The sequence below is a fragment of the Nylanderia fulva genome, unplaced genomic scaffold (assembly GCF_048542155.1).
Source record: "Nylanderia fulva isolate GAGA-0341 unplaced genomic scaffold, ASM4854215v1 Scaffold41, whole genome shotgun sequence".
Lineage (NCBI taxonomy): Eukaryota > Metazoa > Arthropoda > Insecta > Hymenoptera > Formicidae > Nylanderia > Nylanderia fulva.
Window position 1 is genome coordinate 625,267 of NW_028190488.1, and position 1,153,433 is coordinate 1,778,699.

Below are 1,153,433 nucleotides of genomic sequence, written 5' to 3' on the forward strand. Positions count from 1 at the left end.
CGCATAAAAAACTTTTTTTCGCGAGACAGTTGCTATGAATGGCGATGTGCAGGATGAATAAATAATAAATCTTTTTGCTCGTATATTTGCTTATACATTTAGGCAATAAAATATACATATACAAAAAACGAATAAAACATGATAGTAATTTTAAATATATTTTTATTATTGATCAGTTACAATGTGGCTTTCCAATTTTATAGTTAACAAGAGATGAGAATATGTCCGCAGAAAATAAATAAAACTACATATATATACATATATATATATATATATATATATGTGTGTGTGTGTATATATAAAATGTATTTTATTTATATACATATATGTAGTTTTTATTTCAATTCTCAATATTTACATCTCTTTTCCCTTCCAAGAATTCACAATAGTAAGTACGTGCATAATAAACTCAGGCAAACCCCAACGTTTGGAGATTTTCTAAAGGTTTTCAAAGCCATACAAAAGAGTTTTCTGAAAATATAAATAAGGAGAATACATAAAAATGCATATTGGATGTTGTTTAAAATACCAGTTCCCCATTTTATATAAACTATATTTACAATTATCATATTTCTATCACTTTTATGTTACATTGATTTCTTTTGATAAATGGACATCTGTTTTTCTCTTTTTTCGTATTATTTTATTGTATTTGGATTTTTCACTTTTGGTATTAATGCCCTTTATATAATATATAAGTCAACCGATAAATCGCAAATATTTATTTAATAATTGTACAAATGCAGGTTAAAGATTATAAGTTCCCAAGATCTCGGCAAGAGATATAAAAAAGGAAAGACTCTCTAAGCTTAATAATTAGAATGGAACTAGGTTTTTAACGCGTTATGCGACGCGGAATAATTTTTCTTTATATGATGTCGTGCGATATAGTGGTAAGAGATACAGTTGCGTAAATTATTGCTCGTTTAAACCGAGAAAATTCATCTGTAATTTCGTTTAATTCCACGGCCTTTTTTCTATAAAAGATACATATTTTCTATTGTCCGCCGGTGTAATGAAAGTATCAAGAGTGAGACAGTATCGCGGAAAAGAACATTCTATCATTAAAGTAGACTACTTTTATGCAATTTCATTGCGTAGCCAGCGGTCTAAGACTTTACAGTTAGATCTGCACTCTTTATCTTGACGCGTAAGAGAAGCGCGGCCAACGACAAGAAGGACACGGAACCTTGAGAATTTTCTAGCTTATTGTGTGATTCGCGAAAGAAATGAGGTCTTCCCGGCGTATCACAACGGAATTTCCCACAACTCGGCCCACTTTTGCATAATGTAGGAACACACCTTCCGAAGGAAGGATCTTGAACATCGCGTTGAATCGCACAATGCAATGTAAAAATTCCTATTCCGGTTATTTAGAAAATATTAACTACTGTTCCGACAACATTACGCGGCCACTTTTTACCTATTTCGAGTAAAAAAGATTAAAATTTATGTATACATTTTTTTTATATACATACATTATATGTAAAGAATTAAAGTCTGCCATGTATATTCAATGATGATTACATATGTATGAATATTAATTTATAGATCATTTAAATCTATTGCTATATTAATTGTAATTATACATAAAAATGCAATGAACTTAAAAATTCTCGATTAATATGAAAGAGGTACATTAATATATTAGATATAAATTTCAGGTAAAATATTTTGTAAAACATCTATTATATATTTTCTTTTATTGAAGTTTTTTGTAAGTGTTACAATGGAATTTTCTCTTAAATATTCCGCGTTTTCTCATCTTTACAAAGGATAAGAAAGTAGAAAAAGATAATTTAGTTCTCATACAATACTTGAAATAAGAATGTAAATAATTTTTGATATATACGCAATTAAAAGCAATATAATTGTTCACTTGTGTGTACTTACCATAATTATATTTGACACAATTATAATTGCCTATACAGTTTATCGTCTCGAAATCTAATGATCTGCTTCCACAAGTATTGCTGTCACGCGAATCATAACATTTCCATATCTCTTCTATTTAGAAAATAAAAAATAAAAAATTTCTATACATTTTGAATAAATTTATATATATTTTATTGTCGAAAAATTGTATAATTACCTGAGTAAACAATAGCGAATATAATTAATGATTACCAATATAGTAATCGCATTAAAGCCTTATCTTGTCATCTTTGAATCTGAATTAAATTAACTGTTTCACAATTTTGAGAAATTAATCTTTTCTCCAAAATTATCATTTACATCACTGATTATAATAAGTTATCTAAAATTATCTTGCTAAATTAATTCAAGGCCTGTGTTATCAACATTATCATAAACGCAAATCTTGAAAACAATATTTTTATATTATTTTCATATTTTTATTAGAATTTTATTAGAAAAAAAATATTTAACTATTATATAGGCACAATAACAAATGACGCAAATTAAAAATGTTCTGTCTAATTGCTATTTTCTCAACACATTCTCGAAGAAATTTGATTAAAAAATCTTAGAAAATACTTTTTTATAGACACAATATTTTTTTGTGCGATAAAAATACATTTCAGATTCCTGAGATTAACAATTCTGGAGAAATTTTTTTAAAGCTATTTTTTTATTATTATTATTACATAAAAGATTAGAAATAGTTTTAAAAATAAATCCACATAAATAAGCAATATAATCAATATAAATCATAGATGAAACACAATTATTATATTTATAAAATAAGATAGAACACATAAGTTAGTATATACATACATAAGAATGTATTTTATTTTTAGCTGTATATTTGACATACATATTAATATGTAATATAATAATTAGTATGAATGCAATAGAAGAACAATGTAGAGCTCTCTATTCATTATTCTTTTTTATATAAGGGCGTATGATATAATATTATAATACAAATAGATAAATTAATAAGAACCTTTAAGAACAAATCGAATCGCCCAAAACGATACGAGACACCCTAATGTTGCCATGCTGATACTTATCATATTAGCCGCATTACAGTAGTCTCCGCTACACATTTTACAATTTCTACTTTCTACTCGGTAAGGTTGTACAGGAGGAATTTCCACGTACCCACAAAGGCGAGCCAGAATTGTAGTGCCGTTACCCAATTCTAGAAAGAAATTTTATTTATTATTAATAATTTTAATCACATATTATGTGTTACATTTATAATAGATAAAGCATCGAGGAAAGAGAATATTATGCTATTAATTATAAGAACGCAATGTATTATAACGATTTCTGATTAATAGGAAAGAGACTACATACAATTTTCAAAACTTTTATATAAAATGTTTCATATAATATAATATAATACATTAAATATAAGATTATTGTAATTTTTTACACATATTATATTCAAAATTTGCCTCAAGTAAATTTCCTTATTAGATTAAAATATTCGATATATTTAAAACCAAATATACATAAAAGGAAATGTATATAATATTTTAATTCATTTATGTCTTATCTTAGATACTTACTATAATTACAAACGCCACAATTAAGATTAGGGGGACATTCTACTGTTTCGTTCGCCATAGGCCCGCTTGTACAAGTTTGGCTGGTTCGCGAATCGCATACATAACATTTTGTTGCCTCTCCTTAGAAAGAAACGAATAAAATAATAAATTTTTAATAAAAATATTTTTGCATATAACTGCATGTTGAATTAATGAAGTCAAGAGCAAGAAACATGTTCACGCTTAGATTATATTAATTATAATTATATTTAATATAATTATAATTATAATTATACATTAAAATGATTCTTTCGATTATACGAATATTAAGCTTAACAATATCTCTTACAATTAGTTTATTAATTTTGATAATTATGCAAATTTATGACGACTCGTAAGAATCAGATTTTATGATAGATGTTACGTAATCCTTGCAATCTGACTTTTCTAAATTCTTGAAAGTTTGTTATTTACAAAATTATGAGCATAGTATGATCAAATAGATTGTCAGAAATTTATATTTGTGACGTACCAGATTGAAGAATAGTAACTGCAATTATTAAAATTGCGATCACAAGTGAGCGAATTTCCATTTTTGATGCGCTTTGGTTTACGTCTAATCAACGACTGTCTCTCATACCTGAAAAAATCTAAAATTTGCACCAGCGTTATCATCATTTTTTAAAATAGAACCGATTGCGAAGAACGATAGATTATCGCGAACTTGGTATCTATGTGATATCACGTCTTCATGTGTTTAAAATACGAAAAATAAATGATAAAAACTAATTTATCAAAAGTATCTTTGATTCTTTGATATATTTTTCATTATATAAAAAATGTCATTATATAAAAGAAATTGCCTAAAATTATTTTACTAGCAAAAATCAATTTTTATATAAAAAACCTGCAACACACACACACACACAATAAATGTAATACAAATAATAATATAAATTTAAAAAATTTCTTATATGGATTAGTTTTGCACAATATATAAATATTCTAATTATTTTTTAGCACTTCTAACAAATATATTGAGATATAATTGTTCACTAATTGTATAAAAATCTAATTATCTATTAACAAAATTCTAATTATCTATTTATGAAAAAATAAAAATTTAAAAGATTAAATTTGAGGTGTATTTGTGTGCATTTAATTTTCTCAGTAGTATTTAGAGTATTCAAAATAATGTGTGTAGGTGTGTGTGACTTTTAATGTGGAATGAAATATTACACAGCTGTTCATTGCTTATCGAGTGTTTGCTATTGAAAAATATCTTTATTTTAATATGAACAAACCACTAAAATAATTCTACGATCGATAAGCAACTTTTCTTAGGAAATATCCTTTTTATCATATTTTATTTTATAATAATCAAAGTTATATTTTGCAAAACAAATATATTTTCGTTATTTTCAAATATTTCTTAAATTAAGTATAAAATAGATTGAAAAATATAAATCACGATAAGATACCGTGAAATTGATTTCTGTTAATTGATGGACGGCATTATCCACGTAATCGTAACACAATTCCATTTACTGCATCCGGTGTCGTCATCGTAGATGGGCGGGACTCTTAAATATAGAGAGAGCTGGCGCGAGTGAGAAAACTTAACAGTAAAGGAGAAAATTGCTAAAATATCTACCTGTTGATTGAATGCATGGGTGTTTGCAGAGAGGGGAGGAGACAAGAGGGGGCATTTATTTCCCCCACCCCCTAAATCAGTAAAAAAAATCAAAACTGTACTCTGCTTGTGAATAAACACTGAAATTTATCTGCAATTTTATTTAATATCCCTAATAACACAGATATCCAAAAGATATTCAAAGGATATTCACAGAGGACATTGAATGTCCTCAGGATGTTTTCTGAACGTCTTCGGGATACGTGTGCTGTTAGGGATAAAAATATTAAAATAAAATAATAAAATATTAAAATAAAAAAATAATTAAAAAATTGAATTTAAAAAATCAAGGAAGAATAATATAACAGGAAAAAAATTAATCATGCTCCTCCCTGGAAAAAATTCTGCGGACGCCCATGATTAAATGCAAACCTGTTCAAGTTTTTTTTATACATGAATACGAAGGATACCTACGACATCGATTTGTAAAAGCGGCATAATTATGCGCTACTAAATAAAATGCGACAGTAAGACAAACTACTAAATATTGCGTCTTGGAAAAGAAAAAAATGAATATTACGTGAAATTTAAGCAAATTAAAAGCGTATGATCGTTTTTGTAAAGACAACTAGATTCTTTAATAATTTAATTAACATTAATCAGGATAATTGTAATATACAGAGGATAAATATGACATTTATTAAATATATATTTTTTAATAATAAACTTAATAAATGTAATCCTTTTATATGAAATCATAAGTATACAATCATTTTATTGGAAAATCTTGTAGAAATTTATCACTAGTAACGCCAATTAATCACTTATTTCAAATACTTAAAATACTGATATACAGTAATTTAAGTACTCGAAATAAATGATTAAGTACTCGAAATAAGTGATAAATTGGCGTTACTAATGATAAATTTCTATAAGGGAAATATTGAAGCGTAATTTTTTAGCGTCATAATTATCTTGATTGCAACTTTTATTTTCTTATAATTCAGTTACAGAATATAGTTCATTAAAATATCTACATGCACAGACTCTACTTATATGAAAAACGAATCCAATAATACAATAAATAGATTTATTCTTTAGAAGAATATATATACATATGTTTAATATTAGAAATATTGTGCTTTAATGTAGTTTTGCTTATTGACGAGTAACGCTTAAGTCGACAAACTTAGAGCAAATTGCGACATGGATGACATCTTTATAAGCGTAAAATCCGTAAAACTGAAAATGTACTTACATATACATCTAGATATAGTTGTTCTCTCGAAACCATAAAAGTTCCGTGATCGTTCTACCATGATGGTTATATAAAACCCTTGCAGTAGTGTCCAATCTGTTTAACGTGTTTCTTAAAGGTATATGTAAAAAATTCTCAAGATAATGATTTTTTATATAACACATAATAGAGAGAGAGATAGAGAAAGAGAGAGATAATTTTATTTAAAATTTTTGTTATTGAAACTGTTTAATAATTTTTTAATAAATCTTGCTATTTTTATTTGTAAAATTTATTTAACATATTTTTGAATTCTCTAGCCGGAAGATTGATTATAAAATTATTGCTTATGAAAGATTTAAAATATAGAAGATATATATTATTTAAACATAACATGTTATGATGTAAAACTTATTGATACGAATCTGTAACAATAAATACAATCACCCACGATAACATCAGCCATGACAAGGTTACCATATTAATTGATATTGCGTTAGCACTATTACATTTATCTGACTCGCATTTTTCCATTTTACATTTTTTTTCTTCAGTATCATCAGGACATTCATGGGAAGAAAGAACACATCCACGCTCGACGATCACAGTGTCGTCAGAATATCCTATAAAAAAAATATATACATATATATTAAATTACTATAAAATTTTCTTCTTATTGTTATGTAAAAGATTATATATATATATATATATATATATATATATATATATATATATATCTTTGCAAATTTTGGGGAATTAAAATGTTAAAATTAATTAAGAAACTTGATTCAAATAAATATTTTCACATCTGCAAGAGCAAACATTATTAAAAAGAAAATCTAAAGCATTTTTATGATAAACATTTGCAAAAAGAATTTGGAACAAATCTAATTTGAAGCTATAGAATATTATTTTCTTAAATACTTACGATATTCTGTCCTAGCACAATGCCATTTTTCTTCTACTTCATCTACTTGTGGATTTATTTGAACATTACGAAAAATACTTCTACGTGACCTGTAGTCAGCTGCTTTATATAGTTCAACTAAAAAAAAAGAAAAACATTAGTAAATATTGTATAGTTAAAGTATGGTTCTAAGTTGATTAAAAAAAAACAAGAAGACTAGTAATCCAAATTTCAAGGAATAGAAATTAATTTAAAAAGATATTAAAAGATATCAAATAATTTGTTTAAGCTGATGTTATAATAATTAACAATTTAAAATCAAATTTAATTATATTAAGAATCAATGCAATTTAATTATTTGTCGGATCTATATTTTTCTCTCGCATTTATTTATTTATTTCCGTTGGAGGGTTAGGGGGTTTTTGAAATTAAATCTCAAGCATGAGATTATTTCAAATTTTAAAGTCTTGGTAGTACACCGAGAATAATACGTGCCTTGTGCACGGTTTATTTCCAATGAAAACTTAGTTTCGTTGGAAATGTACGCAGCAACATCCGCGTATGGCTCTTTACGCCTTTTTTGTGATTTAGATTTATATTTAATTATTTGTATTAGTATAAATAATTTGTCAAGAATTGCTCGCATATGAAATCTCTTTTCATGCAATGCAATGCAATAGAAATTTTGAAAAAATATATAAAAAATTTATTATAAATGCTATTAATATAATCTGTTAAAAATATCTTGAATAATCTAAAAACCCTTCTATTTCTTTTAATTCGTAATTAATCATTAAACGGTTATACATTCACTGTAATAGTTTTATATTACATTTAATTTAATTATTATTTTTAAGCTGTTTATTATTAGACTGCTTAATTAAATATACTTAATGTAATATATTTTAATTAACATAAAATTTATTTTTTAGGCCTATTTTTTACCTATATATAATTATATTTTTTATTTTCTAAATCTATATTATATTTTTTACCTATATCTAATTTATTTTTTACCTGGAATAGTGGTCGACGGCGTGGTCGACGTCGTCGTCGTCGGCGTTGTCGTCGGCGTCGTCGTCGGCGTCGTCGTCGTCGTCGGCGTCGTCGTCGGCGTCGTTGTTGGCGTCGTCGTCGGCGTCGTCGTCGTCGTCGGCGTCGTCGTCGGCGTCGGCGTCGTCGTCGGCGTCGGCGTTGGCGGGTTCGTCGTCGTCGGCGTCGTCGTCGTCAGCGTCGTCGGCGGGTTCGTCGTCGTCGGCGAGCTCGACGGGTCCGTCGTCGTCGGCGAGCTCGACGGGTCCGTCGTCGTCGGCGAGCTCGACGGGTCCGTCGTCGTCGGTGGGGTCGACGGGTCCGTCGTTATTGACGGCGGCGGGGTTGTTTCAGTCGGAGTCGGTTTACTTGTCGATGTTGGAAACAAACATTCTTCAACTTGCATTTCTGAATATGGTCCATTCGCGCAATTGTTGTCTTCCTTTGAGTTACATGTATAACAACGCAATGCCTCCCCTTGAAAATGATAAAGCATCAGATTAATAAAAGTATTTTCGCATATAACTATCTATTAAAATATAAATGTCATTGTTAAATAACTAATTAATAAAATAATTTTTTAATGTACTAATACATTTTGATAAAATATTTTATTTTATTAGGCTTTTAAATATTATTTGCACAATAATTGATGACACCTCTGTCAATTACCAAATAAATTTTGTTATGCACAGAAATATATATTAAAAAATTATATTATGTAGTACACTACACACACACACACACACACACATACAATTTGTTGTGCAATTTAATTTTTTAAAATCAATTTTCTGGAAAAACTTTTAATAATTGAATTATTAAGGATTGTATATCGCTCACCTGAATGGAGAATAGCATATGTAACTATAAAAATGAAAATAACAAGAGAACGCTTTTCCATCTTTGATGTGACTTGATTTAGGTTGAATCAACGACTGCCGCGGTACCAAGAAATCTAGATGTACTCTCTGTTGAACATTATTATCGATATTCATCATATAGCTAACCGCGATAAACGTTAAATTATCGCAACTATAGCCGCCAATGTTATTATCTCTACGATGCGATTAAAATGCAAAAAATGAATTATTATCAGGGATTCATTATTTTCAATACTTTATACTTTTTATAGCCATGCTTGTCATATGAGGAAGAATAGCTTAGAAATATTTTATTAATATACATATAATAAATATAGTAATAAATTATAAATAGACAAAATAAATTATTTTTTTATGGTGCTACTTTTTTATTTTAGAAAATTTTATTAAGGTTTTTTAGAAAACAGTTCTTTACATTAATTTTGCAAATTTTATAAAATTAATAGAATTTATTAATTATATTTCTAGAAATTTTTTATACTAGAAAATAATTGTAATAAAATATATTTGACACATCAGATCATAAATGTACACTAATATTCTTATATAGCAAATGTTTCGTTATTTAAATCTTAAGTTTCAATGTTCGCGTATGCGTATATTATATGTCCAATCAAAAACATAGATTTAAAAATTGAAATCAATTTGTCTCTCGTTCAATTAAATTTAAATTTTTAATTGATTCTTGACATATGCGACAATCAGACTTCTACTAAAATGACTTATCCAAGTAAAAATTAATTTCCATTTATGTGTATGTACACTACGATTTTTTCGAAAACAAAGCTTAGAAGAATCATTTGAGAAATAAGCTATCATTACGCCATCGATGGCAAATGCCTTGTAGGAAGTTGATTTATTTCTTTTTCGTTCGCAGCGATTTCGCTATCGAGGGATTGTACCCATTCAAGATTTTTCAATTTCATTTAAACGTCTATTGATCGAAGTCCACAAAGTATACTTTCAACTTTTCTTAGTCATACGAACAATATGCGACAAAATAATCTTGATTAAGATATATGTGTCAAATATTAATCTTAATCATACAATCCTGATTGATTAACTAAAGTATAAATAAGATACATAAGGCGAATAAATTAAATAAAACAGAAGTAAACATAACTAAAATTTATCTCGAATCTGAAACGCGATCAACAGACTTACAAATCGTTCGATATTGACATTGATATCACAATTATCGATATCTGAATAATTATTTACACGAACTGCGCAAAGATCGATATAATATCTGGGATATTATAATCTTCTTTTCGCAGAATAAATTTCTTTATCCGCGAGAAATGTATTACAAAAAAATAATTCTACATTAAATATAATCATAAGTATCATGTCCAATGAAAGCGACAAAATATCAACGTATATTACAGACGTGATACATACAAAATAACGTAATATTTATCGGGTTCTCCGATTTGAGGCCGAAAGTGCCAGAAACCAGTAGCAATTATTGTATACGTCGTACGATATATACGGCTCCTACCAGACGCGATAGAACCAGGGAGCGATTATGTCGTGAAAGGGGAGAACCCTGCACAAGTTGGGTGTCCGCTAGAGCGTAAAGGTATTCATTTCCCACGCTTAAGCTGCGAAATAACAGTGATGCCCACGGATGCTTGCGCATCCTTGCCGGTTCCGGTTGTTTAGCATCAACGTCCCTCCTGTTCCCGATGTTTTTTTCAAATTTCTCCTCTTCATGCTAAATCGACTGCTTTTGATCAGGCTAGAGCACGGAACAGTGACTTTTTTCTATTGTTCTTTTTTTCTATTTTTCTATCTCCTTCTTCTATTTACATAATCGACGTAGTCTTGAGACATAAACGTGAATAGCTTTTACAAACTCTCACTAATTCGGAAAATTAATTTTTTTCTTAGAAAAAAAAATAAAATATATGTAAATAGAAAATTGTACAAGCAATTCGACAATTTTCCACGTATACATAATGTCCATTAATTATCAGATAATGCGATGTTTTACTTTTTTTACCTTTCTCTTATCATGTATTTATTGCGCAATAAACACGAGTTTTGGTGCATTTAATATCGATTGACATACGTCAATGCGTGTTCACTTGCAGCACACTTGTTGCAAAAATTGCACCGAGTGAGATAAGAATATCTAATCGGTATCAGTAGATGGATTTGTCGTTTAGCCGCGAAACGATCGTTCATATGTTGCAACGTTACGAAATGTAACTGATGCAAGTATACACGTCGAGCAAACTTATTTCATTAATGAACACAATACATCAGGATAATGCTCTACGCAATATTTCCGCGCCTTAATTATACTTTCTTCGATAAATCAAAGTCGTTTGGTTTTATATATGCAGCGAAAGCGCTTCTCTCTTAATGCATCCGAGTTCGTTGACACAGGCGGGCTGTTTACTTCGAGGAAGATGCAACGGTGTGTCAAAGAAGCGGAGAAGAGGGCACAAAACTCGAGTGCAGTAATGTACTTTCCTCTAGTGTACTTCCCCTATATTTAAACAACCTTCGTCAACATTTTCGAAAGAAAAAATGTCGCAAAGTGACTTATTAAAAGTTTATACGAGATTAATCTAAACGTAAAGGCGAGATAAACTTATCGATTCCTCGAAGGCCGTGATAATCGCCGTAACTTTTTAATTGACAATAATTGTGAACTAGAATTTGTGCGCATTTGTATTGATGCATTCAGAATGCGCAAAAGAAAAAAAGACGTAAAATATGTGTGAGTGCAGACAAATATATGCCGAAAAGTATGAGATTGATATGAGGTAAAGCTGTTGTGTATGTCAATTTTACGCTAATATTACCAAGAGGTGATACCAGAATATAATTATTGCGAAACAAGGATGTCGGGTTTGATAACTCAACGTTTCGTATCTTCGAATCTCTCAATGCTTCATAATTCAATACTTATCATACGGAAATGAATTTCAGTAAAAGGAAAGATACACGTGATAAGCGCATTTAGCAAATTTATCTTTTGTCAAATAAGCACGATTCTGACAATGTAATTCTCAATAAAGTTTTTAAATTTTATAATGCAAACGAAATAATGGAACTTAGTAGAAAAAAATTGATGGTATTTGAGACTCAAAATTTATCTCTTATCTTTGATTTTAATTTTTATTTTAACATTTATTTCAAAATACTTGAAACACACTCAGATTTTATATTACCTTCTTGTGCAACTATTTATTTACCTTACAATTTGGTTCAAAATTTGTTTTATCTTTCTCAGTGAAAAAAACCATTTATCTATTTTAAATTGATTTGCCTATTTAAGATAAAGTAAAAGCTTAATTCCTATATAAATTGAATCTCTCAAAATTCGCTAAAATCGGGAGAAAATTGAAAATAAGAATAAAGTTTCTGGAGTACACTCCATATCAATTAAGATTTTTCACATCATTTTTAAATACAATCATGTATCATATATTTTTATGATTCAAGTACGCGTAAATTATATTTTTTTATATATTTAATATCTGACAATGTTCTTTTGACACAAAAGTGACGTACTGCAATTTACCAATTTGATCGCCGACGCTTTTGAGACGCTGTGCAAAGAGAGGTTTGCAACTTAAACGAAAATTTCTCATTTCCGTAAGATTTTCCGATCTCTCGTTTACGTCGCACTGCCCTGAAAGAGGGCACTTCGTTTTAACAACAATCTCATTGGACAGTGAGAAAAGAGAACCTCATTTTTCCACGCTTCGTTAATCCGCGAAACCGCGCAACGGGCGAACGCTGAAAGAGATAGAGCGGCCAATCTCTCGAACCAGTTGTGAACTTAATCCCATGATCTTCCTACGAGCTTTGCACAATGCGCTCACCGTTAAATTAATATTAACCACCCGCGTTCGTTTCGTAAACATTCCTACGTATCACATTTCGCGAGATTCTCCTTTCGTTATCTCATTATTTCTCTCTTCAGCAATTTTCATATAGGTCTTATTGTTAACTATTTCTCATAATGATTCATAATTTTGAGCTACGTAACAATTATTATATTATTGTATAAAAGATAAGTATATAAATGAGATAGGAGATGAATATAAATGCGGAAAATAGTGATGAGAATCTTAAAATTAATATGAAATGAAAATAAAAACAAACAGAATACGAAATATAAAAATGATAGTGCTTCGTTTTTAAATTCTAGATTGAAACACGATTTTGGTAGAGAGAAACCTGAAGAATACCAGAAATATGAGAATAATACATCTGATAAAATTTAATCTCCAATGTGATATTGATATATTTTTATCACAATATCTTTGCATTTTATCGTTCAATATTTTTTACAGAATGTTTTCCTAAGAAAAGAGTAAGAAGAGAAAATTATATATATATATAAACTTTCTATACTTATTACAGATGTAATGCAGATTATTACTGTTATATTATTACATTTTATTAAATTGATAAAGGCCGTAGCCAGATAAAAAGATCCAATCTGTTTCCAACGGATCATGCTCATTTTTTTTAATATGATTGCTATCAGTGTAACTCAAATTTAGCCAAATATTAGCTTTTAATATTGAACCGTTTTAATGTTAAAATAAAATTAAAAATTTTAAAAGTACAAAGGCGTATCATATTTAAAAAAAAAAAAAAGAATACTTTATTTTGTAAAAGTACCATCTACCCATTTTATTTCTTTCAAAAAATAATGTTTGATACTGAAACTATTTCAAGATTCTATAAAAAATTTTTCATCATTGTACTGGAAAAATATCGAGACTAATAAAAAGTAAGAACATTTATTTATTTTTTAAATCAATGTTTCTGTTATTATATTTTATATCGAAACGATTCCATATTCAGGGCTAATATTTGGCTAAATTGTAAATGACACTGATAGCAATCAAAGCAAAAAAAAAATTAGCATCATCCGTATGGGGGCAGATTGACCCTCCTTATCCGGCTATACGGGCTTTTGAAATTTGAATATGTATATAAAAAATATATTTTTGTTAAATATTTTTGAAAGTTTTCCTAATAGCATAAAAAGCACTTTCATATCTATTAAATAATTTATTATTTATTTGCAACTAAAGATAAAACTAAAATAAAACTTAAGAACAAATTAATTCACTTGCAAAATATTTTATTTTATCATTATAAAATATCTTAAAAAAACACAAGAAATTTTCTACGATGCTTTTATCAGGCAGCAATGTTATATCAGATAATATAAGATCTGCAATGTACTAGCTAAGTAATTTTGATAAAAGCGTGTATTATATGTTGCCTCTTTATATTTTTATTCTTTTATAAAAAAAAAAAAACGAAATTCATTATCGGAAATGCGTGCTGATGACAACATACATAACTGACCAGTAATCATTAAGAAAAAATATTATCGAAAACGATCCAGAATGATTCATCAAAGTCTTAATCATCAGACAAATTAAAGATAAAGCTTTTGTGCTGCATTAACGCTGTGTTTTCCCCACTTGTAGAAATTTCTGCGTAATAAAGTAAAGCAATAATATTCCATTAACGTTACATAAGTGCATAATATAATATACATAAGATGATATTAATATATTAACAACTTTTAAAATTAAAACTTGTCTTATAAAAAGTAGTAAATAAGAAACAGTAATATTTAAAATAAAAAAACATTCTCCATATAACATATGTACATAATATCTTAAATTTTTAATTTAAATAGTTATTAATAATTTTAATATTAACACTGGTGTTACGCATAAGATAAAATGAATCGTAAATGCACAATCGCAGCCATGGGACGAGTCGCTAAAATCATTTATGATCAACGCACGTGAGTTGCATAGGTAGATCTAAAAATAGAATATCATTACAAAGATATAATTATCATTTATCACTAATGCACGACGGACACGCCACAATTTATAGTTTAATGATGATAGCGTGGTACCATTTTATGACATAAAATAAAACTTTGTTCAAATTTCGCGTTGCTTTATTATATACATTCGAACGACCATGTATTGTTTTTATCGTCGAAAAAAGCTGCCGTTAATGTTTTACAATGATAAATTATTGAAATTAATCAATATAAATATTGTTAACTTTCTATAAGAGAATAAAACGAGAAACGTAATGCGTTCAGAAATAATGCAAAATATGTGTGCGTGCATAAAATATAATCACGAAACACATCGCAAGAAATAAGGAAAAGTTAAAATATTATGAAGGACTTTTTTTTTATTAAAATCTATGTAAAGAAGATATCGCAAAATGCCGATTTTTATGAATTTATAGGAATTATGAAAAAAGTGCCTTAATTTCGAGCGTATGTTTTTTGCGTAATTTTGTACATATTAAAATTCACTTAAGTAAAACATGGCATATGTAATCAAATATGAATGATAGAAGTAAAAGAGCTTATGTGACATTTATAAATAAGTAAAATATTTTTTGTGAAAGTGTACATTAATCGCAAGCATTATATCGAGATTTCGTTCGCATCTTTCTGATTTCCTATAATTCGCCGTAAGCTGGATGCAATATTCTATGGTAGAATATGTTAACTAGAACAATGGTTTTCTATACATGATTTTATAGTCAGCTGACTTCTATAATACTGACTTTAATGAAAATAGCTTGTATATGAAGCAAAGTAAATATATTTATTATTTATAATACTTTTTAATGGATATTTATTAACAACGTGAAATACATTTACGTTTACGTAAAAATAAATGTATGTATAAGAAGATGGAAACTATACGGTCCGATACAAAATATCCGATTGTTTATGTGACTTTTTACTCGTCTGGAAGAAAGGATTACGATATATCATGAAATGTGAAAAGCGCATTTTATGTGAATAGTGTAAGCACGTAAATGTTTAAACTTGTCCTGTGAACAAAATAATTTTTTAATACATGTTTAGGAAAATTATGTCGACGACACTCTCGCTCATTCATCACGAGATTGACCTGTAAACACAATCTTTTAGATAAACGTCAAGATAATATAATACAATATAATATTCCTCAAATATAAAAACAAAGAGATAAGTTATTTGCATGTGAAATATGTTAACCATGCAACATGTGTCTATCGCGACTGCTTGTCTTCTCTTCACGTTCGCTTATTTATTTATGAGCTAGGTGTTGCTTTGAATAATTTATTCACTCGAATATTTACTATCGTCTTCGACTTTCCGCTACTTTTTTGAATTCAATTTCAATGTGACGAGCAAATTTACTAAAAAATAAATTATGCATAGCGAATTGAGAATCGTTCTTTCCCCTTTTATTCGCATTTCTATTATTACCTATCGATATTCACACAACAAACATAATATTATTTCCGATCTACCATAAATGAATCGTCGAGATTGATTTGTTAAATTATAACAATTGTGTTTCTACAACTGATGTGAATAATGATAATTACAAATTTAAAGCAATACGAGATGATATAAAAGAAACATACAATTATTATAAAATTATTTACAAAGTATTGAAAATATATGTCTATATAACAGACTTTTTGTGTGTATTTAAAGATATATAGAAATGTATTTCAATAAATTCTTTAAATAAATCTAATATCACGGAATACAATTATTGATACCGAGGTTAAAGTTTACTTATGAAGTGTGTAGTCAAATTGCAATCTCTTTAACTTGCACAAATTAGTCTATTTTCTATTAAGATGACGCGGCGAAAAATGATGCGATACGCAAAATAATACAGTCATATACTGACAATTAAATTCAGAACGAGAATTTTTATTATATTTACGAAGCGAAAAAATTTACTAGCATATATTGCTTTGCTACTTTTACGATCGCGATCTGTTTAAAAGAAATCATTTGTAATTACTTTTGCTGATTATCCACAGTCGATTACTCGATGATGAAAAATGATTGCACTATTTGACACCAAATTGAACTGTCAGACTTTGAAAATTGGATAATGCAGATATAGTCTATTATGTTTAGTATGAATTGTAAATAAATGTTTTTAAATTAAAACTTCGTTGCAATATAAATAAAATTAACAATTTTTAATTTCTGCAAGATGAACGTCAATTGTACACACTGATGTTTATTAATACAAGATATATTTTAATGTATGATAATAAAACAATAATCGCATATTATGTTTTTCCCACACCAAAAATATTATTTTGTGCAACTTTTTACAACATTAGGTAATTTACAGAAAATTTCGGTAATTTATAGAACGCTTGCTATAATTTAAATCTGTTAAATATATTGTGCCATAAATTCTTAAGCATAATCTTCTTTTGCTACAATTTTAATTGCATTTTAACCTCCTGGAAACCAGGGCCCAAGCAATTGATATACTTCAAGACACAACTCAAGAAGAGGTTGCTGAAATGTAAAAAAATAAATGAAAGATAACTTTTTATTTTATCTGATTACAATGTATTAAAATGTATAAAAAACAAAGCTTTCTCTATAAGGAAGCAAAGTATCACGGTTACGTATAATATATATATATTTCATTATACTTTAACACATACTAACACACTTTGTACAAAAATTTTTTCACATATATGTGAACTCTTGCAAATAACAAAATTATTGTTAATGTTTTATATTGTTCTTATGAATTATTTCACATTTTACATGTACACATAGTTATGATATCTATAATTTTAACAAAGAAAAATAACAAAATTATTTTAATGAGAAATTGTCAATTGCCTATAATTAAATGTACAACTATAAATATTAAAAAATATAAAAAACACGATTGTATATGTTCAATAAAAATTGTATACCAGTTTTAATTTTTGCGGAACAGGCTTCTCTTCAGCTGACCCTGTCGGCACAGCCGTAACATTGGAGATCAAGACAATGGCAAAGCCCGCAACTAACAAAAATGTATATGTTACGGTATTCATCGTTGTAAACTGATCCGAAATTTTTGAATTCTGACGGTACGTCTTTATAGTGACTCAATTTATACATCAAAAAGTCGTGATTTGGACATCATAAACATTATCTAATCCAGAAAATTCTAACATTTATTAAGACTTCATTAAATTTTATTTGCACATTACTTTTTAAAACTCAAGATAAAGTAGAGTTTATTGTTGAATATAAAATTGATTAAAGGAAATAAACGTAGTAATTTAGTGATGCACTTGAGAATAATACATTTTTTACGCATTTTGCACATTTAAAACGTCGCGTAAAAAATTTTTTTTTATTTGATATAAAACTAGTTCTACTAGCTTATTCTGAATTATTATTATTATTTATTCTAAATTTGAGATAAGAATGAAAGAATGAAAAAATGAAAAAAGAGAAAAATTGCTTTATAGAAAACAATAAAAACATTATAAAAATATTAAAAACTTTGTAATGTAACACGTATATAGTATTAAAATGATGGTATAAATTATATACACATATTACACTTTCTTTTTATTCCTCTTTTTTACGCTTTGGTATATAATAAGAGAGAGAATATATATTTTGTTATATATATATGTATATATATATATATATATATATATATATATATATATAAAATAATAATATAGAAAATAATTATTTATATAAATCCTAAATCACAAGAAGGCGTAAAGAGCCAAACACGGATGTTGAAAATAAACCGTGCACAAGGCAACGTATTATTCTCGGTGTACTAACCAAAACTTGAAAATTGAAATAATCTTTTACTTGAGATTTTTAATTTGAAATCATCTCTTACTTGAGATTTTTAATTTGAAATCATCTCTTACTTGAGATTTAATTTTAAAAACCCTTAACTCCTCTACGAAAATAAATAAATGCAACAGAAAAATATAGATCCGAAAGTCGCTGAATCGAAAATGATTCCCGAATCGTTATATATATATACATATTCTTCTATAAATTCTTATGTTATATATAAATAATTATTTTCTTGTATATAAATATCTTTTTTATAAAACATTGTAAATATTTTTATGTAAAAATAAAAAATACAATTAAAATAAATAACATTAAAAGAAAGAAATAGATATTAATTGTCACATATTTAGTAATAATATATGTATAATTATTTTGCAGCATTTGTTTGATTTATATTATTATATACATATATATAAAGAAAATTCTTAACAAAATCGTAAGCTTGCGACTACTTAAAAAAAAGTTTGTTTTATTAATAAGTATCATTAAGATTTAATAAAAATAAGTTTGATTTAATAATATAATAAAAATATTATATTTATCTCTCATTATTCATCTTTCTCTCGCGTCATAATATAAACCCATAATATAAACGTATAATATAAACTGCTACAGGACTCTCAAAATCAAATCGTATCGAGATTGTCTTTTGGATTATTATTTATGCGGAATATGTAATCGATTTACAATATTTTTAACTTTCATTTCTATAAGTTGAATTTTTCCTAGGATAGGAATATTATATCATATAAAGTAATCATAGCACTAGTATTTTGCGAAAGTCTATGAGATCAAAATCTGGTGTATCTATATCTCATTATGTGCATGAAATAACATTGAGACAATTAAATTTAATTCAGATAAGACAATTAAATTTAATTCAAATAAGACTTACTAAACTTGATAAAATTATATACGTGTTTTGCTGCTTTTACTCAATGGGCAAAGAAAAAAATTTGTGATTACTTCCGCAGATTCTTCATATTTAATCACATTTAACGACGAAAAATGAGTGCTAATAATTATCTGTTCTATGTACTTATAACGTCAAATTTAATTCATAGACTTCGTAAAATTTCGTATAGATAATCCTATACACATATAGTCTTATTACGTTTCAGTATAAAGTATCATTGTAATAAAACGTCATTAAAACTTATGCAATATATAAATGACATTAATAAAATTTATTTCTGCGAATTATACAATTGTGATTTTTTTCTATTTCTATCTGCAAAAATAATAAATTATGCTATAAAAATATTTTAACTTTATATTCGTTGAATAGCAAGGAGTTAACATATCAATCATAATAGATACTTTTGCAGCATATTTATTTCAACACAATATATATTTTAGTACAAGATAATAAAATAATAATTACAGAATTACAATATATATAATTCCGATACGAAAAATATTATTTTGTGCAATTTTTGACAATAATATAGACATTATCATAGAATATTTGTAATAATTGACAATTTTGCTAAATATATAGTGTTATAATCAATTACATATGGATTTTTGGTAGCCTAAATCATCTTCAGTGTATTGTAGTTTAAAGGCCTAATACATTTACTAGAAGTCCATGTAAACCTTCCACAAGAGAATTCAAAAGATCCCTCTGAAATATAAAAAGAATATATAAATTTTATTTTTACATACACATATAACTTGTTTTATTATTATACAGCATGTACAAAAGATGTAATATATATATTACAAATATATATTTATAACATTACAATATACATGTATTTATTGCATACAATACATATTTTATAAAGTAATTTTTTACATAGGGGACTACTTATTTAAAAACAAGTAAATTTATTCTTAATATTTTACATAATAATCTTATTTGTGTGTATATATATGTGTATATATATGTAGGGTGTTTCGGGGTTAAATAGCTAAACTTAAAATACGAATTTAGGATCTTAGAACAAATAAATGTTTTATATAGAAGTTTGCTTGCAAACACTTCCTTGAAGATATATTGGCTTTTGAAATTTTGAACTTTAGGAATGAATAATATTAAAATAATTTAGATTTATCCTTTTTATGGCTTTACAGTAATCAATTTAATGTAATTATTAAATATTTTGTCATATATTATGTCAGTCAGCTACTCGTTCTGTTACTGAGAGATGCAATGCTTTTCTCCGCGGTAGAGGTCATCATTTTGAACAAAATATATAATAATTACATTAAATTGGTTCCTGTAAAGCAATAAAGAAGATACATTTAAATTATTTCGATATTATTCATTTCTATAGTTCAAAATTTTAAAAGTCAATATCTCTTCAAGGAAGCGTTTTGCGAGCAAACTTTTATATAAAATATTTTTTGGTTCTGAGATCCTAAATTCGTATTTTAAGTTTGGCTATTTAACCTGAAAACACTTTGTATATATATATATATATATATAATACAAAATGTTAAAAAATTAAACTCACAAACTTTTCAAAGATAAAAAAGACTTCAAAATAAATATTTCTGTTGTTGCTAATTTTCTCTACAACGTTTAGTTTTAATACTACATGATATGAGATATGAGTTTGTGACTTTCAGTTTGTCACCTTTGTATTGAAGTTAATAGAAGAATTTTTGAACATATACTATAAAAAGAGTAAATTACTTTTATGTATTTGTTCCGTGTTTTGTTAAAGATTAAAATACAATTTAATTTTTCCACTTATATGTTTATTTATTCTTTAAGTTGCAAATTTCTTTTTCATATCATATAATATAAACGAGGCATAGAGAAAAATAGTATTACACGCAGACACACAAACGCACATATTCATTAAATAAAAGTTTCATACTTTAGATCGTGCAGGCGAAATATCCTCGGCTTCAGCTGATGGTTCGGCCATGACGTCAAAGATCGAAACAATCGCAAAAATGGCAACCAATAAAAATAGATATATTTGGGTATTCATCGTTGCAGACTTATGAAGAACTAATCCAAAATTTTCTGATAATATGTCTTTATACAAGTATGGCTAGCGATTCAATTTATATAGCAAAAACATCGTGATCTAGACGTCATAAATATTATCTAATCAAAACAATTCCTCACATTTATTAAAATTGAATATTATTTCAGCGTTACTTTCTGAAAGCTTAAAATAAAATCGAGTTTATTATTGTACATAAAATTCCTCAAAAGAAATAATACGGTAGATTAATGTTATTTGAATATTGCATTTACTTTATTTATAGTCACATTTAAAAGATTGTGCAAAAATATTTTATTTTTGAGACATAAAAAATAAAAATAAATTAATACAATTGTCGCTCGTATATTGAAAACAAAGTGATAAATATAAGGCCAACTTATCGAGCTGAATATTCGAGATGTTCAGTCAACTACCATTTATTACATGTATAAATTATAAAACTACAGTCATTATATTAAAACTAACGCAAATTACAATCATTCTATAAACGTTTCGACCGCACGCGGTCTTCTTCAGTATAATTATTGAAATATAAATTCTTACAATTCACATAATATCGAAATTTAATTATAGTTATTCAGAATCAAGAGTTTTTGAGTAATTAACGCGTGTTTCAATCCGTCCTGTCCAACAATGTTCGCCTCGATATGATCCCTGATTTTGTTCAGATCTCGGATAGTTTCATCGTTAATATGCGAGAAATTAACCCGTTCCGTAGGCGCTGCGATTTATAAAAAATTACCGATCAACGCATGTCCAAATTATAATATGTATCCCCTACAATTGGTAGTATGCTTACCTATCATCGTTCTTCTTGATAATTTTGCTACTTATTAACAGTTATTAAGGATGACACATAACAAACCAACAATACAGAAAGACAGCTCATTTTAAACTCTACTTGATCGGAGAGCGTGCGTGTTTATATATGATCTAATATCTATGTTTTACTCGTTAATGTCCTATTTGTCCTATTATTATTTCTTGTTCGCTAATATATCCAAAATATCAAAATACGACTCGCTAAGTAACTCAGTATCTTTGTTTAAATTTAGTCCATTTTTTTGTTCCTTGATATGTAGCATCTCAGAAATGAGTCTTTTATAATAATTATTTTCGTTGTCCATGATCTTAACATTGTCCCAATTAAAAGTATGATGTTCATTTATTATGTGTTCAGAAATTACTGAATGTTTCGTTGAGTCCAACCTAATATTATTTTTATGTTCTTTTATTCGCGTCTGCAATTGCCTCTTTGTTTGGCCTACATAAGATGCATTACAATTATTGCAACTGATCTTATAAACCACATTCGAATTGCATGGATGTTTATAAGATCAGTTGCAATAATTGTAATGCATCTTATGTAGGCCAAACAAAGAGGCAATTGCAGACGCGAATAAAAGAACATAAAAATAATATTAGGTTGGACTCAACGAAACATTCAGTAATTTCTGAACACATAATAAATGAACATCATACTTTTAATTGGGACAATGTTAAGATCATGGACAACGAAAATAATTATTATAAAAGACTCATTTCTGAGATGCTACATATCAAGGAACAAAAAAATGGACTAAATTTAAACAAAGATACTGAGTTACTTAGCGAGTCGTATTTTGATATTTTGGATATATTAGCGAACAAGAAATAATAATAGGACAAATAGGACATTAACGAGTAAAACATAGATATTAGATCATATATAAACACGCACGCTCTCCGATCAAGTAGAGTTTAAAATGAGCTGTCTTTCTGTATTGTTGGTTTGTTATGTGTCATCCTTAATAACTGTTAATAAGTAGCAAAATTATCAAGAAGAACGATGATAGGTAAGCATACTACCAATTGTAGGGGATACATATTATAATTTGGACATGCGTTGATCGGTAATTTTTATAAATCGCAGCGCCTACGGAACGGGTTAATTTCTCGCATATTAACGATGAAACTATCCGAGATCTGAACAAAATCAGGGATCATATCGAGGCGAACATTGTTGGACAGGACGGATTGAAACACGCGTTAATTACTCAAAAACTCTTGATTCTGAATAACTATAATTAAATTTCGATATTATGTGAATTGTAAGAATTTATATTTCAATAATTATACTGAAGAAGACCGCGTGCGGTCGAAACGTTTATAGAATGATTGTAATTTGCGTTAGTTTTAATATAATGACTGTAGTTTTATAATTTATACATGTAATAAATGGTAGTTGACTGAACATCTCGAATATTCAGCTCGATAAGTTGGCCTTATATTTATCACTTTATAAAAAATAAAGTTAATTTTACACATTTTTGAATTCTAGATAAAAATTATTCTTTAATAAAAAAATATAATAAAAAGATTGCAATATGTCACGTAATAAGGAAATAATATGCGCGATATAATGTGTGTGTGTACAGGATAACTTGTATCCACCGAATCACTGACTTGACAATAAGATTTCCGACGTCATTTGGAAGCAATTTTTCCTTAGTTAAAATGGGGTATAATAATTTTCAAGTTATAAACAATTGAAAATAAAGGGTTTTCCGCAAACTCTCTAAGCCTTGTGGAAATAAAATATTAGCAAAACTCCATTTTTTAGTTAATTTTAGGTAGAATTTACTTTAATAGAATTTTAGTTCAAAACTTAATTACAAATAAGATACATAATATGGCAAAAATTGAAAACATGCAAAAAAATTATGATTTTTTTTGACTTTTTCACTGACGAATCACGAAATTATATATACATGAGTGTTTAAACTTATCTTGCGGAAAATAAGTTTTTAGTAAAATTTAATTTAAAAATTATATCAACGATAAAATCATTTCTCGCATAAAGTGAAGTATATTGAATATCAATATGTCATGTTTACTGCGATTGCGTCTCTTGCATTATTGTTCGCTCAATTACTTATGAATATAATTTGCATTTTTATTTATTTAGATATTTACTGTTCTAGCATTAGCTTCAATTTTCCTGCTTTTCCAAGATCAATTTCAATACAATGAACAAATTGGCTGAAAATGTATATATAATGCATAGCGAATCAAAATTGTTTTTCTTGATAACTCGTACATTTCATCATTATTTATACACAAAAAAAATTATTACCGGTATGCAATAAATAAATTATCAAGATTTGTAAAATTATAAATGTTATGTCTATAATCAATAAATAATATAATAATTATAAGTATAAAAATATTATTATAAGATAATAAGGAAAAACGTGCTACAAAAATTGAAAAAAAAATATATATATGCAGCAGATTTTTTATTTAATTATTTTTAAATACAAATTTCAACAAACTGTTTAAATAAGTCTAATACTTCCAAATTATCATCATTCATGTTGGAATCTATTTGCAGGAAATATGAAAGTGAGTTATGATCTTTTTAGCTTGTACATATGCATATTCTTATAAATTAGTTTTCCATTGGCAATGAAATATAAACGAATATCATATTGATCATATTTCCATTCCAATATTTTGCGCAAAATTTATATAAAAAATAAAAATCTGACGCGTCTACATCGCATTATGTGCATGGAATGACATTGTGATGATTAAATATAAGGCAAATGAGATCTGATCTTTTATTTAATTGTGATCTATGAAAATAAAAAATTATGCTATCATTTCCGTAATTGCTTATAATTGATTGTTTAAGAACAAAAGTGCTAACACAATTGTCTGTTTTTTTCTGCCTGTAACATTAAATTTTAGTAGACTTTTTACAATTTAGTAAATAATAGCATACATTCATATCTACTATGTTTTAAAATTTTTGTTTGCAATATAAATAAAATTGCTAATTTTTTATTTCTGCAAAATAAAAATTCTATTACAGAAAGTTAATTGAAAACTTTAAATATTTTTTATCTCGTAATTTATTAAATTTAAAAGGTACACACATCATTTATCTACATTGCGCTGGAACACTTGTATTGCATGCTAAGAGATGTTAGAAGTAGAAAAATAATGTGTGTACATTTTATATATTTAATACATTACAAAATGAAAATTATTCAAAGTTTTTAGTTGACTTTCGCGAATAATTTACGTTATTATTATTAACATCTAAATAATGTTACGATAAACAACAATTTAAATAAATTTTTGCGATTATTTGATAACAAGAAATTAATATTAATCATATCAAGAAAACATATTTGCACAACATGAATATTTATTAATACAAAATATATTTTGATATAATAATAATAAAATACAAATATAATTGCATATTATATTTTATATAATTTTGACATCAAGAATATTACATCGTGTTTTTCTATATACTATATGTAGATATCATTATTAAATAATATTCGTAATTATTGAAAATACTGTTGAATATATTATGTCACAATTACTTAAGAATAATTTTTATGCTAATAGCTCATCCTAAATGCATTTTAATTTAAAATATTATAATCCAGTTTGTAGTTCAATTAATCCCGCTAGCGGAGCAGGAAGAAAACTGAGTAAGTACGTAATAATATGATTAATGATACTCTTTACAATTATATAAAGTATCTTATTAAATATTCTTAGCGGATCTAGAAAAAGAGAAAGGAAAAAAGTAAAAATGTTTTTTGAAAATGTGAAATTTATCCTAAATGACCCCCTATTGGGTCAAGAAGCAAAGATAGTAAAAAAATAAAAATACTCCTCGAAAATGCAAGAAATCTCCCAAGTAATGGCTCAAGAAAGAAAGAGAATAAAAAAGTAATCATATTACTATTTTGCGAAAGTCTATGAGATCAAAATCTGGTGTATCTATATCTCATTGCGTATATAAAATGACATTATGACAATTAAATTTAATTCAGATAAGACCTTCTACTAAACTTGATAAAATTATATACATGTTTTGCTGCTTTTACTCAGTAGGCAAAGAAAAATATTTGTGATTACTTCCGCAGATTCTTCATATTTGATCACATTTAACGACGAAAAATGAGTGCTAATAATTATCTGTTCTATGTACTTATAACGTCAAATTTAATTCATAGACTTCGTAAAATTTTGTATAGATAATCCTATACACATATAGTCTTATTACGTTTCAGTATAAAGTATCATTGTAATAAATCGTCATTAAAACTTATGCAATATAAATGACATTAATAAAATTTATTTCTGCGAATTATACAATTGTGATTTTTCTTCTATTTCTAATTGCAAAAATAATAAATTATGCTATAAAAATATTTTAACTTTATATTCGTTGAATAGCAAGGAGTTAACATATGAATCATAATAGATACTTTTGCAGCATATTTATTTCAACACAATATATATTTTAGTACAAGATAATAAAATAATAATTACAGAATTACAATATATATAATTCCGATACGAAAAATATTATTTTGTGCAATTTTTGACAATAATATAGACATTATCATAGAATATTTGTAATAATTGACAATTTTGCTAAATATATAGTGTTATAATTAATTACATATGGATTTTTGATAGCCTAAATCATTTTAAGTGTATTGTAGTTTAAAGGCCTATAATAGGTTTAATAAGCCTTCTAGAAGTTCCAAAACAAGACCCCTCTGAAATATAAAAAGAATATATAAATTTCATTTTCACATACACGGATAACTTTGTTTCATTATTATACAGCATGTACAAAAGGTGTAATATATATTACAAATATTTATAACATTATAATATACATGTATTTATTGCATACAATATATATTTTATTACCGACATATTATAAAGTAATTTTTTACATAGGGGACTACTTATTTAAAAACAAGTAAATTTATTCTTAACATTTTACATAATAATCTTATTTGTGTGTATATATATGTGTATATATATGTAGGGTGTTTCGGGGTTAAATAGCTAAACTTAAAATACGAATTTAGGATCTTAGAACAAATAAATGTTTTATATAGAAGTTTGCTCGCAAACACTTCCTTGAAGATATATTGGCTTTTGAAATTTTGAACTTTAGGAATGAATAATATTAAAATAATTTAGATTTATTCTCTTTATGGCTTTACAGTAATCAATTTAATGTAATTATTAAATATTTTGTCATATATTATGTCAGTCAGCTACTCGTTCTGTTACTGAGAGATGCAATGCTTTTCTCCGCGGTAGAGGTCATCATTTTGAACAAAATATATAATAATTACATTAAATTGGTTCCTGTAAAGCAATAAAGAAGATACATTTAAATTATTTCGATATTATTCATTTCTATAGTTCAAAATTTTAAAAGTCAATATCTCTTCAAGGAAGCGTTTTGCGAGCAAACTTTTATATAAAATATTTTTTGGTTCTGAGATCCTAAATTCGTATTTTAAGTTTGGCTATTTAACCTGAAAACACTTTGTATATATATATATATATATATATATATATATATATATATATATAATACAAAATGTTAAAAAATTAAACTCACAAACTTTTCAAAGATAAAAAAGACTTCAAAATAAATATTTCTGTTGATGCTAATTTTCTCTACAACGTTTAGTTTTAATACTATATGATATGAGATATGAGTTTGTGACTTTCAGTTTGTCACCTTTGTATTGAAGTTAATAGAAGAATTTTTGAACATATACTAAGAAAGAATAAATTATTTTTATATATTTGTACCGTGTTTTGTGTTCAAGATTAAAATACAATTTAATTTTTCCACTTATATGTTTATTTATTCTTTAAGTTGCAAACTTTTTTTTCATATCATATAATATAAAAGAGGCATAGAGAAAAATAGTATTACACACAGACACACACACACACATATTCATTAAATAAAAGTTTCGTACTTTAGATCGTGAAAGCGGAACAAACTCGGCTTCAGCTGATGGTTTGGCCATGACGTCAAAGATCGAAACCATCGCAAAAATGGCAACTAACAAAAATAAATATATTTGGGTATTCATCGTCGTAGACTTAAGAAGGACTAATCCAAAATTTTTAATTCTGATAATATGTCTTCATACAAGCTCATGTCTAGTCATTCTATTTATATAGCAAAAAAATCGTGACATCATAAATATTATTTATAATTCAGAAAATTCTAACATTTATTAAACTTTTATTAAACTTTTATACTTTAAATTTTATTTGCACATTATTTTTTAAAATTAAAGATAAAGAAGAGTTTACTGTTGAATATAAAATTGATTAAAGGAAATAAACGTGATGATTTAGTGATATACTTGAGAATTATGTATTTTTTATGCATTTTGCACATTTAAAACGTCGAGTGAAAAATCATAATTTTATTTGATGTGCGTGTGTGTGTGTGTGTGTGAGAACTGGCTTATTCTACTAGCTTATTCTGAATTATTATTAGTATTTATTCTAAATTTTTATCTAAATTTGAGATAAGAAATTGTTTTATAGAAAATACAATAAAACATTAAAAATATTAAAAACATTAAAAGTATTTTGCATCAAAAACTTTGTAATGTGACGCATACGATATTAAAATGTTGATATAAATTACACACGCATAGTACACTTTCTTTTTCTTCCTTTTTTTTTCTCTTTGGTATATAATAAGAGAGTGTATACACGTATATTTTCTTATACGTATATTTACTTATATAAATTCTTATGTTATATATAAATAATTATTTTCTTGCATATAAATATCTTTTTTATAAAACATTGTAAATATTTTAGGTAAAAATAAAAAAATACAATTAAAATAAAAATAACATCAAAATAAAGAAAGACTAAATATTAATTATGTCACATATTTATAGTAATAATATATATATAATTATTTTGCAGCCGATTATTGAATTTTTATTTTTATATATATAATTAATATATACATATAATATCTTTTCCCTGAGACAAATCTTTATTATATGAATCTAATATATTTGCTCTCTTTCGGTTTGCTGATCATTTGTCAATGGGGAACGAATTATTTGCGCGATATCGAAGTAGATATAATAGCGTTCCTTTTGAAACTTTTAGCGCTAAACGTATATTTTGTCTTTGTTGCACATCGAATATCAAACGAAAATAAAACGACGCGTTTAACGCTAAAAACATCAAGAGGAACGCAGCCAATGAAACATGGTACTACATGAAAAATTTTTAACAACATCGTAAGCTCATGACTACTTAAAAAAGAAGTTTGTTCTGTTAATAATAAGTTTTAGTAAGAGATTTAATAAAAATAATTTTCTTTAGTAATGTAATGATAATGTTATATTTATATACCATCTTTCTCATGCGTCATAATGTTAATTTATAAATTCAACCATTTTTCAAGATATTAATATATACATTTATAATAAGTGTAAAAGAAGAAATACAAAAAGATATAGCTCATTTATATATATATATATATATATATATATATATATATATATGGTATAATTAATTATGGCACATGTTTACATATATTGGGACTTCTTTTTTGCATTGTGTTCGCCCATTTACTATGAGCTTAACTTGCGTTTTGAAAAATTTGTTAACTCAAGTATTCAAAATCCGTAGACTTTTCTTTCCTACTTTCCGCTACCTTCTGAAACTTCATTTTAATTGAATAGTTTTAATAAAACGAGCACAGTTGCTAAAAAATATATAATACATTATAAATCGAAAATTGTTTTCTTTTCTGTTACTCGCGTTTCCATAATCTATCGATCGATATTTGCACAAAATATATAACATTGTTATAGATTATGCCAAAAATATATTACAGAATATATTTGTTATATTGGAAAGTTGTCTCTACAATTAATAATTATTATTAATGATCGATAATCACAAGTTTAAAATATATTATTATAAATTAATAAACAAGTATGTATATATTGTAAAACATAAAATATTTAAAATATGCTTATACATACGTAGATTGTGTGTTTAGTTGAAAGTATAGATTTATTTTAATACTTTTTATAAATAAATGTGATGTTTAAGTTCAAAAAGTCGTTATAAATGTTAAAAATTATTTAAGTTGTGTTTTATTATTATTATTATTATTATCTTTTTAGAAAAATTGTAACATTATTAGGCTATTTTGTAACGATAGTGTGCTTAATCTTAGATGCAGCGACATAGAATATTTGATTTCTCGTTCTACACCTATATTAAACTTAAAGAGATGCCGTTGTTTTCAATGATGTATTCAACAAATCAATTCAATGCGGAATTCAACATCTTCTTTACACGATAAATAGACATTTATGACTTACATATGTCATCTAATATATTTTTAATTCATTTAACTGCTCAGCCGTTTATCCGTTTATGTATGGTTTATGTATTTTATTTTTTTGCATTATGCGCTGAAGAAAGCTCAAAAATGTGCCAAAATGTCCGCAGATAAAAGTATGTATATGTAGTTTTATATTAAAATTGATGAATTTACTTTTTATTTTTTATTTTATGAATACTGCGCCTTTTAATTACTGCGACAGAACTCTCATAGCTAAATCGTATTGAGATTGTCTTTTGGAAAATTATTTATGCGGAATATGTAATCGTTTACAGTATTTTTAACTTTTATTTCTATAAGTTGAATTTTTCCTAGGATAGGAATATTTATATCATATGAAGTAATTATATTACTATTTTGCGAAAGTCTATGAGATCAAAATCTGGTGTATCTATATCTCATTGCGTATATAAAATGACATTATGACAATTAAATTTAATTTAGATAAGACCTTCTACTAAACTTGATAAAATTATATATGTGTTTTGCTGCTTTTACTCAATAGGCAAAGAAAAATATTTGTGATTACTTCCGCAGATTCTTCATATTTGATCACATTTAACGACGAAAAATGAGTGCTAATAATTATCTGTTCTATGTACTTATAACGTCAAATTTAATTCATAGACTTCGTAAAATTTCGTATAGATAATCCTATACACATATAGTCTTATTACGTTTCAGTATAAAGTATCATTGTAATAAAACGTCATTAAAATTTATGCAATATATAAATAACATTAATAAAATTTATTTCTGCGAATTATACAATTGTGATTTTTTTTCTATTTCTAACTGCAAAAATAATAAATTAGGCTATAAAAATATTTTAACTTTATAATTGTTGAATAGCAAGGAGTTAACATATCAACCATAATACATACTTTTGCAGCATATTTATTTCAACACAATATATATTTTAGTACAAGATAATAAAATAATAATTACAGAATTACAATATATATAATTCCGAAACGAAAAATATTATTTTGTGCAATTTTTGACAATAATATAGACATTATCATAGAATATTTGTAATAATTGACAATTTTGCTAAATATATAGTGTTATAATTAATTACATATGGATTTTTGATAGCCTAAATCATCTTAAGTGTATTGTAGTTTAAAGGCCTAATAGGCCTAATACTTTTTCTAGAATTCCATGTATAATTTCCACAATAACACTCAAAAGATCCCTCTGAAATATAAAAAGAATATATAAATTTTATTTTTACATACACATATAACTTGTTTCATTATTATACAGCATGTACAAAAGATGTAATATATATTACAAATATATATTTATAACATTACAATATACATGTATTTATTGCATACAATATATATTTTATTACCGACATTTTATAAAGTAATTTTTTACATAGAGGACTACTTATTTAAAAACAAGTAAATTTATTCTTAATATTTTACATAATAATCTTATTTGTGTGTATATATATGTATATATATATATATACATATATATATATATATATATATGTAGGGTGTTTCGAAGTTAAATAGCTAAACTTAAAATTCGAATTTAGGATCTTAGAACAAAAAAATGTTTTATATAGAAGTTTGCTCGCAAACGCTTCCTTGAAGATATATTGACTTTTGAAATTTTGAACTATAGAAATGAATAATATCGAAATAATTTAGATTTATTTTCTTTATGGCTTTACAGTAATCAATTTAATGTAATTATTAAATATTTTGTCATATATTATGTCAATCAGCTACTCGTTCTGTTACTGAGAGGTGCAATGCTTTTCTCCGCGGTGGAGGTCATCATTTTGAACAAAATATTTAATAATTACATTAAATTGATTCCTGTAAAGCAATAAAGAAAATAAATCTAAATTATTTCGATATTATTCATTTCTATAGTTCAAAATTTTAAAAGTCATTATCTCTTCAAGGAAGCGTTTGCGAGCAAACTTTTATATAAAATATTTTTTGGTTCTGAGATCCTAAATTCGTATTTTAAGTTTGGCTATTTAACCTGGAAACACTCTGTATATATATATATATATATAATACAAAATGTTAAAAAATTAAACTCACAAACTTTTCAAAGATAAAAAAAACTTCAAAATAAATATTTTTGTTGATACTAATTTTCTCTACAACGTTTAGTTTTAATACTACATGATATGAGATATGAGTTTGTGACTTTCAGTTTGTCACCTTTGTATTGAAGTTAATAGAAGAATTTTTGAACATATACTAAGAAAGAATAAATTATTTTTATATATTTGTACCGTGTTTTGTGTTCAAGATTAAAATACAATTTAATTTTTCCACTTATATGTTTATTTATTCTTTAAGTTGCAAACTTTTTTTTCATATCATATAATATAAAAGAGGCATAGAGAAAAATAGTATTACACACAGACACACACACACACATATTCATTAAATAAAAGTTTCATACTTTAGATCGTGAAAGCGAAACAAGCTCGGCTTCAGCTGATGGTTCGGCCATGACGTCAAAGATCGAAACAATCGCAAAAATGGCAACCAATAAAAATAGATATATTTGGGTATTCATCGTTGCAGACTTATGAAGAACTAATCCAAAATTTTCTGATAATATGTCTTTATACAAGTATGGCTAGCGATTCAATTTATATAGCAAAAACATCGTGATCTGGACGTCATAAATATTATCTAATCAAAACAATTCCTCACATTTATTAAAATTGAATATTATTTCAGCGTTACTTTCTGAAAGCTTAAAATAAAATCGAGTTTATTATTGTACATAAAATTTCTCAAAAGAAATAATACGGTAGATTAATGTTATTTGAATATTGCATTTACTTTATTTATAGTCACATTTAAAAGATTGAGCAAAAAATATTTTATTTTTGAGACATAAAAAATAAAGTTAATTTTACACATTTTTGAATTCTAGATAAAAATTATTCTTTAATAAAAAAATATAATAAAAAGATTGCAATATGTCACGTAATAAGGAAATAATATGCGCGATATAATATGTGTGTGTACAGGATAACTTGTATCCACCGAATCACTGACTTGACAGTAAGATTTCCGACGTCATTTGGAAGCAATTTTTCTTTAGTTAAAATGGGGTATAATAATTTTCAAGTTATAAACAATTGAAAATAAAGGGTTTTCCGCAAACTCTCTAAGCCTTGTGGAAATAAAATATTAGCAAAACTCCATTTTTTAGTTAATTTTAGGTAGAATTTACTTTAATAGAATTTTAGTTCAAAACTTAATTACAAATAAGATACATAATATGGCAAAAATTGAAAACATGCAAAACAATTATGATTTTTTTTGACTTTTTCACTGACGAATCACGAAATTATATATACATGAGTGTTTAAACTTATCTTGCGGAAAATAAGTTTTTAGTAAAATTTAATTTAAAAATTATATCAACGATAAAATCATTTCTCGCATAAAGTGAAGTATATTGAATATCAATATGTCATGTTTACTGCGATTGCGTCTCTTGCATTATTGTTCGCTCAATTACTTATGAATATAATTTGCATTTTTATTTATTTAGATATTTACTGTTCTAGCATTAGCTTCAATTTTCCTGCTTTTCCAAGATCAATTTCAATACGATGAACAAATTGGCTGAAAATGTATATATAATGCATAGCGAATCAAAAATTGTTTTTCTTGATAACTCGTACATTTCATCATTATTTATACACAAAAAAAATTATTACCGGTATGCAATAAATAAATTATCAAGATTTGTAAAATTATAAATGTTATGTCTATAATCAATAAATAATATAATAATTATAAGTATAAAAATATTATTATAAGATAATAAGGAAAAACGTGCTACAAAAATTGAAAAAAAAATATATATATGCAGCAGATTTTTTATTTAATTATTTTTAAATACAAATTTCAACAAACTGTTTAAATAAGTCTAATACTTCCAAATTATCATCATTCATGTTGGAATCTATTTGCAGGAAATATGAAAGTGAGTTATGATCTTTTTAGCTTGTACATATGCATATTCTTATAAATTAGTTTTCCATTGGCAATGAAATATAAACGAATATCATATTGATCATATTTCCATTCCAATATTTTGCGCAAAATTTATATAAAAAATAAAAATCTGACGCGTCTACATCGCATTATGTGCATGGAATGACATTGTGATGATTAAATATAAGGCAAATGAGATCTGATCTTTTATTTAATTGTGATCTATGAAAATAAAAAATTATGCTATCATTTCCGTAATTGCTTATAATTGATTGTTTAAGAACAAAAGTGCTAACACAATTGTCTGTTTTTTTCTGCCTGTAACATTAAATTTTAGTAGACTTTTTACAATTTAGTAAATAATAGCATACATTCATATCTACTATGTTTTAAAATTTTTGTTTGCAATATAAATAAAATTGCTAATTTTTTATTTCTGCAAAATAAAAATTCTATTACAGAAAGTTAATTGAAAACTTTAAATATTTTTTATCTCGTAATTTATTAAATTTAAAAGGTACACACATCATTTATCTACATTGCGCTGGAACACTTGTATTGCATGCTAAGAGATGTTAGAAGTAGAAAAATAATGTGTGTACATTTTATATACTTAATACATTACAAAATGAAAATTATTCAAAGTTTTTAGTTGACTTTTGCGAATAATTTACGTTATTATTATTAACATCTAAATAATGTTACGATAAACAACAATTTAAATAAATTTTTGCGATTATTTGATAACAAGAAATTAATATTAATCATATCAAGAAAACATATTTGCACAACATGAATATTTATTAATACAAAATATATTTTGATATAATAATAATAAAATACAAATATAATTGCATATTATATTTTATATAATTTTGACATCAAGAATATTACATCGTGTTTTTCTAATTACTATATGTAGATATCATTATCAAATAATATTCGTAATTATTGAAAATTCTGTTGAATATATTATGTCACAATTACTTAAGAATAATTTTTATCCTAATAGCTCATCCTAAATGCATTTTAATTTAAAATATTATAATCCAGTTTGTAGTTCAATTAATCCCGCTAGCGGAGCAGGAAGAAAACTGAGTAAGTATGTAATAATATGATTAATGATACTCTTTACAATTATATGAAGTATCTTTTTAAATATTCTTAGCGGTTCAAGAAAAAGAGAAAGGAAAAAAGTAAAAATGTTTTTTGAAAATGTGAAATTTATCCTAAATAAGGTCCCTATTGGGTCAAGAAGCAAAGATAGTAAAAAAATAAAAATACTCCTCGAAAATGCAAGAAATCTCCCAAGTAATGGCTCAAGAAAGAAAGAGAATAAAAAAGTAAAAACACATCTCTGAAATGCAAGAAAATAAATAAAATTTTATTTTTTATTTTATTTGTTTACATATATTAATATGTATAATAAACATTGCGATTTTATATACTGTATATAATTATTAAAACTCTGTATACATATAAAATAATTTTTCAAATTTTAAAGAATTCTCTACTCACAAGTAAATGAAAAACTTATTGTTAATGTTCTGTACTGTTTCTATAAATTATTTTATACATATATAATACATGATACAGTTATTGTACATATAATTTTGGACAAAAGCAATATCAAAGAAAATATGTATAACATATATTTTTTATAATATTATATAAACATATGTGTAGAAATATAATAATTATTTGTAATGAGAAATTACATTATGAAAATAATGAAAATTAATAATTATATGTTACAAATATAAATATACTAATAAATTAAATAAATAAAATAATATATTAAATAGAAGTTTTATACCTTAGAGCGTGAGAGCGAATCAGTGTTCGCTTCAGCTAATGGATTAGCTATAACATCGAAAGTTAAAACAACCGTAAAAACGGTAACTATTATAAGTAGATATATTATGATATTCATTGCTGCAAACTTGTATGAAGAACAATTCAAAATTTTTTATTCTAGTACCGTATCTTCATAATGCGTTTATTTATATAACAAAAAGTCGTGACCTGGACATCAAAACATTATTTAAACATTATCTAATCTGGCAAATTCCTACATTTTATTAAGACTTTATCAAAATTTATTACATTTATTTTATTATTACTTTATTTATAAATTTTATTACTTAATTTTTTAAAACTCAAGATAAATAAACTTTATTATTAAATATAAAATTTTTTGAAAAAAATAAATATGATGTTTTAAGATTATTTGAACAATACATTTTTGCCTATAATTATTTATGAGATTGTGCAAAAAATTTTTTATTTTATATATAATAAATATTTTTATATTTTGTATAAAGTTTTTATTTCTTTTAAGATAGGGTTTTATATAAGAAGTAAAATGACTTAACACACATTACAATACTTAAAATAACTTGATATTACAATCTTTTAAATAATCTGAATTCGATATAAAAAATTGTTTAACAGAAAAAAACAATAAAATTATTATATAAAATTCGCAATGTGGTGTGTAAAAGATTATACATGTGCATACAATATAGTTTCTCCTTTCCTTTTTCTAATGTTATTTTTTATTATGTTGTTTATGTTATGTTTTTTTAATATTATACTTATACACACGCAATATATATATTAAAATGTGATTATATATACACAGGTTGTTCTAAAATTAATAGCAAACTTTTAATAACAGATTCCTGGTATCATTTGGAGACGATTTTTTCTCAACAAAAATGTCGAGACATCAATAATTTTCGAGTTATAAGCGATTAAAAATAAGGAGTTTTTCGCAAACTAAGTCTTGTGGAAAAATAAAATATTAACAAAATCACATTCTTTTATTACTTTTATGTAGAGTTTACTTTAATAGAATTTTAATTTAAGGTTTAATTACAAAGATACATAATGGCAAAAATTGGGAACATGCAAAAAATTATAGTCTCTCTCGACATTTTCGCTGAGAAAAAATCGTTTCCAAATGATCCCAGGGATCTGCCACTAAAAGGTTTGCTATTAATTTTGGGACACCCTGTATATATATATATATATTCAAACTTATTAATATAAAATATACTTTACAGATAAATAACAAAATTATTGTAACAATGAGCATTAATTGCAAACAATAAAGCGAGATTGTATTCGCGTCTTACGCGAGCATCTTTCTATAACTCATAGACCTTTCTATAACTCAAAGAATTGTTTTTTTTTAATATGGACAGCTATTTATAATACAATTTATTAACTTTACACGCGCGTGCGTCTAAAATTGTATCCATCAGTATTAGTTGTTTTTTATGCATGATCAAACTATATGTAGTTAATTATTGATTTCATTATACCAAATAACCATTATTTAATTAATGCATTTAATATATATATATATATTTATATATATATATATGTATGTATATACATATATGTGTATATATACATATATACATATATAAAACTAATGCAAAAACATATTTATTAAATATAAATTTAAAGTGTAAAACAGGCAATAAGAGCCAAATCGTGGATGACAGTGCGTTATCCCAACGAAACTAAATTTTTTTCGTTAGAATTAAATACCTGTGCACAAGGCACCAAATTTTACTTGGTCACGCGGCCAAGATTTAAAATTGAAATAATCTCTACAAGAGATTTAATTTCATACATCCCCTGTTCCCTCCTAAGGAAATAAATGCGAGAGAAAAATATAGATCCGAAAGTCGCTGAATCGGGAATATTTATTAAATAATAGATCTTTTCGGTAGAGAATACATTAATACTAATATACATCTCGTATAACAAATAATTAATAAGATTTATATATTATAACGTGACACTATTATAAATGCTACTGGCTGATAACATATAATCTTAATGTATGACATATCATAATCATAATCTTAATATATATCTTAATCTTAATATATTTATATATATACAATAGTATATATAATACGTAATACAATGTGTCTTGTAAAAACCGAATCAACATTTAAGGATAGATTCCTGGGATCATTTTTTAGACAATTTTTTCTCTGATAATGAAATAAAATTATCTGAAGGAAAATGTCGAGGAAGACCATTATTTTTTGCACATTCCCATTTTTTTACCATCATATATTTTTTGTAACTAAGCCTAAAATTAAAAATCTTATTAAAGTAAACTTTGTTTGAAAATAATTGAAAAATGTGGTTTTGTTAATATTTTATTTCTACAAGGTTTACAATTAGTTTGCGAAAAATCCTTTATTTTCAATCGCTTATAACACGAAAATTATTCGTACTTCTATATAGATATTTTTGCTGAAGAAAAAATACATTAATAATGGATGTTAATGACAAATTGCACAACATGCATATATTGTAAAACTTACAACGAATTGAAAATATACATATATATGTAGATTCTATGTTTATTTGAAAGTATTTTATTTATTAATTTTCTTAAATAAATCCTGATATTTTAGAACAAAAATTTATCGTTAAAAATGTTGGAAATTATTTATGCGGATTCATGTAATCGACCTATAATATTTTTAACTTGTATTCTTTCTCTTTCCCTCTTTCTCTCTCTTCCGTACAGATTGGATTCTTCCTTACAATTAGATAAAAACGTAAAATATTATATCGTATGTTATGTGAAAATAACTATACTACTAACACAATAACAATTACCATACAAAATCAACTAAACTCTAACAGTGCTTAAGCTCGTATGTAAAAAAACACAATGATAAATTATTAAATATTATTAGGCCCTGTGTAACGAGCACAAAAAATTTTTATTAATTCTAAGAAAAAAAAAATATTTTTTAAATTTGACAAAACCAAACGTTTCGAACTGTACTAGGTTTTCTTCAGTGCGCAGTAATCGTTATGATAATTAAATAAATATAAAAATAAAAATTCTAATACTAAGTCGCTATATAATGTCAAGTAAATTAAAAACTGATGTCAAGATTAAAAGGCGAAATACATTGACATTAAATTTAAATCATCAAGCATAGCTCGACACAAACAGTCCACACTGAGTGCAAAATCATATAACTAATCCAGTTAATCTATATTATTTTAAAATTATTATTAATAACTCAGAGTTATGAATAGATGTTTCATAACATCTTAAAAAACTTGGGGAGAATGGACAAGTTTCATTGCCGGACTAACAGCCATTCGCCGATCAACGAAGAGCGGTTGGTTTAGAGCAATTTCGAAGCGCCACTCTGAGTTATTAATAATAATTTTAAAATAATATAGATTAACTGGATTAGTTATATGATTTTGCACTCAGTGTGAACTGTTCGTGTCGAGCTATGCTTGATGATTTAAATTTAATGTCAATGTATTTCGCCTTTTAATCTTAACATCAGTTTTTAATTTACTTGACATTATATAGCGACTTAGTATTAGAATTTTTATTTTTATATTTATTTAATTATCATAACGATTACTGCGCACTGAAGAAGACCTAGTACAGGTCGAAACGTTTGGTTTTGTCAAATTAAAAAAAATTTTTTTCTAAGAATTAATAAAAATTTTTTGTGCTCGTTACACAGGGCCTAATAATATTTAATAATTTATCATTGTATACTACTAACATTTTGCGAAATTCTATGCGACCAAAATCTGGCGCATCTACATCGCATTATGCGCATGAAATGACATTACGACGATTAAATTTAGGATGGACTTTCCATTAAACTTATGAAATGATATAACACTTTACTTATGCTTTGCTTTTATTCAATTGACGAAAGAAAATATCTGCAATTGCATTTAAAAATTGAGATTTGGTTGTTCGACAAACGACAAATGCTTACAGTTGTTTATTTTATATGTCTGTGACGTTAAATTGTATTGATAGACTTTAAAAATTTCGTATAGCTAATCGCATATACATATACACACGCAGTCTGTTATGTTTCAGTATAAAGCAATTTTGCAATTAAATGTTAAATTAAAATTTATAGTAATATATATAAGATTGATAATTTAATATTTCTGTGAACTGCAATTATAATTTTTGCCGTACTAATATCTTAATAATTTGTGTAATAAAAATACATATAATAAATTTAATTTTGCAATTGCTGGACAACAAGGAATTAGCATATCAATAATAGTAAATCATACTTGTATTGCATATACATTTATTCACACCAGATATATTTTGATATATGATAATAAAGCAATATAATTTTTAACATATTACATTTTATATAATCCCAACACCAAAAATATTATTACGTGCAATTTTTCACGATACATACAAATAATATTGCCATAGAATACTTGTAATAAGAATTCTGCTAAAATATATATATAGTGCCATAATCAATTAACCATAATCTTTTGATGTCATAAATTATCTTGAGTATATTGTAGTCCAATGTTAAGATGTTTCTACTACTACTCAGAGGTTTTTAACATCATTTCCTAATCCAGTTACACTATAATAAGCTTTGTAATAAACCTGTTACTGGTTTTAATACTCCACTTATTATTTCTTTTAATAAGTCAGGATCTTCTCTCTAAAATACAAAAGAATAGTCAATAAAGTTTAGTTTTTACTTTTTTACACATATACAATATAACTTTGTTTGATATTATACTAACATGTATAAAGATTTATATTGCGATTACAATATATATATATTTATACTAACATGTATAAAGATTTATATTGCGGTTACAATATATATATTTATACTATACATAAATTTTATTTTTGATGCACTACAAAATAACTTTTTACATGCGAATTTTTTATTTCCAAATAAATAATTTTATAAAAGTTGCATGTTAACAAATGTTATAATGTTTCTGTGTATTATTTCATGTACAATATATGCATAATACATACACAATAATTTTCACAAACACACAAAAGAGAACAAATATATAATACTATTTATTTTCTATTTATATATAATATTATACATATAAACAGACGTAAAAGTATATTAATAACTTATAATACAAAATTATCAATTATTAATAAATTAAATGTCTAAATAAAATATTAAAAAATATAAAAAAATATAATTACACACGCTCGCACGCACGCACACACATATGTATATATTATTATATTAAATAAAAATGTTATACCTTAAATCGTGAATCAGGATCCGCTGCTGGTTCAGCCATGACGTCAAAAATCGAAACAATCGCAAAAGTAGCAACTAATAAAAACAAATATGTTTGGGTATTCATTGTTGCAGACTTATGAAAGATTATGCAGGATCCAAAAATTTTGAATTCTAATATCATAGCTGTAGAATGCCTCAATTTATATAGCAAAAAAATCGTACTTTAGACATTATAAACATTATCTAATCCGAAAAATTTTTATTTTTATTAAGACTATTGAATTTTATTTCAACGTTACATTTTAAATTCAAGATAAAGTTGAATTTATTATTATTATTATATATAAAATTGGTTTAAAATAATAATAAACGCGTCGTTTTAGAAATATTTCGATATTGCATTTATTATATATATATACACATATAGTCATTTATGAAAGATCGTGCAAAAAATATTTTATTTTTGAGATATGAAAAGTAAAATAATTTTATACATTACATTATATTATACTCTTGAATTTTAGATAAAAAATTGTTTTCTAAGAGAGAAATATAGTAAAATTATAATAAAAATTTATAACACGCAATAAGGAAATATGATAATTTCCAATATACAAAAAATACACACACACACACATATATATATATATATATTTATATGTTTATTATATATACCTATATGTACATTTATATTTATTATTAAGATATATATACAGAGTGGGGAGAAAGTATGAAAACCCTGAAAAATCTCAAAAAATATAAGTTTAACAGAAAAATGTTTTGTATAAAAGTTGTAAAGCTTAAAACAATCTATTTACTAATCATATCAGTTTGACCTTGAATGACTTTGCCAAGGTCAGAAAAAGGTCATCTTTAATTTTTTAAACGGAAACTAACAATTTTTATTACATATTGTTGTAGCTTATCTCGAGAACTTTCCAAAATTCTATAATAAAGTATTTTTTCATCGAGTATTTTTCAAGTTATAAAGATTTAAAGTTCACAATTTTTTGACAAAATGTAGAATATCTTGTAAGCTATTCAGTTTTTGGTAATCATACCTTAATACTTTTATATACGGAATAATGAGATCAATTAATTGGTGTAAAGAAACACAATTGCTTTCAAAATAGATGTATGTAATTTACAACATATTTTTTTAAAAGCAACTATGTGTTTTGTTTACATTGATTAATTAGTCTCAGTATTCCGTACATAAAAGTATTACGGTATGATTACTGGGAGAACTGAATATTTTACAAGATATTTTACATTTTATGTCAAAAAATGGTTATCTTTAAATCTTTATATAACTCAAAAAGTACTTACCGAAAAAATGTTTTGTTATAAAATTTTAGAAAGCTCTCGGGATAAGCTACAAGAATATGCAATGATAAATAGGTGGTTCCATTTAGGAAATTGAAGATGACCTTGTCCTAACTTTGGGAACATTTAAGATCAAACTGATAGGATTAATGAAAAGATTTCTTTTAAGCCCTATAACTTTTATAGAAAACATTTTTCTGTAAAACTTATATTTTTTTTAATATTTTAAAGTGTCCATACTTTTTCTCCACCCCCCACCCTGTATATATTCTTATGTATACTTTAATAGATAAGTAATATATTAACTGTGTATGTACTAATTTCAAGCATCAAAGCAAAATTTTGCTTACGCCTCGATTATTTTTCTATAATTTGCTGTATTATACAGGATGTCCCATAACGTGATGTCCATATTAAAATTATGTATTATTGGTGTCATTTTAAATAAAAAAATTTGCATTTGATTCGGAAAAAATTGTGACAACATAAGCAATCGTTTTAACAAATTGATTACTGTTATTCTAAGTGAAAACATCGTATAAACACCTTAAAAATTCATTTTACCAGCAATTATGAGCATTTTTTCCAATGAAGAGTATGCCGATATTAACAATAAACTTTAGGTTATATGAGTATTAAGATTTTTTTATTTAGAATGATATCAAGGATACACAATTTGTCGTGTAGACATCAGTGGAACACCTTGGATTTTTTAGTACGTATATACATTTATAATATATATCTATATCCAAATCTATTATATTTAATATCCAAAATAAAATTAATTAATATAGAATGCAGTAAATAAAGCAGATTTTTTGTCTTCTGATGAGATTTATTAATAAATTATATGTATAAATGTCTTAGGCATTTCAGTCTTTGCACCTTCATCAGCTACTATTAAACAATATAGTACACAATAAAAACGTATCATAAAGGTTAGAATTTCATATATAAATAAAATTACATACATGAATCAAGATGAATAGTCTGTTCTTGCGCTATCTTAGCGATATCTACGGATAATCGTAAGCTATCTCTCTCGCAAATGTTGAGAAAAAAAATATTTCGATTTGGAAACATTACAATGTCCGATTATTTGACAAAAGACACATATTAACGATTGCTATTTGTTTGTCACGTTAGTTTTTATTGATGGACACACATAGTTTATTATGTTTCAATACAATTTGACAATTAAGTTAGACTTGCAACATAAATGAGATTAGTTTGCTATTTTTTCGAATTGCAGAATTTTGTGTATATTATTTTTATATTTTATATATTACTAACATCTAAATTTTTAAATAACGGTTTATGTGACAAAAAATATAATAAATTTTATTTTGTAATTGCAGGATAACAAGGGATTAACATATAAACCATAAATCACACTTGTATAGTATAGACGTTTATTCATACAAGATGCCTACAAAATATTTTTTATTTAGATATGAGTAATAAAATAATTTCTCACATTACAATCACACTTTGTGAGATAAAAAATTGTTTTTTAAGAGAAAAACGTAACAAAATTATATAAAAAATTGTATTGTACATGCAATAAAAGAAAATAATACACACAATGTTATATATACATCAAAGTAATTGGACTAAATAATGTAACAGCATTAAAAAATTTTAATTACGCGAATATATTACACTCCTTTCTTTAAAGCACACCAAGTTTCGATTCGTTTTCGATTCGGTTGCGTTTATGTGTATTATTATTTTTTATAAATTAATATCATCATTTTCATTAGACATAGAGCGATAAAGTATTAAACAAAGTAATGTAATTGAATGGTTGCGTTAATAAATTACAAGAGAAAACGCCACGGATTACTATAAAAAGTTAAAAAAAGTATTTTATAATTATGCTTTATCACATGCTAGGTTTTTCTAATACACGATTCATCTTCAATCCTTTTGCAGTCTTCCAAAAACATTTGTTGAAACCCAAAAACCGGAGCACGTGATAAAACATGATCAAATGTTTCTTTAAATTTTTATCTTTTTTTAACTTTTATCTTTTATCTTTGTTCAATATTTTGTAGCTCTATAACGATTACATATACAGCGAACTAGATAAAGAGCAGATTCTTTGTCTTTCAATGAGATTTATTAATTAATTATATAAATGTATGCGTTTTGGTTTCTGCATTGTCATAAGCAATTATAACATTAAACAAAACAAAAACGTAATATTAAACAATATATGAGACAATAAAAACGTAATATAAAGATTCAACTTAACTTTGTATGTAATAAAAATAAGATTAATAATTTCAGATTAATATCTTTTTCAACGAGATGCGATTTACTTTTGCCATTTGAATTGCCATTTTACTAATGTTGAAATAATAGTTTATACATATAATAAAAAATATTTTAAATTAAATTTTGCGATTAATATAACAAGCAATTAATATCAGTCATAAAACATATTTGCGTAGCATAGAATTTATTAATACAGGATATATTTTAATTTAACAATAAAATTATATAATTGTATATTATATTTTATATAATTCTAATATCAAAAATATTATAACATACAATTTTTTAATATGATATTAATAAATATTAATATTACTAAAAATATTCGTAATAATTGAAACTTCTGTCAAATATATTATATCATAATTACTTATGCGCATAAATTTTTATGCTATAATTAATATTAAATATAATATATATATTTTAATTTTACATACTACAGTGCAAAAAGGAACATTAAAAGTAACGTAAAAAGATCCCATAGCGGATGAGTTAAGCAGAAAAGAATTACAAATATACGCAGCATAAAATGAAATAAACACCTCTGAAATGCAAGAAAATAAATAAATTTTAATTTATTATTTTGTATGTACATATATATATATATATATATATATATATATATATTAAAATATATAAAAGATATTGCAATTATACAATATACAATACTTTATTATTGATACACTAACAATAAGTACAAGATAATTTTTTTACGTAAGGATAATTAAATAAATAAATAAAAAACTTACTATTTTAGCATTTTGTACTACTTTATAAATTATTTTACATACACACGCAATCCAATTACCGTATATATAATTTGTAACGAAAACATTAAAGGGTATATAATATTTATTTCATAATATCATGTGAAAATTAATAGTTATTTGTTAAGATAAATTATTAATTATTAATCATTAATAATTAAATGTGCAAACATATTATCAAATAGAAAAAAAAATATATAAATTTTATACCTTAGATCGTGAGAGTGGAGCAGGATTTGTTTCAGCTAAGGGATTAGCTATAACATCAGAAATCGAGAGAACCGTAAAAACAGTAACTAACAAAAATGGGTACATTTTAATATTCATTTTTGTAAAAATTTAATGAAAATCTAATTCAATGTTTTCAATTCTAATATCATATCTTCATAGTACCTCAATTTATATAGTCTCAAAAAATCGTGATCTGGACATCATAAACATTATATCTAATCCGGAAAATTCTAACATTTATTAAGACTATTGAATTTTATTGGAGCGTTACTTTTTAAAACTCAAGATAAAAAGTAGGAATTATTATTGAATGTAAAATTCAAATTGTATATTATATAACTGTACATTAAACAAAGTTATACAATTTGCGTTAAATTATAAGAGAACGCCACGGATTGTTATTTTGAATTAAAAGTTGGTAATCATGCTTTACCACATGCTTGGGTTTTTATCTAAGCCAATTATACAATCAAATCCAATCATACAATCTCTATGTGGTGCGCTTTGGGTAAAGCTGATGTCGACGGTAATTTTAGAACTTATATACAACTTTATATTTTCTAAATTTTATGTTAAAGCAATTAAAAGATTATATCAGAAAGTAGAGAAAAGATTGTTCTGTTACACATTTTAGTTTTTTAAAATGTTTTATCAAATCAAATCAAGATTTTTTAACATATATTGTACATATCGATCATTTTGAATGTACGGATCATTATAAAAAAATTATAGCAGTAAGTCTGTGATTTTTTGTCAAGTTTGGGGTACTTAGGAGCCACAAAATTTCAGTCAATAAAATTTTGTTAGTTACTTTACGTAACTTTTTTTCAGAGTTTAAACAGAGAAAATTCGCGAATTTCTTTGTTATTTTTATATATTTGTAAAAAGTTCACAAATTAAAAAAAATGTAGTCACTATATCGTATTATAAAGCAAAGATTCAGCTTTAAGAATCCATTATTAAAATTGTTATACGATGATTTTTAACGGAGTTATGAATAATCAAAGTGAAAATGACCATTCACTTTTCAATTTGTTGATAAGAAAAGATTGAAATTTTAATTTAAAAAAACGGTTTTGTAGGGAAAACTTCAGCCTTTAACATTAAAATGTTTGAAATTTTTTTCATATCTTCTTGTGCATGCGACAAGTTTACAAAGTAAGAAGAAAATTTTCAATTTTGTTATGTTTGTTGTTTTTCGTAAAAATATATCAAAATTGAAGAAAATAAAAAAGCTATAACCTTTTGAAAGTAGAGATTTCAAGCTTAAAAATACTTTTTTAAAATTTAAATTCTTATATTTGAAACAAAGTTACAGCTATTTAAAATTTGCCTATTTTGTGGATAATTTTTTTATCCCTTAATTATTTTGAGGAGTGTATAATAAAAAATATTTTAAATAAAATTTTGCAATTACTTGGTAATAAGAGATTAATATCAATCACAAAACGTATTTGCGCCGCATAGAAATTTATTAATACAAGATATATTTTGATATATAATAATAAAATAATATAATTTGCATATTATATTTTACATAATTCTGATCAATAATTCTATTAATATATGATTTCATGTAATTTTTCATACAATACTATAGTTAATATTAAAAATAGTAAGAATTCTCGTAATAGTTGAGAATTTTACCGAATATGTTGCCATAATCACATAAGTTTTTTCTGCCATAGTTAATTTCAAATACATTTGAGATTTAAATATTAGTTTTATTCATCACAGAAATAATGATATAAGATGCATTATAAAGCAGGGTATAGGTAACAATAAGCACATAATGTGTGAACTGAGCGCCATAATAACTTCAATTAGACTTCTCTGAAAACAAATAAATAGATTTTAATTTATTATTTTGTATGTAAATATATATAATATTTATATATTATAATATATTATATTTATATTTCATACATTAAAGTATATAAAAGGATAACGCAGTTATGTAATATAATTTATTATTGACACATTAAGTATAAGATAATTTATTATGTAAGAAGGGTCTAAACGTCTTGATTTAATAATAAGTCTTAGTAATAATAAAGATATTTTTATGCCAATTGCGATCGTCAATTTTGTTTATTTATTTTATCATTTACTGGCGAGACAAAGATTCACTGATTATATTTTATTATGTAAGAATTAATAATAAATAAATAGAAAACTTACTATTTTAGCATTTTATACTGTTTTTATGAATTATTTTACATACACACGCAATACAATTATCGTATAATATATATAATTTGTAACAAAAACTTCAAAGAATACTATTATTACTGTAATACTATTTATTTTATTATATTATATAAATATAAAAGAATATTAGTTATTTGTAAAGACAAATTATTAATCATATTAATCATTAATAATTTTAAATATGCAAATATAAATATTAACAAAAATAGAAAAAATCACATATTAAAGAAAACCTTTTATACCTTAGATCGTGAGAGTAAAACAGTATTTGCTTCAGCTGCTGGATTAGCTATAACATCGGAAATCACAACCGCAAAAACAACAATTAACAGAAATAGATATATTTTGTTATTCATTGCTGCGTAAACTTACAAAAGTTCAATCAAAATTTTTGAATTCTAATACTATATCTTCATAGTACCTCAATTTATATAGTTTCAAAAAATCGTGATGTGAATATCATAACATATAACATTATCTAATCCGGAAAATTCTAACATTTATTATGACTATTGAATTTTATTTAAGCGTTACTTTTTAAAACTCAAGATAAAGAGTAAGAATTATTATTAAATGTAAAATTTAAATTGTATATTATTTAACTGTGTATTAAACAAAGTTATGAAATTTGCGTTAAATTATAAGAGACCGCTACGGATGGTTATGCTAAATTAAACAAAGTATTTGGTAATTATGTTTTATCAAATGCTTAGGTTTTTACTAATATGCGGTTCATCTTTAATCGTTTTGAAGTCTTCCAAAAATATTTATTGTCACCAAAAAACCGCAGTACATGATAAACATGATCACCAAATGCTTTTTTTAACTTTTATCTTCTTTTAACTTTTCTTTTTTATCTTTGTTTAATATTTTGTCGCTCCGTAATGATGATAAATACGGCGCGGACCAGATCGACAAAACGCCGATTCTTCGTCTTTTAATGAGATTTATTGATTAGTTATATAAATGTACGCGCGTTTTAGAGTCTTTTCTGCATTGTCATGAGCAATTACAATATTTTAAATAATATATGCGACATTAAAAACATAATATAAGAATTTGAATTTCATATACAAGAAAATTATATATATGAATCAAGACATTGTGTATATTCTTCCACGATCTCAACGATGGATGATTGCACCTATTTTCTTCCAACTTATTCAGTCATTAAGAAAAGAAATACCAGTTAAAAATTAATTTTTGTAAATAATAATTAAAAATTAATTTTTAATTATTATTTACACATTTATTTATCATTTATTTTTTACTGTGACAACGCATGTAATTATTTTTTGTAATGCCAGTCACGAAAGTGAGAATTTCGATTGCTGTTTAGCGTGCGAATGATGGCTTATTATTTCTTATAACGATTCAATGTTAATGCTTATCTTATTATATGCAATTTCGTCTTTTCGCTATAATTTTAAAACAATCGACTTTAAGGCATATGTGTATTAAGACTTTTTGACTTATTGTTAGAATGATCCCAAGAATACAAGGTTTAACTGTGGACATCACGTTGCGGGACACCCTGTATATATATATATATATATATATATATATATATTCCATATTTTATTTTAATTTATTATCTTACGTATCTGTTATTTTCTATTTGTCAGATATTATCAACAGTTGCTTTCTATGCATGGTGCTACAACTCAAAACTAACTTTAAATACACGTAATACGTGATTTGTGACATTGTCATCTATAAACATTTGATAAATGAAAAACTATTATAAATATATTATTTATAGATCTTCTTATTGGACTTTTTATTAATAATAATACATTTTAATTTTATAAGTTATTTGATTTGTATATATGTACTTATCTTATAACTAAAATATACTATAATTTATTTATATAAAGTTTGAATTGTTATTTTATTGACGTCAATATAATATTGTAGTTCATATATGTATAATAAAAAATATTTTAAATCAAATTTTGCAATTACTATTGGTAACAAGAGATATTAATCATAAAATGTATTTGCGCTGCATAGAAATTTATTAATACAATTATTTATATATTTTGATAATATATTTTGATATATAACAATAAAATAACAATTTGCATATTATATTGTACATCATTTTGATCCAAATATTATTTCATGTAATTTTTCATACAATACTATAGATAATATTAAAAATAATAAAAATACTCATAATACTTGAGAATTCTGCCGAATATGTTATGCCATGATCACATAATTTCTTTATGTCACAGTTAATTTCAAATCCATTTTAAATATTAGTTCCGTTTTAGTTTCCGTTTTCAAATTTCCGTTTTTAATTTTGTTTAGGGTGTTCAAGCTCTTAAAAGTTACGTGAGTTATCTTATATATAGGTATATATGGCAGATTCCAGCGATAATTTGGAGACGATTTTTCCTCAATGAAAATGTCAAAATATCAATAATTTTCAAGTTATAAGCGATTAAAAATAAAGAGTTTTTCGCAAACTAAGTGTTGTCTTGTAAAAAAATAATATATTAACAAAATCACATTTTTTAAATAATTTTATGTAGGGTTTATTTTAATAGAACTTTAATTTAAGGCTTAATTACGAAGATACATGATAGCAAAAATTGAGAACATGCAAAAAATGATGGCTCTCTTCGACATTTTCGCTAAGGAAAAATTGTCTTCAAATGATCCTAGGAATCTACCATTAACAAGTTTAATATCAATTTTGAAACATCCTATATACATATGTATGTATGTATATTATCTTCATTTCTGCAAGTTTGTAAAAAATAAAAAATTTATTTTGTCGTGTTCTGTTTTTGAGATATCACAATTTAATACAACAAAAGTCGTGATCTTCTGATCGTATTCTACGCATTGTCATGTATATAAACTTAATTATCTAATCTAAAAAATTATAAAACTTATTAAATCTTTAAATATTAAATTTTATATGTATTGTTTTTAGGACTAAAACAATGTTAATCGAATTAAATATAAAATTTGAAAAAAAACCGTTAATGAAATTGGCCCAAAATAATCTAATAAGCTAATTTATTATTATATTATTATTTATAAAAATTTTTATCTATATATATATATGAATTGTACATGTATTATCTGTTTACCATCAAAGATTTACAGTAATTGAAAATGTTACTAACAATAAGAATAAACATGGATTTTATTGCGAATAAAATATTATTTAAAAACATATTAATTACAATAACATTTCTATTAAAACTTAAGCTATAATCCAATCGTGAAAATAAATCAAGATATTCCTAATGATGTAAATGCACTTAAGAGCTTTGCATAATATTTCATACAGCGCATTGCTTAATACTCTTAATCTCTTGTCGATAAACAGCCAGTACTTATTTTAAATTATTGCTCGTATATTACATTTTTTAAAACATGTCTTTCTATTTTAACAATACTTTCAAATAATATGAAATAATTTTATTTATATATTTTGGTAACAGTTGTACACTATATAATCATTGATTTATATCGTCAAGAATTTTGTAGTTTGATTACTTTATTTAATTTGTGTAACATAATTTTTTAAGATATTTTTTTATATTATCTAACCCGGAAAATTTTTAATTTTGTCGGATCTTTATTAAACTTTTTATTTAAAAATTAATATAAAATTTACGATAAATAAACAATATTTATTGTTAAATATAAAATTGCGGGAGGAAAATAAGCATAATATTTAGATATGTATGTGTATGTATATAAAAGCGAAAAGTTCACTTTTGAAGTACATATAAAGAATAATAACTATAAGGTATTTACAGAGGTTTGTTTTATCACGTTTTTTATCTTTTATTACATTATTTTATTACGTTGTTTTTCACACACACTCGTTGCAATTATTTGAAAAAAGTTTTATGTTCTGCGTTACACTTCGAACATATTTATTTTTAGAGTTTATTGCCACATACACATTTAAAGTTTAATATTCTGCGTTACATTTTAAATATCTTTTTAGCTTTTGTCACATATTCATATATTATTCATTATATATTTATTTATTTTTTGTATAAGTAGTATTAATTGCAAAGAAGTATTTCAGCTCTAATAATAACTATTGTTATTATTTTGACATAAAAATGTGAAGAAAAAAAACAAACGCTGAGAAGCCAAAGTTCGTCGGAGTTGGAAGCTAAAACAAGGCTAAATAAATAGCAACCGGACTGGATCGCTGAAAATAAAATGCGATAAAATAAAGGGTGGCCGGTTGAGCTTGTGAGAAAATGGTAGGAGAACCGAACATGAGACTGAGAAGGTTGCAAGAAGCATTTCTCGTGCGAGCAAGAGAGATGGGATAGGATCTTGTTAGCCCTGAACTTGAACACGAGAGTGCCTGGTGATCCTCTGTGGTGATCTTAAATGCAAGGCTGGACCTTCTACCTATATTTTTACGAAAGAGTCGAGGAAGAATAAAAACCTTCACGTCATAATGTCATGATTTAATTAAATAGTACGTGTATTTTCGTTCTATTTATATTATATATATATATATATATATATTTATATATATTTATATTACATATATTTTGCCAAAAGATACAAAAATAAAATATAATAAATATATCTCAATTAACAGAAAAACAAGCTACAAAATGCCATGTTGAGATATTGAGAATTAATTACCATTAAAAATAGAAATAGGACTTGACAAAATAAATTTCGGATGTGTACCTATATAGCATTTTCTTTTTCAAATAATTACAGCTGGGTTTTGTATCAACAGACCGATTCTTCAAGATATCATGGTGGAGACCACTGGAAGACGTAGAATGACATGTATTACTGTCGACAATTGAAACCCGCTTTTACCGCTCCTGCACATGCACACTTCCGGTAAATTGTATACGTTTCTCAGTTCCGGCTATCTTCAGCACAACGGATACTTGGGAAATAATCTGGAAAACGGTGTCGTCAATCTGTCTTGTGCGACCAGTCATCGTTGCACTTGCAAAATGCGATTTATAGCAGATTCATCTTTCTCTTTTTCTTTTTCTTTTTCTTCTTCTTCTTCTTCACTTATGTATCTATAAACGGACACGGAGAAAACAGCTTTCAATTTGACAGACGCATCAGCTGGTTGCTCTAAACGCCAGCTTATATAGAAATGCTTGGCAAACGAGTTGTGGACAACTAATAGGTCAATAAAATCGCACGTAGGGCGAGACGTGATTGAATTTACGATGTTACCGGAAAGTTTCACGTATGCAAATGCATGTGCGTTAAAATCGAGATGGAGTAGCTATATCCTTCTATCAGAAAAATAGCTGTGGTTCAATTGCCATCGGCGCTACCTTCTTGAAATCTTTACAATGTACTTTAAATTTAAGATCCGTCTGACGCGTCTTTCGTTTGAAAACATTTCTCAAGCACGTTCATAAACACAATTCGCGACTAATGCAAACGTTTCGATTCTTAATTGCACATAATGATGTGTACCATCATGGAGATGAAGCACGTTTATTCCGAAGGATACTCTTCGTGTTTAATCATCTATGTTTAAACTCTGTAATTCGAAATCATACAGACTTGCGATTCTGCATTCGAAGGATTAAAATGTTCCATAATATGCGTTGATTAAATACACATCTGTATTAATTTCATTCTGTATTCGCATCGTGAAACATCCTTTGCTTTCGAAACATCCATCTATTCGATTGTAATCGTATATAATTGTTTTTATTTTAACTGCTCTGTCCAGATTGAGCGCGTAAAAATGCGGAGAAGACGGAAACGCGTGCTCGACGAACAGTTGCCACGGAAGAACGTAATAACAGGGCCGTGATTCTATTTGGCTCGATTGACCAATTAAAGAGTGCCGCGGCAAACGACGGGCGATTAATCTCGACGTCGCGTCGCGAAATGGAGGGCTGTTCGCGAAAATCTCCGCAGAGGTGAAACAGAACTCGTATCCGACATAGTTCAGTCGACTCACGTAATGGTTTAAATCGCTCGTAAATCCTGTAACGCTCCTTGCGTTATCCTCGCGTGAAATTATGTCGTCGGCGACATTACGGAATGCCGATTGCGCAAGAACAATTAAGTTCGTTAGAACGATGAGCGCGAGAAAGTGTGAAATAATGTTGCGCGCGCTTTCATCCATTTGTTCCTTTGTCGAGGAACGCTTGACTTTTTTTATGTTATATCACTTTATTATTAGGATATCTTCATTGTTAGTCAATCGATGAAAATCGCAATTCAGCAATAGTTATACAGCATTTCTATGTCAGCTATCAGATTTTAATACCTATACTGCGAAAAGAATAAAATGAAACGTAACTGGAGAACAGGAGGAATTTTTGCGAAAATTACGAGAGCTAAATTTCGTAACAGATTTTAGCAAGCAAGCTTAAGGAATCGCATTGTTTCGAAGCATCGCGAACTTCTTGTCATCTCGAGGATATCGTTTCGAGCGATTTCTCTCTTTGCGATGATTTCTATCGTAACCTTCATTCATATGTTGGAAGGAGAGAGAAAGAGATCGCAATTTTATATTATTGCCACATCACGTCGTGCTTTTTTACACAGTGATATTGCTCGATTGTCCATGTGCCAGTAACGACGAGTATTATTTAAAGCTTCCTGCGAGTTCCACTTTGCGTGAAAGGAAGAATTATTATTTGCGGTTCTCTCTCTTTTCCTCTCTCTTTCTGTCTTTCGAGCTACTACCAGCATAATTCTAGACCCCATATTGACCCAGACCGCATGAGCTGAATGCACTCTACCGTCTCGCACGGTGCTCGGGATCATTCATGAGCAAAGACATGTTAATCACTTGAATTATTGCGCGAGAGTTTCTCGAGTGCAAGAATATCATCTCCGTAGAAATGACTCAAATTCACGAAAAAAAAACTGGAACAACAATTTTTTTTAATGAGAAGAGAATACGAAAGAAGATTACTTAATTATTGATATTTTTTGAAATGGAATATATGGAAATCCGGGCGGAATAAAATATCGGTCACGGATGCTGGAAAGACGCATCGATCTTTTCGCAAGGTATTTCGCGAAAAGCAGATTGCGCGCTTGCGCGAAGAGGATGCGAGTTCCGAAGGGATTCTTGTACGACCTGATATCCCTTCTCTCCCATCTTCGCCCGTTCATCATTCCCGTGTGTCTCGACTCCTCGACTCCTGGCGATTGCATGCTGCGGCAGGATTCTTGACTCTGTCGCACACATTACCGAGCTGATCTACGATTGCGATGTAAAAAATACTCGTTATCAGGGTATTATCTCTCGCTAAAAGATCTGAAATAATCTTCTTTAGAAAAATATATGGTTTATAAAGACAATCTATTAAAGAAAATCTACAAAGAATAAGAAGAAATCCTGTAATCAAACCGAGGAAAATCCATGTAAATATCCTTATCATCGTGACGCAAGCAAGTTTCCGTTCGCGTGAAGATCATAAAGTATCGAAGTCACGGGAATCGATAAGATCATAATATTTAGTATTTCTGTCGCAATTCCGCGTCATTGTAACTTTTGTCCTCGCCTGATTGAAGGATTACGGGTTGGATCATCCATCGTCAGACAATTGTGATATCGCAGGCTTATGTACACTTGGATCGACAGACAAATCGATCGACGTTATATCGAAGGTATATATCGTTCTCCTGTCAGCCACCTACCCGTCACTTTTGGGTGTCGATTGACGAGTGCGGCGGGCATTGAAATTGGAACCGTGTCGCCGGAAGTGAGGCTTCCAATAATGACGAGTACACATAACGAGCAGGCGAGCTCGCGATCCCCATTTGCCGGAGCCGCAAACAGGAAACCCCATCATTCGTTAATTCGGCACTCGCGCACTCGATATAATTATGATGAAGCCAATTAATGGCGCGCTGGAATACGGATACTTAGGCAAGCCGGATCATTGATCAATGGGAGATTATTGATATCGGAACCCACGTTACGTGAGCACGGTGTGAAGTAGCTCCAACGTCATGGTATTTAAATGGGAGATGTCTGGAACTCTGCTCGTCAGACCGTGAATCGGTTCGCACGAATCGTGCGAGCGCCGCTTCTACGCCCTTCGCATTGTTTCAAATTGATTAAAAAAGAGCGTCCTGCGTTAAACGGGATGGAGATAACGTCGAAGTTAAAGGGTTATTGATATGAACACAAGTGGCTATCCCTCTCTCCCTTAGACTACTTCGATACTTTCGGTAATATACATATATCTCTGATAAGAATATATTTAAAGACTCATTCATTTTAATTATATTAATGTGTTATTCAATTATAATAGGTTTATCAACTTTTTTCATTTATATCAAGAGAACCATTTAATATTTATCAAGAGAACTCTTTTTATATATAAATTTATAAAACAATTTTATAAACTAAATTAATTCGAATAAAATTAGAATCTACTTCATCGTGGAAAAGATTGAAAACGGAAGTGTGAGGCAAGTATAACTTATGATTAAAAATTACACGATTTTTAAAATTTTTATAAATAAATTTATGAACACTCTTAGGTCTTCGTTAAAATGTGGGCAGATACATTTTGTGAATATTCTGTGGAATAAGTGCAAACAAAATTAAGATGTAAGAAACATGTCACAGAATGCAATTAAATTCTACTATTCAGTCTTTAAGTCGTATTCCAAATCTCTGTGCATAATTCTCCACAAACTGGCTTTCTTATAAGATAAAATTTTTCTTCATTTTACATGACGTCATCTGCACGTGTTTCATATAATTAATTTTTGTATGTATATGTTTAATTATTCTTACTCGATATACGATTTCATTCTTGATGCATATTAATGATTCCGCGTTGCTTGCTTCAAATGGCACATCCAGACGATCTTTTTTCAGGAGCAATGTATATATGTATAGATGAATAATAGTTATTTTATTCACATATAAATCAAAGTCTGCGCCACGCGCGGCCGGCTTGTAAATATTTCCGAAATAAATTATCTTAAACACTACGGACGCGCGTAATTTTCGCGTCCTGAACACTTCCGACAGTTTTCGTTTATACGACAGTCGACATTCAGTATCGCATTTCCATGCGATCCGTTAGAAATTTCTCACGCTTGCCGATAATAATTAGCGTTAAATTGCAATTTCACGAGAACGCGTCGGCTCGATTTCCTCTTCCAGTCCTTCGGTAATAGCACGGATCGATGGTTCGATATTTCTTCATGCTTATTCCATCGGAATCGGTGTCAGGGCGAGCTATTCGATCGCTCGATCGACGTGCGAGCGATCTTACGGCACGCCTGCTGTCTAATTTATAAGGCAACGATATTTCGCGAATAGAAATAGGCGCGAATGGTCCTCTTTATCCCGTAAAAGTCGGTCGTTTACGCGAGATAAACGTAACGCTTTACGATGCACTTGCGAAACGTATAGTTATTCCTCGCAGCATCGTTCAAGCTACGGCTCCGAGATCGGAAACTCAAGTTTCCGAGGAGGTAGATTGGACGCTAATGATCGTTTAATCTCCACGCCCCCAGGAACACGCTTAAAATTTGAACCTTGGCCGGTGTCACGGAAGGAGGCTGCTCCTCACCGGCCTTTTGTTGTAATCGTCGTCGATGTCGTGGAGATCCGGTGGGTCCGCGAAACCGCTGTCCTCGTAACGAGTGCAGCGTGAACCGGGCGATCTTGGGGGATGGACCGGATGAATGCTATGATTTAGAAAGGAATATAAAACCTCCCAGAATAACGCGAGCTTTGCGAGCTTGAGATATAAAAAATACAGAAAATAATTTTCGCAACAATTGGATGTCTGTTGATATTGAATATTTGTTTTCTTGATGTGCAAAAGTCGCGCATCATAAATTTAGAGAATTATATATAATAGCAGATTTGAGAGAAAATTTGAATTGTAGAAAATATAAGGCGACGTAAAATAATTTCGCGCACTCTTACCTACTTCCTATTTTAATTTTTACCTGGTGCATCTTGAAGGACTCGTTTCCAAAGGCTCATCATATCTGCGGGACAGCATCGTAAAGTCGCGATGAGCAGCGACCATTTTCTGCAGCCGCGAAATGATCTCGTAATCGGAAGTGCAGATTGGCTCCGACAATAGCTTCGCCACGGAGACGCGGAAGCTCTGGAGCTGAGACAGGAAATGAATGATTTGCGAATTGAATCTTGCTCACCCAAGTGTTAACTTTTCTATCCGCCGCACATTTTGCGAGACAGATAATTGTTTCCGTACATATTTAAATGACGAAACAAGTATTTTGATTTGTAGAATATCATTCTTTATAAATATTTTTTTCTAATATAGAAATACTTATAGTATAAAATATTATTTTGGAAGAGTAGATATGTTACGTGTAATAAAATTTAGGAGAATAATTTTTGTAGCTCTATTGAACTCTAGTAGCATTGATCAAATTTTTCCGATGAATATATATAATGATATTTTTCCTCTATATTTATACTCTATATAACATACTCTATATAACATTTTATTATACAAATGTAACCAAATGCAGCAAGAGTACAATATTATAATTAGGACACTCGGTCCTACTTTGCGCATAATTTATTATAATTAATGGTACCTTGTTCTGTGCCTCTAAATTAAAGTTTCGCAAATTAAAATGAAAGTTCTACATTTCAGAAAGCAAAGTTGCAGGCAACGACGTCGAGATAAAGTTTCGTGGTGTTATATGCAAGATTCGCAGTCCTTTCACGGAGTACGAGCTTAAATCGAAGGGACTATCTGCTTTACAGGCCGGCGACGCTCGCGAACGTGTCTCGAATTACGGCAATGCAAAGTCACTTGAAATCGTCCTGAACGAGCATTACGCGTTCCCGACGAGAGAGATCGCAATCACGCGAATGGCTGCCATCGCGCGAGTCATTGAGATTGCCACAATGAATTAACGAGCCTCTTTGGCCTGTACCTCTTCGGAGTATTAGAAATAAGCTCGGCGCGCTTGCAGACGTGCTTTAATAAGAGATCAAAGTGTTTTGAACTTGCAACAGAAGATCTGCGGATTATGGTTAGAAATGGCGAGATAACTTTCACGCAGAGAATATATAAAATACCAATTGCTCTCTATCATAATTAATTTGGTTTTCGTAAAGGATTAAAGAGAAACTTCTCTTCTCTGAGAGGAAATTTAATATATTATTCTATTTAGTATATATTATATTAATTATGTTATTTATAGTAGATATATTATTTAACAATAATTTATGTATAAAAATCGAGAAGAAAAATATATATCTAGGACAGTCAGAGGCTGTCGTCGTTTTTGCAGCAACTTGTTTTGCGCATTTCAATTCGCGTTCGTGCGCAAGAATAATCATAAATCAGAATTACGGGAATATATCAATACGCGTGCCGAATACACGATTCGACATTGAGACACGCGTTTCACCTTATGCATTTTTTTGCCAGCACACAAGACGTAAGCATTCCCTGACGTTAATCGTCAATTTATTCAGCATCCATGTTTCTCCCGACAATTTCAATTTCATTTTATTTTATATTTTATGTTAAAGTGGAACAGGGCGCGAACTTGTAAAGGCGAAGCGAGATTAAATAGCAGGCGACGAAAGCAATAACATATATATGTATCTCACCTGGGATTCTCTCCTCGTGACGTCGGAGAGATTTTGCTTAACCTGAGTGAGCTCGTCGCGAAGAAGTTGCAAGGAATGGTCGTTTATCGATCTTTCCTGATCGGCTGTCTCCACGGTAGTCCTCATCTGCTCCTTCGCCATCGTCAATTTTCTGTTATAACGCGTTCTCAACATCTCGCTCTCGACGAGACGCTTCTGCAGCTCGTCTATCTTACGGCTGCGTTCCAGCGCGGCTATCTGCTCGCAGAAAATGCGATCAAGTAGGTTAAAACGTCTGATGGATAGGTGCAAGAATATGAGATATTTTTGCGCGACCAAAATTCACTCAGGAATTTTGTTTTCCCGATATACGTCGCTTCGTGATGTTCATGAGAATATAAAATCAGTTTAATATATATAAATTGAATCTCTTCAAATTTGAAAAACATTTATCTTCTGCTTTTTTTATAATATATATATATATATTGTATATACTCTTAATGAAATTATTTTATTGTTATCATACTTATTATATCATCTATTAAATATATTTATTTTAGTATAATAGAAATAAAATTTGACGAAATGATAATAAAAATAATTAACAATCTAGTATCGTGAGTATAGGCAAAAACAATGTATTGCTTTTGCATGCAATTGTCATTAATCATACAGTCGTGAAAAAATGCCATGCCTATATTTTGCGAAGCAACATATTCGGATTTATCTAATTATAAGGAAGTACGGAGTCTCGTAAATTATACGTGCCTTATAATCTGCGGCTTCCGTCAATTGTGCGCTCAACTCTCGATTCCGCGATTTTTCGTCCGACAATTGGATTTGCAATCGCTCGACCTGTTTTGCTAGCTTCTTCGCGCTGAAAGAGAGGAAGAAAAACTGCTCGCACTTTTTCCTCATTTTATTTTATTTTTTTTATATCTTTTTTCTTTCGATCCCTTCGCGCGTCGAGCATCGGGAAGCGACGAACATATAAAGAGAAATGCATTCAACGCATTTGGAGTAAACCGCGAACCGCGAAACAGGAATTATGGGTGACCGTCGACGTGGAAAAATTACGTCGCATTTTCGAATACATAAAGTTGCGCGCCAGTTAAATTTTCCAATAAACCGCAGTTCCATATTTCTCTCATTGGACAGCCAGTCGATAGGCATTATTGTTTTCCCGCTGACATGTCGCATCCGACAGATAGATGGAAGATTCGAGGTCAATTGTAACGCGGATTAATTGTTGCAACAATTCGGAATGATAGTTTCAACTCCTAAACACTAGACAGAAGACGAATGAATGATTTTTACAAACTTTATCTCTGGCTCCCGAATTTCTCGCGATTATTTAAATTATTCATTTGCGCGTTTTATATGCGACAGACAGCGCGATTAAATAATGGTCTCGCGCAAATAATAATTTCTATAAATTATTCAATGTAAGTTCAAAATTCATATGTAAGTTCAAAATTTGTTACAAGCGGCTCCGGGCTATTCTAAAACAAACCGTATGTTCGCCTCGTCGCGTTCGCTCTGCAACAGAGATTTCATCCTCACGCTGTCTTCTTGCAGAGATAATTTTCTGCGTAGAAGATCCAGATGTAAGTCCCTTCGCTGCAATTGCTCCCGTAAAGTTCGGACCCGACGTTGCAACTGATAAACCACGGAAGTCTGCGTGACAGAAAGAAAGAAAAATTTACGCATTTGTCAAAATACTTCTTTCTCGATGACACAATCATTTTCCGGGTGTGACACATAAAGTGTGTGCAAATGTACAGAAACGCAAAAATGTGCCGGGTTCAAATTTTCTCGTGCAATCATCGATTTGCGTTTGAGGAGTATTACTTGATGAAGGATAAACCTAGATATTAACTTGTGAAATAAAATAATATAATATAATAGTGAAATTTCTTATATGTGATATATATGATTGCCTAAAAATATATACATACAATACAATAATTAAATGCACGATAAGTGTATAAGAAAATAAATGTTCATAAAATGAGAAAAGGCTCTTTGAAAGAGAAAAGATCTTTTTTATATCGACATGTTATCGGAGATTATTTAATTAAAAGTTGCTGCAAGCGTCCTGTTTTACGTTGAAAAGAGCGGCTGTAATATCGAATAACGCCGCAGGCAGCTAGATTAAATGGAACTTCATTAAACGATAAACTGTCAATTTGAAGCAACAATTACGCGCCGCACAAGCAAAGCCTCGACCAGCATCCAATTCAGCCGTACAGAGAGTATATATATCGGGAAACCTAGAGGAACGGAGAAATAAGAAAAGCACCTCTCTCTCTTTCTACATGAAATATACGCCACGGAAGAACGAAATGAACGTCTACGAGGAGGATGTCTGAGAATGCTGTAAAGCTTCTCTCTAAGGCGCTTTGCTCGCGCCGAGGCGAGGGCTTACTTCTTTGAGACAAGGAAGCTCGTGGAACGATCGCTCGCGCCGAATCCTCGGTAGGGTCGTATAGCTGGAGCACAAATACTGCGGGCGTGCGGTAAGCACACGATTTGCACGACAAAGAAACACAGAACAAAGGAGAAGAAGTTAGCAATGTGACAGCGGCATCGGGAAGACGTAATATCGATCGTGTCCTTCACCTTGTCAACCAGCTTGTCGGTCTCTAGTCTGGCTAGCTGCTCGGCCCGCACCAACAGCGACTCCGTCAGAAGATCGAGCCCGATTTCTTGAGAGATCTCGTCCATCTGCATCGCCTTGCCGAGTCGGTCCAAGAAGGTCACAAACTGGAAAATGTATAGAACAACAAGAAGTTACATTTGGAAGAAATATGAATAGTTACGTATAAATAGAGAGATGTTTTGTATCTAATTAAAATTGATTAAAGTATTACTTTAGAGATTGTGTCTTTACAAGTAGAGATTTAATATTTTACTTAATTCAAAGAAAAAAGGATAAAGCAGTGTTAATTATATAACATCTTTAACTCCTCGTTTTCAACGTCAAGATTGTTTTCAAGAGAAACATTTGAAATCACCGTCTGCTTGTCTCTGCGTAAAGACTCTCTAGAGAGTTCACTGCTCGTAAGTTCAGATTCCAACTTGTGTATCTTTGCTTCCAGGGCGGCGCGTTCATCTTCCAGACTGCGCACCTTCATCATTGTGGATTCGACCAACTCGCTCTGTCGATTCGCCGACTCCGTCGCCGAGTTCACCTTTTCTCGAAGACTTTGTATTTTCTGCGGAAAGAGAACGCGCTCGTGACGTTACGAATTTCGATATCGCGCTGATTAAACTCGTCCTCCATATGCCAAGACCAAAAATATACAAAAGTTTCAACGTTTTTATAAGATTCTCGATTTTTTATCATTGAACAATTTATACAAAATTTATAATTCATAAACTTTCATAAATTTACAAAAAATAATTGAATAATTTATCAATATGAACAAGACGACTGAAAGCAAAAATGATTTACGTTTAAAAAACTTATTTTTTCTCAAACAAAAATCGCGCATATGTGGTTTCGACTTAAGAGTGACGATATTAAATGCACGATGAGCTACTAGCGACTGATCCTTGTTGTCTGCCAGGATCTCTCGGACACGATCCTTAATCGCGTTCTCATGAGACTCGACGAATCGATTGGGTGTACTGACGAGGATCGCCAAGGACTCTAGAAGGTGACGCAGGTCGTTTTGCACTCGTTGCGTCTTCTCTTCGCGAGCTTTTAAATCCTCTGTAAAACCGACACAAATTACCAGAAGTCACGAGACTTAACCGGTCGCCATCGTTTACCTCGTAATTGGCAGATCAGCGCCTCTTGATTGGATATGTTCCCCGTTGCGCTGGTTAAGCTTCTGTTCGTGTTCACAAGTTTGTCCCTCAGGTCGTTTATTTCCTTTTCCGCGACCCTATATTGCATTTCCACGCACTCCTTCTCCTGATATAGCAGTAATTAATAGTTTTACATAATTAGACAAATTCATAGATTTTAAATAAGAACTTAAATAAAGTAAAGGAGAACTTTTTTTAAATTTTTGATATTGATAGATAAAATTTTCATCATTGTACCTGACGCAGACGATCTATGTCGACCAGCTGAACGGACACCTGTCTCTGCAACTGCTCTTTTTCCGTAGTGGCACGATCGAGAGCGTCTCTGCAGGTTCTGAAATCTACCTCGACGCCCGTCAACTGGGTCTCGACGTTCATGCTCTTTGTTCGCAGTCGATTCACCTCTTGCACGAGCTCTTCGGCCTTGTGAATCACCATCTCCGGACTGTGATGCACCGCCTCGCTGTACTCGACGTTCAACGCGTGTGCCAGTCTTCGTACAAAATCCTGTGGGAAGGAGATATCGAAAATGCGATTTTAATGTCGGAGAAAAGAAAAGATTGATGCGATTTTTTTCTTCAGTGAAATATATACAAATGGATGTGTCGATAGCACGACGTGAAAGTGCAGTCGAGCGCATATTGAAATAACATATGGCACCTGCAGATTCAGACGGGCGCGCTCCTTCAATTGAATCTCCTCGGATATATTGTGCTCCAATTGTCGAATTTTCTTGTCGTACTCCCTGACCTTTTCCTCGTGATATTTTACATCACGTTGCAGACCTTGTATCGTGATCTCACTCCTCCCCTGGGACGAGTAGAGGTTCCTCTCTCTCTCTTCGAGTTCCTAAAATCGTTATTGAACTCTGCGAAACGTGTCGTGAATTTATCTGTCAACTACAAATTCTATACTCGTCGTCAAAATTTTCTTGGTGAAACTCAGACAAGCAAAAAGAAAGAAGCAAATGATCTCGACGCTCATTAAAGGAGAAATCCTTTAATTGTCCGCTTGTTGACGGAAATAAATTAACCTGAATGCGCTTCTTGAGACTGGAAATGACAGCATTTTGCCTGGCTGCCTGCTCGCGAAGCTGATCGGTCTCCACCTGCAATTCCACGACCCTCTGGTCCCGCGATCTCACGACGGTCTTCATCTCCTGCAACTAAAGTGTCGAGACGTTGAATTAATAACGATCAATTTTCGAAGCGAAAAATCAATAATCTGAGTTTTACCTCGGACATAAGTCTATCTCGTTTATATTCAAGGGCTGCCAGCTCGCTTCTTAAAGTAGTCGTCAGATCATGAGTCATAGCGTTGTCTGGATCCGCCTGTAATCAGACATTCAGTTGCCTCATTTCCGATAAAATAAAAATATTTTATATGTATTGTTGATGTATTTTCATTTGCAACGCTTCGGTGAAATGTGCGGAATTTTTTCACAAAAGTCAGATTTAATTATCCTGTAGAGCTGTACGATAAATGACATGAAATTCTAATTACATTTGCATGGGGATTAACATCGAATGAATAACAATAAGTAATCTACGTGAAAACACGTGTCGATGGGTGATAGACATGTTTGCTTACTAGTTACAGTCGTTTACATGCTTTTACGAGTCTCTCAGCATAGTTGCATCTTGTATACAAGAGAGTTAGAGTGACAATTGTTATAAATTATCAATCTCATCGTCTGTATCGCACCGGGTCGTATACGGAACTCCCGTTGGGTTTCGCCGCGGGCGTGAGAGGAGACTCGTCGTAAAGAAGGTGATTTTATTTCCCGAAGCTTTCTCTACCCGAGAGAGGACTTGATGCTGAAGCGCTCGTTTAAAAGCCGGGAATAGATTAGCGGCTTCTGAAGTTCCGACCTCCGATCTCTGCCACGCTCAGAAAGAACGTGAGGAGGATCCGCAGGTCTCTCCCGGCGATTCGTAATGACGTTCATTTAAAGCTTCCACGACGGAAACCTTACGAGGCGATTTGCGCCTCGGTCATTAAGTACGTCTGCCTGAAATTGCCGCCGGATCTTAGAATGTCGACCACAATGTGGATAAGTCGGCTCATCATCAACGGTTCTATTCTTAGAATATCCTTGGACTCGTGTATTTTTAAATGCTTGCAAGATTAAGACAATATTGCACGTCTTAGGAATTATTTCTTTGGTAAGTCCGTGAAATCGATTTTTCGTCACTAAAAATATTTTCTAATGAAAGTAAAGATCAATGTGAGTTATCATTCGCATCATACTTCAGTCTTTAATCCCACACATTTTAACAATTTTTTAGTGTAGAAAATGAGATTAATATTATTGTTCATTTTTTTATTTTCTAGCGCAACAGATTACTTTGTCAAAATTTTTCGAAGAAAGAAATCAACAATATCGAAGAAGACTATATTCAACTAAATTGCTTACGGCAATTGGAACGAGTGTTATTGAAAAATAATAGTAGAAGAGTATTTCGTGTTCCAACGCAAAACTATATCAATATTCGAGCAAATCAACAACGATACGTCAACGCGAGAGATTGCGTTACACGCAATCAAGTGTTGCACAAAAATATTTTTTTGGGCGGAATTTGCCAAAGAAATAAAATACGCGGTCGACGTTATCGATCACTTTACATATTAATTAACGCGACTCTGCTTGCGATTATTGCAATGCGATTCGACGATGATTAAATTACCATCAAGCCAAATTGGAAGGATGCACATGCTAGCAAAAGGACCGTTATATAGGTAACGAATATATGGCTGAATATATATATATATATATATATATATATGTATCGATAATTATCGTCGTTCTAATTAAACATTTCAGTAATCTAATTCATACCCACAAAGTCGCTTTTATCTCGCTTTGGTACCGATTTACATTCGACATATTTAATTAATTTTTAACAAATCTGACTTGTTATGCGAGCTACGTGGAATTAAATATATCCCGTCGAATTATTTTCTCATAATGTGAAATTAAATAAGTGCACATTCAATAGAAATTTATTTCGTCGTTAATTACGATCATAAGCGGATTAAATTTTTTATCGTGTAAAAAGTAACGTAAAAAATCTTTTTACAATTATTTCTTTTTACTCCTATCTCTCTCTCTCTCAATCTTATTTGCGAGTTTGCAAACGGGAATGAATTGTAATATAACTTTATGATAATTGTCTTATTTTATTTGAACGCAAACAAAAGTAGGAAATGAGATCATAATGGAATAAACACGGTGCGAAATTGTAAATGAAAGTATCTTTATGCATAGGAAATTTACTAATTACACATTCACTCTACCAGGATACTGACATCTAATACTCAAAGCTGATTGAATTACATTTAGTTAACGAAGAAGCTTGCTCCACTTTAGTAGCGTATTCGAACATTTCCTTCTCCGCAGAGATCATTAAATGAGGAATTAATTAAAAATAATAATTAATAATTAAGCTATCATAAAAAATAGAACAATTCCAATAATGTCGTGTAAGATTTCCCTGGCAGAAAGTGTAATTAACCCCGAAAATATAATGTATTCCTAAAAGGCGGTTTCGCCAATTGTTCTCTCTCTTGTCAGACGAAATTAATCTCGCCGCCGCAACATCTCGTATTTAATGTACAACTGGTCCGCTCGAAAACATAATCAACTATAGCTACCTGGTCTCGCCCATCGGATTTATCCCCGTAGGAATTTCCGCCGCACGATGGTGTTTACTGTTACGCTTCGTGTTCTCGAAGTCCGCTCTTCAAGTTCGCATGGAACATTTGAATCGACGCAGAGTTCTCGCATTCGAAATCCCGATAGCCGATCGCAAATATTGTTTCCATCTCCTGTTTCGCGAGGAAACGGCTCTCACGAACCGTCGCCAATTTCCAGGACGATCCAGGGCGCGCGCGCAGGACACAGGCAGTTACAATAGTGAAGTTTCGTCTGCTTACGACGGTGGATTACGTGACCCGAATCGTGCCGTCGCCGCCTTCCGAGGGCGACCTCGCGGCCTCAGGTATACATATACCTGCACGAAAATCTATGCTCGCAAAATCTACGTCATCAGAGATATCGCGACGAGAATATCGCCGTGGAACCGAGAGCACGATACAATGGAATATATATATATTCGCTTGAATTTACAGGGTCAGTGTTTCCGCAATGATCCGTTTCTCAATGACGCTCTATATTTGGTTCCCACAACGCGATACAGAGACGGATGCCTTCCGATTTTGATTAGTGCAAAGTATAAATATGCATACACTGTGGAGATATTTATAATACAGTCAAATATAGAGAAAAAGAATAAGAATATATATAAGAATAATATGTTATATATATAAAACTTATATTATACATATATAATAAGGTATAATATAAGATATATTATATCTTATATTATATCTTATTATATTATATTTTATATATATATATACATATTTGCCTGAATTTACAGGGTCAGTGTTTCCACACTGATGCCAGAGACGGATGCCTTCCGACTTTGATTAGGGCAAAGTATAAATATGTATACAATGTGAAGATATTTACAATACAGTCAAATAGAGGAAAAGAATAAGGAGTGAAATTATTTATATTTAATTTTCGAACGAAAATCTCTGCTATTTTTTCCCTCGATTAAAAGGCTTTCAGAACGATTTACATATATATGCAGTTTGAACGTGAAATTAAAAGAAAATCATCTGCACGGGATGTTGCATTCATGTACGCTCGTCGGAAATAAATTAACGTCTATCGCCGGTTTGGACGTACGAGTTATTTAAATTCAATGTGTTCTATCTCCCTGGGAATCAGATTAAAATCAGAATCCGCGATCTATTGTACGTTGCATCAATTATCTCGCGATTCAATTACGCGACAGAACTGGATTTGTGTTATTATACATCTCTCTTTCTCTTCACCTGACCTGAAAATAGTTTCAATGAGCGGGATGGCTTTTGGCAACGGCACAATCCCGCGCTTTCGTGGAATACCGCGAATTTCCACGGTGCTTAAATCCGATGTGATATCGAATCATATATACATATATTTGTGATATTCTCCAATAAACATCTCAACAATTTTGAGGAAATGCGCGACCTATATTATACAGTTGATATTTACTTGGTATAAGCGCGCTCGTGCTTACAACGGAGGGATTACAGAGCAGAGCCGGCACGAGGCATCCCGTGCACGTACTCGTGTAAAAAATTTGTAAATTCGCCATCGGGAAGACTCTCTTGCGAGTCTTTCTTTCTACGGAGCGGCATGTTTCGCCGATACAGCGCAAACACACGAAATTTCATCGTATACGGGCGGGCGTAATAAAATCGCAATAAAATTGCAATGAGAGTACGTGAGCATTTTAAGAAATATACTGTTAAAATAATTTAAATCCAGCCTCCCTCTCCGTTGAAAGTTCAAATGACACATGTAGCTTCTCAGTCCATTAAAAGTGGAAAAAGTTGTTACGTGTGAAAATAAAAAATGAACGCACGAGCCTTGCATGAGCAACATTTCTACCTATACTTATGCAAATCTGATCTACACGTCGCCGGGATGAAATTTATTGTTACAACTTAAAAACGTGGAATAAAATATATTATATTGCGCAGTGAGAGAGTTTTTACTTCAACTAAATAAACGATATAACGTTTTTGCAAATTTTTGCAAGTTTTGTATGATAAAGTTTTTTGAAGCAATCAAAATATGATATTATATTTTTAAAAAAATTGCGATTAAACTATGCGTTTATATAATATTTGGAATTCGATATTTACAGTGGCGAGCTATTTTAATAAATATTGATTGGCTATCGAATTTTGCTTTTCATTATACGTATATACAAGTTAAAAATATCATAAACAAGGTAAACCATTGCGAAGTTAACGTTTACCTTTTTTATTATTTTTCTGCATCGATAATAAACATTTATCTACATCAATTTTTCTATTAGAATAAGTATAAGTAACAGGTAAAAGCTTCTCTAGCTGAGATGTTTTATATGAAAATATTCCATGTTATATAAACGGGAAAAATCTTTCGAATACTAAGAAGATTATATAACGAAACGCAAAAATATGAAATTCTGGGCTTGTTGGAAATTCTATTTTTATAAGATATTACATTTATATTTGTTATTAAATTAATGATGTATATGCATGTCATTTTTCTCATATATTTTCTTAAAATTACAACAGTTTTCCATATTTGAGAGAGATATATAGAGAGAGCAAGGAAAACAATCTAAATTTATTTTGGAAACTGATACGTAAGCCTGGTAGAATCTACATGTAATTAAAGCATAATACTGGCACGCTAATGTACCAGCAAATATAGCTGATATAGAATACTGCATCGATCTATTTGTTCATCATAATTACACGAATTAGATGCACCAGAACAACTGGATATCAATGAAACCAAAATGCAAATCTATATTTATACAGCATAATCTAACTCTATCTCTACTTACATAAAATGATATTATTATATTATTTTTTTACTTAATTATATAATTACTTTTATACATGGTTTATAAAAATATACCTATATTTTTCTGTGCAATTGAAAGAACAGAAAAAAAGATTAAATATTATTTTAATGATGGACAATTTGAAACTTTTAGTAGAACAAAATAATAAACAGAGTGAAAATTTGTTCTTATCACATGTTATAAACTGAAAGAAGTAAAATAAGCTAAGAAAATGAATCTTCCAAAATCTATGAGAAATGTCAAATCTATGATAATTTTGTACATTCCCCAAAAAAGATACGTTTATTTTCGGAAACCAACATTTCAAACCAGTCGAAAGAGAGACTTGAGGCGAAATTAAATGTCGGAACATTGACAAAACCCGGATCTAGTGAAGTCTCCTGCGCAATCTTATTTTCCCTCGCGACCAAGATAAGTCAATCCCTTTTTTTCAGTCGTGCTCGATAAATTAAGATCGGCTTCGAAAGCACGCGACAGCGCGTACGGTCGTTTGGGGTAGCAGCGACAGGTGAAATCGATTCCCGTGCAACGCTATGGCAACGCGACCCTTATTCACGCGCGAGTCGATACGCGGTCGCACGATTCGTGCGATTCAAGCGAGTTCGATGCGATGAAGAAAAAACGAGAGAACGATAATGACGAGAGCGCGTGACGGAATCCTGCGTGCAATTAAACACACGAATCGTCTAATTAGACAGCAATGTGTGATTTGGCGCGACGAGACAAGAGACGTTCTCGATTTAGAAAGTCGGAGATATTTAAGACAGAAATTGCGTGATTTGTTTCTTTTTTTCACGTTGACTAAGTCTTTCAATATTATTTTGTTAATCGAATATATCAAAGTATTTAAATTAAATATAACATATTAAGTCTAACATCTAACAAAACGTATATTTGACTTAAATACTAATATATGTTCAATTAACAAAATAGTAATTTAGTTGAGAAAAGTTTAGTCAAATTAAATAATTTTTTTCAATGCAATTAATAATTGTTCAATGTAAAAATAATTTGTCGTTCTTATTTTATTTTTGCTTCATTGATATTACGTAATCGTGATCATTATAATCATTATTTCGTAACATGGAAACATCTGCGTGTTCTAATTTTAAATTTGAATAATTCTAAAAATGAGATATGTTATTACGCAGAAAAAGAAGATAGCACATTTGAACATTGCGAGACAGACTTGAATAATTTAAATTCTGCATTATAATGGCAAATTTTCATCTCGTGCATTTTTCAAGAATGCCAAAATGTCACAGCAAATTCGGAATATACGCAAAAATACGAAAAAGTAAAAAAACACTGAAATCCTTTTATCATGGCATTTATATATCTCAGATCTTCCTAAAATGTTCTCTGATCAAAAATAGCTCGCGTTGCTTAAAAGTTGGTCGCATTCCAAGATGACGAATCGATTCATTGGCAACCAATGATCCATCAAATAATCATGTTGATCGTGTAAAGTGATCCATATTGCGCATTTCCGTTATCGATCTGTTGCCCTTCGATGGACACATCGTGTACTAGCATGTATACAATGAGAACCTTTGTGGCGGATGATACGGGTATATGCACGTGACCGCACGTACGATTAGCATGTGAATGCATATGTGCATGTTGCATATATATATATATATATATATATATATATATATGTATGTATATACGAACTGATGCAGCGGCAGAAGGGACGATGTAAGCCAGTGATGTAGCTCACGATATATGCAACATTTACAATTCTCTATTCGAGCTCGCGAAATTCCGTCTAAACTTATAATAACTATCAAGACATCGTGGCTTGTTATACATATTCAAATATAACTTGTTACGTTACATTCAGAAGATGTCAGAATAATTTTACAATCATGAGATAACAAGCTCTAACTGTATATTATTATTATTCTCATTGCGCGCATTTCTTATTGGCAAAATATTGCGCTTGTGTAATTACAGGTAGAGAGATTATTTGGCAAGAATTTAAACACTTTTTATTCATCTCATGTACAGAGAGAGAATTTTCTCTGAGAATTTATCCTGAAATTCATGGTAATCGTGGGATAATATGGTACTGGAAGAATTTTATAAGGATTTCTCTGATTAAATTTATCATAATTAAAAATATATAATATTAATATCTACCACAATAAAGTATAAAATATGTTTGATTAATTGGACTAAAATATATAGTAAAATTTCAATAATTTTAAAATATATTAAAACCTATATTAAAAATTTATGATTCTTTAAACGTTTTAAGTAGAATAGATGATAAAAAGGTTTGATTAAACTCATAAAATATTTTATATAAATTTTACAATGCAGCATAATATTTTCAATCCAACTTAATCTTTTATGATAATATTAATGCAGTATGGTAATTTTCAGCTTATTATCAAACATAATAAAATTTGCAGTGAATTTTACGGTAAAATATTAATGAAAAATTAATTCTCTTCTCATATAGTTGCTTTACAGATTTAATTAAGCTCCGAAAGCTAATATTCGCGCGTCCCTATAATCATCGTAAGACATCGTCGGTCCGACGTAATTTAGCAAAATCAAAATATAACAACAACAATCCGTAATAATTTCCGTTCACAAGTTTTTAATTATCTCTGCATGTATATGTGCGAGGAACAACGTATATCCACGTGCGTGCATGTGTGCTTTTACAAGCGCGTATTATGACAGGTGCATTTTGACAGATCGTCGCGGGTAAGAAGATGCAATGAGTGCGTTTGTGTCATCGATTGACCTTCCGTGGCGAGGAGATGCAGAGCGTTTCAAAGATCCTCAGATCCTCTTCGGCTTCTTCCTGCGCCTCCCGCGTTTCGGCATCGTCAGACGCCATCCCGCTTCCTCGTTCTCGAGCCTCTTAACGAGCGGCAAGAGACCTCAACGCGAACTCGACATTCCTCGAACGCGTACGACCGCGAACACAACCCCAGAAGGAGGACGCATAGAAACCAGCTGCGACGTCGACGAAGCGCCTCTACGACTTAAACGTCGACGGGCGTCGCGACGCGTGCGATCGAAACGCATCGATCCGAGAAAACAATGTGCTTTTGCGCGCGCTTCCTTTAAAGTAAAAGGAGCCTTCGAGGTTTCGCTCCTTCGATCAAATGCGCGATATTTTTTTTTTGCATAAAATAAAAACGCAAAAACGAGTCCAATTTTTCTCTCTCTTCATCGCCTTTTTTCTTTTTATCGCATTTATATACGGAGAACATTTTCTCTTAGAATTTACCCTGGAAATCATGGTAATCGTAAGACAATATGGTATTGGAAGAATTTTATAAGAACTTTTCTGATTGAATTTATACCGCAATAAAAAATATTAATACGTACATAGTAAAATTAATAAGAACATATTTATATATTAGTGTGGTAGATATTAATATTTTTATTGTGATAAATATTAATCAGAAAAACTTTCATAAAATTTTCCAATATACCATATTGTCCCACGATTACCATAATTTTCAGGGTAAATTCTAAGAGAAAATTCTCTCTGTGATATATATAGTATGCGTATAAATTAACATTAAAATAAAGTTGTAAAATTTGTGCAATAATATATACCATATATATATATATACATATAAATGCAACAAAGAGAAAGGCGAAGAGAGAAAGAAAAATATGTGTATCTGACATTTTCTGTTTTAAAATTTTAGAGAACAATGCAACGTAAATGGTAAAATCGTTAATGATTGTATTGTTTCATTTTGCTACATTTCATTTTGACAATATTTATATGAAACAATGTGCAATGTTGCGCGTTGAGTGAATATAAATTGATTATAAAATGAATTTAATAACGTACCTGAAAGCAATGTGAATATGTTCCAGTTTTATCGTCTTTTTAAAATTGCAAATAACTTTTTATGCCAATCGTTAATGAAGCATAACAATATTAATATAACGTCACTTTAATTACCGGCTGTCATTCCTGTACTTTCTCAGAAATTTCTATACTTATAAATATCTTAAAATTTTATATTTTACTTGCAGAGATTCCAATGTCGCTTCAAGAACTAATATCTTGCTCGAAGAGGACAGGAAGCGCTATCTATAGCTGAATTTTGGATCTAGTACAGAATTGCTCGTAAGATAAATTACCGATAATTCAAGATGGCAACATCCTAATAGTTAATAGTGCACCGCATGTTACTTCTCACGTGCATGTGCAGTATTGTTTAATTTTTCGTTAGTTTTATTAATTATAACAATGTTCTCCCGTTTTTGTAATTTATGTCACAAAACCACAAACATCCAATTTGCACAATTGCAAAGAAATTACGTAAGTGCAATATTTCTTTTATTCTTGTTTATTTTGTTACATTACAGGCAACGAATGTAAATAAACTTAATCTAATTAAATTAATATTATGCACAGAAAAGAGGTATCAGAAGAAAGAGTAAAAATGTCAATCAGATCGAAGCACCGACTGACATGGAAGGAAAGACACCAATAATTGTCTGCAAACAGAAGAAGTTCAACTTTTACGAAAGACAAAAGTATTCTAAATTTGCACCTATACCACTGGCTAGTAAAGGATGGCTTCATTATAAATCTAAAGGGGATTATTTCTTCGTGTATCCTCTTACAAATGTAATGTATTATCTATAAATTTTTCATTATTTATCTGTATTTTCTATTTATATACCTGGCTCATATATGCACATTAAACTTTCAGGTGGAAGAAGAGGCATATGGTAACGAAGAAGAAGAAGTATACAAGTCTTTTGCACAATTTGGCTTAAATCCACAAATAATACAAGTCTTGGAAAGATACAATATAACAACGCCTTTGAAGATACAAACATTTGGAATACCTCAGATAATGAACGGTGCTAATACTGTCATAGCAGCTGAAACTGGTTGTGGAAAAACATTAACTTATCTTCTACCTATGATAGACAAAGTTTTGAAATGGAAAGAGTTAACAGGGATACAATACAATTCTCCATTAGGATTGATTATCACACCTACTCGAGAATTGGCATTTCAAATTGGGGTTTGTATTAATAAACAAACTATAATAAACAAAATTAATTAATTTCACTTGTCTTTAAGGAACATATTGTACTTTTTACAGCTAGAAGCAAAGAAAATATGTCAATATCTTAATATTCGTGTAAAAACTATTACTGGTGGAAAGACAGGAAAAATGATGATAGATCCACCTGTTGACAGAGTTGATATTATTATAGCCAGTTTCGGAGTCATCAGTAAATTAACCACACACAAAATTTATAAATTGAATATGGTCAGATCTATTGTATTGGATGAAGCAGATGCCTTATTTCATGAAACATTTGAAGAACAGTTACAAGTATTCCTGAAAAGAGTACCGGTATATATATTTACATCTTTTTAATTATTTATAAAGTATATATTTAAAGATGTGTAATATATACATCAAATCAAAATATCATTTCTAGCTTGGCTTTGCACATAATGTATATGATGACCAACTGCCTACAGGTGCTCAATTCGCATTAGCATCTGCAACGATGCCTGCAAGAATGTCGAATGTTTTAAACAAAATCATAGATGTAGGTATTCTCAAAATTTTAGGTACACAAATTGTACATTATGTTTTTTTATTTAATTATATTTTTTGTGCAGGTGAAATCATTGGTACATATAACTACAGATAAGCTACATCACATTCTTGTGCCACAAAAATTTATGAGAGTGGGACCAGATAATAAACCAATAGAACTTTTAAAATATATTAAGCCAAAAATAGCTAATAAGGAGCAAGTAATTATATTCAATAACAACAATACCACTTGTAACTGGGTCACTATGTTCCTGAACAAATGCAACATAGAAACAGTTCACTTAAACGGTGACATGCCGATGTACGAGAGACAAAACAAATACGCCAGCTTCAAAGGTGGTAGATGCCTTGTATTGTGCACTACAAACGCAGGGTCCAGGGGACTGGATACAGTTGCGATACGTCATGTGTTGAATTACGACTTCCCAAATGCAACCGCTGATTACATTCACAGGTATCTTATCATTATTTGCACAATCTGTCTAATCTCTTATAAATTTTGCATATATTACATATAGTATATATTATATGATATTTTGTGTGATATATTGTATGATATGTTATATATTATATTATTTGATACTTTCAGATGTGGTAGAACCGGAAGAGTCGGTGGTGTTGAGGACTGTAGAGTAACGAATTTTATAAGCTCTAAGGCAGAAATCACTATGGTACACAAAATAGAGAGGGCAATTCGAAAGATGAAACCGATACCAATATTCGATATTAATGAAAGGAAAGATGACGTTTTGGATTTACCTGAAATTGATGAGAAAGATCAGCAACAAGAATTTAGTATACCGTACTGAATATGTAAATAAAAATTATTTCATCTAATATATATATATATATATAATTTTCTCGCGGTTATTACATAAGTTATGCGAATATTCGATATTCAATGCGTAGTAAATGCATTTCTTTTTTCGCTTAACTTGTGTAGTTTGTAGTTAAGTGGATAGGATAGTTGCGACGATAATGTTTTACGAGGAAACTTTCGGATGAATCGTCCGATGGGATCAACTAATTAGCGGAATGTTGTTGTCCTATTTGATCTCTTTGGGAGACATCTCGAATAATTGTTCTCCACCCGAACTGATGAGTTTATCGGATTAATTAACATAGTTCTCTCAGCCAGAGAACTTTCATTCATATTTATTTCTTTTTTAAAGATAAATTCCTCGTAATTCATTTCGATCTATTTATCTCCTCTGCACGAAAAGCAGTCGAGAACAAATTTCTCATCCGTTTCCGACGACGCTTATCAATGTTGGCGTAACGCGTTTACCAGATGAAAGAAAATTAAGCGAGCCGCCCCGTCCCACGTTTTAATACTCCCTTCCCTCTCGTCGCTCAACACTTTCCGGCGGTTCCTTTTATCGCTACGATTTCTGAATTCCAAGTTTCAGTTCCAGGGAGAGGAAACCGCGACCCGCAGACACACACGTGCGTGACATGCTCCGTCCATCCGATGTCCCCTCCTGCCATGTCCAGGCGGCACTCCCACGTGGTGGACGCCCACACACGCGGCAAATAGGAATACTTCCCCCGTAGACGATGATGGTAGACCTTGCGTCTAGACGGTTTATTATTCGTGCCGGGTTTTAGCGAAATTAAATGCAATCGGCACGCGCCGACGATTCGTGCCCCCGCGTCACGCGCTGGGTGTGCCGGATCGTCTCGTGTCATCACAGGAAGGACCCCCTACGTCCCACGAGAGGGATAACGCCTCGGAGCGGCGAATTATCGCTCGTGTCAAACGTCATGCGTGAATGACAAAAGGGAGTCCGCTCGCCTACCGTAAAATCTAGGGTAAATGCCGACAGATAAATATTTGAAATATTCTTCGATCATTGAATTTGTATTATTTAATTTAATTCTATTTTGCTATTATTCCATAATTTTTAGTTTATTCGGTTTTTTAATTTATTATTTTTTTACTTCTTTTGTTCATTTATAATTTATATCATCGTATATTCTTTATTACAGCTGTTGTATAATCGGTTAAGACGGTGCTCCTGGACATCCTGTATTTATGATTTAATACACGTCGTTAACGCACTTCTGAAAGAGTATATATGTATATACTGAAGACGGTCACACCTTTAGCATACACGTCGTTAAAGTTACATCTGACGAACGCGCGTAAACCGTCTTCGTCGTCGAGAAACGGTATAAACCTATGTAGTGCCGCTAGTGGCGATCGCACGATGATAATGGATTAATTAGCGTGGGCAGCCGAGTGACATATAGGACAGAACGGTACGGTGGGGATCAGACGATGCAACGTCCTCCGTAGCGGGAGATCTCGTCTCTGATCTTAACCAGATGCGATTTGCGCCACACGCGCGGCTTTTGGCAGTAAGCATCATATGTATGCATTTACATACTCTTTAATCTTCCATTTTCTACGTGTTTCGGTTTTATTTTTTTAATCTATGTTGTTTTATTTTTTAAACTATACTGACAATGAGAGTTAAAAATATATATATTTTTAGGTTTTTAATAACAAAGAGGAAAGCGATAACAATTGTTATTTTTGAGAATGAAAATTGATATGTACGTTGTAAATTCTTTTCACATTCTGCCAGTAGAATGTTTTGATACAGTATCAAATATTAGGACGAGACAAAATAATTATATGTATGTGATGCTTAATGTTTTGATGAGAGTCCAGGAACATAACGCTGCTTGCTTAGAGATAAAAAAAGATGATTTACAAAGTTTCCGCGTCGACATGGACTGTTATTGTTTACGCGGAGATGCCCAACACTGGTTTCCGAGAAGAAGAGCGCGCGTCCGCATCCAGGCATGACCGGAAAAAAGTCGCGGCTCCTTGTGAAACGACTTGGTAACGACAACGACCTAAGGAGAAAATAGGTCAACCGTTTTGCATAGTTACGCAAAAAGTACATGATTTATAAGAATTTATTTCTAATCTCACTATACTTGAATTGCGGTAAAAGTAATTAATTGAGCATCGCAATCAAAAGCATGTCACGTCCGCACAGTCATTTATATATTTAATTGAGTTGAAATGTTCTCCTTTTTTCTCTTATATTAGATAAAATTAAAAAAAGTGACAGCAAATTGTTGAATAATAATTATATTTAAACAAAATTAATTATTTGAGATATTTATTCTTTTCATATAAAAGTATATAAATTTATATATTATTATATCTCATTTATATATTTATATAAAGAAAGGAGAATTAATTCTTTCATTACACAAACATATATAGTATATTACAACATGTATAAAATCAAAATGTTTTGTAAAAATAATGTATCTGAATTTTTTCAGAATTTTGATAGAATTAATAGAATTCTGATTCCTCTCTCTCCATCTTTCTTTAAGTAGCTCTAAAAACTAGCATCTATTAATTACATTGAAAATGATGTGCTAACGTGACAGAGGTGTGAAACCGCAATTAAGGATATGTGAGTAGTGAAAGGACGACTTAAGTATACCGAGCATAAATTTAATAAATATCAGGCGTGCTTTTGCCGCTCGTTCTAATCACCGGTTTCTTATCGCAGATTAATTTTTCTTCTTGATGAATGCACAAATTGCAACTCGCTTGTTCAATCTATCGCCGTTCTCGCTAATGTGCATACTAACGTTAAATGTAAAAGTTTCAAGATGCACGGGAAAGGAAAATTGATTTCGGTCATTGCCAGCTGATTTTTTGCCGGAACCGCGCTCGTCTCGGTGCATCCTAATTTGATTTTAATACCCGTCTAAAGATCGTGCAAGCTTGATCTCCTATAGAGGAAATATCTCATCACGTTTGCGCAAGAACCAGGATAAGAGCGGAATCGTTGTGCGAAACGTCATCGTGATTAGTTGGAAACAATGAGATAATAAGATGTGAGAACAATCAAAATTTTAATGGGAGATAATAGATATTGATGTACATAAAATACTGCGTAAGGAAACTTGAAAATTAATATTGCCGTTCTCAGTAAACAGGAACTGTTAATCGAACTGTTTCATGTAGTTAAAAAAACAAAGTTTGACGTCATATAATAAATAACAGGAAAATAATTAATTCGATAGATTAATCCGTTTTTTAAAATACTATAGTAAGCAATCTGCAATTAAAATTTACTTCTTCATAAGATTAATCATCATTGTGCAAATGAGATATGTAATTAATATCTCTCCACCGAGAAAGAATTTTGTTATTAAAAATTAAAAAATTAATGTCACAATAATATGGTAGAATTCTAATTCAATGGATTTATTTTTATTTGCATTAATTACATATTTTATGTACACATTTGATTTTTTTGCTATTCAACAATGTAATTCTCATTTTATTTATTTTTCAGTGAAAATGAAAGAAAGACCGATTGGAAACAACAGGGTCATTGTATATTAGTCATCTACGAGGGTCGTATCCTGAGGAATCGGAGTGCTCCAGGCACGGAGTACATATTGCCATAAGATGCACATTCAAAGCGCGGCGGGAAGGGGAGCGACCAATGAGAGGAAGCGTAGAGGGGGAAGAATCGGTGACAAGACCGGTCCGCCAGAGGCGAGCCTGACTTCAGTCGGTTCGCGGAGCGCAAGCAGTCAACGTTGTGGGGTATCGACGCTCGCACGAGCGTCTTCGTTTCGCGAGTTTTTTTTCTTGCATCATCTATTTCTCGCGCGATCGTGTCGGCGTGACAGTCGGGCAAGAATATCGGTACGAAAAATCGCCCTCGCACGTTGCGAGGAATCGTGAAAGGAAGAGAAGGTGAGAGAAGCAAGCGCCGGCGTCGGTTGATACCAGCTTGACGCGCGGTCAACTTCAGAGCGATCAACTTCAGATCCTCGAAGTGTGCTGCGTGTTCGCGAGCGTGGACCGGAAGCCACGACACCGGAAACGATGCCCGGACGGGCATCGTCGACGAAGCTGGATCGCGATCGCGCATTGAAAGAGGAAAAGAAATAAATATACATATATAAATCGTACGTTGTGTACATACATTCCTCGAACGTTCGCTTGTGTTTGTGACGCAGTGGCATTATTGACGCGAGTGAATCCAAACAATCGGTTGAGAATATCGAACTGTAATTCGCCGGAAGTCGGAGAGTGAATTCGCGAGATCGAGTAAAGTGATTTACGATCATCAGTAGTGATCCCTTCTTGTTGGTGATTTGTGACGGAAGACAGAAGATTGGAAAAGAAGAAAGAGGAGCACGCTAATCGGCGTGCAGCGTCAGTGGAGGTTACGGTTTGGTGTGCTCCAAAGGGAAACCGGAAGCCGCTATATTGGAGAGGAAGCGGGAAAGCGGCGTGCCGCTCTTCTGTGTGCCGCGGCAGAGGCGCTCGTCCCAGCCGGAAAACGTGAGTCTCATTTTTTTTTTTTTTTAATTGTTAGTCGATGTCAGAAATGTCAGAACATCGATGGAATTCTAATAAATGATAACACTCGTAATATTATAAAACACTCATAATATTCTAACAATTGAAATGCTAATTATATTTAATTATGTATATCTGTCAAAAGACATATCAATGATTTAATCATTATTATTATTTTACGATTTAAGTATATAGGAGTAAGTCTGAAACAAAATGCGTTTCAAATATATATTCTGATACCGATAACAATTAACGTATTTAATTATACTCTTACTGCGCAACACGGCAAAGGCTAAATGATAATTCCCTCGTAAAAATTAAGTAAATTAGAGAATACAGCATGATAATGAGTACCGTATCCAGAATTAAAACTACAAAGCAGAAGGGCAAGGTTCTCAAGCTGTAATTATTGTGCGAAAGAAACACCGGAAAACGTTCATTTGCGATGATTTGTTAGTTTCGTCGTTTAATGAAAAAGTCGAGTTGATAAAGGACGATACATATCTATAATTTATATCTATATCATCATATAAAAAAATAAGGGAGGGATAAACTCTTTGCGATAAACTCTGAGAAAATACCGTCATGTGTCAACGAGAGAAGACGTTGATCGGTAAAAGATCGAAAATATGAGAGGCCGCTTGAAAAAATATGTATAGTTACCAGGTATACGTGATATCGGCCGGAAGTAATCACTGCAATCAAGCGCAGCGCGACATCGTTTAATTGGGTCGCGTTGACATAATTAAAACGAGCGTTACCTCCCTCCCTTTCTCCCACTGCATACCACGTAATGATTCGCAATTATTACAACGCGAGACGTAATCGAAGACAAGGTCGACGCGTACCGATGATGACGAGTAAATCACATGCGGCATAGAGTAGCTCCTTCTTTCTCTCTCCTTCTCTCCAGTATAATTAATTTCCGCGATTGATAATCAGGAAGATGGAGAGTTTCCTCACGTGCGATTACCGTGGAATTACGTGCTCAGCCACGAGATCATCGCGTGTTGCATTTCACGCAACTCCTCTACGTAACGACCGTTACCGTACCTTAATTTTCCATTTTCTAATCGCACACCGTGTTTCGGTGTTCCTTAGGCACGGAGAATCATGATACGTAAAGAGATAAAATTTTAAACACGTCTAGTGTTAATTGTATATGCTGGTTCATATAACGTATATAGTATTTAACAAAGTGGAACGCGTTGGAGATCCAGGAGATTAGATTCTTTAAATATTCTATCAATTTTATGATTATAAAAATTCTATGAACTAATTGCTCTTATATATTTTTTATATTTAATATATATATATATATAATGTACATATACGCGGAGAGAATTTTCTCCTAGAATTTAGTTTCTCCGATTAAAAAATTTACCATAATAAAAAATATTAATATATACATAGTAAAATTAATTTAACATATTTTACATTTTATTGTGGTAGATATTAATATTTTACATTTTATTGTGGTAAATATTTTAATCAGAGAAACTCTTATAAAATTCTTCCAATACCATATTGACGATTGATGATTACCATGATTTTCAGGATAAATTCTAAGAGAAAATTCTCTGTGTACATTTTATATACATATATGTATTACATATATCTTATATACATTAAATATCTGGTACGTCTGGTATAAGAACAATCAACGACATCCTGTTAACCGAGATAAGAGAAACTCGGACACATTTACATGCGTTTGTCAATGCGCGATATCCTTCTTTTTCTACTTCTACCGTCAGGATATGACGTCGATTGTTCCAGTGTGTATCTCGGTATCACTTTTGCACCGCCTACATATTATATCATTAACGGATCATCGTCGGAGAATTAAACGTTTCGCATGTACGTAGGATGCTATGCGTGGTCGAAAATCTCTGTCATTGCTCTGTCACGCACGACGACTATCACTACGACGGTAATGATGATCCTTTGTTGCTCGCGCGCATCCCGTCTTGTTAAGATCTCGTTGAGGTACTCTCACACCTGAACTTTCAAACAGTCGTGCCTGACCTTTTCTCGCCGGCGAAACTGGAATCTTTCTTCGTCATTTCAGACAGTTCTTATTCTAATCCGGGCGACTTTATTCTTCGATACAATACGCAGCAGTAATTTCCGTTTGAATAACTCAAAAATAAAAATGGAAACAGATTTATGGATTTTTCAAAAGTTTCTCAGGAATAAAGAATTTATTTTTTTCTGTAGGGAATAGTGTGAGCTGTCTTACAAAAATATAAATATATATTTAATAATTTTTTTACTTTATTTATTATTCGAATTTGGAATTAAATAGTACGTACATACTAATGTAATACGCGTAATAAAGTAAAGTTAGTAAAAGAAAGTAAGATAACATTATTTACTTAATAAAAAAGCTTTATTAAATCATTTCCGTTATTAGACATTTTCTTAGATTAATATGAAAATTTTAAGCAAATATGAGTATTTTATAATAAAATGTATTTTTATTAGCTTTTTATTAAACTTGTCTATAAAATAGCTTACTTTTTTAATTGAATCCATAATTACTATATTACACAAACTTTGTTGATAGGATTCGAATGGAAAAGACGATACGTGTAAATGTATGATAATAATAAATTCGTCAATCAGCAATCGTGTCGATCGTTTGTAAGAATATCGCGTTAATGGCGGAATGGACGACCTTATCGTTTTCTTTCCGATCTGATTAACCTCACTGATCTTATTTGCCATCATTCCTACGCAACGTAGCGAATGACCTCAATTTTGCATTGTCGCGTTATTCATGGGAAAGAAATTTCTAGATCTTGCTGCCTGTTCCAAATTGAATTATTCATAAGCGAATTACGAATCGGGAGCGAGCAGGTGGGGAAAACATTTTTTTAACGATATTTTTATTAGGAGAATTATTTCTCACTTAACTAACATAATACGATTACGATAAAGCGACTTTTATTATATAATGTCACTTATTGAAATTAATTAAATATACTTCAAATCTCATGAAAAAGAAAAACTAATTTCTTGATATACGCGCATATAATGATCAGTTCATAAAATAGAAATTATTAATCCAAAAATTATTTCTAAATTAATAAAAATAAAAACGAAGATTCCCTGCTTGTTTATTATCGGTAATTTGATCGATCATTGATCGAGCAATCGTTTCTCACAGTTGGACCAAGGTCAGCTTGGTCGATAGATATATCGTGTGGGCGATTCTTATATAGGTAACGTGGGCCGATGATGTACATACGCGATTAACGAAGCCGATCGTGGCCCTCTCCGACGATCGTACATTCTTCGCGAATTTATTCGCGAGATCATGTTTTAATGAGAGTTCCGTGATGCGATCTCGACGAGTCAATGAACGTCTCTCTTCCGCGAACTTCCAAAATTGATCTCCGGCATAAATGTCAATCACGTGTATACGAGGGCGAAAAGAGAAATCATCTGACGTCATTGCTCCCGCGTTTCTCCAAGAAACTGTAAATTGTTATTATTTCAAAAATAAAGTAAGTTAAAAACCTAAAAATAAAAATACAATTATAGGAAGACTGGAAAATAATATTTATATGAAGAAAATAAAGCATTCACACTTTATTCACGGACGTATGGAGTGACGGTTTGTGCAATTATGTCTGTGTAAAAACATATGCGGCACACATGGTACTTTTACGGTACTTTTAAGATAGTATCCATTGGCTCCCACGATATTCATGTATCACGCGAAATGATTATCTCTTTCAGAATTCCTTTTTAAAATTTAAGTTAAAAAAGATTGTAAAATCGCAACTGATTTTTAAGCCTAAAATTACTGTATTAAAAATCGAGAAAAATAAGTAGCATAAACTCGGTAAAAAAAATTATTTGTATAATTTGAGTGAAGAGAAATTAAAAGTTTCGTGGTTAATAATAATTATCTATACCTACATTTCAACAAAATATGCTTAGTAATTAAAAAAAATGATTACCTAGTAATAAAAAAAAAGATTTAGTTAAAAAGGAAGAATAAGATATACTGTATAGCGAAGAGGCACTTTTATTCAATATACAATATTATTTTTCTCCTTTTTATATATATGCGTTATATGCATTATATGCATCTGGGACTGCTTTATTGCGCTTGTTAAACGGGCGATTAACGCGTTACTCTAACAGGAGTGCGAGCAGTCCGCTATCTTTTCACGAGCAGTCAAATGGCCTGGTATGCGTCTGGTTGTCGATCCTGCTCTTAAAATTCCTCAAAAAACAGGCCCCTCCTACTCGGAAGAAGCGCCCTTGCACGCGGAATTCGTGCGTGTTGCCGTTACCGAGAGAGAACGGCCTTTGTATCTCATACCGACACTCACATGCATACACACACATGGACGCAACTTATTGTATTCTTGACACGCGTGTATGACTGACGGGAGTTCATTATTACGCCTACTTCCGGTCGTCGTACGGATGGCTCTTGCAGAGCATAAACGCGCTTTTCGAGGATATCCTGCGCAATCCGCAAGAATGATATCATGTAACAAAGTATCGATACACTTTGACATTACTTGATAACGATGCTATGCTTTTTAAGTAGTATCGCATCACTTCTCGCGATACTTTTAACTAGCGAGATACCATTAAAAGATTAAACAGGAAACATTTCTGCACGGAAATTTATAAATAAATTCTTTTATTATTATTCGAGATACAATTTTTCTCAAGTTTTAACATTTTTTAATAAGATTTTTTGATTGCATTATGAACGTTCTACATGACTGTAATAAATTTTTGCAATAAATTAAGATTGGGTTATACATAAATACACACATCGTTACATCGAATCTATTAAAAAACTGCACGTTTGTGACGTGCACATCGTGATTGGTTACGCTTTCTATGCGACACACGATGCATCGTCGCTTCCTTGGAATTCGAAGTCGCCTGTTGTTTCCTTCGACAACAGCGTGCAGACACAGACGTGTTTGAAACACGTTTATTTTTTCCCGGAATGTCTAGAAACTGGCATGTTTCGTGTGGAATTTTTCAGAGCAGCTGCAGACGCATACTTAATCGACTTCGACGCTCTGCCTATGTATAGACAAAGGTTACGATAAAGTTTATACTCTCATGTTTATAGAACCCTATTACTTATATCATGACTGTCGCGTACTAGGTGCATAATGATTTATACTTATTTTTTTCATTTCCTCTATCTGACCTGATCATGCATAGTAATAGTAAACTTTGACGAAGGTTGATTTTTAAAAATGTGTTGTGGATGGCCGTATAATTTTGTGCAACTGCACATATAGTTTATAATATTAAATATCTTTATGAAAATATAATTGAATAAAAATTTAAATTTCAAATTTGTGCTTATATAAAATTATGAAAAATCTACGGAATAAAATTTATATTTTAGGAGAATTTTATTAAGAGTAAAATAAAAAAACAAAAAGCTCTGATGCATTGATATTTTCGCTAAAGAAAAATCGATTATAAATTTCTCAAACTTTGTTATCATTTAATGGCCGATTCTATCGAACGTGAGAAATTGTCTTATTATTAGTAAATTACTGATTTATATCTAATTTAAGAAATGTATGTCTTCGTGATCGCGCTAAAGTAGTCTAATCAATTCGATACTTATCATTCCGTGACCGTCGCAATTTTCGCAAATCGATGTTATACAGAATTTTCTCTTAAAATTTTCCCTGATAATCATGATAATCGTGGGACAATATGGTATTAGAAAAATTTTATAAGTTTCTCTGATTAATATTTACCGTAGTATATAATAAAAAATATTAATATTTATCACAATAAGATATAAGACATGTCCGATTAATTTTACTATGTACATATTAATATTTTTTGTGTGATAAATATTAACGAAAAAAATTCTTATAAAATTAAACCATGATTTTCGGGGTAAATTCTAAGAAAAAATTCTCTCCGTCTATACTCTTCATTTATTCGATATTAGAGTATAATATTGAATATATGAAGAACGTAGACTCCTCTTAGCTCGCGGGCGTTCTTCCCTCTGCGCAACCGGCGACTCGCGAGATCGCCTCGCAGCGACACGCGTGAGACACGCATAACGCGCGCGTAAATTCCGGCCGATTCTCCAATTAATGCGTATCTTACGGTGCATCCCGGGGCAACGCATCGGGAACATATACCTGGCCGAGAGTCATCCAATGCCGCGGCGACTTAAGCCGGTTTCACGCGGAGTATCGCGTATCTTTAGAAATGGAAGTGCTTTTAAACACAGGATGTATCTCGGACACGCACACAATATTACCATATTCTTTTCTCTTTATCGAGATTTAAGGAGAAATATTTGCTAATTGGTGCATTCGCGGTTAACGGAATATATTTATTAAGAATGATTCTTTTCTCTTTATTAATATCTAATATTCGATGAGATGCCGAATTTCTCTTGCAGTTTTTACAGTTTTAAAATTATAGCGTGATAATGTTCTCTATACTTTCTTCAAATCAATTAATGATTTCTTCATTAATATAATTGCCGAGATAATTGCATTTTAGGATATAATTTACCTCCTGAAATTTTTATTTTTTCAATTACAATATTATTCAAAAACTATTCGTTATTTTTTTTATAAAAAAATTAATTTTATTTGTTCACAAAATTATTTTCGCGTGTGCCGAATACCCTGCGTCTATTTTCCTATATTCTAACGAATCAAATAAGGATATCTGTCGCTATAAAATACAAAATACGGTATAAAAAGTGGAACGCGTCTCGTATAAGTATGATACGGGCTTTCGGCTCCGTGTGGGAGTGCATTGACTTTTCGACTTGATAAACGTCGGTGAGCGAGGTGGAGTCAAGTCGAGTCACGATGCCGGTCGCTTCCTCTCTACGAAGGTGAGAGAGCCCCTCTGAGGAAAGAAAGGACAGGGAGAAAGGAGAACGGGCGAGAACGGGAAAAGGGCTATGGAAGGGCCGTTGTCTCGGAGATGAATTCCTCCCGGACTGTGTGCGAGCCCTCTCGACCCCCTTTCCTTTCGCGGGTTCCGTTTGGCTGGAGCTTTAAAAAAAAAAAAAGATCGCTTGTCACCGGGGCCAAGTGATAGACGAAAGGCAGAAGAAGAGCCTTTTGGAGAACACGAAGTATTCGAAGGGAGCGGAAGGGAAGAGGGGCTCTCTCTTTTTATAGGATTTTAATGACTCTCGAAGGATCTCAATGAGATTGGGGGAATCGCGGGAAGATAAAGAATTTTCGAAAGGCCACATTGTGCCGTCGATAGAATCGCGGCCTTTGTACGGCCGGATGGGAATTTACCTCGAAGCGCGCGTTGAACGGTGAATTGCGATAATTTATCAAGACTCAATGGAGTGGTTAATTTAAAGAGAGGACCTTTTTTTCGTTTTGTCCCGCGTATACGGCAGTTTACTTGAATTAACCCTGTCAGAATTCACCAAGCGAAAACGATGAAAAATTCATTTCGGAATTGCGAGGACTCGCGTTTATTATCTCGCGGGAAGAAATAAAAATGTTAAAAATCCAGAAAATTATTTTCGAAGTCTATTGTTCCCGCTTATATATATATGCGTTTGTCCTGGAGATCGCGCAATATATATTTTTTCTCGCAATTATTATGGATTCGTAAATTGGAGCAGTTAACAGGTTAATCGTCTTTCCGCTGTATCGCTCAGCTACGATTTCACAACGCTCTAATTGCCCTGACACACCTTGCTCGACGTATCACTTTTACGATTATGCTGTTAACGCGGTATGCGTCAAACTCGTTTGGCACAGTAACACCGTTCACTTCGATGACGAGCTATACCGGCAATAACGTAATATTCGATACTCGATATATATTTTTCTTTCTTTCGTGAACCCTCAATCTCTCGAGGGAAGGAAATTCCCTATTGTGTCTATCTTTACGACCGGCAATGGCTATAGTAGCGACTGGACCGTTTCCTGCCTTGATAAAACTTCCCCTTTTGTCGCCGTCGAGTTATTAGGAGCTGTCGTGCGCTGTCGGCTGGTGGGACGGGATACAAGTTCTTTAAAACCGACCAATCGCAATTAATTAGGGCCGGAAGCGCCGATTGGCCTCCTGATAGTTCACGAGAGGCCGTCGTTCGCAGGCTCTTTCATTCGAGCTCTTCGCTTCTCGTCGCGACTTAATGAGTGCGCGATTGTCGCACATCTGTGATAGAACACACACACATACACATACAGTCACACATACAATTTTATATCGACTCTATCGATTTTTTATATGTAACCGGTAACGCGGTAGTCGAAGGCTAACGCAAAAATGAAATTTAAATTATACTATCTCTCTCTCTGCACCTTGTTATATAATTAATTCTTAACATATGCGAGAATGTTCATAGCAATTATATAAATATTATGTCCGAGTAATATATTTACACACGTCTCGAAAGTAAATTAAAATTTCAAGATGATTTATTATTTTGCAATTCATAAAACGATGAGACTGCAAAAATTAATTTAATTTAATTCGAATTTTAATTTAATTGAACTCTCTCTCGCATCGTTGTCGGAAACATTTCTCGCTTATAGGATTTTACTGCTATTTTATAACATTCGTATAACTCGAAATCATACATACACATATATATACGATGCGATAAGCTACCCTCTGCCGGAAACGTTATTCATGATCGTATCAATAACGGCGACGCCGGCTTTCTTTGAGAAATCCAATAAAAGACGAAAGAATCCCCCAGGAATGCGCGCGATGGAGATTTCTGTGGGATCGTTCAAGAAGGAGCGGACGTCTCCCTTTTCTTCATCGGGGGACGCCCGTATCCCGTTTTCCTCCACGAGAGATCCCGCATTCTTTCGCGGCTCCATTGTTTACGCGTGAACGGCCGCAGCAAAAGATGCAGCAACGCGAGTACGCGTTTTCCCGGCTTTTGACGCGCGCGATCGCCACCCTCGGGACGAAAACGCATATCGTGTATCGCGCGCGACGCGAGAAAACGGCTACGTGAAGAATGTTTGGGGTGCGTTTTAATACAGGCGGCGGAATGTCGGATAGGGGGACACGCGCGGAAAGGCATTGAACCTATATATACGGGACCAGCTTCGCGCCCTTTATTATTCTGACGCAATAATGCCGGCCAAATGTTACAATTCAGCGTTTTTATTACCTCGCGGCAAACATTTATGTGCGAACGCATTTTTCGCGAGTAAAGGACGGAAGCGTACTAATATTACGCGCGGAGTCACATAATTTTTATCGTGTTCCTTTATTAAAAGAGAGAATGCCATTAAATGAGAAATAATTTACGAGATTTGTATATCTTTTTTATTCATTATTATTAACTATTATTAATAAAAATATTATTTTTTTTTTTAATTTTATTCATCGGTCGATCTCTATAATAACTGTTTCGGAAATTATATAAATTCTTAAGTATATAAAATATGTATATGTGTGCATACGCGTGTGTTTCGGAAAGTCATACAAGTTTTCATTGATAGAGATGACCTACAACCAAACTAGAAAAAATGACGAGTATTCCAATGATAAAAGATAAATGAATTGAACAGATTCGACGCGCGCTGGACACAACCGATAACTAGAATGAAAATAGATGTCATTGATTCGTATATTAGACATCATTGATTAAAATTATTATTAGTATTCGATAATTGGTTTGAAGGTACTAGGTCAGTTCGTAAGAGTGTAGAATTCTTCTGAGAGAGATGTGTTAATAACATATCAAATAATATATAACAATAATAATAATTTTAACATGGGACAAATAATATAATTTCACATTTATATAAGATATTTTATTGTAACGTGAATTGTTATACGTCGTAGTTATAAAATCTGAGGAAAAACGTAGACAAAAATTTATGAGGAAGTGAAAGATGTTATTCTCACGCTCTTCTTCTGTCATGTCGAGTAACTATGTTCCTCTCTCTCTCTCTCTTTCTCTGCATGATGACGGATTGATTATATTTTACGGTGCATCTTCCATGAAAGAAGCGACGAATATACTGTTACAGCGCAAACTGCGCGGTTAACTGTAGAACGTTCACCGTAGTTTAAAACTCGATTTATATATTATAGTTATAGCTTATTCACGCTCCAGTTACTAACGGATCAAACGATGGAAAGAACGATCTCAGTTTCTAATCGAAAAGATAAGCTAACTAATAATTTATATATTTGCATATGCGCACGAGGTAATAACAGGTAGCGCGCAAGGTTAAAATTTTTATAGAATTATTTCCTCATAACACATACACCCAACTTCTATATAAAAAATCTCATATAAAATATATTCTAATATAATATATTAACAAGATTAAAAGTAAACACGATATACGTCACATTAATATTCCGCAAATTTTTTAATATTTTTGTAAATCAATTCCCGAAAACAAATTCAATTTGTCTCCGTCCTCTATTATATTTGTCGCTATTATTGAACCGTAAGTAAAAGTGCCAACTGATCGCGAACCGTTATATCAATTCGGTCACTGTATCTTACGATGCTCGTATGACTGTCGCATTCGCGAGGCAGAATCGACGAATATACTGTTACGATGCAGCCTGCGACTAACTGTAAAGCCTTCATTGCCGTAGTTGCGTGCCGTTTGACCGCGAGTCAAAATTATCAACGGCGAAGCAATGCCAACGTCACCTGGCACACGAGGAGAGACCCCTCGCTGAGCGTTCGTCCCTCCGATATTCTATACGGATTCGTATCGAACCCGACACGCGCATGTGGCCACGTGTATCCGGATTATCGGCGCGTTTCTACATGGAAGAGAATTTTCCCTTATATAGAATTTATCCTGAAAATCATGGTAATCCTGGGACAATACCTATAGTATAAGAGTTGCTCTGATTAATATTTACCATACAATAAAAAATATCAATATGTACATATGTAAATTTTACTATGTATATAATAAAATTAATCGAACATTTTATATTATTATTTTATATTTATATTATATATTTATATTTTATGTTTATATTACATTTATATTTTAAATTTATATATTTATGTTTATATTTTATATTTATATCTTATTGCAGTAGATATTAATATTAAATTAATCAGAGAAACTCGTAAAATTCTTCCGATACCATATTGTCCCATGATGTCTCTCTGTGTACAACTTCATCATTCTTCGGAACTGCCCCGTCGTTTTGTCGAATACGGGGATATCAAGTCGAAATAGGTTTGGGGAAAGATCGAAGAGAGACTCGGAAAAGAGACGAGAAATACATTTAAATATTAAGATAATATTGGACTGTTAAATATCCTAGTATTTTTTTGAGCAACATCTTGACATATAAGTAATATCTAATATCATTTATTAAATAAGGAAATTATCGTCTCTCTTAACTTATCTATTGGACTCGATCAGTTTACATCCTCGAATTTAAGGATGGCAGAGCGTATCTTAGAATGAAAACAAACTGTAAGTATAGATAGACGATATAGGCTATTCAAGATGGCTAGTTAATTGGATCATTCATATGCGTCGTGCGATTCATTGTCGGTCGGTTACTGCCTCATCATTTTAACGCTTCGTCGCCCCTTCCTGTCTACCTAGTGCAGTGTTGTGCATTCATCCATTCAAGTATCTATTTTTCTTTCTTTACGTCTATCATTCACTAGTCCAGAATCCCTGATGTGAAAGATCGGCGGTTACTTAATCATTATCGAAAACGTCATGTGTTGGTTCTTGATAATCACGAGAAGGGAATCTTACCTAAACATGTACACACATATGTGCATTTATATGCACGTTGCATATATTCTATTCAAACATATTAATGTATATTTATATAATGATAGGGATATTCTCTCGTCGGCTTTTAAATGTTAAAATACATATCTATAGATAAAATGTGCAAGTTAAAAAGATTTTATTGGCATGTAACACAGATGTTATTTATATTCAATGTTAAAATGGTAAAAATGTCAGCACATAATTTGTGTCGAGTTAAAATATGAGTTAAAAATAGATTTAATTAATCAAATGATTAGTCTCAATTGGGTTCGGTTAAAATCGTGACGTCGGAATATTTTACGAGTCTGATGGTTACGAAATTGTTAAAAACGATGATTATTATATATTCACTCGTAAAAGCAATCCGCGACGACCGCATCGATAATCTGCGTCGATAAACGCATCCGGAGCATTTGCATATGCATCTCCGCACGCGTACGCAGCCACTGCAGTGTCGAGAAGAGTATGTGCATTCGATGACAAAATCCCGCGGATGTTGGGGCTGGATCGTCGCACGCGCGGAGAGGATGGGAAGGGAAAGAGAAGGAAAGGAGATCCGAGATGCCGTTAGTCCGCAGAATCACTCGGGACACACGAGCTTAACTGTGCGAGAGGAAGGAACGGAGAGACGCGTTTTCTTCTTATCTGAACCAGATTCTGAGAGAAACCTAAGCAGAAGCGATATACATAAAAATCATTTTTTATGTTTTTAATTTTTTTCACAGAGAGAATTTTCTCTTAGAATTTACCCCGATCATGATAATCGGACAATATTTTAATATTTTTAAAATATTTTAATATAATTAATATTTAATATTTTATTTAATATTTCAATATAATTAATATTTACCACAAGAAGATATAAAATATGTTCGATTAATTTTACTATGTACATACGTAGTAAAAATTACTCTGTACATTATTAATATTTTTATTGTGACAAATATTAATCAGAAAAATTTACAAAATTATTTTTCCAATACCATGTTATCCAACGATTACCATAGTTTTCAGGATAATTTCTAATAAGAGAAAATTCTCTCCGTGTATCTGATTAAATATGCTTTATCTAAGTTTCACTAATATTTTTTAGTCAGTACATTTAAAAGCCTGTATATAATATTTAGACACGCGGTTTATTTATTCAAAATAAAATATAGACATGATATATGAATTATAAACGTTTACGGAAATGCTATTAAAAAGAGGTATTGAAGACCGAGCTATATTTGAGTTCATAAAATGTTAAACCTTAGATCTTTTTACAGCTATGTATATTGTTTTTAAATTCGCGAGAAAAACAAATACATGATAGTAAATCAATTCTACAGAATATACAGGCATCGTTCTAGCATTATCATATTTCCCACATTTTCTTGGAAACTGTTTGCCTCTACCAGCTTCGCAAGCTGTGCCTGCGCAGTTATCCAGCTGCATCCTCGTTTCACAAAGGAATTGCAAAATGATCCTCTCCGCGATTCGCGGTCGCGTTTGTATAAGCGTTGCCGCTAGCATGATGGGCGTTGTTCCTGGCAGAACTTGGGAAACCACTTTTCCATCACCACTAACGGCAAGGTCGACGCGATAGACTGAGTAATGTTTCATGCGATGGAGACAATTTGAATATCAACGTTCGCGTGCCGTTCGCAACTAGTGAATTATGATCGATCGGTGCTTCAACAGATCGAGTTGGATAAGCTTGTCGCGTTGTCGTAAAATTGCTGTAGCTCGCAATTTCATAAAATTCCTTCGTAGAATTTTGCAATACTGCATCTAAAAGTCACAATGCTTTACATGTATAAATATTTTTATATATTATTAATATCTATATATATGCTTATGTAATTATATTATAAATATACATATAATTATAATAATTGTATATGATACACGGAGAGAATTTTCTCTTAGAATTTACCCTGAAAATCATGGTAATCATGAGACAATATGATATTAGAAGAATTTTATCTAAGATTTTCTCTGATTAATATTTATCACAAATAAAAAATATTAATATGTACAAAGTAAATTCGAACATATTTTATATTTTATTGTGGTAGGTATTAAAATTTTTATTTGTAGTAAATATTAATTGTCCCACGATTACCATGAGGTTTTTCAGGATAAATTCTAAGAGAAAATTCTTTCCGTGTACATATAATTATATATGTATAAAATTAGACATACATACATGTCACACATAGAATGACAATATGATAAAAAGACAAGTGGACAAAAAATTCAAAGATATGTAACAAAGATCGGGTGGGTCGGATTCTAAAGTGCAACCTTGCAGCGATGCCGCGACACAATCCTAATCGCCGTATCACATTCCCGACAACAATGACTGCGAAGTCGTACGATCGCCGACCAATCCTCTCTCGTTTCTTACCTCGTTTCATATACGTTCTGCTTGGATTTTCTGGGTCACGCGGTTCCGCGGTGTTCCCCATCGGCCTTTCTATTTCAGCGCGTTGCTCGCCGTATGCGTTCGCGGGTCGTGGCGTTGTCCGATCGACTCACTCATGTGAACGGCCAGGAACAGCGAATCTGCAGTCGCGCTTAATTATAGTCAAGTGCTCTTACAGCAACAGCCGCACTCGCTACTGTACGCAGTTCAATAATTATCTATCAGAACGAAATGCTTGTATACTTCTATGGCTCGACTCTGATTTTTGTCTGGAATAATTTAATAAGTAAAATAAGTCTTTAATATAATTAATTACACTACACTTTTTATATGCATAAATTATATCTTTTATGCTTTATATTAGTCACTATTTCATACATTATTTTCAAACCTATATTTTGCATATCGCTTCTTTACTCAATTATTCAAGATATATACTTTGATCTCAGATTAATATCAGATTATGCACAATTCGCTCTATTTTCATGCAACTAAAAATTATATTATCAAATTGCAGATCCAAATACGTGGATTTTTTTTAAGTTCAAACAATTTTCTCAATATTTAAATTCGCATATTTACATCTATGTGTTTTTTTTTTTACGATTTCTTGTGATGCAAAAAGCGTGTGTTTTTTTCTCGAAAATTTTATAACAAAAATCAGATTGCGGCATAAAGCTTAAATGCCCGTAACGCCGAAGCAGATGTATTCGGCCATGGCCGGCTGCTTCGCGGCTCGTAAAAACCATTCGACGGTGCCTAACAGACCAAGAATGTCGAATAGCCGTGTGGAACACGTCAATGATATTTTCCGCCAATGAACCGTGGCCCTTCTCATGCATTCTCATCGAAACGTGACACGTCGGACCGCGCGAAATTGGCGACGCCTATTCTCGTTGAAGGGGGTAAACTCGGGGCGCAATTTCGAGAGTGGTCCCTCGCGAACGGGCCTAAATAATCGCCGTGTTATTTTTGCAGTCGGAAACCGATTTCTCGACCGCGCCTTTCGTACTTCGCCTTTGTTGCAATTCGACTACTCGTTTCGTCCAGCACCTGCGTGCTCTCGAGTCACGTTGTTTGCGCGCGTGTTTTTTTCGCCCAGCTTCTCTCTCAGCTGCCGCGACTTATGCGTTCGAGTAATTCGGCGAGAGTAATCGACGTGGTTCCTCGAACCCTCGACGTGCTCGATCGTGGTTCGCAAAATCCTTCAACTACACGTTATTGTATTGATGCTTTGAGAATAACGCGAACGTCACTCCGTGGTTTAAAAAAACAGGAGAATATATTCTTGTATAATTTCTTTCTCTCTTTTATAAGCTTCTGAATTAAATATACTTTATACTAATCAGGGTATCTAGCGGTCAGGAAATCTGGAAAACCGGGTATTGTCAGGGAATTTTATAAATCTGGAATTGTGAAGGAAAAGTCAGGAAATTTTACTATTTATCTGGATTTTTTACATTATTCTCTCAATAATGTGAATTTTTTTATTAAATAAATATAAACTTTTTCTTGACTCCCAGTACGTTAATTTTCTGTGTTGTTAAAAATTGATTCATCCCCAGCGTGTTTGTTAATTTATATTTTCATCGTTGTGTTATATCATGTAAATTATATATTTGGGAAAAATAATATACTAAAAAGTCAGGGAAAAAATGAATTTCTGCTCTTGGAAAATTTGAAAAAATCAGGGAATTTTTTTCATTGAGTCTACTAGACACCCTGACTGGTATAAAAAGAGTTACACAGTTGTAATATAAAATAACAAGTATAAATTTTTTATAGAAAAATGAAAACTTGTATGCATCGAATTAAATGTTCGATTGCACGCGTTATATATCCTGTCGGTTATGTAAATATCGCTAAACGGGTTATCGCTTTCTGCGGAGTCACGCACGAGTTTTAAGTACGGTTAACTCGGCAAACAATTTCCGCAAGGCGAAAGTATCGCCTTTGCGTTATCTCCGGGCGAATTGCGCGCGCGAAAAGGGGTGGAAATCGTTGTCTGCGAGGGGCGGACTAATCGTTTAAAATCACTTCGTAGACGGGAAGAGAGAAGAGAGAACGAGCGGTGCCTCGAGGTGCTTCGTCTTCTTCTTCGTCGTTCGGCCTTCGACGGTCTTCAGCCGCCTTGAATCGGCCCGGTGAAGCGTCCGATAATTGCCACGCAGGTGCAGGGTCCTTCATTACGATATCCCGATGCTCCTCAAAACTCGTCGTCCCGGTGCGCGATTAACAACGCGGCGTATATATACGATCTCGTGAATTAAACTTTCCCTTCGGCCGAAGACGTAAATGATACGGGGAGGCGTTTCTATACTAAATACCCCGTCTCCTTATCGATAGGAACAAATCGATTTGCAAGGGCAATCTCTGCTCCTGAAAATATCATTCGGTCTTTTTTTTGATATATAATTTGACGTAAGTTCAAATACGAAACATTTATGCGACTTGCATCGCTTTGTCTCTTAATCACTCATTTATCGAAAGATTTACGATAATATAATCTATATATAGTAGATTATAATATACAAATATATCTCTATCGAATCAGCTGAATGATGTCATTACCTGTAACTCATTTCGGTGACGCATGATAAAAGCTGACTTAAACGTGACGCATATCTTTTTTATCGGCTATTGTTCTACGTCATCGAATGCTCGATGGCGCAACAATGAAGGAAATCGGTAGGGTTTCTCCCGTTTGGATGATGCTTTCTCTTCAGATTCGCTGGATCTTTCTCGCTGAACGGTTTTCTACGAGATACAATCAGCCCCCCATTGTGGGGCACGAAATGTAAGTACTGACAGTACAAACAACACGTTACGCTCGCTCGGCGCTAATCGCGTGAGATAAAAGGGTTAGATAAAGACTAACGCAGCCTCGATCGACGCGATATACCGCGAAATACGTTCATTCATACTTCGCCTTAGAACTGACGCGTGTCAGTTCATGCGAGAAAGTCGATGAAATCCGATACCTACCCGTCGACCGTAATAACGGGCGATCAGCGCGAAATAATCGCGCTATCGAAACAGTTGGATCTCGGGTATCAAAACGAAATTCGCGCGATTCGAAGATATATTTTTCAGTCGTAGAAAAGTTCTCTCTCTCTCTCTCTCATCTGTCTAGCAATTTATAGTGGAAATCTTGATCCGTGTAATTTCTTGATTTCTTTTCGTGGAAATCGATGAAATTCTCTCCGATTTCTCCGATGACGTCGATTGTGCGAATTAACATTTTTTTTTTTTTTTTTTTTTAGTACAGATTGCACTCACATAGCAATAGATACGCGTTAGTAATGTTATTCGTGTGACACGTGCATGTATGCTTAACGAGTGCGTGTATACATTCTCGACACACATGCGGTGCATATCGACTGATTTACTCGACTCGAGAGATCCTCACGTCATCCTGTCAGTCACGCATGCAGTTGCACAATTGCATCATGCGATGTCGCCGTCGTGGATCCACCGTGACTCTATCGCGAGCCTCGATTATCTACAGGATGTCCCTATCTACGGGAGAAATCTCCATCTGAGAGATGCATTAGACGTCGCGAATGATTTTGCGCGAGGCCTAACACGTGGAAGATTTATTATACGAAACTGTTATTAAAAGAATCTTACGCGATCTATTTTTATTTGAATCAAAGTTAGAAAAGCTATTCTTTTGAATAATCTCTCAACCTGGTTTCCATCTGAGACACTATATATGTATATGTATGCATCGGCTTCTCGTATGCATCGGCTTCTCGTATGCATATAACGGCAGTGAAAGCCTCGGCTACGTGATCATATGCGCTTCTCTTAATACCACGAGATTCTCACCCCAAATCTAGTTAACATTCGCTCGAAACAAATATATGACTCTTTGACATTTCCTTAGCCTCCGCGATTCGCGGACAAACATGATTGTATTTTAAAGGGCAAGTGCATCTCAAATAAAAAAAATTAAATTAAATCAAATCGATTTAATAAATTCAAAAATCTTCGATATTATTTTATATAGATTCGTATATATGTATATGACTTATTCTACTATATTTACTCGTCTCTATACATTAATTTGCTTTCGCTTGAAAAAGGTCACTTACGTACATTGAGAGGATTTTCTCTTAGAATTTTCTCTGAAAATCATGATAATCGTGGGATAATATTGGAACAATTTTATAAGTTTCTCTGATTAATATTTTTAACACAATAAAAAATATTAATATATACACAGTAAATTTATCATATGAAAATTAATCGAACATATATTTTATATTTTATTGACACTTTATATCTAAAGAAACTCACAAAATTCTTTCAATATCATATTGCCCCACGATTACAATGATTTTCAGGGTACATTTTAAAAGAAAATTCTCTCTGTGTATTTAAAAATGACAAGTGCATCTCAGATAAAAAAAATAAATAATTGATATCGATTTAATAAATTCGTATTCAAAACCCGTCGATATAACTTTATATACATATATAGATTCGTATATATGCATTATGACTTATTCTACTATTTATTCATTTCTACACATTAATTTGTGCTTGAAAGGGTCACTTACGTACGCGAATCGCGTACGGCGGACGCAAACGTTGCACGCGTATGAAAACAACTTATTCATCTTTTGGCGTCTTCCGCCAAAAGATTACTCGGCGCGCTATCGGTTTGCGCCGATCTCCGTCTCCGTAGCTCCGGAACGACGGAAGACTATGCGACGTAACGATTCGTGTCGGGTATGCGATGGGGTATACGGGCGGCCGTGCAATAAAGAGCGCATAATACACCGATGCATCCCGGACGGCGGACGGCGCCAATTTGTATCGCCGCGGGATCCGCTTCAGGTGACTTTCCGCTCTCGTTCGACCGGGCATCCCGGTTTCGAAATCTGATTAGAGTTTGCCTGATGGCGAACGCTTACGAATACTTACGAATATACGAGGAAAGAACATACAAAAAAAAGAAAGCATATCAATTTCGTTTTGTATACGCGAGTGTTCATTATTGAACGCCGCGCTTTCTAACCGCGTAGATTGTCGTAAGATTACTAAACTAATTTATTGAATGCTTTGGTTATTTTGTCGGCAATTTTCCGATTACATAGTCTAGATCCTTAATATACTTTAGTTACACATATTTTGCTTAATATTATTTGCACATATATTTGAAAATAAAATTACAAATTTTTTAATACAAAAAAATAATTTACGTGGGTACATATATTTAAAAAAATGTAAATATAAATATAATTATTACAGACAATTACGTAATATTCTTTATAAGATATAAAAACAGTTTAGCATTTTAAAATATTTTTTCTTCGATCACGGAAACACATCAATTTTTTTATTAATATTTACAAGCGCATTCCTAAGATACCCATAATAATTTATTTATACGAGCAATCTAGACGGATTTACAAACTTATTTAAAGAAAAACCGAACAATGCATAGAAAAACATTACGTTCGATAAATCGATCGCTGAGCGAGGCGGCGCGAAAAAGAGAGAGAGAAAGACAAGAGGAGGAAGTGGAATCACAGATCACTGGGTTGAAAGAAAGAGCCCAGACCAGACATGATCCACGGGTCGCTCTCTTCCCGCGTTTTTCTGTTTTTACACATTGGTGCGCGGGAAGAGGGTAAAGAGGAGGAAAGAGAAAGAAAATGAAAGAGGGAAGGACGCGAAGCCTTCGGGCTTCAATCTATTAACACGCTACGGCGATTACCGCCGTCCTGATGACCCCGTGGGAGTGCATCTCCGCCAGACATTTTTTCTACGGTGGCTAGCTGGCGCGCGGTTTATATACGTACTCTTCTTTCTCATGCTTCAGCTCTTGCTACGCTCATCAGCCTAATTCCGGCTTATTCCGGAATAATAAATAACACATCGCCTAAGGAACAATAGATCATCCCTTTACGCTTTAGTATATTACATATGTACTCCCTTGCGCTCAATCTATAATTTATGCAAGCAAGGTAGTGTGTTTTTTTTTCTTTACATCATACACGGTATAAAATTAGAATAACAATACAATCGCGTTTGATAATCTCTACTTTGTAATCTATCAGTATCTTTTTATGGGCTGCGTGTCCTTGTCTAAAATTGCCTCTTTCTAAATGATAGAAAATTTCTTGTATATGGTTAGGGATTAGCCACGCGTGACATTTTCGACGACCGCAGAAAGGTGCGTCGAACATCCTGAAAATAAGGCGATCTGGGGGATGCATATCCGATTAAGCGAAGGTAAACCGGGGATCGGTCGCGAGAGAAGAGAAGCGAGAGGGGACGAATTTCCGGTGTGGTGTGCAGGATCGTAGCTAGGCCCTCGACTCTTCTTCTCTTTCAGTGCGCACAAAGAACAGGGTCGAAAGCATGTCCTTTCCTTTATGGCCTCCGATACTGCAGGGCGGCTCGTTTTCTTGCCAGATGACGCTCATCTCAAGAAAGGGAAAACCGCTCTGCAGTAAATCTTTTTGGAATGCAGTGTTCCTTCTGTACAGCGTACATATAATGTTACTATGATTCACGACCCTCATAAAATCATTCCATGCTGGTTTGACAAAATAATATTCCCCCGAAAAAAAAATTTTACGAGAATCGTCGTTTTGTTTAATATTACAAGAATTATTTAAATATTAATATTGATATAAAAATACACAGATATAATAATGATTATTTATACTGTATTATATTTCAGTCTTGAAACAGTCAAAAAATGAGTATATAAATAATTAAAGTTATATTTATTACGTGTGCAGTAATATAAATAAAATATACATATATAAATTTATATATTCTATACAAAAGGAAGTTATATAAGAGTTTCAGGAACAGATATAATATTTTTAACTTTGTACATTTTATTTTAGTTATATAAATAATACCATCTGCTGCTACCGTAATAAATTCGTGAAATAACACAGGAAATTGGAGTAAGAGTAATAGACTTATTATGAAACTTTTCTTAACCACAACAAATAGAGTGATTATTTTAAAAAGGGAAGATAATCTTTTCGAGAAAAAATGCACTTTGGTAACGTAGAAAGTAGGACGAAACGTGTGTGCGTGATGAATTATATAGTCGATGAGAAATGTTGCGTCGGTTACAATCGTCTGCGTTGCATTATCCTTAATTAGAGCTTGAACAGTGTTTAAGTATCGGAGTGTTGCAATCTCCATGGATTATATTACTGCTTGAATTACGCGAGTTCTAACGCACTAGCATAATTTCCTGTGGAAATTAATATGCATACCTGAAGGCCTTCATAGATGGAGTTTGCGTGATTGATTGATTTTACGTATACAAGTTTGTTTTTATTCCACTGATTTTCAGTCATATATTGGAGTATAAAACTTTGGAAGTTTGTAAGTAGATAATTCTAACTTGTTCAACTTTAAGTGATATCCTTATGATGGATTTTATTTTACTTTGGTAATCAATTAACTCGAGATTTATTCGCAAGCTTTATTAAGCAATTTTTTCGAGTTTTATACTTACAAGGGACATGTCACAACTGTCCGGAACCGATTTGATTCTCCTTGAAATATGTTGTTAAATACACAAATCTAAAAGACACGTATTTTTTTATACGTGCGCAATTTGAGTTTTAAGGGGTGAAACACCCCTTTAAAGAATAACGGTATTTTTCTTTAGGATCAAATATCTGCTAAACTATAAGAGATATAAAGAAAAAACGTACAACAAATTTTAATGGCTTGAAGAGTACTTTAAAGTTATATGAACAAAAATTTTTTTTTTTTTTTTTTTTTTTTAAAAAACCCTCACCACCTAATTTTTTTTTTCAAAATTAAAAATTTTGTTTTACCTAATTTAAAGCTTATTTTTTTCCAAATTCAACCATGTGTAATAAAGTTATGTTACGAAATATCATTTTCGAAAATTAATTATAAACGCTCCCGTATATACGCTCATCCGTGCTATGTGCGTAAGTAATTACCGTCGAACAATAAAATATATAAAAAATGTTTTTGTATAATTCTTATTTATGTTTTCTATGTATTTATAACTGCGTATTGTGTATATTTAGATTTAAAAAAAAATTTTTAAATATAATTAATAAGAATTTTTTAAATATACCCCCTGCTTTCTTATTATTTCTTTAATATTTAATTTCTTCTATAAAAATTAAAAACAATTATATTTTATAATAAAATTATTTTTTAATTGAATCTTGCGAATACCAATGTCGCAATATTTGGCATAAACAAATTTTATATCTTACGTTAAATGAATCATAAGATAAGATTATGTGTACGTGTTCCAGATAAGTTATAATTTTTACAATAAAATCTTTAATACGTTAAAATAAATAATAAAATAAGATTATGTGATGACGTATTTCTGATAAGTTAATATAAATTGTTCATGTAGCAGCATAATTCTCACAGTCGGTGTAGTCTTTTCGTTGTAATAATATCTGTGTAAACTGTTCTTTTATTGCAATAGAAAGCAAAATATAACATCTTTGAATATGATTATCAATCCGCTTAACGTTGTTAGACTTTTATTGGTGTCAATAAATTCAATATATTTAACAGAAACGCCAGTAACTGAAGCAGAAGTGGAATTAAAGGAAAACATTAAAAAAATATTACTGGATAGCGTTTTTCATTATAATGGGGTGGAAGTAACGGAAGAAATATATCTCGATTATGAAGAACCTTATAAATTACATAGTTTTGAAATAATTGAAGATGACGAAGAAGCATGGCATGAAGATAGTTTAAATTCTCATCCTCATTGTTCAAATGATGATACAAATTTTGATAGTTCTTATAAAAGACGAGCTGTTGAGTATTGGCGATTTCGGGACACTGATGAAAACAGTAATGACAGAAAAAGGAATCGTCCTCTAAGAGTAGTACAAAATAAATTTAGAAGAGTTTCATCTGAACGTCAGTTAAGGCGATGGGAAGAACAAATACAATCAGGTGGAAGTCGTACAGAAAAATTATCTTACATCTCCAAATTTACACATGATAAATTTACTGCAGCTGTCGAATCAGGATTCATGGTTCATGATATTGATTTAAAAAGATGGGCTTTACAAGCTCAAGAAGAAATAGGAAATTTAAATCCTATATTTAAAGCATCTCACAGTTGGATAGCAAGATTTAAGAAGTCTCACCGAATTGTTTCAAGAAAAGTTACGAAGTTTGTCACTAGAAGAACATTAGAAGATTCTGCTGATTTGCAAAAATCAGCTGATGATTTTCTGGAAACAGTAAAACCTCTTATTGAACAGTTTGGATCTGAAAATATTTACAATTCAGATCAAAGTGGTTTCCAATTGGAACTTCACTCTGGAAGATCATTGTCTAACCAGGGAGAAAAGAAAGTAGAACGTGTCGTGCAATCCATATCATCAACAACCCATTCATATACGATACAACCAATAATATCCTGTAATGGCAATTTGTTGTCCCCTTTATTTATTGTATTAAAAGAAGCTAATGGTAAATTTGGACCAAGAGTACAAGAAAATTTATTTAAAGCAGAAAATGTTATTGTAAAAGCATCGAAATCTGGTAAAATGACATCAGGTATTTTCCTTTTATAATTACTTTTTTTAACAACCTTATTTTATTTAACAATTTAATAAGAGTCATAAAAAAACTATTAAATTAACATTTATATTTTGTACAGATCATTTTAAAATGTGGTTAGAAGAAGCTTATTTCGCAAACATTGGTCCTAATAGCGTTCTTCTTATCGATTCATGGACTGGACATTGCCCCAATATGATTTCGGATTTAACACCTCCTGGAACACATATTACTACTATGATAATACCGAAAGGAACTACAGGGAAAATACAACCATTAGATGTTTATGGATTCAGAATTTGGAAAAATTTTGCTAAAAGATTTTCAGATGCGGTTTTACTGTTGGAAAGTAATATAAACTTACATGAACGAAATAATATAATAAAATTGCAATCTTTGATACATAATCAATTGTCATCCCCACGATATCAAAACTTATTTAAATATTCGTGGTTTAAAAGTGGTTATACGAATGAAAGACCAGACGAATTCGAAAATCCAGTACACTTTAGTTTAGACGAAACTTTAACAAAATGTGATATCGAAGGTTGCAATAATATAGCTGTAGTAAGATGTTCTTGGTGCAAGAAGTCATTATGTTTGAAACATTTTTTTGTCGAATATCATTATTGTAATGTGTCTAATGAGTGAATAATATAAAATGCAAATACATTTTTAAAAAAATCTAAATATACACAATACACAGTTATAAATACATAGAAAACATAAATAAGAATTATACAAAAACATTTTTTATATATTTTATTGTTCGACGGTAATTACTTACGCACATAGCACGGATGAGCGTATATACGGGAGCGTTTATAATTAATTTTCGAAAATGATATTTCGTAACATAACTTTATTACACATGGTTGAATTTGGAAAAAAATAAGCTTTAAATTAGGTAAAACAAAATTTTTAATTTTGAAAAAAAAAATTAGGTGGTGAGGGTTTTTTAAAAAAAAAAAAAAAAAAAAAAATTTTTGTTCATATAACTTTAAAGTACTCTTCAAGCCATTAAAATTTGTTGTACGTTTTTTCTTTATATCTCTTATAGTTTAGCAGATATTTGATCCTAAAGAAAAATACCGTTATTCTTTAAAGGGGTGTTTCACCCCTTAAAACTCAAATTGCGCACGTATAAAAAAATACGTGTCTTTTAGATTTGTGTATTTAACAACATATTTCAAGGAGAATCAAATCGGTTCCGGACAGTTGTGACATGTCCCTTGTTAGACAATTTTTCTCATAACACATTTTTGTCGTTGTTAGATCTGTCAAAAATAGGGTAATTTAGATCTTTTGCTGTTAGTCTTTCTTTACTAAAAAGAAAGATGGTATAACCGCAGTTGCATTGTATTCAAATAATGTTCCAAGGTTTGTAAGTTCTGTTAGACGTGACATGCAACGCAATTTTTTCGTGCAGTTTCCTCTTTCGAATGAATTACTGGCGAGTCTCTTACAAGTGGAAATTCTTGGTAAAAATTGTAAGCTTTAAGAGAAACGTGTTGCACAGTAGAATGTGCGTGCGTGTGCTTCTCTTTAATATATTTCTATTCCGAAAAACGCGCGAGTGCAAAATTACAATTTTATCAAAGTGAAAGAAATTCTCACTTTTTATATAATTTCGTGATATTTCGGATATTACTCGTTCATTATCATTTTGTGTTACACTTATTCTTCTTATTTAATATTTTTTCAATTTCTCAAGTATTTTCCGATTTTATTCACTATCCCCGTGATAAAATAAATATTCTTGGTATTTCTATTTTGCATTCGCACATAATGAATTTACATTGAATAATTTAAAGTTATATAAAAACGTAACGCACCCCGCGAGGCTGTACAAATGTTTACTAATGCAAAACATCGACCGACATTCTGGGTTGAAAATGCATGTATATTTATTATTACAACCAACAGCTATACATATAATTGTATGTACACGCGACTCCAGCATCGATTATATCTGCCACCAATAAAGTATACGCATTGACAAGAAGTTAATGAGAAAAGCGTGTGCCATACGCGCAATACACGCGTTTTATACGGGTTCGAAAAAGAAAAACCAACGCTCGTGTTACAGCGAATTAAGCAACAGGGTCGAGAGGGAAATAATATGATGGTAAACTAAAGCATCGCTCTTTTTGTCACCGCATCAGCATGTCGAGATTCGCGCTGGTAAAAATAATGTACCCTCTGCTGCAATACATTTAAAAGGTAAAATGAGGGTGAGACTCAATCTGTATAAATAAATACTCATCTGCGTATAAATAAGTATAATAAGGAAAAAGGGTTACGCGCTTACTAGGACCCTACGCAAATACATCACTGCGGGGCCCTCGATTTCCCAGCAGGGAAGAGGCCCCTCTTAACACTTCTCCTTCAACACAGGGGTGAAAGAAAGAGGGAGAGAGAGGACTGGAACAACGAAGAAAACGCGTGCACGCAGAAGCGAGAGCGAGCGATCGTTCGCCATTTATTTACTCCGGGATTTAATCGCATCCGCTGACCGCCGTTTCCTGTCGCTACGGGCAGCCTGTTTCTTGCGCGAGTAGGGCATTAGAAAAATATTAGTAGCTCGCTCGCTCTCGCTCGCTGGCACGTTGGCCGAGACGAGGTAATAACGTCATTCCGGACGGCGCGCCGCGACGAGAATCTGAAATTGATGGTCGCGGTAGCGATTTCGTAATTGCCCTACCTGTGTACCTACGCGTTACCCTTATTTATTACTGTTGCCCGGGTGCCATTAAAGGTTTGCTATTTTTTTCATGTATATGTGTGTATATATACATATATATGAAGAAGGGAGAGAGAATAGGATTGGAGGAACACCGGAGGGATGCTGCACATTTTTTTTTTTCTCATTTTAGTGTTTGCTCTTCGCTCGTTTCTCATTTTTCAGGATCATACCGCGATGTTAATATTCTTAAGAAGCACGATCGTTTCGAGCATATAGATACCATATCGTAAACGGCATTCCGTTCGTTCGAGTGCGTAACTTTGAGGATTTATCGTTTACATAGATTTACGTTCGGAACCGCGAATCCTTGTTGCGCCAGAGATCGAAGTTATATTGTTCGATATCCCGCGGTTCGCATCATCGGGAATTTAAAGAGAAGAAATCATTGGAGATTTTCGAGACATTAGTTTCATTCAAGGACTATTTCTTGATGGTAAATATAAAAAATTTAACTAATTAATTTTCAAAGGTCTCTCTTCTCTCGATTGCACGGAGAGAATTTTCTCTTAGAATTTATCCTAAAAATCATGGTAATCCTGGGACAATATGGTATTGTAAGAGATCCTCTGATTAATATTTATCAAAATAAAAAATATTAATATGTACACAGTAAAATTAATCGAACATATTTGATATCTTATTGTGTGGGTATTAATTTTTTTATTGTGATAAGTATTAAAATTCTTCCAGTATCATATTGTCCCATGATTTTCAGGATAAGTTCTAAGAAACAAATTCCCTCTGTGTGTCCTTTAAATTCTTTCACATTTTTGACAAATTGTTTACACTCTTTGCGAAAACGTCTTAGATCCGTCCCTGATGCGGATCGACATCTTCTGCATTTCTTGACTTCCCGCGGACGAAGATTCGATCGGGAGGAGGAAACCGCGGACGGGGGGCCCCCTTTGATGGATATCCGCCGGTAAAAATTATCATATATACCGCGGAGCGGGAGTAACGACCGACTAGTACGACGGGATCCCGGCGTGTATTATATCGACGACGACGCGACGCGGCGACGACGCGTGTGCCAGGAGGCTCTCGGCATCGCGATTCTCCATTCGCATCGTACGTGCAGGGTCAACGTTCGGATGCGTCGTATATATTTCTTTGCAACACGGAGGAATCGATCCGGCGCGTTAAACGCGGCTAGTTTGTACAACCAACTTCGCCGACCACTTTGGCGCTCGCGATACTTGGCACTTGGGCACGCACGTGGAAAGAAGGTCGTCAAGTTGTCAACACATACATGTATACGTACACACACGCATTCGAGCGGACAGATGATGGCCGGTACACAGTTGAACAATTTCTGGTAAATTTAACAGATATCACATATGTCCCATAAATGGTCCACAGAAATTTTTGTGTTAATTTTTAACATAACATGATGAATTTAATACAATATTTAATAGAAACATTTTAACAGAGACCTTTTTTTAACAAGAAAACACAATTTTCCAACTATGTAATTTTTGAAGTGATCTAAAAGAAAAATAAAACTAACGAACGATATTTTTGATAAAGATACATAGATTAAATTATTCCAAATTATATAGAAATCACAATCAAAGAACATCTTTTTTTTTGTACAAAATCTTTTTTTGTTGACAATTGAAATGTCAATTTTTCTGTGAGTTAAACGTATAATTTATTGAAATGTCAAGCTGAATTTTTTAAAAGTGATTTTATCAATTTGAGCATTTGATTAATCTCGTTCGACTTCAATGAATATTAACGCCGCTTCAGAAGGTTCGCTGTTTTTGCGAGAAAAAAATATTCGTTTCTTCGGTATTGACGATTACGATAACGTGACATTAATGCACGTCGACGTGCGGTTTACGCGGTGAAAATGTCTCGGGCAGCGCCACGTGAAACATATGTCAGAGCCTCGACGTCGTCACCGCGTGGCGAAGAAAGTGTCCAATATCGCTTCCGAGAAAAGCGCGTAAACGTGCGATATCCAGCCGTGCATTGTTTCGTCTGTTGGAGTCGGAACCGTCGTTAACCATCGGGGGACCAACCGAGCACGTTTGCCGGTATGGTACACAATGTTTCAACGCCGAAACACCCGGTGATCGATGTCTGCGTGACATATCCGGCAACCAGACCTTACGGCGACTTTTATTCTTTCCTTCAAGTCTCCTTTTTCTCGAACGTCTCTCTTTTTTATTCTCTCTTTTTTCACGATTTTATAAATTGCCTTGATTTTACATTTATTATTTAGAATTCCGCAAGAATTGACTTCATGAAATATCTTCAATAAAAAGAAGAGAGCATATATATTTATTTAATATATAATAAAATAGGTTTATTTAAGAGATTTAACTCTTCTTCGCTGAAGTAATATTCAACTCTATGAATCGTCATTGAGAATTAATGTGCTTACTTAATAAATCTTAAGAAACGCGCGAAGAGAGAGGACTGGTAAATCTCGAATGAAGTTTGCACTTGCAACTGATAGGACGAGAGTCGAGACTTAAAATTTCCTGTATGATCTTGAGGCTTTAACGAGTCGTTATTTAAACTGCGCATAGAAACTGTGCGTAAATGAAAACAGAAAAAGACGTTATAATGTATATATTTGCAGCGCCAACTTTATAGTAGTCCCTTAATCTTGGAGAGTCCCTCTTATACCAACGTGAGTTTATACGCTGCAAAGAATATATTATTACTAAAGGAGAAATACGCTATTCACACAACACACCATTGGCTATATTCCCGTGTGGCAGCGCGGTCGTACATTTGCGTGCTATCGCTCGGCCCGGACTCAAATGGGTTTAGAATTACAAGACAAAGTGAGTGGACCGAGTGCATTATCGCATAGCGCTGACATCGTGAGACTCCGCCGCTCAATTATGCAGCTGCGCGCGTTGGGTGTTAGCTTTCTTCTTCTTTTTTTCTTTTTTTCACTCTCGTTCGTGCACGTATGGCGCTTGCATTATCACACATCTAGTTGATCGTCGATTCTAGGAATTTGTGGCAAAATAATCTCAAATATATATGTATGATAGCACACATACTTTTCCTCTTGTAGTTTTCCTATATCAATTTTGTAAAATTCCTCGAATATTTTATATGTACACAGAGAACATTTTTTCTTGGAAGTTACCCTGAAAATCATGGTGGAATTTGATGAGTTTCTCTGATTAATATTTTGACCACAATAAAATATAAAATATGTTTGATTAATTTTACTATGTATACATATTAATATTTTTGATCAATATTAATTATGGTAAATTCTAACAAAAAATTCTCTTTGTGAACGTATGAAATTTTTTGTCGAAATTTGCAATATAAAAACATATAGAGAACAAGATATTCTTTAAGTTCGAGTTTTCAGTACACGCTGATGATAATCTTAATAATAATGTTTCCGAGTGAAACTCTTCAGTCGCTCTCAGATGGATGATTTCCTCGTTCGGATTTGCATTTACGAGTCGAATGTTTCGGGATTTACCTCTCGGCATCTCGTCGATCGTGAACAAGGACTCTCTCACCGCGGTCATCCGTATGCACACGCGGTCGTATTTATAGTTTGACCGTTAAAAACAACATATAGCGCCGAGTCTGCGGTGGCCCGTTCAACAGGCCACGTAGAGTACGGGACCGGTCTCTTAATCCTCACTCGAAATAAACACGCACACGTGCACTGTCAGCGAGCAAAAACACGCCTCTCCTCCTCGACGTGTCTTGGAGACTCCGCGTTTTACGGCGAACACCCGTTATACGCTTCTGTCCATCGCCACATAAAGAATTTTCAATTTCGTTAACAATAAGTGTCGTTCCAAAGAGTGCGAGAGAAAGAATTTTGTCTTAAAATTCAAATCCCTGAAAATTATGATGATAATCGTAGAACAATATGCTATTGGAAGAATTTTATAAGTTTCTTCGATTAAATATTTATCACAAAATAAAAAATGTTTATGTACATATATTGTAAAAAATTAATCGAACATAATTTATATCTTATTGTGGTAGATATTAATATTTTTATTGTGGTTTGGTTAACTCGCGCCGTTACGTTTGGAAAGTATCATAAGAGTCGGGAATAAAATAACGCGAGAGGCATTTATTGTATATAATTCAAATTATATTCTTCGAGGAACACAGTCTTTTAAAATCGATACATGAAAAATCGTTCGGATTTATAATGTGCGTCCGTACGCGGCGACTGTCAAGAACGGAATCCTCTTGTCATCTCAAAATGTTCTATCTATATCTTGCCTCAAAAACGCCCTTCGCTAGGCTTCGAGAGGCTTCGCGAATTTTCTATATGTTTTACTTGTTTGTTTCTGTACTACTCGTCTTTCGTCTCGTCTGTTATATTTTATTTATGTTTATTTGTGCCTTTGTCCTTTTCGTATATGTGATTGTCCGTCTTCGTATGCGTGTTTTCCTTGTTAATTTCAGGGAAGTATGTGACGATGTAATCGCCACAGTACTCCCCCGCCAGTGCTATACCGATAGCACGTTATCGCCCGAATATTGCGCTGTTTCCGCGATAATTTCTTCGCTAGCAGACCGAGACGAATGTTAAATTTTGCTCGTCGTTATGATGCATTCGAAGCGCAAAAACAAGAATAGATATGACGCAACAAAAATACAATAATAAATAATAATAAATAATAATAAATAATAATAAATAACAATGGTATAATAATAAAATACTATTCTAACGCACGTCGCTCTCGGTCTGAGACTCGTCAATTTAATTTTACAAGAATAAAACGCGAAATAGATATACTAAGTTTCTGCTGTGTGTCAAATTCGTTTTTTCGTTGCGTTCCGCGGTTCGTGTCGATCATACTAAAAAATTTTCCAACGAGAACAAAATCAAAGAAAATTGAAATCGCGAGAAATATGTCTTATTTTTTAATTTTTTTATTTTTTTATTTTTTTTTTTTTTTTTTCTCGCGGCGGTTCCTCACGGCTTCGCATGCTGCACATCCTGGTTCCTCGGTGCTACAGGCCCGCCTGGAAACGACTCGGGAATCGGACCTTTCTTCCCGCTCTCGTTGTTCTCTGGCTCTCTCGGGGCAGCGGCCTCGCGTCCTCTCGCGCGTTTCGCTGCTCGACCTCGATGTCCCGGTCTCGTGCCGCCCGTCCGTCGGCCGCATCCTCTCGGCTCCGTGTCGCCGACCCTGCCGAGCTGCCATCTCCTGCTTCGGGCTGTAAAATGTAAGCAGGTTTAAGACGGTCTATTGAGACCGTTTTCTCTTTGCCGTGCATACGCACGACAAAGACCTTGTCGCCTCGGCTGATCACTGTGTACGGCCCCTCGTACGGCGCCTGCAGCATCTTTTTGGGCCCCTCGCGTCGCACGAACACCTGTTCGGCCGTCGCCAGGTCCTTGTACATGAACGGCCGTCGCTCCCCGTGTCGGGTACCGTCCACCGGTCGTAGCTCCTCGAACTGCTCACGCAGCGTCCTCGCGAAGTCGGCAGCGTCGTCCTCGCTGTCCGTAGGCCGTCGGCTCAGAAATTGCCCCGGGATCCTCAGCGTCTGGCCGTACACCAGCTCCGCTGCGGTCGCCTGCAGGTCGTCTCTCCACGCTGCTCGGATCCCAAGCAGCACCGTCGGCAGCACCTCTGTCCAGCGATCGTCTTGCTGACATTTGATGGCCGCCTTGAGCTGGCGATGGAACCGCTCGACCATTCCGTTCGCCTGCGGGTGGTACGCCGTCGTCCTCAGCTGCTGCACGCCCGTCAGCTCGCTGAGCCGCCGAAAAAGATGGGACTCGAACTGGCGCCCCTGGTCCGTGGTTATCCGCACGGGCGCCCCGAATCGGCAGATCCACCCTCCGTAGAAGGCCCTCGCGACCGTCTCCGCTTCCTGATCTCGCAACGGGAACGCCTCAGGCCATCGTGTGAAACGGTCTACGCACGTCAGGCAATATCGTTTGCCCTCCGAGACCGGCATCAGGATGATATCCAGGTGGACATGCTCGAACCTGCTGGACGGCGCAGCAATTGTTCCGAGCGGTGCCGACACGTGTCGTGATATCTTCGATTGCTGGCAAGGCACACATGCTCGAGCCCAGCCTCGGCAGTCGGCGCCCATCGACGGCCAAACGAAGCGCTGCGCCACGAGCTTGCCCGTCGCCTTTATTCCTGGATGCGCCAAATTGTGAATCAGGTCAAATGCGGCCCGGCGAAAAGGCCTTGTCAAGAATGGTCGTGGTGTTGTTGTTGCCGTGTCGCAGTAAATTGCTCTCCCGATTCCGGGAATCTCCACTTTCTCGAGCTTCAGCCCGGACTCTCGCCGCAGGTACTCTCCGATCTCCTCGTCCTTCTCCTGCGATTCCGCCAACGCGGCGTAATCCAGGGGAGAATTGAGCTCCTCGATCCTCGACAACGCGTCGGCCACGACGTTTTCCACGCCCGCTACATGTCGAATGTCGGTGGTGAACTGCCCGATGAAGTCCAGGTAGCGGAACTGTCGCGGCGTGCTCTTCTCGGGCTTCTGGCGGAATGCGTATATGATTGGCTTGTGATCCGTATATATCGCGAACGTGCGGGCCTCCACCATGTGCCGAAAGTTCTTCACCGCCAGATAAACTGCCAAAAGCTCTCGGTCGAACGCACTGTACTTCGTTTCGGCTGGGCTTAGCCTTTTCGAGAAAAACGCCAAGGGTTCCCAGCCGTCCTTGCCTCGTTGTTGTAACGACGCGCCGATGCTTTGTTCGGACGCGTCGGTAAACAAAGCGAGCTCCGCGTTCACCCTGGGATGTCTCAACAGTGCAGCTTGGGCTAGGTTTGTTTTCGATGCCTCGAATGCCTGTTGAGCCCGCGCCGTCCACGATATCGTCGCCTTTCCTTTGATATTCCCCTGTAGCAGATCGTTCAGGGGCGTCAATACTTCGGCGGCCCCGGGCATGAACCTCCTATAGAAGTTCACCATGCCCAAATATCTCCGAAGTTCCTTCGCCGTCCTCGGCGACTGCATCGTCAGTATCGCCTCCACCCGCGCCGGCAGTGGGCGAGTTCCTCCTTCGGAAACCTCGTATCCGAGGAATTCCACGCTGCTCTGGCCGAATTTACATTTCGCGGGGTTGATGACGACCCCGTATTCTTGAAGGCGCTCGAACAACATCCGCAGGTGTTCGCGATGTTCTTCCTCCGATGATGACGCGACGAGGATATCATCGATGTACGCGTAACAAAAATCGAAATCGCGCAGAACTTCGTCTATGAAGCGCTGGAATGTCTGCGCCGCGTTGCGTAATCCGAACGACATGTACGGAAATTCGTACATGCCGAACGGCGTGGTGATCGCCGTTTTCGGCACGTCTTTTTCCGCCACCGGAATTTGATGATACGCGCGCACCAAGTCCAACGTCGTAAACACTGTCTTTCCGGCGAGAGCCTGCGCGAAATCTTGAATATGTCGCACCGGGTAGCGATCAGGAATCGTTCGCGCGTTTAACGCCCTGTAATCTCCGCAGGGCCGCCATTCCTCGCCTTTCTTTGGCACCATGTGCAGGGGAGCCGACCAGCAACTATTCGAAGGTCGTGCGACCCCGGCTTCCACCATTTTTCGAAACTCTCGCTTCGCCGCCGCCAATCGGTCCGGAGCGAGTCTCCGCGGCCTGCACGCGACGGGCGGTCCCGGTGTCGTCTCTATGTAATGCCGCGTGGCATGGATCGCGCCTCCCGGACGTCCGTCCGGCCTCGCGATGTCGGCGTACTGCTCCAGTAATCGGTGGTACTGCGTTTCTCCCGTAATTGTCTTTACGCTGGGTGCATCACATTGGATGCAACGTCCACGCGCGGTTAGACTCGTCAATTGGTCGATTAAACGCGATCCGCGTAAGTCCACCAGCAGTCCGTAATGTGCGAGAAAATCGGCGCCGATTATCGGTTTCGAGACGTCCGCGACCACGAACCGCCACGAAAATGCCCGTCGTAATCCGAAATTCAACTGCAGTGTCTCTGTTCCGTACGTCAAAATCGGTGTGCCGTTGGCGGCCGAAAGTTCGTAGGTGGATCTCTGTCGTGGTCCTCGAACCATCTTCCGAGGGTACACGCAGAGATCCGCACCCGTGTCAATTAAAAACGTCACTTTTGAAGTCGCGTCGGTCACAAATAGGCGTCGCGTACCGTGGCCTGAGTCGCTCGCCGCCACTAGCGACCGGCCCCTGCGTTTCCCTGCTGCATCGAGCAGGGTGCCCTGCACTGTCTGGCGTCCGCCCCGAATTGCCAGTGATACCAGCACATTCCACTGGCCGGCGGATCGCGACCTCCCGATCGCGCGCGCGGGCGCGAACGCGAACGCGAACGCGGACGACGTCGGTCGTCATCGCGACTTCCTCGGTAGCGCGCACCGCCGATCGCCTCAATTGAGTGCCGAATCGCCGCCATCTGCTCCGCGATCTCCTGCTGCATCGTCAGCCGCATCTGCGCCAGCCGCACCTCGAATCTCGCCTCCAGAGACGCGGGATCACTTGCGTTCTGCCCCTGAGGCGCCACGGCTCTCGTCGCTTCCGCCACTTGGAATATCGGCGCCCGGGTTGCCTCGATTATCGCGTCCGCGATGTCCGCCAATTGTTCTGGCGTGTCTCCCGTTCGCGTCACTAAATGCGGCTGAATATACGCCGGCAGCCGACTTAGCCAGATCGTTCGCAGGACCTGGTCGCCCACGACACTTCCGGCGAGGCCGCGCAGGCGCCGCAAGAACTGCGACGGCTTGCGATCCCCGATCTCTTCGTGCTCCAGGAGTCTTCGGGTTTTGTGCTCCTGCGACAAGCTGAGCCGTTTGATCAGCTCTGATTTCAATGTCTCATACGCGCGTTCCGCGGGCGGATTCATGATGACGTCGCGCACCTCGACCGTATAGCGCGGTCCGATGGCCGTCAGCGCGTACCCGAATTTCGTTGCGTCGACCGTGATTCCGGCGGCTTGGAAACTCCGGTCGACGATACTGAACCAGAGCTCAGGGTCCGACGGCGTGAACTCTGGCATTCGCATGCCCACGCGGCTCACCTCAGGGGCGGGTAAAAAATACCCTGGCGGCTGCTCAAATCTCGCCGGTTGCATCCCGGGCAGACTTATCGGCATCCCGTGGAGTCGCGGCTGCTCCAGCACTCGTGCCTCCGGCTCCGTCAGCGGGACGCTCGTTTCCTCGTCCCGTGTCACCACCATTGCACACGCACCGCACTCAGTAATTCGTGTGGTCAGAAAAATATAAAAAATCGCGAATTCCCGCTCGTTCGCGATCACGTCGGGGTCACCACTTTGGTTATCTCGCGCCATTACGTTTGGAAAGTATCATAAGAGTCGGGAATAAAATAACGTGAGAGGCATTTATTGTATATAATTCAAAGTATTGTTGCGCCCCCGTGTTACGCCCCTGGATCTACATCTTTGTATCGGGTGATACTTTTCGCGGGATCAACTCTTTACGCCTCCGGAAGATCGTCGTCAAGGGAGTTGTTGTTAAACAACTAAGGGTCTTCTTCTGTTTTCGGGAGACATGACAGATTTGGTCTAGCGGTCGCATCGTGTGGACGTTTTCCGAGACCCTGAGCTTCTTTGCATTACGAATGCACTATTTGTTATATTTCATTGGTTTCGTGTATTGGTTCCTCATATTAAAGTTCATTTCCCTATTACGCGAGTGTCTTTATTTCGCGCGCGAGTGAGAGTGACTGTGTGTGAGTGACTGAGCGAGAGGCGTCCCGAGGACGCAACATTTTGGGGGCTCGTCCGGGATCAAAACCGAAAGAATCGCATCTTCCTGAGAGAACGCCAAAATGACGACTAAACATTCGCCGAAAGCGACGCGTTCCCGAACAACGATGAAGGAGATAGACGAGACGGATGCGTTGCAGACCGCACTGCGAGAACTACGAGAAATGCGGGCCGAACGAGAACATCAGCAAGCTCGCTTTGAGACTCTTCTCCGAGAGAAGGACGAACAGCTGCACCAGCTCGAATTGAGGATCTCCTCGCAGCAAACTAACCAGCTAAGTCCTTCTAATATAAGAGCTTCTGGGGATACACGACTGAATTTAGCTTGCGCGAGTACCGCGAGTGCCGCGATAGCCGCGAGTGCCGTGATAAACGCGGGTGAGACGACCGGTGACTTTCGTGCGAAAACGGGCTTAAAACTGAAGCCCGATACATTCGATGGAAGGGTTCCGCTGCGGGAGTTCCTCTCCCAATTTCTTTTGATAGCCGTCGCGAATAATTGGGATGAGAAAGCAAAAATGATTACTCTCGCTGCAAATTTAAGGGGAAAAGCTCGGTCCGTTTTAGAAAATGTCGAGAATTTTGAAGAATTAACATTCGCGGAATTAAAATCAAAATTAGAGTTGCTTTTTGAAGACGGAAACTTGACGCAAAATTATTACTATCTTTTTACGACACGGAAACAAAAATATGGAAAGGATTTCGCTTCCTTTGGAGCCGAACTTGAGAGACTGTCGCGTCTGGCTTACCCCGAATGTCCATATGCGGTCCGCGATAAAATAGCATGCGCGCAATTTGTCTCGGCATTAATAGACGGGTTTGTCAAAAGAACCCTTCAACTGGAGGGAATTACATCCTTAAATTTGGCTATAGAAAGAGCTAAGGCCATAAAAATAATTCAGGGGGATAGTTTTGATAGAAAAAGAGACAATTTTAGTAATAAAGGAAATTACGGCAAAATAAGTCAAAATTATCAAAAAGGAGAGAGGAGCGACGCGCGAACCGATTCCGAAAAAAAGAAAAGCGAACGGTTTGACTCGAAAGGGGAAGCGCAAGCGAACAACTTTTCGGCCAAAGAGAAAGAATGTTGGTCTTGCGGGAAGACTGGGCATTTGCGTTTTCAATGTCCTGAGGCGAAGAAAACTAGAGGTAGTTGAATTTTTCGGGGAAAATTCAATTCTTACAGAAAACGCCCCGACGTCCAATTTTGTTGATCTCATTGATTGTAGTGTTAGAAGGACCTTTCTCTATTGTAAAGAAATTCAACGATGTGGTGTACTGCATTCAGAAGACACCCAGACATCGGAAGAAAGTAGTGCATGCAGATAGATTAGCTCCATTTTTAGATAGAAATATTGATTGTTAATTAGAAATAGTACAAAACTCAAATAAAGATTGCTAGGAATTGGAGAGTTGTGTTTGTGTGTATATTTGTAAGTGCATTTTTTTAATTGGTGAATTTATTCTGCGTAAGGAATGTTTTCTTTTCTAGTTGGAAATTTTTAAGAAGAGGCTTGCCTGAGTTTCTGTTACAAGAGAATTCTCTGAGGAAGTTCCTGCGACCATTACTCATCGAGGGCAACTGGCTCCTTTCAATTGAGAAGACCGTCTCATCTTCAGAAGATCGGTCATTTGGTTCATCACGTTGAAGACTGTCCCTCTCGTGGTTTTTGATCCGTGGTTTTCCCACGAGACTGAGGGCAAATGCCGGGACAGAGACTTAGGGTGTTCACGAGGAACGTTGGGTCCACGGAAGATATTCCCCCCCTTTGTCTGAAGATTCATGGACCATTTCGTTATCCTTCCGGGAGACGGCGAGTATAGTGAAACCGCGAAGACAGCAGGGATATCTTCTATCAACTCGACTGTTATGGGAAAAATCTGGCCAATTTTTCTTCAAAAAAACAGTTCGAGTACGGAGAGGAGGAGGGCGAAGCTCGGTAACCTGTAGCAGCAGCTAAGGGAGAGCAGGATTCGTCCGGACAGTGTAGACGCAAAAAGAGAGGGACCAGGCGTTTCGTTCGGTAACCTGTAGCAGCAGCTAAGGGAGAGCGGAGTATCGTTGGTGCCCTAATAGCAGCGTCAGAGTCCTGGGTCTTCAATCTCCGTGAGAATTGTCGGGACGACAATTTTGAAGAAGGGGGGCAGTGTTGCGCCCCCGTGTTACGCCCCTGGATCTACATCTTTGTATCGGGTGATACTTTTCGCGGGATCAACTCTTTACGCCTCCGGAAGATCGTCGTCAAGGGAGTTGTTGTTAAACAACTAAGGGTCTTCTTCTGTTTTCGGGAGACATGACAGATTTGGTCTAGCGGTCGCATCGTGCGGACGTTTTCCGAGACCCTGAGCTTCTTTGCATTACGAATGCACTATTTGTTATATTTCATTGGTTTCGTGTATTGGTTCCTCATATTAAAGTTCATTTCCCTATTATGCGAGTGTCTTTATTTCGCGCGCGAGTGAGAGTGACTGTGTGCGAGTGACTGAGCGAGAGGCGTCCCGAGGACGCAACAGTATATTCTTCGAGGAACACAGTCTTTTAAAATCGATACATGAAAAATCGTTCGGATTTATAATGTGCGTCCGTACGCGGCGACTGTCAAGAACGGAATCCCCTTGTCATCTCAAAATGTTCTATCTATATCTTGCCTCAAAAACGCCCTTCGCTAGGCTTCGAGAGGCTTCGCGAATTTTCTATATGTTTTACTTGTTTGTTTCTGTACTACTCGTCTTTCGTCTCGTCTGTTATATTTTATTTATGTTTATTTGTGCCTTTGTCCTTTTCGTATATGTGAGTGTCCGTATTCGTATGCGTGTTTTCCTTGTTAATTTCAGGGAAGTATGTGACGATGTAATCGCCACAGTGGTAAAGATTAATCAGAGAAATTCTTATAAAATTCTTCCAATATCATATTATGTCTTACGATTACCATGATTTTCAGGGTAAATTCTAACAAAAAAATTCTCTGTGTAATTGTCAATGCTTACATTTTAAAAAATATATGAAATATATTAAGGTTATACAGAAAATTTTAGAACAAAAAATCAAAGTACAAATATGCATATTTTGAAATAAAGTTTCGATAATTTTTTAATCTTTCGTGCTAATAAACATACTGAAGTTAACACTCTAGAAGCTTATACAAAGAGAGTCGTTCAAAGAATCGTAAAATAATCGTGTCGGTTCCGCTTCGTTCGAATCCCTTTGGACAAAGAAGAAGAAGAAGACTCGTCCATTCAGAACGAAATCGAAAGGAGGAGTCGAGAAAGAGAGAAACGTGTTCGGTGTTTGCAACACGCAAATATCCCGCATGCTATGATCGACATATGCTCTCATTCTTTCTCGCCACGCTCGGCCGCGTTCGTTAATGAATATGCTAACATTACGTAGCTGTGGTCGGCATCTGTCGCTCCGAATTTCATTGAAACCGCTTTCATTGAGCATCACCAATTTTCATATAAAATATTCACGAATCAACGGAGAGACGAAACGCGTGAGCTCTCGTAATCCTTCAAGTCCAGATATGTGACATTTATTACGCCTCGTTTACTGTATCGATTCGATATTAATTGCATATTTCATTAATTTTGCCAATTATTGTATTCGTATTCCATGTGTTTCGCGTTGAACAAACTTATCTAATTAAAATCTTGTTTTTCATCTTTTCGATAAAATTTATCAGGAATTTATAAGATTTCGTCGCTGAATTTTTCATCCGGGATTATCGTGGAACGATGGTGGATCGATCAATTCAGGAGATGAATTCGACGATCCCTGGTGCGAGTTAGGTCCAGTTACAAGCTGATCGTTTCCAAGTAACGATCCTGTACACACGGGGATCGCCGAGGCCTCCTGTTGCCATCAACAAAATCTGCTTGGCCCGCAGCTTATATTGCCCGAGTCATTATCTTTCGTAATGGCCGCTCTTAATTTCATTTTGGCCCCCATTCGAAAGGGTAACGGTACGCGTCTTTAATACGGACACTCGAACGACCGAAAAATGTCAACCGGATCAACTAGCTAGATAATTTATCAGTGAGCAACCTGATTCGTGTCAAATGTCTTCTTCCGACATGACTTTTTAATTTATCATTTGCGCCACGTGTACCTAAATGAAAGAAAATCATATATTCAATAGGATCATTTATTCATGTATCTAATTCAATTATATATTATATTTTTATATTTTATATTCAATAATATAAAATATTTTTTATAATATAATATATTTTTAATAATATAATATATTATTTAATATATTATTTTATATATATTTTATTTTACCTAAATGGAGGAAAATGATATTCAATATGATAATTTTAATTCACGTATCTAATTCAATTACATATTATATTTTTAGATTTTATATTATTTAATAAATATAAAATATTTTTTATAATATAATATATTTTTAATAATATAATATATTATTTTATACATAATATTTTTCGTTTTATTCTGTTATTTTTTGGTGTTCTTTTGATGAAACTTAGAATGTATCGCTGGCGGTATAGTTTTGCAAATTTGGGAATCTGGGCTTCTCAGATAAAGGTTATCCAATATACGGAGATTTGTCCACCGAATAATCTCTAGACGAGGATCAGACTAAACAAGAGAGTCGACCTAGACACGAGCACGACTAGAAGCAATATTCCTGGATCGTTGTGTATAACGAGCGACTGTTTTACTTGAACAGGCCGAGTGAGTAATAGACTGGTTTAGAGATGCTGTATCTTTCATCTGATTTTAACTTTAGTAATCGAGTTAACGTCATAACGTCGGAATGGTGTCTCCTGACATAGGCAAATGGAGCAAGTACTCGAAACTGGCGATTCCGTTTCATTATTTCGTTTTCATTTTGCTATTGTATTCGTAAAAGTGGATATGAATCTTTTGAAAGTCGGAGATAATTTCTACTCTCATTATTTTTAATTCAGACGCGAAATAATTAATAAAGCGCAAACGAGGAGAATTCTCCTATTATAACTTAAAAATAAAGACATTTGAAATTTAAGCTATAATATTTTTTTGTGTACGAAGAAGGAAAAAGGGAAAAGGTGTACAATAATTTTTTCCATATTCTTAGAATTATCTTCACGGCTATCTCTCTCTCTTTTTCATTCTTACTCTTGTTCTCTTAAGCATTGTATAACAATTTCATTTTATGAATGAAAATCTCTTTCTTTCTCATTTCTTTCTCGTGTTCTCGTCGCCGCAAACTTTTCGCAAGTTTTTTCGTAGTTTGCTATAAATTTGTGCTGATTAATGTGCTGATGAATGTGAAACATTTGCTACGTCATGAATGGTAGGCTGCGTTTTGCAAATTTTTCAACATTCTGCATCGGAGAAGTAAAAAGAAGTAAGCGAAAATTATCAAATCTGACGTATTTATGTCGCATCGGAAAACATGCATTATAACATATGCAGAATTAGAAAATTATTTAAAAATAAATTACATACATGTTTTAACTTTTATAAAAGATTTTCAACCACAAAGACTTATAATGCAATTATTCGTCACAAATTATGCACTGAAAAATATAATTATTAACTAGACTAAACTTTTCAACTAAATATTATTTTATTAATTGAATATACAAAAATATTTAAATTAAAAACGTATATTTAATATAAATAGTAATATATGTTCAAACAAAATAATAATTTAGTTGAAACGTTTAGTCAAGTTAACTTCTTTTAGTGTGTAAAATCATCAGTACTGATGCGCTGTTTTAAAGACAACACATTTCCTCTTCAAATGCTTTTAACGTTATCACTAGCGAAAGCTTGTAATAAGCGTCTTAATAAAAAAAAAAAAAAAAAAAAAAAAAAAAAAAAAAAAATTTGCGACGTATACAATGCATTCAAATACTTCGCACGCGCTAAATTAGAAAAGAGTCGCGAATTTGATTTGCTTATTTAAGTATATTTATTCTTACATTTTACAAGATAAAACGTATGCCGCTATCATATGTATAATATATAGGTCCATAACGTTACGCATTTATCATTGGACGATAGAAGGCTTTCAAAATTCCATCAACGTTATCGCGAGATTCCATTTTAGTTGAAGCAACGATCGACGAACGTCATGTGAAACGAAACATCTTCTGAAAAGATCTCTCGGAAATATGTTCGAGATAGCTCGACGAGAGATTCAAAATTCCAACTCCTTTGAGAATTGCAAAGTGAAGCACGTATCCGGAGTTACGTAAAACTTCCGTTTGAAGATAATTGAAATAAGTTAAACGCGATACACACACACAGAGATACATTGGAAATTTCAAGCAAGTTTGCATTCACGAGACACTCCATATTATTATCTCACGATGTGAAAGGAAGAGCGAACAATAAAATAGCTCATGTAGATACTTAATTAAATCATGCCCGCTGAGCGTTATGGCGTTAAAGTAATTTAGTAACATGGTATACAGGGTGTCCCAGACCTACCGTTTCACATGTTAATGGGAGATCCTAAGGCGATTTGGAGACGATTTTTCCTCAGCGAAAATGTCCAGGCACCAATAATTTTTGAGTTACAAATGATTGAAAATAAAAGCTTTTTTATAAACTAAGCCTTGTAAAAATAAATTATTAACAAAACTACATTTTTTAGTTAAATTTTTAGGTAAAGTTTACTTTAATAGAATTTTAATTCAAGGCTTAGTTACCAAGATACATGATTTCAAAAATTGGGAATATTAAAAAAATGATGACCTTTACATTTTTGCTGAGGAAAAATCGTCTCCAAATCGCTTCAGGGATCTGGTATTAACTGGGACACCCTCTATATAGTCGCCGTAATTAAATCAAGAATTAGAATTAAACTGCGCCCCGGTCCCTTGTTCTTAATCCGAGTATACCTCTCAGAAGGGTCCGACACCCTCTGTGCTTACTTAGGTCACGTGACGTAAGACTCGTTACGCAACAGTGACAGTCGGGGGTCGATGACTTCATTGTCTCCGTGTATGCACCTGTGTACACTAGGAATGCAACCGGTAATTAACCGAATAACAATCTAGCGTGATTATTATCATCTACCGCGATTATAATTTTCGCAGAGACATTCCGCACGCAAGTTATTATTATCAGAATGACTACGTAGCGAGAAAGCACTTTTCAAGAAACATAAATTAAGTATTTAATACGTAATGCAGTACGTAGGATAACGTTTGCGCATGACTTTATCTAGTTATGAATTACGCGCATATAAAGACATGTGATATTTCAAGAAAGCGCATACCGTTCTTGGGAAGAAAGTTAAGAATGTGAAAGAATAATTATCTTTTAAAAAGGATTTAATATGAGCTCGTTACTTTCTAAAAAAAAGAAGTTATGTGAATTATATTTTTTACGAATAATTTTCTCATTTTTCTTTTCACCGTCATATTATTAAATACGTATACGAGTTATATTAAAATAGCTGCAACTGTGTTCCATATAAATCTTTTGACTTAGATTTCTTAATCTTCTTATCTAAAATAAGTTTCCAACAAACATCATATCTGAGAAAAATGTTATTAAAATAGAAGCAGTTTTGTAGATCGACAATACTTTATCTCATCAAATCGAAGTACGAAAGATTTTTTTATTTACCCACGGTGTTATCGCTCCTTATATAAATGGCACTCCTGTGCGAGGAAAAATCGATTGATTTTATCGAAACATATGCGCAATATCCGCCTATAAAATGCGGCAGTTCGATCTACTAATATTTGAAATTGCGATTGATAAAGCGCGATTACTTCAGAGATATTTATTTATTGCTCTTCGAATCCTCTTTAAACGAATATGTGCGCGTTATTATACATTTCATATACTAAGATATTTTGTGCACTATTTCTTATTAAAATATTAGATGCATTTTTTTGAAAAAATACTTCAAAAAATAATATGATTAATATAATACAAAAAATAAAATAATTATAAATATCTCTCGCTTATTTACACTGTCTTAAGATGAGAAAAATGTTGAAAACTATTATGTTCTTGAAAAGTGACTGTCGTAGTACATTTTATTGTAGCACATTCTTTAAATATCTGCAATAAGACACTATTTTCGATGGACTTTAGCGCCACGCCGGACATAGAGGGAGATCGGAACTCGCGGAATTCTTTCGAGGAATTCCCTCTGTCGAAACATAATCAGCGGCGCGGTTGTCTACCTTAAGCCCTGATGCAAATCATCCAGTTACGGATGATTATTATCCCTTGAAGAATCCCGTCTGCGCTAATGTGCGCCGCGGTTACGTGTTTCGCGTTTCGCCGCCAGATCAGCTGATTGTGAGATTTTCGCTCGCGTCGTAATGGTCGATTCTGCAAATGGATTATCGCGTACAGCTGCACTAGAATAAGAAACGCTAACGATCACGGCGGCGCGTTTTGCGCAACGTCACTCGCAATGACATGTAAAAACGATGGACGATTACAGGGTATAATGACTCGAAATAACGGAGAATTCTTGTTTGCTCTGCGGGACGACTCGCTTGTCTCAACCAAGCTTTGTCATCCAGATTCGAAAATCTGCACGACCCTATTTTAAAGAGGAAGAGGAAGAAGTTTTTTTTTATAGCCACGTGCGGTTTTTTATTTTTTATTTTTTTTTTTTATTTATTTTTGCAGAATGCAATATTTTGTCTTTCCTCTCTTCCTCTTTTACTCTTTTCCTCTGAGTATATACATATACTTATTCTTGAGCGTAGAAAGTGTAATATAAGTACGACTAAACAGAACGTACAGTCTGCCGAGTCTCTCCCTCGCGAATTTCTTTTATAGCGCATATCGGAAATGCATTCGAAATGGCAACGGCGCGACTTCCGTGAATATTTTCTTCGGGTTATTTCTCATACATTCTTCAGACGAAAATTCATTTACATCACACGTGTTACGAGTCTTGGAATTCGTGCTTTATTTCCGTACGATCGCGGAAATTGAGACTAGCAATTTTCAAGATTTCGTATATTGTTTATTGAAAAAAAAAATTATCTGACTTTGAAATCAATTCTCTGCTATATTGAAATAATTATTGAAATAACTATTGATTTATGAAGCAACTGTTTATTTTCATTTTATTTTAATCCGTAATTATATATGTATATAAACTTTATTTTGCATAAAACCCGTTAAACACAATTTTATTCGCGAATAATTATGTCTTAAGTAAATATAAATTTATAACCGTGCATATGTATTTATGCATAATAAAATCTTTTTTCTATCCACAATTATTCTTAATAAAGCCTCATTTTATTCATCAAGGGATATAATAATATTGATGCGTCAGGCATTAATTGCACACCAAATATCAATTAATCAAAGCTACTCCATTGGAATCACTGATAATTATCCAAGCAAGCTTCAAGAAAGGAAATTTGTCTTATAAACGTGAGTTTAAATGTTCATTAAAAAAGTAGATGAACACGATGCAAAGGACTGGATTAAGTTTACACAACACACACATACAAAACACACAAATACACACAGAGCTAAAGACTTGAGTTGGATTTAGATTATGTCCCCTACTGGCGTCGCTAATCATTCGCTTTTTGCTTTATTGTATCGAAAGCGTTGCACTTATAAACTACTGCAGTTTTGCAGCAGATGTGTCACGTCTCGACAGCTCTTACTTTGCTCTTTCGTCGTGGTTGAAAGCGTAAATGGGACCCTTTGAGAGGCGAAAGCGAGGGAGTGTGTAACTCAATCCGCAAACAAGATCGCGCTGCAGCCGCAATGGTAGAAGCGCGATAAGTAATTAACTATAAATTCGTCGAAGCTTATACGAACTGATGAAAGATATAGGGTATTCAATATTCGAATGACTTTTGATTAACTTGATATATGTGGTTTTTCTTACTTTTCATTTCAATCAAATTTTTCACGCAAGTCGCTATAACGTATACGTGTTATCATTTTTATCGATTGCAAAATATTGTTCCTTCTCAGACAAATTTTCAACTTCAACTAAAAATTAATTGAATTTATTGTTTCCCAACAATATCACTTTAGCCATTGACAGCGACAATTACAAAAGATATTTGTCGATTTTATAAATATCATTTATATATTACATTTATTTGTGTAGACATTTATAGATTATTAAATATATTAGCGCAATAATTTTTAATTATTTTATAATATTATATTATTGTTTTATAACTATATATATATATATATATATATATATATATATATATGTATATTTATTTATACATATGTGTACTATATTTAACAAAATAATAATATAAAATATATATGCAATAACATTATATAAAACATTGTCATTTAATCTGATATACATATGCAATTGTGTAATGATATATCGTCATTGATAAGCTCGAATTATCGGTTCGATTACCGAATCGGGATTGATGTTACGATGACGAGGAGATAGCGATTCAGGTGTATCTCCGTTATTACAGGGCTAGCTCATCCTTTCCCTCCTTGCTTGCGAGAGGAGCTTGATCTTGAACATGTCGTTGCACGTTCACTCTGCGCTCTGCACGAGCGGACTCGCGTCGCGACTCTGCTATTGTTCATCGAGCTCGATACCCGTTCGCGTTCTTGCTCAGTTCGGTTATGACCACCGGGGGAGCGACTGCTAGATTAATCGGTCCCGCATCAACACGCGATGTCAAAAAAGGTAATTCGCGGTATTATGAACGCGATGACGTGCTTGACACCGTCGCCGAAGAAGCGGAAGAAAGAAGAGAATGATAGCAGAGACGAGAAAATGAATCTGCCGCGAAATGACACGTTGAACGCAAATGCTGAGGAGACACTTTATTCTGCGAAGAAGGTACGATTAGACATGCTCCAGAATTTTTTTTATATATTTTTTATTTTTTAGACAAATTTCAATCATACTTCTTATTATTATTTCTATTATTATTATTATTATTATTATTATTGTCATGTTTGCGTAAAAGAAACATTGAGCTTCAGAGACGTTCTCGTTAAATCATTTTCTCTACACGGAGAGAATTTTCTCTTAGAATTTACCCTGAAAATCATGGTAATCATGGAGCAATATGGTATTGAAAGAATTTTATGAGTTCCTCAAATTAATATATATTTACCATTAATTCTTTATTTATTCTGAAAATTTTATTTTAAAATTATTACATTTAAAATATTAAAACAAGTGTAAAATCTCTACATATACACAGAGAAAATTTTCTCTTAGAATTTAGCCTGAAAATTATGATAATCATAGAACAATGATATTGGTAGAATTTAATGAGTTTCTCTGATTAATATTTGTCACAAAAAAATATTAATATGTACATAATAATTTTCACTATATATGTTGTACATAGTAAAATTAATCGAACATATTTTATATATTTTATTGTAGTAGATATTTGAATATTAATATTATTATTGTAGTAAATATTAATCAGAGAAACTCTTACAAAATTCTTTCAATATTATCCCACGATTACCATGATTTTCAGAATACATTTTAAGAAAAAAATTCTCTCAGTGTCATAAAAAGTCGACTCCCAAATATTACAGAATAATTTTGCATCGTTGAAATTAAAATGTTTGGAGCATAATCGCGCGTGTAGACTGAATGCTTGTTGAAAAGACCACCCCGAGAAATCGCGGGAGAGATCATATATCGATAGCCTATCAGGTACGATACACTATACAAGGGTTAAGGTACGTCGTGCGACGCGATGCACGAGTCTTGTGGATGACTCACTGCCAGCAGTTGAGAGAGAGAGAGAGAGAGAGATTCTACACACACACACGTGCGTGCATGAGCACACATATCCGCCTTCTCGGTCCTCTCCCGACGATCCGGAACCAAGGCGACGCCGACGGTTCTCGCATTCCTGGCCGATTGTCCTGAATCGAGTGGGCACATTCCTGAAACCTTAACCGAACCGCGCTCCGAACCGGAATGCGGCAACTGTCACGTTCAAAATAGCCGCATTTGACATTCGACTTGCAAATGAAATGTGTCATAACAGCGTGAGTTTTTTTTCATTTTTTTTTTCATTTTTTAGCAGACACTCATTCGTGATATAAATTGCGCATAAACCGCGAAATCGAATGAGTAACGAGCGCGATTGCTTTATTGGTAATGCGTACGCAAACTTTGCTAATTGCAATCACAATTAGCGTAAACTGATTTATGCGATACGCGTACATTTTGTTAAAAAAAACTAGCTATTAGTGCGAAAAAAGATCAATATTTTCGAGAACTTTAGAATAATCAAATTAACGTTGAAAATAAGGATTAAAAAATGTTGCTAATCGATAATTGATCTGAATTTCGGGACATATCTGTAGCAAACTTTAATGCACCGCGCATATACCGTAATATCTCGTTCGGTCCACAGCGGTTTCCATGAGATATCCTATTACGAGACCGTGAAATATTCGTCGTGTGTCGGCAATAAAGTATCGCGATATATCAAGCGGAGATAATAAACGGTCCCCAAATGTGTCGGAGTCAGCTACTACTGGTACAGTTTAATTCAATTCTAAAATGCACCATTTCGCAAATATGATCGCGACACGATTTTCATATCTCTCGCCCGTGGGTAGAATTTGTGATTAATAAATTAGTATTCATATATAAGAGCGCTCTTACAAAATGATTAGAGTTACCGTAAAATCGACCGATTATTAATAATTAAATATTAAATTTTATCAAATTAAATTTAAATCGGATAAAATATATTGAATGAAATTGAATATATATTTTCCACAAATTGCTATCTTCTCTCTTATTCTTCACTTTAATTTATTAAATCGTATACGTAATCGTCGGGCCTTTTAACCCACCGACGACGTTCTCAGAGAACGAGAGATCATTGACGTCGCGATCATCGTCGCGATCAGCGCGTAAGAAACCCTCGACAAAGAATGGACCTCCGTCGCGAACGTTAACAAGAAAATTTCGCATGTGTCCGCGAGCCGAGAAAAAGGACTGAGAAAGAGAGGCCGCTGCTCCGCGTGATGTAACCATGATGCGGAGTGACTGTGAGCCCTTGGTGCTTCTTCTTGTTTCTTTTTTTCCTCGCAAAGGATGATGATCTCGATTACATCTGGGCCCCGTAAACCTCTTTTCTTTCTCGTCCCTTCGCTCTCTCTCTCTCTTTCTCTCTTTGGTTTTCTTTATTTTCTTATTGCTCGTCGTCGTCGAAACGGAGTCTGTGATTGATGATCTTGCGTCTTCTTACAGTCGCTCGATATGTCGATATACCGTTAACTTATCGTCTGCATTGTCGAGTTAAAACGGTGCGAACGCCGCGCGATCTGTTGCTCCAACAACAACGGATATATAGTTGCCCTGTTCTGTTGTGAGTTGCTTATTTCTAAGATAGTGGTTCTCAAGCACCTTTATTTCGCTCTGAGCGCGATAATATTTGCTGCTGATGCAATCCGCCTCTTCGTAACCGAGGTGAGATGCATATATTGCTTTTATGAGATATATCTGTAGGTTGTTTTCTTTTTCCTTGATTTATTTTCTAGAGAAATAGAGAATCTCCTATTGTGGAGAATTAATCTAAAAATGATCTATGAATCAAATTAGATTCAAGATGATATTTCCAAGATCACTTCTCATACACGGAGAGAATATTCTTTTAGAAATTATTTACTGAAAATCAAGGTAATCGTGGGACAAAATATGGTATTGGAAAAATTTTACAAGAATTTCTCTGATTAATATTTTTACCACGATAAAAAAATATTAATATCTATCACAGTAAGCTATAAAAATGTTTCATTAATTTTACTATACATATTAATATTTTTTTATTGTAGCAAATATTAATCAGAGAAACTCTAAATTTTAATACTTCTCCCTATTATCATTTCTATTATTATTATTATCATTGCTATTTTTACGAATAAAAACATTAAGCTTCAGAGACGTCTTGTTAAATCATTTGACATTTTGTCTACACGTAGAGAATTTTCTCTTAGAATTTATCCTGAAAATCATGGTTCTCGTGGGACAATAGAGTATTGGAAGAATTTCTCTGATTAAATTAATATTTACCACAATAAAAAATTGTGATAAATATTAATTAGAATAAAAATATCAATCAACTCTTATAAAATTCTTCCAGTATTATATTTATCCCGCGATTACCATATAATTTTCAGTGTAAATTCTACGAGAGAAAATTCTCTCTTTGCACAGTTGTATAGCGTAAAAATTAAATAATGACGGTAACACGAAGAAAATTAATTTTATCGTTTCTTAACGAGGGTTTTGTTTGGACTGCGTACACGTTCCAGACTACGGTGTAAAAAAAAAAAAAAAGAAAGAGAAAGAAGAAAGATCGTCTCGCGAGATCATTCGAGAAACCATAAAACGCCTTGGCGCGACCGGGTGTTTTTCTGTATTCCGACGTAGGTTCGTCACACACTGACTGGATGAGAGAGAAGGAGAGAACAAAAAAAAAAGAGAGGCAACGGCTTAGCTTCGCCCATTACGGGATGTAATGCTGCCTACGACCAATATAAGATGAGCGACCGGTCGCGCGTCGAGTTCGTCGATCCCTTTTTCCTTCGTGTAACACGGTCGATTAGAGACGCTTCGTGGAAGCCCAAGTGTGGATACATCTGTCCCTCGGTATTAATTGACGCCGGGTATATAAATAAATAATATATATATATATATATATATATATACGCGCGAAGCTGCGACTCTAATCTCTCGTGAACTCGCGAACCAGCGCGTTTATCCTTTTATTATCGGAGCAAACGCCTACGGATATACTTTGGTTATTGTTTATCAAGTATTTGTGGCGCGCAATGCACAAGGGAAACGATTAAACATCATACGTATAATAATTAGGATTCAAGAAAATTAGACGCGCCTAATTGCTCAGCTAATTATGCACTTTGTATACGTACGTGAGATTAACGGCGATTAATTCGCAATTATGAATAACGGAGATTGTGTGCGATTAACCCAATTTGTATACATATATATTTAAATAAATACGGAGCAAACCCGAGACGTAAGTAAGTAATACACGGCAGACAAGAGAGAGATTCGCTTATATTCCGTCAGATAACATCGTTAGATCCGCGAGAGCGATATCGCATCCCGCTGCGAGATATTAAGTTCACTTCTTAAGCGAAGGGAGAGAGAGAGAGAAAGAAAGAGAAATTTGCCGTGTGAGAGGCAGAGGGTGCAATGAATTGTCTTTCCTCGCCAGTGTCGGGATATGATGATATGATGCACCGGACTTATCGTCGAGCGAATGCTACTTCGAAATGCACTTTACTGCATTCGTCATTATTGCAGGCACTCCGCCCCCGCGCGAGAGTTCTGTCTCTTACCTTTATCATCTGCAATAATCATTATCCGTTGCAGTTGAGTAAGGTTCTCGTTTTTTACAAAGAGCGCATTTGATGCACCACTGATTTTACGGCGCACCATTGTTGCTCCGCACACGATTTAATATACATCGTGTGGTCGGGAGAATATTAGAGACATTTATCATTTTGTATAAATATGTATGGTGTGCGCACTTCTCGAGGTTTTTTCCCGTATAAATATTCCGTTTAATGAGTCTTCAGTAGTTGCAAGTATATATATACGTATATGAAAATGTATAGAAGCTCTAAAGAAGAGATCCTTCTCTCTCCATCTATTTATCTCTCTAAAATACTTCATAAAGTAAAAGAGAGTTTATTTAACAATGTCTCTATAAAATTTTTTTTTTTACGCTTCTAAATTCTCCGAGATCACTTTTAACTCTTAACAAGTATTTTGCATCCTCTTAAGTTTGCATGTACACTAAAAAAATGTGTTAACTTGTCCACCAAGCTTTTCAACTAAATATTATTTTGTCAATTGAATATATAAAAATATTTAAATTAAATATAACATATTAAATTCAACAAAATGTATATTTGTGATTTAAATATTAATATATGTTCAATTAATAAAATAATAATTTAGTTGAAACGTTTAGTCGAGTTAACAAATTTTTGTCAGTGTAGGATGCAGAACAAGGATTTTAAAAGCATTAATTTCGCATCCGTTTCGTCATTCGCATCTTTGTCGAGGAGGATTGTCTCAATTACACACTCTTTCTCTCTTTTTTTTTTTTTTCTCGGCGATGAGTCGTCTCTCGATGGGACGAACGCGTAATTAGTCGGTATGCGAAACGCGCCGGCATCCTTGAATTCGTATTGCATTAACACTTATATACGTACGTGTATATTGAACCGACTTCTGGAACCAGTCGCAACTTGCGCGCCATTTGATTTCCGATTCTCTGTATATTGAGTAATGCAATATATTATGGGATTTCTCTTGCTACATTCTCCGTGAACACAAGAAATGTTAATATTTGACGCGTTTCATTATTACGGTACGTGTCGTAAACAAGGAGAGCCGTGTTTTGGCTCTCTCAGTGCTAAAATAACAGTACAACGAAATAATTGACGTACAGTAAGTTGTTAAGTTTCATTTTTTTTCTTAATTAAAATTAACGAAAATTTTATTTTATTATTTTTTATTATTTTTCTTTAATGAAGATATTATATACTTCGATCAAGAAATAACATTTTTCTAAGTTAGATATAAATTATGGACTGATATTAAAATATAAGAACAATGTCAATTAAAACGTCAAGTGCATAAAAAAATTTGATAATGAATATTTAAACGAAAAATTAAAAGCAGCCTATTATAAGCGTATAACTTTCAAGTAAGAGAGAGAAAATCAAAGGGGATGGAAAATGAAATTATGGCGAGCGTGTCTAAGAAAAATCCCGGGGCAACGCGTCCATCTAAAGGAGAGGAATTCTGTCGGCTTGCATGTGCATGATATGCACGTTCCGTTTTTTTTCTCTCGTCCATTAAAACTAGAGCTTATTTACACCGACAACGTAATTCCGCTTTGCATGTTTCACAGCGTACACACAATGGAAGAATTATAATTTTTAATTGGATAAATTTGAATCGCATTAATGCCAATTAATCCGCGGCCGGACGCTGCGCTTCGACGCACCCGCGCTCAGGAAAGGTTGCGCTGCGAATAACGCATATACGAGTTTATTACAGCTATATACATATAGGGGTTGGAGGGGAGGGAGGGTAAGTCGCGAGAGGTGAAATACGATTTTGTAATCAGCTGTGCGCTCGCGCAACTGAGCTCTCAACACATGTTATAACAGCTTAACAACTCTCGCAATTTGTTGTCTCATGTTTTATGCATGAGTTAGGAATTTCATAAATAACAAAGAATCGTTCAGCATAATTACCACACAATTTAATACTTAGCCATAATTCAATTATTAAATATCTTCTTATGCACCACGTTACATGCATGTAATATGTAGAATTTATCGTAAATCTAAATGGAATTATACTTTTATATAAGAATAATTATAATCCCTTGAAATATAATAATATTTGCGTAAAGCTCAATTATCTCAATTGATAAAAGAATCGTGATACATCGTGTCATAGCGTGCAGAGTCCTTGTTAATTAAGTAATTAAGTCTAATTAATCACAACACGCATTTATCTGAAATATTGCGCTGATCATTAATTCGAGCTCGCGAAGGAAGTTTGATAACCTCTTTGATAAGATCGGGGACCCTCGCGCCCGGAAAAGCCAGCTGCAGCTGCATTATATGACGCGACTTGAACTCTTAAGATTGATGAGTTTCGTTCAAGTAGCCGTGTGTCACAATTAGAAAAAAAAAGTTTGCTCGATTATTTATTGCCGCCTTGCACCGCGCAATCTTTCCGCGATAATCTCTCGACGGGAAGTTCAGCGAACGGTTGTGCATTTATTCTCTTCAGGAAACAATTAACGTCCATTCTCGTTCTCATCCGCGTTAATCCGCGCGGTCGCGAGAGTTCCTAGTCGCGATAACAGAATACTTCCTGTTATCTCGTTCAACGTCGCTTCCTCCCGGCTATGATTTTCACGCGCGAGGACATACTCCTGTATTTTTTCGCTACGAAGAAAAAAGAGACACTTTTTCTTTTTATATATTGGGAGGGGTATTAAATGGCTATTACATCGGCGAAGGGAAAATTAACGAAAATTTTATTTTATTATTTTTCTTTAATGAAGATATTATATACTTCAATCAAGAAATAACATTTTTTTTAAGTTAGATATAAATTATGGATTGATATTAAAAATATAAGAACATTTTGCCAAGAAAGGCAAAAACTAGCCGCGAAATTAATGTTCGCCTAGGAGAATTTCTGTCTCGCCAGAAACTTATCGGGGATGACAGCCAGCGCGTCGTGGTCAATTTTTTTGCAATGTGCACCAAGTTTTGGCCATCATACGCTGGACACATGCCACTTGGAGTGATTGCCTCGCGAAATTGCTACATAGGAGATGGTTAAAGCGTGACGTAAACCCGTCTACCGTTCTGACTCTTTCGTATATGCAGATAAATATTTGTATATTGGAGAATGGGACGAGTGAAAAAAATTATATGGGACGACCGGAAGGATTCTTACTCGAAAAGACGATAAATAATTAGCGACTGCTTTGACAATCGTTATATAATATAATTTTTCTAAGAAATTAATAATTTTTTTATTTGTACAGGATGTTGGAAAAAAAGAAAATATTTTAAGAGGATTTAGTATGTCTTAAAATAAGTTAAAGTCTTGATAAATATTTGAGTCTGCAAATGAGTCATTTTTGAGGTATTTGCAATATCTCATATAATTTAACTTATTTATACTTATTATTTAATTTAATTTGCCTATGTGCACATGAATAAAATAATAAAAATAAAAAATATAAATATTTTAAAAACTTTATTTGCGAACCTAATATTTATTAAGACTTTAACTTGTTTTTCAACGTACTAAATTCTCTTAAAATAATTTATTCTCTGTATAGATAAAATGAAATAAAAGAAACACTTTTTTAAAATCAGGATACATACCTACACTTAAACTTTAATAAAAACTATGGTTGCGTCCTCTCATTAAATATGATGATGCCTGCTTCTATTCAATAGCGTGGAATAATTAAAAAAATAATGACTTTCCCACTGCCATATAAGGAGGCGCGAATGCAATCAACGGGCGGAAACTGATGGAAAAACATTTTCCGTCGGCAACGCCTATTATAAACTCAGTACACTAGTCTCGTGAAAGAAGTAAAGCAATATTCCATGTTCCCCGCATCTTTATGCGAATTGTTCACGCTCGAGATATTTAGAAGGGGCAGGGAGGAGAATAGTTTTTCTCACCGCGATGGAAATTCGCGTAATTATGAAAAATCTTATTGCTTATGGTGCTTTGCATTTTACCATAAGCAGCAAAGAAAGTCTTATCAGAATTCTAGAAATCTCTCTGGGAAAAAAGGCAAAACTTTATTCAATTACAATAAAATTCTAAAAATGGTATGTTAACTTTACGTAGATCAAGTTTTCGCACGGAAGAAGAGAACGCTGATGGATTATTAATTCATATAAGAATTAAAACACAAGAGGGAACTATTTTTAATGCTAGATAATACAGAAACGTGTATCTCTTTTATCAATGATTGCAAATCATTATCCGCAACATATCAAAAGATATTATATTTTAATATATAGATATTATTCTATTTTAATATAACTCTTTAAAAATACACACTCTTTAGAGTTAAGATTTAATATCAGAACAGGAAAACTCTGTTCTCGACTGGTTCTGACGCCGACTCGTCATATGGCAGCGATAACTCTCATATAGCGGCTAATAAAAGTCGCGTGTTATCGCACGTGTATATACGCGATAGTGGCCTCGTAAAAGAGCAGGCGCATCATCTCTCTCTCTCTCTCTCTCTCTCATCTCTCATCCCGCATTTTTATCTCATGTTTCACGTACACAACCGCGCGAAAAATGCACCGTACTCTCCACGGTGCTCTTTTCTAATCTGTCCTCTCTTTAAAAGCTCGTATTGCATTAATATTGTCGAGATACCGAGGACACCACAACGGTTGGAGGAATCAGTGCGAATTTTATATCGCTTGCTCTTATGCAATTTCTTTCACGGCTTTCAAGAAAAATCTCTCGACCTTCACAAGCTGCAGTTCTCGCGAACATAAACAGTAATTTATGATACATCATATAGCTCAAAATAAATAATTATTACTCGAATTTTAAATAGTTTTTTTAAATTTTAGAAGTTATTAAAAAATAATGATTTGGTTCTCCAAATTAATGAGTAAATCAATTTTCCACATAGAGAATTTTCTCGTAAAATTTACCCTGAAAATTCTAATACTCGTGGGACAATATATGGTATTGGAAGAATTTAACAAGAGTTTCTCTCTGGTTAATATTTACCACAATAAAAATATTAATTATATTAATATTTTTAATCTACCATAATAAGATATAAAATATGTTCTATTAATTTTACTATATACATATTAATATTTTTTATTGTGGTAAATATTTAATCAGAGAAACTTTTATAAAATTCTTCCAATACGATATAATCTCCAATAGCATCATTTTTGGGATAAATTTGAAGAGAGAAAATTCTCTGCGCATTGCATAATCAGCTGTCAACGCGAGTTTACATGATCGATTCGATCGCTTTTAACAAATCACCCAAAGAACACTGATACCTCCTGTAATCTGACGTTTGTATTTAAGGATTACGAATGGAGAAGAATGTATTTCACGGTTGCATTCTGAGAAGGACATCGCGATACGGCTCGTAGATCACGTCAGGAATGCACAGCATGCTTTTGCATAACTAGTTCGGATCATCGGCATCGCGTTTCACGCATATTCGCTCACACGTACGATGCTTAAGAAATTGTGGGATAACTGCGCGTTCGCGATTATCGAGAAATAACGTGCGAAACAACGTCCCTCGAGATTTCTTCATTGAGTATCGGTACATGAATTTCCCATCGCGAGAAATCTGTGTCACGAGTTAATTAGTTACTGATGAGTTCGGTGTGTACATGTACGAGAAAGATACGTTTTACGATTGAAAAGTTTATCTAAAAGACATTAAACAATTTATTTAGACATTCGCCTCTTATCCATCGAGATATCTATTTCGCTTATCTCTTTCATGCGACACGTTCGGCGGCAATGTGATACAATCTTATGAGAAATTATTTTGAGAAAACTATAAGATTTTATTGTAAACACTTTCAATATTTTTTTAATAATTTTATATGACGCTTTAATAATTTCTTGTTGGCTTGAAAAAATTTTTTGTTTCATAAAAATTTTTATATTAGAGGATTATTGAATTGCAATTATTGCTCTCGAACAATCGCTTCTTCTACAGGAGCTTTGATGGAATTTCATTATAGCTCGCAGGTATCTTGTCCTTTCGATTGTAGCGAAAATATGTCACAACCGGCAATTTCGAAAGTGACTCCCTTTTGCTTCTGGTAAATGATAGTGTTCCATGAATGACAATACACTTGGTTCTGCTCGGTGGAACATGGCGTACCATCCGTGAAACCTATCGAAGCGAACATCCGATCTAGAGAGAAAAAAGAAAGAGTGAAAGAATGAGAAACAGAACAGCAGAAGGGATGCCAGGTGATCCACCTGCGCGTCTCGTACTCTTGACGATGACGCGAGAACACGCGGTCGCACGCACTACACGACGTGTGCTCTCCGACTTCTCTTGGCTTTTGCGGTTGCACGCATCGCGAGCATTCCCACAGCGTGCATGTACGCGCGGAAAAGTCGTCGAGCAAGTGCGCGACTCTGTCGCGATTCCGCGACGATTCACGCTCCCTGATCGCCGACGCGACGCGACGTAGGAATTCGATACGCACTGACATTCCACCAGGAGTTTTTATCCGGGGCGTAAGAAATTTCTAAAAGCAACTTGGCGAATAAAAAATTATTTGACGACTTATTATTATATATATGTATACAAAATACGTAGATATAATTAAGAAATGTACCCATTAATTTTTTTATATCATAATCATATGTATAATCAAGTTTTTTAATTACATAGTATTTATCTTGCGTTTAAATATATTAATTATATATAATTATAATTAAGTTGACGATAGCAAAAATAAAATTAAAATAAATTTGATGATAGCAAAGATAAAACGAAGATGAAACACAAAGATACACAGAGAATTTTCTCTTGGAATTTATCCTGAAAATCATCAGTAATCGTGGGACAATATAAAGAATTTCATAAGCGTTTCTCTGATTAATATTTTTTATTATGGTAAATATTAATCAGAGAAACTGTAATAAAATTCTTCCATTATACTATATTATTTCATGATTACCATGATTTTCAGGGTAAGGTGTAAGAGACAATTCTCTCTGTGTAGAAATGAAAAAAATTTCATTATTTTACGCATATTCACCGTCTTTGTTACGTAATACACAGTAGAATTAAGAGATCCAGGTGATGATTAGACATTACAAAAATTATATCTTGGCAACAGTTTCGTGCGCTTTGTTGGGCATTGGCATTAATTTTGTTTTAATCAATCAATTTCTCTCTAAACGACCTTTTTCGAAGCTGGAATGCATGGGCTTGGAACGAGCTTACTCACGAGAAACTTAAGTAAGCGGGTCACGCATGTCCCGCTGATCGTGAAAAGAGGGTCGACGTTAAAACGCGGCTCTCGCGCGGATCATAAATAATCGCGATTATTTGCATTCCGCGTGCCTCGCGCGTCTATAAGGTGGATCTCTCTCCCTGTCGCCAATCTTTCAGGCTTCCTTTTACGTACCAGAGCCCGTTTGTGCGATCGTCTCGTCGTGCAATCAGCTGCTGGCCCACCCGCCCGCGCATGAAGACGGTCGTATGACGACCATCCGCGACCGGTTATCGCGGCATCGTGAGCTTCTCGGTAGTTCGAAGGTGGTCTTCTTATCTCCCGGAGTGGAGCTGGAACGTGTAACATCGGCTGTCATTCTCTCCTTCGTCGACTCGGCCGTGACTTTGTCGGCGAGCCCATCCGACGACGAACACTCTGGAGACGAAAGGTGCATGAAATGCGCGCGGAATGCATTAATCGGCGCGCAGGATTTTTTATTTTTTTTTTTAATTTTTTTTATTTTAAAGAAGATACATTCGACGCGTCAACTTTTAGCCGAGTAACAGTAGTGAATAATACGAATAATAAATCATAATGAATAATTTGCCCGTATTCGCTGTAATATTAAAACTGTTTGACATTAATCTGTCAAAACGTTGTTCGACGGTAAACTGTGCTGCAGTTGCGCGTGACGCCTTTCATTTTACGAACATCATCTACCTATCTCGTTCCCGTTGGACGATCCGCATTGTTCGAATGTGAGAGAATCGTCGCATAAATCACCGCGATACAAGGCCGCCGATCGCACGTGAGGGAAGCGCGCGCGAAACAGCTGTTGCCGGACAAAGGCGCGATGGGACCAAACGCGTATAAGTCCTGATTATGGCGGATGGTTCGTCATGTCGATACTCAACATCCAGTCATGCCTGGCGATCCCTTAATCCGGCAATACATATTACACAACGAATAACTGTAAGACGATGAATATGCACGTGGAATTTTGTAAAACATTCCGGTTTTTTTATTTCTTTGCTTTACTTCTCGTTCTATTATCGTATCGCATCGTCAAATTAATTAATTACTGGTGAGTAAATGTTTCTTGACATTCAATTTTATTAACAGAAGAATTACATAATTCGAAAAATTGGATTGTACACAAAGAGAATTTTCTCTTAGAATTTACTCTGAAAATCATGATAATCAAGAGACAATATATGGTATTGGAAGAATTTTATAAAGGTTTCTCTGATTAATATAAATTGTATATTTACCACAATAAAAAATATTAATAATCTACCACAAATATCTATTAGAAAAAATCTCCTAATATCTATGAGAAAAAAAATCTAGAAAAAAATAAAATTATATTTTTTTAATATCTACCATTCAATCTAATTATATTATATAATAATTTTATTGAATGTATCCTTTGCATCAGAAAAATATATTTCAGAACTATTGATGCAATTTTATCTCTGCACGTAATAATCTTAATACGAGATGACAACTCATTGTCAGATATCTGAGCATTGTCACGTATCCTTTTAATACGCATAACGTTCGATTATATCGGACATATGTATAATGTATGATCTTCGAACGGTTGCGTCAGTGCGATTCGGTTTATTATCGGTATATGCATTACAATCGCGGCACGACTGTTTACGACAAACATAAGTATTTCCTTCCGGCGGAGCTGAAGCTTGCGGATACGATTGTCCTTGGCGAGCCAGAGCTCGATGAGTCAACTCGGTTTGACCGTGGGATTGCTTCTTAAGTTTCTCCATTATCGCTTCGTCGACTGAATTTCGTCGTGCTCATTTTTTCGCCATCTTCAACACCGCGCAATTTCTCTCATTTTGTCAGTCTCTCATTAAAGTCTCTTTTATTAAATAGACATATTCAAAAGTAGTACGCAGTATCATAGAACGGGTGAATGGAATGCGAAAGGATGAAAAAAATTTAATACAGCATTTACGCAAAATTCTCTCTATATATTCTATAGAAACGCGATATTTCATACACTTCACGGCGTTTTCTTGCTTTTTTCTACCGCGCAAGAAACACGCCGTGTAATTCTGGGACACTGTATTTTAGCGGAGAGCAAAAGAGCTCCTTCTCCGTGAAAGTCGCCGAAGGAAACGATCGGAGTCGCAGTTAAAAGACGCAGTTTGCGCGTGAAGTGAACGCGGCATAGTATATGTATTTATGTATATATTACGCACGCTACTTTGAGACCCGCATTATGCAGGTCGTGGCTACTTGTTTTCTACGTGTATTGTATGTACCACAAGGTGGAGATTCTCACCCACGCGCACATATGCAAGCATGCGTGTATTTCACTTATTACGAGGCAGGGGAGGTGCATCTAGTATTTTACGATCGCATGCACGCATTCTGTTATCTCACCTTGAAAACTAGACTCGACTTCTAGTATATTCATATACTAAACGAGCATTGAATCTTCAGTACGCGCATATTGAGACAAAAGTAAAAAAAATTTAGATTCAAAGTCCAATAGACCTCTTAAATTTATCCCTCATTTTTAAATATTTTTTACATACAAGTGTCACAAATAAATGAAATAGCAACGAGACAATTTTATTCTCTATTACTTGCCTTTACAGAAATAAAAAAAATAATTACACATACGGAGTAGGTATATTTTAATAAGATTACAAAGACACGAGGAAGATGAAGAAGAATGTAGCATCGAGCGTTCGGCATTTTTTTTTTTTTTTACCGATATCTCGCCAAGTGTCGGCGCGTTGAGATTTGGCGTCTCGATAACAGGTGAAGATTAATATTTGCGATGTGCATGCGTGCATTCCCGGCTATTGGGCGGACGTCGCGTATCCGGTGCATACGAAACGACGGTGCGAGCGAGCGCGGCGGAATGCGCGGAATGCAACGGGGCCCCTCGATGATCTCGAGCCGAATACCTTCGGGGTTCGGAGCTCCCGTTTTTCGCGACCCGTCGTCACTCGTCACTCCGTTCCGGACCGAGGGCGAAGTTCGGCATGTCGATTGAATGCGGTATGTTATCGTAGATGAAATTATTGAGGCAAAGCCGCTTAGTAGCAGATGTAGCATCCAGTCGCATATTTTATATATACATTTTTTGTATATATGCGATTGCGACGACAGAAAGAGAGAAACTAGAACATTTGCAATTTTTAAGAATGAGAAAAGTTTAAATTATTAATTTCTTTTGAAAATTTTGTACACAGATGAGAGAATTTAAATCTTAAAATCATTGTAATCGTGGGACAATGGTATTGGAAGAATATTATAAGAGTTTCTCTGATTAATATTTACGACAATTAATATGTACATAGTAAAATTAATTGAACATATTTTTTATCTTATTGTAGTAAATATTAATATTTTTTATTATGATAAATAGTTTTTAATCCGAGAAACCCTTATAAAATTCTTTCCATACCCTATTATCCCGCATGATTATCATAACTTTTCTAAGAGAAAGTTCTCTGTGTATATAAAAATCCCCCAAAAATATGCGTTACTAATAAAATGTGATGTTTGTATAAATATTCTCTCTTCTTTAAATTAACAGATGCAATAAAGAAAATGTTAAACATTAGTTATTATTAAAAATATATTTCTCAAAATTTATAAACGGAACAAAGATCTATACGTGTAACTTTGTTATATCACGCTTATGCAAGATAAATAAAATTAGGACAACTTCGAAATACATTTGTATTCTCTTTGAATGTAAAAGTGGACATATGGTCAGCCTGATCCGGACGTTTGTTCCGGGGTTAAATAATGCGACCCGAACCCTGGAACCGTTGATATCCGCTGCCGGACGTACGCCCTGTTCCCGGATACGGTACGTGTCGTTAGAATAATATGGTTATCGGTCCAACACACGCAATGCCGATTTCCGCACGCGCGTGCAACTTGGACGGCTGGGGGTTAACAATACGACCGACCATTCACCGGACGCGATCCGGGCGAACCGGTCAACGGTACCGGCTAATTCGGTCTCTCCACCAGAGTCGTCCCTCGCGCGCAGCAGGTGCATCCGACAATGCGCTCGCATTGCGTAGGTGCGTACGTACCGTATCGCCGACAATGCGCGCGTTGCGCATTTTGTATGGGCATCTGGAATGAGACCAATTAACGCTCCCTGCTACGGAAGAGAACGAGAGGAGGAGAGACAGGGAGGAAAAGATCCAGACGGCGCCAGTCCGAAGCCAGATATGAATCCGCCGCAGAGGGGAGATCACGGCGATCGTGACCTTTCCTTTGAAAGTTCAATTGCAAAGCATACAAAATTTGTTCAGTTTCTTTCAAAATTAAATTGAATCTAATTAAATTTTAAAGTAATAGTACGTTAGAAAATTAAAATTGTAAATATATTGTATAGAATTTAATACCTTAATCTCAATTAATATTTTTTGACAGAAATCAGCTGATAACTGTCAAAAATATTATCGAGTTTGAAGAATTATAATATAATATTTTAAAAAATTAGTATAGTTCAATTTTTATAACATATTATTATTTTAAAAATTAATTAGCAAATTAACGCTTTGATCAGCTGATTTCTGTCAAAAAATGTTAGTAAAGCATTAATTCGCTATTTAAATTTTAAAATAATATAATATGTTAAAAAGATTAAAATATAGTAATGTGTTTTAAATAATATATTATAATACTTTATCCGCGAATATTTTTTAGCAGAAATCAGCTGATAGGTATCAAAACTAACAATCGAATTTCAAGTATTATAACATTGTTTAAAATATATTGTTTTAATTTTTACAAATATTATTATTTTAAAATTTAATTAGCACATTAACGCTTTACTCAGCTGATTTCTATCAAAAATATTGATAAAACGTTAATTTGCTAATTAAATTTTTTTTAAATTTAACGAAAATGGAAAACTGTCAATGAAATAATTAATTTTTTTTATCTTACATATTATTCTCATGTGAAAGAACACGAAAATTATTTACTTGAGAGATTAAAATACATAAGAAAATCCGCCGTAAAGTAATTTTATTATCCTTACATTAATGACAGGAGGGTGAAAATGCGATTTTGTTTTTGAACCTAGGAATCTAGTAATACCAACAGTGACGCGCAAAACCGGTGTTCTTCCGCAATTTTTAATCCATCCTATCTCTACTCTTTGCTCCTACCTCGTCGACCTTGCTATCGTAATTAAGGGCCAATTTAATTAAGAGGGAAGGATATAAAAAAAGTTGGGAACGGCACGAGAGCTGCTTCGCGCAGGATGAATGAACTCGTTGCGCGAATATGTAGAACCCTTGGGTATACTTTTGATTCGTGTGTGTACGTATATGTATGTGCACGCTTGTGCCAAGCGAGAGACGCGTGACTGCGAAAGACTCAATGATTCTAATTAGTCGTCCTAGTTTGCGCTTGTTTAAAGACACTTAGTTTATTTCTACTAAGCTGCGTGGAAACTAATTTCTAGACAGCATAAAAATGTATTTAGCAAATTCTGACCTATTTAAATGTATTCCGTAATATTTTACATACACAAACACCTCGATTAATATTTTTTGACAGAAATCAGCTGATATCTGTCAAAAAATATTAATCGAATTTAAAGAATTATAACATGAGTTTAAAGAATTATAGTCTGGTATTGCATATTATTTTCGAGTCTCCATGTTTCTTCGTTTCTTACATGTCTTTTCGTCTTTGTATGTTAATAGAATGAAGAGATGATCGCGAGTCTGCCAATTAACGGCAGCGGAGGGCCGGTGAGCCGCGTGGGTCGTGGATTGGCCCTTCACAGGTCCAACTCCAGCTTGGAACTTCCGCACAGTCCGGATCCTGCCTCCCGGGTGCCAGAGACGCCTCTCAGAAGAGAGTATGGATCTCACGGTACGCGAATTAAATAGTTTATTTTATAATTATAAGAAGAGAGAAAATATTCAGATAACAATTTTCCGCGACATTTAATATTTGTTAATAATTTTTTAAAAATTACAATTATTGCACACGAGCATTTCGATCTGTTGCAGGGAGCATCGATGTAGTGGCGCAGTCCATCACAGCCGGCGAAAACTTCTTCGCTCTACTGCAGGACTTTCGACCGACAGAACAGCGCGGCGCCAGTGATTATCTGCGCCGAGTTCATCAGGACGGAAGTGGCCAGCCGCTTGACGTCGACGAGGTCTGCGGCCCGACTGGCGCCGGTTCCAGTCCGAAGCTACGATTGAAGCTGAACAGACTGTGGGGCGGCAAACCACCGCGAGCGATGGAGGAGACGTGCACCAGTCCTATGGTGTCGGCCGACGTAGAGGAACGTCACCGGAGACGCGCGTTCGCCCACTACGACTGTCAGTCGTTAACGGCGAATCTGGGCTACGCCGCGAAACTTCGGGGGATTCTTTTGGCCAGAAGAAGAAACACGGCTACCGGAGCATCCGCCGCCAGTGCTCTGAGAGCCTCTACCCCCGACGAGGCTCCCGAGGAAGATGCCGGTGATGGCAAAGGTACGGAGAGAAAAATGAATTTTTTGACAAGATAGAAACTGAAGAATCGTCGAGCGATTCGTTTTTTTTTCTTTAAAGAATGTAATTTCTTACTGTTTGCGATTTCAGGCAACGATCTACTGGAGCCTTGTCCTTTCTTCCGTAACGAGATCGGCGGCGAGGGAGAACGCGAGGTCGGTCTTACTCGTTGCTCGAATGGCAACGGAATTCACAGACCGCCGCTGTCCTACGGCGTTTCCGCCCTGGAACCGCCGCCCGGCGAGACTCTATGGAAGCACACTTGTCCACTACAGAAACGTCCCCTGCCTATCGAGAGCGTTGACGAGGGGGCTCATTATTATCGCCGATATTTTCTCGGTAAATCAACGACATAGACGTCGAAATTAATTAATAATCGCATACTGCGTGTATTATAAAATGCGCGCTTTAATTGTTTATAGTTAACTTTTATCTTAAAAATATAAGCATAAACTACATAATTTTTTATCTGAAGATGGAGTTCACAGTATGAACTCTCTCTGGAACTAAATAAAAAAATTCGCGCAAATAAATACCAAAAGAGTTTTGCAAGATTTCGATCCTTCACTCGGATAAAGAGAAAGGGATATTCTGCCGCAGGACGAGAGCATCAGAACTGGTTCGGAATGGACGAACAATTGGGACCGGTGGCCATCAGCATTCGCAAAGACGTGAATCAGTATCGCGTGATCGTACGCACGTCAGAGTTACTGACGCTGCGCGGTTCCGTGCCCGAGGAAGCTCTCGGCATCAGGCCGCAAGGCCGACCGCCTACGAGGGAGCTCTTGGAGTTGGTCGCGCCGGAAGTGCAGCTAGGTTGCCTGAGGCTTGGCACGCCCGCCGCTGAGGAAGCGCTGGCCAATTGGACGAGCAGGGATTGTCCAGCAGATACAAAGTGGGCGTCCTGTACTGTCGGTCCGGCCAGAGGTCCGAGGAGGAGATGTATAACAATCAGCACGCCGGTCCGGCCTTCTTGGAATTCCTGGACGCTATCGGTACATTATTTTTCATCGCGATATTATTTAGTTTTATACGATAGTAAAGTCATATTTATTAAAATATATTTCTTTATTTTTGAGATATACGCATTAACAGACGAATTAACAGAGTTTAGCGAGCCAGGAATCTCGTTATAAGTCGATAAAATTATTCTCTCGTAAACATCACGAATAAAAGTCAGGGGAGATTTATGCATAATTTTATACGTAATTCTCACGGATACTTTACGGATAGTTTGAGACGCTTATTTATCGCTGATTAAACCGATTCAATGTTTTGAAATGATTTTACCTAAGGTACTTCGTAAAGTTAATCATCCGCGAACGCGTACATGCAACTTCGCGATCGTTACGTGTGGACATTGCGAATTGTTGCCTTGCTTATTCCTGTTAACGAGAGTTACTGTTGCATTGCTTTCTAAAAGAGAAACGCGTTCTAATTTTTTTTTTTTTTTTTTTTTTTTTTTTTTTTCGAGCGTCGCATCGTTGCTTTTTGCGCCGCTTCCGCGAGCAACAGGTCGATGGTTATCTCGATACTTAATTTGTTGAACGTAAACACGACGCGTAATCCTGCGTAATCTTCAAAATAAAGGAAATGACTTCAAGATAGATTTATATAACATTTTCTTTCTTTCTTAAACGCACATATACGCATGACGATATATTTTTTTATTGTTTGCTGCGTATTGTATTTTCCCTCGAAAAGATACGATCGCACTGCTTGTTCCAAGAAGCATCATGCTCTGTTAAAATAACAATTGTCCATGACTAAATCGCAAAAAACAAAGTTGATTACGTCGCTCGCGAGCATATGCGAATACCCGGAGGAAGTCGAAGACATGTAACGAGACACGGCCAACGATTCTTGAGCCGCGCGCCGGGCAATTGAGATAATTGCGGGTTTTCATGACACAGGCCAAAGAATAAGACTGCGAGGATTCGAGGGTTACAAGGCCGGGCTGGATACCAGAACCGACTCTACGGGGACGCACGCGGTAGCGGCGACGCATCGCGGAGCGGAAGTCACCTTTCACGTGTCCACTATGCTACCCTTCACACCGAATAATCGGCAACAGCTGCTGAGGAAGAGGCACATCGGAAACGACATAGTCACGATAGTTTTTCAGGTACAGTTCCACGTTAACGTCGTGGAAATTAAATCGCCAGGCGATTACGCAATCGTGTAATAATAATATGAGCATGGGTATGACACACAGCTCTTTTGCGACGTGCTAGATTTATTGTTTGCAGTCTGTTCACACAGGCGAGAACAGCGTTATGAGACATCGTATTTGAAAATGAATCATTATTTAATTTTACATTGAGATCGGATTACGTACTTACGTCAATATTGATTTTGCCTATTGCTAGTAGCTTAATGGAAGATCTTGTAATTTTTTAGGAACCCGGTGCATTACCATTTAGCCCGCGAAGGATACGCTCCCAATTTCAACACGTATTCATCATCGTGCGAGCGATAAATCCTTGCACTGAAAATACACAGTACAGCGTGGCGGTGTCCAGGAGCAAAGACGTGCCCATTTTCGGGCCACCCATTCCGCAGGGTGCTACGTTCGCGAAGGGAAAGACTTTTGTGGATTTTATTTTGGCCAAAGTCATAAACGCTGAAAATGCGGCTCACAGGTAAAATGATCGTGCTTTTCATTTTTTATAGACGTTTTATAGACGTTGATAAAATTAATTGAACTGAATATGTACTTCCTTTCCTTAGGTCTGAAAAATTCGCCACGATGGCCACGAGAACGAGACAGGAGTATCTGAAGGATCTGGCTACGAATTATGCCAGCACCACAGTTGTCGACACTGGCCAAAAATTCTGTATGGCTCAAATTTTTCTAGAAAATTATCCATTCGATTTTTTTTAAATCACAATAGTAGTAGAATATTTTTATTTATTAATAAACAATTTTTTACGCGATTTTTTCGAGATAATAAACTTAACTAAATATTTATAATTGTTTGGTCTGTTTAATATATTAAAACTATTAATTAAATTTGAAATTATTGTAATTGGCATTTTTGAGAATATGTTGATTCTCTTTCTCGAAACAGCGATGCTATCCTTCAGCAGCAAGAAGAAGACAACTGTACGACCGAGACTCTCCTGCGATGCATCTCAACGCGGCGCGATTTGCTGGCAGGTCATACTCGAGGATAGCAATCAGAACACAGATTGTTACTTAGGTATAAGCATAGACACCATCGTGCTGGTCGAGGAACATTCTAGACAGATAGTGTTTGTCACTCCGTGCGTGAGCGTGCTCGGATGGCATGCTCAAACAAACAGGTAATCATCCTTTGCTTATTTTAAACATCAAATTAATATTTTACGTATTATTTTAAAACTTAAAAGTTTTTTTAATGGCGAAAAAAATTAAATCCTTTAATGTTTAATCGCAATTAAATTCCGAAATCGATTGTTAAGCGCGCAACCATCACTTATTGCTTCGCTGCATTATTCAAGATCAGTTTATCCATAAGAACCACTTGCGGACGATCGGAAATCGAACGACTGATTGCACTCTAACATGTTTGCTTCGCTCTGCGTCTCAGTTTAAGATTGTATCATCATCAAGGCGAGTGCATCACCATACACGTACGCGGTGATTACGGTGAGAGGGACGAGTTAATGGAAATTGTGGCACGGCTCCGCGCCGTAACTCAAGGCGCGCCGGCCTCGGAGCTGTCGTTGAAGAGGAACAACCTCGGACAATTGGGCTTCCACGTACAACCCGATGGTGTTGTGACGCAGGTCGAAAGTATGGGACTGTCGTGGCAGGCGGGTCTGAGACAGGCCTCGAGGCTGGTCGAGATTTGCAAGGTGGCCGTGTCGACCTTGAGTCACGATCAGATGGTCGATCTACTCAAGACCAGCGCCCAGGTTACCGTCACCGTAATACCGGCAACGAACGACGGAAATCCGCGAAGGTAAAGAATCTTGAATTTCATCTTCTCTCCATTAATTTTTCATTATTTTGTAAATAAAATTCTCGGGATAGAATTAAGTCTCATCAACCTAACAATTAAATTTTTTGTACCGCTTTTATAAGTTTAACTCTTGCACAATTTTTAGTTAAAATAAAATTAATTTAGAGAAACGCGTTTTTTAAATTAAATTATCTGAAAATATTAAATAGAAATAAAAATAAAATTAAATATTAAATAGATTCTTTAATTCTGTTTCCTACACGATAGAGGCTGCACGTTGCAAAACTGCCATTATCTGTCGAATAATTACGAAGGAGATTATGAGAACGTGACGAGCGCAGATAATACGCCGAGTCAGCAAACTGCGATGTCGCATCAACGGCGATACGATCGATCATTCAGCCCACCGCGATCGAGCAACAGCTCCGGGTACGGTACTGGATCGAGCTCTAGATCGTTCAACGATCCGCGGTTTCCATTGGAGGGTACAATGACTAGCAGCAGTAGCGGACACAGTAGTGCCGATGATCGTTGGTGAGTGATTAGAGATGAGATCACATTAATCTTTCGCGATTCATTCATTGTTACGTTAACAAATCAATCCTTTTCGAACTGTCGATCGTTGAACGTGTAAACTTATGTAAGACATTATGTCTCTCTTTATCAGATTCAATTAATATTACAATTAGGAAACAAAGCATTTATTGTTCTAGGTACGAGCTTCTAGAACCGCAGGATCAAGATGGCAATCATCGAACAACGGATGGTACGCCGCCTCCTTTACCAGCGCGGCAAAACTATCAAGTTGTGACACCCAGCAAGTCTAGCCAGAAGAAGGACAAGTCTCATTATGCCAGCGCCAAACAGCTTGCGGATAGCTCGAAGCATCGCGAACATAATCACGAGCACTATACGAAGGAGAGCAATTACGTGTCGTCGAAAATGATTCAAGAGAATGCGCGGCATGAGAATTATCAGCGGCAGCTGGACAATGCGCATCGCGCTCAGGATCACATCACGACGAATTACGTGAAACTGCAGAAGGAGCGGTACGAGATCAAGCAAGAAAATTTATACGCTTCTCAGAGAGAGCTTCACAAGAACGAGGCACAGCATCATAGTGGCCATCAGAAACTAGGCGTGTCAAACTCGCTGCCACTGACGCATAATGCCGTTTACAGTCTGCCAAAGTCGGGCAGCAACAACAACCTCGGTAGGTACAATGAATACGAACAATCTGGTGGCAAGTACGATTACGAGACACCTACAAAGGTGAATAGAAATTCCAAGTATGAGATACAAGAGGAGAAAATGGTCGATCGACCAGCGACCAAGTACGAGCACGATGTACGAGGATGTTACGAGAAGAGGATCGGTTATGAATACTCAGAGGATATTTACGAGAAGAGAAACAGTAAATACGATCTAGAGGCCAAATATCAAGAGATGGAGTGTCAGCACAGTGGCAACGAAAGGAAACACAACAACGACAGCAACAACGAACATAATCGAGAGTCCGCAAAGTACGAGATGTCGCACGATTTCAAAGTAGGCGAGAAGGTTACCTGTCTGAAGACTAGCATGTCGGAGCGACCGGTGCATAAGGTAAACGTCGAATACCGACAAACGAAAGATTTCCCGTCCAGTCTGCCGCCGGAAGTTCGAATATCGGACGTCAATTGTCCGGAAGTAACGACGCTGCCCAGCGAGGATGAGCTGTCGAACGGCTCTGGCAGCGTATCTCCTCGACTACGACGGGCCAATAAACATCGCGGTGGCAATCGTACCCCGTCCAGCGGCAGCTCCAGGAATCAGAGTCCTCGACCGAAGCCGGGCATGAGAAATTCGCACAGAAATTCCGCGAATTTGACATCCAGCACTCTACAAGAGGACCTTATGAGATTGATCAATCCAGATTACATCGCCGACGACAGTCAAATTGTTAACAATAATCTCGTAAATAGCGTGATGAATCCGAATCAAAACTCAAACAAAATTAACAATAATATGCTGGAGATTCAAAATAGATGCAGATCTAGAGAGAATTTATGCGGCAACAGCGCATCGACCTTGAGCGTATTACCTGCGAATGGACAAGAGAATGGAAACAATGGCTCGGAAGTGATTCTGACCATGGCCAGACCAGCTACAGTGATCTCCAACGCCAGCACTGCCTCAAGCCCAGCACCGAGCGAAAATAAATTGTCAAAAGAGGAAAGGTATGAAAAATTACAGACTTAATTGATAAAAATGTTTACATACCTGTAACAATTATTCATTTTATAACGTAATGACTCTTCTTTAGATTATCGCCACGTGTTACGAAGCCACTTCATTCGATCTCAAAATCGCACAGCAATCTGACACCAATCAAAGACATGAAAAATCATAACGATGCGAATGTGGATTGTTGGAAGAACCAACACGCGGATTCCAACAGATCGATGAAGCAACATCCTCAAGAATGGTCCGATGACAGACTCATCGATGGGTGCAATGCGAACACGTAAGTAATATAGTGTAAGCATACGTTGGTACAATATTGAACGCGATTAATTAACAACAATAACATTTTCCCAGGAATTCCGTTTCGGACTTGAAATCTCATCTATCCACTCTCGAATTGAGAATGGCGAGGGAAACGCGTCTGCGACTCTCGTTGGAAGACGAAGTACGTCGATTGCGTGATGAGAATCGACGTTTACAGGAATCTGAGAATCTGCGCCTCTCCTTGGAAGATGAGAACCGTCGTCTGAAGGACGAGAATCACGCAGCCGCGCAGCAACTCCGACGTTTCACAGAGTGGTTCTTTCAAACGATGGATCATCAATAATCAGTATAAAGATAAATCGAGAATGTTTTATTATCCAATGATTGTTTCAAACGATGATTCATCAGATAGCACGATAATCAATATACTCTTTTCATTTCCTGTCATATAAATTCATCATCAAAATTATTTATTTAGAGAACAAAGTTTGCATATAAATATTCTTAAAACAGGAATTAAAAAGAGTTATCAATTATTCAATCGTTTAATCGATTGCATTTATTTCATCTGCGTTTTGCCGCATTGCTCGAATCAGGGCACAATTTTTGTAAGTGCAGTATTAACGTGAACCTGAATATATAGATGTTATAGTAAATAGTAGATCGATCGAAGACAGTCGCCAGAGATTGCGAATGAGCATAAACAGCGTAAACGGGAATATTATATCATTCGCGACTCTCCTTTGACGGTTTTCGATATTTTGTATTATATAGAGATTCGTTATATTATATAAATATATATATATTATATATATTCAGTTGTAAAGTATATAAGTTACCATCGTACCATTTCCTCTTGATTCGAGGATTCGTGCGTTGCAACTATCTATTTAGATCATATTTCCCCAAAACATTGTACATCCATCTTTAAGAGGATAGTGCACATTAATTAAAATATATAACGTTTGATTTTACAAAAACGACCAAATGACCAAATATTATTAGAAAAGTTAAGAACTCTTACTTTAACTCTGTAATTTATTATGCCTTTTATAACAGTCGCCTAGAGTGTTAATTGTAGAAATTTAGAATTTTCGTTTTAATAAGTGACACAAAATATGATTGCGACATAATGTACAAAACTGACGTTTGTTAAAAACCATAAGTCGATCAATAAAGAGAAATGTGTACTTCAACAATAATTCTCATTCTTTAAAAGGATTTAACATAGAATATATTTTCATAATTTGTGACGTAAATCTAAGAGCGCTTTATATAACACGGATTACGGATATATATATATATGTAAGAAACAGGGATAGAATTGAACTGTTACCAGCAGTTAGAATAAAATAGTTTATTGTAATCCACAGAAAAAAACAAGACATTTCCACGATGCCTTAAGATCTGTCTGTCTCACTGTCACTGTCAGTTTAACAATTAGCTGCGATTACACTCACTTCTGATTGAGATTGCGAAAACGTCGCCGTATCGCGATATCGACAACAATCTTAATACTCTAGCTTAGCTCTACAGCTAAGATCCGGCCGACTTATGATCGGATCGAATTATGCGTTTGGTATCCTTATAGATAAAAAGAAGTTACATGATTCGTTGATGATATCGCGATTCGATGATATATCCTGATGATTATCGCCATCTCATTGTGTCGCGATACACTTATCCTTCAATTTGCATTACGGAAGAATATCGCGTGTTCTCCTTCCTCTTTCATTCTTCTCTCTCCTGTTATTTTTTTTTATGACGCCCGTAAATCCGGACATTCGATCGTGATCGCAATTTATCGTTATCGGTGCTGTCCAGAGACAAGCAAAATATTACTCCATTCTTGCGAGCATCATGTCTCGTCGTCATATTCTTCATATATCTGACGGTCTATTATTTATGCATTAAATCTGTATGTGTATCCATAAATTAGTTCGTTTCTAATCTCTAGATCTATGTATACTGACATGTCCAAAGGACACCGCGATTACTGCGCCTTCTGAGAGAAAAGTGATTATGCGAGAGAGAATATTTGACTGCTTATAATCGAAACACTGTGAAGTAATATTTTACACAGCTCTGCTTGTGTGTAGGTATAACGCTTATATCACCGAGGCTTCTCTTCGGCTTTTGTTCGCTTAAGTACATGAGAAGTTATGCCTAGCAAGTGTAATTTTACTCGTAGATGTAGGTGTTTAAACACTCGGACTTAGTTTTATATTCTAACGTAGCATTTTTTTCTCTATACAACTCTAATTAACACGCTCCCACATGGAAGTACATCTCCATTACGAAGTTTCGAATGAGTTATCATCGGCATGAATAATAAATCTCGAAAACCTGAAGCACTTGACCAGAATTGGCGTAAAATGCTCGGATGTTAAAGAACAATTTTTTCTTTTTAAATAAAGCTTAACATCTGCATACAGAATCTAAACTCGTAATGGGTCATTCGTTGCAAGAGCTCTTCATTCATCTGTCATGGAAATTAATGAAACACCGATGAGTCGAGCGAAAGTACAAGAGATGTCATTCCGACAAGAAGTTGGAGATTTTCATAATTGCATTTTCTCGCCGGTTAAACACGCGTATCTGACAAAATCCGAAAGACATCTCAAAGACGTCTCTAGAAGACATTTACAAAAATTTAAGAGCATCTCTGCGATATCTTTCAAATATTTCTATTAAACTCGGAAGTTCTTGTCATGTATGCCTCAAGTCTTGCGCATCAAAAGCAACGAACAATAATGTTCTTATTAAATATATCTCATAGTTAGCGATTAAACAATATTCGCATTTAAGATTCCGTTTGTTAGAGGCTAAAGTGTACAAGGAAACGTGTTAGCTAAGCGGAATGAGTTGCGCATGACAAAAAGATTGATCGATCCTATAAAGCGTTTGTGTAAGGAGGACTAACAACGTAGCTAGCACGTGTCGGGCTATGAATCATGCACGTTCAGCAAGCGGGCATTATGGCACACGAGGATAAATAAAGATATCGGATGGATTGAATCAAGAGCACCGGTTCCTTATACATTACGAGAAGCGGGAAGCTTCCAAATATCGGGATTATGTAACAAAGAATCTCGTGGAAAAATCTTAACGAATAAAAAAATCACAAAATACAGCTGCGATACAGAACGTTTAAAGCAAATTTGTTAATGGACGATAAAAAATATGAGATTTTATTATACAGTCTTTTCGCGCTACTATTTTCATTTGATTTGATCGGAAACTTGATTTTATTGTATATATACTTCTATATTATTCTCTTATTTAGTTCCATGATTTAACGTAATTTTGACAAAAATTCTCATTGCTAATGTTAATTAACTTGTTAAAATATGCTCTGATAGGATCTTATATAAAGCGGTTCTCCCTATAAATAATTTTCATTGATCATGTCAATTATTTCATCGTAATAAAAAAGCGAAGCGACTTCAAAGAGAACGTATTTAAAAAAAAAAAAGAAAAGAAAAAGAAGTGAGAAGTATATATGGCGGATACTACTTTCTATTTACGGTAATACGGCAGCAAGTTGGAAGTAAAAAGGGCACAGCATATAAGAAAGACGGATAAAGATGGAGATTAATCTACCATGTACAATTTTCTACGTTATACAAGATGTATCATTTTCAAAATGTTTCAAGCTTCAATGATGAACATTTAAAATCAATTGTTCCCTAATTTTTTGTAGAAAGTCTGGTAAAAATGATTGAATACTAAGAGAATTAAATTTTTAAGACTCAAATTTCCTAAAATTATTTAGAGAGAAATTTTGAAATAATATCTCTAAATTCACTAATAAAATATTACAAAATTTATCAAAGAATACGTCATAAAGACTTGACGCGATGAGGATGAAACATCTTGTATTTCGCAATTCCGAGCAATCGTTTACGAACGAAAGCGAGAAGACGTGACTGACAAAGAGGATTTCTCATGAATCTCATCATGACATGACATGACGATCTTATCTGTCAAGTTTCGTAATCGTCATTTTCGGTTGCTCATAAAGCGTCGCCACTCGTTTCACTCGCACGCAAGATTTGCCTGGTTCGTACGCACAATCTGGCCGAAAATTCCGGGTGAAAGTTTTACGAAAAAGTATAATACTTCACGATAAATCCGCCGATCGTGCGGGTTGCCATTCGGAACGTTCCAGCGAAATATTACACATTCTGATTTGTTTTTTTTGTCTACGCTCGCAAACATTAATACCGATTAATACGTCGATTCGGAGGGTGCGTCCCCCGTTAAATACAAAAATACTGTTCTGATGCACCATATCTTTTCACCTATTATCCCTACCATTATGCACATTATAATCCCTGTAGTCTTTAACGCTCCGTTATCGTGGACGAGAAAAAAATACTGATACACGTAAGAGTATAATGGATTATACATATATGTGTTTGTGAGAAAAAAAGAAAGATTAGCGCACAAAAGTACCGAAATATCTGGATTGCGATTACGACCCGCTAGAAGCTCATCATTCCTTTTAATTGGGTCAAAGCAATGGAGAGCTTCTGGAGAATCACAACGCAATCGTTGCTCTCTCATGCGATTGTTTTCTAATCTAAACCTGGTTGCATCGATTTTGTCTTAATACTAAATTTGTTGCCTATTATCAGATGTTATCATAATGGAATCGTCAATTCGGAGCAGCGATTATATATTTATTGACTATAACAATTAAAATATTATAGAATAGATTATACAAAAAGTATCAAGATTTAAACCGTGATTAATAAGATGATTCCCCAAGAAGTCTCTGATTAAGAGCTACTGCTTCTTGCAACTTCAAAGCTAATTAACTTCAAGTGGATAATTATGCATCTAATTTTCGACAGCGTGGGCCGTGCATTTTAGATTCGTCTTTCCTGAAGAAAAGTCACTGCTCAGAACTAGATAAACCATTGTCGGCGCAATCCGGTCTCGATACCAAGAGAGAGAGAAAGAGAGAGAGAGAGATAGAGGACAGCGATATAAAAAATTGATATAAAAAAAGGAGCGGTAACGGAGATGCCTTTAACGATCGTCGATGTACAACATCGTTTCGCAGAAGAATCTTGCGTGAATTTTGGTATGCGCGCATCGTACAGGCGACGAACTGTCATTCCATGTTCCTTGATTAACGTTATAATACTACGGTCGTTTAATGAATTTTTTTTCAATAATCGCGGCACGGCGTGAAGCAAAATCCCGTCCCTTACTCCGCGCCGTTCGTTTTTCTTTTATCAACTACGATTATTAAATCATATAATTACATATATATATATATAATTTGTGTTGTGTTTTATATATATAATATAATATATATATATAGTATATATTCAGCATCACAGTAAGATAGCGCCCTTCATTATTAAGTTATCGTCGATCAGCTCGGATCATTTATATTTTCATTCCTGTCAACAACATACTCTACAACAATCCGCTTAAACTTCATCAAAGATTTCTCGACCGCGTATGCGACGAGTTTTTTTTACGTACTGTGAACAGGTGGCGGAGAGATCCAGCACCTGCGAAAATCCGAGATAAACGGGAGAGTATTAATTAAAAAGTCGCGAATCGTGTAGCCAAAGGAGGCATAAACTGCCGGTTTTTAGCGATTCTTGGCGAGTCGCTTCCGTTTTTACAAATTCACAAACGAATCTCCAGAGCACGCGAATGAGAGCGCCACAAAACAGGTTCTCATGTCGTGTCGGACAAGTGTACGCGTTCTCTTATCACTAAGAAGGAAGAGAGAGATTGAATCAAATTGCGCGATCTGTGATACTGATCTGCATATTGATCGCGTACGTTTCTATTTCTTTTTTTTCGCGCGAAAGTAAAAACGCGATGTCATCTCGCATTCGGACGATTCAGATTCAAAGATGACGTACTGTTTAATACACTCCTATTCCGTCCCTATCGATAAACAGTAAAATAGAGAAGAGTCTTACAAATATACATATACTCTTACAATTATATACTCTGAAAATAAATAGTTATAAAAATAAGCGAGAATTTTATGCTTAAAATACCTTAAGGTAAGAACTTAATTTAGTTTGCACCACATACGGAGTGGAATGTGTTTTTCTTACTAGAACGTACGAAGCGTAATTCTAACACAAGTTCAACTACCAAGTGTAAAAAACATTAACGGCAACTTGATCATAAAATTATCGATTGTGCAATAGCTCAAATAGTAAAAAAAAAGAGTGAATCAATAAATTAAGAGTGCAACAATAGATTATAGACCTATGACAAAGACTGACGATCATCGAGAGAATTAGTCAGCGACATCGTCGAATTTATATAATATATATGTATAATTCGTAGAATAAATAACTGTGCTCCAAAAAGATTGATTTACCCGCGGAGACAGATTAGGTACAATATTCGATTCTTTTGCCCACCTTCTTCCCCCACTTTACACTGCAAGTTCTAGCTCTACACGCTGTGGAAGAATCAAGAGAGATATTTACAAATTTACTCGAATCGTTGACGATCGCGAGATAGCTCCGCGCAATCTCGTCCGTTCATAAACTTAAAAGCGGGGAAAACTTTTTTGTACTTTTCTACAAATTTTTTCTCCGTGCCTACTTTACACGCTATAATATATATATGTATATATCTAACGGCGATATATCCCCGAAAAAACGGTAACGTAAACGTTGCCTCGCGACTTATTCGCGACGTCGTTGCAAAAAACGAGAGGGCTTCGTTCAAATCAAACGGCACGAAATTCATCACGACACTCTCGAGAGCTAGTCGAGATTCCGAAGGAGCCCGAGGGACGATCCGCGTCCCGGAGATATCAACGAGGAACACCGAGAGCGAGGAGAGTCAGTATATATACATAGTTATATACCTTAATGACTGTTTTGCGCGAACTGCGTTGGATGGCCGGCCATTGCGCATCTCGCAATCTGCTCGAGAGCTCGCCGAGAGCGGAGACTTAATTTCCGCTATTAATGTATGTGTGTGTGTACAATATATGTTTGTGTGTGTGGTGGCACTTTCAATATTTCACTATACCGAAACGTCGGTCGAAGATCTTATACTATTCACGGCGCGTCCTCTTCGGACGCTGACTAACTCCCACGTCGTCGCTGCCTCGCGACTTCTTACCGATTTGTACCTGACTCTGCGCCGTCAGTTGCAACGAGATCGCGTGGGTGTTGAGCTTTTCCGCCAGCAACAGATCCTTGAGACCCTTCATCTTCTGACTGTACAGCGTTATCTTCGGCTTCTCGTTCTCAGAGTCCGTCTCCACTTCGGGCTCGACATTCTCCTGGGAAGTGGAAGGTGCTGGTGGTAAAGTATCGTCCGGCGGCGCCACGAATGGCTCGCCTCCGCCCTGCAGCAGGTAATCTCTGTTAAGTATCTTCTCGCTGCAGGCCGCAGTCAGAGCTTGAATACTGGGATGCGTCGACGTCGAGTTGGAGGGCACTTTCGACTCTAGACTCTTGATTAGATCTCGCGCCGCGTTCCCACGTTCCTTGGTCTTGCAATAATTGTTGTTGTTGTTGTTCAGCGTCTCCTCCGGACTCGTCTCCTTCTTCTGCGATTCCTCCTTCTGCTTCGTCTCCGTTTCGTAACACTCTATTACTACCTGAGCGCGTATACTGGCGTCGAATTTGGAGATTGTGTTTACCAACGGCCGAGCCCAACCTATGTGCAACACGGGAGTGTTGGCACCCTCCTCCCACTGGCAAATACCGTCGTAGAATCTCAGCAGATACGCGAAGCAACGTGGTTGTCGCAGCAGGCGCTCGTCGACACGCACCGCGTATGGTATCAGTTCGTTGGCAATCTCTAGCAGCTCTTTGTATATCTCTCCGTCGTCCCGCGAGTAATCGTATCTAAATTTGTAATTCAGCGTTAATAAATGCTTATCAATCAAATAGCAATATTTAACATATTTGTTATCACTGACATGTTCATGCAGTTTAGAAAGAAAATCAGACACTCACTTTCGCAAAACATCGGCGGCATCGGCCCATGATGCAAATGCATTCACATGCAATCTGTGCCGATACAGGTATCCTCCTAAGTAGGTATAAGGATAGACATGCGCGTTACCATAGAACTTTCTCGCTGACCTTACAGCTTCCTACAAAAATATATTCAGCATAAATACAAAGGAAAAATATTACTACTCACAATAAATAGCAAATTTAAAAAAACAAACCTGAAAGACATCTATAGGAGGTGGCCTTCCTGGTGTTGGTGCAGCCTCCTCCAGTTCAGCGAGATTACCCAATGCCATGGGATATTTAGCTAAATGTCCCAAGTCATACAGCAACCACAATAGTTCCTGCTGGACTAGTGCCACTTCGGCAACGTCAGTAGTTGCGCTCATACTAGGATTAATGGCTGATACTATAGTAGCCACCTCTAGAGCACGATTGCACACCATCGCTTGACCATTTAAATATAACCACGATCGAGATGCTACTCCAGGTTCCACTGGTTGTCCACGTTTGTCCTCATTTCCCTTACCTGTCAAGGAACGATTGGTGAGTTTATCTTTCATGTCAAACTAAAGAAGAATGTAAACTCTACCAAAAAAGTGCTCTCTATATAACGTACCATGCCATGTGACCTCTGCGGTCTCCGTTCCATCCTCTCCGTAGACGACCCACGCGTGATCCTCCGACATGGCAAGATGCACGTCCTTGAATCCTAAGACCTGACAGCCAGCCACCACTGCAAAAGCCACTCCGTAGCAGTCCAGCTTGTTAGCTGTCAAATAACTGTAAAGGCTCTGCAGATGTGCTCGGTCCTTGTAGTAACTCCTGGTAAGCGAGTTCCAGATCACGTCCGAGACCTTCTTGACGAGCTCCCTGGTGGCGTATTTGGTGTCATATACGGTGAGATCGACGGCGCCCTTGATGACCGCGTGAAATTTCGTATAGAGCGCCTCGGCGATGTGATACTCGACAGCCGGCAGCATCGGCTCGTCGTAGACGGCGTTCTCCTGCTCACCGGAGCTGTGATTGCACGTCAGCGAGTTCTCGACCGCGCCGACGAGGATCGAGAGCAGCGCGAGATCCGGCTCGGCGCTGTTCTCCAACTGATTCTTGAAGATCTGCACGATCGCGGAGATGCTCCGGATCGGGAAGAGGGCCCTGTCCCTGTCATGAAAGCCCGCCATGTCGGGCAAAAGGCCCGCCGAGAACGAGAACTGGGAGGCTGGGACGGCGCGCGCTCGCGCTCGCGGTGACGAGAGAGACGAGGAAGAAGATCTACGACGCCCGAGTTGTCAGATCCGTCATACCGACGATGTTGTATGATTTTTTTACGATTATGTTACCTTCCTGAGGGCTCCTCAACGGACGGTTTTAAGGCCGTACGTCGGTGCCCGCCGACTTCGTCGTCCACCAGTGAACGCTATCCACCAGTGCGCGGATCCCTCACATCTCCGCACGCACGACAAAAGCCGCGGCGACTGCTGCTCCTCGCAGCCTGCTGCCACTCTCCCCACCACGCTGTCACTGCCTCGCGCGCGCGCGCACGTTCTGTCACTGTTCCCCTTGCGCGCGCACGCGCGCGTTGTCACTCTCTCCCTCTCTCTCTCTCTCTCTTTTGCTCTCGCAGTCTGCGCTCTCCCACCGTACGGAGCGTTTCCATTCGACCGTCATCGCGCCGCGCCACGGTCAGGGATAGAAGCCGGTGGAATTTTCGATGGGTCGCGATTTTCGACGCAATACATACGGAAAAAAGGACACGTCGCCAATCGGGCCAATCAACCTGCCGCTTTTTCGGAAATAATAGATATGTGAAACATAACGGGAGATTGATTACCGCCTCGCGCCGTCGCGTATACAAGGGCCATTAACGTCAATTGCTTCTCCGCTGTATAACGAGTATAAAGACAAATATTATTTTTTATTTTGTTTTGTTTTCGCATTCTGCTCTATAAACAGCGAAAATTGAAACCGATGGAATTTTTGATAGAATTTGCTTTCTGCGTGTATGGAAAAAAGGTACATATCTCTCGCGATTATTGAGACATTTCTATTTTATAACGAATAAAGCTGAAAAATATTGCACGAAGCAAAAATAATTAAATTTAAGCCAATAGAGCTTTAAAAAATATATATCGCTTGTAACGAGATGAAATTAATTTCTGCGTTCCATAGCAAAAACAAAATAATTTAATATAGAATCTGAAATTGTTTATAGCGAAAATTAGATTTAGGAAGATATAATTATATTTTTAAAAACTTTCTCTTTTTCTATTGTATTAATTTGTTGAACATTTCGTTTCCTGTCAACACGTAATCAGATAAAATTATATATAAATTAAAGAAATTTGGGTAACAATTTTAAGATATATACATGTCTATCTGTTACGCGAAAATGTTCGTACGCCGATTTGAAAATTTCTGAAGATGGCGCAGTTCTGTTAGTCGCTCCACGCTCCTTCTGTTTGTTGCAGTTGGTTGATCGCGTGTCTTTTGATAAAAACAATATATTTTTCAAGTCAACTTCCTGTCATCGCTCCGTATTATTGAGAAAAACAGAAGATTCATAGAGGGAAGCCATTCTTTAACACGTTTATTTAACGTTTCCACATTTCCTGGGCCTTTCGCTCATCGACTTCAGAATGAAAGTGACAATTAAAGGTAAGTATATCTGAAAGAGGAAACATCGGTAAATTTCTATTTAATGAAGAACATATTTTAATTCCGCCTAATTATGTAGAATTCTGTAAAGTTATGTAAAGTTTTTAATCTCATGTGTACGCGGTTAGGTTGCGACTCTATACAATTTCTCAGTCATGAGTCATGAAGTGTCACATTCATATAGACCGGCAACTCTGAGACTAGTTCTTTCTTCAGGTTGGACAGGTGTCGCCACCTGGCGTTGGATCGCCAACGACGATAATTGCGGCATATGCAGAATGCCGTTCGACGCCAGCTGTCCGGATTGCAAGATTCCTGGAGATGACTGTCCACTAGGTATTTCATTTCAATCCCATTGTTTCTCGTTTATAAATATTAACGCGCATATAATATTCGATAAATATTCAAAAATACAATCTCGAAATATCAATCTATTTTTTATAGATTTTATTTAAATATTTCTTAAAGCGTTTTAAAGCATTTTATTAAAAATTATTTTCAAGAATCATTTGAAGAATTTATTTTATACGTATATATAATTAATTATATATATTTCATTATTTGATATATATAATTATATTAAACACAGCATAGATTCTTTAAGTAGTTTTTTAAAATAAATATTTGATTAGATATTTAATAAAACATACATAAATATATAAAATAAATTCTTTAAAAATGTATTGATGGAAAACTATAAAAAATAGAGATTTCGAAATGATACATATTTTCTATTAGAATTGACTATAATTCATAATGATCGATTTTCTCGACGAAGCCCTGTATAAAATTGATTTTATTTGTTTGAAAAGAAGGATATTTATTTCATATAGTCTCAATACCGAAACGTATCGTCGAGCGTAGGAAGTCCGTATAAAGGGAACGGATCCCTCTCTCGTAAAATGCCGCCGCGGCGGGAACGCGTGTCCGCGACGGCGCGCGATATCGATCGACGCCGGTGTCGGAGAGAGACAACGCGACTGACAGAGGACACAGGGGCGCCGCAGCCATCCCCTTCTTCTCTCCCTCGCCCTTCGCTAGTCCGTCGCGTATCGATGCGCGTACGCGCGACAAACGCACCGGTCCGTCCACAAACCGTCTCGCTCCCTCCCCGCCGCCAGGTGTGCGTTTCATGCTCCCGGTCGACGATTACCGTCTACGTCGACCTCGACGAAATTAATTTAAACGCGCCGCCGACTATTCACCTCGTCGCTCTCTCTTCCAGTCTGGGGGCAGTGCTCGCATTGTTTCCACATACACTGCATCATGAAGTGGCTGCACTCGCAGCAGACCAGCCACATCTGCCCGATGTGTCGCCAGGAGTGGAAGTTCAAGGAGTAACCGCCGACGCTTTCCGGACAGGCCCGCAGGTGTCAGCACGCAGCGAGTAAATCAGGTAATAACGCGTGTCCGTCCCGAGAGCCGGCTGCCGAAACGTGGAGATACATATTGAATAAGCTATTTTTTTTCTATTTTTTTTGGTTTTATTTTTTAGGAAGAGCATGTCATGATAATAGATAGATCATTTGCGGACTTTTCGATTCGTGCAATCGATTCCAAGTCTGTTAAAGAAAAATTGCTAAGGCAATTATCAGTAATACACAGAGAGAATTTTAATTCTCTTAGGATCTATCCTGAAAATCATGGTAATCGTATTGGAAGAATTTTATAAGAGTTTCTCTGATTAAATATTTACCACAATAAAAAATGTTAATATTATATTTTACGATGTACATAGTAAAATAAATCGAACATATTTTATATATATTATTGTGGTAAATATTAATATTTTTCATTGTAGTAAAAATATTTAATCACAGAGGAACTTTTATAAAATTCTTCCAATATCATATTATTAAATTAATTAATTGCAGAGTTTAAGTACACATAGAGAAATTTTGGTAATCAATACTCTTTGTGCATCATGCAAATCATGGTAATTGTTGGAACAATATGATATTGAAAGAATTTTAAATTTCTCTAATTAATATTTACCACAATAAAAAATGTTAGAGTCTACCACAATAAGATATAAAATATATTCGATTAATTTTACTATGTACATATTAATATTTGTTATTGTGGTAAATATTAATCAAATTATAATACCAATATTGCTCCACGATTACCATGATTTTCAGGATAAATTCTAAGAAAAAATTCTCTCCGTGTAGCAAATAGCAATATGCTTCTCATGTATTCGTAAACACATATTTCTTAAATCGATTCGCCACGTATATATTCAGTATATCACTGAGAACTCAGTTCTAACGGGACTGGTATAAGCGATTAACTTGTATGTTTTCTAAGAGAGAGTATATATATATATACCGCTATCAATTTAGGACGTTATCTAAACAAAAAAGCATCCATCCGCTGATGATTAATTCCGCCTGCCGCATGACAACCCAACATGCATTCTTGCATGACTGATGCAACCAATTGGCAATCATTACTTTTCATGGATCTTCTAACTCTTCATATCTCAGCAGCGCGTATATAATGAATTTTTATAATTTTCATAATTGATTTATATAATATAATTGATTATTTAAATAATATAATTCAAATATATAATATATTTAATTTCTATTATATTTCTATAATTTATAATTATAAATGCACAAAGAATGTTTCAGAAATCTGATAACCGTAGGGCGATATTTACTGAATTTAGGAACTTTAATTAACAAAACTTTTAATGACTTCCGCATTCTCCGAGTGGCATCCAAATCTACGCATCAGGTTCAAAAGGTTACGATGAGGCTTATCAGAGCGATTGCACCCCTCTCCTCGTATCTGGAGGCTGCAGATGACGCATATTCGTGTTCGTTGAATTATTAATAAGTCGCATTCAACGATACGCGCTGTCAGCGTCTCGTGTGTATACGTTCCGCGTGTCGAGAATGTAACGTAATAGCCGCGGCATAATCATCCTCTCAACAGAGTGTGGTTACGGTCCCATCGTCCGGGTCTCCTTTTCCGCCTTAATTGCGGGAACCTCGTGTATTTTGCAGACATAATCGTGTGCGAGAAAACTCTGACATGTTTAATGGAACGCGGAGCATGCGAGTAAATAGTAGAAGAAAGTCGGAGTAACACCGTGCGAGCGTATCATTTTTAACGTGACGATTCTATTTCGCTCGTTCTGTGAGTCAATTTCGTGTTTACGTTTGCGAAAAAGACTGAATTATTTATCGTTACGAGAGAAAGAGAGAGAGAGAGAGAGAGAGAGAGAGAGAATATTCCGCATACACTTGTATGCTATTATGTTACGACTGGATAAAGAGCTGGTTAAAGTACAGAATGTAAGAATAGCACACGCAAGTCACATTTCAATACTATCGTGAAACGTTATAGAAAAATTATTGCTAAGTGTTTGCAAAATAGTATTTTTTAATTTGGTATCTTGAAAAATCTCTAAAAGTGAAAATATGAATTATATAACATTATAAAACCTTGAAAATCATGATAATCTTGAGACAATGTGGTATTGGAGGAATTTTATATATAAAAGTTTCTCTGATTAAATACTTTATCACAATAAAAAATATTAAAATATATATCACAATGTATATCACAATAAAATATAAAATACGTTCGATTAATTTTACTATGTACATATTAATATTTTTTATTGGAGTAAATATTAATGAAAGAAACTCTTATATAAAATTAAACCATGATTTTCGGGATAAATTTAAAAAAAATTCTCTCTGTCTATATATTCTTCATTTATTCCATACTCGAGTATTGATTACCACAATAAAATATTGTTTTATATTAACATTTTTTACGATGTACATATTAAATTAATAAAACATTTTATATCTTATTGTGGTAGATATATATATTTTTTATCGTCGTAAATATTAATCAGAGAAATTGCAATAAAATTCTTCCAGTATCATATAGTTCCACGATTATCATGATTTTCAAGATAAAATTCTAAGAGAAAATTCTCTCCGTGTATTACATGTTATAAAGGCATCTCTCCTAAAGCATCTCTTCTGTTTAAGGCATTGATTTGACAAACAGCTGACTAGCATCAGTATTCGAAACGCGCGTCTCGAATCGCGTATCTCACGAAACCCCATGACCCAGTTTCGAGTCGAATTCGTTTTGACGGTCGCGTTGTAAACGTAACTGTCAGACGGCTACATCTACGATACCTATTATATACTCACGATCCGATTTCGACCGGTCTTTATAGCTAGGGACGATCGTCGCGTCGGAGACGCTGCGCCGCATCGATTTGCATTTTATCGGCGGGAGATCGGCCGCAAAAGTGGAACGGCTGGGTTTTTACCTGAGCCAGAACGAAACAGAGTGTGAATAAATTCCAAGCCCGCGCGTTTTCCCGGCCCGGCCGACGTGCCACTTTGGCCTTAATTGCGTCGTGAATGGGCGGACGGGATAAACGATTCGCGGCGATCGCGATCGCTGATAATGCGTATCATCTCGCGAGTTTCTAGAATCAGGGACATTTACCCGAGGAAAGTCGCGGCGAGAAGAGCGCTCGTGAAAATGTAACTGATATCCGGAACAAAATATATTTTTCTCGACGAAAATCCGTAAACGTATACGCTGTTATTTTATTTTAAAGTAAAATTTATCGCGCTATCTATTATATGGAACAATAATCTTTATCAAAATACTTTGCAACATATATAATTCTTAGATTAGTTTTGAAAAAAATGTATTACGTATAAAAATATATCTCGTCAAATGATTAATACTCTCAACAGAGTATTAATTACGTTTCAAAGATATCCTGAAATTAATTCGCGCGCGCGCTTCAGGATATACTGCAATTTCTTATGAACATCGCTTTAATGAGCGAAATATAATCGCATTAATTCTATTACAAGGAAATAATTTGAAATAAACTCGAAAAAAAATCTTTAAAATCTGTCCTAGATTCTAGCAATTCTAGAACAAGTTTTACGATACCGCTGCGATAAATGAAGTAATTAAATAGGATAAGGAGGAAAGTGACAACGAAATAAATAGGTACTAATGAAAGAGGAACGCTAAAGACTCCGTTAACATCAAAGGAATTAAAAGCACCATTGAATGCGGCTCTATTAGAGAGGCAGCCTTTTATATAAAATCACGTCGGAGTCGAAAATAAACTCGAGCGTGACAGGACGCTTAAAAAGCGGGGAATTTGTCTTCGTTAAGAGAAATTACGGCGAATCAGGGATAATCGTGCTCGTCTACTTTCCGCAATCTTCGAGCACAGAAAGAGAGAAAAAGAGAGAGGCACGGAAACACGAGCGAAAGCTAAAAATGTCGCGCAAGCTACGGCACTGGAGAACGGAGAACTCCTCGGCATCGGGGGACCAGCAGCTCATCGCCAGAAAGAAAGAGAGAGAAAGAGACGTAGGGGGACCTAATGGGTCCCTTCCCTTTTCTCTCCGTCTTGCTCTGTTCGTTACTTCCTCCGATAATCCTTCTTCTTCTTCCCTCTCTCGTTCTCTCCTCCAGGTTACTCTCTCACGCGGTACCAACCGCGATACATGCACACCTACACCAGACGCTGATGGAGGTAGCGAGGATCCCGGAGATGCTCGGCCCCGAGTCCAGGGACACGGCGTTTCATAACGCAAGCGCGACTTTTAACTCTTTTAATTAGCGCTAATTGCGCCGCAAACGACTTTGTTTTCGTCGCGATATTTCCTTTACGTATCTTCGTCGTAAAATCTTGTAAATGTGTTGTTTTTTTGTACTTTGAAATTCGTGTTTTTTTTTTACACGAAGTATATTACGATGACATTGAAAAAAGTTTGAAATTGACGTGGGGTAATCGATAAGAGGCTCTTTGCAAATTATAGAAAGTTTATATTTATTATAAATATTTATTATAAATTGAAAATGAATGCATTCGTGGATAATTAACACCTGCGTTTAATATGATGTAAAGTGAAGAAACGGTATGTGACTGATACCGTGAAGTATAACGTGAATCTCGTAATTTCATCGAAACGTCGTGACGAAATCGGCTTACATAAACTTAAGCAATCTTGGGTAAATATATTTAATTAAGACTCGCGAAATGCATAAAAGACCTTACGTCAATAAAAGATGACGATATAATAATGGTATAATAATTATAATTATAAATGATTATTCTTACATTATAATACGAGTATATTAATAATATAATTTTTGATAACTTAATCTAAATATTATTAGAAATATAATTTTTTTAGAATTAGATTAGAAATTTTTATTTCTGAGCGATTTTTGAAGGATTATACTCTTGTGCAAATTTAAAGAAAAATGTTCTCTTAAAATTTTTTCTTGAAAATCATGGTTTGATTTTATAAGAAATTTTTTGGTTAATATTTTCCACAATAAAAAATATTAATATGCACATAATAAAATTAAGGTATTAATAATTTTTATTGTGATAAAAATATTAATCAGAGGAACTCTTATAAAATTCTTCCAATACATTATCATGATTTTCAGGGTAAATACTAAAAAAAAAAATTCTGTGTAGAGAAATAACATCCTCAGGGAGAAGAAAAACCTCAACCTCAATGATGTTAGAAAGTGCGCGACCGCGACTTTCCGTAAGACTTCAAGCCGATAATCGCTTTTTCCCCAGATCCCTAGGCTTTTACGTAATATGCCGAGCCAGGGTTCGAAACGCTCCGCGTTTTTCTTCGTCGTCGAACGCGAACCCGCACAACGTCAGCGTGATCAGTATGCTAAGAGGCCGCGTTGAACCCTCGTCATCTACGCGAGCGCGGGTCCTTACATTTACCTCTGCTCTATTGCCTCTCACGTTGCCTTCTACATACACAAATACAGATAGCTCACTCATCCGCTTGTTCGCTCACCCACTCGCTGACTCACACATTCGCTCATTCACACGCACACAAACGGACGCACGACAGGCCGTACATTCGTTGTTGACTACCTGACGAGAACTCGAGCTCTCGGCCAGTCACGTGGCCACGCTGATCGCGAAGGATGTTTGTGGGATCGCAAAGTCAGTCCGCGGCGGACGGCCTGTCGAGAAAGAGAGGATAGAGAGGCGGCGCGATCGGGTGAAGGAAAAGAGAAGGAGGAATGGAATGGAAGAAGGAGAAGGAGATACTGGATCGGGGATATCGCCTAAGGTCTTCGTGGTGTTGCTCTAGCTCTACCTGTCCGTAGGCAGCAGTTCGGAGCAACGTTGTCTCGCGCCTCCGTTCTCCGTGATCTCGCGAAATATATATATATATTCGTCAGCGAAGTGTGTTCGTGAAGCCGGAAGAATCTTTGGACTCGATGGAACGGAGGAATTCCCGGTATCCGGAGCATGTGAATGGGGGAGAAAAAATTCTCCCATAATGTTTCAAGAATATCGTTACGCAGGAGGAAGACGTCGGGTTCGCGCTCGAGGCCAGGAATTAATATGATATTTAGTTGTGCATTAGAAAGTGAGGTATTTCGTGGTGCACTGAAACGTGGAAGACAGGCGATGTGACGCCGAGCGAGACTCGAGGAAGCGAAGATGTGGACGAGAAGCTGAAGACGAAGCCGATTCTCCTAGTATTTCGCTGTCGCACTTGCTTAACTTTCTCGTCGATGTTAAAAGAGTTCGATTACCGAACTCTCGAATGAATTTTTCTTTACAGAATCCAGGAAGGAAATTGAAAAGGGAGACACTGGATTGAGAGAAAATAAATCTTGCCAGGCTTCTGCTAGCTGATGATTGCGACCATTTGCGTCGCGGATGCGGTATGCGGTAGAAAGTTTATCCGCGAAACGCCAGATAAACCAGATTGCCTTCGTTCGAAAAGAGCAGGGAGAAGATTCTATTCGCGTATACGCACTCTTGATAAAAAAAAAAGCACGTGCGATCGAGATAGAAAGGCGAGAATCGAGACCGTAACAACATCTCGGAAGATCAGCCGGAATGAGAGATCATTCTCCGATGAGAAAATCTGAGAAATCGAATCCTCTCTGCGGCTTCTCTAGCGTAAAATCGGTAAGAAGACCGAGGACGCACTTAACGATTTATTATACTCTGGTGATTTCGCGAACGAAAACGGAGTAAATTTAGGAGATTAAAGGCTGCGCGCATGTGAAACTATTAACGAGAACCGACGCGAGCGTTCACCGATTTTCACGGGATTGTATGCAAAATCGCGTCGGCGATATCGCGGGGCATCGGCCCGCGATCGCGACCCGCTTACGAATAAAGAGGACGAGGTGGACTCTCGCGAGGGAAGAGGAACGAAAGAGAAGAGAGAGACGAAAAAAAAAAGAAGGAAACGGTGAATCGACGCGAGGCACAGGAATCGCGGCGATTTCGCTGGCACAACGGCGTAAAAGCGCGCGGCGACGTTGCACAACACACTTGTCATTTCTGATCCGCATTCGACGTGCACGTTGCTCGTTCATGCGTTTTAAAGCGAAGGAAAAATCCCCCACCATTCCACTACTATTACCATATAGAACTTATGCATGTTAGAAGGAGTATATCCGGCCGCAGTAATCGTTTCTACAATTCGCGATCGCGGATTTTAAACAGGAGAAACATTACGAAATTGTTGGATGGATTTTCATGTCAGAAATGTATTTTGGTTCAAGAGACATTCGTTGACAGTTTACTTCATAATTCGCACATTCCTAATTGATTCGCGCGCGTGATAAGGAACAACGCGATAAAACTCGTCGTCCCTCTCTCTTATCTTGGAGATACTTTACCTGAACGCAGTTTTCACCGCGTCAGGTGAGAAGGTGCATTACCACTGACATTTAGTGTCGCGGAGTGATGGTGCGCATACTTTTACAAAACTGCTTCGGGGAAGGGTGCAGTTAGTACGACTCGAAAGACTAAGATGCAGTTGACAATTCGACCTCCATTTAACGCGAGAGAGAGACATTTCACACTTTGAAGTGCACGTGCATACATAAATATTTTTCAGCGCCACTAAGGCTAATATCGCGAATGACGCGATAGCAACGGAACGCAGAGTTAGCACAAGTATTTTCCGCCGAGAAGAATTTCATTTCGAGTGCAACGTCGTCGAGAGAAAGAGAAAAAAAAACACGTTTCCAGGTGCCAAGTATATTTTCGCGCACGCAAGCGCGTCGCCGTCGAGAATGAGCGGTTAGACGATCCGAAAAACGTGCGGAATGCAGTTAGCAACCAGTCAGAGACCTCACCCGCCTCCGGTGCCACCTCGGCCGAGTCGGCAGGTGGTCGCCGAGGCCCTTAAGAGGTCGCCAAGGCCGCCCTGTCCTACTAGACAGGCACCGCCGCCGCCGAACATGAAGCCCTGGAGATCCAATCAACAACAACAACCACAGCAACAGACGCAACAGCAACAGGTGGATCCAGCAACGACCGGACGCACGATCGTGTACGAGTCCATCAGGGAGGACTGCAAGGACGAGAGTGCATCTGATGATAGAGATCGCAAGCAGGCGCGAAATACAGACAGGAATGTCGAGGACAATCGGCCAGAGAATGGAGGCAAGATTGCCTCGTCTCACGAACATCACGAGAATATTAGCTCGGGGAGGCTTCATCCCACGGGAAACATTCCGGTAAACGTCGTCCGGAAACGCAACAGCTTGACCGAGGATCAACGACCTCAGCAGAGACTGGAGACTCGCGGAAACTCCCGCGGGAAGGATCCGGTGGGTCTGTTGGATTATCGAGGACGATGCAGGGCTTTGCCCGGTAAGGATCAGCTGAAGGAGAACGCGACGGAGAGAGTTGAAGTCGCCAGAACTGTCAACATGTCCTTGGAAGACAGACCTCGCGCCTCGTTCTCCAGTCCGGATTCCGCCGGCGGACAAGTCATGGTGAGTCATCCGGAAAAATGCAACGGCAGCCCGGAGAGAGAGGCAGATGACGAGCGAGTTAGGTCGACGCCCACGTGCAAACCGTGTCCCGGGGAGCAACAGCATCGGCAGAAACAGCATCCGGAAATTGTCTCGAAGGGAAAGACTGCCGGGAACGATAGCGTCGAGGCTGTATCCTCGATCGAGAGATCGACCAGCGTCCCGAGCGTTGACCGCGCCGCTACCACGGTGCTCGTCATCGACGAACCAGAGCGTAAAATCGCACTTAGCGATCATGAGGACAATAACGACGACGACGACGATGAGGACGACGGTGACAACAATATTCATCGGCAGGATTGGCTGGAGGCGGGAGTCCATTACTCCTCCACGCAGATCACTCTGCACGGAGACGACATCGTCGACGGGGATCATCGTATCAACGGTTACGATCATCGTGAGGAGGAGAGGATCACTGATCTCGATTTTATCAGGTAGAACACTGAAATTGCGATGAGGAAAATCGCGAGCGATTATGTAATGGATCGATTTAAAAATTCATGACGATGCTGGATATAAATGAGACTCTTTTCCGTTCGCCGATGGTGACGGAACTTGAAATCTTTTTAATTGGAAATAAATTGTCTTTTCAAGAGACCGCGCTTCTAATGTAAAACTCCAGGCTGCATGAATCTTATTTGGAATGCATTACGTTTATGATAACAGAAAGATTATATTCCATTTAAATTAAAAAGAATTAATATTTAATATTTAAAAAATGTCTTTTTAAATTTTAATGCCTCGAATATTTTTATTAAAATATTTAACACGGATTTTTTCAAGCGATATTTGATAATCATGCACAGAGAGAATTTTCTCTTATTAGAATTTACCTTAGAAACATGCAAATCGTGGGACAATATAGTATTGGAAGAATTTTTTATAAATTTCTCTGATTAATATTTACTAAAGTAAAAAAAATTACCTGATATAAAATATGTTCGATTAATTTTACTGTGCACATATTAATATTTTTTATTGTGGTAAATATATATTTAATCAGAGAAACTCTTATAAAATTCTTTCAATATCACATTATGTTTTACGATTACCATATGATTTTCAGGATAATTTATAAGTGAAAATTCTCTCCGTGTGACACTTTTATTCCGAGCGTGTAATGATAATAAAGACATGTTGAAATGCTATATTAATTTATCGGATAAATGATCTTTGTGATGTAACGTCATGAGACGTGACTGAATATATCGGTGCTGCTCACATATTAATTATCGAGGAGCAGTAGATGCTAACGTATTAATTATCGAGGAGTGATAGCTGCAGAGAGACTCGTGCATTGTTACCGTACTCGTTGATCTGGATTCAACGATTCGGCGATAAAAACGCGCCGCTTTCTCGCGTCGCGCGATAAATACCGTGTCGACACGCTATACAAACTGACCGTTCGTTAGTGCAACTAACATTTAAAAAAATGCATGTTCTTGCTCTCTTTCCTATCTCTCGTTCCGACAGTTCTCGCATCACTTTTGATTTTCTCTCCATCGTAAAATTGAATAGTCTAAAAAATACGCAACGTTTTAATATTAGAAATAATATTTAAGAATAATATAATAATATATCTTAATATATATATATAATAATATATAATATACATAGATACACACATATAAACAATTATACAAACTTTAATTAATATTACAATAAAAAAGTGGGAAGGAAAAATATATATGCATATATAGAGACTTACATAAATGTTTTCGCACTATGAAGAATTTTCTAACAATAAAATTAAATTAATTAATTGCAGTGTTTGCAAAGTACACAGAGAATTTTTTTCTTTCAAGTTAAACTGTTCTGTAATTTTACAATGTATTAGTATTTTTATTGTGGTAAATATTAATCAAAGAAACTCTTATAAAATTCTTCCAATGTCATATTGTCTCGCGATTATCATGATTTTCAGGATGAATTCTAAGAAAAATTCTTTCCGTGTATTAAACCGATATATCGGTATCTGCAACCTCTGTGTGTATTAAATCGATACTGTGCTTGTCGAAGCATCTGATCCATCTCGTCTCAGTGCGGAAAATAAAATGAAAAACAGACAGGCCGCAGAATCGAGTCTTATATCGATAAAAAAAACGAGCACACACTTGTGCGATGTATATACACGCGATGATGATAACAGCAGGGCAAAGTGAGTCATTCACAAAATCCTCCGCCTTCTTGACCGCAGGCGACCGACACTCTCAAGACAGATCGATTTTTATTCCATAAAATGATCGTGTAACGGTATCCCCGTTTCCTGCGGCCTCCATCATATTTTGCCTTTGGCAATTCACAGGAAAGAATATTCGATTCCTCTCTCGCTTCTCTTCACCTTGCTCACTCTCTTTCTCTTTCTCTCTTCTCGCGCAGATGTTCTTCCATGTACAACTATACTATACATTCATTTCCCTCGTGGATTTCTGATGTTTTCAGAATCGTCAGCAATTTATAAACTTGCCATGTGCCAGAAAATAGAATTAGTTTTGAACTCAAATATTACAGAACAATTTTAGCTATTTATTTTATCACTAGAAACTCATTGCGTTATCCTAATGTCAAAGGCGCTAAACAAATGTATGACTACACATTAATACAAATTGCCATAAAAAGTGAAACCTGGCGTTTTGTTCCAGCATACAAGAAAGGATCGCGATGTCTTCTCTGCAAGGACTACCCCCGTTACCGAGGAGTCTGAGCGGTTTCAACCTGAGCGGACGCGGCGAGAACGGTGAGCCACCTCCACCGCCCACGAGGTCGTCGAGTAAATCCCAAAGAGGCGGTAAACCGTCGTCATCCAGGCCGTCGCCACCTGCCAGACAACTCACCACCCTGGATACCCAGCTGGCGGTACTCAGGAGAGAAATGGTACTCTATTCGAGAGAATCGTTTGCGCTCTCTTTCGCGTCAAACGCCGAGGAATCCGGTCTCGTTACTTTGCTCGGGGAATCGCAACCCTCTCCCGATATATACTCATTTCTTAAAGCAAAAACTATATAATAGTACTGCGCGGAGTCATGTAGAATATAGGCTTTTCATATGGTTTTTGCGTACTTAATTACGCATCTTCTATAATTTTTTTTATGTATTATTTATTTAATAATGGGAAAAATATATAGAAGTATGGAATTTTTTATTTCGTAATTTAACGCGCTTAAAAGAGCATTGTTAATTGTTTTTTGACAACTCGATGATTTATATTTGATGCTTTTCTTGCAGTATTTATGAATCATTTTTAAATGAGTAAAATACAAAAAAATACAGACATGACTCATATATTTAACTTTCACATATTGAGAGAGAGATTTAAAAATTCTTTACATGTAATGTTGCGGACTTTGATTAATAAGTGACTCAAGCGATTAACATCGAACAAAAACAGGAAAGGATGACTGAGCATTTTTTAAAAACAATTGCAAAAATATTTGAACATTACATTTTGCAATGCGCAACAGCAGCAGCATCGTCCGAGATGCAGCAGCCGGTGAATTGTCGATGCTGTTCAAAGTGGTGTCTGAAATTGTGCATCCTCTAACGCGGCAGCCATTAACTTCAATAGAAACCATTAGTCATCCGCTGCGACGCGAAATGTACGAGCATACGGGAAAATTCCACGCGTTCGCGTGTAATAATGCGCGTGATTTAAAAATAACTCGAGAGATTTCCGTTGCCATTGATCGCTCTGACACCGAGGCGGAAGCTGGCGTAGTTTATATGCGCGAACCTCGTTTCCTCGCGTAATAATTTGTCATTTCAATGCTTTAAACTTGGCTCTACAGTATATTTTATAATATACTTTTTAATTCTTTCATATCTTTTGTATCCTATTTTTTCCATTTTTGATTTCTTAAATTCTCTTTCATTTTTTTTAAGGTATTTTTTCGGATTGCCGATTTTACTATGTTAATGCGAACTTTGTAAGCCTTGCCACTCCTTATCCTCGATATTTCAGTCGTCAATCCGAGCACGTTCCGTGAACCGTCGTCATTTTCTACTCGGTTGTCCACCTCTGTTGCTCCTGACATTTTTTTTCTCTCGATTCTTCCGCGTTTGTTTGGGCGACCCGACCGACCCGTTACCTCGAGGCCGCGATCGCGTGTGAATAAATTGCGGAGCGCGATGAGCGTGTATTTTATGCGTGGGATCATAAGCAGCGAGGGAAATCGTATCATAGCGCAGTAGAGAGGATACTTATATATCATATATATATATATATATATATATATATATATATATACACATATATATATATATACTCGTCGTGTATAGAGGTTCTACTTTTTCAATGGATACGCATTTTACGCTGTAGATTTCTGTTTGCGCAGCGGATGGAATATGCAAATGCGCTGCTTTATTAGATTCATCTGCGTCGATTCCTAGATATTTCGCGCGAAATTCCAAAAAGAATTTTGTTTCGATTAAAATTGCGTGGATAATCGCTTACGAAATTTGTATCTCTCAAGATCTCGTTAACATTGTCCATAATGTTTCTCATTATTACTCGACGAGAGCAAGATCCTTCGAGTGTCCCACTGACCCTAGACGATCTCGCGAATTACTACTCGTTTCGTACAAAATTCTCGCCACATCGCATTGATCACATTCGCTTTAGCATTCGCGGTCAATCTTTGTGAAATTAACTCTAACGGGACCTCGTGTAGAATTTCTCCGGAGAGAAGAAATCACGCGCTCGCGTGACAAGTGTTTGTTGTCCTGGGACCTCCGATTCGCGCGCTAACATCACGTGGTACCCCGTGTACCTTAAGTTAGGCTAATAATTTAATAGTCATCCCAGACAACACACGATGCGAACTAGCACAGCCGCTCCCACGCTACGTTTCCTCGGGCATGACTCGATGTTCCTCCTCCGGAGAGACCCCTTCCTTTTCCACCCGGTCGCTCTCTTTCACCTTCGCTCTTCTCTCATCCGCTCCTCGTAGTTCTTCTCCTTCCAATCTCGTTTCTCCTTTCGTCGCGCTCTCCGCCTCTCTAGGCCTCTCGTATTCTTCTTATTCTCATTTTATGTTCTCTTCTATACTACGATTCTCTCCTTCTCTACGTTCCCACGACCGCCGAGTCGCTTGGAAATGCGTCATTTCAGTCTGTAAATCACGAGGTAACATTTACCTTGGTGACCGTATGGTAAAAGTGAATGCGCCAGGTACACTGCAGTTTCTAGATTGAGTCCTACGCGAAATTTCGCAACAATTCACGGATAATAAATAATTTAAAAAAGCGAATCATGAGTGAATTACATAATCACTTTTATATTATCAAAGAAAGAAAGACAATTTTATTTTCATACTTCTATCGTTATAACAATTTCAATCTGTTTTTTTTTTTTTTTACAGTTTGGGTTGCGGCAACTTGATCTCTCTTTACTGTCGCAACTATGGTCTTTGAACGAGTCGATCCAAGAGTTTCGGCAGCTGCTACAGGAGCAGGAGGACCGAGCGCCTTCGCCGTCGCCCAGCAGCGAGGAGGGAGACGACACGTCCTACGGGACGCATCCGCCGCCACCTCCGAGGAGGCCGGCGCCCACGTTGCATCATCATCGACCGCCGCGACCGCCCAGGCCACCCAGACCTTCGGCCAGCGACGAGTCGCCGTCGAGCGAGGAGTGCGGAGCCGTTTGACGTATCGTTACTGAGAGGAAGAAGTACTCGAGAAGGTCTCGATCCTCTCATCGCACTTAGAACGACGCGTTCCTGGAAAACGCTGATATTTACGAGAAGAAAGAACCTCGAAAGACTAACGTGAAAGCAGAAATTGCGACGATTTGGGCTTTTCGATATCTTATCGGCGGTCTAAACTCGCACGTGACGTGACATTCAATTTGCGAACTATTAATTCCTAAAGGTACCTGCAACGTTACTTGTTAGGACACTCAAGATTGCGATCTATAAGTCGGTTCTCTCTCTCCCTTTTCTCTCCTTTAATTCACGATTGGGATTGACTCAATCGTTTGACTGGGAGAAATTATACCCGGTAAATGAATCGCGATTGCACATGCAAGCGAACGGTGTCACTCGTCTAGAGAAGCTGTCGCTTCTCTCGTAAACCATCGTTTGAAATTACGATCTATGACGTTGCTTTAGCATAAAAAAAGGACTTGTAATCAAATCAACCTGACTATTGCGATAGTTTGGTCGTCATTGCGGAGATTGTTTTGCGTATGCAGGGTAATAATCGCTTCGCAGTTTGAAGAAGAGAGTTGATTTGCCAATTCGCGCAATAATCGACGACATTCTGTATATGTCGCACTCTCTAGATAAAAAAAAAATGGATTCAATTGCCACGAGCGAGAGAGCTAATTTTAGCTCGGCACGCTACTCTCCTCTCTACTTGTGATAGCGCTCGAAGGGGCCTTTGATTAATGATAATCACATCCATATTTGTGCAGATTAAGATTTGAAACTTCGCTCCGTTGCGAAGCGACCATAACAGATCCGAGCCCGTTGCACCACGATTCTTTGGTGTTATAGTCCGAAAAATAGCGCGATTCTTTGACGTCACTTAGCCGAAATACAAGGCTAGTGAGTGCGAAAGAATCACGCGTGTTCTCTTCTCTTTCGGTGTTTTTTATACTGTTGTATCCCATTGCAAAATTCATTCTCGTTGTTGATATTCTCGGGTTAGCTCCGTAACTAGATCTGTGAGAAGGAAAAAAAGAAAAATTTAATATCTTTGAAAAATGTAACCTAGCGAGATTTCTACAAACATGTGATTTCTTATTAGTATATCTTTTAGTATTTTTATTTGTGACGTCTCAATCCGTCGAATTTACGTGCGTATGGTATTTTCAAAACAAAAAAAACTGGAATTTATATTAACGTTCCGCAGCGCCCTTTCGTGTAGATTAGCACGTGCTGTGTAAAGATATGATGTAAGACTATGCAGAATAAATGAAACTTAATTTAAATATACTATGTCATATAACTACAACCTTTCTTTGTATATACACCGTTACTCTGACACAGATAATGATCGACAATATGCGGCGTCTACATAGATGCAAATTGCATCTCGCTTTTCGAGATATAGTCAGCGGCAGGGTGTGTGCGGAAATAAATGGTGCAATATCAGGTCAGCGAGGATGAAGAAATCGCTGTAATAGAGTCTTCGTGTTATATAAAGTGTCGCGATATATAATCTCAGCTACAATATTTATTCTAATCACACGTTATTCAATATCTTCTCTATATGATTTTTAACGTTACGGTATAATGCGAGATATATAGTAAGATGTAGTATTTCATGAATATTTTTGCATACGTAAAAAAGATACAATTTTACGCAACTTAGGAGAATATTTAATTAATATTTAATTTTCATTTAATTATACAACTATAATAATTTTATATTTAGAACTAAATAGAAATTATCGCTTTATATTTCTTGACAAAAAAAACTCATCGATTCAAACGTTAATTTGCTAATTAAATTTTTAAATAATATGCTATAATATACTATTAAACTATTAATATTTTTGACAGTTATCAGCTGATTGCTGTCAAAAATAATCGCGCGGAATATGATAAAAAATTATTATAAAAAAATCTCATAAACAAGTTAGATTTTCATTTATGGAAGTTAATTAATTGATTTTAATTATAACAATTATGGAACGAATTAAATGCAATGTAAATAAGAAAAAAGGGGGTTCGTTTGACAAATGCACTACACTGTAATTATTTTGACATGTTTAATCATTAAAAGTTTATCTTTTCATAAATACTTAACGCACGTAAATTTGTGCGATCTGATCTAATACAGATACTCATACGTAGATATGCACGCACACGGACACATACGCGGCACTCACAAATTATTATTCGTAATCGAGTGCCGATCGATGAAACGTTTGCGATTCTACAGTTACAGTGAATTTATGACTTCTAACTGGAATTATTATTTAAAAATCTCGGGGTGATCAGTTAAACTTTTGTAGGAACGCAAATATACATAAATTCGTGAACGTTTAGCGCCGATAACTTAGAGAAAGCTTTTAACACACTTGCTTATAAAAAACTAACTCATCATTGTCAGTTAAGCTATTATTATTAAGCCGGCAAGATATTTTGCAATTGTAACGTCAAAATAGGAACTTTTCAACCTTCTTTCTCGTTTCTTATTCGCAAATGTTACATCCGTGAAAGCGCATCTCTTATAAAACTGTAATTTTTATCGTTATGCGTAACGTTACTTTATATAATAACACGTTAGCCAACTTCGATGTTGATGGACTGATATTTTGACAATTGATTGATTTTAGCGTCATCTTTGCCATTAATCGCAAAAATATGACGTTAGTTAACATATAATTTCATATAATCTGGGTTGCGCATTTCCTCGACTTCTTCGTATGCTTTGCTTTTTTGCGAATTATATAGTTTGGCACTGCATTGCTATATTAAAAAAAAGAAAGCTCTTATAAACTTTCAAAGAATTGTCGATGAACGCTGCAATTTTCTTTCACCGTTTGCGATTGTACTTTTAATATGTACAATTAAAGTATCTCTCGCTTTTCAGCATCCATCAGACATCGATGTTTTTATTTATCTAAACGACAAGTAAAAAACAAATAAGAAAAAATGCAAAGACAAATAAAATTGCTAGCTCTCGGTAATTTTATACATAAATCGAAATTTTAAAACCGCTTAAATATCTATAAGTATATGAGAATCTTTACAGAGAGAAAATCAAATTACATATTTCTTTTATAAAAAAAAAGAAAAAATACATCGCACAAGAAGAGGCTGTCACATAACAAACTTTACATGTGTGAGATACACACCAAAAATTATAATATTACAAAAAGAAACAATTTGAAAATTTAAAAATGCATTTTTCAAATTGATTTTCGTTTGGCAAAGATTCTGTGCTTACTTAGTGGCTAATAACAGAGATTGTTGATTAGTGTTGTATGAGCAAATCTATGATATGCGAAATGAATGTGAAGAACATTCTTTTAGTGTCTTCTCGGACAGATGTATGTAATTTTTGATTTTTATTTATATTTTATTTTTTTTTTTGTATATTTCCAATATCTTCTTTTGTCGCGTCTTCGTTTATATTCTCATATATACGTATATCCGAAACACGAGACAGAAGAAGCTTAGCTAAGTTTAGTGCCCGTTTTTCAAACAGACTTTTGCGTCGTTGACCGTATAATCGACCTGTTTTAAATCCGTTTTGACAGTATATCCGCGTTTTGTAAGTAGTATCTGCGCGTATGTAAAAATAGGATGCGCGTCTCTATGTGATACGCGAAAGACATACATCGTCCTTACATCGGAATCGAAGAATAAATTCTCGCCGTGATCTTGTCAGATGTGATCATCTAAGAAAAATTGATTCTCATTAATAAACATTGCATGTAACATATAATAGACGTATAATACATATACAGATCGTCTTTAATCGTCGATTATCATCTTTAATATACGTAGAAACTTTCTCCCTAATCACATTTACGAGAGATTGTTTAAAGAAAATCGTACGCGATCTCTTCCTGTTACCAAATATATGTGTGTATATGTATATGTTTGTGTATGTGTGTGTATATTCATGCGCTCTTTTATCATTTAAAAAAATACCGTCGCGAGATTTTCTCTTTTGTCGTACAGATATATCATAAAGTGGACTCGCGTTTTTTTTTTTAAATATTTTTTGTGATTTCCTTGTATGTTTAACACAGCCAAAACTTGGCGTTACACGAATGCGCGCGTTTTGCATTGAATACTAACACACGACATTCGTGTCACATGAGGTAAGAGTAATCTTCTCACATGTGACATGAGGTAAGAGTGAAATATATTAAATATAATAATAATATATATCATCACTTTTTTTATCATCGCCACTTTACGAGATATTCGAGCAAATAATATCATTTCTCGCGCATGAGATATTCTTAAAAAAGCATTGTTATCTATTATCATGCAGCGCGCATCTTCCACTCACATATCAGGCATTTCTCTTTTTTATATCTCTAAAAATATTTTTTCCTTCATATATCAGACGCTACTTTGCTATTTTTGAATATTAATTAACAATAAGTATAACCTACGGAGAAAAGTCTAACGCGGGGAGAGAATATTCTTTCTAGGAAACTAAAACGACCAATGTCACTCCACATGTACAGCTTATAGAGGTAGAAGCAGAATTATATCCGATAGGATATACAACATTGGCTGTTCTAGTACTAGAATGTTCATATAGCATATGGAAGATGCCGAAGGAACAACGCGAAAATTTGCAAACCGATCCGAGAGAATTGGCGGATCATGAACATCCGCATGAATCTGAACAAAAGGAGGCATTTGTTCCCCTTGAAATTAGTAAAAAGAATTAAGCATTTGCTTTCCTTTTGGAAACACTAGAATTTATGCATCTTTAATATAAAAAATAAAAATTAAAAATTAAGTTTAAAAATAATTAAGAAAGAACAAAAAATATGAAATAAACAAAAATGATAACCATGCTCCCCTGGAAAAAATCCTGCGGATGTCCATGATTCCTACCTATATTATACGGATGTCGCAATAATAATTCGCACATAATACATATGCGAATACGTCAAATCAACAGTAGAATTTCAATCGGACCTTGTCAAACAACGTCGAAAAATAATCAACATTCCGCCGTCGTTCCTTTAACAATAAGCAATTTCTATCGCGGTCTCTCATACACACGCATGCACAACTTTGTACTGATCGTCTCAACCGTGATAACGATTAATTCACGTTAATGTCTAACATTATATATTAGATAATTATCCCTTAACAATAAACTTATCCGCTAATTCTTAACGATACTAATAATCTATATTGATAATACATGTTGCCTTCTCGAGCTTAAGAGAACCGTAATGCGCCTTGAATGCGGGGAATACAAAATTGGACATTTCCCCTATCTGTCACTTTCTTATTTGATACTTTCTCATCGATATTTCTTCGTTCAACATCTTACGGATATTTATTTTCAAGACATATCGTCATTCATGATTTTGTGTGTGTCCGATATTCCTCCGTTTACTTAATCCTACCTGGATAAATGCTGAAAAGAATAATAAAGACTTGCATGTTTAAAAATCTAATTTAAATTTAAAAATCTTTTTCTTTACTTCAAAAAAGCGTAAATCTTTATACGATTTAAAATATCGATAAAAAAGTCTCTTATTAAAAATCAATATAAAAAAATATTTAAAATATTACAAAAGAAAAGTATACGCTAAAAATAATAAAAAACTTGACGTAAAAAAAAAATCTTTGGTCTCTCTCATTTCTTCATTATTTTATACTAGCAAATGTTAAAAGGAAATGCGAAATATAACTTAACTGTATAAATTTATCATATATGTGTACGTATTTAGGAAAATAATAAAAATAAAAAAATATATAGGCATTATTGTGTTTAATTTCTGTTTTTTCTTTCTAAAATCAAGTTGATAAGCAGAATCATGTTTGTTGTTATACACACAATTTGCATTTAGACAAAAATAACATTACAGAAAACACTTTCTTACACATTCACAAATGAATTGAATTCATGTTTTAATTTGATAAACAAACAAGATTAATAATTTTTCATTAAAAAGTATAAAGATAGAAAAAACCATGAATTGTAATTCGAAAAAAATAATCGAATCTTCTAACCAATAAAAAAATCAATAAAATATGATTTCAATCTGAATTTGTAGATTCTCTCATTAATTTTCTACGTCATCATATTTTTCCAACAATGCACCGTCGATCGATCGTTCGATCAGTTATGTCCTGTTTATGTAAAACGTGTAGCGCATACACGGTTCTCTTTATCCGCTATATTGTGTTTTGCTTCGAGATTTTGTCTGTTTTTAAATTGGAAAATAAATATCTAAAAATATCTAAACTACATTTTTCCATGTGTCTATCCAATTATAACACATAACGTGCTATATTATATAATAAAATTATAAAAAATATATATGTATAGCACAATTGTAAAAAGTGAACATATTTTATAACAAAATAAAATAAATAACAATGAAAATAATAAATCAGTAATAGAGATTGAAGATGAAAGTTGCATTTCTGACAAACATTATTGATAAATATACCAAAATGATAAATTGCCGCTTTTTCTCGAGAATAAAATTGAGCGTCTGATATACATATAAAGTAATTATGCGAAATAAAAGATAACAAGATAGACAAATATGTGCATAAAAATAAAAAAAAATTAAAATACAAAGAAATAAATAGATAAAAAATCCGAAGATAAAAAAGGAAAATAAATACAAAATAAACTTTTAATTTCGAAAATCGATTGGAGATGTGTGTAATATATATATTTATCGAGAAAACGCAAAACGGCGTTGAGCATGCATAACTTTCATCTCTCTCACGTTTATTACTTATTTGTTATTTTCACCGCTGAAAATATTTTTGTCATAATTTTTCGCGTTTTTAACAAAACATTAAATTTTCAAACATTATATCCTACAGCAATTTACTGGTGGCAGAAAGTAGATAATTAAAAATCTCGCCACGCGTTGCTATTGTAAAAGTTGCGGCAATTGATGCCGTTCGTACGTTTTGCAAACAAGAATCTCGTTCTTCTTGTCTGCATCTCGATTGATTCACCAGGATAATGCATTTGATATCCTAGGATATCAACCGAACATAATAGCATTCCTCGAGACCGGATCCACATGATGTTCCAGTCTTACTAAGCGCACGTAATTACGGCCGTAATCCGTGAACGCCATTCTACCATCCCAGTAAAGGGCTATGCCGAGCGGACGATCCATTTCGTCTTGACCCGGCTTGTACGAATAGATTAATGAGCCGACCGAGTTGAACGCCTTGATCGAATTATGGCGAGAGTCCGCAACGAGGATGCTACCGTCGTCGGCCACTATTACGCCCTGCGGTCTCTGAAACGTAGGTGCGTTTTCGTCGTTTTGCCCGTCGTTTTCTCCGCTGCCGTCCTGCTTCTTGCCCTTTAACTCTTTCTCGCACTTAAGTATACGCATATCCGTCATATTATGCTCGATTATTAATAAATGATGATTGTTGAAATCCGTGACGATGAGCTTGCCCTCCTGATTGAAACAGATGCCGCGCGGCGAATCCAAATACCTGAGCAGATGTTGTTGACCGCCAAACATACGCAGCGGAATACCCTCGGCGCTAAACAACTGGACGCGGTGATTTCTGGTGTCTGTGACCGCGATTTCGCAAGCAGTGTTTACCGCCACGTCCCACGGATAACAAAACTGGCCTTGTTTTTCGCCATGCTCGCCAAAGGACCTCAGGAACTCACCTTCCATCGTTAAGATCTGAAACACCACGATTTTATATTGCAGTTTAAACTTGTCAAAGCTCTAAATCTTCAACTTGTTTTAATCTGTTTATGGTTACATAATTGAACCTTCAATCAAAGAGAATTTCGCATCATGAGAAGAAACGCATTGTACCACGAACCTGGATGCGATGGTTATCCTTGTCGACGACGATGAGGCGACGTCGGGCGTCGACGGCGATTCCTGCTGGACGATTAAATTGGCAAGGACCATTGCCGTAGCTTCCGAACTTCCTGACAAGCGTGCCGTCGTCGCGATAAATCTGTATGCGATTATTTGATCTATCGCTCACTATGATGTTACCCTCATTATCGCAGGTTAATCCCCACGGGCGACAGAGGTTTTCGGCATTGTTTTCACCAAAGTGGCCGATGATCTGGACATCCGTGCTCTTGATCTGCAAGTCGGCTTTTCTATTCGGAAGAACGATGTTGCGCTCATAATTCGCTATTGGGCGACCGCGCGGTATCGGTTGCATCATTTGCTCGTTGAGTCCGTACGGAAAGTATTGCGATAATCTATAATCGCGATTCGATGGTAGACGATCTCCGATCGTGCCCGGACTGTTCAGCAAGACGTTTCCGCCGTTGGCGATCACGGCCAATACATTGCTGTCGGAACTCTTGAACGAGATCCAATTCTCTTCTCGAGTAGACCGGGACTTCATCTTCCGATTCTGACGAATCTGCCAGATCTGCGCAAACGTACGAAATTTTAAAAAAATTACGAGATATATAAATGTGTGTCTTTATACAGAATAAAAGTATATGTACCTCAGCCAACACCATGTCTTTCCTTTTCAAAAGATCGTCGGGATTACACGCGAGATTGGGAAATCGCGCGTCGTAGATGGCGTATTTAAGGGCGCTTACGGCATGCGCCAGCCGACTCTTATCCTCTTTCAAATGCATATATCTTTCGTGAAGAACCTCGAACTTCCATCGTCGCGCCTCCACAATTTGCTTAAATAATTTCTTCTCCCTCTCTTCTACGGCAGACCACATTCTACGTGAGAAGAACTTCACATCGCTGAGCGCCTCCCTGGTTCTCTGATCTAACGCTGCAATATCCAACTGCAAGAAATTAATTTTTTTTAATCTGTACTTTCTAGAATTTAATTCTCTTTATCCTTTTGAAAGACTTGAAAAAAATTATTATTTAATTTCAATTTTTCTAATTACCTCACATATTTTAATACAAAAATTTCTATTAAAAAAAAAAAATAAATATATATATATATAATTATAGAAAAAACTGACGGAGAAATTGACTTTCGCGTTGCTCGACCAAAATGAAGTTGACTTACCCCCATATTTTCCATATCATCAGCAAGAACGTCTATCCCAAGATAGGCTTCCATTAATACGTCTTCAGCTTGACGTTGAGCGGTCTCAGTGAACTCTACGAGATCAACCGTCACATGTTTACAAGTGCAATGAACGGCGCACTCTTTGCAAACCGACTTGCAGCAGGTTTGACAGTAAAGCAGCTGAGTGTATGGATGTTTACCGCAATGGTACGGCAATGTATCGTTCGATGAATGGTCGAGCGATTGATTATTCTCAATCTCTGTCGCTATCTCTGTCTCCTTTGCCAGTTCTAGCTCGTTCTCCATCAGCGGTACGCTAGACACGTCTCTCTGGATATTTCCGGCATCGTCATCCTTCTCCATCTCATTCACAATCTCAAATGTCTTCGGCATCAACGGCATCAATGGCTCATCTCTCTGAAGGTTCGGACTATGGATTTGTTGCTCTGGTGATTTTTGTTCGGAGTAGCTATCTTGTCCCATATCCTGCGTTATTTCTAACTCTTTCGTTGCCAACGTCATCAGTGGCACGCTGGACATATCGCTCTGGACATTCGAATTGTGGATCAACTGCTCAGATGGCTGTCGTATGGAATAGTTGTCGTTTATGTCCAGCAAATCGAACTTGAGAAAATTCATGTTGAGATCTTCGAACGTCTCGCAATCCGCTTGGCAGTTCTCGCTTGAATTAGGGGCGCTCGAAAAGCTCAGACCGGAGACGTCTGGTATACTAGCATCCTCAAACATTCGAAAGTACCCGAAATCGTCTGGTGAACTGGTATCCAGCTGGCGAATCGGCGAAGATCGGTTCGCTAGACTGTCATCCGAAGAGCCTGGTCGACTGTCACCTGTAGAACCTAGCGAACCGACGACCATGCTTTGATTATATAGCCTTGGTTGATATAGAAATGAGGAATCTGCTTGATTGAAAATCGACTGGCTTGACAAATTGCTATTTGGATGCTGCTGCGAAAGTTTCCCCGGAGAAAAGTGCCTCATGAACCTCTCCGGGCTGGGACTTGAAAACGATCGAGCTTTTCTCACGTTACTAAGTCTTTTGGGCGTGAAGTGCTGGTCTTCTTGCTTTCGAGGCTTATTTGTCAGCTGAAACATTTTGTTCATTTCAAGTTTGCGTACTCGACCAGTATTTGAAACATAAATTAAAAGATAATTTTAAACGATTGATAAATTGTAACTTGTAAATTTATTTTTTTTATTATATAATCAAATTGTTTTTTATTAAAATTTCATACTTTAATTCTCTCTCCAAAATCGACTAAACAATTTCTTATCAGAAAATTGAACAGACACGTAATGTTTATGTTTAAAAATCTTTTAATATAAAAATTTATATGTTAAAATATTTCTCTACAGATTGAAAAAATAAATGAAAATTACTTACTTGCATGAAATGGCGATTATAATCTACCCTGTTGCGGGGAGACTTTAATTGATTCATGGTGACGGGTAAAAATTGCTGATAAAACTCTAAAGAGGTATCTCGTGCCGCACTATTGAAAAATCTTGTTTTCCTGAAACGATACGGAAATGTTAAAATATTGATCAGTATTTCACTGGTTTTTTTTTTACATTTTATCGAAGCATTTTCCATATCAATTGTCATCTATTTACGCAAATATATAGCAACATCAAATATAATCCATACGAAAGAATTGGATTCAATGGATTATGCTCCGTTTTCGTTTTGCAAATTTAATGGAACTTTAATCGGTCTTAGAAACTCGGAAGGAAACGTAAATTTTGTATCCGAATAAGGGAAAATTATGATTTTGAAAGAAACTAACGAACCGCAAAAATTTCTGCAAATCGAGAAAGAATAAATTTATTCAAATTTATTTCGATTCTTCAAAAATGTAAGAGCACTTATAATAGAAAGCAATTTTAGATACAGAAATGACCTTTACGTTTATTCGTGATAAAGAAAACAATATCTCTTTCGCGATACACGTTTCCGAATATACATATATATGTATATATTCACAACACCGAAGCTCCAACTCTCTTCGAAGGTATAACGGTTTCAACCTTTTGCAAAATCAGTTTGTTCACCAAACGTATCTATTTCACCGAACATTGTACGATATTCAAAAGCGCATTCCATCTCGCAAATGTTATGACTTCTCTTTATTATGCGTAGAAAACTGTACTGTTCACGAATCTGCGCACTGACTGACTGACATTTTCGCTCATCGAAACGATGACTCGATCGTTATTCAGAAGTCACGAGAATTTTTTGGAAAAAAAATATATATAATATTAAAAATTCCACGATTTAAATTCTTCTCGATATTTTTTTTCGCCGGAGAAAGCTCGATTTTACATATTAATTAAGAAATCTACATTAAAGAGTGCTAAAGAGAAATGATGAGATATAATCCTAATTAAAGACGAGATATCTTGTCGCGATCGCGAGACAAATATGCCCGAAAGTCGGAAATCGATTTAATCGACGTATGTAATGAATCAATAAACGTGAAAATGATTTATACTAAAAAATCGCACAAATAATCAGCTCTGCGACTTCTACCTGATCGATGCGGCTCGACTTGCCTGTTTCTCTAGAAACAAGCCTTCGTAACGATAGTTGTTGATGTTCCACGGTCTGTCGTTCACACCGAACTGATCATCGAGTTTCTTGTTGACAAAGTTTATGTCTCAAGATTGCGACGAGGTCACTTTGTATAATAAATAAGGGTATCCTACTTTTACATTATTTTTCTCAACTAACTTATTGACATCGAATTTTTTTAGCTTATGATAAAAAATAGCAATATAATTTAAATCAAAAAATTTCAATATTATTATATAATATATATTGTAAAGTTTCGTTTGAAAATGTTGCTCGGATCAAATTAATTAAAAAATATACTTTTGTCTATTTTTTTGCGCGGAATTTGCGAAGACGTTGACGTTTCTCAATAAAATTGTAAAAATAAGTATAAAAACAATGCATATTGTAAATACAGCATGTAGAAAAATATCACGAGACACAGTACGTAAAATCTAAAAAATAAAAAAAAATCAAATAAAAGTAAAAATCTTTACCTTAGATAATTTATATCATACAGAAGAATTATTTAAAGGATTGCTTTCGTGTGTGTATGTAAACTTTTTATGTATGTATAATATTTCATTAGATTTCACATCAGGTTGTGTATATATACATAAGAAAGTTCACTCGCTTTCCAACGTAATAAACATAACAGGCAACAAGTTCGTGTTTACCACACAATTCTCTGGATTAATCCCAAAATCATATTAGGTTCATGCCCTTTCGTTTTGTTGAAACTCTATTAAAATCAAGATTAAATTCTGCTCTATTCGCAATATCGCGAAGCAAGATACTCGCTTTAAGATTTATGTAATCATATATAAATTCGCAAAAATCTTTAAAATTCCGTTTTATAATCTCGAAGTTATATATATATATATATATATATATATATATATATATATATATATGACTAGCAAAAACGAAAGTATTGCTCAAACAATTGTTAAATACTAATATTAATTAAATGTTTAACTGTCACATATGCATTTCTTTATTTTCGATTAATTAACAAGATATGTCCTCATTGAAAAATGTACATATATACATATGTGTAAAATATGTGATTCAAGATATTGATCTCATAATAAAGTAAGGCACTGGATACGAGTTTCTCGCGATAATTAAAAATCGAAAACACGGAAAATAAAAATTCTTCCTTCGTATTGTGTGTAATAATTCGAGAGTGGAAGCATACGACAAGCATAAAACAGACCCCCGAACTTGTGTCTTTTTCTGGGCGCTCTGTGGCATTCGGCAGACGGTATCCTTGAAATCGCCATGGCGACCAAGGTCAGATCAGCTTTTCCTCTGGAGGGTAAAAGGGAGGAAGGAGGAGAAAGTAAAATGGCCGATATCTGCGTGTAAATGTGTCGCGTGCGAGCACACGCGTATACGCTATAGCATGTGGTTGTGCGGGCATGCGTGATTGGATATATTCATCTAAAATATGTATAACGGGTGTGTTGCCCGTTATACATATATACACCTACATAATTTCACCAAATGTCTGTCGATACCAAAACTCCTCATTCTTGTCCGTATATCAATTTGTTATGCGCGCGTGTGTGCAATTTTTATAGTTTCCTTGAATAAAGACTAACACGCGAGAATACCATTAAAGGTCTATTTTAATTGCCATTTTTTGTATTCTTTTATATTTTATGTAATCTTCTTTTTTTATTCTATATTTTAAAAAATGTGATATATATATTTAGCAAAGGTCTTTAATGATAACGCCTCATGAGAGGAAATAGCATATTCCTATCAGCTCACATGTTCGAAAAACATTCAGAGGATCCCAGATAGCACAAGCTATTCGAAAAGAATTCATTTGTATGTCACCAATTTCGAGTCCCTTTTCAAATACATATAGAATTCATTTTGTAAAATGAAATTGATGACATACAAGGTGACATCCAAATGAATTCTTTTCGAATAGCTGTGCTATCTGGGATGTTAATAAGGTACTTTTATAACATTCTAAATGTTTTTCGAACATGAATCGGCCTCCTTTCGTAATTTTAAATATTCCAAATATTTTTTTAAAATACCTTTCACAAATTTCAACGTTTGATATCTTGACAATTAAAGCTAGTTTGAGCCGGCAACGCTTGCAATTTTCGGCGAAAAAGGTCAAAGTTTCCCGGTTTCGTTTTCACTGATGGGCGCCGAGTGGCATCGTCCGCTACTTTCGCTCTCGTTCGAGTTTCAATGTCGCAAAAAGGAAACGCACACAAGGCTAACGCGATACGAAGGAATTTGCGAAGACGTTGACGTTTCTCAATAAAATTGTAAAAATAAGTATAAAAACAATGCATATTGTAAATACAGCATGTAGAAAAATATCACGAGACACAGTACGTAAAATCTAAAAAATAAAAAAAAATCAAATAAAAGTAATAATAAAACAAGGAATAAATTAATAACAATGCATGTAGAAAAATATCATAAGACAATTTCTACAAAATCTAAAAAAGAAAAAAAAAAGAACTTGGATAAATAAATAAATAAAAGTAATAATAAAACAATGAATAAATTAATAACAATACCATCTCACCTCTCGTATGAATGTTCGTCCGCGAAGTAGTCGAACTGACGTGCAGCGAGCATGCCTCTCTTTTTCGTATTTACGTACTTTTTCAAGATTTAATGCCTTTGACGACTGGACAGGATATAGCCGGTGTTTATACGAGGTGTCGGACGCAGGTGAGCAGAATCCCGACGTTTCTCCGACTGTGGGAAGAGAGTCCTTTACGTGGAACGAGTAACTCGACTAATCGGGAGATGAAGGACTTACAAGCCGGCTTGTCTCGCATAAGCTCGAGCTCGACTACTTAGCAGTAGTAGTCGAGCTCGGCTCGTGGGATCCGAATTGGGGATAACTTGGAATGGAATATTTTTGATGTCCTTTCGTACTTCGAAACTTTTCATTCCCTCCATCTCTATATAATATAATATAATCTATGTAATATAATATAATCGTAACGACCCCATGACCTACCCCCTCTTCCAACTTTCACTCGACCCTTTCAAAATCCATTCCAAATTTATGTCTCGACTCTTTTGTGTACGAAGATCTTTAATTCGCGATAAATGTTCCTTATAAATTATTAATTATAAATAATACTATATATATATAATGCATTAAATCTTTTCAAATGTGACTATAAAAATGTTCCTTATAAATTATTAATTATAAATAACACTATATATATATATATATAATGCATAAATATTTTTAAATGAGACTATAAAAATAAAAGTCTAATGAATTTAAATCATGGAGGAAGAAGGCTAGAATAGAAGCTCAGAATACTACAAAATGTTTAAGAAATGATATGCAAAATATGAAACGTTATGTATAAGCATTGGATTAACAAAACTTAAGATAAGATGCTTTTTTTTCCAAAAATTACCGCATTTATCCGACTTTTTCCGCGCATATTCTCGATGATTCTCGCACGATTCTTGCACACAATAACACAAGTATTTCTGATACAGAGATTCTCGAGGATTCTAGCCCGGAGAAAAGGGAGAAAGGAGTCGCAAAACTCACTCACTTGACGTGTCGGCGAACGCGAGCCATCGCTCGTCGAGGGTAGAAGAAAGACGTGGAGAAAAAGCCGAGAAGCAACACCGCTTCGCGAAGCGAAACCCGTCAGGGCGAAGATCTCGAGAGGCGCGAAAGAGAACGGTCCTCGAATTTTGGTCTTCCCTTCCTTCCTTTCTCTCTTTTATGTCAGAGTCACCCTCTGTCGAAGCCGGGTCTCTCGCGGCGAGTCGAGCCGGCGCGCGAGAGGAACAGAACTGGTCCGCCCTTACTCCGGCTCGCTCTACCTCTGAATCACCCGCGTCGCCCACGTATCGCGATGCCGGGGGAGCACAGCGTAGGTGACTTCTCTCGCGAACCCCTTCCCCGGGCAACGCCATGCGGTTTCGCGACGAGGCGCCTGCGCCCGGAATCCATGAATGGAGGCACCCGCTCAATGCCGGGCTTGGACTTTTATTTGCTCGCGCTCGCGGGAGCACTGCGGCATCCAAACCCTCCCTTTCTCGCTCCCTCGCCTCCCGCTCTTCTACCCTCCAACGACGACGACGACCTTCAGCCGCCAGCCAGGGTCGATCGGACAAGTCGGATTTCATCCCCCGAGAGAGGAACAGGTGTTGCATTGAGTCACACAGGAGCGGTCAATCCTCCATGAATACATTAACGAGTACATCCTGAATCATAAATCATTATCAATCAAACATCCTCATGAATAATCATTAAGATCTCAAATATTTAGAATCTTCATTTTCGCAAAAATAATTTATTAAAGAAAAATCGGAAAATTCTCCGAATAGTCACTTTGAGCGAATGAAAAAGTAGAAAAGAGGGATGAAGGTGCTTGAGAAAAATTGGAGATTTCGCGGAAAGAAAGAAATGCGATCCCGGTATATACCCTCGCATACGGCGATATTGAGAAAACGCTGAACGAGATACTAAGAATTAACGGGGTGCAACTTTATGAATGGGCGTGAGGGAATCAGGCGGTGGGGGTTGTGGCGCTTTAACGATCGAGCGCACCCCTTCTCGCTCTTTCTCTCTTTGTTCACCGTCTCGCTCGCGATCTTTCTCTCTCGATTCATACCCTTTTTGCGATACGCGATTTCATTCTCTTCCTCCCTCGCCGGCTACGTGCACATGCACAATTGTGTATCGTTCGTACGAGTCGGCCATTTGCAGATGAACGATGCATACCTGTGCATAGCGCACGTGTGCACATCATCATGCGCGGGGGTGAATCGCGCGTGGATGCTCTTTTCACACACTTGCGCGCACGCACACACACACACACACACACACACACACACACACACACACACACACACACACACATACATATATAGGTATATAAGCGCGCGCGCACGCAAGAAGATACTTTCACATGTAACTAAATGTTTATACAATTTTTATGGCTAAGTATTACTTATTGTATGTGTTGAATGCGGGGGTTGAATTTAGAAATTGGAAATCGAAGTCGTAATTGTGTAATCTGAGATTAGAAGATCATTATAATAAATACGTAATAGAATTGTGTAAAATTGAATTTTTTAAAAATTGACAATTTTGCCAAGTGTCATGTGCAAGATATAAATTTTCAATAAATCTTTAGTGGATATATTTCAGGATATTCTTTTTGTTTTCAACAAAAATGTTAATTGATTTAACAAACACTGACATTTACCGAAAAAAATGTTTCCTTTCCTTTCGTTAAATTTTGCGATAGACCTTATAAAAATCACGATAACAATTGCTTTTCTTCCGGAATTTTTCCATATTAAAAGAGATCCTACATTTACTTTATTAATTAATATATAATAATAAAAAAAGATATTAATTCGATTATTCAAATATTTGTTAAGAATTTCGTATGTAACAGCTAGTAGTGTAATTTAATATTACAATTCTGGATACATAAGAAAAAACGCGAGTAATCCGTCATAAAAGCAAATTTAATTGTAAATCTTAATGCAACTTGAGCCAAAATTTATGAACAAAGAGAAACCGAGAAGAAAGATTTTAAAGTGGATGGATTAGAAAAGAGCTTGAAGTATATTATAATCTTTATACATCAGTATCGGAGATGTTTTGTCATTATACGATTCTATTTATACTATATATAATTATATTATTTAATATCATTTATTAACGATAGTCATTTTTTTCTTTGATCTTTTAATCTGTTTGCAATTACAGCTTCAATTTTAAAATTTAATAAGAATATACATATATTCTCATTAAATTTATTTACGGCAGCGATTATTGTTTTTGACAGTAAATTGTAATAAATTTCACGTGAAATTATAATTTAATCTACCTATATAATCTAATTTATTTGATAAAAAAGTTAATTAAAACGGAATATTATAACTTTGAAAAAACAGTATCACTTTAATGTTCCCCGAATACGATAATTTGAAGATACCTAGATTCTCCTGGCATCGATGTGTAGCGAATATCGTGATTCGGAGGGGCGGAAGTTACCCCGGCGTGAGTGGGTGGGACGTCGATGAACGAATATCCCCACCAGAGCTACCCGGCGCTGAAAGGAGCGTAGGAGTTTCCAAGGTCATCGCAAGAGCAAAACTACGTAGTACGACGCCTCCGTCGCGACGCCCGCGCACGAGGCGTAGGTGTAAAGCATACGTACGGGTCAGCTATAAGACATTTCGAATTGTCAATGGCAATTAATTGCTACATTTCAAACATGACGTTCCGTATTATTATAGGAAACGTATCGATACCGGTGTATGTAAATTGAATAAACGAAATGAGAATAATAATTTCTCGTTGATAATACAATTATCACATATGATCATTCTGCAAAATTTTATATATATATATATATATATATATCAATAACACAGCGCTCAATAAATGCGAGAATGTGCGAGAATCAACAAATTCAAACAATATTAATTCCAACAACATGTTGTGAAGAACGCGCGTTCTCGTGCATTGTGTATTTTATCGTTATTATCAACAATTATGTAAAATACTGTATAAAAGGCATACTAAAAAACATATTTCTTGAATTATCAAAAATGATCAGAAATTTACATAAATGTTATTTATAAAAAAAAATAATAATTAAAATAATCTTTTTGATAATTCATTGTACATTTAATAAAATCATAGATATCAAAATTCCTATAAATATAAAGCAGCATGTTTTACATATATTAATATAAATTGTAAAAATAAGATACAAAAGTTATACGATTAAAATATTTAATTTAGGATATATATATGAATTTCAAATTTTGATTATTATATTCATTATTTTACAGAAGGCGAAAATTTGTAAATTGAAAAGAATTATTTGAAATTAAAAAATTCTATAATCTTAACAATTTTTGTGACGTTAATTATTGAAAAGTTTTCGCCATTATCTATTTTGTTTCAAAATAAATTTTCTAATACAATTATTTATTATTATTTATTATGGAATATAAAAGCCCTTTTATAAAAATAGTTAGCAATAATCTTTCATAAAATACGTCAATGAAAAAGTACTTACTAATTTCCTACAGATATCCTAAACAAGGCAATTTGAAATTGTAAATAATATTTTAACAAACACGAATAGTATTTTTTCCGGTTACAATTACAACACCATTATCTTGCAAATCTTTCAGAGCATCTTCAAACATTTCACGTGTCACCAACTAAAAAGAAACATAGGCTCAACCAAAAAATACATTCTTTGAATAAATGCATAGAAATAAAATAAAATAACATTAAAAACCAATAAAATAAAATACAAATATAAATAGATAAAAACAAATGCAGAATGAGGTACATAAATATAATAAATAAACGTACCATGCTGGACGATTCTTTCAATTCTGTAAAAATTTTTTGGTAGTTTAGCGTCGGTGTCTTCTCTTTGCCTTTAATAAGCTTCTTCAACGCCTCCACCAGTTCCTGTCTGCGTTTCCTCGCAGCCAACGACATGCCTGTTGTTAGGATACTAATATCGATTTTGCCACTTAATGGATCGATGGCCGATTGCTTCAACGCCTCTCGATGTAACCTGATGATATATAGATGTTACAATAAGTTGTATTATTTAAAACGAAAATATCGCATTACCTAGGTATTGAGAGATCTAGCTATCTTTGTCTATTCTCACCTCCAAGCTTCCTCGACATCTGTAATCTCCACTATGTTGCTGAATCGCATCTTAGCGTGTGCCTCAGCGAGCCGTATCAGCGACTCCAGTTGCCTCGGATAGGCTGTGATTTGTCCGTGGCCGCTTCCTACTCTGCGCATATCAACATAAGCCTGGATCAGCCTCTGTTGGCTCTCCTCATTGAGAATAGGACGAACGTGTTCCTTGGCATAGGCTATATAATCACGTAGAATGCTCATATCCACGATGTCATCCTCTTCCTCTAAATCAGATTTGTAATACAGCGATACCAGATGTCTGGCGAGTTTTCTGTCGAATATTTCATCCTGAGGATCCAACATCAGGAAAATTAGGTCGAAACGTGACATTAGCGTATGCGGTAACATGACATTTTCTATCACCTAGAAAACAAATATAAAGATTTCTATCAGTGCTCATTAATTCATCATACAAATGTTCAATATCGATCATAACTTAATGGATATTTACTGTTTTATTTTTATTCCACTGCGACTCGCAAGGATTGGCCGCTGCCAAAATACTTGTTCTCGCATTCAACTGGCAAATAATACCAGCTTTTGCAATGCTCAGCGTTTGCTGCTCCATAACTTCGTGCAATACAGAGCGCGTGCTATCGTTCATCTTATCGAACTCGTCGATGCAACAGATACCATTATCAGCGAGCACTAGAGCGCCGGTTTGCAGGACTAATTGACGAGTTTCCGGATCTTTCGTTACGAAAGCAGTTAAGCCGACAGCGCTGGAACCTGAGAAAGAGATCACGGACATGAAATATACGAACAAATAATTATTAATTATATATTAAAATTAAATCAAATGTAATGTTATCGTTAAAAAGAGGTACATTTATACCTTTTCCGCTGCTATACTGCGAGCGAGGTACCAGATTGAAGACGAATTGTAGCAGTTGCGATTTACTCGTACCCGGATCTCCACACAGAAGTATATTTATCTCGGACCGAAAATATTTCTTGCTCGATTTATTTTGCTCTTTTTTCGTTCCACCAAATAATTGCAGCAATATTCCCTTCTTCACATCCTCGTTTTCGTAGATGCTGGGAGCAATGTGCCGTGCCAGTCGTTCATACACGTCCTCCTTCTGTGATATCAGTTTCAATAGTTCCACTCTTTCTGGTGGAAATGCATGATCCTTGCCCTCCTCTTGCTCGTATAGTCTATATGGAATAAACAAGAGCAAAAATTAACAAAAGATAATATTAAAAATATATAATATATTAAATATAAAATAATTAAATATATATATTATATATATATATATATATATATATATATATATATATAAAATATAAATGTATATAATTAATATAACTGTATATATAGTTTAATAAAATACAAATAAATAGTGCAACTCTGAAATGTATCTTACCGCTTCGAATCTTGTTTCCTGAAGTGGACAACATCAACATGCGTTCTGTAGATAGCGCGTACATTGGACTGTCGCGGATTAACGCGTATCGGTAACGCGCGATATATACCGGTGACGGAAACCCTGTCACCCGGCGAGACGGCGTCAACTAAATTATTATGTGCGAAAAGAACCACTGTATGAGGGGTCTGACCAGCCGGCATATCATCCGGCGACTCCTGTAGTTTGATCATTTGCTTGTCAGAGAAATGACTGCGATTGTGTATCAAGTTGAAACAGTAATTGTTGTTACAATGCGTGCACACTGTGGGCTCGGCTATGTGACCTCTGTCGATCTCCACGGTTGTCGTGAAAGAGCAGACAATGCACCTGAAAAACGCTTCTCGCATCTCCGGCATAATGTTCGATGTTCTAATGACCATACCAGTGATTGTGATCAATTGATCTATGTCCTCTGGATTTAGAAGGCGCATGCTTTTGGTTCTGGTAACATTGTAGGGTCGTACTTGAATTTGATGCTCCAACACTGCTGCAGGATATCTCTCAAAGAACATTTCATTCGCGGTCATGTCGAAAGCTGGTATCACTTCCTGAGGATAGCATACCAATCGACTGTAAAGCTGTTTATCAAATGCCTCGAGATGAGCGCAGTTTATATTCAAGTAAGGTTCCTCCAATGTATGTATCTCTTCAAGTTTTTGCAAGTAAAGTGGATCTGACAGATTCATGTTCTCAGGCAATTCATCATTCTCTGCTTCTGGATCGATGAATCGCAGGATAAATCGTTTAAATTGTTCCTTACACTGATCCACTACAACATTTGTACCCCAGATTACCAACTGTGGACCATTCTCAGTCTCTGATGTTCTTTGAGCATTGGGTTCTTCCGGTATCTATCAATAAAATTTAATTTACATTAATAATTTAATACCTATATATTAATATTGCTGTATAAATTTAACTCACTTCGGCCAAGTTAACTTGTCGCATACGTCTGTCAGATTGAACATCTGGCCTCTGTCGCACAGGTGTACCCCTAATACCACTGCGAGGAGTACGAACTGATGCCAAGGAACTAGGTGTTCCATAATTCAACGGAGAAGACAATTCTTCGCTCATGCCCATAGCAAGGGGGCTTGTTTGTACCAATCGATTCGGAGAAGACAATGGCACAGAAGAGGGACCCTCCGACGATGGTGCAATAGTCTCTTGTGCTGGACGGCCACCCCATCGTAACGGAGTGTCTACTGGATTATTTCCTGATCTTCTTTGAGGTGTACCTGCGTATAACGTAAACCAAATATTATAATTCAAATATATCTCTTTTTCCATGAAGATATTTTATTAAAAAGTACTTCTTCAACCTTGTCTTGTGGATGCTGAATGAATGGTGCTAGGTGTACCGGCAACCGAAGGAGCTCTGGCGGAGGTTGGAGTCCGAGGCTGTCGTCTCGGGGTGCCGTTCGTCGAATCGTTGTCATCCTGAGGAACGGGGGTCCTCGGCGGTCTCATAGGACTCGACATGATTGACAGAGAAACCGCCCGCGATAATCTTACACCCTTATTCCAAAATGTATTCCGGATACGTGTAACCTGCACACGCCGCTCAACGCTCAATTTCCCGCGTAAATGCGAGACTCAAGTCATCCAGAGGACGCTAATGTCGCAAAAGTTTTTCCACATCGACTATAGATGGCTACAGCTTCCATACCTCATTCGTGTAAATACCGATCAGCTGATCAGCTGTCACTCACACGCGCGCGTATGTAATGACACAGATTAATAGACAGATCGCCAAAGGTCTGGATGAAGGAGAGACCAGCATTTCTCACTGATTTCAGCGCCATATCGTGGTAGTGGTCAATGCAGTAACTATTAATACGTTCCTAAGATGAGCGTCTCATGCTCATGAACTCGTCCGGCGGCATGTACGAGATTTATCTTTTCGTAGCGTTCGCGTATTTCGGAAAGGACAGAATTTTATGATGTTATAAATAAATAAATAAATAAAATATTAACCTGACCTATTATAATTATTTTTTAATAAATGTTTCATTATTATTATCATCTAAGTCTAAGTCGTTTAATTAATTTTTAGTTTTTTAATAATTAATTTAATTTATTCTAATCATTTTAATATGTGAAAAATACTAATACGTATACGTTTTATAATGAATTAATATATTTCGAGAGTCGAATTATATATTTTTAATAATATAAAAGTGTTCAAAAATTATATTTGACTTTTAATTTTAATTATTTTAGCAAAGAGTTCCGAAATCTCTTACACACATAATAGGGATTTTGTTCATCCATATAATTCGCAATTAAGTATATATGTTAATTATTAATTTTAGCAAAATACAAAATTAAAATTAAAGGTCAAATATAATTTTTGAACATAAATATATTTAATTCGTTATAAAACGTATACCCGTGATAGTATTTTTCTCGTACAAAAATAATTAGAACAAATTAAATTACTCATAAAAAAATTAAAAAATAATTAAATAATTTATATTATATATGATAATAATAAAACATTTTATAAAAAAAACAGATTCAATAAATATAAGTATATATATAACATGTACTTATATTTATTGAATCTGTTTTTTAATAAAATGTTTTATAAGCTTAGAAAACTTGACTTTGACGTAACTAGCAAATTTTATTTAATTATTTCACGACGGTTTGACGTAATAAAATGTTTTATTATTATTATATAAAATATAAGTTTAAATTCTTTAAGGGGTTATACCTACCTGCAAGGTCTGAAAAACACGTATTTTTGGGAATTTTTTTTTTAAATATTTGAAGTGCTTTGGAAAGGAACATTTATGTTTTCAAATATATATATTTCAAAGATTATTTAGTATTTTTTTTATTGCAAAATGTTGATAAATAAAAAAGATATGCTTAATCTTCCAGAAGCAGTTTTTTGAAAAGCGTTTTGCGGTGACCACTCTAACTTTGAACTGGTTTACCAGAAATCAAAAAACCCGAGAAATTTAGTTAATATATAAGATTATCTAGTGCCCGATCGTTCATTTTTTTGAAAAATTAATTTGCGACAAAATGGCGGCTGTTCAAATTTGAAGGTATGATTTTGCTACCAAAAATTCGCTCGTTTTTTTATTATTAAAAAAAAATACGCAACGAAAAAACAAAAGCCACGATCGGGCACTAGATTTTTTAGTATTAAAGATGTCTACCAAATTTTATTTCAATCGATGCAGCGGTTTTCGAGATATTTTGGTCACCGATTTTAAAAATGCTGTTTTGAGAAAAACGCATTTGAAGTTTCAAATTAAGTTCACAACCAAATAATATATTTATATATATATTTATATATATTTATATATATTATTTATTTATATATATTTTGGCTTTGTATAGAGACCGCTTTTGTCCGCGTCGCAGCTGCCGTTCGATACCTGAGACCCGTTTCTGTACCCTGCTTCTAAACAGCAGGATACGTTCACACCAGTATACCTTTAAACTCACATAACTTCGTTAATTTTTGTCGAATCGACTTGAAATTTGCAGGGAATATTTTTGAAAGTATGTACTTTAAGAAAATATCAAAATCCAAAAATCGATTTTTTTGAAGTTTGCAGGTAGGTATAACCCCTTAATTAATTTTTAATCTTTTATGATTAATTTAATTTACTCTAATTATTTTTGTACGAGAAAAATACTATCATGGGTATACGTTTTATAATTAATTTAATATATTTGTGTTTAAAAATTATATTTGACCTTTAATTTTAATTTTTATTTTATTAAAATTAATAATTAACATATATACTTAATTGCGAATTATATGGATGAAAAAAATCCCCATTATGTGTGTAAGAGATTTCGGAACTCTTTGCTATAAAATAATTAAAATTAAAAGTCAAATATAATTTTTGAACACTTTTATATTATTAAGAATATATAATTCGGTTCCCGAAATATATTAATTCATTATAAAACGTATACGTGATATTATTTTTCTCATATAAAAATGACTAGAATAAATTAAATTAATTATTAAAAAACTAAAAAGTAATTAAACGACTTAGACTTAGATGATAATAATAATGAAATATTTTATTAAAAAAAGATTCAATAACTAGTAGGTCAGGTTATAATTTTCTATTTATTTATTTATAACATTATGAGCTATTAAGCTCATCATCTCGTTCGCTCTCTGTCTTGCTTTCATTCGGCAAGTCACAAACGATATATGATACTCGTATGTTCCTACTTCAACTCTCGAGAATCTGAAACAAACGAAACTCGTGTCCAATATACAGGGTGTCCGGTAACTAACAGACCAATGATTACAAATGGATTCTTTGGTCAATTTGGGAACGATTTTTCCTCAACGAAAATGTCGAAAAAGGTCATCATTTTTTACAACTTTCCAATCTTTGTCATTATGTATCTTTATAACTAAGCCTTAAATTAAAATTTTATTATAGTAAACTCTACCTGAAATTAACTGAAGAATGTAATTATGTTAGACTTTTAACTCCAAAACGTTTAGTTTTCAAAAAACCTATTTTTTTCAATCGCTTATAACTCGAAAATTATTGACTTCTCAACATTTTTGCTAAGGAAAAATCGTCTCCAAATTGGCCAGAGAATCCGCCCTTAATCATTGGTCCGTTAGTTACCGGACACCTTGTATATATTATATAAAAGTGTATAGCACGTCAGAAGCTTGTGAGCTTACAGCGATAAGTAAAAACAATTGCGTATTTATTTCATTGCGTTTATTTGTTTAAACGCGCGCTTTAATTTTTCCAACGTTTTTGCCTGTTTATATTTTAAAGGTCCTCTCTTCTAAAAATCTTGTTTTAAAGATCCTCTCCGCGAGCAAAATTCGAAAACATAAATTATTTAATATTTTTACTTTATTATTTGTAAATCCTCGGTAATTTCAAAATTTTTCTATTTGAAAATTATTAATTTTCTATTGCCAATTAATTTTATCACAGACTTTACTCTTACTCCCATTGCACTTTCGTTTGCGGTTTTCAGTATACGATTTTTTATCGTAGTTACTGCAAATTATTATTGTGAATTATACTTGTGCAGTGATTTGAAGAATTTACAATTTCGTTGAAATTGTTGATTTTTCAAAAAAATTACGAGATTCGCGGAAATTGCGTGCTTTCTTGACATTTTCCGTTCGCGGCAGGCGGTTTATTTTTGATTGTTGCAAGTGTTTTTGTTTTTTTTTTATTAAAATAGATAATAATAATGTGAAATAAATCACGATATTTGACAGATATGTGCATATATATAGAAATTGTAATAATAATAATATTATATCATAAAATTGTAAATTGTTTCAATTTTTTATAGACTGCGATAAAAGATTTTACATTTGGATAAGAAACTGCGGTAAGTAAAAATATAAAATTCTTGAAAACGTACCAAAAATATTTGATAACGTAAAAAGGTGAACTTTGAAAAATAAGGAACTTAAAAATTGCACTAATAAATGGGCTATATGTGAGCCGTGCGCGGATGTAAGGTGTGTTATATCGAAATTTAATTAATAGAATTGAGAATTAATCCCAATTTTAAGTCTTACAAATGTCCAAGCTAATTTTTTGTACCTCGTGTACATTTTTGAAAGTTATATCGAAAAATTAAATTTCAATATGCGTCTTACATCTCACATTTCGCATACGGCTCACATATAGCCTATTTATCTCTTATACTTTATTTCAACTCTTATAGAAATTTATTACTAGTAACGCCAATTTATCACTTATTTCGAGTAATTAATCACTTTTATTTCGAATACTTAAATTACTGTATATTATAGTATTTTAAATACTCAAAATAAGTGATTAATTGGCGTAGTGATAAATTTCTACAAGAGAATAAGGAGCCTTTAAATTCTTAATGTAAAAAATTTCAAGTAATTTTCTTTAATAAAATTTAATTAAAAAATTTAATAAAAAAATTTTTGAACACTGTGTTATATCACATTTAAAATTGTGATTATTTCAATAAAAAAACATTTTATGTGTAAAAAATATATTTTTTATATTTAATAAATTTTATATATATATATGCATATATGTAAAATATTCTCTCTCTCTCTCTCTCTCTCTCTCTCTCTCTCTCTCACACACACACACACACACACACACAACGGGGGCCAAATCTCTCAAATTGGTCTCATGATCAATTAGCCTGGATTCGCACCAGGGGCAAAGTCTGTTGGTAATGTCAAACGAATTTAGCCTGGACTTGCACCAGGGGCAAAGTCTTTTGGTCGAGTCTACGAAATTTAGCACGGACTCGAACCAGGGGCAAAGTCTTTTGGTTCAAGTCTACGAAATTTAGCACGGACTCGAACCAGGGGCAAAGTGTGTCGGTAAGGGGCAAAGTCTATCGCACGAAGATGGCGGTCTCTTCTTTAGGCAGGCCTTTGGCGATCTGTCTATTAATCTGTGGTAATGAATAGATCTGTCTCTTTAAGGGTCGGCAGGCGACATGGTGGAGACGCCTATCGGCCGGCCGGGAATTAGAGATTCTTATATTCCAGATATTAGCGAAACTACTGAATGAATCTTATTAAATTTATGATATTCTTAATCAGTAAGCTCAAATGCAGTCCGCCAAAGAGTTATTTATTGAAAAAAAGATGAAAATAAAATTTATAATATAACTTGGGGGAATGCGCAGCTAGTAACGGGTAAGGTTGGGTTAGCCAGGAGTCCGTATTTTATTTATTATAAATTTTTCAGAGCAAAAATGCAAAATCCGACTCTTTGGCGGACTACTTTATTATATCAAGAATATATTAAAAAAAAAAAACCAAAGTTATGTCACTTATTTTATGAAATATCTGGACTATAAGATTCTCACTAGATTCATAAGGAGCAGGGGAAATTTCCGTGGTAACATACTGACAGCTAACAGCTTGACAAGGAGAGACTATCATTCTGTCCTTGTCTCTCTTACATCGCATATGTAGTAACATCCATGTAGACACAAACACTAATGCGTTGAACGAATGCGATTATTGGGAGATATCAGCAAGAACCGGTTTTCGTATTATCATTGTTTCTCTGTATATGTATATTATATGTAAAAGAACAATAAGAATAGCAATAATTCTTGCCTAACATTATCTTCCAATTATCGTTTCGTGTACGCAATATATATTTCACATTATGCATCCCATACAGCACAGATTATTGCAATTATATTGCAGCAACGTTGCAATGTTGCAAGTTGCAATGCAACATTATAAAGACATTGCAGAGATATAGGTGCACAAAATTCCAGCACACTTGTAGCAACATGACATTAATATTTCGGAAATATTGCATGTAATCCAAATTCTATAATTTATATATTGTAATATATATAAATTAACTACAACGTATTTTCATTAATGATTTATTTACATTTATATACCTGTATATGCAATATTAGTTTATGGTTGCAATAACAATGCATTATTGCAAATTCATAACATTGCAATATTGTTGTAATATTTTGTTGCAATCTTTCAAAAAGCGGACATTTTAACATTGCTGCAATTCAACAGCAATGATGTAGCAACATTTTGCAGTAAATTTGCAATATTGCAATATTGCGGTGAAAGATTGTTGTAATGTTTTTGCAATCTATCGGTGCTGTATGGGATCTGTAACAAATAATCGAATGATTTATTTAAATATTTGCATATAATCTATATAAATCTATATAATAAATAAAATGTGTAATAAATTATCGAATGATTTATTTAAATATTTGCATATAATCTATGTAAATAAAATATGTACAAATAAAATAATATTTATGCAAATATTATTTTATTTGTGTACATATTTTATTTATATACCCAAACAACACCAAGTCCAAAATTGGCGCGTAAGATATCTTTAAGATGTCTTTTTGATATCATATCATAAAATAGCTGTCTTAAAGATTTCTTAATGCTATCTTATGCGTCAATTTTAGACTTGGTGCTGTCTGGGTAGATAATATGCAAATTAATATGCAAATAATAAATCATTCGATATAATTTGTTACAGATGCATAATGCGAAATACATATATTGCGTACACGAAACGATAATTGAAAGATAATGTTAGGCAAGAATTATTGCTATTCTTGTTCTTTTACATATGTGTGTGTGGGTGTGTGTGTGTTTACAAAAATGTAGATTATTTCACATAATGTGTTTCAAATTATTATGATTTATATAATTGTAAATAAATCTATATAAATAATTAAATATTTATGTACAAATAAAATAATATTTATAAATATTTTATCTATCGAACCTCTAAAGACTTTGTATTAGTAGTATAAGGAAACGTGCAAAAAATATTTTCAATTTTTTAATTTAGTTTTTTCAATAAACTGTTTATAGGTTCGACCTTTTATATATTTTTTACATAAACTACAAGAAGTTTTATTTTGAGCCGTCGTAGCACTTTTTATCACATCCCAATTTAAAGCTATATATTTTACGGAAAAGTATCTAAAATGCCCTTTTTTGCATCTTTAGATCAAGATATCTAAAAAACGTGACGTGATACGCAATTTTTGCGGCCGAATTTGTAATCGGCATGAAAAAAATCTACAAAAATACGCTTTGAAAATCTTCAAACCTGAAAAAAGTCATTTTTTGTCGACCAGTGTTATTGATTGAAGCATAGCACAAACTGAACATTTTATATTGTATACATTGTCTGCATAATATTTTACTTATTTATAAAATATATAATATATAAGTTTATATATATGCACACACATAGATATGACAATAGCGTTATCGTGATTTTCTTCGATTATTGAAGTTGTATTGTATAATCTCTCTCTTATCTCTTTCTCTCTGCTACATAAATACTATTATAACGTAAAAGAACTTACGAGTAACGTATGATGGCTCAATGCAATAATATTCAATCACGTAAAAAACTTGAGTTTAAATATATCAATATCAATTTTTTTACAATATATTAGAATATAGAAAAATTATAGAAATATAAGGCGATAAACTTGAAAATTTTTAAATATTGAAAATATTTTAATCATTTTTACAATTACATACACTATATATATATATAAATGCAAAATAAGTCCGTAAATAAATTTATCAAGTAATAAATCCGTTGCATGCTTGCAGCTACATATGCATACACAAATAGCTGGTATGTTGATTTTTATTAAAAATTTATTTTCTGTATTATTTTGCATTTATATAGTGTGTATGTGGGTGTGTGTGTGTGTGTGTGCGCGCGCGCGCGCGCGTGTAGTAAAAATATTTTCAATATATTTATAAAATTTTTATTGCCGAAATATATTTTTTTATCATTTCTCTGTATTCCAATATATTATTAAAAAATTGATATTGATATATTTGAACTCTAATAATTTACTGGGTGATACATACTGAACATCCTTTGCATTGATCAATATTACTCGACATAAGTTCTTTTATGTTATAAGTATTTATGGAGCAAATTATACAATAACATCAATAATAGAAAAAAAATCAAGAATAACCAATGCATATTCGTCAATCTATGATTGCTATACAAGCTAATAATAATTTATATTCGTTCTCTTATTCTTGTCTCTCGAAAAAGTATAAGCAATAAATTATCAAATCTAACAAGTACCCGTGTCTAACATTGTAGACTAATTTACTTTCAATTATGCTACTGTTATTATTTATCATTAGACAATTATAAAACATATATATATATATAGCACTACAAATTATATATGTATATGTTTTATAATTTATTTTATATTTTATTATTTGACAAGTTAAATCTCTCCGAATCATAATTTGCGCTTACATCTTAAAGACGAAATGCTGTAACTCTCTAATATTCCAATCTGTATTTTTGAAAAGGACCACATCCCGTATGGTCGAAACGTTAAAATAAATATATATACAACTTTAATTTGAGGCCAGTGTAGTCAGACCAAATCTATAACCTCTGTTTTATAATTGTCTAATGATAAATAATAACAGTAGCATATATAATTGAGAGTAAATTAGTATATTTTATATATATATATATATTTATATATAAATAATATATCCACATATGTGCATAAGCATATATAAAATTTACAAAAATGGGTGCTTATTAGTCTTGCTACGTTACTGCTTTCTGCTACGGAAGGCCAGAAAGCATTTTCAGGCGGCATCTCGCGTATACCGGCACGGTAGTGGAACAAGGAGAACACGTGATTATCGGTCCTTGTCTCTCTTACGTGCGTCCGCGTGAGCGATGCAGTGGTGTATGTACGTGTACAGACCACAGATTAATAGACAGATCGCCAAAGGCCTGCCTAAAGAAGAGACCGCCATCTTCGTGCGATAGATTTTGCCCCTTACCGACACACTTTGCCCCTGGTTCGAGTCCGTGCTAAATTTCGTAGACTTGAACCAAAAGACTTTGCCCCTGGTTCGAGTCCGTGCTAAATTTCGTAGACTCGACCAAAAGACTTTGCCCCTGGTGCAAGTCCAGGCTAAATTCGTTTGACATTACCAACAGACTTTGCCCCTGGTGCGAATCCAGGCTAATTGATCATGAGACCAATTTGAGAGATTTGGCCCCCGTTGTGTGTGTGTGTGTGTGTGTGTGTGTGTGAGAGAGAGAGAGAGAGAGAGAGAGAGAGAATATTTTACATATATGCATATATATATATAAAATTTATTAAATATAAAAAATATATTTTTTACACATAAAATGTTTTTTTATTGAAATAATCACGATTTTAAATGTGATATAACACAGTGTTCAAAAATTTTTTAATTAAATTTTTTAATTAAATTTTATTAAAGAAAATTACTTGAAATTTTTTACATTAAGAATTTAAAGGCTCCTTATTCTCTTGTAGAAATTTATCACTACGCCAATTAATCACTTATTTCGAGTATTTAAAATACTATAATATACAGTAATTTAAGTATTCAAAATAAAAGTGATTAATTACTCGAAATAAGTGATAAATTGGCGTTACTAGTAATAAATTTCTATAAGGGTTGAAATAAAGTATAAGAGATAAATAGGCTATATGTGAGCTGTATGCGAAATGTGAGATGTAAGACGCATATTGAAATTTAATTTTTCGATATAACTTTCAAAAATGTACACGAGGTACAAAAAATTAGCTTGGACATTTGTAAGACTTAAAATTGGGATTAATTCTCAATTCTATTAATTAAATTTCGATATAACACACCTTACATCCGCGCACGGCTCACATATATATAGCCCATTTATTAGTGCAATTTTTAAGTTCCTTATTTTTCAAAGTTCACCTTTTTACGTTATCAAATATTTTTACGTTTTCAAGAATTTTATATTTTTACTTACCGCAGTTTCTTATCCAAATGTAAAATCTTTTATCGCAGTCTATAAAAAATTGAAACAATTTACAATTTTATGATATAATATTATTATTATTACAATTTCTATATATATGCACATCTGTCAAATATCGTGATTTATTTCACATTATTATTATCTATTTTAATAAAAAAAAAAACAAAAACACTTGCAACAATCAAAAATAAACCGCCTGCCGCGAACGGAAAATGCCAAGAAAGCACGCAATTTCTGCGAATCTCGTAATTTTTTTGAAAAATCAACAATTTCAACGAAATTGTAAATTCTTCAAATCACTGCACAAGTATAATTCACAATAATAATTTTCAGTAACTACGATAAAAAATCGTATACTGAAAACCGCAAACGAAAGTGCAATGGGAGTAAGAGTAAAGTCTGTGATAAAATTAATTGGCAATAGAAAATTAATAATTTTCAAATAGAAAAATTTTGAAATTACCGAGGATTTACAAATAATAAAGTAAAAATATTAAATAATTTATGTTTTCGAATTTTGCTCGCGGAGAGGATCTTTAAAACAAGATTTTTAGAAGAGAGGACCTTTAAAATATAAACAGGCAAAAACGTTGGAAAAATTAAAGCGCGCGTTTAAACAGATAAACGCAATGAAATAAATACGCAATTGTTTTTACTTATCGCTGTAAGCTCACAAGCTTCTGACGTGCTATACACTTTTATATAATATATACAAGGTGTCTGGTAACTAACGGACCAATGATTAAGGGCGGATTCTCTGGCCAATTTGGAGACGATTTTTCCTTAGCAAAAATGTTGAGAAGTCAATAATTTTCGAGTTATAAGCGATTGAAAAAAATAGGTTTTTTGAAAACTAAACGTTTTGGAGTTAAAAGTCTAACATAATTACATTCTTCAGTTAATTTCAGGTAGAGTTTACTATAATAAAATTTTAATTTAAGGCTTAGTTATAAAGATACATAATGACAACGATTGGAAAGTTGTAAAAAATGATGACCTTTTTCGACATTTTCGCTGAGGAAAAATTGTTCCCAAATTGACCAAAGAGTTCATTTGTAATCGTTGGTTCGTTAGTTACCGGACACCCTGTATATTGGACACGAGTTTCGTTTGTTTCAGATTCTCGAGAGTTGAAGTAGGAACATACGAGTATCATATATCGTTTGTGACTTGCCGAATGAAAGCAAGACAGAGAGCGAACGAGATGATGAGCTTAATAGCTCATAATGTTATAAATAAATAAATAAAAAATTATAACCTGACCTACTAGTTATTGAATCTTTTTTTAATAAAATGTTTCATTATTATTATCATCTAAGTCTAAGTCGTTTAATTACTTTTTAGTTTTTTAATAATTAATTTAATTTATTCTAGTCATTTTTATATGAGAAAAATAATATCACGTATACGTTTTATAATGAATTAATATATTTCGGGAACCGAATTATATATTCTTAATAATATAAAAGTGTTCAAAAATTATATTTGACTTTTAATTTTAATTATTTTATAGCAAAGAGTTCCGAAATCTCTTACACACATAATGGGGATTTTTTTCATCCATATAATTCGCAATTAAGTATATATGTTAATTATTAATTTTAATAAAATAAAAATTAAAATTAAAGATCAAATATAATTTTTAAACACAAATATATTAAATTAATTATAAAACGTATACCCATGATAGTATTTTTCTCGTACAAAAATAATTAGAGTAAATTAAAAATCATAAAAGATTAAAAATTAATTAAAGAATTTAAACTTATATTTTATATAATAATAATAAAACATTTTATTACGTCAAACCGTCGTGAAATAATTAAATAAAATTTGGTAGTTACGTCAAAGTCAAGTTTTCTAAGCTTATAAAACATTTTATTAAAAAACAGATTCAATAAATATAAGTACATGTTATATATATACTTATATTTATTGAATCTGTTTTTTTTATAAAATGTTTTATTATTATCATATATAATATAAATTATTTAATTATTTTTTAATTTTTTTATGAGTAATTTAATTTGTTCTAGTTATTTTTGTACGAGAAAAATACTATCACGGGTATACGTTTTATAACGAATTAAATATATTTATGTTCAAAAATTATATTTGACCTTTAATTTTAATTTTGTATTTTATTAAAATTAATAATTAACATATATACTTAATTGCGAATTATATGGATGAACAAAATCCCTATTATGTGTGTAAGAGATTTCGGAACTCTTTGCTAAAATAATTAAAATTAAAAGTCAAATATAATTTTTGAACACTTTTATATTATTAAAAATATATAATTCGACTCTCGAAATATATTAATTCATTATAAAACGTATACGTATTAGTATTTTTCACATATTAAAATGATTAGAATAAATTAAATTAATTATTAAAAAACTAAAAATTAATTAAACGACTTAGACTTAGATGATAATAATAATGAAACATTTATTAAAAAATAATTATAATAGGTCAGGTTAATATTTTATTTATTTATTTATTTATTTATTTATTTATAACATCATAAAATTCTGTCCTTTCCGAAATACGCGAACGCTACGAAAAGATAAATCTCGTACATGCCGCCGGACGAGTTCATGAGCATGAGACGCTCTTATCTTGGGAACGTATTAATAGTTACTGCATTGACCACTACTACGATATGGCGCTGAAATCAGTGAGAAATGCTGGTCTCTCCTTCATCCAGACCTTTGGCGATCTGTCTATTAATCTGTGTACAGACATACACCACTACATAAAACCCGAGAATTGGTTTCTCGGCGTTGGCAACACTGAAACCGGAGTTTCGCGTTGTCACCGCACGAGGTCTCCAATATCAATTCGGAGTTTGCCTGGGTGTACTGCCGACCCTTAACTGGAACAAGATGAAATGAGATAGATAGATATTTAGAAGGTGAAGAGAAAGAGAAGGAGAAACAAAAAAATCCAGAGGTGTAGCTAGAAAGAACGAACCTCGTGTGTCGAGATATGTTATTGCGATAGTGGTAGGCGGAGTGACAGTGATACACAGCGTGTAATGCAGTCACAAAATGTCAATTGTTCATAGACAGCAGGGGCGATTGGTTGGACACGTAAGAGGTCGCAAACGTGATTTCACAAAGCTGTATAGCAGGTAAAGTCTTCTACCTGTGTCTTCCGTTCTTGGAACATGGACCCTTATACCTGTTCCAGACTTATTCGGGATCACGTCTGAGATTTATTTTCGACGATCGCCCGGATTCCTCATAATTATCTTCGTCACTTGAATCTATTCTTTATCTTTGAGACATCTTTGTTAAAAATTCCGTAAGTACTGTCTCCTGTGACACATGATTGTTCAGTATGAAACAATAAAATTTAAACTGTTACATTTATTTATCATATTATGTATTGCAATATAATTATGCATTGATTTATGCTGCAAAGCAATGCGTTTTCTTGTTTGAAATATCTTTGCTTTAGGAAGCATTGCATAATTTATTATCTATCAGGAAAACGTTATGTACTCCATCAATAGAAGACCTTTATTGGGAGGTGCATCTGATAGCGAATTCGAAGATGATTTGGAAACTGAAGTGGATGATCCTAATATTACAATACCTGACGAGAAACCATTTTTAAAAGCATATGAGCCAAATGATAAGTATGTTCTTTGTTCTACAATGTTGAAATTTAATTTAAAAGTTATTTAAAGTCTATTTACATTTGCTCTTACAATTTTTCTTTGCATATTTTACAGATACAATTTTGCATATATTGTGTTTTATTTACTTGGAATAAATACATTAATTCCATGGAGTTTTTTTATTACTGCTGACGATGTAAGTGACTGATTTTTTTATTTTTATCATAATTATGTCTGGAATAATGTTGATTATACAATGATTTTTCTTTCAGTATTGGATGTATAAATTCAGAGAAATTCATAATGTGACAAATTTTACTCATACATATGCAGAATTACTTGAGGAAAAGACAGATCTTCAAGCTAGTTTTACTTCTTATTTAAGTGTAGCCAGTGCATTGCCAAGTACTCTTTTTTTAATAATAAATGCATTTATTAGCAAGAGGTGAGTAAAAAGTCATTAACAAAAAATTATTGCTAACCAGATGTGTTATAAAAGCATATGCAATATTTATTTAAAGAGAATAATTCAAAGTTACTATTTATTTTTTATATTCTTTTAAATCATAAAAGTACTATTAAAATTGAGACTAATTGTAAAATTGAAGAAATTAAAAGAAATTGCATACAGAAGAAAAGTATAGTCATAAAATATAATAAAGTAAAATTTCTATTATTACAACTATAATTATTTTGTTTAAATTTATTTGTTTTAAAGTATTACATAGAAAAGTTAGAAGAATTATATAAGTAACTTTGAACTATGTATTAAAAAAAGTTGATGCAATGTTTAATAATCAATTTGACTTCCAGAATCTCTTTAACTATAAGAATGGTGGGCTCTCAATGTACAATATTGTTGCTATTTATAATGACGACCACATTTGTTGAAATGGATACTGATAAATGTAAGCAATCAAATTTTACTTTGGCTTAATATCCATTATGTCTCGTAATAATTAGAACTATTTTTATCACTTTAGAAATAAAAAATAATTATTCTAATAAATAAATTTAATTTAATTTTTTTAATTTTTAGGGCAAAATCCATTTCTAATTATTACTTTGACAACAGTTGCATTTGTAAATGGTATGTATATGCCTTCATATAATTAAATTAATAACAAAAATGTAATTCCAGTAATTATAATTTTACTATAAGTATTATTGCAAAATTAATATAAAATTTCAGCTGCAAGCGCAATTTTTGGAGGAAGTTTAATGGGTATAGTGGGGAAGTTTTCGCCAAAATACATAACTGCTATGTCTGGTGGACAAGCTCTTGGCGGGATATTTACAGCCCTAGCGGAAATATGCTCTTTGTGGATAGGCGCTAGTCCAGTACTTTCCGGCTTAGTATATTTCATTATCGGCGATATCGTGCTCCTGTTATCGTTGATTGCTTACGTCATTTTAGAGAGATCGGTAAGTTAATTTTATTCAAACGTACATCAAGATTAACTCGTCGAGTTTTTAATCCTCTTAATCATTGTCATATGTAAAATGAGATCATCACTAATAGTCATTGCATTTGTATTACGATGATGCATCGCGGTGTTCTATAATGTATGCTAAGTTACTTATGATAAAATGATAACATACGTTACATACGTGTCACAGCAGTATATTAGCATATTATATTACAATTTATCAATCGACAGATAGGATTAAATTATATGTACAATTTGTTCGAAAAGTTATCAAGCTTTTTCTGCTGTGTAAAAGATTTTTTATATTCTATCATTTTATATTCTCATTTATTTTTATCTATTGTTATATTCTATCGGATTCGCGAAATGTAATTCGATAATCATTACTCTAATAAAACAATTGTTTGTTTTTGTTTTCAGCCATTTTTCAAGCATCATATGATAGAAAAAGTACCTGATCATTTGAAATCTGATTACTCAATAAATGGGGAAGTCAGCTTCTCAGCAAATCCGAGTGTGTCTTACACGCGGATTATAAAGAGGATCTGGCATTATGGCGTTAGCATATTTCTTGTATTTTTCATATCGTTGACTGTATATCCTGCGGTCACTGTGTTAGTGGAGAGTCAGTACAAGGGACAGGGCCATGCGTGGAACGGTAAGCCGAGACTTCTGCACAAATATATTTCAATATAATACTTCACATCTCTTGCACGAACAAAAATAAATTTACGGATAAAGAGATCTGAAAGGATTCTTTTTTAGATATATATTTTGTACCTGTGGTGACGTATCTTATCTTCAGTACAGGCGATTATACTGGCAGGGTGTTATCCGGTATTTTTCAATGGGTGAGAATCTGCGTTTTAATTTGTAAAATTTGCTTTGTTTTTATTTCTACCAATTGTTTTATCATTGCAGCCGAAAAGTAATCCATGGCTCGTGATGTTTATGAGCGTCGCAAGAAGTGTTTTTATACCTGCCCTTATGTTTTGTAATGCGCAACCGAGACATCATCTGCCTGTTTATATTCACAGTGATATATATTATATCTTGATAACTGTCATGTTCGCTGTAACCAATGGTTATCTTTGTAATTTAACGTTTATTCTCGTGCCTACGTAAGTATCATCGATTATAAAAATTTTCTGATTATATTTATAAAAAAATATATTTTGTGTTATTATTGTCTTACATATCAACTATATTTTAGAATTGTGGACAGCCAAGAAAAAGAAATTGCATCTGCAATGATGGGAGCTTTTCTGGGTATAGGATTAGCATCTGGTGCAGCGCTTAGTTTGTACATGGTAAAGGCTCTTTAATGTTTAATTCTGTAACTAAAGAAGAATGTAAATAAAATATTCGATTTCACTGCCCATTTTGTACATTCCAAATCAGGTAGGACCATAAGAGTGTTTTAATCTCGAGCTTGTAAATGATATTAATGTAATGTAAAATATATCTATTCAATTGTATTCTCGATTGTCATTATCTCAGATCATTGATGATTTATAGAATTAAAAAAAAAAAAAAAAAAAAAAAAAAAAAAAAAAAAAAAAAAAAAAAAAAAAAAAAAAAAAAAAAAAAAAAAAAAAAAAAAAAAAAAAAAAAAAAAAAAAAAAAAAAAAAAAAAAAAAAAAAAAAAAAAAAAAAAAAAAAAAAAAAAAAAAAAAAAAAAAAAAAAAAAAAAAAAAAAAAAAAAAAAAAAAAAAAAAAAAAAAAAAAAAAAAAAAAAAAAAAAAAAAAAAAAAAAAAAAAAAAAAAAAAAAAAAAAAAAAAAAAAAAAAAAAAAAAAAAAAAAAAAAAAAAAAAAAAAAAAAAAAAAAAAAAAAAAAAAAAAAAAAAAAAAAAAAAAAAAAAAAAAAAAAAAAAAAAAAAAAAAAAAAAAAAAAAAAAAAAAAAAAAAAAAAAAAAAAAAAAAAAAAAAAAAAAAAAAAAAAAAAAAAAAAAAAAAAAAAAAAAAAAAAAAAAAAAAAAAAAAAAAAAAAAAAAAAAAAAAAAAAAAAAAAAAAAAAAAAAATTTCATTTTTTCTGCGAATAAAAATTCTTACGTTTTGACAAAAGCTCCTGGCGATTTTATTAAAACTCGAACGAATTAAGCAAATTTTTGATTAGTTATTAATTTATTATAATTATGATGTATGATATATTAGTTTTCATATTTTATTTGATTATATATATATATATATATATAATACATATTTTATACACATACAAATATGTACAAACATACATATATAAATGATAATTGAGAAAATTTCGTTATTAAAGGTATTATGCAATTTATATATATATAATTTATAACATATTTATTATTTAAGATAAAATGTAACTACAAATGTTTATGTAACATGTATATGTGACATGAAAATATATGAAGTATTTCTGACTCTAGTCATCGTGTATATATTGTAATATATATATAAATTTTTAAATACCGCATCTATATAATTTAAAGAAATTTTGCAAATCAATATTATTGGAACACACAGATCATAGATACAGATAAATAAAGCCATAGAAAAAGATACATCACATATTATATATCATATATAAAATAGAGTTTTATTATACAGAAAAATGTAAACAATTATACCTATATATAATTGTTATATCTATATATAATTGTTTGCATTTTTACATATATATATATCATTAATAAATAAACTGTTTAATTATATAACTATCTCTTTTCGTTTGTGTGTAGAATTTAAAGAAACCTAGCACATACATACAAAACTTTATTATCAAATAAATAATACAAATAGTTAAGTGGAAAATTATACTTTAAACTTTAGCTTAAACTAAAAATAGTCTTGTGTCTAATTTATAATAAATCGAATATAATCTCTTATGTCTTATTGTATCACATAAATCAAAATTTAATGTAAAAGCAACTGCAAATTTATCACTAACATAATTTAAATATCATAGCTATTAATCATCAATTTTTTCTCACAGTCGTATTAGTGTATATATATGTGTGTGTGTGTGTGTGTGTGTGTGTGTGTGTATATATACATACATACATACATACACATACACATAATATTTAAAGACTAGACAAAATATCACCAATGGACATTATTGCATACTTATATTATAAAGTAAAATTATCTATAAGCAAATTATATTTAGTTTTTCCATTTTGTGTTGTCTAGTTATAATAAATTTAATAAAATATGATAATAAAAGACGATTCTAAGTGTTAATAAGCTCAAAGATCGAAATGTTTTCTATTGCTAGATTTTGATTAGAGAATCTTTTTAACAAATAAAAATTTTTAACAATAGTCGTCTATTTGATGCAATTGAATTATTTCTCTAACATGTTTTTTACGTGAGTCGTGTACGATGTTAGACTAAAATAATACTCGTAATTATAAATAATAAAGTAGCGCTCACTTATTGGAGCAGACACATATCTCATGATCGATGATACTGTCGTTCCTTGTCGGTGAGTGGAACAAATACTACGCTTATTAAGGGTCGTTGTTTGATTCTGCCATCTAGGGTTTTGTCGATTTGTACTAAGGTTTGATCCGAATTCTCAGGTCCCATTGGTACTATTAAACGTCCACCGGGTGCTAATTGATCTAATAACTATAAATTAAAAAATGTCGTTTTTAATGCTTGTCCCAGCACATTCGACAACAATTTTGAGCATTTTATTTACCGCTTGTGGCAATTCTTTAGCGGCTGCTCCCACGTGAATAGCGTTATATGGTCCACGATCGGGATATCCCAATCTTCCATCCCCGACTAATTACAATCAAAATTATAATAGTTAAATAATTTCATTACTTAAAGGAAACATGTAAGAAAAGTAAACTTCTAACAATATATATATATATATATATATATATATATATAATTGTTTAAAAGTAGATATTTATTTACCAACTAATTCCACACGTCCACTGCGCAAAAGTTCCGGATGATCGTGCCGAATGTTTTCTTCAGCCATCATTCGAAGTTCTGGAATATGGTCGATCCCAACAGCTAATCCTTGTGGTCCAAGCATAATGGCCATACATGCTGTCAAGTATCCTGAGCCAGAACCAACATCCAGTGCCTTTCCACCACTACGCAATTTCTCTTCAAGCAATTCCAGGGCATATGCATGCTAAAGAATTTTTATTTGTCTCCCAATTTATAATTTCCTTTCTTTGTTTTTCTTATCAGTGTATATATATCATTGAGAGTAAATGTAATATTTTTAAATAAGTTTTTATGTTACTTTTGCTCTTGTAATTTTTTGATCAATAAATTTTATAAATATATATATATATATATATATATATATATACATATATAATTATTATTATTATAAAATATTGACATTTTTATGTACAAAAGAAAAAATCAAAGTCTAATGAAAAACTTATACCATATGAGGAGCACTAATGGTGACGCCGTAACCTATCCCTTGTGGAGAATCTATATAAGCATGACTGGGATGAGTATATTTTCCTCTGTCCACAGAATTCATTGCCTCAAACACTCTGTCGGATTTAATCACCCTAGATCCTAAAAATAATTTTAAGATATCATTATATGATGACATAAATAATATATGTTGCAATGACATATAAATAATATTTACAAGGATATATATAAATAGAATTTTATGTAAAATTTATTAAATATATATATATATTTTTTGTGCATTTTTGTCACAACTAAACTCTAAATTATTCTAAATTAATTCTGAATTAAGTCAATTTAAGAACTATAGAGAATTTTTAAAAAATTATGCACTGTCAGTGTATCTAATCTCAATTTGAGGCTTGGCCTGGATTCAAAATACCGATAGCAGATTGTAAACATTTTGTTTTTACGAAATAAATAATATCTTCAATTGACGTCAAAACACGCAGTAGTGTGTAACACCGGCGTGCAGAGCGATGTGACACAACATTGCATAACAGTGTCGCGCGACACTTACGCCTGAGATGCTGGACGAGCTCCTGATTGCTCCTCCCATGATAACGTCCGTACATAATGTACAAAGTATCTCGTGCGAGCACGACAGGCGACAGGATCGCGAGTGTCGTGCAAAGGCACCCGATTACGCGGGTCCGAATTTTGACAGGATTCGTGGCGGCCTGTCGAGTGCGAAACAAACAGTCCAACCCGGCGATCTGTCCACGTCGTCGTTCACCTGGCAATTGTCGCACCTCCGCGTGCCTATTTCTGGATACTCGATACGCACCTAGCTGTCAATTTCCGATAAAGGGTGCGATTTTCTTAAGAAAATAAACCTCGGCCGACCTTCTCTCGATTTCTGTTGACAATTTGACAGCTGACTCGGACCAGCCTCGGGCTTCCTTCGGGAACATGCGATCACGACTGAGTGTCGCTGCTCGTGCTCCGACGACTCGACCGGATTGCGAGATCGCAGACAATTGTTGAACAATCACGCGAACGAACGGTTGCGCAAGTCGCTTTTCAAAATAGATGTTGAAACGTCCCGGATTGCCGCGGATCTATAATTCGGCGCGAGTGGCCAACGTCGCGATTGGGTGACAATTTTCGATTGGCGGAAACTGCGCGCTAGTTTGATCGATTCCTCGCAAATTTTGCTCGATATCAAAGCGATGACGTTTTCAATATGTAACGCGGTAATTTAATTATATCATCGTTTATAAATAATTTGTTGTTCCATGGCGTATATCATACATACATACACACACACACACACACACATATATATATATATATATATATATATATATATATCAAATATACTTTTGTCCTAATAAAATTGAAAAATTAAGATCAAAATTGTTTAATAAACTATCCTTGTGCTAATTTAACTTATTTTTTTTTAGAATTGTATAAATATATACCTATATATATGATCAAACATTGATTTAATTTTTCTTAGAATTGTACTTGTGCTTGCATAAAGCATTATTTTGTTTGATAAGCTATCTTCGTAAGCTAACTTAATTTCTTCTTGTACAAAAATGTATAAATTTATATATATATATATATATATATATATATATATATAATTTTTGAAGATATATAAATATTTTAGATTCTCGATAATATACATGTGAACACAAAGAAACAATATACGAAAGTATATATAAAATTGTATTTTATATTACATTATTAATATAAAATACATTACATTATTAAAAGAGACTTTTACCTTTTTATTATTAATTCATTACAATCCTGTTCTTGCATAAGAATTGGAGTGTTTAATAAGTATATATTATCTATAAAAACAGAACAGCAATAAATATTAATTTCTGCGTTGCAACAAATTTAGCTTTTCCACGACTACAGATTATATTAATTGAATTGCGTTCAACGTAAGCGATTAATATAATCGACTTTCGCGTTAATTTATTAATTCACGTTATTTTATTAATTGAATTATTTAAAGGAATTAATAGAGGAGAGGAAATATATATATAATATGTAAAATATAATTTATTATACTCCTAATTGAAAACGGAGCATATTTCATGTCGATGCATGCATGAAAAGAATTGGTTTATCGGAATATCAAATTCCAATTATCGTTGATCAGCGGACAATTCGTACACGGCGGATTTAATCGCTCGCTCGAATTTCGCGTTCGCTGTGTGAGATCTCATTATCTAAAAATTCTATTAATTACTTAATTGCGTAGTAGGATCCGTAAGAGGAACGTAAGAAACTTGCATCAGTTTCTTCTTCGTGATTGTGCCGTCTGCATTCTTGTCCACTTGCAGTAGATCTTGAAACCTTTGGAAACCTTCTATAGCTACGACCGGGCATATCAGTCGACCTCCTGGAGCTAGTTGGTCTGTCAGCTACAATCAATTTGCACCGTTGCACAACCATTTTTTTCAAATTCTATATACTGTTTAGATTTACCTCTTGCGGCAAAGTGTCGGCCGCTGCTCCAACGTGTATAGCGTTGTATGGTCCATCAGCAGCGTGTCCCAATCTGCCATCTCCCACTAGGCGCATTCATAATGACCTGTTGTTAGTCGGCAGTCTTTATCTTTTACCTTTACAGCAAAGCCATACAATCAGTGGACAGTGTTCCGTTTGACTCTTCACGGCAACGTACATACCTACTCCGTGTCCATCGTGGATGGATCACGAGTATCTTTTATTCGAATTATGTATACATGTAATACTTCTTGAACGGTTTCTTTTTCTTTTTATTGTACAATAAATTTCTTTGATGAAATGAGGGACTAGCGCGATATTGACAAAAGGGAAGAGCTTCAATTGTCAAATGGACATTCCAAGATAAGAGATAATGTTAACAAAATACTGATAGCTTACCGATAAATTTGATGCGATTTTCCTTGAGAAAATGCGGATTGTCCTCGCGTACGTTCCTAGTAGAAATTTCTATGAGCTCGGGAATATGCTCGATACCGATTACGCGTCCGTGCAAGCCTACCATGTATGCCATGCAAGCAGATAGATATCCTGAACCTGAGCCAACATCAAGTGCCTTGGCGCCATCAAAGAGTTGATCGGAGAGGATTGACAATGCGTATGCATGCTGAAAAAGATATATGTAATTTATCGAATAGATTAAACAATTCAAATGTTTACATTATCTATAATGACAATTATTTATATGCAATGTGTCAATATCATTACTTGGAAATCTCTGATTGTTTCAAAGCAAATATGAGCTTAACATGAATAACATAGATGAGATAAAAGAAGAATATTTTCTGATATCTTCATTTTGAACTATATTTCTGATAATTGTTCTTCAATATCTTTCTTACATACATGTAAACATTCTTTTGAATAATGTATAAATTAGATGTATAATATATATGTATATTATATATATATATATATATATATATATATATATTTTTATATATATAATTAATACTCTAGATAGCAAGAGCTATCTCAATCGTTACTAAATTTTCCAAACAAAATTTTAATATAAAGACTTGTTTAATACACATTTTTAATACTTCTTTGATGTTGATGTCTTTATTTATTGTATAATATATAATATATATATATATTATATTTATAATAAATAAAGACATCAACATCAAAGAAGTATTAAAAATGTGTATTAAACAAGTCTTTATATTAAAATTTTGTTTGGAAAATTTAGTAACGATTGAGATAGCTCTTGCTATCTAGAGTATTAATTATATATATAAAAAATATAAATTTTCTTCATTATAAAATATCAAATCTTGTCAAATTTAAAATATGTAGCATATGCTTACCATATGCGGTGCACTGATTGTCACGTTGTATCCAATTCTTCTAGGACGATCAAGATAAGGATCTGATTCGTGACAATATTTTGCTCTGTCAACAGTGAGCATTGCGGTCTCTGCTTTCTCCGTTGCCAATATGCCAGCATCTGTGAATAATCTGTCCCTAATTACTATACAGATAAATAATTGTGTCTATCAAAACAAAACACTCAGCATTTTTATGTTTACATTAAGCCAGTCCTGATGACCGCAGGGCATCATTTACCTTTGAGCTTTGTTACCATTTCTTGATTTGTAGTGCCGTTGCAGTGCCATGCCATGCTTTGTGAACTGTCCTCTACGATCGACCAGGCTTCGTAGCGTAGCCAAGAAGATCTATTTCACATAAAACAACATACAGATTCGACTGACAGATTGACAATAGACCTGAGAGTCCTAAGAGAACAATTTCTGATGATGGTCTGATTTACGTGAAGGATAAACGATCAAGGGAACAAAAAATAAAATGTTATTATAAACACACCTCGAAGACCTCAAAAGAGTCTCATTTATCGCGAAACGTCCTCATTCCTCTTGTATGTGCGTGCCTAACATGGCCGTGAGAATACAGGTAACGTAACGACCTTAGGAAAGCCTTGCTGGTGTGGGTTATAAAACAGCTGATGCGGGACGCTATCGATTTGCTCTTCGCGTTCGAGATAAGAAAATATCGCGGCGCGCAATGTGACATGAAGATTTAAACGCTACGCAAGACGAATTTGACAGCTTCGAATGCATCGAATAGCAAATAAAAAAATGGAATTTCAATTATATAAAGTATTAATTTTTATTTACGAAGACAGTAACAAATAAAATATATAATAACATTAATTTTGACAATTTTTGACACTTACGATGGATAATTCTGACATTTAATGATAAATAAAAATATAATTGTGTATTATTATTTGAAGGAAGATACTTACCGAGAGAGTTCAATTACATAACTACCGCAATTCTATTTCTGACATCGTTATTATAAGGCATTCAGCGGGTCGATTTTGCGCATTTTGGATGCGAGTTTAGTCGCGTCAACGATAAATAGAGAATTCGCTCTTAGCGCGAATTTTGTACTACAGAAATTTGAAAGTATTATTTTCAAATAACTCGTAAAATCTAATTGGCTACATCCGAATAGACCGCCGTGTCACATGTTAACCAATATGTAAGTCACATATTAAACGCGTCGCAGTTGGTATTAATGCAGCGCAATCAAATACGCGCAATATTTGAACTTGAAAAGAGCTATAATCTTTGTTTCAAGAAAAAGATCGATAATAAAAAACATGATATTTTCGATTATTTTCTTTATGGAAATTTATCACTATAGTAAGTCCAATTAATCACTTACTTCGAGTACTTAAATTAACTGTGTATATCAGTAATTTAAGTACTCGAAATAAGTGATTAATTGGACACACTACAGTGCGTGATAAATTTCCATAAGTGTTATCTTCTATTTGAAACCATCAATTGTTATCATTTTTTAAACCCTTTCAAGAATAAATTAAGATTTGCTCGTTCGGTTTAAAGAAATTATAATTTTATGAAATGTTACTAATTGTATCATTATATCAATATAAAATGATTAAAAATGATTTATTCTTCCAAAAAGTAAGCTATTTATTTATAATTCAAATATCTATATATAAAATTTTATTAAAATTCAGGAAGAGCTTATTCATTCAAAAGCATAAATTAATATATGTAGTTGATACAATAAGAAAAAAAACTGAAAAAAATATTGAGATTTAGTGTGGAGGAAAATGATAAATGTGATTTTGCAACTATTTCATCCTCTTATAAGATAAGAGAAACATGAAAATTGACAGTAAACATTCGCTCAATTTAAAATAAACACTGACAGATTTGTTACTTTATGGAGTAATTAATAAAAGATTTAACATTAATTAAATACTTGCGATAAAATGACGACTACTATTATTAGATCCGGCCCGTATATTTGCATTGTCGTTCGATATGATTCAAAATAATCGAAAATTACACGTTTATCGTATCAACTTAGGCGTTATCATGTAAATGCAGACGTTTTCGTATCACAATAAGCTCGCGCCAAGTCATAAGTTTATCAATCAATTTCGAATTACTTAGTTGGACAGCGACGTAAATTTTCTTCCACGAGAGTCTGCAATGTATATATCATTATGGATCATATTCGTTTGTATATGTCGTAATGATTTAGAACTATAACGAAAAGGAGGTATGATGAAATCGATAAATAGACTACTTTTAAAAAGATTCTTTGCATTATCGTGATATGATAAATATAACTTACGCATAAATAAAGCGTTAACAATTATATACATTAATTTTCCAATTTGGCACAAAAAACTTCATATAATCTTAATATATTATCTTACTTTTATATATATAAACGTGGAGATTTCTTTGATTCTATAAATTATACATAGATGCTATAAAGCTATTAAATATTCAAAATATGTACGATTGTACAGGATATCTGAATCTAATTGTAAGATATATATTTCATAAATATCCATTTCTTATCGCGCTTTATATTTGAGTTACATATAGATTAAAAAATAAGTTACTCGTGCGTCAACTGAAATATTATAATTAATATTGTAATTTTATAAAACGTGATTTTGTCTTTTAATTATATCAAGTATTTAGGCAAATATATATATATATATATGTATATTTACATAAATAATATATATAATAAAAACAAGATTATATTTTATCAAATAAAAATATTAATTACAAGATTTAAATTGAAAAGATTAAATAATTTTTATCTATAAATAATTCTAGCTATAAAACGTGATTTATATATATACACATTTGGTAATAATATAAAACCAAATAAGTTATAGCAATCAGAAAAGCGATACATCCGATAAAATAAAGTATTTGCTGTTGGCAAAGAATGTCTTTAACTCACATGTCATGTATTACTGTCCTGTATATTTACTGTCTTTGCTAGTGAGAATGAAAAGATAAGGATACCCCTTCCGACAAGAATTTACGCGCGAACAGCTATTATTATAAATCAAATTAGAGCACGCAAATTGGTCGAGTACAAGATCGGCTACCGTTCAGTTTGTACTAATGTATTGCTTTTTCGTCGTTCGAGTATTTTGCCTCTTTTCGATCCCTACCTCGAGTCTATCGACAATTGTGCAACATCCTATCATTTCAAACAGGCTTTTCTGGAAAAACGACGTGCGATGGAGAAGCATGAAGTATCGGTGAAGGAGCCAGGCAGATTGCGGCAGTTCATTTTCACGGTGATTGGTAAATAACAAAAGAAAGATATCCTTTTTTTCGATTCTTCAAGAAATATACCTTTTAATATAAAATGATATCTTTAAATAAGTAATACGTAAAGTAATGCGAATTTTTATAAAAAAAATTTCAATAACTGGTAATACACTTTAAAAAATTAAAAGAACAAAAATATAGAAATATAAAAATATAAATTAAATATATTTAAGCACTCAAACATCACTTCTAAAAATAATTAATAGCTTTAAACTATATTAAAACTCTAAAATATTACCTTGAAGATCTCTTTGATTAAAAAATTTCTATTAGACTCTTGCGATGATTATACGGTGTTGAGTAATCATGTAATTATTCTTCGCAGTAAATCTATCATCGATGTGCTATGGATTCATTGCTGGATGGCAATCACCGGCAGTTCTTCAACTCCAGGATCCAAAATCGCCGGCCGTAGGAGGAGAGCCTATGTCGGACGAAGGTGTATCCTGGATGAATGGCCTTTTGACTCTGACGGGCACCTTTATGACAATGCTGTTTGCGGTAATACCCGACAAGTTCAGTCGAAAGAGATTCGGTTATGCTATAGCATTGCCGACGATGGTATCTTGGCTGTTGATTATCTTCGCAACCGAACATATCCATATCTACATAGCGAAAGCTCTGGGTGGTATCGCTGGAGCTGCTGTGTTTTTCCTAGTGCCGACCTATGTGTCAGAGATCTCGTGCGACAGCATTCGCGGCTTATTAGCAAGTATCATACAATTTACTCTAACTTTCGGAATATTGCTGGCTTACATCTTAGGCGGCATGATGTCCTTGTATAATCTCGCTGTGGTCGGTGCGATTTTGACTGCATTGTACGTCATCGCTTTTGCCTTTATGCCGGAATCACCGGTTTACCTGATACGCCAAAACCGTATGCGTGAAGCAGTTAGGTAAGCGGGATGAGGAGAGAAATATTCTCCTTAAAAGCATCGCAAAAGAATATTGCGATTCGCTCTTTTTAGATCGTTGAATTGGTTGAAAGCTGGAGATACTGTGGTCGTAGAACAGACATTGTCGCATCTACAATTGCAAGTTAAGGAAGCCGCGTGCACAAAAGCCGCCAAACTATCGGATTTATTTAGAGACAGAGCAACGATAAAAGGACTAATTATCATCTTGGGCTTGTACGGTGGTCAACAATTTTCTGGGATCTTTGCGGTGGTAATTATCAATATATTCAAACTAATATTGTGTTAACTCAAAAAAGTAAAAAAATATTTAATCTTATATAGTAAAGTCTCTTATATAAAGAGCAAATATGTAATAATTTAAGTCATTTTCTTGCTTTTCTCAATTATTATTGATTTAATGTATTAACATCATAAAAATTGACATTAAAAATTCTTTCATTTGATCTATATTCGTCAGTCTTCATTCTTATAAAATAAGGTGAATAATAATTTTTTAATTTTAATTAATTTCTGACTTTTCCAGATCAGTTACACGGAGAGTATTTTCAAAATGGCAGGCAGTTCCTTATCGCCAAACATGTCATCAGTTATTGTGGGAGCTATAATGCTCCTTGGTTGCTTTCTGTCGACGTCTTTAATAGAACGTGCGGGTAGACGGTCTTTGCTTTTGATATCTTGCGCAGCAATGTGCATGTGTCATTGTGTGATCGGCACATTCTGCTACCTCCAGCAGTTACAATATGATGTATCCGTTTATAGGTTGGATACCAATCGCAGCACTCTCTTTCTTCATGATAACGTACGCCCTAGGAATGGGCAGCGGACCAATCGTGATAATGTCCGAGATATTCAGCCGCGACGTAGCCAGCATAGCCGCGACTGTGGGTTTCATCATGTCCTGGGGCTCATCCTTCGTCGTAGTGAAGATCTTTGCCGACCTCATCGCTCTACTAGGCATGCACGGCTGTTTCTTCCTTCTCGCTATCTCTTGTGCGTGCAGTTTCGTGTTCTGCTTCGCATTGATACCGGAGACTAAAGGACGGACGCGCGAAGATATTGTCGAAGAGCTCAATGGAAGTAAGCAGTATAAAGAGAAAAAGAATGTCAAGCATGCGGCACACGTGTAAAAATATTATCCGTATGTATGAAGTGTTCATCGGAAAGGACTCCGGCAGAGAGATTTATAAAAAGAGGATATAAGACTCTTAATAGATGTAAATTAGTTCTAAATAAAGTTTGTAAATAAAAAAGGAAAAAATCACGTTAAAATAATGATGGCTTCACATAAAATCAAATGTTTTGTTGACGGATCAATTTAATTTGGCAAGTCTAAGTTTGAAGATATCATGCGAATCTTTATTTAGAGAAAGTAAATAAAGAGTTGTAGAATAGTCTTGAGATTTATAATGATTAATGTTTTATATATTTAGTTAAAGGTGTGATTGTGGATTGGATGTTTAGTATTCATAATTTATTGGAAGCATTAGAAATGTATATAAGGATGACATTATGTAGTTAGAGAAAATAAAGAGGAAAATTTACGACACAGAAATAAAAGAAGTGTATATCAACGAGAGAATAAAATAATTATTACAATGAAAGAAAACCGCTTGGCTTCTAAACTTACAATTTATGAAGGCATAAGCCATCTGAAGATAAGACCCTATATTGAAACAGTTAAACAATGTTACAAATGTTTTAAATTTGATTATATAAAGATTTATAAAAGGAAAGCAAAGGCATTTAAATGTCTTATCAGTGATAATACAGCACATGGCAATTTTGTAATGAGATTCCGAGATGCTGTAATTGTGGCAATAATCACAGGTCGACGTTCAAAGAGTGTCCACTTTTTCACAAAAATATAGATATTAATATGATTATGGCCTGTGACCTATGATAACGTTTTATATCATGCAAGAATGACAATATAGAACAAGATCAAGACTAGTGACGAGATATAATAAAGATATGAAGCAGTTTTTCAAGATGACTCGAATTACGTATGCAGATATCACTAAATAAATAGGAAAGATAAGTGAAGAAGCAATTCCTGAGAAGAAGAGAAGAAACAAGAAGTAAAGAGAGGAGATTTCGAGACAAAAAAGTAGAAAAGAGTATAATATGTAGTATACAAAATAGGAAAGAAGATTCTAAAATGTGTAAAAATAAATCATCATAATATAAGCAGTTTAATATTAGACGAAAGGAAATTTTAAAGACTAGAAAAGGATTGATATTTCATAGATATGAAAATGAGATGGAGGTAGACAAGGGATCTAGTCCTGGAAACCGGAATATGATACCATAGAATAAAACAAGTAAAAGCTAATAAAAAATGGCCAATTTCTGGTATAAAATAGATAAAGTAGGATACACGATGAAATTCTTGAAGAAACTGAAAAAAATTATACAGATTTTAATTCAGTGTTAAAAAAAAAAGAAATATAAAGATAGATAGTTTTATCACATGATTTCAACTATTTCGTCGTCTTAAGATTAGAGAAATGTGAAAATTGACAGTAAAACATTATTCGCTCAATTTAAAACAAACACTGACAGATTTGTTACTTTATGGAGTCAATAATAAGATTTAAGAATTAATAAGATATTTAACGTTGATTATAAAAACTTGTGATATAAATAATGACTAACTACTATTCGGCCTATTTCATTTGATATGATCCAAATAATCGAAAATTGTACGTTTATCATATCAACTAACGCGTTATCATGCGGATGCATACGTTTTTTATATTATAATAAGATCACGTCAAGTCATTTCTTTATCAATAAATTTCAAATCACTTAGTTGGACAGTGACAAATTTTCTTCTGCGAGCGTCTGCAAAAATATATATATATATATATATATATATATATAGCATTATAGATCAAATTCGTTTGTGTATGTTTGTGTAATTATTTAGAACTATAATGAAAAGAAGGTATGATAAAATCGACAAATATACTCCTTTTAAAAAATCTTTTTAAAAGTAAAGATTTTTTGCATTATTGTGATATGATAAATAAATATTAAGCATAAATAAAATGTTAACAATTATATATATTAACTTTCGATTTTGTCAAAAAAAATCTTGCAATGTAATCTTAATATATTATCTTACTTTTAATATAAGCGTGTAAGATTTCTTGGATTCTATAAATTATAAATAGATGCTATAAAGCTATAAAAAATTCGGCATATGTACGGGAATTGTACAAGATGTCTCAAACTAAGATATGTTTATAAATGTCCACTTTTTTATCGCGCTTTATCGCATTTGCGTTACTCATTCATTAAAAGTTATTGAGTTGCGTCAACTTAAATTTTATAGTTAATATTTTTATTTGATAAAATGTGATCTCGCGTCTTCCATTAATTATATAAAGTATTTAAGCAAATATATATACACATATATTGCTATAAATATATGTATTAATAAAAACAAGATTATATTCTATCAAATAAAAATATTAATTACAAGCTTTATATCAAAAAAGGTAAATGATTCTTTATATCTATAACCCAGATAGCCACAGTAATTATTATGACATCATTTTGATGGCAAATGATGCATTTTGACATCAAAATGTCATAATTACTGTGGCTATCTGAGAAATGATTCAAGTTATAAAATGCGATATATATATATATATATATATATATATACACACACACGTGCCAGTAATATAGAATCAAAAGTTGCTGAGCAATCGGAAAAGCGATATATCTATAAATCAAAGTATTTGCTGGTAGCATAAATTATGCGTATGTCTTTAATTCACATACCATATATTACTGTCATGTATTTACTGTCTTTGCTAGTGAGAATGAAAAGATAAGGATACCCCTTCCGTCAAGAATTTATGCGCGAACAACCATTACGTATTATAAATCAAATTAGAGCACACAAATCGGTCGAGTCCGAGATCGGCCACTGTTCAATTTGTACTAATGTATTGATTTCTCGTCGTTCGAGAATTTTGCCCCTTCTCGATCTCTAGCTCGAGTCTGTCGACAATCGTGCAACATTATATCATTTCGATCACGCTTTTCTGGAAGAACGACGTGCGATGGAGAATAATGAAATATCAGTGAATGAGCCAGGCAAATTGCGGCAGTTCATTTTCACGGTGATTGGTAAATAACAAAAGAAAAATCACCTTTTTTTTTCAATTCTTCAAGAAATATACCTTGTAATAAATTGATATATTTCAGTAAGCAATGCGTAAAGTAATACGAAAGTTTTATAATTGAAAATTTTCATTAGCTGCTGGTACACTTAAAAAAATTGAAAAATTAAAAGAACAAAAATGTAAAAAATATAAATTAAATATATTTAAGCACTTAAACATCACTTCTAAAAATAATTAATAGCTTTAAACTACATTAAAACTCTAAAATATTACCTTAAAAAGTCTCTTTGATTAAAAAATCTCTATTTGACTCTTGTGATAATTATTCGGAGCTGAGAAATCATGTAATTATTCTTCGCAGTAAATCTGTCGTCAGTGTGCTATGGATTCGTTATGGGATGGCAATCACCGGCAGTTCTTCAACTCCAGGATGCAAAATCGCCGGCCGTAGGAGGAGAGCCTATGTCGGACGAAGGTGTATCCTGGATGAATGGCATTTTGACTCTAACGGCCACCTTTATGACAATGTTGCTTGCGGTGATACCCGACAAGTTCAGTCGAAAGAGATTCGGTTATGCTTTAGCGTTGCCGACGATGTTATCTTGGCTGTTGATCATGTTCGCAACCGAACACATCCATATCTACATAGCGAAAGCTTTGGGTGGTATCACTGGAGCTAGCGTGTGCTTCCTGGTACCGACCTATGTGTCGGAGATCTCGTGCGATAGCATCCGCGGTATATTAGCAAGTTCCATAGGATTTTGTGCAAATTTTGGGATACTGCTGGCTTACATCTTAGGCGGCATGATGTCTTTGTATAATCTCGCTGTGGTCGGCGCGATTTTGACCGCATTATACATCATCGCTTTCGCCTTTATGCCGGAATCACCGGTCTACCTGGTACGCCAAAATCGTACGCGTGAAGCAGTTAGGTAAGCGGAATGAGGAGAGACATATTCTTCTTCAAAGCATCGCAAAAGAATATTGCAATTGGCTCTTTTTAGATCGTTGAATTGGTTGAAAGCTGGAGATACTGTGATCGTAGAACAGACATTGTCGGATCTACAATTGCAAATTAAGGAAACCGCGTGCACGAAAGCCGCCAAGCTATCGGATTTGTTTAGAGACCGAGCAACGATAAAAGGACTAATTATCGTCTTGGGATTGTTCGGTGGTCAACAATTTGCTGGGATCTTTGCGGTGGTAATTACCGATATATTCAAAGTGATATTGTTTTATCTTATAAAAAGTAAAAAAAATATAATTTAATCTTATATAGCAAAGTTTTTTATATCAAAAGCAATAATAAAAGATTTAATAATTTAAGTCATTTTTTGCCTTTCTTAATTACTAGTGATTTAATGTATTAAAATCACGGGAAATGATATTAAAAACTTTCTTTTATTCGATCTATTCATGATGAGTCTTCATTTCTACAAAATAAGCTGAATAATAATTTCTTAATTTTAATTAATTTGACTTTTCTAGATCAGTTACACGGAGAGTATTTTCAAAATGTCCGGCAGTTCGTTATCACCAAATATGTCTTCCATTATTGTGGGAGTTATAATGCTTCTTGGTGCGTTTCTATCGACGTCTTTAATAGAACGTGCGGGTAGACGGTCTTTGCTTTTGATATCCTGCGCGGCAATGTGCATGTGTCATTGTGTGATTGGCACGTTCTGTTACCTCCAGCAGTTACAATATGATGTATCCGTTTATGGTTGGATACCAATCGCAGCACTCTCTCTCTTTGTGATAACGTATGCCCTGGGAATGGGCAGCGGACCAATTGTGATAATGTCCGAGATATTCAGCCGCGATGTAGCCAGCGTAGCCGCGACTGTGGGTTTTACCATGGCTTGGATCTCAGCCTTCGTTCTAGTGAAGATCTTTGCCGACCTCATCGCTCTACTAGGCATGCACGGTTGTTTCTTCCTTCTCGCTATCTCTTGCGCGTGCAGTTTCATGTTCTGCTTCGTATTAGTACCGGAGACTAAAGGACGGACACGCGAAGATATTGTCGAAGAGCTCAATGGAAGGGGGCAGTATAAAGAAAAGAAGAACGTCAAGCAGGCGGCAATCGTATAAAAATATAATCCATATGTATGAAGTGTTCATCAGAAAGCACTCTGTCAGAGAGATTTATAAAAAGAGGATATAAGACTCTTAGATGTAAATTAGTTCTAAATAAAGTTTGTAAATAAAAAAGGAAAATATCACTTTAAAATAATGATGGCTTTACATAAAATCAGATGTTTTGTTATGGATAAACTTAATTTGACAAGTCTTAAGTTTGAAGACATTATGCGAATCTTTGTTTAGAGGAAATAAATAAAGAATTGTAGAATACTCTTAAGATTTACATTGATTGATGTACTATATATTTAGTTAAAGGTGTGATTATGTTTTGGATGTTTAGTATTCATAATTTATGGCATATAATATTCATAATAATGAAGCATTAGAAATGTAAGGATGACATTATGCAATTAGAGAAAATGAAGAGAAAAATTTTAAATACGAAAAAGAAAGAAGAAAACGGATAATATAATTATTACGATGAAGATGAAAGGTAATCGTTTGGCTACTAAATTTACTAAAGATTTATAAAAGAAAAGCAAAGGCATTTAAATTTTATCTAGTAATACAGCACATGGCGTATGCAATGAGATTTCGAGATGCTGTAATGGTGGCAATAATCACAAGTCGACGTTCAAAGCACCCAGTCCAATTTTTCACAAAAATGAAGATATTAATATGATTTTGGCCTATGATCTATGATAAGGTTTCATGTCGTGCACAAATGGTAATAGGTCAAGATCAAAAGCTAGTAGCGAGATATGATAGTTACAAAGTAGCTTTTCAAGATGATCCAAATTATACCGATATTGCTAAACAAACAGCCAGGATAAATAAAAAAGAAATTTCTGTGAAAAGAAGAAGAGACGAGAAATGAAGAGAGAAGACAAGTTGCAAGACAGGAAATAAGTAGAAAAGAATACGATGGATAGAATATAAAATAGAATAGAAGTTTCTAAAACGTGTAAAAATAGATCATGATATTACAAGCAGTTTAATATTATACAAGAAAATTCTAAAAACCAGAAAGGGATTGATATTTCACAGATATGAAAATAAGATGGAGGTAGACAAGAAATCTAGTCGTTAAAAACGGAAAACAGAATATGAGATCATAGGACAAAACAGGTGAGAGTTAAGGGGTTAGGCCACTGTAGAGCGCCCAAAAAAGGCCTATTTTTGATAATTTTTTACTATAAAACAAAAACAGTGATAGAAAATCCTTTTTAAGTACTTAATCTTACATACTTCGAAATATATAAAAAAAATTTTTTTGCATTTTTTTTTTACAAAATGGCGGTGACAGAGCTCTGCAACGATGACCACTCGTTTCGGACAGTGCCTTACGGGCGACCTACTAGCTGCTCCAATTTTTGCTGTAGAACAAAAAACCAAATTTTTTTTAATTCTTTATATCATTAGCTAGCGAACTACGTACGGAAATTAAAAAATAATTGTTTTTGTAAAAATGACACAAGTTTGAAGAAAAAGTTTCATTTTTTGACGAAAAATTTTGCACAAAATTGTTTGTAAAAAAAAAAGTTTACAACGGAACGTAAAATCCGTACGTAGTTCGCTGACAAATGTATCTTAGAAGCTACAGTTTAAATTTGAAGTAAATCGGTCAAGATTTGTGGGAGTTATGAGGTCGCCCAGTTTGAAAAAAGTGATTTCGAGAAAAACGCGTTTAAAGTTTTATGTAACTTCCAAAAATGACACTTAGGAATTTGTTTCCGTTATAAAACCTTTTTTTTCTTATTTCTAAGATCTTAAAGCATCATTTAAGCAAAAAAAAAAAAAACGATTTTTTGAAATTTCTACAGTGGCCTAACCCCTTAATTAAAGATTGGCCGATCGGTTCTGCTAAAATAGATAAAGGAGGATACATCTTAAATTCTTGACGAGCATGAAAAAATTTATACAGATATTTTCAGTGTTGACAAAAGCGGAATATAAAAATAGATAGTTTTATCATATGATTTTGCAATTGTTTTGCCGTCTTGAGATTAGAGAAATGTGATAATTGACAATAAAACATTATTCGCTCAATTTAAAACGAATACTGACAGATTGGTTACTTTATGGAGTTAATTATATTTAAGAATTAATATAATATTTAATATTGATTAAAATTATGACTATTATATATATGTATATACTCTATTCGGCCTATTGTCTTTCGATATGATTCAAATAATCGAAAATTATCGTATCAACTTACGCGTTATCATGCGAATGCAGGCATTTTTTGTAATAAATTTGCGTCAAGTTATTCTTTTATCAATAAATTTCAAATCACTTAGATAGATAGACGGCGTAAATTTTCTTCCATGAACGTTTACAAATATATCATTATAGACCATATTCGTTTCTCTGTCACCGTGATTTAAAATTACAAGAAAAAGGAAATATGATGAAATCGACAAATAGACCACTCTTAAAGACACTTTGCATTATCATGATATGATAATTAACTTAAATATAAAAAAGCGTTAACAGTTTCGTATGTATATTAACTTAAAATTTGCAAAAATAAGCTAAACATTTTTAGTTGCATTATAATCTTTATATACATATATGTATTATGCATATATTACTTTTAATATATTCGCATAAATTTTTTTATTCTACAAATACTACAAAACTGTCAAATACTCGGGGATATGTACAGATATATCTAACAATAAGATATCCATATATTATATAATTTTTTTACCGCGCTTTATAATTTGAGTTATTTATCCATTAAAAAATCGTTCATTTCTCAACTTAAATCTATAATTAATATTTTATTTAAAGAGATAATGATCTCGTTTTTATTTTATGTAGTATTTATGCAAACATACATACAGTATATAATATAATACTATATAATAAAAACAAGAAATAATATTCCATTCAGTGAAAAAGTTACTATCAATTCGATGACAAATCGATATCAATGCCATGAGAACACATCGATGTGCCTAGATATTAGAGAAACATTGATGGATTTTAAAATTTCGATCTATTTTCGATGTACTACTGAAATGATAATATTTGAAATTATATTTGGTTTGATAAGTTTTATACCAAATTTTAGAATATTTTGTTGCCTATAGATCCATCGATGTATTCTGATGGCATTGATATTGATTCGACATCGAACTGATTAGCTTTCTCATTGGGTATTAAAAATAAATATATTATAATTACAAGATTTAAGTCGAAAAGTAAATATAATTTATCTATAAATAACTCGAGCTATGTGTGAAATGCGATTATATATATATATATATATATATATATATATATATATATATATGACATATCTGGCAGTAATATTTAAATAATAAATTAAAAACTATACAGCAATCAGAAAAGCAATAGATTCAAAAATAAAAGAAGGTATATTTATTGTATGCAAAGAATATACGCATATACTTCAATTTACACGTTATGTACAATATTTATCGCCTTCGTTAGTGAGACGAGATAAGGATGCCTGTTCCAACAAAAATTTACGCGTAAAACATCATAAAATCAATTAGAGCATACAGCCCAGGTAGCAAGCTGACATAATTAAATAATTAAATGACGTCATTTTGTTACCTGGGAAATTGGTCGAGTATGAGGCAGGTTACCGTTTAGTTTGTACAAATGTATCGGTTTCTCGTCGCTCGCGAATCTCATCTCTATTCGATCTCCGGTTCGAATCCGTCGACAATTCAGAAACATTCTGTTATTGCGATCACATTTTTCTGCCTGTACGACGTGTGATGAAGAAGCGTGAAAAATCGGCAAAGGAGCCAGGCAAATGGCGGCAGTTTATCTTTACGGTGATCAGTAAGTTAAAAAGAAAGAATCCTTTTCTTTTTTAATTCTTCAAAAAATATACTTTGTGAAATACATTGACACTTTACAATAAGCAACATGTGAGAAGTAATGCAAAAATTCCATAACTGAAAACTTTCAATATCTGATGATACCCTTAACAAAAATTGAAAAATTATAGAAGAGAAAAAATATAAAAACTACAAAAATATAAATTGAATATACTTAACCATATAAACACCAAACACTACTACAAATAATCTAAAAATAACTAATAGAAAGCTCTAAGCTACATTAAAACTCTAAAATATTTACTTGTAAGGTATCCTTGATTATAAAATCTCAATTAGACTTTTGTATTGATTATTCCATATTGGGTAATCATGTTAATCTTCGCAGTTAATCTGTCGTCGGTGCTCTATGGATTCTTTGTTGGATGGCAATCACCGGCAGTTCCGCAACTCCAGAATCCAGAATCGCCGGCCGTAGGAGGCAAACCTGTGACGGATGAAGGTATATCCTGGATGAATGGCATTATGTTTTTGATTGGTAACTTTATGATAATGCTGCTTGCGGTGATACCCGACAAGTTTAGTCGAAAGAGATTCGGTTACGTTGTAACGTTGCCGATCACAATTTCCTGGTTCTTGATCATCTTCGCCACCGAACACATATGCATCTACATAGCGAAAGCTATAAGTAGTATCACCGGCGCCTGTCTGTTCTTCTTGGTCCCGAATTATGTGTCGGAGATCTCATGTGACAGCATCCGCGGTACATTAGCAAGTATGTTCGGAACCAGTCTACATTTCGGGATACTGCTGGCTTACATCTTAGGCGGCATGATGTCCCTGTATAATCTCGCTGTGGTTGGCGCGATTTTGACCGCATTGTACGTCATCGTTTTCGCCTTTATGCCGGAATCACCGGTCTACCTGGTACGCCAAAATCGTATGCGTGAAGCAATTAGGTAAGCGGGATGAGGAGAAAAATTATCTCCTTCAAAGCATCGCAAAAGAATATTGCAATTCGCCCTTTTTAGATCGTTGAATTGGTTGAAAGCTGGAGATACTGTAGTCGCAGAACAGACATTGTCGCATCTACAATTGGAAGTTAAGGAAGCCGCATGCACAAAAGCCGCCAAGCTATCGGATTTATTTAGAGACAGAGCAACGATAAAAGGACTAATTATCATCTTGGGTTTGTACGGTGGTCAACAATTTTCTGGAATCTTTGCGGTGGTAATTATCGATATATTTAAACTAATATTGTGTTAACTCAAAAAAGTGAAAAAATATTTAATCTTATATAATAAAGTCTCTTATATGAAGAACAAATATGTAATAATTTAAGTCATTTTCTTGCTTTTCTTAATTACTGTTGATTTAATGTATTAACATTACGGGAAATGATATTAAAAACTTTCTTTCATTTGATCTATTCATTCCTACAAAATAAGCTGAATAATAATTTTTTAATTTTAATTAATTTCTGACTTTTCCAGATCAGTTATGCGGAGAGTATTTTCAAAATGTCCGGCAGTTCATTATCGCCAAACATGTCATCCATCATAGTGCAAGCTATAATGCTTCTTGGTTCATTTCTGTCGACGTCTTTAATGGAACGTGCGGGTAGACGGCCTTTGCTTTTGATATCCTGCGCGGCAATGTGCATGTGTCATTTTGTGATCGGCGCGTTCTGCTACCTCCAAAAGTTACAATATGATGTATCCGTTTATAATTGGATACCAATCACAGTACTGTCTATCTTCATGATAATGTTTGCTCTGGGAATGGGCAACGGACCAGTCGTGATAATGTCCGAAATATTCAGCCGCGACGTGACTAGCGTAGCCGTGACTGTGGGTTCTATCATGTGCTGGATTTCAAGTTTTATTGTAGTGATGACCTTTGCCAATCTCATCGCTGTACTAGGTATACACGGCTGCTTCTTCTTCCTTGCCGGCTCTTGCGCGTGCAGTTTCGTGTTCTGCTTCGTATTGGTGTCGGAGACTAAAGGACGGACGCGCGAAGATATTGTTGAAGAGCTCAATGGAAGTGGGCGGTATAAAGAGAAGAATGTTAAGCGTGTCATCGAGGCGGACTCGGTAGATGAGGCACTTGTGTAAAAATATTATCCGTGTATATGTATATATAGATATATATTGATATATATTGATATATATATATATATATATATATATATATATATATATAGTGTTCATTTGAAAGTACTTCGTCAGAGAGATTTATGAAAAATTACCAGCTTCATTATTCAATCTGTTCTTTTGTCTGTTTTTTTAGATGCGAATGTCTGTACATACATATTGTACATACATATTATAAAATATGTGCAATGTTTATAATAAATTTTTATTTTATCTTTATATTGCCACTTAAAATTCGATAATCTATTTAAATATTTATTTCATGTAAATTATGTGTATGCACTGTTTCTCTGATATGATTTGACATATCGTAAAAATGTAGTAATTTAATATGCAAATTCATACAATTACAGCTTTAAAGAGAAAATGAGTCTCGCGTGTATATTTTAGCTGGTCTTTTACTTATCTCGTAAAAAAATGTCGTTTTATCAAAATTAAATATGTCAGAATAATACGCAATGCATAATATAATGTCATATTATCGCACATATGCTTTATAACCGAAATGCGTATTTGGGACATGTAGATATACATATTTTCATGTTGAGTTGTACGAATGTGATAATATTCAGGGATGTGCATTATTTGAAATAAATGCATTTAAAATAAAAATATAAAATACCTATTATGTATTTTGCATTTAAAATTGACATGTTTTCAAAAACTATTTTACATTTAAATAAATTACCAATTTTTTATTTCAAATGCATTTCTCTTGCAAATTAATAATTAATTGAGGTAAAAATACGTATATACATAATGTATATACGTATAACAATCATTAAAGAAGTCATTAAAGAATGTTCATTTCAGAATTTTATAAAGAAAATTTATAAATGTAAATATTTGAAAAAACCATTTTAAAATGCTTTAAAATTTTCCATTTCCTTTTTTAAATGGGTATCCAGAAAGCATTTTGTATTTTCAAATAGAAAACTTAACTATTTTACATCTATTTTAAATGGATTTGAATACCCATTTTACACATCCCTGATAATATTACAGACAATGTATAAACAAAATTATAAATCAATATTATATTAATAGTAATATACTTGTTAAAGATAAAAATAAATGTTGTATATAAAGATATTCACATTCAATTAGTGTATTCTTGTTCTGTACATTATCTCATTGATAATTATTTCTATCATATTAATTAGATTTTTCAGACACACGCAAACGTATCAACAAAAAATTAATTAATAATATTCATGATAAGAATCAAGATTTTCATATAAAATACAAAACTCACAATCGGACTTTTTATTTACAATTAGAATTATGTATATCGCAATAATATATATATATATATATATATATATATATATATATATATATATATACATACATACATACATACATGTATAGCTTAAATATCAATGCGTTATCTACATATTTGTGCACAGTAAAGTATGTATAAAGAATCTATTACTACTTATAAGCACTACTTTATTACTACTATATTACTATTTCAATTACTACTTATATCTACTTAATCTACTTATATACACAAAGTTTTATACAAATATTATGTAATGTTTGTTTATCCATACAAATTGTCAATGTTTGTTTAACAAACGTTTTAACAATTAAATAAAAAGATACACAAACATAATATTCAGAAAAAAATTCCAATGCTAATCATCAGTCGTTCTTTTACGTACGTTTTTATTACCAATTTTTCTTTTCTTAAACGTAGTTGATGCATCCTCGTCATCACTATCATCGATATTAATCTTTGTGACAGTCTTTTCTTTGAAAGTCCTCTGCGGCGGCGGTGGTTCTATCTTGTCAAACACAGACAATTGTACCTGCTTTTGCTTTGGCAATTGGAGATCGACTGGTTTCTTTTTGCTGAAACACAAAACATTTTCGCTGAAATACAAAATATCCTTTTCCTCCACATAAAATTGCTTAATCCTCGAATGTGATGATGCACTTTAATGTACAAATAAATAAACAATATCTATTGCTATTGTATTAATTGATCAATGTGAAACAATTAATAAAACTTAAACTGTATGCTAGCTTCCATTCCTAGTTTACGAACTTTTTTTCATTTCCGACCATCGTACACAAACATAAAGAAATATAAAAGATCAAGATTTTTATATATGTTAGTTCAGCGTTTCAAGAAATTAAGTATTTAATCGTAAAAATATATTAATACTCTCTCCCTCTGTATTTTATATATCGGATATTTGAAAATTGAGAGCAAAGATTCGTCGTAGCACGATAAATCTCGACGAATAACGTCTTAATCCATCTTTGCGACCGGAATAATATGACGTTCAAATATTTACATTGTCTCCACGACTTGCCAGGATCCATAAGGTTGCGGTCTCTCGGGCACGCTGTAGTCTCGCCAGTAAGGTCGTTCCTCTTTGGTTGTCTCTTTTTTTATTTCTGTGCTTTTGTCGTCATCTTCGGTTTCATCGTTCTCGTTTCTAACAGATTGTGTCACACGTTGCCTCATTTTCTCTCTTTCGGCATTGGCTCGTTGTTCCTCGAAAATATCTGCTTTCTCGATCGCTTCCTCCTTGTCCAATTGTTCCATAAGCTCCTTCTGGAGTGCTTCCTCTTTCGTCTCCTCTTCTTGCTCTGCGAGAGTCATGTAACCCTCCTCCGGAGGCTCCCAAACCGATTCTAATATGTATACCAAATGATGTACTTGATAATAAATAAGATTCTCGAATTCTCGTATCAAAATTCAATATTATGCGATGTCATAATAATGTAATTTCAAAGTGGCATTAAAATTTATTTTTATCTAAGTATAACAAAATATAGTATATAAAAATTCTACATAATAAATTGGAAGAGAAATATAAATCTAGAAATTGCGAGATTCTTAAGAAAAATGTATATAAATTTTATATTATAATTACTTATTTGATTGTAATTTGTTATTAGATTGAGAGAGAACAAGATGTTAATGTAATGTCTAACACAATCAAATATCTAGGAGACAGACGAGAAAAAAAAGATAAAAAAAAGTTTGACAAAGGTACACGTACCGTTCGTTTCAATGTGCCAGTAGTAAGTGTATCCTTCGGGACTGAGAGCCTCGTACCATAGTTTCCTGACAGGTGCGGTCAGACGATCATCCTCCTGGGTCTTCTTCCCCTTTCCCTTCGTCTTGTTTGCTTTACTCCTCCCTGGAGTCCTGTTCTCGCCCTGCTGCTGGACTCGTGGAAGCGATGGCGCGCTTTTCGACAAAGTCGGATCGCAAGGATCAACTTTTGGCAAGAACTGGAAAAGTCTCAGCGAAAAGTTGCATTCATATTAATAAATTGCGCCCCAGTTTTTCTGAGAAACACGGGTGTACATATATATATATATAATATATAATAAAGAATGACTAATCTTTTTTATAAATAAAAGAAATTTTATTCTTGATCTTGCAAATAAAAGTGATAAATGACTGTTTTGTTTAATCATTACAATCATAGAATAATTAGGAAAATTGATTTGAATATCTACTCACCTGTTCAGTGTTACTTTTGAATCTCGGTACCGTCTCCAAAGAGGCTGGTGGCATGCGATTAAAATTCTGAGGCGTCTAGAAATGTATACGTGAGATATGTGAGATAAAACATATTATATTACTTGAGATTATTAAACTCTCTATTCATTTTAAATATTGAAAAAAATGTAAATATACCTCTTTCGTCTCAATCTTGTTCAGTTTGTCTTTAATAATTTTTTCAGCAGTCATATCTCGCGTGTTATTCTCGACATCCTTCAAGTATGCAGCCATAGCCGCCTGCATGAAAAAGAATGATTATATTTATCATTAATCATAAAATTTTATATCAAATATTCATGATAAATACAAATACGTACATTTTCCATCTTTTTGAGATCATCCTCGAATTTTTTATTCTGCTTCGCCTGTTTGGCACTATTCTTGTGAATTTCTTTGAGCCGCTTGCTGACATTTTCCTTATGCTTCTTGCCGCCCTCGTGGAAGTCGATACTCGGTTTATTATCGGCGATCCAGCATTTGCAGAAGTCGCAGAACTTACGGCCTTGGGACTTCCAATAGTCCGCCCTGCAATCCGTTATCAGACAACCAAGATGACATATATAAATATCTCTGTCGTACGGAATCGACATGTCAGCAAGACGTGACAAATTGTGTAAATTTAATACATTAGATATAACATCCTTTTTATAAGCATTTTATAACGAACTACTTTCTCCTAAATCTAAAGCTTTTTTTTCATATTAGTTCTAAATATCTTATCAACACTTTAATTATAAAAGAGCTTTATATTTTCGTCAATTCCCCCTGCGAACTAAAATACAGAGTTCGAAATAGTTGGAAAACTTCTATGGTATTTTTGTCCTCATCGATTGGCGAGATAAATTATTCAGCCGATTGTCTCGGGTTCATGCTATCTTTACGTAGCAATTATTGGAGGAAACACGAACTGTGTTACCCGAAGTCTAGAAGAAATATTTTCTCTGTCGTAATGAGATGAGAACAAATTAGTTGGCAATTAGTCGCCGACCTACGCAGCCCTGAGCGTCACTCGACCTTCGTATTACGTCTTAGTAAAGGATTCCCAAGGAATTCAGCGGGACTTGGAAAAATTGTCGAGATTTGCGACAGAGAAGAAACTAGAAAAGAGATATAGATGTTTGTGTATTTCTAGATTTTCGCATCTTTTATCCTGTTCTCGTAATTTAAATTAATAGATAATAATGGAAATTAAAGAAATAAAAAAATATAATGTACGATAAAATTTCGGGGGAAAAAAATATCAGCTATCAAGAACAGCTTTCTCTTATAAATTTTGTCAGAAAATGTTCGAAAAAATTTTCGTGATTTTATTTTATGCGCGTTACATTTCGTACATCTGCTCGAACGAACTTTTGCACCCACATCATTCACGTCGAACTAATTGTAAGCATGCAAATGAATTCCGACGGAAATGTCGTAGTTGAAGGAACGTCGAACACATTCTTGGGAAAATCGAGCTCCAATTAGAAGCCGCCAATTAGGGACGGAACTACGTCTAATTATTATCAGAAGAAGAATTCAGGTCGGGAACCGAGTTAAAAGTGACTCCGTAATTTTGCCAAGGTGTGCGAACGCGAACATATTTCAGATGGGAATTATTCTAATCATGATAAAATTCATTCGCAGCTATGCTTTTTTATTCATGATATCTGTCATATAATATATGAATTTTAAGTTACAAAACTTTTGCGAGAAAACTTTATTTTTAAAACTATTAAAATTGCAAGTCTTTTCTAAAACTGGTCAGTTTTCATTAATAAAAAATTACAACTTAATTATATCTTTTCTAGAAATGCAATTAATCCTTAAATAAAAATTAAAAATATAAATTTAATTTTAAATATTTAACATTGTTTTGTGATAAAAAAATGGAATGGAATGAAACAGTAGAAATTATCCGATTTCATTCCCTAGCGTCAACATCGATCTTCGATGGCTAAACGGATTAATTTACTCCGTTTGTTTCTTTTTGTCGAGTTACTCGACGGTGAGTCGCACGAATAAAGTTTCAACCTGTTGCTATGTCAAGCGATTTTACCGCACAAATTTACATTGTACAATAAACTTATCTCGAAGGCATTCGTTCCTATTATAGGTATTCTTTGCGCTGCGCTCTATTAATGTTTTATCGATGTTCTGTAACTGGTATTTTATGCACGATTCAATTCAACTGTAACGAAGCAACAGTAATAAAAACAGAATCAAGGTTAAACGCAGATAATAATAGACAGTGACTTTGAAAAACTTTGAACGTACTCCTATTTTCCTCTTATAAAAAAATTAAAACCATTTTGCTTCCATTTTTCAAAGTAATAGCAATGCAATTTTTTTTCGCCGATTGTTAAAATCTTCATGATTGACTTATTTGAATGTATTCTAAAATAGTGATTGTATTAATAGAAAAAGATTGAAGATAATTTTTCTGAATTGTGTGCATGCGAAATAAGTAGCAAATAAGCATCAAACTCTGTCGAATTTTGATATCTCAGTATGTCAGACAAACAAACAGACTTCGCCTGAGACGGGTCAACGAATATTCATCGAATTGTAGATATCTCAAGAATGGATTAATCCCTGGGGCGTAAATCAATACAGTATTTCGTTATACAATATTATTCTCGGATTGACGACAATCGAACCTAAATCACGTATTCAATAGTCTATCAAAAAGATCCGAAGCGTCTGAACCATATACAGTGTACAAATTTGATATATGATACCATAAAAATATTGTTATTAACTATAAATAAAAAATATGTAATTAACATAACTTTTTCATGCCATCAGAAATATGTCCCAAAATGTATATTATACAGAAATAAATTTATGAGGCTACAGTAATTTCGCGAGAAGTTATCTGTTCCGCTTTTTTAAATTTTTGCTTTACTCATATCGTTATCACCTCTCTATGATCTTTGACATTAAACAACAATCCGAAACTTATTAGATTAGCGATCTTAACGAGCGGTTTCATGTGGCACAACCTCGCACGAAATAATCACACCGCAGATAAATTAGGGCGACGTTAGAGGGTTCGAGCAAAATTAGGCAAGATAGATTAATACATAAGGTTTCAAGGCACATGGCCATTGGCCGATTTCCAATATAGAAATATATCCCTCCTTTGAAGGACCCCCCTGTCCTGTCATCCCTCGAAGCCGATGTCGCATCTATCATGCACCGTTGCTTTCGCGTGCATGCCATAGCATTAGACTGATGTACATGTACATATGTATGCGTATACTGGCTGTCAAACGTGTCACCGTAAATCCGCTTTCGTGCGGATGCGGCTGCGTGCATTGTCGCGGCGCAACAGGTCTCCCGATTGCGTTCGACGGGTATAAATCAACGATTGTCAAAACGCGCATTCGGAATTGATCGGCATAAATCTGGTCGCTCAGTCACGGCACGCGAATGACAAATTTATGAATGTGACATGGTCGTTAACGTCGCGTCTCTTTGCGCCGTTATATTTATAAAATTGTAACACGCTTTCGACATAATAAAGCCCAGTATCGGGTCTCTTGATATTTTCGAGACGCTTAGCCCTTTCTTGATACGAGAGCCAATTATAAGACGAGGATCGTGATCTCAGCGCGTTACCGATTTAATTTACTAAGGAACAGATGTTCCACGATGACACCGTCGCCGGTTTGGATTATCGTATCAAATTCTAAACCGTCTCGCAGATCACAGAGAAACGCGAAATTGCTATTATCTGTAACAGTATATCACCGAGGTCTTGTTATACTCTGTATCCTTGCTAAGTACGCTAATGATGCGCGTCCATAAGCAGCTTGCGGATCACGAAGCATCATCTAGTTCTACATGTCTATATATAAATCGCGGCGAGTCACTATTAATACGAGCTATTATTAATAGAGGTGCTCGTCGGGACAGTTGTGTGCGCGATTTCCCGACGTGATTCCGCGTCCCTCCGGAGAATCGCGTTGCATTATTATTATTCGAGGCGGCCAAACAACCACAAACACGACAATAGAGAATTCGCCAACATGCGCCCTCCTCTCAAACGCATTTTCTTGCATCCTCGTTTCCTTATGCATTATGCCAAAATAAAACTGCGTATGCATCTAATGCACAGTGCACTAAATCATATATTTTTATCCTCTGTCCTTCCCAATTTTATTTTATCCTTTTCGAAAGTATTGTATATAAAAAATAGAGATTTATCGGTAAAAATCAAATTGATAAAAATATAAAATCTAAAAAAATTGGTTGCATCCTGCTCGTTTCCTTATGCATTATGTCAAAATGAAACTGCGTATGCATCCGAGGCACAGTGTACTAAATCATATATTTTTTACCCTCTGTCCTTTCCAATTTTATTTTATCCTTTTCGAAAATATATAAAAAATAGAGATTTATCGGTAAAAATCAAATTGATAAAAATATAAAATCTAAAAAAATTGGTTGCATCCTGCTCGTTTCCTTATGCATTATGTCAAAATGAAACTGCGTATGCATCCGAGGCACAGTGCACTAAATCATATATTTTTATCCTCTGTCCTTCCCAATTTTATTTTATCCTTTTCGAAAGTATTGTATATAAAAAATAGAGATTTATCGATAAAAATCAAATTGATAAAAATATAAAATCTAAAAAAATTGGTTGCATCCTGCTCGTTTCCTTATGCATTATGTCAAAATGAAACTGCGTATGCATCCGAGGTACAGTGCACTAAATCATATATTTTTTACCCTCTGTCCTTCCCAATTTTATTTTATCCTTTTCGAAAGTATATAAAAAATAGAGATTTATCGGTAAAAATCAAATTTAATAAAAATATAAAATCTAAAAAAAATCTAAATAACATTTGGAGTATTATTGCCGGTTGCATTAAAGTGAATTTATTGGCGATTACGTTGTGAAACACTTCCGCGTTGGCCGACAATTTGGACGAAGCATCGCTCGGATTTATCGAACGAGAACAATGATTTTATGTTCGATGCTATCCACGTGCTCATGCATCGCCAACACATGCCGTTGGTCGCCGACAATGCCATGATTCTGCCCTTGATTTGGCCGCGATACACGCTTATGGCCATTATGCGCATAGCTATTTTGATGCGACGCTGTTCTTCGTTTATAGATAAACCGACAAAGTGCAATCAGCGTGAGAATAGCTCAGACGCTTCTTCTTTCCCGATACATAAATATTCGCCAAGGCGGTAATAATAATTTAAAATAAAAAATCGTAATTAAAAAAACTCAAATATCTCGAGACATAATATCTAAAGCAATCGATCTTGTAATTAGCAGAGATATTAGGAGATCATCACATCTTCTAAAATAAAAGTGACATTTTATGGTGGGATAGGATTTCGGAGTCCACGTAACGTAATGGTTCTTGAGAGATAAATCGGCGCAGAAAATAAATGGAGAAACTTGCTTAACTGCTTAGTTACTTCCAAATGAACAATGTCGGCTCCGAAACAATCGGCGAGAAGATAAATCGCGTTTTCTTGCGATTGTACGTTAAGACCATACGAGTTTTCGCATGAGGAAAAACTACTTCTTACTCTAATGTTCGAGAAGACTGTGCGAAATCCATTTATGATTATGCTTATGGCTTAAGAAGGCGAATTTCGTACTGTCAAAAAACACAATGTGAAGTTTGGGGCGCGATAACACCGCAGATTATGCAAATGACATTGTCGGTTCAACAAAAAAGAAAGCACTTCTCCCGAATGACCGCAATAAATTTCGTAAATGCGCCGTTATCGAAAATTTCGTGTGTAAATTCTAACGAGTAAAAAATCAATTTTATTTTCTCATCTTGCGAAGTAATATCCGAGGGTAAATCGAAAAGAGATGCGTTCCTAAATTGTGTGAAACATCATTTTAACATTATATATATTACCATTCCATCGCATATTCATTTTAACAAAAACAGCATATCAAACTAAACTAATTTAAATTTGATCTCGTTTAATTTATTTCTAATTATCTATATCTTTCGAGTAAAATTTTAATACGGAAAATCGGAAATAATTTGATGTTATTTTTATATTTATGAAAATAAAAAAAATTCTAGAAAGTGATTGGTGGATAAAATAAAATTATTATGATATGGATATAATGTTTTATTTACATCTCGATGCATATAATCGAGATGAAATATTAATTAAATTAAATAAGCTAACGCGGTATAAGTAATATGTCATATGAAATAAACACGTCGTGTAAAATCAAATCTAAACAGATAAAAGTTCACGGGCGTGGCGAATCTCTCGTTCGGTGTTAAAAATTGAAAACACGTTCACGAATTCCGGTCCATTGCTGTTTGCTTTGGCAGTTAGTTAACGTTCGACGCTTCGGCGTTTGCCCGCTGTCGTACGTCCAGATATTTTCGACAGGTTTACGTTTCGAAATCACTCTTCGCGTTATCCGGCCTCGTCTCTCCTCTTCGCCTCTTTGTCAGACATGAATTTCAGGATGCCCGCTGAGATCAAGGTTCCCGAAAATTTATAGTCCATTAGAGACCGAGGGATACGCACTTTTCAAAAGTTTTCGATTTATTATTGTATCGTAGCGTAATCGTATAAATTATCGTTACCGAGAAATGTGGCTTGATTAATCGGAAAAAGCTTATTATTGCTTTATGATTATCGCGAATGCTGTTTAATAAATAAATATTGATTCAGGTGGTTAAGTGTCTTTTATATGATTGTACGGTTTATTGACTGAAATACAGAGTTATATTTTGACGAGTTGAATTTTCCATTTCACAAATATGTCAAAATGTATCTCGCAAAATTTGTATTTATCCAGATTATTATATGTATACATTTCAACCTTTGTGTAGTTCTCTCCTCGTAATAGTTCGACAGATAAATATAAAAGTTTGTGTCTCTGACACAAAAAATATTTATAAAAAAGATGCTTTCTTTATGTTCTTTTAACAAAAATATATACCGCATGTCGACAATTTAGCTATTTTTTTAAGAACGCTAGAACAATCTTCGTTTTCCAAATATTCATAAAAAAATCCATCATAAATATTTATAATGTGGGATCCATTATTGTCACATTGTGACACAGATTGAGCATAAAGACTCGTGCATAAAGGAGCATTTTATTCCTTAACGGATCTAGCACTCTTTCAAGTTCGAAATTTACTAGCGCAACGTTTCATAAATTAAACATCACGTAAAAAGGAAGGGAAACTTTGTCTTCTATAGATGACGTCCTTATGATTGAAGATTAAAACAGATTAAAAGTTTTTGTGCGTAAAAGTAATCCATTCTGCGTTTGATCCTCTAATCTTTAAGAGGATATACTGACTTGCACAACAAAAGAAATTTAAAAATTAAATTAAATTTTTTTTAATTTTAAATTAGCGTATAACGAGTAAAATTCATTTTTCACAGATTGATTTGAAATTCGCTATGTGAACTTATTATGGTATAAGGATTCCTATTCTTTTTCTCTCGAGTAGAAAATAATCTCTGTTAATTAAAATAAAGTAAAATGAGCACGGAGATTATAATCTCGAGTGAATTTCGCGTTAAAAATTGCCATTAATTAATTAACGACGTGCTTTTGATTGCAAGCAAAATGCGGAATACATTATTTTCGCTCGAGTTCGCATGGAAAATTTGCCAATTGTTGCTGCGAGACGACGCAGTGTCGTGAATATAATGAAAAAAAGGGGTTCATACATTGTTCTCATTTAATCACGTTCAATAGTAAGCAGCTTCCTGCTTCTCTTTGCAAAGTGCATTTGATTTTGCATAAATGTAAACTGTAAAAATGATTTCACTCAACAATTAGAATTAATTTGTTATCATATACAGAAATATTGGATAAACATTGGTATAAATAACTTAATCTTGTAATGTTACGTATACGTATTATAATATTTTATCAAAATTAAAGTTTTATTTCTCTGCTTGAATTTCTAAAAGGATCAATTAAAAATTTTCACGCAACCTGCACGTGTACCTGAAACAGGTAACACGTGCATCGCTACGAGGCATTGTTGAAAAGGGCTTCGTATATATAGAAATCGATAAACGACAAACGAATGGAGTTGTCCATCTCGTGTTATATCGACAACGTTTATTATTATGCGATCGTATATATGACAGCCTATTGCATATATATAGGCTGTATCAAAAATGCATAGTTTTATCTGGTAGAAGATCAAAAGTTATGTACATATACATGCATACATTATTTATTTAAATAACAATATATCAGTTCATGTTTTTTCATACAGATCTCAAAATAAATAATAAAGTTTCATTTATCATCGAATTTTTTAGTATAGAAATTTTGCTAGAAAAGAAATTGATTATTTATTTTCCAGATTATTTAATTGTGAAGATATCGAATTTTTTGGTAGATTAATATCGATTTCGACCATGATTTATAGACGAGAGAAAATTCGCGACTTCTGATGCGACCTGTATTATATATATATGTATGTATATGCATATCGAGGCGCACGTGCACGAACTGCACTGTCGTTTCCACACTCGGCATTTTATTCGGTGTTTTTGTTCTTCGGAGCTTTTTCCACGGGAAGAAATAGAGAGGGAAAATAGAGAAGATCACTTACGGCACATAAATATCTTTATATATCATCGCTGCTTGTCAGGAGCAAGTGACGGTTAGAATAGAACGTCTGTTAGAATCCACGAATACGAATATCTCGATCGCGACGATGCACCCAAGAGACGAAGAGAGCCCTCGAGTCTCGATTTCCGAGTTTAATAAGCGCGAGAAAAACTTCTCAACAATCCGCGTGAGCCCGGATAAATTATCTGAATAAGTTTGACTCGGAAACGGATGAAATTCCACATTGAGATCCTATTTAAAATGTAGAATGATTTGCGTTCGTAATCGCGCCTGAATGCATATAAAAGAGCTCTACTTTTTATTATTACTTTTATTTTATTAAAAAAAATTGTATTAAAAAAAGAGACAAAAAAGGATGTTGCAGACGACAAGAGGCAAAAGAAAAATTAAGCCAAGACATAAAAATGCATTCGATGCAAGATTGCATCGTTGAATTTATATTCATCTTTCGTAGATATATGTGTGTATGCATGCGGTGCACGTAAATATTAAATCCGCAAACGATGATGAGCGATATATCAGGATAATGTATGTCGTCGACAAGCATCATCGCGCATTCATTGATAACAATCAACGTCACTTAACGTCCCGCACAATCGCATCCTGTCGATATATAGGTTTATAGGTCGTAACAATGCAAACAATGACGTACGCATTCGTTGAAAATCGCTCGGCGTGAAAAATCTCATTGAGAGTATCCGAAATTACGAATAATTGATTAACGTCGAAATAATGCCAATAATTATGCGGAATAATCGCTAAAAATATTTAGAGCGAAAAGCCGAGAAAAGGAAATTGAGCGACAAATGTATCGAAAAATCGGAGCAACTGCCAAGTTTTATTTAGTTCTTCGAAACACTTGCCAATTAGATTTAAATAAAACAATCATTTCAACATCATATACCTTATGAACGAAACATCATATTATTTAACTGTAATTCGCTTTTATTATATGAAAAAAAAAAAAAAAAAAAAATGTTTTTCTTTTGACAAAATAAGCAGAAAAGTTTCCTCGCGTAAAATCCAATGTTATTTTTTTATATACCTATATATTGCAGTCCGAACGGCGCAGCGGTAATTTGTGCATGCAAATTCAATTGATCGAATGCTTCGTTTTTTTTTTTGTCGCGAGACATCGTCGGTGAGATATGTAATTTCCGTATCCGTATAAATTGCCATCTCGGCGGGAATGAGCTCGACGGTTTTATCCGACGTCCTGGAATTCCCACGTGCGCGCGGCAACGACGGAATTTACTATAACGGCGGATAATTCGTGCGAGATAAGAGACACAAGGGGGGCTGGAAAACGATTTCATCCCCCGAAATTGTAAGCTGCGCCTTGAAATGATGCGCCTCGTAACAATGCGCCCGGAAACGGTACTAAACTCATCGAAACGATAGCCCCCGTTATGGCGATACTTAACCGTGTATATATATATATATATATACACCAAATGTGTGTTCTAGACAGTCGAGTAACCTTTTAATTAAATTCTATCGCGAGTCTGAACTCGGTCGATTTTTTCGTTTGCCGTAACTCGACAGAGACGCGGTCATTTGTCGCAAGTTTGCAATTTTCGTCATTAAGGGGAAGCACTAAAGTTTGGAGACAAGACAAACTTCTCCGACAGTGAAAAAAGAAAAAAAAGGATACAAAGTGACATGAGCACACACACTCGACTCGCCTTTTATATAAAGGCCATCCAATTAGTCTCTCGGCTGTGAGACGAAACAAAGATGGTCGTAAAATAATCGGTAGCCGCTAGTCGAAGGGCCCGTGTTATTTCTGGCATGTATTTCTCGACGCCGCGTTTATATGTACATGTTACACGAGCGTTTAAACAGGGGAGGACGGGAAAATTCGAGATGTCGAAATAAATATTGTTAACACGTGGCTGGCATGTTATAACACGTCGCCTCAATTCCGGCTTCCTCGCGATACCCTCGAAAATGCGGTGGTCCGCGATAGTTTTCTTTGCGTGTCGGCAACAAACGTTTCGGAGCCATTAGCGCCCGTCTTACTAATAAATATTGGCACTGCTTGCTGCCAACCGTGAAGACTATTTTGCTACCGAATCATCATCGTTTCAATTTTTAACGAATCTCATTGTCAGACATAGGGGCGTCTAAAAGAAATGACACGAATATTGTGATAATTAATTTGAAATAATTACATGCAGCGATAATGTGACACTTGTAAAAATTAATTCTAAGCACTTATTGAAATATATATTGACATTTAATTATTAAATTATATAAATGAGAGAGAAAGAGCCATAAATAAAAAAATTTACTTCAGAGTAAAATATTTAAAGAATTAAAATTAGACGGAGATAATCTTTAATTCCACTTTTGTCGAAGCGTAGTCTTAAATTCGGGAAGTAGAAAAATACAATATAGGAGATTCGTCGATAAATCTATTTTTACGAGGAAAGTACAATGCAGGATACGAGTTGATCACAGTATACTGATGAGCTTCGTAAAATATATAAAGCCGTAGAGGCGGCCGTTACTTTGGCCGAATCTGTCGGCCGTAAAACAACCAAACGGTTGTTTAACGTTGCAGTGCCAAGCGCGAAGATACCAGCGGGAAAGTTTCGTGGACGGGAATTTATGTTGGAAATTATGCGGAGGACGCGACGATGGCTGCGAACTTGAGTTCGTTTTATTTGCATCGCGTCGTGCAAGGAAGAAAAAAAAAGAAAGAAATCCGATTGTCGTTGTGCGTGTGTCCAATAAAACGACCCTTCCTAACGAGCTCATTGCAGTTTCCTTACAGATGTTTCGACCTCCTTATAGAGATCTCGCGATATCCCATTTCGCACGTTAATAATCCTTGCGTTATATTTTCACACCTCTTAATCTCGAATTTTCTGATGGTATCTTACAATTAGCTATTTAATAAATCGAGGTTACGGCACGTAAAGGTGAGCCAACTACTGTACTTTTCATTAAAACACCATTCCGCGTCGACGCTTTCCTTAAATAAATTTAATTTATACAGATTACATTACGTGATTATATATGAAAATTATTAGTTTAGTTTTAATTTAATATTATTTGCCAACAGCACACACGCTGTGATTATTATTTGAAGAGAAGCAATTATTTAGTTATTCCGAGATTTATTTTTCCGCACACAATTTGAATATCATATATAAATCTCCCTTTAGGAAAAATTTAATATTTAAAATTTTATAATTTAACTCGAATTCTTTCGCGCTAAATTACCAATAACGTTATCATTGAAATTTCGTATTAATTAAAGATCAAATCGCTGTCGCTAAATATGAGGATTAAATATAGCGAACGTCGGCTGATGACAGTGTGATTAATACATTCTAGAGGTTTTGGCGAAGAGACGCTTCTTACAAGAAGCTCTTTAAAGTTCGATCCCGATCAGCTGTTTCCTTCGTTACGCGAAGCACTTGAGCGACTTGAGTGCACTTACGTGCTTAAAAATTTCGTGCAGCCAGGCTAAAAATCTATTCTCGTCGCCGTGGAAGCCACTTCTGTGTGGACGCAATGGAAATTTACTTACCGCGATCGATCAACCCGGACACGCACGCTTAGTTACACTGATTTTAATGAGGCCGCGCGGCGGGAAAAGTATCTAATTATATAAACGAATCGCCGACGCGTGTCCTCCCTTTTTATAGCTCTCCCACATTTTAGATAATTACGAGTGTTGCGAGGGTAGCGATATGTCCGGACCTAAAAATAATGTGCATCCACATAAATATAAGGCATTGTGTTGTCATGATCGAGTATCAGTATTTCATGACAATAGAGTTTTAATTTCGCACCTCCTAACTACCTACCGATAATGATGCGTTTTATCAATTAATTGGCAACTGTGTCGAGAAACATTTTAGATGAAATAACACGCTGTAATATCTGATGCATGCTATTGAAAAATATGTGATTTTAACGTATAGATATAGTCGTCACGAGGATTACAGATTCTTGTTTGAAGATATCTTTTCTCGTGTCTGACAACTGTTAATACGAATATAAAGTAAGCGGGAAAATAAATATACGAGATATGATTTGATGAGACAACCATGCGTAATTTTGATTTCGTCGAATCTAGGGCGATCGAATTTATAACTTCATGTTGCGCATTGCTAGAAATAACATGTAGTTGCTGAGAAACGAAACACACGCATATAACATATCGCAGATAATAAAATAAACTGACTACAAACGCGGTACATTGTTTGTAGTCGAGATATTCTTGAGATTTTGCTTCTAAGCAATTTGTACATTTGTTTGATCATTCGTCAATCTGAAACGCAGATGCTAATAGCATTTATCAGGCTTTTCATTTTTATTAGATTCTAACAATCAAATTAAATCTGCAAATTGAAATCTTTCTATTTATTGAGGAAATCAATAATTGTGCGAGTGCGTTATAAAATTACGTTATTTAATCTAATAAAAAAATTTGTTTTCGTCATTAGCTTCCACTTTGTTTCGTCAATGTAAAATTTTATTATAACTGATTGATGTGAGTGTGAGTTTAATTTTAGATTTTTAAATTATAGATCGAAAAATAATGCAGAACACTTATATATAAATAAACAAAACTTAAATATTTTACTCTGGTTAAATGGAAAATATTTGTGCTAATTAGTAACTCTTGAAAGCGCGATCTATTATTGGATATTTTGCTTTATTCTGGGATGTCTGGGACATTACATAAATCGCACCGTAAAATGTCAACGTAAAGTCATAGTCTATGAATCGAAAACGCGTGCCTTTTGAAAACTTCTTAGAGACACCTGACTCAATCTAACTTGACGCTAGAAACCAAGCGGACAGACCCAGACGAAGATTGCGTCAGGTTCTGGCAAATGTGCAGAAAGAGGAAGAGAAGACGGATACTTACGTACATACATAGTCGATTACATAGACAGAATCGAGACGGGGCAAATATAGCTATTGCGCGACAGACAGAAGGAAAAGCAGGATGTTCCGACGAACGTTAAACAGTATTATTTATTCTGACATGATCGCGTCGTCGTAGATTTGTCAATGGTATTTTTTTTATCGATGCGCGACGCGAGCATAACGCGACAATTGTATTATCTCCGTAGGTTGGCGAGGAAAAAAAACGCGACGCTTTACGTGAAAATAATTTATTATTTAAAGAGATTTTTTTCCTACACATATACACAAATGACTCTCTTACGGACTACGAAGGTTCCATAAATTTCCCATCTATAGCAACGTGGATTAAACAAACTCTGGAAAATGTCGACTATATTAGCAATTTGAACCTCGGATTGTTGGAAGAAGACGATCGGACGTTAGAAAAAAAAATCGATCGATTTTCTTCGTAAAATTAATTTTTTATTTCGTAATATAATAATTTAATTGCTCCTATTAAGTATAATTCCGTCTTTACATTAGTAGAGAGAGATTTTATGGACATCTAAGACCATAGTAAGGAGGTACGTGTGAATGGGAGTTTGGCAATTCTCTGTTGACTAGATTTAACTATGTATACGTACAGAGTGGTCCTTTCAGGTAAAATGTGTTTAGTATGCGCGATATACTTAAGAAATATTCGAGACTTATTTTGTCACAAAATTATTCATATACAAGAACTTTTTAATAAATAAATAAATAAATAAATTATCACACAATCTACAAGACAAGGTAGATTTCTATAAGAGAATCGCTCTTTATAAGTTTCTTTAAATTTATACTCTCTTATTTCGGTTATAATGATCTATATATCTGTGTCTACAGTAACAAGCGTAATAATATTATATTTATGTTTGTATGGATCCAGCGTCTCTAATGCTGAATCGGTAATCATTTATTTCACTTCGCTGTATTTTTGGACCCAAATATAGCTTTAACTCTTAATTGATATTATAATATTGATACGTTTTTTATGCGAGAATATGAAAGCTATCTTTTAGCGCATTAAGAGAATACACTGTGAAAATAATACAATCTATCAATTACACTTTATTTGTATCTAAAACACTATTCGGTCTCACACGATTGGTCCTGTCAATTGTAAAAAACGAGGAACTCGAGAAGTATCTCGAACCATTTATTTAAGATTGGAATCTTAATCAAAGATTGATGAAATTGCCATTACTGTATTATAAATGTTGACTCTAATGATATATATCGAACCCGAAACTTTATCGTCTTTCCGATCTATTTCTATTCAATTCGATATAAAATCAGGTACATCTAAAAAGAGTTTTCTCTATAAAGAGCCACATTTCAATCTTAGATGAAGAATAGATGTAAGCTATAATAGATGTATGATACATCTCTTGAAATAATTTGCAATTTATATACATATCTTAGAAGATTAATGTATACCGATTTAATATCCCTGATATAATCTTTGGTCACTTTGACCAATTGAGATGTTCTACTCTATATAATATAATCATCCGATATATGTTATGATGTAAATATATTTTAAAGATAAATTAAATTTAACTTAAATTTAAATTTATCTGCCTCATCAAAAAATGTTCAATTATTCAAAAGTTTCTATCATTCAAAGTTTCATCATTTCTATTCACCACTTTGGCACTCATTTTCCCAATATATATGTATGCGTGTAAAATGATGATGAGAAGTCTCACCTGCTACGAAAATAATTTCTGACGGCCTCGCAATATTTTGAATTAATTTAAAGCGAAGGATTATAATTCGTTACATCACACCCCATATCATTTAATCATAAACATCCGCATTACGAAATGCGTTACGAATAAAAATAAATCTCTCTGCTAAATAAAATTACATACGACTAAGTGCAAATAAATAAATCAGATGTTAAAAGCACAAATACAATTTTTATATATTTATGCTTCCTAGCCATTACGCATTTATCCATAAAATATCGGATGTAGCTACCGCAAACACTCAGGGATTAATTAACACGAGGGGATAAGTCGGGCATGTTCAAGCTCGATTCTCGCACGGAAGATCTTCCTCACAGAACTTTTCCGATAACGGCGACGATGCGGAACGATGCGTACCAGAGAAAGATCGATCCGCGAGTGCATGCGAGCACAAAACGTTTTCCATCAGAGGACTAATAAAAAAAACCGGCCTTGACATTGCCGGACGACACGGAGGCAGTCTTATATATGTATATGCATCTTTACGTCCTATTATATGGGCAAACGTATCTCACTTCTTTATTTCACTCGACATATATATTCTATCGTATATGCGAACAAGATCCGTATATCGAAGATACACTTGCGAAAATATTTTCATTCCTCGCCGAGACTCTCGTCCGGCTGATCGTCCTCGTCGTCTTCGATCGAACTCGATCATCCAGGCGGCGTCTTCTTCTGCTTCGTGAGTTCCAGGAGCACCGGATAGTGCAGATCCGGACAGTATTCCGGACTGTTCTCCAGCAGCTCCAGATGCCGCGACCACACCGTGTCGTCGTACCGTTCCGTCTGTCGCGCTATGAAACCGCGTTTGATCGATGCCTCGGCGAACTTTTGGAATGTCGTGCCACGTCTGGGCGCCATTACTAGAGCGACCCCGTCGTCGGCCAGCCAGCCGTAGATGGTCTCCACCAGGTCCAATCGGGCATCGTCGAAGAAGAGACAATCCGCGCTCAGGATCACGTCGTACAAACTTGACGGGAGTCGCTCGTCCTCGTCGCCGTCGACCGTCCGCGTCTATATCGAAAAATCGAGAGTCCACATTTCAGTCCAGCTGCCAGGAACTTGGAACTCAAGCCGCTGTGTGTATCTCCGATTAAAGTCGGAGCGCGAGTAATCGCTTCCCTCGAATTCGAATAAAATTTAAAGAACAAGATTCGCCTCGTATACTTTTGAAAAGAGCTTAGCACAACTCGTAGGAAATTGGAAACTTTTTGTACTAATGTATGGCTTGAATCTCAAACTTATAATTGTTTTCCGCGCGACGGATAAAAGACGATTTTAAAACAATCTTTCAAGATTTTTGAAATAATTCTTTCTTAATTACCTCTAATGTCTTTGAAATTGTTATTCGAAAAAATTAATCATAAGAATTATTCTTTCTTATATAATCTGACAATATTATAGTCATCTAAATATTATAAAACAATAACGTATTTTATTTTATTTTATTATGAAAGATACGCAATAATTTATTGTATGAAAGATGTATCTTTTTCGCGTAAAGAATGATTTGAAAAGAACGGATATACATTTTTGAAAAATATATACTTTAAAACTTATCCGCGATACGTTTTATATAGTTTTAACTTAATCAATAACAATTAAATTCTCCAATAAAATAACGAAAATCAAATTAATCAATTGAATCAAATTAAACCGTATATAATCTTTAATAAAGAAACTGAAAAAAATTAGAAGAATCGCTAAATGTCAGATACGTTGAAAAAACGTTCAATCGTTCAACGTCGGATTTTTCAGATAAATTCGAAAGTAGTTTTCGCGTAGATGGACGAGTGAAGTCGAATATCCGTTTTTGCAATTAATCTTGATCAATTGCTCGAACAATCTTCGATTTTGTTTCGACGATGGACAATCCCGATCGGTTCTGACCAAGCGGAAATTTCCCATGAAAAAAAACGCGAAACATTACGAGCTACCGGAAGAACGTAGAGACATTATGGAGGCTACCGGAAATGGAACTGAGGTTTAGCCGGAAATGTCCGAATGGTGCGTCTATATATCCGAACCGGGTATCACAATGATCATACGGGGATTTCCACACTCCCATGTGGGTTTATTTATACGAGAGAGAAGACTCCACACGTGTATAAAATATATATATATTTTTTTTGTCTACCTACACTTTTACCCTTCCTTTTTATATTATATAAATAATATAAAAATATTTTAAAAATTGGAGCAATATTAAAACAATATCATAATATATCTTATATAAAAAATACAATTGAAAAAATTTTATATTGGATATTTTAATACAGAGATTGTCGTTCAATAAAAAGCTAATTTCTAATATTATTTATTATTTAAATACAAGTTAAACTTTTTATTAAATACAAATTATTAAATAAATTAGAAATAAGTTCTTTTTTTCCGTGTTTGTTTTCAAAGATATTTCCTATAGATAAGCTTTGATAGTTATATTATGATATCTCTCTCTCATGACATTTCGAAATATGCAGTAATAGCGCGTGTCTTCGGCATTACGTGACCCTGTGATATGGCACGTGTTTCGCGAAACATGCTTTGTTCACACGATGTTTATTCAGACCTGTGTCACGATACATTTCACGGATGTCGCGTAAATTTAAAAAAGATTCGAACTCATATTTCGCCAAAATCCCTTTTGTATCTTCAAGATTTCTCGACTTACTCGACAAAATCTCTTCGCGAAAATAACAGACTCCATACTATTCGTCGTCGCACGATCGGCGATCACCGTTCTCCATCGATCTATCGTTTATCCTAGAATCGGGATTCCCGATGACTCTACGTAAGGCCTCAATTTTTCCATTCATCGATTCGCGATGACCGCGATGACTCACTGATCGTAACGCAGAACCTGCAACCGCGAAACCGGGCGTGTCGACGATCCGACGGTTAGCGAACTCTCGTCGTCCTCGTTCTCATCACTGATGCGGATCACGTCGGACTCGGGAGTTTACGAGACGCATTATTCGACCGTGGTGGAGCCGGCGACCACGCTAAATTCTGGCGGCCGCGATTAGCGAAGTTGACCCTTCAATTCCCAATGTCATCCGCAGTTCCGCGGAACTCGGCTACAAATACGGACGCTTAATGTTTTTTCGCATTTTCACGAAATACATTCCTGGAATACGCACGTATGTTACTCGACATTTAAAAAATTAAAAATAAAGTATGCGTTTTACAAATTTCAATACGCAAATATATTTTTTATTACGGTGTTTACGATCATTTTTAATTTCTTTACATTTAATTATTTAACGACAGGTCTGGATTTTTATTTTTATTTAAATTATAATAAGCATAGACCTACGTCGCGTAAAAGCTAAAAAAATGCTTTTTTATTAATATTTTCAATATTTAATTTCCGGCTTCTTTGTGGTGCCACTGCTGCAGTATTCCTGTCAAGCTTTAATATCGCTCCAATGTTGCTTTGAGAATATGCTTTTTTCACATGTGTTTTATTACGCGCTCACGGCCCTCTGTTCACAGCGATCTGATGGAATACGGCTTATCGAAAAACGATGGAAACACGTTTCATATTGAGAAAATAAAGATGTTGAATTAATGTGTATTTATAATAAAAACAAAAAAATATATATCGCGCACATTCTACGATCAGAAGAGAGAGAATCGAAGAATCGAGAGAATAAAAGAAAGTTTTATAGATACATAAATTCATCATAGATACATAATTCCATCAAAATTCATGAAAATACAATTCGAGAAACCTATATTAATCTATCGAGCATCTCTTTGATAAAAAAAAAAAAACTGAAAATAATTCATAATGCAGCTCATTGATCCTCGCCTGCCTCGCGCTATTTAAATCACGCTTTAATCTTAGTTTCGAGAGAGACTAATTCGAGGGAGCGATATCTCGAAAATGGAAATTCACCTTAACCCGGTTGCCGTTGACCGCGGCCTGTCTGAGGGCCCTCGCGGCCCGGGCCCACTGCACGACGCCGCAGCCGACCAGGTGCGTCATGTCATTCCTGGCGACGATGCAGCGCACATTCTCGACGCTGGTCACGTTGCCGTCCGTGAGCGTCACGGCGCTGGGATTGCAATACTTAGCCGCGAGGACGCCGGCGAGACAGCTCATCCCGCCCCCGAGTTCGAGGACTGCTGCGATTTCGGCAGAGGCCACCGCGGTTCCTCAGCAAGTAGTAGGCCAGACATTCCTCGGACGGCCAGACGCACACGTTCCCGGTGTTATTGAAGCCGATCAGCTCGCTCGCGGTGAAGCACTTGCTTATTCGACGTATCTGCACCTCGTAGGACCGGTTGTCCAGCCGGGTCGAGTACTCGCACCAGGTGGACTCGCCGTCAGCAGGCGCGTTCACCAGCGGCGAGCACTCGAGCAGACCGAAACTGGTGAACCGTCTCACCGACACTTCCTCGTCGGACTCGCTACCGATCGGCTCCGGCGAGCCTGTCAGCGCCCTGGCCAGTATGCGCCATCGACGCTGAGCGCGAGTGCTTTTCTTGGGGACGCGATCGTCGCTCATCTCGATCGAGAGTGCTTCTCGAGCGGGTAGAATCTCCTGCGACATGTCGCGATTGAGATTACCAATATAGTGTCTCTACACTAGTTTCTACACAGGTTTCTCTTTCAGGATATTGTCTTGATATTCTGATTGAAAGATTATTTTCCTTGTGGTTTCTTGAAGCTTCTTCAACTTTTGTTTATAATAACGCTGCGAAAGGCAAGACCTTGGAGAGATTCTGCGGAAAACTTGGTCGGGACTTCTTGATGAAACCGCGCTTCTGCGAACTCGTGGAAGGCACGTGGGAGCAAAGACGCGTGGTTTCTCCTGATCGCTACTCGACGATAATGTCGGAGGATATGCCGGTTCGGAATCGATGGGAATCGGCGCCGCCGTCCTTCCTCCGCCGATCGGTCCAGACACATATTTCCCCTTCGGACAGTACAGTTCGCCCCACGGGGGCGGCTCTCGCCCGGCAAGGACGGGGATGGACGAAGGGACGGGCCAAGACTAAAAGCACCAAGTCAAGTTCTAACTCGCGCCACGCGGACGACTGAGCGTTCTCCACGAGTGTTGGATCGGCGCCTGCGCGGCTCTTCTCTTCCTCTCTCTTCCTTGCGGCTTCGCGCCGGTCCACCTTTTGCACGTCTCTCAGCGGATGTTCCACGATGTGTCTGTCGCACTTTCGTGTAAAGATCTTCTGGCGCGCGATCCGACCCGCCGAATTAGCCTGAGCTTTTCCAAGATTTCTCAAGAAGCTCAATGGCTCATCGGACTCAACAGCGAATCCGCATATGATCTGTAGAAACGGCGTACGCCAAAATTCGTCGAAACTTCTTGAGAGAGATATGATGGATCATATATATGCTGACGGATGTTTGGATAAATTTATCATGAAAAACTGAATCGCTATATATCGAGTGAAATAATGAATTGTTAACGTTCGCGCTTTTTCCTGGTCTTATAGAACGGAGGAAATTATCAATTCAATTTGAACGCGCAAATGGCATGTTTGTCGTTTGCAATTTCATTAGCGATGGAGGAAGAGCGAGATCGTAAGACAGATAAATTCGAATGTATAATGCTAGATAATAAATCAGCGCACAAAAATAGAAATAGGCAAATACCGTTTCATTTATCATTTCTCTCGCGCGCGTGTATCAGATTATTATTATTTTTATATCCTATTAAAGTATTAATGACGTTTACAGCTTTCGCTGGCACGTGTTCAATGTTAACCATTATTTCTCCCGCTCTGCCTGCTATCGGTATATACTATATTGTAAGTTTAGTTATTTCATATTTTTACGATGCACCCTGTTCCGTCGATCTACCGAAACTACGAGTACCATATAACTTCTCGATGACGGAACGCCGGAAACTGCGTTGAATATTCGACAGGTGTTCCAGTTACGAAGTTTTAATGACGCGTGGGTCTCTGCCTATTGATAACAAAACCATAATCCATCCGCTTTAAATTTTCCTCGACAGCTTATATAATTGGTTTTATGTCTTATAGCTTTCATAAATTCTCGCACGTCGATTTATTTATGTCGATTTTATTTTTCATTTTAGATTCTCGATCGGCAACACTCAAACGCGAAATGTTGCTTTACACCTCCGGATATATATCGGATATATTATTGTAATAAAAGTAGAAAGAAGGCCGGGATGAGGGAGATGGGAAGGGAATCGATATAAAATGCCCCGTTATAATATATAGCTAGCTTATCCGAGTGTCATAAGCCTGGTTCTAACATCAGTAATTGGTCGTTTTTGGTGCGTCGTGCCAAAAGACGCAGACACATTAAACTGTCACTAAATTAATGTTTAAATCTTGGCCAAAGTTTTCGGACAACGAGCGCCGAAAAACACATTTGTTAATTGCTCCTTGTTTGTTTACGCGATTTACGCTTATCGCGTAAGCATTAGTCAATCTCGATCTGAGGAAAAGTGATCATCGATATCTGTAGTTTGTTTTCATCGCGCAGCTCAATATTAATCACATAAATATATAAAGAACATGAGAATTTTTTTCTTTATCTTTGCGTTTAACGAAACAAAGTGATCATTAATTTCATTCCGCATTTATTATCATGCAATCATATCAACGTATATTTTATTCAGATTTATCACGTGCAATCTACGTACACGTGAATAATTTATTAAGTAAATGCAACGTGTACTATATATCTGAAATATTCAATTTAAACAATTCTTCATTCGATTAAGAACATTGGAAACGTGTATATTAATATAAATATCTTTTATAACAACCTAATATGTTAATGAATCTCCTAATTTATAATATTATAAAATATAAGTAAAATGCATAAATACACACATTTTATTTATCGCGATTTTCATTGATACAGAAAATAAAATAAGCGTAATTCATTAAATTATTAAATTATATTATTTGCTTACCTTTACAACCACAAATATTTAAATGATCTCCATCTAAATTTAAGAAGAAAGTTTACATAGGAAATTCGATAATTCTTTACTTGATGACAAGATTTGGAAGCAAGCCAAAATTATGACAACCGAAACAAATGAATGTATAGGTATAAACATATGCGCATTAATAAGTTATGTTTCTTTCGTAATATTAATATAATTTTTAAAATATAATATATGACCTAAATATAAATATCTAATTTAAAGAGAGAGGCAGCATATACAATAAAAATCGCACAAAATTATGAATTCAAATTATTGCTTAACAATACGTATCGTGCAAGATTACTACAAAAGAAAAAAACTATATAGCATCTTTACTATGTAAATAAATTCACGTGTAACGTGTAACTAGCAGTTCCAGTTTCCGTCTTACATGGACCTTGCTAATATGAACGAAATTCAATTTCCTCGGAAACATATTGCTAGGGATAAGCTTCAAAGATCGATTTTACCGTAGTTTACTCAAACTTCGAGTTATTTGCATCTTTTTGTCTTCTTTATACGATAATTATAAGAAAAGCCATCTTATAAAATTATAAATACTTGAAATAATCGGTGATAATCAAATCATTTCTCCAATTTCGCGGAAATAAAGGGGAGAAAGAATCTATTGGAAAGACGATATCGAAAGAAGTACTAAATGTATTTCTATGTCTACGGTTCTTCACATCTTTACTATATTATCGCAGATGGCTCGGGTTTCTGGCTCCATTAGTGATTTATACCATAAAGCACGCGTCAAAACGTCACCGGTACTTGCCTAGTTGAGCCACACGTCCATTAAGCTCTTCCATACCCATTTTCGAGAGAACTTTTCAATTATTTGCGCAATTCTCCGAGATTCGTTTTATTTATACCTTGAAGAGATATTGGTCTCCCACCCTCCTTCCTGACATTTCCTGTCGCGGCGCGTCGAATTGGTCCTGTCATAATTATAGCGAAATCGAGTTTTCAACGGTCAACGACATCGTTTCGAACGAATTCGTCTGTGTGGAAATAGCCAGCGTAATCACATAGTTTATTTATACCAGAAACATATATATCAAAAGAGAAAAATAAACTCTTCTAAAATTCTCTGCAGAGAAAAAGCTCAATATTTCTAATCATATTTCTAATCATAAGATAATAAGCTAAAAACTTAAATTATTCATCAATCATAATATTGATGCGTAAAATAACAAAGATAAACAATAATGTAGACTCAATATTCTTCTTTTGCAAATTCTATAAACTTTACTTTTATTAAGGTTATATTTTCTCTTGCAGTGCTGAAAAAATAGGGGATTTTCCGGGTTTTTAAAACTGTTGACCCGATCAATTTTTTATTTGCATAACGTTATTTATTGACATTTTAGTGTGCTTTATGACTTTTCAAATTAATTTATTAAAATACTGCATCTGTAATCTGTTCTTTCGCAAGTTGCCTTTTCGTGGCAATCATCCTAACTAGAGTCTCCGGGTAATAGAAAGCAAAAAACTAAAGTGGATATAATCCTTATATGGCTATCGCATGAACTAGAATAAAACGAAAAGAAATATTAAAAGTTAACAAAATGTTATTCCGAATTAATATCAATTTTTCAAAAATTGGTCATATTTTTTACAATAACAAAAAAATACAAATGATAATAAAATAATTTTAGGTCATACCAAAAAGGAATTTGTGTTTTATATTTCCTAGAAATTTGAAGTCAATTAAACTATCCGTTTCTGAGATATTATGATCGCTAATGAAAAAAACCCGACTCACGAAAAAACAGATTACAGACGCAGTATTTTAATAAATTAATTCGAAAAAAATCATAAAGCACACTAAAATGTCAATAAACAACATTATGCAAATTAAAAATTAATTGGGTCAAATTTCTTTTAAAAAAAGTTCGGAAAATCCCCTATTTTTTTAAGTACTGCAAGAGAAACTGTAACCTTAAATTAATAGAAAATTGAGGCTATATTTTCTTGATAAGTACCCAGATAAAATAGGTTAATTATTAAAATTACTTTCATATTTCAAACAAATTATTAAAAGATTTCCAGAAAGAGAAGTTTCCGATGAAATAATTAATCAATTTTTTTATCGAATTAATATAGAAAATTGGGGCTATATTTTCTTGATAAGTACCCAAATAAAATAAGTCAATTACTAAAATTACTTTCATATTTCAAAAAAGTATTAAAAAATCTCCCAGAAACAGAAGCTTCCGATGAAATGATTGATCGATTTTTTGTCTTGAAAGTTAAAAGACAACACACAATTTTTCGCGATGTTTCGTATTGGAATTCGAAACGTGTAATCTTGTGTACGTACGCCCGGGCGCAAATTCAATTTTGTTAAAGCGCAAGGTGGTGATCTCTTCACGGAGCGGCAGCGATGCGCCCACGTTTCCGCACGCGTATCCCCTGCGGCGCTTATGCAACTGCACCGAGGCTGCGGAGACATACATACATATGTAGGTATATATGTGTATATGCTATCTACTTTATATTGTTTGACACAAATAGGATCCAGTGGCAGTGGTACTCGTGGTTTCCCTTCTCCGCGTGAAGCCGATAGCCTCTAGGCACTATGCAGCAAATGTTAGATACCTTCCCTCGCATTCCGTAATTCGAAAACAAAAGTTTACGTTATTTGTTTCGTACGCTCTATACAATATTTTTTTATTATACTGTTAAAATGTGTATGTTAAATAAATATTTTTATTATTGAATATATAAAATGCCTGTTGACACGAGAACGGTAATATATCGTATACGATATATTGTATTACTTTAAATCATAGAGTTCATGTAGATGGAATTTTCAATTATGTAAGGAAAGCTCCTATATACAATTAATCAACCCTGTATACGTGTATACATATATCGGTGCGTGATTGAGAGCAAATCTCCGCTCCTTTTCTCCTGCATTATTACGCATATTTCAAATATCTCATCTTAAGTACTCGCGCTATATGAGACTGACATAAGATGCGCAGCAGCGATACTATTATTTGTACCTATGCAAATGTGCCCTCGGAGAGAAGATACGGACTTAAACGGGCGCATAAAGACTTGCGCGATTCGATTAAACGGAGTCGGCAATCAAAGTCGTGAGTGCCGAGAGTCGAGAAATCTCTACACATCAAGCATTGATAGTTTATACCGTAGAAAATCGATTTTAAGGTGACAACGATATATACGTAAATCGCAGAGATTTTAGAAAAAAAATATTATCATTAAGATAAAAGAAGTTTGGATATTTTATTTTTAACAGTTCATTAGTTATGTTACATGTTATATAATTATAGATTTCTTAGCTTTATTTTCAAAAATCACGTTTTTAAATTTTCAAAATACTATCACGGATAAAATTAGCCACTATATAGCTAAATTTTAGCTGTCCTTATATTACAACCTAAATTTTGGTTATCATCATGTCTGAATTTTAACTATGGTAACTAATATTTTTTAACTATAGAATTAAACAGATAATTCTATAGCTAAAAATATTAGTTGCTTTTCATTTACATCAAAACTTTGATAAATCTCACTTTCGTCCTTCTTCAACATCCACGTTAAAGAAAGACAGAAGTGAGATTTATCTAAGTTTTAATGTACTAGACTAGAACAATGAAAGCACACGCTACGCGTGCGCCATTTCTCAATTTTATATTAACTTTTAACACTTTAGAACTTGCAAAAATACATTTTTCCTAATAATAATATTATTTTTCCTAATATTAGTTTTTAATATTAGTTAATTGAAAAAAAGCGAAGTCACTACAGTAATTCCCTCCCAAAAAATAAAAAAAAAATTAGTGCTCTACATTTAAGTATTTAAATAATTATAAAAATTTTTTTACATAATATATATTCAGCTTAATTATATTTATTCAAAAGTGTTATTATACAATATTGTATTCAAATAAGATATTTCACAATGAAGGTTTATTAGTTTGCGATTGCAAGACAATCGCGATTGCACGATTGAAATAGGATCAAATTGAAAATTTCTTTAATTTGTCTTTTTTCAATTTCTCTCGAATTTGCAATATATAATTTATTCTGTAAATATAAATAAACTTTTAATTTTTAATAATGCAGCATTCGAATGACATTGAAGTTTGCATCGTTGGAATGTAACGATTTAAATTTTTCAAACAAACTTGTGCAGTCCATAACAGACAAAATTTACTTGCATGGTTATTCCAAGGGTGAAACATTGTCACTTGTTTCATTACGTTTTTGCGGAATCTCAACACTAATCATGTAAGTAAATTTTGTCTATTATATTACACAAGTTTTTTTGAAAAATTAAAATCGTTGCATTCCAACGATGCAAACTTCAGTGTCATGCATTCGCGCAACGACTCCAACAAGTGTCGAAGAATTCAAATGACATCAATTCTCTTTATCTGAGAACAAACATTTTCTTTTTCGACACCTACACGGTGTCTCGAACAAATAAGAATGAAATATTGCGAATCAGAATGGCAGAAATGTTACATTACGTAGATAATTAGTCGAAGAAAACTGTATAGATACCTCTCTCTCTCGCTCCTCTATTTTTTTCAGAGTATTACAACAATATATTTTAAATAAAAAATAATATCTCTGAAAATTTTTATTTTTTTAATTTCATATTCTTTAAATAGATAGAATAATTAATTTTTCTATTTTATAATGTATAAATAATTTTGAAAATTTAATTCGGATTATAAAATAATAAATAGTATTTTGTAATTTAAATATTTTTATAGCAACAATACTGTACATCTTACATTTCAAATATCATTTTGATTACGTGTAATCTGCATCAATAAATTATTTTAAAGCTCAATAAGAGGTATAATATACATGATAGAGAGAGACACAGAACATTTTAATAGCCACATCAAGTGCACTGGTAACATAAATATTGTTAAGTACACGAGTCAAATTTAAAACACTTATTTCCATTCGCTCTTTAAATAAATAGCTGCATATAAATGTATTGTATAAATTCGACAGAGATTTTTTCCGTGTATGAAACTCATATAAAATTCACACATGAAATGGTTAATAATTTATCATATATAATAAATGTGTCGTGAAATATCTTTTAATGAATCCTTTAATTATAATCTAATTTATTTGTGTGCAGAAGAAGCTTTTCTTTCAAATAAATATTCGTAATCATATTTGATGTCAACTGTTCATTCCGGTTCATTCATATAAATTTAATTACCTTTATATCTGTAATATAAAAAAATTAGATTTATGGTAGAGAGTGCGATTTGCTGGGGTTGCCTAATGGTAATATAATCTGCAGATCTGCAGATTCCGCCAAATCGTATGGAAATTAGTTTCTCTGATAACCACGAAGAGCCGCAGACTATAAATACAATAAAAAGTACCGAACATCTAAAATTATATTTAATCTCATCTAATTCTTATTTTCGCATAATTTTTTATTACTTAAAAATATTATATGTTTCTACATCTTTATTCAAAAACAAAATCCATTTTAAATTAATCAGAGAATTTGTAGTAAAGCTTATATATGTGATAAGTTTTTGCCCCACGATGCTCTGTATAAGTTTTTATAAATGGGGATGAAAATATTATTACGTAAACGTGTCTAGCGGAAGCAAACTTGAAAAATTGCAAAAAATCACCGGAAAGAAAAATCGCTAAGAGAAGAGAAGGGGGAAAGAGAGCAAAATGAAGACAAGCTGTCGCAACGTGGACGCGGTAAGACGGTATTGCGGCGTTTCTCTGGCAAGAGCGGCGACGCAATGCGTCTAGGCGTCTCGGTCTCGGGTCAGGAAAGTTACGTGACGACGTGAACGACGTCGCGAAGGCACATCCTTTCCATTCGACGGGCTTCACCGACAATTGCAAGCTAAAGCGGCTGTGTTGGTCAATGACGGGTGCCAAATGTCCCACATTCCCTTATTAAGGACAGAAGTAGATACGACGAAGCGGACAATAGAGCCGCTATCGTCGCCAAGAACGATGCATCGTTCTATGCAACTCGGTACAGTTACAGATGCAGTTATGACAGATGCGTATAGAAGGACGTTCGAATTTAATAGATGATCGATATACTATTCGATACTTCGTGAGAAAGCATCGGTGCTTGTATACTTGATCAAGCAGGAAATAAATTTTTATGAAAATAACTTTTTAAGGAATGCAAATAAAAAAGATAAATAAATAAATCCTTCGCTCTTTACTAACTTTCATTAATTGTAAAAAAGGCAGGTTCGTAAGATTTTTCGAAAAACATGTGCTTTTTATTTGCACATTTTTTTAAAGACATATCGCGTATATACGTCTCACTTAGGTAGTCAAACGATTCTAATTTCGGTATATGGTTAGCATGTGGTTTTATTGCAATAGGGTTTGCCAGGTTTACGCACGTGAGAATTGACGAGATAACGCCACAACGCGTGTCAAGGAAGTTGTATTTTTAGCAAATACGGGGGCTGTGACTGTATAAGCTATACGCGGTAAAATGAAGACATAGTAAACGGCAAATAGAATTTTGGTTGTATGTGTGCAGAGAGAAAGAAAATAAAAAATTCAGACAATATATAACACTCCAAAGAGAAATTGCTTCCTAAAATAGTCTTCTGCGAATTCTACTCCAAAGTTTTACTCCACAAAAGAGTTAATAAAACAATCTCAAAGAGAAACGAACGCGGATCAATGAACGAACTTTGATATTTTATCTACACAGACTTAAAACTAGATCAAAATATTTCAGTAAAAGAAAAAAAAATAAATAAAAAAAGAAATTATTATATACAAAAATGATAATTAAAATATTTGTACAAATTAGTGTAAAAAGCAATAGATTTAAAAAATAATAAAGTATATAGAGCTAAGGTACGCAAAACTGAGGTAAGACATTTTAACGTAAGAGAAATTGATAATAAAAACTCAGATAATAATTAGTGCCGATAAGCTGTCGGAGAAAACGTAATTACTTATACACGAAAGGTATGTCGCATATATGCAGTCGAATGTGAAATCGTGGTGATGGAAATCGTATTCAAATCATATGCAAAATACGTCTAAGCCATATATGTACACACGCGATGTCTGCAAACTTTTCTCCAGTCACGAATTCGCGCACGTAGCACATAGGAGTAACGATTCGCGTTTTACGAGAGAGAATCACATAGTGTGGATTATAACAAGCTCTTCGTTATCAGCTAGGCCCAGATAGTCGCGCTGTGCTGTGCTAAGTAAACTATATATGTACACATACGTAGCTTATGCTACGAGCTACGATAGATATACTGCGGTAATAAATACACGGCGCAGATTGCTAATTAGATGAGTGACAGTTCCTTTTACACAATAAAAAAAGAATATTTTCATAAATATATTGTAACTTGGAGATAAGCTCTGTTGGGGAAGGACGTAAATTTTATTAATATACCACGTTATACGTGACACGTACCGTTTTAATTCGCCGCGAGCTCGCCAAGTGCAATATGAAAAGCAAATTTGCCTATGTAAGGGAAGACGTAAGTTGACACACGGCAGAAACACGCGAGTAATACTCACATTTCAAAACATAATTCTCTAGACTCTAGAAACAAACAGGAAAGCTAAACTTGTATCCACCTTCAATAATTTTGCAAATATCTTAGATAATTTTTTAAAAATAACTTTTAGGCATAATTATATACATATATATGTAATTATGTCTCTCCGATCTATTTCTTTTACAATATTGAATAATGGTTTTAGACTGTTAACAGCAGATAATTGAATTTTCCTGTAGATGCGCGAGAGGATATAATTACATCTTCTCTTCCAACATAATTAATGAACGTGTAATTTCTACTACAGAACAGGGATACGCACAGCAAAAATCAATTACATATTACATTATATTTTATAAATTTTATTATATGCAGCAAAGCTTGCGATTATTACCGGAAAAAAATTATATCCTTTATATATTTATTATTTTGATAATGAAATAACTGATATGTGTGAAAATGCGAATTTTACGTTTTTCTTTCAATTTAAATAGTATTCATTTAAATGAAAAAAATATATTAGTATCTTTCAATGCATTTCTTGTAAAAAAATTTTGCAGAAAAGACAAGATACCAGACTATACACAATATTAGTATTGTTGATACGCTTATTGGGAAATCAAATGCCTTTTATACACGTTACATGTGTTTTGATGTTACGTAAATGAAACGAATGTTTCCTCGTATCAATATTGTACCGGATATTTTGTTACCATAGAAAATACTCCTGATATAGGAGTATAAGAGTAAACATCTCGAGAATTGTTTAATATTTTTCTCTATTAAAAAGCAAGCATTTGCAAATATAAAGATTTTGACGTTGCACACAAGATATATTAATCTTTTTCTTTAATTAATTAATTTATATATATTTAATGTATATTATTTTTCCTTATAATCTATAATTATATATAAATATATTTATCTATAAATTTTTAATCATATAATATATAATTATACACACAATTAATTTAATATATATTATTAATATAAAAAAATAAATAAATATAAATCTCTATGAAAGAGATTTAGAAAAATCTCTATATTTACAAGAAAAGACTCGAATAATAACATTCAAGTCTAAAGCGAGGTTAGAGCGACAAAATCATACGATGCGAGACAGGATAAAACATTGCGTTACTCACATTTTCGAATCCCTGTCGACGATATCTCACTGTTGTTTTATGGATGACGATCCGGAGTTTTCCCCATTAATTTCAATTACTTTTCCAGCCGAAGAACACACAAAACACTTGTGACATTTAACACGTACTTAACCTCGCGGTTTCAGGAATCTTCGCGTTCATACAAATTTTCGTTCTTCCACTGCAAGAATTACAAACAAATAATATTGCACACGATCGACTCAGGTTTCGCGCGATACGTCGATTATATTAATGAATGATTGAGATATGTAAATATATTATATTTGTCGTCAAACAAAACAATATATAACGCACATAATTTCGGAGACTCGATGTGAACGATCGCGATGTATTTTGGCGCCATCTCTCGTGAGATGAAATGTTGTGTTGGTCAGTTGGTCATAGACAAATAAAATACATAGATGGGTGTCCTATAATCCTATTCTGCGATGAGAGGAGGACTTTATGATAAAGAGATAGAACTAACAAGTTATTTTTTTTAGATTTAAATTTATAAATATGAGAATGAGAAAATTTATTATTCTGCATGACAAATGTTAAAGTCAATGATTCAAATATCGAATCCAACTTTATATATATATATATATATAATAGGCTGGTTGTTCCAGAACCTCTTAGTAAATTTTATCCGACAAATAGGATATATATATACTCGTCTCTTCCTTTAAATTAATCTGAAGAGATTAAAATATGCTATCTGTCAAGTAAAATTGATTCAAAAGTTGAAATAATCGGCTCTATACATGTATTATATATATATATATATATATATATTCAATAAAGCTTCATTCGATGCAATAAAATCATGAAAGAATTCCTCAACACTATACTGATAATTAAAAAGGCTTCCAGAAAATGAAAGAAATTGCACTACATCTAGGTACATGTCTTATAAAGAAAAAATATACCAAAAAGTGTACGTGTATATGCGGAGTTATCGCGTGAAAATCTGAAGTTTACCTGAATTTCACGTCGCTTTGAATTTAGGGTGATGAAGAGCCATCTTGCGCGCGGGAGCGACATGAAGTTCGTCGCGAACGACGTTGCGGCAATGCGTCAAACTCGAATCGATTCGCGACTAAATTCGTAATCTAACCTCGCATCGGGGACCGGTGTACGGAATGATGTTTCGTTATCTTTACCGTCTCGCGAGATCGCGCGCGATTTCCACCGATGGGGATGCAAATAATTCGCGTCTCGCAACTTTACGTTCGCGAAAATACGAAAGAAGCGCTCTACGCTAGTGTCTTTTTTTTACGCATCGATGTATTAACCTTATTATCGCGTGGCACGCGAGTTATGACGTAAATCTACTGCGGACGGCCGGGAGTCCAATATAACATGAGTAAACTTAGATTAGGGTCAGATTATATCCCCTTAACGACGGAGGAGGACATGTCGAAGATTCGCGTCGTCGTACCGTTTTCCAAAGTGGCATGGCTCATCGTGTCACTGCCGTTCCTGGCGTTCGTCTTCTGTGTCATCTACTCGATCCTGTATAATTTCGAGCACTCTACTTCCACCCATTGTCAGGTACGCAGTGATTGTAACATAATTACTGTTTCTCAAGTGGACGCTGAACGTGTTATCTTCCATGATTTTGCACAAATTACACATGACCGACTGCATTCTTACGAGTTTCTAGTAGATTGTGTTATTTGAACGTCCTTGAGTGCTGAAAGAAATTTAATAGAGTTAATTAAGAACTTTAGCATATCTTTAAATAATAATGTTTCTGATAATACATTTAAATTTATGTTTATAATATAAAAATAATTTTGCTGATGTGCGTTTCTTATAGGTATACAATTTTTTACCGTCTGTCTCGGCGGCTATTGGTCATTATAGACCTCAAAGAGATGTCTGGAAAACTGCCATAGCATTGCAGGCTGTAGGGAGAACCTTAGTGTTTATGCTGTACTATCGTTACTATAGAGAACATGTTTACATATGGGCACGATACTTGAGCAATATTGCGCTTGTTATGTACGCCATTGAAAATACATCTCTTGTGACATTGAGCTTTTGGACTTCCAATGAGAATTATAGTACGTAAGAGTGTGCGTGCAAATTTGCATCAATATACATACAAGTATTATTTTACATGCAATATAATGATAACATATATTATTTTTTTTTTACAGCATTCCATAAAATGTCTTTTATAATGTTTTTGATAACATCTTTTATACACATGTTCGTGGCGTATTATATTATGAGGAATTGCTTGAATATTGCAAAAGACTTCCACGATACTTCTTTAAAATGGAAACAAAGGTCACTGATGTTGAATGTATTATCTATATTAATAGCCTGTCACTTCTTTTATAGGCACAATAAATATTGTGAACCTTTAGGTAAGGCAATATTGTAATACATTATTGTAAAATAATGTTATTAATTTATATAAAAACTTATATATAATTTCAGTATATTCTATGTTTGCTTTGAGCGAATATGGAGTTGTAATCTCAAATATGGGATATCACTTAACTGCAGCATTGGATTTTGCTACAACACATATTATGATATCGGAGAAAAGACTCAGAATTATCTAAAATCTTTTAATTTGATTGAGATTGTGAGTATAGTATTATATATATATACTTGAAATTTTATTGTATATTACTGTACATATCGTTTCTATCTAAAGTCTTTTGATTATTCTTCCATACTATATTAAAAAATAATTCAGTTAATGATTTAATCAGAGATTATATAGATTGAACTCTTGAAGAGTATGAATGCATTGCAAATATTAATATCTAGAAGCATTTAAATCAAAATTTATATAAAAGTAAATTTCTTACAATGCTCTCAGATAATGCTAGAAATGATAAATACAGAATCTTGTACTTCCTTTTGCTATTATCTTTTATATATATTAGGTATTTTACAATGTATATAGACATATATATAATGATATACCGTTTCATATATATATATATATATAGTATATATATATGAAAACAATTTTTTGCTTATAAATAATACAAATATATTATACATGTAAAAATATATATGTATACCTTTTTTGGAAATTTTTTCTCTAAGTACCTGTCCTGTTTTATTTTTAATTTGGATGATTAAACAAATATATGTATATGTATATCAAAATAAATTTCTTACAATACTTTAGACTTTAGATAATGCTAGGTAATGATAAGTACAAAATCTTGTACTCTTTTTGCTCTTATCTTTTATTCTGCTTTTGTATATATATTATTAGATATTTTTATCACAATGTATAGACTCATATATATATAAAGATATATATTGTTTCATATATATTATATATATATGAAAACTGTTTTGCTTACAAATAATACAAATTGTACATATTAAAAAAAAATATATATATACCTTCTTTGGATATTTTTTCTTTAAATGTCTGTGTTGTCTTTTAATTTAGACAATTACACACACACATGTATATATCAACATCGATTTCAAAATTTGAAATCCCGATCGAGTTTATCAGCAATGAATTTTGCTATCGCCATAGAACTAGTTGCAGCAGGTGATGGTGCATTTCGACAATGCAATACTCTGCTACCAATTGCACCAATGCCTCCGTCGAAAACGAAGTCGTCAACTAACTTGCCGTCTTTATCTAGCGCCTGCGCTCTCACTCCCGCTGGTCCTCTATTAATAAAATATAATTAATAATATAATTAATATACTTTAATTATCTATATAATTAATATTATTTAACATAATTAAATTATATAATATAATTAATATAATTAATAAAATATGATTGAATCTGTAAGAACCAAAACAGATATTGCAGTACATATAAAATACGGACCTTTTGACATCTTTGTACGAAACTTCGGGAATAAACTTTTGTAGATCCTTCACTGCCAGTGGATAGAAAATTGATTTTAACACTTCCTTACAGCCTGGTAGAAAATATCGGAAGCACAGTTTATATAAACCAGGAAATTTTGCCATTTCTATGCAATCTCTTATATTTATATCGAACCAGCTAAAATGGGAGAAAATTTTATCGTTAAAATCTGGTCAAATACTTGTATCAATATCAATAATTATACCTACATAAATATATTTTACGATATTATACATATATTATCTAAAAATATGCACTGTTACCTGCTGGGATTAGTTTTATGGTGATAGCAAAATTTATTGCCGATAAATTCAATTGCGAATTCAAATTTTGAAATATCGATGTTAATATATACATATATGTATAATCATGCAAATTAAAAGTAGGACAGAACAGACACTTAGAGAACAAAATTTCCAAGATATATATTCTTACATGTATAATTTGTAATTATTTATAAGCAAAAAAATAGTTTTCATATATTCGATTTTAATAAATAATATATTTATAATAAAAAGAAATCATTACCTATAGCCTTCTCTAGCGAATGCGAGGACAGCGTTAGGACCTAGCCAAATATCGCCCGATATTCTAGGTGTAAAGTGCACGCCTAGAAATGGGAATCTGGGGTCGGGTACCGGATACACGTTGGTCGTGCAGAGATGCCGCTTGTTATCATTTAGAAGAAGATATTCGCCGCGAAATGGTACTATTCTAGGACTTTGATCGCAGCCCGTCATTATCGCCAGACGATCCGAATGCAAACCAGCACACGTCAGTACATATTTCGTTGGTATGCACTTTAAGAGAAAAATCGTCAAAGTGTTAGGTATAATGCGATGGTACAATGTAAAAATGTATCATTAAAGCTTACTCGATTTTTCGATTGGACAGAGATGGGAGCAAGTTGACTTTTTTCTTTCGATTCCGTCATTTCTGCAAATCCAACTGCTTCGAAATTGAGGAAAATCTCACCTCCCATTTTCTGAAAATCTTCGGCGAAAGCTTTACATACAACTGCCCAATCTACTATGCCTGTCCATGGTGACCATAGAGCCTTTTCTCCCTTAAAAAAAAACAAATACAATTTTATAGATTTTTGCTTTTTTAAATTTGTTATTATCGTATTATTTCACAGTTATATTTCTGATATTGAATATTAAAAGATAAAATTAAAATATTATGAAAAAATTATATAAAATAATTAAAAATTAACTTAAAAAAATTGATTGTAAATTAATGAATTAATAAAACAAAGAAAAATGTAAATACAATTCTTTTTTATTTGCATTATACCTTGCACTTTGGCTCGTATTTAGATATGCAGTCTTTCTCAACAATTTGAAGATCCGGTACATTGTTCTTTGTACCTCGATCGAAGAGGTCGTCTATCCTTTTGACTTGTGTTGGATTCTGGGCAACAATTAACTTGCCAACCTTCTTGTGGGGTATGTTGTTTTTACAAAAGTATTCATAGCTAAGTTTTAATCCTTCCACACAGAGCTTCGCCTGTTAACAATTGATTCGGTTAAATATCTTTTAATTTTTTAACTATATATATATATTATACATATTCTATGTAAATAAATAAAAATCAATTTTAGCAATTTTATGTTTCGAAGTTAGTAAGATTCTAATTAATTTTATATTCAAGTTCATACTTTTTAATCTTAAGTTATTTTTCTCTTTTATTAGATATCAATATAAGAGGGAATGAGATAACGACCAGTAATAATAAAAAAGAACATTTAATTTATTATTCTTGTTAATTTCTGCTTCTTGTCTTAGTTCAGATTCAATGGTATCAACCTTTCAGATAGATGAATGCGAGAAATTATGTTTTATTTCAGTTTTACCTTCATACTTCCAGGAGTGTAATAAATGCCGGCGTGTACCACTCCGCTGTTGTGCCCTGTTTGATGCATGGCTAGGGCGTTCTCCTTTTCCACGATAGCCATCTTCATGTTTGGATGTCTCATGATCATCTCGCGGGCGGTAGCGCAGCCGACGATGCCACCGCCGACGATCACTAGGTCGTAGGCGCTGCATGTGCTGAAAATTTTGTTTACAATTTATTTACATGATTATTTTTTTTTTTAGATTTACAACGACGTAATCTCATTATTTTATGCGATGTTTGTAATACGAGATGACTTGTTTATTGAGCGCGATTATTTCTCAATACAGATTTTTCAGAGATTAAAATTTATATAAGAAGAAATACAAGTTTTTTGTTCATTTATGATAAAAATAAGAAAACGCTGAATTATTAATGAATTTAAAGGCAGAATTGATAATTCAATGATAGAGATATTAATCTCTATTATAATTAAGATTTTATAAAATATATATACAAATTATTCTTACAATAAACGAGAAAGTTTACATCAGGAATATACAGCATCCATATCAATTTTCGTTTTTAGATAGCAAGTTATATATAATTTTATGAAATAAAATAATTTATTACTCCACGATTAAAGTTTATTATCAAATATTAGCCGCAGAGATTTAAAAATTTAACAATTCCATGCTGGATCACAAACGGCGTTTATTATTAATTAATTAATATCCAATATGTAAATCCTACAAAGAGATAAAGATACCTTGCGGCAGAAGAACCGTAACGACATAAATAATGCAGCTGTGGTACAGTTCTCTTGATCAGAAACGTTATCAGGTTAGTCTTCATTATGTCATCACCTTAGATTTTTAGATCACGCTTCTCCTAAAAAAATCACAATCGCGATTAATTTTTCATATATTATCACCCGTAATCGTATATTAATATAAATCTTAATTTTAACAATTAATGTAATAACTAATTTTAATTTCACGATTTCCCTCTACCTTTTTTTTTATTATAATTAATTATAATCAACTTATTATTAATTATAATTCATTAAAGATTAAAATCTATTTTCCATAAATCAAAACATCTTTCGTGTACGATACATATGAAAGAATTAATTAAAATTATATATATAATTATATATACACATGTGCATAATAAAATTAATTTTAACATAAATTTTTAATTCTGAGATAACTCGAACAAAAAAACCGATTTAATAGAAAGTTTTCTAAAATATTTTTAAAGGTATGCATATCAGCTGTTCCATTCATCACGTGTGTACCACGTGGATCGATTATGTAATACACTAAAACTATAAAATATATACATTTATTCGTGATAATCGCACACACTGATACATTACAATAGTTTGCGATAGATATATCGTTTTTATCTAATCACGAAATAGATCTAAAACGTTAAAAACTATATATATATATCGCGTTATTAGTATATACGCACACATATATATATACATATATCACATAAAGAAATTAAAATCACGTCTAAAACGACAGAAGATTGTATTTGAACTGAATCGATATCAGAGCATAGTAAAATGATTTTGTAAGCCGTTATCACGTTGACGAGATGTTATCAGTTATCACAGCTGACTAATCTAAACATTCCAATACATACATACTCTCTTTATTAATGCTCTCCTGTTGCGTACAGTTATGAATAAATATTTCTCGTGCAACAATGGAGCACTAATCATCTGGCTCAGCAACATTCTGGACAAGAACGATTAAAGATGCTTATATTTAAATTTCATATTCTCTCGTGAAAGATAACATAAATTAAATGACTGTATAATTAACGTAAACATAAAACATCCGTAAACTCTCGAAGGTTATATCGATGGTCCAACTCCAGCAAAGTGGCTACGTTAATAAAGTGGCGCCGCATCGCGGCGACTACAAAAATTATCCGTCACTTCCCGAAGCAAAATTGTCCCCGCGTCGACCAATCAGAGGCCGCAGACCTCCGTCCTATTGGTCAATTTCGCGCTGCACCCCAGGCGACTATTTCCGAACACACGCGCAATCGCAAATGCAGGCGCCTCTCACCTAAACTTCCGAATAGTTCGCGATCAACGTTCGGGTACTCGCATCCGGTCGGAAAACAGGAGTGTGAATATTAATTAGAGCGTCTTCACGTCGTTAATTACCGTACAAAATCAGCGTTTACCGACATCGAGATCGCGATCGTACGGGCTAGCAATCTCGGTATCTCATTTCTCGTCTTCGTTCCTCCGAAAGTTCGCGTCACAGCAACTTCGGCTCGACTCGGCTCGAGTCGCCGAAACTTCCCGCGCGCGAGCGAAGGACGACGGATCGCGAGAGTGATCGTGCGCTCTTCGACGCGAAAATTTTCCGGGTTTTTCGGCGTTGTCGTATGCATTCCAAGTGGACGTTTACGCGTTTCCGGTCGTACCTTCGGCTCGTCGATTCGAAGTATCGTTTCGCGACGAGCAAAGCCCGTGGTTCTCGTCGAAATTGTCAAGTCAGTTGTAAGGTTGTGTCACTATGTTGCATCTCTTGTCTTCCTCAATATCTGCAACTTTTTGCCATGGTGATGCTCCTTGTCTCGGGAGTGCAAATCCGGGAGTGTCGTGTTTCGACGTGGACCGAATAATCTTCTCGAAAAGCATCGGGCATTGTTTTGTCTGTATTTCGACTGTATTTTGACGTGTACAGTGACTCTCGTGCGGTATTTCGGTATTATTCGTTCGACAAGGAGCTTTCGCGAGTGCTCCAACATCTCCAGGGTGCCATCTGCCCGAATATCGGAGAGTGTCCGAGAAGCGCGAAAATTCATCGAAATCGACAATTCAAATTGTGGGAGCTGCTTGAGATACTGTGATGCCGAGTGTCGCCGAGTGATGTCGCGTAAAGTGTCTCTTCGCCATGACACTTTTCGTACACTTCGCGATGACACGAAATGCATTCGCGAGTAACCTTATTTTTTTTCGTATCGTCCGTTCATTTCGAAGTGCATCTGTGTATAGTGAAGTGCGATAAATAATGATTGCAATTATAAAATAATAGAAAAAACTGTGCAGTGATCAGTGCCAAATTATATGGGATTATAGCAGAGCAGCAGCAATGGGACATTAAAGCGGATATATAGTATTAAAGCAGAGAGGTTCAGATAATCGGTTCAACGCAAAGTGAGTATATTTTTTGTTTATGTTACATTGTTCGGAAAATAATGATTGGATGTTATTTTTTGGAATATAATAAAAAATTATATTGCGTTTACACACTTGTAATTTAGAAATATAACAAATTTTTTTACATATTAAAAATAATATTATATAGTTATATCTATTTATTACTATAATATTAATGCTAGAATTGTAAGTATTTTGTTAATAATGAATTTAAGAAAATATTAATACAGTAAAAAAATTCTAACTGAATGTAGAAAATAAAATTATTATTAATTTTATTGTCTACATAATAATTTAAATAAATAATAAAAAGTTAGATTAATTTTAGCAACTGACAACAAATTAATTTTGTTCATTATTTTCCGAACAATCAAGTTTACGTATCACTTTTAATTAAGTTTTGCCTATGTCTAAAATTTGATTAATTTGTCTCTTTTCATATCTCTGTCGAATTTATACAATACATTTATATGCAGCTATTTATTTAAAGAGCGAATGGATATAAGTGTTTTAAATTTGACTCGTGTACTTAACAATATTTATGCTACCAGTGCACTTGATGTGGCTATTAAAATGTTCTGTGTCTCTCTCTATCATGTATATCATACCTTTTATTGAGCTTTAATATAATTTATTGATGCAGATTACACGTAATCAAAATAATATTTGAAATATATTAGATGTACAGCATTGTTGCTATAAGAATATTTAAATTATAAAGTACTATTTGTTATTTTATAATTCGAATTAAATTTTCATAATTATTTATAAATTACTAAATAGAAAAATTATTTGTTTTCAGAGAAAATTTTACATTTATAATATATTGTTGTAATATTCTGAAAAAATGGAGAAGAGAGAGAAAGAGGTATCTATACATTTTTCTTTGACTAATTATCTACGTAATGTAACATTTCTGCCATTCTCATTTGCAACATTTCATTCTTATTTGTTCGAGACACCGTGTAGGTATCGAGAAAGAAAATGTTCGTTTTCAGAATAGCAGATAAAGAGAATTGACGTTGTTTGCATTTTTCGACTCGTTGCTCGAATGTTGCGTTATTAGAAATTAAAATTTAATCTATTTATATATTACAGAATAAATTATATATCACCAATTCGAGAGAAATTAAAAAAAGGCAAATTAAAGAAGTTTTGAATCTTATTTCAATGTTCTGCAATTGCGATTGTCTTGCAATCGCAAACTGAACCTTCATTGTGAAATATTTGATTTGAATACATTATTGTATTCAATAATAACACTTTTGAATAAATATAATTAAGCAGAATATATATTATGTAAAAAAATCTTTATAATTATTTTAATACTTAAATGTAGAGCATTAAATTTTTTTTCTTTTTTGGGAGAGAATTACTGCAGTGACTTCTCTTTTTTTCAATTAACTAATATTAAAAACTAATATTAGGAAAAATAAAATTAACTTGAGAAAAAATAATACTAATACTAAAAAAAATAAAACTAACCTAAGGAAAAATAATACCTACTAATATTAGGAAAAATAAATTTTTGGCAAGTTCTAAAGTATTAAAAGCTAATATAAAATTGAGAATGGCGTGCGCACACCACGTTTTTGTTGTTCCTAGTATTGTTGACACATTATTTTTCAATATTTTTTATTATCAACCTGACCAGCACTCCACTTTAAGGTATTTCAAATCCGCTTGCGCAATCTTTTTTAGAATCGTTTGTAGTTGTGTGCAATAATTTTATATCATTTGTAGTTGCACGATTTATAAATTGCACTTATTTAAAAAATGGTCAACAGTGAAAAATTGTCAATTTTAAAGATTTTTTTTCAGGAGATTAAGACACGTTTGTAGCAATGTCAATCGAAATTCCTATTAATGGAAAAAGCAGATTTAAAAAATTTTTAAATTGACGAAAATCACTTTTGAGAATTTTTTTAAACGATTGTAAGTCATAAACTGCGCAACTAGAAACGATACGAAAATTACTAAAAACAACTACAATTAATTCTAAAAAAAATTGCGCAGTTAAATTTGAAATATCTTAAATTCGGGCGCAGTTCATTTAAAAAAATTTTTTTATATTTTTTAATTAACGATAAATACTTTCATTTTTCGCATAAAAAATTAATTTTTAGATGTCAGGTGTCAGATTCGCACATCTCAATACGCGACATTCCTTAGTTCGAGTATGTCTTTAAGCAGAGATAGATCGATCTATCGACCTTAAAGAGAAAGTTTTGTTAATGATTAGCACCCCACTTTAAGATATTTCAAATCCGCATACGCAATCTATTTCAGAATTATTTTTAGTAATATTTAGTCCGTTTTTAGTTGCACGATTTTTAAATTGCACTGGGTTAAAAAAATGATCAATAGTAAAATATGTCAATTTTAAAGATATTTTAACTCTGATTTTTTTAGGAGATTTGGACTCGTTTGTAGCAATCGCAATCGGAATTTCTATTGATAAAGAAAGCAGATTTTAAAAATCTTTAAAATTGATGAAAATTATTTTTTATAATTTTTTAAAGATTGTAATTTTTAAACTGCGTAACTACAAACGGAACGAAAATTACAATAAACAACTACAAATGATTCTAAAAGAGACTACGGAATCAAAGAGGTATCTTAAAGTCGGGTGCTGCTCTTTATTTTAATAAATTTAATTTTTTAATTGACTACAAACAAAATACTATCATTTTCGGTATAAAAATTAAAAATTAATTTTTTGTATGTCTGGTATTAGATTTATATAGCTGAATTTGCGATATTTTTTAGTTCGAGTAAGCCTTTGAGCGGCGATAAATCGATATATCCACCTTAAAGCAAACAAATCTTTAAAATAATCAGCACCGTATATTTCGAATTCACTTGCGTACTCTATTCTAGTATCGTTTGTAATTGTTTGTAATTTCTACGATTTCGTCTGTTCGTTTCGTTTGACCGTTTTATCAATTAAAAATAATTTGGCAAATTAAAAAATTTTGAGAAATTTAGGCAAAATTGAAGTGGACGGAGTTCTTCATTATTAACTATTATTAATTTTAGATGATATCTCTCAATGTGTATGTAACTTATATTACAGATCAACTCTGATGATCTTTCCAACTGAGGAGGAGGAGAAAGCAGGTCTGGGAGAGACATCAGGCGCTGGCGGAGCAACTCTGGGGTAATTATTTTTGTTTATTATTAGAGGAAATAGTAATAATTTTCAGCAATTTGGAGATAATAATATTAATAATAACAGTAGCAGCAGGAATAATAATATATTAAAAATATTAATTTTTGTGCACTTCTACAATTTAAATTTTATTTTTGTTTATTACAGACAACGTAGCTTCGCTATTAACTCCGCTACTACGGTTGGTGAGTGCTAGTTTTTTATTATGAAATAACGATTTGGTGCATGTATATTTAGTTGTAGAGACGTAAATTTTAGATTGTAGATTGTAAACTGTTGTTTGTAGATTCGTTACCTCAAAATAAGTACACATTAGATTAGGATATTAACCATCGTACAAAGGAAACTTTATTTGATCAGTGTTGTTGAGTTAATTATCCAACACGACAAGAGCGCAATTTTTGTCAGATCCCATGATTGTTTATATATTTGTTTGACCGCGATTTAGCTTCTTATTTAATAGATCGTTGGATTACTCTATAATAAAATAAACTTTAGTATGCCAAATATTCTTTAAATTGAAAGACACAATCTTTAAATTTATTAATAATTCTTCGTAATAAATTTATTAATAATTCCTCGTTAATAGTAAAAATCCCAAGTCGACTACAGCATTTGCACCATCTCATATTATTGCTATTGTTATATTATCGTATACGTACACTGCTCTCTAAAACATCCTCGCAAACCGGTGTCTAGTCGAAAATATTCGATAAAAGCGAGAAATGTTCAGAAAATGATATTCTTGTTTCGCGAAGCGCCAGATTCTCAGAAATCGTTCGAGGATCTGATTCTCAAAATCGTGTCGATAATTTTTTCCCCCAACAAGCAATAATTTCGCGACGTCACCGAAATGTGCGCCCGAGAATAAATAAATCGGCGAAGCTCCTATGCGATTTCCGCGATTTCTCGTCATTGAATATCTAGGTAAACATAAAGTATGGCATAGTGACCATAATTCTGGATTATCGGCGACTTCTAAGTGCGTTGCGGGGGAAGTCGCCGCATCATCGTTCGATGAGGCCCTTCGATAAGTGGGCCTTGAAAAAAGTGGCGACGTGAAAACGGAGCATCGGTTTTATTCGCGCGCGAATAAGCTCCCGCGATTCTCGCGTTTTACCGAAATGCGTCAAAAGTGTATCTAAAATTTCGACGTCGCCGCTCGTCGCGAACGAAAAAAGTAACGCGAGTGCAAAGTGTTTCGAAAACTTCTACGAGGACAGTTCCCAAGGTTGGTTTCCTTCAGAAAAAATGCCGATCAGGAATCCAGAATACGTCGACACCAGAGAAGAAGGACAATCGAAATGTGAGTCGAATTATTTATTATAATCATTATTATTTACTCTCTTTTTCTCTTTCGCATGCACGCGTTATAATAAGACATAAGACATTTGTAAAAACATTCTTACTCTATGTACTTATTCGTATTGACTCAGTAATCGCGAATTAATGACGCATACTGATTACCGTACAGTTTATCTGACAAACGAAACATTATTTCTCGTATAAAATAATAATTTTTCAAAGTCAGTTGTCAGATTTATATAGTTATATGCGCGACATTCCTCAGTTCGAGTAAGTCTTTAGGCGGTGATAGATCGTTATATCGATCTTAAAACGAAAAAATTTTTTTTATGGCCAGCACTCAACTTTAAAATATTTCAAATCTTTTTGCGCAATCTTTTTCAGAATCGTTTGTAGTTGCGTGCAGTTATTTTCGTTTTATTTGTAGTTATGCACGAATATAAATTGCACTTGTTTAAAAAAATGGTAAATAACGAAATTTGTCAATGTTAAAGATTTTTAAATCTGCTTCTTCCAAGAGATTTAGACTCGTTTGTAGCAATATCAATCGAAATTTCTATTGATGGCAAAGTGTATTCTAAAAATCTTCAAAATTTGCAAAACGAATCACTTTTGACAATTTTCTAAACGATTGTAATTCTTAAACAGCGCAACTAGGAACGATACGAAAATCACTTAAAACAACTACAAATGATTCTAAAAGAGATTGCGCAGTCAAGTTTTAGATATCTTAAATTCTGGCGCTGTTCATTTTAAACATTTTTTTTTTATTTCTTAATTAACAACAAATACGACAAATACTTTCATTTCCCGCATAAAAATTATTTTTTAGATATGTCAGGTCTCAGATACGCACATCTGAATACGCGACATTCCTTGGTTCGAGTATGTCTTTAAGCGGAGATAGATCGATTTATCGATCTTAAAGCAAAAGTTTTTTTAATGATCGGTACCCCACTTTAAAATATTTCAAATCCACATGTGCAGTTTATTTCAGAATCGTTTTCAGTGATATTCGTTTCGTTTGTAGTTGCACGGTTTATAAATTATAATTGTTTAAAAAAATAGTCAAGAGGAAAATATGTCAATTTTAAAGATATTTTTAATCTGCTTTTTCCAGGAGATTTGGACTTGTTTGTAGCAATCGCAATTGAAATTTCTATTGATGGAAAAAGCAGATTTTAAAATTCTTTAAAATTGCGAAATAAATCACTTTTAACAATTTTTTACAATGATTGTAATTCTTAAACAGCGCAACTAGAAACGATACGAAAATCACTAAAAACAACTACAAATGATTCTAAAAGAGACTACGCAATCAAATTTGAGCTAGCTTCGGGCCCTGTACATTTAAAAATTTTTTTTATTTCTTAATTAACAAATACGACAACTACTTTCATTTCTCGCATAAAAATTAATTTTTAGATGTTATGTGTTAGATTCACACATCTGAATACGCGATATTCCTTAGTTCGAATATGTCTTTAAGCGGAGATAGATCGATCTATCGATCTTAAAGCGAAAGTTTTTTTAATAACCAGCTCCCCATTATAAGATATTTCAAATTCTCATGCGCAGTTTATTTCAGAATCGTTTTTCAGAATCGAAAGTGATATTCGTTCCGTTTGTAGATGCACGGTTTATAAATTGCACTTGTTTAAAAAATGGTCAATAGTAAAATATGTCAATTTTAAAGATATTTTAAATCTGTTTTTTCCAGGAGATTTAGACTCGTTTGTAGCAATTGCAATCGAAATTTCTATTGATGGAAAAAGCAGATTTTGAAATTCTTTAAAATTGATGAAATAAATCACTTTTGACAATTTTTTTAGACGATTGTAATTTTTAAATCGTGCAATTACAAACAAAATGAAAATTACAACTAACAACTACAAATGATTCTAAAAGGGACTACTGAATCAAATTTGAGATATCTTAAAGTCGAGTGCTGGTCTTTATTTTAATAAATTTAATTTTTTAATTGACTACAAACAAAATACTATTATTTTCGATATAAAAAATTAAAAATTAATGTTTTGTCTGGCGTCAGATTCACTAGCTGAATTTGCGACAATTTTTAGTTCGGGTAAGTCTTTAGGCGGTGATAAATCGATATATCCACCTTAAAGCAACAAAATTTTTAAATAATCAGTACCGCATGATATTTCGAATTTACTTGCGCACTCACTTTTAGTATCGTTTGTAGTTGTTTGTTGTTACAATAATGATTTCATCTGTTTGTTTCGTTTATACGTTTCATCAATTAAAAATAATGTGACAACTTAAGAAATTTTGAGAAATTTAGGCAAAATTTAAATGGACGGAGTTCTTTATTATTAACTATTATTAATTTTAGACGCTATCTCAATGTGTATGTAACTTGTACATTACAGATCAACTCTGATGATTTTTCCAACTTTTGAGGAGAAGGAGAAAGCAAGTCTGTGAGAGACATCAGGCGCTGGCGGAGCAACTCTGGGGTGAGTATTTATTTTTATTTATTATTAGAGGTAATAGTAATAATTTTCTGCAATTTGGATGTAATAATAATAGTAGTAGCAACAATAATATTAATAATAATAATATATTAAAAATATTAATTTTTGTGCACTTCTACAATTAAAATTTTATTTTTGTTTATTACAGACAACGTAGCTTCGCTATTAACTCCGCTACTACGGTTGGTGAGTGCTAGTTTTTTATTATGAGGTAACGATTTGGTGTATATTTAGTTGTAGAGACGTAAATTTTAGATTGTAGATTGTAAACTGTTGTTTGTAGATTCGTTATTTCAAAATAAGTACACAATAGATTAGGATATTAACCATCGTATAAAGGAAACTATATTTGATCAAAGTGTTATTGAGTTAATTATCCAACATGACAAGAGCGAAATTTTTGTCAGATCCCATTATTGTTGATATATTTGTTTGACCGTAATTTAGCTTTTTATTTAATCGTTAGACTACTCTATAGTAAAAAAACTTTAGTATGCCAAATATTCTTTCTTTAAATTAAAAGAATTTATATTAATAATTTTTGTGATAAATTTAATAATAATTTCTCGTTAATAGTAAAAATCCCAAGTCGACTACAGCATTTGCGCCATCTCATATTATTGCTATTGTTATATTATCGTATACGTACACTGCTCTCTAAAACCTTCTCGCAAACCGGTGTCCAGTCGAAAATATTCGACAAAAGCGAGAAATGTTCATAAAATGATATTCTTGTTTCGCGAAGCGCCAGATTTTCGAAACTCGTTCGAGGATCTGATTCTCGAAATCGCGACAATTTTTTTCCCGAACAAGCGAAATTCTGCGACGTCTCCGAAATATGCGCCCGAGAATATATAAATCGGCGAAGCTCCTATGCGATTTCCGCGATTTCTTCGTCGTCGAATATCTAGGTAAACATAAAGTATAGCATAGTGATCATAATTCTGGAATATCGGCGACTTCTAAGTGCGTTGCGGTGGAAGTCGCCGCATCATCGTTCGATGAGGCCCTTCGATAAGTGGGCCTTGAAAAAAGCGGCGACGTGAAAACGGAGCATCGGTTTTATTCGCGCGCGAATAAGCTCCCGCGATTCTCGCGTTTCACCGAAATGCGTCGAAAGTGTCATATCTAAAATTTCGACGTCGCCGCTCGTCGCGAACGAAAAAAGTAACGCGAGTGCAAAGTGTTTCGAAAACTTCTACGAGGACAGTTCCCGAGGTTGGTTTCCTTCAGAAAAAATGCCAGCGAGGAATCCAGAACGTCGAGACCGGAGAAGAATAATCGAAATGTGAGTCGAATTATTGATTATTATCATTGTTTACTTTCTTTCTCTCTCTCTTGCATACGCATGTTGTAATAAGATATAACATTTGTGAATACATTCTTAATTTACACATGTATACTTATTCGTACTTAATGTAGGATTTGTCGTCTCGGTAAACGCGAATTAATATCGCATACGAGATATTACAGTGGCTGCGAGTTTACCGTAAAGTTTATCGTTACATAAAAACGAGAGAATATAATAAATCGTAAACATATTCTCCATTTATGTTTGAAATTTAATGCGATTATTTCGTATTATGTCAATAAACCTTCAGAATTTTCAGGAATATAATCTATGGATAACACGAAATGTGATATGCACTTATATCGTTAAATACAGTCTTTAAATAGAGACGGGAATACGAACAGTAAACATAACTCGCGAGTGGTCGAGGTCGCTGCGACAGAGTTTCGAAACGTCTTTTTTTTCCAGGTGACAAATGACCGTGTCGGTTTTGCTTCTTGACAAACAGGTCCATTTACATAGAAACGTAAAAGTCAATTAACTCGCTTTTATGGTAGCTGTTATAGTACATTATCAATAATATATTTTTTTTTCTTTTTAATAATCTCATTTTGCACTTTACACATTGATCAAATTTAACATCTTTCGCCGGAATAATTTTATCGAGCACTTTTTAAAAGTGTTTCAACAAAAAGTGTATTTATAAAAATATATTATTTATATAAATTTATAGAATTATATACATTGTTTTTTTTTTTTAAACATTATATTTAAAAATAAAAATTACATAAATTTTAAATCAAAATTTTTAACAATAAAAATACAAATCAACGCTCGTGTAAAGTTTAAAATTAATAAAACATGAAAAGTAGGCCAAATATACGAGCCAAAATGATTTAGATGTAAGAATAATTAAAAATTATTTATTCATAATATAAATGTAGACGTTTCGACCTTACTAGGTCTTTATCAATACAATCAACCGCAAGTATAAAATTATAAAATATAATAAAGAAATTTGAACATAATCTCGCAAGCTATATAAAAACAAAACTTCGATTATCATTCGATTTAATTACAATGGTTGAAACAATTATTCTTAGATGTCTTCTGTTTAAGACCATCTCTCAAATAAATGCACGGAGAGATTATTCCCTGATATTGCTGAGTCGCAACAACCAACACAAAACATCAATATGGCTTGAATAAATGGGACTCATCTCGTGAAGATGCCCTGAACAGACTGTTCGCTCTGTCCAACCAACGACGAATTTGGACTCCGTGCATTTATTTGAGAGATGGTCTTAAACAGAAGACATCTAAGAATAATTGTTTCAACCATTGTAATTAAATCGAATGATAATCGAAGTTTCGTCTTTACATAGCTTGCGAGATTGTGTTTAAATTTCTTTATTATATTTTATAATTTTATACATGCGGTTAATTGTATCGATAAAGACCTAGTAAGGTCGAAACGTCTACATTTATATTATGAATAAATAATTTTTAATTATTCTTACATCTAAATTATTTTGGCTCGTATATTTGGCCTACTTTTTATGTTTTATTAAATTAAAAATTTTTAATATATGTTAAGGGATATTTTTTATCTCTTGTTATATCGGTGATATCTTTATAATGGCACTTGGAACTCAGTTTGACCTCGTACTTGTGCAAGTTCTCGTTTACACGCAGCCAAGTTCGAAAGAAACGACGACGACGATGACACGGTAGATATTGTTTCGCCGAGGTTTCTCGCGATGATAAATGACCGTGTTCACATTTCTCAGTTGCACAGAGGATGTATGAACGCGTACAAAGTCGGACGGTCGAATAGTTGAAGAGTAATTGTCAGTTACATGGTAGACGTAATCCAATTCATCATATCAGCAAAGGAAACGAGGTAATATTCCCGTGAGATAATGTAGGACTCGCGTTATACTTAACTGCGCGAAAGGAATAGGCGACAAAAAATGTCCATCTGCTCCGCATTGTTCCTATTTATTAAAGTTGAACATCCATAACATCTTGTGTCTCATATATAACACATTTCTCTATCGCGCTAAAAATTTTAAAACAATTTTAATATACGCAGGGAGAATTTTCTTTTAGAATTTACCGTGAAAATCTCGTGGTAATCGTGGGACAATAATGGTATTCGAAAAATTGTATGAAAGTTTCTCTGATTAATATTTATCACAAAAAAATAAACAATATTAAAATCTATCACCGCAATAAGATATAAAATATTTATGTTATGTTCGATTAATTTTACTATATATAAGTAAAATTTACTATGTACATAATTGATATTTTTTATCGTGGTAAATATTTGAATCAGAGAAAGTCTTATAAAATTCTAATACCGTATTGTCCCACATTATTTAATTTTCAGTATAAGTAAATTTTAAGAGAAAACTCCCCACGTACATATTTGATAATTGAAAACATTCACTAGCTGCTTTGAATACGTAATTTTATTGAGATTGAAAATTGATTTGATCCAGAATAGAATCTGGAATAAATCTAAAGTGTGTACGACTTAAGGATAAAACGGACTCTCTATAAAGGCTGGTTATTATTTATACACGTGTTAATATTTCATTGCTCCAAATGCACCTCCGTGCGCTTTCTAAGCAGCGCTCTTAATCCCGCCATCAATAATCTGTAGGCTCTCGTAGTATCAAGAGTATTATATTTTGAAGGCGCGGAGAACGCCCACGCGCGCGGCCGAGCAAAGATATAAATAAACGATCGCTTAATAGCCCTGGCGCGGTGCCCGGTAAACAATTTCGATGCCGCGGTGATCCGTCGAGCGGTTTCGCGATATTAGCGCGCGGCAAGTTTTGTTATCCCATTCCGTGGACGAGAAGGGCAAAGAAGGAGGAGTGGATGGATGAGTGAACGAGTTCACGGAAGTTCCACCCGCGCGTGCCTTCTTCGGGGTCGTTCACCCCGCGAATCCCGACAGTTTGATTAAGGACGTAGGAAAAAGTTTTTCGGCCGAAGAGTTGTATAATACTCGGTCAATCACGCGCGGCCGGCTGCGCCGATACATGCGGAGCACACACCTGGTGTATATTATGGTATTATATCGCCGTCAGGCTCCCTTGTCCTTTCCAACCCTCTGTCCATTGTTCCGCTTCTACCCCCGAAAGTATCGACCCCCTTCTCATCATCTCTCGCCACGAGAGACACTCGCTGTCTCTCTGTTTTATTATCTCGTACACCAGCGAGATATTCCTGTCGAGAGACGTCGCTGAGACGAGATATTGTCGCCAAGTTGCTCCGCGGCTTTGTAAGAAGTTATTGCAGATATCCTTCGCAATGTCCTTCGTTCTCGCTTAAGACGATTTCGACGGCAAGCAACGTCGAAGCGGGAGAATGCCTTCCATTTTCATTCATCGAGCTGCCGTTTCTCTTATAGTTATTTAGAAAGAAGTAAATGGTTTTTTCACCGTAATGACTATCCAATTAAAATTTCCTGTAATTAGACATTGGAACATTGAATGATTAATAAGAAATGTAATTGCTTTCCTTAAGATATAAACGTCAATGTTAAAAAATTAATAATGAAAAATATAATTACCGCTGTTCATTGTTACTGTAATTAGCTATTAACGTGATTAGTAGATGTATTGTCAGACATTTGTAAATCTGCTTTAGATTAAGTCTGTGTGCACTCGATTCTCGAATGGTCTCGATACAACGATATGCCTCGTGTAGGCTCGTCCCTGAGATATGCGTTCAGAGCGTGAAACCGGTTTCATGCAGCGTGAATAATTTCGCAATAATATAGCTATGCTGAAAATCGTACATTAAGAAGAAAGAGAATTTCGAGATTGGGAAATAGATAAAATTAATAGATAGATATAAACAAATATACTTTGTTATTAGATCATTACATTACTTATATTACAAATGTCAGAAACTTTGTCTAAATAATTTTTTATTCAAAAATATATACTCTTTATTTATCAAAGTCATTAACAATCATTTTTATAACGGTCACAGATATTACTTAAGATTAGATAAAACTACATGTGTGAGATGCAAAATAGACATGGGCGTCCGTAGAATTTTTTCAGGGGGAGCATGATTAAATTTTTTGTTTCTTATTTTTTGTTCTTTCTTAATTTTTTAAAATTTAATTTTTTTTATTTTTATTTTGTTATATTAAATATGTAAATAAATTGCAGTGCACGGAGAGAAGTTTCTCTTAGAATTTACCTTGAAAATCATGGTATAGGTAATCATAGTAAATTTTATTACGTACATAATAAAATTAATCGAATATACTTTATATAATATATAATATATCTTATTGTGGTAGATATTAATATTTTTTATTGTGGTAAATATGTATTAATCAGAGAAACTCTTATAAAATTTTTCCAATATCATATTGTTCTATACGATTACCATGATTTTCCGAATAAGTTCTATGAGAGAATTCTTTCTGTATATTTATTCAAAAGATGTGCAAATGCTTAATTTTTTTTTACTGAAGGAGGGGGCGAATAGGGGTTCTGGCCCCTCTTTGCGAACGCCCATGAAAATAGAGAATCTATTTTCTCCATCTTTGCAAATATATAAAAAAATATAGGAACGATATATTTAATTCGACCCAAACTAGCCAAGAAAATTTTTATTTTATTTCCACAACGTTTCGACCATCTGTTTTTTGGTCCTTTTCAAGTGGAAAATTTCTTGATAAAGCGCAGTTAGTTGACACTGTTGTCATGATTATTAAACAATATGATTATCGGACTTTTTTCAAAACATTTGAAATAACTTTGAAAGAAGAAAAAAGTAATTTATCAATGAATTTTCCACTCGAAAAGGACCAAAAACAGATGGTCGAAACGTTGTGGAAATAAAATAAAAATTTTCTTGGCTAGTTTGGATCGAATTAAATATATCGTTCCTATTTTAAATACCACTAGCGACGTTTTAAGTATTCAATTTGATAAAAAAATACAATTTAAACAAAAATTTGTCGCTTCGTGTTAGATTCTTTTTTCCCATCTCGTCTCTTTATTTGAATTGATGAAAATTTATGGACAATCATGATCGTAGTCTCTTGACAATTATAGATGCGAAAGAGATATGAGATCGAGGCAAGTTTGGGAACCCCTGCCTTCTGTAGGCCTCTCGTTCTCCCCGTACGGTCACGCTCCTGAGCGTGCGTGGCCGCGATGCGCGACGGTTCTTTGACTCGGTGCCGGGAGTCAGTCAACCCGGTGACGGCTTCCAGGTTGCGTGCTGTTCTCCACCAAGCGTGGTCCTCGGCGCTCACGAGCTCGAGTCGAGGGCGGCAAACGCGTGTGTTCAGGTATATACGTGCGCCGATTATCGAAGTCGACGAATTCGTCACTGAGAGTCAACTCAGGTTCTTCAAGCTCGAGGAATAAACGAGTCGAGACGATTCTCCGAAAATGCGAGAAGCACGCGATGCGTGCGATCGACAGGTGACACGTTCCCGCTAAAACCGGCGAAAGAGTTTTACGTGTTCCGCTCGGTCCACGAAAATTGAAGCGCGCGTATTCTGGACAACAGCGATGGATCATCAACGAGTGTGTCGGTGAGCGAAGGGATTTTTTTTCGGCGCGATCGATACTACGCGGAATCGTCGTGCGTGATCCGAGTGTGGAATTCGATGGGATTGCTATCGGCATCGTAGTGGTTAGAAAGGTGAGGCCAGGAAGTGCTCGGTCGATTTAGCCGTTTGATAATCGAAAGATCAAGTTCCTTCTTCCTCCGCGTGCGAAACTCATCGTTCGTTTTGCATCGATCGAAGCCAGAAGTCTCTTGGATTCGTGTTGAAAGAAGAGAAATGTGTTGAAGAAGATTCTGTCGCGAGTCGGCTCCGTTATTGTGTTAGACTACAAAAGTGGGAAAATCTCTCCCTTCAGCTCCGAATCTCGTAATCGGATTTTGATGAGAGGCGCTTTTCTGATAGATCATCCTCATCCGAAGAAACCGCCGAGCGAACTTCTTCACGGCACGTCGGAATAATCGCAGCAGGGATCCGCGAGAATACCCGAGAAGAATTCCAAATACCTCTTCGTTTCACTCTTCGCATTTGCATTCATACCGGAGTTTCACGGAACGACGCGCGTTCGATCGCGATCCGATTTCGCAACCGGTGAAGGGGATCAGGATCGAGATTATCATCCTCGTCCCTGTCATTGCTGAGAGGAGAGAGGAGAAACCCTGCAGACCCGTTCGAGGCTAGCTGCCGAGCTGCCGCGGCTCGAGAGGATCCACGAGGAATTCTCCACGGACTCCAGGACGATCGCCAGACGGCGAGCCACTGGTGCGTCCGCGATGGAGGACGAGCTGCGATGTCCCAGCTGTAAGGAGCTGTTCGTGGAGCCGGTGTTGTTACCCTGCTGGCACGCGTTGTGCTTAGCCTGCGCGGTTAATCTGCAGGCGCCTCCGGACTCGCCTCCGGAATCCACCGCCGACTCGTCGAACGCGCCCGGCTCGGACCAGGAGGCCGACAAACTGTCGATCCTGTCCGAGACCGATTCCGGGGTCGTCTGCAGCAGCACGTCGACGAGCTCGCGACCGGGCAGCTACGTCGGCACCCCGGGCAACGGCGGCGGCTTTCCGCCGTCCGGCGGCACCCTCTGTCTCTCGTGCCCCGTCTGCCAGAAGACCGTCTACTTCGACGAGGGCGGCGCCCACAATCTGCCCAAGTATTGGGCGATGCAACACATCGTCGAGAAGTATCAGGAATCGCGGAACTCGCGGCTGCAGTGCCAGATGTGCGAGGGAGAACCGCGCGACGCGACCGTCGCGTGCGAGCAGTGCGAGGTTAGCTCGATTATATTCATTATGTATAAGGGGGTATAGAGTAAATCATGTTTTGCACCCCGGGTTTGCGAATATAATGTATATGAATGCAGCGCGTTTTGTCGCGAATTGGAATCTCGCGCCAGAGATTAGCGCGAGATTAGAAGTTTGATTAATAAATGGGGTTGAATAAGAGTTATAATGAGAAAGGTGGGATATAGATGGTGGCGCGTGAGAGATTGAGTATTTCCTATTTAACAGTCATCCTCGAGTTAGGAAGAAATAATTGGGATTGTTGGCACTGTTGAGTTAGCTTTGCTTTAACTTTGCTTGCGAATACTGCGTTCACGTATATATGTTTAGGATTGAGAACTCTCTGTAAAGTAATAATGAGGAACATTTCAAATACATATTCTAGTAGAGACTGCTCGTTATTATTTATATTGATTGGAAATAAATTTAGAGAGTATGTTATAATTGCAGACTTAATTTGTTGAACATATTGAAAGCAAAATTTTATATGTATGTCACAATTAAAAATATAATATTTATGTTTTTTACAATAAACTTTTTATTAATATTTTCAAATAAAAAAGTTTAACACGATTTTATAATGGCTAAATTAAGAAAGAATATAATAACGAATGACGGTTTTTGTGTATTTCATATAAAAGTGTATAATTTTATAAATCTGCTCATGAAAATATAATAATTCCATTTTTGTTCGTCAGTTCTGTCTTTGTTCGAGTATCTGTGGATTTTGTTTCTCCACAAGAATTTTTCTGTTTGTTATTCTATTTTTAAAAATATGTATCTGTAGTCTTGGATCAAACAAGAGACCACATAGTGTGACATCCGTATAAAACTTTTTGTTATTCTCTTTTTCCCGCTCGTTCTGCAGGGACCCTTCCACTTGTTAGAGACTCGAGAAAAGAAGGAAAAAAGTCTCCACTGTGAATTTGCTTAAAAATATGAAATTGTCAGATTGTAATACGTTCTGTAAAAAGAGAAAGTAACATTTTTATAACTGTAAAAAATTTTTGAACAACGTGAATTTATAAATAGACCAAATACATCACCAGCAATTATTTTGATTAATATTTTCGTCTCATGATGACATTCGGCGAAAGAACAGCGTTTTAGCGGAATATAAAGCTATATCCGTTGGCTGTTTGATGTCTAATTCGTCTCTTTCGTCGTTTCTCCTCCATGATATTTCTGTCCCGATGCTTTAACTCGCCCGCTTCGCTATGAAAACTTCCACCACGCCGGTAAGATCAGAAAAAGTTCCCAGGACTACCATTCTTAACGATCGCGGCATCAGCCGTGTTTATTTCTCTTGTGTGCTCTCCTCATCCAGAGGATGCTCGTTAACTCCCGCCTCGTTCTTCCCTGAAGTCCACTTCATAACTTTTCTCTTCGCGGTATAAGCGCACTAGAGCCGCTCTCATCTACAAGAGCCACGTCTATATCGTTATCGGTATAATATCGAGCGTTATAGACATCGTTATACTATAGAAACACGAAGATTTTATTGATGGCAAAATCAAGAACAAAAGTCATGTAAAATCGTGATATCGCCGCGTCTATATAAATATATTTTTATTTAAATATAATTAAACACATATGTCTATCAATTTTATATCGAACAGAAACATGTCGAAATGTCAACATTGTTTATGAAAGGATATATTTTTATCTCGCTTTCAGGCAAATGTGAATGATTTTATAGATACTTCTTTCTCATAAAACCCAGTAAAATATAATGTTTTATTGAATATTCAATCATATTTTATTGAAAATGTCAATATGTAATATATATATAATTTTTGTAATTTACTATTATAATTTCTAAAAAAATATTTTTAATTTCTCTTTCATAGATTCAAAAAGTTGTATTTTTTATTACGCTATTTTAAAATTGTTCCTAGTTCTGTTTATGTGCGAAAATAAGAGATATTTCTCGAACGATTGTCAAGTCCGGCTCACGCAAAATATTTGCACGATATATTTGCAGAAATCATCGCTACGTAACACTCACGAAAAGAGCAATTTTATATTGTTCGGTGCTCCGTTTGAAAAGATCGAGTTACCACGTATCGGAATGTCGCATCGCATGAAATATCTCGTTGCGACCAACATATATGCACGCCAATCGCACAACTCTTGTCTCGTCTCCCATTTGCTCACTTTTCTCCGAAGTGTTAAATTTCATTTTCAACCCTCTCCGTTATACCGCGTTGCGACAAGTGGCGGATATTTTTTCTGTGATTTTACATTCTCGCCGCGCCGGTCATTTCTCGTTGCGTGGAAAAAAAGAGAGAGAGAGATAGAGAGAGAGTGAGAATCGATGTGGTGCAGTTTCACTCGTCGCCGACAACATATTCGCGCGACAACAATGCCTCCATTATTGATAACCGAAATGATATTATTTCCGGAAAGGAAATATCGAGGAATATTACTGAACAATATTGTCGTATGTTATTTTTATTTCTCAGTTATTATTTTTATTAAATTTGAATTTCGTGAATATACATTCGTGTTATGCTGCCTTAGATAATCATTACTTTGTATGAAAATCTATTTGTTAAAGTAAATTTATATATTTAATTATAATATTAATTATAATATATATATATAACACCGTAGTTTTACACCAGATTTCTTTTTGATATTGCATTCATACGCATTTTATTATATTGCGAAACAATGTGAGAATCACAAAGTATAGCACAAAAATTTAATTAAATGCACAGAAAATTAATTTTAGTAACTACGAAAAATGACGTATATTTCGAATATATATATGTATACGGAACTTGCTTCACGCTACTGTTTGTACGAGTTTCGCTGCATGAATGACAAGGCCGCGGCATGTAAACAACAGAGCCGCAAAATTCGGCGCTCGTACTTTGTGACGTATATAGTGTGTACAGTTGTTTATAACAGTAGACTTATTCGAGTCCGACCTTGTCATTCACGTGGCGAGACTCGAACAAACAGTACCGCGAGCCGCTCCGTCTTCGTATTATCTCCACATAATCGCAATCATATTTCATAAACTATAATTAACGAATTATCAATCCGTGCGCATTTAATTAAATCAACTTTGTGCGACGTTGTTCTCATGTGTATCTGGTTGTCGGTTGCGAGAAATACGATCGCGAGAAATATTATATGTACGAGATGGCGATCATTTCCTGTGATTGCAATTAACGATTATCAATGCGCGCGATTGATTAATGATAAACGACGCGGGCGTGAATGTCGCGGCGACGTTTAATTGATTCAACTAACGAAAAGGTATACATGCATCGATTATTTATTAATAATATCCATTTATTTCGCGGAATTTACATGTTGCATATCTATAATACTATGCTGCGATATCGGAGTGAAAATCAATGTCATTTTCGTAATTTTCGATCTTTGAAGAAATTATTCTCAGGAAGAAAATAATATTCTTGAAATTAATAATTATTGATAAATTTTATTTGCATGTTAGTGTTATGTAAGTTTGATCGAATGTTTGACACCGATTTAAAAAAAATTCAGAAGATTAGAAGAATTTGAATAATGCATCTGAATATATTCAAGATTTACTTGAAAATATAAAAAGAGGAAATACGTAAAACGACATTGAATCATTTCGTCATTACTTTTTATAGATTTTTTTCTCTAAGCATTCGATATTGCACGGAGAGAATTTTCTCTTAGAATTTACCCTGAAAATCATGGAACAATATGATATTGGAAGAATTTTATAAGAGTTTCTCTGATTAATATTTAATACAACAAAAATATTAATATGTGCATAGCAAATTTTACTTACATAGTAAAATTAATCGAACATATTTTATATCTTATTATGATACATATTAATATTTTTTATTTTGTGGTACCTAAATATTAATTATAGAAAAACTTTCCTAAAATTCTTCCATATACCATATATTGTCCCACGATTACCACGAGATTTTCCAGATAAATTCTAAAAGAAAATTCTCTGCGCGTGTGAATATCGATTCGTGGGAAATAAAAAAATATCTCTTTTCTCCCTAAATATTTCTCACATAAATACGAAGATCGTGATTTTTCTTTCAGGTTTTATATTGCGACGCCTGCAGAGAGTCCTGCCATCCGAAGAGGGGCCCACTGGCGACCCACAATCTGGGACCACCGAGAGGCAGCTGGCAATCGAACGGAGGCAAGGGATCCCGGCCCGAGAGCACGCCTGTCTGCAACGATCACAACGGCGAAGCGGTGACTCTCTATTGCGCCCTTTGCAAAATCGCGATATGCGCCCTGTGTCTTCGTGATCGCCATGCCGCGCATCCTCACGACGTTCTGCCGTTGGCCGCAGCCTGCAAGGCGCAAAAGGTAAGTGCACTCTCATCCTTTCGAATAGTAATCTGGAAAATCTTCACGAGTGCACGCGACATTTCTACCATAAATACTGAAGCAGCGATAAATATTTTGGAAAGAGATAATCGCGATCTTGATTGACGAAGAAAACTTCTTCGTAAAATAGAAGAATATATATTAGGACGGAGAAAAAAGTAAATTGTCTTCTCCTAACATCCCTTAAAGAAACGTGATAATATATAAATGAAGATTAAGTAGACGCAGATTAGTATTTTCAATCAGCAATCTATAAATATACAATATTTAATCGAAATCTCAAACGATTAACGCGTTGGGCGAATTACTATAGATTTTACCTCGGAAGAATGATGTTTGCCGGTAAAATACGCGGCGCGATAATATATGTATATTTGATGATGAACTCGGACGCGCGTAATTTATGTGCGTAGCTCCGCGTGGGCAAAATCCGAAAATAATAGATGATGCGGTGCCAAGCCCGTTAACACGACCAATAATTGAGTTTCAATCCACTCACTCTCCGCAATATGCACTATATTCGCACTTCGATGCGCTTCGTATATAACGCCGTAGTTTTGCGCCGATGAGTTTCCCCACGTTGTTCTTCTGACGATCGCTTTTTGTACCTATGTATATGTTATGATCCACGTTTCAATCTCTCGTTTCTATATATCTACGCGACGATCGACAATTAGAAATTATATTGCCATTATATGCTAATCGATCACATGCCAGGCGTATTTGCGCATCTGTCGCTATACTGCAATTGCACTATAATTAAATACGCATTGTAAAATATGGCACGCAATTATTCGAAATTACATATTAATTAGTAACTGCGCGATTAGATATAATAATTACGCGTCGTTCTATATATAGATAATCGAAATTTTACACATGCTCTCATGCATATACAATAATATAAATTCGCATACTCTATATGATATATACATATATACATTTTCTATTTCTACCCCGACTCCGTTATCGCGCTCGCGCGATATATCGATAGCAAGAGAATGCGTTTTATTCAGAGGATGTTTCATCACTTCGCCGCAACTTTCCGATATCGTATTAACACAATGCTATCGCACTTCTCTTCGTACTTCAAAGCAACTACCGTCGCGCGTTATTGCGTTTCTCCGTTCCTCTCATCTCTCGGTGAGATAACGTGAGGATCCCGCGGAAATTGCGCGCGGATGACGATGGCGACGATATACACCGTCTCGCTAATCGCACGTCTGCACATTCCCTCGGATGATCGGGGAACCCGCGTAACGACACAATATTCGCGATATACTGCAGTCCTGATCGACAGCTGGCCCCGATATCGCCCTGATGTCTCCCTGTTTTGTTCCGCACACGTGACACATACGTTGCCTCCCGGTTTTGACGTTCGGACCTGGCGAACGCCGACACCTGGTCACTTCCTGACATATGGGGCCGCGCCGATTCCATCATCCGGCGCCGATGGAATCGTTTCCTCTCCGCGATTAATCTGATAAATTGCCCTGCCCCCTTCGTCCATCCTGGTCCAGTCAAAACCGCCTGACTCCAGCAATTTCGTAATTGATTGCCGCCGGGCGAGCTCTCGCTTTTGTTTGCACTCGCGCCACCCATTATATCTCGAGACGGCGCGGCCGATAGTTGACCCCGATGATAAGATCGATAGAGTTCGTGCGGACTGCGAAGGGAAAATTTCCGCGTACATATATATATATATATGTGCGGAATCCTCTAATCGCCGATATCCGATGGTAACCTATATGCCGATCGCCTCTAGCGATATTTCGATTATGGATGGGTTTTTCGACGAAAAACCTTTAGAATCGTTCAAATCGGGGGGTTTACATTCGTTCCATCGTTCTTTGTTTAGCGGGCAAACACGAAAGAAAGCGATTGTGATCATAACTCACCGATGTTGAACTTGTGTGATATTTGCTTTCTTTCATCTTTATGAGCGACAAGAAAATATTGTTGATTGTTTCGATAAGAAGTTATGCAGGATTGCAATTATTATATTTATAAATAATAATCAGAGCGCGCTTTAATAAATTACGTTTTTAAATGTTGTTGTCTCTCTGTGTAATTATATGGTGTTTTCCATTTACAATTAGTAACACAAGCGTCATTCTAACTTTGTTCTAGATTCTACACTGAAAAAAATATTTGTGCAAAATTACATGATTATGAGGAGTTTTTTTTCGACCCAGCATAATCATGCAATGTTGCTACTCATATGGAAGATTACGGATTATATGTAATTTCATATGAAATATATTCTTATATATGTATTTTCAAGATTAAAAATATTCCACTGAACATGGAATTATACATAGAAGAAAATGCTAATAATGTATAAATGCTATAAAATAATGTTATAAATAAATGCTTATAAAATATAGTAATAACGTAAAAATATTGACAATAAATTTTTACATTAATATATGCATTTTCGCTTTACAAAATATGAAAAAAATATTAGTGATCATTAAATAATTTTTCCAGTTTTGAACAAATAAAATTTCCATGTAAAAGTACATGGATTTTTTTTCAATGTATGAGAATAAAGATAGAATGATGTGTTGCTAAATGGAAATCCACAATTTGGCCAAATTTGGCGCGTTTTCTGAACGATACATCTCGTCGTTAGTCGAGACCGGGTCGGAGAAACGCGCTGAAAGTGCAGTTCGTGATAAAGTAATTTGCAACAGGCTCGTTTATCAGCTGAGCCACGCGAAGATCGGCACCGGATTGCGCCGATCGTAGAGTTCCGGGTGCGGGTCGCCAATCATACGTCAGTTGCGATAACGTGCAACCCCGATGCGAAACGTTACCGTCGCGTTTTGACACGTAATCATCCGTCACTTTGTCTTCTCTCTTCATCTCTCTCTCTCTCTCACCCTCTTTCGACCTTCGATCGTTTCCTCCTCCTTCTACGTATATCGGAGGTGGGCGCGATGCCCTGGTCATTATTACACATTAATGTTGACGCACGAGGCAATACTCGCACGTTGCACCCGATATTTCGGTAATTAGTCTGCCTGCTCGTCGGCTAATCAAGGCAATGTCGGCGTGCATGCGCGAATCGGTATTCGTGTCTGTAATCGCGATAATACGATCCGTTGTGCAAGTAGTAGCACTTATTACTTGAGATGCAAACAATGGTGAATAATAGTCTCTAACATGTATGAAACCGATATTTTTTTTCAAACGCATACCCACGTTAAATGAGTTATTTTCCAGAGTCCGCGATCTCGTCGCTCTGGAATGTAATTCAAGCTTCTCGGGTGTAAGCCTTTAATCCGTATGATGCAGCGATTACGTAATAACATATTGAAACATGTTTTATCGCGTAATGATATGTTTCCTCGGGACGCAATTCACGTAAAATAAAAAAAAGAATCTTATAGTTATCAGTCGGATAACGATCGTTCCGATTTCGCGATGTTATAGAAAATTGCCGTGGTGCTCTTATCGCCTATATCGCGTTGTAACGATAAAATCACATCTCGCGGGCGCGTTGGCGCTTTTAATCGACGCGTTAATAGCTACGGCGATGGTCTCGATTGATTTTAAACGAAAGACCTAACACGGCTGAGTGATGGCTGAGTGGGAAGGACCGCAATAATAATAATCGATCATAGCCGGACTCACGCGATTGCGGCCGCGTTCCCGACCTCAATTGATTGTACATCCGCTTAATCGATATAAAAGGCCATGTTTTAATAAAACGTCTGACGAGTGATGCCCGAGCGTCGTTCTTTTTGCGTTAATTTTCTAGATAAGCTCCGGGAAAACGCCGTCTTTTTATTGAATTTCTTAAGAATATCGTGTGAAAATTTTCGCTTTTATTAACACTGTGAATACATGAATATTAATATTAAAAATTAATAAAAATATCCGTAATTTTGTAAAAAATTGAACAAATAAATAAAAAAATTTTGAATCTATTTTTACGCATGTCTTAAGTGTCTTTATCGATATTATTATTGATTAATATTAATATATTAGTATTATCATATTGATTAAGTAATATAATTTCGTGATTTGAGATAATTTATCTTTTACGAAACGGATTTTTTTTTTTTTTTAACAAAATTACTGAAAATTTGGGGAGCTTCGACAATGAGAAAGAAACTCGTGCTCGCAGTCGAATATCACATTTGCACATTTCATGAATCTTGCATGAACTTGCGTAAATATATGCATAAATATGCATATCTTCCGTATACCGAATGGTCTAAGTCTACTGCAATGTATTACAAGATTCGATTACTTAGTAGTTACCGGCAAATAGACAAGGGTCGACCCTGATCCTCTGTGTCAAGTTTGCTCGCGGGAAATCGATTGTTTGCAAAGAGCACATCTTGCGATCCTCCAGGCATCATCATGCAGTCTCTGTAGTCTTTAAATTACGAACAAAATGAAAATAGTTTTTTCAAGAAGAATCTTGTTTCAAACTCGTTGCATAATAATAAGAAAATAGATATATTACATCTATACATTTGCGGTTGCCTTACATTTTCCATACGTATACTAATATATAAAAAAGACATATATAAAATATAAGGATGAATAGAAATTTCACACGAAGCCGCTATTATCCGAATGAAACTTAAAGTGCGCCCTTTCACCCTCCGAATGAGCTAAACCGCCTTTTCGCTCTTTCAAGCCATAGCTCTTAAATATTTTCGAGTCTTTCCTTAGCACCGCTGTACACAACGTCTATTGAGCGAGACCTCATCCAGTTCTCTCGTGTCGCGGCACCGTCGAGAGGAAGCGTCCTCGAGGCGGCTGAAATCTGCCTGCCTGCTCTCGCCGCGGGAGAGGCAGGCAGGTAAAAGAGACGCCGGAAGTCGACGGGAAAAGGGGGAAAATCGCTGTCGAAAAATCAAGGTACGGTAAGCGGCGCCGCGACGTTCGCAATTTCCGCGACCGAGGGAGAAAACGCCGAGTCGCGTCGTCTGCCTGCCTTAAACAGCCATGCCTCGATTCGCGTGTCACAAAGAGCATATCCGCATACCGTGGCCCCTTAAGGCGACGGAAAAGTTGGACGAGGTAGCGCGGGAGTAAGGAGGCTGGGAGAGCGAGAGCGAGAACACAAACGGATATAAGCGGGCAACGAGCGAGCGGAACGAATATAAAGGCCCATTTAGACGAAAAGGTCCTTAGTAGTTCCGCGAGCAACACATTTTCGTCTGAGATGGGTTTTTTTTTTCTTTTGAAAGGGATATTTTTCCTCGAACACGAGGGGCTACGCGTTGCGTTTATCTTTAGAAATTTGGCAATTTAGGCGAACGGCTGATGTTTCGTGTATATAGAGGGGACTCTGGCGAATGCCGGTTTTAATTATCGTGCAGAATTTAATATCGGAGATATAACAAATTATATTTGATTTTCAATCATTTCTCTCTGCGGATGAGCCTCGGATTGAAATAAAATTATGAAACATTCTCATTGCGAAAAATGCGTAAAATGTGATTGAAAATATTTCGATTAAATATGTTTTATTTTTCACGGAATTAATCGCGCGCGAATCCCTTGATACGGACTCGACGGATAATCAAATGATAAAAACTCGCAGCCGATTTCATACTCGGATTAAATTTTTTAATATTACCCGTAATAATTTATTAAATTAATTGAATCAATACAACAACATAGATGAAAAATAAAACAATTTTAGATCTTTTAGAATATTTCCTTCAGAAATAAAAATACCTTTAATTGAGATAAAAGTCTGATATAAAATGTGCGCGCGGGTGATAAAATAAAATACTAATCTTTTTATACTTCTCTGCGAGGTGCGATACTACCCTTAAATTATTATCACCATTATCAGTGCAATAAAATTGTATAGTGTACATAGACTTTCGCGCGAGCCTAGCTCACGTACTAGCTGCTCTTATACGATAACCTTTGGAAATCGTTAAGTTTAAACGGGCCTTAAGACGTCGGGTTGAACGGAGAAGAGAGAGGAATACAATCGTATACAGGAGGATCCGAAGGTAGTACACGTTCCATTGTGCTAGTGTGCCACGGCGTGGCTCGCGATATCGCGTGGTGTAGGAAAGGTTCAAAGTGCCGTAGGGCACACGGGCGAAAGAAAGGAAGAAATGCGCGAAAGTGGGGAGAACTCTCGAGTTCACGGCGTGGCGAGGGCGAGATAGAGGCGCAAACCGGCTCAGGGACTGGTGATTCTCCGATATCACGTATTACGTATCACAGTGCCGATACATATGTATGTGTGTATATTACGTCCCGGTGAGCAACGTGTATGTGCCGTGCACGTATACAGCGGCATCTACAATACTGCTTCGGGTCCTGCGCTTCCTTTTCTCCCTTTTTTCTTCCTCTTCCTCCTTCGTTCTCCACCGTCTCTTTTTTTTTCTCTTTCGTCCTCTTTTCTCTCACCTTCTCTCGTGTCCTCTTCTCTCGACGCCGTGGAGAAGGTCTTCGCTTTTCCTCTTCTTTTTGCCGCTGAAACTCGAGTCTCTCTCTATCTCTCCCTCAGCGCATACCCTGGAGGCAGATCGTTTGCAACGCGTATTTAAATACAGACACGCGGTATATTCCGTGGAGCGTGTTGCATACGGTGGCCGCGCGCGATCTCGAGCAGGAAAGGCTCGCGTTGCGGAGTATAACGATCTTTCTTCTTTATTGACTGTAACAGAGAGTGACTACGCAATCGAGCATGAGCGATAGCGATCTCATTCCCCATTCGCTATTCAGCTGACGAGACGAAGTCTGACAAAGATTGAGCTTCTATGTGGAAGGAATTTTTATCTTTAGATTTTAACAAGATGCAGCTTGAAATAGAAATTTTCGGAAAAAGTATGATCTGGAAAAGTAGCCCTTTTCCAGGAAATAAAATAAATATTTGGTAAAAACGTTATATTTTGTAAAAATTTCATCGTATTATTACCGTTTCGATAACAATAGTTAAGTTAAATATTTTTTTATATAGATGTTTATATGGGAAAAATAATAAACAATTTTTAACTGAATATTTTTTGACCGAAATCTTTTCTGAAATAATGAATTCAATTATACCTAAATATTTCGAATATTTTTGCATGCATTCTAAGCTGCATATATTTAAAAATTAAGTTTTGAAAATTATATATAAATTACGATATAAAGCGCGAAAACGTAAAGAAATTAATTAATGGATTGAAACGTCAAAATGCAACATCACGCAGCAAATCGTATAGATTTCTACTTGATTTTCCGAAACGAAATCAATTTTCCACACTTTCTACATTTTCTATATTTTCCACACTCTCTATATACATAAAAGAATCACACAAATTGATATTTCGAGAAAATGCTCATTTTATATCGTTTCACGAAAGAGATCAGCCGAAATCTTGGAGCAACTTGAAACGCGCGTCGATATTGAAATAACGACATCCCGGTAAACGTTAGCGGGACTTCTCCGCAGGCGAAATCGATATTTCGGGTCGGAATAGCGGTCTGCGATACCGCTACGGTCTTTAAAGTTGCAATATCGAGTGCCGGGAATATATTCGCACACGCGCGTGCATCGATGCATATACACACACACCGCGTCGCCAGAGTGCAGCGGTCGCGGACGCTTTGTGCAGGGGCGTGGTGGCAGTGAACCGCGGAATCTCGGTAGGACGGGTCAGTGACAATTTTTGCGGAGGTAACACGCAAAGAGAGAAAATCGTGTCTGTTGCGAGAGCGGTAGTACTCAAACGCCGTAGAAGGAAAGATAATATCGCTGCGCTCGTTCCCCTTATTCAGTTGCATCCGCGGCCGAGTGCCTTTATTGCGTTTCCTTGGTCCTCTTCTGCCATCCTTCCGCCTTTTCCTACGTTGCTACGCGTTTAAATGCGTTTCGCGAAATTAACTCCTTGCCGCCAGCGTCACGAATATCCCGAGTATTGTCTCCTGCTTGCCGACTTTTAGGGACTTTTAGGTACTATTTGCGGGAATTTCATTGTGGAAAATGTTCCTGAAATTTCTAATGCAACTGAAACGCGCATCTAACGTAATTAGGTAATGTTATACGTAAGTGCAAGAGAATATATTTTTTTCTATACTGCGTAAAAGCACATCGCATATAGGATATACCATTTTAATCTTAAGCCGCAATCTTGTCGTTTTACTGTGATTAAATTTTTTCCTCAATTCTATTATTCCGTGGATTTTCGCGCGAAATATATAGATTGACGGAAGAAAGAAGCGAAGATATATAGATCATTCAACCTTTTAATTCAATTTCTTTTTTCATTTGTCCCCTCTTGGAGTCTGTAAAAAAAATTGAACATTTGCTCTTCTTGTGTATAAACACTGGAATTTAATTGCAATTTTATTTAATATAAAAATATTTATAAATAACAAAATAATACAAAAAATTCAATGTAAAAAATTCGGAAAGAATAATAAATAAGAAAGAAAAAAATGTAATCATGCTTCTCCCGGGAGAAAATCCTGCGGACGTTCATGATTGTATGTAATAAGAAAGTGCTTTTACCGAGGATCTTAACACGCGTTTCATTCAACGAAACACGCGCGACATGAATTTGCCAACACTTCATTCTTCCCCCTGTTTGTCCTTTTGGCTCGACCACTCGCGAACGACAGCGAACAGCGGTAGCATTCTCGAGCGCCGCAAACGTTCCATCGAGAGTACCTTCGGATTGATGGAAACCAAGGGCGCGGGTGAAAGCGAGGGGAAGAGAGCATTTGTGCGCATTCGCTGTTTATCGAAGGGAATTGTGGTCGCTTTCACGTGTGCGTCCGTCGCTCGAAACGGTCGAGCGCGTCCCGAAAGGGAAGCTGCGTCCGAGCCGTCGAGGATAATCCGCCTCGGCGAACAAAGTATCGAGGTCGAACGCGGGAGAGACACGTGCGTCTCCGAGCGGCGATGCAGTTTATCCGGTTGCACTTTACCGGAAGACGAAGGTTCGAGTATAGGGAGAATGAGAGAGAGAGAGAGAGAGAGAGATTTATCCGTCGCGTCGAGAAGTCGAATGCATCCCTTAAATCTCGCCATTGATTCCGATCGGTTTACGGGAACAAATAGGATTTTGTATTAGGAGAGAATTTCGCGCAATGTTCGAGTTCAATCTTTTTTTCAAATTTCTCAACAATGCTAACTTTTTTACCTATATTCTGTAAATTGATAGAATAGAAATCATCTTTGACTATTCTTTGTATACTTTAAATAACCAGCTCGCTTTGATCGCGAACAGCTGATTAAAAAGTGTCGCTCTCTGCCATATTAATTTTTTAATCTATATTTTGTAAATTGATAAAATAGAAATTGTCTTTGACTATTCTTTATTTAATCAAGACGAGCGCTTAAGAGTTCATCTTACTTTAAATAGCTAACTTTGCTTTGATCGCGAACAGCTGATTAAAAGATGTCGCGCTTCATGCTAATTTTTTTTACCTATATATTTTGTAAAATAGAAATTATCTTTGACTATTGTTTATATTTAATCAAGACGAGTGTTTAAAGAGTTCATCTTACTTTAAATAATCAGCTCGCTTTGATCGCGAACAGCTGATTAAAAGGTGTCGCGCTGTCAGGGTAATTTTTTATCTAAATTTTATAAATTGATAAAATAGAAGTCACTTTTGACTATTTTTTATTTAATCGAGACTTTAGAGCGCTTAAGAGTTTATCTTACTTTAAATAGCTAGCTTGCTTTGACCGCGAACAGCTGATTATATAAAAGGTGTCGCGCTGTCATATCGCTAGGAAATTTATGTTCGCGCCCTGAGAAATTTTCCGACTCATTCTTGACATTACTCGGCCGTCGGAATTCGAGTTCGTTGAACTGCGGAATGTTTGTGCATCATAAGTTTTCTCCTCTCGTGCGTGCGTGGAGTTTGTTCTTTTCCAACGGATTAATCAACACATGCACGCGTCCCTTTAATGAAATACAATGCGTCACACACAAGCGCTCGTGTTCGTGACGTTTACATTTAAAAAAATAAAACGTGTGCGAACAAATATAATTCTGGTCATGAGATCGTAATGAGCGCGACGGTGTTTCATGTATTTATAATTAAATTTTGTGACAAAGAGAAGAGTTTGTAAATATTTTTCACGTATAACCAAAAAACATTAAATCGACAACGTGGGACAGAGATATAAATTTTTACAATACATAAATCATGGAGCTTTTGACGATTGCAATTTTTATTTGACCCGCGGCAATTTGTCTACCCGATATTTTTCACTTGTGTATTATTGTTTAAATAGTCGTAGTAATGTTTAAAAATCAATAAAGAAACATTGCTGAGTAAAAATTATTTATCATGCGTATATTCAATTCAAAACAGTATCTCTCTTGAAGAGAGAAAGGGAAAGGGAGAGAAAAAAGAGAAATATTAAAAAAACGACTGAAAAAAAAAAAGACACGAGGATAACTTTTGTAGATTTTTCTCGATTTTTCTATCGCGTTGAAATGGAAGAACGATATTCGCATGTGAAATATTACAGTTCGCGAGAGAGTTTGCGTTCAAAATCCAGATGAAATCTCTGCGCAACGCATTATTGATGCAATTTTTCTTCGACGCGCAGTTTTTCGTGTTTCCGCGGCTGGAGCCGTGAATTTCATCTTACGCGATTCGTTTCGGGGAGTCTGCACAACTCCGGGCGAACTTCTCTCTCCAGACCGCCTTTTCGCAGTCCCAGTTCTCGGCATAACTGTCACGATTCGCAGCCTCGAAATACACTTCTCTCTTATTAGAGCTTAGCGTTTCGTGGAGACGGAGCTTACGGGACGTGTGACGCCCAGGGGATTCGCAAGCACGGCGTTTATTCTCGGAAACTACCGCAGCAAGATGCAAAAGCTTTGGCGTATTAATGCATCCGACCGCCTTTAAGGGCGTCATTTAATACATTTAGCAGAAATACTTGTTAGGAAATTGTAAGATTAAAGCTATGTCACGTATATAAGAGTTGTATATCCTATACATCTTCAATGTACATATAAGCATTTTCACGATGCTTTTTATTGTTCTTAAAAAGACTTTCTCGAAAATATTAAATTTGGCCAATTTTTCACGAACAGAGAAAGCGAGAGAGAGAGAAAGAAAATTGCGCCTTACGTTCACATTTTTATGCAAGTTTGCGTGTTTTAGCAGCGTAGGATGGTCAAAGAAATCCGTTTAATTTTCATCCGTTGGCAGCTCGTACACTCGAACAAAAAGGCGGACAATATAGCACACGGAGGGAAAACCGTGAAAGAAAATGCGGAGAGCGCATTTTTAAATCGTACACACTCTCTGTAAATATTAAGTACGCCTCAGAAAACTTTGTACAAAACCGTGCGCGTGGATTAATGAATGCCCATTGACAGATCTCGTTTTCTTTCGCGCGGGTGCAAAATCCATGGTTAATTTAAATCTTTAGATTCGCGAATTAAAATTCGCAAATCCCACGCATTCGCGCTCTGGTTATTACGAGGTCGTTATCACACAACGTTATAATTTTGTTTGTCTGCGAATTTTATTTCTGCGAAACGCGCGTCAGGAATGTTCATTCAACGCGACGACGAAAATTTTATTTTCGGCCTGAGCCGGAAGAGCCACCCGTTCGATTCCTGTCCGGGCGCGTTGGAAAGTTCGATCATTCAATTAACGTCCGGACGGATCCGGCGCGCTGAAATTGAATCATTTGGTCTCGCGCTACCGACTGGGAGTTCGCCGCGGATCGACAGAGAGGAGAGACTCCGAGTCTCAGAACTTTGTAATCAAATCACAGCCGAATCGTTAATTGCTTCCGCGTGCTCGATCGTAAACAAACTGCATCGGCGATCGAACCTCCTAGGTCACGACGCGACTCGGGCTTTGTCTTTCTATCCCTCTCTATCTATCTGTCTTTCTCGCGGGCTTATTAAACTTCTTGACGTTTATCCGTACGAAGTTGCGTTTCGATCCTCGGGAACTTTGGACAGTAATAGGAAATATCTGATGAACCGATGGAAGTCGACCGACGAATCGCGGTTACTTTAACCCCCTCGAGAATCTTTTCCCTCCTCTCCTTCCCCCGCTTCAATCAGACTTAATTGCGGCGGCGAACTGTCTTTATTACTTTACTGTCGAAAGCTCCTTAATGACGCGTCAGTTGGGCTGTTAGCCCAAATGTGGTTATTCGTGGAATCGGTATAACGGCAATTGCGTCAGACACATTTGGAAATGGAAACGATATTTAAAATTTATCTGACATGACGTGCACGGGATTATTGACATATTGACAAGAAGCAACGTTACATAGAGACGGGCCATTCTGTATACATCTGTACGCGCTCCGATATGTTATTAAAATATTTACGATCATCTCTCGATATCGCCATTTTATTCCGCGCGTCCGTGTAAAGTTCGTCGGGATATATATTCGCGGAAATTTCGTGCAATGACGTGGATCCGTTATTCAGACATCTCATATATTTTCCGATTGACGAACATCAGGTTTATGCGATCGAGAAGATCGATCGGTATAAAACTTGTATTTTCGCTCTCGTAGATCGTTCCGCGACGTCGGATCCTTTGAATGTCGACCTTGTTTGTCCCAGGTCTATCCTTCTGCGAAGTGGAATAAAAACCAGGTTAAAACACGTGGTTCTCCCGCGCGCGCCAGGAACATATAATCATTCTACTCGACGAGTGTCCTTATTATACCTGTTTTTGTCTCTCCCGGCGTCCTCGAAGGTCCTTTCGTGAACCCTCTCGTTCCCACGGGAGGTGATCCTATACTATCTTCTTTTCTCCGCTGTTTTTGCGCGTGGAGTCTTCTCTCTTTTGGTTCTCTAAACCTCGTGTCGCGCGGAAGTTTGTTCTCCTATTATTATTACCCCATTCTGTCACTTCGTTCTTTATGCCGCCTCGTCGAAGCCTATGCGATGCCACTCGAATCTACGGTGGCTTACGACGATCGCGATAAAAGCCCTTTCTCCCTTTTACCCCGCAAGCTCTTTCCGCGCCCTTTTTAATACACGCCGCTTAATTTTTCATCGAGCAATCTCACCCTCCTCCAGAACTGCATTATCCTTGTACCTATACTCGAGGGATCGTCTCGGTCCACGAGATATTCGGAGATGTGTCGATATAAGTATTCGTCTTCCATTTTACAAAATTTACGGCTTTCCGCAATTGTTCATATTTTGATATGGATAAATATACCGGTAATGAATGCGATTAAAAAATAATGACTTAATAACATAACAATATAAGTGAATATAACGGGCTACATTGTACATATTATTTAGTGCGATGATACGGAAAATAGCTTCCAATTTTTTGGTTATGCATTTATCATTTAATATGCGTTGGATATAAAATATATGTAACCGCTGTCGCGTACACGCAAATATAAATTCACGCCGAAATGAAAAAACGCAAATGTGCGCGCGGCGCGCGAACGATTATTTATATCATCTCCGCGCAAAATTATTATGTAATATTTCGCGCGTGATCATTCTTCGATCATGTTCACCGTGCAATTTGACAAACGGAGCGACGTGTTTCGTGAAAAATAAATTTGCACGCGGCATCCGTTTATACAGGGGGTCCGGTAACTAACGGACCAACGATTACAAGTGGATTCTTTGGTCAATTTGGGAACGATTTTTCCTCAGCAAAAATGTCGAAAAAGATCATCATTTTTTTACAACTTTCCAATATTTGTCATTATGTATCTTTATAACTAAGCCTCAAATTAAAATTTTATTAAAGTAAACTCTACCTGAAATTAACTGAAGACTGTAATTATGTTAGACATTTAACTCCAAAACGTTTAGTTTTCAAAAAACCTATTTTTTTCAACCGCTTATAACTCGAAAATTATTGACTTCTCAACATTTTTGCTAAGGAAAAATCGTCTCCAAATTGGCCAGAGAATCCGCCCTTAATCATTGCATGGTCCATTAGTTACCGGACACCCTGTATACATACATATCGGCTTTATTCCCGCGTCCCGGTCCGATTAATGAGTCATTGCTAATTCAGCGAAATTTACTTCCACTTCGGGGTTCGTTTACGAGGTGTACGTACATACGTGCAGCTCGTCGACGAGCCGCCGTGTCACGGAAACGAGAATAAAGTAACGCCGTAACGGCCAGGGATCAGAGTCGGCCCACGAGCCATTATTTTCCCTTGATCCAACGAACGGTGGGGGTCTCTCTCCCTTTCTCCGCCTATGTGTTTTTCCCGCTTGCTAGCGTCAGTGTGTGCCAAGCTACTTTATATACATCGCGACGTCGTGTACGTGGCAATTGAACTTTCGTATTCGCTGGCCGTGATACTTGGTCTATCTCGATTCTCGCCGTGAGATCAACTACGCGAAGTAGCTCCCTACGAATAAATTGCTACCTAAAGTTGGATAACGCGGAACAGCAGAGCGCATTAATCATCCGGCTGAGAGATGCATCCTATAGACGCGAACGTGACTTTCGGCTTGGGATGAAAATCCTTGTCCAAAATGTCCGATCGATTATGTTTTTTACGAGTATACTCGGTCTATATAATCAGTATCATCTGTATAAACATTTTTTTAATTTATATTTTAAATTATTTTCGCATAATTTATATTTTAAATCGTTTTAATTAAATTATTTTAGTTCTCGTCATTTAAAATTATTTTTAAAAATCTCGTGATTACTTCGAGAAGTCACAAAAAATGTATATTATAACGAATGATCAAATGATAATTATTAAAAATATAATAGTTATAAATACTGTAATGTATTTTTAAGCGAAATGTGTTTGAATCCCACGCCAATTTAAATTGCGACTTTAGACTGAAATATTTATCCCGAATGTTTTTCTGTTGACGAGAAAAAACAACGAGTCTCTTTACTCGTCTGACAGACACGCGTCGGTTTGCGAATCGATTTCTTGATGCGCCACGTCTCTAGCTGAAATAAAGTTCATTGTAACAAACGGGGAGCAGACACCCCCACGAACCATTATTTCCCGTTGATTCAACAAAGGGTCTCGACAGTTTCGTATACGCGATACGTTGCCCGCTTTAAGCAGGATGCGGAGAATATAGGGGGTTAAAAGACGAGGATTCGAAAGATGTAACGAGCTATCAATCTCATTTCAAAGATATTTCGAGTTTGCCTTCGGCAAAGAGATGGAATTTTTCGTCCATAAAATAATAGCACAGATAAAATGATCTTATCCCTTGAAATTTACAAGTTAAATCTGTTATAAGAATCTTAACAAGCTTCTTAATTGAGTTTCTTAATTTGTACTCAAATTGGAATTAAGCCAGTATTACAAAAAAAAAAAAAAAAAGAAAGAAAGAAAAAGAAATGCATTTGTAAAATTCACGCAAGATTAATTCGCGATCTCACCTTCCAAAGCTTTCCTCGATATATTACGCTGTCGAGAATCTTATCGGACAATAAAATTCCGCTTTGTTAGATCAGTTAAGGGTGAAAATTGTGCATACGAGCGAGAGATACGTTTTGATATAAATTATTGCGCTTTCAGCATGCGCGTCATTATCATCTTTTCTATCGATGAGCAACGATAATATATACGCGCATTCGCGAGCGCGGCTTTATCGCGTCGCGGCATCGATTGCTTATCTAACCGGCTGCATCGAGAGTGCACGGCCGCACACGCGTGTAATATATGCGGCACGTGTTACGCCGGGGGTACCCGGGGGCAATTTTAAAAGGCGATTCCTCGTGGGAAATTAAAGCGCGAATGCGCCGAAAAATAGAATCGCTCTCGCTCGCTCGATTTCCGGCGTCGCGGATCGTCGGCGATCTCTGCTTCCGTCCGGAAAAAAGCCGGCGCTGAAATTTTTACAGCTCACGCGAGCTTTTGACACTTTTCCGACGTGTCGTCGATTGAGTTACTTGTTGCGTGCGTATCGCGAGACACGCGAGCGGCGAAATGTTAAGCGTTTTGGATTCGGAGTTGCGGTTCGCTTACTGTCATAAGTTTTCGTCAAACTATTTTATCGCAGAGAGATTATATTGTAATTTAATTATTGGAAGAATTTTGATTGAACGTATAATAAGTAGATATTCGTATAAATATCGGATACTATAACATGTCTGTTTTATTAATTTTATAATTAATAACATATATTTAATAATAAAATTATATGAAAATTTTCTTTAGATAAAGTCATATATTTTTGTGGAACAATTTTTCTATTTGCGATATGTGTCATTTTTTTTTGTTTATTCCATTTCGATTCGACAAAAAAAAATGTGCGATCTCAATATGATTGAAATATAAAGTTTAGCATTCTACTTTCGTCATAGGGCAATCAGGGCGTTTGATTATTCGCCGTCTTTTTTATGCATACAAATATTTCATGGCTCGAATATCTTCTAAGGGAGCAAAGCTTCCAAGATTTTCGCGCAGCTCTTAATTTTATTAGGTCTACCTTTCTTTCCTCTCTCGTTCTCGTCTCGAAAGGGGACAACTATGTCATCTCCTCCGTAGCCGCCTTTTTAGCATCTCCCTACGGAATTCCCGAAGCTTATTAAACGTTCGAGTAGGCAACGTCGTACCTAACCCCCACGTCACTACTATACTTCCTCTTCCTACGACTTTTAATTAATGAGGCAGTATCGATCGACGACGGTCGCATCCCCGGTATCAGGCGAACTTCCAATTTGTAGAAGTACCTTCATAATGGCGACGATAGCGTCGCCGGAAGTAGTTTTCTTTTCGAAATATGAACGAACGTTTATTCTACTAAAATCACAAAGTGCACCTTACAATTCAACAATCTCTCTTTGTTTCATTCTATTCAATGAGATTATTATGCTTCATATTAAATTTTTTAACTATTAAATATCCTACGTTTTTTCAGTCTCATTAAAAATCAAACTTTTAGGCAAAGACTTCAAACTATGTTCGATTAATTAATAAGTTACCGCTATGTAATTCGGTGTAGGCAAAATTAATTATATTAATATAAATAAAAAATGTAAATTAACACTCAAAAGATTGAGGTACTCTTATCGTAATTTTTAATCTCGCCGGAAGCGTTTGAAACTTTCCGCCGCATTGTTGATAATTTTCCAGTAAATATACACGATGGATCTCGAGGTAAATATACGAAGTAGATAATCTCCTTTCAACGGTATTACGCGAGAGTGCCCGGGTTCCTTTAGACAGGATGGCCAAGAGGCCCCTTCCAGACTGGTGGAGATTCTTTCAGCCACTGTTATTCGACTCGGAGGTGAGTCGAGAGGATTTCCTACGGGAAATTACTTTTCCAGGAAATCGCGCCTAAGGAGGCGACTGCTTGCGCGCAATGTTCGGGAAATCGGTTTCCCCGGAGTGCGCAAAAACGACAAGCCCCGCTATCACATCGGGATAAGTCCTCATCGTCTTTTTCTCATCAAAACTGAACATTTGCTCCCCAGCTTAGCCTTCACTAACGGAGCGTTATCCTCTGCCGATCCGACTATTCGAATATCGTTTGTATAGCATGTTACAGAATTAAATAAAACGCTTCTTTAAATGGCTACGAGATAGCAAATACTCTGAAGGTGTTTTAAAAATAATCAAAATAATTAGTTTTATTTATAATTTTTTATTTAATTCACACGTAGGTAACGTTTTCATATGCGCCTTCTATTTCAATTTTTTCGATCGTAAAATATATTTTTTTAATTTATTATTATAAATTATTTTAACAATTAGTCTAATTTCTTTTTTATCTTAATTAAATCAACTCACAATACAATAACAGAGGTGTCTGGCTTGAAGGACGAGTAGGTAGAGCGATACGTAGGTAATTGTTTCCCACTTGTATCGAACTGGATTATTCTGGCGGATTAAATTGGTCTCACTGGGGCGAATGTACGAGGCACTTTTTACCGAGTGTCTCGAGGCGCTCGGGAAATATTTTTGGTCCAATTCTCGCTAGTTGGCTTAGCTGTTGGCGCCACGGCATTTCGGACGCGGTCTCAAGTGGCCGGATCACTTGACCCAACCCGACTCTAGTCGGCAAATGGAGCCGAGAAACGAATGAGAGTGGAACGACCACGATTTTGGCAGGTGCTTTTACAGAGGCACATTAAACACGCATGTTTTGGCGCGGGACGCAACGCGTATCGATTGTTTGCGTGCGAGCGACTCGCGTGGGAAAAGCTATGCTGCGGAGAAGCTTATTCCGGTATTTCGGAAAGATGTATTCGCCCATCCAATCGTGAAAATCGTATTATCAAAAGTCCGAGTTTCAACACGCATCAATAATTAAAGCAAATATTTGCCTGACGCGTTATTCTTTCTTTCACAGATTATCTGACAAATTTTCAAGTGATTATTATTTCGTACCAACATTTTGTCTAAGATTCAATTATTTTTGTTTTTCTAATTAAAAATGATAAGTTTAGACAAAAATTATTTTGCTTTTAATTTCGAGAAAACTTTATATCAAATTTAGATTAAATGTTTTTTGCTCCCTAAATTAATCCACATAAATAGCGATAAATTTGGAACGATGTATGATTTTCGAATAAATTAATTTTCAAACATAAATAACCGATTGCTTTTTTTAGCTAATTAAAATACAAAATGCCATGATTAGATAGTTGATGAAATATTAATCGACTACCTCGATTACCGGAAATTTGAGTTTGCAAATATGTGCTGCGCATGCTGACTCGCTATTCTTACTTATCTACGTAATTAGTTATCGGAATTTAATAAGGACTTTGCTCCGTACAGCCGCCCCGAAAAACGACCAGATTACTTAATGAGCTAATTGAGAACGACGCTCATCTTGTTAGGCAACGCCGTCCGTCGACCCTATATTCTGTCGATTTCGCCTGCGTTATTACGGACGACGCCCAAAATAATCCACAGGGAACTTTTGGCGGGAAGATATTGTCGAAATTTCCGACCGTGCTAATTAATTCTAACAATAACAGGCAATGAACAAACAAATGTGCTATTAACGCGCAGAAAATTGAAATAAATATACAAAATGTGCCTATTATTTTTTTAATTGATAAAATTAAACTTATTTTTAATTTATGTTGTGAATTTAGTATTTATATATTACATTTGTATTATTTCAATATTAATATTATTTTAAGATACATTTAAATCGGAATTTAAATTGAAAAATTATATAGATATATTTTTTATTGTTCGATCGCGTAATGGTGGTTAATTCATATATATCGCTAAAGTCGATATTATTGCGTCTTATCGGGACAACCGGGGAGGTTTAAACGAAACACGAGAGAGATTTTCTAGAGGACTTGTACCATTGGATTCCGTAAATGGAAACTTACCGGTAAATGACGTTAGACGTGGAGCAGGATAAAGCACCTTTCACGTATATGGCCATCACGCGGCGAGATAGACCGAGGGAGGATAGACGTGAAAAGATGGGAAGTCAACTTTGCTCTCTTCATTAACCTTACGTTTTCCCGTTTTGTTTTGCAAACGAGTTTAATGTCGTCCTTTTGCTTCTGCGAGATCGGTATGTTGCGTGCGCGAATTACCGGTTGCACACATTATGCGAATTATACATGCAGGCAATCACGATTGTCGCAAGAAAGATTAATGCGGTTACATACGGGACATTCTCGGAAGCTATATATATTTATGACTCTCTCGACTCGTAACTCTCGATGAAAGAAAATTACATATATTAACGCGCGCGAACATTCTATTGTGCCCCATATTGCGCACGCGCTTTTTCGGTGAGTTCATTAATCACATACTCTTAACAATAAGTGGTTGTTAGATTCTCGTTAAAAACGGACTCTCGCTCGTACACGAACATTGCTTGTGTCCGGCGATTATTCACACTTTCTTCCCTCTTCCTGCGTTCAGATACGAGAGAGAGAGAGAGAAAGAGCATTAACCGTGCTTAACATGGAATAATAATGCCATGTTTGGCCGACCTGGCTGCGCGAATGCCGCAAAGAGGATGCTTCAATGCGCTCTACGCACGAAAATCCTTACTCACCCGTACCTCTCGAAAGCATTTCTCTACGTCGTCTCGACGCGGTATTACGCTTAAAAATTCATTGGGGGATGAAGTTCGGTGCCAAGAAAACGCCCTCACTCATCTCTTCCGTAACATGCACTAGAAATGGTTTACCAACCGCGCGATTCCAACATTTTCAGACCGTTTATCCGGCCAAGCATCGATCCGGGAATTTTAATAATATACATGTTTTAATTATCAAATATTATTTCGGGATATATAATATATTTTCGAAAGTAATAAAATTTTTTTTTTATATATAAGACAGTAGGCTAGAATAGTCAGAAAAGGAAAAAGTTTTATTAACTTGGTAGAAAGTGAATAAGTGGAGATGGGAGGTGAGAAAGAGACAAGATTTGAATGACAGTTACATGAATCGCCGCGCAAATCTTCCGAAACTCGTCTCAAAGTAATTTATAGGTGGGTCGGGAGGGAATGTATTTTCATTAATGCGAAACAAATGTTTCTGCCTTGCTGCTGACATCTGCTTTGCAATGCAAATTTATCTGCGTGCGATTAATTATTTGCGATTATAAAAGAAATATGTGATAGTTTAATTTGACAGCATTTAATACTTATCGATTCGTATTATATAATATTTTTTACGTAAATTCAGATTTTTACTCATACGCTAAATAATAAGCAAAACATAAAAACAAATTGAATACTTAAAACGTCGCTAGTGGTATTTAAAATAGGAACGATATATTAAATTCGACCCAAACTAGCCAAGAAATTTTTATTTTATCTCCACAACGTTTCGACCATCTGTTTTTGGTCCTTTTCAAGTGAAAAATTCCTTGATAAAAGCGCAGTTAGTTGACACTGTTGACACTGTAAAAAATTCCGATAATCATATTGTTTAATAATCATGACAACAGTGTCAACTAACTGCGCTTTTATCAAGAAATTTTTTACTTGAAAAGGACCAAAAACAGATGGTCGAAACGTTGTGGAAATAAAATAAAAATTTCTTGGCTAGTTTGGGTCGAATTTAATATATCGTTCCTAATTCAAAACATAAAACATACACGAAACATTTTTTGTCTTCCTAGATTCGGGCAGATTTCGCATTACGCGTATTACGGTTTTTTGTGCTCGCAATTTTTCTCCTTCGAACCTTGATAAAATTGCACGCGTTCGCAAATAACGAAACGCGAAGAGCAGACGAATCTTCAAAGGGGAAAAGAGGAATCAGTACGCCGGGTCGCTTTAACAAAATTAGTTTGTTCTACGGATCGGCTTCGTTCAAGGAATATAGGAGCGACGTGCTCCCGGCAATAGGCCCGGGAGGAAACCATGGCAAATATTTATTCCGACGATCGCATATACGTAATAGCAAATATAACTATTCCAGCGTGCCTGAGCGGATATTCGCGCTAGAACAATCCGTACAATCCATTTTCGCTTATTATGCTCGCATATTGTTGATCCCTTTGTTTTGCGGCTTTCATAGCGCGAGATCAACATTGATCGTGCATTAGAGAGCACATTGCAATTCGCAATTCGTGCGAATATAATGGTCCGATAATGGTCGAATCGCGAGCACACCAAAAGTTTAACGCTTTCGAAACACGCGACAATTGGAATTTATCGTTAATGTTGGCGCGCGCACAATATCCGTTCATTGGAGAGTTACAGAATTTTCTGATTTTCATGTCCTACCGTATTTGTAACGCGACGCTCGTTGATTACTAATATGAATAATGCGCTCTTTCGCGAGAGAGTTGCACATATTATGCATGTACATATAACGTAGCTGTGAAATACCATTTTTGAACATATCGCGTTTCGCGACAAACTTAATTCGAGTATCAGTTAACTCATTATTACTCGCGTTTCATAAATTGTTTGTAATTGCGTTTGCTAATTATTATACGGTTCGGTATAAGTAACTTACACACAAATGGATGTCAGCGTGAATTTATAAAAATATTCAAATGCGTACCGTAATAATATTTTAGTTTACCTCCATTCCGCTTTTGGGCTTAAGCTAAATTAAACTCCGCCATGGAAAGGAATACGCAATGCATGAATACAAAATAACACATTTTCATAATTATGATATAATTTAAATATGAAAGATGTTTTTTTTTTAATATACAATAATATCGCACGCCGTAGCGCGTCTTTTTATGGACGTAATTTAAGGTCTGAGAATAAAAGGACGAAAAAAATTTGCCGAATTAAAGGAACTTGGCGAAATTTTATTCTCCGTGAGATATTCGTATTTCGAATTAATGAAAATTTTCAGTGTCTGCACGCGTGCGATCGAGAGATGTACATCTTTTAATATTCTTTTCATTCCGCGCGCGTTCGACTTATACATGTATATACAGGGTGTCTGACATAAGGTGTCACGACGAAAATATATATGTACAAGTAGATCTTGTTATATTGGAGACAATTTTTCCTCAGCAAAATATTGAAGCATCAATAATCAACAAAACCACATTCTACAATTAATTTTAAGTAGAGTACTTTAATAAAATTTTAATTTAAAGTTTATAGTTATATAAAGAGACACATGATGGCAAAAATTGGAAACATACAAAAATTGATGGCTTCCCTCGACATTTTTGCTGAGGAAAAATCGTCTCCAAGTAACGAGATTTACTTGCATATTTTCGATATGACACTTTATGTCAAACACCCTGTATATGTGTACGATGCACGCGAAAATATTCGCGGAATATTATGAGCGTCGTATGCGGCCGTGCGAATATTCGTGCCGCCGCGTTGCATGCTTATTAGTGGCATTTCTCCTGGCACTTAATCCCTAATCAGCGGACAGCCGTCCGCTTCTTTATCGCGACGAGGCGACGCGTCGCATTTTATTATATGTTTCGCGATGCATATTCGCGGGCGTTATAATGACTAGGCTCCGTGGACAATATCGCGAGGATATAAATACGAGCGCTTCATATATACGCGGCACGCCAACACTTTAATTAACAAGCTCGGCGATCGGCGTCCGAAGCATCCCCGGGCATTGGAAAAATGTGCGGGAGTATTCGTTCGAGCACGCCCGTTTGGCGCAGCGACAAGGGTAAAGGGGATTGTTTGGTCGATGAAAATCAACGCGATTACGACCCTTCGGGCGCCAATTAACTTTACAGATCGATTCAAAGTGAGCTTGACATATTTAATACGAAACGTACGTTTGCATTTTATTCTTGAGATAACAATCAAATAAAATCGCGATAAAGCTGCGTCAAATCTGTTAATTGCTCGTTACATCCAAATAATTCCTACGGCATGAAACTTTTATGCTTTCAATTATAAAAAATGCTCGGTTCAAACATTTTACGCGAAATAATAAATTTGTATATTAAATTTGTACGATCGAGAATGTAAAGAAAAATACAAAAATACGATAAGTGGAGCCTTTCTAAAAAAAAGACATGCCAAGTCGAGTATCGCAAATATTGTTGATGCTTTTTCGCGATGCGGATTGTCTCGATTAACATTGTGTGTTATATTAATAGCAACTGTCATCGTGAGGGTTAACAGTTTGACAGTTGTAAGATAAATAAATAAAAATAATATGAATGACGCGCGCGAAGCGCGTGCTTGTGTTGTCTAGACGCAAGTAGTATTAAAAAGTAATAAAATGATTTGTGCTTTGCTGTCTGCATTTGTCTCTAAACGCGACCTTCAGAAGCGGTTTACGACTATCGGGTTGAGGTCGAATTCGCGGCGTGCCGAGTCAAATAGTGATCGGCGATCTCGCGAGCAGGCAGGTAATGGATGGTCGGATAGTCGGTGGTATGCCGTATCCGTTTCCGCCGTATCTCCCCTTGGCGTACAACCCCTTAAGACCGATATCGTATTACGGAATGCGCGGGAGAGAGGGCATCGCGTTAACGCTCGAGTCGGTTCGCTAAATTGCGCCATTAATAGTGGTAGGAAACTCACCCCGAGACGCGAAATCGTGCCTCGCGCAGCAGATTTCGAGAGATTCACCGACACACGTGGCCGGACACGCGAAATCCCGGAGTATCTTAACCGGAAGAATCTTCTTCGCGCGTCGACGGACACTATTTGTTTGCGGTATCCTCATGACACCGCGATCTGTTTCGGCCATTCGTGTTATAGTTTATATTCCGCGCACACGTACCGAGGAGATATGGAGATGCATGCGCGAACGCCGCGAGCGAAATGTAAGGAGAATTCTCGTCACATTTTCGCGGTACGATGTTTCGCATCAAAAATTGAAACAATCTTTCCTCGACGAAAGTATCAAAATGTACACAAATCTCCCGAGCCCTACGAGCGATTAAGAAAGTGTCTTCGTGAAATAACTTTCCAAAGTAAAAATACAGCATAATATTTTACTTCATTTTTATATACATAAACGTTGAAATTACAAAAATAGTATAAGAGAATGTAGGGTTTGATCAAGTTTTACATATGTAATTGTTACAAAATATAACTTGGATAAATGTTGCTTAACAAAATTTATATTTATATCTAAAAATATTTTAATTAACTCGAAAGCTTTAAAAAACACATCTGCGCTACTTTCCGAAGTAAAAATACACGTGATAATATTTTAGTTCATTTTTATATTGAAATTACAAAAATAGTAAAAACATGTAGCATCAAGTTTCAATAAAAGACAAATTATTTCTTTGCTAAAAGAATTACCTATCGTTTAGCTCATTAAATATATAAATCCATCTGTAATTGTTAGCTCATTAAATATAAAAAATCCATCTGTAATTGTTAGAAAATAAAATTTGCATAAAAATGTGCTTAAAAAAAAGTTTATATCTATATCTGAAAATATTGTAATTAGCTCGAAAACTTTGGATTCTCTGAAGAACATCTGTGCTATTATCTAAGAGGATCGTATCGCGACGTGATATCGGATAAAGTCGCTTTTATCCGGCCGACTTCCGTTAAGAATCTTTTCCCTTCATAATTCGCTTGTTCTGTTTCATCAACGAGCGACCTACGAAGGGTATTAAAATCGCTGTCTGAGCGCGTTTTATTATAACTAATGTCGCAATTAAACAATTCTTTCCGGCCGGCTGCACGACAACAAACACTCGACGTCGCAAAAACGTAATAAAAACCGCGACGGTTCGGGGAATTTTTTAATTATCCGGAGACGGCACGGAAATTTCTCGAGTTCCCCCTATGCTTCGCTCGCTCTCTCGAACTTCTTTGAGGAGTTTAAATATTTAAACGCCGCGCCGGCAGACCCAACCGCACACAAACGACTCGATGATGTATCTTTATTTTTGCGTCAAGATTATTCAAGATAATCGGTTTCGAGAAATTAAAGCTACGAATAATGAATGTCGATCTTTTCCAAGCACGAGGGAAAAAGAAGTTTGAGTTTTTCAGTTTGAAATGAGAAGCCCAAGAAATATATTTTCATTTAATTGAAACGTAGTAATTTAAACTTTAATGAGTCGAGGAAATTTGTCGCGCGAGAAAACTTAGAATTTAACTCATAATTTATAACGTGCGTTATTTTTTTTCGTTGTTTTTTATTCACAGATAGAGATACATATTTGTAATATGGTTATACTATTATCAATATTTACACATATTTTTTTAAATTGAAAATTAAGGTGATTCTTATACGTAACAATAAAACTAAAAGAAGAGAAATTCCATGTGATCGATTCCATAAAAGATTGCAGAAAAATATCAATTTGAGTTGAAGTTTTATTTGTTGATATTCGTAAAGAGCGTAAATACGACACAAAGAACGCCACGATCAACAACTATTGTAGATCAATACTATTCAAATACGCTTATTATCAATCAGATATGCATATAAAATAGATCTCTATCACACACGTTGTATTTCATACGCCTTTTTCCGCCCTGTTTTTATTTTTTTTTATCTCTATCTATAATCTTTACACTCTCTGAAAGCAAGAATAAAATTTTCTATCTCGAATATCCATACATATATCAGAGAAATATTCGTTTGAAACACTCTGTATATTTATTCGTTTCATCGGAAGGTACATATGTCTCCACTTTCGGCAAACGTCGGCCTCGATTCTGGTGTGGGTGGATCGAAAAATGTTTATCGACCTACCCTCGTGTGTCAAGGACCGGGGGCTTTAATCGGTAGCGAGTAATCGGGGCTGATTCGACGAGGTATATATTCGTCAGATGAAAGTAAATCGTGGAAAGGGAAATCGAGGGGCGCGTTGTTGCACTGGGTAACAGTGGCGTAACGGCTGATTCTGCGAATTTCATTCTCGTTTATAATTACGGAAAAGGGATGATCCGAATGCGTGGCAGATTCTCCGTTAATTGTTCTCTTTTTGCTAATGATATTGGGCCAATCTACATACGCACGTACATGTCAATTTATGGAATTTTCGTCTCTCGAAGTACGATTTAAATGATTATAATTTGTGATAAAGCTACTTATCTTGTTTTCGAAAAGCATTCAATATGTTTTCGTATTATATTCTTGTATTTTTAATGTTGTTCAATATTAATCCGCTTTATCAGTTGATATATAAAGTTTAGGATTTCGCAATTTTTATTGAAATCCGAGTATGATGCGAAAAAAAATACGTATGATACTTTTCATTAGAAAATACATGCACACATAATATACATATAGTTTCGCCTTCGTAAATTATATGCGTAACACTATCCTTTGCAAATGAAACTTATTAATAATTTAAGACAAGATTTACTTTAGTAATTTACAAGATAATAAATGTAAGAAATAACTAACTGTGAAGTACGTAACAAGTTTCCATTAGTAAACTTTCTAATCTAGTTTTCGTTAATTTATAATTATAAATTATGATCAAAATATTAAATTGCGTTCGATATCGAAAATATTTATATTCTATTTGACTACATTTATTACTCTATCTTTACTCTAGAATTTATTTTATTTTTATCGATTTGGATTCCTTTCCTTTTTTTGAAAAAAAAATTGCAAACTAGTCAGAAAATTTCTCATTAAATTTAGAGGATAAAATTGTTACTTCTTGTGTATATATACGGTTCAAAAATTGATTTGCATGTCTTATGCTCTCTAATAATAACACTTAATTTTTTCCGATTTCATACTTTTTCCGCTTGTTCAAACATTTCATTCTTCGCTTGAACTTCGCGGTTTCATTGATCGCGATAGAGATTTATCTTCGGTGCGTCCCTCGTTATTACGCCACTGATCGCATCTAAGCGAAATCGGGATGGTGGCTCGTCGTCGTCGTCGTCGTCGTTGTTGTCGTCGAAAGGCGAAGACGCGAACGATGGACGCGGAATGATAAACTACGGTGTCGAGGGTTGTCAGAGTCGGCGAGGGCGCGCGCGATGGAAAACGATAGAAAAAGAAAGGGAGAAAAGAGCGAATTGGTCGTCGGAGGTGACGGCAGGCAGGATCGTCGGTCGGGCGCGTGCAAATTGCGCCTTAAAATGGTGGAAAATCGTCGAGCGAGTGCGAGGGTGCGCGACAAAATAAGTGAACCGTCTGACATTTATGGTTCGTCTCGGTATAGGGCGGGTGCTCTTTCAATTCTAAGTAGTGTGGAGTATTTTAGTTGCGTTAATGTGAGCGACAGAGGCTGAGGAATCTTGTGTCATGTAAATATAAATTTTCTGGAAATTAATAAATATACATCCCATATACGTTAATAATATTTTTTTGTAAAAGAAAAAGAAATAATTATATGGAAAGCGTGTAATTTTTATTACACGATTTTACAAAGTATTTATATGATATTGCAGTATAATTGAGTGTTTGGATTAATTTTCTATAGTTGTAGCAAGAGAGAGATCTGTGAATTTCAATATCCCTATTTATTTTACTTTATGACATTTAATATGACATACGTAGTAATTTTAGACAATGAATTTACAGACAAAATTTGCAGCAAGAAAGAATTATATGTGTGTTCACTCCGCCACTGCATTTACAAACCGCAAAACCATTACCGTTATACGTTATCCGAAACTGAAGTTTAGAATGGAACAGCTAATTTGCAATATTTGGGCTCTGCTAATTTATACGACCCGGTGATATCGCATATCTCGCCGTGGCGTTTCACATTGTTTGGAATTTCAAACACGGAGTACTTCTCTATTACAATCACGCGGGCGAGGTCGATTATACGCTGCGAAAATATCTATGTTCCTTCCATTTTCCGAACCATACCAGGAAAATACTTCCGTGTCACCGTAGAGAGAAAACGGAAGCGGAAAGAGAAAGAAAGAAAAAAAATACAGCGGATTTCTATGAATGCGTCGTGCGCGATTCGCGTTTCTCGTTCGCGTAAACCTTAATGTAAGGGCTCTCTCTCTTTCTCTCTCTCTCCTTCTATAAAGATTCTGGCGGTATGCGCGACGAGCATTTTTCGGGAGCAGGGACCGACGATTACGATAAGAGCGAAGGGGACGGCGACAAGTCGACGAGCACAAAGAAAAAGTTGAAGGGCCGCCGATAAATTTGGCTGGACAGAGGCAAATCGGCGTATGAAATGGTAATTTCGGTCGCACGCGTTGTAGGGGTGGCCAGGGGGATAGTTGATAAATCGGCGACAGTACCGCCCTCAAAGCAAGATGAATAGGGACACGAAGAAGTGAAGTCGCTGGCCTCCAGAATACCGCTTTCTATCTGATTTGCGTGGTGAAGGACAAAGAACTGTCGCCTTTGTCATTTTTATACATGTATCCCGCGAAGATTTATTCAGAAGTCTATGAGTTATGCGGCTGGTTATGTAATATAACGTAATGAAATCTTTAGACACTATATGTGATATATTAATATATTATTTATTGTATATTATATATATTATTTATTAAATTTAATATAGAAACACATTTATTTTAACGGTGTATTTTTGCGCGTTCTCCCAAAAGTATGCATGAAACGTATAAATTTTTAACTGATAACAAGAGAAGTTTGTACGCATAAACCAAACCGTTCTCTATAGATTTACAATTCCATTAATACTCGCGAGACAATTGGTGTTTTAATAACATTGTAAAAATAATCTCTGCTGTTAGTTTTTTAAAACAGCTGGTAATAAACAGCAAATCAGAACAATCTATATGAGACTATATAATTAGACTACAAATTTGCAGTTTATTATTCCAATTTAGTCATATATTTCGTCATTTTCGGAACTACTTTCCACGTTCACCAGGTTTTTCTGTCCGCATGCAGACGATAATTTACGTCGGCGTATCTTGCGCGAAAAACGCGTTACGAGGAACGAGATACAGCGTATCCTTCTTATCTCCGTTGCAAGGCTGCAACGAAAGTGCTCGCGAAGGGGGACACCCTGCGAACGAAAATAACTCTTGAAACACTGCCAGCCTTTGATACCGCGTACGCACGTTTCTAAATAAACGACGCGCGTGCGAAAAGCGCGCGTTCTCGTTTATCGTCGCGGATAAATGCGTATAAAATTGTTCGAAGACACGTCGAATCGTCGTGGAGTAATTTATCGAACGCATCCGTCGTTTTTTTTCTCCCCTACGTGAGTTGTCGCTGGTGCCGATCTCCGAGAGTTTCCGGATGTCGCTCGATATTTATGTATCCGAGCGACAACGAGATCGGATAAAAGCTCGCGAGATTTTTTCTCTATCAAATTGACGAGTAGAAATAAAATTCAATAAAACATATATTTGTTTGACGCACTTTATCTAACATTAAATCTGACTTTTATATCTATTTTTTTTCCATGTTTTTTCTACATCTCTATTTATATTTTCCACATATATATTTTCTATATCTAGTTTTCTATTTGTCTTTATTTATTTTTCATTATTTTTTTTTGACATATGGAATCGAAAATTTAGGACCACGTGTGCAAGTAATCTTTGTGCTGTTGTTGCTATTTCGACGTGAAAAGCCTTGATCATTTAAAGTGCAGGTGGATTAATTAATCGAGTACAGGCATAGGGTGCAGCTACTGTCACAAAGGGTGCCGCGTCAAAGTATCGTAATACCTTTACCATGTCGCTAACTTGTGCTCGGTAAATATTTACTCGGTCAACACCATTCTAATGCGCACGTAACGAAAGTTTGTTCGAAAAAGCAACGAGGCGATTCACAAACAGACATATATGTTTCATTTTAGAGATAGTTTCTCCCTCCTGGGAGAAAACACTGCGATTGAATGTAACAGATTGTATATTTTATCCATCGGAAGAACAAACGCTCTGTGCGCGGGAAAAAATTCTGACGCACGAAAGAATTTTCTCTCTCCGTGGAAAGAATTTTATTATATTTTTTATCTCATAGAAACTTGACGCGATTACGCCGGCCATTCATTTAATCTACTCTATTATTATATAGATCTTACATTATTTGATTACAATTAGCCGACTTCGAAAGTAGTAGAGAAGCGAATAAATATTGAAGAAGGCGAAGAGGGCAAATTATAATTTGCAGGCACGTAAATTCCGCGTTGCGGAACGTCGTAAACGAAAAGGGGGGCAAGAGGGGGAGGAGAGGATAGAGCGTTTTATTTGCGGAAAAAGAAATGAGTAGAGACTCTCTTGTCGGTGCACGCTGCTGTTTGCTCGAAGAGCGCGCGCGGTACTTCTGCGGTATCCTCAAATATTTATAAGTCCTGTAGATTGGTGGAACATCTCATTTGAGAAACGCATATATACGCGCTGCTGCATACACCGCGGTATTACGATGGCTCCGACATTTTTACACTTTTGCCGTTATTAGTTATGTAGCGAGAAAATTGCGCTCTCCTTTCTCTCCCTCGCTCTCTGTCTCTCTTGTGTGTATACGCAATTGCAGAGGTGGAGTATAGTTTTATAGTTGATCCGTTAGACGCTGAAGCACAAGCTCGTGCGATGTCATTAAAAATTCCGTGGAAACGCTCTTCGGCAAACGCACGCGAAATTCCGTTGGTTTATTTTATCACCTCGCCGCACAATGTTTAATTCTAGAGATTACGTTGAATGTATGTGTATATTATCATGGCAGTTGTTATCTTTCGCGCTACCAAGTTTCATGGCTCTTGTGGCAAATGTATGTATATACGTATATATATATATATATATATATGTATATATTCTAGTTACTCTGATTGCCATGGCAAAGTTTCACTTCATGCATGATGTTCAGCTCTTAAAACATATCCACGCTAATCTTTAAATAAATCTTGTCCAAATATATGTAAAATTGTACACATCTACAGTATAAAGCTATTCCGAATAAGAACACTATATATATATGTGTGTGTATAAATAATGACAGGAGGAAATTTTCTTGTATTAATTGAAAACAGTAAAATCTCGAATACCTTTAGCAAAGGTCAACCTCGGCCGGATGGCTTTGAAAATTCACGTTAAACAATTTGCGACACGGACATTTATGAACAATCGTCTAATTCCCGCGACGCGTAAACCGCACGCGTAGACCGCACACATATGATTAATTTAAAAACACGAAATGTAATCAAAAGCCGCGGTGTAAAGAGTCCCGTAAGCGGCATATAGGGGGGTCGGGTCATGCCGTTTGTATCGGTTTGGTGGTCAACCACCGCGCACGGAACGGAACGCGCCCGCAGCCGCGTATTTTCGCGTTTCACCGGCGTATAAACGCGAGATTGCCAGCTGATTCGTGTCGGTCGACACCGCGACGTATATATAGGATATATCAGCGCGCTATCTTAGATATTTATGATGCGATCGCGCGAGTGCACCGCAGGATATATAAGGACAAGAGCCCGCGTTACATAGTGCCGCGGTGCACGACATATTCCGTGACGTTTGTTGCGTCCCTCTCTCGAGTCGTAGACCGTTCTCGTTCTCTTTCTCTCTCGAAGTCCTCTTCTCCTCCCTCTTTTCGAATTTAATGGCGGAAAATTCAGCCAGCCAAAGTCAATAAGTTGTCCCCCACGATTCTACCCCGTGGGCCCCATTCGCACTACCTATCTACTATGTAACCGTGTACAGCAATGGCGTAGCTGCTCTTCAACGAGATTAATAACGTGTACGTAGGTGATTTATATTTAAATCCCCCACACACGCGCAGTCATCACCCCTGTATCTTCCCTGAGTGGATTGTGCGAGGGCTTGACGAAAGGGTTACTACTCGTACGAAGAGTGTAATGAAGAGTTATATTTTTCTTCTTATCTTCTTCTCATTTATTTTTGTAATACGAAAATTCAATTATTTTGTAGATTAATTATTGGCATATAAATATCATTATTTTTATTATTCGCACTTAATTCTCTAAAGAAATTGATTATATATATATATGCAGTAGAGTATTAAAAAAAATAATAATAAAAGTTTTTGAATATATTATATAATTTGGGAAACCATAGTGCTACAATATATTGTTTACGCGATATAAATATGATATATAATGTAAATTAAATATTTTGATAAATATCGAAAGATTGCGATTTGGATGACGAAAAAAAAATGCTAACGACTTGACAATCTGTGTTTTCCGCAACGAAGCGTTTATTTCTACGCCAGTGCGTTGAACGCGTAGCAAAAGACGAGGGGAGGCCGAAAGCAATTTGTACCCTCGATGCAGGCTTTACATTTCGTTTCGGACGTTTATATTGTGCAATATATCGAGGGCAAGAATAGGCCTGCACTTGGCTATGCTTTAAATTGCCTCGAGAGAACCAGGTTTTACGCAGAAAATGTAATGTGGAAATCTTTCTCTCTCTCTCTTTCTCTCTCTTTGGAATCGTGGATATTGCTTAGTGCTTTCTTGCCATCAAAAGGGGTGCTTCTTGAAAAGGATTCGGAAAATTCCTGTCGCGATACTGAGGTCGCAAACTGAACGCTTTATCCTGCACAGTTTCTTTTACGACGCTAGCACTTATCCATTTATTTATAAGGACCGAAGAATTTCTTTGCAAAAAATGATTCCTATCTCGACATCATTCTTCTCGCAAATTTACGTAATGAATGGTTATTCCGTCGTAAAAGATTTTAATCTCTTGTTGAAACGTTATAGTTTTACTACTGAAAAATTAATTGGACAAATACGGAGAATAAAATCGTTAAATTTCCAAACATCGAGAGCACTCGTCATCGTTCTCCTATATAGTAATCGGAATTGTATTATAAACTGTTATAACATAGAAAAAAATGTATCTCTTTCTGTGAATAATGTTAAAATTCTCAATTATTTTCATAAAAAGAAAAATAATAATCCACGCATTCACATTTTTTAACAAGTCGAAAAAATTCGATTTTTATCTCTGATTTTTCCGGGAAAATACTCGATGCAAAACAGAAATTTGTGAAAGCTGCTCGCGCGTATTCTGCGTATGGTTTACGATCTGCGTACAAGCTTTTCGAGTCATCCCGCGTATCATTTGGAAACGAGGGGCACTCTCTGCCGTTCCTTTCATCTTCTAAAAATAACAAAGTTGTTGGCGAATCCCTTGCCCATGGATTCGAAAATACCGGAGCACCGGTGGCATCGCTTTCGTTTTGCCAAGCGCCATACGGGCGATGGATATCGTCAGACCAGCCTCGTGCCAAAATCCAAGCCCCACGTTTCCACGTACTCATTTCTGACGGTGGATTGTGCGATGCAGAAGGCGATTCCAAGGAAACTGCGATGCAGCGTTTGGCAACGGATTTAATTGAAGCGCTCGAAATACAGAGGACCAATTGTGCGGCCTTATTGCGCCGTTATATTAAAAACTATCGCGGACAATCAAAGACACGATCGGTTCACTTAGTAAACAGTCTCATTCTTCCGAGTAATTGATTTTGTTTTGAAAAAGAAACGCTTTGATGCGCGTCGTTCAAGAAACGACGAATAATAAAGGGCACCTGCGTATAGGACACTTACTGGAGCAAAGTGAATGCGTGGACGAAGGCGAAGTAGCGGGATGGCATTTTTAATGCAATTGTGTTGCACTATCAGGCCGATGAAGTGCCTCTCGAAACCCTTTGTGCAGTCGGCGTTTTATTGCGCGAGCGAGAGTCGGTCGCGTTTATATAAGGTCGCCAAAGTGCAAGAGTTCACGAGGAGTAAATCACATGGCATTAAGATTAAAAACAGTAGGTGTTATCAACCACCTCGGCGGAGCGGTGTATATTTAGCTTAACACGCGTTACATATCGGGTGACCACATTTATATATATATCACTTCATACAAGTCTTTTTTGTTATTATTTTTGCTCGGCTTGTGAGTCATATATTATTTTCGACGCAATCCATCGTAATATTATATTTACGAGATTGTTTACGAGGTTCTCTCTATCATTGTTGCATGCAACTGCTTATCTACGATCATTAATTTCCGCGACAAATTACGTAGGTATTATGTAGAACAAAAATCACGTAGATTACATATACGAGATATTTTCTATCTATATATTTTGCTCCATTTCGCGTTTCATCATATTTTTCCCGTTTTACTGCTCAGAGAATTATCCACGAATTGAAATAATATTATGTTAGAAACTTTGGCTTTTTTAAAATAAAATTTTAACTTTTAAAAGCACCGAGTCGGCTAAGATAAAGTAATATGTTTTTGATATATTATTCTTTCGGGAATACGCGCGTGTACGTATTGAATTTACCACGGAAAGAGGTTTTCTACATTTTCCTGCTTTCTGTTTTCTACGCATCGAAAATACGACGATATCCTACTGAATATTAAAGTCTATAACATGCACACTTAGGTAGACACGACGAATTTCTATTTGTCGGTATACTTCCTTTCTCGATCTTTAGCCTGGATCAGGCGCCACGTCGCGCCGGGGTGCTCTTCTGTAAGATACACACAGTCGAATCTCCGCTATTGTCAGTCACGCATATAGGTAAGGTGGATTTCTCTTTGAGAGCTCGAAAAAGAACCCGAACGTTTTCTGTCGACAGGTCTGATTCGAATCGTATTGTTGCCCTCGCTTGCTCCGGATCTTTTCGGATCCAGTTCCGTGACGGATATGTAAGAACTTTTCGAGACGTGGCCGCGTTGTCGCCATATCGCAGAGTAATCTCTCGTACGTGCGGTTTGCCAAATGCGAAGAATCGTGCGCGATCGATGTAATTCTTGCGCATCATTTTTTTCCCAAAGATCAAAAGAGATAATCGAATCGTATAAAGTGAATTATTTTTCATATCTGTCATTTCGTAATAATTAATTTTTTTTTTTAAATGAAGATATACCTCCATTTTGTTATGTCATAGATATATTTCTTAATGATTCTCACATCCGATTTATCGATGATGGGTCTGCGAGAGCAATATGTAACTATGCTCGTTAAACTATTCTAGAACTTAAATTCATGATAATGACGCTCATTTTCTTCGTCGTTACGTCTACCCTATTATGTCGCGGAGTCGTTACGATAACAACGCGGATACTTTCCGCGGTTATCGGTCTCCGAACACGGAAGGAAAAAAAAGAAGTCATGAATGAGCGCGGGCGCGCGCAAAGGGGGATGACTCATCCCTTTAACTCGCTGCTTCTCCCCTTTTTGCCGAGAGAGCGTGGATATTTATATACATATATATATATATCTATACACACATATATATATATATATATTCAACGGCCGCATCTTTTATATACGGCAAAACACGTGCGCGACACAGCGAAGAGGCTATACATCACACACTACCTTTTCGACTCTCTAATTTTAGCTCCGTCAAGCCCTGCGGAGCGTCAGCTGCCAAAAGCTTTCGTGAAAGTGCGGCAAGAAGAACGAGTGACAGCGCGCGTCGTTCCAGATCCGGCGTGATTTCGTAACTCGGCACAAAAGAGCGGGAGGAGACGGTGGGAATCAGAAAGAAGGGACTAGCTCTGGAAAAAGGTTCGAGGCGAATGAATCGTTTCTCTTTCGTCGCTTCTCTCTTCCCGTTCACTCTCTCTCTCGTCTCGCGCGCCGATCGTCTCGAGATCCGTCGATCCGTCGAGATTCGCCCTATATATGCGTGGTCATTTATTCTACGCGGCACCTAGAAATGGATTGCTTAACGCATTAAGTTACCAATAGCGTACGTTAATATTAATAATTCCACTGTTTCGTTTTTCTAATATCCCGAAATGATAATTTAGCATTTCGTTGGAAAATTATATAAGCGACACGTTCTCGTCGAAAATTTTTTTTCTATTTCTTGTGAAGGGCACGTTTACGGTATTATACGGCTCGCGTATGGAGAATGAAATTCGGCGAAGTTTGAATGAAAAATTCGCCGGACTATACGAGAACAAGGTATACGCGCGGATAGGTACATAGCGCGGAACTGTCAACGCCGATAAATATCCCGTGACGAAATTGCGCTCGTTTGACGCTTTTACAAAAAAAAAAAAAAAAAAAAAAAAAAAGTGGAGAAAAGCGACGCGTGTATATATGCTCGCTCGGAAACGCGAAAACGAGAGGAGGAAATATCGTTCGCTCGCGAACGAGCCTCATCGAGGCGCGCGCGAAACTTTTCTATTCGCGGTGGCCGCGCGCGATTTACAATTTTCATTTCATACCGCATTAACCTTCAAGTGAGTTTAATTTGAATCGAGCTCCTGAAAGAGGGAAGAGTCTCTCTCTCTCTCTCCTCTCTTTTTTTCTCTCCTTTCCTCTCTCTCCCGTCGGCGGCGGCGCACAATGCACAAACGCGCGATCGGAATTTTTTCAATTAATGCCCCCGTGTTGTTCCGAGATATAACCGTTCGACGTGTGGGAGGAAACGCACATGCGGGCGAACACGGCTATAAAAATATTGCGAAATGTCGGGACTGACGATTGAAACGAACCGTTTGTTCGTGCCGGTGATGGAGGAAATTTACGTCGATGCAATTTCGACGCGTGTGCGTTGCCGTCTGGCTCTTTCACATTCGGAATCTCCACGTCGCGTCCCTTATTTCGTTACCATGCTCCATTAAGCCTGATGAATATTTACTTACAGTGCGGCGCACACATATATGTGTTCGCTAAAATTTTACCCGATATGTATTATCGCATATTATATATTATATTAGCGTTGTGACGCAAATGTATCATGACTTATCTTGACTTTGAAAAAAATATCGCTTTACTAAAACTATATATACGTACAGTTAATTGTATATTAATTTTTTATCGTATTCGAAAAAATTAATATACAATTCGTTTAACTGTACGTATATATAGTTTTAGTAAAGCGATATTTTTTTCAAAGTCAAGATAGTCATGATAGATACATTTGCGTCACAACGCTAACATAATATATAATATGCGATAATACATATCGGGTAAAATTTTAACGAACAGATCGTAAAGAGTTTACTTAGCGCGAAGAGCCCGAGATATCTTGGCTTCGTTGTTTGGAAAAAAAATATCGAGCAGATAAAACGTATGCAAACAGAATTAGTTTAGCCGCAATGTTCGCTCAATGTCGATAAGTAGGTACAAACAATTTCAAGGTGGACTGTACATTATGCACGAGGTCTGTGGCACAGTAGGATAGGAACGAGCTTCGCTTCGCCATCAGCATTCATATATTCGGCCTCGAATCCACACCCTCCGGAAAATCAATACTTAATGAAATCAATGTCGAGTCACGTCGCCTCTATCCGGATTTGATTCCTGGTTTGGGAAACGCGTTGATGGATTTATCGCGGATAACGACTGTACAAATTACGGCCTATTTTTGACAGTTCCTATAATTGCCTTTAACAATTTATCAATTTGCGTCAAAATACAAGTTTTGCCAATTTTCCGAATTATTGCTGTAATTTTTCATATGACGTTGCGCATTTTACGAATTATTGAAAAATGAAATATAAGGAAATTATTGAGACAAATGTCAACTTATGGGAGCAAATGCTTGGAAAAATCAATTAAATTATACATAACGTAGAGTGCTTTTGCTTTAAAATATTTTTTCCTTGTTAGGAACATTAAAATTTTTTTGTATTTAGTTCCTATAGGAACTATCGGACTCATTGATTTAATTAATATTGCAATAGAAAACATTTTCACGTTAATCATATATTTGATAATGGAATAATCTTAAATTAATCGTACAGAGTTTCTCGAAAATCCCTTCACGATTGCAATATGTTATTGTTCATAAACTCTTTAAGTAGCGTTTAATGATTAACGACCCGAGAGACCCAACAATAGAGTTGGAGTCACAACTCCCTTTCTCTTCTCTCTCCCTCTCCCTATTTTACAATCGTCGTGTGATTTCTCTTCGAAATTTTCCATCACTGTTCTTAGCACTATATATCGCGCTATATCGCGTTCTCTGCGCATGAGAATCACCTTGAAGGCAATTTCGAGAGTGTTTCGCGACCCGGAGGAGTCGCACATTCCACCATCTTTGATGTTGGAAGTTTTAAAGCCGACACGTCGGCAGCTGCGTCCCAATTCGTAACGCACGTGATCGTATAATGTCGCTTTTACGAGACGTCGTATTTACGAGGCACCGCGGTCACACGTCGGGTGCCATATCGGAGCATTCGTAGCGCAAGAGTTTCAATCGCTCCGAGCCGATGAATACGCGCATCTTTCGTCGCGATGATAATAATAATAATAATAGTAGTAGTACGTGAATCCCGCGACTGTCGCGCGCGGAAAAGAATCGCGACTTTATTACGGGAGAAAGCAGGCCGCGGGACATCGTCGACATCTCGCGCGCGAAATCGAACGGCGATTTAGCCGAGACGCGACGAATGCACCGTGAACGAATTTTAGCGATTCCGGTGTTCGCGAATCGTCGAGGGAAAGGCCGGGAATTGTGCGCGAACATACGAGAGAGGTCGAACGCTTGTGAGAAAAATCTTCCGGAAGGGAAAATTACATGGAAAATTGTTCTCGCAAAAATATCGCTTAAGGTTAACTAAATAATTCTTCGTGTGTTTCGTGGAATTAAAAGGGAATGGAAAATCAATATTATTTTTAAGAAATTTAAATTTATTTTGTTGAAGGGCAAACGCACTTTGTAATAATAATTTTTATCGATTTATAATAAAGAGAGACAGATGTAATTTTTATAATTCAATTAACTGATAATGTGCACATAAGAGATGAGTTAATTGGAGAGTTAATTTATGTTAATCCGAAATTAATAGAGAGAACTCGATACGATATACAACGCTGCGGTTGAATCTATTGTCTTCGATAAATTAATAATTATACATGCTTAATCAAAGTGGGATTTAATGTATTAAAAATTGAAACAATATACGTATGTAACGTAAAAAACATTTAGAAAATTAACTATATATGGTATATTATGGATTTTATAACGATCAAATTTCTTTAATTTCTGATAACAATATGCATTTCAATTTCCAATAATTTATACACTGTGAATGATACATATGTAACCGCGTATATATTTTCTGCGTATAAACTATCCACGTTGTTGTTGTTGCGAGTTATTATTACCACAAATTTGCGTTTATGCAGGTATAGACAAAGTTAATTCTATCCCACCGGATAAATTTCATTAATTATCAAAATTAATCAAAGGTAGAAAGCATAGTGTACGATTGCACGTTGCACGTGGTCAATATAATATGCCGCGCATGTTTTCCATCGGTCGCGTCTCTATTTAGTTTTCCCCGACTTCTACTCAATACCCCGGCTCCGCCGTTGCAACATGCAATTGCGAGTCGGAGCTTTGTACTATTTTACTCGTACGGAATTCTGCAAACAACGCCGCGGCGAGAATAACGGGATATTTGAACAGTTTCGCGAATAAACTAGTCCGGAGAATAATAATATGGAAGTGTATCTATCGAGGATTCTCTGCTCGCCGATAAAAACACGCGTTCAAGTTTTCGCGGAATATATTCTTATACGATTATGCCAGACGAGAAAGAGGGGGGCCACATCTCTTTGAAAAAGCTAACTCGACGTACTTTATTCTAATCGTCCAAGAATGGGGAGACAGAGATACGTGGAAAAAATCTTTGAACTAAAGTTTTATCGCGTCCTACGTTTGCGTTTATATACAGGGTATCCCAGACCCATCGTCTCACACGTTGATGGGAAATTCCTGAGGCGATCATTTTTTAATGTTCCCAAATCACGTAACTGAGCCTTAAATTAAAATTCTATTAAACTCTAAGTAAACTTTACCTGAAATTAACTAAAAAATGTAATTTTGTTAATAGTTTATTTTCACAAGACTTAGTTTACAAAAAAGCTTTTGTATTACACGTGCAGGCAAAGTGGCACTTTGTGTGCGTGTTTTCTGTGCGGAAAGCAGCCGATTTCCCACGCCGCCGCAAAATGCGCACAAAGCCACTTTGCCTGCACTTGTAATACAAAATAGTATGTGTATCACGTGCGGATTGACAATTGTTCACTCGTTTGGGGTGGTCGCACTCGTGACCAATTGTCAACTTTCCGCACTTGATACACAATATACTATTATCTCCATCTCTCAGTAACGTGATACGGTAGGTCTGGGACACCCTGTATATGTGAATGCAGGCTAGCGTAGATGCCTCCTTCGCTGCGCGACAGATAAACGGAAGGGAAGAAATATTTTCATAACGCGACGCGGCAACTTTTTCTCTCAAGCGCGCTATATCGAGAGCGGGAGAGGAAAAGATCGGCCGCTAGAGATGTTTGCCGAAGTTCGGCGCGTGTGTGTTCGGTGCTTTTTGCCCTCTCTCCTCCCTTTCACCCCTCGCAACAGCATCCCGCCCTCGCACAGCATCCCTCGCGCAAACAATGCGATGCGCGCAGCTGCGGCTCTCCCGACGGAGAGTGACTTTTTTCCGCAAACAAACCGCACTTTCTACCCTTCCCTCCCGCCCTGTTCTCTCGATGTGCGTGAAGGGTGGGAAGGGTGGATACAGAAAGAGAGAGAGAGAAAGGGAGTCGGTTTTCCTCTCGCTTAAATATTCGCCGGTGTAACATCGGTACGTTGGCCGGGGCCTCGCCAACCGGAAATGCTGCCGCGGATGTGTTCTGTCGGCGAAGCGAAATAAAAGAAGTTAACGCGGAAAAAGAAAGAAAGGGAAAAGAGAGAGAGAGAGAGAGGGTCCGATGAAAATCGCGAGCGCGGAATTTCATTTGCGCGACTATTCCACTCGTTCGCTTCCACCCTCTGGCGCAGTTTGGCGTCATCCCTTTTACTCCCTCATCGCTTAGATAAATGATGCGCATTTTCCACGAGAATCGATCTTCCCGATCTCCGCGATCTCTCGATAGCGAAGTGAATTTCATTCTAATCTCGTCGCCTCTCATGATATTTTATATCCTAATTTTCGCGATTATTATTGTTTAGATTTTGCGGATTCGAGCGCACGAAAGACGAAATCTTAATTTTATACAATTGAACGCGCTTGGAAGAGGAACTTTCTCAATGCGATTCGATTATCTCGTCTTACGATTTCTCGAAGATGCACCTCGCGAGAGAATTTCTGTCAAGCTCCGCAACTTGGCAAGTTTTTCCGACATTTTACGTCGAAGAGTCGTATCTACGATCGCGCATATCTATACGATCTCATCCATAAAAGTCGCGATGCAAACTCCGAAGTTTGTCTGGTGAGGGAGAGAGACCTTTTCCTCCCTAGCTCCTACGAAAATGCATTTTGCGAGAGGATATTTCCATCTAGTCCCGCAAATCCGCGAGTATCCCCATATTTTACAGCGAACGAATTGTGTCCGCGATCGATCACGCGACTCTCGCGAAAATATCGAGAAATTCGGGCTGCAGTTGTCCAAGTGTTTCAAATATCAGTCTAATAAGTCTAATATAATATCGATAATATAAGGTCACGTGTCAGCCGAGGAAGCGACTGGCGCCGCGATGCTGTGAAGGAGTTCGCAAACGGGATGCATCATTCGATATATCGGCACTTCGATGGATCGTCCGCCGCGAAAACGAGGTCACGTCTTCGCCGTCGGTTTTACACTCCCTCTGCTTACAAATCTAACGGATGTGTCGAGACGTGCGCGTTCGTTTACGATGTTTGCGCTTCGTTTTACGACGCTCTCGTCTCGTTGCCGATCGAGAAATAGAACGACTATATGTTTCGAGAATCGAGCTCTTGCGTTCAGGCGTCGCGAATTTTCCGAAATCGAAAATCGCCTCTTATAGAGCGTCCTTTGCGTTATTCTTGCTCGTGACATTCAGTGTATTATATACAGAGTGTCCCAGACCTATCGTATCACACGTTAATGGGGAATTCCTGAGACGATTTTTTCTCAGTGAAAATCTCGAGAAAGGTCATCATATTTTTTAATGTTCTCAATTTTTGAATTCATGTATCTCTGTAACTAAACCTTAAATTAAAATTCTATTAAAATAAACTTTATCTGAAAATTAACTAAAAATGTAGTTTTGTTAATAATTTATTTAGTTTATGAAAAAGTTTTTATTTTTAATCGTTTATAATTCGAAATTATTGATGCCTGGACATTTTCACTGAGAAAAAATCGGCTCCAAATCGCCTCAGGAATCTCCTATTATCGAGTGATACGGGTAGGTCTGAGACACCTTGTATATATATATATAGGGAGAGAGAGAGAAAGTTGAACCTATTACCGTGGAAGCATGGCAATTTTAACCTCTCCCTGCGATCAGAATATGTATTCTACATCGATTCTTTAGAGAGAAACCGCTAGGTACAAAGAAATCTTTCGTTATGTATAATTTCGCGCGAGTTAAAGTTTCGCGTAAATTTAACTCGAAACTTTGATTATACCTGCACGCAATTACGTTAAAGTACACCTCTTGTTTCGAAAGTTTTCGAGGTTGAAGATAAAGCTTTAGCCAGACGACTTTAGGCAGACAATTTTTTTCTACTTGCAGTAATTGAAGGAGATTCAGACAGTCGCGATCAGACGGGGATATAATGTTATCAAAACTGAAAGGGAGAGGATATTTAATCATCATTTTATTAACACTTGTACACTGTAAAAAATATTTATGTAAAATTACATGATTAAGCTAGGTTTTTTTCCGACCCAGCATAATCATGCAATATTGATACTTATACATAAAAGATTACAGATTGTATGTAATTTTATATGAAATATATTCTTAAATATTTTCAAGATTAAAAATATTTCACTGAACATGTAATTACACATAGGAAATGTTAGCAATGTATAAATGCTATAAAATAATGTTATAAATAAAATAGATAAATACTTATAAAATAAAATTTTAATAAAGTAAAAATGGTAAATTTAAAATTACATATGATTTTTGAATAAAAATAGTAATTTTACCTATATTTTACATGTATTTTTACATTAATATGTATTTTCACTTTAAAACAAATGGAAAAAAAATTACAGTGATAAGCAAGTAACTTTTTCCAGTTTTGAATTAGTAATTTCCATGTAAAAGTACATGAATTTTTTTCAGTGTATCACTAATTTTACTTAAATTTAAAATAATATTTTAACAAAACAGTACATAAATACAATTTTAATCATATACTTAACATTTTACCTTTGAAGTAGATACGACAATAAAAATATTTCTTGTTTATTTCAATATGAGAGACATTTTTATGTATTTAATTTCTTACAGATGTCCCGTTTAAATATTTTATTTGCATATACAAAGTTCCAATGAGAAGAAGGTATATACAATTTTCAAATGATTAAAATAATCATACGAGAGCAAGGGAGATTAAATGTTCTCGTCGACTTGCGTTCCATCGTGACGTGCCTGTCGAAACACGCGTTCAGTCAAGCTAGCTGCACAGACACTGTAATTATTGCGGAAATAAATGCAGCGATCCGAGTTTCCTTCGCATCGATCGGTACGCGAGAAGTACCTAACCGTGAAAAACGTGCCTGGTGCACCAATATCGAGCTCTCGAAGGGCCCGCAGGGTTCTCTCTCCCTCTCGAACAGGGTGCGTCCTTTCCGTTTTACCAGGGAATATCCCTTCCGCATTGGCGCGAAAAATACGACCAGCGTAGTTGTAGATATACACTCGTGCAATTACGGGGCACTTCGGTCTACTCTCTCTCGTCCCTCGAAAATATCATCCGGGCGTCGAAGTGCGGAGACGCATTAAAAATGCAACCGGCGAATTCGCGATCGCCGTTGCGCGTGACACTCGCTTTTGCATTCGCGCGCGCGTTCGTTTATACGACCGCGTATTACGCACTCTGGCATTCACGCTACAAGCCTGTCACGATTGCGAGAGTGGGGCAATGTAAATGAAATATTTTTACGTTTATCCTAGCGATATACCGGCGGATTTGTGGCGTTCCGTCAAATGCGACTGGTCGAAACGCCACGAGTGCGCTTGATATATCGTCGCCGTTAAAATTATAAACGTTTTAAGGGCATTTTTTGCTATGATAAATTGCTGCAATGAACACCGGTATAGATGGTTAAAAAAAATATATATATGTATGTATGTATACACACACCGTCGCTTTTCAAGCGCAATGCGTTTCGCGAATATTTTTTAAATGGTCACGCAAAATATTTCCATCGAACTTTTATGTAAAATTTCGAATAGATTTTTGTGTACATTGAATGATTAAACACACGGTGTAGGTATATCTCTGAATGTTTATTTGACAAATATCGTTGTATGTCAATATCTATACGATTCTTTAAACAGACGGGGTAGGGGTGCATGTATTATTCAGTAAGAATAACAACAGCGGCCGTTGTTAGTTTAAGGGAAATGCCTGTTAAAAGTACGTATTCGCGAATGCAGCCGGAATCTACTGTTTTTTATAAAAAGGTTCTTTTATTTTTATTAGATTACCGGTCGAATATAGTGAAATACGCGCCGAGGATGGGAAAAACAATTTATCGTTAATTACTGTTCTACGCACTCGCGTTCTCGCCGATGTAACAGGCATAAATTGCATTCAGCGTCGTATATCAGTCGAATATATATATTTTGTTTTTGTTACACGTGAAAGAAGTAATCGAAAAAAAAAAACCGAAAAGAGATAACCTTTTTGCGCCTCAGAGAACGGTTATTTTACGCTTCCACAGCTGACCGGAAAAATTCCTCGTGCGATCGTGAAAATTTTATATCGTCGGTTAAATCGCTTTGTATTCGTCCAGTATATAAATAACCGCATCTGCATATAACTGAATAAAATGACGTGCACAATCTCGTTTCTTCCAAATAAATTCGTTTGATTTTTAATAATATTAATAGTTTTTTCACTATATACAGAGTGCATCATAAATGAGGGCCATTACTGCTGCGTATTTTATTTCGATCGAAATGAGTAAAAAAATTCATACAAACGTATGTCCAAAAATGCGTCATTTTCACTTTATACAAGTCAAGTGTTTGGGTTGAAGTTTAAGATAATTGATGTATTATTTTATTTCCAATAATTACTCAAAAATTGTAGCAACTGTCAAGCGTTCTGACAGGACGAAGCAACCAATTAAAAAAAATTACTTTTACACATATATTTTTATATGAACATTTTCGTTCATTTTGATGAGTAGAATATGCTTCTGAAGTAGCGGCCCACATTTATGATAGAACCTGCGTGTTATTTTATTTCCAACAATTATCTAAAAATTGTAGCAATTGTCAAGCGTCCTGACAGGACGAAGGAACCAATTAAAAAAAATTACTTTTACACATATATTTTTATATGAACATTTTTGTTCATTTTGATAATGAGTAGAATATGCTTCTGAAGTAGCGGCCCACATTTATGATAGAACCTGCGTATTATTTTATTTCCAACAATTATCTAAAAATTGTAGCAATTGTCAAGCGTCCTGACAGGACGAAGGAACCAATTAAAAAAAATTACTTTTACACATATATTTTTATATGAACATTTTTGTTCATTTTGATAATGAGTAGAATATGCTTCTGAAGTAGCGGCCCACATTTATGACGGTAGATGTACCATATATATGTATAATTGTCGGTATGATTTAGAGAACTTTCGACTTAACGTTCGCGTAACTGGAAGCGTGTAAATGGGAGTATTCTTTGTCGTAGTCAAAGTTGCAATTTAACTTCGCCGAGGAATTCTAGCAAAGTATCCTCCGGTTGTTCGATATATCTCTCGCGACACGTCGGTAATAGAAAAGCCCTTGCGCCGCGTTTAATTTCGCATCACGCGCTCGGGTTAGCATCGCACGTACATAAATACAGAAACGGTCGCTCTCCATGCTTATTTGTTCTTACGGGGGAGTTTGCGCTACCCTCTGCGCGCCGCCATCGGTTTGTCCTTAACTACGTAAGTTACGGGAATGTTTTACGATGTTGGTGCGACTCTTACTCTGGAAAATCGTGAGGGGGAAAGGCTTTCGCGAGTAATGGCCGGTGTTCGATAAGCGCTGAGTAACGATACTAAGGTCCGTGTGCTGTCGGCTGCGTTTGCAGTTTACTTCGCGAGTATCGCCGTATGACTTCCTTTCTTCCTCTTCCACTTCTACTTCTCCCCCAAACCCTCTTCCTTTCCTCTTTCTTCATGCGATTTTCTCTTCGACGATCCGTCTTCTACGCTTTCGATACTTTGAAGACAATGTGTCTTGGGATATAGGATTAATGTGCGTGTATGTGTGCGTGTTCTGCCTGGGTTTATACATTTCCGGCTTATATATGGCAGGTATTATCTCAGAATTTAAATGAAGAAAGTTATAATATTTTCAAATTAATGTAAATGAGAAGCAACATTTCCCCTTCCCTTCTCTCTTTCTCTCTGTTATATTCTTTGCTTTTCAATTACATTAAATTACATTAAATTTTATATGGATAAATTTGATGAAGTCAGTTTAATTAAAGAGTATTTATAACTTTTAAATGTAGAACTTTTGAACGCGAGGGCCTCAATATGAGAGAGATTTCACGAAGAAACTTTAATTTAGATGATGAGAGACTGAAAATAAATTGGCATTTTCTGTTGTTCTCTTATGCAAAAAAGCCATTCAATTATCCGGCACGCAAAAGGGACCCGGCTGTCACATCGCGCTGGCGTATCGTGTCGGGAGAACAAGCGCGCGGTGACAAAGCAAAAATCTAATCTCTCCCCGGTTTTTTTTTTCACCCACGAGAGCTCAAAGGACACGTTTCGGTGCATCGGCGCGACGTAAATCACCCGACGTAAACTTGGTTTGCGCGGGTTAATTGGATAATGCTCCGACTTGCGGCTCGCGCGCGTGACGTCCCGCGCTCATATATGACAGACCGCGGAACGCGGCGATTAGAGGGCGGGCAAAACTCGCGCGCGAACCACTAATTGCGGCCGCGCTCGCCGACAATCGAAGATGAATCGCGCACGGACGAGCGAGTGCGGTAAGATCGAGATACGAGAGCGAATTAATTAATGATTAGCTATATAGAGAAGCGAAATGGCCGGCTGTACAAAACAGTTCATTAATCATATTATTAATGTAATGGAGGAAAACAGAAGGGATTTTATGCGAGAGATGCATTAAAACGATATTATACACAGAAAAAAAGGAATCCTTGATTCAAGTATATTTTTATTCTTGAACGCTATTTGATTGATTTAAGCATAGAATGCTTTTTATAATCAAAAATTTTTATTTGCCTTAATAATAAATAAGTTTGTGTGAAGTATATTTTATCCTTAAGATATATTCTTGTTTTAAAAATCGCATATGGTAAAAACAAACTTATAGTCACATTTGAACTAAGAATTATTATATATACTTGAAAGTACCGCTTATATCCGATGCTCACTAGTCGCTTGTCCTTGCAATATTTATAAGTAAATTTCAGCTTCAACCAACAATATTTTGCACTTTGTTTTAAGGATAAATTATCCTTTATCCAAAGTTATTTATATTTGGCGCTATTATAAGGATAAAATATACTTGAATCAAGGCATATTTGTATTCTTTCAAGGATACTGTTTTTTCTGGGTAAGGATACTTTTATATTAAATTGTCAAAATCTATCGAGTTCGAATCCAAATGCAATAAATGACTAAACATATAGACACAAATTTTTGATCCAAAATAATTCAATTGCGCGGAGAAATCTTTTACACGTGTATCGATTCCTTGAAGGAGCACAATGGATGATTTTTTCGCACGGTAGTTTTGCGTATAGTATAGACTCGTTCTTTCTTTCCGAGCGAAGAATCTTTTCGCTCACGTCCGTGGAGCCTTCGCCACTAAGAAGACTTTACATAGCGAGTATACGTGCCGGGCGAACGTTTAGGACCGTCGTCGGAAAAGCGGGAGAAAACCGGAGGAAAAGGAGCTCGGGATATTCGACGAAACGGCGAGCGCATGCTAAACGTGAAAATAAGAAAAGCCGGTACATAGGTAAAGCAGGTTTCCATGTAAGAATAAGCTAATCTGGCTTCGCCATATATATATATATATATATATATATATATATATATAATTTCTGGGGCTAATACCACTTCTTTCACCGACCGACTTCGACCGTCAGTATACTTATCGAATAATACAGCCATTCATTTTTAACAGCTTACAATTTTGAAATTGTCAAAGCTTTTAAAAAGAAATATTTGCCTGTGCAAAGGATTAAAGGGCAAAAATATATTTACATGGGATATAATTCTATTTAATGATTCCAATAATATTATCTCTCTCGTGGCTGCAAATTTCTTACCTAATGTTTTTAAGGGCCCAGTCATTTGCGATTAAAAAGATTTTCGCGGCGAGAATGAACGCGCACTGCATACGAATGTCAGTAACTCCTTCAAGCATCGTTAGCGACGTTAACTAAATATCGTCGACATACGTATATCGGATACAAGCTCTCTGCTCGACGGAGCGAGCTCGAAACCTACGCGACATCCTGATATTTCTTGAATTATTGCGATTTCAATCCGACGTTCGCAATTTACTTCTCCCTCGGCATGATGCTCATAAATCATTTCATTCCGGACGTAACATCTCCCGTGTTGTGCCGACGACGGAAGCGCAGTCCGCAGCACAGCCAATTACCGCCTCGCGAACACCTAATGCGCCTCTCCGCGAAACAGCTCTGCGAGTATTTCCTTCTCCCGCGAGTTTACCGTGCAGCTTTTCATCCGACATAATAAATAGCAATCGTAGCAACACAACCTCGAACAAACAGAATGAACTTTAGCTTCGCGCAGAAGAATTGACTGTGGCAAAAATCGAGACGCGTCATACTTTTAACATTAGAGAGAAGAATTGTTCGATTCATATTTTTTTAGATGCACATTTTTTCAAAATAAATTCATAACAAATCTGGAAAATTATGTAGATGTTTACCTACGTTCAGGAAGGACGCAATCGTATTTTCGAGGCTTTCTCAAGGTGTCTAGCGGTCAGGGAAATCTGGAAAACCGGGCATTGTCAGGGAATTTTATAAATCTGGAAGTCAGGGAAAAGTCAGGAATTTTACTATTTATCTAGATTTTTGCACATTATTCTACATTTGTCTCAATTATTTGAAATGTTTTATTACATAAATATAAACTTTTCCCAGCACGCTAATTTTCTGTGTTGTTAAATATCGATTCATCTACACAGCGTGTTCGTTAATTTATATTTTCATCGTCGTGTTATTTTATTTCAATATGTGTTTGATAGAAATATAACGAAAAAATTTCATATAATATAAATAAAAAGGTGATTATTTAAATAGTTTTATAGTAACATCTTTGTTTCAATTATCGTACATAATGCAGTGTATAATTGATTTAAATTTTTATTTTAACTTCCGAACCTTTTCATTGTTGACAAAAATATCTCAAGGATTTTATGATTTAACATTTAATTGATTTATCATATAGACATATGCTAATTATATATTTAGAAAAAATAATACTAAAAAGTCAGGGAACAAATTAATTTCTAGTCTTGGAAAATCTGAACAAGTTAGGGACTTTTCTTCATTGAGTCTGCTGGACACCCTGATTAATATCTTTTTAGATGCACATATTTTGTCCAAAAATAAATTTATAAAAAATCTGTAAAATTATAGATATTTACCTATACGTTTAGGAAGGACACAATCGTATTTTCGACGCTTTCTCAAGTCACGAATAAAATTTCTACGGGGAAAATCCGCTTATACGTATTTTATAGTGGGCACCGATCCATCGAGTTCCTAATCGCCAATTTATTTTTATAAAGCGCTCATTATATGCGCTCTCGAATGTGTCGTTATGCATCGCACCGCGCTTCTTTCATGGCTCCGACAATCTCTCCCGAAGGTCATTCCGCGTCTCTCTTTTCTCTCCGTGCTCGCGTGTTCGTGTCATAAAGTAACGACGTGCAGTCATTCGGTCCTCCCGTTCGACAAAAGTCGACGAACCAATTGTGCGGTCCCGGGAACTCCTCCAAGAACTTTGGAAAACGCGGCCAATTCCCTCTCTCTATCTGCGTCCGGCAGTTTTATGCCGTCTCTCCTTGGGATAATCGAATGGTATATTCTTGAAAATAATTTCGACCAGAGTTATCGTATAATTATCACAGGGAAATGCTTGAAACTTTCACGACAATCTTCGTTAATGCTCTTTTATAATCCTTAAATAGATATGCGGGAATTGAAATTTCACCATTTCTCTGCGCAAACTTTTCAACTACCTTTTTAAACTTTAAACGCACGGGAATCGAGAGAGAATCACAGTCTTCAAATTATCAATTATATTCGGATATTCAGAAAAATATATCGAGAGAAATAGAGAGAGAGAGAGCGGTATTAGGAAATTTTTTGTGTACTTTTAAGCAAATTTCGACTTAAGTATATCACGAAATTCTATAGCTCGCACCTGCTATGGACACGAGCTGTCTCCGGCAACGTTTTAACGTGATTGAGACCCGCCATCGCTCATCCTCGCCCTGACAGCAGCGTCATATCGCCCTAATGTGTCCCTTTTTAGCTCTTCTCTCTTTCCCGACGCAGGAAAGACGCTGTTATGTATTAGGAAAAAGAATTTCTCTATCGTCGAGACCTATCTCCTTTATTTTTCTTCGCGGCAAAGATACGATCGTTCGATACGATATATCATTCCGACAGAAAATTCAAATTGTTCGCCCGCGTGAATATTCTTATTTTTTTGGTTCGCTCGCGTGTTAAACAAAATTGGCCCATTACGTCGCGAAATTAATCGATATCCCTTAATTCCTTTAAGAATTCATATTTCAATCAAATGGCAGGTGGGCCATGGAAAAGCGATGGAAATTAAAGTGAGTTGCCTCCCGCCTGTTAACGAAGCACTTTCATCCGACCCCTGGTTCGCCGCGAGTTTATCCCGCCACCCCTTAATGCACGCCGGCCTCGCCTGGTAGGTATTATCCAAACTTATCCCTCGCGCGGTTCTTCGGACAATTCGGAAAATGAGCCGGGATAAGGAACACCTGTCGCTGTATTCACGAAATTAAGCCCGCGGATGATTGTCGCGGCGAACAAAAACCGGGGGCTCGCCTGGGTTTTTTTGTCGCTGCAAAAAAAAAATCCTGTTCATAGTTTCCAGCTTGTATAATTTTTTATTTTTGAAGCACATATAAAAGAGAGTGCAAATGCAGATTGTATAATTGATTTAAATTTTTATTTTAGCTTCCGAATCTTTTCGTTGTTGACAAAAATATCTCAAGGATTTTATGATTTAACATTTAATTGATTTATCATATAGACATATGCTAATTATATATTTAGAAAAAATAATACTAAAATCATCCCTCTTCTTCCTCCGCCCGTATTCTTATTATCTCGCTAGCTCGCTCTGTTTGGTTAGACGGCCAATTAACGGGTTAAGAACTGAACATTGTCGCGGCATATCGTTGGAATTGCCTCGCGACGCCGTCGGCGGCGCGGCGCTTCAATTCTCGAATCTCACAGAGGAGCTCAAGGATTTTATGATTTAACATTTAATTGATTTATCATATAGATATGGGTATGCTAATTATATATTTAGAAAAAATAATACTAAAATCATCCCTCTTCTTCCTCCGCTCGTATTCTTATTATCTCGCTAGCTCGCTCTGTTTGGTTAGACGGCCAATTAACGGGTTAAGAACTGAACATTGTCGCGGCATATCGTTGGAATTGCCTCGCGACGCCGTCGGCGGCGCGGCGCTTCAATTCTCGAATCTCACAGAGGAGCGTGCCCGCGAAAGCGTAACCGCGTTGTTAGCTTCTAGAGCTCCGTCGGAGCCCACGATTTCAAGAGGCAGGAGCGGGATAATAGCCTCGCGCTTGGCTCGCCCGAGATAGGTAGAGCAAATATATAATTAACTCTCTCCTCTCCGACGCTTCGTGGCCCTTCCCCTTTTTCCTTCTCCCTTTCCTCCCCCAGCCAACGACGCAGTTCCTCTCTCGCAAGACGCACAAAATGTTCGCCCGACGTGCGAAGGGATTAAAGCGAAACGCCTCTCTTGGCAGTGAAGAGGCCACTTTCAGACGGTCGTCAGATAATTTGGAAAATGGCACGTGATAAAGGGCACCTGGTGTACCTTGCCCTATTAACACGTATTAGAGTGATTATCGCGATTGGGGCGTAACGAGCCAAGGGGGCCCCGGTTTGCTCAGGGATGATCCGGAAACTCGGGGTATCGTCAGACAGTTTGCTCTCCGTCGTCTGGACATTTCCTGAAACTTGGAATCTACGAAGCCGCAGGGTTCGTTGTAATATAATAGTAGTGATTAATTAATTAGTTGTAGAAATTGTGATTTTTTTTTGTTAGGAACATAAATTAAGACATCTCGCGTGAAGTGAAATTTGGCAGTTAATTATGATTGAATAAGTGATTTCGAAAATGTACCTTTTCCGCAATTGCGTGGATATTACATATCACTATACATCACGCACTGTTCGCTATAATCGACAATTCACCTGTGAGTGCATAGCGAATTGAAGGTCGTTTCGTGACTTCTCGAGATTCTTTATTTCCATGTTATCGTCACGCGAATCTCGAATCCGATTGCGAGGACTGTGACACTGAAAGAGAATTTTAATTAGGGCTTGTCAAGTCAATGACACTTGGACGTTTCAATTAAAATATTGTAATATATAATAGTTTATTATATATTCTTATATATTGATGCAATATTAATGTATATCAAAACGTATATTATTATTCTGATGCACAATTATTGTTTCTCGAATCTTTATTAATAAAAAAAAAAAAAAAAAAAATCGGCAAGCAAATTTTCGTTGAATGCGCCATCGAAATAATAAATGTGTACGAAGTACCGGAAAAAATATTTTTAAAGTTCGCGAGATTATTCATCGCGTAAAAGGAATAAATAAAAAGAGAGAGAGAGGTAACGATGCAGCGCTATTACGCGTTTTAATTTAGGCCGCGGAATATAATCTGCGTCGCTTTTTAAACGTTGATGCTGATCCTCCCTCTCACGTCGCGGAGAGCCAATTTGGCAAATGAGCCGCGATAAAGGACAGCTGTTTCGCGCTAACGGACATTAATAATTAATAATTACGTCAGCCGTGAAATGTAACGTCGCCTAGCGGGATTTGTCGAAAATTTGTAACAAATATGGTAATCATACGTGGTATATACTGTGCGTTGCGCGCGCGTGTTTCATATATGCGTGCGGCCATATTTTTCGTCAAAAGCACACGCTTGCGCGAGCGATATTCCGCGACCGATGTCCCCTTTAATTTTTCACGAATTGTCGGCAGGAAAATATTTCACCCTCAACTCTTCCGGACGTTTAACCGCGGCTGCTATTACCATATTTTCCTTCCGCCCTTTTCTCTCCTTGCTACTCGGAAAGTATACATATATTTATGGCATGAAAATTATATTAATCTTTATCTCTGATATTCACGCCAGTTTATCCGAGTAATATTTTTTCTACGAGTATTTTTAATTATGATTTTTTAAATATATTTTTCATAGACACCGCACTTGCCTGTCTACAGAGTCTACGTAAGATATATATAGCAAACATTGCTTGAAAATAACGTTGCTGTCAAAATTTTGACAATTAGCGGAAAATATATAATTTCAATTTATACAACACCGATCTTCTCTCGTTTGACAATTGTCGTTCGTTTTTCGACGCCACGGCGCAACGATGCGAACGACTCGACTTACCGTCGAGAGTGTCGCTAATCCTCTCCGCGACGGTGCTAATTAATCGCGCGCAAATTACCATTAATTCGTCGGGATTAACGGGGATTTCTTTGCGCCGTGCGAAGACGCACTCCGCGGAGATTTATGACGCCGCTGGTAGATTAAGGCACCGTCTGTGTTTTTCGGACGGTATATATGTATGTATATACGTGGGTGCGAGCGATAATGCGATCGCGCGCGCTCCAACACTCGCGAAAATTACAACCCTCGCGGGGAATTAATTCGAACACTCGCGCGCGCGGCCGGAATGCGATGTTTGGCGGGCGGGGGCTTTATTTTTACGATATTATTTCCTGCGCGTTTATTTCGTACGCGCGCGTAATATTCCCAATGCGCGAGTGCGTGCGAAATATCGCGCGCTTGCATTCTTCTCCGGCGAGATAATATCGCGCAATTAGAGCTCGCTACTGAACGCGCATAGTCCGCCATAAAAAGCTATTAGATGGATTAATAAAATACGAAATGGAACATAAAAGCACGTTAAAAATATATAAAACGGCTTTTTTCTCTCTTCACTATTAACATGATAAAAACTTTGTGAATTTCTCGTGACAAAATATTTCGCACATTTCGTATGTGTGGAAATTAAACGTATATTAATCAAACTGACATGTTTTATTGAAATTAATTGTTCTTAATGCTTTATCCTTTCTTGAAAAATATTATTTATTACCGACACCTATTTTTTCTTTCTTTAAAATTAATAATAAATAATAAACGCGGAGGACACAATTTTGGCTCACTTTAGAAAAGATGATCTTTATAGGTAAATCAAGAATAAAACTATAACAAGTTTGCGCAAGAATACCACGATTTTGAAATAATTGTCAGATTACGCGTGAGAGTTCATTAGTTTCTCTATTTAACGAACCAAGCCAAAGCTCATTAGATCGCGGAATATCGCGGAATTTACGCACGTGTGTCTCCACAATCGCGCGTTTGTATCGAGGCACGTTTCCAGTTCCTCGTAATTCACGTCACGCAGGGAATAAATTGGACATCGGAGATACGCGTGTATTTTATTTACATTTCGTTCGGAATGATTTGCATTCCGTAGTACTATGAAACGCGCGATATCATGCGGCAGCGGCTCTTTGATTCGACCGTAATCAACGAGACGGTAATTAATATTTGCGTTTTATACACGTAAAAACGATACGTTTTTGATACCTTGTTGACGCTTTAGCGACAGATCTCTCGTTATTTATTAATAATTCTGCCGGGCGAAGTATTTTATACACACACATACATATATATATATATATATATATATATATATATATATATGTATATACGCGCGAAGAGAGATTTTCATACGGTGTTTTACGCTCTTTTGTGCCACGTACAACGGCATATTATAACTATTCTGAAACGTGATATTTGTATATATACATTCTATGCGCATTGTGATTTTCTCTTGTTCTGCGACATTACATTTTTTGCATATCGCGCGAAATATCACGCGCCGACGTTGATATTTCGACATGTCATTCGGAATTTCTGCTCAAAGTCTCACGTGTTTGTTAAAGTAACCACCGCCCGCCGACACATTTTGACATTTACAGTTAAATACGGTGGTAGCTCACCTTGCGCGAAAAAAATCTTTCTCGAGATGATCAAGGGAAAAAAAATGGCACAGAGGAATTTATTCCCGACACGTAGCTGCAGCCGTAAACGTCTGGGAAACATGTTTTCTCGATGTACTTAACTCGCGGTATATTCCGCACGCCGATCATACAGATAATATACCGCGTCCACCAGTCATCTCGGCAAAAATGATTATCCCCCAGGTTTCCTCGTATCTCTCGACAACATGGATGGCCGAGAAACTGGCGTCCACGTATTTCTCGTAACGCGGTCGGAGATCAGAGATCTCTCGTGCCAGTTAATGTAATTCGTCTTGCAGTCTGATGCACGCGGAATGTTCCACTGTACGAGTAGTTTGCGAGGAATAATTATTAAAAGGAGAGAAGAACCGATTTTACGACGGAGAGAAAGAGAGAACTTGAGGGGATATATAAGCGAATTTTTTTACAAATTATTATTAGAGATACGTCTCTTCTCTCTGCGAGAAATTATATTAATATTCAATATTCTCGAGTGTGTCTCTTTTCGATGTAACAATAACGTAACGTTATACGATTTCTTTCCAATTTCTTTTCCGTAAAAAAAAGGGCGACAGTAAATATAACGCAAATAAAATAGTATACAGCGGAGACGCGACAGCGGATCTGATCGCGTGTGCGTCCGTTCTTTCTTTAAAAAAATATCCCTCGAGGAAGGAAAAGCGCCACCGGAGGAATATCGAGGAAGATGTTTCCTATTTTCTTTCTATATTCGAGACACAATAGTGTTCGGGGTTTTTTTTTTTTATGCGCTTTCTCGTGCGACGCGTATGCCATCGTTGTCGTCCCTCTATCTTTCTTCGTCGTACTCGACGGCAAAGGGATAGGAAACAAAGGGATGGAAAGGCGAAAGCGAGATGCGCCCCTTCGATACAAAAGCCACGCGGTCTCGTCGCGCCGTAATGAGCTCCTTGCACCCTTTCCGTACCTTATTCCCTCGGTTTGTGCGACTGCTTCAACACGACGCTATCTGCGGTCGCGCCAAGAAAGCCAAGAGGTTCCGCCGGTTTTACGCGATTATTCGCGGATGTGCCGTATATGTACGAGGATATTTCACCGCAAATTTAGAGATTGCTTACCTTCGAAAGCACTTGAGAAATGTTGAAAGAAACTTAAAGTCGTCATATGATATTTTAGAAATGAAAATTATGTTTTTCCTCTTTCTTCTTTCTATATTAAAAGAATTATGCATTTAAATATATATTTGATACATATTTATTTTAAATTTTGAACCCGCAGTTGCGAAAGAAAAAGTTTTATACATTAGTTTAAGATTCTACGGAGAGAGAGAAAGAGAGGAAAAGCACCATAAAAATTATCGCTTACATTACTTATTAGCTTACAGTATGTTGGTACAAGCGATTTTTCTCGAGGAAAATCTGGCAGGAAACGCGGTAGTTTCGTGGTCCATAAAGCAATTAATTCCGCGCAGCTGCACCTGGGGATGAACGCGTCGATCGCGATAATTTCGATCTCCCACTGGAATATGCGACTCCTATTACAGACTGTTAATTGGACAACGACTTGCTTTCTTCAAGGAGCGCTTTAAAGGAAACTCAGTTCTGATCGCGACTGTCTCTGGAGCCCGCAGCTAATTAATGTACCTACTAATTAGACGACTCGGAGAATTATCGTGAATTTTTTAATAATTTTACAAACGCGTCGCCGTTCATTCGAACAAAATTGCCGATTGGACATTAGTCAGAAAAGTTGCTGAGATCGTGAAAGTGAATAGTAATTTGCATTCAGAAGCGGAATTTAAAGGTTTCGACGCATTTATGCGGGATTATGCAAATTCGATGTCCTCGCTTGTTCGAATGAGACTTCTGAGCTGTATCCATTTTCCTCCCTCGATATCACGGTGGTAAATATATGTATCCGCGAGTTAAGTGAGAATTATTTTACGCCTCATAGATCCTTCAACGGAGAATTTCGCCAATAAAGTTCCTCGCGACAGTTTAATACGACAGCAGCAAATGTACAAGAAGCGAAACATCTGAAAGTAAATGACAGCTGCATGTTAATCCAGCCATGCATTTCATAACACGGATTATTTATACATAATGAAATAAAAGTAATACTTAATACTTGTATGTATGGAATAAGTAATATGATTGATTAGTGATTTTTCTGCATTGTATACGTGTATATATTAATCTAATAATTGATTTTTGGGCACTTTTCATCTATTGATGAACAGATTTAAACATGAAAAATGATATATTATATATGTTGCCAATTTTTTTTTGTAAAACTTAATTTTTTTATAAAACGACTCAAGTATCGAATCTTTTTAAAAATTAGCTTTTTATAAAAATTCAAGTTTTTTCTAAGACTGAATTTATACAAGAACGCACCTGCAATGCGTACCTAATATTTGAATGATTTATATATCTCATTTTCGACTTTTTTAAATAAGATGTGAACTTTATACAGCTTATGTAGATTTGATTCCGACGATGCAGGTAGTGTATTCAAATATATGAATAGTTTCTTCTATCTCTAACATACTAGAAGCATGGATATACAAGCCCATAAAGTTTCAAACATATGGTTACGATCATAATTTTTTTCCCGATGCATGTTGTATGCGTCTGCATGCATGTAAAAGCAGCGCTTCTTGAGAGAAATATGTTATCGGTCATGTTCCTCGGGATACATTGGATTTCTTTATAGCTGCTCTTGCTAAACCTCCACGGTAAATTTCGAAGTTACGAGGCGATGAAAAGTTGCAGTTTAAGGGACTAACAAAGACATCAGAATCAAGCAAAGGTAAAAGGCAATTTAAAAAAAAGTTCATAAAAGTATAATTTTAGTATTACGAAAAAAAATACGAGATCGTTATTTGAATAATTTTTTATTATATGTAATATATAAGAATTTTTGTATTATTTGTTTGTAACAAAATTAGTATATAATAATATTGTAAACTATTTGATTCAATATATCGCGGCAACTTTCCATTCTCCCTCGACATCGCGATTCAGCAGAATTATTACAACGTCAAAATACGTAACCCGGCGTTTGTCAGAGCTCGACCGGAAAAAAATGTCGAAAAATTGACAGAGCGAATGTGTTCGATGATGGGTTTTTTGAAAAATCGAGATTTCGCGTTCGACTTGAAAAAAACTCGCGTGATTCGCGGGTGGTAACCCCCAGCAACGCAACAACGCCGAGGCGCTTTTACTTACGATTTGTAACCATCGCGGCGCGATTTTGCACGTATTTTATTTATTTATTTTTTTTTTTGCGTACGGAACGCGCAGGAACGGCCGCGTGATTTAGTGACACGGCGCCCCAGCGAGATATCGTCGTTCGCAGTCGACATTGAGCGTCGGATTTATAAGTCGAAACGCGGCAGCGCGAAGTTCACCCGCGCGTTCTCCCCTATCGGTCCGTCCGATATTTCAGATTTATCAATGCCGCCTGCTATTTATGAGCGCGTTGTTCGTATCGTGATAAAAGCGCGATACCGCGTATTTATATGTGACGCTATATATACATGAAACGAGAGATACGTACAATACAGGAGCGGATTAATTGATAATTCCTTTACGTATTCTGCGTTCGATTCGTTACAAGAATACTATCGCGAGATACATAGAAGTAAAACTGAAGATCTTTTTCAATATCGAATGCATATTGATTTTATTCTCTCTTCTGTATGTTTCTTTAAGATATAAAAATGTGTATTTTGCCATTCAGTATTTTTAACTGAAATTTGAGATAGAAAAAGTCCAAATCTTCGCAAAGAACCTTTTTCCTTTACTCTTTTCAATAAATCATGGAAAATGGACAAAATATATATATATATATATATATATATATTGTCCATTTTCCATGATTTATATAAGTTTTTGCTTCTACCTGTCTGAATCGCAGAACGGTCTGTTATTCTTTACAGACTTTTCTTGTTAAGAACTGAAGTACTGTACAAAAGTTCGTGCTTCACTGCTTTTATATACGTAAATTTCAAGTTTCAATAGTTTTCAGAGAAAAATTGATCGCAAGATACATCGAATAGTTGCGATTTAACGAAAATATTTTCAATCATTTTGCTTAAAAAAACAATTTTCTATCAATTAAAATAAACAATTTTTGTCACTATGAAATCGGTCAACTTTTATATGGATCTATATACACCCTGCTATTTCATCGCATTCAGAATATTCTATTCAGAATGATAGTGTACTTAATAAAAAATCTTTATTCCCACATACTTTGTATAACGCGATAAAGTAATATGCCAGGAAAATAAAAGAGATTTATTGCTCTTAATATAATCTAATACAGAATAAAAAATGTAATGTGTCGATATGACATAATTATTGCCTCCAATTATCCGCAGTTCGAGTGTGTCGCATTTAATAAATACTACAATATTTCTTCGGAATTTTTTTTGCAATAAAAATATATCTTTATTTGCAATAAAAATATATTAATGTATCGATTATGAATTGGAATGATATATATATATATATATATAGAGAGAGAGAGAATCAATTTTCTGCTGTTTTAACATTTAATCTGTATTACTAGATACAGCACACGTTTTCCCATCGCCGAGGTCACGGTCAAACGCAAAATGCGGGTTTTGCAATCGGTAGAGAATGTGTCGCGGAAGCGCAACAGTGAATCTAAAAGGGGTTACCTCGCATACAACATTGCGGCCAGCCAGACATTGCAGATAGTGGATTGCATGGGGGTATTAGCCGTATTCCCCGGCACTCCCTCTGTTTCTCTCGCTCATTTTGCTAAAAGAACACGGCATTTCCTAATGGACGTAAATTGTCTCGTCGTCGCACTATCGTGGGTTCCTCTTTTATTCATCCGATTCATTGTCTCTTTCTTTCTTTCTCTCTCTCTCTCTGTCTGTTACAATATTATTCATGATTATGTTGGCAGTCGAATAAATTCGTAAACATAATAGTGTCAAAGTTAAGATATCATATCGTTTATTTACATTTAAAATTTATTATGTTCGCAAAAATAATTCATCGAAATTCTGATATCAGAATTCACACGAATAATAATGTTAAAAAGCTTGTGATATTCGCAGCTAATATTTCTTAAATTATCGTGATGAAAATGATTTTTACAAAATTCTGAAACTGCAATGTATATTTTAGTTTGAAGGAAACGAGTAAGACGTTTATGCACCTTCATCAGGGTTTGTGCACTTCAACGCGTTGCTTTCTCGAGGAGGGACGAAGTTTTTTGCATCGCAATTGATTAAAAAACGTAGATACCATGACTAGGGGGAAGATGTCGGGGTCTCTCCCGATGGTGATCACGAGGCAGTAATTTAGAGGGTGCTTTCTTTGTATATATACCGTGGGTGTAACGCGCTATGCAATGAAAACGACCAACGTTTTTGGCGCAGATCGTAGAGAACGTAATGGCGCTTTAACAGTCGACTCATGGTGAACTCGAAATTATTCGTAAATCACCCCTATATTTCTTGTTTTACAACCGCTTTATCGCAAAACGACATCGTAAAATACAAACGGCACCGAACAACGTGACAATGAAAAGTTTTCCGTGTTCGAAAAAAATTGTGTAAAATGAAAAAGAAACTAAAGTCGTGTCACTTATGTATGTATTCAATAATAATTAATAATAATATAATATAATATAATATATATATATATATATATATAATAATAATAATAATATAGTTAATTTATCAAGTATATTGAGCTTTGGGGGAGAACTTTCGAAGCGCGTAATAGAGCGTCAAAGCAATTTCCGCGTGCAACCCTTGTGACTAACCCGGATGCATCGGATTCTCTCAGATCTCATTCGACATGCGTGCGGTTTCAGTCTCGTGTGTGCATCCAGCCGTTGCGTTTGTGCGAGTTCACTGCTCGGTGCACTCGACGCGGCGATAGACCTATCGTGTTTACGCAGGATAGCATCCATCGCGCGAGAATCTGCTCGTCCCTTATGGCGAACTCGAGCACGTTCTGGTAAGGGCGCGAATAAACGAGCCTCCCTGTACAGGGATGGTAACTTCAAGTTAGACATTATTAAAAAGAATTATTAAATCATTTAATATTAAGTAACGAGAAAGTCTTGAATAAATAAGAAGTGTCACGATGTCGAAATTTTTTATTAGAATATTATTTATCTATCGCGTCACTCGGATAAATAAAAGTGATAATTTTCTACTTGAAATATCGTACAGGGTTGGTATCTTTAGGTAAGGCATCGTTAAAAAATTATTAAATTATTTAAAATTAATTTATAAAGTAACGAGAGAATCCTGAATAAGAAAATAATGCGCGAAAATATGACGATGTCGTTTTCAGAATTTTTTTAGAATATTTGAGTATCGTGTCACTCGGATAAATGATAATGATAATTTTCTGTTAGAAATATCTTGCACGTGCTTGTTGAATCGTCCACTTGCTCCACGTTCACTTTCGCTTTCATTCACTCGTAAAAAAAAGTAATCTATTCCAATGTTCTTTCGCTACTTTCGCCCTCGAGTGAACAGCGAAAATCACTTTAGACGGATGACTCTGTGCGAGGAGGGTGGCACTATCTTCGCCCTTCTTGCTTTCTCACCACTCGGTCTTCAAGTCGAGGGAGTGAATCGCGTGGTCTGCGACTATACGATAACGGACTCGTGCGCGATCTTGTGTCCGAACGTCCTTTTATATATACATACATACATATATATATACAAGGTGTTATAAAAGTACCGGAACATCAGAACAACTCGAAAAATGAGTCTTAGAAAAAATAGTTAAGTACTGACGTTCAGTTATAGCCAGGAAAAAATCATAATTCATAAAAATCCAGTACTTAACATTTTTTCTAGGACTCATATTTTTTTAGTTTTATTCTGCTGTTCTGGTACTTTTATAACACCCTGTATATAAACGACGAATATACATAGAGAATGAATATCTTACCGGGAAACGGGGACTAGAAATCAAGACTCCGGATAGAAGGAGGGTGGGTTCATTCGAGTGACCAATTATTCTCGTGCACGAAACGCAGATTCTCTAGTGGCAATGTCTACTTGCCACGTCTGGTGCGAACAATGAGGGACAACGATGATAAAAAAAAAGAGAGAGAGAGAGACTGTCTGCCTTCATTTCGGTGAATGAGTCGGAACACGTGATGAAACGACGCTCCATGCAGTCAGGCGAAAATGTATTCGCCGAGTTGCGCGCTATTTGATATAACCGTGATCCAGGATAAAATGTGCGCTGGCATTTTTTAACTTAATATTGCGCGCCTCGTCAATGCACTCTCGTGTTGTGGTAACTTCGTTACGACGTTAATCTACTTTGATTTCGCACTTTTACGCATAAATCTTCGCTATCTGACTCTATAAAAAAATTTGCCCGATAATTTAATTGCTATATATTTTAAGAGAAAATTTTTCATGTAACATTTTTACATCATCTTTTTTTAAATATATTTTATATATAACATGTTATATAATATTATATATGAATGTAGTTCAGGCAATCTATCTAAGAATATCTTAATGATATTTTAAATAGAATGTTACATATATAATCAGTTTCTGCTCTAAATCGAGTGTAGTAAATGGGAGACAATATGTTATATAACAATGGCCACAGTTGGAGAGAAAATCCCAAGTGTTTAGGGTTGACGGTGGAGATCGCGATCGATCGTGGAAACAATGGAGGAACTCTCGAGCTTAATAAGTGCTTTTGGTACGTTGCACTACGTGAAAACGCTCCGAGGATTTGCTCGCGGAGCACCCTCGACTTTCATAATTATGACCGCCGTCGTTCATCGTACGGTTTGATTGGCGTCCTTAATTAACAAGTGCAATGGCTCTGCATTCGTGGGTGCAGCGTGTATTATCTGCGCGAGAATTGACTTCGCCCCCGCGATTTCGCGTCGCTCTATCGCGCAGAATAGGAACCATCCGGTGGCTGGCATTTTTGTATTGTTTTTTGCTTTTTTTGTTTTTTTTTTCTAAAACAACCAGCTCTCTATTTGGCAAAAACCAGTATTAAACTCCCGTCCAAAAGGTGAGTCATGAAAATTCATAGTACTTTGCGCGAAACGTTATTCTCTGTAGGGAGACCGTATCGCGCAGGATTACATGGCGGCCGAATAATTTAAGCTACGGAAAATGGAATATATCATCGCGTAATAAAGATTTGTTTATTAGCGTTCCGCACCGCCGTGACTTCAAAAGATGGATTTTTATCATACAAAGGGACAAAATAAACAAAATAACTTACATTTTTTACTTTGCACCTATGGAGAGAGAGAGAGAGAGAGAGGATAGAAAAAGTGAGAGAGACTCGTTATATCAATATTCATATTTCTCAAAATAGATTCATATATTTAGAATAAATATCGACTTTTATATTATAAAAAAAATATTGAATAAATATGAAGAGTTTAAATATATATTATATGCAAGAAATGCAGTAACACACGCACGGAAAATAGAGAGAATGCCAATCCGATATTGCGGATTTTAAATTAGAATAAATGCGGTTCGCCCAAGTTTTTCACAAAAAAAAAAAAAAAAAAGGAAAAAAAATTGCTCGTTGCCTTTCTTTTTTTTAACCGTGGTTTCTGTAGCATTAAAGTAACGGAAGTGCTTGCGAGACCTTGGCAGACTTTAATGGAATTACGCGTAGACCGTGCGAAAGTATTAAGAATCGATTATTAAAGGGGGAGATCGTCGTCGCCGCGCCTTTGCAGCAGAGAATCCGACGAGGCTTCTCTCCCTTGCGGCTTCCCTTTATAGGTGTACAACGCGGTGACTGCGGTAATTAATATAACAAAGAGTCGGGAGAAGGAGAGGGCGCGCGCGCGCGCGCATTAAAGGGACCGCATGTCGGGAACAATCTCGCGGCATTCTCCATTGGTCGCTTCGCGCGCGGAACTTGGCGGAAAGTTGCGTTGAAAACTGCGGAAATTACCGGGCGCGGCCGACGTTAACTCGAAAGGAGTAACTTAATTACGCTCGGGCACGAATCGCCGTAATACAAACTTTTCGTTTGCATCAGTTCGCAATGAGTACGTGCGTGCACGCAGGGTGGATAAAGGCCACGGGAGAAATACTTTCGCCAAGTTTACGGCCAAAAATTCATTTCGGCTCGCCATTGTGGCGATAATGAGCTCCGACGGACCCTTAATTCGTAGCTTGCGAATTAAGGGCTCGAGGTGTAGGATTCGTTATTTCTCGTCGCGTTCCCTTCCGCGTGTTCTCTCAATCTGCGTCTCGCTTCTTCATCATCCAGACGCGGTGGCCGAATCGTATTACTGAAAAGATAATTTTATTTATTTTTTTTTTAATAACGTCAATTTGTGAGATAATTTCTGACGTCGATGAATTAATGTTTAAAGAACAGTTCGAGGTAGATCGCGCGTGATGAAATCTATCGTTCGATTACATTCGCGAGGGATTAATCGGAAATTAATCCGCGTCGCGTTCGAAACTTTGCGCAGGACACGGACTTCATTATCACGGACTGCTTTTGGTCACCGAATATATATATATATATGTATATATATATTCGCGAAACGCGAACGTGGCAGCTCGTTTCGATGTAAATTGAAAACGGATGACGATTACGGGTTGGTGCGACCGCGAGTATAATCGCGGAATTAATCGGCCTCGTTCGCTCAATAGAAATATCGCCGCGTCTGTGTTTGATCTTTTTTTTTTCCAGCTTTTTTTCTCCTTCTTTTTCGCCGGCCTGCGCGCCTAGCCCGTCGGGATTAACCCCTCGCGCGAGAAGCCCCTCGGAAACGTCTTTCTACCTTTTCCCATTCGTTACCGTTTGCCCTGTAAATACAGCATTTTCTGAAAAGCGTTTGCTGAAAAGCATCGGCCAGATTTAATAAGCTTTCGCGTGCTCTTCGTTAGGATTTTAACGAAGCTTTCATCCGATGGAAGCCTCTTCGACGCGGCGAATCTACGATTCTTTCACCTTTTTTTTTTTTTTTTTTTTTTTATAAATTTTATTGCATAATAGGATTCGTGCTCGGTTATTGCGTATATATGGTAGCACATACAGAGAGCCTTGTATAAAGATTCCGTTTCGTCTTTGATTACTGCGACCATTACGAGTAACATCGGGACACCGATGTTAACAAAGTTCTTTGTGGATCTGCTTTTGGCTAATTAACGTCGTCGAAGAGAGTCGAGCGTTTGTCACAACCAAGAGACAATTCCTGAGGCGTATTTCAGAGTTGTTGTTGTTGGACGGGGAGTTGTAAACAAATTATTCTTGAAAGTTACGGTACGGAAGAATTCCATGTCTTCGCAAGTCTGACCGGAATTAGTATGCCTGTTTGTGCGGAATGGCGAACCCCAACTGCATAAGCATTAAAGAAACGCTCTTTTGTAGGATCTTTGCATTCATAGAAATTCCAGACAAGCCATTTAGATGACGGCCTTCTTTAGCCATCTCGTTAGATTCGTATTAAAGTTTCGTAAGTCTCTCTCCGTTATTATATTTAGTCGCAGGTGCATGTATTTTCTTAGGACAATCGTCCCGGAAACTTGTCCCCCTTATTTTTTAATATACACATTGTAATCGAGGTACGAACCATCTTTCGTCTTCGTAAAATGATAAATTTTCTATTATAAAAATGCTATTTATATTCCGCAAATTAAAATTTTGAACTCGTCGGACTAGACAAGAATTCAATACTTTTTGTGGAGGGGCTGAGTCGACGTCGACTTATACTACTTAAAATAAAATAAAAATATTGAATCAGTCTTGCTGTAGAATTATTTATGAACTTTCAAACTGATATAGTTTCGATTTTTAAGCTCATTCTCTATATTCCCAAACAACTCTTTAATCGATGCAATTTAAAACGAGTATTATTGTTTGATGTCTTAACGCAACATTAATTAACAGGTACTTTGTTATTAATAATCGTCGAGTTCTTAATTTTTTAATAGGATTTTATTCCGCGCTATTGATTTGTTATTTTTGAAAAGTGGAAAAAAATCCATGTACTTTTACATGGAAATTACTAGAGAGAGTTATCATTATAATTTTTTTTCCATTTGTTTTAAAGTGAAAATACATATTAATGTAAAAATACATGTAAAATATAGATAAAATTACTATTTTTATGCAAAAATCATATGTAATTTTAAATTTACCATTTTTACTTTATTAGAATTTTATTTTACAAGTACTTATCTATTTTATTTATAACATTATTTTATAGCATTTATACATTCCTAACATTTCCTATGTGTAATTACATGTTCAGTGAAATATTTTTAATCTTGATAAATATTTAAAAATATATTTCATATAAAATTACATACAATCTGTAATCTTCCATGTAAGTATCAATATTCCATGATTATGCTGGGTCGGAAAAAAAACCTTAATCATGTAATTTTACATAAAAATTTTTTTCAATGTAAAACTACAACCGCGGACAGTAATTTTTCATTGTTTCGTCGATGAAGTGACGAAGAAAGTTCACGGGATAATCGATCGAGGGAACATCTCGCCCGCGGCTCGTTGTCCCGATGAAATCCCCGAGAGCTCTTTTCATGCTAATAAGATTTCGTCCAATGGATACGCGCCAAAGCGCGGGAAAGGGAAAGGGCCGTCGTCGTCGTCGTTCGACACGAATGAGACAGCGGGAGAAAGAGAAACGTACAAAGGGAAACGCGCGTCTCTCGCCGTCACCGCTGCTTTTGTCGACGCTCTCTAATTCGATATTTCGAGCGCGATGCGCGATACCGCGCGCCGGTGAGAAAAATAACGAGTTTCTCCTGTCGGCCGGATTATAAAAGGATATATCTATACACCGCGATACTCCGTCCGACAAAATTCATTCATTTTAATTTCTGCGCCGCGAAAAGATTCGCTGAAGTAAATACACCTAATCGGAGCTAAAATGAAGTATAGAAGAGTATCGTTAAAAGCGTTAAAAAAAAAAAAAAAAATGAAAAAAAAATAAAATAAAATTCCAGCTTGTGATTCTATTAATCACTTTGTCAAGAGTACAAGAACGGAGGAGGAACGCGCACACATTTCTCGAACGCCGCTACACGTCGGCCGATATTTTCCCGTAATCCATCGAGGCTTTATCGCGAACTTGCACGAGTAAATCCGCGTCTTCCTTGATGAATGCCAGCACCGTTGGTATATCGCGTGCATACTGCATACGCGATCGCATCCCATTTCGACTGGTATGCATTGTCGTGTTAAATGGAAACTGCCAACGACGCGCGCGTCGGTCTCCGGTGAATTCGACGAAATGCGCCGTCCGTTCGCCGCCGATCGATCCCGAAGGTGTATTGTCCGGCGAGGAAAGTCGCGCGAGAAATGAGGAAAATGATAAACGAGAACTGTGGGAACGATTCGGCGATATTGCGCGAGAACGTTTTCGGCGCATTCTCGCGCTCCCGTTGTAAAAATGATAAATTAAATCAGAGATATTGTGTAAATGCGCACCGTCTACCGCCGGATTAGAAGTTCCTCGCGAGAGACGTAATGTTATTAATCCTGAGCGCTACAAAGTATTTTACATAAATGAATAAGACATCAACTCGCCTCTCCTCCCGCTCAGGTAACAAGTTTTTCGAAGAACTGTTTTACGAATAAAGATCCGAGAGGAATTAAAAATATGGAAATTAATGCGTCGCGGGGCCATTTTTTACGAAACTATTACCTACTATCGTGTCTGTTGGAACAACTGTTTTCTCACATGTTATACCAATTAACTTAAATTTTCGGAATGTACATTAATAAAACATTGTGACTTTTATTAGCAATATAATATATTTTTTTAAAAAGACCACAATATATAAAAAGCATAATAGCTTAATTATTTGTGTAACATTTCAAATAGAAAATAGAATCTCGGATTTTGTTTGTATTCTATTTCACGTAATGCTAGGTCAGGTATGTCAGTTTACGCTATATATCTCAAAGTTTAGGTGCCTAGATTTTTCTCGCGGAAAAGTAACGCTGTTACCTTTTTCCACCATGAGAGAAGAGCACTTTATGTCGTTATTGAACAAACAACGATATGTACTTAATACGAGCTCGTTCACGAAAGCGTGACTGTTTGCGCGTATGTGCGCTCAGTACAAACTCCCTATATGCGAGGACTGTTTATCCATTGGAACCAGCGTGACATATCGATCCGATATTGAACGCTAGGTGTATAATTCATCTTCGTTAGTTACCGGTCTCTCTATTTCTCCACCAAATATTTAATACAATTCACGTATGTATAATCTCTGGATAATTTTATTGTGGGGCAAAGAAAGAAAAACAGGTTATACATATTACATATAATACATGTATAATATACAAACACACGCGTAAGATATATAAATTACTTTACAGCTTCTTTTCTATCATGCAATTTCATATATAATTTATTTTTTCCTTTCCCTTGAAAATTTCGCAAAAAATGAAGAAAACGAAAACGCTTCCCTACATCGGTATATCTTCAATTGCACAAATGTTACGTACATATCACGTCCGCTGAATCCCCTTCGAATCACCGCACGTTCTCTCACGTGTCGCGAATTTCTGCTGTTACAGACGGAGCTGTCGCAGAATTTGCAGCAGCTGTCGGAGAGAGCCCGCTCGACGACGGAGTTCATTCAAAGGCTCAAAGGAATGACGGACAAAGTGCATGTGAGTATATGTACCCGCGCCTTTGACGTCCGTTTTAAATTCCGTGTCGACGGACATGTCACGCGGTATGGCGCCGTAAAATTGCGAAAAGATATGGCGTTAATTATATCAGCCCGGCAACGTCGGTGCGGATTCATTTCCGATGGTTTGAGGAGATAATTCGGATGTACAAAGAACCCTCGGGGACGGCTTATCTTACAACCGTGGAACAAAAGCCGAGCAATAAAATTCCTTTTGGATATCAGCGTTTATTTTTCCATCCCCTTGCACTTTGCTAAGCGGAATAATCAATTCGCTATCGTATTTCTCGTTCGCGATACTGTCTTGCACAAGCATTTTTCTTATAAATTTATATGTGCACAAAGAAATATAAAAATATTTTTCGCTACTGGCTATAGTTCTGTGAAAAACAAATTGGAAATTTTTATATAGAGATATTTCCTAATAAAAAACATCGTATTTTTACAAAGATTCTAATGTAACACACTCTTCCGGATAGAAAAAACAACTGATACGTCTCACCGAATATATCGATCGGAGCAAAATGTAATTTTTTTTGTACGTACAGAAGCGGAATAATCAATTTGCTATCATTTTTCTTGTTCACGATACTATTTTGCACAAGCATTTTTCTTAAATACATATGTGTACATATACAAAGAGATATATAAAAATATTTTTAGTAATAGTTTTGTGAAAAACATTCGAAATTTTTATATAGAGATACATTTCCTGATAAAAAAATTATCATGTTTTTACAAAGATTCTAATGTAACAAACCCTTCCGGATAGAAAAAAATTGATACGTCTCACCGAATATATCGATCGGAGCAGAATGTAATTTTTTTTCGTACGTACAGAAAAATCTCTCATCTAACAAAAAGTTCTTTTTTCTTTTTAATCGCCGAGATGAGTTATTTCCCGATATTACAGCCGATGATCCCGCTTGTTCGCAGGAGGAATGCGTGGCGCTCGAGAGTGAGGTCGAGGATCGGGTGGCGAACCTGGTGAGTCTCCTGCAAGCGAGGAAGTCCCGACTGATCGAGGCCGCTCGACAGACCCGCGAGGCCAGAGTGCGCTCGTTGCGCGACCAGGTTACCAGATGCGCGACGCATCTGCAGACGACTACAGCGCTCCTTACCTTCTGCATCGAGGCGCTGAAGGAGACGGACAGCGCGGCCTTCCTGCAGATCGGCGGCATGCTATCGGTAAGGGCGGCGACCGCCGCCGGCTCCTGGGGTGGCGCCGAGGGCGTTCAGGAGATCGCTCGTCTGCCGCTGCTGGATCTCACCCTGGACGACAAGCCGCTGCGCCGCGCCATCGATCAGATGACCTTCGTCCAGCTGAAACGTGAGTACAAAGTGCGACTTATGTGTCCGCATGCGAGTAGATTGAATTTCTTCTTTTAGAATTTTCTTCTAGAATTTACCCTGAAAATCATGGTAATCGTGGGACATCTAATTAATATTTATTGCAATAAAAAATATTAATATTTACCGCAATGACATATAAAATATATATGTTCGATTAATTTTGCTATGTAAATATTAATCAGAGAAACTTTTGTAAAATTTTTTCAATAATACATCGTCCCACAATTACCATGATTTTCAAGATAAATTCTAAAAGAAAATTCTCTCCGTGGACACGTTGCTGAATCGAACGAGATCCCTTTGCATGCTACCAGCTACCAGTCGCGTTTAAGTCTAACGCGCCACTGTTGTAATATAAATTTACATCCTTGTGCGCGAACGACTTTGTCGAACCGGAATCTTTAACTTCTTCTTCCAACTCGGATCAAAAAACTTTTTGGTATAACCAGCAAAACTTGATTATTTACGTTAGTGATTTTGCTGCACACGAGACTTTGGAAGTCTTAATTAATTGCTGGGAAGTTTAGTCGAAGCATGGTATCGTAGGATCTGCCGCGTTTAGAGAGAAAGTTACTCGCGGGAGCCAACGATATTTAACGCAAGTACCGACCGATAAATAATTTTGTTACAGAAACACGTGTAAGTACGTGGACTTCGACACATTTCATTCTAGATTACATGCTCGTTTAAGTGTCTACACACAATAAAATCTTTCAATCTAGCGTTACGAATAACAATAAAATTATCATTTAGAATTAGATGATTAAGAATTTGTGTCTACAATAAAAAATCTTCGATTTTTCAAATATTATAAAATATTTCTCAATCAAGTGTTTTATAAAAAAAAAACTTTTGTAAACACTTGATGAAAGGCGTTTTAATTTCAACTTTGGAAACCACTGCGGCGGATTGAATAAATTAGATATCCTTCCGTCACGAGAGGCAACTCGCGGAAACATTTCGTTGGCTCCTTGAAATTCATTCATCTGGTTCGTCGCCCGAACTTTGATTCTTTATCGTGGTTCGTCGAATTCTATTCTATATAATTCGCGTGGCATATATATATATACAGGGTGTCCGGTAACTAACGGACCAACGATTACAAATGGATTCTTTGGTCAATTTGGGAACGATTTTTCCTCAGTGAAAATGTCGAAAAAGGTCGTTTTTTACAACTTTCCAATATTTGTCATTATGTGTCTTTATAACTAAGCCTCAAATTAAAATTTTATTATAGTAAACTCTATCTGAAATTAACTGAAGAATATAATTATGTTAGACTTTTAACTCCAAAAAGTTTTCAATCGCTTATAACTCGAAAATTATTGACTTCTCAACATTTTTGCTAAGGAAAAATCGTCTCCAAATTGGCCAGAGAATCCGCCCTTAATCATTGGTCCGTTAGTTACCGGACACCCTATATATATATATATATATATATATGTATGTATGTGTATCTATGTATATATATATGTATGTATGTGTATCTATGTATATATATATATGTATATGTATCTATGTATATATATACGTGTCGAGTAAAAGCGACGTAAACTCGTTCGAAAGACGTCTTGGTACGCTTAATTGACTCGTAACTCCTCGTTTTCACGACTACACCGGGATTTTCGTCCGGGGCGATTTATCTTAGCAGTACCCCAAGCTGATCGCGCAACTTTTCGCTTTGTACGAGTCTTGCTAGCTGGTAGTCGTTTTATCTTGCAAACGAGACTTTTACATGCTAGTGCAACTTCGATTATCTCGTTACATATATCCTCGGAAACGACTGGCGCGATGATTATTTTCAGAGTTGACGTACGTAGATAGTTGAATTAGCTATAATTTTTTTAAATCAATTTTATAGTAGGCTATACGCTCGTTTATTAATTAATTTAAAATATCGAGAGTTAAAATGGATAATTGCGCGAGAGATATGTAACTTCACAACGCGATTTACAACTGGAAATGATAAATTGCGCGCGATTGCTTGAATTAAACGGGAAAAATCGAAAATAAAATATATTCGATGAAAAATACACTTTCGAACGAGTTTTTTCATTTTGACGTTTCGCTTGCATGCAATATGTGTGTACATAAATAATGATAAAAACATAAAAAAAAAAAAAAAAAATCTTCAACCGATTACAAATCGCTCTCCTGTTGGACGCAGCGTCAGAAGGGGAGGAACGATTTCCGACAGCAGGTAAAGAAAAAGCCCAGACACGGGAAACGTAACTAGAGAGAGACGCCTATTATAGGTAGCGACAACACGAAACGAGAAAAAAATCGAGCAAGAAAAATAGTAATTAAGAAAGATGGAGGAGGCGTCGATCTTATCCAAGTCGTCTAGACGAAGGGGGAGGGTCAAGGATGGGGGTGGGGGGAGGGAAAAAGAGGGGAATCGCTTAATAATTTTACGTAGTCCTCGGGAGTGGCTCCTTTCAAGCGTGCCTCCTCGCCGCCGTCAGCCTTACGGCACGCTAAAACGTTTCAAAAGCGGATTAATTAGGTACCGGCTTTGCAGTAACTGCCGTAACGATCTCGAGGTATTAACTCGTTACAAGGAGACATCCTCTCTCTTCGTCTGAGTATACGCGACTCTCCGATACCGGGGGTGTTAGTACGTGGTGCCCGATGTCATGTTGGGAAATGTTAATCGCGTCTGATTAACATGTGTTTACAGACGTATGTGTAACTTAATAACGTTGCAGCGTTAGAGGCAGAGAGAATCGCGTTATAAGGAGAATCCCACTCTCTCTCTCTGTCGATTCATCCGAGCGGTAAATAAAATTACAAGCGAGATTCTCGCTTGCGGTTAAAATTAAAGGATCGCGATCGGAAGGAAACTCGCTTCTATTTGCTCGTTATATATCTTAACGGATTTGCGACAGGGATTTCTAATCAACGCCCCGCGATCCGGAGAGAGTAATGAAATACAAATCTATTTAACGAAACCCGATAAATGATTACGTGGTCGAAGGAAAGTACGACTTTGCCGGGGTTCTCCGCATCCGGGATATTTAATTCTCGGGCGATCTTGATACAAAATCGGGTATATAACAGAAAGTTTCTTCATTACGCGCAGTTTACTCGTCAAAGAGCGGCACGCTTCAGTTCGTTAAAATCCGCGATACTTGATTGGCAGTCACACGGAATTTCATTTACTTAACCCGGCTTTGCAAATAGCAAAGCGAGGAATGTGCTGCCCCGCGAGGAAACTTCCAAGTTCGTCAGGATTTCGCGTAAAGTTTGCGACGAAATCGCTCGGGCGAAAATTTCCGGAATCCAACGAATGTAATATATTGGAAAAGTATAGACATGTATATATATTTTTGACATTATGTTGATTAACACATTTTTTTTTTTTTTTTTTTTTTTTCATTAAAATTTGTACTTGTATTTTATCACTGATTCTTGAAGCTACAATTTTTTACGGAGAAAAATAATCAAATATTTATTCGATTTATATATTATTGAGAAAATAGATGATGAGAGAAATGACAACTCGTCAATAATTCGTTTAAATTATTCTTGTGCTCCCCACGAAAATTCAAAAATTTGCAAATGCGATTGTAATAGCTGCAACCACAAGAAATCGAGTTATCGACCCTCAGCACCGAATCGACGACGAACGATAGACAGGGCAAAAATGCGAAATTCGTTTATCGTTATTTGCGCTCGCTTGATCTGCGCTTGATTTCGATCTTTTACTGAAGCTTGAACGAACATCAAAAAGTCGTTGATTCTCTTGTCGTTATGATTTGGAACGAGGAAGGGACGAGCAATCGACGCGACGAGCCGAAACTCTCGAACGAGCGGCTCCGCTTTCTTAAATTTAGACTTTATTGCGGCGGTATTCGAGTTTTACGACACGAAAAATTGCCAGCTTTTTTCGGGGCGCCGCTCAAAATCTCATCATTATCCGCTTCCGCGATTTTAGAACCGCGATCGGATTGTGGCTAAAAGTTTGTCTCATCGTTAAAAATTCAGACATCTCATTCGCTTTAATTATATATATATATATATATATAGGAATAACATATCGAGGCATCCAATTAAACGAGCGCGAATAATATTATCCGGTCAAATATTATGACGGTGTTAAGATTATCGCATTTATCGCGTTTCAGCGAAAAGTGGTGACAAACAGATGGTGTTATTTATTGTAGTTTTTTTTTTTTTTTTTTTTTTTCGTTAAACTTGTCATGAAAAACTCGCCTGTCCGACGAAACAACGTTTAGCGTCGCATCGTATTTCGGTCCTGTTTATACTCGATAGAGGTTACTCTAGGTTTCACGCTACGAACAGGAAATATAGAGCACGATGAATCGGTCCAGACATCGGACGGAAAATTAAACGCTCGCTTGTCGCAGACGAGGCTGATGACCGTACAATGCGACGTTAATGTCCTGTACGTATACGTCCCGTCGAGATAACACGCGGGTAAACAGGGATTTTACCTCCTCCCTGGCAGATTAATTCGCTCATTAATTTATGCGACGTCGCAATCACGCTTCATCGTCAACGCCACCGATCGCTCTTTTAATAACAATTCTCTCCGCGTTCAAATCACCGAATGAAGACTGACAATGAAATAGCAATCTATAATATATTTTTGGGAAGACAAGCCCGATGAATCGTATATTTTGCAGAAATAATTAATTTTTAAAAAGGAACCAAAAGAAATGTTCGTCAACGCCACCGATCGCTCTTTTAATAACGATTCTCTCCGCGTTTAAATCACCGAATGAAGACTGACAATGAAATAGTAATCTATAATATATTTTTGGGAAGACAAGCCCGATGAATCGTATATTTTGCAGAAATATTTAATTTTTAAAAAGGAACCAAAAGAAATGTTCGTCAACGCCACCGATCGCTCTTTTAATAACGATTCTCTCTGCGTTCAAATCACCGAATGAAGACTGACAATGAAATAGTAATCTATAGTATATTTTTGGAAAGACAAGCCCGATGAATCATATATTTTGCAGAAATATTTAATTTTTAAAAAGGAACCAAAAGAAATGTTCGTCAACGCCACCGATCGCTCTTTTAATAACGATTCTCTCTGCGTTCAAATCACCGAATGAAGACTGACAATGAAATAGTAATCTATAGTATATTTTTGGAAAGACAAGCCCGATGAATCATATATTTTGCAGAAATATTTAATTTTTAAAAAGGAACCAAAAGAAATGTTCGTCAACGCCACCGATCGCTCTTTTAATAACGATTCTCTCCTGCGTTCAAATCACCGAATGAAGACTGACAATGAAATAGCAATCTATAGTATATTTTTGGAAAGACAAGCCCGATGAATCATATATTTTGCAGAAATATTTAATTTTTAAAAAGGAACCAAAAGAAATGTTCGTCAACGCCACCGATCGCTCTTTTAATAACGATTCTCTCCGCGTTCAAATCACCGAATGAAGACTGACAATGAAATAGTAATCTGTAGTATATTTTTGGGAAGACAAGCCTGATGAATCGTATATGATATTTTGCAGAAATATTTAATTTTCAAAAAGGAACCAAAAGAAATGTTTCATCACATTCGTGAATAAGAAGTAGAAATGAATAATTTTATACAAGTCTGAAGTCGAACTGTCAAGTCTCTTTCTCTCTCATTTCATTAACTTGTATCGTAGTTGCTCGACGCGAAGGCAATAAATAATAAATGTCTGTATCTGCAAACTCTCGACATAAAGAAGAAAGAGTTATCGCATCATATCGAAGTTCAAATCAAAAGTATATATATATATATATATATATATATAGTCGAAGGACTTTCAGAAGTCTAGAAGCTAAAGAAGCTTCTAGACGAAGGAGATCAGTTGACTCGCGATCAGAAACGAAAGTGTCGAAGCGAACGTGATTGTTACTTCTGCGTCGACGGTGAAGCGTGAAAGAGGAGGAACTTCCTCAAGATCACGGTCGAGTCTCGCGAGAAGAGCATTTTTCGCGACGTCGAGAGCCGTCCATCCTTCCTTGCCAAGTTTATTTTCATCTCTCGCTAAGTTTCATATCAGCGAGATATATGTATATTTTCGCGTACGCGATACATTTTAACAGGCTCTTCGCATCATCACGCTTCTCTTTTTCTCTCTCTCCGTATCTCCCTTATCAATGCACCCTTTTTCCACGTTTTTCTCGCAAAGAGAACAGAATGAATGAGAGAAAGAGAGACGCAGTCTACGGATATCGGATATCAACGCGACGTGTCTCGCGCCGTTCGATAAATCACTCCGATATAGGCATAAAGTTTCGCTGGCGTGTCGATTCACGTCGGGACCCATTGCAAACTGTAAAAAGGGCGGCCGTAGAGAGAGGGAGAATTTTTTTTATCTGCCCTGTTGTGTTTCTACGCCCTATGGTCCTTTCTCGGAGCGAGAGATCTTCAAGTCACTCCCGTGCACCTGTCCCGCCCATTTATTCTCGCTTTTACGAGCGCGTGTTCTCGTAAAATGATCGATATTTCACGTGGTCTCTCACGACTTTTTTAGGCGATTTTAATTGACGCCGCGGTTCCGTTATTTCGCGCCAACCCTCTTTTCTCTCTTCTCTTTCTCTTTGCGGATTCTTTGCCGTTATTGGGTTGAATCGTAAAACGTTACGGGCAACAGTATATCGGTATTTTCAAATGCTAAAATCAATTAACAAAATAATTATTTTAATTAAGGATATGCTGAAGATATATACATAAAATTTTAGGAGATGATTCTTTGTCGAAAATGAAGCGGAAAATATCCACCAAGTTTTATTTTTTTTTTAATTTGTCTGAAATTTGAGGAAAAAAATTCAAACTTAATTTTTACCTCCTTTAACTCCTCCCTTAAGAAGGGATAAGAGTATATGTTTATTTAAGAAACTCCCCTTGATTTTCGACCAAAAATCATCGAAAATTTTTCGCATTTTATATATATCCTGTATACACGTGCGTGTCTCTTATTTCGAAAATGACATTGTGAGAAATAATCGTCGGCGCTGACTGTAATACTTGGGGGATGTTGCACGTCGATAGCGCCGACGTGAAATCCGACGAAATCCGGGATAATCGATAGTAATGTCGACGGTATAAAGAGCGGACGGGACGTGGCGCGGCAGAATTTACCGTTCGAACGGCTCCATCGAGGTTCCACGTCGGATTACACGAGTTTTTGGATCGCGATAAGCGATGAAACAGAGTGAGTTTATTCTCCGCCCGCGACGCCGCGCCGTTACCCCTGTTCCGGGCATAAACGACTTTTATCTCGTCGATCTTTATCGCGTTCCGCGCAAATTATGCTCGATCTTACTCGAGAGATTACGCCTCAAAAAATCAGAAATCTCCAAGTCGCGCGATATATATTTTCTCGAATCTATATATATATATATATTTATATGCACATATAATTTATATATATACATATTTTCTCGAATAAAATTATTTTTTTGCCTTACGAATTTCTTTTTATTTTCAATAACAAAGCTGTGTTGAACCGATAGAGCGATTTTCAGATAGACTAGCATTTAGTTTTCAAATAATCTTCTAGTGAACCCACTTAAATGAAAACTGTGTTTTTCTCCCCGAGTTTGTTTGCCGTTTAATTAGGAATAAGAAGAAAAATAATAATTGTTTTTGAAGAAAGAGAGAAAGAGAAAGGAGACGACCTGAATTTGCATTAAAGCTCCGTTGATTCAACGCCGAACATAGTTGTGTAACGCTCGTGCCATTAGCCTAATTTCATAACGCGAGACACCGCAGGGACCTTAAAGCGTGCTGCAGAGTAGAACGGTTCTCTCCAAGGATCCGCTGAACTCCATGACGATTTGCTGTCAAGCATGAAGCCGGTTAATTATGCATACACATGTTAAGCCTTCCTTGACGTCGGAGCGGACGGAACACTATCCCGAGTGTTTCGCATCCCGGGGTGTTTGTTTATAAAACAGAATTAACAGTTCATAAACTTTATATAACGCGCTTCTCAAACTTCATCTCCGTCAACTTAACTTCACGCGATATTTCGCGAAATTGAAATTTAAACATGTAAGTTGACTTGACGTTTTGAGCCGTTTATTGTAATACTAAACTTTTTATGCGTCGCGTGTTCTGATCAAATATTCAAAGTACTTGAATCTATAAGAATTTTATTCTTTCTTATCTCGATATATATTATGTATAATTTTTTACGTTTAACTTTCTCTCTCTTTATTGCAATTTATTCGTATCGCGACAGTTTCCTATGTAAAGATTACACTTTTCAATCCCATGCGAGAAATTATATTTTCTCGTATAAAAGATTATATTTTTATTCTATAGAAAAAAATTTGATTTTTTCTATTATATATTGTATACATGTATATATAGGTATTATATATTGAAAAAATATTAAATTTTGTACATCATTGAATGTACGAGTCAATTTCATCGAAATCGGAAAGGTGATTAGTTTTACATAGAATCACAGCTTCCACGGCTTTTATTCCATAGAATTATCAAAGTTAGTGCTTTTTCGTTTCCGTAAAAAATGTGCCATTGAAATTCCATTTTTTTAATTCGCAAAATGCGTATGCACTTTCATTGCCATTTCGATCGCGATCTATTGATCTGACTGACTTTATTTTTCTTTATCTATTATAGAAAACAGATTTTATCCAATTTATCTACAATAGATTGACCTTTCTATCCGCAGCTTATCACGGAGTAAAAAAAATCGAAACCTTGAATGAATAAAATTTGTCATTCAAAAATAATACAATAGAGCCACGGGACACCCTATGTACAGCACAATTCTCTGAAAGAGTTGATTCGCGGTCGCGTTTTTTTTTTTTTTTTTTATAAGTTAATAGCATCAACCGACAGAGAGTGCAAGGAAAACAAGCCGCGATGTCTTTCGCGACATGTTTCCCTCATTCTGATGGCGACATGTTGTTTGCCAGTCTTGGCCTTCTCGAGACCGCGTGTTTACTCCACGGTCGCGACGTCTGATCGAATTATGCTCGCCGGCGCATCCGGAATCGACGAGCGAAACGGACGGGAAGCCGGAAGCGCATCGCCGTCGAGAGTGTCTTGGAGATAAGTTTGCGCGAAACCGCACGCGCGGACGGTCGAGTGAAAGGGGAAATGCTTTCGGTTTATTAGCATGCGGCGCAAGTTAAACCGACGAGTTGACGACCCGCGTCGCGACGCGGCCCGAGTTTCCACTGAAAGCCAGATAATTACGCGTAGAAGCATCAACGATACCGCCTGCAGCTCGCGTTAATGCTGCTTCTGAAAGCGCTAACATTTGTGTGCTTCATAATGAACGCGCGAGCCAACGTCAATCGTTTCGATAACGATCGATCTTTTATCACGAGAGCAAAACGCGCGCGGAGATTTATTTAGAGATTTGTTTCAGCGAATGACATTTTTTCTCTTATTAGATTCTTCGTATGTTAATATAATGAAATTTTTTTTAATTGCCCTCATTAATAATATTTATTAAAAATAAAAATATATAAAATGTAAATGAAAATACGCATACTTTTTATCTAATATCTCTCGCAATTTTATAGGAAATAAATGATTATGTAAGTTTGACTTGTAATGTCGCAAGTGAAGAATAAATTCGATTCTAGCGTATTATCAAGGAATTTATGTAGCTATTCCGATCGAGATTTGACAAATTGAGATATGGTGCTCCGCATCGATACAGCTCAATTCATTTTCTGCCGGACAGAAATCTAGATAGGAGCGGCCGGGCAATAATTTGCACGGCTTCGACTTGTACCTTAGACAGTCAGCAACGAATGGAATCGTGCGGTCGCACGGCAACGACCGGGTTCCATTCGTCGTTAGGAAACTCGTGGCAAATTCGGCAGCCCCGAGACCCGTTTAAATCGTGAAATTATTGCCGCCGAAGGTCATCATTGGCAATCCGGCTTTGAGGCAAATCGAATTGGAGCCAAGCGATGCGATTTCAGATCATGTTGCATTTAAATTAGCCAGTTAAAACTGTCGAACCGATAAAACCACTTAATGATCTTTTTTGTGTGTGAACGTGTATTTTATTTTATAGGCCTTTTGCGATCTTATCCTCAGCTCGATTTAACACGACAAATTATGACACTTTTCAAATTTTATTGTTATGTTTCCGCGAAGTTTCTCTGTTTCCGCCCAGTATCTATAAAAAATCGGAAAAGGATATACATAAATATATATATATATTAAATATATATTATATGTATATACACATATCTTGTTACATATATATTATTTTATTATTTTGCATATTTTTTATATTCTCGATATATTATTTTTCTTCTATCTATTTTATTCTAATTTTTAAACTTACATTTAATTTTAATTTATTTAGATGACAATTTCCTTTTTACTTACAAACTATAGTTGCTTTTAAAGTGACTTAGAAACGAACTTTGTCGGTTGGAAATTTATAAAGTTAAATGCTTTACCTAAATCCTTTCGTTACGAAAACGCGAATGTTTAGCTACTTATTTGGGAAACTTGCTAAGTGTGTTGCTAAGTTCTATCAAAGTAGAAAATTCCGGGGATTGAAAACTCTTGTTAAACAGGTACAACATTTATAATCTGCTTATAACTTTATTCTTACGAGTCAACTTTGGTTTATAAGTTTTATCATATTTTTTTAATGGCTTTAATCTTTCCATCATACGACCATTAATATGATGTTTTTCGATTTTAAATTAAGGGAAAAATCCATCATTCAGTCGGCTTATCTTTATTTATTTAACATAACGAGTAAAGCTTCTGCCGAGTCATCGCGAATATATGTTGCTAAATCAAAATTAATCCCAATTTTCCTCACCTGTCAAACGACATTATTAAACCCAGTACATTATTTTACTCCGATATTATTTTTTAATTTTTCCATCACATGATGATTAAAGGGAAAAAATCTATGATTCAGTTGGCATATCTTTATTTATTTAACATAACGACTGAAGCTTCTGTCGACTCATCGCGAATATGTTACGAAATCAAAATTAATTCCAAATTTCCTCACCTGTCAAACGACATTATTAAACCCAGTATATTATTTTACTCTTATATTATTTTCTAATTTTTCCGTCACATTATGTCACATGATTATTAGAGGGAAAAAATCTATGATTCAGTTGGCATATCTTTATTTATTTAACATAACGACTGAAGCTTCTGTCGACTCATCGCGAATATGTTACGAAATCCAAATTAATCCCAAATTTCCTCACCTGTCAAACGACATTATTAAACCCAGTAAATTATTATTTGACTTCTATATTATTTTGCTTTTCTCGGAAACATGGAGCGCTACTTAAACCGTCTCGACGTATTTCCAGCACCCGGAGCGCCTTTACTGATCCCCGAAGAGTGCAGCGCCGAGAACAACAGCGTCACCGTTGCCTGGCAGCCGCCACCTGGGCACGGGATTATAGGTTGCGCCGGGCAAAGAGGCCCAGCTATCGAGGGATACCTCTTGGAGTTGGACGACGGCTGCGGCGGGGAGTTCAGGGTGAGTAAATACAACTCATCCCCCGGAAGAAAATTGTTCCTACGATCGGCGTTAGGTTATCAGAGAGACACCCGACTCGGATCTCTCTTTCCCAGTCCCCGCGAATTCTTCAATGACACTTTAGCCGTCGGATCCTTCATCGCGTTCCTCATCCTTCGTTTCTTTGTCGACGCGACGGACATCCGGCTTCGGTGTTTCTTTGCCGAATATACCCTCTTTTCGCTCGTGTTGTCCCGCCGACGACGGCGATACGGCTTTGTCCAACAATGAGACACTTCAACGTTCTCACGATATTTTTCTCGCAGAATTGTTCCGGCTATGGCATTAAATGATATTTGACGTTTGTTATTTCTCCCAAATTTTGAAAGTATCAGTTTATCTGTTTTAGTGATATGGCTAAATATTTTTTATCAGTTGCATCATTTTCTTTGAGCGTGATTTATTTTCGAGATAATATCACAAATTGATCCTTATTCATTTAATACAGAGATGCACCTAGGATCGAGTTTAATATAAAATACCATTGAAAATTGTAATAAAACACTAATTTCATTGGAAGTGATACTGCGAGACACAGAGTGTTCACCGGTTTCGCTCTCGAGAAGTTAGGACGGAGTTTCCTTGCGCTCTGACGAAAGAAAGTTACTGGAACTGCAAAAATAATAAAAAAAGACAAGATAGTACGTGTCAGGAAACTCGAAAAGATCGGGTGAACTAAACGTGACAGTGTAAACCGAGAGAAAAGAGATGTAAGTTTTTTTTACACTTAATAAAATTCTAGCTGTCCTTTTTACTCTCCTTTTTAGAATGCACATTTAAATAAAAAAGAATTAGCATTTTATTTCTCTATAGAGAATAAATTACTGTACATATATTTTCCTCGCATTTATATTAATTGTAATTCGTTAAGTGATCTGAATGATCGAAAGTGATTTGAAATATTTCTTGACATTTTTTTGACGTTATTATATTAGGAAATTGCTTATTATTACTTTTCTGAGTTATAAAGTATTACATGGGTACACGATTTTATTGCTATCGAATAACAATTTTGTCTCAAATTTTATATCTACAATACGATAATTTATACTACGCGCAATAACATCGAAATGTACTTCATACGGACAGATTTAATGGGTTTAATAAAAACCGGGGAGCCCAAATGCATAAAAAGCTATACCTTCTCCCATTCACCCGGAAGAATAATATCGGCTATATTATGTGACACCGAAACGCGGTGGGGGATCAGAGAGAGAGAGAGAAAAAAACGATGACAGGATTATAAAGTCCCTTTCGATGGAAATTTGTTTCGCGCGCCGCGAAATGAATATCAATGGCGATCGCCCGTATAAAGTTTATGCCTTCCATGGAGATTTTTGTTACGAGAGAATCTCGAGTAAAGGACCTCCTCGACCACTCGTATTCGTTTGCAGTGCATTTCCGGCTTGGCGCGGCCGTTCGTCGCATTTATTCTCGAATCGAGTTTTGCTCTTCGGGTCGACACGAAATGCCGTCTTTCGCCGTTTTTATTGATCGTAAAAGAGAGGGAGGGGGTGACAACCCCTTCTCTCCCTTCGAAAAACGCGGTAACGATTACGGCTAATAACTCAGTCTAAATAGCGCGACCGAGCCGCGGCATAAAAGTCGGGGATTAAAAGGCAGTCTTTCTCTCGCGGAGCGGCGAATTCATGGCGCAAGTTTGAAAAATTTAGGGAATTAGCGCCCCGAATGAAGGCAGTTTAACGCGCTACATTAACCCGTTGCGCCCGCAGCATCCCAGAACCGGGCGATAACATCTTTAATTGTCCGTGAGATAAGAAAATTGTACGTAATTTATAACGATTTAAATTTTTTTTTCTCTTTCGCGCGTAAGTAGATCCACTGCGATCGAGCGTAGAAGTGATTTATGAATTAGAGGATTTTTTTTCTACTCGTAAATGAAGACTCGGGCCTTCGAGAGCGTTAATTGAAACCCGCAATTCCGAGAAGCTTACACGTGAGAAATGAGCGAGCCCTTCGCGCGATGGCAATTATTAATTGTTGGCGGCGATATCGCTTTCCGTTCATTAGAAGTTTTTATCAAATGACGGCAGTTCGAACCGTCGAACTGCAACATAATCCACGATATTGATGTTAGACACTCTATCGAGTTTTATGGAGTTTTGTCTTCCACCATATCGCAAGAAGAAAAAGTTAAACAAAGTGGAAAGGTCAATTAATATAACATATCAACAATATAATAATAATAAGTTTCACCTAATAAAGTTTAATAATAATTTATAATAAAACTTAGTCTTTTTTTCGTACAAAGTTCTTTTTTTAAATATCATCAGATTTAATTGTTATAAATATTTACGATGCTGCGTATAAAATACAGTAGATTTAAATTAAAGAGATCATACAAACTTGAAGTAAAAAGAAAAATTACATTTTTTTATCTTATTATAAAATTTTAATTTTATGTCTAAACCACGCAATAAATATATTGAAAGCTTTGGTCAAGTTAAATTGTACAATTTACACACACAATTTATTGTAATGTTAAAATAGTTTTACATGCGAGATTACACTAATCCTTCCTCACGTTTCGCGAAGGTTTCGTTCTAGAAATGATCCGCGCGAAGGAACATAACGTGGAGTAAATCCGCAGAGAAAATCGACGAGAATAGCACGTACCTAGATGCATATATCACACCTCGTATGCTACATACATGTATACCTATGAATATCATCCGTTCGCACAAACGTGCTCCGGGTCGGGCTTGTAAATCGCGCGTCTAAATTTTCATGCTTTGTTAATAATGCACCCGGCGGCGTTGCGATACCCAGTGCTCGTTAACGAACGAAGGGATACCGCGAATATAAATCGTCCTCGTTGTCGACGTCCTCTCATTCTCTCTGCCCATCCTTGCCCGCCAGTCCTTCTGATGGCCATCGGGATCGCACGACTCTCCTTTCGCCCTCCTTCCTCCTTTTAATATTTAAATCGAGCTCGTTCACGCGCAAGTACGACGCCTCGGGTTTCCCGGTCTCTGGTTTCCGTTTCCTCCGTAGTTCACTTCACCGTCGTTCTTACGTACCTGCGGGATCGTCCTTCAAGCTTGCGGCGGGAGTCTCCTTCGGCTGGATAAGGCTCGAGTTCACCGGGAGATTCGCACTAATCTCTGGGATTAATTTCATTTTTGCATTCTGTGTGATTTTATTCAAGGAAAATATGCGAGGTATTACGAGAGTCTGATTTTTTCATTCCTGAAAGAGGCAGAATCTTTTAGCACGTCGTATACATTTTCATCCAAACTCCAAAATTATATTTATATAATTGTATTTATAATTATGCCTTGTATAATATTTTTGTTGTATTTTTTCTCATCGTATTCTTTAGTATAAATAAAAAAGAATAGATAAAGGAAATTGTGTTGACGTTGTTGAAAAGGTAACTATCGAAAGAGAATTGTTTGAATCGTATATTTCGCTGCATCGTGAAATTTTTATTCCGACGTAAATCTGATAACATATCTCGGTTTATTTATCTGTGGCTCGACCAATCGATACTACAGCTTGACATTTCTTTTAGAAAAGTTTGGATGACAGGTAAATTTCGCTTTTTCTCGTTTATCTATCATCGCAACTGCAATGCTCTCTTTTATGCAATGCCATAAAATTTTATTCCAGTCGAGTTGAACATTTCGATCTACTTTAACCATTCGGTGTATAAAAGTTGGTCTTGATACAGCCTGTGATTATTTCTAAGTAATATACTTATTTCTATTTTTAAGGATTTCTAACAGTGTAATGCGGGATATTTTTTACATTTTTTCTGGAAAAATAAGAATTTTATAAATAAAATATTTTTGCTCGGAATAGTTTAATTATTCCGAGCGCGCGCAAATATATATATATATATATACATATGTATAGTTTTTTATTTAAAATCTGGATATACTTTTTATACCGTATGCATATATAATATAAATTATATTTTTTGTTTCCTGAAAAATAAGAATTATGAAATAATATTATTTCCAAAGTAATTATAATTATATTCCCGCGAAAATATATCGCTCTTTCTCTCGAAATAGCAGATTACTCGGACGCAAGCCGCAAATTCACGGGTGTCCCCGTTTGAAATCTGATTCACAGGAGGTGTACTGCGGCCGCGAGACTATCTGCACGGTGGACGGGCTGCACTTCAATTCGCTCTATAACGCCAGGGTGCGGGCCTTTAACAGCGCCGGCGAGGGCGAGTACTCGGAACTGATCGGCCTTCAGACCGCGGAGGGTGAGTTTCTCCATCCCCCTTCGTTTCTTTTTTTTTTTTTTTTTTTTTTTTTTTTCACGGTTTCCTGAACCGAGCGCGCGGAGGCCTCGATCGGAAAACCGGCGTCGGTGTCGCGTGGAAGACGAACGGTCGTAAGCGACGTCGATTTTCCAACCGCGCGTGTTCCTCTCATTTTTTTTTCCGCGGCACGATCGCGTGATCGATGAGATGGACGGTAGACGCACACAGAAACGACCATCGACCATGTGGCGTTTGCGGAATAATGCGGCCGACAATTACAAATGACTTCCATTTTTATTTTCGCGTGCGACTCACGATGTCGCGTTCTCGAGAAATTTCGTTTGATTTTATTATTGAGTCTATTACATAAATGGTTCAGTGTTTCAACATTGCACAAAATTAGATATGCTATTATCTTTCAATTCAAATTTTTCTGTATTATATTTTTTTTAATAATTTTATATAAAACTGGATCAGTTTTCGCGCTGATTATATCTACAGCGTATTCTTCGAAATAATAAATTAATATATATAATGAGGTAGAGGAAAAGAAATTGATCTTTTTCATATAAAACCGGATCGGTTTTCATGTTGATTTATATACCTGTAGCATAAATTTGTCGAAATGATAAATGAATATATAACGAGAGGAGAAGGTACTGATCTGAATGAGAATCAAATATTAAGTTTCGACAATCTCACGCGTCGATAACAAATTCTATATAAAAGAATCTGAAATGATTGAACGTACCTTTCCTTTCGCAACCGCGTCACGTCGACCTTCGACGTATCAAAATCTTAAATTATTTAGTGGCGCGAAAAATCCGGCTTCCCTTCCTCCTCGTCTCCCATTAAGATTCCATAATCCCGTCACGTCGTTATTAACATCGAGTGCGCGAGCGACGATGTCGAATTCCCAATAACCCCGGGCGCTTCGATACCCGGGCGCGCTCGTAACGCCGAGCGTGCAGTTCGTTAAGCACGCTTGCGGATCCGTATCCGCGGAATATTAATCGGAGCTACATCTCCCTCTATCTGTCTGGTCCCTCGCAGTGGCGTGGTTTTCGTGGGCCACCGGAGCGGCCGGCATACCACAGGAGGTGTCCATATCGGAGGACGCGATGAGCGCGTCCTGCGAGGGCTACGAGCACCGCGTCGTTCTCTCGAGTGTCGGCTTCTCGCGAGGCGTCCACTACTGGGAGCTGACTATCGATCGATATCACAGTGACACCGATCCGGCCTTCGGTATCGCTCGGGCCGACGTGTCGCGCGATCAGATGCTAGGTAAGTCAACGTGTGTGTGTGTGTGTGTCTTCCTTCTTTTCTGGAAAAGGAAGGATCGTACGGTTTATCCAGGGTCGATGAAATATTCATGCACCACCCCGGACATCCCTGATTTGTTCGGAAATTCGGAAGCGAGAGACGTATGTACCTTGTTTTCCTTGTATTTTTTTTTCCTCTCTGTCTTTTCTCTTTCTCTTCTTTTATCTCTTGCGTGTCGCGCTCTGGATGAAGGTGGAACGACGGCCAAGAGATTTCGATCGAGATCGCGCGGTTTGTGCAGCATACTAAAAGAAAAGGATACTTTAATCCTTGGACACGTGGAACCAGGTCAATGCTCTTAGCGATGATGGAAACCGGAGGATCGCGTGTAGTCTATTAAATTTGACGGAAATGTATATGGGATAGGAACAATGTCTCCTGCGATTTTTCTAAAATTTCCTCCGCATTAACGATGTAAAATCGATAATAATAATTTGCTTCATCCGATCCAATTATTTCAAACGAGTAAAAAAGTGTAAATATATTTATGTATATAAAATATTATTATTGATATATATTATTATATAAAATTTAAATATTCTCAAAGCATCGTATTTATACTGCTCACAATGCGAGAGAAATAATTTATTTTCAACCGATTACGCAGTCTTTAACGAGGAAATATTTACAATATTTATTTCTGATTCTGTAAAACCATCCATATTTCACAGAATTTCATTACAGAGAATTTGGATTAACATACAGATGTGAATATTGATTATGATTATTATTTCATATATCAACACATTTATAATCCAGTAGGAGAAAAATAATTTATTACGTAAATATGTTTAATTTTCATCGGAAATGTATTCTCCCGCACATTCTCGATCCATAATCTTTGCTCCTAACAGTCTGACATTTATTCTGCACAGTTGAAAAATTTGTGTTAAATTTAACAAATATCTCACATGTCCGAAACGGTCTACAGAAATTTTTTAATTTATCTATAATATATGGATATATTAAATGGAGATATAAATATTATGTTAATATTTAAATACAAAATAAGTGCAAAATTTCAAGTAATTTAAAACACATTTTCCGTAAAATCAACATAGAGTTTTAATGTAAAAATTAACTAAAAATATATTAATTTTAGATTTTATCATTTCCATTTACATCGTAAAATAAAGAATCAACATTTTTTGTGAAAATTTTAACAGATAAATATTGTTCTTGTCACTAATAAAACAGAACATATTTATTTTGTAAAACTAAAAAAAGACACACATTATGTCAACTTTTCCATCTTTTTCAGTTGTTTTACTAATTCAACATTTAAAAATTTAATTAACACAATATGAATGTATTAAATATTTGACAGAAACAATTCTAACGAGGTTTTTAACAAGAAAACACAAATTGTGCACGCTATTAATAATGCAACTCGAACTTGTTCCGAAGCTGGAGCTCGCGCGAAATTTGGCGAATCGTCTTGTTCGCAGGTAAGGACGACAAGGGCTGGAGCATGTACATAGATCGGCAACGGTCGTGGTTCATGCACGGAGGCGGTCACGCACAGCGCACCGAGGGTGGCGTCCAGCAGGGTTCGACCGTCGGCGTCCTCCTCGACCTTGACACCACGCACACCCTGCGCTTCTTCGTCAACGATCAGCCGCAGGGCGGTGTCGCCTTCCGCGACCTCTACGGCGTCTTCTATCCGGCGATAAGCCTTAATCGCGGCGTCACCGTCACTCTCCACACCGCTCTGGACGTGCCGCGTCATCTGCTCGCGCTCCACGAGGAGTACGTCAGCGATATGGTTCAGAGCTAGGGGTATCTCAACGTCCTGAAGAAAGGCCTGCCGCAGGAGATCGGCTCGCCCTTAGGCTCGATCGTCTGCACCGGCGACAGGTGCAGGGACTTCGAATCGGGCCAGCTGCTGGAGAAGATCGTCGAGGAGAGCCCGGTCGACGTTAATTGATGAAGCGGATAGAAGCTCATGAATGCCTAATGTGTGAAAGAAAAATCGTACTCGTAAGTAGTCTCGGTTTTCTATCATCTATCGCTCTCGGTTCGATGCACTCGAAATCGCTCCGAGATATATCGTCTCCGCGACGTCGACGTGGACCATGATGACTCTTTTTTTTTCGCCGAAATTGCGCGGCGAAAATCATGCGAGACTGCGGTTTGATTTTCTCGAGGACTCGGGACACACGCGATATTCCCTCCGAATACTTTGCGATACTTTTGCAATTATTCGAAAATGTATTTTGCGAGTACAGCGAGTACATTTTATGTCATATCCGATTTATTAGAAGTAAGGGTTTTTGATCTTTTATGTGTATGATTCAGAAATGTATATTGTCTCTGAGGAGCGTTAATCCGAGTGAAATTCGGATCCTCGCTTCTTGCCTGAATAAACGGGATCCACGAGAAATGACAATTCAACAGGTTTATATAGAAACTTTGGCGAGGAAATTTCGACGAAAGGGACGTACACCGTGAAACTTTTCGGATCCGGCTTGTTCGAAAAATTGAAACTTAGAATCGAAATTCCAGTTGAAATCGAGATTACATTTTCCCATCCTATATAAAGATAATTATCTTAACCGTAATTGATTAGTCTTTCTTTCCTCAGTTCGCTCAAAAGCTCAATGCTCGCGCTCTTTTAGCATCAAAAGTAAGTTCTCGATCTGAATTCCGTGCCGATTTTACAATTCAATTTTTTCTTTGTAAAATGAAATTATTTATAAGAGATATAAAATTTTATAAAAATGTTCTTTTGCGTTATACGATGATCACGCGAGGTTTTCACCTCGAAAGAACGATGAGTTCCTCGAGAGGGATTAGCAAGATGATTCGACGCTGTATGAAGGTATAGGTGATGAAAGAGTTGATTACACGATCGATAAAAACTGCGACGAGCGAACATTGAGCGATCGTCGAGTTTCTTTACCGGTTACTTGATGCAAACTGCGGAGAAGACTACTCGACGTCCTTCTCGATGCCTTCTGTCGGCCCTTCGAGATACTCTTCGCGCACCCCAAAGTCTCGACTTTACTCCCCGAAGTAAGAAGTTCCAAGAGAATCGTCGCGTTTCGAGAGACGAGTGATACTCACGTTTCTTCCTCCATCGGCGAATTTCGCAAAGAGAGTTTCCTTTCACTTATTCGGGGTGTCTCTTCGGTTCTCTCGACGCGATCTCTCGAACCCGACCGATTGATCGCTTCTACTCAAACACGGCCCTCGACAAAGTTTACCGGCGACGATACTTGGCTATTTGCTAATGGACGTTTCCTTGCTACCAAGGGTCAATTCTTGCAGTTTCCGGTTAAGTATCAGGTAATTTCTCCGACCAATACATACCTTCCTAGATTGTAGGGTCGGAGAGTCAACGAGTTAGGTGATCGATCGCAGAAGTGCGTCGTCGAGTTCTCGTCGAGGTTACTTCCGACTCGAACGTGAAATGTATTCGGGAAACGTATAGGAAAAATATTTTCTTCGCTTCGCTTTTATATACATATAGCGCGCGATATAAATAGAAAGTGTACTGATCTTCGAGCTGGGAGCTTCATCTCGGTTCTCTCAATTTCCTGACGAGAGATGTTATTTATAGATTGCGTGACGTGTGCGCAAATTACCTCATTAAGTCTGGAAAACAAAGTTTCTCACTCTCTGTGATTTTAGAGTGATTTTATACCGCGTCTTGTATATTTTAAATATCCGCGTGTCGATTGAAATATCATCCCGATAGTCGCTGGTTTAGCGCGATTATTGATCGCACGAACGAAACCAGGAGTTTCGAGTCTAAGTTTCAGTTTCTCGAACAAGCCGGATCCAAAAAGCTTCACGGTATGCGTTCTCCCTCGCCGAAATCTCGCCAAAGTTTCTATAAACCTGTTGAATTGTCATTTCTCGCGGAGCCCCCGTTTATATTCAGACAAGAGTGGCGCGAGACGAATTTCCTAGGGAATTCCCAAGGAATACGGTTCCTCGTCCTGTTCGCGCGATCGATACACAAAAAGATCGCTCGATCGCAGCACCCATTATCCATATCGAACGCACACAAGTATAAGTATAATCGCGTTTTGTAGGCGTTAAGCTCCACTAAAAGCGTAAATAGATAGGTAAGGCGTTAATAAAGCACAATGCTGCCGCGGCTTTAGTGTACAATAACATACGAATCGAGTATACGTTTTCTAGTCTTCGATAGAAAGACCCCACTTTGATCGACATTTCTCTCCCTTCTGTTTGTCCACCCTTATTCCGTCGTCCTTCCTCCAATTCGTCTCCAATTTCGCGCTGGTCCTTTTTTTACGACTTTGTATCTCATCGACGGTCAGAAGCACTGAACGCGCTCGATTTTCTCGTTATATCCCCGATGTAACGATAACCCGGAAGCGATTATTCCGCGCCGGGCATTGCGTTCGCTGCTGCGCGCGCGCCTATTGGCGCCATGTGTACATAAGTGTATATATTATATATGACTATATCGATTGTACCGCCGATTGAATTTGCCGATTGTACCATTTACGACTATATCGGATCAATAAAACGCAACGAAAACGCCCGCACGACGTGCAATACTTGGGTGATCCCTCGATTCTCCCCATCCGACTTCCTCGTTTCCCTCTCGTGGTGAATTAAGATGAAAGTCCCCTATATGAGAAATATTATGCAGGAGAGAGATTTGCTCGAACAGCATTATGCATATTATTTCTCTTTCAACGTAATATATTATTAATACTGATGAAATAATAACACACTTTCGATAACTTCATATACAATTATAATATATAATTAAGATATCGACTTTTCTTCTAAAACAAAAAAATCAAGCTTGAAGTTTTGGGATTTCGAGGAAGATGGATCGAGAGATCCCGCGCGATGATGTCCATAATTCATCGCGCTGGTCTTCTGCCGCTTTTCCCCTTCTTTTCCTCCCGTTTTTCGCTCATTTGATCCGAAACTTTCGCAACATCTCTTCAGGAAGTTCTCCCGCCGTTGCGCAAATTGCGACGAGTGGCCGAACGGCGGAGGAAAAGACCGGCGGAGAGTCCGTAGGGGATGGAGAGAAAAAAAAGAAGAAGCAAGGGACGACGAGTGGTACGAGGAAGAAAAAGAGGGAGAAAGAGAGCCTTGTATGCCCCGGAGAGAGTACCAACGTGGTCTGGGCGGGCCTCTTTAACGAATGCAATTAGCCGTCGCGGCTGCGGCTACGGGATCATTTTTCCCCTTCGGGCGTTATTTTATATCGCCCTCGCCGTAAGTTCGTTCAAGCACGGCGCTTGATTCGATTCGGAGATTGGAGGAAGGACGTTGCGCGTTCGCGCTTAGGGCTAATCGATTTTCGCCTTTTTTATTTTATTTTTTGCTCGTCGTTTCGTCGATACAAGCTGCAACGCTGTCACACGACGGCATTACCTCTTTTTCTATCGCCAATGGCGCTTTTCTGTTTGAATGAAGTCGGAAATGTCCCGACATTTTATCGTGATGTCCTATATAATGAAGTATTCGAAAAGCGCTTGAATGTACGGAAAAGTTGGAGTAAAATGCAATTCGGAGTTTTTTTAAGCACTTTATATATAATCGTATAAAGATTATTGTTTGAGATGCGATATAAGACAATTTTTCCAGTTTTTTTTTTTGTACATATTATATGTATATATACTATTATTATTTTCTAAAATTACACTACAATTCACAATGTCAGAAGGTATGTCAGAAAAAATAATTTCTTGCTTACCTTTTTTGCGCACTCGTATAATCTTCAGAAAAGCAGTAATATAAGAAGAAGGTAAAGTATCACACCAGTTTACGACGCGCAAAAAACATTATAAAAGTTGTTCAATGCCTCTCTGGGAAGTTCTTGTCCCCCACAAATTACAGCCGGCGGTGCTATTGGGAAGAAAGATGGTCGTGGGTGTAACTCGGATTAGAGGAAAGAAAAAGAAGCATTGAGTGTCGCGAGCGAAAGAGGCGCTTCGAGAATATTGTTACTATTAGGATCGTCTGTTCCCGAGAGAGAAGGGTTTGATAAAAACGAGCCGGTACTTTACGTGAACGTGATTAGCAGTTAATCCTTTGTACATCGTTATTCGACGGTCCATCTGTGCGTGCAGACTATTTCGCAAGGAACAAAGTTCGGGAGCATAATTCTTGGCAAAGTATATACGAGATTTTCTTCGCGAAAATTTTAACCAGGCAATCTGTGCATTAAGATGGAATTATGTAACTTTAAAAATTATATAAAATGATATAGTAAATTAAAGGTTGTGAGCAAAGAGATTATTAATGAGTGACGGAGAACTTGCGAGATTTACTTTAAGTTAATTTCAAATATATTTTATTTTTAAAGAAATTTAAAAAGTTTTTTTTTTTTTTTCAAGTAATTCTGAAGAGAGAGATACTTAAAATTGTATTGAAAATTTTCACAAGTTACGCGAAAGATTGCATCCGATCGATTTTTTTTCCCCCAAAGAAAACCCGATGACAGAAGCACTCTCAAAGATTGTTACAAATAATTCTACCATAATCTTTCACCAGGATTTGATGCAAGCCACGTTACGAGAGGACATTGAGTTCTAGACAAAAAAAGTGGTAAGTTCATGTATTCCGTTCACTCGTTGACAATAATGCAATAAGGATCTCAAAGTACAAAAGTTTCGCTCTTTTCACCCTCCTTGAAAAAAGTATATTGCGGCTTTTGAGCTTAAAAGTTAGTTGCGAAGAGAATCGGCAGCTGTATATGTGTTGTGACAGTGGTACACATTTATGTAACGACGAAAAATATACCCTGTTAAATGCTGCCATCATGTAATCCCGTGCTGTTTCGCACGGATTTAAGGGATTCCGTGAGATGTTGGTGAAATTTCAGCACTTTATTATCTTCATCGTGATATAAATTATGTTTACCAGGTTAAACTTTCTCACTTTTGCCTGTAATTATAAAATTCTTTGCAATCTTATTTCAAATTAAGTTATATCAGATACAATAAACTATATATCATACAAATTATCAGTAAGCTTAATGATAATTAAATCAGAAACATCTCGTGAAATTAAAAGAAAATATCTGCAAATTATGCAAAAATTGCAGAAGATGAATTGATGAATGAATTTCTCAAACTTTGGTTCATAAATATGCGAATGAAAACCAACAATCGACTCTCTTAGTACACAATTTTCCGAGAAAATGATCTCTTTTTCGAATGAAACGAAAATGAAATCTATTTCCTAATGAATAATGTTCTCTGTTATGTTTACGCGTCCCCGAGTCAAGCTTATAAAATTAACAGGAGTCTCTCTCTCTCTCTCTCTCTCAAACCATTCACATAGTTCCCACAAGCGGTAATCCAACATATACAAATGACACCGGTAAAAACAAGGGAAACGCGTATTTCCGCTCGGCTCTGTCCGCAGCAGGTCGTCCAGTCAGAGCGAATAAGGGGAAAAAAAGAAGGGCGACCATCTGCCGGGTCGTAGTCCGTAAATCCAGCGTCCTTTTTCGCGGTCCGTGCACTATCTCCGGCTGGTAATGGTCCGAATTCCCGGGACGCGGAAACGTGACGCTCGTTTTCGGTCCAGAACGAGGAGAGCCGGGACACGTCGTCGGACCCCTGTTCGCGACCTGTTTCACCTCGTCCGCGCTCGATTTCTTATTTATCCCCGCGAGATTAAGCAGAACTACCCTTACGTGCGTGATCGCCGAGCCGTACAGAAGGGTCGCCTCTAATCGCGTAGCCGTGCGTAGCTCACCATCGGTGAGTCTATTAAAAAAAAAAAGAAGGAGAGAACCTTTCGAGGGGTTCGTTAGAGTTGGACCGAGGGACTTCTAATATGATTTTTTTTTTTATTTTAAATAAAGACCAAGTCGCTTTGAAGTCGAGCGTATGCGCGAGTTTTATTTGCCAAAGAAACATCGAAGAAACCGTATGTTATATTCGGTGTCATTTCTGTTTAATTGCTTTGTACACATTAATTATGAACGGTTGAAACTTGAGGAAAAATTTGATGACGTAATTAATAATTTAAATTTCAAATAGTTATCTGCTTATTTTGATAACGAAGTATTAATATCGCATCAAAAAATATGTGTTAATAACTCGTGATATTTTAATTCAACATTGATAATTATAAATGATATTTATAATTTTATAAATATGAATTAAATAAAAAGTATATTATAAATTGTGTTATATATTTTTATATTGATATTTGATAATTATAGATTATTTCATATAACTTTATCCCCCTACGCGTTATTAATCAATATCGTGACGTCAATCGTTTTACGTATCGTTATCGTAATATTTTTACGTTATACATTATCGTAATACGTCTAACAATTACGTGACGTAAAGTTTTCATCCCCCTCAACTGTTTTCGTAAACTCACGATATTTTTATGATACCGACACCACGCAGACTAGCTCGTAAACTGACTTTTAAGCGAATCTTGCAATAATTCAGCATTATGCTCATAAATAAGTACTCGAGTAGTATCGATCCGAAGGAGACGGTGTACATATCTTCAAGAGTTGCGCCGTTAATAAGAAAGTATTTTTACTGCAGTTAGGACTATGAAATTTTAAATAAGCAGCGACGGGAGAAGCTCTTCGACGGCGACGCGATGCCGAATTCACGGTGGCTTTTAAGCTTTACAAAGTCGCCAAGTATCTCGATGGATATTCGTGCGTGTGCGAGATCATCAGCGAGGTCTAAGTGCGCTACATTAATGTCGTGGACTCGAAATTTCCCGGACGTCTGTGACGTTTTAATTATTCACGTATCTTTCATGACATTACATCGTTTCTTGAGAATTTTCATCTCACAGTGAATAATATATATCGACATCATATCGCTGTACCGACAAGGAGACGTAAAATCCTCTGCGGAAAAAGAGATTGTAAGTTTGTGAAATATGCTTTCGCGCGTCTAAAATTTGTCAGAATATAACTGTGTGTGGATGTTTGCATTTTCGACAAAAAATTTTAGTATTTTTAAGCATCGAGAAATTTTTGAAATTCTCGCTTTAGCTTCTGCACATTTAATAGAATTCTCTGTTTATGTGGCTACAACGAGAATTCAATCATAATTAAAATTTTCGGGCAATCATGTCTCTAAAAATAGAGTTTTTCGGGGAATTAAAAAAGATATTTTTTGAAATTTATAAAGTTATCCTTCTGTTAATTATTAAAATTGATTACAAATTTGTAATCCTTGTGTAAAGGGGATTGCAGATTTTTATTTATATCACAATAATTGAATCTCAATCTGGCAATATTTGTATCGTTTATTTATATCGAGGGGGTAACCACTAGCTAAAATGTTGTCCCACAGATTACAAGATTTCATTTGATTTCATGATTTTATTTGATTTCATGATTTCATCTAATTACAAACGATTTCATCTGATTATAAATGATTTCATCTGATTACAAATGATTTCATCTGATTGCAAATGGATTTTTTTCATTACATATGAAATCATTTCATAAAAGTAATGATTTCATCTGATTACACAATGCATTTTCGTGATTGCACATGTAATCATTTAGGATTTTATGTGACATAAAATTATAAATAGCATTTTATCTTGAATTTGATCGCAATTTACTGCGGAAAGTGCTCGTGCCACACATGATTTCATCACAGATTTCATAATGATTACACATGATTCCAATGATTACACGAAAATTCAAAATGATTTCTGCTGACTACATATGATTTTATTATGATTTCTAATGATTCCGCATGATTTCATTTGACTTTATCAATTACATCTGATTACAAACGATTACACGGGATTTCATAAGGATTTCATAAGGATTTCATAATGATTTCGGGGACACTGTTCCACGATTACATTAAGTGGTTACTCCCTCGATTTATATCGACTACTCTCCTGCAAAAATACGGATTAATCGAAAAAGATGAAGAAGCGATAGGATGACGAAGATATATGTATATGGAACTAACATCGAGGTACTTTTCTTGAATTTGACAGTTCACCCATTTATCAAGTGCACGCGGAACATTTTTAATTTGCCGGTACTGAACGCCTGATTACGATTACGCCGTCTGTGTTCGAGGATCGAGAACCATTAGATTAACCCTTCCTTCCTTCGCCGCCGACAATTGTCGTTCCGGCGGGAGAGGGATTAGAGGAACGGTGTTTCGAAACGCAATTTCCGGGTTAACGAGGCGCCGACCAATAGAGCGAGTGTTTGTGGATAGAGAGAGAGAGAGAGTCCACGCGTGCGGAATTAGCGCGAATTTTCGTGCCCGATAACCGGGTCGAGTGCGAAATAATTATCGGGCGCCGATGAGCCGCGTTATTATTCCGGAATCCCCGGGAAATCCTCGGGAAAACACACGGGTAACATGCGTTTTCAATTAAAAGCCTCGATATTTTGTCGGCGCGGCGCGTGCAGCGACCCGAATGATTTTTCGACCGCATCGCCGGTAAATCTTATTTAATCGTTTACACGTACACGCGGATTAAATCCGACGCTTTTTCGGCCCATTCCTCACTCCACCACCCTCGGTGTACACTGCACGGGATATGGAAAGAGGAAGGTTGTTAAAACGAAAAAGATTAACTATGTGACGCGACGCGCGTTATAATTATAATGGTACTTTGTTAAAAATCAAAAGTTTCATTTTCTAACTCTCCGTGAATATTTTTGCTAAATCTTTTCATTTTAAAAGTCACTAATAATTGTTGAAAATTACTATAATTTTAATGTGTAATTAAATCACTATAAAATAAATATTTCGGCTAACAATTTTCCATTCTAAGACGAGATTTTATTTATTTCTTTCACATCTCGTTATTTTGACTTTATTGCGAGCAAACGTCAAAAAATCATATCGTATATCGACAGAATTCGAGATAAAATATCTTAATGTATTTAAAAGAATGTTTAAAATAAATGAAAAAAAATCGTTGAGTAAATCACGTAGGTTTGGAGAATCTGGAATTGTTAGAGCCGATACGTGCTCCTTTATCGCGAAACGCGTTTATTTATCAGCCGGGAATCATTTCCTGCGGTCTCTGGCGCGGTATTTTATACGCGATAAATTCTCCTCGCGAGATCTGACAAGCAATACGTTTTGAAGTTCGTAATTACGCGATCGAATGCGAGATATACGCGCGCCGAACGCGGGGTTGTATGTTTCAGGGATAGGGTTACAAATGGCCAGACGGCGTCGGATTCGCGTATAGTGACCGTATCAAAAGCGCAAATGGAGAAATCGATGCTACGGCTTAAACTACCCGGCCGTGTTGTACTCGAAACTCTCCTCCTCGGCCAGCTCTTTCGATAGAGAGAGAACAAGAGGAGGAACTTAGCCCGGCCGCCAAATCCCCAATAAACTTCGTCGAGAGTGCAATACATCGAAGAAAAAGGACCGAGATTTCACGAACGAAGTACGTTACATCTCGTTCCTTTCGACGTGTAGAAGCTCCAGATCAGCTTCGGCTGCGAGATAACACGGCTGCATCTTTCTCACTGCATGCAAGCTGGGTTTCCACTTTAATTTTGCACGTACTAAAAGCCGTGTTCGGGAAACTTTATTCTCAGGATAGTTGGCAAGCCGCTGTATATACGTATAATCTTGTTCTCGCGCGATAGGATGCGTTTGATAATATTAAGAAAATTTCATGGAAAGAGAGAAGAGTTCGATAGTGTTTGTAGAACAAACGCCAGTATCTCTTATTATAGTATAGGTATATCTCTTTATATGGAAAAGTCAGTGGAACGGATTATAAAAGGAAAGGAATAATGGAACGATATTGATTGAAATTAAATTTCAACAAAATCGTTTTGTTTGACGCGCGAAGCGCATTCGCGTAATTAAATGAATTCATTCGGAAGCGGAAATTTTATTCCCGGATTTCCAATTTAATTATAGTCAAACGCGAGAATTTATCTATCGATTTCATATAATTCTCATTTCGGGGTTCATTGCAATTGATTGCCAAAAAATCATGTATCTATTTCAAGATAAAGCACGTTTTGTTTTATACAAAGAATTTTTTTCTTTTAAAGAAAATAAAGGCTTTCTGAAATATAACGTGAAACAAGACTATATTCTTGACCGAAAAAATTATTCTCGTATAATATCCTCCTGGGAATATTATACACCGAGAGTATATATATATGTGAAGTTCCCCGAGTTCTCTCAGATGGGACGCGTAAGGGATATTTTTGATTGGGGCACGAAAAGTGTGTTTCAGACTTGGTAAAGTATCGCGAGAAGAGGCATCACTCCTGTGCGCGAAGTTCTTCCTTTTTCTTTCTTTTCTTTTCTTTTTTTACGGAAACTTTAACGTCCTCTCGGGACACACGACGGAAAAACGGTCGCCCTTTGTGCGGGACAACTTCCTCTCGGAGCCGCGAAAGCGCGAACCGCGAGTTTCTAAAATGTCTCTCGTTATGCAAAAAAAAAAAGCACTCACCCTCGGGGAACGTTTTCCCTTGCGAAAACCCCCGTCCTGGGGGTTTTACTACCTGGGATGTACATATCCGCGTATTATATAAATAATAAATATGCAAGAGGCAAACATTCGAGCGCTCCGCGTCTCGCCGCGGCCACCGAGCAAATAACTTTCCTTAAACGCTGTCATCGGTGTTTGCGACGGAATGGCGAACTCCGCTCGCGCGTTTGCAACTACAATTATATAGCGCGCGGGACAAAGAGCCGTCGCTATTCTCTCTGTTCCGGTTCGCCAGTCGGGCGATTGTTCTGTTCCGGTTAATCAGCATGTTTCCCCCGTAAGTTCATTACCAAAGTGGCCCTCGTGTCAATTGCAACTCGCTGCCGCACCAGCTTGAATCACCCGAGTTGGCGCTATTGTTTCCTGAAGACGTTTTCGTCGCGCGCGCGCGCTTCGCAAATTTAGATTCGTCGATGTTTGCCAGCTGTGTATTTAATCGTTGTTTCACGCCGCTTGGAACTGATTGAAGCAATTATTTCGTTGCGAATAATTTGGATGTTTTCAAGGGGCGAGATAAACACATGGAAAAAAGGGATATAAAATTAACGTTGTACCGAGTTTTGTCTGGAGTTTCATAAATATTGAATTTTTATCTCTGTAATGAATAATAAATTCGTTTTATTATAAAGAAGAGAAATAGTAATAATAATGGAAAATCTGTGAATGTATACAATCACGGGAGACATAGCCGTTGATCTTTTCTGTTAAGAAAATACGCTTTGTTATTGCACGAGTATCTATATATATATATATATATACGAAAGTGGATTACGCGTATGAATAATGTAATACCCGACGCAAGAATCATTATTTATTCTGTGCTGGATTAAGATTACTTGGAATTAGTAATACATATATACATTGATTATATCTCTTGGAAACATAACATCGAGCTTATAGTACATATAACACAGTGGCGCTGGACCATTATCCTTGTAATATACGTTTTCATTTCATTAAGCTTAACCCACTAAGGTACAGCCAACAGTTTTCGAGAAAATTTGTAGTTCCCAAACGCGTATATTTCATTTCATAAGCTGTTCTACATCTCACCATGTATAAGATATATGTATACCGTGAGACTTCTTTAATATAGAAACTTATTATTAAAGTTCAGATTTTTATAATAGGGCAAATTTCTCGAGATATATTCGTAGTCGATTTTTACTTGCGGTAAAAATAGATTCTTGGTCAAATAAATTATTCAATTATTATGAAAAGTTGGTATCGATATTTTATAAAAATATTATAAACAGAGTCTATAAAATGTTTGAACGTTTCTTCGTGGATATAACATTTCAATTAATTTTCTTGTTAAGGGAAAGATACTGAAAACGACATCTGAAAACATTGAGTGATATATCACGTTCTTTCGTGAAGGCTAATCTCTTATGATGCATTAGAAACACGGTACACGTGTTAAATTTCTCGGTGCACACTATAATTCAATTTATGTCTCGATTAAGATAAATTCTAATGTATGATTCCCTTGTGGAATATGTCTGCCATGCAGATGAATAAAGGTCTACTATACACAATGTCGCCGTCAAGTAACCATCAAATATTCTTACATCAATTTTTAACGTCGGCTTTCTTGTAACGGTCATTATATTATTGCTTTATGTAAAATTCATATAAAAATATTTGACGTTACATTGACGATGATTGAATAAAGTGTGCATAAGTTTTAACGCAACACTCTATAATAAGATCTGAACAGCCTCTTATTAAGCAGCTTGCTAAACGTAATATCATCCTCAATTTATTTCAAGTTGTTATATAATAGTGACTTTTACCATCATTTTATAATTTATAATTTACTGTTGCAAATTCATAAAGAAGTACGGAATTATAAATATATAACGAGTAGATCTTATTACCAATGACGTCGCATTATTTGACGCAATTATCTGTAATCTTATTCTCGAGGCAGAATTATGCGCTAACGAGAACTCATAAAATAATCGTCGTTACTTCTCCCTTGCAATAGAAACGAAGAGTTCTCGACCGCGGACGCGGAAGGAAAGTGTCGAGGGAAATGGCGACTAACGCCGGAAAGAAACGGCAAAAAGTTACATGGCCTTCTGGCACGAGGTAAGAGACTCGGTATGAGAAAATGTGCCGCCTCTTAGAAATATTTTTAGACGTTATGTAATATCGCGACGTGCGCAGAAGATATTTCTGAAGAAAAGGGAACACTCTCTTTCTCATTTTTTTGGTACACTTATATATATATACAGGGTGTTCGGTAACTAACGGACCAACGATTACAAGTGGATTCTTTGGTCAATTTGGGAACGATTTTTCCTCAGCAAAAATGTCGAAAAAGGTCATCATTTTTTACAACTTTCCAATATTTGTCATTATGTATCTTTATAACTAAGCCTCAAATTAAAATTTTATTATAGTAAACTCTACCTGAAATTCACTGAAGAATGTAATTATGTTAGACTTTTAACTCCAAAACGTTTAGTTTTCAAAAAACCCATTTTTTTAAATCGCTTATAACTCGAAAATTATTGACTTCTCAACATTTTTGCTAAGAAAAAATCGTCTCCAAATTGGCCAGAGAATCCGCCCTTAATCATTGGTCCGTTAATTATCGGACACCCTGTATATAAGTGACAGCTTGGGAAAGCAGTGAATTTCCTACCTTTAATTATTTCTATATATATAATAGAAAGAATTAAAGGTAGGAAATTCACTGCTTTCCCAAGCTGTCACTCGCGATTTGTTAATTGCGGTGGCGTTAATAAACTGTCATCGTAATTTGCCTTACCAACGCTTTCATATTTGGAACGCTGAATGCGCGATCGGTCGCGAAAGTTCGGCATATGCATTTAACTAATTAACGAGCAAACAGTAATGTCAACGTACATCCGCTATTACGACGGATAGGGCCGGTATTTCCCCGCATAAATACATTTCATTAATAGTTTACTGTTATTGCAGGCACACTTGCTAGAGAGCTATTTGTGCAAAAGTTACATAGCCTTTTGCATTGCAGTGACAGACATTATATTTCCCTAGCAATTATCGAGAAGCGATCTTCATTTTCAATTCAACCAAATTTGTGCAATAGAAGGCATTACAGATTTAGTATATCACACGCGATAGAAATTAATTCTACAATGTAGTCTATCCGCGATTTAATTATTTATTATATCTCCGTGCATTTAGAATCAAAATTTTATAAAGCCAAATTAATTTTTTCTTAATCACCACTTAAACTTAATTATATAACATAATATCTTTATTTACGTCGGAAAAATAAATGGAGAAAAACGAAGAGAGGGATCATGACATCATGATTAAAAAAAGGATGATCGAATAACTGTATGTGAAGATAACTAACATGAATGCGATGTAATGAGGAAAATTAATGGGGAACATTGGAGGATTGAATATTCACTTGCGACTTGTTTTTCTTCTTTCTTTCTCTTTGCTGTCACAAATTAGTGATCGCGCATCATTAATGAGAATCTGCGGAATAAATTCATTCTCGTTCGTTTTGATCTTTGTACGATTAGAAAACTACGAAAGATTTTAGTTATAAATATAAAATCGTTTAGAAGAATTATATCAACAGATTCCGCAACAGACATTTGAATCGATATTATATTATAACAATATGAATCGATAATCTCCCGCGACGTCTTTATTATTAAGTATAGCATAATTCTCTCTGTCGTAGGAACGTGATTTTTCCGAGGGAGAAAACAAAAAGAGAGGATTTATCCATAGGCTCGTGTTGCGCATAATTTAGCTCGCTGCATTCTTCTCCAACTTTCACATTCCCCATCGTTTTTCATCTCGAAGCGTAATATAATTTCAGCCGCATCGGCGCTGTTCTTATTGAAAGGTATACACGGGAGGAGAGGGATGAAAAGGGGAGAATACATAGGCATCGGGACGGAGCAATAAGACGCTAAGATGCTTTCTGCTACGAGGAACACAGCGCAAGTATAAGTAGGATACATCGCTGAACTCCGCGAAAAGAGAGATAAAAAGTCCGCGGGCCGACATGCGAATAATAACGAGATGCTCGCCGAGATCGAGAATGCGGCTCGCAAACATAGAAAATGAACGGGGGTAGTAGGGGGTAAAAAGCACGGAGACGTAATAACTTTATTTCGCGAAGAGTCTCTGCGCCGAGAGACACGAGAGATATAAATGGATGGTGGATTCGATGAAAGTCTACGGTGTTTGTTCGTTAATGCGTAAAGATAGCAGCGCGCCGACAAATCCGTTTAATTATCATCCACGAATTTACTGCGTGACGTGTGACAGCGACGTCGAAATCAGACGGGAAGAGCAAATATGTATGCGTGAGGCATAATTATGTTTTTTTTTTTGGTATTACTTAATAAACGTGAGTGATCTGTCCCCGGATAACGCTCGCTGCATCGGACGTGCGCGCAAATTAATTTCGAGGAAAAAATACATCCCCTGTAATGAAAATTAAATTAAATCTCATATAAAGGAGACTCGTTAAAATTTAATATTATTAAAAAATTATTCTCGGAATGACGGCGCATTATTAACTAGCAATATTTCTCTCTTCGGAATAGAAGTATGAAAGATCTTAAGATCTCATTCCGAGGATCCTAGGAGGAAAATAAAAAAATATATATATCATAAATACGTTGAACTGTCACGTTTCGCCGATCGAAAGTCGTCTCCGCGAAAGCTGATTATGATCGGCATCTCGCACGAATCTTTATCTTAATCACGTGCATCGATCCGCGAACGACGGACGGAAACGAGAGAGCGGAAAATGGCGAAGCCGTGCCGACGATCGGATAATGCAAATTTAAACGAGTGGCAGAATTTAGCGAGACCGTGTTCCGCCAAGATGATACCGAGAAGGTCTTCGTTCCCGCAGCGTCTTCGTCAGACGGTCGAGATCCTCCGACGCGATTCCCTTCCACGTCCGTCATCTTATCCTTAAATCGTGAGCGAGACGACCAGCTCGGGGATAATCGGATAATTTTACGGCGTAATATCTCGACGAGGAAGAAATATGTATATCGACGACATGGGGGAGGTCCATATGCAAAATAATGGCGGGGATCGACTCGTATAAGCGACGCGACAACGCGCGCTCTCCGTTTTACATGCAAAACACGAGATAGCGTGGATAAAGCGTTGAAATAATATCTGCTATTGCTAGGTCTATCGATTTTGCCGGACCGATGGAAAATCTATCGGGTCCCCTTCCATTTCGATTCTTCTCTTTGTCCGTTTCAACAACGGAAACTGAGGGAATATAAGCATATATACATACGAGGTGAAACGCGGACGTCGGAATTGTGGTTTTATTTCTATACAACTCTTCAATAATATATATAGTATACATGTGTTCCCAAGACACATACATTTCCCACTATAATTTTCACAATTATTTATAATTAAAATCATCACATTTTTTTGTTCAATCCTTTTTATCAAGTCCAATAACATAAATCAAGACCGAGAACCTCGGATGTGACTCGGAGGTATCAGATAAGATAATAATGGTACGTGTCTTTCGAAAGACACGACCGCGTAGCGAGAGGTTCGCGTTTATATTAGCGGGATGCAAAACGAAGCCGAAGGAAAAAGGAAACGAACGGCTCGTGCTGATACGCGGGATAAAACCGTGGATGTAAGCGAACAGGGAAAATCTAACGAGCCCTTCACTGCTCGGCTACGGGAACGAGCAAGGTGACTGCCGCCTGCTCCTATCCCCTTCTATCTGAAAATCGGGAATAGCCTCGGGCCCTTGGGGCTGCCGTTCCTCCACGGTTACCGCCTCGTGCTTTCGCCCAGCCACCCCTAAACGTCGTAATTGGAGTCTACTCCCTTCTTGTACCAGACTCCGCTTCTTCGTCTGCCGAGCTATCCTGTTGCGAATGTACATCCATGTACGTACAGTTGGCGTCAGAAGGATTCAGACACCCTTCCCGGTTACCAACAGATTTATTCTTAAGGTGGTTCTTGCAGTGCTTTGAAGTCACAAAGGCAATTATTGTTTTTATTAAAAAATATGAATGATTTAGTATGTGAAAATCAACATATATTTTGATTAATTATTCCGAAAGGTTTTTTTCTCATTGAACAGTCGTTATAAACTCAAAATATCACAGCGGAATCACAAATTTGACTAGAGTTGGAGTCATATATTTGCCAACGTCTCGATTTTGGCCGCGGGAGCGATATTGACGTATCGTCATAACCAAACTAGCAGTGAACTGTCAGTAAACATGAGTGAACAGCCTCGACGCAAAGGTCGTTTCGAAACGAAACGAAAAATAATGTCATTGCAGCAGCCAAGCGAAGGAAATTAACTCGCGAAGAACACAATGAGCCGAAAATTTACGGTCAACGAATCGTTAACATCACGAAAATCGCAGAGGATATGTGGTGTCAAAAATGTAACAGCCGCCATGACTTTCGTGTCGTGTCAAAAATCAGTTTGGTTTTGCGTCAGTATCTTTAGAAATGTTTAATGCATCGATTAAATAGTTTTTTATTCGTTCATCTAGTCTAGAAGTATAAACATATTCCACGAATGTGCAATCTGATTCCTCTTTCCCTATTATTACCATATAAAATTGGCAAAATTTTCGGACATATATTTCCGAAACCATACAATAAAAAAATCTGAAATTTTGGTTACATTTCTAAATATTCATACTTTTGAAATGTATATTAAGTTAAATTTTTATTACATATTTTGTATATAGATTTATGTGTTAAACAAAAGTAAGTAATTGTGATGGAGACTCATGAGCTATATATATTTAAAATATGAACGAATATTTATTTTAATAACTATTTTTTATCTTAAAATATTTTATTTATTTTTTTTTGCTTTACAAAATATCAGCTTTAATTGTAAGAATTCTACAACTGGGACAATTGTTGATCATTTTAAGCCTTAAACACACACGCTGTCATATTTGTCAAAATATTACATTTTCATATTGTAAAACATCGCAAACAATCGATATTTAATTTACACGCTAATTCCCTTTAATTCATTATCAATGTCAACGTTTCTAGGGTATTAAATTAAGCTCTGACCGCACACCGCGTGTAATTGTTCTCACAGTCTTGTTAATGTATTGTGAATTTGCTATTGCATCGTAAGCAATAACAAACATTTCGCGGATGTAAAAGATTTGTTTGAGTGAGAAAATTGCTTTTTAAAATCTTTCTCAAATACTTGATTTGAAAAAAAATAGAAATAATAGAAAGAATGAATAGTGTTTTCAAAGAAAACATATAGAATAAAGGAAAGGGTGGATAACTTTTTATTATCTGTGAAAACGCAGGATGGATTTTTTTTTAACAGGCCGACAAGTATCGAATAGAATCATTTTGTGAAAATTTTGCTTAGTGTTTATTAATTTCTCGGTATTGCGTGAGTGTATGTTTATTTTACTTAATTAATGTGAAGCAATATTAATTCTAATTAGTCGGCTTTTTTATGCTTACACCTCTGGAGATGTTTTTCTTGCAATAATAGAAATTTATATTGTAGCAATATACTAGAAGAAAAATTGTACACTATTAACACTACATTTTACACTATCAACTAAAAAATGAAAAAATAGCAGTTTTATTGACAGAATACATATTATATAGAATAAGATAAACATGATCATGAAACATTTCCCCTCGGACTATATCGAAGATTAATCAAAAGACAAACAATAACCATAACTGACAGTTTACGATTCAATCAAATGTATAGTCTTGCATACGCGGTACGTATACAACTACAAAGCTTGCTAGCTTCTATTTGCCGCAATTAAAGGATTGATAGACACATAGCGCATATTCTCTCTGTTGGACTTTATCATTGAACTACTGAAATTAAACTTTACAAACGCTAACGATATAAATTGATGAACGGTATGTAAACGATATAATAAAATTACATTTGCCTTTTCTAACAGTTGAATCTTCGTAACATTTGCATATGCAAAGAGATATATATTAGCTACACAAATTTATTTAATTAATAATTATGATAAAATATGTACAATATCAATATCGAACAATAAAATATATAAAAGTAATGAAAGAAAAATTTTTTCACGAAAATAGAAAAGGCAAAATGGGTTTTTTTTCGTTACATAACATTTGTTTTTTTTTGTCGAAAATTAAGAGAGGAAACGCTCGTTCGCGTTTTAACATTCAACAGGAGATGCACGTGAGGTATTCGTGCTTGGTATAAATTCTGATTTATCGTCCATGGCGGCCAATACTTTATGGAACTACGTGCATGCGCGATGGGCTACTTTATAATCCAACCCCTCGGTCGCTTCCTGCCGTAATGAGCAGATAACGATAATTGTGGTAATAAACGGCGATGATAAGAAGCAACTTTCTTCTTTTCTGACACGCTAACGTGCCGTCATCAGATGCCGCTGCTATTTACGATTTTACCGCTGATAAATGTTTATTGCATGCAAAAAGAGCAAACACCGTGTATTTGCAGACGCCCTCGCAAAGGCTAATGCACACTTAGGTATTTTTACGGAGAAAAACACGATTCAAGAATTATCGATTCAGTTTATATCTTATTGTGAGATTCGAATACTATTAGATATTCGAGACTTATATATAAATATATTAATTATTATATATGATGATTTTTCATTGAGTCAAACGTTATTAATTACATTATTAATTATAACATTAATTATATGTACTATATAATTAATATTATAATTAATAATACGAGTAATCTTGAGTCTGTGAAATTGTTAAAATCAGCAGAATATAATATAATAAATATAAATATATATAATATATATAATATATATAAATAATATATATATAATGTATACAATATACACTATAAAATTTGTTTATCAAGAATGGGGAAATGTGTGAAACCCGTGTCAACCTTCGCGAAACTTGAATTATCACCGCAAACACAGCCGGTCAGTTGAAATGAGACTCGACCCAATGGGAATGCTCGAGAACGCTTTACACAAGTTTACCATGGACGTCAAGTTCACCTAAACGTAGTTAGCCGTCTATGATTACGCAACTATTGTTGTAACGTCACATCACGCGGGTCTACACATTCGTATTCCGAAACGTCTCTGTTATCATTGTATACATATATGCATATATCCAGCTGGCGCATAAAACTCGATATCATTTATCCTCGCTCGACATACTTGCGCGAAATTAGTTTTAATTACGTGGCTTTTATGCATTACTTCCTTGGCAGTTGCATCACGTTTTTCGCCGGAGCTATATACGTACGTATACCCGGAGAGCGAGCGAGCGATCTAATTTATCACGGTGGCCGGTCAGACAGTCGTGAAATTGCATTCTCGCGAATGCACGCCTGACATAACGCTCCTACATCAACGTTGAAACTTGCATTCATCGCTCGTAAATCGCATTATAATATTACGTATATAATTATTATCGTTACATATATAGTGTTGTTGTTGTTGTTGTTATTATTATTATTATTATTATTTTATTTGATATTAAATTGTCGTCGCTTATGGTTATTTCGCCGGAGTTTAATCAAGCGCGTTTATTACATATCATACAGACGTTTTATCTTTAGCGTAATACGTACAATTCCGCTCTCTTCGTAAGCTCATTACAAGGATAAAGGAATTCAATCCTTAATTCGGCTGACGTGACGCGTCGACTCGAAAGTGGAGTAAAAATTTTACGCGAGGACGAACTGTTACCTGGTTCGAAATTTTTTGTGTGCACTCTGCACGTTTGGCAGATTTACATATCGTAACGAAGATTTATGGGAGGGCCCCTTATGATTTTTATTCGCGCACAGGTTTATATTCATTAGCCGTCCCGCGAAATAAGACACGCGATAACTCGCTGCGCTCCGGCTTTTAGAATAGCCTTTATGAAAGGGATCTGGTATTGTGGATATTTGTGCGGAAAAATGCGCGTATATATGTATAGCTCGCCCTGTGCACGAGCTAAATGGGGCTCGACGTGGCGTGCAAGGTCTCTTCCTATAATCTGATTTATTGTCGTCCGAATATGAAACATTGTGGGCGCATGAGAATAACGCGCTTTGCATAATTTGTTCCGCGGTATATATGTATATATAAAGTTCGTGACGATCGTTTGCGCAATTTGCCTACGTCTAGCTCAACTATTTCGTGAATTGCATCTCGCGGAATGATGAACGTCGTTTACATGAAAACAGACTTCGATAGTTAGCTCGGAAATTCAGTTTGCGCGCGCGGACGAAATAAATTTCGCCAAACGTCGTTAAAATTCCAAAACCGGCGGATTGCGTTAAGTCTAAATAGGCGAATTGTACGTATACCCCTATAAATTTCGCGTAGAGAGCGAGCGCATATTTAATTTATGCGATTATCTCGTATTATAATCGCTAATTATATTATCATTAATCATTACGTTTAATTGTCGTACCGGTAGGTTAGTGGAAAATTATTCTCTCGTGTTTTGTCACGCTGCGCTTGATTTATCATTATAATAATATAGAATAATATAGAATAACGTTTCGTCATGTATAAAAAATTATGCTCGTTTTATTTAATTTTTCAATTTTATTTCATTACACAATTCTTATTAAAATATCATTTTATAGGTAGGTACACTCTTGATATTTTTCAATCTTATACAACTACATATACATATTTGTCTTTGTATTCTTTTTACTAGTGTATCTTCGTAATTATTAATCCACATCATTGCTTCATTGGTTTGACGTTATTATCCGATGCTGCGATTGATTCCTCATTATAATAATATAGAATGACGTTTCGTCATGTATAAAAAATAATGCTCCTTTAATTTAATTTTTCAATTTCATTCTATCACACAATAAGATATCGCATTTTATATACACCCTTGATATTTTTCAATCTTTTACAGCTATTATATGCATATTTGTCTTTGTACTCTTTTTACTAGTGTATCTTCGTAATTATTAATCCACATCATTGCTTCATTGGTTTGACGTTATTATCCGATGCTGCGATTGATTCCTCATTATAATAATATAGAATGACGTTTCGTCATCTATAAAAAATAATGCTCCTTTAATTTAATTTTTCAATTTCATTCCATCACACAATAAGATATCGCATTTTATATACACCCTTGATATTTTTCAATCTTTTACAGCTATTATATGCATATTTGTCTTTGTACTCTTTTTACTAGTGTATCTTCGTAATTATTAATCCACATCACTGCCTCATCATTTTAACGTTATTATCCGCGACCGTGCTATTATTGCTCCCAACGATCCTTTCATTTCTCTTTCTTCCTAACAGTTATTATCATTTATTCCCGCGACGCATCCTGCGTTTATCACCACGGGCAGCGCATTCTGTTGCATTCGGGTTGTCTGATTTATGACCGCGACCGGCCATGCAGTTTATGAAACTGTACTCGGCGCGCAAATATCCCGGTTAGATAATACATCCCCCGTCGTCACTCGTGACTTCTATACACTGTTCCATTAGCCATGCGACAATGCGGATAATGTCAAGTGCCGGTGACAGTAATGCCAAATGATCTCGCCACGTGGTAAAATTTCTCTCTCTTTCTCTCTCTCTCTCTTTGTCTCTTTCTGCGTTTATTATCTCTCCGATAAGAGCACGAAATCCTGAAATTATCATCGCGAAAATGATCGATCGGAGAATAATTGACGCCTAGAATTTCTGCAAAAAAAATTAAAAAGAAAATAGATGACTCGAAAATTAACACGATGACACGTACAATGAATAAAATATGAATATGTATGCGTATACGCGGACTCGCTCGGTTGATTCTACGATGTAACCGATTGTATATAAATAACTCCCGAAATTATGCAAAGTATTTTGCATAATTTACGCATAATAACGGCGATAATAACTGGCCGAGGACGAGCCTGATTAATTGTGCGCCGCGCCGATTCTCTCTCTCGATTTTCGGTAATTCTCTCTCTCTCTCTCTCTCTGCTTGTTTTTCGTTGTATATCCGCGATACGATCATTTTTGCTGTCACGAGCCGCGGGCGCATCGTGTCGTTTCACGGGCTCGTTTCACGGCGTGCAAAACGTCCCCGTAATCTGATTTATCATTACGGACGGCAGAGCAGTTTATAAAATTGGATGCGCTCGAATACTTCCCGTACGGTATACAGACTGATTTCAGTAGTTAGTACCACTGTCCCGAGCATCACCGTTCATTTCGTGACTGTCTGCCTCGCAAAACTCCGTGTTTCCGCGATTTCTCGAAATCTATCGACGCGTTGGCGCGAACAATTAAAATCGTCTGACTAGATCTATTCTACGATTTTTTTTATTCACTTTATTAATAAAAAGTAACAGAAGAGAAAAATGCTTAAAATATTTACAAATCTTGTCAATATTATTCTAAAAAATTTTTATTCAACAATTATTTATCGATAGACAGCCTGAAAAATGTACAGCTTTCATAGTTTATCGAAGGGGTTGAAAGGAGAATCATATTTCTATATTATTATTATAAAATTGGATGTTTGTGCGGACAAGTAAAATCGCCTGATTAGACATTCCTCATCTATGCTATATACGATTTTTTATGAACTTTATTAATAGAAATAACAGAAGAACAAAATGCTTAAAAACATTTACAAATCTTGTCAATGTTATTCTAAAAAATGTTTATTTAAGAATTATATATCGATAAAGACTGCCTGAAAAATGTATAACAAGATTTATGAAAACTTATGCACATCTCTCATATAAATTTATCGAAGGGGATGAAACGGAGAATCGTGCTTCTCTATTATTCTATACTTACCATATCCCGCCGTATATATTTTATATATACGATGATGATGATTTTTGTTATGATTGTAATATTCTGAGATTACATGGGAAGAAGACGCGTCTGTAAACGTTAAATAAACGAGGCAAAATTGCTTTCGTCGTTTAACGACAACTCGTGCCGTCGAAATAACTCGCGCTCCCACGATCTTCTCGCACTTCTGGACCCTCTTTTTGCCGGCTCACGATCATTTGCTCTCTCGCGAGCCATGGCGCACGATCTCGCGCGGATTTCACGGTGGTGTACGACGTGCGAAATGTTCGCGTAATCTGATTTATTGTCACGGCCGCGAGTTTTAGAGGGAGGACAGTTTATGGAAATGGGTCTTCTCGCGCGCGCTCGAGATGTACGTTTTATATATAGAGACGAGGGCTTCAAGTCGCAACAACCCGGCATTATCTTCATTCGCGAACCCCTCTCACGCTCTTCTTAATACCATCAAAGTTCTTTTACAGCGATACTTTATTAAGATACGTTTATCAAAATTATAATTAATGATTAGATTCTTTAATCGCCAGTTGAAATATTAAGAGAATAAATAATTATTAAATCAATCTTACAAATACCATGTTTAACATAACAGTGTTCTTCTCTTTTCTCATTTTTTTTAAATATTTAACTGTATACCTGAAGAGGACCAAAATTATGTCGAAACGTAGTGCTTGTAAGATTTATTTAATAAATCTGAATAGTCAGCATTAGTTGTGTAATTATTTATTCTCTTAAAAATTATAATATTCTCAGCGAGTGATAAAACTTGATTAAGTCAAGAATCGATGAAAGATTAAAGATTTTTTTTTGTGAAAAATAAAATCGGCAATTATACGTAATTATTTATTCTCTTAAAAATTATAATATTCTCAGCGAGTGATGAAATTTGATTAAAGATTTTTTTTTGTGAAAAATAAAATCGGCAATTATACGTAATTATTTATTCTCTTAAAAATTATAATATTCTCAGCGAGTGATGAAACTTAATTAAGTCAAGAATCGATGAAATTTGATTAAAGATTTTTTTTGTGAAAAAATAAAATCGGCAATTATACATAATTATTTATTCTCTTAAAAACTATAATATTCTCAGCGAGTGATGAAACTTGATTAAGTCAAGAATCGATGAAACTTGATTAAAGATTTTTTGTGAAAAATAAAATCGGCAATTATACATAATTATTTATTCTCTTAAAAACTATAATATTCTCAGCGAGTGATGAAACTTGATTAAGTCAAGAATCGATGAAACTTGATTAAAGATTTTTTTTGTGAAAAATAAAATCGGCAATTATACGTACTTATTTATTTTCTTAAAAATTATAATATTCTCAGCGAGTGATGAAACTTGATTAACTCAAGAATCGATGAAATTTGATTAAAGATTTTTTTTTGCGAAAAATAAAATCGGCAATTATACGTAATTATTTATTCTCTTAAAAATTATAATATTCTCAGCGAGTGATGAAACTTGATTAACTCAAGAATCGATGAAATTTGATTAAAGATTTGTTTTTTGCGAAAAATAAAATCGGCAATTATACGTGATTATTTATTCTCTTGAAAACTATAATATTCTCAGCGAGTGATGAAACTTGATTAACTCAAGAATCGATGAAATTTGATTAAAGATTTTTTTTTTTGCGAAAAATAAAATCGGCAATTATACGTAATTATTTATTCTCTTAAAAATTATAATATTCTCAGCGAGTGATGAAACTTGATTAACTCAAGAATCGATGAAATTTGATTAAAGATTTTTTTTATGAAAAATAAAATCGGCAATTATACGGGTGCTCTGAGAAAAGCGCGTGCGATTTTTCCAGGCGAAAAATTGACGAGCTTCGAGACGGACTGCTTTAAAACTCGCCCGAGCGCTGACCATAGATTCGATTCCGCGCGGCTTCCGGAATGCGGCATTACCGTTCGCCTCGAAATGAATTTCGCAATCGGAGGGCGGAAACGGCGCGCGCCCTCACCGCGTGATTCCCGACGTGCATGCCAATTAACGGAGGCGACTATAACGGGCAAATTCGCCGGCGGACAGACGGCGGATATTTACGAATCGCAGGCAGAGAGAGAGAGAGAGAGAGCAGCGAATTATAGAATTTTGCAATATTATAGAATTCTGTGTAAATGAAATAAATTCTGTGTGTGTGTGTGAGGCCGCGCCTCGTAAAATTCACAGACTTCCCATTCACAGTCGACATTTGGAGAGCGAGCTTATGATTTTGGAAGAGTTTGCGACTCCACGCCTATGTAATTCCATCCCCTCTTCAAGGGAGGAAGGGGTTCGACAAGTTCATTATTACATTTTCGTTCCGATAAATTATAATATTATTTAAAAAGGAAACAATGCGAGAGACGCGTTGACGAAAATTTGCAATACGATGAATTACGATATTAATAGCGATTTAATAAACAGCGGAATATTTGTGTCACGAGAGGGATAATATATCAATTTATTGCAATTGCAGCTCTCGTAACTATGAAAGAAATTCGCGTGAAATTCATCATCAATTCATCCGCGTTACATTATTTCTAATCGATCGATTTTTAAGTCGAAAATCGCGTAAAGTGCATCGATGCGTATTTTTTTTTTTTTTTTTTGTTTTGTTTTCGCGACACCCCGATTGCGACGCGAACATCTATTATTACGAACGTCTGATGACTCTCGACTGCAGACACCGGATATGGATATTATGTCGCGACTGGGCGACGTCACGACGCTTCTCCGCAAGGGATAGGTGCCGATAAGGGACTATTAGGAGACGCGTTTGGAATCTCGAGCACCTCGAGGGCCGGATCACTAAGGAGCATTATCACTTGCGATCAAGTTCCCGCCGGGACATGCACACACAAGGGCATATGCTTCCCCATCCCCTTCTCCCCCACCCCCTCTGTCGCGCCCTCTCCTTCCGCTTCTGCAAGTCCGTAATATGATCCGTATCGTTCACTCACACGCGCGAAACTTGCGCGAACGTTACTAACGAACTGACATTTCTTGCGTGTTTCGGCTGCTGGGGCGTTCATGCCGGAATTCCGCATAAACGAACATTCTCGCGTAGATAAAAGAGGAATATTGCACGAGATCATCAGACTAGCGGCGCAATCTGATCTGCACAAGCAGAGGAGAGAGATTTATACAAAAAATTGTTCTTTTCTTTTGAAAAATTAATTTTATCCTTACACATATAATGTAATATTTTCTTCTAGCGGAAAACATTTTATTTTACGATTTATAATTTGTATAAACCATTAAGATTCTGTAAAATTATTATTAAGCATATATAAAAATTAAATAACTAAATGATTATATAATATGTATTAAAAAGGAGTTGCTTGTTGTTAAAAATAAATTTATTCGTCTCTGGCTTCGACGTCGATAGAAAATCTTGCACACGCATGTCAAAAATATAAAACATTAAAATTAAATAACTAAATAATTACAAATAACATATAATACAAGAAGTTGCTCGTTGTTAAAAATAATGTACCTATTCATCTGACTTCTATGTCGATAGAAAATATTACACGCACATGTCAAATGCGAATGCGCCGGGGAGATCTTTATGTGTCCGAATTTGGAAATTGGAAATATCGCTTCAGGCTGCCGAGCTTCGTCATTGTTTGCAGCAGACGTGGTATGCACATATGTATGTATGTACGTGGGTCCGTGTTGTACCAATCGCACACACGACAATATGTAATACTGCACGTCGTGCAGTTTAGCATATTGATCGCGCAACGGCCGAAATTATCTCCGCGATTCTGCTCTCGATACCTATCCCCAGGTGATCAAAATATTTGCAATCAAATGTCGCGTGTAACGCGACGTTTTACTACTTGACAAGTATCGGCCGACACGTGTCCGGCTCCGCCCCTTCAATTTTCGCTAATGAAAATTTCGATGGAAATCACTCGTGTGTTTCCAATACATATCGTGCGTGATGATGAAAGATCTCGCAGCCGGAACGGAGAATATACCCGACAAGAGTAATTTATTATCGAGGATATACTATTTTTCCAGACGCGATAGTTATCGATCCAAGCTTCCAGGCGGAAATTACTCGTGACATCGTACAATACACCGGTTTCCAGATGATGAAAATATATTGGCAGCCGTAGGACGTAATATTAACAAGTAGAGTCGACAGATCGCAGAATCCGTTTATCAAGGATATTATTCTCTATACAGTAGATATTGATTCAAGTTCTCTAGCAAAAGTTACTCCTGATATTGTACAATAGCTGTCCTTGGATGATGAAACTATTGACAGCTATGGCATGTAACGCTGTATTTTGAGCAACAGATTTGATAAATTGTGCGATAGTGTTATTGGTTGCATTATTCTTTATAAAAATTCAATGAAAGTTACGAAAGAGAATGCGATGCTGGGGAATAAAGAATTTATTAGAACAGTATCATAGAATAGAATGAAACTAAACTTGACAAAATTATGAACAATTTATATACATGCATATACATATACCGACATAATTTTTGTTAATAAAAAATATTGGATTATCGAACAGGGGATATATAATAATACACATTCATGTGCGAAAGCTATCGACAATAGTGTCAAATTTTTATTGGCGTGGAGTCCATTAAGCCTGAAATCAGCAGGCCGCCTGCTCATACAGAATCCAATATTGCTGGAACGTGAATTTTCAGTGATACGAGAAGGGCGTTGGGTATCGGTTTAAATCGCGATTTATTCGCACTATACCTCCCACTAGAAACGTTATTCGCCATGCTTTATTGAAGCAGCTGGACGTGGTCTATTGGTTTTATTGGAAGCACTCTTTTTTAAGATAATCGCATTGCGAATTTTGCTTTATCTTTCGTATCTACTTACTTTAATAATTAAAACCATTTTTAATGCATTTTTACACCGATTGTATCTTGTTTGAATTTTAATATTTTAAACAAAATATAATTAAGTTTTTTTTCTCAAATTTCAGATAAATTTAAAAAATGAAATTTGATATGGATATCTTCCACTAATAAAAAGGATAGTTATTAATATTTTTTTAAAAAGCAAGAACTTAACTTCTTACCTTCCTCTTTAGAAAAGTGTAACTCCTTAAAGAGGGATGTAAGAGTATATGATTACATAAGAAATCCCCCTTAATTTTCGACAAAGAATCATCTAAAATTTTGCGCACATATTTAAATACACCCTGTATACATTAAAAATTTTTATTTAAAATTTATATATATACCTTTTCAAAAAATAATAATTCTAATTATTAATTATACTAACATATTACAACTATTTTACAATAATTTACTTCTAAAAACAATGTGTTTGTAAAGCAGATATTCCAATTCTCCATATGTGGTATGATATTCTGCGAAGACCGCGCGCGCTGGTCCACTATAGCTATTGCATTCATCAACTCGTTCTCTGGCGATTTACTCCGTACACGGAAGTACTCAGGGACCCATCCTCCTTCCACCCTCGTGCAAATTCGTACACGTGAATACGCGTCCCATCGGGCGTCGTGTGTCGTCGCGTCGTCGGCAATCATACCGGACGGCGTTAAGTAAAAGCCCATCAGGCTGATGAGGATCGGTCCGCGTCCAGCTCGTGCTTCGCATTTGCCTTCACAATTAAACTCGGGTCTACATCAGGAATGTAACAGTCGACCGGTTCTAATTCCTCCCTCGGCTTCCTCGTACGTATCGCGCCGGCTAAGTCAAATTCAACATTGGACGCATGCATTTAATCTTGAATTCGTAACTGAAATATTTACTAATTGCGAGGGGTAGCTAATTGTTTGACGAATGGCATTTTCCGGGTGAAATAATTCTACATGCAAAATATGCAGAATATGCAATTTCTTGGCTTTTATATATACTTTTTTAATTTAAAAAAATATAGCATGAAATAATACATATTTGTTTCAATACGTGACTCTGATTTAATTAAATTATTTTTTTTTTAATATGACACTGATTTAATTAAATTATTGTATTGTTTTTTACAAGCTAAATGTAAAATACTTATGCTTCGCTTTTCCGAAACGCACGTACGTAAAATCGCGATTGATACCTAACTCGGGCTACGCGGTATTAAGTAAAAGCCATCAGACTGATGAATGCAGGTCCTTCACACGGTCCATAGAAGAATTCACGCTGTCATTTCGCCGCCGGCTTTTTGCGCCGACTGTCGCGAATTTTTCACACCGTCCCGAAGTCGCGACCGCACGTACACTCGCACGTGGAAGATAATAGAGGACGAGGTATATACGGGTATATCCTTATAAAAACCCTCTCGGAGAGCGTGTGCGAGCATTAAGCAAAAGCCCAGATCCACAGCTGGGCTGATGAGTTCTTCTCTTTGAACACTCATCCCGTGTCGAATAAATACTCGTGTAATGCAGATTGATGCGAGACATTACAATGCAACAACGTTTCCTTTGTTAATCGCGAAATGTGCAAACCTTGTAACTTAAAAGAGCAGCTAGGAAGAGCTTGCGTTTTTTTTTTCATTAACAATTTTTAACAATTTTTCTACGTATATCGCCTATATTATATTTTTATCAAAATAGACATGTGTGATAAGGTATATAACAAATAGTAATGAAGTAAATGACAGGTTTATATTCTTTTATACGAGACTACATTTTATTTCGATTATTTTTGAAAGTAGAACAGAATTAAACATATAATACAGAGCTTACGAAAAATTCTGCGAGAAGATGGTAGATGATGAAATCATATCACTCTAAACAATTGTGTCATTTTAAACGTGACACGAGCGTGATGATACGGTAGGCTTCCCGTTATTTACTCCTTTGATGCAGTCTGGAAGCCAGGAAAGTGGTGCAACAGTAGACTTGACGCGGCGTTTCATCTTTCACACCGCAAAACCACGATGGCAGGAAGTAAAGCTCGTCTTCGGGGCAACTTTAAAAATCGACCTAGCGGTTTCGCTATGATATCCCGACCTCCTGATATTGTTTTCTCTTCCAATTTTTTTCCTCCTCTTTTCTCTTTCTCCTTCGCTTTAAAATGTCAATTATAATAATTATTTGGTACAGTATATAGTATAAATGAATAATATGAAAAAATTGATTATATATATCTAAAATAGTAACATGAAAGTAAAATATTATTATATAGTGTCGAATGACAGATTTCTTTACGATTGTTAATTGCGAAAAACGCTTTGTGCGAAAACAACGCGAATTCTGCATTGCGTATGTGTATGTATGTATGCAGTGACAATAAAAGGTCTATCCCTTTTTTCTGGTTTACAAAATCAGAAGCGTAATTGACGAACGCGCGGCCGCTCGGTAGCAACGAGCGCAAATCAAACGCGAGGAATATCCATCGCGCGAATTGATTTCTCTTCAATCACGGAAAAAATTCTAAGCGAGATGAATGTTTTCGCAATATCGCGATGAAAATCATTTTCCATCCGCGGAATTTGATTCGACGCGCTCCGCGTTTGCGCCGTCTGCGCAAATATTTCGCGAGAGAGCGAAACCGAATAAAAGGGGTGCAAACTATTTGTAATCCGCGCGATTTCGGCTCTGCTAACGTTCGAAAAAATGTCCGGGAAATATTTAAAATTATGATATATGCGAAAAAATTCCCCGTATCATCTCCATCGCTGCGTAATGACGTAATAAAAAATTGCGCGACGAGTTTTTCCCGAATTTTGTCCGAAAATCACGTCGTCGATCGAGCTCGACATTAGCGGTAAGCCCGCTGTCGTCATTATGAGATAACATCGGATTTCAAATAAATGAGAGAATTAATCGTGCAATTAGAGGGAGAGATCGCACGCTTGCGGGGATTGCGCCAATGAAATCCGATTGGCTGATTTCCAACGTTGACACGCACTCTCGATGTTTGATTTTGCGATGATTGCACACAGTAGATCATGTTGATCCAATAAAACCGCGATGGTGACATTTTCAGATTCTCCTGCATCAGATTATCTTCCCTTCTAAAGCCCGATTTAATGGTTACTCGTCGCTTAACATCGTTGGAATTTTTGTGATTAAATGGCGTACTTTAAATGCGTATAGCAACATTTTTACACTAATTAAAGAGTAAAACGCGCGTTTATTATAAGCTTTTAACTGCGCTGAAAAATCATTGATGCCTCGAGATTTTTGCTCGAAAAAATATCAATGTCAAATTCTGATCTATCCCTTGTTAAATCCCGAATCCTATTTTGTGCAAACGTCGTCGCTCATGATGGTTGCCCGATACCGTGGAAAAGGTATCGACAGTACATATCGACAGATTAGTATCGGTGACAAGCAGACGCATCTCGGCACAGTCGTGATGCCCGAAGCAATGTCGATACAATGTCAAAGTGTCGGCGTCAGTATATATTGGTACGCGCGTCCATAATTACACGCGTCGACAATTATGACAGATCGGATTCGTTCGTCGAGTCCGATTCCTTTTCAGAGCTCGGATTATAATCGGCGTCGCTCGATCCCAGCCGGGATTATCGGGGACCTCCTCGTATGCGAATATTCGAATATCCGGACGACCGGATTCTCCGCGCGCGCGTTCGATTAAACGCGACGACGCGATTGGCGCGAATTTCGTGCGGACACGGCGAGAGGATCCTTTTTTTTTGGCGAGCCAACACTTGATCGAGTGTGTAGTTCCGTTGTTGGCCCTGAGTTAATTACGACGCGTGGGGAATTGAGTCTTGAATTTATCATTAATCTCTCTTTTGGTGAATTGACATATTATATACATTTCTTTTCGCATGTCATTAATTATTTTTATTAATTTTTTTTATTCATTATATTTATATTTAATTGTTTAAATAAGTGTGAAAAATTCTAGGAGCTGATTCTTCGTCAAAAATTAAGAGGAGTTTCTTATATCCCTCTCTGAAGAGTTACATTTTTTTTAATTAAAAAAAATGAAACAGAAAATATCCATAAAGTTTCATTTCGTCTGAAATTTGCGAAAAAAATAAAAACTTAATTTTTATCTTCCTCTTTAGAAAAATGTAACTCCTCAATATAAGAAACTCCCCTTAATTTTCGACAAAGAACCATCTAAAATTGTTCGCACTTATGTAGACACATCCTGTGCCTATATTCCTCGTAAACATTTGACGTATTAAATCAATAATGTAAGAATCAAGATCGATTGTTAGGCTAAAAAAGCTATGGTCCGCGAAAATTGTACGCGATTGTCGGGCAAGTTGAAAAACGCATTCTTTTTTTCCGACGTCAGGGATGAGACTCTCGCGCTCGTTTCCCTCTGAGAATAACCCGGAGAATTTCGGAGGTTCGAAAGTTTGCGTTCGGGATCACGAAGGATCAAAAGGGCTGTACTGCGGGGACGGACTCCCGCCGCTTATCCTGCGAATGGTGCTGTGAAATCAGCGCTGGAGCACGGTGATTCGAGAGAGAGAGAGAGAGAGAGAGAGAGAGAGAGGCAACCTGACGGGAGGATCCGTGTAGCGGTGGTAGTTTGCGTTGTACAGGGATGCCAAACCGCCAAACTTCGCCTCGAAACCATCCTCGTAGACCACCCTTCCTTCAACCGTATAGATCACCCTTCTTATCCTTCTCCTTCGCACCTTCTCTCGGTGTCTCCGAGTGTCTCTCCTTCGCTCTATCTGCATATCCTTTTATTCTCTCTCTGTTTCTGTACCCTCTTCTCTCATGACGTTTTTCGAAAACCACCGCCAGGCTTTTTCTATAAATTTGTATTTCCTTACCTTTCTCCACATTTCCCATTCTATCCCGTTTTCATCTGCATCTCTTTATCTACAATCTTTCTCGATCCTCTTGCAACTTCATCCCTTTTTGCGAGCCAAAGTCCGCAACACATTTCTTCATCCGATACTTCTTACTAGTCTTTTTACGCAGCTCTGTCTTTCTCCGGTTTCCGTTTATCCCGTTCCCTTAATCCTGTTTATCATCCGAATATTTCGGGTATTACACATTTTCATCATTTACCATTCTCGCATCTGTTTTCATCCTTTTCCGGTCTCTTTTGCGTCTCTATATAGTTTGTAATAAAAAATCTCGATCAAGTATCTCCCTGCTTCCTGATTTCCCGCTGCCGATGTACTTTGCCACGCCGAGACAACGAGCTTCGTCCTCTTCACAGTGTGAACGTATGAACTGTCGAAGGAGTTCCGAAATAGCTAGGAGCTATGTCGCGCGACTCGGCTCGGCTCCTCTCGTCAGACTTCCACTTAATACTAATGTAAGCATCGGCCAATTAACGTAATTGTGTTATGGCCTGCGTGGAACACGGATCTTGGAGCTGTCTGCCGGCTTCTCAGCCCGCGGATCGATAACTCGCGCACGCTATATATCAACGAACCTTGTGCAGACGAGCGATAAACCGTGCGCCACATGGGCGGCCGGCATCAAAGTAATAGCGAATGAATAGGATTGGACGATGAATCGAATTAAAGTGAAGCGTTCGCCCGAGAAAGTATTTAGCGTTTAGGGCGAAGAGAAAAAATTGCCCGCCGACCGGGAAAGCCACTTAAATAAATTGAAGCGAGGCGAAAGTGGGTTAATGAGATCGAAAAAGAGAAGAGAGCTTTAAATATGGATCTGTTTTTATTGCTTTTTGGTTAAGGACAATAATATCATCATGGCACGAGAAAACAATCCAATTTCGAGGACGTTCGATTTATTTCTCGCATTTTAGTCGTTATCTGTTTAAAGAATGGATATGATTAATTATTGCCGCGAAAATATTGTAATACCTTCTTGTATTAGCGCATCACGCTATTCTTATGAATATTAATGTGTCGGACGAAACTCAATCTTATCCACCATTTTACTAATTTTCCTGTCTCACGGTTTCGCGACGAAGACCACAACGGGATATTCTCTACTTTACGCGCTTTAATAAGGTAAGAATATCTTGTCGTATAACATGTCTCTGCGGCAAACTTTGCTCGCCTTTCATTTCGCGATCCGACCACAGGCTTATACAAATTAGTGCAAACCTTTGTCTTCTTTTAATAAAATTTGCGAAACGAATCACGGTGAATATGAACAATGCCGAGTTAATTCCTTAATTCATCTTCAATTCTGCATCGCTAGTATTAAATGACAATTTATCGCATTCTTTATTCGATACTAAGCAAATTACAATCTATTTGGTACATTATCGCTTTTGAAGAACGAAATTAAAATCGCGAGATCCGGCAAAAAATTATCATCGCAGATTTCCTAGAGTCGCCCGGCGACTGATTTAATATTCGATTAAAAAAGCATCAGTTTCTGTCTATTATTCCTTCGAAGCTGCTTGTTTCCGTAATTCACTTTGTAATATCTTCTTTCGACCAAATTTCTCACAATCAGGTATAAATAATTCAGAATAGAACAGCAATCTCTTTATCGAACGTTAGGAAAATTGGGACAAGGAAAATTACGAAACAATCTATTTTTAGGTAACCCCAACAGTTGCTTATTTCGATAACAAAGGGGAAGAGAAAGAAGTAAGGATCCGAGTGTCACCGAATATACATAGTTCATAAAAAGAAGAAAAAATCGAGCATCCTCGAGCGAATTCCCGCGTGAAATTACGTTTTTCGATGGCATTTCGGGTATCGGATCGGAAGCCTCTCTTCTTTCCTCGATATCTTCACTTCTCTCGACGCGAACGCGAGCGTGACGTTGCTTCTGCCGCTTTTACGCCAGACGTGTATGCACATGAGACGGTAAAAGTCGCGCAAATACCTCCCCCAGGTGCCAGGTACATAAATTCGCCCAGCGTCGTCCCAGCGGCTCCCGGAAGATATTTGAAAACTTCGATAGACAATCGAGACGCACCGCGTCTGAAACAACAGCGAGAGACGAGTCGACTTTCTTATCATTTTTCCCCTCGATTCTGAATCGCGCGAGAGGATCGCATTTGCGCTCGACAAAATGTAGCTTTACGTCGCTCTCAGACTCCCACGATACATATAACGGATCGGATATGACGTATATCGACGACGTATGCGTCTCTTACGATCCATTTCCGGGGCTGCATACGGATCGTTTCGCTCGTCAAACTTTCAGGAAAATCACGAGAAGAGCATCGAACGCTTCTCGTCCTTCATTTGGAGACGATGATTATTTCGTATTGCCATGTGAGATCAGTGTTTGCTGTTATTTCAATGAAATTAGGTGAGTAAAAAATAATTATGATGTGAATAAAGAATAATTAGATATATATATATATAATAAAAATAGATGATCATCTAGATAGAATTTTGGTCACGATCATTTGATCTCTTTATAGATGAGAAAAATGTATTATCTTTATCTCTCTGCATCTTGAATACAAAAATAGTATCTTTACTAAATTATCTAGAATAATGTTCTAATGATTTGGTTTAGAATCGTAGCATATAAAAATAAGAATATATTTTTATCCCTTTTATTATTCACATTTTTTTATAACTGTTTATACGTAACCGGCCTTAAAAGTAACATTATCTGGAAATTATCTAAATGAATCGCCACGTAATTTAATCTAAATATATTTGTAAAAAAATATTATCTAAACTGAATTTACATATTTTCATCTCATCTGTATCTGGCTAATTTTAAAAACTTATCTAAGCACAACACTGTGAGATATATTTTATATAAAAGTTTAGATATATCATAGTTATACATTTGTATAAGTTCAACGAATGCAAATGTTACCTAACGTTTTATTCGCAGAAAGAAAGAGATAGAGAGAAAGGAGCGTAATCAAGGACGCGTATATAAACGCAACAACCGGGAAGAGAGCGATTTTTGTGGCGAAATGTGCAGACTCGCGTTTCGGTTAATATCCGACGAGCGAGTTGTAAGAGCAGAAAGAGAGTCCGGAGACAGAAAATTTAAAATTCATATCGAGCGTGTAAGAGTGTCCCGACGAAGCTCGTTAGAGACGAAAACGAGACGAAGTCGCGTCCGCGGACTCGTAAGTAAAAATTCGTTACGCTCGCGCTGTCAGATATATTAATCCGATCTGTCCAATTTGCGCGATCGCGTAATACTTCTCATAACTCACAAACGCGCGTGTCAATCAATCTGCGGGAAATCGGTGGGAAAACACGGCCGGTGTACAGAAAATTCGAACGTCATCCGGACGAATAATCTGAAAATTTCTCTGGTATTTATATATGATTGATTATTATCGAAAATTAGTGTTATTGAAATTGATCGTCGTCTTTGTATTTATTTTATTTTATTTTTACAACTGTCAAAGAACAACGTCGACAATTCATCGTCGTGTTCAGTTTATCGACGTGCCGATTAAATGTATCTCGCGGAAAATCCCGGTATATATATATACCCCATTTTGGCGACGTTTCCGCGGATTTGATTTCATCGTATCGACAGATCGCAAACTGCATACAGAGGGCAATTCAGGTAATGGACACGAAGTTTGATTGGCAGATGCCTTTAATCGAAATTACTGTGTCGATCATCATCTGTTGTACGCTCGAGGACGTTGACTTATATATCTCGCGCAAACGAAACGGACGAGATTCAATGTATGAATTATAAATGCGCAAAGTCAATAATAAAGACGTTTATAGGTATTTATAGGCGGTTTAATTCGCGAAATGCGAACGCGCGTCAGAAATGGTCGACTTCTGCGCTCCAAATCCCGGTTATATTGTTCTATAGGTTTGCGCATCGGCTATGAAACGAGAATTATTCAACGCTCGCGGGTCTCTCTATCTAGTAGCGGATTCCAATTCTATTACTATTGGAAATTCTATACGACTTAACGCCGAGAATATGGAATAGCGATGGCCACAATGCTGATATAATGAGCATCGGACCGTGGGAGCAACGAAGCCGTGGAACACCACTCTCGGATTTATGCCGACTATCGAACCTGGTGCGACCAGGTCTCTCTCTCTCTCGTGCTCGGATTCCTGAATTGAGACGCTTATCGAAACGATTAAAATCGCTTTGGTAGAAATTTCCGTTCGTCGAGGAAACCGAACATCGTGAATTGGAATGTTAATATTATCGCGGGTGCGCACTTCTCTTCCTTCGGGGAATTATTAAGATGAACGAGATAAAGTATCGGAAACGAGGAAGTATATAATGGGAAGATTTATTAATAGTAAAGTATTCCGCTAACGCCGAATACGGAATTATTACGTAGCTTTTTTACATTGAAAAAAAAGCAAAATCTCCTCTATGTGTCGAAAGGAAAAATGAGAGAAACAATAAATTTCTTAAAATAATTAATTTGTTATGCGCACACATGTAAAAGGCTCTAATTATTACGCGTGAGATATATTTAATCTATACATATTATCAGCAGTAGCAATAATTTACGCAAATAACCATAGGATATGCAATAATAATCATATATGCACGTAATAGGTACACTATTAACATAATAATATTAATCTTTCATGTTGATTTGTGCAAACCCGTGGGGAATAAAGAGCCTGCTGTCATTTTCAATTCGCCGAATGCATTATATAATATATATGTGTTTATATTATATATAAGCGGATATTTTCGAGGAGGAGTTCAGAATCGCGAAACCATACGGGAATGAAATGGGATAACTTGAAGAAGTGGTCGTCTGTCACGCTCACAAATGTCGACGATTTGCGTGGCATTGAACGCGAAGTTTCCACTTTGCGCGTCATCGATATTTGGATACAATGCCCGTCGGAAATTTTGACTAGGCGAGACTTGGAAAAAATAACGGAAGGGTAAATCACAATGCGCATATGTATATATATATAGTCGCAATAAAGGCCGACAAACAATGAGGCCGCATAAAAGTACGGGAGAGACAATCGTGGGAATTAAATGTCAGATATGTCAAAAAGTTTATTGTCGATACTCGATCCCGAGTTAATTGTTCTATAAGAGTCCGAAAAATCCGATAAGCTTTATCGGGAGAGATTTTACGTCTAATTATTTCATATTTTTCAATTTTTATCATCGAGAGCTTTCGGGGTTCTCTCGCTTTCTCTTTCTCTCCATGCGCAATTGTTTATTAACTCAAATGTAAGTGTTTATTAAAGCGTTGCAATCCAGAGGAGCAATTTTCAGAATTAATTCGTCGCGTAGAAACGGAATACCGCAGTTTCGACACACTCTATCAGAGCATCATCTCCTGCAATGTTCATTTTCCCTGGCTCACTGCGTATAAAGACGCAGTCACAGTTATTGGAAATTCCGCGAGACTATGGAATATGGAACGACGCTCTTCCGGATGCTTTCATTTTCCAATAATGTAGTAATAAGTGCAATGACGCATGTACGCGCGACTTATGCGTATCGGAGATTTGTACTCTGGAAAAGAAATTGTCCGTCAAAAATGTACCAGAATACGTGAAATAACGACGAGAAGACACCATTAATCGTCTTCAAATATAAACTACAGACTAACGTAATATTTCTATACTCGGAGAGAATTTTATTATGTACATATATAGTAAATTTTACTATATGCATAAATTGTAGTACATTTTTCACTATGTATACCTAGTAAAATTAATCGAACATATTTTATAATCTTATTGTGATAGGTATTAATATTTTTATTGTGGTAAATATTAATAATCAGAGAAACTCTTACAAAATTTTTCCAATAGCATATTATGTCTCATGATCACCATAATAGTGAGATCATTTATATCAGAATCAAAAAGTGCTTTTCTTCGCTACTTATGTCGCGCGTTATCATCCTTTTTTTCTCAACAAAAATCCACCAGATATAATCGAATACATACACGATCGAAGATACAGTTGCTCTTCTTATTACACATATAACCGAAAATGTGCGCACACCAAGTCGCAGATAAACGGCCCGGCGTTCTTTATATCGAGCAATAGCGAGGGATGCTCTGCGGGAGAAAAACGTGAGGTATCTTTACGCCCTCAATTCCGTCCCGATACGCGCCAACGGTTGTGACGGTTCGCCTTAACTTCGGTGCGCCTCTCTCTCACTCTCTCTCCGTGCAAGGAACGTACAAGAAGAAGCATTTTACGGAAGCAGAGCGAAGCGACGGCGCCAGGGTACTCTCCATCCCCAACCCCGTTATATCAAGTTGCACAAAACTCGTTAAAATTCCGCCGGTCTGTCCGTCCTTACAGCCGGCACAATGCGGAAATCATTTGACAGGGAGAAAAGGTAGGGGGTGAAAGAACAGAGAGAAGAGATCGCGGCGCAATTTCTCTCTCTCTCTCTTTTTCATCCCTCCTGTCCCCTTTTTTTCCTCCCTTGCCGAGGGATGCTGCAGCATCGCCGCCGTCTGTCGACCGTCTGCTGCGCGATAAAACGAAAAATTGCTCGTCCATGTATGTACAATGAGCTCTCGATATGCGTAGACGCGGGACCGCGCATACTTTGATACCGGATATCGCGAGGATGTCAAAGCGCGGCTGACAAACGCGATCGGGACAAACACGTGGCCGTCCCGGCTCTTTTTTAATTCCTTAAAAAGTGTTGCGTTTAATGAGGCGTGATACGTACATATGTATACATAGGTATACGTTTATCCAATTAGCGAGAGATCGGATATATATATATATATAAAAGAGATAATTATTGAATTTAATTGAAAATTATTAGTGACATTAAATATTTTTTTTATTTTAAAAATATACAGTTGAAAAATTTCTGTTAAAAACAAATATCACATGTCCCAAACGGTCCACAGAAATTTTTGTGTTAATTTAACATAATATAGATATGTTAAATGGAGACACAAATACTGTGTTAATATTTAAACACAAAAGTTCAAGTGATTTAAAATAATAATAAATTAATTATTATTAAATTAATAATTTATATTAATTAATAATTTAACATTTAAATTCAATTAACATAACGACGATATGTTAACACATAAATATGTTAAATATTTTAACGGGGACCGTTTATAACAAGACACACATTTTTCTACTGCGTAACTTTGACACTTTTTACGTCATGCATATATTTCCATGCAGGAAAATGTGAAAATTATGAAAAATGCGAGCGGGAATTTATTATACGTCTGCAAGCTCGCGAACTGCAGTCGAAGACCACTTTCACTTCTCCTCGATTCCGGAAGTTGATAGGTGATAACGAGCGGATCTCGTGGGGGCAAAGTGGAGCAGCAGACGCTCGGTGATTAAGATGTTAAATACGCGTCGTAAATTAGCGCCCGCTTCGCGGCGACGAGGGAGAAAATCATTACGAACGAGCAATTATCGCCACAATCGGTTTTCCTACGTCGGGTGCGTCTTCCTCTCTCCACCCCCATTCCACCCCCCGACGATTGGCCACGATGTCTCACAATGCCACGGGCGTGGCAATTTTCCACAACCGCAGGAATTAATTTCCGCGCCGACTTTATGCGGGCATTAAAACATCAACTCTCTCTCCTGTCGCCGTTTATTTGCGAGGGTGGAAGAAAAGGGAATATATTGCGCAGGAAAGAGAGAGAGAGAGACGGAAGGGATGTTTCGAGAGATCTGACACCTCATGCACGAATTTTCGGCCGATTTCATCCTGTAACGCCGAACGTGCTAAAAATTCCAACCGAGTACGATGGGAAAATTCCCTTCATCGCGCCCAGCCGTTAATCCATTTTGTTGGCCGCCGCGATTTTGGATTTACTGGAAAATTCCCGGGGGGAGAGGGTGAAGGGGGTCCGTGAAATCCCGGAGATTTAACCTGGTCGGAGAGGATGACTCGACTTAAAAAAAAAAAAAAAAAAATGTTGCGCTACGTAAATGTCATCCTTTTTGAAAAATTATTCCTTCCATCGCAAATGTAATTCTTTTCAAAACGGATGTACTTTGGAACGAAAGATGCGTGTAAAGACATCGTGCGCGATAACAAGGCTCTCAATATTATTCTTCCGGCGTATCGCGGATTAATGGAGGAGGAATTTCCGTAGGTATATTCCGCTTCGTTTACCGGTATCGAAAAAGCTTCGAGCCGCGACGCGTTTACTCACTCTGCGAGGTCGAGGGCGAGAAAAATCTCAAGCTGCGAAACATCACAATCAGAATTCGTCGTGGCGCCAGCACGTACGAAATTGCAGAATCCGCTAGATGAGTGGCGCGTGACGCTTCGCATTCAGATTCTCTCCTCTCTTGGGGAAATCAGCTTTTCTGTTTTACCGCGTCGGCTATATTAAAATCCGTTGAGCCGCGCTTATGTCGAAGCCCACTTATGCAGATTGAAACAGTAGTAATTACAAGTCAAATTAAATAGTGCATCTCCTGTTAAGAAATTGCATCTTGATATTGCTAACGCGATACTGTCATAAAATCATTATAATTATTAATTTTATAATGATTACACAATAATTATTATTAATAATTTATTAGCATTGCTATATCGTGAAATGTCCTGAAAATAGTAAAAGAGAAACATCTTATTATAAATAATTTTTTATAATCTCTTTCTTTGATTTTAATTTCCAGAAATCAAATCTATTCGAATCGAATAGTGCATCTCCTGCTAAGAAATTGCATCTTGATATTGCTAACGCGATACTGTCATAAAATCATTATAATTATTAATTTTATAATGATTACACAATAATTATTATTAATAATTTATTAGCATTGCTATATCGTGAAATTTCCTGAAAATAGTAAAAGAGAAACATCTTATTATAAATAATTTTTTATAATCTCTTTCTTTGATTTTAATTTCCAGAAATCAAATCTATTCGAATGGAATAGTGCATCTTCTGCTAAGAAATTGCATCTTGATATTGCTAACGCGATACTGTCATAAAATCATTATAATTATTAATTTTATAATAATTACACAATAATTATTATTAATAATTTATTATCATTGCTATATCGTGAAATTTCCTGAAAATAGTAAAAGAGAAACATCTTATTATAAATAATTTTTTATAATCTCTTTCTTTGATTTTAATTTCCAGAAATCAAATCTATTCGAATGGAATAGTGCATCTTCTGCTAAGAAATTGCATCTTGATATTGCTAACGCGATACTGTCATAAAATTATTATAACTATTAATTTAAATAATGATTATTATAATTGCTATATCATGTGCCTGAAAATAGTAAAAGACATCTTGTTATATAAATAATTTTAATTTCTCTTTTACTTTGATTTTAATTTCCAGAAGCTGTTTTATTTATTATTATAGTTATTTTTTTATCTGTATTTCCTTTTTCCATTTGCGTTTATTGACGTAGCAGTTTCGTCGACACAATTAGACGCCGTTATGTTACAAAATAAACGATATATTTGTTATTCAGCGCGTGTCACGTAGAAAAGCGCAGCATCCACGCATGCAGAGTAGTCTAGAATCTTGAACTTCCAGAGACATCCTTTCTTCTTCTTCGCACTTCCTCTGCCAGGAATATCGTTCGAGATTATATTAAATCGCACGTACCCGAGGACGGAACCGTAGCGTGAATTAAATTACGGAATGTTTCTGACAACGAGATATAAGAAATTTTCCCAGGGAATTTATTGATTGTATCTTTAAAACAGATATTTTGCATATATAGTAATTAGCAAGAGGAAGAATGAATAATTCTTATAAAACAAAACATAGTGCTTCTTACAAAAGAAGAGACTATTTGTTATTATATATTATAATAAATTGTTACAATTATAATATATTAATTACATTATTATTAAAGGGAGATATTTTACGTACTGCATCGTTTCGTCCAGTCAAAGTCTTGGTTATTCCGTTTAAAGCCATGCAATAAATTTGAGGGATATAAACGTAGGTCCATAGAGAGATTTGTCATAATTCTCAGTCGCAATCGTTGTTCCAAGAAGAGAAGCAGAAATTCTCTGAAAGTCTCGACATGCAACATATTTGCAATTTTAAAACGGTTTTATCCCACGTCACGCACGGAGGACCACGCGGAGTGTCGCGATGCGTAGCGAAGACTCGCCGTGAATATCCCTTTCTGCTTTTTTATTCGCTCTAGCGAGAATATTGACGTTATATTAAATCTCGCGGAGTCGGGAAAGTGATTTATCGGTAGCTCCGGCGAGAGGAAGAGCCGGTGAGGAATAGGCGGAAGAGAACGGGGGTTCCAGACGAGAGGAGAACCTCGTAAATTCTTCCAATCACCGACAAATGTTACCAATTCCAAGACGTGCGGTGCTGCTAGAAAGCTGAACGCCACCCTCGCGCGTGTTCACTTCCGTGTCTAAGCTTTAATAAGAAAACAGTACACACACAGACACAAAGTGTCAAACGTCAAGATTAATCAATCGTCGATCTTTTCGATTCAACGACTTTCCTCGAGAATAAGTATCATCTAAATTTTATTGTTAGATCAAATCAAATATCTCAGTCTTTTCTTTGGACCATCTTCAAGAACGTAGGACGAAGATGTTATGGATGATACGGGACATTTTTTGCTAATTAATTTGTTTAAGATGATGCAAAGGAAGGATCGAAACGTTTAAATTATTTCAAAAACCCATTAAATAATATAAAAACCGACAATGCCAAAATATGAGAATGAAATACAATAATTCAACAAAAATAGCAATAACTTTTGTATGTATATTTTCTTTATTATATGTATATTCTTTTTACAAGGGAAAAAGACTGTCATTATTAATTGTTGGCTATATTCTCTATTTATTATTTATTTAATCATCAATTGATATCCCTCTTTTTAAGAAAGGATATTTACAGTTTATCGTTTCTGATAATCTTAAACGTTATTTTTACGCATGTGCATATATACATATCTATTATCGTTTTTATAAATTGCAAATATAAATTGTCTATAACATTGTCTATACTTATTGCGAATTATTTTAATTTGATAGGTTAAAAAATATTCTTCTCTTCTTCTTTTTGAATACTATTTATTCCAATTTATTTTTTTAATTTACATATAGATGTGTAGAAGTGAATAAAGTAAAATTTTATTATTTATTGAAAAAAAATTTGAATATTTTCATTTTCTTAAGATTATTAAATTTTTCCATCATCATCAGGATATCTTCATCGTTTAATTGTATATCATTGTTGCCAGTATCATTGTTTTTATGTCGTCATATAGTTGGATCTCCAGAATCTGAAGGAAAATATAATAATAGTATTAAATTTGAAAAAATCTTATTCAGAATATTTCTACATGTATGAGAAATATATTACATAGAAATGACAAAATTCAATACAAATTGAAAATATTCGTAAATCTCGAATTTATAACTTAATTTAATATAAATATATAACTATATTTAATATGAGCGTTGCATGAAAGGAAAGAAATACTTATCATATGTATAAAACTTTTAATTTTTGATTAATATACTTACTTTTATTTTCTTTAATTCAAAGTACAATGATATTTATATATATTAAATAATATTTAAATGAATATATATTATATCAGATATATAAAATAAGATTTTATAATATTGTTAAGAGGAAATGTTTTATCAAATTTAAAAGATGTAGCGATGAAAATTCTTATTATTTCTATAGTATTATTTACCATTAATTTCTTTCCAACTTATATAGACATTTTATATTAAATTTCTAATACACATAATGTTAACGTGTTATATATTTATATTATATACGAGTACTATTATAATATAAATCATACTATTATACGAATTTAAAAAATCTAAAAGTGGTTCAGCTAATTTTTTTTATTCAGTAGACGTCATACAAAAAACTATATATATTACTATGTATATACATGTATATATATATATATATATATATATATATATATATATATCAATTTATACATTTATATTATTTTTAATAAATTGGTGTTTTATTTTTTATTTACAAAATTTACTTACATTGTAGAATTATTATTCATTTTTATGCTCGACACAATCTCTGGGGATAATCGTTCTTATTCTCTCTATTATTTTTTCGGCTGTACACTTACTCGTACAATCAGCAATTACTTCACTAGGAATAATAATTCCTACAATCAAGACGAGCACGAATATAAAAATGAAACTAGGCTTCATGGTTTAATAAATCTTCGAAATATTTAGTAAAGCAAGATATAAGTTGTAGTGGCGATCGTATTCGATTTGTCCAACTTTATAAGAGAACTTGTAATAAAATGTTTATCTAAACAATAAAAAATTCTATCAGAAATGTTTATATCGTAGTTTAAGATAAATTTGATATTCATATAATAAATATCGTAAACTTGTAATAAATAATGACATTTTGTGTGCTTTTATATCTATTTGAATACTTCTTTACAGCATAAAAAATTAAGTTAAAAAAATGTAAGATAAAGTTTATAAAATTTTCATAAACGTCATAAATGTACATTTTATAACGTAATTATTTCAGGACTTATCAAAAGACACAGTCTATCTTATCAGAGAGATGTGCCTCATATATTGAGTCACTAGTAATAAACATATATTTCTTATTAGTGTCATAAAAAAATATAAATATGTTGTGTATGACGAATAATAATATAAAAAATTATTATCAAAGAGAGAAAATGATAAAGATAGAGGGTTAGACAGAAAAGAGAGAGAAAGGGAAGAATTGATTTTATTATATCTTCAATATATGTATCCCCCCCCCCCCCCTAAACGTTATAAAGAATTATTAGCTATGTCCACTTTCGAATATTTTGAATATTTATTGTGTATAATTTGTAGTATGCATTTAAATAAAATTATAAAATAATAAACATCTCCTTAAATAACTTTTTGAACAAGTATCATCTAAATGAGAACAAGTATGATCTAAATTACATTGTTAGATCAATTCTCCGTAATCAGTTATCTGGATCTCGAAGAAAATGCAGAAATAGAAAAGTTATAAATTAATGATATTAACTTTTTTTAACGAAATATGTCTGAGCAATTACCTTATATCATATACAATGCCTATATATTATCATATTGTATAAAGAATCTTATATATATACAAAATTATATTGTCAATCATTGCTTTTCGAACTCAAAGTAATCATTGACAATTAATTTATAAATTATATATATAAAGAATGTGTGTGTGCGTATGTTTTTAATATTATTTATTTTGTCAGAAATAAATATTTTTATCGGCTCTCAATATAAAGAATATAAATATGATGTTTTCTAAATCGGCCAACAGAGCCAAAGCACGAAAAATTAATTAATCGGAACTGTATCTCTTGGTTTGAGATCACAAATTATTTATTTTGATTAATCTTTCAACTTATACACATACGCGCGCGCATATGCATGTTCAAAATATTTTATATTTTTATAATATATTTTAGAATATTTTATTTTAGACAAAACAATTCTTTAAAAAATAAAAAATGTCATATATTGAAAAGAAATATTTATCGATTCGAATATTTTTATTTCCTTAAAGTTGTGCTAACAATAAAATTAAATTTTTAATAAAGAATCGACAGAATATGTTATATAATATATATTGTCGTTTGATTGTATATAATTGTTGTCAGCATTTCCATTTTTATGCCATTATAGACGTTTTATAGCCTTTTTCCAAACCTGCAATAAAAAGAAGAAATCGCATAGAAATAAAATATATAAATAAGATAAAATTTGTTTCGAAGTTTTTAAAAATAATCTGCACACACATACGCGCGCGCACGCACACACACACACACACACAAATACACACGAGTTATATAATTTAATGAAAATTTAAAATAAAACTATATCAAAATGAAAAGAAAAATGTAGGCCAACTGAACGAGCTAAATTAATTAAGCTAAATTAAACTAATTTATTATTCATATAATTCGCATGTATAATTGTTAAAACTATATCAAATTTATTTTATAATTTCTATGAAATCAGTTTTATTAAAATCTTCTATAGTTAAATTCTTTAATAATAAAACGAAAAGATTCTAACGTATAAATTAAAATTTGTAGAAAACGGACTAATAAGAACCAGTCACAAAAATTAGACACAACAAATATGTCTTTTCAATTCTTTTATAATTAATTTAAACATTTTAGAGTCTTTTCTTTGAACCATCTTCAAGAACATAGGACGATGTGAATGAATACGGGAAATTTTTTGCTAACCAATGTGTTGAAGATGATGCAAAGGAAGGATCGAAACGTTCAAATTAATTAAAGAAGAACTAAAAAAAAAAATTTGTTGCGGTTAATTCCCGCGTCAATATATACTTCTTAGCCCGTTTCCTACCTGAATTTGTATTATATATTTTTTTGTATATATAATATATTATTAGTGTTTATCTTACATAATACTAATATATTTATATGTTACTATTATAAGTTTTAATAGAATATAAAATATATTAAATTAATATTAATTTATTCAACAGAATTTATTTGAACAAAACGACAATTATGATTACATAATTTATTAATTTTTATTATTTTCAGTATAAGTGTTTTATTTTTATATTTAAAAAATATATACTCACAATGAAAGATTAGACGAGATCAGGACAGGTTTAAGAGCTTTAATCCTTCAAAATTTTCGATTAGATTCCGAGCATCAAGACACGTTTGATCGAGATATTTAAGTGATACATTTTTCAAGATTTTTATAATGGTATGCAAATTGTCAGTTGTATCTTCAGCAATGACTTCTCTAGGAATAGTAATTCCTAAAATTATAACAATCACAAACACAAGAGCTAAGTTTGCCTTCATGGTTTATTTTTTCGCAATACTTGGTGAAGCAAGATTTAAGTTCTAGTAGAAATTGTATTTGATCTGTCCCATTTTATAGGCAAACATGTGTATAATAAAATTTTTATCTAAGTAATACACAATTCTATCACAAATATTTATTATTGCACTTTCGATGTAAATATGATATTGATGTTTTATGTTGTATGTTTTATGTTCTTCGTGTTTGTAATCTATATTCGAACTTCTTTACAGCATATACATATAAGATAAGGATTGTCATAAATGCATATAGGTATTTTATTATATTACGTCATGTGTTTTTTAAATATTTTTTATTATTGAACGTTGGACCATTATTAATTTTTTAATATTTTTAAATACATTCTTTTAGTTTTTAAAGAGTGTAATGTTTTATGGTTGTATCCTTCAGATAGTATAACGTTATGTTATATGTAACGTGTTTTTTCAATATTTTTTATTATCAAATGGAAGATTTTATTAATATTTTCTAATATTTTTATTATAAATCCATTTTTTATTATAAATTTTATTTGATAATAAAAAATATTAAAAAAACACGTGACATAACATAACGTTATACTATCTAAAGGACACAACCATAATAACATTCTTTAAAAAATGAAAGAATTTGTTTAAAAATATAAAGAAGTTAATAATGGTCCAATATTCAATAATAAAAAATATTTAAAAAACATACCGTAATATAATAAAAAATATGCATTTATGACAATTTTTATCTCATATCTATATGCTGTAAATAAGTTCGAATATAGATTACAAACACGAAAAACATAAAACATGTCGTTGTTTATTATAACTATAACATTTATCATATATATAAATATCATATTTACATTAAAAGTGCAACAATAAATATTTATGATAGAATTGTGTATTACTTAGATAAAAATTTTATTATACACATGTCTGCCTATAAAATGGGACAGGTCAAATAAAATTTTTATTAGAATTTAAATCTTGCTTCATCGAGTATTACGAAAAAATAAACCATGAAGACAAACTTAGCTCTTGTGTTGTTATAATTATAGAAATTATTATTTCTAGTAGAGTCATTATGCTAAAGTTGCAACTGATTTTTATACCCTTAAAAATATCTTCAAAGATGTATTATTTATAAATCTCAATAAAACGTGGGTTAATGCTCAGAATCTAATGAAAGAAGTTTTTAAGGATTAACACTCTTAGATCTGTCCTGATCTCGTCTAACCTTTTACTGTGAGTATTTTTTAAATATAAAAATAAAACATTTAAACTGAAAATAATATAAATTTATTAGATTATATGTATATCATAATTGTCCTTTTGTTCAAATAAATTCTGTTAAATAAAATAATATTAATTTAATATATTTTAGATTCTAGTAAAACTTATAATAATAACATATAAATTTATTAGTATTATGTAAGATAAACATTAATAATATTATATATGTAAAAAAAAAAAAATAATACAAATTCTGGTAGGAAACGGACTAAGAAGTATATCGACGCGGAAATTAGACGCTACAAATTTCTTCTTTAAATTCTTTTTTAATTAATTTGAACGTTTCGATCCTTCCTTTGCATCATCTTCAACAAATTAATTAAAAAAAATTTCCCGTATTCGTCCACATTGTCCAATGTTCTTAAAGATTGTCCAAAAAAAAGACTGAAATGTTTAAGTTAATTAAAAAAGAATTGAAAAAACATCTTTGTTGTGTCTAATTTTACATAATACAATAAAAATTGAAATGATTTATAAAAAAGAATATTTATAGTAACATAAAATTTTATTTCACATATGTTGATATGATTAATAATAATATAATAATGCATGCATGCATGCATTTCTAAGAAAGGCATGTTATTTATTTATCGAAGTCTCGAAGTGTATTGTTGCCTTTAATCCGCGATGCCGATTGGTTCTATCGTTGCGTTTGCTTCGTGAGCCGCTATCATTGCATATTTTGACAGTTATGTGTATCGAGGGGTTATTGTATTGAAAGTTATGCAATTATAAAGGATTTTGTGTATAATTGTTATTTATTAATTTTGTTATTTAGTTGTTTTTCAATTAATAAAAAAAATAGAAATTAGGTGAATTATATGTGAATATAATTATAATATAATATAATAATATATAATATAATATAATAATATATAATATAATATAATATATTATATTATATATATAATAACATATATCTTTTACATGTTGATCATCTATTACATTATTCGAGAAGGGCCAAAATCGATGGCCGAAACGTCGAAAATTAATTAATAAATAATTTTTGAAGCCAGAGTTAGTCGATTATTGGTTTCTTATTTATTTAACTGTCTGGCTAACTAATAGAAGTTTATCATATATAATCTTTTAAATTTCTTATTGCTTTTTTTTTCTTAAGGAGAGAAATTATTTTGAAAAGCATTAAATAATATAAAAATCCATTAAATAATATAAAAACTGATAATGCCAAAATATGAAATAACAATTCAACAAAAATAGCAATGACTTTTGTAGGTATGTTTTCTATATTATATGTATATTCTTTTTACAAAGGAAAAAGACTGTCATTATTAATTGCTCGCTATTCTCTATTTATTATTCATTTAATCATCAATTGATATCTCTCTTTTTAAGAAAGGATATTTACAGTTTATCGTTTCTGATAATCTTAAACGTTATTTTTACGCATGTGCATACACATATCTATTTTCGTTTTCTTAAATTGCAAATATAAATTGTCTATAACATTGTCTATACTTGTTGCGAATTATTTTAATTTGATAGGTTAAAAAATATTCTTCTCTTCTTCTTTTTGAATATTATTTATTCCAATTTATTTTTTTAATTTACATATAGATGTGTAGAAGTGAATAAAGTAAAATTTTATTATTTATTGAAAAAAAATTTGAATATTTTCATTTTCTTAAGATTATTAAATTTTTTCATCATCATCAGGATATCTTCATCGTTTAATTGTATATTATTGTTGCCAGTATCATTGTTTTTATGTCGTCATATAGGTGGATCTCCAAAATCTGAAAGAAAATATAATAATAGTATTAAATTTGAAAAAATCTTATTCAGAATATTTCTACATGTATGAGAAATATATTACATAGAAATGACAAAATTCAATACAAATTGAAAATATTCGTAAATCTCGAATTTATAACTTAATTTAATATAAATATATAACTATATTTAATATGAGCGTTGCATGAAAGGAAAGAAATACTTATCATATGTATAAAACTTTTAATTTTTGATTAATATACTTACTTTTATTTTCTTTAATTCAAAGTACAATGATATTTATATATATTAAATAATATTTAAATGAATATATATTATATCAGATATATAAAATAAGATTTTATAATATTGTTAAAAGGAAATGTTTTATCAAATTTAAAAGATGTAGCAATGAAAATTCTTATTATTTCTATAGTATTATTTACCATTAATTTCTTTTCAACTTATATAGACATGTTATATTAAATTTCTAATACACATAATGTTAACGTGTTATGTATTTATATTATATACTATTATATGAATTTAAAAAATCTAAAAGTGATTTAGCTAATTTTTTTTATTCAGTAGACGTTATACAAAAAACTATATATATTACTATGTATATATACAGGGTGTCCGGTAACTAACGGACCAACGATCACAAATGGATTCTTTGGTCAATTTGGGAACGATTTTTCCTCAACGAAAATGTCGAAAAAGGTCATCATTTTTTACAACTTTCCAATATTTGTCATTATGTATCTTTATAACTAAGCTCAAATTAAAATTTTATTATAGTAAACTCTACCTGAAATTAACTGAAGAATGTAATTATGTTAGACTTTTAACTCCAAAACGTTTAGTTTTCAAAAAACCCATTTTTTTAAATCGCTTATAACTCGAAAATTATTGACTTCTCAACATTTTTACTCAACATAGTTACCGGACACCCTGTATATATATAAATATATATATATATTGAATCAATTTATACATTTATATTATTTTTAATAAATAGGTGTTTTATTTTTTATTTACAAAATTTACTTACATTGTAGAATTATTATTCAACTTTATGTTCGCCGCCACATTCTATGGGCATAGCCTTTCTTACTATCTCTATTATTTTTTCGCCTGTACACTTACAATCAGCAATTACTTCACTAGGAATAATAATTCCTACAATCAAGACGAGCACGAATATAAAAATGAAACTAGGCTTCATGGTTTAATAATTCTTCGAAATATTTAGTAAAGCAAGATATAAGTTGTAGTGGCGATCGTATTCGATTTGTCCAACTTTATAAGAGAACTTGTAATAAAATGTTTATCTAAACAATAAAAAATTCTATCAGAAATGTTTATATCGTAGTTTAAGATAAATTTGATATTCATATAATAAATATCGTAAACTTGTAATAAATAATGACATTTTGTGTGCTTTTATATCTATTTGAATACTTCTTTACAGCATAAAAAATTAAGTTAAAAAAAATGTAAGATAAAGTTTATAAAATTTTCATAAACGTCATAAATGTACATTTTATAATGTATTTATTTCAGGTCTTATCAAGAAACACAGTCTATTTTATCAGAGAGATGTGCCTCATTTTATGTTGAGTCACAGGCAATAAACAGATATTTCTTATTAGTGTCATAAAAATATATAAATATGTTGTGTAATATAACGAATAATAATATAAAAAATTATTTATGAATAATAATATAGAAAATTGTATTATCAAAGACACAAAAAGATAAAGATAGAGAGTTAGACAGAGGAAAAGGAAGAATTTATTATATCTTCAATATGTGTATCCCCCCTATAACATTATAAAGAATTATTAACTATATCCACTTTCGAATACTTTGAATATTTATTGTGTGTAATTTTTAGTATGCATTTAAATAAAATATAATAATAAACATCTCTTTATAAATAACGTTTTGAATAACTTTTATGAAGAACTTTAAATAACTTTTTGTTTTTGAGTAACTTGTGTCTCGCAGATGAGCCATTTTGCGGTTATTATTATTTCCTACGAAGAAGAATTTTTTCAAAATCATATATATATATATATATATATATATATATCTATATATATAATATATTCTATATATCATAAAAAGATATCGAAAAATTTTTACACGTTTTTAATACAAAATATATATATATATATATATATATATATATATATATTCTTGTATTAAAAACGTGTAAAAATTTTTCGATATCTTTTTATGATATGTAGCAATATTCGGTACTTTTTTAACGTTTCATCGTTACACGAAATTGCAACAGTGTCCCAATTACGATATGACAGCTTCGAAGCTTTTAAGCAGCGCTGCGAAAGCTACAGCAACATTTTTCAAGTGAAAAGTTCTGAAAAGTTTTCAGCCATGCTAGTTATTTTGAATAATTTTATGTAAATCATATTTTATAATTCTTTATGAGGATGCTTATAACTTTTCTTATCGATATCGGGTATAAAATTTACAGATTGCAGAAGATTACTAGCTCACATTCAAATATAAGATAACGAGAGGATAACTACATTGAGAAATAAATAATAGTTATAATTTATAGTTAAGTATGTTTTCTTTTTTTTGGAGAGAATGATAAAGTTATATAATATTGAGAAAAAAATAATATATATATTATATGTATATAATTCATAAAAAAGAAAGTTTATGGTAACATATTTTTTCTCTTTCTCTCTTCGTTGTATTTATATATATATATATGCATGTGCACTTAGAAGTCATTGTTTCGAGCCAACAAATTATCTTTGGATCTTTTACTATTGAAGAACGTAATGCGCAAGTTAATTAGTGCATAGATGCAGGACAAACGCGAGGTCGATGCATTTTCCTGCATATATCTCTGCCCTATCTCTCTGCGTCTGTTTCTCTTCATGTGCTATTGAATTAATTCTAGCACGCCTAGCTTTGTGCAGTATCTCTCTGATATCAGAAGCATGACAGCATGACCCGAGGCGGAGCGCAAACTTTTATCGAAACGAAATTGAACGAACGAACATACGCCAAATGCTATCGGTCCCTGTTACGTCTGCAGGTCTCATTATTGTATCTCTGCGAGAACGCATCATTAAATCCGGCCTTTTACCATTTTGTTCGCAGCCATACTCCTTGTACCCTTTCGATCGCGAATCCTGCTCCTGCAGCTGGATCACGCATCGGCACGAGATCGGAATGAAATTTTTTTCCCTTTAAAATGTTACCTGTGTGCACGCCCGACGGCGGCGGATACCTGTAGGTCGGCCGATTACAAAGGAATCAACGGCGAACAATTGGATTTCTCTGATCGAGCAACCAACGTCGCATTCCCGAGGGCGAAGTTCACGGGCGCATCCAGAAATTCGATTGCCGCATGAAGGAGCAGCGTGGGCGGAGGACGATACTGCAGATTTTGCCGCAGCGCATATTATCCGAAAAACATTTCTCATAACGAGTCTCGACCATTTTTTTGCCTAACATCCATCACGTCAGCAGGATCGCGTAATTTTGACGGGAAAAATATATCTCTCTCGATCGAGAACAAAAATCATCAACAAATCGTCTCATATTGTATTTTATTTTTAAATTCATAAATATTTGAGATCAATCAAAATTTATTATATATCTGTACTTGTGGACATCAAATGCGGTCTTATCTCTATTTATTTGTTCAATGCAACATTAGATTAACTGCGTCAAGTTGCGCTGCCGCCGATTTTGCTAATTAATTACTAATTACCACGTAACTCGTATCCGAGACAAGATTGCGGATGAGGAATATAGTAGATACCCTTTCCTCGTTATTGCAACAATTGATTCGAAGCTCTTCCGTCCGTGTATATAATATTCGCTATATAGTATTCGCGCCGATGTTCAATCTAAATCCTCGCGCCGAATGCGAAACAGCAGTTTCGATCTCGATTTCCAGCCTCGACCCTCCAGGGACGAATAATCTCTCAGCTGGACATTAAAAGCCAACGGTAGTGCGTTGCGACGATCGGACGATGGACCCCGCGGCACACGATGGAATAGCTCCCTGGTGGCCCCGTTAGAGTCGCATTCATCCCCTAGGAAGAGCGAGATTGCGCGGAAACCCCCACGAGTCCTCGACCCCGCGTAATTCCGTCATTTGGTCGACTTTACGAAATTGCGCTTTTTCTTCTCCACGTCGGTTGTATTATTCGATGAGAACGCTTCGTCAAGTTGAGGTTTTTTTTTTATAGAAAAATTAATCAAATGAGCATCGTATCTGTAATGTTGCTCTATCAAGAGACGATAGAAAGAATAATACGTAATTATAAAGATGTGTGTGTGTGTGTGTGTATTTCTTTCTAATAATAATTTTTTATTTAGATAAGTATTCGTAATTTATCTAAAAATATGATAATTATTCATCTATCAGAAACTGTTCTCCAATTTCGCAAACATATGTAATATTGATTTTTTCCAATATATTTTTCTTTTATATTATTACTACAGTACGACCATATTTTTCTGAAAGAACAAATCTGACAATTTTAAAGCTTTATTTCAACCTTCCAAATCAGTTTGCGACCAAAGTGGAGATTGACGAGCAAAAAGTTATTCTGCGACTTTCAGAAGTCTACGTACATATATTCTTCTAATTTGAAACTGATTCGATTTTGTTGAAACACATCCTTGGTTTCGTTATTTTCCGTACAATATGTTAATACTACGACATTAGACGCATTAAAACGCTAACTAAATAAAATAATAAAGGACAAAATTGAGTTTTGGAAAAATGAATAAATCTAAAGGACATCAGCTATTTAAAGGACTGTTCTGTAAAATAAAGGACGGCGGATGGTCACCCTAATTATTACACGCAGAAAGGGCAATTTTTTTGATGCAAAATTAAAGTATAATCTTTCGGATACATCTTGCGAGGGAGAAATAAAAATCTCGTCTCTCATTTTACTCTCTGGACGTTTTTCACGAGCGAGGAACGGCGTAATTTTGATAATTGCTACGCATTACGCACGTACATACATACACGTGGATATGCAAAACGGCGGACGACACGCACGACACGCGTACTCTGTACATATGTAATTTTTCGCCGGTGCTGGTTCACCTCTTCTACTATTTTTTTTTATGTCGGGCGGTTCCAAGACTGCATCTGCAGCACGCGAATGCATCCCTCGAGGGCTCATCAAAGCGCCGCGCTGCCCAAACGCACCTTGCACCGTATGCACCTTCCTCTGGTTTTTGTAATCTCGATCATTGCACCATGGTACAGTGGCTCGTACTTATATTGTATATCCTCGTTCTCCGAGATACTCGGTATTTCCTTATTATTATCGTGCCATTACCCGAAATTGCCGCAGATAGAGCTGCAAACTTGACACCGCGTCTGCATTTAATGCATTTTAGCGCGGGAAATCGTGGACATTTTTATATATATCATATTCTATGAAAAATGAAGAATAAAACGAGCGTTTCTTGTTTCAACATCTCTTACAAATGACATGCGATTGTGTCAAAAATATTGATCGAGTTATTTTTATTTCACATTGACGAAGAACCCAGATAGAAAAATTCATTTTGACATCAAATTAAGTCAAAATGACTATAATTTTGCTACTTATGTAAGAAACGAAGCGTAAAATTGTAAAATGTATTAAATATTTCATAGGATCACGCAAGCAAGAATTTGCCTAGATTTCGCGGAAAGGCCGAATGTCCAAATTTTCTTTACATGATTTCGAATTTCATCTATTCATAAATTATGTAGAAGTAGAAATGCGAATGGAACAGTACAAAAATATATGCTGTGTTATCAAGCGCTATATTCGAATCAGCAGATGCGTGAGAATCGATATCGTCTTGCGGAAAATCCGCGAAAAGTTTTTGCAAATCGGAAAGCTGGCTGCTCGTCAATTTTCTTTGAGGTCAAAGCGCTGACTCGAAAATTCCGCGACTCAGTCAGTCAAAGACCAAAGGCGAGAGAATTTCATTTACGTCGTTCCGTCGTTCGCTTGCTTGTCCGAACGATGTAAAATTTTCGAAGAACGAAGAGCCAATCGTGCGTATACATCTGCGTTCCGTGCAGGTGCATAAGGGATAGAGAGGATCGATACCGGAGCGTATATACAATATTGTGGAAAATCTGTGGAAAAAAAATTCAGGGAAAAAAACGAGATGTTCTGAACGACTCCTCTTTGAAGTAGGACCCGGAGTCTTCCGAGATTTCGGGATTCCGGCGCCGCGCTACCAAAAGACCGAGAATTTCACTTACGTCGTCGATCTTGGCTTATCCGGGCCGCGTAAAATTTTCTGGAAACGAGTATACACACACACACACACACATACATACAATAATCGCATTTTCGAGAGAACCCAGGTGCGCCGTCGCGTTCCTCGCGGACGACGATCGGCGTGTGAGGAGAAACCGGGCATTGCCTTTCCCTTCCAGCCCTCTCACGTGCCGTCCCTTTTTCTTCGTTCCGACATATCGGGCACGATTTTTCAAAGCGACTCACGTCCTCTCAATGTGTGATATGCCTCTCAAGCGACACGAAGCCGAGGGAGACACGTACGCGCGCCGCGTGCGCGTATCTTACGCTCAACCGGTGCCATATATATATTAATGCATATTATACATACGGGATGGTCCACCGTAGAGAAAGAGAATAAAAACAACGAGCCTTTTTATCTACGGATTTTTTCAAAGCCACGTTTTTTCGAGCTGACTTTTCTTTCTTTTTTTCGAGACCAAGGTGAATTTTCTTGTTGAATAAAGAGTCATATTTAATTCAGAATCAAGATTATTAACTTTTTCGTCGATCCTCTTTAATAGTAAATTAAAATTTTATTTCGAAATATCGATCACAAAAAACACAATTTCAAACATGCAAACGAGTAGTTAATCATATCTTTTTAACTAGTTCCAAGTTGATCGGAAACTGCACACAGCAAAAACGGTTCCTTTATATACTGAAGAGAAAACTACATGTGTACTAATTTTCGGGGATGATAAATAAAAGATATCCCATCATGGAAAATAAAAACAACGAGCTTTTTTATCTACGGATTTTTTTTCGAGCCGGCTTTTCCTTGGCAGGGAACGTCAAGAGACTGCGAGAGAGAAACTGGTATCTTCGATTGAGAATAACATTTTTCTTTCGAGAACAAGGTGAATTTTCTTGTTGAATAAAGGGCATATTTGATTCAGAAACAAGATTAAAATAATTTCAAAATATCGGTCACAACTTCAAAAATGCAAACAAGTAATTAAATCATATCTTTTTAACTAGCTCCAAGTTAATCAGAAATTGCACACAAAAGATGACTCTTTATATATTGAAGAGAAGACTACCAATTTTCGTGGACGACAGATATAAAAGATATTCCAATAATTAAGAATAGCTTAATCTACATTGTTTCAGAACTGCTTTTTTCTAATTAATAAGTGTCCATTTTTCTTTTTTCTCTAGAAAAAAAATACAAAAGAAAACATCATGTACTCGTATTATTACACTGCAAAAATCTCACAAGAAAGAAAGTAGAATGGCAGTAGAGTTTATGCAACAACACGACATAGTCCTGTCGAGTCGGCGCTTAAGCAAATATTGCTTGTGTTTGAAGCGTGTAATTCAAGCGACAATACGATCCCATCGTAGCGAATGCACGTAACTAGAAGCTTTTCCTCGGTACGTTCTTTTGTCAAGATCATTGTCGTTCAGAAAAGAGAGAGAGACGCGCGCGTGCTGCTTTCTACAGATAACGTCGGATGTCTGCAGATAATCCCGTGTTGAATGCCCCCGTCATTCGACGGATGGAAGAGCATGAAAAGTATATTCTAGCCCCCTTAAAGATTTTCTTCCCTCCGTGTGAGAGCGTGTTTCGAGTACTTTTGTTACATCATATTTATCCTCGCTAGATCGCCAGAAATATATCGCTTTATGCTTTTATCATTATTCATGCTTTTCGAGGAGAAAAAACATAATAAAATATAAGATGTATGTCAAGATTGCATTTTTCTAGCAACTTGATAGCAACAAATATAATATGTTCGCTCGAGTGATAATTTATTTTAACACAACAATTAATAACAGCGAGAAAACACACACGATGCCACACATTATCGTAATGTAAAAAAACGATAAAAAACGATTCTAATAAAAATGCAAACTTCGTTGCCATCTCTTTTTGTCGGAAGTCTTGTAGCATGCATAGTCACGCGATAATTACACGCGGTTTTCAGACACAGAGGCGATAACAGACGACGAATTTTATACAAAGCAATATATTCTCCAGAAAACATATTTTCGTTATTACAGCTAATTATAAATTTAGATACAATTATAAATTTATGTATGAAAAAATAATAATTGATAAATAATTATCGTATATATTTACTCATTCTCGAATATACATCGCAGAAATTTAGTCTCTACGATAACATATTATAATAAAGTTTTCTTTACGTTGACGAGTTGAATTGCAAAAACGTCGTAAGAATAGCAAATAAGGTTTTTGAAACGCCGTAAATCTGTTAGTAATATGTTTAAAAACGAAAACTTTTGAGATGCTGCACGAGTTATTTTGGATATGCAGAAGAACGTTTCATCAAATGAAATATAACTATTAAATTTTATAATTTTTTGAAATTAATTTTACTAAAATTTGCTACAATTAATTTCTTGTGTGCATGTTTGTGTAAATATCTTATTTTTACATTTATCAAATATATATTTACAACGGAAGATGAGGTCACTTCCCTACTTTCAAGGTGCGTAAGTGTATTAACTGTATTATATTCTCCTATCAATTTATCAGGAAGTGGAGAGTCATTTACAGCGTTAATAGGGCAACCAGACTTTCATAAAGCACATCATTGAAGTTTCCAAACTTCAGCAACTAACATTATTCCACTAGGAATAGTAATTTCTAAAATCAAGACAGGCACAAATGCAAGAGCTAAGCTTAGATTCATGATTTATTTCTTCGAAAAAACAAGATTTAAGTAGAAATATTATATTCAATCTATCTGATTTTATAGGAAAACGTGTGTATAAAATTTTTATTTAATAGTAAGTAATAAAAAATTCTATCATAATTTATTATATTGCAGTTTTGAAGTAAATATAACACATATATGATAAATGTGGTAAACATAATAATAAACGACAGTGCTTTATGTTCTTAGTGTGCGTAATCTATTTGAACATTTTCTTTATTGCAGATATAAAATAATAAGTGATAATAATTGTCATACACATGTATATTTTATTATGTATTGTTTCAGAACTTCTAAAAATATAATTTCGTCACGATTTCTTTTATCAAGATAAAAAATGTTTCGCACCAAGTCGCAAACAGCGAGATATTTATTTTTACTAATTTTGTAAAATATCGATCTGAAAGATAGAGACAGAATAAGAAATAGAAAGAAAGGGAAAATTTATTGCATTACTTTTCGTATCATACACTTTCGAAATTTATAAAAATTATGAAATATTAAATATATATTCAAACTTATGGTGCCATTTCTTTTTATGTCTTGTAGAATGCATAGTCACGCGTTTAATTACACGCATTTTTCAGATGCAGAGAGACGATGACGGACAACAACATGATGACAAATCCATTTTTGCGATCGCATACACGTAAAACGTATATGCGCGTAGACAGTGACAGATGCACAGCTGACTGAGAGATCGTATCTATATATCGCGGTCTTTGATTTTCCGCAGCTGCCGAATCGCTCCGCGAAATCTCAATTTTTGTGCGAAGGCAAAAGTGAAAGAGGGTAAAATCACCATGTCAAAGGCAAGCATATTCGCTCTAGCACGGGACCGAGTGATTTATATTGAAATAACACCGTCAGGTAAACGAATAGATTGACGGATAAGCCGACGTGCGAGTGTGCGTTTGGTACACGCATGTCTATGTTTTTATATCGGCCAGGATGTGTGTACGATAAAGGAGATATATATATATATCTTCCCGCGAAAGAGTGGCTTGGCAATGTTCGAGCCGGAATAGCTCGAGAATTGCCTTGAAAGGATCATCCTTATTTGGAAGTTGGATGAAAATCTCTTCGTTTTCTTCAAGACGTTCCTCAGAACGTATCGCCGATCGGAAGATGACCCGAGGTCTTAGAGTTGGCATTGATAAGCCGCAATCGAGCGGGGCGGAAAACGGATTTAAAGTGGATCCAAAGTGTCATTTAAAGATACGGCTCGATTTATTTCGGAGAAAATAAATCGACTCGGTACCATCGAAAATCAGCTTAGCGAAGATAAAATATACGCGCGTACCAAATACGAAATAGCTCAAAGTTTCATCCGCGTAATTTTCGGATGAGTATGAACGATTGAACTGAGTTTTAATCATAAAATTTTAATTGAAACGTGATCTGTCTCTCTTTGCGAATCGTTTTCAAAGTTAGATAGGCGCTTGTGTGTTAATAAAAATAATCAAATATACACGCACTAGATTCTCGCTTTTCCTATCATATACAGGGTGTCTGACAAGCTATCATACCGAAAATATACAAGTAAATCTTGTTATTTGGAAACAATTTTTCCTCAGCAAAATATTGCATCAATAATAATTTTCGAGTTATAAGCAATTTTGAAAATAAAGGGTTTTAAAATCACACATTATCCAATTAAATTCAAGTAGAGTTTACTTTAATAAAATTTTAATTTAAGGTTTAGTTATAAAGAGATACATGATGGCAAAAATTGAGACAATGCAAAAAAATGATGGCTTTCCTCGATATTTTTGTTGAGGAAAAATCGTCTCCAAATAACGAGATCTACTTGTACATTTTTGATGTGACACTTTATGTTAGACATTCTATATATATTATTAAACGACTATTTATATATAACAACAATTAATTTTAAATTAATTTTAAAATGCATTTCTCTAAATGTCGAGACTCTCTCTAAACTCTTCGCTATTAAACGACTATATATGTATAACAATAATTAATTTTAAATTAATTTTAAAATGCGTTTCTCTAAATGCCGAGACTCTCTTTAAACTCTTTACTAGCAAATAATGGCATTCCTATTGCATGTAAATTTCTCACTCGCAGGTACGCAAGTACATGGGACGGCAGGATGGGAAATGCACATGCACATACAGATACGAATGCGAGGTGGATTGGGATACGACTGCGGATACAACCTGGCTGTTAGTTTAGCTCAGTTTAATTTAGTTTAGTTTAGTCAATAGCTCAGTCCCGTTATTGTATTCCGACGCTCGGCGTGCCGGCGAGTACCGTAGGACCACCCTCTTCATTTGCATACCGGGTGTGCCCGCGTAAATACTAGACTCGGAAAAGTCTGCCCTTGGCACATCAAAGGGATGGCGGCGCGAATTAACACCCCCATCCCTTCCTCCTTCATTCCGCCCGCAAACAGAACCGACGAAATATCGGCTTCGAATGTGACGTCATTGTTGCACGTTTAGGAAGGCTGCATCATGGCACGCGCGTTGATAAAAAAAACCGTGGTTGTCGCCGCGTCTTTTGATAAAGAGCTCGTCTCTCTCGAAATAAAAGACATTCTTGAACTAAAAATAAAGGTAAAATAGACAATCGCTTTCTTTCGGAAGGATTATTAGATTCGTATAAAATGTTTTAGATATTTTTATTATCTAGTATGCGTTTTTATTAAGTTAACCGATAATATACATGACGCAAAAACATCGCTTTGTAATTCACTGTTTACAAAGAATCCCATATAAAATAGTTCATTCTCTGTGTAGCTATTTTATATTTGTATATATACATATATTTAGTTCCACTTAACGATAAAATATATATGCAAGGATTTTTCAAATATTGCGAACCGTATATATAGTTCAAGGAACGATGTAAAATGAGTGAGTGATGTATGATGGCAAGCCATTGTTTATCGAGAAAATAATTTCATTATAAATACTACAGACACATTGCAATTTTCAATAAAGTATTGTAATACTATCTCTATAATAAAAATCTCAATGCACTTATCAATATGTTGCAATGAAATTAATGAGTAATTTTGAACAGTATCTATAGACATAGCTTTGAATTATATATTCTACTCTGTTAGTCTATAAAAAAACAAAAAAAAACAGATATGCATATCAAGACTTGTATTATAGATTAATTCAGCAAAAGTGTTTAAATAAAATTAAGAATTATGAAGTATCTTGTTAAATGCATTATAGGATGTCTCAAGATCAAATATCAATTGTCTGACCTGAGTATCGGATAATTCATCCGAGGCGGACATATTGTCGAGAGTCTGTAACCATTCTGAAACTTTTTCTTTACCATCAAAATCGCTTGGTAATATACTAAGACGATTCATAGTGTCCATGAGATCCCTTAAATCTGGATGTAACTGATCCATAGCTTTAATTTCCAATCGTAGTTTATCCATAAGCGTGATAAATAATGAAACAATGTCTGCAATGCATTTGGAGGTGTTGCCTTTGTCATCTTTTATCGTAATCGGTCTGTCCTCTTTGATTCTTTCGAGTGCAGCTGGACAATCTAATCGGAATGCTCTGGTGAAAGAATCAATTGTCGGAAACTGATCGCTTTGTACCTATAATGAAATATTAACTTGTTACACTCAATTTTCTTGTAAAAAAATGTATTTTTATATAAATTATTATCATTTAATGTAATTTATATATAAATTTATTTGTAAAACAATATGTTATATCAAGAAATCTAAGAATATTCAATTCTTTGTTTCACATTCTGCAAACTGACCTGTTTAAATGCTGCTCTATATTGCACTAACAATTTGCTGCATGCCGCTGTATATTCCTTTGGTGTCACGCAATCCCTGATGTAAGCCTTTTCCAAATGTTGCAACGTATTCACCACAGCATACAAATCCGCTTGATTATCATGCTTCTCTCTTTCTCGGGCATTTTTGTAGAGCTTAACTTCCTCATATAATTCGGGTCGATCTTGAGCTATCGACATTCTTCTAAAACTGTAAAAAACATATTTTAACAATGCTTCAACAAATTTTCTTTGAAGTTTGGTTAGATTAGGAACAACACAAAGAGGTTAAAGCAATCACATGTTCATATTTCGTACAAATTTCAATTGCTTTTCCAAAGCAAATGTCTCGTCAATTCAAAAGACTTATAGACTAAACTTAAACTACGTAATAATGTAATAAGTTAATGATACACATCTTAATGTCAAATGTCAAGTAATTGATACGTCAAAGATAAATATTTTGGAAAAACATGCTTTATTACTCACTTTTATGATAGAGAGCAGTAGATATTGTTAATTTCACTCGACTGTTCGTAATAAAAATTACGTAAATTTTATTAAATGTTAGAAACAACGAGCTTTAAATCTATTTGATAACAAGCTTTTCGCGAAGACGAAAACACTGATGAATCACATAAAATACAGAGTCATCTTTAGTGAGAAACCAAACTAATGTGTCACGTGATCATGCGAGAGCTCGCAATACCTCGTGAATTAAATGCTGCAATCTTCTCTCTGGTTTAAACAAATTTTATTTTATAACATCTTACAACTTATTCTCAAATAACTTTATTTTATAAAAATATTATTTTTCGCATATATTATAAGAAGAATATAAAAAAGGTAATCAATTTGCATTAAAATTATATTACAAATGTGATAACACATGATATACGATGTACACATTTGATTAAAATAACTATTTCATATGAATAAATCGCAATTGTATTCCTATGTTATATCACTGAGAGATTCTGTAATAATTACATAATAATTATGTATTAATTATCACAATTATACTAATTAAAGTCATAGATAGCAAGATAACAACAGCCATTTGAGAAATATATATAAACAGTTATTATAACAATAATTATTAACTCCACTCTATAAATATAAGAATTCTCTCCAATAACAAGTTTTTCTAAATATAAAATGTATATATATCATTAAGAATCAAATATTTGCTGCATTACATCAGGTTTTTCATTGCAGGGCTTTCTCGCACAGAATGGAAACTCTCTCCCTTCTTCTATACAGGGACAGGTAAACTCTTTAACAATTAATTTCTTACATTTATGCGAATGGTCCTTCTTTCTAATAATATCAGGTACTTCGCAATTGTTGTTTATACTTATATATGTTACTCCCAAGGTAAGATTGTCCTTATCTAAGATATCCCAAGGCGGATAGACATTTATCACAACTTCTGACATCATTTTTAATGTACCGACTATATCACAGACTAACATAATTGTTATATCTCTATGCAAGAGTTCCTTTGGATGTGCTTGAACATTGTTCGATTCCGCCTCTTCGATCTCTACGTCACATTGCAAGAGATTAAAAGGATCTTTAATCAGGGAACCTTCCAAAAACTGATTACCAAATTGCTTTAAAGACTTGTGCACAAATACGCTGATAAATCGTGATGATGTAGCATCATCATGCTCCTTATTCATTCGATGACGCCATATACGAATTCCAGATATTTGTGCATTAACCAAAGACTGTAGTTTTGTAACCATGCTTCCTCTGTAACAAAAATGCAATAATAAAAATAATAGAAATCGCATTTACATATATATGTATATATATATATATATATATATATGAAAATGCATTGTCTCAATACTTACTTTTTAGGCCTGCGACGTTTTTTTCCAGAGTCTAATAGATGCGCATATATACTTCTGTCTGGAGACTTCTTCGATGGAGTAGTTATAGTACTAATAATGGCATCAGTTTGAATTGACTTGCTGTCTGTCTTCTGGGTTGTTCTATTGAAAGATGGTATCTGCGAGATCTTCGCAGACAATGGTGTATTTTCATATTGTATCACTTCAGTTTCTGAAGAATAAGTTTTGTCCAAGTCATCGGCAGGTAATTGTAAGAATGATTGTCTCGAAGGAATCAAAGACTTATTGAGACTTAATAAAAGCCGAGATGTTTGTTGTGTAGTTTCTTGTGTATCAATATCCTCTATTAAATTGCTCAGATTATATTTGCTACTGCTTTGTGTGTTGGAAAGTTGATTATCTTCATTATCTTGACTATCATTGCTCGTATTTATATCTATATTAAGAATATTCTTATCAGTGTTATCACTTGAACTGTCTTCGTTTGATCGATCTTGTATATTTAATGATAGAAATGTCTGTTTATTTTTTTCTAAATTTCTTTTTGCTTCATTTAAGAAGATATCTGTTTTAACTGTGTCATCCAACTTATCATAATCCGTAGATATCTTTCTCAGAATACTATGATTATTATCAAGTTCTATTATTGGATTTACATTTGTGACTTTATTGCGTAACTTTAAACATTTTGGAGAAATGCCATTCGGTCCATTCTGCAATTTTCTTCGTTTCTTCCTACAATGTGTGTCAAGGACAGGAGACGTCTTATCAATCTTCTCTGCACAAGGTGGTGTGCACTGAATCTCACTTAAACTCTCCTGTTGGCTCTCGTTCCTCTCTTCATGTTTATAGTCCAGTCCAGATTGCATCGTACAGTCTGCAGGGTGACCTGCGTTTTCCCGGGATTCCACATTATCCACTGTTTTCACTCTAGCATGTCTATTTATACCGATCTTTTTCCTAGGTCGCTTCCTGCTGCTGACGAGTATCGGCGAACTCGTGGAGGTAGTCGACGATGTTCCAAGAACGGGGGACGATTGGGACAAATCTTTGCTGGATATTTCGTTGTTCGGTCCTTGAGTTTCGAGCCACGTGCGCACGTAGTCCCTCTTCTCCGTGCATGGTATGTAAGCGATATTCTGATCAATCACAAGGACGCGATCCGAGGTGGGACGCTGCTCCACAACGTCGAGCTCGAGGATCGATTTCCCGAATTTCAAACATCTCACGTGCCTCGGTTTGACATCACACGATGCATCTCTGCTGGAATGACAGCTCGATTCTATGAAGTCTGACATTACGAAAATAAATTTAGTATATAGTTCTTGTCCCGTGGCGCGAAATTACACAATCGCGACGTATGTCAACAAGACGTAATCATGTGTATTCCTCCTGGGCATCGCCATCTTGCCGTTGCCATGACGATCAGTTGCCATTTTCGAACAGTTCGAATTGTGTTGCGCCCAGCTTCAGATCAAGAACTTGAGCAGCTCTACTTATTAGGTAAATCAATCAATTATATTTGAATATTTTTTATTAACTTAATTAAAGGAACCAAGATTGCAAAGAAATGTTGTTAATAAATTTGATTATACAAACTTGCGGTTTATATTTATAAGAAAATTGACAGTATAAATTTTCTGGTATTTTCCGATTTAAAATTGCAAGATTTTATGTTTCACACAGTTGAAAAATTGGTGTTTTCTTGTTAAAACTTTTCGTGTTAAATATTTCATATATTCATGTGTTAATTTAACATATTATTGTTGTGTTAATGAATTCAAATATTAAGTAATGAAAACAATTAAAAAAAAATGTAAAAATAACATACAATATGCATCTATTTTTAATTTTACACAATAAATATATGTTTCGCATTATTTTAGTGTTAAGATTTATCTGTTAAAATTTACAAAAAAAATGTTGATTTTATTTTACAATACAAGTGGGGATGATAAAATGTAAAATCAATATTTATTTTAATTAATTTTTACATTAAAATTATATGTTAACTTTATACGAAATTTACTTGAACCCATACAGCACCGAAAGATTGCAAAAACATTACAACAATCTTTCACCGCAATATTGCAATATTGCAAATTCACTGCAAAATGTTGCTACATCATTGCTGTTGAATTGCAGCAATGTTAAAATGTCCGCTTTTTGGAAGATTGCAACAAAATATTACAACAATATTGCAATATGTTATGAGTTTGCAATAATGTATTGTTATTGCAACCATAAACTAATGTTGCATATCCAGGTATATAAATGTAAATAAATCATTTATGAAAATACGTTGTAGTTAATTCATATATATTACAATATATAAATTATAGAATTTGGATTACATGCAATATTTCCGAAATATTAATGTCATGTTGCTACAAGTGTGCTGGAATTTTGTGCACTTATATCTCTGCAATGTCTTTATAATGTTGCATTGCAACTTGCAACATTGCAACGTTGCTGCAATATATTTGCAATAATCTGTGCTGTATGGGAAGTTAGTATTTATTTTATGTTAAAATATTAACGCACAGTATTCGTGTCACCATTTAAAATATCCATATTATGTTAAATTAACACAAAAATTTGTGGATTTGGGACATGTAATATGTTAAATTTAATACTTTTCAACTGTGTATAAAATGTTTATGTTGTTTTAGCATTTCATTATTACATCAAGAAATCAATAGAATCATAATTTTTACAAGAGTGCAAAGAATTTAACGAAAAATTTTTTACTAATAAATTTGATTACGTAAACTTGATTTATATATAAGAAAATTGATAGTATAAATATATTTTTATAGCCCTTCTATAACAAAATGTAACGCTACAATAGTTTTTATTCTAATATAAATAGCATCATATTTGATTACATTAAATAACATCCTTAATAATCAATCAAAATTATAAAAGATACACACATTTTATGCAATTTAATTATTGAATAATGTAATTTAATTATATCAATTTCTTTAGCAAAAAATTATTTGTGTATGTGTTTAGTCTCTCTCTTTCTAATGAATTTCTAGTATAGTTATAAATCTTACAATTTTATCAAGAATTATAATTTATATGAGAGAAAATTAATTTTACTCTCTCTCTTAAAAGGTGATAAACATTAAGTGAAAGATGTGTATGTATATATGTACTTCGTAAGTTCTCTTAATTCTATTCAAAGAGAAATCGCACTATCTTTTTTCTACCACACTATGCCTTCGCACTTTGATGGGTGTGCTTAAATGTACAAATGCGAGATTTAGTATGATAATATCCTGTGTTCCGCGGACCTGCTTCAATAGCATCCGCTATAGCCTGATTTGAGCACGCGGATGTGATACGACTATCTTACCCTGATGCCGAGTGCTCTTATTCAAATAGAGCGACAAGATGTTCCTTCCGACCCCGTTCGATCATGATTGATGCAAACCCTTGCGCACTTGAAGCGTCACGCCTTTGATCAACCTTTTTTTAACAAAAAGAGAACGCGCGTCTGAAAAAAATAGGAAGTCGATAAAATTGTTCTTCTTTTATGCAAAAAAAAAAAAAAAAAGGGAAAAGAAGCTGTTCGTTTATCTCCGAAAAGAATATCCATTTTATTTTACGAACTGTTCTATACCATTGCTGATCTATCATGATTTCATATTATTCATATATGTTACATTAAAAATTTAACTCTTTTTAATTTTCTTTTAGGAACTAAAAATGAGGCATCTTCCTCGGAGATTCATTCCTGGCGAAGTCATGCAGCTACATCTCTCAAGGCGGACTCAATCGTCTTTGCGATCTGGGACGAAACGACCGACCACAATGTGAGAGGTAAGTGAGGAAGAAAGAGAAAGAGAAACAAGTCGAGAAAGGGTTTAGGTCGGTGTGGAAATCTAAATCGTCGAGAGACCACCGGGCTGCGCGCGGACACAATTACCGGGCGGCGAGTGTCGAGGAACCCCCTTTTATATATTAATAGTCGAGATAGAGCCGTCTGTGTGTGTCGCGTTTATACCGAGAGGGCCACCTCGGTTAGGACGATGGTTGGGAGCCCAGGGGAGAGAGCGGTCCCGGAGGATCGTTGTCGGCAAATGGTAGGGGCGAAAAGAGAGGTTCGCGCGAGAGCGAGAGGTCTCGAGAGCCTCGTACGTTCGATCGAGGGAGATCGAACGATCGGGGTGGACAGGGGGGCAATGGGGGAAGTAGAAACTCGAGGGGGGGCCTCGAAATGATAGTTACGAGGACGGGATAACGCGCGGACCCCTTGCATCTACACACGGTAGGCCTCTCAGTTTCAGTTCGGTTACTTGCTCCTTCTAGCGGTAGGTAGTGGTGCGCTTTTTTACACTCTGTAGGGGTGAGATAGATGAGTAGATGGGGAAAAAAAGAGAGACGCGGAATTAAAAGAAAGTGAAAAGGTGTGATAAAAATTAAAATCGGAACATTAGCTTATAAGAGGAAACGGGGGAACCAAGAATATCGAAAACGAGAGGCTACTGAGGAAAAAGGAACGGAAAAAGGGAGCACAATTACGAATAAGAAGAGATCGAAGGGGTGCAAGATTACGAACTTCCGGAGTCTGAAGAAACAGCCAGAAAACTTGCGATCTCTGTCTCGAGAACATCTTCCCATTCTTCTTTGTCATCCCTCGTCGGTGGCGCGTAGTTGGGGGATGATGTCTCGCGGCGGTGGTCCAAGACGAGAATCGTAAAGCGCAGTTTATTTTCAATGAATACACGCGTAATATACACATATATATGTACACACATATCGTCATGGCAGAACGGAGGTGACCGGATGCCGGGCGGTGCAGTGATTCGATTGATTCGCTGAAGAGTGTTCGTGGCTTCCACCGAACTTCCGAGTGCCGCGTTAAGCGAATGTACGTGTGCGTGCGTGCGTGCGTTTGTGTCTCTTGCTACGTGCGTACGTGCGTGCTTGCGTGCTTGCGAACGAGCGCCAATCGGGGCCTTATTACAGTGATCCCTTAAGCGCTCGCTTGTGTACGTGCGCGGCTCGCGAAGGAAGAAAAGGCGGCGGGTTTATCTCGGCTAGTTTATCCGAGGTGGTCCATCCAAGTGAGAGCATCATCGTCGTGTCATCATCGTCATCATTCTCTCGTCATCAGCCCCCATCTGCGCGCTGTCGCATTTCAATCAGCGTAACATCAGAGGAAGCCACGGCCGGACGCGCGCGCCTCATTGAGCTTTCTTCGATTCTTGGGGTGGGAAATCGCAGGGATTGATCGATTTCGGGGTAAGATCGGACGACTCGTTCATTCATGAGGCCAGGGTGGTCGCGAATGTCTGCTGATTTTGCGGAACGCTAAATTAATGTTAACTACGGATTAATTAATTCTCCGTTTTCAGCTATAATTCTATATGATAAAGATGAAGGAACGATTTTATTAGGAAAAATTGATTATTTGAAGGTTTGACGTTTAAACCGTATTATAGTGTAAGCAAAAAAATTATTAATCTCTTAAGTTGTGTTTTGAGAATCGAAACAAATAAAATATGAAATGTGAGATAATTATTTAAAATATTATATCTTTTCCATAAAATAAACTAGAAATTGATAGATACATATTTCGTTCGAGTAATCAAGAAATTATGCGAAACTATATTATTTATATGCAGGATTTGTATTAATAATATTTTACACTTTCTTGTTTAAGAATATGTTATTGTGTCCAAGAGTTTTTTGCAGATATACGACATCTCTTTTGCATTTCGTAACAGGTTCGATCAGTTGATATCACGTCAGAGAAATCCACGTCATAGTAAAGCACGTCATCCGCCACCATTTCTCTTATCAGGCATAGCTATTATACTATCGCCGGAATAGAGATGATTACATCCTTAATTTTGTCAGGTGCACAAGTATAAATATGCACACGATTTTGAGATCAATCCAATATATCTTGAATTTTTATAAAACGATAGACATAGACATTATTTATCAAATGACATATATATTTAATTTTTGTCGCTGCATCGTAATTTCGTTAAATTAGCAAATTATCTGCAAATTGTTTACAATTTGTTTATAATATTTAAAAACGTGTGAGTTGGATTAAATTTATAATGTTATATATAGATGACTTCTTTACACACATTTTCGTCGGTGCAAAAACTTGATTGCATAATGAATCATATATTTTCTCATACATCTTATGACTAAAACATAACATAAAGTGCATCGTTTATACATACATGCATTGCATCAAAGTTTCGCAAACAAAGTAAGACCTTTGTAAAATTTTATGCATCTTCGATAAATATCGTCATTGATTTTATTCGATTATTCAATATTATAATGAGTAACCTTATCCATCTTATTAAAAATTTGCAACAATAATGTCTTTGAAAGCATATAAAATTTTTACACATCTATAGAGCTCAATCAGAAAAAATATAAATGCAGTTTTCAATGTTTTTCCCGATATTTTTACAATATTTATCGCGAATATACACTTCGATATTTTTCATGAAATTTGACAGATATATACTTCTTTAGTTATATGAATTGTAAGATTTATATACAACAAATTTACATGAAAATTATGCATTATTAAATTACGAATTATTAAATATGTCAGAAAATTAGGTATATTATTGAAAGAAAAAAATTTACACGTGCAATAAAATTTTTATCGAGGAATAAAAATGAAAATAGAAAATATGCAACTTGTATAAAATTGCAAAAGATCCTATGACGGCGTGGAATGTGCAAAAGAAGAATCGCGTAGGCGCGCGGATTCGCATGCGAACACGCAGCTGACAGAAACGACGGAGACGACAAGGTGGGAGATCGCGTATGGGGAAGAAAGAGAGGGATAGGCAGAATGCGAAGGCGTGCGAAACGGAATGACATTGTTTGCACCCGTGACGTCACCCGTAATTGTAACGAACAATGAGAGGCGCGAACGCGCACATGTGTGCATACGCACTGTGTGTACTCCGAGGTCTAGGGTTACCTGACGTCAACCATAAGCTGGCAAATAGAAAAAGCGTCGATCTTTTGTGTGTGCGTATGGGATTACAAGTTGAAGAAATCATGCACCTGCATAAATTAGGATTTCCATACATAACGAAGATACGTTAAATCAGAATAGGATTTTTCTGTCATCTACTACTGTTGTTCTACTTTCAAAAAAGGAAATGTTTTATCTCGTCAAAAATATTTATGAATACTGTTGATTAAGTTATTAAATTATCATTATTGGTTATTTTACTGGGCATAAATTATTGATCAAAATTATACTGTGATAAGAGTTGAAAATCTCCGTTGATGCGAAACAGATTATAAGTTAATTTTACTTATCTCGCATTCAAATTCTGGTTGGTGAGATTTTGTTTTATTGTCAGTTGAGACACTGACAAGAGAGTATGAATTTGATTTATTGATGAAACCAAGTAAAGCTATAGAGTTATTTGTCATTACAATTCTTCAAAGAATAACGCCATTCGAGTTAAGCTATGACGTTTATTCGGGATATAAAAAATATGAATTATTATGGCATTATGGAATTATGCCAAATGAACTATTTTGTATGCATACCGTTATCAGTCACGAAATTATGCGTATACAAGGTATCTAATTACGTGAAAAGTGTATTATCAGTCTGATTATGAGCTATTGCTTATTATCTTTGACTTAAAAATTATAAACATCAGCATTTCATATCACCAAAGTTTCCTCAAACTGCTTACAGACAATCACGCTATATCTTAACAAAAGCCCGATTGGTAGTTTTCCATAACACAATAAATAAAATCTTGACAATCTAAATCTCTTTTCGTCTTTATCATTTGACGAAAAAATAGCAGCAAAAAGGAACAAATTCGAAGATAAGATAGAAACGTGCACTACGCGATGGCTTGATTATTGACGATTTCGTGACAATATTAATTTGTCGACAAGCACGTAGGCATGTCATTAATGGTCTTATCTTGGCTACAACTTGTACGATTATTCTCTATTTTGCTACATTTTGTTATCTAAGTTTAAACCAGATGAACCATGAATATCTTAAAAAAACGGAAGCGGACAAATTTAAGACATTTTACATTTTTCAGAATTGTGATTACACAGTTCAATAAAAAAAAATAAAGTTTGAATGTAAGAATGAAAATAATCATTTCTCCGATAATTTTTTACGCTAAATAATTTTTTATAAATTTTTAGATTTTAGCTTCCAAATTGTTCTATTATATCATAATTTCAAAAGCGAAAGTTGCAAAAAAGATTTACAATTAGTTTAATATAATTTATTGTGTCATGGCGACCATATTAAAAAAATTGTTTACAGACAAAAATAGATATGTTTAGAACTTTTTTATATTTTATTAAAATTTTTAACTCTTAAATGGTTTAAAATCGAATTTGTATATCAATTATAATTAATAAAATATTTATGATCAAATATATATCTATTGCACGAGAATTAGGTCATATATAATATCAAATATTTTTGAATATGTTTATTTAAATTTAAGGATATATTTTTAATACGCGAATCTATCAAAATTGATAAATATAAAATGGTGAATTCAATAAAAAATCTGATAATGTTTTAAATATTGACATCCGCTCTATTTCGTCATTTTAAGTTCGTCAATTTTGAGTTTGTCAACATTGGATTCGTATTCTAAAAAAATTATGTATTATTAGCAATGAGAAATATTGTAGTACACATGGCACATCTTACAGAATTAAACTTCAAAGAGTAATAAATTCTGAGACAGTCTACGAAATACAACGTATAATGATAAATCGTGATATATATAGACATCTTCTTTACTTGATTAGTAGTTTATAGCTGTTCATATATCATTACGCACAATGTATAATAAAGTTGCACGTCTGGTTGAGCTTCTTATATCTATGAAAAATATAGAAAAATGAATAACATCACCCATTAATTCATCACAATCACGCCGGATAATCATAATTTACGAACGAAACAACGAAACAGGGAAATATAATTATTCTTCTCCACTTATCATAGTTCACATCAGGTGACGTAAATTAGAATTGCATGTTATTATTATTCCGAATGACCGATAGAAATGCATTTCTACAGACTGACGTATTTTGTTGCAATAATGTTTTCTGATTCTTGTTTATCGTATTTACTTGGTATATTTGTATATTTGACATTTCATCTTCCACAGAAATACATTGAGAAATACATCTATATACATATTAAGCATAATAATTTATGCCAATCCATGTTCTCGCATAAACATTGATTCGCATTAACTGAACTTTATACTCTTCAGTTCTTTCTAACATTGAAATTCTAAGAAGAAGGCAGAGATTCAATTAATTTATTGATAATTACGAAAACGACTCGTAGACATTTATTTATAGACGCGCTATTAAATCGCTAATAATATTTTTTTATATTCATCGTATGTAGTTTCAAACTTGCTTACAAACATAATTAGCTTCAGCGCATAAATTGATCTTTCTCTGTCCTCTGCTCCTCTTCAAAATTACACTTTATTAAATTTAAAAAAATATATATTAAATATAACTCTGTTAATTTAAAGAAACAGTTTTGTTACTGTGGGAACGCGCGGTTCTTCTAACGTCGAGCGAGCTAGAATTGCATTTGCTACATCCGCACATCCCGGCGCTATGAAAATAACGTAACACGCTATGATGATAAAAGATACGTGTACTTTTGTGGAGACTCGAAATCAGGTTGTTTCTGTTTACCTCCAGCATAGACATGCTCTTATTTATCTCTCTCTCATAATTTTTAGTTTGCCCGACATGTGTGTGTAGATTTTGCATACTCTATCAACGCACGTGACTGCTGATGATCTAATTGTGACGATCTGGACTTAATTCGGTTAATAGGTTCGGTTAATAGGAACGATAGAAGCGCTTAGAGCGCGAATTTTTTATCATCATCCATTTACGTTAAGAAATATGAAGGTCTGAAGATCGAGATTTAAGAAGCTCTCGATATGTTTGTGATCATTTAAATATTTTTATTGGTTTGTTTTGAATGTATTTATAAAGAAATATATATATGATTCTAAAATTTGGGAGGAGGTTGAGTTTTTGAATATGTATTAATTGAATAAGATAAATCATTCAAATTTATTTTATATAAATAGTATCACAAATATACGTGATGTAAAAAATGCATGGTACCTATAATTGATGAAAAATTAAAATCTTAAGAAGGATCTCATTTGTCATAGTTCGAAATGTTTTAATAGATGCATAAATAAAATTTGACAAAAATTTTATCGTTTATTTAAAAATGTGGAGCTCATAAAAGCTTGATGACAAATAGGAAGGAGGCAATTAAAAAGGAAAAGAGATTATAATTGTCATGTACAAATGCATACAAATCAATATCATGAATAAAATTGTATTATCACAATTAAGAATCGATTAGCATAAATCATAAGCTGAAAATATATTTTTGAAGAGAAAAGCAATACGAAAAAAAATTCATAATAAGAAGAAGAGATTTCGTCACATTTTCTCTCGAAGAAAAAAAAGATAAATGATAAGAAATTCCTGTTATCGTTTGACGCCAAGCAATAAATTCCCCGTGACATCTCCATGACATTATTTAAGGCTCGTCAATTTTCCAGATAACCGCCTGGCAAATCTAACATATATTTTTCCAGAGAGCTGGACCTTTCCTCGGAGACGAGGTGACGCGGAACTGACCCTCGAGTCAGAATCCGCCGGCGTTATCTCCGCCGTGACGATTGCGCACGCGGAAGTTAGCGAATAGCTGCGGGCACTTACGATAGCGTGCACTACGAAGGGAATTTCGTTTGCAGAAAGAGACCGAGGAAGAGCGACAGAGAGATACGGTGGAGAAGCGACGAGGCGGACGAGCGTCCGGAGACTGCGGCGACGCGCTTGACCGAGAAGCGACAGCGGCGGCGACTCTCGATCGGCCGAGAGAGGAGGTGGCGAGACCCCGACGAAGATGATGTTCGGTAGGATCAGACGAGAGGAGATCTTCTCCGGCAATGGCTGATCGCCGCGATGCCCGCGGCGTATGAGCCGCTTTATCGCTGCGACAACGACGACAACTTCAGCATCATCATCATCATCATCATCTTCCTCCTCATCATCATTATCTTCATCATCATCATCAAGGTACCGAATTCGGGGTCGAGTGGAGTACGAAGGATGAAGGGACGGTCCCTCGTGCCGCGAAGCGAGGAACCGCTGCGTTGTCGCGAGTGAATCGCGAGCGGTGCCGAGAAGTGTGACAGTTTGCAGCAGCAACAGCAGCCAAGCTGCAGCGAACGCGCGTCGAGGGAGAAAGAGAGTGCGGGAGAGTCAAGTGGACGCGCGTCACTTCCGTAAACAATCATGAGCAAGGGTGAGTGAACGTCGAGTTCGCCGCGGTAGTGCCGCGATCGGATCTTCAGTGGAAGAAGTTTGCCTGGTCAGACGAAACGGTGGTTCTTGAACCGCCAAGGTTCGCTAATCCCTGCCTTAGACTACTGCGACGGTTTCTCCGCGAGATAACGATACCGCGAGGAATACAGTGTCGACAAAGTTGCCGAGTGTTTGCGGGAGGATCAATGAAGACTAACTCGATCCTCTCGAGATAACAGTGAGTGAAATTGAAGAGTGCGTTTGCCAGTTTTTCCTTCTTCCTTTTCCTTTTACCATATCCTCAAGTTCTGATTTATGCGATAAGCTCTCCAAGGGGATTCGGTCGACGTTGATCAGACAAGTCTGATACGACATGAGACATAAAATGCAACGCGCTCGTTCCAGCCGGATGGAAATTGGCATCTCGGTTCCGATTAATCGCGATTCCCTAGTACTCTTGATAATATCCTGCGCGACCTTGGAACCCGTGTACACCAAGTAACCGGGTTCGCGTTGTAATACCCAAAAGAGCTCGCTCTCGAAAGAAGAAAAAGAGACCAGGCCAATTCGACCCTGACGAAAAGGTGGAGAAGGCAGGGGTGGAGGTGACGAGAAGGAAGTGGCAGCGCCAAGGTGGTGGAGGAACTTCCTTGGCGGTCGCCGAAACGAAGAGGGAAACGTATGCGTTTGTAATTCGGCTTCGTGGCTGCCTTCGAGGATGAGCGACGGCGGTCATGCCGTGTAATTCGAAGGTGTACCACGCCACCGTCGCATCGTGCACGAACGTCGCCGTCGTCGTCGTCATCGGCGCCGCCGTCGCCGTTGTCGTCGTGGTGAAGCTGAGATTGGGACACGGCAGAGTCGCAGAGACACCGCCGGAAAGATGAGCTCGATCGACTTCGACGAGGTGCTGGTACACGTGGGCGAGAAGGGCCGATACCAGAACATCATGTACTACTTGCTGTGCATACCCGCCACCCTGCCGGCTGCTTTCCTCGCGTTCTCGCAAGTAAGCACGTCTGTCTCTCCTGCAGTGGTGGGTCGTTTCGGGAGATTCGAGGGTTGCTGACACTTTTCGGGACTTTTGATGCGACTACACTGAAAAAAATTGTTCAATTACTATTTTGTTTATTGAACGTATATGTTAGTATTTAATTGTAAGTCAAACAGGTTGCATTTAATTTTAATATTTGTACATGTTCAATTAACAAAATAATATTTAATTGACTTTTTTTTTCAGTGTATACATAAGTAATGGAAAATCGCTGACGTGAACTAAAAACGTTGGTTTTTAATTTGAGTAAAAAAATTTCGAATATATAAATATATTTATCTACAAATAAAAAGGCAATAAGAGCTAATTAAGTTAATTATTGCCTTTTTATTTGTAGATTAAAATTTTCTAAAGAGCTGTTACAAATTATATAAATATTTATTTTGAAAAAAGCATGATTTTAAATACAATAGATTATATTATCATATTTTTCATATCAAAGAATTTATTAAATTTCTTTTGATTATTTGTGGATATATCGAGATTTGATATTTAATATTGTTATATTAAAAAATTTTACAGTAATTTATATCTTTCAGAAACGTAAATCGAACGAAATTACGACGAATAAGATAAATAAGTAGATGCAATTGATAAATTGAAGCACGTCGGTCATAATAATCAACATAAATACGCAACATTAAATTATGTGAAACAGTTTCGCAAACAGATAAAATACAGTTAGCGCAACAACGCGTACAGTTTAAACGCAGAGAAATTTCGCGAAAATGTAATATAACTCGATTATTTGCTCTCGACAGAATACCCTATATGAAAATAAATAAACACTAAATTATCGAATGTACAAGTTCATAAAATATTGAAAGCATCAAACGCATATTGAATTCTCCCAAAGTCAAAACCTGTTGATAATGTAAATTAAGTCGTTAAATCGAAATAACATCGAAATTAAAGAGGCCGAATATTTGCTGATGAAAGATTGATGCAACAATAAATCTATACCTGCATATAAATCCGAGTAATAGCAATTTTAGACGCGCGATTTTGAAATAGGTGTTTGTGAGTGCCTCGCCGGAACACTGGTGCAGGATACCTGAACTGGAGAACCTGACTGACTTGATGTCGTTGGAGGAGATGAAGGCGCTCTCGCTGCCTTACACGGTCAAGTCTGGCAAGAGAGTTTACTCCAAGTGTGACATGTACGACGTGAATTACACGGACATAATCGACTCGTGGCTACGATACGCCGACGATCTGCAGAACGTCACCGACGACTCGTCCACGTCGACGACGACGTTTCAACCGTCGACGACGACGTTTCGGTCGCCGCCTATCAGCAACCCTGACTGGCCGGTCACCAAGTGTCGACACGGATGGAACTACGATACCAGGGACTACGACAGCACCCTCGTCACCGAGGTAAACTCGACTTTCTCTCTTTCACCAATAGGGAGGAAGAGAGGAAGAAAGACAGAGAGAAGAGAGAGAGAGAGAGAGAGAGAGAGAGAGAGAATGCATGCTGCTGTAGCTCAGAAACGAGACTGTTTCCGTCGTAACGAGGCACTTGAGACATGTCTCGCACTGATTGCGTGTGGGCAATGGCAGTTTCTGCGGATTCTTTGGCTGGCTTTGATGTACGAGAGAATCCGAGCGCCAGTTTTTCGACTAATTCCTTGATGGGGAACAAGTTACTAAATGCTTTTTACGACAATCGCGTGAATAATTTAATACACGAGAGAGATATGTAATAAGAGTGTACGCTCTGCACTCTCTGCTCTTAATTAGGCATGCCTAATTTGCTAACAATGATGTCGCTATTGTTACGTATCGTTACGCAAGTATACATTGTAAAAAAATTTGAATTATTTCAGGTAATTTCGACTTTACGGCCCAAGTGGCCGCTTAATATTCGCATCTTTCAAGTACAAAAAAACTTGGGAAATAACACGTAACGGTGACAACTATAATCATGAAAAAAACTATAGAATATCGATCTATTCATAGATCGTAAATTTTCATCGTAACAAAACACTTAAATTATTTAATCCGCATCAACTTCTTCTTTTTTTTTCCCGACGATATATAAATTAAATTTCATATAATTAATAACAAACATCTATTATCGTACGCTCGAAAGAGCGAAATCGGACATTTCTTTTCCTTCGCGGAAAGAGAGGCGATTCTCGCACGTGGGTAACTTTGACACATATTCGCAGCGCGAAGCAACGTCTGCCACGGCGATTTGCTTAATGTTTCTACGACAACCTTAATCGTCCGCCTTGGCGAACTTCTTCCTCGCGTCGGATTTCACCCACGTCGCCTTGGCCTCTGACTTCGCGGGCTGCCCCAGTGACGATTGTGCATCGCGCCGAGCTTCTCCGCGGTCCCGTTCGCGGAACGAAGTTACGTGTCTCTTCATGACGAGGTCTCACGTCTTTTCCATGAAGTATTTGCCGACGATGATGGGAACGATTGGCGCGAACGGATTAAACGGCGGAGCGCGGATTACGCGCGATTAGGTCCGATTAAGCGCGATACTCGCGAAACTAAACGAGAGACGTGACGTTCCCGCGGTTATTATATGTCACCGCGATTTTCATCATTGTCATTAAAAAAAAGCCCTCGGTAAAGGAGAGAGGAAAATTTTTTTGTAATGTTTGACAGCTAGTATTATTCAAAATAAAAGTAACTCGTTTAGGTATTGATTGAAAATATTGAAAAAGGAGACCGGAAATTACTGAAACGTGTTTACAAATCAACTACGTGAAGATTCAAAAGTCTAGAATATATATTTTGAAGCCTGTTGTATTTCAAACTCCAAACGATTCGTCACATCCTCTGTCTATAACGAGAGAGTCATTCGTCTCGCATGCATGAAATCTTCGTCATCGTTCGTAAACATTTTCATTATGAAAATTACGCTTCCGCTGTAATGCGAGAACGATATATGAGAAGCTATGAAATGTGCATTTTTTTGTTATTTTGCCGAAAATGTTTTATTTACATATGCGGAGATAGATCGTTTGACAAAGTACGGAATTAATTTTATTTAAGATTGTGCCGTCTTACGCTTCATTTATAATCTTACACTTTATTTTTATTGCAAAATAAAGTGTGTTTTGAAAATGACTGTGTTTAATTCGCAAGTCAACAAACCGCGTATCGCGTTTTCCGGAAGAAGTTATAGCAATTTCCTGCCGTACATTTGAATACTGGAAGAAAACAACTATGTACTGGGACTAGGCGAAGTTCGCTATCACGTGGCAACAGTCGTAAGTGTTCATTAAGACATTATTAAATTGCCACAATTAGACAACGCGGTGAACTGTTGACGTAACAGGGATCACGATGCGCGGGGTCGAAAATCTAGGCGTGTTTCTTGTTCTTTTTTTTTAAAATGTTTGCTGCGAAATTTAGATTTTATTAAAATCGTAATTTCGCAGCGAACAACGCGCGAGATAATTTTCAACTAATATGATAAATTATTGCTGACGGTGTTGTAATCATTATAAACAATGTCGCGCACAGACTGTGCATAATTGGAAATCTCACGGCAATACAAATCTGTATTATTGCAATATAAAAAGTGATATTTTTTAAAAAGAATATACGCAAAAGCATATGCACATTTTGAAATTGTATGGCCCACCTGCATATTTATTTTGCCCATCTTGTCACAAATATTAAATCTACGAATACGCTCATTTATGTGATCCTATATATGATAAATCAGAGAATTATTATATAATTTTCTTCGTGCATTTTCAAAATATAAGCGCTGATAAGCGCGACGATAAGCCTATCAGCGCATCGCGTTTATGTTTATTGTTTGACTCGTTCTATTCGATGTTTATACACTCCCCATTGTCGTTTTTATTCAGTACGATTACATGAATTACAACCACTGCATTTCCGTCCTTTTAATTAATCATCCGCAAAATTTATTTAACCGACGTGAAATACAGCATCCGAATTCAGCTCTCTCTTTTGTAGAGAGATTTAATTTAATGCGATAAACGCGCGGGAGAGAAATAAATTTCGTTTGTTTGTAAATGCGAGATGCTACACTATTATCGAATTAGGGAATTAAATTATTACCGGAATTGAAAAATATATCGTCGCTCTTACAGAAGCTTTTCGGATAGAAAGAGAATTATTATATAACAAATTTTACCATCAATTAAATTATTGCGAATAAACTTTCAAATTATTTTGAATAAAAAAAAAGTGCAACTGTGCGCGATAATGAATCGATTCGCATTGACGTCACAGATACGATGAACGAATCGTAAGCGATAATTCCTCGAAATCACGAGAAGTGACGTTTCGCGTTAACGCGTTTCTAAGATTCCGCCAAAGGGTCGATTCGCGGGAATTCAGAGCAACGCGAGAGAATCATCAACAGGTGAACAAGGTTGATGAGCGACCGAGTGATTGGCCGATAGGTTGCAGCTCTGGTGGCGTCAGCAATTGCCGACCAATTTACCTACCCCCGCATCCGGTCATATGATATGTCACATCAAACGCCTCGCACAAACTCTCTTCATGTAGAGGGTACATGTTCCTACGTACTTGGTTGCTACCGGATTCGCAACGTGACAAGCTTCCGTTTTTTTTTCTTCTCCTTCTCTCCCTCTGTCTTTTTCTTCCGCATTCTCGGGTCTCACTTTTTTTCGCGCTTCCGCATCTCTTTTTCATTGAATCTTTAACGAGATGTAATGCAATTTGCATTTTTTCCAAATAACTGTTTGGCATTGATGATATGATGTGCGACGTGTTGTTTTTTGCCAAGTGTCGTTCGCACTGAATTTTCCCAATTATATTCAACACTCGTGAACTCGTTTACTTAATTAGTAGCGCACGTAATACGTTGTTGGGACGAGACGGAATTATTGTCTGCGATGAAATAACGCTCGTCCAACCTCGGGGAATATTTTTTCGCGGACGTTTTTTTTTTTTTTTAATCGGGGACGAGAAGAACGAGAGAGGCCACGTCGCAGCGTGATGGCAAATAAACGCGTGGGCATTCGCGCTTGTATCCTTTGCTTCCGATCCGATGATTTATTGTGCTCGATTTAGGAGCTTCGCTTTCATGACACTACTCCGCACGAGACCGCGGAACAGGTCATTGTCTTTTCCGTGTCGACATGTGACAAGCGGCCAAGACGAATATACACCACATATATCCGTCACTTCCTCTCTGCTCCGATTTAATTTACAGCATGCCAAGATAATTTATATTTATATTCGTAATTTATGTGTGTAATTTACATCGATAATCTCTGATATATTTATTCGTATAACATTATGTATTTATAACGCTGCAATATATTAATAATTATGATATATTAGTAATTGAATTAATTTAGCTGTTATAAAATATATTTGTAATTATATGAATTTTTTTGGTAATTTTTAATTGACAGATGAATAACTCGGATTACCTATAAATTATCTTTCATTGTAGTATTGTTTTCAGCAGCTATTTTCTTATAAATTTATTTAAAAAAAAAGCGTTCTCTGCGCTAACTTGTTACGGTAACAGAACAAATACAATAATTTCGTAAAGTCTTCTCTTTCTTGTTCTATCTCAGTTTCTCGGAATACCGTCATTTTGAATATCACGCGGATCAGCGAGCAACTTAATGAATTATAAATATGCATAGACACGTGAGAATGCTTGAAAATCGTTGACTTTAGATTAATGTTCAATCTGGAGAAAAAATCCTGTATTAATTAACGGAAGTATATACAAAGTAGTTTACGAGACTCTTCGTCTTAAATCAATAACGAGGATCATTTAAATTATATGTGGAGACTAAAAACGTCCGTTGCACGATAAATTTGCTGAATTATTTCTTCGTGACAAATCAATGATGCATGATATCTTTTCTAAGAATTAACAATGTTTTTTATTTCGGAGTATTTGAATTCATTCTGTGAAAGGTGACGTATAATTATCTCGTGGCAAAATTAGCATTGTATAATCATAAATGATAAAAGGGGATGCAAAGTATCGAGCAAATCAGGTCCAACGTAGAAAGTGATAAAGAACGGAAAACGGAAGGGCAGGTTTTACCTCTTGATAACTCTTTGCGTCATGTGTCTGCGTAAATCCGGAGCCAGGTCACAGATAGATTAGAGCTTGCGATCCTAGATGAGTATCGCGTGGCGAACAGAATTAAGTACGTAGAAAAATGTATCACAAATTTCGTCCTCAATTGATTAATTATCACACGAAATATTCTCGCAACTTGACGCGAAATTTTGATATCAGTCGCATCGCGTTTCTTTGCATATACATTTTTCGAGAGACAGAGAGAAAGAAAGCTAATTGTATGCGATTATAAATATCGTACTGTATTTTACCGATCTTACATATCTGTGCAATAAGTTGCATAAACAATAATCGCGATAATGAACGATAATCGCGGCCATATCAATATCGCGCGATTTCAAAGTGTGTCAGGGTGACAAAATATACATACGTGTTATTAATGTCCTTATGGGCGGCGCGCATTGCCCTTGACAATAACTCGATAGCATCATCAGCGGGTGCTCTTCTGTCTTTCCGCGCAATTTATCTTTTGCGCGTTTCGCGCAGACCTCGAAAGTCCGTGAGTGGCAATTTGCTTAAATCAAACTTCGTGTCAAAGCCATTAAACACGCACCGCCAGACTTTATTTGTCGAGGCTAATAGGCACTCGATTGAGAGATTTCGTTTGTTCGAATCTGTTTATTGGTTTAGAATAGAATTCACACGTGGTGTGAATGTGGGTGGGTTGATTTTACTACTGTCAGTTGCATCTTTTCGTCGATGCATGTCAAAAGCGCAGATGCAGTTGCGTCTTATTGAGAGAGAATTTTGGAAGAGAATGCTCGCGATTTCCTTATTTTTTTTTTTTTAATTATTTTGTTATTTTTTTAATTATTTGTTAACTTTATTATTTAGCGGTGCTTAATTATTCCGAATGCAGAGTTATTGTGAAGTCGACGAGATATTCTTTCTCATAAAAAGATCTTATGGAATTTAATCGTCTTTTAAATAGAAAATAATTAAAATAAATATCTATATAATGAGAAAATAGTTTTCTTTTTATATTAAAAATTAACTGAATATATGTACAAGAAATAATTTCTTAAACAACATGCGAAGGAACAAATTGATTTAGAAAATAAAATGGTTGAATAATAGAATTCTTTAATTAGTGCGTCGCATTAAAATGCAAAGTGTAGGCGTCTGTCGTCATCATTTGCATTAACAAACATGCGCTCGTTGAGATGATTCGCTGTCGGTTTCGCCGCGCGAGATCGCCCGCAGATCGCGCACGAGAGAAAGAGAGTCGGGGACTTTAAAGGGCGCAGAGGAAGGGGGACCGTGTTCCTCCTGTCAAACGAGGGTGATGGACATCTCTCACTGTGGGAAGCTTACCAATACACCTTGGCGTCCTTCGGATGAACACGCGCGTCCGCATACGAGCTTGCAATTTACATGCAGAGCCCGGTACACGTAAGCGTGCCCTCCCCACTCGCGATAAACACGAGCGCGTTTACGCCGGTAGCCTTCCGCGTGAACGCAACGAGATGAAACGCCTCCACCATCGCGCTCCGGTCCAGCGCAGCATCCCCCTCGCTTCCCCTTATCGCTCCATTCTTCGGAGAGCGCGCGCGAGCGCACGCGTGCGTGTGTCATCGATGCTGGATGCTGGATGGACCGACGAGCAAATGACGATCGGCCGAGTGACGCGTGTGTTCACACGTGTGCGAGCACGCACTCCGCTTCGTCGCTAATGTTGGCGCATAGCGCGCCATTGTGCGCCTGTATTTAGAGCGCTTTGCAGAACGTTTACCGTCAATGTCAGCGAATATGATAAACTAGTCTAGCTACTCTCTTTGACGTACAATTTTTATATTTAATTTAGAATTTTTTATCAAATTTGAAATGTATAGCTTTTTCGCATTAAAATCCACGAAGGGTCTTTTAAAGGACAAAGGGTGCGTTTGTACATGGAAAACTTAAATTTATTTCTAATTGATACCTACATGTTGAAATTTTTTTATTTAAAGTTTTAATTTAAAAATTTTCATTAACTTTAACTCATTTTACAGCATCTTGTGTTCTTATATCATGACCCATATCTTACAAAATACATACATGTCGATTATTTGTTTATAAAATCTCGGAATTACATTGATCGAAAACAGTTTGTAATTACATATATTATACACATTATAGACATTTATCTGAGTAGAAGCACGATAACAGTTTAATCGGAGCAATGACTTCTTCGGACATTCCGAGATATCAATTTATTTCTTCAAGTCTTCATACAAGTCGATATTCATAATCTCGTTAGTTCTGTGAGAATTTTCTGGCTCGACTATATAGTAATCTTATTTCAGCGTTTTTACTCGTCTTGTTTGGCATTTCTCGAGATTAAATAAATAAAAAGCTTTGAAATGCTTCGATTAATTAAAACACGCATGCTTTTCTTATCATCACTCATTATCCAATTAATGTAGTGCACATATATTGTCCATGAATTTGATCTCTTTATTACAACTTAAACATAATGTTACGCTTGATTATTTTTTATTATTTACTTTTATATTATATTTATATATTTATTTTTCTATGCCATTATAATTGCACTAATTATTTTGTTTCATTAATGGATGATTTCTTCGGCTTAATTTCGTCAATATGCAAATTCTCGCACTGGCGAAGTAGTTTAATGGCGTTCTATATCCACATAGCTAGACCTGGTATGTGACAACAGTTGGTGGCCTTCCACATCGACGACTTTCTTCTACGTAGGCAGCCTCTTCGGCAACGTCGTCTTTGGTTGGATCGCCGACAAATGGGGCAGAAGAACGGCCTTCTTCGCCATCCTATTTCTCGAGGTGATATTCTCCATCGCCACGAGCTTCAGTCCGAATTACGTGATCTATACCGCGTTGAGGACTGTGAATGGTCTCTTTTTTCCTGCCATTTATCAGATACCTTTTATACTTGGTACGTGCATCACACATCATTTACACAAGCTCTGTTCAATCACTAAATTTCAAACAAAAATGTATACCACGAAAGTTTGAGATATATTTATGATTCATTTTGGCTGAATAATTTGTAGCGAAATTTAAGATAAAACTTTATTTTTTAATTTTACACATTGTGTAATATAGAAAACATATATATTCGAAGAAGAAATATTTTGTTGCAGCTCTCGAACTGATGGGACCAAGATATCGAACATTTGCCGGAATGGTAATCTGTATGTTCTTTGCTACGGCAATGTCTCTTCTGGCGTTGCTGGTAAGTCCTTGTTCATCAAATGTAAGAAAATGATAAAATACAGTATTTTATGACAAAAATTTCGACATCGCGAGAAACCGACTTTGCATGATCACGAGAGTAGCTTGTACATAATAAATTTAACGCGAGGGTGCAACGCGGATCATTTTACAAGCGATCCATCAGTGTGCATCATATGCAAATGCGAGTGATTCATCACCGCATACAAGAAACATTCAGATATTTCCGAATCGACGAGAGAGATCGATAAATATAGAGATAAAAAAATTCGAATGAGACTTTCACACCAAATTATTAAAGTTAAAATATATTTTATCGAAATTTATTATATATATATTAAAATTATATTATACAAGAAATTGTGTGCGAAAATGTGGCAAAAAGATTTCGTTTTTATTCGTTATTTTTTTGTTTTCATTCGCTTTTATTTTTTCTTTCCGTCAGGGTTATTTGTTAAGGAACTGGTACACCTTATCGTTAGCCACATCGGTGCCTTTCATTCTTCTCTTCAGTTACTACTGGATCATCCCCGAGTCACCGCGGTGGCTTCTCAGTAAAAACAGAATAGACGAGGCGGAGGTGATCGTCCAGCATATGGCAAAAGTCAACGGCAAAACAGTGCCTACGAACTTTCTCCGAAAAATGGAGGTAATTTCATATTAATATTTAATTATCACAACACATATTTCTTCGATTAGTTTATAACGTATAAAAAATATATTATATCATTTTTTTTAATTCCTCATATAATCGAGAGGACCGTATGAAATTTAGCGATCGTTATTTGTAGGTAGAAATATTAAAGAGACAAGGAATATCGTGTAACGGTAAGAATTCCAACGACAGCAACATCGACGTGGAGGGCGAAAACAGACAGCCGCCGTCTTCTGCGACCCCCATGGACCTGATCACGAATCCGAACATCAGGAAGAAATTCTTCATTCTCGCTTTCGATTGGGTGGCGAACGCGGTGGTCTACAACGGACTGTCCTACAACACGACCAACCTAGGTGTTTCCGATTATCTGGCTTTCTTCATCGGTAAAAGCTCCATTCTCTTCTTTCGGTCAATTGTCAAATCAATTTTATACAGGATGTCTGACACAAGTTGTCACACCGAAAATATACAAGTAGATCTTGTTATTTGGAGAGAATTTTTCCTCGCCAAAAATGTCGAGGGAGACCATCATTTTTTTGATATTCCCAATTTTTATCATCATGTATCTTTATAACTGAACCTTAAATTAAAGTTTTATTAAAGTAAACTCTATTTGAAATTAATTGGATAATATGGTTTTGTTTACTGTATTTCCACAAGACTTATTGTTATAGTTTGCGAAAAACTCTTTATTTTCAATCGCTGATAACTCGAAAATTATTGATGCCTCAATATTTTTTCTAAGGAAAAGTTGTCTCTAAATAACAAGATCTACTTGTATATTCTAATAAAAATATGTGACATTTTTACGCTTATTTCCTACAGGAGGCATCGTAGAGATTCCATCGTACTTCATTACGTGGTACGCGATGGATAGATTGGGCAGACGATGGGTACTGTGCGTGACGATGATGCTGGGTGGGCTCGCTTGCGTGTCATGTATGTTCGTGCCCGAAGGTATTACTTCGTCGATTTATCTCTTACTCTGATTCAAATCTTGTTCGTTAAACAAAAGGAGTAATTATCTCCCTCAAACAATTCTATCTCAAAATTTAATTTATTTTTTCAGCTGTTTATACACTCTTAATCATTTTTTTTATCATACTTGGATATTTTATCACATTATAATGAATTTAAAAAGCGAAAATGTATGATGATGCATAAATGTGTAATGTGTAATATCATTACCGCGCGTTGCTCATCTCTCCGTATTACTCGATTATCTCTACGGGATCGAATAAAAGTATTAAGTCGAATCGCGCGCTTCTACGTCACGGCGGCCTCAAACATCATTAGCTTATTGAATTCGTCATGATATTGTCACACACACGCTCAACACGAGCGAGAAATTACGGTCGCGCCGACGTCACAACGTTCATGAATAAACGTTCGACCTGCTTATAAATTAGTTATTACCTGCACGCGTAATACAACTCTTATTAGGAATCAACGAAACGTAAGCTTCAAATTCTCATCTCGGAAAGAAATCAATGAAATAATTTAAGGCAACGAAGTATGCAATTTCCTAATCAAGAGACTCAGGGAATATCGTACAATTTATACAGGGTATTAAAAAAAGATTACATATTTTAAGACCAACTAGTATTGATAAAAAAAAATATCTAATAAACATAGGTCCTACAATTAATATCTTTGAGGATCAGGCTATTTAACTGTTTGAGCTTATTGTCCATTTCCTATTGATAACATCACCCTTCCATTTAACGTTATTATAAAATGTTACTATTTTTGTTTACTACGATATAAGAAAAAGATAATAAGCTCGAAGAGAAAAGTAGTTTGCATTTTCGAAGATATTGATTGTAGGACCCATGTTTACTAGACCTTTTTTCTTATTTTGATCAATACTACTTAATCTAAAAAAATATGTAACTCTTTTCAACACCCTATATACAGGATGTCCCAATCTTACCGTACCATCCGTTTATGGGAGACTCCTAAGGTTATTTGAAGACGATTTTTCTTTAGCGAAAATGTCGAGAAAGGTGATCATTTTTTTATTGATCCTAATTTTTAAAATCGTGTATCTTTGTAACTAAGTCTTAAATTAAAATTCTATTAAAGTAAACTTTACTTGAAATGTAGTTTTGTTAATAATTTATTTTTGCAAGACTTAGTTGACAAAAAAGCTTTTATTTTCAATCATTTACAACTCGAAAATTATTGGTGCCTGGACATTTTTGCTGAGGAAAAATCGCCTGAAGAATTTCTCAAGAATTAACGAGTGGAACAGTAAGTCTGGGACACCCTGTATACACGATCGGCCTCTGTCGCAGCAGACGCGGTCTGGGTGACCGTAAGCCTGGCGATGATCGGGAAATTCGGCATCGCCGCGTCCTTCGCCGTCTTCTACGTCTTCGTCGGCGAGCTCCTGCCGACCGTGCTGAGGTCCCAGGCGATGGGCATAGCTTCCTTCATCGCCGGCATCGGCCTCCTCACCTTTCCCTACATCGTTCATCTCGCGGTCTACTCGAGAGTCCTACCCCTGATCGTGATGGGCTCGCTGAGCGTCGCCGGTGCCCTCACTTCCGTCTTTCTGCCGGAAACGCTCAACATCCACCTGCCGCAGACGATCGAGGAGGGCGAGCAGTTCGGGGCTGATTTCAAGCTGTGGTCCTGCCCGACGATACCAAAGTTAGTAATCCCAAGAACGTAAATGTTCAGGGGGAAAGATTTGCACGAAACAATTCATTAAACGCAATTAATAAAATTGCCCTACAAGTTTATTTCGTATTTATCAAGTTGATCATATAAATGGAAACTTCATTTTTTAAATATAATGATTTTAATTGAATATAATAAAATATAAATTAAATATAATTAAATATTGAATTAAATAGATGTGATAACTTTTAATAAATAATATGATTAATTTTTAATATAATCTTTCTGATACTTATTAACGAACTGAATTAATTGGTGTTTCAGAAAAGGTTCCAGCAAGTCCGAGACCGTGCCTTTGAGGTTTCTGGTGAACGGTGGACCGGGTAGTCGTTCATCTACCTCGAAGAACGCGTCGCAAGAAGTCGCGACTACATCGGAGGGCGAGAAGCCAGCTGCCATGCTGCCCTTGAAGGAAGAAGAGGCGAGGAACTTAAACGTGTCCAAGGGAGAGGAGCTGACGAACATCGAGACGGTTGTCGGGTCAAAGACGTGTTGCGCGATAGTGGAAGTGAACGTGTGCCGGAAGTCACAATGAACCGAGAGAGAGAGAGAGAGAAAAACAGTCTTATAAATTGATTCTCTTTACAAACGTGTTATATACAGTGGCGCCGACTTGGGAGGAGGAGAAATAATGTTTAACGATAAAAAACGCTCATTATGCTTATGGAATGCTCGTTAAGCATCATGTTGCGATTTCAGACACACCTTTGACCTATATTTTGACTTTCTACATATTTCTATCCCCCATCTCTCGATAATGTAAAGGCTATTTTAAAAAAAAAGTTATTTGAAATGCTTGTCTTTTGTCCCCTCCCAATATTTTTCTCAAGTTGCCGCCACTGGTTATATAATTATCAGTATAGACACACACACACACATTGTATTTATTTTTCCATTTATTTTATTATAATGTACTTCCTTTGTAAAACCTGCCCGAGTTTGTCGACAACACTGGTACGGCTGGATCCTTGTCTTTTTTTTGCAAGAGAGTGTGCTGTCGTAATGTATGCGTGCGCGTGATTGATATGCGTGTGAATTCAAGGATCAACGCCATGAGAACTTTAAACGCCTATACTTTTTTATGTTTTTGATTAGACGTGAATTTTGCATTTTGTCCTTACGTTATCGAACAAGTCTCGTTGTGATTTCAGTTAGTTTAAATAAAATATCTTAATACCTATATGGAAATTGACGAAATCGTCTGAAAAAGAACCTTGCCAATCCATGCATAATCCATATTTTACACACACATATAATTCAAATCCTGAAATAAAATACATTTACGTTGCATCGATTTGCAAGTAGAAAACTACGCAAGCGGTCAGACAGTCGCCAAGGAGAATCTAGCAGTCGCCTGTTTCTGTTTAAATGACATCTTAGGCAAGTCCGCGATATTCCCGTTTCTCGTCCTTAAAATTTCCGAGGATCGACTCCTACCTTACATTAAACAAATTGAATCCCGTGCAGTTACTTTATCCTAAGGTTTCACAATACTCGATATAAAATGCGTGAAATTGTTCACCTTCAAGCCGGTCAATGCGGCAATCAAATAGGTGCCAAGGTTAGTAATGAAAAAAATAAAACATGCAATAATGGCAATCACAATTTCAAAGATTTATTAAAATATTTATTGCATTTAGATATTTTTTGAATATTATTCAAATACTTATATTTCAAAATTTAGAATTAATTTTTAAAAAATATTGATATAGCGATTAAAACGAAATTTAATTAATTAAACATGCAATTTACTTAATTAAATACGCAATTATTTTATATTTTTAGAATTAATAACATTATTTAATTTATCATTTATATTACGTATATATTTTTCTCGACATTTAATTCCATTAGATCTGGCATTTAATTATTTCCAACGATTGATACAGTTTTGGGAGGTGATCTCAGACGAACACGGCATCGATCCCACAGGCACCTATCACGGGGATTCGGATCTTCAGCTGGAGCGAATCAATGTTTACTACAACGAAGCCTCCGGACCGAAATATGTGCCGCGCGCGATTCTGGTGGACCTTGAACCCGGCACGATGGACTCCGTACGATCGGGATCTTTCGGACAGATATTTCGACCAGACAACTTTGTATTCGGACAGTCAGGAGCCGGCAATAACTGGGCGAAAGGTCACTACACCGAGGGCGCCGAGCTGGTCGATTCGGTGCTCGACGTGGTGAGGAAGGAGGCCGAGAGCTGCGATTGTCTTCAGGGCTTTCAGCTGACGCACTCGTTGGGAGGTGGCACCGGCTCCGGAATGGGCACTCTGCTCATCACGAAGATCCGAGAGGAGTATCCGGACAGGATCATGAGCACCTTCTCCGTCGTACCCTCCCCAAAGGTCTCCGACACCGTCGTGGAACCCTACAACGCCACCCTGTCGGTTCACCAACTGGTGGAGAACACGGATCAAGCTTATTGCATCGACAACGAAGCGCTCTACGACATTTGCTTCCGTACTTTGAAGCTGACTACTCCCACGTACGGTGATCTGAATCATCTCGTCTCTGCTACCATGTCCGGTGTGACAACCTGTCTAAGGTCTGTTGTATAAAAGTCATGAATAAATATTTAAAAATCCAGTGCACTCGCGCGTGTCGATTTTAATATCATTCTTGCTGCAATCCATACATGATAAATTAAAAATATATAAGCTATTTACTCTAAATAATCATAGATTTCCCGGTCAATTGAACGCCGATCTGAGGAAGCTCGCGGTGAATATGGTGCCGTTTCCTCGACTGCACTTCTTCATGCCGGGTTTCGCGCCTCTCACATCCCGAGGAAGCCAACAGTACCGAGCTCTCACCGTGCCGGAGCTCACCCAGCAGATGTTCGACGCGAAGAACATGATGGCAGCTTGCAATCCACGTCACGGACGTTACCTCACCGTGGCGGCCGTGTTCCGGGGCAGGATGTCGATGAAGGAGGTCGACGAGCAGATGCTCAACATCCAGAACAAGAACAGCCCGTACTTCGTCGAGTGGATACCGAACAACGTGAAGACGGCGGTGTGCGATATTCCGCCTCGTGGCCTCAAAATGTCTGCAACCTTCATCGGCAACTCCACGGCCATTCAGGAGCTGTTCAAGAGAATCTCCGAACAGTTCACGGCGATGTTCAGGAGGAAGGCTTTTCTTCACTGGTACACCGGCGAAGGTATGGACGAGTTGGAATTTAACGAGGCGGAATCGAACATGAATGACCTGGTATCGGAATATCAGCAGTATCAAGACGCGACAGTGTACGATGAAGAAATAGATGAGGAAGAAATGGAGAAGTAGAAGAGGAAGAAGAATTTGAACGATCGCTCATGCTTGCAAACTTTTGTGACGACTCTTTCTTTTGTATCTGTCATTTTTACCTTTTTTTTAATCGTTTTACAGTATTTTATATGCCGTTTATGTACACACATTTTGAGAAGATATCTCGATTTATACTGTTTTTGTGAAGTTTTTACAATAAATGATACGTAGGCAGAAACGTTGAATTGAAAGGTCTTTGGGTCGCGAATTAATTGACAACTTTTTCTGAGCACGCTATATTCCGATCGTTTAGGAAATCGCGCACGATTTACTTCTCGTGCTGCTTGACAGCGGTAGTATATCATCTCTATCAGTTAATGGCATCGTTCATTTAGCGTGATATAAATACACGCGTTTCTTAAATAAGACAAATACGCTCACGGGCGTTTAGAGACGTTTGGTTCTCGTTATCGAACTCGATATCATCCTTCCAGCCAACTGACATTGATGAGACCAAGGCCTTGGCAAAAATTGGCGATCGCGCATTATCTCATCGGTGCCCCGCGAGGGCAAACACTTTATTATCGCGTGCAATAACGGAGAACGCCTGTTATTGCGCGAGCTACTATGAAGCTGCGACAAGCAAAGATGCTGAACGAATCCAGTGACATATTCGCGCGTGTCGATTTCAATACGATTTCTGCTGCAACATCGATCTAATAATGCTTTCGCGAAAAATTGCTATCACAATAATAAAACGTTATAATCGCGTCAGATAATAAATATTATACAAGTGATTGTGGAATGTTTTTTACGGAGAAAAGATGAAGAAGCGTGAAATGATTGCGCGTTCTGTGACTAGAGGAAAAATTGTTTTGTACAACACAGATTGACATATCGCAACGAGATTTTATATGAAAAGTGAGCTATTATTACAAAAATTAAAATTATTTATGAAAAGCTATAAAAGTAATAATGTCATTAAAAAAGATGAATCTACTAATATATAAGCTTTATCTTCAGAGATAGAATATTGCCCTCGGCATTCATTAATAACAATTAGAAGAGTATGAAATAACATTTTGTATTTAAAAAAATTTTTATATGATATAAATGACGAGATATATAAAATAAGAAGATATTTGGAAATTTCGAGATATACGATTTTTAACTTTTCTTTTTAGGAAGCGGACGAGAAGTTCTTACGAAATAAGTTCCAAGGGCAAAACGTGGATTTGATTCCGGATAATATTAAAACTACATGCGACATAGAAATGCCTAATAGGGAAATATCTGCTACTTTACTGTCAAATACAACTGCGATTCAGTAGGTGTTTACGACGCTGCTCAATGATTTCTAAATAAATTTTAGAAGTAGAAGGTATCTTCACTATTACACTTCCGAAGGAATGGAGATATCTGAATTCGAGAGGGCTCAACAAACTTTGGAATCCCTTATTTCTGATTATCAACTTTATCAAAACCTATAAACGGACCTTCAATGAAGAATTTATATCGCATCTTGGAGACTGAAATTTATTTCAAATATATAAATAAATTAGCAAAGAAAACTGCATAAATTAAAAAAGCTATTATATATATATGCTCATTTTTTAATAATATTTTTAATACTTAATACTGTCGTAAACAAGAGAATTTAATATTTTTTAAATTAAAGTATTTGTTGAGAATCTATATAGAGAAAAATTGAAATTCCATTATTTCAACATTATCAATTATGATAACAGCGTAATTATTTAAGGATTTTTATTACAATCCAATCCATGTTACATTTATATCCAAGCAACATATTAATATCTTTATAATTATCACTAATAAAGCTGAATATAATATAGGCGTATCAAAAATGATATAATTATATTATATTAATGATATAATTATATTACAGTTTAAATAATTATTTTTCAATTTATTATTCATCGCAATTATATCATTTGCCTTCAAAAATACACGTCCTCGTAACACGTATAAATATATATACCACATTGGTATATATTCATAAATATCTCAATATCACAATCCCGTATAAAAATCGCCTATATTACATTCGCCTCGTCGATTACAGAACGTATTATATAAAAAAATATCAAAAGGCGGCTTCTCGCGAGCGCACAGTCGGTCGTTCCGCGAGCTCCTACGATGGACGAGGACACAGGTAGAAAAGCTGAAGACAGAACCAGAAGAAAGTAGCAGCATCGCGTTGCTCTTCAGTTTTCCTGCTCGCAAGTTTCAAAGTCATCTGCGCACTCTTCCGCCTCGAAGTCCTCCTCCGCCGTGGCTTCCTGGTACTGCTGGTATTCGGATACCAAATCATTCATGTTGGATTCGGCCTCGGTGAACTCCATCTCGTCCATGCCCTCGCCGGTGTACCAGTGCAGGAAAGCCTTCCTCCTGAACATCGCCGTGAACTGTTCCGAGATCCTCTTGAACAGCTCCTGAATAGCGGTGGTGTTGCCGATGAAGGTCGACGACATCTTCAGACCCTTCGGCGGGATGTCGCAGACGGCGGTCTTCACGTTGTTCGGTATCCACTCGACGAAGTACGAGCTGTTTTTGTTCTGTACACTGAGCATCTGCTCGTCCGACCTCCTTCATCGACATCCTGCCGCGAAAGACGGCCGCCACGGTGAGGTATCTGCCGTGGCGAGGATCGCAGGCCGCCATCATGTTCTTCGCGTCGAACATCTGCTGGGTGAGCTCCGGCACGGAGAGCGCGGAGTATTGCTGCATGGACCTGGACGTCAGAGGCGCGAAACCCGGCATGAAGAAGTGCAGACGCGGGAAAGGCACCATGTTCACCGCGAGCTTCCGAAGGTCGGCGTTCAACTGGCCGGGGAACCTGAAGAAAATCGATCGATGTTATACGCTATTTTGTATGGGTTGTGATATTGAAATATTTAGGAATATACAGGATGTTGCAGAATTGGTGGAAAAGTTTTTAATGGCAGATTCCTGGTATCATTTGGAGATGATTTTTCCTCAGTGAAATGTCAAGACGCCAATAATTTTCGAATTATAAGCAGTGAATATAAAGGCTTTTTTGCAAACTTGTGGAAATAAAATATTAACAGAATTATTATTCTTCAGTTAATTTTAGGTAGAGTTTGCCTTAGTAGAATTTTAATATAAGGCTTAGTTATAAACATAATAACAAAAATTGCTAAAAATGATGGTCTCCCTCAACATTTTCACTAAAGAAAAATCGTCTCCAAATGATACCAGGAATCTTTTCCGCCAGTTCTGAAACACCCTGAGAACGAGTATTTTTGAAGGCAAATGATATAATTGCAATGAATAATAAATTTAAAAGTAATCAATCCTTGCTATTCAGGGTGGATTTTTCTCTTCGAATTTGATTTGCATACCTGAGGCAAGTCGTTACTCCGGACATGGTGAGCGAGACCAGGTGATTGAGGTCGTTGTAACTCGGATTGGAAACCTTGAGAGTGCGGAAACAGATATCGTATAGAGCCTCGTTGTCGATGCAATAGGTCTCGTCGGTGTTCTCCACCAATTGATGCACCGACAGGGTCGCGTTATACGGTTCGACCACGGTGTCGGACACTTTGGGCGACGGCATCACCGAATAAGTGTTCATAATCCGGTCGGGATACTCCTCGCGGATCTTGGAGATCAGCAGGGTGCCCATTCCGGACCCGGTGCCGCCTCCCAGCGAGTGAGTGAGCTGAAAACCTTGAAGGCAATCGCAGTTCTCGCACTCTTTTCGCACCACGTCGAGGACAGAGTCGACCAGCTCGGCGCCCTCGGTGTAGTGGCCCTTCGCCCAATTGTTACCGGCACCGGATTGCCCAAACACGAAGTTGTCCGGTCTAAAGAGCTTCCCGTAAGCACCGGAACGTACAGCATCCATCGTCCCCGGCTCCAGATCCAGCAGGATCGCGCGAGGTACGTATTTCCCTCCGTTCGTTGATGTCGCAACTGAGATGAGAAAAATTAAATATCGAATTTATTCATTAATTTAATTAATTTGCTTATTAAAATATTATGAAAAATACAAGAAACCAAAAAATGTGTAAAATAAAAACAGGATGACAATGTTCTATATAATTAATATTTTCTAGGAAAAATCTTTAAATTTTTCCAATTATTGAATATACATAAAATAAAAAATCAAAATAATTAATTATTTAATTAAATTAATTTGCTTATTGAAATATTATAAAAAATACAAAAAATTGACAAATGTTTAAAATAAAAACGGGATGACAATATTCTATATAATGCTTTCTAGAAAAAATCTCTACATTTTTTCGATTATCGAATACATAAATATTGAGGATACCTAAGTGGAGACGTATGACGCATAAAATATCAATGATTGTATTCAATAGGCGTATGACTCGTGAGTGATACAAGACGTCAAAGAGATCATATTAATTAGTCGCTATTGTCATTCTACCAAAAACTCGTAACGACTATAGAGGTCGACGGAAATGCGTGCCTGTATCGTTTGCAAATGAGTAGCTATTGAGATATGCCGTCAAAAGAATATGAAGATCCGCATTTAATTAATATCACAGTAAAAAAAATATTCCAATTTTCAAAAATAAATGCTAAAAATATGGAAAAAATGAGAAAAAAATTTATAAGAATTAAAAATAAAAGTTTTTCCATGTGTGGGATGTTCGAATCTATTTCTGTCGTATAATTTGCCCCGCTGATGTGTATATATGTTTCATGTTAATTGAGCTGTTTTAAACGTGTGAAAGCACGTACCGCGCGATACGTTCTTGGAAATAATTTCATTTCGCGGCGCGAACAAATGCATGAGAAGTCCTGAAATCGTGTTGCAGCCGCAATCTATAGCCCTAAGTCCCCGACCACACAAAGTGGCTATTTTCAGCGTAAACGTGCGTGTCTCGACGCTCCTCTTCATCCATCGGCGCGGGACACACTCGCTTTTCTACCTTTCTCGTTATTGCTATTTTTGACACGAGGACAGAATCCGCGCAGAGATGAGAAAGAGAGAGAAATCATCTCCATTGGAATGATCTCTTCCATGGATCGAGAAGTCTGTGAATATGATCTCTTTGTACTTGCATAATACCACTTTGCTACATACAATTGAATTATATACATATTTAATTATTTATACAGATAATTTTAACAAAATTATATTTAAAAAATTTAATTTAATTGTAATTAACCAGCTAGTTTTTATTTTATTGTATTCTTGATATTTTTAGACTAATCGCATCTTATTTGTACTTCTTCACTGACAAGCCAGGTACATCAAATAATTCGATTTCGATTAAGTATCATGTATGTCATGTATGGATGTATGTATATATGAGATACATAAAAGATTATATATATATATATATATCTCGTTTTTACAGATATCTTTTTTTATCACTTTCTTGTTTTTATTCTATTCTATTTTTGTTGATTCTATTCTATGATGTTTCTAGATTATCTTTATAATCCTTTCACCGAGAAACCAGGTGTGTCCAGTAACCCGATTTCCATTAAGTATAAGTGTGTACACATAAGATACTCAAGAATGCGATATAAATATAATTCTATATACCGTATGAAATGGATATTTGCTACATAAAAAAAGCTATTCATTAAATCCTTAATTAAACCAGAATTATATAAAAATGAATTAAATTATACTTGTATATATACATATAAAACAAAATATAATAATAAAAATTAAAACAAAATATTGATAATAAATTATACATAATTGTTTAAAAAATATAATTTTCTTAAAAAAATTGGAAATGTGCTTAATTATAAATATAAAAAAAATCATTTTACAGTAATAACAATATTTCGTTAAATTGCGAGAGGGGAGAGAAAATTCTCCAATATATTGAATTGTGCGTTTAAAAATAAACAAAGTAAAATACGTAATGTTTAACACGTCCTTACCAGATGCCTCATTATAGTATACGGAGATTCGTTCGAGTTGCAAATCGCTTTCCCCGTGATAAATACCCGACTGGTCGATTCCGTGCTCCTCAGAGATGACTTCCCAGAACTGCAACGTGATTCGTTCGTTTACATTATTATCATTTATTAGTGTGAGTCAATTGCTGAAACAGCCTACTTATTTCCGAGAATATAATTAGTACCAGAAAAACCAGAAAAAGTAGTTCAGGGTAGAAATATCTAAAAGGAGAAAGGGAGAGTATCCTCCTGCTAACGAAAATAATACGTGTATCTGATTGTGAAAATCGAATTGATTTTCGCTCTGACGAGAGATTGCATTTTTATTAATTAATTAATTATTTTTTAGATTTTGAATGACAGAAAAAAATTTAAATACATATACAGATTGTGACAGTGATCATCCTCCTGTAATTTCCTAAAAAAAAAAAATTCGTTCCGAGGTTTTTATTCTACGCTGTGCTTCTCGCTAAACTCTCGGAGCCACTCGACGTGTCGAATGAAGAGCGGCTTCCCATCGAGCACATTTACCCCAAAGTTCCCGGGCAACGATGTGACAGAGGGGAAAAAGAGGGGACGGATAACACGCGCGACATCCAAAAATAGGGAGGCACGGAATTAACGCGGCCTACGGCCCCTCTCTGGCTCATGTCCACCCTCCGGGTTAAAACATTTCTTCTCTCTCCCCATTTGTCTTGTCTTTACTATTTTCTCTTCCTATTAATAGCGAACCGAGTGGTCGTAGCTACCGCTTCAACGAAATCTGTCCCTCTGATTATTCTAACTGCATCCTGGTGCATCTTCGCTGCGCTCATTACACTGTAAAAAAATTTTGTAAAATTACATTAAAAATATGTAAAATTACATAAATAATAAATGTAAAATTACATGATAAATAATGAAAAGGTAATCATTTCTATTATTTATCGTGTAATTTTACACTTATTATTTATGTAATTTTACATATTTTTGTGTAATATATTTCATATTTTTTTACAGTGTATCGTGCAGAATAAAATTCATCTATATTTCTTAATTTTTTTCACGCGCAAACAGCTATGTTTAAAGTAGAATATTTTTATCATTATCGAGAGATTATTTTATGGATCTGTATTTTAGAAGAAATATATTGCAATACATGTATTTTTTTAAGTCCAAAATATATAAAGAAATTATATTTAAAAATATAATCTTGTTTAGATCGTAAATACGTTCCGTAATCTTACAGAAGCTTCATTCTTGCTTCCTGCAATCGTTAAAATCTTTCAAGCGGAAAACAATGCCGCGGAAGCGATAGTGGATCACATCTAGAACGAAGTGAAGGGACGATACTCTCTTCAAGATCGTTCGAGCGCTGCACTTGCTAACGAAAATAATACGTATCTGATTGTGAAAATCGAATTGATTTTCGCTCTGACGAGAGATTGCACTTTTCTAATATTGCATTTTTATTTATTAATTAATTATTTTTCAAATTTTGAATGGCAGAAAAAAATTTAAATACATATATACAGATTGTGACAGTGATCATTATTTGTAATTCGTAAAAGCATAATTAATACATAAATATATTTTCTAATATGTTTTTTAATTAATCAGTGAATGCATTGTTTTTTTTATTACTTCAGTATAACATTTGATTATATTACTCTTTATTTGTGTTGCATTGGAAAACTCTGTACATATTTACTATGTTACTGATAAAAATATTTCTCCTGATAAAAATGACTCATTGAGTCCTTCATATCTTCCGGTTCATGGTATCACGTGCGTCATTGCATGATAAGCATTGGGTAAAAATTTCCTAATTCATAAGAAAGTTACACGAAAATTGGATAAGGTATTGAAGATAAACGGTGATAAAGCGTCAAGTTTACTTTAGTTAAGTGCAGTTAAATCTTTATGACAGCTCTTTCACATAAAACTGCCTGTCAATTTTTTCAATATTGATTATTAAATTTATTTATTAATATATCTATATATATAAATGATAAACAATACTACAAAAATATATGAATTCGAAGTAATCCAAAATAATGAACCGAATGGGCACATAATTGGAGTATAAATTAATAATAAATTAATAATGTACAAGCTAACTGATCTTTTATGTAAAAAAATTTATTTTTTTAATATTGCGCAAGAACTGATGTAATTAAATCTCGAATATCATGAATCTCCATATTGTCACGCCTATGAACACGATCGATATAAGACTAATGAATCTGAAGTGCTTCTTTCGCAAATAACACTTTACAATGTTTCCAATAACGTGTCTCACTCAAAATCAAACAAGAGCAATAAGAATTTACATTAACAATCATTTACAATCATACACAGAAATATATGTATATGCATATGTATATAAGATTCAATTACATGCAATTTATTTTTTAATAGTGTGTAATAAAAGCAACTTTTTATTTTATCAATATTTTACGTCGAGAGACTGATTTACTTGATTTTTTCAAACAACTGGTTTATTTATTTTATTTCAAAAGATTCCAATCTCCCGACTCCACTCATTTTCACGCCAATGGATAATGGAGACGATTACTGCAGAATTTTAAGTGCTCTTTTAAGTACACGTTAAGTATGGTCTCGTTTCCTGCCCCCCTCTTTAAGTTAGCCAGCACGATTAAAACTTGGGTCACTTTACGCACTTTAGGCTTCACCAGATAGAAGGGAGAATAGCACGAGATGAGCACAGCTCTTTAAATTCCACATCGTCGTGTGCCGTCTTATCTTCGACTCATTTATAGCCGCAGTCAAATGATATCACTACGAAAGATTGTACAATTTTTTTGAAACAATATTTGTGTTTTTACTGTGATGATTTATTTCGCCGAGTTTGTTGATTATGACAAGAAAGACAGACTAAAGAAATTTACACAAAATTTCAAGACAGTTTCGAGTTCTCAAAATTATATTTTCATTCTTGCTAATCGTCAGTTTCAGATTGACGATTCAGATAAATATTCACATCATAATTATCGTGTTATTTTGGTAATTAAAATAATATTACGTATTCAAAAAAAATTAACACATTTTGACGGACTGACTAATTCCTTGAAAATAACGAGAAAGTAAGAAGAAAAAATGTGAAAAGCACATAGTTCTTCTGTTAATCATGGTAAAAATGCCCCGAACGAAATAGGATCGATATTTCGAAGACAGTGAGTCACAATGTCTGGCTTGTTCGAGGTTTAATTGACTGTCTGTCGTCTCTGCACGCGACATAAGCCAGGTTTACGATTAATTTCCGGCGCCGCATATCTTCGCAAACGAATAAATTATTCGTGCCCTATCGTAATGCACTTCTGCGACTCTCCACACTCTGTTAAATATATTTGAATATATCGCGATTTTCTTCTAATTTTCGATATTCAAATTTAATTTTTTTATCCGTACTTTCCTTCAAAATTATTATATGTCAATTAATCAACGTTTTCCTGATAAATACTTTTTTAAGCTAGTTCGACCATAGAATTAAAGAAGAATAATTTAGAAGAACAATTTAAAAAATCTACCAAGACATCTCGTGATCCTACTTATGTACAAATAATTTTTATAATAATTTAGTAACATGGATAAATATATTTGAATATATCGCGATTTTCTTCTAATTTTCAATATTAAAATTTAATTTTTTTATCCGTACTTTCCTTCAAAATTATTATATGTCAATTAATCAACGTTTTCCTGATAAATACTTTTTTAAGCTAGTTCGACCATAGAATTGAAGAAGAATAATTTAAAAGAACAATTTAAAAAATCTACCAAGACATCTCGTGATCCTACTTATGTACAAATAATTTTTATAATAATTTAGTAACATGGATAAATATATTTGAATATATCGCGATTTTCTTCTAATTTTCAATATTAAAATTTAATTTTTTTATCCGTACTTTCCTTCAAAATTATTATATGTCAATTAATCAACGTTTTCCTGATAAATACTTTTTTAAGCTAGTTCGACCATAGAATTGAAGAAGAATAATTTAGAAGAACAATTTAAAAAATCTACCAAGAGACATCTCGTGATATCCTACTGATGTACGAATAATTTTTATAATAATTTAGTAACATGGATAAATATATTTGAATATATCGCGATTTTCTTCTAATTTTCAATATTCAAATTTAATTTTTTTATCCGTACTTTCCTTCAAAATTATTATATGTCAATTAATCAACGTTTTCATGATAAATACTTTTTTAAGCTAGTTCGACCATAGAATTGAAGAAGAATAATTTAAAAGAACAATTTAAAAAATCTACCAAGACATCTCGTGATCTTACTTATGTACAAATAATTTTTATAATAATTTAGTAACATGGATAAATATATTTGAATATATCGCGATTTTCTTCTAATTTTTAATATTCAAATTTAATTTTTTTATCCGTACTTTCCTTCAAAATTATTATATGTCAATTAATCAACGTTTTCATGATAAATACTTTTTTAAGCTAGTTCGACCATAGAATTGAAGAAGAATAATTTAAAAGAACAATTTAAAAAATCTGCCAAGACATCTCGTGATCCTACTTATGTACAAATAATTTTTATAATAATTTAGTAACATGGATAAATATATTTGAATATATCGCGATTTTCTTCTAATTTTCAATATTAAAATTTAATTTTTTTATCCGTACTTTCCTTCAAAATTATTATATGTCAATTAATCAACGTTTTCCTGATAAATACTTTTTTAAGCTAGTTCGACCATAGAATTGAAGAAGAATAATTTAGAAGAACAATTTAAAAAATCTACCAAGAGACATCTCGTGATATCCTACTGATGTACGAATAATTTTTATAATAATTTAGTAACACGGAACACAGATTAGAAAATCAATCAATTTGTTAATTAAAATGCGCATGCAACAATTTGACTTCCTCATTTTAAATTCTCGCTCGAAAGAGTCTGGAAGAAAAGATGCACATTTCTTCTCGGGATTAAAGGTCGACCTACCTTAGCTCCGATCTGGTTGCCGCATTGTCCAGCCTGCAGATGCACGATTTCCCTCATCCTGTCTTTCCTTTCAGCGCGAAGAAACGGCGAAAACAGCTGATCTCTCTCTTCTCCCGATACTGCGTGCTCGACGCGTTGAAACGGAATGCGTAGCGTGTGCAGCTGAGTGCAACCGAGGCGAGGTGTGCAACCGGCCGTCGCGAGTCGGGCCTGCGAATGGATGACGAGCCGGACGAGGGAAACGCACTCGTGTCGGCCTCCTGAGCTCCGCTCTCCCGAAGCGGAGCTACGACGATGATGGGGTTAAGACCGAAGCGGGGAGAGGAATCCCGTGACCGGAGAGAGAGAGAAGGAAAGTAGAACAAAAGATGAAAGGAGCGAGACGGAAAGAGAAGGGGAGGAAAAACAGGGGATGTGAACAGAAGAGGGGTGTGTAAACCCTCGGCGGTACGCAAATCCCAGAGTACGCTCTTCCAGTTTGTCTCTCTTCTCTTTCACTCTATGTGTTCGCGAACATTTTTTTCTGATCATTAAAACGAGTGTAATTATTTTTTTTTTTTTTTTGCTTGTCCCTTAGAGGAAACTTTGATTTTGTAAAAATAATTTTTTTTTTTTACATTTCTATGTAGATGTGTTTAGAATGTTCCAAAACATATCAAAAAATCACACGTATAGATATTTTTTAACAAGTAAGTGTGTGTTTGAGCTACAGTGTTCCAATTTGGCGTTCGAGTAAAGTAGTACACAATACATTTATTTACTGTTATTTTTATATCAATATTCATACGGTATTTTAAATGTTAATGCAATTTTAATTTTTCAAAAAATTCTTATGATTGCTTTAGCTTCCGTATAATTTAGGAAAGATAGAAAGAAACTAGAATGGATTTTTTTTACATGAATAGATTGTTATTAAAGGATGCTTGGCATCGAATTTAAGGATTGATGAAATGCTTCATTTTTTATAAAATTTTGAATTTTTTGAGAAATGTCTGTGATCGCTTTAATTTCTATAAATTTTGACATGTCGAGGTAAACTTTTTTACATGAATAAAGTATCGTGAAAAAATAGTTGGGATTGAGTTTAGCGAGGATCGGTGAAAGAATTCATTTTTTATGAAATTTTGAATTTTTCAAAAAAGTGTAAATTTTCGAATTTTACGAAAGAAACATACATAATACATAAATATACATTACAAAAAAAATGTTATTTTATATGAAAAGTGTTCAAATTGGAAACTTGCACATTATACTTCCTCACCATTCTATCTCGCTCATTATTAAGCTTCCTCTATGAGGAAGCCAAAATTGAGAAACTAGTTTGCTAATAGAGGAAGCTTAATGAGCGAAATAGAATGGCGAGGAAGCATCGTGCAAGTTTCCAATTTGCACACTTTTTTTCTTCATCCTCTTGGAGCGCGAAATCGATTCTTCGAATAATATAATGCGAATTAATTATACGATTATGTCGCGACTTGATTACCGGAAGCTGCAAATTATACATATATGGGTTTGCTCCAGTGTGGAATATTATTGAATGCGACGGTATTATATTTATTCTTTATATCGAATTACCTCGGAGCTTATTCACCGGAACTGTAACAGGAGATAGGATTTTTTTTTTGAAAGTACGTACTTCCTCCTGTAGTGAATATACAGGCGAAGGTATCACGTTTAACGGGAAGCGTTTCGGTCATATGAATTCTGGGGCAACGCTTGCATGCTGTTAATACCTGGGAATTATGATCGACGTCGAGATGTATTCAAAAACCGTCAGGATGTAATAAATATCACAGATTAATATTCTTTTAATTATATTAATTTTCTACAACTTTGTCGTTGCCTAAACTTCATCAGACAAAAATTAAAGATACCTTTCTCTGCAGTTTATCGAAAAAAAAATTAATATAAAACTTATATAAATCTACGTTAAAAATTATACATACAATAATTTATCTTATCTATAAATAAATTTCTTTCAAAACGTTCTTCTTTTTGCACGAGTCGGAGTAAAAGTTTTACGTCATTTTCTAAATATAGTAATTAACAGGGAGTAATTAAACGCGCGCGGGAAAGTCTATAAATGTTTCACATAATCCATTGTCTCAACACTTCACCCAATAGTTGGGTACCAACTTTTACCAATCGTTTCAAGTTACAGCGCATAATTATCCGTAACGAAACACATGCAGTCATATGGTTGCATGCCACGAATTCTTTAGACAGGATGTCGCTCTTCGAAGGAAAAAAAAATGTCGAAAGTGCACGAACGAAGCAAGATGCTGGAAGTCTCTATCCTGTGAATCACTCTCTTAAAGCGACTCATCTCCGCGCGACTTTCCGCCGTCCTCGTCGAAAACGAGATAATAATCGAGACGATAGTCGCGCATCCCGTCTCCAGCTGCGCGACGCGCTCCTTCACGGTCTCCCGCTGTTGTAAAAAGCTTTCGTCTATTATTCTAACATCTTTTCTCGCTTCCCGTTAACATCCGCGTCATTGACACGGTGACACGCGATCATCGTGTGCATTCGAAAAGAGAGGAGGCCCGATAAATGCCGGTTTTTGCCAAACAGAACAACGCGCGATTTGCGATCGACTTTTCCCTCTCGTTCTCTTTGTGTCTGACAGATAATTAAATAAAAATTAACTTATCTACCAGATACATTAATTATTTTCATTTTTAGGGAAGTATTGAATTTTCTCTATCGTCCTAGTTAATAGAACCGCGTTAATGAGTTTTTTTCCCCAAGTATGTGGAAGTAACTGTGTGTCTGATAACAATAATTATGAATTATACCGTTATTCTATTTAATTTTAACCCGCATGTGCGTACAATTTTTATTATGCACCAAAAGATAAACCTGCACTTGTCCGAGTGCATTTTTATTTAACGTGAAAATCTTGGAAATAGAACTACTTATTCGGAAGAACGGAGAATCTTATGAAATTAAATTAATAAATATGAAAGGAGAGTCGGTATTTGGCACGCTAGGCAGAAAATGTTGCTTATCTCTCGTTTCTTTTTTTCTTTCAATGAGCCAAGTATGTAGGACGTGCACACTTTATCGTTTGCGTGCGGCGCCTGGGGAATGGATCGAATTCGCAAGACGAGACGGTCAACACGCAGCGGGTACGATGAGTCATGTTTTTTCTACTAAGGTCAATGTCTGCCTTTTATCAAGGCGAGCGACCAAAATCATCGTCTGGCAATTTCAATAATTTATATATAATAAACATATATAAATTTCTTTATATAATTAATATTTTCTAATAATTCATCAAAATATTTATATGTCAACAATAATAATAAAAGTAATTGTACATTTTGCGTTAAAAAAAATTGTTATATATATCTAATTTTATTTATATATAATTATATTTTTATATAAATTAATTATCTTAATGTCGCGACGTGCAAATGAAAAATCGTCAAATTAATCGTAAAATAATCAAAGTACTTTAGGAATCTCCGAGGATCGTCATCGTTCGTGAGAAAAAAGTATTATGCGGATCAAAGGTTAATTGCGCGAAATTAGGGGGACAAGATAAAGCGATAATCTCAGAGGAAAAAAGGAGAAAGAAGACGTTTGTTATTAAGCGGAAGTGCGGGGTCACACGCGGGCTACTATTATTTCCGGCTCCGCGTTTCTTGCGTGTCGACCGGTCGGCTAGTTTTTTTTCTTTTCGTTCCCAACAACGAAACAATAATGTGCGCTCGACTTCTATTCGTCTCTTCGTTTGAAGCGCATGACGATTCGGCGCGAGACCGAAATCTCGCGTCCGGCCGATCATTAATTCCGTCGGTTTAACTGTACTCGGTTAATCCGTTAGCTAGCTAGTCCGAGCTATGCGCTCAACATTCATAACCGTGCCGCATTGTATATTACGTTATTATGATGACGTTATGATGCAAAGTGCATATCGCAAAGAGAAAGCGGTCATCTCCTCAATTTAAATCCCGTATTTAAGACGCCTCTATAGTGTATCGAGAAAATGTCATCCTGTGGAAATCAGTATTTATATGCAAAATTTATTAAATAATTATGTACATACATGTGTGTGTATATAGCTATATATATATATATATGTATATGTATATGTATATATATACATACACACACTTTTGAGTTGAAAAAATAAAGATTTTTGTTTGACAGGCACAAATTGTCTATGTACATCTATATGTACATGTAATATATTACAAAGATTATAAAGTCCGTTGGCTTTTAACGACACTAATCAGAATCAGATTCACTGGAATCACTTTCACTGTCATCTGGTTTCTGATTATTCTGATACCTATTCAAATTTACAAAGAGCTCCTCATCGTTACACGTAGTATGGTTCATTGCTATCGACTGTCCGTTTCTCTTTGGATCTTCATCGAATTCCGATGGCCAACAGGTCTGTGCTTTATACCATTTTATGTGATCCTGAAAACGTATTATTAATAACATTAGATATTATTAATAAAAATGAAATAGTATTGTTTTCAATATATTGCAACAGAATTTTAATTCGACTTTTTAAATTATTTCTCATAATAGATATTTAAGTCAGAAATTTTTGCATAAAATGATAGAAAAAATTATGAAAAATAATATGATTTAATAGCTATAAAAGGAATTAATTACCTTTGTGAGTATCTTGACAATTTCGCCCTTAACTTTTTTACCTTCCTGGATTGGCTCGATAACAATATAGTCACCTCTCTTTACCCAGATATTCTGCCTGAATTTAGTAGGCATCGAAACAATGAATTGCTCCCCGGAGGGAGTGACGACTTCGTGAAGATTATGGCCTCGGGCTTGAACAATTTGTACGATGCTTTGCGAATCCGTGGGAAGACTCATATCGTCGAGTTCTTGAATGACGTATTTACGTTTCGTTATTATAGAAGACATTGTGCTCTGTAAAATTAAATAAAAAAAATACCGTAATTTTTATTCCCCGTTTTCCTTTTCCTTCATTAATTTTTTCTGACTTAAACTATAGTTTTGAAAAATTGCGATAAAAAAATTAATTTTGCAATTTTCGTAATTTTAATTTAATTAGCTTTATAAGATTGCGGCGATTTTTGGACGGTAGAATTCTCCGCCGACTTAAGTTTGCGATTTTTCGCGTCGTTCCATGAACCTAACGAGCCACTAGATTTTTCCAAGGCGGCCCACACGTCTAAAGTCTCGCCTGGACGATACTTCATATCCGTTTTGCAGGCCGTGAGGATTCGAAGGGGTCTTGCAATCGTGCGCGGACTCTTTGCGAAGAACGGTATCGACTTCCACGGCGGTAAAGAACGCCACCGACATAGGCAGATCCCTCATGCCTAGACGAGAGGCGCAGAACGATCTCGTCATCAAGTTGGTCACGTGCATCGCCAGGGCAGCGTTGTACTTGTACCTAGCCGGGACGAGATATCTCACTTCGTCGTGAAACGACAAACAGAATCTCGCGTTGTCTCTCATCAACCATCTCATGCAGACCAGCATCAAGTGAAGAAAGTCCACCGCGCCGCTCTGCACCACCCAGTTGATCTTGGTGGGCAGGAACTTGTCGTCGTTATCGGTATTGGTGAGCTCTAGGGCGCGACTCAATCTGGCGTTGAGAAACGGCGTGACCGGATATTTGTGGCCAGCAATCTGCTCCAGCCGGTTGAACATGGCCGATTCCGAGCCGTCTATCCATTCGTATTTCTGGAACATGTCTTGCAACGTTTTACCGTGCAACTTCGCCATTTGATATGCCTCATAGGATGTGTAAGACTTGTCTTCCAGGTCGTTATTGACAAATTCAGCTTTCAGCTGAAACACCTTCTTACCCTTGGTCAAGGTGAACATCTTGCGCGACTTGGAAGCGGCTTCGGCATCGGTCATGGATGGATTGAACTGCTTCAGCAATCGCTCGGCAAACTTCTGACCGGCGCCGTAGATCCGCGCGTAGTTGATGACCTTGGCGTGGTCGCGCGAGATACCGATAGCCTTGGCGGTGACGCTGTGCATGTCCGTGCCGTTGGATTTAGTGCCGATTAGAGTCATCCAGCCAAAAGGCGTGGCCCCGTGAATACTTTTGTAGTGCGCGTCTCCGATAATGGAAGCGATCCACAACTCTTGACTGTCTACGTCGGCGCCAACGATGTTGTATCCTGGCGGCGCTTGAACCATGCATCTCAACTCGGAACCGATTCGTTCGACATGCGCATTCGACGCTGTCATCCACGTGGGTTCCACGGCACGTCGCGTTAAAGTTCCGGAAACGACTACTTGAGGTATTATGGCGCCGTAACGCGTATGTCTTTTGGTCTTCTTGACGTTGCTGGGCAGAGAATGATCGTCCAACCATATCACTAGCTGCGACATGATCCTGTCGCGATTGTTCCGCCAGTAGGACAACATGCGGGCGATCTTCAGTACTTCCGCGGCGCTGACGTCCAAACCGGCGAGTACATTCTCGGAAAATTTATTGAGAAAGTCCTTGGCGAGCGGGTTACCGACGTTGTTACTGGCACCGTCTTTGTGCGGTAGCTTGAAGAAGTAGCAACAGTCGTCAATGACGATGTTGCACCACACGCCGGTGCCCTTGTATATCTTATTGTCCGGCCCGTCCTGCTTCTTCTTAAACCGCCAGAATTCCGTCTTGTGAAGATCGTTCTGTACATCGGTGCTCAAGGTAGACATCGCGTCTCCGGATGTGTCCCTAGAGCTGTTGGATGTTGGCAATGGGCAGTGTCCTAAAAGATTTTTCAGCGGTAGTTTAGTCTCAATGTCGGAATCGTCGTTGAAAGGCACCAGAATTCCCCAACCATGATCTCTTATGTAATGCAATGGATACTTTTCCCATGTCAGATTTAACAGTTTTGGAACTACTTGCATGGACGTGCTGATGTTTTGAGGACCCGGCATCCAATTTTCGTCGCTTGGTTTAGGACAGAGTTTTCTATACCAGGCTGGATATCCTGGCATATGGGGCATTCTAACAGGTAACAAGTGCCTAGTCTCCTCCAAATAAGCAAACTCCTTCGCCAGAGAATCCTCTTCATCTTCTTCGTCATCCGATAAATATCTCTTATTGTCTGATTGCTCTTTCTTGTCTAACTCTTCTCTTATATTTTCTACATTGGCAAGTTTTGCTCTTGATGAGGACACTTTATTCTTTATCTTAATTTCCTGTGTACTCCAATCTTGATCCCACATCCACAAATCTTCTTTATATCTTTCCTCGTGCATGAGGTGGCAAACGGCGTCGGCTCTCTTAGCGAGAGTGAACTTGGCTTCGTAATTTAAATCGTCAAAAGTGGATTCTGATTCCTCCAAGTATCGCTGCCAATTAGAATTCACCGGTAAGTATGCGGAGCCGAGTTCTAACATTCCAGCTAGAGTAACAGGATGAGGAAACCTCTCCTGAAAAAGCGGAAATAAATTGCGTAGAACATTGTGAGTGGCGACAGCGTCACTGGCACAGTAAGTCATCAACATATCAAAATTATTTTTAACATCTTCGATAGTACCTTCAACAAATATGTCTCTCGATTCCTTACTTATCTCATAGCCACAATAGAGCTTATGCACTTCTAACAAGCTGTTCAGCGATGTGTTGGATTGCCAGCTATCCTTCTCCGAATCCGTTTTCTTAGATAATAACAACGATCTCTGGTAGCTATTAAGACCACTAACACATATATGTAACGACATAGTATCGAGAAAACGACTTCCAGTACAATTCATCCAATATTGCTCTTTAATTCTGCTTCTGTCAAATGAAACATTGTGACCTACTATGATCTTTGGCTTCTTCTGGTGTTGATTCAATTTGTATCCATACTCGTCTTTATTACTTTCCATAGGAATAAGCAGACTAGGTGTACACAACTGTGTGTCAAACATCTGACCGATACCCTGCGCCAAAGAATTTGATACCCAACTGTACCAAGCTTTATTACTGACTGCAGTGGCGAGAGTAGGCAAAGGACCCTGCTTCATGCAAACTTCAATATCGAAAACTACTCCATCTTCCAACGGATAATCTACACTTTCCACCCTACCATCTGCTGTATATCTGGTCCAGCCTTCTTTGAAAAGCCACTGTTTCGGCATCTCTGGAATATCCTTTATAATTTCATTTATGATCTTCAGGTATGGCTTAACTTGTGCTCTTCCAATGTTGTAAAAATGTTCCTCTATATCTTTCCCTTCCAAAATTGGTAACTTCAAGTTTACATCGGATAACCTGGTTGCGTCTTCCACATTTATGCCATATGTGCTTAAATTTTTCTTGATGCTGTTGATTTCCTCTTCAGGGAGACGTTCTTGCTTATTATCCTTCCCGAACAATTGTTCATGCAATAATTTGGGCAGCATTTGCATATTAACTTCATTAACTCTAGCAGTATCCTTTCTCAAATTAATACCAACATTTGTATTATTTTTCGGAGATTCTTTTGATTTCTGAGAATTATTGTGAGATAACAATTGTTGATGCAACAATTCAGTCGATTGCGTCTGCATTTCTACATTTATTCTTTCGACCACTTTCAGTTCTTCCGAAACCTGCACATTATTACCCGATTTGTTCAACATGACTTCGAATTTGGCGAATTTGCAGAAACCCGCCTCGAAATTGTCGGGTATCGCAGGCGAATTATAAATAGAGTTCGATGCGGATTGTCCGGCATTTTTCGAGGTTGGAAGCTTCCTCTCGGTGGACTTTCGCATCTTGCGCAGTCTTTAGACGAACCTTCTTCCACTGACTCTTCTTGGAAATTCCATCCTGCACGTTCGTGCATTTGTGCCGAATGCAGATATTAATCAAACAAATCTTCGATCGCATTTTTTATCGTGTATCGCACATTTCCTCCCTCGAATACCTCAACGGCTGACGAAACGAAACACGTGTTTCAGTGATCTTATCGAAATCGCACGTGTTATGTGAAGCGATGTCTTATTGACGATTTTAATAAAAAGAAAAAAAACGAAGTCTTACCTGATGACGTTAGACGAAGCAATTCTGTTTAATATCCTGGAAAATACTCGATAATTCAACGACGCTTCTAAATCGTGCGATCCTTGTTTTCATACAAGCCGAGGAAAGCCACATTTCATATTTGTCCAGCAGCGTCATCACTTTCACTCGTGGAATTTGGAAACATTTACTCGAATCTGTCTTATCAATTGTCGTTAAATCGCTCGATGGATAATCCATGAATTTTTATACTGTGTCTTTTATTATTACAGTTTTGCGAGTAAATGTTTTTTTGATGTACTAAAAATTATAAAATAATTAATATACACCAGAAATGTCAAAAAATATAAATTTAATGGCCTCTCAAGTTTTCTCTCTTCAAACACCACCTAGATCACGCAATTCGAAAATCAATAGCGAATACGCCTTTCACAATTCATGATCCAATATCAATTACAAATTTGTGAAACTATGTCTACAATTATTGATAATCATCCGTTTACAATTCTATTTAAAGAATAAATAAAAACAATTAATAAATCGACCACTTTTTAAGATCAGTTTTGACTGAAAATAATTTTCTAAACTCATAAATCTTAGAAAATATAATTCGCATAAAATGTATATATAGTTTTTTACAAACCAAATATTCGTCCCTTTGCAAAATCGAAAAATACTTACATATATATATGTTTATCTCGATTTCGTGACCGCGACGACATCTCGGGATATCCGCCAGTTTATTGTGTTCATCATGGCTTCGACGGGTTAGTATACCTCGCGAAAATGCTACTTTATTTGCTGTTTTAATTCGTCCGTAAACCTGATAGCGGAACGTAAGATGGATAAACAATTTTCCATCTCGCTCGTCGTGAATTTTCTGTCATTTATCGCGTCGACGTTGACTTAATTTCGCGTACTTTCGCGTTTATACTTGTCAATCCGACCTCTTTGCTTGTCGCCTTTTATTTAAAAATTAAACGCACGTTATTTTCACGAGGACACTGGATTGTGACTTGATTTCTCCTTGTTTCCAGAATCTCTGGTGTGCGACACTCTCGATCTGAGCGGTCAAGGCCTCAAGAAACTCAGCCGATGTCCCTCGGACGCTGACATTAGCACGTTGATCATAGACGACAATGACATACAACGGCTTGACAATTTGGATTCCTATCACAGAATCACCAAGGTAATCCGCAAATTTATATCAAATTTATATTGTTCATTTGTACATATAAATGTAAAGCTTTGTGTACTAAGTCTTCTTGATTCTTTCGCAATGTTAAGCCTCGCTATACAAAAAGATGTATATACATATATTGTATATAATATAAAATGATTTATTCTCTATCAGTGCAACTATATTACAAAAATATATATTATTCTTAAATGTATATATATATATGGTTTTAATGGTTTTTCAGCTTTCTATAGTCAGAAATCAATTATTGCGTATGTATGGTGTGTCAAAGTTACATAATCTTGTTACTCTGAATTTGGCGAACAATGGTATACTCACAATAGAAGGTATCAAGGACATGATCAATTTGCAGACTCTTTGTCTAGCGGGTAATAATATCAAGGTATGATGCAATGCAATGCAATGCAATAGTATTTTATTTGTACAATTCTACAATTTTATAATATATAATAATGATATATTGTAGTCTATTGAACATCTACACACAAATATCAAATTGGAACATCTGGATTTGTCTGAAAACAGCATCAGTCATGTTTCAGATATATCTTACCTGCGAAGTTTAAAGGTATATTATTATAAATATATATTTTTGTTATTTTGAATTATTATATAACAACATTTAAATGCTTTGATTTGTTGCTTTAATTTAGTTTAAATAATGCTTTACAATTAGTTTATATATTTTATTTAGTGTATATTAGTGTTATTATGTGATAAATAATGTTTTAGGAACTTTTCTTACATAACAATCGCATAATAACACTGCGTCAATGTGAGCGCTACTTGCCCATATCCTTAGAAACATTCACATTGGCAAATAACAATATTACTGATCTGAATGAAATGTCACATTTGGGTAATCTTAAAAATCTGGTGAATTTCTCTATTGCTAACAATCCATGTGTCAGTATGACAGGTAATAATATGTATCCTTTTTGTAATTTATATATATGTATACACACACACACACACACACGCGCGTTATTCATCTAGAAATTGGTAGAGTAATGTTACCTTTTAATATTAATTATAGCTGTAAATTGAAAAATACCAATACATAACTGTAGTATTCTAATTTTTCAATGCCGTAAATGGCAATTTTTGGTGGTTAAATATTGCTTTCACAGTTATACTAGATATAAGAAAATTAGTTTACATTAATCATATAGTGTTACAATAGTATATTATTCTTAACAAATGGTCTATAGTGGATTTGACTATCGGCCTTTTGTTATTAATTGGTGTATGAGCTTAAAATCCATCGACGGTTATGCGGTTGATCCTATTGAAAGGTGGGTTCCTAAAAAAAAATATGTAATCAATATTATATCAAGATTGCGATTCACATTCATTGAATTTGAATGATCAAAAACTAATTGGCGACGTTTACTCAGCTTGAAAGCAGAGTGGCTGTATTCTCAGGGACGCGGTAGACAATTCCGCGTTGGTGAACACGCCTTACTTGCTCAATATCTAGCATCTGTCTGTCCGCTTTCGGGCGAATCCTTAGAGAACGAGACGGACAGGAAGCTTAGACTTATACTGAGCAAAGCTCAACATCACCAACAGCAATTGAATCAACAGAGCGATACTGGGAGTGTGCACAGCTTAAGTAGCGTGACCATGAGTCCTTCTCCAGCTGCTAGACGTAGGCTTAGTCATAACAGGACAAACTCTCCCAGACGACCTAGTGAGTCCAATAAATCCATCATTTTTGTATAAAATCATATGGAGACTCGATTGGAATGAGTTTTTTTTTCGAGGATTCTTAGAATCTCATTTCTTAGAATTCAATTTAATGTCATAGTTGCGAGAAGTGGACTAGTAGTGATCTAGATTTTCCAGTCGTCAAACTTCGGTACATACATCCTAGTTATGATCTATTTTCTCTAGTGCCAATGTTGACATACTATGAAGATAAATGCTTACACTCACCAAAATTTTATGAAGCAAAGTACTGTGTCTGCCATTTCCCTTGCAAAGGTATCCAAGGTCAAATTGAGGATTTATCATATATCAAATAAAATCACATAGCAGGAATGTGCAAGAATCTAAGAGCAATTCTTTAATTTGTGCTTAATAAAATTATATATTTTAGTTTATGAAGTTTGTGTGTTAAATTGAATTGAATTGCAAGTAAAATTTATTTTTTTATTTTTATAATTTTTCTACAAACATTATAATATTAGTACACATACATAATATATTTTTACAGTGATTTATTTTCATCATTAATTTGTGTTTCACAACCTGTACATATATATCTCACTTTTAGCAAATATCAATCAGTTATTCAAAACACAACTTTATTCACACGTTGAAACATGAAAGAATCAATTAGTTTGGATTCATGCACATGCCTATTCCTCTCATGCATAGTACTTTCTGAGCAGTTGCTTCTTTAGGCTTATAGTGCAAACGACCATTGGCCGATGAAAGCAGTTAATATATTATTACAGCTGTATACTTAGAAGATTTGGTTAGTGTATTAGTATTGGACGATTTGGAGAAAGAAACCTTTTCACATAGTTCACATCTTTTCTTTGAATAGTGTATAATTTCGATTAAAGTAGACTACATATCATCATTCTTGCATGCTTTTTTTTTGCTAGCATTGCTAGCATCTAGAGAGAGACTTCCTACAAGCACAAATATATTTTATACAAATGATATAATCTCGATTGTTGCACGATAAGCATTAACAATAGTATTAAACAATGTTTAACTTAAGCTTCCTCGAGGAACTCTCTGAAAATGAAATCGCCAGACCGGATGGTATCCAGCTGTCATACAGACGCCATCGTTTCTTCCTGTCACGGTTTATTGAGCGGCGATCACGATTCAACTCTGATGACACAAAGCTTAGATCCCAATATGCTAACAGGTACATTGAATACCAACAAAATATCAAACAACAGTCTGCAAGATATGGAAGGTAATACAGTTATATAATTAAATAATAAATCAGATCACAATAAGAAAATTGTTTTTTTTTCTCTAGAAACATCAAGTCCTTTGCAAGCGGCTACGAAGCTTGTACCAGTACCAGAATCTTTGATGAGTCCAGATTTTCGTCCGCCATCAGGTCTTTCACGGATTTTACCAAAGACTCCTACGCCAAGTAAATTAACGTCTCCCTGTCAAATCACAATGCCCAGCAAACCATCGATGGATGGCGATGGAAAGGCAATTCCGATCATAAACACAGTCAATCCTATGGCGAAAACGAATCTAGGCGCTATTATAAAAGCGAACGCGCTTGTGAAGAGTAATTCCGCCACAAATTGCAGCACCCCGAAACCAAGCATAGCTAAACCGGTCGTAACGTATGCTAACAGCAAGTGTCCGCATAGCGTGAAGATTAACAATTATGTGCAGAGCAAGACGTTGCCCGCGAAGAGGAGCACTAAGAGTCCTAATCTAGCCAGAAGTATACAGCGACCGAAAAGCGCGAACGAGAGACTCAAGAGTAACTTGAACAAGGAAAATAAGAACGGCGATGCTGGAAATGGAACTCAAAGTAGCGACGAGGATAGTGAAGTATGTCAAGCGAAATTGGATAGTATTCGACATAGGGCTATTCAACGAAGACAAGAAGACAGCAATAAAGGTAGTATATAATCTTAAAAAAATAAGAATATTAAAATAAAAGATACACTCAATAAATATGTATTAACCGATGCTTTTTCGGATTAACAGATCAAGATCAAACAGAAAAAGCTGCTATCTGTATTCAAAGAATGTGGCGAGGCTTTCATACAAGAAATCTGAATAGAAAAGCTACTAATATATTAAAAACGATCGACATGATGAGAACAAATAAATACATCCAGTAAGCTTGCATATATTATTTGTCATATATATATATATATATATATATATATATATATATATATATATATAATATAATATATATTGTAATATTTATATATAGAACAAAATACATAGGTGAAATATTTTGCAGGAAACTATCAACTGATATGGAAGCTACAAGAACCGCTCTCGAAAGCGAACATAAATTACAATTATTACAAATGCAAGCGATCAACGCATTATGGAAGAAAGTGGTCAGTCTGCAACCAGGCAGCAATCGAGAGAACGCCTTCAATGATACGGACAATAATACCCTGCAATCAAATGCAGATATAGTTAGTAATCTCGCTCAAACCTGCAATCTACTTCATACCCAAGTGAGTTTTTAATTAAATAAGCTTTGTGTAAAAAGAGCTATACAATTTTTCCAATGTTTTTCTTACGTTTTTTTTCCTTTGCCAGGTTCAGCAACTACAGGACTCGATGTCCGAAATAAAGCGTTGCATGTCTAGTATGAAGTCAAGACCCGCTCTCGTTGATAACGGTGTCGCTACTCAAACAGAGATATCTGCCGTGCACACACCAGCTGGTGAGGAGAATACATTCCCGTATGGACGTCCTAATAGACCGCAAAGTCTACCGATACATCAGACGATACACGAGGGAAACGAGAACAAGAGTTTCGCATCCAACTTGGTGGACAGCGTGCTGAAGAAAGTGTCGCAATCCACCGACACGACAGATGACGAAGTCAATACAGACATCTTGAATTCAAATGAGAATCCAGAAGCGCCGCACTCGAACGATAATCCTGAGATGTTTAAGAGTTGCGAGGAGATGATAGAATCCGATCTTAAGGAGGCGGTTGAGAACGAGGTTGCGACAAACTATTACGAAAATATAATCGAGAACGCGGCGATAGATGTAGTATGCGAGGAAACGTTATGCAAGGAACTGCACAATTTGATTGAGACAGAAAATGGAGCGGAGGACTGCGAAAATTGTGACAAGGAGAACGCGATTAATGGAGATGATAAGGAAACCTTGTAGATTCGACTATGTCGAATCGTATCCGCACCATATGCCTTGTGAGTAGCGCAATCATGGTAAAATAAAAAAAAACGGTATATGCGAAGAGAAAGAAAGAAGACGAATGTCGAAATGTAATGCTCATTGTAAATAGTAATTTTAATCGTAAAAATATTATTAAATGGGATTTAATTTTATCGTAATCGTAAAAACCATTTTGTGTTACAAGAGGAAATACAAGAGGGAATGTTATCACACGTTGAACAACAAGCTGCCATTCGGATCGAATAATATTCGTGTTTTTAAGTAAAAGAGATTGATAAAAACACAGTGCGTATCAATTAAATTTATTTCGATAATTATGAAACATTTAAGTCAAAACTTAAGTGCAACTTTTGCTACATTACTTCCATATGCTGTCACCATAAAGTTTTGGAAATTTTCCGTCCATACATCCGACTGTTAACATACATGATAGAACATATACTCTGTGTAAAACGATTTTATTTTATCGCACTGACTATGGGAAATAGTTTCTGAAAAAATACACTAATGCTGTTTATATATTACTCTCTTTCTCCTCGAAATAGTTTCATACTGATATACTCTAAGAAATCATAACTTGCACAATTCAAAAGATGCCGATTTTTCTAAATTTAAAGCACCTGTGTAAAATATATTTATTATTCCATTTTAAATCTAATCAGTTTCCAGTTCTTTCAAATAACAATTTTATATTTAATAATTTATTTATATAATATAAAAGAAGTATTATTTTTAATGTACACTAAAAACATTAAAATAGAATATATAGAGCAAAGATATGATTGAACCTCTAGTCAATACAGTAGCTTTTACATTTAGGTAAACTGTAGATATTCACTTCAGAATTGTTATGTATAGATATTACTCGAGATTATGAAATAAACATTGCAAAATCTTCATTTAAATCTACTATATCGTTAAAAAAGAAACACGATTTGAGTCAGAAAAGATATAACTATAGAAAAGATATAACACTGTGTTTCTATAACTTGAGTCCGATTATTGATATTTATATATGACAAATATTCATTGAACAATTTAATATTCTGCAAATATGCGCGAGCTTAACAAATAAATTAACACTATATCTATTGATTGCAGCATATTCTATACGTATCTCATTATTTACTCTTCACTATCACCTCTCTTGCATTACTATTAATTTATTACTTTGCATTTGATCACGAATACATAGAATGGAAATGTTATATGTGATATAATTTTAAATCGACTTATACTTGAAGTAGATTTAAGAAATTATAAAATTTGACTGTGATCAAATTTATCTTGTTTTTAATGTAATTTCTACTAAAATCGTTAGATTTCAAGAAAATTATATTTCGACAGGAAATTATACGCGAATTAAAACAGCGTATCAATAACATTCATTCTATGTATATGTGGAAAATGTCAAGTAGTGAGAGAGTAATACAACATAAGATAAGTGATTAAGAGTTCATTAAAGATGAAGATACGTGATTGTACTTGCTAATATTTTAATGCTTAAAATTTCTTGAATAATTCAACATTTTTATGAACTTTGAGGTAAATGTTCAGTGTGCATCTAATGTAACTTGAAACATGTTTGCAGCAATGTTTGCTTCAATAGCGAGAGCTTAGCTAAGATTTTTATTCTTGTGATTTTCCGAGAGAAACATATGATATGTGATATGAACCAAAATAATTTCTTTATAATAGCACGGGTTGGAATAGACATTGTCCTCGTAAAACGAGAATATTTAGAAACATAATTGTAGTATTGTATTTATTTCACATTCCCTGACAACTTATAAATTATACATATATAAGGCAGTATTCCGATTACATATTATTTACATGGTATTTTGTATTTGACATTATTTTAAGAAATATACACAAGATTAGAATATGTTATGCAATTATTGTCTCTTTTTGAATAATAATCCTAAAGTATTTTCTTATCCAAATATTTTCTTAACAAGTATATCATTGATATATTTGTGATTTTTAATAAAAATTTATCAAAAGGGATTATAAAATAAACACAGAATTATTGATATCCTTACATTTTCTTCATTCATGATTTCTATGACATATACAAATATATATTATACAAATATATGATACTATGAAATATTGATTCAAGTGTTAATTGAAATATTGGAATATTAATCCCATAAATTCATATTTATGGAAAAATTACCAATTAGAAATTGTCAATTTCTAAATATCTAATATAATTCCTTAAGCTACATGAAAAGTGATGCATCCTTTGTTTAAAAAATAAAAATATAAAAATTTTTATTAAAAAATTTATGAATATAAAATGTACTCAATGAAACATTTTCTGGCATGTTTCTTTTTCAAATTCTACATAAGAATTGTCCATCTTTTTTACTTTTCTTATTTCGTGTGCAATATCCTTATCATTAGGATATATCTCAAATGCTTTCTCTAAATCAGCTATTCCTAATTTATATTCATTCAAGCCAGTATAAGCTTGCCCTCTCCTAAATAACGCTTTACCATTAGTATTGTCCGTTTCTAGAACCTAAATTAAATTGTATGTTTAAATATATAAAAGAAACAATCTTCCTGATTTTTTTCATATAATCCTTACCTCGTTACAGAGATGTATAACTTCACGAAACATTTTCCTCCTTAAGTGTACAGCAGCTAAATTAAGTAATAAAACTGATTTAAGATCTACCAATGAGACATAAATAGTATCTTGCATATCTTTTTGCTCGCACATCCAAAGATAATATCGTAATGCTTTTTTATATTTTCTACCAGCATCCACAAAGTTCTGTTTGGAAAAATAATTATTTCCAGCATCCTTTATGTTTCTTATAACTTTTTCCATGTATTTGTGCTAAAAAAAGGATAAATAAATTTAAATTAAACAGTAATTTCTCATTATATAAAAAATAATTTTCAGGAATATATGTATGTATATGAAAAACAATTTACACTGAGTTTGTCAACATGTGAAGAATAATCCCAATCTTCCGGCCATGGCGTATAAACATCCTCTGATCCATCATTTTCTTCCAATCCCCAATTCTCATCTTTTCTGAATTCTCCGCAATCAAATATATTTATTTCCTAAACAAACCAATCGTAACACTGAACGTTTATTATAGATGGAAACTATTATCTTTATGTACTAAAGAGATACACAATTCTTACATCAAGTGGAATGTCCTTCTCGGTCTGCACTTTACAGATTTCTAACACTATGCCCATGCCTTTTACAACTTTTCCAAACACCACATGAGTGTTATCTAAATGCGTGGAGGGTTGTACAGTAATGATAAATTGGGAACTGTTACTATGCGGCCGCCCTTCGTTTACCATACTAAGTAAACCAGCAGTTGTGTGTTTCAATGTGAAATTCTCATCATTGAAGTAAGGACCGTAAATACTTTCTCCACTAGTTCCATCAAAGTGGACGATGTCTCCACCCTGGATCATAAACTGCGAAATAACTGAAACAACGCAAATTACATGAATGTATTACAGTAAATTATTTTAATTAAAATTAAGTAACTTCCTTTTGTGCTTAAATAAATAATAAAAACTACGCTTCAGGCACAAAATATAAAAATAAATTTTTGTATTATAATTTTACGATTATAAACGATTGATGAACTAATAAAAAATGATAAAAACTGTTGGAAAATTGTATTAGAATTATGAAACGCGTACCTTTGTGAAAAATACTTCCCTTGTAATGTAACCTCGAAGTCTTTGTTCCGGCTCCTTTCTCACCGGTGCACAAAGCACGAAAGTTCTCCGCGGTTTGCGGCACGACATTTTTAAATAATTCTATGACGATTCTTCCCACTAGGACAATAATAAAATCGTGATCTTTGTATTATACCGAAAAATACGCCGCGATATTTTATAACCTTCATGTAAAATACCTTTCTCGGAGCCTATCGCAATGTCCAGAAAAACTATGGGATTATTCTTATTTGTAAGAAGATCCTTCGGATTCTTCCTCGAAGGAGGCTTCATATTTTCCTCGATGAAAATCGCCGAAAATAATTTTACTCGTACATGAGATTACTCGTCAGCTTGTTGATGTGACGTGCACGCGAAACTCGCGTAAACACAAATGTCACTTTCAAGATCGTTCGTTTTGTGTCCTTGACAAACGCGTTGTTTCTATATATATACCTTTAATATCAAAGAAAAAAATATCTCCCTTCTAATAATACACGTTCTTACACAATTGATCACTTCATGTAATAATCATAGGATTTATTATTTTCGAACGTATCGAAATATACATATATATATATTTGTTGTAAATTTAAAAACTTTTTTGCATCTCTCTGAACTGATAACAAAGAATAATGTTCAAATATATTTTCTTCAAGATGTCAACGAAATATTACAAATAGAATAGTGCCTTTATTTGTAAAAGAGATAAAAAGAGATAAGAAGAGGATGTTAAATTTGTCGGAGACAATTAAATCACGCTGACTCGACGTGACTTTGAATACATTTGTGAAGAGCATATAACTTTTATTTGTTTCGATATAAAATGATCAAACTTTGTTCGTATCGAAAAATTCGATATTGCGTAGTAAAATTAATTATATATAAATGCGTAATCAAATTTAAATTATTGCATAAAACTAATTTAAATAAAGCCAAATGGAACAATAATTAAAAATATTCATCACAAAATAAGTTAAAACTCGAGCTATTATATATAGAAAAATCTATTCTCTTAAATACGTATCTTTAAATCATCATGTTTTCTATTTATATTAAATAAAAAGACAAATTTTTTATAGAAATTTCTAAAGAACTGATTATTTACAAGGTTTATCGAAAAATACTTTCTCTAATCAATATATTTAATATACTATAAACTTCATCTATTTCCAATCTTTCTTATTTTCGAACAAAATACACACATTACCTTGAATGTCAGTTGTTTTATATATGTTAAAAATTAAAACTATATTTGCATTTTTACCGGTAAAAAGTTAAAAATCTTTAATTCGTTACAAATGAGAATTTTTCATAAAAAAAACTCTAGGTCCCACCGAGATTTGAACTCGGATCGCTGGATTCAGAGTCCAGAGTGCTAACCATTACACCATGGGACCTCTTGCATAATGGTGCAAAGATATCATATATAAAGCATCAAAATTTTTCTATAAAAATTGTTATCAATATTGAACAATTTTAGAATATTAATGTCAAATCTATAATTAATAACAAGGTGTCAGCAATTTAAGTACCGACAGAATGATTACACATTTATCTTTGATGAAAGATAGAAATTTATTTCTTTCATGTATATTTGCACAAATTAAATAAATTATAAAGTTGTATTAATTAACAGTTATCAATGACCTTTATTTTTCAGATGGTGAACAACGAGATTAAGAAATAATGAAATTAATTTGGCCAACTTGGATTTTGAGAATTATGCAGTGCAATTTATACATCAAGAAATCATCAAAAATCATTCTATACACAGTGTGTATGTGATACAAGTGAATATTACATGATATATAATGAAATACAAGATGAGCTCAATATTGTATAAAATGTAATAGAGATTAAACCTATTAATGAAAAAAATTAGACTTTGTTTATGAAAGATTTAAACTCTACTTAAAGCAGAGATTAACAAATGCTTACAATTAATACAAAGTTTCAGTTGAAGCCAACTCAGTATACATTCGAACTTGCTTAAACGATCTAAATCTTTTTCTTTTTTATAAGATACTCTAAAATCTAAAGCGACAACAATTATAGAATAAAATGTGAGTATAGGATAGAGAGAACATAAAATATCGATATATCCCTATTATTTTTTGTTTTATCGTTGTAATAAGTAAGTATAACAATGAAATTTCTCACAGAGTAACGTATAATCGCGTATCGCTTTTTCCATATAATAAATTTTAATACATATATGTAATATTTATATATCTTTCATCTATATTTCACAGAATCTTTTTATCAATAAAAATTCTCGCTATATATATACATATATATACATATATATACACATACATATATATATATATGTATAAATATATGAAAATCATAATACTATATATAAACAAGCAAGATATCGATACACTTATCTTATACATGTAGTAAGTAGTCAAATTTCTAGAAGCTTTTCTAATGCTAAAATGTATTACATACTATCAGAACTTTTTTGTCCTTCATTATTTATCTGGAAATAATAACGAAGTAGTATATTTCGTTTCTTCGCGTGATTAATTTTGACTCGAGTCGATATTGTAATAATTTCATACATACTTGAGTGATTCACATTTAAATATACAATGCGCAAATGAACAAGATCATTGGCATAAAGCATTTTTCATGTTATTTTGAGCAATAAAAAAGTACATTTTTTCTTCCTCGCGTACTCCATCTCGTATGACAACACATAAAATAGTGTGTTTTAAGGTGTGTGAGTGTATATATATGGATGTATGTGCGAAAAACGAGTTTCTCTTTTCACATTATCTCAGTTTCACACAGCGAATTTGGCGAACCATTTTAAAGATTTGTTTTCGTTCTCTATATAGACATGACTGATAGATATTACAATCTATACGATAATCTGTCGATTATATATTATACAAATATGACCCCACATAAAAATGCTCTTTGCTCTAAAGCCAAGTTTAATAAAGAGAAGTGCAGATTCAATGATTTTTAATAGAAAAAAAGTAGACGCTCCTGTGCACTACCGGACAATAATCTCCAACCGCGTTTGATGTTCAGATATTGAATGATGGCACGTACACAAATTAAAATTCCTGAAACAAATAATATCATATACTTCAGTACTTTTAATAATAATTACATTAAAATATATTTTTGATTAAATTTCTATTAAACATCATACATACCAAATGCCATTATCAACCACCAAAGCCATGAGTTCTCACGCGAAGCAAGGTCGGTAGAATGTTTGACAATGAGTGTCCACTTTGTCAGAGACAATCCAAAACCAGCCAGCGCACCGTAACGAGAGGCAATAGTGTGACAGAAACACATCAGTAACAAAAATCCAATCCAATTAAATAGGAATGCAACTATAAAAGATAGATAAATTAATGCAAATATCACACTTAAAAGATATTAAAATGTATATATGTATAGAATAAAAAAATATCTCACCAAGAAATGATGTGAAGAACATAAAGTCTGTACCAAGTAATCCACTTTCTGGATCTCCCTCTGCAGCTTCGGTATCTATAGCCAATATTGTCAGAGGCTGTTGTGGTGATCTAATATTTCCTGGCTATAATAGAAATATTTTAATATAGAATAACTTAGAGGATTCACAATTTAAAATATTTAAAATAAAATTATGAATGCATAAAAAATATATATATATATATACAGTATACATAAGTACACAACAAATACATAAATACATAAAATTCTTTCAAGTACAGCTATGTACCATATGTACTTGAGTACTGCTATGTACCATGTGTACTTGAGGCTGTGGCTCGCCTTGTAGACTTTTTTCACGCTGCACCTCTTCATAACTGGGCAATTTGGTAGCTACTTCATAAGGAGGTGGCGCAGAAAAGTCTGGTTTTGGAGGTGGTATCTCTTCTGCATCGGACTAACAATAAATAATTTTGTTGAGTTAGTAATAGTTCATATAATCTAAAATAAGTTTTATTATACATTTATATCATTACCATCCGATTTGTTAGATTGTTCGCTTGTGCACCAGCAGCAGAGGAATGACCGAGTATATCAACTTGCATAAAGGGCATAGCTACGGTAACTGTAGGAATTTCGTTCTGTTGTGACGTTTCGCCGCTGGTATCCGCACTTGTTTGAGGCGGCTATAAAGCAGAAGATAAAAACTCGATTAATACATATAGTCTGAGAAGTGTTGTCGCTCTGGATTATTCCGCTTCAAGAGGTAATCGATAAAAAAAACATTCACGACTTCAAGATTTACATTCGCTTCGTGGGAGATCGCAGATAACGATGCCGTTGATCGGCATGCAGAACCCAATGAGACAGATTAAAATAACGTGACATCGTGGGAAAGCATTTCAATGAGTATGAACAGAGCTGATAACATTCGAGAAAATATTGACGATCGCGCGAGGACAAGTTTTCGTTCGCATAGAATAAATATTTCGACGCTGTGTTTTCGCGCAGAAATATTTTATTGGCGCACGAGATATATATATATATATATATATTTTTCTACAAGTACGATAAAGGATATAAAGTGTCATAATAAGAAATGGAACCATTTACGGCTCGTCGTCGTCTAGACGTACCGTATTTTGACGGGCGTTACTGTCCATTTCTGGCCAGATTTCCGGGTGGCAATTGACAAACGGTATCGGGAATCGGCTTCCCGGGGCACGGCACGCGTCTCTGAAAACGCGAAACGCCGCTTTCCGAATGAATAAAAAGCAATTTCACGATCCCGATGGCTGACAGCTGTTAAGTCGTAGCCGACGTGACGTTTCACCGCCGTTCTAAAGTCACGTCTATCATCCTCGATTCTTTATGTAGGTTCCGGCCGATCTGAATTCGAGAAACGGAGACGAGAAACTCTTCTTTCTCTTTATTATTTTCGCAGGACGCTTTTCATTCTTTTTTCTCCCTTCTTTCAAATTTTCTTTTGTAATTTTTATATGAACAAAAATTTGTCCAAGTCGATGTTTATACTTGTTCTGTCAATATTGATTCGTATAAATTACACTTAAATTTATTAATTAATCTAGATTTTATATATATATACATATATATATATACATATATATATATATATATATATATATATATATATATATGTATATGGTAAAAAATATTGGATGTCTAATTTGATCCTTTTCGTCGATATTATATCATATTTCATTTAGAGATTATGATTCAAAATTGTTCAATCTTCCTATTTAATTGCACACTCCGGCAATAATATTTACAGCATCATGAACTATCAACAATTATGATTGCGATTTAAATATAGAAAAGATAATCCGCGAAAATGCGGATCATAGAGATACAAAATATCGAGCGTTCTGATTGGACGCGAGCGATCTTGCATTGAAAACCAGCCTTTAGGACGGGATCGCAACTACCGGAAGACAGCGCGATGCACTGGAAATGTACTGTGAAAAATTACATCAATTTTCTCATCACTCTTCGAGGAACGTCTCAACATAATCTTTTCTTCTCGCAAATAATTAATGAATTTAATCTTTACATTTTGCATGTGGAAATATCTTCAACGTTGTCGAGGTCCGCGAGATCTGTCACTCGCTTGACTAGCTGTCAAACGCGGACGGCGATAGTGGGAGGGAGGAAGGACTCGGTTCACGTCGTCGCACAGAAACGACGCTCCGCTCATCAGTCAGTTGCTCCAGTCAGTCGTTCGCTGATCGTTACGGGGAGCAGGTGGACAGATCCTCGCAAGATCCTTGCACCGCGATGTCGGAAGTATTCAAATTGGGTGATTTGGTTTGGTGTGTATTAAGTGTGCGCATACCGCGATCGTGTACCCCCTAGTGTAGACGTACTAATCTTTCCACGTTTCTCTTTCTGGCTTTCAGGGCGAAAATGAAGGGATTCTCGCCGTGGCCCGGCCGGGTAAGTCACAACTCCCCTCCCTCCTTCGCTTCCTTAGTCGGTGACTATCGTAACGCGGGCTCTCTCATTTGCGCTCCTCCCTTAATACGGTCTGCGCGCGCGCTCGTATTTGGCGGGTTTTCGCTCTCCCACGAGTTATTCCACGACGATGATGTTCCCCGAATGTCTGCCGGCCGTCGACGCCACCAGCTCCGACCCGCATCGCATCGCGACGTATCACGCGTCGCTATCTCCCGCCACACCCGACCTTCGAATTCAAATTGGCGCGCAAGCCGTGAAAATATAACCTAAATCTCGTATCGCGTCTTCCTTTTTTTTTTTTTTTCACCTTCTCAGACGAAAGCGATAGCAAATTTTGTCATTTTTTTTTTTTCGTCATGGCGAAGAATTTCGGAAAGCTATCGAGAGATATCCGCTGTCGAGATTTCGGAATTTTGTCCCGCGTAATCTGTCTCTTTTTCCTTGCTTTTTCTTTTTTTTTTATTGGTAGTAATGCGCGTGACATTGAACACGACATGTTTGAATGGATCCGATTACGTCTGTTCAGCTTGATGCAGTCGCGTTTTCTATACATTTACGATGAAATAAGTGCATTTTTCGGAAAAAGAGAGAAAAAATATTGAGAAACGTAATTGGGATCTTGTAAGTTTTACGCGGTAATTATATCATTTCACAAAACAGGCTGTAGTAAGATCAAGAGTGATCTAGAAAACTATTGTCGAGATAACTATAACTATCTTAATGTTAATAATTTCCATTTAAAATAATCTCTCTATATTATTTTAATTTATAATTCTAAAAACTTAATTTTTTTAATACAGCGTTTATAAATAGATAATTGATTTATGGATGAATAATTGTCATTCGACAAGAGCATTATTTAATCAATTTTTTTAGTAATGTTTTCATATATTTCTCAGCAGTACTTTTAATATCTTTTTATCAATTTCATATCATGAGAACACATGTATGGATATTAAAAGTTTCAATTAATGATCACTTTGTAAAAGAGGGATAACTATGATATCAAAGTATTTTATTAGAATTAATTTTCAAATATAATTGTAATACATATCTATCTTTTAAAATATTATATATATGTATATATATATATATATATATATAATATTTTTAAAAAATATAAAGAAATATATATATATATATATAATATTGCGTTTAAATGGATTGTAAATAAAAATTAAATGCATAGCATATATTTAAAAAACATGATATGATTATGCTTTTTAATGTGTTAGGCTATATATTAATTTTATAATGGCATGTAAAGGTGTCAGTTCCTTCAAAGGACTTAAAGAAGCCTGCAAACACTAAAAAGGGACCAGTACAGTGTATTTTCTTCTTTGGAACAAACAATTAGTAAGTTCTATCTACAAAAATTGTTTACGTGTTACATATTCATAAAATGTTGCAATATTTCATATTCCTTAATGTCTTTTTTGCAGTGCGTGGATAGAAGAATCCCACATTAAACCGTACCAAGAGTATAAAGATACTTTAGTGAAATCTAGCAAGTCTGGAGCATTCAAAGATGCAGTGGAAGCTATAGAAGATTTTATCGCCAAAGGGGAAGTGAGTTGAAAATTTTTATATATTTTATTTGATAATTTAATTTATAACTACATATAATAATTGGATTGTAATATTAATTACATAATTGCTAATAAAAGTAACTATATGTTACTATTAATATTTTAGTACTACTAAAAAATAAAATATGTAATTAAGCTCGCATAATAAAAATGATATCTATTGATGTGTATTAGGTATTTGAAGATGGTTTGGATCCAGATTCTCTCTTCGACAGACTTAAAGAAGAGACTGTAACCGAGAAGAAGACGCCCGTCGTCAAAACGCCAAAACCTCGCAAGGTTGGTAACAAATATGTCTCGCATTTTGTCACAATTGCTAAAAATGTTAATTACATTTTGTATTAATATATGTACGCAAACAACTGCTGCTACAGGAAACTACAAAAACCACTAAGCGGCTAAGCGACAGTGGTACAGGTGATCGTCGACCTGCTAAAAAGCAGCGTAGGGAATCAAGTACCAGCAATAGCAACAGAGTCGGCAGTGTCAGTCCTACATTGAATCATTCTACTCCAGCTAGAAAAACGGGCTCGCTTCTAAACAGACCGGCAAATGTCACCAGACCTGTAAGTAATTAATATCTTTCTTATTGCTGATAGAAAAAAATTTATGCATTGTATTGTTAGTATTTTACACAAGTAAATTTTGGAACATATACTTTAATAACGTAAATTATTAAATGACAAACTTGATCTTGATATGATGCACGAGTGCATAATACATTTTGTAGAGTTGATATATTGTTAAATAATTGTAGAAGATACATTGTTTTTAAATCTGGTTTTTAAATATCTATATTTACATTTCGCATTTAGCGTTAAATATAATTGTTAGTAAAGATTTTTAAATTTTTTTTTAAATTCATTATTTTCATTCTTTTTATTTAGTATGAATAATTATTCATGAATCCTTATGTAGGATGTTATCATAGTCTGAGAATCGGTATACGTGCGCGGAATGTTCTGTATATATAAAAGTGCTGTATCTCAGTGCCGTACTTAGCTACATAGTGATCCCGCTTCTATCATTCCATGTACATAATTTTATATTTTAGTTTTAGTAAAATATTGAAAAGTATTTCATTATATGAAATATATTTGATTATATAGTTTATAAATTTTTTAATTTATTTGACTTTTGATAAATAATATTTAATATTTAATATAAAATATTTAATCATATATCTTTAGGTAATAGTATCAACTTGGGAAAAATATTGGGGGGGTTGGGGGGGGGGGAGACAAGCATTTTAAATGACTTTTTTTTAATAGCCTTTGGGCTGGTTCTACAATAGATAATTTAAGCCCTAAGTCTTAAGAAGACTGTGATTAGTCAATTTCTTAAAGCTTAGGGTTTAAATCACCTATTGTGGACCGGTCTTAGCGAGAAATAGGGGATGGAAGTATGTAGAAAGTCAAAATGATGTCAATATAACGTCAAATTGACATTATTTTGACATAAAATTATTGGGGAAGCGTCGTCCCTTCTCTCTTGAACGAGGAAAAATAATATTTGAAAAACACTTATTATGCTTGGGTATTCATCATGTTGCGATTTCAGACAGACAGTCACGCATTAAAACCAGATTGTTTATGTACAATTGATTACGAAATGTAATTTACTGCGATGTGCGATGTATTTCCTTCATCACATCCCAAGGAGGATAGAAGAGTGTCAAAATGATGTCAATATGATTGTGTGTCTGAAATCGCAACATGATGAGTACCCAAGCATAATGAAAGTTTTTCATCAAACATTTTTCCTCGTTCAAAAGAGAAGGTGCGCCGCCCTCCCAATAATTTTATTGGATGGGGGAGGGAGGGGGCAAAAAATGTTCTGCCCCCCTAAAGTCGACACCACTGTCATTTGACATACCAGACACTAATTAACGACTTTCCAATTTAGAAATTTTTATCTCCAGTCGTTCAATAATTTTTTAAAATGTAGATTCAGAAATATTAATTTGCAATGTTATATATGTGATATGTATATATATCTATATGTATGTGTGTGTGTGTAGACATATATGTATGTGTATATGTACACATCATATATGTCTACACACACACACATACATATAGATATATTGTATATATTTATACACACAACTTATACAATTTAATGATTATATTTATTATTACATTTATTAAAAATTATGCTATTTATTTAAATATAGATACATATATATGACATAAAAAATCTGCTTAGCATTTCAAAAAAAATATATTCGATCTATACATTTTAAAATTCCAATAAAAAATTATTTATCTATTATTCATAGTTCAGTAATTCATTAATAATCACTCATTGTCTGTTATTCATCATTCACTCATATAATCACTTATGATTAAATAGAAAATGGAATTTCATTAAAAACTCTTTAAAAGAAGTATGTCTTTTTTCTAATTATACATTTTTTAAAGGTATTTATTGAAATATTTTATTAAAAATTATTGTGCATAAGATTAGTCATAATTTTCTAATTTTTAGTGTAAACATCTTGATAATCAAGAATTCAAATTCTGTTACATTAGATTCTGTTAGATTTTCATTATAATTAAAGCAGACTTTTTTTCTTTTTTATTTTTATTAGAATTTAATTAACCAGAAAATTGTTTATTTTTCTCATTGATAACTAAAGTAACAGTATTTTTAATTTGAAATTAGATATTTGAAATAATCGGATGTTGCTGAAAAAATATATATTTATATACGCAATATTTATTATGAATATAATTAAATTCGAAAATTCTTTATTATATTTATAAATATTAATTACTTTAAATATTTTAAGTAGCAAAAATTTATGCCAATTAAATCGTTTATGTATTAAGAAGAAATATTTGTCAAAGAAACATTTTATTTTTACATGTATCTACTATTTTTCAGAAAATATTTTAAAAATAATTTGTATAGGTACCCTTCCTGTAACATTCCTTTATCTTTTTCCACAGGTCACGCCGCCCTTAGATCTCGAAACGATGTCAAAAACTCTTAAGGAAAAGAACATTCTTCCATCCAATCTGAAATTTGGTTTTCTCGGACTCGGCATCATGGGTAGCGGTATTGTGAAAAATTTGATCAACAGTGGTCACAGCGTGATCGTATGGAATCGAACGCAGGAAAAGGTATGTATTAATATATTTTTTTTTCTACTATACAGCGTGCATAGAAAATTTTTATCGATGCGTTATAATGGAAATACGCATATTGCGCCATGCGCATTGAGTTACAATTAAAATAGCATTTATTAAATAATGAAAGAATATTTAGAAATTATATATTTATATATTATTATTTAATGAACAACATGATTTATGACGCGCGTGGATTTCATATATATATATATATTCATTACCATGATTTTTTATTAAGTATGTTTTTCTTGCATTAACAATTGCATTTATATATAAATGCATATATTTTTTATACATTAACTTACTTAAAAATCGCTTAAAAATTTATACTATTTAAATGAAAAACATTGAAAAAAGGAAATATTGAAGATAATCAAGAGTATCATTTATTAACTTAAGCAGTTGAACAGTCATTATTTTGATCGAAAGAAATAACTCAGAATTATTTTTGCAAAAATAAACAGTCACTCATTAGAAGTGGCTTTAGGTTTTTTTACATCGTTCAGTCGCAGTTTTAAAATGATTTAATCGTTCGATCTCTTTTCATTTTTTCAATATGGATAATGCTCGAATAACGAACAGTATTTGTCTTGATATAAATTGATGCTGCTCCATTGCTTATTCTGAAACATGCAAGTTTAGGAAATAAGAAATGATAATTTATGTCATTGTACTTATTTATTGTTCACATTTCTATATATGGTATCTTGGAGTAAAAAATAGAATACTGCCGAGGAAAAACTCGACAAGATATTCAAATGTTAAATTTCGGAAGGTAATTCTTTTGTGATAAACTATATTTAAAATATTTTGAAACGATATTCTTATGGAGATAATCATAAGAATTGCTTGGTCTTTTTAATGATAAAAATTGAACTTAACCCTAAAAAATAGAAAAACAGCGCTTCAGCTGTAAAAAGAATTTTTAAAACAATTATATATTTATACCTATATTTAATAATTATATTTGCATCTCTTCTTTGGTATCCAATTTTCAAAATTTGGATTGTAATACAAGCAATTACTTATATACAGTATGTAGATACATAACTTGATTGATATATACAAATTCAATGATTGGCAAACATTATTTAATGACAAATTTACTATACACATTCACCTTGATTTTATGCATAATTAATTCTCTTTGATATTTTTAAATGTGATAATTATAAAACTTATATATATTCGAAATAATTATTATTTTTATAATAATTTTGAGGGCATTTTGCTATCATATCAATTAATTGTACTAAAAAGACATTGAAATTTATTGGATAATTCTCCTCTCTCTCTCTCTCTCTCTCTCTCTCTCTCTCTCAAGTTCCATATATTCTATACATACATTCTATAACATACATTCTAATACATTGATAATTCAAATAATCCTTTGAAAGAGTTTACAAATCAGCGGCATTTAAGAAACATATTGAATAAAATATTGAAGTTGCATAGGATAAACAAGTAATCGATATATTCAGGACATTTTGAATATTAAAAAAGTAAATTTTTTTATCACTAAAAACGATATTTCTACATAATATTATATATAAATTTTTGCTACAAAATTATTTCTTACAATGTTAACAGATAGAATAAATTTTATAATATTTAATCTTTCTTTTTATAATATTTAATCTTTTATATTTTAATCTTTATTTCTATAATTTGTTACATATACATACAGACAATAGCGTAAATAATTTTTAATTCAATAGTATATACAATTTTTGCCTCTTAAGATGTTCTTTAAAAATAACAAAAAGCATCTCTTCTATGTTTTATTTGCAAAATTAGAAATGAATATAAAAAATTATATTAATTATATTAATTTCATAATTTATATAAATATTTGGTCAGTTACGCGGAATATATTTTATAAAATAAAAAGAGAAAACTAGATTTAATTTTACTAAAATTTTATATATTTTTAATTTTTTCTTAGGTCTCTAATGTCACAAATTTTTAAATACTGAAAGATTATTCACACTTAATTACGCCAGTGTCGATATAATAATATATTGGAACAAAAAGTCGTTCCTTGACAGCAACTTTGCTCGATTCAGATTATTTCGATTTATATAAATTATATAAATCGAATTATATAAATCAATTTATATAAATCGAAATAATCTGAATCGAGCAAAGTTGCTTTCAAGGAACGACTTTTTGTTCCAATATATTATTATATCGACACTGGCGTAATTAAGTGTGAATAATCTTTCAGTATTTAAAAATTTGTGACATTAGAGACCTAAGAAAGAATTAAAAATATATAAAATTTTAGTAAAATTAAATCTAGCTTTCTCTTTTTATTTTATAAAATATATTCCGCGTAACTGACCAAATATTTATATAAATTATGAAATTAATATAATTAATATAATTTTTTATATTCATTTCTAATTTTGCAAATAAAACAAAAAAGAGATGCTTTTTGTTATTTTTAAGGAACATCTTAAGAGGCAAAAATTTTATAATTTTTTATAATTAATTTACATGCGTTGCATGCGCGCCATCCTTTCGTTAAGGCTTCACGGTTTATACGATATATAAAAAATATACATGCTGGAAGCATAAGTACAAGTTCCGATATATGAAGGAACAAAGAAAGATATTTTTGCCTAAGATTCGATGTGCCATAACACGAATAGTTAATTTAAACTATTTTCTAAGCGTAGTAGATTTTAGATTTCTTATTTTTCGTTTACTTCTAAAAACGTTTACCTTGGTTATATAATACAATAATGCAGATTGTTTTAACTATACAAGTTGAAATAACGGAAAACCGCATCAGTCGGATTTTATTTTCTCGTATATTTTTTCTATATAATCAGAAATAAAGGTGGCATAAAAGGATTTACTGATATTGATCGGTTCACAGTTATATATTTTAATCAAAAGATTATTCAAAATAAATACAACGGTATTGAGTAGTGAACATTTAGAAACAAATTTCCTTTTAGTAACGAAATTTAGCAAGTTTTAATTATCACACAAGTTGACAATTATTACACTAATGTAAAACGTTCGATGTCAATTAAATTTCTGCACGATAGCCATTCATTTGTTAATAAAATAAATACCATCAACTTTTATTTGGCAAAAAAGTGGACGTAAATATGATATGTATATGATGACCTCTTTGAATTGAAATTGTGTAATGAGTATCCTCCTTGGAATGTGTATATACAGCTGATCGATAGGTTTGACAAATACAAATCAATCGTATGTAATGATATTTACATATTATCAATCTGCATTCTTATTACTTTTTTTCTTGCACTATCGAGATTTTATATCGAAAAGAAAATTCTTTATATTTTATTGTGTGTGTTTCGGTAGTTGGGTTTAATAATTGTAAACAATCCTTATGAATTATATCACCACGACGATAATTTGGAGAAAAATATGGAGATATATAATCGTAAATAGAAAGAGTAAACAGAGAGAGAGAGAGAGAGAGAGAGAGAGAGAGAGAGAGGGAGAGAGAGACTCACAATCTTGTTAAAAGTTTCGATAGAAATATATACTTAAAATTGTATTGTCAGAGAGGCCATATATAATTATGACAATTTTCATATGCAATTTAATATGCAAATGATATAAGATTTAGGAAACTTATTTCATTATCTTTAGATATCATCTGTAAAACTGACATAATTGTACCGCTTCTGACAAATTTATATTGATAATAAGACTTATTGCGCAAATGACGTAGAGTGTATTATCAATTAATTCAAGTTTTTAATAAGATTTTGAATTAAGTTTACAACAGCATGATATACGCTATATAAATAATTATTTTAATCGACTTTGGATTAATTAGAACGAAAATTATTTAAATTAGTACACGCGACGAAGTTTGTGGAATCAGATATGATTAGATTGCACTTTATATAGTGCTATCATTCCGATTTGTTGATCTATATAAAGTATATAGAATGCGTCTGAAAAGTTGGGAATCAATAGAAGGAGAGCATTTTTTGATGAAAATATAAAAATAATGTTTTCTTAGCAAAAACTTGTGTTAATACTCCTTAATTTTCAAGAATGATTAGCAGATTAATAATAAATATTCAATGTTTGTAGTAGTTAAATGTCTCTGAAATAGAATTAGCCATTTTAGAATAAGCGTTAATACATTTTTTTATTATTCATATAAATATCTATATAAATAATTAATGTTTTTTAAAGAAGACATAAGTAAAAGTTTAGTCTTGACACTTTTTAATTAAAACATTTATAAATTAACATTTAAAAATAAAATAAAATTTTTTTTAGGATGAATGAATTATATGTCCTGTTATAAAGAAAATATTATATTTGTACACAATTATTTCAATATATTACTAATTATTTTTTATATGTGTGTTTATACATATATATATATATATATATATATATATATATATATATATATATATACATATACATATATATGCACACAATTGGAATAAAAGTTTTTTTATTTAGTTATGTTGAACACTTGACAGTTAATGTCTTGTGACTTATTAATATTATTAAATAATAATTATATATGTTTGACACTGCTATAAGAATTATGAGAAACATGTCAATAATTAGATATTTGCATTATAACTAACAATTACTTGGCGATCGAAAAAGTATTAATTTCGATAACGGAAAATAAGCTTGACACAAATTTTTAATTTGTTTATGTTAAATTATATTTGTTTAAAATATCACGCTAAATTTAATTATATTAGATATATAGAAAATCATTTATTTCTTTTTTACCGATTATTATTTAAAAATGTCGCCATAGATCCAATTTCGGCATACTGAATATCTTTCATAAGTTGCATAAACATTATTTATTGAAAACTTTTTTATTGACTTTTATAGAACCCATTAAGAGATCATTTGGAAGATTAATATCTGTTTATTTTACCAAAATTTCCTTAATTTGGCCTTCTTTTCATTAAGGAAATGTTGACTCCAAGTTCATCAAGTTTGATTCTGATGACTTATTGATTCCCAGTTCTTCGGATTTAGCTTATACAGGTTTTTCTCGATATAGAACTATGCTTCCTCTGGCGTCATTACAACGCCAAGATCGGCTACATGATTTCCGCTATGGTTACGCTTCGTCTTGTATATCCCGTACACGGCCTCCCCCTCTGTCTAACGCGGAGGAAACACGATAAAACTTTATCTTTCTCTCGCGTAAACGCCGCTGATGCGATCCAAAAATAACGTCAACGTTCTCAGTTATTTTCCTTTCCATTCCTTATCCACTGATATCGTTGTCATTGTGACTCAGTCAAGTCTATGATCAAGAGCCTCATTTACACAAACGATCGGTAGGTGTCCTTTTTCAATGCGTGAAGATTTTCCGCGATTCGACGATTGATGGCATCTTAACAAGAGCGAAATTCATAAATATTTGATCTTAAGATTTCCCGAGATAGCATTCAAAACAAATGTTTTGCTGTCTCTAATATATTTTTATATTTATATTTCAGTGTTAATAAATTTAAATAATTTTTCATTAACTATTAATTAACATAAGGATGTCATTTTATATTTGAAAAGCAATATTCAATTTATTTTTGTATACATTTATCAATTATACACTTCAATATTTTTTCATAAATATATTTATTTTTTTCATCAACATCTTATAAGTTTTACAAAACTAATAGAATTAAAATTTGAAGAAGATATCAAAAAATTCAAGAAATCACATTTAAAAAAAATTTTTTTAACATTATTTTTTAAAAATATAAATTGATTTTAAAGCGTTTTTTAAAATTGCTTTGCTATCTTGTAAAAAGATTAATATATTTAAAAAAAAATTTTGACAAAAATTTTTATTCTAAATTTATTATGAAATTTGAATTATTCTATAGATGATTGACGTTATTTTTTAAATCTTTTTTTGCACGTTTTGTAAACATCACAATTTATTAAAAAGTTAAATCGGATTTAACAAATTATGCACAATCCGCTCTTGCTCTGTATCCTTCAATTGTCATTCTTATTTTTCTAACTCGGACACTGAACAATATTGCAATTATAGTCTTGGTAATTAGAATCCGCGTTAATTAAATTATTTAAAGTTAGCAACGAATAACTATTAGATTCGATATACTTTATTCTTTACTAATTAGCGCTCTTATCTTTCTATTTAGCATGCGCATTATTTAAGAAAAGTCACTGAAATTAAATTTTCAATATTTTTCAAATATCAATAAATTTTTCTGCTTGTGGGTGCAAGAGATCTTATCTCGCGAGATGGAATTTGGATGGGGATTAAGACATAGAGAAAGACGAGCCTTGGCGATAATTCGTCAAGATTTATTCAACAAAGGAACGCATTCTTGGAAAACTTTTATAAAAGCAATTTTTAACTAATTGTAAAACTGTACATATAATTTATTTCTCAGAAGCGGTGCTTTGATTCCAAAAATTCTAACAGCCAATAATTTCTTTGTTTTTCATAATTGTTTAATAATAAACGCGAATAATAAACGATTGGATATGTTTCTACAATAATTAAAAAATTAAGTACGTACGTTATACTTTCCGGTATATGTTTTCTTCTTTTCTCTCTTCAATAAGACATATATATATATGTATATACTTCTATGTCTCAAACAATTTGTAATCTATTGCGCTAAACACAAGCAATTAAAAAAAAAAGATGCGAGCAAACGCAACACTTTTCGATTACTCGCGAAGAAATCGAGATGAAGAAAGAAAAAAAAAATTTAAAAGAATAATTGTGTGATAAATCGATCTCAATTGTTTTCAGTCTTTCGCAGTAGAGAATAAAATCTGGATTTTTTTCTCGCGGGCACTGATACATAAAACTTTCATTTACGCCTATTTACAGAAGAGTTAAGAATGATTTTTTGCGAAAATCGCAATCTTAAGACTTGTGAAATTGACAATTAGGCGAAGTTTTTTTTTCTTTCTCATCGCGCTTATGAGAGGAAATTAATTTTATAATCGAGCTGTGATGAAGCACGGAATGCAATTTTGCATTTTCTTGTATCTTTATCCCTTCATCTTCTCAAATGATGTCGATCATCCAAAAAATGATGACGCACTGAAAAGCACACGTTGTTTGACGAGGCGGACAGATTACAAGGTCAATACCAAGAGAGTCCTTGGAAACTGTCCGCATTTTTTTTTGTTCTTCTAAGTTAGCACACGCACACACTTGTCGACAGTCTCGATCTCAGTAGAAGAAGAATCTTCCGTTTTCTTGGCACTGACACACGTGTTCTCGAACTATCTTCTAAGACACTCTACTCGAATCAGTCGTACAATTAAAACCGGAAGAAGCTTCAAGCATCTTTCTCGATATCGAAGACACCAATTTTCCTCACTTATCAAACAGAGCGATGATCATCCCTCCATTCCATTCTACTTTAACGATTATTCGAGAACAGTTTCTCTCTATGTTTCTGATAACTTAAACTTAATAACAGGAACCAATTCTTGGCCGCTTTAACGCGCTGCCGGCTAGAGTTTAGTCTCGCGTGGAAGATCAGGTAGACTGTTGCTAGATGCTAGAAGTCCCAGGGCTTCCGGAATCTCTTTCCGCAGATCTTTGGCCAAAATGTCGGCGTTATTGGGGCCTCTAAAAATTGGCTTGTTGCTGTTTTCGTAATGGTTGCACACGGATAACATACTGTCGTACTCATCGATACATTGCAGTATCGACGAAGTAGGTAACATCGAGGCGAGTCCTGGAGGCGGCGCTGGCGGACCGCTCTCCTCGATGTAGTTGATGTGAATGCCATCCATCACGTTTTGATTGTGTGGACTGGCCGACGATAGCTCGGTCGGCGTGTAATATTCGCTATTAACATCCTCCAGACTCGGCCCTGCCGTTAGATCATCAATCTTCGCTTTGAAATACGTATCCATGCCGTTGAGGTCATCTCTGTTAGGATCGAACATCATGGAATCGCTTTTGCCGCACGAGCCACTCCGGCAATTGTCAAAGTACAGATTCGGCAGGTTTCTCCAACACTTTCGCCAGCGTCTGCTGCTGGTACTTGTAGCTCTCTCGCAATCGCAATACCTGGTGAGCGCTGAACTTGCGGATTTTGTTCCGTTGGAAGACGTAATTCTCGCGCACCCAGTTTAGCTGGCTGGTGGAGTAATCCCTTACTCTCTTTACCTGCGAAAAAGTAAAAAAATAGACGCGATTAATATCTATTATATATATATCAATATGATATCTCGCGTTATCTTGTTCTTATCACGATGATTAATTCGCGCTCGTGACTTGGAACTCCATCGTGTTTTCTCGGTAGAGAATTGTTTAGCCAACATCGAAAAGCAAATCAAACCGATATAACAAGCTTCGTATAAAGTATTTTGTTATGTTGCAACGTGATCACGTAGATCAGATAGAATGCGAGTACAATAACAAAAAAAAGATAAAATTGTAATTGCGAAGAATATAACTCTGTCATCAAAGATAATGACATAAAATATCGTACCTGATCATAATACTGATCTCTCAGCGCGGTTAGGTGACTGGTACCGTAATCCCGTATATCGCGTATATGTTGCATTTGACCTTCGTAGCTGTCGCGAATCCATTCCACTTGCTGAACGCAGTTGTCCTTAATTCTGTGCACCTGCTGCGTGTAGTTCTCTCTCAGTCTTTCGAGTTGCTGACTCTTGTACTGTTCGATGTTGTCGAGCATCTGGTAGATCTGCTTAGCCCGTGGCGTCACCCCTACACGTCTACAGCACAAGCACCACTTGGTGCATCCACACCTGCGAGAGATAGGGAAAAAAGTTAATGAGCGAGTGTGAAAGAAATATAGAAAGTCGTTGGAATTGTTAGAGGTGAAATTATCGATCCCGCCTGACCTTCCTGTGAACTGTTTGCTCTATTCAAGTTGACGCTCTCGACGAATAGTTACTGCCACCCGAGTAAACTGTCAACGATTCTACCGATCGAGAACACTGACAATTTTATAATGTCGCAAGATACGATATATAAAAAGAATACGATGTATATGTCTAATATATACTTTACATATTGCTATTGATACTCACTTCGAGAATAAGTACCGCAAGAGTTGCACCAGCAGGGTGAGCAGAAGAAAGGCCACAGTACTGATCGCACCGACGAGGATGCTGTAGATCTTGATATTGTGCAAGGTTACCGGATCCATGTGCAACGTCACGTAGATAGTTTCATTTGCAATCGGATTCACCGCCACGCATTTGTACTTGCCTACGTCTTGCCGTAACAACATCGAGATGTAGAGAGAACCATTCTCCAAAACACGTATGCGACCGTCGTCGACGACCGGCTGGTCTGACAACCAGCTATGTACGGGCGGATGCTCGACGAAGGCGTCGGGAAAGGTTGGGTCCGGCATCCAATGGAAAACCAAGCCGCTCGGAGTGACCCAGGTCAAAGAGGGTGCGGGATTACCGTTGAATTCGCATTCCAACAACACTGAACTCAGAAGAAGATACTGTTGGGTATTGGTAGTTCGCGCCAAGATCGGCGGACTACACTTGAGGTAACGCAACGTGTGCAGGCTGTCTTCGGTATTTACAGTGCCGCTTACTTCGTGACCGCATTTAAGTCCACTCTGGAAAACCGCTCGCAGATGCGCTCTACTCTCCGCCCACTTGACAAACCAGAACATACGACAGTCGCAAGCCCACGGGTTGCCCTGTAACTGCAGCTCATTTAGTAGCGGCAGATTAGCTACGTTCGCCGGTAGGAAGGTCAGATCATTATTCCGCAAGTCGAGTCTACGCAGAGATGGAGTCTCGTTTAGAGTCAATTGACCGATTTCGCGTAATGGACTATTCCTGATTTCCAGAGTCTCCAACTCGATTAAACCCGCTAGATTCTCATTTCGAAGGTTCTCGAGTTTGGTCCCGGATAGCAAGAGAGTCCTTAATCTGCTAACAGGTCGCCAGATCTCTGCTGGCAGCGATAAGATCTCCAGATGATTCAAGCTGAGCCATCGTAGATTGACGAGGCCTTGAAACGCGATGTTTGTGAGACGTACGATTGGATTATTCTCGAGGTCGAGGTGTTCCAAGGTCGTGAGGTCGCTGAAGAGGCCACGCGGCAGCATCTCGATCGCGTTGTTAGCAAGATCGAGCACTTTTAATCGAGTCAAGCCGGAGAATAATTTAGACGGTAGCTTGGTCAATCGGTTACTGGCTAATCGTAGCTCCTGCAGTTGTTCATTCGTGAAACTGTGATCTGGCAGCGAGACCAATAGGTTACTACTGAGATCAAGTCGTACGAGCTTCTTCGCGGGCGCGAATGCCTGATAAGGTAGTACGGAGAGCAGATTCGCCGCTAGACGAATCTCCTGGAGATTATCCAGGCCTTTAAACAACAGCTGCGGCAGCGAGGTCAACCGGTTCCCGGTGAGATTCAGGTACTTAAGTTGATGCAACAGATGGAAGACGTCCGATGGCAGCTCGGACAGCCGATTATCACCTAGATCGAGTCGCTCGAGAAGCGTGGTGGTGCGAAACACACCAGATTCTATGCTTTCGATGCCACTTGACGTCCAGACCAAACTTTGTAATCCGATGGATGCCTCCAAAGCGGACACTGGAATCGCGGCTGCTCGAACATTCTTCAGCATCACGTTCGTAACGTTTCGGGATAAACCGAGACCGAGAAAACTGCGCTCCGTGCACACTAGGCTGGCGCCGTAACTGCTGTCCGTGCATTCGCAACCACCGGGACATTTTCGCGAAGACGTGGCTGCCGACGATGGCGACGACGTGATCGTGACTGATGACAGTATGTCCGAGGGTGTACCCGCGACCCGCACCACTGCTATCACTGCGACCAGAAAGATCAACCACCTCGAGCGCAGACCACTGCTTTCTCTCGTCACCCGCTTCCGCATTCCTAAGACCTGCAATGTGACGATTTTCACGGATACAGTGATTTTCCATGTCCCTGCCTAAGAGGCTTCCTCGCGTGAACCTTCTCTTCGAGAGCGAGTCTTCTATATATAATTGTGGACAGACTCTAGACTATATCTACTAATCAAAAAACTAATCAAAAAACAAGACTTTATTTAGAACTCACGATTGGATTCTACTTCGCTTATCTTTTTTTTTCCTCATCCGCTCAACATCGATTACTCGACCACGTGTTCAACATCTATAGCATACCCTTAAAAGCCCCCCCCCCCCTCTCCCCTTGAGACATTTTAAATCTTCTGTTTCTTTTTTCGTTCTACTATCTACCTACCAAGAATCACGGTCGTGTTCCCTGCAGGCTACCCCGATTATTTCCAAGGACAAAGCAAGATGGATAGTAATACAAAGAGAGCTCTTGGAGCCTAATCGTTCGCGAGAAATCCGACGGTACCCTGTTTCACGACGACGGGTGTGTCGAGGAGTCTCCTGACGTGGCCGACGACGATGATACCGATGTTCTCAGTGAGTGATGACTCGAGGATGACGATATAAATGGAGTGCCGTCGTCCCTCGATTTCGCCGTCGTGTAGCGCCGGTAACATAATTGCGCTCACCTGTACCGTACCATATCGGCACACCGGGATCAGGGGCACCGAAGATTCGCAGGGGAAAAAGAAGACCAGTCCATCAACGTGAAAACCGATAGAAAACCCCGGTGATCTCACGCACGAAGGAAGGATCTACACGCGAGAACGATTTATTATTTTCCTTCGTCTCTTATTCCCTACCCCTTCTCCTTTTTCTCCTTCTTCCCTGTCACGTCTTCTCGTGTCTCCTTCTATCCGTCTCGAGAGAACCGTCCCCGTTTGTGTTCGGCGTCGTGTGCAGCAACGCTGCAGCGCGCACCACTTGTCACGCGTGTCACATGACACGTTCGTGCATATCGCGCTCCGGCTGCATCCGCTCGTCGCGCGTCAGATGCAAAAAGCGACTGTGGAAACCGGAGCTCCGGCCTCCGGCCGTGGGGCTCTACCGAAGCAGCGGACTCTCCTCCTCGTGGCAACCGGCGGTTCAAAGCGAACCGGCAACGTCGCCGACTCCCCAGTCAGTCGGCGCCGACGCAGACCTCGTCGGCATCTCTCTGTGAAACGAGTAGGGTGGAACGAGCGAGAGCAGAGGAAGAGAGAGAGAGAGAGAGAGAGAGAAAGAGGGAGGGAGCAGCGGCGAAGCAAGGACAAAGAGAGGGTTTGGATATAGACGGCAGCCCCGCTCAGCAACGACCCTGTCGAATATGTCCTGGAGCGAGATGGGATTTTAGGATTCTTCGCGGACCATTTTATCGTTGCGAATCCAGCGAAATGCGCGTCATTGGCACGGCGACCCGAGTTTATTTCAACATTCGCTCCGGCATGTCTGATCAATTTTTGAATATCTTCTAGAGGAAGGTATTTCCGGAGGCGGGTCGGATATCTTGGCCGTAAGCTCTCGTCTTCGAACTATATCGCGATTAAAGGTCCGAAATAGGTTCCTCGGGGTCTTCCTCGGTGCCAAATTAGCTGTTAAATGGTTTCACGTCGTTTCATCCTTTGTAACCAAATTATCGCGTAGATATAATCGAAGAATTATCTTCTCGATAATGCGTTTTAGTTGATCACGCCCCTCGATTAACCATGTTCGAGCATTCTCGAATATTCCCAGATTTATATAAGAGAGAGAAGAGTAAAGCTAATGAATCTATACTCATACCTCACGGTCAAAGTTAAATAAATCTGGCAGCTTTAAACATAAGACTGGTTAAACATATACATTCACGGCCAAGGCTAAACAAATCCCGATATGTTTAGTAAAACGTATGTTGATGAGTAAACCAACTCGAAATGTATAGAATCAACAAGAATTTCTTTTTCTTCTAGCATTATAAATCGAGCCTTAATAAAAATAGAATTGGGAAATCACGAATATAACTTGAAAATTTGGGACAAAGAGAAAGAAAGAATTTTATTCTCGCCTGAATCATGAATAAGTATCTCGTAGTATAAAGAGACATATATAGCACCATAAATAGAACTTCTAGAAGTCATCCACATTTTCACACGGAACAAAGTTCTACAATATAGAATCGAGAAAGATATCGTTTCTCGCATTATAAATAGCGTTATCGATTAAAAATAGCTTTACATTCAGTAGCTATATTTTGACATATGAACGTTTTTAACTTTGCTCGATTAATTTTTGTTTTTATTTATTTATTTTTTTTTTTCCAAAAATAGGCAGTAGTTGTTATCATGGCTTCGTTCGGAGATAAATGTTGAAAGAAATTTTTTCCCAACTGTTAGCTGTGCTAACAGATCAGGCATCTTCGTGTCTGCGGTAGAACAGGGTCTTAAACTTTGATTCCCGCTAATGGAACCGGTCGTGTTAGATGATAGAATTTCACGAACACCCGAGTCGGAGGATACTCCCACGCTCGCTTTAATCAAATCTATTTCGCCACGGTGCCTCGATGTCTAGCTATCGCGGAAACCTTTCTAAGAACCGCAATCATTTCTCGAATCAATCATGCGGTAAAAGACTCGTAATGATTAAATGCGATTGCGTTGAAATTAAAATCAATATTACATAGTAGAGCCGTATTAATCACACTTGTAGAATTACTTGGAGATGCTATTCATTACAGCTTAAAATGTAGATAAAAAAATTATATGCCAAATACATAATTAACATTTCTAATTAATACATAACGCTTACTAAAAATTGTTTTGCCGTTTTACATTAGAAGTGATGATACAGCGAAATGTTACTTAATGTCAAATGTTTGATTCTGCATATTATGAACGTATAAACAGAGTTCGTCATTAGCAAAAATAATATATCTTAGTATAAATTATAAATGCTAAATATGTGCAAAGCACGACGTCTTGTTGTACTTTGCCTTATCGAATGCACAGACTATGAACGTTGTAATATAATCTCTGCTTGTAATGTGACGCAAGCAAGAAATGAAACATGTTTTCACTTTTACTTTAGCGTCGAGCTCTGGCTATGTCTTTCTCTGCTGAATTTGTTCATTTTATTTTAAATCGTGTTTTATATTTCTCATACTATGTTTTATACTGCTACGTCATATATCTATATATCTTGTATATTTACTATTTTATTTTATACTGTATTGCAGAGGAAAAAACATGAGTAGTCTATAAATAGATTCTTCGATTGCATCGTGAAAGCGTTTTGTCTATAACATATCACGCAAGCAAATTGTTTTTTCTGGACACCTTATATAGTCGTTAATACCCGTTCGCTGTCGCGTTTCGTTGATTTCTGTGTCGAATGAAAAGGGTAAATCGTGCCGTATTCGAACGATGTATAAGGGATGGAGGCGGGTTTGTCCCGCAGGTCTCTACCGTGCAATATTGATCCATGACCTAACTTTGTTCTTCACTTTTGCCAGCAACACACGGAGTCATTTAGAGTCGAAACGGAAACATCGCTCAACACTCCCAAGCTTAGACGAAGGTTTCGGGTTACCCTAAATCCGGAGTCGATTTAGAAAAGCTCTTCCGGGATCGGAGTCGATATTAAGTTTTCATCAAAAATGCAGAACACCTCTGTATATAAAAAAATACTACGTGTATTAAAAAAAAATTCTCGATTCTTTTTATTCGAACAATTCTGATAGAAATTTTTATTGCTGCAAAAAAAAACCGCTTTTTTTCATCGAAGCGATTGCAAGTTTTATTTATTCCGCGACAATAGCGGGTAATTACATAACACGTCGCTTATTTGCAAACAATCGATTTAGTGGTGGAGGTCGAATGCGGATGCACGCTTCGTTTTGCAAATCGTAAGAGTCCGTTAATTAAACGCGCAATAAAGTGGGGCGCGAGGAAAATAATTCCGCGGCCAAATCAATGAGATAAACACGATGCTTACGTTGCTTATTGCGCGAATCAGGAACAGCCATTTGTTAATAAACATTCGCCCGAGAGTCGTTATCTTTCGTGTCAGACACGCCTCGCGAATATATTCGCATATATTTGCCCTATCTACGGGTTAATAGATTCATCTTCTCTCTTATTGGACATATAACGAAGGTCAATAATCCGATAAAACTATTTATATTGAAGAATTTACGCGATTAGAGCACGCGTTATTGGAACGTCAATCGCGTTTACGCAAATCGCAGGGGGCGGAATGCGTCAAGCTTCGCTTTTTTTTTTTTTTTTTTTTTTATAGAGCTTGTAATAAATACTAACTTAAATTCAATTTTTGCAGTTTAATTATATATAGATATATAAAAATTGATGAGAGATTCAAAATTATTTTATTTCATTACTCTCTACAATTTGTTTTTATTATATTTAATTTTATTAATAAAATATTCGATAAATTTTATTTTATTTGAACAAATATATTCGATTAAATTAATATTTTCTAATTTGAGCTTAATAGATGAGGTTTATTATGTTTCTTTTCGAATTTTCCTGTAAAATATGACGCTAACAAACGCGTTTTTTTTTTAATTAGCAGTATTATAGAACAGAAATTTTCTACATCAATGTTGTAGCTTACATAATAATTTGCATGACGATATCGCATGCATTTCGAAAGTGTTATACATTTGCTCGTGACACAAGCTATCGACTCATATCATTTGCGGAAGACATTACTTCAGCTATTTAGCTGTTCAAAATGGTTTAGTCATTGTGCAACAATTGCGATTATACACTTTACCTTTGTTCGTATCAATATCAATACATTCTTTAGAGATCCGAGTCATTAATTTTGATGATTTTTAAGATGTAAAAATTATTCTCAGATGCAATCGTTTACGATTAAAAAGAGCACCTGCGCAATGTTATTTATTCATGTCGCTAATCGTTAAATTTCTCATTATTATGGTAACGTCAAAGAAATTTGATAAATGCGCGTTATCAGCCTCAAGACTTGGTATATATTAATCTTGCTTTGCATTCAAGGTCGATGTTGTTTGCAATATAACCCACACCATTTTCAAGATAAATACTTCATATGCGTATAACCATCTTCATCAAATATGTAGGCGCTCTCCTAGATTAATGAACGACGTTTATAAGAGAATTAATGAACAACCTTCGACCTATTCGTAAAAAAAGGGATGGGCCGCTTTGCGGACTTTCAATGTTGTCGATCATAGTATCACAGAAAAAACAGTATCCTTGAGAGAATGCAAATATGCCTTGATTCAAGTATATTTTATCCTTATAATAGCACCAAATATAAATAATTTTGGATAAAGGATAATTTATCCTTAAAACAAAGTGCAAAATATTCTTTGTTGAAGCTGAAATTTACTTATAAATATTGCAAGGACAAGTGACAAGTGTGCATCGGATATAAACGGTACTTTCAAATAAATATAATAATTCTTAGTTCAAATGTGACTAAGTTTGTTTTTACCATATACGATTTTTAAAACAAAAATATATCTTAAGGATAAAATATACTTTACACAAACTTATTTATTATTAAGGCAAATGAAAATTTGTGATTACAAAGAGCATTATATGCTTAAATCAATCAAATAGCGTTCAAGAATAAAAATATACTTGAATCAAGGATTCCTTTTTTTCTGTGATCTCGATAACACAAAAGCTATCGATATTTATTCCTATCAGATGGACAGTCATGAACAAAGGACTTTTTCCTATGATTGAATTGCTGATTGAAAAAATAATTCGAAAAATTGTGAAGTAATATGCGTCATGTGATAATATCGCTCTTATTGAATCTAAGATTCGTGAAATTTCGGCACGTTATTATTTTTCGACACTTGATGCGAGTATTCAAATATTTTAGGAAGGAATATATGATGCATTTTCATTTCGTGAGGACATTACAAAAAGAAAGTGGAGAAAGGGCTTTGAAATATTCGACTGTGACAGTGAATGTGCCGGATCACTTGTCTAAACTGTCACGCATTGTTCGCCGATACGGCCTTGAGCATCAACCGTCATCGTCGTCGCTCTCGTCCTCGACGACATACATTTTCGGCTGAGCCACGATCTATAAAAGATGATCAGGTCGGGCGAGAAGTGCCGATGTAAAAGCCCAGCGTAAATTTACATCAAGTAGACATCATCGAGACGCTTTCGTGACTTTGCCAAGCGATGCTATTGTATATTGAAAAGAGAACTTGGATGCAACGAATATAAATTATATTATCATTTATTAATTATTATTTTAATAATAATTAGTAAATTATTATATTCCTTTGCATCCAAATTTTTTTAATATGCGTAGCATATTAAAATAATAATTTGCGAAATATTTTTAATGCTACTAATCTTGATCTTGATTCAGAATTTACCACTTTCTAAAGCGATATTATCAGACAATTTATTTTCTATTTCATATATAAATAATAACTTTACTGATATATATATATATATATATATATATATATATATATATATATCTTAATTGAAAGTTTCAACGTGTGTAGTACTAGATGATAATAAAATAATAGAGTAAAATAACTAATTATTGTTAAGTACTACACATCTTGAAATTTGTGGAAACTTAATGAAACATTTATCGAAGAAACCGTCATTAAAATTGTATAATAAATTCATTATACATTATAAAGGGAGATTCTTCTGCTGCCTAGTGTAGATAGTAATTTAGGGAGGGTTGAAAGATCGGTCGAGCAAACTAGACCACGGTTGTAAGTCAGTCAGCTTGAGAGAACGTGATCGCATACTCTTGTTACCTAATAATAAGATTGAGTCTGGCCTCGATTGGCAAAGTTTGGTAGGTTACGGGAAGGCCAACGTGAAAACTTGCTTCCCTCTCCGTTCTTGCCTGCACACGTCGTCGGTCATGGTCAGAGGGAGGCGGTGCCGAAGGGTAGGGTCATCTGCTTTTTCGCCCTCATCCCTCTATACGCGTTCCTCTCACGTGCACTATTTAGTAAAGACAGCCTTACTCTGCGCAAGCGACGTTCTTTTATGAGTTTTCTATTGATCTCGCCACGTCTTCGTCTTCTTTTTTGCGGCACGTGCATCGAAAATTGCAGAAGAGATCCCAAGTACCTCTAAATATAAAAAGGACTGTTCCATGGAAGAGATGCAATTTTGCAAAAGTATAATTTTAATTTTCTTATATTTGTGCGATATTTCTCCAAAAATATTTAAATAAATCGGGAGTGATCGTGTAAAATAAATGACAGATACTTTTCTAAAAAGAAAGAAAACCAAATTTTTATGTTCTTTCTAGATGATACGTGTGTATGCATTTTATTTATAAATTTCGTAAATAATTTCTAAATATAATTACCATGCAGTGTCTTGTTTATTTTGAGATCTGAAAATAGGAATAGAGCGATATGTAAGTACGAAAGGGGGGAATTTATTTCTGAATGATCGTGGCACTGTTTTTGTAAGTGCATTGTAGAGTTCATTCAGTATTGAAAGCACGTTTCTCCGAAAAATGAGGACGAAATCAATTTCTGCACGTGTTACGTAACGATATCGATGAGTAGTCGTTAGGTGGGAATCTCCTCGATGGAAAAGAGTGCATCGAGGAAATCGATTGCTTTTCTAGAAAGAATCTCATGAAAACCTCGTTCGCATGTACAATAAATCTCTTTTGTTGGAAAAGAGAATTACACGCGATGATCGGCATTGAGGCGGTTTGTTGCCGCACTATTCAGAACGTTAAAGTTCAATTGTACTCGGAGATTTCTCTCCGCCCTCATTATTTCTGACAAGCTGCTTATTTAGACATGGCATAAAATCATATGCATTCAGAAATTATGAAGTCAAAGCTGACGGAGCATGATTGATGTTGGCGAACGTTACCTGACAATATATATACTTTATTTTCTCTACGAAACCAATTTTAATTTTTTTTTAGTTGTCACGACATATAAATATAGACGACCCGTAGTATAGAATCTGAAAATGAATGTTTTAATTATATATGAACTCTCTTTTTAAAAAGTGCGAATCACCGACTGTGCGTGTAATCTCGTGTCTCCTTTACACCTCGCAGTTCGTGTAAAAAAAAATTCGTTACATAATGCAAGCATTGCGCTGGCAAAAGCAGGGTAGAAAGCTATCATCTTCATACACTCGTAAAGTGCGGAACCGACACACTTTCGTATACAGTGAGATCTCTTTAGAAGTCGGGGCAACAGCGGTCGCACGCTCGTGTAGGCCGTACCGAGTGCGAGGTATCGCGTTTCTACACTGTAAAAAATATGTAATGTTACATAAAAATCTGTAACATCACACTTACTATTCATGTAATTTTGCATATTTTTTATATTAAAAAATATGTAAAAGTACACTTATTTATATAAGTTTACATATTTTTTTACATAAAAAAATATGTAAAATTACACTTATATAAGTTTACATCTTTTTATATAAAATTACATTTAAAAAATGTAAAATTACGACAAAAATACGTAAAATTACATAAACAAGTGTAATTTTATATATTTTTTTACAGTGTAGTTGCACGCGAGTGTAACAAGACAAGGCATCGCGATTGTTATATGAAGAGAGAGATATGAAACGGCGGCGGTATAAAGGGTAGAGCTTGGTCGAAGTCGAGCGGAGCTCCCGATCAGCTGGGAGACGCACAACGTTGCCGCCTCGCGGGCGCATGACCCCCGGTTGCTGCGCTGAACGAATCCGCAGATCAATAGTGCCAAATCCGGCAACGTCGCAACTACCGTCGGCTCTTTATTTAAACGTGCCGGTCGCTCGACATGGATGCCGACCGCTTCCCTCGGCTTCTTTTCCCTCTCTCTTTCCTCTTGAGCTCCGCTCTATCGTTCTCCCCTCTTCTGATCTCTCTCTCTTGTTGTCTCCTCTTACTTCTTCGGGGTCTCTTAGCATTATTCTTCGCCTTCGGCATTTTGTCGATCTGACATTCTCGAAAGGTTCATTTCTAAAGGAGTGTATGGGCGTAGGAAAATCTTGTGTGAAAAGATAGCAATTGTTAATGAGTTACTTTCTCTAACTATTATACTCAGGGCTATAAATACCTTGGTGTTGGATATATAAACGCGCACGCAGGAAATCAGGGCTGCAGATACTGGCCGAGACCATTGCACCTGGGTGTTACCCTTAGATGAATTATTGTAACTCGTTATTGTGTTCTGTCGTGGTAGTTCAAAATAAATAAAATTGTTAATATTGGAGATTGATATGTCACACAAAAAGATCGACGATATTCATCATATCAGTTTAATGATATTTAAAGATATAATTGATAAGATAGAAAATTTAAAGATATAATTTGACGTGTGTGCGTGTATTATTAATCTTGGATGAGTTGCATGTATGAAATATTCAATTCGAAATCTTTACGCTCTGTTAAAACCAGTGAAAAAATACAACTACATTTTTCTAACTGCGTACGTTCTTTTTATGCATATATTATTTATTTTACATTATATTATTCTCTCAAAACTTGAATATATCCTGCACCTAATATGCTTTCTCGAGTCGTCGCCAAATTGAGAATGGAAAGCATACGTGGGCGATTATACTTCGACATTGAACCTTAACAATGCGAAGTGCGACATTGTTTTTGCTTATTCAAGAGCCGATTGTTTATTTAACTTCTGGTGGGTTGATGATAAAGTAGCATGAAGGATTCCATCCGCGGAAAGGTGAAAACAAGAAAGTCTCTTAGTTAGACTACTTTCACGCTAATATGACTGATTGCTTTCGCTTTCTTCATCTCCTAACAATAAAAAAAACTTGCTATAGGCAAATCGATCTCGATAAAAGTAGCCTTCCTAATTATACCGATGCAATCTCGTTGTTTTCCAAGACTCCAACTGCACCAACTCGTTCCACCCACAAGTATTCCGCTGTTGAATTTAAATGTAATCGGATATGCTTGCATTGCAAATTTCTTTCAGTTCACCCGTAAAAATATTATGTAATTATACATTCATTTTCATAGTATGCAAAATATTTTAAAATGTTACATTTATCGGTTTAAAATTTGCTTCATGAAGCCTCGATCAATCTCTACTTTCTATATATATATATTTTTTTATGAATTTTTACGCTCTATGAAATCCTCATAGTTTCAATTTAAAAAATTTTTTTACCTACGAACATTTTTAAGCAATTCATTCGAGTGTCCCATCCTCTGATAATTTTATCGTTTTTGTCTACTCGGTCATTTATGCCAGACCTTTGAAGCGGTTTTACAGGCGGCTTGCTAATTATCCCGCTGTTTAACATAGCTCGTTGCTTTTCCTTTCTTCTTGCCTATCAGGCACATTCATATCAAAGTTGGTATCATCAGTTGGATCGAATTAATCGCAGAGCGGATAAGTTTCCGCTCGGTTTTGTCTCCAATTGCACCGGAGAAAATCAAAAGTGCGCTGTTTGCGTGACAATCAGCACTTTTGCATGACGAAACAATGATGAAGAGATCCGTATCTCGAATATATCAAAGAAATGCATTACTCGCAACTGTTGGCTTTCGCGTAATTTTACATAAGCATGCACGACGGAATGATATTTAATTAAATGCATGACACCGTATATGCGATCACGTGCGCGCGTGTGCATTCAATTTGTATCTTTTGCCGTCAATCAAAGCTACTTTATGCAACGAATGAAACAATTTGATTATCGGCGGATCGATATTTATAGATATAGGGACATAAATTTAATTTTACGCTTCTAACTCTTTGTCTAACATTCTAAACATTATTGCAGAATTTTATTTTTTTAATTATTTTTTCCTTTATTGCATTTTTTGTATGAATGGTATCAAGAAATACATAAGCACTTTTAATTAATAGATTTCCCAATTTTTTTTAAGCCTTTTTTTTAATCTAAAATACAAAATCGCGATATCCATCTCTTTTCTCTTTCTCAACAATATCGTGTTTCGATAGTCTTTTAAATTATTCCGCTTTCATTGGAAATATGTGAGTATTCCACAATTACGATAGCTCGGCTAGTTATATCGATTCCTCCTTGAACCGAGAAAGAAAGGATTATTTATTGATAAAAAAAAAAGAATAGATTTCTCTTTTTTGTTAATTAAACAGAATTACTTAATTTGTAAATTTTATCCAAGAGCCTTTCACGCCAAATGCAATTATCATATCTTACGTTGTCAGGAGAGAGCTTAATTCGAACTGTGATAAACGATGTAATATATCGAAATGTAAAATATAAATCACAATGGCGTTAAACAAGGTATTGAAATTTTAAGTTTGATTACATGTTTGTTGTTTTTCCTTATGAAAAAATGATCTCGATATGCTATCATAATATTTGAACTTTTGTCATGTGCTGGGAGTAGTCTTGTATGCGTATGAAAATTCGATGCAGGTAATTGTAACAGCAATCTAATTGATAAATATTTTGCTTGCTTTGATGAAGAGTTACGTTGACATTTGCGGAGATGTTGCAAGTGCATAATAGGTACGAGCGGCAAATAGTATTGTTCACTCGTCGATTATTAATGCAAACGCCAAATCGTCAACATGAACGTCAAACGAGTTCACCCACGCGTGTTATGTAGGCCAGCCATTTCTTTTTCACTTTTATATCACATTTATACGAAGTGTTTCTAAACAAAGTTATGTAATATTTATGCAAAGTGAGCTGAAACCATTAAGAATCGTATCTCCTTCCCTAATCTGTATTCAATGCAGTTTACATAAAGATAATTAGAGTTCATTGTATATTCAATGAATAATTAAATATGTATATCTAACAATGTTTTTGCATATATTGCTAAAATAAAAAACATGAAACAAAAAATAACAAAAAATATAGTAGAAAATTAAAAATATATATGAGAATATGGACTCGTCTTATATGAGAATATCTCACCTACACATAAATTTTGCAAAAATAAACTCCGTAAATCAGTATAAGTACACAAATATATACAGTTATCAGCGAGGTTATCAGTTATCACACATAATTCAATTTTTATTGATGCTACCTTTTCGAAATAAAATTTATATTGCATTTTATGTCCACAAAGGGGTTTATTTAAAATCACTATCTGTACTATTTTTTTTACGCTCTTTCATAATTTTACATAATTCTCTTAAAATAGCAAATGCCCAAAAAAACTCAATACATTTTATCGTCAGGGTTATCAAGTTTTGAATGATTAAGCGAAAGTCGACATCACAATGTGTTATATAGCGACAAGAAATGCAAAGGCGCATTTGTGCGCAGTGACGTTTGTCTAAAAAATCATTGGATTTCTTCGTGGAAGGCGTACAAGTTGCCCAAGTTGATTCAAGGTTGAATAACACAACATTACCTTGTCGTGTAACTTATCGTGACCGTCTCTGTCAGTTCTTTTTATTTATTTGATTGCCGAGTCACTTGTTTTTTTTGTGTGTTCTGACATTTTGCGTTATGAGATTCGTCGTTTATTTGCAAAATTAATTTTCGTGGAATTTATGCAGCAGAATAATCATCTTACGTAATCGTGCTCTAGCACAATCTTTTCGATGCGGATTAAATAATATAATTTTAATGAAATTTAAAAAGATTTGAAAATTTTGTTTTACATCGTACACATTTTCTCTGATTTAATTTTTATGTTTCCTGTAATTTATTTTTATTTCATTTTTTAATTTTGATTTAATTATATATTTGATTACGGTTATTACTTTTAGCTTTCATAAAAAACTACTTACATCGATAAAACAAATTAATCAGCAATTTCCTATCGAAGAAAAAAAATAGCCCAGATTGATTTTTAAGATTCATTTATTGAATACGCGATGTAGAAATGATGAAAGAATTGGTTTCCTGTTTTCGTATGAAGATTCGTAAAATAACGAGAATTCGACGTTATTAACTTGGACACTTTTGTAACGATTCCGTCTTCATCAAATTAGACTAATGTATATCTCTTGTTCCTGACATGCGCTCGAATCGAAAATATTTGCCCTCTTGAAATATTTTTGAAAGTCATGTGATAAACATGTTGCCAAGCAATCGAATAGATACCTGTATCAACTGCTCGCCAAGATGCTAATGATAAAACTTAATTTAGTAACAAATTCCACAGCTCTGTTTCAACCGGATTTTAACATTTATACATATGCAACGTCAAGAATAAACTCTGCGAATTTTAATACTATGAATTCTAATGGCAAAAATTTAATGGAACGATGCCAATTTATATTATGACTTTTATTTTCAAGAAATATTTTTAAGTAAAATTTAAATGTTATAAAATCAAAATTCTGTTTAAAAGTAATTCTCTACTTTGGTTTAGTTACAATTTCTTGCTGCATCTTGGTGCATCAATATGTCTTCATTAAGGAAGTCTCAATTCTAAATTGTTGCGAAACAAGCATTAAAATTCACCCGTTTTGAAACGCCCTATATGTCTATTGTGTGGTTATGCACGTCGTGTGGGTGGTAAATTGTAGGAAGAGAAGGCTCGATTGCTTTATGCTGTATGGTGATACACGTCATCCAGAAAGAAAGACTGGGAGGGACGGTTCTTTGACCATTAATCGCTTAGCGCTATTCCTAGTTTGCTCGTTCAAAGCTTCTTCCAGCTTAACGCAATAACGACGAAGTCGTGTCGAATCTCAAATGAGCACGTAATAAACTTTACAACGTGTACGAACCTTGTATTATTATCTACAAAATTTATTTAAACATATTCTGTTTGTATTCCATTACAAAATATTTGTTAATGAAAAAAAAACAAAAAAAAAAAAACGAAAACGTTACTAGAAAGAAAAGAGAGACATTCAGTAAAACAATTAAAATTGTAATACAGTCATTAACATATCATTATAATGAATTGTGCATGAAAACGCGTTAGATTTCAATATTGTATTTTTAAGATCATTGCTGAATATTCATAAATTTCAATTTGTATATGAATATTTTCATTTCATTTCAATTAAATCATCATTCTCATCGTTGGGCACGAAATGTCATTACAAATTCTTTTCGGGGAAAGCTTCCAAAATTACATAAATAGATATCAAGTTAGTCAAAAGATTGTCTTACGGGGATGACAACATCGTCCAAGAAAAATCCAAGTTCTTCCCTCGGTGTTTCTATAAGTACACCGGACAAGAATAAAGCGGAAGTGCGTCACGTCACGGCCGAACGTAACTTTCGAAGTAGACCGTGACGGGCGGGATGTTACTTTATATACTTTATATACAAAGCTTTCCGATAATTCCGACGAAAGCAGCGGAAAACTTGCTTCGTGAGAAGAGTTAGAGAAAGATGCGAAAACAAACGGAACGAACGAGAAACAAATTGGAAAACAAAATCTCACTTTCGTGAAATTTTGTTTATCGAGACCCTCTTGTTTATCGCGTTATGCTTCATCTAATCTAACATGTTTTATTAGGCGCATTACTGGAGGTCGTAAACACGCGAATTAACGCGACCTATTTTCCTTTTCGACTCGTCGATACAGAACACTTGCGCTTTGTTTCTCTTTTCCTCTCTCGTAATAACATACACCGGATGAGATAAAGATTCGTAGATAGGACATGCTGGTACCATATAACGTACACAAGTCTTCTTATAACGTGCGTGTAACAAATACCCGTGCGCTTTGTTTCAGTCTATATAATATATATATGAACTTAGAAATATTACATAATATTATATCAGTTTTGTATTAAACGTATGAAAGATAACATGCTCTTGATTACACAATCGATGTTATTTGATATAACATTTTTTAAGCCGTTTGATAAGAATACACATATTTAATGTACATGTGATAAGAATATAATGCATGTCATTAAAGTAGAATGTTGAAAAATTTTATATGACTTTAAAAATGTGTAGGAATACATAGAAATGCAAATTTTGACGATTTTGAAGAAGCATTTTTGAGGAATGCGTTTAAAAACAATCTTCAAACTTATTAGATAATTGTGACGTCTAAATGAATTTAACTTTTTGTAATGTAATATTATTTCGAAAATAACTTCAGACTGATAAATTTAGAATTACACACAAAATATGAAACCTTGAAAGTTTCAAGATTGTTGATTACAATATGTTTAAAACCATGTGAAGAAATTTTATACATACCTTTAAATTGAAGAGACATTCAAGTATTGTGTTTCTAATGACTCAGCTTGTGTAATTTACTTCGAGATAATTGAAGTTGAACATTGATTCTTTCAGAGAGTCGCGATACAACAATATTGTCCGAATATATGTACTTTTGTGTGGAAAACACACGAAAGATACGGTTTTTTAGTCACGTCGATCGTTAAATTTTTGGAATAAGCTATTTATGACTCTTTAGCAACTATTAAGAAGAATGAGTGTTTGCGAATAAATTAGATAAATTCCGAGAACGACAAAATTCGCCAGTATATTTCGAGAAAAACGCCAACGTTACATCACAATAGCCAGGCCACGTGACGAAATAAATTCGACGACGTAGTTACGGTGAATCGCGTGTTTTGTCGTCGACCTCGTCCTGGATGGAAAAGCGATCGCGAGAAAAGAAAATTCCAAGTCGTTTGAGCAACGTGAAGACGCTAAAATGGCTAATGGCTGGCCGTTCATTTTCGTCACGGTCGAGATAAAAGGAAAAAATACTGCCGAGTTTCCCCCATTGAATCGCGATACACGTCTCGCGCTCGTAATATATCGCTGAAAGAGAAAAATCCCGTACACGAGAACGAATTCTGTAACGGGTATCCGCAATCGACGCGACGTGCAGGAAACTCTTTTGAGCAACAATGGCGTCGTTTGCTGATGTGGCCGGCGTTCCGGGAACGCTTCGACGAGACGGCATCGCATGACGAACGGAGTGACGCGATGGCGCCCGGCTCCTCGTCGTGCCGCCATCTGTCGGCGATAGTTCGTATTAGTTGTGACTGAGTTGTTTCACGACAGATGGCGCTAGGATGTTAAATTTTGATATTAAAACAATGCTGCTAAAAATTGGTGTCACTATAAAATAAAATATCAATTTTATATTATAATATGAATCATTATATTAATTATACATATGTAATTAAAAATAGGGATATAAATATATAAAATTAATATTATATAATATATATATATATATATATATAATATAAAAATTAATATTTATGAAATTATAATTGAATTATAATTAAATACTATAAAGTATAGAGATATTTGTATAAATAACGATAAATTCAGCTTACAATATGCTATTAATAAATGGAAAAAATGCTGTTAAATAAATATAAAAAATATTTTATAATTGAATTTTGTATAGTATCTGCTTAAATATAGATAAATTATATTTTATTTTCTCAGTTTTTATCTATATCTTTGCTAGATTTTATGTAAATGATTGAAAGGTCAATAAATTATTCTATATATTATCTATCTTTTGCAGTGTGCAGATTTTGTCAAGGCAGGAGCAGAGCAAGGTTTAACGCCATCGGATGTTGTGTTAGCAGCTGACATCACCTTTTCTTGTGTAGCTGACCCACAGGCTGCCAAGGATGTAAGTGTCGGCAAAGTTTTACAATTCTTTATGAATAATAATCCATCTTCTTCAATATTATAGTTTCTATTAAACTAGTAGGATAGAATTAAATGTTTAACAAATGTGTATTAAATAAATGCTTTTTCCAGATGGTATTTGGCAATTGCGGTGTACTAACAGAGATATCTCCTGACAAGAGCTATGTCGAGATGACCGGAATTGATGCGGAAACATCTCAAGATATTGCTGAAGCTATAAACGGCAAGGGTGGTCGTTATTTAGAGGCACAAGTGCAAGGAAGTAAAACGCAGGCGCAGGAAGGTACCCTGGTGATTCTTGCAGCTGGAGATCGGTCGCTGTTTGATGAATGTCAGTCTTGTTTCGAGGCTATGGGCAAGAATAGCTTCTACCTTGGTGAAGTCGGAAATGCTTCCAAGATGAATCTCGTGCTTCAATTAATGGCTGGTGTGACTTTGGCAGCTCTAGCCGAAAGTATGGCACTTGCAGATCGTGCTGGACTTCAACAGAAGGACGTTCTGGAAGTCTTGGAATTGACATCTTTGGCATGTCCAGCAATTCTCGATAAGGGCAAAGGTAGATGTCTGGATCACAACAATTTTACTTATATTTATATTAACCTTCAATTGGTTAAATAATAATATGCACCTTTCTAAGAAATATAAAAGCAGATAAAATTTTAATTTTAATTATTTTAATATTTCTATAAAAATAATACTAATAAAATTGTAATTTTAATATACTATAGTTCCAATAGTTATATAATATATTATATATCTTGGAATTTTCTTAATTAAACTGGTTGAAAGTTAGTAAAATTGCTTATAGAACTTGCAATTAACTTGTTATTTGTAATATTGTGCTTGTAGCAATCATCGAGGGCGGTTTTCCTACCCAGTTACCGCTGCAACATATGCAAAAGGACCTGAGACTGTCTCTAGGTATGAGTGATCAACTAGAGCAACCTTTACCGTTGGCCGCTGCGGCGAACGAAGTGTACAAGCATGCTAAACGTCTCGGATATGGTGAACATGATGCTTCGGCCGTTTATATCAGGGCTAGGTTCTAACGCAACATAGGTTTCATGTTGTCACCGAGCTTCGCTATACCGTATTTATTGCGATACCTGACGTTATTTCCCGCCGCTAACTGAGGAAAGAGAGAGAGAAAAAAGAAAGGGTGAGAATTGATTCTTCAACAAGATACTCGACCTAGTGTAGGTCGATTTAAAAATACACGTCGTTATATTTGTGCGTACGTTTGCAAAATTTTAAAGAACTCATTGAAAATGAAGTAAAAAAGAAAAAAAAGCAAAAGTTTTGTCGACGCGCGTTGAGAAGAAAAATGTTAGACCTTTTTAATCTTATTCTAAGTCACGACAATGATGAGTTTCAATACTAATTATATAGTAATACTCTATTTCTTGTGACATGTCATAGCGTAATAGTTCTCTACGTATTTCTCAATTAGAGAAACATTTTTCTTCGTTCGCGAATGAAGGTATAGCATCGGTTTAACGATCGAACTCCCGAGTCGCGTCTCGACTTCGATTGCGCGCGAGATCCAATTGTTTGCGCGCCTGATCCAATCATTTTAGTTTCAAGAGATTCGGGACGTGTCGAAAATATGTGCCTTACGATATCGATTGAAGAAAGGCGTTAAGCGAAACGGGGATTGCGAAAATTTTGAAAGTCGCAGTTGATAATGAACAACACATTGTATCGGCGTGAGATTGATCGACAGACAGACTGACCGACTACAATATGACGATAATAAGCAAGGCGTTAATGACAATAGTCCCAGGAAAGTTTAGAAAACAATGCATGTTTTATGTGATGCAATTGATTTAAATTGCAACAATGATTATACGATGATATCTTGGAAACATCCGTCAATTGGAACAATTGCATAACAACAAGAGGACTGATCCTTATTCGTATACTTTCGTCTTCTTCATGATCTACATATTCTAACGTTAAACAATAACTTTTAACACATTATTTCATAGACGCACTTTTATTTTGTAGATCTCGAGTTTTTATTTCGCACTCCGTACAACGAACAGTAAAAGTGCACTGTGTTATTCTAATTGTGCTGATCGTTTATCCATGGATTAGCACATCAAATAACAAATTTGATCATTTGCATTACATCGCATTAGTGTATGTTAAAAATAATTATTTATATATAAATACAATATAACTACAAAGGTATAAGTTTTTTTTTTTTAATGAAATCAATTAACACAGGTTATAACCAAATATCTTTTATAACATTAAATATTATATTATTCAAAATATGTATATTATTGATTTATGCATTTAAATAGTTTTATTATAACACCTTTTGTACACAAACGCGATGTAGTACGCGATCAAATTCGCTATATAAAGTAGTTAGTTACTTTTTTCTAGAGATATATATTGGATTTCTCAAAGATAAACTACATCAGACAGCACACTACTGTCATCGAGTTCCCTGCGAAAGAATCATTTTGACATACATATAATTATAGAATTTAATGGAGAATTCAATTTAAATTTAAATGATAAATAAAAGAGCAAGTGCTTGATAAATCTGCTTACTTTTACTGATGCTGTTAATTAATTAACAAGTAAATAAACAACATTTTATATCTTATTGAAATACAAAAAATATGATTTGCAAATAATGTATAGAAAATATAATTTAAAATATTTTATCAATAGCAATATTTTTTCAAAAATTTGGCTTTTGATAGTACACTGAAAAAAAATAAATTATTCAAATAAATATTTATGTCAATACTACATTGTACATCCTTTTTCAAACTAATAATATTGATCTGCTGTGAAAAAATATTTATTTGGTATAAGAAATCCTTTTTCAAAATAGATAAATATTTATTTGTTTCAAACAAATGTGTAAATGGAACGATTCAAGTAAATATTTGAATTTAATAGTTTTTTTTTTCAGTGTAGTAGAAATTTAAATTGTATATCTTACAATACTTTGTACTATATTCTATCATTCCACAGTTAAAAAGTTCAACCCAATCTCGTAATCAACATAATAAATTGAACATAATAAAATTTGATTTGCTAATAAAAGATATATTGATGAATACTTGCGGATCACTTTCCCAAACCTTAATTTATTTAGTACACCGTAGTTTATTTCCATATAAAAGTATCGCGTGTTCGACGCACATCGACTTCTCGGAACAGTCCTTACTACGATAAAGTATCCCATTCTTTCGTACGATCGTACAATCTACGCGAGGAGAGGATCCTTCTGACGACAAGGAAGGAAGGAAGTGAGTGAGTGGAGGAGCGCTTCCGTTTTCCCAGGACGATCGTGCGATTCTTACGGGTGACACGTGACGAAGTCGAGAACGATCGGAAAGTCGCAAATTGGCTTGCGGAGGAGACCTGCGGTCAAGAAAAATGTACGAATTTCCTCCGACCTTTTTAAACATATGTGAGAAAGGCGACACCATTGATGTTTTAAGGAAAAACGTAAAATGAATTTCTGCATCAAGTAAATTTGTGCCTCGTTTTTTCGTCAATCGTTATTTTGTGTGAATTTTTCTTCCTAGGAAGATAAAACTCTAGCGATCAATGGTTTTTTAAAGGAATTAGAAGCTATAAAAATTAAAGATTGTTATTCTTGATAATTATTCGAGATTTTCTTCCAAATTGTTGTTTATACTATCCTTTTGATATAGAAATTCTTCATCTTTAGATATAGAAATTGTAGAATTTATGTTTAATTGTTAATCTGCGTGAAAATTATAGTTTTTTAAAACGGAATACTTAGCGATTCTAAACGTTTAGGAAGGAACACGTTAAACAAGAGACTAAAAATATATTCGTGTTCTAAGCAGGAAACCTAAGGAGAGTTATTTGTATAGATTATCCGTTTCCAGGTTTGTGTTTTCTTCTCAAATAACCCTCTAGGTTATCTGCTTATTCGTCTGTGACAGATATTTCACGAAGTCGAACGGAAAATCGTGTCGTACCCTTGACAAGGTCTCAAATTTGTGCGAATAAGGAGCATGTGCGGGAAATTTCGTAGTGTATAGCTGAAATAAAAATGGCTTAGCGCCATATCACGTACGACAACATGTAATTAGATATGTACACACAATCACCAGTTAAATAAATAAATAACATTATAAAGAAAAAAAATTGTATGCGCGTATATATAAGTCGTAACTGGCGTGTGGGATGTATGTATGGAGATAGAAGAAAAGATATATATTAAATATTCTACAGCATAAAAGAAAAAAAATATATATATACATGTAATTAATAAATATTAAGTTTACTAAAAAGAAAAAAAAATGAAAATAATAATGGAAGAAATTAGCGTGAGTGCGAACGAATGAATGGAAGACATCATATGCACGTTACGTCGATACAGACATTATATGTTTTGTCACGGATACAATGGTTTTTGAATAAATATCTATTTGAACTATGAATTTAATCTGTTCTCTCTTCTCCCCCTGAATTAAAATTTCTTCTTTATATCTATTATTTTTGAGCTTTCTGAATTATCTGTTTTATACATATATCATGCGTCATTTTTTTAGTCCTTCTTTTCCTCTTTTCTAGACAATAAATTTATTAAATATCGTTATTAATTAATAAACGTACACTTACTTACCTTTTACATTTGATAATATCTATATTTTTAATTCGAGATATGTATTTTATTATTTATTTTAAATAAATTATTCAAATTCTTTAGATGATATATATATTATATATAAAGCATTTTATACTTTATATTTTCAGCTTTTTCTAGATACAATTTTTTATTGTAGTATTTCAAAAATATCTTTATCCAGTTTTATATTTTTGTCTTTTCCTTCGATAAAATAAAAAAGTGGTGTGTGCATAATTCAGAAAAACTTCATTCTTCATTATCTTTTCTATTATTCGTTATACAACTCTTAAATAAGTAATGATTAAAATGTCTTGTTAATATAATAAGTCTGCTAAAGTCTGAAAACTGAAATCAAGAAACTATTTCTTGTGCACATCTGTGTATAATTTATATATTTCAATTTATCCATTTAAATTAAAAATTATATTATCATTCTCTGTTATATAAAGATAATCTCTAAAAAGTGTGAGATGTCTATCTATAAGCATTGTTAAGAAAGATACATTTTTTATATTAAAATATTAATGATCATTAAAACTTCAAATTATTCTTGCTTCGTTATTGAAAGAATATAAAGTAAATAAATACAAGAGTATACACTACAAGAAGAAGAATCCTGAAAATGTTCGTTGAATTAATATGCTAACATTACAGAATATTCCTGAAATCTTTTGATTTATTGAGCATTGTATCAATGTTATATTTTAATTTCAAGATTTCTGATAAAAGTTTCTCTTTTTTTAAAAGAGATAAATGATCGAAATTACATATGATATTTTCAACAAATGTTATCTCGCGTCTCGGGAAAAATACAGCTGTCTGCCATGTTTGATCATGATTTTTTAATCGAACGAAACTTCTTGTCATATCTCTATTTATCTATTTCAAAGAAAGATATCGAATACTTTCTAGTATCGGGAGATTATCGATGACCATCTAGCTCAATTTACACGCACGCACGCGCACACGCAAAGAGCGACAAACGTCTCGACACACACACACACAGATAGGACGGTCGTATCTGTGCGCGTCGCGTGGTGGGGGTAATGACGCGAAGGAGGGGAGCAGTCGTGGTCGTGACGTAGCACGCAGCGCGCTCGGCAGTAGAGCGGGGAAGCGGGGAGGGGACGCATCGCCGCTGTCAGATGACACCTGTGGCTCGACCCCCACGATCAGTCCATCCGCGACCGTACACGCGCTGCTCTACTGTGTTGTTTTTATGCGTCCTCTCGCTTACGCGCACGAATACATCTATACACGTGACGCAGTCGCGTACGCACGTACTCCTGCCAGAGTGTACGCGTACATACGCATCGATATTGTGCGTCATAACGAGTGCACATATACATACAAGACTTGTCGCCCCACGTGCAATATCAATGTCAATTGTCATCGATCGATGTAGCGGTATCGAGGAGTGGAAAGCCCAGCGGAAAGAAACGGTATTTATTTCATATACATACATACATATATATATATATATATATATATATTGTACATATTATTGTGTCTGGCACGGGGTTCGAACCGCTGTGAAGTTGCCGAGTTTGAAATTCGGTGCCACTAGCACGCAAAAAAATTACATGGCCTCCTATATTTATCTGTGTCAATAGTAAAGTTTTCTCTCTCTTTCTCTTTCACACTATGTACTTATCGTGTCGTTATATTACTACCACTACTACTAACATTGGATAAACATTGGAGTTTCCGACTTAAAACAAGTTTGGTTCGCTCGAGAGAGCGATTAACAATGTCATAGTTTTGCCCGAGTTGTAAGTTAAAATGAAATTAACACTAACGTAGAATTAGGTTAGGTTTAATTCTTGCCAATTAATTTTCGGAGCGACGTAAAACTTTGCCTCGTTCTGAAAATAGGTTTCAACGACTCATATAAGTTTTCGTTGTGAAATCAGTTTCGTTGTCAAGAATAAAAAGCATAAGAATCGAATTTTTGCGTGTCCGCGGAAGAATGACCTTGTCACGATTTTAAGATCGCGCGAGCAGTATCGTCGTGAATAAACATGAAGGTTATTCTCGTACATCAAAGGTTTACTTTCGTGTGTCTTTCGGGAATTATTTTCGTCTTCGAAAATTTCGGAGCTCATCGCCGATTTCGATCTTCGCGAGAGATCAAGAGTGGGAGAAGAGGCGCGCTTCGTCGTTTCTGTTGTCAACAGCTGCGATTATCGCGGAGGCCCGAAAGTGGCCGATCGTCGCGGATACGCTGCGCCGAGTCGAGGCCGATCGACGCCGCATGTAGATCCTAGGAACAAGGTCGTCGATGTGGAGCGTTACTTTCTAGACGGCGCGGCGTTTCCGACGCAACCAAGAATTACCGAGAATCGTCCTCATCGCGAAAATGCTGCGTGTCATGCGCGCGTGTTTGGAACCTGTACGCGAATATATATATATATATATATATGTATATGCATGTATATGTGTCGTTGGGAATTGGCGGGAATGCGTGGATGTCACTGTTGGACGAGATAATACTCGCTCAAACGTTTGCTCGCTCAATTATTTCCGGCTTCGCGGTTTGGCCAAGTTTATTACTTGAAACGGTCTGAATATATTTCTGTCAAAATCACCAGAGATCATGATAATGTTTTGTGGCGATTTAGCAATTTGTTACGGCACAATATTAGCGAAAATTATTTGATTTATGCAAATAAATCTCTTAAATATTTCATATTTCTTGGATGTTCCATCGCATCACATGCAGAATAGAATAAATACGCAATTTCAAAAATATTTATTTTGGATATTAAGCCTTTAATTCCTCGAGCTTTATATTTACAGTATGTCTACAAGGGAAAAAAATTAGCTGTTATAAGTAAATTTTAGCTGTAATTGATATTTTGTAGCTATAGAATTCTGCGTTAAACTATGACTAAAAAATATTAGTTATCATAACTAATATTTTTTAAAATTTAGGCATAATAACTAAGTTTCAAATTATAACATAGAGACAGCTAAAATTTAATTATGATAGCTAATTATTTTTTCCGTGTAGTAAAGCATACAAAATACAGTCAAGAAATATTTTTATTATAAAATCATTTATCCTCGAAAACAATATTTTTCTCATTTTTTAAATTCATTTTTGCACGAAAAATCAAGTTGATTGTACCACGATTGAACGACTAGATCTGTCCTAGATTCGTCCAATTAAATAAATTGAGAAATCTTGTATAAAAAAACAGCAGGCGATATAAATAAATCAATCTAGATACGCAGCTCTTATTTATGGAAATAATAGATTAATATTAAATACATATTGCGTACTGTTCGATAATTATGTAGATTTTGCAAGTCGTAGTTAAAGAATCAAGGACCCCTCTCTCTCTCGTTCTCTGTGCGTTCCTTTATCTTCCTCGGATTATCTTCCATAATAGGCGTGTCCTTTTCGTAATAGTGCTTTATTCTCGCAGTCTCGCGGCTCGCGGCGAGAAAACGGAGCGCGGCCCGCATGCCCGCCAATGCGAAACGGAGACACGTTTCGCTCGGGACACGCGAGAGACTTGGAAATCCCGTTTGCGGCTGCCGCTCGTTGTCGGCTGCTTATTAGCGACGACAGTTCTCATCTACATAGTATCGACGGAATGAGCGGCGCCGCGATACCGCTCGATAATTCCGACTCGCCGAATCGAGTAGCCGATCGCGAGAAAAAAAAGAAACGCAGCAGATATTCCGCTCCATTTCGAATCGCCGCAACGGATTCCGGATTCGTGCTAAAGCGTTTTTAATTCGTAAAAACAGCCGTAAAGTCTTTTCGTCGCTTGAAAATTTGATATTTTCCAAAACCAGAAATATCTTAATTAAATATCTTTGTATAATTAATTCTGTAAAACTTTCTCAAAGTCTGCTTTCGCAAAATTATGTAAATTAGAAATAAGATTTTATTGTTTGCACATTTAGAATTTAATTTAAAAAATTTTTTATCTTTTAGTTTTTTATTAATTCGAAATTTATTGCTTTCTCGACATTTTGAAAAAGATTGATAATTTTTTTGATTAATGCAGATTTCTTTCAAGAACAAGATTATGTCATGCTGTTCTTACAATTAGCTATGCACATTTTTAAAATACAAATACGCGTTAAGAAAATATAATTTATAAATATTTGTCCTTTAATCGCTGAAGTTAAAAAAAGTCTGCGCAATTTGCATGTATTCTGAATTTTTTAATATTACCAAGAATTGACGTCATGACATTGAATCATGTTTTTTTTCGTTTGTTTTACAATTAGTCTTCTCTCATCATTTCATAAATATTAAATTTTAAATATTTCTGATTAGATTATTTACTATATAAATGCTATTATCATTGCATATATGTTACTTGTAATTTTAAAATATTTTTCAATATTTTTATGAATTTCTAAACTAATTGTTTAGAATAAATAAATGTACAAAAGTTTGCCATACATATATATTTAAAGAGAAAATTTTTCTGTAATATTATAAGAATTTTTTCATCATCTACATCATCTATGGAAATAATCGAATACATTAAACATTAAAAAGTTCCAATTATTGAATTTGTTTAGTTATAGGATACGGGAAGAAAAGATCATTAAATTCTATAATCAACAAATAAATAAATAAAAAATGTAATGTTAAGCAAGTAAGTTTTTTATTAATAAAAGACTTTGCTGATTTGAATCTTGCTTGCATCTTCCTATATTAATTTGAATGATAAAAGTTTCGTTGCAATCTCATTATAAGTGTACACGTATTCTATTGACCTAATGATGTAGTTATATTGAAATAACAAAATATTTGTCCTGTCGACGATACTTTGCGGATGTAATTACGTCCGTGAGGCCGGAACGCGCGCGTTCACGTGTGAAGTATCGACGAGAAGAGCGAGCGAAAGGTGCGAAATTGCTTGTGGAGGAAACAGTGTGGGCAAGATTACGATGGCGACGTCGTGTCGATATCGAGTCGAGTCTCTCTTTCCGTAACTCGAAGCAGAAAATTCACCTCGGCTAGAGTATCCCCCGGAGATTAACCCTTTCCGGTCGAAGGATTTCAATCACGATCCCGATGCATTGTCTCTTACCTAAGCAAATTCGAGGCGATGCAGGAACAGCTATGACATTTTCTTTTCGATTTTTTTTGCAACGAAAAGACTCACGGAAAAAGAACATTCGATCAAAATTTGTACACTATTATTTACATAATATTCCATAATTTTTATGAATTTGTATGAATAACTTTTATGAATATGGCAATTATTACAGAACATGGTTGAAAATCATAAAGTAGACAAATTTTGATTAAATTAACATCGTATTATTTACAGCCCACACACATTAAGGTGGGACAACATACATTTCAATTAGTAAATTATTAATAATATAGAGATAATATTAAATTAAAAAGCATAAATTATTTTAATTACTTATACTTAATTATTAAATTATACTAATTATAGAGAAATATTATTACATCAAAAATTCAATTAGGAGTTATAATTATTAATATTTTTTCTAATGATACAGACTCATACAGATTTATATTAAATCTAACTAACATTGAAGGAAAATCGGCTGATTTTAAATAGTGGGGAAATCGGTTAGGTGGACAAGTTGCGTGCTAACAAGTCGAGTCTCGTCGTCTTGCATTCCGAGGCGCAAATTCCGGAGCGGTTTTCTTTTAGAGAGGGAACGAGAGAGAGAGAGAGAGAGAAGTGGAGCACTTACGGTACCGATTTTCCAACGTGCATTTAAGCACGTCGCGCTCGATTCTTTCTTCTTACCCTCGCTCAATTTTCGTTTGCTCAATAAGTGAAGGACTCTGACATATGGGACAGGATATGTAAAACATGACCACAAATCGCCGATGAACTATGAAATTCAATTTCGCTTGTTCGGTACTAAAAGATAACGATGCTTGCATCATGAAAGCGCAACATACAAATGTACACCATATATAGTATAAGTATTTTTTTTAAGGATAGTAAAATTGAAAAATTTAACAGATTCATATTTGGATGTAAATCCATTCAACTAAAATCTAGAAGTATAAATAAAATAGAAGCTGCTTGTGTGAAACCTTTAAAAGAACAAAAAATAAACTGACAAATGATCTTTATGTCTTATATATTTTTCTATTTTTTTATTTTCAGTCTTTAATATTTTAATATTCAGAATCCTCTTTGTCATTTAACTCCTTTTCACTTAATTTCGTTAATTAATTAAATTCCTTAATTATTTAATAGTGAGTATTAAATAGTAAATGATTTAATAATGAATTATTACGTGATTATTAAATTATATTACATGTACATGTTTGAGGTCTTGCTGCATAGAGAAGCACTTCTTTCGCGTTGACGTATTGTTACGCAAAAGCGCAAGGTGCTATTTTATAGTCGGGGAAAATAATAGCGATGCTGCCGTAGAAAATAGGGTAAGGCACCAGATCGGGACGGGTCGCTTGAATCGCGTCACGTTTAAGATGCATCAATACATTTGCATCGTATTGAATTGCGCTTATCCGAGCGGCAGAGAACGAAGTGGCTGATCGGTGCCGTTTAACAACTCGCGAAAATAGCGACTCGACGAGTAGGTCGTTTGTAACGCCGAATACTTTCGACTTTGACGAGAATGAAACGACGATGTGTGTGTGCGTATCAACCGGTTCGTATAAAAGGATATTTCTCATTCAGTGTTTCGATCTGCCACATGCATATGTGTACGTATTTCTCTGCGCGCGATTATTGCGGCGTAACTTTCAGCACGGCCGCGCTCGTTTCGAGAATGTCCCGCTTTTGGAATTTCTCTCTCTCTTTTCATCTCTCTTTTTTTTTCCTTTTCCGAGCTGCGAAATTGTGCCCCTTCCGTTCAAGACACTATCCATTCGATTCCGAATCGTTTTCTTCGCATCGGCCACTCGAAAGTTACTAATTATTGAGATTTAGCTCTTAAATTGGGATCTTTTTTTTTTAGTTTCACTGTTTTTACACGACGCTATACATTCGCCTTCTTTTTAAAGAAAATTACAGATTATCAGAATTTTCTTTTAATAATCTCTTTAAAATCTTATCTTTGATGTGATGTTAATTGCTTCTGTATTTTTTCTCGCGTTGCGAAAAGGGTCAGTGTTTTTGAAAAATAAAAAATTATTGGAAAATCTTAAAATTTTCTTTATTAGAAATTACTCATATCGATTGCGAGAACGATAATTTTCGAGCACGCGGGCAAAAAGATGTGCACGCGGTGAAAGTGTATAGAGATGTGAAGACGGTTGTGGAAAAGCTGTGGGAGAAAGCAATAATTACGATTTATAACATGGAATGTCGTAACGGGAGGGATTCCTGGGATTCGAATCATAACACGACCTTCGTTATCCTTTTAATTCCGTGCGATTGTGAGTCGTAACGCACGCGCTTAGACAGAAACTTGGCAGTCTTCCGTTCTTTTCTACAAATGCGAAATCATTGACCTTACAGTTTATTCGATCAGTTTGGAAACAAGTTAGCCTTCAATTGTTTCTAAGAGCTGCGTCATAAATCATATATCGTTCGCTAATTCTATCTTTCCCGTTCTTGACATTATTCGTACATATAAATATATTTTTTTAAATTAAAATGTTAAGCAAAGTCGGCTCGCGAAGTTAATCGAAGAATATTTTGCCATCTTATTTTTGCAATATTGTATGCTTCGAGGCATTTATTAAAAAAAAATATAGCGAAAAGGATGCTGTCATCTGTGCAGCTGTCAAATATTTATCTCGAGAATTAAGTTATAAAGGAACCCTGATATATATATATACGCAACTTCAATATAATGTTGTATAATTAACGAGATTGTTCTTCTGGAAAACTTAGAAAATAAAGGAATCTGCAATTTTCGGAAAAAGAATATCACCAATCGAATTTTCATCTTAGATCTCACAGACACTTGGAAACTTTTGATAGTTATTATATTGTCAGCTGGTGATTTCTTGGCAAACTTTGAAACTTGAAACGCGATTATTAATCGCACCGATTTACGTCGAGATTATCAAGTCGAGCTTCTTGTTTACGCACTTATTCTTATCACACGGACATTAAGATATACAAGTAGCCTCACATGCTTGACGCTTTATCAGAATTTGCAGGAATGACGCCGGTTGAGCTCGACTTGCTGGTCGTGAAACAGTAATTCCTGCAGATAAAAATAGCGGCTAATCTGCGTTAATTCTAGAATGTAAGTCTTTTTAAGTCTCTTGCAATATTTACTTTTTTACGATGTTCTTGCTTTTGATCTCTCAAACCTTCGGTTTTAAAAATAATTTTCAGAAAAAATATAATCTTAATATATTTTTTATTTCTTGATAATTTAAAGAGATTTAAATTTAATGAAGCAACTTTTTTTACTTTATTTATACTGTTATTTTTATTATAGAGCCACACACACATCTTAAGATTTAAGAATTAATATACGATTGAATCTTGTTTTTAAGGAATATGTATATCCTTTTTTCTTGAAAAGATAATCGCATGGTTTTTGAAAATTGTTTCTAATTTTTATTCTAAGCTTTTAGTAATCACGATTACATATAATTAAAAACAAAAATATTTTTTTGGCAGAATATGAGCCACAATAAAAAAACAGATAATGATTGCAAACATTTGGACTTGTTGTATGGATTCTTAATAACAAACTAAATTAAAGAAACATTAGCAGGCTAAACACACTCATTTCATGTTTGTTGATCATTATCAAAGCAATCATTTATATATTACCATAAATATTTACACGCCAACATATTTGCAATCTGGATTTTATAGGACTTTCTAATATCGAGATTTTATATTGAAAAGTCTTTTCACATTTCCCCTACATTTTGCCATATTAATAATTTAAATAAAGAAAACATTATTATTAATACATGAAAAGAATTTTCTCTTAGAATTTGCCCTGAAAATCATGATAATCGTGGGATAATATGGTACTGGAAAATTTTATGAATTTTTCTGATTAATATTTATCACAAAAAAAATATTAATATGTCCATAGTAAAATTAATCGAACGTATTTTATATCTTATTGTGGTAGATATTAATATTTTTTTATTGTGGTAAATATTAATCAAAGAAATACTTCTAAAATTCTTCCAATACTATATTGTCCCACAATTACCATGATTTTCAGAGTAAATTCTAAGAGAAAATTCTCTCTGTGTACTTTTACAATACTTTTCACAATATACTTTTTGATAATACTTTTTACAAAACTTACTTTAAAAATATGCACAAAACACAAGATATATTATACATATATTACGCAGATATGTACATAAAGCATATCTATATTTGACGAGTAAATAATTGAAAAATAATATTTAAAAACAAGAAATATAAAAATTACAATTTTGTCCCTTTTTATAAATATTACAAATATAATGTCTCCCTAGTTTTCAATCGCGCAAAAAGAGGTATAGTTAATAGAGATAGAATAAAATATATCAGAATGCGAATGAAAGAAATTTGAAGCAGAATTTCAAAGAGACTCTTCAAGGAGAGAATAATAATACGAATGTTAATATAATAAACATTTCTTTAAAATAATACAAACGTGTATTTACAATTTGACGCGCCCGCCTCGGCCCGACTCGGCTCGGCTCGGCTCGACTCGGCTCCGGCGGTCACGTGACAGCTGGCGCGCAGCGGGCTCGCAGTTTACGAAGCGAGAGACGCGAATCAACCGGGCGCGTTCTTTTCTCTCTGCTTTCGCGGCGGTTTATAAATAAACGACCACTTCACCTGGTGCCGTTCCGCTCTACGGCGACACGCGTAGCACCTTCGTCGTGGGTTCGGAAGCGCGTGGCTCCCCTTCCCCTTCCTTCCTCGTACATCGTCGCTTTCCGAATATCGTCCGTCCATGTTCCGAAGATTTGGGGGGAAAAGAGACGCCAGACCGTCTCTCTGCCTCGCGCGTTGCGGCATACTTCAAGTTATCGGCGGAAGAAGATCGCGAAACCTTTCACAAATCTCGAGACAAAAAGACTGTTTTGAAAAAAAATGATTGCGTTCGCCGAGGAATCTTGAATAAGGTAAGGGATCTGTATGAACACTGTGCTGTAACAGCGCAGTTATATCGTAATAACAGTAACGTATATTTAGGATGTCTCAGCTCGCTGCGTGCCTTTAATATCGTGGATTTTTTATCTATATATATGAGTATATAAAGAATTAGAATTAAGTTATTGTATGTAGAGAAAAAAATTAAATATATGCATTTTAAGTGCATTTTTTAAGGATTTTCTTTAAAGTAATTTTGAAGGATGAGATGTAGAGAAAAAAATTAAATATACATATATGCATTTTAACTGCATTTTTTTTAAGGATTTTCTTTAAAATAATTTTGAAGGATGAGATGTAGAGAAAAAAAATTAAATATATGTATTTTAATGCGTGAAATCTGAATAAAATAATTATTGTATACGATTCTAATATTTCATTTAATTGGATATAGCAAGGATTTATTTGTTTTATTTAATATTTTCTTTCTCACTCTATCTTGTAAATTGATGATTCTAAGAAATGTTTATTTGCTATCGTTTATACATATATATGTGTGTAAAAATTAATATACAATGCATTACTCGAGAGTGCTTAATCATGGCGGGATATATGTTGATGATTAATCATAACGTATAATAAATAGATACGATATCACATATAGTTGTAGTGAAATAATTGTATTTGAAATTTTAGTACGCTCTATCAATTCTAAATCATATCTTGTATATTGTCCTTGAAGCGACCATTGACAACGTACATATCTTGTTATTCGATGACGACGTACGACTGACAAAGATACGCTGAGAGACAATAAAATTATCTCTCTCAATCTCAAACTGCCAATTTCCGGTTTTATCTCCGCGGAGAAAACGCTTGTATATCTATACGTATATGTCGTTGGTTCTGAAACATTTAATTGCAGCAAAAACGATAAACATCGATTCTCATAATCCAGTTTTTAATTAATAAGTTAACATAACTCGGAGAAAAAGAACTAGAGAGAGAGAGAATACCATTGCTAAACACACACTTTTGATTTCCCATTTAAATTTTAATTAGGCTCCAACTATAATTTCGAATAACACGAACATGTGAATTAGGCTTAATTATTGTCCAATCGACGGGGCTCGTGTGAATTCGTTATAAGACAAAAATGATTCCGTTAAATAAACCTTTACTTTCGCGATGCTCCAGCGGGGAATATTCCGTTTGTTTACGTCAACGACAGCCTTCGCGCGTGGACTGGTTAGCGAGAAAGAGAGAGAGAGAAAGAGAAAAAGAGCGAGAAAAGCAGGATCGAAAGGAAGGAACGGAGAGAGGGAGAAAAAAGGGGGTAGGAGGGAGGGAGGGCAACGCGAGATCGGCCGAGCGACTGTCAGCTGCGCTCGCCGCACTTTCACTCGGCCGATTAAAGCGTATCGCGCGTGATTTCGGCTGGCGTTGAATCGTAACAGATTTCGCGCGATCGATCCGCAGAAATCCGCGACATCGATAGCGACCAAACTAATTGTAAGTGCAAATCTCTCGGCGGCGAATCAAAGAGCGATCGCGTCTTCTGCTACGGTAGCAACTGGGGGGAATTGACAGGCGGCCATGTTTGGTAGCGGTGGCTGCACGTGTTGACGCGGCCAGTTGCAGCCTCGCACCAGATGGTGCGTGTGCGTACGTACACGTGCGTGAATCCTCGCGAGAGACAGTAGCGATTCGGATCTGAGAGACTGTATCATTCTGCTCGCAGGTGTAACAAGGAGAAACAACCAGGACCGACAAGGTGAAGGCACTCCCGAACGGGTTGACGTCGTCGTCGCGACGCCACATCTGGTGATCGCAAGACTGCGAGAGAGAGAGAGAGAGAGAAGGGGAATCACCGTGGCGTTCGCGCAAGCGTGTTGGCGCAGTCGATCAGTCAACTGGTGGCTAATATCATCTGGTCGCACGAACTTCGGAACCGCGATCGAGTTATCGCTATCGTGCTTTAGAGTCTACGTCCTTCGTGGTGAGTTTGTTTACGGAAAGTGTGGAATTTCGCTGTGACAGTTATTCCGATCGGTCCCTTCTGACAGTGTTTGTGACTGGACATCACGGATATTTTCACTGAATGTTTGATTTCTTCGAGTTGTCAGGAACTTTTTTTGTACGAAGATTTATGAAAGAATCTCGACGAAAAGCAAGTTTGTTATTATATCGATAAGACGAGAAGGGCAGAATTGGATACGAGGAAGAGGTGGAAGTCGAAAGACAAGACAGCTGATGTTATCTTGACGCGAGTATCCTCCGCGTACGGCTTCGAGATTAATCCCGATTTTCGGAGGAAGTCGCGAGGGTTTTTTTTCTTGTTTTCCCGTCGTGAATAAGTCGCGATATGCGCGGTTACTTTGTTCCCTCGTAGTTCCCATCGTAATCGTTCCCATCGTCGCAGTTGCCGCTGTCATTGTCGCCGGAAGGACGATGCATCGCGCGCGTAACAACCGTCGAGATAAACTGTCATCGCGACTACCGGCAGTGTATTATCGGTGGTGAATGGAGAGCTAAACCCAGTGGATCAGATCACACGAACAACTGATGCAGTGATGCAGTGCCGTAGTGTTAGTGACCAGTGCCACACGCTCGTTGTTTGGATTACTTGAAGATGCCTTCGTCCGGCGGCGGGTATTATGACGACAGGAATCCTTTGCTCAAGGGCACCTTATCGAGGTGAGTGCACAACTCTCATTTCCACTCGAGTGATCGACTCGAGCCTTTTAGCATTTTAAGCTCGGCAAAATGGTACCGCTGTATATATTTCAATCAATCGACAACTGATACTGTTGTTATTATCGAGAAATTTGGAATTTTTCCCTTCAAAAAATTGTTTATCGCAAAATAAAAACTAAATTGTAAATTAAAAATTTTGATATGTACAATACATTCTTTAAGATATCATTTGAAAACATTTTATAAATATGAAATTGTGTAAGATTATGCAATATAAAATAAATTTTTATATATAAATAAGAAATAGTGCGTATTTGAGTATATAAATGTTTTATACTAGATAATTTATTAAATGATACATGATAATCATAAATAGTAAAATAATATCGCTGTATAGATTTTAATAAATCGACAACACATCGATACTGTTATTATTATCAAAAAATTTAGAATTTTTTCCTCAAAAAATTGTTTGTCTATCGTAAAATAAAAACTAAATCGCAAATTAAAAATTCTTGATACATTCTTTCAAATATCCTTTGAAAAAATTTCACAAACTAAGTAATGATGTAAAATTCTCCAATATAAAATAAATTTTTATATTATAAATATAAATGGTGTATATTTGAGTATACATGTTTTATTGTAGGTAATAATTTATTAAATAATATGTGATATTAAGTAATTTAATAGTAATTTTAATATACAAATTTTGTAACTCTTTTTTTATACATTTTTTTTATAAATATTGATATTGATATATAGAAACCACAAAGTAATGTGTATAAAATAATACGTATAAATATGTAAAAAATAATATGCATGAATAATGTGTAGTACCATTACCGTGTTTAAAATGTTAATCAATAATATATTATGTACATTATAAATTGTATATGATTGTATGGTTATTGATGTTTACCCAAAAGATCTTGAATTGCTTTTGCATATTTTTAAAACTGAAACGAAAGATCGAATTTTATTATTTTTTATTTAAAATGCGAGGAGAAATATCGAAGGTTATAGAGAGAGAAAGCCGCTTCTTGCGGCCGCAAAGTGAAAAGCATAGTTCCGACTATAGATATTGCAGTTGAGAGTTAACATACTCTGGTCAGCATTCTCACCACCCATTTAGTGCTAAATGTGCGGCTATCTAATGTATTGCTCTTGTTTACACGAAGTATGTATAACGCTTGTCTCGTTCAAATCTAAAACTGGATGGCCATATTTAACACTAAACGAGAGTACATCCTGAAATATCACTTCTTACATTTGCGAAGAACGCAACTATTTAAATTTTAATATTCTGAGTAATCACATTAATTTCTCTTTATCAACGTATTGCGCCATTACCTAAATTATATATGATTATATATAGTCCGTGATATCGACAAATCGATGACAACCTTATCAATCAAGGTCAATCATAATTATCAATGTCAGGGTCAAATCACAGATTAAACGAGTTTTAACTTCTTATATTACGAATAGCTTGATCGAAAAAATATTTCTTTTTTTTACATTTTTATTATTTGAGAGATAAATATGCTTCGGGAATTATGTCACAATTCGAACTACAAAGCTTTAAATTTGGTAACCTAATGGCGAAACACAGTTTTTAGCACTTGTTATTTGCGTCTCGTCTTGTTAAATATTTCGGCGCTCGTTTCGATTCGTGAAAACGACGACCTTGATCACACGACATCGCGTTATGTTGATGCATTTGCACCACCATTGTCCTTGGCGCGGCCCTGTTAAATGCAAAACAGCCAATGAAGGGCAGTAACATATATGTGTATGTTTGTGTGTACGTCGATATCCGACTTGTGCCTGGCTTACGCACGCATCTCTCGCACGTGTGCGACTTATGTACATAGCCTCGATATATCGGTCGAACATGCACGCAACTTTAATTTACTTCTTACAAATGTTGCCGTTGGCTGAAAAAAAGACGTGGCTTACGATACAATCTTTGCCCTTTTCAAGAAAATTTTGGAAAATAAATTAATTCAGCCTCCCTAAGTAATAATTATTAATTAATTAATTCAGTTCAACGGATTATACGATACGATTATTGATAAAGCATAAAGGAGAATTAAAAATTTAAATGCGGTAATAAGAAATTCAATTAGAGGGGTGAGTGAAGAAAGATTAGCGGGGTTCTCTTATGTACATAAATCTAATGCTTTGTATAAGTAAAGTGTAAAATATTTCGTGACTCGATGAATCGTCTCGTAAAACGCGTGATGAATGCGATATTGTCGACTGTTGCGTTCGTATATATATATATATAAGTACGACCAGAGAATATATATATATATATATATATATATATATAAGTACGCACATTTCGCACGTCAACTCCGTTGTTAACGACGTGATATTCGCGACGACGTGCACCCAGTATCAGCCAACACTTGGAACAATACTCACGTAACGCCGTCACGGCTGTCCTCGAATTTCGCAAAATAACATGGAGGCTTATACGCGTTGACTTATATTCAATGTAAACGTAATTAACGATCGCACAGCTGGTGGAATAATAATTTTACCGTTTGCACACTTTGTTGCTCGAAATATTCGCGTCGAGATATCGCCATAGTTGGCTCATTTTCAACCATAGTCAGTAGGTATACTTCTTGTTGATCATATAAGATACACGATTGGCATTCGTACTTATATACATATATGTATATACGTAATCGGTTTGAAATTAAGAGCAGACAAGCTTTTTTGATGTTACTCAAAAAACATTCTTTATAACTATAATTCAATTTTATAATACTTTAATAATAATAATATATCTATTAAATTATTATTACATTATTATAATATTATCTATAATGAAATAAGTATTATTACACATATATTGAAAATAAAATTTGTTGACTAAACTTTTCAACTAAATATTATTTTGTTAATTGATCATATAAAAATATTTAAATTCAATATAATATATTAAATCTAACAAAACGTATATTTAATTCAAATACTAATATATGTTCAATTAATAAAATAATAATTTAGTTGAAAGATTTAGTCAAGTTAACAAATTTTTTCAGTGTATACATACGTAAATACATGCAATTTACTTAATTTTCGAATTAATTTAATTCGGATTAATATTAGTGAAACTTTTGCTATTAAATATACCTTTCGTGGAGATTGGGATTTCGTGGAAATAAATATAAATATAATTTTTTACCAACGCAACAGTGGGAGGTCACTTTCCCGATGTTAGATAAGCTAGAGCAAGAAGCGCGCTGATAATTCCACGTCTGCGTTGAATCCTCAAATCGTCGCGGCGGAACGAAGAGAAAGTTAGCTCGAACGAATCTCCGGACGATGACAATAATAACTCAATAACGAGACGAGTTTGCGAACGAGTTTTATTCCCGATTCCGTAGAAAGAACCGTTTTTCGAGTGACGCGTCTGTCAATAAGAATCACAGGCGTGGAATTCCTTTCACCACCATGCGATCATCGTTTCGCTTCGAAGGAAATTTGTTCGAGTCGAACTTCACGTGGATCCTCCTTTTTTGCAGTGCACAATAAACCGTTAATTCGCTCAATTATATGATGAAAATAATTCCAAAAGTTTATTGGATTCCTTACAATACATATATCTTCTTTTAATTGTCATGTATATTTGCATCTAATCTTTCTAATTTAATCAATTTTAATTCATTATTTTATCAATTCTTTTAATATAATTTTTTGCATTTAAATACTTTTGCAACTATAATTAAAAATTTAAGATTTTAATTAGAGTTGAAGAATATTATTTAAGATTGTTCGTCAAAAATGCAGCGAACATTAATTATATTAATTTATAGAGAAAGAACATTTCTTGATGCTATTTTACATATGTAATACTGAGTTAAAGCTTTTAATCAATTTTCAAAATACGTGTTAAGTATCGTAGGATGATTACGAGATATTGTTGAATTGAACATCCTTCTTTTTGCTCTTCGATAAAAATTCTGTACCTCGCAAGATTAAGTCTTTCGACTTGACCGATCTTTCGCGATGGCTCTTTTTATGCGTGCAAATCCCGTAATGGCGGTCGATGAAATTAAATCCTCGTCAGTCCCGCCGAGTGCATTCTCTCACTCGGCTAACGAGCTTTCGCGCTCGTGTTTGTTCAGACTGTTTCATGCGTGAGGAATATATCGAGCGTGCGACAGTAGATAGATAAATAATAGGTAAATAGGTATAGATTGATAAATAAATAAATAGAGGAAAAGGGAAGGAAAACTGCGGGAGCAACGAATGAGACGGGAAAAAAGAGGGATAAAGAGAGATAAGAGAGGTAAAGATATGGAGAAAGAGTGTGTGTTCCGGCTTCGCCCTTCTATTCTCATTATCGCACAGGGCGCCAAGAGGACGGAGATCGTTGTGGCACTTTCTCTATTTACTACCTTCGGACTCTGTCTCGCGCGATGGCTGTATATACGAATATCGATTCGCACATTCGCGGCAAATTGCGAGGATATAAGGTAATTGAACGAAATTAAAGGGTGGATAATCGTACGGTGGTGTTTTGAGGAAATTACGCTCCCTGTCTCGACGCGACGCACACGCGCGTAAATCACACGGTATCGATGCATCGTTTTTTCTTCACTCGACGAAATTAAGAGACGTATAATTTCTCTGAACTTTTTATGCACTCCTCTCTCGAAACATCTCCGCGATAATGCATGTAAGATTATACCGCCGCGGAGAAACACAGGGTCTGCTTTTTCAGCTGCGCTCTTTCTGCACGCTCTTTCTTCAAATCACGCGCCGAGTTTACAGTTTATTTAGGGAAAACACATTGCGGCTTTTTCTTATTTTAGAATTTTACACATATGCGTATAATATACATAAACTCAGAACTAAGAGAAAATATTATATTCTAGTTTTTCAAATTGAATTTCATTAATTCTATGAAGATCTATAGAAAAATATAAATAAAATAGATATTTTTTATGCGATTTTTTCTTTGAATTTTATTCGCGATAATTTCACCTTTAAATTAAAAATATAGAAAACAGTTACGCTACTTTATATACTTTCCGCGTGTAATACCAGGCGTGAGTCGAGCGTGAAGCACGAAAAGGGGGAAATCAGTGGAAAAGGACCGTTCACGCGCAGGAGAACGATGGGAGGAGACGATGGCGCCGTGTTTCTTTTCTCATTATCGTAGCCGCAGGGTTCCGACATTCTGCAGCGCCGTTAGTACGTTGACCTATTTTTCGCCCTCTAATCTTTCCCGTATCTCCGCATCGTCGTCGATTATGTGACAGTTTTAACCGAACCTTCGCGATACTCTCATCTTGAAAAATGTCTCTGCTATAAATAAAGCATCTCGCATAAATAAACATGCTATATTTTTTCGTCTCAGTAGTTACAGAGGAATGTTGATTATCATCTTTCCTTCTCAAGTTTGAACAATAATATAATTATATCTCTAAAAAATTTGATGAAAATTATTTTAATACATAATTTTATTTGTACCGAACTGATTGTATGTATATATGCATGTATACGTATACATAAATGAAGAGATATCCTATACAAAATAATATGATACGTTACGGTAATAACAAAATGTAATTTTGATCGTGATAATCTGGGATTATAACAGCGCAATAATTTTCGCTCGCATCTAAAATATTCTACGCGATATGTATCCCGCGTGCGCGGAACGTAGCTTGAAAGTTATTACGGGGGAATGCGTTTTGATTTCATTTTATATATTATCGCGTGATGCCAGGGCGAGTTCACCGTTCTCTCGAGTTCGTTTTGACATTTTCACTCGCTATCAGTGGGTGGCGGAGCGACCGAGCAAAAGTGATCGAGTTGGTCCCGACACGAACGCACACAAAACGACGGGCGCGATACGAGAAAAGGAAATTTTTCCTGCCACGAATGACTTGGGTCGGGTTAGGAGTTTGTCGAATCGAATGGAAGCCAGCTTATCTAGCGCACGCATCGTCACGCTTCGAGCATAGCTTCGAAACTTTAACCCCCGAGCGAGCGGCTACGCTTCAAGTTATTTTCTCCATACGTGACGATTATACCAGATATCGTCCCATAATTTTGTCTGTTCTCACGTTCAATTTCAGAACAATGTTTCTCAAACCAAAAATGTTCCGTGGAATATAGTAACGGGCTCTACGAGCGTATATTTTAAATATCTCGCGACATATTTTCGGGAAATATATTTCTTCAACGATTATTTAAATTCCATTCTTTATCTCGTTTTCTAATTGCGTGAATTCGTCCATATTAATAAATTGCATATATTATATCGGCGCGCGCGTGCTTTTATTTGAATACAAAAAAATTTTGTTCAATTTTTTATATTTTTTTTCTTCGATACGACGAATTAATCGAGGCAATCTTCGTTAAAAGTGTTCAGGGTAACCAAATGCGCGACCTCGACTGATAAATATGTACGAGCGGAAAGAAAAAGAAGGACTTTTGTGCATAATCTTATCTGAGGCTCGCGGTAACAATGATATAGGTGTGCGTTGATTCGTAAATTGTTTCAAGAAAACATATATACATTTGGTTTGTTAGTGTGTTTGACTGCAAATTGAATCGATGGGGAATTTTAAATATGTTAATTATTTCCAGCTGTTTCATGTGGTTAATTAAATTTCTGATTATGATCAGATGCGAATAAAAAATTATTCGATTTTTCATCGGAAACTAAATTGAAAGCATGGTTTGAACCACAAATCCGGTCGTTGATCCGAAGAATTTTTTCGAGCGATAATCAGCGTCTTCTGTAAATTGGAAAAAAGCTATTTTTGCATAATTCCATATAAAAATGAGCGTAACTTTTGTCTGCTATTATCTGTTTTTTTTTCATTCCTATTCTATAATAACAAGTTTTCCATTTCAATTCTGATAACAAGATTTTCTTGAGAAAAAATCTGACAATGAGAGACGATACTTAATTAACAATTTATTTCTTTTTACGAATGAGAAAGAGATGAGTGTTTTTTATATTATATAAACTGTAAATTTTTTTTTTTTTTTTTTTTAGAAAGTTTATTGAAATTAAGGTCTGACTTTTATGCGAAAAAAAAAGTTTGTAATTCTTACATTGAGATATAAAATATCGCTGTTTGGTTTTAATCGACTTTCAGTTTCGATTTATATAATTTCTGCGCAATGCTAAACACGGAAGGAAATAACTTTGTCCAATCTATATGCTCCTCGAATTGACAATGATTGAATAAAGTGAGGTATTTGTGCGTCATCGATAATTTGTAGTTGAAGAGAAAGGTCGTGAAGCGCTTTCGCCAGCTATTTGCCGATTCCTTCAAAGTGCGCTGGAGAAACGAGAGTGTATATAGTAATATTCTTTTAGAAAAGAAATTACAATTAGCTGAAGCTGCGTCGAAGTGGCATGGATTTCACGACCTTGAACTCGCGACAATCGATCACATGTATCATAGTAAATTATATCTTGCTATCGATATAAAGAGATTTTTTCAAGATTTTTTCATCAAAATTTATATATGTTTATTCTCATTAAACTATATATAGATATTAATAATTGTACTTCAAGCGTACACAATACGATATTATTACACAGTATATGTAATTATATATATAATTTGCATACATACAAACATTAATTTATATGTACATATGCATTAATGCAATTAAAATAGTTATTTCATTTTTTTCATTATCGAGTATTATAATATCACCTTTATATTTTTTGAACAAGATTTCGAGAAACTAAAAATCAGTATTTTATTTTTCATTATTCGGAACAAGTAATAATCATTTTCGACTATATGTAATATTGCATTTCGCAAAACTTTGATTAATATATGTGTGATTGATTTTGCAAAGCTGATTAGGACAACAGTTTACGGGAAAATATATAATCTGAGAACGGGTACACAACTCGGACAATTTACGAACAATAACTCGAACGTTTGTAATGAAACATTAACTATATGTATGACAAATAAGCACAATGTATCGAGCGCGTTATTCTTTCCCGACGTTATTCCACGAATTATGCGAGTTCCCAGGGAAAATTGTTGCAAATAATAGTCCGTTTACATAGCAATGAGAAATTCTAATTAAGACTGTCAGTCTTGCTTGCTATTAGTCGCACGCGATTGATTTCTTCATAGACGGTATGCTAATTATGCAGATGGCACACACAGCTGATTGATTGGTCTTTCTCTGGAGTTCTGCAAGTATCTTTGGCGAAGAAATCGCACGCGAACGCATCGCGAGAAATATACATACATTGGCGATTAATTATACAATTTGCATCTGTTTAAGCACGGTTCTCGCCATTTGCATTATTTCTATGCAATATCCTGCGATTTCTTTTGTTTATACCTTTTTTCGATTAATATAGATATAGAGTTTTTGGCCTTTTAAAATAAAGATTTTTTAAAATATTAATATAAAATAAAAAGATTTTAAAATAAAGAGAAAAAATCTATATATTTTAATTTACCGTGTATTTGCAAAGTAAGACGCGCATTAAAAATTAAATAAAGATCGCGGTATTCGATCGAAAGTTGTTTAATGTGGCTTTCTCAACGTACGTTCTCAAAGAAATGCGTTTGTTTACACGCCTTCGGTTCACGATAGCTCTGCAAGATAATTAAATATAAACGCATCAGTCTCGCGATGCGAGATTACAGATCATTGCATTCGCTCGTTGCTTGTACGTCGGACAAATACGGATTTTATTACGTCAAACTGCGAAATATGTATTTCGAAATTTCGACGAGAGCTTATTATTGCTTTAAATTCGTGCCGGTTGAAAGTAGAATACGCGAAACCGTAAATCCGTTCACCTTTGCCTCGTGAAAATTAGCGGGCGATTAGGAAGTCGTACGTGCTCTCGTGGCAGAGTTGTTTACATTTTATAACGAACTCGAATTCGCGCCGCGAAGAGACTCGCGCGAATTTTCAACATTTCCCTCTGGAAGTTCTCCTTTCTACATATAATTCGAGGGCTTCGCGCTCTCGAGACGTAATGCATATAAAAGGCATCGTTTTATTCTTGTGTATCGGACACATTCTAACGATCGTTAAGATCAGTGCCACGAGGAGCCGCCGTGCAAGTCCACCACTTTCACCGCTGGATTTCTAACGCGCGGACTCGGCCGTCTTCGGTTGCGTTCACAATTGACAACAGGGAAACCCTTTGATAATGCGTCACATGTCACATAGAGTGTGAATTCCCAGGCGCGATATGCGTTTTTTTTTCTACAAACATTTTCATGCATTAATAATCGGCAAAGAGATATCGCGTATCTCTGGAAATACTAGACTGACTTTTTCGGTCGTCAGGACTATGTAGCACACCCGTTAGTTAAATTAAAATATTCCAACTTTAAAAGCAGCAACAAGTTTTCTAATCTCTATTTTAAATATGTATGTTATAGTCGCTAACAAGAAAGTATCGCACGGTGTACGCATTTTGTTCTATTTACACAAGAAAACTTTTACTAGTACTTTTATTCTATTTATATGAAAACTTTTACTTTTTAGCGAAATTGCAATTATCAAATTCAACAAGTAGAAAAACGTGAGGAAAGATACAAATAAATTGGGACGAATGATTGATTTGTTGTTTCATAAGTTTTTGCAACATGATGATTTTGTTTGCTTTTATACGGTGAAATAAATGTTTCAAGTCGTTGATGAAGTTGTTTCTTGTTTCCTGGAATATCTCGATAACCTCTACGTGCGGATTGACATTTGGTGTGCTAAATTTTTAAAATAAAAAATTGATAACAGTTTTAGTATTACTTTAGTAAGAGTAAACAAAATTATCTAATTAGACAAGAATTATAAAATCATATCACGAATTTATTATATATATTGTATTTATTAATCTTGTATTTGTATTGCTTCTTTATACATATCTTGACCTAATAGTAAATTATATTGCAAAATTATTTTTGCACAAGCATTGTTTGTAAAAATGCACGCATTATACTAAAATGAATGAAAGAAAGTCTATATATATTCTATAAAAAGTTATTTTATAATTGTTTGAAAGATTATTTTACAAAAAAATGTTAGAATAAAAAAAAATGTCAAAAAACTATAACAAGTTGTTTTCGTAAGATTATACGGAATGTACATAGTATTTAAAGCTTTGTGGTAAAAATGACTTTTATACATTTTGCATACATATGTGCATATTACGATTAAAAGCCAGAAATACGTAACTCGTTTTTCCCTTGCTGCGCGTCAGAGATAAATACATAAGTTGCTATATATGTAGAAAGAAAAATATCACAATTTTTTACATAAACTTTACGAAAGATTGTAGAAAAAAGCGATAGAGAGAGATCCACTTGTGACATAGTCATAAAAGTCTCATAACTGCAAAATATCAAACATTTACGTAATAATGCTTTTAACCATATGTGTTTTAGCATGCCCCAGATTTTTCGAATAACTTTTAACATTCCTTTTTTATTTTTTATACATATTCTGCATTTTGTACATGCATTCTTGAGTATAAGTTCAAAGCAGACTTGTTATCCACACTGAAAAAATGTATTTAATTCGAATTAAATATTTATTTCGATACTGCCTAATAAATCATTTATTTGATAAAATCATTTATATAAACTAATGTTGATTCGATGTGAAAAATAATTTGATATAAGAAAATCCTTTTCAAAACAGATTAATATTTATTTGTTTCAAATAAATGACTTATTGACAGTATTATTGTAACAAATATTTATGAATTTAATAATTATTTTCAATGCAGAAAGTTTGCGATATTTGGACTACTTTGTATATTGTCCGGTATTTTTACTGTTTACTCGAAAGCAGATATTTACGCATAATGTAAGATTGTTTAACAGTCGCTCTGCTGCCTCGCACGCACTACTAAATGTAAATCAGCTGATATTATCGCGCTATATACTAATGTCAACTGCGTGAATCACGCCACGCGGTTGCCTCTATTCATAACTACGTTTTCACAGATTATATTGCACGGTGTTCGCAGTAAAGTTTGCACATAATATTTAGCTGATAATCATTATTGATAAACATACCCAATGACATCATTAATAGTTTCGAGAGAAAATCTACTCGGTTGTTTAATTCTGATTTACCGCACAAAATTTATTATTCAAAGATTATCGCTTCATTTATTTGTCCGTTTAATGATTAACATTATAAAATAAACATCATTACATTTAATATTGAATTAAGCATGAATTCGTTATTTTACATTTAATAATACCTACATTAATTTAATACAACTAATATGATATGTGAAATTAGTTTCTCTCGTTCGAAACCAGATTCGATCTGGTCGCGATCGTAGATATTTCGGGATTTAACGAGAATTAAAACCGAGGACGATCGCGTTCCAACGTCGACGGTGGTGAAAGTTACGATCGGTTCGTCGTCCGAGTATACTTGCGTGGCCCCGTTCGTCGTTCTCTTATAAACGCGCTCGCGCACAGTGTGAGCGTCTCCTAACACGAGACAATAGCATGCACGACTCGAATCAGGCACCGTATCGAAGGGGACACACGGTAGATGGCGAAGCAAGTGAAGATGCCGGTTTAATCTCACACCTCGATAAACGGTTTACATTTATGGCCCCCTTAGGATGTCTGGATCCGTGACGAAATTTTACAGAGAACATCTGGAGAAACTGAACAATTTCCTCGACAAAAATTCAATCAAAATTCAACTGCTTTTATAACACACTTGATATTTATAATTTAATTTGAACGAAAAAGCTTTAAATCGACAGAAATATAAGATTTTATTAAAATTATATTACAAAAAAAAAATTAATAATTTTTTTAAATTCCAAATAAATATTTTTTTACGAATAAAACTTATATTTGTCAGTTGCACTGGGCGAATTGATAAGATTTATAATTTCATCGATTCACCGAAATTGCTCGGCGATGCGATAAAGAAAGTAAACATCTTCAGGATCAGTAGCGAGAAGGGGAAATTTTCTTCGTCGGCATTCCGATTGAATGAGCGCGATGTAACTTTCAGCGAAGTTGATAAATCGTCAGGTCGCGGGAGACGCGATTTCAAAAGGTGAAGATGGCCATTATTCGCGAGCGAGTTATCGGTGTGATTAGTGCGCTTAGGAAACGAGGTGCGATGAGAAGTCGACGACGGATAGAAGCTCTTCGTTGAAAGTAGGTTTCTCCGGGAAGGACTAGTCTTTTCTCTCGCGTAATGTACAGCCAGGCAGCGCTCCACTGACGGTATTTCTCAGAAACATGAATGGCAAGACCGCGCCGCTGTCGGCCGTACGATTTCCTGCGCCGTGATAAAGGAGAAGATTATTTCATAGAGATTATACATACATTCCTTTGATAACTCTCCGATAAAGCTATATATACGTCTCTACAATGCGGACTGTTGACATTCCAAAATATCGGCGAGTTATTTTCTCATGAATGACAATTCCCATCCGTACAGTTTATTTAAAATGTTTACTTCAAATGTTATCTATAATTCGTGATATTAACTTAATAATAGATTTTTCGAGGAGTTATCGAAAATTAACAAAAATTGCTATGTGAGAGAATATATTTATATCTCGACTTTCTTTATAAAAGAATTAATCTTGAATATTGATTGACAGATAAGACACCGACGATTAAAATTAACGATAGTTATTTATGAAATTATTAAAAGAATATTTTATATAATTGTAAGAAAAATATTTCTTAAAATTCTTATTCCGTTAAAGTATTCTTTACAATCCTTTGAACATTTATGATTTAATGTATATTTTAAATTATGCCGACGCTTATATGTCACCTTAAAAAAGCTATCCCAGTCTTAGACTGAGGTTGTTTGATCTACCGTGTCAAGGCGTTATACGAGACATATGCCGCTGGCCGAGCATTTTTAGAATTTCTCTGCAGGAGTGCGTCACTTCACAAGCTTTCTTTCCTTTACCGTTTTCCCCTTCAACCCCGGGGGTTGCATTCAACGTGTAACCCGTTTGCAACTTCCGCTATCGAACCGGGATCCCGTCGGTTAAGTTTGCCTAACACCTGCTTTGAGCCGAGTGTCCAATTACCTTGAGAGAAAAAACTCATCGGTTAATCCCTGTGTATCATTTTTCTAAAACTCTTTATTCTTTTTTTTCTATTCTTCAAAAATTTTTATTTGACAGTACGACTCAGTAATGTATGATTAGATTTAACTCTCGAAACTTGCTTTTATATGAAATGCATCAAGTTCTATTAATAATTTAGTTGCAGTAAATATTTTTGAGAAAATATATTTTTTTTCCAAAAAGAGATCATTTTATATTAAAATAATACATTGCTTTTTTTGCTCTATTTTTTCATAATAATTTTTAAATCATTTTGTCGACGATTTTTATTTTTAAAACAATAAAATTATATTTTTATTTCGCGCTTTGATATATTTAGATGATATTAGAATTAACGTAAAAAAGCAACTTTTTACTTAAAGGTAATGTATTCAAATTATATCTTATGAACATATCTTCTTGAAATCGAGAAATGAATAGGTAAATATTCATTCACAAAACTGTCCCAAAGAATATCGCAACTATTTGCTTACCCTTTGATAAGAATTTCTTTAGAATCATATCTAATCTTGTATATCGGATCAAGTAAAAGTAACCGGATATGACGATTCGGATCGAGTTAGAAACGGTAAAAATCCCAAGGTCTTCGTCTTTCGGGAGGACCCGTTACATTAGGCTGGACAAAAAATTGCTTCACATCCGAATTCCACGTGATGTAGTGTGGTACGATATGTCTTGAAGGTCGTCGTAGTGGTCGTCGACCGCGTAGATCATTATTATTTAAGCGTTACTGTTACCAAGGCGAAAAGAGGTGAGCGACCGAGTTGAACAAATCACGCGGAATGCATCGCCAATGACAAACGTGTCGGCGTTGTTGTCGCCTTGCCTTGCATTCGAGGTCGCTATTTCGAGGCTGAGACCGCGAGAGGACCAGTTGCCTCGTTATGAACTCAAGTATTGAGTTATAAGCAAGTCGAGAGAGATAAATCGTTGAGAATTTTGTTGGCGTGTAAAAGATTATTTCATGTCAGGTTTCTGCACAATCAATTAAATCTCACAAATTTTATCTTTAAAGAAAAATCTTTGGTCAATCCTTTAAAAATCTTTTATTTCACCAAAAATTATACATTATTTCCAATAATGATTCCTTTTCTTATTTATACGCTGTATATAATCAATATTTATTAACTTAACACTTCGCCTGTATAAACCAAATTAGAAGTTATCGTACAATTTGGGACTGATTAATTGTTAATTAGTTGTTTTAGGCTTAACGATATCTTGGATACATTAATAGAAAATTAATATTGAAGTGTGCTGAAATTTGCTATCACGCCCTAGCATTTCATATTAATTTTCTATTAATGTGTAGAAATAATAAATTTGAGACTAGAATAACTTATTGTCAATTAATTAGTTTTTAATTATGTCATAAATCCAAATTGTATGCACGTGATGGCAATATTACTAGATTATAGACTTTGTTTGAATTATTACAATCATGAAATCATTAATTTGACAATAATACGAAAAAAATAACAATAAAGATGTAATCAATTAATTATTGATATGATAATTATTTATTGAATAATTATTACAATTAACATTTAACAAATATCCTTTAGAAATAGTCTAGTCCCAGATGGACTTAAAATAACATTGATTGCGAGACTTTCATTTACTGCGAAATTAAGAAAAAAATTTAGATTGCGTTAATTGTCATTATTTCTGAGTTATTGTGATCCAAGCGAGTGATCGTTCGCAATTGTTAATTGCAGCCCCGTCGATGTAATTATTACGCCACATCGACGTTCTCGTGTCTCCGTGTATAATATTATTATTTTTCTCGTCTGTGTATTCTCTTCGTGCTGTTCGGCGCGACTGCGTTATAACTTCTTGCTCAATAATGATTGCGCAATTCGCGCTATAATCGCGACTCTCCGCGACCGGCTGCTTTTTCATCGTACAATTAGCGACCGAAACTTGAGACGCAATTCGTGATTGCACGGAATCCGACACAATTTCTGTCCGCAAACGGTGCGCGACTTCCGCGTGGCAGTCAACTGTAAAAACTTCAAGCGTTTACGTCAGATTTAACCAAAATGTTAATTTATTGAATAATCCTGCGATTTATCGTTATTAAATTTTGCGTATTAATTTTCTTATTACCGTTTATTACATTCACTTAAATGAGGAAAGGCTGCTTTTTATTCAGATATTTATTTTTGAAAAATGACATTTATAAACATTTGTAAAAATTTGCAAACATGATATATTTAAATATACAGAGAATTTTTTATATACACATTTTAAAATATACATATTAAAATGTAAAAGATATTTATATAAAGCATATTTTATACACGGCTAAATATATTTAAATACTTTATAATTAATAATACAATTTTGAGAAAAACGAGCGCAGACGTCATCGCTGTAATATATAAATGGAAGATCCTATCGAGTGTTCTGAAAGAGATAAATTTTTTTCATATATATTTTTTTATCCTATACTTGAGGCTATATTCTATATGTGTTTTTATCTTCTTGCGTTTATTCGGCAATGAATTTTTTGTGTCTGATGGATCGAAGGTGAGAATGAAGCGAGATGATTCCGAGCTGTCTCTTGAATTGGCCCGGCAGAATTTATCGCGAGATGTTCCTCGCGTTTTAGTGACGTCAGAATCGCGTAAAGGAAGTCCCGTTAGGAACTCTCCCGCCTTCGGAGCATTGTGGGAATCATCCGGTTTGAGCATCGTCTCCTTTCTCTCTCTCTCTTTCTCTCTTTCAAGAGGCGGCGGCCTCTTCTCCACCTTGGTATTCTATCCACCTGCTTTTCACAACGACCTACCTACCTACGTGCATTTTGCGCACATATATGCACATATGCGCTTATACTTCGCTTTACTCTCGTTACTTTTACCACGTTTTATCGGCGTTAAATCGAATTTTTCGAGAACTCATAAAATAAAAAATAATTTTTTTATGAATGATATGAGATTTTAGAGCGAATCGTTTCGCCTGAAATACAAAAATTGAAATAATTAAGCTTTTTGAAAAAAGAAAAGAAATTGCTATAAAAATAAATACCTTGTACGATAATAACTTTCAACCATACGAGTCGAGTTTTGTAAAACGGAAAAGAAGAACGCGAACGCAATATATATTTTGTTGTATGCTTTAATATTATATTTTTTCATTCACAAATTAATCTGCGCGGCAGGATATGCATATATGTGCGAAGATAAGATATTTATACCTCGTGGTACGACCCGAATGCATGCGTTAGCAAGTGTGTCAGCTGGCTTCTTCCGAACGGAATGTTTCGCCTTCTTTCGTTCAGAAGAGGAGAGCTCTCATGATCAAGTCTTAATCGAATATTTATGACAAAATAATTGATCTCGAAGGAAGATTAAAATCGATTCTAGAATCATCTAATATTTCAGAAAATTATCACAGAATTGAATTATATTCTTAAGATAAAAATGAAAAACGAAAATAAATAAGACAAAATTGATCAATGTTCTAAAAGAACATTGTATAAAAATGATATAATTGATTTATGACGTTGAACATCTAAAATACCCACAATTGATAGCGATAAGATTAAAGGTAGGATAAATAAGTATAATTATCGAGGAAAAGTAAATATAATATAAAATTGGAAAGCTCTGAATGCGTGAAAAAAGGGTCTTCTCCACCTACGTTATATCATGGAACGCGTCTATTATTGAACATCCCGTGTCGAGGTATGAATCCTTATCCGGTTACTAGACGATAATAAAAAATATCTCGATCATTCCGATGCCGACTACACGTGCACGTCGTCGGGGGAAAGATGGAAGAGCGATACGCGCTCGAGAGAGGAGAACGAGAGAGGCTCGGAGTCAACCTGGTGAAAGACGGAGATGCAGAGGGCGGAGGACGTGATTTGATAACACGGCATCGATCCAGGTTCCCAGAATGCCTCCTCCACCCTTCTCTTTTCTCTGGCGTCTCCGTGCACACACCCTCGCCGTTTCCTATTTCCGCCCTCGCAGCAACCCTGGCACGTTTCTCCGATTCTGGTTACCGCAACCACCCAGAACTGTAAATACCGGCGACGTTGGTCCGTCTCGCTCCCGAGCGACGCGGACATATCCTATGTGTTTCTCCTCTCTTTCTCTCTCTCTCTCTCTCTCTCTCTCTCTCTCTCTCTCTCCTCGGCAGAATCCCCGATAAATTCCCGTCATCGGGATTATTCCGACCGCGTCGCGAAAATATGCGGCGCGCGCGTGGCGCCGTTAATAAGTGCGCTATATCATTGCAAGAGATTATGCGCGGCTCACAGCTGAGCAAACATCCGAGGCAGGCGAGCTCGTGCCGCGAGCATCCTCCTGATAATTATTTAAGAACCTACATCTTCCAAGAAATATCTACATCAAAATTATTTTCATCTGCATATTTTTATGCTTCGCGGAGACTTGGAGTGTATTAATAACGCGGTATTTAATTTTTAATTTTTTCAATTGTGAAGAGAAGACAGTAAACGTACGACTATAACTTGTGATTCGATAATTGGTAAAGGTATAAAATAGATTAATTATTATACGAACGTCGTAGGTTCTTTATATAACTTTAGCATTTTTACAAAATGCCTCGATTTTTTTTTTTTTAATAAAACGCGTCTTATAAAATTCAATATATGTATTATGAAAAAGTTGATTTTAGAATAAAGTTTGTATAGAAATATAGCTATTCAAAATGCATTATGTTATAGGTTATTAATTTTTAATTGTACAAAAAGTATTACTGAAATATTTATTAACTGAAATATCATATTTGAGGATAGAGCAAAGTTATTTATAAATTGTTTGGATTTTTAAAAATATTTAATTAAAAAATACATAATAAATAAAATGAGACTATTTACAGTTTTTTTTATTTAATGTCAACAAAATTTTGCTTTTATTATATATATTCTGCTAATAATAATTTTTACAAATAAATGTTTGATAACAAAAATCACCAGAGTAAAGTTCATTTTAATCAATTTTTTCTTTCAAAATCTGTTGGGATACACATACCTACATACATATATATAAATACATTTGGAATCTAGCGCAAGCGTGAATTGAAAGAGTGCATAATCGGGGTCGTATGGCGCGGAATACATACACGTACAACCGGAATATGTCTCGAGTTAGTATTCTCGATAAATTCCCCGTCGCCGGGATTATTTCGGACGACGTGCCGACCCCACGGAAATATCCGGCGCGCATGGTCGATGCCGTTACATCGGACGTCCGTGCGGCTGGCTGGCGTTACACACGACGTCCGCGACTACGACGGACCTCTCTCACGGGGCCCGTGCGTACCGCGGAAGGGAGAAGAATCTATTAATACGGGCGCGGGAAACCCCGGCTTTTCATTTCCTGCTCGTTATCCGCTTACGGCGCCGACTGCGCCAAAGCGCGTTTCCGCGAGATCGTTTTTTTTTATCTTGTCTGGTCGCGAGAAAATGCAGACGCGTGCCCTTTAAAAATATATCGCGCTCTCTGCGTCGAGCAATTTGATGGAAAAAAAAATGTAAACGATAGATGGATTGCAGTAAATAAGTAGAGAAATGGCATAAAACATATAAATACACAATCGAAGAGTTCAATTATGAAATAGACTTTTATGACATTTGAACATAAATAAATAATAAATGAAACATCTATTTATAAATGAACAGCTGAACAAGTCGATGTTAAATATGTTCGAAATTTATTGTATGCTTTTAGCTTCTATAATTTAACTTTTGTAATATATATTAATAAATACTTTGACATGTGTGATTCTTATATAATATATATTATACATTTTGAAGGAAGATTACGATAATGTTTCTCTTTGAAGTTCGCTAAATTAGCCACAAAGTTTATGATGTGAACTGTCGCAATGTACTCTAAAAAATGTATAATCAAGGCTCAGTGGATAGTTGCTAAGTAGCGGCTGATGGAGTTACAAAAATCACTTATCTTAATTCCCCTTCTCCACGTATTTATCGCGTTGTAATTGGCTACACAAGTGGTCGCTGTCTGCGATTTGCGATACAGAGTTATCGGGAAATGTTTATGTTTTATTAAATCGTTATTTGCGACGAAAGCGGCATATTGCAAAATTAAAAAGAGGGAGAGATCGAAAGAAGTGGGAGAGTATAGAGAGTGTATGTGTATATTAAAAAAAGAAAATGTTTAGATCTGTTGAAAAAAAATATTATATATATATATATATATCTCAAGATTTGCGCATGTAGGATTATATAATTCGAATGAATGGTTCGCAGTGATTTGGTAATTATATAATTACGATTGCACCTTCAAATAACTTCTAAATTAAAAATTGCTTTTTTAAATTGTATAAACTAAGGAAGAATAATTTTCAATTATTCCAAATGGAAAATTGGAACGGTAGCTCTCTCTCTCACAGAATTTATTTATAATTAAACAGATATTAAATAAAAATTAAAAAGATTAAACATTTCGAGACATTTAGCGTAGTTTGTTTCTGCAACAACAATTGCTTTTGAATGATTTCTTCGTGGCTGCTTTGTGCGGCTTCCCTCAAGAATATATTTTTTTCTTGCTATCGTGGTTGAAAATGGACAATTAGGCAAACCTAATCACGGTAAGCTTCGTCGCGTGCGCAGCCGCGTGTTGTTTATGTTTGTTATCCGAGTGAAAGTTACCGCTAGCTAACGTCGTTGTGGCTTCGTACGTGCATTTGTACAGATGCAACTAAGTGCATGTTTGACAACAGCTAAGATAGCACAACAATCTCAATTTGCATGAACTTTCTTTGCTCTTGCGTAAAAAGAGTTGATATTTAATTTTCATTTTAGGGTTTAATTATTGAAAATTTTAAGAATTAATTTCATGCACGTATGGACGATTTAATTTTTTTTTTTTTGAAAATGTAATTTGTGTCGCGTAAGAACGAGATAATTTGTAGTAAAGTGCAAAATGCAAAGTATAAATTAACCGGTATCGCTGTAACAGGCCACCGTGTGCATATCTCGCATGCAAATAATTTTTGGCCCTTTGCAGTGCGAATAAATCACGAGCTAAAGAGTGTCGAGCTTGCCGCAAAAGTGGTTGCAACGGACGCGTCTTGTCTGTACGCGCGATAAATTGATTATGGTTGGGAGAGGCAGGGAGGATTGGCGGGTCGTAAATTATGGCCGAGTTATTAAATTATCATCCGGCGAGACAACTTGCGTTGCACGCGGAATGCGAGCACGAGGCGATTGCTTTCAAGGCGACAAGTGGCTTGGCCAATGAACCGACTGCTTGCTCGGTTGTGCAGAGAGAGAAAAAGAACACAAAGATTTTTAAAAGTTATCGAATGATAGATTTAAGAGTCAAATAATAAACTTGAATCGTCCGGTATTGAATCAATATGAAATATTTGCGAAGAGGCAGATTTAGTACTAGGTATAGTTAGTTTGAAGAAGGATTAATTAAATCATATATATACGTGTGAATATTATACAAATATTATAAGTATATATTCATAATTTTCTCTGTGTATTATTATGTAGAATAAATATAATTTGAAATATTTAATATAATATTTTTTTAGAAAAAAATATTTTTTAAAATTTAATATTTTAAAATACTTAATATCAAAAATTATAAAAACATATGAAACTGAAGATTTACAAAGCTTTGGTCTCCTGAAATATTTTAAAGTAAGTTTACAAGATAATAATTACGATAATATTGAATAATTTATGCTTTCCTTTTTTACGGTTATTCGCGTCTTATCAGAAAAATGCAGATGCGACACGCATTGAATATAAATATCGATTATTTGATTATGGATAATTCTATAATCGGATTAGTGTTTTTTTTTTTTTTTTTTTTTTTTTTTTTTTTTTAATAAACTTAGAGTGAACGCATGCATACGTGTCACGGCATTCAAGCATTCTATTGTGTTTAGACTTGCACGTGTCGTGATCGTGATAATGTCATTCTTTTACAGCGAAAAATACACGCATTGATCCGATCAGTTTGAATTGCATAATTACTTATTTATAACATCTCATTTTAATTCATTAAAATATTAAATCGTGCGAATGCTTATTAAAATCGGAAATCGAGCATCGAGCTAAATCATCTAAATTGAATATTCGATTATTTATAGCATTAATTTTTTTTTTTTTGTTAACAAAAACTACTATTGTATTATTATTTTCTTTTAAAGCATAAAAGATGCAGCATAAGAGCGTTGACAAATGACACGGTAAATGCAACCTCGACTCCGACCGTCACGTTTAGCGTTAAGTGCCTTTCCAAATAGGGCGATAGGATAACGGACCGATAACTTTCCTGCAATTTTCTGCTCGTAAGGCTTCTCACGGACGAATCTTTGATCTTTTCACGAGATATAATCCGTTTACCTGCGGTCGGTATGTTTTCCCATGAACATAAATGAGAAATACTCAATCGTTAAAGCTTTGTCCTCGACTTTCCGAATCCGCATTCTCATCGTACGTTTAGCACTAAAGTTGCCTCAGCAATTCTAATACGATCTTTCTTTGTCGCACACAATAAGCTAAATAAATTTCTGAATATTTTCTAAAAAACGCCAAAGATTTTCGACGATTTGTGAAATAACACACTTTTAAAATTATGAATGAATGTCTCTTTGAAAAAATCAAATGTGGTGGTGCTTAGAATTCCTTGTAAGCATAATGTAGAATATTCTTTATTTGGGATTTTCAATTATTGTCGTATGATGTCGCAGTATAGAAGGGATCATTTTTGTTCGGCCTTGATCGCCATCCAGCTTTGCGTGCTCGTTGCTTCGTGTTCGATGATTATGATCTTCCTCGCCGTATTTTTCCCGCACTCCTCGCCTCTTCCACGTTCCTGCTCGTTCCATTAACTTCCCATTAACCGGTTGGGATTTTGTAATTAAATGCCGGCGGCGTTAGCTTTCGTCGCGGCGTAAACGCTGTCGAATTAATGTAGAGCATGATAGAGAGAAATTCTGGTAAAAGCGTAAAAATTGTTCTCCAACTATATATACAGCTTTTTTACAATAGTCTCAAGTATATTTTAAATTGAAATATTGTGGTATATTTTCCGAAAGAAACTTTGTTGAGACCAAATGAATAAACTTAGGATTCGACAGCTTGTATTCGATCATAACGTATATAAAAATGTATTTCTGGTTAATGTTTAAATTATTATCATACGGTTCAGAGTTAGTCAAAATAATGTTGACATATGTATAATTACTTGATTATTTTAAATTAACCATACAATTTTTACGACAGAATAATTAACATTAAATAAACATTAAATAAGAAGAACATTAAAAAAGAATAATTAACATGAAATAAACATTAAATTAACATTAAATCAATTTATCAAATAAAAGCATAAATTTTAAAATTTATGTAATCAGCTTGAAAAGATATGCTGTAAAAATTATGAATATCATTTTGATTAATTTTGTATTTTATGTTGAAGAAATTTAATGTAAAAATTTACATTGAAAATGTATCTATTTTATCACGGCGATCAATATGCGATCGTATTCTATCGGTCATGAATTATCGTGCACGTATTTCTCCGTGAGAATTAATTATGACCACCTCGTGGCTACTCGATGCAATATGGAAGACTGCATTGTGTGCTGCATACAAAGAGAACGAACCCGTTAAATTACCACAACACCATCAAAGGGTTAACGCATCGAGCCGAAACAAAAATATGCAACAGATTTCCGCGTGAAACCTAAACGTGCAATGTACATTTTCCTGAGTTTTTATTGATCTGCAAGTCATTGTGCGTTATGAAATAATGCAATTTTCAGAGAGGCCAAAAATTAAATAATTTTATTAATTAAAGAAATATATATATTTATATTTTTCAGATAGAGAAATCTCTAGAAAAATCTAGATGGAAATCTCTAGAATACCGAGTACGATTTTAAATGTTACAAAGTAATTAAGGATAAATTCGTTTTACATTTTACATAGGATATATTGCACGTGCATACATAAAATTGAAGAAAATATAAAGAATTTGTAGAACGTGGAATGAAATTTAGAAAGTAATTTGGAAACATATGAGGCGCAGAATACAGAAAGTGATGAATACGTTAGGACTAGAGGTAAAACACGTGTCGAAATTACTCCGAGCTATATTATTGTATTGCGACGATATTGACGCATATTGTAACTATGTATCGTAGAACGGCCTCGACCTCGATGTCGTAGGACGATTTTCGTTGAAGGCGCTATTTACGCGCCTTTAACGAAAATCCAAAGGTCTCGATGGCGACAGATTGACAAATCGATTTCTCCTCGGTGGGAGTGACGTTTCGCAGAGAAGAACGTCGAAAAAAAAGAGAGGATGTATATACGAAGCGTTAGACTTGACTTGTCGGCATGGATCTTAATAGAATTGCATTCGAGCATCATTTATCTCGCGAGTTATAAGCAATCGGAGGATGTTGGCGTTCTCTCTCGCGCGAACTGAGAAACTTTTGGAGTGCGAACAGATAACGAAAGTTCATTGTTTGTTTAATTCCGAATTAACTTTATCGGACATTTAATTTCGAGCTTACTGTACAAAGATGTGTAAGGTTGAATGTTACAAAGTTAATGGAGAATGGGGGATTCGCGGAAAGAGAGCGCATAGAGCGAACCGTGCTTGAACACTTCGTATATGTGGGAGAGTAAAAGAGACAAGAGGGAGAATGAGCTTCGACGGGGGAATCCTTTTGCTTGGAAGGTAAATGAGCCTCTTCAAGGAGAGAGAAATGCTCCGCGATTCTGTCTTCGTCGCTCGCACTCGACGTGCACACAAATGCACATACACAGATGCATACATACTATACACGTACGCTCGCGTCTCTCCTTCTCCTCGATATATATTTAGCGAACGCGGCATTTCACGACCCACATACTCAACGCCTGTTGACGAAGCCGGTGTTGCTTCTTCGTGTCATCTCGATCTTCGATGATATCAGGGTGCATTTAAATCCTTTCATTCAGAAGAATATAACAGTGAAATTGTCACGATAGAATTAACACACACGTTGCGCTTGAATATGTCTCATTATAATAGGCAATATTTATTTTACGTATTTTTAGATTATATTTTTAAACAGATTTTTATTATATTAGAAATTATATAGCTGTGAATCAAATCTCGAATATCAAAGGTGTGAGTTATAGACTTACCAATAAATGCAAAAACTATTTTATAAAAAGATATTTATATTTTTTCAATATATCTCAGGTAGAAATTTTGTCTGGAAATAATCGGGGCTCCATATAATTCTTTTAAAAATATTTCTGGAATTCAGGTAAAAAAATCTAACTAGAACCTGTGCAAAGTTTGGGACGCCTAAATCATAAAAGCCCTATCGCAGAATCCGGGTGCGGGCTTAAGATTACACCCAGAATTTGTAGATAATTATTTGGAGTCTAACTAAGACCTATACTTTTTTGAAATATTTGCTTGGTTTGTATTATAATTATTTCTATAAGCTAGATTATTCAATCCTGGTCCCATATATAGTTTCATATATATTCTAATTTGGGGAAAATATGTCAGTGGCAATCTGGAACCCATGCAGATTTTTCCCATTATTTTTTTCCTCGGTAAAATTCTAGAGTGTATTCTGGACTTGGACAGATATTTCAAACTGGATTTTTTTTTACCTAGGCTCTGTATTTAATCTTGACAAATCGAGGCGGATTTCTACCTGGGATACACACACGCACACTCTATAAGACTATTCCATTGAACAGCTACGAGAGAAAACTTAGTAATCGAAGAGATGAAATCTCGTTTATTACGAAATGCGTTATAAAGAAGGTCTCCCTAATCTGAATAGAAAATTGCACGATTACATAACGCAAAAGGAGCGCTTGTAAATCATAGCCTATCGTATCACTTCTCCGATCGCTTCGGCGAATAGATGCACTTACGGAGTAGGTATTGCATTTGATAGAGGAGAAACAGTGACTCATTGTCGAGGGGAGTTCGAGTAACCATCACTAAATCACCCTACGGTAGCGCACTGATGTAGATGCATTATCTTGGTGACCCCCAGTCACTCGTTTTGCGCATCTGTGCATGACTCCGATTTACTGGAAATCAATAGGGGGCTATACAAATTTTACGAACTGTCCGCAAACCTCGCAAAATATCGCAGGAACGTGCGTCGTTTCGATCTCAAGTGTAGAAGTACAAATTTATTTTTATTAAATTACATATAAATTATATAAAACTGTTCAGAACGCGAAATTGGAATATTTTACAACGATGATGAGTATTTATATTTCTTGATTATATATTAAATTTGTAATTAAAATATTCTATCAAAATCGCTCTCTCTTCTCTCTCTCGCTCTCTCTACTTATTATTATTTAGTAATTTAAACAAATACTACTATTAATGGATAATGCATCATTAATGCGCTGCTAACATGCTACCATCGAAGCGTTGAATTGTTAACGAGCTCGAAAGTACAAGCGTACAAATCGACGAAAATTTATTGCAGCGCCGACACATATCGCGAATAAATCAAACTTCGTCCCTCTCTGACAATGCGCTTCGTTTCGACGCGATTACGCAAACACGCACGCTCGTCGTGTGTGTTTTTCTGTCATGAAAATAGCGCAGATTACATTGGCGCGCGCGGATTTAAAAAAAATGCACTATAAATGCGGTGTGCAACAATGGAATGGAACACAACAAGTCCCATAGTGAAATGCGCGACTCGACTTGCACTCGTATACTCATAAATACGGGTTCATTGTTTCCCGTCGAAAATGTTCCGCGCGCGCTTCCTTTAATTGATTTCCCACGCATCTGCCGCCGTATTGCGTCAGCGAGACCGTAAACCAATATGGGATTTATCGGTAGGAGACACCGATTGCTGAGCTATGTGGTGCTCTAAACTATTTAAGCGTGCCGCCATCGGTTCTGGGAATTATACGCTCTCAGAGCAATCAAACTCTAGCGTATACGAATTATCCGGTTATATCGCGCTATTTTTTTCCACCATGCCTGCCCCAAATTATTTCTCGCGTTTAAAAAGTATACAAGTGTAGCGCGAACAAATTATGGCGGGAAAAAGGTATGAATTTTCTGAGATTTTTAATACAGCGTTCAAGTTTTGCTTACATTTTTTATTTAACAATTTTTTACAAAATTTCTAAATTTAATTGCTTGGGCACGTGTATGAAATAGACTATTTGGCGAACAATAATTAAATTAATAATTTCAGATAAATTTATATCGCTGATAATATTTCTCTTCTACTTTTTCTGTCTTCTACAACATAGCGCGCATTATCCATTTGAAAGTGATTGTAATCGATGAATAGCATTTCCAGTGTAGTTCTCTCTTGCATAACTTAAAATAATTAGGATAATGATTTGTAGAATCGCGTGAAAGCATATCGTGTTTATAATGCGCGATCTATTTCTCGTCATTGTTCACCGATGTGATTGACACATGATCTGCCGAGGTGGTTACATTAATTGATTTCCTAGGCGAGTCACTAGGCGCAACGCCGATAACATCTATTATGCCGCGATAATGTAGGGAAAGAGCGCGAGGGGAGAAACGTGCGATTTAAATGATATGTAAACCAATTACCAGTTAACAGACGAATGTGTGTAACCATTGTTGCGATTTCGCCGCGTGATTCGCGCCGCACACGCGTGTGCGCGTGTTTATCGATAAAAGAGATTTTGATATCGCGCTGTTTTGCGCGCTTGTTACGGATGAACGCTATTATTATGGAACATTCGATATTATCGTTTACAGCATGCTTTCTATTGCTCTCTTGCCGCGTGAATACGACTTTTCTTCTCATTTCTCAAATACCGAAACTGTTAACTCGACTATATACCTTTCGACTAAATATTATTTGTTAATTGAATATATAAAAATATCCATTCCTTAAAAATGACATATTAACTGAGTGAATTTAATTTTAATCCAAGTATCGAGGCCTTTTTTTCCGCGATGCTGGTTGGTTGTCTCGAGGTTTGCTTCGCGGTTTGAATCCACAACCAAGTCGTTTGAAAGTTCTACAATTTCCGGTTAAACTTAATACAATTTTAATTTGCCGAGTTCCTATTATGCACATAATTTTATGTTTATGTCTTATGTCATCGAATTTTTATAATGTATATAATTTCAATTCATCGAATTACTATTATGTGCATAATTTTAATTTGCTGAATTTCTATTATGCACATAATTTTAGATTTATCGTATTTCTTTTATGTAAATATTAATTTTAATTTGCTGAATTTCTATTATATACATAATTTTATTGTATACATAATAATGTCTCTCTTTAAAATAATATTAAAGATACAATACTTTCACTCTCTCTCTCTCTCTCTCTCTTTTTTTTTTTTAATAAAATACCACTTAGGAAATTAATAAAGAACATAACATATTATTCACAGTATTATATATTTTTCTCGAAATATTATTTAGTAACATATATATATTGTTAGAGTTTATGTATTTATAAGATTTATCAGAAACTTTTCATTTATAACCATTAAATATAACGATTGCTTCGAGGTATGTAAGAGCAGTTCTATCGACGAGGATATCTTAATAGAAATGTCAATATATTAAGTAAATATTAAAGATCAAGTTATTTCCGGCAAACGGCAGTCGTTGGTTTCTATCGATCTGCTACTTCGTATGATTAATATCGACGATACATTGTGGTTATTGCGAGATACTGGAAAGCGGGAAAAGGGAACGGCTGGGAGACGAGGTGTGGATTTATGGCTTATGTCCCAGGGAAGCTCTAAAATTTGTTATTTACGGATCGTCTGTAATACATGTGTGCATGTGTGTACGTATCCGTTTGTGTGTGTGTGTGTCCAATTCGCATGAAGATTCACATGCAGAGTACCTCGATAAAACTTTTCGCACGTTATAATACGAGCAAAGTTAGAGTATAATAAATCCGTAACACAAATACACACATGTACACACATACGCAGAAAAAGAGAGAGAGCGAGCGAGATATAAAATTGCTTTTCGTTTCTTTAAAACAAAAATCACATTCGTTCTAATCGTGTTGTCGCGTGTTGTCGCTGTGATGAATTTTTCCGATAAAGAATTCTAGAATTGACCCAGTTAACGTCAAGCCTAGAACGATCCAATTACGAGGAACCTATAATTAGATGCGTAATCGCATTACGGACGATCGCTGCGATTCGTCGCACGACCGGTCACGAACATCATCTACTGATCGTCTAAACGTCTCGTTCGGGGATCCCCTTTTAATCTTGAAGAAAATCCGGGGTTCACGCAGGCTTTACGTGTCGTTTGCCGGTGTAAATGCCCTTTGACGATGAACATTGATTGCTTTATTTGAACGCTTTGCGATAATATCATCGATGTTATATCAAACGATAGGGGAGTCAGCGATTATCGGAAGTTTGGAGGGAAGTTAATTATAGGATAGAGTTTACGAAAGTGTTTAACGGAAGTGATTACTTCGAATGTGTCGTAAAAACGAGATATAAAAATATGGGGAAACAGTAGAGAATATGATGAAAATATTGAGAGAAAATAGATTTCGGTTTTCCGAAAAATTGAAAATGATCCAGGAAAAAATTATGTTCACGATGATCATTTTTTATTAGCAATATAAAATAGATAACTTAAAAATGATATTAAAATATGCTTTGTGTAACATATTTTTGCGATATAAATATTAATATTTTAATCTTTATATTAATGCTACACAGAAAGAATTTTCTCTTAGAATTTACCCTGAAAATTATGATAATTATGGTTGTAAATTTTATGTACATAGTAAAATTAATCGAACATATTTTTATCTTGTTGTGCCAGATATTAGTATTTTTTATTGTATAAAAATATTAAATCAGAGAAACTTTTATAAAATTATTTCAATATCATATTGCTCCACAATTACCATGATTTTTAGGATAAATTCTAAGAGAAAAAATTCTCTGTGTAGATATCCTCGAATTATAATCAACAAATGTCAATGTTATATATATACATTTCGTGGCGATATCTTCTTTCCAGATATCGTCTGATATCGAAGAAAACATCATTATCATATATTTGTATTGCGTATTATTGATATTGTAGAGATATTTCCCTTTCATGTTTTTTTCTTTTTTTTTCTATTGCACCTGAAGGTGTTGAGCGAGTGCGTATGATTAGTTACGACCGATATCAACATTTTGCGATTACGGGTTGCATTGCGTTGCGTAGCGGTGATAGTCGCGTGTCAACGCTACTGCTAATAATACTCTCGTCGTTTACTCTCGTGGGCAGGTCTGTGGCAGTGGTGCTATTACTACTACTACTATCACTGTTCATGTTATGGTTACTGTCGCGCGACCAATACGGCTGGTTGGTTAGGTTGCTCTCGTTCTCTGGTCTGCACGTTGTAGTTAGCCGTTTTACTACTTTCGACCAGCTCGGAAGAGTGAGCGGGATGTAGAACACGATAGATTCGCGAAGAGATGTCGAGTAAAGTCGAGAAAGAGGCAAAAGCTTTTTTTTATTCCCTCTTTTGTTAATTTTTTTATATCAATGTGTGTTTTGCATATAAAATTTTCGGATTATTTATTCGATTTATATATGCTATATTTAATTTTTCAAGTGTTTTAAATTTTACAATTTGCACGAACATTAGAATACAGTATTGCATATCCTTCATCTTAAAATAAGGTCCATTATTTTATTGTGTTATTGGAGTATTTCGTAAAATCTGTGTCTCGAATTTCTTTCCGCGTATTTATAAAAAGTCAAGAATTTACGAAGGTTTCGAGAATTATATTCGTATACCTAATTCCTTATTGAGTTTGGCAAAAATTAGGTTTTTTGCCATACATTCTTTTATCTCTTTAGGAAGCCTTTTTGCTTCATTTGTCATACTTCGCGGTGGCCTTTTACCTTTCTTCCCGTTTAGACAGGTTGTTCGATGAATTACTGCGAACTCGTTGGAAGGAGTAGTAGAAAGATGGCAGAGACATCACGAAGAGGAGAGCCGATACCTAATCCTCCTTTGGTTGGTCTACCCTTGGCGGGAAATCAATAGAGGAATTTCGTCTCGGTCTCCTTTTCTTTCCCTTCTCATACTCTTTTCCTTTCTCATCTGTGTTCCTCTCTCTCTCTCTCTCTTTAAACCTCTTCCGCTGTTCCTTTCGCATTGGTCGCATTGTTCAAAGAAGTCAACCAAAGACAGAGATTAGTACATTTATTCTGCTACATCATCGTGATTTTTTCCTTAAATCTCTCGAAAGATTGATGTCGTTGATTTTTTGGTCAACGATACAAATACTTGTTGCAAATAATATATTTAGAAAAATATTTTTTGTTTCAAAAATCTATCGATCAAATTATCGTAACATTTTTTAATTATATTTTAACAATATTTTATACGGAGTATATACATATTTTTATATCTACTTTTTTAGAAATATATATAATTTGAGTATATTTATTACTAAAAAAAAATAATGATTTATTTATTTCACCTTTGCATCGTAACCTTAGATTGCGATTACAATTAATTATATTTATGATAACTTATTAGCTACAATTCCATGTAGCTATAACTCTCGTCCGTTCGTAAGTTGTAATTTTAAATAACGGCACATGTTTCGAGAATTCCCGTTTCTCATCGCATCACCGCGCGTTTCAATATTTGCCGCCCACGTAATTAATATAACCGATGCATTCGGATACTATTTGCAGTAAATTGCATGGGTGGATGTATTTCGGGAGAAGGGAGGGTTGTAGAGTAACACGAGGAGGAGGGTTACGTCATTGTGCGGCGCGTCGTGTGACGTAACGGAAGTCATGCGTCACCGCTGACGTAAGCGACGTCGGAAGAGGAGGAACGTCCGAAAGAGGCCATTGACGAGGACTTGTTGCATTCCGTCCTTTTCTGCATGCGTCGTCGACAAAGCCGCGGGATTCTGCTCAAATGGAGAGATAAAATCTGACGTCACGATGGAAAATCCATTCTTATATCCGCGATCGAGTCTCTTGCACTTTAAACTCAATATCTCACAACGACGAAATAAATAAATCGTTATTTTATTATCTAACGCAATGATACAAAAATTGATATGTAAGTAAATTGTTACGTTTTAAATTGACGATGGTGGAATTATGTGGTTTTGACAAAGCTGTGATTTATGTTTTTGCATAGGGGCAAATTTCATTTGCCATTAAAATATGCAGTGTAGCGCTTGTTAAATCATTTTCTGAATTGTTACCTATCGATGAATATCCTCGATTAGGACGGAGTCTGCGTAAGATGGCTGCGACTGACGTATACTTGTTGCATATCCGCTTGCGCATGTCTTCTCGTTTAGTAGGTCAAATAAGAAGATTTGAAAATAAAAAATTATGTCGAGTATATATGTAAAACAAATAGCTCTGCACTGTTGAATTACGTTCTATCTAAACGTACCTATTATTTTTAATTATATAATCGGTACCTCACTATGCACTTTTTTAAGCTGACTATATAAAAAGACAAAACAAAAATTTTTATCGTATTTTTTATTTATTTATTTATACATTTACACACATATAAATAAAATTAAAAAAAATTATTACTTACATTTGACACGTGCAATATCTCACGTTTTATATAAAATAAGTTTTTGTTATTTTTCTTTCTTATGTAAGTAATCAGTTTTTATATAAATTAATATAAACGTCAGTAGTTTACGTGTAATTTCGTTATTTTTTCCGGTTACGTTATCGCGTCAGTGAATTTTTCGTGGATTTCCGCAAAGCTTCAATCCAGCTTAACTCCATTTTGATCAAACAGCTGTGTCTACATTTAATCAAGGTGATCCATCGCGCAATTGGGAAGGTCGGGGATATTTCGATTAGATAGATTGGGCTAGGCTATAAATTAGTAATTTCCCGTCCGATGTAAGGATACTCTGTTGTCAGTGTTATTTACAATCTTGCTTTACGTTTTTGTTATTGTAGCAAGCAATAAAGGAAAAACTTTTCTTAATGTCATATTAAAAAATGTGAGATAAGGATTTTCTAAAAAGAAAAGAATGCACGATAAAAAGACTAACGGGCACTTTCTATAGAAAATAAAAACAATCATTTTTTAAATAGAAAAGAAGTAATAAATTCTTAGATTATTATGCACAGACAAATAAGTATGTGATATAATGTATGTAATGTGTTATACATTGTATTAAATAATTTTCATACGGATATTTAATTCTATATAATTAAATATTAATGAGACAGAAATAATAATTATGTAAGTGTATATGTATATTCCATTTGCGTAAATCGGATTATACAAGTATATTATTAGGTAGATAGATAGATACAGAGAGATTTTATAGAGATTAAAATAACTAGATATAGTTTATATATCTAAAATAAAATATGTAAAATATATATAAGTAGAATAAAGTCGCGCGTTTCATTTTCTTATTTTAAGATTCGAATAATTTTCTAAAATATTTTAAAGTGAAATGTCTTTGATTTCAAAATTTCTGTTTTTTTTATACGTATTCGATTACAAAAATTCTATCGCGTTAATTAAAAAAAAAAGATTTTTGCACTTTTCTTTATTATTATATTAATTTCTAAATAAATTGCATGTATAATTGAAAAGTATGAAATTACGAGCAGATCAATCTGTTAGAAGATTGACGTAAAAACGATTGCGATAACAACGACCTCCGATAGTTAAAGCAGCGATAACAACCATCGTGGTAAACATAATCGTTCTTATTATCTGTTCGTGACACTCAACATACGGCGATTTGTACAACTCGAACTGCAGTTTACATAAAGTGAAACATATTTGAATTTTTCAAGGATAAACTTCTTTGTTTCGAGTTCGATAAAGTCTTGGTGCATGTTTGTGGCGAGTATTAAGTTGAGAGACCAGGAAAACAAATAAGTATGCTATTGTATATAGCTGTATATATAAGATTTCGAAAAAATATACGATTGTGTCAAGGTAAAACAAGAGAGAGAGAGATAGATAGAGAAAAAGAGAGAAGAAACATATTTTTGTTGTATAAAATAATTTTATATTGCTACAGAAAATGATGAAAAAAATGCAGAAAATTTATGTATTTCTAAATATTTCAGTATTTTGTAATATAACTTTTTTTGATGAAAATAATATACGTGACGTATTTAATATTAATAAAATATAAATAATATATATAATATATAAAAATGTATACTACTTTCGAAACTATGTAGTCATTATTGTCTTTCTGAAAAAGTGTTACCTAGCTAAAATATAAAAAAGGTCGCCGTATGTCAAGATACAGAACAAAAGAGAGACGGCATTTCCTGTTTTCGCGTTCCTTTGCGGTAGCGAGGTATTTCCTGCCCGCTTGAAAGTAGACATAACATTTACATAGTTACCAAATGCTTGCAATATATTAATTATTAATGCAGCGTATACAAAAGTATACACAATACACACATATACATTATATTTATTTGAATATTATGTAAAGGAATATTAGTGAAGAGAGACGTACATTAAAAATCTTTAATTAATAAATTTATCTCGAGATAAAAGATGATAAAATTAATTTTTTTTTATTTTATTATTAAAAATTAAAATTGCTGCAGATTAAAACAATCATATTTCATATCTATCGTTAAACAATATTTTTTTATTCGGTTACTTTTATTCGAGTCTTAAATTTTATATAATGACAGTTATAAAATGCAAATAAATTAAGATACGAAAACTTTTCGTTCAAGTTAATTTCGTGCCACTAATAATCACGGAAATTATATTTGCCTTCGGGGCAAAAGACAGCTCGTTCAGCATGAATTGACCTATTTTCCGTCGAAACTACATATTTCTAATCTCGCTCTACTTTGTGCGGCAGATTTGTGCGACAAAGTCGTGCGGCTCTTCTTGTTATCTTTTTTTGTACTTTATTTTCGCTACCGCATATCCATATATACGAAGCGTAACATAATCACGTCGCGCATAATCGATTCGGTCTCCCGGCGAACGAACAGCGCGATCATTGTTCGATAATGGTGTCAGTGGAAAGTTGGAAGGGCTTAGAGGTGATCGAATGCCCTGACTAATTATCTAACCGAGCGAGGGTTGGATGGACGCGATAAGCAATTTATGTGCGCGCGTATAGTATGGCTGATGGACCAAGTGTCCGTCGCAGACGGCTATTATCCTCTGCGTTTAACCCTCTCTCGTATTCGAATTATTCCTGAACGCATCAAAGAGAGAACATTAGAGCAACTTTTGATCTATGCATTATGCAAAATGTCATGTTTTCTTCTTGTCTATTATTTATAATTAATTATTGTTTATTTAAAATGCATTTTGACCGAGAATGTACGCTGAAAAAATTTGTTGATTGATTAAATTTTTCAACTAAATATTTTGTTAAATGAACGTGTAAAAATATTTAAATCAAGTATAATATTAAATCTAATCAAACGTATATTTGACTTAAATACTTATATATATGTTCAATTAACAAAATAATAATTTAGTTGAAAGGTTTAGTTAGTCAACAGATTTTTTTCAGTGTATAAATCTGCTTAATTCTCGTAAAAGATCTAAACTTATTATTATTCTCCTGAATATTTTTTTTTATATTACGACAGTACAAGACAGAAAAAAATATAATTCATCACACTCGTTTATAATTAATTATTGTTTATTTAAAATGCATTTTGACCGAGAATGTACGCTGAAAAAATTTGTTGATTGATTAAATTTTTCAACTAAATATTTTGTTAAATGAACGTGTAAAAATATTTAAATCAAGTATAATATTAAATCTAATCAAACGTATATTTGACTTAAATACTTATATATGTTCAATTAACAAAATAATAATTTAGTTGAAAGATTTAGTTAGTCAACAGATTCTTTTCAGTGTATAAATCTGTTTAATTCTCCTAAAAGATCTAAACTTATTATTATTCTCCTGAATATTTTTTTTTATATTACGACAGTACAAGACAGAAAAAAATATGATTCATCACACTCGTTTATAATTAATTATTGTTTATTTAAAATGCATTTTGACCGAGAATGTACGCTAAAAAAAATTTGTTGATTGATTAAATTTTTCAACTAAATATTTTGTTAAATGAACATGTAAAAATATTTAAATCAAGTATAATATTAAATCTAATCAAACGTATATTTGACTTAAATACTTATATATATGTTCAATTAACAAAATAATAATTTAGTTGAAAGGTTTAGTTAGTCAACAGATTCTTTTCAGTGTATAAATCTGCTTAATTCTCGTAAAAGATCTAAACTTATTATTATTCTCCTGAATATTTTTTTTTTACATTACGACAGTACAAGACAGAAAAAAATATGATTCATCATGCGACAGAGATTGCACGAGTCGAATTATTAACAATGAAAACTTTATCGCGAAATAAACAGCGCAAATGAAGGTTGTGGAAGGCATCTTGGTAGCACAAAAAGATCAAAAGACATTTCTAAAGAACGATAATACGTGTTTAAGGAATTTTTTTCGAAATCTATTAGGGACGTATGTTGTCTGGGAATGTCATGACGCATCATAAAATCGTGACCGATAAAACAGCGACCGCCGTGAGACACAGCTACGCATAACCTCCCGCAGATGTCACTCGCGTCGACAGGTGCGCTCGACCAATGAGCGAGCGCGCTCGTCGCCCCTCTTGTCTCGCAGTCGTTTGGCGCTCCCGGTTGCACGGACAGTGATCGCAATATGGCTTCCGCCAGCGAGTGAGAGTACCTTCGATAAAAGGTGACAACGGGTCACGGTGAAGTGTTCGGGGTTGCACGAGCAGCCGTGCGCGTGAAAAATCGTCGCGCGTCATTCTCATCGTTCGCGTGAGATCGTACGATCGCGTCGTTGGTGTCGCGAGTGCGGAAAAACAATCGTTTTCGTGCGAAGGAAAGACGTAGACAGAGACACAGACATAGTAGAAGGAGAGAGAGAGAAAGCGCGACGGAAGATCGCCGTGTACTCGGCTACTATCCGTTCGAATCGAGACGTAATCTCGGCTAATTTTGCGTGGTAAGTGAGAGGCAGAAAATAATCGAAGGAGAAAAAAATCGCGAGAGGTGCTCGACGCGTTGCGTCGCTGCTCCGTGCAGTGTTCGCGAGAAACGCGAATTCGCACTCGTCGATTCGAGTGCTAGAAAGGGAAAATATTGCGCGTGAGAAGTGAAGTATATACCGAGTGTCTCGTCGCGAAAATCCGGTGCGCTCGGGTGTGCACGCGCGCGCGCGCGTGTATGTGTGTGACAGTCGCGTGCGTCAGGTAGGTGCACACATTCGGCGGAGTTCGGACGAGGCGGACGGATACATCGGAATAGACGGTGAATGAGCGGCAAGTTACAAACGCGCGCGACAGAGACAGAGAGTGAGAGAGAGATACGGGGGGTGTATGACGGCGTTTCGGCGCGTCGAGGCGACGTTGCCAGTGTTTTCCCCCTCCCTTCTTTTCCCTACACGTTACTACTACCAACTAGGGGAGGGAGAGAGAGTCCGATACTCTGACGGACACAGGAGCGCGACGACGTGTACGATTACGGTGGTGTGTAAGTAGTGGTAGTGCGTGATCGCGCCAACGAGAATCTAGACGCGTCGATTGTCCTCCCCGGAGGCCCGCGCGATCGAGGAGGCCTCGACGAGAGGATATATACCATGAAACGACGCCTGATGACGTACGGCCGTAGCGACACGTGACAAGCCGAGCCACAAGCCAAGCCATGAAGAAGCCGCCACGGTGAGTGAGCAGCTTCCAGCGCGACTTTCGCGATCGCATTTCTTGCGACGTTCATTTTTTTATTATCGAATGTATTCGTGGATACTTTGTCTAGGATGCGCACGCTCCAAAGATACTTTTCGATACTGCAGGTTTTTTTTTTTTTAGCAATTTATCAATAAATCAGTTTCGCGCGATTTTAATTAGATTAAGCAGGTGCTGGAAAATTTGCAATCTTTTCATCCGCTTGTGACACGGAAAAAAATTTCTTACCATGGTTAAATTTTAGCTGTATTAGACATGTATAGTTATGTCGAATATTTTTTTAGTTATAGAATTCTTCGTTAAACTATAGCTACAAAATATTAACTAAATTTCAGGACGGCTAAAATTTCTAGATATGACTAATTTTTTTTCCGTGTGAAGAAATCTTTGATTTCAAATGAGAGAAATGCGCCATTTTCTGGCGGCATTGGCGTTTGAAAAAATGTTGAACGACGTTTGCGTGGAATCTTCGAGGGTTGCTTAGGGTGACGCGGGACCATCGATACGTTACTGCCTTTACAGAAGCGAATACACGTCCCCGTGGTGGTAAAGCGACGCGATTATGGGGGATGAGTCACAGAAGATTGACGCCTTGTTTATTGATCTTGACGCAGATGCATGGCGCTTGTTATGGTATCCTCGTTAGTATCGTTACTGTATCGAAGGTTGAAGATGTAAACTTTACAAGCGGTTAAAGGGTTGCGTTAGAATGATTGTATCTGAGATTTTTTCAGGGAAGATATAGACCTATCTCCCGTTTTTGTCACGGCAATATTTAGCAGACAATTTTCTTGGTCAATTCTAAAGCACATCTTTCCATGAAAATATCGAGATAATTTATCGTCTGTTACTTTTTTTTATCTTTAATTTTTTAAGATTAATTTTTAATTTTTTTAATTAGTCGAAAGTTATTAACATTTGAATATTACAATATTATCGCAAGTAATTTAATTTCAAATATAAAGAAATCTTTTATCATCATTAATATGATAATAGCGGAACACCGTATATATTAAAGTATATACACACGAATGTTTAGTATGCGAAGAATCTCGAGTAGACTGGTTTCTTCTAGAGGAATTCATTAACAATGTACGAAGTGATTTAATCAGAAAATGTTAGTCATGGAACACACGTCGTTTCGGATTAAAATAACCATAGTGCATTATAATGTAGAATAATTTTAACAATATATTGAAAATCTAAGAAGGAAATGACGATAGTTTTAATGAAGAAAGTATAGAAAGAGGAGAGAAGATCTGACTTAAAGTTTTAAAATAGATAAACTAAATAATATATATATATATATATATATATATATATATATATATAGCATCTTGGCATCTTTAACATAATTTTTATATTCGCACTTTATCCGCAAACAATAAAGTAAAATTTAAAGTTTAATTTTAAGTTCAATCCTCAACACATCCGATGTTGAAAATAAATATATTCGTCGGAAGGAAGATTTTACTCTTCCGAGTTTTTCATAAAGATTTTTATTTTAAACTGTGCACAGCAAAAGTTTGTAATTTAAAATATACTTAAATACGCGCGCTACATCAGTTAGCTTGAAACTTGAAATCCGAGCTACTTGCCGCTCGTTCTCGGGGAATGAATTTAATCGTGTCACGAGTTTTATTCCCGAGCCAACTTTCGACGAGGAGGAAAGCGCGCGCGATCTTTAAAGCCGGCGAAGTGTCGAAGAGATGAGCGCGACATTTAGGAATTTGACGGTCGAACTGGCGAAGCGACGAACGTTCCAAATACTTGTCGGTCGTCGGCGTCCGTCGACGAAGAAGCTGCGTAGGTCGCTAAATTATGGAGCAGCCAGGGGATAAAGGAGAGCCAGGGGAAATAAAGAGAAAACAAAACAACAGTTACTTGGGTATCGCTGACACTGAATAATTTTCGCCGCGTTCAAAACCTTTAATTTGCTATCGTTGTAGTGGAAATTTGACTATCCATCCTAGATCCGAACATTTTTCTTTTCCGATTCCGTATTTTTTTGATTTGATTTATTCTCGCGTTTATCTTTAATCATTCTTGTATATATCGTAGTAAACTTTAAATATAAAAGTGTATTTTAAAAAATCTATACAGATATACGAAGCAAATTTTATCTTAGAATTTAAAACCCGGAAATCATAATAATTGTGGAACAATATGGTGTTGAAAGAATTTTATGAGTTTTTCTGATTAATATTTATCAGAATACAAAATATTAATATATTTACTACAATAAGATAAAATATGTTCGACTAATTTTACTATGTACATATTAATATTTTTTATTGCGGTAAATATTAATTAGAGAAACTTATAAAAAATTCTTTCAATATTATATTGTTACATGATTACCATATGGTTTTCAAGGTAATTCTAAGGAAAAATTCTTTCCGCATAAATATAATCACGGATGTAACACATGAGTACAATTTTATTAATTGCTACTTGTGTAGTCATTTATTTTCTTATGACATTAGTGCATTAATTTTTTGAAACGTGAAGAACCGGTATATCCCTATTTATACAAATTTAGATTGATATCCTATATTTGCAAGTCACAAACTTTTTTTTATCTTATAAATATCTTTGGATATTTATTTTCTTTTTGTAGAATAGAAATTGATAATATTGACTAAAATTAAAATATCACAATTCTTTAAGAATTATCTGTCGGATTATATTTTCTACTTTCGAATTTTTCTCACATTATTTTTATATTCTGCACTTGATCTTATTAGTTGTTGTTACTCTTGATAACAGTTGAATAGGAGTTCGCGGTGCGCTCTTTTATATTTCACATTTTTATAATCAATTTTAATTGCCTCTTCTTTCTAATATGATATAATATTATGAGAGAACTATATATATCTTAGAACGTGCGATAAAGTTTATTCTATCTCGCTGCTATCTTACGCTATCGGGTAGGATTCTCAAGGAGAATGAGAGAGAGCAAGTGATGCACGCGACACTGTGTAATTATAAATCTAAACTTGGTGTCAATTACGCGTAAGTAGAGGCGGTCGCGAGAGAGAAGGCGCTAACGAGTCGGCGATTGTAAATCCTTTCCCGGCCTTGAAAGCGACTCTTCTTCTGTGTTGTTTGGATGGCAGCATGTGTTATGTATTTGCCTCGAGGAGTGTTTCGTGTAAATAATGGGACGCGTCGGTTAGGCTTTCGATCCTGCGCGTCGAAATGCATCCAGCCGCAGGATATCTCTCTATTCTTGCCTCGTTTCACAACAAGGGCGACAATCGTGACCAGAACTAATCTCTTTGTTTAATTTTCGAAACAGAAAATACCTTTAATTCTCTTTTTTTGTCAAATTTTTCTTCAAGAAAATGTTTTCCCATATCATGAGTATTAAATTAAATATGATATACATATCTAAGTAATATTGTGAAAGCGATAATTCAAATATTGCGAAATCATAAATAAAATGATGAAATTCTAGACAGTCCAATCGATTAACGCTTCTATCGTTCATAATAAATACGAATTCGAGGAGGAATTGATCTTTAATCTTACTTTTGACAACTCATCGTTTACTCTCATTATCGAAAGAATTTAAGTCTTTTATCTGTTTATTTTCTTCGTGAGTGAAATATAGAAGCTAAATCTTTAGAACACTACTATCTGATTTATAACCATTGTTTACTTTATCTTTTCTTTAAAAAAATCCCTTTCGTGTCACGTACCTTTGATTTTCTATTTTTTCGTGTTCTTTCGAGTATTTGTATGTAGTCGTGAGGAAAAGGTTATTGTTTCCAGCGGTTGAGCAACGAGTAAGATAAAACTCCCGCATACCTGCGGAATTCTTGAAATATGCTGCCAATACTTGGAAATGCCGGTGCAAGAATGGTTTTTTGGAGGGGATGGAAAAAGGGAGGCAGCCTTCGTCTTTTCCCGGACGGAGGCTGCATAAAGTATGTAGAAAACGAGCACCGTTTTACGTTTGATTTTATTGCTTACTCACCCTGTACCACGCTCGACGAACGTGTTTAGGGTCGATCTCTAAAGCGTTATCGCGAAAGAGGTATATCGCGAGCGAGTGTTCATAAAATTTCGACCCCGTTATCGCAAATTTCGCGCTCCCTATCCGATTCGATTCTTGGACTACGATATTGTTGTAAATTGACCAATCGCGCATATCGATATATTGTCATGTATTCTCATATATTTAAACAAGAGCTATTCAAGAGAGAATAAAGCGCGCGATGAAAATTTTATGAACGGATAAAGAAATCGACACATTTCAACAAATCCGCGAGAATCGAAGGAAAAAAGAAGGGAAGGGAAAAGAAAAAGAGAAAAAGGAAACAATGCCGACTCATAGTTCACGGAGCGTGCATTTGCAACATATGTATGCGCGCACACGTGTGAGCACGTTCGCATTTCCGGTCGATTTGTAACGCAGAGTAACGTACTCGGCTGTTTAACGCGAAGCTGCATTACCTGTCTTTGTATTTGCAAACACGCTGTCGGGACATAAACATCAGCCATACGAGTTACATGTGTGCATGTGTGCACACACTTATATATGTATATATATTGTATTGCGCACACGTGTGTGCAACGTTTGCAGGAGAGAAACGTGATAATTATGGAATGGCCGACTTATGTATGTGCGCTATTGACGATAGAATGCCAATGCCGATAGAGGACTTATCGAAAGGATCGTAATTCGAGAAATAGCTTGATCCCGAGAGAAAGAGAGAATTATTGATTCGAGAAAATATCAGCTCTATTTCTAGAAATATAATTATTTTTCTCTTTTCGAAATATTACTTGACATTTTAAAAAACACTCTACTCTAAAATTAAATTGAAATATACTTTTAACATTACGCGCGATAATTTATACGTATATTCATATATAGTTTGTGCTTTTTAAAAAATATTCTTAAATAACTATTTTTTAAGTGGCAACCAATATGTTATAATTTCTGGAAAATTAATTTTCTAATAGATTAAAATTTGTCAATAATTTTGAGAGCGTATTTAATGCTATCTTTAGGGTAATTAATATATTTGATCGCAACATATCTATCAGACGGTCTATACCGATAATAGTTCTATTACGAACGAGATTATAGTCTCGATGGCAATAATTATACTAGACTATTGGTCTAGTCGGTAGACGAGTTATTGCTTCCGCAGCATTGCGATTTACGAGATAAAACCCGATGCTTTCGTGCGGATTATCTCGCTCCGAGATAAAGAAGCAGCGCTTTTGCAAGCGCGGCCATCTCCCTCCCGTCAAGTTGCTTATTTTATCGCTATTTTGAATTTTATATTAACGCTAATGGAGCACCGTGTGTTGCGCGCGGAGGTATCATTAGTTATTAAAAATTTATTAGCGCACGCGTAACCGGTTACCTGATTCGTGAGATTGTTGGTGTAGAAACCGCGTTTAAATTCTCGTTGCGATAAGTTAATTGGCTAAATAAACAGCTCTCTGATGTGATAAAGCGGATGCGTTATACTTGTTGCGTCACTGTAATTATTATTAACTGCATGTATTTTTCATCTTCATCACAGAATACATTAAATGTAATATCCCGGCAGAAACGCGGCGAGAGCCGTATTGATTCGTAGTAAAATCGACTTATTTCACGGTATAGTGGGGAGCTACTTTTCCAAGTATGCGTAATACATATATATATATATATATATATATATATATATATACACACACACACACACACACACATAGTTTACGTGTCTTCGTCTGCCTCAAAGTTCGAGCTCCTTCTATCTTGTTCGCGCTGTGACGCTCGCTCTTCTCTTTGCTCGATAACTCGACGATAAAGGCTGCGGCTGACAACCCATTTTGATAAAGGCCGTCCCGACTATCCGTCGGACGTTGTTGTCGTCGTCCTCCTCGTTCTCGTCGTTTGCAATTTCAGGAACTCAAAGCCGCCGGTCCCCCGCGATGCCTCGAATCGCCGCCACTGAGCCAACAATCGAATTACATGGCGATACTATCGTGGCAGGTTAATCGAAGAGTCGTCGTCGCCGTCGTCGTCGTCTTTCGATTAACGCGACGATGGAACGCGATCGATTCATTTATTGCGAAAAGAGATCACTTTTTCCTCCTTCGCGATCTTCGGTCGATTTTATTCGCGGAGGTAAAAAAAAAATAATTAGCATGTATATAATAAATAGGAATAATTTTCGGCTGGTTTTAACTTAGATGAGATTCAAAGACGAAATTTTTTGCGTTAAGATGTCAAATGTGCGTTATTGAAAATATTGAAATATCAAGAGAAGAATGATAATTTTTTTCGAACGCACGAAATATCCGGCAATTTTGACAATATGTGATAATTCTTTTTATGGACCCGTGCGCGCGGAATAAAAATCCGACCGTGTCACGGACGTGTGAGAAATCGTTAAGAATCCGGCGAGGACGTTATCGCGCGATCTACGGGGTGATTCGCGGAAGAAAGACGACGTCGGTGGCGACGACGGTGGTTGCCGTCTTTTTGAGCGGTATTTCACCGCGGAGAAGAAATTCTCGTAAAACTGTGAAATAGAGAGTGCAAAGAGGCGGTTTACGAGAGAGTAAGAGAGAGAAAGGGAAGGAAAGAAAAGGAAGAGGGAGAACACACGTGCGAAGCCGTAATAGAACTGCCTGCTGCTACTTTATTATCGATACTTTATTGTCTGATGCGAGAAAGGAGGAAAATCGATATATCTTCCGGATATGTGGAATGAGAGAATGTCGTCGTCGCGCGAAAATATTGAATTAGCATCACTGCGAAGTAATTTCATTAAGCAACAGAGAGTGTTTGTAGTTTTGTAGAGAAACGTGAATTGTCATTAATCAATATACAGGATATTCCCGAATTATCACGACGTGAATACACGATCGATAATATGTTATTTCTGTTTAAATTTAGAATTTATTTTTCTATTAGGGACATTCCTGCGATATTTCGTTATAGATCGATCACAATGATATGCAAACGCGACGGAAATCCGCGATGCGAATAAAATAAAATGAAAGGTAGAAGAAGCGCGCCGGTATTGATTCCGCGAGGGACATTATGTTACGACAATTACGATATTTTATTAATCCCAGCCACTCGTATTCTCGACGGCTATAATATTTGCTAGCTGTCGTGCGTGCAACTTTTTCCGCAAGTCTCGCCGGGGCTTCTCCTGTGTCTTTTCCCGTCTCGTTCGATGCACGTTAACTCCCGTTTTTCCCATCGCTCCACGCCGGCTTCCTTCCCTCAATTGTACCAATGTCGATCGTCGTGCGAAACTTCCGAGAAAAAAAGGGGGACGAGCCTCTTATGCGGACATTGTAGCGGTAATATTGTAGTAGCGCGATTACGCGATCAACCCCGTAGAAACGTTTCAATGTTTTCGATTGCGTGCCAACTTATTTTTTGATATCTCCGATATTCTCTTACAAAGATACGCGACATTTATTTTTCTTTGATATTTTTAACAAGATTATTTTTGTATTTTTTTTTTTTAAAGAAAAACGAGAATAATTATGCAACGTGATATATACTTTCTTGGTAATAAAACTCTGATTGAATTACTCATTTTAAGTTATATCAACCTCTTTGCAAGAAAGTTCTTTTTCATTTGCGGAAAAATTACATTTAAATTGATTTAGAAATTAAAGAATTTTTCAAAGATTTTTTAAAAATTGTGAATTCTGCACAATTTTTTATTTAATCTGTTTTTCCACTGCCGAAAATTAATTATTTTTGAATTGTCTGTTATTGTAAGTTATTCCTTTTGAACATTTCGAAAGTTTTACGGAAATATTTGTATACATCAATCACTGAAAATTGACATGGGTTTAGCATGCTTTAATATAATAGTCTATAAGTATATAGCAATTTCCGGTTGTTTTACTTAGGTAAAAGTTAAACAATAGTTTAGGGATACATAAGTCTTTTGTTAGATGGGTTTTATGTATAGCGACAGATGTGCGTAAAAAGGAAAATTCCAACTATTAAGAAGAAAGACTTTTACACAAAGTTATATATAGGAAGCAACGTTTTCGAGTTTTATTCATAATTTTGCTTTTGTTGTAGACAACTATGTATACTTTTTTCCTAGTATTCGGAAAATTTTTTTTATGAGCGAGCGACAAGAGTCGAATTTTAACTTTGTAGACAAAATTTATTCGTGACTGTTTAGTTTGGCATTTGTTCAATGACGATAAACCGATTTGAAAAAAGTTAATAGTATCAAAACGACAAACGCGGTGAGAGAGAAAATCTCATTTCCAGGTCAGAAATTCACATTTCCGATCGGAATTATATAATAGCGATGCCATAATGAATTCTCTTGATCCGTAACGATAAAGTGTAGGTGCAAAGGTCGATGGCGGCGAAGCTCTCGTAACCTTTAAACTCGTGCGCGGATGAAGCAGAGAGGACGTGATTGCAACGGCACGTGGATTATCGTGTTCGCTTTTAAATGAGCGTTCCCGAAACATCGCGCGCCTCTTTGCCAGTCATCGCTAGGATCGATAAGTGTTCACACTTCCGCTATCTTCTTGTATTCCCTCCTTTCTCCCACTTTTCCGCTTCCCTCTATTATATACTATATCTCAACTCGATCATAATTATCGCTTCCGCCTTAGCGCGTGTCATTGTTCGGCGTTTGTCGTCAGTCTGCGACATCGCGAACATTATTTTCGCGCGAGAGCGGAAAATTCAATATTCTTTTTTTTTTTTTTAGAAGGAAAAAATCGTGGATATCAATTAATAGCTATGATCTATTTGCGGCAAAGAGATCAGACGGTGTATCGGTAAATAAAATCAAGAAAAACACAATTATCGCTAATGAATGTTGTAATATATATATTGTAGAATATAACGCTCGTAGATTGTTATAGTTAATATCTTTTCGGTGAAATTTGACAAACGTGTAAAGCCATTAATATTTAATCTTTTTTCGTAATTTTTCCTTGAATTCAAAAACAAGTTTCTTATTTTAGAAACAACTTTTTAATTTAGAGAAAAAACAACATAGACTATCTTATCTTATACTATCTTATCTTATAGTGACTATCTAAACATATTTTGTTATATGATTCAGGGATAATTTCACCAACGTCGATTAGCTTTAACCTCCAGTTAGACTAGGATATCTTTGTCTCTTTTTAAGAACGTAGGTATCTGAAAAGAGACAAAAATATAGTTTAAGTTTTTGGTGAAATTGACTTAGAATGTTCTAAAAATTCCACCTATTTAATTTTTCTTATCTTTTGTACCTATTTAATTCTTTAATCTTTTATATAAATAACATTATGTATGGAACACATGCTCAACAATCGATATAGTAGTGGCACGTCAAGATTTAGAAGGGATTAGTTTTTTGACTCAGGTCAAAACTTTTTGTTGTGTTTTCTATTCTTCTTTCGTTGTCCAATAGGATCTTTTTAATTGTTTCTTTTACTCTTAGAAAATGGTGACCTGTAGGGTTTTCTTGTGTTAGCTTGCTAGTCGGTTTTAGTTCGTGTCCAAACGTTCAGCGAGAAGCTTCGTCATGAGTGATAAAAGTAAAAAACAGTGTAATAATTGCAGTGAGGATATATCATGGGATTGGATATATCATGGGATTGGAAAATTATCAAAACTTTGAATTTCTAACTCTAAGAATACGGTGTCCTGTGAGGGGTTTTTTTGTGTTAGCCTGCTAGTCGGTTTTAGTTCGTGTCCAAACGTTCAGTGAGAAGCTTCGCCACGAGTGATAAAAGTAAAAAACAGTCTAATAATTGCAGTGTGGATATATCATGGGATTGGAAAATTATCGAAACTTTGTATAGGCATAAGTTGGCATCTCAGTTAATATGGAGAATACCACCGTATGTATTACATTTAGTATTTAATCGGACAGATTATCTTACCAATTTTTATTTTCCGATTGTATAAAAATTCTGTTCTCTGATTTTGTTTTCTTTGTCTTTAACTTACAATATCTTTCCTTTTTTTGTGTCCATCGATAATTGTCTTTTCGCGAACGCGATTAGTGATAATATTTAATCCATTGTGATAATGAGTGCCTTTTATTCCTTTGTCATTTTTTTTCGAGTTTTTGATTGAGGCGTGATACATGAGAATTTCGTTTTAAATGCATAAAATGCAGACACTACACACGGTATTAGGATAAGATATAGTAAGAGGTATATTAATAACTTGGAATTGGACAACATACTTTATATTTCCCTTGAAATGAACTTGTTAGATCTGCGATTCGAGAATTCAACGTAACAGTGCATTGTTCTGATTTTCGAAATTATAAATTATCTCTGTGAAATTGGCCTCAGTTTTTTTAACAATCGTAGCTATTTTTTTTGCTAAAGGCAAAAACAGAATTATGTGAATCCAATAATTTTTTTTGTCTGTGACGCGATGCATAAAACTGGACATTTAACGAACGAACAGACCGAACAAACAGCGAATTTGAACATTCTCGTTTGTGTTCATAGATTGTTAGTTTTTTTTCGATTGTACTAAATAATAGTATTATTAATCGAACATTTTCGTTTGTGTTTATAGATTGTTAGTTTTCTTTCGATTGTACTGAATATTATTATTAATCGAATGCTAATGTTCAGTACAATCGAGAAAAGAAACTAACAATTTATAAACACAAACGAGAACGTTCGCATTAGCTGTTTGTTCGGTGTCTATATACTTTTAATGTTTTAATTTGATCGACTATTTATATAATACTGATTGTCGATGTTCATAAAATACATCACATTTTACAAACGAAACATTAGTTGCTAACATGGTGAAAACTATAGAAAGATCTATATTGTAAATATTTACAAAGATTTCCGTTACAAAAATTCTCAATGCATAGGCATCCTGTTGTGCATCTCTAATCTCTACTGTGCAAGCGACGAAACAAACACCGAAATATCTTTAGAACTACCGCTTCCTACATATTTCATCTTATTGTTAGAAAAGTCTTTTGTTTATGAGTTTTATGGTTGATATTTACATTTATATTTTACATGGCGAATGTGTTGCATTCAGAAAAGAAGAAAAAAGTTTCAAAAATTATATATTAAATGTTATCTCTCTAAATTTTTCAATATGCACTTTTGTATTCGAGAAAGATATTTATATAAACATTTGATCAATTAATCGCGTATGTATAAATAAACGCGTATATAAATAAAAATATTATTTTCATTGCATATATTCTATATACATAATCCATTCGCGACGGCGATTTTGCAGAAAACTAATTAAATCTCCCGGCGTCGATAAATATCGTTTTTAAAATTATCGTTTTAAATCACAATCATATAAAGTTATAAGTAGGTGGTTGCGATGCTTTGATTTCGAAAGGGAGATATTTCTCCTCCGCCTTCACTTTACGACGGTATGCCACGGGCAAAAACGAAATAAGTTTCCAAAATTTGCATTCCCCTTGAAATAAGCTCGTTAGACCCGTGACTCGAATTCTGCGTAAAACGAAATGTGTTTTCCAGACTCTTTGTCCGTAACGGAGATCCGATTTCCTCACACAATAGGTCAAACATGTTCAAGAAATTTAAAAATTTAGCCGTACCTACAACCGGTTTGAGCTATATAAAATTATTAATAGTGGAAAGTTTTCGCAAATTGTTTATCGAGTTTATACGAATTACTTTTATATTAGTTTTTAATCTTGTAAACACTATATATTGTATTAAGAGTATGTGTATTGAAAAATAAAATTAATTTAATATAATATTTAATTGAGCTGTAATTAAGTGATGCAGATAAATTAATTTTTCTACTGACAGTACAATTAACAATGCATAAAGCTCTTGTTCGTTCGAAGGAATATTATACATGTTTAATTCAATTTTCTTTTCACGGACAAAAACTTTCATTGTCATTGTTATCTTTTCTTGTGCATTGTTCAGAGTTATTATTGATTTACTAATTAGTTATTAATGTACTAATGACAACCTTTGATCCGAGAAAATAAAGTAGCTAATAATAGACCTGTATATATAAGCTAATAATTTTCTATAATTTTGTCACAAAGCGATAATTGAATGATAAGCTATTCTAACTATTAAGAAAAGTGATAAGTCATTACATATTTTTTTGTTTGAAATACAATCATAGAATATTTTCAAGAATAGACTTTGCTCATTGAATAGAGAATAATGAAAAATTTTATTTCTTTATTCGAATACTCATTTTTATTTGTCCTTTTTTTGTATTTATTTATAAAAAAATCGTAATAATAGGCTTATGTCAATGATTTCACTGAGCATATTTGATCGCTACTTATTCCTTTTGAAAATTGCTTCTCAGAATTATCTTACGAGTTCGCAGATGATCATCTCAGAATTAAGATTAAGTGCGAATAAGGGTCATTAAGCTGGTCAATTATCTTTATGAGGAATCTCGTCGTTTATCGCATAACAAACCAATGATTTGAGTACAAAGAGAAAGGGAAACACTCATCTTCGTTTGATATACATACATATAGTGATAATATTATTGCCTCCATTCTCTCTTTTGTACGGATTTCCGTTTTCCCCCATTTTCCTCCAATGCCCACCGGCAAATTGTGCAAACGATTCCTCGTTCCATATCCATAAGTATTATATGCCCGCTTCGAGTGATACAATTCGGTAATATTGGCTGAAGGGTCTAGGAAAGTAGAAAAGAAAATCATCAAGGGGGAAAATAAGCGGAACCGTTACATCGCAACGTTTACGAGAGACGCAACAGTTTGACCTTAGAAAGTTCAATATACAGTCATTTTATTTGTCTTGGATCTATATGAAATAGGAATGCGTAGGAAAAAAGTAGTCGTCTTAAAGTACCGATGTCGACCTTTACAACATTCATCTAATTGTAAATTTTATTCCTCTAAATCTGAAATCATAACTGTTCTGTAAGTAGAAAAAATGTAAGTAGATGTTCCTTTATTAATAGTATATTTTTATATTACGAAATAAAATATTTCTTTAAGCTTAAAAAAGAAATATACAAATTAACATTTCAATCTTTATTGAAATAAAAAGTTTTATAAATATTGTAATTTTTTGTATATAATTTTTTATAAATAATTTTAATAAATATTTTTATATTATCTAGAAAAATGTGTTAGAATTATATGTAAAGCCTCGTCGAGAAAAATTTCTAAAGCAGGAGCATAAATTTTTTATTTAATCAATAATTAAAATTATGCAAATTTTAGTTTGATAATTTAAATTAAGACAACGCGAGAAAATTTCTTTATAATTATTGTGTTATGTGTGAAAGGAATGTGTCTCAAACATTTCGACAATCGTAGAATAATTCAGCTTAATCGATTTCTAGTTAGGTACTGATGCTTCACCTCTCTAAGCACTCTTAGCACCCTATTGCACATCCGCTTCGTCCTTCGCCCCACTAATCCTCGAACTGGGACGCTTGTTATCGAAAAGAGCTTCTCTTTAGTGTTTTATCGGGGTGGAAACATGTTCGTTGCGCTGTCAGGCAACTCACTGATCGCGACAACAGTTTAGAAACAAGCGGCCTTTAATTAATTCCTCAGTATTAGAACGCTTATATATATTTTACATACAAAACAGACGTTTCACACGATGTCTTGTCACATATGTTGTCTATATATTTAAATGTCAGCTAAAATATATGAAAATCAAATGCTTTAAGGCTACTTATTAAATTTCAAGGTGACACAACATTAACGATAAGATCGCGCTAAAGTTAAATTAATTATCTTCCGTTTATAAGATGAATCGTATTGAAAACTCTTACACATTGCATATGTGACACTCTGTCAGACGAGTTAATAAATAAATATAAATACAATTACTGATAAATAGAGCCGAAGATCAAGGATGACTAGGTATTCGAGATATTAAAAGTAATAATATATTTTGCAAGGAAATATTGTCGGTAGAACAAGAAGAAACTGATTCTTCTTTGTCGTTGATATTGGCATATTCATTTATTTCGGGTATCGTTTTTAACACTATATCTATTTCTTAATCAATACATGTCGAATAATATCGGATTTCTCAAATTTATGCGCACAATTCTATAGTTCTCTGATATTACTTATACAGATTCTATTACGTATTCAAAATTCCTTATTCCATTCTTCTAGAAAACTCTCGTATCTCGGTTTTATAAATTTATATCCCATCTCAGATTTTCCTATTCTTTAATCATTAAGAAAACACCGTCTTTATCATAATGATAGTAATACATCTGTATAAGATTTTGTATTTCTCGAATCTCTCCGAAATATACATATACAATTTCAATAAATTTACCATCATAATTAATTGCAATAAATGGTATTATTTAAGAATGAAAACAAAACCACCAAGATACGTTTATCGGGATAATCCATCGCTCGTGAAAAAGACAGTCATCCGACAACGACGCTGCAATCAGTGTCGATGCAGTTTAAAAAGCCATGACTTAAGGGGGCTCGATTTTAATTAGCTGTCGCGAAGATCGCTCGTTCAGCGCCCGCGGAAGATCATGTGGCGCGATAGCGCGCATCACGTGGAGCAAAGTATAATATATACATGCGTGTATGTGTTCGAGTGCAACGAGTGCACTTAGTCGTAAAACATGCTCCGAGCTCGTTTCTCCGCGGACTCGTGCTGGGCAACGCGAGAGAGCCGCCGAACACGTCGGAGCGATACCGGAAGGCTGATAAAGCAACCACAACGTCATTATAAATATATAGTGTCGTTAACGTACGTACATTGCGCCGATAACGCGATAACCTATAAATAGCCGGCGCGCGCGGTCGGTCGGGGGTGCAAGTCTTTTTTTTTTTTTTTTCTTTCTTTTTCTTTATTTTGTTGCGCGCGCTGTGGTGGATCTCGTATCTCCCTCGTCGCAACCGCGTGAAAAAGAAGTTGCGTGCCGTGTTTTTACGTGCGATAATCCTTGACGGCTGCGAGCAAAACGAGACACGGTATATATACAATATATATATATATATATATATAACACGCTCTTTGCCTCGTAATGCGCGCGCATCTTTCTTTAGGATGCATTTCATAGTAGCGGCTATCATAGCGATAATACCACGAATACATCATTTTCTTTCTTCATATTTAATCTCGTGTTATATCGACAGCTGGAAATTCGGGAAGAATTCGGCATGCTAAATTTGAACGAGAGCGATTTCATCCTTCGCTCTGTTGATTGAAAAGCTTAATTTTACATGATCTGAAATTTTTTATTTTTAGAGATTATATTTTTATGAGCTTATTATGAGCTCTATATAATAAAAAACTTTCATCTTTTTACAAATATTGATTTAAAACTATTGATTTTATTTAAAAATATTGATCGATTTGCAAGTAAATTTTTCGAGTTTGTAGGAGAGATATTTTGTTCGAAATTATTGTGATAAATATTAAAATTAAAGCTCGTTAAAGTTCTTTGAGAGAGATATATTGCACAAAAAGAGATATGAAAACATTGCGCGACTGAAGTATATAAAAATAATTTCGAGTTTTTAATATTAATAAAATTGACGTTATTTTTATTTTATTATTCTGTCTGCAAAATTAAAAAAATGGGTCACAACACACAAAAAGGAAACAATTTGCAAATTAAATTAATAAGAATAAGTTGCAATGAATGTAAATACTGAAATGCGCACACACAGATATAATTATCCCTGTGCTTCGTCAGGTTTGTGTGTGAAATTAACTCTTTCCGTGGAAACGAGCTAAACCAGAGTCGGTGTGAAAAGGTTCAGTTTGTCCCTCGAGCATAAACGAGATGGGGTTGTGTCTCGTGTATATTCAGCGACCGTGCGGTGTAACCCTCATCGTAATTTGTAAAATAAGAGGCCGCGCGCGCAGTATCGCGGTCTTCCAACTCGCTCGAGCTCGAGCCGCCAACAAATTTGCCGGTTATATATTTGCAAATTATTATCGACCTGTCGCGCGCAACGAGGAAATAATACACTGCGAAGAATGCACGTATAAATGTACCGACACATTTGCTTTTCACAGTATGAAATAAAATCTCTCGGTGAAAGATATTAAATTCATTGCTCGAGTTTTCTCTCTCTCTTATACAATAATATACCGTGTAAAAATCTTTTTTTTTTTTTTTTATTATTATTCAGGGATAAAACAAAAACTGATAATTGTTCTCTCGGGAGGAATATATTATAGTTATCGAAAAATATGTATATGCACATTGTAATATATATATTTATAGTGGAGAGTTCCGCGGCAATAATTCATAATTGAACGGGTTGAATCTCGCCAATTAAAATCATTCGTTTCTAAGATAGCGAGAAGTCGCACCGTTTTCGCTTTATCGAGCGGCATAAGCGTTCACACAGCGAAATGTAACTCACTGCACACCCGGTTCGAGAAACCGTTCCGGTTAATGGAGGAGAAAGTCATTTTCGACTTTGATGCGTCCCACGTTACGACACCGCTCCTCGTAGTCCAACTTGCGAAACTAATTTCATTTATATTGCAAAGTTATGCCTTTTTGGCGCACGGAAATGTTCTCTTCAATCTTAAATACATTTTATTAGCTGAGAAAATGATTCATCGTGTTTTCTCCATCATTAGAAAGTTACATAATAATTTGTATTTCTTTTCCAGCGATAAATTAATGATTATCTGAAATTCGTTCTCCTCGCGATTCTAAAATCTCACATTATTTTTAAAGTGAAATATATTAATAATATATTGAAATATTTTTTTCAATAGATTTTCTTTTTTTATTCTTATCTTACATACGTATCATGTATTCTTACATTTTGTATGAGTCTTTCTTACTTATTCACAGAAGCAGGTTCTCCAATTTCCATTGAAATTCAAACATGCGCTACTTAAGTCAAAATCATAGTAATTTCGCAATAATTATAGAGCATATTGTGCTAGTTTCTCTCAAGACTGTCAATTGAACTCGCCGCAGGAACTTTCTTCGGGATTCATCGCGATAATCCGGTGTAAAATCTGAACTCATCCAATCTCGTAGCGGCTCATAAAACTTACTCGTAGTCTCGCGCCGACCTATTATACGGCAGCTTCTCGAGAAGTATCGATATTTCAAGGGGCTTTAGCGTCGATGGAAACGTGAAGTTTTATGTACGCATAACCAGTGGCGTCCTCGCATAAGCTCTCGCTAACGTAACAGACTATTTTGCCCTTTTTCACGAAGTAAGAACCGGGATATCAGAGGTAAGAGGAGGAGAGAGTATGCGATAGAAAGAATGCTTATCTGGGGCAATGGAACACAAGCGCACATGCTTGACTATCTGTCTCTATTTCTTTACTGATACAAGCCGTGTCCGAGGAACAAAAATGATCACCGCGATCTTGCTTGCGCGTCAGCTGATCGGAAAACTTATAGTAATTACAGCATATTTGGAGTTTTTTTTATTCCCTGCGATTCTTTCTCAAGAACTTTATAATGTGTTATTGACATATAATCCTTCGCGAATTTTTATACGCAATTGCATAAATAGAAAATATATCTGTTGGAGGAATATAACAATAACAGTAATTTTATTCTTTCAGTTTTTAGAAGGTGTAAAGTACGTTTTTTTAACTTTTATATTATTGTATATATATAATTTAATTTAACGTGCATTATATAAAAGATACATTTAATATTTGTATTTTACTTAAAATTCTTATTGATTCATTATTATTTAATGCTGAATAGTTTTTAAAATAATAAAAACAGATAAAATGTTAACTAAACTTTTTTCGAAATTTATTCATGGAGTTTTGAGAAAAAAATATGAAAATTCCGCTGACACTGTATAATATATAACTTTCCGACAATGTTGCACATTTCGTCTAAATGAGTCCGTAAATTGCGTAATTTTATATAGCAATTATCTCTGAATATGCATTTCTTTACGTAATCGCTCGCAATCAAGGCTCACACAAATATTATCATTATCATCATTATCAAGCGCTCGTTGGGTCATATCAAAATTGCTTCGGTAGTCAATTTCGAGTTAATTTACATTACGTTTTGTCAAATTAATTGGCTGGTTAAGTTCAATGTCGAGGGTATAGGAAGATAGTAAACCGTTGTGGAACCTGCCACGCTAATGCTAAATAGGAAATAAGAGATTCTTGTTCTCGTGCTGCGCGCAGATAAAAATAATCCACTGACTAAGATCTAGATTTCGGCGATTCTCTATTATTACTCCGAGTCTTACTCACCATCAGCGGGAGAAAGAAACCGTATGTGTTATTTGTGCGATGATGCTCTTCTGCTTGTGAAAACGTGATTCAAAGACGAATAAATCCTAAAGAGAGAGAAATATTCCTCTTTCGAATTGGATATTTTTCTTCGTCTATTTGTGAAAGACGGTCTGTTCTTTTCGCCAAAATATTTGAAAACTGTGTAGATCGAAGGTCGAGTATTAGCTAGCAATAGGTATTATAAAAGCTATATTTTCACAGTAATATTTATCTGAATCACATTATTTTCTGAATCAATATGACAGCAATTAAATGTTATTCTTACGAGCTTTTATTTTCCCCGAAATGTATTCACATTCAAAGATATTACGACTTCAAGCTAATTATAGAATGGAAAGAAAGCCAAACCGTTCTATAGCTTTTTATATGTGTGTATATATATTGAATATATTCCTGATGACTTTATGAAGATAAATGTCTTATTCTAATTTAAGATTGTGAATTGAAAACATAAATTATTATTTTGCAAAAAAAATATATAATATAGGAACACAAATTAATATACATTAACTTATAAAACATGAAATAATGAATTTATAAACGATGGAAATTCTGACACGGATGGTACTCAAACATAGAGAAACTCGACTAGAAAAGTTAACGACTAGTGTTTTGACGGAAATATTTAACGCGTTTCTGAAACTCGCAAAATTAATTGCCACCGAAATTTTTTTGCGGTTAGAAACGGGTTTATTTCGGACCCTGTAATTGTAGCAAGGAAAAACGATCCTCGTTTCAGTTGGCTTTCTCTACTCGTGGCCGTTGAATTTATTCAACGGCCCTGCATATCCCCGCAACTACCGAGAATATGGCGTAAATTATCCTTCCTGTTCTGCGCTACTATTCGAATTTCCATAAAATCGTGGTTGTTTCACATATTTATTAAAAGTGCATTTTGTATTTTTAAAAACTTCGAATATTTATTTGCTCGACTAATTATGACCATAACTATTAAAACATAACTTTAGTGAGAACAATGGTAAGATAACATGTATATTTTTTTTCGAATGTAAAAAAACTAATTAAAAAGACATCGACATATCTTATATCGATTATTTATACATGTATACTTGATATTGTGTGTGTATAGTTATCACATTACAATGTGTTTCTAAAATTCATTAATGCTAAATAGTTATTGTGCATATATCATTATAAAGTAATTTGAACACATTTTTAATTGACATTTTTTTATCGCAGACATAAGAGTTTCTCTTTCGTTTGATATTCTTTCAAAATGAACACTTGATAAGCCCGGCAATTATTAAGTGTATCGAATTGTGAAATAGAGCTGGCAGAGGCGCCGACCGACGATGTGGATAATTTTGAGAGTTAATTGCAACTCCGATAAGCTATAGAATGTCGAGCGAGCTGTAGAGCTCTAAAAAAGCCGCACATCCTTAATCGAGATACTTTGCATAAACTTTCCTTGCGGTGCCATCGTCGTTTATCGTTAGCATTTATAAATAATACCTAACTCTCTGCGCGACTTTATGGCGAGTTTGGCGAAAATAATTGTCATTCCAAAATATTTAAACGAACCGATGATTATCGCGACAAAAAGACGAATAAATCAGTAGCCGTCCATTAATTCGTATAGAAATGGGATTTTTACGATTTTATCTCTTTCTCTCTCTTTCTCTGCCGCGCTCTGTTCTCGTGCTGCCACGAACGGATTTGCATTTTCCCGTAATCGCTATTCAATTTTGCGACATTGGTGCCCTCGGTATAACTTTGCAAATTTTCGCGCAGCTCAGCAACGGTGAATTTTTTATAATCCGCATTTTTGTCATGTTATCGCTATATACTTCTTCTCTAATTAGAACTTTGATTAATAATAATCAATCAATTAATGATCATTATTATTATACATATAATAATTTAGATTTAAAACTAATATTTGATTTTATTCTAATATTCTAATATATTTGATTAAACCTTTTAACATGTCTACTTTTTATTTTAAACGCTTATACGTGTTAATTTTGTTATATAGCCAATAGTTTTTTATATTTAATTATTGTTTAATTATTGTTAAAAGAAAATAGTTAATAGATTTGTGTCACAAGGTTTAATCTAACTGTGCTTTCAAATAACATGTCGTTTTTATCTATAATGAGCAGATAATTATATGAGTGATTAACTAAATATGTAAATGCTAATTATTTTGTGAAAATAATTTTGCAACAGTAATCAAGTATTCGAAATAATTATAGGGTATATAATTTTTGCGTTGTGAAAAGATTGTGATCAGTTCTGCTGTTGTTTGTTACTTGTCATCAGAACTGTACGACCTGATAAAGAATCATTATCTCGTGACACTGTTGTGCGCTTATCTGTGTAGAAAGAGAAAATTTCTACTTTGTTTCTTTCTTGGCGACGCACAGGCGATAAGTTGAAGCACAATCGTCTCCTTAATAGATAATGAGCGCGATGAAGCAAAAAAGAAAAAGAAGAACAGATACCGTTCATCCCTCTTTTCTTTTATCTTGAAACCCTTCCGTTATCGTCAAATTCTTTACGCACCTTCATAATACAAAAATAAAGAATACAGAAAACAGAATGTCGTAGGTCGCAGACATGCACGTGCTGTATAATTCTTTTATATATTTTAAATTACAAATTAAATTATAAATACAAAAAAAATAAAAAATATACATTCAAATATATATATAAACGTTTAAAAAAATAAAATAATATAAACGATTTTATTTTAATTAATAATTTTTTTTATTATTATTTGTGCTGTAATTTTTTAAAACGGAAAAAAATTTACGTCGTTTAGATATTTATTTATTCATGAAGTCGTCGTGACTTCTAATCTAACACAATGCAATAAGACGAAGGTGTGCGTGTATGTTTCCTATAGTAATTACTTGATTACAAAGTGCCGCCTCTATACTTAAAGATAAAACTTCCAAGCGAAGATTCAGATGACACGGCGGCGCGGTCCAGGGGCATAATCGATTACTCGAGATAATAATGTAGCTGTCAATGGCGGTCAAGGAAAAGTAAACGGAAGAATCGAGAGAAAAGACAAACAGATCCTCCTGGATCTTTTTCTTTTCCCTTTCTTTGCCTGGTTTCCGCGTAAGAACGAAACAAAAGTTGCGTTCCAATTGTTAGATCGAGAGAGGAAATTTTTTTTCGAATAAACAAATGACTTATAAATAATGATCGAAAAAGCTCGATAAAAAAATTAATGTTTACAATAATAGAGGGTCGATATTTACATTAAAATAATTGTGATCGATTAGTTACACAGTAAAAATTTGTGTTAAATTTAACAGGTATCGCATATCCCAAACGGTCCACAGAAATTTTTGTGTTAATTTAATATAATATGGATATGTTCAATGGAGATACAAATATACTGTGCTAATATTTTAGCACAAAATAAATGCAAAACTTCAAGTAACTTAAAATAAATTTTGTAAAAATTAACTGAAAATATGTTAATTTTTTCCCCACTTATAAAATTAAAAGAATCGACATTTTATTCTGTAAATGTTGACAGATAAATCTGGTCACTAATAAAATAGGACATATTTATTGTGTAAAATTGAAGATAGATGCACATTGTGTTATATTTTTACATCTTTTTTTCAATTTTAATAATTTAATATTCAACTTCAATTAACACAACACACAATATGTTAAATTAACACATGAATGAGTTAAATATTTCATACAATAATTTTAACGGGGACCGTTTTTAATAAGGAAACAAATTTTTCTACTGGTGTACAGAAAATAGAGTAATAGGTATATAATGCGCGTGATATACATATATTAAATATAGAACAAACAACGTCGGTCCTGTCCTTTCCCTCGAATTCCTTCCCTTTCGTCCCTTCGATGGGTAACGATGAAAGCGACGGTGTAGGTCAGGGCATCGGACTTTGACGTTGCGATTGTCAGCGCGAGAGATCGGACCGAATGGCGGAACCGCCGGGATTCCCTCGGCACGCCAATTTAGCAAAGTGATTGACAGACGGCGGCTTGATGGCGTTTGGCTTTAAGCTCGCCGGTAGTATCACCAGTGCGACGAGTTATTCTCCAACCGAATGATTTCCACTCGAACCACTCCGAAAACTGTCAGCACTGTTTCTTTTCGTCCGTGCATCGCGCGCGTCGCCAAATGTCCGACAATTTTATTATTTAAAATTAGCAAGTTATTAAAAATATATATATATATGAAATATATTTAGTACACACGTGGGTATTGAAAAAATAAGAGCGCTCTTGGCACTCGATTTAAGTGCCAAGTCGCTCTTTCTTGGGCATTAAGGAAATGGAAAATATAAAATCTTCTGATTAACTAGATGAATGAAATTTATAATTGAAGATACGAAAGGATTAATAGCATTATCGTTCCACATATGATTCGAATAAGTCCGAGGATATATTTCCACAAGCTCATATTTATAAAGAAACTTATATTCGTATATAAGAACACCGCTCTAAGAGAGAGTATTTCTAGTCTCATTATATATTTAACTCCTGGGTTTTGATTCAGAATCCCAAATAGGATATGAAGACATTTTAAATAGAATAAGAAATGAAATTATAAATTATCGATCGATACTCTTAACATGATTTTTCTCCCAAAAATGTGTAAAAGAGATATAAATTGTAAAAAACTCTGATCGCTATTTACATAACGATTCGTAGCGTAAAGCAAATGTATTCTTCGTTAAAACTTTTTCGAAACAATAATACCAAGATTTTTGCTTTCATCTTTATTCGTCGAACCTTTAATTAAATCGAAGCGCTATTTTTGGGAGACAAAGGGAAGGAGAAAAAGAGAGCCGCTTCTTCTCGCTGAGTATACGCAATGGTGATTATTTTCGCACTCGGTGGGCGCGAGGCCGCGCGTGTATCGATCCGATGCATTATATGCAAGACGGTTTTCGCAGTCAACCGCTCGCCGAAACCAGAGCGAAACAGACGCCGCTTCGTGTCGGCCTCTGTTTACGCGCGGAGAAAGAGCGAGAGAGAGCTTTGTCCGGGAATTAGCCGCGTATAAATGGAGGCGGCAACGACGACGTCGACGATGGAGTACGTCTCGAATTTCAAAGCGAGCTTGATGCAATATTATGCACTCCCGGAGAGAGTTCGAAGAGAGTTCGCAATTTTATAAATCGAAGTTATTTACGGACGCGATAAAGGATCTCATTGGGAAGCTTTTTCGTTCGCAATTGCATAAATATGTACGCATATACACATACACGCGTGCGCAATACGGTACCACAAATTTGCACGCATCGGCGTCTGCACGGGGGAAGATGCAAGAAAATGCATTTGCCTCTTATTGAAATGGGTAATAAAAAAATTAAGCATTTGTTTTCCTTATGAATAACGACTAGAATTTATTTGCATATTTAATATAAAAATATGAAAAGAAAATAAAAATTAAATAAAAAAAAGAACGAAAAATAAATTTTAATCATGCCCTCTCTCCTGAAAAAATTCTGCGGACTCATGTTCGCACGGGATATAAAATCAGCCGCGCGTACAATTAGAGAGCTTCTCCTGAGAGAGGAGGAACGAATTAATTGGCGCCGGGCGATTTTTCGCGACGCCGTTTGAATTATTTCTGCGTATACGCGTAGCATTACGCGCGACATGTTAATTATCGTAATTACAGATCGTGCACGCGAAACGCGCGTGTATAATGCACGTGTCTTGTAACGCCCGTGCGATATATCCCAAAACAAATTGCCGCCGTGCTTATTACTCATAAACGACGATTAATCGTTACGGCTAAAACAGTGAGCTATCTGCTTTTAATTATTTTACACGCCAACGCTAAATTGGCTATGTCGTGCGGGATGATACAGATCATTAGTAACGGGGCTCTCTTTTGTTGCGATGCCAAAAAAATGCTCAAATTACGATTTACACAAATTTTATATATTACATTATTTTAATTCATGTGTAATTTAATTTAAAAAAAATGGTTACGCATAATTTTTTTGAATTAAATTACATATACATTGTTATATATAATTGTAATATATATTATATATATATATATATTTTTAATAGTGTATTGTGTATGAAGTGCGGAAAGTTGACAATTGGTCACGAGTGCGGGGGATGGACACACGAGCTGAAGGCGAGTGCGACCACCCCACACGAGTGAACAATTGTCAATTTGCACGTGATACACATACTATTTTGCATTACAAGTGCAGGCAAAGTGGCTTTGTGCGCGTTTTCTGTGCGCGAGGTGGCCGATTGCACGCCGCCATTTTGCGACGGCACGGTGCGGGAATAGCTGTGTTCAAAGTCATTGTCCACGGCTTCAGCCGTGGACAATGACTTTGAACGCGGCTCAGCCGTAGGCAATGGCTTTGAATACGGCTTATTCACTCACCGCGTCGCCGCTAGATGGCGGCGTGGGAAATCGGCCGCTTTCCGCACAGAAAACACGCACACAAAGTGCCACTTTGCCTGCACGTGTAATACAAAATTAAATTACATGTGCATTAAAGTAATCTATTAAATGTGTGTCAAACTGCAGCGCTAAGCAAGAATTTATATATAAATCTGAATTTTCTTTCAATTTGCATATACATTTTTCCTGACTTATGATTATTTGTTGCTCATTATTTTCATCATCTCTTTGCAATATCACACTTTCGACCGCAAAATCCCAGAGTAGCTCGTTGAACACTAAACTCGTTTTCCTTCGTCTCGACTTGGCGCGGACGACGACAGCTTCTGTTTGTCCGCTTGTGCTCGCCCTCTCTCTCTCTCTCACTCACTCACTCATCCCCTTCCTACCCCACGTTTCTCTCGACTTATATACATTACACAAGCATCCAGCACGAGCCACTACTACCACTAGCGCGATTCGCGAGACTGTCACGATAGAGTCCACTACCATTATATCGGACGGCATTACGCTTGGCGGTTTCCGCGCCGTGTCGCGCTCGGACGAGGCGGAGGAATAGCGGCGTAGGAATAGAGAGAGACGTAAGGGGAGGGAGGGGAAGTGGTCGGAGATGCGGAGGAGGAGGAGGACGCGGAGTAGGTTGCGCGTGCGGCCATTTTGATAATCTCCCACTCCTCCGTCTCGCTCCCTCCTTTCCATGCGCCTCTCTCTCCGTCTTCCTTCCCTCCCGTTTCTCTCGTTTCAATCTTCCCGCCTTCCCTCTCTTTCCCTCATACATTCACGGTACATGCACGCACGCACATGAAGATCCGCCGGACGCATACCGACACGTGCGCGCACACGCGCATCTTTTTCTCTCGCGGCATGCACGAGCTCTCGTGATTTCTTCGCGTTCTCTCTCTCTCTCTCTCCTTCGTTCATTCACTCCCGGGAGAAAAAGAGACAGCGAGTAAAATTGTAGTAGTACTAGTACTAGTAGTAGTAGTAGTAGTAGTAGTAGTAGTAGTAGTTGGCCGTTCCCGTGACGGCAGTCGCTAGTGTCGCGGATTTCCCCTTCTCTCTCTCTTTCTCTCTCTCGCTTCCTTTTCTCTTTCCCACTCTTCCTCGTTCGTTCTCCCTCCCTCCCTCCCTCCCTCCCTCCCTCTCGGCGAGCCCGACACGCGTTTGCTCTCTCTCTCTCTCTCTCTTTCTCGCGTACCGATACATACTGCACCCACACGTCGCCGCGCGCGCATACGAACGTGTGTGTGTGTGTGTGTGTGCATCTCGCTCTCGGCGTGCGCGTCTATCTCGCTCCCGCGCCCTCCCTCCTCCCCCCGTCTCGACCGGAAGGTGCCAGTTTCTCGTCGACCATCGTCTGATGCGCAACGCGCTCGTTTCGCGTTCTACGTCTTCTCGGTGTCGTTCTTGCGTCACGTAATTCTGCGTCGCGCGCCTCCTCTCGTCGATATACGATCGTCGTTGATTTTTTTCGCGAGTGCCGTTTCGCGGGTGTATTCGAAGAGTGAGAGAGAGAGAGAGGGAGGGATAATTGCGCGACAACAGAGTGCGTTAAAGCTCTACCGGCTCTACTTTCGCGCGCGGTCGCCTTTTCTCCGCGCTACGTCATCATTGATAATAAATACATCCTCTACAAGTGCGACGTAGTGCCTGGATACATATATATATATATATATATACGTGTGTTCTCTAATCGGTTCCTTTAAAAAAAAAAAAAAAAAGTCCGATCTTTTCCGTGTGCAACAACAATAAAAAAAAAGCAGCAGACGGAGCGCGCACTTCTTGGATTAGCCGCTTCCCTCGTGCTGCTAACTTCACGGCGCGAACTCGCACGGGAACTCGGCGAGAGAATGAGAGTGCCTTCGTCGTTGCCGTTGTTGACGAGTGCCTCGTGTGATTACGTCGGTGATCGTAATAGTGATAATAATCTACCGTCGAGATCGCTTTCAGTCATCAGCCCGACGACGACGACGACGACGACAGCAGGCGTCATCGTTTGCTTCTCCTGAACGCACGGTGAGCTTTCCCCTCCTTCTCCTCCCCCTTCCCTTATTTCTTTCCCTTCTCTTCACACGAGTGAACGGAGTGCTGGCTGGCTTGCGGCGGTTTTATTGCGAAATGGCGCGTAATCAGCCAACATTGCGCGTAACTCTATCGGTACATCGTTTAGTCGCGAAGTGCAGCTTGATTCTTGTTGTTCCATAAAGCTGTGCTTCGAATGACAGGCAGTTTGTCAATAATTTGTCGCTCGGATTTATGACGCGTAATCATTCAAAGTCGAATGGCGCGCGGAAGATATTATCGAATTTTTGCTTTTCACAGATTTCCATCTAGTGCGTCATGATTATGTCATGATGCTTGATTAGATTTTTGCGGAAGAATCATATATCTCGTTCAGTCCTTGCAAATGTTTCTTTATACCTTTTTGTGCGATAGAAAATTTTACATTAGTTTTATCAGTTGTACGAATATGTAATTATATCTGAGAAAAAAATTTGATATATATTTGTAAAAATTGATGGAGCAGTTTTTTTTTCTCTCATTAATCGTAGACTGACGTAAGCAAATTGCGTGTCAGCTCGCGTTCGCTTGTTTGAAAACATCTTTCCAATTAAATACTAATTATTTTATAATTAATAATATCTCATCAAAGTACATTAAATATTTTCTTCTACGGGTTATTTATTATTTTTCAACGTGCGAATTAAAATCACTCGCCGCTGTCATCCATAAATATTAATTATCTCGTTATGCATCGAGAGAAGGCATCATTCGTTGAATGTTGTCTCGCGATGATCGATTCGACTCGGAAAAGTCAGGGTCAGCCATCGCGAGTTGTGCTTTCAATTCCCAGTATTCGATGATACTATAGAATCGTGCACGTGTACAAAATGCAAAAGCCTTTATCGCGACGTTTGTTAATGTGAAAACGTACTTCGCACCTAGTCGGCGATTTCTTGTATTTTTCTCGCGACACAGAAAAACCGTTCGACGATTATAAACACGCGTGAAAATCCTAAGACGACGTAATGTCGCTCGTAATTATTATCGCAGTCTCGTTCTCTCCTTCGTATACACTTCGGTGTATATTGCGCAAGTGTTTTTCACGATCTCATTGGCTATTTTATAAAGCGCGTATAGCGTCTTAAAATCTGTTTGCACCGCACTATTTTCAGAACGACGTGTTTACGACATTACGATATCAGATCAGTCTTTTCATGCATGCCGCAAAGTTGCTGTGCTGTTGCAAAGTGCAGAACTATGCCCTCGATTCGTACTTGCAATCGATATATATTTTCAAATTCTGGTTTATAATTTGTTTTCGCTTCACTGAACGTTCGAAACCCTTTACCTCGCATTTCGAAGATTTATTTTTATCGCACTTATATGTGCGAAACGTAATCGTTGGCAGCGCTCAATTCGAACATTCCTGCGCGAACGTATAAATGTGTAACATATATACACCCATTGCATTGTCGACTCGCTTAATTTGCAAAACAAGATCCACGAAATATACAATGCGTTGGAAACGAGGCCCCGCTCGCGCGTGATTCATCTCGCGGCATTAATAATGTCGAAATTTTGCTCTTACGAATCATATTTGTCCGGCGGGAAATCCCCGAGTAAGGCGCGAAGAAAGTAATTTTCTAGTCAGCATTATGGTCGCCGAATCACATCACATTTTGTGCAGTTTTCGAGGCGAATGTGCTCACATTTTAATGTTCATTGTTTATAAATTGTTTATAAATATCCGGGCGGATGAGTTTAGGAAAGATTATTTTTACTCTATTTGGTCTTAAAGAAACCTTGACTAGACTTCTAGTGGTAGTCTTGAATTCACAAAGATGCAAAGATTCTCCACGTGATATTTTTATTTAAAAAGAGAAGAAAAGAATATTTTTGTCAAATAATCTATTATAAAATCTCTCTATTCAAGTTTTTTTTTCGTCGAGTCCGTTCTATTCTTTGTTATGAAAAGTATTTGTGAATGATTTTCTCATTTTTTTTTTTAGATTTTAGGACAAAGTGGGAAAATAGATGAACATCTTCTCGAAAATGCTTAAATATAATAGAATTTAAAATATCTAGTGTTAGTTAATAACATACGTTATTGGATTTTTTTATTCAGCTATAAGTTTTGTCACCATCTCGATTTTAAAGTAATCTTTTTAATAACTAAATAACTTTACAGTCAATAAAAGAATATGTGAGAAAATATGTTTTTATATATACATGTATTTTTTTTTCTCTCTCTATATGTATATTTTAACATTATTATGTGTTTATATATATGTGAAATATGAGATAATGAATTGTGTATAGATCCCACGATGACAGATGTTGATAATATTCAATTTTTATAACGCTAGTGCTGAATTATAAATGTAATTATTAATTACAAATACAGTTGAAAACTTGACGAGTTAGATGTGTCGCGTTGTGTGCCGTGAAATTGCGCCTTTTTGAGGAAAGCATCGAGAATGTTAGGAGCCGCATTGTGTTCTATCGCGTTGCAAGAAGCAGGAAAAACGTCGCAGGTCATTCCGAGCGACGTTTTACGGTCGATCCATCTCTGTCCATAAAATAAATCTCGTTATTTTACGAACCGGCCGCGTGTCCTGGATTTTCTCTTCCAAGACTTTATCGTTGTCCAAGGACGATGAATCTTTCCAGCTTCGGCCGCGTTTTTCTTGGGACACAGCAGGTGGGGGAGTGTGTTCTTTAGTGACGTCACGAAAAAGCGAGGTTAAAGGCTCACAAATATGAAAGATAAAAATAAAATATGAGAAATACGATGCATATACATACACAGACATTTTTGAAATTCCCATTGATGAACTTTCATCGGTCTTTAGCTATTAAAATATGAATGTTGTGCGTGAAATTTGTTTTGTTATTATGAAACCATTATTTTGGCAATTGAACTTCAAATTAAAATTTCTTTTAATTTTCGTGAAACATAGCTAACATAAAATCAGTAAATTTATACTTATCAATTATTACATACAATTATTTCTTAATATGTTTGCTTATATATTTTAATGCATTTTGTTGCAGATTGCATTTTGAAATTTATATGTTGTTCTTGCTATTCGATTTTGATATCTTTTTATATCATCATATATTGTATGACGTTTAAATGGAGAGAAAGGATGATTCAGTCAGCAAAATTATACAATTTATTGTCTTGGAATTTTATTTCGATTTGTCATCCTATTTCATATTGTCTTGCTTCTTTTAATGCTTTCTCGGTCTTTCTCATGCGGATTGTTCAGTCATACTATCCGATATACATGAAATCCCATAAGCTATCTTCTATTTCTCATTAATAATGCGCAGAAGAAATACTTAATTCAGACAATTTACTTTTCTTTCTCTCGAAGCGCGGTTACGCTTTTAGACACGCCGATAGTCGCTAATTAATTATGCTCGAGCGAACGGAGTACTGACGTCACTACCAACGTCATTTTTCTCGAAGCACGAGGGCATCGAAAGTATTTGTCGTCTCCATTACTAATGTCTTATCTAAAAAAGAGCACGCATAATTCAGTTTATTTTTTAATATATGTGCATGTATATTAATCTTTTTAAATATAAATTCATATATCTAGTTTCGAAAGAATTGATATCTGAGTATCGCGAGTCGTATTTTTCTTTTGTCGAAAACTTTTGTGTCAATGGGAGTGGAGTGACGGATGTAGCTCATTTTTCTTTAATAGAAAATAATTAAAATATATAATAATGATAGAAATGATAATATAAATATGCATCTCTCTTCTGCCACGCGCTAAGTTTATTTTCTTCTCGCTCGTCGTCGCGCTAACTTGACATTACGTAAGTCGAGAGAAAACAAGGAGGAAGATGATCGAGGAGAGGGAAAAAGTTCAATATTAACATCGTGGAATCGCAGTGGCCTTTTAAAAAATGGTCTCGTGAGACGCTTCAACTTGTGTTGAAAACATCGGGTCAAAGTGTCGCGATTGCGTACGCCTTACACGCATATAGTACAATATATATGCACTTCATTTATAGATAGATACACAGAGATAGAAGCCAGCAAGGAGAGATGCATTTATATCTTTTAATTAATTTAATACATCAGAAGAGTAATAGAAGCAGTACGTGTGTCGCGCTTTACTTTTTGAAATAAAGTTAAAGTTAAAATTAACTAAATCGTAAAATATCTCTATAAATTGATAGGTATATAGTTATTTTTTTTATTGTAATTTATAATTATATATAATTTTTACAATTATTAAAAGAGACTTAGTTTTGAATTTAATTACTAGCTAATAAAATAATTTGAATGAAATTAACAAGCTGACGAATAGTCATTGGAAATTAGGTGCAATATATCAATTGAAACGCTTTCCAACATTGTAGTTAGTTTCATCATTTAAGGACATTTACGACACTACCAATGATTTATGAGTGTAGGTCTTGGGTCTTTGAGAGAAATATGCGGGAAGGAAATAAGGCAGAATGCTTTAGTACACTCGGTAGAAAAGGAGGTGCAACGGCAGGATGATAAATTTTATTGACGTTCCAGAGGCATGTGTGTTATCTTGTCTCGCAGAAAATTGTGAATCCACGCGAAGAAAGTCCCCGTGCATTTATGGTGACCATTAAAAGAGAGTTCGGGACGGCGGGAAAAATCCTGCCGTCGTAAAAGAGTAAACCGAAGAATGCCGTTATTGTCGGTGAGAGACGTTGATGCTCCTGTGGAGCGTCAAGGTATTGTCGAAGTCATCTCCTTGTGCGCACAAAGTGTTGCCGCCAGGCTTGCGACTTCATAAAATTACGACTACTTCTTAGTAAAGTTAATATGAAGATCGAGCTTGTTTCTATACGACTTACAAAAGTACACTCGCTGTTGTTCCATCCGGATGGATTTAACTTTGAAAACGACGCGCGAAATGCGAATTATAGCATCGATTGTGATATATTCAATAGGATACGAACACTGATAATATGCTGTCATAATAGTGAAATTGAATGAATTTTAAGTGCGCGCGATAAATTTGAATTTCTGACATATATGCATTTATGTAATTGGCAGATTTATTATTATTATTATCATTAACCTAATCGCAATTTATATTCAGGGTTAAAAATTAATTTTCATTTCAATGATGTTATCATCATTAATTAATTTAATTATATAGTTTGTGATGTTCTTCTCTCTGAAAATAAATTTTTTATGATATGTGAGCATTGTGAAATTTAATCTTAGTTGTTCAAAGGTTTTAGTTGTAGATACAAGTTTTTTTTCTATAATTTTTTTCTTACATTTTTTTTCTACAGTTTTCTACATTTTTTTCCTATAGTTTTTTTTAAAGGAGCAAATACAATTAAATTTCTACTTTGCCGAAGTAATCGTTGCGCAGTCATTTTAAACGAATTATTTTGTTTAATACCAATTAATTCTTACAATCATACAGAAAATTATAATTTATTTTTAATTAATATTCCACTTATCCGGCTAAATTCCACACTGAAAATTCACTAAAAATGTTCAATAGTATATACGAATGTGTAGGAAAGATTTCATACATAAATAATCTTATATACTCTATTAGCGTTTTTCCAATCTACAAGGATTTCTCGACTTGTTCTTTTTCTCGAAGAGTGTTTTGTGTTTGTCGCGAGCATTTTTACACGTATCTTATATTCATGAATTCAGCTCGTCATCCATGTGCCGTCATTGGATGCGTTACGTAATCAATTATACTCACAATGTATAAGCCGTAACTGGACGTATAGACTTTAATTTTTACCGAGGTGATACGAAGTTAAACGCGTTCGGAGCTGGTATCTGCATTGCTAGATGCGTTCAATGTCAACGCGGTAGAGAAGAAAATCATAATCCGTTACCTCGTCGAGAGAATGCTCATTTTTTTTTTTATTTATCAGTAAACCATGACCGAAATTTCAACATCGTCATTTGAATCATGAACAACACGAGATCTTAAACACTTTACGATAATAAGCTCTCGATTTTCGTGAAAAATATGAATACGCTGCACTTATTAATACAGTTATTAATTTATTATTAGTGTTATTAATAATTAGAATTAATAAATGATAAACAAATTAATTATATATATATATATTTAATTAAAATAATTAATAATTAAAAAGTTAGTAAAAGTAATAATTTATTATGGTTTTCAATTTTATTGTTATGTATTTTTTTATTATTTATGCACAGTAATTTTATTTTATTAATTAGATTCTGAATAAAGAAAATAAAGGACGTTTGATTCATATTATTTTATTTCTTAAATTAACTTTAAATAATTTATTTACGACAAACTTTAAGATAAGAATCTATTTATAATTGTTTTGTGCCGCATATTTTTTTCTAATTATATATAACATATGTATTTGTGTGTATACATTTTATTTTATTAAATGTTTTTCGTGAACAGACGACACATAAAATTATAAATAGAATTATATCTCGAGTTTTGTCGCGAATTATAAATCGTCGAAAATAAATTTGATTGAAAATCGTTATAAATGCGCATTGTATTAATAAATTGAATTGTGATTTAAAGAAAGGAAGAGCAAATTGATGATTTTATTATCGAGAAAATCGCGAATAAAATGCAAATAGCGTGTAGAGGAAAAAGTATTCATATCGCTCGACATGAATCTATTTGCGAATTACGGGAATATTTTGCGGGTTGTTTCCGCGAACGAGAGACGATTCGCGAGATTTCCAGGTTAAAGCGGAGTGCAATTGGTTTCCCACGAAAATATTCAAATGAGCGGACGTGCCAGACGTATTCCTAGAAGATGGTATTCGCGGAATGATCTCTCGAGGTCGCGTTTAATTTTCGCGATAGCGCCGAAGCGTCGATGAGCGGCGACGACAGTGGCTTAAATCGCTTTAATAAGAGTACATTTAAGGAGATTAGCGACGCGAACGGCGAACGCTATACTCTCGGCTTTCGAAGGTCGCGAAACCGGCGTCTTATTGCCGCCGTGCGAGAAACGATGTCAGTGTGTCAGTGTCAATGGAGCCGAGTCATCGAGTCCGCTCTGATGTTGATTGTGATTCAACGGGGAAAGATGATTTCGCTAATCCACTGTAATATTGATTCCTATCCGTAATTATAACGGTGTCAAACACGAGAGAGAGAGGGAGAGATATAGAGGTAGAATGCGGATAATGTAACTCGCGTGTAATATCTACATTATTAGAGGAGATTGAATTCATTTCCGATGCCTCTGTGACACGTTACTTCGCCATTGTTACTTTAGACGGTTATATAGCTCGTAAGTTATTTCGGATTATTTCGGGTTTCTGCAATGACCTCAATAGCTTTACGATATATTTACACGTATGATAAAAATCGATTGTGGATGAAATATATTTTTATACGCTTCGTGGCTTGAAGTTTAAATTAAATGTTTTTTTTTATTCTAATTTTTGTATTCAAAATAAAATGTAAAAAAAAACATACGAGAAACTATATCAGTATTTAGCGCGATCTTGATTTACAAATATTTTTTTGTTTTTTCTGAAAAGTTGAATATTTAGTTGATTTAAATATAAAGAGACTAAAAATATTTTTTGTTTCTTATGAAAAATAGAATATCCGAGTTTGAATATCACACAGAGATACAAAAATATTATTTTGAAATTCTTCACCAATTCGAAATATGAAACTCAATAAACAAGAGTGTATTTTAGCAGCAGAAATTTTGAAATAACGGATATGTATACATAAGTTAACTATTTAGTATAATTTTTTAATTATTTCTCTTTCTCATTATGATCTTTTATCGCACAAAGGAAATTATAAATCTAGATGTGTCATCAGATAAACACGGAAGTAAATATAGTGAAATAACAGCAGATTATCTCATTTCCTTTACAAATCGACTATCTTTCTACTCGAAATATATCTTTGTTCTCGCAAAAATAGTCTTAGCTTTGTCATACAAACATGACACGAGTTTGATAATAAATTAATAATGTAAGAGAAAATACGGAAATCACGAAAAGAAATTTGGAACAAATTGATACGCACATACATGAGGGAGATAGAGAAATAGAAATGCTCGAGAGGAGGCCATCGAATTGTCGGGAATTTGCAAACGCGCAATCTGCCGTTTAGCCTTCGCACCGAGCTCAAAATAAACGCGACAACTCATTTGCTCACTTCTCTTTCTCTCTCTTTTGCGTCTCGTCTGTCATCGTTCTTCTCCGCTCTTTCTCTCTCTCACTCAGCATATGTTGTGATCGTTCCTCGTCGCTGCTTTGCCACCATTTTCAATGATTTCCTACTCCGAGTTTCTTTCATGGAACTGTATAGTTATTTTATCAACTTTGTTTTCTTGAACTTTTCGATGAAACAATATTTCAGTTTCTATTATATGTTTAAAATTCTTACAGTCCACTTAGTATTCTTTAAAAAAAATAGGACGAACTTTATTTTAATAGAATTTGATTATCCCAACATATTCGTTAAGAATTATGTCGTGAGAAAAATGATGCAATTTTCGCCGAGTGAAAATTGAATTCGGGAAAATTTAACATCGGTTGATGGATGAAGTTTGCGAGAAGTTATTTAATATTCCATTGTAACTCCGCTATTTTAACCGAGAGCGTTTCCTGACGCGCGACAGTCACGGTCTAAAATGGACGTCGTCAGTCCTAGTTCGTGTTTAACTGGAACGCTTCTCATGCCTCCTCTCTTTAGCGCTCGCTGAGTGGTTAACGAAGCCCGCCGTGTCGAATTTGCGACACGTACGGCCACGTGCGCGTGTGCGTGCGTATATGTCAGTGTACTGTGCGGTCTCACGCGTGCTCGCGCTCGCACGGGTGAGCGGCTCTTTAAAGCATGTGCAAGAGACCAACACCATGCGAGAGAGACGGATGACTCTTTATTACTTTGTCGAAGTTTATCGTCTGTCTTCGGTGACACTTCAAATAAGAAATTGCGCCATGAATTTATGTTCAATTCGTAGTAATTTCGCGGAAGTGGCAAAAAATTTGTTAACTTGACTAAACCTGTCGAATAAATATTATTTTGTTAATTGAACATCAAAATATTTAAGTTAAATGTAACATTAAATCTAACAAAACGTATATTTGACTTAAATAGTGGAGAAATCGTAATTATGTAAAGATGCTTGGACGAGAATTCAAAATTATTGTATTAAAAATATAATTTTTAAAAAATTTTGAGCTGTAGTTTTTAGAACATAAGACGCAAGACATGATTCATATTGTAATCTAAATACTTGTTTGTCTGTGTAATTGGCACTAGAACTGTGTTCTTTGTCCCGCACCGAGTCTTAACATTAATCAAATATGCGCGATTCATAGATAGATATGTGTTTGTGATTTTATTAAGCTACAAACATGGAGATGAGTCAATATAGATTGTAGGTATTTTGATTACTCTTAACTCTTGGCAAAAACTGCTAGAGCATTATTTTATCATGAATTTCATCAACATGGAGGTACGTTATAGATATGAGAGACATTATATTTATCTCTCATAAATTTGCTCTTTATTCGTTTTTTTTTTTTTTTTTTTTTTTTTTACGTGCATTGTATTGCGATACGAAAGAGAAGCATCAAGTTGCTATAACGGGCGAATAAAATCGACTACTTCCTTTCACATCGTCTCCTCCCTGCTCCGATCGCTATAGGAAAAATGATCGCGCATTAAGTCGTCGTATTATTTGACATTCGAACGTCACGCTGACGTCGACGCGTGCGACCGAACGGAGTTTCTTTGCGAAAGCGTCACACATTTCATCATGCGGCGTGTCGCAACTGCGGCTCTGCTTATCGACAATTCCATTTTCATTCTGTATACTACATGGCAACAAGATTGCTTCTTGTTAACTCTACTGTATGCGCTAACGGTATTGTGTATTATATTTGGAACGTTATTGCTCGACAAAGTTTCTCCTGCTTTTGGCTCTGCTTATTTTCGCATTTGTATACATATCTTTTTGTATTCGAAATATTTATTCTGAATTTTTATCATTTTGCGTTAGACATATTATTACATAAGTAAAAAAAAACACTTGGGTTTTTTGAAGTATTAGTAATTTTTGTGTGTATATTATATAATATGTCTTATTTCATTTTTGTTGCATATTTTCCGCGGTCATCTTTTGTAATGGAATTATTTCGTTTGCTCTAAATTATATCGCGACAAAGTTACGTCGATAGGGTTGCAAGGGTACCACGAGCTCGACATTTACAAAGTAGCGAACCGAGCGGAAAGAGCCGAGCAACGCGCTTGATGTCCCTCGTAAAACATAGCCACGATGTTTTATTGGCCGACCAAGAAGACGATCCCCTCGTGGAGGGTGGAGTCGATAATGCAATAATCCTTTATCGCGCAATTGAAAAGGATGGGGTAAGAATACGATGAGGAGGAAAGGAAAGAAAGAGAGAGAAAACGGAAGGATATTCTTTGGTCACACCGAACGACTCGGATACGATGACATTTTTACAGACCGACGACATAAATCAACTTGCTCGTGACTCTCGGAGCACTGAAAACAGTTCGCTCGAAGCATCACTGGTGATTCTCTTTCGACTGTAGTCTCCTTTTCCTCTGCACCCTTTGTCTCTGGAGGATTTCGCAGAAAAGGGTCAAGAGGGAAGGATGAAAGACTAGAGTGTAAAATACCGGAATAATGTAACTGGCAATGTTGATTTTAGCTCTAAGAAGATTTTCACATATATAATTGTATTATTTTATAATGTAAATAAGGTATAAAAATATTTAGAAGATTATTTCTCATGAATTTGACATTAGTCTTGTTTTAGTAATAATTTTACATTAATAATTAAGAGAAAATAAATTACTTTTATTTTTCTTTATTAATGTGACTTTTCTCATCTTTGCGAGATATTTATTTATGGCTGGAATTGCGTGAAATAATAAGAAAATAATAAATACCAAGCAGAAAGGAATAAATTTAAAATTGTATTTTATCGCCTAATATATATATACGATATATATTTCGATATTTCAGATATCAAATTAATACTTAATTGAATTATTTGAAATAGATTTTTGACTAAAAAAAAGAGTATTTAACATTTTTATGGCATATCAATATAACGTATTTCCAAGAAAAAATTGTAAATTGAGATTTCAAAGTTAAAAATAGACGTAGCTAATTAATATAAGAGCAGTGCGGAAGCTCGTTAACAATGTCAGGAGGTATTTCTAACCGCGAGAACGGTTGATAAATCGCGCTGAGCGGAAGCAAATCGCGGCATCCGTCGATGAAAACGCCGATAGCTGACGCCGCTCTATAACCGTGTAATCCGGGATTTAAAGCCAAGACGATGGATCGAGACGGATTAGAAACTCTGTAGTAATAGGCGTCGAGCGCGGATCGACGAAGGAGAAGCGTGCGGTTAAGGCAGATCAAGTCGGATTTTCGATTTGTATTTCGTTCAATCAATGTTTACCTCTCTCTCTGCCGTTCGCATTAATTTTACTTTCAGCTTCCTAATATATTTAATTTTATCTTTCATTGTTGAACATTTTTCAGAAATAAAAACTACGCTAAATATATTTAAAAATGGTTTTTCTCTTTATATGATTTTTATTATCTTTATATACAGGTAATACAATAACATATATAACGCTTATATTACATCATTATAAATTATGAAATTATCGATTAACGCATATATTTTGTTTCATCCCTCGAGGGATGAAAATGGCTCTAAAGCAACAGTGAACTCTCTCTTTCTTTCTCGCTTTACGTTATCACCTCTCTCTCTTCTTATCGACGAGTTGCGAATCGCAGCTGGCGAGAGCCGCTTTAAATCATCCCTTTCTCATTACCATTTCAAATGGGCCGCGATTAACGCGAATTAATTATCTACGATGGCAATATTCCGCCTCCAGGGCGAACCGGGGTGCCGCTACTAATCGTTCGCTCGAACGACGAGAAAAATTTACTTCGAGCTACATTCACTATCCCAGTATTAATATATATATATATATATATATATATATATGCTGGCTAATTTTCGTTGCTACATTGGCCACGAAAGAGACGCGAATTAATCCTCGAAGGATTAAATCGATCGTGATGCTCGTCGCGAATTGGAAAACGCTGTTGGAGAATCGTGGTACTTAAAAAGTATATTAAATAAGTACAATAAAATTCAGAATACTACAGATTCTACGCTCGCAATAAGAATAATAAACCGCAATAATGATAAAACGATAAAACGATAATATGATAAATCTTTTACTTTGAAAGTCATTTATTTCACGTAATTTTGCTTTTAAAAGGTGAACGGAACATGAGAAAATGAAGTATTGAAGACGAAATTTGATACATATTATTTTCCTCGGTTCTAAAAGTTTATTATTTATATCAATAATATTAAATGCTTTTTGACGAAGAATAAATCCCGCACTTTTTCCTTAAAAAATTTATGGTCCTATAAATAATCGATTAAATTGAATAAAATCTGATTAAATAACATTTGATATATGTAAAAATAGTTAATTCGATCTGAAGTCTATTTATGGCACGAACCTACATATAGATTATCGTCTGCTCTATAAACGTGGTCCATGATTGATCGCGCACACATCGGGCAAAAATCGTACACGAAAGAATCGTCAAAAAAAAAAAAAAGAAAAGGAAAAGCGAATGCCGAACTCAAAAAGGCAATCGATTTCATTACACAAGAGCGGGGGATGATTTCGATACGCGACTCTCCATAGACGTCGTCGACGACTGATTGTGCCAGATTGTTAATCGAGTATTTTTGAAAACTGTCCGATCCATTCCTCGACGCGAGACCATCCGGGATTTCGATCGTGCAAACATCCAGCGGAGAGAGAAACTCACCACTTGTCGCAGAGCGGTCCGAGTTCGTTAGCTCAATGAACTTCGACCGTTCGGTGACAATGTCCCTAGATATTCGATAAAGCCGAGTCGACGAACCGACCGGAGTGTTAGCTTGGAATTTTGCTTCCTCACGTGGATTCGGGATAGAGACGCTCTTGATACCTTCCCGTTTTTTCTATGCGAAAGAAGAACGAGAAGGGTCGAGAGAAAAACGATCAGAGAAAATTATCTCACTCAGGTTGACTTTCCACCTTTTTCATCTTCATGGAAATCCAATTAATGCAATTGAATTGCACAACAATTATACTTGATTAACAAAACTTGATAAATCTTTAGATTTTATAAGGGAATTAAAGCACTTTAAATTAAATATCTCCTTTTTAGAGGTATGCAAAGTTTTCATGCTGAAATGTATAGACACTATATAGCGGCGTCTTAATCCTCGAAGATATTTATTTATCTTCGAGATTCCGACTTACATACTTTGTTTCGGAGTTTCGCAAGATTGGCGATTAGCGAGACGAGCGACTTAGCCGGGAAAAGAGCGATCGGTTTTTTGTTCTGGCATCGATTTAGTTAAGAGTATACTTTCTAGAGCTGATTTAGCGAAGCATGAAGCGGCGGAAAGAGAAAGAGAAGCCCGACGAAAGACACGCAGAGGATGTCGGGGTATCGATCGAGAAAGTGTCACGTGCGCGACGCGACGAGAGACTGAAGAAGAGAGAGAGAGAGAGAGAGAGAGGACTGCGACTGCATTCGGGGCCGAGGAAATATTCGCGCGGCCAAACGTGCAATCCGAATGCACATGCACACGTGTGTCTGTGTGTCTGTGCGAAAAGGACTCCAATGGGATAAATGGATACCAACGGGAACACACAAACGTGTGCGCGCACTCGGGGACACAAATAGAGCCGTTCTTAACTTGGCTCGATTACACCACGCCGGGTCACGGGGAAATTACCGAGTCGCTTACATGCACGAGACCGGGAAGGCGATTAAACTTTCCGTCGGATATTTCTTGCCGTCACGAATAATAAGCAGCTTTGAATTAATAAGATAGAAGGAGAGCGCGCGCACTTGCGAAAATGGATGCTATATCCAATCATATATTAGATCCAGACCGCTATTATTTCGGTAAAAAGTACCGATCGTGTGTGATTTTAATGTGTCTCGAATGTTCTTGCATTAAGATTGGAAATATCCTGCGTATACGGTGAGAATTAACCGGCAGCGATAATATAATATTGAATATTAGGGTATATGTAATCCGCTTTTCCTTCTCCATTCCTTCTCTCAGATATGCGATAAAAATGAAAAAGTTTGGCGCGCGACTTTTTTTCTGGAGTCGAGAGAGCGGAAGGATTGAATACGACATGCAGTTCTTATCATTCATTCGCAATTAAGCGGTTGCGGCGAACAATGATTACTGTCGGTGTGTTTAATTTGCATGACAATACAGCCGCGTTTGTCCATCGGCATGCACGTTTTTTTTTCTTTCTCTTGTCACATCGCAGCGAAAGTATCGCGCTTCGAGTAATCGATTCTTCATCGAAATAAGTACCTTATAGGAAAAAAAAAATATCAGAATTCGCTTTATACTTTGTATGCTCATCGCGAATTGCCAATTTATTATTTAACATTTATCGCTACCGCAACCTTTTGACACTTTGTACAACGCGCGACCTTTTCTCCGTAATATACTATATCGGTGTTTTCTGTCGAGCATAACGTATGTGCTAAGAAAATGTTTCTCGATCGTATTGATATATATTACGCACGTTATCATATTCTCACGGGAGAAAAGTTGCTTTGCTCGATTAAAAGCAAAACAACGACCCCAGTGCTCCGGGATTTTCCTTCGATCCCCGTCGCGTTTTACTTACGTTAATAAACTCGAAAATATTTCGCAACGACCATATAAGTAGTATATGTCACGCGCCTTGACAAGTCGTGCAAACGTATGTCAGATAACGCACATACGAGAAGGAAAATCGTCCCGACCGACCTTTAAACGTCTATTTAAAGCGCTCTTCGCCCCATAGTCGCTATTTTGATTGCGTTACGTGCCGCGAGTTGAAATACAAAAAGGCTGATAATGGGAATTTATACGCGATATTTTGCGGAGGAAGACTGTTATGACACAAAAATGCGGTATGATGTAGAAATATTTTTCCAGGAGAGAAAACCTCGTCAAAAGCGTTGTAAATTTCATGAAATAATATATTAAATATTATCTTTTTAAAATTTATTAATTTTAATGATAATTAAAAAAATTATTGAATAATATCTACATTATTTTTTTTGAAAATTAGTCAAGATTTACAGATTATATTAATTGCACATATAAAGATATGTAAATTAAAAAATTAACATCTATAAGGAAATGATCTTTAAATATATCACTTTTTTTAATGTCTAGACGGACATTGAACTGCGATAAATTTATTAGAATTATTTTTTTTCTTATAAATGCTTACAAAACTGTTACAAAATCGTAGTGTCTCGTTCGTTCTTGCACATAACGTCCGGCGTCACCGGAAACGCGACTAAACAGGTGTTTGCGCCAGCTGTAATCGCCCTCACTATGCTTCGTCACGAATCCCTTCTCTGTCCTGTCTTCGTTTTCGCCTTGTCTCGGCTCTTCGTTTCTCGTCTCTGCATCAATGCTTTCTAAAAGGTCGATAGTTATTCTCGGCGCTGCGTCATATAAGCAACGAAATTCCTTCGTGAATTCATTTTTCAGATATAAAAACCTCCGTTTATCGACCTTCACGCCAAACAACTAGAGCGGTATAATTATGACCAACAATAGACGGTATTATAAATTCATAAAACATTGAAGATTTGACAAGACGCAAAAATGATGACAAGTCTAGCACGTGACACGTCATCTGTCATTGATGCTATAATTATATGTATTAAACTCACTTGCACAAGGATAAAAATTTGCACGATAATACTTGATTTTTATATTTTATAATTTTTTCCAATTATTATAATAGCCCGCGCGGGCATTTGACGCGAGTTGGAACTGACCGGACGGTAATTTCGGTTTGCAGCGTGGAACGAGACCGGCTTCGGGAGCGAGATCGACAGGCACGCGCGATGATGTCTGTCCAAGCGGAGCAAGCGGCTGCGGGAGGTGGTCCTGATACGAGACACCATCATCACCACCACCATAACCACGCGCATCATCATCACTCCAACAACATACATGTCCCCGCGCCGAGCACACTCTTCCGTTGTGGTCCCATCAGGGTGAGTACATTTTCCATTTATTTCCCGTCTGCTGCCGGCGAGACTGTTTTTCCACCACGCGCGGTTTCGTATACGTACCCGCCTGTATGGCGTTATTGATTATTTCTTTGGGAATGTTCGCGAATACTGATTCCCATACGAAATTTATATATGTATAGTTTTTTGTTTTTACAAAATATTTTCAAACGACGAAGATATTTACGGCTCCGCTCGGAGCCAGAGGGAAAATATAGATAATTATTTTTTAAAGATGTAACCTTATCAATTGCTAAGTACTTTAATAACGATCATGTTACGTGTGACTAATATTTTTTAAATATAACTACCGCGATCAAGTATAATATTTCCGCAAATGGAAATTGAAACAGCTGTTGTTCGCCGACCATTAATTTATTTTACACAATAATGCTTTTCAATCTTTCTTCCCTCTCTCTCTTATTCGATGAAGAGGATAGCGTTGTGTGTCAGTTAAATTGACAACACCGAGCATTTCGTGGCTTTTTTTTTTCTCATTCACCGAGATGACGTTAAAAATGTTTCTGCACAGGGAAATGAAAGTAGGGACGAATACCGACCTGTCGATCAATTTCGCCGCACACGATTGCATCTCGCCATGCGCATTTAAACGTCGTATCGAGATCTAAAACGGGCGAATTTATTTTTCTTTCAGAGTTAAATGGCATTTTATTAAGCGCCGCGCGTTTTGCTTATCGCGTTTGCAAATAGTTACAAAGTCGCGAATAATTAACGAGCTAGAGAGGCGAGAAAATCGGGCTGACGTCCATTTCTTATCGTCATCTTTATTCAAGCGCCGCAGGATCCCGACCTTTCACGTTGTCCGATCGCTTAATAGATCTTTCTCTTGTGTTTTAAGAGCCATCTCGCCCTTTTTCCCGCGTCCTTTCACTTCCGTCTAGTTAGTAATCGGAGGCACTTCGCCAAGTAGATTCACTGACCGCTTCAATTAACGTTAACCGATAGCTTTCCGTTCTGGTCTTCGCCCTGTGTATATAAATCCATCATAATTTGCGGTGTTTTAATGAATCTTCTCTCAATCATAGCCATTAACGTTATTCGATTCGAATCCAAGAATATAATGTAGTTATCGGAATTCTCGCTCGGTCTTTAAAATATCGCGAGCAAGCAATTTTATTAAGTATGCGGATAAAAATGGCGCTAAGAAAACGATTCCAAGAACGATGAGATTTAAAGATTGGCGCAGCAATGTTTATCTTCCGATATCGATATAATGGAAAATCCCACAATTATGTAGTCACTTAAGTGTTACGGCAGAGTTGAGCGATTAATAAATAAGGTACGATTTAATCGGAACATCATCGGATTTCACGCATAATCTGCAATCAGAATCCTTCCGCAACGCGAGCATATATTGTTTTCGTTGTTCGCAATGAGTTATAACTTTATAATTTGATGATTCTCTTCCGTGATTCGGAAAAAAACGCGCGATATTATATATCGTAATTATCCTTGCGCATCAAGATCTTTCGATCTTTATTCTCCGTCTTCATTTTTTGCGACAATCATCGTTCTTCTATACAGATAACCGCGAATTAATCAACGTTATTTATTGCACTGAAAGACATATTTATTTCAATCCTACCTAATAAATCATTTATTTGAAAATAATATTGATTTGACATGTGAAAAATATAAGAAAATTCTTCTCAAAACAGATAAATATTGATTAATTCGATAATTTTGGTCAGTGTATTGCGTGTAAACGTCTCGATGTGCATTTCCGAAAGTATTCTTTCCTCGAATTGTCTTTTTTTTTTCGCGTTCTCTCCTTTCGATCGCGGAAAATTTCATCGGCCCTCAGATATCTGCGATCCTCGAGGTTTTTCCGACTACAATCTCGATATCCGGCGAGGACGATAGCGGCAGCTGCTACTGCCTCGAGGACCTACAAGGAAACCTCATATACGGCCGTTATGGCGAAGTCAAGGACCCGTCGGGTCTTTCTCGTGGCTCGTAAACATGACCTTCTTCTCTCCCCCTTTATTCCTTTGCCTCCTCCCTCCTTCTTACTTTCGCCCTCTGGTTTTATTCGCGCTGTTCTCCTCCGGGATTGCTTTTGGCGAAATTTATTTCTAATCTACGATGCTAGGAAAAGGATGATATCCCTTTTTCGGACGCAGAATCGTGCTGTAAATATAAATTGAGAAATATGAGTTCGCGCGCCCTCGACTAATAGAATATTTTAAAAAATGAATTTTAGATGAGCTCTCTTTAATTTGACAAGAGTCGAAAGTAATTTTGGACAGTAGAATTTTACGAGGATAACGATTCTTCTCTAGTCGTACTTACAATTAGTAAGAATTGTTCTTGCTCTCAAGATTAAGATTTTGCGAGAATAAAAATCAGGCTCTTAACTCGAATAAAGAGAGAATCGTTTTATTACAGCAACGACAAAAAAAGCATTAATTGATAAAATCGAACGGACTGTTCGCGATTGAAATATTCTTTGATTTTACAACCGGTTTATACCGACGGGACGACGTGAGATTAAAGTTGACATTTGAATAAATTAATCAACTTCATTACATCACTTCTCTCGGACGGTGTTATATGCACGATAAAAGTGAAAGAAAAACTCAATTCGTTTCCTTCGTCTTGTTAAACCGCTTAATTATATAACAGCATTCTCTTATTATGCTCGCACGAAAGCCGCCTCCTCGGCTTTGGATCGTTAATACTATTTCTTTTGTGGGGTGAGAATGAAACTCGGCTCCGATTGGTCCTTTCGCATACTCAACAGGTGTTTTCTCGACTTTTAATCTCTCCTAATGAGCATTTACGAGAACGCAGAGACTGATCCAGTTCTCTCGAATATTGTGCGTCCGAGTTTTCAGTCACGTTTCAATATATTATATTTTACACATCTCTGCTAGCAAAGAAGCTTAAGTTTAGCTTTTTTTTTTATTACGACTTGGACAATATAAGTATATATTATATATTTGATTCACATATGCTTTTGTATTACACGTGCAGGCAAAGTGGCACTTTATGTGCGTGTTTTCTGTGCGGAAAGCGACCGATTTCCCACGTCGCCATCTAGCGGCGACACGGTGAGTGAATAAGCCGTATTCAAAGCCGTGCTGAGGCCGTAGGCAATGGCTTTAGCCGTGGGCAATGACTTTAAACGCGGCTATTCCCGCACCGTGCCGCCGCAAGATGGCGGCGTGCGATCGGCCACCTCGCGCACAGAAAACGCGCACAAAGCCACTTTGCCTGCACTTGTAATACAAAATAGTATGTGTATCACGTGCGGATTGACAATTGTTTACTCGTGTGGGGTGGTCGCACTCGCCTTCGGCTCGTGCGTCCATCCCTTGCACTCGTGACCAATTGTCAACTTTCCGCACTTGATACACAATATACTATTATACCAATATTGAGTATATTGTATTCGCATTGTCGTGAAAAGGTGTTTGTAAATTCGCTGAAGCAAAAATGAGGGGATCAGAGGCAAACCGCGTATGTCAGTTTCTAAATACAGTTATTCCTTGGGGAGAGACACGTCCGTTTCTTTGCTGAAACATGGGAAGCTCCCGATAGAAGTGCAACGTGCCGGTTCTCTAACAACCATAACTGTAACCGCGCGTTAGTAACCGTACGATGAGTCGCGAAGCCGCGTCTTCGTCATCCAGGCGGAACATAGAAACGGGAAGCTTCGCGGCGACTCTCTCGGAAGAAGGAGAGGAAAGGAAAGCGGACTAGGAAACGGAGGAGGGAAACGCGGATATATAGAGGGAGAGGAAATGGCGCCGGTTTCTTACGGGTTCGATCAGCTTTTACGACTTTGCTTCTCCTCCTCCCACACACTCTCTCTTTCTCCCTTTTATCTTCTCTTTGAAGCGCAGCCGCAAACGGATTCCGCGACTTTTCCGCGCGGCGCGTCACGTAACGCGTCCTTCGGAATACCGTATCCGGATAGCGCATTTTCAATATTAGGGAACGTGACGCGCTGATGCGTCACGTAAGGGCGACGTGAAATATCGACTACAATCTGCGCGATTATTCGTGCGGCGCGAAAATATGCGCGCTGACGTACGAACATTATAAGTCCGAATTGATTAATGCGGTATTCAAATTATTGGCTTCTCTCTGAATGAACGGTAGATTTAAATAACGCAAATACTCAAGAGACAGACGTCTAAGAGATTCGCGCACACACTGAAAAAAAAAGAATTGTTAACTTGACTAAACCTTCCAACTAAATTACTATTTTGTTAATTGAACATATATTTGTATTCCATATATATATATATATATATATATATATATATATATATATAAAATATTTAATTTATATATATGTAGGTATATAATACTTTTATATGTTTAATTAATAAAATAATATTTAGTTGAAAGATTTAGTCAAGGTAATAAATTCTTTTTTTCAGTGCATATCGACAGATTTATATTGCTTGGAAAATTTCACAGATTTTTAAATAATTGAATCAAATGAGCTTAAGTAAATAAAATTTTATAGCGTTACAATGAATTATTAATATTAACGTAAAGTTTGTAAAATGAAAATTCACCCTGAGAATTTCACCTTAAGAATTTACACGCCTTACTTTCAATATATCGTTGTTTTTCTTCTTTCACTTCTCCGCCTTTTTCTTTTAAACTTTGCGCACATCTCTCCTCATTGAAATAGGAACTTACGTTTCACGCTGTTATGTTCTTACGTCTATTGGGGATTGTTATCCCCCCGATTGTTCGTCGTGAAAATTCCCTCGAGTATATGCGCGCGCGATAGTTTATCCGTGTTCTACCTTGCTGTTTAAAGTTTCGCCGAGATTAAAGCTCGTTGGGGTTGGGAGATTATTCAACCAGATAAAACGATACGGATCGAATTTGAAAGAGAGATGCTATTAGCGACAAAGCCAGAATTAATTCTATGATCTCTAATAATCGATACAACTGATGCTCTATTATGATCTTGACAAATTGACAATTGAAAAATAGGTTGCAATAAATTCGCTTCTTTATGAAACAAAATTTAATCGCGTCCGAAATAGAAATTTCAAAATAAGCCAGAACCTATATGATCTCTATAACAATCGATACAATTGATGCTCTATTATAATCTTGGCAAATTGACAATTAAAAAATAGGTTGCAATAAAATATTCACTTCTACTTTTTTATGAAAAGAAAATCTAATCAGCATCCGAAATATAAATTTCAAAATAATACTGATTTTTCAATTTTCGGTCTTATAACTTCGATCAGCATCCGGTCGCGAAATACGATTATGGAGTCTCATCGGAATCTCGCGGATGGAGCGTCTCGGTATGCGAGTCATCCTTGCAGACGGAAATAAAGATGCTGCGCGGGCTGTGAGAGGGCGTTATTGCGCGGCTCGGCTGCTCGAGCGAGAAACGGCCACGGGTTGCGGAGTCGTGCGTATTTATTACCGAGATTAACGGCGTGCATTTGCATCTCTATATAGCGAGAACCGCGTCCGGCGAAAATTCGCTGCGAGCGTACGAATCGCGCGCGCGAGAGAGAGAGAGAGAGAGTTACATTATGACAGGTTATTCTCGAATGCGCGCATATGTATAATGTGCGCATTCGATGCGATAAATGGCTTGTACCTACATAATAATCGAACTTAATTTTTAAAAATTACAATGTCAAATTAATAAATAAAATGACCCTCGATATTTTAGGGTAGAAACGATTCTTTTAAAATTAAAGAACAACTATTTTGAAATAGAGCAACATATAATTGATGTGATTTTTTTGCCAATCTGAAAATAGAGCTGTACGAAATTAAAATGATAAAAATATTAAAAATTCTGATTTATTATATATTCCTGAAATTATACGTAGGAATTTTTTAAAATATGAGATTATAATTTAGTAATAAAAGGAAGAATATAGATGGAGATTGTATGATAAATTATGCAATATATATATATCATATATTATTCAGGAAACGATAATTCACTGCTTGTGTGTATTTGTGATGCTACGTAAACTGAAAATATCATCTTTATGCACGAGTGCTTCTTATTTTATCTTGGCCCGCGGACATGATTTGTCAAAAACCGCTCTTTACACTCTCGTGGATGTCAGCGCGAGCGATAAAGTTATTTGTCGTTCTTGCGCGGGAAAAACGCGTTCCTTGTGACACAACGTTCGCGACATGCGTTTTATTCCTTTATACGCGAAAAATAAGAGGGATCCTCGTCTCCCGCGGCTTTTCCTTTCTTTCCCTTCGCGAGGAAATGTGTTCAAACAGAGACGGCCGGGTTGAAATCTCTCTCTCTCTCTCTCCTTCTCCCTTCCCTTTCTCTCTTTCGATCTTTCTTTCTGCATTACCTTTGAAGCTGCTACAGTAAACGAGAGCGCTACTTTCTTACTTGCACGAGCATTGCTTTTATCTAGATTCAGAAGCAAGCCACAATGAAATATCGACAATAAAGTGTATAAAGAATATGCGTGGAATAACACGAATATATTTTCTATGCACGCGTGTATAATTATATAACTTTTATAGTCGGTCAGGAATTGATAAATATTTTAAATATAATTTTATTCGATTTTCATGGTGTTGTTACAACCTGCAATTGCTAAAAAGTACGCATATCTTTACAGCATTTTGCTGAATTTTTTTAAAAGCTGTCCTATGATTATATATAATTTTTTTTTACTAATATCAAATAATTAATATATTCTTTTTTTTTTATATATTCCATCTTTAAACTGCATATACTGCATATATTACTTGAATTTTTTGAGATGCAAAAATGTTTTTACGGACATTTTTTTCTCCGTTGGGATAAAAAAAGTGATCGTCTCTCTCGCGTAAATTACTTGATCACTTTAATCGGTGGGTCACGCAACGTTCATGGATTTCTAATATTGTAATTCTCGTTACATTCGCGCCGTATAATTAGCTAATCACATGAAGTACTTCTTCGTAATATGATGGTCTGGGGAATTTTTCTTTGCGCGCGCATAAGGAAGTTGATGTTATCTCGAGATGAAAATTTAATTTGTGCAGATAATGCGAGTCACTTCCTCAAAATAGCAATTTTTATTCACCTTGGATATTCCGATAAAATCCGGTTTTATCAGAATCATCTCGATTTCTTCCGTGAACTTTTTGGACTCGTCAATATTACGGACTAATATCGGCAACTTGCATATGTCATTAAAACGCGAATGCAATGTAGGTTTATGAAAAGAAAAATTAATGAAATTGCAAAGTACTATATAAAATTTGGATATGTGAGAAAAAATGCAGAAAATTTATAAAAAGAAGATACAAAATTATATAAATTTAAAAAATCTCAAATAAAAAATTATACAAATATTGTCATCGAATTTAGTATACATTTTATGTTAAATGAATCAATTAATAAATTATAATTATGTAATTTATAAAAGAGATTCAAATTATTTTTTTATATTGGTAAACGAGATAAATGACTTTTCAACGGCGAATATTATGCGTCGAATGTATCCTTCAGAAATAAACATTATATCGGTCGCAATATTTTTTTACTATACCATACGATGTAATGGCACATTTATTACATTATAAAATCCGAATCGCGCATCATAAGAATATCTCGCAATCGTAAAAATACATTGCATACGGCTAAGTAAAATGCATAAGTTTGCTACGTGTACAATGTATGTGTGTGTGTATTATACATTAATAGTACATATAAACGTGTATATTATATATTATATATATATATATATATCTGCTGTCGTCACTTGCCGATATTATTCTTCCGGCATGACGTCGCGATATGCTTCTGTTAAACGCGCCGGAACTAAAGAGGGCAAAAAGAAACATCGCGTCGTATCGCATCGCGGAGAATCCGCGAACAGCAACGGGAGAGATATTTTCCGGTTTTCCTTCGTGGGCGGACGATCGGGAGATTCTGTCTGTATTCTGTCGGATATAACGTACATCTCTATACATTGACTTTATATTTGAGCGAAGCCGCGTCGTGTAGAAAAGCGAGGAAGAAAACGCGGAATAATATAAGAAAACGAGAAGAACCCGGAATTTTCGGCGATGGACGCCAAGCGGAAACTTCAGCTCGACGTTACAACTCGTATACCGCAGGCGATCTTCGCAGATTTTTCTCATACTGCACACCATAAAGCATAGGTCATTAATCAGTTTTCGCGGAAAATTGAAAAGTACTAGGTTTCCTTTATTGTTTAATGTTTATCTTCTTTTAATAATTAATAAAATAGAATGCGCAAAAGTATTACTTTTTAGTATATATTTTTTACATTATAATTTTTATATATAAAAGTGACACTCGAAATATAAATTTAAAAAATAGCTCTAATTCTGTAAATAAAATATCGGAGTTTTATTTCAACTTTTATTTTTTCTAAATATGTTTACGTAAATATATTGGAATATCTCTTTTATATATCATTTTGATTCGAAAGAAGAGTTATTATAATATTTATTAGACAGATAAACGTTTTCTTTCTTTTTTTTTAAAGAGACCTCTATAAGTATTAATGCATATAACTTGAGTTCACACACGAGAATGATATGCGTTATACGTAATGCATCTTTTTGTTACGTCAGAAAATAGCAATGTTCCCGGTCGTTTAAGCGAACGCGCGTTTAACGAGTCGTTTCTTGTCGCTTAAAATCTCGATTAACGGCGGGAAATATCACGCGTTTATTAATACACCGCGGATGAATGTCATTGCCGTGTTAGAGAGCGCGGAGAGCCGCGCGTGTAATTAAACACTCCGTGGTCATAATCTTGCTTTTGAAGCGATGATGATTAAACGCGGTCTCGGCGCGAAACGTAATAGACTGCGACAAAAGCGTTGGCATTTATGCGCGCATGGACCTCCATCGTCTCATCAAATCTAATATACATTCTACATTTTCTACTCGATTCGGAATCTACGTTGTCACATTTTTTCTTCCTCAAAAATACTAGAACAACCACTGGAAAAAACATTTACTAAACCTTTCAACTAAATATTATTTTGTTAATTAAACATATAAAAATATTTAAATTAAATATAATATATTAAATTGAACACAAAATGTATATTTGACTTAAATTCTAGTATATGTTAATAAAATAATATTTAGTTGAAAGGTTTAGTCAAGTTACATAAATATTGAGTTTTAGTAACAGGTTTTTGTTAAAATATAAAAAATGTTACATATAACGTTAAATACATAATCAAATCATTCGTGTGGGAAAATTATTAAAAAGAAGTTAAAAAAAGTAATCACGAAATGCTTTATAAAATAATTCCGATAAATACATAAATCATATGATTATAATAAACTAAAGATATAATAAGTAATTTGATGAATGTACAATAAGCTCTTTGGGGCTGGTTGAATTTTAATTCTAACTATGTCAAATCTCGCTAATTAACGCGCAACACGCATACAGCATTGTTATGTTCGGAACGTTTCGTTTATCCCTCATTCTACAAAAGACAGCTTTCAGCTGTTTGTATTAGTATATACGTTATATGAGCTTATCGCGAGTATATCGCATGTATCAATCGACGGATTATGCAATTCGCTCTGCTCGATTTTAATGACATATCGAGCGACGACGACGACGATGATGACGGTAACAATGATGACAAACAACGATTATTTTCCGATGAGAATTCGCGCATTACTTTTATGCAAATTATCTGCCTTCGATATATATGTATAAGCACTGATATATTCAAAATTCATGAAAAGGTTAATATGAAACTTTCATTTGATTTACACAAACACAAAACTATACTTGTCGACTAATTTTTGCGTGGTTTGTCAAAAGTTCTGACACGAATTTCTTCATTATTTAACTTGTTATCGATGCTAAAATGTAATTTAATCGATTTATTTCTCAACATCGCTTAATTTCTCGTTTTCTCTAATAATCTCGTTTTGGAGCAAGGTTAAAAAATGTTTTAAATATATCGTAGATATTATTGAGGATATTAGTATTTACAGTCAGATAAATAAATTTTATCAGATAAATAAAGATATTCAATTTATAAAGATATGCATAGCAATTAATTTGCTTCGAGCGGGTTCGACTTTTCCGGAGTAGTGGTTTTATACATATATATATGTATATATATAATATGTTTGAATTCATCGAATATCGTTTGTAACGGAATATGCAGTGTATACTATTAAGGATCAATTCCTCAATGCGCTAATACCAGATAATGAACTTGAATATATGATTATTCCTTATTACATTCAAAGTAATCCTGCGCGAAGCAATTTTCTCACGGGACTGAAATTCTGAGCAAGAAAGCTGCAACTTTTATAAAGATCACAATTAATATTAATAAAATTAGTAAAAATTTGAATACTTTAAATAATTATTCAAATTAATTAAATATTGTTTTTAAACTACTAACTTTTTATGCGAATAAAATATATATCAATTTTAAAAATAAAAAATTGAATTAAAACTATAAAATATTGACTAAAATATGTTGTTTCATGATAATTATTCTTCTATTTTAAAATAAAAATATATTTTTTATGTTTGTATAAAATGCATTTTATACTTTTTTTTGGCAGCAATAATAATTGACAATTTTCTAAAGATTAGATATTTGCAGTTTAGACGTAGATGATTGAAAAAATATCAGTTCGAGGTAACAAGGTTACATAGCTCGATAGATAGAAATATATATACATATCATGCAACCTTCAATAATATGATCTTAAAATACAAATATTTTTTCCACCAAAAATCGGCGCCGGCGAACGCGTTTAAAGCGAGATCCCTTTTGTCGGTTCGTCGTTTTCGTTTCACGGAGGACCGCCGCGCGTGCATTAAGCAGATAAGTTTCGGACACATATTATCCATTAATTCTCCCGGTACAGCCGCTTCGGGAATCCGCCTCTCGCGATCTCTCGGCGCCCGGAGAGTTAAGTCGCGCGCTTTCGCGCTAAGCGGAAAGCGAAGCCCGTGATTTGTAGGTCGTTTGATCGCATTATATACCCGTCTTGCGGTTTACGTAACCACCCAGACACGGACGTAGTGCATGTTTCTATGTGTATCGTCGCATACGCGTATACGTGTTTCTATTCCGCGAAAGTGCACGTGTACGTGCACTCCGAGGCCAGTTAGCGATGTATAGGTGTCGTGTGTCGGTGAGATATGTCTGGATGAGGGTGAGGCTGCGTTGTACTCTATGTGTCGTGTGTATATGTGTGTGTGTGTTCGCACGCTGTACCACAGATGCGCGTCTACCTGAATGTCAGATTATATAGACTGGCTAGGCCAGATCCGCGGACGAGAGAGCGCATTCTCTCTGTTTCTCGCTTGCTCTGTACGTGTGCGAATATGAGGGTATATATACCATATGTATATGCGTGTATGAGTATATATACGACGTCTCCGTCGTGCTATTAGTCTGTTTCTCTCTCCCTCTCTTCGTGAAGCGACATACAATGAGATATAAAATGAGACGTGGAGAAATAAGACGTAGCATTACCACTGTATAATGAGGTACTAACTACAAGAAGCAATCAGTCAGCGAACGCGAATGTGGCTTGAAGATAAAACAAATGAGCGAGCCTATATAGAGACCCTATTCTTAGTTAAATCTCGTTACATTCTTTGAGAGTCGAGGATTTTGAAGAGCAAATTGTTATCAAAAAATTATATAATGCATAAAAATTGAGTAACAATTTAACTTCTTTACTGATTAAGGATAAATCGCGCGTAAAGAGATATTGACGGAAAAAATACGTGAATTAGTGGCAACGAAAGGGAAATGTACATGACATTTGTAAGGTGTAAAACGGCTCTCGGGGAGAGGAATACAGGATATATATATATATCCGCGCGCGTCGAACAGAGGAAGCTTTCATAGAATCAGCGAGGATATACGTGTTTACTTATACGATCACCGGATTATATACGTTAAGGTAACAGTGGTATCAGGCACCAACCGACCTATCTATCCCCGTGTTTCTCCTTCGATCTCACTGCTCGATCGAGCGTGCCGCATCTCAAGGAGAGAGATCGACTTTTGTATTTCGCACTTGTCGCCGATTCAGCGTAAAACGCGCGTACTCTCTCAACGGCGCTAACACGATCCATTGAATTTTTTTCTTTTCTGCATCAGGCATGCGTAATCGTTTAACTGACGTTTAATCCGTCTCGCGCGAATCTGCATAAACGCACGTGCGACCCTCGCGATCGATGACACACGCAACATAGTTATGCGGGCAAGTATAGCGCGCGTGTTCGAGCAGTTTATTGATTTTTTTATGAGCGACTTCGATAACTGCAGTTTACATAAATTTCACTATCATATCCAGAAAGGGGCATTTTTTTCCCTTTAATATTTGCTGCATCATGTAACGTTTAATTCGCAAAAGCACATTTGCGTGCGTGTTTCAAACAATATTCATTAACTTTTTTTTTCGAAAAAAAAAAAAAAAAAACGCACGAGTCTTTTGAAATTTACATTTATTTGTTTCTTTTGTAAATATGTATAGCGGAAGGAATAATCTTCGAGCGCGATTTTCTTTAAACGGAATCACGATGGCTGCTGGAGAATAAATTTATTAAAAGTTGTTAAAATCGAAATAATTTCCGCGAGATTATCGCAACATGCCACGTGTGTGTTTTGAACCGTAGTCGATGTACGTGCCCGATAAGCTTCGTGTCGAATATCATTGTTCGTCGCAAAATCTCTAGCGCGATCCGCTGATATAAAGAACGAGAATCGCGAAAACGACAAGTCGCATTAATTGTCTACGAAGTCAGTTAAGTATTTCACTGATATCTACAATTGCTTGTCATGCTTGATGGATTTATACGCAAGAAATTGCGAGTTTTTACATTCACACGGAAGAGAGAACAACGATATAATACATCTTTAATAACAAGAATTTCTGACATTACACGCATCTTTGCACACGTACGATTTATTATATGCGTAACTCAGCTTATAATCGATTGAAAAAATTATCGATAACCGCGCATTTAATATTTTTCTTTGCATCGCAACTTGCACGTTCCACAAACGTCTCTCGCTTCTCTAATAAGACAGAAAAAGACACGAAGACTCGGCCTTGCGGTCAGGTAGATTCGCGGCAGAAATAATCGTGTTTTCTCCTTAACCGAGAAATTCCCACGAAAGACAGGCACGAGAGATAGACAGATAGATAGATAGAGAGAGAGGGAAAGAGAGCAAGAGCCATCTTTGCGAGAGCACAAACTCGTCGTCCCACGATACTTTTGTCGACGATTCGCTCTCTCTTTCTCTCTCCCTTATTTGTCATTCGCCATTGTACGGTCGACCGGAGAGAAGACCTAGTCGCGTTAGAAGGAACATATTTACCGGGGCAATTTATGATATGCGGACAGGAGCGCCGCAAGGTAATAGGATCGATCGACCGAGCGGAACACTTGGATTTTCATATACGATGCTGCTCAAAACCGGTAGTGCTGACGGAAGGGAGCGTTGACTTATCGTTCCCAACGTCCCATGTGCGAATCTCAAAAAGGCTCAGTACTGGCTCAATACTGGTGCCAGAGTCGCCAGTACTGGTTGACGTTCTGGGCTAATGATAACACGGGTTCCAGTCTCGGCGCCAACTTTGGCCCGACACAGAGTATTAGTACAGAGGCAACGTTGATTGCCAATGTTGGGCCAACTCTTGATGCCAACTTTGGCCCGACACAAAGTATCAGTACTGGGACAACATTCATTATCAGTATTGGGCTATATTTATTAGTCTGTATTGGACCAAATCTAACATTAGAATAACCGATATGTTTAAAATCATTATAAATTAATGTTTCAAAATAAAAATATTTGTCATACACCAACGTATGGCCCAATGTATCCCCAGTGAAATATATACGATTTTATCCAACATAACTTTTATCATCTCAGTACTATTTCACGTCTCGCCCCCAGTGCACGCCCAGTACTGATACGATATTTGGCTCGGCATAGAAAATATTTTGTGTCAGTACGGTACACAAACGTTGGCTCAATTTTCTTCCCAGTATACTTGAACCGGTACTCGTGCTGCGGACAAAGTTGCTTGCTTCCCAGTAATCCGACACGAGTCGACTCAATACATGCCCAGTATTAAGACGATTCTCGGCCATCGATTAATACTATTTTCGGTCTTATACACGATCAGTACTGAGACGAGACTCGGCTCGGAACAGAATATGATTGCATGGGAGTATTGGTACAGTACCAATTACCGAGACTGGTACAGTATTGATCTGGTGGTTTATTCGTACTGGGGCAGTACCAAGTCTTGGCAGCCAATATTGTGCCATTTCTGGGCCATGTTGACAACTCTGGCAGAAGCCCGACATTCGCACATGGGGTGTAGTCTAACGGCTCGCGTCAACAAACCTTTTCGCGGGGTGATAAACGCGAAATTATACAATAGATTCTTTTTTTTTCATAAATATCGCACCTTATCGATGCATCGTCGCGTTTTTATTTTCCAAAAAGGACACTAATATTCAAAAAACATATTATAGATTTTTTTTATTCGCGACGAATAATTCTTTTATTTACCTCTCGTTTCGCTTTATTATCTGCAACAGTTTGATTATTAAATTGCATGTACTAAATATAAATTATTATATAAATAAATATATAGATATACCGCAATTAATTGAATATATTATACATATTAATTGAATGTATTGTGAATTGAATGTATTATACATTAAACGTAATGCGTTTGATTAAAAATTTAATTGAATGAAATTATGACTGACCGAACAATCGGGGTGAAAATGCGAGTGTGGTTTCGCGACATCGATCGTTTCGCAGTTTCGCAGATGGAAATCTCCCTTCGACATCGTATACGCGAACGAAAGCGAGTGTTTTTCAGGATTCGCATTAATAACGCAGAGTATCGAGAGAAAAGGAACCCCTCGTGATCCATCCATGTGTGTATATGCGCATAAATGCGTTTTCGAGTTAAATTGTCCATCTTAGAAGATAACGGGAAGTCGATATGGAATATATCTTGCGGCAAGCCGATGTTGTTGAGCCTTTTAATAACCTTAATGCCCCACGGGGGAACTATCGCGAAATCCCCGAGTCGCAACGCGCCCCTTTCGCTCTTTTCTCGCCCGTCCTTCTGTCATCCCTTCTGCGTCGTGCGGCTTTTAAGTTTTGGATTTCAGCAGAGGCGGAGGACACGAGATATGGTCGTGGGAGGAAAAAGGAGGATGCAGCGCGTGCTCTCCCGGCCATCTCTCGTCGCCTACTACATTATTCAGATCTGTCCCGAGAAGAATACCAGGTTGAATTTTAAGGGGATGAAGAAGTCGACGAACACACACACACACACAGAGCTCCCTCGGTGGAAGTCTCGCTGCTTCCCTCCTCGCCTTTTTTTAAAGTCGCTCCGATTTCCGTGCGGCTCTGGCCTCTGAGCGAGATTTACATATGTCCTGTATCTCGCGAATTTGCATCGCCGTCGACGACGACAACGACGACGGTCGTTCGTTTCATGCTCGATCTCGCTCGGTAATCCGCTCGGTAACGTCATTGTTGTTGTGCGCCCGATTTCTTCTCTGCGTGCTCCCTCGCTCCTATTTTTTGCGAATATCTCCGCGATTTATGCCGTGGAGGAGGAAAGAGAGAGAGAGAGAGACTCGCTTACGCCGTTTTTGCATATTCGGCTTATCGCGGAGAGACTCGCGTGCGAAACGGCAATTAAGTGAAATATACGGGCGGTGCAGTTCGTAAGTCGTTATTACGTCTCCGACTTACGTCGCGTCGCGGCTTACGTCGGCCGGCCGTTTTCGATAGAAAACTTTGACGCAATAGTGATCCAACCCTACTTTTTCCCCCTTTTTTAGTACTCGAAAAAACTTAGTTTTAAAATTGAGAAAGTTAGTTTAATTTTACGTTCCTTAGAAAAGAAGTTGTAAGAGATTCAGGAAAATCAACGTTAAAGTTGGAAGAATTAGATTTAGATCCATCTCCTCCTCTCCTTTCCGTCGCAACTACTTTATAAGAGGAGATATTTTATTTTTATTTTTTTTCTATCGCGCTATAATACAAGTTTCTCCAATTGATAACAATTTTCATATTACAGCGATCGCTCCCGAAAGATAAATCAGATGCATAAACGATATCTAAATAAATTGTCGTGCATCGTCATTATTATTGCGCGATAAATCGCGCGCGCGCGTGTCGTTCGGAATCACGACGGGTTTTATAATTAACCACCGACAGGGTAATCAGAAAGCGTTTATATTACTTTCGCGTGTTACAATAATCGCGTCTGAAATGAAAATGCATTTGCCGGGTGCGGAACAATAAACGATGCAGCGCGCGGCGATTTCCGTCATAGAGAGAAGGGTTGTTTCATTCGAAGGACAGCCAATTATTGCACAATGCGCGACATAATTAATTAACCCCCTTCCCCACTTTGAAAAAGCGTTTATCCATGAAACACACACTTTTCGCGCGTGGAAACAATTCAACACTCCCGACGCAATAAATGCGTTAATTAAATGTATAAGCTCTGTTTGATTTTCTGCGCCGCAAAATATGCGTGGCATTTGAAATGCATACATTTATACAGCGAGAGCCCTTTTATCGAATTGCGTATATATAATTGATTGGGATTCTCTATACACAGTGTATACAATTATTCGAAATGTTCATCCCTTATATCTTTAGTAGTGTATATAAAAACGGTCATTTCGAAACTAATAAAATTATCGTATCTGAAAAAAATGTTGAAAGGGAAATATCGATATGTATATATGTGTGACGTACTATATGTGCATGATTAATTACACGCGCAGAGTGTGTATAATATCTGCGCCCATAAATACACCGGTTAAAAAGTTGATCATACCTGGATTAGTCACGAAGAATACGACATAGACGGACGTTTTACAGCATATTGTCGTGATACGGGTTACGTTTCCGTTACGGTAGCGTGCGTGTTATATACGCGTGCACCACGCAAGCTGCTATTTAGCGCAATTTATTAAACTACCCTCTCTCTCTTCGCATCCCGTCTTACTTTTCCGCTGGCTTCTCTTCTTCATCCCCTTTCCGCTTCGGCCGTTTTGACTGTGCCGTGCCGACTATACAAGGGAGGGATGTGTTCGGTGGCTAAAATACACACACCTACATATATACACAAACACCCACGCTGAAGAGAGAGCAAGTCTGGGTCTCTCACGGCGGGGGTGGTATGACGGAATCAATACTGGTGTGTGAGAGGGTGGGATAATGCGGTGGTTTGACGAGAGTCGTAGGTAGTAAAGGTCGGAGAGAGAGAGAGAGAGAAGGGGAGAAAGACGAGAGTGGATAGGATACAGAGGAAGATGGGGTTGAGATGAGAGGAGACGGAAAGGGTCGACACGGTGGGGGAAAGTCGAGGACTTTACTAGAGGAAATAAACAATGGGTCGGTAACCTACGTTCGGTGTGGTACACGCTGCTAGAAAATTACCCGAGATATACCGAATAATGGCGTGTGTGTGTGGGTAGGAGACAAATCTCTTATTCTTTTTTCCATTCTCCACCCTCGTTCCTCCCACACGTTCGTATATTCTTGTCGGGTTTTTCTCCCTTTGGTTTCTTCATTGGAAAATAATGCTCGGGTGTATTAATGTGCGCGCAGCGTAATCTAGAGTTTTATCTAGGGATATACGCAAATAAAAGTATAACCGTAGATCAGTTGCGTAATATTGTGTGAATTAACGATGATTTTAATATTGAAAGGGAAATTTCGTAGAAGCTTTTCTCGTTTTCTTCATTTGTCGAAAGAAGTGAAGCAAGCTCGAATGCAAGTTTGCAATATCGACTGAAAAATAAATAGACTGTTTAGTTTCACGAGAGAGAGCTGCGAATGATAAATCGATACTCTGTGGAAACTGGAGCATGTACGCGTCGCAGTAACAATGCTAATCACATTAAGGCGAGTGGTGGGGTTTGTGTTGTTTATCCTTTGGAGAAAAATTTCTTAATCAGGAAATTAACCGGGGAATGATATAGATGGCGAAAGATAATAAAATTCACTCGCGCACACTTGAATCTTAGAAGAATATCTTGCAATTAAGTAGTCTTGTGCATTTTCACAATCTAGATATCATTTGTATGCGAGCCTAAATTGTATATCTAATTTACATATTAATTTATATGTAGTATATAAAAAGGCCAACTAATCGAGCATTATTAGATGATATAAACTACATGATCAAGTGATTCTATATAAGATAATACAGTACAAACGCACGCGGTCTTCTTCAGTATAGGAATTAAAATAAGTGATTGTAAGTCGCAATTTTATCGCCGAATTAGTGCATGTCGTGTTAAGTCAGATTACAAAACGTCAGTATATTTCTTACGGATTGATCGCTCTATTGAGATGTTTGGCCGATCCCATAGATTTCATCGTTAGTATGCGAGAAAATTATTGTTGTCATAACGCACTATGAGTAGTGAGATATAATAAATTAATAATGTGTCAAAATATAAAAATTGGTCTTACGTGATCTGTGCGCTTACTTGTAATGTTTGTCGCTTCCAACTAGACCGTACCAACCAATATATATATATATATTTGGTTGGTACGGTCTAGTTGGGATCGGCCAAACATCTCAATAGAGCGATCAATCCATAAAAAATATACTGACGTTTGTAATTTGACTTAACACGACATGCACTAATTCGGCGATAAAATTGCGACTTACAATCATTTGTACCGTATTATCTTATATAGAATAAATATTTAGTTTGTATCATCTAATAATGCTCGATTAGTTGGCCTTTTTATATACTAAATTTTGTTTTAATCAATAGACGAGCGAATACACGTTTTTAATATTTTATATATATATATAGCGAAAAAAAGACATTCTTCAAACTATGATGATGGATAAGCGAGAGTATGAATGCTCTCGATTAAATTTATAACATTCCTAATGTCTCCCCGGGGGAAACCTGCAACATTGCGGCATTCCTCATCCCCCGTTGCAGCTGTCCACCCTCTGTTCCGCTTTTTTATCCTTTCGCCTTGGCGGGTCGATTCGCGCGCTCCATTTGCGTCATTTCGGACGCGCGACGCAAATAGTTCGATGCATCGCGTCGCACGTTTCTCGAAATTCTCCTCCACCCGTATGCATGCATCGAAGAGGGCGGTTAATTAATCGCTCCCTTGGCACGAGTCCACCGAGTTTGAATTTAGCCGTAGCGGCCGTTTAACCTCGGTAATGTCTGTCGTGAATTTGGATAATTTCCTTCCTTCTCGTCCGTCTTCTCGCCTTCGCATATTCTCTTTTCAACCTCTCATTCCCTCGCGTTTCAGCTTCGTTCATTGTCGGCACGCGATTATCCCTTTGTTCTGACCGTGAACTATCTCGACTCGGCACTTCACGTTACATACCGATTACAATTTCAATCACATTATATATCTTTTCTACGTTTTCGGAAATTGATTGAATGTTCATTCACGCTGTGACGCTCATTTCCTTTTTCATGTATAAACTATTTAAATACACTAATTATAATTGAAAAATCTTGATTGAATCTGAAACAGATTTTTTTACATTCTTTAATAGAATTGCATAGAAACTTTCTCTGGTTTGACGAATTTTTCTTGATGCTGCATCAAGATATTTAGTTATAAGGAATATGGTTCGTCTTATAAGTAAAATAAAAATTAAAAAGATTTGACGTATGAATTAAATTGAAGATTAATAAGCTTCGCGTGTGAAAATTTCCACCGGACTGCGAAACTCGCCGACGTAATTAGCAAACTGTAGCTCGATCTTTGATTTTCTATCGCACCGTTTTGGTGCTCGCGCTCTGTCGACTTCGATATTCGACGGGGATTTTCGCGCGCTTTATACTCAGTTTTCCATCGGTCTCCGTATTCGCGTGCTTGTCTCTCCGCCGGTATTTTCCGGTATTCTTCGCTCGCTCGACGATCGTATTAACGCAATGTCGACTTTATGCCGAGCTTTCGATATTTCCTACCTTCCACCAGTCAGCAGATATTGAGAGATTAGGGGCGAAACGGCGCGAACACAGTCGGCACGTACTATAAAAGGCATGCACTCGCTTGCACGCGTGCGAGATTCATAGATGGAATTTTTTAAATTAATAAGGAACTCTAGAATTCTTCGCGCGCACTCAAAACTTGAAAGAAAATTATATTTTTGGAAAATAAGGTGTTCACAGAAGTAGACGGAAGTCAATGCACTTGCCGCAGAAGCGAGGAAACTGTGTCGTCTTTATTAGCCGCGGATTATGTCTACTAAAATATTAATTGACACTCTGGCGGATAAAGTACGAGCTCAAAAATAATATTACTTTATTAAATTTGCATACGAATACATATAAGTATATTTTAGAGGTATTAATGTATTACATATAAACCATATATTAAATACTTGAAATTTTGATATAAATTTATTAATTTTTAAATTATTCGGTCTAGTAATAAAACGGTAAGGATTAAAAGTTAATAGATAATTATATATATAAAATAAGACAAGAGAGAGAGAGAAGAGTGAGAAACTGCGACTCGCATCATTTGCACGCGAGTGAACGGCTCGGAAACTACTCTTTATGCGCATCAATGTTCGACGATCGATATTTGATACTGGATGCACCAGCAATAATGGAAATTGTCAAGGTTCTAATCTACCATGCCATCGCGTATATGTATATATAACGGTACGGGGAAGAAAACTCATCGCGGGGTGACTTTGAAAAACTTGAACTAAAGTCTTTCGAAGCGATGATAGCGTCTCGTGTACAATAAGGTTCGTAGATAGGATATAGAAGTGGAAACGATCGGAAATTAGGAACAGCGGGGCGTAACGATAATAAAGTGTCGTTTGATCGTAAAAGACGGCGACGTTAAAAGCGCAGCTTCTGGATATATATAATCTAATGCGAGGGATATTTCGATAGAGCCTGGAATATATCGATTATATGCGCATATAATGTAACACTTCAAAAAAAGTAATACAACCTGACAGTATTTTTTAAAACTGTCTCACACGTGACATTTTTAATAATTCTTACGATTTCGAGATAGTGAGAAGAGAATCTTTCATTTTCAGGTTAAAAATGGATATATAGACATTTGTCAATCAAACGAAAAAATTGAATGAAAATTAATTATCAAGAGATACATATTTCTTCCAAGCGCGCGATAAATGTCAGAAACGAGCTCATCGCGCGAAACAATATAGTATTATTAAAATATGAGAGAGATCAGATTGCGCGTTTATAAACGTGCGAAGCGTCACGTTCGACTTTTATTAATCGCAATAATCGAGATAAGATCGGCGCGAATTTGTGCGGCACGTTTCTTTCTCCGTATATATTTGATCAACGCTATATTTCTTTAATCGATCTCGCGATTTCGGGAAATCAAGGCTCTTCTTCGATCGAGGCCGGAAGAGCGGCGAAGGACGACGATGAATTATGCGGCAAGAAGAGATCTCGAGGAGACTATTAGTCTATCGGAAATTGATTCTTATTACTTAACGTCACAGGCGAGGCTTCGCTCGCTAATCTCCGTGTGCCATTAGGTAACTTCTTCTTCGTCGCGATGTCAATTGCGCATTTGACCGTCCGCCCACGCGCAAGGCGCCTCGTTAAAATATTCCCAGAGACCAGGCCAATTAATTTCATTGATAACGAATTTCCTGTTATAAGCCCGTATATATACGTTCATTTCAAGGTAACGCGACGTTTCTCCCGCGGAATATCGAAATATCCGTCCCGCTAAATTTGGAAAGTGGGTACAAGGTGAAACGGAAACCGGACGACGTTTCTTCTCTCGCGGCGGAAATATTGTAATATTAGTATCGGGTGAATGAAGATTATAGGGAATGAACTGATTTTTTAATTGAAAACTTGATTCTATATTCGATCTCCGATAGCCGGTTTTTACTCGCTTCTCGATTTATTCTCTCTTTCTCTCTCTCTCTCTCTTTTTCTTTCTAACTTTATTGCTCGCTAGCGAAAACGAGCGTTTCTGCAACAATCGCTTTATTTTTTCCCGAGACGCGAGAGTTTTTAACTTTAATCCGATTTTGTTCTGCAATCTCATACACCTGCCGTTACGGCCCACTAAATATTTCCTGCGTAAATTTATTGCTGATAACTCGTATCATATCGATATTCGTGATACTATTTTTGTTACGACTCCGAAAATATTGTGAATTTTTTTTAACTTTGTCAAACGGTAAGAGACGTTATCAAGTATTTGAAGAATGAAACATTTTTATTTCTATTATATATCGCTGTTGTACACTCTTCAATTAAATCAAATTAACACTCTTTTAGCAATATACATATATTTATATTGGGTTGATTCATAAATAAGTTCTGTTTTACTTAACTGAATTTTTATATTTAAAATTATTTATAATAAAATTTAATGTGTTGTATATTCTCTATTATTAGATATAATTTATCGTCATATAGAGTTACTCGAATTTTGAAGCGAGAGAATTTTTTTACAAATTCATCGATCTCGCAGTATTATTACGAACATCTTTTTCATTTAATGAATTTTGGAATGACACATTTTAAACAGATGGAAACCAGATGGAACACAAAGCCCGGAAAATAATATAACAAAATCACATTTTTGTTTTTCCGTGATTGCTGTACAATACTGGACCTATGGTACGGATAAAATAACATGGGAAGAAATTTCAAATCTTTCATAGTCTGTTTTATCCCATATTATTTTCCGGACTTTGTATTCCATCTGGTTTCCATCTGTTTAAAATGTGTCATTCCAAAATTCATTAAATGAAAAAGATGTTCGTAATAATGCTGCGAGATCGATGAATTTGTAAAAAAATTCTCTCGCTTCAAACGTATACATCTGCTGTGTGATTATTCGTTTCTATTTTAAAAACTCGTGATCTTTCGGAAGAATAAGTGATTCAGTAATGATCTATATATCTAGCGGAACTTATTTATAAATCAACCCACTAAATCATATTTTCTATTTAATTTCTGAGATTCCGTGATTTTAATTCCGTCCTGTTTAACCTCATTCATTCGCCATTACTAAATACAGCGTAATGAGGCTAATGAGGTATTACTGTAGGTGTATCGCGTGTTATGGCGATATGCATACTTGTATCCGAATACTATTTCCGTCACTATTCTCGGCCGAGGGAAGGCCACGGCGACTCGTATTATAAATACACACGAACAGCTTGCGTGATCGGTCCCGATGTAATTTCGTCCTTCGTCCTTCCTCGTCTTCGTTCCTGATAGGCGTCTGAGGGGTTGCGCAAGGATATGCCGGTGCGAGATTGCGAGAGATCGGGCTCGTCCGACGAGAAAGCAGGGGGTTAGAGGTGAGGGTGGTACATCCTAAAAGGGCAGACTCTCGGGGGTGAAAGAAGATTCCGTAGGCGCGTCTGTGCGCGAACTGTGCGGAGGATGAGACAAGTGGGTGGGTGGCGGCAGACGCGTTCAGAGTGCAAGAGGATAAAGTAGATGCCGGGTGGTTAAGGGGGTGGAAAAAAGGACGGAAGCGACTGGAGACGGTGAAAAAAAAAAAAAAAAAAGAACGGCTCGTTCAAGACGATGGGGGATGGATGAGAAGAATAATCGCGCGACTGAGTGGAGCGATAGAGCGCTAACCATCCGATATATATACGTCGATGAAGAGGTTCGTTATTAGGAACTCAATGTTTTCACCAATTTTTCGAGTAAGCAGCTGGGGAAATTTTTGAGAAAATTTAATAAAATTATGTAGTTTCCTCGATTTTATTATTAATCACATCCAATTTTTGTCTAATTTTATTGGTTAAAAAGAAGGCCCCGAAATGAGAATTTTTACAAAATTCTACAATTTGTCCATAGATAATCGGTTTTTGTTTACCGTGCAAAATAAAATTAAAAAAGGAATTTGAATCAATTTTATCATGATAAATTGTGGAACAATCGAACACCAACTTCACAGACTTCTAAAAAGAGACATAGCGTTGCTGCCACGTTATCGTGTCATCAACTAAGGCCCGCGATATTTGTGCTACTTTTAGCATAAAAATTATTGACTCTACATTCGACTCGCGTTATCTGATCTCGCTATATTACGATCAGCGTATTTTCCTCGACCTTGTAATCGGCGCGCAGTTAAAGTCACGGTCTCTTCGTGAAACATGAAACTCGCACTACTTCGGTAGCGAACGCACGGTGGCGTAATGATGAGTGGGTCGTTTGTCTCTCTCTCTGCTCGACCATGATTACTAACCTACCGTGGAATACCTTCTGCGCTTTACCTTCGACGTTTCGGAGTGATTTATCGCCGAGCTATAACGGCAGGCCGTATTCCTCGCTTCTCTCTCGTCTTGAGTCGAGCTATATCCGTAATACCGCCTCGGCGTTTAACATCGACGTCGTAATACAGGCGAGACGAATTTTTTTTTTCATTCTTCTGAAAATTGAGGCTTCGTCGGAGACGTGTTATTAAACCTCGAGTTTTTACTGGACATTTACATTGACGCAAATCTTGGAAAACGTACGACGAAATAGATAAGGATTCATGTCGATGCAGCTACTTAATATTTTTTTTATTTTTTTTTATTTTAAACTCGTACGACAACGTTTATCTGTGCGAGTATGGACGATCGTTTTAACAGGTGATACTGCGCGGAAATTGCGGTTTAGTTTCACGATATTGATAGCGGCTTTCATCTTTCGGGCTTAGCCCGGGGTTATATAGAGCTGTTTGAAGGGCGGAGAGAAGAGAGGAGGGAAGCTTTGTCGCGTGTATCGAGATGGTTCGAAGTACCGCCCTGTTTAGTGTTACGTCATCTTCCAGTTCTCACGAGGCGAACCGTATTATCCGAGTGGTCAGATCGCTTCCAGCGTGATCCTCGCTACGCGATTCCTCTACAAAGCGATCGAGATCCCGAATTACCTTGTGTGCTCTTGATCATCCGGGAGACTCGCCGGCAAATTGCCTTAATCATTTTGGCAAGGATGCCTCTAATCGTATAATAGACACTCTTGTGCTCGTATATATATTAATCTCATTTTACTCTGTATACACGAATAATTAATAATCACATATATTATTTCTTCATCGACGACTAATGAACATTTTTATTGGTGAAAAATGACATTCTGTGTCTGAATAATGAATTTATTGTACTATTAAATAAATAAGAAGGATAATTAATTTGCAATTATGAAGTAAACTGAAGGAAATAAAGGGATTATACTCGAGTTTTACGGATCGTTAATTGGCCGAAGTGTGTATCTCTGTTTAGCAATTTGTGCGAACGCGATGAAGTGTTTGCGGACGTTGGCGGAAGCCAAGTTATAAATTAATTAGTGACAAGAGAGATCGCGTAGAGCAGTTAAGCCGTTATGGATGTCTCGAGAAGGAATCTCCCGGCTCAAAACACGGGCCGGAGAGAGTTAACCCATCCCTTGGCAAGCCGAGAAATCTGTCACGACGACGGCGCGGCTTGCAGAGACGTCGTTAGACGCAAAGTTGTAAATTAATTGGAGTGCGTGCAGCTTCCGTGTCCGCGATTTCCGAGGAAAGGGACCGTAAAATGACCGTGTCGCCTACGCCCAGCTGCGATGGGCACATGGCGGTGGTGAATTTTACCCTCTTTCTTTTTTTTTTTTTTTTTTTTTGAGAGAGAGAGAGAGAAAAATCTTGCAACTACTGTAGCACGAAGATGTGGAAAGTTTGTTCGTTTATTTACTATAGAGCGAAAAGATTTACGAGCTTTAAGAGCAATATATAAATATATACATATATCGTAATGCGACTTGTAAATACATTTATAGTATATACGTGTATATACGATGCATTTACATAACACGTTTCGATATGGCAATTTTATACGGCATGTATCGAACAGGCGAATATAAACATCCGAATGAAACGTTAGTTATCGGGAGATACGATATCGGTTGTCAATAAATATAGTCTCGTAGCGTTTGATTCTTCTCCCTTCAGGTCGATTTTTCTTTCTTTTTTTCGTCCTTCGACCCTTGTTTGTTTTATAGTGATATTTCGGCGAGGCACAATTCGGATATATAATATTTCCGACCTATTTGATATAGCGGTCGTCACGCAATTTCGTAATAAATAAGATCAATCAAAATTAATATTGGACGCTAGTGGTGAAACTAAACTTGGCAAAATTGATTTCGATTGATTTATTCAATACTTTCACGACGTTTCGACCATTTGGTTGTGGTCCTTATCAAGTGAGAATTCCATCGATTAAAATGAGATTAACGCAACGTAAAACCGATCTTATTTAAAATTAATAGTTAAAGTCAACGACTTGGTAATAAATATCGAACTTTTTCCACGAAGAAAGATTCGATATTCATCACGACACCACCAGCTGTCAATGAAATAACCTCGCGGTAAATTTTCGAAATTTCGACCCCTCGAAGGAAGACGCTTCTCTTCCCGGATGTGTTGGATAACACTCGAAATTTTTTCCTTTACTCAGTCGCATGCAAAGCGAACGTAAACGTTCGTAGACACGATAACGCGCCTCGTATTAAATTACGAACACAGAAGGTGGGAACAGAGTTGATGTCGAGTCGCACGAATATCGAGCAATTTAGCTTCGAACGCAGAGGAAATAGGGAAGAAAGCTTTGCTCTTGTGGATTACTCGCTACTATCACCAGCACACGTGTGACCGATGAATCCACGACATCGTCGTCGTCGTCGTCGTCGTCGTCGTCGTCGTGTAGTTTCCGTTACCGTTAGTCGCTTAATGCGAATTTCACATGCATGGAGCGAAGCGAAGCGACGACGACGGGCAAAGTGCGGGAAAGCGATGCCAGACACGTATCATTTTAAAATGGAATGGGGTACGGGACACGGGATGGTGGAGAGAAAGAGCGCAGACGGCAGCCCTTTACGTGCAAAAGCGCGATTTTTTTTTTTTTTTTTTTTGCGCGCTCCTTCCCACTCGCTGCCCTCTTCATTACCCCTTGATTTTTTGTCCCGTCCCTGTGCGCCAGTCCGTCGACTTTCATCCACCAATTTTTTTTCTCTCTTCTTTACCCCTTTTTTTTCGCCGCTTGCACGTTCTCGCACTTCGGCGCGAGGGAACAGGAGGACGAGAAACTCGAAACAACGGTATATACGCGCGAAAGGACGATTTTAATACTTTACCTCGCGAGAGCGTGCGAGGCGGCTCTCAAGGTGGGCTTTTATTAATTCGTTTCGTGTTCACGTTAACTCGTGCGCGGTCCGCTAATTTGCATCGAGTCTATTTTTATTTGACTTTGCATCTCCTCGCGTTTCGCGTTTGTATCAGCCAATTACGGCGGTCGCTTGAAAGCACGCTAATCAATTTTACATTAAATTACTAAAAGTAGCATTATTGCGAATGCAGAACTTTTCGGAATTATTATTTTTTTTTTTAATTGAGATTTGACGAGAGAATTGTTTTACATATGTTACAATTTAAATCTAATGACATTTAACAGCTGATATCTTGACATACTTTTGTCTCGGAATTTAATTAATAAATTGTTAAATAAATCTGTGGTACATGTATATTTTTCTATGGAAAAAATGTATTTTATAAATGTATCGCATTGATTTAACTATAGTCAACTCTTTTATACGCTAGTCATGTATCACCAAGTACATTCTACGAAATAAAAGCGAACGAAGTAGCGAGGCAAGAAGACATCGCGTATTACCGGCGCGTAAGAAGCGAATAATCTCCGATCTGAGCACAGCACTCATACTAATGCGTTAACGACGGTCATCTCTATCCCTTTCTCTTCCTCTTTGAGGAATAGAGAGATTTCGGTCCTGCCGCAACTGTCAGACGAACAACTGGCAGAGCGTTGCACCGTTCGGTTCGCGAACGGTTGGCAAGTGCATTCGCCGTCAAGCGAAATGCATATATCTTTCTCCTCTGTATACGCCAGAGGCTGAAGGAGGAGAAGAAAGGAGCGTACGTGCCGCCGCTCATGTAACCTCAAACGAGACATCCACCTGCCTCCGTCGTCGAAATTATTGCGGCTTTTTCGTCGCTCGAGGCGCGCCTCCGTTCCGGACGAATTGTAATATGCGAGAAAAGTGAATCGCGATGCTGTCACGAAGGTGGTTCAGCTGTTTCACGCGAGATACGATACTATGTAAAAATATAAGAGGGTATAATATTGCTGTTATTTCTTATCATTGTTTCTGCGATTAATGAGACGAGGGAAAAATCTGCGTTAATTTTTTCACGTTTAATGCCTTCGATCATTTTTCAAGATTTATTTATTTAATTGTTTAAGTGAAAACTATGTTTTTCTTACATTGTAATTTTATTTCGAGATTTATTTTGTTTTCAGATTTTTTTTCTGTCACACCTTTGCGATCGTTCGGTTTTTTTCTTTAACATTAACGTCAGCTTTTTTTGTTCGACTCTGATCGTTTCGCATTTAATTTTTTCATTGACGTAGGCTACAAGTACCCCACGGTATATTTTTCGCGGTAAAAACCGCAGAGAATGATATTTCGCCCTACGCAAACAGTTCGCTGACCCTTCTCTCTTGGTCTTTTCGTTTTTCTACCCTTTTTACACATCCAGACTATTATATTTATGTAGATATGTATGCGCCATAAAAGGGAGAAGGTGGTGGAAATGGGAAAACCGAGAAAGATTGTTTAAATTCTCTCTTTCTCATCTCTCTCTCTTCCTGCAAATCGCGAATCATAACTTCAAAGTTTTTACGATATTTCGCAATGTCAAACTTATGCCACACAATATCAAAAGCACACACAAATGTCGGAAAAAAAGAATGATAGTGTTAAAAAAATCTTGCACCTCTTTACTTCAATTATTTTTATAACTATATCGACTTGTATATTTTTGCACTTTATCTCCTCGGTTTTTCAATATTCAACCAATAAAAATCTTGTTTAAAAAATCTTGATGGCTATTAAATTATATTAAATGTCTGATAAGATATAAAAGTAATTAGTAAAAAAAACAATGAAACACAAAGTAATAGACATGTATAAAAATAATTAACAAAAGATACGAAAAGAAAAGCTTAAACAACCAAGCACATTCTGTATAAAGTCTTACTGCATCTAGGTTTACAAATACCTTTTGTTTGATAAGAACTCCATGATATCGTCCACGGTTCTGTAGCGGAGTAGCTTCAGGCTTTGTCGAATTTCTTTGAGAATAAGGAGCTTAACTCTCGCGGACGTATCCAGATTTTTCCGAGCTTTTTCTCTCTCTCGATGAGAAGCTGTACCCGCGGGTCATTCATGCCGCAACAAAGCGCATTGTGTCTCAATGGATCTTTAACGGTGCTCGCAAATGTCGGTTGCTTTGTGTCTAAATCGCATTCAAACAATACTCGTACACTCTCCGATTGAAACGATTAATGAATCGCAAACACAATCGACATATGCATTTGCGTGATTCTAGAAAAAGCATTATACGTTGGCTATACAGAGTATCCCAAAATTACCGGGCACTCTATTATAATAGGGAAATTTCTCAGGTTATTTGAAGACGATTTTTTCTCAGCAAAAGTGTCGAGGCACCAATAATTCTCGTGTCATAAGCGGTTGAAAATAAAGCATTTTTCTCAAACTAAATCATGTGGAAATAAAATATTAACACAATCATATTCTTCAATTAATTTCAGGTAGAGTTTACTTTAGCAGAATTTTAATTTCAGGCTTATTTACAAAGAGATACATCTAAAATGATGACATTTCTCGACATTTTTGCTAAGGAAAAATCATCTCTAAATAATCTTAGGAATCTCCCTATTAACAGAATGTTCGATAATTTTGGGACATTCTGTATATAATTTCACATATAATTGACATTTTGAATCGCTAATTCGAAATTTAATTTTGGAAAGTTTCTTTTTATTTCGAATAACGTGAGAAAATTAAGAAAAGGAGAAAAAGACGAAAAAACAATTTTGTTTAAAAGGCGCGACGAAGCGGCTGCCGCGAGGCGCAATTTTCGCGCGCTGAAACATAATCTCGCTAAAATACTCACATGTCGCACGCAACGAATTTCGAACGTGCGCGCTCGATGGTGTGCCAGTTAAGTGGATCAAAGCTCGATCGGACGTCCGCGCTCGATCGGAGTTGCTGCGAATCGCGCTTTCATCATCCATTCACGTCGCGAGCTCGCGCAGACTCATAAATACCGCACGACCGCGCGTGTGACGGCCGTGTGCGTTCTCCCGTGCAGACACCGTGACGTAAATACTTGCCTGCATTCTGCGATATATGTGTAGAGAATCGCGGAACCCGGCCGGTTCACCGGCGCGTGTATTTTTTACGCGAAGAGGAATCTGACGTTACCTCGCATTATCTTCACTCATCTCTTTTCCTCTTGATTTTTGTATTTATTTTTTTCATTCAAGATATTTTATTTATATATGCACTGAAACAAACGCAAAAGTATTTGTCATCATTTTTTCTATTTCTAATTTATTTTTCGAAGAAACCCTTGGAATCTTATCGCGAGAGAGTCATTTAATGCTCCGCTTTATAATATAGCATACGGGCTTTAGCGGTTTCACCTGCCTGCAAGCGTGGAGAGCGGGTTTATCGATTTCTCTTGCTCGCACGACGGCGAGCATTTTCATCGCCGTCGGTATCATCTTTCGCAATATAATGGTTGCATTACAGGCGCGTTATAATTACGGGCGTTTTACGACGCGCTTTCGCCGATACAGAACAACGCGCGCTTTACGAGTCATGTACGTGTCATAGTGTGTATATATATATATATATATATATATATATATGCATAGGATACGTTCGGGTGGCTGGTTCACACGTGGAGTACCACTCGACGACGACGGTGGGGGTGGCTGGTTGACTGACAGCCTGGCTGACTGGAGGCGGAGAGAGACTGGATGGATGAGGTTGCACCAGGTCAGGGCGGATGAGAAGTCCCTGACCTGGTCACCTATGTCTTTCTCTCTTTGTCCGCCTCTGTCTTTGTCTCCTTCTCTCGTTTACATTACCGCAAACTTCGTGGAAAGAGTTTCGGAGTTTACCGAAACACGTCAGTGTCTCCTGTTTTGCTTCTCGAGCAACAGCTTTAATCTTCTTTTCTTAATTTTCCATCGTCTTCTCTCTTTTCATACTTTAATACGAGTCTTATGATTCACGATGTATCTGAATCCTTAGACATTCTGAGAAAACAGAAAACTCCACATTGTAGCTTCCGATTAATGAACGAGGCAAGAATAATCTTGTTGATTTCGAAGGCCTTATTATCATAGGCTGGTTTAAAAGGAAAAATCAATAGTTGGAGAAATATTGTATATTTTTCTACGAAATAATTTTCATTATCTAAATTAACAATGAAAATAAAATTCTTTCCTCAATCACACGCGATCTCTCGATTACTTGTTCATATTTTTAATTTTCAGGAATTATAGTTACACTTTGAGAATTATATTAAATAATGGATCACATTTTTTACAAGGTTTTCTACCACGACGCATTACAATTTTATCACACTTTATCTATAACGCAAACTAGGAGTTATTACGAGACTCAAAGGTTAACAGGGCGATCAGTTCGTCGCGTCTCTATAATCAACGCTAACAATCGCTCCCTCTCTCTCTCTTTCTCCTTCAACGAGATCCCATTGTACTCTCGTCGTCGTCGTCGTCGTCGATGCTATTATGGTATTCTCCAAGAATTTCGCGCTGTACTGCCTTCCGAAATCCCGACTCGCGCGCATCCGCACGAAGAAGAGGGCGCGCGCCTTCATTACAAGGGCGCGATTGGCAAGCGCGAAAAAGTCTTCCGGTGCTAACAAGCGGGCGTGATTTATAGCGGCGCTCATTAATCACGTTAAGTTGCTCGCGCGAGATCTTTTTAAAACCGCGATTCGATCTCATTGTCCTTAACGGACAAAGACGAAACTACCGAGAGAGAGAGAGAGAACTCCAGAACACAGGCGGTTGTATTATTGCGCACGTACAACAACGTGATTCATATTAGCGCGCGCGAGCTATACGCTAAATTACCAGTCGAACACTGTGTGTCGTAAACTCCGGCAGCCGTCCGTTCCTCGGCGCATTAATTTTTGCCCGGGCAATCAGCGCGAGAACGTGCATATATACCGTGTGTTACATATATATATATATATATATGTGTGTGTGTGTGTGTGTGTGTGTGTGTGTGTGTGTGGCGAAACACACGACGAGTCGCAGACTGCATCGGCGACTGCGGTTTCGATCGCTGCGTCGTCTCGCTGCTGATCTTTGTTTGATAAATGACGGGCGATTGCGAGCGGAGCTTGCCACCCCGTGTCATATGATTGATTCGTCGTGTATATATATATATATATATATATTTTGGATATATATATATATATATATATATATATATATATATATATATATATATTGTTACCACCCTTATGTCACCTCGACTGCTCTTTTCGTGTTCCATTTGGACGCGTTTTACCATTTAAGCGTGCGGCTTGTCACCGCGGACGAAATGAATTTCTCTCGGTGGAAGGTTTAAGCAGCAATTAGCAGCCCTGTGTGAGATTCGTTAACTTAATTGAGAACCTCCACGTGATCCTTTAATTAAAAATGCGGTAATTGGTAATATAACTCGCCGAAGAATCTGACGTTAAAATATGACTCGGCGAGAAATCTAGATTACGCGAGAATGCATTTAAAATTCTCGAGCGTTCGCGTTGGGTTAATTCGCACCGCGCACTTTTCCTCCTCATTTACATTCTTCTATTTTTTTAAATAAAAAAAAAAATAGAAGCGAATTAATTTGCTATATATTATTAAGTGGTATCAAACTTGTTGTAAAGTTTCTTACGAATAACGTGCCTTTGTCTTTGATTCCAGGCGGATCCCGATCCACAAATCCAGTCGAAACTGGGCAACTATCACCTGGTGAAGCATCTGCTGGACGAGCCTAAACGTCTGATCGGCATCGACGGTATCCCGCCTAGTCCGGCGCCTTCGCCGACGCCTTCCGCTCACAAGTCCTCCGCCGGCACCGGCAGGAATTATTCCCCGTCCGCGGGTCAGGAGTTTAAGAAACCCGGCGGACCCAGGGGCACTACCACCTCCTCGTCTTCCACGACGGTCGGCGGCTCGTCGTCGGCGACGAGCCACCAGCAACGGGGCGGCTTCGTCAAACCCGCTGACGGCAAACCGCCCTACGGCGGCCGAGGTGGCTATCCCGGTCAGCCGGTCAAGTACGGCGGCGGCAGTAACGATCATCGCAACCACGGCTTACTTCCGGCCAAGGGCCCGCCTCCGCCGCACGTCCCGCCCTCTCTAGCCGGAAGCAATGGCTCTTTGTCGGTCGGAGGCAATCCCGCCGGGAGTGCCGCCGCCGTCGTCGCTAGCAATTTCGGCAACGCCGGCCTCGCGAGCCGCACTCAATTCGCCGGCCGACTGAAGCTGATCGAGGTTAACGTGAGTATCGACTTTTCCTCTTTCTCTCTTGCTCTCGTTATTTTCGCGCGCGATGATTGTCAATAGTTCCCCCTGGTTTTATTCTCGATCGTTTCGAGCATCGCGATCTGTATGCGCGACCATCGTTCGTTTCCCTCCAGAGAGTGGACGATGTAATGGCCTTTTCGGAACGCTAACGGTTTCATCGCGTTTCTCTTATTCGAGCAGAGATTGTTTACGCGCGGAGCGTCTCGGAAATCGCGTGTTTCCTGTGGCACAGATATCGTGGAGATATAAAAGAGCGATAAAGCACAGATATTAATGTAATAATTGACGTGGAGAATCAAAGTTTTAATGTTCGGTAGGAATTGCGTTGTGTGAAAATTTATTACGCGAGAGATATCATGAAGAAAGGAAAGATCAAATGGGGCGGGAAATTATAACGAAAAAAGGCGAGTTTTTTAAATGTATCTTTTTATTTATTTTTAATAAAAATGTAATTAAACTTTTTCTCTTTTATAGGGCTGCTTTAAATAAAACATTTTGTTCCGATGTATATGCTAGTTTTATTATTTTTATTAATTTTGCCGAATGTGAGGATTTTAAAGGCTGATTATAACGAAAATAATTGCAAATATTGAATCGCGAATATAAAATATGTAAACGTAGAGTTTATACGAAATTTTTAGGATCAATTTTATCTGATATGTATATAAAAAAAAAAAAAGCGAGAAGATCAATTTGAAACTTGAAAGCATTCCGTTATATAATAGTATCGAAAAATAATCAATTGCGCGACAATTTCCATAATTGATTCGTTCGGTATTAAAAAAAAGCTGCAGCACTCTAAGTAAGTAGTTTTAAATAATTATTTTAGATTCTTACGCTCTCTGCTTTACTTTGTCAGCTTCTCATAACACATGATAAAACAACTTATGTAAATTTTCGCAGAGTGCTTTTGAAATTAATTAATGAAGAAAATGTATGATTTTATTTAGAATAAAAATCTTTCCTCAATGGTCAATTATAATGAATTTATAATTAATTGTTGCGATGAAATGTATTAAAATGATAATTATTTTTATGTAACTTTTTATAGATTTACTTGAAAAGGGCTGCAATGACAGCCGAAACGTTGTATTCTAACTAATTATCTATAATAAATGATTGCCAGTTTGGTCGACTTTTACCATTGAGGAAAGATTTTTATTAATTATTACTGGCGAATCTTAAGGATTATTATCTATTTTATTTAGCATATTCATTTGCGAATTTCGGAATTTGTCGCTTTGATAGCGTCGATTTTCCATTTAATGCGCCATCAATAGATATATATATATATATATTAGCCGGCCTTTCGATAAGTAGTAGTGCGGCGGTGACGTCGCAACGATGCCAGACTCACAAAGTCTCTCGAACTACTTTAATAGCGTGTCTCGCCAGAGTTGCGATTATTTGTCACGTAAGAAGATTAAGAGCGAAGTTTCCGCGACAGTCGGCGCTATTGTCGCGCGTTACTAAACGAGACTCTGTCGAAATTAACAAGTTGCTAAGAATCATTATGCTATCGCTAATCTATCTACATATTGCTCTCTATGTAAGAAATTTTCTATAATATCACCGTTACTTTTATAATATTTTACTATTATATTATTCTATAATATTAGTAACATTGAATAAGTTAAAGATTTCTTATATTATTTGCGTACAAAAAAAAATAAAAAGTAGCTTCGAAATTTTAATTAATGAATCGAGGAAATTATAGCAATTTATAGGATCGGCGAATAATTTTATTATAATAAAAGTAAATAATTCGTATATAATTAATTTATTCCGTATATCTTTTCGATTTTTTTTTCTTTTAATATAATGTCGGAATGTTATACCGAGAGCTATGTCTACACTGAAAAAAATTATTGAATTAATAAATATTTTGATACTGTCTAATAAATAATTTATTTGAAACAAATAATTATGTATCTGTTTTGAAAAGGATTTTCTTATATCAAATAAATGATTTATCAGGCGTCAGTGTTGAAATAAATATTTCTTCGAATTCAATAAATTTTTTCAGTGCAAAAATTAACGCGCATTCTGAATTATTCGAAATCTTCAATTATCAATCACTCTTCGACATCTCGAGCGCTATTAATCATTTTCGCGTTCAAGCGAGTGAATCACGAGATGCTCCTTCCCTTTCCGACCGCAAATCGCGGGAGAAAGATCAAGCAGCTACGGCATTAATCACCGAGGAGCAATAATAAAGAGGTTATTATCTTCTCGTTCCCTACTTCATTTCATCTTCCTCCATATTGAATCTAAATCTGCACTCCGGTATCATCCGGCGAGGTATCAAACGAAACCAGTTGGCTCGACAGGCTCGTTGACAGAGAACGAATTGCTTTTCAATGGAAATCCTGAGGATGGGGTGGTCCAGATGAAGGGGGTAGCAAAGGGGGTAGAAAGGAAGAGGAAGTTTCGAGACGGCAGGTCCTATTACGCGTGGCTCCTCGAGGTGCAAATTTCATTGAGATTGACTATCGATCGTATCTCCTTCTTCGACTATTCGCCCTTTCTCTTTCCGATCACACGTTGCCCATCGAGGAGACGATCAGAAACGTCTCTCCTTCCACGGGTGTACTTATACAATTAGAACCGGCTAGGTTCTGAGTGCGTCTCATCCCTTCTCTCTCTTTCACGTTCTTCTGGAAAATTGATTCCCGTTTGTCCAACGTAATCGTCCTCACTCTGTCTTGATCCGGCATTTCTTTTCTCTATCCATTTCTTTGACAATCGACGGTGAATCGTTTGCTGCCGAGTCGTTGGCCATTCGTCCTCATCCGCGAAATTGGTTCGGAATTACGCGTGAAGAAGGTAAAAGGGAAAGAAAGCGATGCGGTTGACAATGGAGGGGGTAAATTCGCAAGCCAAGTATATATATAGTTGGACGTTACACCGTTAATGAAAGCAATATATTCCGGATTTTCTCTCTGGTGGCACCTTTCCCCCAATTTCTTTCTTACCTACCATTGTCGTTTCTCATGCTGATTTTTTTTTTCTCTCGTGATATCGATATTTCCGTTATTATACGTATTTAAACAAATTAAACTTGATTGCTAGCTTAAATAAACATGACAAAATTAAAATTTGATTAAACAACCCCTATGTCGGTAGGTTGAAATAAGAATTTATTGGAATCCATAATTCGTGGGTTTATACAGCTACGCATATTATTTCTCTCTTTTTTTCCGTTTCTCCGACTTCCGCTCTCTCTCTGGTTTTTCCATTTTCCGCTTGTTCCTTTTCCGTGATTATCCAGTCTCGTCCGCCTCCGTTTTTCACCCCACGACGCGGTATCCTCCGGCTAAAAGTTACTAGACACTCTCTCAACCCTCGTATCCCATGCCTCCCCCACGCATTTCACTATTGTTCCCGCGTTTTCTTTCTGGGAATGACTACTCGCCGTTATTCGTAATACCACCCTTTAGGACGCGTCCTCCCACTCGTCTCTCACTCTCAGTCCGCACCCTTTTCAATGCCTTCTCCCCATTTCCGTCCCGACGTTGTTGATTAATGATCGCTCGAGGAGGCTCGTGATAAATCGCGGAGAAATCTCGCGAGAAGGGCGAATTCTCTTCTGTGCAAATTAGGGAAACGTGTACGAAACCTTTTGAATTTGCTCTTCGCGCGCGAGAAGCGGCTAGTTCGATCTATCTCGACCAAGTTAAATCGATTTTAATTTTTCAAAATTAAATTTGAGCAATAATTTTTCACATAATTTTATTTTCTAAACATTTTATTTATAATTTGTGCTAACTAGTATATTTTAATAAATAATGATAAAATAGAAATACAGATATATGAAATTACGTGACACAAAAGTAATATCTTTTTAATGTTTTTTTTTTTTTTTTCCAGGGACCGCGATCGTCAATTGACAGCACAAATGTGGACAACATTCTCAAGGTAAGTTCTTTATAAAAAAAATCAAATCTTGCATATTTAGATAATTATTATAACAAGACATAAATATCTAGAAAATTAGTACATGATTAAATTTTTGTCTCGCATAAGACATAAAAAAATTAATGACGCACATAAGAGTATCGGAGTAATCGATGAAAAATCCTGTTAAATTTTGCGAAATAAAATATTGGGGCGAAAACATTTCCGGTCTTGCTCGGAACACTGATCGAGGAACAGCTCTATGTATGTGTGCAAACACTTCGATGGGGATAAACACAAGATCGGACGTTACGAGACGTAAGATCGCCAGGCTATCCAATGTCGAGTTCCCTTTCCCGACTCGATGGGGAGGTTCATGTTCGATCAATAAGTCAATCTTCTCGCCGATACAAGGCTATCTTGTATCGAATCGATTTACCATTCTTCGTTCACCTCCGGCGCGTCCGATCTACGACGGCGATATTATGTCACGCCTTCGTGAGATAAACGTTCTCGATTTCCCGTTAATCGAAACTCTACGAAGAAGGCGATGCGCGACTTTCTTTCGCGGGAAGCAGAGAATTGTTCGCGATTTTTTTGGAAACGAAGATATAGATTTTATATTTATATACGCGAACGAATTTTTCCCGCGCTCTCGGGATAAGGAGAGTTTATATCCTCTTTTTACGGGGATTAAGTGGAGAAAGACGCGACGAGATTTCTCGATGAAAGTATCTTCGCGAGGAAAGATTGTGTTTGTCTTTTTTTTTTTTTTTTTTTTTTTTTTTAATCGATAGAACCCACGTTCGACTTTTGTCGATTTTCAACTAAAAGCATCGAGAGTCTTTCTCTCTCTCTCTCTCTCGGTACTCTTCGTTAATCTAGAAATTAAGAAAGGAGATTGCATTTATCTTACTTGCCGGTGATCTTTCCGCTTTTACTCGCAAAGTTTTTCTCTCCGCGCTTCTTGCAAAAGTTCTTTCGAGCGAAAAGTGCGATGAAAGCACCGTTATCGTTGTTCGCGGTTCACAGAGAGCGACCACTCTCGAATTTCTTTAAGTTTGTTATTAATTAGTGTTGATACGGCTAAAAACGTACTTGTCTGTTGTCTCGCTTAATTATTACTCGAGATTTTTAAATTACTAAAAATGTCAATTAAACATTTCAGTTGCGCGAATGAAATCTTTATGTTCGTATTGTCGATCGAAACTGCTTTACCGTCTTCTATGCGCTTCAATGGCTTGTTAATGGAAAATTTATTAAAGCATCTCCATGTGGATACTTTCCCAGGCAGCCTTGTCACATCCGTGAAAAGTTGCTTGACAGTATACAGATGGACGGTCTATAGTCATGATTATTTATTGCATTATTCTCGTCCACGAGATGCAACCGCTTATTCAAATGCCTCGAATATTAATCTAAAAAAAATTGCGCATAAAGTCTGCAAATCAAAATTTATCTATTATTATAATTCCTGTTCTATTTTTTAAAAATTATATATTTATTTATTAATTTCAATTTTGATATGCTTAATATGCTAATACAATATTTAAAAATAGTAGATAAAATAATGTTTTTTTTTTTAATGGTTCTTTAATTTTTTTGGTTTTAATCGTAAAGCAAAAAACCAATGTTACTCGCACTCAAATGATACGATTATGACAATCGCCTCACGCGAGATCATAAATACTTTTCTAAACGCCCGACGGCAAAAACGGCAGTCGCGCGGAAAGCAGCACGGCTGTTTACGCGCTGTGAGAAACGGAATTACGGTGGTAAAGAACGCGTCTTCTCTCGCCGAGAGAGAGCTCCGGACAATGGGAATGCGCATCTTCCTCGCTTGTTGCCGCATCGTGGAAAGTACTCGTGTACGTACTCATTCGCGATACTATCGACGGGGTGAGACACGCGAACTTGGATTACTTCCTCGAAGTAGGAAGGAGTCGAGAGGAAAGGAGGATGAGAAAGACTCTTTAAACCGCGCGAATTTTCCAAATAACTGATGATCCCTGAAGATTAGAATTTCAGATGCAGTCAATTATTTTATTTAGAATTTTTGCGAATTTTATTATTTGAATTACTGCTTGACATTTAATTATATATGTATGTTAAAAAAAATGATTAAATTAATAAATATTTCAATACTGCTTTATAAATAATTTATCGGAAACAAATAAATATTTTTAGTTTCAAATAAATGATTTATTAGGCAGTATTAAAATAAATATTTATTCAAATAAAATAAAATAATTTTTTTAGTGTATACCTAATAGCATTTAAAGTTTTGAAAAGCTTTAAAAACATTGAAACATTTAATCACACATTTTATTCTCCGTGAAACGTGCAGCGAATAATAATATTACAGAAGCGCACATTGCAGAATCGCGGATTATAAAATGATAGGCGCATATACCTTAGATCAATGAATACGGCCGGCCGAGTAGATTATCCGGGATAAGTAATTACGGTCGTAAATGCAATTCAGCGGCGGAAGGGTAAACGTTTCAGAACGACACGTGAATTTATGGCGCCATTCGCGCATGGCGCAGCACGTGCGCGCGCGCGAGAGGAGACGAGAGACACCCACGTTTTACGTGAAATTTCCACGAGTGTGAAAACGGGTGAACGAGAGAGGACAAGAGTAGAGCGACGAGTCCTCTCCGACATTCTCTCGGCGTGTCCGACGCCGTAATGATTTACGTCGCCGCGTTGCCGGCGGACTGTCATGTCATTTTTCCAACGACACGTGACATTGTCCTCGAGCCAAAAGTAGTCAGGCCGCGCGGATCCTAATCCTTTGATCACCGACGAATCCTACGGGTAATTCTCGACGTTCCTCTCTCTCTCTCGATTCAACGTTCGAGTATATAACGGGATTTTAGCAGTCTCTACTGCGTTACTACTACTGGGGGTTGCTGGAGGATCAGCGAAACGAGTTAGGGGTCGATGGGATCGTATGCTAATTTATGGATATGGTTTAATGGCGATTACGGGCTCCGATAACACCGAACCCCAGCAGCAGTCGTAACGTTGTGACAGTATCAATTCCGCTGCCGCGTCGCCAGATTGACGTCGCTCCGACACCTTGCTTCGCTCATGATTAATACTTTCGTTTTACACGGTTCGCGTGAAACCACGCGGTAGTCGGATTTTCTCCCCCGAATTATAGTCCCTGAAATTATTCGACAGGCAAGTCTCCTCATGGTTTTCCAGTTGACTTCTTCAACCTCAAATACTTCAGTACTGTATGATAATTTTGCAGCAACAAAGATCTTTTTCTGCTTTAAATGAATCCTCTATACCGATAATATCCTACATCAAGATATAATGCAAAATTCACTAGTCGCGAAAAAGAGTGTAATGGCAACATTGACATTTACGAGCACAATGCAAAGGAGCGAATAAGAGAGGCACCGGGCGATATTAGTAATTCTTTTAAAGAGAAAGAGAGTGACCGCATTACTAAAAAGAAGCTGCTACTGTGCATCCTCTTCCTTGCTCCCTCATTTGTTTAACGAGGCAGGCTCGTATACAGCGAGGTGCCTCGCCCTCGGGGCTTTTCCACTTTCAGCACAAATTTATGACGATGCTGCCTATACATATACCGCGAGTAGTGGCCGGTACAGTTTTGCCTCTGAAATCCCTTCCTTCTCGTCTGGCTTCTCTCTCGTTCCCTCTCGGCGTTTGGTGCAGGAGCACCGTCAGAAGCCCATGAATTATTCTCACGGGCTCTGCCCGTGGGAAAATACGAGAGTTGCGCCAGTAGGCATCGTAAATGCGACTGCTAATTGCGCTCGCCGACGACGACGACGACGACGACGAGCCGACTCTCTGGCCGACTAGCTTCGCTGAATATCGCATTCTTTCACGACTCGCCCCTCCTCGGCGTTATTTCGGACGGTTTTGTCTTGCTTAGATTCGGAGCACACCCTCTTCTGTGCGTGCTTTTGTTTACGTAATTTTTATTTTTTTTTTATTTGATTTTTTTATTCACATTTTGGACACGCGAAAGAGGAGAGCCGTTAACAGTCTAAATCCATGAATCCTGGGAAATTTTTTCCGAATTATATTTGCATTTAAACACGTTCTCGATTATTGTGGAGAGAGAGATGGGTTTTAACTGGGATGAAGCCAAAATGCGTCCCGCGTATTACGATATCTAGGAGATTGCTCGGGATTTTGATATTCAATTTTAAACCATGTATGGAAACGAATTCCCGCGTTTGGCTGGCCGCCAATTTCCAAGGCTCTTAAAACCATTAGGTGTCAATTGCTCTCGTTAATAGTCGTCTATTTTCCATCGGACCGCGGCCCAATAGGCGAAATCTTGATGCGGACCCCTAATGTAGGCGATTTATCGGCGCGGCGCGAAAAGCCGTGACCCAGATGGTGAGACGCGGTTATACGTATCTAGTGACATTGAATTAATAATCGCGTGCTTTCGCGTGTGATCGAGTCGCTCGTACGCGGAAAGGTCGGACGAATGCATTTTTTAAGGGACTTCGCGACACTTTTTGTCGTGCAACGTACGTCTGAATGTTTTCCCTTCGACTGTCATCGCTACGTGACCGGGACGTCGAATCGATGGTGGTTTAACCGTCGCAGTTTGTAACGAGTCAGTTATCGTGAACGCGAGAATGTCAATCGGGGGAAACTATATACGTATACGTTGATTACGTGCATTGATCGGTGACAATCGTGCGATAAATTACATTCGCAGAGAACCTCGCGCGGGAATGAAACAATGACGAGGCTGCATCTTTAATCCGATTCGTAAAACACGCGCACCGTGAATTTAGGTCGAATGTTAACGAGGTCAATTCATTGTCGATTCTGCTAATTTAGGAACTTTTGTCAAAGCCACGCGTTCAAAGCGGGAATTAAATTCGATATAATTACAGTCTATGCTTAATTAATATTGTGTGGGTACATATGAATATTTTTGTTTTAATGATTACATATAGATATTTTTTATTATTATTATTTTTTTTTTAATATAAAGATGATTAAGAATTTCCACTTTTTAAGATTTATGATAATATTAAAAAATTGTTGGTACGTATGGAATTGAATTAAGTTGTCAGAATTTTTTTGATACGAATAGTGGACTTTCAATAATGTCAGTTCACTCATCACACACTTTTAATATACCGAATAGAATTAATTTGATAAAAAGTTACAGAATAACGAGTTTCACTTATGAGTTTACCTATAAAATCTACAGATCGTTATAATGTTTAGGCGACCCATCTCATCCCGAGATGGTTCCTCGCGAAAGGGGAAAGGCTGAAAGATGGCAAGTGCAATTCTGCGAGTGCAGTGCCGCCGGAGCTAGTCGCTTCCGTAACGGGTTTTCGCTCCTTCTCGCGTGTCTAGTGTAATTACCGGCGTTACATACAACGTATGTACTCTACCAGAGTGTCTACTATCCGGAAAAAGTCGGAATATTTCTTTCCAAGTCCCAACTTTTTGCAGATAAAATTTTAATTATATTCTTCTCGAATATACGTTTAGAAAATATTATCGGAAACAATATGATTCTTTGAGATGAAAAATGATTAATAGATTTAACTCGGCGTTATAATACGTCGATGGATATATTTTTGAATATTTTCAAATCTGTGACCATTTTTTTTTAGTATTTATAGATACTGGTTTTTCTGATGTTTTATTTGTATGCGTCATATGCAGCGTATGACGTTTAATTCTATTATATTTCTAATTATGTAACTTTAGCTTTATTCTCTTCGACAGATATTTTTCTCTTGAATTTATTACAATTGCTCGTTCCATTTTGAGAAAAAGAAAATCTATCTATATTTATTCTATATTTATATTGAACTTATTCTATATTTATATTAATGTTTGTCAGTGATGTGTAATATTTAAGATATATTTAGATTAAATTTAAGATAAATTCAAGTTGTCATATTGGGAAAAAGAAAAAAGAATCTGAAGATCGTAATTGACTGATAATTATACTTAATAATTAATTGATATATGTGACAATAATTTAGACATTTCAATTTTTGAAAGAGATTTTAAATGTAATTGCATGAGAAAGTTGAAATTAGTAGTAATGTCGAGTGCGCGAAATTAACTTGACATGTCTAGTATAGCCAGAAGTTGCTAATGTAATTATTTAATCTTGAAAAGAGCATGTGGCGAATTCCACTTTACAAATAAAAACGAGATAGAGAGCGAGAGAGAGAGAGAGAGAAAGAAAGGAAAAAAGAAAATGTATTTAATTTTTTTTATTTTCCAATCGATTTAAAAAGTTTAGTTTCACGAAGTCTAACTTGAAATTTATCAAGATCTTTGACACTGAACTTTTAAATACTGCGCGAGACAATGTAGCATTTAATCCAATTTGTCATTTATATCTACGACAAGGAGAAGCTGTTACTGTGTCGCGAGTGTAAAAGTTTCGATGTAAAAGCCAGGACACGTGAGTTACACGATAATCCGTTAATGCGTCGGGGAGGAATAGACGGGCAACTTATCGAAGCAGTAAGAGGCGTGTTAAAATTGCGTTTTAGTGTAACGAACAGGTGCTACTTGCAAATTTTTCGTCGCGATCGAGTTTCTCTCTCGTTTTTTTTTCCTCCTCGTTCGCTCGCTCTTATATGCATATATGTCTGACATGATTATCGTACGATCGACATTAAAGCCTCCTCGTGAAGCGCTTGGAAGATTTTCTTGGTAAGTTATAAAATTTTAACTCGATGTTTTAACACTCAAAAGAAAAGTCGACAAGCAACAAATATTGATTATAAAAATATTTTTATTAAATTTATTATTATGCACGCAGATATCGAAGTTACACACGAAGTTAAGGTAACTTATGTAAGCTCCATTCTCGTGCAGCTCCGTTTACATTCCCGGCTAATCCGGAAGCTTTTCTCCTCGCTTCTTCGACTTTTATTTTTATTGCGGCGAATCTTAGCGCGACGCGCCCGCGTCCATTATTCATCGCGAATTCGACGTTTATTCGCCCGATATCGTACCGCTATAAATTCCTCATTCGTAGCGCGTGCAATTTGCATAACTCGATGTCGTCCTTCGTGCGGCGCGGAAATAAATTATCGGTCCGCGTAAATCATCCCGCACGAAACACGCCCATGCGATGATCCGCGTGCGCACGCAAGAGAGAGAGAAAGAAACATATGAGTGACTCAAGCATTAAGAATTTCTTTCTCTCTTGATTGGCATGCGAGTTCTTTTTTGTCGGCTCGTCCTTAGGTACGCGTTGCACGCGTGTCACGTGTCGCGGTGCAACTGCAACTGCACGCACTCCGCCGAGAATAGCAAGTGATTAATCCTAAAAAGCGCAACGGAGTCTGACAGTTCTTTCAAACTTAAACATTAATCAAATCTGATTAGTACCTCTATATATCTGCGTATTATATTTTAATTAGAACACAAAAACAGTACTGATGTAATGCAAAAATTGCATAATAGAATATACGTTTAAATTTTTTCTATAAGAAAAAATAAGTTTTGTTTTAATTATTATTAAAAATAAAAAAAAATATTGGATATATAAAAAACTGAACTTGACATTTTGTGATGAGTTATTTGTTGAAAAAAAATAGCCGCGAGGAAAGTGAATATTAATAGCTTTGGCAATGGTTTGAAATAGAAGTAATATCTATACAGATAATACCAAAGCGGTTTAGAATATTTTTTCTAGTTTTTTTGTACTTCTTACAATTAATATTCGAACGGAAGCTTTAAAAGAATAAGAGAGAGAGAGAAAAAAAAATTCTTTGTATACGCACACAAAATCATCGTTCCGAGATCTCTCCGTAGTTTTTCGTATATGGTCCGAATATTCGCCGCGATATTTGTTCGGGTTTTCCTTCCTTCTCGTCCGTTTCCTGCGCGAACCGTCGACTTTTATCGGCACGTCGGCGTCGCGTTTCCATCGCAGTAACAAGTTTCACGGACCAATGGATCTGCAGTCGAAATTAAATTGCACTCCGGAGAGTTGGCGATTACTCACTTTCTGGACGATACTCTAGCGCGCGACCATCGCCTGTCGATAATTGAGTATCGGTTTTGTATGTAATAACAGCGAGAGTGAGAGGGAAAAGAGAGAGAAAAAAGTTTACATAACATAGAAAGAGAGAGAAAGCAAGTGCGTAGCAAATATTAAATAATTATGTGAATAATACCAGCTGTAATTTGAAATTTTTTTTAAGTAAGAAAGAGAATTTCGTAATGCAATACACATATATGTACATGTTGGAAATAGATGCGCAATACATTCTCGATAAATTGCAATTAATTAAATTTTATTATTAACTTTGTAAGAAAGACGCGTTCTATTTAAATTCTCACTTTGTGAGAAGAAAATTCCGAATTGAAGGATTTTCGAGTTAGACATTCTCTGTTTTTAATTACGAACCAGACTTTGATCGGATGGGCATATTAGTTTCCACCATTGTCGATGATACTTGTTGCTTATCCCACAGTTTTATCGAGTAATTTGACATTTTATACCGAGACTGACAGGGAGGATACGTATCCAGAGCATGAAACGTTTGTTTCCGTTTCGCGGCAGATGTCGTCGTTAGTATTCCGCAAGCCGTCGTACTAATATGATACCTCGCATTTGACGAAATTACAGTGCAATTTCCTTCTAGAACAATGCGCTCTCTTGAATACGACATTATTGATATTATGCGTGCCACGTTTTCCTACAATCTGAAACAAAATGTTTATGATGTGACCGGATCCTTTACACCGCAAGCAGCCGAGCATTAAATTGACCTGCGGCATTAAATTGCAGGTAAATAGTTGTATGTAAGAAAATCCGAGCGTTTGAGCGTTGAATTAAAAAAATGTTAAAGGAATATATATTTTTTTATATATCTGTAATAGCACAATCAAATTTAAAGCGCCACAAAAACTCACTCTCTGTGTTATATGAAAAAGAAAGGAGATGAAAACTGAATATGCAGTTGCATATACAAACTGAAGCATTAAATTTTTTCTAAAATTATATAATTTTTCATGATATAAATTTAAATAAAAACGTGCATAGAGATCGTATTTTTCTCAAATTTTTGTTTGACCTTATTGTCACTAAAAATGTATGAAAATTTATTGTTTCTCTCTGACATTTGGCTAAGGAAAATTCGATTTGCAAATGTCACGAGTATCAACGCCACGTGTATTCAAATATTCAAATCTTCATTCATACCACGCAGGCAATTTTTTTGGGGAAAAGGGAAAAAGAAAAGGATGATTTTTAGTTTCGTTTCAACCCTTTTCAATCTGTTTCCGGCTTTTAGGATTTTATTTTGCCGCGAGCGAGTCGAGTACGTCGCCGATCGCACGTAAGAACGTAAGCACTTCGCGAGAGCTTTTGTCTCGTCGGCTCTTTGTTTCCCGTCGACGGGTGTCTCCTCCTCGGCGGGTCAATGAATCGGCCTGCGCGCCGCGACGACGCTCGTCCCGCGGAAAATGCGTCTCGTTCGACGCGTCGGAAGAGACGCGGCGCATTGTTCGATTTGCGACTTCGTGCCGAGACGACATTGCACTGTCGTACGTGCGTCGGCACGCATGTGTCAGAGGCAAATCTATATGTTACGCTGAAACAAAAATTGTTAAATTAATCAATATTTATTTCAATACTGCCTAATCAATCATTTGTTTCAAAAAATAAATATTTATCTGTTTTGACAAGGATTTTCTTAAATCAAATAAATATTTTTCACATTAAATCGATATTATTAGTTTCAAATAAGTAATTTATTAGGCGGTATCGGAATAAATATTTATTTGAATTTAATAAATTTTTTTTACAATGTATAACACCGAAAATTCATTCAATTTTCTATATATCACGTCCTATACATTTTTAGTTTTATATTTAAACAAAAGAACATTTTTGTTCTGAAATGCGTGAATTTTCATATATTAAAGGTTTTAATATTGGTATGTATAAAAAAATTATATCGAATCCGTTTATATTTTCACAATTTCTTATTTACACTAAACGTTACATTTTTTTGGTATTCTATTTCAATAAAATATAAATTGAAGCTAAACAGAAAATAGGAACCGCGCGTTCGCGTTTAATTTTAATTGAATATTTGTAAAAGTCATCGGTGTCTCCGCTCTTCGGTGGGTGTACATACGTGCGTTAATAGAAGCAGTTGTGCGTGTAGAGATACTTAACAGTCGTGTGAAATCCGTCCGTGTAACTCCGCTCGTGGACATTGACGTAATCGTGCCCCAGTTTTTGCGCGCTCGCTATTACGCAAACGTGTTGTTGTCGAGAATCGCGATCGCTTCTTTCTCTTGTTGTCACCCGAGAGGTGCGCGAAGGAATTGATTCGTCATTCGACCTCGCAAATCTTACGTCGAGAGCTCTCAATATTTGCACGTTGATTGCCACCTATTATCACTGTCTTATTTTTAGTCGCTTAATTTTAGGATGCACGCAGGAGATTAATAAAAGTTCGAATAAAAAACTCAAATATTATTTCGACGAATTTAAACATTGTGGCAAAATGAAAGTGCAGAATTTCTTAAAAAATTACTCGGGAAAATCTCTTTAAAAATATTTTTAAAAAATGCAAAAGATCCCGAAAATTCTAAAATACGGATTATTTCAGGAACTCGCATGTAAATCGCATTTTATTTCGCTGTTTCAGGAGATGACTGTGCAACTGAGTCCACCAGTGACGGCGATCGCTCAGACACCGCGGAAGGAGCTCGAGTCCAAGTTCACCTTCAACCCCCATCTGGCAAAGGTAAGAATCGATTGATCCACCCACTCGCCGATCAAAATGGCAAACGGGAATCGAGAGTAATCACTACTCCGGTTGAAAGAGCGCTTTGACGTTTACGGTTGCAAAGAGGATGCCCTTAATCCTTTCGTTGCCAGTTACGAGCCATTTTACGAGAAGATACTTTCACAACTCGATCCGAAAGAAATGTTTATTTCCATGCCAGTTGTTCACAACATTCCTTACAATTTTTTCCTTGAAAAGTACGAGACGAGAAACAAAAGCTAACACGAGAATTAAAAAATTCTTCGAAGAATTATAAAATATGAATACATTTTTTATTTTAAATTAAAATAATTAATTTTTCTTTTATAACAACGAAAGAATAAAGAATTATTAAACGCGTTATATGATTGTTGGGTATTCGGCTATAGATAATTCCGAGAACAAATATACAATGTTGATTAGTTTCTCGATAACTGTAGACTATAGACTATAAGATGACGACAACAATTGATAACTATAGTCAGGGAGTGTGTGCATACACTCATATTATAGTTGAAACATTTCAATCGATAGTGCGGATTATGATTACGTTATCGCCAAGGCGCGCGTATTATTTTCGCGGCAAATTAGATAGAAACAAGCGTGCAAGATGTGAGATTGAGTTTGCGCGTGTCTCTCGCGAGGGTGATAATTCACAAGCGTGATATCGACCGCGGCGGCAACATTTCGGTCGTTCGTGCCACTTGGCACGACGTCAAGCACCGCGTTCGCGCGCGTGCACGTGTGTATATAAATATAAGAACGACGGGCCGGTTTTGTCTTGTAGGTGATACCCCGAGAAGTCTCTAATGTCTTATTTGCGGGAATTAGCGTTTTACGAGTCGCGCGAAACGCGCCAATCTCTAACTAATCACAACGCGGACGTTCGCGATAACACGTGGACGCGAGTATAATCACATATACATGTATATTAACTATGAATTAATTATTTGAAAAATATACTTCGAAAAAGATGAGAACGCGTTGTATCATTTACGACATATCGACACTTATTTATTTTTATAATTGACATTTAATGTAAATTCGCGGTAACACGCGATATTATATACCTACTGTTTTACATGCCAAAGTGAAATGAACAGTTTTGATGTTTATGGCATGTTTAACTGGATCGCCTAATTGAGTGTTTAATTGATCGGAATAAACACCCGGTTACTGTTATTGAAACACTGTTTCGACAAGCGGAACGTTGATACCTACGGGCGGGAATAATTCTGGAGCAATAACGTCGGCCGGATGGGAAATGTCTCGGATCGCATTAATTCGAGCTAGAGGTCCCGTGCTACTTGGCAACATATCAAACGTTTGCTGCTCTCAAAAGCTGCAGCAGCGGCCATAACGCGCCGGCGGCATCAGGGGTGGTGGTGGGACGAGAGAGAGAGAGGTTGTTGGAGAAGGGTTGACGTCGGGGAGAAAAAGAAAGAGAAGAGAGAGGATATGCGGTAAGCCTCGTAAGAGCGTCGGTTTAATTTGGGGTGCGTTCTTCCTTACAGCGAGATGTCTCTTTAGCGGCAACGCTCAGCCGACATAAAAACTCCTTGACCGCACTGCGTGAAACGCGGTGTTTTACTGCATATGTAAATAAAACTGCGGACGAAACTAATCCGTCCGTCCACTTTTCTTTCCAGACTCGTTCTTTGTCACCCTCCGACAACGCGTCTCTTACTTTCTCCGCGATGTGAAAATATGTCTGGTTGTGTAAATATATCTATCTATATTTCTATATTTTTTTATAATAATTGTCGAACAAAACTTTTTATAAAAAGTATGCAGTTTATTTTTAAGAAAAAATAAAAAAGCGGAATTTTTTTAGGAAATAAGAAATATATAATTGTATATTAAATAACGCAATCTCTGGAAAAAAATTAAAAAGAGAAAGAAAAGGAGGAGAAAAAGAGAATAATATGTCGCAAATTTTTCAGGAAAATAATGGAATAAAAATTGACTCGTTTGCAAGCAAGTTAATTAATTTATGCGCATTACTTATTAATTGATTTCTGGCTCAACTTTTACCAACTTTATCGCCATTTTATAACGTCGCAAACCGATTTACAACGTCTAGGTAGGACTCCGCACGATATTTGCAACCCGATATGCGCTGCAGGAGACTGCATTGCGTATTATAAATTCGTTTCCTGTTTTTACCGTATACCGCCGACGAAACTGCGAAGAGAATCGGCGGCGAAGAGAACTGGAGGAAAAAAAAGAACGCGCAGTAAAAGAGGAAGGAAAAGGGAAAGAGAGGCAAAATCGGCCTCGTAAAAGTGGATTAATTCGGACTGCCGTATATATATGCCTTTTCACCCGGGATCCTTTTTGCGCGAGCGAGTAAATTGTAATAACGGCCGAATGCAAAATCGCTGCTGGCATTTTCCCCGCTCTCAAACGTCGCGAGAATTACTCGCGGACTTACCGGAATGAGAAATATAGCGCGCTAACCCATTCGCCAAATTGTGCAGCACGAGGAATCCGTCCGCGGTCGATTTCGCGCTTTCGCAGATGAAAGGAGTCGTTACGCAATATAATACTCGCGTTTTGTAGACGACATAATCATCGTTTTAACTAAGGTGCACATTATAATTCTCTCTTCGCGTTATTGTGTATAAAATATAATTTAATATTTATTTTATTTCTGTCGCTTCGTTGTTTTTTATTTTTTTTATTATAATCGATAGTGATAATTATTATTTAAATTTAGAAATATACAGTTACAAATTTAGTCATTTGCACTACGACAGCCAGCGTTATTTGTTAATCCGAGTGCATTACAATGTTTATTTATACTCGGTACTCTCGGAAAGCATTTAATTACACGATGCAAGTTGATTATTTCGCGTGAAGTTTCGCGGGAATGCCACCGAGACTGATATATTATTTCATTCGCGATTACAAGAATGTACGTAAAGGACCGCCAAACCGCGCGATAAATTTCTATTATGCCGAGAGAAGGGTCCGCGGTATCAAGGGAGACGCAGCCGACGCGTTGTAAATTACTCGATGCGGAAGCCGGGAGAGACAAAGTACACTTTCGCGGTTTCCTTTACAAATTTTCCCAAATCCATTTAATTTCCCGCTGCTCTCGCGCCGAACTTTCTCTCTCTCTCTCTCTCTCTTTTGCAATTTGACCGACGTTAAATACTTACCGGCGTTGTTTGACAAACTTTTATGCGCAATTCATACGCGAATTCATTTGCCTTATGCCACTTTCTCCAGAAACGAATATAATTTTTATTCACGCAAGGTGTCTCGCGTTGACATGTTTCTAGAAATGTTGTTAGATTCTGTAGAAAGAGAAACGCAAGTCGAATATCCAGCTGGGTTTTCCTTCGGCAATATATGTAAACACTGTAAAAAAATATGTACTTTTATATTTTTTTTAAATGTAACTTTATATGGTTTTTTTATCACGATTGTAGAAATTAATTTTTCTTGAGCAAATTTTGACCAATTCACGATTGCAAGACCGCTGTTTTAATTTTAACATATTTTTATTTTGCAGCTGACAGAAGTGACTCCGCCAGAGCCTGCAAAGCCTCGTAAGTACCTATATAAAATTTTTATTATTTCCTTCCTATGCTTCATCGTTGTCAAATAAAATATGAATGTTTGAGAGCGCGATCGCGATTTAATTGCGATATGTTTGCACAAAAGAAGCAAAGAACTTATCCTTCGCGAAATAATTGTGCGCCAAGAAATAATTTATTATTTTTACACAATACAAACACATGATATAAGATATGTATATCAGGGATGCATCATTTATATTTTCACTTTAAACTCTTATTATATATAAGAGTATTTAATGATTTTAAAAATTGGAGCACAAAATTCTTGTCAGGTTTATTACACATTTTTAAACAAGCTAAAGTTTTATTAACGCGTCGCTGTCAGTTTTCGGGTCGGTATTTCGCTATTACCGCAAATTTTTGCGCGATAAAACGCGCGTTGTGTCAGAATGCAAAATATAGGGATTAAACATCACCGGCGGACATAATTTCCGGAGACTGTCCGCCACATTCGGCGATTAAAACGCGGGCGCTACAAATATTGCTGGAAACGATATTTTAGAGTCACGCGGTACCGGCCGAATGGATATTAATCAGCACGCCTGTAACTCGCGCGATATCGATAGAGTTCACGGATCGATGCGATAGTCATACATATATATATATATCCGTTTAACAACATGTTTTTATTATATATATATATAAAAAAAAAGAAAAAAAGGACCGATCGAGAGAGAAACATTCGCGGCGGTGGCGCAAAAGCGAGCGCCATCGAACGTAAAAAACCTGTGGATTTTCATGCAAAAACCTCGATCGTCGATTTGTGGGCACGATTTCATGAATCAACCATCCGCGACCTCTGCCATTCGTCCATTCAGCCGTTTAAGCGCTCGAAATACGTGTTATTTATTCGCTCGTGCGCGATTCTCGCGCGACTCATTTATCACGAATATCACGGACTATTTTCACGGAAGCAATTTTTCATTTCGTGGCTTGATCTCGTTAATCAGTTTCTCGTGACATACATATATTTTGAGGAAATATTATATGTTGATATAAAACGTAAATAATTTTGCGGGTTATAAGAAGCGATAAAACTCTTCGCATATCGAGCGATCATCGGCGCTGAGAGAATAATGGATTTTTTTCTCCCTCCGAAAAAAATTCTCGTGCATTAACGGTTGTTTTGTGCCATAAAAATGCAACCGCGAAAACTTGAAAGCGTAATATTCGTGTAGCGTGCGTTTAAATATTTGACATCTCTTTGCGAACATCGCTGCGCAGGAAGCTTTTCAACATAATACTTTTATATACGTTAAATTCGACGTTTTCCTCGACGTATGAAAACCCATGAGAGAGATACGTTACACACATACGTATATAATGTTTTATTAAAAATTAGATTAGCAAATTTATATTAATATATACCGTTTACAATGTACGATCTTTCCGTTAAACGGGCAGAGCCTGGTTTATGCAAGAATTAATTATAAACTCGATCGAGAGAGAGCTTTATTCATTATAGTGAATAATAAACGATGTTTGATCAAATTGATTAGCGGAATCGATGTTTCGCGCAAGTAATTTCATAAAATCGGCTCTTGCCATCTCCGCAGCTCCGTTTCGTTTATAACGATTATCTGGAGATCTCAAATACACAAAAAAATCTGTAGATTTGTCGATATTCCGGCATTTCTAAATGAATGCGGGAAGGGTTGCTGTTTCATGAATTAATCATTTCTTTCTCCCCTCCCTCGTCGTCGTTTCCTGCCCGATGCTCGAATATAGTGGCCACTTTACAACGGCTATTATCGAGGTTACAACCATCCCTCGCCAACGCGATCGAGAGTTGGGCGGGACGAATTTGCTTCTCGTTGGGTAAATTTGAACTAGTCCCCGCGATAAGCCTATTTCGCGCCCTTTAACACAATTGCATTGTGCGAAAATCGGCTAATTCGTTGAAGCTAGCCAAAGGAACCGCGAATTAATACGAAAATACGATGCACGTGTTACATACTGGCTAAAGATTATGTATAGATACTTTCTCTAATTAAAGTAGACTATTATTGTTACAAAAGAAAATATGATCGAAATTATAACAGCAATAATATGCTAGAAATTATTGTAAAATAGATATATCTGGGCAATAATATAATAATAATTAATATTAGAAAAATTCATCTCAAATTAAAGAGACGAGTAAAAAATAAATTTTTAAATTTAATGAATTTTCTGTCGAGGAGCGATTTAAGTTTTTAACATAGATATAATAATATAATTTTTTTAATTTAGCAATTATATACATATACTATTGCGATTAAGGGGGCGAGAGATTGAAATTACTGGAAAAGGTGTAAAAGGACAGAAATATTCAGATATATAACACTCATGTTTCCTCTTGATCGAAATTTCATGGAACGGCGTCATATTACCCCCAGCGTTGTGTTACAGTTATAACTTATCAGTTTATTTCTCTCTGGAATCACGAAGGTCGACAGTTTCCCGTTAACGAGGTCCGGTTGTTGCGAGTTCCGCGAACTGCAATAGGATTCGTTGAAGAATCCATTCGCGCGAATTTCTTCTGGATCAGAGAATCGTTTGCAATCAATCAATATATCATGTTTTTTTCCGATTCTATATGTAAAATACACTCGAAGAAAGATCAGAAATAGTAGCGAGCCGTCATATCGATCTGCCATTTTCTCGACCTCGTGTTTCCGAATGTCGACGATCTACGTATACAAAGTGAATCGCAACTTCGATCTAAAGGGGAAGAAACATTTATTTAAATTTTCCGGAAAGAGAGAAAGAAATAGAAATCTACCTCGCGTTTTAACTTTCACAATTGCAATTTGTTGTCGGCGCTAAGTTTTGACCCGGTCTGTACCTTGATGCTTCATTGAGCAAATTAATGAGGACCGCGCGACATTATTGAGCCACGCAGGCGCACACGTGTAACATCGTCGGCACGTAATACCGGACCCGTTGTAATATCGTGATCTGTGTGAGCTTGCTCGGTGAACAATATTAACGTTACGCAATACAACGTAAATTGCGCAACATTATATCGAAGCGTTCCGTCGCGTCGATAGGGGGAAAAACACGAGAACGCTCACAATTTTATCGCATACAGGACTAAACAGTAGACGTTAATTTTGACAGATCCCTTAATTAATTTGGGACTCTGAGATTTTCAGCGAGAATTCCCTCATTTATTTACGACGAGGAGTAACCTGGAACAGAATGAAATCTAGAATTCATTTAACGATTATGGCTCGCTATTAAAGTTCTCTTAGCGCTATTATCAGAAACACCAGTTTATACCTTGAAACTAGTTCGCTTCGAAACTCTCGGGAAAATTCCGGTTCGCATGTCCGAGAGCCTTGTCAAAAATTCCGACGTGCCCCTTAATAAATAAGGAGAGCCGGTAGCGGAGTGGAATTAATTCCGCGAAGCGGCCTGATTAACGCGACGGAGTCGAGGTCGCGTCGAGAGAGCTGATTAAGAGAGAGAGAGGGAGGAAAACCAGGCGGTGTTTGTTAAACGCCGACATGCGTGTGATAACCGCCCACGTTATAGCACCGTCCTGATCTCGCCTACCTGTCTGCGCACGTGTTGCCCACGCGGGTTCAAGCCGTATCCATCGCTTTCTACGAGGAGCGCAACGTATACGTGTTAATGAGCGAAGGCGCGATCGCGTGACTGACACGACCTTTTGACGGGAACTCCGGCCCGTGGACGACACCCGCCCCGGGGTGAATGAGCGATGAACGAGGACGAATCGTTCATCCCTTATTCACCCTAACGATCAAACAATTCGGCGCAATTGTATACGTGCTCTTATTTTTATATATAGGAACTTCTCGTTAGCTTTAATTATCAGCGATTTTTGTATTATTAAAGAAGCTGAATTTTGCATCGTATTCTAAGTGAAAAGATAGAAAACGCAAGTGAAATAATCTTGAGCTAGAATGATGAAAAAATAGAATACGAAATAAAAATAATAATATGTAGCCTTAAGCTTTTGTTAAACACAGATTGGAATTCTTCATTGTAAGAGCTTTTATTAAAACTGTTATCATGTGTAATAATATATGAAATCGTCAATAACGATTAAAAAGCGAACATGCGCGAAAAAAGGTAGAAAAAGAAAATGATATACGATGAAACATGTCTGGGAATGATCAGTATTTTCTCGACGAATACGCGTGAAATAGATTACGATGGATTACGAACTTGGCGAAGTCATATCGGAATTCAGGAGCGGACGTCGATCAATGTCGTTGATCGACATCGACCTAGTGAGGGAGTTCCCGAACATCTCCGTACATATACATATGCGGGATTCGAGGCGGTGATGCTGCCAATGAATTCTCGACGTAACAAATCAACCCCCGTCTTCTCTCGCGAAGCTTTCGTTCTCTCGAAGATGATCCCGCTTTCTCTCCCGCAGTGGCACCTTTTTATCTTCTTTGACAATCCTTTTTTTTTCTCCTCGTCGTCGCGCACTTTCATCCCTCTCTTTGTGCACCTCTCTTCGCTCTCGTCATCCGCAAAATTCTCGCCCTTCGCTTCGCGTTCGTCCATCTTCCTCCTGGCTCGGTCTCCTCTCACTTCCGCTATTCTCGCCCTCTCTCTCTCTCTCATCCAGCCGCTTCCGCCGTCCGCGATACGCCGAGTAGGAGGATGAGCGAGGGCGACGAGATGAGGAGGTTGATTGGTTTCCATGGAAACCAACCAACCAGCCAGCTCTCTCGCACCGGCATCTCCCGTCGTTGCAGGTCGCGCTCGCTTTGCTGCGAACCGACATATAGCACGACGCGACACGCCGGTAACACCGAGAAACCGAAGCGGAATCCGGGCTCTCTCTTCTGAATTTCACGGGACGCCCCGTCTATTTTCGAGCGTTTTGCGCCAGATATTCCCCTCCCGGAGGAAAGACCACCGTCGGTGGTCAGGGATCGGTTAACGAAAACGTTTCGCTTGAACGACATACGTGTGCATACCATTTTTCTCATATTTCTCTCATCTCCGGAATTACGTGTTGAATTTATCGGCGCGAATTTTTGCTCGATATATATAAAGATATCGTTCTCGATCAGACGCCGGGAAATAAAAGGAAAGACAAATGTTTTCGACATTCGTAATTTATCCATCGCTTCTCGTACTCGATCGAATCATCATTAATCCTCTGCGCTTACTCTCGTGCGTAAAGTCTAAATATAACATAAATTAATTGCTGTTTTTTTTCCTGCGCACTCTGCGCACGATGCTGAAGAGTAAACGAGGACGAAACAATTAATATCGATTTATCTGGTAGCAATAAATCGCGCTCGGCCGATCGAACTCTCGCTCTTTATAGACTCGTCCGCTGGATAATCGTAATAATTATCCGGATGGCCGAGACAGAGAGAGACAGAGAGAGAGGACGCGTCGCGACGACCACCACGACGCGGAGAATTTCAAGCTTGCGGCAGTAACTCCGCCGCCATCGTCACCACTACCGCGGCGCAATTCCCGTGACATTAATTATTGAAATCGCCGTCGGCGTCCCATCCAACTATCTCTCTCTCTCTCTCTTCCTCCCTTCTTCCCTGCCTCGTCTCGGCCGCGATCTCGAACTTCTCTCGAGCGTTCCGTCTCGTTCCCTGGCGCGACCGACATCGCCCTCCTCCTCTGGTCTCGTTTTCTAGTTCGGAGGAAGTCCCTTGGGCTAACTTCGCCGTGGAGTAGCCTAGAGACTGCGCCCGCTTAATATTCAATCGTTCAGACCTCGTCTAGAGATACGAGGTGAGAGAGAGAGAGAGAGAAAAAATGCCCGACAGATTTTATTTTATTCGCGATTAGTATACAGGGTGTTCCAGAACTGGCGGAAAAGTTTTTAATGACAGATTCCTGGTATCATTCGGAGACGATTCTTCCTCAGCGAAAATGTCGAGGCACCAGTAATTTTCGAATTATAAATAGTTGAAGATAAGAGCTTAAGTATTAACAGAAAACTATATTCTTCAGTTAATTTTAGGTAGAGTTTGCTTTAATAGAATTTTAATACAAGGCTTAGTTCTAAAGATACATAATAAAAATTGGGAACGTGCTATAAAAATGATCGCCTCCCTCAACATTTTTACCAAGGAAAAATTGCCTTCCAATGGAATCTGTCATTAAAAACTTGTTCACCAGTTCTGGGACACCTTGTAGAATGTTATTTACAGCGTTACATGGTTCCTCTTTCACCTCGCTCGAATATTCTCTGGTCTCGATAGGATTCACATGTTCCACTTGTGTGCAATCTTCACTTTTTGGTTCTGTTCTAGCCTAAGGTAGCGCCCGGAGTAGCTTTAATTCATTACGGCGACAAGCTAACGTCATTCATCAACCGCGAGGCGACTTTGAAATATCGTCTGTCCCGCGTGAGGAGAGTCTATTGCGGTTTCTCCTACGTTAGGCATCTCGAAAGCGATATCTTTAATCTCTCGCGGCTCGTTATCCACCGTTCCTTTCGTTCGAACTGGTCTTCGACGTTTTCGCTGGTTAGAACTGGTTGCTTTTCTTTCGCGAATGGAAATTCGCGGAGAGTCGCTGCGCGCGCGCGCTCGTTCGCTCATGTGTTTTAAATCAATATTTTGGATAGCTCACGGCGACGCGATTCATATTTCCTGGTAGAAAAACGTTGATTGGCCGACAAGGGGAAAAATGTAGCGGAAAATATATATACGACGTGTATACTCTTTCAAACAGAATTTATCGCGAAAAATGATACTGTCCGCGATACGAGAGAGAGAGTTATCGGAATTGCCGCTCTGAATTTTTTCGCCCTTTTTTTTTTTTTCTAAATTTCAGTTCGCAATTCGCGAGAATCGAAATGAAATGTTCGCGCATACTTCCTCCTCGAGACGATAGCTTACGGACACAAGTACGGATGGAAGGAGATGTGTCACGTTCTTGCGCCAAGTTGAGTTGTCGCTATGAATAAATCATTGGTCTCTTCATTACAAGGCAGATATATATACCGTCGTTCCGACGGTGCTTGTAGTGTTTGATACAATTGAACCGGCGATTCTCTATCACTATAGTTATCAGATTAAGTTGACATTATCATTCGTTGAACTTTCAAGTAGTTAGATTCTCGATATGTCGCAATCATCGTCTTATCGCTCGATCGTCTTGATTTTCTTCATCAAATGTGACAGTCTTTCACGAACGAAGATTGCTCAAGATTTCAAGTACTTTGCGATGAAAAATTGGCCGCTGTGAATATTTTGGCGATCATAGTTGAAGGCAACAGACGGGTTATATCTGACATCTCTGATATGTATTTGCGATGTCTAAGGTCATTTGTAATTTATAGCACTATGGTCCATGAATTTTTTTTGTCGTGGTCTGCTTTTTTCCGTCGAGATTGTCGTAATGAGATAAAACGGGAGGGCGGATAAAAGAAAAACACATTATAAAGCAGAGGTTGGCGCATGGAAAAAAAGACAGGTATTAAATATCATCGCAATAATTTATTAAGTTAGATATGACCGTGGAACACGCATTGCACAACGATTTGATTATTCCAACGCATGTTACAAACACTCCAATCGATAATATCTAATCGAATTTTCTCGCCGTGTTTTAAAGCGATATAACAAACGTGTTGATTCGATTTGAATTGATATAATTTTTATTTCGATGAGAAAATAACAATCGCCGACCTGTCGATTTAATTACAAAGACCACGCCTGTTTGCGTTGAAAGAGCAAAGCCTGTGTTTTATACGCTTCGTTAAATTTTTATTAAATACTACTTAGCGTTTCATTCGGTTCATTCGATTGAATTAATTTGAACAGATTTTTGTAATTTTTTCGTCTCGGAAAAAGAATTACATAACGCTATACTTTTACACATATGATTAAAATGTCTGCACTCTGCTTAAAATTGTATAAATAAAATGTGAATTCAATTACGGAATGATAGCCGCTTCGAACATAAGCTGATGTATTTATTTATCTTTTTATTAGTAATCGCCGAGAAAGCCCTTATATTTATAGTTCAAGCCTCACGCATCGCTCGCGTGTAATAATTTTATTTGACATTTCGCACGTGTAGTTTTTTCTCTTTAGACGATCGGAGAAGAGAGAGAGAGAGAGCGAGAGACGGCGTCGCGATCGCAATCTAATCATGTGAAGGCTATTTAATATTACACGTGGAAACTCGCTTTAGCGACATATTAAACTGATAAGCAATCTTCCGCGGAAGATCGTTCAATTTCTGCAAATTAAAGCACGCCACGCTTTTTCCCGTTTATATAAGGCGGACGGATCTATCTTTATTTAAAGTTCTCTGCAAGAGCATGAAAATCTGGCGCGAAGATTCGGATTAATGATATATAAAAATGCGCAATCCGTTCCTTTGTATCGATAAACTGCATCTTGCAGTTTGTTATTAAGCCTTGAATGCACAAAGTTACATTGTGTGCATTATTTGTTACGCTTTCGATCTTCGGCTCTGGCGTAAAACAGTAGCGCTTTCTCGAGGTGTCGTCGCGAATTGTTGGAAATTTGCGTACAATACGTAGCGTTTATTTATTTAAGTTTACAAGCGGCCCTCCCTCGAATCATTTCGTTCCTATCGTCTTATACGTCTTTTCGCGCTCAAACGAGCTCTCGAGGGCGCGTTTCTTTAGAATAAATTGAAGCGGAGATCCTGGGGAGGTATATGGATGATATAGAAATGGTTCATCACACGGGTCGAAGCCATCGGACGACACGTGTCTCGACTCGCGCGTTGCTTTATCGGATGCCCTTGGCAATCAATCCGGAAAACCGGCTGATATACTTATAACTCGATTACGTAATCGCGCCCGTGTAATCCAACTGTACAAGGTTGACGGTGTCGCCGTTTATTTACACCACGCGAGGGATATATTGTGCCGGGCCGGTATTATAATTGGACGAATCAAATTTTCATTCATTCTGTGTTTGTGCCAGAGGTCGACGTCGTCGGGCCTCTAATGAATCGCGAACGCGTCACCTCGTGCGGAAGTTATATTTAACGCGCTCACACACACACACACACACATGCATGCATGCATGCATACATACATACATACATATATACACGACGGCACACAATTCTCTCCGCCGGTTTCACTCGCTCACGCTGGGATGGTGTGTATAATCACGTGGAAAATAACGGCGTATCACCAGCGATAACAAGTGTATATACGATAACAACACGTTCGCGTATACGTCTCGCCAGGGACTTACAAAAATCTCAGTTTTATATATATATGTATGGAAAATAGATATCTTATTCGTGCAACATTTATTTAACTCTCCTAAACAATTTTGCATTTATTTTCAATTATTATTATTTTTTTTTATAGCTTCGTTATGCTCCTCTTTTTTCGCTTTCATTACGTAATCAGCACCGACATATTCCGAGTAATATGCAGTTATGCAACTACGTCCGAAAAGCTATGATGATTTCTCGAAAAAAATCGTTGACATATAATTATGCATTAGCATGAGATACGGCGGCAAGAGCATGGAAATGATTAAGCAACATCTCTCTCTCTCTTGACGCTAGCTATAGTCTTCATCTTGCACAAGCATCGTGGATCCCATAATAACGGTTCGCCGAGTTCTCCCGCTGCCTCCGTCGAGCGCTTAATATCACAATTCCGCCATTAATTAGCATCCTGGCCGCTAACCGCGGATATATATATGCGACCGGAAGACGGCGGGAAAAATACCGCGCGGTGTTATAAATAAACATGCATCCACGTTTACCGAGGTCGCGACGAGTCCGGCAGGAAAAAAAAAATAGATGTGCATTTTATGCGACACCGAAAAAAATTCTTGCGTTTTAATGGTATTAACTGCACTTCGGATAGCAATATGATATTTACATATGATAATTCGCGTATCGCGACATCGAACAAATTTTCGCATCTATAGAATAGGATCGATTTTACCTCGAATAACACAATGCGATATTTACATATCGTAGAACAATATGGTATTGGGAGAATTTTATTTTTTAATTTTTTTAAATTTAACATAATAGTTTTTATTGTGATAAATATTAGTCAAAGAAGCTCTTATAAAATTCTTTCATACCCATCCATATATTATCTCACGATTACCATGATTTTGTATGATATACATATAATCGCACACCGTGATTAAAAAATAAGAAATATAACAGAATTTTAAAGGAAAGTAATTATTTTTAATTTCCTTTGCCCAGACTTTTTTTGGAAGAACTTTTTAAAAAGTCATAATTTATCGGGATTTCGCAATTACGATGAATCTTGATTAAAGCGAATTTTCCTTTAAACGCGACTTTCTAGCCCTCGCGTATAATTACGCCAAGAAAAATAGCGCTGGCGAGTTTATGAAGTTCTGGAATGCGAAGGTATTCTCGAACGTGTCTTTGATCGCCCGCGGGATCATAAAGCGCGCATTTCGAGCGCGTGCTTTACGAGGTCCGTATGGACTCGGCGTGTCTAAGAACCGCGGATCGTTAAATGTTCATCTGCATCTCGACATTAGGCGTCTCTCTCTCTCTTCCTCGTACAATTCTCCCCTGGAATCCTTTTTACGATAACGGCTCGTCGCGCTTGGATCTTACCTCTGTATTTTGATGAACGCGACGCTCTCATGAAGGAACATAAGAAGAGACAAATGCATGGAAAGTGACATTTTAACAGTAAATTTAGACGAGGTGACAAATATTCGTATACATTTTTTTCATTTATAATTGATCTTGACAATTTATACCTCGGTGAATGGACATTGAAAAAATAACTAAATTTTTCAATTATAAAATATTATTTTTTGTTAATTGAACATAAAAATATAATATATTAAATTATAAAAAATATAATATATTAAATCTACAAAACGGATATTTGACTCATTTTCCTTCAATATATCTTTGATGTCGGCGTAACGATGAAGTGTTTAAAAAAATTCGCCGATCATTCGACTGAAGAGTGGCTATATCTCTAAAATTTACGCGATAGGATTACCGCTCGAATTAGCGCTCACAAACTGAAACATATGCATATGCCTATAATCGCGCCGCGTAACCGTTTTGTGTTTTACCTTTGCCATTCCGTGTCAGAGATCGATACCTGTTGAGTGCGCGGCCACGCATTCGCGTTACGTATCCGCAAAATACAAGTCCATATACATACATACATACATACATATATATATATATATATATATATATATATATATATATATGTATATGCGTCAACGCGACGTGCGTACGCGCACGTATGCGTCTCCCATTCTGCGAGATTATGTCAGCTCATGAATACATGCACGTTATAACTGTCATCGGATGATTGATAAATCTATACTACTCCTCTTTACATATCGCTCTCTCTTCCTCGATATTATTTACCGGCACATATACACGTCTTCCGCTTCCGGTAACATGAGAAACTGTTTTCTGTCTTGTGTGTATATTACAGATAAAGGACACGTCGGAAAGATTAAATCAATCGGGATTATGGGGGGGATCACAGAGTTGCATTGATATATATATATCACATTAATTGCTGTTTTAAATAATAACTCGTAATAATTAGTAATAATTAATTTTTGAATTAATATACAATAAACACAATTTATAAATTTAATCTTAATGACTTGGTGATATCGAGAGGAGTTGTGTTTATATAATTTAATAAATTCGTATTTATATTTTATCGTGTTGATGTATATTAACGATCACATTTATTACAATTAATCATCGAAATTGTCGCAATAATAATTCCATGATTATCAACTCCCTTCGCTTTCGATTTTTCTGTGATGCAATATCTTGTTGCAGTGTCTCGATAAAGAATCCGACACTTATTTTCCCCGGACGAGATAAAAACCGGTTGAGAATAATCCGAATGCGCGGGACATGATCGATAATCGGCTTAATTATAATTATTTATCCGTTTCTCGGTCTTAATGAAGCGAAGTATTATAAAAATCAAAAGCCGCAGATTTTCCAGGAAAATTCGCGATGGATCGCCAGAAGTTGCGCTCGAGAGATAAATGACTCGCGGAATTTAGACGCAATTATCTTTTGATTCGATTTTTTTGTCGGCACACACACACACACACACACAATGTGCGAGGGAGGAATTATTTCGGCGCGGTTTATCGACGCCGTCCGTCGCGGTCGACCGCGTATCTATCTATCTATACATACAATTTATTGCGCCGTATCTCGGCGCACATCTGATTTTCACGTCGGCATATCGCCGGCCATTAATTTCCGCTATTATCAGCATTATCGTGGATCGGTGTTCATATAACGTTCAAGTTACACTAATTACCGTATCATCGAGCGATATTAATTACGTTAAGAGATCGATGAGCATTGCGCCACGCGGTTGTCGCCGACGAGAGAACCGATTATATGTATAATAAATTAGCTCGAAATCTCTCAAAACAGCGTTCAAATATATATATATAAATTGCAGGTTTTCGATAAATTAATATAGTTTGATAGATTAATAATTCGAAATTGGGAAAAGTGAAAAATGTAGACATTTACATAGACAAGGAGAAATATTTCAAGAATTTTAGATATCGAAAAAAAACATGTCTTTTCTAAATACAATTTGAAATTGATATCGAATTATAATAAATTTACAATTATCTGTACGATAAGCCGATCCTCTTTTAGAATCTGTCTTTTAGATATTCTATTTGCATCGAAACAGCATTAAGATATTCATAAACTGGAGGTTTGCGATAAATCATATTTTCGATCAATTAATATTCTAAATTGGGAGGAATAAGAAATGTAGACATTTACATAGGCAAGGAGAAATCTTTCAAGAGCTCTTAGATATTGAGAAAAAAACCATATCTTTTCTAAAAACAACAAATTGATACGCAATTAATAAATCTATAATTATCTGTACGATAAGCCGATCCTCTTTTCCTTTTAGATATTCTATTTACATTAAAACAGCATTAAGATATTTATAAACTGGAGATTTTCGATAAATCATATTTTCGATAAATTAATATTCGAAATTGTGAGGAATAAGAAATGTAGACATTTACATAGACAAGTAGAAATATCTCAAGAGCTCTAGATATCGGGGAAAAATTCCTGTCTAAAAACAACTTGAAATTGATACGGAATTAATAAATCTACAATTATCTGTGCGATAAGCCGATCCTCTTCTAGATTCTTTCAGACATTCTATTTGCATTGAAATCTTCCCGTTCGCCTCGCGGAGAAATTCGAATAATGGCAAACTTGTCGGAGCGTTATCCCGATTCCGGCTTCCTTTCCCATCGTACCGGTTCTTCCTCCGAGTCTACATTAGGGTGGGTAAGTTTTCACGGAGGGTAGATACGGTGGGTTACATCAACGGCCCGAAGGGCTGTACACACCACGAGCCAAATTAAATATTGAATATCGATCTCCTTTCTCTGGTTGTGTTTGGTACACACACATACACACATGCGTATATATATGTATATCGTCGATGACCCACTTACCTAACTGTTCTATATACAATATGATTTCGCGGAAGTACTAAATCATCGCCTACTCCGCAAGCATTGTAATACTTTGCGGATAATACGCTCGTGTGAATTTCGCTTAGCACATTGTTGTGTCATCCGGTTTCGATCCTCGCTCGATCGCATGAATTTAGAGTTCGCTGCATGAATAATTTCGGATAAGTAGCGGAGTAAAGAAAAATGCTTCATTCTTAAAAGGGATGTATCTCTAATAGCGCAACATGTCCGAAAGATATTCAGAGGATATCCACAGAGGACATTGGAACATTCTCAGGATGAATAAGCTCGTTAATTTATAAATTAGAGATAATAAAACAACATGAGCCTATTACGAGCTATGTGAATTGATGTCAAATATATATTTCCAAATTTTACATCAAAATCGTATAAATCTATATACTTTTTAGTTAAAACATAGTGAAACATTGGTTAAGCCAGTACGATGTGATTCGTATTAAGTCAATTCTCTAATATGTCCTATAGGTCTCGCGATTTCTATTATTACAATTTTTTTTATTACATATAACACTTCTTCAAACAATATAACCGAAATTCAAGTAACTTATAATATAACTCTCACCATAACTTCCAAATTAAAAAACCATAGATTGACACTAGTCACAGAAAGATAGAACATCTTGATACTCATGTATCTCGTAATAGGCTCATGTTGTTTTATTATCATCAGGAACGTCTGGGGGATATGTGTGCTGTTAGGGATTAAGAAGATTGTTTAGGATTCAGAAAAATTTGCCGCGCTCGATCGAACGAAAATTCACGAACAGTCGAGAATTTAAGTGAAAGCAATTGCCGCGGGCCTAACACGGCAGCACCTCGCGGCACGCACCGCGGGAAGCGCCGCGGAAGCAAATTTTCGGCCAATTAGCGCGTTCCGCGTGTACCCCTCGCGATCAGGCGGTCGATAGCGTGATCGATGAGGGTAGCATTCCGTCGGAGACAGTCGTCGCGGAGAGAGAGCCGGCGTTGGTCGCAAGTCAGACCAAAGAATTCGCGTTACGATATAATAAGTGCGTGAATGTATTATCGCGACAAATACGAACAGATTTGCGCGGTATTGTGTGACATATCGAGAGTGAAGAGTTAACGGGTAATCGGATCTCGTTCGCGACGCAACATACACGTTCTCGCGACGAATTCGCCATTGTCTCGTGCATGCTACGTGCACGTGATCGAACATTACGAGTATTCGGATCCTGCTGGAGGATTCACTGCGATATTCGCGTATCGGTGAATGCATGTCGTGCATTCTCTCTCTCGCTCGTTCTCTCTCTCTCTCTCTCTCTCTCTCTCTCTCTCTCTCCCGCGCTCTCTCTCACAATTGTCGTAGTACGCCGTCGCGACGAACTCGCCGTCGTATTGTGCACGCTGCGTACACGTGATCGACTCCTGCGAATATTCGAATCCTTCTGGAGGATTCTGTGTGATAGTTAATTGCATATAAATGCACGTGATCGAACATTACGAATATTCGGATCCTGCTGGAGGATTGAATGTCACATAATTGAAGACAATTATTAAGTCGCGTCAAATCATATGTGCGCGTGTTCGATAAATTATAACGGTCGTCCACAAGAGGACAAATTTGTTGTTGTACGATTCGCGATCGTGACTTTCAAATAAGACATTGTTTTCTCTTGCGACAAAAAACATTGGTGTCGATATCGAACAAACAGTTTTTTCTTTTGTGATCGCGAGCTTCGAAACGTGTACAGCAAACGCTTTCGATTCTCATATCGAGTTTTTGTTCTTTTTTTTCTTTGATTTGTTTGTGTCAAGTCCAGGTGACTTTCTGACATGTGAAATAATAAATTGATCTGTTTTTGTTCATCAACTTCAAGACTTCTTTTCAATTCGGCTTCCTACGTAAATCATCAATCTCAGCGCACACATGGGTGCGCGATCACCCTATTAAGATACAGTCCACTCAACAATTATCCTATTGTCCATCCATCACATCTCTCATGAGATTCCTATGATTTCTTTCCAATAAAAAAAAAAAAAAACGGGTGAAGGAATTGAGAGGCGGCGCGCGAGACGCGGCCCTAAAAAGGCCGAGCATGCTCGTTCGCCGCAGCTTCGCGTCGGACCACGGTTCAAGCCGCGCGTTCGCAACATTTGGTCCTTCGAGCCGGATTTGAGATTGGTGACGAATTGAAAAGTGAAAAACTCAAGTAAAAAACACAGTGACATTGCAAGTACATTCAAAATCGGACATCATCAAACGCTATCAGTGCATTCAAAGAGAGTGACAGCTCGGTTCGTAAAAAACCTAATTTGATTAAATTCAGTGTCGTTGAAACCTCAGTTGATTAAATTCAGTGTCAAAATGGAAGAAGCTCTCGCAAATCAACAAACTGCTTGCTATTCAGTTGCTCGAGCTCTCGATAATTTTAAGAAGATCGGTCGGTCCAATCTGACGGCCGCCAAAATTCGCTCGCGAATGACGAGCTTACAAGACACGTGGACACAATGTGTGCGCAATCACGCGACACTGCTGCAGCTTGTTCCTGACGAGAAGCAAGTTTCAATTCACTACTTCAAAAAGGAGACCTTCGCCTTCCACGAGGACCTCTATTAGTCAGCTATGGACTACATGAACGAGTGCTTGGAGGAGCTGGTTCCTGTCGTAAGTCGTGAAACTTCTTTCAACGCTTCGTTCGCGCATACAGACTCTGCGTCATTATCGGTCAAACATCTTCCTCCCATCAAATTGCCGCCATTCACCGGTAAGATTGAGGAGTGGGAGACTTTTCGCGATCGGTTTCAATCGCTTATTATAGACAATCGCGAATTATCGAACTTCAGTCGCATGCATTTTTTAGTGTCAAGTTTAACAGGCTCAGCTCGCGATGCGATATCAGGTATTAAAGTCACCGCGGATAACTTCTCGGTTGCGTGGAAAGCATTAACAGCGCGTTTTGAAAATAAGCGCCGATTAATTGAGACTCACATTTCGAATTTGTATAATCTTCCGAAAATGACTCGTGAGTCAGCTGTCGAGCTTCACGCCTTACGCGATAAAGCCGAACAAGCGATCTCAACATTGCAACGTCTTAATCGTTCGCCGGACGATATAGTCAGCGACATGTTAGTTTATTTTCTCTCTCAGAAGTTCGATCCCGCCACGCGCCGTGCGTGGAAGTTAAAAACGAGCGATATCGAAAATCCGCCAACATACAAAGAAGTATTAAAATTTATTTCGTCGCGTGCTCTCGCGTTAGAGGAACTTCACCCTCGCGATAACGACAAGACCAAGTCACATGCGAAAGTGACTAGCGCAACAGCGACTGCGTCATTTAATATAGTGTGTTCAATGTGCAAGCAATCGCACATTCTCTCAAAATGTCCGCAATTTGTAGCAAAGAGTCCGATTCAGCGACGCGAATTGGTTAAGAAATTTCGACGATGTTTTAATTGTTTGAGTGATAAACACATGTCGATCAATTGTCAAAGTAATTTCACATGTCGAACATGTAATAAACGACATCATTCTATGATTCATCTCGATTCGGACTCATTGCAACAAGTTACAAATGCGAACAATACGTCAAACGCGAATGACGTCATCGACAACGTGCCTAACGTTACGGCACTCTCATCAGTTACAATGACAACTGCGCCGACTCCTGTTGTCTTATCTACTGCAAAGGTGAATTTGCAGGCGCCTTCTGGACGCTCATTGGTTGTCAGAGCCTTGATTGACGGTGGATCAGAGCTCACGTTTGTGACGGAGCGCGTTGCTCAAATATTACGTCTCAAGCGTATACGAACGCTTACTTCAACGTCGGGAATAAGCTGCGCTGACACCGGTACATGCCGATCTGCGGCTCTGATTCACATCACTCCTCGCAAAAAATCGAAACCAAGGTTCACAACGGTTGCCTATATTATGAAGGCATTAACGAGGTATGCTCCCAGAAACGCTTCGCAATCGCAAGATTGGAAACATATTTCCAATCTGGAATTGGCTGACGATGATCCTACCGGATCAACACCGATTGATCTCATAATAGGATCCGATTTATATAATCACGTACTCGTTCACGTACGTAACGGACCGCTCGGTCAACCAGGTGCAATTGAATCGCATTTCGGATGGATCCTATCCGGAACAACCTCTATCCCGAATCACGTGACACAACCCTCTCATGTGGTAACTTCAACTCTCGTAATTCCGCCTGTTGAGGATGCGAGTCGCGTCGTGCAATCAGCTCAGTTAAATCAACGTTACAGTGTTGTCGCTCATTGTTGTTCTCTCGAAAATCAATTGTCTAAATTCTGGGAGGCAGAAGAAACACCTCAATCAATTCAAATGTCCCCAGATGACGAACAATGCGAAGAACATTTCAAACAAACGCATTCGAGAACATCGGATGGGAGATATATCGTGCGTCTGCCGTTTCGAAACGGCCCACCCATCGAAATCGGTGAATCTCGCGAAATAGCCGCGCGTCGGCTTTCGTCGTTACTTCGGAGAATTAATAATCAACCTGCGATTAAGCAGGAGTATGCTGAATTCATGAGCGAATACGCACAGTTGAATCATATGAAAGTAATCGCACCGGTGGATTCAGTAAATTCACAAGTCGTGTACATCCCTCATCATCCGGTCATTCGAGAGACTAGTTCGACAACTCGGTTGAGAGTCGTATTTGACGCCTCATGCACAACCTCTAACGGTACCTCGCTCAATTCTCACATGTTTACTGGGCCTAAACTACAGTTAGATCTGCAATCGGTTTTATTACGTTGGCGACAGCACAAATACGTTTACTCCGCAGACATAGCGAAAATGTATAGACAAATATTGGTCGACTCGCGAGATAGAGATTATCAACGCATCCTATGGATAGATGAAAATTCGAATATTCAAGAACATCAACTCCTTACGGTAACATACGGTACGGCTTCCGCACCGTTTTTAGCTCTTCGAGTCATTAATCAGTTAAACGATGATGAAGGAAGCTCATTTCCACTAGCATCTGCGGTTTTAAGCGAGAACGTCTATGTGGACGACGTGCTGTTTGGGGCCGAAGATATGCCTCTCCTTAAACAGACTCGAGATCAAGTTTGCAAATTATTGAAACGCGGTGGATTCGATCTTCGCAAATGGGCGAGTAACAAACCGGAGTTGCTCTCAGATATTTCATCGGATCATCACGGGCTCGCACAGCTTAAATTATTCGAGACTGACAACAATCTGAAGGTTCTCGGTATTTTTTGGAATCCGACGCACGATTGTTTCCAGTTTCAAATTGAATTACCACAGACTCTCCCTTCTACAAAACGAACGATTCTCTCTACCATAGCCAGAATATTCGATCCACTTGGATGGGTCACACCCGTGGTTCTCAAAGCGAAAGTTTTTATGCAGAAATTATGGCGACACAAAGTAGGCTGGGACGACAATCTTTCAGAAGATCTCCTTTTACAATGGAGCGTGATTTATAAATCACTTCCTTACATCAAAAGCATAAAACTTAGTCGCTGGATTGGATGCGATTCAGATACCAAGAGCATCGAGTTACACGGTTTCGCGGATGCTTCCCAAGTAGCTTACGCCGCAGTAGTTTTTTTGAGAGTCACAACATTATCCGGTCATACAACTGTTTCGCTCCTCGCTGGGCGATCCAAAGTCGCGCCTATCAAACCGCTGACAATCCCTCGATTAGAATTGTCAGCTGCGGTCTTATTAGCGCGCCTAATTGAATTCATCAGAAAATCTCTTCATTTCACGAAAATGCCAGTCCATTGTTGGACAGATTCGAGTACTGTGCTTGCTTGGTTAAACAAGCACCCATCTCATTGGAAAACTTTCGTCTCGCATCGCGTAACAGAGATTCAAACACGAGTATCTGATGGCATTTGGCATCATGTCAGTACACATGAAAATCCCGCTGACTGTGCATCTCGCGGTTTACTCGGCACAGAATTAAGCGCCTTCGACATTTGGTGGCGCGGACCTTCATGGTTGAGTCTTAAACAGGATGATTGGCCCACATTCACAATAACGCCGATAGACGAAACACAGTTAGAAGAAAAACCGTGTCAAGTGCATCAAGTGAACGCTAATGAACCGTGGAATCTCACTACTCGATATTCATGGTGGCCAAAATTGATACGTATTACCGCCTACATTTACCGTTTCATAAGGAAGTGTAGAAAGAAACACACAATAGGATCGAACAACAAGTCTCAATATCACGCTCTTACTACAGTTGAATTCAACGAAGCACGAAACTTCTGGCTGAACTTCATTCAGTTAGAACTATTCGAAAACGAGCTCCATAATTTAAAGTCAAACAAACCGTTGCCTACTCACAGTCCAATTCTCTCATTAAATCCGTTCCTGGATTCTGACGGTCTAATTCGCGTTGGGGGGCGATTAGAACACTCGTCATTATCTTTCCAGTCCAAGCATCCAATCTTATTAGCCAACCATACGATCACTACCATGATCATCCGTTATACGCATGTTGTATCTCTCCATGCCGGTCTTCAATCCACTCTTTCAAAACTTAGACAAGAGTTTTGGATTTTGAGAGCAAGAAGTCTAGTAAAGTCGGTTATTTATAAATGTGTTCCGTGTACAAGAGAAAAGGCTCAAGTAGCTAGTCAGCTGATGGGCCAGCTACCTACAAGTCGTGTTTCGGCGCCCTCTCGAGCGTTTCTACATAGCGGTGTCGACTACGCCGGACCAGTCTTCACACGTGCTTCAGCCGGCCGAGGAATTACCTCGCGAAAGGCCTACATAGCACTCTTTATTTGTTTAGCCACACGCGCTATTCATCTCGAACTGGTTAGTGATTACTCGACTGCTGCCTTTCTTAACGCTTTTCAAAGATTTTGTGCGCGACGTGGATTACCAGAGGTCATGTACTCGGACAATGGTACTACGTTCGCAGGAGCAGACAAGGAGTTGTCGCAAGCGTATCGAGACGCTCAAAGCGATGTTAACTTTCTCAACTTCATCGTGTCAGATAACATCACATGGAGTTTTATCCCTCCCCATGCTCCACACTTCGGTGGATTGTGGGAGGCAGGGGTCAAAAGCGTTAAATACCACCTTCGTAGGATATTAGGAAATCACACCCTCACTTTCGAGGAACTTACTACCGTGCTTTGTAAAGTTGAAGCATGCTTAAATTCAAGGCCCCTGTGCCCATTGACTGATTCGATTGACGATTTTGAAGTGCTCACTCCGGGTCACTTTTTGATTGGATCGGCAATCACAATCCATCCAGAACCTTCTGTTCTGCAAATCAATGAAAACAGACTGTCACGGTGGCAGTTGTTGCGACAGATCACGGAGCGTTTTTGGAAGCATTGGCACGCCGACTATATTAACACGCTTCAACAGCGAACTAAGTGGCGAAAGGCAAAGTCACTTATCCATATCGGTTCCATGGTTCTGATTCAAAATCCTCTTCTTCCTCCTTGCAAATGGGAACTCGGACGCGTAATCCACTGTCAACCAGGCTCTGACGGATTAATTCGAGTAGTTTCCGTCAAAACAGCGAACTCGGAATATAAGCGTCCCATAACTAAGTTATGTGTGCTTCCAATCGACGTTGATTCTGACGATTCCATCGAGGATCAACCTCGAGTGTCAAGCAATTAGCGATAATTCTAGTGTAAGTTAATTATACGATTCTAATTCTAATTACGTTATAATTTATGTAGCAAGTAAGTCAAGTTTATGTTCATTAGTTAAGTCAAAGCGTGCAAGTAAAGTCGCCAAGGCGGGCGGCGCTTGCAATCCTAAGTTTAAGGTCGTGCGAATTAGTACGAACAGCGGATACTGTTGTTTACGCGATCTGCGTTAAATGTTAAAATCCGTCCGCGATAACAACAGTGATCTTTAGAAGTCAACTTTAAGTCAATATTGTCAGCCGTTTCAGGTCTACAATTTCACTTTAGTGCGATCTGAGCGTAATCAGAAGTTACATCTCAGTATCTTATATATTGCATGGGATCAATCGTGACGAACAATCACACGCAATTAGTTTTCATTTAGCAAACCTCACTCACACGGGAGTGAACGATGCATCCTTGTGTAAGGTATACCGCGAGATCGAGTAGTTTCGAAATTCAAATTTCGAGGCGGGCGGTATGTTTAGGATTCAGAAAAATTTGCCGCGCTCGATCGAACGAAAATTCACGAACAGTCGAGAATTTAAGTGAAAGCAATTGCCGCGGGCCTAACACGGCAGCACCTCGCGGCACGCACCGCGGGAAGCGCCGCGGAAGCAAATTTTCGGCCAATTAGCGCGTTCCGCGTGTACCCCTCGCGATCAGGCGGTCGATAGCGTGATCGATGAGGGTAGCATTCCGTCGGAGACAGTCGTCGCGGAGAGAGAGCCGGCGTTGGTCGCAAGTCAGACCAAAGAATTCGCGTTACGATATAATAAGTGCGTGAATGTATTATCGCGACAAATACGAACAGATTTGCGCGGTATTGTGTGACATATCGAGAGTGAAGAGTTAACGGGTAATCGGATCTCGTTCGCGACGCAACATACACGTTCTCGCGACGAATTCGCCATTGTCTCGTGCATGCTACGTGCACGTGATCGAACATTACGAGTATTCGGATCCTGCTGGAGGATTCACTGCGATATTCGCGTATCGGTGAATGCATGTCGTGCATTCTCTCTCTCGCTCGTTCTCTCTCTCTCTCTCTCTCTCTCTCTCTCTCTCTCTCCCGCGCTCTCTCTCACAATTGTCGTAGTACGCCGTCGCGACGAACTCGCCGTCGTATTGTGCACGCTGCGTACACGTGATCGACTCCTGCGAATATTCGAATCCTTCTGGAGGATTCTGTGTGATAGTTAATTGCATATAAATGCACGTGATCGAACATTACGAATATTCGGATCCTGCTGGAGGATTGAATGTCACATAATTGAAGACAATTATTAAGTCGCGTCAAATCATATGTGCGCGTGTTCGATAAATTATAACGGTCGTCCACAAGAGGACAAATTTGTTGTTGTACGATTCGCGATCGTGACTTTCAAATAAGACATTGTTTTCTCTTGCGACAAAAAACATTGGTGTCGATATCGAACAAACAGTTTTTTCTTTTGTGATCGCGAGCTTCGAAACGTGTACAGCAAACGCTTTCGATTCTCATATCGAGTTTTTGTTCTTTTTTTTCTTTGATTTGTTTGTGTCAAGTCCAGGTGACTTTCTGACATGTGAAATAATAAATTGATCTGTTTTTGTTCATCAACTTCAAGACTTCTTTTCAATTCGGCTTCCTACGTAAATCATCAATCTCAGCGCACACATGGGTGCGCGATCACCCTATTAAGATACAGTCCACTCAACAATTATCCTATTGTCCATCCATCACATCTCTCATGAGATTCCTATGATTTCTTTCCAATAAAAAAAAAAAAAAAACGGGTGAAGGAATTGAGAGGCGGCGCGCGAGACGCGGCCCTAAAAAGGCCGAGCATGCTCGTTCGCCGCAGCTTCGCGTCGGACCACGGTTCAAGCCGCGCGTTCGCAACAAAGATTAATCTTTACTTTTCAAAGTTCAGCTTTTATTAAAAAAAAAAAAAGAAAAAAAAATGTAATGAATATTCTGGTTTATCCTACCGTGCCGTCATTACTCACTCGGCGCGAAATAAACACCGATCGTTTTTCGTATTCCGACGAATATTTGCGCGTAAAACGACACGCGCTATTATCCGGATCGAAGGGTGAAAAGATATATATATATCGTCTCTCTTGCCTCCGTTATACCGAGAAGTAAATTGTCGGCGGCAGGTTGGCCCCGACGTCAAAAAGTTCAACGTCTGAGAGGAGGAGAAGGGTAAGAGGTAAGGGCAAAAGGGAGAGGGTGAGAAAGGGCGAAAGGGTGAGACGCCAGAGAAAACGGGAACGAGAAGAAGGAGCAGCGAGGCAAGACGGCCGCGCAGTTTATTGTGAGCGAGCGCGAACGTGAGCGAAGAAGACAGAGAGAAGAAGGTCCATTTTCCTAATAACGCCTCGGGTTCAGCTGGGAAGGTTGGGTCGCTTCTCTCTCTCTTTTTCGCCACTCTTCAGTTTCTTCTACCCTCGTGGCTGCTGTCTCTCTCTCTCTCTCTTCCGCCTCTACATCGTGCCACGACATAACGGATTTCTTTCCCTTGTTAAGGCCGTTCTTTCGCCACCCCCGTGACACGAGCAGCGCCTTTTCCAACCCCACTTTCTCGCCAGCTCGCTCTTTACCGTAGGGGTTGCTCTTGCAGCGATAAATAACTAGACGAGGATGGATAAGAGACCGCCGGAAAATAAAGAACTACGCGCATCTCACCCGTTCATCTTTTCGTTAGAGGCCGGCTAACGTTGCTGTGTACTTTGATTAATTAATAACGCGGCGAGAGGAAGAATGAATAGGAGCTTGCCGTGCAATTATTTGTTAATTTTCCGGGAGTCAGGTTCCGAGTAAATCTTGTTCGTATATAGCTCTCTCGTGATTTTCGCCCGCTACGTTGAATGAAAACTGGATGAGACTGAAGGAAATATTACTACAGAGGTGTTTACAAGATTTTACTTCAATGCCATTGTCTTGATAGATAATTAATAACCGTTCTTAATTAACATCTTGGTATGGTGTTATTCTCTTCATCTCGAGAGAAAATTATACAAGAATAATAAGATGTCGTAATGAGATACACAGATTTATCGATTACATGTATACTTTCCCGGTTAATCGCGCGCGCATGCGAATATATAGAATCCATTCTTTCGACGAACCCCGTAAATCATTTTCTTTGACAAAAATAACAGCAATAAACCTCGCGATAGAGATTAATCCAACCTCGAGCGGTTTATTCATGCGCGATGGGATTAATCGATAATTAATTATCTGAAATTACAACGTCGATATCGTCGAAACGCGTGTGTCAGAAGTAACGCCGCGATCCTCCATAATATCAATCGCGTAACTCATTTAACGCCGGTCGATGTGTGACTTTCTCGATTATCCGGCCGAACGTATGGCTGCCAATTAATCTGTCGAATATGCTGACGCTCGGAAAGACCGGGCGAACCGTTTAACCGTGTTGAAATGTCAGGAAGTGTGCGCATGTCTCCGCACGTGTACAAGCGCGCATATATGTGTTCTGGTCACTGCTTAAAAGGCCGGCGAGGTGGAGCGTAAGAGGGTCGATAACACACTCGCCCACCCTCTTTATCTTCGAACACCCTTCGCTCGCCTTCCTACGCGGCCAGGTTGGAGTTACTTAACGTGATTAAATCCATCCCTCTCCCCCAATCCATCTCTCTTCGCTTACTCTCGTCTCCGCCTTCTCTTCCTGCTGCTGATGCGGCGATGGTGCCCTCGTTACGTCTCTCTACGAGAGTCCGCACGTGTGAATGCCGAGTGCTAAACCGATTCGCGATTAACTCGTTTGCGTTTTATTAGCGACTCTTCCGCGCAATTTTTTTTTTTTTTTTTTTTTTTTTTTTTTTTTGACGCATCGCTCACGAAGTTTGGCAGTAAACATTGCGGTGCTGCCTTTTACACAGTTGAAAATTTTGTGTTAAATTTAACTGATATATCACAGGTTCCCCAGAAACGGTCCACAGAAATTTTAATGTTGATTTAACGTAATATGGATATATGTATGTTAAATGCGGACACAAATACTGTGTTAATATTTTAACAGAAAATAAATACGAAACTTGAAGTAATTTAACATAAATTTTGTAAAAAAATTAAAAATATGTTCATTTTAGGTTTTATCATTTGCATTTATAAAATAAAAAATAAACATGTTTTTTTTTTGTATGTGTTGACAGATAAATCTCTTGTCACTGATAAAACAGAACATATTTATTGTGTGAAATTGAAAATAGATGCACTGTTTCTAATGAGAAAATACAAATTTTCTTACTGTGTACGACGCGTTTTCGTCCTTCGAAATGTTAAAGAGAATGACGGATTATATGTATATGCGATTGTTATCGCGTTTATCCATCGTGTTGCTAGTTAATTATTCGCTGCTGATCTATTATTTTGACACACAATCCAATACATCACTTGCATTTGCATATTTTATGTGTGAATTTTGTGTTTACGATTTATTATTCACGTCCTCGTGAAAATTTTCACATTGACCATTTAACAGCTTCTAAATGACGACGTTAAAATTATCGATGATTTAATTAATCTAGGTTTATGCAAAATTGTAAAGAACATTGTTATGCATTATGTTGTTAATTACTTAATTGATCGATTTCTGTATATAATGAAGTATGCTAAGAGGAATTGCATATTTTATCCGCGTTCCTGTATTTATTATCAACCATTTATTTAATGGATTTCCAATTATTGAGAATTATTGAATTATCAAGATTGAAATCATGGATATTTTAATTAATATAGGATGATATGGAATTATGTGCGATATGATACACATCCACGTTGTATTATTTAAGAAAACATTTTTTAATTATCCCATCGAATTACATTATAATCCGAAAATCTAAATCTACGTTTACTTTTGGGGCTTTTCTGTTGAGTCATCCCTTGAATTCAGCCAAAATATCCAACTCAACCGGGATTACCCTCTTAATCAATTACCACATTGAATTTACTGGCTGCGAGACAACGAAAGCGCTCGCGCGTAATTTGGGGAAAATTCACGAGTAATATTAGCCGCGCTAATAATTCGCGTGACTCACGTTTTACGCCGAACTCTGCGAAATTTGGCGGTCCTCTCGGAAGGGTTCTCGAAAGGCTCGAGTGTGCTCGGGAAAGGGGCCACTTCCGGAAGGAAGAGGTTACCGGGGCGATCCGCTTCTCCGCGCGCGCACGCGCGTGTGTGTATGTGTGTGTGTGTGTGTGTGTGCGCGCGCGTGTATGTGTTGCGTCACGTCGAGGAAGTCGATGACCCACCTCCACCTCTTCTTCCTCCGTCGACCTCCCTCTTCGCCGTCCTCTGTTCCTCTTTTCTCTTTTTGCCCCGCCGTCTGTTCGGATATTCCGTCGAGTAAACCTTTGGTAACGTCTGTGTACTTCCCGTATCTAGACTCGTTCGTGTATGTGTGTTTGCGCGCGCGCGCGTGTTTGTTTGTGTGCACGTACGTGGTGAGGAAAAATTCGTGAATGAATTTCGCACGGTTCGCATATGCGGTCGAGAACGGCCGAGAAAGGATCGTTGCCGCGTTATTAGGTTGATCATACACTGGAAGAGGGATTCGCGGTGGAAAAATGAAAATATAAAGAGGATAAAATATATTTTCCCTCCTGCAAATTCACGTAACAACTATACGAAGTGCTCAATCACTTTTTCCCGGCCGTAGGTTTATACTCCCAACATATTACATTAATAAGGTCCAAACTGCGCGATCTCATTTATCTCGAAACTAGATTAATGTTTTACTCTTGAAAGGATATTATTATTAATTATTTATCGTTATATTTTCGCGCGGATTTTCCGCCAAATTAATATAATATTCGATGACACTGTTATTTCGCTCACAACGTTATATTACAACAGACTGCTATTATTATATCGAACATATTTTATTTTAATGGTATTATAAAATAATCGAGTTTTAGAAATAATTCTGAATTAAATTGTCAGCCGCGACTAGGATTATCGAGCTCTCTCGTTCCTTTGTGTTCTGTGTATTGCGTCACAGAAAGGTATATTCTCACGGTGGATTCTTCCGTCAAGGGGTCGCGAGAGAATTCAACCCCTCGATGATGATGCGACTCGTCAGGGTGGTTATTCATAAGGTCGATATCGGGCCGACTCTCGGATGCAAATCGAGCGAAAGTCAACGGCGAAGCGAGATGACGCGACCCCATGTGCGAATCTCAAAAAGGCTCAGTACTGGCTCAATACTGGTGCCAGAGTCGCCAGTACTGGCTGACGTTCTGGGCCAGTATAAGTTGAGATCGGGGTCATTACTGGGACAATGTCGGAACGATAACACGGGTTCCAGTCTCGGCGCCAACTTTGGCCCGACACAGAGTATTAGTACAGAGGCAACGTTGATTGCCAATGTTGGGCCAACTCTTGATGCCAACTTTGGCCCGACACAAAGTATCAGTACTGGGACAACATTCATTATCAGTATTGGGCTATATTTATTAGTCTGTATTGGACCAAATCTAACATTAGAATAACCGATATGTTTAAAATCATTATAAATTAATGTTTCAAAATAAAAATATTTGTCATACACCAACGTATGGCCCAATGTATCCCCAGTGAAACATATACGATTTTATCCAACATAACTTTTATCATCTCAGTACTATTTCACGTCTCGCCCCCAGTGCACGCCCAGTACTGATACGATATTTGGCTCGGCATAGAAAATATTTTGTGTCAGTACGGTACACAAACGTTGGCTCAATTTTCTTCCCAGTATACTTGAACCGGTACTCGTGCTGCAGACAAAGTTGCTTGTTTCCCAGTAATCCGACACGAGTCGACTCAATACATGCCCAGTACTGAGACGATTCTCGGCCATCGATTAATACCATTTTCGACCTTATACACGATCAGTACTGAGACGAGACTCGGCTCGGAACAGAATATGATTGCATGGGAGTATTGGTACAGTACCAATTACCGAGACTGGTACAGTATTGATCTGGTGGTTTATTCGTACTGGGGCAGTACCAAGTCTTGGCAGCCAATATTGTGCCACTTCTGGGCCATGTTGACAACTCTGGCAGAAGCCCGACATTCGCACACGGGACGTCTCTACCCGACTCTTTCGAGTCTTTTGTCTCTCTGCCGATCGGGGGAAGGAAAGGAAAGGCAGTAGCAGTAGGAAGGAAGCTCGAACGACTCGATTAAAACTCTTCAGGGTCGTTTAACATTCTCTCTTTCTCTCTCTCTCTCTCTCTCTCTCTTTTGTCGTTTGTCCGCTGCTTCGCGAGTCTTCGTCTTCTCTTCGTCGAATCTTGGACGCAGCAGTCATTCCTGAACTTTGAAACCAAACTTTGCGAGAATCCCGTTAAAGTGTCTTCCTCGTCGGCCGGATTAATTTCTTCTTTTTTTTCGCGTCAAGTGGAAAGAAGAAAAGAATGTTTTCAGGATCCTATCATTGCAATGAGAAGTAGAGTTTGCGGATTAGTCTTAGCATTTAGAATATGAATGATCCATCTATTAAGATTCTGTGGAAGATAAAAATAATTATTGTTTACATTGTTTTTTATTGCATTCTTGATTGAGGAAACTGCGAAAATAATTATTTAATCATATTTAATTTATATATATAATTTCATCATTTGTCTTTTGATGAAGATCGGCAAAGTTTTCAAATTAGCAGTACGCGAAACACTTACTTACTTACGAAAATAAATTCTCTGTCCTTACATCGGTTTAATTGAATAATTTCAAACGCGTATAATTACTATACAGGGTATCCCAAAATTATCGGGCACTCTGTTAATAGGGAGATTCCTAAGATTATTTGGAGACGATTTTTCCTTAGCAAAAATGTAGAGAGGTCATCATTTTTTGCATGTTCTCAATATTTGCCATCATGTATCTTTGTGTAATTAAGCCTTAAATTAAAATTCTATTAAAGTAAACTCTACCTGAAATTAATCGAAGAATGTGATTTTGTTAATATTTTATTTCCATAAGGCTTAGTTTGCGAAAAACCCTTAATAAGAGTTTTCAATAACTCTTATTAACTCGAAATATAATATTATTATTGGTGCCTCGACATTTTTGCCGAGGAAAAATCGTCTTCAAATAACCTGAGAAATTTCCCTTATTAACGGAATGTCCCGTAATTTTGGGACACCCTGTAGAGCCGTAAGTTCGGGTTTCGCGCTGGCAAAGAGTTGCGCGCAAATTAGCGTGAAAGGGCTCGATGTAAATGAGTCGTTTAAGTATTCACGACGTCATAATGCGCCGTAAAAATGCGAAAAAAGCATATAATAGCCTTCGCCCGCGCGTTTAACATTTTCTCCCCGCGAGTTCAAGGCCAACGAACTCGGACTCACCCCTCGTTTGTCGAGTTTACGTCTGTAACGTCATCGTGTGACCCAGTTTACACAAGCTCGTCGGGGACCTCGTTTATATGCATATATATATGTCTGTACATGCGAATCTAGTGTACGATAAGCTAAACCTGTGGCTAACCCTCGAAGCGATCGCGTCGGCAATGCCAAGCTTTTATTATTCACGAAGGAAGGTGCTTGCCAAGGCAAGCACCGACATCAACTTTCGGAGGAGTCATTGCTTTTCTTCCCTCGGTACGGAACTTTGGAAGTGAGGTGCGATTTAATAGTTGCTCGTGAACATGTAAAATTTAACGCGATAAATTTTGTTGTTGTATATTATTACGTTATTTATTCATGACGATGCAACAATTAAGACAATTATATTTTTTTTTATAATAGATTAAATTATTTTTCATCTATTTGGAATATTTATAAGGCGCTTGAAAAAAATATTTAAATTTATTGAATATTTTTCTACATCCATCTTCCTTTTCGACAATTATTTATTAAATATATAAAAAAAGAAGATAATAAGGAAAAACGTATAAGAGGAAAATATATGTATTTCAAGGTTGCATCTCATCAAAATGTAACAAACAAGCATAAACGTCAATCAATATAACGTCATACAAATTAATAACGTAATAAAACTTCTTCGATCCAGTCGCGGCATTGAATTCTACGAAATTGTCTAATATTTATTAATCATGCACGATCTCTATAAGTTGTCCCAACATGCACCGACAATCGAAGCATCCGATCGGGAGGTGGTTTGTCGATCGATGGCGATGGACGCATCCACACACACACACACACATACACACGATGATTCTCTGTAGGCAAGCAATCGCGTGGCGGAGATTAAAGGCGAAGGAAAGAATTTGACCGAATATAACCGGAGACGCCGCGAAGGCGTACGACCTTCGGCGGAGTATCGATTAATCGCGGTTTAAGCTCAATGCCAGGCCGAGAGTGATCCGCTAATCCGGGGCCGTATCGTCAATCTGGGAACTACGGATTTAGATAGCGTTACGCTTTGCGAGTATCCTCTTTCCCTAAAGGGATTATAATCTTCAAGATGAAGTAAATTATTTGTGTATCTAACGCGCGCCTTTCGTTTTTTATGTATTGCATATATATTACAAAGTGATTCGAAGAAACCCTTGTTGACAATGTGAGAATCTGAAAAATTGAGGTCGTCCCTGACATCGGTATTTCCGTCGATTCCCACTGAATTTTTAACTTTTGTCAAAGTTGTGGCTTTATGTTAGATTATTAATTTTGTATGTTTTAATCTTACGTCGCGTCGCGCTTGACTTATTTTTCGCTTTATCCTCGCACGGCTTCCATAAAAAGGGAGAAACGGCATTCGAGCCGGTTCTCTCACCTATTAATTTATTCCGACAGTGGCGAAGAGAAGAACGAAGAAAAGGGTCGAGGGAGGAGGAGGCCCACGACGGCAAGTCCATGTTTTCCAGCGGGAACTTTTCACTCGGTAGAAACGTATAATTCACTTTTGCGCGCGGACGGGATTTTTGTTGAAAGCCGCGGAAATACGCGGGTAAGGTAACTTGAAGTATTTTCCGTTCGAATTTTCAGTCCCCAAAGAGAGCAAGCAAAGTAGCACCGCGTTGCGATATTTATATATATTTTATCATGACGAAACTGAAAATATGTGTGTTAAAAATAATACGGCATATAGTAACGTCGAACTTTTGCAATCTCGTTACTTTTTGCGTTTTATAAAATATTCAAGGACATAATGAATAATTACTAGTTATCCAATATTCGTAAATTCTTCGCATTACCACGCTGTAAAAAGCAACATCGTGAATATAGCAATATATCTTTTACGTTATTAATGCATTTTTTAAGTATTATATTATAATTGAATCGATTATTTTTTCTAAAAAAGAGTACTATATTTTAAAAGACTTTTTTATAGTTTTAATAATAACACAAGTGTGTAGATATGCTTGTAAAAAGGTATTCTATATTTTATTTTATTTTTTACGTAAAAATTTGTATTTTAAAGACATCTTTTTATACGTGAACAAGAAATATTATACATACACTATGAAAAAAAAGAAAGGCTCATTTTCGACACATTTGAGAAATAAAACTTTTTTTCTAAAATCATTTTCTTTTATATTTTATCCCGTATGTTATCTCTCTGTTTTCATGGCGCCTTTTTGTCGCGCATAACTTTTTTTCTAGTATTTGTTTAACAAACCGTAGTTTTATCGTCGAATTTCGATATCAAAGCTACACGTTTGTAAAAGCATTCTTGTTCAAAACATAGCGTTTCTCGACTCGAATACAGAAATTGAATTGCGTCACGCGCTGTAGCGCGATATCTTTAGTGTTGCGTCCTCTCCCTTTTACGATGCACTTGCAGTGCCCCGAGTGCGGCGAAACGTTGAATTTGCAAACCCCGTTCGTGACGTGCGCGGGTCAGAAACCGTCGAAACTCGCCTCGCAGAAACTCGAGAGAGGTAAGCAAAGAGCCCGAGAGAGAGAGAGTGAGTTACCTAGCAAGCCCTCTTCGAGAAGTTTCTCGAGTTGCAGGCAACTTTCGGCTCTCTCCGACCGACGAGAGAACTCCCGAGAATATCGCGCCGCAACCCGTTAATAACTATCCGCGTTGACGTGCGCCACCGAACGACTTTGTGCATCGTCATTCGTTGGCTCGAGACGACGCTGCACCTGGCGAGCGACGAGTTCGCGCGATTTCTTATACCACGAAAGTGAATATAATCGAAGTCTTCATTATCTTTACGTTGTCCTTTTAAAGTAACCAGAAGTATTTCTTTTTAATTCTGGAATCCTATTTTAATTAATTTAATCGTACTCTTCCGCGATATGCACATTTTCAAGGTAGCGAGAAAAATGCAAAAAGTAAAAGATTAAACATCTTCAAATTGTCCTTTTAAAGTAGCAGAATAAAAAGTATTTTTTTTTATTTCTAGAATTCTATTTCAATTAATTTAATCGTATACTTTTTCACGATAGGTATGCAGTTTTACCTCCAAGATAGCGAGAAACATTCCAAAAGTAAAAGATGAAATATTTTTAAATTAGTGAGAGATTCCTATCCTCCTCTTCATTTATCTTGCAATTTTACGCGGAGAAATTCCCTCGCCGGTTCGAAATTCCCTCGCGAAAAATCGATCCCGACAGGGGGGAGGGATGGATAAGGGATTGAGGGTGGGAATCGCAATTGCAGGCGAGATGACACGGCCAAACGAAACGGAGATGCAAAGCCGCGTGTTCGAGATACGTTTGGTTAAGCTCGAAGAAGTCGTCCGTTCGGCGGCGGCTGGTGATGGTTGGTGGTGGTGATGGTGATGGTGGTGGTGGCGTTTATGCGAGTCGATTCCGCATCGGGGTGCTCCGCGAAACTGGGTCGTCGCCATGCGGCGCACCGACGTCGGCACATGTCGACTCACGTTTTTCCTCTCTCTCTCTCTCTCACTCTCTCTTATCCCGCATCCCTCCCCGGATATACAGGGTGTCCCAGACCTACCGTATCGCGCGTAATTGGGAGATTCCTGAGATGTTTGGAGACGATTTTTTCTCAAAATGTCCAGGCACCAATCATTTTCGAGTTGGAAACGATTGAAAATAAAAGCTTCTTTGTAAACTAAGCCTGGTAATAGTATATTGTGTATCAAGTACGGAAAGTTGTCAATCCGCACATGATACACATGCTATTTTGTATTACAAGTGCAGGCAAAGTGGCTTTGTGCGCGAGGTGGCCGATCGCACGCCGCCATCTTGCGGCGTGGGAAATCGGCCGCTTTCCGCACGGAAAACACGCACACAAAGTGCCACTTTGCCTGCACGTGTAATACAAAAATAAATTATTAACTAAACTACATTTTTTCGTTAATTTCAGGTAAAGTTTACTTTAATATAGAATTTTCATTTAAGGTTCAGTTACAAAGATACATGATTTTGAAAATTGGGAACATTAAAAAAATGATGACCTTTCTCGACATTTTCGCTGAGGAATCTCCCATTAACGTGTGATACGGTAGGTCTGGGACACCCTGTGTAACGGACAGCTTGCCCCATCCTCTCACCCTCTCCTCATCCTCGTCGTTCTTTTCCTTTGACACAAAGCCTCGAGCCGACTATATGACATTATTCTTATTCGTCCTCGCGAAAGCGAGCGAATGCACATCGCATCTTGTAACGCTTTCTTAATCCTTCTCCGAGGATGAGGATTAAATCATGTCAAAGAAGGCGCGCGCATATCTGAGACATGTGCGCACACTTTTATCGCAGAAATGGTTTTCTTTTAATTTTATTAAAAATAACAAAGTAGATCGATGTGTGTAGATGAGATGTATCTTTGAACGGAGAGAAAAGTATATTTGTGACGCAGCTTTATTTGATTTGATTTTATTGCGAATAGAGCAAAGGAGCGTAATTCGCGCGCGCTTATGCTCTTATTGCATTGTTTATAAATAACAAATCCGTCACACGCGAAGCCTCGCTTTTTCTCTCGACACTCGACAATGCAAAAAAAACGAGACACGAGCTTTTTGCCGGTAAACTCGAATAACCTGCCAATAAATACGAGCTACCCTTTGTCGGACGACGGCGCACAAGCTTTATCGTCTGCGCCATTTTAAAGTTAAAAAACAATGTTCGGTTTTTTTATTTCAAGCAATACGACGGCGCTTGTCATTATACATAAATCGAAGAAGAAGAAGTTGCAACGAGCGTAGGATACAAATTAAAAGAGATACGATTAATCAACGTAATAATAGCAGTATATAGATTCCCTGGCATTTTGTCCTTTACTAAATCGCGTGAATCGACACCGATGTATGTATTTGTTGATATTTCAAACACTTTCTTCCTTTTTGCTTTCCATACGATCAGAACGCGCATGGACGTAAAATAATCGTTCTTTTGTGATAAACGACGACGTAGAGAATGGCATTACGTGCGATTGCGGCGCGACTGCATTTATCCGCGGGGGATGCACTTGTCGACGATGGGTACTTTTTTCTATTCTTTTTTCTAAATGCCTCGGTAATGCGCCTCTCCGGTTGTTGTAGCGCGGCTACGTTTCGCCTACGTTCTCTTCGCCAGCTCATCATCGTCCTTTCCTGCGGATGCAAATTAAGCGTTGCAGCCAAGTAATTCCCTATCATCAGTCGGCCGAGCAACAATGAAGGGTATTGCTTAATACCACGACAGCAGGCAATCGGTTACCTGGAAGTGACTCAGAATTTCGTAGTGCGAGGAATCTGGGTCAGACGCTGACAATTTATGTTTCTCAGCTGCGATGAATTCATTTTGAAAATGTCTCTCCCTGTGTGCTCGTTATCCATCTGCAACAATGTTGCTCCTTAACGCGTCGAATAACGCATCGAAAACGCCTCTTAGTTACGGTATTTCAATAAAGTAAATTGTTGACGAGAAACTTGAGAGATAAATCTTTTTAAACGGTCTTTTTAAGGTAAATTCGCGCTCGAAGAGAGACTCTGCGATACTTATTATACAACTATTTGCGAAAGTCTTGTAAGAAAAAATGTCGGTTTATCATTCATTGTGCGAGACGCGCTTTTATATATTATTTAAATCAAGGATTAATTGAACGCGCCGATATTTTCGATATTTAAGCGGAATTCGAGTCAGCTTGTGATCCCACCTGTACAGTTAATTAATTCGAAAACACGTGCACTGAAAAAAATATTGATGTAAAATTACATGATTAAGCTAGGTTTTTTTCCGACTTAGCATAATCATGCAATATTGATACTTACATGGAAGATTACAGATTGTGTGTAATTTTATATGAAATATATTCTTAAATATTTTCAAGATTAAAAATATTTCACTGAACATGTAATTACACATAGGAAATGTTAGGAATATAATAATAAATGCTATAAAATAATGTTATAAATAAAATAGATAAATATTTATAAAATAAAATTCTAATAAAATAAAAATGGTAAATTTAAAATTACATATGATTTTTGCATAAAAATATTAATTTTACCTGTATTTTACATGTATTTTTATATTAATATGTATTTTCATTTTAAAACAAATGGAAAAAAAAATTACAATGATAAGCAAGTAATTTTTCCAGTTCTGAGCTAGTAATTTCCATGTAAAAGTACATGGATTTTTTTCAGTGTGTGTATGTTTGCAAGATGTTTCTCTTCAACGTGACGGATAATATCGCGGATACGATATATTTCGATAAAGGTAAATATACATAGTGTTGACGGAATTTTGCAAATATAATATTTTGAATGCCAAAGATAGATCCACTCGGAGATTCTCCAGTACAGTAATACTTATTTATTACTAGATATTGTCGCAATCAGCGTATTTATTTCGCGAGCCAGGCTCTTTTATATCATACAATACATCAAGATTGAATAACTTATACATGACATTTCTCGATATCCGAGCAAACCTTCCACGATCGAGTCGATGTCGAAATTCTAAAGCTTAATTTAGGATTCATTCTTCGTGACACGTGTAATAGGAAAGTATTCCACTGTTCGATTCGATAATATTCCAATCGATGATGATTTCGTCAGTCTCGGAATAAAAGACACCGATGTGGAAATACGGCACTCTCTTAAATGACAGCTTCTCCAACACCGGCGTTATTATTACAGGCACTTCCTTGCATTATCGCGCGGCTTCTTGTGGAAAAGGCAAAGGGGTGTGTGGGCCATAGGTCTGTCGAGAATGATTTATAGCCATCATCAGCGGATTCTATCTGCGTCATCGCGATAGCGACCACATAAACAATCCGACGTATCGCGTCAATAAGCATAGTGCGCATTGAGCTATGCGTGCATCGCATTGCATTGCAACTAAGAAGCGACAAGGCATAATCGATTACCGAAGTCAGATATTAGTGGGCGTAATTAACGCGGAATAGGATCATGCGTACATCGTGGCCGTATTATGTGCCGCGCGATCCATTTTTCATCCATCATTTTTGCGTTCGTTCCAGTCGAGAATGAATTCTTTGTTCGATATAGGGCAAAATGTAAGAGACAAAATAGTTAATCGGTGAATTTGGAGAAAATATGTAGAAAGGGGAAGGAGAATCGTGAATTCTATTCCCGGAATACGTCACCCCTTCGTCATCGGAACACGAATTCCGCCGCCAAATCGCCTGCCCTCGGGTCGTATCGACGGTTTGTCTACTCGGGGACCTAATTTCGAGAACGAGGCTGACCGACATAATGCCGTCGTGGATTGTCTATGTGTCGAGACAATCAGCGGAGAGTGGGAGGAGAAAAATACAGAGAATTATGACGGCTGATGGACGGAAGGGCGGATCGAGGAGGATGAGAGAGGATGAAGACGAGCGAAGAAGAACAGAGCCGTGTGTGACGAGGGCAAGGTGGTCCGACCAGATCCTTTTGGCCAAACAGGTGTACACGGTGCCGCCAAGCTGGCGTGTGCCGGCTAACTATACGCCTTAATAATACACGAATGGTCCGTTCACGGCCGGCACGCACGCACACATTAACATAAACACAGGTCGCGCTCTTGGATGTATCGATCGATACGCGTACATATATGGTATACGAACAACAACTGGTCATCGAATATTCGTCCAATTGTATGTTCGTTTCTGTGTTCTGCCTGCGCCTTCGGAAAAGTCTATTTGCGAAACGGGACAAATTTATTTATGCAAATACGATAATCGATACACAGTATGTGTATGTTTGCTGTTGTCCAAATAAAATTATATAGATGATCGTCTATACCTATAATTGAACAATGTTTTAGCTTTACTAAATTAGCTAGAAAAATGATATTATCTGGAAGTTATCTAGATGATCTTTATCTTATCTAAGATGAATTTACATATTTCCATCTCATTTTTATCTAGCTAATCTTAAAATCATTTAAACACAACACTGTCGTTCGTAAAGTGTTGTCGATGAGTTTTTTTTTTGTGAGAAAATGAAAAATTGATTTTTGAAATATATTTCTATATCAAAAGTGTAAACATGTGATATACAAATTATTATATAAATTTTATAATTTTTTTAAACTTATATTTAAATATCCAACGTGTTTTGCCATTTGAAAGCTTCATAATTCAGGGATCATTACGAGTTGGGTTAAATATTGCATCGTGATCGTTTTTGCGCAGATTTTATGAGATGGAATAGATAGCGAATTTAAAATATATTTACATATCATATAGTTCAAATTTACAGAACATTTATATCTGTGCAATTGATTTTTCACAAATCTATAAAAACAATATTAAAATATATTTCGCAAAAATTTTTATATATAAAATTAACCATTTTTTCGAAGCAGTGACAGATTAATCGGATACTACATATTTCCAATCGAGCATCAAGCGCATAATCTACAAGACGTATCAATTCACGCGAATGCATTATCTCCTCTCTCTCTTTCTCTCTCCAAGCAAATCGTATCGGTATTCAGAAGAGGGACAAGGTAACAAGGTGGGGAGGAAACTAAGCGAGCGCTTCGAGAATGCTTGAGGTGTGCGTCGAGCAGGCGGCAAACACGAGGGAAGGCAAAGGCCTTTAACCGGTGCATTAGAGTGCTACTTATGCACGATGCTCTCGTCTCGAGCGTGTTGCATTCGCGGCGTGACACGCACGCACGGATCGGGCACGTTCTCTCTCCCCACGAAGTTACGATAATATTTGCATCTCGACGGTAGCCGCTTTTATTTTTTTTTTCCGTTTTGTTTTCAAGAGAGAACGCTCGCTCGCGTAATTATCGTTATCGTCGCTTCGCATCGCGATGCATCATGTCGTATATAATGCCGGTCGGCAATCATATTCTCCTCTAGTGTGTTAATAGTTCCCGCCTTTCGAGCGATATATCATAACGCGTGCAAAGCGTTTTATCGTTGCGAGACGTCACAGCTTCTCGAAGATTGTCTCGGGGAAGCTGGGAAAAATTGAAAGATAATGAGTATGTACAATCTTAGTTAGTAACAAAAATTGATAATTGTGTTTTGGAACAAGTTTTTTTGAGACATAATATATGAAACATATAAAATAAGCTGTAAAGTATGAGATGGAGATTTAAGACCTTAAACATGATTTAGATTCTTTTAGAAAAATATAAAAGCAAACACGTGCGCTTTTGCAAAGTGAATTTACATTATTGCAACACACATAAGCTTTGTAAAACGATAAGTGCAAAAATAGTTTCTTATCATGTTTCGATTTAAATTTGCTAAATAATTTATATGTAGTCATTATTGAAAAATCCAATTCTACAATTGCCAGTTTAAACTTTTTAAATCGTTGATCACAGTTAATTTTTTTCATTTTATAAATATTATCAATTTGCAGATTTAGTTTCTCAGCTATTGTTATTCTTGTGATTTACATAACTTTTTGTTATGTATCGTATACACTTTTCGCACAAAGTATTAATTTACATCTATCAGATGAATGATTGATACAACTTAGAATTACTTAAACATGCAATAATAGTATTGATCATCAATGATTCTATCACGGCATTGAATGTATTAATTCAAACCACGTGTCGTCACGTCGCAGCTCGGATTCCGCGATAAACTTCCGCTGCTCGTAAAAGTCGAGGTGCAATGAAATATGAGAATAAGATGTGTAGACGAGGACAAAGAAATAAAATCTAGAAATTTGAATCGTTATAAACAACGTGTACGGATATTAAAAATATATATTTTTTAATACAATAATAAACAGCAATGAAATAAAAGGAGCATTAGCAGAGGCAAATATTTGCTGGATTATTTCCTGTGAAAAAAAAAAATCAACAGTTTCTCTTTCAAATTATTCAATTCGATAATCATTCACAGTCTCCCTCTGGGTGAACAACCACAATCGAGACCTTGACGCAAATCGACAATCAATACGAATCGCAGGCGTTTACCTAAAAAATTACATTTTATAAGAACAGAATTTTTTTTCTTCGCAAATATTACACTTACATTTTTCATGACGTAAGTTAACGACGTCCAATAATTATTCACAATCTCCCTCTGTATGAACAACCATAATCGAGACCTTGAAATCGACAATCAAGACGAATCGCAGGCGCTCACGCAAAAAATTACATTTAACAGGAATCCATTTGTTTTCTCGTAAATATTACACTTACACATTTTCCACGACCCCTTAAGTTAACGTTCATGAATCATTCACAGTCTCCCTCTGTATAACCAACCACAATCGATACTTTGACACAAATCGACAATCAATACGAATCGCAGGCGCTTACCTCAAAAATTACATTTTACAAGACCAGAATGTTTTTCCCGCAAATATTACACCTACATTTCCCGTGAGTCCCGTAAATTAACGAGCGATAAATCCCGTGGAGGAAGCGGTTACCGTAGCAACCCTGAAACACGTACGTACATATAAATCTCGCTCGATCGAGTCGAGCAACTTCCGGCGAGGGTTTCAACCCCGACGACAGTTTGACGACGCGCGATATTAGAGACGGAAGACTCGAGCGTTCAGGCCCAAACTCTCGGGGCCCGTCGCCTCGACGTGGTGGGGAGACGGTAACAAAGCCACATCGGTACACGCAGGTGAAGCAGCGACCGTCTGCTCGCCAAGCTGTGCTAGGGGCCTTTCTCGTTTGGCGCGTGTTACGGGGCCCGTTTGCCGCACCAGCGGTGCGCCACCCGGCAGCAAGCAAGCAAGTAAGCAGCAGCAGCGTGGTGGTAAGTAGAAAATCGTGCCGGCGATGCCGCCCGACTAGCTAGAAGGGGCCTCTTCAACCGGAGCCTCAGTCAACCGTCGCGCTTCGCTAAGACCGGACTGGAGCGCTTCTCTCTCCGCGAGCGATTTCAAGCTTTTTGTCTCGCGCAGACACGCTGAAAATGTCCACGGGAATTTATGACGTTGCGTTGCGCGGACACGGTGTTTCCGAGCGAAGCTAAAGGGAAAATCGAAATTCCTCGTTTCTGTGTTTCTGCTGTGCTAAATTTACTCCGATGTGTGAGTGAGAGACGCCGGCTGAGCAGCGACCAGAATTTACGAGGGGCTGGCGTTTATATAGTATCGATCGATCCCCATCGGCTTGTGGAAGTTGAACGTGAAGAAAGAGGTGGAATCTTTTTAACCGAGATTCAGGGTTTTTTTCCTCTTATTTGTATAAGGCGCGCGAGAAAATATATGTATTTAAATATGATTTTTCCGCCATGCAATAATATATCTATGGTTACGAGGGGGTAGTTGATCCTTCGTTAAGGAAGGAAAAGCTCTGGAATCAGTTTGTGACGGAAGTCGCGCACGAAAGTGCAACAATAGATAGGATGCGCGAGCGATAATTGGATGTGCATATTTGAATTAATCAATGCCGCGTATTATCGAGCGCCTGACGCTCATTTAAATTCAATTCGCTGTGAAATGTTGACGACAGGAGGAACGAGGGAGGAGGAAGAGAGAGAGAGAGACAAAGTTGCGCGCAATATCGATCGATTCGAGCGGTGTTGAGTTTCAAAACGAGGTTCAACTGACGCGTCGTCCCTCCCTTTCTTCCCCTCCTCTGTTCATTGCTTCGCGATGAAGTGTATCGCGTGACGTTCTTCATAAAGCTTTCCATTCTCGGCGCATATTTATCATTCACTGTCGTCAGCGAGTTATCACCGTCTCATTAAAATTTGTTTCGCGCGATCAATCGTCCCGCTATGCAATGTTGACGTGAGGTTGTCCGAGGAAACTTCGTGTCATCGATCGTAGCTCGGAGGCTTTCGAAACGAGGTTCAATCGAGGTCAGAGTTCGAAAGGAAGTTGCACATACATTGATTGTTCAACGTTTCTCTCTCTCTCTCTCTCTCTCTCCTCGCGAAGAAGTATAATCCGGTTAAATTGAATTTATAATCGCTTATACATCACCTCTGTATGTACGTGTGTGTGCTTACGAGAAATTTATAATTAAGACTTCTATAATACGCTATTGTGCGAGACGCATTTCCCTTGAATAAGCTCGTCGCAACGTTTCAACGTTCGAATAAAAGACCCCCGATCTCACATTCGGTGCGTATCGCGTGCCGTAAAATCGATAATTTCGACGCACCGCCGGAAGTTTCAACAAGCGGTCCCGAATTCATGAACGCTTATATTCATGGTCGTCTCGATTCGTTTATTCGGCGCGATTTGCTCAGCGAAATCGCGCGCGAAGCAGATATATTCGCGAGATATTCCAAGAAGAAGAATTTCGTCCGACGATTCCAACTGTTTTCGCCTTCCCTATCCATCGGCATTTCCACACATATTTCCTTCCAGTGGAAACAATTAGCTAGAGTCTGAACACGTTGAAGGTCCCTGAAGAGGAACGGTCGGACTGGTACACGTGTCGCCAGCACACTCGTTTCCGGCGTATTCCGGAAGAGGAGGCAGGGTGTATGCGCGCGCACGTGTGTGTATGTATGTGTGAGTGCGTGTTAAGTTCAGCGGGGTGTACATAAGTAACCCCGAAGAGCCTCTTCTATCCCAGCTTGGGTCTGGGTCAGTCGCTCACGTGTAAGAGCTCGGAGGACGTGTTTGCGCTTCCGGCGCGAAACTCGGCGAATTACCTTCCGTCGACCTTGAGAAGAGGTCCTCTCTCTCTCTCTCTCTCTTCTCTCGTTTCCGCGTTCTTTCTTTTTTCACGCCTCGTGACACCTGTGAGCTCTCTCTCTCTCTCGCACCTTCTCGAGTCTGGAAGTTAATCCCAACTTTCGAGCGAGACGCAAGTTTTAACGAAGCGCGCCCAAGTTCGCGCGCACCGAAGGTCTTTCCTCGGTCTCGCAATTTTACGACCTTGAAAAATTGCTCTGTCTTCGCGAGTGTTGTTGCATGACGTGGATATCTAGCAAACGACCTTTTGAAGAATACACATATATATATCTTTCACGTTTACAGTTAGGAAATAATTTCTTTGCCCGCGGTCGGGCTGGATTTGACGTTTCGCAGCCTTGAAGAAAACTTTGCAGCGCGATGCTTTTTATCGGTGTATTCCATCTGTTATGTATATGCGCGCGCGCATGTTGTATGTATACGTATGCATGCATGACGCGAGTTTAAATTTATTCCTCGTTCAAACTTTGAATATCCGGGATAATGAGAGCTTTGTAGTTAAGCACGTTGAATGCTCCGTTTGTGCGACTCAACTTCTGCAATTTTCTCAGATATGACTTGATTCCACAGCAGTTCAATGCATTTTGATAACGGAGTGTGTACGTGATCCGCGTGATACCGATAACAGGAAAAAACAACATCTCTTAAAAATACAATTCTGTGTTGGTGCCATAATTTGTCGACGCAAAACCGCGCGCGAACTACATTCAATTCTAAACTTGAACAAAAACTCGATTAAACCGAACCTTGACGAATCCAACAGACAGCCGGACAAATTATCTCGGCGAGTGCATGAACTCGAATGTAATCGCGAGTGGGAGTCTCAAGGGCAAATATTTTGCCAGATATTTATCGCGTAAGTGGTTTGTGCTCGACTGGAAACTTCTGGTCCAGAAGAGTCGCGGCATCCCGTGCTGGTCCACACGAGGGATCGTGCCTTACTTGCGTAGCAAGTGCGAGTAACATGAGACAGAGGCAACGACAGCGGCAGCAACGTGGGCGATAAATCATGCTCAGCAGATTCGAGCTGCTTCAAGGCGCTGTCAGCTATCTGCTGTTATCAGGTGCGCAGCATTGAGCCGGTTTCCTCTCTCACTCTCTCTCTCTCTCTCACTCTCGATGCGATCGATCGACCGATCGATGATCGTGCGCTGTGTAGTAGTTGACCGAGTCGTTGGCGCGGAGAGATAAATCGCCGATAAATTTACGGCGCATTGTTAGGCGTGTCTCATCGTCTGGCAAATTTCGAATCTCGCCGACGATTATCTACGTCTATTAATGACAGTCGCCGCGAGTTTAGATACTTTCCCTCTCTCTCTCCGGACCGCAGCGAGAGAGTCGGTCGGCAAATTTATAGATCTCGCGTTTATACACTGGATAAATTTAGCGCGCGAAATTATTTACGAGCCGTTTCGCGCTGCTGAAAATTGCGGAACGATTCTCAACACGCCGCGCATTTCCAGATGATATCGTTAAATTAATATAATTAACTCGATCTTTTATGTGAAGATTTATATACTTTATTTAGGTATTTTGTTTTTTTTTTTATTTACTCGGCTCGCAAACAATTAAAGTCCTTATCCAAGATTATTTCATGATTTGACGCAGATTTTTCAAGTCGGTAAAACTCTTGCGCGAAAGTTACGGGGAAATTTAAATTTTCACGTCGGGAAGTTTAAGCGGTGTCAACTTGACTGATTATCGACATGTAGTCGTTAACACAAGATACGACCTCGTGATACTTTAGCGCTAATTATTTTATTTTCTGACATCGAGAGCTGCGGTTGTTGTGCGTTGTGCCACTGATTGATTGCAGTCATCTGTCGGCCGCCAAATTGCAACGCGGCGAATATTGATAATTAGACGGCGGAAGATTGCCGGATAATTTCGTACCTATTGTTGGAACAGCGGCCATGACGGCCGATGAATAATAAGTACTTCGACAAGCGATTATATAATCATTTATTGACATTATAATTACGAAGGGTCTTTATTACGAATATAAATTATTTGGCATGCGCGCGTAACGTATGAAAAGCAACAATGTACAAACATTTTTCCTAAGAAAGAAAGGATACCTAAAGATATATGCAGAGAACAAGACATCTGACGATTACGAATAATATATATTTATAACATATTTTATATAAATATATAAATGAAGAGAAAATTAAATACAACTACAATTATATACAATTTCTAGTATTCGATGAATAATGAGTTTCGACAAGCGATTATTGAATAATTTATTGACATTATAATTGCGAAGGGTCTTCATTACGAATATAAATTATTCAGCATGCGCGCAACGCGAGAAGCAGCAACAGTATATACATACATTTTTTTTTCGGATAAAAATATGTACAAAGCGTACGAAACAATTGTGCAAATAACGTATATATTTATTATTTATAACGTATTTTATATAAAAATGTAGAAGAGAAAATTATATATACAATTTCCAGCGTTTGATGCCGATATAAATTCTGGAGCGGGTATGAAAAAGATTTATAAACTTTCATCTGCTCCCGCTGGATTTCATTTCCGATTGTGTCGCGGACGGTGCAATTTCTCGCGTAGCTTCGTAATAACACGTCGTTGAAAACACACGCGCTTCCGCATTAGACGCGACGCGACGCGGTAAAATACGGCGCTCGAGAATGGCCGGCGTCAGCCCTCTATATTTCGAATTTAACCCCCTCGCGCCCTTCGTGCCGTATAAACTCGAGCGCACCCCACGAGAGAGAGTCCTTTTTCCCATGACGTTCCCTGCATGCGTGCGTGCGTGCACATTGCGTGTGCGCTATTGTTTACGCAATGCCGGTCGCGGTTCCGCGTATATGTATGCGTGCGGCTTTCTTCCACCTCTTCCTTTCATCGTTACTTCCTCTCTGCTTTTTGCCCCCTCCTCCTGTCATCGCAGCCAAGCAGGTCATCGAATTTCTAAAGGCAATCTCGCGCACGGTAGACGATCCCGTCATACAGAGAGACGACGTATCGATGAATGCCGGTTGCGTGGTGTACGCAACAAACCCATTTTTTTCCCGTAACATATATATATATATATACCTACCTGAATTCTTTGCCGAGTGTCGTTAATCGTATACTTGTTCTCACACTGTGGAAATTTCAGGTCATGATGATTGAATATCCCATGCACGACGTGCTCGTATTAATTTTATATGCTCACCGTGTATAAAAAGATATATAAATGTGTATTAGATGTATGATTATTTTTTTCGAGGGAGAAAATTTATCATTCAACTTGTTAAATCGACGGATGTATTTAATAATGCAAGACAAAACGTCGCGTCGTCTTTATCATTCTTCTTTATATGTAAATGAAAGAGAAATTGTTGCAAGCACTTGGGAGAGAAGATGATTATTATTATTATTTTTTTTTTTTTTTGCAAAATTAGTTTACTGAACATTCTCATTTTAGCGTAAGACGGCGTACCGTCCTTGGATCTCGATAATCAGGCAATAATTATTCTCTGCTAATTTTGCTAATTGCTGTTCTTATCTTTTCTGTTACAGAACGCGAGAGACATGCTGCCAGCAGACTATCTGCGTAAGTACACATTGATATTTAAAAAAAACAAAGTACAAAAACCTTACGTTGCTTTCGTATATTCCCATTCGATGCTCCCACGCATAATTTTGCCTATTATATTTTATTGGGAAAAGAAGTAAGTGAAAGCAATATGTTTATTTTATGAGAAAAGTGCACGCACAGCTAGAATTATTCATTCGAGTCAACTAATCGTGAATTCTTTTCTCGGCCCATATTGAATAGTAATGCGCTTTTTCAAAATATTTTCCAACCTATGAACCGTTTGTAATATTTAATTGGAAACAACATGTATATAGCAGAATAGCGAAAGAACTAGCGAACACGTCGGCAAATATTGCGGTTATATAGTCAAACCGCAAAGCTTACTTCAGATTTTCACGGGAGCTTTTAATTAAACCGCTCGGCGCGCTGCAATTTTTCGGTGTGTTGATTATTTTGCCAAATATTTTATTTATCTTTCTTTTTTTTTTCACTATACACACGAGTGAACGCATCGTCAGCCACAGTCTCTCTCTGTTGTTTGCTCTTAAACAAGCGACTTTTTAATTCGCGCCAAAAAAAAGTACATACCACGAGAATTCGCCCAACTCGCAAGTAAAATTATTATCCAAGCGGAAACGAACGGCCTCGGTGTTTTCTGTATCACCGTTACATACCTGTAACAGAAAGAAAAAAATCGGGCGTATTACACACGCGTGATGACGAAGAAGATCCGGGCAACACGTGAACGCCACTAATAAAGGTGTTTCCAAGTTAAGTTTCTCACGTGTCGTGGGTTCCTCGCCTTCGTGTGCGGTTTGGAAAACTTTCTTTTCTTCTCTCCCGCGATTCTATAGACGAAACACTCTGTACATTTTTATATGACGATCTTACCGTGCCCTTTTAATTTTCCGCCGACGCTTTCTGCAAATTTTCTCGAAAACTCATCCCCGCGAGAAAATTTCCCATTTCCAATATATTTTGCTTATCAATCAAAATTAATATTAGACGCTAGTGGTGAAAATAAACTTGGCAAAATTGATTTCGACGTAACTAGCAATTTTATTCAATACTTTCACGACGTTTCGACCATTTGGTTGTGGTCCTTATCAAGTGAGAATTCCATCAATTAAAATGAGATTAACGCAACATAAAACCGATCTTATTTAAAATTAATAGTTAAAAGAGGAACACGTCCCATGATGCTTCGTCAACGACTGTGAAAAGAATTCACGTCGTTGACGTGATTTTAAATAAGATCGGTTTTATGTTGCATTAATCTCATTTTAATTGATGGAATTCTCACTTGATAAGGACCACAACTAAATGGTCGAAACGTTGCAATTTTGCTTATATACGTCCATCTTGATTCGGTTCGATTTAATAAATAAATTGCAGAAACGTTAATTAAACGCAGTATAATTCAGAAACAGAGATCTACATACATATTTGCGAGCGAAATAATACGTATAATTAAAATAATAACAAAAGATTGTACCATTATTATAATGAATGGATCATTCTTAATCAGTACACCCTTTCTTCACGACATAATGTCGGTCATCAAGCAACGATCTTGATGCGTATCAGATTGTGTAATCGGGGATAAAATGAAACGGATGAGAGCGGAAGTAGCAGCACGACGTGGAAACGAGATATCTCGTAAATTGAATTCGCGTTGTCGGAGAATTTCCCGCGGAAACAGGAATCGATCGGTCAGGGTGTCCGTGTCGTGTAATGCGATGATTTCCTGAAATCTGGGGCGGCGGTTTACATCGTTCGCGATTAATCAGGGGCGCGAGAGAGAAAAGAAATTAACGAGCCAGCGAAAAGGGTAGGAAGGAAACATGTTTCCCACCCTCGTCCGTTCACCAACTTAGGGCTTTCGACCCTTCTAATAATCTCTCCTCCCTTAATAAGCAGCCACCTCGCCTGCGGAAAAGTGGGTCGCGAGCGAGGACCACTTTTTCCTCGTATTTCACGCTGCTCCCGAACCGGACCGGAGTTTCGGGCTGATCTTTTATTTGTACGTGTTCGTGTGACTCCGGAAAAGGGTGCATAATCAGCGCTTTAAGCGAAAATTTAATCGCCCGCCTGCCGCGCCGCTTAACGCGCTGAATTAAAAGGGCTAATTAATCCTTTACCACCAGATTTCAACTTTGAGAGCGAACACGCGGGAAAATCAGTTGCCAACAAATTAATCTTCAAATGAATTAATCATGTATATTACTCCGAGGATACAATTATTTTATACTCCAAGTATCGTCGATTTTTGCAGAACGCGATTATTTATTAAATCTCTCGGCTTATATATTGCAAATACTTTCCCTTTCGAGAAGAGAAGAATATAGCTTCTATTTGCGTTGGTTCCATTTGCTAAATTTGCAATGTAACGAGAGGTTCGTGCGTTATCGGACGAGCGAACTCGCGTCCTTGTACGATCCGAGATAAGCGACTCGTCACACTTATACAAGCTGATAACGAGTTTTGGTTCTTCACGATCGCTCGATTTATTTCGCAATAAAGTGCGCAAATATTCCTCGTTCTCTTTGTCCTTCGACGCGAGCAACGCGATTTATATCAGATATGCGTGTATAACTTTTAATACAATTTTCAAGCGCGTATCTATGTATATATAATGTATAAAATTTTAATTTTCCATTCAGAATTCGACTCGATCGAGACTTAATCTCGACATTCGTAATTTTGCTCAATCGAGAATCGAAAGGACTCTTTCGATCCTGAAATTATTGAATATTTGGATCGATACGATATCGTTAATTAATTCTCCCCGTTTACGTTTTGTCCGCCGATTACGCGTGAAATTTACGAGCGCGTCCGATCGCTCGATTACTTCGTACCTCGTCGAGCGTCTTCTGGCATTCGGGGTGCACACGCTGTGTTGTATCGCGATAACGCGGCTTATCGGGATACCTATCTGCGGCGTGCACAGACGTAAGTAGCGTCGGAGATTTCTCACTCTAGGAGCTTTTCGCGCTCGTACTTTGCTTGCTTAGTGGCGCGACGATGTTTCCATTCAGAGATCGATTTGATTTCTCTTAAACGTACGACGCTGCGCTGTAACGTGGTCTAAATCGCACCGCGAATAGTATCGTAGTGTATCAGCGTATCGTAATGGATATAGACGTGAGATGGAGTTGACAGATGATTAAACCCAAGTTTAATAACGTGCGAGAATAAGAGATTATTTAACTGCAATATTTGATGAATTTATTTAATGAATAAATATATAATATGATTTGTGAATAAAAAAGGAATTTTTTTTACTTTCGAGAGAGACAATTCGAGAGAAAGTTGAGTGTTGCAGACTTGAAGAATCTTTCTACTCTATTGTCACAAAGTTAAAATAAAGAGAGGATATATAAGCGAGGAAGGAAAACTCGTTATCAGCGAGTCCGAGGTGCGTCATCAAAAAGAAGACAGCTTACGTCGAGCACGATCGGGATTTCTAATTACGTCAGGTTAAAATTTAATTAAATTAGACACTGGAAGTATAATTAGTCTTTTAAATATGTCCATGTACCTGCATATTATTCTGTCAATTATATTTTCTTACCGTCCAGTCCAGTCCGACTTCATTTCAATAATTTATTAATTGACTTTATAATAATACATCTTGCTCGTACCTTCTACATCGATAATGCAACGTGGCGCTACTAACAATAAGAGAATTTCGAGTAACGCTGCAGGGATTCTTCCTCGATCGCACCTCGTGTGAATGATAAAGAAACGTATAATCAGCGAGGCACACTCGACTCTATCTCTCGCGAGAGTAATGAGAACGAGCATCGTCTCTCTTTCTCTCGCCCGCAGTTAAGTCGAAGATGCCACGCGGATAAAAGGAGGCAGAAAACCGGGTTGCAAATATAGTGTCCCAGATGGCAGATGCGCGTCGTGACTTTTTTTTTTTTTTTTTTTTTTCCGACGATGAGAAATTCGCTGCAGATTAGAATCGTCGCCGCGGAGAAGTTTTAATGTCGCTCGAGAAAATGCGCCGCAGATTTATTATTCCGATACGTGAAAAGATCCGAGCGTCGTCCCCCTCGAGGATTATTCGATTTAATTGCCTGGCGAGGTATATGTCTCTTATGCACATATTTGTAATAGTACATTAACATCTCCTGGGAGAATAGAATATCAGGCTAATATTTTCGCCCAAAAATTTTAATTATACCTGCTTCATATGAAATATCACTCGGGATTGCATTTCAAAAATCTTATTTTTTTGTTCTCTATGCTTCATTTATAATAATTTAATTCTATTTTTTAACTCACGAAATTATTCGATTGTTAAATTTTGTGAATTAAAAATCAGAATAAAATTAAATGTAAGGAGTGAAAAATGATTTAATTATTTTATTATATCAAGAATAATTGTCAAAAGATAATATACGCATACCTATAGATTATTTACTTTACTTTTTAGCGAGTCTTTTTAAGGCGAGATGTGTAGTGTAAATTTTGGAAAAAAATCGTAAATCGACGAGGAGTAATTTCCGTTTCACGGATCGTTACTTCGCGATCATTTACATCCGCGGAGTCATTCGCGGATTAAAATAAGGAGCACCCTCTAAAGCGAGGAATCTCATTAGAGCGCGGAAAGTGACGAGACTTGAAATGGCCAAACGGCTAAGAGACGCGACGAGATCTCGACGAGTGAAAACGAGAAGGCGGAAAATAGAGAGAGAGAGAGAGAACGCGGTCTCGCCGATTATACTCCGACGTTAACTAAGTCGCGGGATTAAACCGGATGAGACATCGTTAACCGGATCTAGCCCACCTATGGCGACGTTTAACGCCGTATATGTCTGCTTCCGTTCGTTTCGCGCAAAGTATAAATGACCTATATACACGTAAAGCACGAGTGAGAGAAAGAGAGAACTCGTTGTTACTCATTTCCCGCCGTTTTCCCGCGCAGCAGATGATGTTCCGGCAGTTTGCCCGAGAACGAGAAAAGAGAGAGAGAGAGAGAGAGAGAGAGAATCTCGCAGTTCGAGATTCGTTTCATATCGCTCTCGCTACCGCGCGAGTGAGTTTTATCGTAATCGCTCTTTGTTGAGAGACAGGTATGTGAGCTATCGCTAGCTATTAAACAGCGAAACGAGGAAAATCTCGATTGGAACGTTCGCAGAAGTTTTTTTATTTCTCGCATTTCGAGATTGCCATTTGCAACACGCATAAAAAAATTAATCACGCGAGATGTACATCTGTTTGAATTTTTATTACGATAAAATTGAAAAAAAGAAATACATATAAAATGATTGAAGTGAAATATTAAATGTGAATATGTATAAATTAAATCAATTAAATTTCTATTAAATATTTAAAAGCATTGAGGCTCTCTGCTTTATCGAAATATATTTTCTGCATCATTAAAGAAAGTTTATTTTATATACGCTATATTTGTTGCTCTGGGGCTTTCTATGAATAGCGAGACGCGACGTTTTGCACGCGAATTCCTTGGTCTTTTTTCAACGTCGCGACGTCGATCGGTTAGAACGAGATTAATCTATTTTCGGTCTATTTTCGAGAATCTAACAGAAACACCAGGCGTCCACCGCGATCCAAATTAACTCGTTGGCTTCAAAGCGAAATCGTCGTTCGGTAAACATAGTTAGCGAGAAACATTGGAGTATTCGATTGTGCGCGAGGCAACGAGGCGAATTATTCCGTATGATCATTTGATTGCAAACTATCGCGAACGAGAAAAATCAAGAATCGAAAATAAATTTGAAATTTTAGAGAAAATGATTTATTTCTCATTTATATATATTTACATCTGTTCTTCATTCATCGCAATGAAAATAGTTTTCGTTTTCAAAAACGAAGAATCTTATTTCCGATATCCTTGATCCTCTAAATCTTTGACGAGACAGGTGGCTTAATTAAAAATGGATTTAATTAAAGCTGGGATTTGGTAAAGGCGGGGAAACTGAAATCTTTATCGTAAAGCGAGAGGACGAAATATCGCGGGAGTTGTTGCAACATCCGCAGCCACGAGATGCTGGGAAATGAAATCATCTGACGCGAAGCTCCTCGTAGCAAAACCGCCACGTGCTGCACCGCGACGCAATCGCCGGTAATCGCTTTATTGTCGCGCAAATTTGCCGCGAGAGAGAGAGAGAGAAGAGAGAGAGAGCGAGCCGCGCGTTTATCTTCTCGGCTAGGCACCGATATTTCGTCTCCTCTTTTTCCCCGGGTTTTCCATATCTCATCCGCCATCGCGCTGGAGGCGCACACAAAATTCTCCATCCACTATTCCACTCTTTCCCTCTTCATCCCTTTCTCTCTTCCCTTTTTCATGGAACGGGATAGAGGCAAAATTATTACTGATGCTCGCCCGAACGGCGCCTTCCTCCACCGATGCACCAGACGCATATATCGCGATGCACAAATACAAAGAAATGGCGTCGTGCAAACTTTATGTATATGCACTCACGGTGGATGGTGTTGTGCTCGGATAATTTTAAAATCAGCTGGATAAAGATGAGATAAAAATGTGTCAGTTCATCATCGTAGATAAACTGAAGATGATTTTGTTTTATATGTATTAATAAAATAATAAAAATAGATAGAAGATAAAATTATATGACGTTTCATCTAGATAATGTTTTTAAGACTGCTTTTGTAAACACAGTTATTTAAAACAAAAAAAAATGTAAATTATTAAAGGGATATTTAGTAAAGATAATATACAGATAATAATTTGTATCCAAGATGCGAATCTATAGATAATACATATTTTCATTATTTATATGAAGATGGGACGACGCCAAAATTTCATCTAGAATCTATAGATGGATCATCTATATAATTTTATTTAGCTAGCAAACACTGACGGTGGATGTGTAAAGACATAAGTAAACCTAGGGAGGAGGTTAAAAGTGGGTTAGAGGAGGCGAGACGGTTTTCATCTCGACTTATGGGAGTTCCTCCGTAATCTTTAACGCGAGGAGAGAAGAGATTGCGAAACTCTCTCGCGCGCATGCGTATCTCGTTCCTCGCAAATTTAGCCGGCGATGCGTAAAGTATATAGAGTCGGCTAAAATTATCCGTCTCTTTCCTCGTTCGTAAAAGTGGGAGGTCAAATAGAGCGGAAAGCCAATTCCTCGTACTTCGTGGAGGGATAATTAACACGCGCGCTGCAGATTGCACCGTTCATTAATCTTCGGAGATATTTTACTTGGCGAATGCAATTAGCTGTTATTTGACTTGGATTCCTCGATCGAAGGGAAAAGCGTTTGGGATCCACGAAGGGAGGAGCGAAGTTTATAATCGGCATTAAAATTCATTTATACATCACGACGCGAATGATAATATGTGACGTATATAGCATCGATTCGATTTTTGTCCCATTTTTAAGATTTACAGACTTCAATTAATGTAGCGACGTGTATACATAGACAACCCTGGAAAATTTTAAACGCCCGAATTTCTAATTAACTCGTGTAAACAATGCAGTGTCTCCCTTCGAAATGCAACACACGCGCGCTTATCAAAATGCCATTCGCCAGAAGAAATTTAATCGAACTAATTAAAAGCGATGACACACGCGTAACCGTATATCGGACGATGTATGTATATTCGAGCACCGCAAATCTGGCCGGAAATTCACTCTGTCAAGTACAGGTGTTGGGCGCACCCTGTATCGAGCCAGCCCTGCGCGTGGACACACGCACATAGACACATACATACATGCAAGTGCATTCGTGCTTACATACATACACAGATGCAGTATGCGTGCTGCATCGACGGCGTTACGCGGATGCAGATGGCGTACAACCAGAAGCGGGTAAAGCGGTCGAGGGGAGGTGAAAGGGGGAGGTTTAAAACCACTGGAGGGAATGCGAGAGCGTAACTTGTTGAAGAAGGAGAGAGAGAGAGAGAGAGAGAGAAAGACGGATCGCGTCGCGTTGGAGCGAGATGGAGACAACGGCAGGGTTTAAAGGGGTTCGCGACAGAGAGACAAAGGCAGAATTCGCCTTTTAGAGGGAAGAGGAATAATGGGAAAGAGAGAGAGAGTTGAAAGAAAAAGAAGAAATTGGAGGATAAATAGAGACGGAGGAAAGACACACACAAATACACACGCACAAAGACGGAGGATGATGGTAGAGAAAGGAGATCAAGAAGTGGGCTGTCGTTGTTGGTGAGAGATGGAAAAAGTCAGGACACAGGAGAGAAAGCGGATGAAAAGAGGAAGGAGGAAGTGATAGATACACACAAACCGTTCCGCCGCTACCGAATAGCTTTTCAGTCGTGGATTATTTGATTTTAAATCTTCGGGTCTCACAATCTTTCTTTTACTGAGAAGAAAGAGAACATCTTGTAGCAGCATCTGGTCTGGAGATGCTCAGTGGCCAGGAATGATTCGACCTTGTTTGGAATCATTTTTCCGAAATAAGAAAATCCGCGAGTAAACAATTTAAGGAATTGTTATTGCGCGAATATAAAAAAAAAATCCAGTTTCTTCTCTCCCCAATAAGCGTCGATCGATGAAGGAGAAACTAGCTGGTCTCTCTAGACTTTCGCCAATTAATTAATACCACCGTGACGATATATATTTTGACAAGGTATACAACCGATGTATGTACAACACACACGCCTGTTCTCAGATACCCTGTATACACATGTACTCCAAAACTTCCGAAGTCATTCGCAACAAGCGGGACTTGCTAGCTAGCTCTCGCTGCCTCGTGGAATTCTATTCACCACTATACCGTCACTATCAGTGCCATCGCCACTACCACTATCGCGTTACCGCATCGTTGCCTTCTCCGTCTTGTCCTCCATCGTCACCACCACCTCCTTCAGAGAGCAGACCAACCTCTCTCAAGACCGACCTCCTCCGTTCAACCTCTTCTCATCGTTCCCTCTCTTTAACAGCAAGCCAGAGCTAGCGTCAATTCCGAGCACATATAATTCCGTGCATCTAGTACGCGTATAGTATTGCGTCATGTTCTGTATTCAGTAGAGAAAACAGCGCGAGAAGAATTAGGGCTGCTAGAGCTAATCAACGCGGATATTGCCTTTGTGCGACATCGCCGAGAATAGTTGGCGCGTTAATTCATTAGTTTCTTGCCGCGTTTTTTTTTTATTTTTTTTTATTTTTTTATTTTTTTTTTTTGCATATTTCACATTTATCTCGTCTTCCGCTATATGCTGAAGAATTACATTCTTGGAATACGATCTACGTGCGCGGATCTCTCTGTCTCTCGCGCATATTGATGTAGTCGGGTTTTTTTTATAGGCACGTGTTCGACATACACACATGCATTTTACACCGTGATGAATACATCGTATTTTTCATACATCGTGACAAGTTTCATCGTTCATGCGATGACGCTTTCTGTTGTCTGATTTTTTTTTCAATCCGATTGCATCCGCGATGTCGCGTCGCTGTGAAATCGTGCTCCGAGAGAGCCGCCTGTCAATTGTAACGAAACGGTAAAAGCGCACGTGCCACGAGTGGCAAACGAACGCGACGACAGAAAGAGAGAGAGAGAGAGAGGGAAAGGTCGCAGATGAGATAATAGATAATAGACGCATATATACACACAGGGGCCGATTGTTCGCGCAAACGTTTTGAATAGACGCCGCGTGGCAGAAGCTCGTAAACGAGGCTCCTGCGAACTTGCCCTCGATTAAGATCATTATCCTTTTTTGCGCAGTGCGCCGTTTACCCTACAGCTAGAGCTAGAGGAGTCCAGTTACTCGTTACACGTTGACGTTAACCGCCTCCCGCCTCGACGCATGTATGTCAGAAAGTTTAATTTATCATTAATCACACCTGCTACCTTGTGATTTTACGGAATTTTCGATTAACTATTTAATCGTGAATAGAGTTAGTAAATTTTTTAAAGCGTAAAATATTAATTGATTGAATTTTCTTCGTTTATTAATCGACGATAAATCATTATTTTACGATCGATCAATAATATGAAAATAATAATGAGAACGAAAGATGCCTGAATTAATTATTCGCGTCTCGATATTTTTTCCCGTTTACGTTTCTAATTATTCTGCGGATGAAATAAATTGAAATAATATCAAATTTCTCATAGTAATCAGGCAAGAGGAATATATTGTAGAATATAGTAAATTCTCGGGAAACATTTAATTTTTATGCAGTGTCAACCGCAATTACTTTCTTATTGGTCGTAATTATTGTTTGATGTCGTTAGTATTTAACGAGCTGTACTATGTTATATACCTGTGATTGTTAATAATGATATACCTAGAAAATAACTACATATCCAGGAAAAAAATATATGTATATGCGTGCATACAGCTTATACTTTTCATTAATTTCTTCACAAATTCCGAAGAACAGTCTCAAAGTAGTTCGACGACTAAGGAGTTAAATTTCGCCGAGCACAGCAGAATCGCGTTAAAAATTCCTTGACAATTGAAATTCCTCTTTCGAATCAGCATATAAGAAAGCATCGTACGACACTTGCTCCGATCTCGACTCCTCTTCCCTCGCTCGTTCTTATCAAAAGAAACGCCGAGGAACGTTCATTCGCGTCTTTAATGAAACATCGAGTTCCGTCTGGTTCCTCGTTTTTCGTCGCTCGCGGAAACATTTTCCGCCCGTTCATCCTCGTTCCGTCCGCACTCACGTACCACTCGCACGCGTGGGTGTTCCTCCGCGTGTGTGCGTGTAACACGCTTACGACACGGCGGTTCCGTTGCGCGCCGGAACGCGAGGTTAAAGGAACGCCTCGCGCGAACAGGTTCCTTTCCTTTACCGAGGCGCCGACCGCCGAAGGGAGGCTGCGAGTTGCATCAACGCCGACGACACAGTCGGAGACTGACAATGGGCCGCGTTCTCACTACCGCGGCTTCGAGCATTTAAATCGTCGAAAGTCGCGTAGACGAAGGTACGAGTGTGAAAAATGAAAGGAAAACTGCATATGCTCTAAATTCTCTATTCTCGAAAATAGATTTTTTTTTATTATATTAAATATATTTCATTATATACCTATGTATTTATTCAGAGTGACAGTGGAAAAAAAAGTGGGGAAAAATGCAAAACGATTTTTGATTCTATTAATAAAAAAGTGTATGAAATATTTTTCTAATTTTATTAATTGTATATATGAAAAAATATGTCGGATATTTTTGATCAGATTTGCTCCGAGAGAGAATGACAGAGGATTGAGTGTATAAAATTATATTAACTGGAATAGGATGATGAAATTGATGGAATTTTTTCGGACGCGCGCGCTTCTTTCTCATTAACGACGTTGTGTTTTGATAAATCGCGCGCGTTTAGCAATTAAGTCGACGTTTTTCCCCCGAAGAAAAATGCAACTCGCGCGCGCGCGTCCATAAACAAAGCGCGAACGTCGAACGGCACGGTGCTAAAATTGTGAACGTTCCCACGAAGCCGAGTAATTTGTACCGTTCGAGACGCGATCGTTAAACTCTTTCGTGCGGCGATTTAGCAGGTTTCTTGCTGGCAGCGGTGAGCGAGTCAGCAGTGAGCAAACGCTTAGACGTTGGCGTAATTCGAATCAAACCGTAGCTATTATTAACTTCTCTAGGACAATACGGCTGTATACAGTTATTCGCGAAATATCGATGAAATTCAATTAAATTCAATACGTCTTTGGACATGTAGAAGAAGGAGAAATGTGAGAACAGATGCGCGTATAAAAACCAATTTTGACAGCTTCTGGGAAGATGTATTAATTATATCAGGAATGCAAATATATCTTTCTATATAAATAACATTTTCGAATAAATTGTTTATGAAATCGTCGAAGCATTTTTGCGATCAATTTCGCGAGTCATTGTTTTATTTTCTGACAGCTAGATTATACGTGGACGTTATGAATTACAAAACGTAAAATTTGAAATTTAAGTAGAGAGGAATATAAAATAAAAAAACGAAAAACAGAATGACGAAGGGCTTTGAATACCTACATCCAACGGAGAGTGTAAACTAATAAAATACCTGCATAAAACTTCAAGTACACCAAAGTAGAACAACGTCCCGTTTTCTTCGGTGTCATATAGATTTTGACGTACGACTTCTTTCTTGAAAAAATTCTCAATGAAATAAATCTCTCCATGGCCGGAGTATATAGTCGCTTGTCAATCGAGTTAGAGGCTAGGCAGAGAGACGAGAGAGAGAGAACAACGAGCTTTAAGCGTACGCAGTACGGTGTGGCGAAACCACAAGGCACCGCTTCGCAGAGTGCGCGGACGTAGGACAGTGCATCGAGGGTCGATGCCCTCAGCCGTACGCCGTCGATGTTCGGTACTCTATGTATTTTCTCTTTATCTCCTTCTTTCTCTCCCTCCACACCGCCGCCGGATACTATATCCTCGCCCTGGCCTTGTCTCCGGACTCTATTCCACATCGGCCGGATACTCGTCGGAGGCTCGCGATCATCGAAAAAGGACGAGGACGCGCGCCGTTTCTCCTTCAGGGCGAAGGAACGAGAAAAAATAGGAAAAGGGAGAGATGCGCAAGACGTCCCGGGCAATGCGCGCGATTATCCTTCTTATTAAATTAAACGCGGCTAATTCCAAGGGCAAACTGATAAACGACGTATTTGCTTAATGATGTAGAAGCAGGTAATTGCGATCGCCGCTCAACAGTTTGTCCGAAGTGCGCGCGTTCGTCGAGAGGTAATCTCTGGGAATCGCGATGCAACGAGCTTTACTCGGAAGCAATTACTTCGACCATCTGCTTTTCTCATAGAGCCTCGACTTTAATCTCGATGATATTTTCATGCATAAGCGTTTCGCTTTGTTTCTTAGCTATCTCGCGAATCTTGTAATTCCGCGGCTAAGATATCTAAAAACAATCCCGTATTTCGTTGAACGAGCTGTATTAGAAATTCCATTTTCTTTTTTTTTTTTCTTTTTTTTTTTTGCTGCCTATGTAAACCTGACCTTGTCCAAGAACCATATATACATTGTTATTATCCACTTTATTAAATTAAGCTAGAAAGAAAGAGAGAGAGTGAGTGAGTGAGTGATTCAGAGAGTAGATAATAAACGACGTGACTTGGAATTAATATCCTAACTTTTTAATGCATTTAAGCACTCGCGAAAAGCAATAAATTACCTCACATGTAATTTAATGCAATACGTTGATTACACGCAATATATCGTATATATAAAATAATATGTATTATATCTCTTGTGCGCGCTTTTTAATTATCTTCATCATTTTTTTAAGTCTCCAGTGGCTGCAAAGCACACAAACACATACACGCATACTTATCAATTTTCGCTAGGAATTTAGAGATCCAATGCAGTGTTTCTCTGTTTTAATAAATCGTTCGCGATAATAACACAAATATATATGTATTTCTATTTTGTATCGTCATAATTTAAAAAAGTGATTCTAATTTTAATTGTCACGTAAATATCTTATGTAAAAATTTCACATATTTCCAGGGTTGGGAAGTAACGAGTTACTTGTAACGAAGTTACAGTTACAGTTACTTTTTATCGGTAACTATAACTTAACTTTGTTACTTTTCTCCATCTGTAACTGTAACTTAGTTACATTTTTTAAGTAACTAGTAACTATTTTAATAGTTACTTTTTTTGGAAACATGTGCTAAAAGTATCGTTCAAGTATGGTTTAATTGTTTACCTAAAATTTTCATTTAGTGTACATAAAATAATATAACACATAATTAAGATCGACCAATTACAATCAAGTATTTAAAAAAATTCTTAAATGTAATAATTGGTCGATTTGCGATTACCATTTAGTAAGTTACTAACTATTGTTACTGTTGTATATAAAGGTCATTCATACATTGATGGTACAAATCGATCAATTATTACATTCAAGAATTTTTTTAAATACTTGACTGTGATTGTGCATAAAATGTAAGCTTCTTATATATTTAAAATAATGTATAATTATTTTTAAAAAGTAACGACTCGTTACTTTTTGAGTAACTGTAACGAGTTATTTTTTAGAATCGGTAACTTGTAACTGTAACTAGTTACTTTTCCAATGAAATAACTGTAACCGTAACTAGTTACTTTTACAAAGTAACTTTCCCAATCCTGCATATTTCCAATTGCCTCTCTCCAACTCGAGTTAATTGAGACCCTAGATTTAAGCCTTACAACGGGAAACAGACGGCGTAGAATGCGAGAAACACTAATGGAGTGACTGGAGACCAAGCAGTTGCTCTAAGGATCAATGAACGATTGTTCCTTGGAATACGCGATACTCCACAGGTTGCAGTCGCACGTGCATTCCTTATACGCATATATATATATATATATATATTTTATATAATATATATATGTAACTTCTCTTGGATTCTAATCGAGTATGCTGATCGTGATATCAAATTATCTATCTCCATCTTCTGCTACCGCAGTGCTGCTGCAGCCGTTTAAAATCTCTAGTCGCGCCGAACGGGTTTCCTTGTTTAACGAGTGGCGCTCGAGCGATTTCAGAAGGATCGCGTTAAACAGTGAGCTATAAATCCCCCTTAGTGTTCACTTCACTAAGGCACTTCGGTGAATCACACACAAGCCAGTGCCTCTCATTCTCGAGATTAAATGGAACGACGCTTTCTTTCTGTTGCAGTGATCTCGAGCGAGACTTGAGGCTGTCAGATAGTGAGGATGAGGAGAACAAGGTAACATATCTCTGAATAATTGGGTAAAAACTTTTTTTTCTATGTATAATTATTTTGCATTAAATAAGGTACGATATTGATCTCGGTTACTATAACTTGGATATTAATAACATATTTTGAGCATTATATGGGTAATGAATATTTGAGCTTTTCCAAGCTGTTACTTTTGAGATATTAACGTTAAACAATAGTTCCACTTTCGTATTTGTTTTTTTTTCCTTCTTACAATACCGCAAAGTACTTTCGTAAAACGATACAATGAAGTCGCGTTTGAATAAAAGCATTCATCACTGTAAGAAAAATTCCGTTCCACTTTATTTCACGGCGAAATTGCTGATAGTTGATCGTCTTATTCTCAGGAGATATCGTCGAGACCGACGAAAGGAAATAGGAGTCCAGATCTTACGGTCGCGTAAGTATTCTAATTTGATATCTTTATTAATCATTTGTCGAAATTAAGTTACAAGAAAAGTCTAAAACAATATTTATTATTTTTTATAAAAATATTCACACACACACAAAATTTGTATCTCATAATATAAACTTATATACATATATATATCTATATATTTTTTTTGAACGAATATTATCAATGTCTTTAATATTTTATGATAATTTTTTGCAATATAGAGAAAATAGAAAATTATTTTTGTAATGTCGCAACTTTACCTCTGTAATTTTATTTATTTAAATTTCTCGAGTTCTTGAAATATATATGTATATATTTTAATATGAAATCCTATATACATTATTTTCACAATTTTAGCTTAAATTAACAATTACAAATTTCTTTTAAATAAAAAAAAATCTTTTACATCAATTAATCTCATTGTCGCGATTTTCCAACGCGTGTTGATATTGTTGTCGCAAAAAATACAGGATACTAAATTTTCGCACCTTTTGATTTAGCGTTCATAATCTACCGACGCCGTTGATCCCGGCGATGACATCAGCGCCGACGCCTTTATCGCCTATGGGACCCCTGTCGCCTATGGGACCTCTGTCGCCGCCGCGGCCGATTAGTCCGCCTAAATATCCGTCACCGAAGCGGACACCGGAAGAAGCGATGTCACCTCTGCCCGGCGTTAACAGTTACACGATGCGTTGCCCGCCGACGAATCAGATCGTCCTCGGCCAACCATCGAGTCCAGCCGAGGCGCCGCAGAGTTCCGGAAGCGCTAGCTCGAGCTCGGACTCCGGCTCGGATTCCGGCTCGGACAGCAGCGATGATTCCGAGGACGAGGACGATCCGACGTCGGCGCCGCCGCCGGCCAAGGGACCCACGACGCCGCCCTCGGTGTCGCCGAAGCCGGAAAATCTGGTCGAGGAACCGCCACCAGCCGTGGAGGAACGTCGCTCCTGGAAGCTTAGTTCCTTCTTCAACAAGGCGGCGATACAGCACGAACAGAATTCCGAATCGAAGCCGGCTCCGGTAAGCCTACTCTGTCTATGTTAATTAAAGACGATGGATATTTTTGAGACGGTTGTAGAGATCTTTAAAAGTTTGAGGAAAGCGACAATAGAGCTTTGAATCTTCGATTCTTCTATAGAAAAAATGTATTTAGTATATTAGAGAATTTTTAATATAACATGATAATTTTTCGCAGGATAACGCTAGACGAGAGGATACACTCGAGACTAAGACAGTATATTAGAGAATTTTTAATATAACATGATAATTTTTCGCAGGATAACGCTAGACGAGAGGATACACTCGAGACTAAGACAGAGACCAACAGATCGCACAGCGAACAGTCCCATGATTGGCAGCTTAATGATGCCCTGAAGAGGCCTCACATAAGTTCTCTCAGCGACAGCGATCATCACTCCGATCCGGAGAAGGTTCATCAACTGATCGAAGACAATCGCTCTCAGGTGGAGAAGCCGAAGGCCGACGCCAGAAAACGCGGGCGACCCAGGAAATCCAATAAAAGTCCAAAGCACAACCGGACGTCGGATGAGAGCTTAAAGACCAAACCGCGTAGCCGGACGAGAACGGTCGGTAGTACTTCCAGCAAGAAGAAGCAGCCTAAGTCGAAAGAAACGGTGACCACGAGCGATGATGACAGCGACTCGAGATCGCAAAGTGACTCCGATAGCGATCACCGATCTACCAAAGTATCGACCGTGGCGCCGACGAGAACCGAGAAGAGATCGATGCTGAGCGTGTCGTCCACGGACGACGAAAGTCCGCCGCCATCGAACAGGAAAAATAACAATAGTGCCTCCGAGGACGACGCCACACGATGGACGAGAGTTCCCTCCATCAAGCGGAACAATTTGTCGGACTCGTCGAAGAAGCAGGACAAGAAGAAGAGTCCTGCCAAGGGCAAACCCAGACGACCGAGATCCAGGGTGACCAAAACCGGTGGCTCTGATTCCGACAGCGAATCAGAAGTTTCCGTGAGAAATAGTCGCATCAAAGTTGCTCGGTAATTATTTCTCATAATTTGGAATCCATCAATTTTGGTTTTTTTTTACACTATTAGTTATTTCTTCTTGGTATAATAATTTTGTTTCTTTATTTTATTCTTTAACATTACACTTCTTTCATTATTTGACACATTTGGATTACTACCAATTAAGAATATACTCCAGATGGTTCAGGCATTTCTTTGGTTATTTGAATTAGAATTTTTTTTTAAATTCTTTTTCTTAGTTCTTCTGTGATAAATACGTAAAGCTAGCAAAGTTTCAAGTATTAATAGAATAATTTTTAATTATAGAGTACCACCCAGACCTCGAGTACCACCGACGAGGACGACCTCACCTGATAATTCCGATAGTGACAACAATCCGGCATCCAAACTTCAAGAAGACGACGCCGGTAATGTGCAGGACAAGAAGAAAAGCGACACGTTGCGCCACGTCTTCTCGACGTCGAAAGGTGGCGGGAAGGGTGGTGGAAAAGGTGGAAAAGGTGGCAAGGGTGGTGGTAAATGCGGTATCTACGTGGAGGAGTACACGAGTAATTCTGCCACGCCGACCGGCGGAGATAGTCCTTACAAGAGACCATCTTCACGGACGTCCAGTGCTGGCAACAATCTTCTCTTGCGCTTATCCCCCGCGCTCATTACCCACGTGAACGGCGTGCCAAGTCTGATATGCAAGATCGATCTCAACAGGTTATCTTCGCAGTTGTTGCAATTAACAAGGGGACAGGAACTCAGACGGCGCACGGAACTACCCGATACGAGGCCGTCTTCAAGGCAGAGGCCGTCCTCCAGCCTGGCGATGTCGCAACCACCGAGACCGCCTACGCCGGAGGAGGGCGAGATTGTCGACACGCCGCCACCGCTACAGGTCCCGTCAGATCGCCCAAGGATCCTTCGCACCGACATCGGTCTATTGGGTAACAACGGTGACAGAAGTTCACGCTCTGCGATTAAGGCCCAATCGATATCCTCAGGCCCGAAAAACGGCAGTTCTATGCTCGAAGGTGTAACCGGTGGTGCTAGTAGTGGTGCCGGTGCGATCGGTGGCGGTAGTGCGCCCAAGAGGAAACGTAATCCGAGTTGTAGTTCCGTGTCGAGTTTAAGTCCTGTTCAGTGTTCATTGGACGCGAAAACCAAGAGTTCATCTGAGCACAAGGACAGGAGTCGCAAGAGACAACGGAGACACGATGGCTTGATGTCATCTCAAGTATGAATTTTTATTTAAATAAATTTCATTAAATATGTATGTAGACTAGATTTCTTACGTAACAATGTTATATATTCTCAGTAGTGTGTGAGCACATGTAAAATCTATTTTTTATTACACAACAGAACGATATCCAGCCGACGAATCACGAAAGGGACGAGAAGCAAGATACGAGTTTATTACCACCACCACCTCTTCCAGCTCAACGCGTCTACTATTCTTACTTCGATCCACAGAATGAAATCCTGGAGGATCAGGATAGGTAAAGCCTTTTTGCATGTTAACAAAGGAGGATGTTAAAAAAAAGTCGATTTCGTGACTATCGATGGAACCTAAGTATCTATGAACGATATAAGATGTCAAAATGATCTTTTTTCCTAGAGACCTGGGGAAAGTATTGAAAATCAATACTTTCCCCAGGTCTCTAAAAAAAAAACCATCATTTTTACATCTTAGATGGTTCATAAATATCCATGGAACTCGAATTTTAGGTTCCATCGTAGTCGAGAAATCGACCTGTTTCTTTGTTAATACAAGAACAAAAATTTATAAATTTTTCTAAGTACGTGGATTTTTTCATATAATTAGACATAGTCTGAATTAATATCTTTAAATCAATTTTTTAAAAATATAAGAATATGTTTAACCTGTGAAATTTATATTTCAGGGACCATGACCAGTACCTGACTGAAGCTAAGCGATTGAAACATAATGCTGATGAAGAGAGCGACCTTACAGCGCAAGGCATGATGTATTTAGAGGCTGCACTGTACTTCCTTCTAACTGGAGATGCGATGGAGTCGGATCCAGTCACAGAGAAAGCCTCGTACACCATGTACAAAGATACTCTCAGTCTCATCAAGTGAGCACATTTCTAATTAAGATGGGCGCGAACGTAACGAGAAGAGAGCGCCTACTAATTAAAGCGATCTCTGATTTTCTCTTTGTTTTGCAGATACATCTCGTCAAAATTCAAGAGCCAATCCAACAACTCGCCCGAGAATAGTATACATACCAAGCTAGCTATCCTAAGGTGAGTGTATTTACTTTTTTCCAAGAGTTCTCTCAATTACATCGGTCTTGTAGTAGACATCTCAAAACCATTGTTTTTTTTAGCCTTTGGTGCCAGTCGCGCTTGTACTCCAAACTTTACAATTTACGCAAACAAGAAGTGAAAGAGGTCCAAAAGATTGTCAACGACTTCAATCAAAAGGTAAGCTTTGCTTGCTAAAACATCATATATAATTATTTGTATCTCATTGGATATTTAATATTTCAAACGATGTATGATTATCTTGCAAATGTAAGGTTCTACACAAGTGGTAGAGTTGACTAAGAATTTTATTTTGGCATTTTCAGCAACCTGCTCAGACAACTCCAGTGCAACCGGAGGGACAAGGTACACCTTCTCTTTCGCCTACACCGTCGCCCGCTGGTTCTGTAGGTTCCGTCGGCAGTCAAAGTTCTTCGGGATATAGTAGTGGCGGACAACATCCGGCAACATCGGGCCAATACGTCAGTGTGCCATTGCACGTATACAACGCGATGATGAAGCAAAATCAGTATTCAGGCTTACTTACGAATGGTCACGATTTGTGGGATCAGGCGATGAAACAGGCGAAACAGGAGGAACACAAAAGTATGTTTAAAGAAATATTATGTCAGCGTGTAAGATGATTTTCATTCGGACGTTCGTTCCGTTAATTGCCACTTTTCTTTGTGCTTTCAGACTTTTTCATTGACTTGGATCGAAGATTGGGACCCCTGTCATCGTATAGCTCACTGCGCGAGCTCGTGCGATACGTTCAAGCGGGTATAAAGAAGTTGCGAGCTCTCTGACCACAGTGGCACAGCCCCCGACCACCCACCCCAAACTACATTACCTCCCTTCCTCAAAACATGGCCACTTATCCGACCATGTTCACGTAGTTGTGTGATATGCTAATCACGACAAACAACATCTCCAGTGATGCAACCGGAGGCATGAGAAATAGGAAGACGCGACGGTGATGTGTTGATGATGTAGAAAGACTATTTCTGAGATAAGTGGTCTCGGGGGTGCGAGCGAATCGATAACGAGGGTCATGGTAATCTCTGGAAAGAGAAAAAAGGAGATCGAGAAAGCTCGCGGGATCTTCCTTAGTCGGGCGATCCGTGGACGATATGGGGGCATTCTTCAGATAAATTTAGCAACAAGTTTATAGTCAATTGCGAAGCGCGTGTGCCTGAAAAGGGCAAGGAAAGAGCGGCCGACCGGAAGAGGAGGAGCCGCTTTATCTTACCACGGTGCATAACGAACCTCGTGCACTTTGTTTAGAGCACGTGTTACTTACTCTCGAGGCGCAATGGAAAATCCTTGAGCGGAGATGATATCGATGATACGAGCGCTCATTAAATTTCCTAGCGAGCCGCAGTGATAACTTGTGTCTATTTTTCCGAAGTGTCCGCTTTTGTAAGTTAACGCATGTAGATATCGAGATACGAGAAGTATCGAGGGGAGAATCCGAGGTAGCGGAGAAAGAAGAAAAGAAGAAAGGAAAAGAAAAAAATGAAGACGCAGAGATAAGAAAAAGTGAAACCACGAAGGGGTAGTAGAAGTGCCACTGAAAAGCGCCCGTGTGTTCTCGCTTCACGGTGCGCCACAGCCGACGTTACCTGAAGCATGAGTATCGTTTCGGCGATTCGAGTGCGATGAATAAAACGAGAATATATACATATTTAATATATATATAGTTTATTACTTATATAAATATATAAATAGTTAAAATAAAGATAAGAATATATTTATAATAACGAAAAACAGACAGAGAATGCATCTCGCGCGCCGGCGCCGCGTTTCTGTATAGGGGAACAGACGACAGAGTTGTATTCGCAAATAATGGGATAATATCGTGATAAAATGATGAGAGAGGGGAGGAGACGATTCAAGTGTTTTCGGTGGAGAGATGCGCGAGCAACAGGATCAAGCGATGTACTATAGTTACGTCTAACGTTTGCGTGCGAAGGACGCATCTCTTTCTTTTTCTTTGTAGATAGATCACGGGGGAAGTAATTTAGACTCTAGAGTAATTAATATACAACACAGAAAAAAGCAGTAACAAATGCGACTACCGATACATATTATTTACATTACCTAGAATTAACCGGGGAATATGTAGAGGTTCTTAGATGAAAAGAAAAAATAAAAAGTACAGATATACCGCATACACATATACCATACATAGCATCATTTGACGAAATGAAATGGAGCCGAGGAAAGAACTAGACAAGACAAATGCTGAACAAGAAGCGGATTGAGAGAAATGAACAGCGTAGATATGAGAGAGATGACGAACGGAAACGGTAAATAAAAAAAGCAAATACACACGCGAATAAGTGAGTTGCTCATGTGTATATTTTTGTAAATAGGTATTTGTGAGTGCCGCGCCGTCTTGAGGGCGGTCTATCGCCGATTGAGTTTGCGGTAAGACCGGCCCGCCCCAATTTTTGCTACCACAGAATCAGATAAAAGAGAGATCACAAGTAAATAGGAAAAAAAAAGAATATAAGAAGAGACGTAACGAATGAATAAAACGGCAAGATATCCGTTAAATTTATTCCGAATAAAAATTAACTCTGACGATTTCTTTCTTTGAGAATTCTTCGAATGAATTTCTGTTCTATCCCCGTTCTCACGATCGCTTCTCAATATCGACTGGGGGAAATTTTTGAACGTGTTACGGCAACTTCGTTGTTCAAGTTTCGTGAAGAGATTCGGCTCGTCTCACGTTTCAAACGCATCTCTTTCCCACGATCAATGAAAAATCGACGATGCTCTCGGAATGAATAGCGTTTTATCAACGAAAATGTAAGTGTATAATAATTATAATATATATATTATATAATCCATATTATATAATAATATATAATAATTAATAACACAGCTGTGTGTGCGAGTTTACTTTTTTGATAAAACACCGAGTTTGTGATTAATCGATCTTGTGATATTAATACACAAATCGAACGAATCTTTGTCAAGATTCAAGATTGACGGAAACGGGATAGCGTAGTCTATAACATATCCGACTCGAATTTAATTCTCCCACAGATTGAGTAGCATCCATCAGATCGGAGAACGCTCGACAAAATTCTGCGAAAGCGTAGGACCAATTATTATTCGTATAATTTTGAATAAAAATCATGATGTTCATGTTGCTAATGTCGCGTACGCGGCTAGCAATTTAAGAAAAAAAAAGTAAAGATGTAAAACGGACACGGATTGGCGGGACGACGACGGCCCATAGTTACTAAGCGCGGTCCAATGGTTCACGGGATACAATTTTATATTTCGCGAGTGCTAAAGAGAGGATAAAAAGAGAAGAGACTAAAAAAAGTATAATAAAAAGAATCTATTAAGGAGCTTCGATATTTTCGAGACACATATTTATAGCAGATACATATATCAGGCCCATTTTCCCGCCAAGCCAATTGTCCGAGACGAAAATGACAACGCTAAATTTGACAAAAATCTCAAATCACAAACTTGGCGGAGTTTATCGAGAAAGAAACACCGGAAACCCAGAGAGAAAGAGAGTATATTTATTATAATTCTATGAAGAAGGGAGATGAGTCCATGCGCTTGCTATACGAACGGAAAATTATATATCTATTTATAGATTTTCTTTCTTTTTTTTTTTTTTTTTTTTTATAAATATTCTTTTCGATGATTTTGAGCTGATCTATGTTCCTGTACAATTTCCAAAGATAAGTGAAGGGTGCTGTTGCTCCGTAGTGCGTTGGATAAGTAACGCTTAGTTTTGAACAGAAAGTGCTTCTTTCTGTGGTTCTTTTCTAGTTTCTTCTTTTATCTCATCGTCTGCTTTTTTTCTTTTCACCGAGCAGAATGAATGAATGATACACGGAGTTGCGCGCGATTTTTGCTATAATTTTATTAAACTATTATCATCGTTACTGTTATTATTAATATTATTATTAATATTGATGAGGTGTTATTAGCAATGTAACAACTGGCAATGATAATTATTATTACATAATAATTATAATTACTGCGTAGAGATTATATATTATAAATAATATAATGATAATAGTAGCAGTAACGATGTCATTATTTATATATTATACTTATGTTACAAATAATATTGTTATCACATTCTTTTGAGATATTTTTTAATGAGTGAGATAATGCGAAAACGCGATGAGAAGAAGCGAAAACAAAAAACAAGTTAGCGTATGCGCGCGAAATGTTTTCATTATTCCTATACTCTCATTACAGAACGAAAGGGTTTCGGGAAAATCGGGCCGATATACGCGGTACAGATATTGCGTACGCATCTATAAAGGACCTCGATAGATAATTTAGTTAGCGCCATTTAATTTAGTCTTCTTAGTCTCCCTCCCTCTTCCCCCCCTACCCCCTCTATTACACACCACTCCGTAAACTTGTAAAATATTTATATGTATATATTATTTATATATACATACAATATATATATTGCGTGTATATACATATATATGTTAAAGAGACAAAGCATACACGCACACCCCAAAACGCAATCTTATATATAATTATATGGATTATATCATGTATATTATTACATTATTAACAATTACATTGCATTGATAATTATTTTACTATATTCATGCGGGACGTATTGTGTACTACTACTCAATTCCGAATGCAAAAGAAACGTGTTAGCCGCCGCTAAACTCTCCCGTCCATCGCGATTGTGCCAAAAAACAAGAAAAAAATCCGCTGTCCTTTAGACAGTCACGACGATGTCTGCTATCATTTAGTTGCTTAAAACAAGTCTCTCAAACTAAATAATACGTTATTCCTCCGTCATATATCTCGTCAAAGTCCTCCAAGTATACAAGAATAGATAAGTTGCTTTGATCGCTTTATCCACGATTGTCAACGTTGACATTCCGTAAAAGGACTCGGTTTGATATAAATATGCATCCCAACAAACTGAATGGGAGGAACAAATTGTATCAATTCCACAACTTGCAAACCTTGGAAGCTTCATTTAATACAAATTCATTTATGGAACGACTGAATCAGGAACGAGTTATACCATTAAAAAAGAGACATCATCATGTCAACTACTTAGGCCCAAGTAACTCTTATAATTTCAATGTACCATCAATCTTTAAGACCTTTTTATTTTTAAAATAATTTTTTCCAAACTTTGGAAGCTTCATCTAATACAAATTCATTTATGGATGATATAAATATGCATCCCAACAAACTGAATGGGAGGAACAAATTGTATCAATTCCACAACTTGCAAACCTTGGAAGCTTCATCTAATACAAATTCATTTATGGAACAACTGAATCAGGAACGAGTTATACCATTAAAAAAGAGACATCATCATCATGTCAACTACTTAGGCCCAAGTAACTCTGATAATTTCAATGTACCATCAATCTTTAAGACCTTTTTATTTTTAAAATAATTTTTTCCAAACCTTGGAAGCTTCATCTAATACAAATTCATTTATGGAACGACTGAATCAGGAACGAGTTATACCATTAAAAAAGAGACATCATCATCATGTCAACTACTTAGGCCCAAGTAACTCTGATAATTTCAATGTACCATCAATCTTTAAGACCTTTCTATTTTTAAAATAATTTTTTCCAAACCTTGGAAGCTTCATCTAATACAAATTCATTTATGGAACGACTGAATCAGGAACGAGTTATACCATTAAAAAAGAGACATCATCATCATGTCAACTACTTAGGCCCAAGTAACTCTGATAATTTCAATGTACTATCAATTTTTAAGACCTTTCTATTTTTAAAATAATTTTGTTCAGAAAGTCACAGGTGTAAAATGCCGCGAGAAATGTCATATGTCATTTTATATATATATATATATATATATATATATATGATTTATAATATAACCAATAATAATACAATAATGAAATTATAATGAAGTTAATCTATATGTACATATATATATATACATATATACATATATATATATATATATTATTATTATTGGTTATATTATAAATCATATATATATTGAAAAATTGCATATTTATATTGTGTGATATAAAAATTATTGTATTCTTTATTATATCTAATAATTGTAAAATCATGTATTGATGCTATATTATGTTATTCAACGATTGCGAACAAATTTCACATCATTCAGCTTTTTCTTGCATTATCGAGATACGTAAAAAAATTCTTAAACCGAGTCTTTGAAAAAAAAAAAATTAAAAAGCAAACCGATGACAGCTGCAAAGCGGCGATTTCGCAAGCGAGAAAAATGAGCGGGCAAAAAAGGGATAGGGGGTAGTTTAACGGCAGCATATTCCGAAGCAATCGTATCGTTCTAATGAGCAATGCACAAGTAACTCGATTAATTGCGTTGATTGTGTGTGTATATATATATATAACGACGATACGACGACCCATACACGTGGATGACGCGAACTCCGCGTACGACGGCGAGGGTAGAAGAGCAACCCCCTTATCGTCCTCCTAGAAATGATCATTTATCACCTCCGTAGGCTTCCAGACGTGTGCTTGTCACGCTTGGCCTGATTGCGAGACGAAATCGAACGAGAGTCCCGAGAGACTTTGTTACATGTATATCTTTTTCTAACGTGTTCCGGAGAATCTACCCTCCCTTCGTGAAACGTGGAGTTTTAGTCGAGTCGAGCAAGCAATAGATACGCGACAGACGGCCGTCTCTGATTAGCGTTACGACCATACGGTATCATATGTGCTGAGATATATAATATAATATATATATATATATACATATAGATATATGTATACACAACATATACACAAAACATAATAGACTTACACATTGACGTTTCACTGACGACATACTTGACGAATTATTTAGTGACAGACGGACAGCTAGAGACGGAAGGATAGATATCGAAGAGCTGGGAGGAATATATAATAATAAGCAAGATTGATGCAAGGGTCGGAAAAATACATGTGAATGAAAACAAAAACCGCAGACCAAGGAGAGACCAAATTATATCGCTTAATGAGATATAATTACCTATTTGCTTTTTCCTCTATTTATTTTAATTGTTAATTATTGTATTTATTGGCGCGGAGGCTGACACACACACACACAAGGAAGATTGATACACGTACACGTAATTTTCGGAATATACACACGAAATACATGGATACGCAAATAATGAATGTGCCCGGCCGAGTCACCGCAAACTGATGTAAAAAAAGCAAAATTGTCGGAGATCTTTTAATTGTTCGAGGAGTTTTAACGTTGTTCTGTTATGAACAAAGCGAGTCGCTGAAGAAAAAGGGATGTGTGAAGAGATCGACACTTATGTTAATTATCGAATCTCTTCTACTTTTCTTTCTACGCAGGTCGAGATCAGTTGTATATAAATGAAAATTGCTTGAAACGATGATCGATTTTGCAATAAATCGCAATAAAAAAAATGACGTGTTAAGATTCAATAACGCGTGTTTGAAGAAACATTTTTTCGTAGAGTCGTATTAAATACAACTATTAAAAATGTATTAAGATTGAATGAATTTGTGTTAATTCGACGCTATATGATCGAATTTTACTCGCATATGATTTTTATGTGATTTTACGTGATTGCGACAGACATCAACATTTTCGGCCGTGCGCATTATATTTATCCATCGTAGCAATACAACTTCCTCATTAAATTACGGATTATTAATTTCGTCGTTGGTACACATTTTTCGACACACGTAGCGGAAGGAAGAAAGTACAAAATTTACACGGCGGCCACACACAAAGTGACTTGTAATACTCTCTTATATCCTTCGACGAATCTATCTCGTAAAAACGTTCCAGATGCCTCACCTTGTACATCTCAGTGTGATCAATATTAAAAACGCAAAACTTTATAATAATTACACTATCCCAATCCCTTTTCTTACTCACGTTGCCAAAAAGCAGAATCATGTAAATTGAGATCAAAAATGAATTTGAACAATACGAATAGTCATTCTTTGCCGACGTGTTCTGTGTTCTTTGCTTTCCTTTCGCGTGATCTCGCTTCTTTCATTTTCATCTTTCGGTCGCAAAGTGCGATCCGAAGGAGGAGCACCTTCATCGGCTTCATTTTTAATTCTGCCTTTTATGGGGCATCTGATCGGATATGTCTTTCCTCACTTTTTGCGCGCGCTTTGCGTTTCCTCGCAGAAACGCGCCGCGAAACACATGTTTCCTTGACGGATCGACAGCTTTCGACTTACGCTCGTATGCGAGAGGGGTGACAAAACAAAGTAGAAAAAAGAAAAAAATGGAAAAAAAAACGTAAACCACGTGAGAAGATAAAACGGCGACAGGGGTGATGAAACGCGTGGGAGAGAAAGACCCGTGACAATATATACATATACATATATATATCTATATATTTGCGAGATATTTTGTGAAACAGGGCTTTTTTACCTATTTTATAGTAATCTCAGCTTATAAACGGATTGAGGAGAAAGTGGGAGCGAGAGCGCCTTTTACTAAAAATAAAATAAATTAAAATGAAGTGCGAGAGAGAGAGAGAGAGAGAGAGAGAGACGAGGGATGTTGATGAAATGACGTATAAGCGGTTGATTAAGCGGTCTGTAAATGCGTACATACAGTAGCACAAATACCGTCGTTTAATGGGGACGGTTTCACTATAACGTGTACCCTATATTTTTGTTTATGTTTGCGCCTTATAGATTAGCATTATTACTATTATATTCTAATTTTTATTATTTTGATTATTATATTATTATGTTTAGGATTCTTAATTATTATTATTATTATATTATTATTATTATTATTATTATATTATCATCATTGTGTATATGGTATAAATTGTAAAAAGGAACATATTTACTATATCATATTCATTTTACGGGGAATCTCCCGAATGAACAAATTGTTTAAACTAAAATGAAGGAATAAAATAAAATATTGACCAAATTAAGGAGAGTACTTGCGATTCATACCTTGCTCACATTCCTCCATCTATTCTATTTCCTTCTTTCCTATTTTCTGCAATTTGCTTCAATGTGTATCGTGTAATCGACATAAATAAACAGCAAATCTGATTTTCTTCTTCATCCCCTATTTCGATATAAACATTTTGCCAATTCTTTTGACATGTGAGAGATTTGGAATTAAACTTCATTCGACGTAGATCGTTCTCGATTTTCGTTCTCTATCGATGTAATATTAATAAAATATTCAGACAATTTATTTCTTCACTGAAGAATCTCTCGTTCATCTACTAAATTGATATTTTTAACGCCAAGTTGATATCAAGAGTTTACTGTTCATTACAGCTTTTCCTCTCATCTTTTTCGTGTTCTTTTTTCTCTGCTCGATCGCTTTCCAATTTTGACATATGGGAACAGAGCCACCGATTATCATCTCCAGCGCGAAGATTACAATTGCGACAGCGTATCCAAATACAAGGAAATAAAAACTGAACGCCAGCTGCTTCAGTAACATCACATGGAAACCTTTCCTGTATAAAGCGGTTGTTCTCTTTCTCTGGCGCTGTATCCCCGAGAGAACTTCGTCTCGAGATTTCTTGATCAAACCGGCCTGCATCATCTGTTGTATAATATCGTTCAGCCGTTGATACAGCGGCCAATCTTCGCGGGTGACGTACGATTGTATCATCTCACGCAGCATTCTTGATTTAATGAGATTTTTTTGACCTTTGATTCTGTAATACAAGTGGTAGCAGTCGCCGACGCATACGGCGGTCGACGAATTTTCGACATGCTCCTTACAATCATCGTACGAGGCGATCCTGTAGCGCGATTGAAGCACGGGATCGCCAAGCGTGTTGTTGAAGAACGATGGTCCGTATAAAGTGTAACCAGCATCCTAAAAAAAAAAAGAAACTAAATTAACGTTTGTCACTTATTAAAGTATCATTAATTTCACGGTCTTGAATTTCATTTTTAATTAGTTCCGCTTAATTAAATTCGTTTCAATAATTTTTGCCATCACACATCAGGAATATAAAATTAAAAAAGAAATAAAATTGACTCTGTAATTTCTTTTATAACGTTATGTTCTACAAAAAACTAATACGTATACATATAATCTCAACTTTTAAATAAGACAACTAAATAAATAATTTTTTTGTATTTTTAATTGCTTAAAAATAATCTGCATATTCATTAAAATAAGAGTGAAGACATTATACATATTTATTAATTTTACATACATATTTATTAAAGCGAAACGATATGAAACTAAAGGGAATAAATGAGATTTTATTACCTTGAGACTTTCTATGCTGTCGATATTACGATGATAAACCGGTAAGGTGAGCAAGGATGACAAGTGACTTTCGAAAATAGCATTTATGTTTATGAACAAAATAAACACCATGCATATGAAGATTCTGGTGGAATCGACTTTCGGCAAATGTAAAAATCCTACGCAGCTTATGAGTCTTATCACTTCTAGTCCGGCTTTTATATATCCCACGATTCGCGTAAAAATTGCATAAGTGAGTAGACATATCGTGATTAATCCCGCCATTACTTCCGGTGACAGAAACATTATTATCTTCATGAACTCGGAGAGCTCATTCTTTGCTTGCGCAATCACGCAGAGGCCTGATCTCGTATGAGGGTATGTATGTCTGAAAATAAATTAAGTATTATTCTTTCTAATTTCGGTTAATTTCGGTTTTTCTTTTTTTTCCCTCCTCCCTTTAATTAAATTTATTATTCATATTTTAACATTTAGTTTTTATATAATTTCGTATAAAGATTTCTGATAAACAATATAATAAGAGATAAGATCCAGCAAATATTTTTTTGTAAAAATATTAGTATCACATCTATTTCTTTTTTAATTATTCTATAGAGACAAATTCTTTGAATGTAAATACAGTTGATAAGAATCTAGGTACATCTTTAAATCTTCGAGGAATTTTCTTAAAGAATTGATAGAAATTTTTTTAGAAAATAAATCGAGACGTACCTGATTTTCCACAATGAAACCAAAGCTCTTGCATTCATAGCTACGTCTATTCTACCATCGCTCACAGGGGCCAGCAAACCTTCAAAAGTACCGTTCGATCCTATATCGCCCAGCTGATCGGGAGTGTCATTTGAAATGTAAACCATGAGATTGGCCTTTAGCTTATACAAGAGTATTTGGATGATCTCACTGTTGTCGCCGCGAAATTTCTTCTTGTCAGGTAAACTCAAATTAACTTTGACAAACGGTTCCATTTCAATCACATTTAGTCGAAGCTCGTAATTGTTCAGAGTAATCGTTTTATCAAAATCCAGATTTATACATATATCGTCATCTAAAATATTATGTTGATTATAATTTGATTCACATTTTGATATATTTTTTTAAGGCTCACGCATAATTAATAATATGTTTTATTAGTAATATATATTACTGTAACTTTAAAAAAGAGAATACTTCTTTTATTGTTGTGAGTGATATTTTATAAAATATTTATATATTAATATTAATAAATATATAATAATTATTTAATATTATATATATATATATATTGATATTAAATATATAATAATATATAATAATTATTAAATATTATATATTAATAAATATATAATAAAACAGAGAAGACACTCAAATTAAATTTTTTGATATTAAGACAATTGAAAATCAATTCACGCGTTAATTATATGTTTACTTGGATAAAAAAAGAGATGAGAGAAAAATATATATACTGTTTATGAATTTCCTCTTCAATATTATCCAAGGATGACCCTCTCGTCCGTCGACGTATCCTACTTCGTACCAGTTATCTGGCGTGCTGTTCGAGTATGGATTATATGTGTAAAGAACAGTATTATCATCCGGATCTAGGCATATAAATATGACCGAGAGCATGTCATATTGCCAAGCTGTCCAGAGATACGGATGAGCATTTATACAACCTCGAGTCTCAGTCTGCCTGTCGACCAGGATATAAAATCCCTCTGAATTTGCCCATGGCGAGTCCTTTATTCTCTACAGAAATAAAAATAATATGATAAAGTTATGATTTTATATATCCTATATAAAACAAGTCATTTAGATGCGAGAGCTATGCGTTTTCGAGTTAATATGCATCGCGTGTATTGATGATTCTTTTCGAGTATAAGTATAAATAATCGACTCCAGCAGATCGAACTTATATGGTTATGATAATGATAATTTGTATTTTGTCAGCTTTTTATCGAACTGAAAATAATTCTATTCACGATTCCCTACATTTTTGAACGCGCTTTTTTATTTTTTAATAAGTTAGTAACTAGAAACGATTCACCGAATTTCTATTATGCACATAATTTTAAATAAACAAATCTTCACGACCCAACTGGCATAAAAATATCTTTATTGTTGCTAAGACATGTTATTAAAAACAAGACAACGTTTCGACCCTTTTTTTGGATCCTTATCAAGTCTACAAAAAATATACATTATTTAAGAATTATTTAATCATGGAACAACAATTTTAATAAAATAGTTATTTAAACAATAAGCATAAACACAATTTAAGATTAAAAATACATTAATACTTTAATAATTTAAACATACCTGATATGAAAATTAAATTTAACTATTTGGAAATACACGTAACAAACGCAAATATAATATCATGTGTCAACCTTTCAACTAGATGGTAAAACAATAACTAAACTAAACAGCCTTTATTACTCTATCATAAATAAGGATTCAAACTCTCAGTGTCTCTTTGTGTAGGTTAATCGTGTTATTAAATTTTTTAATATAAAACATTTCCGCAATCTCTCTTTTCTTCATATGTTTTTCTTGATGTAGAATATTAAAGGCTGTCCAATTAAAATTGTTTTTAATAACATGTCTTAGCAACAATAAAGATATTTTTATGCCAGTTGGGTCGCGAAGATTTGTTTATTTATTTATTATTTACTGGCGAGACAAAGAATTATTGACACATAATTTTAATTCCCGAATTTCTATTATGTGCATAATTTTAATTCACCGGATTTCTATAATGTACATAAGCAGGATGTGTGTGATAAATAATAAGTCATTTCCATTACATTGCTAAGAAATATTAATATTTAATTGCTAAAGTACTTAATGTTAGAAATAAAGATATGAAAAAGGAGAACAATAAGTTGTTGTCGACAAAGATAAGCTACTAGAACCGATATAAAAGAAATCTTGCAGTTGGCAATTTTTGTAAATACAAATGCATGTAGAGATAATATATAATATAATAAATCATTATAATAAACTGCTGAGACCCAGTCATAGTTAATTATACGTATCTGATGAATATTCAAAGTTGTTCATTTTGGAAATTTGTGTAGAAACGTTTATTCTCTCTATATATTTTGGACTTAATTTTTATATAGAATTAACTTCTTTCCGTTTGTATCATCAGTATGTTTTTATACGGTGTATTTATACGGTATAGATTTTTAAAAATTAAGTTATTATATATGTATATTATGTTGTTTTATTATTATTTAGGTACCTGTAATAGAGATCGCAGGATAGGTTGAGAAGATGCTACTACCACAAAACGATGCGCCTTTCGAAGAAAATGAACGAAATTGTAACTTTGTAACATTAGATAGGAGTATCTTGTCATGGCAAATTTCTCGAGGGCATCAAATCGAGAATCCGTTTCATTTATCAGCGCTACCGGTGTCATATTGAAAAACATTTGTCTAAGAAAGTCATTATAATCTCCGCCTAACACTAAAGTTAATTCGGGCTCCTTTGGTCGACACTTTTCTAAAATCGATACCTATAACGTTAATATAAGTCCGTTACAGAGGAAATGAGTAATATTATTCAATTAATCATGATATCTATCTCATTCTTAAATCTGTGGTAAATAATAATGGACTACTTATACAATAATAGAATATTTTAAAATTGTTTACTATAAAACTACTTACAAGTAAAAGCAACATAACTGTTTAAAATAATAATGCTATATATAAATGTAATTTATTATAATATAAAGTAAAATAAACATGTGCCTATAAGTAAAATCGTTTTTATGATAATTACATTTTTATGTTAAATACATATATATTTTCGGAAACTTACCGTTGGGAAGATTATGCCTTCATAAAACTGTGTCTCCGACAATGTAATATTATCATAAAAAGCAACAGAAAATACGCTCACGATTAACAACGAGAAGAAAACACAAAGAGACACATTCGACATACTTTCGAAAATGTTGTTCTATAATTATGCAGGTTAAATTCTTTAGAATAAAATCTTTACAGAGAGAAGGTCTGTTAACATTGCTGTTTCGTTGAAAAATGACCGAATGTCAGGCGTGTCTTACGATCGTACTTTTCAGCATAATTAATTGACTGTATTCAGATAAGCGCGCATATATGTATGTGTCACATTCTAATTTTTATAACATGCTTTTATACTTTTGTCCATTTGGGTAGAAAGATCTGGATTGTGTGACAAGCTACAGATTACAAAAAAAAAGGTATTATAATGTCGGAAGAAATATATGTATATGCACTAACATTCTTCTTTGACGATATATTTGACGTATACGACGTGATACGATAAATGAATATGTCGGTGTAATAAGCGGGTTAACCATCGACAATAGAGTCTATAACACGACGGAACAGACTGAAAGGTATTTGACTTCGCTCGCTATGCACTGTTTTGTTCTGCATTCGTTGCATAATAATATATATTGCACATTTTTTCTTTTTTATAAATTACTATTTTTATAATAATTATTCTAATTATGAATAATTTTTTATTTCCTGCATGTGTGTACTATTTATTTACTATATAAAAGGATTTTATACTATTTTTGAATAAGTGTTAGCTTCATTTTTCGATTTTTCTTCTCTTATAATAAAAAACTTATATATTTTGCAATAATATTGCTTGTTTAATATTATTAGAGGCAATCATGAAATTATTATTATTCAGTTTTATTAATATCTTTTATGTTTAAGTAATAATAATTTTAAAATATTAATACATTAGTCTAAAAAAGAAAGAAATGACTATTATACATATATATATTTTTTTCTTTTTTAGACTAATGTAGTTGTTCCATTATTTTCATAGTAACTGCGTGATAATGTGATGACAAACGCGATTCGCGTATATTGTCGTACTTTAGTATTTTCGTCTGTTTCTGATGAAGAAAGATAATGTATATGACATATTTTAGTGGAGAAATAATTGCACACAATGTTACGCTTTCTAAATGAACATGTAAAGCGAGATAATATCTTGCCGGAATTAATGGTACCATCACCCATAAAATATATGTATGTGTTTGTGACGTACATTTAAAATAAAAAAGAAATATTTTTTAGCAGCCGGAAACGCGATCTAATTTTTCTTAAGCACAAAATAATTTAATTTGTAAAAAATATTTTATTGCTTTTTCAAATGATTATACAGCAATAAGCTGAGTGCGCTTTGCTAGTGCATCAAAGAATCTGCACAAGATGGGAATCTCTCGTGACAAATAACGCATCTCGGGGACGAGCTGATTGCGGAGTTTGCGTAGAAAAGTTCAAAGCGCGACGTATCACGCGGTACCATGCAATATACAATTTTAATTCGTAGATAACGCGACCACTTAGCAGGCGGTTGAATGAATTAATGATCGCGGATAAGGAGACGACCGTCGCGCGTCGTGGCGAACGCGAGACGAACGAAGCTGACTTCGAGATGGGAGGAGCGTTCCGCTATCTGCATCATCCCGCGGAAGAAAGGCGTCTCGGAAGAGAGATCAGTTTGCCGCAACTGGCCGTCGCGTACGCGTCCAAAAAGAGTCCGTTCTGTATTCTTTCGTGGAGAGAACCATGCAGGCTGGTCCAAAAGGATCGAGGAACGCGATGTGTCGTCCTTTGCAATGGACATCGTCCTTGATCCTGCTGCTCGCCGCGGCTCACGCGACTTCGAGGCAGCCCCATATCATTTTTATTATGGCAGACGATTTGGCAAGTTGTCTCCTTCCAGGTTTGCGATAAATTATGTCCGGCCAAAAGAGCTCGAAGAAAAAAAGTATCGAGTAAAAATGTTAAGTTAAGATAAGACGTGAATCATTTTTAAAGATAAAAAGAACTCTGGATAAAGACTAAAGAATAAAAAAATCTGATGTTGACGCGTTTGACATTAGATAAAATTAAATAATCAAGTATATTTACTTAATAGCGTGAGTTTATATGCAAAGGAATATTTTATTCTGTAATGTTTTTTACTTTTGTTAAAGTATTAAAACTTGTCGAGTATCACGTTATAAGATATGAAGAACGTTAATTCAAAATTTAAAAAAATTATTTTAAGATTCTGTCGAGAGAGAAAGCGAGAGAAAGAGAGAGAAAAAGGTTGCATTTAGATTTATTTTTATTCTTATCAGGGATGGAATGATGTCGGGTTTCATGGTTCCGGTCAGATCCCAACTCCGAATATCGATGCTCTGGCATACTCCGGATTGCTGCTCGACAGATATTATGTCACACCGATCTGTACACCATCCAGAAGCGCTTTTATGACCGGCAAATATCCTATCCACACCGGAATGCAACATGGCGTAAGTGCTATAGCTTACTATGTTAAGCGTTTTTTTAATTAATGAGAAGGGAAGACGCATGAACGAATGTCCACGTATATGAATAACAAACGAGTGACAGTTCTAAAATAAAATTATTTAACGCATAATATTTTATATTAAATTATAAATATAATTTTAAATTATTTAACGTGACCAAAATTTAATCCGTTTGTCTTTTAAATATTATTTATAAAAATTATCATAATTGAACGAAGTCGATGAATGATTTCTTCTGTTTTTACACCTGTCAACGACCTGCAATTGAGAGCTATCAGTTGGCGGAAACGTTGTTGTTGTTATATTTGCAGTAGCGTACAAAAGGGAATATTATGCACTTCTGTCGCGTTGACCTGGATTCAGTTCAATTGGAAATTATCATATCTATAGTGATACAGAGAAAGAGAGAGACATTGTCAGCTTATTCGTGTACACTATATGTGCGCAAACGTATATATAAAGCAAACAAAAGATCGCATGTTTGAGCATATCTTAGACGATCAGAGTCTCAATGCATCTTTCTTTTACATAATTAAAGCATTTAATAAAAATGTTCTTTTTCGCAATTTTTTGACTCGTATTAAGATATCAAATAATATCTTTTTTTATCGTTTAAAAATTTTATAAACTTTTAAAACACGAGATGAAATATTATAATGATAATTTAATTAATAAGGTAGTAATAAAGTTAATAATTTTGATCGAAAAATAAAATAAATATTTACTATAGTTTATGACACTGGGGATTCATAAATTTAGGTTCTCAAAGGGGCTGAGCCTAGGGGATTGCCACTTCATGAGAAGATTCTGCCGGAATATCTGCGAGATCTCGGCTATAGCACGCATATCGTCGGCAAATGGCACTTAGGATTTTACAAAAAGGAGTACACTCCGACTTATAGAGGATTCGACACCCATACTGGATTTTGGACAGGTCATCAAGATTATTTCGATCACACAGCCGTTGAAAATGTGAGAGAACATATAAATAGATACAAATAGTACTTGATTCAATCTAATAAGAATAATATCTAACAAGGGACATGTCACAACTGTCCGGAACCGATTTGATTCTCCTTGAAATATGTTGTTAAATACACAAATCTAAAAGACACGTATTTTTTTATACGTGCGCAATTTGAGTTTTAAGGGGTGAAACACCCCTTTAAAGAATAACGGTATTTTTCTTTAGGATCAAATATCTGCTAAACTATAAGAGATATAAAGAAAAAACGTACAACAAATTTTAATGGCTTGAAGAGTACTTTAAAGTTATATGAACAAAAATTTTTTTTTTTTTTTTTTTTTTTTAAAAAACCCTCACCACCTAATTTTTTTTTTCAAAATTAAAAATTTTGTTTTACCTAATTTAAAGCTTATTTTTTTCCAAATTCAACCATGTGTAATAAAGTTATGTTACGAAATATCATTTTCGAAAATTAATTATAAACGCTCCCGTATATACGCTCATCCGTGCTATGTGCGTAAGTAATTACCGTCGAACAATAAAATATATAAAAAATGTTTTTGTATAATTCTTATTTATGTTTTCTATGTATTTATAACTGTGTATTGTGTATATTTAGATTTTTTTAAAAATGTATTTGCATTTTATATTATTCACTCATTATACACATTACAATAATGATATTCGACAAAAAAATGTTTCAAACATAATGACTTCTTGCACCAAGAACATCTTACTACAGCTATATTATTGCAACCTTCGATATCACATTTTGTTAAAGTTTCGTCTAAACTAAAGTGTACTGGATTTTCGAATTCGTCTGGTCTTTCATTCGTATAACCACTTTTAAACCACGAATATTTAAATAAGTTTTGATATCGTGGGGATGACAATTGATTATGTATCAAAGATTGCAATTTTATTATATTATTTCGTTCATGTAAGTTTATATTACTTTCCAACAGTAAAACCGCATCTGAAAATCTTTTAGCAAAATTTTTCCAAATTCTGAATCCATAAACATCTAATGGTTGTATTTTCCCTGTAGTTCCTTTCGGTATTATCATAGTAGTAATATGTGTTCCAGGAGGTGTTAAATCCGAAATCATATTGGGGCAATGTCCAGTCCATGAATCGATAAGAAGAACGCTATTAGGACCAATGTTTGCGAAATAAGCTTCTTCTAACCACATTTTAAAATGATCTGTACAAAATATAAATGTTAATTTAATAGTTTTTTTATGACTCTTATTAAATTGTTAAATAAAATAAGGTTGTTAAAAAAGTAATTATAAAAGGAAAATACCTGATGTCATTTTACCAGATTTCGATGCTTTTACAATAACATTTTCTGCTTTAAATAAATTTTCTTGTACTCTTGGTCCAAATTTACCATTAGCTTCTTTTAATACAATAAATAAAGGGGACAACAAATTGCCATTACAGGATATTATTGGTTGTATCGTATATGAATGGGTTGTTGATGATATGGATTGCACGACACGTTCTACTTTCTTTTCTCCCTGGTTAGACAATGATCTTCCAGAGTGAAGTTCCAATTGGAAACCACTTTGATCTGAATTGTAAATATTTTCAGATCCAAACTGTTCAATAAGAGGTTTTACTGTTTCCAGAAAATCATCAGCTGATTTTTGCAAATCAGCAGAATCTTCTAATGTTCTTCTAGTGACAAACTTCGTAACTTTTCTTGAAACAATTCGGTGAGACTTCTTAAATCTTGCTATCCAACTGTGAGATGCTTTAAATATAGGATTTAAATTTCCTATTTCTTCTTGAGCTTGTAAAGCCCATCTTTTTAAATCAATATCATGAACCATGAATCCTGATTCGACAGCTGCAGTAAATTTATCATGTGTAAATTTGGAGATGTAAGATAATTTTTCTGTACGACTTCCACCTGATTGTATTTGTTCTTCCCATCGCCTTAACTGACGTTCAGATGAAACTCTTCTAAATTTATTTTGTACTACTCTTAGAGGACGATTCCTTTTTCTGTCATTACTGTTTTCATCAGTGTCCCGAAATCGCCAATACTCAACAGCTCGTCTTTTATAAGAACTATCAAAATTTGTATCATCATTTGAACAATGAGGATGAGAATTTAAACTATCTTCATGCCATGCTTCTTCGTCATCTTCAATTATTTCAAAACTATGTAATTTATAAGGTTCTTCATAATCGAGATATATTTCTTCCGTTACTTCCACCCCATTATAATGAAAAACGCTATCCAGTAATATTTTTTTAATGTTTTCCTTTAATTCCACTTCTGCTTCAGTTACTGGCGTTTCTGTTAAATATATTGAATTTATTGACACCAATAAAAGTCTAACAACGTTAAGCGGATTGATAATCATATTCAAAGATGTTATATTTTGCTTTCTATTGCAATAAAAGAACAGTTTACACAGATATTATTACAACGAAAAGACTACACCGACTGTGAGAATTATGCTGCTACATGAACAATTTATATTAACTTATCAGAAATACGTCATCACATAATCTTATTTTATTATTTATTTTAACGTATTAAAGATTTTATTGTAAAAATTATAACTTATCTGGAACACGTACACATAATCTTATCTTATGATTCATTTAACGTAAGATATAAAATTTGTTTATGCCAAATATTGCGACATTGGTATTCGCAAGATTCAATTAAAAAATAATTTTATTATAAAATATAATTGTTTTTAATTTTTATAGAAGAAATTAAATATTAAAGAAATAATAAGAAAGCAGGGGGTATATTTAAAAAATTCTTATTAATTATATTTAAAAATTTTTTTTTAAATCTAAATATACACAATACGCAGTTATAAATACATAGAAAACATAAATAAGAATTATACAAAAACATTTTTTATATATTTTATTGTTCGACGGTAATTACTTACGCACATAGCACGGATGAGCGTATATACGGGAGCGTTTATAATTAATTTTCGAAAATGATATTTCGTAACATAACTTTATTACACATGGTTGAATTTGGAAAAAAATAAGCTTTAAATTAGGTAAAACAAAATTTTTAATTTTGAAAAAAAAAATTAGGTGGTGAGGGTTTTTTAAAAAAAAAAAAAAAAAAAAAAATTTTTGTTCATATAACTTTAAAGTACTCTTCAAGCCATTAAAATTTGTTGTACGTTTTTTCTTTATATCTCTTATAGTTTAGCAGATATTTGATCCTAAAGAAAAATACCGTTATTCTTTAAAGGGGTGTTTCACCCCTTAAAACTCAAATTGCGCACGTATAAAAAAATACGTGTCTTTTAGATTTGTGTATTTAACAACATATTTCAAGGAGAATCAAATCGGTTCCGGACAGTTGTGACATGTCCCTTGTAAGATTAACATTAAGATATTTCCATAATTTTGACGTTTTTATTCCGCTTCAACACAAAATGCTCTTTTATTGCGTAATATGAAAACATTAAATAGAAAGAATATTAAATAAATATAGAAAATGTAGAAAAAAATGTGAAAATATTAGCTTTCAAAAAATTTGGAAAGAATAAAATTAAAAAAAATTTTTTAAGTTTAAAACACTTAAAATAATATGTTCAGTTTTGCAATTAATTTTTCTTCCAAAAATGTATATTATATTATATTAAAAGCATTATACAAAAAATTATTTAACCGCTACATAAATGAAAGATACTATAGACAGTGTATATGATCTGAAAATTTTGTGTAGCCTTATTGGGGCTTGGATATGAGACGGGGTATGGAACCGGCATGGGATCTTCACGGTGAATATTCCACGGACATTTTTACGAAGGAAGCAGTGAGATTGATCGACAATCACAATTCTAGTCAGCCGATGTTCTTGTATCTTGCTCATGCGGCTGTGCACTCTGGAAACCCGTATAATCCGCTTCCAGCTCCGGACGAAGAAGTCGCTAAATTCAATAATATCTTCGATTATAATAGAAGACTTTTCGCAGGTAAAATTTAGCAAGAGTGGGAGCAATTGAACAAAATTAAAATAAAAATATAAATAATATTGACTCTTTATCGTAAAAAAATATGACATAATTAATTGAAATATCGATTATTAAGAAATATATAGAGGAATTACAAATTATTAACAAAAAGACCATCAGACTAATAACTTTGAAATTCTAATACAGGTATGCTGAGTAAACTGGATGACTCGGTAGGTCAAGTAGTTGAGGCTCTGCTTAAGAACAACATGTTACGAGATAGTGTAATCGTTTTTTCGACGGACAACGGTGGACCAGCCGCTGGATTTAATTTGAACGCAGCGTCTAATTGGCCGCTGAGAGGCGTCAAAAATACTCTTTGGGAAGGTAATCTTATTCGAGTATGATACTATTATGTGTGACTATATGTTAGATAATATTAGACTCGTGCGAGACTATACCCCATACGTCCGTCACGCTGCGCGGCTCGCGCGAAACTAATTCTCGTGCGAGATATCGCGAGCGCGAATTGGCGCGAAGCCGAGATCACGTGACCAGTCGACTCGCTGGTCATGTGACCGCTGGTCATGTGACCAGTCGGTCGCGCGCTCGCAGTACCCCATACGAGAATCAGTCTCGTGCGAACCGCGCAGCGTGACAGACGTATGGGATGTATTAATCTGATGGAAAAAATAGAAAGAGAGTGCACATACACAGCGTAGCGGACGCGTACAGACGCGCGAATCTAATGGAAGCGCAGTTATTTTGATCGAAAGATTTTTTTAGAAAATTATTTTTTGTTTTCTGTTAAAAATTTATATATTGAATTTTTATGAATCACGTAATTAATAAATATATTTCTATGCATGCATTGCAATAATAATTTTATATACGCGTTGCAATTTTTAAGATTTTATTATCAAGAAATAATATAACTTTGCTTTGCGCAAGTAATTATATCCGATTAAATTAAACAAAATGAGAAAAAAATATTATTTCAAAGATTAACAATTTGATAGTTGTAAAATAAATAATAGAACTGATATCAAAGGAGCGCGCAAAGCGCGCGCTTGTGTTGTCTAGTTTAATGTAATGTAATGTCTATAAATAAATATTATTTTTTAATTTACGATCAAATCTCAGGTGGCATCAGGGGTACAGGATTAATATGGTCACCCAGATTAGTGCGTCCTGGCCGAGTGAGCAGACAGATGATGCATATTACTGATTGGCTGCCGACACTTATAACTGCTGCAGGTGGCAATGCGTTCAATTTAACTTCGATCGACGGTATGGATTTGTGGAATGCACTTAGCGAGGACACCGAATCGCCTCGAACAAATATTCTGCACAACATCGACGATATTTACGGCGTGTCCGCTATTACGGTCGGCGATTGGAAGCTCATTCAGGGTAGGTGAATTTAAAGAAACTTTCAACTTTGATATACTGCAAATATTTTTTAATTAATTTTTCTTTTCTCTTATTTATTTTAGAACGTAATAAATACCGTACGTTTATCCGATTCAGTTTGATTTCTCGTAGGGTCCACTTATAACGGAGAATGGGACGGATGGTACGGTCCATCCGGCAGGGAATGGATCTATAATGCAAGTGGTGTAATTAGCAGCACGGCGGCACACGCTGTCTCCAGTGTGGGATTAAGTGTTACCACGGAAATTATCGGGATGTTGCGTGAAAACGCGATGATTAAGTGCCCGCCAAGAAACGACAGTCTGCCGATTTGCAAACCGCTAGAAGAGCCATGTCTCTTCAACATCTATCAGGATCCTTGCGAGGATAATAATCTTGTCAAGCAGTGAGTAAAATATTACTTCGCTAAAATACAATGTAAATTATAAAATTTTATTTCACTTTACATTTTGTTTTGCGTGTCGTCAAAGGTTCCCCACGATCGTTAGAAAGCTACAGGATGAACTGAAGAAATTGAACCACACCGCGCTTTTGCCCGGAAATCTTCCGTGGGATAGTAAAGGCGATCCTAATCTATGGGATCATACTTGGAATAATTTTGGAGATTATATTAATAATGTTATGATGAGTGCTACAGTCTCATGATTGATTATAATAAATTTTGTTTCTGCTAGATAATATATTATTACAAGAATTACACTTGAAATGTTACCTAATTATTGTAGTTTAGATTTTTTATTTAAGAAATATTATTATAGTCACAAAAAATTATAAAATTATAAAAATATGGATTTTTTTATATATGTATTGAATAAAGAAATATATGTCTCAGATATAGTATATAACATCATTATAATGATAATGATAATGATAATATTTCATTATAGAAACATTATTTTTTTATATAACAGTTGCATATATAGATTTTTAAAATTATATTATTGCTCAACTTGTTAATGTTATTTTATAGTAGCGCACGATTCTAATGTATTTAGAAAAAAATTTAGAAAATTGTTGAACGAGTATTTAATTGTGGACTATTACTGCATATTTCTTAAATTACTATTGAACAATTGTAAGTGACACGACGCGTCTTTAAATAATGAGAAGAATGAATTTTCTCTCTTGTTCATTTATGGCTATCGGATGTGTGATTTTTAATTTGGCCGCAAAATTCAATCAAGGCGGAAAAGAAAACAGCTTTTCGAAATATTGCGAGTATTTCGCGTGACTATTATTTCGCCAATACTTAATTTATTACTGTAATTAAACGCATATGTTTAATAAACTTAAATCTCACGTTAAAATTTTTAATTTTGACGATCCTCAAAGATCGCATGCAAAGAAAAAAGAAATATTTAAATTTTATTTTCGATATATGAAAAAACTCGTAGTTTGATTTTAATATTATTTTTCTTATTTTAATATTATTTTTGTTTTTTTATCCGAATAAACTATTATGCAAATATAATTTGTTTTAATACATCGCAAAATGAAACACCTAATTTGCACATACGAAAAGGAGTCAAACTGATGCATATATGTGTGTAAATAATATTTCTCATTTATTACTTAAACTATACATCATATATTATTCTTTGGGCCACAATCTTACAACGGTATACGTACAAAGTAAAAAAAGGAAAGTGTCGAAATTAGATAAGATATTAGATTGTTGGCTAGAACGTTAAGATAGGTCCTTCCCGGTGATCCAAAATATCTGCAATTAAAAATTGCGATTAAATACAACAATTTAAATATCATAATATACATTTGCATTTATATTAAAAGTGTCTCCGAAAATTTAAATCGGCCAATTTTATAAAGGATGTTTATGAGTAGAAACACACAGGAAAAATGTGTTACATATACATAAATTGGCATAATTTAGTCAACAAATTACCGGGCAATATAAATGTGTAATAGCGAAGATGTGTTACTGTAATACTATAAAATTTTACCTTTGGCTATACTCCACCATGGCAATGTAATGTATGTCAAAAAAGCATTTAGAGGTACAGATTGCGCTCTCTTCGTCTCTTTCCAGAAATGAAAGGTTTGGGTAAAACCTCGCATCGTCCAGAGCGGATTATACGCCCCGTCATCCAGCTCTGAAAGAAAGAGAGTTATTAAACACTATACCGTATCGAACGTTATATTGTAATACATCTTTGATATCCTGTGATGATCGTTCAATTGACAGGACGATGAAGTCGTTTTCACAGGACGAACATTCAATCGAGCGATGAAACATAGAATAAGGTACAAGCATAAGATGAAATTAAATGTCATATTTTGATGAAGTTGTTACGAGTCATAATGGAATGAACGAGTTTGAAGCGATATGATACGCAGATCGTGTGTATGTGTGTGTTTGTGTAAAAAGATGCGTGTGCAAGTGCAAACAGAGCGAGGAATATGAGAAAATCTTTTAATCTTCGCTTTTATACTTCAAAAAATAGATAATGTATAATAATAAACTTCATTCACGCACTGTGTGCAATTTATGCAAGTTACACATAGAAATATAAATTCGCAGATTTGCTGAAAGTATAAGAAAAAAATTCACACAATTGCTTTGTTATTTACTTTATAAGAAAAATCAGCAACTTTTAATGTATTCTTAAAAATTCTGTCGTTGCAATGAGAGATAGAATTGACACATTGTGTTTATATAAAGCGAATTAGATTAATTGTCTACCTACTTTCGATGACTATGCTTATTTATCGGTGGTGAAATATCCGCGATCGAGAATCGAATTATAAGAATAATCGATCGAAAGTTGCTTTCGAAACAAATACCTCCGATCGTCATCAACCCTCTTCGCAAATCACCACCACTACCACCACTCCCTCCATCGCGACTCACAGCCGTTGTCATTTCACCATCCCATAAACACAGTCATTAATCGCAGTCATGCTTTGAACACGTCTACATTACACGAATAACGGATCAGTACAATGAAGATGATGATCTCTGGATTGCTTTCGTTGGAAATAGAGGACAAGGGTTATATTCTTTTTTTATTTTTTTTATTTTTTTTTTTTTTGAGATAGAGAAACAGGTGACCGGGGTAGGAGATAGGAAGGAATTTACCCTGTGAGCCGGGGCGGCGCGGGAGCTCGCACCAGTAGTAGATCGCGGTTCCATCAGGTGTGACACGATGCGGTGGCAGAGGGTTACCCGCGAAGCTGCCCGAGAGCGCCCTTCGACGTCGTCTTCGAGGCAGGGTGGCGCTCTGGCGGCGCGCGGACGTGACATCATTGTTGGGACGCGTCGCGTCTTGCTGATGGGCGTTCGCGTTTTTGTCCCTGATCTCGTCGTTCTTGTTCTTGTTGTTCGGCGTTCCGTTGTAGTCCTCGTGATCGGAACCGACGCTCCGTAACCGACTCCGTCTTACCCGCAGGAGCTCGTCGTCGCTCAGCCGCCGATGCTCCTCGTCGTCGGTCTCCAGTCCGTTGTGATGATTGAACAGGTGGCCGGCGCTGTACGGCCGTCGTTTCCGGTTATTGTCCTCCGCCGCGTCGTAGCCCAGCGGCAGTTCCTCCTTGCCGTGGACCAAAATCGCGCCCGAGTCTAGCTTCTGCCGGACGTTGTCGTCCGTCAGGCACCGGCCGGCCGGCACTAAGATCTCGCTGCCCACTTCTATGTGTTGGTGCTGGTGGTTTTGCCGATGATGATTGTTGCGCTGACGGTGATTGCGGTGGAAACCTGCCGCGAGAACCACGTCGTCATTTAGACGGCGATTGCACCCGTGTCGCGACTACAAACGATCGTGCTCCCCGGTCTCTTATCGCGCTTTCTCGTATATAGGTTTTAAATACAAGATCGACTTTACGAAGAAAACATTAATGTATAAGAGGCAGCTATCTATATATATTTCACGTCCCCAAACAAAAGAAGAAGAAATAAATTGATTGATAATTCGATCAAGCTCATTCCCATAAGAACACTTCGGAAAGGAGCTACAGAGTTTCTACCAAGTCAGACAAGAAGCAAGAGCGTCGGTCAGAGCAGAGACAGAGGAGAGACCGATCGTTTTTTCTTAGCGCGAACGAGCACACTCACCGTGTGTCTCGCGATAGATCGCCTCCTTGCGTATCGGCGAGTTCTCATTCGTCCCGGAACGTTCCCGAGCGTTAAGTTGTCGTTGCTTGTTGTGGACGGGATGATGATGTTGTTGTTGTTGTTGTTGTTGCTGTTGCCGGATCGGCGACAGATGAGACGATCTTCGTCGACGAGGCGTGCAGGGACTCCTGCGAGTTCCCGGTGAGCCCCGGCCGCCCCAGCTGCTATCCTGTACATCGGCTACAAAGGAAAGAGCCGGCATGGCACGTGTCAATTATTAAAGACAACAAGAAAGAACTTCTTCGTTCGTTAGTTTTTTCTCTGTCGGCTTTCTCAATACACGCGATTTCGATCGATCGAACCGGAGAGATTTAGTGTGTGCTGGTAGTGGTGGTGAGATGGTGGTAGTAGAGTGGTGGTGGTTGTTGGTGTTGGTGGTAGGTAGAGAGAATCTGAATCTGTTCTATTCTCGGTGTATTTCTATTTCTCACACGTCGTTTTTTAGTCTTTACGTAACACTGTGCTATACTAATATTTTCAGAAATTGCGAATCCTGAACGTCGACTAATCTAGATATAAAAAACTCAGATACCGTTCTAAGTAGTCTAGTATGACTATTGATATTTTATATATTCGAATAAATATAAAATCTCGTTATTATATGCGGCGCACCGAATTGTGCATATACTTTAAACGTAAGAAAGAAAATAAAAATTGGTAAACGTGAATGTGGAACGTGAACTCTTTTTAACGTATGCATGCGTTCGTCTTCTAAATCGCGCTAGTAGCTAATTATGATTTACATCTTTCAAAATATTGTTCAAATTTTATCAGGCTCAAGAGTCTATAAAGTTGCCAGCATCAAGAAGAAATATATTGTCGAGGGGCGTCTATACACGCCCGATAACATCAAGACAATTGTGCATCACATAGGTACAACGCAGGCGCATGCACAGATCGAGAGTGGATGCGAACGAAATACATTGAGAAGAGAAAGATGCTAAGTCCATATCCCGCATCTAACGCTCTCATAAATACACGTCTTAAATTAACAATCAATTGACATGGTAAAAAAAAAAAAAAAAAAAAAAAACACATTATTTGTAATTAAAAAAAAAGATCCAAAATTAAACCGTCGCGTTGAATAGCGGGATATGAATGTCGCAAGTCTAAGAGTGTAAAATTAAAAATCTAGTAAGTATAGCAAGAGAGAAGATCTGTGTACTTTTTTGGGAGGGTGGGTGCTTTTTTGTGTGTGTCGCGCCTTCAGGATAATTACCATCTCGAACGTCACCGGCTTCGATCTCGTTGAGACCATTCGCCATGGAATCGAGACCCTCGTTCTCCGATCTCGCCTTCGTGGCCACCGTATCCGGTTTCGTTCTCCAGCCGCCGCGCACGAAATTGTTGAGATTCGCACTGGGATCGGACAGTCTTCGTTGATGGCGATACATGAAGAGCTCCTCGGCATCGTCCCAGTCGGCGTCCCACAAATCGGTCGCGCAGTAACCCGGCTCGGACGTCGGGGTTTCCGCGCCGGAACCCTTCGGTTTCGTCACGGCCATCTCCGCGTGCCCTTTACCTAAAATGGATCATGGATATTTGTACAGTAATTTGAAATGTCTCGTATCGCGTTTTTTTCTATTTTTAAATCTTCTTGTACTAATATGGACATATTCTACTTTCCCGCCTACATTGCGTTGAATAATAAAGGTGAAACATGCTCGTTGACACCTACATTTATTGTTCGTATTGATCTATTTATTTTAATTTCTAGATTTTTAATAAAAGACTTAATAAAAGACTTTCAAGATACTTTTATATAAAATTATATTTTTAAGAATGTTTTTTCTCTGGTTTGTTTTCTCTCTTTTTTTTTTTGCTTACAAAAATTCTGTCGTATTATTCGTAATTCTTGATTTATTATAAAAAAGACAAAAAACTCATAAATCTCGGAAAGAAAAACAGAAACAATTAAAATAATGACTCGCAAGTGAATGGATTATTCAAAAGTAAAGATTGATTATTTGTTAAAATAATGTAAATAAAAAAAAATAATAAAATTTTCGTACCACGTGGTCCCTTCATTCGCACAAATTCTATTCTTTGCGAGGCCGCGCCGGAGAAGAGGCCGAATGTCATTCGCTGCGCCATTTTAGTGCTCAGGCTCGACTAAAAATAAAAACAATCATTATATATGCATGCAAAAACTGATGACGCATTTGTGAGATCATCGTAGGATTATCAGCGACTCACCCTCGCGTCGTAAACCTTTTTTAAAGCGTCATATCTGATTGAGCCGAGAAAAATGACACCCTGGATGGCACCTTCTCGATCGGAAGCGACTAGTTCCACGCATACCATCTCCCCGTCCCTGACTAAAATATCACAGAAAACTTCGTCGAAATTGTCCACCATGAAGCATATGTGCGGGTATGTCATTTCCTCGAGGTCGCCCTTGGCGTCCATACGCCGTCGACTCGGACTGGCGTATACTTTCTGAGAATGCCTTCGCAAAACCTGAAAAGAATCAAGTTATGTTTAGGGATAGGCACTTTATGCTTTGAGCATAATAGCATAATGTGTCAAAATTTGTTTAATATAATATTAAGTGTGTACTATGCACAATTATTAAAATTAATGCTTAAAAACAATTTTTGACACATTATGCTATTCAAATTTAAAGAGATGATAAAGATATAAGGCATTATGTCAAATTCTGAAAAGTAAAACTTGATTGAAAAATTTGGAGAGAAGGTATAATCCATCTGAACCATTCTGTATGTTTTTGCGATCATCGCCGATTCTCACTTGCAATTCCTTGGGGCTCGTTCTCGTACAGATCGCCAAGGTGAGCGTGTAGTCGAACTGATGAACGACGAGATTCAGGTACACGGTTTCTTCCCAATCGATGTCGGGATCGCCGATCGGCAGTTTTTTGCTGTCCTTACGAAATACGTCGACCTCGGTTTCGAATTTGGGCAGATATCTCGACGAGGTCTTCACATGTTTCTTGCGAACGAAGAAGAGCAGGTCGTCGCCGTCGATAGCGTGCTCCGCTTGAAACAGGAAGTGCCGAACAAACAGGTCCGTCCAGTAGGTTGTGCCTTGAAGTACAACAAACCCAGAGTCTGAAAAAAAACGAAAAAAAATTACGTGTCTAGAGACGTGGATCAAATGTCAAAATTCGGAACGCGGTTGATTTTTCAAGGGCGCCAACTAATATCAAATTCATCCTCAATCGATTTGATATTACGTGCAAAAGGGTGTATCGGCAAGAAGGAGACACGATATAATGAGGCGGGAAATATCAAGTAATCGATACTTATATATGACGGCGGTTATTGATGGAAAAGGTCTCGCTAAGATATATTTTTAACTGCATCTTTAATTTTTATTTCTTTTTCTTGAATTTTAATATTTTAACAAATACAATTTTATAATAATTGTTAATTAATTTTTTGATAAATAATAGATAAATGTATTTAAATCGCCATGACTTAATTTATTTCTTTTGATAAATACGTTCTAGAGTTTAAAAGAATTGTAAGTGAAATTATAAGAATGTTTTATGATTAATGAGAATAAATAATAAATGCTGTAAAAATCGAAAAGCAAAATGGTGCAAAACGTAAAATGATAAAGAGAGTATATAAATAAAGAGTATTAACATATTATTATTTATTTAATATGAAAGAGAATGAGATGAAAATAAATAACACTGAATTATTATTGTGTATGATAATTGTTTTACAGGTATAAAAAAATAAATACATAAATATTATAAACATTTCTTTTGATGAAATGTTTCATTAAAGTGATTGTTATATAACGAGAATCTGTCAATAATGAACACAAACGATAGAATGATTGGCAGTTTCATTATTAAAATATTCAAAGAACTGAATTATTAATAACATCGAACAGTTCTCGACATTACAAAAGTGTGTTTCATTTTTCGTATATATCGATAAAACCTAATTTTATATACATATTTTCATTTACATTATATAATAAATTTTTTAAACCAAAGACATTTTAATAAAATATAATAAAACATTTAAGCTAATATCTGAATCTATCCTTTTGTATCTGCAAAAGTATTAAAATCTATAAAAACTAAATGTATAAGTAAGACAATAATGATTTCAAAATAATATTAAAAAATTTCTTTTAATATACCAAAAATGTTCATAAGATCTCATAAAATAATGAAAGACTACAGCCAAAAAAAAAAAGACAAAAAAGAAGATCAGAAACAATAGAGTTTCCCCAAAACACCCCTCAAGCGAGACGGTCCTCTTTTCGGCGGTCAGTTAACTCGATCGAAAGCGAAACCCCTATACACAACTTTGTTCGTGCCGAGCACACCCCCGACTCGCTCTGCGCACATTCTCAGCCCCGAATCCAACGATGCGTGCACGCACACATAGGGGGTGAACCCTCTAAGCGAGACAAACAAACGCCGGCTGCACCCCGCTTCGGTTTTGCATATATATATATATATATATATATATACAAACCATCCTTGAGCATCTGTCTGAGCTCCTTCGTCCTCTGAAAATTGATTTCCTCGAGTAGCTGCTCCAACATCGTCGGGGCCCTCGTCAGACCCGCCGACGACGAGCTACTCGCGAGGCTCGCCATGGTCGAATGAATTTGCGTGCCTTCCTTCCTATGGTCTCTCACGATTTGACAGCCGTCTGTGCCGCCTTCCACTTGCGTCGTTGTATTTGACGGGAGCGTCCTTGGCCCCGAATCAGGAGCGTCGAGTCTCCGATGGTGCCTCTCTCTCGAGGGACCGGCGCGCTTGGAGAATGCGCTCCGAAGAGATGACGCGGGCTACGAGATGACGGACAGACGGCGACAGAGGTCGGTGACGAGATGATTTCACGTCGGCCTTCCCATTTTCCGAGTCGAGAGTCGCGCGAGATCAGAGAAAATGACGAGCTGCGCGTCGCTTCGCGCACGGGCGAGTTGCTCGACGAGCCGACGAGGAGAGAAACGTCAAATCGGAGCTCGTCGCGCGGCGCGGCTCGGCCGCGACTGACCGTGCCAAGTGCGTTTGTCGATAATGCAACGCATGCGTGTCTCTCCTCTTGCATATGTCAGCGTTTCCAAGGCGCGATATTCAAATGACATCCTGTACAGAAGCTTGGCGATGTCGTTCTGGAGTTTGACGGAACTTTCCCGTATAAAGCGTCTGATTCAAGACAACGCGACGAAAAAAATGTTATTTGCCTTCAATTTTATTTAATTTGCCTTCTATTGACATAACTTCTCGCATACAATCATATTTATATTTGTCCAACATAGTTTATGAACTGTAAGACGAAATAAGGATGAGGAAAGTGAAATAAAGATCGATCGGTAATCTGGGACAAGAGTCTTGCTTTGAAAGAAGTTGAACTTTCTCCTCGGATTGTCAAGTCCTAGACGGAATATAGTGTGGAACAAGCGGTAGGAAATTGTTCAACTGAAAACTTGACGTATAATCTTCAAACTATGAGTGTTTATCACGAACGTTTCTGCGTTATCTCGAGAGTCTGAAACGATATCGAGTGACCTAAAACTGACCCCGTGAGTCTCGATAAAACCTCCGGGACCCAGTTGTCAGTTAACTCGAAACCGAGTATATCGAACGAGTGTAATATGTCAGTCGATGTCCGTTGCTGTCCGTCGAGATTTGACTAGGGAGCAGATTCGCAGGTGCATTTTCCGGTGAGTATCTTCGCGATCTTCGGTCATGTTCAACGCGTCGCATAAGCGAGTCTGTGACTAATCGGTCCATTATTGAAGCTCAGTTGCGTAATTAACTTGTCGAGCGCTCGCGCGAACACGTTGATCTTTCTCGTGTATTGAATTCAAATGAGACTCTCGAGACGCCTCGGGCCGATCGCGACATAATTAACGGTGCACTACGCGATTAATAATCATTTTAATATTATGGAAATTTATTACATATTGCAATTTCGATACGGTTAACATTATGAAATTTGAATTGCAAATCTTCGAGACGCATCCTCTCTAATATCTTTTTAATATACATTCGACCTACTTGCCTCCGAAATGTTTTACATGCAAATAAAATATTTGAATTTATCGTCATAGATTTTAAAATGTTACAATTTTATTGCGCTTAATGTTCATTGAATATTATTTTATTTTACAGACTTAATATTTCTATCTATTATAGATTTTATAATTTTTTCTTCTTAAATTTTCTTCTCAAATTGTTTTCTCTCCGAAAACTATCGTCTAATTGAATACTCATTAATAGTTTAAAAAATAATTTAGATAAGACTTAAGGTCGGAGAAAATATCTCACACATGCGATCAAATTCCACGGAGAATCTCTTAATTAATTATTAATTCTTAGAGAGCTATCGCTTGTTATAGCATTAGTGGCTGTTAAGCAATCAGGCATAAAGTATCAGATTTTGCCTTCGGCGAAGCATCCTGAAGTCATAGATAGATTTCTGTGAAAGAACTAAACGGCATGATAAAAGTATCTGCGCTCAGCGATATTCTGCTATTCTCTTTTAACTGCCGTGGAGGAATTATTAATCGATACAATGCGTGTCAGGAATTAAAATAATGAGAGGCATTAATTACATTTAACTGAGAGTATATTCACTGTGAAAACAAAGTCCTTAAAAGTCTGTACATGAATATCAGATCGCTCGTATTACAATGTATAATACATTTGTACGCGGTGACAGTTGATAACCGAATCTCCCGCACGCAAAATCGCTCCTCGTATCTTTCACCTCAAAAATCGACCTTCGAGAGGCTTCGAGAATTTTATGTTCGTTTATTTTACAGACTTAATATTTCTATCTATTATAGATTTTATAATTTTTTCTTCTTAAATTTTCTTCTCAAATTGTTTTCTCTCCGAAAACTATCGCCTAATTGAATAGTCATTAATAGTTTAAAAAGTAATTTAGATAAGACTTAAGGTCGGAGAAAATATCTCACACATGCGATCTTTGTCTCTTAACGTCTCGATATTTGTCTCTGTGCTTCTCGTCTTTCGTCTCTCTCTGTCTCGTCTGTTACGTTTTTATTTATATTTATTTGTGTCTCGGTACTTTTCGCATGTGTGTGGCCGTATTCGTATAAGTGTTTTCGCTCCCTAATTTTCGGGATGTATGTGACGATGTAATCGCCACACTCTATATAGAATTATGTCCGGCGGAAAATCTGCTCGATAATTCGCGCGAGTTTCCGGTCTCCCTTTTGTCGGCAGCATGGATGTAAAGCCTTTTAGAATTTATTATCCGCCTGTGTCTCTCGCGCGTGTATATTAATCGCACAAAGTGAGCAAATGTGCTTCGTGTCGGACAAACAAGCGGAGGTGGACCGGAAGTAACACGATAAAGTATCCAGCATTGTGATGGTGACGGGCTTAATTGACGAACGCTCCGATGTAGAGTTTATTGTTTGAAAGAATGAAAGGAAATTATTTACGGGACGGCAACAAAACAGCTACGGGGCAATATCGATTATCGCCTACCGCGAAATAGTACGAATTAATAAACGCAACGTCAGCGAACCACATTTCTGTTAAAGCTGCGAATGCAATTTTCACAGTGTCATGTTGACAATAGCACCCGGACGCTTGCCTAGCTGATACTTTTAAACTTTGCAAATAAAGGATTAATTTAAACGGCTCATTGAACGGCCGTTTCAGTAAATGTATGCGATAATTGGAACAAAAGCGTACCTATTCAAGTACAATAAATTAATTAAACCAATCCGATTCAGTCATGTGTGAAAATAATTTCAACGAAATTGCACCGTATAATGAATTATGGGGAGAATCGTGAGAGCTGTCAAATTATTATGTTTACTTGTATTATGGCTCGTTAAATTTGAAAGATGGCCAAGATGATTATACAGACAGTCACGAATATACAGACGTCACGGAGTAATGGCACGTACGCTCGCATAATTATCTCTAATAACGAAATGTAGCTAAATTGAGTACTGTGACTCATGTAAATATAATATAACTACATCAGTTATCACAACAACACTATAATGGTAAAATATATATAATATTGAAAAAGTAAAAAAAGACAGACAAAGAAAAGAGAGAAAACTAATATATTAAATATATATTTTTAAAAAATATTATTATTAAAAATACAATTAAAAAGAAAGCACAAATTAAAGAGAAAGATCAAATTGTAAAGATGTAATTACAATAAATGTAATTTGTTCAAGAATTGATATATCATATAAAGTTTCATCGTTGCTGCAAGAAATAAAAATACAATTTAAAAAAAATTATATATATGCAGATTTATGATAAATGTAACTTGCTTAAGAGATATGATTGAATGTCATGAAGATAAAAAGATTGTTGCATCTTTCTGCAAATCGTAATCTGTATATAATAATTCAGAAGATCTTATCTATGTTTGCATACTATAGAGAATAAAAATTGTAAAGTTGGTAATTGATCACATACATTTATAATAGGTATACATAATTTGTCAAAGATGAAACGTAATAAAATCTCCCTGTAAGAAAGAGAAAAGTATTTTAATTAATTGTATGCATGTTTTTATTTTTTATAGTTTGCTAAGATAGAATACGATGAAGTACGAAGATGCACATTGCAAACCATTTAATCTATACATTAATTCAAAGAAAATTTCAATGTGCTCTAACAATATTGCAAGAAATAAAAGTATGGATTATTTTGCCACACATCCATTTATAACAAATATACAGTTCATTAAACAAAATATATAATCAAATAAAATGAATACATTTTGCAAATCATCATCTACAAAAATATAGCAATTTAAATGTAGTAATTTAAAAATCTTATCATACGTTAGAAATATAGCAAAAAATATATAATATAATATACACATATAAAATATTTATAGGAAACAAAAATATACCGATATAAGTTAATTAATAGATATATATTTTAGAATTAGATAATTTGACATTTCTATTAGTTTGCTAAATATGGAATATGATATGATCAAAATATGCTCATATAACTCGGTTTGTCACATTTAATAATTGAGCTGTTAACATCTAATTATTTCACTAATTGCGAGCGCGTAAATTCACCCACGCGCGCAGTTATGGTAAGAGGGGTACGATTGAGGATACGAGTTCGACTGTGAGTCGTGTATGCATCAGTTTTCACGCGTGTGTACACACGAAACAGCGTCGCCGACTCGGTTCAATAGTTTTCGGGCCAACCGAAGCGAAATTTACAATTAATTAATTCGACACACAAACGTTCGCGGAGTGAACCGGTTAAAAGTGAAAATTGATTACCACATTGATTAGATGTATGTATAAAAAAAAATAAAATAAAATAAAATAAAATAAAGGCAAAACTGCGCGCGACAAACACCAGTTGTGATGATTGTTAAATGTTCTTTGGGAAAACAGATTCGTCATTGATATATAAACTTGTCTATTTCTGTATCGCTGAGTAAGACAAAGCTCGTATACGGAATTGATTTTATTGCGGAAATTATACGTTAAGAGCGCACATGATACATGTTTTTTACTTTCGCGATTTTTTTGACAACTAATCAGTGATTTTTTTACGACATTTATTGTGTTGTGCATCTTCAATTCTTTTTTTCAAGAGAAATTCAGAAATTGTATATTTTATACTTTTCGCACACCCTGTATGTCGCATTTCACGATAGGGTGAACTGCCCCAGCTATCGGAGCGTAATAAATTCACGCCACGTGCTGCAGCACGAGATGCGTTTTTCGCATTCTGTAATTTCCGCCTCTGTCCTCTCGTTTCATTTCTGCCTTGCCGACTAGCGTTCTAGAAACCTATACACCTACCTACGTGCCACCGTGAACGTCGATCTCGAAAGCTGGTTGGAGCGGATTGACAACAGTCTCGACCCAGTTCCCAACTATTCGACCGCATCGAATGCAAATAATGACATCTCGGATGCGGACGTACGGCACGCGTTCCTGTCTCCACATGTGCCCATATTCAAAATTTCAAACCTGTTCAAAATTGTTTTCTCGATTCTACTATCACGTTCATCATTCGCACATTTTTTCTTCGATTCACCGTTAATTGATTAAATTTTTTTCTTGATTCATATTTTAATCTGAATAATTGTGTATTTTATGTAACTTTTTTATATAATTATCTTTTACATTTATTATATTTTCTTTTTTATAATTTTTTTATATTTATCTTTATGTACCCTTCTAACAATTAATAATTAATATAAACTTGTAACTCAAGCTCCATCTCTGTCTAGTGAGATTTTCTTTCTTGGTAATGTTTCTGTACTGTGAAAGTTTTGTCTAGCACAGTGCATAAAGCCATTCATTAATTATAGTAATAACAAGTTGTAAACGGTTGTGCATCTTGAGACGAATCGTAAAGTACATGTTTAAGCTTTCACACGCGATCGCATTGATAATCATAAGATTTCACGGTCTTATGCGCACGGTCTTATAATCACGTCATGCCATCGTTAGATGAACGAAAAAGAAATGAGAAAAGTTCATACAGCGTTGCTCGATTGCAAAGATATCAAAGTGTAATTATGATTATCTTAATTTTTGTTTCGCGGAAATTGGGACTTATGAGAGAATTTTGCGGAAAACAATAATTAACATTCTCTTTTTCCTACAAGAAACAATGCAAAAAAATGTTTTTGTTAGCGACGAATTATCTATGCAATAATTATTATATTATGTCATTAAATTCGCACAATCTTAATTTTTAAATTATCGTGAAGACTATGAAAGAGATCGCGGATTAGCTATAAAAAAGAACAACGATTTAACTTGGATAAAATTGCCACAAGTACGAGAATGTCAATTTTATTTTCAAGTATAAAAAAGTTAATCTAATTTTTATTGGAGAAAAATGTAAATTTTACTCCGATTCTCTTGCTGTTCACTTATAATCCAACGATATTATCGGATCACGAGATTCATTCGTATTACAATCTCCGTTCGCCGTTCTCGTAATTTCGAAATCGTGATTCGCAATCCGTTCGCGATCATTCATCGCACTTTGTGGCCCAATGTAGCACAAGCTATTCCTGCGGCAATCTATCGAATCTAACAATAGCGCTCGAAAGAGAATCGACGGAATTCTCTCATTTGGACTTTACGACGCGTGCGTTCGTTCTCTGCAAACGAATTCCAACAATGACGACACTTAAGAGATCAGCTGGGATTTGCTCGATTCTCGCCAATTGCAGTTATTCTCTTGACAGAGCAAGTGAGGCGTGAATTCAAGGACGAGTCGTCGGAATGTCATTCTCGCATTACAAATTTCACGAAGATGTTTTAACTGGTATCACACAACCGTCTAATAATAATGATAAAGAGACCAGAGCTTTTATATAACGTTACTATTGTAGACTAAGAATACAAATATAACTCTTGCAATATATTAATATGTATTTGTGTTTTAGATTCTTCAAAATGTTATTCTTATTATTCACGGCATGTCTCATTGCCGTGACTCACGCCGGATGTCCTATACGACCGACGGTAGGACAAACTTCCGCAAATAGGACTCAAGGCGATGGTGGTTACAGAATTCTTATCAGCGGACAGACAAACGAATACTTTCCCAATGCAATACATACAATCAGTCTGCAAGGTTTGATTCCCTGAACAATTATTTCAAAGATCGATAAATGGAAAAACGAAAAGAATACACAATATCGCGAAGGATTTCGAAGATTTTTAGGCTTTGATTTTTAAATGTTGTTCTTATGAAAAATTATACTAAATCTTAAGTGCTGTTTTTGTGAAAAAAGCTATATTAAATTATATGAAGTATAAAAATGTTTTAAATATGTAAAATTATGGAATTTCAGGCTCGCGGACGCACGAGAGACTGCAACAATTTACACGGTTTACGTTGACAGTTCATTCTCAGCACGCGCCAAGTAGTCCTTCGGCGAACGTCGGTTATTTCCAACTGTTCTCAGATTCCTTGACTACCTTCGACGAGGATTGCATTAACACAATCTCCGAATTGACTGATTATCCGAAATCGGAAGTACGACTCCTTTTTTTACAAAGAAATGAATTTACTCTTCTGTCTAATTCGTATTAATTTGTACAATTTATATGTTGAGAATTGATAAATATTTTTACTTGATAGATTCAGGTGATGTGGCGAGCGCCACCGACTGGTTCCGGATGCGTCATCTTTACTGCGATGATTTTGGAGAACAACGTACGATGGTACGCTGAGGATGGTGCTCTTTCTAAGATCATTTGCGAATCGAACAGCCATGAGTCAGACACAAAATCTGAAAATTCAGATGATACTAGATGTTGTGCCTGCGATGAAGCCAAGTATTCGGTGAGATATCAAATCTTTTGAAGAATTCGACGAAAAATATGTGCTGTAAAAAGCGATAAAATATTAAACATGATTTTAATAGTCAGATATTTAAATTAAAACATATAATTTTTTCATATTAATTTGCTGGATTAAAATATTTTTAATTCACTAGATTTACCCGATGAAAAAAGACAATTTAAATTTAATTTTAGGTACGTAGCAATTGTCATATTTTAATAAATAAAAATAAATAAAAGATATAAAATCCTTTAAAAAATATTTGAATACCAATATTGATAATAAATTTGTTTTAAGTTCCTAAATAATATTCTCTAATTTTTGTTAAACGATTCGCGAAAATTACGATGACAGGCGAGAACCGCAATTATTCGAATCTTGTCGAATCACACTTTTTCAGCTAACTATGGAGGGCATCTGGTCGAACAGAACGCACCCGAAAGATTTCCCCTTTTCCGCCTGGCTGACCCATTTCAGCGACTTGATCGGCGCATCTCACGAGCCAAATTTCTCCTTCTGGGGCAGAGATCACATCGCAACGGATGGTTTTCGACAATTGGCCGAGTGGGGCTCTGCGACGGGCGTTGAAGCAGAATTAAGAGATAAATCTAGACACCTCAGAACTCTTATTAAGGCTGCCGGTCTTTGGTACCCTAATGTCAATACCAATACGACGACAAGTTTTAGGTAACTACATGTAAAATATATTATTTGATACGAATTTTCTTATACTAAATATTTCGACCTCTCCAAATTGTTCGATGTTGATAATCGCGATAATATATAATTTGATATATTTTTAAATATTCAAATATTTAAATTAAAACACAATTTACTGGATAATCTTTGAATATTTCTACTAAAAAATAATTTAAAAAAAAATATTAAAAACTGTCAATGCGTTATATCTTGTTCTAAGCATATTGCAAATCAAAAAATCGTTTCAGGGTGGACCGAAGACATAATCTTCTCTCGGTGGCCTCCATGCTGGGTCCGTCTCCCGATTGGGTGGTAGGAGTGAGCAAATTGAATCTTTGTCAGAAGGATTGCACATGGACAAGGAGCATGATAATCGATCTTTATCCCTGGGATGCCGGCACCGACAATGGCATTAGTTACATGTCACCGAATTCCGAGACGAAACCACGCGAGAAGATGAAGCCGATAACAACGCTCTATCCGGAAGACCCGCGATCTCCGTTTTACGACCCGTCTGGCAGACCGATGCATCCCTTGGCTCGACTGTACTTAAATCGAGAGAAGATCATCTCGCGCGGGTGTAGCGAGGAACTCTTGCAGCAGCAAGTGGCTGAATTAGAAGTGGCCGAGAACACCGAAGACACATCGAGAAGTATGCATTGTTACGCCGTATATAAATATCTTTTATATTTTTTCAAATATTTTCCAATTCTTTTCAAAAGCGATCTGACAATTAATTACTTAATTCTTCTCACAGAATTATTGTTCGTGATATTTTAACGACGTCGTCAATCATTAAGGAAAATATATTAAGTTTACTCGTCAAGTGTGATTGAAGGGTATCAATTAGTTTGGTCTTGTTCTGAATTTTTAAGCCGAGTGTCAAACGACGGATTACTCGCCGTGGTCCTCGTGTTCGGTGACCTGCGGCAAAGGTCTAAGGATGCGCACGAGGTCGTACCGAATGCCGGAAAAAGCCGCAATGTTCAATTGCAACAGACAGCTGGTTTCGAAGGAGATGTGCGTCGCGTCTATTGCAGAGTGTTCGTGAGTAAATTCCCAATTTATTAACATTTATATCACCACCTCTGTACAAAAAATTGCGTATTAAAAAAATGACGAGACGATTCTCCCTCAAAATGAGAAAGTCACGCGACGAGTTTACGGATATCGACCGTGCAATTTCTCCGAACAAATTTTTTTATGTAAATCTACGCAATCAAGAGAAGAAATCTGAGAAATCCCCTTTTTGTGCAGAGGTGAAGAAGAAAATGACGACGACGTGATTTCCTCGCGGAGCAGCGACCCAGTTTGCGAGACCACCGAGTGGAGCGAATGGTCCGAGTGTTCCAACACGTGCGGAATAGGGGTGAAAATGCGCACGAGGAGATTCCGCGATCGTCGTGGCCGTAAACGATGCCCGCTCGTGTCGCTCGTCGAGAAGGAGAAGTGTATGGAGCCACCTTGCCAGACGGGAACGGAAGAGCAGCTCGATCCTGTCTGCAGAGTACGCGGTTCAAATTCGTCTGCATGTGTCGCGGGACGGATTTTTGCTGTAATTTAACAATAATAACGGCTAATGACGGATGATTTAAGGTTTCCGACTGGACTGACTGGTCGCCGTGTAGCGCTTCCTGCGGAAAGGGTGTAAAAATGCGGACCAGATTGCTGATAGTCGATCCGTCTCTGCAGGCGGAATGTTCCTCGCGCGTGGAATTGATTCAGCAACGACCTTGCCTCGTCCAATCGGACTGTACGTTTGATATGGCAACGGCAAAAGGTAAAATACAAAATATCAAAAGAAATCAATATTTTATGAGAGAGAGGGAGAAGAAAAAGTGTCTTTTATTTCTTCATCATATTAAAATTAAATATTAATCTTATGACTATTCTTCTTTTTAATGTAAGATGAAGAAGTTTCTCTGAAGGAGCGCGATTATTAAATTTGGAATGATAGATGTTACATTTCCTGTATCATTTTATACAGTCGTGTGCATGGAGGAGGCAGATCCTGGCCCGTGCAGGGGCTACTTCCAAAGATGGGCCTTCAACCCGCGGAAATTGATGTGCGCGCCCTTCGTGTACGGCGGATGTCGCGGAAATCGAAATAATTTCTTAACCACGGACGAGTGCAACAACACGTGTGGCGTTGTAAGCGCGAAAATTTCACGAACACGAGCGCAAGACCCAGATATGCCATCGTGAAATTCTTGTTCCTTGTTTAGGTACGAACTGCTCTTACCGACCAGACCCTTAACGGGAGCGCAAACCAAGATCAAGTACCCAGCGAAACGCTGAATCCACCACCTCTCGCCCTTCCTGTAGATTGCGTGGTGACGCGCTGGTCAAATTGGTCACCCTGTAGTGTCACTTGCGGCGTCGGTCGTGCAACGAGTTATCGTGTCATCGAGGTAATGGACTAATGAGTTTTGGGTGATTGCGGCCGCGAAATTACATAAATTCGCTGAAATTATGAAATTACTGTTGTGAACAAAATATGAATATTTATATTATTATTAAGTTTTAAATGCCATAATATATATTATAATTTTCTCCTGGTCTAATCATATCTTTTCTTTATAATTAGCGACAAGCTGCAAATGGCGGTCGTCCTTGCCCGAAGAAATTGCATCGCCGTTATCGCTGCGAGCTCGCACCTTGTGAAGAATTATGAGTTAAGAAGAAACTACTCCATACACTCGATGGCATTTAATTTAGAATATAGATATTTTAAGGATTAAGTATAAAGAAGAAAATCTATATATATGGAAAGAGATATAATTTTAATTATATTCTATAAAGAGATAAATCTCTCTGTAAATCTCTTTTAAATCTTAAAACGTAAATCATATACATATAATATGAATGGATCATTGTGCCTTGTCTTTACAATTTGATTATTTCAGGTTTTCCCATTTTCGTGACACCTTTTCACAACTATACAGTAAAGAAATATAATTTGATTTTAAAAAATTAAATTATTTAGATCATTAAATCTCTTTTATCGATTATGGCGTGTATCAAGACTGAAATATCGTTTTTAACAATATTATACAATCTAATGATTCACGTTGAACATTCCAGAATTAATATTAATCAACGCTTTTATAGAAGATCGATGTTACATTACTACGTTACGGTTCCCATTACTGCGGATTACGGTGCACTGCCTGTTTTTAAATTAATCGTGTAATTAAGCATTATACTGCGTTTTATATTCACTATAAAATGTCGGGTGCAAAATAAACGAATTATCAGAATAAATGATATTTTATTAATGGTCATTTCGTGTTGGTGTTGTTCTCTGCTAATCCCATCGAATTTCAATTGATCCTATAATATGGTCTGTAATTACTTTATCGGATAATATATATATATATATATATATATATATATATATATATGTTTATCTCTTATAATGTATTGATTTAATCAAACTCTATTATTACATTGCAACAAATTAATATCACGCAGAAGCCAAATGGTTAACCGTAATATATATATATTAATATTATATAAATATTATATACATATTATTCTCTCGTGACATATTTGCCAGCAAGTAGAAGAAAATTAAAAAAAATACCTTTTTTGCATTTGACATAAAACTTATTCATATTATGTATATAAAATATTATGTATACATTTCGAAAAAGCAATTAAAATTAAATCCTGAGTGTGAATCTATCCGATTTGATTCTCGCTTATTCTCGCGCTATATTCAATCATTTTTGCAATCACATTGCGAAATATCGCTTCGAGGAACATACGTTCATTCGAGCTGATTGATAACAAGCGCAATGCTAGGTATTGCGTTTGCTATCTTTTCGCTTCGACATCATGATTCATGCGCCCATAATTCACTACGGACTTTGAATTGCGATGAGAGCGCTGTCTTTGGAAAACATCCAAGATTCCGGAATTTCTCGAGAGATCTTCCGACACTCTACTACGGTTTTCCATTATCTTTCGCGTAGCATGTGCGATTTTACAAGCGAAATCATGGGAGGAGCTGTATATGTATGTGTTTGCAGATAGAAGAATTCCAATTTTATACATTTGCAATCGTGAAAAAAATTCGATCGGATTTGCAGAATTTTCGCATTATTCAAATAATTCTGAGTTTTATCTCGCACTTATTTAAAATCAATTGGTTCCGCTTACATGTTGTTCATAAATATCTCTCCTTTTCTTCTCACAACGAACACTCGCTACTTACCATCAACTGGAGATCTATAGAGCTTCATATAATTACATTAATAATTTCATATATAAATAATACACGTAGGGGGGGAGAAGAGGCGATAGGATGACTAAATCACTATACATCTACCAAGAGCGCCAAATCGTCATTTCGTGTCCTATTCAGAACTGTTTATAATAGGGCATTTGTTATAAAATAATGTAAGTATATTCTTTTATTTTATACTTTTTATATCATACAATGTTAGACAATTTTAAATTCTTCACAAGTAACTCTCTCTCTTTCTTATTAAAAATTTTTTTGTCACATTTAATTTATATTCAAATTTTATTAATAATATATATATATATATATATATATTTTTTTTTTTTTAATAAATTTTATACTTTATTTAAAATTATTTAAAGTACACTATATTTAAAATAATAATAAATAAATATAACATTTAAAAATATAAAATGTGTTAATAAACCGACCACAACTGGCAATGTTATTCTTTAGTTATTTATTCAAAATTCAGACACAACGTTTCGACCTTAGTTCAGGTCCTTATCAAGTCTGCTAAGAAATAAATTGACACACTTCTACATAATAAAATTCATACTAAAATTCGTCCTACGTTTGTTGGACATTAACGTCGTGATATTAGAAAACAAACTGGGTTCGTTTTCTAATATCACGACGTTAATGTCCAACAAACGTGGGACGAATTTTAGTATGAATTTTATTATGTAGAAGTGTGTCAATTTATTTCTTAGCAGACATCAATTTATTTCTTAACATTGCCAGTTGTGGTCGATTTATTAACACATTTTATATTTTTATTTTTATTTCACTGGCGACTCATAAATTACTCGTAAATATAACATTTGTTTTGAGATTCGTCCTTGGCAGATATATAGCATTCTTTAATAATGATTATATCTCTTTTTGGCGCTAATCGAGACCACGGGAAGATCGATGATGAATAAAGAGAGAGAGAGAGAGATAGAGAGAGAGAGAGAAACAAAGCGAGTGATTGGACAGTGCGCTTAAGGCGACTCGCTTTTCGAGGACTTACCTGTGGTATTGATCGCGCGATTCGTTTAACACATTAACAATAGTAATAATAATTATTAACGTACATATAACGTACATCTGTAATATCTAGAAGAAGTAGAGTAGTACGTAATATCTAGGACTTCCGTTCGTTTAGGCCACTACTCGACTACGTACTACGGTGTGTTTCTTTGGTCGTTCCGTTTGTTCCTGCCTCGTCTGCGTTTCTTTTGCAAAAAATTTCCGGGCGAATTTCGATTTCACCCTATTTCGATTAACGAAAGATTTCGTAGCTATTCGTTAGTCTTAAATGTAGACGGAGAGTACGCATTGGATCATTAAAGATCGCTTTGTTGGCAAACTTAGAATTACGACTGCTTATACTGAAAGTTTTGACTGAAACTTTGTAGAAATGAAACTCTTAAGGAGATCCAACTTTTTCTCTTTCTCACGCAATTTTTTATTGCGCATCTTGCGGAAGAATGATTCTGCAATCAATTCTCTTGACGCATACACTTGAATATATTCACACATGTATACGTACACATGAACACACACACACACACACATACACATATGCACACAGTCACGTGCCGTTTTTTAAATTAGTGTAGAATAAAAAATAATAAAAATTCTCCGTTGGCAATGATTGTATTAATTAGTTGGTGACTAGAGTGATTCTGTGAGATGTATATACAGAAGAAATAAATTGTCGAAGAAACAATCGCTCGAATGGAGCTAGGAAACTATGAGTTTCGTTCTCCAGTAGACCAGCTCTCTGAAGATACGATTTAATTTTATTCGCTATTTCTGCTTGACGTAATGTAATTCGTCGTCTCTCGAAGTTAACTTAATAATGTAATATAATTAGTTTTTTTTTTCACCTTTTCGTTATGATATCTTCTGACTGACTAGTGTTGACTAGGCTATTGGTTGCCGACCCACGTATTCCGCGTTCTGGCAGTAATAGCAATAGTAATAATCCACAGAATACATAATTTACCATCGATCGTCGCTTAAAGTAGTCACGCGAAATCTCGCGATCGCGTAAAGAAAAAAAATCACATAGTCTGTGATCATATTAATGTATGATATTTCATGTGGTCCTCACTAATTTCAGAATAATTCAACCACAAATGTTGCACATCAAATACGTTTTATGTACAACTGCTATATTTAATATGTTTAAAGTTTTAAAAAATCAGAAAGAAAATAAAAAAGTTGATCAAAATAATCGTTGAAACTCCTTCGCGCCAGTAAAATGTATAGAATGCGAAAATAAATAAATAAATATATATATATATAAACAAAGATATGCAAATAAAAGTTGTTGAATAATTAGAATAATAATTCGTTTGATTCGTTACCTCATGAATTGAACATCGTATGATCAGAAGGAAGCGGCGCTCGTACCAAAAGGATGCATCATCCGGATGAAGGAAGGAGAGTGGGTCGACGAGAGAGAGGATAGGTTTCTCTTCGAGATTCCCGATGTCGCTCTTACGTTTAATCGGCATTGGCGCGTCGTGTCGCGAGAAAGGCATCATTGTGCGTCTGCCGACGTCGGGACGATCGTGTCGCGTGCGAGCGCGATCGTCGTCGGCGTCGTTCTAGCCTCATGGCCGTTGAAAACGAAGCTCGAAGCCGCTGTGAGTTCCGAGTGATGTTTCCTGTGTCAGCTGATCGGCCGCCGCAGCCCGGCGACACGTCGGTTTCCTCAGAGCCAGCCGGTGGACACGTCGTGGCCGGAAATCGGCTCGATGCCGGGAAGACGCAGCTGCGTCGTCGCCGATCCGTTTCGTTTCGCCGTGAACTTCGACGTCGGGACGCTCGCCGCCACGCTCTCCTCCGTGGTCGACGGTGTCAATGGTACTGCGCTGACATCTGAAAAATAATCAATCCGGGTCGCAAAAATAAAAAGTATCAGAAATTAAAATTTATTAATTCAAAAGAAGACTCAACATTTGATAAATTTATGAAATCCAATAAAAAGCTGCATGTAAAACGTGCTTGAAAAAATATTGAAGTGTCCGCAGCGTTATTCCCGCGTATACATTCTTGAGAAATAATGTTCTGTGTAATAATATTGACTTACTTTGCTGTTCGCTGATATTGGCGGGCTCGATGACGTCGAAGCTGGGTTCCTGGCTCTGCGTAGCTTCGTGCCGTCGAGGTATTATCGACGATTGCGGGATTATTTCGGGGCCCCGAGTCGGCACGCTGCTCGCACGTTGCAGCTGCTTCTTGGAGCAGACTCTGGACGCCAGGACGGTGGCGACCGAGTGCATCGCGCTCGAATCCGGAGGATTCGTGTTGGTGCTGCTGGTCATCGCGGGAGTGGACGATCTCGAGGACGAGAACTTCTTGCGCTTCTTCCTCAGAGCGGCCAGAGCCGGGCCAAGCCCGTGGCTGAACACGTGATGAGCCTCATGATGCTGCGCGTGATGAGAATGATGAGGGTGGTGCGTACTTTGTACGTCCTGACTTGCCCCTTCCAAGGAGGATTTCGAGTCCGACGAACCCTCGGATCGCGACCCACCGTCCTCGGACGGCGGCGAATACACCGAGTCCTCCGAACGAGATCTACCTGGAGAGAGAAAAAATTCAAACGTTCGCTTCATTAGAAATCCACCTCTATTATTATCCTTCTATTTTCTCCTCTCTATAGAGAGCACGATAAAATAATTAATGTTCCTAATAATATTCGTCAACTACTGCAACATTTATATGAAAGGATATTTAAAATTTATATATATATATATGAAAAAGAAGCTAAATTAAGTTGCTTATATTAACAAATTAGAATTTCTCAAAAAGGAGAAAAGAAAACGAACTCTTTAATTGATCAAATATAATTTTCAATCATATATGTACTCTAATTACATAATCATTCAATGACTGAGAAAGTATGCGAATATTGTTCCGTATACTACTTAACTGTTATTAATTCGAAACAAATTAATGCGAAAAATATTGTAATCGACTTACCGATGAGTCTGGAGACTCTTCCGGCTTTCGCAGCCTCAATTAGAGTGCCCCAGCGCTTCTTCCGGGAGCTACCTCTGATACCGCGACTTTGTTGCGGCCCGGTGACCAGCCCGGGCACGCTATTAGTGCTGGTGTGATGCGGGCTCTTCTTCACGCCCGGTCCGAATATACCGCTTAGAGTCGAGCCAAATAGCTCTTGGTGAGAGTTCTCCTGCTGCGCTTGTTGAAGAGACGCGATGAACTCGGCCACGGGCGGTAGAGTGCCGCTTCCGCCTGGCTGCGGCGCGATGTTGAATCCCTTCATCAAACGTCTCTCCTTCTGGCGATTCTTCTTACCACCCGCACCTACGGACATCTCTTTAAGGCTACCGTCTACGGAATAAACAGAAAATCGACGAACAGCCTCAAGCAATCTACGAGAAAACTTAAAGAAACTTAAATAACTACACAGATAGCTATGTTCAATAATACGTAATGTAAATAAAGGAGAATTCAAGAATTTACAATGAATAAACGAACGAAAGCAGTATATATGTGTATGTCATGTATAGAATAAAACAGTGCAATAAATATGAAAAGCTACTTAAATAAATAAATATTATAGAAAAAAAAAAACAGAAAATATAGTATATCTTCTAAAACTTGATGAAGTTTTTAAGCAGCTATAGGTAAAACTTTCAAGGAAGTTTTAATATTAATAAAAGATAAATTTTGTTTAGTTTTGTAAATAAAATATTAAATTAAATAATTAAAAGATAAAAAATATATTATAACACAGGTATTATTTATATTTAGAATATGTTTATCGGCTCTCGAAATAAATTCATAATATATATAAATATATATATCGGCCAATAGAGCCAAACGCAATATTGTTGCAAAAAATTGCGAAAATTAATTTTTTCGCCAATTAGGAACTTAGGAATTATAGTATCTTATGATTGAGATCTCTAATTCCCGTATTCCTCTTTTAACTTCCTTGCAAAGAAATAGGCAAGAAAAATATCGGTCCGAAAGTCGGCTCAATCGGGAAACAAACCCGAGACCTTTCGCTTGCCGATTGCTCTTCCAACGAGGGTTAAAAGGGGAATACGGAAATTAGAGATCTCAATCATAAGACATTAATTCCTAAGTTTCTAATTAGCGAAAAAAATAATTTTCGCAATTTTTCGCAACATCGCGTTTGGCTCTATTGGCAGATATATATATATATATATATATATATATATATATAAGCGCCGCAATATCCGAAGGGACAAATCTTTAATTACGATAATTAGCTCTGAAACTTTGAATGATTAATGGGGCTTTCTTTAATTACAAATTACAAGGAGGAAGACCCTCGTTCGGATGACTAATGCGAGTATTACCGCGAGTAAAATAATGATCGGCATTCGTGAACAGAATCCACGGGGCTGAATTTAAAGTTATTTCGACTCTATATATGCGTCATGCGATTAACGATCTGTGGATTACCAGAAATTGCACCGTCGCTTTATATTGTGATTCCCATCGTTAATTCGGCAACGCATTCGTTCGTTACCGTGTCGAATGCAATGCTTTGATTTATAGAGAATCGAAACGTTATTTAATTGCACAAAATTAAATCTCGCGATAAAATTGCCCCAAATAAAATTGCTACCCCCTAAAAACGAATTCATTTATCAAACAAAATTGATACTCGCGCGCGTATACTTTTTTTTTATATCGGCGAAAAAGAATACTACCTATGCAAATAAATCGATGCTTCTCATGCAAAATATATTTTTTTTTCTTACCGGTACCGCTACTCGCTGCGGTAGATGTATTCATGCCGGAATTTTTAAGTATCTCGATGAGCTCGCAGCGAAATGCGCTAATGTCCTGCTTGATCTCGTTCACGTCGTCCTCGGTGACGCCCTCGTTTTCCGCCTTACGTTGTTCGACGGTGACATATCGTCTCACCAAATTTCTCATGATACTCTGATACCTAAAGTCTCGCTCGGAGGCCTGCTTGACTTTTCGCTGAGGCAAGAGAATCAGAAATCGAAACCTTTCAACGTCAGACGTTTTCGTTACAAAGTGCACATTATGCTCTACATAGTGTGTCCCAGATTTGTCCTGCTATTGTATTATTTAAACTCTTTGACTAAAATGCGTATTTTTGAGCTTCTCTTTTAGCAAAAATGTCAAACGTCACTATAAGTTACTTTCGATTTTGATTAAAAGGTGTATAATATATTAATGTTATGCAAAGAGAACAATCGAAAAGAAGATGACTTTTTATGCAAAAATAAATAAAAAATGTAGAATCAAATTTTATTTCGGGACTTTATTTTCGAGAAAAATGATGTTTGAAGAATCTTTTATCTTTAATCGTTTATAACTTGAAAAGTTACGTATCTTTATTATGTTTTGTTAAAAATTACCTTTAAACCCCTGCGAAGAATCGATAGATAAAAGTCTGACGAGTCTGGATAACTCTGTATATATCTAAGCCCGATCTATAAATATGCAGAACGCGTTGTATAACTAATAATGACAAAAGTTTTAGATTTAATATCCCCTAAAAAATCTAAAAAAAAAATGTGAAAACTTCTCTCGTCGGTTACTCCAAATACCGCTCTAAAAATATTCTCGCCACTCCTCTCGCATCTAAGAACCGAATTTTAAAATCTAAAAATGAAGCCGTAGCTTCGGAAAGAAATTCACAGAAGATTTCATACGGTAAAATATACATATTTCAACATCCTTCAATATTCTCTTCGAACCGAATATCTCGCAATAGTCTATTGACATCTTATTTCACAACTCGCTCTGAATTTCACGAAGGATTCAGGTTCAAAAGCGTTCTCGCGTACGAGAGGATCGAATCTCCTGAGAATTTTCATTATAAAAAAAAAAAAAAAAAAAGAAAAAAAGAAACGGAGTCACTGCTGTTGTTCCAACTATTCGAAAACTCTGTAAACTATCCTTTACCCTAATCGTGCGCATGTGTTCCTTCTTGGCCGCCCTGCTGTGTCCACAGCACTTCCGATATACCCACTGCACGACATACCAGGCGCTCTTCGGGGTAGGTATGATGTTGAAAGGCGGCGGGACAGTTCCACCCTCTTCGAAATAGCTGATCCAGAGTTTGCTTCTAGCGAATTTCCACTCGACGTCGGCGCGTTCCTAATTACAAGTACACCGAATTGTTCCGCTAATTAGCTTCGGCTAATTATAAACGCGAAAAAGATGTTTTGCAAAAATGTATTTTTATCCTTCTAATATTTCCTAGAATCTCGCGTTCGTTTTCGTTAATTCTTACAAAGTCGAATAAGCATCGTTTTCGCTGTTTAACGCGACGAGAAATTAACGATTCATTAAAGTTTCTCTCATTTTCTACGTTTCTCTCTAAAGTTCTTGTAACTCGTTCAAAGATCTTGTTATAAATAAAGTTGAAGAGATTCGTAGAGAAGAGGGGATACACTTACCGAGATTAACTGATAGGAATGATTCATCATGGCGATTAGGAGATTCAGGAGGACGACGATGTTAATGACCGAATAAGTCCCGAACATCAACATGCCCCAGAACCTGGTGAACACTTTGATGCCGTCCAGTTCGAAGCTCTCGAGATCCACCAAGCCGAAAACCGCCCAGAAGAGCGTTTGTATTGTCTCAAACAAACTGTCGCGAAGATTAAATATCATTCGAAATAAATTTTTAAAAATGTAACAGAAGAGAGATCGAATAATAATAAAAAATTCAATTATAAAATATGCGAAATATTTTATGTAACGTAACTCTATAAGATTTCCGGAGTAAAATATCGATTTTTATCCTTTCTCATCTTTTTTTTTTTGCACTTGGAGAATTTGCATGGAAATTGAATTTTTTTGAACTCTACATATTTTTTTACATGCAAATATTTATCCAAAAATATTGTCGTTTCATACTTTGCGAATCGGCGCCAAACGATGCACGCGTTGGAGTCGGTAGTAACATTAGTACTGGCCGGATACGCCATCGCCGTAGGGCATCGTTTCTTCTCCATGTCGGCGTAATACCAGAGAAGTTGATTGAGACCTGACAAGTGTTGTTTTATTATTTTTTGATATTAATATTTCTTCTGTACGCGATTTGTGTCTTATCACGACTTTATTTTATTTACCGCACGAGAAGGCGAAGAGAACCAGCACGTAGAGAAAAAAGAATTTCATAATGTCCACAACCATCCTCGACAGAGAAACTTGTAGCGGGCCGAGGTGAGGATTCACGGAGAATATGTAGACGAGCTTTAGCGAACTACAACGTAACATTGTTCGGTATTAGTAGTATTCTATATTTAACTTTCTTAATTTTTACGTTATATCACGCAGCACGGCTCTCCAATGCAATCCAAACTCATTCGCATTCCAGGCGCAATGCAGTAATTATTCACCCTCAAAATGCATTTTAAATGCAACGCGCTAGTTACATAAATTTCAGAATCGTGAAATCAGAACGAAATTCCTCTCGAAAAAGTCCATTTTTCCATGGGCTACAATTTTCGACAAAATTCCAGGTAGAAATCTATTTCTATTTTTACACACAACACATCCTAATATATGCGCATTTTATTTCTGTACATATTTTTTCATTTTTATTATACAGCATAAGTAAAGTAAAAATAGACTTCTGCGCGTCGAATTGTATCGCGAGAATTATGCGTCGTCTAAAGTAAATTTAAAAACAAAATATATTGTACAATATTATTTATTTTGAAATTAGCGAGAAAGACGAGCCGTAACAGGATGTTCGTGCTAACACACAAATATATTAAAACAATTATGCAAAACACAACTTTTAATTATTTATTGTCTTACAAAATTAAAAAATCTGGCATTTTTATTACTAAAATTGATTAAAGGAGACGGAACAAAAAAGATCAACTTATTGTCTTAGTCAACTTTACCGCGCGCCATCGTTTCGTTCGAAAGTTTACGGCGACAGCAGAGATACACAATCTCTCCGAGCGCTTGTACGATTTATTACCTGAAGATGTTAGCGGCGGAGAAGAGGCCCTCGGAGATGAGCATCGGATCCCAAGTGTCCCACTGCTCACGCTGAAGCTCGATCAGTGATCCCGGTGCCTGACCCTCGTTCTCTTTTTGCACTCTGTAGTAAGCTACCACTCGGAGCGCGACTGTAGCTACGTACAGCGAGTTCGTTACAAAGTCGATCACATTCCACATGTCGTTCACGTATTCTTCCAGGCCCACGTCCCACAATTGCTTCACCTCCGACCAGATCAACCCCGACACCCAGGCCAATATAATCCTGCGACGCGTCACATTCTTGTAGTCACCTCGTTTTGATCTTATTAATCTTTCCGAGAAAAAAAAACAGGGAAAAAGAGGAAAAAGGAGAGCGAGAGAGAAGAAAAAAAAACCCGCGCATTTCTGTAATTTATTTCATTTAACGTCGAGCCTTTTAATTTAATTGGTATCGCCCGGAATCGATTTTAGAATTTCTTTTAATACCTCTTCAGTTTCTCAATATCGTTTCTCTTGTTTCTTCACTCGTTTTACTCATTGTAATTACCCGCGTCTTTATTTATTAATTATTTGCATCGTTAGCGATATTGTATGAATATAACGTGGCAAATTAAATGGAAAATCAATCCTGAAATTTACAATACGACAGGTCTTGATTATCTCATTCCGATCTCGTCACCGTGAGGAAAAGATCCCTCGAGATTGCACGTGTCTCTGGGGCTTTATCTCGTTTACCACCGACTTACTGCATGTAACGCTTCTACGTTCCATATTACCGTTTTCCGCACGAACGGAGAGCGTCATAAGCGGTAGATATTAAACGGATTTCACCTGGCTTTTCTTTACTCTTCTTATTCTCGCGTTTCATGGATATACTTTTTTATTTTCGCAACTTACTGCAACGAAAAATTGCTTGTACTCCAGGAAGTGAACGATTTCTCTCAATGATAATTTCTCTTTCTCTCTCTCTCTCTCTCACGTTCTATTATTCTGAACCGAAATTAAAGAACGCAACCTGCCTCGTTTAAAACTGTGATAACAACGTGATATAAAAATAATAAAAGTGAAATTGAAGAAAGAGCCTTACCATTCCACGATCGTTGGTGCGGCACCGCGTTTCGTCGGCGTTGGCTCGTTTTCGTCGACGTCGTGTCCCATCCAATTACCGATTACGCTTTCTATCCGCTGACTAGCCAGAATTAACATGACTGCGCAGGCAAAATTATGCGCGATCGTTATTATTAAAAATGCAAAACCTTTTCACGGACGAGACGGAACAGAAACAATAGAATTAATAGATCGTGATTTCTTGATTCAAGTCCGAAATGGACTTCGGTTCGAGATTGAGATTTAATATCTCATTGTCGGATATTTAATGCGGATTAGTTGGAGAGCTGAGAAGAAAGGAAGAAGCTTCTTTTATGAGACTTAATTTTTTCTAAAAATGAATCCATTTTCGAGTTTCGTTAAAACCTATTTTGTATTAAAATTTTCTCGAATAAGGTAGAGAGACACGCGATATAATTAAGTGGTATTGAATAGCGGAAACCAAACTCTGAGGATATATATGTATATCGTTCGCGGTTGCACGAACAATTAATTTTGGGGCAATAATGCTTCTTAACCGTCCGAATTCCATACATTAGTGCACCACTATTATTGGTAGCTACATAGAAAGGTATTTGTAACTGTTTGACGTTCACCACATAAGTGTTTGATCTACCAACGTGCCGAAAAGTTAAATACGCAGCTTGCAATGCGTATCACTTCCCTTTTTGAACACTTCCGTCCTATGAGTCATTCTGAATATGTATATCGTTAAACACATGAAATTATTTAGTCATTTTACATATGAAACATCGAACTTCAAAAGCTTATAAAATAAACGTCTATTAATAATCAAACGTATTACGTACATTTAAAATAACATAGTCCTTGTATAAAAATATGCTATAATTTTTACCAAATATTTGCAATTTTTCAAGTTATCGTAAATTAGAGAAATTCGTGTAACTTTACTAGATAATTCTACAGTTACATATAATATTGTAAAACCAATTATGTAGTACTATTTAACACATCTAGAAAAAGAGAATATTAACGTGAATAAATGGAGATTAGTAATAAAAATTTAATGTTGGAAATATAAAACTGAAAATCACATACCTTTTAGATTTTTTATCTTGAAATTTGTTTTCTATCTCATCAAAAAAAGATTATTAAAATAGGAACGATATATTAAATAATAATTTTTTGGCTAGTTTGGGTCGAATTTAATATATCGTTCCTATTTTAAATACCACTAGCGACGTTTTAAGTATTCAATTTGATTATTAAAATAGTTTTCCTTTTGAAGATACGCGAAAAAACATTATATCAATTGCATTTATTTTGTTGCCTCGAAAATTGTGTAAAAATTATTAATGTAAAATCGATATTTCATATGCAACGACGCAATAATATATGTATGTTCGTTCGTGTGCACACGTACCAAATGAAATTATGTTTAATCAAATAATTTCTCTTATCCTCCCTTAATGGAAGAGAAATTTAGCCGCACGTAAAAGATTCATATTTTGTTAGCTTCGTGAAAATTTCCCGGCGGAATTACATATTTGTTCATTATCAGATATTTAGCGTAATCGCGCAAAGATTTGATTGTTTCAGAAATTAACAAAATACAGCAGAGGAAAACAGAGCTATTAAAAAATATGGCCTTGATTTGCTTTAGTAACGTGAATCATCTCGGTAACATAAATCCTTTCAAATTAAGTGGAATGCGCACATATTTCGATTTTCGAATCGATTGTTCCAAGATAGATATAGCTAATACGTGAAATCGTATAAATTAAATATATATTGACTTCAATATTGACTTCCCCGGCACCGCAAATCGAGTAACGTCATTGATTTCGAAATCAGGTATTGCGTTGCAACGATTATTCGAGCCAATTTCGATTGGAAATCAGTTATTTCGCGAATGAGATTAGAAACAATTTCACGCATCAATTTTGGAATCAAATATTATTTCGGCTGTAAAGCGGACCAAGAATAAAGAGGGATGTTTGTAAAGAATTGGCGATAGGTATCGAGCTGATTCAACGATACGACTCTGATATTTCCGGAATGAACCGGATATTTGGGTCACGTTGATCAAGTGTGGCGAACAATCTAGGAAATGGCAGGTTACGGCCAGGATGTCGTGCCAAGTGGTTAGTTAGATTTAAAGCGCGACATGAACTGTTCCGAGTGTGAAATTATCTGATCTATTATCGGAGCGTTTCATCTGTTTCTATCCTTTAGCAAAATATTTTCTTTTCATTTTGGTCGCTCTTCTTTGACTTCATCGGTATAATTATAATTAATGAATCAACGGTTGCGTAAGCACTTTGCACGCGGTATAAAAAATTCCAACTCATACAACCAAATTTTATCTAAATAAAGCTATGTTGCACAACTTAATTGTGAAAACGTACTTACATAGAAAAGTGAAATATGATGCGGAGTTACAGATGAATTTGATGAATGGCTTCCTCATAGTTTGACCGACCATGCTGTGAGGTGCGATGATATAAGCTACGCTGAAGAACGGGAAAAGAACGCCGATCCTAACGATCTCCAGCGCCTGGAGGAACATATTCTTCCTTCGAAATCCTGGCAGGCCCTCGTACCAGATCGATGCTAGTAGCTGCTGCACGTTAGGATGCGCCACAAACTGAAAATATCCAGGTAACGCAATATTGACCGACAGCTTCCGGTCACGTGACTAAGGGAAGGTGACAACACGCGCGCAATCAGAGTTTAAACTGTAATTGCTGTCTAAACTGTCGTTCGTAATTATAACATTAAACTAACGAACGTCTTAGGTCTCTGCTGCATGGTTTAATTGAAGCTCAATTATCTTTGTGTCAATATTTCGGAAGTCACAGTTGAGTGAATAATTGATTATATAATTGCTAGACAATCTTACATGTGCTTGAAAATGTAGAAAGTCTTTCCTCATTTTTTATTTGAAATTATTGCGATTTAAGTATGCACAAAAAAATATGTTCAAAGTTGTGTCCTTTCATCATCACAAATATTTAACAAAAAATTATTTCTATATATTTTTATAATAAGGTATAATTAAAAATGGATAAGATGAATCTTCAGGGTTCCTTTTCGTATACCTTTTTTTGTCTCAGCTTGATGGCTAATTTTAAGCGGTTGAGATGCATCCTCTCTCCGTGCTCAAAAGCTGGTCCCGTTGGGTCGTGATTCAGCAGGACTTCGAGCTCGTAGGAACTTCTAGTGTGGTCCAGCAGAGCTGTCGCAAAATCTTGGCACTGTCTTCGAAGCTCCTAAAATCACATGTGTGTTGTCGAGTTAAATTACAAGTACGTCGTAATACAATTTCGAAAACGCGCCAAAGCATTTAATGTTCTAAGGTCGTTGCAAATAATTCTCCTAATTTTGCTGGCGAGAATTTCAGACATAGAGCTCATATCATTCAGATATTTCTGAAGAAAATTCGACAAATGCCCCGTGCTGCTGCCTCACGTGTCAGAAATTACAAGTTGCGGAGGAATTCTCACGTTTGACAAAGCCAACGGCTGATCGAACTTCCAGGCTTCCTGCAAGGTCGACAAGCATTCGAGAGCATTAGGATCCTATCCTAATCGCTCGCCAATCTTGCCCCGAGTCAAATCGAATTCTGGTCACGTACTCACGGATATAGCAGTCTCTGCGATGTGTCTCGCATTGTTATCTGACGAACGAAGTCAAGAATCTCCGAAGGAAGTTTTCTTTACTTAATAAAACGGTATGAGGAAATCGTACGGTTTATTAATCGTCAAATAAATGCAATATATATTGCTTGACGAGAATTTGTCTGTCAAAAGTATTTCATATAATGAGAAATATGGTAATTTTTCTCTATATTCGACGTTGTTAAAAAAATTGCTAAAGAATAATTTGTCTTAGGTTGTTGTTTGTTATAACCCAACGTATATGATACTAGAATAGAAGCTGAAGAACAGGCGAGTAGATAATGTTATTGCGAGGTTGCACAGAGTTTATCTGCGGGAAAGACCACTGTTACCTCAAATTGCAATCTGCAATATCGAGTTGCTAATCTTCAATCTCAACGATGTCGTAAACCGAAGTGATCTCGCGAGACGCGAAGTCACTCACACAATGCACGATATTTCACGTATCTCTCTTAATATTTTTGTGTGACAGGCAAAAAGGGATAGATGATATTTCGCTGGAAGATTAACATCAGATCGAGCTAATATGCGTTATAGAGATAAATAAAAAGTTACGAATAAAATTATCTTTTTTTCTAAATTAAGGACAGAAGAATAATATAGGGATACAGAACAGAATTGAATGAGAAAAAAATTGAAAGGGGTTGCTGAAGCCATTTATCAAACCCTATTCATTTTTCTTCTTATCGTTATCGAGCTGTTTATCATTGACACACTTAAAAGATAAGGAAAGATTCAAGAATGGGGAGGGGACAAAAAACGGTGCTTTCAAAAGAAAAAGTAAGTGAACTGAAAAATAAAGATGAAACAAGACTGATGATGAAAAGGTTGAAGAAGGGCTAAGGAAAAAAACAGAATGTTGACAAGGCCGCAGAGAAGAATAAAAAACATGAGAAGAAAATTATAAAAATACTTGATAGTAATACTTCCGTCATGTCGCTACTGAAAATCGTATTGCTACTTGAACAACGCAATTTATAAATCAAAAGTAGTTTGAGCATGGAGAGCACTTAAACTTCGCCACTTAAGTGCAGAGAAAGATGAGGATGAAATATAGGCTAGCGTGTAGAACTTGTGAAACGCGCTTCACTTAAGCTCGAGAAACGAGAAGAAAAACACGCCGTGTAAACGTACATCTACATGACCGCTAAATTAAAGAAAACACGTGTTAACTGGTGTACCGAAGAGCCTTACTGCGAAATAAATTTGTTCCGTGAAATAAGATACCGCACTACTGTAAAAAGGAGACATCACTGAAACGGAAATAATGACTGTATCTTAATTCGCTCAAAAAGTATACAATTTGTGATTGTTTCGTCATTACATTTATAACATTACGCGCAAAGCACAGTTATAATATGCGATTTTAAATTATGTTGAAAATTTAGACATATTTATAATTTCTTCTTTTGTTAATTCAAGATAATCTGTTCATTTTATATAATTAATAATATGTCGTGTATTGTATATTTGCATGAATATGTACATTTCGTTGCAACAATTAATAGAAAAAGTAAAAAGAAATATAATATAATAAATATTCTTAACATTTTTCTGCGAGTGATAATTAACGACAAATTTATTGAAAGATTTATTGCGTATAAAATTTTAACATTTTATACGATTTTCAAAAGAAAATTTCTGAGAAAATAAAATATCTATAATTAAAGAATTTAGTAATGTCTTTCAGAATGAAAAGCTATTTTTGTAATTTTGTTCCGATCAAACTGTAGACAAATTAAAAATAGAATTAGAAAAATATTTTCAAAATTTCAAATATTTTTGCAAATTTAATGCACTTTGAAAAATCGCAAAATGTTTGCATTTTGCAAAAGCTGAAACGTTTTTTTTTTTTTTTTTTGTGAAGGAGTCGTAGCGCATAATATTTATCAGACATGACATTTATTTTATTTAAAAATATTCCGTGCACATAAAGCTGAAACTTTTATTTGCATCTGTTGCAACGATCCAATATAACAAACTATGTTAGTCGAAAAAAAAACAATCGCAGGAAACGTCCATTCTTTACCTGGTACTCGATCTTGAATTCGTGCTCCAAGAACGAGAGTCGTCGAAGTTCCCAAGAGAGCTCAAAGGCAGTCAGGATGGGATCTTTAGACGTCAGTGCTATCAAGGATGGCGATGCCAGCGCCCGATAGGCGTTTATTCGGCTCCTCGAATGCCTCAGAGAATCCTCCATTCTCGATGTCACGCATTCGTCGCATCTAACATAAATAACAAATGGCAACAACAAACCCAAGTGAAAACAGCTTGGTAGATCCTTTGGTGTGAGCATTTCTCGAATATTTCCCCAGACGATCGCGTGTCTCATGACGTTACATCATCTTTCAGGACACTAACTGTATAGTCTTTTTTATCAACATCTCGACTGTTACGCGACAAGAAATCCAGTTTGAATTGAGAAGAAGTTGGTTATTATAATCTCAAACTTTTTATTTCAAAGCGCTTTTTATTTGTTATGCACGAAACGTATACGACAGACAATTTTAAATAATATTTTTCACGTAAGTTTCGAGCGCGGAGAAGTGCCTTTTTTCAAACAAAAGCTGTACTACTCTAAATAAAGAATGTAAAAAGTCATCTGCTTTTTTAAACTTATAAAAAAAATATTGTTATTCAATATACTATTTCAGGTGTAAAGTTCTATACCATCTCTTCTCTATATCCATAAATGCCATTTATATACTCTATTTTCATACTCTAAATATAAACACATGATATTTTCGTGCAATTACATATTATAATGTGATATAAAAAGTTCATCTTCTGCTTATCGCAGTGAAGAGAATTCGAATAGTTTTCTACGGTTCCAGTACGAGACAAAAAGTTTATGAAGCTTAATATGATATAATGCTATTAACACAGATTAAATTTTCTCTTGGAGAGTGGCGATGGTGGTAATGTGACGCTCATGTACGCTTAGCCTAATTTAATTAGCTTTTGTCGCGCCCGCACAAAGGGATAAGGCGGTAAACCGGTCGAGGGTATTAATAAGTCCCAAAAAGAGTGCTCTTACTTATTATAAATCAATGACCGCATACTAAAACACTCATAGAGAGTTAATATCCATGTCATTTTGAGAAATTCTCTTCTTTTTTTTAAAAATATATGTCACATGTATGTATAATATATGTATATCACATAATTATATAATCCAACTTTTTAATATTTATATATATTCAATTATATTTATATATATTTTTTCTCTATATTCTTGATTATCTTCTATTTTATAAATTGCGTCTCTCTCAATAAAGTAAGTATTACTAAAATAATAATTCAAATCTTTTATTATATGTATAAAAATGTTTTATATGAAATTCTGTAAAAGAAAATATAGTTTATAATTTTTGTTTATACATGAGCAATAATTCTTTTACCCTCGATTGTACCGTGAATTGTGTTCAATTCCATATATAGTTCTTACTTATCGGGAAAGTGGTCAATAAACATTTGAAGTATCTTACCCACAGCGAACGTCGTGTGGCATCGGCAGAGTGGATCCACGATCCAGAAGGATCTTTATGATTTCGTAGTTGTCCCTGTGGGCCGATAAGATCAGCGGCGTAATGTCCGGCGTAAACGTAGCTGTATCAGGAGGTAATGCCTCCCAACTCTAAGAAAGAATTAAATCGCAAGTCATTACTTCCGTAAAAGTCCATTACCCGACAGTTTTTTTCCTTTATGGGAGTAATTTTTCATCTAGTTTCCTTGGTCTAAAATTATTATTATTCGCAAACTGATGCTTTATTAACATTCGCACTGATGCTTTATGCAGTCGAGAATAATAGGTATTTGAAATAATCTATCGTAGCGAAGTAAAATAACACAAAACATCGTAATAATTCTTTATCTTGATAGGGAAATAATAAAGTAATATGACTTAATGGAGAGAAACACATTTTGTGTCACGTAGACAACTGGCAGAAATAATTTCTCTTGATGCGAAGTCGCGCTGCCATTGTACCAGCGTAATCGGCTTAATCAGTCATCATCATGGGCGGTAGACTTTTCTTCACGGGGAACCAATTTTCCATCATATAATGAATTCGTTCGACGTTTTCGGATATCATTCCATCGTAGTTCTGTCTAAGCTGATTTCTTGTTAAAGCCGATTAGAGCTCTATTCAAAATTCGCATTCTTTTACTTCTTTTCTTTGCAATTTGTTTCCGTTTCCCTGAGTTACTCGTTTCCCTCTTTGCTTTCACAAACGGCTTTCCAATCATTTGCTTTGGTGGAATCGTCTTTATGGTCGGGAGAGGAAGACCGATTGACGGCGGAATAAAGTGCAGAAAAACTACTTGTAGAGCAACCGAGACAACACAGAGTAATCAATTTACAATCCAATTAATTTTTAGAATGTAGATATTTTATTTATGTATACGACATTTATATTAAAATGCATTGAGAGCGATACAATCTGATTATTCAAATTGGATCATAAAAGCTGAATCGTAAAAGCGAATAAGAATATATTTCACGATTATATTTCACGTATCAAAAAGTTATAAAAATATTATTTAATTGAAAATTGCGCTTTGTAATTGTAATACCAATTTTAGCTAATTGTTAGTTTTAGGTAATTGCAAAAAGAAACAGGAGACAGAGCAATATAATTTAATTTATAAGAATAATTTTTAAACAAATATAAAAAAATATAAAAATCCTATTACGATAAATTATTTTTTATCAAAGTTCACGTGTAAAGACCATGTTTTATGAAAACTTACATGTGGCTCGCCGTTCCTATGAAGGGTTTCTTCATGCTCCAAAAGGACCTCTACCGCTTCAACGAATTCCTCGGAGATAGCGTGAAGGAGTGCATCTTTGGTATCGACCTTGTGTTCTATTAAAAGCTCCACCATCTCCAGATTTTCATTATCGATCGCCATGAGCAGGGCAGATCGTCCAAGAGGATCCACGCAGTTGATGTTAATGTCGGCCTCGTGGGCTTTTTGGAGCATTCTAAAGTGACAGGAGAGTATTCGGAAGATTGATGAATTGCCGTTTAAAGTTTGTAGGTACAAGTACTTTTATATACAGGGGTTCCACAAATTGAATGTTCTTTTTGCTACAACTTTTTACTACAACTTTGGCTAACCTGAAAATATATTTTTATTTTTAAACTAAAAACACGGTTATTTTAATTTTTAACTGTTTAACTTTTCAAGTACGATTTTACAGTGACAAGAAAGTATTCGGAAGATTGATAAATCATATTGTTCAAAATTTGTAGATAAAAATACTTTTTTACAGATTTTAAAAACTAAATGTTTTTTTTTAAATGTTTTATAATTTTTGTGTGAATAATCTAAAAATATATTTTATTAACTAGAAACGCGATTATGAATTTTTAACACTGTTAATTTTTTAAATACGATTGAAATTTTATTAAAATGAAATTTTACTAAATTGAAATTTTATTAAAATCTATTTAAAATTATCCTGAAAAATGTAATTTTATTTTATTTTTTCTTAGTTTCTAAAGATCTTTAATTTTTATCTCGACATTTATGTTTAAAAAATATTTATTTTAAATTACTCAAAGAATCTATAATAGAAACAAAAGAACATTCGATCATTTTAGGTCATTTTATATGTATAGATAAGTTTTCAATATAATTTTGCGGAAATTTTGGAAGAACAAACTTTTTCAGGCTGATTCGGCTGCCTTCAAATTAAACACAAGGTAGCTCATATATAGAATCATGTAACGATATTACATGCTAAGCTACACGCGAGGAATTTCACAAGAGTAATAAGTTAATCATAGCTAATAATCAGTTCTAATTACGTCAACATAAAGAGAAAATTCCTGAAAGTTTTAAAATTATATGAACAAATTTCGTAAGAGATTCGAATTGAAGAGATTCTTTACTACAATTAGCTAAAGTTTATTCATGTATATTTAAGGATAGTAAAATACACGCAATAATAAATTATGCTTTGCTAATCAACGAATAAATATTTCACTAAAACTGTAAATAAGAATTTATTAAATATAAATATGGAATAAAGAATAAATTTAGCAATCACTATATAAAACTCTATACGGAATAAAAAAAATTGTTTTATTACGTTTTACGTATTTCTAAATGTCAGAAATGATGACAAGTTACACAGCTACGTTGTATAGTTGGTCACACACATATTTTTATAGAACATCTTACAATCAAATTAATGTTATTAATTGGACTGAGATTTATTTTAAAGACTCTTTAAGTGAAATAAAGTTTTTGAACAATCTTGTAACATAGCGTCGCTGAAAAAGTTTATCGTCATTAGTTCTATAGTCTCTTTTTTTTATATGAAAGAAGTTTTCTCGCAGGATTTCTGTTCGCACGAGATAAGTTTTCTTACTCGATGCGGTTGTCTCTCTTTAGCGGTATGGGCACGTGTATATGCATGTATCCCACAGTTAAGATAACGAGAATGATAATCGTATACTTAATTCAGGAAGAAATGAAAAGATACGCATGTCGAGAATACACGTGTACTACCAAACACACGTGTACGTAAACAAGACAAAACTTTATCAGCGAAATAAATAAGTTTTCTACATAAGAGTAAATACTTTACATTTTAAAGTAAAAAGAACTTTTCTCTTATCTTTTTTCTAGATTTTTTTTTATTATATATAATTTTTTTAAGCTTTTAAAAGATGAAAAAATATTAATTTGGATAATGACGCATTACGAGAATCTCGTAGTGCATCCGTCAACATTGAATGATTGCTAAAAGTATATTAAATTAAACGAGAAATGTATATTCGTTCGTTCGTTCTTTATATGCTTTCAACGATATAAAAAGATCAACGGAATTCATAAATGTTTAACCATAAATTTCAACTCGCCTTCTAACGGAAGCCACGTCTCCGCGCTCGACGGCAAGAAGATATTTCTTCTCCTGAAGCGACAGGGTGGCCATTTCCTGATGAGGTCGCACCACGTTCTCTTCCTCCATCATGCCGTGTATACTGTGTCTCTGTAAATAATAGTAATAATTTCGTCTTCTTATAGATCGTACAGATATTACAGATCTTACAGATCTGAATGTACAATAAATATAATTACTATAAATATTATATTGACTGACAGGTCACTTAATCTAATAAGAAAATAATTAATAACGATCCTTTGAACTCTCGCAAAGTATATTAATGGATTGTTTAGTTACTTCAATGCAAGTGCGGATGTTGCTGATAACATTTTTTTACGCTTTTGTTCATCCGTCTCAAAACATTTTTGCTTCATTTTATCTGGTGCATCGCACTGCGATCGCATAAGTTGCACATATTTCGTCGACCTAGACGTCTCTCTCCTATTGCGCTTTTCATCATCATTGTAACTATAGCGGCCGTGCGCAATTCTACGCTTGCTACGCGATTTCCACGGAAGTTGCATGCAGAATTTGGTTAGAGCCGAATGCGTCCGCATGCAATGGCAGTTAACGAGGTGAAATGCAGCGGGTTTGAAGATCAATTGCCGTTTCTCATGGTAGTATTCGAGGAATGTGTAGTAACATTACACTCTGCCCTACGTGCTTTACATTTCAAACGGTTGTTTTCTCTTTGATCTCTAAATTCTTTGTAAATTCGAATTTTTATGCAGTTATTAGTAAAGTCAATATTTAATTCCACGTATTAAATTCTACGAATTTTTTATAAATATACGTATATGATATGCAGGTACGTAAAATCGGAAAAAATTCATTTTAGAAATTCTCTTTTAGATTTTGTATACTAAGACTTTCTTTTCATTGTGCAAAATATAGTAATGGAAAAAAAACTGTAATAAATTAAAAGCGTTGATTGATTTATCTCATTATTTTATGCAGAAAATTATTAAGGTTAGATTATAAAAAATAAATGTATTGAAAGATATTTCATATTTTTTGTCAAAATGTGTCAGAATAAAGCTTAAAATATCTCGTAATTTATTCATTTTTTTACTATTCCACTGTAACAATTTTTTACGCCAAATATTACGAGAAATCGATTTCATGTGAAAAAATTATGGTGATTCTGTTTAAAAAATAATGGAAACCTCGAAATCTAAAAAGTTCCTGGAATAATGCTTAAACTTACGACAGGACGCCTTGAAATCTTACAACTTTTATATAAAACATTTTTTGATGGAAGCCTTGGTTTGTGACAAATCTCAACATAAAAATTAAAACAAGGCACTCTGTCAAACATTATATATTATTATATTAATTGATCGTTAAATAAAGATTTTATTCATATAAAATTTATTTGAAATTAAGCTAGATTAAATTAAATGCAAAATTTTCATGATCTATTTGAATTCTGAAAATTTAATTTATCAAAATCAATTTGTTATGTGATTAAATTTTAGGATGCGGAATAATATTTGCGGTTTAAAGTCAATATTACAGTATGGACAGTATAATTTTATTACAAAGATATAAATCGAATTTATATAATCGTTGACTACATAAATTATGTTTCATCATTCGCGCGTATAAAGTATTCTGTTTGATCCACGTACGGATCTCTTAAATCTAAAATGTGTTTTAACTGTCATATAGAGATCAATTGATAAAACATATGATCGTAATCAATTTTACATTATCATAAACGACGATGCATTGAAACAGATATCAAGCTGTGCATAATTAACGCCATTTTATTATCGATTATCGAAAGTAATTGAAACACAATTATTGAAATCTGTGCGTATCAGCTGATGCATACATATATGTATACGCTGCCTTTTCACCCCGCAACAAATTCTGCCGTGATATCTGTCATTCGACGATAACATATGTATTATGTCGTTCGAAACTCGATCCATAAATATCGGATACGTGTATCGCTGAGACACGAGTGTATAACTTGAGCATAAATCTTGACCCGCTGTCTCGCATGATCGCAGGATCTTCACCTTGATGGAATCCACTTTTAAGGGATGACCGTATGACAGTTATACGACGAAAGAGAATCGCGCGGATCACAGCATGGGCCGTGTATGCTGGCATGTGTATGACAGACTGTGTTTATCGAGGGTGCGCCAGGTCGACAATTAAGGTGCGCCCTTAGCAAACACTTGTTGTCAGTATCGGCCCTCGCGATATTATTTTCTAGTATCCTAAAAATGTCTCATCGTATTAGAATACACACTATATGCCTTCGCGTTTTTACGTCTGTATCTTTCTTTCTCTCCGCATTTTTCCATCGTTTAGAAATCATTAATTAGAATTCGTATTTTGTGATCTAAAATCTGAGATATACATATGCGTAAGCATGTCTTGATAATTTCAGTTAGAAATTATTATGTAATATATATTATATGTATTATTATATAATGTATATAATTATATATTTAAGAGATATAAAAATAGAACGCAATTTTTTATTTTACTCTAGATAAACTATTTTTCAACTATTGAATACAATTTCCTCTTTTTCTTTTTTTTTCTTGGTAATTTGCAAAGGACTGAATAAAATGGAAGTGGAATGCAGCTTTTTTATATGCGGCCTAAAGGTACCGAATTCGATTGTCCCCAAATCCTTCTTAGAGTTTTCTCTAAAGTTTCTTTCTAAAACGCTTTCGCGTTTTATGGTACTTTATTGTAAAAATATTAGGGCAAACTTAGAGTACACATAGAATAGAATGAGTTTCGCGCTTGAATTGTATCGACGACCTCAATCTCAGATATTGATTTCCACTTTACGAAAAGATCCCTCATCGTCGATTTTCGAGATCTTTGTTTCCAAAAGGCAACGCGAATTTCGTGAAAGAAAAATCCACAAGCAAAATCCCTTTTTAGTTTCGCAAGAGGATTCCTTCTCTCACCTTTACCCGACGAAAAGTTGTTTCCGAAAAGTTTTTTTCCGCGAGATGGTTTTACAAACAGAATTAAATCCACCGGTAAAAGGAGAAGAGCGGAAGTAAGCGCAGGAACGCTCATCGACCGTGGCATCTCGGATTAAATGCTTCACTTTAGTGCCCTCGTTGAACAACTTAAAGGATTTCGAGCCTCAACATGAGCAGAGATTTTGGCAAACAGACATCTAACAAGATCCATAAATCCTATATATATATAATTAAGGAATTATTCGATCAGCAACATATGTACAGTTCAAGAAGCAATCCGGTGCTATAAATTTTATAATCCATAATTCATAGGGATATAAATTTTATCGAAATTGGTATTTAAATAATATATTACATTTATATACTTATATCGAAAGATTTACACTTTATATTTTTTGCTTTTATTATATTTTGCACAATTTATAGTTTAGTTATACTTGAAAATATCGAAAACAGATAAATTGAAGTAAATATTTGTTTGGTCTTTTTATGAATATAAGAAATAATTCGATATAAAAATTCTTATTAATAATAATTTGTGATAATAAATAGAGAATTTGTTCAAGCTTTTATATCGCTTAATTAGCTATAATTATATAATTGAAAAGAGTAATCTATTTTTATTTTGATTAGCTTGGTTATATATAGATAGACATGTGTTTCTGTTGTTAATCCATTAACCTACTTTATGCATTAAACTGTGATTATATCAATCGTCTTTAATGTCTACCTATACCTACTGTCTCTATATTTGGTCTGCATTTCTATTGTCCGCATTCGGCTGTTTTCGCTTACACTGTCTGCACGTGCAGTGTGTAGTCTGTAACTACTGTCTGACTACACTGTCTGTATCTACTATTTGCACTTGTGACCTACACATGCGTCGCACGATGAATGCACTCTATATAGTAGCATAATAATTCTGTTATCCCCGATGCGCAATAGTAATATATTATCAAGATCAACTGTATATTGTCTGTGACTATTTATAAATATTTATAAAAAAAATTAATATAATAAGTAAATGAATATAAATAAAAGAAGAAACATAAATTTAAATAAATCTACAAAATACAAAATTTTCAGAAGAAAAGCATAAAAGATACGCAATTAACTAGAAACTTCAGGCAAAAAATGCATATTATTAAAAACTGCTTAATCGAGAAAAATGTCTTAATTGTCAAGAGTTGAATAGTAACAGCTTGAAATCTTAATTGTAAATCTTCATTGAAAAATAATTTACCGTTATACAAAATTCCACGAAGGTGGCCGCGAGATTCGATTATAAAATACACCAGTGGCTGCGTTTTTGCTGCGCGAGCTCACTCGAGGACATTTATGAGGCACTAAAAGATGAAAGCATCCCGCTTGTGCTGGAGCTTTTCATCCCCGAATAGATTAAACGCGTGTGTGTAAAGTGCGTGTTACGACGATAGAGCGTTACAGAGACGTAATAGGACGATGGTTTTGATTCTGAAAACGTGAAGCCAGGAAAAATCGAGGGCATTTTTTCTTTGTAGTTCTTAGCCTTTCAGGGAATCCAACCTCTTTGTCGTTTTACGAGACAAGAAAAACGAACAGTTCCCGCCAGCTATTCAACACGAAATGTTCGAGAAGGCTCACGAATTTTTGTGTCTCGTATTTTATTGGATATCTTCGATCCGGGAAAACGATATATTAAAAACGAAAACTAAGTTTTCCCAAGTTTGGCGCGCTTTCCGCTCTTCTTCGGAGATCGGAGATCAACTTTTATTATATCCTTTATACCCTTTACTTTATATGTCTATTTTCGATTTTTCTCTTTTTTCAACACGCGAGGAGAATCGCGAGACAATATTATTAATTATTCCGTAATGCAGCTGAGTGCGATTTGAAAATCGGACGAAGTTATTTTCAAATCCGTGCCGCATCTAAATAATGCACATAGCAGTCGTAGATAGAATAAAGGAAGATTTCGGCCGAGCAAGAGAGGAGTTTAGCCTTATTCGAAGGTTAAATGTCTGCGCCATCGATCAATTTGCAAGCCCGGCATGCTGATATTATACATCCCTGCCAATCCTCCTTCCCCTTTATGTAAAAATAAACGTGCCCGGTCTAACGCGCTGTCGTCTACTAAACGCGGTTATCGAAACAGCATTAAGATTTAATCTAACTCGACCCAACTGCGGCGCTTTTCTTCTTCCTGTTGAACGGACAGGCGGAAAATCAGGATGAGGAGAGGCAAATTGCTATCGCGCGGCAAACTTCCGGTGAGAGCCAATAAAGGAACCGTGAAGGAGGAACAGTCGTTTCTCTTCCTCTCCTTTCTTTATACCCCTTTCTTGTAGTTCGCAAGCCAGCAGGCCGCGCACAAATTGGATCGACATCGGAACATCGTTATCGGCTGCCGCTTTTCCGGGTTCTTCTGCCTCGCTCGTCAAACTCGAGAGTTGGAATTTCCGGCGCAGCGCCGAGGAAATTTATGCGAAAGGAAACCGCGGCGCTATTTATTTTCAACCCTTGGAATCTACGACCCGATAACCTTCTCAGTCGTCGCAATATTATCGTTAAAATCGCGGTTTAAATTTATAATAAGAGCTGTTTCATTTCTCGCGAATTAATTATTTATATATCGAGAAATTAAATAATAAAAAGATAATATTTAAATTTAATAAGGATATTAATATATGTTATTTATTTAAATTAATTATATAGGATGTCTGACACAAAGTGTCACACCTAAAATATACGTAGATCTCGTTATTTGGAAACGACTTTTCCTCAGCAAAAAGTGTCAAGGCAGACCATGTTCCCAATTTTTGCCATCATGTATCTTTATAATTAAATCTTAAATGAAAATTTTATTAAAGTAAACGCTACTTGAAATTAATTGGTTTTCTTAATATTTTATTTCCACAAGGCTTATTTTTAGTTTGCGAAAAAGCTTTTATTTTCAATCGCTTATAACTCGAAAATTATTTATCGATGCCACGATATTTTTGCTGAAGAAAAATGGTCTCCAAATAACAAGAGACCTGTTACGTTATTCTGCACAGATACGCAAACTTGATTGTCATTCAACGCCAAGTAGCGAACATAAACTTTGTTTGTACAATACCTTGACTTTCTTGTCAATTTCTGGTCGCTCGAGCAGACAGGTTGTCTGCTGTTGTGCGACGTACGGCGGCGGTGGAGGTGCCTCGGGGTCGAAGTTCGCCTGCTGGCCGGTACCTCGTAAGAAGCCACCGGCGATGCTGGAGATTCGACCCCTCGTTGTGTCGGCCGCCATTCTCAAGGGAAAGTTCATACCACCTCCGCCTGGGCCACCGTCTTCTTCATCGACAACGTCTTCACCAGGGGTTGTGCTGCCCCTGGCGAATTGCTCCTCATCTTCGTACGCGCTTTCTGAAAACATAAAAAATCATTTTCACGTCAGATATATTGCGATAAAAGAGATATATTTGTTACATATTTAATATCGAACTTCCAAAGTTTCGATTTGGTGACATAATCTCATAAAATAAACCTATTTATACAATCGAGTATATTGTTATGTGCTTTTATAAAAATATATTATTGTTTTTATGAAATGTTAGCTATAAATGAAACGAAAAGTAAAGAAGTGTCATTTTTCGTGAGATCGATTTTCTCAGTAGTAAAAATATATAACGGAATATTTTTCTGTATATATATTTTTTTTAGACTTTTATATTTTTTATTTTATATACATATTTATTTTTGCCTTTTTTCGTTTTTGTCGTAAAAGAATGGAGCGCATCGTCGTCATGTAAATACTGGATTGAACGAGCGCAACGATGAACGACGCAATTGTGTGTCTTCGATGAAACTATTCGAAGGAATGATGGATCGGGGAACGCACTCTCTTTTATTAGTCGTGAGCAAACGCAAACACGCGAGCCGGGTAGCTGTGGCCGCATTGACAGCGGATACACATTGTGTGATTCTCGGAGGATGGTGCAATCGTGAGACACACGCAGTAATGTGCCGATTGCCCGGCATTTTACGTCATCGGAAAGTGTAACAATATATAGTCAACGACTGTTATAACGTCGGACAAATGACGCTCCTCTCTAGGATGCAAAGCTGAGACTTTGAAAGTGTATTAACATCCGAATTGTGTCGAGAGACATTGTAAAATCAGAACTACGTTGCTTTTCTTCTGCGGATCATATCCGCTTGTCCGTGCAGAACTGGGATTTTCTCGCGCGTCAATTGTAAATTATATGTAAATTACATTTGCTAGCTGTGTTTCATGAAATTTCACGCAAATGTTAACATATACTGACAAAAGAAAAATATGTAAAGTTTGGAGAAATAGAATGTAAATGTTGAAATTAATATAAATGAAAAAGACATACTTTAATATATATATGAAAAAAATAAGAATATGAATAAAAATAATAAAAAAGAATGAAAAAAAGGAATGAATAAAAAATGGGCCAACAAAAATTAGAACGCGATTTTGTAATTATAGTAGAATTAAAGAAAAAAAAATTGTCGGGCTAGTTAAAAAAATTCTTTCAGTTGAAAAATAGTTGAAAAACGAAGAAGAAATCATTGAGAGCGCACTTGGTTTTACTACTTTCCCCATCAGCTTTCGAAAGCTAGAGAATTGCAATAGCATCGAGATAAAACGCTTCATAAAATGATTTATTCATTGCCTCTCGACGAGCGTCTCGTAAATCGATTTTAATAAATGGATTCCGCACGATACAGCCGCTCGGGGCTAGGCAATCGAAGCTCGTTATCTCGTCGAATCGGCGCGCACCGATTAGTCCGCAGAGAAACAATCCCGCGTGCGCGCGTTCGCAAAAAATGATGGGCACTATTTATGGAGCGCTATAAAGCCGCGTCGTAGCGTCCGCTCGTAAAATCAGAGCCAACGACGGGGGTGAGAAATAAGCGCCATAATACCCTTATGTGATTTAATGAGCGCGCGGTCGATGAGACTTCAAGATGCGCTCTTTCATTGCAGCTCGATTCGCAAAGGCGAAATAATTGTACGTTCCCGTAATTCCGTGTCTCGTAATACGAGCGATCTCGATTTCTTTGAACGCTATTAATCTCGTTTTCACACAAACGCGCTCCCTTTACAAAAGGGCAATAAACCACCCCTATGTCATCCTCTTCCTCTCCTCCCTTTGCGGTCGCGCTATCGCGGAGCTATACGTAAAGCAAAATTATTAAAGACAAATAATTTGCGTAAAGCCGCGGGATCGTGTGCATTGCAAACAGGATAATGGGTTCATACAATTTGTTGACCCGCATATGAATCAACAGAAATACGAATACACAAACAAGAGGCTTTTTAGAGTGAAAGGAAAAATAAAAAACGAAAAATAAATTATCCGTATATTCCGTTCTATATAAATCGTTGAAAATTAAATAAATACTAGGTATACAATTAATAATGAAAGAGGTATTACATCAGTATATATAACAATCCGATATTTTAAGCAATTGAGGTAACTAGAATTTAAGAATATATATATTATAGTTTATGATTTATGTCGATTACAAATTGCACTGAATAAATTGTATCGATAGATTCTAATGAGAGATGATATCAAAGCGTAAATGATGATATTGCTAATAACTCGATTGCACAAACACGCTTTATGGGAATAATAGCTTTAAATTATAATGCACGGATAAGAGATGAGGAGGGTAAATGGGCGTAAGGTAACTACGACGGAAGTATTGATTGCACTTTAAGTGCAAACGCGGAGACTGAGAAACCTCGTACTGTACGAGCCAATTCATTCCACAATACCTAGACTGCACATAGCTGAGAGTAATCGCTTAAGGAACTCAATTCTACAAAGGAATAGCATCAAATTATCCGTCTCGCTTCTGGTATGGCTAGGGAAAGCAGATTACCATTGTTCTCTGCGTATATTAGCTATGTGCGTTAGTAACGGACGTAAGGGTGGAAACTTCAACTTTCCATCCCTGATACGGTCACATGCGGATCAAAGCGCTTACGTCGCCAGAATTCGCGCTTGCTTGCTAAAAATGCATGAGAAAGAGAATTAATATTTATGAAAATTATTATCCGATGAAATTTTGATTCAAATTAAACGTGTGTATGTATATTGTATATATCTAGACTGCAACGTTACAAAAATTGTTCAAACTAAATTTACCATATTTCCTTATTATACATAATTTACAGTTCACGTTGACCTCATAATGGATATGAACTCCTGATGGTTTGCTATCTAAGCTTCGTGTATTCGCGAAGACTCCTTAGTTCTAAGGTTCTAAATTATTGAAGAGATTTCGTGGAACCTTGTGGCTTGCGTTTGACGTCTTTATCGCGTCTGAATGAGAAATGTAGGTGTACTCTCTGAAATAAATAGGAAATGTTGAAAAGACCAATATTTAAAAATTCGTGGATTTGAATTTTTTCTTCTATATTTTTTTGTAATATTAAAAGAGCGCGGAAAATTGAATTGTAAAATATAAAATCGCAGTGTTGCAAAAATTTATGTATATATAATTTCTCTCATTACAAAAGGATGAATTAATATTAATAGTAATATAATACTGAATATATATTATATCAATTATATTAAATATTATATTATAAAATATTAAAAGTTAGACATTAATTTTTGATTTCAATTTTATATACAAATAAAATATTGATTTCATAGGTTTATCAAAGGAGAATCATTTAGTCGATAAATTACATGCACTGATGGATGGAATAAAACTTAGACTTAAGCTTTGAGGTTCAGTGACAAGTTAATAATAGAATTACTGGACCGAATTTCAAAATCTGTCACTTAAATTGAGAACTACGATTGCCTGAATTTGCGAGATATAAGATGAATGTATTCATAGTGGATTAGGTGATCTATACCAGGCACTGCAAAATTTAATCGAGAGCTTGTGAATTGCGAATATATGCTATATGTATGGACAAAAATCTCAAATTTTATTTCAAACTAATTTTCATTTATTTTTAAATTTCAGAAAATTCGCTCTTTCTGTGTCGCGATTATATAATTTCTGATTCAACCCATATTATCATAACAGTTAACGAAATTTGAATAATTTTTTGAAATACTTGAGTGTAAATTACTCTACTTTGCATATGTGAATCAGAGCGTGAGACTGAAATAATGCATGAATCTAAATTTTCAGCCTAGAACTAAAATTTTAGTGTTATTGATTTTTACGAGAAAACATGTGTGTGTGTACGTGCATGCGTGCGTGTATTTATATATGTACATTAAGATTAATAGAAAATATATTTCTTAATCAATAAATTATTTTCATCAGTGAACAAGACATATGATTTAAAACCACATTCTGGTTCACGAATAATTGATAATGGAATTACTCTGGACCAAGTTTCAAAATCTGCCACTTAATCAACGATCAGAAACAAGCAGTAGCCTATGTTGCTGGTCGATTTCTTGTGTATTACACCTGTTGCACAACATCTCATGTCTGATAAATAATTTACCATATTATCTGTTTACTTGGCAGTCACATATATGGTACACATGCACACATACTATATACGCATAGACAAAGTATTGAAAAAATGATATATTCTAAATAACATATTAAAATACGTTTTAATGCTTCTATGTCTAAATATTCAAAATTAATTAAATATTCATAAGAGAACTTGTAAGAGAAATTGAATTATTGTTTTACAGCAGTTTCAGAAACTTTGAAGAAAATTATTTGATTAAGAAAATTAATCAAATAAAATTGACATTTTTAAATAGAGCTAATAATAAATAATATATTTTTAAAGATAAGCAATAAATTACGATCAAAACCGTGTAAAAATGTACATGTATATATTGTGTTTGAGTATAGGTCATTAAATATAGGAACTTAATTGACCTGCATATGCGGGCGCGGATGCCAAAGTAATCTACGATTTACACGCGAAGAAATTATTGACACAAGTGATAAGCAAACATAGTTAATTATGATGATAATGGCTGATCAGTCGGTTGATGCTTGCATCGTCAACGTTCGCGCGTTAATTTACGAATTCCGTTAACGCAAATTCGAGGAAACCACCGCAATGTGCATTTCCTTTGTTTCATTGTAAGGGTCGTTATTCATTCTCTCTCTTTCTTTTTCGTCATGCTCTGTTTATTTCTTGCTGCAGAGAAAACCACAAAATTCGCGTTTTCGTGTACAAGTTTAACTTTGCGGTAGACTTTTGGAATTACGACGTTAATGAGACTTCAAACAAAATCGGAAGAACAGCAATTTATCGATGGCGGATTTTTCCCTACGTCAATTGACTTTATGGTCGAATTTTTGCAATTCTGCTGCACAGGGATGCAGACAGAGTGCAAAACTTTCAATTCGATGAAACAGGAAGAAAGTGCAAAATGTCGTTATTACTTTAGCGAACACATTTCCAAAACGGCCAACTACTTTCGATCAATGTAAGTTAGAGGAGAAAGAGAGAGAAAGAATCCTTGTGCTGCTTGTAGTTGTGACATTTATATAAGTTCATCGTAATGCAGCAAGTTTTCACGTTTGAATTAAATTTCGCTACTGAGTTACAATTGATAGCAGTTTTCAAAAATTGTAACAACTCAAATAATATATATAATGTATGAAATATTTCGGAAAATTATATAGCTTATACTATGTTAATTTTCGAATATATAAATAAATAATAAATAAAAAATAACAGAAAAAAGCATTATCGAATATAAAACAGAAATAGAAGAGGAATTATATATATAAATATTTGTATATATTTCAAAACCATAAGCGTAAAACTTGGAATCAAACTATACATATACGTATATAGATAATTTAGCTTACTTTTCTAGGACAAACTTCACGAGGATATATGCATTCGTGGAAATAAAAGTAGAAGCTTGATTCGAAAGCAATTTACGATTATGATGTAAGATATTTACAAATAATTAAATTCTTGCGAAACATAATCGTCTTTGCTGCAAGAAATAATAACATTAATTCTCTCTGTGTGAACACAAACTATAGACTTTTAAAATTATATTATAGATACTAAAATCGGATTACTTGTTTGTGTATTCTGGTTTCCATTTCCCTGAGCACATTATAAAGTAATTACAACATAGAAGTTGCTACGATAAAACAGGTCATACATGTTATGAAAGTGACATAATTTCTTACAGCCATAATATTTTCGCAGAAAGAAAAGGGAAGAAAATATTTGATAAACAAATTTCAAAATAATCAGTTCGTATAATGTATTTAAAATTTCTATATATACTGGATATTTTATAGAACTAAACATATCTCTGATTACACAAAAAAGAATAATCTGAAAAAATTAATTTTATTTTTTTGCTTATCTTTTTATATAAAATTATATTGTTACAGTTGCATTCCCAATTATGGGCTAACTTTTGTGTCAAAAATGGAGATACGTGTCACAAAGACTTTTAGAAACATTTCCACAAAAACTTTTTCGTTAACAATCCCCGTTATACGAGTTCACCACGTTTTTTTTAGCTCTCGATAATGACTATCCACAGATTGCGAATACGTCGTAGAATCGAGGGAGATAATATTTTTTCTCGACTATCCTTCTCAGACGGATGAAATATCACCGTGAGATCTGCGAAGTAGACAGATTCGCAAAGGAGACAAGAAAAAATAACAAAAAAGGTATGAGAAAATTAGTTGAATGGGAACGCGGCAAGCAAGAATAAACAGATGGCAGCTTAAATATAAGGGGCTTTTACGAGACGACGTTCTTCATCCCTTCCGATATATATACCTCCGAGGTTGAAAAAAGAAGTGACGAGGTGTAACGCGACACTGTGAGTAGCACGATCTCTCGAAAGCTTTACTAAAAGAAAAGCTTTCGCAAAAGAATTTCTCGCGCTCGGCTATGAATTTACGCGCGCGACACTTTATCAAGGTTACTGCGGTAATGTTATGCGGATATGCAGGGTGTTTAAAAACAAAGCACCAGAAGACGCGACTACACAGAGATAATAGTAAGTTTTTACATTTTTAACTTTCTCTAGTATTTTTACGGATTTATTCTATTTAACCACACTCTCTTTTTTATCCTTTAGTATCTTTTGATATATTGATGAAAGTGATATATTTTTTCATGCTGGAAGGTTAGAAGAAAAATTGCAAATAAACACTCGACTTTATTGTTAGTTTTCTAAATATTATGTTGGGGGGCTCGCGATAAAAATATGATAAAAAATGTAAATAATAATATTTATCAACAATTGTGTTTCTCGTACATCTATTGCCATCAGAATCTCTCCGCAATATCCTTTTCAAAATATCGTATATGCGAAAAATATAATGATAATTTAATAAATAAAAAATTTAAATGTTGTAGCTTTCAAAAAATAAATTTATAATCTTCATATTTCATTTCTAACACATATTTTTGTATTTCTTCTTGTTATATATATATATATACGTTTCTATATGTTTCAATAAGTAATAATAAAAATATAATGTACATTTAGCTAGTCTCTGAATAATAGAAAAAAGTAATATGCATAAATATGCTTCTTTCTGTTCTCACATTACTGTAATAAATTAATCAAGTAATTATAATGTATTATACGCGTACTTACATTAAAAAATAATTGATGTAATTTAAGCTGTTAAGTCGATTTTTTGCAACATATTTATATCATAAATCATATTCAAATGAATAAAACGCGATTGAGATGAGAAAAGTGTGGAATATATTCGATTATATTCGATTTTATTGCACTAATATTATTTTATTATATAAACGTTAATCGAATATATTCCACACTTTTTCTCATCTCAATCGCGTTTTATTTAGCATCGCTGTAAAACACACATTGTCAGCGGAAATCCACAAAGACATTCGTCGATATCGCATCACGAAAGTTCTATCGCGCGTCCGCATCATACGATATGTGTTCATTCAAAATTGAAATCCTGCCAAGCTGCGAGCTTCAGCACGTTCTGTCATTTTATGGAGTATCCCTGATTCCGCGATAACCATTCATACTCATTCGTATAAGCCCCGTGCTCTTGTATCTCTTTCTTTCTCTCTTTAGTTTAAAACTATTTAGTTATAACTCTGATTTTAGTTTATAAAAGAAGTTTATGCTCGTTAAATTTAGACAATTCTTTCTTATCGTGTACAAAGGTGTACGTTGAAAATTATTAGATGACGCATATTTATACATATTTTTTAAGAAAATTATTCTGTAAAACAAAAGCATATATTCTTACTACAATAAATAATGATAAAAAGCGAGACGCGCATTATTAGCTTTTATTATGCTGTCACAAGCAGAAATTGCATAATAATTTACGCGATACTTTTCTGAAATATGAGATTGAGATGTACAATATAGTATTACGCAAAAAATCAAGGTTAAGCGTATTAATCATATAGATTATAGATGTATGAGAAACTGTCGATGTGTTTGCTTTCCTTATATTGATAAATCACGGTATAGACAAAATTAATAGAATATATTATACTTTCTACGTAACAGCATTCAATTTATTGAAGGCGTTGCCGTAACGGGAATTTCAATGAGGAAGAAGATGAGAGCCTTTCCTGGGTGACTCATTTGTAAATCAAACCAAAAATCGATATTTATTTAATAAATCAAACTGCGTCAAGCGATTTATTTTGTAAAACATTCGAGAAAGAAAAATAACAAGAAGAAGAAAGAGAAATGGGGAAAGAGAGAAAGAAAATGCAATCCTTGACTTGCATTTATATTAAAAAATAAATCGTTTTCAACAACTTGAAAAAGTTATATAATATTTTGACATTTCTCATATTTTTGCCAATCTAAATAAAATATATATAATATATATATATATATATATATATATATATAATCATTTTTTAAATGTTTTATGATGTTTGAAGTTGTGGCATTGAACTGAATAGACGCACATAAAGTTTCCTCCTTGCATCGGACCCTCTATATCGCGTTATTAATTTCTATTGTGAAATCTCTTTCGCATACGCTGCGTTTATAGATTGTACAAGCGAAAATTAAAATTCCGCCCGCTATAAAGTGCAGCGTAATATAGCACGTGCCGACACAAAGCGCGTTTTAAGTGAATCGACGCGGTAATCGAAAAGAGTATAAAGACTATGAATATACGCGCGGTCTTTGATCTTTCGCACCTCAGCGCGATATTTCGTGCGCCCTGATTCGCCATAATATAACGAGCGAATGAGAAAATTGAAAATATTGCCAGCCTGTGTAAAGTGGATGTAGCTTCACGATAGACGAATGCAATTTATTGTTCTCGCTGAATAACGAGCCCCCATTCGTATTCCATGCGAGCAATCTTCTCCTTATCTCCCTTGTTTTCCCATCAAACTTAGATGATAAAAATACTATATTTATTTTGTAGGAAAAAATTGATTATATATACTCGCTGGAAAAAATCTTATCTCGAAAAATTCATCATTTTCGAAAAGATGGCTCTCGATCGAATCGTAGTTAAGGCCTGATTAATTTCAATTTATAATACACCGCAAAATAACTTATCTCTTTTATACGCCCGAAAAAAAGCGGCATAATTAATGACCCACCTAGTAGCCTCAAGAGGAACGTGTGCCGCATGGAAACAGACGAATTTAATTTCGACGGTCGAACGAAGCCGTTTATCCCACTGTTTTCTACCCCTTCTCTCTCCCATTACTGACCTCTCTAATTTTTGCTCTCCCTACGATGACCCGATTGCTTTCGGCATCGACCGAGAAATAGGTCGTTCGACAAAGAGAGCATGGGAAGGGCGAAGCTGTTCTAGCTTGTGCTAAAAAGATGGGGGACACGAATGCCGCAGAGAATTCCGTCGGGTTACGAATTTTAAATCCGATCGTTCTGTTAGGCGCGCACGGATGACATATCGCATCGCGTGTCCGAGACACGAGGGTGATAAAGCCTGACAGATTTTTCTGACGCCACTTCCATCCGGCATCGTCGGATTGTGGATCGGACAAATCTTGATCACGAAAAACTTGTGCCGAATAACTTTTGCGCGCGAAATCACTTTTTTGTCAATGTTACACGTGACAATTTGAAAAATGTGCGAATTAAAAATAAGGCGATTACGTTCCGTTATTTTTCGAGAAGATTGCCAAATTTATTACTAACAATAAGTTACAGTTAAAATTTATTTTCTATTTTTTCTCAAAAATGAAAATGAAAAGTAATCAAGAATATGTTTTTAAAAAGATTAAATCGGGGTGAGCGCAGAGCAATATCAATAAAAAATCAGTTTTCATAGAAAAAATATAAACTATTTTCAGTTTTACTTATATGCACATTGAAAAGTTATATTTCCTGCTTTATCTTGATCTATTTCGATAATAAATTACTCGATACATAATTCTGTAACAAATATGTTGTCTTTTCATAACGACTTTACTAAACTTTATGAACTTTAATGAATATATCTCAGAATAAAGGAAGCTAACTTATACTCCACTATTTTATTACTCTTGATATATCATCCTTATTCACTTTTGTTTTCCTCTCTCTTTTCAAATATTACTTAGCTGCTGCGCAGAATTTATGCTTATTTCCGAGATAGTACTCCAAAAGAAGAGGCAGGATAGTGAAAGAGGATGATAAGAAATTATGAACGAGTTGCAATGATCACTCGCGTACAGTAGGTGACAATTTATCGCGTCATAACTATCTGAGTTGCTTTAAAGGAATAAATGCCATCCCCCGGAATTCCACGGCGAGCAGGAGTTTCTCACTCGAAATGATCGCAGGCGCAAACCCCGACGCGTCCGTCGTTCTCTTTTCACATGACTAGATTCCTCGTGATCCCGCACAGGCGGGAAAATAAAAAAATTATGAGAAATTCCACGCTGACTCTTGTGGTTCGTGTCACTTTTTCTCTTTATTTTTCTGTCTCTCTTTTTCTCTCGACGAAACTTAATTTTGTTTGTCTCGACCAAAACGTCGACTGCTTTCGTTTGCATTTTCCGCGAATCGCTTAATGTCAAGCCATTGCGACATAATGATTTGCAACGAGGAAACGTAGCTGTTTCATTCACAATAGAGAAAATTACAGTAATGAAATAGAAGAAAATTATAGCAAGAAATAACACATTCGAAATATATGAGAATAATATATATCTGCGTTATTACTCACGTCAGACTGAATACGAAATAATTTAGAATTCTAAATTGTAATTTTTATATGTGCATACACTGCATACTTAATAAATTATAACAAGAATAATATTATTTCAGTTACGCAAGTTTGAATCAATTCACATACAATTTATTCACTCGTCGTTCCAAATATAACATTTCTCTTCGCCGTGTACGATAGATAATCTGTATCGAAAATATATATAAGAAATAGGTATTCCATGGTTTCACTTCGTTGATAAAGATATCGAGAGATGTTTCTTTGAAGACATCACTATATTCATCAGTTTATCCATTTCCGGCAGAGGCTACGAAATCCCAACACTTAACACACTTACAGAAGGACGATTTTCTTTTCCCAGATATGCAAAGCCTTTGCCAATCGCGGAATAATCTTATTCTCTCGGGAAAAGCGTACTTTCAAATTTCTTTGACCGATATTACTACTCAATTTAAATTCGAAGAAAGAAAGTCCGCTTGAAAATTTTCAAGAGAAAATAATAACAAATAATAACGATCGATAGATTGGTCTCTATATAAGGATTTTTTTTATTCACTGAAACAGCACGATAAATAATTAGCACAATAAACATTTCCGCATAATCCTACGCGGCGCATCGATTAGCTCCCTTTTAAATGGATCCTTTTCTTTCCGTAGGCTAATTATGCGGATTCACTTATGGTACAGGAGCGCCGGAATAAATGGACATCGTCCGTCAACTGCGACTTGCAACGGATGTTCCTCACATATGTACGCGCTGAATGTAGACATTCGTCTGGCGAGAAGCCAAAGTCATGAAACGTCCTTTGTCCGTTCACCGAGAGATATTCAAGCAGGCTTGAACGCAGCAGGAAGGCGGCGCTTCGTCTGATCCCAGTCGGTCTTCCACTACTGCGCTTTATGTGCATTATTTTCTTGCCTTGCGTCAAAGATCTCTGCATCGCTCTGTGCGCTTAATGGCGGTTTGCGGAGAGTGATCTCTCTGACTTTTACGTGAATCAAGAAGTAATTAAACATCAGAGAAATTAAAACAATCGTTTTCTCTCTCCTTCTTCGTCGCTTTTTATAATAATAATTTTAAAGCGCTGATGTTGATTTTGTTAATTTTATTTTTATAATTGTACTTTATCTTTATATATATATATATACTTTAATTATGTATATATTCTTTATGATTATATTAATTAATATGTTTTTATGTAAAGTTTTTTATTATTATATAGAAATAATTTAATAAGATTGAAAAATATTGGGTTCGCAATTTTACTTCTGTTAAATTTTCGATCAAAATATTCTATACTTTTTTATTTGATATCATCATGTAATTTATGAGAACTCTTGATAATAAAATAAAAGTTTGTCACACGGCACAGCTGGATGCAGCTCGTACCTGCTGTTCGTAATGAACATCGATGCGTAAATGAACATGGGTCATTAGTGCGTATAATGAAAATGATTAACGGCGATCGAGGGAAATTATGCAGGAATTATCCTTATGTATTGGCAATATTCATAAGTGCACATTTAGAGATACTCTATCTTTTACATTATAAATTAAATATAAAAAAAAGTTAGATATCATCACATTTTAATGTCATAAAGAAAAATCGATTAAAATTTATGTGTAACAATGTTGTTATAAATCTTTAAGTGTTCAACACTGTTAAAATATGTATATTTTTATATTAAAAGTTATAGATATTATTTCGAATTATGTGATGTAATTAATGGAAACTAGAAAAATAGAGAATTAATAGAATTGATAAAAGATGAAACTTTCATCGGTTATCCATAAAGACATTATGAGATTGCTCAATGAGCTCGAAAATCGAGAGCTGTCTGATATGACGGTAATTCTATCGTAACAGCATGATCTCGCAATAGTCTCTACGCAATAGTCATCCCATCAGGAATGCCAATAGAGAATGACAAACGAGAACTATAATCGTGAATTATCCGGCAATTTATAATCGTTTGTACATGTAACGTTGAATTGTTGAACTTGCTAATGATAATAATAATAATTGTAGAAATAAACCAATGCGATAATTGCTATGATCAACAATTTGAATTATTCGTGCGATTATTTGTCAATTATTACGAATGCAATTTTCGACATAATTATTTTAATTTAATGTGATTTGATTGACAAATTTGTCAACAGAGAATCAGTTCTGATCGATTTAAAATTCCTACAAAAATTCTATATAAGTTAAATATAAGTTCAGAAAACGTGCTAATAGAAGCCTCCCTCGTTTCTTCAAATTTAAATTAAACAAAATATTCGAATTAAATAAAAAAGATATTAAAACATGTCTTTTACGCTTAGTTCTTATTGGCCCATTTCTTACCTTTTATGTATTAGCATAAAATTTGAAATTTTGCGAAATTTGGTATTTTAAACATTTGAATAGTTCACAATTCTTCGATTCTCCGCCAACACCTGCGATGTGACACATATATAATCGAATCGAATATTGATTATTATATTTTCCCCTACAATTTAAAATTTACATGTTTTTAATCATAATGATGAAAGATTAATTAATTTTTCTGAAGTAAAAGTGTTTATTCACGTCTAAATAAGAATTTACCAACGATTCATGTTTTTTTGTTATACGTGAACTTTTCCAATTAAAATGGCGCATGTAAAAATAGCAGATCCGATTATCTCGTTAACTCGCAAGTGAGATAGAACTCGATTTGATCCATGTTCAATTTATCATACAATTTATCGTCGTGACACGTGACGCGTGTTATATATAAAATATAAAGAGACATTTCTCTGTTGTTATTTGTCCTACTTTCCATATCTAGCCTATGGTATAAAAACAATACTTGACAATTCTTCGATAGATTTATCTTTTAAGTTAAAGGGGCCAAAACATAATAGAGAGAACGGAAGCGCGACATCGATGACGTTGCAGTTCATGCTGGAAACTTGCTTCTCCGAATTATGGCCAACCCCGTACGCGGTTAAGCTAATGGCGAAATCGCGTTATGTCGAAAAGGGGACATCGAGAAGCAATGGCAGCATCAATTTCAGGATTATACGCGGTAGTCAGATCACTGCGGGAAGAACGCGTCCATCATCGTCTGATGTATCGCGGACCGTATCTACTTGCGACGCGTTTAGCTTTTAAGAAACGACCAGAGTTTGCACTCCTGATAACTTGCAGAATTTACTGCGACATTTTGTACGATTTTTTACACACTATCACATATAGGTCAGTACAAACTAAATAGCTGTTGCTTTTATTCGTTAAATAAATAATAAAGGAATATAAATCTTCATAACTCTGTATAATTATTATGTTGGGTATAAATATATTTTTTAAATATATATTGTAAATATTATATATATATTGTATATTGTGTAAAATAAATTCTTAAAAAATAATACATAAATATGCAGAATTTTTAAATAAAACTGTAATATTTTCTAAGTAAAGAAAACATTAAATGACTGAATACTGTTGGATAAAAATATAAAAATATGATTTTTTTAAATAATAGTCAAACCTTAATTTGTGTGACCTATATTAATTACAGCTTTAATTGACATTTAATGTCTAGAAATAAACCATTCTGAGAAAATCGAGAAAAAGGAGATCGATAACGAGTGACAACGACAATAAATTTTCGACACAGCAGGAATTTGGAAACGCGATCGCGACACAGATATTCTTTGTTCTGAAATAATACCGATCGAAAAAAGTGCATTAGCCGCGATGGAAATGATAGGTCGCAGGCGAACGGAGAATCGAACATGACCGACTAAATTTTGATCACTAGAAATCCGATAGCCGGATATCTTCCTTTTTCTGAACCGTCGAGTCAGTTTCCTATTACAACCCCGTTGATGGACCAGAGGAAAAAATTTCGGGAGATAATGCGCGGGCTAATGTTCGAAGATATCAGGAATTTCTCGCGCGAATCAAGGAAATGTGTATTGGAAAAAGTAGATTCTATAGTTTGCGTAACTTTTCCAACAGACTTTTCTATCTCGTATTGTGTGACAAGAAAAGCCATAATTGTATTTTTGTAGAATAAGTTTATCGAGGCGTAAACTTATATATATTCAAAGAAGATCATTACGCGTTATAATCATCCGTCTTTCCTTCATTTTTCTTGCGCCGAGTCTTTTTTCAGAGATAGGGAGTCGCGATGCTGCATTAATAACGTGATGTTTTATGCCGAGAGCTATAAGATAAGATATAGCCAAGTTAATCTTTCAAATTCTTACAATATGGTGAAAGCACTATATCACTATTTGTGAAATTTACGAGCGGCATTATTGATGTATTCTTCAAAAATTTATATTTTGTTTGTATATAACGAGTCTGCAACAAAACTAATTAATTAACTTTAATAAGTTTTGACAATTCAGCTTCGCAAAAAAAAAAAATATTTTTATTGGCAAAAATCCGCGCAATTAATCGTACAATTAGGACTTTAATTGCTGTACATGACGTTACAGTTAGTGTTCCTGACATTCACCGGGATCAATTGTATTTGCGTATCGTGAATGCGCAACATCCCTGTGAGCACAGCAGTTCCCGTAATATCGGTGCCGTGTTATCCTTACTAACATGGTCACCCGGTATGCAAAATAGCAATTCACATAGTACTACGTAAACAGTCACCGAATACCGGTCAGGGCGTGATCTTTGGGCTTGTTTGTCCGAATGTTCGCTCCCTGATCCTTCACCAAGAACAAATTAGAAGTCAGCCTCGGGTCACAATTAAGGCCGTGGCTTTCAACACAAACGAGCAGGTCTATTCGGAAGCTGGTCACATGATTTAGTATCATATCGCAAATTCAATATTTCAGAATTCTATTCAAGATTCAATCTGCGCGGATCTGTTTTTACAATATAATTATGAACTCTCATTGAATTTATCATCTTTTTCTCGATCGTGATATTTACATAATCTCATATACATTCTGTTAAACTGTATTGAATAATAATTCATTGTTTCAGGTGAAACGATGCTTTATAATTTAACGATTATTTATAAAATTATAATTTATTTCTCTAATTTAATAAATTTTAATAATTATCTGAATAATGTTTTAATATTCTATTAATTTTTATTAATAAATTATTTATACAATTGCAATCATTACTTTAATTTAAACATTTTTCTTCAATTATCCTTATTATTTCCTTCATCTAATTATTCTAATTAATTAATTTTGTAATTGCATCTTTTATTATTTTTCCACGAAAATTCTTACATCAGAAAAACTGCGCATTTTTTCTCTTCATAATTAAATAATATAATTATAAATTTTATTCTCCATAATTTAATATATTTTTTACAAAAACTTTCATTTATTTATGTTATAAAGAATCTATTACGTGAAAATAATAAAAACTTTATTGTTTGGATATAATTCTTGCAAAAACTTTTAATCAGTGTTTTTGCAAGAATTTCTTCGCCTAGTTGTCTTACGCGTCCCTTTCTACTCAGTTTTCACTACGTCGCCTCCAATACGTGTTGACGTTTCTGACAGAATATCAGAAATATAATGGGGGACTGCTAGGATACGAGGCAAATGATGCGTGAATAACGAGGACGGTATCGTGGTTGAACGAACCATTGTCAGCTATCGAAGCGCGAATATCCAACGGTTGTATATACGGAGAAATTCTTCAGTAAAGCACATCAAAATTAATAATGTCAATATAATAGTTGAGTCTTGAGACAAGTCTTGAAACTACAGATAATGATTTTGAAAAAAGACAAAAGAATTAAAACAACGCGCAATCGCGGAAATAAAGCGTGGTAATTATCTTCGAACGAATGCTGCATTGTGGAATTTTTTCCGAGTTCTAGACGTGAAAACGATAAAGAAAGATTTTAATAAACGCGCGCGCGTAACAAGATTCCCTAAAATATTTCTCGTCGATATTTTTTCGTCGAATCTTGAAAGTAATTCAAACGCTCGATACCGCTTCATAAATATTTTCGTAAGACGTGGCGGCTATTTCTCCCGTCTATCCATGCATGAATGATCGTTCATCGTGATCAACGTACGCGCAAAACACAACTGGGTGCGTTCAAAGTTCCTTGGCTAGGGTGAATAAGAATATTGAACCTTCGATGCGTTAAAGGCGATTTATTATGCGAGAATCTCTCTCGTCGAGACAAAAATATCGAGAATTTTTGCCAGCCGTTATGGAACTTCGTTCAGCGCATTCGCTGCGCGGCGAACGTAAAATTTATGGAGATTGATCATGCGCCAATTAATACCGTAATAATTCTGGAATATGCATGTCGCGCTGCTTTAATTCTACGCTCTGGTTATTTGCAATACATAAAAGTGCCGGATGTTATTTCTCGTCTAAGTACATTATACTAATTATATTTCCCTGGTAGAAATTGCCTTGCCGGTGCCACGACACTTGCTAGCACCATGCAAGTTTGCCACACTACAGCCTTATCTAAAAGAACTGGAAAAATACATATCAGGGCCATCCTTGCGCCTGATATATAAATGACGTGGTATTCATTATAAAGTTAAATGGCCGCAAGTCTGGATTTGACCAGACTTCTAATGCGGCCCATATTTGCGCCACGTCAATTGCTGTCAAGATTTTTATTGATTTTCACATGTAATTTATATCTTTTGTCATACATATATCTCTTGTTTTTTGGATCCTTTCCTTTGCCTGGATTTTTTGCATGCAGGGAAATTGTTAAACGAGTATTTAGACGTCTACACAGAAATTTGTGCGCATATACCATATATAAATATATTGTTAAACGGAACTCTTCCGGGCCTTGTTTATTAACAAATAAATTTTTTTCTGTCGTAAATAATCTAAAAGTAAGTAACCATACTCATAATTTTTGGCACCAAACACAGAGACGACTGTAATAAATTGTTAAACGAGTATTTAGACGTCTACGCAGAAATTTGTGCGCATATATATAAATATATTGTTAAACGGAACTCTTCCGGGCCTTGTTTATTAACAAATAAATTTTTTTCTGTCGTAAATAATCTAAAAGTAAGTAACCATACTCATAATTTTTGGCACCAAACACAGAGACGACTGTAATAATAACTACAATTTTATCGAACATTAGAGACTTTAAGAAATTGGTCGAGAATAAGAAAAATTATACAAGAGAACAATTGTTATAACTTATATTTTTTATATGTATTACTATGTTATTGCAATTATATATAATATTAATTATATTATATATAGTCTCAAAGACGCGTAACACTTTATTAAAATTTATTTTTTCGTTATATTTTCTATTTTCTCGTACTACTATCATTGTCAGAAAATGCATTTAAATTCATTTTATATTTTGTTTAATTTTATGATAATGAGAAGGTATGAATTTACATATAATAAAATCTTTGAAAAGAAGCTTGAAACAATAGAAAACATGATAATTATATGAAATTAGTCAGAAAAATCAATAGAAAGCATTGTTTATTCTACCTATACTCACCGATCTCCGGTATGTTCCTGTCATGATCGCCCTCGGCTGAAAACTGAAACAGAAAAATATTATATATGATCAAACACACATATATTAATTGACATTATCATATATTTTAATGATGTAGAAAACTCATATAAAATAGAATATACGATGTAGAAAATTTAACCTTAGACAAAATAAAAAATTGTATCATATAACATTGCACGTATAATTCATAATATTTCTTTCGCATTCGTTCTATATGTAGTGCAGTTTCACTTCCGCAGTATAAAATCATTACTTATCGTCCAACGTTCTGGCAATGATGCAAAATCGCTGATAAAATATGGCATACCGCTGTTTTTCCAGAAATCTAACAAATATTGTTACTTTTGCTTTCTTATCTAACAGAGACAAAAGTAAACCGATCTATATTCTGTAACTTTTAAGAAAAACTTTCGCTTTGATATGTTTATAAAAAAAGCATTATTTGTCTTTTCTGAACACGCCATATATTCTGTAAAACAAAAGTTCTCCGTGAAAGTTATAAAGTGCACAGGATAATGTAACGCATAGATCGGTTTACTGTCGTGTCTGTCAGGTAGAGAAATAAAAGTAACAATAGTTGTTAGATTCTTGAGAAAGCAACGGTATCATACATTTTACTAGCGATTTTGTATTATTGCTAGAATGTTGAATTTTTTTTTTTTTTACTAAATTTTGCCGAAATTGAAAGCATTCTTTTCGGGTGACATTTTGCTATCTATCCCACTATTATCCTAAGTAAACTTTATTTGACGAAAACAAGGAACACCTTTTTAGGTAATCTGTCAAGCATAAAAGCTTGAAAAAAGGGTAGAGAAAAAATTATGATTTATGCAATTCAAATGTGTTATTCAATTTTCATATTATATCACTTTATAACAATTATCAAAGTCATTTTGAAATGGTTTAACAAAATGAATTTAATACTTCGTGGTAAAATATGATGGTTAAGCATACAATATTAATTTTAGTAAAACTCAAACTATTTCCATACATAGAAATATAAATTGAATTGATTAAAATTTAAACGTATATTGCAAATATGTATTATAAAAGCATAAATTTTATAAAATTGTAAGAATTGTTTTGTTTATTTTATAAATTATTGGATAAAATCACTTGTTCAATAATTTTCATTCTATGTAATAAATGTTATCACTTAAAAGCAAAATGGATGTAATTCTGTGTGTCACAAAAGCTAAAGCCCCAAGATATTTATTATTATTATTGAAATATTATCTTTTGTCATAATCAAAGTAAAAAATTATTCAAGTGAATCAATATTTTTCGCGTTACATGTTGCACTCACGTAATAATTGAAAAATCTATATGCCATGCAATTTGTTAAAGTAAAATTTAAAAAAATACGCAAATGAGCGTGTCGATGATTAAACAAAATATTTAGCGTCACAAGATATATCAGCGATTTCAATGATTAAATTACGTGACACTGTGTAATATGCACAAACGTCTCGAGTTATACATTCGTAAAATAGAAATGAAACGTATAGGATACCGAGAAAAAAGTTTGCCATTCCGACTTTTATTCTTCAGCTTCAGCTTGAGCGGATTGTCGCGATCTCCACGAAATATAAACTGGATTTATTCAGGAAATCGTGACTTTTCCTGATAGAAAACCGACAGGAAGATATCCCGCGACTCCCATCGCTCTTTTACCACGAGAGAAATTCGCATAGCTAACCCTCTTTTGCGTGTGCAAAAGGGAAATGGCGAGAACCTCTTGAGAGAGCAGCCTCTTCCTTGCGGGTTAGACCTTCCGGGCTTAGGAAATCGATAATCTATCCTCCCTCGCTATCCCCTTTGCTTCCTGCAATTCTCCTCGATTTAGGGCCCACGCCGTCTTCGCGCTCCAATGTTCAGGTGTGTCGATCGAGAACCCAATAACGTCGCACGTCGGAGAGGTTGATTGAGGATGTTCGCCGATACCTCTCGCTATATATCCATGTTATCACGTCTTCCGGTTTAACTGATAATCGCCTAATATCGGCGAATTAACACTTTCTAAATTATCATATTATTATTAACTTATTATCATTAATATTATTATTATATTATTTTTATTAATAAAAATTCGAAGAATTTTGTATTACTTAATTGTTATTTTTTCTCACATTTATTTAAATTAAATTATAATCAAATTTTTCTTCTGCTCTTTTATATTTGCAGAATGATTAAAAAAGATATTTTCTGTCTTATTGGAGAAAAATTGATATATATGTATATATGTTATATATATAGAGTTATTTATATGTAGATTGCAAGCTTTATCACGATGCGTTAATCTCATCTCGAGATGAAAATAGAACAACGGGGGAAATTCGACGTCGCGTCGTTCCGATTTATTTTCGCGCCAGTTCGAAATTCTCCATCTCCATCATGAATGTTTCGTGCAGAACTCTAATGGCAGCCCTTTTCTGCTCATAAGTGCCCGCGCTTCCGGGACACGTAAGCCGCGAGAATTGATGGAAGCTCGTTTCGCTGTCTGCCTGCGAAAACCGAGCTTCACGTGAAATTGATAAATTCACGTGGAATTCGCGGAAACTCGTAATGTGGGACACGAACGACAACCTTGTTCCTGTTTGATAAACTTCTCACTGCGAATTTATGAAGCCAACCTCCAAGAGTTTTCGCTTGCATAACATTTCGTGATGTCATGTATACACTGAAAGGAACGAGTGTAAACAGGATGTTTCGTAAAGTTTGCATCTCAAACTTCAAAAACGTGCTTGTTGACAAATATGTATCTAAATCTGTCTTTGTTTGAAATTTAATAATAAGATGTTGCAAAGTCAAGTTGAAGTTGAAAAAAGTTCTTTGAACGAATTAAGTTTTATGAGTTATACAACCCAGACAGCACATGTCCAAAATTGATGCATCTTTGACGTCTTTATGAAATCTTATGATATGATATCCAAAAGACATCTTAAAAACATCTTAAAGATATCTTAAAGATATCTTATGCGTCAATTGGACATGGCTGTAGAAACATATCTTAATTTTGCTACATTATCTTATAATTTGTTAGGTTTTAATTTTACTTCAATAGAATTTTATTTGACAGTTTATTTGTAAAATTACATGCTGTTAAAATTGAATATCAATAAATGACTTCATCTAAAATTATAGAATCTTGTTAAGGAAAAATCAGCTCTATAAAAAGATAAAAAATTTTAAATTATTAAAAAATGTGATAGAAAAAAACATCTGGTAGATAAATTCTTATTTAATAGTCAATGTCAAGTGCAGCTTACTCGTAATTTCGAATGAAGCGATAAACAACCATTTCGACATTTTTCAAACAAATTTTCCCGCAATCCTTTTATATAGGTTGCGAAGAGAATTGTCCCTTTTATACCGTTATCAACCAATGGCCATGAAACCAACAACCAACATAGGCTACCTGGATGGTTTGAATCGTACGATGTTTGCCAACTCGTTGAATTTATCTCAATTCCATTAGTCTTCTAAATTTAGACATGAAGATCGACGCTTTACAAGATTACTCTCTGTAAATTACGGCAGCAACTTCTTTTTCGGATGTTAATCAAGTCATGAAGATTGACCTTGATATAATTTTATTCTATTTAAAGGCTTCCTGTTTACTACAAGCAATTTGTGACACGACAAATTAACTTGTCAAAAATCCGCTCACGTTTCCAAACAACTTATTTTTCTCGACAACACAAAAATGTATTCTTTAATTTTTCTCTGACGAAAAAATTAATTGAAAGAAAAAACATTTTTGACCTGCTGGAGAATCGGAAGAAAAAAAAATATGAAAATTCCGTTTTCTCCCAATATGTCCTTCGAGAATCTAAAAGTCAACTTTTAATTAAATAACTTTTAATAAATATTTAATTAAAAGCGTCGAAAATATAATTGCTCATTATAAATACACAATACAAATAATATATTTTATCTTTGTGCAAAACATATATAAAAAAATTTTAATAAACCTCACACATCGGTTCGTTTAATTAAATATTCTCAATATTTCGCAATCGCAAACTTCTGAAAGGAATATTGAGCGGTGGCTAGGACGTGCATTAAAGAAGTCTGGATTTAATATCTTCAACTAAGTGCTTATTAAACTTGCAGTTAACTTCAAATTAAATATTCCGCGATATTCGAAAGATGAGTACCAAAGTGCACTGGAGTGCGAGAAATTTCAATATTGCATTGAAAATGTAATCAAATATTAATGACACATGTCGCGCTTATGAAGAATATGTAAAATATATCGTAATAGCAGAAAGTAACAATATAAAAAGCTGTCATACAGAAATGTCAAAAAAAAAAAAAGATAACGCTTAAAATTGCAGAATGAAACCGAAAATCCCTCGTGTATTTATGAAGCTACCCTGAGATTCCTTGACGATTTATCTTTTATATCCTATCGATGGCTGCGAGCAAAATTGTACTCTCGCAAGGTGACATTCTATAGACTCCTTATCGTTCCTTATCCATCAGCCTGGCAGGAGGGAACCAGGCGTCGATAACGCGGACAAAGAACGCGCGAGAACGAGAGATAAATGAGAGAGACGGCGCAGAATTCGATTTCCTTCGGTTTTGCGCGATCGCCGGAAAGTATGCATGTAACAATAAAATGCGTAACGAGGGAGAGAAGAAGGGAAGAATACACGGGCGGTATTTCCTTCGTCATTATGGCGATTGAATAGGGATCCTGATTAAATCGCGTCTGGGGACGCGACTCCCATTGATTAAAGCGACTGCCTAAGCAGAATTTGTGCGTCCGCAAAAACACCTACTCCGATCGAAAATGTTCACATATATGAATGTATAAACATCGTCGATTGTCAATCCAAAAAAAGACACGTCGAAGCTTTCGTCGAGAAGAGTCGATCGATTATTCGGTCCAATTTTACGAGCGGATGCGTCACGTCGACAAGTTAATTGATGTCACGAGTCGCGTCACGAGTCCATGGCTTCGCTATCCATGTCGCTACGATTGTTCGATCGAATCGTCCGACGATATTTGCGAACGAAGACATATGAATTTAGGACAATTCGCTAATTGCTTGGGACGGTTATTACAACCGGGAATTGAAGTCGTGAATTGCAATTGTGATGAATTCAAATTTGGATGCACAATACAAGCATGATTGAGCATTATACATATTTCGACAATCATCATATTATATGAATTAACTCAAGATCATAGTATCATTACTATTAACTCAAGATGTTCTTTTTTGCAGAAACATCTACTAGATTCATCTTTCTTCTCCTAAATAAAATTCGGCACGTAGTATAGTTCAGCACAAATACAATCCTGTATCTAACCATTTATATGATATACCGCTTCTTATATATACCCTCTTTCTTATATACTTGTGTGTGACAGAAAAACTCCCGTGAGGATAAATGATGGTGTACGTTAAGAGCGTGAGGACCAAATCCCTTGCCGTTCATCGTTCTTCTCGGATATTTTATTTTTTACATCACGTCGTTTGTTATCAAACTGTCGAGTTCAATGAGAAATACCGACAGTGACGTAAGAATTGATTATCCGCCGTGGATAATTAAGAGTTTATACGTTTAAGTAACACATTCAAGTTTTTCGTTTCGCGATATCATCAATTTGCTGAAAGAAGAGGACGAGCGTGATTTTTCGGTGTGAAAAGGAGATGTTTTTGCACTTGAAAATTTATTTAAAAATATATATCAGAAAAGTCATTGAAATTCGTTGCATATATCGAATAACATTTTAGTTATATATTGAGAAAATAAACTGTTTCTTATATTTTGAGTTTATCCCGAGAAATGTGATTCCAATATCTAAATCTTTAATCGAAAGGCAATATTTGTTATTTTTGTAAATGGTGTTCCCACTTTTTTTTATTATTAAACAGATCACAAATGCCGTCAGAGTTCATTCAAAAGAGTCAGAGTATCAAAACTCATAATCAACTTATTGTCAATCGTAAAAAATAAGACGTACATCAAGTTCACAAAGTTCATGTTTCTTCTATAAATAAAAATGTATTATAAATGTTTACTATCTAATCTCTTATCTTATGTATATTCATGTGGCATTAACAATCAGAATAGATATATTTTTTCTTATACCGAATAATCGACAACTCGCTGAAAACAATCGACCAGAACGGTTCCCTCTCCGATATCGCGGCACTTGCAAATGCAACTCTTACCAGTCTCTCTCGAGAGCTTGAATAAAGAGCGCCGAATAAGGAAAGTGTTCCTATACATTATCATTGTGCAGTGTCAAAAGAGGTTGAAAGCTAAATAAATTTATAGATTCTTATGTTTCTGCTTTATTTCTATTGCATGGCGATAATCGCCATCCTTTATGCTATGTTTGACGTAAATTATTTTCTAAAATTTTCTATCCTTATTATTTGGGCAAGATTATTTAAAAAAAAAAGGAAGCTGTTAGACACAACTACATTTTACGGTAAGTTAGATCTTGAGTTTCGTCAGTGTAAAAAAAACTTTGTTAAATGTTAATGAGCTATTTATTTTTATTTTGTTTTATATAACAAGTTTATCTGCGCGCGCTTCGTGATTGAAGAAAATTAAGTTTTAAAAGAAGATAATAAAAAGTGAATGGAGAAATATAAAGTCAATCATTGTGTTACATTTTTTATGATAATTGGAAGGAAACAGTTATATAAAAAAGATGAATAAATTTACAGACATATTATTAAATATTTTACGTAATAATTATAAAAATAAAATGTGAAAAAATGAATACATTAATATATCTGCTTGATATATAAATTTTATAAGTAGAATTTATAGTTTCTATATTTCGCTAATACTAATTTATTAATAATCATTGAAATGACACATAATAGCATAATAAATGTTTGAATAATAAAAAAATTACGTAATATACTATTTTTCATAAGTAAAAGTAAAGTTGGTTTTAAAATCAGAATTTTAATTGCAATGTGTAATCAGTCAACATTTAAATTTTGTTATAAGAATGTTTCTTGTTAGAGATAATTCTTGTAAGAAAAATATTAAGAAAAATATTAAAAATAAAATTTATTATTAGAACAATTAAATGACACACAGTGTAACATCATATCACATAAAAAATCAATTCCGAAATCAATAACAATGATACAATCAAGGATCAACTTATTTCATGCTGACAAAGCATCAATGGCAAGCAAATAAATTGCATAATTACAATGTTTGCGATATAATTTTACATATGTAAATCCTTGATTCTTGACCTTGACATTAATTTCGAATTTGATTTTTGCACGAACAATGTTACGCAAATGTCATTTAATTATTATCATAACATAATTCTATAATAAAATTTTAATAATTTTTTCCAATATTTTCTCGAAAGGATTATCTTTAAATTTTTAAACAAAATTTTTTATATAAATTTTTATATATTATATAATTTTTAGTATAAGATATAAAATTTATTATACTTGGCAAAATTTTATAGTCACCATAAAATTATATATTTTAATCGTCTTATGTTAATTGTATTTTTTTCAGGTATCTGTACTACTAAGGATATAGATATAGTTTTAAAGCATAAGAACAATGCAAGATACTTGCGTGATTTGGATTTCGCACGTTATTATTATTATGATAGGACTGGACTTTATAAGGCAATCGTTAAAAGGGGTGGCAATATTATTCAAACTGCATGTAACATACGATATCGTCGAGCAATTCCTATTTTTATGCTATACAAGATCACTACAAAGGTGATACTCTTTGCATCATATTTTGTCTTTTCATAATTAAATCGGTCAATGTTATAAAAATGTATTCTAAAAAACCTATGTTTTTCTTTCTAAAATTTTCATCTATAAAAGTATTAGAAATCTCTGATAAGACTTAAAAAAGTTTAAAATAAAATGTAAATTATATACAAATAAATAGTTTTTTAATATATATTTTTTCTTTATAAGACAAATTCTTTCCTACATAAAATAGTAGAATAGTTTTTCTTCTTTGGTATTTTGTAAAAGTTTTATTTTGTATGAATGCTCACTTTTTTAATATTGTACGATTTAATTAAATGAATTTTGTACTTTTTTACATAAGAAATAATTTGGAATTTAATTTGCAGCTTATTTACTGGGAAGACAAGCACTTTTATATGGAGCAGCAATTCACTGATCTCAAAAATAATTTTATTTACGCTATTATATTAAATAGACAAACCATAACCGGATCGAAAACACCAATACAGGAAATAATTGCCAACACTGAGCCACAAATATGCATACCAAAACCTACCAAAGAATTCCAATTGTGGCTACAATCTATAATAGAATCATCTCAAAATCTGAAAAAACAAAATTGAGTCTTTAATATATATATATATATATATATATATATATATATATATATATATTAACAAAACCAAAAAATATATTAATTATGCGATAAATAATATATTGCGATAATTAATATATTTTTTTGGTTTTGTTAATTTTATTTTTCTTTAAATTTTATTTGGTAATATATGTATAGTCTTAAAAATTAAAGAAGAATTTTGATATTTTATTTTTATTCAATATATCGAGTTAACATCGAAAAATTATTTCAATTTCAAAAGAGATTGATAAAAGAATATTTTTTATTTTAAACTTTTTTACAAAACATGTATGTATATACAGGGTAGGCCATTTTAATCTTTCCACTAAAATTTCTCAAAATCCAAAAGTTTAAGACAAAAATGTTTCAGATAAAAGTTGTATGGTTTCAAGGGGGACATAAGATGGTGTCATTGATTTGACCTTGAATAGCCATTTGAAGGTTACGTGAAGGTCAACTTCAATTTCTTAAATGGAACACTATATTTTTTCTTACATACTTTTGTAGCTGACTTCGAGATCTTTCCAAAACACTACAATAAAATATTTTTTCATTAAGTATTTTTCGAGTTATTAAGGCTGCAAATTTGCAGTATTTTGACATAAAATACAAAATATCTTGGGAAATATTCATTTTTCGATTATCATACCTTAATACTTTTATGCACAGAATAATGAGATGAATCAGTTGGTGTAAAGAAAACACAGTTGCCTTTAAAAAAAATATGAAAATTGCAATAAGCAGTTAGATAATTTTTATTTAAAACAACTATGTGTTTTCTTTACACCAATTGATTCGTCTCATTATTCTGTGCATAAAAGTATTAAGGTATGATAATCGAAAAATGAATATTTCCCAAGATATTTTGTATTTTATGTCAAAATACTGCAAATTTGCAGCCTTAATAACTCGAAAAATACTTCATGAAAAAACATTTGATTATAATGTTTTGGAAAGATCTCGAAGTCAGCTACAAAAGTATGCAAGAAAAAATATAGTGTTCCATTTAAGAAATTGAAGTTGACCTTCACGTAACCTTCAAATGGCTATTCAAGGTCAAATCAATGACACCATCTCATGTCCCCCTTGAAACCATACAACTTTTATCTGAAACATTTTTGTCTTAAACTTTTGGATTTTGAGAAATTTTAGTGGAAAGATTAAAATGGCCTACCCTGTATATATGTGTATATATATATATATATATATATATATATATATACATATGTATATATTTAAAGCTGCAAAAATATTAAAATAGAAAAAAGAGAATTTGTGTTTTTCTTTGTCAATATTTCTTTTATGAAATATGAAAATTTCAGTTCGATCTCAAAATCGTAGAATAATATTATTTCCTACATTTTCGATACATTATTATAAACTTATTATAATTTTAAAAAACTATAAAAATTCCGCAAAAACAACCTGTCAGTTTTAATGCAATATGTAATCCTCATGTATGTGTTTGACAAAAAACATATTTATTCCATAAAACTAAAACTTTTGAAGAAATTCAATGCAAAACTGATTTTTCATATGCATATTAAAATCCATCGCAAATTAAAAATCATCGAGTTTTTAAATTAAAAAATATCACATCTTACGTTTACGATAAATCTCACTTTTCGTCGATATTGATTATAGTATATATATACATATTCGCGGCGACAATGCGACTTTACGATGAGAAAAAGAGCTCGAAATGCAGAGCGAAAAACCGCGGGGGTAAAAGCGAGATATTCGTCGCAGCTGTCAGGTCATTTTCCGAGATTTGCAGTGAATTTGCTGGTGTAACATGCTGCATGACGCGGTACCGGCAGTCTGCAAATATCGAAAGCATCTTCCGTCGTACCATCATGCCCTCCTTTCCCTTCCTCACCCTTCCCCCTCTCTCTCTCTGCACCCCTCATTTCTGCGGTCTCTACGAACGAGACGACGATGCCAAGAGCTCTTCAGAAATGGACGCATCTAGACTTTTAGCGCGGAAATTCCAAGAGATATTGTCGGAGAAAAATATGATCCGCCGTAAATTTTGATCAGCGACTGTGTTAGTTTTGCTTAAAACATTACATTGTTTTTACGAAATGAGATTTATTTGTGTTGTTCCATTTTATTTTTTTCATCCATTAAATCTTATTTGTTAGCATTTTATATTAGTTTCACTATCTGCATACACTCCTACAAATGTCGTGTAAATATGGTAATAAATCTGCTACACACACACACACACACACACACACACACAAAAGTACAAAAGTTAAAAGTGAGAAACAGAAACTCGAATTTAATTTAATTATCCTCTTGATTTCTCAAAGCAAATGTCTTTTTGTCAAAAGATACAGAAAGGGATACCTCTCGTTCTCATTTTTAAATAACGATTGATGATCGCGCTGAAATAATGAATATTATATGATCACGGATGAATAAACGTGATGTACTAACGAATGAAGAAAGGAGAGACCAGCTCGAGAATCAACTTAATAAAACAGATGAAGTTAAAACAGGTTTATATCACAATTATAATGCAAATTTCCTTAAAATAGGTTTATGGCGAAAATGTCGCGTTCGACGCACGAAAAGAGTTATTTGCAAATGAAATTTCTGGTCGACCAAGAATATGTAATAACCGAGTATATGTAAATTTTCAAATGTCAATGATAAACCAGTAATAACGGGAGTGATCGAATAAAAGAATTTTTTTCATGTTTAATATAATCATATAAACGAAATTCGTGCGACAAATAGTCCATTGCGACACAATTGCGATATGAATTAATGATTGTCCAGGAATGAATACAGCCTCCGGGCTGTAGTCGCATTGTAGAAATGAAAAACCGCATATAGAGTGGACGGTAGGGTGTTTCTGACATTCGCGGGGGACCGAACAGACAGGATTGTCGACTAAAGTTAAACGAAACTGTTGGAAAATTGCAGACGTAGGCAGAATGTCGCGTGCAACGAGTGCATCGTTATTTTTGCATCAGCCGTTACTTGTTATGAACTCATCGGTCATACATTGTGTCGAACAACGCTATTCTCACATGAGTTAACAATGGAATCGTAAATTTAAAGAAAACTTGTACGTCACAATGTATAATACATATATTCTGAATAGAATCAATCTCTTTTCTTAAAGGATCTCGGAAGATTTTGTAAAAGGTCATATCTTCAAAAGGAGATGACTTTCAAGAAGAAACTTCAAATAGATGGGGTATGGTTTTATTTAAATTAATCGATTAAATGTCATTCTAAAATTGTTATTCTTTTTCTAGCTAAAATTTATTTCCTTCACACGTTCAGAAAGAATTTTCTTACTTTTTTTCCTCAAATCAATCATCCTATCCGGAGAAAATTGTATTATAAAATTATAGACACAATAGAAAGAAAGTAAAAGTAAGTTAAAAGAATTTTTTTGCAGGAAAGAATAAACTCTTTACACGACTGCAAAATTGACAGAGGAGAAATGAGCAATGGCTTTTTAGTTTACTTGTTCGGATCATGACAATACAACGGCCAGACCAGCACATCCGTCACAACTATAAATCACGCATTACCGAAACAACCTGTCGGTCTGGTATGGTTGAACCGACAAAGGCAAAGAGAAGGAAAGAGAGAAAGGAAAAAAGAAAAAAAAATCAAAACCAACAGCGTCATATCGACGCGATGATATTTACCGGAAACGGCAGCATCCGGTTTAAATGGAAAACAAGGCACTTGTTTTTGATGGTGAATCAATCGCGACCGAAAAACGATGTCTCTACGCCTCTACGCAAAATGCAAAATCCATCGCGCCCTAGCAAATTATCAATCCGCCAATTTCCGGCTCGAAAATTAATGCTCCTGTTTACATGAAGAGCAACGCTCTCCGGCCTCGCATACGATAAATACAGGGTGTTCCTGAACAACCGATGTTTCCGGCGGCCAAGCTTTTCAGCCACCTCTGAAGTCTCTTTCGCGGAAATTCTTCCCAACGTTGTTGAAATATTTATACTACGCAAATAGCAAAAACCTCGAGTCCTGCGAAACTTGTGTGCTGTTGATGGAAGAGATTTCATCGCTGCGTGAAGGAGCGAACAATGTTACCGCGCGCGAAGTGAAATGACTTTGCTACATTCGATAAGGTAAGAATAATACGCAGTATAAGTATGAGGGTGTATGCAATCCTTCTCCCGCTAACGCGCACCTCGATAAGATGGATTTTATTGCGCGAAACGGTATGGTATATTGATTTCCCAAGCCGTAAATTATCCCGATAGGATTTGCCACGTGTCTCCGCGTCGTTCTCTTCCTACAAGTTCTAATCGCGACGCGGCTTTTTTCCGTCGCGGCGATTTATACGAGCAGCAGTTGCTTGCGAAGCTCGGTTTATCTACGTAAAATACACTCGCTTGATTCTTTATTCGCGAACATCCTATTGTTTTTGATTATTAAAAAAAGCCTATTTGATTTAGTTTTTTTTTTTTAATATATACATTTACGTAACTTTTATAATATTTAATTAAATGATCTGTTTTAAAAAGCATTTTTTGCGTTTCAGCTATATTAGCAAATAAAACATATCTTTATACTCGAGAAATAATGATACATCGTCCTCCAATTCTTGTTCCCGGGAAAACATTTTTTATATAACGATATAAAATTACACACACACACACATATATATATATATATATATATATATATATATATATATAATTGCAAAATTATATATGCAATACATAATTAGATAAAAATGCTTTTTATCTCGAAACATTTTTATATTCAAGAAATAATATGATATATCTCCCTTCAATTCTTGTTAAGCAATTTTGTCGTTTGTCGCGACACTCGGAACGCAAAAGAGCGCGTAATAAGTTATTTATGCATATGCCGAACAATTTCTTGCGAAAGGGATGCTCGTAAAGTCCGTCACGGTACGAACAACCTATAATTAAACGCTCGCGAGCAGTTGCGGTCGAATTTGCATATAATTGAGATTAAAGCGTTGCTCAGAGACTGGAAAAGGTGGCGAGAGACAGTACTATAGCTTTTGTACATCCTACGATGAAATATTCGCCACGACGTCTCGTCGACGTCGTTCGTCGACGATTTAAATCAAACGGCGCAATAATATATGTATGCATCGTTTAATTGTATATTTCCGCTAATCCCAGCTGTTCCTCGTTCCTATGTTGATTTATTCAAACTTAATTATGTTTGTATTTTCAATATTAATTAAACTACATGAGCTATTTTATTAATATCTTCGTAAAATTGATAATTCTATCTCTACAATATCACTTAATTAATAATGAAATAAAATAAATCGTGACATTTAATAATGAAAGCATTAATAATGAATTTTAATGAATCTCGTACTGGCTGCATTGTTGCCTGTATCGTTGCCAGAACATTTTGTAATTATTCTCTCGCAGTGATGTTACTCGTAAATTATCGTCAATGCGATGTAGTGAACAATTTTGTCGATCTGCTTCGAGACATTTACGGAATTCAATTTGGAGAAAGCGATAACACAGGCGATAAACAAGCGAAACGTCTGTATACTATTTGTTCGAGAGATTTGATTAACATTCCTGTTACAAACGCGACATATCTTGACTTCATAACGTTAATTATATTGTTTGATTGATTTAATTCACGTTAAAATGTTTTAAACTTTCTCAAACTTTATAAAAAATTTGTAATTTTGTTACTCAAATATTTTTTATTTATTTGTCATTCTTATCAAACTTTGACAATCTGACGGGATTAATCCATAACAATACGAATCAATCAAACTTGTAATCGTGCATATTAGAGATTAAAAAAAGCTTAGCTGTAAAATTTGATTGTACGAAGTTCAATTTTCTATAGCTGGCGCGCACAATCGTAAAATATTGCGATACGTGCGCCATGACGAAAACCGAGATAAGAGGTTTATGGCGGATTTCATATTAAAACAATACTTCATATCGCTATGCAACGTGCAATTGCTAGTGAGAGAACAGACGAAACATATTCCGACTATATTTATACGTGTGACCGCCAGTTGGTTGACTTTAGAAAGGGCGAATTAGCAGTAAAACGAATATCAAAATACCGATGTCAATTGTAATACGCGAAAGCTCGCGGCACAGCTCGCGGCAGCGCATGGACCAAAACTTCTCTTTCATAGCGGTTTATATCAGATTGCATCCGGTATACCGCGTTTAACTGACCTAGACATTTGATGCACAAAATGTGAAATAAAATAAAAAGACAGCATTTCAAGCAGATTATATGCGGATGAGAGAGAGAAAGAGATGAACATTTTTATTGCGAAATTTACACGACTGCAACAAGATTACAACCGAGGGTTTATTTGCGAGATAATCGAGATTTCAGCATTGTGAGTGATTGTTCATTTTGTCTTTTTCATTCGGGTCGCAAATGAATTTATTTGCGTTAAAATGCTTGTAATAATATAGTGGAAAAAAAGAGAGTGAAGAGAGGAAAAAATAATAAAAAGAGAAATATATATGCATATGCAAAAGAAAAAAGAGAAAAAGAGAGAAAGAGTGCATATACAGAACTATTGATGATTTAGCACGTCATTCGAACATTCATTTGCAACGTTGAATTTTATAGCCGCATTTGGCAAATCGTATTTATCAGCGTGAGATGTCGATGCTAGTTTTTCAATCGAATTTCCAGCAAATCGGATTAATGACATTTTTTATAAGTACTTGAAATTGTTGAGGAATGCTACAAATTTCGGATTTCGTTGTACGATGCTGCTCGACTTTTCGCTCGTCTGTATGCGAAACTTTATTTTCCAAGAAAGTTATAAATAATTTACATTAATTGCCATTTCCTTGTTATATTATGTATATGTATAATAAGCTTTATGCAGCACTACATTTATATAACAAATGAGAAGAAAAGTAGCTTAATTCTTAGCATTATATAACTTAGTTAATTTTTTTGCTACAGAGACAAAAATTGCTTTTATAATTCTGAAAAAGTACTTATAAAATATTATAGCACAATTAATAAGCGAGGAAAGAAAATAATTTTCAATATTATTTAGTTATTTATCGATGAAAAAAAGTTATTTTCAATATATGTTACAATTTTAAATTTAGCAGAAAAGAGTATGAAATATAAAATAGACTGTACTATTTTTAGAACCCAAACTTTTTTCACATATGAAAGTTTCGATGAAATGGTTGACGCCAAAAAAATGCGGATATTGCAAATATCTCGAATATTGCGGTCGCGTCCGAAATTACGCTTCTCGGCTCGATTTATGAAAGCGAGGCGAAAAGTGCGAACAAAGTTAACTTCCTGAATCGCGAAAACGACTCTTCGCAGCGTTCTCGCATCATCCCGAAGCTTTGCGAGGAACTTTCCCCGGGGAAGTTCCGTACCTATTCGCAAGCGCAGCTGGGACTTCCGCAAGAGCACGCGTCGTGCAATATTCTTGCCTTGAACGTTTAATATTCACGACGCCCCGTAGAATTGCGCGAATTACAATTTGTTAAGACGTGGCAGAACAATTTGCGCATCTAACTACGAAATACGTGATTGTGTGTGTGTGTGTCTGTTCTAATTACTAATTGTATCACACGGCATATCGTTTAATTATAAATGGATTATACGTTCTAATAAATTTAATCTAAACATAAATATATATAAAAATACTATATGTATTAATAAAAATTATAATAACATATCAATTATATGAAGTTCAATAACGCCTTTTTTCTTTCTAAAATTGAGATATGTTAAAAATATTCATTCGGAAATAACATAATCTTTAAGATTTCAATTGTATTCTTGCTCAATTAATTTTTTAAAGTATATAAATACGAAAAAGTTATTTCATTATTTAATTTATATACTATGCCAGAGATACAAATATGAATGTAGATCTACAATATATTGTATATATGTAAGTGTTGGATTTCTGCGTTGTAACTGAGAATTCCAGAATTTAATGTCTCGGTCCCTGAATTAATTCTTGCTTCCCTAATATTCGTATTGAATGTGTCTGCTTCTCCGATAGAATAGCGAATTCGACTATCAACAGCGCGGAAGAGCGATTTCATCAACGAAGTAAGCCGTCCGCATTCCTGGTTGTTCCCACGAAAGTGAGGACTTAACAAAAGTTCAATCCGATATCGACGTGCAGAAATAGCCGCGCGGGCGATAAAAATGTAACCACGCGCGAAATATCGGTACATATCGCGGTCTTTCCTCGTTTCCCATAACGGTGTGGGACGTGTTAAGTAAAAAAAAAGAAAAAATACCATCCCAAGAACTCAGGGAGAAACTGTAAACTTGCGCGTTTCCACGGTGCAATCGGACTCCTCAAGGGAGTTTTTCAAAAAAGCTCGGTGCGCTTTTGCTTTCACGAAGCTACTGCGGATAAATCGGTGATTTCGAAGAAAATCTCGTTTTAAACGCACTGCAAAAACAAATATAGAATAATAGCAGACTCAAATCTTTTTCTGTCCGTTCTTCGATTTACATGTGCATATGAGGCTTTTTTATTGACCGGCATATTTAATGTCAATCTGCAGTTTCTGATCAATTTCGATCGAAACTTTTTTTACATATATATGTGTAGGGTGTATCTATGTGTTTATGTGTGCACATGTATAATTAATTAACAATGCATCAAAAATAAAAAGCTAAAAAGATAGTATGATAATTCACAATTCTTGCATTAACTCTTCTAAATTGTTTTGTCTTGAAGAAATTTGCATCTCACTGACATAACATATATAAAAAAACATTCGTAATATAATAATAAATATTGAACATATATAGATATATCTAGATAAGCAAGCAATTTTCAATATGTGAATAAAATTAAATAAAGAATATTTACGATTGAGAAACTCGTTATAACAGAACTATATATGTGATCATGTGTGTTTTATATACTGTAAGAATTTAAATCATTTTATTCTGCACACTTTTCTGTGATAGAAAAATATACGAGATCATATTGGCGTCTATTTGCCATTCAATTTTTTTCAAAAAAAAACCATTTTCAATATTAGTTTATTCTCTTTATATTATATAGAAGTTTAGTCAGTTTATTCTGAATTATTTAGACTAATATACAACTAAAAAATTTATTATTAAATATTAGAATTTGTAAAGAACAACTGTGCAATAATCAATAATTAATTAGATTTATCATATCAATTATTTTTCAACGTAAATGCGTTCGAAGTGATTGCTATGTCGCCAATAAAGATAACAATTCATACAGACGCGTCTTTTGTATATTATTAAAAGGAAAAACTAAAAAAGTATACGTGGAAGAAAAAAATGCGAGAACGTCAACAGAGGATATAAACGAATATAAATAGAAATCTAAATAGAGATATAAACGAGAAATGAAAAAACGTGGTAAGATCGATCCATGAGTACTCTCAAATTCTTGAATTGATACTTATTGTTAGTTGTATAAACTTTCATCGTAATAGAAATGGAGTTTACTTAAGAGACTTTACCTACTTGCTAACAATTATCTTACTTATAATTTAAAATAAGTTGTTATATTATTTCGATATATAAAGTATTTTATTTAATTACATCTCTTTTTAACGATTTGATTAAATCGTCTATTTCAAAGATTACGAATGTACGAGTAAGTACAAAATGAGCAAAGTTTATGGTTATTTAGAAATGCTAATGAATGCAATTCCTTGATTCCAAGTCGGTTCGCGTCGTACGCTAAATACTGTGGAGTTTTGGGCGGAAATAAATCGTATATAAAATTAAGGAACGGTAGAATCTCTGCAGCATTCGATTTGTTTAAACAAAAACATTTCGAGAGCATGTTAAGAAAGTTAAATTTTTAAAACACAGTAGATATCTTACTTTCTTTTCTTGTTCGTTTTCTCTTTTATTTTCCTTCATTTTTAAAAAGCCTTGACTTCTTTATTATTCCATTCTCACACCAATACACAAAGAGAATATTGTCTCTCTCCCTCTCTCTCTCTCTCTCTCTCTCTCTCTCTCTGTCTAATGTATACAATCTGTCTAATAAGGACTGCGCAAACTTCTGTTTGAAAACGTTACATCGAATACTTTTGAACGAGTAGATAGAAGGATTCTTCGTCTACAAAGCATTATACAGAGGGTTATTGTTAGTTATTGTGAGGACTGTCCTTCAAGAAGATAATGACCCAAAACAGCGGACTCTTTGTTCCTAATGGAAGGAAGAAAATTACATCGAAACATCTAGAGTGTCACCAGATATAAATCCAACTCAAAATATTTGAGAATTAATGATGTGTAGAAAAAAAATTGCGTGGAAAAAATTGTATACAATAAAACAATTATTTTGACATGGCGATTTTTATCTCGAAAATATACTGGTAAACATTGATGGAAAGTATTAGGCAAAGTGTATATAATATTTATAATTGTTTAAATTTAAGAAATTTAAGAAATAAATTAATGAAATATATGTATTACGAAGTTCTAATATTTGGACAAAAATAAATATATTACACATATATATATAAAACATTAAAAAAATAAGGAAAAAATAAATTTATCATAAAAATAAATGAAAAAGTTATATGTGTTATAATTGTAATGCATATACCTGCTCCAGATCAAAATAAAAAAAATAAATTTTTTTACACAACATCGGATGTTAAATAATATCATATAACTTGGAATTACATTTCAATATCGATAGTTTCGTAGTTGCCAGAAATTGAAAATAAATACCTCTCGTGAAATTTAAAAGTGGAAAGGTAACGAAATTTTTAGTTTAAATTCTTTTTTCCCTAAAAGTAGATATTTTACTTTTGTAAAGTGGCAAAGTAAGACGACGCGCGTTGAAATCTATTCCGGCCACGTTAAAAACGTGGAACTTAAATCGTAACGTGGTAGGTACATGGAATATCATGAGAGGAGCTTTCAGTGGCATCAAGTGCTTTTACGAGTATTCGAATGGTTTTCTAGAACTCTATTAAAAATTTTATGAACACACTTTCTACATACGGGTATTCTTATCCAGGGTATTTTTATCAATTTTAATCATTCCACCATTCTTCTCTAAATTGACACACACGAGCTAATCTCAATTAATTCAATTTTTCAAAGGAAGAAAAATCGGAAAAAATGTTCCTATATTTCGTGCTAATATTCAATAGATAAGGTAAACGCTGCTCGAAGAAAGAAAGGACATCGGAGATTTATATTGAGAAAGCGCACGATCTCGATGCCAATCGGAATAAATGCTAGACTGGAAACGATTAGATCGACAGACGAAAAGAAGAGCTCTTAAAGTGTGACGCAAATGAATGGTCAAGCGGGGTCAATCTCGAATTTTCTCTTTCTCGGTCGAAGCAGGAATAAAGTTTCGCTTGAATCTAATTCCGTAACCTCCGGCCGTTTCTTTTGTTCGCTGGCACCATTTTGATGCGAAACGCGTCGTCCTCGAGAGACTTTTGCGCTTTCCAAACGTTTGCTCACCTTTGTCGCTGTCGCAGTAGGCGAAATTCGCATCCCCTCGATCGTCTTGCCGACGAAAAAGCGCGAGCAAACATTCGTAAAACTGAGAGAGGACGCAACTTCAGATATGAAATGTCTCTCTGTGCAAACTATCTTTTATCGTTATACATCTCACACAGTCATCTCTTTATATTCTCCCTTCTCGTTTCGCTTCATCCTATTTCCTTCAGAACGAATTTCGCATTAATTTCACGTGCCGAGCTCATATTTCCGCGTGTCTCGTGTTTCTCTGCACTCTCGAGAAGATGCTGCATTACGAACGGATGAGGAAACAGGCAAGGGGTTACGAGGAGGGTAGAAGAGGGAAGTTTCTTCCGCTCCTTCGCGATGGCGGAAGCAAGAGCAAGCTGGAAATTTACCGTGACCAAGGAACGCCGTGGATGGGTACTTCGCGTGTAAGTCGGTAAATATCGTTGCAATACATGGAGCTTAGAACGCATCAAGAGTTCTTAGAGGATATGTGTATGTGTGTGTGTGTGTGTTTACATGAGTGTTGCGAGACAAACGATTGAATTTGTGAAACCCGCATATATTATATGACATAATGCATTCCCAAAAGTCTATCCCGAATCTACATTGCAAATCTAATGTATGAACATGTCACACATATGTACTTTAACATTCTCAAACTTATTAACTCATTGTTGTTACAGTTCTATAGAATGTTCAATTGTTTTCGTATATACATAGAGAAAGAGAAAACATACGAAACACTTTTAAATAAAAACAAAGTTTCTAAATCTCTAAGTTATAAAAAATATAGAAAAATACGCATAAAAACTATGAGTCCTAAATCCGGTGATATTGAAAAAATTTGAATCACTTTCCAGATCCATACTCTTTAATGATTTGGTAAAGATTTGCATAAATCCAAGAGAGATTTTAAATATATTTGTCTCTATAAATAGGTTTTTGCTGCAGATGCACAATAACTCGATAAATTAAGATTTATCGATGATCGTTGCGAGTGACATTTAACAACGAAGTTCGAACAAATCTCCGGAATTCTAGTAAATCGGACAAATTAATTCAAGCGGCAAAATAATTTCGGTCCGCTCGCCGGCAGAAATCGATACATGTGCGGCAATAACTTTGAAAAGCGATTCGATGGAATTCCTGGGTCCATCGGTGATTCGTGAATCTCTGAGAAAATCCCGCAGAGATTGCCTTAATCCCTCTCGAGACACGATATTAAGCTCAATGTCGTGAACCTTTATACAGCATCGCATTTTTCATAAAATGCAAACTTCAAGTATTATAGTATAGGGCATGTAAGCAATATAATTATTCGGGAAAATATTTTTCATTTACCATTTTTGTTCGTGTTTATAAAATTTAATATTTAATATTTATAAATTTAATATGTTCATATTATTAAATTTTAATATATTGTATATGATTAATATTTTATATTCAAATAAAGCATGATTTAGTTTTCTTTAGAATTTGGTATTAAAGAGAAAGAAGCTTTTTTATAAAAGAAATTTATAATTTCTATTAAATATCATCATTCTTTCGCTGTGTATGTACATATCTAATCATTTCTTTGTATCATCAAAACAATTTCACAGAGGTAAAGCGTGAATAAAAAATATTACGCTCACTCCTCGTATCGTGAGTAAAGAGTTCTGAAAAGAATATTGTCCGAGAAGAATGAGAGCTTGCAAGATTTTTCGCATTACGGACGCATTTGCATGACGAGAATTAATCGCGTCCATTTTTTTATATTCATTTGCTCGAAATTATTTCTAGACAATACCTTTGTCAGAGCTCGGCTCCATTCATCGGATCAAACCTCACGTCCTCGCCTCACCTAGAACAAGAATGTCGTATACGTAATTAGTACACAGACCACTTGTGTAATTAAGAGAGTGCGACGGACGGCATGTCACGAAGTATAGCCAATTACATAGATACCATATCGTGTCTGCGTATCTTTCATTACGTGCTATAAAATAGTATAAACTTAAAAACCAGCGCTACGCTCTTTTTATATTTCACACTTTTCTCTTTCATCATGTTGAAAACGTATGTTCTTGATTTTTCACCTCTTTCATCTTTAAATTTTTTTACATTTAAAAAATTGTGTAACAAAATAAGACTACTAAAATGATGCCTTGGAAAAAGATGAAATATTATGAAAAGAAATATATTATTATTTATTTTTTAAATTATGTATATTTTGTTTTTTTTTTTAAGTTATTCAAAGTACTAATATAAAAACTAATATATTTTGTATACATCTATAATCAGAATAAATAAAATTGCATTAAAACTTGTCATACTCTTTCATATCTTTCGTGCAAACATTATTGTTATATAACTTTTTTACCATGGAAAAAATGATTTGTGTAATATATTCCCAGAACCTGACACACAAACATGTATCTCAAGAGACACCTTGTATTTACAATTTCTCTCCAGCTGGAATAATGGAGCACGCAAAACGCAAACACGCTTTCGAGCTCTGGGGCGCTATTCTATGCACGACTACCGATATCTGTCGGTTCGATAAATGTTGTTGCGCATATTTTTTGATATGTCGAAATACGTGCGCAATGAAATTCACCGGGCCAACAGCTGGTCGGTAGCCGTGTTTGGAATAGCACCCCTGACGTTGTTCTATGTTCAGTTTTGCAAGCCACAAGTATCTACATTCACCACCTTCGCCAGCTGCAAATTCCTTTGAAGAAACTTCACGGATCGTTTGTATTCATTCGCCAGCACCGGCAAACTTGAGATTTTCTCGAGTGACCAGACGATCTAGAAAGCATCTCTAAAATGTCGATTCTTTTTAAACTTGGCCGATTCGATTGGCCGCGTTACCTTCGCTAATATGACTTTATTTCCCGCGACAACGGCCTCATCTTCGAGAGACTGAAATTTCGAGCGAAAACGCGTGTATACAAACTCATGGATTGCTTGCAGCTGTTGCCGGATTCACGAGCAGAGCCAAGGCCACATTTATATATGGGAACTAACTAGCAGGAATTTCCACCAAAATAGTTTCGTTTAGAAATATTGGCAGACAACTGTGCGCAATTTTTTTTCTCTTATAAAATATTTGATTTCTTAATTTATTTTTGCATAGCATTCACGAATCTGTCACTTTTCTCGAAAATTAGTTTTAAATAAGTAGTAATTCGAGAAAATATTCCTAAATAAAAAAATAAATAGTTAAAAAATATTATATATATAAACGAAAAAAAAATTAATATAAAATCTAAAAATATTAACATTTAAATATTAAGTGTTATTTTTCTCCATTCTAAAAAAATATACATACTACCAATAAACTATTTGAGTTTGTAGATTTTTATTTATATAAATTAAATTATCTAACTTAATTTAATAATTGAGAAAAATGTTTATATTTGTTGCGTCCACATTTGGAAGTTTGGAATCATTGAACCATTTCGGATTAACAAGCTAGTGTTGTGTTCAAAGAGGAAAACGAATATTCTAAAAAAATTGGTTTTTTATATCGATGAAAAAGTTGAATCCCCTACGTATTTCTATATATGTGCAAGGAAGGGACAATTTACCGAAGCTTTTAGCAGAGAGGAAGGAAAAAGAGGAGAGGGGACAATATTTATCTAACGAGTTACTTTGTCCAGCTGGGAGAGAATCCTAGCGTTCAACCAAACATTTATATTAGACCGCACAGAGCGCACCGGATCTCATCGTGAGACCCGAAGAACAACCTTGAGGAGAATTCGCCGTCTTTGTTGGCACATACGAACCTCGTCAATACTCTAAAGTAAATACACCTAACCTGAACCCTGTCGTTCATTAGAGCGGAGTACAACAATTACGCGAATCTGGCCGACATATACGTAGCCGAGAAACACCAAGTTCGTTGGATTATCGTGACAAATAAATCATAACTTCTTGTCCCTCTAATGAGTGTAATAATGTGCAAAATCACATCTAGGTCAGAATTCCAACGAACGCGACGCGCGAGCGCAATCTTTGCGTATAATAAATTATTATGCGTATTAAGTGAATTATGACTGTTGAGTGAATTTTGCGCATTCAAAAAATTAAATGTCGGCATAAATGTCATAACTTATTTTCCCGCGGCGTTCAATAAGCAAAAAAGTTAAAATAGAAAATACGTTCAAAAATATTAAATTGTATAATTCAATCTCAATATTTATCAATAATTATTTAATTGTTACGGATGGTTTGCAACACAACACGGCACATTAATTTTAATACTGATTAAATTTAGAAAAATGGCAAATAAATCGTTGTTTCAGGAATTAAGAAATTTACGTGCTTTTTTTATTTGTTCACAGTCATATCATGCATCTCTGTTTTAGTTTAATGTCTTTTTGTTTAAGTCAAGTTTTGCTTCCGAGAATCTTTACGGCAGTTGGCAAAGACATATTTTGTAGGACTACAGGTTCTACTGCATTGTGCAGTTGTAAAACCACTGTAGTCTAAAACAGATGGTTTCACGACTGTCTTTTTGTCAACGGTATACAGGGATTATGTCCTTCCTGAATGGATATTAAATGAGTGATTGCTGCATGGAGATGATGTGGGCGGCACAAGTATTATTATCCAACTCCGATAACGGTATGTTAGCGAGAGACGGCTATTTACACCGACATCGATATTAAACTTTCTTTTTGCAAATTCGCTCCGAAATCAACTTCAACTGAACGCAAGAATCGATTGTTTAATTCTCAGCGGAAGAAAGAAGAAAGTTTCCGTGAGGGACAGATACAATATATTTCTCCCGTTTCCTTCGTTTGCTTGTCAGTTCCAATTTCATCTAATTAATAGGTCAAGATTAACGATGGAATAGAGAAAACCGATGGAAAGAACGACTCGGGACGAGATATCTAAATTAGACATTGGTTTACGCTTTAATTACACGAGTGATAATTCTGCCACTTTTGAAAATTGTCATATTTTTCTTTTTTTCTTTAATGTAATTTTTTAAATAATTTTTTACATATCTTGTCATGTAATTATATATATTTAATGTTCCTACACAAGTGTGTGATCATTCTTCTTTTATTCTAATTCAAGGAAGAATTTTAATTTTGCATTCATTACATGATGATTTAAAATTGATTAAATAAAAAAAAATAAAAGCGAATGGGCTTTTTTATATCGCGGCGTCTTATATAAGCATGATATATATATATATATATATATATATATATATATTACATGAAGATACCTTGCTGCGAATTTTCTTTGCATTTCAAATTTCCATTTGCACGATTCAAGCCTTTTATCGCACGTGTAACCCTTGAAATGCAGAGAGATCAATGGAGAGAATTCAGTTAATATCCGGTACGATCGTATCTCCTTCGACAAGAACAATCGAGAAAAAGATATCGAAGGCTGAGGAAATCAAGAGCACATTGTTATGATCGAATCGCCGAATAAATGCACAGGAAATTCCTCATTAAGCATCTCATTAAATCTTATAATGTTAAAAAAAAAAAAAATAGAAATGTGGATCTTTTAAAATAGATTCACTATATACTAGTTCGCTTCCTCGTTTCCTACCTTCAGAACTTTTCGCGATCGCGTATATGTGCTTTACTTCGAGAACACAAGACAATTTGTCGGTTTGTAACCTTTTAATTTTCTTATGTCTTGCATTACCGGCCCTATTTCTATGCGCCGAAGAGTATAGTCTTTATATTTTATGACGAACGTCGCGACCGCGTTTGCCGCGTTCGACTTCTTTCGCCGTTCTCTCGTCGATATTTATGCCTCCCCGTGTTGTCGATACCGATAGGCACACGCATTCACACGGATGAACAAATGCTGGCGAAAATAGAAACGCGAATCGACGAAACGAGGGATTTCCATTCTCTCTGGATTGAACAGAGGCGCTAGTACATGGAGTTTTTTTTTCTTCATCCCTCTTGTGTATCAAAACTGTTTTTGTAGAAAATCAATCGCAATCTTCCGTGTATTGTTAACTAAAATTATATTGTTGAAATAAGCGAGTAACATGAAATGTCTTTTACTCTTTTACATTTGACTCTACACCTTTGATTTTTTCACAAAAGAGACATGTAATTAAATTATAGTGTGCGCGATATATGTCAAATAAATATTATAGACTCTATTGTATAATATTATAGACTCTATTGTAAATTATATTATATAGACACTTTTAATAAACAGTACTTGGAAATACGTAAATATCCAAAATAATTCTCAAACAATTTATTCGTTTCGTTTACGAATGCAATGATCGATTGAACGGGCAATCGTGCTTGGATAGATTTCAGAGCAACAAGTCTCGACCGATTCGTTACATAGTTAGACATCGATCGATCAGGTACTTAAAGTTCAATAAACGACCATTAACCCGATCAAGATTCATTTCGCTATTGAAAAAGAAATGCTTAATGCATTTATAAAGATTTTACTCATAATTTGCATTGAACTTTAATAAAGGCATATGACATACACATTTACACATGCACATCTATATACATGTACATTAGTACATGCACATAAATATATGCATTGTAAATTTTGTCGTAATAATTTGTATATAATTTCCAAACAAACGAGAAAATTAGTCAATAATTGTACAAAGGTAAATTGAATTTTTTCCCATTACAAATCCTGTTATTTAATGTTGCATTATCTCTAAACTTTCCCGATAAAATATGGTAATTATGCGACGTAATTCGGGACGACAGACAGGCGTTTTAATACGGCTGGATTAGACATTTTGCAATGGTATAAGAGAAGGCACGGTGGACATTCAATTACGACGGGTTTAGAGATTCGGTCATTGCGGCCGGCGGAATACACTAACGTTTGTGCTACTACGAATCCCAGTTCTCATTATAGTAGTCGATATCAAGGGCCTGGCCTATTATTGTTTACTACGCAAGCGTATGTGACAAACGTACATGCGATTTGCAGTAATTATACTTGAAATCTGAATTTCGATTATGGCCCGTAGAAGATCTTGCAATCGTTCGGAATCGCACATCTATTATTACATCGCTCGTGAATCGAACAGGAAATTATGATAATGAATCATATATATAGCTGAATAGCGCGCTTTATCGACGAAGTTCCGAACTTCGAAACACGTGCATCACATTCGTTTGCCGTGTCTTTTTATGCTGAATTATTGTATATGAAAAGTCGTTTTATTTTCATTTTAAACCATTGTAACCTTATCTTTTATCATTTTTTTAATTATACATCATCTCTAAATATTTGACAGAAGTAGAAAAAATATATACAAAGAAATAGGTATCAAACTGGCTTAAATGTCTAATTTAGATGATAGATAAACCGTATAAAATTCTAAAACAATCTTAACATAAAAATATAAAATTATCTTCATAATTTTCTCTCTCCCTTTCTCTGTCTCGGTCAAATATAAAAAGTTTAAAGATAGTGAGACTTAACAATTAAAAATATGTTTTTACTTTCATATTTTGCTTGTCAAGCTTTTGTATATTAAGATTTATTTTTCTCAATATTCTTCCTAAGCATATTTTTCATACACATTATTTTTATGTATCAAACTCTAAAATAATATAGAAATATTACACATGTTTCTTTTTTCTGCGTTTAAAAAATCACAAACATTTCGTAAATATTTTACAAAATTATCTCATATTTCTTTAATATAATTTACAATGTTTGATTATATATATTGGAAAACATTAACTTTTTGTAAAAATGTTCCATAAAAAGTAAACATTTAATATTTTATGTATTTGCGAGAATATAATAATATTACAGTTTATGATGAATTGTAATAAATTCACATAGGTTTTTCATATAATCGATATTTTTTATTTTACTTTAAACTTTTCTACACATAAAATTACATTGTTACGATCATTGCAATCCATACTAAGGTCATAAAATTCAAGCACATAACATAGAAGAAATGTATTAACTTTTATTATTTTTCTGGTTTTATTTTACACAAAAGATAAATAGGGTCACTATTTTGTATGGAAAATTATAACCTAGCGAGTTAACTAGCGACTCGTTTTATCTTCGTGGTTTTTGCAAATTAAAAAGAAAATGTCACGATGCAAAAGAAAAATTACACAATGCAAGAGAGATCGTAACGTCAATAATGACTTACGCGCCGTTATATATCATTATATACGTGATACAGAATTATAACTACATTATAGCGGGCGTAAACCGTCAGAGCGGCTTTATGCTTTATATGGCAAATGAAAAAAAGAGCGAGAATCGCGTATAACGATCTTATCGATCTTATTTTTCTCCCTCTCCCTTTCCTTATTCTCTCGCTCTTCCTTCCCTCCTTCTCTCTCTCTCTCTCTCTCTCTCTGTTGCGAGCATTGTTAATATCCGATGAACGTCTAGAAGATTATCTGGAACAAGCGATACGACGTGTCGAGCAAGGAGAAACGCGGACCTTGGTGACAGGATCGCTCGGATGAGCGGAGGGAATCAATGAGGATGGCGACGCCCGTCCGGGGCGCCGATGCCCGGCTATGCGTCGCGACGCTCTCCTCGAGTTCCTCACGATGCGCAAACATTCATCGTCTCGAAAAGAAGAGTCAAGAGATCGAGTCCACATATATATATATATAAGTGCCATTTTTTATCGATGAGCTAACATATAATTTTCCTTCTTAGCATCTTTAACATTTTTACTTTGATTAATTTAAAATTTTACTGATAATTTATATAATTTATATATTTATAGAATTTTAAATTAATCAAAGTAAAAAGATGTTATAGCTCATCGGATAAAAAAAATTGCATTTTAAAGCTAACACTTTTAAAGATTTGACATTGTGATCTTTTGAGCTGTGATCGTATTTGTTCCTGTTCTTAATTCAAATTATTATATGCGGACTGTATATACATACATATATATATATATATATATATATATATGTATATACAGTCCGCATATAATAATTTGAATTAAGAACACATATATATATATAATAATTTGAATTAAGAATACATATATATATATATATATATATATATATATTGAGTCGATAATTACGTGTCCGAGCGGGATAAAAGTTTCGAACAAACGTGGCTAATTTGCGTACGAAGTAAAATTGACTATGCGAATGGACGCTTCGGAGCGTGATGCATTATGATAATCTCGTATATTGCTTATCGAAATTTCTATACATCGCTCGCACACACGTATACCCAATCTCGCGAGATACTTCGCGATATACTTCGCTTATATTTACTATCGAACCCGTCTCGTTGCGTTCTAATCTGCATTCGCATTGGATCGCGATGCAAATTGCACGCATGCAAATAGCAACAAGATAGCCATGCCGTGGGCACATATACACACACCCGAAGTATACAATATATATACAATATCAGTAGCATATAGAAACAGTCTCTTGCATAGAGAAACATGACAGGGTAGATAACAGTAGGTAGATAAATACGCGCTAGACCTACACATATATTACACTTTCATCGGCTGTTGATTGTTTCTGCTAATTATGACTGCTTGTGCGAATTCCTAATATCTCGTAGACTCCTCCGGCGAATATATATCATCCGTTATGCGCATCTCGCACAGGGTTTAAACTACAAGACTCATTTGCGGAATATGATGGATACGTGTGAGAAAATTATATAACTTCAGAAAATCAGTATAACTTTTCAAATGATTGATGACTGACAGTGAGATAATACAGTTTTATGTGTGTGTTTCCTGTGATTCTGTGTATTTTGTGATTCTTTAATAGCTTTCTGTATTATTATTCTGTAATATATATGTATGTATATAATATAGTACAGAATAATAATACAGAAAGCATTTGAAGAATTATACACACACATAGACACAGAAATACGCTATTAAAGTGGATTTAACTTAATATAAAAGAGTAAAGAATGAGTCATATAAAACGTAAAATCTCACTTTCCTACGCCTCCCAAAAAGTTTGCACTAAATTCTGAAAGCAATATATTACACGCAAAATAATTTGATTTAAGAACAGGAATAAATACAATCGTAGCTCAATAGTCCACAATGTCAAATCTTTAAAAGTTTTAGTTAGCTTTAAAATGCAATTTTTGTTTATCGATGAGCTATATTCCCTTCTTAATATCTTTTTACATCTAACCTTTTACTTTGATTAATTTAAAATTCTACTGATAATTTATTTTAGTTTAAACTAATTAAATTTGAACAATCGTATAGAATCAATTCATATACTAAAAAATTTTAACTTTTCGAGTTATAAAATGTTGGTACCAAAGCTTCAGGTTGTTCGTTGAAAATCTAAGCTAAGCCGTTCTTACTCGAAAATAGGAAAAAGCAGCATTACATAAATTTTATTATAAACAAATGTCGCGATATATAACGTGAAGGATTCGTGTAATTAGTTTTACGATACAGTAAATCCGGTATGACTGTCTGCTGAAATTGCGAAAGGGTTATTTATCGTCGTTGAAATAGCGGGGACGTTTTCGACTCGTTCAACGACACAAAAGCCAACCCAACAGGGTTTGGATGACCTGAATAATCGAGTGCTCGAATAACCCCGATTTCTCGTTTGTTGAAGAACTATGGAAATAGGATAATAAGAGGTTTTCAAGTGACGAGTTTTACTCGAAGAAAGTCACGTGATGTTTAAAAGGGACTTTATAGCGAAAATCCTTCAAAGAAATCCCGTTTTCTGCACTCAGGTACGGTGAACTTTAATGAGAATTTTAATATCTGCCATTATCAGGTGGCTTTTTAGACTTTGCAAGAAAAAAAAACTTTACAAACAGCAAAGGTATAATTACTGCAACGCCAAACTTCGTTATTTATTTACCTTGTATTTCTCAGTCTATTTTCCCTATTTTAATTAACATGTTACTGCTTCTAGTATATATTCCCGGTATTTCGCATACGAAGCATTCGTTTTATACTTTTATCTTTTTTCCAGAGCAGGTAAGAACAAAGTTTTAATTTGGCATACATTTTCGTCGTTATATCTTAATTTTCCTCATTTTTCGTCCACTCGGAAAAAGTTCACGCTCTGTTACATGGAGCATCGTTTTCTCTGGAATTTATTTCTCTACAATGGTTATTTTTAATAAAATTATAAAGTATTAAAGAACGTTTAGTTTCTTTACAGAAATTAATATCGCGTTATTGGATTATATACAATAGAAATGTGCAGAACAAAATTGATCATTATTTTACAGTTACGGCAGATTTTCTTCGACATCAATTAATTATATATAAGATTAAACTTCTAAAGTTTTCGTTTCGAAACTTTTTATGAATTGAATTTTTATTTACTAAAACTTCACGTTAAAAGATAATGTTGCTTTAATTACTTTAGTTGATTTAGTTGCTTTTAATTAGAAAGATTTTTTAAGTAATTTTAGAAAAATATCTCACACAACCAAATATGACTCTATCATTATTCATATGCAATTTTTTTTAAATTATACTGTCATATATTATATATATATATATATATATATATATATATATATATATCATATTTTTGCCTAAATATTAGAATTGAAACATGTCTACATAATTGATTGAAAAAAAGCTTAAAGAAAAATCTTGAGAAAAATTTCCAAAGCTTAAATGCTCTCTTGAGTAAAGTGTCTTCTAAATTTTATAAAGGATTGAAGAAAAATCAAGTTTCTCATAATTAAAAGAATACAACCGTTTGTACGAATTAATTGAATTAAATTTTTGAACAAAATGCAATTTTTTTCAAGGATCTATTACAAGTCGTATGATGTAGAACACGTTTTACAATAAGGTTTATAGACATTATCGAACAGAGCTGCAATGTGGTGGAACACGAAAAGACGGGGTGATAAAGTCGCAAGAGACTGATGCGTGAAAGCATGTTGCATAGTGACACTCAGGATGCATAAACGCGAATCGCTTATGGCGCGCATTATTTGCTGGCAAAGAGAGAGAGAAAGAGAGGGGCAGCGAGAGAGAGCTGTTAAATCGTATCAGTCGATTTAGTCATGTCTGAAAGCACAAAAGCAACAAAATGCGAAAATATGAGCAAAGGAATACATGAAATATACATCGCTATTTTATTATTCTGTAATATGTAAATTTAAAAGAGATGTTACGCGGAAAATCTTCTATATAAAGTCTTATATAAACATAACTTAAGAATAAACGCGACTAAGTCACGATATAAAATATTTAGAAATAATAAAGATAAAATTCTCATAAAAATGTTTATTTGTTGAGATTGTAAACGTTTTATCCTTCATAATTCTCGTTACAAACTACGAAACAATATGTTTAAAAAAAACGTTAGATATAATGCGTATATGTATGTGCGTGTGTAATATAGTATATTGGCATTTAATGCAAGACAAATTTATATAAAAATATCAGTATCGTATTAAATTTAGCATATCTCTCAATCGCGCTACACGTGTACGTATATGTGTGAAGTTCAAAGGAAAAAAAATTCATAAACAAACACTTTTACCGGAAACGCCTATACATGGATCCCTTTGGGTTCGAACAAACATGTCGAAATCGATCAAACGTATTTCTGAAGATTGACGTATGCATACAAATAAACAAATCGATGTGTGATTCGCTTCGATTATCTTGAGAACGCATTTTCGATAAATCAAGGCTCCACCGTTCCATTACTCGTATTTTTAGCTTCCGATTTTACTTCCGTGTGATCATGACCGAAATTTTCGCGTACCTTCTACAGAAATATCTTAAGAAATTTAGGACATACATAGAGTCACAGAGCGAGGGAGTAAGAGGGATGCAAGATATAAATATATAGTACAATGATAATAAAATAAGATAAAATATAATGAAATAGAACGTTAAAAAAAGAGAAAGATATATATTTCTTTTATATATTAAGTAGTGAAAATAAATAGATATTTTTCTTCTATCAAGATAAATCCAAAATCTCACACAACAAATCGCGAAGGTCATATCTTTCAAAAGAAAGCAAGTCCTTGTCCGAGAACAAATAAAATATTACGAGAATTTTTAAAAATTCTTCTATTTTTCATCAAACTTATCCAAAATTAAAATTGTTTAAATTTAATTATTTTTTATTTATTATTTTACGTAAAAATTAATTCAATAATTCACATAAAAAAGTGTTAATTAGAACTGATTAAAAATTAAAAGTTTTTAAAAATTTTTTAACAAATATAACAGAATATTTTTTTTTGATTTCGACTAAATCTTACCTTAACAAAATTTGAACAGATTTAACTTTTGAAGTGTAATGATTAAGATAATTGATCACTTACAAAGGAAAAAGTTGCAATGATCAAGTTGAAAACAATGGTCTTTTGTCACCTTTACATTAAGAAAAAGTTGACTTCAAGTTCATCAAAGAATCCGTAGTTGAAAAGTGGTACGATAAATCTTTGAACAGTCTATATAAAAGACGCTTTAAGTATCTTATACTTTCTTTTAACAATTTTTTAAAACTAAACTAAAGTTTAATTGAACTTTATCTTCATCCACAAATTTCTAACATATTTAACTCAATTTTAAATATTTTTAAAACTAATTTCCAAGTGAAAAAATTCTATTCTAGTAGTAGGATATATGTACTTGCGTGAAATTAACCAAATTATAAAATTTTTTTTTTTTACTTAAGTCTCTAAAACTTAAATCCAGGAAATGATTAAAATTTTAATCACTTTAGATTTTAAATCTGAAGTGAATCTACAGATAAAGGAAAGTACGAAAAATCTGGAATACTCTGTACAATTTAAAAAGATAATTAAGGAAATGCTCATTCTGGAAAGCGAGTATTCACGTTAGGATTTCAGGTTTCGCGAATCTCCCCTTTCTCATTGCATGCATCACGATCCTTGTTCGTCATCTCTCGAGAACGATACATAGACGTGTAACGAAAGGTGAGATAATTAGATGAGTGAATTTATGATACTTGCGGTTCCCAAATGCATGTACACCATATTTTTACCATTAGAAAATTATGTTGCGTTTGTCAATCGGCTAAGATATATGAACAGAAAACTGCAAAATTAGCTTAATTAATACTTACGGCATTATTACTCTTCTTACATTTCGTATAGATGGAATTCAATTTCAATAAAAATTTATGTTAGATTTTTAAGTTATCATAATCTAGAATTTACTTATAAGAATTTGGCCAAAAATTAATTAGTTTCTCGAGAAATATAAATTAAAAATCGCTTTTATACATTACATACTATATATCTTTAAAATTAATTTAAAAAATATGAATCTAAATGTGCTATATATATATTTGTTTTTCATAGAATATAAATTTAAAACACGAAATATAAGGCAGCAGAGTATATTACTTAACATTTTTTTATATTAAATTATAATCATAGTAAACTTAACATTTTTTCATATTTGCACAACATATTTTTTATATTTGTCTCTGCGTAATATGCAAAATAAATCTTTCGTTATCAGGATTATTATATATTATATTTCTTTTCATTTTAATATTCATAATAATATTTATGAATAATATAATCTTAATTTAATTAAAATCTTTCCTATTTTATTGAATATCATCTTTCATATTAACATCATTTTACAATCTTGGTCCAGATATTCGGAACTCAAACTCCTGACAATTTTCATGACAATAAGAGCTAAGGACTAGTAACTGTCGGAAGTTAATTTAACTTTCTCCGACACTTCGCAGCAGGCAGTATTATAGCTAGTTTAATCAATCTTACGCATAAGAAAATTTTCTCAAAGTTTTTCTCTTCGATACATCAAAAAACCGAGAAAACAATGAACGGCGTGAAATCACAGTAAACAAGAAAAAGGGAAAAACATCAAAAAGAGGTAAAATAGGAATGTATTTATCAGAGTACAATTTCGAAAAGTTGGCTGAAGATGAGCTCTAACTAAGTTAAATCCCACAAAATTACCCCTATGACAGAAACTTCGGAAGAACTGCAGTTATGAACGCGCGATCCAGCGATGTTAATCAAGAAGTTGTAGCGACGAGATCGTAAACGTCGCGGAACCGACAATTCTTTTTTGTCTCTTGGTAGTGTGTCGCGCATGTGTTGTCTGATAAAATGTATTCTTAATTAAAGCAGACAAGGTTGAAGTTTGCAAAGCGTTGCTGCAAGATTCACGAGGACTTCGAGTATTCGCATAAAGTATGAATGTGTGATAAAAACGCGTTTCTTATTCGCATGCGTCTTGTCGTTTATATTCGCGAATAATTTTCGAATCATTATTAATTTTTTCAGAAAAAAAAAAATTAGCTTAATTGTCAATAAGCTTATCAATACTGATATTTCGATCATGATCCATGTTAACAACAGAACGATGAATTATTCAGATTATGTCATTTGCATCCACAAGCGCATTGATACACATCCGCGCATCTAATACATAATTACATTGGCAGAATAGAAACTAGAATTATTATTAATATTTATAAATATTTTTAATTATAAATGTAATATATATTACATATACACATATATATACATGTATATAAATATATATATATATATATATATATATATCTGTGTATACGTATATTGTATATATAATATTTAAGATAAAACAAAATAAAATATATTAATATGTAAATATACTATTGCATAAATATATATTATAATTTGATTGTAATTATAATGTATAATTATAATTAAATTGTATATAATTATATAATTTATATTTTTATAAGATTGTTAATGAATAAATAAAATAAGACCTCAAATAATTATGCTGAATAAATAACATTATGAATTGGACAAATTTTGTGAAAACTGCTGGTTTACAAATTTAAACAGACTGCAATTGTGAATGCAAATAAGTTAATATGATTTCGCGGGGCATAATACCTGGAGATTACACGATGAATCCGTAGGGGTTAATAAAACAGGATGTAATATTGATCGCTATAGTTACAATCATTAATGACAATATTCTTGATAAATCAAACATTCATTACAAAGACTGTTAAAAAATCATTAAAAATTTAAGAAAATTATTAAAAATTAATATCGTGAAAATTAAACATTTTATATAATATACGTATAGAGATATTATAATGGCAAGTAAATGAAATCGAAGAATAAATCGTAATGTTAATGTTATTAAAAATTCTCTTAGTGACCTACTTTTTCACTTAAACTAACTTTTCACTCAGAAAGGAATATCTTTTATTTGCCATCACTATACATATTTTCTTCGAGAAACGAGGGTTTTAAAAAAGAAAAGCAAAAAAGCTCTTAATAAAACAATTCATTCTCTTCCATTCTCATTAAAAAAATCAGTCAAAAAATTGATATTTCGTATCTTCATCCATTTCTTATTCCTATTTTATACCTTCTTGTACTTCAAGAAATATAAAGTAAGTTAAAAAAATAACTATTAATTTTTCATGTCAGTGTGTGCACGTGTATACATGTTGTTCAATCAATTTTAAATAATAATTACTAATTTTAATTTGAAAACTTCCGCTTGCAATAAATATCAAATTTTGATTTTATCGAAATTTCGATGCATCCGCGTGCATCTTGATGACAAGTGCAGCAAGCACGCGTGTTACACCGCGGTCGCAGCATCACAGCACTGACCTTGACTTTCCGACATCTCCGGGCAGCGATGGATCTTGATTGTCTCCTGAGCGCCTCCAGAGGAACGCGTTGCCTTCAGGGTCCGCGCCGGCGAATGCACCTCCACGACACAACGAAACCACCACTTCTTTTTCTTTTTTTTTTTTTTTCGCGTTAGCTTCAAATTTAAAAGGTGATAACCGATCACGGGTTCTCACTCTTGCTCGCGTGCAGCCGATCGATCGCGATCCCGCGAACGGAGAGAATAATCATTGAGATACGGGAAATTATACGAAGAGTGCAACGATACGAGGGAAGATTGCGACAAGGGTTGCGGTGCATTCGACGTACACGTTGCCGCAGAGGAACACGCGCGCGGATGCACTTTTTCTTTTTTTCTTTCTTTCTTTTCGTTTCTTTGGCATGCGACACGGCGAATTGCTCTCGACGCGGCTTGGGCGGTGACTGAGCGCGAGGACCGAGGCGTCCCGACGCTCTCTCGGCACTACCTCCCACCCCCATTTCCCCCCTCCCCCCGATATCATGCGGGTGGATAGATAACGCCTTCCAGAATTCCCTCAACCTCCTGGTTCCCGTCGTCACCGTCGTGTTCCGATCTACGAGATCTGAAAGTTTCGCTGCTCTCCTGAGGCTACTCTTAATTCCCTTTCAAATCACCCTGATACCGCCCTCGGTAGCAAGCAACTTTAGGATTTAACCCTAATAGTATCAAAAAGTTTGTATCTCCCTAACACGTGACATGATATTGTAATATGTATGATAATATGTTAATCTTTTACAAATTAATTAAATAGGTTTCTATCTCAACTAATGTAATGAAAAATTATATATATAAAATAAATTTTACACTTTTGAATGTAAAAGTAAATAAAGAAATATAAAATAGTTTAATTTTTATAATTCATAAAAATTTTGTCTTATAAAAGTTAAGTTTTACATTATTTTTCCGATTAAAAAAAATATTATTTTTTCAGATTTTTATATCATATTGTAAGTAATCAAATTTTTTAAAGACACATTTTTCGAATATAATAATATATATTTTTATATATACTAAAATATATAGTAAATATACATATATTATATGTTCTATTATGTCTATTATTATAACATTTTTTATTATACAGTATTTATTGAAAAGAGATAAATTAATGTTGAATGCTAATTTAATCAAGTGTATTTTAATAGTCTAAAATTATTAACATATTATTAAAACTGAATTAATATAATTAAATTAATTTGATCATCTCACTTTAATGTATTCAAATCTTATATAAATATATTTTGATAATAATATAAAGATAAATCATATCGATCAAAAATATAAATTATAGTTATTTATTTATTCGTTATTAAACTTATGGTTGTATTATGCTGTTGATTTTATAATTGCGATGTTTGTATTAATTAAACTAAAATATGTAATACCTACATTAATTATATCAAATATATAAATATACATTTAAATAAGTTATGCATAATATAAACTTTCATTATCAATAAATTGAAAGTAATTTAAATAATATATATTTTTGTTAATATATTAAATTATTTATATATTTAGTTCATTATATCAATAAAGAAATATAAGTTTTTCATTTTGAAAATTAATTCATTTATATTGAATAAGTGACTGACATTTATATATTTTATGAATTTTTGCATGTTTACTTCTGTTAATAAATGCCATGCATTATAAAGACTGCTAGATCTAGACTTTCCTATTATGATCATTATCAAATATGCTCCAAAGACACACTAATATTATCGACTACTTTTTGGATTAGTAATGCGCTCTCCAAGGATATATCTACAAGATTTTATCAGCAAATATCAATTTTCAATAGAAATTTTATATAAATATATATATTACTCACTTTGATTGCTGTAGTCGTCCAACCTCGTTCGGATCTTTTTCTTTTCCTCCCTATCCTCTTTTCATATTCCTCCTTCCTGGCACTTACACGTGAAAATAACACATCGCGGTTAATTACGAGGTCGCATGCGCACTAATTATTATATACGGAATAAAACAATCGCGCGATACTTTATACGGCACTTCCGACACGATACGCGATTCACTACGTTACGACGAAAAGAATAACGCGGGAAAACGAAACGCGCGCGAAGCTACCAACCGCTCGGAAAGAATAACGCGGGAGAAAGAACGCGCGCGAACTACGAATCGCTAGATGCGCGCGACATCTCTCGCACTCGCGATATATCTCGCACTCGCGATATCTCGCACTCGCAATATCTCGCGAACCAATATGGCGGACGTGCAAAACTCCCGCGGCCAATTTCACGTAACAGCCACCGCGTCAATGCTGCATCTGTGAACAAATAATATATATTTTTTATTTAAGAATCATTATCACTATCTTTTTTGCATGTATTACGCTGCGAAAGTACAAATTGAGTTAAAATTAGAGATAATATATGTACGAAATGCAAGATATAAATCATATGAATAGTTGTCGACTTTGTCGATTGTTGGCGTGAATAAATTACGGTCGAGTAATTAATCTCGCTAATCACGAGCTTCATCAAATCATCGATCTATGCCAAACAAATCATCGAACTCATGTTACATGTTTGACAAATATGATAATGTAGAAACAAGTGCATTTTACTTACGAAATATACATCTCAAGGCAAAGCCGCTCGCAATCGATCCGTCCCGTCCAGGCGACATTTCGCTAATGAACGGAAAGGTTCGAGAATGGCGGCAACTTCAAATTTGATACCGCGCGATACTACGTGAATCGAATTCGAATTATACCTTGTTCGATAAACTGGCACTATCGATATATATACACACTTTATATTTATATATTTACATTATTTTCTATCATTACATACATATACATTTTATTATTATATATTAAATTTTATTATATTACATATATTACACATTAAACATTTTATTATATTGTGTATATTTATATTATATATTTATACATATTATTACATAAAATCATTGACATAAATAAGAATTATTACAGAAAAATTAAAGTTAATTAAGTATCAAAATTAATTGAGATATTAATAAATCATTGACATTTCTTAATCACATATACATATATTATTATTTAATTGAGTCTAAAATACTGATTAATATTTTTGTTTACGCAGTCAGCTGTATCATGTTGCCATTAGCAACGCACATCGGAGACATACATATACATAGCCTAATTTCTGACTAGTTTTCCAAATGGTTTTTAAAAGGATAGATCCAGGATAGGTCGAAATAGACCAAAATAGAGCAAATATAAGGCAATAAGGATAAGCTAGGATAATTATACGTTTCAGTATAAATATTGAGTTTCAGTATTTTCTGATCACTCAGGTATACAGTCAAACACTGTATCGAAAAAATCGTGCTACGTGCCTTACAGAAAAATAATGTATCAAGATTAAACTTTTTATAAATTAGTATATAATATTGCCTTTTTATATAAAAGTTAATCAATTATTCTATATGAGTGCGATAAAATGTTTGAGTCGGAACACATGTCAAAATCTGGGTATGTACGAAGTTGAAAAATCTCGTGAAAGAATATGTTTGTTTGCTTTGCTTGCATTTTTTAGAATTGAAAATAAATATTTATTCGGGAAAAGATATGTGATAAAATTTGACTGTAAAAAAAATAATGCGGCTGAAACATGTGGCTCGCACGTGGTATAGTCCAACTTCTAACACTAACCTAAGATGTTAAAAATATTATTTTAACCAATCTCCACACTTTAATTTACTTTATGAAAGTGTATAAAGAAAGATTAAAATTTTTTTTAACATCAAAATAATACAATGACAATCTAATAAGATTACAGTAATTATTTTCTCTTGTATGCTTGTTAATTTATCAAATTTAAGATTCTGTAGCAAGCAAAACAAACAGATTTTATATTTTATTGAATAAAAAATAATTTTTTTATATTCCAGAGAGGAAAAGAATGATGCTATTCATAATATGACCAAGGAACTCAAAGAAGAGGTAGAATTATGCAAAGTAAGTTGTTCATTACAACCTATGTAATATTAATAGGTAACATTTTTTAAATTGTACTTTGTTCTTTAAATAATTACATAGTGATAACTTTATGAAATAAATATTTTGCAGGTAGAACAAAATATACGTTCCCAGCTACAAACTTTATGCGATGAAAGCAAAGATAGCAATAATACCATGCGTGATTTTATTTCAAGTGTACATTTGGAAGAGTACTGCAATAAAGAGTGTAATAATGTTCAAAATGAAGTAATCGCAAATTTAAAACAGCAAATTGGACTTTTGACAACAGAAAAAGATTCTGCATTTCAGCTGTTGCAGATAAAAGATATAGATGCTTCCGAACAAAAATTAAAAATTAAACAATTAGAATGGAAATATGTAAAGTATTATGAAGAGCAATTGGAAATTGTTAAACAATCACATTCAGAAGCTATAATGGCTTTAGAGAATAAGTTACTTAAAGTTAAAGACGAATTTGAAAAACAACACTCTCTCTGGATGACAAGTAAAAAGACAATAGAAACATTAAAACAAGAAAAATACAAAATAGAGAATAATCTTCAGGATCTCAAGCGAAATGCTCAACAAAAAGGTTAATCATTAAATATATATAGTATAGAGATTTACAATATAATATAATTTGAATATGAAATATACAGTATAATCAATAATTTTATTTAATTTTATTTACAGATAAAAATAATGAGGATATGATACAATCACTAACAAAGGAGTTATTTGTTACAAAGACAGAGATAAAGAAGTTTAATGATTCAAATTTACATTTAGAAAAACAATTGTGCGAGAGCAAGAAAATTGCCAATAATATTATGGCAAAAAATGAAGAAACGAAATGTAAAATGGCCGAAGCTCTTGATTTAATAGAAATTGCAATAAAAGAGAAAAATGTAGTGCTTGAAAGCAAGGCAAAAATTATGGAGCAAAATGCCAAGTTGGAAGCTCAATTGGCTTCCATTGCTGAAGAACATGCTATTAAGATGCGAGAGGAGATTGCAAAGTTGAAAAATGCTCATGAGCGTGATGTGAAGAAATATTTATTAGAAATTAAAGAGTTGAAGTCAGAATTACGAGAAAAAGTGACCTTATTGGAACAATCAGAAAGAAGCAACAGATTGCTAGAAATGGAAATGGAGAAAATGCGCCAATATTATGATAATTTATTGGAAAAATCAGCCGACAATATTCTTGGAAATCTACAATTAAAATCTAATGTTGACCAACCAGTTAAACATGCAGATCCCGAATCGGATGTTTGTAACATGTGCAAATTGCAATATAGTTCTGATATACAACAGTTGCAGGAGAAGATTACTAATTTAGAAGAAAACTTAGCAATTTCAAATGATAAACTAAAACAAATTCAACAACAAAACCTGATATTAGACGAGGAAAAAGATATGCTCAAACATTATAATTGTTTAGAGAATCTATTAAATAAAGCTACAAATGATAAGGAATCTTTAACAACAGAATTGAAATCATTGCAATCGGTTTTTGATAACAAAGTGAGTAAGAGAGATTACAAACAATGTATGTTGAAAGAAATAATCGAAAAATGCGAAATGAATCTTGAGAAATGCATAACGAAGAATGAGCCAGGCACCAGTGTTTCTCCAGTACAAGTTTTCTCTCAACATTGCACAGATACAATTAATAAAGATACTTTGAATATACGGTAAATAATTTTACTTTATATATATATATATATATTTATATATATACTGAATCTTTATATATATATATATATATATATATATGTATATATGGATAGATGTAACTAAATTGTCAATGAAACCGTGTGATAATTTCGTGGATTTTATTAAAATTATTTTGATTTTATCTCATGGTAATGCCACTGTTGAACGCGGCTTTTCCGTCAATTCGGAATGTCTCATTGAAAATCAACACGAAAAAAGTTTGATTGCGCAAAGACGTATCTATGATACTATTAAAATTGTAGAAGACGTGGATAATATAAAAATTGAAAAAAAGTTGATACATTCTATGCGCAATGCACATTCTCGATATAAAGAATTTACGGCGAAAGAGCGTGAGGAGCAGAAGATACAGTCACAAGCAGAGTTATTGAAGAAACGTAAGACTCGAGAAATACAAGAATTAGAGGCCAAAAGAGCCAAATATTTGGCTGAAGTATCAAAGATAAATGCAGCCATAGTCAGTTCCACTGCCGATATGAAAAAGTAAAATTTAAAATATATTGTTTCTAATTTGTTTCTAACTTGCATTTCATCACGTTACCTAATTATATATATATATATATATATATATTTTAATGCATATAGCTATATAAAATAAATAACTTACTTTTTGATATATGTTTATAACAAGTTGATGTTCTCCAGGATTGAACATATGGATCCCAAATGGCAGTCATTGTTGGATGAGAAATTAAAGGAACAACAAGAAAGTTTTGATGAAACAATAAAGAAAATGAAAAATTATATAATAAAGCATGACGAATTAAATAAACGGTAATAAAGTTTACATAAATTTATCCTATTATCTAAAAAATTTAATTTATAATCAAATTTGAATAATTGTATAATAAAATTTTATTTTAAGCTGGATTCATGAAGCAAGAACTTCATTCCATCTTATTCAAAAATTTCATGGCTATTATAAAGCTACACATCGTAAAGTTTTAAAACAAAATGAAACAATACGTACATTGGAAGCAAAAAATGATGAATTACAAAATTTACTTGATATAAATAAGAAACTCTTACTCGATATAAAAAAAAAGATGTATACACCAGATGCTGTATCAAAAGAACGATTATTTGGGTTTGTATTATGAAATCTTACAATTAGAAAAAGAATTGTAAAAATGGCATGTTTTGTAATTCTTCTTTGTCATTTCAGTTATGTGACATCACTTGAGACCTGCCGATGACAATGTCTTAACTATGGAACAATTACAATGGATCTCATATGCTATAAGTATTATAGAATAATTAATTTTTTATTTGATGAAGACATATATATATATATATATATATAAATCTTAAGCAACATTAATTTTTTTTAAACATTTCCTACTTATTTAATAACAATATGTTGATATAGCATTTATTCTTTGGAAACAATGCAAGCTGTGAATAAACTGGGAAACCAATATAACATCTCATCTTCGCTTTGCTGATCCAACCAAGCCAGTCCTTCCTTCATCATATGATCCAAAGCCTTTTGCGCTCTGCCTTCTTCCCATCTTAATTCCTTGCACAAAATTGTCTTGGAAACATAAGCATTTGCAGATAAACTAGCCTGGCGTAATACTGCAGTGTGATCCATGCTGAGTTCACCAGGTACTGACTGTACTAAGTGTTTTCCTCTACCAATGGGAACTACGGAGAAGCCATTTCCAAATATCCTCAACTTCTTTGCAGCGGCTAACAGATCTTCATTGGTGATTTCCTGATGTTCTTTTCTGCGTCCTCTGGCTTGAATCAAGCGTGTTCTCAACTCATCCAGCGATATCAAGCCACCATTCTTGTAATTTGTCGCCATGCATACCTCTACGATCTGGACAGCGAGTTCGTAATAAAAGTCACCGATACCCAACACCGACCAGAATCCTTTGCCAGATGCCAGTGGGTCAACGCCTATCGAGGCGCACATCTCTGTGAATTGACGACGAAAATGCGCGTTCTTCTTGATCTCGTTCTTGTGTTTCGACGCGAACTCCTCTAGATTCACGCGGAACGTCTCCATATGCTTCGTCATCTGCTCGAACTGGTTCTCCTGAATTTCTGTGCCTTTGTCCCGATATTTCTCCTGCTCCAACTTTTGCTTCTGTATCGCACCCACTCCTGTCTTTCGTCGCATTTTTTCTTGATTTGTCTTATCAAAATTAAATTAATTATTTGTTATATTCTCAAAATATATAAGTGTATGCGAATAACTTTGTTATTCTCCTTTAAGTTTGACAGTTCGACTAACCTAATTCTCTTGAGAACTTTGACAGATGTCGAGGTTATGTTAAAGTCATATATTGAAGTAATCTTATAAAAAAGTTATAATTCTCATGACTCATTCGAGATACAATATTGATTATTTTGAAGTATATATAATTTATATCAAAGCGTAATGGAATATATTCTCTGATGAATTATTTTATCCACAAAGTAAATAACTCATTATGACAGTAAGCAAAAGTGGGGTTAAATGATGTTTTCTTGATGCCAGACGGATAAATCACATCATCTTCGAGGAGAAAAAAAATCTTTTCCAAGGTTCGTCTTCGAAAGTTGCAGCAATTACACTTCCTGCATTTTAAATAAAATACATATCAACCATTTAATGTGCAAATTAGTATAAGTAAACAAAGTTATCAAATCTGTCATCTGTCATTGCAATAAAATCGTAAAAATATTCAATTATCTTAAATAGTAATTAAAAGTTCAACGACAGTTTTACATAAGATATTTTAACACAACATTTAAAGATCTATAACTATTTACCTATTTATTTTTATTTTCCACATTGAAGTTCAGTTGACTTAAAAATATCCCCTTGCGTAATAAATATCATTGCTTCCTAAAAAGAGGAATAACATCTTTAAATCCACAAATGTAGCTATAATAATCGTATGTCTATTGGAAAAGGATATTCAACAACTCTCTGGAGGGAGAGGAAGGTAGACGAGAACGCGACAAGCGAAAATGGGAGAAGAAGGGGGCCGACTGACGGAACCAGATGGAACTTTCGCGCCGCGCGCGCGCGCATCCTCGTCCGAGGGAAAACGGGAAACTCTTCAGTGAGGAGGAATCGTGTGCAGCGGCAAGCGCGACCGACGATGCCGAGGTAGTCGTTTTCTCCCCGAGGGTCCCTCCCCGTCCCTCCTCTCCTTCGGCCGCGAAACCGAAAAGGAGAGCACGCGTTTACGACATTACGTGCGCAGCCCGCGATCTGTCAACTGCGATCTGTCAACCGGTGAACGCCTGCTGAAAGTTCTGTTGTGCCTGAAAAAAAATCTCTCTCTCTGTGTGTCTCTCTCTCGTCCGAACCGATGTGTCGTCCTCGTTGAATAGGAGGAAAAACGCGAACCCGCGTTCGTCGGCGGATCCTGACTTCCTGGTGCTGATGCGAACATGGAGGACTACAAGTTTCTCTTCAAGGTCGTGCTCGTGGGCAACGCCGGCGTGGGCAAGACTTGCCTAGTGCGACGATTCACTCAGGTACGTCAGGTGATGTTTGGATGATTCTTCGCTTCGGATTCGGTTGGGCGATCCGAGGGGAAAATAGATCTCGATCTTCTCGCGTGAAGCTTCCTGGCACGCCAATTCTTCGCGCACGGATGCGTTTCCTGGAAGAGTGGAAAGTTCATTATTTATGCAGCTGTAGAGATGATGTCATCTACATATTCAAAACATAATACTTTTATACTTGTTCTTCCTGCATACGTATTATAATTTTTGCCCTTTTCTCTTGTGTTATTTCATGGATTACCTGATATTACGCACTGTTTTTCTTTTTCTCTTGCCTGATATTTTTTAAAATTTTTGTGCTGGTGAGTTCATTTAATTTATCTTGTATATTATGATAAAAAATATTGTAAATTTTTTAAAGAAAAATATTTCTGAATATGAATAAATTAAATCATCGATCAAACTAGCAGTAATCAATTTATATTAATCTTTATGATGTTTCGACCATGTGGTTGTGGTCCTTCTCAAGTGAACGGTAAAATAAAATCAAGTTATAAGAAAAATTAACATTTTGTCGAATTTAACATTATAAATCTTAATAACAAAGTCAAGAAATTAAAAAGCGAGAGAAAGCAATCAACATTTTACAGTGAGGATTGTCAACAGTATATTAAAAATGAATGAATTTTTAATATACTGTTGACTATCCTTGCTGTGAGAGATGTTGCTTTCTCTCGTTTTTTAATTTCTTGACTTTGTTATTAAGATTTATAATGTTAAATTCGACAAAATGTTAATTTTTCTTATAACTTGATTTTATTTTACCGTTCACTTGAGAAGGACCACAACCACATGGTCAAAACGTTGTGAAGATTAATAAATTAATTACTGCTAATTTGGTTGATGATTTAATTTATTCCTATTTATTGACTAGCATTTAAAAATAAATATGTACAATTTCTGAATATATATGTTGGAATAAAGTAGAATAATAAATAATAAGTAAAGTACATATACATTGATTACGTTTATGATAATTTTTGGAGAATAAATATAGTTTCAGTATACATATACAATTTGATCAAAATAATCAGAATTGTATATCCATGGAAGCATATCTATGATTTTATTGAATTTGTTGAAACTTGCAGGGTTTATTTCCACCTGGACAAGGTGCGACAATTGGAGTCGATTTTATGATTAAGACCGTTGAAGTAGAAAATGAAAAAGTCAAGGTATATATAGCTTAATATAAATCTAATATATTTATATGACACATATATATATATATATATATATATTCTAATCTCTTTATTATCTCCTTTTAGTTGCAAATTTGGGATACTGCAGGTCAGGAAAGATTTCGTTCTATTACTCAAAGTTATTATAGATCAGCACATGCATTGATATTAGTTTATGATATTTCTTGTCAACCAACATTTGATTGTTTACCCGATTGGTTAAGAGAAATTGAAGAATATGCAAGTAATAAAGTTCTTAGGATATTAGTAGGTAAGCTAGAAGATATAAAATAAGAGACCCTCTCGTGTAAGAATTATTGTGACTATATTTAATATATGTTCTTGAACATTATAGGAAATAAAATTGATCGAGAAGATAGAGAAATACCAACACATGTGGGTGAAGATTTTGCCCAAAGACACGGAATGTACTTTTTAGAAACGTCTGCCAAAGAGGCAGAAAATGTAGAAAGATTATTTATGGAAATAGCAGCTGAACTTATGGAAGTAAGTAAACATATTTTTTTTTAAAGTGTTTCATGTATAGTATATTTTGCAATAACCATGTATTTTAGCAAGCACGCTGTAAGGAATTACCTCGATATGAAACGAATACAACTTCAATAAATGGTAAAACGACATCAATTGGTGATAGTAGTAATTGCGGTTGTAGTAGACTTTCTTAAGTAATTTTTGTATGTAATATTAAGCACAATTTCAGGTATTTTTAGTTTTATATATACACCTACAGATATATGTATGTTATATATATATATATAAACATACAATATATCTTTTTTATAGACATGGTGATTGAATATCAAGTGTATCAATATTTGATAACATAGAAAACATCTAATATATCTTTAAAAAAGAGTGATAGTGTTATTGTTTAGTGTTATATTATATGTTACGTTGCATTATACTATGTTGTAAGATATATTTAATATATAGCAAAGAGACAAGAATTTAAATATATTATTAAGCACTAGCTTTTATAGGACATTAAATTTTATACATATATATATTTAAATTTTTATAGTGCAATTAATGCTCTATTATCAAATAGGTATGCTTTATTATCAGTTTTTATTATATTGAAGTAATACTGCTTCTCTGTGTGATGTTAAATTATTTAAGTATTTATTTCCATATGCCGTAGAGAGAAATGCATTTTACATAACTGCAGTACTTTTTGTTACTTTAAAAGTACAAATATTAATTATCACAATATGGATTTTGATAATTTTTCTAAAATCTTAATAATAATAATAAGATTTTTACAAGACATTACACAAGCCTACAGTGTATAAAGTTATTTCTAATGTGCAATATTTATATGTATTTATCATACATACACACACACACACACACACACGTGCTATTTAAAAAAATAGCAGCTCACTATATGTATATGTATTCATAATAGCATATGAAAACATAAATGATATTGTAACTCTCATGCAGTATATATAATCAATGAAAATTATTTTTTATCTTAATAGATAAATGAATTCTGTTTTATAATCTAAATAATCTAAAATCTAAAAGAAAGAACTGCAAAATGTATATGATATTATGGTAGAATATCTAGATTAATTATTTTTTTATGTGATCTGATTTTTATTGTATTTACATTTATGATTATAAGCAATGATTAATTATTAGTTATCTATTTGTATTTTGTGTAATGTTAAAATGTGAAAATGTTATTTTTATTTGCTTCTACAGAGTAAGATCTTCATTATACCTGTACATTGCTAGTGCTGTATTAATATTTTGGCACAGTGCTCTAGTCTCTCTTCACACTGTTTTTTATGTTTTATACATAATAATACAATTGTTATAAATAATATGCATATTGCTATAAATTATTTGTCGCTGAACTTTTTATGAACTTTTAAGATAGTTGTAGCTTTTATTTCTCAATCATTATTTAGATTTTCTTTTTCAATATTGAATTCTCTTTTGAAATTGATTTCAGCGATAAATGTTCATCTTTTTAAGAAAAATTCGATTAAATTGAGGAATATGAAATTATTAAACATATCTAATCTTTATTCATTTTTTCAAACAATTTAATTTGCATTTATATTAATAAACTATAATTTTTGGAAAAATATATAACATATGTTTTGTATATAAAATTAATTGTATTTTAATTTTATTATTATTATTTACAGTTAAGATCTTAAATTCAGGCAAATTTATATAAACTATTAGTTTATATAAATAATAATAAAATTATATTCCAAAGATTTATGTTATATATGCCATAATACATTTTGTTACACTATGTAATGTAGGTTATTAATAATGAATAATATAAATCACACAATTTGTAATAAAAATCATATTGAGCCTTATATATATACTAATTTTTTCTTTAATGGACAGAATTGCGAAATGATATTATATGATATCAAATTTGAGATCGTAAAAAATTATGTATAGATCTAATCTGTATAAATATCTGTGTAAATTACTTCATATAAAATGCATCCTTCAAAGCAACGATATTATAAATGCTATTTTTTATCTTGTAACATAAAGAACAGAAACCTGGAATACTTGCATGTTTTAGTATATTCAAATATTTTATATATTTAAAGTATTCAACACATTTTTCTTATGAGTAGAATTAGAATAAAGTTTAATGCATGATTTTTTAAATGTAAAAAACATGCTAATTTTTTTATCGTTTTTTAAAATGTAAATGGTTTATCGACATACATATATGATGAAATAAATAATTGTAAATTTTTGTTACAAATATTAGAAAAAATCGCTTAACCGTACTTGTTTTAAGGAGAATTCAAACAATTGTTTTTGGATTTTCTCTTTTAAAGCTGCTGAAGGAAGAGCATATTCTTTGCAATTACTAATATATATCCCACCTTTTCTTTCAATATCTTTATTCAATGCGGCATATATTATTGGAATAGCTCCTTGCTCAGGTGTCTGTAACAAAAACAAATTAATTTATAACTATAACTTTAAAAAATTAGAAAAATTTTAATTTTAATTTCTTGTTATATTGTTACCTTCCATCCCATCATAAGCCATCTGTAACGGCCTAATATAGTATCCTTGAACAAATCTGTATTTACTATACCTGGATGCACGCAATATACTAGCACATTTAACGATTTGTCTGTTAATAATTTTTGCAGTGTTACTGTAAATATCGTCTGCGCTAATTTACTTTGTCCATACGCTGCTAGCGTCAAGAATGTATCCCTGGTATAATAAAATAATTGTATCGAAAATAAGTATTATATACAATTAAATAATTCTGAAATAATATTTTGAAAATAGATAAAAATAGCACATTCTTTTACACATAATTACTTTGAGCTATTATTGATGGAGGCGAAGTCTATATCACTTATATAATGAGCGCATGAAGTGATATTAATTATTCTACTGCAATCATCAGGATTTCCTCCTATTTTTATTAATGGTAGAAGAAGAGATGTTAGTAAAAAATGTGATAAATAATTTACTGCCCATTGTTCTTCGAAACCGTCTTTTGTTACTCTATACGGGATAAACATAACGCCAGCTGAAAGAAAACAACGAATATTTTATTATTTAGTCTCGTACGAGCTTTTTTTACATTCTACATACTTAAAATGAATTATATTTCTTTTCATGCCGCCGACGTACCATTATTGATTAATATGTGAATTCTGTCATAATCCGCTTTTATTTTCTTCGCAAATTCTCTTACCGAGTCGAGAGAGCAATTATCAAGCTTGTAAACCTTTGCCCGTCCGCTGGTGATGCCAGATTTTCTAATTTCGAGGATAAGCTTTTCACCCGCGGTAGTTGTTCTACAAGCTAATCAAAGTTCGTTGTATTAACATATGAATTTCTTAAAAATCAAACTGACAATCAATTCTATTTTTTGTAGTTTTTTAAATTTTAGCATTCATTTTACTAGTATTACTAGTAATTATAGAGAGTACATTATTATTAGATTAGATTTGATTTCTGAAAAGCTTATGTTAGTGTATGGTAATGTTACACTGACAATAATTAAATAAATAGCTGATAATCACCGATAATTACTTCCATATCACACTGTAACAATTTCTTAACTACTTCCGCTCCTATACCTTTAGAACCACCAGTTACAATTGCAATTTTATTCGATACTGAAGGTAGATCTGAAAAGAAAAATTATTGCATAAATATAATAAAATATTAACAAAATACTATTCTAACTTTAATTGAATCTTGTAAAATAATTAAAATTGTAAAATAATACTATACACATATCATTATTATTAGACATCATTGTTTTAAAAAATAATTTTTTTATTTTTGTAATTTTTGTAAAATAAATTTTACAAAAATTACAAACATATAGAAAAATTATATTGATTGTAAATAAATCATTGTAATTGTATTTTTTGATAATTTTATATTTAATTTCTATATGTAATTCTATATTTAATCTAATTTAATCTAACTTTTATATTTAATTCTATATTCTATATTTAATATTTTATTGCAAATATAAAATTGTTGTAAAAAGTAATATTAATTTTGAAAAGTTATATAGTTTTGTTATTTATTATAATATATTGTTCAATTTTTATAGTTTTTTTACAGTAGGTATTTATTTGAAAATTTATACAAAATAAAGCCATATTTTTTCTGCTTCTTACCTGTCTTATTATATTTTGCGTTAAATATATCGTCAAAATGATATATTGCTCCGATGTAGTAGTATTTTATTTGGTAGATCAAAGTCATGCCGATTACATACCACATTTTCCGCGGCACAAAATAAGCCGCGCCGAGCGCAACAAGGATGCAAATGGTCATCACATTGAATAACATTTTCGTTGAGATATTAGGAGCGTAAAAAAATCTGTGTGCTACGCCTAAAGAAGAGACGACCTCCTGTTTGACTAACCAGTTACCGTTACATTCACTCTTATACTTTACATCAGAACTTTTCAACTACCTCTGAACCGTTATGCGTGGCTCTATCTGCGCATGAAGCATATATATACATATACATATATACATATATATGTATATGTGTCTTTTTTTTAGAGCTTTGTATCTTATTTCAAAAAAATTTACATTTATAAACTTAATATTTGCATACTTTTTATACTACATGAGACATTCTTGATCTCAAGTTAGATAATTTGTATTTTAATCTGAAAAAAAGAATATCTTTTAGATCTCTTTAGAACATCTACGTTTGTGTCTCTGAAAGACTTTATTGTCTATATCTTATTTTATTTAAAAAAATATGTTAATATAAAATATTAATAAAATTTATTATTATCCGTGACAATTAAAAATTTAAGATTATATGTATAATTCTTAATGTTTTAATGTAATTTTCCGAATGAAGTACGTAAATATATAATACAAATATTTAATATATAGTTTAACTAACAATCATTTAATTTACAATAATTAGCAAAAATTACAATTTATATTTTATCGAATCGTTAAATAAAAAAAATATTGAATCATTTTCTCGCAAGTCATTTTATTTTCTTTTTTTGTAATATATATATGATGTAATATATCATGAAATATATACACACAGTATGCTAAATATTTTCTTTTTTACAATTTTGTTCTGCTTCATTTTATTATTATAAAGCTGAAATAATTATGCGAATATAAATATAAATATTTGTATTATATTTTTTAAATTGTGACTGTTTTTAAATAAACATAATTACACTGTAATTGTTTAATATCATTAATTGTGCCCCCTTAGTGTGACTGTGACATATATTTTTATCTGAATCTATCAATTAAATCAATTTTTCAAAAGATAAAATATATATAAATATTTAGCTTTTGTTCTAGAAACGAAATTACAAATCTTCTTAAAAAAATATTTATTCTAATTTCATTTTTATTGCATATTTAACACATTTTATTTTTTTAATCATTTGCACAGACAAATTTGTTATACTTTGCTCAAATCTATTTATATTCCTCTTTTACACAGACACAAAACTCTATTTTTAATAATTTCTTAAAACAAATAAATATGTAGTATAAATAAATCTGTGAGAAAAAAATCATAAAATATTTGATAAACTCCATATTTTAAAATATTTAAAAAGAGAATGTATTGCACTGTTTCAAATTTGATATAATTTTTGAAAATTTGTATATTACATGTATTAATAAGTTACTATATATAGTTTACTTGTGAATTTGAGATCCTCTCTTGAATAAGTAATAAGATTTATTCAGCAGTCTCGTACGCATTTTTTCATATTTTTCAAAATATCTCTTTGATATTCGGTACATTTCTGTAACTTTTCAACTAAAAGGAGATAAACTTGTGACACAAGATACGTACAATTGTTGGTAGAATATTGACAATAGCTGATACAACAGGTAACAGCTGATGGAGCTGTGATTGTCGCATGAGCAATATTTTTCAAATCTTCAACATCAATCGCAGTGTCCGTTTAAATATATAATCTCGAAGTCATCTAAAGAAAAATAAAGTCAAATATATGTAAATGCATTTTAAATAAAATAATTCTCTTTATTTTAAGTTTTAGCTAAATAAAAATGAGCTAGATTGTAAATTTATTTGTTTTATCTAAACAAGCGGAATAATGTTTTTAAACAATTTATAAAATATAAAAATATTTCCATTTACAAATTTTTATATATTTTCTAAGAATAAGATTTTTCAAGTTTACTCTTTGATTTTTATTAGCATATATTTGTCGTCTGTAATTACATAAAAATAATATACGTTGATGATGTAAAGTATAGACTAAAAATTCTCTAGCGTTTATCAAAATGTATAGATTAACCTTTGCTAAATATCATATGTTACATAATTAAAAAAAACTAACACATATACATATAACCTTTTTTGAACGTGAAATGAAAGTGGAAATGCGTCAAGATATTCGAGTAATTTATAGAAGTTTTTTTTATATACAGATGATGTTAACAGATAACTCATATTGAACACTTGTTTTTCTTTTCAAAATGTATATTTCTCTCTATGAGATTAAACATTAAAAATGAGAAGAATAATTTTCAATGTAAAATTGCCAACAATTTATGAAGCGCATTAATTATGCATTTATTCACAATTATCGTAAAGCGCGCGTGCAAGGGAAAATCTAAAACAATTTAAAAGCATTACGCAGCAATCTCATATAATATTATATTATTATTGCGATATCAGCTGATACTATAATCATCGTAACACCGAATAAAAGTACAAATTAAAAAAAAAACAAATGTGCAAGCACATTAATCATTCTATTCTCATTTTGTGTTTATTTTTATTATATTCTTAGAATATATATAGAAAATATTGATCGTATACGTGGTTATTATTTTCTTCGACAGGATTAAAAATTGTAGTTATATAATATATTTATTCGATTAACAACTCTATTTGAATCATTAAAATATAGAGAGAATTAAAATATTATATTATTTTTATCACTGACAAGAGTACTATTACACTCGTCAGTGCTTCTATCAAATATTTTATTTTGAATTCATATAGCGATCGATATGTATATATTGAATTTTAATGAATTAATTTTAATGACAGTTCGATGTAAATATTATATAACATATATTATATTACCTATATTATATAACATAAAATGTGTGCGTAACAAAGTAAGTAAATATTGAAATCCTTGACATGTGTGATTATAAAATTGTTTTGACAGCAATTAAAAAACTAACCTTACAATTTCTCTTTCTGTCATTCGTTTCCATCCAGATATCGACTTGAGATGGAGCCACGTCAAAGGTTCCGCACCACAGATTAATAGACAGATCGCCAAAGGCCTGCCTAAAGAAGAGACCGCCATCTTCGTGCGATAGACTTTGCCCCTTACCGACACACTTTGCCCCTGGTTCGAGTCCGTGCTAAATTTCGTAGACTTGAACCAAAAGACTTTGCCCCTGGTTCGAGTCCGTGCTAAATTTCGTAGACTCGACCAAAAGACTTTGCCCCTGGTGCAAGTCCAGGCTAAATTCGTTTGACATTACCAACAGACTTTGCCCCTGGTGCGAATCCAGGCTAATTGATCATGAGACCAATTTGAGAGATTTGGCCCCCGTTGTGTGTGTATGTGTGTGTGTGAGAGAGAGAGAGAGAGAGAGAGAGAGAGAGAGAGAATATTTTACATATGCATATATACATATATATAAAATTTATTAAATATAAAAAATATATTTTTTACACATAAAATGTTTTTTTCTTGAAATAATCACAATTTTAAATGTGATTTAACACAGTGTTTAAAAATTTTTTAATTAAATTTTATTAAAGAAAATTACTTGAAATTTTTTACATTAAGAATTTAAAGGCTCCTTATTCTCTTGTAGAAATTTATCACTACGCCAATTAATCACTTATATATATATTTCGAGTATTTAAAATACTATAATATACAGTAATTTAAGTATTCGAAATAAAAGTGATTAATTACTCGAAATAAGTGATAAATTGGCGTTACTAGTAATAAATTTCTATAAGGGTTGAAATAAAGTATAAGAGATAAATAGGCTATATGTGAGCCGTATGCGAAATGTGAGATGTAAAACGCACATTGAAATTTAATTTTTCGATATAACTTTCAAAAATGTACACGAGGTACAAAAAATTAGCTTGGACATTTGTAAGACTTAAAATTGGGATTAATTCTCAATTCTATTAATTAAATTTCGATATAACACACCTTACATCCGCGCACGGCTCACATATAGCCCATTTATTAGTGCAATTTTTAAGTTCCTTATTTTTCAAAGTTCACCTTTTTACGTTATCAAATATTTTTGGTACGTTTTCAAGAATTTTATATTTTTACTTACCGCAGTTTCTTATCCAAATGTAAAATCTTTTATCGCAGTCTATAAAAAATTGAAACAATTTACAATTTTATGATATAATATTATTATTATTACAATTTCTATATATATGCACATCTGTCAAATATCGTGATTTATTTCACATTATTATTATCTATTTTAATAAAAAAAAAACAAAAACACTTGCAACAATCAAAAATAAACCGCCTGCCGCGAACGGAAAATGCCAAGAAAGCACGCAATTTCCGCGAATCTCGTAATTTTTTTGAAAAATCAACAATTTCAACGAAATTGTAAATTCTTCAAATCACTGCACAAGTATAATTCACAATAATAATTTTCAGTAACTACGATAAAAAATCGTATACTGAAAACCGCAAACGAAAGTGCAATGGGAGTAAGAGTAAAGTCTGTGATAAAATTAATTGGCAATAGAAAATTAATAATTTTCAAATAGAAAAATGTTGAAATTACCAAGGATTTACAAATAATAAAGTAAAAATATTAAATAATTTATGTTTTCGAATTTTGCTCGCGGAGAGGATCTTTAAAACAAGATTTTTAGAAGAGAGGACCTTTAAAATATAAACAGGCAAAAACGTTGGAAAAATTAAAGCGCGCGTTTAAACAGATAAACGCAATGAAATAGATACGCAATTGTTTTTACTTATCGCTGTAAGCTCACAAGCTTCTGACGTGCTATACACTTTTATATAATATATACAGGGTGTCCGGTAACTAACGGACCAATGATTAAGGGCGGATTCTCTGGCCAATTTGGAGACGATTTTTCCTTAGCAAAAATGTTGAGAAGTCAATAATTTTCGAGTTATAAGCGATTGAAAAAAATAGGTTTTTTGAAAACTAAACGTTTTGGAGTTAAAAGTCTAACATAATTACATTCTTCAGTTAATTTCAGGTAGAATTTACTATAATAAAATTTTAATTTAAGGCTTAGTTATAAAGATACATAATGACAAAGATTGGAAAGTTGTAAAAAATGATGACCTTTTTCGACATTTTCGCTGAGGAAAAATCGTTCCCAAATTGACCAAAGAATCCATTTGTAATCATTGGTCTGTTAGTTACCGGACACCCTGTATATTGGACAAGAGTTTCGTTTGTTTCAAATTCTCGAGAGTTGAAGTAGGAACATACGAGTATCATATATCGTTTGTGACTTGCCGAATGAAAGCAAGACAGAGAGCGAACGAGATGATGAGCTTAATAGCTCATAATGTTATAAATAAATAAATAAAAAATTATAACCTGACCTACTAGTTATTGAATCTTTTTTTAATAAAATGTTTCATTATTATTATCATCTAAGTCTAAGTCGTTTAATTACTTTTTAGTTTTTTAATAATTAATTTAATTTATTCTAGTCATTTTTATATGAGAAAAATAATATCACGTATACGTTTTATAATGAATTAATATATTTCGGGAACCGAATTATATATTCTTAATAATATAAAAGTGTTCAAAAATTATATTTGACTTTTAATTTTAATTATTTTTTAGCAAAGAGTTCCGAAATCTCTTACACACATAATGGGGATTTTTTTCATCCATATAATTCGCAATTAAGTATATATGTTAATTATTAATTTTAATAAAATAAAAATTAAAATTAAAGGTCAAATATAATTTTTAAACACAAATATATTAAATTAATTATAAAACGTATACCCATGATAGTATTTTTCTCGTACAAAAATAATTAGAGTAAATTAAATTAATCATAAAAGATTAAAAATTAATTAAAGAATTTAAACTTATATTTTATATAATAATAATAAAACATTTTATTACGTCAAACCGTCGTGAAATAATTAAATAAAATTTGCTAGTTACGTCAAAGTCAAGTTTTCTAAGCTTATAAAACATTTTATTAAAAAACAGATTCAATAAATATAAGTACATGTTATATATATACTTATATTTATTGAATCTGTTTTTTTTATAAAATGTTTTATTATTATCATATATAATATAAATTATTTAATTATTTTTTTATTTTTTTATGAGTAATTTAATTTATTCTAGTTATTTTTGTACGAGAAAAATACTATCACGGGTATACGTTTTATAACGAATTAAATATATTTATGTTCAAAAATTATATTTGACCTTTAATTTTAATTTTGTATTTTATTAAAATTAATAATTAACATATATACTTAATTGCGAATTATATGGATGAACAAAATCCCTATTATGTGTGTAAGAGATTTCGGAACTCTTTGCTAAAATAATTAAAATTAAAAGTCAAATATAATTTTTGAACACTTTTATATTATTAAAAATATATAATTCGACTCTCGAAATATATTAATTCATTATAAAACGTATACGTATTAGTATTTTTCACATATTAAAATGATTAGAATAAATTAAATTAATTATTAAAAAACTAAAAATTAATTAAACGACTTAGACTTAGATGATAATAATAATGAAACATTTATTAAAAAATAATTATAATAGGTCAGGTTAATATTTTATTTATTTATTTATTTATAACATCATAAAATTCTGTCCTTTCCGAAATACGCGAACGCTACGAAAAGATAAATCTCGTACATGCCGCCGGACGAGTTCATGAGCATGAGACGCTCTTATCTTGGGAATGTATTAATAGTTACTGCATTGACCACTACTACGATATGGCGCTGAAATCAGTGAGAAATGCTGGTCTCTCCTTCATCCAGACCTTTGGCGATCTGTCTATTAATCTGTGTCCGCACTACATCTGCAGGTGAGAATCGCGAATTGTTTTAACGAGACTCGAGACTCGACCAATGTTGCGGAGGTTCTCGAATCTCGAGCTCGTTAGACACGTAGATGTTCGGAATAGGTGGACCCGCGCAATTATTTACTGGCGTTACTGACGTGTAAGAGAAAATCGTCGCATCGGAATACATCGTGCGTATCGTGCGAAGCTAATTAAGCGTAAGTAATTTCATATGTAAGATTAGGCCCAACAGTTCGCGATGTTATCAAAATGACGATATATAACCCTGGTCACAAATCCGTGCATCGTCGTGTTACGTGTTGTAATAATCGCTGTGTATAAAAAAAAACCGCTTACGCATGCTGTTCTTTCAATGTCTGTAATCGAGTTTCCGCGAATGGACGTCTTTTTTTTAGCTCTCGCGTCGTGGTTTTTTCTGTCGAAAAGGGATAGCTTTCCCGAGGAAAGTGGTAAACTTTCACTTTAGAAACGCATGATGTCATGCATGTATTGCCAATGCACGATGTTTTTTTCTTGTATAATTCTGCGTAGTTTTTGTATCTATTTGCATACGAAATATACAAGTTTTTTTTAGACTGCTCTAAAGAGCTACAAATGCTAATTGAAACAGAGGAGCTACACAAATGTGTTAATATTCTTGTAAAAAAAGCTGTTTCTTTTTTTTACCTTTACTAAGTAGTTTCTTTGCTTTATTTTTAGCTTCAGAACAACACAAAATATGGACAGCACAAGTGCAACGAGCGACTCAACACCACAGGTGGAAAAGGGATGGCCAGCTTTGAAACAGCATATTATAGAAAATAAGATTAAGTTCGGATTGTGGGTTACTAGACTCTTTACCTTAATATTCACCGTTGGTTATATTATTCCTATATTTGGGTTAGTTTTTATTTTCCTGATTTATTAATTAGAATAATATTTTTTAACTCGTGAACTGTGTTAACATATCTTGCTTTCTTTCAGGAATCCTTACAATATATACTATAAAGTATTGATGAATAATGCAGCTACCAGTGCATTACGTCTTCACCAAAGAGTGCCCCGTGTTCAGCTCACTAGGCAATTTTTAGAGACATTATTATTGGAAGATTCATGCCACTACTTGTTTTACTCCTTGATATTTTTGTATGCGGCACCAGTTACACGTATCCTTTTTATATTTATTTTACATGATTTACATTAAACAGTCTCTATTTTTTAAATAATTAATATTTAATAATAACAAGATTTAATCCTTAATCGATATATAGTGGTGCTGACGCCAGTTTTTCTTTTTGCTGTGATGCATATGGCCAGTTATTCTCTTACTTTGCTAGATGTAAGTAAAAAAATTGGTAATCATCTACTTCTTATGTGAGAAAATTATGCATAGTCACATTTTTTGCATAATTTACATAGTGATTAAATGATACAAACTTGTTTGTCATGCTTTCTGTGCAGTGTCTAGGACAGAATAGCTGGTGGGGTGCTCGCCTTTTAATATCTCTGGTGGAATTTCAATCACGAAATATCCTTCGCCTATGCGCTTTGTCGGAAATTATCATCTTGCCATTTACAGTCCTCCTAGTATTTACGTATGTATATTATATAAGATTGCTGTTTTTACTCGATACATTATAATCGTAACTAAGAGATAGTATTATTAAATATATTATCTTTCTATTTTAGGGGACGTGCTGGTCTGTTGACACCTTTCATCTATTATCAGTTCCTGAAACTGCGACTTGCATCGCAAAGAAATCCGTTCACGCGTAATGTATTTTATGAGCTTAGAAACGGATTGAGTTCGGTATCGAAAAAACCGGCGGTACCAGATATAGTTCGAAGAATGATCGATGGTTTGCTGTCTCTGACTCAACAAATGGCACCAGTGCGCCAATAATATTTAGAATATTAAGGTATAAATTTTTTTCTTATTGTCTCAAGACAGATCTCCTAGGGTTCTAGGGTCCACTCAAGCAACACTTTGATGAATTAGTGTTAGCACAAAATGGGTGCCGACATCAAAATCCAAAGTGAATGTATATTGCATAATAATTTGAATCTGTGAAAACAAAACACGTGAACGATTTCTAATTATTAATATAATTATGTTCAGTAATTATTGAATATTAAATAAGAAAATATGATACGTTGTATTAATTATTGTAACTAATTATTATCATTATAGAATTCACTATTTAAAAAATTATATAACTCGGTTAGTAGATTTGGTTGTAGATATCTTCTATATATCTTTTGCAGAATACTTTATATCTATTATTATAGATAAGAACAAAAATATCTATGCACATATACTAACTTTATTAGTTTCAAATATACAAATTTGAAACACGAATTTGTAACAAATAGGTAATGGTACATATAATAGAATTCATAATGTTGATTATTTGTTAGTTATGTTTTCTTTAATCTATAGATTTTATTTTGCACGGTGTTTCTGGTATTATAAACTGTCTAATATGTAAGGTGTACAAGATATAAAATTAATTTTTAATTACAGAATAATCGACTTGCCATCTCTTTGGAATAAGCTTAATTTAATACTTGTCACATGTTTTTGTCAATTGTTCGCCTTCTAGTGTAATTTTGTCTATCTCCAAATTAATATACTTAACCATTTATCACATTTAAAAGTAATTCAAAATGGTTTTGTAAATGAAATTAATTATCAATATGCGAATATGTAGCATATAATTGCAAAACATGGTCAATAAATCTTTCTAAGAAAAATTTAAAGATATTTGAAAAACAAATATTTTTATTTAATACTATATAATTTTTCTTTGAACTTTTCAGATATCAAAACGTTATATTTAAAATAAAAAACACATGTTATTTTCTGTATTAATTTTTTATTCAAATGATCATTACACAGCAAGAGGAGCAGGTTGAGGTATATCTTTCGATGGTTTTACCTCAGAAATTGGGACCGATGGGGGTACTTCTTCCTTTGGTTCCACAATAGATACATAGTCAGGAAGAGGTTTCTTCGGACCACTCTTGCCATTAGGATCCCAAGGAAGCATAATTTTGACTTTAATTCCTAGTACACCTGAAATATAAAAATATATATATTGTAAAATATAAATTTTTGAGTATTTTTAATATCAATAATAAATGATTTCTATAAACATATTACTATTAGTATTAGTTGAAATAGTCATAGTAATATAATCGTACCTTGGCGAAGGAGTACATGTCGAGTGGCGGTGTTCACATACTCATTAGTCGGCTCACCCGAATGAATCATAAGGCCGTCAACAAACTTCATCGATTTTGCTCTTTGACCACGCAGTTTACCACTGACGACGACCTCGCAACCTTTTGCTCCAGATTCCATGATGAAACGCAGAACACCATAGCACGCTCTAAATATAATTGAGATGTTTTATAAAAATTGCAGAAGATATAATTAATAAAATATTATACTATCTAGGCTGCAAATGAACAAATAAGACACTAAATTTACCTTCGTACAGCAAGACCTCCAATCAACTTGTATCGAAGAGACTCTGCTTGCGCAATAGCACACAGACCACGCGTAGCAACTTTTTCAGCATACAACTCAACATTCTGTGGTTCTTTAAAGTTGAATCGCTTTTGCACCACAGACGTCAGTTCCCTAATTCTGCGTCCTTTTTCACCAAGCACACTTTGCGTGTGAGTGGCCAATAAAATAATTTCCGTTCGGTTTGGTGTCACACGGACCTCCACGCCCGAATAGCCATCCTCGGCGAGTTCACGAGTTAAGAACTCGTTCAGCTCAGCTCTGAAGACACCGTCTCCTACAAACTAAAGAAAAAAATATATCTTTCTCCTCCTAATGTCTTTCCAAAATATTTTATGTATAATAATATATATATATATAAAATTATATTTGACAATTATGATATATACTGTTTTTTGTTACAGATTTGACTTTTTTTATATTTCCATTGATTAATCACATTAATGTGTAATGAGGTTAATATAACCTAGTCTACATAACCATGCAATACAATGTAAAAGATATAGAGATTTAAAGACACTATTGAAAAAATCAAAATGCGTCAATTTGATTTAGCGGAATTTTTTATATTTTTTATATTTTTTCCAGAAACTGGCCACGCGGAATGTAAAATCCACGAGAGTGACGCTGAAAGTATCTATGTCATCCACATATTGCAGATATTGCATCCATTAAATATTTGATAAAATATCTTTCTAGCAGCTTCCTGCGTTACGATAATGAGCATATTTTTACATATTTTTTATTATAAACACTTAAAAATCACTAACCTTCCTTTTCTTCGATATAGAACGGTTCTCCATGTTTTACGAAAGGACCGAAATATTCAACTTTAGAGAAGGAACTGGCGAAATTGACCACGAACTAAGCAGTTACTAGATGCGCATATCCAACCTGTACACGTGTACATCTTAAAATTGATTCCGAAATCAAAATAACATTTAACTCACTGATAATCATTTCGGTGAAGATAATTCGATATTTATTTCTAGAAAATAAAATTGATTTAATTATACTACATTTAATTTTGATAACGTAAATCTGAATATTTTTTATCTTTTTACCGATTGGCCAATTTTCTCGTTCGATCAAATATGGCGGAATAGTCCAAGTATTCAAACTCTTATTTGAAGATCTCTAATTACACAATCGTACTAGCTCTGTTAATTAAGTTTATGTCGATATTATGTGACGAGACGGACATCTCGAAACTCTCGAAAGCATTCTACATCGTGCATGAGATGCGATGGAGTGGCGAACTGTGATAGTGATAGTGTTGGTCGTAAGTCTGTGTTTTTTTATGATACCGATTAAAAATGAAGACAAAAATGTCGAGGACGCCAAGTTATTCACCAGTTATGTTGACCAATACAATAAATCATACAAGAATGATTCTGTAGAATATAAAGAGCGATTCGAACTCTTCCAGGTAAACACGATAGAAATCGATTTGTTAAATTTTATTGCAATAATCGCAGATAAACGTATATACACACATTAAATATGAAGGATTAAGTATTAATATATGATATATATTTGTTATAATAATATTTAATAATTTGTTATGACTATATTTATTCTGTATACATAAATTATGTACAATTTTTTAAGCGTTACATGTTCAAGATGTTCTAATTAAATGCATAATTAAGTATAATATTATGAGTCATTAATTCATTTGTTATATGACATGCGCGCGATGCTTTAATTCATATTCTATATCGGAATCAACGGAACGATAAAAAGCGATAAAAATAAAAATGTTAAAGTTGTTTGATTTTAGATATTTTATCACTTTTTTTTTCGTGATATTTACTTCTCAATTATATATCACATCTTTCCGCATCTTTTTATTTTGGAAACTTGATACAAGTTGATTCAAAATGTATCCCAGACAGCACCAAGCCTAAAATTGACGCATAAGATATCATTAAGAAATCTTTAAGACAGCTTTAAGAAATCTTATGATATGATATCCAAAAGACATCTTAAACATATTTTAAAGATATCTTATGCGCCGATTTTGGATTTGATGCTGTCTGCGATATTATTGTAATTATAGTTATTGATATTGTATCAAACATAGACAAAAATATACACAGAAATTAAAAAAAATATAAGCTCTAATATATATGTATGTATTTGTAAGTAAATAATAATTTTCAATTACATTATTTTAACTATATGCATATTTATAGATATACCAAATGTGTTGTGTATTAATTATTTTTTATTTAAAACAATTTTTTTGTATTTATTTTACATATAAATGTAGTCCTTTTTTACGTAATATTAATTACACAATAAAATTAATTGCAGAAATCACTGCGACACATCGAAAAGATGAATAGTTTTCGGACGTCCCAAGAAAGTGCGTATTATGGATTGACGGAATTCTCTGATTTATCTGAAGATGAATTCTTACAACAAACTCTTCTTCCAGATTTACCTTTGCAAGGTAAATATACTATATTGTTTAAGAGCAATTGTGATTAACTTTAAAAGGCGCGAACGTATAATAATAATTCTCTTATAATTTTGATATTTTTTTTAGAGAAAATTGAAATTCTCTACTTGATACTAAATTTCTCTACTTGTTTTATTTTATTAATACTACAACACACAAAAGTTTTAATCTTAAATCTAAGAAATTTTAATTTGTCTTTTAAAATTCAGTTTATATGTTATATTATTTAAATAAATGAACACAAAAATTTGTCGAGAAAAGTCCACAAATAAAGTTGAATCCCAGATAGCATCATGTCCAAAATGTACGCATAAGACATCATTAAAAAATCTTTAAAACATCTTTATAAGAAATCTTATGATATGATATTCCAAAGACATCTTAAAAATATCTTAAAAATGTCTTAATGCGTGCATTTTGGACATGGTGCTATCTGAGATGTGAATATATGTCTAGAATTTCTTCGTTGATACGAATACAGAAATTGTTATAATTAGGTCAAAAACACATGACAGCATCGTATTATCATCAACATTTTACGAACTCATCGGTTCATCGCGTGAAAAGGGTAACGGGCATACCCTCTAAATTCGATTGGCGAGACCAAGGGGTCGTAGGGCAAGTTCAAAACCAGGGGAGTTGTGGTGCGTGTTGGGCATTCAGCACTATCGGGGTGGCCGAATCCATGTACGCCATCAAAAACGGAACTTTGTATCCCTTTAGCGTGCAGGAAGTAGGTCGTTATATTCCTGACACGTTTCTCTGTTTACAGATGAGGGAATTGCTGGAAAGGGCACGTAACCCGTGCAAAATGCAAATTTTCCGAAAATGCCTATATATATGCATATATGTTACAACACGTACAAATAAATTTCATCATCGAATAAATTCGTCATATGTATTGCATATATATCGACTTTTACAGCCGCTCTTTTTTTTATATTGCAGCAGCTCCCTCTATTTTTTAATTTGCAATTTACCGCTTATACGTAGGGAACTAAAGAAAAGTTTTAAGATTTTAAAAAGACTTGCTGTATATAAAATTCTCCGCGATATGCTAAAAGAAATCACTATAATAACAAAATTAGATATTTCTGGACAATTCATTATTTTTTTTAGATCCCTACATATATCAATTTGTCAGCCGAAAGTTTAATTTTTATTTTGTAATCAGATGATCGATTGCATGCCAGGCAGTTATGGATGTGAAGGCGGTCACATATGCAGTTTACTCTCGTGGCTGCTGGTGTCAAAGACCACAATTATGTCCGAGAATTCTTACCCTCTTACATTGCAAACTAGTGCATGTAAATTATCTAAGTAAGTGCATGCAAGTGGCAAGGCTATTTGCTTAGTATAAAAACATGATGTAATCTGTGATCTAAAGATTAATATATAATCGTATTAGTTACACAATAGTTCTTGAGGCTCTAATACTATTTCAGAATTTCTGCAAAAACATCGGGAGCTAAAATAACAAAATTTACATGCGACAAGTAAGTCATTATTATTTAGCTTCAATTATTCATTATCTTTTATGCGTACAGTGCGAATATAAGTATGCACATTCTACTATGTATGTCAATTGTATGATCAATTATATAAATATTAACAATAGCTGTGAAAATTTTTGCACGCTGTATGCGTTCAACATAAGTTTTCGAATAATCGAGTTTGTTACAGCTTTGTGAATGCTGAAAGCGAACTTTTGACACTGCTCGTTACTCATGGACCCGTGGCGGCTGCAGTGAATGCCATATCTTGGCAGAATTATTTAGGCGGTATAATACAATATCACTGCGACGGTTCATTCAAAAATTTAAATCATGCGGTACAGATAGTGGGATATGATATGTCAGGGACTATACCGTATTATATTATTAAAAACTCGTGGGGCTCGATTTTTGGCAACAAAGGTTACATTCACATTGCGATCGGTAAAAATTTATGCGGTAAGGCTAATTACGAATGGATAGCTTGCGTCATTATTGTGCTAATTAATCTGACTATTTCAGCAGATAAATAAATCATATTTTTGCAGGTATAGCTAATCAAGTCTCGTCGCTCGATATTATTTAATCGATCACGATCACAACATCACATTTCCATTTTTAAGGAAATAGATCGAGAAGCTAAGGAACAATTAAATATATATAATAGTATATACTATATATATCTCCTTTTTATAGAAAGTATTATGAACAAAAAATATCATAAGACTGTAACTTAATAATAAAATGCTTTATTAGGTGCTTTAAGGCAGTAATACATATATTATATTTTCTATACAGATATTTGTAGATATAATGCAGTAGGTAATGTAAAACTTATTAAATATATATACTTATTTAAATAAAGGCTGATCCAAGAGTAAAATTCAATTTTTCCAGTAGTGAATAGTTGCAATTAATTTATAAATAATTATTCCCGATTTTTCCCGATTTTTTCCTTTTAATCTTACATTATAAATTCATTTTGAATTGCACAGTATATTGAAAATCTTTTCAACAAATTTTCAGATATCTAGTAATTCAATATTCTCTATATTACGTTAAAAATTAAAAATCTTCGATTAATTGTTATATGCATTAAGTGCATTTGCATTGACTACTATATTAAGAAAATAAAAACTCTTTTCGTTAGAATTTTTTATGAAGTCTGCTGTGTCGTGCGTAGAATAATTTAGGAGTTTCTCTCTAAGACTCCCGATTTATTTTGATACTCTTCCGAATTCCAACCGTTCCAAGCAATTGATAATTTTATCTTCATTTGCTTCGTCAGTGGTGGGATCATATGACGAGGTACCAGGAATGTTGATAAGTTGAAAAGATCGAGGAAGACCTTATATCTATCGCTGTTTAACGTATAAAAGAAACAAATAGCTTGTTATTCAAGTCTATCTTCATTTGCAAACATGATTTGTAAACGTAAAAAATGTGACATATTTATATATTTCTTTAAAGTAACATGTTGAATAACCAATTTGTTAAAAGTTATTCATAAATAACTTTTATCAAACAAATTTTATATTTTATTTATTAATTTATGATGTAAAATTTGCACCGATAATACACGCTATTGCGTGTTCGCGATAAATAATAAGAAGCGTTGTGTATTGCATTCGCAATATTAACAATATGTCAATATTTTTTTTACTAAATAAATTATTATTTATGAAATTAATTGAAGTAAAATACCTTAGCGTGGATTTCAAATATTGATAACCAGAAGAGCCACCAGTGCCCAATTGTTGAGATCCGATCATTCTTTGTACCATGATAACGTGATTATCTGATAACACAAATTACATTCTTTTCATGTGTATAAACGGATAAGATTACGATTGGACGATGTAATGTTAGCATACTTATATGCAGTAGCATGTCCATAATTTAAAGATTAACAACGTGTTACATAACGAAAAAAAAATATTATAAGATATTATATTTTGTTTAATTTGTTATTCCGTGTGTTAATCATCGTTTTGAAATTATAAGTGATAAGGAGAAATTAAAAAATATCAAATGTAAATATAAATAACAAGATTTTAAAAAAGTGAAGAAAGACAGAAGTTGTAGCAAAATTCAATTTAAGATGAAATTATAAGAAAGAATGGCGATTTATAATGAAACTTTTACAAGAGAAAAATTTGAAATATAAATTAAAGAATTCAGAAATAAAAATGAGATGTGTAATCTCGCGCGACGTTTTATAATACGTAATGAGCACTTTCTTACATCTCCATTTCGTGATTAGTGAATCGATATCCATTAATGCTATGAGAATTTGGTGCGGCTGACTGAATCGCGGCTCGTCCCGATACAGAGTGATCATTATTGCTCCTTGAAGGGCACTGTATTCAAATCTACGTTCCCCACGTGACACGAGAGCATTGTGGAGTGATTTGTTGAAGATGGTTTCGAAAATTGCTTGTCGCGAGTGCATATTAGCCAATAAATAGTCTTTGATTTGCTTCTTTGGTTGTTTCTGAAATTAAAAAACAAAATTGTTCGTACATATTATTATTGGCTTATCTGCAAAGAGTTTTTGATTTTAAAATTATTTCGTAATATGTCGTATCAGTTATCAGAATTATTTCTAAGAAAAGCTCCAAAATTGTTAGAATAATAATTCGACAATATACATTACAGAATTGATTAGACATTACGTGTGCGGCTTGTTCTTGTTCGGTCAGCATCTTCTCCACCGATCGTTTGTACTTTCCCCAAAAATCGAAATCATGAGTCTCAAGTCCTGGTGTTCTACTTAACCATCTTTGAACCAAAATACTGAGACTATGCTCCTTTTCTGACCGCTCAATTGCCTCGATAGCTTTAGGATCACTCCCGAAGACCCTTCTGTAACTCTGATTTTTGACTCTATGCTCTTGTTTCACGCCCAGTTTGTTCTCCAATAAACGGAATTGCAATGATTGGAAACCTGACGCTGGACACAAGTAATCTCGAAATGCCATGAAATCCAACGGTGTCATTGTTTCCAAAATTGTCACTTGATCCACTAATAGCTACAAATTAAAATATTTGTTTATAAATCATTATCATTACACAGTTTGCATTTTATATAACAAAACGAGCAAAAATGACAATGATGACAAGTCAAAACTATCTGAGAAATATGTTCATATAATTTTATTTTGTGCAAAAATTATTTCTGCATTTAATCGGGATTCTATTGATTAAATGCGCGCGTTTAAGATTAACAAATTTAGTAAGAAAAAAAAGTTTCTCTATTATAAAAAAAACATACAATTAAATAAAACTGGCAAAGTGAGTTTTGTAAGTACGAAGGGACGTGCTTAACACGTTCTCATTGATTTGTCAACGACCGCGTTCGCATTTCTATGGGTACCAGCGTAAATAAAGGGTGCATATAACTACATGCATCTTTAACATGGTGCATTATACAGGATGCACTAGACAATGAACAAATGTAATCGTATTCTTTAAGACGTGTAAGAAGATGATTGTTCTTACAAATAATTTTATCGATTAATTAAGTTCTTATAATTTGTAAGTTTTTGTGAATTAATACATTCATACAAATATTTTGTATGTGTACAATCATGGATAGTTTATCAGATTTACACTTTTAGAACATGTTATTGAGAACTTGTGTGTGATAAATATCTAGAATTGATCTCATTTCAATTGTAATTCTGTCTTAAGATATTTGATATTATATGTTCTCAAGCGTATCGAGAACGCTCTTGAAGAGGCGTTTTGTTGAACCTAAATAAGAAAAAATTGACCACACCTTCGTTCTGCGGTATATTGAAATAGAGTAACGAGTTTGTTACCTAACGTAACTTTTTTCTCTTCTCTCTTTATCAAATGTAAACAAGTGGCTGGTATCGCATGTCGTGTAGGGATATTATTTTACTTAACTATCACTGTGGTTCCCACATTCTTATTCATGATGCCTAAATCGAGAGAAAAAAATATACCTTATGCCTTAAATGTGCGAAGCATGAGATGGCATTATTAACATTTTATTTTCTCTGTTTATAATATGTGATAAATTAAAAGGCCAACTTAACGAGCTAATAAGGTGTTAATTAAATTTTTTATTATACGTCATGAAGTAATATTATAATGATAAACGTTTCGACTGTACGACAGTCTTTTTCAATACCATTATCGCTTTGCTAATATGTCAAAGAATTAAATCATTTGGTAAGACTGAACTTATTATAAATATAAATTCTATAGACTTATAATGTGAAAAAACGCAGTATAAAATTCATGCTTGTTGGCTTGAGTTAAAGCGCCTAATCTCAAACATCAGATTTCTGTAATTCATGATGTTATAATATCTCGAACATCAGATTTCTGTAATTCATGATGTTATAATATGTAATACGATCTTTGTCGAGACGATAAAACTTCTTTAAAATATTTCTTTGTAAATAACATTATCAACAATGTGTACTTTTTAAGAAGCAAAATCAATATCTGTCTTCACAGATTTTGCTTCTTAAAAAGTACACATTGTTGATAATGTTATTTACAAAGAAATATTTTAAAGAAGTTTTATCGTCTCGACAAAGATCGTATTATAAGCAAAATCAATATCTGTCTTCACAGATATTGCTAGTATAAGCAAAATCAATATCTGTCTTCACAGATATTGATTTTGCTTCTTAAAAAGTACACATTGTTGATAATGTTATTTACAAAGAAATATTTTAAAGAAGTTTTATCGTCTCGACAAAGATCGTATTACATATTATAACATCATGAATTACAGAAATCTGATGTTCGAGATTAGGCGCTTTAACTCAAGTCAACAAGCATGAATTTTATACTGCGTTTTTTCACATTATAAGTCTATAAAATTTATATTTATAATAAGTTCGGTCTTACCAAATGATTTAATTCTTTGACATATTAGCAAAGCGATAATGGTATTGAAAAAGACTGTCGTACAGTCGAAACGTTTATCATTGTAATATTACTTCATGACGTATAATAAAAAATTTAATTAACACCTTATTAGCTTGTTAAGTTGGCCTTTTAATTTATCACATATTTTAATTTTATACGAGCCGAAGTTTATTTTGCATTATATATATATTCTCTGTTTATATTTGCCTATTTTTGTAGATTATTACGTTTACAATTTAGATTTACAAGCACCATACCATGCAGTTACAAATATTATATTAGTATTATTGTAGATATGTTTTTAAAACATGCAAAACGATACAAGTGTCGTGACAGTAAATAGCTTTGTCTGATGACACAGAAAAATTAAATTATGCTGAAGGGACGTGTAGACTATTCTGAGCTAATCGGCTTATAATTAAGGGCCGTTCACAGCTCATCACTGTTATTGTAAAAGTGAGTTTATTAGTACACATTTAATTAGTTATTATTTCCTAATTACATTAAATTGTTAGATATAAAATTATATTTTATATTTTGCAATAATTTTTTTCAAAATAATTTGCTTTTAAAACGTACTTTTAGGATGAGTACAATGCGACTTAATCGCTTCAGAATCTCCAGAGTTTTCGATTCGTTCAAAATATGAGAAACTCCATTATCCTGTTTGGCAGTCGAGTGATTACTGGAAGATTTATTGGATGCATCATAATTATTGGATTCGGAACTGAAGAGCGTCCTGACGGAATCAACCTCGAAAATAATTTGTTTGAACCAAAGCTCGTAGGCTACAACAATCGAAATGAATGTAAGCAATTTTTATATATTATATTTCATATAAGTATTTCATAAAATTATTTTACCAAAATTAACAATTTGATAATATTTTTTTTTTCAAAATGTCACTTTTTAATCTAATGAAAAAACATCTTATTAAGTAAGTAATTGAGACAATATTCTTGAAAAAACTGTTTACTATCAAAATAAAATTTACGCAGAATATAATGAAGCGATTGAGCAATTAATTAATTTAATATTATATGTTGTTGAGTTTTCAATACTTTTTTTATCAACATGGAAGAAATAAAAGATATCTATAAAAATTATTATTAAAAATTGTTAATTAATACCTTGATGAGTGACAATAAAGAGATGTTCATCGTGAACCTCATCGCTATACTCAGTACTGAGAAGTCTTTGTGCAGACAAGATCTTGTCTAAACACAAATATTCGCCGTACAGCTTCACTGGTCCTTGATTTAATTTGTCCTTGTCTTGATCATGATCTTGCCTTCAAAAGACATTTGCTATTATCACTTTTTGTTGTATAAGATCGTATTATAAAAAGAAAAAATAATATGCATTATCAAATCGAATGTTGTTGACGTTAGAGCTTAACGTAATCCGCTTTGACAAACGTTGCGAAACGCTTTTATCATTTAAAAATATAGATTTGAAAAGATGATAAAAATAATGCAAAATATGCTGGATTCAAATGTGTTTGTAGTTTGTCTTAAAAACATTTAATAACAAATATTTCTTAATAATGCAGCAAATATTTTTTTATTATATCAGAAAATAGTGAATATTGAATTAAAGAATTAGAATAACTTTGATCAAAATCTTGATTATTTATAATTTATTTAATTTTCAAATAATGTTTGCATTTGATTAAAATAGTATTTTATTAATATATACTTAAAATTATTATAATATATAATTAAAATAATATATACATAATAGTAAATTAATATAATACATTTTTTATTATATAACATATAGGGAAAAAAGAATGAATGATACAATTAGCAAAACATCTAGCGTTGATACAGATTAACAAAACACCTAGCATTTTTTATAACAGTATGTAACTGATGCAATTTTATCAATTAAATTAATCATTGATTAATCAGAATTTGATGAAAGTAGCTTTTAGAGAAAACTTTTGGAAGTAAGCATGTTTATTTGATACTAATTCTATTCGTGATAATAATTTTCAAGCAACCTTTTTTTGCGATTCTCATGATAAATGATATAGCAATATTCTTTTATATTTAAATATTTCAGATTAAAAGAGTGTTTTACTTACGCAATATCGTCTGATAATGGACAAGCCATCTTTGAGATATGTTTTCTCTTTGATGTAAAAAGTGGTTAAAGAAAAATTTTATGACAAGATGTCTTTGATGATTTTTGTTTTTTAAAATAAATAGAATAATTGCTCTAAAATAAAATAAGGATTATAAATTAAAATTTTTTCCGCCGCGGAAAGTCAACGTGTTGAGATTTTTGGAATGTAACTTATCACGAGGCACCACACGCGACACACGTTGTCGAAGAGATGGGTGACGCGCGACTAACGTTCGATTGGCCAAAGGCTGCTCAGAAACTTCCAACTTACTGCAATGTTGCAATATCGAAAAGATATTAATGACATGGCCTCGCGATAACTATAATGTTGTCATTCTATTATACCTAATTTTAATTGACTTATTACATTATAAGAATCTTCGAAAAAAATAAACTTAGAATTAATTTTGCTTTTGATAATACACGAAAAAATAGTTTTGCTTTTATTTATTGTAAACAATAATAAAAATCGTTTCGCTTCAGTACATAAGTATAATTAATTATTACGTAGAGATTATTTAAATAAAAAAATTTAAAAGCTAGAATAAAAAATTAACGAATTGCCTCTCTTCACCCCTAATCAATGATTTTTCTTCATGCGTTGTCGATACATTGTTATCCGTTGCAGGATCCTATAATGTCGATTGCAAGAATTCCTTCTAATTTTTCCTCTTTACGACAGATATCGGATCATGTATATTATTCAATTGAGAGTGACAAAATTATTATAAAAGCAACATTATTTTTCAAATACGCAAAAGAAGGTATTTCAAAAAAATGTTATAAAAAAATCTCAAGAATATTAAATATATTGTGGTAAATTATTGTTAATTTTTTATTTTTAATTATTGAACAATATGATTTTTATCATTAATTATATGATAAATAAATAAAAATGAAACATATGATATAAGTAATAGTAATTATATAGAAACACACATGCTTGTTAAAATATCAGATTATTGTAAAAATCACGCTTGCAATATTATGCGTCCTAAAATTATAAACAAAAAATATGTACATATAATTGCAATAATATATATGATAGAAATTATTTCTTTTTCTCTCTTTCTCGCGCGTGCGCTCAAATAATAAGTGTAATGACTATTAATAATAATTACAATAAACATGATGATACCGGATAACAATGAAACCCGTCCATCATGCGCGTTTAATCTCTCACCGGATATGCAATTTCCGGAAATTTTGATAATTTCACATCACTGATTAATTTTCTTCGCTGTCAGAACGCTGCTCTTGTTCAGTATTCACTATTTTCATTAATTTCAACTGCATATTATCAGACAATCTAATACATCTAAAGTGAAATTATAACTTCAAGACTTTTCATTTCTACGATGTTGAAAAATTAAACATTAAAAAGCAAAGAAGTTCTATTTGAGAAATGCAGACATTACATATTAATATATTTCTAAAATTAATATTTTTAATTAAAAACATTATTTTTTGAGTTTTGAGATCTCTATGACCTTATTTATGAATTTTAAATAAGTGTCAATTATCCATATGTATAAGAATAATAATATTCTGTATTCAAAGGTTCCAAGTAAACGAGTCATTTAATTTTGTTTTACTGTTTATAATGTTCCAACTCCATGTTATAAACAAGATAGACTAATTGATTTATAATAAAATGGAAAATTTTGAAAATTTAACATTAAACAATTGCTCATAGATTTCTCTCAAAACTAAATTCGAACAATTTGATTTGTAATTTACTAATAAAAGAAAATTGAAAATAATACACGTATAAATAGTATTAGACTTTTTTTCGTCATAGATAAAATTTCCTGATTTTATACGAATAAACTGTATACTAGTAAGAAATCTTACTACTTATATAATCTATACATTTTTCATATTTTTAATATATGTATTTCAATTATCATATAAATTATTGTAATTGTGTTATCTGTTGTATTGAAATACTTTTTCTGTTGCATTGTGAGTTGAAGTTACAAACAAAAAAAGTGCGAGTATAATTATACAGATTACGTCAATACAAATCATCTTTTGTCATTAAATTAATGATTCCCTCAAGTAAAAAAACTAAAAAAATCAAGTAAAAAACCTAAAATAAAAAGTATCAGTGTTTATTAAAATAATACTAAGTCATTAAAATAATACTGAGTTTTAGTTATAATAAATTAAAATTAATTATACATAGATTACGTCAATACAAATCATCTTTTGTTATTAAATTAATGATTCCCTTAAGTAAAAAAACTAAAAAATCAAAAACCTGAAATAAAAAGTATCAGTATTTATTAAAATAATACTGAGTTTTAGTTATAATAAAGTAAAATTAATTATACATAAATATCTCTTATTTCGTATCTCACTACATTTTAATTTGCAAATTATTTTTAGGTATTTTGTACATGATATATATTTCATTAAAAAGCCGGAACTGTCATTTGAGAATATCTTTGATTACATTACGACTCTAGTTTACGTAATTGTGTTTGTCCCACTAAGAAGTGTGTGCTTGGTCATAATTACCGTGAACCAGGCATTATATTCATATCAAACGTATTTATCGCTAATTTCTAATATTTCGCCTAACGATCGCGCGTCGTTAAATTGCAACCTCTAGTATCTCGCATAGTGATCTTTTGAAGCGAGTCGGCACACGCGGAAGTTCGAGTGAGCTTTATAATTGCCGTAATACATTCAGCACTTGTCATTAGAGAAACGAAATGATATTGAGACAGACGTGACCTTCGAGTAATCATTAACATTGAGCTTAATATCTTCTGCGTTTCATTATGTGTTTTTCTCGTCTTCTCGCATTTGCGACACACGATAGTTTCTTGACTGCAATTTGCATAAATTAATACCTGGTCTCCTATCCTGGTTTTCCTGTTTAGCGTTCATTATTACATTTTCTCTTAAGAAACGGACGGAGGTCTGTCTCTGTAACAGTTTCATATAAGTAACAATTTCATATACAAAGAGAAAGAGACATAGCCTACTTTAAATAGCACAAAAACAAAAACTTATAATATTATTCACGTTTCTGCGAGAAAAAATATATATAGTAGCGATAAAATATGTGGCAAAAATTTAAAGTTTGTATAAATTATCTTTTAAAATCAGTACATAAAAAATAATAACATAACAAGATTGCATGGTGATAATTGGGGTAAACAATGTATCAAGATGAAAGTGCGTGGTTAAGAGTCTGAATTACAATGTTGAGATTAAAATAATGATGATTTATTTTGCAGCACGCTTATAGTATGTGTACATATGTACGTATAAAATTTAGCCAATTAAATTTTTTTCTCGAGTGGTTGCTTGTACAACCGTATCTGCGAAATTTTCTCAGAAAGAGAGTTCGTTCTGTCGCAATCGAGTGTAATGACGTAAAATGAAGATAATGCACCGGCTGATTATTTGCTAGCAGCTTCGTTACTTTATGCCTATTGGGTCGGGTCGACGCATTGAATCACGCGGAATCCGTTTTATGGATTAAAGAAAGAACTCGGGAAAAAAAGTCGCGCTCTCGTATACGCGGTCTTTCCTTCTTCTCACGATTACGATAACCTACTTTTCGCAATAGTTTGTTGTATCGCGGATAGCGAACCTGCTCTTTCCAGTATCCCGTCATCTTCGATCGGGTAGAAGGTTATCTCAAGGGAGAGGATAAAGCGCATGTATATACATATATATATACATTCATACAAACATATATGTTCGTATATAAAAGGGTTGTAGAATGATGAGAGAGACGAAAAATTCTACGCCAGAGATGCGCTTGTGAATTGATGCAATAAGTATCCAACATTATCCATCTTGGACATATCTAATTGCCGTTATGCGGTGTTCATTAATTGCGACCGGAAAAAACATTTCACAATGCAACCAGAGATCCCCGGTGCATCTCCTATATACATGCGTTTATTTTGGCTTCAGCACATTTTGCATGGCGATCGTATTTCCTTCCTCGATTGCACTTGTAATCAGTCAAACGCGAACATCACGTTTCTTCTTTGACAGATTTCGCGATAAAAAATTCATATTCGCTATCTATATTTCGTGGAAGTATTATTGCGGAAATTATTAAAACTTAAATCTACGAGAAAAGCGATAAAAATAAATCTGAATATCTTCAAACAATATATTCATATCCTCTGGCTAATATGCAGCCAAGAATATTTATTACATGTTTACATATTTTAACGCTTTTTATTTTTTTTTTTTATGACTTTTTATACCCCTCTTTGAGAGAAGTAGCTGTAATTTCTGTTACGTTCGCGACGTGACGTAATATAAATTGATTAAAATTAAAATAACACTATCTTGTTTATAAGACTTAATTCAAGGCAAAGATGTATACTTAACAAGATTTAATTATTCGCGAAAGTGTTATGCTCGAGGGGAAATGTTGCTCTTATGAATGGCAAACGAGATCTGAACTTCTTAGATCCTCGAGATGAATTTTCGCGTTTAAAAGAAGGATGAATCATCTTCAAAGTATAAAACAAGGTATTAATAACGAAAATTAAGAAGAAAATTTGACATTTGGATAATGGTCGATAATTATAAGAAAAAATTGATTGTAATTAATTTTTGAACACAAATATAAAATTAGGGAATATTTATATTGCTTAAAAAACAGATTGCTCGTTAAAAAAATATAGTTTTTAAAAGTTGAGATAAAAGATTGCCGTACATAACAAATCTCGCCAAAATGGAAAATCAAGAAGCAAACTAAGATGGTGGCTCTTCCTGTGATGAACAGATTGCTGTGAAATTTAGAGAATCGTATCTCGCAAAGAATAATATATGTGCTGTATATATATGCTGTATATATATGCTGTATAATATATTAAGCGATATCGACATTGATCGTGACAAATCGATGTAGTAAGCAGAACATATTTGACGCTATTGCGGAAGCATGTGAGAAGTTGGTTAATGAAATACCATTCACTATTTACTACGATTATTCCTCTTATCTTGATAACTCCTCTGATCTTTGACCGCGAACCTTTATAAGAAATTCTATGGACTGCCTTATGTAATGTTTGTGGAAATTTATATGTACACATGAATATGTGTAAGTATATATCTTTGATTTGTATATAGTTATTTAATTAATTATATTTAGAGTCAAAGATTTTAAATATAAAAATAATTTCTTGCATTTTATTTTGTATTTTATTTTTATCTTTTATTTCTTGTACTTTTTATTTATATGTGTTTATACATATTTCACTAATACATTAGTATATTATACTGGTATCACTGTTATGTTGAGTTTATATAATAATACTATCTTTTTTATAAATATAGTATGTGTTTATATAAAAGCAAAGACTATTTTAAATACTGACATGCAAATAATTCTATCTTTTCAATGTTAGCCTCAAACTTGTTTGTTTGAATGTAATGATTTATGCTGTTGGTTATTATTTAGTATTTATTATTGCAGTAAATATTATATCAAGCATACTATATACAGTTGAATTATAAATCAGAAGGAATATTGTTACAAAATAACTACATAAATGAGTCAAATAGCGAGTTTATGTTTTTGACTGAATGTTATAATGACTGAATTAATTCAGAACGAGATATATTGCTGCAAATTAACGTTATATAAAAAGTAGTTAAATTTTTAAATCTATATACTCTATTATACATACATACATACATATACACGAATTTGAATTTATACACTCTGTATAACTATATCGAAAGTGAGATATTTAATAGTGAAAATGTGCGTCCCTCGAAAAATATATATTTTACGAGATTTTTCCATTTTCTCTCTCCTAGTAGTCGAGTCATCACTGAATCGTCGATAATGCACGAAATCATTATTTATTCATATATAGTTCCCATGCGTTTCCGTACATGTGCGATGTAAATGTTACATCTCGCAGCGACTATTACGATGCAATAAATGGGGCCTTGATCATCCAGTAAATTGTGTTTGCAATGCTCCCTAATAGTATCATAATTAACATTATGCCAATTTACACGTAAACAATTATTACCATCATATAATGAATATATGTAACATGTGCGGGCGCATATGTATGCGTTTCGCGAAACGTATGTTGAGATACCTTTTCGCCGGTCGTGAGATGCGTCATGCAAATATTGCATTGCTAGCATATGTAGAATAATGCACGACGCATATATGTATGTATATGTTGTCGCGATCCTCAATTTCCATGAAGTTGAATGTGACATTCGGCGACCAGGTCAACTCTCGCCAGACGGCTTTTCGCTTTCTTGTATCTTTTTCTTTCAAATACCGCGTATATGCCAGCCCTATTTTTAGATGTGCCCCAAAAACGAGGAGTCGCCTCTTTTCCTTGAATTAGTCACAGGTAGTCGGCATTCCTATATTCCTGCGTTTCTATATGTCGCGATAGTCCTTGGATCTGAGAGTAATAGAAAGATTTTATATCTCTCAGAGTTATATCATTAACATTTGCTAATTTTCTCAGGAAATATATAACTTTGTTTACTCTTAAAAGTCATGTTTATCTTTAACAACAGATTTTTTTCACTACAAGTAACATATTTTTAATATTAACAAAGAGAATGTTTAATATATATGTTTAATATATTTGATTAATCTTTACACAATTTTATTTTTAATTCGAATAAGTCTCTGTATTATGTAATAATTGTTTAAAGTTCTTGAGACTAAATGAAAGTTTAACAGTATAATACAGCTTTGTTGTACTGTTCATTTTATTAAAAGAAGGAAACTAAAAACATACATACATAAAATATGTAAATTAAAAAAAAGTTCAATATATGCCATGTTTTTATTTTTTATCTATTATGTATATTTTGGAAATTATTGGAAATCTTTATCTTAAAATTTTTTTATTTGTATTTGATTACAAGTGCAGTAGTGAAATTGAGACCGATAATTAAGTTTTGATAACGCGAATATCCTCTGTGATCATATGTTACTAATGAGCAAGCAAAATAATTATTCTTAACATGATAAAAGCAATAAATTAAAAGAGAAACGCATTGAAAATGTCGCATTATTGCTTACGAGAAAATTTAAACACAACTGCATTTATTAATGTTGCATATTATAACTGATGAAAAATATATTTTCATTGCTCTAATTGTGGCTTGATTAAAACACGTACACATAACATTGATATAATAAACATTACAGAATAAAAAAATTATGAAATTTGTGAATTTTTAAATAATTATGCATTACACAACAATAAGATTAGCATGTTACGTGTTATATTATGCATATAATTATAATTATTATTCATTCAATTTTATTTTAGCGATTTAATTAATTATTCATAAATGTGCTTTGCCTTGACACTGAAATTTTTCGACACATACCTATGTTTCGTTGTATCTTTTTTTCAAGCAAAGTATGTAATATATATCGATAAATTGCTGGTTGAAATGTTACATCATTACGAATGATCGGAGCAATCGTTAATCGGAAATCCGTGCTACCATTTTTAGTCAATCGAGAGGTCAGCCGGTTGACCCTATCGTTGGCATTCACGCGATTGTTTGATAAATAGATCAAGTTATCAGTCTTCGTAGTAAATCAAATCTTGATATTCAATCATCGAGTTAAAGATAAGTTTAATAAACCAAATATTTATACTCTTAAGATTAAACTGCTAATTAATTTAGTGTACGAGAAGAAAAGTCTATGCAATCATATATAAAATATAGAATTATATATAAAGTATATCTATATATGTTTTTATTCTCTTGTAAAATCTTTGCTCCTATATATAGGAAAAATAATAAGAATAATTGAAAAAATAAATAAAAAAATAATTTTACATTGCTTTTTTAGAAAAAATAAAATTTAAAAAATAAGAAAAAAATTGCCCACACATAATTATATAAAAAGAAAAAAATTATTCATATATTACTATATATATATATATATGAACAGTTTTTTACATTTCTTTAAATTTGATTTAAAAAAAGAAAATTATTATATTTTCCAATTAGTTTTATTATTACTTTTCTTGTAAATACAAAGATTATATACGGGTCAGAAATTATATATGGAAATTATATGATTTGTATATAATTCTAGTTTATATACACTATAATTGTATGCAATAAAATTATAGCGTATATGAACTTTTTATTTCAATCTATTTATTAGACCTGCTTATTAGATTAAACGAAATATATTGATATTGTAAACAGTATTACTGTGAGTACTCTGTACGAGATAGGAATGTTAAGTTCACCATTTTTCTCACGGGATTTTGTGATTTCTCGCACGATTCCGCGCACGTATCGGAGTATGCTCTTCCGAGATTCTTGACAATCTACATTTCCATCTTCCTCGAAATAATTAAGTTATTATTGAAATTTTCATATATGCGTATCTGTATCAAGAATATATACACATATAATTTTCCAGTAAAAAATTCCTAGAATTATATATTGCTTAACATGATATTAATGAAATAATCATTAATCGTGAATGATTAAAATGAATTAAATTCTCGTGATAAAAAAATAAATATTATTCTGTGATAAAATGTATCATTAATTACTGTTGAACTATAATATAGTAGGTATATAATTGATAAATTGAATAATTAACCCAAAAAATCATAAAATTTTTTTGCAACTTTTATACCTGTTTTCTATTTATACTTTGCCGACACTACCTCGCGGTCAATCGATCAAGAAAACGATTCACGATCACGCGTTCGCACGCTTGTGCACACATACACACACACACATACATACACACACACACACACACACACATACATGAGACAAACAAGTGTATGTAGCACACTTCGAAGGTCCACGTGGTCGTGGATCACAGTAGTGGCAACAGTCGTCTCTCGACCGTCGTTCAAGTGTGTATGAACGTCGGTCGACATCTCTACCGCCGAGACGAGAGGAACGAGAAAAACGCGAAACAAGAAAAGAAGCCGGGACAAGTTCGCTTTCGTTCGTGGATCCGCATGAGTCTCGCACGCTGACCGCAATCAGGCAGGTTCTGCTCTTCGCCGGTGCATCCTTGCTGCGGAAGCGGTCTGCTCCATTATTCGGAGTACACGTACAGAATGTGCTCCGAAAAGATTGGCGAACACTTCGGGGATCCCTGATTCGCGATTTTACGTGCGATTTATGCATCTTTTTTCTAATCAAATGCATAGATTAATAAGGCTAAATCACTGATAAATACGCGCGTTTAGTTTTTATATACGTATTAGACATTACGTTTTTTTATATTATATACAGTCGTGGAGACAAGGTGACCATTTGCTTCAAACCTGTAAGTATGATATAAATCTTCTAGTCATATTTGTCAAGAGACAAAGAGAGAGAGAGAGAGACGGAAAGAAAGAGAGAACTTTGAGATTTATTCGAGATTTTTATTTATTCTATGGAGTTACGGAAAATCATCGCCTTTGAAGCATATTTTTATTCAATGTTCAATTAATTTAAATTTTCGCTCGATGGTTATATGTACTAGGATAAAAAAGTTAAAAAAAAAAGTTTTAAAGAAACATGATCAAAAGCAAAATTTTTATTTAAAAATAAAAGAAAACTATATATTTAATATTTTACTTTTCAATTTTAGATTATATTGTATTTGATTATATGTGTGAAATTTAAATTGAAATGATAGAAAAACAATATCACTTTTTATGTTTTTTATAATTACACTTTTAATATATAAATCATAAACTTTTTATTTTAAACCAAACTTTTTATTTAACTTTTTTTTCTATTTAACAAAAGGCGCAAATATGCGTAAAATGTTTGTACAATTTAATTACATAGGTAAAAATCTGTATTATTAATAATTTTATATGAACAAATTGATTCGGAAAATTCCAGAAGTATAATTTAATGTTTTGTATTGCTCAACTTCTTTATTTGCGTCTCGAAATTACGAAGGTTAACACACATCATGATAAAGCAATGGAACCACATGTTTAAGTTCTAGCCCATGTTTGTTATTTATCGAAATGTGAAATAAAAGTAATTATATTATCTTCAAAAAATCTGTGACATTTCGTGATCGTAGCAAAAATGCGCATAAATATTTGCGCATATTTTTGCGCGTTTCGGAAGTAAAGACACTTTGAGAATAGAGATATGATCAAATTAACATCTTTATCGTCTCATCATTTCCAAGGTGTACGGGAAAACATTGTTTTAGATATTTATCGAATTAATCACGCAATCCTGGCTGGTGTCGTTGGAAAAGAACCTTATGACTCGACCTTCCGCTGATCTGTCATCTATCTTTTAGGTGTTATTATGGAGAACGTGCTTCGCGTATTATTTACGCGCCTTAATCTTCCATGATTCTTGAAAATTCACTTGTCGAAAATTCAAAACGAGCTTATTGTTAGTGTCGCAACCGTAGAATTCGCTCTCGCTTTCGGAGAACGAGAGAGAAACTCTGGTGGAAGAATGCGAGCGAGTTGTTACGCACTAGATTCCTCTGTTCCTTTGCGCTCCTTTAAGGAGGCTCCGGAGACGATCGGGAAACTTGCTCGACCAGCTGCTGCTGCTGACGGTATCATCATTTGAGGTTTCTGAGAAAAGCAAGGATGCAATCCTTCCTGATGTCTGAGCAGTTGTTTTATGTGGTTGCACGCAACTCTGAACTTTCTTCTCCGGAATAAAGGCTATTAGACGTGATGTGATTCGAAAAAAAAGTTCACATCTGTCAAATGTAGATGATCGTCGATAACAATTAACGACAATTAATGACAGCGAATGATCTTTTTCGTATCTTATTCTGTCAGAGCGACTCGCATTTTTACATTCATATTTCGTCTGTATCGATCTTGCTTTATATTTAATTATTTTTATTTATAATTTTAACAATTAATGATTTATATTTATAATTTTCGTGCTACACATTGCTATGTTGAGAAACATTTTTCAAATGTTTTCCTTTTTATTTCTTCATTTGCAGTTCCATATATCGCAATTATTATGATTAATTTTCTTCTTTTTGGACTCTAGACTTCTTTAGCTATCAAAGAGTGTTGTGTTGTATATATCTAACGCAACGTGCCTTCATATTTTATATAACTTTATTCGCAGCCTTGAACTTATTTCTATCTCTCTAGTAAAATAACAGACTATGTAACGTTTATGCGGAAGAGCTGTGGTCTTATACCTTAATACATCTCTCTTGACCTATTATCATCTTGTCTCTATCCATGCATCTATTTCATTTAATCTTACATATTCAATTCAATCTTACATATGAGATTTATTAATTTCATTATTTTTCTTATGCTTAATCATTGTGAAAAGGTCAGTAATTAATGCTGAAGGCAGAAGAAAAACATGCAGAATTGATTAACCATTTATTAATTAAATATTTAATAGTCGAGAATAAAAAGCAAAAAAGTTGTTAAATACATTTGTTTTTTAAATATTTTTTTTTTAGTTAAATGTGCTGATATCATTTTACATTATAACATTTTTAATCATAAATCTGTCATCATAAAATTTTTTACTTTGTATAAGTTTAAACGATTAAAGTTTAATTCACGACAATCCTAAGTGAAAATTTCTTATTCAAGTTTTATCTCTTTATGGATGTAACTTTATGGCTGTGGATAATCCGCCATCGAATTTTACGCAAAAATGTAAATGCACAATGTTAATAATGTTTAGTTTTGAACGATTGTATTTGATCATTATATATTCATACGTAGATCTAGCCTGCGTAATATATTTTACGACGCATTAATAGATATCTACTCTCTTGTTGTCCTTGTGTTTCGTGTTTTGAGAAATTTATTTAATAATTTCGCATTTTGACATTAAGGTCAACTTCATGTAAATTACTCGTTTAGATGCTGAGAAATATTCAGCGCGCTTAGTTATGATTTATGATTGTCTCTCGATGTCAGCAACCTTGAACCTTGCTCGACCTCGAGATGTTTTTGCGTGGACAACAGGCGGTAATTCGTATGCGTAATACAAGATAATGATACGGTAGGATAAAAAAATCAGAGCAATTTGCAAAAATTATAGGCATTAATGTTATACGTTTTATTCGAGAGTTACATATATTCTATATCGGTTAAAAAAATAAATACAAGATATTTTTCACACAACACGCATTGTAATATTTGTTATTTCAATATCAATAAATGTGTAACACACGAGGCGAGGATATTCTATCGATGCACCGGCAATAAATATGGAAGGACGCTTACAAAGTATACATACAGTATCGCTTTGTAGTTGCAGTTGTCGCGGTTATATTGTCGTAACGATGGTCACTGCCATGTATAATAATTATGTGCCAACGACACTAAAGTATATTCGGATTGCATGCCACGTGCCAGGCATATTAATAATCAGATCGCGGATTTTCACCTGTGGAAACGAAACGACGCATCGCACGCTTGATGAATCTCATTGCCGCGATATCGTTCTCACTCTCGTTTCATTTCACAGGAATATTAACTGTAAATTATAATAACGCGTAATTAAATGGACATATCTCGTATTTTGTTTCTCCGCGTACGCGCAATAAAGTCTCATTTACTATCGGTCAGTTATTTCATTTTATAGATTGTACAACTGTCACATATTTCGCATAACGAATGGCAGGTATTATATATATATATATATATATATATATATATATATATGCAGTAGTAAAGGGATTATTTCTCGTCAGTGAAATAAATGGTGAATTGAAAAAAATTGCGACCCTTCCGCTTTTAATTGATCGTGCGTCGGGATAGCGACACGTTTTAATCGTCGTCCGTGAGAAAGTGAAGATTATTTATCGCGTGAATTTATTCGTATTGTGTACAGAGAGACGTAATTAAATCCACACATGACGAACGCGACGAACTGTTACGAAATGATTCACGTTTATTCGGCCGCCGGCTCGCATAACTGCACACAGGATCCAGTGAAAGTGCACGTTTGTTCGCGGGGTGTTAATAAACGAAGCTCTAGACCGGAATGCCTCACTTTTTGCATAGCAAGAAGTTTGCTCGTGACGATGTAAACAGCAATAATCAGCTCATAATTCATGGTCATTGAATAAAATATACGAAGAAGGCGGTGATTATTTCCTTTTGCAACCGCCAACTATGCGTGAAGTAATAAAAAAGATAAATAAATTAATTGCCCGTTTAATCAAAAAAAACTATCGAAGTTTCATAACATTAATAAGTATACATCGCATATAGCTGCAAGAGACTTATATTCTATATTTTTGCACATATATATGTCACACGTATGTATGTCAAATATAGTGTGTCATATAAATATTCTCGATATTCTTCAATAAACTTAAGTAAACTTGGTATCGAGTATCGGAAGTTCTTTAAATATTTATTATGCTGTCTCATAATAGGCTGCATCTTCTCACTATTATACAGATAAGATTTTTAGTATTATATAACAAAGAACACTTTGACGTGCTCTTTAACACATTGCAAGAACATGTGCTTTTTCTGGAATATACATACATATAACATTGGAGCCTCTCGATTTTTAATTTTATTCTCTAAACGCTTGACGATACTATTGAACTTTATTGCACAAAGTATATTAATATTTCTCACATATTTCAGTTTGTCTTCCATTAGCAGAAAAACGTATTCGTATGCATATTATGTTGATTAAATCGCGACAGTGTAATCGTTAAGAAGATTATTACTTAGAAGACACAACTAAGAAATGTAGAATAAACGGTTTTTTCAGTGATCGCGTAATAAATTTAAAAAAAAATAATTCCCGGAGTATTTTTCCTTTCCGTCTTCATAAGAAATTAGTCGTTCATTGATTATATTAGAATTTACTGGATTCTATGTATACATGCGCGGGATGTAGATTACGTTGCAAAATAAATTTAAGACGATACATGCCTGTATTTTCGTATACGAGCAATCGTATTACGGCCATGTAGCTTTCCATAAATATAGTCACGTCACCTATGATTACGTTAACCATATACTCCACCACAAAATTTCCAAATCAATAATTACTAGGAATCTTTGTTATCTCATGAGAGACTCGTGTAATCGTCTACGAATGACCGGTCGTCATGTATACGACTACGAATGCTGATTAATTTAAAGGTCATGCAATTAAAAATCTGCAAGAAGAAATCTGCAAGAATTTTCTTAAGCATTTAATCAAATTCTCCTCATTCATAATTGCAGAATTTGCAATTCTGTCAAAGTTATTATATAGTTTATGTCAAATTATTTCAACAATTCATCTATTTTATAGTTTAATAATAAATATAATTGTAATAAAAAACTTTTGTAATATGTATATGTTAATTTTTTCTTGTTCAATGCAATTCTCTTCATTATAAATCCATTTCGCGAATGTGCTCTGTTATTAATGTCTATTATTAATGTTAATATATTTCGTTAATTTCATATAAGATTATATTGCATTATTCATTATAAACTGAAATTAGATGCGTCTAATGACCGGAAATAAATGATCCTCTTATTTCTTCCGGCTTTTGCGCACGATACTTTGTAATTTCTCCCCGGAAGGAGAGATTGACGCAGAGACAGGAACATTTATATTTTTCTGATATGCACTTTATCCTTATACGAGAACCGCTCAGTTCACTGCTCCATATCTCCATAATGCATCCTGTCGTCGATGCAGCACGCGACAGGGCACTACGCATTTCCTGCTGCAACTGCGACGGATACGTAAATTAGTTACGCTGTTTACGAGTTTGCTTTGATGCTCATAGTACAAACATCCTCGATACTAGATGATAAACTTGTATTTTATTTTTACGAAGTACTCGTAACATATCACATTTCTCTGAAATAACGTAATTATCAATCTCGAACTTTAGCTGATAAATCGATATTGAAATGTACAGGGTAGCGCATTTGCAATTATTATTTTGATTTATGTCAATATTATTATCTGTAAAAAGGAATGTTAAAGTAAAATTTCATGATATAATAATTAATATCTTCAATTGATCCAGGCTTTGGTAGTTGTTTTTGCAAGACGAATCATAATTATTCTCTAATACTAGTCATATTTGTTTTCCATTATTCATCATTGTTTTATTTATTATAAATTATTTTTTACGAAGAAACCTATATTTTTCGAAACTATTTAACAATATTGTTAAACAAAATTAAACAAATCAAATATAGTAGGCCAACTAAACGAGCAAATAAATAAGATGTAAAAATTTATTAATAGTTAAATAATTAAATTAACATTCCGTTACAGAAACAATATAAATCGTAAACGTTTCGACTGCACTACAGTCTTTATCAATACATAAAAGTTAAATATTAAAATACAAAGTTAAATGTTAAAAATACTATCTAGACAGTAGTTATTTTGACATACTTAAAAAATTTGCTGAATCATAGTTTAGAAAAAACATTGGTAATAAATAAATACATCACGCTCTCTACTTTGACATTTGATATTCAGACTTCGCAACACACACTTGTAATATCGGGAAAAAGGACTTGTTAAAACGATAATGTAAGTTGAAAGATTTTTTAATTTTCTCTGACATTGATTTAATTCGCGTATTATATTCGCAGCATGTTTAAATGTCGCATAACTTGGCATCTCAGACCAATCGCCTTGCACATCTATTGGTCAACAGCGAAGAATCGTTTTAATTTTATATTTTAATATTTAACTAACTTTGTATTTTAATATTTAACTTTTATGTATTGATAAAGACTGTAGTGCAGTCGAAACGTTTACGATTTATATTGTTTCTGTAACGGAATGTTAATTTAATTATTTAACTATTAATAAATTTTTACATCTTATTTATTTGCTCGTTTAGTTGGCCCACTATATTTGATTTGTTTAATTTTGTTAATTTATACGAGCCTTTCATTAATTAATATTGTTAAAAATATGACGATATGGATAATTGATGAGAGGAAATCTCTTCGTATACTAACGTTCTTCATGTTTTCACATTTTCGAAACATTTGAAATAGATTTCTGCTATGTTTACTTCTTCTTCGTTTATGTATCTTACGTGGACTATACAATTGAACGATATAACATCACTAAACGATAAATATTTATTGAACTAAATATCTCTAAAGAAAAATAATACATCAGTTTTTAACTCGGTTGTTACTAATTAATTGAATATGTAAACAATAAATATGCAAACATAAAATTAATTCCTATAATAAAATTCTTTTCGAAAGAAATCAAAATAATTTCGTGGATGCTCAATGCGACAACAAATTCAAAGTTCGGTGCAAATAGAATTAAATCGTATTGTGCGTTAATGAGGACAATCAGTAGTGCGAATCTCCGGCATGAAAGGACAGTGGTCAATTCCCTTTATAATATATTTAAATACAGAATTCTTCCCAAAGTATATAGGCATGTAATGTAACATTTACTGGTTGTTTAAAAGACGTATATACGCGGTGGATCCAAAATTATTATTTTGCAAAATAAATATAAAAAAATATATATTTTAAATGAGAAAGATATATAACTAATACGCAATGTAAAAATAATAGCGTGCAACAGAGCGAAATAATGAACATAATAGATATAAAAAATTATTTCTATTGCTGACAAAAGCAGAACACAATTTTTAAAATATTTTTATAGATATTGTATAGCTTGTTTTATAATATTATTTTATAATATTATTTTTTATAATGTATATATATTTAGATAGACATTTTTTAGATAGAACCATAAGACAGCTATTAACAAATCTTGTCTATTTTCTTCATTTATAGTGAGACGATGTTTAAAGTATTTATCTCGCAATGCATTAAGCTTGAGTGTGGAATAATGAAAGTGGATTTTCTGGTATTATTCGCATAATTATTCGGTATAATTCGCCTCTTGATGTATATTACTTGGTATATACTTGGTACATACCGTAAGACGCGGATGCAATTCAACGTCATAGTGAAAAATTTCCAGCTTGTTTCTTCATGGCCGCGATAAAATTTTCTGATAGTGAATTCAACCATTCACCGCCAGCATTTTTCCGAGTGCACTCGGTTCAAGTAGATTCCACACATTTCGAGTACTCTAGACAGAAAAGTATACGGCGGGGCCGCACGCGAGCTCGCAAAACTTTCCATTGTGAGATTTTCGGTATAGTTTTTCCGGTGAAAATCTCGGTTTGCTAGCGTCTGCCCCGAGCATCGTAACATTGTAAATGACTTCTTCTAACATAACGATGAGAGAGATTGTATACAAAAATTCTAAATATTAATATACAAAATTATCCCGAACACACACACACATTGATTATTCAAAAGTTGAAATTCATCATTTATATATATTTAAAGCTTTATTATATTATTAATACATATTAATATTATTCTTATATATTTTGTCTGTTATGTAACTTCATTATTTTTTTCTTAGGGAAAAGAATGATAGCTGCATTATTGTGTGCGAATAAAATGAAGAACAAATATTATCTCTTAGCGCCTATTAAGTCAATCAATGTGTCTCGTTGTAAACCAATAACAAGTATATTGCCTTATTGCCCGTTTAGTCGATGTCTCACTTTGTATACTAACAGATAGCATAATTTTGTAAGGATATCGAGACAACTCTTAAACATAAATAAATATAGACATATATCCTGAAAGTCGCGTGTGAGCAGAATAATTGTACATTTACGAAAATACGAATCTAAAAGAACTTTCTAAAAGAAAGCTTTTATAAAAAAAACCCTTTATAAGAAAAGATAAAAAGAGATTATATATATTATCGAAAATATTATTGTAAATTATTTTCTTGATTTACTAAATGTTCCTTCGAAATAATTTCTAGTGTTACAGTTTCTCGGCTCTGTAAAAGATGAAGATCGATCAGCTCGGGCTTCTTCTTTGGAAGAATTATATCGTTCGGAAACGACAATCAGTAAGTTATTATATTCGATTTAACGATACGTCTGCTTCCTATTTATTCTACTTGGATTCGTATACATCGTATAAATTTCTTTCAGGGAATCTTAGCCTTGATATTTCTCTGGCCAGTAGTGGTTTTTATGATTCTTTACACAGTGCGTGATAATGTCGATCCGGAATATTACTCGACATGTCAATTTCCCGCAAGGTCGATGCCGCAGGACGGGCTTCTACCTTTTGTGCAGAGTTACATATGTAGCGTTGGAAGTCCCTGCGATCCGTTATCGGAATACGAGCAAGTGCCATCGTACAAAAATTCCACGTTAGTCTCGCAATTTAATTAATTAAGCTCGTACATGAGATTAATTCGTTACAATTACTACGTCTTCTCTGGACAAAATCTGGAAAAATATGACTCATTCTTCTCTTTTCTTTTCTTTTTACGTGATAACAGTTTAAGTCCTTTAATCGTGGAACTACAACCGATGCTCAATAATAAGACTATTATCTCCGCCGTGGAAACGTTGCCGCAGAGTATTAAATTGTTGAAGTCGATGGCAGAGATCCTCACCAAGCCGGAAATCAAGGCGCTTTTCGGTATGACTGCAATGAAATCTAATTTGACGTTTTCTTTCAAGTGATTGAGAAATTGAATATATAAATATATTAATAGATAGAGGAATCCGTTTGGGTGACTTGTTTAAAAATCACGAAGAAATTAAAAATTTATTAAAATCTCAAATGCCGAGAGCAAGAGAGGGTTTGGTTGATGATTTATTCGAATCATCCGTAAAATTAATATACGTAAGTAATTACTTCTATATATTGAAACAGAAATGATATTAATTACGCCGAGATTTATCTAATCACTTCTCTTTTTCCAGTCTTGTACAAATGTTATATCAAAAAGTATGCATTATTTTCATAATATTGCAGCGAATAAAAAAGATGTTTCTATTGATTTTCATTTATTTATTAATTTTCGTCTACAGTTGATCAAAACTTTTGGTTCGTCCGACATCAATGGCGTCGTTTGCTCCCCGACAAATCTGAAGAAATATTTGATTCTACCTAAAGAGGAGGACTTTGCAGAGATTTCGAACGTTCTCTGCAACATCGACTCGACAGCAATCCCCGACATTTTAGAGACTCTTTCGAAGCATCTGGACTTTACCGGCTTACTGGAGATGGTCGATCGCGCAATGGCAAAATTTCGCGATTACAACTTTTTCCAGGATTTGAAACGAGCGGTAGAAACCATCCTCGATCTAAAGACTTCCCAGAAATACATACCCGAGTACTTGAAGGTTCGTGAATGGCTGCCGAAAATAATCTTGGTCTTCCAAAACGTTACTTTCAAGGAAATCGATCTGGACTTGTAAGTTTGCGTTCATGCGTCTCATATTTAAAATCTAATTTCCTTAAATTGTAATTCAATATCTCGAAACCATTAATATCCGGAGGAATGTAAATGTCTTAATTTCAGCATCAATAAAGCCATCGTAGTTTTGGATCCTGTATTTGCATACGAACATGATTGGCCGCTCGCTCGAAGTGGATTTCTCAAATTAAACAGACTTCTAAAGATGGTGAAAGAAGTTGTGAAGTACCACAAGCTCAATTCTACCGAAGATGATGATTTCTTCAGCGTGATGGACCGTTTGGGAGGAGCAATATCGACTTTTTCCAATTCAGATGATTACAATATTACGCAGATATTGGATTTGTCTTTCTTGATCTTGCAGGATGGTTTAAAGCTTACTAATAAACTTATCGATCGTCACAAAAATGACTTTGAATTGCAAGTGTTTCCTCTTTTAACATACAAGTAAATTAATAATATTTATAAATGTCTGTAATATTTAATCTTTCATTTTTAGAGCTGCTAACACTTTCGATGGGCTTAAAAATTTCTTTTCCGAAAATATAGTGAATTCAGTGACATATCTTGTGTCATTGATAGATAATATCGTGCAAATGTCTCATCACGTCGCAATTCTTCATGAAGATATCTTGAGAAGATTATACGAGATTTCTAAAAAACATCAGAATTTAGTCCAAAAGATGCTGATAAATTTGCAGCCTGTTGTATACAAAAGAATTATTCATTCCTTTTCGCGATTAGATTTTGTAGAGGTTTGTATTATTATTTTCTCCTTTAGTTAAAAATATTTTTGACAGCTCTTATCCTTCTTGTAAACTAAATCAAATTGTTCAAAATATAATTTTTTAAATTTCTCTTCTAGCGTCTACTGGAAGATTTAAAAAAAGCTAAATTTGAAGAAGCATTTTGTCGAAAAGAAACAATGAACGAGATATTCGATAATTACATTGAATTTGAGGACAAATCGAACGAAATTGATGAATTATTCTGCAGCGATGACGGAAAAAAATTAATTACCGATGTCTATAATAGTTTCGAATTTCACAAATTTGCAACTATTGTACGCATACAGCAATCAATTGTAATATAACAGTAATTATGATTTCACAATGAGCAAAGCGTATTTTTCAGGTGACCAAAACTTTATCGACCATGGTTACTATGGCATTCAAACGACCTGTCAAAATCGAAAGTTCAAACTTAACATCCGTTGTAAGGGACGTAAGAGGATTCGTAACTTATCTAAACACACGGAAAGTAACATATTTGAATTGGACTATTTTTCAAACCACTGACGAATGGTCGAAAATTTTCAAAGAGACGCAACTTCAAGGAAAATTGGATATGTGAGTAATTATGTATTTATGCATAAAATAAATTTATATATCTATTTTTTTCACGCAATATAAATAATTTCAAGTATTAACATTCAGTACTTTTCTTTAGTCTGGGAATTCATTTAAGCATAGCAAAACTGCTGGGTTCCACTAGTCTATCCTATATGACAATCAGGCCGGATCTGGAAAATATGGACTTTTTAGCCGAGATGGTTCTGCAAGATCTACGAACTAATCCTACCAGCTGGATAGAGGAAGTACGTCATCGTCAATCTGAGTTGATCGAATCGTTTTATCTCACCGTCACGGATAGAAAAAAGGTGAGTTGGGGTGAAATGTAATTAAAGTTTTCTTTCATCTTAAAATCATTTGCATAATATAATCAATTAAAAATTCTGTATATTTTCTCGTCTCAATGCGATTTTTGTTAAATAGACATTACAGATCTTGGAATATTCGAATTTTACGAGAACGTATTGCATGAATCCGAATCCGCCGGCTCTGTTAAATTTTCCTAAGGAATCGAACAGCACAATTCTGAAGGAGCTGGTGTGCGATCTATCCAAATTGGTGCAAACGAATCTGGAACTAAACGTGACCAACGTCGAATACGAGGAAACCACGCGCAGGCAGAAGGAATTTAATTGGACTGGCTTCAACGAGAAAACAATTGAGATTTATCAATATATCGATACCTTGGTTCAGCAGGAGGGTCAGCGTTATGATTTAAAGAAATTGGAGAAATTGAAGCAGAACTTTATAACTTCGTGGACAAAAGATATAACGGCGAAAGACGCATGGGAGATCAGGTAAGAAATATTTTTTTATACATTTCATTTATCAAGACCTGTCTTTCAGAAGTTGTCGTCATCGATATGTTATAAAATTTTATTGCAAGATTATTAGTGACACGTTACATATGTCTGCAGCGTAGGTTCAATCTGCAAGCTCTTTAACGTAATGGAGAGCCCACTTTTTGGAATTCAAACCAGAGAAAATTGGAAGATGATTTACGGACTCGCGTGGGCGACCTCGGTGATTTTCGACAACATCGAGAAAATCGTCGACCAGATCCAGAAGAATGATCACATAATGAAGATTTCCGATATTTTGGAGGAAATGCCGCAGACCGAGATGCTTGTCGGTTCGTTCTTGAGAAATTTATCCCCGATCATCCTTGATATAGTTGATATGATAACTTTGAGGCCAATTTCTCTAGTAAGTTAATTTTTACAAATATGTATATATATTTAATTTATTCTAAACAAAATAACATTAATTAAAAAATACTACGCACATTAATTTACAAAATATATTTTAAATCTTGTGTCTAATTTTTGCTATTAGATATCGGTTCTTGATGATTATAAAGAACGTGAAACAATGTGGCCTTGCGTCATAACCAATAGCGTTGGTGTTGCCTTGGAGTTAAGAAATGGAAGTCGAGAAGTTGTACGACAGATTGAAAAGATCGGTTGCAGTCCGAGTCTCTTTATTAAAGAGTGGAGAGAACAACCGGTATTAATGAAGGTCCGAAAAATTGTAAGTTGACATACCTATGTATTTATTTATTAATCCAATACTCTAATCTAATTTTAAGAATAAAGAACTTTATCAGAATTTCGAGTTAATAAATTATAAAAATTATTAATTATATTGAACCTTTACGTAACATTAATTTTTAGCTCGAGCATGATGAAAATGCAGATTTACCAGCATTCAATTGGACTCGAGGCTATAGAAAATTTCGACAATTGATTACAAAACTTGATAATTTAATAAACGATGCTAAAGAAGTTGTTTTGGCGGAAGAACCGCAATTGAGCAAGTACTTAACGACACTTGCGGAGGAAGCAGATGATATAATCGAAGAAAGAATGCCAAGCATGCATAATGATTGGAGGTAAAAATTATATTTTACGTTGCATAATAGAAAATAATCGGTTAGCGTAGTAAAAGACTAAATTTAACTTTTAAAATTTTATCCAGCTCGAAGAGAAATTTAATTTTAATTTTTTATTATATTTATTATACTCGCACAATTATTAAAAGCCTTAATTTTTGTTGAAGAAATACCTTGGATCATGTCGATTTAGAGATCGACAAAGCAATCAAAGCTTTTGGCAGTGAGCATTCTGCAAGTGAAATTTGGAAACCATCAGTTGATTCCAGTGATCGCATTCTTATTCTTTTAAAATACGTTTCCAATATCATTCATAAAGGCTCACGTATCATAACAAACATATTGAATCGTGGTAAATGCATTTTTGAGTAACATTTATATTAATTACAATATTAATCTGATTCTTCAAGATTTGCTATTGCTAAATATTTATATAATTGAGTGATCTTTGTGATATTATTTATTCTTCTTTTTAGGCGTAGGAAAAATCAGTTTATTAGCCTTGCTAGGATTTGATAATAAATCTCCTATCAGCATTTTTCACGATCAGCTACCTTATATTCTGTCGATGTTGGTAAATGGAATATCCGATCCTGTAATCGACGATCAAATCGTCACGACGCTGAAAAATAACACTGCAATCACATGTTCGATGATGTTCGATTGGTTGTCCGACGTTAGAATCGGTCTGACCGCCGAGGATTACAGAGTCCTGAAAAATTTCACTTGCGATTTTGATCCTGAAAATTTCAACGTCTACACGGATCTTTATATGGCGGAAACGACGATCTGGCAGAAACCCGTTAACAAGTATCGATCTTACGTAGCTTCGATGATCGGCGATTTGTATGATCTTACGAGAAGCATCAGTCTCACAATGAAAAACAAAGTAGTCATCGAGCCACCCTTCTCTAAGAGATACTTGGATCATATGTTGCAGACATTGAGAGAGACACTAGAGATTAAGCGCGAAGAGAGCACTTTTCACAAGGTTAATAGTTAATCAATAATTGTTATGCTCAAAGTTATTTTATGGGAGTTTCAGTTTTAACACTTCGAACATTTCTGATGCAAACTGATGCAACAAGTGATTATCTTTTTTAGGAATTGAAATTGGATGAAGAATGGTCGAATTATAGATTACTGATAGAGGGAATGTCGGAGGTTTTGATGCACATTGGCGACGCTTTGAAGAAAGCCGAGATACATAACTATAATTTAGAAATTTGGAAACTGGCGGAGAACGGCGATACGCGTCAACTGCTAAAGATTCTGGAAGAGAATCCCGAAGAGACTATCGCTTTAATTGCTACTCTTAGCACGCTCAATTATACGACCGGTAAATTCATGCCCTTCAAAGATATCAGAAGGACCATGTGTACTCTCCATTTTAATTCTAATTACTGGTCCACGCCAAACAGAACGCATTTTCTACAAAGAGTGTGCTCGTTCGATCCCTATCAGCTGTTGAAGACCGCCACGAGCGACGAATATCATGTACGTGCGCGACAAAAAATATATAATTTAAATAATATTTTAATCACGTAATTAAAAGTCATAAATATAAATGGGGGTTAAATATTTTTAATAATTTTAAATTTTTTAAAAATTTATTTTTTTAGTAGTAAATATAAAATATCTAAGAAAAAATATTCAATTGTTGTTGCAATTATATTTTTATATGCATGTTTTTTCATCAGGATGTTGTTACTGGTCGAAAAACTACTTTTTCAACATCAACGCCATTAGCCATGTCATTAATAAAATTATTGGACGACGTCTCGAATTTTACCGCCGCGCTGCCAGGAGTGAGTCTCAAGTCGAACATCTTCAACGCGACGACGTGGAAGAATCTTTCCAATGAAACCTGGGCCTTGATACTTAAATCCGAGAAATCCTGGATCCACAATAATCAAAATTCTTCATTGTACAGATTTCGCGTGAACTCGAGCTTCTTTGTCGACTCTAGCAGATTATTTCAACTTCTGGAATCCGTGATCGATCTTACGTCAGGCGGCGATACCTGGCAGAAACTTCGCGTCATGCACGAGACGTCGAAGTTTAAGCCTCTGTTAACTCTCGTGGAGGACACGCCTAATCTCCTAATCACTGCCGTCGACACCTTCGTCTCGTCCGAGAGGCTAGACGATTTCATACACAAGCTTATCCTAGGCCAAGTGCACCCTTGCAACGTTGATCGATACTTGATCCCGCCTAATTATATGAGGAAGAAGGGTTTACTTTCCAGCATTTCGAATTTTTGTCAGAAGATCTTGATGAGTGACAGTCATCTGATATGGACAGATCTATTGCCTTATGAAGGAAAATACAATGTAATATCCGATTACCATTTTTGGTTAATGATAATAATAAGTTTTTGGAGTCAAATTTTAAATACTCTTAAATTTTAATTTACAGAATAGCCTTACATCCGATATGTCTGAAGCGGCAGATGAAATGCAATTGATGCAAAGGGTACGTGGATTGCAAACTACTTTAGTTCGCGTTTTATTTGAAGGCTTCAAGCAATTAAAAATTCCTATTTGGTGGACCTCGTTCGAGGAAGGCACTTTAAAAGACTTTAACGCGGATTATAAGAAAAAGGTATATATCGTCATATTATATATACATATATATAATATTTACTATACAAGTTAATTAAATAATCTAATAAATGTACATATATATATATAAATATAAAATGTAAATATATAAATATCGTGAAAAAATACTGTGTTTTAATTAATGAATATAAAATTAAAATGTCGATAGGACACAAGGACTCTAGCAGATTTGATGCTGAAGAAATCAGTGAAGCTTTTGAGAAGTTATTTAGAAACTCAAACTGATGTCAAGTAAGCAAACACATCATTAAGAAGTATCAAGCTTAATTTGTTAATAATGAAACAAAAGTAATCTATATGATATTTTTATTGACTTTTTAGCAATTGTACGTGGTGTTTCACACTTCCATTAGAGATCTTAAATTCCCAGCTGATACATCATACTCTCTATTCAAATCTATTTTGTCAAATGAATCGATTAAATATATCGGAGATTCACAAAATGTTAATCAATGATTTTAACTGGAATAAAACGAGCAATATGGTAAGAAATAATAATTGCAAATTGTGCGAAAGAAAGTATACACTAATAATTAATTAAAAAAATTATTAGATCAAGGATTATAAACTGCTGAATAAGAAAAAGACACTAAACGAATTTATAACCGTGTTTGAAACTACTTTACATTACGTCGCCGATATTATAATCGAATTCCAAAATGAGACATACCATGACAAGGTGACCAACTGTTTTTACAAATTCGTCGGCGGTCGTACGTTTTCTCGACCAGGATTGTAAGTATCTTTTATTTCTCGTCACACATTATATGCGACAGATAAATTAATTTTATCAACGATAAAATAACTCGTCGCTACAATTCAAGGTACATCACGTTCTTTTTGAGCGTACTCGACATGTTGCGAGAGAACGTTTTCATTCTCGACTCGGCGAGCATCCATGAGAATATTAATAATTTAACCAGAATGTCCGAGAAATACGTACCAATCTGGCGACCGTTGCGAGACGTGGTGAAAAAATCCGAGCTCGCTGACATCGACGCTGCTCTGCCGAATGCCACTATCAACGTGAACGCGATACTGAATGATCGGAATACAAGTTTGTGCCGGACAAAAATTGACTGTCAGAACGCGACGATTTTATACAATTTTCTCAGCTCAAAAAGAGCTGGCAAGGTTTTCCGATACGATCCGAGGGCGTCCAAATATCCGTCGGTGTCCGACATTTCAAATCTGTTGGCTCGCAGCCTTGACGTGAACCTCATAAATCGGCAACAGGCCTTCTGGCGTTCCCAAGCCTCCTGGGATCTCACCTGGCTCAAGGAGATCCTGGGTCATCTGTCCTCGATCCTCGGAGAAAGCGGGAATCTGTTGGACGTCGCTAGTAAAATAGATTTCGAGGACGTCTCCAACGTACTCGGGATCCCCGATCTCGCCGATGGCATAGTCAATATATTGAACGATAAAACGGTCGACAAACTCTTTGACGGGTATATATATTTTGATACCATTTTATATATGCCAGAAGATAAAATATATGAATCGATAATAAAGTTATGTCGATGATTAACGTTATTAATTTTTCTCACAAAATTCAGATTTATATTGCTGTATGCATCTTAACAATTTATCGTAATTTACCGTAATTTCTCAAAATTTAATATTGCATTTTAAAAATATAGACGTACACAAATACTTTTTTTTAGATTGAAAGACCTCCTCGAAGATGTAAGGCCGTTTATAAATGACCACGAAGTAATCGATGATTTACATAGCATGATCACGGCATTGGAGTCAATGGAGATTTTCAAAAATTTAGGACTGCTCAATATGAAATGTAAAAAATTATATTCCGCATGTTGGATTGTGTTGTAATTTTTTATTTCTAATCATTTATATTTTACAGATGTTATCAGAGAAATGTTCGACAATTGGGACTTTGTGAGAGCATTTTTAATCGACAAAATTGGCATAAGTAACGAAATCGCGCTTACTTTAAGTCAGGCTAAGATAGACATGATCGCGGTTTTCATGCAAGAACGCGGTGTTATTAGTATGAAAGATACTATTTGTTCGCCCGAGAAACTTGGCGATATGTTGTTCTTCAATAATACTCTCACAACTGCTGATGAAGTTAGCTCCGTACTTTGCCAATTGGAGGATTCGCAGACGCAAAATATTGTTATCACATTGATGAAGAATATAAATTTCGAATATATTTTTAAAAATGTAATTATTGCACATATAATTTTAATTCCAAATATTACAAGAATTAAAAAAAAATGTTTTACTTTATTTCAGTTAATGAGCGCTAATGTAAAAAATATATTGGCTAACGCTAATCTAACGGAAACCGAAGGAAAAGTTATATTGGATAATCTTGGCGTTGCAGCGGAACTATTTCCATTTTTCAGAGACAAGCTATCGGGAAGCTTTTCCTTAGGAAATGATACAGAAGAAAGTAATACGGAAGAGACGGGAGAAAAGCTATCCAGTATGTCAATAATATAATATATTACGCATCACGATATTTAAATCGAATTTTTGAATTAAACTTCGTGAATCAATTTTCCATTTCTTTCATTACGTTCTGCATCTGTATATTTTTCAGGTACGCAATTCCTAAAGACTGGTAGCGAAATGCTTTGTGGGAAAACAATGCTTCAAGACAATGGACAGATTTATAAAATTATCTCTAGTTTGGAAGACACCAATAAGGCATACGATCAGAAGGAACTCGAGTCTCTGCCAAGTAAAGCGATAAAATAAAAAAAAATTTGAGATTTATTAAATAAAAATGATTATATTTAAATAAATAATTCTTTCAATTGCAGCAAGTTTCTGCAAAGAAACATACAAAACTGTGCTCAGTATGCCTGTCGGAAAGATTATTTGGTCATACGTTAAGCCTCTATTACGCGGTCAGATTCTTTATGCGCCCAATACTATCGCGATCTCCGAAGTTATGACGTTGGCGAACGAAACTTTTGTGCAGATGGGACATCTCAGCGTCATGGTGAATAGTTTAGAGAAGACTCTAAAGTCTCTGGCCAGTCTCTCGGAGATGGGCGATACTTTGAAAGACTTACAGAGTATAATGTCCTCCGACGTCATGAAGGTTGCTGTCAAAACGATGGGTGGTGGCAATTTTGAAGGTACTGTTCAATATTCAAAACTTTCAAACTTTATTTTTGATTTAATTTAAAAGTGAAGTTAAAAGAAGCCTATATGGTTCTTCTCTTATACAGGTGATTTTTCCGAGCTCGATCTCAGCGAGATTGCATGGCGGCTGAAAAAATCGAAGAATTTGATTTCGATGATCGAGGCGTTGAACGACATGATGGGATGCGTGCTTGTAAACAGAACAATAGGATTTTCTTCGGAAGAGGAACTGGAAGTAGCAGCCAGACGCTTGACCGACACAAATGAGTTTCTCGCCGGAGTAATCTTTCTGGACACTACCTCAGGTCGTGCGAAGAAATCTCTAGATTACGAATTACCAGACAATATCACCTATAAGATTCGTATGGATGTGGATTATGTGCCATCCACCAAACGATTGAAAACTCAATTTTGGATTCCTGGACCTGAAAGCAGCTTTCTCGAACATCTCAGGTATCTTCGTGGTTTCATTCAACTTCAGGACTCGGTCGATCGTGCGATCGTGAAGGTAAAGGCTCGAAGGGATCTCAATTGGCAGACACTCATACAACAAATGCCATATCCATGTTGGAAATACATACCGTAAGTAAAAATCGAAATAATAATTTCATAATTTGTGCGATAAGAATTTCGTAAGTGTCAAATAAATAAATTTGCCAAAAATTAGAATTTCTTTATTAATCATGATCTCTTTATAATTTATAATAATTGATTAATATGTGTCGAGACAATTTATTGATCTTCTTATAACGTTTCAACCCTCACTTTGGGTCCTTTTCAAGTAATGTAGTTTATAGTTATTATAATAGAATAAACGTCCGCATAAAATGAAGCATTATGAGCAAATGAGATAGTATAGTGACTGCAGTTTCATTTCTGTATACTGAAAAAATGGGTGTAAATTACTAATTATTGAATTTTGACAACCATACTTTATTTAACGTCCAAAAATTTTTCTATCTATTGTCTTAAAAAAATAAATTTTACAGATTTCAAACAACGCTTTATGAATCTCAAGGTATGCAAGTATGCTTTTTCTTCGCATTAATGATGTGCGTCGGATCGGCCGTCAGGCATATTGTTTGGGAAAGAGAATCACAAAATGCCATGGTACGATTACGTGTATTAATATATAAAGTTTGATTTTTTATCGGTGTTTATTAAATGTATTTATTATTCAATCTAATTATTTGTGTGTTGTGATTAATTTTTCAGGTAATGAGCGTAATGGGATTAAAGCCATGGCGAAATACCCTGGCTTGGTTCATAACGTCTATTGTAGAACTGTCAATTGTTATGATCTCCATTAGTTTAATTTTACTCGCTGGAAAAATCCTTCCTAAATCGGATCCTTTCTTAATACTTATTATACTTTTCGATTACATCTTTTCGATTGCTACTTTTTGGTAAATAACCATTTCATGTTATTTTTTATTGTGAAATAATTGCATATGTTTGCATACGCGATTATATATTTATCCTGCTTTAAATTTTGAATACTATTTTTTAGCTATATGATCTCGACGATATTTAGTTCTGCTAGTCTTGCCGCAGTTACCACGGTTGTCATGTTTCTATTAACTTATATGCCGTATGTCATTGTCATCGCTATGGAAGCTGTATTCGGACTTGGATATAAACTTTTAATCGTGAGCATTATTTAGTCACATTACTTATTTAATTTTAGAAAATAAAAATGAACAAATGCAAATAAAAAGATTTAATATTTTAATCAAACAAATGATGCGCTAATATAAAATTATACATACAGACTTTGAATAATATATTGATATATTCTATTGTCAAATAAATGTTCAATAGAAATTAATTATTACAAAATGATTTATTTTTCAGTGCTTAAGCATGTCCACCAGTTTCTGTTACGGATGTCTGTACGCCGTACGAAAGGAAGTTCAAGGTGTCGGTCTTCAATGGGCACACGTGTGGGAAGAATCGAGTCCTGGTGATCCAATGTCTTTGGGATTGGTGTTGTTAATGATCGCGTTCGACGGTTGTCTGTATGCCGTAATTGGCTATCTAATCACCAGATACACAAATTCAGGTATATGTTCGCTACAGTTCAGATGTACGTTCGGAAATAAATTTTTGACACTTCTGGTGAAGGTTTTAAGCGTGACTAGAAAAGATTGACTAATACTGAAAAAGACACTATTTACAATTTTTAAAAAACTGATTGATACTCGTGAATATAATTCTTTGGTATAAGATTGACTGACTTTATTAACGAGAAAATTTTTCAGTTTTTAATCTTATCGGTGCAGGTGGTATTTCAGAATTGTATATCTACTTTTCTGTGTCTTAATGCCCTTTTTTGTCACAAATCTTCCGTTGATAACAATTACTAAAATTGTCAAAACCATGCGGTGAAAATTTTTGAAATAAATTGCGATGACATGTTGTTCAATAATTAAAACTATCCATTTTTCAAGATCATACAAATAATTTTTTAATAATTTTTTAATTATATTAAAAATTATACAAATTATTTTACAAAAACAATTATAAGAAACCTACTTTATATTTAAGTGTATTAATTCATTAATTTATATTTATTCAAGAAAAATATTTTACAGATGTAAGTTATGCGATTATTTTTTAATTAAAATAAAATTTGATAATATTATCAGTAAAAAATATTCTAATAATTTTCTCCGCATGGTTTAAGTACAGATGAATAATAAATGATACAATCACGTTTATCATTTGGATATGCGATACTATCACACTCTCATAAACTTTGCACACATACACTTCTCATATACCGTCATATAAATACAAAATACACCTGCCAGAAAAGTCCAGACGACGAACCCGAGATGACGAGAGTACATCGTTTAATAAGAGAAATCGATGAAGATGTTTGGTAAGTTAAAATGGACGAGCATTACCGATAATTTTCCAGGCAGGGGTTTTCACGGTTTGAGGTGCCGTAGCTTATGGTGGTCCGGCACACCTTCTCTCTATGGCAGACCGAGCTACCTCGCCTTCGTCAACAACCTCTATTTCACTAACGACGTTCTCCATCCTTCAGCCGCTTACCAAGGTATCACACTCCTACGCGCACACGCATGTCACGAAAGTTTGTTTTCGACTTGCTTTTCGCGCTCGCATGTCGTCGACGAGTTCGTATATCGGCTGGCACGAGACTAAAAGGAGAACGCTTATGATAGACGCGCCGTAAACTGGGTTAAACTTCGTTCCCTTGGAGCACGGCCGCGTGGGAAATTATCGTTGAAAAATTTTCATACGGCGTGTATAATCATTTAAAACTTTGACCTCCTTATGAAAATTTTATCGACTTTCGTATTTCTTGAAGACCCGCCGCGTTATTTGATTACCTGCGAAGAAGACTTATTCTCCGATATACACATATTCGATCGGCTATATTGTTTGTTGTGATATTTAGAGACATTTTTTTCGCATAGCGAAACATAATTTTACCCCCTTTATTATTGCTACAAGTATGCATCACGCTTTTTTCATGTTTTGTTGCATTTTGTGTTCAAATATGTATACATAAATCGCATGAGCTTTATTATGTGAATGCTGCATTTTTTCAATCTTCTTTTTAATTGTATTAATTAGATACATTTTTACAATTGGCAAGTATTATAGAGTCAGGTGAGCATTCGTATCTATTCTATTCTCATTATATCTCTTGAATTTATAGTTTACGCAATATCTGCAATGCACGTCACATGCACACATCGCATGGAATGTAGTTAAAGTTATACATCGTGTTTGTCCTCCGAAATTGACGCGATTCAAAGTATCGGAATTGTGTTCAATGTTCAGAGAGAAATTTATACTTGTTAGTACAGAGTTTGCTTCTTTATGCAAGTGATTTCAAAAACTTGCTTTTCTCAAAATATAGCCATGTGAAATTGGTAAGAGCTTTTGTGCAAGAGCGTCATTTATCGTAAGACTGGATGTAAAAACAAATTATCGCTTGTTGCGGAATGTAGATGACGAGAGCGATATCAGCAGCTTGACGGTGACAGAGAAGCAAATTGGCGTAAAATTCGAGGGTGTCAGGAAAGTTTATCAAACTGAGCAAGGCAACGTTGTGGCCGTGGAAGACTTTACTTTAAAGCTCTGCGAGGGTGAAGTGACAAGTTTACTTGGCAGAAATGGCGCAGGAAAGACGACTATTATGTACGTTAATCGTCTTAATTAAGCTGCGCGTTAATTTCCCGGCTAATTAGACAATTTAATATATTAACACATTTTCGCTAATTACGTTCTTTTTATTTACAGCAAGATGCTCACAGGTATGGTCGCTCCGACCAGCGGCGAGATTCGTCTGAATGGAGAAGAAAATTGCAAGCCCGATATAGGAGTGTGTCCTCAAGAAAATGTGCTCATCGGAACTCTGACGCCGAGGGAGCATATGATTTTTTACTGGAAACTTAAGAAATCTGGCAATAATAATGCTGACATGCAGAAGCACGTTAACGAGTAAGATATCGTTAATTTATAATATATGTATATTTTCATTTATTAATTTATAATATAATTATAAACAATTTACAATTTTTTTTTCTCGATTAGTTATATGTAATTTAGAAAAAATATTAATTTTTTCTTTCTTCTAAATTCTAGAAAATCAATAATTTTCCAATTTTTATAAATTTTTATAAATTTACAAGTTTCCTTCGTTCTGCATACAGAATGCTGGCTTCGTTGGAGCTCGGACGTCAAGAACACGAGCCCGTGTCACGTTTATCGGGTGGTACACGACGTCGGCTCTGCGTAGCTCTCGCTTTCCTCGGTTCGCCACGATTAGTGATTCTGGACGAGCCCGGCGCCGGGGTGGATCCCGCGGCTAGACGACGAATCTGGCGATTGATCGACCAACACAGGATCGGTAGGACCGTGCTCCTTTCGACCCATCACTTGGACGAGGCCGACATGCTGAGCGACACCGTGGTGGTGATGCACAAAGGAAAGATCCTGTGTACTGGTTCACCACTGTCTTTGAAAATGACGCACGGCAGAGGATACCGATTAAACGTATCCTTCCCGGCCGAGCATTGTCCCAATGGAGACGCAGGGGTAGGAGGAATAGGAGAGCCAATCGGCAAAAAGGATTTGAAGACTCTTCGCACGATTGTCGAGGAGGTTGTTCCAAATGTCACGATGAATGAAATATCCGAGTCGGAGGTCGTCGTCACGTTGCCTTTTCAAGGAAACAATGGCATGAACAACGAGTAAATACCTGCACTATATTAATTTTTATTTTGATATAAATATCGTGTGAGAATTAATGAATTTTAGGCTCAAATTCTTTGAATCATGTTCCATCATTTTCCAATTCAATTTTGCATATGATTTGCGTATTTATATACTCGCGTATAATACATTACATAAGGATTGAGAAGTCCTAGATAAAATCTACTCATTTTACAATGATTTACAGTAACGCTACGGGCTGCTTGTAATTCATTCCGGCTTTACAAATATTTGACGTTTCAAGCCTCGTGATTTATCTTAGGAGAAATTGTTATAATCATAGTCGAGAGTACGCTCGAAACGAAATCGGTTAAACATCTGCGTTTGCTTTTGAGTAAAACCAGCCGGTGTTTCAGCATCGCGCAAGCGGCAAAGTCATTGGAAGACAATCGTAAGCTCTTGGGATTCTCGCACTTCTCATTGGAGTGCGACACTTTGGAAAGAGTCTTCTTGGATCTTTGCACGAGAGCAGACAACAAATCGAGTATTGTCAAAGCAAATGAAGATAGTGTCGCCGTAATAGAGCACGTTGGTGAGAAATGTTTCACATTATGTATGCATGCCGTAGAAGAAATTTCACTTTGCAAAACATTTATAAAAAACAAAATAAAAGTTAACTTTTTTATCATCGATTTTTTGGAGAGAATTTAGAAAGACTAGAAATAAATATAAAGAATAAAATAAATAAACCTATATTAATTATCTTATGTGTAAAAGTTTAGAAGTTTTCATTTCTCGGGTATTTAATTAAATGAATCAAGATTACAACAGAAAAAAATAGATTTACTGAATGTTGCGAATAGAATTTAATTAATTTTCGACATACACATTTATAGAAAGAATGGTTTTATGTGCAGAAATTCCCATGCCAAATGATGACATCGATTTAAGTTCTACGGAGATGATAATAAAACCCTCGCCGATACGACAAATGAAGGCCATGATAAAAAAGAAGGTATGGCATTTCGCGAGAGACTGGAGAGCACCGTTGGCAGCGCTCATTTTACCGACCATGTTCGTCGCAGTCGCCATGGGATTTTCTCTAATACGACCACCATCCGAGGACGAACCACCTCTGGTTTTGACTCCCAAACTTTATGACACTCATCCGACTTACTTTTACAGGTGGGTAGGAAGTCGAAATTTTAACAAAAAGAAAAGATAGAAACAAAAATGTGATAAAGATCTCTCTGATTATTATTATCTTTCTAGTTCATAATTAAGTCATACGTAAAAATTATATTAACTAGTTTTATATCTATATTACATGGAGTTTTTAATTATTAAACAAATATATTCCATTTTTCTTGATATTAAAAATCTGTTTTATGTTTTCATTGCAGTATTGATGACAGTAACGATCCGTTTCTACAACATGTATCAATGCAACTGCACGATCGCTTCGGAGATGATTACGCGGGTGCATGGCAAACTTTACCTAACGTACGAATGCATAATATTTTTTGTATGAAATTTAAAGAAATTTTAATTGAGTTAAAAGTAATTTTGTAAACATTTTTATCTTTCGAATTATTATGCAGGATACCGGAACCTGCGAATGTTTGGATGGTCAACAATCTTGTCGAGGTGTTTCTAAAGCTGTCGAAGGTCTCCTTCAGACCTTACCTGGTCGGCCTACTTTAGACTGGATCGTTTCGACGCATCAAGAGTATATAGAGAAACGGTAGATTTTTTGCGATGAAAGAATTAAATGAATTCGGGAATTTCGCTTCGAAAGTTTTTCAGAAATAACTGGCTTGCAGATACGGCGGTTGGTCTCTGTCACACTCTGTTAAAGAGGATCCTCTTTTTGTCGTTTGGTACAATAACAAGGGCCACCACTCGTTGCCATCGTATCTGAACGCCCTCAACGAGGCAATCCTACGAGCATCCGGGGTGCAAGGACACTTAACTACACTCAATCATCCCTTGAAGCTATCAAGAGATCAGCTGAACCGAACTACTTTGTGAGCGTTAACTTTAATGCCGCGATAAATCTGTAATTTTACGAGAAAATCTCGAACAAAAATATTTTTTATCGCGCCACTTTTTCGCCGCGTGTGTTCGGAGATTAATCAATTATAGATTTCTACATGAATAAGAGAGAGAGAGAGAGAGAGAGAGAGAGAGAGAGAGAGGAAGAGAGAAGGAGATGCGGGCAGATTTGTTCAAACGGATAAGCGAATATGTTTGCGCGCAGTTAAAGTTTTGAACTGAATAAGTCGACGAACGAATCAGCTCACGTCAGCGTAGATGTTTCGTTTACTTTTAATTAACGTACCGTGTCGTTTAGTATTCATGTCGACAGCAAGTCGGTCTCAACGTTTCGTCGTAGCTTCAGTCGCTTCAGTCGCTAGTCTTGCTTGAAACCTTACATCATTAATAATGCTACTTTCGTTTGCCTTTCTTGGCTAATATTACGGGTATAATACATAAATAATAATATATATATATAAGATGTTTGGATATTAAATTTACTTTTTCAAATTTTATAATAATTGAATTAAAAGTCAATCTAAAAATATTTTCAAAAATTTTACATTTAATAGTATTTTATTTCTATTTTAGGCTGCAACATGTGGCGGATGTCGGTGTGGCCGTAGTACTTTTAATAGCGTTTAGTTTAGTTGGAGCTCAGGGAACAAAGGAGTTAGTGAGAGAAAGATTATCAGAAGAAAAGAGAATATTCTATTTGGCTGGAGTTCATCCTATTACATATTGGACGACAGTTTTAATTTGGGATTTCATAGTAAGTTATTAAACAACATGCGCACAAAATTCTTTTCAGTATTCTGTCGACTGAAAATTCATACATTTTCAAAAAATACTTTTATAATAATATTCTGTTTTAGGTATTTGGCTGTGCTATTTGCTTGGCGGTAATTGTTTTCGAAATTTTCGGTTTATCAGCCTACGTTGCAAAAGATAATCTCGGCGGTATCGTTCTTTTATTATTTTTATTTGCGTAAGTATTTGCACGATTAACTTTTCATTTTTACACAAACTCAACATGAGAGATAAAAAGAGAGAAGCTTTTATAAAATTTATGAATCTCTCTCTCTTTAGATGGGCGGCAATACCATTTTCGCATTTAGCAGAGAAAGCTTTCGACGACTCGAGTCTGTCCAACATGGTGCTCTTCTGCGTAAATACTTTCATGGGCGTGATTTGCCTAGCGACAGTTTTGGTGTTCGATATTGTCGGTAAAACTAAAGCAGCCGAAGACGTGAGAAACGTTCTGCATTACACCTTCATGATCTTCCCGCAATACTCCTTCGGCGACGCGTTAGTCGAGATATCGAGGAACGACATCACCTCCGAATTACTGCAGAGATTTCACATGGACACTTACAAGTCACCCCTCGGCTGGGATCTTCTCGGTCTTCATTACGTTTTCCTGGCTGTCATCGGCGCGGTTCTATTCACGCTGAATATAATGATCGAGTGTCGCATCTTGCCCGACTTGAAGAAACAGAAGGTTAGTTACGAGGTCGTGCAAGAGGACGACGACGTCGCCAGGGAAAGATTGAGAATCGAGGCTGGAATGGTCGATGACACCCTGAAGACCGTGAAGCTGAGGAAGGAATATAAGAGCGTATACGGGACAAATGTCGCGGTGCAAAATTTAAGCTTTGGCGTACAAGCGGGAAGATGCTTCGGCCTCCTGGGGGTGAATGGGGCGGGAAAAAGCACGACGTTCAAAATGCTGACAACGGAAATCATTCCTACGGCCGGGAAGATTATTCTTAAAGGAAGCGAGATTGGCGCCGGACCTCTGTGCAACGGCGAGGTTGGCTACTGTCCACAGAGCGATTCTTTGGACGGGTTTCTCACTCCCCATGAGTGTCTGACGGTTCATGGAGAAGTTTGCGGACTGAATAATGTTCCTAAGGTATTAACAAATTATGTTTAATCTCACAAAAAATATTTAAATTAGTATTAATTAACCCAGCAAACACCGATATATAATTGTTACATTGCTATAATAAAACGGAATATAACAGGTAATATAACGTGTACGTTACATGTAACATCCATGTTAGTTGTAATTTCTCACTCATAGATGTAACATTTTAATATAACATATATTAATACATTATAGTTATATTGTAATTATATACCAAATAGCACATTGATGTATTGATAAGTCAGTGCTATCTTGGGATATAATGACAATATAACTACAATGTAATATATGTAATATTAAAAATGTTACATCTATGAGTGGGAAATTACAACTAACATATACGTTACATGTAACATGCTTAAGTATATAACATTTATATACTGTGTTTGCTGGGAAGATGTGTTTGTATTAATGATTCGTAATATTTGACATTTTTTGAGAGTTGCTGAAGATAACTTGAAGATAAAGTTGCTTAAAAATTACTTCAGATTCTTTTACATTCAAGTTGCAGAAGAAAAAAATCAAGTTCAAATATTTGTAAATAAAAACTCGGAATTGAAATAATTTTAGGCTGTCGAGACAACGCTGAAGAGATTCGATCTCCTCAAGTACGCTCATCGAAGGATCAGTGGTCTTAGCGGCGGTAATAAAAGGAAGTTATGCGCCGCTGTAAGTGTCATGGCACCTGTGTCAATTGTTCTCATGGACGAACCTACAAGGTACTTTTCGCTCGGCATAATATTATAATTATCCGTTAATTAACCATTACATCAACTCTCTATGTAGATGCTTAATTCTTTGCGTTAGTAAAATAATATTTCGCGCTTGGGCTCTATTGGCCGATTTAAAATTCATGTATTATTATTATTAATAATATTGAGAGCCGACATATATTTCTTATCTGAAAATAATATTTGTTGTACGCGCGTACATTAGCGGAATGGATCCTGCCACAAAGAATCTCGTAGCCAGAGCCGTAAGACACGTGACGAAGAATCAAGGATGTGTCATCCTGACTTCGCATAGTGTCGCCGAATGCGAAAACCTTTGCACGAGGGTAGGAATCCTCGCCAGGGCCGGTCTCAGGTGTATAGGAACGCCGCAACATTTGAAGCACAAGTAAGATTACATCGAACTTGGTATATCTTCGCAGAATAACGCGTTTCTTTTAATTTCGCGACCGGATATTTCCCAGAAGACTTGTAAACCGTATAGCTCGGCGCTTTCAGCACCGGTTTTGATCCTTCATTTTTGTTTGCAACTTTTTGTCTTCCGAAGTGACTCGAGAACTTATGGGCGTATACTTATGTTCTGTGCTTAACGAAGTTGCCTCAATCGAAGCATCTTATATTTATACCGTTCCATCCGTTGAATAATCCTTTTCACGAGAAAAGGCAAAAGCGACACAAAATAAAATAAAACGTGGAGAAGACGAAGGCTAAAATTCGTTATACAGAATCGCTGGCTTAGATTTACAAATATTTTTTTATTAACAGGAAAATTTTATATAACAATAGTCTTTTTTACGATTAAAAAAGTTAAGCCTTTTCTAATCCGCTTAATAAAAAAATTGCACGGTATTTACATAAATTAATTAATATGTCAGCGTTATTACAATAATATAAGGAAGGCGCCTAGTTATTTCTGATCGAAATCAGTTATGTATACATGTAGAAAAAGAGATCTATTTATCTCAGTTTCTAAATGCATTCGGCATAGCCCATTTAAAATAACGTCGTAAATATGAAATTGCTAACAACCCAAAGTATTTCGAGAAAAATCTCGGAAAGTGTTCTTTTATCTTCTCTTTCACGCCGATTTTCTCTCTCCTGCGATGTCTCTCGCCATCGAGGGTAGAATTTACGATTCGGTCTTGTTCACGTTAGTAGCCCATCTTGCAATCCGCTCTCGAGGAGAGTACGTTGAATGATACAGAATAGTGAATGCACTTTGTTATAGTATAGAAGACACAGCGGAAGCTTATCTCCCGCGTCTTTTGTCCGAGGACGAGACTTTGAAATATAGATCCATGTCCCATGCGATCGAACGCAACCGGAAAGCAAATAGATTGTGAATATCAGAAAAAAAAGAAAGAAAGCAGTTTTTCTTATTATAATTTTATCCCCGCAATCTCTTGCGTCTTTTTAATCTTGCATAATTTTAGCGTCGTTACTTCGTCAGAATGAATTTAAACATTGCTTTGAGGCGTGTCGAAAATTTGAAAAACTCGAAAAATAAAAATCTCATTTTGGACTTTTAGATTCGGCGAAGGATACGTTATCTTCCTGAGGTTCGGCCAACCAGTTTCCCCTACGAATCTTAGGAGCGCTATCTTGAAATATCTGCCACAGGCGATGATCTCTTCGAGGCAGGCAACGGCTGCCCGACTTTTGCTACCACGGAGCCAAGACACGACGCTCAGCGTGAGCTTCAACATGGTGAAGCTGTTGGCGGAGGAGCTTAAGGCCACGGACTACACACTCACACAAAGCTCGCTGGATCAGGTCAGTGAATCCAATTCAACAAAGCAGCGTTGTTTCGCGGATCCTCAACAGTTTTGGGTTTCAAGTGCTTCTTCTCGCCTCTCATGAAACTTTGCGACGTATATTATTTCGGATACGCTTTCGGGGATTAGTTTATTATACGCGTCAAGTTGCGTAAGTTTCAACCCCCAACTTATTAACATCACGCGAATTATATCGTATCTAATTTAAAATATTTCAAGCACACGCATAATTGCCGCGAATCTCGGCTGATAATCCGGCGGATATTCTGAGGCCTTGTCTGCATCAGATGATGCACCGCCGGTTTATAACGCCTCCTGCTGTCGTCCAAAGACGAGCCGCGTTTTCGTCCCACCGATCTCGACGGATATTAATGGATCCGCCGTCTCGTAGTTCGCTTACATACAGCCTCGCGATGGTTTACAAGCTGCGAAAGGGATGGTGGCAGAATGCCGGGGATGCGGGAAATTCGCCCACACCCGGCTGACTGCTTCTAAGCTCTCGCCTAAATGCTTTCCGGATAGCTGTAACGCGCACAGCCTCCTCTCGTCTCTGCGAAAACTGTTGTTAATTAACCGCTCACTCTCTGCCCTGGAAATAGTTCACCGTCCGAATAATGAAGCCCGAATCTCCTCGAGACTGCCGAGTGTAAATCTCATACTCGCGATACGTTCCTTTACATTCCGCCTGCATTCTCGAAGCCTTTGCACATCGGGCATTACAACGACGATTGTCTTTCGACGTCGCTTCAATGCGAGGGGGATTGCGTGCATTGTCGGCAAATCGGTATATATTGTCGGTATATACATACATACGCAAGTCAGCGCCATCGTAAATGCATGTCGAAGAACCGGAGTCACCTGCATCGTTTCTCGAGTCGCGCGTGTTTAACGATATCGTTCGCCGAACATTTAGAACTTTGCACGATAATTAATATGCGATTAAATTTAAAAAGAAATTATGAGTCGCGAACTTTTGTACGAGCGCGTTAATATACCTGTAAAAAAAAAAAAAAAAAAGAAAGCGTTTTATCATCTTGCTCAAATTTTTCTTTACGCGCCTCTTTTTTTTTGGGGCGCCACATTTTGTACAAAATTGTGTGAATTGCTCCTATCTCTTCGTATATACTCGTAAACTTACGGACGTACATGACGTCTCGTGGTTTTTTCTCTCTCGCGCATAAAACTCCCGCGTTTACGCTCGGGAAATAAAAAAATTTCTAAAACACGACAAACACGCGCGACTGACGTGTAAGTGAGTGACCTGTGTGTTACAATTTACGAATGGACGAGTTATATACGTATATACGAGATGGTCCGAACGGCGCCTAGAGGGTTGCGCATTTTCTTGGAAGATGCATGTATCTACGTGGATAGTCGAAATTTACATTTCGCTCGGTCCCTCTTTCTTACCGCCAAACTTCCGCGTTTTCGCGACTCTTTGCGAAGTTTACCGCGCGTAAAATGGCTACCCGCTTGCATTTGCATAAGGCGGTTAATAAAGGAAAATTTTTTTAATTTTGAAATTAATTAAAAAACTTTTTAAATTCTTATAGAGAACGCGATCAAAATGTTAATTTTAATGAACATGCTCTCAAACGCAAGATGTACGTGTGTATGTATGTAATGTGGCAATATTAAGCTATTAATTATTTTCACGGCGCAAACTGCAACATATCTAACAATAAGTGAAATCTGAAAAATGCGGAATATTTAGCTGCATCGTGCACACAAAGAAAATTTACGTATGAGGAACACGATATTAACTTAAAAAGTGGCCACAATGACGCAAAAAGCTTTTGATGCAATTTCTTTGCTTTCTCTGCTCGAATTTAGTTTTTGTTAAAGAAGTCTACAGACTCTCTACAGACTCTGAACCGGCTACAGACAATGAAATTAAATTAGAATGAAACTTTATAGCAAGTTGCCTTTTATGTTTACGCTATATAAAATTATTCATCGTTGTTTTATCTCAATTTACTTGCTAAAATTTATTTCGTGTTAATCCGTTTTGTTAGTTCGTTGGTAGTGGAGAAAAATGATTTTTATCGTTTATATACACACGTAGATTAAGAATTTATTGCGGCAGGTGATACGCAAATATAAATATTTGTGAGATAAAATAGAAGCGTAGAAATGGAATATTAACGATAGAAAATTTTTATTTATTTTGTATATTTTTTTCACAATACATCAATCAGGGCATTTCGCGACTTGGCTGCGAGTAAAGATCATAAATCACGCGAGTTGCGCGACAGCTCAGATTGCCGGTGTGGGTATGTAGATCTTACGGCCCTAAAAGTGTGCGCGCAATCCACTTCCAACTATTCGTCGCGATTCTGCAGCGTCTGAAAACTCGAAGAAACGGCTCGAGATCGAAATGAACCGTCGACGCTTGAGGAAAAGCGGGAATTGAAATCGTCGCTTGAGTGATCGATCGACCGTGATAAAAAAGGCGGGATTTAATTTCCGCGAAACGCGGAGAAACGTGAAACGGCAGTGAAAGAAAGAGAGAGAGAGAGAGAGAGAGAGAGAAATTTTTATTTCTTAAAAACTTATTATAAACTATATTGCTCTCGTTCGCGTTATTGAAAATTCAACCGATCAAAAATTTGGCTGAAAATAAACGTCGTAAATTTACGTAATTTAAGAAATCTATTGGAAAAGACACGTGTGAGATGAAAATAAATGCTTACGAATAAAATATCAATATTCTCGAGAATGAACTAAGATTATGAGAGATTCATAGAAGAAGCGCGTCGTCGAATACGATGAATTATGAAAACTTCATTGATCACTTATAACGTAGCGACCGGAGTAAGAAAAATTCAGTACTTGAATACGATGAGTGGAAGTTTTATGGAACCTTTTTGTCATTTTCAGAAATAGAATCGCTCCTCGACAAATAATACGATCGATCTATCAGATCGTGACACTTTGCAATTTCTGCGTAATTGGTTTATTCTAAAAATATTGATCCGCCATTTACCGTGCAATTGCGCACGTTCTTTTAAATACAATATAACGCTTTCAAGATTACTGTTGCTAATTGTTGTTAACGAGAAAGAAGTTTACGCGCGCCATCGCTTCGGAATCGTCTCTCTCTCTCCTGTCTTCTCCTAGGTGTATTTAAATCGTCGTTAAATATAAACTTGTGTCACGTATTCATCCCTACTTCTTGAAACTTAGTCCGTGCGAACATTAAGGGCTGCTATAAACCCCGTTGTTTTGTAAGCTTCTACAGTAACGACAATAGCAACAGCTCAAGTTAGCACGGTTCGGAATATAAATTAAGTTCCAAGTACGATATAGTAAACTGGGTCAGGCCGAATCTAAGAAGTTCTAGATTGCTGCAATGCTATTGCTGGAAAACTATTTGCATGTCTTCTTAAAGGTTTCGCAAATGCATGCATTCATCTATTGAAAATTAGAGGGTAAAATATATGAAGCAAACCGCAAGAATCACAAATATCCTTTCAAATATACTTATTGTTAGAAGATAAATTACGAAAATATTGATCCTGTCACAAAGCCAAAGAACTGTCAGTTATCGAGAATTGCTAAAAATAAAAATTGAATCAATTTAGTAAATCAAGCAGGAGATTGTAAAATCTTATATAATTGTTTATTTATACTCATGAGAGATTTAATAAAGTACAGTTCTCAAAAGAAGTATTTAAAATCTATATTTTATTCATAAAGGTGTGTGATATTTTGCATATTATTATAGACAGGCTGTTTATTTTTTTTACTTTATTTCTCTCGTGTTACAATAATTATATTGCAATACGAGCGTCAATAGTTTTTAATATTGAACACTGTCGAATAATTGAGATTCACGGCGTATATATTTTCCGAAAAAAATCCATTTCAAGCAGTCGCCTGCTACGTCAGGACATTATGTAAATGCATTTCTTGTCGTGATGCAAAGACGGTACGGCAATCTCGCAAACAAAGTGGGAATTTTTTGCTGCATCGCGACGGGCTTGTACGTATAACCAGGCAAACTTGGCCGGTCAGAAAAGTTTTGAGATTTTTATGGGTCTTCATGGCAAGAAGAGTCGCTTCGCCCTTCATCCCGCTTCCGTCCCTTCCGCATCGTTGCAGAAATCGTGCTTCAGCGAAAAGCACGCGCGAAACTGCAACGACCCTATGATCAAAAGTTCGCACGCGTAGTCTTCGCGAAAAGGAACTTCGCGACTCGCAGTCGCGATAATCACAAAACGCGAGCTTTGATCGGAAACTGCGCGTTGCTATAAAAAAGTGACGTTGCAATCAATATCTATATATATCAATATTTTTATATAACGTGTATTGAAACAAAATATTACAAACAAATTATTTTAATGATATAATTATTATTGAAATTAAAACTTTCAAAATTTCCATCAAACTTTTTCATAGCGAATTGTATATAAGACAATTTTTCATAAAAATTATTTTATTTAATCAAAGCGAATTTTTTACACAATATTAAACTTTGCTAAAATTTTTTAAATGCATGCAGGTTCTGGTAAATTTCTCGGAGGAGCTGGACGACGAAGGCGTCGACGCGACCATCTTTGGCCAAAGCAGTAGAAACAGCAGCGTGCCCAACATGTATTCCAGTATGGACACTATACACATGGACACGTTTTAAAAGTGCTGTTTAATTAGGTGTAAAATAAAAACTCTAGAAAGCTCTCTAAAATTAGCTCTCACTAAAAATAGACACACACAAATTTAACTAAAATTTTACGTCTCTACACTCTTGATAAAAACTCGCCCGTTCGTCGAATGCGCTCCAGCGATTCCGCGCGTTCTCGTGGCGAATGCTGTGATAGTTTGCCTTTACGTTCGACGCCACGACGAAAAGCGCGATTTATACAAGTTTTATTTATACAGAAGAAAAAGAGCGCTTCGTATTTCTCACGAGGTTTTTCCGAAGCGAAAGATTTACATATTCATTCACTCATGAAACGTTTGGATCGAGTTCTTAAAAATGGATTTTTTTTTTTGAAATTTATGATAAATTTTACTTTGATTGAATAATGTAAATATTGTATTTTTGCGGTTAATCTTGATTTAGTAATGATTTTATATAGAATTATTAGTATATTTTTAGTAGAATACACAAAAATTGTATGTTTGTTTTTAGAATTATAAAATTAAGAAAAATGTAAGTAGTTTTAATGAGATACGAGATGAGAGATTCTCGCTTTTAGCAGAACGAATGTTTATAAAATAAGAATCAATGCGTGATGAATTAAAGTGATATACTTATTTTGCAGGTTTGGTAAAGGGGAAAGTAGCAATTGAGAAAGGTAATTAGACGGGGATTAACGTTTGTCAATGAAAATATTGGTAATTACATTAAGTAGATTAATGTGATTTAATATTATAATATAAATAAGTGTAATAACATATCTCATTATTATTATGATTATCTTATAGAATGCTTTTTACGAGTAAAATAGTGATAAACATTGTTACAGATAATTATTAATACATTGTCAATTGATTAGTTATCCAATGTTTCGCTGCCTACATTAAAATCAAAATATTTTATACAATTGATATGCAATTACTCGTTGATGGATTTATTACAACGAAATATATATATGTAAAAAATAATTGTACGTTATATTCACAGTTGAGAAATTTATTAAATAATTGATGAAATTGATTAAAATGCCGCTCTTATACATAATTGAAAGAACACAATGTAGTTACCCATTTGATTAAAAATATCTATAATAAGTAAATCAATATTATTGACACGAATAAGAGAAACGTGAACTAGCGTTGACATCGTTGCTTCCGCTCATATTTCGTCGTCGCTCTGACATTGCAATTTCGAAAACAGTGCATTCCACAGGCGACGGTATTCCGCCATCAATTTTCGCCGAAGGCGATTATCGACTAGTACGTTTGACACACTCAAACCGACTGGTTAAATATCGCCTGCGAGAACTCGTGTCATATGTACGGGGGTCCGGGGCTTTTATTTGTCGCGCTTGACGACATGATGTCATAGAAACACAAAGATCGATGTTTACACGATCACGAATAGCGCAAAATTGAAAGGAGTGAAGTAACGATAAAGCAATTGTGATAAAGAGTTTGTGGAATTTATTGTCGCGAATGAGATGTTCGTGATAATCGGTGCATCAATGTGATGCAAAAACATATACTTTTAAAATACAAGGATAATTCCAAGTTGTGTCCTTTTGATAAGGTTCCTTTAGAATTCAAGTTCTTAATAGAGACACACACATATACACTAGGTGATATATATCTTTCTCTAATTTAATCGAATATAATTCGAATGCAAAGCAAAGTTATTATTCTTTGATAATTAAATATTAAAAATTGCAATGTATGCATAAAAATATATTAATTACGCGATGCATAAAAATTCAATATTTAAATCTTTAACAGAAAATGCGAACAAAAAAATAAAACTTAAAAATAGATGAAAATAACTGCTTTTATTAGACTCGCGCGTCTCCACATGTCTGTCACGCTGCACGTCTGACGTAAGACTGATCCTCACTACTGACCACAAGATTTCGCGCAGCGGTGTCGACGACGAAACCTAACTTCATAGCCAAGAATGAAAAGCCAAGCCACAGTATGTGGTCGAGCTCGACAAAGACCATTTCGCCTGATTAAATTCAAAGTCTCTTTTTTCTCTTTTTAAGTATTAAATGCCAGAACCTGCTGCTACTTACTGAGTTTGGAAAATTGCAGTATATATATATATATATATATATATATATATATATACAATACACATATTCAAATTAATATTAAAAGTAGTGTAAAATGTATATATAAGAAATATACTTTTTCAACATTATAAAAATTTGCGTTATAAAAGAAGAGATCAACGAGTAAAAAATATGTCATATTATTTATAAGTTCTTAAAACTTTTATTCAAAAGTAAACAACAAATCCATGACAATTGTATATGTATTATAACACAGAAACTGTATAGATATGATGCAAATTTTTTTTATTATAATGTATAAAATTATACAATTCAAAGCTAAAATATTCCTCCGCGTAAATGAAAAGAGGAAAACATAGGACACTCTATCAAGGAAAACCTCATTTTCAAGTTTTTCCTTTCAACGACCTTTCTTTATCTCTCTATCGTGCTCAGCACGTCCTGGATGTCGGTTGAATTCGCTATTCAGGATCGTCGGTTACAACGCGTGCTCGATGGAAATTTCACGTCAAATATATATGTAACTTCTAGATAATAAGAGCGAAATTTTGTTGCAAATTACAACGGAGGACAGTGTTATTGTACCATTTTCTATGCAAAACTGTCTTACCTCCTTTTTCTATGTGAAATCTGTTTTCCCTTCCGTACTAACGGCATCGCAGTATCCATTCGATTCACGTGGAAGTCGGTGAAAACGATTCGATAGCGCAAATAGTTGCGATTCTGAAAAAAACGTAGTACGCAAATATACATTTTTTTTTGCTGATCACGTCAAACGAATCGGAAAAGTAATTTCTCGCTCAAGAATCAAGAAAATTCATTCGGAAACGGGAATAGTTATTTTGATCGAAGTTTCTCTGATAGCGAGTTAATGCTTTGAACGTACGACATTTCGTTCAAATTAAAAAGTGTAATTACAAAATAAATTTGTAAAATCGTCGAAAATATTTTCAACACTTTTGTAAAAGTAGTGTGTATCCATGGATACAAAACGCATTAAAGAAAAGTTTAGTCCAATCGTCTACGTGTCCGGAATAGGTACGACTTTCTGAACCGGCCAACAGAGCGCTATTGCAGGAAGAAGGAAATAAAGACAGAGATTAAGTTGTCGTAATTTCGCCCGATACGATGGCATGTAATTCTGTCCTTGCCCGGGGGTAGAATCCCTTGCCTAAAGGGCAAAAACGAGGAATTGTTTGCGGCAATGGATTCCTGACGTTTCGGCGTTAATGTCATGAAATAAACGAAATATAGAAAAATTCTATTTCCCTTTCTATTTCATATAAACAAATCGTGATGTTTCGCTTCTCGTGTGAATTACTACTCTAAATTGGAATCTATGAATTAACGCGCCTGCGGGATCTCTCTCTCTCTCAAATTTTCATAGTTTTTCATAATACTTACAATTAGTATATTATAATAAAATAAATAAAATTTTAACGCAAATTTAATATAAATTATTTAAATTTTACAACAATTATTATTTATTGTTTTAATTACCTTAGTTATTTATTCTACGGATATTCATTTACTTTGATTGTTATGAAAATTTTTTATAACAAATTTATTATATAAATTTTTGTTCGTGTACTTAATATACCTATTGTCGTGCATTTAATCCGGATATTTTTCGAACTTTATTTTCATTAAATTTTCCTGCTGTGCGTGCGCTTCTGTTTTGCTTGTTAAGCTACTCTGTTCACATCGGCATAATAATGGAATAAATTTAGGTAACGAAGAGCAGAGACCACGCCTGGGAGACCGGCCTGGCTTTGCCGGATAAGTGGCGATTATCGCATGTGTGTCTGCCTTTCCCTCGCTTGGCTACGAGAGAGGGATCGCCGGTAGACGAGGGCGAATTAAGAGGCCGAATACGTTCCGCAGCTTCGGATAAACTTGGAAACAACTGCTGTCATTCGCAGATGCGCGCGGCGACGACGTCGGCGGAATATGCGCCGCTTACTTTAGGGACGAAGGTACAACGAAAGGATGAACGAGGAAAGCAAGAAGGCGAGTGGATGATACCTGAGGAAATCTCGAGGGGTAAGCTCGCAACCGGTGTGCAGACGCACCGAAAATCTTTTGTGTGAAACACGTGGAACGCGCCGACTGCGATTCCGCGAGGATTAAATGCGCGCCGTCTGGTACTAACTGGTGTTTAGGCTTGTTAGCGCAATTATATCCGAGAATATAATGCGCGGCTTCTCATATATCTACTTACATATTATCGCGAAAAGCATACATCCGGAATTTAGAATTTTATATATATATATATATATATATATATACAGGTTGTCTGACATAAAGTGTCACACCGAGCATATACAAGTAGATTTCGTTATTTGGAGACGATTTTTCCTCAGCAAAATGTCCTCAATTTTTACCATATCATGTATCTTTATAACTAAACCTTAAATTAAAATTTTATTAAAGTAAACTCTACTTGAAATTAATTGGAGAATGTAATTTTGTTAATATTTTGTTTCCACAAGGCTTAGTTTGCGAAAAACCCTTTATTTTCAATCGCTTATAACTCGAATAACTTGATTATTGATGCCTCAATCTTTTGCAGAGAAAAAATTGTCTCCAAATAACAAGATTTACTTGCATATTTTCAGCGTGACACCTTATGTATATACATATATATGTATATAAAAAGCGCAATTGACATTTTTTTCATTACCTTTCCATATTTCGAAATCGCGATAAAATGGCTCGCACGTATGTATATAATCGAATTGAACAATTTGGCAATCTCATCGGGACGGAAGCAATCGCTATCGTATAATTGGCCGCGAGCGATCGGTGATCGGACATCTGTTTGCACGAACTCTACCATTTATTTCGGATTATTCGTGTTAATTACGCGCCATTTGTCTTGCAATAACGGGACAGCGAGCCGCGCTTCCGTCGGGAAATATCTGAAATTCAGAGGGAGATAAATGATGACGGGCGCGTAGCGACGCGCGTCACGTGGCTACGATCTCACCTCGGTATCCTTAGCTCGACAGTCATCGGGCAACGCAATGCGCACAATGTGCATTCACGAGAACGTGGCCGAGATAGCTCGCCGAGTAACTCGCAGCCATAGTCAAGCGCCGGCGGTCGCTCCTCGTGAGAGAATGGAGATCCTTTATCAGCATCACGTCCCTCAAGTGTCTCCGCAAAGATTCCTCTCGGCGGCAGCGGGCGACCGAGAGTGAGTTAGATCGGTGGAAATAAATCGAGAGGGTTAATCTTCGAGGATACGGTGCGGTCGTGCCGTATCTGTCTGCCTGCGATCGCGCGGTGCGACCAAGATCCTTCCAACATGGAGATTCAGGATCAATCGTCGGCGAAATTAAGCCCTCCGTACTTGAGCCGGATAATACCAGGTGAATGGGATAGTTTTTGTATCTGAAGTTTGTATATACGGTAGAGAGAGAGAGAGAGAGAGAGAGAGAGAGAGTAGTAGATGGGAGTACGAAAATGCCCTACTTTGTAGGAAGTCATTTTGTTCATCCAGTGTAATTGAAGCATATTAACTTGGTTCCGTTTGGGTTAATTCACTCATTTTTCAAAGAGATATTTGTTCGATGCCATTATCAAAATTTTTTTATTTTATAATATTGTCATTTGTTTTTTTATCTTTCAATATTTATATTATAAATATTTTGTTTTATAATATCAAGAGATTTATTATATTGAATTTCTTGTGTATAGAATATATGTAAAATTTAAAATTGCAACTCGAATATGTGTATATATAATATACTAAATGTGTATAAAAAAATAGCAAAGTTAAAAAAGTAATTTAAAATTAATTTATAATACAAAAACTAATCGATAATGTTTTTTTTATGTTAATTTGTATTTTTTCTTTCATTAATATTGCAGTTGAGAAAATCTTAGATCGATCTCAGAAATTTTTTCTACTAAATTACAGCTAATCTGGGACGCTCTGTTGCAAATGTAGGTTAATAACGATAAATACGCGATAAAGTTTTTTTTTCATAAAACTTATAGCATAGCAATGTTTCTGTATATAATGGGCGGACAGATATAAAAATTTAATATTTCTGGGATTACTATCTAGATGGAAATGACATCATTACTTTTGCAGAAAAACTTGTAATATACAGTTATCTTTTTAACAAACTCCTTTTAGATCCCGGCCAGAGACCGTTTATTTTTGATAGTAAAATATTCACTGTATGAGAGCTGAGGGCGAGTTTTATCGCATGGAAAATTCGGAGATACGCGATTAAATTCGTTCGCGTGTTGGCGAGCTTACAGCCTGGTGGAAGATAACGATAACACGTCGGCCTGGATGCTCTCGCGTCATTAGCAATGGAAATTTCGAGTTTCCTGCTTTTTGGTTCACCGAACCATAATAATATCGAGTGCGTCGGTAACGAGCGTGAAAAAAAAAACGAGAGATACATGTATCGAAGATAGCAACGATGGGGGGCCGCAATACGCGGAAATAAACAATGATTATACGCCGGACTGCAAATTTCTATTTGCGGATCGTGCAGGCTATATTTTCGCGCGTGAATATTGATTTAGAGCTTTAATATAAAACACGAATATGGAATATACCAGCCAAATGTGTTAAGAAAATAATAGATAACGCAATAAATATTTTAAGCGCACGCAGAACCGTCGCAATTGAATTTTAATATATGGAAAACTTTTTTAATGGATTTTGCGAGCAAACAGCGTTCTTTTTTTCATAACAAAATTTGATTTAATCGTATATACGCAACGTGAATCTGCATCGCATCAATTCAATTAACACGAATGTTCCTTCCACGCCTTATAACAATTGAGCAAATCTAATTAGTATCGATTCTACGGAATCCGAGTCTTGAGATTATGGTATATAATCAAGATGCTTATAAACGACGATTCATCTCTCCAAATTATATAATTATATCATCTTAATTCGGTATGTAATTTTGAATTCTTGCAATAGATTATATCCTGTGTCAAAAATATTCACAAATCAATCCGTCTCTTATGTAAAAATGTATATATTATACTCGTTAAGTTGGCGGATGACAGCCGTATTAATTTAAGGATAAAAAAATGTATGAGAGAAAAATAAAATCGTCATGGTGAGTAATGTTATATAAACAAGTTAGATGTTTAATTTTAGACTCCCGTGCAGTTCAATTTGGCATAATGCGAATATCCGCCGTTGGAGCGCAACACAATTGGAACATGCTGTTGACGCAAATCTGCATACCGCAATTCAATCAGTTCGAATACGCCCAAACATGCGTGCGTGCGTGAATGCATGCGTTTAATTAGATCAATTCAGGTATGCCGAATTCGTCTTGGCGAACTGAGCTTGTGCCAAGACGTAACGATCCATCATGGCGCCTCGGTAGGTGTTCGTCATTTAATCTGTTCACGAACGAAGAAGATGGGCCCTGGACGAGGGTGCCGCAGCGTTGATCAAGATTAATCGTATGCAAATTACGCGGGCGTCGACTAGAGAATTCTACGAGAAATTTTGGGGACTTCTACGTCGGAAAGGAAAGCACGACACGGGAGGAAAGATCGAACGCCCTGCCGAGGTCATAGACGGTAATTGAAAAGACATGGGAAATTCTATTAGACGCGAGAAATCGCGTCTAATAGCTGATAAATAATGGAATTCTTGATATTGATTTTTCCCGAGCAACGCGACACTTAATAAATTAAATTCGAAGTGATAGTTTTGGTGTAGTCTGTTTCTATATGTAGTAACTTTTTAAGTAAACAGATTTAGTAATTTTTCATTGTTCTTTAATCTTTGAAATATTTTCTTTACGAGAGAATGTCTATTCTTTCTTTTCTTTCGTTCTAAAAATTTAATCTATAGAAATGATTTATTGTAAGAGACTGTAGTATCCTAGCGTTTCTTTTAAATTAAAGATATATTTTTTACGTAATGAGCTTAACTTAAGAAAATAATGGTGAATGTTGTTGAGGAAAATGTGTCCATTACGTTCATAATATAATCGGTTTATGACTACGGATATAGATATATAATTCTTGTATTTAACAAAAAAATTTCACTGTAGAAAAATCTTTAATCTGCTTAATCCAGATGTAAAACTACAGCGCCGTATTTTTTTCGCGCATCCTTTATTCGCGTATTTCGCAAAGTTTAATATTTGTAACCGGTCTTCATATTCGCGCGAGATTAAATTCTGCTTATTCGCAAAGGTGTTGACGAAAGTAATGAAATAGCGGATAAAAATAAAATTTTTTTAACGTTTCTTCTCTTTCTAAACCTCGGAGTGTCACAGTAAATGACACCATGGTGTTCATTGTTACCTACATTTAAGAGTTCGGTGTACAATGTACCTTTCGGAGTATCTTTCTAAAAAGTTTTAACGTTGCAGAATTCTAACAGCAGGGCAAAATGAAAAATTAAAAAAACGCATGTTTTATTTCCTCGTATTTTTTTCACTAAGCTTAATCTTTCTACATGATTTTTTGTTTTTTATAAAATGGAATTCTCTTATAATTCTGCGTTTAATCCTGACATACATACATAAAATTATTTCTATACATATTTCTTATTTAATCTTGTTTTCTCTTGGGTTTTTTAATTATCAGTTTCCAACAATCTTTCACAAATGCTAATGTTCTTATCGAATATTTTAAATGCTGCTAATAATGTGCGTGTCAAAATAATTCTGTCGAAAGAATAAATGTTTAATCTCGGAATAGTAGTACAGTCACTCAAACAATATGGCAAGTTTAGACATCCGACAAAGTATTTCAGATCTCTAACGAAATTTCTTCCAAGTTCTAGAATATCCGGAGATACTATGTTTTTTTTATTTCTTTTAGACACTCGGTCAAAAATATCATACAACTTTTATCTTTTAATTAGATAAAACTTTTCAAAATGTGCATTAAAAATATAACAAATTACAAAAAAATAAGAATTCATTATTTTTATTATTAACATATACAACATTTTTTACTTTGTTATAACTATTACTACAATTCTATAAAAATTTATAATATTAACCAGAATTAACACACTAACTCGCGAACACAATACAAATATATCTTATTTATTAAGACTCTAAAAATATTTGTTCAAATTATAGAAAAAATTCGCATTGCGTGTAAAATTCAAAACTTTTTTATCGGACAAAGACATGTCGGTCTGTCAAATCATTACTGACGTGGGTGCTAAACCCGACACTTACGTCTGCCAAGCTTACTCATGCAGACACATATACAAGCGGCCCTTCATATGTATATGTATTCATATGTATACACATTCAGTCACGCAATGCGATAGGTCGTAGACGATATACATAAACATTCTACTAGCAGAGGGGGTCAGTGTAAAACTGTCTTCTAGCCATAACGTCTCGAGCCGCAGTCGAGTGAACTGTCGAACTGTTCGACAGGAGTCCTTCTGCAATCCTAAAGTGCTTTTAAAAAAAAAATTGTGATCTAAAAAAAGAAGACTCCTACCTGAGGATTTCTTTATCGCGAGAAGTTGTGTCAAACATTAGCTATCGAATTCTTTTACCTTCCTGCATAAGAAAGTAAGTATACGATATAGACGTGAGAATCTTTATAGCGACCGATCGATTTTAGCGATCCGGTGTAATTTTAGTTTAGAAATAAAATACGATTATACTATTTATGATTGCCATTTTATCTAATGCTTTTTTAAATGTAGATAATTTTAAATTAATTTAATTTTATATATCATTAGGATTTTTAATTTGATTTCATCATTAGTAATCTCTCCTCGCTAGATGTCGAAATCTTTTTTAAAGATAAATTTGACGAAATCAACTAAAATTAATAATTATTAGGTCGTCAAAATAAAATATACATTTATCTTACATACATCGAGACTTATGCAGAAAGTACATCGTGTAAGAAGTTCTTGTAGATCGAAAACAACTTGGTAAAACATTGAAAATAAAATGTAATAATACTGTTATTTAATATACGAGATTTAAGTTCATGTTACGTTGACGTATAATTAGTCAACTTAGTTAAAGATTGTTGATAAAATCTAATCAATACGAATCGTATGAAACGTCTTTGGTCTTTGCGTTTGTTCCTACGTGTGCGTGACCTTTGCGTGACTAATGTGGGTCACGTGGTGGAACACCCGCATGGAACACACGAGGAATCATGCGAATTCATACGCAGGGGACGATGCGTCGTCGACAGATCGCGAGGAGACTTATCGGCTGGTATTATCAAGCGCGATATGGGGATGGAAAATGGATTCGTATGCTATAAATTCGCCGCTCGCGGGCCTCGCGCGCGTTGCACGCGAATAAATCAATGGCCGAGCGGGCAGCTTGCGGTAAAAAAATTCAATCAAACAAACAAACGTGTGCCATCGAACGAACGTGCGAAACGAATAACTCGGCGGCGAGCTTACCGAGTTCAATACCGGAGATACTTGGTGAGAGCGCATTTAACGCTATTAAATTTATAGATCAAAAAGAGAGAGAAAGAGAGAGCGAAAGTAACGTAAAAAAATTGCAATCAGCGAAAAAATTCATCGGTGCTGAATGCATTTAAATAATTAGAGAAGTTAGTTAGATATAGTATTCCGTCGATTAATTTTGCTGCGTCCTAATATGCCATTGAAGAGATTATTTTATTTCTATATTTTATAGTTTTTATATTAGATCTTATAAAATAATTAAATCTTAAAATTTTTTCTCAAAATATTCGAATATATGTATATTAGCACAAACATCGTCTGTGAAGTTCATTAAAAAGTATTAAATTTTATTTCGCTATCTAGCATTCATCATTATTTTAATTTTTTCCCTCACTTTTAATATAACAAAAATTATATTTGAAAATCTCTATAAATTTCTAAAATCTTTAGATTTCTGAAATCTGAAAACATTAAATGTTAAATAATTATACCCTTATTTCTACAAATTTATTTTTAATCAAACCTTTCCTTTGTGATAAAAATATAATTTTCAGTATCTCTTCTGTCGACATTTAGCACAACTAGAACTGATACAAAGTTCATTTCTTTATTGAAAATAACTAGACATTGTGTGTACAGTATTATAATCCCGTTGATGAAAAAGCACGTCACAAAGAATGACTCCATAATTATTTTTTTGTTCTATTAACCGATGTCATTCTCACGTTCTTTATGACTAATAAACAGTCGTAAGTATTCTTCGGATGTGAAGATTTCACAAATATATAGAAATAGCCTTTCCTATTTTAGCATCATGACCATACATTATGCGCGTGTGTGTGTGTATACGAGTGAATTTATGATAGCTGTATATGTAGATTTAAAATAGCGACCAGCCTTATCCCATGTGAACCGGATAACCAAGGTTTTAAATCCATTTCAATTTTTTTTTGCTATTTTTCTCGTGTAACACGCGAGCGATACGCTAACAAATTGAATTTGTTTCATTAGTAGAGATAGTTCATCTCTCATTTACATTATGCAACGTTTAATTGTGAAAATGTTTCCTAATGAAACCACATTTCATCCATAATATAACTGGATTAGACATCACATATTAATTAATTGTCGAATATAATTTCGCCAAAATTTCGTCATATCGAACGCGAAATCGTACAGCGAATCACGCATGATGTCTCCTCCGTGAAAGCTGATTTGCATTTCATCTTTGCATAATATAATATCTGACAAATTTGTCCGCGATCGTCATTTTATCAGCAAATATTGATAATCAAAATAAACTATCGGGCCGCGACGGCATTAATTTCGCCCGCAATTCACCTAAAATTGACTTCAAACGATACGATTGCGTCCGAAAATATATATATATATATATATATATATATATATATATGTATATATATATATATATATATATATATATATATATATATATACATATATATATGCATATCGATGCCAATGATTTCCACCGCAATTTATTTACAAAGGACGCAAATGCGTTTTTCACGCCGAGAAATCTCATCGAAAATGCGGCTACGCGGGTGAGAGAATGTCGCAAAAAAAAAAACCGCTAATGAATTTGTTTTATCTATCCACGTGTATAATCGTTGCGTGTAATTTACCGCGCGTCATTCGATAATCGCGCGCGCACAAACATTAATCAGACACGAATGCGTCCGTTGCTGTTTATTATGCAATTCTCGCGATCATGCGTTTACGAAAATGTATCGCGATTATAAAACATGTAACATAACACGCGAATTCTTGTTTCCCTGTACATCGAGCGATATTTATTCGCCTCCATTAACGTCATTTCGCGAAACGTGTCTAACAATCGAGCGATGTCGTTATCCTTAAAGAAGGAAACGTCTACGGAGGGATTTCGGGATCCGGTCGCGTGACGTTTTGCGACGTCTACATCGCGTCTCTCTCCTTCCGGATCTGATGCTCCGTAGTTGGCCCTTTCGAGATCTCGGAGAGGGAAAACGCGCGATGCATGTGTCGTGTGCGCTTTAGGGAAACCGGGAATCTTATTGAATCTGCTGTAATCTCCCCGGCGCGTTCGATGTATATTCAAGATGCTTTTGACAGCGCTCTGCTCTCGCGGCCGGGATCGATTATATGGCGTAATGTCGGTTTTCTCAGAACGATATCGATTTTACAATGCCCTGCCGAAAGCCTCGTGGCCACCCTCGATAAGCGAACTTTAATAGTGCGGTGGCATAATTTTGTTGTACTTGTTACCCATACGTAAGAATTGTTGAGTAATTCGCGATTAAATCATTCTCCAATGTTCGTGGAAAACAGGAAAGAGAGAAACGTAACAAAAATGCGTAATATAATTATTATAAATAATTATTTTAAAAACACAATCTACACTTCATTCATCTCGACCAATAGAGCCAAACGCGATGTTATTGCGACAATTAAGAAAGAAAGAAAATTTGGAAATTTTTGAACCAATATTTTTCTCGCCTATTTCTTTACAGGGTATCTTAAGAGAAGGAACAAGGGGAATTTCTGAGATCCCAACCATAGGATTCAAATTCCTTAGTTTCCAAATTTTCTTTCTTTCTTAATTGTCGCAATATAACATCGCGTTTGGCTCTATTGGTCGAGATGAATAAAGTGTAGATTGTGTTTTTAAAAATTAAGGAGCTGACTTAAAAATATTCTTATAATTATTTTAAAAATTATATATATTATATTCATTAATATTTGACCGCTTAAATGTACGCGCGACTTTTGGCCGGACCTTAGATTCGCAATTAGCGTGAGTGATCTCAGAATTATCGATCCGCTGGATGGGGACCCGCTCGAGCGTGTTGTAATTGCATGTGTCGTAGGCTTTCTGCAGTATACGGGAAGGGCAAGCCCGTATAATCGCGATATATATATATATATATATATATATATATATATATCTAAGTGGCAACCAAGAAAACAAGTAGGCAGAGTCGCCCGCCGAACGAACGACTAGTCAGACCTGTGCATTCGTGCGATTCGTGCTTCGCCGACTTCGCAAAGTCTCTTCTCGTTTGTTCGAAACTATGGAGAATCTCTTTCGCGACGGGAAACGAGCTATCGATCGTAGCGTCTGGAAGATTTCCGGTAGGTGCGACTGCATCTTTCGAATCGCCAGATATTCCGCGGATTGATCATTTTCATGTCTCGCATTAATTTTTTATATATCTTTATATTTATTTGTTTTTTTTTCTATTTCTTATATACTAAATAATAAATATATGCAATCGTGTTATATAATTATACGCATGTTACAATTACAAATTCATTCTTGTTTTTATTAACTCGTTTCCTATATAGTCATTTCGAAATCGAATTTGCGTTCTCAAATAAAATAAATATTAAAAATACTGTGAAAAAGAAGGATTTCTCTATTTGATACGAAAGGAAATTCGAGAGATTAGATTCGCGATATTTTGCATACTTTGGTAGTTGTCTCACGCACTAGTGTTTCTTGTGATATTCTTAGATTTCTGTAGTATTGATCGATTGCAGATAATAATGCCCGAGTGCTATGTAATAATAATACTCCGATATGCTATATGCTATATAAAGTACATCGCACCCATCTTCGAGTTCTTTGACATTCAAGGCGATATCTTTTTAGGAATTTAAATTAATATTGAAATATCGTACACGAAAAACTATTTTTTTTCTTCAAATAAAGATAATTAATATATTAATAGAATTAATAAATAGATTTTTGATAAGACAAATTTTAGATTGGCTCATTCAGTGCTGGATAAAATTTTATAGAAATTTTATAGAAATACTGCAAATTATGTTTATTAAATACTTTGATAATGTTTAACATTTCACAATAATTAATAGATTGTTTCTCTAAGAGGTTCTAAGGAAACAGGCTAGGGTGAGAAAACTGTAATTATAAGTTAATTATAAGAAAGGTACATTAAGGTGTTGATTCAAGAATGTTCAAACCTAACACCTTCTTTACCTTTATAATATTTTGAAGGAATATTAAACGTGAATATTACATTCATATTTTTATCATGCGCAACGTTACGTAAGGCATTTTTCATTAACATTTTATACATTAATAAAAACAATCAAATATTTTCATAATTATTATAAATAAAGACAATAGATATACAATTTAATTGCATGGATTAATAATTATATAATTTAACAAAATATTTTTATGCTTCACTATTTTTCTAATTTCTTCTCTGTGGCTTATTGAACCTAAGATTTGTTGATAATTATCTATCAAAAAGAATAACGAGTTATCATATATTCGTGGGGGTAATTATAACAAACAAAATATTTTATCAGATATCGAACTCTATATACAGAAATATCAGAATATCTGAATTTGAAAAAAAAGATCTTTGAAGAAGAGAATGTTCTTATATATTTTACATAAAATCGAGGGCATAAAACGTCACCGATAAAGCGTGATTCTCTCGCTTGTGAAATTCTACTCGATGTCTAAAAATGCACTTTCTCCGATGCGAGTTTCGCGATTCTAAAACGGCATACGAATGCCTCCCTTTTGCAAAAGGGTTTCAAACAGGAAAACGAAGAGGGAAAACGAGCTCATCGTCTTGCCTCCCACGTTTCCACGAGATATCGTCACGACGAGAAAGAAAGGGAAAATGCGACGGCGCGGCGTTACGTAGACGTTGATAGGATACTTTCATTGAAGGGGGAATATGACGGTCCGGCAATATCCCCGTGTTCCCTCCATTTCTTTAACCCGTTCACGAGCATTATGAGTTTTACCACTATGGGGGCTTCTTTCATTTTATCCGATAATATCGAAGCCGAGCCGTTGCCGCTCAAGCTCGAGCTTTTGTGACGGAAGAACGATGATTAAAGGGCAATGTACGAGCCACCTGCTGATCATGTTCCATAATTTATGGAGTAAAATAACGATCAAAATGATCAATTTTTATATTTAAACAGAAAAAAAAGGAACAATATATTGAATCGAAATGTACACACGACTAAATAACAGATCTCTCTTGAGAGATTTCCCACGGTAACTTTCCCGTCCAAGAAAAGAGAGAGAAGAAGAAAAGAGAAGAGAAGAAAAAAGAGAAGAGAAGAGAGAGAGAGAAGAGAGAGAGAAGAGAAGAGAAGAAGAAGAGAAGAAGAAGAGAAGAGAAGAGAGAAGAGAGAGAAGAGAAGAGAAGATATTGAAGAAGAGAAGAAGAGAAGAGAAGAAGAGAAGAGAAGAGAAGAAGAAAAGAGAAAGAGAAAGAAGAAGAGAAGAGAAGAGAGAGAGAGAGAAGAGAAGAGAAGAGAAGAGAAGCAGAAGAGAGAAGAGAGAAGAAGAGAAGAGAAGAAGAAGAGAAGAGAAGAAGAAAGAGAGAAGAGAAGATATTGAAGAAGAGAAGAAGAGAAGAGAAAGAAGAGAAGAGAAGAGAAGAAGAGAAGAGAGAGAGAAGAGTCCTGAGAAAAATTCTGCTCGCGAGACTTTACTTAATACCATCCGACATCCCATAAGAGGAACGATCAACAACGACCGCGATACTCATGCGAATGGAGCGAGACGACGACAAAGATTGAAAATGCGAAGAATGTCGCAGTGTGTTCTGTCCGTCCGACGAGATATCTGGTCGCGCGATGCTTAACCGAGATATTCCGAGATAAAGAGGAAGGATCGCTGCTGCGCTCTACATTTTCTCGCGAAAGGATCCCCCGGATCGTCTAGACGCGCATCCCTCACGTATTTCACGGCCCCGGGGGCGTTTGCGAAATTCTTGTTTGCGACGAGGGGACCGCAAGAGTGGAAGGGGTGATGTGGTGGCTGGAAATTTGTGCAAGGGAAGAAGAAGGCCGTCGAAGACCCGGCGCAAAAGTTCGGAATACAGCCCTGAGGTGGCGAGTAACGGAGATGATTGATAGAAAAAAAAAAAAAAAAAAAAAAAAACGGGAAGCGTCACGCAACCTCCACAATGGGGACCAGAAATATGAGACCGGAATAAAATTCATAGCCGTTGCCAGGGGAGACGTTAGGCCGCGATTGAGATGCAAATAAGAGCGAGACACCCAGTAGTAACTGACAGAGATGCGACTCCGCGGCATCTTTGTAACTCGTTCGTTCGGATGGCGATTTTTTGTGAAAGAGAATTTTTTATTTTACGAGTTTAGGCGAGTCGCAATCTTACGCGTGTCGTTTCGAGAAGTTTCGGGAGCTTTAACAATTTTTTGCGACGGGACACTTGACGAAGGATCTCCCCATCCATATCGCGAATCAACTGGGTATCTTGAAAGTGACATAAATAATATTTTAAAAAAGCTCGTTCGTATGCGAGATGCATATAAATCGATATAATAGGTTGATAATATAAGAATATGAAACCTCTCTGTCCCATCTCACTAACATAATTATTCTCATCCTAATATAATTATTCCTCAATTTTAATGCAGAAACATAAATTTGCTTTTCTTTTGTAAATAATCAACGATGGTTCAACATGTTATTTAATGAGGCATGTTAATTATTCGTTGTTAATTAACAGAATTTTCGAAATTTGAATTATCATAAGCATAAAATTACACGAAAATGTTACATTATTTCCGCGTACTATAATGAATATTTATCGCTATAACGAATATTTATGTTAATTGTATTTTTCTTTCTTTCAGCCCATAGTATCTGTAGCCGTCAATAGGCATCGATATCGTTAGCTGAAGGGGTTGTTGGAGACATATTACATACACATCCATCTATTCCAACTGTTAGTGTGGAAAAGCAGCTTGTACCCGATGAGTGTGAGTATCGTTTCGCTTCGAATATATCCGTAATTAATTCCATTAACCGATGTCCGCTCATCATCTAATTAGCCTCGATCGTTGTCCGCGAGATTGCCATTATTCCGATCGCGCCGATATTATATCATCATTCCGGCTAATCGTTTCAAAGCGTAGTTTACGGCGTAAAATCGCAAGCTCCGAGCTTAATTTTCCCGCAAAGTTTTTCCTCGTCTTTATACGTATCGCGGCAACGTCTAAGCGAAAGAATATGACTCGTCGGGGTTTTTTTTAGACGGTTACGCTCGCCTTTTGTACGAAACGCTTTGTGCAAATGACTCACGGAAGTGGTCGCGAAAGGAGTCGGCGCGCAAAGTGGACTCGACACGTATTTTCCTCTTTTATTATCGCGCGAGACGCGATCGTGTCGAGTCGCGATTCCGCCGGACGAATTAAGTCCATTAATATAACGGCCTGTGTGTACTCGCGTTTCCACCATTATAAGACAGACTGCTATATAACGGTATGTATGGCGTGTACCTGCTATATACGGTTGCACCGCTCGCTCCTACCTTATTGATCGCGCTGCAGGGTTCTAAGCGTCATAAGAAACTACGTAAATTAATCACGAGACGAGGAGACTCCGCCGCAGGCTCTTAAACGGATCACGTCACTCTCCTGGCGATATTAGAAATTAAGGATAATTAGGAGAATCGGGATGAGAAAATGCGTTTGCGCGCGTCGATTTCTCCTTCCGTCGACGATTTATTTATCCCTCTATTTGACGGGGTGAACCTCTCCTTATTATGTTAGTTGGTCGGAAATTAATTTGGCACATGTGAAACAAATATGGACATTAATTAAAGTGGACGAAGCAGCCGACAAGCCTGACGGACCGTCACATCCGAGTCGGACGACGTCGCAAATTAAACGTGTGGGAAAAGTATTGGAGCGAATAGCTTTTCGACAAATTAACCTCTCGCGACACACGTGGGAGAGTAAAAGATTCGGAGCTATAAGATTTTGTCGCGAGAAAGATACATGACGAGAAAAAAATATATAGCATTATAAAAATAAAATATTTGCATTGCGAAGAGAAATGAAGTAATCTCATTTGATGTATACACATTATGGCACTGCTGTAGAATAAATTATAGCACTTGAAAATGCGATTTATTTGAAATTTTATTTAAAATTTATTTTATTTGAAAATATAAATGATTATCCTTATTTGTACAATCTCCCTTAATATGATTCAATTTGAAAGAAGTAAAGAAAATGAACTCTATTATTAAGTTAAGTTAGAGATATCTTAATGAGGCATGAGATAATAAATAGACATATTAATGCAATAATTTTCTCAAACGTATCGCGATATCTGATAAATCGTTTTTCCGTGTTTCAGATTCGATTGGCAAGTGGCCATATGGTGAAGCAAAGGAGATTTATCGGGAACACCAATAATAAAATGATCAATATACGAGAACGTTTATAAATATTTTAGAGAGATCATTTTTAATAGGATTCTAAATGCAGAAAACGTTGCTCTCTCTACACGAGCTAGGTGCGAAAGTGGATTTATATTCTCCTGAACGGGATTTATCGAGAATTTTACGGAGCAAGGGTTCATGTTGCGGTCGCAAGACGTCTTGTCACGTGTTGTAAAGAGAGTTACAGGTTCGACAACGGATCATCGAAATATTTTGACAGGTTTCTATATGAGCAAGGAGACCAAAAGTGTTTGGGATTTGTGATTCGATATTTCTTTTTCATATTTAATCCAGATTTATAGAGGGATTTTTTAATTTTTTATTACGGTAAGTAAAACACGATACACGGTTATTATTCGTTCAAATCGGTTTAGTTTTATTTTTTTTTTTCTATCGGAAACTCGGGCAATGAAATTAAGCGAAATCGATATTTCGGCGGAATGTGCATTCGTGTTTGCGCAACGTTGTCGAATAGTGAGAGTCGTGGGTTTCACGAAAAAGATCGTAGAAAGTTTTCGACATCGAACATGTATACATAGAATGGAGAAAAGAATATGTTTCGATCGCGTATACGTATACATATATGTACACCAACTACCATATTGCTGCGCGGAACGTAATTGCAATCCGCAGTGAAAACTATTTCTGAACAGCAACAATCGAGTTGTATGTTCAAAAGCTTTATGAAAAGGAAGAATAGACTTAACATTCAATGCAGTTGCATTTTAAAATCCTAATATAACATGAAAACCTAATAATAGAGGATTGTCCGTATGTTTATTCGATGATAAAAATTTCGCTATAAGAAAAATGCATTATAATATTTAAAATACTTACATCTTTGTTAAATTTTAATAGAGATGTTTGAAAATGGAAATTTATTATGACAAATATTTTTTCGAATAATTGGAAAGAGGTCAACTCGTAGTTTAACAAATAAGACGGAATCGTAAGGCAATTTTCGATGATAAAAATTTCGCTATAAGAAAAATGCATTATAATATTTAAAATACTTACATCTTTGTTAAATTTTAATAGAGATGTTTGAAAATGAAAATTTATTATGACAAATATTTTTTCGAATAATTGTAAAGAGGTCAACTCATAGTTTAACAAATAAGACGGAATCGTAAGGCAATTTTCGATGATAAAAATTTCGCTATAAGAAAAATGCATTATAATATTTAAAATACTTACATCTTTGTTAAATTTTAATAGAGATGTTTGAAAATGGAAATTTATTATGTCAAATATTTTTTCGAATAATTGTAAAGAGGTCAACTCGTAATTTAACAAATAAGACGGAATCGTAAGGCAATTCATCATAGTTCAATAGATCATCGAAGAAATAGCGAGGCGTTTACGGTGATTTGCCACGATAATCGAACAGCAAACAACTTGGTCGAGTTTAACATGTATAGTCAATATAACAATAATTTGTCAGTATCTCGCGTGCATTTCTGGAGAAGGCTGCTGTCGAACAGTTCATTGAAACTAATCGCTTATTCATTCGTAATTCATTCCTTTTTTCCCATTTGAACAATTCGACGTTAAAAACAATATTAATCTCGTTCTCATTTTTCAAATTTTAGATACCGTCGTAGATTTAAAAAAAAAGGACGTACAAGCCAAAGATAATTGAATATTATTCGCAGTATTCATTGGTAACTCTATCGCAGAATGAATGCAGAGGGAATTAACAAATATTCATACCAGAATACCGGATAAACACATGGTTCAATTGTAGGAGAACGAACGATGGTTTAATTTATAAAATCCTACATCCTAATATTCGATCCCCGTGTATCGGGTTGGGCAGAATTTTTCATCATAATGGTAAGTAATAATCTCTGCATGTATTTTACATAAAGTAATTTGCGCGGATGTATAGAATCCGGATATAAAGCTTCATTAATTAAACGATCAATGTACTGAATCGGTGCTTTTGCGTAACACGAATACCTCGGATAACAAAAGCTGACACATACGTAATTCACACTGAGTAAATCCGAGTATACCGAGTGGCTTCGTCGAGTCGATAACCTTCGTCATGGGCAGCGAGTGAATTTGCTTAGCCACTCCAATTCGAGTTGTCGAACGAATGGAAATTTCCGCTCGATTCGGCGAGATTGCTCCTAAAGATTTATATCCAGAGCAACGAAGAGAGCGTCTTGTATATTTTCGAACGCGCAACTCGATTGTCATTCAGGTAAATTCCCCGGTGTAGACGGAAAAAGGGGAAGGAAATTACGTTTCCCCTATTAATCAACGTTTCCCGTTGCACTTAGGAGATCACTTTTACGCGCCGGACTGCTATCCAACTACACCTACGCAATCCAATTTAGATATTTCTCGTGTTTTGAATACGTTCAAATGTGTCTAAGAACGGAGGTTGCATTAACCCCTTTAATATATGCATGCACCGTTGTATGTATACGATCGTGGTATCGTATAATTGTATGCCGTTTGCATATGTATCACGAAATGATTTCGCAAGACTGACACTGAAAATTAGCATGTTAAATCGGTCATGTTATGCAGATTAACGCGATCGCGGCGCAACAGGCGTACTTCGAAGAGAGCTTGGTTCCTTTTCTTTCCGAACCGGTTCACTTTGGAAGATCGAAGACGCTACGGAAGATTCTGCGGGTTCGTTGACTCTCGTTATGTCATCAAATATGAAACGCGTTCACGTCGATCATATGTGGAAGAGGTCGGAAACTTCCCATTCGTCCGTGACAAGTTTCGGATTGCGTTACGCTTTATCGGGTAATGTTCCGTAATTATGTGTCTGATAAGTATCATCTCATCTCGGTTACATATAGCAATGCGCTCGGTAGAATTAAAGCACGGTGTCGTATTCGAATGATAAAAGCGGCGCGATAATCATTGCGAGGACTTGCAGCGAGTAAATAAACGATCCTCTAACGAAGAAATTAACGCGCATAAAATAACGTATTTTTATCAAGGTTCGTCTTTTTTTATGAGTTGTATATCGAATAATTTAGTGAAATTAAAAATTGCAGCTTCTATTTTTTTTTTCTTTTCGAATGTCGCTCGTTTTTTTTTTCCTTTTTAAAACGAAGCAATCTCGATCGCTCGTCCGATATTTAATCATCGACTTGCAATTGCATTTCGACGAAGAAGGGCGTTTGCGCGAAAATTCGATTCGGAACTAACGCGGCGGAAAACAAAGAGCGCACTCTTGATTTTCGAGTGGGATCTTCATCGAGGTGGATTGCCCTTGAAGTGGCGCTGAGGATTCGCACCCTGGGCTTTCTTTCCCCAGGAGTTGATTCACAGGTTAATCAGAACGGCCGCGAAATTCCATTGTGAATTCCCCTACTACTCCGCTCTTCTCTGGGGTGTCTTATCTCGTTTACTGTCAGAAACTAACGCTGTTCGAATGCCCGCAGCTTCCAAATAATCGACTCTTTTATTATTTTTAATCGATTGCAATTATTGCGAGAAATTGAATCCCGGCGCGCATCATTAAGAGCAAAATCGACGATACGTCGATTCTAGCACGGATTGTAAATTATTTATCTATTACTCCTCTGAGAGAAAATCTTCGAAGGAAAGTTTTACGTTCTTTCAATATCGTAAAATTTGCATAAACATAATCGAGTAATTTTAAAAAATTTCTCTAATTTTTTTAATAATCAATTCAAATAAAATAAAAATATTGATTATTGATAAGGAATGGTTTTTCTTCCATGGTAAAGTACCAGCGTTGATAATCGATGAATCGACAAGTATATATATAAAAAAATGCTTTATTATATTCTTCAAGTTACATGACGCCTGATAAAATTATCGTATACAACGTTCCAAGGAGATAAGAGACCAACAAGCATGTGTTTAACGTAAGACGTGCATGACAGGAGAAAAGAAAAAAAAACACAAAGAAACTATACTTGACCGAGATTGACCGTGACTAAGCTTGGTCGAGTCAAGTCAACCTTGTACTATAACGATAGAAGTAATCGTAAACATATGGTGGTCAATGGCAACAATGTATTTAATTATAACAAAGGAAAAATCGATCAGTTGGGGCGAAATGCAACTCTCTCTTTCTCTCTCTCTCTCTCTCTCTCTCTCTCTCTTACGATTCACATATGGCTTCACTTAAACGAGTTAATATCTGTCTCTTTCTCTTCCCAGTGACGGCTCGTCGTGTCGGTTTAACGCGACCACGTGGAAAGCTCACGTGCGTCAGCGGTTTTCCGTATCTCCGGTCACGGTCCGTGTTTTCCACCGCGCTCGATTAAGCGTCCGCGCGTTCCCGTTCGGGAGAATAATTAGTGATAATGGAGAGACAATGAGGAGAGTGGATGGTATCGCGACATCGGCTGTGCCGCGTCATTATTAGAATATTTCATTAAAAGCGATAAAGTGAGCTTTATTTCACGATTAGCGAAGAAAATATTTGGGATATTAACGCGCTGATTTTCTTTGTCCCGTGTCAGATTATGCATTTATGTTTATATTTTTGTATGATTCATATATTTAAAAATATATGAGATGCAATTTAATTCGACCAAAAACTGGCTATTCATTTATTAAAAATAAGTATTATGTATTTTTGTATTTTAGCACTTGAAAAGGACCACAATGTGGGTCGAAACGTAGTGTGTACTTATTTTTAATAAATGAATAGCCAGTTTTTGGTCGAATTAAATTGCATCTCATTATTTGTGAAAAATTTATCACTGGCGATCAACAATTAATTGTGAAGATTAAAAATATATATTATAACCCTCTAAGTAGAAGAGAGAGGGATTACTGTGATATCCGCTATTTTTTTATTATTAAATTGCATAATAAATCGACATCCATAAACATAAATCAACGACGTTTTTCGATTCGCGGAAAAAATATTTCGTTAGTTAAAGTCATAATTGTACTATGAATGAATGATCGAATATATCGAAGAATTATATACACGTTATTTATTTTTATGATACATATTCGAGATAACAATTTTTTTGTCACGTATTACCGCTTGCATTTGATAGCATAATCATAAAGTGTGGTGAAAACCCAGTTTCGCATTTTTTAATTTAAAAATAGCTAGATCAATTGTCATGAATCACACACACACACACATACATATATATGTATACACAACCTCTTATAAAGTAGCTTATACACAATATATATATAGAGATTAAATTGATATATCTAAAGAAAGCTAAAGAAAGAAACACTTCAATAGAGTTTATCAATCTATTTTATCATGCTAAATAATGACATGCGAGAAATATAATTTTTTTGTTAACATGCAAAATGCAAGAAAATATCTCATATAATTTCTCACTTCTGTCATCGTAATAAGATATAACTAGGACAAGACTAAGTTTAAATACGATAGGAATCTTTTAATTTTTATCTTTTCTCGCAGAATAATGTAATTAAGTTAAAAGTTTCCTTTTTAATCGCCAATTTAATCAAAATAATAAAGTGCAGAAAATGCAATATTAAAGCGTAATTTCGTGTTATTAAGACGCGTTCGACTGGATTAAAGTGCATTCAAGTTCAACCGAGTGCAATGTATTGTAATCGCGTGTCGAAATTGAAATAGGCGTAATATACAGAGCGACTTATTGTTGGCTGTAAGTTTATTACGTGAGATTAAAGCTGAAATTCTTCTAAAGTCATCGACTTCCGTAGATGCGTAGAGATATTCTCATTGAAATGAGGAACTTGGCGATATCATATGTTTGCTATTTTTATCAGCGAAGCTCTGTTGACAGTTGACACACTCGTATAATAACTACGCGCTTATCGATAATCATCATGAAGGTTTGCGATCGTTTCGGCGGGCAATGATTTGTGCAGAACGATTCTATTCGGCGAGTCGACGTAACAATTTGCATTGTTAATTGGAGATTCGCTGATAGGCTGTGTAATGAACTCAGAGAGTTCGTTATACAATACAATCCATATGTGATTAATCGGGGTAATTGCAACGCTGGGGTAAACGCAATATTTTGCACTATGTACTCGTCATGTTATTCAAACAGACCACGTTTCTGTGATAACAATGTCCCGTGAATGTAATAAAGAAAGAAAGGGAAAGAGAGAGAGAGAGAGAGAAGGAATCTATTCGTATCGGTTTTTTTAACCAGTACATATATTTCTTCATAATATAATAGCATCTATATAAACAGAATATAACTGTCTCGTATAAAACAGAAATCTCATGGTTTTTAACTTTTCATCGTCGTGACGAGGAAACGCGCGCGACGAAGGATCTCATCTCCGCGAAGTTCGCGAGACGAGAAAGGGAGAGAGAAAGAGACATTTCGTCGCGAGTGAGTTTTTCTCGCTGTAGCTGTGTTTACGTTTTCGCATCATCCGTTTTCATTTCCTTAATTTTCTTCCGCATTACTCGACCGGCGGGAATTTAAACGAGGTCGGATAACGCGTCGCGCTCAAAGGAAGGAGCGCGAAAATTTTCCCGTTCTTTCCGCGGCGCATTTCCGGCGCGCCGCGCCTTCCCCGGAGCATTCCCGACCATTCCCACAGGGTCGGCAACCTTTTTATTTGCCTCTTGCGCATCCTGGCGCCTCATCCCTTACTAGAGTACGCGCGCGCGCGCGCGCGCGCGTGGTAGTGTGTGTATATATATATATATATATATATATATATATACATATGTGTATGTGTGTGTGCAGGTGCTTCCTTTATGACTCGCGTTGACGCCCACGAACTGTAATCCCTCGTGTAAGAACTAACGGAAGAAAAAAAGTAGTGAAATTATACGAGTATGCTTCAGCTAAAATCAAATGCTACAGAGTCGTGAGAATTTATTAGTTATCGATTTGTGTGTGATTAATTTTGATTAATTTTCCGGATTAATTCTGTAATGATTTAAATTGTGACGATTCTTCTGATTGTCATTATTGTTTCCTGGCTTTTAAGAAACGAAGAAGGTTGTGGAATATCTTTTTTTTAAATCCTTCTCAGATTACGATGTTAATATAGACATGAACTCGTCTGTAGTAAAATAAACTCTTAAATGTGACGATAACGTTATATTCTACACTGAGAAAATTATTAATTTAATAAATATTTATTTTAATATTGCCTAATAAATCATTTATTTGAAACAAATAAAAATTTATTGGTTTTGAAAAGGATTATTTTATATCAGATAAATATTTTTCACATCAAATCAATATTATTAATTTCAAATAAAGGATTTATTTGGCAGTATTGAAATAAATACTTATTTGAATTTAATAAATTTGTTTTCAGTATATGTATAAAGAAAAAAGTTACAGTTAAAAAGACGATATATTATTATTACAATATAATAATAACTTTATTGATTATGGAATCATACATGTTATTGTATAATGCAACTGATATAACCTCGTGTAAATAATTAAAGTTTTTTTTATTAACGCACTGTTTCGGATTTATTTATGTACATGAATAATAATAATAATAATAAATGGCATGTATTCAAGCATTTGATAAAAAAACATTAATTATGGTAATAATGATAATACAAATAAATACGCGATATTGCCTTCGGAAATGAGGCAAATGTTTGTCAACAATAGTTCTATAGAGTGCAAAACGTATAACTAATTCAAGTTTTCGTGTTGCATAATGAATGTGGCGCAATATTCGCGTTTATCGAGCTATATTAACTTCTCTAATCGTTTCCACGTGCATGCATGTACGTCAGTTAGTTTGAACGGTCGGTCCAACGTACAATGCATATATGCAGCCTGTGCAATACGAAAAAGATGTGTTTCCTTTACATTTTGCATTATGTATTACATTGACGAAATCTATAAACCAGTTTGTTCTAAAAACCTTGATTTAATTATGATCTATATTTTAATTGAAAATGGAATTTCTACGTGAGGATAATCAAAGTCGTTTAATAAGATATTTAAAGTCTCTTTTTCACAAACTAGTTTGGATTTTGATTTCTAACTCTTGCGCACACGCAGAATGAATAAATAATTACGAAAAAGATGTGTTTCCTTTACATTTTGCATTATGTATTACATTGACGAAATCTATAAACCAGTTTGTTCTAAAAACCTTGATTTAATTATGATCTATATTTTAATTGAAAATGGAATTTCTACGTGAGGATAATCAAAGTCGTTTAATAAGATATTTAAAGTCTCTTTTTCACAAACTAGTTTGGATTTTGATTTCTAACTCTTGCGCACATGCAGAATGAATAAATAATTAAAGATACCTGCTAATATTTCAATGTAATAATTTTTTTTCTTATTCTTTGTAAATACTTTTATGAACAATAAATATAATTAAATTTACGTATAGAAAACGGTCTGGAAAAAATGTTTGTAAGAAAGAAGAAATATATCTTTGAAAGACTGTCCGTCACCAATTTTTCTACACCAGTTAAGAATGAATTTCGTCTTCATAATGTCCATGTATAAACATTAATTCACAGAAAAAAAGGAATCCTTGATTCAAGTATATTTTTATTCTCGAACGCTATTTGATTGATTTAAGCATAGAATGCTCTTTGTAATCACAAATTTTCATTTGCCTTAATAATAAATAAGTTTGTGTAAAGTATATTTTATCCTTAAGATATATTCTTGTTTTAAAAATCGTATATGGTAAAAACAAACTTAGTCACATTTGAACTAAGAATTATTATATTTATTTGAAAGTACCGCTTATATCCGATGCACACTTGTCACTTGTCCTTGCAATATTTATAAGTAAATTTCAGCTTCAACCAAGAATATTTTGCACTTTGTTTTAAGGATAAATTATCCTTTATCCAAAATTATTTATATTTGGTGCTATTATAAGGATAAAATATACTTGAATCAAGGCATATTTGCATTCTCTCAAGGATACTGTTTTTTCTGTGTTTCATTTTGCAATGTATACTTGTATGTTCTTTCTCAGTTTGAAACATCTTTCTAATATTTCCTGTATATCCTATTCCCTTGAAAATTATTTGCATCGGCGATACGAAGTACAATTTCATGTGCAATACATTTTTCCTCGCGATAGAACGTTAGGATGCAATAGATCCTCTTGAAAGACTGTCCGTCACCAATAATTCTACACCAGTTAAGAATGAATTTCGTCTTCATAATGTCCATGTATAAACATTAATTTCATTTTGCAATGTATACTTGTATGTTCTTTCTCAGTTTGAAACATCTTTCTAATATTTCCTGTATATCCTATTCCCTTAAAAATTATTTGCAAATCGATACAAAGTACAATTTCATGTGCAATACATTTTTTCTCGCGATAGAACGTTAGGTTGCAATAGATCCTCGAATTAGCTGAAGCGATTTCGTAAAAATGCCGGCGGTAACAATAAAGAGACTCCGCCTCGCAATAATTCGTCGTGTATAAAATCCCGATCCACCGTAATCCTCGCGCGCGATATTTTAATTAAGTACAATATAGTGTTGCTATTATACATATATACGCGTTTACTATAATTCAATAACGACGTTCATTTTTATGACAACGGGAGGTGTACTCGTGCGTCGTATAATTGTATCGCGCGCAAAATTTATGATCGCCACCCGGATACGTATTTACGGCATAAATATCTATGCGCTTATGAGGCCGTGATAAAAATACAGCCCCGAAAGAAACGCTCGCGTCGGATGCGAGACTATAAATAATGGTTGCCCGCACACGTTGCAATGGATTTTCTCTTTTGAGATTCAAAAAGATATATTTCTCCCCTCTTCTCTTTTTTTTCTCACTCCCCGCAATCGTATCGTATATTCCGCGGAGAGATTAAACGGTAATGAGTTTTATTCATATTCAGAGGGGATCATATAAAGAAGCGGATAAACGTTCGTTTGAAGCCAGCAAATTGAAATTTTTGAGTTTAATAGATTTTGCCTCGTCACAGATTTATCCTTCTTATCTTGTTAAAGTTAAAGCATATAGACTTTTCGAAAAGTCTTACCGCTGTTGCATCGGTTTGCAAAGATAAAGTATATCGATTTGTATTCTTCGCCAGAGAGAGAATTTAAAAAATAATAAGGAAATTAATGATTAGTTCGACCATACTGGCTCTTATTAATAATTCGTCTTTATTAGATATGAAGTACACTTTGTTTCGACCTTAAATTTAGATCCTTTTCAAGTGTTAAAACAATTCTAATAAGCCACATAAGGATATAGAGATATAAATTATAATATGTTAAGCGCTGTGAACTTTAACACGTCGCTAAGACATTCTGTCAACTACTGATCCTGATTTATATCTCTATATCTTAATGTGGCTTATTAGAATTGTTTTAACACTTGAAAAGGACCTAAATTTAAGGTCGAAACTTCATATCTAATAAAGACGAATTATTAATAAGAGCCAGTATGGTTGAACTAATCATTAATTTCCTTATTATTTTATAAAGTATATCGTTCGACGAGCATTTTATTTATCTGAACGTGTTCGAATCACCGACGCTAATTTCTATTGACAGTCGACAAATCAACGTATGTCATCGTCGTGCTTAGCGTTAGCCATATCGCATGCATTTAAGTGCGAATCGGTTCCAGAATAGCACACGCTCGGCGGGACTCTAATCCGCGGCTGATTGCGAAACGCGGCTTGTATCGTCAGCGGATCCTTCATTACCGTTCTGTGTTTGATTTGGATTCAACGGCTACTTGGCACCAGCAGTCGCGACATGTTTGCTCGTCGGCTTTACTGAAAATATGACGCGCACGCGAGATTTTCCATGGATCACGCAGCAACGTGGATGATTTAAGCGCGAAACACGAGTAATAAAATGAAATGCAATATTTTAATCTGGAAGTAATTCTCTAGAAAGAAAAGAAAACGCCAAGGAAAATATTATAATATGCTTTAAAGAGAGAAAATAAAAATATTAACATCCAAGATTTGTTATATCTACACTTGTGACGTTCCATGCAGCCATTTTTCAAACGTAAGCATTGAAATTAAAATTGTTATTATAATATATACGTAATAAATATATATTTATATAGTTATATATCATATATATTTATAATTAAATTGTATATTATAATTAATTATTAAATATTGAAGTTATATCACAAGAATTGCAAGTTCCGATAAACTCGTAACAAGTAAATTCTCCGGATCGATTCATCGGTGAATCGCGAGTCATGAATGCGTTAACGATACATAGATACATCGAAACTATGCATCGAAATATGCATTGAAATATAAGGTCACCCGGCACGCGCTCTCGCGTCATATCTACGTTAACAAAGTGAGTTAGAACGACAGTGAGAGAACTACGTAGGTACATACAATGGCAAATCAATCGCTGACGGATTGTTCCCGGGCGAATTGTTTCCGAGAGAATCGCACCAGCGATTTTACTTACAGACCCGCAGCGCGATCGTAAAGCCGAAGAAGGCTTTGTTCCTTTTTTTTTTTATTTTCCATTCTCGCTCTTTCTCTCCCTTTTCGATTCATTGGACGCGAATCGATCAGAAAACGGGCGAATCTAACGAGATAAAAATCACATCCGGCGTCATATTCGCGTCTCTCGCGAGAGATCGGGATAGAGAGGAGAGATATTAAACCCGTGAGTCACGATTCACCTTCAATTTCAACGTTCGCTTTCTTCCCGCGCAGCGATATCTGATTTCCCGTCGAATGGCCCGTCCTCGGCAGATCCGTCCCATTTTCTTGCACGAACGGGCAACGATACACAAGGGAGCGGGAAATAATCGCGGGATCGAGGAAACGACGAGGACGAGGACGACTCGACCTAGTAGGTCCTATTAGCGACTTCCAGTTGATGCGCGAACGATCTCATAATCTCGCTCTTTTATATCCTCGCACTTAGATAAAACGGGAGATAAATGCGAAATCCGGAAATTGCATTTAACAGTACGAGCACACGAAACGTGCTCCCGGAAACTTAACGTGGATTTACTAACTTGACGTAATTCGATTTCTAACATCAACGGAGATGTAAACCCGCTCAGATCTCGCACGACCCGAGATGAATTTCTGCCGACGCCTCTTGCTTGCGAGCACAAAATCCAGCCGAAGAGGGGCTGGCTTGCATAGGGATGCGATTGCATCGTGATTATATCGAGACAACCGTGTCATTAAAAATTATTACAGAAAGAGACCCTGCTTCTTTCTCGATATATGATATTTTTCTGTAACAGAGAATGGGAATTAATTCATGATTTCTGTGTCTCTGTTGGAAGTTTCCTATATTTTTTTAAATAAATATAATGAAAAGAAAAAACCACATATTTTGCATAACTTATGTATATATATATATATAGAAAATATAAATGTTTATCAATCAATTTTCCTAATTAAATGAAAAATATTGTTGTAATTATTATAAATAAAATGAATTGTAATGAGCGACAGTATATATAGTAAATAAATTGTTCCAATATATATATTTTATTCTATATACATTTCTATTTAATCGAATCATTACATTAATATTATTACGTCATTTTGAATCACATCTTCCACAATCTATCAACCTTCAACATAAGTAATAGGTATAATAGTTTCTGATAAGCGCTTGATTTTTTAAATAAATCCAGCTGAATTATTACAATCGGATCTAAAGACGAGTTAAGTAGTTCTTTGGACTCTTAATGCTTCCTTTCCGATCAAATGGAAAAAGAAGAAGGGGTGGGAGGACAATTGAAGAATCGATACAATCGAGAAGTTATTTTAGCGGAAAAGTAGAAAGAACGGCCGTTAAGTCTCCGGACTTTTTCAATTCACGGCGACTTGAGAAAAGTTATGTTTCAATAACGGATCAACTATTAAGCCAGAGCCAAGATTTTGACAACGGCGCAATTATTTATGGACAGCTTCATCGTTTACGTAATTTCGATTCTCTTTAGCTTCTTCGCTCTACTTGAGACAGAGAGAGAGAGAGAGACGATTGGAATCTGTTCGAACATATTTTGCCTAAAATACACATATACTCGCATATGTACATATCTATGTACAGTTCCGGTGTCCACGATAGCCCGGGGTTGGTTCAAAGGTCTCTTTGCCACGCTCATAACTGCCAGCGGAGGCAATTGCGGCACCAGGTTATATTCCAGCTGTTGCGGTAACCGCGAACTGAGAAGACTCCGTTTCCTAGTTTCTCCACCCGCCTCGCGATCGTCCCCTTTGTCATTCGAAATTCTCTATCCATCTGCACTCGGAAACCACGATACTCGTATTACACCCTATCCGCTTGACTGTTATAATCCTAAATCAGGATTGAATGCGACGGACATTTTAAATAATAAAACGCGCTCATTGACCCGATTCTCAAGAAGTGAGAAAACTTGAAAAGTTAAACTTTTCTCTCTAAAGTTAAACCAAATTTATTGAATTCGAATAGGTATTTATTTTAATACTGCCAAATAAATCATTTATTTGAAACTAATAATATTGATTTGATATGAAAAATATTTATTTGATATAAGAAAATTCTTTTTGAAACAAATAAATGATTTATTATGCAATATTGAAACAAATATTTATTAATTCAGTCATTTTTTCCAGCGTAGCTCGGCAATATTTCGCGTGTTCTCTCTTCCGAAAGAAAATTTATTTTCATGTTTTTCTGCAAATTTTATGACGTGACCTTTCTTGGCTCTCTTAATTTTCGAAAACAAAAATAATCGCGGGATTTCATTGTCGCATTGTCTGCAATTCACGTGAACGCGCGAATAAAAATAAGCCTAGGAAATTCCGACACTCGGGCGTTATCGTTATCGCTGTATTTATCCAAGTCTCGCGTCGAACATTTTCATACATACATATACAGATATTATCGCGGCTCACTTGACGGATTGCTTCGTGAATTTTAATTTTCCATCACTGCCTCCGGACGCGCGTCTTCACGCCCGAGTGACACCGTCGGCGGTGTGCGACGACGTGTCGCGCGTTGCGTGTGACAGGTAGCAGCGGTCTGTCACTGACAAATCACTCGCGGCTCGCACGCACGTAATAATACGATAATTCCGGGCAGAGCACGACGAAATACGCAACGAGAGGGCCTACTATGTACTAACGCGCTCTGGTAGAACACACGTCCGTGGAGCCCGTTTAAATGCATCCGACATGCGAATTCGACGATGTGGCCAATTCAAATTTCGCGTTGCTCGAAATAGATAAAAACCGGTGCGTTTGTTGCAGCCCGCGCAAGTGCGTGTAAAACGGCACGGATATTATCTCGTAATACATTCCCGGCGGATCAATTCGTGCGCGAATCGTTTACGCAACAAGTGATTCCACGACGATTAAACAGAGAAATAAAACAAAACGCGGCGTTTCGCGCGCAATATTTGTAACCGTGTTTACGGAAACAATCGGAGAGATTGCAAGTTTTTTTTTATTGTACAATAAATGTAAACGGACAAATATTTTTTTTCCTGTAAATTCGAGACTTGGTATTATTTTTGAAAGAGATCAAAAAGCTAAAAGAACCGAGAGAGCAGGTCGTTCTATCATTTGGATTCTCCTCAGTCATCTTGTGCAGGTGTTCTGTTGCTGTTCCGGGGTCGTTCTGTCTATGTCACGTGTAATATACCGCAGAAATAATCGATTTGTTCCGTTTTGACGAATGCGACGCTGTCATCTATCTGTCTTCCTCTGGAATCTTTAGATGGATTTCGATAGAGTTTATCTTATCGATGCCGCCGCGATTTATAGCCGATTCGGAAAACGAAGGGACAGATTACAATGCGTTTCGGTTCTATCCATTCATGACTTTAGCTACAGAGTATTGCGTATCAGCTACCCATATTTACGATAGCCAAGTCTACGCTTTACTTTTTCCAGCTTATCGTGATTTCCGTTAAATGCACCGTTTATTAATTATATTTCGAGAAGTCTGCCCTTTTTAAATAATTTATTAAATTTAGTGACACAACAAGATATGGCAAGAATTATTTATTTCATTCATAATATTCGTAATAATGTTGTTATAATTAATATAATTTGTAACAGCTCTTTAAAAATTGTTATAATTAATATAAATCAATGATCAGTAATCACATCACTAATTTATATATCAGTCACATTAAAATCTGATTACAATTATAAAAAAAACATAATACATATTGCTACGTTTTTTTAATTCATTAATAACATCATAATATCGGTTGAAACATGTAGAGAAATTAGAGTTATGTCTTGTTGCGATAAATGCTATCGTCCATTCTTGGCGAGCATCAAAATGCAAAGTTAATCCCTTCGTGAAATTTCTCTCTGCGTTCGACGTCGTTCATTCGATCTGTACTGGTTCGATTCTGTCTCATGTCGTCGATGCAGACGTCGGTCTCGGAAAAGGAGGGACCAAGATGTTGTCGTCATGATCGTCGTCGTCGTCGTCGTCGTTGCGTAAGCGTCTCGACGTCGAGGCGTCGCGGCGTCAGTTGTTCGAGTACCGCCAGAGATCACGGTACGCGAAAAGATTGCCAGCCATTCGGAATTTCTCTCACGATCGTCCTCGATGTCGGACAGCGCCGATAAAAGTGTCAGTGTCAAAGTCAGCTGATCAGCTGACGCGGCTCGCGAATCTCGTTTTGCTCCGCAAAGCGCCCGGCGAATTGAACCCGATCTCGCGGTTATTTCAAGGTCAATGTTCTGTCAGAACCACGCGACTGACAGAAACACGCTTGGCTGTCAACGCAGGCGCCACGCTGATTGCCGTCGTTCGATGCTTTCGGAATGCGGGATAAGAAAATGCGGTGTTAGTTGCGAAACGCCTTAGAACTATGATATGGGATGAATCATTATTATTTCAATCTAACACTGCGGTTATTTTTAGTATGCATTTTTTGCGATTTGACACTAATCGAGAAATTCTATCATTCTTTCTTTCGTTTAGAGAATTCCTATTTTGTAGGAAAATATAATTTTAATTTTGATATTATATCGTTAAGATTCAGATGAAATAAATCTATTTTTAAATTCTAGATGTTATTCTGAATACGAACTTTTAAAAATGCATAAATCTGTAATTAAGTTAAGAGTTGAGATATTTCTGTTCACAAATTTTCGAAATCTAATCAATACGCAATATATATATATATATAATATAGAATTATTTATAAATTCTAAATAAAAACGAGGCAATAAGTAATAATTGCAAACTACATACAAACTTAAATGCGATAATTGCTAAACGTCGTAATAAATTTTGTGAGCGTTCTCCTTTAAAATGTCTTGTTGCTGCTTTTCTCTCTTAAATTCTTTTGCGACCTTCCTTTGCGGAATTTTCGTACTTCCGGTAATTTACACGATGCAAAGAGAAAGAACGTTCGCAAACAGTGCGTCTTGTAAAGGACGTGATTAAATTAATGCAATGCTAAAGGAAACTTATTCAATTACTAGACCATTCGACCTTTTTAGAAATTACTCGATTTAATTTAGTGAATACACGACAAATTCATTAATTAATTCCATTGCCAAGCCGAGAATTATAAGTTGAATTATAAAAGCGGATTTAAAAGCTTCACATAATATTTAATTATAATTCTGGCAGTAAAGTTATATATATATATCATATGTATGTAATATGTATGTAAAAACATTTTTCTTGTATACTTTTTTTAATGTTATAAAGACCAATTTTAAAAATCGCAGCTAAATTGTGATTTTCTATAATTAAATCACAGAAGGAAAGGACAAATTAAATGGAAGCATCATCTTTCAACACAAAGTTTCCTGTATGTGGTTGCCAATTCTAACATTCTAGGAAATTTTCCATTTTAAATCTGACGTGAGATCATGAGGTTACTTTTGTAAAAATATCAATTATTTTTACATCTCCTTGTTATCACACGTAAATTTAAATATTACCTATTGTTTGGTATGCAACATTTAATTTTTAAGAGAGAAAACAAATTACCTAGAATAAGACTTGTCTAAATCATTATATAATAAATCATATTCTAGATAACAGAATAGATTGCACTGCGTTGCGCTTATTTGCGAAAGAGAGTGATTAATGACTGAAAATCAGTTCTGTCTCAGGTTAGAGCTCACGTTCAAATACATTTCATATCAGTTTGAGTTCATGAAAATTGAGTTTAATCGTTTTTGGAGCGATTCAAACGCGCTTTCCATCAAAAATACTATTAATAAATGGAATTCATGTCACAGAGCAAAAAACTACAAAGAATATTTACGCTTTGCGAATCAATGTTACAATAACAAGTTAATTAATATGATATTGATATTTTCTTAATGAAAATATCCGAGCACTAATAATTTTCAACTAATTAATAAACGGAAATAAGCGAATCCTTATAAACTAAGTTCAAAAACTCGCAAATATTTACGAAATAATCTTAAGTCGATTTTTTAATATAATTTTTAATTTAAACTTTTAATTATAAAAATAATAAAATATATCTTGAAAAACAAGAAGCTATATTACAAATAATCTTTCTCGACAATAATGACAATAAAATCTTGTTGACTCAAAATGAATTTCAAATTAAAGAATTTTGTTTTTTTGTACCATTAATATAAGAATAGCAAAGAAGATATATTAATATACATTTTATTCTACATGTAAGAGAATATGTTGTTCTTTAGAATATGATATATTTATGTCTTATGATAAATATTTATCTCCAAAATAATAATAATTTTATCTTTATAGATTTACAGTACAACAACAAAATACAATTTTACATTTAAAAAGAATATATATAAAATTATGCAGAGACAGTATATGTACATAAATTTTATAAAAGAAATAATTTATACATTATCATACTTTTCTGATTTGAACATCTCTACATATATTCTTTTATTAATAAAAGAGGCAGACGTATCTCATCTCCAGAAGAAAATAATCTCAGTCAAGATTACGTACGTTTTCGTCGTCGTAAAACCACAAATTGGGATCCTGCCTGAATTTTTCATTATACATGACGCACAATTGGTCGCAAAGCGTCTATCCTTGTCAGCCGACAGGAAAACTTGGTTCTTCCCCGAGCAATCGCAACCTATATCAGTCAATCCGGTCTTATCTAAGCCTTTCCCGCGCCTATAAAAGACAAGCGTCTTCGAACGATATTTAGTGATTCGCGACTATAGCAATTGAACGCGCCGTGATCTTTTCTCATCATTCTTCTCTACCTTGTGTGTCGTATCTGGTGGAAGCAGTGCCTACTCTGTATTCCTCGACTAAGGTGTATCTTTCTTCCGATCGAGTGTGCTGCGTGATGCATTCGAAGGGATAAGGATCGGACAAAGAGATCGCGAGAGAGTCACATTTGGGTGGTTTGTGCATGCGAGAGACACTTATGACGGGGTCCAGCCGAAATCCGTCGTCGAGCACGTCAGATATATTTGGGATATCGATTGGAAGCAGTGGAGAAGAGAAGGTGAGTTGCCTCCTGCTCGTCGCAGATCATTAGGGATTACGCCTAGGATATTCGCGTTGATTAGATCGAATCGAATTGGTGGATCATATTTTGGAGAGATCCACCTTTGAAAGGGTTCGTCCGGAATATCGCGACGAATACGAATGAGAAAGACGTTCATTCGAAGGGATCGTTTGTATCGGACGTGATTGAATCTAGATTTCATCATCATTACTCATACTTGCGTTGTCGAGATTGATTCGATATCGCGCGATTAAATTAACTAATCGTATCATAGCTTAGAAAAGCAAAGACTTCTATACAAATATACTTGGCGCGTATCTCTATTTATTTTTATTCTCGATATCTTTATTTATTTTTACTCTCGACTCATCGTTTCAATCGTTCTAGTATATGTCAACGCGTTTATCGAATTATCGTCATCAATTTTGTACAGTAATGCTCACCTGCCTAGTTTCTTCGCTTTGTCTCAATTAAAGAATTCATATTATAGTGACATGATGTAACTTATATTTCCTCTTTTTTCTCTCGTCTCTCATATCTGTCACCTGGGCAAATTTTAATTATTCGTTTTTCGATATTAAAATTTAAATATCTCGAAGAGAAAAAATGAGAATATTCTTCTGAGATATTTTGAGATAATTTGGGTATTTGATGGGATGTAATTATGAGTTACGATGTTATACATTACGTGAGCAAACAAGGCCGTACGCGTAACAGGAGTAGATGTAATAGGAAATTGAGAGCTGCATCAAAGACCAATGTGTCTGCCTACAGGCTATAATCTGTAGTCACGTTAAATCAGTTACCTTTGATATCACTCGCAGTGCGTTCATCGCGTGTGCGTAGCATATAAATTATGTCGAACCGGAGCGCTGCGTATAAAGTTGAGGGGCCGTATTATCGTTGATCGAGAGCAGTCGATATTGACTGCTCTCGCTCGCAAACTCGCAAGCCTGCAATCTCGCAAACGATCCACGATCGTTACCGAAGGTTACGTTTATGATTACCCTTCATCATCACTTTTTACATCTGATTATGAATTTTTATGATTATCCGAAATGAAAAAAACCATTTTCCTTCATTTCTGGTCGCAATAAAGTCTGACTGTTGCCAGACGACCCGAATCGATCTATTTTTATCGCCTCGCTTGCTCGATGAAGAAACCAACGATCTTTTAAGCATCGTTGCCAAGTTTTTCGACAAAGTTTTCAATTGAATCCGCTTGACAACACTCATCCGCCTTCTTCTTGTTTTTGTATAAGAAATAAGTTTCAAAAAGAGGAGACCAGTTGGCTTCCAAAAATAAGCTCATCGATTCGATCGTCGATAAGCTTATTTGATTTATCGGGCGCGTTCTGGAATAAGTCCCTTCAAGCTCCTAAGCCGATTAATTATAAAAAATATTACGAGCAACATTGCCAGTACATTCTTGTATAATTAAAAAATAATATAATTCGTTATACGAAAAGTTTAAAATATGGATTAATTAAAGTTCCGTTTTAACTGACATAAAAGCAATGTTAAAAAAAGTCAAAATTATATATTAGACGTATGTCAAAGAGAAGAAAAGAGATTTAGTTTTTGAAAAATCTGCTGAAAATATTAATCTAATGTCTGAACGACAAAGGAATCAATAAACATTTTTATTTCATACGAGATGTTTCTGACTTCTCGCTTAAAATTTTTATAAATCGTTTTAAACGTTATAAAATGAAAAAATTAATATATTGATAAAATATAACTTTCTAATTCTAATTAAAATTAAAACACATACTAGAATAAAATATGTGTATCTGTGTGATCAATTTTTAATTAAAGCATTTCTTTTTATCTATCTTTTTACTTTTTTAATAACATTACTTGAAGCATAAATATTATATACTGAGAAATTACATAAGATTTCACAATATTACATACGTTAAATCAGTTAAGTATTTGATATTTGGATATATAAAAGTTTTCTTCTAAAATGTTTGTTTTTACGATGCTATTAATAAGATATATATAATTTCAAAAATTTTTAATATATACATATATATATTACGCACATTTTTGTGAATTGTATTCGTGAGACTATTGAAAATAATATGTCAAATATTGCGGCAAGTAAAAATAGCAACATCATCGATTGCAGTCGTAGTTGATTGTGAAATGTTATCAAAAAATTATATAGCGTCATGTTGTACAAACGTTATCTAAAACGCACGATGTTGCAAATCGATAAATTAATTTTATCATATTTCATCAAATGTATTCATTGGATTACATTGGATAAAAATAAACTGGTGATCCTTCTTTTTATTAAAAAAATATATATATAAACAATATTTTAATATAAACTTAGTTATATATAAATTAATCAAATCTTCAAACAGCGTCAGCTATAACTTTATCATTATTTTAATCGCAAACATATTTTGAATCTACAATTATCTAATTTAAAATTTATAATTTTAATTGTATAATACATGAGTAATTATGAAATCCCACGAACAGTGATTTCATTAATGTACTGTCATAGAATGTTCGTATTATGCATACTTTCTTCTCGTTTCACTTATAGAAATACGTATCTACACGAATATCTTACAATTAATCATAAAAATATTTCAGAAGAAAATAAAACATTCAAATCTCTTTTTATTAGAAACGTATCTTTAATCTACGTCCACAATTTAATAATTACAATCGTTAATATTCATTCCCAAAAAGTTCCCGATAAATTGTGTTTATAATTTATTAATAATTTATAAACATCAATCTGAGAATTTCAGCTTCATTGATGATTTTGAAGAATTAATCCTTTTTTCATCGACAAAACAATCAGTTTATACATTTTATGTTTACTTTTAGCTGTAAAAACGATGAGTAAAATTTTGATAACGAAAGATAACGTAGATAAAATTACACAGAATAATTTTCCAACTATACAGAACAGTTATTGGACAGTGTTTTTCCAATTTTTTGTTATCAATCAGTTTATACTTGCCTGTTATAATAACTTGACAATTTCATATCAGATTCTTTCTTTTTATCAATATTTTATTAATAATACGTGAAATGTGAGCTTTGCATATAAATATAGAAATTTTTCTCTTGTGAGAGATTTCGAATAAAAGAAAAATTAGTTGAATAAATTTGTATTAAAAGTTCTAAAAATAAAATCACATTTTGCGAATATGTCAGAAAGTACGATAATCTCGATCAGCAAGCAATTCACATGTCTGATAAATCATGAGTGTAATCTTATTAATCGAGTTTCTTGTCTAATAAGAAATGTACATCAAATTCCGCTAATTAAGGTATCGATCAAAGATATCAAAATGACTCGTCAAAAACACGATGCATTATCAATACATACTCGACATTCTTTTGATAGTTACAAATTATAAAAAAAAGCTACTATAAGGAAAAGAATCTCACTATCATTATTTTCTGTTTTTTTAATTATATTTTATTTATAATTTATTTTTATTATAACATATATGCATTTCGTCTTTCAAAAGTCTTTTGTGTAGTCGCTTTGCTGGAATTACTAGAGGAAACTCGATGTTAGATGTTCTATAAAGATAACGTTCAGACTAATAGCGTGAAACGGAGAAGATTTCTGCGGACACGTCTGTTTCGCGTTGATTCTTGCAACAGTATTAAACCAGAAACTCTCGTAACGGGATTGAACGGTCGACAAGTCAAGGAGTCACTTAGTCAGTTGCGAATGTTGGGACGAGGATTTTAAGCTTTGTTACGGACGAGACACTGTGTACGCTCTAATTCTCTTCATTAAGCAAGCGCTTTAATTTCCGTGATTGCAACCGTTAGTTTATCGTTAAAAATCGAGCGTAAAAATAATGTAGAACAGCAGAAAAAAAATGATACCATCGCTTTCGTTCCTCATCTCATTTAATTAATTAAGATCTAGATCGCTTTGGACTCATAATTTAAAGATTCACAGAAAAAAAGAAATCCTTGATTCAAGTATATTTTTATTCTTGAACGCTATTTGATTGATTTAAGCATAGAATGCTCTTTGTAATCACAAATTTTCATTTGCCTTAATAATAAATAAGTTTGTGTAAAGTATATTTTATCCTTAAGATATATTCTTGTTTTAAAAATCGCATATGGTAAAAACAAACTTAGTCACATTTGAACTAAGAATTATTATATATATTTGAAAGTACCGCTTATATATCCGATGCACACTTGTCACTTGTCCTTGCAATATTTATAAGTAAATTTCAGCTTCAACCAAGAATATTTTGCACTTTGTTTTAAGGATAAATTATCCTTTATCCAAAATTATTTATATTTGGCGCTATTATAAGGATAAAATATACTCGAATCAAGGCATATTTGCATTCTCTCAAGGATACTGTTTTTTCTGTGTTACTATACCATCTATATTTCTTTAATAAAATTAAATAATAAATTTGCATTACGCAATAAACGTTACAGAACTTACAAGAAAATTCTTGACGCAAGTTTAAAAAATGTTTATATTTATTTTGCGACGAAACGCAGAAACGAGAAACAATTGCGTTGCAATTGTGTTGTCCGAAATAGCTGTGATCGGAATAAAAGGGCGGATGGACGTTACTTCCCGAATATCTCACAATTTTCATCGATTTTCGAGCGAATTCATTCTGTTCCCGCATCCGACGGCTGACCCGTACGCGTTAGAACTACTGAGAGAACTCGTTCTACGACTTTTCTCTCCATCGTATTTTCAAGGCGCGATGTCTCCTGGGGTAAAGTCAGTTGTTCCTTTCGCAGGTTACATCGAGATACTCGGCGAATCCCGGTGGATAAAACCTCGTCTTAGTAGGGATGATCCTGCGAAATGGCCCCACAGTGGCCACGAATCGATTAGCTACTGAAAGAACGTTGCCATGGCACAAACCAAATTTTCTCACCCCGTTTTATCTCGTTATTTCGAAATACTAAACTAAGCGGCGCGTCTCGCCGCGACGCACATTTCGAAAACTCGAAGAGAAAGAGAACAAAATGTCGCGAAAATATAAATACTCTCGAAGGATGTCGTTTCTTCGTATTATCTCGTATTATTAATGTAGAATTATGATGTATAATCGCGATAAAATTATGAGTGGCTTCGATGCGCGTGACAATTTAATTAGTCTTCTGTTTACGTAGTTAGAGAGTAAGCTTAAGTTGGCAAATTAAGTTGGGAAATTAATCATTATCCCCTGTGTATTCAGCGACCCGCCCAATTTCATACCTGGCAGCGGGAAGTCTGTTGCGTCATTCGAATCGATTCGCATTGCTTCTTCCCTGTTGCGAAAGAAAATTTTCACAACTTTCCGTCACGCTTCGACATTAGTTAACGAAGTTCGTCCGGAGCTTCTCCCTCTTTTTTGTTCGCTCGCGGAAGTTCGTGTCTGTCGAGGATATCAAATCTTGGATTAATTTCTGACATGATGTATTGCGAAGTCATCGATCTTCTCTCGGCTTTCGCGAATTGCAACATCTGCAGGGATATTACGAGCAAAAACGATTTCAAAAAGTCGACTCTCCTGTATTCGTCGTAAAAAATTTACGACATCGAAAGTTATTATTTATTAGCCTCGTTATTATTATAGCTCGTCGATTATTCAGATCTTATTGTTGTTCCGCACTAAAACGTTCAGTTATAAATTCGTTTCACAATTATGTTTCATTGCTTTACAACGGAGGAATATATAGTAGTGTAATCTCATCTCGCTTATTAGATCGATTACTATCTGCTTATAACTTAGAAACTCAATTCAAGCAGGAATAATATATCGTTTATTGACATATGAAAAATTTTTTTCCAAAAGAAATTTGATTAAGCGCATTTCTATAATTCTTGAAATATATCCAACATATATTAAAGATTAAACAGTGAAAACGAACCGTCCGGCATTTTTCATAAACTTCGCTATACGAAAAATTCGAATTCAAACCAAAGAACGAAGGCGCAGCTCGCTGAACTTGGTTTAAAGATATCCGAGAAATCTCGCCGGAAGGAGAGAGATCCGGGGGAGAGATGCTGGGTCCCGCATTTCGCTTGTACCATTCATACGTTCTCATTTTGCAAAAGTCACATTACACAAGAATGTTTTCTTCGACTTGTTACATTTAATTTATTCCTCGGCGGAAGCAGAATAGCGCGTAAAGTGTACGCGAACCGAATAAGTATGTCGCGCTTTTCCCTTCTTGGCACTTCCTTCCAACGCTCGTATTTTCCGCTCCCTCCTCCCCCACCTCCCCCCTCTGTCTACCCATCGCGTCATCATTTTTCATTTGGGAAAGAGAAGGGCATCGTCCAACGAAAACGGATGCGGAACCGCGGCCGTGAATCGCTGCATTCGCGCAAGAATTGCAGTCGGAGGAAGAAGCGGGAGAGCTTGAAAGTATGATGGAAATTAATTTGCCGAGCTTAACGAACCCCGAGGCTCACAAAGCAACGGGAGGTACTGACGGAACGTCGTGTTAATTACATTGAGACCAGCAAGAGTAGACGGAGCGAAGACGGATTTTTATTTCCTCGAGCGAGAAAACATTCGCGATTTGTATGCGTATTTCCCGATATATTCGCAGGTTTTTTTTCATCGCAGAAATAGATGCGAATGAGAAATATCAAGAATGTATATATAGGTATCTTTCGCGTGTGAAATATAGGTGGGACTCGTGCAAATACCAAGCTTGTTCAGCTAATTGAAGCAAATATGCGTATGGCGGCGAATAAATAATTAAAAATAACCATAAAATATTCACGGCAATTTATGTATGACACGTTGTTCTGCGAGTCTTGAATTTATTTCGTGTATTCAGTCCTTCGGAAAGGAAATAATATTTCTACATCATTAGAATAATAATTTCATTAAATCGTGTTCTTCGTATAAGACCAATTGTTATCTTTATTTTTTGCCTTAAAGTACAATAGTAGAGGGAAATTAATTTTTGCAGCGAAAATTAATAGAGATCATCCTTAGTGTATAAGAGAGAGATAGATAGATAAAGAGAGAGAAAGAGAGAACCGTAAAATAATAAATCGCCGATTCCCCGGACACGTGTCTCGAGAGCCGCAGACCACCGAGGATTACGAGACGGAGGTCGGCTGGGAAATTAGTTTCCGAGCTTAATAGAGTTTCGCGAGCGCGAAAGATGGGCAGCATGCCGGAGGCGACGACGACTACTAAAGCTCCCTTCCGAAAGTTTTCAGCAACTTTGGCAATTTTTTCAATTAGCCGCGATTTTTCAGCGATGCGACGGAGCAACGCTCGATGAGTGCAGATTGCGCGAAATTCCTCCCGTGTTTGTTGTTGGATTCTGCTTCCGCTCTACTTTGCGATTTCCCGACGCCCTCTAACGACGTTTTACGTATATTGGAAAAGTCAACGCGACGTTATGAAAGCGCGTTTCTCAGCAGCTCCGAGACGAAACTTCTTTATTCCGGGAATATAAATCCCGCGGGATCCATTCTTCTCCTCGACAATATATCCTTTATGTCATTAATGGGTCGGTATTGTGTATTACGTTATATCGCGGCCCGATGAAACGCGGCAAATGCGTCTCGCTATCTCGATGACAGCTATTTCCGGCCGACTTCCGGTTTGATCGCATCGATGATTTACGAGCTCTGAAAGGAGCTCTGAAAGGATTGATATCGACGCGGTTAGTTTTAAAGCTGCATTTTCGCACACGAGTCAACTGCAACTTGCGGCTGTTGACATCTTTTCATTCTGTCGTTCGATACGATTCTTTTATTTTTATTTCGAAGACAGAGAAATATGTATCCATGAATGTGTGTTTTACACACGAACGAGAATCGCAAGATACTCCGCTATTGATTTTGCGCGTTACTTTAAGATTTCCAAAGGGGTTGCAACAGTTTCGGAGACAATTTATTTGTCTGAAACCGATAGGTCGGTCGTGTTACATCATCCGGAACGAGGGGAAAATTTTATAAACTCCTTCGTGTGTCAGATTCAACAGTGGGAAAAAAGGAAAGTCGAAGAGCGGATCGACGGCTTATTTGAAGACTGGGAGACAAATGAAATCGGGAAATCCTGCTCCGTGAAATAGGATCATCCGAAATCGTGTTTCACCAGGCATTTAAATACTCTTGACATTTCGCAGGGTTGGGAAAGTTACTTTGTAAAAATAATTAGTTACAGTTACAGTTATTTTATTGAAAAAGTAACTAGTTACAGTTACAAGTTACTGATTTTAAAAAATAACTCATTACAGTTACAGTTACTCAAAAAGTAACGAGTCGTTACTTTTCAGTTACTTTTTAAAAATAATTATACATTATTTTAAATATAAGGAGCTTACATTTTATGCACAATCACAGTCAAATATTTAAAAAAATTCTTGAAGCAAATCGATCAATTATTACATTTAAGAATTTTTTTAAATATTTGACTGTGATTGGTCGATTTTAATTATGTGTTATATTATTTTATGTACACAAAATGAAAATTTTAGGTAAAAGATTAAATCATATGAAGATCCATATGCTACTGTTAACAAAATTTAATTTAACAATATAACGGCTACCAAACTTAAACACGATACTTTTAGCGAATGTTTCCAAAAAAAGTAACTGTTAAAATAGTTACTAGTTACTAAAAAAATGTAACTAAGTTACAGTTACAGTTACAGATGGAGAAAAGTAACGAAGTTAAGTTACAGTTACCGAAAAAAAGTAACTGTAACTGTAACTTCGTTACAAGTAACTCGTTACTTCCCAACCCTGACATTTCGATATCGAAACGAGACGAGAGAGCAAATCATTTGCGATTTTAACGTCGGTTAGATCATTCTCATTCGTGTTCGTATTGTGAAATCAAAATGACCGCGATCAATAAAGATGTGCGATACTAATAAAGTTTTAACGAGTATATCTAATACGAACAAACTTGAGATTTTATCGACTCGATACAATGTGATTTAGTTTACGAAACTTGACAAAGTGATAAGAAGATTATCGCGAAGTAATTGGAGACGAAGATAAGTCACGCGATAGCGGAAGTTACATCGTTCAAAGAGCATAAGAGTAATTACACGGGGCCCTTATGCTGTTCTAATTTTGAACGTGATACAACAAAGTTCTCTCTAGTCTACCATGTAGTTAAGCAAACTAAAAATATCGGAATTACAAGAGTAATCTATCGAGAGCGGAGACAATCTCTGAATTTGTCTATCTTTAAAGATGCAAAAAAAAAAAAGAGAAAAAAGGGTGATGAACAACTTGTATAATTTCATAGGAATATTGACTCAGTTAGAGAGAAGCCTCCGCAATCGCGTTCTCGTACACTTGTCCGCTCTTTCTCGTAATCAAACACATCCAGCATCCATCGGAAAAAGAGCCACGTGAAACGCCCCTCGTCAGTACCTCTTTTCCCTGGCTCTAACGAAGTCTTGTTCGTCGACGCTTTTCATCGCGCGTTCTTAAAAGCATCGACCAGGCGAGTTTTTAACGTCGTTTCTGACCGATCCCGTTTCATCCTCGCCCGATCGCTCTTAACATCGAGGAACGCGATAGCGCATTTGCATATCGCAAAAGTCGTCGATCCGTCGCGATAAAGTTTCCTTCTTCCCGGGAAACGCGTGAGAAACGCGTACGAGGTGAACGAGACATCTCGTTAATAACATAGAATGTCGAGTGAACTCGCTGTTGCTGTTAATGTAGCTCGTAGCGGCCGATCGATTAATTAACGCGGCTACCGCAGTGTCTAATCATTGTTTAAATTGGGTACTTCGACGCGCAAACATATGATATAGTAGATAATGGTGAGAGTAAATACGGGCGCCATTTGCGTCGCAACATGACTAACTGCGTGAAACATGCGTTCGATTCGAGAGAATTGCTCATTTCCGAGGCCGGTATCTCGATGACGAGGACTTTTGCCCTTGGCTCTTCGAATTGTTTCGCGTATTTTCTATATGATGCGAGATAAAGCGTTGAAAGTGAGATGAATGAAGTAAAGTTGAACAAAATGAACATGAAAATTCAATTATGTAATTATTTATAATTAAATAAATTATATTTAATTATATACAATTACATATATAATTATTTAATTAAATTGGATTTTCACTGTGTAGAATTATGTGTATTTTTATCCTTCTTTTTTATGATTGCAGTGTCTTTAATTGAGAATGCACGATGACGCAGCGAATATATCCGTTGTCCGCGAACCCTCACGAAGGTTCACTGGATATTCAAATGGAGACGCTGAAATTAAATCACTCCCCCCACCGGGAAAAGATCCTCTCGAGATGTGAGTATTGATAGTGTTGGAATGATTGCGTTTGCTTGTTCGAAAATTAGCTCTCTAGAAAGATTTTCAGCGCGTAATTCGACCGCAGTTTTTTTAAATTAATTCACAATTCGTGACCAAGTGTTACCTAATTCCATATCGCGATGACGTTTGAATAACTCGATTAGTTTGAGTTGCTTAAGACGCAAATTTGTTGTGGATGCTATATGTGTTTGCTTGAATGTTTGCACGAGTTCTCGCATGTATAATTTTGTTTTCTTTGATTTGAACGATTATCGATTGGTGCAGAACAATTTAGTTATTATCACGTATATACCATATGTAATCGCAAACTGATTATAACAATCACGTGTAATGATATAAATATACCAACGCGAATCGATCATTCTTTGATAGGAATATTAGACATGCGTCAGATTACGAGTATATGAATCGGCAATAAATGACTGTTGTTGGATAAGAGAGAAACGAATTGTTTTGATAAATTATAAAAACATTTTCAAATTATTCATACTTTCCATTATATGATCACATAGGGAAATATGTAAGAAAGAGTTATTAAATTTATTCGACGAGTGTACAAATAGAAAATCATCTTATAGAATAATAACATCGTAGAAGAAGAAGTTTGCATTGATGACAATTATTTTATCAGCTTCACTTTTCAGCGAATAAATTAATAATGAGCGCAAGTTTCAGTGGATTTCATTTGAGTTACACGATAAAAGTGGGCAACGAATTATTCAATTAACTTACAACTTGTGACGAGAATGTATTAAGAGGTACTAAATGTCTCACTTGAAATTTCGAGCAAAGACCGCCATTCGTTTTAGTTACTTCCACGAGAGCCGAGACTAAGAAAGTTTTCCTGAGAGGCGATCGGTTACACAAGTCTTGCAAAGTATAGGGCTTACCAGTGCCGTACGGGAATTTTCGAATTACTATCGTAATTAAAAAACGATGTATTATTTTGACGCGAATATTTTTATCATTTATTAATCTGCGAAAAAATCATCCAGTAAAATCTTTTTAAAAGAATATATATATATATATTTTTTCTTAACAAAAAGCATAAAGAAATACTATATACGATAATCATGCATCATATTTCTAAAGTGACATTGTGCTATATTTCTTTTCTTATGATTATTTCCACAAAGTGTCATTTCTCACATTTTTATATTCGATAAATCGTAAGTAAAATAATCGATAAATCGTAAGATCATCCTTGATGAATTTTACGCGAAAATTTAGGCGGATTACTTATCGTCTTCGAGCATGTGTCTATCGAAGCATGCGTGGCATGCTACGGCACTGTTATTACTTCAGGTGGTAAAGCTTCCTATATTCCGCGCCGATCGTAGATTTGTCGAGGGAGTTTCTAACAGCAATTACGTCGCTAATGGAGCCCCCACGGAGAGATGCCGGCCGACTTTTGCCAAAGTCTCTCATCCAGGGCTGCTCTTCGGGTTCCTGGGCTTTGCGACGACGACGACGTAGAAACTTCTCGCAGATCCTGGTTAATTTTTTGCGCTCTCTCTCTCTCTCTCTCTCTCTCTCTCTCTCCTTTGCCGAGTTACCCAAAAGCTCTCTATATTCTCGTAGATTTTCGGATTGGCGATTTACGGACGTTCCTCTGTTCGATTTACGACCTCTAACCAAGGCAGCATTTTTATAAGCCAAGCCATTTCCCGAATTAGATGATCTTAAGCCGATATCAAGATGATGTCTATCGTCACATTTGATAACAATCTCATATGCGATTACGAAATATATGCGTGATAATAGCTTGATCACTTCTTGGTGGAAAATACTAATCCAACTGTACACAACATGCAATTACTAATAAAATATGTAAAGACGTTTCGTAAATTTATTTTAATCCTCTTGTTATTACCGTTTTATCTCAAGATTTAATGCAATCAACGGTAACAGATAGATTATTTTCAGCGCACGCTTTGCATTTAATAGTGCCAGAATTTTACGTGTACGGTGTACGTGTATGTTATATATTTCATTTCAGACACACAACAAGACAAGGAGAAGGATAAATATGAAGCCGAATATATGCTAGAGGAAAATGGCAAAACAATGTACGAATGAGCTTGTTACAGATTATGGCATATAATATAATTAGAAATAAATACGAGAGAGACTGAATAATGGATCGTTTCTCGCCGGCTTATTAATATCTTGATATAGCCAGAGGAGACTATAGCATAAAACTTTTACAGACCATAGACAGTTTTGTGTATAAGACAAACGTATGCTTTTACGAGAATGCTTTCGGTATCGAAACTTCGTTCTTTTTACCACTCCGTAAAAGTAACCGCGTCGTTTGTCTAACGCCTCTTTTCTTTCCGCGATTTCGTCAAGTATCCTCTAGTACGGTAATCTTGTGGATGTACCGTAAAATTGTTGAAAAATTTTTCACGTCTTTGCAAAATCTCGATTTTGTTACTTTATCTATAAACAAAAAAAATCGCTCAAAGACAGCATCTCTTCGCATTTTTTTTTCGACAATTTAATATAATTACGTCGCATCTCTGATTGAGAATTTTGTGTTATCTGTGAGTTGTATCGAAAAACACAGGGAAACTGATCCGTTTGGAATAGCCGAACTTTAATCGCAAGAATCTCGATTAATAATCGATCTTGCATTTTGTGTTCACAGGGAATTCGTGCCACCGCAAACGAAGGAGGAGGATAAGTCAGCCTCACAGAAATTATCGCTGCCACCAGTGCCTTACTACAAACTTGTGAGTTTTTCCTGCGAATAATTTATGAGATAATGCATGAGAAATTCTCTGATAGATTTCGCAAATGCTCTCGCGGCGAAAGCCAAAACATTTGAGGAATCAATAATATTCAGAGTGTTTCTCAATACATGTTTCCTTTTGTTTATCGATTTTTCATCGAAAATGTAGAGTTGCTCTTCCGAATTTTTATTTCTTAACGTTTTAATGTCTCTTCCAAAAAATTAATTCTAATAAAATGGGTGAAGCAAACGTGAAAAATTTGGCACGCTTTATCTTTTTTTTGTAAAATTGCACTTTAAACGAAATAGGAACACACATTCTCGAGTGATTCGCTGATGAAATCGTTAAGTGATACTTTTTTCTCGATCGCATCAACGTGAAAAGATTGTCAAATAGGCGATTAATGATATTTTTTATTTGATAAACGACAATTGATCGGCTCATCGCAGGAGAGATACATTTGTAAAATTTTCTACTTTACATTTCATTGTGGATCCTTTTGTATTTAAAAATTGAATTTGAACAAACTTTTTACAACGTTGCAAATTTAAATACGTTTTTCGGTTAATTATGATCGTTCCTGAAGAAGAATAGAGTTGGTCTCGTTCTCGTTAATCACATTGTTAGTCAGGTAAATTAATTTTGCAAGTTAAATCTTTTGGAAGCCGCAAATTTGCGCTGCTGAATCATTCAAGTACGAGCAAACTCACCGCTGCTGAATCACTCGAAAACAGCGTTTGTGTAACTTTCGAACATTTTTTCTCGCCTTAATATAATATATATTATATTCTTTCTATACTAATAATTTTTAATAATAAAGATAGTTAGCCAAAAATAAGATAGTTGTGCTATTTATAAAGTACAATACTTATAATATCTGCGATGTAAATTAATCATGCAATTGTTTGAAACTTATCAGTTTCGATTTGCAACCTGCGGCGAGTTGACGCTGACCATCTTAGGCTTAATAATGGGCTCCTTAGTAGGGCTATGTGTGCCAGTCGCTACGATTCAATATGGTGAATTCAGTACGCTATTAGTGGATCGTAATATGGAGAATCAAGTGACCTCGCCGACCATCATGATGCCATGGTTCGGAGGTGGAAAAATTTTGTAAGTCCAATAGATTCAGACTCATTTCGGAGCAAGTGGAAATTTTTTTATCCCGTCATTTCAGGCCAGCTAATGCGACTCGAGAAGAGAAAATGGACGCTTTGTACGACGATTCGATCGCTTACGGCGTCTCTTGTGCGGCTTTAGCGGCAATTCAATTCGTCCTTGGCATATTGATGGTCGACTTACTCAATATCGCCGCCTCGAGACAAATCTCGAAGGTGCGCAAGATGTTTCTGAAAGCCGTCCTAAGACAGGATATGGCATGGTACGACACGAACACGTCGACCAACTTCGCCAGCCGGATTACCGAGTGAGTTTTCTCCCTCTTATCATTATGTAGATGCGTCGCGCAGGTGGAAGTTCTCGATTTCGAGCGCGAGATAACGAGATAATTTTCGAGTAAATTTGTCTCGATCGAATATTCGCCGCGATAAGCAATTTTAATGCCTCCCGCCGACGTCAGCGTCTGTGAAAGTTTGTGAGACGAGAAATAAAATTAATATCCCTCGTTTATATTTATAAGAAAAAAATGAAGAAAATTTGGTGGTCGAGATTTCAAATATTTCCAAGATACAAGTCGATCTCTTAAATGAGGATTTCATGGAGATTAACAACTTTGATGATTTGCACTCTCTCGCTATTGCTGTCGCGGAATAATTTCAACGCGGATAATATTCAGTATATTCACGCGCCGGTGCGCGTTCAAAGGGAAGCGTTATACCTTCGATTTTCGAGACCGTCGATGTAAACGTCGGGGAAGCGGACAGCAAAGTTCAGGAGGCGAGAACCGGTGTGTTCATCAACAGGTGGGCGTTTGCGAAACTCGAAAAGCCTGCTCCCACACTGCCTCTCTGCTTTCGCTCGCATTACATCGTATAGTAATTGGACGGGGGACTCGTATTAAAAGTTATTAGTCGCGTGAATCGCGACGATATTAGTTTAAAGAAGTTTTCATTTTTATCGATCGGAATAATCGGACTCGGTATAATTTGCGGTATAATTCTTCGCGTCTTTCTACGTCGTAAAGATAAGGGATAATTAATAAGAGCTTAAAAGAGATTATTGCGTTGCGCGATTATTCGTCAACTGCGAAGATGAACACAATCATCATGATGTAGCAAAATGTCGGGCAGTATATTTCATATCTTGGAAATTCCTTTACTATTTTTAACGATTGCGGCTATCTGCATCAATCGATCGGTAACAATCAACGTTGAAGACTTTTAATCTTGTAACAGATGGACAGCAAAAATATGAGATAAAATGCCGATAAAGGCGCGCGCTGATAATTAATCTCATTCAAAAAACCTCATTAAAAAAAAATTGAGTCTCATTATTGGTGATCCTGACTATAAATTAAGTAAAAGAGAACCCTAATACTTAATTACCAAAAGAAAAAAAAATAAGAGATAAAATGAAATTACACAAGCTATCAAAGTATTTATCTTAATTAATTATTGCGGCAATATTATCCGTCTTCTTGACAGGGACTTGGACAAGATGAAGGAAGGGATCGGGGAGAAGCTCGGCATCTTCATGTACTTGACGACCTCATTCATTTCTTCCATCATCATCTCATTCGTGTACGGTTGGAAATTGACCCTAGTGGTGCTGAGCTGCGCGCCAATCATTATAATTGCCACTGCCGTGGTCGCCAAGGTGCAAAGTTCCCTGACGGCCCTGGAACTCGCGGCCTACGGCCAGGCCGGAAGCGTCGCCGAGGAAGTTCTAGCCGCGATCAGGACCGTCGTGGCGTTCAACGGCGAGCAGAAAGAGGTGGAGAGATATTCCGAGAAGCTGGTGCCCGCGGAAAAAACTGGCACTAGGAGGAGCATGTGGTCCGGAATCGGCGGCGGAGTTATGTGGCTTATCATATACCTCAGCTACGCGCTGGCATTCTGGTAAGATGATTTATTCTGTCTGTCTAGGAGGATATATTTATTTCTCCCACAGTTTTCTTCACTTCGCGTTTTGCAAAAATTAAATTTAAATTTGCGTATCATAATTGAGTTCTCTATATAGTGATGTGTTTTTTTGATAAAATGATATGATGAACTATAAATGAGAAATGCAAATTCATTATTGCTATTATTATATTTCGTAATTATTTCTTGAAAATTAAACTTTCATAAACTCAGCAAATATCGTGCGCGTGTAATGATGGAAAATCTGTTGTTCAATAAAGTTGTTGTGATAAAATATTGTTTTCATGTTGTAATAAAAACGTGCGAAAGTTAATTATTCCAATATTATCATTTCTCACCGTAAACATTTGATTTTGATTTTATTTATCTTCCTTAACAATACGAGAGCACAGAGTAATCTGTTTTTTTCAAATACAAAAACCACGAGATGGTTAATTGGGCACTTAAGTTCAAGAGCACCGGTCGGCTTCCGTTTACACAGCGTCCGACAAAAAGGTGTTAGCTTTAGAGGACGTGTCGCGTCCGGGCAAAAACTAGGATCTCTCTTTTCTGCTACAGGTACGGCGTGCAATTAATCCTGGACGATCGCCCGAAGGAGGTGAAGGAATACACGCCGGCCGTATTGGTGATCGTGTTCTTCGGCGTACTTTCGGGGGCGCAAAACATGGGCCTGACCTCGCCGCATCTCGAGGCGTTTGCGGTCGCGAGAGGATCCGCGGCCGCGATTTTCCAAGTTCTCGATCGCGTGCCGACGATCGATAGTCTGAGCAAGAGCGGCTCGCGGCTCGAGTCCGTTAACGGCGAGATCGAATTCAAGGGCGTCGAATTTTTTTATCCGGCGCGGAAGGACGTTTGGGTGTTGCGAGGCCTGAACCTGAAGATCAATCGCGGCGAAACGGTGGCGCTCGTCGGCGGTTCCGGATGCGGAAAATCCACCTGTCTGCAGCTCATTCAGCGTCTCTACGATCCGCAAGGCGGAATGGTCGGTAGCGAGTTCGTCTAGATCAATTTTCGTCTCTCGTCGAGATAAAGAGAAAATTTAGACTTATTCGTCTTGACAGATTTTAAGAGACCTCAGCATTTTTTCGATATCGTATTTTCTTCTCCTCTTTATTTCGAGAAGATTTACTTTAAACTGGTTTACCAACTTTTCTGAGGACGATGGGCACACAGCGACACACTTTTGTGAGATACGATGTGCGTTTTTTACGTAGGAAGCAAAGTTAATAACTGTATATAGCGTCGTAAATGTTCTGGGGATATTTCTACTTCTCGCGAAATTACAGTGACGTCTAGAAATAAATGACGAGACATCGCGATAATTTATTTGTGATGGAGAGAATAATTGTTTTACAACAGTCGCGACCTCGTATTATAATTTTCCATTATATCGACGTGGAATCTTCGAACATCGTTTTTATCTCGGTATCAGTTCACTTATCCTGTTTATATTTTCACAACGGGGCATAAAATTTTCACGATGAAAAATCGCCACATTGGCGCGAAAAAGGAATCGGATATCGCAAAATTATTGCCGCTCGAATATAGAATCGAGCGCGTTGTGCGGTGAACGGATGTCGTAGCCATTTTATTGTTAACGCGAGCGCGATTTTTATGACGGCAAAGTAGTTGCGGATACAAAATAAACATCCGAATGCGAACACGCTGTATATTCAATGTAATAAACATTTTTTACACGCTCTATTCGATGAATCTGTCTCACGCTCTCGCGCGTGTTCAATATAAACTCATACAGAGAAAAGTCTTTTAGTTATGTTTAATATTAAAATGCCGCGCAAAATACAATACATTTTTCTGTAACTCGATATCAAATTCCTTCATGCATACACAAAAATACGACAACAATAACTATTCTTCTAGCTTTTACATTTTCGTAATATAAACATTTTATCTGACTCTTTTAAAATTTTTTTTTCATTTTTCCCTATTTACATTTCTGTATATTACACATGTCTTGAATTTATTTTTTACTCTTGTACTTTTATATCATTGCGAGATCTGACACGTATATAAAGCAACAATATTAATTAACTAAAGGAAAGAGGTACACTTTAATTATAAGGAATTACTCTTCGAAATTATGGTAATTAAGAGGGAGGTCTGTTTTAATATAAACACGGGCTCCTTTTATATATCGTCGCTCGACTATCGATTCTCGATTTCGGTGCGTCTGTGTGCGTGTGTGTCTATATTGTACATGTGCGAGAGACAATTCCTAAGAGTTTCCGTATTTTTCTTCGCAGGTGCTTCTAGATGGGGTCGACGTGTCTACGTTGAACGTTCAATGGTTGCGCTCGCACATCGGCGTGGTCGGTCAGGAGCCGGTGCTCTTTGATACGACGATACGGGAGAATATCCGATACGGAAATGACAGCATTACCGAAGAGGAGATGATCAAAGCCGCGAAGGAAGCGAACGCTCACGACTTCATCAGCAAACTGCCGGAGGTTAGAAGCGCCGTCGTCCTTTTCTCGTATTCCAACTGCGCCCTTTGCCCGCCCGGAATTATAGTTTCCTTTAGTCCCGAGTTCGATTGATTCAGCCAGTTTCAACGAAAAGTTCAGAACAGAATCAACACGTCATCCGATTGAAAATACCCGGCCAAGATATTGTCCATTCGAGTTTGAGACTTCCATTAAAAAAGCTTTCTTTCTCGATGTGTGTTGCATTTATCTTTCAACTTCTTCTACTTGAAAGTATAGAGAAGGAATGGTTATTATTTCCAAAGTCATAGTTAAATACCTTACTTATAGAATTTTAATAATTTACAAAAATGAGGATGATCGTAAAACTACGCGATTTTATTCAAATTCGATAAAACTTTTTCGCAGACGCGCGCGCGAGTTTCAACGATTTGCCGAGCGCAGTTAAATATGTAAAAACGGGATAGAACGATAAATAACGACCGACGCGAAATGATTTCCCAGTTACGAGAATAATTTCCTGACCGCGCGCGCATTTCGCAATGTGTTAACAATAGTCTCAGGTGTGCCTGGCAGTTCGCGCGGTACGCGCGCAAACAGGCGATAAAACACGCGTGTTGAACCGTGCAGCACGGGGGCAAATAACATTATCCGAGATTACGCCTATGTCAACGATTAGGCGTTTATTAGCGGATTATCGGTGGGTGAATTCGATACTCGCGACGGTTCCGTTCGATCGTTGCCGCGTTTGCATTTAGAGCTTTACATCTACACGCGCGCGATTACGATTTAACCGTGCACCTTCTGCATACACGCTTGCAAAATGAGTGGGATGAGTAAGTTTATCACACATTGCTGGTTATAATATAACTGATCGGCGTGGCCACGTGTCGCCGCGATAATATCTATATTAATAATATAATTGGTAACAGCTCTTTAAAAATTAATATACATATAAAAGGCAATAAGAGCTAATTAAGTTCTGTTATTAATATTTATTTGTGGAAAAATATTTTTAACATTAGAAAAATTATAGTTTTAGTATATTGACAGTTATGAATAATTTATTGTTAATTTCTATTAATCTTTAATTTTAAATGATGCGCTGAAGAAGGTTGAAAAAGGCAACCGAAACGTTCGAACTTTTTTGTCTAATATTTTATGTTAAAAATTTTTTTCCACAAATAAATATTAATAACAGAACTTAATTAGCTCTTATTGCCTTTTATATGTATATTAATTATTAATGTCTGAATTATTTTCGTTAAATTGCATCAGATATGTAAATGGATTTGGTAGAGCAGGCTTCTTCCTGTTAATGAGACATTTTTCGAGCTATTTTTTCGAATCTTACGCGAGGCTATATATAGAGAAGAATGCTATTATCAACAAATGTGTCGCAGTTTGCAAAATTATTAAACCGCGCGTTCCATATACACCGCAGATGTGACACGCTGTTTCACCTTTGATTAAATAACCATTATTTCAAACCGCAAATCGCTCGAAAACTACCCTCGAGCAATTGACAGCCCGATACCACGATCGATATTGCCTCGTACCTACAAATCCGCGAACGAGATAATTCACTTTTGTGGGTTTAAATAAAGATGATATACATACCAACAAAAAAATGTCCAAAAGATTTCATTGCATTTTCCATTAATTATAGTTGTTAAACTTTTTAATTAAAATTGAAGAGCGGAAAATCTATTACACGCAATACCGAAGAATTTAAAGAATGAATTATTTTCTTAGTTAAGAGTTTTTTCTCGATGCGAAATTTAAATTTCAAGAAGGCTAGAATTTTCTCCGCAAAATTTCAGAGACACCCTCGTTCTTTTCGTATAAGATGTGTTCCTCTAATAAAATCGACTCGATCCTCGCGCATGAGAGAATCCCAATAATAATGCCGCCGATCTCGATTTAGGGATACGATAGTCCAGTGGGCGAGAGAGGCTCTCAACTATCGGGCGGACAAAAGCAAAGAATCGCTATCGCGCGTGCGTTAGTGAGAAATCCGGCGATCCTTATACTGGACGAGGCAACGTCCGCTTTGGATGTTCACAGCGAGGCGACCGTGCAAAGGGCTCTCGACGCTGCTGCAAAGGGAAGAACGACGATTATAGTCAGCCACAGACTCTCCACGATCACGAATGTCGATAGGATCGTGTTTATTAAGAACGGAGTGCTCGTCGAGCAGGGTACCCACGAAGAATTAATGGCGCTCAAGGAACATTATTACGGATTGCACTCCACTCACGCGAATGTTCGGGCTCAGGGTATGATTTGTATGATAATTGCATACGCGCGCAGTATCGATATTATTAGGAAAATTATTTATTGTTTGGTTATTCGATTAGATAAAGCCACGAAAGCTGCCGCTAAAGTGATAACAAGCCCGAAGATGAAAATGAAGCCGCAGCTGAATAAGCAGTTTTCGACCATGTCCTTGCATTCTCATCGTTTATCTCTCGCGAGATCCGAATCCTCGCAGGAGGAATTCGAAGAGCAGGAGAAACCTTATGACGCGCCCTTAACGAGGATATTTGCGCTTAACAAGCCGGAATGGTTATATAATCTAATTGGTAATTTCTAGCTAACGAGAATAGTTAGTAGTAGTTAATAAACTTTTATTGATGACTAAACGCTTTATCAGTCCTTTGAGAGAAAATATACAAAGCAAATATAGCGAGTAATCAAAAATATTTTTCATCTAATAAAGAAGAAAAATAAGAAGACTTCTTTCTTCTCTTCATCAAATCGTTTCCCTCCCATATAGCAATTCGATCACGTTATTATTCACAAAATAATTCGCATTTCTTTTCGCAGGATGTCTCGCGGCGGCGACGGTAGGCGCGTCGTTTCCGGCCTTTGCTGTGCTATTCGGTGAAGTATATTACGTGCTGAGTCTCCAAGATCCCGACGACATCACCAGAAGGACCATCAATTTCTCGATATTATTCATCATCGTCGGTATACTAACGGGTATCTGCACCTTTCTGCAGATGTACACGTTCGGCGTGGCCGGGGTGCGGATGACGACGCGAATAAGGAGGATGGCGTTCACCGCGATGGTCAAGCAAGACATGGGCTGGTACGACGAGGACGCGAACAGCGTCGGTGCGCTTTGCGCGAGACTGTCATCGGACGCGGGCGCCGTTCAGGGTGCGACTGGAACCCGCGTCGGCGCCACGTTGCAGGCCTTCTCGACCCTCGTCATCGGAATCGGACTGTCCATGTACTACACGTGGAAGATGACCCTGGTCTCGGTGGTGTCGATTCCCCTGGTTCTCGGCGCGGTCTTCTTCGAAGCGAGAGTAATGGGCGGCCAGGGAATGCAGGAAAAGAAGAAGATGGAGGCGGCCACGCGAATCGCCGTGGAAGCCATCAGCAACATCCGCACGGTCGCCAGCCTCAACAAGGAGGAGCGCTTCTTCGACAGGTACTGCGTGGAACTGGACCACGTCGCCAAGGCGACCAGGATCAGGAATAGATTGAGGGGCGTCGTGTTCTCGTGCGGACAGACCGCGCCCTTCTTCGGCTACGCCATCAGTCTTTATTACGGCGGCTATCTGGTGGCCCGGGAGGGACTGAGTTACGAGAATGTCATCAAGGTGTCGGAAGCGTTGATCTTCGGCTCCTGGATGCTCGGTCAGGCGCTCGCGTTCGCGCCCAACTTCAACACGGCGAAAATCTCGGCCGGCAGGATCTTTCGGCTGCTCGACAGAGTGCCGGAAATCAGCTCGCCACCGGGATCGGAGGGGAAGAATCTGGACTGGGTGAGACCTCATCCTCGATATTATATTTGGCGAATGTAAATTCTCTCGTGATATGTATATATGCGCGCGTAAACCGCGAATGTAGCACAGCATTTCGGAAATCGCGCACTTTCACTTCATTGCGCGTGTGTACGTATTTAACGCTGACCATTAAACAAATAATATTTGCAATGCAATTGCAAATTCAAATTGCGGTCGGCTCGTTGAACCGCTAAAATGTTTAATATCGATTAATAATGATACTAAGCGAAATATGGGACGTCTAATTAATTCTCGACAAAGACAAATAGAAAATTCGCTAAAGAATGCAAAGTCGCGATGAAGCAGAGATTTAGTTTAGAGTTTAGAGAATTAGTTTTAACTTTAATTAGTTTCTTACGATGTTAATTAAAACTTGCGCGACATTGAACACGGCATTGAAATTTGTTACAAAATCATAAAATCGTAAAATCATTAGTTTTCGAGATTTACGTTAATGCACGAAAAGTTATGTGACATCCAAGATGATTCTTTTCATTCATTACCATATATTAAATTAATTCGATTAAATTAAAAGCGAAGAAATCTCTGAATATATTATGTGTGGAAAAGAATGTTCTTTCTATATCGTAAAATGTAATACCAAAGAATAATATTGTACCCAGCTTGTTTTACTTTATATTTACATAAACGGTTGTTATAGTCTTAATCTCTTTTATCCTTCCAAATTTTATAAAATTTGTAAGATTTTTACTCAAACTAAACAGTTTTAATAATCCTTAAAACGTGCATAAATTAATCGAATGATTAGCGCAATCTCTTGTAGACACCGCTGATTGCGGATACAAGTTTAAAGTTCGAACTGTAATTTTCTATTTCGTTTACAGTGCAACATGTATGCTTACACTCGCGGAAATTGAAATGCTTGTGTAAATGATGTAACATCTATTAGAAATTTACGGCTGTCTGATAGCTCGCCTCAAGCAATGTCGTTAATTAATGTAGAACTCTGATTGATTCTGTCAAATCAACATCGTATCCAAAAATACTTGAATGAAGTGTAACTCGTTATAAATGTCTCCAAGTAATGAGTCACTTAATCGCGCGATTAAATCAATCTTCTCCAATTGCATCAACAAAGAATTAAAAAACTTCTCTAATTTTTCTCTATTTCTCGTATTTTTCATATATATAAAATTTAGAAACATCAAAGAAATCAGCAGGGAATAAACGTACGAGATTAAACGCGTGAAACCTTTCCTCGGGTAATTAATAATAACGGATCGCTTAATTTTTTGCTTTGCAGAAAGCGGACGGTTTCATTCAATTCTCGAAAGTCGACTTTCACTATCCGACGCGGCCAGAGATGTCGGTGCTCAAAGGGCTGAATTTAATTGTAAAGTCCGGTCAAATGGTGGCTCTCGTGGGTCAGAGTGGTTGCGGAAAGTCCACTTGTATTCAGTTGCTACAGCGTCTCTACGATCCGCTCGCTGGAACCGTGACGTTGGACCGACGAGACATCGCGTCGGTCTCGCTGACCACGCTCAGGTCGCAACTAGGTGTCGTGGGACAAGAACCGGTGCTCTTCGATAGAACGATAGCTGAGAATATTGCCTATGGCGACAACAGTCGACAGGCGACTATGGATGAGATCATCGAGGCCGCCAAAATGTCCAACATCCACAGCTTCGTGACTTCGCTACCCTTGGTTAGTCATATCATTTTTATATTTGTCGCGCAATAAAAGAATAAATTTCAATACAAGAAATCATAAAAAATTTAATTTCTTAGTTTTTCATATTTAAATATTTATATGGTATTTTTTACATGTAATGAGATGTACGACACGAATATTAAATTTAATATATTAAAATTACATAAAATCAATATATAGATTAGAAATATAATTAACCAAAAATCGCAAATAATTGAAAGAAATTGTGGAATATTTTTTGTATATAAAAATCTATTCTCTTGACTTGTTCAGGGTTATGACACAAGATTGGGAACGAAAGGCACTCAACTTAGTGGCGGGCAGAAACAAAGAATAGCAATCGCACGAGCGCTACTGAGGAATCCACGAGTTTTGTTATTAGATGAAGCAACTTCAGCCCTCGATACTCAAAGTGAGCAGGTAAGAAGCAACCACAATATTCTCCTGAAGAAAATAACTCGTGAATAATTTTGCAGACAATTTTTCGCTCTTTTTTCCTCCTCGATATGAAGTATTAAGCAAGTATCAAGTATTAAGTAAGCCTCGGATTACAATTGTCCGCTCTCAGAAATATATCGTAAAAAAACAATGTAGATACTCATTATTCAAATAAATGTACTGGTGGATTGTTGCGAGTATATTTGCAAAAAGTTATTTATATTAATCAAATAAAGCTTCATGCGAGATTCACGATGTAAAATGATCTTCGTCTTCGTCTCTCACATAGCGTATGCATCCTATCAATATTAATAGTGTATATATGCCTATATTATATGTATACCTATTTTATATATATATATATATTTTTTTATTATACATATATAATTATATTTTTATTTTTTATATGTGTATATATTTATTTTTTTAATATCATATATATATAAATTTCGGCCCGCTAGTGGAGACCAAGACACGATTTATTGGATTCGATTGAAAATCTTCCGCAGGACACGTAGAGAACGTTATCGTTCTCGCGAGAGTATCAGAGCAGTGACGGTTAATCAAGTTAACGACCGTAGAAAGCGAAGGCGAGATTCCCACGGGCACCATCCCGCGAATTTTTCTCGCGAATTCCGCCGGCGAAATCTCGGTACGCTTTATAATGTCGTTGCTGTATAGTCGTTAAGAAAGTCTGTTGCATTTTTGCCGCGCGAGTTTACGCCTGCTCTAATTGACGAAAGCAAGGGAAGATATGCTCGTACGCGCGGACGAACTTATTCCTCCTTTTATTGCGGTTGCTTCTAAGTTCTGTGGAGCAACGAGTCAGCAACGAGTTCTTAGGTCCGTTTGTTTTAGCTGCACTTTTCTTTACTTTATATCAAGCGAATGTATATTCGCGCTTTGGATGGAAGAGGAGGAAAAAGAGAGCCACGATGTGGAAAGTACAAATGAAACAGTCTTTTTTTATCGCAAAGAGAAAAGTCTGAATTTTCTTCGTAAGTTTCCTCAACGCGGCCATAAATATTAGTCCTAAGATCCGAAGAAAAGTATTATTAAAATTAGTGACAAGGTAAAAAAAATGCGAAAACAACGAGTAAGTTTGTTCGATTAATCTTCCTATTTCGTGCCTAATCGAAATGATTCGCTTCGTATTTTTGACAGAGAAGAACAAACTATTGAAATACACCCCGTAAATATCTCGAAACTATGTTGCAAACAAAACTATTTCCGATAAGCAATAATGCGCGAGATAGTCGGCGGTGTTGGATAATAAATATCTGAGTATTTACGGTATCGGATGTGCGCTTGACTATCGGCTATGCGGACCGCGAACGATTTCGCGGTGATCTAAACTATCGCGCGATGAATATTAATGATAACTGATGGATCTTGATAAAAAATATCGGCGGAAGAGCAAATCAAATAATTAATAATATGCGACGAAACAATACGAACTATGCGTATACGTAGCTATAAATGCGCTTTGATAAATATATATAATTATGATTATTATATTAAAAATAAAATATATTTAATTCATTTTATATATTTAAAATTAATACTTTTTTCGGTGAAAAAAAAAAACTAACAATATTCGCGTGCAAATTGCGCATAATAGCACAATCGTATCTTCTTATTCCCGATTCTGTAAAAGAGAAAGACTGCGATAATCCGACGAGAAAATCTCCGGGGCAAAATATATATTTTTTTTTTTTATATTTTCTCTCACCTCTGTTGAAATTACCGGCTGCAACGCCATTGACGATATTATCGGCGCTAACAATCGGAAATTCCCGGTTTTACGAGCAAGCAGTTGTTACGCTCCTCCGGTCGGGAAACGGCTCGTCGCGACAAAATGAATTTCACAGCAACATTGTTTCGCGACCCTCCGGACTCGCCCTCTCGGAAACGTAATACACGTGTGCGCCATCATCCCTCCTTTCGTGCATCGCCGATCCGTAAAACGGAAAAGTGTTTATATGTTCGATTAGCTCCATCCCCGATTTCAACTACGTTTCGCATTAACACCAGCGGCTCTGTATTAATTGTTCCACGTTTTACAAAATTAATTTTGCAAAGTGTACCGAGAGAAATAATTTATATTACTCTCCCGGAAACACAAGAGCCATACACGCACGACGCTGTGTTATTAATGTTAATTGTTTTTAACTCTTTCACTACCGCGCGACGTTCCGCTTCGTATAACGAATCGGCGTCATACATATATGTATGACGTAGTACGTTTAGTTAATATTTATATTACGCTGTTTTCAAAACAGCATAAATAGTTAATCATGTTTCGCCAATCAAATGTAAATTATAGATATGTAGAAAAAAAAAATCGGAAAAAAGAATTTTAATTAATCCCTCGAAACACATCGCAGAGTATATCTCTGAAAAAAATGCCAATATACACGCGTAAAAAAGTTTGTACTAAAAAAAACATACAAAATTTTAAGTAGCAGTTACTCAAACAATTTTACGCGAGCGCGACAACTCGTGCCCCGGTTGTAATATTCCTCGCAACGCATAACGGGCGTATAAAAAAACTTGGTCTTCGATGATTAAGATGTATAAAGCGAAGACGTAATAGCCAACTTAATGACAGTCGTTTAACGTTTTCATTTCCGTCGTCGCGCGCTTACGATCCCGTCCCCGAGAACGAGAGAAACGCGCGCCATCGCATTTATCCGTCATTTTCTACACGCAGGTCGTGCAAGCGGCTCTGGACAAAGCCATGCAGGGCAGGACGTGCATCACCATCGCCCACCGTCTGGCCACCATAAGAAACGCCGACGTGATCTGCGTGCTTGACCGAGGCACCGTCGCCGAGATGGGCACCCACGACGACCTGATGTCAGCTGATGGCCTCTACGCTCACTTGCACGCTGTTCAGGAAGCTTCCGTACAGTAAACGGAGGGCTCAGATTACCGCTTTTTCCTCCCATCGACGCGGTCACATCGACAGGTTGATGGTGCTCCATTCGGAGAGACGAGAGGTAATTCAATTGGGAAATCCGCGGAAGAAAGCGCGAGACTTGCCGGGAATGGCACAGCCGGACTATCGTCGGAAGAATCGCTGAGGTGTATCACTAGCGATGGCCAGGCATTTCGAAAAAACGGTCGCGTCAGACGAAGCAGATTTTACTCGAATCTCTATCGCTGCTCCGTCCTTGTTGTGGCGAAGTCACGCGAATCGAGTATCGATTTACTTTTGACGGAGAGACTCCACTCGGAATTTTACCGTTCTTTGCGTCTCTCAAATCGATTTCTCTCTAACTAGTGACACGGGGATATTGAATAATCCTGTATCTGTCACGACAGTTTCCCCATTCATCCTCTATTGGATTCATTTACAGATTAAACGAGAGCATGAAGAGAAGTAGATTTTACGATAGTAATATTGAAATTTCTTTTATTTAAAAAAAAAAATTATTAAATAAAAAAATATTTATTTCAATACTGTCTAATAAATCATTTATTTGAAACAAATAAATATTTATCAGTTTGAAAAAGGATTTTCTTATATCAAATAAATATTTTTCACATCAAATCAATATTATTAGTTTCGAATAAGTGATTTATTTGACAGTATTGAAATAAATACTTATTCAAAGTCAATTAATTTTTTTCAGTGTATATGTAAACGTGAAATTTGTATTTGTAAATTTTACTAAATTTTTTCATGATTTATATCCTGGACATGGATCCAAAATTTTCGCTTTGGATGTTGATCGCATCTCTATATCTATCATTTTTACTCGTACTTATCGCTTCTTCTTCCCTAATTTTGTACAAAATATTTGCGGCCGAATAGACTAAAGTGCTTCTTTATCGAGGTTGCGTATTGCTTCTCCCGGTTCGTGTCACTTCGTTAAACATCGTACTTTGCGTAATCTACGTAAGGATACATCTTTTTAGACGTGGCGAAACGAGACATTATCCGTAATGGCAGGCGACGTAATAAACTTTACCATTTCTGCGCCTCGCCACGTCATTCGTATGCGTCGACTTTTCTCCGTAGCGCTTTCTCAGGTGATAATATTTCTCGCGCATACGCACACGTGCATATACACACGTACACTATACGAAGCTTTTACGATCTTCATGCTTCGCGATGAGTGCCGGAAAATTTAACTATCCTTTTCCCGGATAAAAAAGAAGATTCAATCGGGTGAGCAAAAAAAGTCCTTTCGATACTGTTATTTTTATATTAAAGAATTCAATAGTTTCATCATTTAATTCGCTACGACAGCCTGAGCTATGTTATTGAAAGTCAGTACGGGGCAGTATCAATAGGCAATTGACGTAATTAATGTTATTGATCTACGTCCCCCGCATCCTACTAAGATTAGATAGATGGAGTAACGTCAAATCGATTGGTTTGCGGTACGTAATTCGTGTAACAAGGCGTACAAATGGTGACAGGTGTTCGAAGCTAAAGTATTTCCTCGTAATTTCGTCGTAATTTTGACAGTGCCGGTGGCGCTCTAACAATATAATATGAAAAATAGATAAGTATCTCTCCCGGAATAGTCTGTAATTCGCGCGAGACCTTCTCACGCGTTTCTTCATTTTTTCTCTTTTATCTGAAAAATTCAAATGTTCATCTCCATCCCTTCGCGCGAAGAGAGAGAAAGAGAGAGAAATTTCTTCCTCTCATTCGGATATATATATATACTCGTAAAATCTAACGAATTCACCCGCGAGGCAAAATTTCGTGTACCACGAGGACGTAATAAATCGTCGTCGGCTTCTATTCACCGGTGCCTTAATAATTAGATGTTAATTTACCGCCGTCACGTGACGGAGAAGGTATAACAAGGACGATATGAAACAGCGGCAACGATGAAAAAAAAGGATACTTACGTATTTGGCACATTTATTTACGTCCAAGGAGAAAAACTCTCCTTCGCCGGAGAAAAGGCAAATATACGTATCTGCGAGCATGTGCTGAATTCGATCAAGGAAAATTATGTAAAGTAATGCTCGTGTATGAATAAACCAAAATTTATTACCGCAATAACAGTTATGTGTATAGAACGGGGAATAAATAAAATAAAATAGGCAATTGTATATTTACGAGAGAAAGACGATTTGAAGTCTAATAAGAATTCTGGCTTCCTTTGTACAACGAAACGACTTTCCTCTGCGCGAAACGAAAGTCGATAATCGCGAAACAATCAGCGATTCTCGCAATCGAGCGGTAATTGATTTTTCGAATGCACTTTTGGAAATTACAACTCGCCATTCTCGAATTTCTCATAAATTACACTTCGCGATTATATTCTATCGATATATACATATATTTCGTGCCTTCATTCCTTAAAAAAATAATGAGATTCGCCGACACGCGGAGGCTTATCGGATTTAGCGATGATATAATACATTCGACGGCGAAGGGACTGCGTGTAAAAAAGGTCGATTTTTCAGAATTTGCGCTCTCGGCTTAAGGGAACTGTGTCGTGTGTAAGACGTCGTCGCGATTCATTTACCGAGAGATAATACTGCGCAAACACAGTCGCGGTTGAATGTAAAAAAGGGATCGTTTTGTACTAATCGAGCAGCCGAGATACAAATCATTGAAACGATAATTGTTAATTATAGAGATTGAACATTAATTAATTTTATTAATGTCTTTCGAGAGAATTTCCATAGAAAAATCTATATCGATTTAAAGCGAATTTAACTATTCTTTTGGCATATATTTATAAAAAAAAACATTTTATATTAAAATAGAAAACCAACCTAAATAATTAAATTCGCTTTAAATCAATATAGATAAAATAATTATTTAAAATTATAAATAAAAAATTAATTATGTTTAAAAAAATAATTACTAATGTAACTCTCGTTCACCAAAAAAATAGTTAAAATCGGGAAAGAAGATATATCTTGTAATTGTTTTTTGTTCAATTGTCGTTATTTATATTTATCATTGCGATCACTTAAGAACAGAACTTAAGGATAAAGATCTTGTACTAATTTACATAGAACGAAGATAAACTCTCGTTTGGATTCTATGAAAGAATTAAAAAAATAGCGTAATTCACACAAACGATCAATTAGCGATCAGATCTGTATGCAAACTGTGTACTTACAACATGATATTAGATGTGGAGGATGAAATATTACAGTTTTGTAAAAAGAGAAATATAATTGTAACATAATAATAATAAAGTATGATAAAACAAGAAGGGCGGAAAAAAGCGCAATCTATAATTACATTAGTTCCTTTCTTCTATTATATTTACTGACGTTTTTTTCTTTCTCTAATATTTTGCTCCAGCATTATTGTTCGAAAAAATATTAATTAATAAGATAAAAATGACGTTTGTAAAGAATGGACATGGCTCATCCTTTATCATTTCGCGATGAACACGAAATCAACAGAAAAAATAAGATGGAAAAATATCTATTCTATCTAAAATCTTCTTGGAAAATCTAACAAAAACATTTAAAAACTTTAACAAAATTAAAATGCTTTTCTTTGACAAATAATAATTCCTTACGATAAGATAAATTATCAGCTAAATCGATCTTAAATATATAACGTTTTTACTTCGAGAGGCAGTCATAACTTTTTATATCGCAGTACATACTTGGCGCAAAAAATATATTACGTGACAAGGAAGAAATATCTTTATCTCGTCGTCTATCACTCTTCCGTCTCGTCATAAGAATGCTTATATTACTAAACTTATTTTTATCACAATTTTATTTATATCATGATTGTTATCTATGAAAAAGAGGGAAGAATATGAATGGGGCAAATTACCGATTAATGAGAATTCTCTTCCCTTCTCTACTTCCCTCCATCATATTACACTTCGAACATCAGTAACACTTCGAGATAAAATTTATCAGAAATTCAATTATCGTATCCCATCGATTACCATTCCCCTTAGGGTTCGAAATTCAACATTTTATATTTCAACGGCACCCTCTATAAAATTCGCCTGTCATACAAAAGTTTGTAATCTCTTGCACGCAAATGAGAAAAAATAGACGATACCTACGTTATCACTTCTGTCAAAGAATTGAAGGAAGCTACAGGAGGGTTTAAAGAATCGGGAAGAATAGGCAAAGGTAGCTGGCGAAGGGACAAGAAGTGAATATCAAGTTCGACGGACGACGGTTCGACTCGAGGTGTAGGAAAGAAGGAGAGATAAGGAGAGAGTTCTTCTCAAAGCTAGGGTAAATTTGCAAAGTTACGGGACTCTGTGGTGACTGCAATGGACGATGGAGTTTTAAGTAAACTTTAGCTGATGTTGCAAATGCCGTAGGGAAATAAATCCCAACAATGATGTTCGTGATCACACATTCGGTTTATTTTATTTCACGTTGATCCAAAGTTAAATTGATATGAAGCAAATTAAAATTTATTTACAAAGTATATCAAATAACGGTTCATTTTATTTTGGACTGAATGTGCGTTAACACACATACATTGGTTAGCAATACAATTTAATTAATAACGACATATTAATTACTAAATTGCTACGGCTGATCAATCTGCTGTGCGTGGAAATTTTATATCACAAAGAGATAAATAATATTGCATTATGACTAAGATTAAACTATTAATTGCTATTCTCTGATTTTCTTTGACATTTAAAATTTAATATAGTAACTTTGGAATAATAATTCGTCCAATTTAATCATGAAAATTTCAATACAGAATATTAGGATATTTTCCTACTTTATTCTTTAGTTATAATATTTAGATTTGCATTTATAAAATCTTGCATCTAATTTTAAAAGTACAAAACATTCGAAATAAAATATAAATATATATAAAATTATTAATTATATTGATTAGTATTTACAATTGTCTATTTATTATTTAAGTTTTTGGTTATTACCCGATTTTATTTTGAAATCATCAATTATCTTTAATTAAAAAATTACACTATTTCAGAATCATAAATTGATAAAAAAAAAAAAATAGATATTTACAATCTTTAGAATCAATTGTTGCATCTTCATTATCAGCTATTGCAATTTAATTTTACTATTTATAACTTTATTCTCTATATCATTGTTTTAAATTTACTCGTAACTTTATATTTGTTTTTATGTGATCTATGCAAAGTCAAAGAGTAATATTATACAATCAGATTTTACCAGAAAAGTGAGAAGATAATAAAGACTTGGTATATAGCTTATTACATCTGCAAAAATTTTTATATGCCGTTAATAAATGACATGACATATAAAAATAAAAAATTATAATTCTGCTTTAAAAATTATAATAATCTTTTTCGTTAATAATTCCTGTTCAGAGGACCTATATTAATTCGACAAATTGGCAGCCAGGCTAATACCACGCGACATTGAGCTAATAGTAATGCTTAGCAGTACGGCGCAGACGAAATTTTGGGACAGAATTTAGCGCGGGTCGCGTTGTGGTCGGGTGTCAATTAGCATTCAGTGAGGAACGTCGTCCTTTGTCGTATGTACCGGGGCGAACTAGTCCGAGCGTTTCACGGGAAACAGGGGATCGTGCCAACTAGGTGGATGCCGTAGAAATGACGGTCCAGGAATGGTCGCCGGGGGTGCAGACGCGTTTGAATAAGCTGGAACGAAGAAGGGATCGTGTAAACAGATATCCACTATTTCCGGCAGAGCGAAGATACGAGCGGGCCAACCTATTTTCATTACTTATCGTTGGAACCGTGTAAAACGTATATGTGACAACTTTATCATCATTAAAGCGTATCTGATGGCACGAGAGTTCTTCCTCATTTTTAATGAAGAAGAAATGAGGAAAAAACACTTCCCTTAGTAAGGAAACCGGGCAAAAAAATACATGTATAGGAAGAATGAATTTAATAAAAAAAAATATAATACTACTATCGGTGTTTATGAAATTTTTTTCATATCAGAGGTATTTTTCGTGAGAGCTCAGGCGAGATTGTTTTTTCGTGAATGCATACTTCGACGTGTAAAACGAGAGGCAAAACAAATCTGATAAAAATACCAGCGTTATTTAATTTCGCATAAAAGAGGTAAATGGTAAAAAAAAAAAAAAAAAACGTTCGACAACACTTCGTTAACGAATGATGTTAGTTTTCACAAGAATCTAACCAACTCGCGTGAAAAAATCATACGCGTAAGCGATATGTAATTAGAACAAACAATACAAATTATACAAATAAATCGATACATTCATATATATATATATATATATATATATATATAGAGAGAGAGAGAGAGAGAGAGAGAGAGAAGGAGGAGCAGGAAGATAGAGATGAAACAACCGCGGGTTGAGAGCACCGTTGTAAGTTCCTTCTGTGTGCAAGCCGTCGCGCATATAAATCAGCATAAATTGCAATGCAGGGATTCCGTAGTCGCGGCATGTATCGTCTGCGTTTCGTACGTACTGCGTTTAGCAGTAGCACAGGTGCGACATTCATGCGGGATGCTAGCCATGCGACCAGCAACCCACCCAGCCCCGTTGATTCGTTGTAATGACGAAATAATTTACAGCGAGATAATTTTCTTCAGCCCATACAAATATCTACAAATTCTTGTTTCTTATCAATTATGCCATATTCGCTAAGCAAAATAATTGTATTTACAATAGATGAAATATTCATTAATTAATTCCGTTCATTATCACATATTTATATTGACACGCAGATACGAACGACATCTCCAAGATCGAAATCATAATATTATTTAAAAATTAATTTGATAGAACGTGAATTTTACTTCTCACATATTGACTGTTACTCATTCTTATTTATGAATAAAAATATTATACGTAATTGATATACTTAGCAAATATAATTTCGAAAAAGTGAGCGTGAAAGGATTGCGTAGCAAGTCCACCATGCGTGTTGCATTTAAAACGAAATGCTTTCTCGAATTGACGTGGCATTTACTCAATAATATAAAAATGCAAGTTGTAATTTCGCATATAAGGAGGTCTTGAACATCGGAAAGATGGTGGAGATCGATCATGAATAATGTCAATATTTGGTGTGTGCGAAGTAGTCGCGAAAATGTTTTTCCTGAACAAACCAACGAGGCGGCGGTATTGCGTTTTTCCACGTCGCGACTGAATCAGCCTTTACGGATTTTCGTTTAACTTGGCGACTTTGGAGCGGCTTTGCTGCCACGCCGTAAGATACTTTCATCCTCCGACGCGTTTTCTCAATGGCGAAACCGTACCGCGAGACTTTTCATATCTTGGATTTCTGTCGCAATAGATCCAGGATTGTCCGAGATTTCCTGCCTGTGGATATCCGGTTGCCTATATACAATATTTCACGTCCAGTCTATCCAATATCGCAATTCCGATGAAAATCTTGGCGATCCAACCGCGCGCCTTCGCACCATTTTTTATTCTTTTTAAAGGCATTTCCTATTCGGAAAGTGACGATGTGGTCATTGAAAAATTTAAAAGGAAAATAATTTAGAAAAGTTTCATTTCAGACGAATTTTCCGATATTTTCGATACTTGGAGGAGAAGAGAAGTATTTTTCCTTTTTATCACTCCTTCAATCATTTTATTTATATTCAGCGTAGAAAATTCTTCGTGCATTCCTATGAATTACAACTTATCCAATAAAACGTGACAAAAGATATGCATCTATACCGCGTATATATTATATGAATATTTTGATATCATATTAGAAATTTGAAATTTATAATATTGGAGAACCGAACATATATTTTACTCGCCGACATAGGCAATGCAATAACAAACGAACTGGCTGGAATGTCGTAAATATTTCAACGCATTCGAAAGCGAGGGCTCTTGAATCACGGCTGCGGTAGCGAGCTGTCGTAACGACATATCTCTGGGAAACGGACAGATTTTCGTTATCGTGATATCGATTCGCCACGTGCGGTGACGAATTCGAATTTATAATCAGATTCCGCCGTACGTTTTCGCGACGCTTATTGCGATCTCTATATGTCGTGCCGAGAAAAGAGAGCAAGAAAAAAATACACGAAGGAAGATACAGCGGCGCGCCGATAACTTTGACAATTTTATGATGCACTTATTGATATCATCGTTTATATATCGCGGCAAAAATATATGTCTAAAGCACACATACCGTCACATGCGTGTGTGCACAAGGGCAAAAATTCATTGAATCATCGCCGGCATGTCGAAGAAGGAGACGAGTCTGATGGAAATTGCATACGAGATCCCGACCCGGCTGGTGCAACGTAAATTTATGAGCTTACATCGCTAGCCGGAAACGAGCTCGTAATTCTTCGGTTCGAGCTGAAGGACGCCCCGGTTGTCCCGATCCTCCTGGAGGGAACGACATATGCAAAGAGACGCTGTGACACTTTTTCCCTCGTCGGATCGAACACATCTCACGACATCAATTATTTACATGTATTTCAGTCAATTTTATTTCACTAATCTTTTGTAAAATTTTATTATTGAAATTATTTTATGATCTACGCTGGGATATTTTTAGCTGTCAATTTTGTTATTTTACTGTACGAAAATATAAGAACGAAAATATGTATAATAATACGCAAAAATACGAAGATAGTGGAATATGATCTCGAATAAAAATTTCCGCGTCAAAGAAACATGTCGATATTTCATAACTAATTTTAATAACTGATGGAGCATGTTGTTATTATCACTCCTCTAATTGATGGTAACAATTAACGGAATGTGTGTTTAAACATATTGATCTGTGAAAATTCTCTTGCCAATCAAACGCGATAAATTAATTTGTAGATGATACATTTGATGTAATAACATAACAATAATTACAGTAAAAAAGATTTTAAAGTTAATATATTATTAAAACGTTTTATATAAATACGTTGTTGTATATTTAACATTGTGATGATATATACACCAATTCCATATATAAATAAATGAAGATTCTATATGGATTGGAAAAAATATTTGTATTCTTAATATTATTGCTTTTGTCTCAAACATATTAATTATTTTTGTAAAAATGAAGATATAATTATTTGCAGAGAGAAAATTGTTTCACATTATTTATTATAATTTATTGAAGAATTTAAAATGTCTTTCTTATAATTGAGTTATAATTCACTACTGATTCGTGACGCGTAGAAATAAATTATCCGAGATTCTCTCGAAAAGCTAAGAAAATAAGAACGGACGGTTCACGATTCCTCTAAAGTATCGAAGATACTTCCGACGGATCTATCGGAGAATAGATTCGACGATGAGTTATTTATTTTACTGTCGATCGGAAATCCGATTTTGCCTGCGGAACCCGCCCGCATTGCACAGCTATGTGTATATGTACGCTGTTGTCTCACGTATTTCCGCCGTTATATTTGCGTCACGATGCACCTCACGATGCAGGCACGAGTACACGAACATGCACATAGACAACAGTGCTCCCTTAATGGCACTCTAATTTTAATGAACGCGTCGACCGATAGTTGAGTCTTTTACAGGACTTATCTCTCTCACAATATTTTCTCTTCAAAATTTTCTTCCCTTAAAATTTTTCCTACTTTTTCGCGGAATGGATCTTTTGTATTTCCGCTATTCACTCGCGTGCTACAACAACGTGGGACGTTATCTTTTCGTATTTAATCTTATTGGTATTATCCACGTGTAATTTGCTCGCGGAAGGACGAGAAATGCACGCAACTAATAGTTGCAATTGTAATTGGTGCGCTACGTGCGAAGCAAAGATAAAATCACATGGGACTCGTGTTTCACAAAATAATAACGTAGAAATACGAGGCAAACACTTACATGTTTTTGCTTTTATATAAATAAAAGCGAATCACGAATTTCAAAAATTAATTAATTAGAAAAAATTACATTATAGTATATATATATGTCACTCTCATTTCGTCTAATCTAATCAAATGTAATTACGCGCGCAAAACAAAGTTTATATTATTCTTTGATAAGTAAATATTTATTTTGATAAGAAAAATTAATATTGCAATGCATGCATAAACATATAAAATATATTAATTAATTATGAAATTCATACACTGAGAGAATTTTCTCTTAAAATTTACCCTAAAAATCATGGTAATTGTGGGACAATATAATGTTGGAAGAATTTTATATACGAGTTTCTCTAATTAATATTTACTACACTAAACATATTAATATCTACCATAATAAGATATAAAATATATTCGATTAATTTTACTATACACATAGTAAAATTCACTATGTACATATTAATATTTTTATTGTGGCAAATATTCATCAGAGAAATTCTTATAAAATTCTTCCAATATCGTATTGTCCTACAATTAACATGATTTGATTTTTAGGGTAAATTCTAAGAGAAAATTCTCTCCGTGTAAAAATTTAACATTTAAATCTTTAACAAAAAGTGCGATAAAAATAGAATTTTCTACAAGATTTGATCAAAATACTTGTGCTTCAATTAGACTTGCGCATCACCACGCTGCATGTCTCGCACAAGACTGATCCTTACTACTGCAAGATTCCTTCGCAGCGGTATCGCTATGTGATGACTAAACCTAACTTCACAGCTAACAATAAGACTAAAGCCGAGTCTGACCAAAATTTCATTTCTTTTCTCCTTAGGTACTAAATGTCAGAATTGCTGCTTCCTATTGAATTTTGAAAATCGAAGAATAATATAACTTCGCGCGCGTAATTGTATTCGATTAAACAAAATGAGAAAAATATATATATATATATATGCAGCGACAAAATAAAATTTATTTTAATAAAATCTTTGAATGAGCGTTGTCGCTTTAAAAATTAAACATTTAAAATAAAAAAATCGCGAAATTTAATAATATAAACCTTGTCCGCAATAATTAATTGATATTTTTATTCCAAAGCACTGGCATCGCTAATTAATAGCATTTAACGAACGGGACAATGGTCGAATTTAAATTGACGAATTTCAACGCTGCCGGAAAATACATCGATCGCGAATGCGCCGACTACGAGGATTATAAACATCGAAATATGATAAACGATGTTAATAATTTTATCTATTTCAGAAAAGTACAGCCGATTAATGCCGCCTCTCCGTCACAATTCTCATCATTAGATTTTATGTGCCATAAAGCGCAATATAGATGCATGAAACGGACGGTAATTATCGCGAAATAATTGCACGTAATCGAATGCAAGTCGCGTACTATGAAATGCATGTATTTTATTTCATTTATCAAGCACTAATGATATTGATGATTAACGACGAACCGATTGAACTTATCGCGTAATGTGAAAATCAATTCGTCAAAACGTCCCTTCGCGGTTTACAGAAGCTTTAATTATTTATTGTCAATCGGCCATATTTGTTTATCTTGCCGTAACAAATATGTCCTATAAATTTAATGCCTCGCTGCATCTTGCGAATCATCTACAGTACGATTTTGATTTATTATTCGATAAATAAATATTCAAACAATACATATGTTCCACACAAGTTACGCAGTTATTACTTTTTCATTTACATTTTATAACAACCGTCAATTTTATCATTACCGTCACGTTTACTTCGTTCGCTATATTTTCTCCCCGATTTTTATCCCCGCGTCACGTTAAAGACACATTAGACTTTGAAACGCGAATTGCGTGACTTAATTACGATACTAACGATAATATTAAGAGTAACACGCAAATAAAGCGCACATATAATATATATACGCGTATGTAATAGTTATAATAGGAATATGCGCAATCTGCAATCGTTATACCAGCGTGTACACCAAGTTACTATCGGACTACGTATATACGAGACGTGTTTCTGGAAACACGTTGGCATTCGCGACTCGCGAAGCCGTACACGCGATTTCCACGCCGGCGATACGACTATACTACTAACGTAGGAGAAACATCCCCCGAAGCCGGAGAGAGAAGAGCAGAGACACGCATTCCGGACGGAATTCCAATACGATGCGACACACCAGCGCTCGGCGCGATATTTCCGTAACGCCGTAACAATGGCGCGCCACGGAGAGAGAGTTCTCTCTCTCTCTCTGTGTAATTGTCGCGAATTTCGGAGATCTCGCGAGGGACCCGGCAAGTATCGCGCCAAGCCCCCGATATAATATAAACGATATACGCGGTACAATCCAATAAACGCGGACGCGGAGCTTCTGCTATGTTATATATTAACTGTCCAAGTTGTCAAAGGTGAGAGAGAAGGTCGGCCCGATCTCCATACCTATGGTACTTTCCAAGGTTTCGTCGACCATTGTTTCCAGCACGCGATCGTCGCCGACCGAGCAACGCCGAAGTTGAACAACGTTGGCGACTTCCGGACGCGTCTACTACGCGAGATTGAAATTCTCCGCGTATGTTTCTCCACGAGGGAGGAAAGATCGCTCTGCGCTACTCGTCTAAGATGTATATTTCCAGAGTCGCGATAACGATCCTCTCTCGTCAAGAAATGGAGAGACGCGTTTTAGTGCAATGCCTCACTGATATGTCTTCCTTTACATAAAAATATGAAAAACTTTTTGCGCGAGAAATGAGCTTGGAAAAAAGGAAGGAATGTGTATAAAAATATATGATGTATTCTGAGTGAAATATGCATGAATTTCAAAAAAGATAGAGCTCTATTTTTGGTCAAACCGAATTAAACTCATTTCATGAAATATGAAGAGGTATTCTGCTTCCAAAATTTTATAATCGTATAAAATGTATGTAATGTTGAATATTAAATGTTTTATTATATTATTCTCAGGGAATGAATTAGAATTAGTAACGTGTTTAATTTGAAGCATAAAATCTTTAATCACGATGCTCAATTTATTATTATCAATTATAATTATTAATTTATTGTTGAAAAAGGATGACAATTTCTCGAAATGATATTGCATTAAATTAATATACATAAACGCACATTGATAAATATACATTACAAATTAAATTAATTAGATAGCATGTTAGAATAATATTAATTAACATGACGATCGATTATATGCAAATGTGCGTTTATTTTAATTAATTTTGTCGCGATTAATTAATGTCCAGCACAAGTTATTAGTAAGAGCTTGCTGGTAGAGGGTGACTAAAATACACGTGAATAATTTATGTCGCTCTCTGCATAATAGAGTAGGCGGTGTTAGGATCTCGTGTGCTCTGTAATGTACCTCATTGCTTAAGAACATTAAGCTCAAACTATATTAAGAAATACGCATATATATATCCCGGTATACGGCAATAATGTCAATTAAAATCAGCTTAACGAGCGGAACAAAATTTACGTTGGGAGTTACAATACGTGCGATTATATAGGTACCTACGTGTAAAGGAATATTCGTAACTTTAATCAAAAAATTCAACGTAACAAAAACGACGCTTGAAAGCTTTACTAAATGTTCGCCAGCGGCAATCGATGTTCTTACGAGGATACACTCCACCGTAATCGTCCGTGAAATGAAGAAAAGGAGCGACGATTGACGGAGAGGAAGCAAGACGGAAGCTGCGCGTGATGAAGATTCGCCGAAAAAATCCTGGGATTTCTCTGGAGGAACGCCAAGTGAGTAAAATATAACGAAAACCAGTTTTGCGGGCTACCATTAACTCTCCCTCCGACTAATGAAAATGTTCGTATAGTCGGATGTGGCTCGTTCCCTTCACAGGGAGCAAGCTTTTTCATATTCCGTCAATTAGCGTTAATTTTTGAAGCGGACAACTTCGAATATATATATATATTATATATATATATATATATATATATATATATATATATATATATTATATATATATAATATTTATATATATTATGCAACTTGAATATATATATATATATATATATATATATATGTATATAAGAAAAATTGAAAACTTGGCCTGGGGTGATCTCGGGATGGAAAACGCGCCGATGGCTGGATATTTCGTGCGAGCAGTAAGCTCAACTTCCTGAACTCGATTACTATCTTATCCTTCGAGGCTGGCAAAATCCTTGCCGTGAAACTACCGTCTCACTGTGAGGGAAACGTCCGTCAGATTTGCGAAATTAATCGTACAGTTACGCTCGAGGCGACGTAAACCCCTACGTCCGAGAGAGCGAATGACCGGAATTATTCCTGCGAATAAATTCAAAACATATATATCTAGAAAGTATTTGGTTTTTAGAAAGACGCGAGGTTTCGTGAGAAAGAACCGGTTAATTTATTACCCTCCCGTTTGTGTCCGGAGAGACGATGGCACAATTACACGTGCATTATGCAGATTGATTGCGTTTCGGGCTAATTGAATCTGCAACTAGTTACGACGCGCCAGTTATTGCGCAACACGCAATTGTTTTGATTCCGGATGGGTAAGTGGGTTAATATCTTCGCCAGCTTGAATAATAGGTCTCCTCGATACCCAGAACGAAAACATTTTCCCGGGGAAACGAAATTTCATGGAGCGCCGAGTACGGTCGAGTTGGCGAAAGTTCCGTTTCGCCTCTCGCTTAAATTCCAGGACCTATCTTGGAATTGCAAACTTCTCCGCGAGAAAAGGAACGGAGATGATTGCGCGAACGATTACGTCATTTTTGATACAGATATACGGATTTCGTTTTGGAATTAATTCGAGTCGAGTTATCGAGAACCAAATCTCTGGATGTAGCTCGCGTCTCCGTAAAAATGTATCAAGATTTTGGAAATTTATTGCGAAATCTCGCGTCTTCCGACAAAGTGACAAACGGAATGATCTATTACGGAGCGCGTATCGATAGCAAAACTCGAAACGCAAATGGAAATCATTACTAATAATGAAAATGGCCGCAAAATCACAATGCATTTGTCGACGTATCGAAGGAAATTTAATTGGACTGGGTTATTGACGATTGATGTATATCCATCATCGGCATACGGCGGTCCTGTATCGAAAATTCATCTATGAATCGATTTCCGTTTAAGTAACATATATCTACAGTAAAATGCAGTTTCTAAAAGACTTCACTCTTATACCAATTTTCTCTCTCTCTCTCTCTCACTCGGGATATATCTAATATATATTCACCAAGCTAATTTATTTATCGCCCCTATTACCCACGCGATTGTTTAATAAAAATAAACTTTTATCGTTACGGTAATTTCGCAAAGGTGCGAACGAGTAGTTAGCAAAAATGGAAGGTACACACAAAATTAGCAACGAGGCATTTTGCCTACCTCTTGTTCTTCTCACCCCTCAACTGGCCACCCTGCAAATTTGTCCGGGTCGCTTGTTCGCGACTTAAAATCGCGTTATCCGCTTAGAAAGACCGATCGACACAATCGCGGATACCGCGGGAGTTAATTCGCAGCGCAAAGTTTTCCCACCTGTTCCGTTCGCCCGTTAAATTGCTCGTCAATTAATTGAATTACTGGCGGCAGCCAGTGCCGTTAAGTGCGATTTGCCAGGGGAAAGTCGAAGTCGCCATGCGCTTTCATTTTCTCCGCTCGTTTTGCCTTCTACCTTTCCTACCCATCAGCCTCATCATCCACGCGTCCGCCCCATGTCTCTTGCTTCCGCTTCCGTCGTATCTCTAATGCGAATCCCCGTTAAAAGCACAGATATATACAGAGTGTCCCATAATTCGCGAATCACCTCTCATGGGCAGATATAGAGCGTGTTAAACTCAATAGAAAAGTCCTGTGTATCATTTTGCGATATTCGCAATAATTATTGAGTTATTATGTCGGATGACTTATTTGTTATATGCCGCTTAGTATCAAAAGTATCATCTTACTTTTCGGCGCCACTACATTGGCCGCCTCTCGATCAAATAACGCTTTCTACCTGCTTATTCGTTTAGATATTTTAATAAATAACTCAATAATTATTGCGAATCTATTCAGTTTAAGACGCTCTATCTGCCCATGATTCGCGAATTATGGGACACCCTGTATATAAGTGGACGGGAGCTTTGCGCGGGAAATGTATTTAAGCTGCGTTTTCACATTCGTCCGATTACATCATCTCTGGAGACGCGAGCGCGCGAACTTCCGTTCCACGCGACGCAACAAGGAAAATATCCCTCAGTGTTATTTCACGGCGCGACGCGACATGTCTATGTGGGTCATCCGACGCTTTTAACCGGCGACGCCGAGCTTCGTCGCGTTCGATCCGGGATTACTTCGCCAACCCTCATCCCCCGAAAACGATGCGGCTCGTTTATGTTTTCGCTCGCCACTGTCTGCCATATCCGCATTTGGCGGCTGTCAAGTCACACGGTAATGGATTTGCATAGCGTATACGGCGTACAGCGAAATTCTAAATTATTATAGTGTAGCGGCGTATAGTGGTGGTTCGATTCTCTCGAACATTTCAAAGCGTTAATACAAGTTTATGAGAAATAATTCGCAGACGGGAGGAAGAACGTGTTTCGGCACAATCCTCGGTAAAATAATTCCTCGAATTACGAAAGAGGCGGAGAGAAACAGCAGATTTCTCTGATTAAACCGGGATCTAATTTTTTCGAGCGAAAATGTTAAAGGAAATCATGATTTTCAAGTTCAATTTTTTCATATATATTTTTAGTATATTTTTAGTTACATAAAAATAATTTTAATTTTAATACATTTCATCGCAACAAATAATTATAAATTCATATACAAAAATATGTATAAAGAACATAGAAATAATATCAAAAAAGATTTTTATTAATTAAATATAGTTTTGTTAATTTATTAACCGCAGAAAGAGTTTACACACAGAGTTTATAAAAAACTCTTTTTCAATCGCTTGTAAATAGAAAACTATTGATAAAATTTTTGTTGAGCAAATATCATCTCCAAATTGATCAGACAATTCTCTATTAAAAAGAATATTTTTTTAAGAGACACTGTGTAAATATATACTAGTGAAGTGGAGTCGTATGCTTTCAATATTTTATTCTTTATTTTATTCTTCTGCACGCGCTCTCGCGCACGCAAATATTTCTTTCTCTATCGAATTAATGCAGTAGTTCTGTTATGCGCGCATACTTGTTACACAGGAAACAGACAATCTCCCTTGCGGAGAATAGGAAGTATCGCTCGAAACCGGGTTACGACCGTGTAGCAATAAATCGGGAATGCTAAAATGAAATTTCCCGTACTGCGAGTCGATAACCCGCGATTTTACAATGCTCGAGCATACCGAAGGGAGATTCGACCGCGAAAAAATGGACGGCGATATCGAAATGTCATCTCCGCGGAATCCGCGGCGAGATCGGACGACTCGTTCGAGCGATCGAAAAACTTTTCGAAGCGTCAAGAAAGTTGTCCCAGGCGGAATAATAACGCGCGTTTTCCCCCTCCCCTTCATCCCCCTGCTCACGCCTCTCATCCCTTCCGAGGCCCGTCCGCGAGAATTTCGGCTCGGTTTCGCGGTTGGGGCGCGACGCCGTTCGGTAAACAAATAAATCAGCGACTTTCTGTGGTTGCACCGTTGCACGCTGATTTTGCAGTTTTCTTTCGTTCCCAGTCGGAATGAGGAAGACGTATATATATGTGTCATGATTTATCAATCTTATTTGGGTCAAGTGTTTAGAAAAAGAATTCCTTTCTGTCGTCTAATGAAAAACGTAACGAATCTATTATTACTGCGAACACATAAAGCTGAGTCAAATTTATTCCGAGAAAAGATCTTTTGTACTAAAAATTTAACAAAATTTAAATAAAAATGTAAAAATGAAAATGCGTGTGAAGACAAAAATAATAATTGCAGCGGAGCAGAATGTAAACAGAGAACTGAAAATCTCGAAAAATGAAAGAATTGACGAGCGAGCGAAAGAACGTTTTAACGTAATGAGAGACCGTGTAACGGAGAAGAAAGGCAAGCTGTAATTCAGATATTAATAAAAGAACGAACCCATGTGTGGGAAAGATTTACCGTCTTATTGCCCGGGCGTTTAATAAGATTGGCTGACCACACGATACGCATTTACTACTGTGTCTCCCTAAATACAGCGCATTCGTGTTTGCGGGCGTGGGATTTCACGAAAGTGGCGGATAATAAAATGCGACGTTTACAAGAAGCATATAAACGGTCCGACGACAATAATGCTGCCATTTAACGAGAGTGCATTACATTCCGACGAAACGGCGAAAGAAAATTATACCGAAGGAAGAAGAGAGAGTCTTCGGGTAAAAGCGGCGCAACTTGTGAGAGAGTTTTCACTGGAGAATCTCGAGAGTGCGCGCGGAAGTAAGGTCGAAAAATAAAATCGACGGTAGACGACGGTGATCAAATAGAAAAATATGTTCCTAGGAAAGAGACTGATGTTCGAGATAAAGAGGCAGGCGGAGAGAGAGATCGAGCAAAGTAGCAGAGAGAAAAGAAGATCAGATAACATGCTCGCACGAGTTTTCGCGCTGACGTAACAATGTGGAATTTGGTTCGATCTTTATAGTTGCTCGCACAAAATCCATCTACTACCGTTATAGGATAAAAGTCAAAGCGTACGGAAGAATAAAATAAAAAATTAAATATTAAAAGCATGCGAGTCCAGTTAGCGAATATATATATTTACAGTATTGGAAAAGAATATGCTTCTATTCCTATGCAGATTCTCTGATCAATTTGGAAATGAAGTTTGTTTAACAAAAATTTCGAGGCACCAATAGTTACCTATTTACAAGCGATTGGAAAGAGTTTTTCTCAAACTGTATTTTGCGTTAAAAAGTTAACAAAATTATATTTTTCAATTAATTTCAAGCAGAGTATACTTCAAAAAATTTTTAATTTTAAATTATACAAATATATAATATATATACGAAAAAAAAATAATGAACCTCCCTTGGCATTTTTGATAAAAAAAAGCTGCAGATCGATTAGAGAATTTGCTATTAAAAGGATATTCGGAAATTTTGGGACACTACATACATTATACGTACATTTTTTCTCTTACGTTTGCACTTTGTAAAACGTAACGTTATGACATTCAAGGAAAAATATGAGGACGTTTGCATCCTCGTCGCACGAATTCCGCCAACGCTTGTAAAATTGTCCGACCGAATTCTTTTTCCACTGCGTGCTGCGAAATCCATTCCTCTTCCCGTCGGTCGTAATATCCATCCTTCTGACGCCACTGACCAGCAAAGGGATGAAAAGGTAGAGGGATCTGAGCGGGTCTTAGGCAGGCAGAATCAGGACATCCGCGCGGTGGATAATCCGCTGGATTTATTCCGGCACTACTTTTTCACTAAGCCACCCTCTACGCGAGGGAGCCGTCTTAAAGCAGAAACGCATAGTGGACTCCAGGGAGTTACATTTTTGCCACTTTGCCCTTCGTAGGATCGTATATATACGTATTCGTAAAATTGGTTCCTAGTTTTGCGGACGCGAGATTCGCTTCTGTGTGTATTAAATCGCCGCATGTGAAATGTCAGTTTTTTAACCATTTTTCAATTTAAAAAAGACTTTAAAATAGAACAAAATACATATACATAATTGGAAAAATTCAATATTTTATTTTGTGTGCGATCTTATTTTAATTAAACGTGAAAAGTATTTTAAAAAACAGTAAAGAAGATTAATAATCAAAAGTATATTTTTCAATCAATATTTCATATTAGAGATAGTTTCTGTACGATAATATTTTTTTTGTACATCAACAGTAATTCATCAATTTTTTTTTATATTAATATAGTTATTTCTAAATGTAGGATTTATCTACTATATTTTCAATGTAACTTCAATATAATCGTATATCTCACTTCAAAGTAATAAAATAATAATGTCATATAAAAATATTTTACCGTTTACTGTAGATCAAAAAACAAATATTTTGCAAAAACTGAAGTCCATTTTTGTAAAGAGTTATGTCACTTTTTTAACATAATATGTAACACTTTTTTTATAAAAAAATGTTTAATCTTTGAAGAATGTGTTTCGCAAAATTTTAATAAAACTAAAACTTTCAAAATTCCAAATTCTCTATGCAACAACTTAGCAATTAACTTTTTTTTTTTATCGATAGTAAGAAAAAGATTCTAACTCATTGTGGAGAAGCTAATTGGATTTTTGGGAAGCGTTTAGACGTTCAATGAGAGGGTATGCAGTAGCTGCGATCAAATGAAGGGAAAAATTTCTTTAGACGTGAAAAGAGGAATTTTTTTGCGCGTTTTCCGATAAATTCTCCAACGCGAGATCCGAACGAGAAGTACTCTCTCAATTAATTACCACGATCGCATTTTATCGTCAAACGCGATGGCCGTGTTATACCAGTATACTGGAAACCGGTACGAAATCCTCGTTCACCTAATTAATTGCGCGTAGTACCTTTATTCGCGCGATTAAAAAAGAATTCTCAGACGCGTCGTGAAAGCATAGCGAGAGAGAGAGAGAGAGAGAAGAGAGCTCGAGAAGCGTCGAGATATACGGGAATAATTAAAGTCGCTATTAAACTCGCTGCATGTAGGATTATATCTCCGGTTTCCGGGAGATGATGAAATAATCGGTTTAAACCGAACTCTCTCGGGAATCGGAGGGAAAATCGGTCGCGTGGGCGATTAAAATTTGAGAAATATTATTCGTTGGTTATTCCACGCGATACATATTATTCCGTCCCCGCACGCGCGTATTTCGCGCCGGAAATAGCGATGCTGTCCCTCCTAGGCAGAAGAGGGAAGGGTCAGGGAGAGATATTATTTACGAGAAAACACTCGGCGTGTTTTCACGACAGTTTTCATGCGCGCTTTGACGTACTGCCGACGTGAAAGGTCGCACAAGGGAGAAATCACGCGGACTGCACGCTCGTAAAAATTTCCTATGGGCGCGTCCCGTTGTATTTTCTCGCGTGAATATGGATTTCTCTTTGTATATATGTGTGTGTGCACTGGCTCCCTCCGGCCTCTCCCGGGACGATACTATAGAACAGTTCATCCGCCACCTTCCGATTGTGCCACCGGAGTCACGTATACTTTGAATTTTATAGATTGTTGCATCGATGTGTATAGCCGCATTGAATATTCCCTCGTAGGATTATCGATACGTGGATTATGCGCATCGTATTTCAATTTGCTTAAACCTTTCGCCGCGGTGAAAACTTTTCGCGAATTCAATTACACGCTTTTCAATAATAATAATTTTATTTAATGTCAAAAGTCGAATCATATTTCGCATTACTCCTGATTTGGCCGACTAGACGCTGTATTTTTACCGAAAAACAAACTCGTCCGCGTTTCGAGCGCGCAATAATGTCTTTGACGCTGTTTAAAAATATCACTGTATATAAAAAAACAGACATACAAATACTAATATATCCATATGGTGCTGCATACATCATCAGAATACATTTTGCTCCACATATTCTAATAAAAAGTAGTGCAAAAATAATGATAAAAAAATCTGACATTTCGCGATACCACTTTTTCCTATATATATAAAAATACACAATGCTTATAGAGAAATAATAACGCGAGCTTCGCAGTTTTACGGATCGTTGCATTTATTATATCGCGACGATTATCCGTCAGCGATTAATCGCATTCGATAGTGAAAAAGCTCGAGGGTGTCGATCTTCCTAAAAGCACTTGTCGAAGCCCGTTCTAGCCCCTTTTTCCGTCCGAGCTTTATCGAAACCCGTCGCTATATTGTTCCAGACGGCGCGCTACGAACGTATGTACGTACCGCCTCTTGCCATTGTCGCGGACGATGTACGCGACAGCTCGAGGGAGAGAGAGAGAGAGAGAGAGAAAACGATGGATCCGCCAATATAAACCCGAAGAGCGCAATTTCTTGGCAACTCGGTCGCAGCTCGATACGCCAGGGTGTTTTCGGCGTTTCTGCACGTTCGCGAGCTTTCCGCGTGATGTGTCGACGAGGTTTTCCACTACAACGACGATTCCAGGATACACCATCGAGAAAGAGAGAGAGAGGAGTCTTAAATGGGGCAGCGTTTCCGAGATGCGAAGTCGGACGCGCGAGAGAGGAGATAAAGTAAACCATGTCATTTACCGAAACCACTTGAACTCTTATCAGACATGGTCTGCGTTTATATCAATCGATCGTTTACCAAATTTTCTATCTAAAGTAATTTCTTTCTGTTATACTTATCTTGATTGTCTGTTCTTAATTGTCATATAATAATTTGACATTTGATCAAGAATTGAAAATGCAAAATTGTTTATAAGCGAACTGATCTGTTGCTGTGCATTTTATTCTATATTCACTCGACCAGACTCTCTTCTGGCAGATACAAAATTTTTCTTTGAATTAACGAAAGAAGAGATTTTACGAGACGGTGAATTTTAAGGTTTTCCTCCACGACCTTTCTTAACGACGCGTGCGAAAAAGTGTCTAGCAAAACGGAATTTTCTGAAGGCCGAGAGTTCGTTCCTTTTACTTTTGTTCATTCGTTTTCTTTCCTAACTCTTGGCTGAGACGATATCGTTCGTACAATATAGAATTGTACAGCGAAGAGTTTACGTTTGTGCACAGGATTTTTAGTACGATCGAATTTTTTGCATCAGATTTTTCAATTTTCATTTATTACGAGTACAACACATATCGAAAAGCCTTTCTCAATCTTCAAATGTGTTTCAGAAACTTTTGATATCGGCATTTTCGAAAACGAAACTAATATTGATCATAAATGACATATAACTGATCATAATGTCAAAGATCGATTCTCATTTTGTTTGTCACAATTCCTGATTTACCGTAAATTATAACATACACACTCATACACGTTGCTGGTATATTTACATATTAGCAATAACGTATCTACACATTGCGTCAGACAGATTTATGCTACAGCAGTAAAGAACGACGCGGATGGAAGTATTCTTCTGTATGCGAAGAATTATTGCGCGTTCACTTGAGAAGACATTCTTCACTTTTGTAAATGCGGAAATTCGCGAGGGCCACTTTTGTTACACGTGCAATATTGCTATATATATATATATATATATATAACACTGCATCTATATAACGTAATATACATCCCATATCATTTATCATCCTATCCATAGCTTGTCAGACGTAGAATAATTTTTTTGACATAAAAATTATTTATAGATATAAAAAGAAAGAACCTATTTTTTTACTATTTTCTTCGTTCTTTACTTTCATATTTTTCGTCCGAGAAGAAAATTCTATCAAATTTTGCAGAATCCCAGAGTTCCCTGTTTTGCTCGCTTGTTTGTTCGGATATATCACGCAGAAACGATCGAACTGATTTTTGCGACAAACTTGGAGCATATCTTACGATCAAAAATCAACTTGAAACTTATTGATAGGATTACACGTCGCATAAAAAATTTATTCCACAGAAAGTGCGCAAGGACGGATCCTAGTTCGGTAACATCGCTTTATCGTTCATCTTATCCAAAGTTACAAACTTGTATAAAAAAAAAAAAAAAAAGAAAAACAAATGTTTTTCTTTATCTGTTTATTACGAAAACTGCAGCCCGAGAGAGAATCCCGATATTTCGCAGCTGCGCAATTCATATTATTTCGCGAGGGCGCGCGAAAGTGTTTTAGGCTTTGTAAATCCAAGTCCGTGCACCACGAGATAAGAGTGGTCGTCGGGGATAAGAGAATTCAAAATCGCCGTGCCAACACGGCACTTTTGGTCTTACGAGGGCACGTATATCCTCCGCCCGTATGTGCACATGCCGGCGAATATTTATGCGTTTTCCAAGCGTTCGCCTACGACTGCATAAACCACAGCACGGTCACTTTCCTGCCGCGGCGCGGCGCGAATGCATAAAGCATCGGGACACGCGCGTGTTTTTACGTTCGTCGATTTCGAAACGCATATGTTCCTCCCGGGAACGATACCTGCCTCCGTTATACGGACTTTACATTCGAATCTCGTATACCGGAGCGAAATGCAGGGCATCTGCGCGAATGTATTCTTCGATGCATTAATGAACGAACAAACTTCTTGCGGAGAAAGAGAATGCAAGAGAGAGAGAGAGAGGAAAAGTATTAAAGAAACATTTAATTAGTTACAGAGTCATTGAAGGTACGAGACTTCGGACGGGCGAGATAACAGGAAAAACGGCTTTTATTGCAAGCGAATTTTATTCGGAGCTGTCGATAGACGTGTTCTGTGTTGCTTCCTCTCGACTTCTATCGATAATAAGTCGCGCGTCGGTCACGACCGGAAGAACGATCGGAGTTGCCAAAGGAGAGCCTCTCATTTTTCTAATGCAGGCCCGCCTCCGTCCCACGTCTCGTTCCTTTCGATCGATCGATCGTAGTTATTAAGTAATATCGAGAGATTTCGCCAGACGGCTCGATGCGTCGATAAAATTTTCATTTCGCGGTTCGCTGCTCGTGCTCGAGCCAGCCGACGAAATCCGTCTCTCGAAAGTCATCCTCCACCCTATCTCGGGAACCCTTTTCATGCCATTGGACATATTTCTCTATGAATTAGGCAAACTCTGATTTGTCGATCGTGATTTGTGAATTTTTAAATTAATTGGCAAACTTTGAAATCGCGATGGTTCTTCATTGCGTCTTCTGTGACAAGAGCAAATCGAAAATGAAAAAGGTAAAAGTGTGCTTTCTAATAAAGCAACATATGCGAGCAAATGTTAAACCAATAAATTAGAGTAAACAAATTTTCAAGAAATTGTTCAGTTACGAAAAAAAAAAATATATATATATATATATATCTCCTATTGTAGAAATCTCCAATTGAAAAAGCATTTGCTTCTTTAGATACAAAGTTTCGTTCTCGAGAACGTGATTGTTTTCTTTAAAATCGCAAATCCTCATTAGTCTTTCGCTTTACAAAGCGACATTTAATTTAACGGTTTCATAAAAAGGATAACGCACGGTCAGTCGGCTATAACTCACGAGAAATGTGCTTTTAACGATCGAACAATATTTAATCGCGATAGAAAAACAATGTTAGAATGCGCGACTCGTTAGATATAATCCGCGAAATGCATTTTTGAACATTAAACTATTTTTAATTTTCACATTTTACGGTGCACGGAGTTAAAACACGCGTTGCAATATGCACGAGAGATAATTGTGTTCATTTAGAGAGCATGTTTTTATTATTTGTATATACTTTAATATCTCTTTGTTAAATATACACGCGATAAAATTTTTCTTGTTTTTTTTTTAAATGCACGCAATAAAATTGTTTATTATATTATTCCGTGTTTTAAATCAAAATTAAATTTACCACTTTTTACTTTTGTATGTAAACTAACTTTTCAAACGCATATTTAATTTTTTAGAAAATTACATTAGATCGAATGAATAAAACCAATGATAAGATTAATGGTAAAAAATTAATACACATTGGAGCTAAAAAGAAAAAAAGCTATATTGGCAAATGCTGAGATAATTGGAATAATTGAATTAAAGAACAAAATATAGTAGACCGCAAAATTATTAGTTTATTCGTAATAAAATTTCAACAATATGTGGAATCATTTCTCATATTTTTATATTTCTGCGTTGCCAATAAAGTAATCAAAAGCATTCGTGATACGTTTAGTTGCGCGTTTTATTGGAAAATACAATTCTCCAGTTAGAAAGGCAATTCTCTTGCTTTCACGTGAAAAAAAAAAACAGAGTTCACTCTCAGGAGCCTACCTTGCAAATTGATCGAAACGCCAACGTACTTTTTCATCGTTTTATTTTGTTGTTGTGCACGCGTGCGTCAGCTCGCGCCGAAAATTTCTCGCGAGAATTTTATTTTCCGCACGTTCCTCGAGCGATTCGCATGCCTGGTCAAGGAAAACCGAGGGGGTAACCACTAGCTAAAATGTTGTCCCACAGATTACATGATTTTATTTGATTTCATGATTTCATGATTTCATCTAATTACAAACGATTTCATCTGATTATAAATGATTTCATCTGATTACAAATGATTTCATCTGATTGCAAATGGATTTTTTTCATTACATATGAAATCATTTCATAAAAGTAATGATTTCATCTGATTACACGATGCATTTTCGTGATTGCACATGTAATCATTTAGGATTTTATGTGACACATAAAATTATAAATAGCATTTTATCTTGAATTTGATCGCAATTTACTACGGAAAGTGCTCGTGCCACACATGATTTCATCACAGATTTCATAATGATTACACATGATTCCAATGATTACACGAAAATTCAAAATGATTTCTGCTGACTACATATGATTTCATTATGATTTCTAATGATTCCGCATGATTTCATTTGACTTTATCAATTACATCTGATTGCAAACGATTACACGGGATTTCATAAGGATTTCATAAGGATTTCATAATGATTTCGGGGACACTGTCCCACGATTACATTAAGTGGTTACCCCTTCGAGGAAAACTGCATAAACTCCCGCCTGAAAATAGGCTGTACAGGCTGGTACACATATAATGCATTTAGCAAAATCAACAAAACGGTAAATCCTTAGCGGTAAACTCCAGTCGAAACCGCATATATGGGAATAATGAATCGAAGGACTCTCGCGTAGTTTCAACGCGCGCCCTAAATCCTTATCGGAGAAGAGCTAGTTACAGTTGATCAGCCGTTGCGCCAAACGAGGCAACGCATGTCCGACTTAACAAAGGCCTAATGATCCAATTAAAAGGAGATTGCCCTGATTGGAACCCTAGTTGGAATCCGATCAGAATCGTTCCGACCGGTAACGACCGGGTTGGTAGTGTACCTTCGACCTGTAATACGTACGTAATCAACCCTCCGGATATTCGCGGTTATCCGCGAAGCGGCCACCCGGTGCTCCCTATATATTCCTCCGAAAATGAGAAATCCGTCGTCGTCGCTCGGAAATATTCTACGACGTTAAAAAGAGACGTTTTGGTCCGTCGTCAAAAGAGGCGCGGATTTTTTCGCCGACGAGGATTAAACTTTTCATCCCTTACGTTCCATCAGTCTGCTATTTAAGCGATCCTGTCGCGCGCGCGCATCTCGCGAGAGAGCCCTTGCTCTAATCTCCGGGGGATTAAACGGATATAAACGGTTTCTACCGGGCGTCTAGAGCTCTTTATCGTGTGATTTCACGCCTTGCACCCTCATAAATGCAAAGTTTATCGCTCTCTCCCGCGAAGATACGCGGTAGACACAAGCGCCGGCGGTTTCGCATAGATGAGATCTCGAATTTCGAAAGAGAGACAGAGAGAGAGAGAGATAGAAAAAGAGCGAAACAGCTAGACTCACCATCGCCGGCGGCCAATTACGAGAACTGCCAGCCGTTATAAAGGCCGTTTATACTATATATATATATATATATATCCCCGATCAACGCCCTTTTTTCGCGCACGCTCGCTTCGACGAGCGGGTTAATTGCGATCTGATAGTTTCACAATGACGTCGACTGCGTTAAACGCGTACAGGATCGCGAGGAATATCGATCCCTATCCCCCATTACGAATCACGGCGCGCAAACAAGGCAGTCGAATCGAGCGAGAATTCGATCAGCTTAATTCGCGCGGATCCGCTCGGCGAGAGAGAATGTGCTGGGGAAAAGAGTTCGAACGTCATTAACGCGTCCCGCTCGCGGCGTGTTAAACCATGAAACACGTGCTCACCCCGAAAAGGTGAGCAACGCGCCGATCGGAATCAATTTGCCTCCATTTCAAGTTCTACATTCCCGAGTAGACTTAGCGCCGCGCCGACGAGTCTTGCCTCGCTTAATGAATTTCGTTAATTAAACGCGACTCGCGTCATGTTTCGCGTTGACGGCGAGTTTTTCGACGAAACTTAATAAAAAGATCCATTGGGGGGTTAAAAGATTATATGAAATTAAGTCTCAAATATATGAGATTATTTCATATTTAAAAAAATCTTGGCAGTGACCAAGTAAAATTTGGTGCCTTGTGCACAGATATTTAATTCTAACGAAAAAATTTAGTTTCGTTGGAATAACGCACTGTCTTCCGCGATCGGCTCTTATTGCCTGTCTTATACTTAAAAATTTATATTTATATGACAGAGCCTTGTTAAAGTCTTAAATTAATAAAAAGACTCGAGATTTCATCGAACCTCTCACAGTGCATGTACAATTACAAAAATTAACTTCTACACGATGACTTTTATTTCTTTGCGCCGAACGTGAAAAAACGTCTCCCTCGAAATTTCCATATCTTCCAGTTTAGAAGTTTTAGTCATGAATATTTTTCTTCCTCGGCCACGAGAGCGTCGACTTTGACTATACGCAAATTCTATTTGCGCGGAAAAGACGGACAATTTGTTTTCCGGCTTCCCGGAAGTCGGTTTCGTGCGCGGTTTGGAATATTTCGCCGAGTCCGAAGCACTCGTTTCCGCCATGTCTGTCGCGCTGCACTTTACTCGAGGAGCTTTCGATTCAAGTGGAAATCCAATCAAGGGCCGCTGAGTGTAGCGAATAACGAGTTCGATGAAATTACCGCGCCTTTTTGTGTTACCCGTGCCCGGCCGATCGGTCGAACCTTCCACAAGATCGTTTCGCACCGGCTGGAAATCGATAACGCATTGTGCACGCGTGTATATAATCCCGTTTACCCGTTATAAAATTTATCGCCGTATATATGTTTACGTATTATAATACGTATCACGCGAAAGAGCAATAAAGCGCATGTCGCACGCCGCTTCTCTGTTGTATATTCTCTATCCGATTTACCGAGGCATTATACTTAACGTTATTATTAATGAAAATGTTCGCAGATTAATGCTTCGCTGTCTTTCACGGAAGATTATAATGGCGGAATTATGATAAGCAACTTGAAACAATGAAACATGAGTCGTATATTAGAAGATAAATATTTTAGAATTTTTTCTAATTAAGTCTGCCTTTTCAGGATTGTCAGATTTTGTATGCGAGATGACACATGAGATGTGAAACTTGGAAAATAATAATAAGAAAGAAAATAAAGGAAGTTTGATAGATTGACTGTTTTCATTTTTTATGAGAAAAATTGGTTTAAAAATTAAAATATTCAATGATAGGTGTTACTTGGATAAAGGAATTAAGTTTCTTCGCACAAACTCGTACCTTAATACACTGAAAGAAAAATTATTACATATTTAATTTAATACTGTCTAATAAATCATTTATTTGAAACAAATAACTATTTATCTGAAAAAGATTTTCTTATATCAAATAAATGATTTATAAGGCAGTATTGAAATAAATATTTATTTAAATTCAATAAAAAGTTTCTTTTCAGTGATATAATGTACATAAAAAAAGAAATATTCTTTTCCGTAGACGCAATTCTTTAGAAATAATACTTACGATATATAAGACCTAATAAAACTGTCACGCGAACTGCGTTTGGAATATATGCGAGATCTGTACTGCGCTTTCAAACCAATTAAAGATTAGCAATTACCGTCGACGCGAAGGTCTTCCCCGGCGATTTACAAGTATCAGGAGTCAGCCAGTTTGGCGCAGGTGGTTCTTAACATAAATTCGAAGTGCCGCGAGAGAACGGCATAAATTCTTGCGAGCGAGAGACCTAAGCGTGCGAGAGACTGCATACGTACACATGCGCGTGCGCTTTATTTAAGTGAAGTTTAAGCGACGCGGTCGACTCTTGCGCTCGCGGCTGCACCTGCTCGTAATTGTCCTGATATTTGCCGTGCTTCCTACCCGAGCCGTTTCCGAGCTCGCCGCCGCCGCGACCCATCTGGAGCTTATTTATTAATCGGCTCTAAATTCAAGCACCAAAGTGCATCCCGACGCACACGCACACGCGCACGCGTGTCATACACCGCGGAAGTATGGAGCGTTTATAGAGTTGTGAATTGCCATCAAATTTTGTACATGCGACGCGATAGCATTTTTTTTTTTTAAACGAGCCGCGGATGAATCTAGATGACTTTTTCATGGACGTTCATCTGAGTTAAAGCAAAAAAAAAAATTTTGCCCGCGGGCGAAATTAAAGTGCTGAGAGCGCACTCGTTATTTCCTAAATGATCCGTATTTTCGTATTAATTATAATATTGTTCTTTGCCACATTTCTAAATACTGCTCTCATTTTCGCCAATTTTGCAGTAAAAACGATGCGGTATGATTAAAATAAAAAAATTACGAATAGTCGCGTGACATTTTACGGTCGTTAGATTTAAACTGGCGATTTTTCTTTCGTCACTTCTCGCCGAAAATCGACCCGATACGCGAGATAATAGAAAAAGCAACGACGAAGATAAAGAGCGAAATGAAGATTGGATATTGATATATCCGAATCAATTTTGATTCAGATAGATTCGCACGTATTGATAAGTTCGAACGTGTACCGGTTCCCCGTGAATGATGACGGTAGAAAATAGATCTCGTCGCGTCCGCAATGTATATCAATATCGTTCACTTGCAAAATGTATTCAAGCTAACGTTTTTGTTCGGAAGATTATTCCCGAGTAAAATGTACATTTTGCTTAAAGGACTCCCATATTTTTCCTCGGTTGTCGGAGTCTGACAAATTTCAAATCAATTCCTCCTTGACGTAAATTCGACGGAAGCTCGTCGTTTATCATAATTTCTTACTCCTCAACGTTAAGATCTCTATTAGTTTGTGACCCGCATTCGAGAGCAAAATATAATGATGTTCTACTTACAGAATATATTGCGAAATTTTTTGATAATAATAATTCACGCATTTTGAAACTCATAAAAACACTCATTTTTATACTTTTTCATATTTATATTTAATTGTAATTTTAAAGCGGGAATATTATTCTTGATGTTATTCTATTTTAATATATCCGACTATATATAATATCACAATTTATTAAACACATTATAGCGTGATATTTTCCACATGTCGTAAAAATATTTAATAACAATGTTAAATACGATACTTTGTAAAATTATTTTAATATTTTAATTATTTTTATTTAATGTTACATTAAAGCAAAAAGAATTATTATATTCAAATGTCGTCCTAATTAATAACGCCGGAATAACACTGCAATTTAACCCACCACGAGTGTCAGACCATTTGGATATTTAATTAAATGTCTCCGGCGACGGGGATGTTTTTAAAGCAGATTAAATTCCGAAATGGAAACGAAAAGAAAATCGTGGCATCGTTTACGTTGGACGCGCCAAGGCGCTTAAATATAACAGAAGAATTTACGTCGGCGATCGTATTCCCACGGGCAGAAGCTCGTGTAAACGGCATTATCTGCTGTCCCTCAGGGGAAAGAGGAGTTACCCTACCTTCATTCCGTAAGATTCGTTTGCTCGTTAGACCGAACCTCTCGCCCTTCCACGCCGGGAGCCTCTGGGCAATGATGACCGGAATCAGAGATCGAGTAGAACTCGTTACCAGGTATCTCGCGAGTTTGCGCTTCCTAATTCGCAGTTTACTTCTGCGTTTGCTCAACAGATCATTCCGATAGATATTTTTGAACGTTTCAAAACTATGTTCTCTCGCAGAGTTTCGCTCGACTTTATCGCGATCTGGCCGACTCCAAAAATATTTACTCATTAAACAAAACCTCTTTTCCCTATCTACGTGTTTATCGAGGGGAGGAAAAGGAAAGATGATATACATACATACATAGTAAGAAATTATAGCGCAAACGTAGCACTTAAAATATTGTGAGCAAACCTGCGTGTACGTGTTCTATATCGCGACTTCAATTTTCTCGACTAGTTAGTTTCTAATTTTCATTTTCGTCCCGTAGCAGATTTCGCAGCAAAATAACAACATACGCACGTGTAATACGCTCTTCGTATATACAGGGTGTCCGGTAACTAACCCGGACCAATGATTAAGGGCGGATTCTCTAGCCAATTTGGAGACGATTTTTCCTTAGCAAAAATGTTGAGGAGTCAATAATTTTCGAGTTATAAGCGATTGAAAACTTTTTGGAGTTAAAAGTCTAACATAATTATATTCTTCAGTTAATTTCAGATAGAGTTTACTATAATAAAATTTTAATTTGAGGCTTAGTTATAAAGATACATAATGACAAATATTATGGAAAGTTGTAAAAAATGATGACCTTTTTCGACATTTTCGCTGAGGAAAAATCGTTCCCAAATTGACCAAAGAATCCATTTGTAATCGTTGGTTCGTTAGTTACCGGACACCCTGTATATATATATATATATATATATATATATATATATATTATACCTTTCGTTCGTATAGCAGGGAGTGCGCAGTTTTGCGTGACACAAATCGAGAGAACGAAAAGCCCATGGGGCTCGACGATCAATAACGCGCGATCACGTAATGATGTATCGGGGTTCCATTGTAGCGTCGCTTTAAGAGTCCGGATCTCGGCTGTCGCGAAACGGCGACTAAGATCTATTATCCTTGTGTACACGGTGTCACGTGTGCCCCCGCGAACAATTCCCGCTTTCCCATTGTCTCTGGACGGTTGCATAGCAATCACGGTTCAAAGGATTCTAATCGAGTTCGTCCAGTGGATCCGCGCGCGCGATCCGTCATCGGGCGCATCCCGATTCGGGTTATCCCGCACGCACGAGCACTTTCGATAATCGCGACGGTGCGGGACACCGTTGTTTGCGCAAGAGAGCATAGCGCGCCGGGCGAGAGAGGGATCATCCTGGTTGCGTGAACGCGCAATCGATTCCGCTAAATCGATTTCGAACCGACTGCGGCCACCCATTTCGGGGAAACCATCCGGCCGAAAGATGTACCATGATTCCGATGAGTGGACGAATGCCGTTGAAGCGAATAATGCTCGAAACGATGAAATGCATCCCCCTTTTTTTGCTTTTCTATTCAAAGTCTGCTGTTCCGCGAACGAAATTCGTGCGCAGGCAGTTACATTCAGGCTCAGCTCGTAATCACTTTTATCTCTTTTTTTTTTTGCACGCATGGAAAACACATGGATTGAACGCTTCTGGATATGAAAAGAAAGAAAATTTAACGAATCGGTATACGCATTATTTAAGATTGCACAATTTTTTAGTCCGCAAAGAATAAAAATATTCTATATTGAAAAATGTAGAACGAACGAACGAGCATAACGCAGCGTCCAATTCAATCTCCATTCGGCGCAGCGATCGATTCCCTCAAGAATGAGTCGAGGGTATTTACGAGCTCCATATACAATCGTAATCTCGTGAAGTGTGTTCCTCTGTTTGCATCGTGTGCTACGAGCAAGTCCGTGCGTTCGAGAAGGCCTCTCTTCTCTCGGAGAAGAGGAAGCAGGAGCGAATGATAATGCAGCTGCTGCAGCAAGGCGTAGGTAGTTACATTACCATGTCGACGAGTAGTTATGATACGATTGAATCAGATGCTGCAACAGAATGGTTCCAGGGTGGTTCCATATCCAGGAAGGGCAAATCCGTTTCGCAGAATTTCATCTCTGGTGCATGCAAATATTTGGCCTCCCCTAGCGCGGTTATATAAAATTCGTTTTTCGCGCTGAAATTTTTACGTCTCTCCCGAATGTTCCCGGCGACGTTCCTTTGACGCATTAGCGTTACGCGTCTGCGAAGGGATTGTGTAGGAAGCGGTATAACTCGTGGAAGCTGCAAATTGGAATATCACGAAGTAAGGTCGCGCTGTTATATGTATATGTACATACGCAAATGTCACTCGGAATTTCCTACATTCTACGGTAATCTTCCTCGTTCGCAAGCTCCTCTGTCTCGTTTGGTTAACACTCGCAAGACTACTGCCACGAAATTATTATCCCAAGGTCGAATCGCTGGATACTTGCCGGTATATCCTTTTTCTGTCACGCGTATAACTCGACGTGTTATTTGCGTCAAAGCATGTGTTACTGGCACGAGATTTTCTCATGGCATGTGTGAACGCTTCAATCTTTCGTGTCGCTCGATAACACGCAGATCATAAATTTCTATACGCCGCGCCGGAGGTGCAGCTGAAAAACACCTCTCGAGGATATCCGGATTCGTCCGTGCTGACGCGTAAAAAGGAGGAAGGGAAGAAGGGCTTTTCGCGATACTCGCTTGAGATGATGTGTCGCGCATCGAGAGCAAACGGAAGCAGTGTCTTGACACTCAATTTCGAATCTGTCTCTCTGAACTGGAAAACTCGTGATTACATTAAATTTATAAATACCTAATCCTGATTTATAAAATAAATATACACATATCTCTAGCGTCAAGCGATGAAAGATATAAACCACGCGTGAGAGAGAATAAAATTGGTTTATACTCTAGTTTATTTTTAAATTACGTTTTAATAAATGTAAGAAATAAAATATTCAAGAATTGTATAAATTATTCCGCATGTGTGCAAAATTTTAAAACCACCTTTGAACTTTCCTTGTAAAATGAGCTGCATAAATGTTGCACAAATTCATAAATGTTTTATGTTTAGTCTTTTTCAGCGCATATAATTTGTTTTAACAACACGCGGTTTAACGTATTGTTATTAACTTTGATTGCGCGTGTTTTATATATGCCAAAGTTTATTTTTATAAACTTTCGTCATCTCTCGAGATTTTCATTCCAATCGCAATACGGGGCTATGTCGTAAGTTTTCGAGAGAATCTTGTGTAGCCTTTTGGAAACAAAGAAATTGAAGGGGGATAAAATTGCGCTGTACTTTTGCGCCGTCAACCGCTCTTAATGCCACGAAACAGAAAACTTTGTCGATCCTATTCGGTGCTTTCTTACTCCTCTGTCTTCTCTCCGCCTAACACGCCTATCCTGTCCGAGTGGGCACACACAGTCGGAGCTTCCAACTACGTGGAAATAATAAAAGAGACAAGAGAAAGGATACACGAGGTCCTTCGGAGTTTCCGAAATCGAAGGAACGAGGCAAAGGATCTCCGCCACGGTTGTAACTTTCTCTCGGCGTGCGCGCGAGAGTTATCGGTAAACAACGTTTATTTCCCCCTCCTCTTCGTCCCCTAGGGTTGTTTCCTTTTTCTTCCCGAGGGAGGAAAAGCACCTTTGTCCCGGAAATTTAATTACGCGCCGCATCGGCGCGCACGAGAGTGTGGCAGCTGTTTTTCCGGCCTGTCCGTCTTTCTTTTTCATAATAAATCACGTGAAAATTTATACGCGGCAAAGTTTCACAGTCTACGGCACAGACTCAATGGAAATTAAATGTTTAGATCCGCTGCCGCTGCTCGTAAAATCAAATTCTTCGTCATTAAAATTTCTCACATTAATTATAAAGAGACTCGTCAGAATTTGAAAGTTTTCTCGAAAAAATGTTTTCATACGCGCGTAGTTTTTCTCGAAATCATAACTTTAGCGCGAGTATAGTCAAAAGAAATAGTATATTGTGTATCAAGTGCGGAAAGTTGACAATTGGTCACGAGTGCAGGAGATGGACGCACTCGTGACCAATTGTCAACTTTCCGCACTTGATACACACGATATTTTGTATTACAAGTGCAGGCAAAGTGGCTTTGTGCGCGAGGTGGCCGATCGCACGCCGCCATCTTGCGGCGTGGGAAATCGGCCGCTTTTCGCACAGAAAACACGCACACAAAGTGCCACTTTGCCTGCACGTGTAATACAAAAATTATAGTGTTGCGCAAGAAAGAAAATTAAATCAAACAATTTCCCAAAATTCTCGTCAACGCGTAGAAATAATCGTCGAACCTAGTGTGAGAAAATCCAAATATAAAAAAATCGAAACTATTTAAACGCGCGTGTTTTATTTTCGCGTAAATCTACAACGACCCATGTATTTTCCTACAATTAACTTTCTTAACATCGCTGCTCCATACTCGTTTACAATTTCCGGTTTCGTTCGCAGAAAAGGGGATACAACGGGATGAATTCTCGCCAAATAGCGATTGCTCGCCTCCGGCGATGGTGTCGCGAGAGTGTCCTAGTCGCTCAACACAACCGGGTCTGCCCGGTGCATCCTTTTCTCCTGAAACCGCAGAAGCAGCGGGCGCGATGGATCGTTTCGCCGGTGAAAACTTTTCAATTCCGAAACTCGTAAGCGCGCAAACGGGATAACAGATATATATATATATATATATATATATATATATATATATATATTGGGCGGGATCTCTCTCGTCTCGTCTCGTACGGAATCAATTATCCGCGAGCGAAGCCGCATGTCGTAGCTCGAGGACACTCGGGGGAATCTGCCAGGCGTTACACGCGAGTGTCCTGGCCATACGCGAGTGTCAGTGCCATCCAATTTGCGCGTTGCAGCAGCTGCCGTATCCGGCAGCATCTCGTGAGGACCAGTCGATGCATTCGCACGCGAGGCAGAGAGAAGAAGGATGACAGCCGGATGTACATATGTATGTGTACATATATATATCGGTACGCCGAATGGCGAGTATCGGCTAACAATTAACGACGTTTGACACCTATAGCATCGTCGAATGACGGTGCAAAGTTTCTCTCGCGCGGATACATCGAGTAGTTGCCCCCTTTTCCTTTTAAATCGCTCCTCGACGATTTCCGATATACGAACGGAGAGATTTGAAAATCGAAAGAGTTTTACAAACCGCTTTTCAAGTGATCCTTTCCTCTGTATATCAGCCACCTTGTTCACCGTGTTCAAAGGACACCGTAATTGGCAAAGAGGACCGTTTCGCAATTGACTCGATGCAAATGTCGATCGAGTTTACATCCGTGTAAACCTTCCGGCAACGTGCGCGGATCCCCGAATGGCATGGCCCGCGTGCACGTAATTTTGATTACAACTTGTACGTGAACGGGGTGGACGTTGTAGGTTCATCGGGGGAGAGGCCAATGGTATACTGGTACCATCGATGAAGAGGGGTGGTTGCACGCTGGGAGAGAGATCGCGTATAATAACCGACCGAATCCCACGTTCCCGTTAACGTTGCACGCTCGCGGCTCTCTGTCAATGGTCGGGCCTATACACGAGCAAATACAACGTTACCAGACAATACGCCGCCTGATACCGCAATTGCGACATTCGCGCGACACGACACGATGCATCCCGCTCCGGACCGTTTCGTTCTCGCCTTGCCGAATGTGCAGCGAGAACATCAATATGCGCGCGTCAAAATGTCGCGACAAGATGGATGCGCGTTCGCCGACCTGAAAGTGCAAAGAGCCTGTCTGAATTTATGTAACGATACATAAAAAAATCATCTTGTTGAAAGAAAAAAAATATATTTATACTGATAAAGAGTGCGTTAAAGAGTACATTTCGAGAATAAAGAAAATTCACGGGAAAGGATAAAACACTTTATCAAAGTATTGAAAAATTATAAAATTATATATATATATATATATAATAAATGAATATATATAGCAATCCTGTCAAATTTACATATCTTTGTAATATCGAGTTATATATTTAATATAACTGCGATCCACATATAGCCAGGCTCTCATATCCGCAAGCCCTTGTTTTCATTGGGGAAAAAAATATCGATTCTTTTTTTGATTAAAATATCACAATCCTTTCACACGTGCCGAATAAAAATGCGTTTTTATTCAATCCCGAATGTGAAACATCGACTCTTTGATTTTTGCGGGACTGTACGTATTTCGCGTTACATGTCATTTGTGCGGCCGGCGCGCTATTGATCAATCTTGCGCAAATATGCATCGGCGACGATTGAATAATGCATGAATTTTTTGGAGAGAAAAAAATTTATATTCGCGCGTTTAACATTTAATCTTTATGATTGCGTCCTCCTTTTTGCAAGCGTATCGCGTTTCGTTGCTGCGACAAAAGTACTTACAGATAAATAGGATACGAATGGACAACATGCACGTGCACTAGATTCTTAATTGCACTGACCGCGTGACATGTTTCTACGTGTCATGTTATGCTCCGTGTGTCCTATGTACGTCGTATATACCGGTACAATGTGCCAATGTACCTTTTTCCAATTACGCGAATGTAACGATTCTGTCGAGTAGAAAAAATAACATTGACAATTAACATACAAATGATCGCCAAATTCATTCATAGAAATAACAAACGCCTCCCGAGCCTCCGACTACTCGTTACCTTTAAATTTGTAAACAAGGACTCATTATCACGTACCATTTGTACCATCAATAATGCTTAATTAAATTTGACCCTAATAATCAACTCAATACATCGACAGTGGCATTAATTACCGAAAACGTCGAGAGACGGACGGATTCGTCCGGCATTAAATATTTATTTTTAATAATGACGCTCTGTTGCGCACGCAGGTTCGACCAGTTCATATATATATATATACGTATATACGCTTCGCGAGATTGATTGATGAAAATTTTAAATATATACAACGTGATCCTGATTTACGAAAAACAACGAAATTATATGTTGACGTATAGCTCTCTCTCATTCCCTCTTGTCGTCGTATACAAACGCCAGGCTTCATTCGGCATTACAAGCGAAACGGTCGGCATTTCACTGCGTAAACGCCGTGTTTATTCATTCCGGTTGAACGCAACGAGTATATGTGTTTGGGACTTGTGATTCGAAGTCAGCAGCAGCGGGGAATGTTTTTGGGCAATGGTCCGCCGCGGCATGTAGTGTAGCATGTAGTGTTTGAGAGCGTTGTACGTTGTATTTTGCACGCGGCACTCCGTGTAATTATTACGTTCGGGCAAGCGTCAAAATTCGCGTGACGTAAAAATGCCAAAAATAAACATGTTATATTCGGGAGACACGCGAAAAATTGCGTGAAACGCTACGCATTTTGGCGGGAAACCACAGCGGGCTCTTTTTTGCAATCATTTGTAAAATTATCCTTTAATCGGTTCATCATCTTCTCCTTTGATGATGAACGAGAGTATCTCTTGTACGAGACGCGTCGATTAATTGTTACGCGTGACATTATAAGAGATGTTCATTAGCATACCTTGAAAATTGCTGCGACCCACGCGCATTTGTTAGGATTAGTTTCCAGTTTGGTGAGGCAATTAACTTAAACTATCGCTCGAAATACCATTGTAAACAGCCGCTGCGTTGACCACGCGACCTTTACTTGTTCTACATTGTTCCGTTCGTTACTATGGGCAAGATACAACATGCAAATTTCTTGATCCTTTGAAGTTTGCGGAATGTTGGTGGACCTAACACGTCCCTGAATTATCTCTGAGTCTGAACACGGCTGAAATAAAAATAATAATGTTATTAGACGTAATTCAACAATGAGCGTCCCTCTTTGCGGAATATCAATCTCCACGATCTCTTATAAATCGGCATATTTTGTGCTTAATATTTAATTTTCTATATTGTTGTATTTAAATGTCACGTATGCTTCATGGTAATTATTTTATAAATGCCGGATAATGCGCACGTTTGATACAGCTATGCATCGAGTTGCGAAAATTAAAAGATTACCGATGCAACTAATTATGACAAACTACAATTATTCAGGATTGATTCAATCACAATATGTCGTGCGAAATGAATATAAATAATATCTGAACGACCCTTGATATTACAATTATTTAACGTTTCAATAAAATATTATATATGATGCAAAATAATCAAACAATAATAACAAAATATAAAGACAGGTAATATTAATAATAATAGATCCATTTGAGATCCATTTTATCGAGTATAATGGAAATGTGGAATGTGATGTGTATTTATTATTATTAATGTTTATAATCAACGTAACTGATTTTATTGCGACGATTATATTATACAGATCGCAATAACCGATGATTCTAGTTAATTTCTTCCTCCCAGACCTTGTTCACGAGAGCACGCAGTGTCGTCTTTAGTGTGAATAATGAGACGCCATTGCGCGCTCAATTAAAGCTACGAGCTATCGTCCAACATATTCTGCAGAAACGAGCTAGGTTACGATAACCGACGACGCCGAAGACAAGATGAAGGATGCAAATTCCTTAATCGTTCATCGTCAAAGTTTGTTAAGATCGGTCGATGTGATAGGCAGTTTGACATACTTCAGATATATCGTATATAGTTCGCCAACGATAAAGACGCTTTTACAACTCGGTGCTAATTAACCGAGACAAGTATGACAAGAGTTGGTTATTCGAAGGAACGCAGTTTTAATACATGTCATCCATCGAAGACAAGTCGGGGGTTTCGATCGAGCAGTACTTGGAACTTATAAAGTTGTAATGTCCAAAGCAAAGAAAAACGTGTCCTGCGAACCAGATTTCCGTGAAGTAAAAAAAACCTTGGGATTCTTAAAACGCTCTTATACAGTTATACTGCACAAACCTCTATTATTAAGTAAAACGCGAATTTTCGAACTTATTAAATGTTAAATATTATTTGTTATCTTTACAATAAAAACGTATTGTTTAATGTTATTCTTATGTGTGTTTTCCTTTCGTTAAATCTCGCGTATTGCGTAAATCCTGTATTAATTATTTTAAAGAAGATAAATATTTCAACGAAGAAGACTTTTCTCTCGCTGAATAAGAGAGCTGAAATAAAGGAGAGAACGGCGATGTTGATCTTATGACTTATTGTCTTCATTTTCAGTCCGAAATTCCGAGAATATGATGGACTTTCTCAGCGCAACGATGTAATTAAGTCAAAGCCCTCGTTTATACAGTAAATGTACGCGCTTTTATGAGAATTATTAATTTAATGCGACAATGGCCAATGAAACGTGTAAGCGTGTTCCCGAATGTAAATTTTGTTCCGCGTTTTATCATGGAAATCGCGATGTAACATATATATGTGTTGTATATAATTGTTTATACACGCATACAGACATTTGAAAATATTATGCGAAGACAAAGTTGGATGCGGTTGGTAATTTTGCGCATCACAGAATTAAGTAACAATATTTGCTGCGTTCTCGCGTTCGGAATAAAATGATGTAAACATTATTGTGAAAAAAACTTGAATCATTTATCGATAAATGTAACAAAACAAATATTTTCAAAGATATTCGTATATTTATCGAGTGGTTTTTTCGTTACTACCTTTTATCAGCGTCTCATTTTTCACTATGTAATAAAAGAGTTATTTACAATTTGTAATAAATATTTGTAAAGAACTGTAAAAGATACCATATTTTTCATTATTAAAGAGAAATTTGGTGTAAAATACTACATTTAAAAATACAGAAAACAATATCTGTCACGTTTGCTCTATATTTGAATTGTGAATAATTAACAATTATCAGCAATTAATAGTTTTTTAAATCATAATGATTAGCAATCTGACAATGAATGACATGTGAATATATGTACAGATTCGTTCAGATACAATAGAACGCGTTACCAATTACTGTACGTTAATGACATCGCGGTGTTTTCGAGTTTGATATGAAAACTATAGAAACCGAAATTCACGCTTGCGTGATATGTCATTTCACGCAACGCGGCATATATCGAGTCGCATAACCATTGTCGAAAACTTCTCTTTCTCTCTCTCTCTCTCTCTCTCAGACTCATTTACTCAAAGTGCAACAGATAACAAACAGAGCGCAAACTTAGTTTATGCAAGCCTGTTTAATGTATATAAACTTAGGCGGATATGTGACAAACTAATTATAAGTTTCGTTGCCGCCAATGTCCAAAATAATGCAAGCGTATACGCATTCGGATAAGATAATCTGATTCTCCTTTTGCGACAAAGTTGCTCTTTCGCAACAAACAACAGATTCACGCCCAACTAGTGTTATAGAATACAGTTAATTTTTCTTTAATTATGCCTTTGATTTTTTTTTTTAATTATTCCTTTAATTTTTTTTTTAAAGAGAATATCTCGGTGAGGATGTGTTATTATAGAATACAGTTAATTTTGTTTTAAATGATTCCTTTAATTTTTGTAAAAAAAATATCTCGACGGGGATGTGCGTATATATAGAAGACGAATTTATCTCAGTTGACGTGCGAGAGGTCGAAACGCATCCACGGGGCGTCGCGTATTCATCAATGTCGTTTGCTCGCGATACGTGTAGCGCGACGACGACTCTTGTTGCCGAATCAACCACCGAAGCTTAAATCTTTTTCACGACACGGTCCATGCCTCGGATCCGTGCTTTCAGGATTGGAAGAGGAAGGGTTGATGGTGCCGCGTGTCTCGACAGTTTTCTCGATTCCCGAAAAATAAACGAGCAAGGTCGAATCTTCCTACACCCACGCTTTTGTTTGCCGCGATATTTATCGATGCGCGAAATCGACGTGGTGGTGGTGGTGGATGATGACGACGACGTCGCGATGCCGATGCGAACGTGTATTCGACATTTGCGTTACGCGCAGATGCGCGTAACGAGAAGTAACAAGACATTATTCCGCGGAAAATTAATGTTACGAGATATCGTGACGGAAAACGCAGCGGAATCGCCGCGAGGTTAATCGGCGTGTAGACATTTAATTAGAATTTACGCATATTTAACTTATATTTGTATAGTAATATTTCACTTTAAATAAAAATATTTCAAATAGAAATATTTTAAATAAAAATAAAGATGCAATAATGCAGGTACTTCTACTTTAGATACGCATCTCTTGTTCATACATGTAAGCATATATGGCACATACGATGCTTTTTACTAGCCACTAGCATGCTGCGCTAGCAGCTAATAAAATTAAAATATTTTAATTTTATTAGCGTGCTGCTTAGAAAAAAACATGCAAGTTTACTAGCGTTTTAAAATATACGTTTTGAAAAACCACGCCTTACATGTATTCTGTTGAATTGAAAAAAATATAATCAAGATAAAATAATTAAAAGATAATTTCGCGTAATTTATGTGTCTGCGGTGGCGTCTATTAATATGTACACAAGTTACGGGTCAGGGATTAATTATATTCTTTCAAACTAAACCGCATGCCTGTTAGAAAGATTCCTTTTTTTCCAATCCACTACAAGAGAGGTATATATAAAGCGTGATTTTACACGTGTATTTTAAAGTAGAAACAGCTGCACACAAAACAAGCGGGAATAGTCAGACATTGCGCATGTATAGAGAAAATGTAAAAAAAAACTTGCGGGAAAACCGGCATAAATCTCACTTACGAGAAAATGAGTGAGAACGAATGTAGACAGAGAGAAAGAGAAGGAGAACGTAAAAGAGGAAAGAAAGAAAGGAAAGCATAAAGATTTATCGCGCATTCAGGTGTCGAGTGTACCCGTGAAAGGATATAAAATCTCGTGTAATTGCTTGCTTCGAAAGTGCTGCGCGAGATGCAGTAAAATGTGATTATCAACGGTGTCTCGTCGTGGTTCCTACACCACGTGCAGTAAAGAAACGTACGATAAAATACGCTCCCGCTAATCAATATTCCTCGCAGTTATTTCCCTAAAACGGATCTTCCGCGGATTACTAATCGTTTTACCATAAACTCATTAAATTTCGCCGCGGCGACAACTTTTTTGCTCGAGATATTATTCTATCCGTTAACAGCCACAAATTTTCTTAATTAATTTTTTTAATGCACGCGAACCCGATGTTTCCCACGCACAGGAGAATCCGGAATTTATGAGGGTCAGTAATAGGGAGAAAGGAATGCAGAGAGACACAAGCAACGTTTTCGTATACGTGGGCTCATTTCTACGACTGATTTATTGCTGCTATGTCAAGAGAAGCTTGTACATTACAATTTTTTAAAATATTTTCACTATATTAATTGCCTAGTATCCATCGATTTAACGTAATCTGTTAATGTAATTTTTTAAACTATTATTTTCAAACTTAAATGCTTATTTCTATAAAAAGCTCCTATACAATGTTACAAAATTTTCTACAAGTTTTTCATAATCTTTATTTCGTATTAAGCGAGGATTTAAAACGGGGAATAATTTCTTCCTTGAAAAAAGTTGGGAATATTTTTCTTGTATCAGCAGAATATTGGTTTTTTAGAAGAATGTTTCTCCATCAACCTTAATGGATAGCCGGAAGGTTGATACGTTAACCGTTTCGGTTCTTCGGTGCTGAATCGTTCTCTGTCGTTACAAGCGCTTCTACATCCCTTCGCTGCCGGCTGTGTTTAACCCTTCGTTCCACTACGCGCCCACATCTCCCATCCCCCGCTGTTCGAAAAGCACCGGACCAGAGTTAGGAACCAGTCTTGTTTAAGCTTTCTGTTTTATCACTCGGTCCTGATACGAGACTATATATATCTATCTCATCTTTCATCGAATTTCCGACCTCAGCACGTCCGATCCGGAATCGAGTTTTCGCTACTGGCGCGTAGATGCCTTGATTTTCCACTTTTAACTCAAGGTTCGTTAGCGTTACACGATTTTTTAATTATACAAGCTATACATAAAGACGATATACAGTTAAAACTTTTTACAAAAAAAAAGTTCAAGATAAGTTTTCGATATAAATAACAACAGCACATAAATCGTATTCGGAAATACAATGTATATCGCAATTTCGTGATTATGTATAATAAAATGGAATTTAATTTATCAGAACATGTATGTATGTATATCAATGTCAAATATCATAATATTAAGCTCATGTCAAGATTTTCTCTCTAAATATACCGTAAATCTACTCTTGTCAGTGATGTAATGTCAAATTATCGATATTATCGGTAACGTTACGTATCGTTTTCGATCACTCGCTCGAAATGCAACGTCGCGTATATATGTACACGTATATATGTATATATATATATATATATATGTATGCATGGTGGAAAAGGGCATCCCGGCAGTCGCGAATATACGCTCTCTTTTTAAATCGCGACGTCGGGAAATTTTTCGTGCTTTCGTACCTCTCTATAGAATTTGTCTCGCCTAGACGTGAAAGCCAACCAAGTGTATTGAATCGTTCGCTTGAGCTTTGATTTCTGTGGTAGCTCGGGGACCAAAAAAAGGGCACAAAAAACCAGCCGGAAAAAAGAGAAGAAATCGTTGGATGCGGCATGTGCGCGCGGGTTATATTCCAAAAATCCTGTAACGTAACGTGTCATTTCATGATATGTATACACGCGTGCAAAACGACACGACGCGGCGATGACTAATTTTTGTTCGCGTTTTGATTCCTTTTGCAGTCATACCGATGAATCGACGGAACTGAGAGAAAAAGAGATGTAAAAGAGAGAGAGAGAGAGAGAGAGAGAAAACGTAAAAAAGAGATGTCGCGTGCAAAAATCATCGCATTCGTTTCGCGTTATCTCATTCGCAAGCGTTGGACCACGAATTTCATTTGTCAGGTAGAAATATTCTCCTTTTTCCGAATAAAAAAGAGAGAAATAGTTGCACTGTTACGTTCTCATGTTTACATTCTCGTTTTTTTCTTTCGCTAGATTAATACCAAGTACGATAAACCTTACTGTAAAAAAAATAGGGACCACCTACATGTATACAAATTCTCGAACAATGTCTGCGATTATTTAACCTGCGATTTATCGTAATGAATCATTACAGCGAAATGGCAAACGACGGCCAAAATCCTATCGTCGAATTGAAAATCAATTTACGCGATATCTCTCGACTTGGTTTATTCATCATGCAATCAAAATACGAGCTGTTAAGGCAGTTGTGTGCCGAAACCATTTTGCATAATGAGTTGCAACGATAACATTACGAATGATAACATTACGGATGCAGACGAGATAGCCGGTGTATAGTATAGTATAGTATAGTATAGTATAGTATAGTAGAGATGGTTGCATTACCGATTGAAGAAACCGAAGCAGATTGGAAATCGGTCGCGCCTCATTATGAATGCGAAACCGATATATTACGCGCGCGGAGAAATTAGGGTTTATTAGAACGTAATCACGTAAAAGCTATTAAACTGTGAATTACGATTTGACTCGACGGCAGGAAGAGAATAGACTGGAAATCGGGGGCGCGAGAACCAATTGCAGAAATAAATCGAGTATCTTCTGATTGTTTCGCATTATGCGCATTCTCATAAATATCCTCCTTTGGCAAATCGCCTTTGCAAACCGAAGCGGCACAAAGAGCCGCTGGAGTAGTCTGGAAAAGGACGGCGAAGGAACCTTTGGCAATCGAGCCTGGAAAAGCCTTCTCTTTAATGCTCGAACAATATGCAGACTGTTTACTTCCAGAATACATCCGACAATGGAGGAGGACTCGGGAGCAATATGGCGCAAGAAAAAAAGCGAGTCTGGTTTTTCTCTGTGCGCGGATCTCTCTATTTTCCCTCGTTTATTTCTTTCCTTTTTTTTTTTTAGATAAACGCGAATCGCATATACTTGTCGCAGAGGACTCTACAATCGTATTTAATAGAAATTCAACCATGTTATTATTTTGTCTTATTTCATCATCGTTTTATAATATACAGAAAGATTGATTGTCTTCTATGTGCATTTTATATTTCTTATTAAGGAAGATGAAAGGAATGCTTCTGAATAAAGAAAGCTTATATCTCTTGCGAAATGCCATACAATAATGCAATTTCCTTTTGAATAATAATTAATGAAATAAAAATAGTGTACAAAGTAACAAGAAACCTTGTGAAAAAAAAAAAAAAAAAAAAAAAGAGTGTGGAAAAAATTATAAATTAATAATGAAATAAAATATTTAATACATCACACACACTCGCCCCTTGGAAAAACTACGTGAGAAAGGATGAAATTGCGCGGGCGGCTCACTGACATCGATACGGAAGCAATCATTCACGGTTCTAAATCTGACGCGAGTACATTTGTTATTCAAGAGAATGTATCGTGCGGAAGGAAAGTTCCATTTCTGCGGTCAGCGCGATTTTTCCGTGACACGTAACGTAACGGAAAAAGGGGAAGGATGGCGAAAACGTCACGACGGTAAAATTCGACACGGTGCGAAGTGCATCGGCCACCGCGGAAACGCCCGGTTGTCGGGGCCGATGATGGCCGCAGGATGGATATTTCTCTCGCTCCGTTGGGATCTGGAGGCGTCACTCGTCGCCAGATTTCCCGTGGCGATCGTACTTCATCCGAAATTACCTGCGAGCCACGTCCGGTTGATTCATCTAGAGCTCTCTCCGGTCAGTCTCTACCGCGACTGCACAACTAAGTTCGAGCAAACATTAAACATTTAACATTTGTAAACAACGTTTGCCAGCAATTTCATATGCTACGAAGCATATTTAATAATATTATTCGACGCATAATTAGCAACGTATACATAATTATAATTAGATACATTAATTTATCGATTCAGTTTTATGATAATTATTTAATCATTAAATTATATATATATATATATATATATATATATTTCTTTTTATTTAATAATTATAAGATTGAAAAACGTATCTATCTATTTAATAAGAGATTTTCAACATATTAAACTATGTTCAAAATACGCTATAATTATTATATCGGGTTTGCAAGCCCGAGTAACAAAATCCCTATAGCTAAGAAGATAAGACGGGATTATAAAACGTATATTATACGTGGTAGCCACGTGGAATGAAAACGAATGCAACGGTGACGCGCATCCTCTCCGTCTTTATTTCTCGAAAAAGTTTCCCTTATCATGCCCTCTTCCCGTCACGGCGTATCGGATGTAACTGTGATTCATTATTGCGGGCCTCCTCTAATGCAAATGCGCAAATAAATATTTATTACGGCCGGCACAAAGTTCTCGGGATATTAAGATTGCCTCGCAAAGATATTCCCAGGGAATTATTATGCAACATCTGGCATTTCAAATTTAAATTTTACAAAGCATTACAAGAAGATCTCGGTCTTTCGGACATCGCGGAACTTTCTCGATGCCTTTCCCTCGGAAGGTGAAATGCGCGCAATCCGTAAATATCGCGTTTTATTATGCCGCAGCCCTTTATTGCGCGTTGTTGAATTTATAAGACTTAGAAGAGAGGAAGAACACTCGCGGATCGCCGTCGCTCAACGACTCCGTTTCCGGTATATGTGTACGTACACACATCGTGACCAGGATCTCGGACCTTCTTCTCCAGGGAACAACAAAGGAAACGGCGAAAAGTTTATCGCGCCGTGAAAGAAAGGAAGGAGAGGATGCGGAAAAGTAGTAGCGATCTCGGAACGATCTCCTCCGTTTTTCCACGGGGAATGGAAACGGAGCGGAAGCGGAAAAAAGTGTGGCGGGTACACCGAATGCAGATGAATCGTCGATTTTTCCGATCGAATCGAATGGCTTCATCTTCGTGATGTCGGCGGTTCCACGTGATAGCGAGATCGAAAGAAATCGGATCGTTGCGCGAGATGAGGTTACGAATTCTTCGTATGTCTATTGCGATTGAAAAATGAAAAAAAAAAATAAATAAATAAATAAATAAATAAAACGAATATACAAATCGATATAACGTCTCCGTTGCATTTCGACAGACACGGCGAATTTTATCGCTGCAAAATATCGATACATCAATATGATGATGATAAAAGCACTTGATTCATTTTGAGAAAAAAAGCGCATCTTAAAAATAACCGTGTCGTGCATCGACAAAATTTATCAATTTTATTATGCACACTTTGATTCTGAAAGGCAGATAAAAGAAGCGACGATGTTACAGAATTCTTTTTGCTACAAAGACTTTTACATCATGCTACTCGAGACTCGCGCGAGTATCTACGCGATAAAAAGATAAAATGGCGCGCGCGAAACATAGAACACAATGTCCGACGGGCCAATAAATTTTAACAAGGAAAGAGCGATAGAAGGGAAACGGGGGTAAAAAAAAAAAAAGCGCGGAAACATAAACGAGACCGCATGCGAATCGTTCGATTTTCCCCGGTCAATCCGCGTTCGGTTTTTCGCGATGCATTTTCCCTCGATATCGCGGAAAATGAATGACGGAAGTTATCGAAGTGTTCGGCATCGTTTGTAGATGTACCACCAGCGTATATATATATATATCTGGGACCCCGATGATGAGAAGGAAAATAGAGAAGAGGGCAACTTAATCAAGAAGAAACGAAAGGATCTCTCTGCACCTTTCTTCCTCTCTTTCCTTTTCGCGCATCTTACTTTTCGATCCTGGCGTACTTTCCGACGGAAAATAACGAATGATGCGGGGTGAGGCTCAGATGAGGGCAACAAGACCGGAGAGAGAGAAGAGAAGAAAAAGACAGTAATAACACCTAGCGAGGAAAGAGGGAAGAGACTCGGAAGAAATGAACTTGGTGTGCTGTGATCTAAAACGAAGCATGGCGCGCGCGCGCACGCTATTCTCTCTTCTTCAAGATTCACTTCGCTATCATGTTCGTTACCTTCGCTTATCTTAAGTCGCTTCAAAAACCTCTCGTCGATATCTTATCCTTATCGTCTAATCTATAATCTTTTTTCAATATTCTCTTTCTTTCCAATTGAATTTGCATGCGGTAATCGCGAAAATGTCTTGTATAATTTTTGTACAATAAAAATAGCTTGTATATTTATGTATAAGCTCCTAAATATTTTTAAGAAAAATTGAGGATATTGATATATCTTTAAATGTAAACATATATTTTGTCGAAATATTCTCTAATGTTCTCTCTAACGATCTAGAAACCCAAAATTGAGCGCTTGAGCATAATCGAAATAATTGTATAATGGAGTTAAGCGCAGCAAATTAATTTTATGATTGCACCGGCTGTAATTAAAATTTAAAGAGGATCCTCTCTTCTTCCTGGCTAAAGTCTCTTTCCCAGACTTTCCTTACTTATGGAATTGAATCGCCGTATAATGTACGAAGGCGCCAAGCGAAAACTATCGCGCGCTCATTAGTAGATTAGAACCGGGATGAAAATCGAGCTGCCATATACTTTTCCGAAGTGAACCGATCGATACGAGACCTATTATTACAATTTTCTCCCGAGAATTGCTAATTGCTTTCTAATTTCTTACCTCGTTCTTCGTAATTCGTATCGCGCGAAACTCGGTAAATCAAGTTAAATAACTCGTTTAATTTATCCAAGTCAAGTGTCACAATTTAAGTCGGAAATAGAGAGAAAGAGAGAACACAGATGAGTTTGAAGGAGTGTACTACATTTAAATCCCCCACCTCGTTTTCATTGTTATCCGCCACGTGTCATCGTTACACCCGCGTTGCAACCTTTTTTAATTTCGCCTGGGGGGAGAAAGAAGTTCTATCGCAAAAGTTGGTCGCGATATAGTTTAAAGGAAGCGACCGGTGTCGTTTCGCCGCCGCCATTTTTCCCCGCGAGTTGCGAGATCCGCAGAAAAGTCTCAGGAGCGCCCTTAATACGTACGTTTCACGCTCCCGCGGCCGTCATAAATACAAACGAACGAGTTTCCCCAACTGCTACGGCACGACCGCGGCTAGGATTTCTTCGAAACAAACTTTCGGGAAACTAACCGCGCTCGTAATATCGAGCGCCGCGCGCGCTCGAACTGCGCCGATGAAAAGCAGAGATTAAAATTTCACTCGTTTACTGGCACGCCGTTTTCGCCAGTCGTCCGATGATGAAGTGCTTACTTTGGCACATAGCCGTTGTGAATTTCGTGTGTGGAATTTATGACGCTTGTTGGCTCGCGCGCGAGTATATCATACTAAGCATTTCCCGCTGGGAGGTGAGAAATGACGTTTTCGAGTCGATTCATATAATATGACACTAGCAATCGTAGATCATGATCTTGTAATATTGATTAATGGTGTGTAGAGGGGCCAGTAATACGTTATGCGCACGCTTGACGTTTATAAAATTACACCGCAATGTCATATATCTCGCGTTTATCCGAATACACATCCAAATTATAACGAGATAAAATTTTCAAGTATTTTCTCGTAAGATCGCACATTATTATAAAGATTTTGACATTACATTTTTAAGTTATCTGACTCGTACGTTTCTCTCGATTTTTGCACAATAATTCCTCGATATTTTCCAGGAAAAATCTTATATTAAATTAGAACGTGCATTTCTGCGCAGAGTCGTTTATATAGGAAAAACCTAACGAACATACAAAGTAGTAAGAGTCAACTTTTACGGCGACGCGTCGCAAGTATGGTAGGAAGCGAAAAGTCCGTCGCATTATTAAAACTTAAGTAGGTTAATTAACGTTTTAATTATAAATACGGCTGAAGCAAAATAATGTACATAATCATCTACAGTTTTTATTCCGAAAATATCTACGCGTATTTCGACATGGTTTTCTTTCAACGTTGTTTTTAGTCGCTTAGCTATTAAGCGGAAAGCCTACCTCGCATGGAGATTGCTTAGTAAAAGTTATACCGGCGAATTTACCTAGTCGGCAGTGTGTACCTGGACTAATGACGTGACTGCGGACATTTGTACGTGTCAGCTGCAGCTTCCGCGGCGAAACTATCGGCCCCGTGCATTAATAATCCACCGGTGGCTTCCGGTCGACGGACATAAATTGGCCTGCGATCGTCGTAGGTACCTCGTCGAGCGATTCCTCTGCATATTTCATCGTGACCCGAACAGAAATCGAGAGGCCCGTAAGTAGAATGGGGGAAAGGGGCCGATTCGTCAAACTGATCGTCCTTTTTTTTTATTCCGCGCCGGCAGATCGATGCATGTCGGTGCAACGACTGACATTCGCTACTTAAGCGAGCCTTCGACAAGCTTTTCTCTACTTATAGTTTCTTAAGCGGCATAAAAACAGCGTTGAAAATACCAGAGCTGTAGCTACATTTTAGAATCGCAATTAATAATTAAATGTATTATTTTGTCTCGTTTCACAATTTTATCTTATAATAGCAACCGTATATTTTTGCAGTCGAAGTTTTAGATCTTACTCAAATTTACTCAATAATTAATATAATTACGGTTATATTATTATCTGGCTAGTGTTGGTCTCAGCTCTTTTCAGGGTTGACATTTATTGAATATTACTCGCTTATTATATAGATTCGATAATCTGAATGTCGACCTATTTTTAAATAATCGCAATTAATAATTATGTATACTAATATTGTCCCGTTTCACATTTCCATCTTATAATGGCAACCGTATAATATATATTTACAGCTAAAGCTTGAATTGAGCTCTCACTCAAACTTCAATAATTAATACAGTTACAGTTACATTATGATACAGCTAATGTTTTTCCTCGCTCTCTTTATAGTTCACGTTTATTGAATAGCTTATTATATAATTCGATAACCTGGATTTAAGTTTCTTTCATTTATCTATCAATGCTCCTACGAAGATAATAGAAATACAATAATTAAAATCTACATTATCAATTTTGTTCAGTAATTCGTCATTGATAATATTACAGATAAATGAGTGATACCTATGCCACGTTTTAATAACGCTTTGCCAATACATTCTTGTTTAACTCGTTCCGTTAATCACTTGCTTATCAGAACTTCATTATTGACGATTAATTAATTAGTGACTATAAATATAGCATATATTTTGCAAGCTGTTATTTCGTCGGACAATTAAAAAGGAATTTATCAAAACGACTATAATTGCAACTATAAATGTTTCTTTCAGATCCAAGTGGTATCGATCTGATTTTATTCTGACAAGATTTATTATCTGAACGGGGAAAGAGCAATAAACTGTCGGTGTCGTTAGCAGAAGTCGCTATACTTAAGTGCGGTGACACAATAACAGCGATAAAATAGAGGTTGTATAGAATACGATCCAAAGGGTCGGAGACAGCGATAATAACGTCAGGCAACAACCAAGAGTTCGGGTGAAGGACTCAAGGCGGAGACAATGCCAAGGCGGTGAACAAAAGGATAAATGCCAACCTCGATTGCGGGCCAGATCCTCGAAGGGTTAGAGGTCACCGGCGCGTTGATGTGTCGTGCGGTTTCCCCGCGAGGATCGTTAATACCATCTGGGTGTGCAATGGCAATTTACATCCAAACACGTTGGATAATCTACATATACGACGTGGTATTATCGCGCGAGATACGTGGAATCGATAATTATCCGCTCATATAACGGAAATTTATATATAGAATCAATTTGTGGAAACAATTGAATTAGGATTAATTCCAGTGACGGTAATAAATATATTTATATGTTACCGAGAATCGGAAAACAACGTTACTAGCAAGTTTGATGTACGTGCTCTATACGAGAAGAGAGCCGTATAGGTTGCGGCAGTAACTTTCATTACAGTATCGATACGCACGCCTGTAACTTATCTCAGTTTCGTATTACCGCAACGGTATCACGGAGTTCGCCTGATCCAGATCCAGGCGCCAATTTCATCCCATTCTGCTCGCCGTATAAAGAGTCTCGTCGTACGAGGCGCATTTCGATGCCAGGACGAGACGCTGTTTTCGGTGCCACGGAGAAAATCGCACCACTAGAATCTCCTTTCTCACGATCTTATCCTGATCTCGCACAGCCAGAGATCGCGGCAATAATTATTTTGCCGATTGAATTTCAAGATCAATTTTTTATTAGATATATAGTAGAATTTTTAATTAATTGAGATATATTGTCAATATTCTGCTCTTTCTTATACAATTTCATATGTGTTTAAATTAATATTTTAAAGAGCAATTCTAAATAATTTTACAAAACAGATTTGAAAGAATTGAAATACTAAAACCAATATAATATGTTGACAATAGTTATCAGTGTAGTGACTAAAATATTTACGAGATCGAAAAATTGATAAAGCCACGAGAGAGGTGACTTAAATTTCAAAAATTACCCGAAATTTTGGAAAATCGCATGCTTCTTGGACCGATTTCAAACGCCCTGCTAGAATAGGACAGCCGAGCATTACTTTCACGACATTTCACGTAACATTCACAATCTCGTTTTCTGCGTGCTCGAAAATAAAATCCGCGCGGTTATTCGGTATCGCGAAAGCTCAAGCAGCCGTGCGAGTGGAAAATTGGCTTCCGTCGAATTAGGCGACGTCGGGAAGGGCGTAGTTTCTCCGGGAAAACTACGGCTGGTCGGCTGGTCGGTCGGTCGGTCACTCAGCGACATCCCGACGAACGATCCCGGGAACGTTCCTTCGGGCGTTCCGCTGGCTGAAGCGCCGGAACGTCGGCCGATAAATCTGCCCGGCGGCAACTTTACGAACCGACGACGACGACGACGTGAAAACGTGGCCGACACACGAGGAGGCGATTGAGCGGTGGGCGCGTCTTCGTGTCTTCTTACACTCGATAAAAATTCGCGCAAGGATCCAAACGATCAGGCGGAAAGGAAAAGAGGGTAGGTGACACGCACCGTTTCCGACGCGTCAACCGGATGCGAGAGGTCGTTTACGCTGGTATCGCGCGCGCCCATTCCATATGGGGTGAGCGAAACGGGATGGATACGATCGCGCGATGGAACAAGGGCGACCCCACGACGTTTATGGAAAGCGGTATGTTTATAGATGGTAACGCGATTTCGCCGCTCAGTGTGCTCGGGATAATTTACTCTCATAACGTTGTAAACCACGAGCGCGAGAGCGAGACTGAAAAATGTACAGGTATATATTTGGCAAATTTAAATTGTATGTACAATTTTAATAGTTTATGATGCAAAAACCGTATACGCGAATTTAACGTTTTTGAATCTTGCTACACAAGCTGAACACGTGTGCAACTGCTGAAATATCCGGATATGCTCGTACAGGCGTGGAAGAATATTCTCTCTTCGCGATTCATTTATCCCTGAGAATATACTACATATGTTGTCGGAAGAATTAGTATCAAGATGTTCTTCGTATAGCTTGCGTACGCGTTAACTTGTATAAGAAGAAACAGAAACACGTAAGTGTTATGAATGAATATCCTTCTTATATATCCCGGATAATTGTAAGTTAGTTACGTCGAGAATAAACGAGATGAATTAAAGGTTATTCCGAGCTAGAAATTTCAGTGTCTGGCTTAGCCAATTGTCGTTTATCAACCGTTGTATCGGACAAGCTCTTCTTAAGCTTGGCTGGACTTGTTTCCGCATCTTACGGTAAGTTTCATATACAGTGGTCCCCCCGAGAATCAACCGCAAGAACCAAAGGCCGTCTGATTATGTTGCTGCTTTATCGTGTCGATGGCTTTGTCTTCTTATAATATTCCCTTATTTATCGAGAGTATAAAACAATGAATTTGGCGAAAATTCTTGGCAAACTATTTAATGTGTATGAAGCTGGCGTGTTGTTTTGTAGACACTCGTAAATCGTTCATGGTTTTGAAGTTTATCTCTAATAATTTCGTAGTCTTTAATAATATAATAAATAAATAATTCTGAATGTTAAGCCAAAACAAACCAAGACGCCAAGCTAACATAGCATCTCATTTTCTTCTGCGAGATTTTCTTTATCATTTTTCATCTTTAAACATTTACAACTTTATACATAAGTTCTACAACAAGTTTTAGTTTCACAAATGAAAAAATATGGTTCTATGAAACTGGAATAAAATAGAGAGATGACTCGATAATCGACCAGCGTCTCATGTAGATGTATTATTTTGTTAGAAATGTAAGGGAGCGGCTTGTGTGTTTTTAATAAGCAAGATAGATTAATGAAAAAAATTCATTAAAACAGCTAATGATTAGAATTCTTTAGAAAATACAAGGATACATTAAATAATTATACGAAAACTATAGTTTTAAAATATCAATCAGCATTTAGATATGCTGATTGCTAGTATTTTTTGAGCTAAAATAAATTGTGAAAAGTGATTAAAAAATATTTCATACGCTGTCATATCGCGAAAGAAATTAACGCGTGAAGGAGGTATTGACGTTCTGTCCAGCAGCTACGGAATTATTTAAATTATTTAAATTTGAGGATGAAAATTAAAAGTTTTGACAGTTTTTCCGTTGAATAATAACTGCGAGAATTAATAATCCTGATGTAGTGTAGAGACAAGAGTGATGTTACCCGGGAGGATGAAAAAGTTATGTTACATCTTGAAGACGTAATCTTTCCTACGGTGTCGTAGGTTAAGGAGTTTACGGGAAGTATTGCAAGATAAATGGGACGCGAACGAACGAGAGCGGTGGTCGATCTAGCGAGCGCGCGAGTTAGAGACTCGGTCGGTCTCGAGCCGCGCTCATTATAATGAAGTCATTTGCGAGTTCCTCGAGGTGAATCCGGTAGGAATGGAGCTCGCTGCGTGCTCGTAGGGGTTTGTCAAGACGGCGTAAGGGGAACGGAAGAAATGGGGTTGCCGGCGGAACGACGACTAATTTCACCCGCCGCTTCGCATATAACAAACAACCGAGAGAGCATAGCGTCGTTCCCATACTTGAGAAAACTCACTTCCGCCCGCACGGAGAAAGAGAAGGAGAGTATAGAGATGTTATACTCTCTCTATCCTAGCATCGCGTCGACACCTGCGGCTTTTACGGTGTGCGGTTTCCGGAACGAGAGTCCTTGCCTCTCCCGATTAGATTCCCATGATCCGATTTGTAGAAGTAGAAGCACATTGTGGAAAGCTTCATGGGATAATTGAACGGGTTATTTCCGAAACCAAACCGTACATCCGTTTGCTCTTTAGAAAAAATAAACCAAGCTAATTTTTGTTTTAAATTGATTAATTATTAGTTATTAATTCATCAAAGTGTCTCGCGATTTATCTTTCGTCCACGGATTTTTTTAATGTCAATAAAAATGACAAAGTAAACTTGTCTCGTTTAGCTTAACAAATCGATGTAGAACTTAAAATCTTTTTTATCCATCCTTTAAAAACATTTAAAAAAAACACTCCAAAATTGTAATTGCTTGAAACTTAGAAATTATTAATTTTTCGAACATTTTTCTTCAGGAAGAATCGAGTTCAAAGCAATTAGAATATTTGTATGTAAAAACGGATTTGACACGTCTATTTAATTTATCAATGCAAGGAAATTTTGAAAGCTTCAAGTTTCGTAGATTTCAAGCAATATGTTGACGAGAAACCGCTCCAAGGAAGTACGCGCCAATGAATGTAGTTCGCCGGTAGTTGCAATTCCCAAATACGTTGTCGGAGAGGGATCCTACAGACCTCGATATCCTGACCAAAAGATCTCGATACAACGATAATCCGATGTTAAGACACGATCGGGACCGCAGCAAAGGCACCGTGATAGAAACGACTGTTTCGGGAGTTGCGGGAGCTTCCGAGGCGCAGAGAGCGAACTTCATCGCTTAATAGTATTAAGTCGTAACGTGGTAAGACGCCGTGTTTCGCGTGAATTTAATTTCAGGACGAGAGCGCGATGATACGACGCTCTGCCCTGCGGTCGCTTAAAATTAGAAGGCACGGAAACACGGAGTAACAGTATTCAGTACAGTAGAATGCGTCGCTAATATGAAACCGCGTGAAAGCGTTTTGTTTTTATTAAAATCTCGTTTATTCTATCACATTGTTAATAACAATTCGTCAATTTTATAACCTTTTCTACGTATCACTTTTTCCATTTCTTTTTTTTGCCAACCAAACCATACATTTTTTTTCTCTCTGTACAAGCTAATTGCTATTCTCTCCTATGTAGTGCGCAAATAACATTTCCATACATTAAAGTACTTTGCGATTTACAGAATTTTTCATTCGTCAACGGTGAAAAAAAAATTCGTTTCAATTTACGCGCTCGCGAAATAATCGTGCAAAATCTGAATTGACGGCGTGTCAAGAATTTTGATGGCGTGCATTTAGGCGCGAATAATTTCGCACCTCAATTACGCGTATCAGCGCGAGCTTGATAAACGGGTCCACCTCACGGTAGATGGAAATCCTTATCCTCGGCGAAGATAACGGGAATTGTAGTGTCGAATTTACATTCCGGACCTGTCTCGTTCGACTGACATTTGCGGAAATGTCGGAAACGGAAGATATCTCGAGAGACATCGGGGCAGTGCTTAAAGTCCCTCTGGTAAAATGATCTTCTCTATGACGATTAGTATTTCGCCGTGATATTCTAATCAAACCGTACATTTTCTATGTAAGACTATATAAAAGAGATATAAATTAGAAAAAAGCTCTTTGTTTCATCGTGATTGATTGATTGATTGATTGATTGAAATATTAGAGACGTTCACGCACGAGATACAGACACCGAGAAGTCAGGAGAAGAAAAAGCAGGATCGATTCGCGTCAATTAGGAGCGATAATAATGCAAACAATTTCGCTTTTCCGATATATCACGGAACACGCGACGAACATTATGACGAAGATAAGCATATCCGCTTGAATGTCAGCGCGTAGATTAAGAGCTTAGCTCCCGCGAGCCGGTAGATTAACACGGAGTTAATTCAGTTAATTGCACGAGAAGGAAAAAAAAAGTGTACAACGGCGCGGTCAACGGATTAATACGGTATTAATCAGAGTAATAGCATAGGCGGTGTCACGTCGTAAAATTACGCGACGGAATCTCGCGACATGCCTTTTTTATATAACGCGCCCTGCCGGATCGCGATGATGTATTTTCTTCTCGCGTGACGAATATGTGAACGCCTTCGACTTTTCACTCCCTCACACTTTGCGTTTTTTTTTTTCTCTTTCTTTTCTATTTTTTTCTCTCGCGTCCGTCAGAGACGCGATCCGCGACGTACTAAGCTAATACGAGGTATCGATTCGCGACGGATATCGCGTTATTTATAATCGCGTACTCCGGGAGCCGAGAGAAAATGTAACGAAATCGACGGGGTCATTTCGCGGAATACCTGAGGAAGATCGATCTATTCGTTAGCGGTGTAAATACCTCGCCGCACAATGGATATAAAGCGGCCCTTCTCACGCTGATCGAATACCGGTAATATTTTATAATGTTTATATTTAACGATCGCGTGCTTTAAATGGACTGAGAAAATCAACGGTTACATGCAACCTCGAGTTCGTTCGAACGAGGGATCAATATGTTCGATTTATATGTACATAGTTAACACATCAAGCGGCTTTGACGGCAATAATCGTCACGGCTGATAGGCATCTCGTCTGAGATCGTGTTAGTTACAGTGGCCATAATGTTAGTTATAATGGCTACAGTTACGCGTCAATTAATTATAATTAATGTAAATGTTGTAAAAATATGATAAAATTAAAAAATAAAAATATTATTAATATGCATGGAAAGTATTCTCCAAATGCGGCGTTTCGTTTGTTAACAAAATATAATTCCTTCTTCGAGCCATTTCGTCTCACCTTTAAGACGTTTAAGATTTATGAATAAAAAATTTACGTAATAAAAACTTAAAATCATTTTAAGCTTGCAAAAAATTTGCAATCGCGATGTCGAATTAATGCTAATATATGCAAAAAAGGTGTAAGAACGTGTAACAGAGAGCGAGCATGCAGATTTAGGAGCGCGACATAAGCCGCGTGTCCCTCTTAAGTTTTAGCATATTCGAAAAATTACAACGTCTCCCGACTCTGTTCTCGAAACTCTCGGCAAGCATACTTTATTGCTCCAACTTCGCCACTTAAGCGGGGATATAAGAACGCGAATTTATCGCACAGGCCTGGAGATCCCGGCGAACGTGGTGGCAACAGGAAGAAAAACGAACACGTGGCCGCGTATGTCATGTCACTCTCGATTGTATCGAAAGTGCAAAAAATAACACAAGAGATGTTCCTTATCAATGTTCCTATCGTGGATAAGATCGTGTAGCTTGAAAGTACTTAACGAATTTCGCGACGTGATATCCTCCATCTTCCTCTCCTTCCGTCGAAACGAAGAAGAAATCGTGACTGAAAGTAGTAAGAAGTAAAACTTTTCAGCCAGCGAATCGAGAAGCTCGGTACGAAACGGGGCATTTCCTCTTACAAAGCGATAAAACAAACAAACCGTAATGACGCGACTAATTTTCCACGTTTTTTTCCCCTTATTGTCGTATCTCATAAATGAATGTCGCAATTCAACGAGACAGGAATCGATCCTCTCGAGAGACATTCCGCGCGATGTAATAGCGAGCGATATCATATACAGGGTGTCCGGTAACTAATAGACCAATGATTAAGGGCGGATTCTCTGGCCAATTTGGAGACGATTTTTCCTTAGCAAAAATGTTGAGGAGTCAATAATTTTCGAGTTATAAGCGATTGAAAAAAATGGGTTTTTTGAAAACTAAACGTTTTGGAGTTAAAAGTCTAACATAATTACATTCTTCAGTTAATTTCAGGTAGAGTTTACTATAATAAAATTTTAATTTGAGGCTTAGTTATAAAGATACATAATGACAAATATTAAAAAGTTGTAAAAAATGATGACCTTTTTCAACATTTTTGCTGAGGAAAAATTGTTCCCAAATTGACCAAAGAATCCACTTGTAATCGTTGGTCCGTTAGTTACCGGACACCCCGTATACATACGTCGAAACAGGAGAATTCCCGAGCTCGCGAGATTGATGATCCGTTGTTAACTTAACACGCGACTCGTTGTACGTACAATTTCATTATTATTAGCACAATGAGACGACACACCACACACTCTCTCTCTCTCTCTCTCTCTCTCTCTGCCGCGCTGCGGCACAATTTACGCGTATAAAGTTCCGCAGCATTCCGCAGAACTTGCGAAACAGCTGATTGCGACGGTTATAATCTCGCGGAGACGATTACCGTTACCGTGAAATTGCCAGGCTAAATACACTCGGTCAATGCGAGCCGCCATCTGCGATACCTCTCTCGTCCTGCCGTTGCTAATTAGAGTTGAGACGGATCCGACTTTAACGAGTGATACAAGGGTACGCGGGGAGTTAATGCGCCAGACTGTAAATGGAACCGTTAATTTCTGTCACTGCCTGTCACGTTGACACGCCACGTTGCGCCTCGACGAATTACAGAGTCGTCGTCTCGCCGCCATCAGAGACGCACCATAGTGATAGTCATTAAACGTGAGATGAGAGATGTATTGTATAATTGGGTGTTTTTTTATCGGGTCGCGATCCGCGCCTGAAATCACAACGATGGGGAAAAAATAACTTTGCGCGATTATCGTGAACCTCTACCGAGAAAACCGTGGAATCGATACGCTTGTATTAATAAATGCGATGTGAAAAAAAAAAAAACTTTACTGACCTGCATACGTTTTACTAGAATAGTTCATAATTTTTTATAATTAATGCAACCGATTGTAAAATATTCAGCCGTCTATCTATCGATGTGAGAAAAAAATATTTTAAAATAAAATCTGTGCACCTTATGAGAATTCTGTAGAATTGAGCGAAACGCGGCCTTTGAAAATTGCCGAAGTCATTGTACATGTTAAGCTACGAGCATTAATTCGATGCAAAGAGCAGTAGTTATAGTAACAGTTTGCAGTTACTCGATAAACAGGGTAACTCGATAGAGAATAACGCGCTGAATTTCGTTCTCTCGTTTTCCCTCCGGGATGCATGAGTAGCAAACTGTGAGAGAGAAAAAGACGAGAATGCATAACACGATTAAAGTGTTTCCCGTCGGGAAAAAGCAGCGATGATCGGTCGGTTCTCCGGAAATGGGTCAGCTTCCTGGGCAAAAGTATGTATGTATAAACCGCTTGACGATATCCATCTTGCGATCTCGCTGATTCACTTTACGCGGAGAAACGGCAGAGGTTTATAGGAGCGCGCCTTTATAAGAGAGAAGAGAGAGAGAAATGTGAAAAGCCGACCAGATGCGGGTGTCAAATGGGGGTAGGAGAGATGTAAGAGAGACGCGGGTAACTCGATCTCGTCGGAGAAAAATTACGGTCAGCCGCGGCGAAATAAACAACAAATCTATCCTTATAAATCACGTGGCAGCCGATGTCGTCCTTCGAGTCCCCTTCTTTTTGCCTGCTCTCCCGCACTCTCTCTCTCTCTCTCCGCAAAACCACGGAACCCACGGAACGAAATCTTTATCGCAGACGTTGAGTGTGAGCTATCGGGGTTGAGAAAGCTCGTAAGGATCGTGATCCTTTGCGGGATGTGCAACGCGAGATTTCCCCAGAATCCTCGTGATCGATAGAATAAGTGAGAGGTCTCGAGGATCCTCGGAAATAATTCAGGGAACTTGTTGTTCGGGAACTTTGCAACACCCTATCGGACACTTTGCGCGTGTGTTTTGGTCAATTCGCGGTCGAATTCGCGGTGTATTAATTTGAAACGCGCTTACATCCGGGTCTCTTTCTCCACGTTAAATATTAACGGCATGATTTATACGACACGGCGCGGCCATAAGGGATCAAAGAAATCAACGAGAGTGTATATCCCCATTCTCCGAATCTAGGACCATTTCTCCACCAGCTCGTACTCGCCGCGTGCGCGGCGAATAATAAATATTTTATCGCTGAAATAACCGCGCGAGATACGACCCGCGAGAACGTATGTGGATTGGTCCATCGCGAACCCGATGACTGTTCTATATTTGTTTCTCGGCAAGTGGAACGAGTAAGTGACAATTTTCTCGATTTTATAAATTACGCTACGCAAAGAGAATTTTCTCATAGAATTTATCCTGAAAATCATGGTAATCGTACGACAATAGGAAGAATCAATAAAAATATTAATTTACGTGAAAGTATTGAATAAAATTGCTAGTTACGTCGAAATCAATTTTGCCAAGTTTATTTTCACCACTAGCCGACCAAAATTAATTTTGAAAAATATTAATATCTACACAGTAAATTTTACTATGTACATATATTAATATTTTTTTGTGATAAATATTAATTGGAGAAACTCTTATAAGATTCTTCCAATACCACATTGTCGCATGATTACCATGATTTTCAGGGTAAAAAGAAAAAATTCTCTCCGTGTACTTATGTCTCAAGTCTCCGTAAATCTTATCACATATTCAAGATATTACATGCTTCAAATCATTAAGAATTTTAATTTAAAAAAATGTAATAAAATATATTTAATATTACTTGGATTTATTGTGCACATAAGCAGACTTATTGTTAGTTAAATATTACTTAAAATTGATTATATGCCTCAGATATCTTTATCACTCTTAAACGGGTCGCGTTATAAGAAAATTCATCATCCAAGCTCGCTATGATACAAGCGTTTTAACCGACTTGATGTGTGCTTTCAAAAGGGACGTAATGGAAGAGGTAAAATACGAGTTTAGGGCTCCATAAAAAAATCTTTATAGCGATATATATACGAGGCGACGGCGGGCGACTTTTTATAAGCCGCCGAGTGTCACTCTTTAAGATTTATTATTTATTACACGCAGTCTCCATTGTCGTAACACCTAAGATTGAAGTCGAATCTTCGTTTCTCGCCGGTTCCTATCGTTTCGTAAAATAGAAGAGAACCCCCCACGTACTATACGACTCCTCGACAAGAGACAAAGAAGAAAGACGCCGCGAGCTATTCGATCCATTCCTCGTAAAGACTGTCCTTTTATCCACGATCCTTTGGAGAAGCCGATCGTGTGTCCGACTCTTAAAACCCGGACGACAATCGAGAGAAACCGATTGGCTTCTTCTAATAATCGAGCCTCCGGGCCAGTCGACTGATCGTCGAACGTACAAATGACGGATACATTGAGTTACTTTCGTAAAAAAAAAAGACAGCAAACATGATAAAAATGCACGTAATGAAGGGGAGAAAGCGCGAAGTTATTCGGGACGAAGCGATGAAGAGTCAACCGATAACAGCACTCCTGAGAGAGAGAGAGTGTCGGATGGTTGTCGGATTATTCTAGCGTGACTCGTTTGCCTGGGACGAACACGATTAAAAGTTGCAAATTACGTCGGATCCGCAGCGCTCGTTGATTTATGCGCAATAATAGCCGCGATCACTTTTCGAGAAAGGGAGACGATAACTCTTCGCGCGAGGTGAGTTTATTAATTCATTAATATTGTAATCATTTTGAACGGACGCTTCGATCCGCCGTCGATATTGGGATCGGAAAATGTAATAACTTACGTATATAATCTATGTGCATCTACATATATCACACGTATAGAGACTTTCGCGCTGTCGCTGTTTAATTTAAAATAAATCCACCGCGTTAACTCGATGAATCCGACACATATCGATTGCCCCGTCGAGTTTTCCCAAGCGTCCTTTTCTCGCGACATAAATGTTGCATTGTGCAGTCGCGCCGCAACCGCCGTCGTTGCTGCTACATCATCCACGTAACGGAAGCGTCCGTCAACAGCATCGGCCGAAACCCTAGTATCGAACAAAGCGAAATTCGAGCCATGCATTTTGCAACGAGTTGAATTATGCTCGGGTAGCAGCATCCAAGATGCCGTGCGACCACAGGCGAAATCGAATTTTGCATATCTTAGTAGCGGCATAACTAGTCGATAGCTGGCGAGACGATGGACGTCGAATCAACGCATCTGCATATCCTACACTGGATTATAAACCGCTTACATAGAATGCTCTATAATTACATCATATACCTGCTTGATTTTAGGAAATTAGCTGGAGCTTATTTTCTTTAATAAATATTATAGAACTGGGACATCTTATAGATCTCGTAAATTAACAGGAACTTGTCCTTCTTAATATAATATTATAAAATAAATCTCGTGGAAAAATTCGTCCCAAAGAAAACAATTAATATTTCTGATAAGATATCAAAATTTTTTTCATTAAATAAGATTATTTTTTTCATTCCATTGCATTAAGTGATTTTTGTATCTCCGTCTATTTGAAGTCTTAAATTTTTACGAGCAATTAATATGTTTTTCTAATATTATGATTATCCTAAGGAAAAGAACAAGCGGGTTCCCTGTGGTCTGCAAAGCTAAAATCAGTTACCAACGAACGATTCATCGGATAATTGCGTTTCCATCGTGAATCGGTGGTTAAAGCAAAAACCCGGCTAGAAACCAATTGGCGAGGGAAGGAATGTTTTTCGCCGACTTAGCAATTAAACTTCCGGTGAATCTCGGCGTTATTCGACGCGTTATTAAATGTTTTCTCGCGCTAGAAGCCAACTATGATTACGATGTAACGGCCATTTTCGGAAACTATCGTTCGTGCAAGAACGCCGATTTGGAAACAATTAGATCAGCGATTTCTGCAATGATACTTTATTGGCGCCGCTCCGGTGATATAATTGGCAAAACACGAGTAATCTCAGTAGGCGGCTGTTTTTGCAAAAGATGTCCGAGATAGGGAAAATTATTACTGCTTAATTCTCAATTCTATCCTCATATCTGTCGAATAGAATTTCTTGTTATGCGATTAAAAACGATGAGATACGATAAGATTATTACTATTATAAATCACGCAATTATCGATCAATTAAATTTATAAATTCGTAATTAGAAATAACTTTTTATTTATGCTATTATTAAAGAACAGCATTTTTTTCAAACATGAATGTGCATAAAATTTTAAAAGCATTTTTATGTAAACGTTTTTTAACTGAATTATTTTACAGAAAATAGAATTGTTGTACAGGACCTCTTTCGATGCATTTATTTATATATTACGTAAAAACTAAAAGTTAAATATAACAAACACACAAAGTGCTAACAATGTCGGTGTTGGGAAAAGTGTACTCGATAATCTCGCGATTGCAATAACTCATGAATCAGTATATAATTTTCAATCCCGTTGCACGTCGCGTCGATCAAGAGAATCTGGTCGTTTTGGGCGGGTTTCCAATCTACAGTTCATTTATCGTGAATGATAGTAATTTGCTAACTGCGAGATATATCAATGTTTTACTCGACATCGCTTATGGATGACTCACTTATGGAATCACAACAAAATTATATATATATATATATATATATATATAACGGTCTCGTTAACATCTCGAAAAACATCTGTCTCGATATTCGAGTAAATGTTTTGACAATTAACATTTTTTATTGCAATATTCTGTTGAATCAAATGATCACAGGGAAAACATGCAGGCGGGTAAACAAGCTTAATAAGTCTTCTTTAAATGTGATATTTCACCGACGTTCGCGCGTTTATTAGATGACAGGAATAATTTCGTTCTCGCGTCTGTCAATCCACAATCAGTCATACATAACTCGTGGTGGTTTCCGGCTGTCCGACAGCATTTTTTCAAACCAGACTCGACGATACGATACAGACTATAAATAGAGACTATTTGCAAATATTTCCGTAGAGCCATTATACAGAGGTATATAAACTATCAATAAACAACATTGCGCGTTTCAAGCGAATGTATACGTCGCATACATGACCAAAAAATCGAATAAACTCCTGTCCGACTGGCTCAACAAATTTCGGTCTCACATGCCGAGAATTTCGTATTTACGTGACCAGCGTACACTATATCGTCGGCTTCCTCAAATCTTCCGACAACCGCCCCGGGCGCGCAAGTGTTCCAGCATCGTGTCACCCGCATTAATCTCGCTATTGGAAATGTTTCGCAGCGTTGTACTTCGTACTATCCTACACTATGCGAACGCGAAAAGATAAAGGGAATAAAAAACGACCGAAAAATAAAATGTTCACACAATTCGCAAAACGTTGCCAATATCGATGTAAATGATATATCGGTTTATCAAATATAAATATGAGAGTTACAGCGCAAAACGTATAGAAATTTGGATTTATTTAACCGTGTTTGCGACTTAGATATTTGCGTTACTTGACTTAATGGATTTACATGAATATTTAGTATTTGCGAGCTTGCGCGCGTACGTGCTTCTAAAATATTCCTTCTCACGTCTACAGAATGTGTACCGTCCCTTGTAAAAATATCTCCAGAGAATCCATACGCAGAAAGTACGTACGCTCGCGATATTTTAACGATTCCTCCTGTCTGGCTGCTGCCAACAGCATCGTTTGAGCGAAAGAAAAATCCATACGGGAGAAACTTTTTAAAGAAACAAAAGCGAGTACGGAGGCTGCATTCTGTTTTCAGAGACTCGAAGCGAGAGAGGCCAGACTGGAATGTGCCTCTGGTAGAATAGTATTTACCTCGTATAAACAGACGGTTCGTATTTAATCATCCCCGTTTCTGCACGATAGCAACTGTCGCATACAATACGCGTTGACGTCTGCACTTTGATTGCGATATTTGTTCAGGTTGTAGGGGACAGAGAGAGGATGGCTTCAAAGAGTAACGCAAAATTCCTTCAAACGCAAGATCGCAACGCGACATTCGCTGATAATCGAAAACCGAGAGATGTCGGGGACACTTGGACCGCGAGGGAACGCAAACAGGAAGTTTTCTAGAGACATTAATTCGCGACGCGAAGAGACGAGCGGTTATTGAGAGAAAATGACTTCGTTAATGAATGTCTTTGTGATATCGCGATTCTAGAAAGAGCGGAACTTGAACGAATAACTCGGGTCGAATAAAACGAAGCTCTTGGTGAAAACTTCCGTTCGGAAGAGGAAAACTTTCGAGCCATTGAGAAAGAAAAAAAAAAGGAAAGAACGTGAGGTACGAATCGATGAAGCCTTTTTAAGGATACCACAAAGGTAAGGTGAGGAAAAAAAGTGACCAAAACTCAGAAGCCAGAAACGAGACAAGAAAAAGGAGACGGTGAAGTTCAGTAGGCTCGCGGAAGAAGCGAATTATGCAAATCTTCGACGACACGGTGCTAAAGCAAGGAAGGAGATAGCAGTGCTGATAAAAAGTTTGCCCTCAGGTGAAAGTAAGTACTAGTCGGAGATATCAGTAATTGGGTTTAGCGGACTCTTATTATCCTAGGGAATCTCGCAGACCTTGAGGCGTTTTGTTGAAGCGTCTTTAAACCGCGTGGATTACAGTGTTACACAGAGTGAAGAAGAATAAGAACTATTTGTCACGCGTGTCCAAAATTTATAAATATATTACGTCGAACGCGTGAAATGTTTTAAATTCAATTTTTATCACCTGACAATGATTGATACGGGAGAAAAATGAATCGCTTAATATCTGACATAATAAAATTAAAGAGAAGAGAGATAATATCAATTTCTCGAACAAATAAATACGCGTATAGGAGATATAATTCATCCATTATTAATCTCGCGTGCTAAACTTTACCCGTTATCTCGTAAATTTTCGTACATCGAAGTTGTTACCACAAGCGTTCCATTCTTTACTCCGCATTCTCTCTATCTTTCGCTCATATCTCCTCGCACTCCTCCTCAGCTTCTTCTTCGCCAACACTAGTTACAAGGTGCGCGTCCGCAACTTTGATAACTTCGTCGACGACCAAGAGTATCGTAGTTGCGAGGCCATAATTTATTTCTCTCTGCTTCTTGTTAAGGTAAAAGAGGAGCGATTAACTTTGTCAAAGTGTCAGTACAAGGCAAATTCACCGAAAGAAGAGTCTTGACAAAAGAGTGAACCAAAAGTAAAGAAGGTTGTACATTACTGTTCATTTCGAAAGTCCATTCATGGCAAGTATGGAGAATTAAGGCAAGATAGAGAACGAGGATATTTCCGGAATATTTAAGAAATTTTTTATATGACGTACTATCTCGATATTAAATTATAAACAATTAGTACGTGTAATGAATTTTAAAAATTAAGAGTATATTAAAATATAAAGATAGATAAAAGACACACACACACACACACACACAGAGTTTTATTTTTTGGTTAAGATAAAATAAAATAGAGTTTTTCTGTGATGCAAAATTTTTCACCACCTCGCTACTGCTCTAGAAAATGTTGTGGTGCGAAACTGATGGAATAGGCAGAAGGTAAAGGATGAACAAAGGGATCAGAAAGCTGAAACGGATGGCGCTAAGGTTCGCGTAGCTTCGTAAAAGCGAGGTCCCCGGGATAGAATACGTAATCGCAACCTCTTATAAGTGGTGCAGCCTTGTAGCCGGGGATTTTTCTCTCTCGGAAATCCGTGGAGCGAGACTTGCGTGACACCAACGACGTGAGAAGGATCTAAAGGATTTAAACGGAGCACGTGATTCCGATACCTTCGCAGTTTGGCAAACGGGATCGATTCTCCATTTAGAGAAACTATCTTTGCCCATAAATCAATGAGCTTTGATAATTAATTTTTTATCTCAGCATTTCCGAAGTAATAACATTTGATCATTCACACAACGTTTATCAAATAGAAACATTTTACTTTTTAAAATTCATATATGTATATTGCACATATGTGTATATTGATTAACAATTTTTGTCATAATAGTTTGAATAAAAAATATACATCAGATTTTCTCCGATATATATTGAAAATAGTCACAATGCATTTACATACAAGATAAAGATCGCGATTCGATCTTTGTTCAGCTTTTATGGTTCACGATGTTAGAAACCGCTTAGCCTTCGGAATCGATCGAAAGGTTAAAGAATCTATCCTTTTGAGGTCCTTGGGGCAAACCTGCGTGACACCAACGACGTGAGAAGGATTTAAAGAACGCGCATCCTTCCATTCGTCGGTTGTCTCGATAAACGGATTTGAGATTCTGTCGCAAGACTATCGAGAGGAAAAATATTATGATCACGCGACAATGTCGGGGTTTATAAACGATTTAAACCCTCCTCTACATCTGTACCGTTATCGTTCGTCATGTTTCGCCTGGCATTTTCTCTAATATCGTACGGCGGGAGCGTTCTTGCGGAAAACGCTATAAATTTGTCAGCGACGATTCCTTAACGGGAAAATACGGTTGCACGCTATAAGGAAAGCCGAAAAGGTTTGATTTCGCTAGACTAAATTCGCTCTCTCGTCTCGCTTCGCCAGACGAGCGACGAGACGGGAGCGTTGCTTCGTGAAATTGTACGTCCACGACCTCGTTTACACTTAACTACAAACTAGAACGTCGCGCGATATTGCCATTTCCGGCCGCGGAAAAACAAATAATGTAGATGCACCGAGAGCAGATGTTATTTGGACTGCAGCCGCGCGCGGTCGGATTGTAACGAGATTTTCTCGGCAGGCCGCGAATTTTCTTGCTCCTGAAATATGAAAATTTATTGAAGAGGAAAACGCGCCACAGGAAACGTCATTAATATCGTCAACGATCTTGAAAGAAACTTGCCGTAATTGCGCGGCCGCTTGAACTGTCGAGGTAATAAGAAATTTTCGTGATTTAATAAAATGCGAATTTAATCTGCAATGAAAACTTATAAATCCAAGCACATACGAAGTTAATTTTACCACTTGGAGGATCAGAGAAGCGATCTCTTAAAGTTGCAACAACGTCGCTTATAAAGTCTACCCTCGTCACTCGTGAGAATTAAAGTTGTGACGCTTATTAAGAGGCTGCTTGTTAACGGCGTATGGATAATGAATATTTACTCGTCAGCGCGTCTCTTCGCGATAAGAATATTCAAGTAGAATAAAAGCTGCTGCATTTTAAACAGCGGGAGAATAAAAGAAGTCCCCCGAAGGAGAAGGACATAAATCACAATTTATCATTCGATATAACTATTTCCCCGAGGTATACTTCTCAAAATATGTTAATGTTTAAACTGAAGATAAATAATTTTCAACTAGTTTCTCGAATAGGAATAAATATATAAGTAAATAATTTAGATTTTGTAAAAATCAAGTTGATACCAAATTATTATAAAGCGTTACAATTAGAAATTAAAAAAAAACATATTATTATATTATCAAAAAGAAATTAAAGCAACGCGAAAAAACAGCGAGCAATTCAATAAATATTATACGTTTGTATACTGTTACGCATATTTGCAGTAAAAAAAAGACGTAACGGAAAATTCAAAAACGAAATTATTTACCGTCATGAAAATGACCCGAAGCGTTTATTACGCTTTCTGTATAGCTTGCGTCGGAATTTTTGCGCGGCAGAAGTGCGTTGTTTCACTCCGACGGGACGCACGAAAACAGTATGCATGCGCGATTAGCATTTCTGAACTGCCTTCACCGCTGCTTCATATTCAACTTGCCGGAGCCAATCAGCACCGTACTCTCGGTATGTGAATGAAAGATTCAGCGGCGTCGGCAAGCATTTCAACACTTGTCTTGCGTATAATTCGCGGCAGGCAAATGATATTCAGTTCTCCACAGCCCCCGGGGATCAAAAAGCTAAACTAGTTTCGCGTTTCTAATTTTCTCTGCGAATTTGTCCCGAATTAATTTAAATTAAACTGCACCGCCTGAAACGATAATCGGGACGAAATTTACCGCACTTTTGAGAGTGTTATTAGATAAGTCAAGGGCAAGAGAAATGTGAGTATATGTGCGCAGTTTGCCAACATTTAATCCCGACGCCAATTTTAGCCGCAATAAATCAACACGACATCCGTGGATAATTACAATTTACATTTTCAGAGAGCTTTGATACAAATGCGTGTATATATTTATCATGGATAAATAAAGACCACTAAATTTACGCATAAGCGATATCATATATCCACTACACTTCAAGGATTTCCGCCAACACGTAATTATCATCCGCTCCATAAACGAACAAAGCAATTATATTTGCGTTTCAACACAATATTGTAACACTTCACAATTTAGTTAATTATCAAAAATGCATTAATTTATTTACACGTTCAAAAACCGATAATAACAATAGATACCTAAATTGACCATATGTTGGCAAATAGAGTTATTATATTCGCGCGTTATACTCATCAGATTAAAATCACATATAATCGATGATGACACTCGGAAATTGCTAGTCACAATTGTTAATTACAGATATAATTATCGCCAAGATACCATGATAGAATCGACAATGCTGACTGGATTCTTTTATTTGATAAAAAGCGTAATTGAGAACAAAAGGAAAAAAGGAGAAGATCGCACCGGAAGAAGGAGTAAAACTAACCCGGCGCGTAATCGAGTTGCCGGACGAAAAGGCAGGCGAACGGCAATCGTTTCTCGTACAATGGACGGTGGAAAATCCTACAGTTGGATAAAATACCGAGCAATCGCGCGCGCGTTCGCGTCTCGCAAACGTCTCGTAAAGCCGGCACTCGGCTGAGAGAGAATGTAATTACCGATTTAATTAATTGGACTTACAGGCGACGTGGAACAAAATGGCTAGCACTTTCCCGGCCCAGCCACGCAGAGTTATCCCGAGATGGACACTATTTGGCGATGATAACAATGAAAGTGTATCAATTATGAAAACCCGCGCGTATTGTCGCCTATACACGCTCGTTCCACTGCTCTCTCGTAAGTAATTCCATTGTATCATCGAAACCCTGACAGAGAGAAGATCGGTTGCCATTTATGCATTGTATCTAACGACCAGGCTATAATGATCAAATCGCAACAATAACATCTACGCGAATTTTCGATTTAAATGTGCTTTTGTGCATCTGTCGCGATAAAATAATTATTTGAAGCGTGATGAGTTTGTTGTTTCTTTTTTTTGTTCGATTCTTTCACATCGGTGAAAAAAATTGCGGTTAAATATTTCACTTACTTTGAAAAATTCACAATTTGTGAGGAACATTAACGTTGTTTCTCGGTGTTTTTTTATTTATTTTGGAGTACAATCTCGCTGAATATTGAATATGGTGCCAAAAGCTGTAATGAAACAAAAATTTAATATTCCCGAAAGCAAACGAGAGATTGAACAAATTTTCATGATACAAGTAACTTCGATAGGAAACATGTTTTTATATTAGCATATTTTTTTCATGTATTTTTCGAGAAACGCGTATAAAATTGCCGCGTAACTTTCCAATTTTTTTATTCTGGATTTATTCATTGCAGAAGAATGATCGCGAAAATCTATAAATAACACTTAAAAATCTATATACGCGAGATTTTTTTTCGCGACAAAGAGAATTTTTTTTATGATGACATAGGAAAACTCCATCGTTTTCTGTACTTTTTTCATCGGGAAAAAAAAAAACGCTAGCTCAATTTTTCACCCTTGACACGCACGAAACCAAGTACCGACAGCGACTAGGGCGGCTCTCGGATAATATTGACACACGAAGGATTGGACGTGTATGTGTATATATACATATATATATATGTGTGTGTGTGTGTGTACGAGAGAGAGAAACAGGGCGGGATGAAACGAACGAGCTAGGCGAACATGTTTCGTGCATGTATTTCACACGGGGGTGTTTACATCGAGTTGCTTCAATGTCCTTCACGTGGCCGTGAATTAATGTTGATGTACACGAAACGGAGAACGCGGGAGCATCTACGTTTCATTAATAAAATCTATCAGACCGGAGAGTAATTATTATGAAAATCTACTTTTAATTAGTTTTACGTTCGCCGACGTACAATTTTTCTCTCATCCGTACAAGCGTAGTTGTAATGAGAGATCTGTCAACTCGTGAGAGGAAATATTAACGGGATGGATAAAACAAATTAATCGATTACTTGGGCTACGAATTAAAACTATGCGCCCGTCATCGTTTCCAACGACATTGAAGTGTTGTAAATGTCAAGAGGGGAATTAATTCTGCTCGATACGTCGATAATTAATATAGTTATTGCAACTCGCAGATAATTAACGCGATCAAATAATCAAACATTATTAATGGTCAGTCCCCCTATAATAGGTATTCCGTGTACGCACGTAAATTCCATATTAATTTAATGGTTCCGAAGTGTCAGGTATTATCTCGCGTATCCTAGATCGCCGCCGCTCGAGATCCTTCAAGTGGTAACCGAATAATACCGATAATTACGTCTCGAACATACGCGGGGTCGGGTCTATAAAGGCATCGACCGAACCGCGTTTAATCATCGTCGATTGCATCCCTCTGCTTTATCCAACTCGTCATTAAATTATGAAGAGCAACGCTCGTTGTCTCTCTTCGAAATCGATTTGACTTTACTAGATATCCCTCGAAGGACATAATAATGGAAGGCTCGACGGAAGACAAAGGCATTTTGCTCGTTCACGACGGCGAATATAAGGGGTGGCCTTTTGTCTGGCCCTGGAAGAGGAGGATATTCTCCTCCTCGGGTTTCGAATAATATTAACATTGGGCAGAGAGAAGGTTCGTCATAGACGAACGAGCGACGTATAATTCACGAGCAGGGATGACTGTTTACGTCGCGGATGCTCCTAGCTAACGACATTCGCACCCCCGGCTTTAACAAGTCGACGAATAATTCAGTGCTTTAATTAACGACGTATGTCCCGAGGGCAGCTCAATATTGCAAGCGGTACGGCGCCTGTCGGTAATGCGCTTCTTCATTGTCGGTTAAGCGCGTGTGCACACATATACATATGTGTGTGTGTGTGTGTACATAGATCCTGATAGATTTGTGTTTGGTGAGAGACCTGTCAAGAACATTCGTTCTAACTTTTCCTATTCTTTAACCCCCGCTTCTCCACTTCGTTCCTCGCTTTATCAAAAACTGCTCGATACGAATTGACTCGAGGATTGCGAGAAATATCGTCTCCAGGATTGAGAGCGCACTGTTTCCGTCGATATGTTTCAGAAAGCGAGCGAAGATATTTTCTTTACAAGACAAATAAGTATCTACAAAATATCCAAGCTCGTTATTAAAAGACTTAAAGAGAGAGAGAAGAGAGAGAGAGCAATGCTCTTCATAATTTCAATATCTCGGATGTACGGTCGAGATTCTATTCACAATGAAATATTGCAGTAGCAATGAGCCCATTCTTGCACACATATTTAAATAGCCTTGATACGCAGCCAAAAATCGACGTAATTTCTCGACTAATAGAAGGAAATTTCGACGGCACGTCATAATTCTCGAATTTTTCCTCGAAAGCGCTCGTAAATTGGGCATTTGGTTCTATCCGATGTACAGTCATTATTTACTAGACGGCAGTTTAATAAGCACAAAAGCCTTACGGAATCGTTATTTAAAGTCCATAAAATTTTCAGTTTGCGTGTCTAAAACGCCACGATAAGCGCGATAATGCAAGTATAATATATATACTAGAAGGATATATACGATGACGACTTGTAAGACTACTTCAACTTTTCTTTCATCTTTTTCTCGATATCCTTTTATTCCCTTCGTGTCGACGTGAAAGCATCATCTACATAATCCATATTTTTTTTAGCGTAACCGATATATCGATTCTTACATAAACCTAATCCTTTAGACTTAATAAATATCCAGCAGGAAATTCGAGCTTGGCTTCGAAACGAAGAAAAAAAAAGATTAAACTTTGCTGTTCATCGATATTCTTGACACTGGAATTACACAACCTGTCGATACAGCTTCCGTTCTGTAAATCCACGCGAGTCGTCTGCTTCTTTTTTTGCCGACCATCCAATTATTCTCGATGGAGTGGATAAAATGCGCGATCGCCGCATTGCTCGTTGAAAACGACCCTGCTCTATGGCATCATATTGCATCCTAACGCAAAAAGAACGTTCAAAAAAGAGAGCCGATTGAATCCAGACACTTTGGCAGCGGCAAAGAAAATTCTAAGAAAACTTCCGAAAAGAATAAAATATCTAAAGGAAAGACGAGCGTACGCGTTCGAATAGCGAATAAAAATCAAACATTATCGTTATTTCAATTTTCTACGATAATGAAAAAAGAAATGAAGAAGACTCGTTCAATTTTCAAATAAAACAGAGATATTTCAAATAACGCCATCAGAGATCGTTATATATAAAATGCTATATAAGAGTCGGCTTTATGAAATATTCTTATTACATAAATGTCATCTTATACAAGATCTTCTCTTGTACGAGATGACATAATCCTACATTATATTTCTGTTTTTAACAGAATATTTGAAATTTACATTAAATTATATATAATAAAATTAGCGTATCGCTCCAATAAAAAGTACTCGATATAAAAATAAAAATGACATAATAAATTGAAGAAAGAACACGACTGTTTAAATACACACACAATTACCCGCACTCATTACTCTTCTTCTTTCTTTTTCCCGCAACTTTTCACTTTATCGCGGACAGGATAAGGAAAAAGAAGAGTAATGATTGCAATTGTGTTTCCCCATTCTTTATTACGTTTGAAGCTGAGCAGCGTAAAGCCGCGAGCTGTCTACATACGCCGTTCAATCATTCGCGATCGATCGAACATCAGCGACGTCCCTCGCGGAAAATAGTTCCGCGTTGCGCGTCGCACAACAAAACCTTCGCCAAATCCTGATTTGAATCTACACGGTCTGCAAAGTTCATTAGATTTAAATATTTATGAGACGAGGTGGCGCGGGAGCACCAGACTCCGGGTCAATTTGGTGGCGTAGAGAAAACGACTTCGATTCTTTATTCCCGTAGGGGAGAGCGCGATGCGGCCCCCTTTGCGGTTACAGCGGATTCTTCTTCGAGAAGAAAAGTTTCTCGATCGCAAAGGATTACGAGGAAAAACGACCATTCCCTCTCCAGAAGACAAATGGCGAAATTAATTGGCCGAACCAGCGTTCCGCGAATTGGAAATCTTGTCGAGAGTCGCGCTAAACACAACCAGTACGAAGATTGGTTGCATAATACGCGGATTTTACTTTTAGATCGCGTATTGTTTATTCCTCGCTTCCGTTGCATTCTTCCGCGCGATACTTTTCTCCCACTTTGCTACGAAGCCTATCGATGATAAGCTCGCACCTCGCGATAATGCGGTGATCGAATTCCAAAGTCGATACCACGCGACGCGTCACGGAATAACTTTAATCGAAGTACCGCGTTCGGAAAAGTCGTTACTTTTCCAATTCCCGGAGGATTATTCATGATTTGAATACATAATTATAATATTATAGATTATTATGAATGCTAGTCGACAATCGAAAGAAACTTCGCGAAGAACGGAAAGAACGAAATACGAAAAGTCCTACGGAAGCAAAATTTTTGTCTTGCTCGACACTCCCCAATAATGCGAATAGCGTTTACGACCAATTCGATAATATAAGGTCCAAATAGAATAGATATAAAACGACAAAAGAGAGACCCGGTCGGTCGTATTACTTATGATCGAACCGGACATAAATTTGTCTCCATTCGAGGATTAAGCGCGGCTTTTCTACGACTTCGTGGATTCCGCGAGAGATTTCGACTCGTGAATTCCGACGTCCGAGAAAGCCTCCGAGCGAGGTGTCTCCTGCGGGATTTGATCGCTGGCGAGGAGCGATTTGATGGACGGGGGCGATAAAACTTTGGCAGCGACGTAAATCAAGCGAGACGGGGAATTCGGAGGATTCCGGCACGGAGGACCTAACGTGGAAGAACCTTACTGGGTTAGGACGACGCGATGGTCAAGCCCTGCAACGAGGGAGTGCCGTTTCGCGTGAGAAACCAGCCCCGGAACCATAGATCTCTTTAGGCTTCTCGCCCGTGGGACTCGCGTTCCAATTTCACGGAGTCATCGTCGGTCAGATAAAAGATTTCGGAATTTACTGTCACGAATTGCGGGAAAATATATAATGTGATTCTTATCATAGGATATATCTTAAGATGATACAAGAGATACGTAAGAGTGTTATTATCGGCGCTTATAACTGTATAATCGTTGTAATAGGATAATGTAATTATTGTGTCAATTCGTTTAAAATGTTTATTATTTTATTTATATTTTATTATGCTTTATTAACATTTATATTTATTATTTTGTTGTTATTTACTGTGTTACTCGAGTTTAAATTAAAAAATAATATTTCAAAAGAAAATAAACAAGTATATTTTTCTATTTTGATAGTAATTGTTGCGCAAAGTGTATTTTCTAACTAACAATAAATCTATTAAAAATATTATTACATAGAATATATCTTTGGTACTAATGTTACTGAATAAAAAAATTAATTCAATTTTCTACGATAATGAAAAAAGAACTGAAGAAGACTCGTTCAATTTTCAAATAAAACAGAGATATTTCAAATAACGCCATCAAAGATCGTTATATATAAAATGCTATATAAGAGTCGGCTTTATGAAATATTCTTATTACATAAATGTCATCTTATACAAGATCTTCTCTTGTACGAGATGACATAATCCTACATTATATTTCTGTTTTTAACAGAATATTTGAAATTTACATTAAATTATAATAAAATTAGCGTATCGCTCCAATAAAAAGTACTCGATATAAAAATAAAAATGACATAATAAATTGAAGAAAGAACTCTACTATTGTTAAGTCTACTATTTGTTGATAATTTTAATAAATGAAAACGTTTAAATATATATATATTAGACACATATATAAAAAATATTTTATCTCGTTTTAATCGCAATATAATTTTAAATTATATAGAATTTAAAAAAAAATTAAAAAATGTTGGAGAATATTATATACAGAACATTACTAAAATATATTAAGTATCTAATTATTAGATTTCTGATATTGGCAAAAATCGATGAAAAGAGTTCGGACAAGTTTATAATATGATGATATCAAAATTTATCTATAAAAACGATATAAGAATTATATATAGATACCAGCTTTTCGCTGTCATGTTCCTGTCACGCGAATACTGAAAATTTCGAGATTTTTAAGATATTATCTTTCTTTGTGTCCGAGTCTTGCATAAAACTCGTTCAAGCGAGAGCGTTGTCGAAACAAGAAACACTGATTTCATGGCTGAAATTCTAAGGCAATAACTTTGACGATGGCCACTCGACACACTTTTGCATGGATATTGACGTGGAAACTTGTTGAATTGTTCGGTGCTTTTTATATCTCGGTGACGTTTACAAACCTTTTCGTAAATAATAAGAAAATAAGGAAAGATGACATGAAAGCAAAAGCTGATTTCATCTTAAAAATAATTATGATCACAATTCTTTTAATTATAAAGTTTATAAAATAAAATATTTAACGCGCTCAAACTAAAATTAATAAATTAGAAAATTACTTGTAATATTCATAATTTTTCATAGCTATAGTATTGAATTGAATTTGAGCAACTTATTGTTAGATTATTTCTGACAGAAAAAAATTTATTCGTTAATAAACAAAGCCCGGAAGAGTTCCGCTTAAGTAGATATTTACATATACGCGCGCATATACGCTTAAATACTCGTTTAACAATTTATTCCGGTTGATCCTGTGTTTGGTGCCAAATAATACAAGTAGGGTTGCATACACTTACAATTAGCTAAGAACATCCGCATTTTATTAAAAATTATGATACAATTATTCCAAGTATCAATGATAATAGAGTATAAGCTTAAAGATGGCAGACTTTTCATCATCTAGATAACAATATTAGAAGTAACCAACCGTGGTGCTCTGTGATTACGAAGGGGAAGAGAAAAAGCAGAAACGAGCGACCGAGAGGAGGTACGAAAAATGTGCGTTATGAGAGGGAAACAGTGTCGGTAGGATTGGTAGTAACTTCCGGCTCTACCGAGGAGGAAAGAAAGAAAGGACGGAAAAGTACGAAGCGCGCGAGAGGAACCGAGGGACGGTCAACGGTGGCAAATGAAAAGGGAAGGTTGAGGATGAGGAAGATTGTAGATCCGCAGGATAAGAGGAAGAAAAGGATAACGATCACGCGCCTTGCCTTTGCGGACGTGTACGGACTGTCGCCCTTTGCCAATAAGCCCGCCAGAATTCGAGCGGAATGAAATCCGGCATTCCGGCGGAAACATTCCCGACTATCTTTCCGGCTCCGGAATGGGACATGGCGTAGCACGGCTAAAGTAACCGCGTCCGTCCGTGAATGGGAAAAAGAGAGGGATGAAATTTCCATGCTACGCCAGAGTGGCTAATGGTTTTAAAGACGGTCCGTAATCAGCGCCAACACTCGATGTTAAACAACGGCCGGCTTATGTATTTTCCTCTCCTTCGGGGTACATATGTGTATTTAAACGCACGTTTTACGCGAGCGCGACAAAATACCGCATGCCGACGTGCTTTACGAAGGATAAAAGAAAAGGACAAAGGCCCGGTAAGTACCTTCGTACGAGATGAAAACTAGAATTGTATACGACCGCGGGGACTCGACGGGTTTCACGAATATGAAGAAGAAAGAGAGATATTCGTCGTGCGCATCGTACAGCTGTGAATGATGTTTGTTGGACCAGGGTCCGAATTTATGACGCCGGCCGGTAAGTCGGGATTTAGGAAGAAAAATGCTGCCGAGACGCGTATGATTGCGGGCCGCGCGTTTAATCACGCGCGGCCAAGCGAGCGAATTTTTCATCCCAAAGCGGATTAGTTACGGATACACTGACGGTAATTATCGCGTGACTAGCGATGCGTAGTGGTTTATTATTGTGTAATTCGAATGAACTCCGCGACTCGTAAATTACTCGGATTAAAATCGTAATTCTGCGGCAACTAAAACTCGACGAATTAGTAAGAATTTCCAGGTGTGTGTGGTTTTTTTTTTTTTTTACCGACTACCATAAACTTCCAACTTCTGCTTCGCATAATTGTGAGATATCTTTCTTTTATTCAAGTTCCGAACTAATAAATGTATAGATAACAATAATGATATTCTATCTTATATATTTTTCTACTCTTAATTTTCATATAGATATATTTTTTTTATGCATTCTTCCGTCAGATTTTAAATAATTCTCGCGAAAAAAAAGATTGCTTCGCAAAGCGATAGAGCCAATTCATAAACTCCAAAGCATCTACAATTTGTCGGACGTTCTTCCTGCGCGACTCGTCTCGAGCTCGCGGCATTCGTAAAAGAGAGAGAACGAACTAATTGTTCAGAGCTCAACGTAAAGCGCCGCATCTTTAGAATGCAAATTCTACCTTTCGAGATACGGCGAAGGCGTTTATAATTTAAGCCGATTCTTAATTCGTAAGAGGTCGTTGAGACAACGGGCTGCTAAACTTCGAGCTTGCGCCTTGTTCCGCGAGTTGGAACCGAAAGGAGATGAACGGGAAGCCTGAAGAAGTAACGGAAGGACGGGAGATAGAACTCTCGTTATCGTTTCTGATTAAGAGCGTTCTTCTCGCTATTGCCAATTTAATATTACTTAAAAAGATAATAGTGAGAGTAAAACGCTGAATAAAACTCTCCATTTTTTGTTGGCAATAATGCTAATGACGCGACTTCACCAACGATACTTTATTCATTTTTGAACGAATTTATACTATTTTCTTCGTTCCTGCATTATTACCGCGATATAGCTACAATGTGTTAATAATCCGTATCTAATTTTCAAAGTCCCGGAATTTATCCAGGCATAATATCTATCCCCTGCAACAAAGAACAGAATTACGCTGCGACCGAGAGCACAAAAAAATCGTAATTTTCTCGAATGCAGTCTACGAGTGCACTCTACGAGTATTTCTCGGTACTATCATCCGTAAGAAACGGTCTAGACAACGTTAAGAGGCAAGCAATTATCTCAGCTTCCCACTAATATACTCATTAACGATTAAAAGAAAACCATTCGCGTTTAATTATTATTAAAGAAATAAATATTTAAAAAAAAATGCTAAAAAAAGTTCTACCGGTCAGCGACAAATCGTGTTTAATTTCTCATCGATCTCTTGCTCGCGCAAACGACAGGGTGCAACGACGACGGGACGCGAAATGAGCGAGAAGGTTGGAGAAACGACGAGCTTCCGTGTCAGTTGTTTTACGAGGGTGTATCTCTAGCGTCTACTTTTTATCTCTGCCTCCGTCGCTCCTTCCCTCTCGCTTTCGCTGCCCATCCCGACTTCTTTAGCGGTTTTACTCATGCCTGTTACTGCTGTTCCTGCCACGGATGAAGAATAAATGATGTTGTAAGGCATGACGTCCCGACGCGGACGCTGTCGTTTTTCACCGGATATTTTCGCGTCGGAACGTCGCGTCGTCCGTTTCCGATTAACTCGTCGCTATTTTTGACACACCCGCACGATTCTTCCACCTTCCGACTCATTATGTCTGGCAGAACGCGCGTGTATATTACGTTATTATTTCAATTCACACGATGCTATGAATATACATATGAAGCATTCAATGGAAGTACATATCTCTTGCGTGAAAGTTAACATGTATGCAGGGTCAAAGGTTTTCAGATCAACTTGATTTATGCTTGTTTACCATGCTTCGCATCGATTATGTTTACCACTCACTGATTCGCGTTTGTTGACAATGATATATGAGCAATTAATTTCTGAAATATTTAGAACAATGCTCTGATCCATTATCGGAGATATATAGCGACATTTATGATAATATGTTGACCGAAAATATGTTAATGCGAAATTATTTTTTTAATTACAAAGCTGAAAAATTTGTTGCCAAAATTACGCAAATGCTGACTTGAAATTACCAGTAGAATATGAAAACTCATATCATTATATTATTATTATTTTATAAAAAATAAAAATGCAAAATATGCATGCAAAAAAGATCGTTGTTACAAGATAAACGTTACATTTTTTCATTTCGTATTAGCTTGGTATAAAGTACGAGTTATAAATATTTTAATGATATATAAAATAAATTGTCGTGGGACTATTTCGTTGGCACAAATGCAACGAGCTCGCTTTGTACTCTCGACACTCGTTAGCGAACTTCTTGCGGATTATTCAGAATTCTTCATCACGTGCTAGCTTTCTTCTTCGTCTTTTCACCTCACCGTCTAAGACGTTAACAAGTAGGCGGCTTTGTACGCGTTACACGATGGCGCATTATTAACGATAGTCGCCACAATTCGTGACCATTCGCAGACGCGACAAAAACGCGGTTGCCAATCTTCACTGGCAGCACGAAAGAACAGCTATTTTATTGTTTTTTATGTCTCTCGAAAAAAGACATTCGCGAACCACATTGTGACAGCACATCAAGTTTTTTGTTATAAAAAATAGTGTGCCATTTATATACAGAATAATCTAAAAAGAGCTGCAAAATTTAGAAACATTAAATATTTGCAAAAAAATATACATTTAATTCATATAGACAAAGCGGAACAAAAATAAATCTTCATTTTTCGAGTTTAGATTTTTATTTTTACATTTTTACAATAGATGTTCTATCTATGTCTGGCTGTCGATTTAATTCAAATTTTGTCATTTTTTTCGCAATAAAACGTATATAAATAAAAATTTATATCGAGATAAGTCTATCCGTATTTTTATCTCGTTTTAATATCCGTCCAAAATTTTCGATTTTTTTTCATGGATATACTATGCATGCTATTTTTATATCAGTCTGTGTATTTACTTAATTACATATTAAATTATTCACCTTCTATCCGTTGCGAAAATAACGTGATAAAAATTTCCATCAAAAAACCAAATTCGCTAAACGCGCAAAACGAGCTTCACGTGCCTCTAATTTTTGCAGCACAATGAAAATATTTTTTATTTTATTGCTCGATGTTACAACGCGACGTTCGTTGCCTTGAAAAATTCAGGACATCAACGAGACGTGACAGATAACGGGTGCAAAAAAAAAAAAAGAAAGATAGTGCCGACGTAGGAAATTCAAAAGCCGCGAAATGCAAAATTGCCGGCGATGCATATCACATGAACTGCAATACTGTCATTATTATCATCGTGTTTGCAGTCACGATTATTGCATGCTGACGGAGTAATTTCCCTATTTTCTATAGACATTGCCATTTCGTTCGAAAACACACAATGGGTGCAGTCAACTAATCACGCATTTTAAATAAATGAATAGTCGGGAAGAATGACACGAACGGGAAGTATTGAAAATTAATCTTGCAGATAGAATTGTACGTCGAAAGGCACATTACAGTAATTGAACGAGAAGGAAAAACTAACAGTGCTTAAAAGATAGTATCGGACCATCATTTAACAACCGACACACTGATGGCATAAAGCCGATAGTGCACATAAACGGTTGTTCTATTATCACAGCAGGGGACGCTAATGTTTAAATCAATAATGTCGCAACGGCGAAAAAAAAAACGTTATATCGAAAAATTTCTTTCGCAAACCAGTTCTGTCGAGCGCCGTGTAATTACTTCTGTTATCGCGTAATTGTAACAATATTGAGAATTGCGAGAGTGAAACTATATAACGTCCCGATCGATTCAGAAATCTCGTTTTGTTTCCTAAATTTCGACGCGATGCCATATCACCGGGAAAATCGTGCGGAAATAATTACCAAGTTACTACGATAACGTTGCAGCATCGAAAATGAAGGGAAGACGGTAAGAGTAAGCTTACGGCTCGACTAATAATGTTCCTTATACCCTACGGCTTTACTGCGAGCCTTTTTCTCGTTCTCCACCGTTCGCTATCTGCCTGCGCATTAAACAAATATTACGGTTCTCTCTAATCGGGACATCGGTTGTAAAAGCCCGGAGAAGTTTCTCTACTAACGTCGAAATCGCGTATATAATCTAAATCTACGACAATATCTCGTAGAGCTACATCGGTTTGTGTAACAGACGTATATCATTTTCAATCTATAGACCGAGAGAGTGACAAAAGTTTAGAGACTATTAACTTTGACATGTATAATATATATAAGCATATTTTTTTCTTCGACTATACAAATGCAGACAGCCGGAGAAGGTAAGAAATCTCGCGATAAAGTTGAGCCTAATGTGCTATCGTTATTCAACAGAACTGCATTATCATATATTACATAGCTATAAAGGTTTATAAATTATGTATATCTTTTTTATTATATTTTGATTTGAATTGTATGTAAATAAAATCAGATCTATAAAGCAATATTTACAGAACGCCGAATGCAATACTTCCAAAAGGACAAATATAAAAAGATTATAAAAGTTTAGCATCTCATAATAATTTAACTAATAAAAAGTGTAGATGTAGAATTTAAAATAGCATTCTAGAGTAAAGAGCATTAGAGCCCGTGAAAGGAGAATCACTATAATAATCTTTAGCGACAGACAATTGGATGTATAATAGAATGATGAAATGAGAAGACTAGGAAACAGAGAGAGGCAGATATGAATAATAAGCAAAATGAGCTACTACGGAACTCGGTAGGGAATAAGTGTTTTACGAGAGAAGTATAGAGTATGGCGGCAGCTATCGCTATGTCGAGCGTTTATCTTTATCGCTGTTTCATGAGAACATTTTACCCTGATAGGGAGGCACTCACCGAATGCTGACAATCTCTAGACTCTAGACTATCGGAGAATTCTAATGCTCTCCGCTCTCAGCTCGCAGTTATGTGGGTGGAAACAATATTTTCAACGAGATACCTAGAAACTACTCTCAAAATTCATCGCTTATTTGTACAGATTATTTGGTACTAATAACGATATTTCGTTAAGTGTAAATCGGCACAAATAACTTAATTATCAAAATAAACCACGCGCGTAATATATTGAGTTATCGTTCACACGTTAATTCCAATAAATTCAGTAACAGTTAATTCTACATATATTATTTTAATGTAATAAACATTAAATCAATATCAACGTTGTAATTTTATGTGATATTATCCTCTTTGAAAAATTTGAAAATAAATATACTTAATAAATTTAGTCATTGCGCAAATATATTTTTGATTAATTTTATCCTATAATCAAGATAAAATTTGCTCAATTCATCACGTCGAAGTTATTCAATGCATTAATATTAATAATTATTTCATACGGATGTGTTAATGCGTACGTGTGCGCGAGAGCGCTGTAGGAAGACGTCACAGAATTCACCTTATTGAGTAAACGTTACTAATTTAGCTCGGTCGTACGCATCGCTTGCTTCATTTCTGGCTGATCGCGCAGCACATGTGCTTAATACGCGTATTGAATAGTCTACGTACGCGAGCGCGCTGTCATTGCCCTCAAGGGATGTGGACGGATATGAAAGTGACGTGAAAGCGGAAAATTCGATTATTATTATACAACGAATAAAATTACGACAATCGTCGGCAATAATAGATCTTTGAAATATCTTCGCTCGCCGTCTCGTTTCATTCGTTTCCGGTAATTAAGAGTTACTGTTCCTTTTTATAATAGGAAAGATAATAAACGCTGCTATAATTTTTATCCTGTTACGCTGCGGGAAAATAAATGTTTATATACGTGAAAGATAAATATCGCCAAAAATTTAAATGCCCGCAAACCACCATTTATTTATATATGCATTCTCGTTTACGCATATATACATATATCCACCGTGCGTTTTATTACCGTTGTGCAAAAATAGTGCATCAAAATTCATAGAAGTTATACAATTGCTTTTATAAGTACGGAAAAAATATAATGATGCTCTCTGGTAAACGAGATCAATTCTAAAAAATCGTATCGTATTAAAAAAAAATTGTCAAGCGACAATTCCACATCAACTTATTATCAAGTGGAAGATGCATGATCGTTGCTTCCTCGATTTTTTTTACCATAGAGGAAATAGATTTGATGGAACAATCATTAGCTACGAATGCATATTAACGATTGCGATAGCGATCAATACCGGTCGCGATCCGACGAACATTATGACGATAATTAAAATATTAGATCTCGTCGTAAGCGATACTGATGCACGCGGAAGAAAGTACCGTGAATTAGGTGTATTCTCTCTATAAAAGTACGTAGTAACTCAGTTTTGATATCCAGTATTGTTCTGTGCTGGCTGCATCCAGTAAAGTAACGCCGACATGATTACGCGGGTAAGTTTTCCTCGTTGTTTTAATTGAAAAATAAAAAAGCCGAGTGAATAAAATGCATAAAGTTTATAATCACTTTTTATATTTTTGCATACAAATAATACAGCGCGACGCGTAAGAAAATTGATATCTACGAAAATAAATCGTCTTTAAAGGTAAAAATCCGCTTTCCCTCATACACTCGCTCCCCTTTCGACTACTCTGATTAATACACACATTACTCAGCTTGTAATGTCGCGATGGGTCACTGCGTAATACAAGGCGCGGGATTTATCGTTGGCATCAGTCTAGATTTAAGACCCGTACATATTCGGCGCGAGTTTGCGGACAGTCGTGATGTACAAATGTCACAAATAAAAGTTATTAAGGACATTTGTTATTGGCGCGGCCGAGATATTTGCGCGCAACTGATGATGAGCGTCCCCAAAATTTTCATTCGAAAACTCGATCGCGCTCCTTCGCGTATCGGGTTAATCCGACTTTATAGCCTTTTTTATAGATGAAGTTCGTAATGAAAAAGAAAGGAGTCTCGCGTACAAAATACGTCTCTCCGTTTTCGATTTTCGTCGCCGATCGCGTTCGGCGACGTCGCCAACGTCCGGAATCTTTTGTATAAATTGGTTTGTCGCTGATTAAATCCCGGAGTTATTAAACGCCGGAACATTTGCATTTCAAGAAGAATATATCAGCGCTTCGCGTAGACGCCAGCTTGCTACAGTCGCGGCTACTGCGAGCGAGGAAATTAGCGGCGGTGGCGGCGTCGCGACGCCATAGAATGAGATATTGCGGAAGAAGAAATGATAGAGAGTCCAGAGGGAAACCGAGATCCTCCGATTTTCTAAAGTTCCTTCAATAGAAATCTTTCGATTCAAATTGAATCCAGCGTTTAATTGTCTCTGCGCCAAAATTGAAAGCGTTAAATAATCGTCGTAAGAACTATTTTTTTTTAAATGCCATTCTCTATTGCAAAAGATACATATATTTCGTGATATTGTGACATTACTAGAGTTTAAATTAAATTCTTCAAAGAATACGATTTACTGAATATTTGTGTCAGTTCTGAAAGTAACTGCACTTTGTCGCAACTTTATCTCTTTTCCGAGATATTTTACTTTTGAAAATATATATCAGGTCACGGATAATATTGTATATGTAATTTGACAGTACAAAATCCAAAAGTAATATCAGCCGTGAATAAAATTATCTGTTGTTGAAATAGCGCTGTATAATCTTTAAATAAAACAGATTAAAGCAATATATAATCCACTAACCTAGTTCTTAATTTTGGTTACGGATCCGTGATATTAAAAAAAGTGACAATAGTTTATTTAAAACTATGGTGTACCTATAAGAAGCCTCGTTCAAAATGATTCGATTAAATAAACGCGAAGAAGATAATGCGCGAAATCGCATCATAGATTCAATCTACTTTCGTCGAATTCGAGTAGGAGTGAATCGCACAAAAGCGGATCTCTAAGAATATAATTTGATATCGTCATCTGCTGATTCCTAATTCCTACGCTTGTCCTAGCCGGAAATTCGGAAATAAATCACCGACGCCGATTATATTCGAGCGTGATTAATTGATTTCTTGCGGCAAACATACCGCCAGCTGACCACGCTGATTTTTCTAACCGGCTCGAGATGCGATTTCGCTTCTCGTTAGCCGAGCGATCTCTCTCCTCTTTCCTTCGGGAAATCCGCGGCAAGAAGGTTGAAGCGTGATAAAACGACTCCTCGACTTTACTGGATATTATTATCTCCGGGTTTTCCGCTCGAACGTGCCGGCATACATATGTGTGCGATAAAAGTGTATACCTGATATGACACGCCTTGCATCTACTGAAAGTTAAACACTCATTATGCGTGTCTTTTCTTTGAGATTACTGTCTATTTTGAATGAGAATAGATAATAGAAGATAGGAGCTTTACTATCTAAATTATCTGAATTGTGTGATATAATAATAAATTACGATAGAATTCATAAAAATAATTATGTACAAAATGTATTCCCACCCATTATTATAAATAATCGAAATTCAATATTAATTACAAGTAGTTAAAAGATTAATGATCCAAAAGACAACGCCATTTTACGAACAAATTCCATTTCCGAGCTTGACTGTCATTCTAGGCGTGGCTTCCGGTCGTCGCTCTGTTACTGGCAGTAGCTACTGGTCAGGAACCTGTAACGCGAGATGAGATTCGACCACAAGTGTCGGCAGCCAAGCAGGGACTGGTCGACTCCATCAGGCTGTCGCGACAATTGCAGTCGCTGCGACCACTCGTGCGTCAAAAGCTGTCAGATCAAATTATTACGACAGTCGAAAGAAACCAGAAGAAACGACAGCTGGCCGATCTCGGGATGAACTTTCCTCAGCCGTTGTCATCGCTAAACGATCAGAGCCCGCTTCCGTTCATCGGAACGACTTTCAGCGCAGGCCTCGATGCCGATATCGTTTCGCAAATCCCTCCAAGACAGATCATCACGCGGATAACCGAGACCTCGCCGGGTGGCCGAGTTAGCATCCTAACTCCATCAATCATTGAATCGCAACGCAGAATTCACGATATCGATAGATCATTTCACAGATCGCATTCCTTCCATCACAAACATGGTCACCATCATGGACATAAACATGAGCATAGTCATGATCATCACGAAGAACATAAACACCATGAAGAACACAAACATAATCATGGTCACCATCAAGAGCACCATCATGGGCACCATCATGGACACGAACACAAGCATGAACATGATCACAAGCACGATCACAAGCATGATCACGATCATAAACATCATGGAGAACATAAACACCATCATGGACATCATCATCATTCGAAGCACGAGCATCACGAAGAACACAAACACCATTCAGAGCATCATCACCATCATAAGCATCACCACCATAATGAACATCATCATCATCATGATCATCATCATGTTAACGAACATCATCATCATCATACACATAAAGAAACCGAGAATCATCATCATCATCACGGCCACGAACACAAAGAGCATCATAAGCATGGACATAAGGAAGATCATAAGCATCATCACGGACACGAGCACCATCACGGTCATCACGAGGATCATCATCATTTCCACCATCAAGATCATAAGCATCATCATCATGAATCTCATAAGCATGATCACGAGCATAAGGAGGAACATAAGCATGGTCATGATCATAAGCATCATCACGATCATAACGAACATCATCATCACCACGAGGAACATAAACATCATGAGGAACACGAGCATAAAGATACCCATAAACATAAAGAAGACCATGAACATCACGAGGATCACCATCACGGACATAATCATCATCATAAGCATCACGAGGACCACAATCATCATACATTAGAGAGACACGATCACGAACACTACAAAAGTTTCGTTCATCAGTTCGAATCCACACCCGTTCATGAAGAATACGCATTTCCGGAAGAAACCGCAACGATTTCTGTAACGCCATCGGCACAGGATGTTCTAAAGATTACACAACCACCAGAAATAAGAGAGTCTGCGAAGCACGTAGAGGTCGTATAAGTTCAGTGGACGAATTACGGCACAAACGCGACTAGAGGGTTAAAACACCTAAATTAAATCATTTATATATAAACATGTTCGTGAAAATTTAAAAAATTTAATAACAGCATAAAATAGAATAGCATAGAATAGCATAAAATATTTAATAGCACAATATATTTTAATTTTATTATTATTGGACTTAAAGTATCGTTTTAACGCGTAATTAAAAATATCTTGTTTTATGCACAATTATGCATCGTATCAATTTACATTTAAATATTTTAATTTGCTTTTTCAATTATTGCACACACATTTTTTTTAATTGCATTTAATAAACATCTTAAAAAAATATATTACCATAAAAATAAATATTTTTAAAAATTACAAAGTAATAAAGATAAATTACCTATTTAATTTGAAAATGAGTACATTATTTTAGTCACATAATATAAATTAGAAGACTGTAGTAATTAGAAGATTAAATTTTGTTGCATAATTATTATTTTTAAATTTCTCTAATTACTCTTGTTGAGTCAACTAGCTTAGTCTTCATTCCAAATTAGTTTTTTTAATACATGTTCTTCTTTATATTTCTTCTTTATATTTTGTACATTTATTAATAAAAAAAATAGTGCATGTTATATATACATACTATATAATGTATATATGACGTATCATGTTATATAAAATTTAATAAATTGTAAGAAAAGTAATTAAAATTGTGTGTGAGTTATATTTAATCGTAGATAATATTAATTTATTTTTTAACTTACTATAGAGACTTTCTTATCTGAGACTTTTCAATTTTCATTAAACGATTAAACTCACCTGATATTTCGACACTTGATATTTTGATTCTTTTAAAATAATTTGATCATTTTCAAATTTAATATATAAGCATTAATTGTGCATTATTTCTTAAATTCGATCTCTTACAAAATAATATATGCTACTTTCGAACTAAATGGTGCATATAATCAACGAAAGTCATGTTTAACTCTGTATTCTACAATCCAGACGTAGAAACCCGTCCAACTAAATACCGTTCTACGTTATCTGCTTTGTTTTTTCTCGGTGATAGCATTGTTTGAAAAAATAATTACGGTTCGATCGTAGTACAGGCTCGCAGGTATCTCGTTAAGCGTTGTTTCTCGTTAGTCAGACATTACTCGAGCGTTGTTGACACCTTTGAAATATAAAGTTTTCACTACTTTACGATCCTTTCATTTTTCCACCGCCCTAGTCCCTTAATATAAAGCTGAGATAAACGATGGTTGGTTTTTCCAGAAGAGAGAAAATATATATTTAAATTTTATAGCAAAGAGTATATTTTTATGTCGTGGCAAAAAATATTTATACACGAGAATACAAACAAACGATGAAAAGTGGAAAATTAAAATGTAAACATAATAATAATTGTGTCAAAGTGATGAGATATCAACGCGTTAATATCAAAAAAGTTTAACATAAGAAGAATTAGGAACGGTTATTTTAACAAGAAAACATTCTATAAAAATAATGAATACCAGTTTAAAAGAGAACTCAAAGAGGGATTTCCGACTAATGTAATTTTGTTGCAACGAGAAAAGATTGTAACCTCTTTGTGTATATAATTCCTTGACTTGAGAATATTTTACAGACAATAATATCTCGGCAAATTAGGAGCGATTTTTTAGATAGCAAAGATTAAGAAATTGTGCCAAAGATCCTTCCTAGATTCGATACGCCGGAAGCCAAGCACCTAATATCTCGCACGATAATAATAGATGGATAATAGATCAACTATTCAATGAGAATCGATTTAGGTTTAGATGTGAGCACGCGTAATCCCTTAATGCCATCAAAGATCTTCGCTTCAGTGTAAATCGCTTGACAACAACTTATTATCATGATAAACGTTATGCTCCCGACTTTCAATTCGTTATATTGTTCAAAACTTTTCGACATCCTAATAGAATTGCGGGAAACAGCACAAATCGAATAATGGTGACTTCTTCTGGATAAGCATCATTTCTGAAAAATAAGAGAAAAAAAGAAGAAAACGCTTTGGTAATCTTTAAAAGCGTCTCTTTATCGTAGAGTCTTTTCACGCGATAAGAAAATCGAGGCAGATGAGAGAGATCTATGGGGAGAGGCAGACAGTAGATGGACGATAAATCCCGTTTGTGAATTAAATTGACGTCTCCATCGTTCTCACGGCACTCTTCGCTTAAAGATGTTGCCATACTTTGAGATAAAAAAACGGGTGTGCCTCTTCCCTTGTCTCAAGTAACGCGATAAATTCTGAGGAAAAAGAATTGAGTAATTTAAAAAAACAATTTGCGAGAATATTGCGAGAACAAATTAATGCGCGATATAAAAATAATATATGCACGAAATATGTTATTGCTTAGAAAATAAAAGTCATATTAAAGATGTCCGTCTTGTAACATGATAAGTTAATCAAAGAGCAAAAAGAGATCAAAAGCTAAAAAAACAACAGATAGGCGGAAAGAAAAAAGGAAATATAATAAATTATGTGCAAATCGAATTATCAGTTCCATCTTTCTTTGCCACTCCGTATAACTTTAAACCAAAATGTTGTATATTTGATATTCCGCCTCTTAAAACAGATATAAAAATTAGCCAAATTTATACAAAAATTTACACAATCCAAACTTATTTTGTAATTTAAAAAATTGAGTTTTTGTTAAATCATTTTCAAGCGTTCAATTTAGATACACGCTTTAAACAACATGCAAGTTACTTTGAAGTTACTTTAAAGTTTCGAGGGACATTGTGAGGCGACCAAAACATTTCGGGAATGCTCGTCCATCAGGAAATTGTCTCTCTGTTGGACGTGGGAATCAGGAGAAAGACAAAGAGAGGGTGCGAGAGACAAAATGAGGATACGCGAAACGGGCGAGCGAAGATAAATCCTGTTTGCGGATTGAATAGCTCGCCTCGACGTCCCCATCGTGTTCAACTTTGACCTAGAGCAACTTCCGTCTTTCCACAACCGCAAACTTGTTACCGTAATGTGCCTGTAAGTTGGTCTCACCGGTAGATGCCGTAGTTAATTAATTAATACAATTAAGCGCCGACGGTTTTCGATATAAAGCTATCTTCGAGTGGCGCGCAAAATATGCCGAGGCGGTAAACGGAATAACAATGGATATTTCAAGAAAGTGTCTCTGCAGAAGACGATAAAGACACAAGACGCCAGAGTAATCGCGTGCGCAAATTGCTCCTCCATTAGAGAATTATCCTGTCGTCGTGTAAGGAAAACAACAAAAGAATTGAATGCAACAATACGATAGGGAAGCGGAAGATGACGTGTTTACGCGAATTAGAACGTTGGTCGCATCATGATGCTGATGCAATTGTTCTGCTTTCGAGGTAGCTGCGCGATAAGGAAACTGACGACAATGACCATCCAATCAAGGAAGAGTGCGTTTGTATAAAGCATGTTTCCGTTTTCGTATAAAAGAGTAGTAAATGCAATTATTTATACGATGCGACAATCAACACTAAGAGCTCTCCTAGTCAAAAAATGCCGAGAAACGTATCGATCAACTACATTTACGAATGAAATCCGTAAGTTGATTGTAAACATTAATTTCCTTACGCTAAACAAACCATCTTCTCATGACGATAAATAGGTTAACGTAATGCAACACGGGTTAGCGAGACACACACACACATACAACCGCATAAGTAACTAATAAAATTATATGAAACTTCGTGGTTAGTTTGCAACACCGAGAACGTGCTCGATTCACACTTGCATGCAAGCTGAAAATTACTTTCGCTATACTATTTACACGAACCGTAAAGTTTGTCGAGATTCATAATATTTTTCCATTATCGCTTCGTCTTTCTTACAAATATCACGGTATGCGGTACGGAATATATTTGATAAATTTCTGCATAATGATATATTTATAGCTGTTGCTATCTTTAATATTAACCATAGACGTAGGAAATATAGACTGCGCATATTGAATAAATGCTATGTCAAAATTAGAAAAAACAAAGTTTTGAGAAGTATGATTTTCTCTCTTAAATAAAAGAGTAGAAAGGGATCATAGATATTGCTTTCTTGTTCTAATTTTGGCACACAAATTTCTGACAAAACATAAGATATGCTCAGCTTATATTTTCCACATCTATGATAGATATTAACAAAAATTTGTAATATATTTTTACAAAATAATTTATAATTTTCCATATCGATCGTATTCTTAAGTTAGAAACAATAGCTACTGGCTTAAAAAGTTTTAAAATTATTACAACAATAAAGCTGTAAGAGTCTGAAGAAAGTAAAAGAAAAAATATTTTTAATTCAGATAAAACTGTTGCGTCTTTCTTCATAAGTTTCAATAATAATTTTTAATGAGGAAGGGTGTTATGTTTTCAGTAACATTAATTATGCTGGGCCGCTTATTCGAGAGTACTTTCAGCCAGCTGCCATTTTAATACGTCTTTATTTTAACGACGAGTCTTTTATTCATTGACGCAAACTCTGCTAATGAGGACAGTAATAAACAGAAAAACAATGGGTATTAATATATTTTTGTCGGTGCTTAACGATGCTCGAACGAATTTTCAAGTCATAAGAAGTATACGCAGCGAAATAGTTAAGGACTGAAAATTTATCCCCGATCGTTTTTCAAGTAACGTATTCTATTATCAGCTACAGTCTGAAATCTTTTATAGAAATTTATCATACGGCCTTTACAATCGTAATAAAATGTATCGCGAAATGCGCAACAAAAATATTATTTCTAGCCGAGTTTCCTAGTACTGCCGAGACTGCTACCGCGAACGATCCATCAGATCGCAAATATTCTCGCTAGGAAAATGGTCGGATCGTAATCATGAGAGCCGCGAGAGTAGGAAGGCTCGTTCCAGCGCGGAAAGTTATCGGTATCTATCTCGACGAAATCCTCAAAGTTCGCAATGTCTGCTCGTGAAATGGGTTAATAAATCGTCGAGCGTGATACATTTAAACCGCGGCCGGAGGAATTGTTGCAACGCGAACAATGATCCAGGATCGAAGGAGCACAGGCTCCGAAAAGGCCGGATGCCGTCACGGGATTTAAATTCGTCTGAAGGTTTATCAGCATGCATTGGCCAGCGCGCGAATACGCTATTTCTATCTTTCGTTTTCGTTTTCTTTCTTTCGAGACGCGTGGGAAGATACGGGAGATAAGCCGCGGCAAAAAGAATCGGCGAAAACCCGGAGGAATCTCGTGCATGCGAATCGTGGATGAAATGTGGATGCTGCAAGACGAAAGGAAACGGAAGGGAGGAGGGAGAGATGAGGTGATCATAACTCACGATGTCGAATCTGACAAATGGATCTATCGTCTTCCGTGGTGATACGATATCATTATGTAGTTATGGTGCAGGAGCTGATATCGTATCGGAACCGATTTGATTGAGAGTTACGTACAGATCCAATATCAGGGATTATTAAGGATTTATCTTCCTTACGAATTCTTAAAATTGCATTCTCGATGAAGGAATTTTTATATCGGCGGAAAATCGAAGATCGTGCGCGCGTATTCTCTTTACAACTGCGCTAATCTGCCTTAGTAGCGTCTCTTGAATTTTCATTTAAAGCTATTTCCAATTTGAAACGAAGGAAATAGCCTTATCTACTCAGGTGCAGTTTAAAGATGATAACGAGAAGAACGTAAAAGATCGGGAGAAACAGTATTTAACAATTAGGAACAATTTCTACTCGCCCGTAGAACTTGTTCGCCAGCGGCATCGTTGACTATTTAGGTCAAAGTTGAACAATAAAAAAAGTAAAAACGTAGAACTTTGCAAAAGAAAAGAACTTCGGCCATACGCGAATTTCATTCATCAAGAAAAAAAGAAGAGGAGTCTTATCCCGTTGCACGATGGTTGTAACAAATACTAAAAAGTTCTTTCTTCTTTTGCATATAAGTCTCTCTCTATATACAATGATTAATTCTTAAGAAAACGCATACTGATAGTATCAGTCTGATACACGAATCAACCAAATATTTCATGAATAATTTTTAACTCTTATAATTTTTATTTTCTTGGAGGAATAACCAAATTTTCCTTAGTACGAAAAATATAAAACTCTAGTATTGTTTTCTGAAAACATTTTCATATTTTTTTTCATATTAAGATATATTCTAGATCTCCTTTCTCAGATACAAAAGAATCAATTTCACCGACTTTGTCTCTTCATCATTTTTAAATAATAATTAAATGAAATTTTCCTCGCCATAAGTAAAAGTTGATGTTTAAGCGCGCAAAGAGAGAAAGAGGAAGAAAGAGAGAAGTGAAATTTTTCACAACGTAAAGAAAATCTATAAATCGTCGCGCGGGTATATTTTTCTCTCCCGTTGTGTTAAGTGACTGGAAAGAATCCAGTCGGCTGCCATGTGAAATGTCGGCACCCTTCGGCTAGCTTACACTCCCCAACACTGAAGAGAATCCATATAACGATCGAGAACATCGGGAACGGTTCGCCAGCGATTTATCGATAATTGATCGCGCATTGCATCCGTAAATTGCATTATAATGCTGTTCGACGTAAATCCTACGGATCATAGGATTTCGGTTTATTCAAGCGTATTGTTGAAATAGAATTCTCAATTTACATGATCAGTAATGCACAAAATGACATAAAAGCATGAATTAAATTTTACAGAATTCAGCATGCATTATTTATCTCCTCTCCATATTCAATACAATATTTACTTTGACCGACTCGCTCGTTTAATTGCAGTATCAATCAGAGTAAGAAACAAATAAAAGAATCATTCGCGTTGAAAAAGTAGTGTAATGAGACCTAGTACTTTTATTAACCCGATTATACGCGGCGACTCACAATAAATATTGTGAGAGTAAGACCCGCCCATTTATTACGATTTCGAAGATGCATCTATCTCCGCGTCGAAGATGGTTACGACAGCGCCAGGCCGTTAATCGGAGCTGAAGAGGCCGCGTCTAACAATCAGACCATCGGGAACATTCCACGAGGCATTTATCGATAATCGATCGTAGTAGACCCCCAAATCGCAGACGGTTCCATTCTCGTTCCCGCCTCTCACTCATCTCATCCCTCTCGCCATCGAGCGAGTCCTTGCCTCTGTTAACCCGAGAATACAGGTAAAGGTGCATTCACAAGGGCCTGTGCGTGCGCGCGCGTGAGACGGCGGCGGCATTTAAGCCGTGAGACTCAAGAAGGATCTTGTTTCGGGCTTCCACGTAGCTGTCACGAGCACCTTGCAAGGGCTTCACGGGCAAGGCGTCGACTTGTACACGGCCACGGAGCTATGCACAAGGGAGTCCCGTACAACGCCACGCGTATGTATGGAAATGCATCGTTAGACAGGTGCTTGAGAGCCGCATGCCATACGGCAATTTCTCATAGGTGCGACACGTCGACTCTCGGCACCGACCCAATCAGCCACCTGCAATGGTTCGCGTCTCTATATGGGAATTTGTGTTGTAACCGAGGAAATAAACGCATCGCACCTTTTTCGTCCCGGTCCGGTTTTTCTAAATAAACAAGTCGCATCCGAACGAACAATTTTACCTTCAAACAAAATTCGAGATTTCCAATAATAAACCAGTGAAACAAAAGCGCCGACAATTGCGCAGGATGAAAATATGAAAATGATGTAATCAAATTTGTAAAGCCGTAAAAAAATGTACACAGAGAAGCTTTATTCTTGATAATTCGGTCACGAACAAAACTTCGGCCATTAATTTATTATAGCATTATTTAATGGCAAATATCGATTTAAGCGCGGATAATCCCTCGGACGAGCTATCGCGTTCTCGGCTGACATCATCGCGGAAAGGATATCAATCTTTATTTTTCTCTCGTTAAAAGGTCAAAATAGAAAAGAATACCGCGAAATATTTCGTGCAGCGCAGCACGACACCATTACGTCACCAGCTATCTCGTGTTACCGCATTTTTTACCACGAATATCCATTAAAAAATATTTCACAAATATATTCGCACAAAAATATTTCGCGTCGCATACGCGATCAACGACGCGAGACGGGACGAACTCCCCAAAATTGTCTACCTTAAGTATTCGAGGATTCCGGGTTATAATCATTTGGAACATTTTCTTCGCCGATGGTTCAGCGATTTTTTTTTTTTTTTTACATCTATCATGACAAATGAATAATTCATGTGCGGAGAACGGGCATGAAAAATCAGCGCCTTGTATTTTTAGCTACAGTCGTGTCTCTCTCTCATAGAATTTATCGAATACTCTCTTCTGGTCGCGGCGCACGCGGCGGGTCAACAGAATCGATATTCGACCGATGAGGCTAATGGTAGGTATCGCGTAACGCCCGGCCGATGTCGTTATTACATCGAGATCGCCACTTTGGGCGTGGGCCCAATTATAAAGAGATAGTCGTGTATTATGAATCATGGAAACGATCTGTATCACAATTCGTTTCATCGTCGGGTATTTTACCAATGGCAGAACAAATAACGCTTTTTTATTTCCGAGCATATATGCATTAAAAAATATGGATTTAAAAAAATGAAATAATTCAATATATTGTTAATCAATATAAACTTATATATGTATATTATATATACGTTTTAGCTTTACAAATAATTATAATTATCGTATATTATATATTGCATATTATGTAACAATAGCAAAAAAAATAGCAGAAAAAAATCACCCTAAAATAAATTTGAAATACATTTACACTTTTTATAATAAAATGCAGAATTTAATACGCCACTTAACAATCAATGCAAAACGTCTTTTATGTAACAATGCTTCCCGATCTTTATTACGATAAATTCTAATTACCAATCGAATACTCGAAAATATCCCGATAATACCTTGCGAACGGCTGCACAATCCCATATAGGTGTGATGCGATATATACTCGGCTTTATTTCATATTTCTCACGCTATTTCTCCCAATAATCGAGTGTCGCCCACTATCGCGAACAGTTATTCCAACATAATAGACGACAGCTTATAACGATACCTTACATCACAATCGCGCGTTAGAAAGTGCTATTCACTTGCTATAATTGAGATTCGGAGCAACGTTTGCGAAATATAAAAGATATTATAATATAAAAGAAATTGTTTTGGGAAAGTAAAAAACTGAGATTTTTTATAAAATTTAATATATCAATAAATATAATATATAAGGTTAATAAAATTTTAATTTAATGTGTTCCTAAAAATTTTTATTTAAAAAAGGAAATTTATTAAAAAAAAAGCTTATATCATTATTCTACTAGATTTTGAAATTTTCCAATAAGCCAGTTTTTACTACAATACATATTTTTATTTTTCAGAAACTAATAAGTTTAAGTATTATTACACTATTAAGCACTTCAATTAATACTGTTACTACTCATTATTGTCAGACAGGTTCAGTATCTCTATTACTAGATTTCTTATTAAAGAGTTCAATTAAAATTATAAACGACAAGCTTTTTATCCTAAATAAAAATAGTTTTAAAAAAAATTTAATGTATACACCTCTATGTGGTTGGTAAATAAAAGAAATCAAACGTCCCGTTATACCGACTGCTTTTTCAGGATTTTTATCGCGTCTTTTTACATGCAAGTTCCTCGATTACAATGGCCCAATATTCGTCGTCGCTTTTATTCTTCGCTAAAATTGAGTTCGATCCGATAATGTCCACAGCCATTGTACAATTCCGCACGAAATAAACGCAGCGCCGATCGAAATCCAGCAAGAGATACCTCGTACCAGGCGGAATTTCTTGCCGGTTGCATTATATTCCGACATCCTTTATCTATACTTCTCACGCTATTTCCTCCAATAATCGAGTGTCGCCGTGCATCGCGCGCAGTTATTCCGGATCGTGGCCAGTTCCGACTCTGTCGCGCGTCAATGGAATATTGCGTTTGCCGGCTGACATCAAATCGAGCGGGAAAACTATAAGAGGGAAATGACTGGAGAATAGGACAATTTCTGTACGTCAAAGGAAAAGAACATAAAGTAACGAACAAAAATGCGTGTTCTTTTTTTTAGGATCGATATAAGGAAATCTTTTTCCAAAAATATACTAAAAAATGCGAGTTCTGAATTCTGTAAAATTTCATCACTTTTGTTAAATAATATTTATTAACTGTGGATTTACAATTGTTTAATGCAACGTAGGGAAACAATATTAAAGTTATTATTTATTATTATATAACGAATGCTTCAAACAAACATACATATTCTTTAAATACATTCCTTCAGTTTCAATTGATCAATTTTTAAAATGTAAACTGGTGAGAGATCATTAAAAGATGAAGACGAGTGAACTAACCGCATCCCAATCGTACGTGACACGACATAGTCGGAGTGACTCAGTCATTGCATAATCGCAATGGTGAAACCGAAATCGCGGCAGACGCTAAAGCGTAAAAGAGGTCAGCTTGACGGAGGTCGTGATGACAGCGCCTGTTCTACGTGGCGTGTGTGATGTGCAGCACGCCTCTGGCTAACCGATGGACGAAGCTGGATAACGTTAACTTGATTTACGGATAGAGCCGAAGGCTTTTCAAAATTTGCATTGCAGTGAGAGATGAATGAATATGTTCATATGAGAGAAAGAGAGAGAAATAGAAAGGGAAAGAGAGAAAGTGGAAGTGGAAGTGACGGAAGAACATTGTGGAAAATACTGTTATAACGGTTTGGTAGGAGATCAAGGAAGAGGGAGATTAGGCCGAGTTAATGGAATCAAGGATAACTCGATAGAGATGGCAGGATGACTCGGGCCGAGCGAAGTTCCGACGAGCCATCCTATCCACCCCTATCTTTCAGCTGGATCAGTTTATCATCGTGGTACACGCGAAATTAGATCCGTCCTCTGCAAACACTTCGTTCGGTTCGTTTTACGGATTTTCGGTCGATCGTTCGCATAATCTCGGTATTCTTATTGGAATCCTCTCCTCTCTCTTTTTATCTCTCTCGCTTTCTCTCTTTCTCTCTCTCTCTCTCTCGAAATGCAGCTTGAAAACGTTGATTTTCCTTTTGACGCTGTTCCATAAAAAATCAATAAATTATTAACTCGTTTACTCGCGTTAAAATATTTCACAATTTTTCTCTTTGTATATGTATACGTGAAAATTGATCTAAATATATATGTTTTCAAATATAATTTTAGCTAATCCCTTTTTTCTCTCGAAAAGTGAATAAATAAATAAAAAATATCGCACAATATATTTTCTCTCTCTTTTCTCTCCCTCGATTTAAAAATTTCCTTCAATATTGTCTGTGTTACAAGAACAATGCTTCTCGTGTACTTTAAGCATTAATATTAATACCTTAAAGTAATTTACAAAATTACTGCACTTTGCGATATTCCCACGGTGACATCTCGATATCTTTGTTTTCTCGCCTCTATTCCTTCTCGCAAGCGCTTTATTCCCAAGACCGATCATTTTGTCACTGACGTAGGTACCGATGCGAAATACGACGCAGGCACGCGGAAGGAAAAGCAAAGGGAATATCGAAATCTCGTAACCGCCACGGCAATGTTTTATAGCTGCGAGATACGAGTCGAGCGTTCCCTGAGTGGAAAAACTTGACGGTCCTCGTCTTGCGAGGCATCCGAAGAGGCAATACAGCGAGGCGAAGTAAGATAGGAAATGCGAAATGTCGAAGAGGATATTCACTTCGCAAAAGACACGCGCCCGCATGTGTGCACCTTAAAGTGAAAGAGGAAACTGCGCGTGCAAGTAAAGGTAAATGTAGCACGACCATTGGCGAAACAATATATTACGGCGCACTTACCGTGTCGGAAGTCCAAGTAAGATACGATATAAAGTTGTCGCATGATACATAACAATGGCGCAAAGATAACTTTCCTTACAGAAGAACTTTCCGAGCAATAATTCCCCGTGCGCCTGCTGTCCGGAGGGAACGTATAGCGAATAGCATGCGGCTGTCAAATAGCATCCTCGATACCGAACATCGCGCGTTTCGGCGTAGAGCGAAGGGTAAAAAGTGAGAAGGAGCTACGTAACTTACGAATGCATTCTGCATCCTTCCGCATTTAATTAGAGACCCCGTTTCCACGAATAAAACTTTTCTTTCTCTTTAGAAGGATCGATATAAAATTGCGAGGTTATAGACCTATCTTCGGGAGTATCAGTAATTCTACCAAGGGATGAAAACCAGATGTAGCCCGACATAAGGACCCTGCCGCGCGCTTTCTTTTTTCGCTACTTTACACGAACGGGTAAGTCTGTGCGCTGTAAATTTAGCATGTATATGATACAAGTTTGATGTGTTCGTGCACGGGATAAGAAATTTAATTTTGTTCGATCTTAAATAATTTTCAAGGAGATTTAGTGATATATATATCCGTGCATGTGTGCACGTACTTTTACTTTAAATACATACATATATTTTTTCAATATTATTTTTATTGAAAATATATTATTATATCTTTCAAATAGAACTTGTAAAAATGTCTATAAAAATATTGATATGTATATAGTAAAATTTACTATGTATATAGTAATATTTATAATATACATATTAATATTTTTCTGTATTGTCACACGATTACCATGATTTTCAGGGTAAATTTTAAGAGAGAATTCTCTCCGTGTATATAAAATAAAATTTGGAGAGATATATCACGGGAACGAAACAGAATTAACCATGTACAAAGTTAACCGTAGAATCGCGTATGTGCTGTCCACATATGTAGAGAGTTGCAGTTGAAGAGAGCTAGCGGAAAAGGAGAACGTAGCGCGTGACCGCCCTAAGGTCGAGATGCGCAATGTCGAAGAGGACAGCGACACTTTGGAAAGCACCACCGGTACAGGGAACATTGCGGCGACGGGGCCAGCCTTCGTGTAACGGGAGAAGATCACAGAGCGAAGAGACGCGGAGGCGCCTGCGCCCTCGAGTACGCCGGAGTTCCTGCGTGCGTTTCCATCAGTCGGGTCTTCAACTCCGGACCGCGAGCAACGGCACGATTCCGCGCCGTCGTCCGCGTCGCGACGTATCCTCCCCGACGAGGTTCCACCCCTTCGGTCGTGATCGCGCCGACCTACCCCACTGAACGAGTCGAGAGAAGAGAGAAAGAGCAAAGTAGAATATCACGTACGAAATTTCGAAGGCACGCCACATCTCGCCGAAGCGATATCTTCTCTGTTATCCTGCTTCATCTGTACGTCCGTAAATTCGCGATCTCGTAGTTTCTTGCTCTACTTGTAAAGCCGAAACTTACATTGAAAAGCTCGGGCAAAGTTTTGCGCGTGCGACCGCGAAGAAAATCCGCGCGGAAAAAATTACTTATATCGGTCAGCACACTTCCTCTGGAATTTACGAGCGGAACAGATGCGCCCTGACCCGCGCGCAGATTTTTATGGAACGCGAACCTGTCCGCGGAACGATGACCGGAATTTTCGTAAGAGTGGAAGGATGGAGAGAGAATGCTCGCGAAAAAATCGCGTTTATTTAAATCAGATATCGTTCGTGTTGCAAACAAATAACGTATAATATATAAAAATTTTCTGTACATATAAAAATGAATTTTTTTTATACAATATATTATATACAAGTAGTGATAAGTTGAGAAAAAAAATAGTTTGAGCTTATTCTTACTTATTACATAAAATATATAATAATTCTTTGCTATATAGATAATGCATTTTGCGTGACTTCTCTGATTAATAATTTCGTTCATTATTTGACAGAAAAGTTTGATTACACATTATAAACGGAAAAGTAAGTGGAATAAAGTTTCTTTATAGGAATCAAAGTTTTGTTGAAAATAATTCCGACAACTGCACGGCTGTTCGATACAATTGTTGAAAAGCACAATCAAAATGTTTACTGTGAAACACAGCTGTCAGATGCATCTGTACCGATTCGCGTGTTCGTACCGAGAAAAAGTCAACTATCAACGATAGTCGTATATCTTGCACATCGCTAAATTAACTTGTCAACTTTTCCACGTCACGCTAAAATATGGACGTTCGCGCGCATCTTCGAATATTAAACTAACAGCGTCGACGAAGTTTCCTTCGCGCCAATTAACGTTCTCTAATATGCGCGTTCGTGAAAAAAATGTCAAACGATGAGTAAAAAAATTTAAATAGCTAAGATGACTTGTGTTCGATAAGGGAGAGGAAATTATGTGTCGCATTTCCGTGAGTGATTTTGTTCTACCGTAAATTCAAACAAACATGTGATTTGATATATAAAGCAATGCTAGCTAATACTATATTTAGCTAATACTAGTTATTTCAAGCTTTGCGCTATATATTCATATATTTAAAATATTACTAAATTAATCAATATATTGACTGTAACGTATACAAAAAATAACCCACTTTTTTTTAATATTTATATTTTCCATCGATCGATATTTAGTATAGCTTTCGAAATAGTCCGCGGTCGCGGATAAATATGTCAAAATTATTTGTTGAAAAAATAAAAACATAAAAGATATGAAATTTCATCTTCCAGTTAAAGAGCACATATCTACACATGAGCGTGTACAAACATATGCTCTATCGCAGCAGTTGAAAAGGCGCGGTCGTCAGCGCTAATTAATCATCGGTATGCAGATAAATGCTGTGTATCATGGCGATAACCGGGCGTGAGAGCGGGCGGCCGCGTCTGCCGATAATTATGAACAAGCTAACTCATTAGTCGCAGTCGACGTTAACGGCCTCGTTGTTGCACGCCATCGCTCGCCACGGGTTTGTCCGATCTTCTATAAGCTGTCGAATTACTAACCGCGCTCGCGTTAAGAAGATTACGCGTCCGACGTGACGGGCACAATGAGATTATGTGTCAGAAAGAGAGCGTGCATAGAGAGGATAATTATGGGGAATTATCTCTGTGATGTTCAGCGTTTATGATAACTCGAAATATTGCAATATAACGCCCGGGAACAACAGTGATGAACGGATTATAGTCATCAATTATACCTGACATCATGCACCGATTCGATCGCCTCTTTCCATAATCCGGTGCGACGCTAATCAAATCTGATCTTCATTATGTTGACATCTCATGATAAGAGTAAGACATTAACGGAGGAGATAAAAACCAAGAGATGAAAAATTTTATTCGTTTCGTGCAAAAAAAAACTTCAAATATAATATTATTTTTCCGCAACATATCTCTTCTGGCGAATATACGCAACGAATATATAATATAATAGCGAATATAAGCTGATTATTACCATGGATATTAATTTTTAATTATAAGTTACTCTGTACGATGCACTAATACGGTTTATTATAATATGAGCTATTGTATAGTGTATTAGCGAATTAATTTTAAAATTCAAATCGAACTCGATTACCCAGTAATATATTTATGCGTGTATTTTAATCTCGCAATAATTTACATCGATCTCTCGCAATTTGATTCGTCGGACTATATAAAATATATATATTTCTCATTAAAGATTCTTCCGTGCGATAATTCAATTCCTTCCAGTCTACAAATTACGAAAATCCACCTCTCTTTACAGGTCAGCGGAAGTTAGAAAATATCAGAGTCAACCGCAGCACGGCGATCCATTATCAAGTGACGTCGAAGCGTCGGCCGCGAGATCCATCTCGCCGCTTTTCGAATGCGTATACAATTAAACGCGGAACTTAATTGAGTGCGTCGAATTTATCGCGACGGATTTACGAGCCGCGTTTTGTGACAGTGCCGCGTGACATTCGCGGACGCGATTATGAAACGCCGTCGCCGATGCGAGTGATTTAGTAATAGTAATAGAGAGAGAGAGAGAGACAGAAAAGGGAGCCACACCCTCAAAGCTACACCCCGAGAGAGAAAGAGAGAGAGCCGTGCGTCGCGCACGAAAGATACCGGAAGATGGATCGCGTATCAAAAAACATCCGGGAACACTGATCACCGACCGCAGGAATAAAGAGAGAAACTAGGCAAGATATTTTCGCGCGCGTTCAGGTAGGACGCCTTCGTCTCTCGCCGGTCTAATTAATCTTCGGGACGTAACGAGCGGGACTGCCTGTGGGATTCCCGTAGCACGACATCCCCTTCTCGAAGGTACCTCTTGTGAAACTCTCAGCTGCAAGTGGCACGAGCTACGTAAGTAGCCCGAGATCCGGTCTATCAGACTGCGAGTGAAAGATTTGATATTTTTTAAATGTCATCTTAATTAATATGCACCTTTTTATGGGAAGTTCAATTTCCTTGAAATATACCCAAATGGCGCACGATCAAAGCGCGTCAGAACACAAACTCAAGGTCGACGCCGACGTAAATTAAAGACCATCGACATCGATAACCTTGCTAAGTGGTTTCAACCAGCAGCACTTTACATTGGCGAGAATCGTGAAAGGCGACGTGTCTTCGATTACCGAGTGACTTTAGATCTCACGAGCGCCGGCGAAGAAATCGATAAGGGTCGTATTCGGAAGAAAGGACCTTCAATCCTTAAAGGCTAGTAGAAAGACGACACAGAAAGCTCTGAAAACCTGTCCCTGAGCAAACTATCGAAGCAAATCCCCGAGGGGACTCGATGCATCGACAGTCATATTCGCCCTCGAAGAAGATGCAGCGGATGGGATGAAAGTGAGAAAAGCACAAAAAATACATTTTGCAAATGATTAAGTATAGTTTGATCGAGGAAGTGCTCATCGGGCAATTGACTTCTCCATCGATCAGAATGAATGCCGGCAAAGAATCAAACCGCAAACGTTCGAGCGAGGAGCAACAGTGATAAGCGGCGTATTCGGAAGATTAATTCCGAAAGTGGCCGAAAGAATTTTGAATTACGATAGCAGATTGAATCGATCGAAATGCGCCGCAATTTCAAAGATCGACGGTTGCATTAAGAGGGACGTTAATTTTGCTGCGCGAAGATATTAAGTGGCGGAACGAGCGCAAAGAGGGGTTATCCCGAGCGAAGAGACAAGAAATTGGAAGAGACGCAACCAGACGGAATAAGAAGCGCGGAGACAGCAGCTGCATCGGACAGAGTCTATGGCAATGAGGGCGAAAGGTTAATCTGGAAGGTGGGGTAGAACAAAGGGGACAGGAGGGTTTGAAGTAGCTATCGCGGCGATAAAAAAAAGTAGATCTGTGGACCGGCTGAATGTGAGAAATTGGGGTGGGCCCGAGGATGTGCGAAGACGAATGCGCTAAAGATAAGAGCCGGTTCTGAAGAGGTAGGCAAGCACTGATCCTTGAACTCTGTTATCCCAGCGAGGGAAAAGAGAAATCGGCCTCCACGTGCGCGGTGATAAAATCGAGTGCGTATTCGAGAAATCTTATCAGTGACAAACATAGCCGGTACGATCCCCTAAAATTAGGATCTTGAAGAATCGAGTTTTCGAGAAAATTTTCGGGAAAATAAAAATTGCAATAAATCGTCACCGCGAAAAATTCATCGTAAGACTAGCTGAAGAATGATCGCGTTAAGTAATCTATTCGAAAAAATTAACTAGACACGCGATCGGGACGAAGGATCCTGTTAAGTTCCTGCAACCCGGTTGAAGGAAGTGCTGCGGGTGAGTCGGTGGGTTAACGGTGATGGCATGAGGACATTAGTAAGGACGTGCTGCGGGTCCAGCGAGGAGGAGGATGAGGATGGTGGTGGGCGTGATGGTCCTTGGTCAGCTACTGACGAGGATCCTGCTCGCGGCCCACGCAGGAGATCGCCTCGCAGCAGCTCGCAGAATTCTCAGGGACGTGCCACTGATAGATGGGTAAGTTAAGCCTCGTGTAAAAACGGGACACCGTTTCAAAAAATCGCAGTACATTCAAAACGCATAGAATCTTCTTTTAAAATATTTTCTGGATACTTTGAAATTAATTTTGTTGTACCTACATATTCTGAGTTATAATTACTTAAGCAAGATTATTAAATTTTAATAGTTTTTAATTGCGACGAAATAATGTCTATAGCTTAATAATTTTCTTAATCCTTCAGTCTAAACGCAAAAAGTTTGAATTCAAATAAACATAAAATAATTTTATTTTATATGTATTATTTTTTTAATTTATTTGTGCTCCAGAATTGTGGATGGTGAATTTGTTATTATATATTACGCCTGCAGCCATTTTTGTTCCGCAATATTTCACAAAGCAGCTACAAACGGGAAATATATGTGCTAAACTAGTGTAATTTGCGTCCATGAGGAATATAGAGAGGAAAACTTTTGCAAATATGTATATGAAAATCTGAAATATTAAAAAACTACCTTTTTTAATTAACGTAATTAATATTAATTTTAATACAATACGCGTAACGACACAATCAAAATTCAAAATACGACACAATACAAATTCAAAATGTTAATACCAAATTTCGCAAAAAAAATCTCCAAATCAAAGTAATTAGGTTATGCAGCAAAATAATCGCGTCGTGTTTCAAATGCAACAAAAGTTCGCGCGAAAATTTGTATCAAAAAACTCTGACGAAAGTTAATAGAATAGCGCGTCTCTCGTCTGTTCTTTCACGTATCCCGTTTGTCCCTTTGTCACGTTGACAAGCGACCAAAAACGCAAAGTCGAAAATCCAACGAATAACGTGAATTCCACCGTATAATCGTTGGCCGTAGTACAACGAGATGCGAATTTATAGTCGGCGAGAACAATGTCATCGTAACGACGCACACGGTCGACATTGTATAGTTGGGCGTGATTCTAATTACAGCGAGAATTAGACTTCAAAGGAACGTCCGTCTTGTCCGATTTACTATGACATGCCACATCTGTATGTGTCTTTACCACCGACAATTCTATTTTGCGAACATTCTATTGACCGATCCTTTATTACTCGGAAATAAAATTGTTGTCATGTTCAACGGGAGTAAAAGTAAATCATCTTTAGTATTTAATAATCAGGAGAAATTCGCGTGGTTGGATTAAGAAATTAAAAATCAGAAAATATACAAAATCAGAATAAAAAATATTTTATATATTTCGTATGGATAACTTGACTTTTTTATATATATATATACATATATATTATAAATAATTAATAAGTCAAAGAGCGATAATAGTTATTAAAAAAGTAATGTAAAATATCAAATTTGGCGAGAACACATTGTGATATACTGTATTTTATATATTTTCATAGCTATTATTATATTTTATTTCTGATTTATATACGAACTAAACCACAGAAGTTACCTACATATTAAACAAAAAGTGTTTAAATTATTTTGATGCAGACTACGTACACGACATTGAATTATTTGAAAAATTCCTAGACAAAGTTCCAAACTTCTTCGTAGTTTTGCAATATTTACCGTGTAATGTTCGAAATTGGAGAGCAATGCCGCTTGGTATTCTGTAAACCAACGATACCAATTCCGCGAAGAAGGGACGTACGAAAAACAAAAATAAGAATCAAACTTGAGAATGCAAGGAGAATTAAAAATAACCAGACAGCACTGCGCAAATAGGATTCGTCAGTCTATCGGGGTCACCGCCGGAATCGCTTCTTTATTCGAAACAAAAAAAAGAACCAATTGAATCATACCAGTCTTAGAAAGGAGAGTCGCGCATTTTCGCTGAGATAATGAGAAAGTTTTGCGAGCGCAGAAAAGAAAGGACGTTAATGGAAAGGAGAGAATAAAAAAGAAACTCGAGAGAATGGAGTGGAAGGTGCATCGGTAGGAGACGCCAAGAGGATGAAATTTACTCGGAGAGTGGCCCGTGGCTGTTGGTCTCCGGGTTTCTCGGGTTACCGGAGGGTAGATACGAATTTCCGGTTCTCTTGCTGGTACAAACCCGTGTGTGTGTCTCTTCCACCTACTTCCGTATATTTCTACTTCGCCCGCATGTCCGTATACAAATATGTGTACTCGCGTGTATTCGCTATGGGAGTATTTATATCGATGTATCTAACGTTCTCGACATTTCTCCATTTTGTATAAGAATAATTTCGAAATACATGTATGTTTGCAGAGAGTTTCAAATCTACCGTGTTTTACATCGTTACTTCTCATTATATTATTATATCAGTAATACTTTGACATATTTTCACGTATACAGCAAGCAAAGCTCATGTAAAGTGAAATATAATTTAAAAAATTATTAGTAAATTAAAACTTAAAGTTTACTTAGTTTAGGGGGAATTGATTTTGCCTGTATTGCTGTGCACATATATATTATTCCGAAATATAATTTAAAAAATAATATATATGTGCACAGCAATACAGGTAAAATCAACTCCCCCCAAACTAAGTAAACTTTAAGTAATAATCAACATTTGCCACTGCGAAACACATCTTTCTTCCGGAAATCCGAACTCCGATTCCGCTCTAGACACCGATTCTCGGAGCAAACTCCGTGAAACTCGAAAGTGGCTTCGATAAAAGACATCGGGGAAGAACCGGCGATTTCCCCGATGTCGGCAAGCCGAAGGCAACTCGTTACCGATAACGAGTGAAAGCCTCGTCGGACGAGCATTGTGCGCCAAATAATAGTTCATCTCTCTTGCTCCGATTTGAAAAAAAAAAAAAAAAATAATAATAATAAATTGCCTGCGGCGCCTCATGTCATATTGGTAAAATCGGAGAAAATTGTACGCCAAGTTTCCGAGAGATCGGAAGATGCCGAGCTTGAGTTTTATCCAAACAAACGACGGAATACGATAGATAAGACGGTTCTCGATTGTACTTAAAGTGCGCACTTATCTCGATCCGATATTAACGCTTAAAGATCCGCGCAAATGGATGCTGAATGAATGCGGATGCAGAGATACGGGATGTAGAAGCCGGTAACGTGCTGTATAAGGATTGCAAAGCAATCGGTCGCCCATTTATCCTCGCATCCGCACGCATTACGGATTCGCGTCGGCTCTCGCTAAGCTCAATTCTCAAGACCCTAGTGTATATTTGATAATCTCGACATGTGAATCAAATTTTCAGTCGATCTAAAAGAGTCGTGTAATTTCCATAAATAATCGACGAAGAAAAATGTAGATTCTCTTGAAAATTTTACTAGATCCCTTCATCCCATCCATACTAAAAATGTATAATCGAGATTAATAGTCTAGAGGAAAAAAATAATGATAAGGGAGAATATACATAGAAAAATATTAGTAGTTTAATTTTAGATATCCCTATATTATCTGAAATTTATAGTTAGCATGCCTAAATTTTAACTACGGTAACTAATACTGTTAAGCTATAGTTTAATAAAGAACTTCTCGTTAAATTATAGTTAAAAATATTACTTACCATAGCTAAAATTTAGACATGACAATTAAATTTTAAATGTAATATAAAGATCTACAATTAAGCTAATATTTTTTTCGCTGTAAAACGCGTAGTAAGGAAAAGATGAGTGAAAATTACAAGAATTTTACTCTTGTTCTGAGAACAAGAAATGTCCGTAATTCTGTGGGCACCGTCAAATTAGTAGGTATATTCGGTCTGTAATTGAAATAGCTTAATGTGGCGTCGCTGGATAATTAAACCGACGATGAGCTTCCCGCATCGGAAGGAGCATTTCGCGACCGACAGTCTCGGTGATCTGGGGAAGTAACGCTTCCGTGAACCTGATAACCACGATGGACCAACGGCCATAATAATCTTGCTACGCCACCGCTGTTTATGACGTTCGTTGCTCGTCGCGGAAATATTTAATTACCCTCTTCGCGTAATTCTCTCTCGGTTAAACCGAACCGAGCGGAGTCGCTGGGATCGTGAGTTAAAGGAAAGGTGTACGAAGGGTGGTTTCCAACACGTTGCCGTAACACGCCGAAAGACTTCCGGGTGACGCTACCGCAGGAAAGAATTGCGGGAACCGTTCTCGGTGTTAACAGCACGCTCCGACTATTCAGCTCGACCGTAACATTCTCGAGACTCCTTCGTAGAGCGTTTGCGAGAATGTCCCGAGTGCTTTTAATTATTTGCAATTATGTTTCTTCTTTTTTCATTCGCGTTCTTTCATCGTGCCGCGACAGACATTACGCGCGATGAGCAATTTCACGCTTTCCTACACACGCAGAAAATTTCAAAATGTGATCTATTTAATGGAAATGTTGCCCCTCATTTTTGTCGAGCGGAAAGTAGGGCGCGCGTTTGTACCATAATTAGACGCGTATTATGCTCTCAGTAGCAAAATTGGCGTAATGTCGTCGAAATAATGAAAATGCAAGCCATTTTAACCGGTCTATAGCCGTTGAAGAAAATTTCGCGATATCAAGCAAAATGCTCATGTAAGCTTCTTCGTTTTCGTAAAAAGCGGAAGTAACGTAGAGAAAGAAATACGAAGACATGAAATGAGAAGATAGCTTTGACAGAATTTTTTAAATTCCACGGAAACTGCATACACGACCCGTCTTTAAAATTGACAAAATACGATATCGTACGATACTCTTCCTCAAATATGATAAATTATTAAAAAAAAACTTCTCGCATTATCTGACGTAAAGTTTTGCTGATGTAAAGAATACGTTACATTACGGCATTTTGCTTTCATTGTACGCGAATTTGCGATTGACTGCTCTTAAGAAAATACCGTACTTGGAAAACTATTGTAGTCCTCATGTGGCAAGATATAAAATCGTCAAACGTGGAGAGATCTATAGCACGATGTCATACGCACGTTTCCTCGCGCCAAAGACACTCAATGGGATCGTAACTTTCTTTCTGGAATTGAACACGTTTTCTGAAGAATCATCACGATCGCAATAGTCGTAACTTCGCCATCGACGCTGCACTCGAAACTAAACGTATAATGTCTGATTATTCCATTTCCGAACAATGAGACTTTTTCAAAAATATAAAACCGGTTGCTATATAGGAAACTATATTTTTACATATAGCAGAGTCTTAGCTCCGCTCGTTCATCCGACTGTGTTATAACATTTGTATACGAAAATAAAAATCAGAAAAGCCGCAAGGCATTTTCAATTTACTTCGCATCTATTTCGTACGATTGCAGGCGATTTCATCGAACGCAATCGAACCCGTTCCGCTTTCACGGATATGGACGGGGGTGAGAAGTAATGGCATTCTCCTTTTCGATCTCTACTTGCATCGAGATAAGAGGAAGATCGGAAACAAGAGCTATAGAACAGGAAGCTGAGTTAACGATGTATCGTTCATATAAAAAAAGATACTTTAAAAGAGGATTTGTAAAAGTCATATATTTTCCTTCTAATATTATTTCTATTATTTTCTTGACTTATCAAAAATCATTCTAATCTAATAAAATTATTTTAGAAGCAAGTGAAAAAATTGCATTTCTTTCATATTCACATGCATATAAAGAATTATGAATATTAAATTGTCGAAATATTATCAATAATACTCTTTAGAGTAGAGTCTTTCTTATGTTCTCTTATGATGAAGTAGGATGAAAGAAAAAGTTGAAAAAATATTTAAATGTTACTTTAAAAGAGACGTGGTGTGTCTTGCGAAACTAATGAGCAGTAGTAGCCCGAACGTATAAAGTTATCGGGTTCGTTAATCTAAAATTT

General features: G+C 35.4%; 53 protein-coding genes, 9 long non-coding RNA genes, 1 other non-coding gene and 1 pseudogene across 105 annotated transcripts in view; 30 read left to right on the forward strand and 34 right to left on the reverse strand.

Moving 5' to 3' along the window:
• Window positions 1-2,721: 2,721 nt before the first annotated feature.
• LOC114943683 (uncharacterized) lies at window positions 2,722-9,246 on the reverse strand. The gene is made up of 7 exons (XM_029319358.2): window positions 9,111-9,246; window positions 8,253-8,744; window positions 7,257-7,373; window positions 6,746-6,951; window positions 3,991-4,078; window positions 3,480-3,599; window positions 2,722-3,106 (listed from the first exon to the last, which is right to left on the reverse strand). The coding sequence occupies exons 1-7, from the start codon at window positions 9,169-9,171 to the stop codon at window positions 2,898-2,900; spliced, it is 1,293 nt and encodes a 430-aa protein (XP_029175191.2). The 5' UTR covers window positions 9,172-9,246; the 3' UTR covers window positions 2,722-2,897.
• Window positions 9,247-17,266: 8,020 nt separating this feature from the next.
• LOC114943666 (uncharacterized) lies at window positions 17,267-18,144 on the reverse strand. Its single transcript, XR_003822064.2, has 2 exons — window positions 17,918-18,144; window positions 17,267-17,504 (listed from the first exon to the last, which is right to left on the reverse strand). It is a non-coding gene; the product is annotated as an uncharacterized LOC114943666 (long non-coding RNA).
• A 3,554-nt stretch (window positions 18,145-21,698) lies between these two features.
• LOC114943736 (uncharacterized) lies at window positions 21,699-23,616 on the reverse strand. The gene is made up of 2 exons (XR_014925501.1): window positions 22,331-23,616; window positions 21,699-21,949 (listed from the first exon to the last, which is right to left on the reverse strand). It is a non-coding gene; the product is annotated as an uncharacterized LOC114943736 (long non-coding RNA).
• Window positions 23,617-27,063: 3,447 nt separating this feature from the next.
• On the reverse strand, window positions 27,064-28,829 carry LOC114943833 (uncharacterized). The gene is made up of 2 exons (XR_003822091.2): window positions 28,600-28,829; window positions 27,064-27,363 (listed from the first exon to the last, which is right to left on the reverse strand). It is a non-coding gene; the product is annotated as an uncharacterized LOC114943833 (long non-coding RNA).
• Window positions 28,830-56,379: 27,550 nt separating this feature from the next.
• On the forward strand, window positions 56,380-57,533 carry LOC146721801 (uncharacterized). Its single transcript, XR_014925500.1, has 2 exons — window positions 56,380-57,098; window positions 57,182-57,533. It is a non-coding gene; the product is annotated as an uncharacterized LOC146721801 (long non-coding RNA).
• LOC114943841 (coiled-coil domain-containing protein 170) lies at window positions 57,305-73,793 on the reverse strand. Of its 3 annotated transcripts, none has more exons than XM_029319566.2 (15): window positions 73,534-73,793; window positions 65,529-65,624; window positions 65,327-65,458; window positions 64,954-65,142; window positions 64,531-64,800; window positions 64,255-64,399; window positions 64,023-64,195; window positions 63,495-63,695; window positions 63,100-63,243; window positions 62,906-62,983; window positions 61,991-62,154; window positions 61,246-61,354; window positions 60,499-60,735; window positions 58,845-59,014; window positions 57,305-58,577 (listed from the first exon to the last, which is right to left on the reverse strand). In XM_029319566.2, exons 1-15 carry the CDS (start codon window positions 73,627-73,629, stop codon window positions 58,436-58,438), a joined length of 2,346 nt encoding a protein of 781 aa, XP_029175399.1. In that variant the 5' UTR covers window positions 73,630-73,793; the 3' UTR covers window positions 57,305-58,435. The 3 variants fall into 3 exon arrangements, with proteins under 3 accessions (XP_029175399.1, XP_029175412.1, XP_029175405.1); XM_029319579.2 differs by lacking the exon at window positions 73,534-73,793 and adding an exon at window positions 67,948-68,290; XM_029319572.2 differs by lacking the exon at window positions 62,906-62,983.
• Window positions 73,794-74,906: 1,113 nt separating this feature from the next.
• Dbp21E2 (putative ATP-dependent RNA helicase Dbp21E2) lies at window positions 74,907-81,689 on the forward strand. 2 transcript variants are annotated; one of them, XM_085486273.1, is made up of 8 exons: window positions 74,907-75,081; window positions 75,178-75,393; window positions 75,479-75,799; window positions 75,881-76,138; window positions 76,227-76,340; window positions 76,414-76,805; window positions 76,941-77,164; window positions 80,689-81,689. In XM_085486273.1, the coding sequence occupies exons 1-7, from the start codon at window positions 75,010-75,012 to the stop codon at window positions 77,158-77,160; spliced, it is 1,593 nt and encodes a 530-aa protein (XP_085342399.1). In that variant the 5' UTR covers window positions 74,907-75,009; the 3' UTR covers window positions 77,161-77,164; window positions 80,689-81,689. The 2 variants fall into 2 exon arrangements, with proteins under 2 accessions (XP_085342399.1, XP_029175465.2); XM_029319632.2 differs by lacking the exon at window positions 80,689-81,689 and adding an exon at window positions 77,761-78,412.
• A 22,302-nt stretch (window positions 81,690-103,991) lies between these two features.
• On the forward strand, window positions 103,992-106,682 carry LOC146721802 (uncharacterized). Its single transcript, XM_085486231.1, has 2 exons — window positions 103,992-105,446; window positions 105,550-106,682. Exons 1-2 carry the CDS (start codon window positions 104,375-104,377, stop codon window positions 106,098-106,100), a joined length of 1,623 nt encoding a protein of 540 aa, XP_085342357.1. The 5' UTR covers window positions 103,992-104,374; the 3' UTR covers window positions 106,101-106,682.
• A 9,630-nt stretch (window positions 106,683-116,312) lies between these two features.
• On the reverse strand, window positions 116,313-117,497 carry LOC114943812 (uncharacterized). The gene has a single exon (XM_029319542.2). It carries the CDS (start codon window positions 117,450-117,452, stop codon window positions 116,325-116,327), a length of 1,128 nt encoding a protein of 375 aa, XP_029175375.2. The 5' UTR covers window positions 117,453-117,497; the 3' UTR covers window positions 116,313-116,324.
• A 10,969-nt stretch (window positions 117,498-128,466) lies between these two features.
• LOC114943874 (uncharacterized) lies at window positions 128,467-154,560 on the forward strand. The gene is given in 16 exon segments (XM_029319596.2): window positions 128,467-128,498; window positions 128,500-128,686; window positions 146,118-146,289; window positions 146,430-146,903; window positions 147,012-147,260; window positions 147,522-147,779; window positions 147,782-147,916; window positions 148,835-149,046; window positions 149,322-149,563; window positions 149,652-149,758; window positions 149,993-150,227; window positions 150,494-150,868; window positions 151,136-151,402; window positions 151,582-153,087; window positions 153,174-153,374; window positions 153,449-154,560. Coding segments are annotated over 16 exon segments (4,905 nt in total). The 3' UTR covers window positions 153,702-154,560.
• A 140-nt stretch (window positions 154,561-154,700) lies between these two features.
• Mnn1 (menin 1) lies at window positions 154,701-162,845 on the reverse strand. The gene is made up of 4 exons (XM_029319622.2): window positions 161,948-162,845; window positions 161,547-161,857; window positions 161,329-161,468; window positions 154,701-161,217 (listed from the first exon to the last, which is right to left on the reverse strand). Exons 1-4 carry the CDS (start codon window positions 162,510-162,512, stop codon window positions 160,416-160,418), a joined length of 1,818 nt encoding a protein of 605 aa, XP_029175455.1. The 5' UTR covers window positions 162,513-162,845; the 3' UTR covers window positions 154,701-160,415.
• Window positions 162,846-162,968: 123 nt separating this feature from the next.
• lmgA (anaphase promoting complex subunit lemming A) lies at window positions 162,969-166,578 on the forward strand. Of its 2 annotated transcripts, XM_085486262.1 has the most exons (5): window positions 162,969-163,344; window positions 163,800-163,986; window positions 164,203-164,322; window positions 165,212-165,382; window positions 166,332-166,578. In XM_085486262.1, the coding sequence occupies exons 2-4, from the start codon at window positions 163,968-163,970 to the stop codon at window positions 165,325-165,327; spliced, it is 255 nt and encodes an 84-aa protein (XP_085342388.1). In that variant the 5' UTR covers window positions 162,969-163,344; window positions 163,800-163,967; the 3' UTR covers window positions 165,328-165,382; window positions 166,332-166,578. The 2 variants fall into 2 exon arrangements, with proteins under 2 accessions (XP_085342388.1, XP_085342387.1); XM_085486261.1 differs by lacking the exons at window positions 162,969-163,344; window positions 166,332-166,578 and adding an exon at window positions 165,482-166,325 and having other exon boundaries at window positions 163,729-163,986.
• A 3,833-nt stretch (window positions 166,579-170,411) lies between these two features.
• On the forward strand, window positions 170,412-180,769 carry LOC146721803 (uncharacterized). Its single transcript, XM_029319259.2, has 3 exons — window positions 170,412-174,275; window positions 176,484-176,715; window positions 179,199-180,769. Exons 1-3 carry the CDS (start codon window positions 173,128-173,130, stop codon window positions 179,481-179,483), a joined length of 1,665 nt encoding a protein of 554 aa, XP_029175092.1. The 5' UTR covers window positions 170,412-173,127; the 3' UTR covers window positions 179,484-180,769.
• A 769-nt stretch (window positions 180,770-181,538) lies between these two features.
• LOC114943744 (uncharacterized) lies at window positions 181,539-197,417 on the reverse strand. 4 transcript variants are annotated; one of them, XM_029319429.2, is made up of 8 exons: window positions 197,052-197,417; window positions 194,643-195,303; window positions 193,640-193,815; window positions 189,910-190,039; window positions 188,505-189,611; window positions 187,972-188,271; window positions 187,320-187,892; window positions 181,539-187,174 (listed from the first exon to the last, which is right to left on the reverse strand). In XM_029319429.2, the coding sequence occupies exons 3-8, from the start codon at window positions 193,690-193,692 to the stop codon at window positions 186,506-186,508; spliced, it is 2,832 nt and encodes a 943-aa protein (XP_029175262.1). In that variant the 5' UTR covers window positions 193,693-193,815; window positions 194,643-195,303; window positions 197,052-197,417; the 3' UTR covers window positions 181,539-186,505. The 4 variants fall into 4 exon arrangements, with proteins under 4 accessions (XP_029175262.1, XP_029175290.1, XP_029175280.1 ...); XM_029319457.2 differs by having other exon boundaries at window positions 193,718-193,815; window positions 197,052-197,416; XM_029319447.2 differs by lacking the exon at window positions 193,640-193,815 and having other exon boundaries at window positions 197,052-197,416.
• A 634-nt stretch (window positions 197,418-198,051) lies between these two features.
• dpa (disc proliferation abnormal) lies at window positions 198,052-201,816 on the reverse strand. The gene is made up of 8 exons (XM_029319407.2): window positions 201,534-201,816; window positions 201,136-201,449; window positions 200,170-201,062; window positions 199,635-199,957; window positions 199,251-199,528; window positions 198,762-199,162; window positions 198,452-198,662; window positions 198,052-198,294 (listed from the first exon to the last, which is right to left on the reverse strand). Exons 1-8 carry the CDS (start codon window positions 201,691-201,693, stop codon window positions 198,199-198,201), a joined length of 2,676 nt encoding a protein of 891 aa, XP_029175240.1. The 5' UTR covers window positions 201,694-201,816; the 3' UTR covers window positions 198,052-198,198.
• A 12,609-nt stretch (window positions 201,817-214,425) lies between these two features.
• Ent1 (Equilibrative nucleoside transporter 1) lies at window positions 214,426-218,089 on the forward strand. Its single transcript, XM_085486233.1, has 11 exons — window positions 214,426-214,862; window positions 215,048-215,199; window positions 215,296-215,377; window positions 215,454-215,626; window positions 215,995-216,089; window positions 216,221-216,271; window positions 216,374-216,606; window positions 217,032-217,269; window positions 217,377-217,462; window positions 217,533-217,732; window positions 217,825-218,089. Exons 2-11 carry the CDS (start codon window positions 215,057-215,059, stop codon window positions 217,934-217,936), a joined length of 1,413 nt encoding a protein of 470 aa, XP_085342359.1. The 5' UTR covers window positions 214,426-214,862; window positions 215,048-215,056; the 3' UTR covers window positions 217,937-218,089.
• Window positions 218,090-218,908: 819 nt separating this feature from the next.
• LOC114943819 (Protein-L-isoaspartate (D-aspartate) O-methyltransferase) lies at window positions 218,909-221,674 on the reverse strand. Of its 3 annotated transcripts, none has more exons than XM_085486269.1 (5): window positions 221,562-221,674; window positions 221,004-221,143; window positions 220,514-220,739; window positions 220,290-220,375; window positions 218,909-220,216 (listed from the first exon to the last, which is right to left on the reverse strand). In XM_085486269.1, the coding sequence occupies exons 1-5, from the start codon at window positions 221,614-221,616 to the stop codon at window positions 220,040-220,042; spliced, it is 684 nt and encodes a 227-aa protein (XP_085342395.1). In that variant the 5' UTR covers window positions 221,617-221,674; the 3' UTR covers window positions 218,909-220,039. The 3 variants fall into 3 exon arrangements, with proteins under 3 accessions (XP_085342395.1, XP_085342397.1, XP_085342396.1); XM_085486271.1 differs by lacking the exon at window positions 221,562-221,674 and adding an exon at window positions 221,455-221,496; XM_085486270.1 differs by lacking the exon at window positions 221,562-221,674 and adding an exon at window positions 221,220-221,365.
• Window positions 221,675-223,045: 1,371 nt separating this feature from the next.
• On the reverse strand, window positions 223,046-226,190 carry LOC114939815 (protein-L-isoaspartate(D-aspartate) O-methyltransferase). Of its 3 annotated transcripts, none has more exons than XM_085486268.1 (6): window positions 225,801-226,190; window positions 225,101-225,210; window positions 224,842-224,992; window positions 223,913-224,138; window positions 223,493-223,578; window positions 223,046-223,428 (listed from the first exon to the last, which is right to left on the reverse strand). In XM_085486268.1, exons 2-6 carry the CDS (start codon window positions 225,148-225,150, stop codon window positions 223,246-223,248), a joined length of 696 nt encoding a protein of 231 aa, XP_085342394.1. In that variant the 5' UTR covers window positions 225,151-225,210; window positions 225,801-226,190; the 3' UTR covers window positions 223,046-223,245. The 3 variants fall into 3 exon arrangements, with proteins under 3 accessions (XP_085342394.1, XP_085342393.1, XP_029170075.1); XM_085486267.1 differs by lacking the exon at window positions 225,801-226,190 and adding an exon at window positions 225,359-225,785; XM_029314242.2 differs by lacking the exon at window positions 225,801-226,190 and adding an exon at window positions 225,359-225,781 and having other exon boundaries at window positions 224,842-224,981.
• Window positions 226,191-227,916: 1,726 nt separating this feature from the next.
• On the forward strand, window positions 227,917-230,703 carry LOC114939823 (facilitated trehalose transporter Tret1-like). The gene is given in 5 exon segments (XM_029314252.2): window positions 227,917-228,153; window positions 228,506-229,076; window positions 229,149-229,347; window positions 229,621-229,854; window positions 229,856-230,703. Coding segments are annotated over 5 exon segments (1,440 nt in total). The 5' UTR covers window positions 227,917-228,086; the 3' UTR covers window positions 230,225-230,703.
• A 2,289-nt stretch (window positions 230,704-232,992) lies between these two features.
• Window positions 232,993-235,588, forward strand: LOC114939822 (facilitated trehalose transporter Tret1-like). The gene is made up of 4 exons (XM_029314251.2): window positions 232,993-233,240; window positions 233,598-234,168; window positions 234,241-234,439; window positions 234,725-235,588. Exons 1-4 carry the CDS (start codon window positions 233,174-233,176, stop codon window positions 235,325-235,327), a joined length of 1,440 nt encoding a protein of 479 aa, XP_029170084.1. The 5' UTR covers window positions 232,993-233,173; the 3' UTR covers window positions 235,328-235,588.
• A 3,014-nt stretch (window positions 235,589-238,602) lies between these two features.
• LOC114939838 (facilitated trehalose transporter Tret1-like) lies at window positions 238,603-242,119 on the forward strand. The gene is made up of 4 exons (XM_029314268.2): window positions 238,603-239,143; window positions 239,531-240,101; window positions 240,174-240,372; window positions 240,636-242,119. Exons 1-4 carry the CDS (start codon window positions 239,077-239,079, stop codon window positions 241,257-241,259), a joined length of 1,461 nt encoding a protein of 486 aa, XP_029170101.1. The 5' UTR covers window positions 238,603-239,076; the 3' UTR covers window positions 241,260-242,119.
• On the reverse strand, window positions 238,697-276,823 carry LOC114939849 (uncharacterized). 3 transcript variants are annotated; one of them, XR_014925505.1, is made up of 8 exons: window positions 275,725-276,099; window positions 245,148-245,355; window positions 244,966-245,067; window positions 244,789-244,863; window positions 244,319-244,553; window positions 243,605-243,947; window positions 238,910-243,155; window positions 238,697-238,802 (listed from the first exon to the last, which is right to left on the reverse strand). XR_014925505.1 is itself a non-coding variant. In XM_029314290.2 (8 exons), coding segments are annotated over exons 2-8 (1,182 nt in total). In that variant the 5' UTR covers window positions 275,727-275,905; window positions 276,706-276,823; the 3' UTR covers window positions 238,697-242,938. The 3 variants fall into 3 exon arrangements, 2 of the variants coding, with proteins under 2 accessions (XP_029170123.1, XP_029170122.1); XM_029314290.2 differs by adding an exon at window positions 276,706-276,823 and having other exon boundaries at window positions 238,697-243,155; window positions 275,725-275,905; XM_029314289.2 differs by having other exon boundaries at window positions 238,697-243,155; window positions 275,725-275,905; window positions 276,040-276,087.
• Window positions 258,561-265,189, reverse strand: LOC114939850 (calmodulin-lysine N-methyltransferase). The gene is given in 3 exon segments (XM_029314291.2): window positions 258,561-261,117; window positions 264,005-264,232; window positions 264,234-265,189. Coding segments are annotated over 3 exon segments (1,017 nt in total). The 5' UTR covers window positions 264,663-265,189; the 3' UTR covers window positions 258,561-260,757.
• On the forward strand, window positions 276,744-280,557 carry LOC114939852 (post-GPI attachment to proteins factor 2). The gene is made up of 5 exons (XM_029314292.2): window positions 276,744-277,278; window positions 277,547-277,793; window positions 277,890-278,102; window positions 278,176-278,326; window positions 280,133-280,557. The coding sequence occupies exons 1-4, from the start codon at window positions 277,087-277,089 to the stop codon at window positions 278,301-278,303; spliced, it is 780 nt and encodes a 259-aa protein (XP_029170125.2). The 5' UTR covers window positions 276,744-277,086; the 3' UTR covers window positions 278,304-278,326; window positions 280,133-280,557.
• L2HGDH (L-2-hydroxyglutarate dehydrogenase) lies at window positions 278,711-283,329 on the reverse strand. Of its 4 annotated transcripts, none has more exons than XM_029314285.2 (8): window positions 283,096-283,329; window positions 282,205-282,326; window positions 281,455-281,650; window positions 280,895-281,107; window positions 280,473-280,664; window positions 280,127-280,398; window positions 279,557-279,736; window positions 278,711-279,390 (listed from the first exon to the last, which is right to left on the reverse strand). In XM_029314285.2, the coding sequence occupies exons 2-8, from the start codon at window positions 282,288-282,290 to the stop codon at window positions 279,195-279,197; spliced, it is 1,335 nt and encodes a 444-aa protein (XP_029170118.1). In that variant the 5' UTR covers window positions 282,291-282,326; window positions 283,096-283,329; the 3' UTR covers window positions 278,711-279,194. The 4 variants fall into 4 exon arrangements, with proteins under 4 accessions (XP_029170118.1, XP_029170121.1, XP_029170119.1 ...); XM_029314288.2 differs by lacking the exon at window positions 283,096-283,329 and adding an exon at window positions 282,957-283,055; XM_029314286.2 differs by lacking the exon at window positions 283,096-283,329 and adding an exon at window positions 282,915-283,055.
• A 14,815-nt stretch (window positions 283,330-298,144) lies between these two features.
• Window positions 298,145-396,250, forward strand: Trim9 (E3 ubiquitin-protein ligase Trim9). Of its 2 annotated transcripts, XM_029314226.2 has the most exons (9): window positions 298,145-299,716; window positions 303,800-304,075; window positions 373,169-373,264; window positions 374,221-374,614; window positions 376,805-376,837; window positions 385,960-386,132; window positions 390,273-390,411; window positions 391,465-391,695; window positions 393,183-396,250. In XM_029314226.2, the coding sequence occupies exons 1-9, from the start codon at window positions 299,225-299,227 to the stop codon at window positions 393,509-393,511; spliced, it is 2,163 nt and encodes a 720-aa protein (XP_029170059.2). In that variant the 5' UTR covers window positions 298,145-299,224; the 3' UTR covers window positions 393,512-396,250. The 2 variants fall into 2 exon arrangements, with proteins under 2 accessions (XP_029170059.2, XP_085342356.1); XM_085486230.1 differs by lacking the exon at window positions 376,805-376,837.
• A 44,032-nt stretch (window positions 396,251-440,282) lies between these two features.
• Window positions 440,283-441,744, reverse strand: LOC114939824 (uncharacterized). The gene is made up of 2 exons (XR_003821339.2): window positions 441,372-441,744; window positions 440,283-440,458 (listed from the first exon to the last, which is right to left on the reverse strand). It is a non-coding gene; the product is annotated as an uncharacterized LOC114939824 (long non-coding RNA).
• An 820-nt stretch (window positions 441,745-442,564) lies between these two features.
• LOC146721804 (uncharacterized) lies at window positions 442,565-445,862 on the forward strand. The gene is made up of 2 exons (XR_014925499.1): window positions 442,565-442,842; window positions 445,259-445,862. It is a non-coding gene; the product is annotated as an uncharacterized LOC146721804 (long non-coding RNA).
• Window positions 445,863-456,272: 10,410 nt separating this feature from the next.
• Window positions 456,273-458,058, reverse strand: LOC114939832 (vacuolar protein sorting 28). The gene is made up of 3 exons (XM_029314261.2): window positions 457,901-458,058; window positions 457,394-457,622; window positions 456,273-457,223 (listed from the first exon to the last, which is right to left on the reverse strand). The coding sequence occupies exons 2-3, from the start codon at window positions 457,610-457,612 to the stop codon at window positions 456,804-456,806; spliced, it is 639 nt and encodes a 212-aa protein (XP_029170094.1). The 5' UTR covers window positions 457,613-457,622; window positions 457,901-458,058; the 3' UTR covers window positions 456,273-456,803.
• A 160-nt stretch (window positions 458,059-458,218) lies between these two features.
• Window positions 458,219-460,695, reverse strand: LOC146721805 (uncharacterized). The gene is made up of 2 exons (XM_085486256.1): window positions 459,274-460,695; window positions 458,219-459,169 (listed from the first exon to the last, which is right to left on the reverse strand). Exons 1-2 carry the CDS (start codon window positions 460,569-460,571, stop codon window positions 458,584-458,586), a joined length of 1,884 nt encoding a protein of 627 aa, XP_085342382.1. The 5' UTR covers window positions 460,572-460,695; the 3' UTR covers window positions 458,219-458,583.
• LOC114939829 (organic cation transporter 1) lies at window positions 460,250-485,499 on the forward strand. The gene is made up of 11 exons (XM_029314254.2): window positions 460,250-460,776; window positions 462,982-463,104; window positions 469,935-471,655; window positions 472,715-473,080; window positions 480,419-480,677; window positions 480,886-480,977; window positions 481,422-481,625; window positions 481,768-482,017; window positions 482,460-482,591; window positions 483,935-484,289; window positions 484,584-485,499. Exons 3-11 carry the CDS (start codon window positions 471,530-471,532, stop codon window positions 484,852-484,854), a joined length of 2,055 nt encoding a protein of 684 aa, XP_029170087.1. The 5' UTR covers window positions 460,250-460,776; window positions 462,982-463,104; window positions 469,935-471,529; the 3' UTR covers window positions 484,855-485,499.
• A 70-nt stretch (window positions 485,500-485,569) lies between these two features.
• Window positions 485,570-491,504, forward strand: LOC114939831 (tubulin beta-4B chain-like). Its single transcript, XM_029314260.2, has 4 exons — window positions 485,570-485,880; window positions 486,209-486,873; window positions 487,010-488,498; window positions 488,762-491,504. The coding sequence occupies exons 1-3, from the start codon at window positions 485,824-485,826 to the stop codon at window positions 487,614-487,616; spliced, it is 1,329 nt and encodes a 442-aa protein (XP_029170093.1). The 5' UTR covers window positions 485,570-485,823; the 3' UTR covers window positions 487,617-488,498; window positions 488,762-491,504.
• On the reverse strand, window positions 489,340-498,634 carry LOC114939830 (tubulin beta-3 chain-like). Its single transcript, XM_029314257.2, is given in 5 exon segments — window positions 489,340-490,180; window positions 490,182-490,437; window positions 490,964-491,537; window positions 493,500-493,608; window positions 498,503-498,634. Coding segments are annotated over 5 exon segments (1,371 nt in total). The 5' UTR covers window positions 498,560-498,634; the 3' UTR covers window positions 489,340-489,805.
• A 3,879-nt stretch (window positions 498,635-502,513) lies between these two features.
• On the reverse strand, window positions 502,514-507,546 carry LOC114939846 (putative RNA-binding protein EIF1AD). The gene is made up of 3 exons (XM_029314283.2): window positions 507,480-507,546; window positions 503,138-503,413; window positions 502,514-502,936 (listed from the first exon to the last, which is right to left on the reverse strand). Exons 2-3 carry the CDS (start codon window positions 503,405-503,407, stop codon window positions 502,739-502,741), a joined length of 468 nt encoding a protein of 155 aa, XP_029170116.1. The 5' UTR covers window positions 503,408-503,413; window positions 507,480-507,546; the 3' UTR covers window positions 502,514-502,738.
• tam (DNA polymerase gamma, catalytic subunit tam) lies at window positions 503,420-507,546 on the reverse strand. Its single transcript, XM_029314276.2, is given in 4 exon segments — window positions 503,420-503,694; window positions 503,696-507,184; window positions 507,186-507,371; window positions 507,480-507,546. Coding segments are annotated over 3 exon segments (3,774 nt in total). The 5' UTR covers window positions 507,327-507,371; window positions 507,480-507,546; the 3' UTR covers window positions 503,420-503,550.
• Window positions 507,547-508,151: 605 nt separating this feature from the next.
• Cep97 (centrosomal protein 97kDa) lies at window positions 508,152-515,300 on the forward strand. 4 transcript variants are annotated; one of them, XM_029314278.2, is made up of 14 exons: window positions 508,152-508,225; window positions 508,496-508,647; window positions 508,883-509,041; window positions 509,126-509,227; window positions 509,392-509,588; window positions 509,871-509,954; window positions 510,057-510,352; window positions 510,556-510,645; window positions 511,394-511,597; window positions 511,664-512,272; window positions 512,362-512,494; window positions 512,627-512,852; window positions 512,938-513,563; window positions 513,734-515,300. In XM_029314278.2, the coding sequence occupies exons 1-13, from the start codon at window positions 508,213-508,215 to the stop codon at window positions 513,523-513,525; spliced, it is 2,853 nt and encodes a 950-aa protein (XP_029170111.1). In that variant the 5' UTR covers window positions 508,152-508,212; the 3' UTR covers window positions 513,526-513,563; window positions 513,734-515,300. The 4 variants fall into 4 exon arrangements, with proteins under 4 accessions (XP_029170111.1, XP_029170110.1, XP_029170112.1 ...); XM_029314277.2 differs by having other exon boundaries at window positions 512,938-515,300; XM_029314279.2 differs by having other exon boundaries at window positions 511,394-511,546; window positions 512,938-515,300.
• Window positions 515,301-518,203, reverse strand: Cyp40 (Cyclophilin 40). Its single transcript, XM_029314281.2, has 6 exons — window positions 517,458-518,203; window positions 517,240-517,377; window positions 516,721-517,019; window positions 516,502-516,636; window positions 516,149-516,403; window positions 515,301-516,079 (listed from the first exon to the last, which is right to left on the reverse strand). The coding sequence occupies exons 1-6, from the start codon at window positions 517,549-517,551 to the stop codon at window positions 515,861-515,863; spliced, it is 1,140 nt and encodes a 379-aa protein (XP_029170114.1). The 5' UTR covers window positions 517,552-518,203; the 3' UTR covers window positions 515,301-515,860.
• Window positions 518,204-518,585: 382 nt separating this feature from the next.
• Window positions 518,586-518,657, reverse strand: TRNAQ-CUG (transfer RNA glutamine (anticodon CUG)). Its single transcript has one exon. It is a non-coding gene; the product is annotated as a tRNA-Gln (tRNA).
• A 232-nt stretch (window positions 518,658-518,889) lies between these two features.
• On the reverse strand, window positions 518,890-522,062 carry Ndfip (Nedd4 family interacting protein). Of its 2 annotated transcripts, none has more exons than XM_029314243.2 (6): window positions 521,841-522,062; window positions 521,241-521,390; window positions 520,994-521,161; window positions 520,705-520,828; window positions 520,434-520,619; window positions 518,890-520,340 (listed from the first exon to the last, which is right to left on the reverse strand). In XM_029314243.2, the coding sequence occupies exons 1-6, from the start codon at window positions 521,865-521,867 to the stop codon at window positions 520,237-520,239; spliced, it is 759 nt and encodes a 252-aa protein (XP_029170076.2). In that variant the 5' UTR covers window positions 521,868-522,062; the 3' UTR covers window positions 518,890-520,236. The 2 variants fall into 2 exon arrangements, with proteins under 2 accessions (XP_029170076.2, XP_029170077.2); XM_029314244.2 differs by having other exon boundaries at window positions 521,021-521,161; window positions 521,841-522,061.
• An 835-nt stretch (window positions 522,063-522,897) lies between these two features.
• Window positions 522,898-559,775, forward strand: Ndf (Nucleosome-destabilizing factor). Its single transcript, XM_029314275.2, has 10 exons — window positions 522,898-523,034; window positions 523,122-523,158; window positions 524,447-524,535; window positions 524,622-524,748; window positions 524,943-525,047; window positions 525,143-525,334; window positions 527,723-527,896; window positions 555,200-555,310; window positions 555,442-555,886; window positions 556,180-559,775. The coding sequence occupies exons 1-10, from the start codon at window positions 523,000-523,002 to the stop codon at window positions 556,377-556,379; spliced, it is 1,515 nt and encodes a 504-aa protein (XP_029170108.1). The 5' UTR covers window positions 522,898-522,999; the 3' UTR covers window positions 556,380-559,775.
• LOC114939840 (uncharacterized) lies at window positions 534,209-539,491 on the reverse strand. The gene is given in 5 exon segments (XM_029314272.2): window positions 534,209-535,906; window positions 535,908-536,066; window positions 536,392-536,674; window positions 536,960-538,809; window positions 539,434-539,491. Coding segments are annotated over 4 exon segments (2,787 nt in total). The 5' UTR covers window positions 538,801-538,809; window positions 539,434-539,491; the 3' UTR covers window positions 534,209-535,402.
• Window positions 545,381-554,609, reverse strand: LOC146721806 (uncharacterized). The gene is made up of 3 exons (XR_014925504.1): window positions 553,903-554,609; window positions 547,857-547,970; window positions 545,381-547,759 (listed from the first exon to the last, which is right to left on the reverse strand). It is a non-coding gene; the product is annotated as an uncharacterized LOC146721806 (long non-coding RNA).
• Window positions 559,776-561,101: 1,326 nt separating the features above from the next.
• lilli (AF4/FMR2 family member lilliputian) lies at window positions 561,102-777,786 on the forward strand. The gene is made up of 19 exons (XM_029314267.2): window positions 561,102-561,405; window positions 571,715-572,670; window positions 652,141-652,339; window positions 685,238-685,816; window positions 689,714-689,761; window positions 700,408-700,506; window positions 704,048-704,084; window positions 749,747-749,780; window positions 764,362-764,413; window positions 764,773-764,825; window positions 765,323-765,845; window positions 766,103-766,845; window positions 767,140-768,055; window positions 768,181-768,317; window positions 768,723-768,917; window positions 769,011-769,088; window positions 769,172-769,268; window positions 769,415-769,694; window positions 769,785-777,786. The coding sequence occupies exons 2-19, from the start codon at window positions 572,606-572,608 to the stop codon at window positions 769,892-769,894; spliced, it is 4,245 nt and encodes a 1,414-aa protein (XP_029170100.2). The 5' UTR covers window positions 561,102-561,405; window positions 571,715-572,605; the 3' UTR covers window positions 769,895-777,786.
• Window positions 777,787-777,824: 38 nt separating this feature from the next.
• On the reverse strand, window positions 777,825-783,257 carry LOC114939817 (uncharacterized). The gene is made up of 6 exons (XM_085486237.1): window positions 783,135-783,257; window positions 782,551-782,826; window positions 780,770-781,052; window positions 780,039-780,372; window positions 779,328-779,694; window positions 777,825-778,925 (listed from the first exon to the last, which is right to left on the reverse strand). The coding sequence occupies exons 1-6, from the start codon at window positions 783,255-783,257 to the stop codon at window positions 778,332-778,334; spliced, it is 1,977 nt and encodes a 658-aa protein (XP_085342363.1). The 3' UTR covers window positions 777,825-778,331.
• Window positions 783,258-784,783: 1,526 nt separating this feature from the next.
• Window positions 784,784-792,827, forward strand: LOC114939814 (arylsulfatase B). The gene is made up of 8 exons (XM_029314241.2): window positions 784,784-785,029; window positions 785,449-785,622; window positions 786,400-786,612; window positions 790,332-790,581; window positions 790,768-790,947; window positions 791,704-791,973; window positions 792,106-792,379; window positions 792,465-792,827. Exons 1-8 carry the CDS (start codon window positions 784,892-784,894, stop codon window positions 792,637-792,639), a joined length of 1,674 nt encoding a protein of 557 aa, XP_029170074.1. The 5' UTR covers window positions 784,784-784,891; the 3' UTR covers window positions 792,640-792,827.
• Window positions 786,668-789,134, reverse strand: LOC146721807 (uncharacterized). Its single transcript, XM_085486259.1, has 2 exons — window positions 787,914-789,134; window positions 786,668-787,811 (listed from the first exon to the last, which is right to left on the reverse strand). The coding sequence occupies exons 1-2, from the start codon at window positions 788,983-788,985 to the stop codon at window positions 787,261-787,263; spliced, it is 1,623 nt and encodes a 540-aa protein (XP_085342385.1). The 5' UTR covers window positions 788,986-789,134; the 3' UTR covers window positions 786,668-787,260.
• Window positions 792,828-793,536: 709 nt separating the features above from the next.
• LOC114939789 (uncharacterized protein KIAA0930 homolog) lies at window positions 793,537-801,131 on the reverse strand. 2 transcript variants are annotated; one of them, XM_029314204.2, is made up of 9 exons: window positions 800,587-801,131; window positions 798,875-799,194; window positions 798,320-798,583; window positions 798,136-798,235; window positions 797,343-797,645; window positions 796,064-796,303; window positions 795,092-795,706; window positions 793,956-794,105; window positions 793,537-793,714 (listed from the first exon to the last, which is right to left on the reverse strand). In XM_029314204.2, exons 1-9 carry the CDS (start codon window positions 800,708-800,710, stop codon window positions 793,674-793,676), a joined length of 2,157 nt encoding a protein of 718 aa, XP_029170037.1. In that variant the 5' UTR covers window positions 800,711-801,131; the 3' UTR covers window positions 793,537-793,673. The 2 variants fall into 2 exon arrangements, with proteins under 2 accessions (XP_029170037.1, XP_029170038.1); XM_029314205.2 differs by lacking the exons at window positions 795,092-795,706; window positions 796,064-796,303 and having other exon boundaries at window positions 800,587-801,129.
• Window positions 801,132-801,659: 528 nt separating this feature from the next.
• On the forward strand, window positions 801,660-812,401 carry fat-spondin (extracellular matrix protein f-spondin). Of its 2 annotated transcripts, none has more exons than XM_029314202.2 (12): window positions 801,660-801,784; window positions 807,514-807,704; window positions 807,925-808,109; window positions 808,215-808,418; window positions 808,819-809,105; window positions 809,366-809,769; window positions 809,993-810,164; window positions 810,375-810,624; window positions 810,714-810,897; window positions 811,105-811,268; window positions 811,343-811,528; window positions 811,705-812,401. In XM_029314202.2, exons 1-12 carry the CDS (start codon window positions 801,726-801,728, stop codon window positions 811,789-811,791), a joined length of 2,373 nt encoding a protein of 790 aa, XP_029170035.2. In that variant the 5' UTR covers window positions 801,660-801,725; the 3' UTR covers window positions 811,792-812,401. The 2 variants fall into 2 exon arrangements, with proteins under 2 accessions (XP_029170035.2, XP_029170036.2); XM_029314203.2 differs by lacking the exon at window positions 801,660-801,784 and adding an exon at window positions 805,124-805,389.
• Window positions 812,402-815,200: 2,799 nt separating this feature from the next.
• On the reverse strand, window positions 815,201-895,107 carry Trpgamma (Transient receptor potential cation channel gamma). Of its 3 annotated transcripts, none has more exons than XM_029314216.2 (19): window positions 895,034-895,107; window positions 858,578-858,620; window positions 840,054-840,340; window positions 833,971-834,101; window positions 831,848-832,082; window positions 830,584-830,732; window positions 829,125-829,320; window positions 826,517-826,687; window positions 825,828-826,062; window positions 823,435-823,555; window positions 822,346-822,630; window positions 821,483-821,616; window positions 821,268-821,397; window positions 820,803-820,998; window positions 820,306-820,500; window positions 819,126-819,351; window positions 817,348-817,719; window positions 816,455-816,946; window positions 815,201-816,243 (listed from the first exon to the last, which is right to left on the reverse strand). In XM_029314216.2, the coding sequence occupies exons 3-19, from the start codon at window positions 840,240-840,242 to the stop codon at window positions 816,077-816,079; spliced, it is 3,624 nt and encodes a 1,207-aa protein (XP_029170049.2). In that variant the 5' UTR covers window positions 840,243-840,340; window positions 858,578-858,620; window positions 895,034-895,107; the 3' UTR covers window positions 815,201-816,076. The 3 variants fall into 3 exon arrangements, with proteins under 3 accessions (XP_029170049.2, XP_029170050.2, XP_029170048.2); XM_029314217.2 differs by lacking the exon at window positions 895,034-895,107 and adding an exon at window positions 880,224-880,244; XM_029314215.2 differs by lacking the exons at window positions 858,578-858,620; window positions 895,034-895,107 and having other exon boundaries at window positions 817,348-817,692; window positions 840,054-840,300.
• Window positions 864,745-869,671, forward strand: LOC114939798 (protein THEM6-like). Its single transcript, XM_029314219.2, has 3 exons — window positions 864,745-865,052; window positions 866,123-866,337; window positions 866,706-869,671. Exons 1-3 carry the CDS (start codon window positions 864,902-864,904, stop codon window positions 866,940-866,942), a joined length of 603 nt encoding a protein of 200 aa, XP_029170052.1. The 5' UTR covers window positions 864,745-864,901; the 3' UTR covers window positions 866,943-869,671.
• On the forward strand, window positions 869,401-871,357 carry LOC146721808 (uncharacterized). The gene is made up of 3 exons (XR_014925503.1): window positions 869,401-869,460; window positions 870,093-870,167; window positions 870,375-871,357. It is a non-coding gene; the product is annotated as an uncharacterized LOC146721808 (long non-coding RNA).
• A 3,075-nt stretch (window positions 895,108-898,182) lies between the features above and the next one.
• LOC114939810 (uncharacterized) lies at window positions 898,183-902,304 on the forward strand. Of its 2 annotated transcripts, none has more exons than XM_029314235.2 (7): window positions 898,183-898,560; window positions 898,980-899,046; window positions 899,158-899,641; window positions 899,743-900,745; window positions 901,434-901,562; window positions 901,654-901,875; window positions 901,954-902,304. In XM_029314235.2, the coding sequence occupies exons 1-7, from the start codon at window positions 898,529-898,531 to the stop codon at window positions 901,982-901,984; spliced, it is 1,968 nt and encodes a 655-aa protein (XP_029170068.1). In that variant the 5' UTR covers window positions 898,183-898,528; the 3' UTR covers window positions 901,985-902,304. The 2 variants fall into 2 exon arrangements, with proteins under 2 accessions (XP_029170068.1, XP_029170069.1); XM_029314236.2 differs by lacking the exon at window positions 898,183-898,560 and adding an exon at window positions 898,747-898,866.
• On the reverse strand, window positions 902,035-903,843 carry lsn (vacuolar-sorting protein SNF8). The gene is made up of 3 exons (XM_029314238.2): window positions 903,552-903,843; window positions 903,031-903,356; window positions 902,035-902,931 (listed from the first exon to the last, which is right to left on the reverse strand). Exon 3 carries the CDS (start codon window positions 902,914-902,916, stop codon window positions 902,161-902,163), a length of 756 nt encoding a protein of 251 aa, XP_029170071.1. The 5' UTR covers window positions 902,917-902,931; window positions 903,031-903,356; window positions 903,552-903,843; the 3' UTR covers window positions 902,035-902,160.
• Window positions 903,749-907,334, forward strand: LOC114939813 (ras-related protein Rab-30). The gene is made up of 5 exons (XM_029314239.2): window positions 903,749-904,268; window positions 905,390-905,473; window positions 905,567-905,750; window positions 905,835-905,986; window positions 906,055-907,334. The coding sequence occupies exons 1-5, from the start codon at window positions 904,182-904,184 to the stop codon at window positions 906,163-906,165; spliced, it is 618 nt and encodes a 205-aa protein (XP_029170072.1). The 5' UTR covers window positions 903,749-904,181; the 3' UTR covers window positions 906,166-907,334.
• LOC114939807 (polyprenol dehydrogenase) lies at window positions 906,601-913,310 on the reverse strand. Its single transcript, XM_085486229.1, has 8 exons — window positions 913,205-913,310; window positions 911,835-911,970; window positions 910,156-910,659; window positions 909,544-909,651; window positions 909,149-909,322; window positions 908,831-909,044; window positions 908,524-908,719; window positions 906,601-908,440 (listed from the first exon to the last, which is right to left on the reverse strand). The coding sequence occupies exons 3-8, from the start codon at window positions 910,328-910,330 to the stop codon at window positions 908,255-908,257; spliced, it is 1,053 nt and encodes a 350-aa protein (XP_085342355.1). The 5' UTR covers window positions 910,331-910,659; window positions 911,835-911,970; window positions 913,205-913,310; the 3' UTR covers window positions 906,601-908,254.
• A 3,703-nt stretch (window positions 913,311-917,013) lies between these two features.
• Window positions 917,014-919,836, forward strand: Kr-h2 (transmembrane protein 33-containing Krueppel homolog 2). 3 transcript variants are annotated; one of them, XM_029314233.2, is made up of 6 exons: window positions 917,014-917,096; window positions 917,793-917,972; window positions 918,057-918,238; window positions 918,344-918,411; window positions 918,534-918,667; window positions 918,762-919,836. In XM_029314233.2, the coding sequence occupies exons 2-6, from the start codon at window positions 917,812-917,814 to the stop codon at window positions 918,973-918,975; spliced, it is 759 nt and encodes a 252-aa protein (XP_029170066.1). In that variant the 5' UTR covers window positions 917,014-917,096; window positions 917,793-917,811; the 3' UTR covers window positions 918,976-919,836. The 3 variants fall into 3 exon arrangements, with proteins under 3 accessions (XP_029170066.1, XP_029170064.1, XP_029170065.1); XM_029314231.2 differs by having other exon boundaries at window positions 917,034-917,290; XM_029314232.2 differs by lacking the exon at window positions 917,014-917,096 and adding an exon at window positions 917,334-917,542.
• Window positions 919,837-919,928: 92 nt separating this feature from the next.
• RpS3 (ribosomal protein S3) lies at window positions 919,929-921,460 on the reverse strand. The gene is made up of 4 exons (XM_029314234.2): window positions 921,375-921,460; window positions 920,566-920,888; window positions 920,277-920,464; window positions 919,929-920,148 (listed from the first exon to the last, which is right to left on the reverse strand). Exons 1-4 carry the CDS (start codon window positions 921,405-921,407, stop codon window positions 919,964-919,966), a joined length of 729 nt encoding a protein of 242 aa, XP_029170067.1. The 5' UTR covers window positions 921,408-921,460; the 3' UTR covers window positions 919,929-919,963.
• Window positions 921,461-921,777: 317 nt separating this feature from the next.
• On the forward strand, window positions 921,778-925,441 carry LOC114939820 (cathepsin O). Its single transcript, XM_029314249.2, has 7 exons — window positions 921,778-922,033; window positions 922,924-923,062; window positions 923,569-923,804; window positions 924,246-924,391; window positions 924,517-924,567; window positions 924,755-925,023; window positions 925,113-925,441. Exons 1-7 carry the CDS (start codon window positions 921,851-921,853, stop codon window positions 925,148-925,150), a joined length of 1,062 nt encoding a protein of 353 aa, XP_029170082.2. The 5' UTR covers window positions 921,778-921,850; the 3' UTR covers window positions 925,151-925,441.
• On the reverse strand, window positions 925,298-931,853 carry vermilion (Tryptophan 2,3-dioxygenase vermilion). The gene is made up of 7 exons (XM_029314247.2): window positions 931,565-931,853; window positions 930,606-930,766; window positions 930,055-930,263; window positions 927,240-927,596; window positions 926,809-927,058; window positions 926,269-926,362; window positions 925,298-925,925 (listed from the first exon to the last, which is right to left on the reverse strand). The coding sequence occupies exons 1-7, from the start codon at window positions 931,591-931,593 to the stop codon at window positions 925,754-925,756; spliced, it is 1,272 nt and encodes a 423-aa protein (XP_029170080.1). The 5' UTR covers window positions 931,594-931,853; the 3' UTR covers window positions 925,298-925,753.
• LOC146721809 (uncharacterized) lies at window positions 929,975-931,799 on the forward strand. Its single transcript, XR_014925498.1, has 2 exons — window positions 929,975-930,283; window positions 931,543-931,799. It is a non-coding gene; the product is annotated as an uncharacterized LOC146721809 (long non-coding RNA).
• An 8,601-nt stretch (window positions 931,854-940,454) lies between the features above and the next one.
• ldd (lipid droplet defective) lies at window positions 940,455-977,204 on the forward strand. 3 transcript variants are annotated; one of them, XM_029314253.2, is made up of 50 exons: window positions 940,455-940,906; window positions 949,426-949,515; window positions 949,601-949,824; window positions 949,957-950,099; window positions 950,176-950,306; window positions 950,495-950,880; window positions 950,989-951,303; window positions 951,383-951,638; window positions 951,749-951,946; window positions 952,018-952,232; window positions 952,333-952,543; window positions 952,659-953,032; window positions 953,153-953,441; window positions 953,571-953,765; window positions 953,909-954,126; window positions 954,294-954,478; window positions 954,603-955,117; window positions 955,231-955,623; window positions 955,827-956,459; window positions 956,545-956,730; window positions 956,899-956,981; window positions 957,072-957,234; window positions 957,304-957,485; window positions 957,575-958,198; window positions 958,415-958,545; window positions 958,615-958,937; window positions 959,010-959,202; window positions 959,320-959,460; window positions 959,543-959,863; window positions 959,957-960,452; window positions 960,860-960,980; window positions 961,086-961,276; window positions 961,381-961,519; window positions 961,725-961,932; window positions 962,794-962,934; window positions 963,857-964,046; window positions 964,149-964,349; window positions 964,562-965,101; window positions 965,480-965,655; window positions 965,981-966,248; window positions 966,467-966,566; window positions 966,665-966,807; window positions 966,887-967,090; window positions 967,692-967,872; window positions 967,976-968,088; window positions 968,190-969,015; window positions 969,601-969,749; window positions 969,967-970,149; window positions 971,291-971,534; window positions 976,041-977,204. In XM_029314253.2, the coding sequence occupies exons 2-50, from the start codon at window positions 949,453-949,455 to the stop codon at window positions 976,170-976,172; spliced, it is 12,237 nt and encodes a 4,078-aa protein (XP_029170086.2). In that variant the 5' UTR covers window positions 940,455-940,906; window positions 949,426-949,452; the 3' UTR covers window positions 976,173-977,204. The 3 variants fall into 3 exon arrangements, with proteins under 3 accessions (XP_029170086.2, XP_085342391.1, XP_085342392.1); XM_085486265.1 differs by lacking the exon at window positions 962,794-962,934; XM_085486266.1 differs by lacking the exons at window positions 940,455-940,906; window positions 949,426-949,515; window positions 949,601-949,824; window positions 949,957-950,099; window positions 950,176-950,306 and adding an exon at window positions 950,382-950,411.
• An 8,382-nt stretch (window positions 977,205-985,586) lies between these two features.
• On the forward strand, window positions 985,587-1,043,923 carry Mdr49 (Multi drug resistance 49). 8 transcript variants are annotated; one of them, XM_085486275.1, is made up of 18 exons: window positions 985,587-985,793; window positions 993,326-993,451; window positions 994,836-995,247; window positions 996,513-996,756; window positions 1,023,433-1,023,569; window positions 1,025,593-1,025,662; window positions 1,026,244-1,026,328; window positions 1,027,248-1,027,441; window positions 1,027,506-1,027,754; window positions 1,028,932-1,029,345; window positions 1,029,928-1,030,351; window positions 1,031,634-1,031,837; window positions 1,033,741-1,034,092; window positions 1,034,174-1,034,398; window positions 1,034,643-1,035,592; window positions 1,036,878-1,037,279; window positions 1,037,559-1,037,705; window positions 1,040,437-1,043,923. In XM_085486275.1, exons 5-18 carry the CDS (start codon window positions 1,023,455-1,023,457, stop codon window positions 1,040,638-1,040,640), a joined length of 4,035 nt encoding a protein of 1,344 aa, XP_085342401.1. In that variant the 5' UTR covers window positions 985,587-985,793; window positions 993,326-993,451; window positions 994,836-995,247; window positions 996,513-996,756; window positions 1,023,433-1,023,454; the 3' UTR covers window positions 1,040,641-1,043,923. The 8 variants fall into 8 exon arrangements, with proteins under 8 accessions (XP_085342401.1, XP_085342405.1, XP_085342402.1 ...); XM_085486276.1 differs by lacking the exon at window positions 985,587-985,793 and adding an exon at window positions 989,674-989,797; XM_085486279.1 differs by lacking the exon at window positions 1,025,593-1,025,662 and having other exon boundaries at window positions 985,588-985,793.
• Window positions 1,043,924-1,128,842: 84,919 nt separating this feature from the next.
• LOC146721810 (uncharacterized) lies at window positions 1,128,843-1,129,865 on the reverse strand (annotated as a pseudogene).
• A 13,083-nt stretch (window positions 1,129,866-1,142,948) lies between these two features.
• Window positions 1,142,949-1,153,433, forward strand: part of LOC114939799 (dipeptidase 1) — an 81,770-nt gene continuing 71,285 nt past the window's right edge. The window contains exons 1-2 of one of the 6 annotated variants that reach the window (XM_029314220.2): window positions 1,142,949-1,143,167; window positions 1,145,490-1,147,698. In XM_029314220.2, the coding sequence (XP_029170053.1) occupies window positions 1,147,574-1,147,698 (125 nt within the window). In that variant the 5' untranslated portion in view covers window positions 1,142,949-1,143,167; window positions 1,145,490-1,147,573. Of the gene's footprint in view, window positions 1,143,168-1,143,578; window positions 1,144,153-1,144,450; window positions 1,145,033-1,145,489; window positions 1,147,699-1,153,433 lie in introns of those variants that run through there. The other 5 variants (XM_029314221.2, XM_029314223.2, XM_085486263.1 and 2 more) reach the window with 5 other exon arrangements.

Coding starts and splice junctions, on each gene's coding strand:
- LOC114943841 (XM_029319566.2), bottom strand. CDS start 73,629: ATGGCGTCTGACGATGCCGAAACGCGGGAGGCGCAGGAAGAAGCCGAA. Junction 62,155..62,905: donor AGCTTCCTTGTCTCAAAGAA/GTAAGCCCTCGC, acceptor TCTGTCACGCAG/ACTTCCGTGGTTTATCAGTT. Junction 61,355..61,990: donor CGCGACGAGGCGAACATACG/GTTTGTTTTAGA, acceptor CCTCTCTTTCAG/CGCGAAGAAGCTAGCAAAAC.
- LOC114939820 (XM_029314249.2), top strand. CDS start 921,851: ATGGAGTGGCGAACTGTGATAGTGATAGTGTTGGTCGTAAGTCTGTGT. Junction 922,034..922,923: donor AGCGATTCGAACTCTTCCAG/GTAAACACGATA, acceptor AATTAATTGCAG/AAATCACTGCGACACATCGA. Junction 923,805..924,245: donor ATCCCTTTAGCGTGCAGGAA/GTAGGTCGTTAT, acceptor TTTTGTAATCAG/ATGATCGATTGCATGCCAGG.
- ldd (XM_029314253.2), top strand. CDS start 949,453: ATGAAGATCGATCAGCTCGGGCTTCTTCTTTGGAAGAATTATATCGTT. Junction 952,233..952,332: donor CTTCAAGGAAAATTGGATAT/GTGAGTAATTAT, acceptor ACTTTTCTTTAG/TCTGGGAATTCATTTAAGCA. Junction 954,127..954,293: donor AGCATGCATAATGATTGGAG/GTAAAAATTATA, acceptor TTTTTGTTGAAG/AAATACCTTGGATCATGTCG.
- LOC114939815 (XM_085486268.1), bottom strand. CDS start 225,150: ATGGCACTGCAACGGCACTACAAATCAAGAAATGGTAACAAAGCTCAA. Junction 224,139..224,841: donor CAATCAGTGCACCGCATATG/GTAAGCATATGC, acceptor TATCTTTTTCAG/CATGCATACGCATTGTCAAT. Junction 223,429..223,492: donor CCGACACTTTGCCGCAAGAG/GTAAATCTAAAC, acceptor AATTGATTGTAG/CTGACAGACCAACTAGCTCC.
- Kr-h2 (XM_029314233.2), top strand. CDS start 917,812: ATGGACAGCACAAGTGCAACGAGCGACTCAACACCACAGGTGGAAAAG. Junction 917,973..918,056: donor TATATTATTCCTATATTTGG/GTTAGTTTTTAT, acceptor GCTTTCTTTCAG/GAATCCTTACAATATATACT. Junction 918,239..918,343: donor GTATGCGGCACCAGTTACAC/GTATCCTTTTTA, acceptor ATCGATATATAG/TGGTGCTGACGCCAGTTTTT.
- dpa (XM_029319407.2), bottom strand. CDS start 201,693: ATGTCGAGTCCTATGAGACCGCCGAGGACCCCCGTTCCTCAGGATGAC. Junction 198,663..198,761: donor GATGTCGAGGAAGCTTGGAG/GTGAGAATAGAC, acceptor ATATATCATCAG/GTTACATCGAGAGGCGTTGA. Junction 198,295..198,451: donor TGAAAGAATCGTCCAGCATG/GTACGTTTATTT, acceptor GTTTCTTTTTAG/TTGGTGACACGTGAAATGTT.
- LOC114939814 (XM_029314241.2), top strand. CDS start 784,892: ATGCAGGCTGGTCCAAAAGGATCGAGGAACGCGATGTGTCGTCCTTTG. Junction 790,948..791,703: donor CAAAAATACTCTTTGGGAAG/GTAATCTTATTC, acceptor ATCAAATCTCAG/GTGGCATCAGGGGTACAGGA. Junction 792,380..792,464: donor GATAATAATCTTGTCAAGCA/GTGAGTAAAATA, acceptor GTGTCGTCAAAG/GTTCCCCACGATCGTTAGAA.
- Ent1 (XM_085486233.1), top strand. CDS start 215,057: ATGTACTCCATCAATAGAAGACCTTTATTGGGAGGTGCATCTGATAGC. Junction 215,378..215,453: donor TTTTTATTACTGCTGACGAT/GTAAGTGACTGA, acceptor TTTTTCTTTCAG/TATTGGATGTATAAATTCAG. Junction 215,627..215,994: donor AATGCATTTATTAGCAAGAG/GTGAGTAAAAAG, acceptor TTTGACTTCCAG/AATCTCTTTAACTATAAGAA.
- LOC114943744 (XM_029319429.2), bottom strand. CDS start 193,692: ATGCTCGCTGCACGTCAGTTCGACTACTTCGCGGACGAACATTCATAC. Junction 188,272..188,504: donor ATGATATGGAAAATATGGGG/GTAAGTCAACTT, acceptor AATTTCTTGCAG/TTGGATATTGCAGCGTTAGA. Junction 187,893..187,971: donor AAGACATGGTGTTGGCTGAG/GTACATATACTT, acceptor ACGTTTGCGCAG/ATCTGGCAGATTCGTCAGAA.
- Mnn1 (XM_029319622.2), bottom strand. CDS start 162,512: ATGGCGGGCTTTCATGACAGGGACAGGGCCCTCTTCCCGATCCGGAGC. Junction 161,858..161,947: donor CGCAGAGGTCACATGGCATG/GTACGTTATATA, acceptor GTTCCTTGACAG/GTAAGGGAAATGAGGACAAA. Junction 161,218..161,328: donor GCCGCCGATGTTTTGCGAAA/GTGAGTGTCTGA, acceptor TTACAAATTTAG/ATACGATTACTCGCGGGACG.
- LOC114943683 (XM_029319358.2), bottom strand. CDS start 9,171: ATGGAAAAGCGTTCTCTTGTTATTTTCATTTTTATAGTTACATATGCT. Junction 8,745..9,110: donor ATATGCTATTCTCCATTCAG/GTGAGCGATATA, acceptor ATCATTTTCAAG/GGGAGGCATTGCGTTGTTAT. Junction 4,079..6,745: donor TTATTGTTACAGATTCGTAT/CAATAAGTTTTA, acceptor GACAGTCGTTGA/TTAGACGTAAACCAAAGCGC.
- LOC114943819 (XM_085486269.1), bottom strand. CDS start 221,616: ATGTACGGACGTTATCATGGGAGGAGCAATCAGGAGCTCGTCCAGCAT. Junction 221,144..221,561: donor GCTCGTCCAGCATCTCAGGC/GTAAGTGTCGCG, acceptor AATTATTTTTAG/GATCTAGGGTGATTAAATCC. Junction 220,740..221,003: donor CCATTAGTGCTCCTCATATG/GTATAAGTTTTT, acceptor AAAATTCTTTAG/CATGCATATGCCCTGGAATT.
- LOC146721803 (XM_029319259.2), top strand. CDS start 173,128: ATGCAGTTAGCAACCAGTCAGAGACCTCACCCGCCTCCGGTGCCACCT. Junction 174,276..176,483: donor ACTGATCTCGATTTTATCAG/GTAGAACACTGA, acceptor GTTTTGTTCCAG/CATACAAGAAAGGATCGCGA. Junction 176,716..179,198: donor CGGTACTCAGGAGAGAAATG/GTACTCTATTCG, acceptor TTTTTTTTACAG/TTTGGGTTGCGGCAACTTGA.
- LOC114939810 (XM_029314235.2), top strand. CDS start 898,529: ATGTTTGAGTCGGAACACATGTCAAAATCTGG. Junction 900,746..901,433: donor AAAGATACTTTGAATATACG/GTAAATAATTTT, acceptor GATGTTCTCCAG/GATTGAACATATGGATCCCA. Junction 901,563..901,653: donor CATGACGAATTAAATAAACG/GTAATAAAGTTT, acceptor TTTTATTTTAAG/CTGGATTCATGAAGCAAGAA.
- LOC114939849 (XM_029314290.2), bottom strand. Junction 245,068..245,147: donor ATCTCAAAAAGATGGAAAAT/GTACGTATTTGT, acceptor TTTTTCATGCAG/GCGGCTATGGCTGCATACTT. Junction 243,948..244,318: donor CTGGCACATTGAAACGAACG/GTACGTGTACCT, acceptor TATACATATTAG/AATCGGTTTGGGAGCCTCCG.
- Ndf (XM_029314275.2), top strand. CDS start 523,000: ATGTCGGAAGTATTCAAATTGGGTGATTTGGTTTG. Junction 524,749..524,942: donor ATTTTATCGCCAAAGGGGAA/GTGAGTTGAAAA, acceptor GATGTGTATTAG/GTATTTGAAGATGGTTTGGA. Junction 555,887..556,179: donor AATTCTCGATAAGGGCAAAG/GTAGATGTCTGG, acceptor TTGTGCTTGTAG/CAATCATCGAGGGCGGTTTT.
- lilli (XM_029314267.2), top strand. CDS start 572,606: ATGCCTTCGTCCGGCGGCGGGTATTATGACGACAGGAATCCTTTGCTC. Junction 749,781..764,361: donor GCTGCCAGCAGACTATCTGC/GTAAGTACACAT, acceptor TTTCTGTTGCAG/TGATCTCGAGCGAGACTTGA. Junction 768,918..769,010: donor GATACTCTCAGTCTCATCAA/GTGAGCACATTT, acceptor TTTGTTTTGCAG/ATACATCTCGTCAAAATTCA.
- LOC146721805 (XM_085486256.1), bottom strand. CDS start 460,571: ATGTCAGACTTCATAGAATCGAGCTGTCATTCCAGCAGAGATGCATCG. Junction 459,170..459,273: donor AAACGTCGCAGGCCTAAAAA/GTAAGTATTGAG, acceptor TTTTTGTTACAG/AGGAAGCATGGTTACAAAAC.
- LOC114939807 (XM_085486229.1), bottom strand. CDS start 910,330: ATGTTATTCAATGTGATGACCATTTGCATCCTTGTTGCGCTCGGCGCG. Junction 909,045..909,148: donor TCACATATTAATCAATAATG/GTACGTCGGCGG, acceptor GTTTTCTTTCAG/CTGGCGTTATGTTTATCCCG. Junction 908,441..908,523: donor GGCTTATGATGGGATGGAAG/GTAACAATATAA, acceptor TTTTTGTTACAG/ACACCTGAGCAAGGAGCTAT.
- Trpgamma (XM_029314216.2), bottom strand. CDS start 840,242: ATGAACTTTCCCTTGAGAATGGCGGCCGACACAACGAGGGGTCGAATC. Junction 822,631..823,434: donor GCACCAACGATCGTGGAATG/GTAAGGCTCTTT, acceptor GACGCGTCGCAG/GATTATATTGGCCTGGGTGT. Junction 816,244..816,454: donor CAATATCAGCGAACAGCAAA/GTAAGTCAATAT, acceptor ATTATTTTTCAG/ATGTCAGCGCAGTACCATTG.
- Ndfip (XM_029314243.2), bottom strand. CDS start 521,867: ATGGACAGTAACGCCCGTCAAAATACG. Junction 521,391..521,840: donor GTAACGCCCGTCAAAATACG/GTACGTCTAGAC, acceptor TCTGCTTTATAG/CCGCCTCAAACAAGTGCGGA. Junction 520,620..520,704: donor GTTCTTCACATCATTTCTTG/GTGAGATATTTT, acceptor TATCTTTTATAG/TTGCATTCCTATTTAATTGG.
- LOC114943812 (XM_029319542.2), bottom strand. CDS start 117,452: ATGGCGCGAGATAACCAAAGTGGTGACCCCGACGTGATCGCGAACGAG.
- LOC114939789 (XM_029314204.2), bottom strand. CDS start 800,710: ATGGCGAGCCTCGCGAGTAGCTCGTCGTCGGCGGGTCTGACGAGGGCC. Junction 799,195..800,586: donor CAGACAGATGCTCAAGGATG/GTTTGTATATAT, acceptor GTTTTTTTTCAG/ACTCTGGGTTTGTTGTACTT. Junction 793,715..793,955: donor ATGGTGGAGTATAGCCAAAG/GTAAAATTTTAT, acceptor TTTTAATTGCAG/ATATTTTGGATCACCGGGAA.
- LOC114939817 (XM_085486237.1), bottom strand. CDS start 783,257: ATGTCGAATGTGTCTCTTTGTGTTTTCTTCTCGTTGTTAATCGTGAGC. Junction 780,373..780,769: donor GAAGAGGAAATTCATAAACA/GTATATATATTT, acceptor ATAATATTTTAG/ATGACGATATATGTATAAAT. Junction 778,926..779,327: donor ACAGCATAGAAAGTCTCAAG/GTAATAAAATCT, acceptor TTTTTTTTTTAG/GATGCTGGTTACACTTTATA.
- fat-spondin (XM_029314202.2), top strand. CDS start 801,726: ATGTCCGTTGCTGTCCGTCGAGATTTGACTAGGGAGCAGATTCGCAGG. Junction 801,785..807,513: donor ATTCGCAGGTGCATTTTCCG/GTGAGTATCTTC, acceptor TTTGTGTTTTAG/ATTCTTCAAAATGTTATTCT. Junction 808,419..808,818: donor GCGATGAAGCCAAGTATTCG/GTGAGATATCAA, acceptor ACACTTTTTCAG/CTAACTATGGAGGGCATCTG.
- Mdr49 (XM_085486275.1), top strand. CDS start 1,023,455: ATGACGCAGCGAATATATCCGTTGTCCGCGAACCCTCACGAAGGTTCA. Junction 1,027,442..1,027,505: donor TTCGGAGGTGGAAAAATTTT/GTAAGTCCAATA, acceptor CCGTCATTTCAG/GCCAGCTAATGCGACTCGAG. Junction 1,037,280..1,037,558: donor TCGTGACTTCGCTACCCTTG/GTTAGTCATATC, acceptor TGACTTGTTCAG/GGTTATGACACAAGATTGGG.
- vermilion (XM_029314247.2), bottom strand. CDS start 931,593: ATGGCTTGTCCATTATCAGACGATATTGC. Junction 930,767..931,564: donor CCATTATCAGACGATATTGC/GTAAGTAAAACA, acceptor TGTCTTTTGAAG/GCAAGATCATGATCAAGACA. Junction 925,926..926,268: donor TATTTGAAATCCACGCTAAG/GTATTTTACTTC, acceptor TACGTTAAACAG/CGATAGATATAAGGTCTTCC.
- Cep97 (XM_029314277.2), top strand. Junction 509,228..509,391: donor CTTACCTGCGAAGTTTAAAG/GTATATTATTAT, acceptor ATAATGTTTTAG/GAACTTTTCTTACATAACAA. Junction 511,598..511,663: donor CAGTCTGCAAGATATGGAAG/GTAATACAGTTA, acceptor TTTTTTCTCTAG/AAACATCAAGTCCTTTGCAA.
- LOC146721807 (XM_085486259.1), bottom strand. CDS start 788,985: ATGATTATCAATCCGCTTAACGTTGTTAGACTTTTATTGGTGTCAATA. Junction 787,812..787,913: donor ATCTGGTAAAATGACATCAG/GTATTTTCCTTT, acceptor TATTTTGTACAG/ATCATTTTAAAATGTGGTTA.
- LOC114939832 (XM_029314261.2), bottom strand. CDS start 457,612: ATGTCGATAGCTCAAGATCGACCCGAATTATATGAGGAAGTTAAGCTC. Junction 457,224..457,393: donor ATAGAGCAGCATTTAAACAG/GTCAGTTTGCAG, acceptor ATTTCATTATAG/GTACAAAGCGATCAGTTTCC.
- LOC114939838 (XM_029314268.2), top strand. CDS start 239,077: ATGAAGAAGCGTGAAAAATCGGCAAAGGAGCCAGGCAAATGGCGGCAG. Junction 240,102..240,173: donor CGTATGCGTGAAGCAATTAG/GTAAGCGGGATG, acceptor CGCCCTTTTTAG/ATCGTTGAATTGGTTGAAAG. Junction 240,373..240,635: donor TTTCTGGAATCTTTGCGGTG/GTAATTATCGAT, acceptor TGACTTTTCCAG/ATCAGTTATGCGGAGAGTAT.
- L2HGDH (XM_029314285.2), bottom strand. CDS start 282,290: ATGAAGACTAACCTGATAACGTTTCTGATCAAGAGAACTGTACCACAG. Junction 281,651..282,204: donor TACGGTTCTTCTGCCGCAAG/GTATCTTTATCT, acceptor CAAAATTTTCAG/CACATGCAGCGCCTACGACC. Junction 279,737..280,126: donor TTCGCTAGAGAAGGCTATAG/GTAATGATTTCT, acceptor CTCCCATTTTAG/CTGGTTCGATATAAATATAA.
- LOC114939813 (XM_029314239.2), top strand. CDS start 904,182: ATGGAGGACTACAAGTTTCTCTTCAAGGTCGTGCTCGTGGGCAACGCC. Junction 905,474..905,566: donor TAGAAAATGAAAAAGTCAAG/GTATATATAGCT, acceptor ATCTCCTTTTAG/TTGCAAATTTGGGATACTGC. Junction 905,751..905,834: donor AGTTCTTAGGATATTAGTAG/GTAAGCTAGAAG, acceptor TGAACATTATAG/GAAATAAAATTGATCGAGAA.
- Trim9 (XM_029314226.2), top strand. CDS start 299,225: ATGGAGGACGAGCTGCGATGTCCCAGCTGTAAGGAGCTGTTCGTGGAG. Junction 304,076..373,168: donor CAGCCTGCAAGGCGCAAAAG/GTAAGTGCACTC, acceptor CTGCTGTTACAG/ACGGAGCTGTCGCAGAATTT. Junction 373,265..374,220: donor GAATGACGGACAAAGTGCAT/GTGAGTATATGT, acceptor GCTTGTTCGCAG/GAGGAATGCGTGGCGCTCGA.
- LOC114939831 (XM_029314260.2), top strand. CDS start 485,824: ATGCGTGAAATTGTTCACCTTCAAGCCGGTCAATGCGGCAATCAAATA. Junction 485,881..486,208: donor GCAATCAAATAGGTGCCAAG/GTTAGTAATGAA, acceptor CGATTGATACAG/TTTTGGGAGGTGATCTCAGA. Junction 486,874..487,009: donor GGTGTGACAACCTGTCTAAG/GTCTGTTGTATA, acceptor AAATAATCATAG/ATTTCCCGGTCAATTGAACG.
- LOC114939822 (XM_029314251.2), top strand. CDS start 233,174: ATGGAGAATAATGAAATATCAGTGAATGAGCCAGGCAAATTGCGGCAG. Junction 233,241..233,597: donor GTTCATTTTCACGGTGATTG/GTAAATAACAAA, acceptor TATTCTTCGCAG/TAAATCTGTCGTCAGTGTGC. Junction 234,169..234,240: donor CGTACGCGTGAAGCAGTTAG/GTAAGCGGAATG, acceptor GGCTCTTTTTAG/ATCGTTGAATTGGTTGAAAG.
- LOC114939829 (XM_029314254.2), top strand. CDS start 471,530: ATGAGCTCGATCGACTTCGACGAGGTGCTGGTACACGTGGGCGAGAAG. Junction 480,978..481,421: donor TGTCTCTTCTGGCGTTGCTG/GTAAGTCCTTGT, acceptor TCTTTCCGTCAG/GGTTATTTGTTAAGGAACTG. Junction 482,592..483,934: donor ATGTATGTTCGTGCCCGAAG/GTATTACTTCGT, acceptor CTGTCGCAGCAG/ACGCGGTCTGGGTGACCGTA.
- RpS3 (XM_029314234.2), bottom strand. CDS start 921,407: ATGGAGAACCGTTCTATATCGAAGAAAAGGAAG. Junction 920,889..921,374: donor CTATATCGAAGAAAAGGAAG/GTTAGTGATTTT, acceptor TTTTTTCTTTAG/TTTGTAGGAGACGGTGTCTT. Junction 920,149..920,276: donor ACATGTACTCCTTCGCCAAG/GTACGATTATAT, acceptor TTTATATTTCAG/GTGTACTAGGAATTAAAGTC.
- lmgA (XM_085486262.1), top strand. Junction 164,323..165,211: donor TGGAGATGACTGTCCACTAG/GTATTTCATTTC, acceptor TCTCTCTTCCAG/TCTGGGGGCAGTGCTCGCAT.
- LOC114939852 (XM_029314292.2), top strand. CDS start 277,087: ATGAGTAAACTTAGATTAGGGTCAGATTATATCCCCTTAACGACGGAG. Junction 277,279..277,546: donor CTACTTCCACCCATTGTCAG/GTACGCAGTGAT, acceptor CGTTTCTTATAG/GTATACAATTTTTTACCGTC. Junction 277,794..277,889: donor GACTTCCAATGAGAATTATA/GTACGTAAGAGT, acceptor TTTTTTTTACAG/CATTCCATAAAATGTCTTTT.
- Dbp21E2 (XM_085486273.1), top strand. CDS start 75,010: ATGTTCTCCCGTTTTTGTAATTTATGTCACAAAACCACAAACATCCAA. Junction 75,800..75,880: donor AATTGGCATTTCAAATTGGG/GTTTGTATTAAT, acceptor TACTTTTTACAG/CTAGAAGCAAAGAAAATATG. Junction 76,341..76,413: donor TTTTAAACAAAATCATAGAT/GTAGGTATTCTC, acceptor TTTTTTGTGCAG/GTGAAATCATTGGTACATAT.
- LOC114939846 (XM_029314283.2), bottom strand. CDS start 503,407: ATGTCTTCTATAATAACGAAACGTAAATACGTCATTCAAGAACTCGAC. Junction 502,937..503,137: donor TTGTCAAGATACTCACAAAG/GTAATTAATTCC, acceptor ATACGTTTTCAG/GATCACATAAAATGGTATAA.
- LOC146721802 (XM_085486231.1), top strand. CDS start 104,375: ATGATTATCAATCCGCTTAACGTTGTTAGACTTTTATTGGTGTCAATA. Junction 105,447..105,549: donor ATCTGGTAAAATGACATCAG/GTATTTTCCTTT, acceptor TATTTTGTACAG/ATCATTTTAAAATGTGGTTA.
- LOC114939798 (XM_029314219.2), top strand. CDS start 864,902: ATGTTTCTGCTTTATTTCTATTGCATGGCGATAATCGCCATCCTTTAT. Junction 865,053..866,122: donor AGACACAACTACATTTTACG/GTAAGTTAGATC, acceptor TATTTTTTTCAG/GTATCTGTACTACTAAGGAT. Junction 866,338..866,705: donor TATACAAGATCACTACAAAG/GTGATACTCTTT, acceptor TTTAATTTGCAG/CTTATTTACTGGGAAGACAA.
- Cyp40 (XM_029314281.2), bottom strand. CDS start 517,551: ATGAAGCCTCCTTCGAGGAAGAATCCGAAGGATCTTCTTACAAATAAG. Junction 517,378..517,457: donor TGCGATAGGCTCCGAGAAAG/GTATTTTACATG, acceptor TTATTGTCCTAG/TGGGAAGAATCGTCATAGAA. Junction 516,637..516,720: donor AGAAGGACATTCCACTTGAT/GTAAGAATTGTG, acceptor TGGTTTGTTTAG/GAAATAAATATATTTGATTG.
- lsn (XM_029314238.2), bottom strand. CDS start 902,916: ATGCGACGAAAGACAGGAGTGGGTGCGATACAGAAGCAAAAGTTGGAG.